Source organism: Arvicanthis niloticus, chromosome 17, assembly GCF_011762505.2.
Source record: "Arvicanthis niloticus isolate mArvNil1 chromosome 17, mArvNil1.pat.X, whole genome shotgun sequence".
Lineage (NCBI taxonomy): Eukaryota > Metazoa > Chordata > Mammalia > Rodentia > Muridae > Arvicanthis > Arvicanthis niloticus.
Window position 1 is genome coordinate 52,621,039 of NC_047674.1, and position 1,085,362 is coordinate 53,706,400.

The 1,085,362-nt window shown below is 43.7% G+C and overlaps 10 protein-coding genes, 2 long non-coding RNA genes and 3 pseudogenes across 32 annotated transcripts; 8 read left to right on the plus strand and 7 right to left on the minus strand.

Annotated features, from left to right (window-relative positions):
* Nucleotides 1–7,117: 7,117 nt before the first annotated feature.
* Runx2 (RUNX family transcription factor 2) lies at nt 7,118–322,083 on the minus strand. 10 transcript variants are annotated; one of them, XM_034521562.2, is made up of 9 exons: nt 321,757–322,071; nt 321,469–321,592; nt 242,779–243,149; nt 232,652–232,808; nt 225,627–225,731; nt 168,663–168,836; nt 150,699–150,860; nt 121,756–121,821; nt 115,838–120,158 (listed from the first exon to the last, which is right to left on the minus strand). In XM_034521562.2, exons 1-9 carry the CDS (start codon nt 321,925–321,927, stop codon nt 119,680–119,682), a joined length of 1,809 nt encoding a protein of 602 aa, XP_034377453.2. In that variant the 5' UTR covers nt 321,928–322,071; the 3' UTR covers nt 115,838–119,679. The 10 variants fall into 10 exon arrangements, with proteins under 10 accessions (XP_076771366.1, XP_076771363.1, XP_076771364.1 ...); XM_034521563.2 differs by having other exon boundaries at nt 321,790–322,070; XM_076915248.1 differs by lacking the exons at nt 115,838–120,158; nt 121,756–121,821 and adding an exon at nt 7,121–8,316 and having other exon boundaries at nt 321,757–322,083.
* Supt3h (SPT3 homolog, SAGA and STAGA complex component) lies at nt 283,007–602,875 on the plus strand. Of its 3 annotated transcripts, none has more exons than XM_076915253.1 (12): nt 283,007–283,199; nt 293,761–293,861; nt 422,533–422,617; nt 482,223–482,309; nt 484,793–484,883; nt 495,421–495,560; nt 521,672–521,747; nt 525,063–525,175; nt 526,294–526,401; nt 529,554–529,724; nt 538,001–538,111; nt 602,141–602,875. In XM_076915253.1, the coding sequence occupies exons 2-12, from the start codon at nt 293,761–293,763 to the stop codon at nt 602,228–602,230; spliced, it is 1,173 nt and encodes a 390-aa protein (XP_076771368.1). In that variant the 5' UTR covers nt 283,007–283,199; the 3' UTR covers nt 602,231–602,875. The 3 variants fall into 3 exon arrangements, with proteins under 3 accessions (XP_076771368.1, XP_034377461.1, XP_076771369.1); XM_034521570.2 differs by having other exon boundaries at nt 283,008–283,199; nt 602,160–602,875; XM_076915254.1 differs by lacking the exons at nt 283,007–283,199; nt 293,761–293,861 and adding an exon at nt 320,405–320,460.
* Nucleotides 383,875–384,647, minus strand: LOC117722421 (putative uncharacterized protein ZNRD1-AS1 pseudogene; annotated as a pseudogene).
* Nucleotides 602,876–604,033: 1,158 nt separating the features above from the next.
* LOC143434863 (transcriptional enhancer factor TEF-4 pseudogene) lies at nt 604,034–610,839 on the plus strand (annotated as a pseudogene).
* A 39,936-nt stretch (nt 610,840–650,775) lies between these two features.
* Nucleotides 650,776–651,702, minus strand: LOC117722762 (splicing factor YJU2 pseudogene; annotated as a pseudogene).
* A 95,605-nt stretch (nt 651,703–747,307) lies between these two features.
* LOC143434864 (uncharacterized) lies at nt 747,308–789,648 on the plus strand. 5 transcript variants are annotated; one of them, XR_013104693.1, is made up of 4 exons: nt 747,308–747,493; nt 750,682–750,855; nt 751,500–751,669; nt 785,475–789,648. It is a non-coding gene; the product is annotated as an uncharacterized LOC143434864 (long non-coding RNA). The 5 variants fall into 5 exon arrangements; XR_013104691.1 differs by lacking the exon at nt 785,475–789,648 and adding an exon at nt 762,553–764,472; XR_013104692.1 differs by lacking the exon at nt 785,475–789,648 and adding an exon at nt 755,460–758,450.
* Nucleotides 789,649–876,937: 87,289 nt separating this feature from the next.
* On the minus strand, nt 876,938–919,454 carry Cdc5l (cell division cycle 5 like). The gene is made up of 16 exons (XM_034521612.1): nt 919,114–919,454; nt 916,545–916,648; nt 914,855–915,016; nt 914,184–914,311; nt 912,915–913,014; nt 908,239–908,457; nt 905,554–905,698; nt 904,514–904,702; nt 901,533–901,681; nt 900,247–900,409; nt 899,022–899,186; nt 893,095–893,175; nt 892,566–892,808; nt 889,377–889,574; nt 878,020–878,232; nt 876,938–877,362 (listed from the first exon to the last, which is right to left on the minus strand). Exons 1-16 carry the CDS (start codon nt 919,156–919,158, stop codon nt 877,258–877,260), a joined length of 2,409 nt encoding a protein of 802 aa, XP_034377503.1. The 5' UTR covers nt 919,159–919,454; the 3' UTR covers nt 876,938–877,257.
* Nucleotides 919,455–919,541: 87 nt separating this feature from the next.
* On the plus strand, nt 919,542–936,068 carry LOC117722623 (uncharacterized). 2 transcript variants are annotated; one of them, XR_013104694.1, is made up of 4 exons: nt 919,542–919,681; nt 920,093–920,259; nt 920,814–920,894; nt 922,549–936,068. It is a non-coding gene; the product is annotated as an uncharacterized LOC117722623 (long non-coding RNA). The 2 variants fall into 2 exon arrangements; XR_004608559.2 differs by having other exon boundaries at nt 919,548–920,259.
* Nucleotides 936,069–939,291: 3,223 nt separating this feature from the next.
* Spats1 (spermatogenesis associated serine rich 1) lies at nt 939,292–969,345 on the minus strand. 2 transcript variants are annotated; one of them, XM_034521823.2, is made up of 8 exons: nt 969,330–969,345; nt 960,160–960,313; nt 957,173–957,336; nt 953,854–954,015; nt 948,507–948,627; nt 946,258–946,320; nt 943,034–943,149; nt 939,292–939,494 (listed from the first exon to the last, which is right to left on the minus strand). In XM_034521823.2, exons 1-8 carry the CDS (start codon nt 969,343–969,345, stop codon nt 939,292–939,294), a joined length of 999 nt encoding a protein of 332 aa, XP_034377714.1. The 2 variants fall into 2 exon arrangements, with proteins under 2 accessions (XP_034377714.1, XP_034377715.1); XM_034521824.2 differs by lacking the exon at nt 946,258–946,320.
* Nucleotides 969,346–1,006,698: 37,353 nt separating this feature from the next.
* Nucleotides 1,006,699–1,020,405, plus strand: Aars2 (alanyl-tRNA synthetase 2, mitochondrial). Its single transcript, XM_034521833.2, has 22 exons — nt 1,006,699–1,006,950; nt 1,007,550–1,007,741; nt 1,008,523–1,008,668; nt 1,008,891–1,009,058; nt 1,009,522–1,009,666; nt 1,014,218–1,014,363; nt 1,014,531–1,014,639; nt 1,014,997–1,015,035; nt 1,015,162–1,015,273; nt 1,015,659–1,015,792; nt 1,016,208–1,016,352; nt 1,016,586–1,016,758; nt 1,016,869–1,016,982; nt 1,017,077–1,017,217; nt 1,017,490–1,017,627; nt 1,017,710–1,017,819; nt 1,017,953–1,018,061; nt 1,018,330–1,018,452; nt 1,018,647–1,018,757; nt 1,019,299–1,019,382; nt 1,019,489–1,019,599; nt 1,019,991–1,020,405. Exons 1-22 carry the CDS (start codon nt 1,006,723–1,006,725, stop codon nt 1,020,153–1,020,155), a joined length of 2,943 nt encoding a protein of 980 aa, XP_034377724.1. The 5' UTR covers nt 1,006,699–1,006,722; the 3' UTR covers nt 1,020,156–1,020,405.
* Nucleotides 1,020,406–1,022,851: 2,446 nt separating this feature from the next.
* On the plus strand, nt 1,022,852–1,042,388 carry Drc5 (dynein regulatory complex subunit 5). The gene is made up of 5 exons (XM_034522052.2): nt 1,022,852–1,022,981; nt 1,032,648–1,033,018; nt 1,034,330–1,034,898; nt 1,039,340–1,039,789; nt 1,040,822–1,042,388. Exons 2-5 carry the CDS (start codon nt 1,032,748–1,032,750, stop codon nt 1,041,026–1,041,028), a joined length of 1,497 nt encoding a protein of 498 aa, XP_034377943.1. The 5' UTR covers nt 1,022,852–1,022,981; nt 1,032,648–1,032,747; the 3' UTR covers nt 1,041,029–1,042,388.
* A 1,951-nt stretch (nt 1,042,389–1,044,339) lies between these two features.
* Nucleotides 1,044,340–1,049,158, minus strand: Tmem151b (transmembrane protein 151B). Of its 2 annotated transcripts, XM_034522051.2 has the most exons (3): nt 1,048,864–1,049,158; nt 1,046,386–1,046,826; nt 1,044,340–1,045,617 (listed from the first exon to the last, which is right to left on the minus strand). In XM_034522051.2, the coding sequence occupies exons 1-3, from the start codon at nt 1,048,978–1,048,980 to the stop codon at nt 1,044,490–1,044,492; spliced, it is 1,686 nt and encodes a 561-aa protein (XP_034377942.1). In that variant the 5' UTR covers nt 1,048,981–1,049,158; the 3' UTR covers nt 1,044,340–1,044,489. The 2 variants fall into 2 exon arrangements, with proteins under 2 accessions (XP_034377942.1, XP_076771370.1); XM_076915255.1 differs by lacking the exon at nt 1,048,864–1,049,158 and having other exon boundaries at nt 1,046,386–1,047,086.
* Nucleotides 1,049,159–1,055,042: 5,884 nt separating this feature from the next.
* Nfkbie (NFKB inhibitor epsilon) lies at nt 1,055,043–1,061,947 on the plus strand. Of its 2 annotated transcripts, none has more exons than XM_034521052.2 (6): nt 1,055,043–1,055,690; nt 1,057,858–1,057,960; nt 1,058,566–1,058,788; nt 1,059,481–1,059,569; nt 1,059,720–1,059,959; nt 1,061,278–1,061,947. In XM_034521052.2, the coding sequence occupies exons 1-6, from the start codon at nt 1,055,317–1,055,319 to the stop codon at nt 1,061,341–1,061,343; spliced, it is 1,095 nt and encodes a 364-aa protein (XP_034376943.1). In that variant the 5' UTR covers nt 1,055,043–1,055,316; the 3' UTR covers nt 1,061,344–1,061,947. The 2 variants fall into 2 exon arrangements, with proteins under 2 accessions (XP_034376943.1, XP_034376944.1); XM_034521053.2 differs by having other exon boundaries at nt 1,055,174–1,055,690; nt 1,061,346–1,061,530.
* Nucleotides 1,061,948–1,063,029: 1,082 nt separating this feature from the next.
* On the plus strand, nt 1,063,030–1,066,765 carry Slc35b2 (solute carrier family 35 member B2). Of its 2 annotated transcripts, none has more exons than XM_034521930.3 (4): nt 1,063,030–1,063,175; nt 1,063,694–1,063,887; nt 1,064,040–1,064,194; nt 1,065,398–1,066,765. In XM_034521930.3, exons 1-4 carry the CDS (start codon nt 1,063,165–1,063,167, stop codon nt 1,066,331–1,066,333), a joined length of 1,296 nt encoding a protein of 431 aa, XP_034377821.1. In that variant the 5' UTR covers nt 1,063,030–1,063,164; the 3' UTR covers nt 1,066,334–1,066,765. The 2 variants fall into 2 exon arrangements, with proteins under 2 accessions (XP_034377821.1, XP_076771372.1); XM_076915257.1 differs by having other exon boundaries at nt 1,063,040–1,063,175; nt 1,064,044–1,064,194; nt 1,065,398–1,066,482.
* A 99-nt stretch (nt 1,066,766–1,066,864) lies between these two features.
* Hsp90ab1 (heat shock protein 90 alpha family class B member 1) lies at nt 1,066,865–1,072,544 on the minus strand. The gene is made up of 12 exons (XM_034521929.2): nt 1,072,370–1,072,544; nt 1,070,997–1,071,143; nt 1,070,633–1,070,839; nt 1,070,280–1,070,439; nt 1,069,898–1,070,031; nt 1,069,489–1,069,797; nt 1,068,938–1,069,103; nt 1,068,581–1,068,771; nt 1,068,337–1,068,484; nt 1,067,984–1,068,252; nt 1,067,322–1,067,655; nt 1,066,865–1,067,219 (listed from the first exon to the last, which is right to left on the minus strand). Exons 2-12 carry the CDS (start codon nt 1,071,141–1,071,143, stop codon nt 1,067,110–1,067,112), a joined length of 2,175 nt encoding a protein of 724 aa, XP_034377820.1. The 5' UTR covers nt 1,072,370–1,072,544; the 3' UTR covers nt 1,066,865–1,067,109.
* Between the last annotated feature and the right edge of the window lie 12,818 nt (nt 1,072,545–1,085,362).

Sequence of the window (1,085,362 nt, forward strand, 5' to 3'; positions counted from 1 at the left end):
CCCCCCATAGGGGAGCAGAGATTACAGACACAGACAGACACACACACACACACACACACACACACACACACACACACACCATACCATGCCACACCACACCACTGGGGTCTAGCTTTTATGTAGGTTCTTGAGGTTTTCAAGTTAGATGAAAGTTAGCCATCTTCCCAGCTCCCATGGGTAGCACTTTGGGACCTGCTCTCCTAAGAGGACAAAGGATGGCCATGTTTGTCATTTTAGTACAGAAATTCATCGCCCTTAAGTTAATTAGACCCAGGAAACATTCACCAGCCAAGTGTGAGCTGGCTACCTACCACATGCCCATCATTGGGAGGACATCTGGACCTTCCTGTCTTTGTGGCACAGATGACAAAGGCCATGCCAGCGTCTCTCTGCCACAGATGGACCTGGCCAGGGAGGTCGGACAGGGCTGTGAATTGGTCCTGTGTGGAAACATAACAGGATGAAGGATGGCCTCTGATTTCCTATTCTGAGATGCTGGCCAAACCAGGAAGCAGAGAGGGAGACCTTTCAAGGTGAATGCACTAAAAGCTGGAGTTTCGGGGGGGGGGGGGGTGTGTGTGTGGAAAGAATGACTTTGAGAAAACTCCAACTGTATGTTTTGTTTTGTTTTTCTTAAGATATCTGCATGTGGACTGGAGATCTGAGACATGCTGATTCACAGTTTAAGAGTTTGAATTAAGCATTGATTTATGGGATGGCCAATCTGGGCCTTATCGGTTAGAGAAGGGTTTTTTATTGTTGGTGTTGTTCTAATATTATTATATTTATGAGCCCATGAAATACTTCTTGGCTGCCACCCTGCCTGGAGTCAACAACAGCACAAGATGTCTGAAATCCTAGAGATGGGGGAGTTCGAGGTCCATTTTCTGCCTTCACATCGCTGTGCGTTAGACATTCCTTGTGCCATCTTGTATTTAATCTCTACATGTACATATTTAACCTGCATAAATGCTCCAACAAGCTTGCCTATAGCTCTGTGAGCTGTCACATTTGTTTGTCTTTCTTTCTCCAACTATGTCAGTAGCTGGCCTGAAGCTGAAGTTTCAGCTGAATTGGAAGCTCACTGGACACTTCCCAGCTGCAGGGATTGGGGTTGGTGTTTATTTGCTCAGAGAAAACCCAGTTGAGGCTATGCAGAGTTCAGTGGGTTATCATGCACTTCCGGCTTGATTTGTGGCTATTCTGGTTCATTGACTTAAAAAGAAACAAGTGGCCTGGCTAGACAGGAACTAGTTGAGATCTTGCCATGGTGGGGAGGAAACAGGGTTAACTAGACTGTAAGCATCTTTATATTTCTCTCTTACAGGAAAGACATTTTCCCTGTGATGTTGTTGTCTGGTGTTTGCTCAGAGACCCCTACGCAGGTCAAAGCCACCTCTGGCAACATCTCAGCTACTTTCTGTCTAGCTAGGATACCTTGGGCAGCAGTGTCACCTCCTCAGACCTTTGAGCCTCTAATTTACCCACTTGTCTTAAGATGTTTCTTGTAATTTATTAGAGAGAGGGAGGGAGGGAGGGAAGGAGGGAGGGAAGGAGGGAGGGAAGGAGGGAGGGAGAGGGAAAGGAAGAGGGGGAGAGAGAGAGAGAGAGAGAGAGAGAGAGAGAGAGAGAGAGAGAGAGAGAGAGAAATAGCAATAATGTAAAATATAAGAAAGGCCACTGGTGTCTGGTGGATGACAGAGAAAAGTTGCATTGTCAGATCTGGGTGCCAGGAAGGGGGCCAGCCCTACCAGTAAGGATGACTTCTCCATAGTCTGAGAAGACTTAGAACCATGTCCCTGTGAACAGCTGAACACACCATCTAATCCAGGCTTTGTCAAGCTTCTTCCAGAAGGAACCATGGTACAGATATTTTTTAACTGGGTATCACGTGTAGTCTCTCTTCTGGAATTTAGTTTTTGTGCAGCAATTTAAGTATTCCAAAGTCCTCCTGGGTCTGCAGGCTTAACAGAAGCTGGTCACCAAATATAGCCTGCTGATCCTTAGTTTAGACGAAAACAAAAACATTTTGCATGTAAGGTTACTCCGTGTGTGTGTGTGTGTGTGTGTGTGTGTGTGTGTGTGTGTGTGTGTGTCTGTCCATCTGTCCATTGTGGGAGGAGAGTGGAGATACCTGACCACTCCAAGCATTTCTGTTCTTTCATATCTCATGTCCTAGGATGGAAGTCACCCTGAAAACCCTCATTCCAGGAGAACCAGAAGTGCCACAGTAGAGGGAACACAGACCTTAGGCGACAGGTGGTTTCATCTCAGCTGGCTCCACGCTTACTTGGTTCCCCTAAGCAAGTCATGTGGCTTTTGTAACCTTTCCAGTCTCCATCTTTAAGACAAAGGAAGTCTGGGGATACCCAAGTTTCCTTCCAAATTCAATATTCCCTGTAGGTACCTTAGCCCCCTTTTGGAAACAGAGTGGAACATCAGAAAGAAAAAAAAAAGAAAAGATTACAAGAAGATCTATTAGTTTTTTTAATTCTAGCTCAAAGCCCAGCCAAGTTTGAGGTGACCACCCCCACAGTAGAAAACTCCCCCTTGTGGAGTGGAGTAGCTGGCACAGCCCAACTCAGGGACACTCAAGAGGAGTGAGCAAAAGCCAAGGATGGGCAGCCATCTCTGCCATACTCACCACGGAAACAAGCTATGTGGCCCCGCACATTGCGCCAAGAATCCTGGTGGCTGAAGGAGCCATGCCATTGTGGGCAGACACTGAGGCTCCCAGAAAACAAGCAAAGGCGAGGCCTGGAAGCTGCAGTGGAGACAGGTCATCATGACCTTCCCTCCCAGGCCAGGACTCAGACTGGCCACTGGACAAGCCTTCATCTAGGTCCAGCTGTCCCTCAGGAAACAAGGGGTGGGCCACACCTTTGCCAGAATGGGCTTGGTGCTGTTTCTTCCATCAACATCGATTGAGCACCACTTGTATGCCCAGACGGCATTGGACATTGGACCGATGGTATAGACAGCACATGGGGCCTGCTCAGAAAGGGATGGCTAGGCCCCAACGTGAGCATCCTCTCAAGGGAATGCAAGCCTAGAAGTACCTTGCAAATTTAGGAGGAAAATGCTGGATCCAAGAGCCTTGTAAGACTTCTTTGGTAGCTGCACAGAGGCTTTGCATGTTTGCTTGCTTGCTTGCTTAGTTAGTTAATTAGTTAGTTAGTTAGTTAGTTAGTTAGTTAGTTAGTTAGTTGTGTGTATGCATGTGTAGGCATACTTGCAGTGTGCATGGGGAAGGGGGTATGCACATGGGCTGTGGGCAAAGACAAAGGACAACCTCTTGTGTCAATCTTCAGATACTATTTGCCTTGATTGGTTGGTTTGCTTGTTTGTTTTTTGAGACAAGTCTTTCACTGGCCTGGAACTCACTAAGTAGATTGGGCTGGACACTGGTGTTAGAACTCTATACCACTACCTGGCTTTTTAAATGCGGGTTCTAGGGACCAGACTTAAGTCTTTATGCTTGCAAGGTAACAACTTTACTGACTGAGTCATTTCCACAGCCCTGTACGTTCACATTATGGTTTTGTATATGCACTTGTATGTGTGTATACCTATATGGAGGTGCCTGACATCTACAAACAACCCATACCATCTACAGTGTTTCTTTGAGACAGCATCTCTCACTGGCCCAGAACTCACCAAGCAGCTGCTGGGATTACAATAACCCTGGAGAGCCAGGAATTGCCACAGTAGAGACAACTCAGGTCTCTCTGACTTACTGACTCCATAGCCAACATTCTCCACAGAGGCAAAGGACAGAGTCAGTACACCTGGGCAGACAAATCCTAGAGTCCTTGCTTACTAATAACCTGGTAGCAATGTACCTGATCCTCTGGACCTGATGTGATCAGTACAGAGACCTGCAGAGACCCTGACATTTTCTGGGCCTCTGGGCAGAGTTGGTTGTTTAAATCAGGTGTCTTGAGGTGGCACAGGAAGAGAGAAATGACATACAATAGTAGCGGGTAATGTTTGGGGGCCTGTAGTGTGCTGAGGAACATTCACCTCAGAGGACCCAATGGGAAATGGATACTTTTAGCCACCCACATGGCACAACTGTCCTGTCCTCCAGCACTTCCTTCCCATTCTCTCCAACCCCAGGATGTATGACATCATCGACGCTGTAGCCAGGAAGGGATGGAGAGAGAGGAGATGCTGAGATGCCTTGTTTTCCTGTTTCCTGTTTGCTTCCTGGCATCTTCTCATTTCTCGGGGACCTCTTAGCTCCAGGGAGTGCATTTGCTGCCACCCAGGAGGAAAGACAGTAGCCAAAGGCAGCTCATAGAGCAGGGAGAGTCACAGCCAGGAACCTGGGCATGAACTAACTCTGTTACTTACCGCCTCTGTGACCACAGTCAGGTCAGGTCACATGGCCTCTCTGTGCCACAGTGAAATGGGGTACAGGTCCTAGCTACTCACTTTGCCTACAAAGTAATCAGAAGTTCTAGATGAGGCCCAGTATGAGGAGCATGCCTCACAGGAGCTGGATCGCTGTAGTGTAGATATGGTTCTGATGAAGCAAGGTAGCCAGGGCTAGTCCCTGGAGGTATCTTTGCTTTAACTGCAACACATTATACTTCTCAAAAAATGTATATGTTAAAACTTAAAAACAAATAGATAGTAACAAAAGACAAAGACTCTGAGGAACTGATGAACTCCTCAGGAATCCACTCTAAGTTTTATTTTGAGACAATGTTTCACTATATAGACTAGGCTAGTCAGGACTCACAGATATTCACCAGCCCGTCTTCCAAATGATGGGATTAAAGGTGTGTGCCTCTACACCCAGCTAGGGTTCCACTTCCACTGAAGGAATGGTGCCCTTCAAAGAGGGAAGGAATGACCTAGAAAGGTCTTTCTTGCCCTTTTAGCTCATGAAGACAGAGCAAGGAAGCAACATTTCTAATCTGTTTGTTGTTTGTTTCTGACAGGGTCTCAAGTATGGAAAATTAGCCTTGAATCCATACATAGCCAAAGATGATCAAAAATTCCTCCTCCCCCTGCTTCTGCTCCCCCAGCGCTGGGATCAGAGGTGTGCTGCACCACACCAAAAGGCAGCACCTCAAGACGAGACCCCTACCAGACACCACAACAGTCAGCTCCCTGACCGTGAACTCCCAGCTCTCCAGAAGTGTGAGGAATGCTGTTGGTTTCCTAGTCTTGGGTGTTTGGCTTTAACAAGTACAAAGGGACCCAGACAGTTGCTAGGTTCCCCCGTCTGTCACGGCAGAAATCCACTCTGGTCAGCCTGCAGACAGTCCTTTGGGAACATGGGCTAAATTCCCCCCAAAAAGAGATGAAATACAATAAAATAAATAATGGATGGTGTGTAGTTCAGTTGGTGGAGTGCTTGACTGGCATTCAGGAGTTCCTGGGTTTGACCCCCTGAGTTACATAGACATGAATGTGGACAGGCATGGAGGACAGCATGGTGAACAGGCCTATAATATCAATGTGTGGGAGACGGAGACAGGAGGATAGGAAGCTCAAGGTCAATCACAGCTACAGGACAGGATGAGTTCAAGAGGAAGCCTAGTATGCATGAGACCATGTCTCAACAAATAAAAACAAAGTAACAATAAAGAGAAGCTGCAACCCTTAGGGACAGAGGCATAGTATCAGAGATTGAGTATAGAACTCTTGTGTAACATGGCCCCCGGTGGATGCAGTATAGAGCTTATAAACAGGTGTTTAGGTAGCACTTCCAGACTGTCATGTCCCTTCACCTTAGTGTCTGATTCTGCAGAGTAGGTGATAGGCCCACTTGACACAAACAAGCTCAGAAGTCTTAAACAAGTTACCCCCAAAGTCAACCCACAGAAGGAAGCCTGACCTCTCTGTGGATGCTGTTCCCACAGTCTGGAAATCTGACCACCCTTTAGTGTGAGTTATTAGGCTGAGAGACCCTGGAGAACAGGACCTGATTTTCCTTTGTGTCCTTGGATATTCTGTTAATGTGTTGAAATGGAATGAACTTCACCTAAAGCTCTTTTGAAGTAGATGGTTAGAACATCCACTAATGTGCATGCACATGCATGTGCGCGCGCGTGCACACACACACACATACACACACACACACACACCACATGCACGCACACGCACATACACCCCTGTGTGTGTACATGTGTATGTGTGAGAGACAGAGAGATGGGGGGGAGGGGGGTGGCGGAGAGAAGTCCTTCAAATAGCTACCAGAAATGTTTAGCTAGATGTTAGACTCTCGGCAGCTGTTGAGTACCAGACCAAGTTTAAGCTCCTGGGAGAACATAATTCACTCGCAACTCCCAGTGTTTCTTGGAAAACTGTAACTGTCTTTCTTGGAGCTGATTAGAGGTATGAGTCTGTGACCCGACCCCAGAGCTGGACAATCAGATCTGAGTTTTCACTGGGTCTCCTCCACATGAGTCCTGTCCACCACGGTCTGAGAAGTACTAGAAACTGGGCCAACCGAACAGCCCCTGCTGTTAGCTCTTGTACCAGTTGTCTACCCTTAACATGCTCAGCGACAGTGTGGTGTGCTTTCAGACCCAAGGTTTCTTCCAGGGGAGAAGGTATTGGATTGTCTTCTGTCCCATGGCTGGCAGCATCCATGTTCTAATTCCAAAAGGATGGTGGGGAAGAATCCTGCCCCCATCAAGAGAAGTTAAACCGTGGGAGAACATGGGATTGTACAAATGTATGACCTTCTGCCTACGTCAGTGGACCTGGATCTAAGAACACTGGCAACATCTGGAGACAGTTTAGGTTGTCCCAGCTGGGGAAAGTGGCAGGCATCTAAGGAGCAGAGAGGCCAAGGGTGCTGGCTTCCCCCTCACTGGCTACTGTCTGTCACTAGGCTTCTACTCAGGTTCGGAGGGGAAAAGATGAATGTATTAGATTTAGGGAGAACTGGGAGTTTTAAGACTCATGAGAACCCTCAGCTGCTTCTGTGCCCTAAGTATTAAAACTGGTTGAATACTTCAGGAGTAAGGGAGGGAGGAGGGGGAGTAAACCTGACGACCTGAAAGAAGAGAGCCTTGAAGAGGAGAAAAGTTCAAAAGCCAGAACTCAGAGACTATAGACACATACTTTATTCACGACACACGATACTTTCTTATTCATAAGAAACACTTAAATACCCCCCCACAGTCTTTCTGTTCTGTCCTTTTCCCTCCTTCCCTAATTCTCAAACTCTTTGAAATGTAGGTATAAATGAAAAAAAATAATAATATGTTTTTCTAAAGATACTTTTAAAAAGAGATATGTGAAATCCACTGGAGTCCCCTGGAGGTGGGCCTACCATCAGAATCTCCAGAAAGGAATGCTGGGAGGCGGGGTGTTTTTGATGACAGGACCTCCTCTCTCCTCCCCTCGCTTCACTCGGGGTTCAATGGACTGGGAAGGAAATGTTGCTTTTCTAATCACATTGTTCCAGGACCTTCTGGAGATGCTTTTTCTATTGGGGATTCAAAACAAGAGAGGGGTATTGAAGGTGAAAGGCAACACGGACAAGCTATAGCTTGTCACCTTGTAGAGCCAACAGGAGACATGTCATCCTTTGAGTGACAGGCCAAGGGCATCTGTTCTGTAAGCAAACCAGGCTGAGTAACTGGCTCTTCCACTGGTTTTGCTTGTCTCCAGCAGAGACAGGGTCAGAGGAGCCATCGTGGATGTGTGGTGCCCTCAGCATCCCTTTGCTTTGGGAGATCCAATTCCCTTAATTGGCATCTGGTGCTTCAGGCACAGGCTGAGACTGGGGCACCAGAGAAGAGGCCAATTTAGTGAGGGCCTTTGCTATGATGTCCAGGTGGCCATTCATTGTCCGTAGCTCTACCAGGATGTCCCCAACACTGGCCTCCAGGGTGGCAGCAGCGGCTGGAGGGGCACAGGGGGTTGGGGAGGTTCCAGGATGCTCAGTGTGGTCATCCCTGGCAAGGCCTGCTTGCTGATTGTGGCCCCTCTCTGAAGTTGGGGCTGAGGCCAACATGGTCTGTGGCCGCTCACGATCCTTGCCTCGGACACCAGGAGACGTGGCTGTGGGGCAGCTGGGCAGCCAGTCAACAAGGTGGGGTGCAGCCTCAGGGGAGGAGGTCACGATGGTGTAGAGCCCAGTGCGCCGAGGAACGCAGGGGGCTGGGGCTGTAGAGGCAGTGGACAGAGGCTGCAAGAGAGAGGGCAGCATGGTGGGGCTTGGGGAAAGGGGCTGGGGCTCACAGGAGGAGGTTGGAGATGGCAGAGCTGCTGTAGAGGGGCCAGGCTCCTCTGAGGACAGAAACAAGGTGGTGGAAGACTGTGAGTCCAAGGTGCTGGGCTCCGAATCTGTCAAGTAAGAAGAGGGAAAAGGTTACTTGGGCATCCCTGTTATCTCTGTGACCAAGTGTACATTAAATGCTAAGGAAATTAACAAAAAATGTGGAACTGGATTTCTTGCTGCTCAGAGGAATATCCAGCAAGGAGGAGTGGTCTGTGAAGAAAGCCCTGTCCTAAGAACGAAACAGGCAGGAGGGAGCCCAGCCCAGGATCTCTGGACTGTGTTAAACATATATATGCGCGCGCGCGTGCACACACACACACACACACACACACACCAGCAACACTGGAGTCTCCATACAACATTGAAAGAGTTCCTGGGACGGAAGGTGCTGTGGACTCTAGGAAGCCCTGTTTCTCTTCCTTGGGGACTTGGCCTCATTTTATCATCGATCTAAGAAGTTCCAATGACCTTTCAGGACGAATACACTGTCCGGTCTGCAGCTGGTGGCAGTGATGTGTGTCACAGCCATGCACAGCCCTGTGTTAGCCCTCTGCTGAGCCCTTGGACCTTTGGGTAGAAAGCAGGCAGCAGCTCTCTAGGACTAGACATGATAACAAGGCTACCGACCTCTCATCAAGGGGCCCATGTCTCGACACGCACATTTACTATCTGTGAATGAACGCTCCATGATCACTCTACCAGGGCTCCTAAGGGTCCCTGAAGTCAAGTGTCTGAAGCCCCTCCTCCAATTCCTGCAAGTATTTTACTTAGTTGCTCTTGGTTTCTATGCCCTCTGAATCTTCTGCCCCATTCTTTGGTGATCCCAAACTCTACAAAGGGAGAACATGCTGGGGTCCCTCTGAAGTCACCCAAGAAGGGTGTCTAGCGAGAGTGACCAAGAGAGCTTGCATTATCACTACTAGAAAGGAAGCTCTTCTTTCTCCCCAAGAGCCTGCTCTGTCTGACAGTGGGCTGGCCCTCAGAGACCATCCTTTTTAGAAATATGGTGAAGGCTGTATCCAACATCTGTTCTGGCTTCAGCATCCAACAAGGTCCTTCCATTGTTCATGGGCCCCAGATGCTCAGCAACCCAGTCTGTGTGGTGGGGAATCATGTCTGACCAGAGATGAGTTTAATCCTGAGCTGGCAACGTTTGAGCAAAGTCACCACCATGCCTGAGAAGGTCTCTTCGGGAAGTGTCCTGGGTACTTTCTGCTTTGTACTTGAACTGCCTCTCATCAACCCCACCTCAGTTTCCCTCAGGCTTCTAAGATCCTCCTGTACAAAGTGAGAATCACATGTGTGTCTGGCCCATAATTGCCCTTGAGTTGGAAATGATGAAAGAGAAGCTTTGCTAACTGTTTACACCGGCTTTCTTGAGGACGATATTAGCTTTGTAGTTCTAATTCTTGTGGCAGACCAGACACCTCTGTGAAAATCAAAGAGAAATATACCATACAGAATGTTCTAGAGAAGTGGTTTCAAGCTTAATGTTTTCCATGGCATTCCTCTGTTAAAAAACAAATTAGTTATTTGAGTTTGTTTATATAGTGGATTACGTTGATGGATTTCCAAATATTGAACCATCCCTGCATTCCTGGGATAAAGCCTACTTATCATGATGGATGATTGTTTCTATGTGTTCTTGGATTCAGCATTACCTGAGGACCCAGCTATACCACTCCTGGGCATATACCCAGAAGATGCTCCCACATATAACAAGGACATATGCTCCACTATGTTCATAGAAGCCTTATTTATAATAGCCAGAAGCTGGAAAGAACCCATATGTCCTTCAACAGAGGAATGGATACAGAAAATGTGGTACATTTACACAGTGGAATGTTACTCAACTATTAAAAACAATGAATTCATGAACTTCTTAGGCAAATGAATGGAACTAGAAAATATCCTGAGTGAGGTAACCCAATTACAAAAGAACACACATGGTATGAACTCACTGATAAGTGGATATTAACCCAAAAGCTCAAAATACCCAAGATACAACTCACAGACCACATGAAGCTCATGAAGAAGGAAGACCAAAGTGTGGGTGCTTTAGTCCTTCTTAGAAGGAGTAACAAAATACTCATGGGAGCAAATATGGAGACAAAGTGTGGGACAGAAACTGAAGGAGGGGCTGTCTGGAGACTGTTCCACCTGGGTATCCATCCCATGTGCAGTCATCAAAGGTGGATGCCAGGAAGTGCATGCTGACAGGAACCTGATATACCTGTCTCCTTAGAGGTCTGTCAGAATCTGACATATTCAGAGGCTGATGTTCACAGCTAACCATTGAACTGATCATGTGGTTCCCAATGGAGGAGTTAGAGAGAAGACTGAAGGAGCTGAAAGGGTCTGTGGGCCCCATGGGGAGAGCAACAATACCAACCAACCAGAGCTCCCAGGGTCTGAACCACCAGCCTGGGAGCACATAGGGAGGGACCCATGGATCCAGCTGTATATATAGGGGAGGATGGCCTTGTCGGGCATAGGTGGGAGAGGAGATCCTTGGTCCTGTGAAGGCTGGATGCCCCAGTGTGGGGAAGTTCGAGGGTGGGGAGGTGGGAGTGGGTGGGTGGGTGGGGGAACATCCTCATAGAAGCAGGAGAAAGGGGGGTGGAATAGGGAGTTTCTGGGTGGGAGGGAAATGGGCAAAGGGGATAACATCTGAAATGTAAATAAAATATCCAATTTTTAAAAAGAACTTGAAAAAAATAGGATTAAGTTGGTCAAGACTGGCACCTCAGACCCTGGTTACATACAGTTACCATCATGACAGTAGCTTTGGCTGTTGCAAGATGCCACTGAGATGGGGCCTTATGGCTGTTGGTGCTCCCTCAGAGGACAGGGTGGATGAGATCACTGGACCCTTGCCTAACATTGTGGCTACTCCCTACTGTGCCCACTGTCCCCCAAGACATTTGTATGTAATTCTACCCCAATTGCCTCCTGTTCTGGTTAGGTTTTTCATTTGGGTAGGGTTTTTTGTTTGTTTGTTTTTGGTTTTGTTTTGTTTTGTTTTTAAATTAACTTGACACAAGCTGGAGTCACCTGGGAAGAGAGAACCTAATTGAGGAATTGCTTCTATTAGAGTGTCCTTTAGGCAAGTCTGTGGAGGTGGGGGAGAGGGGCATCTACTTGATGCCCCGGGTTCAATCCCCAGCACCACATAAACCAATGTAGTAGTGCCTACCTAGAATTCTACCTCTCAGGAGGATCAGAGGTTCACACTCATCCTTGGCTGTATAGCCAGTTTGAGAAGGAAGAGTGCAAGGTGACATGAGGCTCAGGAGAGGGATTAGCGCGTGGAATGAGCTGCCAACTGTCACCTGTATCTTCTCCTCCGTCCTTCATTTTAACTGAGTGGTGGTCACCATGATGGTTAATATTCACTGTCAACTTGACCAGATTTTTGAATCACCTAAGACTTGACACACCACTGGGCATGTCTGTGACGCTGTTTCCTGTTAGGCTGAACTGAAGAGAGATGCTCCTTGAATGTGGGTGGCACTGTCCCATTGGCTGGAGTGCTGGACTGAATGAAAGAAGAGAAAGGACAAAATTGGAAAAGGAGGTGAGCAGCAGAATTCAGTTTTCTCTCTGCTTCCAAACTGGAGGTGCAGGATGGTCAGTGGCCTCACAGCTGCTGCAACCACCATGTTCGATAGACTGTATCCCTGAAAACCTTGTGCCAAGAGCAACTTTTCCTTCTTTAAGTTGCTTTTCTCTGGTGCTGTGTCACATCGATAAAAAGGTAACTGAGACATCCACTCAGACCAATGCTCATACATTCAGTTTCTTTCCTGGGGTCCTGAGATTTGGCTCCATGGCTGGAGCCTTGACCATGAGGTAAAAGCAAAAAAGCAGAGAATTATCTTAAGAACGCTTAGACTGCCTCTCTCTCTCTCTCTCTCTCTCTCTCCCTCTCTCTCTCTCTCTCTCTCTCTCGCTCCATCCCTTCCTCTCTCTCTCTCTCCATACACACCCACACATACATGGGGGGAGGGGGGAAGGAGCCTCAGTTGTGTATTTTGACATACCCAACAGAGGGCAGGCACTGGGTGCAGAGCAGATGGGTTAGGTTACATTGTAACTGTTACAGCCAGGGATGAGGAATCACCACACAGCAGCCATGTTTGCTTCTGGGTAGCTCTAGAGAGGCAGCTGGGTTATAAAGAGGACAAGTCCGATTGTTGGGCCAGGATGTGGGAAGTAGGGGGAGAAGGAGGAGAGAAATGGCCTTAATTCAAGGCGCCAGACTGGGAACTTTCCCTTTCTTGTTCTCTGGAGTCTGGGTGGCCTTTTCCCAGCCACACCCAGGCCTCCAGCAAGGCTTAGTTGTGACACACCTCAGCAGAGGCAGCCCTTGGAAACATTTTCCCAGGAGCCTGGAGGGTGGGGGAAACTCTCTAGCCCCGGGCCTGCAGGAGAGCAGGTCTGTGGGAAGAGGGTGAGGTGTCTGAAGGCCCAGAGACTCAAGTGCTACATCTGGGCCTCTGCCTTTGATGGCTCAGGCTTGGCTGGATGGCTGCCTGCTCCCTTCAGAACAGCAGACACACTAAAGGGAGGGCTGAACAAGTGTCTGATGAACTCAGCCCAATAATATTCACTTCTTTTATTTTCCAGGAACGTCATGAGCCCCACGGGGTGATCTTCTGGTTTGAAGACCTGGTGAGTCAAGTCTATACAGACCTCTGAGTCAGTTTCATCCTGAGTTCTCAGCAGACATCTCCCAGGAGCATGGCTCAGCAGGAGAGCAGGGCCTGGACACCTCATTAGGAGAGGACAGAAGGGCTCAGAAACAGGTATGAGACAGGCTAGAGTCCCCAGAATGACACGGGCCACACTGACAGTAATAGCCCATGTCCAGTGAAGTCTGGATAATTACAAAATCATGCATTCACTCCACTAATCTTCGTGGCCAACTTGGCATGGCTTCTGCCATTAATTTTATACCACTGAGAAAACTGAGGCTCAGCTAAGTGAGGTGCCCTGCACCCTGACCCAGAGCAGGTAGCTTATGTCTAGAAAGGCTACTCTGTCATGGATAGGACAGGTGCTTTGGAAGCATGAGATAGTGCAGAAGAAACATTTGTGGTGGGCCAGTGTGTGTGTGTGTGTGTGTGTGTGTGTGTGTGTGTGTGTGTGTACTTGAATTCCAATTTGTACCCCTTTCTTTTCAATTCATATGTTGTTCAACAAACTGCTTCACAGAAGCAGTGTAGTGAGCTGCTTCAGATGTGGTGGGCTAGCTGAGGCCACAGAGCCAAAGAGCCAGGCCTGCACAGAGGTGACTGGGCCACGGGTAACATATTCTCTGCCTCTTCCCTCAGCACTGTCCATTGCTGTATATACTCAGCCCCACTGCTAAAGGAGTCAAAGGTCAAAGGCTGAGCATGTGAGAAATCCACGGTCTCCATCCCTACACTGCAAGTGTTCAGTGTGGATGTCTGTGTAAACTATCCATCTTTTCAGTCTCTAGGACTAAGGAGTCAGGGTCCTGGTCAGCCACTGAGTTAATGAAGAGAAGGTGCTACAAAGCAGGGGAGAAAGCGGTCACACAGCCTGGGTATAGCTGAAAAGGATGCTTGCTTGGGGTTCCTTCAAGGAAGAAGACACTGAAGTAAAAGAAGTCCATGCATATAGGGTATCAGCAACATTATTCACAATGGGCAAAGGGACCATAAACGGGTCCACTGTGGTACAGAAGGAGAGATGGCCACGTGCAAAGGAATACTACTCTGCCCCCAAAAAGGAAGAAAACCAGATACCTTCTACAACGTGGCCATACCTTGAAAACATAATACCAAGTGAACTAGCACAATCATGAAAGTGAGTACACAAATCCCATCTGGCTCCCTCAGATGACGTTCCTGAACTAGACAAATGCACAGAGACAGAAAGAGCTGTGACAATGGCCTAGTGCTAGGGAGAGGAGAGATAGTGTTTACTTTAGAGAAGTGCAGAGCTTCAGCTAGGGGGATAGGAAAGTTCTGGAGAGAGATGGTGGTGGTGGCTGCACAGTGATCTCAATGTAACCAGTGTCGCTAAGCTGCACACTTGAGAACCACAGCAACGGTGCACTAATGAGGAATACACTTCACTCATGGCAGGAAAACAGAGACACTTGTGACAAGAGAGGGGGAACTTGAGACATCTCGAGTCACAGTTTGGTCCAGGCATCAGAGAACATAGCTATGTGTACACTTCTATAACTGTCCATAAAGGGATTGAATGAATAACTGACTGCTAGGTTGCTATGGATACAGTGTGGGTGAAGCACCCCAGCAGGTCTCCAAGGATAGAACTGCTTAACCCTGGACCCTAAATGCTCTGAAGGCATGTCTGGGTCAGAAGGATGGGGCAGGGGACATTTTGCTACTAAGAGCTTCTATTGAGACTGTGTGGATGTAGGTGGCAAGAAAATGATGCTTAGACCCTCATGCTTCCTAAGCAAAATGTTTGCAATGCAAGCATTTCACAGCTGAGTTGATGCTTCCTTGGGGCCACAAATGTCCACTGGCACAGGCCCTAAATGTGCATAGAAACTGTATGTGCTCCAGAACTCCAGGTCCCCCCAGCCAGGCTCCTACACACCTCATCCCTTTCCTAGTGGTTCTTGAAGGTACCAGGCATGTTCCTGTTGCACAGCCTTGGCACTTGCTGTCCTCTCTGCCTAGAACGTCTTCCCCTCAGGTATCTATGTCCCTCACACCTTCTTCACTCCATGAGCCTTTGCTCAAGATCACCTTCTTAACTCTTCTTCTGTTTGCCCTACCTGTAAGTGCCATTCCCCACCCCACCATGTCTGCCTTTTGTCTCTCTTATCCTAGGCATTAAATGTAGTCACTGCAGAGTTCACATCCCAAGGTTACTCAAGGTAGAGGGAAGCTCGATTTGAAGTGACTGGCCTACAGAGGGCTGAGAGCAAAGGGCAGAGGACCCCATAAAAAGAAGGATGAAGGGGAAAACTCAGCTGGTGAAGTTCTTGGTGAGAAGGCCTGTGTTCAGATCTCCAGAACCCACATAAAAATCTGGGCATGATGACACTCTCACAACCCCAACACCAGTGGGAAGAGGAAAGAGGCAGTTCCCTGGAGCTTGTTGCCCAGTTAGTCTGGCCCAGTCCATCAGCTCGAGGCTCACAGAGAGACCCTGTCTCAAAAGATGAGATGAAGAGCCATCAAAGAAGACAGATGACATCAATCTCTGGCCCCCACATGTCCCCACATACATGTAAAGGAGTGTTTGTGGTGCTTTGATTTAATTGGGAATCTGTGTTTACCTTGCCAGCAGCCAATGACTGGGTCGAAAGAAAGAGGCAGGACTTCCAGATTCCCACAGGCTGGGAGAGAAGAGAAGGCAGGAAGAAGAGGATCAAGATACTTAGGGGAGAGAGATGTAAACAGACTCAGAGCAGCCTAGAAACATAAGGTGAGGTAGCAAGAACTACATGCAACACATACAAGCACACAGATATGCAGAAACATATACAGATCTCTCTCTCACGTGTGTGTGTGTGTGTGTGCGCACACACACACACATGAGAGAGAGAGAGAGAGAGAGAGAGAGAGAGAGAGAGAGAGAGAGAGAGAGAGAACAAGCATAGAAGGCCAAGAAAGGTGCCTACTAAACTAAGGGATGTCAACTCTAAGCAGGCAGTGGAAGCCACTGTGGAGTTTAAGCAGGCACAAGATAGATATAATTTGCTTCTTCAAGATTACCCTGACTGCTAACTGGTGGCTGGAGGCAGAAAGATGAAATTCAAAGAACCACGTGGCCTTCCTAAGCACCCAAGGCACTGACAGAGGATCCACAGAGTGGGTCTAGGCTTGCAGGATTTGAAACAATTGTTTTTCTAGGACTAGACTGAATTTCAGAAAAGAAGAGACCCCCTTCTGTCACCCTACATAACAATATGGAGAATGCTGGCTTCTGCCCTGCTCAGGTTAGCTGCAATAGCCTTTGATACATCTTGATGCAGTTAAAGCCAGTGTGGGTTTTATGGCCTTTTAAAAAAAAGCCCCAAGGTAAGCTTCTATCCACTTACACAGGGCTACTCTGCCACCTCTTAGCATAACTGGTACATTCAGTATGTGGACGATTTCTCCGTGTATCTGGGAGCACACCCATAAGGACAGAGACTCCACATGGCTATATGGACTAGCTGTTGGTGGGGGAAGTGTCTGTACAACCTGTATATTCTTTGCCATGAAATTTTCTTTCCTATGGAGAAAGAAAGGCACACAACGCAAAAGCTATTTCTACACCTTAACGGACCTTGGCTCAGGGAGAGAATGTTCAAAATAGATTATGTTCCTCAGCCCTGTTTCCAGGGTTGACCAGCTCCCAAGTCGACACAGTTAATCCTTCCTCCCAGAGAGCCCCTCACCTTTGAACTTAATTTTCTAAACTATCATAAAAAACAGAAACAATTCCAAGGCTAGGTCCTGAGGACCCTGCAGAAGCTCAGGCTCTCTGCCCACCAAGGCAAGAGATCATCCAAGGGGCCATCTCCCTTGTAAAAAAGGCAGGCTTTCCGGTGAACTTGACGGAAAGAGCAGGCTATAAAAGACGGCATTTTGCTTTTAACAAGGCCAGGCAGGCTGGAGAGCAGCCAGCCCGGGTCGTCTGAATGAGCCCAAGAATATTAGAACCCAGGGTCATAAGGAGCCAGGACACCACTAGGAATGTTGGTAGGAGAGACAGTCTGGCGAGCCACTGGGAAACAACCGGAAGCCCACTGTGCCAACCCTGGCATGAGTCAGTAGGCAAGAAAGGCGGCCAGGACAGTTGGGTGGACTGGGCAGCTCTGTGCCTGGCCACACAGGAATAATGCCTCCTTGAAGCTCCTCCCTCACACAGTAAACCTCAAAGACCGCCAAAGATGCCAAGAATGACAGGTGACAGGTTGTGTACATGTGGCCACTCACCAGCTCTGCCAAGACAAGCACCCCAATCAATTCCATGGTGGCCCTTGCCAAACTCTTTCCCACATTTTGGATGAACAATGGGACATTCCATCTGGGGATGATGGTCTCTGTTCCCCAAAGCTCGGAACAGCACAGCTGTACATAAGGATTCTCAGGAAGTAGGGACGCTGGGTGAGGGAGTGAACAGATAAGACCTAAATCCTCCAGGGCCCTCTACTATCTTGGGAAACAAAATGAGACACATGGTACATGAATGCCAATTGGATATACCTTTTTCACATGCTGCCAACAGGTCCAGAGCAGAGCCTGCTCCCAAGATGTAACATAGTCCTGAAAGATAGCAGTGCCCGCCATAGCTTCCTTAAGTATCCTAGGAAGGCACTTTTCTTTCTTTCTTTCTTTCTTTCTTTCTTTCTTTCTTTCTTTCTTTCTTTCTTTCTTTTTGTATTCTTTTCTTCTTCTTTTTTTATTGGATATTTTATTTACATTTCAGATGTTATTCCCTTACCCCATACCCCCCCCCAGGAACCCCCTATCCCATCCCCATTCCTCCTGCTTCTATGAGGATGTGCCCCCACCTACCTCCCCACTCCCACCTCTCCACCCAAGAATTTCCCCACACTTGGTATCTAGCCTTCATGGGACCAAGGATCTCCTCTCCCACCTATGCCGGAAACCACTTTTTTTAACCAGCACTTTCTCCTCTCTGGCTTCATCTAAAGCCACGCCTTCCGGCCACACCTCCTGATCTTGCCTCCATGTCTCTCCCTCAGGTCCTTTTTTTTTTCTAATTTGGGTCTGGCCTCCCCTTTCTTGTACTTCCATGCCATTCTTCTAATGATAACCTTCTGTGCCAGGCTCAATTATATACACAGCTCAAATGAGCAGCCCCAACTCTAAATTTGGCCTTGTCCATTGGAAGGAGGAGCCGTGGGGCATCCAGTGTTGCCCAAAAGGAAAGAGGCTGGTCCCTACAGGGAGTCAAAGCCAACAAAAGGGGGGGAAACTTCTGCAAAAAAAAAAAAAATATATACAAATACAAATACAGAATGTAGAAACAGTCCAGGCCTGGCTGCCCCCGGGTCACCGGGGCTGAGGCAGATTCTGTGACTTCAGCCAGGCCTGTTAGGACTCCATGCCCTGCCACAGGCATGCAGCAGCAACAGCCGCACTTTGATTTTTTTCCTCTTTAGAAATGGCCCGCTGTCTGACCCTACCTATGCTTTCTCTGCAGGGTTAGCAGAGGGTGAAATGAGAGCATCTACCGGGAATTTCCTGACTTCTGTGAATTTTCCTCCAGATCTGGCTGTGAATCAACGAGATGTTCTTATGACACGTGGAAAGACTCAGAGTGCCTCCTAGCTCCCCTCGTCCTTGGAGCACCAGGCAAAGCCTGCTGAGTAACCAGGGTGAAAAGGCAGAACCCTCCTTGACTGCCACTATATTGTTCCCAGATTCTACTGTGGTATCCCATACATCTACAAAAAACTCTCTGTAGATCCAACATATCTACAAAAGAATGTTTCCTCCTTTAAAACTTAAGCTAGTGTTTGATTTTAATCATTTGCTTTAACCACTTAAATGTTTAAATCATTTAATCATTTAAATGTTTGATCGTTATGAGTTTGTTGATCTTTACATTTTGGACATCTGTACAACAGAGGAGGTAATAAGAAGAATACAGAAGAAGGGGTTTTCCTCAGATCCATACTGTCTGACATGATGAGGACTTACGGCATCCCCCTCAGGTCTAGGGAGGCACACAGAATCACCACCTTAACTAATCGGAGACACTCAAGTAAATTAATTACAGCATCATGTGTAAGCCGAGTGACCTCCAGGGCTGGCCAGCCCTTGCCAGCTGAGACCAGCTATGACCTGTTCGTGTTCATGATGTGGATAATTGTTCCCAGGAGTTTAGAGAGGAAATGTTCTTGGGTCAATGGCATCCTCTAAAGATGCAGGGCTTGTGGCTCAGCAGGACAAGTGCTTGCCTCACAAGCAGAAGGACCTGAGTTCAAACCTTGGTCTCCTCATGAAAAGCTAGGATTGGTGACTTGGGATCCCTGTGATAGAAGGCAAAGGCAGAAAGACTCAGAGGCTGGGTTGCCAGCTAGCCTAGCCTAACTGATGGGCTCCAGAGCAATGAAACATCCTCGTCTCAAAGGAGGTGGATGGCCTGAGTTCCTGAGGATGAAACTGGAGGTTGATCTTTGGACTCCACAAAAATACCAATACATGTGTACTCACACACATGCAAACACATATATACATACACAGACACCTACACAAATGTATATACACACATATTTGCATACATATATAAACTCATATGCACACATATGTACACATTTTGAAGTGTCCTGGAAGGGTACTCAAATGAGACCCATAAGAGTCTGTAATGCTGAGAGTACCTATGCAAGCATTTTACAAACCCAGTGTCACTTCACACTATTAAAGCACAAGTTGGGACCAGAGTCTCTCTATCTTTATAAAAAGACATTTCCATTTTTTCCTCTCGTTCAGTCTAGAAAAAAAAAAAAAGAAAGAAAGAGAAGAAAAGTAAAAGGCTTTTGGGTTTCCTGGTATAGCCCAGGATGGCCTCACACTTGCTAAGTATCCTAGAGTGACCTTGACCTTCTTCTTGTCCTCCTGCCCCCACCTTCTGAGTGCTGCGATCACAGGCTTGGTTTATGTAGTACTGAGGATTAAACCCCAAGGCTTTGTGTGTGCTAGGCCAATGCTCTACCAACTGACCTGTTATCCTACTTCCAAAAGGAAATGTCTAAGTCACTACAGGGCTCTACTGTGGCAAATGCCCTACAATGCTCTAGTGGCAAATGAGAGCATGGGGAGGAGAGAGGAAACAGAATCTTAATGAATTAGGATTATAACATTTCTCTTTAAAATGTCAATTGTTATATTTTCACTTAGCTATTTATAACTAACAGAAATGTCCTTTTTTTTTTTTTTTTTTTTTGGTCCCTAGCCAAACATTCCTGTCATTTGCTGTTTGCTTGTCAAGGTGCAGGTTGGTGGCAGTGGGTGGACGGGGCAGCTTCTGTGAGCTGAGATTCCACCCAGAGGGACATCAGACTGTAGAGTATGGGTTAGACAGGCTCACACTGTGAGCTCTGGATATATTTTCTTTTAAACCCTCTGTTTACTTACACCAACACACACACACACACACACACCACTCCTTTCGGGGATGAGATGGGATTTAATTATTGGAAATTCATTTACTTCTTTAAAGGCCCATAGATTAAAGACATTCCATAGAAACGAGCACTGTCCTGTTTTGTGTGATTCTGGAGGTCCTTCCCTGGTGTCTTGGGTTATTTTGAAAAAGTATTGTGAGCTTTGAAATCACAGTGCCTTTAGGTGATTTCTTGGTCTTTTTATCCTTAGTTTAAAAAAAAAAAAATTCTACTGCTTTCCTTTTCTCGCTTTAAAAAAAATCTGTATTTTAAAATACATTTATTTGTTTATTACTTATTTACTATTCATTTATCTGTCTATTATTTATTGATTTGGTGTGGAGAGAGGTGTGTGCCACAGCACACATACACCCGTCAGAAGGCTGGGTTTAGTTCCATCTTCCACCTGTGGATACCAGGGATGGAACCCAGCTCTTCAGGCCTCCATTTCACCAGCGACTGTGCAAGCCTCTCCTTCTCACCATGGGTTACCAGGCACCAGCCACGGGCAGCCCCTTCCCTTCTCCTTACACTCCTTCTGTCTCCCACTTTCTCCATCCCCTGCTCCCACTTGCAGCTCTCATTTTTTTTAACTTGGTTTCTGGTTTCACAACTTAAAACAAATTGGACTTTGAGCTCTCTCCGTTGTAAATTCTGCTTGTCTCTTTGATTATTGGCCAAACAGAGAACCAAATTGTCTCCTGACTCTGAGTCAGGTATGACACAGAAGTCTGGGGACACCACAGAGCTTTAGTGCTAGGAGCCCAGGAAGCAGTAGGTAAGCTCCCTCCTTATTCGAGCCTTTCAGGCATCAGAGTCACACAAGTTCCCATGTTTGGGAACATGGGAAAGAGACCAGGCAGCTGCTTGGGGTGGCCATGAGGCAACAGCTAAGAATGCCCGATGTCCTGACTGCAGCTGTGTCCCTGAACAGGTGCTGCCTGCCCACAAATGCTGCATCATCCCGCAGGCTCACAGGAGCACATCCCAGATCAGAGAGACAGTGCTGCTCACCCATGGCACTCCAGGCTCTCTCGACTCTGCCTATTCATCTTGAGGATAACTAACAGAAGGAAGACAAGTCCCAGGTGACAAGAGTACCCCCCAAGTTCCCTCTGTACCCCCACAACTTCTGCCTATGACTAATAAGACCCAGGGCAGATTAAGGCAATGACTTCTGAGTCCAGTCATCCTGGAGAGGAGGGAAGTGTCCCAGAGGAGGGTGTCTGGTCCTTCAGGGGCTGTTATCTTATGGAAACATAAAAAAGCTGCTGCCACCCACATCACCCTCACTAAGAATTCAGTCAGACCTAGTGCTCTGCTAGATGTCCCCTGGATGGGACAGAGATCAAAGGAGGGATGAGGTAAGTGAATGGAGACTGAGGAGGTGGCCATGCCAGGCAGATTCCTCAGGCAGCCAGCAGAGCCTCCTGTTTGTAAAATTCCTTCCCCTCCTCTTCCCTAACTGCTTTCATTCTCACCCCTCACAGCTCTCCGAAGCCCACCCCCTCTCTCCTAGCTGGGAAGCTTCCTTGGGTTTCCTGAGAGACATGCCATGGATAACGTTCATTGTCAGTTTGATTCCAAATGACCTAAAAGACACATTTCTAGCTATGCCTGTGAGGGCATGCCCAGAGAGATTTTGTGGAGAAGGGAAGCCTCTCTCTGAATGATCTCTGAGCATAAGCATCCATCTCTCTCCCCCACTTGCTGATAGGGGACACAAGTTGACCAGCCTCCTGCTCCCCACTCCTAATCCTAGGGCCACGCCTTCACAAGGTGATGAACTTTGAGTCCAAATAAAAACCCACCTTTCCCTGAGTCCCTTTGGCTCAAGTATTTGGTCATAGCCAGAAGACTAGGAATTAGTAGAGGCTGAAGCACACAGCCCCAGAGAGATGTAAACTGTGTCACCTAGCACTGGCACGTTCTGAGGCTAACAAAGCTAGAGGACTCCCTTACTGCAAGAACTCATGAGGCAGAGCTTGGGTCTAAGGGGTTCACAAATGTTTAAAACATTTGTGAGAGTGGTGTGTGTGTGTGTGTGTGTGTGTGTGTGTGGTGTGTGGTGTGGGGGGCAGTGTGTCTGTGTGTATGTGGTGTGTGTATGTGGTGTATGTATGTTGTATGGTATGTGTATAGTGTGGTACATGTGTGTGGTATGGTATGTGTATGTGTGGTGTGTGTGTGTGTGTGAACGTGTGGTGTGCCTGTGGGATGTGTGTGTGCATGTGGTACATGTGTATAGTGTGTGTGTGTGAGGAAAATTTTCAAAGACAACTATCCCCTTGACCAGTGCTGTATAATCAGTCAGTCTTCCTGAATTAGGTCCTCAGAATAGGTCCAAGCATTTAAGGAAGAGTGTCCTGCAGGCATGGCTGTCTCCTCTTGAACTTGGGGAGTGGAGGACTTGATTGGTTCTTTACTCTGGTGTATGGGTTGACTATGGAGATCACGAAGAGACACCAAACTCCTGGGCCTATTGCCCCTTGTCAAAAGCCACCTCTCCAGCATTCACCACCAGCGAACCTGAACCATACAACAAAAGCATCTGGCACCAGGCCTGAGACTAGCATAATTATAGCCACGCCCCTCCTGCCCCCAACTTCCCTGGACCTGCTCTGACTTCTTTCAAGCCCTCCATTCAAGAGCTCCATCCTCCTAAATCTCCATGAGCTTGGCTTGTGACAGAGCCCAGAGCTCTCAACTGCAAGTTTTCAAAGGGCATTCTGGCGGACACACACTTCTCCCCAGCCAACTTTATCTCCTAAAAACTTAGAGAGAGAGAGAGAGAGAGAGAGAGAGAGAGAGAGAGAGAGAGAGTCATTTCTAGCTTCCTGGGAGCTCTAGGCACACTGGGGGCATGAGGAATGCCATGTGGGAGGTCGGGGATTCCCACAGGCGTCACCAGAGTGCAAGCTTTGAAAGACAGATGGAGCTGTGCAGAGAGCCTTCCACCTACCATCTTATGGCACCATTGCTGCCGGAATTAAGCCCAGTCATCTCCCTCATTTCCCATGATTCCCTGGAGGGCTGGGAATTGTGTTATAGTCAGGCAGGTGGTGGTCTCTGAGCAGGCATGGGGTTGGGTGGGGGGGACAGTTTTCCTCTTCTGCTCTCTACGAATAAGCATCTAGGGTAGAACTGAAAGAAACTCCATCCAAGGAGCCCTGATGCCCTATAATGCAGTGAAGAAAAACCAGTGAATTCATCAGCGTCGCGTACATAATGGCTCCCTCTCCAGCTCTGAGATCCTTGTGAGGGTGGAAATCTGTTTCTGCTCTTCAGCATCTCCTCTCCATAAAGATGTCATCCAGACCCACGTGCTGCCACAAGGTTGGGTGGCAGGCCAGAGGTCCTGCCATTTTAGATTGACCCAGACATTCTTTGCCCCACATTAGTCAAAGAACCCCAGAAGTGAAGAACTCCTTCCTTGGACAGGATTTTCCCCCTAAGACCCAGTGTGGCCAAGTGTTGAGAGTCAGTACTGAGTACTCCCCTGCTACTGTCCTCTGGTCTCCCCAAATAGACTCCTTGTGATCTCCTGGGCGCAGTCTCAGATCCTGAGCTCCTAGGTAAGTCCTGGGGACACACCCTTCTATGTCTTACGAAGGGACCTAGCTGGCATTCCCGTTCTCAAGCCTGGAACTACCTGCTTCTCTTCACGTGGCTCCAGAAAAGCTTTCCTAGCTCAGAGGTTGGGAGCACATGGAAGATTCTAGAAGCAATCTCACACTGATGTGACAGAAGGGTGGATGTAGAGAAGAGCAGAGAGAGAGGAGGAAGGGTAAGAAAAGATGAGAGGACTGGAAAGAAGGAAAATATTAGGCCAGAAAAAAAATCCTTTAAAATGTTACCCCCTTTTTCCCCCAAAATAAGGGTCTAAATGGGAGACCACAAAAGGGGGTAAACACCAGCTTTGTTATTTTAGAGATCAGTGGAGAATGGTTGTTGGTGGTCCTCATCCTCCTCCTGGTGGGTCGGCATTCGGCCCAGAGAAGAAACTGGGCCGTCACCAGTTTGCTCCTGTGGCCAGCGTGGCCATCAGAGCAGCGCCCTGGGAGGCCACTTGGGCGGTGGTGACCCTGGCCGCACCTCCAGGAGGTCCATTTGGATGTGAACAACACTTTGATAGCTGGCCACGAAAGGCCAAGTTCTGAAAGCCCCCATTCATGGACCCTTCACACAGAAGCGGCACACAGGGGGAAAAAAATGGTTTCCCAGTCGGTCTAGAAAGGTGGGTTCGTGTTTATTAATCGAAGTCCACATAAAGACCTCAGGGTTATAAACGTTCCTTATGAGTCCCACAGTAGCTGGTGCTGGAAAGGGGGAAAAAAAATCCATCCGGTGATTACCTGGGACAAAAGCAGCCACTGTGGCCTCCATGCGAGGTTTAGAAGATTATACAAAAGCATGGGGGGCCTAGGCTGTACAGGCCTCATTTTGGAGCAGTGTGGTTTCCAAAAAGGCCGGGGAAACAGCCCCCAGACATGGGGGTCACTGGTGGCAGGTGAGCCCTACCCCCACCCCAGCTCCCTGCTAGCTCTTCCTTGGTTCTTCCTTCAGACTTTGTAGAACACCCAAGGGGATTTTCTGTTTTAAAAGGTCACTGGCAATTAACTCCCTGTAGAAATCAGAGAACCGGAGGGGAAAGGGTTGTCTTGGAGGAAGTTCAGAGAAAGGCATTCTGTAAGCAGGCTCCTGTCCTCCTGGGAGACCACAGGAGGCACTTCCCACCTACAGCAAGGACCTTGGAGAAGGAATTAAGGAGGAAGCTGGAGATAAGACTGAGGCCCAGCCCCTCTTTGAAGCTTAATTACAACAAACTGATCAGCCTAGTTCTGTGCCTACTACGCAGTGGAGATAGTCCTCTCATAGGAGGCCCTGTTAATCTGCCTGTAAAGATTGGCAGGGGTGCTGGTCCTGTCTTCTACTGTAATGTAGAAAAATCTGAACTGTGATAATTGAATACATATCAGTTCTAGAGGTAAAGAAAATAAAATTCCTCCAGATAAGGGTTTCTAGGAGGGAAGTTGGATTCAGAGCCATTTGCTTTTATTTCTTTGTTTGTTTTCGTGTGTTTGTTTATTGGCACATCCACATTTATTTCGAGGTAGAGGGATCAAACAGGACTGTCACCAAATCATAAAGTCGTCTCAAGGATGTGCAGGGTGTATAGCCATCCAGCTCCTGGACCACCAGAATGTTCCATGAATCCTTTACATTGCAAATATTTGGCTGTGCTGAGATAGCCCAATTAAAAATCAACTGCAGGTTCCACGTGCAGTTTGGCAGTGTGCTCTAAGCAATTGCTGGAGCCTGGCCCCAAATAACCACTGTGGTGGTTTGAATATGCTTGGCCCAGGGAGTGGCACTATTAGGAGGTGTGGCCTTGTTGGAGGAAGTGTGCATTGTAGGGGTGGGCTCTGAGACCTTTCTAGCTGCCTGGATCAAGATGTAGAATTTTAGGGTCCTCCAGCCCCATGACTGCCTGGATGCTGGCACACTTCCTGTGATGATGATAATGGACGAAACCAATAAAACTATAAGCCAGCCCCAATTAAATGTCCCTTATAAGAGTGGCCTTGGTCATGGTGTCTCTTTACAGCAATGGAAACCCTAAGACTATCACATTCATCTTATTCTGACATCACAGGTAAATGTTCTCTGATGCCTGTCACTGTCTGCGGACAAAGGGGAACCTTATTCTCATGTGTGTAAGTTTTCTGTTGACAAGGTTTCTGCTGTTTTCCATACATACTGGCCAAGATGCAGACGAGATGACTTGCTTGTGAGTTATAGTGTCAGGTCTCACAAGCAGACTACAGTGCCAGCCTTAACCCTTTCCAGACAAGTAAGTCTAGGCCAGCCCTAGGTCAAAGGCTATATCTGCCCCTGTGGCAGCCACAGAAGAACAAAACCCAAGGGCTTCTATTTTCAGTATGGTGCCTCTGGATTTCTATCTGTCTCCTGAGGGACAAGGCTGTGCCATGTTCTATCTGGGAGACCACAAAAATAGTAGAATCCAAAGCATGTCTGAGACAGGTTGGGAGCTGAGGTTTGAAGTGTCTGTCTGAAGAGATGTCACTCAAATATACAATGATAAAGGATACAACATTCACAGCACTAACTTCTCATGGACACCAAGGAAGAATGTATCATAAACTGTCTGTCTTTGGCCACCAAGTAAGAGCTTACCCCACATTGAGATACTCTGGCCTTTCTGCGTATCATGACTCTCTTCATAGGGAGAATAAACCCTTAACAAGGCGACTTGACTTCTCACATGGTTTGGTTATGCAGCCAAAAGATTTGTATATTGAAAGTTTGGCTCCAAGCTAGTGGCACCAGAGAGAAAAGATTGGATCTTGAGGGCTGTGACTAAATTTGGTGGCATTGTCAGAATGTGACAGAAACCCAGAGGCAGGGCCTCACTGTAGAAAATAAGGCACTGGGAACAGCTCCTTAATCTCTTAACCCTAGCCCAGCCCCACTTCCTGTCCACCATGAGGGTAACTATGGGTGACCATCTGTCTTTTACCATAATGTGCCCACCCATCTTGTGATAGGCTTAAGAGCAATGGATCCAGATAACCACAGGCCAAAGCCTTGGATGCCATGAGCCCAAAGAAACCTTTCTTCTCTTGAGTTGGTATCGTGGCTTTTTTTGCAGAAACGAAAAACCTAGCAACAAGGCCTACCAAAGGCATCCCATCCTAGTGTGGAGAATTAAGTCTATCCCCCTTCCCCCACACACACACACCTCTTCAAAGAGGAGAAAAACAGAGTTCCAGAGAGAAAGGAGTGACTCACAGGCTTTACCAGCTAGAGTTGCCCAACAATCCAAAAGGAGTGGCCTCCGGGACTCTTCCAGGAGTTGGAAGGAATGGTCTCTTGGCTTGGTAAGCACCTGTTTCCAAGAGCCCTTTGTCCATAGATTCAGAGACTGACCTGTGAACTCCATGTGTAATGTCTTCCACAAGCCCGCAAAGCCTGACACTAACCATGCAGATCAATTTAAGCATTGTGCCTTCCATGCTCCTGAGCCAAGCCCTTCTTGTACAGGGCAGGCTCCATCAGCCAGGCACCTTCTCCAGAAGTGACAGCCAGCCCAGAGCACTGCAGAGGATGATGGTGGAAATGAGTCCGGATCATGAGACAGAGGCTTCTTGAAAACCCTCAGTAAGACCAAGTGTCAGGCTAAGAGAAAAACAATGATCCTTGACCTCTCCTCTTTTTTATCCAGTGCCCAGCCAGTAACTTATCAATTCTTGCCTGTTTCCTCTGCCTCAAAGATTGCTGCAGGACCAGCTCCACTGTGCAGTGTGCAGGGCAGGCAAGGGACATGTTCCCTTCCCTAAGACCAGCCTAGTCCAGACCTTATAGAAGGTTCTTCCCTATTTGACTTCCCTTGGATGCTTCAGAGATGATTGTCCTCGATGAAGCAAGCTAATTCTGACTCCAGTTGACATAATTATCTATTGAATCTTAAGCTATGGGGTAAATTGGTTGAGACCAAGTCTTCCTTTGAGTGCAAAGATTATTATAAAATTAGTTTTATCAGCAATATCCACTTGGGTCCCCAGCAACTGGCTTTTTAGAGAGAGCTCATGGCTCTAGCCATGCATTGATGACAAGCTACATCTTCTCCCTATTTCTCCTGTATATTTCCAGGTATCCAGTCAGGGTTACCTCTGTGAGAGGGAAGATGGACTCACCAGCTTTGGAAGTTCAGAGGTTGACCTTGCTTTTTCTTTCTTTCTTTTTTTTTTTTTAAATTTCTGCATCATGTGTGCATTTAATTTCTGCATCATGTGTGCATTTAATTTCTGTATCAGGCTTTATTGCTTTCTAATTTTAAAACAAGCATTGCAAAATATCTTCGCTCTTGAAAACATGTAACAAAAGATAGCAACTAATTGAAACCTTACCTGCCTATCGGCCAGTGTTTATTTTTTCTTATTTCAATTTATACCATCCATCCATCCATCCATCCATCCATCCATTCATTCATCTGTTTTTTCTCTATACACAAGCTATCATAGGAACTTTTAGGAAAAAAAGAATATATATCCTTTACTCCTTTTTTCTTTGTTTTTGCCTTGTTTTGTTTTTTTTTTGTCCCACCTTCCTTCCTTGAACACCTCAGGTCAAAGTGACCAATGACACCGAGTCAACCTCCTTCCAGCCTGGGCTCCTTGCTTCCTCTCCACCCTGCCCCACCTAAGACACAGATTCTAGTCTCTGAGAAGGACATAGCTGGAAATCCACACATTCAATTAGAAGTCTCAGAGGTCAGCAGATGTTAACTCATAGATGCTGATGTGTGCCTATCATTTGGAAGTTTCTTTCTGAGACAAGTTGGATGAGGTAAAGGGGGTTCTGTGTGGCTTCTTCACCCCCCTTTCAGGACGTAGGTGTTGGTTCTGTGGATGGACGATTTGGGAGGGATGCTACCAAACTGGGTCATCTGAGCCTTTTTACTTCATTGGCAGATTAAAGATTAGTTGAATCTGAGGCCTGAGAAACGCTAAGCAAGCTCTAACTACTGAACTCCATCCCGTTTCTCCTCTTCATTTCCAGACAAGATCTTGCTAAGTTACATAGTCTGTCCTTGAACTCACTGTATCCCAGGCAGTCCTTGAACTCTTCATTCTCTTGCCACAGTCTTCTTGATAGTTCCATTCCCAGTTCGTGTGCACACACACAAACACACACACACAAACACACACACACACACACACACACACAGAGAGAGAGAGAGAGAGAGAGAGAGAGAGAGAGAGAGGCACAGAGAGGCACGCACAAAGGCTCACTCTTTCCAACCCTGCTGAACTGAACTCCCCTCAGGTGCCACAGAACTGCTGCTTAGACTTCCCCACCCTTTGCTTTAATGGCTTCCTTGTCCTGCATCAAACTCCTCACACCCATCCAGTTTGACATTTGTTCCTTGTCTTGGTGACATCTTCCAAAAGTTGACTCCAAAAGATACCCACTTGGTAATGTGTCCACTCTATCAGGGGTGTCCTACCTCTGCCATGGACACACAACCCTATCAGCTACGAATGTGTTGGGCCACGTTCATAGCTATCCTGGAATACACATGGGCTACTTGACAGTTGAAAAGACCTCCTAGAATATAGGATAACAACAGATATAGATGTTGCTTAAACCCAACTGGGATATTTTGAAGTTTTTAATTTATGCTGAAGATGAATTTGGTGGTAGATTTTTTTTTGTTGTTGTTGTTTATAAAACATTTTTTACATAAGAAAAGAATATGCTATTTGGGATATTTGAAGCTATGAAAAGAGGGGATCTGTGTCTAATCTTAAAGGGATATATTCACTACGAGAAAAAAAAGAGAGCACATCTGTGTTCCAGCCTGCATTCTGGGGCCTGCACCCTGTTTTCTGGCCTTTTGAACCTGCAGCCATGTTGCTTGCCACATACCTCTTCCTTTGCCTGTCACTCCCAGAAGCAGCTCCACAGGCCAGATCTCTGCTGGGCAGCAGGTGCTATGGAGGTCACCCAAAGATTTTTTTTTTTTTTGAGAAAAAACAAAAAACAAAAATTTTCCACTCGGAGCAGGCAAGCTTCACAGAAGGGCTCATAAAGCCCTGGAACTTCTGGTAAATGCCATTTGCTTCACATGTTCCCTAGCTCACAGTGCGTGACCCTGGTTTTCATTGGCATACAGCAGAGTCAGGGCTGTATGCTGGTGGGTCTTGGGCTCCCAGACTACAGGACAGTGCCAAGATGGCAGGCCTGCCTGTGCATCCAACCAGCCCAGCTACAAGCCACAGACAACTTCAGAGCCCAGGTCTAAGAGGGAAAGAGAAAGGAAGCCAGGAGTGTGGATAACTCAACCCAAGTACCCAAGAATGGCTAGGATGCTGTGACAGACCCTACATGCTGAGAGCTCTGAGATGGAACCTATAGTATCCCTTATGATTAGCAGAATGCACGGGGGGAGGGGCAGGAACCCTCTGAGTATCATGAGATCCGGTGTTATCCAATGTTCGTTTATTTATTCCAAGTGTTAAACACACCACCCTGAGTCAGGGTTGGAAAGAGTTACTCAAAGGCATTTGCGTTCAGTCTTTCCAAAGCTCTTCAGAAAAGAGGTTATCTATCTCTCTGTAAATACCACTCTCTATACGTCTCTTCATGTCATGGCAAGTAAGGGCCATGTGGGCTCCACAGCCAGTCCTGGATTTGCTGTGGCCAGCAGGCTTTCTACTTGGCAGTCTGCTTTCCCATTGTGTCGCTTTGAACTACAGAGATAGCCATGGGGAAAGAAAGGGCGGAGAGATTGAGCTTCATCCTGGCAGAACAGCAATGGAGAGTGAGCTAAGGACCTACAGTAAAGGGAAACCAATGATGTGTCCTCAGGCTAGTCCCTTCACCTGAGAAAATATATTCCTTACAGGACTCATGGAAAACCGAGGATTCATGCTGGTGACTGTGATGGATGTGTGTGTGTGTGTGTGTGTGTGTGTGTGTGTGTGTGAGAGAGAGAGAGAGAGAGAGAGAGAGAGAGAGAGAGACAGAGAGACAGAGAGACAGAGAGACAGAGAGAGAGAGAGCACACGCACACCCATGAGTAATCTACATATACCCATCACTATTCTGCACAACCAATACCATGTAGATTGTTACAAGCCAATGGATGAAGATTTTACGGATTAAAGATGACAAGAAGGAGTTAAAGACAGGGCCTAGAAATGTGGTGGTTTTACTGGTCCAATGCTGGCAACTGTTTACTTTTAGATTTTTTTTTGTTGTTGTGTCTAGTAATGTGTTTATAGAAGCCATTGGTGGTTAGGTGTCCTATAGCTTGTAGCTAGCTACACAGAAATTAGATGCACATATCTAATCTCTCTCTTCTCATGGGATACTGATTGTTTTTTCTAAAGGGTAGACCATGGCCATAATTAATGAGAACCCAATTTGTGAGTGTGATGATCTATGTCTCTATCTCCGACTCAGTTTTCAGTTCTAGGGGGCTAAGGGACCACATTATCTGGTGCTTCCTTGAATGCCCAGCTCCTAGTTCGGGGCCCAGCATGTAGCAGATGCTGTCGATGGTGGCTCATGGAGGCCTGTACAGCTCTTGCTCCAAATACCGGCTACTCTCTTTGTTCCCTATGCCCAGGAGGACCTCTGAAGCAGACACCTCTAGTTTCTTTGGAAAGTTAGTTATGTCAAATGATAGTTTGTGGGGGCACACAGGTGAGACGATGTCTTGCCAAAGCAGACACATGGAAGACTGTTTTCCTGAAGCAGACACAGGTGAAAGGATGTCTTGATATAGCAAACACGTGAAAGGACCTGTGATGAGGGGATATAACTATGAGCCCACACACTGTGGGATGTGAGCGCTGAGCATTGGTTTGGTTTCCTCCACCTCATTGTCCTTCACTAACTACATGCATGTATTGGTTCGCCTTACATAGTGTTGTTGAGCTCAACATTGCCAACTTCTGTAGCCTCCCCTCAGGCCAGTTGGTGTTTGTGCCTGATGATTGTCTGATAAGAGGACTGGACTGGAGCTGCTGAGACCTCTTTGGTGTTTGCTCCAGGACTGAACTGTTGCCAAAGAAGACCAAGCTCGCCCCCCAAAGAACTATTGCTGAACAGGTCCACTTGGCCCCATCCTAATAACTTTTCTCTTCCACTACCTCTGCTGGGTGGTGGGCTAGAGGAGAGGTTGAACCCTTATTAAAAGTAGGTTACAAAAAAATGTATGCCTACATACGAATGTGGTGATGTCTCAAAGAAGAGAGCTTTGCCAACATGGAAAGAACCCCACCCCTCATTCCCTCAACATTTCAGACTTCCCATGTTGAGCAAGCTGCCTTTCCCCATGACAACAGTGCCCAGCACAGACTCCTTAGGAGGCGCTGAATAAAGGCAGACTAGACAAACTTTGAAACCTACCTAAAATTGAGCATACTCTGCTCTCTGACAGGCAGGGGATCTCTCCCAGTGCTGAGAGCCCAAGACTCCTGGGTGAGTAGCCTCCCCTACCAAGGTACTGAATTGTGCTTCAGAAAAAATGGAAATATTTGGTGCTTTCCTTTTCTGGTGATTTTTGGTTATATGTATGGGTTCCTATGCCTGTTCATGTGTGTGTCAGTGCATATATGTGTGTCAGTGTGCATGCACATATGTGCCTGTACCTATGGAGGATACCACCCCAGGTGTCATTCCTCCTGGCTTCCCGTCTACTTTGCTTCATTTGGTTTTTGAGTCAGAGTTTTTCTGGAACCTTCTGTTCGCTGCTTAGGCTAGGCTGATTGGCCAGGGAGCCTTACTCCTCCTCTTCAGCACTGGGACGATTAGCCTGCACCATTCTGTGTTTTATGAGGGCTCCGGACACTGAACTCTGCTCCTCACGCATGTAAGACAAGCACTTCACCTACCAAACTACCTCTGCAGCCACAGGAAGATAGCTTTCTTTGTGTGCCTGCATGTTCGTGTGTGTGTGTGTGTGTGTGTGAGAGAGAGAGAGAGAGAGAGAGAGAGAGAGAGAGAGAGAGAGAGAGAGCACGCATATAGGTGTAGGTGCCTAGGAAAGCCAGAAGCACCAGATCCCACTGGAAATGGAGTTATAAGCAGCTGAGAGCTGCCCAATGTGGGTTCTGGGAACTGAACCCCTGTCCTCTGCAAGAGCAGTGTGGGCTCTTAACTGCTGAGCCATCTCTCCAGCAGGCAGAACGCTTTCTTAGCTTAAAAAAATATTCTTCTTCTTCTTCTTTTTTTTTTTTTTTTTTTTTTTTTTTTTTTTTTTTTGCTGGACTATGTTACCACTTCCAGCTTCAGCTGGAACTAGCAACTCAAAACCAATCCCAGAAATGTTAAGAGAAAAGAATTCAATCGCACCACCCACAAGGGAAGCAGAGTTTACAAAACAGTTTCCCCAGAGCTGGCTGCGAACACAGTAGGGAGGGTGGTCTCCCCTCCATCCCTGTCCCTGAAGCTTTTGTGCCAGAGAGTGTCTATTACCTGTTCCCCCTCTGTAAAATGTCAGTGTACAAACTCCTGGAGAGGAGCCAGGGGCAATTTGGAGACAGGATCTCCTATGTAGGGCAGAAAGATCCCAAGTTTCAACTTTCTGTCTCCATTCATACTGTGCCTCCCAAAAGGAGGGAGACTGGCCATAAAGCAGAATGGTCAGGAACCAGGATTCCAGACATGGGAAGCCTGCCGCCTCTTAGTTATATAATCTCAAGTGTCATCTTCAGCCTCTTAAAACCAAAACAACAACAACAACCCTCACTTTTTGCTTGGGTACAAATGAGAAATGCATAACCCATGTGAAATACAGACTTGTCCCTTGGCTAAATAAATAAATAAAAGAAGAAACCTCAGCCAGAATCCTGCTAACCTATGAAACCAGGCCTCAGGAGGTGACTGATCTGGAGGCTCTTTCTGATTTCCTGATTGGTAGTTCCCACCACCTGTCGATGGATGTTCTGTTGTGTGCACGTGCAAGCTTGTGCCTCCTCCTCAGCACCCCAAGCTTTGCTCTCTAGCTCTGCCAGGCAAGCCGCCTCCTCTTCTACCTCTTTTCATCGTCCGAACGCTAGGGATAACAAGTTCTACACGATCATTATAAGGTTTACAAATTCAATATTTGGAAAGTGCCAGGCACATGCCAGGCACTCAAACCATACTTAATGTTGCTATTAATATATTATCCTTCAAGATCCAAGTTAGCATATACGTAAGTTAACCAGAGAGGGCTGGAGAAGAAAAGTCAGCAGTAGCAGGGGCCTTTTTTTTTTTCCCCTCTGCCTTTCTTCTCTTCTTTAGGCTGAAGCGCCACTTGGCAATTGGCTGGGGTCTGGAAAGGGAGCTGGCCAGCCACCCAGAGCGCTGCAGCGTCCAGTTACCACCGAGCCTGCTTGCTTTCCAGCTGAATCCTGCTGGGCAGAGGGCAGTGGTGCCAGGCACATCGCTGGCACCACCATAAGAGTGAGGAAGAATGTGCTGCAGCCATAAACACACACACAGATTTGGGTCAAAGTGAAGTCCCCGGATGGGAACACCAAGCATGTATGTATTAGAAGGCTTGTCTTTCTCTGTGTGTCCCTGCCTGAGTGTCTGCGTCTTTCTGGCAGTGTCCAACTCTCCTGGAAATAGAGGTTTCTTATGGAAAGGCTGACAGATCCTTAAATAGAGCATGGTATTTGCAACTCTGTAATTATGTCTTCATTGAAAAGCTCCAAAGAAAACATGATTTCCTTGTGCAAATAAATCAGGCAGGGCTTTAAAGGCTCAGATTTAAATCATTTGACCTATAAAGAACCATCATAGATAGGTAGATTGCAAATAGTAACAATGGCTTTTTTTTTTTTTTTTGAAAGTCTAGGCCTATACCAGGGAAATGTATACAGATCATGTCTTGGATACGGTGATGTTTTTGTAATTTGGACCCACCTCTCACTACCATCTGCCTGTGGGAATAGGCATGGAATTAGCGCGGTTACAGCATTGATGGCCACAGTAATTTGATGAGCTTGGAAATTGTCCTTGTATAAATAAATAAGAGATATGTATCTCCACCCACTTACTCCCAGCACGAGATTTAAGAGATACCCACCCCACCTCACCTCTCGCTCCCTCTCCACCCCACCTCGTCGTCTCTCTTTCTACTGTATCTGTTCCGTATCCAAGACATGATCTGAGACTAGACCCTGCAAATAACCACTTCAAGAAGACTCAGTGTCTCAGGCATGTCCATCAGCAACAGCCATGCCCCCCCCCCACAGAAATGACGCAGGTACTGATCTCTGTCTTCACAGTCTCTCATTGAAGATGTAAAGTCACCAATTCTTTTAGGCTCCCATCTTGAGCTGCTTCACCGTGGATTTGCAGCTTGGCATAAGGGGCTTACAGCCCTTGTGGCCTCTCCCAGGATAGACAAAGGCCATCTTTCAACTCTGTCACAGCTTCCAGAGTAACTAGAGAGGAAGACCATGGTGCTGGAGTGTGGACACTCCCCTTCCCCCTCCGCCTCACTCTGCATCCAGATTGTGGTTTATAATTTCAAACATCAATTGATACTTCCAAGTGGCAGTTGCTAAATGACAGGCTTTATTTGGGGGAATGATCAAAACCAGAACTGGTCATGTTGAGCCTGCTGCAATTTTTCTGAGTGGCAAATGAAATGTAGTTTCAGCTACAAACTCATACCTATAAGGTATCAGGGTTGTACGACACTAGATTTCCAAACAACAAAACTCTACCTAGACTTACACTTACATAATTACACGTATTTATTTGTGTTGGGAGTACCACTGCTGGCAAGCAGAGGTTAAAGAATAACTTGAAGAAGTCAGTCTCTCCTTTTACAATGTGAGTCCTGACAACTGACCTTGCCTTTAAGGCTTAGTAGCAACTGCTTTGCCTGCTGAGCCATCTTGCCAGTCTAATCTAGACTCTTCATGGAGGTACCGTTCACATTTGAATTACAAGTTAGAGATTAAATAGTGGCAAGCCTACATCTCCGAGAACTGGATGAAAGGTACCTAATTTATGTATAACTTATACAAACCTCATGGCCAAAGTTTGACACAATGTTGTCTTAAGAGTAACTAATGTCTGAGAAGGGGTTCAGTTGGCAACATGTTTGTCAATTTCGTATGAAGCCCTGAGTTGGATCCCTTACACAGCAAAAACCAGGCATGCTGGCACATGCCTACAATCCCAGCACTCAAGAGAAAGTAGCTGGAGCCAGACTTTAAGAGAAGAGTCATCGCTAGCTACATAGCAACTTTGAGGTCAGTCTGGGATACATGAGGACCCCACACACAAACACACGTACAAAACCCGACAACATCAAGGACAAAGCCATACAACTAACCAAAAACAATATACTTGAAAGCAACTTAAAACTTTTATTTTTTTATTTTCAGAAAACACCCAGTTGGGGGCAGAGGGTGTATTTAAATTTTTACTGTATGCTGAATTAAGTCTCCTCCTTAGCTCATATGTTAAGGCCTTGGTCTCTCACCATGGCCTGCCACATGACTGTATTTAGAAGCAGGTCCTTTAAGAAGTAATGGAGGTTAAGTGAGGTGATCAGGGTCATCAGGGTTGAATCCTCCCTCATTAAGTATGACTGATGTCCTTGCAGACTGAGAGTCACTAGAGATGCCTTCACAAAGGGAAACAGCCTTGGGAGCCTAGCCAGAGGCAGCCTTCCTCAAGCCAGAGAGAAGGGCCTCGGGAGAGACTGACCCTGCCAACAACTTGATCTTACATCCCAGCATCCCCGGCTCTGAGAAAATAAATCTGTTGTCAAGTCACCCTGTCTATGATATTTTGCTACAACTCCCCTAACAGATAAATTCAACTTCCTATCAGTGACCCCAAAATCTACTTACTCCTCTCGGTGGCCCTCAGACTCACCTACATGTCTGTCTTCTTGCCTGCTTCCCTCTATTTGGTGGCTCAGTTCTCTCCTATGTTGACTGACAGGGAGTCCCTGGCCACTTGAAATATTTGTCTTCCCCGTCTCCTTGGAATCTTACCATAACCAAGTCTAGATCCTAAGAGAAGGATGCACAGAGAGATGCTATCTACCAGCATACGCCCATCACAATCTGTTGTCCTTGCAACCTACTTCAAAGATATAATATGGAACCAAGAAAGAAAGAGAGATGTGTTCAGACAGAGAAGTACAAACTGGCAGTGTCACCAGAGGGACAGCATAGACCAATCATTTTTTGTCATTTAACAAAGGGCTCAGGAGATGGCCTAACCCTTAAAGCAAGCCTGAGGACCTGGGTTTGAACCTCTAAAAATACCCATAATGTACCAGGCATGGTGGTGTACACTTGTACTCCCAGAGCTGGGAAGGCAGACACAGGCAGAGTCCATAGAGGCAGCAAGCCCCAGACTCTGTCTAAAAACACAAGATGGATGGTCCGATGCCTGAGGAACAACACCCAAGATTGATTTCTGGTCCTTGTAGAACTTAATCTTGGATCCCGGCATCCAGAAATCTGGATATGCGTGCATACACCGCTAACAACACCACCACCATCACCACAAGTCCAAATGATGTATTTATCACAATGACAAAGATGGCCAACATCTTGGACATCCTGTCTACCTATTCAGAGATGAGTGTGAAGGGAAATAGGTTGGAAAGGTATGCCAAGTCCCCTGGCTCTGTCCTGGGAGGAAGCAGATGACTAAATAACTCTCTTTGGCTCACACTAGCTGAAGAGAAAGTAGAGCCGGAAATGATCGCTGAAACAAGAAAAATTTTACAAGCACCAATAGACTGTCTGTTCTTTTTTTTTTTTTTTTAATTTTTTCCCCCTTTGGAATGAGCTTGTTTACAGTTGACAAGCAAAATATTTAGAAATGTAATGAGGAGAAAAGGTCGCCACCAAGTCCAACAAATCTCCCGTTAGTCAGCAAAGTGTCTGCCAGCCTGAGTTCAAGCATCTGTGTGCAATTATGACAGTATTTACCGTACACACTTCTCCTTCAAAGCCCTTCCCCAGCTGACGAAGCCTCACAGCACCACGGTAGGAGTGTCCTGCAGAAAAGGGTGCGATAGACCAAGGTGGCCCCATCATCCCGGAGCCTACAGCTTCCTGGAGAGACAATGCCTCGGCTGTCTGGTGAGCTAGTACCCTCCCAGATATACAAGGACTGAAGATATGGACTGAAGGCACCAGCGCCTTCCTCTTGGTACAGAAGCCTTCCAGAGAGTAGGCTACAAACTTTACTGCTGTCCATATCCAAAACAGAAAGGCACGCTGACTTCTATTGGAGATGAAGGCTCATTTCTGTATCCAAACAGAAATCTCTCTCCCAGTTATCAGTCTATAGGGTCCTCTTGAAACACATGCTAGCTATACTATATGTAAGTTACGAGGCTGGGATGGGCACTCCCAGAATTCCCTTTCTTGTCTCATTCAGATGACAGCGGTCTACAGGGGACTCAGAGGCAGAAGAGACGTTGTTTTTCTTACTTTAGGAAGGAGGTCATGCTCTGGGAAGGACTAGGACTTGCCCTTGCTGCTACTGGCCCCCTCACCTGCTCACACAACTGGAAGATAGTAGAGCTAAACCTGAAGATCCAGCAGATACTGCCAGTTTCCTCCTTTAGCTTCTCTGAGTCCTCAACTCCATGGTGAACATTCCCAGCTTTGGAATGTTGCTTCCATTGTCAACGTGGCAGATTCAATGAGCTGAGTAATTTACGCATCTGTTACGTGCCTTGTGTGTGCTATCAAGTGATGCATTTACAACTGGGGTCTTGGAAAAGCAATTAAGTTGTGAGAGCCGTGCCCATCACAAAATGGGTCCACGCCCTTGCAAAAAGATTGGTGTGGATTCATTTGCTCCTCTCAGCACATGACAACACAGAAAGGCATCATCCAGGAAGCTGAAAAATGAGCCTTCACCCGATGCCAAAGCTACTGATGCCTTGATCCCCAACTTCCCAGTTTCTGCAACTTACAGGAATAAATTTTAGTTGTTTGTAAACCACCCAGTCTAAGGAGTTTGTGAAGGCAACACAAAGGGACTGGGACAGTGAGCGACACATTGGCTCTGCTCACCTTCATGGACTTCTAATCCATCCATGGAACTCCTCCCTACGTCATACACAATCTGCAGTGACATCGAGACCCCTACCATGCCAGGCAACAATGTTCCACAGGTCCCACAAAGGAGTGGAGCGTGTGCCATCTACGACAAAGCCCTATTCACCCCGTTACCAGTTACCAGTGGCTGCACTTTATGGCTCAAACCCCAACTGACCCAGGGAAGTTGTCTATTCATGAGACCACAGAACCCACAATGGGACCTCAGACTGGAGTCTCATCTCCTGCAAGCTCGCATGACACCAGAACACAGGTGAGCCTCAGTTTCCTCATCTCTCTCCTCCGTCTGCCTGTGACTCGGTACCCAGAAGACATGAGAGGACAAGGCATGTTCTCTCAGGAAAGGTCACATTGCCTTTCTTCCTCAGGTCCCTGCAGAGTAAAATAATTCTGATCACTCTTAGCAATGCTGTGTGAGATGTGACCATGCATCATTTGGCCTACTGCATCAAGGTTGCCTCGCCTTGTATCTTCCGAGACATCAATATCTTCCCTCCTCCTCCTCTTCCTTCTCCTCTTTCTCCTCCTTCTTTTCTAAGCCCCACTGTCTCTGCTGCTCCTCAGATCCTTCAGATCCGTGTCTGGCTCATCTTTCCTGCCAGTCTCAGATCTTTTCCTCAGCACCTGATATGTGGTCTGGCTTGCAGAAGTCTATGCAAGTGTTTGTTGAATGACCAATGGCATGGTGTTCTGTTTGGAATGGGGAATAGCCACCAGTGTATTAATTCAGCATTGACCACAAAGCACTGGCTTGATGTGAAGGCAGTACCATACTTATGCTTGGTCAATACTGGAGTCATAGGCAAGACAGACAGACAGACAGACAGACAGACAGACAGAGGCAGGGATCAATGCTGAATCCCTGAGCAGAGTTCATAATTAGGAGTCTGCATAAACAGCCTGGCTGCCATTGGAAAACCAACAAAATTAGTTTTGTCTCAAGATTTGGCCAGTTATTAAAAAAAAAAAAAAAAAGTTTTCTAAGGAAATGTTTGAACATTTGTATCCCAGAGGCCCTGCCTCCCCCAAAAGTTAGCTCAGTGTGGGTTGGTACTTTAAATTCTTCTATGAGCGTCCCTAGCCCAGTTACAGAAAATATGGATCATAGCAGACCAGATAGGCAAGCAGCTTCTTTGTTTTCCTTCACCAAAATGACCTGGGAACCCAATACTCAGGAAGAAAGCCCTCTGGCATAGAGATTAGATCCTGACCATAGGAGAATATCTGTCAGTAGTTGTTAGACACTCCCTCTTTCCAGATCTCAAACTCCAATCTTTATTTATTAAAGAGAGAAGTATGCACCCACGAGGCCTAGACCCTTGCCAAGCTTACTAAAACTAACCAAGAACCCAAAAGTAACTAAGCAGGCACTTAGAGCCGATTTTTCTACCAAGCCTGGGCTATTATTTCCAGGCACACAACTAAGAGCATTTGAGACCCTGTTTGCTTCGACCGTCAACACATCTTTGCACACCCTCCCTTTACCCATCCACTGGCTGGGTGCATGCTTGCCTTGACCTTGGAGAAGACAGTCTCTTCTCTTTTAGCCTCCTCAGTTCCTGCTCCACCCCCTGCATGTCCGGTCCTGACAAGAGCCACCCACACTCCAACCTGTGGGTAGCTGCCCCCGAGGAGAAAGCAAAACAAAGAAAGAACCAATCAAAAGCATGGGTGAAGATTAGATAGTAGACTTTCACCAACTGGAGAGCCAGGTCAAGTTATCACACAGTGCCTTATGACACATGACGACACCATAACATTCAAAGATAAGTGAAGGATAGCTGGCCTTCAATGTCCCCTACCTTGTCAGACTAGGGTGGCAAAGGATTGCCCCTTCTCTGCCTTCTGGGCAGGAAGTCTTCTTCGGCTCTTGCATTCCATCCAAAAGACAAAAGAGGGGGTGGATTTCTCTGAACCCTTGCCAGGTCGTACTGAGGTGGGTGTTGGGTCTTTTGAAACTGTCAGAATGAGTATGCTTCTGATTATGGGGTTCCCAAGACTCTGAGCCAGCCTTTTTTTTTTTAAGCACATACATTTTCTTCCTGGACCAGAGCCACGTTGCTCTGGCTATGTTAATCCCCCAGTAGTCACACTGCTTCCCAGGGCATCCAGGGAGTTACTTGTTTTAGGGAAATCCTGTCAGTTTGAACTCTGTTCAAGAATGTGCCCAGAGTACTTCAGCTCAGGAGAAAAGTAGATTCTGCCTGGAGAGTTGAAAGCACTTGATAGTTGGGGGGTAAGGTAGGGGCAGAGGTGATCTGGAAGTCAAGAAGTAATGAGTAGATTCATGGAGTCAGTCAGCATTATGGCCATCTGACCTGTAACCTTTGAGATGGACTAGCTACTGGAAGAGTCTCAGGATGACTGACAGGTGAAGGTTGCTTTATACTGGTAAGGCCAACTGAGGGGTGAGATCGTCTTGGTCACATGGTCACACCACGTTCATTTTAGGGGCTTTCTCTTCTTATAGATTCTCTTGGCCCCTGTTGGTGTCTGAGAGAGAGAGACTTCTCAGTACAGTCTAAGCTTCTAAGGAAAGACATTCCACATTCCAGAATTTTCCTTCTTATTTTCCTGGCTCATTCGTGGACTTCCTGGTCCACGTCTCTACACTGATAAGATGAAATGACTAATGGTCCTGCTGATCCTTGCTAATGTCACTTTGGGGAAAACACTTGAAAATAATCAGAGTGGGCCTGGGGAGGTGCCTCCATGGGTAAAGCGCCTGCCGTGCAAGAGTGACCAAAAGGGTTCAGATCCCTAAGACCCGCTTAAAAGCCAGGCACATACAGTGGTTACCTGTAATATCAAACATGGTAGGCAGACACAGGAAGCTCTCTGGAGTAAACTGGCTACCAGACTATCAGAACAGCAAGCTCTGGGTTCAGCAAGAGACCCTGATTCCATAAAAAAAGGTAGACAGTAATGCCAAAAGACTCTCAACATCAGCATCCGCAAACTTCCGCATGTCATGTGCAAATGCATATGCACACACCTGCACATTGAACTCCCCACCCCACCCCCACACATGTGGGCTCATGTACATAAGGACATTCATACACATACACGCATGCATGACACGCATGCATATTCAAAGGTAAATAAACAAAATAGGCCAGTTCCTACAGAATAAGAATTTCTCAAGTATGACTGTTTCATCTCTGTCATCCCTAGAATTCTATATCTCTGCCTGAAGGACATTTATAGGTTCACAGACAATATGATTCATATGGTTTGCCATTTTGTTGCATATTAAAAGCAACCTGAAGAGGTTACATTACACAGCAGAGACTGGGGAGGGGATGCTCAGTCTTCCTGACTCTCCGTTAGCTAGCATGATCCCAATCAATTACTATACCTCTGTGATTGATTTCTTATCTGCAAGAACCCACAGACACCCCTGGGAATGACTGACTCTTTACTGGGTCCATGAAATTACACAGACTTGAAAAAGTGCCTGTAGGGGGCGCTGTCTAAATATGTGATGAACATAGCAGTTTCTGCAGGCTGCTCAGGTATGAACACAGTATGATTGTGCTTACCTGTGTATCCATCACATTCATTCCTGATATTGAACCATACTTCATTAAGGAAAAAGAGAGAGGGGGGGATAGAGGGGGGAGAGAAGAAAGGAGAGAGGGAGAAAGAGGAAGAGGGAGGGAGGGAGTGGGGAAGATTCACGGAAAATGAACTGGAATACAGAATGTGTCTTCTCCCAAAGGAAAAGAAAACTGAAATGGAGGAAAATGCTGGTCAAGAGTGTAATTAGAGCACACACTTGTCAAGCACACTTGTTCAACTCTCCAGGATGCCGATATGAAAGCACCTGCTAGTGATTTAAATTTGAATCCAGACTAAATCTCACTTAGAAAATGTATCTTAGGATTGGATGCTGATGCCCAGCTCACTGGGATATTTTTGAAGACAGAAAACAACAATGCAGGCTAGACTCTGCCCACAGAATGCATGTTTGAGCTGCCTCCATGGAGATCCACTCTGAGGAGCCTGATTCCAGGATTGCAACAAGGCACACATGACCTAGACTGCAGGAAGTAGCTAGAGAAAGACATATTCTCAACATCGGAGGACAAAGACAATGGGGGCTGCAATTGGAAAATCCTCTCTATTGAATGAGCTACACGAGGGGAACAGTGAGACCTGGTATGAGGGTTTGGGTGAGAATCGCCTCCATAGCTCATATGTCTGATTACTTGGTCCCCGGTTGGTGGAACTGTTTGGGATGAATTAGAAGGTGTGGTTTTGTTGGAGGAGGTATGTCACTGGGGATGGGCTTTAAAGTTTCAAACCATACACACCACCCACCATTCCCAGTGTGCTTTGTTCCCGCTTGCAGATCCAGATGTGCGCTCACGACTGTTCATGCCACCGTGCCTTCGCTCTGACACCATCATGGATTCTGAACTTCTGAAACCGCAAGCTCAACAAAGCACTTTCTTTTATACGTTGCTTTTAGTTACCGTGCTTTATCACAACAATAGAAAAATAACTAAGATGCCTACTGGCCCAAGCAAGCCTTAGTCACCAGGTTCACACAGCTTCGAGCACATCTTTTGTTAGATGCCAAATCAGACTTCCAACAGCATGGGGCCTCCCTGCCTATGTTTTCTAGGGACACTCTGGATGTTGACGGTTTGTAACAAAGGAGTTATGGCCCGACATGGTCCTCTAGGAATGAGCAGATAGCACCCTTGTGAAGCTCTTTGGAAGTTAAATAGATGCAAGTAGCCCAAGTATGGAGGTGGAGGCTGCAGAGGAGAAAGGGGAGGGGCACGCAGAGGAGAGAGGAGGATGGGTTGGCTGAGTGTGTTTGCTTCTCAAGCTACAGCTATGGATTTGTGCCACCACTGATGATGTGCACAGAGGACCAAACAGAAACAGCCTAACACTTGTCTGTACGTTATCTCGCAGATTCCTTTTCCAAAGAGTAAGGTAGATAAGCTTAAGAGTCCTCTAAATGGTTTTGATGTTTTGTGTGATCTAGCTGCTTCTATGACTTCATCCCCTGATCCTCCTTCATCTCTTTGATAAAATGTCTCCCTGCATATCTACATGACATCTATTTTTCCTTCACTTAGGCTTCTGCCTACATGAGCTTCTATCTGAGAGCTTGAAAAAATTTCCCCTGTTCACCATACTATTTACAGACACTCAGTTACTCTGTCTTGATGTATGGACTTCTTTAGTCGGTGAGTGGATGGATGGGGTGGTTTGAATGAGAGTGGCGCCCATAGGCTCACATGTCTGAACATTTACTTTCCAGTTGGAGGAGCAACTGTTTGGGAAGGATTAGGAACTGTGGCCTTGTTGGAGAAGGGACGTCACTGGGTGGGCTTTGAGGTTCCAAACGATTCTGACCATCCCTGCTAGTTCCCCATATGAGGCATGCTCTTGCTTGTGGAACAAGATATGAGCTCTCGGCTACTGCTCCAGTGCCATGCCTGCCTGCCTGCCTGTTTCCATGCTCTCCACAGTGATAGTCACGCAGTCTAACATTCTGGAACCTTGTGCTTCCAATCAAACTCTTTCTTCTATAAACTCCCTCCAAAATGGTCTTTGATTTCTGCAATGGGAACGTAGCTAAGACAACAGATAAAAATGTGAGGAGCAGTAGCACCAGCCACAAAGCCAGTGTGGTTGGTATAGGTTGACTATCTTAGAGAAAGCTTTCAGATAATCCTACATGTTTTGTTATATGTCAGAGAACATAAAAAAGAAGGTTTGGCCATGACTGTAGTCCGTTTTGTACTCTTATGTATGAGCACCTCTTTCAACTCCATTCTGCAGAGAAAGAGCCCTGGATCTAAATGAGTGTGTTGGGTTCCATCCCGATTCAGTCCTTCCCCAATACAAGATCTCAGACAAGGGCCATGATTAGCTTAAACCCGAATTTGCTCAGGTTTACAAAGCTAACATCTTCTTCTGAAAGACTAAATATTAAACAAGATGCTGTAAGCAAAAACACTTGAAACCCCACAATGTGAGATGAATGGAGATGGGGCCAGTTCTGCACAAGGAAGGAGGCCTCCCTTTGAAAATGTGGTATTTGATGAGTTAGTAAGGGGCAGAGCCTGTAGTTGTCATGGTTTCCGAAGCAATGTTCTACGGCTATGAGTGGATCCTGCAATCAATCTTCTTGATTAGAATCAACTTTTTCTGCAACAAATGAGAATAGAAAACATTGGAGTGTATCGTGAAGACTTTGTTATATGTAAGTTTGTAATGTCATAATATGAAATCATTTTTTTCCACTGTGTCATGGTCAAAAAGTTTGAAAACTACTGCTTTCAAAAGAACTTAGTATGACTTATTTGGGCACTGAAGCCCTGAATTCAAATACAACATGACAATAACCATTACCATGATTGCCCCATGTCACCTTTTAAATAGCTCTATGGGATGGGTTCTGTTATTCCACTTTTCAGAGGAGAAACAACGGGCTCCAGACCATGGAGAAGTAAGAAGAGCTTGATGCTCACCCAGCTGTCATTCTTGGTTTCTCACTGAATGCAAATTAAACAGGCAGACCACTGAACTATCTCGCTCATCTTTAAGCACTCTGAGGGGCGGGGAGTTAAGGAAATGAAGGGTTGCATATTAATACCAAGGATATAGTCTTTAGTAGTTGAAAGAATGTTTGTGCCCAAATGTCCAAAGTGGAAATGCTGTCAGGGTGAACTGACTTGGGTGGAGTTCAACAGCCCTGGGTTTACAGTGATGGGGAGGGGCTGACCAAGTGCCTAGTTTTCAAGTCAAAAGAGAAGTTCATAGGGACTTTTTCTCAAAAAAAACAAAACAAAAAAAAAAAAAAAACCAAACAAACAAAAAAAAAAACAGTAGTCTCTGTGCAGAGATCAAGAACAAACTGTAAGGTCACGGTGAGCTCTGCAGCTTCGGTATCAGAGTGCCTCTCAGATCAACTCTAATCCTTATCTCAAACACTCTAAATGACTATTTAACCCCTCACTTGCTTCTCCGATAGGTTCTTTCCACACCTCACCCAAATTTTTCTTGCTACAACCTGAGCCCCTGTGCATTTAGAAGACGTGGGATGCAGCCTTCTGTAGTTTTCTTAACTTCTTTTTTTTCCCCCTGTGATTAAAAACTCTCTGCCGAGAAGGAACTCACCGAAGAAAGTTTATCTCAGCTCATTGTTCCAGAGGAAGAGGTCATAGCAGTGGGGAAGGCATGGCATCACGTGACCAGAACAAGAAGTGGAGAGAGCACATCTTCAACCACAACATGAAGCAGAGAGCGCAAAGTAGGGTGAAGTTATAACTTCTCAAGGCCCAGCCCTAGTGACATACTTCCTACAACAAGAGTGTACCTCCTCAACCTCCCAGAGCAGTGCACCAACTGAGGACCAAGTATCCCAATATCTGGGCCTATGGGACCATTTCTCATTCAAACCACCACAGGCACCATAAATCCCAAATGTGAAGAGGACTATACTTTTGTCTAGAATGTTCCCCCAAAGGCACATATGTTAACACATGCTTTTAGTCTTCAACCAATGATGCTATCCACTATCAGGAGGCAATGGAAACTTTGAGAATCAGGATTATTGGAAGCAGACCCTTGAAGGAGACTGGAGATTATGGAACTTCAGTTTCTTCTTCTATCTCCTTGCTTTCTGGCCACCATGAGGTTGACAGGACCAAACCATCGAGATCAATTAGATATGGACTGATATCTCCAACCCTGTGAGCCCAAATAAAGTTTTTCATGTGATTGACATCACTTTGACAGGAACTAGAACCACCTGGAGACGGCCCTCTGCATGTGCCTGTGTGTGGGTGTGGAGACTGGGGGGTGATTTTGATTACATTCATTGATGTGGGAAGACTGCTTTTAATTGTAGGTGGGACCATTCCCTGGGCATGTGGTCTTGGATCGCATGAACTGGGGAAAGCAAGCACTGTATGTGCTAATTCCTCCCTGATTCCTGACCATGGATGACATGTGACCTGGTCCCTCAAGCTCCTACTCTCCTGCTCTTATAACTTCCCCACCTGATGGACATGACATGGACCTGTGAGGAAGAATGAACCCATTCTTCCTTAAGTTGCTTCTGCCAGAGTATTTTTATCACAACAACAAGAAAACAAAAAAAAACCTAAGACATACTCTGTAAATTGGTAATCTTGAATGTTTTGTCATAGTAGCAGCAAGGGACTGATGAAGCCAGAGTTTCCCTAGGGAACTGAACGGACCTCAAATGTAACCACAAGTATGTTGTTAAGTGGGGGAAAAGGACAGTGATTTGAGCCACAGAGAGGAGGTGACTGTAATACCACCACAGAAGCAAAGACTGGAGTGACATCATCAAAACTAAAGAATATCAGATGCCAGAAAAAAACTAATGAGCAAGGAACATATCTTCCCCTATCCACCTAGAGAGTCCAAGCCTTCTAACACCTGATTCCAACACAGTGGTGCTGATTTCTGTCCGACTTCAGAACTCTGCATGAGGGAACAAGCCTCTATTACTTAACCTATCTGTAACAGGAGATTGTTACAGCATCTGCAGGAAGCTAGTAAAGTCTGGGATACAAAAAGATGTGAAAATACCTAGCCTAATAAATGGTACATAACAGGTATTCAATATATTTTTTCTCCCACATGCTTTTATCTCTAATTCTTTTCAATTTTATGTACTTGAATGTTTCTCCTGTGTGTGTGTGTGTGTGTGTGTGTGTGTGTGTGTGTGTGTGTGTGTGTATGTATGTATGTATGTATGTATGTGTTCCACATGTATACTGGTATCTGTGAATGCTAGAAAGAGGGCATCCATGAAATTGGAATTATGAATGAGGCACCACGAGGCACTGGGAACGGAACCCAGGTCTACTACAAGAGCAATGAGCACTCTTAACTTTGGAGCCATATCTCTATCCCTCCCCACAACCCTTTCCTCCTTCTTCTGTGGCTTCTAATTTCCCATCGTCTTTTAATATGAGTATTCAGAGGCTGAAGAGATAGCTTCGTTGGTAAAGATCTTGCCTCATACGCATCAGGAATTAAATTCAAGTCCCCAGAAGTCACATTTAAAACAAAGCCATATACAATGGCATGCATTTGTAATCCCAGCAGTGTGGGAACAGAGGCAGGGGGAATCTTTGTACTTACTGGAATATTGGTGAAATGCATGTTTAATGAGATACCATGTTTCAAAAAGGAAGGTGGAGAGCAAGTGGGGAAGGGCCCAGTATCAACTCTGGTATCTCTCTCTCTCTCTCTCTCTCTCTCTCTCTCTCTCTCTCTCTCTCTCTCTCTCTCTCTCTGACACACACACATTTACACAGGTACCCACACACACAAACATATATGCATGCACATAGACTCATACACACAGAGAGAGACGTACACAAACAAGCACACACCCTACACATAGGGAACATCCAGCCAATGACATAAGGGAAACAAGAGCAACAGCTAGGGCCCTTAAGTTAATATCCCACCAGGCTCTGTATCCTCTGCTTTCCTGTCTATAAAAGAGGCACCTACTTTGTGGGGATGCCTGTGAAAACCAAAGAAAGAGAAGAAGCAAGTCCTGATGTCATCCTTGTATGTAACATGTTTATTTGTCCTGCCAGCTCAACTTTCCATCTTCGGAGAAATTACAATTTCGATTTCAAGGAATAGCTATAGTTTCAAGAGTTGCTGATAGTTTAAACTGAAGTTTTTCTCCAGTCATTTATCTCCAAGGAGCACAGGATGAAGTCTATGGACCTGCTGTCCCTTCTATGTGTTTTACAGGTTTGGGTTGTGTGTGCTGAAGTGACACAGGCCCAGCATACAGAAACGTGATTTGTCTAAAGGACTGCTAATACCTGGTGTCCAAGAGCTGAAGCAAATACTGCAGGAGAATCATCAGAATGGTACCTACGAAGCACTTGCACCAACCATGGGCATGCATGGTCTGTGCTGCACAGCTGGCTTCAGATCACAGGCCAGAATCACCAGTGTTGGATCCCATGTGACATTTGGCACCAACCACACCACACATGGTGTGCTCTGCATAGCTGGCTTCCAAGAAAAGGTGCTACCTCAGAAGCAGCTTCCTGCTATCCTGCCACGTGGGGATGCCCAGCGTTTGCCCAACCCTTTCTTCCCTTTCTCTACCACATCAGCTCTTGTGGCACTCCATGGATATCCAAGGTTCTTGGCTTGCTGACCTTCCAGTAATACTGTATTTGTAGATAACTGCCCTGCTTGTACACTGTCATATTGTAAAATGTCCGGCGGGGAAAAAATATCCTGAAAGGACAAGAGTCTTTATATTGAGGGCAATGTAGAAAGCACTAAAATTCATGAGAATGAGAGTTACTGAATACCAAGTGTCTCATACCTTGGCTGTGTCTTCAAAAGGAGATATATTTGACAGACCTCAGTCTTCTCTTAGTGTCTCTTTTTGGAATAAATTCTATGTGTGACAGAAGAGCTTCATCATTAATGAACGCACCTACGTCAACCAGTTGGGTTTTTTGTTGTGTTTGTTTGTTTGTTTGTTTGTTTGTTTTTTGAGACAGGGTTTCTCTGTGTAGCCCTGGCTGTCCTGGAACTCACTCTGTAGACCAGGCTGGCCTCAAACTCAGAAATCTGTGTCAACCAGTTTTTAAAGTTGGAATTACTAATTTTTTTAAATTCTGTGTTGGGGAGGGCACATGCATATGGCCTGGAGTACTTCCAGAAGTCGACGAATGACTTTCAGGAGTCAGCTCTCTCCTTCCTGCATGTGGGTCCCAGGCATCAAACTCACATTGTCTTGCTTGGCAGCAAGTACCTTTACCCAAGTAGCCATCCCCCAAACTCATTAACTCATTTCCAGAGGGTTTCCAAAACACAGGAAGGCTCCATGGGACTCACCACATAGCAAAAACCCAGTCAAACCACTGAAAAGTACAAATCTAAAATTTACCATACCCTCCTTAACATGGAAGCTTCTAGAAGGAAGTGAGGGAATGCCTCTCTGGCTTCTTTAAATATCTTCCTGCATTTAATTTCACTGAAAACCACACTTCTGGCCCTACCATGCCGGCAGCCTTCTCATTACCTCCAGCAATTTACATGGCATCTTTTTTGAACTCTGGATTCCCGGACAGGGTTGAGCACCACGGTGGGGTAAATTAGTGAATCATAAAAATTAGAGCTTGGAAAAGGCCTCTGAGGTCATGGGGTCATCCTCTGCCAACTCCCCGAGATGGTTGCCTGTGGTTTCTTTCTGAACGCTTTGTTCAAACTAGTTTTAAATCAACAATATCGTTCCCAGGGAGGGGGTAGGGTGGGTAGGAGGCACAACGAAGAATTCTTTGAGCCTGCCATTCATTTTACTAGCTAGCCCAAACCTGAAAGATGGAAGCCGGAGCCACCATTGCGGAAGAGAGAGATGGATTGTGGGAGCCGAGGTCGGTGATAGATTTTAGAGGGCACTGAGTCCAACATTACATTTTAAAAAATGGGGAAAATGAGGCTTAGCAATGTCATTGTGTAGTCCTATGAAGATTCCACGGAACTCAGGTGCCAGACCAAACACCAACTGTTTCTGTTTCCCTTCCCTTCTGGACTCATTTTCTGCCTAAAGGTTTGTTGGAGCATTTGTCACTGTGTGATGTGTGAGAGTGGATCCTGTTATATTTTTTAAGTTATTTTTTGAGGAACGGGATCATGTAGGCTAGGTTGCCCTCAACACTGAGACTACCTTCTGATCTCCCCTGTCTGGACCTCCCCAGTGCTGGGCTTTTATCCATGGTCCACCACACCTGGTTTATGCAGTGCTGGGGATGGAACCTACAGTTTTAAGCAAGCACTCTGCCAACCGAGGTAAATCCTCAGACCCCTCTTGTACTTGTATTCTTCCCAACCTACCTAAGTCAGGGCTTATGTATGGGGATGGATCAGTAATAGTCAGGTTGGTCTGAATTATTACCCGGATGGTTTCTTTCTCTATCTCTAACTTCCAAAACTTGGGACAGTACAAGAAGTCAGGTTGAGGGTCAAAGTAGCCAAAGTTTTCTATGAGCTCCCCCTGAAATGGATCAAGCCTTTTCAAGAGACATGCCGGGCTGAGCTGGACAGTAGCCTGAGACATGCAGGAAGGCCGTGTGCGGCTGAATTAGGTTTACTGTACAGACCTCTGAGGTCTCTTCCACCTCTAAGTTTTAAACTCTGATATAAAAGAGCTTTCTTTCCTAAGACACATAAGGTTTCAACTAGTCGAATCTCTTAAAAGTCAAAGGCCTCTCAAGACAGATCCCCGTGGTCTCTCACCCAAATAAATCAAACACATCAAAACAGGACTCCAACCATGGGCACGAGGAAAGAGCGGTCCCCAATGTCTTCTCCCGAAAGCACCTCTTGATCTATCTTAGCGACTTCAAAAGTCAGCCTTCTAATACACTTTTTAAAACCTCATTTAGCATAGCCCATAGTCGAATGAGTTCTGTGAGCTAGTTTGGCAAAGAGATGAAATCACACCAAATCCATATTCATTACAAACATCTCATATGTCATCTCCAAGGATGGATGGCAGCTTTCGTGTGGGAGGGAGGGTGGCTCAGCCGAAAAGCTCCTGGGTTTGCAGAGACCTGTCTGCTGCCTTCCCGTTTCACCTCCCTTTTAATTGATTCATCCCCAAACGCTGGGCAGCCCGGGGACTCATCCGGTTCAGCTGAAGCCCTTTCATGCAAAATCTCTCTCTTCCCCTTCTTAGCGCCAGCTGGTTGTGCCTCAACAAGACCTCAAAGATGCCTGACACTACTTACATGCTGTTTTAAATTTTAGCTTACCGAAAACTAGAACGCCATTGTAGAAATGATTGGAAATGATAGGTTAAAAACAAGTCATAAATATCTTCGGAGGGAATCCTTTGACTGTTTGGCATGTAAATGCTAAAGCCTTTCCTAGTCTCTCCCAACACCTTTAGAACAGCAGGAGGGAAAAGATTAAAGAATAATTTTTGTAAGTGAGAATCTGCTGTAATTGTGGGTTAATATCACTCAAACTTTGAATATGGAAAAACCTAGAATGAGGGGAAAAAATAGAAATGATACTGGCTGCTTCAAACAAGATAAACATCCTTTCCCTCCTGGGAACAGAGGGAGAGAAAGGGCCAAGGATGGATGACCTTGTGACCTAGTCCACTCCGACTCCACTCACTGCAGCAGAGCTAGCGCTAGCATTGGCTGCATGTCGATGGCATGCCTTATCTCACTGAGTTAGTACCATCTGGAGTCTTCTAGAGGTACTGGCCTCAGTTAACAGCAGGCACATCTATCGTGGGGAAAATTCCAGACTGGTTAACACTTGCTGTTTTCTGTGACACAAACACTTGTACCAATCTCAGGCTGAGACAAGTAGTCAGGAAGGGTTGTTCCTGTTTTTTGGGTCCAGGAGCTAGAAATTACCTCAAGATCACTTAGAATAGTGAGACATATTAGGAAGGGGTGAGCTCTGTGCATTTGCTACCTCTGGTTTCATTCAGTTTATCCAGTAGAAAAGTCCAGTTTATGTGACTGGACTTTTATAAACAGCTGTACCTAACAACTGGATGTCAAAGTGCCTCATCTCTTCCCCCTTTGTCAGCCAATCTGCCCTGTGAGTTTTGTTTCCTTTAGGCTCTGCTTCCCTATCTTCTGTCAGAGAGGTTAAAAGGAAAGAAAAAAAAAAAAAAAGGAAAGGAAAAAATAAGGAATCCTGTATATAGATTCAAGGATTCCTCTACCAAATAAAGACTTAAAGAAAAGGGTGGGGGATGGGTAACAGACATGCAAGGTGCAAACAAAAACATTGTCCAGCATGAAAACCACAAGCTGTACATGGCTTCTAAGCCCTTGAAATGTGAGCAGTTTGAAATGTGAAATAAAGAAGACACCTAACACTGTTCTGGCCTCACAGACTCACACACTCAAATGTAACACACACACACGCACACACACACACACACACACACACACACACACGCACATGCACACACGCACACACACATGCACGCACGCACCTATGCACCCATGCTTTCACACACACATACTTGCACATACGCATGCACTCACATACACCTGCCCAAGTTTTCATTAGCACGTGGAGCTAACTCTTTCTCATCTTGCTGCTCACCATATAGGTATCTTATATTCGGGTATATCGGAGGACAATCTTATCTAACAATTACAGCTAAAGATAACAATTAGGTTATCTAGTCAGCGCTTCTCGGGCCCCAGGAATCTCTGAAACTTGCTGGCTCTGTGAGAAGCTTGATTCTCTTGAGTTTTTCAGGAACTCTAGCTAACTCTGATGTATTCAGTGTTGACTGTGGGGTACGGTGTGAACAGGAGTCAGCACATGTACCCCACCCCACCGCAGAGACCAGCTGCCCCCTTAGGCCATCTGACTTCCTTACTCTCTCACTGTCCTTCAGACAGCCGCATCAAACTGGAGCTGAGGACGAGATGGAAATGAGGTAGGCTGGCGAAATCTAGAGTAGAAACCACCACTTACCACCACGACCACTGCCACCACCGCCACCCTGTGCTAGCCCTGGAACTGGGACTGTGGCAGAGTGGGGTTCAGGCTAAAAGAAGAAAAAGCCCCACAGATACACGGCTAATTGACTGCTGACACAGCACAAAGGCGTTTCAAAAGGGAAAGGAAATGATTTTCAAATGTTGCTGCAGCCATTACGTATTCCTACGAGAAAGTGAACTTCCATCCACACTGAGAACCACATGGAATTTAACTCGGATTGACTCAGAGGCCTAAAAGTTCTGAAGGACACACAGGAGATGCTTGCAATGCTAGGATAAAGCAAAGGTTTCCCAGTCCTGATGTCCAAAACGTGTCTGTACATGAAGAAAAGCACATTGGACGTCATCAGAATTATTAGCTTTTGCTCTTGCGCGGGTTAGCATTAAGGAAGTGTAAGAGAGCCGGCGAGATGGCTCAGCAGGTAAAAAGGGTTTGCAGCTAAACCAAATGACCTAAATTCGATCCCAGAACCCACATGGTAGAAAAAAAAAAATCATAGGAGCTGTCCTCTGACCTCCTCCACGTGTGCTCTGTGGAACACATGTGTGTCCACTCACTGACTCACATGCACATGCACACATAACTAAATAGCGTAAATAAAAAATTTACGGAAAGCAGAAGAAAACATAATACAAATATCTGTGCTTTCCTGTGATCTTAGGCAACCCCTCTGGAAGGGTTATTTGAACCCCCAAAAGGGTCAAAACCCACAGGTTGAGAACTACTGGTTTATTGGCTGAACCAAAACTAAGCATGTACGAATATGTCACTACTCTATAAGCTGATTAAAAATAAATGTTTAAGGAAATAAGGTTTGAAGAGGTAAATACTCTGATTTGAATATTACACCACGTATAGATGTGATAAAACATCTCCCTGGAATTAAATCCAAATTTACGTGCCGCTTGAATTAATTACTGAAGAGAAAACACAAGTCTGTGTCCTGAGACACGCGTGTGAGTATCCATGGCATCTCTATTTATAGCATACACAAACTGAAAGCAGCACAAACACCCATCAACGGGTGAGTGAATAAGCAAAGATCCAGTGCTGTTGATGGAATATTACTCAATGATCAAGAAAAACGATGAATGAATGACCTGAAGCCTGGGGGGGGGGGGGTAGCTCAGCTGGTAGAGGGCTTGCCTGTCGATCATCAGACCTTGAGTTTGATCCCACCACCGCATACACAGTGGTGACAGTACATAGCCACAACCCCGGTGCTTGGGAGGTGGAGGCAAGAAAAACAGCAGCTCAAGGTCATCCTCAGCTACACAGTGAATGTGAGACAGCCTGGGCTAAGCAACACCCTGCCCCAAACAAACAAACAGGAGGCAAGAACCATTTCCATGTAAAAACATAGCTAAATCTCTGAATAATTACACTGAGCTGAGAGAGTCCAGGCATGGAAAATAGATTCATGATTGGTTGGATGTGAGGAAAGTTAGGGAGAGCAGGAGGGAGGGATTACTACTGGGGGCGATAGATAAGGTCATTAGCTCGGCTATAGTAATGGTTTCATGGGTGTCTACGGATGTCAAAGCTTTTCAAATTGTAGACATTAAAATGTGCAGCTTATTACTGGATGTACCTTTTTAAAAATGTGTAAGGCTTGGCCTTGTGGTTGGGGGATTTGCAGCAGACTGCATAATCAGAGCTCACGATGGATTCCCCTCCAGATGAAGGGGGTTAGTAGGTGCTTTTGGTGACTTATCCCAAAGTGAGTTTGCTTTTCCTTGTTTAATCTTGTTTGGTTCATGAATGTTGTGGGAAACATGGCATGGCAGCTACTGATGTCTTGTGTCTTTCTACCTGAGTCTGCTAGCTGCATTTAACTCACTGCTGAGAACCCACTTAGTGGCTGGGGTCATGTGACCCAATACATAGCCTTCTTTCCTTTTCCTAGTACCTTCTTGGGTCTCAACCCTGACACACACACACACACTTGACCAAGTGCATGATGAAGAAAGAACACTTTTCTTAGCTACTTTCCCCCAAAGAATTGGTGCCTGGAAACGCCACGTGCTACTCCAGCAGGCCCTGCAGTTTTACAGATCTCTTAGGGGACCTTTAAGGGCTGCTGGGGACTTTTCACCACAGGGATCAGAGGTTCTCCTTCTAATTATAAGACAGGCACTCCTTCCAGGCAGTGGGTGGTTAAACTGTCAGTTGACTGAAAAAAGCTAAACTAGTTTCCGGTTCAGCACTCAGAGAAGAGGTGCGGTAGGACTGCAGAGTCTTCACTGATATTGAAAACCCAAGCCTGCTGGCCACCATTGAAGTCAGGCCAGCAGTTGTGAATTCCTGGCTGATACATGGGGAGCAGACACGATATCCCAGAAAGATGTGTCCCAGTGAGACTACCGTCCAAAGATTGGCTCAGAATCTCCATACAAGAGTCATTTGTCTCCCCTGCTGGCTTCAGATGGGGCCAGCAGATGCAATGGACTCTTCACTCAATTCCTACTGCTTTACAAGATGGTACAGGCTAGCCCTGCAAGTGCCCTTTCTAAAAATCCACCTGGCCCAGCCTTGGCTTGGCCTCAGGTCAAAGACACAGATAAACAAAGCAACAGTTGGTGCTTCTGACTCTGTTTTAATTGTTCTTTGGAAATGAAACACAAGATCAGGGGCTCTGGTTGTGTCCTAGCCAACTACCTCGCTACCACATAAATCTCAGTCCTGTCATCCAGAGAAGCCACTGTCTCATCCTTGTCTGAATGCCTCCAGTCAGAGCTGTGTCTTACAACAGGCTGTGATTGTTTAAAAGTCCTTCCGTATATGTGCAGCTGTGACAAAGCATGAGGAAGTTCTCTTTGTCCTGTCAACTAAGAATCTCCAAGATACACTATCATGTTAAAAAAAAAAAATGAACAATGTGTGTCGTGTACTCACTTCAGGACTAAAAAATGAGAAAAGACCTGATAGTCACCTGTGCTTCTGTGAGCATTAGGAAACTCAGAAAGAACAGACATGAAACCCTAGAAAAAGATTGTTCACAGAGGAGCGGTGGGGGGGAAACTCCAGCAGAGAAAAGAAAGCTAGCATGTCTGTGGAATTTACCTCCCGCCGGGAGCTGTTTTCAGTGCAGAACACATGGAGGGCTCACTTAGGTTGCAGCCCTCTGAGAGGAGAGGTACTACTATTATCTCTTTCTCTCAGATTATGAAGCTGAGACTCAGAGGGTTTGAGCAACTTGGTGAAGGAGTCCCTTCAAGGAAGTAGTAAAGCTGGGTCACTCGCAGGCAGCCGGGCTTCACATACTAGATGACCTTGGGGATCATTCTAGTCTCCCCAGGCTGGACCTGGACGGTGGGGAATCTCAGGAAGGTAGTCCTTGTGATCGTGTGTGTGTGTGTGTGTGTGTGTGTGTGTGTGTGTGTGTGTTTGGTTGGTTGATGAGTTGCTCTTTTTTGTGTAAGTTTGTAATATTAACAAGAATTCCTCTATGACTTCTGTGAAGAGATATTGTTAGGAACTGGGGGTCAGCTTGAGAAAGCAAAAATAGGCAGAGAAGAAAAGAGGTGAGGAAAAGAAGGGCCACGAGGAGAGGAGAAGGGGAAAGGAGAAATATAAGAGAAAATGAAGGGTCCTCTCCTTTCAGCTCAACCACATTTGGGTTGGTTGGTTGGATGGTTGGTTGGTTGGTTGGTTCTGTCCCAGAAAATTCTCTAGGAAGCAACCATCCTATTACAAAGACCTTTCCTCGGGTCTCAGAAAGGACATCTTTGGTTTCTCCTGCTGCATCGCAGGTACCCCAGGCTTCCATGGCAGTTTTCCCCGGCCCCATGTACTGGATATCAGGTGCCCTCTTAAGGATGGGCTAGCACAGAACCCAGGTTTGCATTGGTTTGACTCTGTGAGATCATTTTCAGAACGATATTTCTACCCATTCAGCCTGTTCTCCACTTGCTTTTTCTGAAAAAAGCTCTAGGTCTCTCTTGCAATTAACTTAAACATCTCACGCCTGTTCCCATGTGCCCCTGGGTGCTCAGCCCTCCCTGCTCCTGACTGGTACAGCTGGTTTCTAAGCCCAAGCCTGAGACTTCAAATCTCTCCTCCATTAAGCTTTATCTCATTAATCTCTCTGTTGCATCCCATTGTTCCAGCCTGGCTCAGTTGGATCCTGATTCAGTGAGAACAGACTGATCCCTCCTGGTCTGGGGGAAGCTATTGGCAAGGATAAGAACACGCAATCCTACAGGGATCCTGTGTGACTCTCATGCGTTGCTGGTGCTAACGCAAGAAGAGACCAAACACTTGACTTCTATTCAGCCCCTGCATCCCACTGGGCTGTTAGGCTGTCTGCTGGAGGAGCGCCATCCTCAGGTTCAGTGCTGCCCCCCTCCCTGTCCCCAGCATCCAGCAGGAGAACCTTCCATTGGAACTGGGAGTGAAAACATGAACACAGCCCCACCACCACAGTGCTACAGTTGAGGAGAAAGGCCCCGTCATGTGCAGTGCATATGTTCAGAGTTGGCTAGTGATTACAGCGGGCTTAAAACACCGTGTTCTAGATTAGCTGCTTGGGGCTTTCTGAAGCTTGTGCCGAAATCAGAGATGCCGTGGGGATGACATCTTCCTTATCTGTGAAGTGAGGCGATGTGGAGTCGCTCAGCAAGCAAACCCCAGAGACCACAGAGCAAGGAGCCTGTCCAGCATCCAGGAATTCCACTCCCGGCCGCTAGCCAGATGTTCAGGTTGACATGCATCTCCAGGCTCCACACGTCTTCTCTCTCAGAGATGAGATCCAGGCAGCTATTTCAAAATTGAATTTTTAAGCAGGGAGGGCTGGCTACCTAATCGTCATGGTGGTAGCATGTCTGATTGGGGGGAGGGTGTGAAGCCAAGGCAATAACGATTCCTAAAAGCATGATTAAGAGCGATAAAGAGTCACAGCTGGACTGATCCAAGCGTCCTAAGATCCTTGTCCTCAGGAAAAAGTCAAGAAAACACAAGTAACAAGAATGACTTGGTTGAGAACAAGTGCCCAGGGGATGAGGTGATGTGGGGTTGAGGACTGGGAACCAATCAAACTCCTGGAAGGCCAGCCCTCTGCAAAGGGCATGATAGGACACACTTCAATAGCTAATTAAGTCTCAGATGCCATCAGGAACTTGGGCTTGTCTGAATGGGGAGAGGGGGGGATTTACAACAAGAGCTTACTAACCTCGACACTCACATGTGCTCTCCCATTCTGCCCCTGCCTTACTGAAGGGGCTGTGGAATATTATATAAGCCGTGTCAGCAACCCAGGAGCCATGATTGTGAAACGACTATCAGGGAGGTAAGAAGTAGAAAGATTGGTAATCTGCACCCCTCCAGCCTAAGGGATGCTCTGTGAACGGGATAAGAGAAGGAAATTCTAACATCAGAACTACTTTAAAGAATGGCAGCAAATAAAATAATTCTTCGTTCCTGCTACCATGCTACTGTGGGTCCATTCATAATATTGCCTGCAAGGATATGTTTTCAGAAATCCTGAAGCAGACTCTTTCTCAACCTCAAGGGAAACTAGAAAGCCCTCTAAAATGCACTTCTGACCCCAACCAGTACAGGAAGAAGACATCGAGTATGCTCAGCTGGGAGCCAGGTGCAGTTGGCACCCCTTGATGGATCAAACTGGTTTTAAGAGTGACTCACCTTGATTACACCCTTGGGACATCATTCATGGATATCATCTGTCCCCTGAGACTTCCAAAAACACGAGTCACGGCAACACACACACACACACATACACACACACACTCACACACACACACACACACAAGGCCTCTGACAATCAGGCCATTGTTCACAGCAGAAAAACCAGGCACACCCTTTATCTAAGATAAAAAGAAAATGCAGAAAGCAATGAAATGAAATCTACCTTGTCGAACCTGAAAAACAACCGTTGGATTAGAGAGCCCTCTGAGATCTGTTTGCAGCTAGACACCTTCTGGAATGGACTCAGCAAGCAGAGGACTCATTCAGCCAAGGCTCCTTTAAATGACAAGGTGTTCCTGCCACCTGTCCCCAGGTCCCCTTTTGTGGCTCTCTTTCCAATTGGTGTCATCCTCTTTCTAGGGTCTCAGCACCTGGTTAATTAAACTTCTCTTCCTCCTAAGGTGTGTGCTCAGAATTTAGCTCTCTTTTTCACCAGGGAATAAAACTTTAGAAGTGGAAGTTAATTTCAGCTCTTGAGGAGCAGCCAAGAGAAGGTGATATGATATCTATAGTCTTCATGGCAGAGCTAGAAGTTCATCGGCTTGGGAGCTTTTCCATTATCTTGTCCTTCATCCCTGCAACGGGCAGAGGCACTCTGTCTCTACACGTCACATGTTATACACCGGCCTCACTGGGTGGCGTCTTATCCCAAACACCTCCACCCCAAGATGCCTTTCTAAAGCTGGGACAACTTCTCAGATAGCACAGCGATTGCTGTGCAAGCAGCAGGCCCTGCGTTCAGATCCACAGCACACACAGCAAAAATGCTGGGCATGGCAGCGTGCTCCCATAATCCCATCAGAAGGGAGGGAGAACACAGGAAGAACTTTGGGGCTTGCTGGCCAGTCAGGATACCCAAACAATGAAGATCGGATTCAGGGAGAGACCCTGTCTCAAAGTATAAAGTGGAGAGTAACTGGGGAGATCACCCAACATTGACCTCTAACTTCTAGAGGGAGATGCATAGCACGGGGGTGGGGAGTGGGGGTGGGGTGGAATGGGGGTGGTCTTTCTGATCTGGAAGCTACTGATCTGGGAAGACTTAGCCTGACATATCGTCTAAGGCTAAGTTTAGAATATATGCAACCTTGCAGAGCCAGTAGCACAGGTATAGAACTTCAGAGATTTTAGGTTCTGCCCCTCACCCCAACCTATTTGTGCCCTTGGTAATGTTGAAGCACCTTCTTCCATATTTCGGAAGGAGAAAGATATAAAATCTTGTCCTCAAGGCCCCTTCTCATTGTTCCCTGTCCCCACTGATCTCAAGAGTGAGGCATCAACAGAGGCCTCATATAAAAACCCAGCTGAGGGCTAGAAGATAGCTCAGCCAGTTAGATGCCTGCTGCGTAAGTTCGATGCCCAATGTTCAGCAGCCCCATAGCCCACCTAACAGTGCAGGTCTAATGATGCAAATACCAAGAGATAAGGGAGTGAGGCAGGGGAGTCGTTGAAATCTTGCAAGTTGCCTGACCTGACACCATTGACACCATATATAGCAGTCTCTCTCTGTCTCTGTCTCTGTCTCTGTCTCTGTCTCTGTCTCTCTCTCTCTCTCTCTCAGAGAGAGAGAGAGAGAGAGACAGACAGACAGACAGACACACACACACAGACAGACAGTCAGAACAGACACACACACACACACACACACACACACACGCAAACCTAACCAGTTATTATTACCAAAAGAACACTGATTTTTCCCAAGTCTTTCCTTTAGAAACCGTAGACAACTTCACACTGGACACACATCTAGTGTGCCTACACAGAGGTTGTCATCCCAATTGGAAAGTATTTTAGCACTGATTTTGCATATTTAAGTTACTCACACAAAATATATATGCTTCTATGAGTCTGTGAGTGCATGGGGAGACAGAGACAGAGAGACAGAGAGACAGAGGCAGAGAAACAAAGAGAGGGGCAAAGATACTGGTGGAGGGAGACAGAGATTTTCACAGACTACCTAGTCTAGACATCTTTTAATTCCTTCAGTAATTGTATGTTTGTCTGGGTATTTCTGTGTATTTGAGCCAGGTTTGGTAACAACTTTAACAGAAAATTGTCCACCTGAACTTTCAAATGTATGGCCTGAGGTTATTTAAAAATATGTTTGATGTTGTGTCTCTAGTTCTATCCCCTTGGTTGTAATCTGTTTGTGCTTTAATTTTTCCATATTGAATCCTTGTTTCTGATTCATGAATTTCTGTTTAAACTATCCTTCCTCCTCCCTTTCTCTCTCTATGTTTACTCTAGAATTTCTGCCACTTCCTTAAATTATACACTTATGCCATAAAAGAAAAATACTTTCTATTCTAATTGCAATGGCTACTTCCAATCAGCCAGTTGCATAGCCAATCAGCACCCTGGGGAAGCTTCAGTCACAGGTCTGTTGGGCAAGAACACAGCATGCCAGCAGGACAAGACCAGCAAGTCTTTCCATGGGACTCCTTGGGTCCAAGGACTGTTCTCTGGTATCCTTTTGGCTTACAGAGAGAATTAGTTGAATTATGGTCAGCAGCAAACTGGGGCATTTCCCAGGCCCTAGACCTAGGCCCTCTGGCTCTCTGATGTCTTAACTGGAAATCCAAGTGAGAAGTTTAACCATTCATTCAACATCTCTGGTATTACACTATCTTTGACGTTCAATATCAGTTTCTTCATTTGTTGGCTGGAAATGTGACCTTTCTTTTGACCATGTAGATCAATCTTTGGAAGAATGCAGGGATTTTGTTTGCTTAGTTGGTTTTGAAGTGTGTATGTATGTGTGTATGGATATTTGGAAGTGTAATATGTGTATGTATATTTGTATATGTGTCTGTGCATGTGTGTTGTGTTTTTGTGTGCATTTGCATATGTGTTTGCATACGTATGGTATTTTATTTAAAATAAAATCACCTTTCAAGACTGGCCCTGCTTATGATGGAGCCTGCCGAATCTGATTAAGGTTTGAATGTCTCTGTTTGCCTGACTCATTTTGTCACCAAATATTACTGAAATAAGCTCCAAAATATGCTTCCCCTGAGATGGAAATTTTAGCCCTCTGGTCACATCAGTGTACATAGCTATAGAAAACAGCACAGGACAGCAATCACATTCAGAACCTTGAAACCTTATTTTCTGGAACAGCTAAAGAAACTAGGCAATCATTTAGGGTGGGGAGAAAAATTACTCATTAGTACATAAAGACAGTGCATGCTTTTATGGGAGGATTTCTCTCTTCTGGTTTAATGTATCTGCTTACCATAAATCTCTTCAGATTTTCTCTTTATTCTTGCATCTGTTTTTATCTGGTTCCTTTTTCAGAGTTTATCCATTTCATCTAGACTTCTTCATCTGTAGCATGACCTCATTCACAGCGTCCCTTAATCCTTCTGCTTTCTAAGGGCCCACTGCTGGTTTGCTCAAAGTGCCCTCCACAGCAGGTTACCTACTGTTTGATCAGGACCGTTGGATATTTGTGAAGAATCAATATTGGACTTCATAGATTTCACAATTTTTTTCTTTTTCTTTCACTAGTCTCCTCTTCCTATCTGTTGTGCTTAATTTTTATTTAATTTATCTTATTTATTTACTTACTTATTTTTAGATTAAGATGTAAGTTAAAGTTATACTATTTGAGATCCCCACTCTTTTCAAAGGTGGATGCTGTAACTCTCTTTAGCAACACTCAAGAAACCACGGCATAAGGACCTCTGAAAGCCAACTCCTCAAAACAAGAGCACTAGAAAGAATGCCATTTTTTTTTTGTCAAAAATCTGTAAATTAACTATGTAAAGAAGTATAAATGTTAGTGTTATTGTTCCCATATATGCAAGCAAGACTAAATTTTGACAGGAATCACGTTGAATCAGCAGCATTTGAGGAGAATTTCTATCTCAGCACACTGAGCTCTCTAGTCCACAAATATGGATGCCCTCCTTGCTCTTTGAGGTCATCCTTACTTTCCTTCAACAAGGCTTTGTGTTTGTCAGTGTACAAGTCTTATAGGCTCCTTTTAAAATGTACTCTGAAGGACTTTCTCCTGTTTAACTCTATGTAAATCATTACTGTCTAAATTTATTTTTTAAAATTTATCTAATTACGTGAGAGGTCAGAGGACAACTTGCATGAGTAAGTCTTTTCTTCCACCATGCTAGTTCTGGAGATCAGACTCAGGTGCTGGGGCTGAGTGACAAGCAGCCTTTACCAGGAAGCCATCTAACTGAGCCCATCTTAATTTAATTTTAAATCACTCATGGTGAGTGTACAGAAATTATAATTTTTACATGTCCGCTGCATATACTGCTCCTTTCTAAACTAGATTATTAGCCTTAAATATTTTCTTGGACATTCTTTATAATTTTCTATCTACAAATTCATGTCATCTAGAGACAGATGGGCTCTAGTTCTTCCTTTGAGTCTGGCTTCCTTACATCCTCTGCCTCCCTGGTTTCCCTCGGCAGAACATTCAGCACAGGAAGCACACACACATTCTTGTCTTGGTGCTTATTTTACAAGGAACCATTTTTGCCATTCACCCTAGTTTTATGTTAGCCTTGAGATCTTCACACACAGAGAAGCCACTCACCATCCCTCAGGATGGGAAGCCCAGAATTCCTATATGAGCTACCAATTAATTCCATGTTTGGGTTTTTAATCCAAGATAACTGGAAATATGCACACACACACACACACACACACACACACACACACACACACACACCATGGAAGTAGCATTTATTGTAGCTCAAATTGGAAGCATCTCAAATATCTATGAACTAAATAAAAAGGCAGAATGTGGCTTCTCCATTCAATGCAAGTCAGCCTCAAAAGCAACCAAGTGCTGATCGCTGCTACAACAGGGGCAGACCTTGCAAGATACGTTTTGCATGGTAAAAACTTGAGTGAAATGTCCAAAGTAAGCAACCACACACATGTAAAAATTAGGTTGGTGTTTATGAGGAAATGAAAGACAGAAGACAACCAGGGTGATAGCTAATATAAGATTTCTCTTTGGAAGACCAAAAATGTTCAGAAATTATCAGTGATGGTTGTGGAGCTTGATATTATAAAATCCAGTGGATGGTATACTCTAAGGGGTGAGTTATATGATATAAAAACTTTACCTCTGTTACTTACTTATTCTAATAAAATTTATTTCTACTTTTAATTGTGTACGTGCATGCGCACTTGCTTACACACGAGAGAAGATCACCTGCAATTAGAGTTACAGGCAGTTGTTAATTTCTTGGCTTGTATGCTGGGAACTGAACCCAAGTTCTCTGCAAGAGCAGCAAGCAATTTCAACACTGAGCCATCTCTCCAGCTCCCGTGTGTTTGTGAGTGTGTAAGCACTTTGACTTTAAAGACCTATTTTTATACCCCCAGACAGAGTTATTAAATTAACAGGCTAGCAAGCCAAGGATGGATAAGGTTTTGCACAGAACCTTACCAACCTGAGACAAAAGTGAATTGCTTTTGATAATGCATATTCCATGATGGGTAAGGAAGGCACTCTTGTCAGAATGACCTAAGACAGGTTCAGTCTTGTTAATGAAATAAAAAGGGGGGAGAGGTGGAGAGTCTTTGGGGCTGCTTGGCAAGAATCTGACATGAACCAAGGACAAAGAAATGGGCTGCTTTGGTAAGAATATGACATTGGCCAAGGACAAGGAAGTGGGCTTCAGGTAGGAATCTGACATTAGGCTAAAACAAAGAAGTAATTTCAGGCAGGAATCTGACATTAGGCTAGAACAAAGAAGTAATTTCAGGCAGGAATCTGACATTAGGCTAGAACAAAGAAGTGATTTCAGGCAGGAATCTAAATCTTAGGCTAGAACAAAGAAGTAGGCTTCAGACATGAAAATGACTTTGGGCTAGGACAGGGAAGTTGGCTCAGATATTTTGGTCATTCTGATAAGCCCTTAGAAACAGTGATCACAGGAGTGTTCACAGACTTTTGTTTAATGCCTTGCTTGTTCTTTGACTATTTATGTTTATTGTCTTGCTTGTTCCTTGACTATTTGCATCTATTGTACTGCTAGTCCCTCAACCTAGAACTGTCCTTAATACTTGCTTTTAATTAAAATGGAATAAAAGCAAAAAGGAGGAGGGGTGGGATGGGGTTCTAGGGAGGGGAAATGGGGAAAGGGGATAACATCTGAAATGTAAATAAATAAAATATCTTATTTTTTAAAAAAGGATGTATTTTTATTCTCATCTAATTTTTTTCTAATTTTTAGTTAGACTTCTGTTTGACCTAAGAGTTATTTAGAAAGATTGTTTAACGTCAGGAAAATATTTTGTGCTGTTTAAATCCTTTTAAGGTTATCAGTGCTATGTTTTATGAGTCCAGCACATAGCTCGTCCCAGATAACGCTCTCTGCATACTTGGAAAGAATGTGTACCCTGCTGCTGTTGAACAGGATGCATCAAAAGATGTCAGCTGGTCAGCTGAGTTGGTGCTGTTGTCCAGTACATTCTTCCCAGCTGTCTGTCTGTCCTTTCCATGTTAAGGTAACATGGTCTCTAAGTATGACTGTTGAATCATCTCTGTCTCACTTCAATTCTGTCAACTTTAGTGTCTTACAGTTTAGGGATCTGTCCTTGAGTGTTTTACATTTAATGCTTTATGACGTTATCTCCACCATGGATCTCTCAACTGAGGCTATACATTATCCCTGTTGTTTCTCTTCTTTATCCCATTGTCTATTTTGTCTGAAATCAATATAGCTAGACCCAGCTTCCTTGGATTTAGTTTTCATGTGGAATAACCATTTTTATTTTTTCAATCTTTTTTGATCTCAAATGTATCTTATAAACTCACACTTACTGGGATCCTGTTTTTGATGTGGCATAACAGTCTCTACCCCTTGGTTACATCAATTTACCTTCAACCTGGTTATACAGACTTTGGGGCTCTCATCTGCCATGGTTTTTCTTTTCTGTCATTTTAATTCCTCCTGTATTACCTTTTTTTGTATCAACTAGATATATTTTGTAGTGTTCTTTTGTATCAAATAGATATGTTTTGTAGTTTAATGTTTTTTTTATTGACTTTTAAGACACTTTTAAATTTTCTGTCTTAGGTGTTACTGTCAGGATTACAGTATGCATTTTGGGGGGGTGGACCAAAGATGAGCCTCAGGTGTCCTTCCTTGGGTAGCATCCAGCTTGTTTTTGGAGATGGTCCTTCACTGACCTGATGCTATCCAAATGGGCTAGCCTGATTGGAGAGGCAGCTCTGTCCCTGCCTCCACAGCACTGGGCTTATAGGCACTCACCACCACACCTAGCATAGCACTTTTTAGCTTAGGTTCTGGAGATCAAATTCTGGTCCTCATGTTTGTGCAGCAAGCACTTGGCTGACTGAGCCATGCCATGACCCCACCCATAGAACAGGACTTGGTTTATCTCATTCTCCTCCAGGTCACTCCTAATAAAATGCAAAACAAGGTTGAAAGTTCACTCAAGTATAGCTCTACATCACTTTCTCTTTTTTGCTCTATTATGTAAACACATATAAAACATTTTATATACTTTATATACATTACATTTTATGTCTTATATGTCTCATATATGCAGATATAAAATCCTTATATACACCCAGCAATTCAGAGTTTTAAATATTGTTTTATGTAATTATCCTTTAAATCTAATAAGAAAATAAGGGAAACACAAAATACAGTTTCTGTATTTATCGATCAATATAGTTACCTTTTCCAGGGAATTTTGTTTTTTTAATTTCTTCTTCTGGGTTCAAGTCCCTCACCCTCTGGTGCCTTTTTCTTTCAACCTAAAAGACTTTCTTCGACATTTCTTGTGAAGTAGACCTGCCAGCAATGAACTCTCTCATTATGTGTTCATTCAGGAAAGGATTTAACTCACCTTCTTATTTAAAAGAGAGCTTGTTGAATATAATATGCTTGCTTGATTTTTTTTCCTAGTAATTTTACTATGTCATAAGCTGTGTGGTCTCCAGTGTTTGTGATGGAAATTTGTCCATAGCGATATTGTTCTTGAATATGTGAGATGTCATTCTCTTGCTGCTTCTCATTCTTCTGTCTTCCATACTTGGTTATCTCCAGAAGTCTCTCTTTTCTTATACTCCTTGTTGGCTGAGTTTCTAGGAATTGCTGCTGTTGTCTTAAGATTTTAATTTTATTTTTTAATAACAAGGTTGATGTGGTTTGTGTAAAGCTCAGCTGGAGCTACAGGCAACAGAGAGGCACCCAACACGTGTCCCCTGCAAGAACAGTGCATATTCTTTCATTAAGTCCCCTCCCCAGCTCATTTTATTTTATTTTATTTTATTTTATTTTATTTTATTTTATTTTACTTTGAGGCAGGGTCTCATGTAGTCCAGGCCTGAACTTGCTATAAATCTAAAAAAAAAAAATAAAAAAATAAAAAAAAAAAATGGAATGAGCTCCTGACTCTCACATCTCTAGCTCCAAAGCACTTGGTTTCTAGGGATGTGCCACCATGACCAGCTTTCTTGTATACTACAATTAATCTTATCATTTTGAGATCTCACAACCATCAGTTCTTCCTGTATTTGTCTGCTTCCTCCTCTTGCCTCTGCTCCTGAGACTCACACTGTGTTAGAAGCCCTCACAGTGGCCCAGGAGTCTCTGAGTTGTGCTAATTTTATTCTTGCCATTGTCTTTCCCTTCTCCTCTTGAGTTTTAACATTCCTATGGCTCTGTTTCCAGTTTGCAGAGTCCCTCCCTGGCTGTTTCTCCAACCTGCAGCTGAGGGGACTCCAGCAAATTTTTCATTTCCCTTGCTGTGCTTTTCAACTCCACAGCTTCGGTCTGATTCCCTGACACTCTCCATTTGATATGTCATCACCACACTGGCCTCTGATTCTTTAAACATGGATCCTCTTAGTTCTTCGAACATGTTTATTATATCTGCTTTGAAGTCTTTGTCGGCTGATTCCTAAATCTGGATTTCTTCAAAGACAGCTTGTTTGGGCTGCTTTCTTTTTTTGCTGTGTATGAATCATGCTTTTCTGTTTCTTTGCATGTCATTTATACTTTTCATTGTTGTTGAAAATTGAACATATCAGTTAATACGTTAGAGCAAAGCTGAAGTCTCTCTCTCTCTCTCTCTCTCTCTCTCTCTCTCTCTCTCTCTCTGGCTTTCACAAGGCTGCTGATGCTTTGGTCCATAGTTGGTTACCCGGTCACTTCCTTGCCTAATCCTTGGGTCAGGGCTGATCTCCTGCTAGTGTTAAGTTGCTGATATATCTGCTCCTTTGTTTTTAATCCTCTTTTTAAAAAGACTTTCTTTTCAATTACCTGTCTATGAGTGTGTCTTGGAAATGCGCATGTGACTGTAGGTATCTGAGGAAGTCAGAAGAGGACAATGCATCACAGGGTCATTGTGAACCACTCGACTCAGTTACTGGAAAGCAAGCAATAGCAGTAAGTGCCGTACTCTCCACTCTGCTTGCTCCTTCTTGAGTTCCTTCACACACTTCCCTCAATGATGGACCCGAAAACGGGCGTCAAATAAACCCTTTCCTCCCTAAGCTCTTTTTCATCATGGTGTTTATCACAGTAACAGGAAAGCACACCAGGGCACTTGCCTAAACAGGACTCCACTTGGGAGAATGATTGACAGGCTTCCCATTCTCTAACTCCAGACCATCCGTCAACTCTACTCTGTACCTAATGTAGTGTTCACAATACTAGAAGGTAGTAAGGCGGCCAGTGTGACGGTAGGCGACCAGGTTTTAAAGACTGTAAGAGCTTGCCTAGCTGAAGCCATGACTCACATAGCTCAAACTGAAGCAAGCACTGGTAGAGCTACTAATCCATATCTGAAGACTCCTGATGCTTCAGGGCTCTGGAGATGCCAACTTGAAGTGTCTGTATATACTGACAAGCGATGTCAGAGATAGACGCTGTTGCCTGGTTAGTTCTGATAATTCTTTCTTTTGAGCAGACATGGTGTGGATTTAGTTGTCATTGTATATAACCTATGCTCCAAGTACCAAGCAGTGTGCTCCTGTATTTTTTAAATTGTTTGTGCACGTCTGTCTGTGTGTGTGTGTGTGTGTGTGTGTGTGTGTGTAGACCAATGGTCAACTATGGGTCTTCCTCTATCACTTTTCACTTTACGTTCTGAAACAAGGTCTCTCACTGACACTTGAGCCCGCCATTTTGGCTAGACTGGCTAAACAGTAAACCCTGGGACTCTGGTTGTCTCCATCCCGCTAGTGCTGGAATTAGGGCTTTTGTGTTGGTTGTACTAAAACCAGGTCTGTGTGCTGTGAGACAAGCACTTTACCCACTTAGCCATCTTCCCAGCCCCTATAATTCCAACTTAATCCTCATAGCAATACCAGAAAAGAAAAGGGGTGTCTGGTCATGCTCCCTCCAAGACCGTAGAAGCTAGGCTTCTGTTTTAAATGGTAGAGGCAGGATCCAAAGACAGACTTTTGGACTCAAAAGCTTGCTGTTGGACCAGTTCAATGCTCTCCTGAAGTTTAAATGAAACCCAAATAAAAATTAACTGGAAGAGCGCTGAGAAAACTTATGGTAAAAAAAATTTAGATGTAAACCAATGGAGAAAACTAGGGTGGGAGAGGACTCTGTTTAGAAAATAGCAAAGATGGCAACTTTAAATAGATAATATGATATCCGTGTTCGATAAGTGCTAGAGTCCCACCCCCAAAGGGAGGAAAAGGAAAAACAAGACACTAGGAAGAGCCTTTTCACTTAGCCTTGCTTCTTTCAAAGATGGCTGAGAGTAAAGTTTCAGACCACTTCAATGACTGTTTTAAGTCACCCTACAAGTTGGCTTACACAAAGGCTGAAAGGGGCTCCTAAGAGTGACCCACAGGGACCCCATCCAACCTGTATCTGAGCCTCACATGCCGAAATTCGCATGCTTCCACACTGCCTTTTGATCCCAGTGACCAATTAAAGCAAGGTTCCTGAGGTAGGATGGAGCCTATGTTTAGAAGTCAGCAAGTGTGGTGTGGGTTCTACACCACAGACGTGTGAAAATCCCCTAGTGGCTCCTGATACCTCCCTAACAAATCACTGCAAAAGTCTCCAACTTGGTTTAACACTTTGAGGTGAGGCACGGCTTCCAGAAAGTGACTGAAAAGACAGCTTTGCCTTGGCCACCTCTCCTTAAACAGGTGTGCACATCACATAGAGGAAGTATCGCTTTCATAGAGGAAGCTACACCAGAAAAGGACAAACCCACTTCAAGGAAATCTACTTCACAGGATCTAGGTGAATGCGTGGCTTAGATGGTGGGGAGGTTTGATGGTTACAAAGAGAGGAAAAGCTGGCCAGAGGGAGGCTAGTTCACACCCAGAGAAGATAGGCCAGCAGCCTAAAACATCTACCAGTCCTTTAGTCCCGACTTCAGACAGGTCTCTCATAATTTATCCTTTGGGTCAAGAGCTCTATGTGGTGACCTAAATCCTACACAACCATGATCCCCCTAGCCAGCTGGAACCAGAAGCAGATGTTTCTGCGCTCATTTTTTCATATTAACTTCATTTTGCCCGAGATTTCATTAAAAGCCACTTCCAGCGCTGATACGTGCAACGTGAAGTCCTGCAGATGAATTGGTCTGCAGATGATGACAACAGTCATGCCACACTCCATGGATCAAATTGCTCTTTATCCAGCATGCTTGGCCAGAACAGAAAGGCAACTGCTAGGCAAAATGCTCTCGAAGCAACAGCCAGAACGCATTGGTTTGGGTCTTTTTTTTCTTCTCTCCCCTACATAGATTCCCAAAGGGAACTGACATTCAGATTAGACAAATCACTTTTCATAATCCCAAAGACGGCTGCACAATGACTCCAGAATATTAATCAAAGCCTGAGGCAGAGTAAAATGTGAACTGAATTTCTTAATGGAGAGAGACGTGAACTTTCGGTCCTTAGATCTCTGGCTGCGGACGTCTCTAAGGCAATGAAAAACTTAGCTACTCAGTTTATAATATTCTGAGAGATATATCACCAAAGTGACAGAACGTATCATGGCTTCAGTTTCTGTTTAGAGAACTTGGTTTCCGATGTGGTCAAAGGAAAGTCAGGGGCTGCTGGCAGAGAATTTAAGGGTTGTCCATAAAACCCAAAGTCTTATATGTTTGGGGTCATTTAAAGATCCCATGATCCTTTTCACCAGTGCCTGGGGGCCTGTCTGAGTTTCAACCAAACACTAAAGGTTTGGTATTTTTTATTTAGTCCGTAGAATTGCAATGAAGTGAAGTGTTTTGCTTTCTATCTGAGTGCTACCAAGATGAGCCCAAAAGAAACTGGACTAAGAGTGAATGAGATTTAATACAAAAATTGGAAGTCAGCCTACAGTCTGTCTTTCTGTGGAGACCAAAAATCACATTCTGAAGTCATTTCTGTGACACTAATTGTTAGGAATAAAGGACACGAAGAAATGAATGCTGGGTGAGATGGAGATGGGTTTCCTTGCCCTTTGAAAAATGTTTGGTTTGACAAGAGATCCCTAGGTCACTACAGCTGTGCTTCCCAGAACAGAAGTGCACACCAGCAGCTGGGGACACTTTGTCCCACCCGGAGGCCCCCAGGTTCCTTAAGGACTGGTGGGCTCTGAATCTTTCTACTGTGAGCGGCTCTATTCTGATGGGCCTAAAAGCCTTTTATCATTATGACTTGTCCACAACACGCTGCTAATGCAGAGGTGTGAATCAGATGAGAACACCAGGCAGAAACATCGGAAGACAATATTTGAAAAATCAGTGAACGCAGGAAAGGAAAGGGGCTGATGAGAAAAGATTGGAGATGTCCTAATTTCCCAGGAATGTATACATCTCTCAATACACACACACACACACACACACACACAGTATAAAATAAATAAATGTAATAAAAATTTAAATATGGATTCCAACAAATAACTAATAGGGTTTTTTAAATGTGTGTATGTGTCTGTGTGTGTACATGCGTGCATGTGTGTATGTGTATGTCTGTGTGTCTATCTGCATGTGTCTGTGTGTGTCTGTGTACATATATCTATATGTGTCTGTGGGTGTATATGTGTGTTTGTGTGTATATATGTGTATCTGTGTGTCTGTGTGTCTATGTGCATGTGTCTCTGTGTGTGTGCATGTGTCTATGTGTGTATGTATGTGTATATGTGTGTTTGTGTGTATATATGTGTATCTGTGTGTGTATGTATGTGTGTGTGCATGTCTGTATATAGGAGTGAACATAAGTGTGGGAGGACTTGCATGTGATGCATGTATTGATTGGAGGAAAACTTCCAGCCCTGCAGTTCACCAATTCCTCTTGCTCTTGACAAGCTTGGCCAGTGAAGCCCAGGGATTCTCCAGCGTCTGCCTCCTTAACTCTGGCATCACCAACTCAGGACACCACACCCAGTGTCTATGGTTTGAACTCAGGTCCTCCTGCTTGCAAAGCAGTTACTCTACATGCTGAGCCCCAGGGACTTTGAGGACCACTAACAGAGAGCATCTCAACAAAATAACCCTCCTTGGCAAAAAGCAGTACCATCCAAATCCCTTCCCTTCTTCCATATCCATCCCTAAAATGGTCTAGCCTACTCTAGGAAAGAGGAGGGCAGAGTGCAACAGGCAGTTTGGAGGTAATAATGAAGTTTCTTAATAACCATTCAAAAGAAAGCAAACCAAGCATGCTATATGTCCCTGACTCTGGGCTGCCCAGATTAGAGCCACATGGCAAGATGACTCGCATTTTGTCGGGCTGTGAGCTCGCACTGAATCATGAGCTAAACTGCAGCTCCCCCTGCCATGTGCCTCTGCTTCTCTTTGCCTCGGATGGCATTCCTGGTAGTTGGGAGAAGGCAGATTTTTCCCTCCAGTTTTGGAGATCCCCCGAGATTACCAGCAATTACGTAGTAAATCTTGAAGATCTATCTCCCCTCAAACACTGTGTGCTATAGCATACTAGGTTACAAGATGCATAATTAGAGCTCATTCAACTGACAGATTAATGGAGGCGTAGCAAAGGCCAGATAGCAGTAAATTAGGCAGCAACCCCGGGCATCACCCGGGCTCTAAATTGTGCATCCTCCGCTGTGCACTGGCTGCTCTTGCAGGGTCTGAAATGTCTCTGTTTTATGAAGTGTTTGTTTAAGAAAGCTCAGCTTGGACACTTTAGTGCCGGCATGCAACCCTCCGCTGCCCAACTTCAGAGCCACCTGCGTGACACACAGACTCCATCCTCACAGCCTACTATAAGACAACTAGCTAAATGAACTGCTAAGGTCAATGATTTGGTAGGCAAGTTGGAAAAAAAATCCTTTATAGCTAGATTTAAAGAGAGGCTGGAGAGATGACTTGGTAGTTAAGAGTATTTGCTGTTCTAAGCATGGGGACCTGTGTTCAGATCTCAGCACCTACGTAGCAAGCCAGGCACCCTGCAAACATCTGTAAGTCCTGCTTCCTGGGAGCTAGTACCCTCTTCTAGCCTCTACACATGTGCACATGCACATCTACACACTTGTACACCTGCACACACTCATGTGTGTGTATATAAACATTAAGTAATTAATTCACAAGTGCTTGAGTTTTATAAACTCTTACTGGCAGGTACTCTCTCTAGGTATTTTTATGAAATAAGGTTTCACTCTATATAACCCAGACTGACCTGGAACTCACTATACTATGTAATTCAACATGCCCTCTATACCCACAGTAATCTTTCTGCTTCATCCTCTCCAACACTGAAATTATAGGCATGTGTTACTGTGCCCAGCCCTTGCTGGAAATCAGGTGTCCCCGTGGAGAAAAAATATCTGAATGATTAACATATTCTCTCATACAGGAGAGGACAGCTCACCAAGACATACATAACAAATCCAAACAGGCTGTGGGGACTAGACAGATGCAGGTGATGTCACAGGCCTTGACTGACATAGCCTCAGCTTCTGTACACACCATTTCCCTAGAAGTCACCAGACAGAAAGCACGTTTCTGGTATCCCTTTCCTACCTTCCCTTAACAAGTACCCTCCTCAGTGTTTTCCTCTTTAATTTTATCTCTCTTCTGATTTCTACCCTTCTCTTTAAAAATTAGAATATATATTTATTTTAAATACATATATATATATATATATGTATATATATATATATTTAAATGTGTTTATACATGTGTATCTGTGTGTGGGTGTGTGTGCATGAGTGTAGGTACCCATGGCGTCCAGAAGAGGGTGTTAGACTTCAGTGTGCAAGAGATACAGGCAGCTGTGGGCAGCCTGACTTGGTTCCTGGGAACTCCCGGTCTCTGCAAGAGCAGTATGTGCTGTTGACCCCTGAGCCATCTCTCCAGACCAAGCTTCCTGAAACTTTGAGAGTGCTTTCCAATCCCAGGTTTTTAGGCACGAGCTTTCTCCTTGCATTCGTCTCTAGTCTTCCTCAAAATCTCTCAGTGATTTGCTTGCAGACACCCTAAAAGAATATTTGTGCAGCTTTAAGATGACATCTCAATTTCTTGAATCATCACAATGCATTTCAATGTCACAGAGGACCTGCTGCCTAGCAGTCTGTGTACTCGGTTTGCAAACAGACTACACTGTTCAGTTATGGGAAATGTCTGCTGAATAACCTAGACAGCATAGCAGTGACTCTGCCAATCCAGTTAGCCAAGCCAGGCTCACTTTCCTCAGAGATATTGGAGCTTCAGTCTTCAATTCAAATAAGTGTGATGCTATGTGTTCCCCAAGCCAGGGGGAGTGGGGGCCTTGTTTCAGAACTGTTGTTCCTCACGGGCAGATGGATGAGTGAGTAGGTGGGTGGCTAGTTTTCACCCACACATACGCACACATACATCCATTTATTGGGGGTCTCTGTGTCAAGGGGGAAAAAAGGACACTCTGCTCTTTTCCAGAAAAGTCTCTCTCTACAGCTCATTGCTTTCTTCCCCTGAAACTCACCCTTGGGAGAAATGCCTCTCAAAAGATCCCACAGATCGGAGACTTGGGAGATATGCAGATCCCACAGCAATGCCCTACAGTGAGCCTGAGATGAACTGGAGGATATCTTTAAGGACCCCAAGGGACTCTGAGAAGGGCAGTTGTAAAGGAAAGACAGGATAGGAGGTCCAGAGATGTGTTCTAAGGCTGCCGAGCTTGAATGGGTGTGCCAGGAAGCTGAAGATCTAGCAGTCAAGACCTATGATATCTCCTGCGGGAATTTCCAGGTATGTCAGGAGGATGGACAGTTTGAGCTGAGGGAATGGCTAATTTGATAAAGAACCTGCTGCAAGCTCAGAAGAACCTGAATTCTCATCCCCAGCTCCCACGTAAAAGCCACACATGGTGACACACCTCAGTAGCCCCAGTACTGGGGACGCAGAGCTAGGAAGGTCCCTGGAGCTCACTGGCCACCCAGCCTAGCAAATTAAGTTCCTATTTCAACGGGAGATTCTGTCTCAAAAGTAAAAATAAGGTACAGAGCAGTTGAAAACGACTCCCAAAGTCAAGCTCTAGTCTGCAACACACACACACACACACACACACACACACACACACCACAGAGGGGTGTGTGCATACCTTATGCCACAAGACAGGTTTATTCTGCAAACAGAGAACAGAGAAGCACCTGTTGTGCCCCACAGGATTTGGGGTCCTTCCTTGGCATTGTATCACAGGGACCATCTTGAAGGCTTAATGTCATCAAATGATGGACAGGCTTCCATCCAATAACTTTGGGTCACAGCAAAACCACGGTTTGTGTAGAATACAACTAGTAACTTGGTTAGAAAAACCTGACTGCACTCTTTTAAGACACTAAAGCCATCTGAAGCCCAGGACCCAAATACAATAAAAATAGAAGAGGTAGGAGCCGTGCCTGTGGGAAGAGGTCACATCCTAAACTCATCATTAAATTGCTAGGTAGAGTGAGTGATGAAAAAGTCCAGAAAATACGATGCTTTGGTGAATTGGGGTCTCATTACTGTTTAATTGGGTCTCCTGTGAGACATTTAAATCTATGGGCAGCCATGGTGGGTGAGAATTCTCCTCTAGTGGCCCCTGAATGACTTCACCTTCACTTTCATTTTGGTAGTGGAGGGAAGCCAGGACATTTGCTAAAATATTTGAATGACGGGCATGTGTTTTAACGGCCGCATGTGGGAGGCAAGTCACCACAGAGGAAAGAATCTTCTAGAATGGCTTTTAGCACATGCGTTACTAAGCACTAGGGCAGCCACACAGGAGGTCCAGCCACCTTGCTTGCTCCCCTGTGCCTCCATTTCAGACTTTCCCAGAGCAGAGATCTGCTTCCTTACTAGTTCCCTAAGGCTGAAATGCAGGAGTTTCCAAAAGCGCTAAGTGTCTAAGTGTTCGGTAGTCTGTACCCAGGCCCCTTTAAATTAGAGCCCCTGTTGTGATTTTGTGTCTTAAACCCTACTTCATGTAAAGCATGGGTGTAGGTAGGTAGCAACCCTGTGGGCTCAGGAGCCAGGAGACTTGGCATTCAAGCTCAGATGTGGGCTGAGACTAAGCAGAGGCTGGAATGACTGGGACTCAGATCCAGGCTTCCTTGCTTTATGGTTAAATCACCCCACCCAGCCTCTGTTTCCCCATCTGCAGAGTGAGATTCCTGCTTTATAGGGGCACACACCCTCCCACAAGATGGAAACCTGCAGCTCATACTAGAGTTCCTGGGACGGTGTTAGGGATCGAGGATGCAGCTTAGTTTCTCTGCACAGGATTCCAGCTCTCCCCTGACCATATTGAGGGATGGTGGGGAAGCAACTGGCTTTATTGTGACCTTAAAGAGTCAGTTTTCTCAAACAGTAAATGGACCCAAGTGAAGTTTCTCCCGCTGTCAAACCGAGGGTCTTACAGCTTATGACCGGATTTCTGTCATCCACTCCAGCCCTGAGCCCACTCTCCTTGCCCAACATCACTCTATCCATGGTAGACATAATAAATGTTTATTGACTTAAATTACCTCAGAGCTTAGTTGTGTGATAAGGAGTAAATGGGTGAGGCAGTTTTTGTGGGGGTGTCGGAGCAGGACTGCGCGAGTCCGTTCCAGTGAGAATAGGTGTGTTTACGAGTGGTTGGTGAGAGGCAGGGGGATGACTACTTGTGGGTATAAATAAATGTTCTTGTAATTACTGACACTGCCCCAACTGACTCTGACACTTCACTGAGACATAAATCTCCATCTAGCAGACCAAAAAGGGTGGAGATTGATTCTAAATCTCAAAATGAATCAAAATGTGAAATTGATCTTCCACAGATATGTTATCACGAGAAAAAAAATGAGTTACATGTTTTCCGAGTCTGCCCTTTCTAGCCTTGGTTTATCAAACATATCAACCTAGAACACAGCTTTGGTTTTTTTTCTCACTTTAGGAAACAACAAAAAAACCCAACAGCTTGTCCACAGAACATCACCCTTCTCCAATATGAATAACATTGGCATGTAGACAAAGTTCTTTGAGGGGACCATGGGTATTCATAAACCTTAAAAAAATAATCTTTAAAAAGATATTCTAATATTTATTTACTTATTTGTTTAAATAATGAAAAGAGGGGGGGAAAACACCAAGTGTTTCACCTGGCATGTGTTTGCGGTGACTCATTTCGAGAATATTCTGAGGGGAAAACCCACCTCCCTTCTATCTCTAGGAAATTCCCTTTTCATGGGAATGCACACCCCAGACGCCATGCTCATGGGTCTGGGGACCCAGTGGCTGGGGAAGTTGTGTGTCTGTCTCCCCATTTTAGAAGCTACAAGCCCTAAGGCAAGCCAGAGCTTTCTCTAATCAGGGTGTATTTTTCAATCAGAGCAATTTTATGGAGGGGGCTTAAGCGACTTCCTACATTCCTGTTGCTGCCTTAATTTCTTTGCTCGCACAGAAACCCCTACAGGGGAGCTGTAAAGCAAACAGAATAAATAAAGGAGGAAGAAACTACTTCTCTTCTCTTTCCTCCCTAAAGCCCCTCATAAACATCCCACCCTGTGTCACACAACGTATGGCCAGCGCTAAGACTTGGCAGTATTTTGACACGATGCACGGGCCTTTTCTCCTCTTCTATTCCTTTGAGGTTCATCTTGCAGCCCAGGACTCTGTTCCCCTGCCAACTTGGTGGGAGTGTTTAGTGACTGGAAGGCTGTGGCCCGCTTTCCCCAGAACTTCACACTTCATTTTTCCATATCCCTGGGAGCAGCAGCAAATATTTCACCAGCCTGGTTTGCTGGCTACCGCCATAAATCAGACTTAGGCCTCAAAAAATATCCAGGCCTGTCAAGGCCTTAAGCTTTATTTTCTGACTCGATCCAGTGGTAAATGAGAGCTTGTATTCTCCTTTAAAACTGTAAAGGGATTTTTAAGGATTGTCGCTGGAAGCCTGCCAGCCATGGAAGATACAGTGCAGAGCACGGAGCTGGTTAGGAGAGAGATCGGAGAAAGTCCGAAGTATGAAAAATGTCTTTTCTTAAAGAGTTTGCAATAAAATGAGAAACAGGGCTTAAATTTCATAAAGGTCTGAAAGAAAGGAAAAAGAAAAAAGAAGGAGAGAGTGGGGGGGGGGACCTGAGCTATTTATGAGCAGAACATTAAGAAATGAAGGGGATGCTCCTGCATGAGCAAGAGGCATGAGCATCTATACTGGTTATACCCCCCCCCCTTCTCTCTGTGTGTGTATACACAGATCCTCAGGCCGTTCATTAGTCAGTCCCTGCCATCATTACTGACTATATGACAGCAAGAACAAACAGAGTGGACAGTTTTATGTGCTGTATATTAATTGCTTCATAATTTAAGCCTACGAACCAGGACAGTGAGTCGAGTCGGTTTGGAAAATCCCCTGCTTCAAGTGCTAAGCAAGTTTGCAAGGTGCAGATCAGTCTCCAGCATTTGCCCTGGTTGAGTAACTTCAACTGCAAAGGCTGAAAGTCTCCTGCAAGTTGGGGGACTGATGGGGTCAAAGGAGGTAGGTATCGCACCAGAGCACCATGTTCCAGGAAATTCGGTAAACCTGTAGAGGATCCAGGCTAAGACTGGACGTGAGGCATAGAAAACAGGCCACAGGGGCTTGGGGCTGTGTCCTGTCTCATTGACTTACATGTGTGACTTCAGTAGGGTGTAAGTAATTGAAGGCAAATCTAATCTATTCTCTGACTGCATCAAGTCATTGCAGGGTGAGGTCTCCCGGTAGTGTGCAAAGTTAGGAGCAAAAGATATAAAAAAGAAAATCCTCAGCCTTTTTCAAGTAGGATTTAGATCGGGGATGGTGACAGGGCCATTTAGATCTTATGATCTGACTGTACAGTCAAGAGAGTTGGACACGAGGCAGGGGGGACTGGTGACGCCACACAGCAATTAAACTTGTGGGGTGGGAAAAGAAATCCAGAGCCAGGTTATTTGAAGGAATTTGTAGAAGACATTTCCCGACCTGGCTTTGCTGGGATCTCACAGATGTCTGTCCCTAGAGAAGCCGTTTCCCTGCGTCTGTCCTCCACCTGAAGTTGGTCAGCTATATTAAACCCTGGATGTTCCCCTGGTGGCTGGAACCCAGTTCTCCCGGTGCATGTTCTTAAGGGAGAACTCAGAACATACCTACCACTAGATGTCCTGACTTGACATAGTCTGAACAATGGTTCCAGTCCTGGCACATGCCCGGACTGGATCTGTTTCTAGAGCTCATTGCAACTGACCTTCCTCTCTGACACTGAAACCCTTGGAGGTACAGGAAGCCTAGTCAGCAGTGGGCGTCTGCTTTCCAGCCACCTCCCCCCTCTCATCTCACATCTTCCGGTTCACACTCAGCCATCAAGAAGATGACTCTTATTGGGTCTCCAAACTTGTGAGGTTTCTTTTACCTCTGATCTTTCCCTTCTGCCTAACATTGCTATCTCTGTATGTCTGCAAACGTTGTACCCTAGGCAAATAGGGTACCAAGTGTTAGTTCTCAAATAAAAAGCTGAGGTAACCGATTTAACATATTGAAATGGACTTGACCACCAGGTTCTCCCAGCATCCCTTAGTCCCTACCTGTTAGAGGGTATGGCTGGCATACCCAGCCCGCCCCCTACCTTAACTTCTTCAGCCCAGCACTGAGATTCCCTTCCCCCAGCTGCCCTTCCTTATATAATCCAGCCATCTTGATTACCCAGCCCTTTTGATCTACCTTTTACCCTCTTGGCCAGTGTCTTGGCCCAGGCTGCCCCTCTCTTGTCTCCCCTTTTCCCTCCTCCCCTCCTCCCCTCTTCCATTACCCTCCTTCCCCTCCCTTCTTTCCCTCTCCTTACATGACTCGGGAGTCATGCTGACCTTGGACTATCCTAGATGTCCCTGCCTCTGGCCATGTTCCCCATCTTATCATCAAAAACAAAAACAAAAAACAAACAAACAAACAAAAAACAAAAAAAAAAAAAAAAAAAAAAAAAACATTCTCTGCTATACCCAGGAGCAGTCATTTCTTTCCTTTTTATTTATTTTTAAAAATTCATCAAGTATGCCAAGATACATTTTCAAGTGGTTTTTAAAATTTAAAAAAAAAAAACAAGACTATTTTATAATATGTAAAAATTCAATGAAACTCAAGTTTCAGTAGCAACGAGGTTGTATTGAGACACACCATGGTGTCGGTGTATACATAAGGATGCTTTTATGAGGAGTGATGCCACAGAGACACTTGTGACTATTCATTATCTGCCTCTATATGGAAACATGTGCCTCCCCCTGTCAGAATCCCCTGGCCAGCCACCCTCCCTCACCCTGAGCTGATAAGCACTCTCTCTCCTTCAGATACCCAGGTGCCTCCCCAGGACAACTCTCCTGCAGGTCCTCCTCCACACTTCACCTCCTCTTATACTGGGAATGGTTTACATATTGGATTCATTCTTTGTGGGTTTTTTTTTTTTTCATTCAGACTACAAAAAGGACAAAACTATTAGATGAAAAACTTAGAAAGTTATCCGTCTGTCATAAATGGGCCCCGACTGAAAACTGGACTAACATACCCAGAATGTTTTCAGTGGCGATCCCTAAATACTGAGATAATGAACAACTTTAATACATGATTGTACTTTGCAAACTCCCATAACATATATTTGTAGATGCTCATTATGATATAGATAGTATGAATTTTCTGTAATATGTAGTCTATACTGTATGAAAGTTATTTTAATAGGGCTTTTACATTTTTTTACAAAAAGGTGTGTTGAACATCTTTTACATACTAAATGCTTTAGAAAATAAACAGACTTTGCACAGATCGGTTGAGCACATGGAAAAGCAATTCTGGTTAGTATTATTCACAGAGTAAATGTGGTAAGTATTATAAGATAGTGTATGTAAGTCCAGACCAGGAGGATGGAGACGGCTCAGTAGGCTCAATGCTTACCACCTAAGCATGAGGACTTGCGTTCTGATAAGTAGAACTCATGAAGAGCCAAGTGGCAAGGGAGGACATGTCTGGTGCTCCTGTAGAGAGACAGGTGGGCAGCTAGCCTGGCACACACCACTAGTGATAAACAGCACAAGGCCCTGTCTCAAACAGCTGGACACTGAGGGCCAACACCCAACATTGTACACACATTCCTGGCACATCTGCTACAGCCACTAAATTGCCAGTAGCATGCGTGGTGCATACCCACCAGGTCAATAACATCTGGTTCACTCTGGAATGATCTGACCTCAGAGGGTTTAAGTGTTGGTGGATCTCTCTTACCATCAGAACTCTCTTACCATCTCTTACCTGGGCCAGACCATTTCAGTGGTGTCACAACTTCTCCCCCACCCTCAACAGTTTGACACATGAGTCATTTGCCCAGTGGCGAGTGAATAGGACGACAGATACCCTTTTCCCACATCTATGACAGGATTGGAATAAGCACTTGAAACGCTGACTCTAGATACTCTAAAACCATCCTTATCAAACACAAGCAGGAATAAGTGACTGAAACTCTCACTGCGGCCACGCCCAACCCTTCCCCAGCAACTGGCAGCTTTTCATACACACCAATACGTGGAACCCTCTCAGGGGAAACTGAATCAGAAAGCACTCCCCCCACCCCCCAATCTGCTACCTCGGGCTTGTCATACTCTGGTCGGAGAATAAGTAGGACATTTCTAGGGTGGAGGAGCAGGGTGACAGCTTGTCCTTAGATCACATCTCTTTAACCACATCTAAGTTCAAACCACAAACCAAGTAAACAGGTAAAGGAGGGTTGGCACAGTGATTGGAAGGAAGGAAGGAAGGGAGGAGGGAGCATGATAGGCCCGTATTCCATGGTGGGCCTGGTCTCTGAGCATGAGAAAGGAGTTGTTGATGCTCCTGTGGGAGGGACCATGTCCTCCCAGCTTCCAGGCTGCAGAGGCGGAGTCTCAGCTAATATCAAATATAACCTCTCTTCTGCTCTTCGCCCTTCAGGCCACCCTCATATTTCTCCCAGATGCCCCACCCCCTGAGGCTTACACTCATGCTACCTCCTTACCTGTGTTTCTTGGGGATCCAACACTGGGCAGCCACCTCATGTGAGGGACTTTCCTTCCTAAAATGCCAAACCTTTCAGTAGCTCCATTTAAGAGAGAGCAACAGGGCAGACCACATCAGGAGGCTGTGTTTGGTGGGAGAGTTTGTGCACTGGGGTGTTTCTGAGAAAGGGGGAACCTGGAGGTCTTGTCTTACACATTAACTAAAATTGCAAAGAAATGGAAAGAACCCAGCTTCCTTCTCCACCCTCCTCTTTAAACAGCTTACCTTCCCCACCGAGGGCCTCTTTGCTTCTTCTCCTTAGCAACAAATGTATTTTATTTTGTGCTAACTACTAAGTGTAGGATGGAGACTATTTCCTACGGAATCCCTCCAGTCATATTCTTTCTGTAGATGAAAGAAACCAGGATGCAGGGAAATTAGACCGTTTGCCACACACCTCCTGATTAATATGATAGGGATGGACCCAGATTTCAAGCCTTCCTGAGAGCGAAGCTTGAGCCTTTGACCTCCACTGGGTGCTGTAGGCTTCAAGCATGGTACACTTAGTCTGTCAATAAAGATAGAATTTGTTTCCAAAGGACCTGGCCCTTTTCTGTCAAATGCACAAATACTAAGAGCTCCGTATACAATTGTGATGGTAAGCCACATGACCTGCTGTTTAGAAATGTCTAGAAGCTTTGCATCTCCAGCCTCCATCTGTCATGTACCTAATTCCATAGAGTCATGGGATGGTGAGCACAGGGCAAACTTCCTATGGAGGAAATAAAAGCAGCATGATGGACCCATTTTACTATTAATGGTACTGTTGGAAATATAACTGCCGAACCTTCATTCACCTACTGTGAGAGGGTCCATTGAGAGATCTCAGCGAACCATTGGGTACTACCATCAACTAATGAGGTTTTTCCCTTCTCAGCTGGACAGCTCACTGAGGAAATCTAGTACCACTGCAGGATGCCAAGCTTCTAGATACTTCTAAACACTAGCTTTCATGGCTTCCAATCTCAGTTGCATTGTGGAATGACTGTTGTGTCTTTTCCTATTTGAATACTGGGACCACGGCTTAGGACAATCTAGCCCGTGAACAATAGCATTTGAAGGATAAGGGACCAAACCTTCCCAAACATATCCAAGTAGGATGTTATAACTCCTGCTGTGGGGGTCTCTTTTAGGAAGCAACAAGGATGCTCTCAGAGCCTGTGATCTGGTCCTGAATACCTCTGGTGCTGGGATCACATTGCTTTGGTTCCTACTACGTCTACACTGACTAACTGTGTTATGAGCAGGTTCTCTTCTCTCAGCCTTAGCATTCTTATTGAGGTTGATACTGACAGTGAACTTCAAAGGATCTAGAACCATCTAGGAGGCAAATCGCTGGGCATGTTATTTTGAAGGAGTTTTTTGAGTGTGTTAATTGAGGTAGAAAAACTCCTGTCTGTGGGAAATACCATTCCATGGGCTATCGTCCTAGGACACATAAAAAGCAGAAATTGTGCTCTAAGCATTAGCCGCCCCTCCCTCACCCTGCAGATGCCACCCCATCAGCTCCTGTCACCATGCTTTCTGTACTGTGATAGATTTACCATCAAACCATGAGCCAAACCTATACCCCTTCCTTCCTTAAGCTGATTTCATTGAGCATTCTATCACAAGGAGAAAATAACTACTACAGTCCTCAACTGAAAAGCAACGATGAGGTTTCCATTTTACACGCCAGACGAGGTATTGACAGGAAGACGGCTTTACAGGGACTCAGCAAAGTTTGACTGTTCATGATGGTCCTCTGCCAGGTGGAGTGTGTTAGCAAACCTAACACTTGCCGATCTCCGCCTCTAATGAAGATAGAGCAGCCCTAAGGAGCTTTCAGGCCCTGGTGCATTGTGGGCCCAAGGATACAGTCAGTGCCTTTCTTTTGATTGGCTTGAATTACTTCTTGACTCTTCTTAGAAATATAGCAATGAGCCTTCTGTAAGTGTGGCCCAACTTTGCCTGTTGCCTCCCACCAGTTGCCTCCTTAGATGGCAATCATGGTGCCTTGTAATAGCCTCTCGTTTCCATTCACACTTCTGAGATGGGTGAGCATCTATCCCATCAAGCCAGAGCACCAAAGCCATGTGAAGGGCTGTTTCTACCGAGGCTCTGACTATGTTTCTCACTCACAGGATGGTGAGATTCTGAATGGACGCCATCAGACTCAGCAGGACTCTTACGGTTATCACTAGTTATGGGTCTTAGAAGTTAGTGAACGATGGTGCAGGGGAGATGTGGATGAAAATCAGAGGTGAGAGCACAGAATTTAAAATGTGTTCCTTAAAGCTATACCACCTTATTATCCTGTAATACAAATAGGAGAAATTAGGTGGTGGGAGCTTTCTCAACCTACGTAGCCAAGATCACATGTATCACAGTCATGCTACGATCCCCTCTGGGGTTCTGAAACCCAGTGTGACCCAGGTCCTCATTAAAAACTCCTGCCCTGTCTTCTTTGTTCAATAGATGATTTAAAATAGAAATAATAAATATAACACCTCATTGTGTATATGTAGCACCTTACTTCCAATAAATGGTGTTCTTTCAGCCTGGCCACACAAGCTGCACAGAACGGAAGTCTTTCCACTATGAGCTCTGACGTGGGTTATCAACTGGAGCCTTGCTTCTAGCCCACACACATACAAGTATCAGAAGCATGGCTCAAAGAATCACTAAGGACTCATGCCTGAAAGGCTCATATCTGGTCTATGCCATTTCAGAGTGGTGGGTTTGATTTTTCCTTAAAAAAAAAAATGTCCCTCTCCACATAATACCTCAATGTGTATGTAAAATTAATTTTCTCAAGATCCACAATGAGGTATTATTGCCTCTCTGTGGTAACAAGAGCTGTGATCAAAAAATACAAAAAGAAAAATATAGCAAATGCTGGTGGAGAAAAGTGGACCCTGGCACACTGTAGATGGAAATGTGAAAAGTACAGCCATTATGGAAAAGAAGATGGAAATTCATGTTAAGACTACAGATTGAATGGACATATGATTCAGCAACTCCTTTACTGGATATTTCTCCAAAAGCAATAAAAATCAATATGCCAAAGAGACCCCTTCACTGCTATGTGTACTACAGAACAGTTTGCCATAGACAAGAGATGGGAGCATTCTGAGGGTCCATCAACAAAGAGTGGATAAAGGAAGTGGGGCATAATGAAATTCTATTCCGTCACAGAAAGGATGAAATCCTGCCATTGTTGAGGGAAAGCACCCTGTTAAGTGAAATTAACCAGGCATGGAAGGACATGTACTGCTTGATGGAAATCACATGTGGAATCTAAAGAGGTGCTCTCACAGACATCGAGACTGCAGCTCCTTCTGTGCCATGAGGGGCCACTGTTGTTGCTGATAACAGTGGTAGCAGAGTAACAGCCTTGGTAGAGTAACTACCATCCAATGGTTCCTACAAAAAAACTAGATCCAACATCTCATTCGTCAATGTAACTGTAATGGCATAGGAGTTATTTCATCTCTATTGATGGATAGTAACTAACACCTAAAGAATAACTCACCTAACATTAAAATGCAAAAAAGAAATCTTGCCTTTTGAGCAAAAGGATTTTAAAAGAGACCATCATATTATATTAAACAAAAGTGATTTTTAAAATATATTGTGTGCTGGGTAGTGGTGACACGTGCCTTCAATCTCAGCACTTGGGAGGTAGAGGCAGGCAGATCTCTGAATTTGAGGCCAGCCTGGTCTACAGAGTATCAGGAAAGTCAGAGCTACACAGAGAAACCCTGTCTTGAAATCTTGAAAAACCAATACATATATATATATATATATATATATATATATATATATATATATATATATATATATATATGGCTCAGTGGTTAAGAGCACTTGCTACTCTTGAAACGGACCCTTGTTCAATTCCCAGCATCCACAGGGCAGCTCACAAACAGTTCTCCAGTTCCAGGGGATACAATGCCCTCTCTGACTTCAGGAAGCATCCAACACGCACGTGGTGTACATACACACATATGGGGAAAATACTTGTGCATAAAAATAGAAAAATAAGTAAATATTCATTAAAATTTTATAAGGAAGTTTTAAAACATACCTGTATGAGTGTGATGGCTCTAGTAAAAAAAAAACAAAACAAAAATCATAATTCCTTGAGTCTCAAAATGATCAGAAAATCCCACATCCAGAGTCACCACTCAGTTTCCCACACAGAAGTATGAACCTTGACACCCACAAACACTCCAGGATGGTTGGAGGGCATCACTCTCATAAGTGAACTTGGAAAACACCTACCCTATAGAACAAGAAAACGGAAATGCACTCCTGGGTCGACCCTACCTCTGAGTAGAGAAGAAAAAAAGATTAAAAACAAAACTCCCTTCTAGTTTCTAATTACAGATCTGCACTTTTATGAGTTTGGGGGCCTTAACACACACAAACCAGTGTGGCTGGAAGAAAACCCTGAAATTTTAAATTGGCTCCAAGTTCGTGATGCCCCCGGGCTTCTGACAGAAGCAAATCCCAGTCTTCCCTGGAAGAAAATACTTTAAAGTATGGTCTCCAAAAATTCCTACATATTAAGTTGCAAAGAAAATGAATTCAATTGGGGAAAAAAAGTCACTAAACACACAAGTAAATATACCACCCTGAGAGAGACAACAGAAGCAAACACTAAAGCCAGACCTTCAGAAACCACCGTTTTTCAGTCAGTCAAATGGAACATAAGCACAGTATGGCTCATATGTTCCAAAGATATGAAGACAGACTGCATGACCAACAAAGGACGGAGGGGACTTTCAGAACTGGCCGTGCTTGAAAGGGAAGCAAATAGAAATTTTAAATTTATTTTTAAAAAGTCAGTTAAAATTTAAAATTTCAATTATTAGACTAAAAGTAGATGAACTGGAATACTGAAGAAATTATATAGATTCTGACAGTGGGAAATGCAAACAATGAGGACTATAAATGTGGTTAGAGAGTCTAGAAAACGGTGGTGATTCTCTACAGGAAACAGTCAGGAAGACGGAGAGAAACAGTATTTATTTAAATAGACAATGACAGAGAAATAAAGATGACAGAGTTAATTCAAGACACCAGCATACACAATGAGAAAGCCCAGAAAATACCAACAAAAAAAAAAAAAAAACAAAAAAACAAAAAAAAAAAAACAAACAAACAAAAAAAACAACTATGAAAGAAATCCACCCTTAGATAAACCTTAGCAAAGCTTCAGTGCTACAGAGTGGGGGTGGAGGGAGAATCGGAGAGAATAGGCAGATGGAGACTCACATGCCAACAGGTGAGTTTTTAAAGACAGCAGGGGGAAGTAAAAATAAATAACAGCCCAAAATACTAAGACAAATTACCTTTCTAGAAAGGAAGAATGAAAGACTGAATGTGTCCACTTTAGAAAGAAAATGATCAATGAAGGTACATCTGAAATGTAAATAAGCAATAGGCAGAGACAAAGCAGTATGTGGAGGAAGCCAAACAGCAGGAATGCCTAGCTCTAACTATAGTACTATATTGCAGCATTATTAATTAATTAAGGAAATTAAGTAATTACACAAATATATATTAAACTATATATAATGTAGGTGTGTGCATGCATACATACACAAACTTGTGTGTTCCTCTGTGTGGGAGTGTGTCTACATGAGTGTAGATGCCTGCAAGCCAGAAGTTGTTGATCCCATATTTCTAGAGTTTCTCTTAGGATCTGCTCTTAGGATTTGCCCTTGGGAATTGCCCTTGGGATCTGCCCTTGGGATCTGCCCTTGGGATCTGCCCTTGGGATCTGCCCAAGGAGGCTGCTGGAAACTGAACTCCAGGTCTCCGCAAGAGCATCAAGCACCAGCTTATGGATTTGAAGATGAAGAGAAAACCAAGTGAGTAAAAAACCCCACATGAAACCTATAGATAATAAAAAAAAACCCACATGAAACCTATAGATAAGCCATCACAGCCAAGAAAGCCGTGTTTCTTGCATCAGTCAAGAACATCTTCAAACTTTAATTTTTATTATTTCAAACACAAAAGATTAAAATCGTAGGTGACCAGTAAAAGAGACGAGAGAGAAGTCATGAGGTAAAGTGATTAGAACAGAAAGTGAAGTGAACGAACCAAAAGATGCAGAGCAAGAATAAAGGAAAAGAGAACAGGAAAGGGATAATTATCATTAAAAATATAAGGTGCTAAAAATGAATCCAAACTGTTTGGTTAGTCTAAATAATGTAAGTGAACATCCGATTAAACAACAAGGACACTGAGGCTTTAGCTTGTGTTGGAAAGAACAGTTGATCCAAGCGGAAAGTCGAAGCAAGCAGAGTCTCCCAATAAAAATCAGAGTTACTAGCCAACTTACTCTGGGGATCGACCAACTGTGGTTCTCTGGCTGAAATTACAGGTGGGCCACTCCTAGCATTTGCATGGGCTCTGGGCCTCAGGTCTTTCCACTTCATGACAGTTGTTTTAATGGATGAGCTATCTCCACAGCTGAGGGAACCCTCTCTGCTTAGCCTACTGCCGCTCCCTGCTTCATTACAGAACTTTCATAGGTGTAAGCCCTGCGAAATGACCAGGCTATGGGAACACACAGGGAAGGTGACCTTTAGTGGCTCTGCTCCCTTAGGAGGTACTGGGGCACCTCCAACCCCGAAACTCCAGCGAAACTCTGTCCTGCCCTAGAATTAGACTCCACCAGAAAAGCAGCCAATGCCCGTGGAGCTGGCCCACCCTCACCACACCACTGAGCCACGTCACTGGCCTATACAAAGACATTAAAGAACCTTGACTATATAGAATCAGGGAAGGAGGAGTTACATATACTCCTGAAGACAGTTTGTCCTCTTGATAAACTACTTTTATTTTTATTAAAAACCAATCGTTATTTGTGTTTTCTCATGGTTAAGTTTCTCCTCTGTCCCCTTTAGACTCCGGCTATAAATAGGAGTCTCTTTGTTCTGTATCCTCTGGGTAATAATTGCAGACATAAACTAGGAGAGACACCCTGGTGTCTTCCTTGTCTCTTGGTCGGCTCTCCACAAGTAGGCAGTCATGCAAACAAACAGACCAATTTGTTTGTATTGCCCTCTGAAGTCACAGTTTCTTCCATCAAATGTTTACACATTCCACCATCTCTAGAACCCTGGGACCCAGATTGATGGTATTTTTATATCTGTTTGAACATGTGCACAGAATGTGCTTGGTTAATTGGAGTAATTAGTAGTCTTTTCATTCCAAGGCCGTTGCTGAAATTAATACAGGCCTGTTGTTTTTGTTAATGGACTAACCGAAGAATTCTTGTTTGGAGAGTGATTCAGGCCTGACAGACATAAAGTGCTGCCCCACAGAGAGAAAGCCTAGGCTAGGGTCTCATGGGTCCAGGCATCTTTGAGTAAGTTTCCAGCCTCATGGAATCCTGTCAATGATCACTAAATCCCAGGAGAAACAATGTCTCAGTCAAATTAGAAAGCTTTGAGAGTGAAGGGCCATTGCTGACTTCATCCAGATGATGATCCTGAACAAGATTTCTTCCTGTGCAAACCAAGAGTAAGGTCACCCTAGCAACACAATGCTTTAATGATATATAGCTCTTTTGTTTCAGCAAGCACTGGCATTCCGGGGTGGGGATTGGGATGAGGGATTCACCACTTAATACCGTGTGTGCTTCACTTTAATGACAGTGGGGTGACATAAACGTAACTAATGCCAAAGACCTCATAAAACCCTTGCCCATGGGCAGTAGGCAGTACATGGAGCCATGCTTGACCCAGATTTTCTTCAGAACCTTGTTCTTTATGCCTATGACACTGGCAGATATTCCTTCTGGCCAGCAGCAGGGTGGGTTGGTAGCACGTGAGTGTGGGTAGCAGACCCGGGAAAGGCACAGAGCTGAAACAGCAGAGAAAGAACTGAGCTAGGGTGTGGCCTGGTGTCCCAACCTGGAAGGCTGAGTGTCTCTAGCAACCGCAAAGGGTCATTGCCTTGATGCAGCATCTCAGTCCCCACACTTCAGATATGGGAGTTCGACCCATGAACTCCAGGGTATGTGGCCAACGGACCATGATCAGAAAGGTGTGAGCTACTGTGACAGAATTTTCCAGAAGACATTTTACTAGCTCCTACGCTGAAAGGCTGGTTGCTGTGGGCTGTTGTGATGGCGCCTCGTTTGACTCTCACCTGTTACTTACCCCACGGGCACAGCAGGGACTCTTATTTGTATCTGTTACTTCTTCCACCTCTCACTTCTGCCGCCTCCCTCATCTCCCTCATCTCCCTCATCTTCCCCGCTTGGGGATGACAAATGTTCTCTGTAGCACTTTGTATCTTTGTCCGTGTTCCTGTTCCCACTATTCGGGAATCTCTCAATAACCATTAGATAGTGGTTATGCTTTTCATGTGGGAAGAACAGGGTTTCTATCGAGTGCCGGTGTTTCCAGGAGTTCTCATGCCCACCTAGAGCTATTGCAACCTTTTCTAGGATGAGGTTCCTTTGAGATAAGATGCACTTTGGGCATCGGGTCCCACGGGTAGAAGGAGAAGGGGGAAAGTTTCCCAAGTCTCATCAATCAAAAGACAGAGTAGGGAGCTGGGGAACTGGGGAACTGGATCCATGAGGAAATGAAGCAGAGAACTGAGTTCAGATCCCCAGCACGGCCAGCCAGCCTGTGATCCCAGCACTCCAGATGCAGGAGACAGGGAGCCTGTGAGCAAGCTGGCCAACTAGACTGGACACATCACATCGGCAAGATCAAGGATCAGTGAGAGTCCTTGCCTCGACAGATTAGACAGAGAGCCATCAAGAAACCTGATATCACCCTACGTGTTCATAAACACCCACAGGGACACCTACACACACACATATACACATACGTGTGAACTCGCCTATACTGGGACACACTGAGCACATGTGCAAAAAAAAGAAGTCACAGGAACAGAAAAATTGTGACTAGCTGCATTTCAGATCAGGAGTCCTGAGAAGCTAAACCTTTCCCCAAGTCCTTCATCCTCGTCCCAATATAAGAAGACAGCCACTATGTCCAGATGTAGTATGGGACACCTTGTTCGGGAAGATTCCTGACTCCTAACCCAGGCACAGTGAGAGCCAGGGGCTATTATCAACATGCACCAACAGCACATAGTATGCTACTCAAAACGGTGGTGCCATGAACTGGCTGGCTTGTAGAAACAATCTGGACACAAGATGCAACCATCTTCCATTGAGTCTAACAAGGGTAATGAAAACCCGGGGTGATGGAGTGGTTGAGTCTGGAGGCTAGGTTAGACCTAGCCTACCCTTGTACTCCTCATAGACAACTTAGCACCTGCCTTGCTTTAAAAAGAGAAATAGAGGACCAAACAAAATCTTGAAGACTATCTGTGGCACCAGCATCACAGAGTGTGTAGCTATAGAAGCTGAAGTCTCAAGAGCTTCCTGCTGTAGGTCACATATTCAGGACACAATAGTGCTCCAGTCCCTTGAACTGCTATAGAGGGTCCCCAAGCTTCCCACACTGAATCAGAAGGCTTCCTAACTCCCTAGTGCATCCCTTCTTCATCCTTAGCCCACAGATTTCTACTACAGCAGTTGGTACACAAGGCCTGTCTGGTCAAACATTGTTCAGAAGGTATATGTGCCTATCTCTTCTATCCATGCTCCCCCTGCTCTCACTGCTGTTGAATGGTGCTAATAGCTGTCCATTCTATGCATCACACAAAGCTTCCAACCCCAAACAAAGCTCACGGAACAACAGTGGGAAGATAGGTATGAACCGCCAGAATGCAGCAACTCAATAGGGAAGGCACGTGCTCCATGTGCACCTGGTTCACTCCGAGAGCTTCCTACGGCCTGTGATCTAACCTCAGCCTCAGGCTTGTCCTATCTCTGAGCATACTCCACTGGCCAGAAATGCATTCAGAGGCCAGGAATGCATTCAGAAGAGAGTGCTTCTGTTTCTAAGCCACCTGTTTCCCTTACTCACGCATGACTCTCTAGAGCCTCTATCTCATAGCTTGCTTCTGAGTGGCTCATATTGTAAGACCCAGACTCTTCAGATCTCAAATCCTATCTCATTTCAGACCTAACCCTCCCTGGCTTATGTTTAAAGAGTTGCTGTCTCACAACTTTTTTTGAGTTGTGAGAAAGAGTTGCTTTTTTGTTTTCTTTTTTTCTATTTTTATGTTTATATTTGGCTTATGAAATGTCACATTCTCTATGCCACCAGAAGTTCTGAAGTCAATGCAGTCAAAGAACATTGAACTGAGGGCCTAGATCAGGATCAGCATCTGCAGACTCTAAGATTGTAGAAAATTCTACCCATACTCCAGCCTTACTCAGGCAATATACAAGCTCCTTGACTAGTAATTGTATTTTTTTCAGACAAAACTCCTTGCAAGAACTTTCTTCTTTATCCTTATCTCCTCTAAGAAATCAACTATGTAATCATATTATTCTTAGCATTTGTGGTTCTACTGTAGACTTAAAATCATATATAAAGTCTCCAGGACCTCCTATACCCTCCCCAAAAAGGAACCTGATCTTCAGCACTTTGTGGAAGCAGAAAGCAGAGCTGTCCTTGAGCCAGCGACCTGGAGCAGCCAATGGGAACTAGTAGCATGAACTTGGCCATGGTGGGGGGGGGGGTATTTGCATCACTAAAATGGATAATAAATGTTACATACAATAGATTCTATTTTCTTTCTTTATTTTTAGACATGGCTGGTCGTGAAACACTCGTCAACAATTGTCAGTAGGATGGAAAGGCAGAACATCAAGTTTACCTGATGGGCTCTCATAAAACTTACCATTCATGTGTCATTGTTCTCACTGGGTTCTTTATGAGGCTAGACACTGTTAAGCTCCAGATAGATAGATAGATAGATAGATAGATAGATAGATAGATAGATATCTCAAAGTCCTTGTGGTCACCCCTACCCAGGACACCACATGGACCTGACTTCCCCAATTTCTCTAGACTTCAAAACAGCCACCAGAACTTTAACGAAAGGAACATGCTGCTTGTGAGCACCAGTGCCCCTCACCAGGATACGGAGGGATCACACTTCATGCTGCAGAGGAGTGTGGCAAAGCCTGAAACCTTTTAATGTTCTGGATTCCTGTTGAGATAAAGGAGCCTGCAGACACTAGGGGAAAAGTTGGAAGGAGTTTCACAGGGTCAGGAAGCTGAGTTGAAGGCAAATGTTGAGGGCTGGAGAGATGGTTTTGTAGATACAGGGGACCCAAAAGTATGAGCATGGAACTTTGAATCCACAGGAACTGTATAAAAGCCAGCTTGGCATTAAAGCCACCTGTAATCCTAACACTTGGCAGGCAGAGGCAGGGGATTCCCAGGACAAGCAGGCTTGATAGACTAGAAGAAACTGGCTCTGGGTACAACCAAAGATCCTGTTCCAATAAATAAAGTGGAGAGCAATGGAGAAGGATGAAATAGCATCTTTGGGGCTCCACAGGCACATGCACACACATGTACCCATACACATGCAAACACACGTAACACATGCACGCACACTACACAGATACGGAAAAAAAAGTACAAATGGTTAACTTTCCAGATTCAGTGGCTTACATATTTTCCTCTCAAATTTTGCATGGAGGCCTTCCGTTGTAACACAGACTCCTGCTTTCCTCTCATAGAGTTCTACAGTTTAGATGAGAGCACCAACGACAGAGCTATGCAAGAAAGGCCAGAAAGAAGGGAGAGAAAGGCAGAGAGACAGAGAACAGGTGAACCCAGTCAGTCACAGAGTAGAGGTATAGGAAAAGCCAGAATAAGGACAAGGGCAAGCAGAGGACTGAAGAAGCTAAACACAGAGACAGATGACATCATCTTGCGCATTCCGCCACAGAGGTATTTTCAGCTCAAAACCCTTCTGCATCATGCTGCCAGATACACCATCCTAAAAAAAATGAATCTCAAAGCTATCTGTGATCCCAGCCATCCTCACCTTAGCTTTGCGCCCAAGGCCCCCTTAGTCAGTCTCAACCTCTCTGCTCAAAACCGTTTCCTACTTTTCTCCTCTTAGATGTTTCTAAAGGATATTTGTCTTCTGAGACATCCAAGCCCTTGTCTTCACAGAGCTGTATCCAGAAGACTACACAAAATTAAAAGGTGGAGATGGCTGGAGAAGTGGTTCAGCAATTAAGAATGCTGGCTGCTCTTCTAGATGCCCTGGGTTCAATTCCCAGTACCCACATGGTGGCTCACAACATCTGTAACACCAGTTCCTGGGGATCGGACACTCTCTTCCGGCCTCCACAGAGCCAGGTACTTACATGGGACACAGACACAAAAATAAGTGTATCTTTATTTAAAAATAAGATAAGGAGACAAAAAGAAAAACACTCAATGTCTCTGGCCTTCTTCTTCTGGCACCTGGATTTAACCCTAGGGGTGTTAAATGACATCCTAATCTGCCTCCCTGTCACTGCGATAGAACATTGCTGACCAAAGGCAACTTCAAGAAGGGAAGAATTTATTTCACCTAACACTTCCAGTTAACAGTTCCTTATGGAAGGAAGTTGGAGCAGAAACTCAATAGACTATAGAAGAATACAGAAGAATATAGAAGAGTATAGAAGAATATAGAAGAATATAGGAGAATATAGAATATAGAAGAATATAGAAGAATATAAAAGAATATAGAAGAATATAAAAGAATATAGAAGAATATAAAAGAATATAGAAGAATATAGAAGAATATAAAAGAATATAGAAGAATATAAAAGAATATAGAAGAATATAAAAGAATATAGAAGAATATAGAAGAATATAAAAGAATATAGAAGAATATAAAAGAATATAGAAGAATATAAAAGAATATAGAAGAATATAAAAGAATATAGAAGAATATAAAAGAATATAGAAGAACATAAAAGAATATAGAAGAATATAGAAGAATATAAAAGAATATAGAATATAGAATATAAACCCAGAGGAAAGCTACTTACTAGCTCATTCTCTGGATTGCTCAGCTAATTCTTAATAAAAATAGCCCAGGCCCACCTGCCTAGGGATGGTGCTGCCCACAGTGGGCTGTGCCTTGCCATGTCTATCATCAGTCTAGAAAATCTTTTTTAGTCATGGCCACAGGCTAATGGGTAATTCTTTAACTGAGGTTCCTTCTTCCCAGGTGTTTCTACATTGTGTCAACCTAACAATAAAAACTAATCTAGACAAATAGCTATAAAGAATATTCTTGAACAATGACAAACTTCAACCTATTATATTAAATTTATATTTAACTTATACTGTTATTCCTTGTTATATTTACTTAGTACTTACAATTTATGTATTGCTATTTATCAAATATTGCAACTGTAAGTACTTGTACTTATTAGAAATAAAAATTTAACATAGTATTATTTTGCCTATTAGTATATCATTTTAGTGAATAAATAATAGAAGGTAAGACTGCTTTATCAAAGTTTCTTAGAAATCACATATTGAGTATTTCGGTGTAGTAACTGGTGCAGATTCCATGTTCATCAGCCGTCAAAATTCATCCCGTTTTTCTGAATCTATGAAGTGTTTAGAATAAAAAGTTGGCTTAAAAAAATCTTACAATACCATACCATGGGCTTTTCAAGACACCTCAGAGCAGAACCCAAATCCCTCAGTCTACTGGACCGCCATGTTTTTCCCTTGTTTCCCCCTAGTGTCCTCTCCTGCCTCCCCTGTGGGCTCACTGCTTTGCAGGTAGCACACATCTCTCCAGTCAGGCATTGTACTAGAGAAGCAGACAATGATGTATACAATACAATAAAGAAGCTAAGTTTGCTTTGTGTTAGTACCAGGGTGGGTGGGTGGGAACCACCAAGGTCTATGCCTGCCGGGGACCTTTGTTCAACTTCTGGTGTCCAAAACAGCTCTGCTTCAGACTACAGCTCATTCTCTAGCGCTTTTCTGGCTTCTGCCAAAGAAGGCTCTCTTCAAGAATCACTTTCTGGACTGAGGCTATAGCCCAGGAGGAGAGGACTTACCTTGTATTCATAAAGTGTGATCCCAGCACCACAACTTCACAATCTATACTCCCTTCTCCCTTGGAGTTCTGTTTAAAACAGTGCCTGCGTCCACTCATGCCCCTTTGCTTTTCTTGTGTACGCAGAGCCCTTGTTACAACTTGGCCATACACTGTATATTTTGCTGTTCATCTGCCTTGCTGACTCCCAGGATCCACCGTCCCAAATCTTACAGGGAATGCATAAGCAAGTGAATAAGTGGGTTATTCTTTATATATTCAGTTGGCTTTCACCACGGCCAACGAGGCGACATAGTCAGCCCTTCGCATGTATCTATATCCGCAATCACACTTAGTTATGGTAAATTGCTTTTGATTTACTAATTTGGCCTGAGGATAATTCCAGGCACAACAGACACCAGTTCCCTCTCTGGAAAGTGCCGTGAGACAGGCTGTGTTGTAATCCTGGCTCTTCCACTCGCTGTTTATAGGACTGTGGCCAAGTGGCTCAGCCTCTTGGAACTTTTATTACCTAACTGGTTCCATCCTTGCCTACCCTACCTTGCAAGGTGATCACATTAAATAGAATCAACTATGGGAGTGTTTTATAATTCACAAACTGTCACATGCTGTGAAAAATGGAGTCTATTATGTTACCTCTGAGAAAGACCTGGGTAAAATCAAATAGCCCGGGTGCCACTAAAAACACGAATTGAATTCACAATCGTGTGGGTTATAAGATACAGTCCTCTCAGTACTTCCTAAGCCACCCCTGTGCGGCAGAATGTGGGGGTGGGGACATTTACCACAGCTGAGGAGCAGCTGAGGCTGAGCTCCTGAGGTTCAGGAGCTGCATCTTTCAATCTCAGGGTGTTTTACTCCATTTCATTAAGAGCTGAACAGTTGCAAAGGCACCATCTCCTCACTTAGCTCACAGGAAACTCCCTCCAGCTCTGATTTGGGGGAGATGCAAGATTGCAAGCAGCAGGAAGTCTGATGATAGAAGTCCTATGATTTCTAGAGCCAAAGAAATAAGTGAAACATCAGAAGAGAAGTGTAGAGGGTGGCTTTCTTGTCTGAAGCCAGGCTGATTTGGAAGCTGCCCTTTGGGCCTTGAGACCAGGTATCTAACCCCTTTGAACCTAGGTCTTTTAACTCTAGGCTAGGAATGATATCTCTAAGGTTTACTCTGAAGATTCAAGGAGATAGACCAATGACACAGGTTGCCTAGCACGCAGTAGGCTCTGAACCTCTCCTCTCCACATCCTACTGTTACTCAGAAGTACAAGACACAATGATTTGTGTTTCTAGCTGCAGACCATGCCGGTGCTGGGGCTGCCTGGCCACACATGGGACATCATTCCAGCTGCTAAGGACTTAGACTGCCTGGCTGGCTCACATGCAGTCTCTCTCCCTCCATTCACTCTCCTGAATGCCCTGACCTCACCTAACACTACTCCAAAGATCTCTGAAGGCTTCTGGTTATGTACACAGGTGGCAAAGGCTGGAGGGAGGGGCCCAGCCTCTTCCTTAATACTGGTCGCTAGTCTCAGTTCTTGGGGAGAGGTCCCTGCATCACCACCATCTGTGGCTAGAAGAAAACCACAACATCCAGCTCAAGGCTCTTATTAAAAGGCTCTCTTGCTGTCCACTGAGAAAGTCCTACTGTAGTTAAAAAGCAGGTGATCACAGTCCCAGGTCGTAGCCCAGAGAACCAATCAACCCATGCCTAAGTCCCATCTCCTAGAAAGCCCTCTCCCCAGGGAGCAGCATCAGAGCCTTCACTGGCCATGGCCATTCAGTTCACAGTGAGTGAAAGTTGAATAAGCATGTTAGAAATTCTTTGACACTCCTTCAGAGGGAAGTTGCCTATTCCTAACTTGGGATACACATGCGACTGCTTTGACCGTTGTAATATGGAGTAAGTAAGCCAGGTGACTTCCGAGGTATTGTCACAGGGTTGGCTGGGACATTTGTCCTAGGTAGGAGTCCACCACGGAAGCAGTCTAATGACCCGAGGAAGGCTCTGTGTTAGCTGTGGTCTCCTTCAGTCATCTCTGCCCAGGTCCTTAGCAGTGAATGAAGACTCCTCAGAAGATTCTAGTCACAACCTTTCAAGCATCCTTCTCCTCTCTCTCTGTCCCTCCCTCCTTCCCCCTGCCCCCTCTCGGTGTGTGTGTGTGTGTGTGTGTGTGTGTGTGTGTATGCGCGTGTGTGTGCTATGTACAGATGTGCATGCAGGTGTGCTATGTACAGATGTGCAGGTGTGCTCAGGTATGTATGGAAGTCTGATGACAACATCAAGTGTTATCCTTTAGGAATGTCATCTTCCTTCTTTGAGGCAGTCTTTTACCAGCCTGAATCAGCATTAGGCAAGGCCTGGCTGGGGAGCCTCACATCGCTGCCTCCCCGGTGCTAGGATAACAATATGCCCAATATGGATAACCAATATGCCCAGCTTTAAAAAAAAATTAGGACTGCTTCAAAGAAACTTCAGGTCTTCAGGTCTTCACACCAAGGAGCACTTACATCCCTGTTGTATCAGCTTGTGAGCACTATATATTGCTTTGTTTCTTGAGTGGTTTGTTCATAGTAAGAGAAAGCAAAGCCTCAATCTCATAGAATCCAGGCCCCATGATCCACTGCTGAACAGGAAAACTGAATTCCATAGACCAAAATGCCCCCAGTCCTCATCACTAAATTTATCCCCAGAGTTAGCTGAAAAGGTGGAGGTAATGTTGGTCACACATAAAATTCTCTACAGTAGACTTGGACACGGAGGGGAAGAGTCAGTCAGGAAAAACAGACTTTCTATTTTTTTTTAACTTTATTGTTCAGAACTTTGCCCTTTAAAATAATATTTCACCCTAAATACAAATTGCTGCAGAGAGAGAAGAGTCTTCTGCAACTTGGGAGAGTTTCATGTTGATATTTGTTATTATTTTAATTGGATCTGCTTATTTGTTTAATGTTTTCTTAAGCTAACCTGTCATCTTCTGGCCACTCCACATTCCTTAGGGTCATGTGGAATATATTATGCCCCAAGTCACTTAACGTGAGACCGTGACATACACCCTTTAGGGGCTTTGCCATCTCTGAAGCAGTCCAAAGACCCTGGGATAGAGGGGTCTGGCAAGATGTCATTTATAAATTGGGCTTAACAATTTCTAAGGTTTCCTTTTGTAATATGTCAGAAAGAAGTCTGTGTTTATCATGTGTTTGTTCTACAGCCAGGTACCACGTACCTCTCTGAGATCTTTTCATGTATTCTTTAAGAGTAAAAGTCCTTGAAAACCACCATCCCCATTGCTCTTATGAAAGAAATGAGACCCAGTGAGGTAAGCCCCATATTGGGGTTGGGGATGGGTTAGAACTGTGCAATCAGCATGGGCACCCCCAGAAGACGTTGTTTCTCCTCTCTACCTTGTTTCCTGTCCCCTCCAGTCCCTTGTGTTCCAATGCTTGCAGAATCTCATTCCTTGGTCTGTAATCTGTCATGGTTATAAGGGAAGGTCCAAACTGCATTCCTATGTGCTGTCATCAGCTGCTTAGGGGGGTAACACACAATAGCTTCTTTCTCTGGACAGTTCCTCTCTCTCTCTCTCTCTCTCTCTCTCTCTCTCTCTCTCTCTCTCTCTCTCTCTCTCTCCTTCCCTGAAAAGGTGGCTCTTTGGACCCTGCTGAGTCTCTGAGTGAGAGCAGGCCAGCCCTGCCAACCCAACTGCCTCTGGGCGCCCTAGGCATTTCTAGAGGAATCCTGCCACCCAGCTTTACCTGGGGAGCTTGAAACTGTTAAGGGGTGTACACTGTTATTTTCTCCTTAATAAGGTCCCTCTACTATTTGACACCTACTTATTAGTTCATCTAAGGACTCAAGGAAACAAATAACGAGGAGTCCTTTATCAAAACACTAGGGGCCAAACCTTTTCCACACAGCACACGCCTTTTGCATGACAGAGATACCTCTTGTGCTTGTGTTTTGGTGAAGGGGATAGCTGGCTGGGTAGGGGTGCTTCCTGCTTCAGCGCTCTTTTCCCTGCACACCTGTAACGGATACCACATGGGTAATTATTAAGTGTTCAAGTCCCAGGAAGCTCTGCCATGGATCATTGAGAACTGACTTTCACAGAGATCCATTCAACTACAAGTGGCAGTTGTCTCTCCTGCCGTAACTCTTGGCTGGCTCGTGTGTGACAGGCTCTGACCAACATGAGTGCAGTAGAAGTAGTCTTCTTTCAAGAGGAGACCTTAAAGGTCTGGAGTTTCTATCTTTGTGACTCTTGGAAACTTACACCATGAAGGTACCCTAGCAACCCTGAGGCTACCACGCTGTGGAGATTCCAAGCCACCCAGGTATGAGGAGAGGAGGAAGAAAAAGAGGAAGGGGACGAGAAGGAGGAAGGGAGAGACAGAGGGAGGAAGGGGAGGAGGAGGGGGAGGAGGAAGGAGAGGAGGGGGAGGAGTGAGAGGTGGAGAAAGAGACTACTAAGATCTAAGCAGTGAAAGAAAGCTCCTTGAATTTCCCAGTCCAGCGTATGCTGGATGCGGCCAAGTTCAAGACAACAAACAGCTTGGTCCCCTGTAGCGCAAAACCACCCTGTTGAGCTCTGCCAACAATCCTGACCCACAGAACTGAACTGTTAAAAATGCACGGCTGCTGTTTGAGACCACTAAGCCATGATGTAATCTCACAGCTAGCAGTAGACCCGGTGTAAGCGTAAGGGAGTGTCACAGAGAACAGGTCAGCCTACATTCACCATGTCAGAGCAACCAGGGTCAAAGATGGCTAGGATGCCTTCACAGAGGAGGGGCCTGCTGGCTTGTGGGCAGAGCTGGATGAATAAAAGGAAGATAAAGGGATAAAGGGGGAGAAAATTCTACAAGATGTAACTTATCTATAGGCTTCCTAGGATGTATCCTAAACAGTCATAAGATTTACTTTTTTTTTTTTTCTCAATTCCAGTCACCTAAAGTGATCTGCTGTAAGACTATTTCTAAGTCCTATTTTGTTAGGACTTTTCTAAAATCCTATGAATTTTATAATGCATTCTCTAGTTTATCTATATTTAAACATAAAAATGATTGAAGTCACTACCCTATTAAATGATTAAACTTTACCGGTCCCAATGGTCCATTACACCCTCCCTAGACCACGTGCACCAAAGCAGGATTCAGCCTCCCCCTACCCTTGGGCCAAACAATTGGAATTTTCTTTTTTAAGGATATAGTCCTGTAACTTCAGGAGCCACGTCTGGCTTCTGTATTCTAAATTCGTGTTTCAGTCTCACCCTGAAGCCATCCTTAGATTCATAAGGACCTCAGTAAGAGAGACCACCTCCTACCTGTTCAGATGGGGACTTAGAGCAACCCAGTTCTGTCTCACAATGCCCCTCCCACAGAGGCAGAGGATGTTTGAAGAGAAACCTAAGGCAGCACTTCATCTTTTGGGAACACATGGGCTCCACCAACTCTTTCTTCTTAATCTTAAGCAGAAAACTTCCCATTCTTACCTACAGCCTGTGTAGACAGTTGACACTTGGAACACTTATTATTGTTTGCATTTTGAAAACGATTACCCTACGGGACAATATGGATTGAAAAGGGTAGCTAGTCAGCATCCCATGAAGGGTTCTTTCTATACCTGAGTCAGGTCACTTTGCAAGCAGGGGCTGCCTGGTGCTGGATTTGGATGTCTCCCAACACAAACGAAAGAACTAAGATGCCTCCTGGGGTGGGGGGTGTGTGCTGCAGACTGAAAATGTTACAGATTTTAAGGATTCCTGCTCTCCTGCTGAGGAGAAGCTTCCCTAGACTACGATTCCCACTCCATGCCCACCCAAGGGCCTCAAGGCTGATACTGTTACTAGGTTACTATGATGTCCAGATCCTGGCTCTCCCCTGCCCCACACTTAGCCCGAGCTAAGGTTCTCTGCTGCTCCGTGTAATAGTCCCTCCCAATCCTCCCTGAAAACAGAACCACGTTTTATTTAAAATCATGGAGCCCTAACAAGACACCGTATAAAAACTAAGCTAAATGGACCAATTTGTATTAAAAGCTGGATTCAGGGACTGGCCTCAATCAGTAAAAAGCTTCCTTGCAATCAAGAAGCCCTGAGATTGATCCTCAGAACCGAAGTTTTAAAAAGTTGGGCACGGCAGAACCTGTTTGTAATCTCAAAGCTGGGGAAAGTACAGAAAAATGGGTCCCTGGGGCCAATGGTCAGGCAACCTGACCTACTTGGTATATTCCAGGTCAGTGAAAGATCCTGTCTATGAAACATAAAGATGGACAGAGCCTGAGAAATGACACCCAAGGCTGTCTTCTGGTCATATGCACTACACAGACACGCAAATGGATCTAGAATTAAAAAAAAGGGGGCGGGGGGAGGAAGTGCTTCCTGTGTGTCTGGCTTCATTCTAAGGTTGTGCTTTAGACTTAGGAGGGGTAATACCCAATGCTGAGAGTACATTAAAATGCCCACGAAGGGGTGGGAAGCCTGGAAGACAGCTCAGTGGTTAAGAGCATGTGTTGCTCTTACAGAGGAACTGGATTTGGCTCCCAGAACCCACATGATGGCTTGCAAACATCTGTATCTTTAGTTCCAGGGTACCCAAATGCCCTCTTCTCCCCTCCTTGGGCACAAAGCAGACACAGATATGCATGAAGGCCAAACATCCATACATATAAAGTAACTAAAGTAAACCTGAAAGCGGTGCCCTCACCATCATCCATTTAAAAATATTTTGATCTATTTTATGCAAATTCCACCTAAACTAAAATAAAATAATTTCCTGGAAAAAGAGTCAAGCTTCTAGAATCCTAAGCCTAGCAGAGAGTCTCTGGGTCTTAGCACTTCATGTGCTGGTGGGGTAGTCAAGAAAAGCTACAGTTCTTTCCTTCTGGGGCTATTCTAACGCCTACTGGGGCAAGGTCTTCTGATTGACCCAGGACAGAAGGAGAAAGGGAAAGAGACAGAGACAAACAGAGACAGAGAGAGACAGAGAGAGGCAGAGAGAGAGAATATATCACCAAAACACCTGGTAGGCTGAAATTGGCAAGCTCGTAAGCTCTTAGGCCCTTCCTCAGTGAGCACCAACAGGTCACGGGAGGCTCTTGAGACAAGACCAGGAAAGTGACTGTAAAGCTCAGTCCAAATCAGGAGAGCTTCATGTCTTTCTCAGCCACTAGCTAGCTGGCTGTCAGAAGTCCCTCTGTCAGGAGATGTGGACCCTTGCTTAGTATATGGTTTCTATCTCCAACAGCCCTTGCCAGTTCGAAACAGAGAGAAAAGGGATGCAAAGTGTCAGAGGCCTGCAGATCTCAAGAGAACAGGAAAGGGACTCCTTTGCTTCACCGAGCTGATTTTGACACTCACAAGATGATCTGCTGGGCCAAGAATATTTTTACTTTGTGTCTATATAAATATTCTTCATTTTTTTTTTTATAGAAAGCACATCGCTGGTCTCTAAAAGCAAATGTGGTTTTGATTGAACCAGACTCGAATTTCTATCTGAACCTCGTTTGCTAACAATAGAACTGGCTTTCCCATTTGCCAAGATCAATGTTGACCTGTTTTCACCTAAATTTTATAGATGTCAGAAAGAGAAACCGTTCACTGCTCTGTGGCAGACCCTGGCCTTTTTCAGCCGCACTTCGCTTGCATTTTTTGCAGCTCCTTTAAATTCCCCTTGTCACGAAAACTAACAATAAGGTCAAGTATTTCAGTAAGAAATATTGAATTATTAGCCAGCATTGTCAACCAGCCAAGAACCTGCGAAAGCTAACCACGAAATGTAGGAGAGAGAGGCTTAACCCCAGGCTCTGAGTCCTGCCTTCATTGTGAGGGGAACAATTTTGGCACTGGGGCGGGGGCTACAGAGGGAGGCGGGCTGGCAGATGGGTGGGAAGGGAACTGGACAGCTCGCAATCACATCCAGGCCCCTGTCCCTCAGGAGTGTCTTGTTGCACTAGCTCGCTGCTACAAAGAGCCAACTTTGATTTTTCTTGGAGAGGGCTCTGGGCACCCTAACATCTAAGCCATGCCAATAGCATGAGTGTACTGAGCTCTCCTGATCCCCTGGCCATATCCCTGTCCATCAAGGCTAATTTCTGTGACAACATAAACTTTGCTGCATAGCCAATAAACTCAAACCCGATGGAACTTGATGTGGCCAGAAAGAATGACAAATTGGCAGGCTGTCAGGGCCGGAAATAGAACGAGGTCCACCAGCCAGTGGTTTGGGAGGGGTACCTATGGGTTTATGGATATGGCCGAGTGTTTTATTTGTTCTGATAACCCTAATAATGATTCCATTTATCAACAAACTGGCTCCCATAGGAGCCGAAATGAATGTAGCTCTCCAAATGAGTCTCAGGTAAAGCCAACACGGCCACCCTACCACCCGTCTCTCCCCCTAACCCATGGTGGCCAAGGACACAGTCCTCTCTTATTTCAAGGCATCTGGATAGGGGGCTTGGGCAAGAAGGAATGAGGGTAGGTTTTTGGCTGGACAGGGAGACACACAGGCTACAGGGATGCTGTGGCTCCAGGACGGGAGATGAAAGATGTTGGAAAAACCATCCCAAAGAAGGTTTTGAAAGGGGAGTTGGAGATGAGGCTTGAATGGCTCCAGGAAATGTCCCTTGAAATGCAAATACTCCTGTTCTTCAAGGGTGAGAGTCGGGACTAGTTTATTTTTATGAAAGGAGAGCTCCACGGCCCAATCAGCTAGAATAGACTCGGGCGTTTCTACATGAAGTCCTGGAGGGCATGCTAGGCCTCCAAAGGAAAGTCTGGACGCATGGAGCACCACAGCTCTTTAAAAGAGGCAGAGAGTGACAGGGTGGGTACCAGTTTAGCTTCAGATCTAAGATGGCGAAAAATGATTGATCCTGATGAGGCTCCAACACCAAATCTTTCCCAGGAGCTGGTAGCTCCATGGCCCTTGGATCATGTCTCTGTCATACCTCCTGCTGTGCATGGAGAAGTGTCTCTAACTACCCCTAGGGGCAGATGAGGTGACCTTCGTGATGCTAGGGTCAGGGGCATGTCTCGTTCATGTTCATATCCATCATGTCTAGTAAGTGCTTAGTCAGTATTTGAACTTACTAAGTAAAAAAAAAAAAACAAAAAAACAAAAAAAACCGTAACCCTTCACTAAGGTCAGACTAGCTTAGGGAATTGAGATGCAAAGCAATGGCCACTCTTTTCTCAAGCTAAGATGGGGCAGAGCTGGGTTCCTCCTCTCCCTCCCCATTCCACCTCCTTTCCTGCAGTGCAGAAGCACCTGAATTGGTCAGCATTTGGCACGACCATAGTGTATCTGTCATTGAATTGGGAGGGGAGGTCCTATGATGAATTACACTGTAACTTCGTCTGATGACAACTTTGGACTCTAGTGAGCTCTCATTGTCCTATTAGCATATAGTTTTACTCCCCTGCTTCTTAGATTGAAGAGACATCAGAGATTGAAGGGTCATAGGTCAAACAAACAGAAGAGAAAAAAAAGATAAGAGGTAGAAGTGAGGTGTTCTTCACCATCATGATACTGGACAGTGTGGCCCCACCTTGCCGACTGGCATGTAATGTAACACAAGAGTCCTCATAGCAAGGTCAGTAAAACTGCTGGGGGCGTGGAAGACAAGGGTCCTACACTGGAAAAACTCATATCCACGACAGGAAAATCAGTCAATGGCTGTATCGCCAATGGATATGAAGGCTGTGTCCAGTGATGAACTGCTTCAAGTGCCTCAGACTGAATTCTCACCTGCTAGGTCAGACCTGGCAGGCTCGCTTCGTCCTGCCTTTGAGAGGGCAATGTGCGGTCTTTGAGATGGTTAGTTATCTGAAGCGTAATAGAGAATTTGTGTGTTGGGAAGAACACAAGAAAGTTTCAGTCGGCTCTGCCTGACTCAGTTTGTAGCAAATGGAAATACAGTGCACGAAACTTCAAGTGTTAAGTGAAAATCGGAAGCACAGGGTATTTCTGTTACAAAGATGAGAGAGTGCCGGAGCTTCCTGGAAAGAACCGCCCAAAGCCCTGCTTTCCAGGCCTGCACCCACACGGTGTGATCTTGCAGAAATGACTTCCCCTTCTTCGGGATTTCATTTCCGCTTCCTCTACAAAATGACCGTTTTTCCAGTGCCGTGAGAAACAATGGGCCCTATTCTCTCTGACATTTGACAGACTCTAGCTGGCACTTAAAAGTCCCCATAATGTCTCCATTTTAAAAGCTAATTCGAGTCTATAGGTGAACGTTGTATGGTCCCTCAACAGACCGTCTGGCAGGCAATTTATTATTGTCCATGCTTAAGGAGAGGGTCAAGAGAGGTGAAGTGGCTGGTTCAAGGTCATGTATCTAGTTAGTAGGGGTTAAAGACCTGGAACCCACATCTTTCTGTGGCCTCCTGCTGCCCCTTTCCCATACATCCTTTGACTCCCTAAGGCAGAGCTGGCTATAAAGCCACTGGGATGGGAAGGAGAAGATAGCTGAGCCTTCTTCTGTTTGAAACAGCAAATCACACATACATGCAGTGGGAATGAAAGTGCTACTACCTACCTTAAAGATACTCAGTGTTGCAGGAAATGAGAAAAAACAAACAAACAAAAAAGAACAGAAATGGTCATATACAGAAATCAAAGCTACCTGGATTCTCTCTACAAACAAATGGTGAACATCTTTAGCTCCCACTGGCATGTGTGTTCGTGTGTGTGTGCCTGTTTGTATATAGGTGCTTGCAGGGGACACACATGTATAATGTGTGGGGTATGCACTAGTCTTGTGTGCACCTGTACATGGAGGTCAGGGGTTCACGTTAGATGTCTTCTTCAGTTGCTATCCATGTCTCTCCTGAGGCAGCTTCTCTTGAAACCCAGAGTCCATCAATCGGGCTAGTCTGAACAGCCAGCTAGCCCTTGATCACATGTCTGTCTCCTTAGCACTGGGATTCCAGGTGGCCACCACACTAGCTTCTTTTTACATGGTTTCTGATAAACCTGAACTCTGGTTTTGAAGTTTGTACTGTAAGCACTTTATCCACTGAGCAGTCTCTCCAGCTCCTGATTGTAACATTTTAATCTTTGGTTTTGGACATTTTGATTTGGCTTAAAATAAATAAATGAGTGGCCAAACCCTCTGAGATGGACTAAGGTGAGTAGGAAGATTCCTTGTAGCTTTCTCATGGCGGCAGCCATCTTACATACTATTCTACCTAGAGTTAGGAGATGAATAAAGATTTACTGAGAGAGAGAGAGAGAGAGAGAGAGAGAGAGAGAGAGAGAGAGAGAGAGAGAGAGAGAGGAAGGAGAGATTGGTAGGGAGGGAGAAAAGTCATTTTGATCATCCCAGCTTTACATAAATCTTAATTTCATAAGAAATAGATGTTCGACAGTTGCAAACTGTTTTAAGATACTCAGGGAGGGGACCACCGCTATGTTCAAAGGGAGCACTTATGTCTCAGCTCTAGGCTTCCCCTGACACTCCAGACTCTGATGCAAAACCTAGTGCACCCCAGGGGTTCCATTGCTGGCTGTAGTGGCTTTCCCCAGCCCTAGATCATCTAGATCAGTCCCTCTGTCCTCCACTGCACCGTCTTAATGACTTAGAAAGGGGAACCAGGTGTGACTCCCTTCTGCAGGTGTGGGGGTGAGAAGGAGGCACAGTCAGTCATAGGAGAAAGAGTTGGAATTGATTGACAGGGGTTTCTTGGCTGTGGTCTTTCTCTTTCTTGTTAAATGAGTCCAACAACTGCCAAATGGAGTTCAATAACTTTTTTTTTTCTTTTTTGCCAGTAGCTGTGTTTATATGAAACTAAATGGAAAACCTTGGAAGAGACCATAGATAGCTGGGGTCAACGTAGGGTCAAGATCTCCGTTCTGAAGGCGTGGACGTGCTTTATGCTCATGGCTGATGTGACACGAGAGTTTCTGTGTTGCTTAGGGAAGGTGCCTATAGTAAGAGGCCTGTTGCAAAAGTAATTTTCACGTTTGACAGGGAAAAATGCAGGGAATTTGAATCAGGGATTTAGCTCAGTGTTGAAGTGCTTGCCTAGCAAGCAGAAGGCTTTGGTGTTTGGTCCCTACTACTACACATATTTTTTTTTTTTTTTTAAAGAAAAGGGGGGGGGGGAAGAGGTTCAAAGTCTATAGAAAACTATCACTTTCAGTTGTTTTAAATGTTAAAATTGTGCATAAAAACGTTCCACTTGTGGCTCTGGCTTTATTGTGATTCAAACTAATTGGAAGTTTTTCGTATGCTTTTTAAAATAATCATCTTAATTATCATGAGTAATAATAGGCACCCTCTATTTCATACCTATTACGTGCCAGACACCTTGCAAGGCATTTTCGTATCTCGTTAATTCATTTGCTTCGCATAGCCTCCATTATATAGATGAGAAAGGAGATTGTGTGCAAATCCAGGACTTAGGAGCGCTGCCTTTGCAATCAGGCAAATCTAGGCTTGAGACTTAATAGCCCTGTAACCTGGGACAAGTCTGAACCCCAGCTTCCTATCAGTGAAGTGGGAACAGAAACACTGTAACCTCTTCAGGGGGCCGCTGGGAAAATGGAGATAAAACAAAAGAAACATTACAAAAAGTACCAGGTGCCCAAGGCACTCTGTGACCGCTACCAGCTCTGATGTACCCAAAAGAGAAATCGAAACACATTGCTCTCGCTCCCCCTGGTACCCTCTAGGCTACCTGACCTTCAAGTATAGCATGGGAGGAAAAGGTCTGGGAGCTCTTTCTGCACCAAACAGAAAGAATGGCCATTGGTAAAAGGATGTTTAGGGTATTGAGGATGAGCAGGAAGAACAACAAAGCACCCTAAAAAGTGACTGTTGGGATGAGCCTCCCATATGACCCTGGGAGCCAAATCCCAAGACTATAAAAGTCTACATAGACCCCTGCCGTGGGCACCTCAGTCTCCCAGAAATAATATCAGGGAAGCCCACCTCCTCTCAGAACAAGAAGGCCCGTACCATCTCTGATAGGTCATTAGGATAGTAGAGAGCCTGTTACAAATGGCTCCTATGCTAAAACAAAATAGAATCTGACAGATTGATGGACTCTGACAGGAGGAAGAAGGGAGTCAGAAAGATGGAACAAAGATGCCATTTTAAAAACTTGGCTCGTGGTCAGGATTTTACTATTTTCTATGGCAAAGGAGCCAGTGAAAAGCTCCTCCTACTGATGAATATTTTTCTACAGTCATTCAAAGTCAAAGAGACCAGAGTTTTGGGCCCTCCCTCTGGAGGAACCTGGAGCCTGTCCCCTGGATAATTCAGAACAGGGCTGCATGGCAAAGCAAGAGGCTCCAGGGTCCCAGCAAGCAGCCGGACAGGGAGCAGGCACAGGGGGGACACATTGTGTTTTCAGCTCGGATTCTGTGATCTTTCTGCCAAACAGGGGTTTACAAAGCAAAAGCTTCCAGAGAATTCTCATACTTTCTGGCTTATTCTCTTGGTGTTCTTCTTAACAGGAATCAGCTGTTTGCCTTCTCGCTCATCCAGTGTGTCGCTGGGGAGCAGTTAGCATCTGGTCTGGCTATTATTAAAAACAAGAACATCCCGCTCTGTCGGGAGAACAGTACCCTGGTAATAAAAGGACAGAGATCATTTGCATTCAAGACCAGAGACGTGGCCCATGCAGTGTCTGTCCTTCTTCCCTCTTCCTAAAGTCTCCACCATGGGTCTCCCTCTCCTGAAACAGAGAGAGGCTGGGCTTAAGGTTTCCTTTCCTGAGGAGGCAAAAATCCTCTGGTCCTAAGCTCCAGAGTGATAAATCTGAAGCACTAGAAGGCTTTTTTTTTTTTTTTTTTTTTCAACTGCGGAAATGAAAAAGTAAACAAGACTTGAACTGCACTAGTATTTAAGCACTAGTTTTTGTTGTTTTTTTGTCTTTTTCTGGTTTTGAGCACTGGGCTAGGAACCTGAAGGAACCTATATATATGTATATGTGTATGTGTATATGTATGTATATATGAGCCTGAAGATATATATATATATATATATATATTCCTTGAGAAGTTTTATTAGCCAATAAAAAGCCCAAGTTTTATTAACCACTTAACTCTTTGCTCAGATTTCAGCTCTTGCTTCCTTCTCAGGTACTTCTCTGCCTCCCATGGCTCAGAACCTCAAGCTGGTCCCACCAGCCTCTTTCTGTGCCACCTGTTCTAGAAGATTCCAGAGAGAGTCTTCTTCCATGGTAAGCTTAGAATTTCTCCTCTGCCAATATCCCAAGGACGACATGTTCATACCCAGACACATTTTTTTCTCCTCCCCTCCTGTCAAAGGGACAAAGCCATCATGACCCTTGTGATCTATATTCTTTTTTTATTGGATATTTTATTTACATTTCAGATGCCATCGCCTTTCCCCAATTCCCCTCCCTAGAAAACCCCTATCCCATGCCCCCTTTTCCTTTTTGCTTTCATACAATTTTTTAAAAACGTTAATCAAAGGCTTTATAAGTTTGGTAATGCTCAATCAGAAGTGTAACCCAATACCCAACCTAGATATATCAACTATGTTTGACTGGTGGAGACGCGTGAACATCTGCCTCCATGTCCCCCCCTCTCTTTCTCTCTCTTTCTCTCTCTCATCACCTAGCTTCTCCTCTCCTTCTCCTCCTCCTCTCCTTACTCCTTCTCTTCCTCTCGGTAACCCTCTCATCTTAGCTCCTCCTACATATCACCCTTCCTGTTAAAATAAAACTTTTCCCTCAAAATACAATTAGAGCATAATTATACCAATTTGTACCAATGAGGTACAAGATAGTCCTCATACCCAGTCCATTATTTTGTTGAATAACCAGAACCTCTGTCATCTCTCCTAACTAAAACACTTAGTTCTGAACCTGGCTTTTTTCTTGGCTTTAGAATGGATGTCAGCTGAAAACCATCCACTCAAATCTTTTCTCTCAAAGTAAATATCCAGGATTGGTTATGAGACTATAAGTTTTCAACTCTGTCAGAAATACAGAATGACTGAGTTAACTGAAATTATGGGAAGCACAAAGCATAGCTTCTAAAACTTAGCTATTTTATAGCTACTGCTGAACACCTGGACAGTCCCTATATTACAAAACGTTGGAGCATCTGATATTCAGCCTTCTGGCCCAGGATCATCTGACAGACCTTAGTGATGCAGAATTATTAAGGGCTGATTACTCTGTCTAGGCAGATATATGATCTATAATCTTAAATATTAAATTCCAGTGGAAAAGTTAGGCTGAAGGTTGCATCAGTAGAGGCCAAAAGCCTCTCTCTCCTCTCTCTCTCTCTCTCTCTCTCTCTCTCTCTCTCTCTCTCTCTCTCTCTCTCTCTCTCTCTCTCTCAGACAGAAAGTGAAACTGGTCAACTCCTTGACTGGCTGAAAAGGATGCTGTTCCAAAACAAGTCAATGACTTGATTTAGGAAAGAGAGGATGAGAGAGGCATTTAAAGCCTTAAACCATTTCATCAGTATCCCCGGCCCTCTAAGTCCTGTGCTGGGTGAGCTTTTTGCTGGCTTTAAATAATACATCTGTAGTACGCGTAAATCAACCCATTATGAGATTCTACTTTGGAAGCTCCTGGAACTCCTAGTTAACACACGGTCTCTAAGTGCACTATGCCTGTGCTTGGCTCTTCTCTACCCTTCCCCCACATTCAGGCTAATTCTAGCACTTCTGACACCCTAGAAATTTCCTAAGACCTGTACAGCACAAAGCCACGTGAAGACAGGTTGTATTTCTGTTCTGCTCCTAACTCAAGTCACATTCCTTTGTCACTTTGTCTTCTAGCAGAATTTTGTTGAGAAAGAGAGAAAGGGGGTAGGATCTTTTCGGTATGTTGTGTTTGCTTGCTTGCTTTTTGCTTTTTAAAAATGGCATGTGGGATATTTCACTTCCTAGTGGCTCTGAGTGGGACCAAATGAGCTGGTAAGAGCACGTAGCTTTTAAAAGGTGAGCTGTGGGGATGACTGGGTGGATAAAGTCCCTGACTCAGAATCATGAGACCGACTTAAATTTGCATGCCCAGAACCCACAGGAAAGCATGGTGGCCCTGGTGGCCATGATTGACTGCCTGTCATGCCAGTACTTTGAAGGCAGAGACAAGGAAAGCAGAGAAGAGCCCTGAGACAAGCTGGCTAGCCAGACTAACCACCTCAGTGAGCTCTGGGTTCAAATGAGAGACCCTGCCTCAATGAATAAAGTGCAGGAAGTGGCTCCATATGTCATTCTTGGGCCCCCTCATGCAATGCACATCCTCCCCACATATGTGTAAGTACACACACTCAAATACACATACACACTACACACACATACATGGAGGTGAGTGGAAAGAAGCAAGCAACATTTGAAATGCTAAAAAAAAATGTATACAGATAAAACAGTTTAAAAAAAAATAACAAAAAACAAAACAACTGTGCAAAATGGCCAGACATCATTGTGACAAGATACGAAAATGATGGAAGTCTTAGTAAAGGTTAAGCAAGCCTCCAGAATTGTGTCTTTCTGCTTTCTGATTGGCTGAGCAATTCTGACCAACAGGGCTGGGTTGAGTCACAAGCAGCTTTTGAATAAAAGCTTTACAAAAATTAGCAATGGCCTCTTCTCAAGTGTCAAGTTCTTCATGCTTCTTTAACTCACTGTGTCACTTGTCCATGTAAAGAAGAACTAGTATTTTTGGGATATCAGTGCTTTCTTCAAGTGCCCCACCCCCCAATCCCAGTAACAACACCTTAGTCAAACCAGCACTATCCCTGGGAAGGTGTACTTCAGTTCTCTCTAATCGGCTACTATCCTCTCCATCCTTCCCTGAAGCATGTTTGCATAGATACACATCACCACCACCACCAGCACCACAGTCTGTTGTCTTCTATACCATGACCTTATCAAAGTTTTGAGGAGTAGCCTTTAAAACTCCCATTCCCAATGTCTTCAGATTGAATAGCTATTGCTGAGAAACACCTAGGAAGTCCCAAAGAGGCTTATGGGATGCATAGGAAGGATGGAGTGGAGAGAAGAATTTGTTCATAGTCCTACCTGTTCTCTCTTAACTTCAAGACCCAGGAGAAAGCCCAGAAGGGAAGAGGACAGGCATGGGAAGGGGACACACTGCAGTGAGCAGGGATGAGCAGCTCCTGGGTGCAAGCGGATTAGACGCATCTTTCAGAACTGACATGCACCTCCCCTGAGAGACCCTGGGCTCCAACGTTGCTGTCCCCAGTCACTCAATTTTAGCACTGTTTTCTAGGAAAGGCCCCCAAACTGACTTTCAGGGAGCTAGGACAGAGACCACAAATTGATTCTCTACCTCTAACCCAATGGCTTAGGTCCAGGTGGTAGCTTTGTCAAGGGAGCGAGTCACTGTTTCACCTTGGCTCTTGGTTGTCTTATTGTCATCCATTCTCAAAAGGAATTGGGGGGGGGGGGAGCCTGCCTTGCTTTGAGACCTGTGCCGTGACCAAGGGCTCCCTGACATTCTCCTTTGCTTTCCAGACTGTTTTCAAATCTCATAAATACAAACATGTGGCTCTTCAACCACATCTGTAGATAATAACTTCAGGGGGCTTCCTGTTTACATGGCAATACCCATTTCCCAGCCAAATAAACTCTGTAACAGAGAACTAAGGTGTTTATTGGGCCAGTCTCGGCTGAGAGTGAGTTAACAGGAAACTCCCACTCTCACAGAAATGTCTCATGATTAAATATTTGGGACACCAAGGGTCAGAAGCACTGGAAAGCTGACTTTCTTCTGCTGCCTGCTGTTGTAGTGAGGAAACAGAACAGCCCAGAGAAATGCTGGCCTCGTGGCAGACCTCAGACCCAGCTGTGCTGCCCAGAGCCCGCAGAGAGAGGAAAGAAAGGTGTGCAGCTAAGCCAGGAACACTCCATCCAATCCTTGAGGTCTGTCACATGAAGGGATAGACAAGGGCCACATGCATGCATGTGTTACTGGGGAGCCCCTCAGTCTTCTGCCGATAGCCTTGGTTTAGATGGCAGCAGCCCTCTGACAGCTCAGTCATCCCCTCCTACCAGTTCCACATAAGCCATGGAGATGTTGCCCATTTGGTAATGCCTAGGGTTATTTTGGGTGGCTGAGAAGAAGTTCTTTTGGCATCCATTTGAGGCTACTGATAAATACGCCACAAGGCTCAGGACACAACGGAGATCTGTCTGGCCTATCTCAATAGTAAGCAAGAAACTCAAGGCTCGGAGAAATGGAGAGATGTGGCTTGGGGCAAAGCGAGAGAGACCAGACTGCTTCTGTATCCCCTCCTGTGTGCCTTTGAAAGCCATGAAAATGTTTATTTTTAAATAAATCAATATTCATCTTGAAAGAGCTACAAATTCTCTCGTCAAAGTTCAGCCAGGTTTTTCTAGCATGTCTCCTTGTCTTAGAAATAAACTGTTTTCAAGATTTCTTGGGCAACGACCCTCTTCTAGGAGGCAGGGCTCTAGCGACCAGGATAAGGGGGCCGATGTGGCCACTGATCCAGCATCTCTAGACCATGGTCTCTGGACTCCTATATTAGAACTGTGGAAAGTCAAACAGATGGGCCATGAAGCAAGTAACGGGTCAGCCTCATGGAAGGGGAAGGATTTACCAAAAATAAATACTGTCCCTAAAACAAAACAAAATAAAAGTCCTCAAACTCCACTTAAGTTTCCCAGCTTCTGAAACTGGATTCCTCTGGGCCAATTTACTCACCACAGGGCTTTGGTTTTTGATTCTGAAGACTCAAAAAGAGATATGGGAAAGAAAATAGACAACTCCCAGTATCTGGGCTACCTGGGATCTGAGGACAGCTGGGAGGAGGGTGGTTAATTGCTGGGTGCAGTTCCTGTCCTCAGAGGTCTATACAGCCTGCCTCATCCAGGGGCTTTACAGTAGGATGCTATGGGTACCCCCTTCTTCATACAGTAGGATGCCATGGGTACCCCCTTCTTCAGACACAGGTACTAAGGACAAACACTGATGGCTAGAGTCTCTGCCTCCTCCTGCAAATGTAAGGCAAACTTGCAAGCACAGTGCTCACTAAGAGATACAGGATCCCTGCTGTTCTGTAGCTCTGGTACATCCTAGATGTAGACAGGAGTAAGTGTCAGACACAGATGAGAAAAGACCCAGTATACACACATAACAAAACCAAAAGAAAAAAAAGCCTTTTTATTGAAAATTAAATTCAAACTTCAAATTAATATTACAATCATGGGGGGGATGCCAAATAATTCGATTTACAGTTGCAACATACAATACAAATAGTCCCTTTGAAGTTCAGAGTAAACTCATCCACAATCATGACCTGTGGCACAAAGCAGAATTTGTACAATACGTGCATGGAAAGCAAATCTTGGGCAATAGCAATCAGAAAAATAAAAGATAAGAACGAAAGCTGTATTTACACAAAATGCTACAATTTTGTTGTTGTTCCGCAGAAACCTAAGAACAGTAGGCATATGGAAAGACATGGAATTTTATTCAGAATACCTAAGAGATAACTGTAAGTCATGGTTTTGGCTGACATGTTTTTAAAGTACTGCATTAAAAGGCAAACAATTATTTGTAAACATGAAGTAAACAGACAACGAAGAAAGTCCCCACATAGAAAAAAATTTTTTGTTTTAGATGCATCATCTTCTTTAAGAACACCACATTCAGAGCTTGGGAGAATCATCTTTTATTGTTCATTAGTCTCTCAAACACCACAGACACAACTGCTTCTTCTCCTGCTGGCTCATTCTCTGTAACTAGGTCAGTCAGTGCCTTCTCTCCTTGGAGGAGAGGGAAACCCCAACATGGCTCCTCCCTTCTGAACCTACAATGGACAGTCTCTAATGGTGTGGAGATGTTTCTCTGTTTGTTTTCTTAGGGTCTTGGTGAAGGGTGAGGGCAAACTAGTTGAATCCATTAAGTCTTTGTTACTGCCTGTGCATCATCCCCTAACCTGAAACCAAAGCCACGGGGCCCGTTAGAAACTGTGGCCTAGGTTAAAATTCTAAGACAGCTAAAGAGTAGTTTTTAATATGGCTGTGTGGCTCCCACTGTAAATGTCAGCCATGTTTGTGCTCCTTCGAGAACCGTGTCAATCTAAGCCCAGGGAAGTGGAGTGGAGGGTTGGTTAGTACACATAAACAGTTCCAGACGAGTAACAAGACATTGCTTTGGTCTTAAAACCACAAATCATACATGTGACCCAGTGCAAATGAAAAGTTTAAGAGATAAGGGAAAAGGAAGGGGGAATTTTTAAACCCTAGTCCAAAAAAAAAAAAAAAAAACACCCAAAAAACAAACAAACAAGAAACAAAAACAAAAAATAAAACCAGAAGAAAGGCTGTTCTAAGTAACGGGAGTCACCTGGTGAGGCACCTGAAAGGTGAAGAAAGCACTTGAATTTTTCCCAAATAAGGGAGGACGGAGGGAAACAGTTTTCAAAAATGTTTCTGGGTTGCTGCCTGCAGCCACTATAATAACATTTAGGCACTAACGCATCCCCTCTGGTCCCTTAATAACTGTATTGTAAACTTGAAGAAGCCCTTTAACGTTAAAAAAATAATGTACAAATATAGTGCCTTTAAAAAAAAATTAAATAGGGTGCAGCTGGCACCGATGGTAACATTTTCATGTCGATTAATGAAAACTGAAACGTGTAACCAGACACTGGCCTTTGTAAATGCTGCTGAAATAGGCATCAGACAAACACGTGGACCGTGGTGTGCTTCCAGCTACCACACACAAACAATAAATAGCATCAGTTACAATTTCTATCTTAAGAAACACAAAGGTGGCCTGACTATCTGCGTATACTTGGTACACACAACCTTTAGAAGGTGAAGTGTTTTGCTTTGGTGCAGAGTGGGTTTCTTCCCCCCTCAGTTCGTATCAGAAGGAGTCAGGATAAATTCTGGGGAAAACACAGGTTGAAGGCACACATAGGTTGCCATCTGCAACCTGGACTGTCCTGCACTGGGACAAAGGTCAACCTGAGAAGGAGCAGAGGTCAAGGGGATTTAGGGGTTCAAGGCAAAAGCCTGCAGAACTCTTAGAATGACTGAGGATTCAAATGAAGGTGACCCCCACCCCAATCTAGCCCCCCCCCACACACACACAAACACTTGTGCAGGAGGAATGCTGGGATTGGCCTGGTGATGTCATTGAATGACCCCTGGCTTAGATTAGGGAGTCCCACTCGGACTGGCCACAAGGTGCCAGGAATAATGCATCTTCCTAGGTGGGCTGGGTCTCAAATTCACACACAATGGCAGACACCAATTGGTTTGTGGCCTTCTCTGCTTTTTTTTTCTTTTTTCTTTTTGGCCCTCCCTAGTGAGAGCTCTAATATCAAAGGCCTCCTGGGGGTCCCCACAGGCTCTGTGTCTACTGACATCAGCTACCCGTTGCTACTTCAGCTGATCAGCCTCCCTAGGACAGTGACTTCATTCTACTTTTTGGAAAGCTGCTGGCAGACCTCCTTGGGTAAGGCACTCTTGGGTTCCCCTGAATGGCTGTGTGGTAAGGCTGGTAGGTGCAGACTCCTAATGTGTCTGTATTCTTAGGCTGTACATGCCGTGATTGAGCCTTTACCACAGCAGACTAGGCCCTCAGCCACACTGCCTGCAATTTAAAGTTTTGCTCAACTCTGAGACCACAGAACACTCTTCTGCAGTTCAACCAATCATGTGTGCTTGGCTTTTTAATATGACAAGAGTCATAATGGCCACCCCCACCCCAACCCCCAAGTGAAGAAATTAGGAAACCACATGTCTCCAGCATTTCATGCTAGTAAAGGGGCCGCATTAAGTGTTAAAGGACCACGGGGCTCTGGGTGGTTTTTGTTTTGTTTTGGTTTTAATCCCTAATTATTGCTTTTAAAGGCAAAGCTGTGTCAAAGGCAATCAAACACCTGAAAGAAAGAAAGAAACATAGCATTTCCTTCATACATCATGAAAACAAACTACATCTAAAATATTTGGAGATGGGAGTTATCTTCAAAATAAATCACATTATGCCTGAAGGAATTGAAATTGCTTAGCAATATTTCCGACATGGCTCTAGCCCACTGAAGAAACTTGTTATTTAAAAAGAAGCACTTTTAGAGACCGAAGTCAACATAGCATTTACACTAAGAAATGTTCCAAATGTCCAAATGTCATTAAATAATTATAAATATATCTTTAAAGTTATATGACCATTCACGTTAGCAAGTTACTTCAGATTTTACACATATTCATAATTTAAAAAAGAAAAAAGAAAAACAAATAACACACAGCCAACTCAAACATTATATCATTATGGCTATAGTAAGGTATTTGCCATTTTCAGTTTTGCATAAAAGGAGAAGCAGAAGGAGTGGGGGAGGGGAATGGGATTTCTTTTTGGTTAAATGCAGGAAGTAAGGGAGTATAAAAAAGTAAAATAAAATAATCTGTCCTGATCAGTATTTTTGAAGTCACTTTCTTAGAATAGAAAAAAAAGTGAACTCAAAAGTTCAAATGAGTCCCTGTAGCAAGTCTGAAGGAAACTATGGAACAGGTGTTCAGAGTGGACAGCAGTGAGAGCAGCCACGCTGCCTCTCGTCCCTTTCTGAGTGGACCACATCTGGCTTTTTGTAAGCTGGTCTGCAGAGTGCACCGGCCTCCACATAGCAGAGGCGTGTGGTTTCAAAGCACAGGGAGGAAGTGGCTCTTCTTTCTCCTGGACCCAGAGTCCACCTCTCTGAATTGGCTTGGGAACAAGGTCACTTACGAAAACAGACCAGACAACATCTTTGACAGTTTGTTCCTTGGTAAAGGGGACATCTTAAATAGTAAACAATATGAAACCCAGTTATGACTCTCCCCACCCTCTTAGGGTTGCAAGACCATGACCAGGGAGTGAATGAGAAATCTTCTAGATAGCTAATCAATATACATATATAGGCACTCTCTTTATATATGTATATATTAACACATGTGGGATGTGGCCCCTGCATGCCACTGGGCCATGGTTGACAAATTTCAATATGGCCGCCAAACAGACTCATCCATTCTGCCGCTAGAATTCAAAACAGTTGGGGAACTGCTGTGGCTTCCGTCAGCGTCAACACCATCATTCTGGTTAGGCAAATTTGGATTTAATAGCGTGCTGCCATTCGAGGTGGTAGTGCATGGCGGGACCATCCTGGAAGGAGACCGGTCTCCCCCGGGGACCACTGGGAACTGATAGGAAGCTGACGAGGTCCCATAGTAGAGATACGGAGTACTGCTGGTCTGGAAGGGTCCGCTCTGGCTTTGGGAAGAGCCGGGGTAGGGTGGTGGCAGGTACGTGTGGTAGTGAGTGGTGGCGGACATGCCGAGGGACATGCCTGACGTGACTGGCGGGGTGTAAGTAAAGGTGGCTGGGTAGTGCATTCGTGGGTTGGAGAAGCGGCTCTCAGTGAGGGATGAAATGCTTGGGAACTGCCTGGGGTCTGAAAAAGGGCCCAGTTCTGAAGCACCTAAAAATTACAACAGAAGATGGGGAGGGAAAAATCTGTAAATATCAATTAAAATGATAGAAACGTTACAAGATTTTAAAAAATTAAATAAAAAGCAGAAGAGGAAACTTGAGCTTTCTCCCAAGGAACAGCAAGTCACACACAGATTTTCAAATGCACTGCTCACCTCACTAAAGACTTGTTCACCTTACAGTCTCAATGGTATTTATCCTTAACTTCTCCACACCCAGAGAGTCCCCAAGGGCTTTCACAAGCAAAAATGCACTAGGCCCTGTGTGGAAGCCAACCCAACTCCAGGCACTGGATCACTGCCAGACGTTTAAGGCTGGATCTTCATTGATTCCCACTCCCCATCCTTTTGTTTCTTATTACACCCCGGATATCTGAAGTGAAACTTTTACTAAATCAGACCAAATGGCTTTTCCTAACTCAGTGTAAAAAATAAACCCAAAGTAATAGGATTGACTATTGTTCCCCTTTGGCAGGGCTTTTTTGCTAAGAAAAGTGCACCAAACAGATTCCTTTAACATAGTCTTACTATTTCTTTTAACCTTTAAGAGAATTTAAACTCTTATTATAATCGTCATCTTAGTCACAGTGAAATCAAAGCAGATTTCAGTAATCTAACACTATCTAGCTTTTCTGGGGGTGTCAAGGAGAATCTAGCCCTCAGAAATTCTCCCTTGACTCATAAACTAGATAAGAAGGTATCGAGAGGGAGGGTGGAGGATGGGGTGGAGGGATGTGGTGAGGACCTTGACAGTCAGAGCACTGATGAGTGGTATGGGACCTGATTTAGGCCAGGTACCCATAGCAGCTTTCCTTAGGGCCTAATGCCTAGGAGAGACTAGCCAGAGAGGCTCCCTGCCGGCTCCCTGTCCCCTGCACTGGAGTGAGCCCTGGGGCCTTCACAGCTTAGAGGCAGAGATGGATGCCCACTAGAACTTTCACAAGCTATCATCAGTGATTCCTTAGGAGATACCTCTACTGTCTAACTCCTGAAAGCCTGGCTAGAGACTTTGCACATGGAGACTAGTTTTCTGAAATGGATAAGACTCACAGCTGTGATCTTGGGGTTGACTATAATTTTCTAGAATTGACAGAATTATAAGCCCCTTTGTTACATCCATATTTTCATGATGAGTCTGTGATGTCTTAGGTTCTCCCATCTGCCTCTGCTACAGGTTTTAGCTATAAGAGAAAGTGCTGGGCAAATCTTGACGACCATAACTGTCCCTCAGCCCAATCTGTACTCAAACCTTCTCTGACAGCCCGCTGTGTGTCTTGAAAGGGTCTGTCAAAGGGTAGGAGTGTTTGTTAAAATGCACATTGTTTATAATCTTCATCATACACTGGGATTCAGTGTGTGAAATGCATTTGTCGTACATAGTGACTGCTTTAAAGCAACATAACAATTAAAACCTTTTGTCTCACAAACCAGAAGACAGTAGCCATAAGACAGCCCAGCCCCAGCCCTGCCCAGCCCTGCCCAGCCCTGCCCAGCCCTGCCCAGTCCAGCCCAGCCCAGCCCAGCCCAGCCCAGCCCAGCCCAGCCCTGCCCAGCCCAGCCCAGCCCAGCAATTGTGAAAAGTCTCACCTGCCTGGCTCTTCTTACTGAGAGAGGAAGGCCAGAGGCAGAAGTCAGAGGTGGCAGTGTCATCATCTGGAAAATGAGGGGATGAACTCTAAGTTCCCTTCCAGCTCTAGGATTGACATCTGGTCTATGTCATTAATTCCAAGGCAGGAGGAGAAATAAGGGCCTTGGGGGCATGGGGGGGGGGAGGGTGTTCCCATCCCTCACTAGTGCCTTCCCAGGATCCCCAGGCCCATTTGCAGAAGGTGGACAGCAAATGATCTGCCTCCAACACCAAAAGCAAACACTTTAAAGATGACAGACTAAAACGCATGCAGCCGGCCACTTTGCGGTCTGCTTCTTATAAACCCCTCCTTCCTTGACTGGCCTCTCCCTCACCCGTCCCATACCCCTAAATGAAATTCTGACAAGGAGGTGGAAATAAAATAGAGACAGTGGCAGACTCAGACATAGGAGCAGATGAGAGTACCCGCCTCCCTGCCCTGTGTTTATGGGCTGCCTCAAACAGGACCCCAAGCAGAGGCCACAGGTGGTCCTCAGCAGCCCTCTTGCCCCCCAGCATCTAGGTGAAGTTGAGGGGCTGCCTAATAGATACAGGCAGGCCCCTTCCATGTGCATTAAGTTCAATCCCCAGGGCATGTGAAGAAAGCCAGAATAGCACGAGTAATTTAAAACGGAAAGAAGCCACACTTACAATGTCAACATTTACCCTTCCAGGAAGCACAGGCACACACAGATAGACACGTTGATTTTTTTTTTTTTAAGGCTTCTAACGTGTATTTATTTTCCCTTAAAACTATGTTTTAAGAATAATTAACATTCCATATGGTTTCACTTATTTTGATGCAGAAATCTCATTAAAAGACTTTAGGGGGCGGGGGGGGAGCCCTGCTAGTAAACTCTGATACGGCTTTGTGTTTCTTCTTACCACACACACCTATGTCTTAGTTGCTACATTTTGCTGATGTTTTGATTACTCAGCGGGATATGCCAAGATCGTGGTAGCTTTGGGGCTGAGAGATGTTAACTAACACAAGCTGACAATCATCTTTCAGTGGATGAGCTCTGCTTGGGTTCATTTCTCTTAATGGAAACAATGGAATAAGTGTCTACTGGGGTTCAAGTATCTAAGTAGTCACTTCTAGTCATTTGAGACGGTCGTGTGTTGAGGATCAACTTCTTGAATGAGTGAACTAAAGTAGAAGAGACTCTGTAATCTACGAAGACTAGCATTTCTCTGGAATCTGCTCAGTCACTTTATGCTAATGTGCATTACTTCTGAAGCAAACTGTAGTGTGTTGGGGCATGAAGAAATAATAAGAAACTGTCCCGTGTGGTGGGCAGATGGGAGGGATCCCAATAGAAACCTCAGGTTATGTATAACCATTGTTTCAGAAGGATGAAATGCAGCTACGTTGTCTCTCCCTGAATGGGTCTTCATGTGAGCCTGTGAGCGGGCTGTACAAGTGCTGCAGTGTGTCAGACCTGCTCCCTTTTGGGTGTTTTTGACAATGACACTCTTCCTTTCTGTTACAGCCACAAACATTTTTTAAAAAGTTAAGAACCAATACAGAATTGACTATGGAAAATGTCAATTCAACTTGTTTTTTTACAAAAAAATACCCATAAGATAAAACCCCAGAGAGTTCTAGAAGTACTTGTACACCATCTAATTTGTGCATGCAAATATGACTCTATCTAATTTGCATATGCAAACATGACTGTCTAATTTGAATATGTGAATAAGCCCTCAACCTCACCCCCCCAACCCTGCTTCAATGACAAGCCTGTAGTCTCAGGACAACCCAAAGCCATCCTAAAGCTCCCAGCTACTGAATAAATCAAGCTAAGGTCATTCTCTTTGCTGTTGCCCACAGATGATCTTGTCTGTGCACAAAGCACATTAAACTGTGCTGAAAATGGAAACTGAGGGTTCTACCATCCACGTGAGGTCTTCTGGATCTAATGATTTTTAAGTGAACCTGTTGAGAGGACATAAACTGTAATTCCCAGGACTAAGGAGATTATGGTAAGACTATGGCATCTTTGAGGCCAACCTCGACTACTTAGTGAGCTCCAGGCTCACGGCAGGCTGGGGCTGCAGGGCTGAGATGCCTATCTCAAAACAAAATCAAAGTTTCAAAATGGCATCTCACTGTGCCTTGGGGGCTGGCAGGAGTTAGTGAAACCCCAGGATGACGCTAGTTTGACTCACCACAGGGACGGAGTGACACTGTACAGTAAACTTGAAAGCCATGACAGGGAGGGAACTGTGACACTTTGTTGAATTTTTTGGATAAATTAAAAATGACTTCCATAAAACTTCGTACTTATCACTTTCTGCTATGTCCCCTGATCTCCCATGAGCTTCCCTCTGCTGGTCAAACACTGATGGGAAAGTCAAATGGACTGTCATTTAAACTACATCTGACAACTAGGAAAGCTGAAGTCCAGAGAAGAGCCATTCACACAGTCACCATCTCCACACAGTGAAGGAGACAGAGCTAGTCTGCACCCACCCTTTGGTTTCTAAGACAGGACAGACGTCTACATTATCCTTTACCCTCAAGGAATCTGGCTGAACTCACCACATCCCCTTCCCCATTCTTCTCACTATACTTGTCTAAAGGGAAATTATTTAAGTAGACTCTTGGTATCTCAGTGTCACCCCAATGATAATTACTAGTTTGGGGGAACCCTCTTAATGCTCCACTTTGGAAACATTGTCGATCTAATCTGTTAACAGCAACGAGTTTCAGTTGCTCAGGGTACAAGAAGGATGGGGTCAGGGTCAAGGGGTCAAGGTCAAGAGCTCTGATCTCCTGGGTTCCTGCAGATGTGCTTCATTCCCAGCTGCTGTCTCCACTCCCAGCCACAACTAGACAGCTTTCAGACAAATGTAGCTTCGATAAGGGAGAGCTGAAAGAGCCGTGCTCCTGAAAACAGCAGCAGCCGTGGCCACCGCCTCTCAAGCACTGAGACATACTGGGAAGAGTACATTAATAAAATGCCCATGAGGTCCAAATAAAAACAAAACCAAGGGTAAAAGTAAGAACACTACCTCTCCCTGCAAGGTCTGTAAGAGGAAAGAGGCCAGGCTGATTCTCTACCTAGTCAGGTTTCTGGGAGTCTTCAGAGAAGGGGAAAGTGTGTAAACCCAGACACGGGGGATACAAGAGAGCCTCTGGACTTGGCTTTTCAGGCCTCTAATCCTTACAACAGGTCTTTCATTCATTGCTACTTACGCTGGCTCATGTCTGCCTCACAATTAAAGACAGCTGTTGAAGGCACAGATCTCTCATCAGAGCTTGCTAATGGGATAATCAGACATTCTTTTTAAATAAAAAATATTTACCTCCCTCTCTCTCTCTCTCTCTCTCTCTCTCTCTCTCTCTCTCTCTCTCTCTGTGTGTGTGTGTGTGTGTGTGTGTGTGTGTGTGTGTGTGTGTGTGTGTCTGTGTGTCTGTGTATTCTATACATGTGCAGATACCCATAAAGGCTGAAAGAGGCCATTGGCACTGAACCATTTCTCTGGTCCCTCTCCCCCGTTTTGAAGTACAGGGGATCAAACCTACCAAGGTGCTAGACAAGTAGTCTACCACAGAGCTCCAGCCCAGGAGCTAATAATCTCCATTTCTAAGCCCTACCTTTAAGATACATTTATCATTTAGGATGCCTTCACTAAATAGCTGTTGCTTGGAAACAGGCAAGAGGTCTTTATAATAAACAGAACCTGGACTTTAAGGATAATGGAGGAATTACTTGTCAGCAAGGGGCATCAACAGGGAAACTGGGCACGTTAGCTTCCCCACTAAATATTTAGTAGAACCAACAGGACCCAGCAGAAAGAGGCAAGGGCAGAAGAAATAAAAAGGGCCTTGAATCTAACTGAACCTACACTGGCACGCTCGGAGCCCGTCCTTGCATGTAAGGACATCGTTTTGCAGCGCGGAAGACCAGCAGAGGTGTTAACTTCAGCGGTATGTTAGGGCTGGTTACACGGCAGGAGCTTTTGCTTCAGCAAATTTCAAATAAAGCTCACGAACTTTTTTTTATTAGCGCGAGACGTCCTTCCTGGGAAGACAGACCACACAAGACCTACGCAAGGCTGCTGTCTTCTGGTAGTGCGCAGGCTTCTTCCGCTCCAACGCTCTGGCTGCTCATCCCCAACCCCACTGCCTGCTTACATAACAACCTCCTCTCGGTTCCCTTCCGACAACACTCATTTCCTACGCCACTTTCCTGAGCCCTTGCTGGAGACTCCACTGACTTATTAGCTGTTTCTCGGTCTGCTCTCTCCAACCAGAGTCAGCTTTGGACAGCAGAAGATTTAGTTTCCTCTCACATGCCTGGTACAATTGTAAGAGCTTCAAATGAGAAAAATATGTGGGCAGTTGGAGGAAAAACAAGTAAATGAACGAACATAAGCATCAGCACCCCAGTGACAGGGCCAGTGCAGTCACAACACAGAGAAAGAGCAAGCCTCAGAAGCACTGGGTGGGGGCTGGGGAGGTGGCTCAGCAGTTAAAGTGTTCAGTGTAGCTCCAGCTCAAGGGATCAGGTACACCCTGGCCTTAAGGGCACCGGCACAGATATAATGCACACATAGCCATGCAATTTACATATAAATGGAAGTAATAAATACATTTTTTAACAAGCTGCAGGTGGCTAATGTCTGTTGTCTCAGGACTCCAGAGGCTGGGGCATATGGAAGATCAGTTCAGAAGATACAACACAGTGAGTCTGAGGCCAGCTTAGGCTGGCGACATAGGAAGATGTTGTCTTAACAAACGATAAAAATATTACATAAAAAAGAAGCATTAAGCAATGTTGCCATTAAATCCAAAATGTAATTTAAGCACACTACATACCCAAAACCTTGCTAAATGCTCTTTTTAATGGACACAAAGACATTCTCAGCCCTCATCAAGTCACCTCACCTCAGACTTCAGAGAAAGCACCCATCCAGCAACATTTGCCACTCAGAAACAGATGTCCCTGTTTTATTAGCGATCTGTCCCTTCCTTCCTGACACCCACTCTACCCAAGAGCCAGTATGCATGCATCTCCATACTGGCAAGACCTTGGGGAAGAGATGAAACAGGGAAACGGGGAGAGTCAGAGCAGTCATGCGTGCCCTTCCAGACATTTGGCACACTTGTCCCTGCCCATGAGCCTGGGTCCATCACGGCCATTCAAGTCATGGTATGTTTGGAGTCAGTAAGGTAATGGGGGTAAAACCTGAATCTCTCTGAACATCTGCACTTGTGTAAACAGCCAGCATTTCAAAGTCATTAATCACCATTGATGAAGTTGCTCAAAGGTACAAGCATTTGCCTAGCTTGTGAACAGACCTATGCTCCATAGCTAGAATGGGGGTGGGGCGGGGGAGGGAAAGAAAAGTTAAAGAGAATGAAGCATAGATGATTTTGACAGATAAAAAATGAGAGTCTGAGACAACAGGGACTCCAAAGTGTCCTCCAGTCACAGACCCAACATCCCTCTCTCCATCCCCACCGCTCCTCTGCCACCTGATAAGACAAAAAGTGATCTTGGGAAGGGCCCAGGATCTGCCTGGAGCTTCCTTAGATCTGCATTCTGAGGAAACACAGTGGAAAGGGGAATTCTTTCACTCCCATCTCTTCCTTTGTAAGCTAAAGAGGAAGAATTTTAAAACCAGAGCTGATCATCCCTCAGCCAAGTTCAAGCAGCTCTGGCCCCGCTGCTGAGGCGCCCGAGCTGCTGTGCAAAGGTGTGAAGACGGTGAGCCTCTGTGCACACCAACAGTCGTTTCCACATATCCTGCCCTTCTGCTGCTCTGCATGAGTGCTTCCTGTGGACGGGACACAAACTTGGGGCTCTCGGGTGAGTTTGGCTGTGGCTACCCCACATAGGGTTCCCAGAGCAAGGCAAGTACCAACTGCAGAACTCAGGGCCAGGAGAAGAACACCCACTTCCCATGGAGTATAAATTTGTACTACTTTCTTATCATGCACACCTGAGATATTTGTGTCCATAAATACTACCAAGTCATTTAAATGAAAACATGGTCATTGGCATTAAGGTTGTTTTTAGATAGATATTTTTACTTAAAAAAAAAAAAAGAGCAAATTAACATAGCCATGGTGGAAATCAGTTTGGAGATTTCTTTCAAAACAACAACAACAAAAACAACCTATGACCCAGCTTCCTCTCTCTCTCCTCAGTGTATACCCAGAGAACTCCGTATCTTACTATACTTCATGTTAACTGCTGCCTTATTCACTAGACCAAAGAACTGGAATCAACCTAGTTGTCCCTCAAAAGATGAACAGATAATGAAAATCTGAAAATATCTATATAGAGATAGGTATATTTAATATATATGATAGAAACACTACTTAACACATATATGGCATTATATATATATATATGTATATATATATATTTTATATATATTATATAATGGAATACTACTTAACTCTAAAAAAATGAAATTTAAATTTGTGAGAAAATGTATGGAATGTATATTATTAAGTAAGATCACATGATCTCAAAAAGAAACTGCACTTTCAGCCTCTCACAAGTGGGATATAGCCAATAATATATGTATATATGGAAACAAATATGCACATGGCTACAGGAAACATGGAGAAACAAGATAACATAAAATGAAGAGGATGAGGAGGGACCAGATGCAGGTAATGGGCATGAGTTATAAAAGAAAATACAAAGCTGATTGGTTTTCTAGGTCTAATTCTATCTTGGTTTTGTTTGTTTGCTTGTTTGCTTGTTTGCTTTGTTTTGTTTTGTTGATGGTGGATAAGTGCATAAAACAGATTCAATAATAAAAGTGTAAAATTTAATTTACAGCTTCCATTCTGAATGCTAATTCTAACTATATAAAAGCTTATTACGTTGTATAGACTTTGGGTCTGGCTAATTTTAGTGTGTGATATTTTTACTTATTTGCAAAGTTTTTTATAATAAGGTTTATTTTTAAATGTCAATTTGTTACTTGAAAAAAGAAATCATATTAAGAAAATGAACTCGTGTGAGTGTGCGTGTGTGTCTTCTCTCTCATGTGTCTGTCTTGTATACATATGTGTGTTTGTGTGTGTCTTCTCTTTCTCTCATGTGTGTGCAAGTGGGTACATGTATAAGTGTGTGTGTGCACAGGTGTGTGTGCACAGGTGTGTGTAGATGGATATGCATGTTTATAGGCAGATACCAGAGACTGACTCTCAGCGTCGTCTTCATCACTCTCTGCTTTATGTTTTGAGACAGAGTCTCCCTGTAAACATGGAACTTATCAATGTGGCTGGGTTGGTCTGCCAGTAAGCTCAAGGGATCCACCAGTTTCTACCTCCCCCAGAGCTGACTTTCACATGGGTGCTTGGGATCTGAACCCAGGTCCTCATGCTTCAAAGGCAGGATTTTTCCAAGTGAATCTTCCCGTCCATCCTTCCTTTAGATACTCTACAGCACATAATGGAAAGGCAAGCGCTTCAAAAATACTGCTGGGCAAATAGACATCAACTTGGTCTCCAGAAGGCGTGATCCAAGAATCAATTTTAGATTTACATAAAATATTACTCTGCATCCTTCACACTGAGACTTTAAAGGGATTTTATATCAGTTGTCTCTGAATTGATCCCTTCATACTAAACATGACTAAGCAGAACAACACTGGACTTCGCTTCTTCCCCTAATAATTAGAAAAACACGCCCTTTGGGGGAATGTAGAAGACCATGCTAAAGGAAACATCAGAATGAGAAATAGAGCCAATATTTAAGACAATAAAATGACTAATAAGCTCTGTAGTTTTATACACACACACACAGAGAGAGAGAGAGAGAGAGAGAGAGAGAGAGAGAGCCTCAAATCTCCAGTATAAATATTTGTTTTTAATGTTGTAATAATCTGTACTATCCACAGCATACTCACAAAATCAGACAGGCCAGCACATCCTAAGGCTAAGAAAGTCTATGACACTGGAGGAAGGAGAGGGGGCAAGAGCAGGGACTCTGGAAATCTCCAGAAACAGCAACTACTCCTTAAACCCACCCCGGTTTTAAGGATATTGCTGGAATAATATACTTCCGCTATGTGAAAGGGAAAGGGGACAGACGTAAAAGATTGTGTGAGCTTGTATGTATCCAGGGACCCAGAGCAAAGGAGAAGGAAGAAGCCAAGGGCTGTGAGGGTGGAAAAGAGGGACCAGGAAGAGGGGGAACGATCTTGCTAGGCCTTGATTAGGAACATTTTAAAGGAAGGGTGGATAGTCTTTGAAACCAGATCCGCTGCAGGAAGGAGGCCAGCACCCAGGACACCCTGTCTTTCAGAAGGGGCCACCCACGGTGCCGCGAGTCATATGACTGCTCTGTCACATCCTGAAGCCATTTCCAGCCCATGCACACGTCTGTGCTCCCATTTAGAGAGGATGGGATATATTGGGAACACACATATGGAAACACTTTCAGAGAATCAGTTTCCATGAAATTCATAATGAGCCAAGTGGCTTCAGATGTGGCTGCGTTCCTCCGATTAGCCAGGAAAAAAAAAGAGGAGGGAAAAAGGAGGGAAAAGGGGGCTAATCCACCCTTTCAGACCCTATTTCAGTTTCAGAAAAATTAAAAACCACTAATGAGTCATGGCTACGAAAACATGGAGCCAGGATTAAAATGGGAGAAACTATGAAAACAAGGCGAAGAGGCTGGAACGCAGTAGTCTTTCCCCCTGAAAAGAACAGCTTTCATATCGTAATCTTATCTTGAATCTGGGGCGGCCTTCCTGTGATGGTATCTACCCGGAGCAGCGTAATTAATTTTCTGACATCCCGGCAGAAAGCAGTGAAGTGCGCATGCCCACACAAGGGAGGCGGGGAGCAGGGGCGGGCGGGAGGCAGAGGCTACAAGATCAACTCTTATTTGATAGCATATGTGGTCAATTAAGATTATTTTAAAAACTACAACTAAATGATAAATGGTTCCAAAGAAAATCTTTTTCTTTCTTTCTTTTTTATTATTTATTTATTTATTTATTTAAAGATAAAATACAGAGAGGACAACCTGGTACTTTCTCATGGCTTGAGCTAGTGGTAACTTGAATTGTATTAAAAATTGAAATTTGCCTGACATCTTACATGTTAGACACCAAAGCTTAGCTGATAGATAGGAAGCCATGGAACAGAAGAAAACAGCAAGTGGAAAGGCTTCTTACAGGACAGCTAGGTGACAGTAGTAGCTTAAAATATCTTCTATTAAAACAGACTAAAACTTCACATGATTGTCTCTTAGATAAAACGTGAGATTAAAAATATTTTCTTCGGGATAGCTATGGATGCAATGGGCTGGGGAAGCACGGTGAAGGAGTCCTGTGTTTTCAACTGCCCTCTGCGGAGCTGCAGTGGAAAACTCTTGAGTAGCATTCTGTCAAGCCTGGTAGCAAGCCCAAACCCTGGTGCAGGGATGCTGACCCGCCATTACTGGGTGATGATGGGTTGGGAACCAGATCTGGTGACTGCTTAACCAACCAGGCTCTGCTTTCCCCCCGACTATATCTGAGTCCCTCTAAGTGATCTGATCTTTACAGCATCCCACAGTATGAGCCGAGACTGGCTTAAAGGAAAGAGAGGCCAACCCAGCATCTGGTTGCACTACCACACTCTGGTCAGCTCTGGTCAGCTCTGGTCAGTACCAGTAGGATGCCCTCCGTGGCATCCTTGCTACTTACATTATAAATAAATCTTATACAAAAGAGACTGTGTCACCAACCCCATTTTCTGAATGACAAACTGAAAGAATGACAAACTCAAAGCTCAAAGAAGTAATTCCCTTAAGGTTACAGTCAAGCAGATGAGTACACAGTGGCCCAGGACCTGACCCTAGAACTGTGTGGCTCTACTGACACCATCTCTGCTGAGGTGTGGGGGATTCAAGAACAGTCTCAAGTCAACTCCGACGAAGGAGGTCCTGATAGACTCTCAGTGGCAGCTATGGGATAGAGAGGAGATGTGGCATGGAGAAGTGGTGTCTGTCACCTCTTACCATAATTGACCCTGCTCTTGAATTTGGATATTGTCAATATCACTGATGTCCTATGTGAGCCAAAGTAAATCACATTTTAGATTCCCTAGACGCCCTGACTCCTGTCATAGGACAGTGAAAGCACATGGCAAACAGTAGCCATCTCTTCTTCTTACCTCTGTTACTGATTATCAGGAGCAAGCTAGAAAACCTATGACTCGAGACTCTGAATGCTGAGGTTCTTGATTGACCACACACACTCAGCCTAAGGGTCCAACCAGAACCTTCTATAAAAGACTCTGCCTGAGAAGAGAGGCGTGTGACATCAGAAAAGGAGGCTGAGTTCTACTGTCTTCTAATGCACAGACTGTATTTTTTGGATAGAATTTGACATTTGTCCTATGAAGTGGCCCCTCTACATCAAAACCCAACCCAGCCTCAAACTAGCCCTCTGGGGTAGTTTGAATGAGATCCACACCCCCCCCATATGTCCATAATTTTCAAGCATTTGAATACTTGATCCCCAGCTGCTGGTGCTGTTTGGAAGGCTTAGGACGCACAGCCTTGTGGGAGGAAGAGTGTCCCTGGGGACAGACTTCGAGGTTTCAAAAGCTCTGTTTCCTCCTTGTGGTTTGAGATGTGGGCCCTCAGCTTCCAGCTCCAGCCGCCATGTCTGCTGTCTGCCGTCCCTGACAGTGTGGACCATAACCCTTGGGAACCATGAGCCCCAAATAAACTCTTGCTTCTGTAAGTTGCCTTGGTCATGGTGTTTTACCACAGCAATAGAAACATAACTAAGACATCTTCCAACAAATCTCACACTGGTCCACAAGACAAGCCAGGGGAAGGAGTTGGTTCCAGATGGCAGAATCATGCAAGAGACAGAATCATACAAAATCCAACCTATGGTTCTCTAAGGTAGACTAAGAGGGCTTGGCATGCTGATGAGCCAATGTAGACTCTAGGGCATGCCGTACAGCCTAACTGCCCAAGGCCCCAAACCTAGATCCTGAACCAGATGACCACCATTTTCTTTCTCATTTGTGGCTTGTATGCTCCAGGCAACCTGGGTCCCTTCCACTTTCTCCATTACCCACACTTCCCCACTTCTTTTGCCTTGGTCTCCTTCGCCCCTTCCTCCCTTTCTCCATACTGGGGATTGAACCTGGAGCCTTCTACGTGGTGTGCAAGCACTCTTCCACTGAGCTAGCTATTTCTAGCCCTCTTTATATTTTGAGGCAGGCTCTCCATCAGTCACCCTGCAGACCTTCAAGGCTTACTCTGCAGCTTCCTGAGGGAACTGAACTTCGTTCTCCTGAGGGACTCCTCAGGGCCTCTGCCTGTTGGGTAGTCAGGATCACAGGCCTGCTCATGGTGCCCAACTTTGCCTTGGTTTTCATTTTTTACTTCTCCTGACCTTGAACCCTCCTCTCCTCTCGAAATTTGCAAACAGCCTTCAAAATCTGCCCGTAATCCCTTCCTACTGGGAGTTCCCTCCTTCATACCATGGGCCCTAGCAACCTCACCTGCTATGCTTCCTGGGCTCTCCACTTGTAACCTGTATGGGTTTTTGCAAAGAGACAAAAATCACCCTGCCCCCTTTACTGATCTAAGTTCTTTTGGAATCAGAACCATCCTGCTTCCTTTGAATACCCTGAAGCCCTTCTCGGAGACATAGATGAAAGACATCACATGCTCGAGGGTAAAAGCATGGCATTACAACTGTCAATTATGCAATCATAAATTGTCCTTGTGGCAATTTGTGTCTTCCTTCTGACTCGTGCCTCAATAACCAGCTGCCCTTCCTGCAATACTATACCTATGTGGATTGGAGCCCTCAGAACTTCCCTGAGTCATCCCCATACCCACTGGTCTCCTGCACTCCCCACTCCCGACTTCCACAGTGCTTCTCTTGCTGTGACCCCGGCCCTACCTTGCTCCCTTATCCTTTGGGCAACACATCCTTTAACACCAGTCCCAGGAAACAATCAGGTCTCACACAGACACTGCCTCTCGATAGTTATAATTAAATTTAAATATGGAATCTCACTGTGATGGTTTGTATATGCTTGGCCCAGGGAGTGGCACTATTAGGAGGTGTGGCCTTGTTGGAGTAGGTGTCTCACTGTGGGAGTGGGCTTTGTCCTAGCTGCCTGGAAGCCAGTCTTCTCCTAGAAGCCTTCAGATGAAGATGTAGAACTCTCAGCTCTTCCTGCACCATGCCTGCCTGGATGCTGCCATGCTTCCACCTTGATGATAATGGATTGAACCTCTGAACCTGTAAGCCAGCCCCAATTAACTGTTGTCCTTATAAGAGATGCTTTGGTTATGGTGTCTGTTCACAGCAGTAAAACACTAACTAAGACACTCACATTCCCTCATTTTAAAACTGCCACTGTTTTTATGAACACCTGGCTTAATGCTCACAAAGTGTCTGTGAGGTGGGCGTGGCAGGCAGCAATGACAGTGAGTCTTTGTCAAGAAAGGAAACTGCCTCCACCTCTATGACCCAGCTAGTTATTGGTGGGGCAAACAAAATTGTGTCCCCTTTCCACACTGGGTTTGCCTTGTTGGCACCTACTTCTGTGCAAATAGAATCCTGACAGGAGACCACACAGAATTCCTCTCAAAACAAGTGTCCACATTTGCTTCCTATTGCCATGATAAACACCATGTGCAAAAGCCACTTGGGAAAAAAAGGGAGTGTTTCACCTTAGGGGTTAAACTCCATCACTGAGGGAAGTCAGGGAGGGAACTCAAAGCGAAAACCTGGGAGTAGGAACTGAGGCAGAGGACAACGGAGGGATGCAGCTTACTGTCCTTAGCTCACTTAACCTGCTTTCTTCTATCACCCAGGACCACCTGCTCAGGGGTGGCACTGCCCACAGTGAGCTTCTGAACTACCCACCCATCAATAGTACTCTCTCTCGGACTTGCCTTACAGACAAATCCAATGGAGGCATATTCTCAATGGAGGGTTTTATTCTCAGATGACACATTAGGCTAGAACAAAGAAGTAATTTCAGGCAGGAATCTAAATTTTAGGCTAGAACAAGGAAGTAGGCGTCAGACACGAAAATGACTTTGCGCTAGGACAGGGAAGTAGGCTCAGATATTTTGGTCATCCTGATAAGCCCTTAGAAATAGTGATCACAGGAGTGCTCATGGAATTATGTTTAATGCCTTGCTTGTTTCTTGACTACTTGCATCTATTATATTGCTAGACCCTCAACCCAGAACTGACCTTAATACATGCATGTAATCAAAATTATATAAAAGCATAAAGGAGGAGGGGGATGGGATGGGGGTCCTAGGGAGGGGAAATAGGAAAAGGGGATGACATCTGAAATGTAAATAAATAAAATATTCAATTAAAAAAAAAAAAGAAAAGCTAACCAGAACATCAGGGAACCACTTAACCAGGCATGATAGCACATACCTGTAGCCCCAAACACTCAGACAGCTGAGGCAGGAGGACAGCAAACTGAAGGAGAGTCTGGGCTATTTCACTAGACACCCCATCTCAAACAATGAAAGGAAACAAAACCCAAGAATGATCACTTAATTTTTATCCATGAGAGCTGGTATGCTTTCTCATGTGGCTGTTCAGATCCAATGTTGTCAGAAACCAAACTCTCACCTTCTACTTAACTGAAACTCTGACTTAGTCTGAAAGGATTCCTTTCTCTTTGTTACTAAGATTTAGCCTAAAAACAGGGACAAGAGGCTCGGCTCGGACCACTGTAAGACAAAGTTCCTTATGTAACTTCGGAAGCTAAGTGTGGCGTCACTGCAACTCGTTCTCCAATGGTCTCAGAGTTTTTCCACTCAAGCTCTGCACACAGAATTAACTCAAAACTTCTGCAAGAAAACGTCCCTTTTAGAGTTTGATTTGGCATCCATTTCAAAGAACTGTTTGTATATTTTAGAATATGGAGACTTTTCCTTTGATTGAAACCTCTCTTTTAACAATGGACAAGAGATGATTTCCCCCTCTGAATGACTTAAACAAAAACAAACACATCCTAGTTACATAGACCCTTGTTCTCAGAGTGGCATTTTTTTTAAATGAGAAATCAAGCCCTATTGATTGTTAAGCATTTGGCAAAAGCCTCCAAACAGCAAAACTCAAATAGTGAAATTCTCCTTTTGGTAGGAGATAAATAAATACTAGCACCAAGTGGGACTCCTTTCACTTTCTCTTTACTTGATAACATTCCACAGTCTGCACACACGCACGCACGTGTGCACACACACACACACACACACCCTCCAGAGGGCTTCATTCAGTGTTTATTCTTGGTGCTATAGCAATAAACTCACCAGCAATGGACCACTTGCAGCATCAGTCTGTGGCTGCCCCTGACCCCTTGTGTGTCTTTGAGACCTGAAGCCCTCTGTTTCCCAAGGATAAACAGACACACCTAACTGTATATTAAGGTGCTATTTGTTTTAATGAGGGAAAAGAGTGCCTTGCAGTATTGCCAAGGGACTGTGGGACAAAAGGCCAATGGAGAGTATGCCAGTGTAGCTCTTCAGATAATGGGCAGTCTCTGTCTGCTAACATCAAAACCCAAGTTTTACTTCTCTCAGAGTCAGAATATAGAGCCCACACTAGATATGGACCCAGATGGCTCCAGAAGGAAGACGCTGCCAAGCCACAGGGCAAAAACATCTGTTCCTGGGGCTAGCAAGCTGGCTCAGTGGTTAAGGATGCTTGCCTCATGTGTGTGAAGAACTGAGTGCAGATGCAAAGCCTGGGTAAATGGACTGCTATGGTTATGTACAGACCTGCAGTTCCGGTGCAGTGGGGCAGCAGAGATAAGAGCATTCCTGAGCTTTGTCGGCTGCCTGCACATCTTATGTCTTCACATAACTTCACATCAGGATAGGGTAGGATAGGATAGGATAGGATAGGATAGGATAGGATAGGATAGGATAGAAGCAGAAAGAAGGATGGATTTAATTCTAGGTGAGGTCTCTCTCTTCCTTGGTCACCACAGCTATGTTCAGTAATGGAAAGAATGCCCAGGAGCTGCAAGGACAGCCCAGGACAGAATATGGGCTCTGGTCCTAGTCCTGTTTAAGCAAAGGATCAGAATGACGGAGTCCTGGCCCCTCTTGGCCACACAGATTCCTCAGTAAGAAAAGGTGAGAATTCACTCTACTACCCATTAGACAACTGTGAGACTCTCCAATAAACTAATAACAATTCTACCCAATGTGTAGACACACCGTGCTTGTCAAGAACGGTCCTCATTTACTAAAAACAGTATTACCATTTCAGATGAGGTCATCAATTAGCAACAGATTCACTGTAAAAAAAAAAAAAAAAATCCAGGTTTTCTTGCTACAAAATGAAAGCAACTAATTATTAACCAAGTGTGTAACACAGAACAAAAGAAAATGGGGACTGGGGGTTGCATGAGTTCCGGGAATCCAAACTAATCTGTGTATGAATTATGTATTTTTGAAGCCTACTCACTTCTAGGTAACTGTTCTCACATGAATGGCTCCAAATTGTGTTCTTCTGGTACAGTTTTATCTGACCTGTTATAAATCCTTTAGGAAGATTTTTTTTCCCCAAAAATTTTAGCCCTGCATTCTGTACCTTACAAATTGAACTTTAACCTTATTAAAATGAAAGTAGGAAGACTTATACTGTGCTCACTCTGAGGAAACCAAAATGTAGCAAAGAGGAACAGAACAGAAAGATACAACTGATCATCCCGAGGAGGTGGCAATGCACAAGACACACTACCTATGCTATAAAGCAGAGTTTTGCAGGTCCAAAGACTACATGTCAAACAGCAACTCGTAGATCTACCAGGGATGGGGAGAAGGCTCAACAATGAAGTCCCTGCCAAACTAGCGTACAGATCTGAATTTGGATCCCCAGGACCCATCACAAAGCCGGGCAGTATGCCTATCGCCACAATGCTAAAGGCAGGTGGAGGGAGAGATGGGCAGATCTCTGATGCTCACTGGCTGGCCAGCCTAGCCCAATCTGTGGGAGATTCCATTGCAAAAATTAAAGGTGAGAAAAGGGGCGGTAGTTGGAGGGGGGATAAGAGAGGGAAATGGGGTGAAAATGAAATTTATTACATTAATATATGAAACACAAGCAATAAAAAATTAAATAAAAGTGAAGTAAAAATTAAATAAAGGTGGAGAGTGATTATAAAAACACCTGCTGTCAGCCCTGGGCCTCCATGCACACCCCATGCACAAAATGCACACGTTCACACTAATAACCATGCACCACAAACACACATACACCTTAAAAGATAAAAATAAAAAAATAAAGTCTACAAAGAGCGAAACATACCACGTCTTCCTTTTCCTACCTTGAGGCCCCTTTGATCTGTTTTTAACTTACTCCTCAGGCAGTAACATAACGAGGAAGGGGCGGTACCAAAGCCTGATGCAAGTCCTGTATAGTCTCTCCCCATGTCAGGAGGAGGGAAATCAATAGTCACATCTTTTACACATTGTTATAAATCCTTTAGGAAGTTCTTTTTTCCCCCAAACGTTAGGCCTACATTCTGCACCTTGCAGTTAGAACTTAAACCTTATTGAAATGTGACTAAGCAAACGTTTAGATTGGGTTCACTTTGAAGAAACCAAAATGTAACAAAAAATACAATGTTGTTTACAAATGCATAAACGCATCTTGGCTCATGGGGGAGAAAACACCCCTCTTGCCAATAGATCACCCAGGCTTCGCATTTTGCTCTTTGCTTTGGATGATTCTATCTGCAATCTGTCATTCTGGTTGGCCTCTTCCTCTCACTGATTCTTACTTTTAACTGTAGTCCTCTTTCATTGTCTTGGATAGTTGGTTATGATTGTCAGCCCGACAGGCTGCAGTCACCAAAGCACAAATGCGTGGGCACATTTGTGAGACTTTCTGGGTTGGGTTGAGATGGAAAGACCTGCCCTAATGGTGTGGTAAGATTCCCTGTGCTGGGGTCCTAGAGGAAGAAGGAAGTTGAGCTCTCCTTTCATCCCGACTGCAGAAGCCATGTGACCAGCTGCTTCCGGCTCCTCCCACCATACCGTCCCACTATGATGGATGGAATTCTTCAGAGCTATGAGCTAAAGTCAACCCTTCCTTGAACTGCCTTCATCAAATGTTTTGGCAAAGCAAGGAGAGAGGGAGGAAATGAGAGAGAGAGAGAGAGAGAGAGAGAGAGAGAGAGAGAGAGAGAGAGAGAGAGAGAGAGAGAGAGAGAGAGAGAGAAAGAGAAAACACACATGTACCATGGCTCAGCGACAGAGGTCCAAGGACAGTCTGTGGGAGTCAATTCTCTCTGTTCACTATCTGTGGCCTGGTAATCGAATGCAGATTGATGTGCTGGGTAGCAAGTGCCTCAGCTACTAAGGCATTTTGCTACCTTGAGGAAAATCTCTTTGCGACCCAAAGAACCTGAGGAGGGAGTAGAGGCTTACTATAAGGGCAATGCCAACAGCCCTGCCAACCTAAGCCTTTCTCCTTTCATTTTAGCTGGCAGTTATGCGATCCTGACTAAAAAAGGCCCCAGCTCTTCTGAGGTCAAGGCCTTTCTACTGAGGATTCAGCCCTGACTTTGAATCCTCTGTCCTCCACTCACGGCAATACTCACTCCATGGAGAGACCCCACTGCGACTTCTCAAATGGACAACGCCAGCTTACGAGCCTGAATTCACTACTAGTTCCTCACCCAGGGTTCTCTTCACTTGGTGGGCATTGCGGCCTACTCCCAGCATGCCTGTCTAGTGAGCATTTGCAGAGCTAGCTTGGTCACACCTATGTGCTGACCTTAAAAGTCAGAGGAACTGGATGCAAATCTATGAAAGTTCTGAAAAGACACGACCTGCATTTTAGGAGGAAGAAAACACATAGAACTATTTCAGTCCCAGAATGCACCTTGTCTACTGCCTTTTGCTGCAATGAAATCTGGTTTTGCCACTGCTCTGGCCTAAACCGAGCTTGAGTGTCCTCACTAGTTATGAGATCCAGACTTTTACCAAGGGGTCTGGCTCCCTGTACTGAGGGTTTAGTCACCAAGCTGTCTGACAACACAAAAGCTCCGAGAGTTTTTCTGCCTTGCTCATCAGGATCTGTTCTACAAGTCGTAGAGATTCAATGGATGAGTGATTTAGCATTGGTAGTAACTTAGGTTAAGACATATTTTTATAGGACTGGAGAGTTAAGAGAGTATGCCACTCTTCCAGAGGACCATGGTGGGCAGCTCACAACTGCATGCAACTAGACCTACAAAGAGATTCTGAATCTCTGGCTTCTCTGGGGCACCTGCACACTGGAACACACACACACACATACACACACACACACACACACATCAATGGTTTAGCAAGAGCGCTGTCAGGATTCTTTAACTGCATCTATAACTATTATCTATTCAGTAGAGCCTTGTCCTCTGGTCTCGCCTATTCTCCAAGCCTGGGCAGCTGAGGTTAGAGAGAGGGGCTGCAGCCTGCAGGAGAACCAGCTGACCCTGAACTTTAGTCACACTCATTCTTAGAGAATGAACACAAGTCAGCCACATAACATCATGCAAAAATGACAAAGTTAAATCCCTTAATTAAAAAAAATTAATCTTCAGTGTTTGGTCTATCTATGGATTCTGATGACCGCACCTCTGAGGCCCTACATTAGGCAGTGTTCAGCTGGGATCAGTGGACAGGGTCTGAATGCTCACCATTTTGGGTATTAACGCCCTCATAAGGAAGTGAATACCAAAGCATAGCTTTCTCTGACATTTATTGGAAGTACGTAATGATAAGTGATTCCTTCGATGAATAACCCCTCACCTTCATGGAGATTAGCGACACTGTATTTGGTTTGCTGTTGATACGATTACTACATCTTTTCCCTATGGAAAACCTACACATTCTGGCTTTAACTTACACTTGCCAACATCCAAAGCTCTATGATCTACCCTAGAAGATACCACGCCCCACAAGGTCTGCTCACTCAGCAGGAAAACTTAGACCCATAGAAATTCAGCAATCAGCTCAAGAACTCAGAGGCACACACACACACACCAGTTCCTCAAATCCCAGCCCTGTCCTGTGCCCAGTGCACTCTCAGTGATGCTATGGTTGGTCAGGGGCTGTGGGGAAATGCTTTCCTGAAACCATGTCAACACAATTTTGATGGAGCAACTGGTACTTCCTCAGTATCTCCGATGCCCTTCTGAGGGATGCACTGCCTATTCAAAGGCTTCAGCCAGTGATTAAGTTAAAGAGGCCCCAGGAGTCTTGTTAACCCTTCAGGGGATTCTTTGACACTTGGCCATTTTTAAGTCAGGGAACTTTAACTTTCTCAGTTAAATGCCTAGAGGACCAAACTTTCACTTTTAGAATCACATAGTCAGTTCTCCATGAGCTTTTTACATCATGCTGATTAGATTGTGTTTTCCTGATGTACAGACAGGGAGCTCAGGGGCTGATTTCTCAAATGATGGTGAGAACAACACTATTACTAATTGTCTTAAGTCTGTTCTTATTTCTTCATAGTTATTTATTTAGAAGGGGCTCTTCTTACTCATGCATGGATTTCCTGTGGCCACATGGATGTGTTGATTATTCATCATGACTCCACGCCCTCCTTGGCACAGGGTGGGACTTGTTTAGAACCATCATTTTCGTTGTTATTATTCCATTAGCTGTAGCATTATTACCAATTACACAGACAGCTGGAACCATGACCACTTTGGCTGCAGAGAGAGCTGGAATCATCTCGACCAGCTGGGAGGGACCACTATTTGCTAAGAAGTCAGATCAATGAAGCAAGCAACGGGCAGTGCCAAGAGCAAGGGACTTTAATGTCTCCATTCTTCCTAGAATGCATGACCCTCGTTTGTATTTATGAATAGGACAAATGACATACCTCTTTTTCTAAGTAGCCTTTGTCAATGGGACACAGGCTAGAGTCACCTGGGGAGAAGAAACCTCAGCTGAGTCATTGCCTCCATTGGATTGGCCCATTTGCAAGTCTGAGGGTCATTGTCTTTGTTAATGATTGGTGTGGGAGGACCAGTCCACTTCAGGTGGTGTCATCCCTAGGCTGATGGCCCTAAGATACCTAGGAAAGCAGGTTGAGCAAGCCATGGGAGACAAGCCAGTAAGCAGCACCCCTCCACAGTCTCTGCTTCAGTTCCTGCCCTGGTTTCTCTCAGTGATAAAATGTTGCCTGGAAGTATAAAATGAAATAAATACTTTCCTCCCCAAGTTGCTTTTGGTCATGGTGCTTACCACGGCAACAGAGAGCAAACTCAGGTACATGTCATGAACACTTGCATATCTGTCTATTCTAACTGCTGTGAGTGACAAACGTATGGGCTCACACCTGTTAAAGCATAGTTCAGACTGTCTTGTTTCACTTTATTAAGGGAAGCATGCTGACTTCACACTGTATCTCTTGCTGGAACATATATGTACTTACAGACTATGAAATTCAGGTAAATGGCAGCAGTCATTCATCGCCCCTGGGACCCCACTTCTAGAAGCATTAACTAGTCTCAAAAAACCCTCAGCACAGTGAGCCCGTAGGCTCACAGCACTGTCTACTGAGCAGGCTTTCCAACTGTAGGCAATGGCTTCCCATGGGCATTTATGAAAGCAAGGAGGGCACGAAAGTAGGAGTTACAGAGAGATAGAAAAGGATTATGGAGCCCAATTTGGGGCCTAAGGGAGCTTTCAATCCAGCCAGAGTTACAGAGAGATAGCAGGGGATTAAAAGCCTAGTTCCTGGGCTGCAGGAGCTTTCCATCCAGCTAAGGAAAGACACGATTTCATACATTCCTATTAGATATTTTTAGAATCATTATTAAAAAATGTTACAAAGCCAAACATAATATAGGCAACTGCTTAAGCTGCAAATATAAAATTGTTGAAGCAATTCAGAATAAAAGGATGATCTTTTATTAAGAAAAAAATCTGATTTTTTTTACTTTCCTAAAGGCATTGGCTTTAAGTGGGTTACAAGTGTAAGTTAATAGAGCAGAAGAGAGGTGCAGGAGGTCCCTGCTCACTAAGACTCCAAGCATCTGTGGCTTCTGCTGGTCTATCCTGGGCTGCATCACAACATGACTGTGATCTAGCTCCCTGCTGGCCATGTCATGTCTCCTGGATGAGAAGGGTTATGTCTCTCTAACACAGAGACTGTGCTCTCTACGTCTGCCATTCCTGGCCTGCCTTGGCACACTTCAACTCAACTCAATAAATTGAATTGAAGTAACTGAAGGAAGATATCCAACCCAAGAAGGAATGTAAAGGGCTAACAACACAGCACAGAGGCTGAAGATAAAGATGGAGTTTGACTCTGAGTACCAGGTTCAAACAAGGGCAACAGTAGCACACCCAGGGGTCACTAACTGGGACCACAGGGTGACATGAACCCTTACGTGAAAAACCTCAGGAAAATTTGGTGCCAGGAAGAGTGAGGTTTCCTGAGAAATGACAGTTGTCAAGGAGAGATCATTTGCTCTGTTCTGGGAGAACAGCTTTTCCTTCCACTTACCACTGAGTTCATGTAACGTCCATCATTTTCTCAGAAAAGCCCCTGACACTTTATTGCATGATGGCCGTAATTAATGTCAGGCTCAAAATTAGAAATCAAAAATTCTATTTGATCCTTTGGTTTCAAGTTGGACCTAGAGTATGTTTTGGCATGATTACTAACTGTTAGCAGAAAGTTCTGGAAACAGATGTAGTCTTGATATATGCTCTAAATATGAAACACATTGCAATAGGAGCTGGAGATAAAAATATATACTGCTTATGCACACTTTGGCCGTGTCATTTCCTGTCCTTATCAACAACAAAAGTCTCTCTAGTTTTGGCCTTTTGTTGTTCCAGGTGAACAAAATCTCCCCCCTCCTTGTTTAATTAAGCACATTAATTTATTTGTGTGTGTGTGTGTGTGTGTGTGTGTGTGTAAAGGTTTTCTAACAGAAATATCATGAACAGAGTCTATGGCAAAAGAAGATAGGGGTGCAGAAAGAGTATTTAAGTTTTAAAAATATAGCAATTTTCTACCATATATGTTTTTAATCCCAATTATTTCAAAAAGTTCAAAACCATAGAAATGTAAAAATATCTATGTTTTCTAGGGCCTTGGAAGGAGGGGGGTGCTATTAGGTAGGTATGAAGGGCAGAGTGGGGACCTAGTCTATATTATTCTGCAATGGTGGGGTCTGAGATATTATAGGATCGGCAAGGCCCACAGAACTGTGCAATGCCAAATGTGAACCCTGAGGTAGACTGTGTGCTCAATGTCCTAGCAGTGAATCAGTATTCAGTTGTAATAATGCAAGACATAAATGACAGGAGTTGGTGGGTGGTGGCTGAAGGATCTGCAAGCTCTATGTTCTACTTAGTCTTCCTGCAATAAGGCAGAACTGCTATGAAGCATAACTATTAATTTAAACCATACATATGTGATGATGTGCGCACACACATCAGCATTTTCTATTCTTTCAAAAGTAGTAATGCAACTTGGTTTTCTCCCTGACATTTATTTGGTAAGTCCTGATGTCGCCTTCCTCCTTGAAGCATTCTGAGATACACGGATATGACTGACAAGCAATGTCGAGTCACTTTGCTCCATGGAGCCACTGAGGTACACACTAAGCCAAGGGATGCAGTTGAGAACGGCACAAAGACTCCTAGTGATGCTGAAACTAAAATCAGGTTTTCCTCAGCTAAACTATTTCCATGCTCTTCCCGGGTCACAGCAACCCGTGTCCCGAGAAAGTCAGTACATCTGGTCAGAGGGCTCACACACTCCTGTGAGAGCAAGCTGCATCAAACCATATAGGAAAATGTGTGATCACGTGCCTTTTGTCTCTGTATAAGCATCGCCCCTTTCTTTAATAGATCTGTGCCCTTTGTGTGGGTGGTTGCACATGTCAGAGGTAAATTCCACCCCCACCCTGCCCCGGTAACAATTGACAAGATCTATGTATTTAAAAAAATCAGAGTCAAACCACACGCACAGGTTACACTGAGCTGGGGTACCCAAGGCTAACTAAAAATAACTGCAATTAGTCATGCAAACAGGCTTAGTCAGCCTTACGGCCTGCGCCAACATTCTCCGATGGACAGGGCAGAACTGGAAACCATGTCTTTGTTCCCAGCACTAGAGTAAATGGAGGTTCAAGTGGGATTAAAACACCATCTGCTCTTGTCGAAAGACAGACTATTTTTAGGGAAAGCAAGATGAACCCTGACCTACAAATTTGAAAATGTTCAGGTCAATCACCATTGATATGAGGAGAGGAATATGGGACATGCCATTGTTAACACATGGCACTTGCCTTTGTTTAGGGTCCATTAAATTTAACAACTTCCCCCCTTTATGGCTTTAAACAGAGACCCTCTTCAAAATAAGAGTGGCTCTCATTGAACTTAATTACTTGCCAGTGGTGCTGTGGCAGAGGCGTGTTTACCAAACAGGCTCTTAATATTTTTTCTGCAGAAAAAAAATGGAGGATCTCTAATATTTAATTAAGGCTGTTTTAACTTTCTGGTTTATTAGTATTTGTTGCTAGAGTCTTCTTTTTCTTTTCTTCAAGAGGGAGGCCTTGCTCTTGGACATGGAGAAGTAAGTGCTCCCATGGATGGGACACACCACTGCAGCTATTGATTTTAAAATCTGGACTCAGGAGACTTGACAGGGACTGATCCATAAATGAACTCCATCAAATGCCACCAGGTTTTCAATTACGTGGGCCTGATGCATCTCAAGTGACCACACGGCCGCCCAACTCCCCGCTGGAAATTTCTATACCTATGGTATGGACACAATAATTGTCAGTGGCTTGTTTTTTTGTTTGTTTGTTTGTTTGTTTTTTTCTTTTACAGTCTATGCTGCTGAGTTTGGGAAATATCAACTGAGAGCCCTTAGGATGGAAAGTTTTTCAACAGCCTTGTGAAGCTGAGCAAAACTGCTTCTGATACTAAGATATTTAAAGAAGAGAGTCAAGACTATTTGCTTATACAGGAAAAAGAAAAAGAAACTGTCAGGGAAAAGTAAATATATATATATATATATTTTTTTTTTCCTCCAGAAAACTAACTGTAATCGTTATGTGAAGCCACACAAGCACCTTGCACAAACCCAGCAGCACTGGTGACAGATGGCACTGTTACAATGGTAAAGCCCTGATACAGCTTCTGTATCATTGTCTCCATTGTCTCAACCTATTTCTTTAAGGAAGCACTGAGCAATGACTCTGCCTACTTCTGTGGCACATATTTTATATATATATATATTAAAAGCATATGCCATGAAAAAGTTCTCAGTATAACTCCTGGTGGCCTCTCCCAAAGTAACGAGGCAGACAACATCTCTGACTCTTCCCTGTGTGTCCAGCATGTGTCATTAATGGAACCTCCAGAGAGTACTGCAGGCCACTGAGAGAGGCCATAGGGAATTGCCTGCACCTGTCCCTTCCACCTCCACGTCACTGAAGAGGTGGTCAGATAGGAGAGAGGAAGGAAGGGAAAAGAGCCAGCTGAAGTAGAAAGGGCTGTAGATTCCAAGGTAGGAAGAGAATAAGGTCTCCCCATTGGACTCAAAAGTACAGACTCAGTCAGTAAGGAATCTCCCTTCTTTCAGTGGCAGGATTCGTACATGAAACACAGTCTGAAGGTCAATAATTATCTACAGAGTATTTTGTAATGACCTCCAGAAAACTAACTGTAATCATTATGTGAAGCCACACAAGCGCCTTGCACAAACCCAGCAGCACTGGTGACAGATGGCACTGTTACAATGGTAAAGCCCTGATACAGCTTCTGTATCATTGTCTCCATTGTCTCAACCTATTTCTTTAAGGAAGCACTGAGCAATGACTCTGCCTACTTCTGTGGCACATCATGAGATGAGGTGAGGTCACCTTTAAAGCCACCTGGGTCAGGATGTTCCCCACGCTTAGTTTATTATAGAAGGTCTTACTTATTGTAATATAGGTGGTGGGGTAAGAAGCCCAGGATGTTCAGGGCTGCTTCTGCACTGTGACGTCATGAGGCTGGTGTCTGATAAGCTGAACCTGACTTTTATAATAGAACTGAGTATGCTCCAAAGTCATTACAATGAAGAAAGACCCTTTTGTCAGCTAAATAAAAGTAAACTGGTGTTTGCTTATGAGCCTGTGACTCTTGTTGTTACAACACTATTTAAGGCTGAATGAGAATAAGAGGAAATACCCTGATTCTTTTCATGCTGTGCCTGTGAACTTCAAGTCTTCTAGCAGCACACATTCCTCTGTAATGAACTGGGGAGCTCAGGCATCTGGGCTCCAGCGTTTTAGTAGACCTGCTTTTGTTCCTGCCTGGCTTCCAGAAAGAAAACTATAGGGGATAAACAGAGTATACTACGGACATAATTCGTTAGGTTCTAGAACTGAATCCACACTTGAAAAGTTAGAGGCAAGGGCACACACAGAGGAAATGAAGAACCCGCTCCTTTACTGGGGTCTTCAAGTACAATCATTCAGAGTATCCCTTTTGAATAGCATTTTAGGGTGAACTGGAATTTCTTTAGAAACTCATCTTTATAATTGTTTCTATTCTTGGAACAGAGAACTCTCCCATCCCTAGTAAATACAAGTACAACTTAAGATTTTTGATTTATTACATAATTAATTTTTTTCTTGATACTCTGGTGACTTTTTGTGAATGTCCTGAGTTTAGCTCTGTAAATATTCATTATAAATCTTAATAGCAATAATGTGAATACTTCAGTAATTCTGTGTGCTATATATTTTATGAAGTGTGTTTTTTAACTCCACAGGAGTGTTAACTCATTTAGACATTGAAATATTCCAAATCACTTTTTTTTTTTGTTTTAAATGTGTTTTGTGGGAATTCGTTTTTATTAAGCAAATAATCTCCTTTAAAAAGTTTAGGTTCCTATTTATTACAGTAACTTAAGCCAAGCCTTCCTGCAAATGACATACAGATACACAACTTTAAAAACAACTTAGCTTCAGTATATCAGCTATAATGCCACATACTGTGTGTCAGGTCTATCCTGAATAGTGTATACTTTCCCAGTAATTAATAAAGTTTCATAAACCTAAGTCAGGTCATCTAGCATCACTGGCAAGTATTTTTGTGTATCCCTTTAGATGGGGAGATATGTCCCAAAAGCATCGTGAAGATGACCACAGGACTTCTTGGGGTATGGTGATGGAGGTTGGCATTTGAGCTGTCTACATTAGAGGCAGACCAGAGGACCTGGCATGGTACACACATATTACATCCACAGGGTTTTATTTTCTAGAGAGAGAGAGGAAAAAAAAAAAAAAAACCTTCAAATCTTGTAGGAAGAAGGCCAGTCTCATGTATCTTGAGGATGGCTTTATATACTGAGGTAAATAATGATAAAGTAGAAATTGTGTAATTCGGCCCCTAGGACCCTACAAAAGAACCATCTCTCCATCATGATCCCAAGGATGGGCCCTGGGGAGTGGACCATGCACTCGCCCCTTGAGGTATGATCTGAGGCCATCAGGTAGTGCTCCAGTTCAGGCATAGTCCCATAACCAAGAGCGAGGTCAGGAGGTAGAGGATTCTCTCAGATCCTGACAGTCCACAGCTGCCTGTTCCTTCCTGTTTCTCCACATGCTGACAGGAGGGATTTTCTGTTCTCTGTAATGTTTATACAGAACCTCCCACCTTGGCTCCATGTTACTCCTCTTACCAGTCACGACTCACTGAGATGCTCAGAGAAGAGGACAAAACTGGACTGAACTGCCTCTGAAACCAGTATAAAGTGGGGGCACATTCCTGCCTTTGGCTTAAGATCAATGAACAGCTGTATAACCAGCCAGCTTCGGCTCCTGCCTCCTTCTCTGTAGAATGGAAACGAGCTATAGTGTCACTCTTCATGGAAATGCTTGAAGTGACAAGAACAAAATAACCAGCTAGATCCGCATCACATGTGTGAACAGCAAACTCTAATGCCTAGCCCACTGGGTGATCATCTGTTGAAGGCAGTATACAGCGGTTTCCATGATGAATCTATATATGAACACACCTCGCTAACAATACTATGTAGGTTTGTGTCTCTATTGTCCTCTGGGGCCCTTTCTTTCTTTTCAAGGATTTATTTTACTTTTATTTTCTGTGCATGTGTGGTTGCCTGAGTGTATGTATGTGTACTATGTGTGTGCCTGGCCCCCATAGAAACGAGAAGAGGCTATGAGATCCCCTGGAACTGGAGTCATTGGTGGTTTTGAGCTGCCCAATGTGAGTGTTGGGAGACAAACTTGTATCCTTTAAAAGCAGCAGGTGCTCATAATGGCTGAGCCATCTCTCCACTGGAGCTTTTTCAAAGAGCAAAAAATCTGCTTCAACTGCAAAGGACTAGTCTGATGGAAGCCCAAAGGGACCCTAGACACACACAAGTCTTGCACAAGTCCAAGAGGAACTTTGGTTCTAAGTAAAAACAATTCTTCATCTGAAATACAGGTGAAACAATCAAAACTAAGTCAACCCCAGCCCCATGCACACTTTCTAGCCCCCTGTGTGTCTTCTCCTTCCTCTCCTGTATCCCTGATGGATGTCTTGCCTAAAGGAGACAGTGATTTCACTCAACAGAGGAAAACTAAACGACCATACTACATGATCCTTGGCCCAGCTCCCAACAGATGTCATGTGATTCATAAGCACAGGCAGCAGTGGTCAATAAAATGTGGAAACATGGTTATCCAAAGAACCTTCCAGCTCTCCCTCCACCATCTCCCATCCCTACTCACCCCAGGGGAGTCCATCTGCAGCAGAAAATGTGAAGACACTGGGACCAGAGAGCCCTTTCCCGCTACTCGCTTGAGAAACAAAGCCTTCCCTCCTCCCAACTTGAAAGAAACAAAGGAGAGTGGACTAATGGGAGCCTGCTGGTGGAGCTTCAGCTTGTCAGTGATGGCTCAGCAAGAGAGTAACGACTCCGAGCTTTGCAGACAATTGATAGAGAGAGAAAGACACACACACACAGAAACAGAAACAGAAAGAGAGAAAGAAAGGCATTAACCTGGCCAGGAGTCAAACAGGTGCTTGGGGCCCAAAGGCTGACACAAGATTACCTGAGACACAGTGGCTGTGTGGCCCTGTGGAGTCATATCTGATTATTAATGAGAGTGGGGTGTATATCACAGTGAGGGGGGATTGCTTTCCTTATTTATGGGACTCATATGGTCGGGGAGAGCCTTTAGCTTCTCGCTCTACAGGTCTGTCTGAAGTCTTTATGGTAACTTTCTGGCTCCCTCTGCTAAATCCTACAGGATAGAGAGGAGGGTGGCCAGGTCATTGCAGATGCACATTCAAATATCCACAGCTTTGGGGGTCTTTGGGGAGATAGATTTGTGAGTGTGGGGGGCACCATAGAGTGACAGTGTGCCTTGACCTTGAGCTGCCATATGCTGCCTTTCAAGGTTCCTCTGGGGCTCGCAGTGCTGTGAGTGACTAGGTCTCTCTCATAAATACCTTAAGCTTGAGGGTGTCTCTCTTGGAACTAGCTACTATGGAGCCTGGGTTTTAGGAATGGAGGGTGTTACCATCAGTCTGTCCTTTGGCTTACAAGCAGAGGAAGATGTAGCATGTGACCTTTGAGAAAAGGTGCTAGCTGTAAGACAGTACCCCTCTAACAGGATACAATTCTGCAGGACAGTAACTGACTGGGTAATACTAAAGGTTATCTTAAGAAAAGTATGACATCTCTAGTGGATTTTCATCTCTTTAGTTAAGAATGTTCAAGTGTTTGAGAGCCCCGTACATGCAGAAGACTGAGTACCTAAGGTCACTTGTCTCCATAGACATAGACAGTGACTGTGAGCAGCACAGCTAAGCCAGGCTTGTTCCATCACCACCCCCACCCCAGCCCCTGTGCAGGGGTGGGCTTCTAGTTAAAGCTTGGTCTTTACCTGAGATGCGCCTGGGCACGTCGGTGATGGCAGGTAGCCCAGTGCCCCGTGTGGAAGACAGCGGTGTGGTAGAATGGATGGATGGGGACGCCATCTGGCTCAGATAAGAGGGATAAGACTGGTCGTAGGACCACGGCGGGGAAGATTGTGCCTGCCTGGGATCTGGGAAGGAAAAAAAAAAAGATGAAACACAAAACCTGTTCAGTATTCCAGCTTCCACAGCCTAAAACCCATGCAGCCCAGAACTTAAGACACAGCACAGAAGAAAAAAATGAGACTCTAAAATAAATAAGAAGAAGAATAAATAAATCCCACGGCCTCTCCCTTCTAGGCCTCAAGTCGCCCAGAGCTCTGTAGACTTGATGTCTCAATGAACATGACAAAATGGGTGTGTACGTCTGTGCATAAGGCCCATTTGTATCTCTTATGCATAAATATTTCTATTTGGAAGGTCTAGTGGCCATTTAGAAAACAATCCACTTTGCTTATTTTCAAAAAGCAGAATTTATTTTATTTATTCTCTGTATTTTCAAAAATTTTTTCCCTGAACACAGTTTTTAATTATATTTTTTTTCTGTCAATTAACTCATATTATTTGTCAAAAGATGTAGACTGTGCCTTTAACTGTTGTTTATCTGGCTGCCATGTTTTGGGGTGCTTCTTCCTTCTTAGAGTGCCTGATTCTGTGCTTCCCCTGCAATGAGCTCTCTCTCTGGGAGTCACTGGGATGGCATTTTCTAATGGGGGAGTCCAGGGGCAAGGATGAGGAAGAGAACAGAGGAGAGGAAGGATGCTAACTCACTAGAAAAGAAGGAAGCAGGATACATTATCTAATAATAAAGCAAAACCAGAAAATAACCTGGGAGAAAAGACAAAAGTCAACGTAAAGACCAACTGTGACTAAATACTGAAAAGCTATATTGCCATCCAGATTCAAGAGCAAGCATATAAGTTCCTGACAGCAAGACGATGACCCCAAACAGGAGAATAGGAAATGCTTTAATACCACTCAAATCTCTCTCTCTCTCTCTCTCTCTCTCTCTCTCTCTCTCTCTCTCTCTCTCTTTTTTTAAAATATCATCTGTTTGAACTGTGGCTTAGAGCTTCCTACAGTCATTGATAATAAAAATGATGGGCAGAAAACTGATCAAGGTTAACTGATGAGAGCTGACAATGCCTTTGACATCTCTCTGCTGGGTTCTGAGACATGGAAGCTCAAGGCTTTTATTAAAAAGCCAGCATCCATTTACCTAAGAAAAGAGAAGGCAGTTTTGTTGTGTTGTGTTGTGTTGTGTTTTCCCCTTTGAGCCCATACTACCTGAGATTCCCAATGGGTTACCCATTCAAGTATTATCTAGACCCAAACATGCATAGCTTCTTGGATTAGGTGAAACTGGGTGTGTTCAGGGTGGTTTGGGCAGAGATAAGAAGGTAAGCTTGTTGCTATTTCCAACATAAAGACTGTGTTTTAATCTTTCTCAAAAGTCCACTAACAGAATCATATGCAAATTTCACTTAATTGATTTTAAATGCAAACTTAAAAATTGTCATGCTAACTTCAAACATGAACAAAGTTGGCTTTTTACAGGATGGTTGGTGTATTTGCATATAGATGGGCTTTGCAACTGTTTTATAACTGGTTCCCCACTTGGCCTTGACCACACAGAGCCTGGGTTTCCTCATCCATAAAGGGATTATTATACTAACCTGATCATGGGAATATGAGATTGCACGGAAATCTATTTAGGAGGAGACTACTACAACAGGAGACTTTCAATGTGTGTGCATGTGTGTGTGTGCGTGTGCGTGTGCATGTGTGTGATGAGAGCAGGTGCCTACAGGGGCCAGAAGTGGGCACTGGATCCCCTAGAGCTGGCCATGTCGGCAGTTGGAAGGCATGCATTGCCAGGGGAACTGAACTCCCAAACCCCTGAAAGTGTAGTACGTGACCCAATTCTCTGAGCCATCTCTGCAGCCCTCATTCTTACATTCTTATCTTAAAACAGAACTAACAAACAACAAACACAAAATAGTCTTCATTTTTCATTCCATGCTTAAAACACATCAGAGGTTTAGCATATTTGGAACGGGTATAAAACTCGCCATTGAATTGACTCTTATTCTTTGAAAATCAACAGCTTAATTTAAAAAAAAAAAAAACGTATCTGAACAGTCAATTCAGGTTTATTTCTCAAAATAAAAATGAATACATAATGAGACTGAGATTTTTCCTGGGCCAGTTCCTCGTTTAAAGCCTCTGGTTTTCTATGTAGCTGAGGGGGCTGAGTTTCAGCTATTTCTTGTTTATTTGTTCAGTTTGGAAACAATTTATTTAAAGATTATCTAAATAGGACATACTTCCTTGAGTGGAAATAATTAAATACATCTGGATATTTATCTGATGTTTACTGACATTAATAGATATGGGGGGGACACCCCCAATTCAAGTTTAAGAAACATTTACCTGAGTTTATGACTCAAGAAAAAGTCAGTACTATAATAACATAAACTTTCTTCAGAAGTCAAAAAGATATTTGATGATTAAAACTAATGAATTTCTATGCTTTAAAACTCCCAAGGTTGAGACTGTACAGATTGGCAGCATTTCAACTCTGAGTGACTGGTCCTTGTTATCCTCAGATACTGATATAACTCTTTGCCTTCCACCACGAATGTAAGTTACTATTTAGAGAAATGGGAAACCATCTTCAGATGGGAAAGGGTTGGCTCCTTACAGAGCAGGAAATCTGTCTCATAAAGGCAAGGGGCTGGAGTCAAACACATTCTGAACAGATGAAAAGGACAACCGACAACATACATATATACATACATACATACATACATACATACACACATACACACATACACACATACACACATACACACATACATACATATTACAAAGGGATTGAGGGTGCTTGGTTGTGACATGAGCTGAGCTGTTCTCCTTGTGCAGAGAGACAGCCCAGGACAGTGGGAAATGAACAGGCCTTCTACTGAGACATGTGCAATGGAGGGTCAGCCTACAGTTTAGATACGTGACATCAGCTGCATAGCATGCTGAAGCGAAGGTGGCCAAGTGGCTATGTCCACTGGCCGTGAAGACAGACTGAGGCTAGGTGTACAGCTCCCCACTGTGTTGAGTAGGTCACTTCAACGCCTAGCCACAGAGGTTTATCTGTGAACTGGGAATAACGATCCTGATTGGGTTTCATGAGCATGACAGGAATCACGCCAGATCTGATTAGCTGACTGCCTCTTGTGGTACCTATTTAGTAGCCAAAAGGCTCTGTCTGTGAAATGAATACAATAATAACTACTGTCACGTTTGGAAGATGAGATGACAATAAAGCATTTTGATAACTCCCAAGATCTATGTGAAAGTTATCATTGCACTTTTCAACTCATGTGGGCAAGCTCGACCTTATGACCTAAGGTGTCTCTCGTAGAGCTGCTGATTTTAAATGGAGCTGGCAATACCATCTTTGAATTAAGCCCCCGTGGCCAAATCAAATAATACACAGTGAATGGCAAATCAGCATCATCATCCATGAAATAAAGGTCCGACTCCACACTATCTGGACTATCTCTGTGTGCACGAAGCTCTTCGATACTTCTGAGATCAGATGGTTAATTAAATGCAGGCCTTGAGCATACAAGCCACTCAGCAACGAACTTCCGGGTGGCTTAAATAAATAACATAATAATAAAATGTCGTAATTAATCATTCTAAATTTCTCTTAAGCTATGAAAGAGAAGTTTTATACAAAATTTCAGCCTGCCAGATGTCAACTAGAATGATCCCTTAAAAGACAACTTTGCTTTGAGTGGAAGCCTTTCCCAAGGATGTTCTCACTAAACACTAAACAAGGGAAGAATACTTTGTCCTTTGTCTCTCAGAGGATTGACTGCAGCTCAGCCAATCTCCTTCAAGGTCAGTCCTCATCCTAAGATCATATGACAATGGTGGGGGGAGGCACAAGAGAGACTAAAGAAAAATAAAGTACAAGAAGTACTATACCTTATCATACTAAATAAGGTATGAGGGGCAACAACCTTATACTGAAGGGGTGTCCTCTGAGTGGCCCCTGTCCCAGGCCTTACCCAGTCCTCGGTGAATGAGCAAACAAACCATCGATCTCACAGGTACCATTTCTGGGCCACTGACCGGACAAAGGACATGCCTGTCTAAGCTTCAATTTCATTAGCAACACAAGGAGAAATAAACCATCTCCTGCCCAAGCTTGAGAAGATCTCAGCACATGGTCAGGCTGCCTCTGCGTTAATCACACAGATGTCCCGAATCAATCATCTTTATCTTTGACCCTGCTCCTACTTGGACTTGGTTTCATCTCAGAAACAGAAAGTTCCATCTTTTCAAATAGCGTAGCCTCCAATTTTCCAGTCTTGTGATGGGAGAAAAATAACAAAAATATCTGTTTATTAAGAATATGTATGTAATCTTAACTTAAATATATGACCACAACATATGTGTGTATGCATATGTGTCTTTGTATGTGTGTATGTTTGCATGTGTGTATTTATGTATGTATGCCATGTATGTGTATATGTGTGTATGTATGTTTACATGTGGCTATGTTTGTGTATGAGTATGTATATATGTGGGAGTATATGCTTTTGTATATGTGTGTGGGGGGGTGTTTGTGTATGAGTGTGTATGTACCTGTATATGTGTGTAAGTGTGTGTGTATATATGTGCATTAGTGTGTATGTATGTGTGTGTGTGAGTGTGTATGTGTGTGTGTATATATTGATTAATGTCTACAGTGGAGATAAGTCACCTTAACTGGTTCTCACGAGTGCTTTCTGAACAGCACTTTCTGAAGAAACCTGAGCCTTCTGGGATTCACTCTGTATTCAGATGAGTCAGAGCAGGTATCACTACAATCAGTACTGGAGACATTACAGAACCTAGCTCTGCAACAGACCTAGTTAATCATGAATCAGCTCAGCCTTGGGTGCCTTTGCCTGAACCCACCAGAGCCACATGGTGTGGCTTGTCTTTTGGGGTCTTCAGAAACAGGATGAAAGCATTAGGGGCTGATTCCAAACTAAGATTAGTGTTGATTTTGAAGCCCAAAGCATGAAAGTGTCAAATATGGCCTGGAGGTCATATCCTGGGTGAGGGGTAAATGCATCTAAAATCTCTCAGAAGGTATCAAAAGAAATCAAAACTGATGTTGGGCTTTTTAAGATTTGTTTTTAAAGACTTGGTTATTTTTATTTTATATGTATGGGTGTTTTGTCTTCATGTGTGTATCCATGACAAATGTGTGCAGTCCCCATGGGGGCCAGAAGATGGCGTCAGATCCCATGGAACTGGTGGTGTAGTTGGTTGTGGGTGCTGAGAACTGAGTCTGGGTCTTCTGGAAGAACAGCATTGCTTTTGACCATAAGCCGTGTCCCCAGTCACTGTTGTTAAACTTTTGATAGTCCCATGATGCTTTAGAACTACAGCTCACTCTTGTTTAATGTGCCAACCTCCAAAACCAGTGTCCAAAGTTCCTCACTGCATTGCAGGAGTGTAAATATTTTTATATAAATATTAATACCTAGAAAGAAAACCTTTAGCATTACAATTTATGTGCACACACTAATAGTAAATTATCACCAACATGTTTCAGTATCATTCCACCTTTACTTCTGCACAAACTCCTACTGCCTAAAAAAGAGGAGTTTAGCAGGAACTGAAAATCAAATCTGGCCTGTAACATAAATATGAGAGAGAAACATCAGGTCTTTCCAATAATGGGCCTGTTGTCCTTACAGGCGTGATGGACAGGAGTGATGTATGGGAGAAAGAGGAGAGCAGCAGAGATGTGGATGGTCCTGGAAACACAGGTAACTAGAAAGAAAAGGCCCCAGCTGCATGGAAGCGAGCTCTCGGTGCCACCAGGAACACCCAGCAGCCTTATATGATCTCTCAGAACTACGGTGATCACGAATCTTGAGGAAATCCCAGTTACCTCAAGAAACCAAGAGCAGTTACTAAGAGCTAGGGCTACATTTGAAACTAGAGGGGGAAAAGGCTTTAAAAGAACCAAGCATTTGACATAATGAGGCTGTGTGTCCCAAGCATATATGTGTGTTTTCAAGAACAGTCCGAGGTTAGAAAGAAGCCATAAAGCACCAATGGCAGAGCGGTTTTTCTAAGTTCTCCACCTCCAACAGTGCCCCTGCACCTTACCTCTGAGTTCCTAAAGAGCACATATGCTGCTTTCTCTTTATAAACCCCAAATATGGCAGCACAGACAGCACAAGGCCCAGGCTGCAAGAAAGCAACTGGAAAGGGGCAGCTTGGGTGTCTGACATCCATCAACAAAACTGCAAACAGCCATTCACACAAAGGTAGGGACACCAGGAAAGCAGGCTGTGCTCATGGAACTAGACCGGAGGGTGGCTGCACACTCCATCAGCTGATATGGGAGGGGCTGTCTGCCTTCAAACTTAGAAATAACCAAAATGTCTGTATGATTGAACATTAGATACTAAGAATAAGAAGCATGAGGGAGGGACCCTCTGAACTGGCTCTAGGAAAACATGTGGAACTTTCTAAATGTTGTTAAGGGAAGGAGTGTGACAGCCAGTGAGCCCAGCAGAAGAGAGACTAGGGAACCAGACTGCTAGGCTGGTGTCAGCAAGTCTCCATGGATAAACACTTTAGTCACTCATGAGTGTATAAATGGTTGGTTTTCCTAAGAATCACAAGGAGACACACCATGGGCATGGTGCTAGACTTCACATAGAGAAGAGAGGAAGCAGGGAACCATGGCAAAGCCTGGGCTAGCACACAAAAGCTTCTTCCTGTTGGCAATGCCAAAAGAACTGCGTGTAAAACAAGGCAACAGCGGAGATTTCCATCCAGTGTCTCTGCAGTGGCCACAGCTACAGGTGAGGAGCCCAGCTACAGCCCCTCCACTGCCGCCTCTTAGCATTTACCCAATTTCCCTACTCAGTATTCAAGTAGGACTGGGTGAGGCTCAGGTATTCACTGAGAAAAATGGAGTATTTAGATTGAAGTGTAAACAGAGTCTACTTTAGAGCCATGCCTCTTGACCACTAACTACTAGGATCAAATATGGCCAATTATGTTAACAGATAATCACTGTCTGTCCTCTTTCCCACACATTCCTGTCACAATAAACATATTTTGACATTCATCCATACTTGTATACGTTTATAGTTCAAAACAAGGTACAGGGAACACTCAAGGCTACATCCTATGCGTTCTCTAAAAGCCCTTTCAGCTAGACTGAATTTTCAGAATGAGTTTGTTTCACTCCATTCAGATCCTCGTGTTGAATGACCAGCGCTATCTAAACATGAATAGCCTCCGCCATGTACGTGTGTGCTGCCACAGACCAGTAACTTACATTATCAGAGTCTTGCTGGTCTCTCAAAGTAAGGATGGATATGGGAAAGGTTTTCCCACCTATAAAATTCTGATCCCTGCTCAGGAAAGAGAGCTCCCTGCTCAGGCCTTCCCGGAGACAGCCTCGCAACAGAAAGGACAGAAGCCATGCAGGGGCTAACTCAAGATGAGTGTGAAAGACAGCTGATGAGAAATGTCACAGAGAGGGACCTTCCATCACAAAGTGGCTCATAATAGGGAAAGCCCAAGAATAGGATTCTGACTTCTCATCTGGTCCCCAAACCAAGCAAGCTAGCAGACAAAGGCACTTGGCAAGAAACCAACCCACTGATTCACAGAGCTGTGAATGGAAATTTCAGGACAGAGCAGCAAGCCATTTGGATAAAACTGGGTGCTGTGTAAGCATGCCAGCGGGTTATTAATGCAAACGTGGGGCTTAATGAATCCCTGGAGACAGCAGCAGGGAAGAGAATAAGAAATGGTAGGTGTAGCCAAAGATATTGTATCCTAGAACTGGACGTTGAAATGGCAGAAACCAGAAAAAGCTGTGCTTCTCAGCAGGGAGCTGACAGGTGTGTCTTCATTGACACAACACAGGACAGTGTGAGACAGAAATGGGGGGGCACTGTCCATATTTAAAGAAAACCCCAAGAGAAGACTCAGAAGGTTCTGTCATATGTCACATCTAAGCTGGCCTTAGCTTTATCACAACCTGTACCTTGCTGGTAAGGTGGACAGAAGGAAAGCAGTAAGATTCAAAGGGTATGCTCATAATTTGAGTTATAACTAGGATATGGCACTGGTCAAGGGGCATGACGTTAAGTTCAAATCAGTATGGGTACAGTAAATACAAGTTCAAATTGAGCTGGCGTCAATCAAATTTTAGTCAGATAGGGTACCTGGAGTGTCACACCTCAGGCATGGTAACATTTATATCCAGGTATATAATTATCCATTGTCCCTAGGCATTTGTTCATCCATTGAAAACTATTGTCTGTCTGGTACTATATTGGGCTCTAGGAATATCAGTGATAGATAAAAATAGAACTAGCAATTCCTCCTTTCTGGAGTTTACGGCTGGATAGGAGAGACTGACATTAATCAAATCGTCATCTAACTGTGATAAGTTATAAGAAGGAGCTATCTATGACACCATAGGAACAGATGGTGGAAGAAACCTTGGCATCAGACATAGCTTTCCTAATGTCATGGTGATTAAGCCAAGACCTTGTCAGGAGGCAGAAGCCAAGAAGGTAACTGTGTAGAGTTAACAGGGGACAAACAAAGAGACAGCAGGTATCTAGTTCCTAGGAAAGAGACAGTGTGGTCCTTTTGAGGACTTGACAGATAGTGTCTTTACGGAGCCTGACAAAAGGGTGAACATAGCCTGAGATGAGAAGGCAGAAGTGGGAGGAGCCAGGTGACGCAGAAGGGGGAGGAGCTGCTGGCCTGTGCTGGAATCACCAGCGTTCACACTAAGTGCAAAAGAAGGTCATTCGGGCTTATTTTTTTGTTCTGCTTTGTTTGTTTAGTGGGGTGGCACAGTCAGTGGCATTTAAAACTCTCCCTTCTGACAGCATCATAACAGAAAAAGGGCAGGAATCCAGCTGAAGGCAAACCCAGGGAAGGACATGCAAGGAAAACAGCAGCTGAAATGAACTCCAAGGTGGGGTCTAGGGGATGCACTTGGAAAAACCAAGAGACAAGCAGAAGACACTAAACGGCTCAACACATAATCTGACTATAAGAATGAGGCTTTTTGACACTGCCTGGGCTGCATCACAATTGGCTCTGAATAGGCAACGTGACCCTGGGGTATTAAAACGGAATTTTTGTTGACCTACCTCCTATATTCTGATTCAAAGCTGAAGAACCTTTTAATGGTCTCCCCCAGGTGATACTAAAATATACCAAAGACTGAGGACAATGGAGATTTCATATATATGTGTGTACATGTGTATGTATATTACATGTCTATTACATGTATATTACACGTATATTGCACATATATTACATGTGTATTACATGTGTATGTGTATGTGTATGTATATGTATGCAGTGTGATGTATAACCCTTTACTCCATCTTCCTTTTTCTGAAAATGTCTTTGCTGTTAGTAAAACTCTTAGTTCTGATTAATATTTTGGAGCCATTGCTAGTGTCAGCATGCCTCCAGTCCACTAAAAAACGCTGAAGTCCTGCTAAGAAGCCTATATACAAAGCACTTTTCACACTCAATCACTGTGGAACTCGGAAGGCAGAAGAGGTTCCCTTAAAACTTGCCCCCGGGACTCTTAGGGCAACCAGCTAGTAGAAAGCTCACCTGCCTGATGTGTACCTGAATCTTGCCAAGGTAGATGCTACCTCTCAGATGTTTAAGCAGCGAAGAGGTCTACCAGGAAGTAAGTGGTCATTAATCAAACCATAGCCTGATTTGAAGAAGGCATCTACTAGCCTTCTGGTCCTACATTTGTCTGTTATTTTTGCCACAGCCTAAAAAGGTTAGAAGCCATCTTTCCAAGCTTCACAGTGAGGTAAGGTGTGAGGAATAATCACTGGATGGAGAATTTGAACCATAAAACAAATACCAAAGAGGAAGCTGAGCAAGGGCAGCACGGCGCTTGCTCTGGTCAGCTGTGAGAGACAGGATTGGGGTGGTAGATGGGGCGATCCAACAGCAAAGTTACCTATAGACCACAAGCCACATGTGATCCCCAAAGTCACCACAACCAGCAATTAAAAATCAAATCAAGAGTTTAAGCCTTCCCCCTTCCCTCTATTCACTCTGGTGACATCTCACACATAAGTTAACATTCCTCCCAAAGCCTCCCCCCATCCCCACTTAAAACCACCCTGTCAAAGCTCTCTTCCAGACACATAGATTTCCTATTTCAGCTCAGTGAATTTCAGAAATCTCCTCAGGCTCCAATTTTCTAAGTCAATAGATAAGTCAACACTGACAACCTCTGCCAAGGCTATTGTTCTAAACTCCATTAAAGCAAACTGTTTTTAAACTATTAGAGAGCAAATTCTGATTGAACAAGGAAGGCCTCTAATTTTATGCAATTTTATTCCTGGAGTATGTTTTATATGTTAAGTGATAAAATATTACATACAAATTAGTATTAAGTATTATATGTACATACGCATATAATTTATATGTTCAATACATCAAATGAAGAACAGCTTAGGATATGTTTCTGGCTTGAAAATACATAAATAAATTATCATTGTCATTCACCCCACATGGGCAATGCATAGTAGATCTCTGCAAGAAGCCCCAGAAACTTAAGGGTGAACACGGTATAGTCTAGTGCACCTAGGGCAGATGTGCCTGACAGCCTCCCCAGACCCCCAGATCTGCCTTCTGGTGGTATATTTCCATCCAGTGTAGTCCCCTGAGCCTTTGGCCTACAGGCTATCACCAGAAGTGAAAGGTGGGGAGCAAGGTCCCTAGGCAATTAATAAAGAGGAATTGCTTGTATACATATATTGCATACATGTATATATACATATGTACATACATGTACATAAAACCAACATGAAACTATAAGGAAAAATATGATGCTGTGGAAAAGAATGGAAGAATGAAACCAACATGTTTTCTGGAAAGAAGCCTAAAGACAGATTCAACCAGAATGAAGCAAGGTGTAACACACAGACTCCTCTTGCTTTTACTAGATGCCAGCTGTGGATCTTTTGGTCCAGAAAGAAGAAAATACAAAAAGGAATCTTTGGGACAAGAAACTGATGGTTCTCAGATAATCATCCCTCTCTGATTCTAGAAGAATCTTCAGAGAATAAGGGAATCCCACCAGTCACAAATCCAAATACCTTCTCTAAGTTACTCTGTGGGTATTCCTGACAGACTAAGCAACAGCATGAGCCTGAAGCCTTGCTCTTTAAAGATGGGAACTTGTGCCTCATCTCAACTGTACTCAGAGGCCGCCTCCCAAAGCTAACAGACAGGAGACAGTGTTTACACACAGGATTTGCGCTTTTTTTTTTTTTTTTTAAATAAGAATTGTGATCAGCCGCTTCCTCCAATGAGATTTCCGGCACACACATGGGCAAAGCAGCAAGCCTATTTACCTGGACACCCTGCCCACTGGTTCTCAAAGGAAGAAGCCTGGGCAGGACTTTCCGGTGACTTCAGAAACTCAAACACAGTACCACCAATGGAAAACAGAACTACTTCCAATGGTGTGTGTTTTTTTGTTTCTTTTTTTCTTTTTTTTTTTTTTTTTTTTTTTTTTTTGAGTTGGTGGCCTCACCTCTTTTAGGCTCCACGGTGCCTCTGAGTAATAGGGACACGTTGGCTTACTTTCCTCTCCATATCCACACTGGTGGAACCCTGCAGCCACTCTTCCTGAGCCTCTCTTGGGTTCCCTACCAGTCACATGCACAACCACCACCACACCAGCCATGCCCATGTCTCCTCCCGGCTTGTCTGTCATCCCAGAACCATGTGGGCACTCTGCACTTGAAGAGAATAGCAAGTTGAGACACACACACTACTCAGCTGTCCTGTCCTACTTCTGAGAGGATTATTCTGATAACTGCTTCAGGACAAGCAACAGTGGGCTGGGCCTAGGTCAGCCAGCTATGCATAGGCTAATCCTGCTGGCATAGTTGGCTGGAGAGCCTCTTAGTTTCTAAAGGAGCTTTATTCCCCCAAGGGACTACAGAATCAGACTGAAGTGGAGGAAGATGACCTTACCCCATCAAGATAACTGCTCATGCAATTTATATGGCCTTAGACTGTCTGGCAAACAGTTCCCCTCCAGTTATTATTTTTAAAACTATCACTATGAACACATGCTTTATAGAACTGCACTTTAATCATTAAAAAATGATTTTGTTGCATATTAAAGTACAAGCCAGATGTTCCTAATGTATCTCTTTTAGGACACTATCTCCCCTGAGAATCCTAAATAATATCCAGTGGAAAGCAGAAAAGGGAAGCAGTCACATATGACATGTGTCCACTTAGATGGTTAATGACACATCCAAAATGATAGAGGTACAGGTGACTGTCCATCAAAAATCTGACACTCAGAAACAACAAATTTAACAATGGAATCGACTTTAGCCATCTACAAAGTATAATCTTTGCAAAACATCTTAAGGCATCAATAAGCACGTTAAAGTACAGACCAGACACTCCTGAGGTATCCCTTTAAGAAATGTGTCTTCTCTAGCACCTAAGACAATATTCAACTTGGCCCTGGAACTATGTGGATGTTTCTTAAATCCTTTATTTAATAGTCAGTAGTTGTAAGCAGGATCCTGGGTAAGCTCCTTTATTTCTCTGGCCCTCAGTTGCCACAACAATACTACCCACCTAAAAGACCCATTGTGAAGGGTGTGTGACTTAACCTCATTGGAACAATGCCTGGCTCATGATATGCAACAATAAATGATAGCTAATAAGAATCCAATCAAATAGAAACTACAAAGACTTAAGACCAGGATAATATTCCATCATACTTCCGGAAGAAATCAATGACCTATTTATTCATTTATCACCAAGCCCTAGGCATTATGGAAGACAATAGGGACACAAAGAGTAATATAACATGGCCTTAGACTTTGAAAAATGGAAAGTCTGATGCAATGTGGTCAAGTCATTGTCCCCACATGGACCGTGATGTAACAGAGCGTTGCACAAGGTGGCAGGGGAACCTGATTCAGTGAATGGGTCAGAAGAGGCCTGGCAGAGGCAGTGGCGATTGGTCCAAGTTTGGAAGAAAAAATGTCTTGGGGAAAACAATAAACAGAAGGATTTTAAAAAGTAGGACTATGATGGCGTATTTATTACTAAAGAGACTGTGAGCAAAACGTCAGATGAGCAGCATGCACATGCCACAAGGAGAAAGCCAAATGATATGACAGTCCATTGTGCAGATGTGCAAGAATCTAGTCCTGGCTAAAGGACTACTGAAGTGGAAGTCAGAGCAGAAACAAACAAACAAACAAACAAACAAACGCTGTTCTGAGTACTTCTAGCATCTACATACACGAAAAATTAATTTTCATGTAGTGTTTTACAAACAACTCATACCCTCCCCAAATCTTCCCCATGTCATAAAATGATATCACTCTCCTCCAGCTGCCCAGGTTAACCCCACCACCACCACCACCACCAAGTTCTATGTTCTCCACAGTCTCAGCAGATCAGCTCCTGGAGCAGCACCTTGAACATAACTTAACTTCTACCTTTGGCGCATGGGATGCATGCACCTTATACAGAGCACCTGCAGGTGGCATGTAAACATGTTGGTAATTAGAAAACAGCCTTTAATGGCACTGCACTGCACACAGGATCCCCTCCTTATGATAGCTTATGAGGCCCTCCGTAGCTTTGCCTCAGCCTGCTTTTTCCTGAGTCTTCCCATCTGCACGAGTCCTCCCATCGCTTATGTGCTGCTCCTCACAGGCCTGTCTCCAAAGACTCCTTCCCAACTTTACAATCAACATTAGTTCCTTCCCTTCCTAAGTCGCTCTGTACTAGGCGCTTCATTTCATGTTCCTGGACACTTATTTTGAAATGGTGTCTTGTATACTTGTACTGCTCCTTTATTGGCTGTAAATGTCACTGAAATGTAAGCTAATGAGAGAGGACCAGGCCCTGTTATAAAAACATATTTGCACAGAAGATTATGTGAACTAGATTCCAGATATGAAACACTGCATTTCTAAAATTCATAAAATCCATTACAAAAACTGCATTAGTTTGATTTGCTTACAATGATGGCTAGCAAAACATTAAGCCTCAACTGATTTCCTGCATGAATGATTAAGAGAAAAATATCAGTATATACTGTCCTTCCAGTGATGAGATCAAAATTCCATCGCACAGAGACCAGAATTACTTTTACATATAGCTGTGTCATGCAGAGGATTTACAGTGGCAGCTGTCATGAGGAGCACCTCTCACCACAGCATCTTCAACCTCCAAAACCATCACCACATGCTGAGTCAAAAGGGGTCGGCCTTTGCAACAGGCTATGTGTTTCCTGGTGCCAAGAGACAGGCAGCAGATGGCAGAATGATAAAAAGAGGTGGGGAGGAAGCAACTTCCTCAGGAAGCTGTGGGGAGGCCCTGGTCCCTCAGGCAGAAAGAACATGAGCCATCAAAGACATCAACAGAGTGGCACCACCGGCCTGGCACAGCAAAGAAGCCAGCCCACCATATGGCTAGAACTTTTGGCCCTAGGAACTGCAAGAGACATTAGAAAAGACTAATTATGAAAAACTAAGCACTAACGATTTCCTTGAATTTCATTCTGCTGTTCAGGGACTCTGAAGAAGTCATCTGCCTTTGATGTTGGGCAAAGATGAAGAACTTCAGGTAAGCATACAACCATGACCACTGGGAACTGTTGGAGGACAAACAACTCAAGAGAACCAAGCTAACAAGAAAAAATCAGGTCCTGTGACCAACATCTTTAAGTAGAGAATTACATGAACTAGAATGGTGATAGGAAATGCCAAGAAGAAGTTACTATTCTAGGCAAGTCTCAAGAAAGTGAGTTCTGCAGCTCCCTGTGGTATGAAACCAACTGGTTTAACAGCAGAGAGTTTTATATAGAAATGGGATTTCTGTCATAGTTCACCTTCAGGAAACAAGAATGGCCTTGATAAGAAATTAGAAAGCACAGCCTATGCAAACAAGAAAAGCATGATATACATGTCTTTTTGCACCTATTTCTTCTCTACTAGATTCTCATCAAGTCAACATTTAGTGAGACTCTTTGCTTCAGAGAAGTCCACACTAGCCAATGGAGGAAAACAGATACACGGAAGCTAAGAAACAATGTCATCCCTACAACTGCTCAGAAAATGGAGAGGGGCCTTTTGACAAAGGCTCTTCCCAGGAAGATAATGAAAAGACCTGAGGAGGAGTTCTATCTCGTCAGTATGCAGACTACTATGAAAAGCATGGTGCGTGAGGGAGGACCAAGATCCAAACGAGCCTCTTCAGTGAGAGTAGATGAAGAAGAGCACTTTCCCCTGCTCTCTGCCCTGCCAAAGATGGGGCTCTCTGAATGTGCTGGGCTCAAAAGCACACTTACTAAATAAACAAGAAGATGAATCCTGAGATGAAATCTGCTCATTCTCCCATGATGGAGCTCCTGCCCTGGGTGTTCCTGGATTTCCTACTTGTTTGGTTTCAAGACTTGACATATCCCTGACTACTTGCAGGTATGTTTGCCCCCCCCCCTCACTCATGCAACAATGTGAGGGAATTTAAAGAACATTCACACAACCAAGAGCAAAGCATGTCACAGATGTATGTGTACACCTTTGTATTTGGAGGCTGAAGAAAAGCTATCACGACCAGAAGAGAACAGTGAGGAACAGTGACAATAACTGATCCTCAATTGTTCCACCAATACCAGAGGCCCCCAAGTGAAGGACCAATATTTATAAGACAGACTTCTAAGATGCTATCAATACCTGTGGACTTTCATAATTTCATTTTAAGAAACAGACCCAGGGAATATTCACTGTCCTGCCACCAACATGCTGAGCATCTGCAAGCAGGGAGCCCAACCTCCCTGATCCTCCCAAGAGGGAAGGTGGTGGAGAGACGCTGCTGCTGACTGGAGGTGGATCTGTTCTTCAGAGGGGCTCACACTCCTGACCATCGCAGATGCTCTGTCTCCCATATGCCCCTGTTTTCTCAGAAGCTCACTTGCACATCTACATTTAGGGATGCCTTTAAAGGTAGCCCCTCCCCACTGCCTTTGCAATGTCTGGCGCAACGACGCCTAAGCCGCACTTTTAGGCTCTAGCTAATGGAGCTTTCCTGTGACTTTACTTATAGATTTAGGCTTCTTAAGTGACTAACACCAGACAGGTTCAAAGCACCATTTTAAAGGCCCATCGTAGGAGAATCGCGGGAAAGACAGCTCAGCAGTAAAGAGCACTTGCTGCTCTTATAGAAGATCTAACACCCATGAGCTCTGGTTCCTGCGGATCTGATGTCCTCTTCTAGATTCTGAGAGCACCACATTCATGCACTACACACACACAAACGCTCATACACATTAAAGTAAGCAAAACAGTAAAACCATTAGTCATTAATATATTAACAAATAGTTAAAGATTAGAACATAGAAATAAAACACTTAAGTAGCCTAGTGGTTACCAACTCATACAATGTATATATTCATATAAAATTATTCGTGATTACAAATAATATATAAACACATACCCCACATACACACACACATACACACATGCACACAGTCTAAGAATTATTATAAGATGGTTATTTTGAATTTTAATCAACTAAAGTCCAGTATTTTAAAGTCGTAACATTCACAGGCTAGTGTGAACTCACCCTTGCACTTTTATCATGAACACATCTAGCACACATTTTTAGCCATTTGCTTCACGCATGCTGTTTCACGTTTCAGACAGGTTGAAATGTGGTCCTCTCACTGAGCACTAACGCTCTTTCATGACACCAATATCCTGTGCTCACCAATGTCCTGATACATGTTATTTCTTTTTTACAATTCCATATTACTTTTATGCAACTGCATTCATTTACTAAACAAACCCAGAGAAAGAAAAAGAACTCTTAGAAAATATCCAAGAATATATTTGCATAATATGGGCAGGAGAAAAGAGGTAGGTCATGAACGTTCCCATTTCAAGACCGCTATGCATACTTAAGTATTTCCACTACAGAGGAAAACCTAGCCATCAAAAAAGATGCACACTTAGGGTTTACTGCATGTTTTGTTTTGACTCATTTTCTCATTAGTCTAGTCTGCCTCTAGCAAAGACAGCAAGTAGATGGCATAATATTCTTTGACCTCTTGATATTTTTTGATATGCAGATTAAAGATCTGACACTATTCTTGTCAATGGGACCTCAAAGCAATCAAACTGATCCTAATGTGAGATCTGTGTTTGCACCAATGGGGTAGAAAACCAAAAAGAGCTGGGACCTTGATGCATCCTACCCAGTGATGACATGATGCTGATGTAAAGAAGAAACAAAGTGACCAGCTCACTGAAGCATATAAACAGAAATGCAGTGTGGAGAACCGGAGCTAACTGGGAATCCAAAATGGGTTCTGTCTGCCTTAAGAACTATTCGCTGACCCTGCCTCTAACTACCAATCAAGGCTTCCTTTTAGCCCTGGGTTATTTTGAAGCAAACTACATGAAACGGTTAATGTGTAAGAAATTTAAGCTCAAATCTGAACCCGCAACACTAATCTTCCAATGGTCAGGTTGTAATGCTGTCCCCTGCACTACCTGGATACAATATAGAATTTACATCATACATTCTCCCACAGCTCTTCCCGCCCGCCGCAGTGTACATGACATAGTTGTAAACCCCAGCATTTAGCAGAAACCCTCATTTTCATCCCGAAGTTATCGAATGTCAAACGGTCTTAACAAAAAGGAAGAAATCAGTATCTTCGCATCTTAAGTTTTTCATGAGCCGATCGCGGCTCTAGAAGTCACGGAATGAACACATCTTATCTGGTAGCCCCTCACCCCCAGCTTGCCAGGCTCCAAGTGAAACCTATGTGTCTGTCTTACCTGTAATCTGACTCTGTCCTTGTGGATTAAAAGGACTTGGTGCAGAGTTCAGGGAGGGCCGTGGGTTCTGAGGCGGGACACCTACTCTCATACTGGGATGAGGAATGCGCCCTAAATCACTGAGGCGGTCAGAGAACAAACTAGGTTTAGAGTCATCAAGCTTCTGTCTGTGCCCTGGAAACAGCAAATCATAAAATAAAAGCACATTAATTAGCTGAACAATTGATCGTGCTCTATAGATATGCGAACATACATACTGGGTGGTTTAAGCCAAGGAATTATCAATACTGATATTGATTATGACCCGTCTATGCAAACTGCTCTTCAAGCATTGTAGGGTGACAGGCCTTCCTAATCCTATCTGTATGTGGAGACTGAGGGTCCCACAGGTGGCCTGGAGTCAAGAGGAACTCTCTAGGTGCCTCCTCTAGCCCTGCCAATGAGAGGATGAGACGACTGAGTACCCTAGGGAACCCCTTCTTTGCTTCATAATGGGGGAGCCTATCTGAAAGCTCAGGGAGTCTGCTACACTGTCATAAAAGAAGCATGGACAAACACATTTTTGAAGGCAAATTTCCATAATGACTATAGTGATTTTTTTCTTTTTTATGTTACAGCTACCTACCTACTCCTTGCTTAAAAGTTAAAACTCAAAAAAGGAAAACACAAAGAAAGAAGGAGGGGAGAAGTAAAAGGGGCAGGAAGTGGGGGGGGAGGGAAAAAGGGCGGGGAAGAAGAAACATAAGCAAAGAAAGTCAGATTCTCCAAAGGGATCTGAGTATTTTGAGATATGCCAAAGCCCAGATGCATATAATACACCCTATTAAATCACACAGAATATGTTTTCTTTTAAATCTACCACTGTAGCTTTATGCAAGAAAGTGGAAAGTGGGGCTGGGCCAAATAGGTGACTGTGAATGTCACCACCCAATATGAGAGACATGGGGTGGGGGGAGGACAGAGGAATGGAGGGAGAGAGGAAGGGAGGAGAAAGGAGAAGTGGGGTGAGGAAGGGAGAGATGAGAGAGAGAGAAAAAAAGAGGGAGGGAAGGAGGAAGGGATGGGAGAGAAATAGAAAGAGGCATAGAGAAACAGACAGACAGACCTTTCTTTTCTTCTGGTTTATTCAAGTTCTATAGCAAAGAAAATCTGGGTATTAAAGAAACAAGCAAATTAAAAATAGATCAAAGTACTGCAACATCTTCAAAACTCACAAACTTATCCACTAGAGGAATATGGCAGTGTCTTGGTGCAGTGACTGTGTGTGACTGTGCACCTAACAGGAGTGGATCACTGTGCTAGGGAGCCCCTATCTGCTGCTCAGCACTTTAGAACGCATGCTCAAACAACAGGAGCTGATGTGAGGCATGGTGCTGGAATGATGACTGCATGAGAGGACGCATTCTGAAGCAAAACTAAGGGAATTTGTATTATTACTCATACAAGTAAAAACATCGAACACAAATTATGAATAGCCTCGTCGGGAACGAGCATCTGTCACTGTCTTAAGTGCTGTGACACCTTACCTTCCCCTGTGTACAGGACAAGGGGGACAAAGGTGTCAGGAGAGGGTTAAGTTGAGCATTAGAACTCCCCAGCTATAAGCTGTCTTCATAAGACAAATTCCTTATTTTATTTGCCCCAAAATGTATTTTCCTGTCTCCTTTTTCATTGCCTACTCAGCCCAAAGAAAACAGACAGGAAGCCAAGCCTTGGTAATATGAGTGTAGCAGCCTCCACAGCCAAGCGTGTTCCAACCGGGCCCATTAACTGAAATGCACCCACCTCCTACTTCCTGCCAGTGTGTGTTTTGGGCATTGGATGTAACAGAAGGACTAGACCTAGTTGAAAACATGATCAGGAAAAAAACAAAGGAAATCCGTTGTTAATTGTCATTTTTCCCTAGTTTATACAGATTGCAAATAGATTTTAGAAACCTAAAGGTTTTTAGAGGTGACCCAAAACAGCCCCCTAGACCCCAACTAATAAATTATTCATAGATGAAGTGACCAAGGTCTACTCGGGCAGGGTACCTGGGTCGTGGCCCTCAACTCTTGACTAGCTTGGCCAGGATGGTATTACAGCTGTAGCATGTAGGAAGTAAGCTTCCTATCCATCGTGAGGCCTCATCATCTGTCTTTCTCTCTGAGCTGTCTCTGGTGACTTAGTGTGCCTAGAACTCTTAAGAAGTAAGCTCAGTGAGATATCAAGACTAGTTTTCAACATAAGGTGAAAGAATAGCCAAAGTTCAATTACAATAACTCACCCATTATCTTAATAAATAAATGGCTGTAGCGGAACTTCTCTGTATAGCTGCCTGGCTCTAACCAGTTTCACAATCGGAATTATTAGACAAATACTTGTCATAGTCAGATGCACAGAATATCTTTCCTCCTCTTCCTCCTCTTCCTCCTCCTCCTCCTCTTCCTCTTCTTCTTCCTCATCTTCCTTCTTTTCTGTTCTCTCTCTCATGCTGACACAGCTATTAAAAGCTTATGAACTTGTCCCTGTAAGTTCTTTTCTTAATGATCCACTTTCTGGCATGGCAAATTTCCTGAAGGCTAGAGAGAAGGCTGTGCAATCTTACATGAACTCATATACATTGCACTGTATGTTCGGCATGTGTGACGTATGGGCACATCTTTATTTACTCTCAGTCCAGTGCTGTTCCTATTAGAAGAATGCAGACAAGAGGAAAGGACTTTGAATAGCCCTTGGGTGTGAAAGATGTAAAGAGCAGGTGACATTTTTAAAGGCCCAATCATTTTTTTTTCAGAGTTATCCTCAAAGACAGCTACCACAGATGTGCAGACAACCTAGAATAATGTATGGAGTGTCTACCAGAGGATGCCAATATGGAAAAGTACATGCAGTTTCTGTGTTTCTCTAATGTCTCCTAGCAACCACCACAACCACAACAAGACCCTTACAGCACAATGCCAAACAAAAGCCAAGCAGGTTCTTCATCTTTCAACCATGACGAATGGTGGCTGCCACTAAACCACATCATGGGGTACTCAAACGATGGCTGAAAGACAGGCTGCAGTCATCAGCACCAGACAATCCCTCCAGAAACTAAGAACACAGGGCACAACGGAGTCGCAGACTGAGACAAGGACAGAGTAACTGATCCTGCTGTTTGGAGGACTAAACCTTCCTCACCCCTAAAGAGGAGCTACTTAGAGCAGTAGGCAGATTGGGCAATTTTTCCATTACTGCTCTAGGGAAAAGAATCTAGAGAAAAGACTCTAGGATCTGAAGAGTGGCTCGGTGGGCAAGCACCCACCTGCCATGCAAGCAAAAAGACCAGAGTTTGGATCCTTGGAACCCAGTAAGTGTGGGTAAGCATAGGGCTCACACAATCCCAGCACTCAGAAGGGACAGACAAGATCTCCAGAACATACTGGCTAGCAAGACTACCCCATACCAGTGAGCTCTGGGTGCCAGTGAGAGACCCTGTATCAGTGAATAAAGTGGACAGCAACTGAGGAAGGATTCTGATGTCAACCTCAAACTTTTACACACACACACACACACACAAAGACACACAAGAACACCTACCTGTACACACTCATGAAAACATGTGCTCATACAAATCACACATAGATATGGGGGAAGGGTACTGTATAAAAGCACATCCTGGAACATCTCTAGCTGAACCTTCTCCCAAAGGCAGTCATCCTTCTAGACTGGCTGAATAGGAAAAGTCTCCCTCAAACTCTGAAAGATATGGACATCCAGATCCTGGAGTGGGTGGGTTAAATTAAATACTTAGGGTGTAGGTTCTGGAGGAAAGTTATCTTTCTAAAGCTCTATGTCATCTAATACGAGGCAGGACCAAAAACCCACTGCCCAAGATTGAGATCCAGCACAAACCCCACCTTCACAACAATGAATGATTCCTCTATTTCTAGATGGAGTCCTGCCTTCTGTCCTGAGTTCTAGGTTTCTATCTCCCATGGCCTCTGTGAAGGATCCCTTGGGATGTATCATAGGCATCTTAAATTCAGTATACTCAAAATGGAACTCTTGAGTCACTCCAAAACAGCCTATTGCTCCAATATAGTCCTTAATGTCAATGAACATCACTGGCCACTCGGCTGCTTGCAGTCAAGAGCTTAGATTATTTTCCTCAGTTGGCCCCCAAATGCTGGGACTTCTGCTTTGATACATTCGCCTATCTCCTTAGTTCTCTGTATTCTTCCAGCTGCAACCCTAGTCTCAGAGCCGATCTAACTCTCTGAGGGTCTGGCGCTGTCTGCTCTGAAGTTTCCCAATGCCAGGACTTCCCTATACTCCCAAGATGAAAATCTTGACTTTTCTGTATGGCCCACTTCTTATTGCTTAGATCTAGAGTAAATGTTACCTCTTTTGAAATCCTCGCCCTGCTTCCCATAACCAAAAGATGTCCCCACGCTCTTGAACACAGCCTTTACTTCCTTTGTAGCAGTTGTTACAATCTGTAATTATCTTGCATATTTATTTGTCCCTCCTCAAAAAAAAACTTGAAATCCCACAAGAATAAGTGCCTGTCTCTTATGAACAGCTGGGTTCTTATAATCGACTCAGGGCCTGCATTACAGTAGGTGCTCAATAAATATGTATGCAACCACCGACTAGGTCAACAGACTTCCCTTTCAGAGAAACATCTTGATTGGAAGAAAACTTAGTGCATCGTGTTACAACACTATCCCTTAAAAATGCTTCATGATTTTTTTTTTTTTTTGCAACGTTTACAGAAGCCAGTAGCCAAAGTCTTTCTTTAGAAACAGGCCCTGATTGGTGCTTCCTGGAAAACTGGACTAGTGGCCATGCATTTATGCTAAAGTTCACTTGCTGTTTGAAAATCTCCCTTTTCTCTCACTGTAATCCTTAAGCATTGTTGAAAGCAACTTAAAACTGGAGAGATGAAAAGGGTAACAGATGTAATCTGGACCCTACATTTTAAAGCAGTGTACTTCTTTTGAGGATGAGGACCCTGAGAGGACCCCGAGTTCCCTTGGGAGGACATGGCTTTCCCAAGGTCACATGGTTAGTGGTGGGACTAACGCTTGGATTTCCTGATCATTAGCCGTAATGGTCTTTGCTCTCCCATTGCCAACCAGCTTATTTTATGACATAACAGTGCGGCAGAATCCATTCAGGGGAAATCATGAGCAAAAATGAATTTTAAATGGGAAAGAACAAAAAAGTAGTTTTCAAAAAAGATTTCTTTCAAAAAGTCCCAGTGTACGTGGGTGAATATGACTTTTGTTGCAATAGACTCAGGGCCACCAGTATAAAAGCATGAGCAAAAGGTCACAGCATTCACACATGCTGACAGCAGAGACACATGAGAACTACTAAGACCCTGGGCCACAGTGTGGCCAACAGCCCCACTGAGCCCCATGCACACAAAAGTCAGCAATGGCCACTGTAACTTCTCCTTTCAAGACTCAGGCAACTGAAATTGTCATGAAGAGACTGGCAAGTGTGTGGTCTGTGAGCATGCAAATAAAGTCAGCTCTGCAACAGGACCCACTTTGCTCATTTTTATAATCAAGACATTGAGCGATGTCTCACAGCTTCTGAGAACAATGTTCCCCCAGCCAGAACTTCCTGCTGCAGGCAACTGTCTAGCCACATGAGTGACACTGAGTTATATTGCTCCTCCTCCACAATGCCAGATATACCAGGAAGAAACTGGATGAGGTATATTCCATAAAGGATGTGCTGTGGAATGTCTGGGCCTCCCTAACGTGGAATGAAAAAAATCCCACTGCTGATCATCACCATGTCCATGTTAGGTTCATCTGGCCCAGTCAATGAGTATTACATATCTGTCACCCGGGATCCACACTAGACAATGTAAGCAGGAGGCGGTGGGTGGGAAAGGGGATGAGATAATATCTTTGCCTCCAAGAAGCTCAGGATATACTGGGAGGAAAAAGTTAGCCATTATGGGTGACGGGAATGGCTGAGGTGAAGGCAAAAGTGCAGACGTTTAGCTTGGAGATCAACTGGGGACACTAGAATGGGAGCTATTAAATCAGAATGATTTTCATCAAGCTCTCAGGAACACTGACATATACTTAAGGGTCAAATGTCATGGTATCTAGTGCTCACTTTAAAACAGTTCAGCTAAATAGCAGGTAAAACTGGCGTGACAAAACAAACATGCAAGGTGCTGAGAGGTTACGCCTCTATCAGGATATTTTCTGTGCGTGTTTGTAAGCTCTTTCGTTATAAAATAAAACTGATAATGAACGGCACTGTGCAAAGCACAAGGGAGTCTTTGGTTTTGACAGAAAGGAAATTTCCACTGCTAAGACCACCGTGCCCACCGTAGGGCCAAGATTCTGGTCAGCAGAGAGGGCCAGCTAGCTGGAAGGCACCTGACAGAAACAAGATAAGTAGCATATGAGACCAGATGATGTCAAATATGTATGTGCTGTTAATCTAACCCAAGACACACCCTCTTCAGATCACTGCAGGCTAGGCATTGGTTCGTTTTTAGTTTGTTTTTTTGTTTGTTTTGTTTTGTTTGGTTTGGTTTGGTTTTTCTAGACAGGGTTTCTCTGTGTAGCCCTGGCTGTCCTGGAACTCACTCTGTAGACCAGGCTGGCCTCGAACTCAGAAATCCACCTGCCTCTGCCTCCCAAGTGCTGGTAGGCATTGGTTCTTAAGCTATGTGATTCAGTATAGAGAACTGCCCTCTAAAGACAGATCTCCTGGTCTACAAAATGATATTTGGTGGCTCTCTAACCTCTGCCACACGTGCGGGCTTCCCCAGAGCAGAGACATATCAAGGAGATGTTAGCTAATGACATTATCACTGGGTATGGGACAGCTCAAGAGGTCTGAAGCCACAGGATGTAAGAGCTCCGGGATATTGTGATTGACAGCAGTCCTCTAAGTGAAAAGAGAAGGCTTGCACCACTTTTCCAGAGTAAATCTGCTACAGGTCAGTGGAGCTATTATTCCGAAGTTGTTCTGGGACAAATTAACAAGGCCCCTTAGTTCAAACCCCTTTATCCCAACAGCAGCCCAAGCATCCCAACAAGGGATGTGTGTTTGCAGGAAGTGGGTGCATTGTAAAGCTGGCATATAGTCAGCACCTTCCTGTCTCTTGAAGTATTGATTATTACCTTTTAATCACTCCCCCTACAGAGAGCTTCAATTCCAAATGACTTATTTGGAAATCTGCTACTGAGACAAGAGCTATCTCAGCTCTGAATCTCTTGGCATTTCGGCTGATGGTTTCTAGCAAACGCAGGGAGCGCTATGCAGACTCCTGGGAAAGCTATGTCAAGGGCTGACCCAACTAATTCATGACCCCTGAGGCTCTAGGTTAAAGGCTCTGAGCCTCTATACTCCTACACGGGCGTGAAACCGAAAATGCCCTTGAGAAAAGCGAAGCTGTCCCCTGTATGCATTCAGATGTCCTCATATGACTGTGTGCTGAGGGTAGGAATCAAACGCCCATGCTCACCCACTCCATAGTTAGTCTCCTTTGCTCCCTCTCATCCCAAACCACCTGAGTCAGCATCACCCCTGCTTCCCTTATGTCTGCACCATCACCACCTTCAGTCTTCCAGGTCCCCAAATCCAGTGTACAGACATCTATCACCTCCTCCCCTGGAGCCCATGGTGTCCAGTCAGGGCCATTCCTACATGGTCCAAAGGAATGGGATCTTTGTTTCCCATTCCCACTGGAGCAACTCCCTAAAAGTCTAGGCCTTAGGTTCATACCACAGAGAGCAGCAGCAGCAGCTGCTGCGTAGCACATTCAAGAGGACACTGTCTTGTCATATGACCCCAGGAAGGGACTCTGGGACTTAGTTTCTTCACCTACTATAAATGAAAGTATGAGCTTCTACAACCCCTAACACAATTTCTGTTCCCCAACTCCAAATCTCATGTTACTTACCTGTTCAGATCCATTGGATCTATCCAGGTACAGCTCCACCTTACTCCCTCAAACCCAGCAAAGAAGAACCTGGAAATATGGCCCCAATGTGTGTCATTACTCTTGTTTGCAGTGGCTCATAGTGGTCTGTCCAACGCTCTTTAAAGAAGTCTGATGTCTTTGTCCAAGTTGTCCTCACAACTTAACACACATTTGCTGCACTTGGTAAAATCTCCTCCCAAGGCTGGACTGGGTCATCATACCACCCTGGTGTTTTCTGCCTGTGTGACTCCCCCCTGGTTTCTATCTTGGTAACTGAGCACAGACCAACTACATGTGATGTCCATGGCACATGGTTACACTTGGATGCAAAAGGCATTCAGTGAGCATTAGCCTGCTACAAGTTGACATCGAATATTTATACAGAATTTCAAAACCCATTATTCTATAGATATCCCTCAGCTTGACTGGCCATCCCTTGAGGATGTTTGTCATCTGTTATATCCACCACAATCTTAATGGAGGTGCATACAAGCTCCTATTGAACTAACAAAAAACCAAGATAAAGTTGAAATTATCTTTCCTTTTGTCCAGTGGAAAGCAGAAAGGGGGGGGGGAAAAGCTGGGAGGCATTTCCCACGGTAAAATTGATGAGTCGCTCATCTCTGTTGGGAAAGGCTGCTGAATCATCTTTTTTCCCTAACCATATACTATCTTGTTTAGGCCAAAACTATTTCTAGATTAGAATGATAAAAGCACTCAGAAACCATCTTCATAGTTAAGGCCTCTAGCAGTATGACATGGGACAGAGCCCTAGAGTAATTTTAGCATGTGGCTGGAAACACAGGACCACACATAACAAGCAAATCTGATTTCAGGCGATCCTTCTCTAACGGTATTTCACAAATGAGCTTTTCTCTTAGGGAACCTGTTAGCATATAAACCAATTTCCAGAGGAAAGACAAGCAAAGTCTCTATCAGGAATCTCTGAGAGACCCCTTTCCCCCAAACCGAGTCAGGTACACAGACACTGATCCAGAGTTTATCCAGAGAAAAGACAGGAAGAATCGTTGCACCCAAGAAAAGGCTGAAGCTCTTCCAGGCTCTTGGGTAAAATATAATTATGGAAAAGAAAAATATAATCTACTCTAGAGACATAATTATAGAGTTAGCCCATAGACTCCATAGAAATATTCTAGGAACTTTAGTTCTTTTTTAATGTTAAAAGTTGGATTTGCTTTCTTTTAATAAGAGGCCACAGTCTAGATCAGCAGCACAAAGTCCTGTCTCTTACTTGCATATGCAAGCACTTTTTAAAAAAGTACAATTAGCTAATATGAGAGAGAAGTGAAGGCCTACCAGGTAAGCTGTCCGCTTCAAAACCTGCACTTCTGAAAGTTGAGAAGTTCAAGATCTTTCAAGAAATACGCAAATGAAAGAGCTGGTGCTATACTAATTTGCATGAACAGAAATTCAAGTTCTTTTATAACTTTTACCTTCTGGGGATGTGGCAAACCCAGCAACCAAAGCATGAATATCGGGTGGGGTTGGGGAGAGCAGGGAGAGCCATGGTGCTAGAGCACAACCAGTCACACCTCAGGAATAAAGTCCAGTAAAGAAGCTTAAAACATCTTCTCTTGTCTTGGAATAATGGACTCAAAGAATGTCAGATATTGAAGCTGAAGGAAACTCCTGACAGTTTAAACAGAGAAATAGGGTTTTATTTAACTTTTGTCCTCTCTCTTTCTCTCCCTCCCTCCTTTCCTCCCTCCCTCTCTTCCTTCCTCTCTCTATTTTCCTCTTCCTGACTGCCTACCACTCTGCCCTGCCACCTCCATGTTAGGTGATCAAACCCCAGCCCTTGCTCATGCTAAGCAAGATCTGGACCACTGAGTCCTGTCTCTAGACCTGAGAAGAAGGATTTTAAGAATGGACAGAAAAGATCATCTGAAAATAAATGGGATATGAGGGGGTGAGAGGGACAGAGGAGAACGCAACAGAGAGTGTGCATGCAGACATGACCACACTCACGGCGCACATGTGGGGGTCAGAGGACAACTTGCAGAAGTCCATTTTCTCATTCTACCCTGCGGGTACTGGAAATTAAACTCAGAGCTACAAGCTTGGCAGCAAGCACCTTGCGAGCCAACTCACTAGTCCAATAGCAAATTCCTTTCCTTTCCATGATCAATTAATTCCCAGAAAAAAATACTGTCAACTTATCCCTCCCCTGTCCCAATCCAACCCTCATTTTTTTCATAGACCAAATGTCGCAAAAGGAACGACCAAAAGAGAAAAGCACCAAGGGCTGCAAGAGCGAGAGTTTGCTGTTATTATCCTCAGTCCTTCTGACTCTCTTGACCACGATACATCCCATCTTGCTAGGGACACCTCAACATCCAGTATCATGCCAGGCCATGTGGGAAACACACAGAAGGTTCCCTTCTTCTCCTTGTCTACATTTAACTCCAACACTTAATGTGACACTGGAAACAGGTTCATTGGGTTCTTTCAGTCTTGTATGTTCACAAATACCAAAGTTCTGTGTGCTAAGACAGTTACAGAACCCAGTGAGAAACATGAGGTTGCTTTTCATGTTAAGGAGGCTCCCGTAGTTGAGCCAACATCATCGCTGTTTGTATGTCAGGGTACCAGATGAACATGGATGGCATTATTCTTCAAAGTGTCTGGGGACAAACAGCCCACAGGCAGTCACACAATCCCTGGCTCCTGAGCTCAGTTTCCTTTGTATGCATACGGGTTTCCCTTTCATGATTATGGCCTGTTCTATGTGTTTTAGGAAGGGGAGGGGGAGAGAGAGGAGGAAAGATTAGGAAGTAAGAAGCACTCATCTCCTGGATTGCTACCCAGGGCCATGGGGCATCATTCTCAATTTTCCCATTTCTGTGAAGGGAAGAGAATGTTAAAAAGCAACAACCAAGGAAAAAATTCAGCCAGCTCCTATAGCCTGAATGGCAGTAAAGATCACAGAAGAAAAAGGGAAAGAATGGGGGGGGCGGATTTCTTTCCTTAGCTGGACCAGTTCCAGCTGGCAAGATGAGGTGATTTTCTTGACGCTTGCAAAACCTGATTACTTTTTGAAAGAAACGAAGAATGGGGAGATATAAACACAGCCATTAAGGCAGATTTGAAGTACTTAACTTTAATCTAGTCTAAGGCTTCCCCAATTGTACACTGCTCTGCACTTCTCTGATTGTGAGACATCAAGATGACACATGGGGGTCAATGTCGGTGTCCTCTGACTGGCAGATTAGGTCAACTGAGCTGTGTTGTTATCCTCTCAGGTCAGATGTGGATGAAATGGTAGTTTAGATATAGCTAATAATAATAATAATAATAATAATAGATGTAGCTCTGTGAGAAGTATGTGTGGTGTCTCACAGAGTCTGTTTTACTACCTTAAGGGACCATCGTGTTTATATCTATGCAACAGGTCTTAAACAGATTGTTTAAACATGATTAAACAAAAGATGTCTTTGAAACAATCCTCTAAGAAAACTCAGATGGGTACAGAGGTGAAAAATGGTCAAGAATATAACATAAAACATCATTTCTCCCTAAGCTGCAAGGGTGCGACAATATAACTCCCAAATAAAAAGGATTTTTTTAAATAAGTGAAACTCCAAGGATTACAGCATACATCAGCACCTTCTTGCAATGGAATAGCATTTACCCACCCATCCATCTACCCTTCCTTAACGGCATTACAAACGTTCCTAGCCTTGATAGACAGATAATTGCTCTACTCAGCCATGTGTAATGAAGGGAGTCTGCGGTGTTAATCCCAACATTCTTATCTTCTGTGAACTCCGATTAAGGAACTCAAAAGTCTACACCTTCATCCCCACACTACCGGAGTTTTCCACTCCTACTCAGATCTGCTAAAGTATTCTTACATTCCACTCTGTCATGAAAGGTGCCAGGTTTTTTGAGTAGGATCAAGTCAGGGTTTTATAAAAGGAACTTTAGCATAGTCTTCAAGGGTGTTAGAAGCCAGCAAACTTTGCCTCGCTTTCAAGACACAGGATATCAGAACATATCCATTGTTTGTAAGCTAAAGCAAAAGTGGGTTGAGATCTGTTAATATTTGTTTAAAAACTACTAACGATTAAAATTAATTTTTTTTATTTCTAAGGCAAGTTAATTTTGTAGATTTCTATCTGTGGGTTTCATATTGAATCATCAGTTCCAGTTTTTCCAGTTTTTCCAGACATACACATGTATGAGTGAAAATTGATATTACTCCCCTACCATATCTATACATGTATATGAGAGGCAGGGTCCAGTTAAGGGGACAGAAATGCTACTAGCTGAGTTCTGGGTAGTTCTAGATACCACATCACTGCAGATAGATGCCATCATCTCAAGGCTCAACATGCCTTTCTTTAATGTGCTTTATAAACACACACCAAGAAACCTCTGCCTCCTGGACATACCTTTCTTTATATATAGTTTCCAGCCTTCAGCCTGGTTTGGTACCTTTTGTTGGTTTCAAAAATGGTACATGCTCACTGGGAAAGCCAAAGTGGGCTGAACCAACTAAAGAATTGGTCGTGGTCTGGCTATTTCTTCTCTGGACCCTGTCTACCTCATGGACCTCATACCAAAAATGTTCCCAGAAATTAATATTCCTTCTGCTCAGTACATACATACATTCTTATGTGTATTAACTGGCCTAATGGTTTAACAGGTCTTACTAACCATCCTTAAAATCATACACACAATACACACGCACAGAGAGAGAGAGAGAGAGAGAGAGAGAGAGAGAGAGAGAGAGAGAAGGAGGGAGGGAGGGAGGGAGGGAGAACATAACGATGCACTTGAAAGAGTGAGCAGGCAGGCAACAGACAGAGTCTTGCTTCTAAAGCCTGGTGTGACTGCACAAGGAGCATGTAAATCTGAAACTGTCTCTATTTATTGATCCCTTTGGTGTCAACACAGACAATACTTCTCATCTCTGTGGCTCACCATTCTAATCTGTCAAACGAGGAATCTGTAGCACTGGATGCCAACAGTGCAAAATGTATGAGAGGAGAAAACCCACCAGGCAAGTGGAACATGAACTCACGGGAAACCATTTCCAGGTAATGTAGCCTGTACCTGGCGGCTTAAATACACTGAAGGTCATTCCAGACAGGCAAATTAATAGGACAGTGTGGTCAAACAGAGCAGAAGAAGAAGGTAAACAAACAATCAGAGGAGACCCAGAAAAATAGACACTTAATTTCCAAGAGTGATGGAGAAGGCCTCCTGTCATTGAAAGGAGACCCTTTGTGTGGATTTTGTGGGTAACTAGAATTGCATCACACAGGTGCAGAAGACATTGCAAGCAGAGGGCACAGCAGGTGCAGAAGCACCGAGATAAGGGAGCTACAGAGTGAAGTAATTGGACAGGGCTGGCATGAGCCACAACAGTGCAGGTGGGAGGCAGTTGGGCAGATCGGATGCTGAAGCGCCTTGTCACCACACCACACTGTCTCAACATCATCCCACAAATAACAGGAGCTGCTAAAGTATTTAAAGCAAGGGTGTGCCATGAACTGCTTCCAGCTCACGGAAATCATGTTATTCACAGAAGACAGACATGCAAGGAGACTAGCAAGAGGCATGGAATGAGCTAGGAAATGATTTTTCTATTACAGGCCAGGAGGGTAAATGCTGAGCTTGGATAGAGCTAGTGCAGTGCTCACAGGGATGGGGGGCAGTCAGACATGATCAGCACAAGCACATTAAAATAAGTAAAAGGTGTAACGCAGAGAGACTGAGACATGAGTTTACTGTTTGGTTCAAACCTGCAAAACCAGAAGGAAGTTGGTGTTCCAGCAAAAAAGACCAGCCTTGGTGGAGGCTGGGAATCCAAAAATGCTATGCCTAAGATGTGTTTGTAATATTCATAGAACTCATGTATGTGGGGGCACCAGGAAGTGATGGGGAATGTGTGACACTTCCAAGAGTCATGTGCATGTGGAGCCAATGGGAAAACGGGTTGAGAATGTGTGGAAAAAAAGTGCCCCACAGGGATTGCTGTGGAGGACACATAAGTGGGCCCCAAAATAGTTCTGAATCTGCTCCTGCTACAAAGGCCCCAAGGAGCTTGCTGGGAGAGCCTGTTATCCTGGGTGCAAGGAGATGAAATGAATTTGTTTCAACATGGTTAAGATTCTCCTCCATTCACTCCATATACCCAATTCCCAAGCAAGCTGGTTAATACCAGGGGCTTCGAGTCTACAAAACTGCGGAAACGCAAGTCCAGTCTCCCCTGAGCTGCAGCCTCTCATTCTAGCTGCCTCTTGGGCATCATCCTATAATCCTTCTAAGGGTCATGATAAGTTCGAACAGGGTTCACATGTGACCATACCGTTTTACAGAAGTGGAAGTACCTGACCTAAAAACCTTCACCAAGACACAGCAGCCAGTTTTTTCTGGGTCAAGTCAAAGTGGCTCCGAGGCTCTTGTTTGCACAGATTAGAGTGAACAAAATGGTTGTGGCTTGAATACTACACTGGGAAATGTGGAGCTCAGGGCTGGCATTAAAGATCCAAGAGCATACAAGGATCATGAAGTGACAGCAAACATCCCTGACGCTTAGCATCTTCTATAATTTTTGAGATTATAACTTAATTACAGCATTTCTCCCTTCCCCCCTTTCCCTCCAAACCTTCCTATATGCCCTTCACCACTGCTCTACTTCAAATTCATGGCCTGTTATTGCAATGCATATTGTGTGTGTGTACATATATGTATGTACATACATATGTATATAGACATATATGTGCATACATATGCACATATATATATATTTCAAATATAACCTGTTCAATCTATATAATAGCACCTGTATGCAACAGGTGTGCCCTTCCCTGGGGACTCCCCTTCCCAGCTTCCCCCAAAGCCTATAGTCTTTAGGTAGGGTTAGGCCTCGTGGGCTTTTCTCCATACGGTTTGGCATGACCAACACCCTTGTTCATCTCAGGCCTTCTCTGACCTTATAATACAGTTTCTTCTTATAATACAGTTTGCCACTCTGATAATCTTAAAGAAAATGGGGAACAAATGAAGTGGATTCAGGCTGTCTTCTCTCCTCTCCCCCTCCCTGCATTTGTACTTTCTCCTATTATCAGGAGAAAGAAGGAAAAGTGTCTGCAGTTGGTAAAGACAAAGAATCTGAGTGGTACCATTTACAAAGCTGCAACCTTAAGGCCAAAGGCACATGTAAAGAGACCTGGAAAGAAAGCCTGAGCCACCAAGCTGGCCTGAAGATTCTTGGATCTCTTCCCTTTTCCTATACAATAATAAAGCTCCAGAGGCTGCTAAATTCTAGAACAATCTCAAAAAGCATTCAGGGAATAAGCACAATTATTTATACGTAAGTAAGCTGTCTGTGACGGCATGTGCCACTTCACAGTATATTTTACTCCTTAACACCACCCTGAAAATGAAGTTCAGTGGATATGGTCCACCTTACTCAGATGATGCACATTAGACAGCTACAGTGCAGGCAGGAGCCAGCACACAGGTGCAGCTCAGCAACTGCAGCTGAGATTGAGGCAGGGGAATAACTGTCCTTGAGAAGGTAGCATTTGAAGTTAGCAGTAAATGTTAAGTAGGTCCTATACTAATTGAGGGGAAAACAGGTGCTACTAGGGTTTCAAGGAATCACCTGAGTCAAATGGAAAGCACATGACATTTCCACGTCATAACTTCCATCCACAGACCTGAAAAGGGGAGCCAGGGACAAGATTGGGGGGAGGAGGTTGTCACAAAAATGAAAGAAACACAGAAAAATAAAAGATACACATAGTCTGGGCCTTCTGAGAGGCATAGACTATCTACCTACAATTTTATACACCCAAAGTTCTGCCAGTAAGTCTAATTACTGATATCTGAGATTCCAATCAAATGCTTTACTATCTTTAATAAGACCCTCCTGGGAGCTCCCAAATGAAAGCAAAGTGCTTCTGAGTGACCCCGCCCACTTCAGCCCTTAGGTTCTTACAGCCTTTCTCAGTTTCTGAGGCTTTCTGTCACTCAGTCCCATAGTCATTAATATCCACAGCTTATGTCTCAGAGTAGATTTCATGAGTCTCTTTCTTCCTCAGTTTCTTTCTGAGTCAAGTGATAGATCAGACATGACTAGGTCATCTACTCCTACAGTACTTTTGAAACTATGCTTAATACAGCCTCTGCATGCTTGTTGAATAAATAAAATATTGACTTTAGGATGTGGGTCAGGGACCGAAGGAGTCTAATTGCTAGCAGCCATTTAATCTTTTTTTAAAAAGGGAGGAGAGGGAGGGGGAGAAGGAGGGGGAGAGGGAGCAGGAGGGGGAAAGGGAGGGAGAGGAGGAGGGCAAGGGGAGAAGGGGGAGGGAGGGGCAGGGGGAGGGAGGGGAAGAAGGAGAAGGAGGAAGCAGCAGAAGCAGCAGAAGCAGCAGAAGCAGCAGAAGCAGCAGCAAAGATCACCACAAAAATACCTAGGAAGAAAGAAACTGTATCAGAGTTGAGATAGCTTGCCTTCTACTTAGGTATAAAACAAAAGGCTAGTTTTAGTCAGGTGTGGTGGCTCACATCTGTAATCCTATTATTTGGAAAACTGAGACAGAAGGCTGGAAATTTTGAGACCAATTTGGGCTACATGTGAGTTCTAGGCCAGCCTGGACTACACAGTGTGTGTAAAGGAAGGAAGGAAAAAAGGAAGGGAAGGAGGGAGGGAGGGGAGAAGGGAGGGAGGAGGGAGGCAGTCTCTAGTAGGCAGTCTGAACAATGCTCTATGGATTCTGCTGAAATTCCAGGTTTATGAGGAGGCATAAACAAGTATCAGTGACTTGCTCATATACCTCCTACCAGCAAAGACTAACCATCTCCCAAAAGAGAAAGCTTGCAACAACCCATCACAATGCACACACTGCACTGTGTCCTTAAATACCTCAGAGAACTGTAATGTGGTACCATTACTTAATAGAGTTTCTGACCTCATTGGTTTTTCAAATATCCCCTGGCCAGGAGAGAGCCGCACATCTCTTCACCTGACCTTCCGCTTTGTCCAAGCTAATATGGGGCACACTCGCAAGGGGGTGGTGGATGCTCAGAGGACGATTTTACACCTGCTGATGCTGGGCAAAGGCAAAAATCAGTAGAAGAAACTGACTGTGCACAAAGGGTTTAGACAGAACGCCACTACCCACCCTCAAGCCAGGCTTCCAGCATTGACAAACCATGTTTCACTGGTTAAGGGTTCTTTTTCTTTTCTTTTAAGAACAGAATCTCTTAGTCCTGATAATAACTCAAACCTTCATGCGAAGCGGTGCCAGGCTTCTCCTGTTAGCCAGCTTCTCCTCAGAGAACTTCATTCCAACTCAGGAACCACGATGGTGTTTGAGGAAAACCCAAGGAAATGTCTGCATGAAAGTGTTTGTAGGGCCCTAAATGAAAGCTGACATGCATCCCCCAATATATGCAACTCCTTTCAGGAACTCCTGACTCAAAGTGTCTGAGGGGAGTGGCCAGCTACGAACATCTCTTCTGAGAATAGTGCCATATGGTTTTAACAGAGGTTCGTTTCCTGAACCCAAAGAAGGCTGCTGAATCTCAATCCAAGTAAAATAATAATGCAGACAATTCCCCTCCATTACTTGCGGTGAAACCCGTTCTGTGTGGTCCGCACATGCCTGCCGAGACCTTCAAAGAAGCATTAAGCCATTTTTATGTACCATACCCTTAATGGGTAGAATGCTAGGTAAATTTCCTGGAAGATTAGTACCTGTCCTGTACTTAAGGTATCATCACTGCCTTCCTTTATTTGGCTACAACATAGTAACTCAACAGAAAGGAAGGAGATGGACAGGCCAAGTTTAACAATTATCAATCAGACACAGGCATAGAGGCAATTGATTATCATAGAAACATTCATAAATGCCAACATACCAAACACGGGGTCGGGGGGAGGGGGAGTGATGTCTCGCTGGGCTTCCAGCATTGACAAACCATGTTTCACTGGTTAAGGGTTCTTTTTCTTTTCTTTTAAGAACAGAATCCCTTGGTCCTGATAATAACTCAAACCTTCATGCAAAGCGGTGCCAGGCTTTTCCTGTTAGCCAGCTTCTCCTCAGAGAACTTCATTCCAACTCAGCAACCATGATGGCATTTGTGGAAAACCCAAGGAAAAGAGAGAAGGACAGAGGGAAGGAGGGAGAAAGGGAGGGAGGGAAAAAGGGAAGAAGGGAGGACAAGCAGAAAACACTGTGTCTCTCAAAGTCAACATCAATGCCTGGAGATCCTTCAGACACACTTGAAGGTAAGAGGCCTAGGGGAAGGAACAGAAAGCAGGAGGGACCAGAGAACCACTCCCTTGCCTTAAGTCTAGAACATTCAACTACTACCCTTAAAATAATCAAGAGAATAGGGAAAAAAATCCCTTCTTCAGAGAAGCGGACAACACAAATGCTGAAAAAATAAAGATTTAAAGCAAAGAATACAAATTTCAAAGAAGACCACCCTTTAAGCCTAAGAATCTTCTCTTAAGAACAGAGTATGTCCTGCCAGATTGCCCGATTCTGAAGTTTAATGCTGTAATTGGCTACAGAGCGAACTAGTTCTCACTTTTAGACTATTAAATATCAAGTCTGAAAATGAACTGGTGAAACCTTTTCATTTGGCCAACATATTTGGCGTGTTACAGAAAGATCTTTTTTTTCCCCCTCATAAGACCTCCGATTTCCAAAACCCACCCACCTCTCTTTGAATCAGTATACAAAATACCCCTCTTCAAAACGAAAGCAAGAAAATGTGACGTTTCTCTAGATGATCACGGGAATTTCACTAATGTGAGCCAAAATCACAAACCTCTTTTTAAAAAGGAAAGACAGAGACAAAGCCTGCAGAAAAATCAGTAGCCACACTGCCAAGCTCAGAGCTAGAAGCAGGTGTGAGCCAGGCCAATGCTGACCACAAGGCAGGCCCGGTGGCTTCTCTCTGGCTGTTTTCTTTAGACTACCTAAAAGCCTTGCCAAGAAACAGGCGGATACTGCTGAAAGAATACCTTCCACAGCTGAGTATCTGCATGTGAGACAGACAGCCCTGCTCCTGTGTGTGTGGCCTGGCAAGAAAGGAAACACCTAGGGACCCTTTTTCAGTTGAAAGTGGAACAAGATTCCAACATCATACACATCTAACTGAACCCTACACACACACACACACACACACACACACACACACACACACACTTTCCTTATCTCCCTGAAGTTCACTTAGTGATTTCCCAGAAGCCCTTTGGCCTGCCTACATTTTTCACTAAAACTCTCACACTTTGATTTTGTTCCAACCAATACCAAAGATTTTTGCATGTTTTGTTTCTAGGGAATAGTTAAATAAATAAATAAATAAATAAATAAATAAATAAACAACTGTCAATCTCGAAGCCTCTTTAAATAAAAAAAAAAAAAAAAAAAAAATGCAGACGCCCTTGCCTGAAAACTATGTTACCAAGCAAGTTTGGGTTGAATTTTCTTAAATGATTGAAAAACAAATCTACTTAAACTTCATTTATCAGAGTTTTTTCTTCAAGCATTCACACATGTTAGTGACCTCAGAGGCCAGGGGCATTGGATCTCCTGGAGTTGAAAGCAAACTGGGGTTGTCTTCAAGAGGATACTCTCAGCCACTGAGCCACGTCTCCAGCCCCAGTCTTTGTCTTCTTTCCTCTCCTGTTCCCAGAGCTCTGCTCTCAGACCATTCTTTTAGTCAGAATACTACTGCTGCCCTCGAACTTTGCTATTGAATGCTTGAAATGCAAAGAAGTTCAGACATGAAACCATGAAAAAAAAATCTATACGAAGCTATTGGTGAAAGTGCAGCCCAGTTTCAGCAGAAGACCCCAACATCTTAAGAGATGCCAGTACCATGGGATGACTATCAAGAGCAGCAGCAGCAGAAGGGAGTCAGACAGGGCCTAGAAGACAATTTGTGTGTGCTTCACAGGGCAGAGCTGGAGAAATGACTCAAGCTCCTTGGTGGAGGCCAGAAAATTGGAAGTGAATCCCAGATAAGTAGACACTGAATTATTTATACTGTTGGAGTTTGGTTTTGCTTGGTTCAAACTGTGACCAAAGCCTAGTTCTTCCATCTTAAAGAAGGTATTTAATTTAATTTTGATTTTTACAGACTCCACATCTGAAAGACTTAGAACTTTTAAAAGAGATTTTGGAGTCTTAGGTTGGATATCTTAAAGAGACCGACATTTTAATGTGTTTGACTTTATAAAGATTGTGGGACTTTTAAAGTTATTTATGTTTTTAATGTGAGATCTTGGGGATGAACAAGAAAGGAAAGGTATAGTTTAATAGTGATGTGTTTGGGTGTCAGGTTGACCAGGGTCAGTTGTGCTGGTTAGTCTTATATCAACTTGACACACAAACTAGAGTTATCTGACAGGAAGGGATCTTAATAGAGAAATGTCTCCATAAGATCTGGCTATGATGCATTTTCTTAATGAGTACCTGATTGGGGAGGGCCCAACTCATTGTGAATGGAGCCATCCCTGGGTTTGTGGAAAGCAGGCTGAGCAAACCATGAGGAGCAAGACAATAAGCAGCAGCCCTCTCAATGGCCTCTGTACCAGCTCCTGCCTCCAGGTTCCTGCCCTGCTTGAGTTCCTGTGCTGACTCTTTCAATGATGGACTACAATGTGGAAATGAAAGCTGAATAAACCCTTTCCTCCCAAATTTGTTTTTTGTTTGTTTGTTTGTTGTTGTTTTGGTCATGATGTTTTGTTGTAGCAATAGAAAACTTAACTAAGACACATACTAAAATTAAATCATTAAAAAGAAAAGAAAACTGGTCCCAATAGAGAGAGAATCAGAACTCAATGAAGAGAAGGCAAACCTGGAAAATCAACCACTAATAACAAAAACATGCCCTCCTAACTCAGCAGGGTATCAAAAGGCCAATAAGAAAAATCCATGGCTGAAGGCATCTGCCATATGCCTGACGAGCTGACTTCCATCCTGGACCCCATGCAAAGACAAGAGAAAAGACAAACTCTACAACGCTGTCTTCTGACCTCCACACACTAGCTGGGGCATGCATGTACATATTTGCACAAGTGCCCACAGGTGCACATGCACACAAACACACATGTACCCCAAAACAATGATCCTAAAATCAATATATATTTTTAGAGTAGCAACCATCTCCTTGGGACTGTAATTAAAGGCTGAGGTTGGTGTTGCTTAGCATGTAGAAGGCCCTGGGTCCAATCCCTACCACCAAGGAACTGCTTGAAAGGTGCCAAGGATGAGAGGTATGGGTCCTGCCATGACTGAGAGGATGAGAAGAGGGAGAAGGGGAGAAAGGAAAGGAGGGATAAGAGGAGAAGGAGGAGAAGAAAAAAAGAACAGGATGACACAGCAACATAATATAAAACATTCTCCATGAATTTATAAATTGAACAATTCTGAATCATATCCGTAAGTACCACTAAGCACTATCAGTTCAGCATAAAGATACATGTACTCCTTACAGCCAGGACCTCTTTTGCTCTGGGCTTGTTTGAATATAACAAACCTGGTGGTGACTATGAGTGGGAATCACTCCACAGAAATTTAAACGTTGGAGCACATACACTAAAAAGAGGTGGGGAAACCTTGGTAGAAATCTCCTAGCTCCATCCCCAAGCCTCAAGGGCCCATGCTTATGTGAGGACAGGGGAGAAGCTGGGGTAGTTTTTCCTGCATCCTTGGCACTAATTAGAAAAGGAAAAAAAAAACAAAAACCTCCATTTTCATGACTACTACAATATCATTATTTTTGTTGTTTCATTTTTTGAAGCCGAGAATGACTTTGAACTACTAACTTTAGACAGTGCTGGGGACCAACCCAGGGTCTCCTGCTTGCTAGGCAAGCACCCTGCTGGCTAAGCTATATCCCAAGTGCCCAGGACATCACTATTATGTAAAATTTAACCAAATCTCAAATGTGGGAATTTGAACTTACAATAGAGAGGAGGTTGTAAAATGAACCCATGGAACTTCTGGGAAGTTGACTGTTTTCCCAAGAGCCACAGGCCCTCTCTGGGGTCTTCAGTTAACAAAGTTTGTCTTCAGAGATATGTTCAAGTTGAAACCCAAAACCTGAAAAAACTGAAAGGCCTATGATACTCAAAAAGTTTACAGATTTCAGATTTTTTTTTGCCCATGAATGTTCAACTGTCAATGTCTACAAAGATATTTCAAAATCCATTTACTACAGAGTCTGAAGCACTTCTGCTCTGAGCACCAAATAAGAGATGCTGAGTTATATTGCAGAGGGAAACTGAACTGGATATGAGACTGGACACTGTGATGTCCAGCCTTAGAACTCCAGAGGGCACAGGCCCAAGGGACATAACTCATAGAAATTCTGACAAATGCTCCAAATACCAGAGAAAAGATGATGTGATTGAAAGTCTTGAAAGAAAGCCAGAATCACTGGGGACCCCACATCTGTGTACTGGGATCACTTTTCCACATATAACACACTCCTGTGCACTCTCTGGCAGGAATTTCTGAGTTTCTTGGCTCCAGGTAAAGTCCCTGAAGACAGAGCATATCTCTGTATTCAATGCTGTCGTTTGAGCTACAAGAAGAGTTGGTTTTAATTGAGGAAATTGTTCCAAAGACCAAATTTTTTTTCCTATCAAGCTGAGGTCCAAGCAAAGCGCAAATGGATCTGAGGGAAGAGATGGAAGAAAGTAATGAAAATTAATCATGTCATTCGCCCATATCACGTTCTTGGCTAGCTTTACGAGGCCTCGATAGTCAAAGAGAAATACTTCCTACTTCCAAGGGGGGGGGGGGGGACTATACACAAAGAACTGTTAAGTTTCTTATCATAAACACTAACAATGCGTTCATTGACTAGCACCTACCATTTAACCCTTTAGATATGAAGACACAGCCACGGAAGCTGCCCAGACGCTGCAGCTAGAGTGACAGGAAAAAGAACTAATATCTACTTTTCTAGCAGCAGCAGCAGCAGGAATGTGCAGTAGCTTCAATGTGGTTTTCATTGTCGAACGGGTCTGATTTCTTTCAGACGGATATTGGTTGGAGGCTGAGAATTGGCAATGGAGTTCGGATGACAGAAAGTGAAGCCATGGCAGGAAAAACTGTACAGATGCTTCATGCTCCCCTAGTTAGAGATGAAAGGTGGATAGAAGTGCGCACTGGGCTTTCCTAATCACAGCGCTGGAGAGGAATGGTCAAAAGTACTGAAAGTGGTGGATTCTGGGAACTCCTCCTTACCCATTGGACTGGATGTGTGAGATGGGGAATTACCCACAGCGGTTTTGAGGTTTCTGAATAAAGGCAGGATGGGGTTGGGGGAGCAGGGAAACTACACAGGCCTCCTAATTGACTTCAAAGTTGATTTTATCTGAACATTTCAGAATCGAATGAAGGAGAGGCACTTTATTCACATTTTCTCTACAATCTTGGAACACTGGTTTCATTTTGCTATGGAGAAAGAATGATCTTATCTTTAGTAACAGTTCCAGAGATCGTGTATTTGTAAATACATACACAGACTAAGCCATAGATCCACTAACCTTCACTGTGGTTTTTTTCTATTAATTTGTACTATTTTTCTATTAATTTGTAGAAGTTTATGTCATGAAGATGATACAAGTTTTAAATGCTAAAATCCAAACCAAACTTTTTGTTTTCCCACAAATATTATTTTTACACAATCAATTCATTTACTCACTTGTCACCTACTAGGCAGGCATTCCATTTGTTACAAGATATTGAACTATAACCCCTCATAACATGTGCTCTGTCTGCTCCAGAACCTTAAAAGCTCATAGGTAATGCAGTAGCAGCACATAACAACTGTCAGGAGGTGACATGTATTAAGAATTGTGAAGCGTCACAGCCATGATACTGCAAGACCTGAGGCAGACAGACACCCCTCCTATAGGAAAGCTCAATGCTGTGTGTACCATTTAAACTAGGAGCTGGGCTTTCCAAAGGGTATGATTTTAAAAGGTAGAAATGAAAGAAGCCTTTTCAAAGCAGCAGGCAAAGCATGAAAATAGACGTGCTACAAGAGAGGCGTGGTGTGTGCAGGAGAGGAAGGGACACTCTGGCTAGAGCCTCAGAAAGCTTTTTCCTAGCCAGTACAGACTCATTGATCAAACTCCTGTAGGAGTTCTGGATATCCATGGAGACAGCTTTGGTTGTCATGGAGACAGCTTTGGTTGTCACATACTAGATACCCCACTATAATCCGGTGGGTAAAGGCCGGGGATGACAGTTATACTACAATACATGGATGAGTCCTCCAGACTGGAAAGGGTTTCCACATCTCTCGCTGCTTCCAAAAAGACAGCAACACTCAAACAGGATGAGTTATTATACTGAGCCTAGATCCTAACACTTCTCTTTTAACTCATTATGTTCTCTAGAAATAAAGCTATCTAGAAACAAAGGAATAGAGTTCTACATTTCAGGAAATCTTCACCAACAATGGCATCACCTTTGGCCACTAACACACACCTACATCCATCTTGGCTTACAGCCACAGCACTCACGGTGCATCTGTGCATGCTTACACACCTGGTTTGTCTGATTATATTTTTCAAGGCATTGGCTATTCTTTTCCAAGTATTTAGGTATCAAAAATGAGTAAATGAAGTTTTATTTAAAGTGATGTTTCTTTCTTTTCTTTTTCTTTTCGGACTAAAGCTACAGTATTATATTTATCGTTTGAAAATTGTTCAGATGGGTATAAAAATATAAGGATTTCATCTCAGGATAACAAAGGGACACTATTAAGTAATTGGTATTTAAAAAAAAAAAAGATGCTGCCTTTAATACATTCTAGAACCATTGGAATATGTTGGATTGACAGAGATAAGATGGTGCTAAGTTATTCTGAGCCTAGGGAAAGAGACAGAGAAATCTGTCATTGATTGAATAATGCAAATACAGAATAACCCTGAGGATTTCACAACAGGACACCCTAGCCCCATGGTGACACAATCAGAGTTGAAACTTCTGAGAACTGAACTGTAGCACCATGTGAGAGACAGACAGTGGTAGCCTAGGCAGCACCAGGAATCCTGGTTTATTACAACTCCCTATGTCGAGGCACGGAAGGGGTAGCTTTTACAGGGAGATTATTTAGAGATCAAACGGACTTTGTGGCATTTGTTTTAAGGATAAGAAAGAGGTGGAAATTGAAGATGGTAAGGATGAAAGAAAAACAGGGATTTGAGAATTGTTTACAAAATCAAAGTGACTGTTCATGGGCAGTATTTTAAAGAACAAGCAAGGAAACAGGGAGGCAGAAAGCCAAGTTCAGGACTTCTGGTCATGTTCACATAGGTGGGAGTTGAAAAAGATGAAGTGCAAGAGAAAAGGGGGAGAGGCCAGACAGGCAGGGGTATCAGAGCAGAAATAGCAGAAGACAAGCCTATAAAAGAGGAGGTAACCACAGGATAGAGGCTGCAGAAAGGACAGGATGAGAAAAGCCCAGCAGAGGGAAGCAAGTGTGGGCTGGAGCTTGCAACCTTCAGGCAGCAGTGTAGCTGAGGGAGTGGAAGCCAGACTGCCAGAGACAGGGAGGGAGTGGGCGATGCGGAAGTGGAGGCGACAAGTCTGACTCTTTCTAGAACTTCAGTAGTAAGGGGGTGGGGGTGGGGGGACAGAGAGAGACAGAGACAGAGAGACAGAGAGAAATTAGATACTGGCTCCAAAGAGCAATAAACAAAAGGGATTCTTATGGGCAGTAAATTTGACCTGCTAAACAAGAAAATATTATGGGGACTGTTTGTGTGTTTTCCTTTGCCTTTAAATAAAAAAAATAATTGAACCAAAGTGGTCTTTGTTGTCACTCTGAAATTATATGGTAAACTTCTCAAGTGGGCAAACTATACTGATTCAGACACATTCCTAACCAAAAAAAAAAAAAAAAAAAAAAAAAAATTAACTTGTAAAATGGATTTTATCTCTCCATAAGATTAATAGGTAGAAAGATCCATGGAATGTACTAGAAAGTACAAAGCCTTGGAATACTTGAAGGGTCACCAGGGGCAACCTGTGAGGAGAAGCCAAGTCAACCTACCCTTCCTGGGGATCTAAAAAAACGGCTATGCAACCAGCCAGAGCTGTAGACCAGCCTGGTCAGAACCCAGGCTTGGACCACAATAGTGGATTACAGTCTGGCTTTGAGATTCACTTAACCTGGGGACTTTGGTGCATGATTTAACTTCTCCAGGCTTTTGCCCTCATATTTAAATTAATATTGCATCCTCACCTACTTTATAGAGTTATCATAAATACTATATAGTGGTATATACTGTTAATATTCTTTGTGCGTGTATGTGCATATGTGTATATGTGTGTGCATGTGCACACAAAGACAAATACATTCTTGTATATGGATATGGGTGTGTGTGAACCATGTTTTGTGTGTGGATGTGTGTATGAATGTGTGTATGTGTGTGTGTGTTAGTGTGTATGGGTGTGTGTGCATGTGTGTGTGTTGTGTGTATAAGTGTGTATGAGTGTATGCATGTGTGTGTCTGTGTGTGTTATTCAAAGGACAGCCTCAGTTGTCAGTCCTCACATTCTACCTTGTTTGAGACAAAGTTTCTTCCTTGCTTTTCCACTGTCACCCCAGGTTAGCCAGGGCTTCTGGGAATTTTGATAGCACTGTTCCTCATATTCTCATAGAAATGCTGGGATCATAGTCCTTTAAGCTACACATTGGACTTTTACACAGGTTCTGAGGACCTGAACTCAGGTTGTCTGATTTGCAAGTTAAGAGCTTTTGCCCACGAGCAACACCTCAAGATTAAAGCTAAGAAGTGGTTTTTCCCGGTTCCCATAGACACAAACAGCAAGTATCTAAGGAAAAAGAATGGCCATGCTGGCTAAAAGGATCTACCTTGGTTTTGTTTTTCTTTTCATAGCCTGAAGATGTTCTCCAAGCTCAGCTCTAGTGCTGCTGTTAGACAAGGAAGTAGGGCACTAAAACTAGAGTCCTTTGAGAATAGAACTCTCCTGAATGACAATATTTACCTGTTGGCAAGTGCCTTCAAATATAATTAATTGTGAAAGGCTCTTATTACAAGAGAATAAAGTGAAAGTCATCATGTTTCCATTCAGTGCCCTTAGATTATTCTCCTGAGCTTCTAAAGGAGCCCCAAGGGTGACATGGGGACTTAGACATTGAGTATCTACAAAATGTCCATAGGAAACTGCTTAGGCAAGGCATAGACACACCACAACCCAGATAAACTTTGCTTCAGAAGCATGCCGCTCTCCAGACTCACTGGGAGAATCATACAGAGCTCTGCTAGAGACAAAAGAGTCACATTTTAAACTCTAAAGACAGTCATCCACCTTTAAGGCACAGAGAGCAGAAGTCTGATTTCCTCAAGGACTAACGTCACAGCCTTCAGAGTATCCTTATTTCAGATGCAGCAAAAAAGCTGTAGCGCAGACAAATGCCCCAGACATGCAGACTGCCACCAGAGAACTGTACAACAAGAGACAATGCTACTCACACTCAGCCAGTATTTTGTTCAGAAAACTTAAAAGCCCATGAATCTGGCTGAAGCACAGGAGGGTCACCCATGCTATCAAAATGACACTTTCTGGTGCAACTGGTCCTGTGAGGATGTTGCTCCAGAGGAGTGAGAGGTGGATCTGCTCAAATGCCTATATATTCTAAAGAGAAAACTCCTCCATTTCCGGTAAGAAAGTAAGTGCTGGATAACGCTGAGACACTGGCCAGAGCTGGTTTTTCCAGCTCCATAGAGAGCAAAGCAAAGGTCTCAATAATCTGGTTTGAGGCAGCTCTTGCTACCAAGAGCCACTTTAGATGCAACTTCTGAGTGCTGACCTTCAACAAAATGAAAGGGGAAATCTGGGTTTCATTTTCCACTGTTCTCATGTTGTCATCCTGGTTTGCTGAAAGGTGGGGGGGGGGGGGATTTATGTTCACCACAACCATATAGTAAGTAGTCTGGAGAGGTGAGAAGATGGTGTCAGAGCCCTTGAACAGGCCGTTGTGAGCCACCATGTCCATGCTGGGAATTGAACCCAGGTCCCTTGATGAAGCAGCAAGCACCATTAACTGCAGGGCCATCTCTGAAGCTCTCCAAAGCATATTTCTACTTAGTGCAAGTCTTGGGTTTGGCAACCACTCGGCAGATCTCTTAGTCATTTGAACATTTTACTATTGCCAACCAAGGAGCAGATGCCACCCTGTGACCTTGCCCATCAAGGTGAAGAGACGGTTCTTCACACAGAGAGAAGATATGTTTATGTAGGTGTGAAACTATCTCGGTCGTTGAGACACTTTTCTGATTTTGAATGTAACATACAAAGACCCCAGCTAACGGTCTAGTTCATCCTATCCCAGGGATTAATAAGCATAAACATATTCCCACTGACTTGCAGGAATCAGACCCACATGCAAATACTTTGCTCCACTGTCTCAAAACATGATCTATATTTAAACTCACAAACTGCGATAAAGTAAACAGAAAAGAGTGTGGAAAAGAAGGAGAATAACTTTTAAAAGTTTTAAGACCAATTTCTGCATGACTGCAAAGAGATCTCTGCTTTCATATGATGATACTAAGGTAAAAGAAAAAGCATCACTTTTTAACTCCATTAGCAAGACGAACGGGATAAAAAGGATAGACCAAATGGCATTATAGACATTAATATTGCAATTTTTTTCTCCACAGCAGAAAAAAAAAAGTATCCCCTTTTCTTGGAGAAATAAGGGCACCTAAAACACCCTGATAGAGCCGAGTGGAGTGTCTCAAACCTTTAATCCCAGCGCTTGGAAGGCAGAGGAAGAGTGATCTCTGGGAGCTCAACAAGTTCCATGTCAGCCGTAACTACATAGTGAAGCCCCATCTTTAAAAAAGAAAGGGTGGAGGGGAGAAAAGCAGGCCTGTGATGTAACGCTGCTCGGCCTCAGCATGGCTTGGCTTCCTATATTTACCAGACCATAAAGAGAAATCTAGGCAGTGTATATATAGGGTATATATAGAGTCTTTCTCTCAAGAAGTCACTGATCAATATCAAATGAGGGTCTGGCCATAGGATGTTCCTCATCTCGGTTCACACACCCAGGTGGCATCTGCTCTGTGAAGCTACTGGCCCTGTGATTGTCACCACTCAGACTCTGATGCCTACAGAGCCTGATGCTCCAATGAGTGGCTACAAGTCTGGGCTTTTTCAAACCTTTTCTTATGAGAGTGTGCACAGAGAGGCTATTCTGCTTCAGATTCCAGAAAGTGTGGTAACCCGTGATGCGTTCCAGACATCTGTGTCAAAACGAAGCTGTAGTTAATACCCACTTGCTTAAATTTCATCCATTCGTGTTCGAATTATCTGCTCTGAAAGGGAAATGTTTACTCTTGTACACACTTGGGTTTTAACCTCGAAAGCCATTGCTACAGATTAAGCTCAGCCACTGAACATCTGCTTCAAAACCCAGCCTCAAGTCCGTCATTTCAACGGCATTACAAACACACCATTCTGTTTTCAAGACTCCACTGAGGGCAGGGACATTGGTTACCATGCAAATCATCAGAGCCAAAGAAGGACACTGATGAATTATTCAAATGATAGCTCACAGCGCAGCGAGCACCCGCCATTTCTGCCTCAGGTTGGTTTGTAGTCAGGAAAAGGATGTATTTGTTCATGTGTCTGTTTCATGTAAATCTACATACGCTATTTCATGGGATCTTTTCCTACATACCTTCCAAAGCCCATAAAACCTACAAGACCACCAGAGTTGAGGAAAAACAGAAGCAGACTGCCACGCCCATTAGCTTAATGTAGAATGAGTGCTGGCACCTCGTACTGCCTGCTTTGTTACCCTCTCTTAAGAATTCGGCACCTCCCAAGTGATTAGAAAGACAAGCATGAGTTACTTCACACAACAATATAAATAAATGTAGTGTAGCCTCTCGACTCTAAAATGTTTGCATGTGTTTAAATCAACTTGCTTAACACAGGCTGTCAGAAAAAGGACCTTTCTACCCTGGGTTTTTAATTAAAGTTTTCTGTATGTTCTTTTTTACTTAATGTCTACATCTGAATATTGACTTATTTGAGTGTCACCGAAGTGCCTGAAATGGCTTAGGCTTGACAGAATGCTTTAGCAGTTGGACAAGCCAGATCTAGTCATGCATTCCAGACATGGCTGCCCCAGCAACAATTTTAAGGCTTAATTAAGTTACACTGCCTATCACATTTTAAAAAAAAAAAAAAAAAAAACTAATATTGCTAATTCATTTACTAAATACAACTAATTCCTTTAGCAAACTGTATGACAGGCACACAGAAAATTAGACAAAGGTTCCTCCTGACTCAAAAGTACTATCAGATCGGCCTAGCCCTGAAATGGTTCATCCCTACCCCCAATACACACACACACACACACACACACACACACACACACTTCCTGTTATACTTTGTGTTATAGTCTGAGCTAGCAGTGGCACACAGTAGGTATGCAATAAGCATGTGCTAGCTGATGACCTACAATTTATTTCATGCTTTGCCTTAAGACACCCCTTCACAGCCCCCCTTCTCTCCTCCCTGACGTTGACATTGACTTCAGTGGCACATACACCTCCTAATGTTCCACCGGCATCCTCAACACGCTCAGGATTTAGAAGTGCTTTCTAGCTAGCTTCCTTGCCTGTTTGTTCCTTACTTCCTGTGTCTTCCTTCCAATCTGTGTATCCTGCTTTCCTACCAAACTAAAAGAGCCTCTCTGATTTGCAACTCTGAGGCTCCTCTCTAGACAGAATCCCTACAATTCTGTATAAGGCAGGAATCCAAAATCAGCCCTTTGATTAGCCTGCTGAAGAACTAAGTAACTAACCATCCAACCCTCCTACCTTCTCCATCGACTCAGGACTCCCCTCAGTGGCTGTCTTCTGTCAACACTGTCCTCTGCACCAGGCTAGCCTCTCTCCCTGGTGAGGGACCCTGCGCAGGTACAGCCGGTCATGTAGGAAGAGCTCCAGATAGTATAGTGTCCTGGAAGCAAGGGACTCGGGTTGCAGAGGAATGGTCCCCATTCCCCTGGTCCTTCTCTTCCCTGTTCCTTTAACAACAGCTTCCTTCTACCTGGATTCCGTCTTCTTCAGGGCTCAGCTTCATCCAAAGTTCTTGCCTTTCCTTTAGCATTTCCATCACAAACTAACAAACACACGGACACTGTGTTCATGTGACAGTGCTCAGGAATTTTGGTTTTGTCCCTTCGTTGGCTGGCCATGATCGTGCTAGGGATGGAATCTAGGGTCCCCTACTCTACCGCAAAGCCATACTCCAGTCCTTAATGATGACGAGTGTCTACTAAACTCCCTCTTATAATCACCTTTATAAATAGACTCTCATTATAAATAGGCATAAGTAGGCTTTATCATTAACATTTTTCTGATGGGGATGCTGAGCCCTGGAATGGAAAGTGGTTTGTCAAGGCCACTCACTTCGTATGTGTCAGAGTGAGGGCTTTAGTTTCATAATCCAAAGTTCAAATGGACTCCTTTTCATGCTGTTTCCTCCCTTCTGTTCCCTCAGATCCTCTTCCCTCATCACAGCCAACACTCTTGAACCTACTGCTTAAATTTCTTGAGTCTACTTTTTTGCACCATTACTGGCTTTCTTCAGCCTTGGGAATCTGTCTCTCCACTAGGATCCCTTGGGTCAAGGTCACTCATGGCTTCCATATTGCCCAGCCCAATGGTAGTTCCTAGAAATGAAAATTAAACACAGTAGGGGACACGCCTCTGCAACCCTGAGTCCCTTGCTTCCGGGACACTATACTATCTGGAGCTCTTCCTACATCACCGGCTGTAACTGCGCAGGGCCCCTCACCAGCTCTTTGATTTTATCTGACTTCAAATCTTGAGTCTTTTCCCAGAGCTCTGTCCTCAGCTTTCTCTTCTATCTAACATGATTTCTTCTGCTCTATGGCTTTTAATACCACTCCAGGCTTGACACATCCAACCTGCATTGCAACAGGACACTGTCATTACAAAGTCTACACTGAACATTATGAAAGAAAGGAGGGAGGGAGAGAGAGAGGGAGGGAGAGAAGGAGGGAGGGAGGGAGGAAGGGAGGAAGGAAGGAAGGAAGGAAGGGAAGGAGGGAGGGAGGAAGGAAGGAAGGAAGGAAGGAAGGAAGGAAGGGAGGGAGGGAGGGAGGGAGGGAGGGAGGGAGGGAGGGAGGGAGGGAGGCAGGCGGGCTGGAAAGATAGCTCAACACTTAAAATCACTCTCTAAGTACTTGAGAGGACCCAAGTTGGGGTCCCAGTACCTACATTAGATGGTTCAAAACTGCCTGTAATTCCAGTTTCAAGGGACTCAGTACTTTCTACAAGCCTCCAAGAGCACTCACACACATGTGGCATATGTTCAGACACACATGCACACACTAAAATAAACCTTTTAAAAAAATACAAAATAGCTCTTAGTGTTTTAACTAAGTTTATAATTTGTTGTTAGCCTGAAGCACATGCAGCCTGCAGGCCACAAGTTTGACACACCTGAACCCTATATGATCTGGGCTTCGGGTACCATGTCTACACACACCTACCTCTGGTGCTTCATGACCTACCTGTTCACCCACTCTGCTGAAACCATTCTGGCCTCCTTGCTAGGCCTTAAATAAGCCAAAGGGTTTAGAGATAATGCCTGGTTTTCACACTGCCTAGATCCTCCTCCTGGACACTTCTAAATGATTCACATGTTAATGAGACTCCGGTTTCTACTTACATGTTGCCCCACCTACCACACTTGGATGAAAAAGCATGTACCTGCCACCATGAACTCTGAACTCTGTCTCCTTCCTCTCTTTTCCTTTAAAGCACTTAGCATCATATATGTATACATACACACACACACACACACACACACATATATATATATAACACTTAGCATCAACTATATATAATATATATATACATATATATATATACACATACATATATATGAATGAATACTTTGCTTATTGTCTTCTTTATTCCAACATAGTAAAGGAAGGCAGGTCTGTTAAAGGGAGACTCCCCGTCATAGATTATAACATCTTCCTACCACTAGTCAGTGTGCAGAAATCAGACTGTGAAGTACTCAGCCTTAAATGGGACATCTATACCACATTCCCACCCCCACTCCAAGGCTAAGGTACATCACTGTAGACAATGGGCTGGAAAATGGCATACACCAGAGGCAGTGGATAAATATAACACAACACGTCTTCCAGATACAATAATAGTGCCATTGCACATATGAATTCAGTGGACAGGATACACAGCCTGTCCAGACTCAAGCCAGACAAAATCTCAGCATGAGTGTTGGGAGTGGTTGTGGAGTCCCGCCCCTAGTTAAGGAGCTATTCCCAATTGATGGTTGCTGGGAGAAGAGGGTCAGTTTTCTTTAAGGGTGTGGCCCTGTAAATGAACCAAGCTTCAGTGCATTGCCCCACAGCCAAGTACAAGCTGGACTTCACTGTTTGTGTTTGTTATTAAAAAGAACACAAAGTAGAGTGGGAAGGTGGATAGGGGCAGATCTGGAAGGGTGATGAATATGATCAAAATACATTATGGAAAAGTCTCAAAAAACCTAATCAAATATTTTAAAACAAGTTTTGACTAATTATAATAGAGTTTGATAAATACTTGTTAGAAACAATAAGCATGCAATTGCATCATACAATTCAATATTAATTTATTAATAATAAATGGATTGCTATCTTTTGAACCATATTTTAATGCCTTATGAGGAGAATAGCATACCTTACATTTCAATCTGCATGTAGCTGGGATAGTATATGCAGAATAGTTCAAGGAGCCTGCTGCTACATGGCTGATTCAGACAATGGAGAGAGCTGGGTGAGCATGTCTATACGGTCAACACAGAGCAGCTTTGGTTGTCGTTGTTCTAGGTAACACTACATGTAAAGACTTTAATGAAGAAAAGGAATGGATATAGTCTCTTCTTGTGAGAAGAGAGTTCTATGATAACAAAAAATCAATGTCTATAAACAGAAACAAAATATAAATAAAACCACAATAATAAAAAATAAGTAAAAACTTGATAAGCCCAGGGAGCCAAGAAACTGAGCCGAAGTAAACTCAGCAGGACGGTTAAATTAAGAGCTTAGGATGAAGAGAGGAGGTGAGATTTCAACTCTGAGTGGTCTGCACAGAGACTGCACAGGACTGAACAAAATTACAAAGGAGACTGCACGGGACTGAACAGTTACAAAGAGGAGGACAAGAGTCATCAAGAGGAGAGGGAGAAGAGCATGCAGCAAAGCTACAGGTTTTCCACAGGAGGGAGGGAGAAGGAGAGCGAGAGAGATAGGGAGAGGAGTGAGAGAGAGGGGGGAGAGGGAGAGGAAGAAGGAGAATATCAACAGCTGTTTGTTGACTTAATTTCTCCTGGGAAGAAATGATTAAAAACCCAGGCAGTGACCCTGCTTACCAACTGACACAGACAGGGCACTAAATGAGTGCACACTTCCAATGAGTGCACACTTCCAATGAGTGCACACTTCCAGTGAGTGCACACTTCCAGCCCACACAGCTGATTCTTCAGTAGCCTACTGCTTCTTTCTCATGCTCCAGATTTCCAAAGTGAAATCCTGACTCTGACTCTACTTAGCTTCATTAAGAAATTCAGAAGGAGTGCAGGAGGTAGCTCAGGGGAATCCTTGCTGTGCAAGCCTGGGGACATGGGTTAACCTGAGTTCCATTCCAGGAGCTCAGGAGGTAGCTCAGGAGAATCCTTGCTGTGCAAGCCTGGGGACATGGGTTAACCTGAGTTCCATTCCAGGACCCAGGTATAGTCAACAAACACACAGTAAGTAAATAAACAACAAGAAAATAGCCCAGTGTACCAGCAGTTCTCAAACTGTGGGCTGTGATCCCTTTGGCGACCCTCTAGCTCCAAAAATATTTACATTACGATTCCTAACAGTAGCGAAATTACAGTAATAAAGTAGCAATAAAAAATAATGTTATGATTGGGGGTCACCACAACATGAGGAACGGTATGAAAGGGTTGCAGCATTAGGAAGGTTGAGAACCACTGTCAATAGACTTTTAATGCCTGTACTGGAGAGATGGAGACAAGGAAATCCCTTGGGCTTGCTAGGCTGCCAGCCTTAGGTAGGAGCTGTGAAAAACAAGCAAACAAAAATGGTGGACAATACCTGTGGACCACTCGAAGGTTGACTTCTGGCTTGCACAGACATGCTCGGGAACTCGCGCATATAACACACCCAGGCACACAGACAATTCCAGATGTTACATTTTCTGTAATACCCTTCTTATCGTTAACTTTACACCTCAGAACTCACGTCTCTGTTTGGAGTCCGCAGAGTCTGTCAAAGTGCATTTGTGCACTGGTCTTATTAAATGTTAAGACATGCTTCAAAACCCCAAATGTGCAGTTGGGCAGAGCTTTATTTTTGAGGGGGAGGGTTGAAGACACAGTTTCTCTGTGTAGCTCTGGCTGTCCTAGAACTCACTCTGTAGAGCAGCCTACCCTCAAACTCACTGAGATCAGCCTGCCTTTGTCTCCCAAGGCTGGGATTAAAGGCACACACCACCATCATCCAACCTGTAGATGTTTCACCTCAGTGGTTGGCTGAGCCTCTGATGTCACCTTCTCAGACCCTCCCAATCTAAGGCACCAACAATGCCCTGCATTGTTTTGTGTGACCTACAGGCCCCAGTTTACGGCTCCAACTTCTTTTTCTCATCCTCACTTAGCCTCTGTGACATAAAAATCAAGCACTTGGTTGCGGTGGCACACACTGTAGGACAGGCTGGAAAGGCAGAGGCAGAAGGCTGGTGAGTTTGAGGTCAGCCCTGGGCTGCACCTCTTTCTCCCTCAGCTTTCTACTTTCAAATAAAACCAACCACTAAAGGCTGGTCTTCTTTTCAAAAGCTCTGAATGGAGAGTAGCAACAGTTCAGTTTGCACTTACAGATAGATTTCAGAGAATGTTTTTTTTTTAAAAGGCATCTGCTGAGCCAGATACTTCTTAGCTGAAACCTTTTCAGGTGTCCTTAAGAACAATGGCATCTCAGAGTCTTGAGTCTACATCCTACCATTGCTTGTCTTTCTTGAGCTCTGGGGATAAGAAAAGACATTGTCGGACCTTGCATCTTCCCATCCCCTGCCTAGTCCTAGACACCCCGTCTTCTGTGACGACAGGCAATCGAGAAGTCCAGCACCCATGGGATTGGTTACATTGGATCTAAACTGCAGCCTTTGCTGGTGGTGGGACTTAGCTAAGCCTTTTGCTCCTAGCCCCAAATAACAAGCAAGTCAATGTAACCAGGCAAGCTTCCCTACACAGACTTTGCCTTTTTGTTTTATGCCCCATCAGAATGAAAGAGGATAATAACAGTAAAACTACCAATACTTAACTCTCCACAGTGATTTCAATCCTCTCGCCTCTATATAAGTCCTACACACACACACACACACACACACACACACACACACATAAACGCTGAAGCAATCTTAAATTATTTTGACTATGGCAATTTAGTAATACTTTCTATATTTTCCATTGTATTCTCAGCTTCAAATCTCAACGTTTAACTTACGTCTTAGTTACATTAAGCCATTTTTAAAGTATTCACTAGAGATGTGCAAGGCTGCCCAGGCCCTCAACTCTGCAAGCCTTCTTTCTCACTGGCAAGATGAGACGTCACAGTACTAACGTCGAATTTTATAAATGACACAATCAAGACAACAGAACACCTAAGAGCCCCTCCAAAGGATGACACACACAACTTCTGAAGAAGTTTGAAGATGGCACCCAGGAGTCTCTCGGAGCATGTCAATGGTGCCCAGCATAGCCAACTGGAGTTGTATGAAACATACTGCACATGTGGAAACCATCCACTAAAACAGAAAGGCTGACAGGGGAGAACACACAGGTAAACCAGGAGCCAACTCGACAACGTGAGGCAGGCAAGCTTAACAGGAAATGACCAGTGCTGCCAGACTTTGAGAGGAATGAAGATAGGAGATGTCTTCACACCGATTTTTGAAAAGTAGGTTCTAGAATGTAGTATCTTTACAAAACAGGTGAGTTCTCATTTTGAGTTGAGATGATTAGCAGACAGCTGGCTAGCTACTGCCATCCAAAGACAAAGTTAGCTTAGAAGGTAAAGAAAACATGTAAAATATGACGTGTACCCAAATATATTCATATATATCAGCACACATGTAGGAGCAGATACTACAGGCATAATATGAAATAAGTCCTCTATGGTGCCGTGTTTGAGATGACATGTTCATGCTGAATTTTCTGTGGCCTTTCCAAATGTTTTCCTTATGAAGTAATTAATTAAGTGCTATTTGAAATGTAAATTAAGAAACCAGAAACACTTCGAATCACAGGTAAGCCTTTTTTTTTTTTTTTTTTTAACCAGCCTCACGGTTTTATAACTTAAAAAACTGAAACACTTTCCACAGCATCTATCAAAAATAGAGAGTATTACTGCCTCTCAACGGTAGCATAATATTTATATGTGAGATCGTAAAAGGGAATAAAAAGCAAAGCCTATGTAATAGGTGACATTCTTTAGTCCTCGTGACTAATGCTCTTTCTAGTTTCCCCAAGAAGAACGAATGGCTTAGTGGCACCTGCAGGGGTCCCACGTGCAGCTGATTCCTATGGTGCACTCCTTCCCAGAACCCTGTGCTTTATATCCTAGACTCCATGCTTCGTGCCAAGGACAGAGAAAATAATATTTGGGTCTCTGAATTAGTTTAGACTCCTTCCAACCTCTGATACATAGTTTTTGCCCCAGAACTAACTACCCCAGGAAATTCAAGCCGTAGAACAGATACTGGCCAGCAGTAAGAACAGCGGTAAGAAGCGGTTTCCTTCCATGAAGAACAACATTACCAAGTGGTGCTTCAGTTTCCTCCTTTGTAAAAGGGACATGAAGACTCCAGAGGAGGAGTCAGTCAGTATACATTACATTGTATCCTCTCCACACCACAGAAATGTCCTTCACATTAGATGAGTGGGTGGGTTTGTTTGTTTGTTTGTTTGTTTGTTTTGCTCTGTTCAGCTGTAGAACCTGTGATGGCTAATTTTGACTGCTAACATAACTGGATTTTGAAAAATGCCTAGGACATTAATGAGGCCGCTCATCTTTGGGTATATCTGTAAGGAGGTTTCCAGGGTGGATTAATAGGATAAAGACATGACCTGAATCTAGGTACCACTATACCATCACCTAGAGTACCAGACTGAATAAAAAGGGAAGAGGAAGATGGCCCACTGAGGAACAACACTGCCCTGTTTCTGCAATGATCTGATAGGATATGAGCAAGCAGCCTTCAAGGCCACCAATAGGAGATCTCCTGTACTCATAGCTTTCCACCATGATGAACTGACCCAGCCTTGAGCCAGAATAAAGTCTTCCTCTCACAAGTGGCTTCTTCGCAGGTATTTGGACATAGCAATGAAAAATAACTAGTTCAGGAACAAAATTCAAATGTGTTCATTGATGCCAAGTGGAGCAGTGTTCCCCTGCCTTGGCCAGAAAAGAAGTACAGTGTCTCAAGGACAGAAGAAAGCTGAGAAGGTACACAAAGAGATGACACGGTAAACCGAGAATCGGGGTCCTCAAGGATAGAGCGGGTGTTCTGGAGACAGGACAAGAAGGTATATTTAGCATGATCGTGGCTGGAACGGATGGTTGGCGTGATTGGCAGCATTGTAGGACGTATCACGTATGGGTTTATAGATGTTATCGGGAATGAAATCAGGGAATGGGGGAATATGTACACTTTCTCTACAGATTAAGCCCCCTATGGCCAGATGTACTCAAGCTTGAGAGTGAGCCCTCCTCTCAGCCTCATTCCTATTCTGTTGGCATCCTTTCCAGCAGGTTCTCAGAGTTATTTCATCAGCACGGGCACTAAAAGGCCCTAAACAAGGGCAAGCCAAGGATGAATGTGTAAAACATAAGTCAGTTTTTTTCCTCCCAGCCACTTAGTTCCCAACAGCAATGCTTCCGAGATCAATTATATATCATTAAATGCCTAGACCATTGCTTTGGCTTATTTTCTCATTAACTTATAACGTATTTTAAACATTCAACTAATCTATGTTTTCCACATGGTTAGTTACCTCTCCTTCAGTCCTGACCTGCTTCTTCCTTCGAGTTTCCCTGAGCATATTTCGCAGCGTCTCTCCCAGCGTCTTCCGGGAGTCTCTCATTTTAGTCGCTCAATATTTCCCAGAATCCCCTCTCTTCCTGCCAGTGTCCCACCTCCTATTTCCTGCTTCAGTTCATTGGCTATCGGCTTTTTAATTGACAGGTGTGGCTTCTAAGAGATTCTCTCTGCATGAATGCTTGCCCAATTAATATACACGTAAAGGATAAGGACACGTTATTAAAGCAGCTCTCCTTTCTTAAGATTGACTCATTTCATTGCCAACATCACTGAGAATAAAAACCTAATGTAATTCTCAACAGTCACTGGAATACAGTTCCGGTCACCAACCGGAAATAAAATGAAAGATGAAAAGGGGGTTTCAATGACTAGCTTTGGGTATTCCTTGACAAGTAGTAGAAAGGCTCAGAAACACAATCCTAATACATAAAATAATATTTTACAACAACTATGCTAAATAACCGGCAAACCTTAAGCTTTCCAGCAGCCTCGCTAAAATGTTCTATGATGACATTATTCTCCTGATATGAAAACCATCAAAATCAATCCCAAAAACTGGCCACGGGTGGCATAAGGCTAGAATTAGGCTATCCTTCACCTGTAGGATCTTAGCACACTTCTGTAACCCCAGCGCTGGGGAGGCTGAATCGGGCAGAATTCTGAGAGACCAAGGCTGCCTCGACATAGTAAACGCCAGGCCAGGCTGGGCTAAAAGCAAGACTGTATTATGTATTAACAATGAATCGTCTGGTACGTTTTCCTTTTTGAAGGAATTGGTCCTAGTTTAAAAGGAACAAAGGGCAGCATGTATAAATTAGCCAGGAGTTCTTGCTACTTCTCCCAATACAGGGAGTTCTTCCTTCCCTGTAAAGTTTTATTTACAGCCATACGTGACTCACCGCATTCTTAACATGCAGCAAAAGTGCTCATAACCAAAGCCATCTATCTAGACCATCACATTTACTTCCTCTGGTCAGTTTGTGCCACAAATCTCATGGGACAAAGGCTACATTTCATCTTTCAATGTCAGATTTTTTCCCCCCAGTTCAGATGCTATTTTTCAACAAAGTGGAATGAGGTGGTAGGTTCATAACCCATCATGGTTTCTCCAGAGCTGTGACTGAAAGTCAACGGACCCTCAGGAAAAAAAAATTGTGTGTGTGTGTGTGTGTGTGTGTGTGTGTGATTATTCATCTTACAACATGCCTCTCTGTTCACTTCCATTCAATGTTTCCCTTGGGCTACTAGGGGACAAATTAAGAACAATTAAACAGTTTCTGTACCTTCTAGCCATCCTTAGCCCCTTTTCTAGATAGCCAAGGACAAGGCATCCCTCCTTCCCAAGTTACTCAGGTTCTACCAAGGAAATGCTGCACCAGTAGAAAAGCCTAGCGAAGTCTAGAAGCATGAGCATCACATAGAAAAGAGACAAAAAGGAGCCCACAGAGCCTGAAGTGGGTGAGGCTGGAGGAAGACATCTCAGGCCTTAAAGCGCTTGTGGCACAAGCAAGAGCAGCTGAACTCCATGCCCAGCATCCATGAGAATAGCTGGGTTTGGTGGTTACTCTAGCAACCCAGTGCTGGGGAGGAGGAGACAGGCAGAACCATGGGGCTTGAGGAGCAACCAATCAGTGCACTCCACTGTTGGTGAGAGACCCTGTCTCAGGAAAATAAAGTGGGTGGATGGTTCCTAAGGAAGGAGACCCGATGCTTGACCTCTGACCTCCACATACACTAGCACACACATTAACCCTCCCACATATGAATCTGCACTCACTCACGCACACACACACACACATACACACACAAATACACAATAATACACACACAAATACACAATAATACACAAATACACAATAATACACATACATACACACTTATATACAAACATATACGCACATACACACGTACACACACAAATACACAATCATACACACACATACACACAAATACACAATCATACACACACATACACACAAATACACAAACATACACACACATACTTATACACAAACATACACACACATACATACACACATGAAGCAGGATTTATTCTGCCCCTTGGACCAACTACATTTTTCCTGTTTATTAGAGTTCTAAAACACTGGCCTTAAAGACGGTCCTGTATATCTAGTCTGTGCCACTGGTGGGTAATTAGCTAAGGGGACTTCAGGGAAGCCCTCAAGAACTAACACGCAGGACCATCACGGCCTGTCTAAATTGTCCACCTTTGATACTTCGGCTCTGCAGAGCTTCACAGACCCCTTTGTCCTTCTCAGCTGAGATGTGGACATTCTCCAGGCCACATGGCCAACCTTCTGCAGGGCCCTGACCTGGAAAGCTCTTACTCAGACCTCACTTAAACCAAAGGAGCTGGCTCATAGTCTTTCTCTGGAAAAGAAATCCTCAGGGAAGAAAGAACTGCTAAGGGCAGGGGAGACGCCTGTGGGTGCAGGTGCAGTGCGGACCCCTCGGGCACTTCAGATTAAGCAGTACACAGTCAACTGCATTGTTGATTCCTCAGAAAAGCAGTCAAATACAGTTCATGATGTTTCAAAGGTGTTGCAGAAAATAGGGAACCCTTAGCCCACCACTGCCCCCCCACATGTGTATAACAATAAAGGAGGGAAAGACAAGAGTTATTTTTAATAAAGATTAACAATACTTGTAACCCCTAAAAGGAATGACCTAAGCAACACCCCCCTCTCTTTCTCATCATCTGGCTTTCTTTCCAACTATCACTATGCTGGCCTCAAGGCAAAGAGACGGGCCTTAATCCCTTTCGGGTTGGCCTAGCAGCTGCAAACTTAAGAATCCTTGGAGATGGGGTGCTTGAAAGTAAGTCACGTGGGAGGGCAGGGGACACCCAAATGTAGAAACCACTCAAAGAACTAAATAAAAACCTAAGGTACCAAAGCCATCAAGAAAAGTTCACAGACAAGGAAGCAAGTCAGGCATAAAAGGGAAGTGGGTTGTGACTTCTGACCCTGTATTGACTGTGGGTGGCTCTGTCATGGTGACCCATGTGTTGGCTTCAGGGTCTAAATGTGCTCAACAATCCCAGAAACCCAAGTTACTTAGAAAGAAAAAAAAAAATAGGTTTTTGGAGTCTTTTCCCTCCCTCGCCTAGTACCACACCCACTCGGCCTTCCTGCTCTGTGTCACCTGCTTCAAAGCCTGCTTTGTCATCTCATTAATTTTTTCCCCTTCAGAGAAAACTGGACCCACTTAGTTCAAAGTAAAGAACTCATCTGCAAACTACACGGCTGTGTGCTTTGTTTTTCAGCATCTCATCAGCAAGCCTTCCACTGCTTAAAGGAAACCAGCTGCAGATACGCTAATGTTCTGCTACAAAGGAGGTTTGGGAAGGTATGCCCGATGCCGAAGGGAGGATTGAACAATAAAGCAGGAGACCGAGGAGAAGGCTCAGTGGATAAGCATTTATCACACAAAAGCAAAGACCTGAGTTCAAATCCCGGGATCCCGTGCAAAAGCAGGGCACCGTGGTGTGTGCCTGTAATCTTGGTGCTTTATAGAAAATGAGATGTAGAAATAGGAGAATAGCCAGACGCCCACAAGGCAGCTAGCCTAGTGTAGGCAGCACAGACAGGAAAGGCTTTATCTTAAACAAGAAGGGAAGGACCAGTGTCTGAGGTTGTCCTCTAAGTTCCACATATGGCCTATAACTCACTTGCGCGCACACACACACACACACACACACACACACACACACGGGGGGGGGGTTAGAGTACAAACTGAGGCATGTGACACATGACTGCTTCTCTGAGAAAACAACCAAATATCTCAGCAAACAATGCTCTCTGCCGCCTGCAATCTCTAGCCTTGAGTTGAAGAACTATGTGGCCAGCGGCCTTTCTTTCACAGCTCAGCCCTGTCCAATGGCTTCACACTATTGTAAGCGTTTACATCCATACAAGTTTCTGGTTTGGGGAAATAAACCTGCCTACTTCCTCCTTCTTATCCTCCCACGTGACCACGGATTCCTTGAGGGTGATTTTTTTGGATCGTATCATTGACGATCCAGGTTAAATGAAGTCTGGTGTGTCCTGGAGACGCTTTTCATTTCTCTCAGTAAGAGAAAAATGAACCAATTTCATAAAACACTACCTTAGGCTCCTGGAACACACAGATCAAATAGACCCAAATGTTTCTGCCAGGAGACCATTCTCACACGGAGTCCTAAATTCCTCACAATGGATCTTCTCTGGTTAGTAATAGCGATTTTTTTTTGGGGGGGGGGATCACATGGCAGACCTGTTCCTCTTTTGGGTCATATTTTTCTCAATTAAAGATTCTAATGGCCACTGAAGCAAGACAAATTACCCTCATCATTTATGTCCACAAACCCCTGTGATTCTGGGCCTCAGAACCGTAATGGGAAACAGAAATCAGGCCTTTGATTTTTAGAAGCAGAAAGGTGGTGGCATTATTGCTGCCTGTCCTAAGCACACAAAAGATTGCTAAGATGAACGGGATCAGAAGAGTCCCCCCAGTTCCAACCCTCCATCTCCAGAAACCCGTTCTACCCAGAAATTCTCCCCCAGCCAACCTGCTCTCCCTTAAATCTCACCCAAATCCCTCATGCTCCAGTTAAATGACCTGCTCTTCTTTCTCCAACTTCCCCAGAAACAAAACAGCTGGCCACCATACAGAGCTTAATAAGTCTCATAATTTCCAAGTCTGTTATTAAGTCATTTTTTTTTCAGTCTCCTCTTCTTGAAGCTAAATAATCCCAACTCTTTCAACTTACTCTTATAGGTTCAATTTTACAATCCTTTAATCATCAACAATGGTCTCTGGTAAACATTCTGAAATAGTCCACGTCGCTCATGTGTTCTGAAACCCAGCTCACCTTTGGAATTATTTCTCATCGTCCAGAAAAGCCCAGGATCTTCATGTGTTACATGTGCACAGCCCCAAGAGAATTTGCTCCAACAGGTAATTGATTGCTGCGATGGCTGGTTTATTTTTAGGAGAAGCCCCCTCCACACACTGCCTGGGACCCAGTATTCTGACCAAGTGCCAGATGCTGGTGAGCTATCTCCACTCCATGGGCACCCACTCCATTTCCTCAAGAGAGTTCTTCAAAGTCTTGCTTCCACCCTTCCCATGTTGAGTTGGGTCTTATAATCCTCCACAGTATCGGATTAATCTGATCTGGTCCACTTACTGTTTGTCAGCCAAAAGTGGTGTAAGACATTATCCTTCACACATGGCACCTACACACACACACACACACACACACACACGCTCCTCAGAACCTTCACTCGGAACGTAAGCTCAAAGACCTCCTAAGAACCCTAACGGGAAAGCTTAAAGCCAGCAGAGTAGACACAGAAAGTCCATATCTTTTCCTCAACTCGAGCCTGACCAACCACAGGGGGACTCACTGAACACACACGGTTTTAGAGTGCAGTGTCCCTACATACGTTTTTTTATCAGATTCCCTCCTTCTCAACCTTTAGGCTCCTCTTTCCTATCGCAATCAGACACTCAATTTTGATATGGGTCATAGGCTACGGCCTCTGCACACAACATGTACTTTGCCCTGAAGTTTCTTCCCCAGAGTGCCGAGCTGAGTTCTTCTCACTCTGAAGGTTCTATACCCAGTGTCATCCCTTACAGAGCCTTCTTTGGGCCACTGTAGAATAAGCTCTTCCCTGTCTCCACTGCCCACTGGTTTCTATTACTTTATGTAAGTTCCCTCCACAGTCTATGAACAGATGTGATAGATAAATCTGCCTTTTCTTACGTCTACCTATCTTTGCTATAAAAATTAGGCTCCTCAAAGATGAAGGTCTGCTTCTACCTCTGAGTGCTGGGGCCAAAATCATGCACCACCACAACCAATTTATGCTGTGCTGGGAGATTGAACCCAGGGTTTTGTGTATGCCAGGCAAGCACTCTACCCACTGAGCCACACCCCCAGAGCCCATAATCATTCTTTTCTTCTTTCGATTCTATTCCTGGTAGCTGCCTAGCATGTTAGTGACAGCTCAGAAATAATTTGTCAATGAAGAAATGTTCCCACTTCAATAAATATTTAGATTTTAAAATGTGCCTCTAACAGTCAAACACACACACACACACACACACACACACACACATGCTGTCAGCCATAATGTTGTGTTTTTAGTGATGGGAGAGATTAGAAGACGAAAGGAGCCTCCTCAGACCATCTCCCCTCACACCATTCAGGCAAGACCAGCCTTTACCTGAGGTAGCCATGATCTGGAAACTATATCAGGCTTGACTTAAAGCAAAGGACTTTTGCTTCCAGTAATAATTTGCTTTCAGCTTCAAAGCAACTGTTCTGTTCTGCAGAGTTCCATGTTTACTGATGCCACTATGTCACTCAAGTATCCGCACAAGCTTAGAAAGCTGTCTGGGGTGGTGTATACCACAGCATCGATAGTACCACTCAAAACAGACACTGTTATAGATAACCGCTATTTTCTTTTAGGAGTGGGCAGTCCTCCGGTAGCCCAGGCTGGCCTCAAATTCACTGTGTACCAGAGACTAATGTTGAATTCCAATCCTCTTCCCTCTAACCTCAGAGTGCTGGAATTACATTCTTGTATCACCACATGGTTTCTGCAGTGCTGGGGATTGAACCTAGGGCTTCGAGTATACTGGGCAAGCAGTTTGCCAATAAAATACATCTGCATCTCCAGTAATCATTGATTTCTTATTTTTGACTGTTCAAAAATCATTTTATAGATTTATAGGCATATGTGTTAATGTCTGCACATAGGATTGCATACAACTTTCGTGCCTAGTGCCTGAGGAGGCCAGAAGAGGGTGTTGGCTCCTTTGGAACTGGATGGTTAGGAGCTGCTTTGTGGGTGCTGGGAATTGAACCTATGACCTTTAGAAGAGCAGCTAGTGCTCTTAACCATTGAGCTATTCCTCTGGCCCCTTCTTCTCTAAGGATTTTTGCTACACACGTACTTGTCTATATTTCCTATTTGTGTAATTATTTGAGGGTTAGTATGTTTCCAAGTGCTAGCTTTATTTCAATTAGTGTTGGTTAACTTCTACAACTTGTTAACTTCACCTCACAAAACGTAAGGCTTTTAGACACTACATAAATGCTGCTGAGTGAATCCAGGGTACACTAAATACACACAGAGATACATACATATATAATCTCATGCGTCTGTGTGTTCCCTTATCTGTCAGACTTCTACTCTGTTTGTCGAGGTGACTGCACCATCAAGCTTGTTTCTCACAGCACCCACTTCTTGACAGTAATTAGGAATGCACTGGGCTCAGCTCTGGAAGCTTCCACAGCTTCAATGACAGAGACATCAGAGTGTTTCTCGTGGTGAATAACTGAACAGGAAGAGAGCTGGGATCCTTGCCCAGTGCTATAAATCATCTGCTGACTTGCAGAGTGACACAGGGAAAATTAGCTTTCAGGTGCTCGTGCCTCAGTTTCCCTTCCTGTAAAATGCCCAGTGCTTCCCTGCCAGGGCTGTAAAGACAATCAATGAGGTAATGTCTCAGCTTTTGGAAGTCTTTGGCAGTAAGGCACTACGTAATTACTATTTGGTATTCACGCTGCCCTTCATGGGTGCCAAGTACTTTACGATCATTCCTTGGGGGAGTTACTCCCAGCCACTGTGAACTTGTCTTCATGCCTACTTACATTTAAAGAATGAAGAAATCGAACCAGAGAGCTTAGAGGTGTGTTCAGGGTCACTAAGATGGCTCCAAGGTCTTCAAAGGAGGGTCTTGCACATCATCCACTTCCCTTCACCACAAGCAAAGCCACACCTTCCCTCTGGACCAGCCCAGACAGGGTAATTCCCTGTTGAGAGACTCAGAAGCCATCTTTGGGGTACAACACATAGCCACTTCAGGTTGGGCCAAATTGTTAAGACGGTAAAACCAAAACCAAGGTTCTAGGATTAGAAGCCCAGGCTAACCCTTCTTGGTTTATGCACCTCTTTCTCTCCTTACTTACTATCCAACTGTCTGCATTGGGTACCTTGGCCATTGCCTTTCAGGGACCACAGTTTACCCCTGCTCATTCCCAAGCCTTCAGGAGGCATAGAGAACAGTGCATGCAATCTTAAGTCCCCACCCTCCCAATCAAAAGCTGTGCTAGAGTATTCACCCAGAGTGGGGCTCAGCTGACCTGTTTCCCACCAGCTGCTTCTTGCTTCCAATGAGAGGTACACCAATCCATACTGCAAGCCCTATACCCACTTTGCCCAAAGACAGCTCACCTTAGAGCGCGGTCTCTTGGTTCACACATGTGCTTTCTGACCTCCCTTTCCTTTGTCCCACTTCCATCTAAAAGAAGCATCTTTTGGTTCTGAGGCTAGATTGTCAGTAAAATGACAAAAAGCATATGGCATAAGCATGTGATGATAGTCATTGTGATGATGGATCAGTGGGTGGATAACATCTGAGGCTCGGGTTCAGTGACGGAGCTCTTTAACATAAATGGGAATAGAAAATCCCATAGCAACTGATGGTCTAGCCAGGTAAAAAAATCAAGAAGCAAGAACTCAGTTCACTCCCTTTCTTCAACTCCTCTTAGGGAATGTTCTTTCCCAACTCCTCCTCCCCCACTGGCGAACTCTTCATGGCCCCCAGTTGTAGGCACTTAAAGCCACTTCCCTTTCTCTTTTCATCTGCCCCACATTCTACTCTCTCAAACTCTGCTCCAGCCAGTAAGGGCCTGAGAGTCGTAACTCAAAGGACTACCTAGGAGTGTGGATCTCAGATAAATGGAGCCCCCATCACCTCCATCATTTTGCAGAAGCCAGCACACCCAACTGCTGACATTCAGGAACAAAACCTGAGCACCGACTACCCACTGGTTGTCATCAGAGAAAAGACTGAAGGACCTAGATCCAGAGAAAGGCAAGCAAGGCTGGAAGGGTGGGTAAATAGATCAATAAACGTCACCAGTAATGTAAGATCAGTATAAACAAGTTATACCACTGGGGACTAATCCCGAAAGTCTGAAATAAGGGCCAAGTAAAATGTCACTCATTAGGAGAGATGGTAACTGCAGTTTAGAACATGCAGACTTTTTTTTTTAACAAGAACCCACAGCATGATTAATTTTACTAAGTCAATTATGAAGACCACGCTGGTAAAGGTAGTCAGTAAAAGGAAAGAATTATGGGATGCTTTTTCTCCACAGAGGGGAAGGAATGCTATGTGTATTTAGAATAAAACTAGACAAAGAAAATTCTATGACAGGAAATCTTTACAAGAAAATGCTAAGTTCAAAATCTAAAAGCCCCCCCCCCCCTTAAAAAACCACTCTTACTTTAAAATTACAGCAGCAGCAGCAACAACAACAACAACAAAACGTACTCTGAAGTGTGCAGGTCGTGAACAATACGTGCAGCTCACTGTGAGAGCCAACCCACAGCCAACTACAGCGCTTAATGTTGGTGTCCCAGGTCTCCAAGGTGAGCAGGGACTCATGACCCATATACTCTGGCAAGCCCCACTTAATCTTTTCTGGGGCCATTATAAGTTAAAGCTTCCATCTTCCGTTTTTAATAGAAAGGCGTTGGTCTACTAGCAAGTAGATTTTAAGCACCAGTGAACAGCAGACCAGTAGAGAAGTTTCTAGGAGCACGGGGTAGCCTTTCATTGGCTACTTGGGCACCACAACATGAAGAGTCTCTTATTTTTACCATCATGTATAAAGGTTCTACGAATCCTTAAGAACTAAGTGTTTTTATGTTCTCTTCGCTTCCCAAATCGCTTCAAAGCCAAGGACAATTGCTTTTCCATAAGTTGCTCAAATTAAGACTTCAAATGCGAATTTTACGTGAAGGAAAAACCGTGCTTCCATTGACAGCATAAATGTCATCATATAAAAACCCTACCTAGGAACAATTATGACCACACAAAAGTAAAACAATGACTCTTTCTCCCTTATCATCTGTCAGTATAAATTATTCTACACAAATCGAGTTGCCGCTGGGTAAAATACTACATGACCCAAAACAGAAGCAAGGAATCTCTCAGTGACCTATCACAAGTTGTCTTTCAGAAGAAGGAAAAGTGATTTTCATAAACAAATAATAAACATCCCCATAAAAAGAAAAAAAAAACATCTTTTTTTTTCCTCAGTCCCTAGCACTATTTTAAGAACTAACCATTCCTGAACTGACAAAGTACTGACACATTCGGATGGAGCCTGTGTGTGGATTTAGAACCCTAGAACACACATATTATTTGAATGCTATATTTAGTTAGAAATAAATACATCAACTGGGGTGGATGCATGTGGAAAATGGGCCTCCCCAGCAAAGCTGCTGCTAACTCCAGTCCCAGGTGATGAGAAAGCAAGCCGAGACGGGGAAAGCCAGGGGAGTGCACAGGAGGGACGTGAGCGTGTTTTAACGGCTGCGATAATTTGCCTTGAAAGGATGCTAAGGCCACGGCTCCTTGCTGCAGCATGCCATGCGCTCCTGAATTAAATTACTGCCATGCAGTCTGCTAGCGAAGGAATGTGTAAACAGGCCATATAGCCTTGCATCAGTCCCAGACTCTTGCACAACGCAAAATGCCTCTCGATGTGTCATTTCCTTCTTGGCCACCTTCCCAGCTCCTGACAGTCAGTCAACAACAGAAGAAAAAAAAAAAAAAAAAGTACTGAAAGAGATTTAAAACTGCTCTTCTTGAGAGCACATTCCACCAAAGTCTACCAGACACCACAGCCAACCTCCACCACCACTGCTTCCTTAAGAGAAAGGGGGTGGGTGGGAGGAAGGATCTTCCTGGTGTTACCAAAATTTTTAAATAGCGTTTTATATAGTAGGGGGTGGGGCCAATGATTGGCATCTATACCAGTCAACCTGCTGCGTATAGATGCAAAATATGGAATTTGCCTGTCATTTCTGTTGCTTACTTGGGCACCGTGGAAAAGAGTGACCAAGCCAGGTGAATATCTACTATTCCAAGGGTTAGGACTGAGGAGAGTCTGATGAGGGAAAGGCTCGCTGCACAAACATGAAGGCCTGAGTTCAGAGTTCCTAGCACCCACACTGAAGGCTGAGCGCAGCAGTGCATGCCTGTGACGCCAGGGATGAAGGGAAGACACATCAAGATCCTGGAAACTCATCTGCAGGCTCAGTGAGAGACCATGACCCTCTGACCTTCACACAGCATTCACAAATGTGCATGTGGACCCCAACATACATGTGCTCTGTGCACACACACACATACATATACAGTCATATGTGAGCATGTACACCCACCCACACATAGTCACTTATACATATGCATGTGCTTGCATATATACACACAGACACACACACAGAAAGTCACATATACACTCACATATGTACATGCATACCCCCCACATGTGTGTCCATGCATATGTACAGAGAGAGAGAGAGAGAGAGAGAGAGAGAGAGAGAGAGAGAGAGAGAGAGAAGTTAAGTTAAGGGCTTTTATTGATGTTTTTCCTTAGACTTCAGGCCACTGGCATCAGAAGGGAACCAGACCTAGGACGTGCCTTCATAGACAGCAAGAATGTGCAGAGAGGCAGCCTTCCCAGAAACAGCACCTAACCTTGAAGTGTTTCTGCACTTCATCCGTGCAACACAGCTTACCTGTCCCCGCCCGCCTGTTTTCACGAGTGAGCAGGCTCTAAACACTCATCCACTGTTCCTAAACAAGCAAAAGTCACCGCCAGCCATCAGAAAAAGCTCAAGGACGATACATAGTGATGGCAGAGAAAAACGGTGGGCCATCCCAGATGTTATCTGGAATGAGGAAGAGAAAGCCTGCACCCTCCAATCTCTCCAGCCCTTCACAGGCCTGGGAGACAGAACTCATGAGAGCGGTGCAGAGAGCAAGGAGACACTGCTTTGACCCCTACCTTCAGTGTAGTAAGGTAAAACTTCTGCCAGCAGACATGTCCCAAGAATATGGAGGAAGGGGCTGGACAGATAACTCAGCATCAAAGAGCACTCACTGCTCTTGCAGAGGACCAAGTTAGGGTTTCAAGCACCCCCATTGGGAAGCTCACAATAACCTGTGACTCCAGCCCCAAAAGCTCCAATGTCTTTTCCTGGCCTCAGGAAATGCCCATGCCCATGGACTCATGCCCATACACAAACACACATACACACACAAATAAAAAGAAATCTTGGGGAAAAAAAAAAAGAATACAGAGGAAAAAAGCCTCTTTGGAGAACTGACTTTGTTGATGCCTTGGGGACCATTGGAAAACCAGGAGAAGGAAACGATGTGTCTTCGGGACCCAGGTCGCAAGCCACACAAACCCAAGTACGAGGGCTAACAGTACCCTGTGCTTCCTTAAAGCACAGTGACTTCCCAGACACTAAAGAGCCAAGCAGAGAGAGAAGGTACTGCCTGCCTGTGCCCTGCACCTGTGGGAAAGGGGTTAGGGGTTCTCCAGGGTGTCTCCATTCTGCCAACACGGCAGGGGAAGGGGATCAATCAGCCACAGAGAACAAAGTCCTACAGGAAGCACAGACTTTTAATCTCTCTTTGAGAATAAATGGTTTATTTCCTGGAGGCTCAATACACTGAAGTGCTTAGAGGTCCACTCACGTAAACCACGCATGTACCACGTGTCAGACGTGGATGGCACATGCTCTGAGATCTTCGGGCTTGGCTCCCTGTGGATGCATATTTCTGCTGCAGGGTACTGTGTTGCCAAGCCAGGCTTGTGACATCGCTTTTTTTTTTTTTTCCTTCTCTCCTATGAATATCGGTGTGGCTCACTTGGGTATTAATATGCTGATTGATATCAGCGCCTCACGGTAATATTCCTTTCACTCACTATACATCTGTGAAATCTGCTCATCTCACAATGAAGCTGTGACTGTAATGTGAGGTCTGTCCCCACAACATTAAAGAGCCCCAATTTTAAGAGTAAAGGGATTTTTTTCCTTCTTTTCTTTTTTTCGTTTTTTTTTCTTTTTTTCTTTATTTTTCTTTTTTTTTTTCTTTTTTCTTTTTTTCTTTTCTTTCTTTCTTTCTTCTTCTTCTTTTTTTTCTTTTTTGCCAAGCAGGACGCTCTGTAGCAACTAAGCATGCTCGAAAGCCTATCACACTTACGATCTGGGGAACCATGCATCTGCCACTCAGTCCATTGACTTTGTATGGTCCCTTCCTCTTTTCTCTGTGCTTAACCTGTGTCTTGGTTTATCCAAGAGAGTGTAGAAGGGTAGCACCATGCTGGCTCTGAGCCAAAGCTTCAAGACAATCTAGCAACCTCTCTTCTGCACCTTAGGGAGCTCTGAGCTGCCATGCAGAAAGCCAGTGACAGCTTGTGAGAACTTCTAGAGAGATCATGTGGAGAGGAAGAGGCCCTGAAACACCATGGGGGAGGGAGACCCCTTTTTCCAGGGTCCCTGCCAAAGCAGTAGACACATGAATGAAACCATTGTAGACTGTCCAGTATTGGTCACCATCTGACTACAGCCACTTGTCAGACCCCAAACAGGACCATCAGAGAAAAAAAAAAAAAAAAACTGTCCAGGTTAATCCTGGCCAGCCCACAGAATAGTGACAAATATTTATTTAAATTAAAAAAAAAAAAAAAAAAAAAAACTAGTTGTTGTTTTGACTCACTGCCTGGGGGTCATTTCTGAAGATTCAGCATGGTTGTTCGGATGATCGTAACTATAGAGACTTCTGCATGCTCTTCAGTCAGTACCTGTTTCTGTCAGTCCTCCCCACTAACTCAGAACATAGTTAGTTCCCTAACTAAACAACAGCAGGGCTAACTGAGTTTCCTCCTCCCTACAGATTCTTTAAATCGGGCTGGCACTGGAGCCAAGTGAAGAAGCAGAACAGAGGTTCCTAATAGGAAGTGATGGGTAAAGGACTTAGAGATCCAAAGGCATTACGGTGGCTGCCACTGCTGCACGGGCTTCTCCTGCTGGCGAACAGACGGCACTTGCTCTTCAAAGCTAAGTTTGCCAACAGAAGGTCAAAGCGCCGAGCCTCCGTACAAGACTTACAAATTTGGGATCTTCGGCATGATGTCACGTCTTAAAATGATAAGCTGGGCCAAGAGGAGAAACGGCATTTTGCAAGGAACGTGCGCCCGTTCTCATGTTTACGCTACTTAAGATGAAGGTTCTAATAAGTCATGGGCTATGTTGCTTTAAAGGGAAGTTTTATAACTGAGATGAATCACAACTGCCGGAGATCAAAGTTGAAAAACATCAATGATGCCATAGGGTACTTTTTAATCTTGTAATGAGTGATGATCATGTGCTCTTATGAAGTGAGTCCAACTGCCAACGCCAGATGTGTATATTAAGAAAGGGAGTTGTTTGTGATGCGACAGGCCTGGCTCAGCTGCCAGAGACAGAAAACACGGAAGGATGAATCCTTTCAGTTTTGACTGAAAAGCAAGTCTTGGCAGATGTGATGTTGATAAGTAGGGCCCCAGAGTGGGATTCGGGCACCACACAGCACCCCACCTGGGAGTTTGTAGCACACAAAAGTGTTGCCCGTCAGCTCTGCACAGCTCTCCCCAGGCAGTGTGATATAAGTACGTGCTCCAAGCACGATTTATAACACGGATCAGTGTCATTTACTATTGTGTGAAAATTAGTAAAGCTTTATTCCAGGGAGGAATAAAAACAACACAGCAGAGAGCAGATTACATGGCACCTGTTTCCCGGATGCATACTTAAAAGTTTACTGCAAACTACTCATAGTGGAGAAGACTAATGTAGTAATAGCTGGCGTTTAATGAGCACTTACTACATGACAGCTACCACACTACCTAGTTTACATGCTGTGTGTTGTTTAACGTTCTTAACAGCAACTGAGGCAGAAGACACATTGGTGTCTAGAGCAAATAAATGCTGGCTTTGGGATTTCAGTCCAAGCAATCTGACAGACTCAACCAGAGAACTCAGAATATGTTGGTACCCAGTCATCTGGGACACTGGAAACAATGTTTCAGAATGCACCCAGGTCTTTAAGTGAAGGGCAGGGAATTCCACTGATAAACAGAAACCAACAACCCCAAGTCCTCTGTCCTTCAAGCCTCTAAAGTAATAGCCAGAAATATGCTACTCAGATGGCGAATCACAGATACTTCAGGAAGTGTAACTGGAGAGAAGAGAGACTAGATCAGTTGTATTGATTATCTTTTTCTCTGTGGATGGGGAAGCCTTTTACTAAAGCCTTTCTCTGTTGGTGGCTGACAAAATAAACCACTTGACAATCTAGAACAACAATGGAAAACTACAAGTTATGGGCCACATCTGGCCTACCAGTTTTTTGTATAAAGTTTAGGGATTTTTTTTTTAAGACGTCTTTATTATTCTTTATGTGTTACCTGAGTTTATGTGCACTACATGCATGCAGGGGGCTTACAGAAACCAGAAAGGTTCAGGTCCCCTGAAATTGGAGTTAGGGGCAGCTGTGAGTCACCTAATAGCAGTAAGCACTCTTAATTGATGAGCCATCTCTCTGGCTCTGTAAATAAAGTTTTATTTAAACACAGCTGTGACCACTTGTTTGTGTAATGGCTCAGAATGCTTTTGCAGGAAAAAGGCAAAGTTGGCTCTTTGTGTCCCATGGCCAAGAGCAAGACAGAAGGATAGAATCCAGCAATGTCCAAGTTGTAGGGTTAACCAATCACACATACCAGATACATCCCTACATTCAGGCAAGTGACCATTCAGTGGCAGGGAAATGGCACTACATTTAAAAAATAGTATTTATATTGTAAGAGATGCTACGAGGACAGGCAGTCTTCCATGCCTAGGTCTGTGTCTGCTTCTCACCCCTCCCTTCAGGACTACCCAAAGCACAGACTCAGGTCACACATACAACATGCATCCTGTAGTCCCAGCCCCCAGAGCCTTCAGGGCACTTGTCTGTCTTCATGAGCCAGTAGATCTATTTGCTAATTCATGCTGCCCAAATATAATCTCTTTGAAATGAGATCCTGCCATCCACACTGGAATCAGAAGTAAGTATACCAGGCCATGAGCCCACTCCCCCTTTGCACCTCCTTTAGAATGGGTGAGCACCAACCCTTCCCTGCTTTTCTCCCAACCATCAACTCATAAGCACCGATCTCCACAGTAAACACACATTCACTCAGATAGGTACATACAATACTGGCTTTCCTATGCACTGAAGAAAGCAGCTGGGATGGGCAGGAACCATTGTCTTCCGAAGGCAAATATTAATGGTGATGAATAAATATTAAAAGGCAATTGTGCCACTTTATGCATTGGGGGGTGGGGGGGGATGGAACTGCCTCTTCAGAAACCCAAGGACTTGTCAGGCCAATGATTGGAAGATGTCTGGCCTCAGAAGGAAATCAACCCAGATTTATGGCAATCCAGAAAAAAACTAGCAAAACTCAAACCAGCCAAGACATCCGTGATGTGCTCTCTTCATCTGTGCTGCGTGACCTCTGATCCTTGAGATTTAAGGTTTGAGGACACACACACACACACAGAGAGAGAGAGAAAGAGAGGGGGAGGGAAGGAGAGAGAGAGAGAGAGAGAGAGAGAGAGAGAGAGAGAGAGAGAGAGAGAGAGAGATGTTAACCATAATACCTAATAGGATATTCCCAAAATGAACAGACAGGGCCAGCACTGACCCAACATCAGGAATTTGGAAGAAAGCCTTACACATGAAAGAAGGAGAAAACAAGCCTCAGAGATTCTTTGGGGCAGAAAACTTTCCTTGCTCAGGCAAGCTTTGTGACAAAGACATGTGCTAAGAGACGGGGATGGGGGTGCTGCTGTGGGATTGTTCCCATTGCTAAAAGATGCACAGCAGAGAGAGAGGCAAAGCCCACTGGGCCTCCCCTCTTACTTCTGGGGAAGGAAAGAATCAGTCCTCACTGCCTAGGCGGGAGATTGTCTTAGAACAAACACTTCCATTGCTGCCTGTCCCATCAAAAGCCAAATTTAACTTCCTAATTGCAATGCCTAGAACTTCCAGGACATTCAGCCAGCAAAGGCAGAGCCTTCTATGATATTTACATTCTATTATGTGGTACAGAACTTTTCACATTTCAACTTGGAATAACCTTTACTCTGTAGATGTATTTTAATGCTGCTATGCCAAGCTTGCTCACTCAAGTCACTGTGGGCGGCAGTGGAAGTCAGTCAGGTCTGACCCAGATTCAGGAAAATCAATACTGGCCCAGAGAGACACTACCTTCGGCTGAGCACCAGATAGAGCTTTATAAAACATAGACAAAGAAACCAAGGTGGACATAAACTGGTTTATATCTCTCTGTTAAAGAAACTATCTAGAACAGTTACTAGAAAATGGCCAGACAACCATGTTGTAACAATGAAGCAAGTTATCATTTGCAAATAAATTCTTCGTAATTAAGCCCTGTGCTCTTTATAAAGGGAACTGAGTGGGCGAGCTAAAAAAAAAAAAAAAAATTTCTTGGGCCATGGGAAACACACACAAATGCTTAAGATTTTAAAGTTTATAATTTGCTTCCTCAGCCTCGTGGATCTCTTTGGCCCCACCCACTGCACAGAAGGGATGAGCAGAAGTTTCTTAGCTAAGAGTTATCATGACTGAATAGCTATCCACTTGTTCCCCCAAAATTATAAAGCCTTAAGCAATTCTGTGGGAAAGGCTAAGCTATAATTTTATTTTCTATTAACTGTAAAGTTCTATGAACTGTCCTTCCCTAAAATGTATGCAAAAATAAAATATGATAAAGTTTACAAAGTCCATGTGTAGTGACCATGACACTAACTCCTTCAGAACTCTTCACAGGGCCCCCACAAACTCTATCAGCATTTTCAATAGAAAGGCAGGTACTTACTTCTTGGCTCCCGGGGACCATCCACTGTCACTTTAATAGCTCTGTGGTAAGTGGCCACTTGGGGAGGATTTGTGAAGACTGTTATGGTCAAGGTGAAACTCTTGCCTGCAGATATAAGAGGGAAAACACAGTGACTATAAACGGGTGGTATTGATGACCCTACAATAATACAGATATCCAGATCTCACCACAGCATCTCTGAGGCAGCGACCAATCAGGAATCCTTCCCCTAAACCAGAAACCCTCTGATAGCCACTCTAGGACAGCTGTAAACTTGTTCCCGAGTAAGATCAGCATCTTTCCTGAGGTTCTATGCCAGCAGCCTCTACGTTCACCCCCGCCCGACCCCCCAGGCAATCTCCTTGGTAGCAGCACCAAAACTCTGGGGTTGCTTCAAGAGGCATCTCTGCTTTTCTCCATTTTCTCCAATATCAGGAGCACATCCCAGCATGAAAGCAGACAATTTTAGAAGTGTTTATTTAGGATTAGGCTGTGACCCCTTGAGACAAAAATGGTAAATTATTACTGGTGATGTTATTTACATCACATGGCCTTAGCACTGAGTGAACTGATTAGGTGAACTTCTATAAGATAACAGAAAGAAGTTGTTATGGCAATCATTTCAAGGGGAGCCCATGTCTCCAATCCTGGCCTTCACGGACCTGGGGTAGATGATTTCATCCCTGAACAGTCTTCCTCCTCCCAAGTCACCCCTCCCCTACCATACATCTCATTGATAAATCTTGAAGGATCTCCCTATAGTAACTTATTATTATTATTTTTTTTTTTTTGCTAAACAAGCATAGCACCTCTCAATGCAAACATGAAGTTTTACTCTGCTACATTCCCTCTGATGCTTCAAATTAATGAGCTTAAAAGTGATGGAGACCGGGAGGGAGCAGGGAAGAGTGTGGTAAGGGATCTATCTGAATGTCTGCTTTCTCCAGGAGATGCCGGCGTCTGTTCTACAGACTCACTGACAGTTGTAATCAGTTAGATTTGCAATAGTTAGTCATGTCAGATAGTCAAAACTGCAAACTGTTACAAGACAGGAAAAGGTGGGCGTGAAGCGGTGACTCAATAAAACATCAGCAAGCCGAGCCCCAGTACTCAAGCTGCTGCCCCTGTAACAGATAAAAGCCTCCCTTTGTTTTGCTTTGTTTTTTGGTCAGATTTTTTTTCCCCTTCTACTGAAAGCTGGGAGTATTAAATCAAAACACAAATCTTAGACAATATGTAGCAATGTGAAGTTTAATGCAATCTTTTCATAGCTTAATATGGAACAGGTTCTGCGCCAGGCTTAATGGAGAACAGGTCTTTGGCTGTCAAGTCTACTGAATGGCTTTTCTTTTCAAACCAGACCATGTAAGTTGCTAAAATCTGGTTAAGAAACACATCATTTGTTACTGTGTGTGGATAGTCTTAAGACCCCTTGACTGCTATCCATAGCTACAGGGGTTAAGAGGCAGAGGGGATGCAGGAATGTGGGAAGGGGCAGCAATAAGACAGATGAATGTTGATCAGAAACTCAGTGAGCTCCAGCTGCGACAACCACATCATCTCATTTAATCTTCCCCAGTTAGAGTCATCACCCCAGTTCACGAAGGAGGAAGACCATTTGAATGAGGTTCTCCCCAGAGAACCTTAGTCATTTACCCAAGGTCACACAGTTAATAAATGGGAAACATCAGAAACTAAACTCCAATCTTTCTGACCTTAAATATTCTAGGGTAGAGATTTAACTCTGAGATAGATGGCCTGCATAAGGCCCTGGATTTAATTCTCCCACACAGAAAAAAAGGAAGAAAGGGCATGGAGAAGAGGAGAGAGGGAGGGGAGGAAGGAAAAAAGAGGAAGGGAAGGAGGGAGGGAGGAAGGGAGGGAGGGAGGGAGGGAGGGAGGGAGGGAGGGAGGGAGAGAAGGAGGATAGAGGAAAGGGAGAGGGAAGGAATGATGATTAAGGGAAAATAAAATGAGTTTTTTGTTATTCCCCTGCAGAATATGAAAAGGGACTAAGTAACTGACTTCTAGGTGTATCCCCATTCACTCCCCATGCCCCCAAAAACAATAAACCCGAATGGCTTAGTGTGACAGATAAATTTTATCTATTTATAAGCACCACTGATGCATTTCGTTGTAGCTATTACATTCGAGATAGTACATGGGTTTAAGTCATTTGACTCCACACAGAAGAGGATCTGTTGTAAACATTAACACCAGCCAGAAGAATAAGGCAGCCAGGAGTCTAAACCAGTCCCAAAGATCTCAAAGGCAACAGGAACAGATCAAAAAGTTGAGGGGGGAAGCCCAGATTAAGAACTAAAATCAGTGGCTGAGACTCTGGATTCAAAGTTAATTTGAATTAAAAACACTCTTCTGGGTGAGATCAGTAGTCCACAAACTCAGGATTCCATTTTTAACAGGGGCCCCAAAGGCCCTGATTGGAAGACAGTATCCCTGGTGCTAATGTTAATCCAGGGAGGATGTCTGTAGGCTTGCTTTTCCTCAGCATCTCTAAAGGATCTGCTAGTGATAATGTCAGTGATTATGTTGTGACCGGATTGGGAGGTGTTTCCATTTTAAATCTTTACAACCTGCTAGGGGATAATAAGCTGTCTACGCTCCTCCCAAAGTCAGAGAAACACACTCCATATAGAAACAAACCAGATACAAAATCCGCCCTTCAGGGCCAGAGCATCAGAATACTCAAAGATAAACCAGTCTTTACTTTTGAAAACTCCCTTAGGACCAAAGAATAGGCTCAGTGGTTGAGAGCACTTGTTTTTGCAAAGGACTCCAGTACCCACGTGGAGGCTCACCACTTCCTTTGTCACCAGGCAAGGCACATATATGGTACACAGATATGCATGCAAGGCAAAGCACTCATATGCGCAAAATAAACTAAACATAAATATATGTAAATGAATGAATAAATAAATAAAACTGAAATTTAAAAATCTACAAAACAAACAAATCCACTTTAAAAAGAGGTAAGGTTGGGGAAGAAACTCATTTTTCAGAGCAGATTCCTAAAGCTCAAACTGTGCTTTTAACAATGAAAGCCAAGTCAAAGGGGGCTCCTTGCATTTCTGGTTAGCCCCAGCCCCTACAGTGTGGCAGAAACTTCCAGAAACTCTGACCAGACTCACTAATTAACTCGTCTTACAGTAATGCTGAGTTTCCGGAGTCAAAAGTTTATGTGGGCACCCGTGATTTCCTTAACTTAAAACAAGTTTCCCAATTTCTACTTTCCAAGGATCCAGGATTACATTTTTTTTCTATATAATTTTATGTGCATGGGTGTTTTGCTTTCAGTTATATCTGTCCACCATGTGTATGCCTGGTGGTGCCCTTGGAGGTCAGAAGAGGGCATTGTGTTCCTTCTGGAACTAAGGTGACCAACAATGTAAGCAGCCATGTGGGGTGCTAGGAATCAAGCCCAGACTGGATCCTCTGGAAGAGCAGCAAGTGCTTTTAGCCACCGAGCCATCTCTCCAGTTCCCAGGATTGTTTTTTAACAGTGCTAGAGTGGAAACTTACCACCCATAGATGATCCACTAATGCAAGACTAGGGATGACATTTAACACAGATCTTACTTGAACTGGGAAGATAGCTCACTGGGTAAAGAAGTCCTGAACTCAGATTCTCGCCCCCCATATTTAAAAAAAGAGTATGTTGATGTATACCTGTAACTTCAGCACTGGAGAGCAAAGTACAGGGGGATCATGGGAAATACAGAGCAGCCTGGGCTAATTGACACTGCTAGCTACCTGAGAGACCGTGTCTGGGGAAAAGCAGTGGAAAGAGACTGAGTAAGTAAGGCATGTCAGCATCCATGTCTGCGGTCCACATGCACTGCACACAGGTGCACGTGTCAGCACACACATGCAAACGCATTCATAACCCCCTGACACAGAGAATCCTGCTCAGGCAAAGCCAATTATATCATCCACAGCTTCATCCAGGAGCTAATCCCGAAATACCACCCAAAGCCATATCGTGTCTTAGCTATATAGCAGGAACTGTCACTGGAAGACAATTCCAATTTAGCCTCTAAGGCTGCCAGGAAGAGCCAGAAGGCACAGATTGTAAGGAGGATTGTATCCTAAATTGACAAAACACCATGCTCTGTGTGCTGTAAATGCTTGAAAAGACTTGTAAATTAAAAGCAGCAAGCTTGATGTCAAACAAGAGGAAGCACACAAAAGGAGGAGAAGAGGAGGAGGAGGAAGAAGAGAAAGAGGAGGAGAAATGCTCACAGACACTTTAAACACTTCTGTGTAAAATATTAAGGAAAAAAGGGAAGAGACATTGCATTGCTTCATGCAAGTTTCAGTGCTGCCGTACTTTATATCGGGCATTTTTTGAATGTTGTGGTCCTGTGATGATCTAGAAACCCAAAGTGAATGGAAACATGGAAATGTGGCTACTTTATAACTCTAAGGGCAGTTTTCAAGTTTCAGAGAGTCTATGTTTCAACAGTGAAAAGGTTAAAAAAAAAATGTTTATGGAGCTTGGTTTTTGTTTTGTTTTTCTGATGAACACCATCAAAGACACATTTTGTAAAGATGGGAGAGAAAATCCAATGGACAAAGCACAGGGAGAAGGCTTAGCAACGGAGATGAAGATGGGCAGGAACCAAAGAGGAAGCTGGAGACAGTCTTGTAAAAAGCAGGTCACGCTGGAGGGTTTCCTGCCACTGAAAACCTGACTCATTTTCAGCAAGAGCTGCCTCTTACTGATGCACTCTGTGTTTTCTCTCTCTCTCTCTCTCCATTTTAACTCAATCTTCCTGCTTCCTCTTATTCAAAGTAATACAGTAATATACAAATCTATTATTAGCGATAAATCAATTTCTCTCTCATTCTCTCTCCACCCACTCCTCCCCACCCCCTCCCCCAAGTCTCTAAGACAAGTCTGGACCAATTTCTCCATCCTGCCTCTGGCAGCAGACTGGAGCACTTCAGATCCTCTACCACGTCCCGGCTGCTTCAAAGGAAAAATCCTACTTTCTTCAGTTAAGATCATAAGAAATATAGGGGGAGGGGGTCAGCTCTGTTTGGACATAATTACACTTCATCAAAAGAGGCTTCCTTCATCTTCCATGCGTGAAAAGTCTGCAAGCAGTTAAGTCTGTCTTTTTTTTTTTTTAATATAAAAATTGCTATTTGGGAAACCAGCCAAAACTCAGAAAGCCAATATAGTAAAACAGCGCACACCCTTTGTTTCCTTTTGAAGTTTCTTAAATAAATATGTTGAGGGTTTACAAAGTACACTATCACTCCACCATAGTTTCTAGTCAAACTGATCAGGGGAAAAAAGGGGAGGGGTGATTTAGCATCTATATAACACAAAACTACAATAAATGAAAACACAAGTTTGGATCTGTAAAATAAAATTAAGAGTAGCGCCCCATCCTTTAAATACTAAAATTCACTGCTCCGGTTACAGTAACAGAAGAAGAAAGGCACAGTTTACAGCATACAGCTACGTCATCCTGTTTACACTTAGAGCACACAGGTGCCTCACTGTGTTTACCTTTTTTTTTTTTTTTTTTTTTTCAGGAGGGAAAAGGAGAAACTTTTAACTGTATCATGACCCTGCAACAGTAACTAAAAAAATAAACAAAAGCCTAAAAGAGTTAGAAGAAAGGAGGAGTGAATGTCTGCACCCACCCCACGCCCTCCAAACCTAGTCAGGAGATAGAAGCTGTTCTTGCTCTTCTAATGAAGGAGCCCAAAGGAGCAGAGGAGCCCTCTAGTTAGGTGCTGTCAGAGGCTCTGAACTTCATTTCAGCTGAAACCACCTTTCAGCGACAGCATCTCATCAGCATGCATCCTTTTTGTCTTAAGTTAACTACTTGGCCCCATTCCTAGAAAGTAACTAGAACTCCTCATCGGAAACAGTCTTGCTTAAATTTCCCTTATCAAGTTTTTACAATGGTAATAATTTGACATATGATCCGAACTAGAGAGTAATTATTAGACACAGTTTAGAGTGGTGTTTCTCATTTCCTCACTCAAACCTGGGCTGCAGTGAATGCACAGGCTCCATGGTTTCACTTCACCTCAGTCCTAAAGTGGTCCCACTATTTTTTTAATTTTCTTCTTAGTGTAATACTTTAAAAAGAAATATTAGATCCAATAAATTGAATGAGCATAATACTTCTGACAGGTGAATAACCAATAGAAGGCTCTCTGGAGAATAAGTAAATAAAAAAACAAAGTATTGGTCTCCTTAGAGACTCCAGCAAAAAATAATTCCATTTCTGAAACTGTGGTGAAAAAAATCCTTTAAAGGATTATTTCCTGCTTTATGATTCTGCTAAATGCTCCTAATATCTTAATGTGGATTTAGATGATTGAAGACCCTAAATACTGTGAAACCATTGAGATCCCCACGAGTTGTCTAGGCAATTTTATAGTCGTTCTTCTGAGTAGTCTGAAGCCAGCCTGGTCTACATAGTAAGTAGCCCAGGCCAGACACAGCTACAAAAAAAAAAAAAAAAAAAAAAAAAAAAAAAAAAAAAAAAAAGCCTAAATAAGTATTTTAATCAATTCTCATTACAAGAATAATTGAAATCATTCACAGGTGACAGTGAACTCAGAGTAAAGCTAAGGCTGTCAGGAAACATCTCCAAAGCAATCGCTTTCCTTTCCCCATTGCCTCGCAGGCCACTCGAGTCACGTGACTCCTCGTAATTCAGACCCTGATCCTCCAAGCATTCTTTTCCCTACTATACGTGCTAACCCCCCATGAAATTAGGAGCAAGTTCTTTTGAGAACACTGTTTGACTCTTCTATATAATAAAACAAATGAAAAAGGCCTAACTACTCAGGAGAACAGTCAAGGGCATCTGGATTTGTTTAAGCAAACCTACGGTGGTTATTTCAGTTAAAAAAAAAAAAAAAGAAGAAGAAGAAGAAGAAGAAGACGCTACTTCTTTTACATATAGACAAGTCTGCTTGCATCAGAGAGCCTAGCGTGCTTACCCCAGGATCAGTATTAAAAATCAGAGACCTACCTCGTCCACTCCGGCCCACAAATCTCAGATCGTTGAACCTGGCTACTTGGTTTTTCATGACAGCAGAGGCATTGCGGAGCTCGGCGGAATAGTTCTCATCATTCCCGGCCATGACAGTAACCACAGTCCCATCTGGTACCTCTCCGAGGGCTACAACCTACATAAAACAAGAAATACAGAAGGAACAGTGGCACATCAGAAACACTTAAGGACAGAGAGCACATGCTCACTGTAAATGGTGTCTTATCAGAGCCTAGTGCCGTGGCCCAATGGTGGCAGACCAGAATGGAAGCATCTGTAGTTAGGTTGTGACACCATTTCAAATATACTGGTGTTTCAGGGTCCACCCACTTCGAAAGCAAGCTAAATTTGCCTTTATTTATTGTTCAGCTCTTCACAGAATATATGTATGCTTTTATTAAATCCCGATGTTAGGCTGTCTGCAGGAATTAGACTTCAGAAAGAAGGCTGATGCCCCATCTGCAGATTGTACCATACATATTAAGGCATCTCCTGTCTACAGCCACAAGAGCCCTGGGGTGTGGTCTCAAGTCAGATCTTGAGCTAAAAACAGAAAGGCATTTGGGGGTTATGTGCTTGCTATGAAAGCATGAGGACCCAAGTTCAGATCCTTAGCACCCTTGTGAGAAGTTGTGGGGAAGGCAGCCTGTATGCAATTCCACTGCTAGAAGGTGGAAAACAGACCATCTGGGGGGGGGGGGGGGCTTGCCAGCCACCCACCTAAACCTAATCTGCAAGCTACAGGTTATAGGAGAGGCCCTGTCTCAAAACCTAAGGTGGAGGTCAGAAGGGGTAGCTTCCTGGATTAAAAGCTTTCCACCAAGTTTGATGACTTGTGATCCATTCCTGGGTCCTACATGATAAAAGAGAAACAGTGTTGCAAATTGTCCTCTGACTTCCACATGCACTTGAGTGTATGCATACAGAGAGAGAGAGAGAGAGAGAGAGAGAGAGAGAGAGAGAGAGAGAGAGAGAGAAGGCAATTGGCTCTAGGGAAAAGGACTCAAGCCAAACTTCTAGGCCTGGCTGAAATACTGAATATAGATCAGTTAGGGGCTAAAGGCTCATCTTTTATCAACACTGAATGTATACTGCATACCTCTCTGTGTGGGACCCAGTGGGATAGTCAAAGCTATCAAGAGAAGAAAGTCTGGGTACAGAAGAGAGACCTGTCCAGGGATGAAAACGATAGTGACAACTAAATTCTACAATCAAGAAATGTATCCTGGGCTGTGGAGATAGCTTGGCTGGTGAAGTGCTTGCCTGGCAAGTGTGTGGACCAGAGTTTGATCACTAGACACCTTGTAAAAAGCCAGGTGTTATGGTATATGTATATGTTTGTAGTCCCAGCACTGGGGAAACAAAAGGGGAGATTAGGGGTAGATCAGCCAGCCATCTTAACCCTGATCAAAAAGTCCTAAGACCACCCCTCCCCCAGAAAAGACAGCTCCAAAACCTAACACCTGTTGACCTCTGACCTCCAAATGCACAGATGTGTGCGAGCACCTGCACAAAAGTCAGCACAAGTCCATACCCACAATCCCATTTTACGTCATCTACCATGTTGGAATGACACATTTGTCCCCGCAGTCCTCTACAGTTCATCTGAAGCTTTACAGACAAGCTATAGGACCATCTGTTGCTGAGGCTACTACACATTCAGGATGACTTCATCCCAGGTTGGCTGTACACCCTGGGTTAGTACTACCAAGACCCTGCTTCTCAGTGACAGCCTCTTCCTCTCCATTAACTCCCAGGATCCTCTGCCCAGCCTATTCCTGTTTCTTCACCTAGTGTCTAGAAATCTCCCATTAACTTGGCAAGAGCCCAGCTAAAGCAGCTGACAAGGGACCCCCGCGCACTTGTCACCCCACTCAAACACCCCACTCGAAAGCTCTACATAACAAGTCTAGATATTCCCGAATGCACTTCCTATGTGTCTTCCCTAAAGTGTCATTGATAAACAAATACTATATTTTAGGACTGAATTTTCCCTCTCTGTAACGCTCCCCATCTCCCCCACCATTCTGTCCTCTCTGCCAGCCAAGAAAATAATGAAACAAAATAAAACCTCATCAAAATTTTTTTGTTACTCTTACTTGACTCTTAGATCATTTCTCAGTTTCTCCAACCTTATCCCTTGTTCAGTTCAAAATCAAGAAGCTTTTTCTTATAACATAGGACTCACACTCCCAGTGTCCCATAGTATCTAGTCACCCTCATTTTTTACTATATGTAGTGTATTAATTAATACTAATTTTTAATAAATTAGCTCCATGTTTTAGGAATGCCTTTCGTTTCATCTAGTTTATTTACAAACCTCAACTCTCAACACAGTGCCTGGCATATTAGGAAGTATTTAATGAGGTTTTTTTTTTTTTTTTTTTTTTTTTTTTTTTTTTTTTTTTTAATAGGAGCTAGAAAGGCGGCTCAGAGGGTAAAGTGTTTGCTGTGTAAGCATGGGGGCTGATTCAAATCCTCAGAGCCCATGTAAAGGGCAGACATAAAAAGATGCAGGTCTGACCTTTGTAATAGCAGCACCCTTACTGGGAGACTGTGCGTGTGGCTTGTGAGTCAGTTAGCCTTGGTTCACAACAGCAAACAGCAAAGAGACTGCCTAGACAGTGTAGAACACAAGGGCCAATGTCTGAGGTTGTTCTCTGATCACCACATGCATGCCATGGCACTCCACAGCCTCACATAGTAACATGCAAACACACACACACACACAGAGAGGAATATATGAGTATATGTCTCTCTGTTTCTGCATGTATATGTGTATGTCTGTGTATGTGAATGTGTACGTCGGTGTGACTGTGTGTATGTCTCTGTGTGTGTGCATGTATATGTGTGTGTCACTGTATGTACATGTGTATGTATATGTGTGTCTCTGTGTGTGTGCATGTATATGTGTATGTTTGTGTGTGTACATGTGTATGTATGTATGTTTGTATGTGTGTGTGTTTGCATGTGTATGTCTGTGTGTCTGTATGTCTATGTGTATGCATGAATATATGTCTGTGTGTGCGCGCATGTGTATATATATATATATGTGTGTCTGTTTGTTCATGTGTATGTATGTATGTCTGTATGTGGGCATGTATATGTGGATGTCTTTATGTCTATGTGTGTGCGTGTATGTGTATATCTGTGTTCATGCATGTATATGTATGTGTCTGTGTGTGTGCATGTATATGTATGTATGTCTGTGTGTGTGCATGTGTATGTATGTATGTCTGTGCATGTGTATGGGTGTGTGTCTCTATGTGTGTCTGTGTATGTGCATGTGTGTGTATATATTTGTGTGTCTGTGTGTGCATGCATGTGTATGTGCGTGTGTGTGTGTGTGTGTGTGTGTGTGTGTGTGTGTGTGTCTATGAAACCAGTAAATGAAACAGTTCCATAAAAAGCACTGTTCTCAGCAGCCAACAGCTTTGTGGGCTACCAGCTAAACTGCTGAGGGAACCAGTTAGAGGATGAGTCAGCATCCCTCAGACAGAAAAGCGTCCTCACTGCAGACCAGTATTACCTAGAGTACACAGCTATTCTCAACTTGAGAAGTCTCCTGAGTCAAAAGCAAAAAAAAAAAAAAAAAAAAAAAAAATCCCTTGAGAACAAATTTCCTCTCTATCACCTCCATCTAGCAACTCAGGTGGGGAAGAGGGAGTTACTAAGACAAATACTGGGCTCCTGAAGATGGGGCATTTCTCTGATGCCAAAAAAAATATGCATGTCTAAAAATACAGAAATAATTGACTATGTCTGCCAGTATTCATCTGAATATGAAGACATCTTGTAACTTCAGTAGTTGTATTTTTAACCCCTGATGCCTGGCTATCTATTGAAAAAAATATATTAATAAAGGTGAAAGAAAGTAATACTATCTTAGAAGAGACTATATATACTAAAAAAACGTCAGGTTCCATTTCCCCTACTTTTCCTATACATCTACTATGACCCTTATACCAATTATTTTATCTTTAAGAACCAGGGTTTCCCAGGATACATTGGAAATAATTTTTTAAGCTGTAAAATGTATAAGATGTCATATAGGCACAGAGTGTCACTATAGTGACCTTGGTTTTGGTAAGATAAAGAGAGAAACGGTTCTGAGTCTCTGCTGAACACGGGCTTTCCGTGGTCAGCGTTCTTTAAGAGTGTCACTGAGTATGCGATGCTTCCTGGCCTCAAATGGTCTGCAGTGCTGTCAAAAGGTAAAGGATTGCTCCTCGTGGGTTTCACTCCAGTTGTTGGGTGTTTCAGAAAAAGAAAATATATAAAGAAATCTGACTCAGTTTAAAGGTTTTCAGGAGCTTGGGACATTATTATTTTACTACGTATTTTTTTAACATAACAGACTTTTTTTTTTTAGTCAAAAGAGAACAAAATTTGATTCAATAAGGGAAAATGTGAAAGAAAAAATTTCTAAGAGTGAAATATGTAAGTCTACTTTATTAAAGCAGCATGATAATAATCATATTAGATATGGGTTTGCTTTGTATGTCATGTTTAGCAAAACAGACAGTTGTGTGCACATTCTGTGAAGCTTAGAACTGGGCCTGGAGAACATGCCAACACACACAGTGACAATCTTTATGATAAGGCTGAACTCTAGTCCAGTGATTAAAATATACTGAATTTCTACTGTTCACAGTACCAGACCAGACTGACCAGGGTTGTTTCTGAGGAGGAGTGGTGTATCTTGGGAGGGGGAGTACTGTATTTAACTTTATATCAGTCAGAAGTATAATTACATGTTTGAGACTTTTTAAGTAGATGTCTGAAGCTGAAAAGTTTCCTTTGAATATTCTCAAGCATGTTTATCTAAAAGAAAACCAAAGAATGAGGAAATTTTCACACATTTCATCTGTATCAAACACAAGTAATGGAAAAATATTCTAAAGAACAAAAAGAACATCCGAGAGAGAGAGAGGGAGAGAGAGAGAGAGAGAGAGAGAGAGAGAGAGAGAGAGAGAGAGAGAGAGAGAGAGAGAGAAATCGTTCTTTGACTGGTTAGGCCAAGATATGAACTGAAAATTTTTCCCATGTTACCCAACATGAAGTACTGTTCTGAAAAGAATAATTCATGACAAGCTCATAATAATTACATTTCTAGGTGTTCTTAAAATATAACAATTACAAAGACAAGAAAAGCAAGAAAAGACAGAAGTCACTTTCTGTTCTGCAGTCTCAGAATTGAGAAAGAATCTGCTTTATTTAGCTCACCCCACTGTAGCCAGCGTTTAAACCACACAATATGTAGTTTGTACAAAATGAAGTTAAAGAATATTTAACGCTAGTGGTGTTGAGATTTTGTCTGAGTCTCATTCTGACTGAATCTGAGCCTCCCTCTGAACAGGGAGCGATAACAAACTGAACTTAGACCCATGTTCCTGTGGTCTTACCTACTGGAAGTTGAAATTGCCCATGACATTCCATGGACAGCAGTTCAGTCTAAGCTAATCAATTACTCTGACAGATTAACATTATGTTGTCATAAGTCGCATGCAGTAAAATAAAATATAATTATTTGCAAGATAGAATCTGACTATATCTTTCTTTGTAATAAAGAAAGAAGCAACTCAGTAATTGCAAGAAGCAAAAACAAAACAAAACTATCCTTTTCAAGTAAACTATAGAAATATTTCAACAAATACTATAGTGTGGTTTTAGAATTTCATCCAGGAAGGCTTCCTAAACTGGGGGGGGGGGGCAGGGGGGGGGAAGGGAAGCCAATTGAATTCTAAAAGAAAAACAGGTACAATGCATCACCTCAAAACAATTTAAATGTATGTCCAACAAAAAAGGTTGACAAAATTTTTTTTCAGTTTAAGCCAGCAATCTGTAGGTCATGAATCTCAGTGGCTTAGATCATCCAACAGTAGCTATCCTAGAACTCCGAACATACACAGCAGTGATATTAAAGAAGAAAATACAAAGAAGCAGAGCTACCACACTCCCTCAAATGTAAATGTTTTAAAATTTAAAAAATATATATGTTCTATCCAAAATGAATTCTAAATACTAATAAGATATATATGTATATATACACATATATATGTGTATATATACATATGTTTACATATGTATATGTGTGTGTATATATATATATTCAGCCTCACAATATTTCCCTTTAAATGAGTTTTACAAAAACAATGTGCCCTGTCTTCATAACCTGATGTACTATGATTGACATAATTTTGCAAAAAAGTTTGCATTAGGCTTAATAAAGATTTGACAAGCTTAATAATGTCTTCCCCTCTTAAGCTATAATTAGATTGTTTTAAAGATACAAACTCTGATCATTAAACACTTAAGAAAGAGACAAACCACTAACACTCAGTTATGTATACGTTGCAAACTTTCTTTTAAAGAAAGAGAAATAGGGGTTAGGGATTTAGCTCAGTGTTAGAGCACTCGCTTAGCAAGCACAAGGCTCTGGGTTCGGTCCTCAGCTAAAAAAAAAAATAAAATAAATAAAATAAAAAGACAAAATAACAAAAAGAAAGAAAAATAGCCAGCAAGTCTTTCTCAAATAGAAACCACATCATTTGAAAAACCTCAGCAATACTGAAAGATAATATTAAAAATACAAAATTAACTATGAGTATTTGATCATGCATCTAAATATGCTATTTGTCTTTAACATTACTAGAAAGAATGTGATATTGGTGAATATATATGATCTTATGTTCTCTAACCTAAAACAGTGATATGGGCCTGTACTACTTTGACTCTTAAGATATACATCTGGATATCAACGTAGTGTTTCAGCTTGAAGCTATTTAAAGGCAACTTCGTTATGAACCCTGAACACCAGGCTTCACAGTGAGGATGCTGACAGGCCCCTAACTCAAAGGGCGCTACTAGATGCAGGGTTAAAGCCTTCTATACACTCTACCAGGCCAACCATCAACTACTACTGAGCTGAATTTGCAAATTGCTCCATCCTGGCACTAAAATCATCCGTGATAGAAAGAGCTTAGTATCCTTGAATAGAAGGCCTAAACTATTTTAAGGTTTTAGTGAGATACACCTGAAAGAAATGTTAAAAATATTTATTTCCATTTCCTTGACACCTGGAAGGACCGACTGTTTCAAAACTACAGAACTTTGGTAAAAGTGCAGTGGCAATAAATAACTTTTTTTATGAAGAGCAGTAGCTGTTTTGTGTATTTGACATGTTCAATATAATGAAATGAGGGCTCTTTTAAAGCCCCCAAATCATATTACATAAACAATACCAATAGATTCTGTACTTTTTAATAGAATTCATTATCAATATCATGGTGAAGTACTATTTTAAGTTATCAGATATCAGAACAGACTACTGAATTCATTTTTTTTTTACTGCAGTGAACTTGGTGTCACAAACCTAAAATATAGGTTCAATAAATATTGTATTGATTTGAACACTAGATTTCTCAACAATATTTTTACTCTCAGTTGAGGGGGACATGTTTTCAGGGCCTTTAGCTCTCTGCTTCCCACCTGACAATACCATAACTTATTTTGTACACAGTTCTGGGTATGATAGCCAAATTTCTGTCACCAAGTTTGAAAGGGGGACTTCTTCATAGTATTTTCTCAGTGCAGATGTATTTGATTATGTTGAGAGAGGATAAGAAGCCTGCTAGGCTTTTGAGTTTATTCCCAAAGCAAGTTATTCTGAAAAGGCTGTTGTTACACTGTTGAAATGAAAATTATAAAAGTCGCTGTCAAAAAAATCTGAACCTCCAGATATCCATATATTTTTTTAAGCAGAGAGATGAAACTATTAGGGTGAGTTTCAATGATCTTTTAACTCAATTTATTACAAAGTTTAATATTGTAATAAGCCCTATGTTATCAATGGTCTGTTTACTGTTTAAGGGGAAAAAATGCACTCTGTGATTAGAAGGCTTAAAAACAAAGAGAGAAATTCACTTTCAAAACAGTTTTAGAAACTTGTTAGAAAAATCTAAATTACAAATCCAAAACCTGCTCAAACTGCATCCCATCCCATCTTTATACCCAGATCCTTTCGCTGCAGAATGTGTGTACTCAAAAATCAATGCACCCTTCACGATGACCAGTTCACGACAGTTATATCCTGAGCACATTCAGCACCAGAAGAGCACACAGAACACTAGACATTGAATTAATCTTTTTATACCTTAATGTATGCCCTTGCATTATACAAAATATCTACTTACTTGTATTTCCCCCTATTTGTATCCAGGCTTGGGAAAAGTTTTGCTTTTATTGTTAAAATAATGTCTACCCTCACAAAAAGCACTTAGAAAATTCTGGGCCCTTGGCTGATAAACATTGTAAAAGATACCTCTCAATGGAAACATCATTTTCTACAATTTCCCCTATATCTGACCTCTTCACATCACAAGAAAGAAAACATTAATCCTCAAAATGGATGCTCTCAAAAAGGAGAAACCCGACGTGTTTTCTTTTAAGACCACTGCTTGATCCAACTACAAAAGGAAACTGGCCGCTACAGAGCCACACACACACCCATCCATAACAATGCATTTCAGATTTCTGTTCAGATAGGAAACCTAAAGAGATAACTGCTCTAATTGACCTGGGCCGCTCTTGCCGCTCCACCCACACATGGAATCTGAATTGCTGCGTGGGGTACCGGGTGATCAACAACTGGGAAATGCAAGGGGCCCGTGGGAGTTTGGCACTGGAGTCAGAGATGAAGGAACTGGCACAATTCCGCCTCTCTCTCTCTCTCTCTCTCTCTCTCTCTCTCTCTCTCTCTCTCTCTCTCTCTCCCCCCTTTCTTTCAAGACCATTCTTAACCTATTCCACAGAGAGCTAGGTCCCAGGCTCACCCACTAAAACTGGATGCACCTATGGACTCATCTCTCTTGCTGGCTCCCCCAACTCCATCCCTAGCGTCTGGACCAGTGAGAGTGGACAGCCATCCATCCAGCACAGTCTCTTCTGGGGCTGGGTGGTGGGAGGGGTGCTTCGCACCACTACTACCATCTTTCATGGCTCCGGAAGCCCAGACTGCATTGTAGATATGGCCAGAAGCAGGGGACCCGCACACTTTCAACCTGTCGGCAGCTGCGTGTGACTCCCACCCTATCGGTTTTGACAAGCTAACGGACTCGGCGAAGGAGGCCGCGGGGGCGCACCCTCGAGCCCAGGCCTCCGGCGGGAGACACCCACCCACCTCCCCAAGCAGAAGGGACATCTGGGGGTTCTGGCTCTTTCTTTCGAGGCAAATAAAGTTTTCACCTCTGTTTCATTCTGACCAACTGAAGTTGTTCCACAGGATTCCCTTCTCCTCCCAGGAGGAGTGAGGCGGGAGGAGGCAGCCTAAGCCTTGCTCCCTTTCCCGACGCTCACCCCCCACCCCCCACTCAGGGATCCAGCGCCCCAACCCCGCAGCTGCCAGGCCTCGATAGAAGCGGAGACCCCAGCGGCCCCGCCTTCCTCCATGTAACGGGCCAAGGAGGGCGCAAATGTCCCCGTCCGTCCCTGCTCTCCCGCGTCCATCTCCAAGTTTACTGAGTACCCTCAACCTATGCGCCGTGGCTGGCACCTCATCCCGCCCCAGGCGCAAGCGCCCTCCGGTGCCGGCACTCCGTGGGCATCCGGGCCAAGCCCGGGATCGGCCGGGACTGCCAAATGGCACCCAATCCGGGAAAGGGACGCCTAGCTCAGGGTAGCGGCCTGCGGCTGCGGGGTGGAAAGAGAGAAGGAGCGCACGGAATCCCGGAGAAAGGAGGCCGGGATGCCCGGGAGGAGTGCGGGGACCCCGGGGAAAGGGGGCTGGAGGAAGCCTGCAGCTCACAGTGGGCACCTCGGGGTGCCTGGGGCCCAGGAGGCACAGCAGGGCTAGAGTTAAGAACCATGCCTGGGAGACGAAGGAAAGAACAAGCAAACTAGCCTAGGCTGAGATGGTAGTGGGCACACAGGTGAGAGGGGGGCATCTGCTGGCAGTCACCGCTGCGGGGTAAGTAGATCAGGGCCACCTCAGTCCCCTGAGTGGGGCCACCGAGGCTGGAGTCTTAGAGGGCACCCATGGGCACCGAGACCACAGCGGGAAAGTTCTACGGGGCTCGGCCAGGGGCTGGGGGTGACCAGTCTCTTACCTTGAAAGCCACGGGCAGGGTCTTGTTGCACCGCCAGTGCGAGGGCAGCACGGAGCACAGGAAGTTGGGACTGTCGGTGCGGACCAGTTCGGCCGGGTGGTCCGCGATGATCTCCACCATGGTGCGGTTGTCGTGCGGCGGCCTCAACCGGGGCACTGCCGCCGCCGCTGCCGCCGCCGCCGCCGCCGCTGCCGCTGCTGCGGCCGCCTCCTGCTGCTGCTGCTGTTGTTGCTGCTGTTGCTGTTGCTGTTGCTGTTGTTGCTGCTGCTGCTGTTGCTGCTGCTGCGCAGCCACCACCGGGCTCACGTCGCTCATCTTGCCGGGCTGCAGGCTGCTGGAGGGGGGGCTGAAGCGCCGGCTGGTGCTCGGATCTACGGGAATACGCATCACAACAGCCACAAGTTAGCGAAGTGGCCGGGGGAGGGGGAGGAGGGTGGAAATGGGGGGCGAGGAGGAGGAAATCGAGGGGGTGGAGGCGAGACGGGGGGGAAAGAGGATGGAGGTGACGGGACAGAGGAGGTGAGAAATCAAGTTCGAGGAAGCCGAGTGCCAGGCGGAGTCTGCTGGGGGGCCGGCGGCTGGCGACCCGGGCACAGTCGGGGTGGCGGGTGGGGACACCCGAGAGGCGCGGATCTCCACCGGGAGGCTTGGGAGCCCCCGGCGGTGGCTGCTACGAGCGGGACGCGGGGGCGTGTTTGTCCCAGCCGAAGCAAGGGACTTGAAGTTAGCAGCTTGCAGTGGGGGGCCCCTTGGGGCACTGTGTCCTGGGTGCGCTGGCGCCCCGCTCCCGGTTCCAGTTCGGTAGTGGAGCCCCGCGGGTTCAGCAGTCCATCTCGGGGTGCGTGTGGCCCCTCGCTGTCTACCACCGCCAAACCGAGCGCCGCTGCCCAAGTCCCGGCGCCGTCGCCTGCCCGCGCCGCCTCCTCCTCCTCCGAGGCCGCTGCGCGCTCCCCGCGCCGGCTGCGCGCCCCGAGTCCTCCGGCCGCGGAGTTCTTCCTTCCTCCGCTTCTCCTCTCGCCCTCTCACTCGCCGCCGTCTACCTCGCGGCCTCTTCCCTCCTGTTCTTTGCAAAGTGCCCCGGGTCCCCCTCGCGTTTCAAGGTGCCCGGAGGTAAGTGGGGGGTGGGGGAAGAGCGGATCTCGGGGCGACAGATCTGGAGCCTGCGGATCGCAGCCGCTGCCGCCGCCCGCCGGCCGCCTGAAGCGCCCGCACGCTGCTCTCGGCGCCCGAAGCTGGAGGGAGGCGGTCCCCGCCTAGGACACCGCCGCCTGCGTCCTCGGCTCCCCCTTCACCCCAAGGATCAAGAACCCCTTCTCGGTCTGACTATGCTGAAGCTGAGAAGCCGGGGAGCCTCGGGCTGCTCCTGCTGGCGTTAATTTTTCGTCGTAACTTCAGGAGAGGAGGAAGGAAAATTCTCAAGTCTCCGCGTTGACTTCTGAATACTCTTCACCCTCCCCCCCCCAACCCCACCCCGCATTGGCTGGGGCGGGGGGCAGGTTTTTACAGGCTTCGGGGGTAGGTTTTTCCCCCTTAGGTGACACCAAAAATGGGTGACAGGAGGGCTTGTCAAAATAGTTTTAGAAATTCTAACGGATGTCTGCATACTTTTCTTATATATTCCTTCTTGTCATTACTGGAGAATAAGGATGAGTTTCTTTCTTTTTTTTTTTTTAAAGAACTGAAAAATGACAGCTTAGTAATTAAAATAACGTAACTTGCAAAAGCGTTTGCTTAGAGAGGAGGAATACACAGCGGTTATTCATTAATTTTCCAATCTTTTAAGTCCAGTCTTCGTCTCAGACTAAGTCTAGTGTCTTTAACTGTCTTCCTAGCCGCTCCCCACTTTGGGGGAATAAAAATAAAATGTAAAAAAATGGTTCCGTAATTATTTATTTATGTATTTGTTTCTCGGCGTTATGGGGGAAGGTGGTTTTGGAATCCCCAAAAGGTTGTGGTCGAGAGATGAAGGAGTGCGGGGGAAAAGGCAGCAGTTTTTTACCTAAAATGTGGTTTTTGGAGGCTGGGATTTCTAATGATTAGGTTTTTGCGGTTTATATAGACACGACTCAAGCTAAGGCGATCATTACGCTGATGGGAGTCAGAAGCACGTGGGTGTCTCCGACCAGCCTCAAATTCTGAGCCTTCAAAACAAATCAAACAACGTGCGGCGCCCACAGAAGCCGGGAAATCCGCCGGAGGCTGCTACACCCCAAGAACCAGGCAGAAGCAATATCGGGCCGGCTCACCTCTCGCGTGATGTTCTATTACATGTCTTGCTTAACCGATTATTTTAAAACGTCCAACACTTCCAAATAGACTTATTTACCAAAGTCCCGGTGATTCCTAACAAGGTAGTTGACACAACTGTGATTTGCTGAAATCAATGAAAAATTGGAGGACTGAAGAAGGGGGATAGCTGGGTAACCTGTTTTTCACCAACCATCTTATTTGAGGCTCTTCAATAACCATTAATTGGTGCTTTTAGTGCTGGGTGCAAAAGCCTCCCAAGTTCTGCAAGAGACCTGTCATGACCCTCTCTATCGGTTTTTGAAGCTCAGCCGAGCTTCTCTGAGTCCCCCTACCCAGCGCCCGCAGGGCCCAGAAAAGGTACCCGGGGCGCAAAAGAGGTTGGTTGCGCCTCTTCAAGACTCCAGCCTGGCGAGTACAAAGAGAGGATCTCTGTTCTCAGATGACCTGGGGACCTGTGTTCCTGTGCCTGAGAGGTGCTCTGGGGATTGAGGAGTGGAGTGGACAGGGATGGGTGTGACTGCCAAGCCCTCTCACAGGGCGTAGGGATGATGATACTGGGGAGCGCTCCTGTGCCCTTCCCTTTTGAGTCACTGTCTCTGCCACTACTTTCTGCTCTCTCCACTTACAACTATGCCCCCACCCCACGTCGGTCTTTCCTCGTATCTTGCTTGCTCTCTTTCCGAATTCTTCCACCAATCCTCCCCTCAGCCGCCTCCCTGCCCCTCTAAGTCTCCCCCTTCTTCCACCGCCTGCTCTTCTATGCCACTGAAAAGCAACTGTGCGCCACTAGCTGTGACACCCACACCCACCACCCGACTTCCTAGTAGCTGGTAGCCTCCGTGTCCCTAGCGCGCCGGTCCGGTCCCGAGACCACTGAAGCCACTTATTCCCAATATACACTGCAGGTGCAGCGAGCTACTGAGCTGTCTCCTAAGGGTGCTACTTTAAATTATCTTTTTGATCACAGGGGAGAGCTCTAAGCCTGAATACTGCCTCACCGCGCGCGCGTACTCCGCTAATCTCCCTAGCCATAGACGCCAGCCTAGAAAAGGAAGCCAGGCTTCCTAACCCATCTGAGAGAGAAACTGCGCCCACACTAACTTGTATCCTCACAAATTCATACCCTGAAGTCATGACACAATTACATACATACCCCTCTTACTGGGACAGCCAACTGAGATGGCTTGTTTTCATCGCTCCTCATTTTAAGTGTGTGTGTGTTGGGTGGGGGGGGGGGGGGGAGGGGGACGGGGACTGCAGAAGAGGAGTCACCAGAAATGGATAGTGTCTGTAGTCAAAGGTTAGAAAGTCGCCGAAAGAGGGTATTTCGTCCCCCTCCCAGGAAACCCACAGAACAAGGAACTTCCACAGACAGAACTGAGAAACGGCCCATGTTTCCGATAGGGGCTCCCAGAGTGGGGCTTTTTCCAACAGGAAATTCTATGGTCCTTTCAATATAAGAAATCCCATCTTGGGGACCTTTGCTTTCGTGCCATTGCTGTTATCACCACCATTCCCCATACCCCACCCCCTTTACTTGATGTATAATGAGACATGCAGGCCTCAATGGTTGGGGATTTTAAGGACAATTTAATCAATGGTGAAATTATTTATTTTAATTAATCATATCCGGTAATTCAGCTTTATAGCCTTCCTGGGCATCCTCCCTCCATTAAACATTTCGGTAGAACTAATGTAAGCAGCTCTTGGAAGTTCGCAGGCTTGGAGCCCTTAAAATATCCTACAGTTATTTATAATGTGGAAATGAAATTTTCCACTGAATGCCCTAACAACGGCTCAGGTATCTGGCACAGTGGAGTTTCAGTCTGCTTTCAAGAGCGCTCCGCTCTCAGGCTCTCAGCTGGAACTGGCGTGGTCTTGGCTCTGAGCACTAAACTTCAAGTAGGAAACATTTCCACAGCCCCTTCCCTCAGACTTCCCCTAGCAGCACAGGCTCAGGAAAAATGTGGGGCTTTTGCAAATGTGTCCTTACTGCTGCTGTGAAATGCTTGGTCTCAACTGAGTTTTTTTTTTTTTTTCTTCATGAAAATATTCTAACCAAAGGACTGACTGAGAACACAGCTCGTTTAGTAAAGTGCTTACTGTAGGAGCAAGGTCCTGAAGCCCATGTCTAAGCCCCACCCACCCCAAAATCAGAATAAGATGATGTCTGAACTCTAGTGCTGGCAAGACAAGACAAAAGCTAATCCCTGGGACTTGCTGCCTAGACAGCGGAGCTGACTCAAGGGGTCCTAGGCCAGTAAGAGCCTGTCCCAGAGGGCAGGGTAGATGCAATGTGAGGGAGCACACTAGAGGTTGACCTCTGACATCACAGGCATGCATGTACCCACACATGCATCCTACACACACACACATCCTATACTCACCGCCCCACACATACATACCCTACATACACACACACCCTATATACACACCCTTTACACATACACACTCCATACACATACCCTACACACACACATCCTATACACACCCAAACCCTACACACATATCCTATACACATATATCCTACACATACACAACCCTATACACACAAACACACACATACTCACATGCACGCGCATGCACACACGCGCGCGCGCGCACACACACACACACACACACACACACACACAAGCTTGCTCGTGTGCACATACTTCTAAAAAAAACCACCCACTGGATTCCTCTTCACAAATATTTTTCTTTTCAGCTGTGTGTTACAGCACTAAAAAAATATTTTTTTCTCAAAAATTGACTACTGTGAGAGGTACAAGCATAGCCCCTTCTAAATGTTTAATATAATTGTTTTGTGATGATACCTGGCAACTCTAATGCTCCAAAGAAGGTGTGATGTTAAAACAATCTCTCTCTCTCTCTCTCTCTCTCTCTCTTTCTCTCTCTCTCTCTCCCTCCCTCCCTCCCTCCCTCCCTCCTTCCCTCCCTCTCTCCTTTCCCCTTGCTTTCCTGTTCTAACTCCTTCTACATTATTTTATATACTTGGGTTTATTTTTTAAATTTTTTTTCATGATGAAAAGTGAAGAAAGGCCCTGTAAAATCTTAAAATACTTTCTAGTGAGCCAGCTAATAAAGCAGAATCGCCAATGGGAAATTATGACCACCGTGGTGAACTCTCTGCTCCTGTGAATGTGTGTGAGGCGGTGGGGGGTGGGTGTTGAAAGCAAAAAGATCTCTGGAGAGTTTTCTCTGGGCTTTGATTGTATGAGGCTATCCTGGAGGATCAGTCATGTCACCCAAACAACAGCTCTAACAGAGCCCATGGACTAAAAAAATCTGGCCTAAAGACTCTTCCTGACTGGCCTAAGTGTGGTGGTGTTCATGCTAATGTGTATGTGCGTCTGCACATTCATGGGTAAACAGTGTGGCTGCATGTGCGTAGATATGCATGGAGAGGCCCTCGGTTGGTGTTGGGGAATCATCCTGGATTGCTCTCAAACCCAGGAGTCAATTTGAACGGGGGGTGGGGGGTGGGGGGGTGGGGGGTGGGGGGGAGGGGGATCCCCAGACGCATATCCTCTCTCTTGCATGGTGAGAACTTCTAAAAATTTTTACATATTCATTTTATGTAGATGGGCGTTTTGTCTGCATATCTGTCTTGCAACACTTGAGTGCCTGGTACCTTCAGAAGCTAGAAGAGGGTCTCCCTGGCAACTGGAGTTACAGATGGTGGTGAGCTGCCATGTGGGTACTTGGAATTAAACCAAAGAGCAGCCAGCGCTGTTAACTATTGAAACCAACTTTCCAGCCCACAGCAAGCGTTCTAACCACTGAGCCACCTTGCCAGCACAGGTAGGATTTACTAAGTTCATTACTCTCTCTTCATCCATAGCTCCACGAGAAACACAAATGGACACACCAGGAATTTTCTGCTGTGCAGGGTGTTCACAAGTCCTACACACGCTTTCAAGACAGCTTAAGAACTCCCCGATTCCGAGGCCTTCTGGCATGTTTTTCCATTTTAATTTTAGACAGTTAAATGCTGCCTGATTTGTTTTAAGCGTAGTAAATTTTTCCTGTTGTCAGTGGACCTATAATAATTTGCATGGCTGTAAAAGGAGACTGAAATGCTCTGTAGTGGAGGGTTTAGCATCATAAACCTCTCCTTGTTGTTCTAGTTAACATTCCCATGGGTCATTTTCAGGCACTCATAAGGGTACAGTGTTGTCATAAAATGGGTGATGCTTGCCACACGAACCCTCAGAACTGCATTGATGGAGCCCCCAGAGAATCTTTATGCCCTAAAAGGGGACTTATATTTTGTTTGACTGAAACACCAACTTTCTAAATAATATCCTTGTCACCTGAAGACGAAGATTCTAAACTTTAGTCTTACTTCATTTTCCAGGGTCTAGAGAAGTGAAATTAATTTTCCTTAATTAGCCCCTGGCACTTAGGTATTGACTGACTGTGGCAGTAGCAATGGCCAACAGTGGAATGTTCTATATAAAAAGTTTACGGGGGTCTGTGATGAAACCTATGAGAACCCCTAAAGTTAAAGGTTTCCTGTAGGAATTCAATCATCTTATCCAAGGCTCTCCTCTTACCCTAAACTCACCAAAGACAGAGCTGTTCGAGTCTAAGCGCTCTGCCCAAGGTGCCAAGACCTTGTTTTAGACCTAGAGTGGATCACATGTCCAAGCACCAGGAGAAATGGAAACGATGACATCTTTGGTCCAAATAACAAAGTACAAAACTCACCATTTTCACCGTGTCTGAAGTAGAAAAATGAGCCGAGTGTCAAGAGTCCGACTCTGTCTACCAGCTGACTGTCTGAGAGCAGTCCGTTACTACGAGTGGTGTTCTGTGTTGCAAGGTCTCACCCTCAGAAACTGCCTACCATGTTTCCACCTAAGCTTCCCTGGAATTAGATTGTTCTCCGACCTAGCTAGGATCGAGTCCCATAAACAGTGGTGCTCTCATCTCCTCCAACCCTTAGTGATTGTCCTAACACATCATTTTAATGGTCCAGGACCAAGCAAGTGTTTGAACGGCTTCCATAGGCCAGCTGTGATGTTGTATTTGTGAGTTGATTAAAATACGGTAATTTTATTATTATTATTTTTAAAGTGGGCAGGCCTTTCTCCCAATCGCATTCCTACTGGAGATTCTGCTGCCAGAGCTATTATTGTTCTCCCTTGCATGTTTTAGTTATCAACGTTGTGCCTCTCGGCTCAAAATTCACCCATTTTACAGTTGTGTGGAAATGGATCTGGGACCCATTAACTATTTCTCTTTACTTGCTGACAGTCACCCACTGAGTCAGCAGAAGTGGATAAGGAATAGACGTTGCAGGAAGAAAGAATTTTTGTTCTGGTTCTCTTGTGTCTACAGCAAGTATCTGTGGTATAACACATGTAGTAGTGTGCGTGCGAGACACACACACACACACACACACACACACACACACACACACACGAAAGAGAGAAGGAGAGAATTACTCCAGACCCAAGTGCTACAGCAAAGCTAGCTTGTCCAGTTTTACTGGGTGCAAGCAGCACATATCAACCAAAAGCTGTTAGCAGCCACCTCCCCCCAACTCCACCCTACACTACAGACCCTCCCATCTGGGTTGTCCATAACAATATTCCTCCAAGGAACAGCTTTGTCCAGATGCCTGGAGACAAGCTTTCCATCTTCCAGTATTCTAAACTATGGAAGGTCTGGATCTTAGCTTTGCATGCACAGAGACAAGGATTCTTCCTTGGTTGCCCTGAGACTAGGAGGCGTGTCCTATTATCTCTCTCTTGCTTGCTTCCAGTCCTGAGGATTGAACTTTGGCCCCCAGTCATTACTACTTTATTGGACTGTGTTCTCAGCTCTTTCCCCTATTTTTATTTGCTTATTTATTAGACAGGGTCTTGCTAAGTTACCCAGGCTAACCTTGAATTCTCCCTGTAACACAGTCAGGCCCAGAATTTGAGGTCCTCCTGCTTCAACCTCCAGAGAGGAATTGTGGACCTTTGCCATTAGGCTTGGCTCTGTCTCTGTCTCTGTCTCTGTCTCTGTCTCTGTCTCTGTCTCTGTCTGTCTCTGTCTCTGTCTCTGTCTCTGTCTCTGTCTCTGTCTCTGTCTCTGTCTCTCTCTGTTGTTGTTGTTGTTGTTTGACCTTTCATTTTGTTTTTGTTTTTTTTAAGATTAAGTTATGCATATGAATGTTTTGCCTTTATGTATGCTAGCTGCTGGCAGTGACCACAGTGGCCAGCAGAGGGCATTAGATACCGTGGAACTAGAGTTACAGGCAGCATAGGCTGCCATATTGGTGCTAGAAACCAAACCTTGGTTCCCTGAAGATGCTCTTAACAGTTAAGTCATCCCTCCAATCTCATTTACCTTTATTAAGTTGATTCCTTATTACTCTAATCCCCTTCTATAATCAGTAATTCTTTAAACTTTTCTGGCTCAAATTATTCTATGGTCTCTCTTCACTGGACTTGGGTATGCTGACGCTTTCATGTGCTAGCCCCCCCGCAGTCCTCAGCCACTCTGGTTTCCACTTGGATTACAGCTTTGGGTCGTATGATGAGCGCTTTCAGCAAGACAATATATCTATTAGATAATTTACCTCTACCTTATATAGAGAAGCATAATTAGAAGATGCACATCTTTAAGAGATGCAGAGACAAAAAGATGGATGTCTCAAAACACAAAGTGAAACTACTCAGTATTTCTTCTGGAGTTCTCTTTCTATATTTTATAAAATCCTAGAGCCCATGTGATAATGAAAAGATATATAATTATGGGCAATAGTAAGTGGAAATGTATATGTATATGTGTATATGTGTGTATGTGTGTGTATACACATGTAGCTGATTATTTGCGTGACAATGACCATTAAAGATATAAAGACCATAAAATTAGGAGTGGGTGGGCATGGGAGGAATCAGAGGAGAGTGGCAAGGGTGGGGGCGATGTTGCAGTACTCACATATGAAACTCTCAAAAATAAAATAAAATAAAATAAAAAATGTTTTTAAAAATACAAAAAATCACAGGTTAAAAACTCCAAAGATGACCTGTGCCCAGATCTGACCAAGTGCCAGTGGCAGAGAAAGATGTCTCAAAGGATCAGAAAGGCACAATGTTAGGTTCCAAGGAAAAGAGGAACCGATGTAGGCGCATGTTGCCTGTGTGCAGCTGAGCTGAGGACTGGGCAAGGCTATGACTCGATTAGAAAATAAAGCCAGGGGCTGGAGAGATGGCTCAGCAGTTAAGAGCACTGACTGCTCTTCCAGAGGTTCTCAGTTCAATTCCCAGCAACTGCACGATGGCTCACAACCATCTGTAATGGGACCTGATACCCTCTTCTGGTGTGTCTGGTGTATACTCATGTACATAAAACAAGTAATTTTTTAAAAAAGAATTATGAAAATAAAGAAAATAAAGCCAACACAGCATGGGATTAAACAAAATAAATGGATTGGATATTGCCAATTTTCTAAAATCTTTTTATATATCTCATACTTCAATCTCCATGAGAAAAACAGAAAAGCAATGTTTAAGGGTTTATTTAATTATTACATCTAAAGAAAGTTTAAGGCCTTTGAAGTATGCTGAGTGTTTTGTTTGTTTGTTTAATGCTAACTTAACAAAATCAAAGTAGAAGAGGCTTGAGTTAGAACATTAAAGGGGTGTTCCTGTCTGTAAGGGGATACCATGTAAATAGACAGCCATCCCTGTCTGTAAACTACTGTGACATATCTGGTTGGGCTGCTTACATCAGTCACTCAGTCCTGGTACCTTGATTCTCACTTGTGTGCATCTTCACGAGAGGAAAATTATTGAGGCTGCCTTGAGAAGCCACACCCTAATCCTTGCCTATATCATATCCCAATGGTCTTCTCACAACGGTCAGAAGAGGTTTTCTAGGTAAAGCTGGTTTTAGGAGGAAGGAGAGGTGTAAAATTAAGGTTTAGATTCCCCACTTTGTTTCAAATTTTCATACGTTGTCCATCATGGGATTTTATGGTATCAAAATTGATTTTTAAGAATATTGGATTAAGGGTTGTTAGAGATGGCTCAGTGGGTAAAGACTGCTTTCTGGTGGTCTGGATTGTAAGACCCACACACACAATGAGTCACCCATAACTCAAGCCTCCAGATATAAAATTGCATATAGGGACCTTATGATTATTATGTAAGAGTTCCCACAATGTGTCAGATTCAAGGAACTTTTCCAGAATCAGCCTGATTTATTCTGCTTAAAATTTATTATTCTCATGGCTACTGAAAGTATAGGTTGCATCTTGTAGTTCCATTGAATCTAGTCTTTTTCTTCTGTTTCTGACCTAACCCCTTTGGGGTTTATCCTTACTAAAGTGATTATAGTGTATCCATAACCTTGTCAGGGAACCTGATGGAGGTGTTAGAATTTAACAGTCATGTCATTCACAGTTTAATCTTGGTCTCCCTGAAAACTAAAAATTCTTTCAAAGGCAGCTCCGATCCAACTGGACCATGGAAAATACACTAATGAGAGAGTTATCAGCACCAGGACCAGTAAGCTGCACAACGCAGCACACAGTCAGCCTTGGAAAATGGAAAGGCTTTCAATTTTCAACTTCGCCTTCCTAGCAGTTACAAATGCAACCATAATAATTTCCTTCAGAGAGAGATCTGGCACAAACGTTGCAGTCGAAAGCCAGACTCTCTTAGAACTGTCACCTTTTGACTGTCCGTGTTAAAATGATGAAACTGGAAGAAAATACCTGGAGAGTTGTTTTGCACTTGTCAGGGAAAGGAAGAAGTGAAGGGCATCCATCTAAATAATCTATCGGTCATTCTGAGTGCTTGTGCCTGGAGAGAAAAATAACTTCATCTCACTCACTCCACCTTTGAAATTATTCTATCGTATGAAAAACGTATGTGGCCTTGATAAATTTAATACACGCTATTAGGTTTTCTGAACTTCTCCTTCGGAGAATATAGAATTGGAAGTCATGAAGGAGAGAGAAGGTTTCTGTTGGAGTTGGTCTCCTTCTTTTGAACTCACAGGCAACAAGACCCCCGGTTTGGGGGGGGGGGTCTGTCTCAATAGAGAACATCCTAGGAGAACAGATGTAGCTACAACTTGGGGGATCTAGCTGCATGGCTCACTGTAAAACCCTGAACTGGACACTAGACTGGCACATGCTACAGTCTCAGAGAAGCTTCTGTGTGAGGATTCTGTAAGTCCCTCAACACCAAAATGCCCACTGTGTCCAATTCACTGTTTAGTGGGAAAAAGATAAGAGAGACATATATGTTCCTGAAGCTTGGGACACAGTTCTTACCTTTGCCATCAGTGTTTAGGATTGGGGTTTCTACAGTGACAGGAGCCATGCTTTTTTTTTTTTTTTTTTTTTTTTTTTTTTTTTTTTTTTTTTTTTTTTTTTCAAATTTTTGATATCCTAGGCTACTGAGGTTCAAGATGTTCCAGCTCTGTTGCATGAACAGGCAATTTACAGTGTCTACAGGAGTCAGGGAATGGGCTGGCCCTAGATAGCCCTGGTCAGAAGCAGAAAGCCTAGCAGATACTATGTGATCGATTTATATTAGTTGACGGTATGAATATACCTATGTAGGCAGAAACTTGGGTCTTGAGATATACTGATCACCATTTTCTATTTTGGCCTGTCCCTTCATTCTGTTAATGCTTTATTATTCCTTATGTGTATTTTCTCCATTGCCACTACATTAAATCAGGTCTTTATCAACTGTCATAGATAGGAAATGTATCTCACTATTCGTTTGTGCACATTTTAATCTCAATCTACTCTCGGCATGAGCATCTGTACTCTCCCTTAAGAAGCTGAATGCTATCGCATTGCATTGCTTTAAACTCTTACATGGTTTATAGCACCCACCCATCACCTAAGGGGGCTGGGCAGGGGAGATGGCTGCAGGTTTGGCACTTTCTGTGCAAACATGAACTGAGATAAATTCCAGCACCCACATAAAAGCAAGGTACCAATGTGGGAATCCTAGCATTCAAGGAGCAGAGACACAAAGGGTCCTGGGGCTTTGGTGGCCAGCTAGCCTAATGTCAAACTCTAGCTTCAGCATGAGACCTGTGTAAGAAAGTAAGATGAACAAAGATAAAGACACTTGAAGTCCAAATTAAACCTTCATATCACTTTCTGGACACACATGCACACACAAACACACACACACACCACACACCCATACAGTCACACACATATTCATACGTGTACCATACACTACACACTCACACATGTGCATATCACACACAAACTCTTACACATTAAACACATACACCATACACATGTCACAACAATCACACACACACATCACACACACACATGTGCACACACACACTTATGCACACACCAGATGTGTGTGTGTGTGTGTGTGTACATCTGTGAAACAATTAAAGAAGAGGCCAGGAACCCAGAAGGGAACTAAGGGGCCCAGGAAAAGTTGGAAAGGGAGAAGGAGGAGGATACAATTTAAATAGTGCTCACACCTACAATTCTTAAAAAGACTAAAAGCTATCTCCTGGCTGCCACCCAAAGCCTGTATTAATCAAAGGACCATATGCACCACTTCACTTAATGCCTTCAAAGACACATACCCCAAAGGCCTAAATATTCACAACAAATATTTATCAGAAAGTATAACTCACTTATATTTTTATTAATTTTATACTGCAGCAATAATAATAGAAAGCAAATTGTGAATGCTTCTGTAAAATGTGTGTGATGTCATATGTATGTGTTCATATACACGTGGAGATGTGAATGGAGGTCAGAGGTCAAGGCCAGGTGTCTCCTTCTACGTCTCTCCGCCTCATTTTCTTGAGACATAATTTCTAACTGAACCTGGAGCTCACTGGCTGAGCAAGACTGCTTGGCCACAGAGTCCCAGGGACAATCCTGTTCCTGTCTTCCCAGTGCTAAAATGAAAGGTGCCCACCAAAACATCCACTTTCTGTGTGTGTGTGGGGGGGGGGCATGAACTCAGGCGCTTCACTGACTAGACCATCTCTCCAATCCCCAAAGTTCATTTTATTTTGTTTGACACAAGGTTTCACTAACTATGTAGCCCTGACTGGCCTACAACTCACTCTGTAGACCAGGCTGGCCTTGAATTCACAGATATCCCCTTGCCTCTGCCTCCGGAGTGCTGGAATTAAAGTTGTGTGCCTCTATGCCCAACCCTCAGGAATATTTTAATCAAAACTTATATAACCTAAGACAGTTAAAAAGGTACAATTCCAATTTATATGCCTTTTTTCCTTCTGAGAAATAGTGAGGTATTATTAATTAAATACTCAAGGCATAAAATATATATTAAAATCTGTTATGACAAAAATTTAATGAAAGTGGCATTAAAAATAAGGAAGGTGAATTTTATACGTGACAAAGATCTTGTTCATACACTTTCTTAGTGGATGAAGGTGACTTAAAGATCTCTGTTCTCTGTGGTGTTTACCTGGCACACAATAGATCTGAAGGAAAGACACATCTGTTTTAAGTGTCAGTTATTACAATAAACTGTAAATAACACTCTTTACAACTATTTAAACATGTGATATAACATGTTAGATGTTTTAGCACTCAAGTCTAGTGGGAAAGCAGAAACATTCCCAGGTTCCTTTTAAGCAGAAAGAATTAAAGGCAGGAGTTAAAGCTTATGCATAACTGAGTCGTCAACACGGGCCATAAGCAACAATGGCTAGCAACGGCTGGAGTGCTCCCAACCTGGGGCTATAGAAATATCAGGATGCAGTAGTGTTCTAACTACACCTCAGAAAGCAAGGCTGTTGGAGGCAGGAGCATGATGGGACCACCCAAAGAAACACAAAGATATCTAGTGCAGTGTGACCCAGGGAGGCAACACATCTGCTGGTTATGGACTCTGCAGTTGAGGCAGGTAGAGAGCCTTGGCTTCTCCCCTAGACCCAGCTGACTCGGAAATCCTTATTTTAACACTGAATGTGTCCATAGCTTCTGTATTTAAACCTTTGTTAAAATCACGTGTACATAGAGGTTGGGTATGTAGCTCAGTGTTAAACACTTGCCTGGTATTTTGGAAAAACTCTGGGTTTGACCCCAAGGAGAGAGAGGTAGGGAAGGAGTGGTGACAGAGGGAGGGAGGGAGGGAGGAAGAAATAAAGGAAGGAAGGAAGGAAGGAAGGAAGGAAGGAAGGAAGGAAGGGAAGGAAGAAAGGAAAAAGGAAGACCAAGGAAGATTAACTAAAAGAGAAAACAAAGAATAAAATAAAGCCATAAATGAAGGCTGCCATGGGAGTCAGTTGACAAGGAAACTGGGAATGCAGTTTCCTGTAAGAGGAAGAGAAGATTGACAAACGGCAGCACAGGTATCGACAGAGACCAGGGTTAGCATATGAAAAAGAAAAGCATCAGACACCTACTTTATATCATATGCAAAAAGTAACTAGAAATGAATCAAAGGTCAAAATAGAAAAAACAAAGCAGTAAGTCTCTAAAGCGACAGGCTCAATTTTGGATCGCTATGAACTAGATAGTGGTTTGGGAATTTAGATTCAAACACAAACTACAAATAACTAAATAAAAATAAATCAGATTTTAAGCTTTAAAATAGTTGCATTTCAAAGGCTACTATGAAGAAAATGAACTATCAAGAATATATAAAGACCTCTTCCAACTCAACGACAAAAAGATAATCCAATTTCAAACTGGGCAAAGAATCTGAACAGGCATGTCTCTAAAGAAAAACTCTCAAAAAAGCCAATCAGCATATGAAAAGGTTACCATGTTAGTCATTAGACAAATACATATCAAATTTAATCTGAGACATCACTTTGAAAATTATTATGATGGCCACAGAAATTGAGCATTTTCAATACAACATTAAAAACTCTGAAATCCTCTAATACTCTGAATAGAAAATTTTACAGCTGACCTCACATGATAAAACAGTCAAAAACAGGCACACTAAAAGTAGCACAGTTATTTACATTCAGGACGTGTGTGTGTGTGTGTGTGTGTGTGTGTGTGTGTGTGTGATGTATATATATTACTCATAGGGGAATGTCATGCATATAGTTGAGACCTATCTCTAACTTATCTCACTATATTTACAAATATTCCCACATCCCAAATAGTTCCCGGCCCATGCATTTTGGACAAGAAATGCTACATCTATAATCAGTGAAGATAGATGTTAAAAAATTTTGGCAAAGATATGGAGAAACTGGAATCTTCCTACATTTCCACTGGAAACATAAAACAGTACAGCCACTGTGGCAGGCAGTTTGGTAGCTTCTTAAAAAGTTAAACTTAAAATTAACGTACAACACACTGGTCAGTGACTGTGTGCATAACCATGAGAAAAGACAGCTTACGCTCATATATAAGCAGTACTGCATGATCTCAGGAAGCTTTACGTATGCAGGCATGTGTGCATGTGTACAAATTCATATACATAATATATATTGTATATTTATATGTATATATACATACACAAATGTATATGTGAGTATGTATACATATATATATATAAATCATGTGTATTTGTCTAATTTGTATATGTGGATGCATACACATAATTAGAAATGAAATAAATTTTTAGAAACATTATATTAATAAAAGAAGCCAGACACAAAAGACTACATCGTTTGTATCCATTTATAATATCTATGTCCTTCTAATTGCTGTGGCATATATACATATATATTCATATATATACAAATTCACATTTTATATGTGTATATGTGTATATATATATATATGATTAAAGAAGAGGAGATCATGAATTGGGAGTGCATGGGAGGAGTTAGAAGGAGGGAGGGAAGGTGTGAGTTATGTAGATATATATGCATGACAGTCTTCAAAAGATTTCAAAACCTTGCACCTTATATGTAGATACTCATAATAAGGAAAATGTGGGAAACACTCAACCAGAGAATAAATTAAAACTCTATTATGTTCATCCAACGACATGAAAAGGCACGAACTATTGATAAATACTGCGGCACAGTTGAGCTTTGAAACATGATGGGATGGGAAAGATGTCTCAGTGGTTAAGAGCACTTGCTGCTCTTGTAAAGGGCACAAGTGTTGCTTAGAACCCACAGGATGTCTTTGAATTTCCTTTAACTCCAGTTCAAGGGGATTCAACACCTTCGGCCTCCGTGGGCACCTGCACTCACACGCCTATGCCCACACACAGATACACAAACTCTAGTAGATTAATAGAAATGGCCCCCCAGCCTCAAGTAGTTGAATTCTTCCTCGTTGGGAAGTGGTACTACTAGAAAGACATTAGAAGGTGTGGCCTCGTTGGAGTGGGTGTGGTCATGGAGTGGGTGTGGCCTTGTTGGATTGGGTGTATCACTGGGGGGTGGGCTTTGGCATCTCAGAAGCCCAAGCCAGGCCCAGTAGCTTTTGCTCTTCCTGCTGCCTGAGAACCCAAATGTAGTAGTTTCAAGCTGCTTCTCCGACACCATGTCTGCCTGGATGCTGCCAGACTCCCTGTCATAACAACGGACTAAGCCTCTGAACTGTAAGCCAACCCCCAATCAAATACTTTCCTTTGTAAAAGTTGCCATGGTCATGGTGTCTTTTCATGGCAATAGAACATTGAGTAAGACACAAACACATAATTAAAAACCATATAAATCTTTTAAAACATTATATTTAAAAGAAGAATCCAGACACAAAAGACTACATATCATTTGTATTCATTTATAATAAATGTCCACGTCCTTTTATCGCTGCGATAAAACACCTTGACCAAAAGCATCTTGGGAAGTAAAGGGTTCCACATCATAGCCTATCATCAAAGAAAGTCAGAGCGAGAACTCGAGGCAGGAGCCTGGAGGCAGGAACTGAAGCAGAAGCCATCGAGGAGTGCGGCTCAGTAGCGCTCAGTCTGCGTCCTTACACGGTCTGGGCATGGCACTGCTCACGTCAATCATAATCAAGAAAATGCCCATAGACCAATCTAAATGGAGGTGTTTTCTCAATAAAGGTTCCCGCAAACAACCAAACAACGAACAAAACAAAAAAGCCAGCATAGCCCGTAACAGGGATGTTCATGGAGACAAGAAGTAAGTTACTATTTGCCAGGGGCTGGTGGACAAAACTTAAACATTACTAACCCTGAGGTTTCTTTAAAGGGTAATGGAAGAGGTCTGGCACTTGGCGGTAGTCATCCTCACCAATCTTCTGAGTACGCTTAAAGCTTCTCAATCAGATATTTTGAAGTTTATTTTAGATTCTCTGTTTTAGGTGTGCATGGATGCCTGAATGCATGGCATGTGAAACTGTGCCCATGTAATGTCCGTGGGTGTCCAGTGAAGGTATCAGATCCATTAGAACTGAGGTTACCTTGTGGGTGCTGGCCACTGAACCGTCTCTCCAGCCCTTAAATCATGGGCTTCTAAAACAATGACTCCGGTAATATAACTTAGTGAGTAAAGACGCTCACCACCCAGCCTGAGGATCTGCCTTCAAGCCCCAGAATCCACATGGTGGAAGGAGAGAGAGAGAGAGAGAGAGAGAGAGAGAGAGAGAGAGAGAGAGAGAGAGAGAGAGAGAGAGAGAGAGAGAGAGAGAGAGAGAGACAGAGAGAGACAGAGAGAGAGACAGAGAGACAGAGACAGAGAGAGAGAGAGAGCGCTAAGGCCCAAAAAATTTTCTCTGACCTCCTCTATTTTATAGAAATTATATATTAAATATAACAGAATTTATAGGAAACACTGAGTGGGTACTTCAACTACACAGTTATTCCCTAGAGAAACTCTGTGTTCTTTAAGAGAATGTGGGGACGTAGCAAAAAACCAGGGACATTTCAGAGGAAGAGAGACTTTCCAGGAAGTGGGATTTCATGCTTGCATGTCTTACTTTGGTCCAGTATACTCACCTGGCTCTCTCCCCACCATTTAAAAAAGTCACTGTCTCAGTGAGTTTCCACAGACTATGTTGGTAAAGTAGCAACTATATCCCCATGGCCCACATCTACTGCCTTGGAATCTCTCCATGTCTCTAAGGGTTCACCATTTGTTGTATATTTACCTGAGGCTATTTATTTGTTTATAGTCCATCCTCTCCCTTCCTCTTTCCTCTCACATGGAGGCTGGCAGCTCAGTGAGATCCTGAATGTTTTGTTTGCCCTGAACACCCAATGCTCAGAACAGTGGGCATCCAATAGATATGAACTTGACTCCAATGTGATGAGACAATCAGACACATGGAAGGTATCTAGCTAATGGCATGAACACTCACCACTGGTCGGCGGGGTTAAAACCACAAAGAAGCTACAGTTAATCAGAATTGACTAGCTGCCGAAGATAAAGATAAAAATCCCCAATCCTGTTTTTGCGTTAGTGGTAGACTTAACGAAATGGCAAAAGGTGTACTCTTTGTAATCAGTTACTCTAACCGAGTCCTTGGGCTGTGTCTACTTATCCAGTGTGCTGGGGATTGAACCCAAGACCTTTATGTGTACTAGGATAAGCCATATTCCCAGCATGCATATGAACCTTATAAATTTAGGAAGAAAAATATGCTGTGAATATGGATTGATCCTTTAAATTCTATTGCTCTTAAAGTGTCCCGTTCTCTAGCATTTACCAAAAAAAAAAAAAAAAAAAAAAAAGATTTATTAAGTAGCTATTTAAGAAATAATTGTCATATCCTAGATTTTAAAAGCCTTTTATAACTGAGGTTTTGGCATTTTATAACATGTTCTATAAAACTTCTACCAGAGCAATTGAGAAATACATGAGGTACTAATTACTATATACCAACTAAAATAACAGCATCTCTAGGGTCTTTAGAATCGCTTTCTTTCTGCTTAAATATGAGCTTCAAATGAGTTTCTCTGGGAGACATTCTGACACTGACATATCTTTCAAAAGTCATTCGGACTTTTGCAACTTCAAAATCGATAGGAGGCTGTTTGCAAAATTTGCCAGTAGCCAAGGCAATGCTTTGTTTTAACACGTCTGTTTACACCAGCATCAAATAAGGAAGAAGGCAGGTCAGAGGGGATAAGAGATGTTTAAATTATTTTCAGAAAGTGAAGTGGTAAAAACAAAAAACAAAACAAACAAACAACAACAACAACAACAACAAAAAACCCGACCTCAGTGGGCAACGAAAGCTTGAAGAGAAGATGAACATTCTCAAGAACGACGACTGCAGACTCTAAGGGCATCATTAACCCACACATCTGTTTCTTGCACTATAACAGGATGCTGAGTGAAACATGGCTTCTAGAACCCACAGCACTAATACCCAGCATTAAAGTCGGTAGAAGCCTGGACATTCTTAGGATCACTGGGTGGGAGATGGGAGCTTTCTGTGTGCCAGATGAGTTCAGAAGAAGTCACCAGAGTCATCTAAACTGTATCTTGTTTAACAGGGTTGCACACCAGGACTGCATGTGAATATGGGAAGAGGAGACTTGGCTGTCAGTTACCACGTTAGGTACCTTACAGTGTCTGTTGCACCTTAGTCAGAAAGTCAGGGACCCCCACCAGTCAGTCCCAATCCAGTCATGTAAACAGGTTCTGTTATTTTTTTTTTCATTACCCAGTTATTCAATTACTGGATATAGGTGGGTTTTTTTAAGGTCATATTATCCAATTTAATTCTTACAGAAATGATTTAAAATCTTGCCACCTTTTCATATTAGGTAACTTGGAAGTGGTCTCTGAGAAGTTACAAGGCCACACAGTCAGTGGGACAGCCAAGACTTAAACCAACTACTTTGAGCTTTCAGTGCCCCCACTTTTTCTACCATGCCTCATGAATAGTGAGTGAGTTGTATACACACAACACTACTTGAAGCCTTAGAGGATGTGTGGGTGTGGAGCCAGGCATGGTGGTGGCACACACCTGGAATCCCAGCATGTGGGAGATGGGGGCAGGAGGATGGGGAACTCAAGCTCATCCTTGGCTCCACTGTAAGGTTAAGGGCAGCCTAGACTGTGAAGGACTGTATCAAGACAAAGACTGTATAAACGTATTGTCGGACGATTCTTGTTCTTGCAACTTAAGGAGGTTTTTAACTGGTTGAAAGGACCTCAAACACCTTGAGTGAGGACTCGGAGGTGGTGTGGTGAGAAGACAACACACCATGAGCCGCTTTCCATTAGAAATAAATGAAGGGAAATTGCAGCAGAGATGCTGTGCCAGATGATCCAGAATAGAAGAGACTGTGGCGAGGAGCACTGGATGCTCGGCAGAGGCTCAAGGGATTTATTTTTGTTCCTATGTTTTTCTTATTAGGAAAATGTCAAGCAAATTATGAAGTTGTATGCTGTTTATCGTCATCTTCTTCTTCACCATTTGTGTGTGTGTGTGTGTGTGTGTGTGTGTGTATGTGTGTGTGCATGTATAAGTGTATGAGCATGCCTCTGTGTATATGAACACACATGTGGTATCTGTGGAGGCCAAAAGAGGATGTTTGAACCCCTGGAGTTCCAGACTGTTGTGAGCCATGCATATTAATGCAAGAACCAAACTAGGGTCCCCTGCAAGAGCAACAAGCGCTCTTAAGCACTGAGCCATCTGTCCAGCCCTGGAGGGTGTTTTGACTGCACACGCACAGCCGTGTACTCACCACAGGCTCTATATGAACACAGGTTTCATTAGTGTTTCATCTTGAGAAGCTGGTGACGTTGCACTGAAATTCTCCATTCCTCCTTCCCGTAAATAAAGCTTACCACACACAAGCCCTTGTGCTAGTGATATGTTAAAATTATAAGAAGGGGAGTGGGGTAGATTCTACATGCAAAAAGATGCATGGTCTTCCCCATCAATGTCTGCATATTGGTTGCAGGCCCCTCCCCCCCCTTGGATACCAAACTTTGCAGATATTCAAGTCTCTCCTGGAAAATGGTATGGTGTTTGCCCACTGTCAATACATATTCTCAGTGTAAATGCTATGTGGCTTGCTGTCATTGTGTTAACAAAGAGTGACCAAAAAATCCATACATGTTCTGTACAGACATGTTCCTTAAAACACACCCCAGCTAGCAAATATGGAGTGCTTGTTTCATAATTACAAGGGATAATATGATACAATGTAACTCCCGGTTTAGTGGACTTAGGAATCAAAAAGTAGAGGCAACTGAAGGACCATTAAGTCCTGGGGACTAGAAGACACCTGGTAAAGAGTAGAGGATGACGCACACATCAGGACTAGAGATCTAAGTCCATTTTATCTTCCTGTATCTTTTAAGGAAGAACTAAATGTCAACTGATGAACAGATTACCGTTGGGGAGGGGGGACCATTCACTGGAGAGAGAAGTGTGCCATAACTATAGATAGCACTGGTAGAGGGATGGAGGAGGAGGTGGAGGAGGGGGTTGGAGAAGGAGATGGAGGGGAGGGTGAAGAAGGAAGGGATGGAGGAGGGGGCAGAGGGCACAGAGGAGAGGGAGAAGACCTTGTCTTGTACCAGAGGCTCAGTTCCTGCCAGGAGTTCTCTCTCTTCTCCACTTCCTTCAACACCCAAGAATTTCCTCCCTTCCTCCTCTCTCTGCTTCCTTTCTTCCCTTCTCCCCTCCTCCCAACCTTCTTCTTTCCTTCTTCTTTCTTTGAATGGGGAAAGAAAGAGCAAAGCGGAGATACAATGATGAGAAAGAAGCAATAGGAAGAGGAGTGAGGGAAACAAGGAACCAAGGAACTGCCGGCTTCCAATGTGATCTTACTCAATTTCTGTGGAGGCTATTCATTAGCGGAGAGAAAGATGAAGGGAAACAAACTGCAGGCAAAGGGAGGAGAGCTGTAGGAGAGAAGAGAAAATGTCTTGTGCGGTATGTTACTAAGTTACCACTATTTCAAGATGTCCTCCTTCCTAGACACAAACTCTCAGACTCCCTCTCAGCAACCCCGCTGTCCAGGCAGGCGGTGATTCTTTAGTTTGCTTTTGTAGACACAAACAGTTCTTCTGCCTTAAGAGACACCCCACAGGAGTCACCAGACACTAGATTCTGCAGGGACTTTTTGTTGACTGTAACGGATCCAATGGAGCCACACCAGGTCTCCATTTTCTTGAGTCTAAACTGGAACCAACCAAGTTTTCTTCACTTGTTGGGTGAATTAAAATGAGCTGCTTCGGAGCCCAGCTTCTTAAACTGTGCTTTGTAACCCTATTTAGGGTCAGAAAACTGAATGTGGTGGCTGTGAGATTTTTGTCAACAGTGAGAAAGTTCTGACTAGAAGTTAACTCAAAATCAAATATGTAACCCTGGGTGCTTCTGGCAGATCTCACGCATGTTGCAGCACGCCCCTCCACCGCAGCCTCGGTTATAGACACGCAACATGTGTACTGCGCATGCTCTTACAGCGCGCAATACCACTGAACCTTGGCTCAACTTCAAGGCTATGTTATATCATATGCTACGATTTGCAGTGATTTTATTGTACATACAAGGTTTTCTTCTCTTACAGGAACAATGATTTAACTACAGCTTTTAATATTTTCCTACAATTATCTCTCATTAAGTAAAGTATCGACTTAGTGTATTTTTTTGGAACGAAATACAAGTTTGATTTTAAAATTTTCTGTTTGAGTTACTGATTTGTATTTTATTTAAAAAAAAAAATGTTCTGGGAATCACCACACACCATAATTCCAGCACTTGGGAGGCAGAAGGCACGTGAATATCTGCGAGTTGGAGGGCAGCCTGGTCTATATATTGAGGTCCGGGCCAACTGGAGATTTATAGTGAGACTTTGTCTCAAAAAAAATATTCAATGAATTTTGGCTTGGAATTAGGGGGTAATTTTTCAATAATTTCTGAAAAGGGCCTGAACATATTTCTTCATTTGGTACTACATATTTATACACAGTGGTGTGCCCAGAATTAGCTATATATATATTCTTTTGTTGCTGTTGTTTATTTGTGAGACAGGGACTGAAATTTCCTATGCAGAATAAGCTGGCTTACAATATACAGCGATCCCCCTGCCTCTGACTCAGCTTCCCAAATGCTAGGATTATAGACATTCACCATCATGACTGGTGATGCTGATGACTATTAAAACAAAATATTGGTCAACTCTGAAAACTTTAAATACCTATTGTATTTAATATTTAATTTAATTGTATATAATTTAATAAGTATGTATTGTAATGGTTAATCTTGTCCACTTGGTAGAATTTAAAATCACCATGGAAACAATCTCTGGGCAAATCTGAGACAGTTTATCTAGTTTAGGTTAATTTGGTTAATTAGCTTAGTGCGGACTCAGATGGATTCTAGACTGAATAGGAGGAGGAAGCAAGCCTTCATCTCTGTCAGCAATGGGACCACTTGCCTCAAGCTTCTGCCACCATGACTTCCCTCCATGGTTCACCAAACCCTAAGACTGGCAGCCAGGATTGACTCTTACTTCCTGTGATGGTAAGTCTATGAATAAGGTCCCATAGACTCATGTGTTTGAATGCTTGGCCCATAGGAAGTGGCACTATTAGGAGGTGTGGCCTTGTAGTAGGTGTGGCCTTGTTGGAGGAAGTGTGTCACTATGGGAGCAGACTTTGAGATTTCCTGTGTTCAAGCTATACTTAGTGTGACACAGTGTTTCCCTCTGCTGCCTGTGGATCAAGATATAGAACTCTAGCCTCCTGCAGAACTATGCCTGCCTGGATGCTGCCATGCTTCCCCCCATGATGATAATGGACTGAACCTCTGAACCTGTAAGCCAGCCCCAATTAAATGTTGTCCGTATAAGAGTTGCCTTGGTCATGGTGTCTCGTCACAGCAGTAAAACACTAACTAAGATGCCTCCTTAATTTGTGTTTTATCAAGTATCTTGTAGCAAAGAAGATAACAACCCTATGCCCAGGGAGTCTTAGGGATTTCTTGGGTGGAAAAGGATTGTGAGAAAAGAGTGTTTAAGAAGACTTCCATGAGAGCGTATGCCACAAAGCACGCAATAAAAGAGAGCACTGAATGACACCAGGAAGGAAGTCCTAGGCTGGGGCTCCAGGTGACAAGTCATGTAAAAAGTACAGGAGCCCATCTGGGGAGCTGACTGATTGACAACAGGAATGTAGGGTGATTTATAAAATCATTCTTTATATGTGTGGGAGTGGATGCAGCTAGAACAGGTCAGGTTACTCTGGGTGACTTGAAATTTCCATTTGAAAATACCCATTTGATCGTGGGTAATGAAGATGCCACATTATGTATACAGTTTCTTTAAAATCTTGTTCTTCACATATTTTTCATGTTCATAATGTTGAATATGCATCCAGTGTGTGTGTGTGTGTGTGTGTGTAGTATATGTGTTTATCTATGTACATATGTGAATGGATGTGCTGTCCTTGTCCATGTATTCGTGGAAGCCAGAGGTTGTTGGCAGAATGTCTTCCTCAATCCTTTCCTACCTTATTTCTTGAGACAGCGTTTCTCAGTGAACTTGGAACTCCCTGTTTGGCTAGATGGACAGGGGAGGGCTAGGATCCACCTATTCCTGCCCATAGCACTGGGTGTCATACATGCACATTGACACATCCAGCTTTTTACCAGAACCCTAGAAATCCAAACCCAGATCCCGATATGTGCAACAAGCACTTTGCACACTGAGCCATCTCTCTAGCTCTGTTTGTAAAATCCTTTAAGAAGAAACAGAGTAACCAAGCAATCTTTATTAATCAAAACTATAGCTGAGGGCCGGCGGCTCAGACTCTTAGCTGCTGTGATAACAGCACCTGATTAGTCAACACTGATAACATCTGAGAACTGCTTGGAGCTTTGTGTGGCTACTCTTAACATGCTTCTCGTGACAATTCTTTACAAGTTTAGTTAGCAGGTGGGGAAACTGGAGTCTAATAAAAATGGGAAGCCCCTTTCTCATCTGCACGCAGGTAGACAACAGTGACATCGAGCACTCAACTTCAGCAGACATCCTGAAATGGCTACACAAGAGCAAATCAGTGGAGCCAGTGACCACGTTCAAAGTAGAAACATGAGTTCCTGAGTCTCGGTTTCCAAACATGAGTGTAAAATAGACACCAAAAGGACACTGGAAATCTTCTAGGCATGGGCCTAGGTTTGACATTAGATGCAGGAAATACTAAGATCAGACAGATTTTAGTCTCTGCTGAGGACATCAAAGGCAGAGTGCTTTGTGGGAAGCTGAGGCAAACAGGCTTGATCATAGAAGTTTCGGGGCATCTTTGACAACATAGCAAGGCCCTATCTCAAAAACAAAACTAGAACATCCCAAAGCAACCTGATGTACATAGCTTACTAATCATTCTTAAATTTTAGCTTCATAAAATATTGAGAATGGTTTGAACGGGCATTTCCCTAAAGGAACGACATTGGCATTCTTGATATATTCAGAAGTATACTAGGCCTGGCATCATTAGTCATTGGGGAAATGCAAATGAAACCACTGGGGGATACCATTTCACGTCCACTAAGATTCCTGTGATCAAATAGACAAGAACAAATGTTGACAAGGAGTGGAGAAACGGGAAACCTCAAACATTGCTGGCAGGGATGTTAAATGGTGCAGCAACTTTGGGAGACATTTGGATTCACATCACATCATCTTTAGATGTGAAACATAGATCTACCCTACGAATCAGACGTTCTACCCCCAGGTTTGCAACGCGAAGTAAAAACATGCATCCACACACTTGTCCGAAGCACGTATGAGCATTATTCATGCCGCCAAAAGGTGTAGACTGCTCAAATGTCCATCTTAGTGAATGGATAAATAAAATGTCTAGTCACTGGGTCTCGCTATGTAGTCATAAAAAGTGAATGGAATACTGACATATTTCAAAATGGATGAACATTGAGGGCATTATGCTAAGTGAAAGATACCACATTCAGATCTATGTATCTGTCTCCCTGTGATGAATAATCTTAATTGTCAATATTGGTGGATTAAGAAATAGCCTAGAAGTCAGATAGAGCACTCGTCTAAATCTGAGGTGTTTGCAGAAGAACTAAATGAAGGGGTACTATGTTGTGGGTTGCCCTGGTGCTGTTTGTACTTTGATGCAAATTCTGCTTCCTCAAGAGCTGCTTCCCGGGAGAATAGATCAAGTGGTGACTTCATGTGAACCTTCTTCACTGTGATGGGGCAGTGAAAGGGAAGGGTGGGGCTGAAGGTTTTGGAGAGGAAGAAGAGAGGAAGTAGGAGAGGGAGAGGAGGAGAGAGAGGAAGAGAGAGGAAGAAGAAATGGAAGGAAGATAGAAGAGAACTATGTGACCCAGAAAAACTGTAAGTAACAAGGGATCTCATAGCTGGGGAATAGAGTGTAGTAGTAAATCTGCCCAATCTAGGTGTGCAACTTATAAATAATGTAACTGAGTTGTGTGGTTTTTTAATGGGCTTATTGGGGTTGGAGATTTACTGCAACAAATTATCGCCCAATGTATAGATTAGAACCCAACTAACCTGAGATAAAAGTCCACCCTGGGTGTGCATGGTCTCATCCAATTGTACGCCCACCTTGAATGTGCATGGCATCATCTAATTATATTCCCAACCTGAGTGTGCATGGTATCATCCAATTGTATACCCACCCTGAGTGTGCATGGTATCAATTGTCCCAAGACCTGGATGGTCTAAAAGAGAAAGGTGAAGGAAGCCCACTACCACCTGCACCCTCTCAACATACACTTTCCAAGTCAGTGAGAGGTGAGCTGTTCTATTCTGCAATGCCTTCTCCATCATGGAGAATGGTGGAGCTCTGAAACCATCAATCCAAACAAATTCTATTGCTTGTGTCCTGTTTCCCCAAGTATGCTATCCACAAAATTAAAAACTAACCCACTCTGTTTATGAGATGCCCAAAATTGTCTAATAGAGAGAGACAAAGTAGACTAGTAGTTATCAAAGTCTGGAATCAGGGGTGAAGAGTAATCATATATGGGCATACCTGATCTTACTGAGAAAGTGAAGATGTTTTAAAATTAGATTCTGGTGATAGTCATCCAGCTCAATAAATGGATTAAACCAGTGAATTGTGCAGCCAAAGTGACGAACTTATGGAATGACAATAGCTTAATAGTTTACTCATAATTATAAAAATTAGATTTTTAGTTATCTCATATGGAATCAATTTTTTTTTTAAAGAAACTATTTTGGTTCAACAAATTTGTTCCATAACATCTGTTAGAAGAGGTTCTTACTCTAAAGCCTTAGCACTTGTCAAAAGACCATACTACTCAGGTTTTACATCTTTAATTAAGAAATCCTTTCATGCCAGGCAGTGGTGGCACACGCCTTTAATCCCAGCACTTGGGAGGCAAAGGCAGGCGGATTTCTGAGTTCGAGGGCCAGCCTGGTCTACAGAGTGAGTTCCAGGACAGCCAGGGCTACACAGAGAAACCCTGTCTCAAAAAACCAAAAGAAAGAAAGAAATCTTTTCATAGCTAGTCATAGTGTTACATGCTTATAATCTCAGCACTGGGGAGGATGGAGCAGGTGGATTGTGAGTCTGAGGCCATGTTGAACCACACAGTGAGTCTCTGTTTATGAAAAACTAAAACAAATCTTTAAAAAGCACTCCAAACCAAAAGCAGCAAGCCCCTCCAAAGAAAGAAAGCTTTTTCATAAAACAAGATCCTTTTTTTTTTGTAGTAATAGAATTAATATTCCTCTAACATTGAACTGATTTGAGTTCAATTGTTCATGGCTTATTTAAAAGATACAGTGGCTAGTTTAGTGTGTCAACTTAACACAAGCTACAGTGATCAGAAAGAGAGGAGCCTCAGCTGAGGAAATGCCTCCCTGAGAGGGAGCTGTAGCTCATTTTCTGTTAGTGATCAATGTGGGCAGGCCCAGCTCACTGCCAGAGATGCCAACCCTGGACTGGTAGTCCTGGGTTCTGTAAGAAAGCAGGGTAAGCAAGCTAGGGGAAGCAAACCAGTAAACCAAACCCCTCCATGGCCTCTGCATCAGCTCCTGCTTCCTGCCCTGCTTGAGTTCTTGTGCTGACTTCCTTTGCTGATGAACAACAATGTGGAAGTGTAAGCTGAATAAACCCTTTCCTCCCCACCTTACTTTTGGGCCATGAAGTTTTGTTGCAGCAACAGCAATTTTGATGGTTTATATATACTTGGCCCAGGGAGTGGCACTGTTAGGTGTGGCCCTATTGGAGTGGGTGTGTCACTATGAGTGTGGGCTTTAAGACCCTCATCCTAGCTGCCTGGAAGTCAGTATTCTGCTAAGCAGCCTTCAGATGAAGATGTAGAACTCTCAGCTCCTCCTGTACTGTGCCTGCCTGGATGAGTCCATGTTCCTGACTTGATGATAATAGACTGAACCTCTGAACCTGTAAGCCAGCCCCAACTAGATGTTGTCCTTATGAGAGTTGCATTGGTTCATGGTGTCTGTTCACAGCAGTAAACCCTAACTAAGACAGTAATCCTAACTCAGACAAGAGGCTCACTTTTATAGGCTGTAGTGTAAGGTAAAGGAAAATAGAAATGATCGTCTCCCCTGAATTTTGTGACTCTCTTTTCTATTCCAAATGCTCTTGCACGTCTTCTCACTCCCTCCCTTAAGCCCATATTTTAGGATGAATGGCACAATTCACACTTTGCCGATCAGGATTGACAATGTAGACCAGTGGTAGACTGCCTGCCTACATGAGCAAGATTTGGGGTTCAGTTCCCAGCAGTCCCCAAATAAAAAGAAACAAATACGTAAGTAAAAATTATATTTCAGAATAATTCTGATGTTTTCTCCAAAAGACCTGTGCTCCTTGCTCCCCACACCCAACATCCTTAGGAACCTACATTTCCAGGAATCTGCCTCCCTTGCTGTACCTCATATATCTCTGACCCCATCCCCCCTCCTTCTCATGGAGGGGGGAAACCTCATTACCAGCCCTCTTTCCATTTACCAATCTCTCTTTCCATCTTCTAACTCACTAAACTCTTGAAATGAGTGATCTGCTCACCCGTTCGCACGTACACCTGAAGAAGTCGTCAACACTACTTAGGTCAACACTGCATTTCTGACTGAACTCAGTTTCTCACCCTTCTCGGGTTCTCACCATCTTTAAGTTCTCTGTATTTGCAAGGACTTTCATAAGGTGAAGGGTTCGTTTATGATGTGAATAAGCACCTGTTTCCTCTTGTTGTCCATGAATGTGTTAAAGGTCTGGCACATCTGAGTTGATGTTATTGGTACTAATAGATCTTTGGAGGGTAGAGCTGATCAGGGTTTCTTAGGTCACTGGGTGCATATCCTTGAAGGAAATTGCGGGATCCTGACCTCAATTTCTTCTTCTCTTTTGCTAACCTTCTGAAGATGTGAGCATCTTATTTTTGCATCATGCTTTCCCAGGGCAGGAGCATCTGGCCTGTCCATCAGAGACTTAAATCAATGAACTTGCCTAATCTTGGACTAGACCTTGCAAACTATGACTCACAATAAATATTTTTTTCTTCACAAATTAATTGTCCCTGTAGGGTTTTTGTTTGTTTGTTTGTTTGTTTATGGTTATGGAAACCTGACTGATACCGCAGATACCTGGGTTGGATTGCTGCTATGATGGAGTGCCAAAACCCCAGAGAGTGATATTCAGGTCTGGGATTTGTTCCTTCACTTTTACCAGGCAACACATCCCTCCTCTAGAATGAACACACTTGAGCTTCCAAGAGATCCAAATAAAACCCTCACTGCTGAGTTACTGATTTGCAGTGAGACAATACGATTGGAATATGAATTGAAACTTCCCGATGCGTCTATCGACATATTTGGAAGTAAAATATTATTCATAGAAACCAGCCCACCATTCTTGGAATTAAGAAAAGAAAAAAATTGTAAAGATTGCTTGGTCACAGTAAAATCAGGTTAAGGCGAAGTAGCTATCAAATTTGAATTTCAGAGTATTGGGATCCAGAGAGCCTGACTTGTTCATCTTTTCCGTGTATACCCCCACTGTGTTGGAATGTGCTAAGCTAACGTGCTTAAATCTGCTTTTACATTGTTCCATGACAATGTTTCTCCTTATTTACATAGTATTTTAATCAGGTTATGATTCAGGCTTGCTAGCTCTCCTTACCATTGACTCATTATTTGCTCACTATACAAATTCACTTTGAGAGCTCAGTCTTATCTGTAAAAGTAATTGGAGGCCCGTCTCGTTGTTTTCTACATGCTCACATATGGTTTTTAAATACGGATACCTAGATCCCATATTTCTTTATGTAAGACACACCTGGATAAGTCAGCATGTAAATAAATTCCTAAAATCCTTCTAGGCGGTGAGTCTGTTGGCTTTTCCATTGTTTGGGGGTTATTCAAAAGAACATTCCCCAGATAGTGAAAATGGTTCCAAACTAGGCTCTAAATATTTGAACTGTGACAACATTGTTGGAACAATGGTAGCAGAAAATGACTTTACTATTGGTCTGACATATAAAAGGCTCAGTCAGGAACATGCATTTCATTACTCTTGGGCTTTGCTTAAATGGCCACCTCCAAGTTCATTAACAATCATTTACTGTTTGCTCAGTTATTTTACCAGGGGTCATTACTTGCTGCCAGATAGGCAGTAGCCAGAATCAAGACCCAAAGATAAATTTATGGGAAGGAGACTTAAAATTGAGAACCTTTCATTCATAAATATGAATGAAATATGAATATTCATTCATAAATATGTCCCCCATGAGAAGTGATCCCCATTGCTAAGATTGAGATGACAGCAGTGCCCAAGCAAAATCAGAGAACTATTATTACAGTGTTGAGTCATGGAATATTTTGGAGGAAGTGAATGGCAATTTCATTATTTCTCTATTATAAGTTTAAAACTTGGGTAGTGAGGCACTTTTTAAAAACAGTATTTGCTTTCTGAAATTCAGATGAAAGGAATCTCTTTGTTCAGATTTTTAAAACCTTGCATGACACTCACTTCCACACAGAAATTTACAGAATCTCTAACATGCCAAGTTAATGTATTTTTATTGCAATATGGAAAATATTACTAAAAAAATGCCTAGGATATGGCTAGGTATCACAGTTTGTACCTCGTCATTGCTTGGTGGTTGGGGAAGCCACAGATTCCGTAGAAACTCTGTGCAAGCATTTCCCAGGGGTTGTACTTCAAAATCGCCTGGAGGGCTTTGCTAAGGCAGACCACAGAGGCTGCCCTTGGGGGTTTCTGACTCTGTAGGTGTGGGATGGGGACCACGTATTCCTTTCTAATAAGAAGCAGATGTTGTAATTCCATGTCAGAATCGCTGCTCTGTACTGACTAGCTTCAGTTCAGCCAGCTGCTCATGCTCTCCCATTCCATGGTGGCCCAGCCACCCTGGACCATTTTATATAAGATTTACTTTGTCATCCCCCTTTTCTTCATGTAGCTTCTTTCCTACATTAGGAAAAACTAGGGTCAATTGGTATGGACAGCTTCCTCTTCATTTCTTTCTCCTAGTCTACCTTCTTTTCTATTTCAGGTCGTAGCCACTTCTTGGACTTGTTTTAGAGCCTTCTGCTGTCTTTTCCAGGACCCAGTACTGTACAAACTTCCCAACGCAATTATCATTGACTTTCTTCTATCCCAAGTGTTCGACCTTATTCTCTGGGCCAGTTTTTTTCTCTAAACCCCACAAACAGGCTCAAATGTCTTGAACATTGTCCCTTGATATGTTTCAAGCCACCCTGTTTCCTTATGGCAAGCAGTTCTTGGAGAATAAGGATTTGCTTTATCTGCTCCTCCCTTAAGTCAGAAAAAAACCAATTTCACTTCCTGTCTCTATAAAACTTGGTTTTGCCAGAGCCCACCTGGAACTATGTCCAGTTGACATTAACTCTTGTGTTAGTATCACTAATGTGCCTCTTTGCCACTGCTCTCCTGACTACGTTCTCAGTGGTCTTTATAGCCTGTCTGTCTCACTCATTGCGTATGTCAAGGACCCGATTTTTGGCTCGCTTGTCCTTATTCTAGGGGCTGTCTGGGCCATTTCATTGTTTAGCTTCAGCTGTGTTCACAGAGATCCCAGTGAGAATATTTCCTTTTTTTTTTTTTTTTTTAGACTGAATATAGGAATGGGACAAAACATCATATTTGAATGTTGAGTGTAAAGCAATGAATCTGGATCCTAAAGCTACATGTCTATCTTGGTGATTTTAATAAGAATGTCCCCAGTAGGCTTAGATTTTTGAATACATGGTCTCTGGTTAATAGTGCTATTTGAGTAGGTTCTAGGAGGTATGGCTTTGCTGGAGGAAGTGTGTCACTGGACGTAAGCTTTGAGAATGTCACTGGAGGCAGGCTTTGAGAATTTAGAAACTTGATCCATCTCTAGTTCACTCACTCTGCTTTGTGCTTGTGGTTCAATATGTGCGCCCTCAGCTTCCTGCTTCTGCTACCATGACTTTGCTATGCCATCATGAACTCTGACCCTTTGGAACCATAAGCCCAGATAACTCTCTCCTCTTCGTTGTCTTTGCCATGGTGTTCTATCACGGCACTAGAAAAGTAATGCAGATTTAATCCTGTGATTTTAGACTTTAGACTTTGCTCTAGGTTTTTGCCTCTAATGCTGTTTGGTTATTTCATTTGGCTATTGCTTATATCAATTTGCAATTTTGTGCAGTCATCTTAAAACATGGCATGTCTCAAACTTGTACTCCTGGTCTTCCTTGTTGTCTTGATAAATGGTACTGCTATCTATCTATGCGGCAATCCAAAATCCATTTGGTAGTTCCCTTGTTGAGTTTAGAATGTGTGTGTGTGTGTGTGTGTGTGTGTGTGTGTGTGTGTGTGTGTGATGTTGTGATGTGTAGGATGTTCTCTGTGTGTGGAGGCCAGAAGATAACCTTGACTGTTTGATTGTGATAGGGTTACAATTATTTTTTCTTCTTCTGTAGTTGAAGGCTACATATGGCAGGCTAGATGGCACAGGAGCTTCAATGGATTATTCAGTCTCCATCTGCCATCTCCCCATGGGAGCATGAGGATTCCAGGAAGGCATTCCCATGCCTGGATTTTTACAGGATTTCTGAGGATTCAAACTCAGATCCTTAAGCTTGTGCAACAAGTGCTTTTCCCATTGAGCCATCTCTCCAATTCTGATCCTCACATTTTACCAGTTGGTAACTGAGTCCCATAACAGTTCATGTTCCATTTCTTTCTGCATCTTCTCATGTTTCCTCCACATTGGCTCATCTCTGCCCTATTTTACTCTTTACTGAACTGTTTGTTTCTTCTGATTTCTCCTTCTAACTTGCAGATGACTTCCATCTTCCTAACAGGCTCGTGCAATCATGACATCACCTTAAAAATAATTTCAACACCCCCAGATTTCTAATTATATAAAGCCCACACCCCCAATTGATGTCTAAGCCTTCCTTTGATCTGACCCTGACAAATTTCTTCCCAGACTCTGAGCTCCATCATGCTGGACTTGCAATTCTCTTTAATATGCCGTAACTTTCCTAATGCTGCCCCCTCTGCTTAAATTGTCTTTCCCCATTCTGTTCACAGATGACTCACTTTCCAAGACTGAGTTCTGACTCATCGTCTTAGTAGTAAGAATCACATTAATGAAAATTAAGTGCTAACAATGTGTAAGACTCTATATTCATTCCCACGTGAGAACAGCATTATTGTAAGAGTTCTTATTGTTATCCTCAATTGAAGGATGAAATTACTGAGATAGAGAAAGGCTGCCCACCTTGACTTTTTTTTTTCTGCATCAGTCCACATTCACTGCCCTCAGTGACTACGCCCAAATTGTCTATCTTCTACAATTTATACGCAGAAAGGGGATTAGTTAATATTAGAGTTGACAGTTGCAAAGGAAATGAACTCCAAATTATTTAGGAAAGTACAAGCAGCTGGGTGGCCAGTTAGCCTCAAAGAGTGGGGTTTCTGGAATCTCAGGTTAGAGAGAGACATGACCAAAACACACCGTATTAGCAGCGCATGGGCATTTGTGGGTAGAGATGGTTTGAGCACAGTGTTGAAAGGGGCATTGTACCAAGACATAGCAATGCAGTATGGAGGCGAAACACCTTCCATCCTCTCAAAACTTCAGTCAGTTTGTTATGGCCATAAAGAACTCTATGAAGCCACACTGAGGTGAAATCTAGGAAAATGGTTCAGTTCATATTTGAGTGATTGTTTGTGGAACAGGGACATACACAGCAGTTCATCCATAAATTTCACTGATTTAGCATCAAGTGGAGTCCAGTGCCACAGCGGAAAACATTAGCCCCAAAGAAATATGAAGAACTGTCTGGTTGGGCATAAGGCTGGAATGGTGGTTCCAGACATCCTGACCTACAGGCCAAAGGTCAAGGACAACTCAGCAGACATTAGATATTGTCATAATGTCTTTGGCTTTCCTAGTTTAAAAGCAATAAGCCTTTGGGAAGACAGGACCTCTGTTACCAATCTTTATGTTTCTAGTGCCTAACTATGCTTGCTTCCTGTACCAACTGGAACCTCAATACATGTTTGTCAAAAAGAGTAATTGTCTCATTGTTGGAGGACATGGAGCTATATGCTTGCAATCCCAGATTCTGGGGATTCTGAGGCAGGGGGATCAAGAGTTCCAGCCTTGCCCAGGTTCAAGCCAAGGATCATGAATTTGAAGCTAGATTGAACTGCACAACTATTTCAAACAAACAAGGAAGAAGGACAGAGAGGAGGAGGAGGAGGAGGAAGAGGAAGAGGAGGAAGAAGAAGAGATGACAAAGAATGATAGTCATGTTCATATACATTTATTATATTATCAGAAACAAGCCTTGATATTTGAGATAAGGTTTCTCTTTATATTCCCAACTCAGTGCACTAGAAGACCAAATTTATAAAATTTCAAGTAGGTCATTGAAAGCTGGACTACAACATTAGCTGCACACTAAGTAGCATGTTCAATCTGCCAGGACTCTTCCATCTAAAGCCTGTAACAATTTACAGAGGAGGATGCTTAGTTTCAGAGAGGCTGAACAACAGCAAGTTACTGTGGCCAAAATGTGGCACCAGAACCCATCTGTTTTTCACTATACCTGACTGAGTTTGTGAAGTTGTTTAAAAAGACTCTAAGAAAAGAAAAAATATATAATATATATGTATATCATATATATTTATATATATATAAATATATATATTCTGTTGAATGCTAGAAATTAAGCCTGTTTTTACATTCTTTGATCATTATGTAACACTTGATCTGAGAGTTACTTAGTCAAAATAGGCTTATTGCATCCAGCTTTGGGGTGTGAAGCAGGAAGGGCAGGTTGCATGAGCCACACTGTGGTTTATTGCACATGGCACCAATTAATTTTTGGCTCTGTTTCCATATGTAATAGAAGAGGAAAGCAGTTATTTGAATAATTCATCAAAAATACGTCCAATTTCACATTTCAATATTTCCGCTAAAACACACTGAAAAACTGGATACTCTGTATACTGGGCTCAACTTGAATTCTCTATCTTATTTTCAGATACTGTAGTCCCCCTCCCGATACTTTATTTTATTTTTGTTCTTTTTTTATTTTAAATAAAAGAGACTTGATTTCCTCACATTTTCTTAAAAACAAAGTAAAGCATACCTTTGCCGTGCTTTGAATGTGTAGCGCCCTTTGAAGGCTTTTGTATTGAAGGCTTAGCTGTCAGCTCTCCTTGTACTTCTCTGACCTCAAACCACATCATTTTCTTTCTGGGTAACTCTTCTCCAGCTCATAACCTTTGGGTAGAACTTCCACCTTACCAGACCTAAGCCTCAGCGACTTGACTCAGCCTGACCCTTCAGACATTGTAGCAATATGCTTTTCCTTCTGACTGTCTATACCCCACAGCACTTTCTCAGTCTGTCTGGCCCCAATTTGCCAGTTTTCAGTGACAACTCCCTCATCCCATATCCTTCTGTTTTACATTTTTTTCCCTTCCTGGTAAAACCCACTACCTTCACATAGACTACAGAATGTAGCTATTTATTTTGTTGTTTATTGGATTTCTTCTACTGGGATGTAAGCTTGACGATGACCTGGGTATCTGCTCTGTGTACTCTTACTTCAGCAGCTTCTAGGGTATGTCAGATACATGGTAAATATTTGTTGTAAAGTGAAAGTTGTTTGTTTCTAGGCAAGTATCAGACACCGGAGTCCATGGGAGTAAGTTCCCATTTGCTTGGAGACTTCCAGAGCGCTTTGAAAGCCAGGTGTTTTAAGATTCCCTTCCTAGTTTGCCTCTCAAAAAAAAAATCATGATTGTTTTCTCAGTGGCCAAGCATTTAAAAGATGCTGGCTTGTTAAACCTGGGTAGAATGAAAAATGCCTAGCAGGATGATTATGATTAGTTTGGGGTTTTAGATTAATTGATATTATTTTATGAGTGTTTCAGATGCATGGAAATATGTGTACCACATGTATATGTCTGGTGCCCTTGGAAGTCAGAAGAGGGTGTCAAATACTCTGGCATTGGAGTTATGGATGCATGGTTGTGAGCCAGCATGTGAGAGGTGGGATCTGAACTTGGGTCCTTTTCAAATAAGAACTCTTAGCTGCTGAGCCAGTGCTGCAACTCCATGACTTCAGTTTTGAAAGCTATCAAGCATTGCAATCTTTAACATGTCTGATCACTATGTTGCTTTTTCTGCTTTGAAATACATGAATGCAACTGGAAGGTAGGAGAAGCCAGTTTGATCATGAATAAATACTATCATCTCTTTTTCTAATGCATCGACAAATTACTTTTTTCATATTCATATTGTTTTTTTCTTTTGAAATCTATAAAGTGAGTTGGACGTCTTCATGCATTTAAAGGGAGAACTCTTCATATTCACTTGCATTTCAAAAGTGAACACGTTAAACTTATTCTGCACAACTTTAGGACCTAGCTTTTGGGGATTTCTATTTTAAAGGAGCATAGACTTTTAGGAAGCATGGTTTTAGCTCAATAGATTTAATGTCTCATTCTATAGGTATAAGAACAGATGCTCAGTGATGTTAAGAAACTTGACAGGAAGTACTTAGTCTAAAAATTAAAATAAGGTTGCTTTTGAGATTGCAACACAAAAATAGTTTTTCATGTCAGAAAAGCAATGGAATATAGCAACACAAGCAAAATTCTAGTGTTCAGTCCTGCCCAAGGAAGTTCTGTATTTCTACAGTGAGATACTCTCATAATTGTTCTAACAAATTAAAATCATGGATTACAAGAGCAAGATTTGCAGGTTATTTGAAGTGAACCACCCCTATGTGAAGAAGTGGCTTCCTCATAGAGATGGTCCCTATTAGCTATGGCTTCTGCTGTCCTTTTAAGAATGAGGGCTTCTTTCTTGTATCATTGAAAATAGGCTCCTCAGCTGCTGCTGCTGCTGCTGCTGCTGCTGCTGCTGCTGCTGCTGCTGCTGCTGCTGCTGCTCCTTCTCCTCCTCCTCCTTCTCCTCCTCCTCCTCCTCCTCCTCCTCCTCCTCCTCCTCCTTCTCTCTTCCTTCTCCTCCTCCTCTCTTCCTCCTCTTCCTCCTCTCTTCTTCCTCCTCCTCCTCCTTTTCTCCTTCTCCTTCTCCTTTTCTCCTTCTCCTTCTTCTCTTCTCCTTCTCCTCTTCTCCTCCTCTTCTTCTTTCTCCTCTTCCTCCTCCTCCTCCTCCTCCTCCTCCTCCTCCTCCTCCTCCTCCTCCTCCTCCTCCTCCTCTTCCTTCTTCTGGTGGTGTGATGTCACTTGGCCTCCTGTTGTGCTTCCCCACCCACTTTGGAAATCATTTCTTTTTCTGAGAGCTAATGGTCTCCAAAGCTTTAACTTCACAAGAGCTTCATTTTCAGCTTTATTTTTGTATAAAAGCAGGAGATGGCTGCCACAAGGTATGAGTGAGGGGAAGGTTTTTATTGTAGGAATGAGGGAGAGTAGAGCCAGAGGCATCTGAAAGGGTCCAGAGCAAGAAGAGAAAGCAGCTGACTGAACATGGCCAGCAGACAGGATATGGCCATGAAAGGAGAGCTGGGGAGAGCAAGAGAGGAAGGCTAAGAGAGTCTGTGCAGTGGAGACCTACAGAGAGGCAAGAGAGAGGGGGGTCAAAGAGGGTACATAGCTGAAACAGAGGGTGAGGGAAGCCCATGAACTAGAAAGGTTTGGGGTAAGAGGCAAAAAGAGCAGAGCTGGGAAGAGCCACAGGTTCTTGTGAATCCGAGGAAGCCTGGAGGGCAGCATATGTTTTGTTAAGCTAACAGGCACCAGATAGCCATTTGTCCCAAGTTTCTCTTGGACCTGACAGTTATAATTTGTTTATAAGTCAAATCTGGGCTTTATCTCTGGAGGTAAATGCCTATGTGATATTAATTGAGCAGAATTTTAATTAAAATAATCCGCATGGAAGTTTATTTCTTTGGATAGTCTGCCTCTTGTTTTCATAGCAGTTCATTTATTTTTTTACTTTAAGACAGCTCAGGTTGGTCTTTAAAATTACCATGTAATCAAGGCTGACCCTGACTTCTCTAATGTTGGGATTACACACCCAGCCCAATCTCCTATTTTCTTGGCAATGTACTAAAAAAATAGCCTTTTCCCTATTGTATATAATCTAATCTTACTTTTTAAGGAAGTAATGACAATTCTTGGTTACTTTCCCATATACAGCATACTAAGCCTGGCTGGATCTTACACTTCCTGTTGAAACTCCGCATTCTAAAAATACTCTTGGAAGTGTATTTGGCAACTATTGAAGTGTCTGGTAGTTAGAGAGAACTAAGCACAAGACAACTGCAATCCAGAGAGATAATCACATGAATGGCTGTTGTAAAGACATTAAGCAAATAGGATTATTTCGGATCTCATACATTCATAGGCAAGACATAAATGGATGCTGTAGTGCTTGAAAAGACCTGGTAAAGACCCGAATGTGATGGTTTGTATATGCTTGGCCTAGAGAGTGGCACTATTAGAAAGTGTGGTCCGGTTGGAGTAGGTGTGGCCTTGTTGGAGTAGGTGTGTCACTGCAAGTGTGAGTTTTAAAACCCTCATCCTAGCTGCCTCGAAGTCAGTATTCTGCTAGCAGCATTCAGATGAAGATGTAGACCTCTCAGCTCTTTCTGAACCATGCTTGCCTGACCGCTTGCCATGCTCCCGCCTTGATGACCGAACCTGTAAGCCAGTCCCAATTAAATGTTGTCCTTGTAAGACTTGCCTTGGTCACGGTATCTATTCACATCAGTAAAACCCTAAGACAATGAATAATATAAATAACATAAGAATAAAATAAAAATAATATTTGAAGTGGTAGGATAATAAATGTTTGCTTTCCCGAACAGCTGAGTGAAAGCATCATACATCATTGTCTTGAGTTCATTAAAGAACTATACCTGCAACCATCAAACGCCGGAAGACAGGTCATACATACAATTCAATACAGGTGGTACAAGATTTCTAAATGAGGACCAGGTCAAATCTTTAGGAAAAATCACCACTGTTTGTTTATAAAGCCTTCCCAATAGTGAAAGCTATCAACCAAGGCATGCTCTTTAAGTAATTGAACTTAGTGGAAACGAACTGGGGGAAAACTATGCGGATCAGTTGCCACAGGATTTTGATTTTGTGCAAGGGGGGATAGGGGTAAGTGGGGTGGAATGAAGCCGGTGTTTCTTGGTCCCAGAATGGGCTGAGTCCCCACACAGTGCTTCTCTGAGGCGCGGGTCTTTCCGAACTCTGCGCCCCTTTGTCACTCGAAACAATTCTGATCACCAGACCGACCCCTAAAGGGAAGCTTGCATAGACAATTTCCCGGTTCAGGTCACTGACTCTAAAAAAAATCCTAGCTCCTCGGGCTCACTCCTACAGGCTGCAGAATCTGCACAGAGGAAACCCGGTTCCTCAGCCCGCGCCAAGTCCCACTCTGAGGCTCTGCCGCGTGGCCGCGCGCCGCTCCGCCCGCCATGGCGGGAGCGCGAAGCCCCGCCCCCGGAGTGTGGCGGAAGTAGAAGGAGCAGTCCCGCGACCGCGCGCGCCGGCTAGCTGAGTGCGCATGCGCTCTCGCCGCGCGGGTTCGCCCGTCCCTCTAGTCACCTCAGGCTTGCTACCCCCGCCCCGCCCCTCATAGTGGCTCTCTCGCCATCTTACCCCCCCCCTCCAGCCTAGCTCAGTCACCTTTTTCCTTTCTACAATCTCTGCCCCCCACTCCCCGCCCCCTGCCCGTCGTGTCCCGGGGCCGCCACCGCAGACACCGCGTCATCTCTGTCCCCTCTCAAATCTCCACGCGGGACGCGCAGCCGTGCCTCCACGTGTCTTAAGCAGAGGTTGTGGGGCGCGTGGGGGCGGCGGGGAGTGGGGCTTGGTCATGGGGACCTCAGGGACGTGGCAGCCAGAGGTCTGGCCCCAGGCTGCTGGCCCAGCAGGGTGCAGGCCGCCAGGCGCAGGGGTGCGCCGTGGCTCCTCCCCGTCGTCGGTGGGCGTGAGGCGAGGGGAGCCTGGGGCCAGGCGGAGAGGCACCGGTTCTCTTGTCACCCAGATGGGTGGGGAGTCCTTCAAGAAGGCAAGCTCTTGCAGCGTGCAGGGGACAGAGGACACAGCGACGCTGCTGTCAGAGCTCCTCTGGGACCCCTTTGGGGAATTAAATCATTTAGCTGGTGGTGTGGGGTTGTAGGTGGGGATCATCACAGCCTATCTCAAAAACTCAGGTTTCTGGGAGAAGATCTGTGTGCTAAAAGCTTACATCACGCCAGCCGTGATTAATTACATTTGAGCTTCAAGGAAATTGTCATCTTGCTTTCTCTATTTCAAGTCAGGATAGTTGATGTGACAAGTGATAAGAGTTATAGGGAGAGTGGAATATATTTGACGTTCAGACAGGATCCTGGTAGCAGTGTTGTTATTGTACACCCGGATTAAAATTAGCTTCATGTCCCTGGAGTTAGTAGAAACTCAAAAAGAAACGAGTGCATATTTATCTGGGATAAGACCCGGGTTCTCAGCACTTGTGAGGAGCAGTTCATTGTTACAAGAATTGCTTAAGGAAAGAAACAACTGATAGAATTTCTGTGTATTCCAGGGAGGTGGAATTTGACAACTAAGGGACAGTTTCTAGATAATGCCTTGCACAACCGGTTCGTGCTTAACCATGCTATTACAAGTTTCCTGCCTTTCCTCAGCTGCACTGCCCAAGGGAACTTTCTACCAAGCTGGAACTGCTATACGCTATGGGCTACCAATATGGTAGGCGCCTGGTGCAGGTGGCTCTAAGCACTTGAAATGTAGCAGGTGTCACTGAAGAGCTCGATTTTTAATTGGTTAGCACTACAATGTAAGTAGACACACATGTACCGTGGTTATTGCATGGAGTCCCACAGGTCTGAAAAAATTGAGAACTGGCTACAGTTTTTTTTTTTTTTTTTTTTAATTTGGTTATGTTTTAAGTCAAAGAGGCCAGTTTTTGGAATATTTATGCTTTAAGAAATCATGATTATATCCCAATAATGTCTTTCATTCAAAGCACAGATTTGCTAGTATTTATTTACAGCTTGGCAAATCAAAGTAAAATACTCTGAGTCTTTGGCTCTAAAGCTAAGGTCAGATTTAGTTGGAAAGACAACAGTGCTAACTAGAGGTCTTTTTTTTTTTTTTTTTTTTTTATTATGTGTGGTTACCATTGCCTTTTATCATTTGGTTAGTTCTTAGAGAAAACTTTAAACTCTTTTTATTGTTGTGGTTTTCCCCCCATTTAAAAGGTGGCGATTCCCCCTTAACTTTTTGTATCATAAAGCAGTTCAATAAATTATAATAGTAACCTTTTAGCAAATTTTGAAATCATTTTAGTATTCATATTCAGACTTCTGAAGAGAAAAGTAAACTTTGGTGATAAATGTGTCATGAGACCACTTTCTTTGAAATATGCCTAAGTATTTGAGTTTTTGGAAATCTTGAAAATAAAACTTCCCCCTCCTTCCCTTTCTTTCACCATCTTCCCTCCTTCTTCCCTTTTTGTGCTGGGGGTTGAACCCAGGTCCTCCCACATATTAAGTGGTTGCTCTGCTAACTAAGCTATGCACTCAGGCCTTGAAAATAAACCTAAGTGGGGAAAAAACAAAACAAAACAAAACTGTCATGGTAGATTGCACCCTGAGCTCCCAGCTGATATTTGTAAAATGTTGGCCTTGACCTTAAGGCTGAAGATAATCGTTGGTTCTGGAATGGCAGCTTAAAGGTTATGAGTTACATCATATGCAGAGACTAGTTCATGGCATGAAAATCACACTGAGCTGGTCTTAAGTGGACTGGCTATCTTAATGTTTCTGGGGTAAGTCAGGGCCCAGCACACTTACTACTAGAGCTTCTTTCATATGATCAACTGAGTTTCAGTTTGGACAGAGCTAACATGGCCACACTCTTTAGGCTTGTCAAAATTCTTAACATAATCTTGGAGTGATTAGCTATTTTGCAGTCTCCAAAATCCACTTGTTGATAACAGTGAGGAAGTCCATGCTGTTGCCCTTATTTGAGTGATATCTGGAGTAAGGCTAGAGAGTGAGTCGGTTCTTTTAGCCACTGTCAATTTAACCTTGTATGCTGTATAAAAATCATGGGTAGTCTGATGGTTGGTTCTCTTTAGGGAGGAAAAAAATCCTTTGGTGTAAGGGGTTACAAATGTGCTAGTACAATAAGATCAGAAGATTGAGTATCCCTGTTGAAAACATTATTTTTGATGAGGTCACATAGTAAATCAACCAGAAACTTGCTTTTTATATATTAGAATATTACTGATTTTGCTTATAGTTCACTTAAATTATGAGAAAGAATTTAGCCATTGCATTATTGTGTTGACTGAATTGATATTAACTGAAGAGGATGAACTGTTTTATTTGCTATTTGAATGTCATCAGCTTTGCCACAGAGCCCTGTATGTCTCCTGTGTTCCTGCTAGCTTAGTCTTGAAAAGACTACCCCACCCATAAGCTTCCTTTTTTGAGCTTGATTAGTGAGAACCCTGAAATGTTTTAAAAGAACTGTGCCTTGCTTATGTTCACTGTCATGTCTCACAAGAATTGAGCTCTTTCTGTGCACCAGATCTTGCTTAGTCATTATTTCATGAAGAGAAGTATTTTAAGTTTCTACTGTAGAGGATCTGATGAAGAGAGGTGGCTTGAGTTGCCCAAGGTCACATGCTATGCCTTAGAGCCTGTGTTTGAACTCCATCGCTCAACCCTTTTCTGCTCCACTGTGGGTGGGTTTAAGTGGATAGCTCCCAGCAAAGTTAAACTGTGACAGACCCCTTATGGAGGTCTTGTGAGTTATGATCCACCGGTATCGTAGAAAGGACGGACTCAGTGTTAGTCCCAGCTTGTATCACTAAATAGTGGTGTGTCCTTAAACCCCTCTGGGTTGCAGTTTCCTCATCTGAAAAATGAGGGATTTGGGTGAAATTAGTGATTCTTACACTGTGGTTTGAAGCCTGCTCACATCCTTTGGTTCCCTCCCTCCTGTTTGTGTCGTTAAATTTTTGCCTGTTGTTTAGCCATGTGCCTGTGGTTTTCTTTTTAATAAAGACTATCTAAACAAAGCATTTACATTTACTAGTTTTTGAGATAACATAGTGACAGTGTCAGCCTTTGCCTGCAATGGTTGTAACTCAGAGTATCAAGAGATAAGCATCTTTTACAAATGAAAAATATAGACATTGTTTTCCATTGATGATTTTTGTTAAGATATGTGTCTACATAGGTCAGGTTGTCAGGTACTTGGAATCAAAGCTCTTTTTAATTTTTGAAAAGGATTAATTTTAATTATAAATATACACACATGGCTGTGTAGGTTCCAACAGAGGCCAGAGGTGTTGGATCCTCCTGGAAGTAGAGTTACAGGAACTTAAGAACCTTTGATGTGGGCTCTGGGAACCAAACTTGGGTTCTCTGGAAGAGTACTGTATTTTCTTAACCACTGAGCACTGAGCCATCTCTCTAGCCATACATTAAAATATAAAATAAAATAAAATAAAATAAAACCTTTAACCATTATTTTTAGTTTTCTCATCAGTGGTGGGGCAATTCTGGCCTGGTAAGGTGATTGTGGAAAAAAAGAAAAACAACAAAATTGTGAGCTAATACAGCAAAAGCCCTAAACCATCAATTCTTTTTTCTCTTGCCATGAGCTACATAGTGCTTTAATCCCATCAGATACTTCGTTGACTTGTACATGTTTAATACCAGCTGATAACAGATTTCTCCTAAGGTTGACTGTTTCCAAAACACAGTTCTAGACTAGAAGAGAATTGTAATGCTTAAACATATCCACTCATTAAAAAGAAAGACAGACAGACAGAAAAGTCTTGTTTAGTGCTAAACCACTTACTTTTAGGATTGTTACATAACAATCCAGATTTCCTCCATACTTGGAAAAAAGCCATCAGTCACTGACTTTTACATAAACACAGCCTTCTTCAGTGTTGGAAAAGTGGGTTTGCTGCAGTGTATAGATGGTGTGTGTTTTAGGATGAATTGTCAGCTGTCGCCATGCACATTTTAGGTATACTTTATGTACAGAATAATGTTTTAGAATAAGTATTTTAAAAAGAGTAGGCACAAAGGCACATGGAATAGAAGCTTAGGCTAACATGTAATAGGTTCTCCCATGTCTGTGTAGCAGAGAGCTCTGCTGTCTGTACGTTAATGGTAACTGTTCATCCTTAGCTAACAAGGATATTGTTATCGTGACACACACACACACACACACACACACACACGTACTTGTGTCTCCACATTGCTGGGAGTTCAGCCTAGTGACTCATGTATTTAAGGCAAGTGCTCTCTCATTGAGCAATAGGTCTATCCCATTTTATAAAAATTGCTTATTTTAAATTGAAATAGATTTTGTGAGAGTGGACCTGAGAGGTCACTTGATCCTCATAGCTTCTGGTATATTGGTTAGTTAGGCCTTTAAATAATGTCACTATTTTCAGGTGTGGTAACACATGCCTCTAATCTCTGCAGTTAAAAGACAGAGATAGGAAGATTGAAAGTTTGAGGCTAGCCTGAGCTATATAGGAATTTCAAGGCTAGCTTGTGCTATAAGGCAAGACATTTGTCACCAAACTAAACCAAGGCAAGTCAAACCAACCAAACTCCCCTCACCATGGCACTTATCTTATAAGACATGTATTTGTCAACCTTGCACTATCTCCTTCCTTTTAACACTTCCAGCAAGGCTTTGCAGGACCCTCCTCTTGAGGGTCTAGTAGTTATCTTAATATGGTCTTAACTGAAGGCATTTTTTTCTCATTTCCACCCTTCTGCTTCATAGCAATGGTAGTTAGTTTCCAAGGTCCCCAGCCTCAGAGTCATTTTCTTCTTCTCACATACCCAGTGTCTACTTCACCTGCCAGTTATCTCTGCATTCGACTATGTTCTTATCTCCACTTGCTACAGTAATCAAAAATACCAACATCTTTTGTCTAATCAGAACCATTGACAATTTCAGTAGCTTCTGCTTTCCTGGGTCACACCCTTGCTTACAGAGAAGCCTCACCCTGTCTGTCTTTTTTTTTTTTTAAAAAAAAATCTAGAGTTCAAAAGTCTTCAACAGCTTCATATTATCATCCAGTAAAATTCCACCGCCAATAACCTTCAAGGCTTGTAATATACTTCCTCCTCGGGACTCTTGGATCTTACTTTTGATTGCTTTTATCCTCTGCCTACTCCACTGTACCCACAGTGGTCTTAGGATCATGAGAATCGCCATTTGTGTTTTTCTCAGGTCTTCTATTAATTGTCATCTTGTAGTTGAAATCCATTTGTTTAATTTGTTTTTCTGTCACTGATTCAAATTGTTGTTGAGTATTACTCCTCACCTGTGATGCATCCCCCACCCCTCTCTGGGTTTGTTTAGTCACTATTACTTCCTGAGGACATAGAAGAATGTTTGGCTTTTAGTAAGTGCCCAATAATTATGGATAAATAATCCAAAGTGCATATAGTAAGAGACGCAGTCATCCGACACTTGTTGGAGGAGGGATTCAGTATGGCGCAGAAGCTTAGAATGAAAATAAAATAATTCACATTCACTAAGATAATATTATCCAGTTGTGATGTTTGATTTTCATTGTCAGTGGGACTGGATTTAGAATAATTTAGAAGACACATTCTGGGTATGTTTCTGAGGGTGTTTACAAAGAACTTTAGCTGAGGAGGGAACACCCACCCGAAGTGGGTAGCACCATCCTACAGGATAGCATCCAAAACTTAATGCAAAGCAAAGAGGAAGAAAGCCTGGAATGCCATCATTCATTTGTCTCTGCTTCCTGACCATGGATCAGTGTGACTATTATTATGACAAACCTGGAACACCAGCTTCCTAACAGTGGATCAGTAGGACTATTTACTATTACGACCTCACCATCATGACCGACTGTATCCCCTCTAACTGTGAGCCAAAATAAACCTTTCCTTAAGTGGCTCTTGCCAGACATTTTGTCATAGCATTGAGAAAGGGAGGAAATTGATACTTGAGAAATGAGGTTTTTGCTGTGGCTACCTGACCATGTGCCTTGTAGGCCTTTGAAACTGTTTTGTAGAAGGAGTTTGAACCTTTGGGCTAGAGAAACCCTTGAATGCTATAAGCTACAGATATCTAACCTTTTGACATTGTGATATGATGCCATTATCTTAAGAACATGCCATAGCCATGCTGGGATATGTGTAGCTTCAAGCTGATGTGCTTGATTTAAACAGAACGTTACAGATGGCCGAAGGGAAGGCCAGGATGCTGAAATGAAAGAAACTAATGCCCTGGCTCAGGAGATTTCAAATGGAAAAGAGGACTCTGTCAGGAACTGGACTAGTTGCCACCTCCTGTGCTATATTCTGGCAAAGACAATGGCTCTGTTTTGCACATGTCTAGAAGACTTGTGTTATTCTGCATGCTATAGACATTTTATGCTCTTAAGCTTTAGAGGTTTTGTATTTGTAGTGATTGATCATTTGGTAATTTTCATATCAGTAGAAATTCAGATTATGATGTAATTTGATTCTTTTGTAATAACAAAAGAAAAGTGGGGTATGTGATAATGTTGACTCAGCTATGAATTTTTCCTGCCTTTGGGTTTTACAAAATGTTACTAATTATAAAAACTTGTTTATATTATGTGAGATATCTAGGTTATGAAATATTAGGATTGAGATTGTAGATGGCAGAGTAAGTGCATGAATCTGACTTAATGTTCCTCGCCTGTGGTGTAGTAGAAAACATGGTCATCTTAGTTACGTCTCATAATGGCTGGTTGGCCATTAGGCTTTGAGCCCAGATTTTGACATTACTTCTAGGATACAGAAAGTACTCAGAGTCTTTGAGATGTATGATGAAAGATGTTTCTCATGGATGTCGTCTTTGGTCACTCTGTCAACAAGAGTATGTTCTTTAATGACACTCAGTGACTCTGCCTGGCATTTTGCTTGGTTTACTTTTGTGATGTCCATTTTTATCCTTTACCACAATGGGAACCTTTTGTATTTGGTAGCTGTACTTTCTAATGAAAGGAATTTTGCATGCATGAATACTTTTATACATACACATGCAAATATGTTTAAATGAAGTAAACATACATTTTTATTTTCTGGAATGGGAATTTCCAGATTTGGCACAGCATTGACTATTGGTTTAGTGATTTGGTTAATGCAGTAGTAATCAGAAATGAACTTTTCCTGGAGTCCACATTTAAACTGGCATGTTGAAATGATCTGGGTCTCAATCTGCACATCTGAATTCATTTTGTAAAATATGGCAAGCAGCTGCATCTCCTAGGAAAGCCGAAACAACTGCAGGACATTAACCCACTGAGAAGATTACAGTAGGTTTTCAGTTCCATGTTAACTGTATTTATTAGCGAAAATTGACTTGAGTGCTTCTGCTTTTAACAGACTTTTTTTTTTTTATGTCTGGAAGAAAGGAAGTAAAGCGTTGGAATGATAGGACTTTGATGTGCAAATAAGTCAGTGTCTAAAGAAGTAATTATCCAAATCATCAGACAAAATGTGTGCATAGGGAACAGTTAGTCTGAAGAGTCTAATGAGCTATCAGCTCATCATGTCAAGGAAAATGTTATTCACCTGTTTGACTTAGAAATGAAGTAACCTGTCTGTGAAAGGCTGATCATGGTTATAATGAATTTGGATGTGGACCCTTTACCTCTTAACAATAAATACTCAAAACAGGAAACATTTCTAATGGGGAGTCAATTGAAAGAAAGCTGGGCTTCAAACCTAGGACCTGGCCTACCTTAGTTTAAATTTGCTCTATGAAGTATGCCCTCTTTAGCAAGTTAAACAAGGAGTAGATCTGAAACTGAAGAAAGGGACACATTGTTTCAGCAGTGTCTCACTTAAAAGTTTTGGCCATAGTATAATCCCACAGAATGGCATGCATATCAAGTATGAAATGGGTCACCTCAAATTCAGATTTTGGGAGGCTGAGGTTAATACATAATCCTTGAGGTTAACACTTCTCCAGGCTTTGTGTTGAAACCTGGAGAACACTGGGGGAGGTTCTTGAAAAAGGAAGACTGTTCTGTTTGTAGAAATCTGTGGTTCCTATTTTCCCTGGTCATGGGCTGGGAGTGTGTGTGTGTGTATGTGTGTATGCATGTGTATGTTTTTAAATTTTTATTATTTTTTTTTATGCAAGTTTCAAGCTGGAGTTTGATGGCACATGCCTGGAATCCCAGGATGTAGGAGGTGGAGGCAGGGAAGTTACCAAGTTCATTGCCATCTCAGAGTACATGAGACTATCTCAAAAACAAAATGGAACAAGGCACTGTAGATAGTTTTGTTTCTTATTTTGTTTATAAAAATAGTAATTATTTCAAAAGTCTTTGTGAGAAACGATAAATTTAGGCTTAAAGGAAAGTGATAGCCTTTCTTAGCATTAGTTTTTTTTTTAATGTGTTTGGTTGTAGGTTCAGTTTAAATGAAGTTTCGTTTTCTTTCTTTCTTTTTTCTCTTTCTTTCTCTCTCTCTTTCTTTTTCTTTCTTTCTTTCTTTCAGTAGTTGGTGTCAAAGGACTTTATAAAATGTTTAATGGTCTTTGAATTGGGCTAGTGAGATGGCTCAGCGGTTAAGAGCACTGACTGCTCTTCCTGAGGTCATGAGTTCAAATCCCAGCAACCACATGGTGGCTCACAACCATCCGTAATGAGATCTGATGTTCTCAAATGGGTGTCTGAAGACAGCTACAGTGTACTTATATATAATAAATAAATAAAAAAAATAGTCTTTGAATTCTGGAGTTCTCTTAATTAAAGAACCTATTTACAGACTTGCATTTTTGAAGTAAAGGTATTTTAAATCTATATAAGAGCTTTTGTCAGCTCTAGGGGTATTTTAGAGATTTTTTTTAATAGCTAAAATATATTGTACTCACTGTATCAAGGTTGTTTTAAATTGCCACAATAGTCTTTAAGAAATATGGCCACTGTTCACGTTTTAGGGACAGGATAATGGAAGCAAAGAGAAGTGAAGTAATCTCTCTAAAGACCTCACAAAGGGGCAGAGCTGGGTCTTGAACCCAGGCCCCTGAAGCCAAACATTGAAATCAGATCTTTATGCAAGGCTTTCTTTTTCACCTCATCTTATATCTTTCATAGAAATCAGTTGAAACATGTTTTCTTTCATTACTGAGAATGGCAATCAGCCAGATGTCCTCAGGCGACAGCCACACTGTGTAGACGTTGTATGATTTGCCAGGAACTGTGTGAGGAAAGCTAATCAGTGGCACGGATGCCCAAGGAGATAATGAGCTCTTCTTTGAGATGTGCAGAGTGGGAGAGTGTTTTCTATAGGCTGCAGGGAGCCATGCATAGGATTGAGCTGCTTGCTTCTACTTGGGAAGGTATCTCCAGGCTTGAGGTCTTCTGTATTCTGTTAATACAGGCTGTGTTCACCTCAGCCTCCCCAGCATCTTCAGGTCAGATGTCACCATAGAAAATTCTGTTTTCTGCCTGTGCTTTGCCTTCTCCAGGGGTGTGAGCAGCCCACCCTTTTATGTAGCACTAACTCTACAACCTGCCTTACCAACTTATTCATTTTACTCAGAACAGTATTTCTGTTTAAAAAATATCCAAAGTCGGCACTACATCCTGTCCCAGGTGCTTACAGTGTTCAGTAATGATTACTTACGTTGTGTCATGCCTACTATAGCAACAGTTCTATTATTTTATTGTGATGTAGGATAAGTTGTCCTCAAAGCCATCTCAAATCCTAGTGCTCTCTGTTTCAGCTAAACTTCCTTGCCAGAGAACAGCCAGGATCCAATTTGCCTCTCTCTCTTCCAGTGCTGGGTTACAGGAGTTGCTGCTGAGCCAGTTTTCATGGGTGTGCTGGGATCTGAACTTGGGTCCTTGTGCTTGGAAAGCATTGTACCCACAGCCAACTCTCCAGCTCTCTAAGTGACTTTTGTTTTCATTGGTCTGGATGAAAGTGAGGGAAGGTGTGTTAAGGGGCTACTGGACCCTCCCTGAAGAATTGCTAATGAAACTTTGGGTGGAGTGCCACACTCTGGAGAACTATGGAGCTATGCCAAAGTAGTTTTTTAAAGAGTGTTCCAGTTCTCTTACTTACTATAGAGTAGGCACTGAATGTGTGGTAGTCACATAGGCAGTTGTTTGATACCTGAACTGACTAAGCAGTTTTCCCCCAATGTACTATTTTTCATTGAATAAAGACATTGAGTAGAAGGAAACTGGATTTATACAAAACTGAAATTGATCAGAAATTTGAAAGTTTCTATACTTTTTGAGGTAATTCAAAATTGCCTGTTTTGTGTACTTTTTATATCTAAACAAGTGTGAAAGTTTTGTTTTGTTTTTTCCTTTTAATCTAGATGAATAATACTGCAGCTAGCCCGATGTCTACTGCCACTTCAAGTAGTGGAAGAAATGCAGGGAAGACTGTGAGCTTTGCGGCCGAGTTGCAGAGCATGATGTGAGTATGTCTTTATACACTATTACCGTGGCTATTTTAAACTGATTAATGTTGAAGAAGGAAATTGAAATAAAACGTATAAACCGTAGCTTACTGTCATTTGTATTTAAACAGAAGTAAAATAATCTCATAACATTTAAACAGTTCCGTGTAAGAGAGGCAGACCTGGATAAAGTGCTCCGGTGGTGCACTGTATTTGAAAGTGGAGTACTGCTGGCTCTCCTTTCTGTGGACAGTCAAAATGTTTTCAGAGAAGTTTGCAGTTTTTCTTAATTTTCCTAATTCTGTCAGCCTGATTCAAAGTAGTTTTAAATTTTGATAATATTTGAACCATTGCATTTCAGATTGTTGTAAGGAACACAAAGCATTAAAAAAGAATCACATGTGTTGAATCTTTGAGGAATTGCACATTTGTTTAAGAATTCTTCCTGATAGTGATTGTCAGCTTGCAGTGAGGGAGACTGCCTTCTTAACTGGATGGGGTGGCAGACAGGGAACCCTGGAAGGACTGAATTCTGAGTGAGTGCTTCAGGAGACAGGGATCTTACAAGAAGAGGTGACAAGGCAATATCACTTCTTTCCCAGTGATTTATCAGGCAGTTTAAAAGACTATTTCTGTGGAAAGTTTAAATCCTTCCTCATGTGTGTATTGATAGCCTTTTTACTAATAACTCAGTGTGGAGTCAGCCTTGAAAGCACAATCTCGATAAGTTTGATCACATTTAGTTTCTCAGGAGACATACTTCAAAGAAACTATTAACACTGAAAGCATTTTTAAAACTAATTAATTAATTAACTTTCCATCCCAATTGTAGCTGATTGTAGCTTCCCCTCCCATTCTCCTTCCATTACAGTGTTAATAAAGGAGCACATTACTGTAACCAGTTTGGGGAAAAAAAGAAAGCATTAATATCGTAGTATCAGACTCTGCCTTCAACATCTTTTTATAGTCTTAATTATTAAGGAGCTTTGAGAACCTCTATAGATATTGAGCTCTTAGAGTTTAAAACTGAGAAATAAAAATATAGGCCTTCATTTAAAAATTAATAAAATATGTGAAATATAATATATTCCTTATAAAACTTATGCTCTAAAACTAAAAACTGATAACACTTTGTGATTGCTAAGATGGGGAAAAGCACTAATTTAGAAGCTGAATTTTGTGAGCCTGCCTATATTTTAAATTATGGAGAACTTTAAGAGTTATATATTTATATACTTTAAGTTTTCATTATAATGTAATAGACTTTTTGTTATCACTTTTCTGTTATGGTACATTAACTATATTTAAAATATGATGAATATCATTTTTTTCTGTAACACTAAATCGATTTACTTAGTGTTTTTTTAAATTGCTAATTTGGATACTTTCAGAGTCTTAAAATTATAGCATAATGAGTCCCATGTATCTTTTATCTAAATTTAAAAATAATTATTTTTGCACAGTTTTATTTGACTTTTCCTAATATTCATTAAAAAATCAAATATTTTAAAGTAATCTCATAGAACATATAAAAAGAATATATAAGTTAGAAGGTGAACACCAGATGGTGCACAGCGTGAGTCAGCACACTGTGTAACTGTTTCAGTGAATGATGTTTCCCTGGCCCTCGGTGATGCTCCTTCATCTGAAGCCATTGCTCACTGCTGTCTTCATGCTACATAGTGGAGCTAGGTATTTGTGGCAAATACCCTGTGACTATGAAGCTGAAAATATTTACTATCTAGCTTTTGCAGAAGTTGACCTCTGAGTTAGAAAACTAGCTCCGTATAAAAAGAAAACAGAAACTTTGGAGTGGTTGTGCCTGATATTTGTATCTAATAGACCTAAGACCATTTAAAGAAAGTTGGGAAAAAGAAAAGAAAAACTAAATTCAGCACTTTGCATTAAATACTTTTGCACACATTTTGCAAGCGATCTACCTAAGCTGTATTCAGAATGTAAAGGTTATTGTTGGCTATGACTCTGGAATAAGTGTGCACTTTCCCTTCATTTCAGACCCGAGGGAGAGGCCGCTCCTAATAGTACATTCAGCATTGAGAGGCTGAGTTTTTCCCCTTATGAATTTTACCTCAGAAATAGAGCTAGAGGCAAACGAGGAGATCCTTTTAAGTTTGCTAATTTCCTATTGCTTTAAAAACTCCAGGCTGTAGATTGTATGCAAATGGAATCTGTATAGGACATGCAGTTCTTGGTTGGGTGCAGTTTTCAGATGAGGAAGTGCAACCTTAGTCCCTGCATGCTGGGAGGATTTCACTCCAAATCCTTCCTGTGGCTGTCTCCCGCCTGTTTGTTTTGCTGTTTTTCAGTCCTGCAGCTGCCATTTTCCATATTAACTAACAGGTAGTAAGTTGTTGGCCTTTGGACTGCAGGCTCTCTTACTGGGAAACACTGTTTAGTATTTTTCCAAGGGTTGGTATCACTGACAAGTATCTGGTTGTCAATTACAATGAAAGTTGTCCAATTCTGTTAATACTGAGTGGTTGCCCTAAGAAGCAGATGAAAGCCCTCCATCCCTTAAAGAAATTGAACAGCTACGAAGTTACCTAAGCTCACGGAGGCAGAAAGATCACACAAGCAGAGAAACAAGACAGCCTGCTGTACCAGGCCAAGGGCAGGTTGTACACTAGGCTGTGACTGTGTGGCAGCTGACTCCTGCTCATGTGTGTATGGGTGTTTTGTCTGCCTGTATGTCTGTGTACCATTTGCTTGCCTAATGCTGGAAGAGCCAGAAGAGGGTGCTGGATCACCTATCACTGGAGTTGCAGACACTGTGAGCGGCCAGGTAGGTGCTGAATCTAACTCGGGTTCTCTGAAGAGCAGCCAGTGCTCCTAACTGCTCAGCCGTCTTTCTAGCTTTTCTGTTTTTTTTTTTTTTAAATAGTTCTTAGTAATATGTTGTTATTATTGTGCTTCTGTAATGACTTCTTCCCTCCTTAGTATATTATGAATAATTTGTGTGTTCTTAAACTTTATTGATCCCCTATTGTTATTTCCAGGTTTTCCAGTATTATTAAAAATATGAAATAAAATATTTGTACCTATTACCTTAAATTCAAAGAAGAAGAATTTTTTCAGTTCAATACCCTTTTTTGGTACTAACTTTTAAGTTTTCCCCCAAGGAAGCTGGACTGATTTCCATTTCTGTCTCATTCTGAGAACACCCTCCCACCTCCAGTGTACCCCTCATTGACAACAGTGCAAACATGGGCTGTGATGTCCAACAGCCTGGCCACGGCGTTCCAACATATTTTGGTCACTTACATTTCGTGTGTGTGTGTGTGTGTGTGTGTGTGTGAGTATGTATGTGTGTGCATGCACATGTGTGTGTGTGTGTGTGTGTATGTATTTGTGTGTGTGTGCACTTATATGTTCTTATTCTTAGCGTAGGTTTTACCATCTTGTTGTCTTCCTGTAGTTTATTAGGGACTTCTAATATTTCAAAAGTTTCCCATCTTGTGGATCCCATTTGGCATTTCCTTCTACCCAGCATTCGGTTTCTCTGGGGATTCTTTACTGTTTTAAAAGTGTGTTAATTTTCCTTCTTTAAAAATGTGGCTTAGTCAGTTTCCCAGCCTTGCTTCTACTTTTGACCTGAAGCCCCCTCAGTCTCTACACACAGTCCCTGCACACTTTCCTGGCCCCCTCAGTCTCTACACACAGTCCCTGCACACTTTCCTGGCCCCCTCAGTCTCTACACACAGTCCCTGCACACTTTCCTGGATTCAGTTTTGCTTTCCCCAGTTTAACACTTAGTCCATTGTGTTGTTGTTCTGGGTTGTCAGGGAGGGCTGTAAGTGAAAGCAATTGTGCTTTAATCCATTTGCTAGTGTCTCCAGCACCACAAATTCCATAAGCCTTCCTCCCTGCACTGACATTCTACCCTTATCAGATAGGGAGGGACTCCTTTTGCCTCTGCACTTTGTTCCACTGAGCAGTCTCTTCCCCTGCCAGCACTGCATTATTGTAGTTATTATAGCCTCTTAATGTGTTTTAATATTTGGTGTTATAGTTCAAATCTGTCCACATAAGCTTTCTTTTTAAAATATTTTTGGCTCCTTCTTACTTTTATGCTTCCAGATGAATTTTTAGGAATCATTTCAATGGGCTCCAAAACAAATTCTAAGTGCAAATTTTAAGAGCTTTTATTTTTCATTTCTTTTTATGCTTTTTTGCTGTATTCTCAGATTTCAGACATGGGTTTTTGCAACCCATTTTACTTTTAAAGTTGATTAATGAAGTAATTTTACATTTAGAGAGTTTATTTGAAACAACCCCTGATAGAAACAGTAAAAACAACCAGACTAATGAGTGGGCTGCTTAACTAGTATATGATTAGAGACCGAAAAACTTCTCGGTTTTCTTTAATATTTGTTTTTCTTGCTTGAGTGTAGAATTGCGCTGCGACTGCAGTGTGCAAAACTCCAGCCAATTTATCACCTCAACTTTAAATCACAGTAGGGATTTTATTTTTGAATGGCAGAAATGGTCAGTTTTAAATGGCCAGTTCGATTTTTAAAAAAATGGATCTATAATATTGCATTCTGACTAATAGAGTAATATATAGCAGTGTCCATTCAATAGAATTCAGAGACTGAGTGTACTTATTATATTCATTTTTAAACATAAGAAAAGTGATAATGTGTCTTCTTCTTTTGACCAGTTCAGTGAATGTTTCTCTTCCGTAGGTCAGCAGCATGCAGGAGTATCGGGTTTACACAGATAAAACACCAGGCGTAGGTTGCTACAGTTCTATGGGCTTCCTCTGCTGGCACTCTAGGGTGCTACCGAGGGGTCACGTGAGGTCTGTTCTATGATAAATTGTACTATTTTTTTTTTGTTTTTAACATATCTATTTGCAGTTTTAATTGTTTTCACCTCTTGGTGGTTGCTGATTTATTGTTCTCATTAGAGACATCTCACTGTCTTACCCCTAGCAGGCGTAGGTCAGGTGTAGGTCAGGTCGTAGGTCAGGTCGCTGGCAGTGATGGAAGACAGGAAGCTTGAGGAGAGCTGTGAAGGGTTGCCATGCCAGCAAAGGAGGTGGGCAGAGAGCCGATGAGAATTGCGGCACAAGCCATCTGCCACTCAGCAGAGGAGGCAGGTGCCATTCCTTTCCTATAGCCACACTGTGTGCTGGGCATAGGACTGGGCAGTCAAGGTAACTGGGCTGATGTGGAAGTAGAAAGGGCAAGTGCAATAGGAAGCTATTACGTTGACACGTAGGAGGTCCAGACTAGGGATGAGTTGGTCAGCTTGGACACATAGTGTGAGAGAGACTGGACATTTCAGTGCACTTCACATTTATGTAGAGCATGAGCAGTGCTCAGAAACTAAAGGGTCATCGGCCTGAGCTGGTCTCCTCCAGGGCTGCTCTGATTTCCTATGCTGTCCTATGTGTGCATCTGACACTTGGTACTATTCTTATGGAAGGCCTGGTAATATTCCCACAAAAGGCCTCATTGTAGTTTCCGACAGTGCTGTTTGTCTTCATTCTGCAGCTTTAAGCCTTTTCCTGATGTGCCCTAGCTGGCATCTTGTAGGTGTCTGGTAAATGTGAAGTTGTGGTGACACTGACATTGTGTTTGGGAGGACAGCCTCCAGGGGAGAGGCAATGGTTGCAATCTTAAGTTTCCAAGTAGAAGAAGAAGGAAACAGGAGCCTGGATAGTCCTTAGACCATGATTCCATATGAGAAACTCAAACAACTACGTTGCTTTGGGTTTTGTCTTATATTCATGAAAGTACTTTTAAGTGTGGTGTGGCTTTCTACAGTTAGAGTTCTGATTTACCTAAGCCCTCTTCATTGCTTCCTTGACAGATCTATATTTACAGATGCCGTGTGGATGGTGGGAAGAGGAGGTGGCATAGTAAAGTCTGGCAAGTAGGGCAGACTCCAACTGTTTTCTGCAGTGTTATAAGATGCAGGAACAATATTCATCTCTAAGGTGGATAAGTCAGATAATGCATATAAATCATTTGCATAAATGGTACCTGCTCAATGGAACTATGCAAATGACTGCCTGTTTTTAAATTAGACTTTGTTGGATTATAGGAATAGAACTGAATTTTAGCACTTTTTTTCTTCTTCTTAAATTGCGGACCAGTGATCTGGTATTCAGAGACAAAGGAAACAGTTTTTAATAGTGTCAGTTATTTTGACTGAATGAAAATCTGAGTGTCTTAGAAATTGGTTAGGTCAGTCCTTTATTGATTCACGAAGATGCAGAAAAGAGCTGATTTGTCCCAGGGTAGCTATTTAGTCAGTTCAGGACTTAAGGTCTGGGTTTTTGAATATCAACTCTCCACTCCTTTCAAGTGTCTCTGCTATTAGTGTTCCTTTGACCAATTCTTGTTTTTTCTTATCTTTTTAAACTGTCAGCATTTATTTAGTTTTTCATTCTGCTTTTATATTTGAGATGGCACTACAATATTGAACTCATTTAAAATGATGAATGTATATAGCACTGAAAGCATTTTCATTAATTCCAGGCATAATCTTTTTATTTGCTTTAAGTCCTATTATCAGTTATTATAGATCACTCTGAACATTTCATTCATTTAGACATTACTGGAATGTCTTAAATTTTATACAATTGGAACCTAAGTGGAGGCGACAGAAACACCTTTACCCTGCAAGCTTTGCTGCTTTCATATACCATAAGCTTTCTTTAACAGACACAGTGAGATACTAGCAGTTTTCATCAGCCAGCCATTATCTTTATTAATAATTCTTTACTTTGAAGTTAGCTCTCCCTCCTCTGTTTCTCTCTTCTCATTTAAAATCTTTACATTGAGTCCACCGTGGCGCCTCTGGGTATCGAGCTCTGTTTGAGATTGCTCTGTAAAGTAGCTTTCCTGTGATGAAAGTGGTTCAGTGGTGTGCACTGGAATCATCTACTGCAGGTGATTTACTATACTGTGTAATATCCTTATGTTATAACACATAATATCCTTATGTAATATCCTTATGTTAGACCACATTTGTTCTAGAATATTCTTGTATGCTAATTACTAGTGCTTTTTGTTTATTCATTCAAAAAGTTGATTGTCTACCATGAGATGGCTCTGTATATGTAGCAGGAGTACAGCATTCAGGACCCCTATTCTGATGGAGGTACTTCACGTTCTGACTGTTAGCAATACCTCATGTCTCATTTTTTAGACTTACTACTGCTTTTGTGGGACCATGTTCTTGGGAGTTTACAGTATTGTACATTAAAGTCTTTGACCTAATTATATACACTTTTGTGTTATGGCTGTGGCATTACTTTTGATTGCAGTTTTGGCTCAAGACTTGTTTTTCCTATGACATGTGAAACCATTGAAAATAGAGTGTATCTGAGTCACCTTCTAGTTTTACTTAAAATTAGTTTAAAGCAAGGATCTTTGTTTAAAAGGCAAATCAGGAGAAATTCATTTCCAATAAGAGAGAATACTAGCAACATGAGTTAATTGTGAGTTGTATGGACCTAGAATATTAATCATTTTTTGTTTCCTTATTTATATCACTGACAGATAACCCTTTGTCTATTTTTTAGACTATTTTAGAGATTACACAGAAATACTAGGATTTTAATTTTTATATAAAGATTAGCACATTAGATTAATGAAACCCAATAAATAGAAGAGGCATGACTTAAAAACTTATCCAATCTAGTTTTTCAAAAGTTTGTGTATGCTAATATGGTGGTTTGAATAATAATGACTCTCACAGGCTCATGTATATGAATGCTTAGTCACCAGTGAAACTCTGCTGAGTAGGTGTGTCACTGAAGGTGGGCTTTGAGGTTTCAAAAGCCAATGCCAAGCCCAGTCTGCCCCTCTCTCTGATCAGGATGTAGCTCTCAGCTGCTATTCTAGCACCATGCTCCCTGCCATGATGATAATGAACCAAGCCTCTGACACTGTCTGAGCCCCCAATTCAATGCTTGCTTTCATAAGAGTTGCTTTGGTTGTGGTGTCCCCTCACAGCAGTACAGCGGTGACTAAGACTTAATGATAGTTAGATGTACAGTCTTAATAAGTCTACGTCTGGTGACTAAGACTTAATGATAATTAGATATACAGTCTTAATAAGCCTACATCTGCTTTTGCAATCCCTTTTTATTTTCATCTTTAAGCAGTGTCATTTTGTTGTGTATTTCATGGGGTAGTGAGATTTCATATTTTTTATGAAGTTAATAAAGGAAGATTCTAATGTAGTCCTCATTATGAGTTAAACTTTGAGAATCCTACTTTGACCTTGCTTTGTTGGTTTGTTCAGAAAAATACTACCCTTCTCCATGTAAGGCAGTCACATATGATTATGTTTTCTTATTAAATTTTTGTGCCATGTGCATTCTCCTAGGATGTTAGTATTTTAATATGTATGGAAAGTATAGCCTGTTGCATCTATTTTTATTAGCCCAGTTAAAATAGTAAAGGTTTTACTGTAAGGTCAAGGTGTTCTGAAAGCTGTAGATGTAGTGTAATCTGAGGGGCATTCTAGTTTCAGGTGGTTGTAGTTATTGAAGTGCACTGTTTTTACATACGCAAACACAGTTTTTAAAACCTGGAAAAATAAAGGGTTCATTTTCTGTCCTTGTATTTCTTTTGTGTATATCTATTACTCAAAGATTGTAAATACTGTTGTAAAACTTCACATTTGTAATGTGAGAAAACATGGAACTATATCTTTAAAAGAAAACTGAGACATTTTAGTCATTTCATAAGTGTAAATCAATGAAATAGGCTTTATTTAGAAACAGTTGTTCACTCTAGGTTAATTTATCTACATTCATCCTAAACTACTGAGTGTTATCACATTATCTGCCTAATGTTATGATGAATTCTTTAATATTAGTTTCTTTGGTCATAAACTCAGATCTTGTGAGATTTTTAAATTGAAAACATGTTTTTTTTTAATTATACAATGTGCCTACTACTCTTCTTTGTTTACAATCATAATTGTCATTTTAAAAATATTTTTCTTTTTTTCATATAATCTCTTTAGCATGTCTTGTCTTCCTGTAACTTATCAAATTTGTTTTTAAGTCTTTTTTCTTTTTATTTAAGAAATTGTTTTTCATCTAAGCACCCACATTCAATATATTTTGTTGAGCTCCTGTATTCTGCAGGCATGAGGGTAGGTGATATGTAAGAGGACAGGTCTAGGGATTCTTGTGTGCTTATGTTGCTGATATAGTATGCATGTGTTTTATGCATCTTGTGATCCTTGATGATTGCATGAGGCAGTTTTTGCTTTTTCTACTTTATAGATGTGTACTTGGGCAAAGTACATTAAAGATTTACACAGAAAACACAGGTTTTAAGTCGCCTGGGTAGAATTAAACCTCACAATATCTAATTTTGTACAATCCTGACATTTTTATGTGAGGCAGGTGGGTAACATAAGTATATTTCTGTCTTCATGGAGTGTGAAGCAGAGTTCTGTCTTCATGGAGTGTATAGCATAGTGTACTTTAAGCTCTACTTCATGAAGGTGTCTGTGGCTGCTCAGGAGGGTGAGGTTCTTATTGCATTATCAACTCTTTTTTCCATGCCAGTAGGCTCCTTTAAAAAGCCTTCTCAGAACATAGTAGGAGACAAATGGATTCTGCAGCTTCAGTTCTTCTGGACTCCCCAACTAGTAATTAAATACACTTAGATACTGTGTAAGTAGGGTCCTACCCACAGGTAGACACAGACAGAATGGCCAGTGATTGAGAACATAAGTATGTAAAGAAAGGTTGCTGATGTTCTGCTGTGGTGATATAGAGGTGGCTTAAGAGGCTTTTCAGCTGGGACGGGGGATCTTATGAAATAATGCCATTTGATCTCTTTCTTTTGATAGGTACTATTTAAACTTTCAGAAACTTAAGGGAGGGTGACAGGACAAATAAGGAACTAACATTCCTACACAAATGAAGGAGAGCACATGATCAAGACCTGGACTAGGAATGAGGTACAAGTAGCTTAGTGTATCTGGAAGGAAATTTGTTTGAAGAAAATACTTATAAAACTGGTGACCAATATTGGAATGTGGCAAATTGAATGGATGACTAGAGAATTTAATCCTTTGTCTAGGCATAGGAAACCTTTCTAAGGTGTTTGTCAAGTGTCAGGTATGATGTGCACTGATTCTCCTGATTGAGGAGAATGGGTAAGTAGCACCATAGGAATTGGATTGGCTGGGGGAGAAGAGACAGTGGCACCAGGAATGAAGAAGAGAAACAAATCAATCAGACATTGTACAGGTTAGCTTAGAGACTTATGGGAATAGTGTGAACTAGTGTTGCAGGATATTTGATCACACTGTGAACTCCAAGATTGTGTTATTTACTGAAAAAAAATCTGTTTCTAGTTGTGATATGTCTCAACCTTAGCACACACCTTTAATCCCTCTAGCTGGAATTCAGACAGGCCCTTAGTACATACCTTTAGTCCCAAACAAAGGGAATGTTAGTTTGTTGAAGCAAGCACCCTTCTTGAAAGTGATGACTGAGTCAGAGAAAAGTTTGACAGAATAGGGAATGCCCAATTCTCCTGTGCTAAAAAGAAGGAGGCAGGTTTACCAGGAGAGTTTTGCAGAGGCAGTTTGAAGAGAGAACAAGCTTGAAACTGGTAATGACAGAATGAGCAAGAGAATGAGGAGCCAGAAGCTTAGAACAGATTGCTAGAGTTAGTTCAAGGTCAAGCAGGGCAATTTAGGAAAAGCCAGCGTGAATCAGTTAGCATGTCGAGGAGTTTTGAGCCAGAACAGCTGAGTTGACCAGCTAGTAAGAGTTCAGAAAGCAAAAGAGAAGGTGAGTTTATTCAGCAATAAGTCTCCAAGGCTGAAACATTCTAGGCCTAGATTAGATTGCAGGGAGGCTAGATGCTTCCAGGACTAGGCCTAGGTTAGCAGATGGAGGGAGTAAGCTTCTTTGATGACAATTAATTCAGAAGAATAAAAGATACTTTTATGAACTAGTTAAAAGTGAAAGTCCGAGGTCTTTATCTTAGAGCAGTGGGTCTCAACCTTCCTAATGCTGTGACCCTTTACTAGAGTTCTTCATGCTATGGTGACTCTCAACCATAAAGTTATTTTTGTTATTACTTCATAACTGTAATGTTGCTACTGCTGTGAACTTCAGATATCTCTGTTGGTCTCAGGTGACCCCGGTGAAAGGGTCATTTGCCCCCCAAAAGGGTTGCAACCCATAGGTTGAGAACCATTGTTCTCATGCAGTGGAAAACTAATAGTATTAGATTGAGAATGAGTTTCATCATTTGTATCTTAATTTCAAAAAAGATTTGAGGCATCTGTTAGGGTTGTTTCCAGCTGGATTTTAACACAACAGGATAGGGCAGGGAAGGAAGTCAAAGTGAAGCCTAAAGTAACAGAGACACACCATTAATAGTGTAAATGCATCTGTGAAGTCCTTCACCAATGCTACAATGGAAGGGAAGTTTTATTCTTCCTACCAACAGCAGCAGGAAAAGCACATCACTATGTACTTACTGTGTCAACACAAGTGAGTTACCCATGAACAGATTTTAGGAGTGTCTCATGTTTTGGAGGTGAGGCCCGAGAACATTCCTTCCATGGAAGCCTATGGGACACTACTATGTAGTCAGCAACCAGTGTCATTAACTATATCTCCACAGTAAATATTAAAATCCAAACATTTGGTTGAATCAGTAAGATCTCTGAGCTCGGGAAATAGCACTATTAAGTAGAAACATGTTTATTTATTTTTAAAGGTGTTGGTAGCAAGTCTGATCTTAAAATTGGTGCTTTCAAATTGCGCTCACTGGAGCTATAGGAATTTTGTTCCAGCCTCAAGAAGTCCTTCCCTCCATTCTCTCTGCAGCGAGAGCTGCTCACCTGGTGTCTTTTGCTGTTTGAATAGAATCATAGCTTGGAAAGGTTTGAAACTGCTGATTCTCAAAGTGGAGTTCAGAAAAGGGTTTTAGACTTCTATGGATATATTTTTATAATTGAACATTTCTAGTTTTAGGAGTAATGTCTAAAGTGAATGATGTTAAATCAGTATCAAACAATTGTATGGTATTTTGAACATCTCTAATGTTTACTTATTTTTGTGATAAGGGTACATGATAAAATGTCCCACTGAGCTTGAAAGTGGATACAGTGACATTCAAAGATTTTTAATGAGCACAGTTTCATAAAATTGAGCCTCTAAATCTGTTGGTCTCTGAGCAATTTCACAGTTTCGTGCTTTGATAAAAAGTTTGACAGTCCACAGCCTACCCTGCCTTTTAGAGACACCAGGCATGCTCTTTTATAGTCTATGAATGCACATTTGGATTTCTTATAGTACTTGATTATTTTACATTTAAAAGTCATTGAGACTCTATGACATTTTTGACACTTTGTGTCACATTTTTACCTCAAATGTTCATGATGCAGCATAGTGAATGGGTAGTTTCTCTGTTTCATGTTCTCAGAACCATCTTAATATGTAATTTTGTCAGACTTGTCAGTTTGTTGGCTTCCTGGAAAGGTGTCTAGGCCTGTAAGAATAAAGCTTGAGTGGGGAAGGACGTGGTGGGCACTGAGCTTATCTGTTACAGCCTCGGGTGAAGGGGATTTTAGGTTTCCTGTCTCCCCTGCTGGCTCTGTGTGGCCTTATGCCATTGCTTAGTTCTGAAGTGGTCTTCTTTTCTCTTTTCAGTTATTCGTTTTGTCTTAGACTCACCTACAGAGTCAGTAATTTTTTTTTTTTTTTTTTTTGTCTTTTTGAGCCTTCCTAGTCAAAAACAAGTGCTGGTTTATATACAGATTCTATGCCCAATGTATTAGCTTGCATTTTCATACTCTTTTGATACTCTTTAATTTTCAGTGATTGTTAAATTTGTGGTAAGCATTCCCTTCCATGTAGTCTCTTACAAGGCATTGGCCAGACTGTCATAAAACTACAAACCACCTGATTGTTTACACAACTCTACTAGATGCCACTCAAAGGGAAGGCTCCTGATTGGAGCTCTGTTGAAAATTTAGGGCCGTACTCACAGGACATATATGGTTAAAAAAAAAAAGTTCATATAGGTGTGAATGAACAGCGGAACATATTTTCAGTTAAGAAGAGATCTGCTTTAAAGGTGTAAGCATAGGTAAGGTAAGTGCAGGCCAACTAGGTGAGGTAGTTTCTGGAACTCTGGGGAAAGCAGTCGAAGCAGTTACGGTCAGCCCTCCCTCCATGCTGACCATAGCCCCAGCTCTGTACTGCACATTACCATGCATGCCAATAAGCAGATCTTGAGTTCCTCTCTGGCTTGACAGTATCCTATCTCCATAAACATTTTTCTTCAACCAGTAACCTTGTAAGAGAAGAGGGGGAAAAACAGGCAATCACAGGCGAACACTATCTTCCCAGTAAGAAAGTGCTCTAAAGCACCAGAAAAGGACGAGATGCAAACGTCTACCCATCAGCTTGAGATCTCTGCTGCAAGAGTCTGGAGTGAGGATTAGAGTTATGTGTGAGCGTCTCAAACATGCTAGGAGCAGCATGATGTTACTCAACAGCATCATGTCTCAGAGAATGAGTCTGGGTCACAGCCGCTTCAGGAATATCGTGCAGATGCAGTGCTGTGAACTTAGAGGCAATGTGAGGAGAGGGAAGGGAAGGCGGAAGATTGTATGTATGTGCCCATCTGCACAGAATGGAAAGGCATGCGTGGACAAGAACATAACGATTATAATCACAACTGAAAAATAAAAGCAAAAACCTTCAAGGCATCTGCAAAACTTATCTGATGAGAAGTTGTCAGTAGCACGGAGGACAAGCTAGTAGCTGATATCATTATGTGGTGTCATCATTTGCAGGATGCCTCAAGTAACAATGAGAAAGTATTTTTCAGGAGACTGTTTTGGTCATTGTGGGTAAACTTCAGGGGTAAGGGGACTTATGTTTCTCTCCACATGTGGAAAGTTGTGTTTAGAAGTAGACTTAGGTTCACTTTTTTCCCTCTGGGCTCTTGACAAGTCCCTCAGAATGAGGGATTAGTAGAAAGCTACTGGATGCTCTGCTCAGTTTGAGAAGTGGGCAGCTGGACCTTTGCCTTACTTAGTGTTGTCTGGAGTAGGCCTAACAAACTGAGACTTCCCTGCTGCTCCTACTCAGCTGCAGGTCCTCCTTTAAAGGAGGGTCTCAGAGTGTACACTTAACAAGCTTTTCAGGCCCGCTGATGCTGATGCTGATGCTGATGCTGATGCTGATGCTGCAGCACTGTATGCTCACCATGGGGAAACCGTGAGCCGTCAAGTGTGCTGCAGTGAACTGAAGGATTAGAAAGTGGATTGTACTTAATAACCCTACAAGTTTTGTCAGATAGGATGTTAAGCACTTTACTTTTTATTTAGTTGTCATGGGGAACTTTGGGGTAGGTACTGCTTATAAATGAGGAAATTCAGACAGCATGTTCTGGCTTAAGGTTATATGAGTATAATGGAGATTCTGACACTTAATTTAAGTCCTTGCTGGTCTGTGAGGTTTCTATCAGGGCCTTTCTTTCTTTCTTTCTTTCTTTCTTTCTTTCTTTCTTTCTTTCTCTTTCTTTCTTTTTTTTTTTTTTCCTTTTTTTTTCGAGACAGGGTTTCTCTGTGTAGTCCTGGCTATCCTGGAACTCACTCTGTAGACCAGGCTGGCCTCGAACTCAGAAATCCGCCTGCCTCTACCCCCCAAGTGCTGGGATTAAAGGCGTGCGCCACCACTGCCTGGCTCTTTCTTTTTTTTCTTCTGAGAATATGATTTATTTTGGAGAACTTTGCTCTGTTTCTTACAACTTGAACATGAGAAAATGAAGGTTTTATACTGATTCAGGAAAATGAACTTCTCAAATATTAGAACCCACTGCTAACTGAATTGCAATACTATAGCATATGTTCCTGTCTTTGAGGTATAAGCATAGCTTTTGTTACTAGTTTGGATTCCTCGAGTATGTATACAAACACACTATATAATTTCAAGAGCTGAGATTGTGGCACATGTAATTTAGCATCCTGTTTTCTCATAAACATAGCTTTAGCAGTGACAGAACTCTGTCTACCTCTTGCAGTCTCCTCATAATCATTAGCACATTCAGGAATTCTGTCTGGACTACAGTCCCATTTTCCCCTCTCTCCCAGTGCGCCTGTTGCCAAATTCTTCTGCTAATTTATTTGGGATATTTTCAATTTAACCTTTTTTTTTTTTGGTTGCTGGGATCATGTTCAGGGTTTTATTTATGTTAGGCAAACACCTAGTCACTACATCTCTAGTGCCTAGTCATGTATATATATATGTGTGTGTGTGTGTGTGTGTGTGTGTGTGTGTATGTGTGTATATGTATACATTATTAGTTAATGCTGAGACATTTGTCATTTTAAAGTTTATTCTCTGTTTTTTTTGACCGTTTTTGGCTACCCACAAAATTTTTTGTCTTTGTCATTTTTGTGGCTTCTGATACTGTAAGTGGGAATACTATGGAGTTTAAATTAAAGGCAGTGAATTGTCTTACCCAAACCAATCTCCTTTTCTTTCCCATGGTATCTTTTTCTAACTTCTTGCATCCATTGATAGGCAGGACAGCAGAATCAGAACCACAATACTAGTGCGACTGCAGAAGAACTTGCTCTATTACTTCAGAATTGGTTTTGTATTTATATTGTTGTTTGCCCATTTCATTGATTTCCAGTGCTTTGAGTTGTACACTTTGGGAAGGTATCACGACAAACCAATGTTTAACATTTTGTTCTGGATGTTTCTAATTAAGACTAATATGTAAAACTGTTTTCTTTTCTAAAATTCTGTACCTATGATTTTACATTTGTATATGTACTTATATTAACAGGTGAGCCTTGTTTATTTAGACTTTTAAAGTTTTTAGCTTGGTCATTATTCCATGGCAAGTAAAATGTGGGTACAGGAATGCTGTTAGACTTTTGAGATCTCTGGATAGCTTTCTCAGTCAGTTCTCGTGTCTCTGGAAATGAGAAATGTTTAACCCCTATGGCCATCTTGGCAGGGCGTTCTCCACCTCCCCCGTTGGAAGACCATGTGTTTGACCATTTTAGGTTGTAAATTAAGATATTTGTAAAGTCTTGGTTTTATAAAAGCTGAATTTTTGATTCCTAAATGATATTACTAATCATGTGAAGGGTGGTATAAACATTGCATAAGACTATTGATTATATTGATTAAGGATTATTAAGTTTCTTGAAATTCATTTTTTGATTACACCTAGACAGCCTTTTCCGTCGATAGCCTTTTACTTTTTCTTAGTTGCTTCAATTCCCCAATAATTTTTATGTAAAGTGATGAGCTAGAATGGGTGGAGGCCCAGAGATTACCTGTTTAGTATTTTGTCAAAGTATGGAGGATCATGCCTCTGAGAACCAGTACTTTTACAGAAGAAATTAAGGATCAGGAAGTGCCTTCATGATATTGTAAAGCAACTGTCCAGAGTACAAAGACTTGGGCTAGCTTGTCACTATTCAGTTGTGTGGCCGTGCTCAGGCTTCATTACTTCATTCTTTTTCCTTTTCTAAGTAATTAGGGGACCCATCATAGAAGGGAGTTGTGATAATGAAAAGAAACAGTGTTTTCAAAGGATTAGCACAGCACCTGGTCCAGGAAATGCTCAAGCTCAGAAAGCTAGTAGAGAAACAGACTCAGCCAAGGAAAGGTAACACATTAATAGTACAGTTTCAGCTGACACGTTCATACACTCCATGACAGTCACAAGCAGCATTAGGCACTTGGGGTGTTTTCACAGAATGTTAATTTAAAATAAAAGTATTTGGGGTATAGAGTGATATGTACTTAGAAACGTATTAGAGAGATACATAGTGACTTTTGGTCTATTCATCTTACAAAGTTGTCTCTGTATTTTCCTTTTAGTATTACTTATGGTCACAACTCTAGACCAAAGAGAAGAAAAGAAAGGAAGTGTAATGTTTTATTATAAACAAACTGCAATTTTTTTTGGAGACAGCTTGCTGTGACAGTTTTGCATGTTTGCATGTTTGCTTTAGCTTATTTCTGACGTAAGTTCAGTAGCCTATTTTAATGTACCTAGGGGTGCGTGTGTTTAGAAACCACCTAAGGCTGGCCCCGTCTCACAGCTCTTCTCCCATGCTCTACGCCTCGGGCAGAGCTGTGGATCAACCAGATATGGTGCCATTAGGCCAGAACAGCCAAGTATGGCTCTGGGAACATTCAATGGAGCGCATTCTGGAATTTTTTTTTTTTTTTTAAAGTCTGATGACCAAGTAGTAAAGGCAGTATGTTTACTTTGCACGATTCTTGGAGTAAATAACTTGAAAGCAAACTTGTGAGCTATTTGTGCTTTCTCAGACTAACAATTGATTAGAGTCTAGATTGATTATATTTTCTTATTGCCCCTTTCTCAAGAAAACCTCCTTTATAAGACAAATATAAAGCACATCCTAAGGCTATATATATTCTTACTTTACCTTTTCCCTCTCTATTTGTGTTTTACTGTGTCTCCGGCTACCTGGCTTAGCAGGGTTTTAGGCAGTGATCTGTAATGATGGCCTCTGGAGGAACACGTGGCCCTGGGTGAGGTGAGCCTCCAGAGCACCCAGGGAGCATCTAGGGAAGCCCCTGCTTTGAGGGTTGTGGACGAGTGAGTCCTTTCTGAAAACTTTCACGCTTGCCATCTCCCATAGCTCACGAGGCTCCCAGTCCTACTTCAGAGAAGTAGGCTACATAGAAATGATTTTGATTTTCATTTAGTGTATTCTCATGTGTGCTAGGTTTATATAAAAAATTGGTGACAAGATGAAAATAATGTAGTCGAATTTCAGTTATATTACCTGGGATTAAAACTAAGCTAATAGTTTGAAAAAAGCAAACAGCATTTGCCTTTATTCTTGCATACTCAGTAGCTGTCAGAGTTTCAGAAAGCCCAGTTCAGCCGAGCCTTGTCTGCTACTGAAATAGGCGGCTGTTTTACCTAGTGACAGCTACCTGCAGCCTGCGCTGGTAGTTAGCCTTCATGCCTTCACTGGAGATGCAGCTCTGTCAGTTCGCTCCCATTTCAAACACATGGATGTTGAGGTAGAAAGCAGTGACTGCTTTTATTATGTTGTTATTTAAAATTCTTTGAGAATTTGCCTGTGATGCGTGTGTTTATATGAGAGCAAGAGAGTGAGAGAGCTAGAGCGAGAGAGTGACAGTGAGAGTGAGAGAGAATGAGCAAGAGAGAGAGAGAGAGAGAGAGAGAGAGTCTGCTACATCTGGAAATGCTCAAAACTTGTTTGCATTTTGAAGAGAACAGTGTGCGGTGAAAGTAGAACTTTTTGAGAGGTGAGGTTCGAGTTAACTAATGATGGAACATAATGTGAGGAAGCATAATATTGTGAATTATTATTTGGCACATGAACCTAGTGTAGGCATTAGCTGCTGCAGCCGTTTATAAAGTACCATGTGCAGGAAGCTAGAGAGATAGGCTCCACAGAACTTTCTCTGTAAATGCCCAGAATGTAACTAGAGTACAACTTTAGCTTATTCAGTGAGAACTCGGCCTTATAAGTTTTTTTTTTTTTTTTGAGATATTTGTAGTTTTCACCGTGGATGTGCATCAGAGTGTCAAGAGTCTTTAGAATTTGTTAAAAATTTGTCGATCATTGTCAAGTTAGGAGTTGTAGTTCTTAAAGTTAGAATTTACTTATATGCACCTTGTCTACTCTGAAATAAATTTTTATTTCTAATGCAGTCGTGCCAAAGTAAGTTTTCCCAAGTAGAATTATTCCATATTTAGGTCCACTGATAATGTTTAAAATAAAAATAAACTCCTAACAACCAAGGGTGGAGGGCTGTCTCGATTTGTTCCTAGCTTTCTTTTTCATGGCTTTTCAGAAGTGTATCATATTATAAATACATTCAAAATGTTTTGCTCTGAGGATATGTAGCATTCCTGTAAAGGTTAAATCAATAAAAATGATTTGGCCACATTCCTCAGCCTGGCTGGAACAGGTAACCCGTTGTTTTGGGTACCCTTGAGCTCCTGGAGCAGATGACTATGGTGTAGCCAGGAACCGACTGAACTTGCCTTCTTGTGTAGAAGCATCAGCTTTAAAAACCAAGATTTTTCTTGCCTTCTAGAAACGGGTGCTTTTAGAGCAGGCCTATACCAGGGACTCAGTTATGCATTTTAAATGTAGTTAGAGTTTCAGAGCCTTTCTGTCTCCTAAAGTGCTGAAGATACACTGTAATCAATAAGGAAGAGGCATGGGTGGGAAAAGTGCAGTGTGAGCCTTTCACAGGATTCAGAAATGTGGTAGCTGTGTGTGTAAAGAAATGATCACACATTAAGATGAATTTAGATTTAGACACTTCTTTTAGTCTACCAGTTTAAAAGAAAATTCTGTACTCATTGAGTAATTGTGTGCAAATTAAAGCTTGCTTTTAAAGACTGCTCAAGTAAACCATTTTAAAAGTGTATGTATATTTCTTATGTTCAGAGTGGTTTTGTATTATTTTTAAGTAGCTATATGCCCCAGTTTGTATTTTCATTATTTATTTCAGATGCTTTGAGTATGAGTTTTCAGATCACATTCTTTTTATAGCTACTTTTCAAAAGTTCTCTTTCAACTTACGATAATGAAAAAGGGCACTTTTCTCCTTCAACGTTTCCTTGAAAGGAGGCAGCATTGATGGCATTAAGTTTTATTTAATTAAAAAATTAATGATCATGTATCTGCATAAAAGTAAGTAAATAGAAAACTTAAATTATAAGTGTTAGTGAAATTTTACTATAGACAATCTCTTCCTATCTTTTTTTTTTTTACGTGTAATATATTTACTTTTGTAAATAAGCACTTGGGACAAAATTTTGTGTTACATTGTTTGTGGGAGTACACAATTTAATTTTATAGCCATGAAAATGGGTTGGATTCATCTCAATAAGAAATTTATTACCTTTATGAGAGATCTAACCATGTAATAAGTAATTTATCAATTTAAGACAAATATTTTGCTCTATTTAAATTATTTAAGTTTTGATAGATAAAAATGCATTTGGAAATAAAAATAAGACTTGAAGTCAGTGGGTACTTTAAAACTTTCTAGGTACTTGTGATTGATAATTAAAATACATGTCCGTGTGCCTCTTTCCAACTCCTGGAGCACTCGGCTCTTCTCTAGTGTGCATTTGTATGCCATAAGGGACTGCATCGAGAGTAAAGTTCATTCAAGAGACTTATAATTTATATCTACTTTAGATGATAACATTTTAAAAATGAGGTGGATATGAGTAGTAAAAGTTTTTAAAAATAAGTTTTCTTCCTAAAGTATAGAGACAGACAGTGATATAAAGTATGTGTGCACATGTATACACATTTAGTTACACTAAGTGTGAGATTGTAGAGAATTTTGTTTGAATCCTGGAGATCATGGGAGTATGAAGAAGTAGTTTGTGTTGTGGATTAATCATCAAATTTGGATTACACGGATTTTATTTATATTGCTTTGCTAATGCACTGCAATACAGTTTCTTTTTTAAAAAGTAATCTGCCTGATTGTCTCGTGTGTGTGTGTGTGTGTGTGTGTGTGAGTGTATGAAAATTAATTTTGAAAGAGCACTAGCAAAACTTATCTTCCAAAAGCCGAATCACATAAAAGATTTACAAATTTCATGACAGTCAAGTATAAAAATTTTACTAGCTTTTCTTTTGTAACCAGTTGTCTACTGCTAAGGCACAATTGTTTAGTGGGTGTTTCCTCTTAGTCTTCTCCTAACCCTCTTGAGTGTTCAGGGCCTTATCCGCTTTTGCTCACGTACATTTTATTCTCTCTTGTTTTATCATGCTGGGGAAGGACTCTAGGACTCTGAGCATGTGGCGTGTGTTCCAGCCCTCGCCCTGACACTTATAGTTTGGTTCAAGGTTCATAGAAAACTGATTTACATAATGTGGATTGTTACCCTAAAGGTGTTTTCTTTCTGTGTTATATATAGCTTTAGTATGGTAGAAGTCTAGGAAACAAAGTAAGAGTTGTTTTCTCCAAAACCAAAACCAAACAAACAAAACAAAACACCTCAAAACAAACAAAAAACCGGAACCCTTTAAAAGCTGTACCTACATAAAATGCTTTGCAAGAGAGTCTATACCTTTTCCCCTTTTGATACTGTTTTCTAGTGGCCAGTTACACTGATAGAGCAGAGAGTTGAACCATTAACTCTGTAGTGCGCATTATTATGTAATATGTAATATGTAATATATGATATATAATATATAATTATAATACATAATAGAATTGATGTTATAACCTGTTTTCTGCTTCAAAGTGCATTCAGGCTACATAGATTTATTGAAATAATTCTAAATTATGTGGTGAAAGATTATTAAGTATTTGTTAATGAATATAACTTTATACTTAGAGATTATCTTGGGAATTTAGTCTTAAGTTGAGAAGTTCAGTACAGAAATTTAATAAGAAAATTGCAGCTATTGAAAAACAGCAGAAATTAAAAATTAAGTGTCTTAATTACTTCCCCAGGTCGGGTGGGCAATGAGTAGATGTATAGAAGATGTTTATGTTTAGTGACAGCTAAGATGGCTGTAAATTGGGATCTCTCAGTGCATTGATAAAGTTCAAATTTGCTAGTGTAAACTGGAATGACTTATTTTACTGATCGAAATCAGAGACTATTTGGATTTATAATTGGAAAATAAGGTCTTTAGATTTTATAAATAGAATATTTATTGTTTTAGTAGTACAGTTCTTCACAGATACCTACCTAGTCTCTATTTTGATTTTACAGGTAGACATTTTACTGTAGTGTACAAAGTATTGTCAGTGTAGAAAATAATTGTTTTCCAGGAGATAGAAACAGTTCCTTAGTTATATAATTTACTGTTGTTGTTCTTGGCTTATAATCATTATTCCAAATTTTATAGTCACTAGTGCATATGCATATGTGTATACCATGTGTACAAGTTTAAATCAGACTGATATCCAAAAATGAATTAAAGTTGAATATATGTGGCAGGTATTTTGTTTCAGTGTAAAAATATGTTCATGTCCATATAAAGGTTGTGGAACACCACAATATTATTATTGTAAATTTTACAAAGAAAGATTATGTATGTATATGTTTTTAAAACTTTATTGGTAATTGTTATTTGGTTTTGGCTAGAATTTTTCTTTCTTTATTTTTTGCTTTTATTGAGCCACAAAATAAATTTAGTTGTGAGATAACTGACCATAAGAAATACATAAATAATGGTTTGGCACACTCAAGTCTCATGTAATTTTAAGGGGACCTATAAATGTGCATTTAAATTTTGGGAGTTTTAGCTTAATCTTTTATGTAGATATATGTTTATAGTTGCTGGTATAATAATCCAACAGGCGTTTTTCATGTAGAAAAGTTAATGTTACTGAAAAGCAAGCATGATAAAATTCATTTATTTGACTTTGCAGTCAAAGTTAATTGTATTGCATAGAATGTCTATATCTACCTTATTAAGAATGTCACTAGTGTAATGTCACTCTGATATATTGTTTCTGAAGAGAAATAGCAGTAGGATTAGTAGCAGTCACAAAGTCTTTAAAGTAGTTCTTAAAAATTATATTAAATACATCTTAACAAGAATACTAACTTGGTAAATTTTCTAACATTTATGCAATAATTTTTAATACCCTTAATATTTCAGAAAATTGTGTTTTTGTCTGTATGTCAATAAAGTCTTTATTTTAAACAATAGACTTAAAAGAAAAAATTTAAACATACTACTTGTTTATTTTCAGCAGTAATCCTCACATTTTGTATGTTTTTATTCCTTGGATGTATATTCAATTCAAAAATTACTATCATTTTAAATTTGTATTGCTGAAAGTTAAACTGTGGGCCTGTGCAGGTGGAGTAAATAACTCCTGAGCTCCGCCCTTAACCTCTAGATGCTGGATTTTTGAGTATTAATAACAATTTGGAACAATTATTTTAAGAAAATGAATAACACATTTAACACATTTTTCTTTCTGTAGAAATATTAAGTACTTCCATAACAAGCAGTGTTTAAAGGAGTCTGAGCTCTATAGTTCATCTCATTTGGGGACTACAATAAGTTCTACAGTTTCTATTTCTTAGTGGAAGAAAACATGCTTATGAAAAAAATAGACTTTAGAATTAACTCCTGTTTAATAATAGCAAGAGTTTGAAATGTTTTATAGGGTGTTTCTTACATCCATTCAACAGTGTTGCAGACCTTGAATCTCATGACCTTAATCGTACTATACGGGGAGGAAATTCCTAAGAATTCCATGTAAGCTGAAGATATTGTAAGTAGTATAATAAAGGAACATTTCATCTAGGTTGCTATAGAAGTCTTAAAAAGTTATATGGTCTGTTTTATTTGTGTTTTCTGTTGAATGAACAAAAGTTTGTGGTTAACTGTGGTTAAAATTGTATGGAAACTCCCTTTGAATAGGGTATAGTGTTTCCTCATTTTATTTGGATTGTAACACATTAGTCAGAATACATATCCAGTGAATACTTTTTTTTTTTTGAAATTACAAGAGCTTTTGTTAAGGTGTATATTGTGTAGAAAATTTTATAAAGATCCATTTAAAACCATTAAATATTTTATACACCTGAGGTTATCAGAATATTTTGCTGATACTTATTTAGAAAATATCAAGTATTGGAGTTACTGTTATCTTTAATATAGGAACTTAGTGCCAGTTTTGTTTTTGACTATTTTAAATCTTGAGTTAGAGTTATACAATTTTGTTTCATTGGCGTAGGAGAGGAAAAAAATAATTCATTAAGGTAACCTGTTAGGAAGTCTCTGCCTAAACTAGCATTGGGTTGGCCAAGTGTACATTAAATGACAGGTCTGGCTGGTTGTGAAAAATAGTCATGCATTGTCCCAATTATGGTGTAACTTCTGCCGCACGATCTCTTTCACCTTGAATTGATGGCATTTGGCCACATCTGTAATATTTTTGGAAAGACACTGCAGAGGTTTACCGTCTCAGTGAACTATGTATACAAACATGTCTCTAAAGGCTTGACTGATACTGCTTGCAGGCTAACTGCTCAGGATGGGCCTGCACAGCTCTCCTGCTGCCCTAGCCTTGCCATACACTGGTGTCCTGCACAAGGCCCAAGAAGCATGGACGAGGCTGTGCTGTGTTAGGGGTAGGTGTGGAGAGGACTTTGAGATGTGCCCTTGTTCTGCCTTCAGTCTCCAAGTGGCGTGGGGCTTCATTAATCATCGGAAATGCAGAAATAAAGAAGCCAGTCCCATTGGAGTTTTGATATGAATGCTTACCTTTTCTTTTTTAATATATAAATACAGTTGAGGTATTTGGGTAACCCTTGACCTTTTGCTTTAACAAGGAAGCACAGTATAAAAATATTACCACAGTTTGCATGCAAGCAGCTCCTGAGAGGTGGGGATAAAGCTCTCTAGATGAATATTTTTGAAAAAAAAAAAAGTTGTGATACAGAATGTCTTAACTCTGCCCAATATAGTACTTCAGGACCACCAGTGTGTAAAATTGAAAGCACATGAGTTCTGAAGCACTAGAGAAGGTTTGTAATTGATTAGAGCTGCTTGGAAGTATTGAAGTACAGTGAGATTTGATTTGTGAATGGTTCTATTCAATAAAGATTAATTCTGCGTTCGTGATAATATCTTAGTCCCCTCCATGAGTCAGCCCCCACCTCACAGTCTTCTCTTAATAAGATGGAACATTTCTACCTTACGGAATTTGACTTAACACTGCTGACTGAAACAAGTCTGACCATCAGTGATTATTAGCTTGAAGGGTATAATCGAATAAATTATTTTTGTTTTACTAAAAGAATTAAAATATACTATAATGTAATTGTGTATATTTCATGCCTTTTTTTGTGCCTAGGAACCATCAGGAAGCTCACTCAGACTTAATGGATTTTTTTTCTATAATTTCATTTACATTTCAAAACATCTTTATGATTTAAAAGTAAAATCTGTATTAATATTGTAGAATCATTTATTAGAATGCAAGGTAGTCTCTTCGGGCATTACTTGGCAGTTTTAGCTTTTAATAACTATTAGGGCAGCCTTTAATGCTTGCTCTTTGTAACTCTTCTCTCTGGATTATTGAACTTAATCTCTCTTATCTGGGAAACAAGTTGCAAAGCTTGTCACTAGGGAATCTTGAAATTACGGACTGATCGTTGTTGATAGAGACCACAACTATTGTTTTGGAAATGACTGTTTACACATTCTGCTTAATCAGAAACTTTGCTCTGCTATAAGGAGACTATGTGGAAATGTGACCAGTCAGCTTATGTGATTTCACAAACGAGTCCTTAATGCTAAGATACTTGTTGAGTCAATCTTCTGTTTCAACAGGATTGATTCATATTAAGTAATGGTTTTGAGTAGCACAGATTGAAAGGCTTGATTAAAGTAGCAGAGATCAAGGACACTGGGACTCTCTTTTCATCTCTCCACTTGCTCTCTTGCATCCCTCCCTCCCTCCCTCCCTCCCTCCCAGTGGTTGAGATGAGATACTCTGTAAGTTCATGCTTTGTCCCTTACCTAAACTTTGTTTAACGGCTTCACACAGTTGTTCTTAGGACACTGCACTAGGTGGTTGTGCTAAGCACTGTAAGAACCTTGAAGGGAGGTTTTAGCCTCACAAACAGTATGGACCAGGAAAACATGCGACGTGATGATAACCTGGAACAATTGTTCACTCCTCACCTGTAATTAGTCTGGTGTAGGAGGCTCATGTTAAGTTCTCTAGCCTGTCCTAAAGTACTGTTTGGAGGAGGGGGAGGCAGGGAAGGTGAAACTCACTTCCAGAAGAGAAAGAAATCCTGGTTAGAGTGTGAAAAAATACTGCATGCTGTAGGAAATGGCCTTGATTTATCTCTTAATCTTGGTCAAATCTTGGAAACATTAATATACAATAGTCATTAAGAGTGTTACAGAACTTTAAGACCCACCCCTACTCCCGTATAATAGAACAAGGACATATCAACATGTTCTTTTTGACAGTTCTGCCTCCAGGTCTGAAATGTTCCTTTACTGCTTGCTGCGGCTGCGCAAGTAATCTCTCCATGGAACAATGGCCTTAACATAGGTTTTTCTTGTCTCTCAGTGACTACTAATAAATCTTCTCCTGTGTGAACTGTGCATGTAATGTGGGCTATCTTGGGATGTAGTGCAATCTAGTTGTAGTTATTTTCTGCTTCCTAATGGCAGCTCTTTTAAAAGCAATGCTTGTGCACACTATTGAAATTACGATTTAATCTATGATTATTACATTGCATATAATTGTAACTGAGATGACCTACTTTTGGCTACTGTTGGAGTCATTGTAGCAGTTTCACTTATTTTAAAAAATAAAAACCTGAAGTATATTTCTTTACCCTTTAAGAGACCCCCTTCCCCTTTTTAGGTTAAATTATTTCTCGTTGACTTGAACTAAGACAAGCCCTGTCCTAGTAGCCAGTTAAGATGTGTGAAGGAGGAGGAGGAGTAATGGGAACTCCAATCACTAGTTTGAAAATTCTGCAGCTAAGGATTTATTTAAAGCTAAAAAGACCGTCTTTAAAATCTGCTGTGCAGTTGGGACATGTTGGATATCATAGAGAGAATCATGTAAGTGGACGTTTTCCTACCTCCCATGACAGTCGACAAGGATTGAAACCATTTACATATCTGTATCAGCAATTGCTGACAATTAAGAGACTGCATTATGTTTGTTCTGTTTTAGAAGTCTGGCATGATTCCGTCGGCATGGCTCTCTTAAATCCTTCAGGGGATCCTTGTGAAGTTTATTTTTCATGAGACTAAAAACGGTATTCATTTTGGTAGGTCTAAGAATGTGCTCAAAAGAACTTAGAGCTTTCAGTGTTTGCTGTATGTTTGTAGTACGTTCTATGTGGGAGCAATAGTGTGTAGATATAAAATTTAATATTAGAAAAGTTTAGTTTCATGTACATTCAATGTCCTGAGCACTGGAGATCTTTTCAGAACAGCTCTGATGTCCTGAGAATGCTTCTATTCTAGTTGAATGTCTGATTTAGTCACAGAAAATTGTTTAGAAACAGGCTAACAGAGATATCTAAAGACATAGTTTCAAGTGGTAGAGAGAATTCTTTCAGTGTAGCTCTGAAAATGCTAACTTTCCTCCAGGTTTACTCCTGTGTCATACACGGCAGACCACAATGTTTCAATAATTCTGTGGTCTGCTATTTTGTAAAATTGCTTCCTTTTGGAAATCTGTTTCAATATTGGGAGCTGCCGAGTCAATAACTTAACAATACTTTGATTAATTCAGCATCCAGTTTTTATTCTAGGGAACTTCATGGAAATATTAAGCTTTTACTGTTTTAACATCCTTGTTTCTGTTACACTGGAAAACATTTTGATTAATATCAGCTTATTTAATTTTGTCGATTTCAAGCCATTACCCCGAAAGTTAGTTACACATGCCAAGTGCAAATATTTATAGCAATTTCATTTTTCAATTTCTAGTGAGAGAAAAAACATCATCATGATCTTTAACATGCTGTGACCTAGGAAAGCTCACAGCCCGGCTAAGCCTTGTTCCTTCATGCTCAACAGGTTCACAGAGAAAAGGACTTAAAATAAGGTATCACTTACCCCAAAAGAAGTTTTGCTGACACGGTGTCACTGCGCTGAAGAGGCTGTTTGACGCCATAGTCCCTCCTTTTTTTTCCAGATAGAACTTGTGCCCTCTGTTGTAAATACTGCTTGCAGCCTTAAACTGAAAATACAAACCATACCCAGTCCCTGTTTTAGTTGTACAGTATGCCTGGAGTACATAGACTTTATATTTATTTTTTTCTGTCAAGAAATTATGTAGCTGGTAACATGTGAAAAGCAAGGAAACAAAACAAAACCGAGTGAGCAAATATTTGAAGGACCTACTATTACTGCATGGACTGTGGTTAGAGCACTCACTGACTCGGTTGGTCTCGGTGTCTGGTAGTGACCTGCAGAGATTAACCATTTAAACACCAGAGCCTTCTTGCAGTCCTCCTGGAGAAAGTTTGCACCGCACTTGTGGTTCTGTGGTTGTTTGTGAGGCGAATGAAGCATTCACACAATCCAAAAAAGCAAAAGCTTTAAAACTCCTATTTTTTTGCAAGCACTATTACTGGAGAGACAGAATCATGTGGTTTGTGACCTCACAGTACTCAAAGTAAAGTGGGACTGCCTACCACTGTGGCTTTCCCCCTTGCTTTCTCCCCTCCCTCTTTCTCAATCTTTTTCCTTCTCCCCTCCCTCCCTCCTTTCTCTTCTCTTGTCTTCTCTCTTTCCTTCCTTCTGTCTCTTTATTTATGGGTGTTTCTCTCTTTCTCCTTCCCTTCTTCCCTCCCTCCCTCCCTCCCTCCCTCTCTCCCTTTCTCCCTCTCTGACAAAAGGTTTGTGGTAAGGCCTTCCTGGCATTCGGAAGGTTATAGCTTTTTAATTTTTGTGACTCATGAGGATTTGGATAGAATACAAATACTGAAGGAGCCCACACTCCTGTAAGGTTAAGCATTTGGAGAGCAGAACTCTGCAGCTAAGAGTTTTCCTTTATGCCACCTCCCTACTCCCCCCTTCCCTCCTCTGCTTTTTCTTCTCTTTTCTCTACCCCTCCTCCCTTTCCTTCATTATTATGTCTATGGAAAAGTGAGCAAAATTGTCTCATGCTCGTGTGTGGCGTTCTGAACAACAGTGCTGCTTTGCAGTAATTCGCATCTTGGGATTGTATCACTTGCAGGGCTGCTTTGATTTCCCAGGGTGGCTGCTTCCTTCTGTTTGCCTTTTGCTTGTCTTCCTAAGCTTGTGGATCTGTAACTCATTGTAAAAAAAAAGTTTACCTTTCCAAAGGTCTGCTTGCAACTCCTTGCCGGGATCGACTATAATTGGCTGTCACAAAAGTGTTAGCCTGGGGATTCCTTTACAAATATTAAATCATGGCTGTGTAGTTGATTTTTTTATTAGGTGGCGGCTCTTACAATAAAGATTAAATGTAATTAGTACTGTTGATATTATTTTTACCATCATCCCATGGTTACTTTGAAGATCTTTAAAAAAACAAATGTCAAGAATTGCAGTAGACAGTTTATTGGAATAATGTTAGTTTTCTATATGATTGGATTTTATCTTTCAAAGAAATGTTTTGTACAATTCTTTAGTCAATTTGGATAGTGACTGTAACAGGACTTTGGGTCGCAGCTCTGCACATATAATGAAATATTCAGTAATTTCCATAGCTCAGAATAGAGTGGGTTAACAGAAACTGTATTTTTTTTTTTTTTTGTTTATAATGGAAGCTTTGAAATAAATTACAAAATGCTGTGTGTAGTAAGGAATAATGCACACAGACAGAGTATGTTAGTCGGCTCGATTTGCTAATTCTGATTCAGAAGAAAATTGAAACCATCTTTGGGAAACTATCTCTTCTTTTGCCCTCTTGGACATGTATGTCTAGAGCTCATTTTCTTATTAGGATGATTATATATCATAGGCAGTGAATTTCACATTTATGAATAGAGCTTCCTGTTTTCATCAGTTGGGAGCGATGGAGGATTTTTCAACAAACATTATAAAGGCGAGCAGACCAATTTCCTAGGTATTTTTTGCCATTTATCCACGCCACTCTGAATTTGCATGTTAGATTTCTTCCTAGTGTGATGGTAACCAGGAGTGGCATGGAACGGATGGCTGTGATGGTGGGTAGGGACACGGAAGTACAAAAAATTATTTGGGGTGCACAATGGAGGTAAGAGGGAGCAACTCAGAGAGTGATAGAAGTAAAATGTCCTTGTGTCTGTCCACTCCAACTTAGTTCATTATCTGGTTTTGGTTCCTCTTAGTTAAAGTTATCTATGAAATCTTGCTCATAAGATTCTTTAAACTTTTTTTTTCTCTATATACTGGAAAGACATGGGAATGGTTTTAACCCCTTATTTTTTTAAGTTTCTAGATTCTTTTTATTTTCAGAATAAACTTTTAATGACAAAACCACAGAAATACATTCTGTTGTTTGATTTTTGAGGCAGTTTGACTCATGTTTTACTGTAAAACAGATCTCACACTGAAGTTTTCATTTAGGGTCATTATTCATGCAGAGGAGAAAAGAGTCACTCTATTATCCTCTTTCATAAATAAAGTGTGCCAGTGTGATCTTTATCTCTATTATCCAAAGTAAATAAAAGGAGGGTTTTGTCCATATGAATTGTGGAGTTTCTGAACTTACTTCCATATGTATATGGAATTGCAGCACTTGGCAGTTGCAGATGTGTGGGCAGTTGCTTTAGGATAGTAAGCAAATGTGTTGTTTTTAGAGTGCCCAGGTCTTTTAAGCCCTAATTTTTCATGGAATGTTTTTTCTTTTAAATTTTTTAGAGAAGATCTATACATTTTGGTCATTCAGATTGACCTAAAATGAATTTGAATAATTTTTACCTCCATCTCATTTATCTTGTAGTCATATGGTCTCCTTTGTAGGTAACCTAACCTTTTTTCCGGTGTCTGTGAGTTAAGGTCTGTATCTCATGAGAGAGGAGTTTAGTAGACACTGCTGATCATAGCCTTTCTGTATTGTGTGAAGTCCATCAAATTCTGGCATGATAAAAACAGGAATATTACGTTTGTGGTTTAAATTTATGCATTCATTGTCCACCTATTTCTTTCCCAATTTGAATTAGACTCAGGAGCAACCTGTACATTGTTGTAGAAATTTAAAGACAATGCTGGTGAGTGGTAACATCTTTGATACTGACTGCATTTCCTTAGATGTAGCTGCTAGGGACAGAAAGAGGGAGCCAGCTTTGGAAAAGCCATGGCGGAAAGTGCTTGTTTAGAGACTTTTACCATGCTTATATTCAGAAATGGAAACCACAGACTCTTTTAAAAAGACCTTTTAAATGTAATCCTTTTGGGGGATATGCTAGCAATTGCTGTGAAGTAAGCAACAAGTTTAGTTGTACCCTATAAATTCTGTATTTTCATGCTACAACAATGAAATACAGCTTTTAATTTGTAATCAGTCTTAAATCATGAAATTAATGTCTTACTTTCTTATTACTTTATGATTTAATAATTTTTTCAGAATTGTCAAAGTTCTTAAAATATCAAGACAATTGAACGTAACAGTATATCCTAAATACTATCTATTTTTTCAGTGTTACCATTTGAATTAATTTTTATTTGCTCAGCTACTGCTGGCATTTTAACACAGTAGCTTTACTTTACCAATACTGTGCCAATATCTATGTTCTAAAAAAGGATTACTTTGGACTTATAATGTTGCTTTTCTATTCTTTTAATCAAAACAGTAAGAAAATGACTAACAAACTCTAGATGCCCACTCTCACTTAAAATATTCTGCTTATGAGACTTGGCCTAGGGACTTTCTTAATTCATTTTAACGTAATATTTAGTAATTTATGTTTTCCTTTGGTGGGCAATTTTTCTTTTTTTAACTTTAATACATAGCTGTTTAAGCTCACCTAGCATTTATCAGACTTTTATTAAAGACGTGAAGATTGTTCTGGGTTGCCAAAACATTATAGTTTTATATTTTAAATTATGATTATGAGATGTTAACTCTCATGTCTTTATATACAAATATACATATCTGGTTGTGAGTATAGAGTGTTATTTTGAATGTTGCTATGAGTTTTTAAATTAGATAATATTTATAAAAACAGTACCATAATTTTCTTGTTTACTGATTTCATGTGTGTGTATTCCTGGCAGTGGTCTCTCTAAGTGTGATATAATATGCGGATTGGATGCCCAAAGAGAACCTCCTAAGTTATTGTCCACATTTTCCTTCCTCCCGCCTCTTTTCCTCCCTCCCTCCCCTATCCCTCCCCCTCCTATTGTCCCTCCTCCTTCATTTCTGTTCCTCTCTTCTTCCTTTCTACTCCAGCTGCAGACTTTTTTGTGCTTTCCTTTCCCATGCTTTCACATTTGTATATATTCAGAACTTTCTTAAAATCCTATTGAGGAATATTGACATCTTAGCACTCACTAATGAGTACCTGATAGGTCTGAAGTGTAGCCCTTTGTGCACCTCAGGTCTTAGAGACCATTGACAGCTCTGTCCAGGAATGTTTTATTTCTGCCAGTCTGCCCCTCGACTCTTTCCTTTATGCTGTTTTACGTAGGCGAATTGTTTTGCACAACATTAGCACTCTGATTGTCAGGCTGACTTCTGGGATTACTCTCTGAAGTGTGGTGCTCTCTTTCTGTAATGTACCTGTATAAAATATTTTATGTTTCTTAAAATTATTGAAGTAATTCATCTGTTTCATTTTTGTAAGAATTTTTTTAAAAAGGTGACAACTTGCACAAAATGTGGGAAACATGCTTGCATGACAGCTGAGGATGTGGCCAGACTAAAGCAGGAAACGACTACCCACAATGCAATGTTACATACACTACCACTTAATAAAATTTATATCAAACATGCTTCTGACCAAACCAAAGAAAAATAATATCATAGCTATGCAAGTTAGTGTGTCTAAGGAAAATCGAAACCAACTTTTGTGCTTGCACAGTAAGTGTAAGTGTGGGGCAGCCTAATACATGGTAACCTTGATTGTCACTTTGTCTTTGTGGTTTAAGACTTGACTGCAGGTGACATTATTCTGAAGTGAGAATTTAATTGGTATCACTTGTCTTGAAAAAGGCCCTATAGGCCACCACTCTCTTGTTCACTTGAATTGTTCCTCTACTGAACAGAGTTAGAGGGTCTTATCAACCATACGGCAACAGAGTTACAATTTCAGATACTGTTGGTCTTATGTAAGCATTTTAGAGCACCAGGTGCATTTTTTTTAAGTCTGATTTATCATTTGTTGTTGGGTGGTGGGCGGGGCTTGAGTCAAGCTCACTGGGGTATAATTCTTTTCTGAGTAATTCTTTCTCTCACCATTGTATCCACACCTTCCCCTTCTGTCCACGAACTTGAGGAAGTCAGGGTAAAGCAAAAGTGAACTTTTATATGATGTGGCTAAAATGTATCAAGGTATCTAATAAAAAAGATCAGCTTTTACTATATTTAGTATTCCCATTTATAAGTCTTTAGCTATTGAGCTTGCAGTTGTCAAACTTCAGCAATTTTGATGAATGTAATACCATGATAATTTAGATGTATTTTAAGGTTTTACAAGGGAGGTTGGCCAAGAATTAAAAAAAAGATACATAGAGTTTTTAAATTGGCAAATAATGTTAAGAGATTTTATTAGATGACTATGAAAGACTGTCAATATCACTTATGAATGGCCCCTTTGCATATTCCAGGATTATGGATTACCCATGTTTTATTTTGGGTTTTATTTTATATCTTAGCATTTAGACTTGGGTGTTATTGTCTATATATCTTTTAAAGATGATTTGCTTAATTGTTGGAGTTTCCCCCCCTTTAGAAGATGCTTATCAATAACAGCTGTCACAGCGTGGCTTTCCTCCACGGACTCATGGTGGTCTTTGGAAGAATGTTCCTCAAGTTTGACAGGTGAGACAGAGGCTCTCCAGTGCCACTGCTTTTGGATGAATCTGACTGTGGTCGGAGAAAGTGCATCTTGCCAAAATATATGAGTGAGACCACACACAGCCTTTAGAATAGTTATTGTAGGGTTATTTCAGGAGTACATGTCTTGACAGTTCTTTTATTTGCATGCCAGTTTCGTTGCTGTGTATAGATTTCTCATTGGGTTCAGAAAAGGCTATTGTGGATTGAGGTCTCTGTTAAGCTTTATGTAGAATTTATGGTGAGTTCAGGCATAATTAACAATACAGAAAGAATATTGAAAATGAAGCAGTGGAATACAGATCTTTTTGTTTTTACAAATTTGACAGTATTCCCACTGGAAATCTCAATTTCTCCGACGTTTTAGAAGTTAAATGATTATTCTATTTGAATGTAAAGATTTAAAAAAATTAGAAATATTCAAATATTCTCTGATTATGTTAATATTTGGAAAATTACTATTTCTTAAAGTATAGTTTAAAAACAATATTACTTATAAATAGTGTTTATAAATTTTATGTTTTAGTAAAAGCTTGAAAGCAATGAAATAAATTGTTGGAGAAGACAAGTTTCTAAATATGCAGGCATAATTTGCAGGCTACCAGTCTTTTATGAGATGATTAAAGCTTTGTTCAAAATTCAAAACTATAATTAAAATTACAAGTTTTTTTAAAAGAAATATTTGGTGCTTCAAAAACTGACATTTTTAGTGAACAGTAGTGAACTATAGACTTTTGCAAAAATGTTTCTTTTAATAAAATGATATGTTTGGATGTGTTTATAATTACTATTCACAATAATTTTATTAAAACAATTCATAAGACTTTTCACTTAATTAATACATGTACTTAAGAATATACTGGTAATAATTCTAATCTTCCAAGATAAGTTAGTGTCTTCCCTGCTCTCCCAACATAATCTACAGAGGTATAGGCCTTCTTTACCACCGTGGCTGGTGCCCTTCCCAGGCATGAAGCCTGGGGAGACTGCTTCTGGCTTTTCTGTGAACAAGTTCATAGAGAGATGAGAATATTCTATATACAAATAGATTGTTTAAAAAAGAACTGGTGTTGATTTCTCAAAGGTTAGCCATATCCGTGAATCTAGATTGATTGCGATGAAAATAAAAGAAAAAAGAAAGGAAGAAAGAAAGAAAGAAAGAAAGAAAGAAAGAAAGAAAGAAAGAAAGAAAAGGGGAAAAAAAGAGAAAAGAACTGCACAGGGTATTTTTAGACAAGTTGAGGAAACTTGGACATGGACTCTGGGTATCAGTGAGTTATACTAAGGGGCATCAAGTTGATGATGGTAGTGTTGACTCACACAGGAACAGTCCTTACTCTTAAGAGAAGCACATGATGAATCACTAATGATGTCAGAGCATACTTGAACAAATATACACATAAATGTGTCAGTGTTTGCTGTCGAATCTGTGCAAAGGGATAGACTGACATTTTTCTACTTAAACAGTGAATTCTGAAACATGAATTATTTTGTGTTTAAGTGACTTAGGAATTAGTTTTAAAATTTAAATAGTTACAAAATTCATTTATGTGGTATATAAAGAATAAGTTAGCCAGACAGTGGTGGCACACGCCTTTAATCCCAGCACTTGGGAGGCAGAGGCATGCAGATCTCTGTGTTCAAGGCCAGCCTGGCCTACAGAGGGATTTCCAAGAAGGCCAGAGCTATACAGAGAAACCCTGCCTCAAAAAAAAAAAAAAAAAAAAAAAAAAAAAAAAAAAAAAAAAAAAGAAAATTAAAATTAATAAAAATAGATTGGGTTACATTTAGTAATTTAATGATTTCAATTTATACTTTTAACCTTAAACTTGAAATTTGTAGTGAAGCAACTTGGGGTTGGTCACCTGTAGAGAAAATGGTGTGTCATTTTCCTTTAAGTTGGATCCTTCTAGAATGCATAAAAATACCCTTAAAAGTTCACTCATTCTTAAACATGTGTACAAGGGGAGGCTGAGGCATGAGTATCAGAGAGGTTAAAGCCAGTGTGCACTGTGTTGGCAGACCATGTTTCAGATAAACAGTGGAGATGGACAGAGCTGGGCACTTGCTCCTTTTGCATAGGACCTGGATTTGATTCTCAGTACTCACATCCAGGCTCACTACTGTCTGTAACTCTTAGTTCCAGGGATCCAACACCTTATTCTGGCTTCTGTGGGTAAAAGACATACATGTGGTAGACAGACATGCATGCAGACATAACATCCATACATGTAAAATAAAAATAAAGATAAAATAAAACTGAACAGTTGATTCACATCAACTAATTACTATTAACTTGTATTATTACTTCTAAATCTTATGTTTTCAAGAATTAGTCTAGGGAGCAGAAGCCTAGGTCTAACTTAGAGGTATTGAATCTTGAATTTGTGTCATACTAGTTGATATTCTACCAAGGGCTGACATATCTTTTCTATAAAGAGGCAGATAATAATAAATATTTTTGGCTTAGGGGTTGTAGACTTTCTGTCAGCAGCTCAGCTCTGGTTGCAGTCTCAAAGCTGGCAGCCAGTAAATGAATACATGTGTCTGCATTCCACTAAAACTTTATTTACAAACCAGGCTCTGGCTTCTGCACCTGTACTATTATTCCTAGAGAGCTATGTGGTCTGGTGGATACCAACTACAGAAGAAGCATGAATGAGTTGTAGTCATGATCAAGTTCCTTATTCTTAGACTGTTTACAAAATCCCTATTAAAAGTTTATTGCCATGTGAAGGAAGCATTGTGTCTACAGTGCTTCATAACCATCTGTTGACTTGGTCCAGCTAAATACCTTGTAGTACAATTTCTATTTATCATATAATTATTATGTTGTATAGATTTGTGAAGTACCTTAGAATACTTTTAGGTATGAGGTTGGAATACAAATAAGCAACATTTATACATTACATATTCTATAAGCAATCCTATTAATATTTACCTTAGTTGTTCATCATTAATACAAACATATAATGGAATAATTGAGGAATAATTATAAAAATAAAATGGGAAATATTATATTCTTTACTCATAAAAGTATTTCTTCACTGAGAATTCATTGGGTTTAATGCCCAAGAAAAAAGTGTTTAATTGAAATATTATCAATAATTATCAGTTATTTTTCTCAATATTATTTGTGTATGTATGGGGTTGTGTGTGTCTGTGTGAGTGTGCACGCTTGTGTGTAAGAGGGAGACACAAGAATATGCACATGTGAGTGCAGATGCCTTTTGAATTCAGATAACAGTGGAGCTAAACTTATAGGGGGTTATGACTGTCTGAAATGGGTACTGGGAACTGAACTCCGGCCCTCTCTGTAAGAGCAGGCTGTATTCTTAATGGCCGAACCATTTCTCCGACCTTCATTTAATGAGATGACACACACATAAGTCATTGCAAGTAGTGATTAAGATAGCTTGTCTGGCAGGACACAAAGAAGTGCTCAGAAACTCCAACAGCATCCTCCAGGGTCTTTCCATGGAAGGTCACATTGCTCACTTCAGTGCAGTTTAAAAAGCAATCACTGTTCTTTCTCTCAAAACAAAAAACAACATCCCAAATCAAAGCAGACAGACAAACAAAAGCTTCAAAAGACAAAACGTACCTTACCAATACAAAACATGAAGTTGGGTGGGTAAGGAGATGGGGAGGCTGTTGGACAAGTTGGGAAAGGGAATAGAATATGATCAAATTATATTCTGTGAAAAAAATTGAAAAGTCAATACATAGACACAAAAGGTATCATTGTGGTGAAACAATCCAGTAAATTGGAAGGCAGGAAGAATACTGTTAACCACACTTAAAGTGATTAGAAGATGTTTAATAAATCACACAGGGAAGATATGCACCCAAAACTAATAAATTAAAACAGTTTGACATTTAAAGTTCCAACATTTACTTAGTCAGAAGGAAAAAAAATGTTGCTGAATGGTGTGTCACTTAATAATAAATCACCAAGCACAGATTTATGTACTTTGCTCTATGGGTACTGTTTTAAGTCCTCAGGACTCTTGTCCATTTAGTTTTTAAGTTCATTATTTTTAAAAAGTCAGGAACTCCTAAAGATTGTATATTTCTGACACTTTATTCATTTTTGAGTATATATCTTATTGCAGCATCCAGCAGTTTAAAAAAAGACAAATGAAACAAAAGACTGTGTGTAAGTGAGAGAATCCATCCATAGGACATTCTGAAAAAAGCCAAAACAGCAGAGGAAGCTCAGAAGATTGGCAGGTAAACTAAATAGTTATGTACACTTAGGAAAAATAAATCATTAAAAGGAAAAGAGGGGAAGCTGTTGGGCTTGATGATTGAATTGGTGGCACACTGGCCACACAGTAAAACTTCTATGCACAATACAGCCAGTGTTGGGCACATGACATTATTTATTGGCAAAATCTACAGAACTGCGTAACACAAAGGCTTTTTTCCTAAGAGTTCTAATGAACAGTACACTATCTATACTGGTTGGGTTCATCGTTACTAGTTGGTGCCTAGAAGGAGCCTATGGGAAGTCTGTACCTTCTGTCCAGTGTTCCCCTAAACTAAAAACCATACAAAGAAACTCCATTACTTTGTTGTAAACAGTTCTTAGGATCTACCTGCCTCAGTCTTCCCAGTACCTGGAGTGCCTGCTTGAGCTACCAGGCAGATGCTTCCTCTGATGATTGGTTTGAAAGGCAAAGGATCTGCTTTCTTATAGTTTCATATACTGCTATATCCCCTCCTTTTCTCTTCCCCTCCCCCCCTGTTTAGTCCCTTCCTGTGCCCTCCCTCTCCGCTCCCCTCTCTTTTCCTCCTCTCCCCTCCCCTTCTGTTCAGTCCCCTTCTTTTACCTCTCTCCCTATCTTTCCTTAATTTGTTGAAAAGATTTCAGTCTGAATGGTGTTGGATCATATCAAATTCTTTTCCTGTCTTAATAGGGTAACAGGACTTCTGGAGCCTATTTTCGTGGATGGCTTAGATCAGGAGATTCAACATTTTGAATGTTGAAAGCAGCCTTACATATCTGGAAGAAGTTGCATTTGGTTGGGGTATATACTTTCTTTAGACATTATTGAAGTTGATTGGCTAATGCTGTATTGGTGATATTTACATCTGTGTTCTTGGAAGGTACCATTCTGTAGTTTTCATTATTTGAATTTCTTTGTTTTTGGTTGGCATTATAGCATGGGTTAGGAAGTATTTTTTTCTGTCTATATTATCTGAAACAGATTGCAATGAATTGATATCACTTCTTCTTGAAATACTGCCTAGTACTTACTCATGAAAACATGTGACATAACGCTTATAATGTCTGCATAGTGCATAATAATGTCCTAGGCCTTCACATTGGCTCAGTACTCGCTAGCCCTCTCAGAGAAGTTTTAGTTCTCTTAGCTGGTTCACAGTATCTGCACATGGCTGTCTGCACTGGATAGATTTCATTGTCAGCTTTACACAAGGAGTCATCACCTGCGAAGAAGGAGTCTCAGTTGACGGATTGCCCAGATCAGATTGACCTGTGGGCAAGTCTGTGGGTGAATTGTATTGATTGATAATGCAGGCAGGACCAGCACACTTTGGAAAGCTAACTGAGAAATCTAGAGAGAACAAGCTAGTTTCTTGTTTTGAGCTCCTGCCCTGGCTTCCTTAAATGACAGACTGTAATCTGTAAACCTAAATAAACCTTTCCTCCCCAAGTTGGTTTTGGTCATTGTTTTATCATAGCAACAGAAAAGAAAATTAGGACAGCATTATTTCTTGATGCTTCTATAGAAAGACTGTGTAAGTCTTTTTAAATACTGTCTCCGTTTAGATGGTTACATATATAAATGTTTAACATTGTGCTAAAGTCTTCTAACTGTATTTCATGGAGTATCATGTTATACATGTTTGTAGTCCAAGATGAATACCAGGCTGACCCATATAATCCTGGTGTACTGTAAGATATGACCTCTGGATTTGATAACTACACTCTAAGATGCTCATACACTAACAAAATCCTCAAAAACACATTTTAAGAATCTTATCTTTAAAATGTAGTTTGGAGTCTGTCTGTATTGTACTATGTATGTATGTATGTATGTATGTATGTATGTATGTATGTGTGTGTGTTTGTCTGTGTGTGTGTCTGTGTGTGTGTCTTTTGGCCTTCCTGGAACTTACTACATGTGGAAGATTCTGAACCACTGTTACTTTAAATATTCTTTTCCCTTTTCCTTTTATTCCTCCTTGCATCAACTTTGTGGATGATATGTTTTTAAGGGGAATACTTCTGCCAGACTTCTCGATATTTTTTTTCATTTTTTTTTCTTAGCTGTGGAAGTTTCCTCTGACATTTTTTTTCAGTTTAGTGGTTCTTTCCTCTTCCATTTCCAGGCTCCCAATGAGGCTGCCAAAGCATTCTTCCTTCCTTTTAAGTGGCTTGAGTCTTTGGAAACTCTTTCCTTCCTCAGCATTTCCTTTTGCTTCTCTCAGGGCCTCTTGCATGCTTACACTCCTGCTTCCTTCATGGCTGCTGTTTTTAGTTAGTGCCCTTAGTGTATCAATGCTCAGAGTTATTTTAAATTTCTACTCTGAGGATTTCAAAACTTAGACTGTGTCCATTTTGGCCCTTGATATTTACTATGTCTTTTCAGATTTTTTTTTTAAATTTACAATCTAGCCGTTGTCCCCTTGCTGGTCCCCCCTCTCATAGTTCTTCATCCCATTCCCCCTCCCCTCCCAGAGGATGATCTCCCACCCCCCACCCCCACAGGCCTCCTCCCTCCCTGGGGCCTCAAGTCTCTCCAGGATTAGGCACATCTTCTCCCACTCAGGCCAGACCAGGCAGTCCTCTGCTCTATGTGTGTGTGAGGATCGGCTGGGGTGAGTCAGATCTGCTCCTGTATGTTATCTGGTTGGTGGCTCAGTGTCTGGCAGATGTTTTTTTATTTGACCTTTAGAATACTTGTAACTTTTTGATGAAGCCTCAGTGTGTTATGTCAGACAATCTAAGGCAGGCATGTGAGATGCTGTCTTTACTCATGCAGTAGCTGAACTACAGAGGCTATAATTGCCTCTTGTGCCCTTAGTTAGGTTCACTCTAACCTAGTGAGGCTCTCCCTTGAGATCCCTTTTTGAGAATGTGAGGCTTCCCCATCTTGAGCTGCAGCCTGTGTGTATGTAGGCTTCTTTGTGAGATAGTGCTAACCATTCTGGTAGTCACTGCTTAAGACATCCAGTGAGCCCATGTCCGGACTAGGACTTTCTAAATCATTGGAATATAAAATACTACTGGTTTTTATGAGTCGTACATGTTACGTGTTCTACAATTTCACCAAATTTGTTTCTTAGCTTTAAATTTGTTGTTACGTTTTTGTTTCTTGTTTGCTTTGAGATAGCCCAGTCTATCAAACTATCACGTAGCCAAGTCTATCTCAAACTTTCTTTGTAGCTAAGGATACATGACTTTTAGCTCATGATTCTCCTGCCTCCACCTTCCAGGAGCTGGCATAACTGGCAAGTGCCACTACACTTGGGTTAGTACTAATTGCTTTTTAAAGTGGGATCTTTATGCCTTCATAAGTAGGTTCATGACACCTTTAACAAAAAGAGTTTACCTTTTTCCTGTCTGTCTTGGATGCCTTTTTATTTTTTTCTCTTACCTAAATGTTCTGGCTAGGACTTTCAGTACTATGTTTAAGAGGTGGTGAGAGTTGGAATCCTGTTTTTATAGAGGAAAACATTCCATTCATGTTTACTTAGAGGGAAAACATTCTTTTCAATGTTAACTCTGGTGTTAACTGGATTTGTTCTATATGGCAGCCTCTATTTTGTTGAGTTATATTCTTCCTATACTTAATTTTCCTAAGATTTTCTACTGTAAAACTTTGTAGCATTCTGATATGATCATGTGGTCATCCTCTTTGCTGGTGTATCACATTGACTTGTATATTACCCCATCCTTGCATTCCAGTGATAAATCCTACTTGGTTATTATCTAGCTAAGTGATCCTTTTCATCTGCTTCTCAATTTGGCTTGCTGGTGTTTTGCTGAGGATTTTGCATCACTATTTTTAGGGATATTGGGCCATAAATTTATGTCCTTGTTAAGTGGCACAGTAAGTGTGTTCTTATAAGAAGATATTATAATTTTTCCTTCTCCTTCACTTTTATTTCTGCTCCCTCCCTATCTGTTTCTCCCTCCCTCCCTCCCTTTCCTCTTTCCCTTCCTCTTTCTCTCCCTCCTCCTCTTCTTAAATCTTTGTAGGAGGATTGGTATTATTATTTTGAATTTGGTGGAACTCAGGAGTGAAGCCATCAAGTTCTAGACTTTTCTTTGATAGGGGCCATTTATTACTGATTAAGTCTCCATGTTATTGATCTCTTTTGATTTTATATGCCTTCATGATTGACACTGAGTAGGATGTATCTAGGAATGTGATCATTTTTTTGTCTTCTCGTGTCATTTTGTGTGTCTCTGTGGTACCAGTGGCAATGTCTTTTTGTTGGAGCTTTTTTCATTTTTCTTAGCTTGGCTAAGGGGTTTGTTCATTTTTTAAAAAATGGTAACTCTTAGTGTCATGATTTTTAAGTTTTTCAGTTTTGCCTACTTGTCTATTTTTTGTCACAATATTTAGGATTTCTTTTTAAAGAGTTATTATTATTATTATTATTATTATTGTTGTTGTTGTTGTTGTTAATTTATGTGTATGGGTGTTTTGCCCACATGTGTGTCTGTGTACTGTGCATGCCTGCTTCCCAAGGAGACCAGAAGAGGGTGTCAGATTCCCTGGGACTAGAGTTACAGATACCCTGTGGTTGTTTTCAAGATGATGAGAGTGTAAAGACTAAGCAGGTTTGTGTGTGTGTGTGAGTGTGTGTGTTTGTGCGCACCCGCACATGTGAGGGTTTGTTACACTTTGTCAGTTTGTTACATAAACTAGGACTTTGGCATGGAAGAGAAATGATGGCAAGGTTTGTTTGTGAAAGAGTGAAGGAAACCACCCATGTTCTTCTTCAAACCAGCCAGCCAAAAACATCTCTAAAAAGAAAGTCTCAAAACAGAAGGAAATTCTGAGCCTAAGTCAAGGGTAGAAGCGTCCACATGTATGAACTGAAGGGCAATGAAGACCAGACTGTGTTTTCGTAGCTGAAATCTGTGCATTGGTTGAATGCAGGAGACTTCCCATTCTATTGTCACCCTGTGACCCTAGGCTAATGGCACATTTTCTTCCCTTAGCAGTAGGCACTGTTGCCCAACCCACTGGGATACCATAGCTCCCTCCCTCCCCTGTGTAGCTGATGCCTCACAGCTCTGTTGTTAGCGGATCCATAGAGCTGCTGTGCTCTCAGTTCCCACTTGCCCAAGGGTGGTGGGTGACTGGCTGATGTATGGGATACGAGGGTTGGACTTGTTTCTAGATATGATGATTCTCTGGTGCCCGTTAGACTTCACAGCTCACCCTGAGGTCAGTTTGAGGCTAGACTTGAATTGACCCCACAGTGTTGTTACCCATCTTCCTGGATTGTTTGACCTGGAAATACTTCCTCAGTCATGTGCAGATTTGTTGTCATAGACTTTGTGTTCAGGAACTTAACTCCTATTTTAAAAATTATCATCAAGTACACATTTTTACAGTAGTATAAAAGTTACCATTTAAAGTGTATAATTCATTGAGGGCACGTACGTGTATTTGCAATATTGTTCAAATATTCAGTATTTAATTTCAGAACCTTTTCTTTTTGGGGCAAGTTCCAGTGGGCTCTTAGATAAATTACGAGACTTCCCTATAACCCCTAAATATCCTCCAAGGTATAATCTCTTTTGGACAAGCTGGTAACAGTGGAACTGATTCCCAGTGAATCAGAACTTTCTTCTTCTTCTTTTTTAAGTGAATAAATTTTTTTCAAGTATCCTTTAAAAATGTGAAAATGTTTTCTCTTCAACAGCTACTTCTCAAAACATAGCCTGTGTCTTACTAACCCAGCACTAACAAAGTGTTGACGTGAGGTGGGTGGTTGTCAGGACTTGTTTTGAGAATGTTTGCTGCTTGCCTTGTGCTGGATCCCATTGTATTTCATTAGATGAAGACACCCTAGCACCGAGCTTTGAGTATAAACTGTGGAATCAGAGCTTTCTCACCAATCCATATTATAATCCTAAGCCCATTAAGCAGCCACTTCTAATTTGCCTTGATAACCATCAAACAAACAAGCAACACAATGATGTCAGCCACTGATGATATTGTGTTTGTAATAATTCTGTGTTGAATCTTGCTAGGAGGCTGAAGCTATTTTCCAAAGAGGCTGATACACTTTACAGGTCTACCAGTAGTACTACCTAGTGCCAGTGTACTAGGGTCACCATTCAGCTCGTTGAGGGGCTTTTCCCTGTATCTGGCTAGGCAAGAATCCCTTCAAGTGCTGGCATGTCTCAGGTTTCCTTCCCTGGGGTTTGACAACAGCAGGCAGAGGCAGTAGGCATGTGGAAGCATCAGCAAATGGTGCCTCTGTGTTACAGCCCTGTGCAACACTCAGGTATGATGAACATTGACAGCGGCCAGTGTTGCAGATCTCAGGGAAGGGTGTGAGACACTTGGCACTAATGTCTTGCCAGCTCTGTGGAACTCGCTGGTGTCCAGGGCCTTCAGCATCTTCTCATGGGCTCCTCAGCATTTTAACAGTTCTCTGCTGTCCCCTCCACTGTTCAGACTTTCCTTCTTGTCCTGGCTGCATTTGAACTCTTCAGCTGCTCCTTCTGTTATTAGTGGCTACTGCCAGAGTGACTTAGGCCGCCTGCCTATAACAGCATTAAGGAGCAGGGGCATCTGGAAGACTATTCAGGTATGGCCCCAGGCATGGTTGGGATCATTAAGGTGCAGGCATTAACACCCCCCCCCACACACACACACTGAAAGAAGGATCCCAGTGGCTAGATGGGAATCTCAGAGCAGATGCCTGCCTATGAGTGATGCCTGTGGCTGGGTTACCACCTTTTCATCTGTCAAGCAGCCATGCCAAGACTGCCACCCTGCTGTTGCTTCAACTGTCAAGCAGTTGTTGACTAGTGTTTGCATTTCAGAAGCTGGGCCCTGGGGCTTGGCACAAGTAGGAATGTTTGGGAGCCCTGTGCTAGGTATCAGAAGCTGGGTATGAACTTCTGGGGTACCTTCAAGGCCACCAGAACTTTTCCTCTGCCAAATCCAGAAGTCCAGTGTCAGGATCAGACTACCAGGTGCAGAGCAGTACTAGGCAGTGTTGGGTTTGTAAGGCTCCAGAAACTGTCAGATTCTTCCACACCTATGGAATCTGCAGGTTGCAAGCACTGACTGGGTGGGCATACCACGTGTGCACAGTGCCTGTGTGGTGTGTTGGTTCCTAGGTAGTGCTCCCTGATCTTGGGTGCATCTCTTAAACCTTTCCTGCTCTCACTGCTTTGCTTTGGTTCCAATTCAGCTTCTTCTACTGAAAGTAGCCAAAACAAAATCACATAAGTGCTACATTATCAGACCTGATGCTGCAGTACTAAGGGAGATAGCACAGAGCAGTGTTCCTCAAGCAGCCTCCTATAGCTTGCTATATAAGCAAAGCCATGTTTGGATCAATCAGATACTTCTTTGTCCAATAGCAACCATTCTCTTTGGACCATTCACAGCCTTGCCAGTAATCATAGTCACTCCACCAAGGGAAGTAGTCTTTCTCTGGTTAAAGTACAAAGTACAAATGATTTATGGTTACAAAAAGGATGATATAATCTGCTTTAAAGAGCTAAGTCTAGGCCTGGGTTATCAGGAGCCAGGGAAATCAGCTGCTGTCGTTTACTGAGTTGTATGAAGTCATCATGGGGTGCTCAAAACAGCTGCTGCAGGCAGGAGGGTGGTCTGGTTGTTTGGCCATACTTTTTCTCTCTATTACAGGGGCAAGAGAGGCCAATAGCTGGTAATGAGAGGCAAGCTGACCTATCCCCCACCATATTTGCTTATTTACAGGAAAATGATTTTAACAATGCTTTCAACTGTATTTTACCCCAGCTAATATCCAAGGAGAGATGGGACCTTCTTGTGTCACTTGGATCCCAACTTCACTAGAAGTTTGCCAGTTACTTACGGTCGTTCATGTGGATGTGCACATACTCCTGTTTGAAATGGAACTCATCCCAAGATTACTTTGAAAGTCAAGTAACTTGGCATATAAAACATACAGAATATTACAAAGCACTGTGGAGATGCTTTTATATGTTTAAGCTGAAATCAGACTTAAATCATAGATTTATTCAACCTTAGTTGTTTCTAAGACATACCTTGAAGTAAGATTCAGTTCTGACTGAATCAAACTTCAAGATATGTGATGCAGACTAGGGGTTGACTCAGCTGGGACAAGTGCTTGGAATTCAGGATAACCTGAGTTTGATGCTCACCACCTACATGATAGAACTAACTTTCACATATTTCCTCTGATCTCTACATGTATGCCATAGCACCAACCTATGTACACATACATGTGTACTCAATAGATAATTGTAATAATAAAAAAGTCCATCCATGCATGATGGCTCATATTAATCCCAGCACTCGGCAGGCTGAGACCAGGAGGATTTCTGTAAATTTTGTAAATTTTGAATCTAACCTGGGTTACATTCTAGGCCGGCCTTAGCTACATAATGAAACCCTGTTTCAGAAAACAGCAACCAAAGCAGCAGTAGCAACAACAACATCAACAAAACCCAACCAAACAGAAGAATAAAACCAAAACAAACAAACAAACAAACAAACAAACAAAAAACGGTTTTGAATCATTAATCTTTGGTATGTTCCTGGAATTTTGTAATGTAAACTCAAACATGAATCTTTATGAAACTGGAATAAAATAAAAAACGATAGGGCTGATGAATAAAGGCACTTGCTGCCAAGCCTGACAGCCATCCCAGGACCTACATGGAAGATGGAGACCAGCACTGAGTTTCCTCTGACCTGCACGTGTGCCGTGGCACTCACAAATGCTTACAGACATACACAGATGGTTTCAGGGAACGCAGAGGACTGATGTTAGGAACAGCAAAGAGGAGGCGAGAAGCCACGGTGCTGCTGGGGAAGCTGCACACTCTGTGCTAGACACCTAAACAGTGGGTGTGAATCACTGTAGGACAGTGAAGCTAAGGAGAAATAAAGTCAGAAAACCCAAGATTGTGCTTTGCTTAGGTTACCTCAAAGTCCTCCACTGTTGGGGCAGTAGTCTGTGCATCAACTCAGTTGGCTACTTTTATATTAAAACCCCCTCCCACAGTTTCTTTAATGTCTTGGCATAGAGTGGGTGGTGATAGGCTATGCACATGTGAAAATGAGACTAAAGATGCATTGGAGTTTGTTATCTTAATAAGGTATGCATTCCAGGTTAGTAAAGTAAGCAGAACAGTGACATGAGTCAAGTTTCATTCACTTCCTTGTTAAAGGCAGATTATAGCAAACCACTACCAAAAAACTACCGTATAGCAAAAAACTACCATACTGGGGGCTCTGTCAGAGTGGAGGCCATTATGGTATTCAAGTGAGAGGGGACTTGGTCCATGAGAGTCACTGTAAGAAGTAGTTACATGGTTAGAATCTGAGAACATTTAAAAGGTGGAAGCCAGAGACACTGCCGAGTGGTTCAGTGTGGGCTTTGCAAGGAGAGGAGGAGTTAAAAGGACTCAAAGCATACTGCCTACACAACTGAAGGTCAGCAAGTAGCCACCAGAAGAACAGGTTCACCAATAGTCAGTTTTCCCATAAGTAAACTTTGAGGCACCTATTTACATATTCAAGTTGAAATATCATTTAGACAGTTAAGTATGAGCATGGAGCTCACAGTTTAATACTGTGAAAACTTTTGTACATGTATGTCTCTGTCATGCATAACATGAAACTTAAATGTTTTCTCTCAAAATTATTCATTAAATATTATCAATATTTTATGTAGACTGTAACTATTCTTTCTAATGTCTTCTTTACTGGCTACATAGTATTCCTTTCCACGGTTGTACTGTAAGTTGGTTTGATCAATTATTTTTGGTCAATATTTCAAAGCAGTTTTAATATATTTAAAATAATATATGATAACAAGTACAAAAAACAAATTTTAATTGTGAATTAAGTACAGTTTAAATTGAAAGTTCTTTTCCACTATACTTGTTATCTGAGAGTTTTAAATTTCAGGAATTATTTTAAAAATTTCTAGAAATAACATTCCTTTTGAAATAAGGTGGCTCTCAGAACTTGCACATAGCCTGTCCCGTTTCCATGGCTTGAGGATCAGAGTAGGCACTTGTTGACTGACATACTCTAATGACTTTTAGCCTCTCTGAATGTGTCTGCCTGTTGTCCAGGAATTACATAGTCATGCCTTTTCAGTCTGGTATCTGTCATCCCTCATAATCATCTTTGCTGAGCAGGGTATAATTTCTCATTGTAGTCTTCTCAATGTAATGTCTTGTTCATACATTGTAGTGCTTTGAAGAACTCATTAGTTCTTTCAAAACGACATTGAGAATGAAATCAACATTGAGTAGTTTGCAACAGTAGCAGCTGTGACTTTATAGGCTACTGTTAGTGGCTTTGGAAACAAGTTGGTTAGTAAGCTGTCATAATGAGGTTATTTTCCAAAAGAAGATGAAGTCATTTGCCATCTTGTTTTAGTCATAGAGAGCTTTTTCTTTGCCCAAATATTTGAAATTACACATCCCCACCCACTTATTTTTATAGTTTTTGTGTATTACAAAATAGAAGATGATACAATTTTTGAATGGCTCCAATTAGCAGTCAGCATGCTTAGTGTTTATATGAAGGCCAGTATATCTGAATTGATTAAGGGCCACTGCCTGTTTGAATATTATTAATTTATATTTTCTAGGGAAAACAATCTCTTCATACGGGATATATAATTCTGCCAGGAACTTTGAGCTTTTAAGGGGGAATAGAGATGTACCTAGTGAGAAGAGGATCAGAGAAAGACTTGTGTAAGGACTGATGTTCAATAAAACTAGAAGAGAGAGCCTGTCCCTTCTGGAAATGCCTTCTTCTCAGGCAGGTGTTGCTTTTTGACTAGGTGAAGCGTTGACTCATTGAGAGAAACAGCCTACGAACATTTTTCCGTGTTTCACAATGGATCAATTTTAGCAGGGAACACATGGGACATATACTTATGGGTGGTGGGAGGATTTACCTCTCCCATTCTTGGCTTTGGATCTTTATGTTAGGCATTTGCCATTTAGTCTGACATTTCTTACCCCTCTTGTTTTTGCTGTATGCAAAGGTTTGTTAATAATGGTGCCTTTCTTTCTCCAGGATGTCAAAATCTATCAGGGCTTGTTGGATAGTCCCAGTATGGTTTCCAGCATAATGTATCATAATCTGAGACCAAGGGCTTATTCATTCAGACAACATGGGAATCTCTTAGTGATGGGCATGGATATGTAAAGGTGTCTGGAGACTACCTTGGAGTTGTCAGACTTTGAACCCTCATGCATTGGATGTGGGTCAGGTGGTCACTGATGACCCCATGTTCTGATCTGTGTTAACTTCACTAGGGAAAGTAGGGTTGGTAGAGGAGGAATGTGGGTGGATTATGTACTGTAGTCTGGAAAACTAAAGAATTATAGAGTGGATTTCCGGAGATCTCTAGCTTATATTGACAAAGTCTATATAGTTTATACATTAAATATTTATATTCACATCTGATTTAATTATTCATTTATACCTCATCAAAACTCTATGAGGCAAGCATGTTAGATGGCAACAAAAACTCTTTACAGATTCAAAACCTGAATGTGCATTTACCTGTCAGGTATTAAGTATGTAATTATACTTAAGAGCATTCTGCTATTAGAACATTGCCCATCCTCAACCCCATCTTCCAATTCTCAGGTTCAGGAAGGAAGAACTGGCACTGCAGACTGAATCTCACAAGCAGAAACGAAAAGATAGAGTCATGAATCACTGGACAGAAATACCTATGCTTCCTTTCCCGTGAACTTTGTTCCTGATCCTAATATTTTTTTCTTCAAAACCACCTGCTTATTAAACAGGAAGGGAGCACAGGTAGAAAGATAAATACTGCATGAGCCACCTCACCCTGATGCCAGACTTCCAGACAAATGCCACTCATAACGCAGCATGAGTAATGGCTTAATTGGAATGTAATAATGTCTATTTGTTCAAAATGTTTTTTATAACTTAGATTGTGTTGGTGTTTCTATCCATATACATGTCTCAGGCTTCATCTTCATCACTCAAATACACATTCTCTTCTCCAGCTAACCAAACCAGTTAACTTCTTTACTCCCAGACTTTTATTAGTGCCCTCCTTCCCTGTCTGTTCTGCCGAGCCAGTTGTTAACATTGTCCTTCAGTTACTCACATTATCCCTGACCTACTGTGGTGTAACATATTTCATGCTTAAGAAGGTATCCTGTTTGAAATTGAGCCTTCCATGTCCAGCGTGGGGATTAACAAGTAGGGACACTGTAACAGTTGATGGACTCTCATCAGTGGTCTAACTCTTGTCACTGTGTCTTTAGAGCTTCTGTCTCGGATGCTGTGCTTCAGATATCATGTAGCTGTGCAGTTACTAATATAAAAACTTCCCCACGAGATTTATTAGAGCAAAGGTACCGTTTGTTTGCTTGTGTTCTGAGATATGCTGTAAAAGATTATCCAGCACCCAGAGATGAAGGGCTGTGCTGAGCGGGAGACCGGCCATGCTGAGGAGATTGCATGTCCTTTCGCTAGTGATGAGCTCCTTTCTTCTTCATCCTTACCATGAGGTCAGCTTTTCTGAAGAACTTAGGGAGCAAAATCCCAAGGTGACTGGTGAATTTTATCTATCATTTTCTTTTAACAACAAGTTAAAGTCTCTGAAGACTTTATATAAAAGATTTGGCTGTACGACCTTTCTAAAATTATGAACAACTTTATACCTTTATAAGTAATGATAAGTAATAATTACAAGTAGTAATTCAGTTGTGATTATCCAATTCTACTTTTAGTAATTAATTTAGTGTTAGTAGATTTCTACCTCTCACCGACCACCACTATGTTGATGGTAATGAAATAAGATCAGGAAGGTTTTTCAGTAAATCAGATTTGTTTTCTTAATATGGGTTTGAGTTTTGCTTTATGTTGGGTGGAAAACATTTAAACAGAGTAATAAGTCATTTAAGTAGAACTTATTGATAACTCTATTGTATTATCATTCTTAATGGAATATTTATATGAAATCTTTTCTTCTTAATAGAAAATGAATTACAATCCCTAGTGATACTCTGAAATCATCATGGTGCTTTTGTATAGTTGTTACAATTGTATGTTGTGGAAAAGTGCATCTGTTGAGAGAGAAGGAGCTGTGTTTACTGAACTGGAGGCTGTTGAGGTCCAAGACCAGTGCTAGCTTGCTTTGTCTTTGTGCAGGATATCAGGAGTCTTCTCCTGTGCATTTCCATGGCCCTTTCATTCTGTCTCTCTTTACTCTTTAAAACCCTATTCCTCTCTATGATCCAAGGCAGATTTTAATAGTTTCTAAAGCAAAATGGTTCAGTAAAGTGCCAGGATGTAGTAGTAAAGAATCACCCTAAGTCATAGGGTTTCCAGCTGTCAAACACACACTGGGTAGTACTGGTCCTCTCTAATTATGACTACACTAATTCTTTTACATGGATTGGTCTGAAGGAGGAAAGAAGGTGAGAACAGGAAGACAGAGGAAAGACAAACCTAGGAAGAGAATGGAGAAAACGGCAGCAAGTCCACAAGGAAGTAAACCCCAAAGTAGTACACACTGGCAGTTGCGAAGAGCAGAGCCATACCTCTGTTGTGATCACTGGCTGCAGGCAGCACTTCTCTTTCCTGAGATGTCAGTTACTCCACACTCTAGGAAACAGCATGCTAATGCTGTAAGTCTTGGTTTATGTTCTGACTCTGAATGAACCTGAAGTGTGCAAAGAAGCAGAGGCACCTTCAAATACCACTTTTAATTGCAGGTCATGTAGTGTTCTGTTTATTTACCTGAATCTCTTTTTGTTTTTCCCTTGAAACCTTGGCAAATATATGGCCATACACATCTAATAACTTATTTGCCTGTGGAATCTGTGTTGTCATTCTTGAAATTGAATGCTTCCTCCAATATAAAGGTGGTGGGAACAGGATACAAGGGCTCCAATGATTTGCTGGATCCAGAGTGACTGTTTCAATAATTTTGGTATAGTTAACTATCTTAAAAAGCATTGATAGCAAGGTGAATTATATTTTAAACATGTAAAATTGATGGCAATTCTTTAGAGCTTTGTCGATCTGGATTGCATTCTTAGCTACCTTATTGCTTTGTGAAGATGTTTGAAATTACATTATCTTTATATAGATACTGACCTGTAAAATGGTGGAAGGTGTGTTTCATATGTAGATTATAAGGGAATAATATCAATAACATCTATGATATAAATAACAAACTGCCTTGCGCAGGTGAGTCTATGTTTTCTGTTTTTCAAGTTTATTTTAACTTTTTCTTATTCTCATCTCTCTTCCCTTCCTTTATTAAATGAGTGGATTTTACAAAGACATTGATGTACAAACAATTTGTAATTTGTGAGAAGATCACCCTCAATTCTCTATAAAAAGGACTTACTCTTTAAATGCCTGTTTATTTGAATCTATTTTTTAAACCTTTTTATTCTTAGCTTTGATTTTATATTGTTGTAAGCCTCACCCAACTCACTGAGTGGTTTAGGTGATGTACTGTGGTCAGTTTTCTCTGCTTAGAGAAGTTTTCTGCAAAGAATAGAGCTGAGACTGCTTGAGATGCACCCCAAGGCTCTGACTGATTTTTCTGTGGGACTTCTGAAACTCCGTAATCATGTTCAGTCTTTCTTTACTTTGACAGGAGATGTTAGATTGTGATGTTTCATTTGATTGGCTTAGTAAGAATTCTTTTGTTTAGAGATGATGTTGAATATAGGTAGGCTACATACTGTTTTATTACTTGCATTAAAATATAGATATGAAGGATTATTAGCTGCATTATGAGATAAAATGTTAATAACTGACTTAGAGATTTTAGTGTAATTTAAATATGACATACCTTTTAATCAACAGCTGGCCAAAAGTTGCTACTTTAGCTTGGATTTTCAGAGTACTGGCTTTAAAGGTGCACGGATTTCGGATAGTACGCCAAGTGTGCAGTGACCTTGGAAGTTCTGGCCATGATTATTTAGGTAAACCACAACTAATTCATGGAGTGCTGTGGACCCTTTAATAACTACCGGGAGTGGGCAGGCTGTCAATGTGGAAGTTTCCATCTGAAACATATTCTTTCACTTGGCCCCTGAAAAACTCTCGGCAGTACCCTGCGCGGAACTTAGTTTATTTACTGAGAAGAAGGAATGGTTGAGTCAACTCACAGGAGATAAATCTGTGGTAGGTGTTGCAGGGCTGATTTTTAAACCACACAACATCTTGCTCTTTTCGTTTATTTTACTTGCTAATATGTAAATTTTATTGATGAAGCCAGCAGTGCTCATTCAGAGGTATTTTAGACTTTTTTTCAATGAAGAAAAACAGTGGTTTTGTTAGGAATAGTAAATTAGTTTTGCCAGAGTTAACTGAGTTCAAAGCTTTTGGAAGGAGATTAAATTCTTTATTTAATCTGTGTTAAGACATGAAGAAGATAATTATTCAATGTTAAATCACAGTTCAAAGTTAATATATAATGTTGAATTGTAAGACCCAGTTTTCTTCCATCAGATGAACTGGAGTGAACCTGTCATTTCTAGCATCAGTTGTGAACATTAGTGTCACGGTGCTTTTCATGGAGGGGATAAGTGTAAAAATCTCCAGGGTCCGACTCAGGCCCAGAGCAGGCACCAGTGATCTGACTTTTCTGCAGTTTGATTTTTGAAAAAGGAGATTCTTGTGCAGTAAAACTTTCTCTTTTAGGATGGGCACACTTCCCAGCAAACACACGATCCTTTTGTGCTAATCAGAGTGGAGTCTCAGCTGCGATGGGACTTGCATTCTGGGCTTTTCACCACATCATTGCTGTTTTCTATGTGGTCAAAAATAGATATAGAGTAAACCAACCCCAAAGTCAATTACAGGGTTTAGAGTGATGTACTGTGAAAAATTTGGTCGTGTTTTTCATTATGCAGAATGTTCTTTCCAAAGACATAAACAGAAAAAGCACATATGTTTGATTTTAAAAATAACTCTGCTTAGCTCTTTAAAATGGTACAGTCATTTTGGATACTTGTAAATGATCATCATTATAATTACATGATAAGTCCTCTACCTAAAGCAGGCCTGGTTTGTAATTATTTATTCAATTGCCAGTTCCCAGTTTTAAAAACATTTTCTTTTCTTAAATGAGGAGGCAACATGGATACGTTGGAAGTATTTCTGTTGTAAAAGTAAATGATCTGCTAAGCGCATCTCATGTCCGCACGCCTACTGCAGAAGGAGACACTAAAATAGGCGGTGTCACTTTGTGGAGCAGAAATGCTTCCTTACACATATTATAAAAGTATGGAAAACAGAAACCATTTGACCATTATAAATGGATTCTGGGTTTAAAACATGATTTACAAAGTCTAACTTCTAATATAAATACCAGGTTGATATAAAATAGTACTTTGTTTTTGTTAAGCTTTGTGTTTTTTAATACGTGTTTTTTATTTTAAGTTCCATGCCTTTGTGTCTGTCTGTGAGTACATGCGTGGAAGTGCAGGTGCTCACTCATTCCAGAGGCATCAGATCCTCATAGAACTGGACTTAAGGGCAGCTGTGGACCGTGAGATGTGGATGCTGAGACCCAAACCCAGGTCCTTTGTAAGAGCAGTGTACTCTTGATTGCTGAGCCATTTCTTCAGTTCTAAACGTTACATCCTTAAGTACAACATACTTAGCCTCATAAGACTTTAAGGAATGAAAAGTTCTATGAGAAGGTTGTGTCACACAAGATACTTCAGTATCCTTTCATTTGAAATCTTGATTTTTATTAGCGATTATTCACCATCTTTTCAGCTTTGAACACATTTCTGTGTGTTTTGGAGGTGTGTGCTATATGCAGACGACTGCTTCTCATCTGATGGCCTCCTCTGACAGTTGAGCTCCACAGTGGGGCTTCATCCTCAGTCTGGGTTATTTGCTCTGTTGAAATTGTCGCTTCCTTAGCTGCTGCACTGATTTTTTTTTTTTTTTTTTTTTTTTTTTTTTGGTCAACTTGACACAAAGTAGTATTACCTGGGAAGAGGGGACCTCAGCTGAGTTGCCTGTGTCAGATTGGTATGCCTGTGTGGCATTATTTTGATTAATATTTGATGTGGGATGGTCCAGATCTCTGTGGATAACACCGCCCCTCATGCTGGCTGGTATAAGAAAGCAAGCTGAGCAAAGCAGTAGAAAGCAGTAGGCAGCATTCTTCCAGTAACTGTGATTAACAGGATAGAGCACTCACAAAGCTTTTTTATTTTTTGAGTGAAAAAGTGAGTTTCATGAACTAGTGTAGGACTGTGTTCTTTGTGTACTTTCACCAACAGCATGCTTTCCTTTTCACAGACTTACTTGTGTCCTCTGTAGAGCTCTTAAGTCTGTACAATTTATACTTTAGGTGTCCACTCTAGGTCTGCAGTTGTTCGTGCTTCTGACATGGTATGAACCTGGTAGTCAATGGAGCAGATAAACTCAATGGACTACAGGTGATGCAGAGGCCCTTGGCGAGAACACCTTTGACCATAAGCAATTTTGCTTCATGTTTTTTGTTGAACCACTACAGACTTCAAAGCATCAACAACACATTCAAATTAAAGTTTCAAATCTCATTTAAACTGTGGTAGAAATAACTTTGGGGACAATTCTGTAACAAGTTACCACTCCCTCATGAACTGTGACCTTATGTAGTATATTTGACCATTTGTGACATAGTTGCTTGTCTGTAAAGTGGGACTAATGTCCATGACTGATATATAGCACATTTCTGAGAATAAAACATTTGTGTGTTGTCATCTTTCCTAGTGTGGATCTGAAATATCCCACAATGCCAACAGTTGGCATTAGAGGGAGGGGTTTATGAAGAGGCAAGTTTAGGACTTGAACACTCTGTCACTACATTGCCGCTAAGATTGAAACTGACAACCACTCAGTTCTCTAGTCCCCAGTGCCTCAGGCATTCCCACAGTAAAATGGTAATCGTCTTCTGACCTTCTGCTGGCAGATCCCACTTCATAGTCATTTAGAATATGTCTGGAGTAGAAGCTAATTTGTTTTAGAAAAATGTAATTTAGATGTTGACTGTTGTTGAAAGGTTGTACATAACAAATTCAAAAGCCAAGCTCAACAGTGGAGAATACATAGGCTTGCAGATGATGAGTGTGCTCTCATCGCATTGGCTGGTGCCGAGCAGTCATGACTTTAGGTGCTAAGTTAGTTTCCTGCAAACCCTCCACTCCTTTCTTCCTTCTATCCTTGCTTGGAAGACCTCCATTTCACTCTGACCTGGAGTTCTGGAAGGAGGGGCCACACACTCTATACTGCCTGGAGCCTCTGCGTCTGCCCTGCAGCCTCTGCTGTGTGGCTCTTCATCTTTTTGGCCAGATGCATGTATTCAGTTAGAAATCTTATTGTTTCTCTTACAGTCTTGTTTTCTGTGTTACTTTTCAAGAATCACTGCTATTCAGTAGTTATAGATATTAAGTTGATTCTTATGATGTCTAACCCAGTTTCCACTCTATTTTGTTCTTTCTCCTACATTATCCTCAAATGTATCCTTCATTTTTCATTTTTTTCCTTGGGCATAATTTGATTTCTGGAGTATCTTTTTTTTTCTTTCTTGAGTGTTTACTGTTTACTTAAATGCTTATTTTATACCTATTCATATTTAAGAATGAGACATCAAAATGTATGTGAGGGCTGCATTCCATGGTTCAGGAGGCTGAGCTAGGAAGGATCAGAAGTCCAAAGCCTGCCTGGGCTATAGAATGAGTTCAAAGGTCAGCCTGGCAGCTTACTAAGACTGTCAATCAAAGATTAAAGAGGACTGAAGCTGTGTGTGTGTGTGTGTGTGTGTGTGTGTGTGTGTGTGTGTGTGACTAGTGACAAAACAAACATTCAAAAAACGTATGTAAGGTGGGCTTTTATTGTAGGGTAACCAGGTGGAGACCCTGGCTATTTTTTTGGGAGATTTCTCAGTGTCATTAATTATAGCCTTATTTTTTCTTACTCTCAATATTTCACCAAAGAAGAGTCTTTGGTTATCTAGGGTTTATTCGCCAGGTAATGAATATTCTAGCAGCTGAACCTGAGGTAAAGTTGTAAGTTTCCTTAGAGTGTGGTATGAGGACTTCTCCTTAAGCTTTCTCTTTAGTTTGATGCATCTCAGTGCCTTAACCCTAAATCTATATTGCTGCTCCCAGTCAGCTTCTCTCTATTGTCCTTTTCCAATGATGACCCCTTGGTCTTTCACAAATGGAGTGAAGTGCTGGTGGGGGGGTCTGAAGGAAGGTTAAAAAGTGGGCCTGGGAACTGTTTTGTCTATGGGAACTTGCCTTGCAGTCTGACTCTCATTCCCAGTAAGACACTGCTTTTGGCTCCTATGTCAGTGAGCTTCCCATTGAGGCCCTAAAGTATTTGATTAATGTGGAGGCAGAAAGCTTTATTAAAGCGGGAAAAGGTTTATTTTGGCTTTCAAGCTTTCAGTTTGTGATTCTGTGAGGCACATCATGGCAGGGAGTATGTGGTGGAGTTAGCTACTACCTCATTGCATCTGGGAAGAGGGGACAGGGAGGGAGAAGTGAGGAAGGAGGGAGGGAGGAGAGAAAGAATGGAAGGTAAAGCTGACAATCCTCAGAGCATGTCCTCAAGCACCTTCAGTTATGTTCAGCCTTTTAAGTTACCACCACCTCTCAGCAGTCCATCAGATTCTGACCCCATATGTTTACATTCACTGAGGAGCTCTGAGCCCTCATGTCCCAACTGTCTCCCAAAGTTCTACTGTGTCATCTAGGATTTCTTACCCAGACCTGGGAAACAGCAGTAAGAAGAGCCATTAGTGCTTTTCTTTCTAGCTTATACGTTACTATTACCACTTGTCATGAGCTATGATGTCAGCTACAGCGTTTTCTCTTGTAGTTATACCACTTTTATATTTTGTCCTTTTCTAGACTGCTTGGTTTTTAATCATGCAGCTGTTAAATTGTCATATTTTTCCTTGTTTCAGCTGATAATAGCATGTTATTTGTTTCCCTAGTTGTTAATGTGGTAGATGGCATTTGATATTTAGGTGTCTAGCCAGCCTTACACTCTTGGCTTATGTCCTAGTTGTTCATTCAGTGATACATTTATATATGTCTGGATTTAATTTTTAATTTCTAATGTTGTGTTGAAAGCTTTTTCATCTGTGTTCCTAAGGGTACTGAATTTGTGATCCTCCTGCCTCTCACATTGCTGTGAGTCCAGACACTGTGCCCGTTTTTTTTTTTTTTTTTTTTTTTTTCAAAAATTATTATTTAGGCCTTGTCATTTACTTGGTATTTGCCTGACAGCCATTGCTAGTCAAATTCCAACTGCACCAAGGAAAGGAGAAGTTTATAATAAACAGTATTCATACAAAACTTCTAGGGAGGCTGGCAGGATTTAATGTCCAAAGAAGGCAAATATCCTTTCAGTGTGGTAAACAGATACAAACTCTGTACTCTGGCTTTTCTGAAGGCAATGTAAGGTTTGCAAGGTTGACTCTTGTTATCCTAAAGGTGTACAGCTTGGTATGCTTTCAGGAAATGATTTAGAATTTATTCATAGTTATATTCATATATTTAAAAATGTACCCTGTTAATATGCTTTGGGTATCTGTAGGGTCTGTTATAGTAGCTCTTCTTGCTGATGAGGGAAGTATCAGTTTGTTGATTCTGGAATCTCATTGAGTCTTATTGAGTTTTGTTTTCTTTATTAAGATTTCATTAATTTCTGTCACCTATGTCTAATTGATTTAGATTTACTTTATTTACTTTCTTAAGTAGGTACCTTAGATTACTGATTTAAACTCCTTTGTAATATGTGCACTTGATGTTACAAGTTTTTCTCTTAGCACTACTCTATGGATATATAATAAATACTGATATGTTCTGTTTACATTTTTTCTTAAAATATTTCTTCTATTTCTTTTGTAAGATTTCTATTTCTTAATATGAATTTACATTTGTTTTGTGACCTGAAATGTGTTCAATCTTAGTAAGTTTTCATGAGTCCTTGGAAAGATTATATAGTTTATTGTAGGGTGTTTCATATGTATCTTTTGATTATTGTCTGGCCTCAGATGACTTTCTGTTTTCCTCCTAGATTTTACCTATAAGTGAAGCGCTTTACAAAGATGTTTTAGAATTAACTAGATACTGAGCTTACTGCTGAACTCTTATTTTAGGATGCGGTTGTAACTGTGTTATGCCACCGGACCACAGAACCCAAAAACGTAATGAAAAGAATCATTGTATTTCTGGGAACAATGACCGGGGCATGAGTTCTGAGCCTTGAATAAACCCCTTTCCAATCTCCATCCCCAAGGTTCTATTCAGGAGACACAGTGTCCATCCTGGATTAAGACTGTTTAGATCACTGTTGGCTTTGTGAGATAATCTAATGACATTATGGATATTACTTAGATGTGTGTGGGAGGTATGGCTTTTTTATTTTTAGTAAATTATATGAAACTCAATATGTGTTTTGTAATAAAAATAATTGTTTTAAAATTATTTTTGAAGTGTCACAATAGGAAAAAAATATTCTAATGAAGTGCTGCTTCTTTTTCCCCACACTGTGAGTATGGTTCATTTATACTGTTTATATGGGAAGATGAGCCATTGTGTTTCAAATAGACCAACAACATAATAGCTTAGATTTTGATGTGACCTTCAGTTTGACCTGACACAATTTTAAAGAGATAAATATTTCTTTTTCTAGGCATGGCTTTAGAGTGAAATAACTCAAGCTATATCAAAAGAGTATAATAGATTTCTAGTGTAAATCACTTTATATTATAGGATAGTAAGATACTTATTATTTTAGAAGTAAATATCATATCTTACTTGTAAGTAGGTATATTTTATAAGTTATTTATGTCAAAGACCTAAAACCAACAGCTAATGCTATAATTGCATTTTGCTCTCAAAAGCAACTGCTTGCTCTTCTTTCTTACTTGTTCCTAATTCCATTCTCCTTTATTCTGGCCCCCTTTTCCTACTCATCAGTTCTTGTCTTTTTATCTGTTGACTCTGCCTCTTTGTCATCTGTTTCTCACCCTTTGTCTCTATGGTGAGTTTTGTCTGCTCCGGCTCCTTAATCTCCTGTTCTTTGGCAGCCTTATTTGTTCCTACCATTGTTGGGGTACCTAGGTGGATTGCTTTTATCTGCAAATGTAAAGTATATGTCTGCATGCTGTTGAAGTTTATGGTACATAATGTAGGTGGGAAGCAGTCATGTGTTTGCTAGCCTTTTTGTGAAGGAAAACTGAAAACAAATTTTCAAATGGATTGGATCATTTTACCACAGTTGATCTGTTTTCTATCAGTTTCTCCACAAAAATGATAATAGTGTTCATGGACTAAAAGCAGTATAATGCAGATAGCACAAACATTTAGAAGATGACTCTGATTTTTCTCTGAATATAAAAGCTAATCAAATTATAGATGATTACATTTTCTATTTCTTAACAGCTACCCTTTATCCTTAATAGTATTTAGACTAGTATGTACAAGTTTGTTTCTCAGTAATGTCACTTGAGCTACGCAGCTTTCAGAAGAGAATTTATTCTGAATTTTTGTACTTTACTGAGCATTAAGACACATGTATGTGGAGAATGGGTGCAGTTGCTCTTTATGGATAGTTTAAAATGTTTGCAATTTATATATTTGTGTGTGTGTGTGTGTGTGTGTGTGTGTGTACTCCTGCATTGCGAAGGCCAGAAGACAGCTTATGGGAGTTGGGTTTCTTTTAATCATGTGGATCCTGGGAATTGAACTTGGGACATCATACTTGGCTTTACCTGCTGAGCCATCTCCTGGTTGCTTAAGCTCTTCTGCTACTGAGTTATTTATTAGTGTTTATAAAGTAGGGGAGGCTAATTAAGTTTAAAGTGTAGTTGAATAAACAGCTAAATTGATTCAGAAAAAAAAGCAAGACAGTGAGAAACTGCTTCCTCCCACAGTAATTAAAAGTATTCTGTACATGTAGTTTATACAGTTTTGATCCCTATTGCCTAGGGTTCCTTTATGGAGTTAATTCCCTTCCTTTGTCTCTTTGTAATCTACACCAACTTTTGTGTCACTTTCTCTGGCTCTGGTAAGTATTCCTGTGGGAAGCAGTTTCACGGTGGAGGTGGTACAGCATTCTGCACAACATCTGGCTCACCCAGCTGTTAATCGAAGAAAGACTTATATGTCACCTGTTGTAGGGTTTTTAAGTGTGTGGGAATGTTATGTTTTACAAAACTCTAGTGTATCATCAAGGATCTCCATTTAGAAGAGAGCTCTCCTTGGGAAAATCACTTAATTAAATGAAGACAATTAGAAATTGTTATAGTTTGATAGGTGGGTTTGTTTACTGCTTAAAAAAAAAGTACAATGGCAGGATGATGAAATTAGATTAAACACCCACAAAATATGTAGCATTTCAACCAGGGCTTCTCCAAAGTTAAAATAATTATATAATTTTAAAATGAGCCAAGTTATAGTCAGGAACTTGGTGCCATATGCCCACTGTTTTAACCAACAATTGTAGCTTACCGAAAAATACATGGATTTTAAATCCTTGTATCGGGATTGAGCAGACACAGGTAACCGTGAGAGAAAGTGAGCTTCACATGGCATTTCAAGTTGGCAGCAGTTGGCTGTTATGTGGGAGCAGACTCCCCACTCGGGATGTCTGCGAATAGCTTTCACCGGTGGGCAGGTAGGCAGAACTGCACCTTCTCCATTTTTCTCCTTTTAAGTGACAGGGTGTGATAGGGACTCAGTTGCCAGCCTGACACACCTGAGAAGAGAGAGCTTCAACTGAGGAGCTGCCTCTGTAAGACTGCTATGGGCACATTTATGTGTTGTTTTTTGATTGCTTAATGATGGAGGAGGGGCAGCTCACTGTGGACAGGCCTATCCTAGGCAAGTGGGCCTGGGCTCCATAAGAAAGGCAATCATAAGCAGGCTGGAACCAGTGTGGTTTGATTGGTTTCTGGTTCAAACTCTTGCCTAGATTCCCCTCAGAGATGAGTCAATGACCTGAAAGCTAAATAAACCTTTTCTCCCCAAGTTGCTTTTGGTCACAGTGTTTGATCACAACAACAGAAAAGGCAAATTAGAACACAAGGTATATTGACTATCACTGTAAATGGCAACTGTTTTGAAGGTAATTTAGAATATAATATATCATATATTTACATAATTTATATATTCTAATATAATATATATTTATTATGTAAAATATATAATTTATAATTGAATATAATCTTGCTCCAAAAGTTTTATTGGAAAATCAAACATTTTCCTTTGGGACAGCTGTTTGGTATAGGAAAATGTGGGCTTAGAATAAGGCTGATCTTGAAATAAAATCTTTAATAAGAGACTTACTAGGTGTGTGTTGGTGGGTCATAGGTAACCGTGAAAAATAGTTGTGTTTAGACCTCAGTTTCTACATCTGCCAAAATATAGTTGGTTATTGTGTCAACAATAGAGTTTTTAAAAAATTATTATTTTAAAAAGTGTGTGTGTGTGTGCATGTGTGTGTGTGCATGTGTGAATGAAGGAGCTATTGGAGTCCAGAAGAGGATACTCCATCCTCTGGAGCTGGTGTTGCAGGTATGTTGGGAACTTCCTGATGTGGGTACTGGGAACTGAACAGCCAAATGTGCTTTTAACTTAACTTCTGTCATAAGACCTAAAGTTATTTTTTCATCCTTTTAGTAAACAAGTTTTATTTTTATGTACAAAACATATGAATATTAGTAGTGACTACTCAGTACTGGCTACAAACAATTAAAAATGCTTACACCTCCCTAAAATAGGACAATTCTAAAGCAAAATGTACAGTGTTAATAGTCTTAATGGAAAAATACCAGTATTTCTTGAATTTGTATATTTCTTAAGAAATCCTAGCTACTGTATACAGAGGTCAGGAGCAGTTGACAGGGCACACTTCTCAGTGTGCACTAAGTACACGATTTGCTCACCTTTGCAGATCACATCCTGAGGCCTCAGGAGGCTCACAGTGCTTAGATTAACTTTGTCTCTATTGTGTTATTTGCTCAGCCCCTTTGCTTCCTGTCAGTTGCCAGTTACGTAAAGCCAGGATACTTTAGTTCCACTGACAGGGGACAAAGGCAATAACTCTGTGTCCTTTGGGATTATTTTTGACATGTGGGTTTAAATGTGATTTTCTGACATAAGTAATAAGGTTGTTGAGAAGGAAATAAGTAATGGTACGTTGAGAAAGAAATATGATAAATTGTGTATTTTATTTAAAATATCCCTGTGAAAAAGATTCCTGTTTACTTTTAGTGAGACATATGGCATATGTCCAGCAAACTTTCTGATATGGGGGGGGGGGGACAAAAACACAGCTGGCTTGCTTTACCTGCAGCTTCTACATTATAGTTGACAAACTGTAGCTCAAAATATTTAGTAAAACAATTTCATCTATAATGAGTATGTGTGCAGTGTTTTTCTTGTCCCTCTCTGTCATACAGTTATATAGCAGTTACAGTATAAGATGTGTCTAGTATTCTAGAGACTTATGCTGGAGCTGGTGTGTGTGTGTGTGTGTGTGTGTGTGTGTGTGTGTGTGTATGTGTGTTTGCAGATATATGTCCATATATGATAGATGCAAAGACAGCCTCATTGGAGATGAACACTGTTCCTGCGTTCTGAGACAATGATGGTGGTTCTGGAACCAGCCTGTCCCCAAGGATGGTTGTGCTCTAGCTCATGGAGGAGTGTAAGATCAGCTGGTCCGTCTCTCTGTGCGAAGTGGATAAAACATTCCTAACCTGAACATTCAATATTAGTATGGTTATAAGAAATTTCATAAAATATGGATTAAATGAAGAAGCAGTGTTTGACCTGCTTCTTTTTGTCTTATTTACATAGAACATACGATTCTTTCTTCATAGTATTCATTATGTAGGCACATTTCACAATAAGCTAAATTGCTCCAACATAGCATCAATTTAAAGGCACTTATACCAACATTTTTGTTATGCCGAATTTACTGCAGTGCATAAATAGTATAATGTACATATCTGACCTTTGAGATACATAATAAAGTACAAGTAAAATTTTAAATAACCATTGTCTTTATTTTTATAGTGTCAAATTGTGATAATATGCTGCGATTTGGTCTCTGTCATCCATTGGTAGTTAGGTGCAATGCAATATCTTCATGCTATTTTTGTTTTAATAGTGAACTGTGTGTGGATGGTGAGAAACATTTCTGCAGCGTGTCATACTTTGCTCTGAGCAAGCTGTGAAGCACAATAGATCATACGCTAATCCCATTGAGAGAGCCTGCACTCCTTCCTTGTGGGTAATGACAGCACTCTCAATTGGGGTCTGCAACTGAAACAGGAAAGCCTCAAGTAATAAACAGCAGGTGTGTGCTTAGTTACTTTTAATGTTGTACTCACATTAAAATGTGTGTGCCTATGAATGGCATCTAATTTTTGATTCCTGTGAGTGAATTCTAACAGAAAAGATATAATGCCTTTCATGGAATTTTCTTCAAAATACTTCTTTTGATATGATATCAGTACATACCCTATTTTGATGTACATTTATCTCATATTTACACATGTATTTTATTATAGTTTGTTGGTGTAATTTGTCACAATTAACATTTTACTTAGGTTTGTAATGTAATTTAATGTCATTTGATTTAAATTATATTAATATTTTAGATTAAGAAATTTAAAATGAAATAGTAATTTAGAGCTTTATAGCAAGGTTTTAAGTAGATTTCCAAATTTGATTATATTAATGTGTTTGTAATAATTATATCATGATTTGACAATTATAGCAATGTATCTTTAAAGTTTTTTATTATGATAAATTAGAGAAATATATCATTAGGCTTTCTAATTGAATTGTTGGTCATGTTGCTTTTAGGTTTGAGAGTTCTTCTGGTTTGTAGTTTATCTTATTCCCACAAGAGGATTTTACTTTTCAAAGCAAAAAATTTTAATTTCTATGAGGCTCTATTTATCTTTTCTTTTTGAGTCAGTCTTAATTTTATGCTTACTCCTAGATGTTATAGTTTGTCTCTAGTTAATAACAACAAGAGCAGTAAGTACACCTTGACTTTCTGTTGTAAAGACTATGTCCTTTCCTGAACTACAGCAGTGAGCGTGACGTAATCCCTTAGCTGTGTGTGTTTGGCTGTCCCTGCCCCCTTCGTGTTCCAGCCTGTGCTCACCTGCTCCTGAGCAGCACTGGCTGGCGGCTCACTGTCCGTGGGAAGAGTGAGCCTTTGCACCGTCCCCACCATTCAGAGATTAGCTTGTCTATCCCGAGGGCAGAGTTTAGAACAAGCCTTCCCCTATGTCTTCCAAAAACAATTGATGAACTTATACACACACATTTCGGTATACTTATAGTTCAATTTGATAAAACCATTTGTCTTTAGCATGTGTAGTTTCCTATTCCAGGAACATAGTAATACTATATTATGTTCATATTTGATTTCTCCTGTTAGCATTTCAGTATACAACTGTTTTTATTTAAAAATTAGTATTTTGGGGATAATTATAATTTCAAAGTAGTGTTTTGATTTCTATTTCAACATGTTCCATGTTAGTATCTAGAAGTAGGTTGATTTTGTGTGTGTGTGTTGACTTCCTATCCTAGAGGCTTAGTTAATTCACCTGCTCATGTAGATGTTCTTTTTCCTTTGCTACTTAGACTGTTACACCATCTGCAAACACACCGATTTCTTTTTAAATTTAGATACATTTCCTTTTCTTGCTTTTCTGTAGCAGTGGTTAGAATTTTTAGTAATATGTTCATTAGCTCTGTGGTTGTGTGTGTGTGTGTGTGTGTGTGTGTGTGTGTGTGTGTGTGTGTGATCAATTTCATTAGTTGCCATGGAAAGAAAGTGTTTTGCTTATGTTTTAATAGTCACATGGTTTTCAGGGAATTAGTCCATTTTATAAGCTGTGATATTTTAAGTCTGATGTTCTAAATTTTCCCTCATCATCTATTAAAACAGCTATAAAATTCATAGAAATAACCTTTTCCCTTCTTCTGTTTGTGGCTTGTACATTTTTTTTTTTTTACTTATTTTTGACAAAGGAGATTTATCCTTTTTCCATTTCTTCCTGAGTGTTTTTGTATTTTCATATCTGTGTCTTGTTTCCTTCTTGACACTGCTTTGTGTTTACTTGCCCCTCACCCCAGTCCTGTGAGGTGATTTATAGTAAAGATTTACTTTGATTTTTGTAACTATGTATTTCTGTGTATGCCTGTGTGTGGCTTCCTACATTGGCTAATGAGGCCATCATGTCCACTGGAGCTGGGATTCTAGGCAACTGTGAGCCTCCTGACATGAGAGCTGAAAAACAACCCCAGGTCCTCCACAAGAGCAGCATGTGCTCTGAACCAGTTAGCATCTCCCCTGCCCATGGTCGTTCCTCTGGGACGGTTTTCCCCTGCTGATAGATACTCTCCTAATAAGTTATATTCCAACTTCCATTCTGTTTTATGCATGTTTACTTTTTTTTTCATGATTTTCTTTTTACCCTTCAATTATGTAGAACTATTCTGTTTAATTTCTATGTGTTTAGGAATCTTTTTTCTCTTTTATTTATTCTGGTCTTATCCCATTATGAATAAACAGATGACTGCTTAAACTTCACACATTTTACTATGTTGAAATTTGTCTTATGGCCCAGGACATGTATTAAGGAGCCTCCTGGAAGCATTGCTATAGGGTGAATTGTCACAATATGTTTTCAATTTGATGATCTTGGTGTGTCTTTAGAGTTCGTAGATCCTATGACTGATCCTCTAGCTATTGGAATCTATATTGCTGAGACTACTTCTTTTAGTTTTCCTGTATGTCTTTGAGACTTTGTTATTTGGTTAGTGTTGTTGTTGTTAATGCTCTGGATTCTCGAATGAAAGACACACACACACACACACACACACACACACACACACACTTATATTTTATATGCCTTAATCAGCTCAATTGGCTGGGCTACTCCCAAACTTCCACATTGCTAACCCCTTCCCTCTGATACTCCTGATACTTACTAAAATCTATGTTCCATCTTTGCTACCCCTGACCCAATTGGAGGAGCCAGCCCTGTGCCGCTCTTCCCTGGCTCTTACATGATTGATATGTATCTCTTCCAGCTGTTCTCAAGCTGGAATCTTACACCGTTTTCAGCATGGTGGTTCTGCTTCTTCCTTGGTCCCCTAGCTCATGAATCCTAAAGTACCACCTCTGTCTCCTTCCTCAGCCATTGGCTGCCACCAGCTTTATTTACTAGTCAGAACCAGCTGGAGGGCAGGGACCCACAACATTTCACATACAGGAACCCAAATAACATAATGCAAGCATTAAACCCAGTCCTCAACAGGTTAGCATCTGTAGAATCGCCCTGTTTTCGTACTGAGTTGACATTTTGTCTTAACACAATGCCTTTCTTTGTGTCTCATTATTATCTCTGAAATCTAATTTATTTACATCAATATTGCTGCTCTGCTTTTTATGTATTGGTATGTGTTTTTCTTGCTTTTGCTTTCCTGTGACCACACTACCTCCCTCTCTTTCTACCAGGGAGGGTATAATTAGAAGAAATTCCAACAAGAATATACTCTGTACAGAGCAGATCCATTAGCTATCTACATTATGTTTATTGAATACGGTGTGCTATTTCAATACTTTTATATAATATAAAATATAGAATTTGAATAATTAATATACTTTATTATCTTAGACATCAGTTAAAAAAAAAGGATTATTTTTATGTACATTGCCCAACCCTGACCTCTTAAATGATATATGGTAGCTATTTTCATGAAACTTAGTTTAGTATTACAGATTTTTTTTCTCATTTAATTTTTTTCTATGGACTTTTCCGGTCTTTTATTCCTTTCCTTCCTATATGAGTGCTTGAATGTTTTCTCTTTTGATTTACAGTAGGTTTTAGTGCATTTTATGTAATGGTACATAATTTGCATACTGATTGCTTTGGGGATTACATGTGCATAAGTGACTTGGAGTCTATGGCTGCAGCATTTTGATTCTTCATGTGAAGCCCCACACTCTTACTCTTAATTAAGCTACCTTAATTCTCCCTCTCTTAAATATTAACTTTATCATTAGGTTTTTTTTGTAGTTTTGTTTTGGTTTTAAAACATAACTTTAAATCATGGGAGAATGTCATTTTATAGCATATAGCCAACATTTCACTCTTTTGTGTTTTGTTGGTAAATGATTCGCCAAGATTCCTTTTTTTTTTCAAGTACTTTATTAAGAACTTTCTAATCCAGTTTTAAAGTACAAATTTCTTAATTTATTAAAAAATATTAGATTAAAATATTAATGTAACTGTGCTGTATAGTCAGGACACGTGTTCCAGTGGTATTAAAACCATCCCAGAGCACTATATAAATGACATATATTGTTCTTTGTGGGAATGAGTGGACTGTTGTTGGTTTGCCTCATATACTGAAGAAATGGTTAGAGTGTTTGATGTAAAAGCAATGATAGCAGTGTTTTAGAGCTCTTAGCTTATTTGTTGTTGTTGTTGTTCTTTATCCGTAAGGAATTAAAAGCTAAGACATCTTAAAGGTCACAGTATCATCAGTCTTCATCTTCATCTGTTTAGTGTGCATGGGAGGTGCTCATGCGTACTTGCCACACACAGCACATGTGGGGAGATGTGAGGACAAAGTGCTGTTGTCAGTTGTCTTCTCCAGGCACAGGGACTGGGCCCTACCCACTTAGCCACCCTACTGGTGCCAGCTCTTGTTTTAAGTACAATGTGCTCAGTTTATTTGGGAATGTTAGAAAGCAGGTAATTAAAGAGGTTTTCACTTTTCTTTTGTTTTTGAGAGAGTATCTCATTATGTAGCCTACGCTGGTCTCCAATTATTATTTCTTCCATCTCGTAGTTGCCGAGGTTATAGACATAGTAAATAGTTCCATGGAGATGTTTTGACCTTGCAGGAAGTTAGGGCTGTTTATGCTCTTGGCTCTTGGTTTCCCTACTGTAGTTCCTTTGTGAACTGGTGTCTAACGGCCACCCTTAATGTCCTCATCAGTGTGTTTTCTTGACTATTCGTAAGTGGTGGACTGGAAACATCTCATTTTAAGCTACTCAATACTCTATGAACCATATTTTCTAGCCGTGTATTTTCAGTGTTTTTCCCTGCAGAGAGTTAACCATTTGACAAGAGTGTTTTCACTCCTTTCATATTTCTTAGTGTTAAAGCTGATTTCCTTTCCCCTGATTTTATTATCTTCATGTTTTACTGCTGTCAGTCACGTGACTTTCCTGTTTGGCATAATTTATTCTTTTGCTTAAATTTTAGATAATTTTCCCCCAGTTATTTTCTCTCCTCTCAAACTGCATGAATTGGGCATGTGTGTGGTCACATTTAAACTTTTTCCTAAGGTGTTGTAGAGAACTGGTTTCTTCCTCCTGAGCTGCTCTGTACGTGGGTGGTCACTGCCCTCTTTGGTTCTGTGTTGTGTTCTGTTCTGTTTGCTCATTTATACATTGCTTTATTGTGTCAGTCTCTTCCTGGAGTTAATCGCTTTCAATATGTTAACGTTTTTTTTTTTTTTCCATTTCACAATCTTGGAATTATTTTGAATGCTAATGACATTATTGGCATAAGTGTTTACATTTAAGTAGTAACTGAAATGCACTTCAGGAGCTTTGAAGGAATCTTTATTCAGTACCGAGTTTCAACGTTCCCCATAGTGTATTGAGTCACAATGAGAATCTAGTAAATCATCTAGTAAATATAGGGAATTACTGATCAAGCCAATTGTCTTAATTCTAACATTTCGTTCAAAAAAAGATTTGTTTTTATTTCATGAGCTTGAATATTTTTCCTGCATGTATGTCTGTGCACCATGTGTGTATCTAGTGCCCCCTCCCCCCACCCCAAGTCCAGAAGACAGTTCTAGCTCCCCTGGGAATGAAGTTACAGCTGCTGGGAATGGTTGTGAGCTGCTGTATGGGTGCTGAGAACTGGATCTGGGTCCTTGTGCAAGAAAGAAAGGCTTTTATCTTAGCCTCCGAGCCATCTCCCCAGCCCTTACATTTTCTCTTTCGTGATTAAGGCTAAGAACACCAGGCACTTACATGGTTACAGACTTAGTCAGCTAGCACTTCTTTGGTCCCAGTTAATCATAGGCTTCAGTTCCATAAATGAGACCAGGGTTTTCACAGGGTAGAAACTTGGAATTAAAACTAATGGTTTTAGTGTGCATGTATATGCCTTTTACATGTATGCATGCGTATGTGCGCCCATGTGTGTGGCTGTTTTCCTCTATTGCTGTCTACTGTATTTTGTTTGGTGAGACAGGTTTTATCACAGAGCCAGGAGCTTTCATGTTTGTCTAGGTTTGGCTGGGCAGTGAGCCCACAAGATTCTCTTCTCACAGCTTCCTGCCTGAGAGGGCATGCACACAGATCAGCACACCTGCTTTTTCTTTTTAAATTTTATTTATTTATTTATTTATTTATTTATTTATTTATTTATTAATGTTGGTGCTGGGACTGGGGGTTGATCTGAGGTCTGCATGCTTGCACAGTAGTCACTTTATTGACTAAGTCCACTCCTTAGTCCCGTTATCACAATTTTGAATGACTGTTTCTGCTCATTGACAGTGGCTGTGAATATTTGTTTCTTTGGCAATTTACCGATACATTTTGTTTTTGCCAAATAAGATTGCTAATTTATTTGACTTACATGGGTTTTTTTTTTCTGATACTGAACATTGGAAAATGTTTTGGCCATTTATGTCTTCCCCCTGTAAACTACAAATGGTTCATTTTCTTTTGGAGGCATCCACATGCATTGGAAATGTACATATATATATATACATATACATATACATGAGCTAACCCTTGTATATCTACTGTATTTTCTTGTCTAGATGGCCATTTTGGGGTTAGTTGAACACTAGTGTGTGTGCTCTGAGCTGTTTGAGGAGTGAATCCTGACTTGTCATGCAGGGCAATGTATCAAGATTCTCAAGCTAAGGGAAACAAGAGGGTACTAAGTCTGAGTGTGGAAAAATCAAGAAAACTAGTCAGAAAACCTAAAGAGCTATGGATCTAGGGTACAGGCCTATATGTGAGCATGTAGACCTTCAAGGCTAGTGCCAGAACTGAGACCACAGAAGAGTAGGTTCCAGGAAAAGGGACACCTACTGATATAGTCCTAATGATTACCTGAGTAGAAGTGGGAACAGCAAGAGATATGTTTCAGCTAAAAGAAAGAAAGCAACCAATGGGCCTGACTGAAAAATACCATGTGAAATGCAGGGAAGAGATGAAGTAGACATTCTAAAGCATGATTTTAAGTGAGTAGTGAAGTAGAAGACTGTTAACCCTTGCTACTAGACTATTTCTTTCAATTAGCCTAGTATAGTTGAATAAACACAGACCACTATCACCACCACCATCATCGTTTGTATTGGGCTTTAGGGTTTAAGAGACAAATAGGAATCTTTTATGCATATACTGAACCTGGAACTTGCTGATTGGCCAAATTGACTGTCAGATAAACCCTAGGGATCTCCCTGTCTCCATCTCCCTGGTGCTGGGATCCAGGTGTGTGCTGCAATGCCTACATTTTTACCTCAGTGCTGTGCTTCTTCAGATCTCAGATCCTCATGCTTGCATGGCAAGCACTTTTCCATCTCCTTAGCATCCAGAATATGCATCTTAATAATGAAGAGGGATGCTATGTTTGTCATTCAAAGTTTTGATGTTAGACACATAATTCTTGATGCCATCGTAATAAGCGGTTATGGCATGAAAAAGTCTGTGGGATGGATGAGTGCTAAGTCACAGGACCATGATGGAGCAAGTAGGTTTGTTACTAAAGTACGTTTTCTGGTGTGTGCTCAATGCATGTGTTTGGTGTGTGTCTGATCCGTGCCGTTCCTACAGCTTCACCGAAGGACTAAGTCAGATATGAGGGACAGACAAGTCAGACCTTACCGTCTTCATGGTAATCTCTAGAATGTTAAAATTTATCAACATACTCTGGTACACTCTGCCCCCCCCCCACATGTAGCATACATACACAATTATGATAAAATAAAAGCAGATAGACAAAAAATAAAAATCTCTAGAATGTTAAGAAATAAAAGTGTTCAAGTTTTACAAAAATTAGAGTTTTCTAACCTCAAGTTTGTATGCTAACAGATTTTTTTATTATTTTCAGTTGCAGTTGTTTATGTCAGAAGACTTCTGGCTTTTTTGATTTTTCCCTTTTTGTACAAAAAGGGGAAAATATCAGTACACTTAATGCACACATCCTCATGGAACAATCAGTGGAAATGAACTTCACGGAGGTGGGAGAGTTTTAGGGGAAGTGTATCAAAGGACTCAGGTCAGCTGAGGGCTCATCTCATTTTGCCCTGTCCTCTTGAATTTGGGCTTTAACAGCCATCTTGGAACCATGGATCTAAAGCACTGTCAAACCCATACCGTAAACCTTTCAGTTATTGTGGTAGACAAAATAATGGGACCCAGTGAGGTTTTGAATCCTAATTCTTGACCTAGTGAATGTGTTACTGTCCATGCTAAGAGGGATTTATGGATGTGATCCAATGAAATATCTTTAGATTACAAGATGACTGGGATTATCAGTGTGGTCCCCAGTATGTTGATAAAAATTCTTAAACAAAAGAGGCAGGAGAGCTGAATTCCAGGCAGATATGACTTTGAAAACTGAGTCACAGACTGAGGACCAAAGGTACTACCCTCTTAGTGCTGAGAATCAGAGAAGAACCTAAAAGCCAAGGAATACAGCCAACTGTTAGGAACTGAATCAGACAAGGCAACAGACTATGTCTGAAAGGCTAGGTAAGGGGTCTGGGAATATAGCTTATCAAACAAAGTCATGACTGGGAAAGACTAACAACCTGAGTCTGATCCCTGGAGTCCACAGAAAGGTGGGGGGAGAGAATCAACTTCACAGAATTGTCATCTTGTGCTCTGGTACACTCATGCCCCCCCCCACATGTAGCATACGTACACAAGTATGATAAAATAAAAGCAGATAGACAACCCAAAATGTCAGGTGACATCTGTCATCAGCTGGTACTAGGTCAGTAGAAACTAGGCTGAATATAAGCATACAAATGCAGACTACAGGAAGGAGAGCCTATGTAACTTGGAAGCAGATTCAAGATCAAAGGTGTAGGTTAGAATCTTGGCCATCCACTCTTATCTCTTCGTGGTCATCAATGGCAGCATATTAATAACCCTCACCATTTATCCATTTTCTGATCACATTGGATCAGCAATTGCCCTGCTGTTCCATTGGAGTTTTAAAAAAAACCCTATGTCTTCACACGACGACCAGAGAAACTTCAGAAGTCCCTATGAGTTTCCTTTGCTCCAGTTCAGAAATCTGTTGTTACAGGGGTGAAAGGCAGATGTTTCATGATATGCACATGGCCTCACTCCTGTCTGCCATTTGTTCCTAGTGCTGACAGCATCCCTCTTACCAGCGGCTTACAGCCCTACAAAGAACTGCAGCTGAACTGCCCTAGGACTGCTCTGCACTTTAAAACCCTTTAGAATCTTTCCTTGGAGATCCTCATACTCCCCTATGCCCTTACCTCCTTCATGTCTATCATTGAAGGCCTCATAAGTCACCACATTTAAAACAGCATCTGTTCCCTTCACTGGTACCTGCACCTACTATCTGACATGGTATATGTTATATATTTGACTATTCATCCACCTCCCGTTAAGGTAGATGCTTTCAGCACATGGCAGAATCCCAGAAAATGGTTTTTAAGTGAGGGCATCTTGAACTAGCAGAAACACAAATAGCTAAAAGTTAATATAATGGAATATTAATTTTACTCAATCACATTTGTGTGTCGAATTCTCTCTCATAATTATGCTAAGATGGCCCCTGTGAAGATAGCTGGACTATGAGAAAAAGCTGGGAGGTAGCGTAAATTACCACTAGCACTACCAGCTGACTGTCACCTTGAGTACGTTGCTTACTGTCCATCTATAAAATTACATTGTAGGTGCCACCTTCTGTAGTGGACATACAAACTACAGAAACGGAGGAAGAACTAAAACTCATTCCCAGAACTTGAGTAATGTGCATTCTTAGGCCACTCAACTTTAGGTCTCTATGTGGATGGAAAGGACAGCACATGCTGCTTGAGTGCATGTGTATTTTAGGGAAACAGATGAACTTGATCAAGGAGAACAGGAAGTCAGTCTGTTGAATCTATGGTTTGGGCAGGTTCTAGAGCAGTGGTTCTCAACCTTCCTAATGCTGTGACCCTGAATACAGTTCTTCATATTGTAGGAACTCCCAAACATACAATTTATATTGTTGTTACTTTATAACTATAGTTTTGCTACCCTTGTGAACCATAATGTAAATATCTGTGTTTTTTGATGGTCTTAAGTGACCCTTGTGAAAAAGTTGTTCAATACCTCAAAGGGTCATGGCCCACAGGTTGAGAACCACTGTGTTCTAGAGGAAGGTTTTTTTTGTTTTTTGTTTTTTTGTTTTTTTGTTTTTAAAAAAAACAAGTGAGGGACTTTGGTTTTGTTAGGATATGAAACCACAATCCATCACCAGTTTTTTATTATTGATGAAATGACAGGACTCTGAGAAATATGAATCCAGTATGTGGGTATTTCAAGGAGTTACTGGAATCAAGTGTCCGCTTTAAGAAGCTGCTTAATTCCAGGAGCTAAGGAAGCTCTTCATTTAAGCTGGCAGCCCTGAGGACAGATAAGGGAGGAAGAGAGAATCACCACACACGTGATTGCGGGATGTGAGAACCAGGAGTGGCCCTTGGTGCTTTGAGCTCAGCCTGGGTGGCTGGGGTACTTTCTATTAGATGGGTGTCAGACACACCAACAAGAAGACAGGACAGGACAGGACAGGACAGGACAGGACAGGACAGTCCAAGTGAGTCCATCAAGTTTGGGCATGACTCAGCATACTGGCTTTCAAACCCTTTCCCCCTTTCAATGGAGTGTTTTGTGAGAGTCAATATGTAAAATCCCCTAAGAGAAATGAATGAAGCAAGGGTGGAGGGAATGTGTGGTAGGCATGTTACCAGAAATCAGGATACTTTGTGTGCTACTACATTTATGATGACCCCAGTCTGTCATCAGGATGCCTGCTCACCTGGATCTTCATTTGTTTTTTTGTTTTTGTTTTGTTTTGTTTTGTTTTTACCTTAGCAGTCAGTAAATACTTACTCTTTTAGACTTTTGTCTCAAGTTTCAGGGCTAGTAGAATTTAAGAGTGATTTAAAATTCCTTCCCCATAGAACTTGCAGTTTATTAAAGAAAGCCACAGTTTGAAATTAAGTTAGAAATGAAATCACCTTAAGATCCCTATAAAAGCCTTGTGCTTGAGAATTATTTTAGAGGAATAATGAAGGACATCTTTCAGAAAGGTGTAGTTGAGTTCAGAGATGGAGAGGATGAGGAGATGGAGAGGATGAGAGGAGGAAGAAGAAGAGGAGCAGGAGCAGCAGCACAGCTAGGGAGAGACGAGTTTGATGTTTATTAGGTTCGAGTGTCTGGCCCCTTCATGTCTTCTCCTGTGCCGTCCTCTCATCTACAACACTGTCACCGTCTGCTCCACACCTTCACAGCCTCTCATGGATTCTTTGACTGGTGCTTTAAATCATTTTTGGAATCTTTCTCCAAACCACCAGACAAGACTTCCTTTGTGGAGTCTGGAGTCTGCTATCAGTAGGACCTTCTTGTTGTGTATGATATGCTTTGTTATTAGTACATACAACATAGAGGCTATTATTCATAAATGCTGAGATTTCTCCAACTTGCATTGCATTTTTTTTTCAAAATGATGAATACATGTGCCTGAAACTTAGAGAAAAATAAAACCTATCACATGCATTGGTGATTTGCTTTGAGTGGAGATTTCTTTCCTCACCCTAGTCAGTATTCCACACTAAATGACAAGGCTGTTTCAAGGTAGGGATCTTTTTGAGGAGTAGTGATACTGTACATTTATAGGTTTAGCTATAGGAAAAGTTTATGAATAAAATTATTTAGGCAGTCTTTCTAAATGGGACATTTGACTGTTCAGTACAAAAACATCATTGAATAAAACCAATGTGATTAAGTTTCCATTAACTTTATTAATGGTTTTGAATTTACTGCCAGATAAATAGTAGATTAAAGTTACGTTGTCAGTGTCAGCTTTTTAAATATTTCACTAGGAAGTATGAAGGCCTCTATTGTTTTCCTTTCCTCTGTATTTTAATTCTCTCTTATTATTTTAAAAATAATGGATTTAAAACCTCTTTTAATTTATTTCATAGTTATCTGTACTCTTAACATGCTTGCATTCTTTTATATAAGTTTCAAGAAATGCATCAGCACCAATTAGATATTGCTATGATATATCATGACTTAATAGCATATTAATTGTCTTATATTTGATTTCTAATTATTGTATAGGTCCAAAAAATGAGAAAAAGTAAAAACTGTTAGCATTGATTATGACAGCTCAATTTGTAAAATTGATTCTCTTTTGGGAGAAGGTAAAATCAAATTTGTAATTGAACATTTATCCGATTTGTATCATTCTGGGAAGTTGCATGAAGGTAAGTTAAATGCTAGTGAAATTTGGAAGCTTGGAAAGTCACTGATGTAAAATGTTGATTAAGCATCATTCTACCGCTTTCTAACATGTTAACATAGTTTGGAAATTTGGACATTTTATTAGTTTAACTAATTGTAAATTAAAGCAAAGCAAAGTGGTAATATTTTACAAAGTAAGCATAAGGCATTTTGGTAAAGCTTAAGGACACGACTGTTTTTGTTGGAGCAGATGTGAAGGCATATTTTAAAGGAAACTAGTCTGTAGCTATCTGTTTGGAAAAGGTCTTTCAATCACAGCGGCGTCCCCAAATGTTAGATGTAAATGAAGATTTGGCTAGAAGCTCTCTCTGCCCTTCTCTGAACTTCCTGTAGAATAAGTAACATCATGGGTCCAATACATTCATTCTAGTCCATTCCATACTGGGCGTTTCAAGTCTGTGGGGAATGACTGTGTACACTCTAAAATTAACCCCATTATGCCTTTCAGTTTCTGCTAGGTAGTATTTTAACGTTTATACAAATGTTATAGCATGTTGATATGTTAATTTATTGTTTAAAAGGGGAACATGGAGTAACTAACTCTCATTATAGATAATCGCATTCTGTTGGTGGTGTGACTTCCCGTCTAAATAGGAAACATTATTCATTGAGAAAGAAAGAAGCCACTTTTCTTAGTGAACAACAAATCAGCAATTAATGGAAGGCTCATGTTTCAGTTGCTGAATGAGAATATTTTCACTTGCCAATTCTTATAGCTAGCTGTAGAATTTCTGTCTTGTTTTTTAATGTAGAAGATAGTTATAGAATAACCGTTACTTTACAATAAAGTATAATTTATCATTATGGTTAATAATGTATGATTATGTTATCTGTTATTTAAGTATGGAAGATTCAATAGATTAAGATAAGGAATGATGTAGATGTCTAATTATTTTCTTATATAGGTGCTACTTAGAATCAGAACAGTTTTGATTTTAACAAGTTTTCTTAGATTGAAATTTTCATCTCTGTACTTATATGAATATTTATACATGATTACTTAAAACCAATAGCTCATTTCATCTTGTTATTTTTAATATAGGTGGTAAAAGAGAATGATCATTTATTACAACTGTATTAATTTCCTAGAAGGTTTTGGGGTAGCCAAGCATATAAATGCTACAAATTTGGTTGAAAGATGATTGCAGTGAATGCTGTTTTTTTTTTTTTTTCTTTAATCTTCCCGTGTCAAGAATTCTTGTGTCGCTATGATGTGTACAAAGATAGGTAGGGCTTCATGGGCAGGGACGTCTGGACCACGCTGCCTACTGTTTTATGCCTGTGCTTCTGACGTTCTTTAGCGTTTTTTTCTCATCAGTTAAGTGTAGCATATTTTGACTGCTAGATGCTTTCTCATGGCACATTCCTAGAAGGTTCCCTTAGCATGTATGTGAGGTAGCTATACTAACTTTACATACATAAATACATGATTTTAAGATTATGGGATATTTATATACTATAGCTATTTTATTAGATATTATGATTGTGGGTTAATTTTTCATTAATTCATTCTTATTTTCAATTAACATACCAATTTTAAACTTTTATTTAATATTGCTAACATTTTTAGAAGTGAGTAAAATATAGATGAGCATTTAAGTGAACAAACTTTGTACAATAGCACTAATGGACTTCTACATGCTTATTTATGGGGTGGGTCATGATGTCATAAATCTGTTACTCACCATAGTCACGTATTTTGGCTTTATTAAGTATTTGCTGACCTAAATAAGTGATGTTGCACAAGTGTTTACATTTATGATACACTGTAATTTTTAAAATTATAAATGTTTTGTTTTCTCTAGTTTGGTTTTTAGTTTTTAAGTCTCTGATTTAATTGATGAGAGTTATAAAATTGTTCTTGGGGCCTTTTCCACCGGTTTCTATCAGTGGATGGACACTAGTTTGTACATTTCAGACTCATATTGACTGACTTTCCTTGGAACTGAAAAATTGTTTTCAGTTTAGCCACAGACTCCCATAAATAAGACTCTGGTCTTAAAGAAACACAGCCTTTAACTGATTTTTTTTTTTTTTTAAGTCAGAGTTCAAAATCCTGCATTGCAAAAAGGAAAACATTTCTGAATTATGAATGCTTCTGGTGCTGTTGACAGGTAGAAGATAGGACTATCAAGGCTAAGGTTAGAATACTCACAGTGAAACAGAAGCTGCAGCCGGATTACCAGTGGTTTAAGGAAAGTGAAAGGATGCTCCTCTGAGCTCCCACAGTTAGCAGCTCACTGTTGAACTGCCTGCTTTGTCACTCTTCAGCCTGGGAGGGCTTCACTGCAGGTCTGCCTAGGATCCAAGAAAAGGAGGCTAGTACCTTCCCTAGTACTTGTGATATATTCTTTGCTCCCAAAGCAGTGATTTTTTTTTACTATTAAAAGCCCAAGAAACAATATGAAAAATTATTTTTTCATAAAATGAAGATGTATCTGACCATGAAAATTCATACTTTAATTGCTAATTCCTCAGGTGACCAGACAGAAAAGGCCTTAGATTATATTACTTGTAAGTAATTTAACTTCCAAATGATATGAAAAAGTACTTTAAAATTATGGTAATTTTGGGGGTCGAGGGTGCAAGAAAAATTAAACTTACGATATTGCAAGTAACTATTAATCATGTATAGATATTTAATCCAGCTAAACAAGAACATTTAAAAATATTTAAAAATAAATATAGGTCACCACCTTCAGTTAAATAAAATTTAAAAAACAAATTTGTTTCCACTTCTGATTTAAAAGAGCTTATCTTCAAACATCTCCGTATCTTTTTAAGTAGGAGTACTATGTAATTACGTGATAGGATTTAAAATGTGATAAGACAATGATAACATTTATAAAGGATGAAGCCGTTGTCACCAGTCTGTTGCTAGCAATTTCCTCACATTTCTCTGTAACTCTGAACATGTGATTGGTTTCCCGTTGTCTAGAGCTCATGATAGCAGTGATGGTGAAGGTTAATGTGCACCCTCAGAAGGGATAGATGCCTGCTGCATGGTCATGATTAATATGTTGGTGTCACCAGAGCCATAGTTTCAGGTAAGATGGCTTTTCTCAGATCACTCACAGACTATGGATGGAACTGTCAGACCCTGTAATCAGCTCACTACTCAGGAGCTTTCCAGGATCAATGCATCTTCTCCATTCAGAGATGCAGGCTCTGTGTGTTGTCATAGATGAGGCATGGCTCACTCCTGTATAGCCATTCCCAGGTTCCCAATCCAGATTTGTTTCCATACGTTAAATATTCAGTAAGTCCTTGTAATGTGTTGGCAGTGATTTCTTTTTCATTCTCTCCGTTCCTCATGGTTAATTTAAGGGGAAAATTTTTTTAACCCAAAGCGATTATATAGTATCAGGAGGGAGCTTTTTCATTTTAAATTGCAAGGTTTGTATGTTCCATTAGCTGCCAGTGTTGAATTCTGTATTTCTTTCCATTTCAGAACTTATGATTATAGCAAATGAAGTAGACACTTATACTTTCATTCTTTATTATCTGCTGTTCTGAATATAAAATAACATTCAATTTTGTAAAAGCGATCTTGTTACAAATCAGAAAACTGCATCACTAGAACATAAATCCCCATTTAAAAATTCCTTTGAAAAATATTATTCTGTTTCTACTTTTCATATTGATTAGATCAATTCTTATTTTTAGGAAAACATGATTAAATGACATTCTAAAGTAATAATGAGCCGTTTGAGAAGCTAACAGTATTCATATCATTGAGCAGACCAAACGATATAACTGTGACCTCTAAGAGACTTCTGGATAACCCTAGAACCACAGCCATGGCATACTGTCAAACCTGTGTCACATATACAGCATCCAAAATACAGTAAAACTACCCCAGACTCGTAGGTTTCTATTCTTAGTCAGCGCTGGTAGGGATGAGACAAACATACATCTACCATTCCTAAGCTATGGTAGAATCTGATCCTTCTACTTTCTTCGAGATTTAACCCGATATTTATAGGTTCATTTTCCAGTTTGCACATTCAACATTATCTGGCAAAATCACACGTTTAATGGAAGATTGGCCACTGCTTAACCGGTATTGAAAAGGGCTTCGCAATGCCTGCGGATCTCAGTCTTAATCTTGTTTTCAGTAAGCTAAGAAAGCAATAAATTCAGTTTTTACAAGTTACCCAAGAACATTTTAGATGTCTTTTTCATTCAGCTAATCTTTGTTTTGATCCACTGCACAAATTGAAAATTTAAATTTTCTGTAGTAGTATACTGATCTTGTGTGTTTCAAAAGACATAAATACTCTCATGCAGTAAAAAACATGTACTTAGTGAATGTGAAAATGTTTATCTATGAAGCACGCTTGCTAAGAATCATATGATGAGCAGGGGCCCTTAAAAATAGTTTATTAGGTTGACTTTCCTTTGAACTCATTTAAATAAGTAGATTGAAGTGTAGACTGTTGTCATTAAATTTTGTTTGTTCTTGACAATTGTTCTCATGTTGCCCAGGCTAGATCCTAGGCTCAAATGATCCTTTTTTTCCAGGCATGGGACACCATACCTCAAATCACCAAGTTTTGAATTATTCATTTTTTTCAAGAAAAGCAAAATATATAAATAAATTCTCTAAAATTACCAAGTGCCATTTTTTTCCTCCAGGTGTTTAAGCATTTGGTCGTCTGTTCCTCCAGTGTTAAGTTCTATGGGCTTTAGAGTTTTCAGTATTTCTGGTTTGCCTTTGCAAAGGAAGACATGGTAACATTGAGTAAGAGATAGACTTATGAATATTTGTTTTTACTGTAAAACCATTTTTCTTTGTTGAATTTAACTTTAAATATTACTTATTTTAACAACCTTACACACCATGAATGTTTTCTTTCTTTCTCAAAACCTACAGGCAGAGGTTGTGTTATTTCTTACTTATCCAGAACAGTTTAGAGACATACAGTTCATGTTGTGGCCTTTTACCTATTTCCTACCATTTTGTCTCCTTCTTTTAGTTTGTAAGTACATAGCAGGTCAGTCTGAATTGCTTTGTATCCATGCCTTTTCTCCATATTTCCACAATACCTTTTATGGAATCAAATATCTAGTAGTTGAAATGGCATGCACACATATACTTCTGTGAAGTTTCAAAAACACAATTCTGTCAGTTAATGATATCCAGAAAGTATACTATTCTGGAAAAAGATCATCTTTTCAGTGCATGTCCAATTAAATGCCCAATGCGAAAGGATATCTAAGGTGAAGGATGTTTGTGTAATGCTAAACATAACCAGAGAAACTGTGGTTTTAGCAAAGGTACCATTGCTCTATTTTATCAAGTGCCAGAAGCTGCATAATGAAAGTCTTTCAGCGAGCGAAAATATAAGTGAAAAAACATAAAAAATACCACCCAGCTGGTAGAGATCTTCCCAATTTCTACCTGATTGTATTTCTGAAGAAATATGGCAGGCTGTCGTAAATTTTCAACATGAACTGCGTTTTTGTTGCCAATTTCCATATCCTTTAAAAAGTGCTGAAGCGTGCATTTGCTATTTATGTTTGCAGTAGACTGAGTACACTTTTACTATTTGTGGTCTGAGAAATTGGAAACAACCAAACAGTGGTGCTATGGTCTAAAAAAAATAAATTTTAAACAGCTGCGGGACAGTGTTTTTAGAATGGTAGCCTAAATCCTAAAGCCACACAAGCACCCCGACTCCATTTTTAAAACGGGGGACCATTGCCACCCAAAGAAATCAGGTTTCCTTTGTCTCACATGATAGATTAAAACATTGAACCTAAAGTCTACTTTTGACTGGCAGAAAACACAGTTAACATCCCTGTGCCAGCCCCTTGCCAGAGTGTAAATGCTTGTCATATACCAAGTGACAGGCTCAACCAATTCATACCTCTTCTCTTCTCCCAACACTTCCACAGTTAAGACTGTCGTTATCATTGTCCTACTAGTGAGAAACTAGTAAGCAAGGAGGCAATGTCTGTTACATTATATAGTAGTCCTATAATTCAAGGTACTTCCCCAGCTATAGGCTCACTAACGCAAGCCTTCTAGATAGAAACTCCAGACAACATTTAAATATAATGAAATTATAAAGCCAAGACATGTTTATACATAAAAAAGAAACATAACATTATGCAGGATCCAAATGATGGCTTTAAGTGGATAGAATTGTTTTTCTGTTCTGCAATAAGTGTTGTTACTATTATGTAAGAGCTTATCACCGATTACCAGTGGTCAGCAGTGTTTTTCATTTTATGGTGAAAACAAAACATGGTAATATTCTCAGAGTCAAGTGTCAAGGCTCTAAAATTTCACAAGACATTGGGAAAACCCAAGCAAGTTCCTCCTTCCTCTGTCCCTACAGCAGTACACAGGCCTAGTGAGGCGGCTAAGACACAGGCCCTTCACCTCCACCTGCACAACTGTGAAGTTCTTAATTTTGTTTTTTGCTGAGTATATCTGTATTTGTGTTTACGTGTGTATGTCTGTGTGAAAGCTAGAGGTCAATTATGGATGTCTCTCTTAATCACTCTTCACCTTATTTTGAGAGTATCTCTTACAGACCCTGAAGCTACAATCAGGCTAAGATTTCTCTTAGCCTGACTACCCAGCAACTCCTAGGGATTCTCCCGCCTCTGCCTCCCCAATACAAGCATGCATTGTTGCACATGGCTGTTTGTAGGTTCTGGATATCCCAACTTAGGTCTTCATAGTGCATGGCAAACCCTTCACTGACTGAGCCATCTCCCAACACAGACTAGAAGTTCTGATCATTACCTCATTTTCTTCAGCCACTTCCATTTCTGCCACTTTGCTCTATTCCACTTATTACAAAATCACATAATTGTTTGGCCACTATTTGTACAATAACGTAATCTCATTCCATACCCACCTTCTCTCCCCATTTCCATTATCCTGCCACAAAGAGCCTTTATCTGCTATTTCATTTAAAACAAAACCCACGAGTGTATATAAGAATAAAAATAAGAAAAAATAAGAAAAAAATGTTACTGAAAACCTGCAAGTTCCTAGTGTTGCATCTGTAAACTTCACCTGAAAAATGGTACCTTGCAAGAGTATAGTTAATACTACAAACAGTGATTGAAAGCTGTGTTTTTTGTTACTAATAAATTTAATAAAATATAACTATAAATTGTAGAGCTAATAGAATCTTCTTGGTTTTGCAGTCATGTCATTTGAGAAACATCAACATAATCTATATAAAGACCAAAATGATACCACTTATTTCTGTATGGTCTTTATGTTATTTAGTTAGTTAGTTAACTAATTAATTAATTTTTAGATGAGGGTCTTAATACGTATGTAGCCCTGGCTGGCCTGCATCCTGTTTTGTAGGTCAGGCTGGCCTTGAATGCAGAGATCTATGTGCTTCTGCCTCCCAAGTGCAAGTGCTGGGGGTTAAAGGGTGTCTGCTGTCCTGCCTGCCTCATGTCAGTGATCACTAATGAATGAATGAACTGGCAAAGGAACATGTAACACACATGTAATATTGTGCCTATTAAATTTAAGATAATTTGACTTAAATAGATAAAATAATCTCAAAAGCATATTGGCTTAAAGAATTAATGTATTTTTGATATAGGTTAAAGTTGTGTCATCTATGAGTTTACTTTATCTTGAATTCTATATTTATAATCTTGAAGATCAGATTCTTAATTTCCAATCTCATATGAGGTATTGGGTTTTTCTAAGAAATACATGCATTATATTACATTTCTTCAGTGTGTATTTTTGGGTTACATACTGTTAGGTCCTTGCGATATATGGGCAATAATTTGATGCAATTACTTGATATTTAACTTTATATTACAGAATAATTTTATTATGATATAATCTTAAAATAGTTTTAAAAATCATTTTAAATTTGTCTATTTTAAATAAATAAATTTCAAATTTGTAACTGAATTTGTAAAATTATTTATGACTAAAATTTCCTGATTATTGTGCATTTGTAGTGTGTAACTTTTGATATCATGCTTTAAGCTCTGGAAATGGGCTGGCCTACCAGTCCTTGCTCAGAGAATATATTTTGTTGGGCAGAAAAGGTGAGATGTAGGGATGGTTCTGATGCTAAGGTCCTGTTCCCCAATTGGTTCTTGATCCATCAATATGCATTTTAAAAACATTTCTATTAAGTAATACATATACTTATATATGAATGCATAAATGTTCTCTCATTTTGACTTTATGGTTTTCAAGAGCAACTCTTGTTCCTAACTGCACAGATTTGCACTCTGATCTTGCCTTTCCTGACCCTGTTACTGAACCCTTTCCTGTCCCTTTCTAGTTTCCCTTCACCATTACCCATGCACTTTTATAATTCTTCTCCCTAGTTTCCCACAGTGCCAGGGTTATATCCTATAGCCTCCCACATGATAGGAAGCCCTCTACCCACTAATACACCTCTAACACTATGTTTCATTTTTAAAATAAATGGGGGTAATGGTTCCTTAATGAATCTCAACTGCTGAGTTTGAAAAATAGAATCATTAAAGGTTCTTCACAAGTATCACCATAGTTACTGTGTTTGTCTTACTTTTAGAATAAATAGTATTGAGTCATAAAAGGTTAGCCCTAGCCATAACAGAAATTTCCATATAATACAACTATAAGAAGATGTGTTTTCTCATAACTTCAACATTGCTGAAGTCTGTGTATCCAAAGTCAGAGTTGTTACTTTTGCATTTTGCATTTAGTTGTTACTTTTGCATTTTGCATTTACATATAGTTTTATTTATGATCAACTGTATATATAGTAGTTTAATTCTCTGCAGGACATGGCTACCTTGGTTGATATTAGCTGTAATCAGCTGTAATCTCAAAGTTGTTAAATTCTTTGTACTTTTCATTCCCAGGACTATCCATTTAACCATTTTAGAAATATCAAATCAGAAGAGTATTGACAGAATTTTGCTTTTTTTCATGGGAGAAAACTTTTTAAGGTTCAGAAAAAAATTCTGAATTTTTGATTAAGAACATTTTATTAAAATAATCAATTAGTATAATTTAGAGCAAACCAAAAAATTTATTTAATTATCTATGGGATGCCAACTTGAGTTAATAGTATCATGCTTCTTATAAAAAGACTTAAACTTATTCTTTATATTAAAAAATTTTAATTTTCAAAGTGTGTTTTGTGTGTGTGTGCGTGCATGCACGTGCATGCGCGTGTGTGAGTGTGAGTGCTGGTGCCCATAGAGGTCAGAGATAGCACATCTTTCTGGAGCTGGAGCTACATTTAGGAGGTTGTGATTGGCCCCGTGTAGGTATAGGGAACCAAACCTACGTCCTCTGTAAGAGCAGCAAGTGCTCCTAAGTACTTAGCCATCTCTCCTGCTCCTCAATCTCATTTAAGTTTTTAATGTTGTCTAGATTTGTTTACCCCCTCTTATTCTAAAGCATTATTCCCACAGTCATATTTTTGTGTTTCCATAGTCTTTTGCTTAGGTAAATCAGAATGTGGTAGGAGTGTCATATCCCCCATAAGCCTTGATCGTTTCACAAGGTCAGTATCAGAGACAGTTTCTGTAAAGCCAGACTAAGAACCTGAACTTCTCCCATCACCAGAGCACAAAGCACCCATGTGAGTGTCTGTAAAAGATGTGAGAAAAGTCTGGAAGGCTTCGGTGAATGGGGGCACTGAGCTCGGGACCAGGGCTGGTTTTGCAGTGACTGGCAGGGAGCCAGTCACTCCAAAGTTTAGCCGTTTTGTTGCTCTCTTGAACATCTCTGTTCTTTTGATATCTCTTTACTCTGGACAATTAGTGAACATGAAAGTACAGTAAAGAATGTTAAAGACATGCAGGTATCAAATATGAGGAGGACAATTTCAGAAACTCAGTCATTTGATAATTGTTTCCTCACACCTCATTTTTCTGTGATATCATGGGTTCTGGTACATGTTTCTGCTACAGGCAGTGGCAGGCATAGTTTTAAACTGGTCTTAACAGAGAATTTGTGTTTTAATAAAAACTTTTGATAAACTGTTTTGTCATAAAATTTGAGTATAGATAACTTTTTATTACCAAAATGCCCACATTTCTTTTGCTTTTATCGACTCTAGTTATTAGTCCAGTTTTATGTTGCAGAAAGGCTCTTCCCCTGTACCTCCTCCTCCATTGCTTACTTGCTCCCTCCTCCAGTGTTAGTTACAGTTGGTCAGCTAGCATTCATCAGTATTATTTAAAGCTGGACTTTACATTAGGAGTTAGACTCGAGGTCACATTCAGTGGGCTTAGACAAGTGTCTACAGTTCTTGTAATGTCTACTCACCTTTGCCAGAGTCTCATAGCTTTAGTCATATAGTTGAGCACATTTTCATGTGTCCTGCCTAGACTTTGTCAGCAGGACACAAGCTGTGTTTATCTTTGAAGAGGAACCATCAATCAAGAAAAGGCCTTCATAATAGTGGCATCTGGGTAGGCTTGTAGGGCATATTTAAGTTTTGTATTCCTAATGGTAAATGCCAAGAAATTTGACTGTCAGATTGTATAGTAGCTGCATTCAATTTTCTTTCAAGTGCATACTAAAATTATTGTAAATGTTTATTGATAATTGTTTTTCTGTATCACAGTCCATTGTTGGATACATTTAGTACTTTTTATATTGATCTTTCACATAGGTTATCTATCATTTAAAAGTTGCTTGCTTCTGGGAAAGACATTCAAAACCTGGATTGAAGAACACTATATGTTAACTATAAGTGCCCACTGTGCATTAGCCCAAGCCATTCTGTCTGGCCATGGTTTGCACTTCTTAACCAACCTTTCCTTATTTCCCTCTGTGTTTTCCCCTCTGGCCAATACCAGCCACTGTTCTTTCTGCTTGGTTTTTTAGTTTGTTTTATTTTCCTGAACTCAGCCTGTTTCTATTCTATTCTATTCTATTCTATTCTATTCTATTCTATTCTATTCTATTCTATTCTATTCAGGTAAAAGCATGCAGTGGTTTGTCTTTTCCCTGCCTGGTTTATTACACTCAATATCTTCAGTTTCCCTGCCATTGCTACAAATGGCAAGATTTGGTGTCTTAATGATAATTAGTAACAGTTCATTTTCATTCTCAATTCCTATTGCACTTGCTGATTATGTTTTTATATATGTATTTGCCATGTGCACATTTTTTCTTCTGAGAGAAAGTTTCACTATGCAGCCCTGTGTACCCCAGAACCTGTAGCCTAGGCTGGTTTCAAACCCACAGAGCTCTGCTTGCCTCTGCTAGGACTAATGGCTTCAAGTGCTAGGACTAAAGGTATGTACCACCAGACCAGACTCCATCAGAATCTCTTCTAATGAGGCTATAGGCCTCTGGTTATGAGCTATTTCTGCTTGGGTTTTTTTTTTTTTTTTTTTTTTTTTGTTTATTTGTTTTGTTTTGTTTTGTTTTGTTTTGTTTTCCTGAACTCAGCCTGTTTCTGTTAGTAACAGTTTATTTTCATTCTCAATTGAAAGGACTTGTAAGGACTGTTTAGGTATTTTTACATCAGTCCTTTATCAGATGATCAGAACATCAGTATGGGTATCTTTTTTTAAAATCTTAACCTAGACTAGATATTTCAGATCTGTTTCTATTCTTTCTTGAAAATTTACTCCCAAGTCAGTCCAGTGGTCCAAATGAAAGATCGAAAATCCTTATATAATTTTTCCCTCACAGATTTCAGCAAAAGATTATAGAAGTTAAATATATCAGCACTGGTGAAAATGAATGTTTGGACTTAAGGCGTTCACTGTGTTTTGCTTCAAGAAACTTTGCATTCAACTCATTTGATGTCTTTGGGAGAAATTAGAATTCTCAACTCTATTGTATTTAAAATGTCCTATCCCAAACTCTTCCTGGAGCTTAACTATTTTTCAAGATGTCTGCAAGATTCTTTTTATTCCATTGATTTTTCATTCTCTTGTCTCATTTTGAGGAAATACCTACCTCATACTATAGCATTTGCAGAGTTTTAGTATGTATTGAAACTTTGACTCCCCATTGAAGAACTCTGTTCCATTTGTTCCATGAAAGAGGTTTAGTTCTTTAAAACAAAAATGGTTCTTTGGTGAAAACTTCTAGAACTTTCCCAGTGTCTCATGCAAAACAGTCGTGAGGAAGTGAGGCCAAAGGGCCACATGATGTGGGAAATTCTTGGCCTAGTGCCTCAGGGGAGGCCTGTTAAAAAGTTTAAATTTTTGCTGTCAGATTTTTCTATGGTAATTTTTTCAAAAATATTTCCAATCCCCTACATGCTAAATGTGGCCATTTGTGTTTCCTGTAGTGTGAGATATGAAGAAACAAGGGCTTACTACTTAATGGTTTTCTAATCAACATGTCGTTGTAGTCTTCATCTGCAGAAACTGCTCTCAAAATGTATGGTTTTTGGTTTATTTTGTAAATAAATTCGGGAAGAGAATTGTTTTTGTTGGTACTGATGAGTTCTCCTTTGATCTCCTCAGCTTCACCAGGGACTATGTCTTTGGGTGGTCCTTTGCTTGGGGCTTGATACCAAATACTACTTTGTCTCTTCTGACAAATAGCCACTGCTCCCTTTCTACTTACCAGCCCACCACCCCAGTAGCCACTCCCCCTCTCCTACCTACCCCACCCACCACCCCAGTAGCCACTGTTCCTCCCCTACCTACCCCACCCACCAAACCAGTAGCCACTGCTCCTCTCCTACCTACCCCACCCACCATCCCAGTAGCCACTGCTCCTCTCCTACCTACCCCACCCACCACCCCAGTAGCCACTGCTCCTCTCCTACCTACCCCACCCACCATCCCAGTAGCCACTGCTCCTCTCCTACCTACCCCACCCACCACCCCAGTAGCCACTGCTCCTCTCCTACCTACTCCACCCACCACCCCAGAAGCCACTCCTTCTCTCCTATTTGCTCTGCCCACCACCCCTGTTTCTTTTGTAAAATTGTTCAAATGAATATGAATAGCTCATGGGCCTTTTTGAGGCTTGTCTTGTGAAAATTTGGTTATTTGAAATGAACCTGAAATACATTCATATTAAAATTACATTATTTTCATTTTAAAGACTATTTCATAAGATTTGTTTCCAACTTAAGATTCTGAGTAAAAAATTGGTCTTTTCTTTGTTCTAAAAGCATTTTGTGCATTTGGATTTTTTAGTTTAAATTATATCTACTTTCCTGAATCCCATACAGACATACTCTTTTTTTTTCCTTGATTGTTTTGTTTTTGTTGTTCTATGAATATACAATATATAATTTCTAAGTTTAGGAGACTTAAGGTTGTTTTATGCTTTTTTTTTTTGTAAATCTCAAAAGAAAAGCAGAATATGGAGAATAATATTCATTTCAACCTTTTTTTTAAAAAGATTTATTTTATGTGTCTGAGTGTTTGCACTAGTATACTTGGTGCCTGTGGAGTCCAGAAGAGGATATCTTATCTCCTGGGAAGTGTTACAGATGGCTGTGAGCTACCACATGGGTTCTTGGAACTGAACCTGGGTTCTTTGCAAGAGCATCAAGTGCTTAACCACTGAGCCATCTCTGTCCCTTCTAGTTCTTTCATAAGCAAGATGAGGTGTCAGAATTACTGCACAATTTCGCCAAATGACACAGTGCTTCTAAAAAGGTTTTATTTATTTCCTAGTACTTTTTTTCCCCACAAAAGGCACTGAAATTTTACTGATCTTTGATTTTTCGTACATGACTTCGCAAAAACGGTGGCAGGGCCAGGCATTTCTTTTGATTAGGCTTCAGAGCTGCTTTTCCTTCATCTCCTGCCTGAGACATCTCCAAAAGACTCTCCAACTTAACTAGACTTTTAGTGCGTAGCTGCAGAAGCGGGTGTGCATCAGCCCTTTCAAAGTCCTTCATCTCTTTTTTCACTTGCTCAAGCTTCTCAAGTGATGGGAGCTGGCTCTGGTCTTTTTTCATCAGTTGTTCCTTGAGTCTTTGCTCCATCAGTTCCCTCCCTCGAAGCATTCGTTCCTGGTGGTCTTTGATTTGCACCTGTTCCCTCTTTTTTACCTGCTGTCTTCTCTGTGCTGTGGGGACATCATGCACAATTCTTGGCAGCCCTTCATTGGGGAAGAGTCTACACATTCTGTTCTTACACTCTCTGGCCTGGCCTGTGCGTGGTGTTTGCCGTTCAGTGTCTTTCCTCTCTTTATCAGGTACTGAACAGTAATGTTTTCGTTTTTCCATGCGCAGTGTTGCTTCTGCCCTTGTCTTACCACCTGAGTCTTTCTCCTCATCATTTCCACTGTTCTTTTATCATGGTAAGACTGCTTTGGCAAGCCAGTAATCAGGAGAACAGGCTTACTCTCTGATGCTTTAGAGTCCTCTGGTCACCCAATGACCAAGTGGCTTGCTGCTGGTGTATGTAGGCCACCTACATTCCAGAGGCAAGAACCTTCATGCCAGTGGGGACGGACTCCTGCGTTTAACTGACTGGTATCTTTATATGCATTTATCAAACCAAAACTTTCCAAGTGTTCAGAATTCCTCCCAAAGAAGGTGAAGCTTGTTTAGAGTGGCTTCAAAAGGTAATGAGGGCCCAAGGATGCTGAAGAGTATGTTAACTGCTTTTAGCCACTTCACGGCTGCAAAAGAACACAGTCTCGGGACCAGTGGGAGTTGTAGTTTTCTTCTCCAATGGCCTCAGATTCAGTATTCAGGAAAATTAGTATAGTGGCTTCTCTTTTCTTCTCACTTCCTAGGTTTTGTAGGGTGCGAGACACAAATGAAGAAATATTGTAGGCTGGGGTCCAAGCAGGAAAAGCTGCCAGAGGCCCTAAGCTACTATTCCTTTAACTGATAGGACATCACAATACCCAACTGAAAATGCCATGGCAACTCAGACCTTCCTTTCTGAGATATTCTGCTCCCTCCCCAAAGCTCTCGGTTGAAGTTCCACATTTTCCCACTACTTCTAAAGTCCAAAATTTGGTTTTGCATAATACAGTTTCATTGGAAAAGAAGACAAATGATATCTCATTTATTTTTATAAAGGCTTTTCCTGTTGGATTTGGTGGCATTGGCCCGTAGTGTAAGCCTCCCCAGAGACCCAGCCTAGTAAGAAGGATTACCTGAGCCTGGATAATAAGACTCCTCTTAAAACAATATGGGGGGGGGGGAGTTACAAGAAAATGGCAGTGATCTAACTAACTTAAGCATATTGTGTAGTGACTTTGTCCTCCCCCCCCCCCCCCCCGGTATCAGAACAATGATTATTAGTGACTTGTGTTCACATTACCTATAAAAATGAACATGGTATCAGATGTCAGCATTGAGGCAGAGGCCACTACCATGAGAAGAGAACTGGACCAGAAACAAAACATACCTAAGCACATGCACAAGCCTTCTGGGATTATCTCCCCAGCCTATCCTACCTAGTATTTTCATGCTCTTACTCAGCTGTGCACTGTTAAATCTCTTCTGAGATCACTTCCCTGGCAGCTCTTGCTGGCCCCTTCTACACCTAGTTTTCTTCAGCTTCACTGTAGTTAATCCTGCCTGTTTGAAAAACTTGAAACTTCTTGTTTTCAACAAACAAACAAGAAATTGTGCTGTTTGTTCATGAGCTTGCTGTAGCAGTAGAAGTCATGATTACTCCTTTAGGATCCACAGTGTCAAGCAGCGCTGTACTCAACCCTGTCACACCAACCCTGTTGCACATTCCTCTTGCACATTGACAGCATGAGCTCAAGTGACTCCAGTGCATAAAACTGCATTATAGTATAAGAAAGGAACAGAGTTAAAAGGTAACCTGGTGTTATATCCAGGAAATCAATCACAAAGGAGATTTATTCCCAGCTGCCACTGGGCCTTCAGGAATACAGCTATCATTGTACTGTACCTGTAAGCATACATTTATATAGTCACTTTCTAAAGCAGTTTCAGTAGATGAAGCCAACTTCGACCATCAATCCCGAGCCCTTGTGGATCGAGTTATTAGGAGATACTAGTTGTGAATACTTATTAGAAATAAGTTGGTGAGGTTTTCACCCCAAAGTCTCATTTAATCCTAAAGGAATCTACTAGTCATGTTATACTTTATATAATCTCTAACATGAAATGATATCTGTAAACAGAAGTTTTAAATCCTAGAACTACCTACCTCTTTGTCAGGGAAGATGCCTTACTTTTATGGAATTTTGAATATGGTCACATAAGAGTTTGAGATCTGTCATAAGTAAATTGCCCCAAAGAACTATCTTTTCTTTTGCATCAGCTTCAAAGCCTGGTACTGTTGTCTTCAACAATTGTTTAGTTTATTTAAAGAGCTTTTGTATGAAGTTGCAGAAACAAGCTTGGTAACTGTAGTGGTTTGAATAAGTATGGCCCCCATAGACTCATGCTGTTTGAATGCTTGGCTTATAACAAGTGCCACTTTTTTGAGGGCATGGCCTTACTGGAATAGGTGTAGCCTTGTTGGAGGAAGTGTGTCACAGTGGACACAGGTTTTCATATGATCAGGCTACCCCCAAAGTGACACATAGTCTTTCCTTGCTGCCTGTAGATCATGATATAGAGCACTGCTCAGTTTCCAGCACCATGTCTGCCTGTATACTGCCATGCTTTCCACTACATGATAACGGACTCAACTTCTGAATTGTAAGCCAGCCCCAATTAAATATTTTCCTTTATAAAAGTTGCCTTGGTCATGGTGTTTCTTCACAGCAATAAAACTCTAATACAGTAAGGAACAATCTCTCATTTGGAAGTGCAATCTAACAGTGAAAGGTTACATTTGCACACTCTAATATATGAACACATGTACAATAAACAACTTTTATTAGATTCTAAAGTTATGGCAGGAAGTCCTATGTTGGTATATAGTTTAGGCTGCTTCTAGGTAAAAACGTTGACAAAGAAGTGATGTTTTAAGATGAAGCATATGAGGATAAATAAGTGAAGATTTCAAAGAATGTCTACTCACTGCTAAAAGGACCTAGAACAATAGTCCAGGTAGACTTCATATGTCACTGAATCCAAGAATTATTAGGTTAGATTCCCAACATAGCTACTTACTATGATTTGTTAGAAATGTATCATGTTTTGATAACTTTGTGGCATTGGGCACAATTGAAAGAGGACAGAGGTTTACAGAGTGGGCAGAGAAAGAAATAGTAATAATACTTTGTGGTCAGTGTTGCTCTGTAAGGTTGGCCATCTGTGATGCCTTTTCTGAGAGGAGACTCTTTGGCCTCTCTCTTTATAGGTACACAGGTAGCTCTCTGTGACTTTACATTGACCCAGTGCTCCCTCAACCGTCCTATTCCAAGCCCTCATTGAGAAGCTATGGCTTACAGGCACAGGTTTAGAACTATTAGAAAGAATGAAATTTTTCTATTACTTGATGGGAGGGTTGTCAGTGATAGTAGCTCTCCACAGAACTTTGACTGTTTTGTGGTAGTTCAACGTCGTCAGCTCTAGTATTCCATAGACCCTGCTAATTGAAATTCCATACTTACAGATAGACGATACTATAGCTAATGTGTTGAAAAGCAGGTAGAGATGTAGCACAGTGCCTGTTACCAGCTCACTAGTGTTCACATTTACCAATAAATGAGTTTTGCATTGTGTATATAATTGGAAAAACTTACAGGTTTAGCAAACGTTGTGTCAGAGCTAACTTTGCACTTAAAACGTTGTTCTATTTAAGTTTATATAGGCATAGTATTTTCTGTAGTAACCACAAGTTTAAAGATGTGTGAAGATGTAAGAATTAAGAACAGTCTTATTTTGTTAAACAGATATTAAACTGTTTTTCTAAGAAATCCACCAGGAATTTATCCACAATTCCTCATTTTGTGGCATTAGGAGATTGGCCTTCACTTGTTTACAAGTCCCTTCCCTAGTACTTGGAAATCCCTATTTGTGCATAATGTGTTCTTCATGGCTTTCTACTGGCAACTTCCCTGGTGATTTTTGATCATGCCTTTTATCTGTTGAAAAACTGAGAATTTGGTTTCTCAAGTACTCTTTGTGTGTCCTGTTGGGCATTTATCTTCACTTTTTTGTTGCTCTTTGGAATATATTTGGTTCATATTTAATCATAAAAAATTATAATCCCTAGCTTGAGGAAGTTTACAATCTGAATCACCATCAGTATGGAAATATAAAAGGTAATGTAGGAATGATATTCACAGTAATACAAATGAGAAAATATACATATAAATACTGTACTCCACTGGAGTCCCATCCTCTTACAAAAGTGAAACTGTTATGAATTCATAACCAGGAAGGGCCAGTTCAATGAAGTTTCTAAGTTTGATGGTGCCAACATATTGGTATTATATTCTCATCTTTTATCAATCGTGAAGTGACTTACTGCTCAAATTGGGGACATTTTGGTTTGAAAGGTTCTCTTCAGTCATGAGCCATAAAAATGCCATGGTGGTTTTGGGGTTTTGGGATAAAAATAACCTGTACTGATTCTGTGTAGGTGTGTGCTCACCATATTTGTTTACATTTGCTCAGTGTTGGTACTACCTTTATTTCCAGCAATTTTTTTTCTTAAGTGTATTTTTGTCTTGTTTGTGTGTGAAATTCTGAGTAAACAAAACTGAAGACGTGAAATGACACACAACTTACAACATTAAAATAAGGTATCTGTTTTAGGGACCATCAGCGTCTTCGCCTGCCTGCTCCCATTTATACTTAGTAACACAGAGCCCTGAGTGTAATAAAGATTTGCTGCTGTTTCCCTCACGTTAAAGCTCATGTGTGAGTCGAATATAGATACAAATACTTCAGAAATCCAGACAGCAATAGCTAGTACATGTCTAATACTTATAATTTTAGAGCCTTGTGTAGACAGGATATTCTTATTTTTTCTTTTGAGTTTTTATGATTTATTTAAATATAAAATATGCTTATGAAACATTTAGTAATGTTCTTAATTTATTTAATTCATTATTATTTCAGTGTGTGTTTGTATAGTGTGTGTGTGTGTGTGTATGTATGTATGTTTCTGTTACATGTGGAGGTCAGGGGTCATCTTTGTGTTTAAACATTGAACTCAGGCTATCAGGCTTACTGGCCCTATTGGTTTTCAGGTTCGAGTGGAGCTTGGTGCCGCTGGTGCTTATTTGGGCTGGTCTTTTCATCACAGAGCACTCTTAGCATTGTAAGATGTGTGACTTGGCTTATTAGGCCCTTGTGGGACCCTGTGCCTTTGCTGTCTTGGGGCTTCCATTACCAATGATGTGTATTAAATCTGACCTTTAATTTTTTTCACACCCTTCAGGTACTCCTGGATTTCTTCCATTTATACTTAATTTTGACATATTCATATCAACATGACTGGTACCATAGGAAGCATCTCAGACCTCACAAGATGTCAGCCAGCTGCCAGGATGTTGTGTAGAAGGCAGCTCCCACTTCCTTATGCAGTACTAAGGAAGGAACATCTTGCTGAAGATTTCAGGGATGTTTGAATCTTAAAATGATTTCTTATTAATATTGGACTTAAAATATTTTATACACTATCCATTTTGAACAGAAAATTAAAGCAAGTTCTACCATCCTTCTAATGTTAGTGAAAGTAGTAGCTATGGAGTTCCTGGGGAAGTGCTAGGCCAAATGGAAACGAAAGTAATTGTAGGGTCATTGTTAAGTAAAATTAAATTACCCTGTCTTTTAAAAAGGCTGAAATAGGTGAGAGTACCAGGTCTCAAATTCATTTCCCTGTTTATTGGATAGAGCAGAGTTGGGTTTATTGAATAAACTGTGTGCTTTAGTTATAAAACAGTACATCTTTAGATTTTATAAGGGGAGGAACACGGCAGGGAAAGAAGAAAAAGAGAAAATGGCAGCACACTATGGTCTTCTGCAGGAGTTGTCAGATTTGGGGTTTTACAGGAAAATAAAATTCAGTAGTCTGGGCAGCTGTGAGATCTCATCTCTAAGTTAAATGAATTGAAAAACAATGCTAAATTCTACAAAATCAGAACTTGTCTAGAGCTCCTTGGAGCACAGAGGTTACAGGACACCAAATGGGTACTTGATAAGCACTGAGAATGGAGGCCAGCAGGGGACACAGATGCTGTAGCTAGATCCCTGAGAGCCTGTGTTACAGCCGGTTGGAATTATCATGTGGGTGCTGGGAATCAAACCCAGGTTTGCTTGAAGAGCAGCCAGTGTTCTTAATCTCCGAGTTGTCTCTCCAGGCCTTAAGTATAGTCAGCTCTTATTGTTATAGGATCTGTAAGATTGCCACAGATGCTAAATTACAAACAGTGACCTGTTGCTCTTAGAAAAAAAACATCTGTCTAAATATATGTCATGTAGCTGTATGGATCTAAATCCTAAAGACAGCTAACTCTAGTAGATTCTGTTTTCCTTATTTAACAACAACCACCACCACAACCACTACCACCTGAGATTTGGAATGCCAATTGACTTTTTGAGGTGGCCCCAGCCAGCTAGATTCTGAGTAAAAGCCATTTGTAGTCTCCTGTGCTGCCCAGTAGGCTCTGTGTTAGCTGTTTCTCTCTTCCAGTGACTAATTCTTACCACATAGCAGAAGGGATTAAGGAATTATGTTGGCTAGGAGTTTGAAGGTCCAGTTCATTTTGGTGAGGAAGGTATGCTGGAGGTCATGGGATGCCTTTTGCTGTGGGAGCAGGAATGTAAGGGTTTTGCCCACAATCTAGGTAGATATAGAGGCAGGAAGAAAACAGGCAACAAGACAATGTAAGACCTTATTTCCTGCCCTCCACCTTCCATATTTGCTTCTTACAGATAAGCTCCATTTTCTAAATTTTCCATAACCCCCCTCCCAAAATGGAATGGCCACAAGCCAAGGACCTATGATTCACAACCATGAGTCTGGTGGAGGGTATTTCACAAGCATCATGACTGTCTGTACCCTCTGGTCACTGTTTGTGTGATCTGAAGCAGGAGGGCAGTGTCTCCTTAGACTTCAACTGAAGGAGGAGTGCACATGGATAACTCATTTTATCATCTTTTTTGTTTCTTGTAAAGATCATGAACATGGTATATTACAAGTATTCAGCATGACATTACAAACATGGAGAATCATTCGTATTTATCTTTATACTCTTGCCTAAGAACTAGGGATGTGTATTTGGTGGAATTTGGGCTAAAAGAAATAGTTTAAATTTGATAGAAGGGCTTGTATTTTTCCTGATCAAAGTGAGAAGTCCCTAGAACTGTATCATGTATTCTTTCCCCTGGTTCAATGTTGATTTCAGTTGAAATAGTCTGAGATGCAAATGTGTGGCTGCAGACTGTGTCTGTTGACAATAGTGTTGGTGTTGAAGTTGCTCTCTGAAAGCAAGTTGTGGTGTAACTTATCACTTCTTTCATTCTTTATCTGTTTATCTTATTCACTTTTATCTTTCAAAAGCATCCTAAACTGTTATGCTTATTCCTGTACATTTTCAGACCATTGTTGCTATTAAGTCTTTATTTAGTACTTACTGTGTTTATTAGACTTCCTGTTAAGATAAATAGAAAGCAATGAATATAAGACTTGATTTTTCTGGCTTTACAGTTTTGTTCAGTGATAACAATATTTGAATCAAATAAGTCAAACAGTACATAGAAATAGGAAATGGCATTGAACTGAACACTAACATATATCCTTGTGTAGTGTAAGCATAATAATGTGGGTCTTTAGACCAGTAGGACAGGTCTTATGCACTGAGGAAATAGCTGCTTTGGGGTTGGAAGCAGAGTCAACGTCCTATAAGACACTACGCCCTCAAAGAGCTTGAACTTCAGTAAGGCAGAGGGCTTTGTGTGGATCCTCTGCAACCTGTGGGTGAGAAGGAAGGGTGAGATGGGCAGACCAAGGCTCTTATTTATGTGTGTGTACATGTGTGCATGTGCCCATGAAAATCAGAGCAGTGTGTCGTATACTCTGGAGCTGGAGTCATAGGCAATTATAAACCCAGTATCATGAGTGCTAGGGAACTAAACTCATGTCCTTTGGAACAGCAGCAAGTGGTCTTAAATGTCGTGCCTTCTCTTCAGCCTTTTCAGTTTTTTTTTTTTAATTAAAATATGATTACATAATTTTTTCCTTTTTTCTTTTCTTGTTCCACCCCTATCATGTACCCTGCCTTTTGCTCTCTCAAATTCATGACCTCTTACCTCTTTTTAATTGTATACACACACACACACACACACACACACACACACACACACACACACCCTGTTCAGTCTATGTAATGTTACGTGTATGTATATAATTTCAGGGCTGTCCAGTTGGTACTATATAACCAATTTTGGATTTTCTTTCTGGAGAAAACCCTTTCTATTGCTCAGCTATTCTTACTTTCCTGAAGTTCTTTGTTTAGGATTGTGGCCCTGTGAGATTCTCTTTGCATGTAATTCTGAGTTCAGTTTCTTTGTCTGAAGCTAGAACTCACTCACTTAGGTAGGCTGGCTGGCTGACTGTAGGGTTCTAAGGATCTGCTTGTCTCCACCTCCCCATAATCAGGATGACACACAGGCACCACTATGCTTGGCTTGTTGGCCTAGATGCTAGGGAAGTGAATCCTGGTCCTTCTGCTTTTACTGACTGAGCCATCTCCCAATCCCTCTCCACTGAGCACTTGTAGCATGACTTTGAACTACTGTTCCTCTGAGGACTAAGCATCAGTTTTCTACCAAGTCTCTGTAACCACCTTTTCCTGGACACAGTAACTTTTCAGATTGTCAGTACCTACTGCACAGGTGGGGAAGCCCCTGTGCTTGATGATGGCTTTCTGGGGGTTGCCTATGGAGAAATTGATGGGGCTGTCTATGGAGGTCTTGATGGGGCTGCCCATGGAGACCTTGATGGGCTGCCTATGGAGGCCTTGATGGGGCTGCCTATGGAGGCCTTGAGTGGAGCTTTGAAGGTATGGGTTCAGACTGCCGAGACTGTCCTCTCTCTGGGCAGTTTGCTTCCCAGTGCTTGTCCTGTGTCCATCTCTTGTTTGCCTTTATACTTTCATTTCTTACTCTATTTTTCTCATTGAAGCATACAAATTGTACAGATTTTTTAAAATGTCAGTTCACTAAGTACTTCAGGCAGTTAGGAAACACCATAATTCACTTACATATAAAAATGTTTTTACCAGCTAAAACAATATTTTCAGTTTCAGGTTTTGCTTCGCTTGCAGAATCTATATGTGTTATACTTGCTCATTTTCATGGAAAATCTTTGTATCTCCACACTTGAGCCATAGTGCTTATATTTTTGGTCATCTAATTTTAGACTGCTTTCAAGAAATCACTCGTTCATACATTTGACACGTTTTCTTTTTAACCTGAGAGCTCTACTGTTGTTCTCCTTTCCCAGTGTCTGCTGTAGATCACTTGGCAGATCTCCTTGAATGTTCCAGAAACTTTTAATTGCTGCTTTTGGAGTCTTGCTTCTTATTAGTAACTTTTAGCATAAACTGTGTTCTCGTAGTTTAATTGATAAGAATATAAATGAGTCACACATCAGCCTGCCAAATGACTGTTTAATTAAAACAGTGTTATTCTAAATGACCTTGTGTTTTTTTTTAAGTTAAATAAAGATCAGATAAGCAATTTATTTATTTATTTTTAACTTCACAATTCAGGTTTTTTTTTTTAATTTATTTATTTTATGTATACGAGTACACTGTAGTTGTCTTCAGACACACCGGCAGAGGGCATCAGATCACTTTGCAGATGGTTATGAGCCACCATGTGGTTGCTGGGAATTGAACTCAGGACCTTTGGAAGAACAGTCAGTGTTCTTCCCCACTAAGCCATCTCTCCAGCCCCCATGACCTTGGTTTTAATCACTGGATTAATATGTTATTAATATGCCATAGTTTATGGCAGTCTTTGGGACTCTTCAGACAGTATATTAAAGTTCTGTTTTATTTCTCAGATAACTATGCCATAAATTGATTATTTTAGACCTAGACTTTTTTGGTGTTGAGATTGTTGACCATGATACCCTTCTGTGTGGGTGGATATGGTAGCACCATTTTGATCTACTTTCAAGGAAAAAGATAGGCTGATTATTGCCATTCTGATAATGTTCTCTCATGACCAAATTGATATGTGCTAATACTTCACTTATACAATTAATTAAAATAATTTGAGATCAAGACCAACCAACAACAATGAAAGAAAAAGCAGTGAGATGCTAACTATATCTGGGCCTCAGTGCTCATAGAAAAGAAAGCGCTTCAAAGTTATAAACATTTTTCATTTATTTATCCAAGACAGGGTTTTATATAGCCCATACTTCCCCTGAACTCACTATATAGCCAATGATGACATTGAAGGATTACAGGCCTTATATTACCATGTTCAATTTTATGGGGAATTAGGAATTGAACTCAGGGTTCCATTCACATTGGCACATACTTTAAAAATTAAACTGCATCCCCAGCCATTTTTCTTCTATTATTTGAGACAGGGTCTGGTATAGTCCATGCTTGTCTTGACCTCCTTTTGAAACAGAAACTGGTTTTGAGCTTCTGATCCTCTTGCTTCCACCACTCAAGTGCTAGCATCACAGGTGTGCACTACTTTCTGTGTGGTGGGCAGCTCTCAATAGCTGAGCCTCATCCCTAGCCCTATAGCTTTAAATCTATGATCAAGCCATGTAGAAACTGTACATTTTAGTCTCTTGAAGAGATGAGATCTCAGGGTCGGAGATGTGGTTCAGTTGTAAAGACTACTTCATGTTTATCCAGAGCATCTGAGTTTGGTTCTTAGGACTCTCATTGGGCATCTCACAACTGCCCATAACTAGCTCTGGGGATCCAAAACAATATTTCTTCTTGTCTCTTCTCTCTCTCTCTCTCTCTCTCTCACACACACACACACTCTCTCTCTCTCTCACACACACACACACAAACACACACCAAAAAACATAAATTTTAGAAAAAAGAGAGAGAAACTCTTCCCAATTATAAACTATGTAGATAAATTTCGAGTTATGACTCAAACTGGATGGCTTTGGCTGATCTCCGTGATCCCAGCCTTGCAGAAAGCTTTTTATTTAAATGTCAGCTGAGGCTATGATGGTATCAGAACTTCAGACCACAGCCTACATGTCAATAGCTCCTTCCCTTTGGGTGATATTTTCTGTCTGTGCCTCAGGTCCTAGCACTGCTGACTTTGGAGGAATTAAATAGTTTGGGACTGGGATTTGGTGAGATATTGGCTGAGCAGGTGCTTACAGATGTGTTGAGTTGTCATCTCTTATTTCTGGAGAGTTGGACTCAGTTTGTCTCTCCCCAGAATTGTTATAACACCATAAGAAAATGGTCCCTTTGCCATTCAGTGCAGCTTGATCAAATCTTGTCAGTGGTATATCACTCTGTCCTTTCGTGGTAAGGGCCGGGTCAGTTGTAAATGTTACTGAGTATGAAGCAACTTGTCTCTTCAGTGGATCTGAGAATATGTGAGGGTGGAGAAGGACAGGACTCCAACTTCCCACACATGTCCTTATGGACTTTGGAATCTAGCAAGTAGTAATGGATAATCAGTTACAATGGAGGGTATATTTCTGACCCTTTAGTTTTGAGTATATTTACCTTTTTTTCTTTGTGCTTCCTTCATGAGCAAAATTGAATGACTAGCAAGGTCTGTTTTCTGCAGAGTAATTTGAAGTAAAGTGTCTGATGTCATTTTCTCATTTTCTATATAGATAAGCAGGCATGTGCTTTGAGACACATGTTCACATTAGGATCTGACCCATGGTTCTGTGATTACATAATAATGAATTACAAGGGAGTCACTGTGGTGGGTAATAGAAATATTTCTGGATGCCTGCCATTCTGTAACATTACCTGTACCATTACATTTCTGTGCCTTGTTCAGCTTAGTGCTGAAGCGCCTGTAGGCTACCACATGCATTGCACTAATATTAGGCGCTAGGTCTCCTCTCATCCTTCCCTTAATCAGATTACGAAGATGTGATTACTAGACAGGTATCATTCTGCATAATTAGCAGGTCTTCTGAGGTGTCTGTTGTCAAGCTGAGATTTACAAGGTAACTGCAAACTAGCATTTCTTATTCTGGGTCCCAAGAGTCAGTTTTATAGACAGACAGAGCCAATGCTTCCCAGAGACACTATACTTTCTCAAGTCAAATATCCTATTGTAAAGACAGTAAAGCTCTGTATAAATTAAAATTTGAAAAAGACGAGTTCATTAGGGGTTTGAGTTGCAACACAGTTGTAATAGACAGCTTTGGGGAAATTTTAGAAATATACATTTTAGAATGTTGATTGTGATACAGAGTGAAGATTTTCAACATCGGCTATACATTGAAAGATCAGTTGAGTTGTAGTCTCTTGTCTGGGGCTCAGGTTCTCCTGTGTTTTTAGGTAGGGGCTTTTTAATTTGCACCTGGAGGTGACAGAGACTGAAGAGAACTAGAAGTTGGTATCTACTATGTAAAATAGTAAGTAGATAGAGTTTGGGAAATCTGTTTTTAAGTGACAGCCTTATAGAGTAACGGAGCATTTCAGTATTGATAGTGCATCCTTGACATGCCTTTCCAAGCATTATGACATCATCAAAGTCTTTGCAGTGTAATGATAGGAAGATTAGGATTGAATTGTCATCTGGATGGTGAAAAGAAAAGACATCAGACTCCTACCAAGGCCTTTCATTTGAAAAACTGCTTTTGCCTGATACTTGGGTGGCATGGAGAATTTGTTTCATTTCTGTAAGTTACTAGCACTTTTCTGATCAAATCTACAGACATCAGGTATGAATGGCATTGCCAAATTCTTGTTTGTTTCTATATGAAAATGTGTATGTGTGTTTGTGTGGGTCTCCATGCATGTCTGTTACATATATGTGGAAGCCAGAGCAAACTCTCTCATTGGCTCAGCTGTCCATCTTGTTTTTGAGATAGGACCTCCCATTGGCTCAGAGCTAGACAAGTAGGCATGGGTAGACCAGCTGGCTGAACAACCAGCCCCGGGATCTGCCCATCTTTGCCTCCCTAGTGTTACTAGCACAAGTGCAGGCCACCATACTCAGAAAACTCCAGTCCTCATGTGTTTAAAGCAAACACTTTGATGACTGTTAATTCTTTAAATACTTTTTAAAAAATTTTAACTAGATTACCTAAATTAGCATTATTTTTCACTGGAACCACGGGAATAATGCCATTAATTTTAGAATTTATTTTAAAAAGTTAAATCATAAAACACTATAAAGTGTCTTTAGAAATTGTTATAAAATTATACTGGTCAAAAATAAAAAACTAATAGCTATTTTCATCATTCTAATTATATATATATGGAAATGGCAAGCCTTTTAAAATATGTGTTTCCTCATGTTTTTAATTTCTATATCATAATTACAGCATTAAAATCTTTTCTTTGTTATACTGATGAAAATCATTACTATTTTCCTACCAAAGCAGATATTGACATATAGATAGATATATTTATAACTATAAACCCAGAGATACTCTTTTCTCTGGTTTCTTTTCAGTCTCCTCTTTGTCTGGTTTTACAAGGACTATCTGTCTGTGTAGCCCAGGGTGGTCATGAACTTGTGGATTCTCTTGTGATCTCATCCTTTCTCAGCCTGTTGTGCTGGGATTGAAATCTTGCACCACAAAGGTGAGCTATAGAACCTTTTTGAAGTCACACTCAACCATGTAAGCATTAGGGCAACAAAAGAAACAGAGAATTTTTGTGTTGTGAAACTCATGATCTTAAGCCTGTCTCTTTAAATGGAGTGGCAAAGGTATGCTAAGAAGTGTTTGCATTGAGCCTTTGACCATTCTAGAACTCAGGAAGGACACACCATTTTGTTAGTTAAAAAACACTATACAAATGTTGAGGATGTCTGTGTTATTAGGGGATTGAAAGCATTTGTCATCCTATGATAAGAACAATACCAGGTGCCTCTGTTCTGTGGCTTAGGATGTGGGTTTCTTTGGTTCTGCTAGTCTTCGACACTGAAGAAAACAAGTTATATATGCAAATAGTGTGGACTATATTTTTAAAGCTCTGTGTGTCGTAGTAGCATTTGTCCTGGGATCTCTTATACATGTTGATAATTCTCTGTATTATATAGCTATAAGGATGAATTACTAATACCTTGCATAACCATTTAAAAGCATTAATTTTTAAAACAATATATTTCAAAATCTAATCATTGATAGATTTTTCTTAATTGTATACTCTTTATATTTGAAATATTTTATAATATCACATATAAACATTAATTTGTGAAGTTCAATATATGTGTTACTTTATCCTTGTTCATTTGAATGTGAGATAAATCATTTGCTGTAAAATGTGAATTTTAGAACTGGGAATTTGCGTACTCATAGACAGAATGCTCAGTTCTATGTAGTATTCGTTAGGAATGGTTCCTAATAGCCACCATACAGGCCCATTGCTGTCGTCCTCAGGGTTCTTCCCTGAGCACTGGGACCTAAAATCTTACACTTTTTAACCCCTATTCTGTGATTCATTTTTAAAACAATCTCAATTAATTGTTAATAATGTAAAACTGAATTTTCTATCTTTATGAGAAAACTTTACAGTTTTTTATATGTGTCTAGAATTTGGAAGGAACCACTTGTAGTCATACCTTTTAGTATTCCCTGTAAGGTTCTGTCTTTAGCTTCTGTTTATTTTGTTTTAGTTTTGGTGTGCTGTTCTTTTCAGACTCACTGATTTTCAAACGCCTTGTCTTCTACTCTCCAAGTCATCCAGCTCAAACACTACCATTTCCGTAGGAAACATGACGGTCCGTAAAGCAGATACTCAGGCTTGCTATCTCTCTTTAAAAATATATTATCTTATTCTTATTTGTTGGGTGTGGTGTGGGGTCATATGCATAGCAGTGCAGGTGTACAAGGAGGATGGAAGAGTGTGTTGGAGTCCCTGGAACTAGGGTTTGAGGAGGTTGTGAACTGTCTGATGTGGGTGCTTGGTCCTGCACTTGGGTCCTCTGCAAGAGCAGAGAATGTGATGCTAACCTCTGAGTCATCTCCCTGGCTCCCAAAGTTACCAAACACATTCTTTAAAGTTTTCGTCTCTTTTTTCCTTCCAGGATTGTTTGTTTTAAGAGTTTCTTTCTATGTATCATTACCAGGCCTGAAACTTGTGTCTTAGATCAGCTGGCCTTGAATCCATAGAGATCTTCCCGCCTCTGCCTTCTGAGTGCTGGGCTTAAAGATGTGGCCCACCCAGCCCATTTTTAGTTGTTTTACTTTTAAAGTAACATTCACTAAGCATTATAATTTAGGCATTTTGTTTTTAAAAGTTTTACAGTCTTTGGAATGTGAATACATAATATATATATATATATTGCAATGCTAGAATACATAATATATATATTGCAGTGCTAGAATTGAATCCCCAGGACCTATAAAAATACTAGGAAGTTACAAATAAGGATGATCCCCAGTAGTAAATAAAATTTTAATGAGTGAATGGATGATCCAAATATGAAATAGCCTGTGTTTTGATACAGATAAAACAAATATATTCTTCCAAAGGCTTTTCTTTGTTCAAATTAATTGTGAGTTGCAAAGAAACTGCCTCCTTAGACCGGATCTTGTATTTTAAGTAGAGTCCCAGTCCTCTGTGTGGGTAAGGGGCAGCATGGCTGTATAGAAGATGTGGACTGCCGGCTCTTACCAAGACCGTGTGACATGGCCATTCTATAGTTGTAACTAACAATTCCCTTTACCTCTTACCTTAAAAGCTTTGATTTCATTTTATGTTTATACTTTCTTGTGAGAGAACACTTAAAAGACAGAGTCCAACTTAGAAAAGAAAGTAAATACAGTAAGACAACTGGGCTGGATAACCTTCATATCTGTCCTTTTTTCTTATTGTCTTGTTGGAGTAAAATTGTTATTTTACTAAGATGCCTGTAATATGAAAATAAAATCATATTTTCTTGACTTTTAAATTATGTGTAAGATAATGTTTTTCCACATCCTGTCAGCAAAAACTAAATCAATGCAGTGTATGTAAAAAGTTTTACATGGGCATATATTCAAGTACTTTTTATGAGGTGAATGGAGCTGATTCATGAACACTTTGTAAGTGAATGGTTTTTATTGCTGTTATTCATCTCCTCCTTAAGGGACTTACTCATTCAAACTCATTGATACCCAAAGTGGCACCTGAGGTGGTATTCTCTTCACAAATTTGGTCAGCAGAATGAAGTGTCTGCACTTTTAAAGCTTCCCTAGCCATTGATGTGTGCACCTGCAATCTGGTCTAGGAATAAAAAGTACAAGAAAAAGAATATGATAGAAACTAGTGTTTTCAATGTGATGACCAAAAAGAGGCCACTCGGAACGGACAATTAGAAGGGAAATTTGGATGAAATTATGCCAATTTCTAGGGAAAGAGCAATTTTCATCTGCTTTTTACACTCCATAGGAAGTAAAAAAACATCTAGATGTGAGTGTTTGGCGTGTTGTAAGAATAGCAGGAAAGTTGATAAACGTGTAAGGACGACTGTAGATGAAGACACAGAAGCCAGCTCTTTTTGGCCATAGGAATTATGGTTTTATTTAAATGTATATAATTTCTATGAGTTGACAGGGTCTTGCTGTGTAGTGCAGGTTGGCATGGAGCTCATTGGTCTCCTGCCTCTGCCTCCTGACTGCTGGGGAATATAAATGTGTAAGGTGTGTATTACCATATCTGTCTAAATTATGTTTTTCTTATTTGAGAATATAAGTGAGGATACTCACGTTATCAGCAAGGACAAAGTTACTGTAGATGCATATAGCAGGATAGGAGATATGGTGTAGCAATGGAAAAAGTAGAGAATCAGATAGAAGCCATGAATGATAATTCTTGTCAGAGGTGATGGTTGTTTGGATTAAGGCATTGCTAACACTAGAACCCAGGACCTTATATGTTAGGCAAGAAGTCTACTAGTGAGCTATGCCCCCAGCCCATCAATTCTGGGGATCTCTTCAAGGTAGCTGAATATTTACTGATGGGTCTGATGTAGAACACAAGCAAAATAAAGAATTTAGACATAATTCTGAGGCTCTTATTCTGGAGAATTGGGTAAACCATAGTGCCAGTAAGATTGATATCCATATGATAGAATCATGCCAAAAAGATATGCTAATAAGTAAAATTCAGAAGAGGAAATTTGGATTTGGGATTTGCATGTGTTCTTTTTGTTATGCTAACTTAGCAGTTGGATAAGAAAGTCTGTCATGCTTCAGGGACATGTGGTAGAAACTAGGGAGACCACTTTTCCATCGAGGTGTGCATTTGTTTGTAACAGAAGTTAGTCTGAGACCTGAATCACTTGGAGTGAGTTATTTCCAGAAAAGCAGGAAACAACCACAGAACTCAGTGGAACAAAACCTGAGGCTCTCCTGTGACCTCCACATGCATGCATGAGTATACTTGCATCCACACACAGCTTCAGCTGTTTTTAAAAACGTCATTGTTTCATGAAGCTACCAGTCTTAAGGTCATATTTAGGCATTTGTTTGCTTCTCTCCCATATGTAAAAGTGTAGTTTCTGTGTATTGATCTTTGCATAATTTTAGCATTTCCAAGAATGTAAACTTTCTGATCATTTTAAGTGTACATAATCTAAAACTACTTTGGTTAATATGAACACTATATAATTATGTGAGCTCTCCATCCCTGTTTATGTACATAGAATGTTTTCTAATAAATGGAGGTGGAGAATAGCTCAGCTTTTAACAGTACTTAGTGCTCTTCTAGAGGTTTGGTTCCCAGCACCATTGTCAGATGGCCCACCGACATCTATCTCCAGCTCCAGGGGTTCTGATACCCTCTTCTGGCCTCTACAGGCACCTGTACTTGCATATATACTCACCCCCTACACACACATAAACATACCTTTTTTTAAAAAATTAAATTTTTATAGGTTCGGAAGTGGGTCACTGGTGTAAGAGTACTGGCTGCTTTCCCAGAGGACCTGAGTTTGATACTTAGCACTCCTGTGACAGCTTACAACTAACTGCCTTAACTCTAGTTCCAAGGGCTCCTATACCTTTCTCTGTCTTCGGTGGACATCTGACACACAAACAGTACATGGACATATATGTAGACAGACAGAAAGACAAAGTTTTTAGAGGGATGGTTACATTGCTGTGTCCTGGTTCACTTTTGAAATATTAAATGTATCTAGATCAGCTAAGTGAATCAAGCAAGATGATACAAAGTGGAAATACCTAATAAGTGCAGCAGCCATGAAATCAACACTGTACACACATCAGTTATAAGTACTAATGTGCCTCACAGATGAACTCAGTGCTGTGATGGCATCCCACAGAGTGTCTGTCTGTCCAAATGCCAGAGTAGACAGTGGTCCACTCTAATACCATTGTAGATTATACACTCATATATTTCTGCTAGTTTAATGTATTTCTTCTTCCAGATAATTTCCTAATTTATGCTGAGTGTCTTAAATTTCTGAGTTGGGAAGTGGGGCTGATGCTTTTGCTACAACCAAAGATTTACCTTATCTTTGTACATGGTGTAGTATGGTTTTCCATTTCTGGTATTTTATAGAACATGTGTATATATCAAAGAAGTTTCTTCTTATACATGCTGCACATTTCTTAGTTTTTTTGTTGTAAATTTTTGTATTTTCTTATGAAACTTGTTATTGTCAGTAGTGATAACTATGAAAGTTATAATTTTTGGTTATTCCTGTATGTGGCCACCTTTCTATGTTCTTAAACACTACTTGTGATCTTGTTAATGTAATCATTCATTCTTTCTTTCTTAAGAGTGAAAAGTTTATCCTATATACATGTTGACATTTTTTTTTTCTGACATGTTTTCCATCCTTGGCACCTCCTATAATAAGGACCTCTGTTTACACTACTAGTAAGATTCTTAATTAACAGGTAGCTGTGTCTTGTTTCTCACCTCAGTAGAAATGTTCACATTTTTACTACTGAGTTCTGTATTAGCTGGTACATCTCATTTACAGAGAAATTTCAAAGAAAGAATCCAGGGTCAGGGAAGTGAGTCAATCAATAAGTAGACATGGTGCCAGAGAAGCAGCTGAGAGTTCTACATTGTGATTCACAGACAACAGAAAGAGAGACTGAGACTGGGCCTAGCCTCCATTTTTGTAACCCCAAAGGTCACTCCAGTGTCATACTTTCTTCCAACAACTCTACACCTACTCCAACAAGGCTACACCTTTTCAGCCTAATTCTTATTTATTGTCACTTCCTGATGTTAGTCATTCAAGTATATGAACATATCAAGTCATTCAAACCACCACAGTTAGTAAAGTAACTAACTGCCAGAACTTGAGCATTTGTGTTTGTTCGTCAGTAGACACAATGTAAATGCAGCGCTGGGTATCCCACCTAAAATCCTAGTGTTGCTAACATGAAGATAGAAGGAGTCAACCCTGGCCAGCCAGTCCAGCAGAATTGGCAGGCTCTACTTTTAGTGAGAATCTTCATCCTAAAGTAAAGTGGAGGGTTCCTGAAGGAGATACCCTTTGTCTACATCTAACTACATCCTCCATAGATGCCCTACTCTGTGGAGTGAGGATTATTTCTTTTGATCTATATTTTGGATGTATGTTGAAATGATGTGATCAAACCCATGTACTCACTAAACCACTTTTATTTTCTTTCTTAGCACCCACCAAGGTCAGGTTTCCAGATTACACTAATTTTTTGTTAGTGCATATAATGGAGTTCTGCACAATGTCAGCAGAAGTGACTTCTACTCCCACAGCATCATTTGCATTATCTTATCATCTGTGTTCTGGGTGCCAGCCTTCAAAGCCATAGCAAGTGCTGCTGGTGGTGTCCTGGAGTTTCTAATTACTGTATCTATCAGAATGCCTTGCCTTCTCTCCCCTCCTTCCAACTATTGCTAGAAAGCAATATTCCATCCCTCCATCTTACTTGCTTTACATCTCAGTCACTTGCCCCCTCCCTCCCGGGCTAGAAGGCAATCTTAAACTCTGGGATTGATTGTATTTGCTACTAACATGAAGATCCTGATCAGGGCTTACTCAGCTGTTCCTGACGTGTAGAGCCTTTGTTACTAGTATTATTTCTCTTACTTCATATGCCACAAAAAAGTTTATTCTGTTGTTTAGAACATGTGATTCTTATAAGAAAACCCAGGCTTACTCATTTAATAAATACTTTATTTACCCATTAATGACAAGTGCCTTGGAAATAGTGGCAGAAAGACCTGTGTTCATGTTTCTGCTCTTCTTGGGCAAATTATCTTGATACAGTCACTCACACTTCCCTGAGCTGTTATTGTCACATCTGAGAAAGGGATCTGCGGAATAGGCAGCAGTGTGAGTCAAACCACACTGGGTTAATGTCTTACCATGTGAAATGTCATCACCAACATTCAAATGTACAATTCAAAGGCAGGACATGAGGAAACTACAATAAAGAGATGAGAATTGCATCTGCTGGTTTTCACATGTGAAATTACAGTAAAAAGAAATTTTATCACACTGGGCACTTAAATAACATTTGATGTTTCTATACAGTTGAGTTTGATATAATCATTAGAAAACTACTTTATCTTCTGAGATTTTTGTAATGCCTCCTCTGGTTCTTTTGATCAATATATAGTGATGATTTGACTTGTTTTTATTAACTTAACCTTATAGTTAAGTTGTAGATCATTTCTTTCTTTCAAGGCTCTCTGGGGCGAAGGAGCCTCTAAACTTTAAGAGCTATTTGTGGTTTGGGCTTACACATAGCCATTTCACTTCAGTAGTTTCTTCATCAAAACTGGCATGTAAGCTGTTAATATGCATGGTTTTAGATTAGCTGTTATTAGAAACCCATGTCTACATGAAGTGTTGTGGTTACCTTGTGGTCATGAAACACATTGTTAAGCTCAGTCCTGCATAAGAGATATAATTAGAGAAAATATCTTCTTGATTTACTGTAACTTTGTGAATCACACCAAAATCAGAAAGAACATTAAGGAATAAACATTACTTATTTTAATGTATGTACAAGAAAGAGTGAGATATCGGTTTCAAAGGAAGGTCAAAAGCAGAACCAACTGGATGGCTTAGTGAAGGAAGGCCGAGCCTGGTAAACTGAGGTCCGTCCCCAGAACATTGGGTAGAAGGAGAAGGCTCTTCAGGTTGTCCTCTGACCTCCATATGTGCACCATGCACACGCACAACACAACACACACTGATGTACATGCATGCACAAGCATATACACAGAAAGAGGGGGAGGGGAGGGGGAAGGGAGGGAAGGGGAGAGGGGAGAGAGGAATGAGAAGAAAATCTCAAGCTTCATAGTGTCTGGTTTCAAAATTTACAAAGTAAAATTCTACGGGGTCACTACAGGGCAGGACTAGCAGCAGGATGGACAGGTTGGTCAGTGTTAGGAACAGAGTCCAGGAACAGACCCACATGTGTAGGCAGTTCCTTTCCACAAATGTACCAAGTTGATTCCATGATGGAGAGAGATCTTGCTAACAAATGTTTGCAATGCCTGTGTCTGACAAAAGTCAACGTGAGTGAGTGTGTGTGTGTGTGTATGTGTGTCTCTGTTTATATGTATGTGTGTATTTGCGTTCATGCCCACAGAAGTATAAAATATAAAGCTTCTACCCCCTAACCTCATCAAAAAGTTAGATTAACCAATAAAAACTTGGCAAAAGATATGAACTAACACTTTAGAGAGGAAGGCATACAAAATGCCAATAAGCACGTGTGAATGTAGTGAACATTCTAATATTTGAAATATAACTTATAGTAAGGCACCTGATGTACACTCAGCAGTAGCTTCCTACTTTGTGATGATCCTTTCTGGTTCTTCCTGTATTTTCTATGGCCCTCTTCTCTGTCGTGTTGCTTCCTCCATTTAGCTCTGCACCGCCCTTCCCCCCACCCAACCCCATTCGCTACCTTTCATTTCTAGTGGTATTTGATGATGTGGGCCTCTTGCTTGACTGTCCAGAACTATGTTCTCCTTTGTGGCCTCACTTCCACCTACTCCTCTTCTTGCTCCTTGGCTCTTTTCTAAGTGTATAAATTCAATTATGTCCTAGTTGTAGAGTAGAACTAGCTTTCCCATATTCCCATTGTTCCTGGCTGGTGTAGGTAAATACGTGTCTTTGGATTAGATTCATCCTACACCCTGAAAAATGAGATAATTCAGTTAAGGGTTTAGTCTCTATCATTCCCTAATTGGTGACAAATGCCTAGAAGAGTGGAAGACACAAAGAATTGTTTGCTACATGTGTGTTGAATGAATGTGCTATATTTGTGCCATGGTAAGTGTAGTGGATTATTTGGGGGATCCCCTTGGTTACCCTAATCTACAGATGTTTAGGACCCTTAGGGAAAATGAGCATAGCATATACATACAATCTTCATGTATGCTCCAATATACTTGAGATAATCTCTTATGCTGTATTAGTAATTATATTATTTAGGGAAATATGATGAGGAAATTTAAAAAGTCTGTACATAGTAAGTACAGTTTCAGTTTTGCTTTTTTCCTTTTCTTTGTTTTAGAATATTTTAGCTAATTGAGTCTCACAGATGTGGAGTCTGTTGGTAACAAGGGCCTACTTGTTATGCTTGGGGAAGACCCTGACTATGCCTCCTAAGAAAACATGGATATATCATGTTCAGAGTTTGATACTTAAAAATGGGTAATTTGGAGACGGTTACTATCAGTGGATCTTGTCCTCTTGTTCCATTTAGATATGGAGAATGACCTAATTGTGAGGTATCTTTGCAAATACAACAACCAGCAGATTAAGGATTCATACAATGTATAAAGGAAATCTGGTTCATTGTGACTCAGTAGCCAGTGTTGGTCCGCACTTCAAGATTCTGACCTCGGGTAGTTCATTTCAGGTATATTTAAGCACAGCATAGTTTGGAAAAATAAGGTTCCTGATGATAATTAACTCAATCCCAGACACACAATAAAGCTTAAGGCATGATTACATCAAAACTTTTTGTAAAGTACATGTGACTTTTTCTATAAAGACTAGTTATATTGACTGAGAAACAGTGTTCAAACTAAGGATCTGGAAGATGACTGAGATAAACACACAAGTTTTAGGAAGCCTGATGTGGCCTGGCCATACTGACAGCACAGAAGTCACCGGGGATTGATCACATCTATTCCTGGCCTTCTGGGAGGAAAACAGGTCATACATTTCTTTCTTTGATGAGACAACACTCTGTGTTTAATGTTTCTGGTCCCTAGTGGTTACCTATGAGCACAAATACCTCATGCCCTCTGCACCTTTAGAAAACACTATGTTCTCTCTCTCTCTCTCTCTCTCTCTCTCTCTCTCTCTCTCTCTCTCTCTCATGTATGTGTGTGTGTATGTGTGTGTGTGTATTTTTGTTTCTGTATGTATACCTTGTACAGACTATATAAAATCTTACTTAGCATATCAGTTACTTCATCTGTAAAATGGAGTCTCAGTACTTACCTCATAGTATTGCAGTGGAATTAAATGATGCAGTAACGTTAGGATTCTATGAAGAATGTCAGGCACAGAGACCCTTCATCATCCTTATACTTTTTGTCATAGCTAGTATTGGTTTGGGGAGGAAAATGAACCAGACACAGGGTTTGTGAATCACTTTTTTGTCAGAATATTCTTAAGACAAGCTTTTTCCATTTCTCCATACCATACCCTTCTAAATTAAGAGTTCAGTTCTTTATGTGTGCATTGTGGAGCACTGTGGCTATCTCCATGTGTGCATTGTGAAACACTGTGGCTATCTCCATGTGTGCATTGTGAAACACTGTGGCTATCTCCATGTGTGCATTGTGAAACACTGTGGCTATCTCCATGTGTGCATTGTGAAACACTGGCTATCTCCATGTGTGCATTGTGAAACACTGTGGCTATCTCCATGTGTGCATTGTGAAACACTGTGGCTATCCATGTGTGCATTGTGAAACACTGTGGTTAGCTCCATGTGTGCATTGTGAAACACTGTGGCTAGCTCCATGTGTGCATTGTGGAGCACTGTGGCTATCTGCATGTGTGCATTGTGGAGCACTGTGGCTATCTGCATGTGTGCATTGTGGAGCACTGTGGCTATCTGCATGTGTGCATTGTGGAGCACTGTGGCTATCTGCATGTGTGCATTGTGGAGCACTGTGGCTATCTGCATGTGTGCATTGTGGAGCACTGTGGTTATCTTTCAGAGCCCTTGATATGAAGAGGGAAGAGTCCCCCAGCAAAGCTTTGCTCTAAATCTGTTTTGCCATAGTGTGTCTGTTGTAACTGCCATGCATCTTTATTCTAAGTCACCAGTCCCTCCCTTAGAGGGCAAGCCCTCCACCCTAACATCTCTGATGCTGTCATTCATATCTTTTGGGGGAGCCTTTAATTATCACTATCAGAACATGCTATAAATCTTCATTAGGAAATTCCTTCTGAAGGTTTGCTGAAAAGTAGTTACTGTGAGCTGTGTGTGCAGCAGCCGTTTGCCTAACTTAAAAAAAAAAAATTGACCATTTTAATTTGTTTTAAAAATATCCACTGGCACCAGTTCTCATTACAGATGTGTGGTTGTAACATTTCATTTTTAAAATGTGTATCCATCTTTTTTCAGTTCCAAAGGAGTCCAAAGAAACCATCTCAAACCTTAAAAATAACCACTAAACCTACAGTGTTTTTGGTTTTTAAAAATTCTCAAAGGAGGACATTTTTTATCTTGGACCGAAGCTTCATGCAGGGTGGCCCATTTAAAAGAGGCCCTGTGCACAGCCACATTATTAAATGGGAACGTTTTAAATGGGCCACCCTGTAAATCAGGGCTCTTTCCAGTGAGTATTTACTCCCTTGCACACTTGAGAGTGTAGTGCAGGTTTTCAGTTCCTGTGTTTGATGAGCAGTCTCTAGTAGAAATGTGCACATCCAGGTGACATGAATGGTGCAGATCTAAATCCAGACACAGGCCAGAAGCTTGCAAGTTTATACTGAGAGAGTTATGTTCCCAAGATCTTCTGAAAATTCCAGCCAGCATCATGTAGATCTCCTTTTCAAAAACATTTTTAATGGATGAAACACAAATAAACTAGACATGACTTTTGATTTAAACAGTAATACAGCTTTGAATTTTCTTTTGCTAGAAATCTTTTAAATCAGAACAGTCATCCTTGCTTTAAAATACTGTAAGGTACTTAGTACCTAGTATTTTTAATTTAAAGTACCTAGTATTTTTAATCTAAAGATTTCTAACATGTTTTTCCTTTGAATTATATATGTGTATACACACACACACACACACACACACACACACACACACACACACACCAGAATGAGATCTTAGTTGTGCAGTAATCTATGTAATTCAAGGTTTTGTTGAAAACCCAACCAAATTTATAAGGCAAGAGTATAATTGGAAGTCTGTTTAATATATGTTGTTCCAAATCACAAATCAAAACAGAGAGAGACGCAAGAGAATGGATAACTGGCACTGTATGGAAAAAAGCGTTGCCATGCTGTGTCCATGCTGGGTTAAGTGATTTGAGACCCTTAGCATCCTTTCCAGTTAATCTCCTACTGCCAGAAGCAGTGTCTGCATCCCACCTGCAGGAAAACAACTGCAGGCCTTGGGATGTTCTGCCTTTTGTTCCAAGATGCATGGGGATGTTTTTCCTAGGATCTACATGGTGATATGAGATGAGAGATTTTGACCACATTGCCAGCAGTGAGTTTTGAAGTTGCTGTGTTTATAGCATTCAGAGTCAAGATAGGCTTCTGTTTACCATACTAAACTGATGCTGTTAAATTCATATCTATGTGTGACACATAGTTCTGCAGTCCGAACTCCTAACTTCAGTTGTAAATATCAGTGGGACCTAACTCTCCATTGTCCCTTGTGTTTCTCCAACTTATGTGCAAGGATTTGTTTGTTGTTTGTCATTCATTTGTTTGTTTTTACTTCTCTATGGATCATAATTGTTGCCAAGAGCAAGTATTTATTTATTTGTTTGTTTTTTTAGTCTTAGAACCATTTTTAGGCCACTACAATTTGAGAATGATAGTTAAAAACTTGCTTTAGAACCAACCATTACATTTTAATTCTCTATGTTATAGAAGATAGAGCCTGGAGGGCAGATTAGAATCCTGATAAAGGGAATTGGAATCCCACGAACGGTTAGTAAACAAGATGTCATAATGGTTGGTATGGCCTACATTGATCATTGTCTCCCCTTACTTTTTACATAATGTCTTGTCTCATTGATTCTTTTATCACTTCTGTCCATAATAGAGGACGGCTGTGCTACCAAACCTCCTACTGACTACTTCATGACCATGTGAAAGCATAACTAACAAAAGACAGTCCATTTTCGTACAATTTCTGTTTGCAGTGTGTGCACACGCATGCACACAGGTGGAGGCTAGGTAAGAACATTGCATGGCTTTCTTTATCACTCTCCACTTTATATTTGAAAGGTGGTATCTCTCCTGAACCTGAAGCTCACTCTTGCCTAGACTGGCTGCCAGTGAGCTGGGATCCACTTCGCTCTGTCCCCCAACACTAGGGTTGACAGGCACTCATGCAGATGGCCAGCTTTTGGGTGGAAGCAGAGATTTCGAACTTGGATTCATGTGTTTTCAGAGCACGTACTCTTACCTGATGAGCCATCTCCCCAGGCTGTTCTTTTTTTTCTTCATGTGAAAATCACAAAAAAGAAAGCAAGAGTGACATGGATCTAAATGAACGTTTCATTTGCTTGTGTTCCTTCCATTTGGAAAGAAGGCATTCTTAGAATCATTGCTGGACTCACTCAGGACCTACTAGACTTACTGCCCCATGGTACACTTTGGATCTTGAAGATCCAGGACCTAGTAACTGAGGCAACTCCTGTTCAGGATGTTTCTGTTTTACACCAAGACAAGATGGGTAAATAGGCCTTTTGTCTTTCCTTCCGCCTATTAGCACACGTGTTTTGGGGGCATAAAAAGAGGCTTAGTTCATAGCTGTATCATATAAAGAAAGTTGACTTAATTTTAGCTTCACAACTATGTGAAGTCTATGGCACATTTTATTTATTACTTCGTCATTAAATAATGACAGATGTGTTTGAGTCCTGTAGTGTTAGATTACTCTGATCTGCTTCTGTACTGTTTCCTAGGGCTTCTTTAGCAAAGTTTCAAGACTGTGAGACAACGGCAGTTTATTTTCCACAGTCTGAGGGTTTAGATGTCAGCCATCTATGGTGGCACACGTCTGTAATCCCTGTATTCATGACTTGGAGGCATTAGGTACAGGAATTCAACCACATGTTTGTCTGGCTATATAGCAACTTCTAGGCCAGCCCGGGCTACATGAGATTCTGTTTCAAAAAAGTAAAAATAAGTAAGTGTAGAGTCTTTGAGGCAGAAGCTGATGTTCTTCCTGTCTCTTTCTGATCCAGGTTCTTACATTCTTCGGCTTTCAGCAGTTTGACACCAGCGACCTGGTTTTCTCTTAAGTGCTTATGTTACTTTTCCATCTGTGTGTCTCTTGTACAATTTCCCCTTTTAATCAGGGTGCTCACTATATTGTATTAGAACTTACTTTAATGTCATTGTTTTAAATTTATTTCCTTTGTAAAGATCCTATGTCCAGGATGGTCATATTTTGAGTACCACTTGTCTTATTTTGGTTTCTGTTCCTATGATAAACACCTTGACAATTAATAACTTGGGGAGGAAACATGTTATTTCACCTTATAGCTTTACAGTCCATTCTGAAGGGCGGTCAGGGCAAGAACTTGAGGCAGCAACTGAAACAAAATAGATGCCATGGAGAAGTGCTGTTTCATGGCTTGCTCTGCATGGCTTGCTCAGTTTGCTTTCTAAGAGCACCTAGGACCACCTGCCCAGCAGTGCCCCTTCCCACAGTGAACTGGGCCAGTTCACATCAACCATCAACCAAGAAAAGTCACTGCAGGTTGCAACCAGTGTCAGGTGTTTTCTCAGTTGAGGCTCTCTCTTCTAAAAAAAAAAAAAAACTGTAGCTTGTGTCAAGTTAACACAGAACTGTCCAGTAGAGCTACCTCTTTTTGCCGAGCCTGTTTAACTAAGAAGGCATCTTCTGTTCTTCACAGTTTTAACTTCTTAGGGGACTTACAAAAGGAGAGTAGTATTTCATGATCTCTACCAGTTCCCATTTGGGTTTCAGAGTCCATTCACACAGCTGAACCAGACCATGACTGCGTCTACTCATGCATTGCAGCTTTGGTGCTACGGTGGGCTCTGTGTTTGCAACAAAGACTTTATGACCCTGTTCCAGAAAAGTGAATGAATAAATGACCCCTGAATTGTAACAACAGCTTTTTCCCTCACCCATGAAAACAACTTTTAAATAATGTAATAATATATTTTAAAAGTCGATAATTTAAAACGTATTCTTCTAGAATTTCATATTCAGTTGTCTCAAAACAGTTTATGTTAGACTGAAAGCAAGCCTTGTGCAAGTCCTTGGGAATGCCCAGACTGCATAGAGGCCAAGGGATTGGCTTTATTCAAGGTTGCAGCAGGGGATATTAGTAAGATGAATTAAACTTCTATATAGATTTTGGTATATGTATACAAGTGTGTACACAGATGTATGTAGTGAACATTTTTATCTGGGCACCTAATTAGAAAACAGGACTTATTTCATTATTGCTAGGTAAACTTTTGGAATTTACTTATATAGTCATAAAATTTAGCTAATGAGGGGATGTTTAACATATTATCTAAAACCTAATATGTTTATAGTGTATATGCTCAATTGTATCAGTGACACATTCGAGAACTTGGAATTTATAGACAGTTCATTGGGTCTGAAATAATAGTCTAAATGGAATTTAAACAGAAAATATACTGCTTAGAATTAAAAAATTTATCCTATGAACTTTCAACAATACTCCTAATTGTTTTGTCTTCATAACTTAGAAATAATACCATTTTGCATAACAGAAAGACTACTCTTATACCCAAATTGTTTTAGTTACCTGTGTTGTGGTTTATTCTATTTTTAAATGAGTTTCTGCTTTTGCATTTATATTATATTACAATTACATACATTTTACAGCCCCCAAATCTTTTTATTTTAATTTTATTTCTTCTTTTATTTTCATTTATAGTAATTACCTCAGACCCCCTCCCTTCAGACCCTCTAAAGGTGTCCCCTCTCAGATTCCTGTCTTCTTTTTCTTTAGATATTATTGTTACATTTACACAATGTTACAAACACACACATGTAGACATACACATGTGTGCTGTGCACGCATACACATAGAGACACACACACACACAACCTTCTCAGTCTGTTCACTGTTGTTTTGTGTGTATGTTTTTAGGATTTACCACTTGATATTGGAGAGTCACTTAGCTCATCCCTGGGAAAGAATAATGCTTTTCTCCACAGTGGTTAATTTGCCAGGTCTTTATCCAGGGGTGGGTTAACAGGGAATTTCTTCAGTGATCCTCCCTTTTATTAGGAAAAAAAAAAAAAAAAAAACCTTTGAAATAATTGAAAATGTCACACACTAAAATTGAGTATACCCAATGCTTATACAATGCAATGAGCTTCTGTGCCAGTAGAGTTGGCGTTTCAGAACACATTTATTATTAAAACATTCGTTCTCAAGAGCTGCTAATAAACCTGGGTGCCAGGCAAATGTGTAGGGTGATTTCTGTACCTGTAGAGCCCATTCTTCCCAGGGAAAGCAAATTAAGAGAGGCATTTAAATCAATATCACATAAAATGTTTGTCTGTATTCTAATGGTGGTGTAAAATCATTATTAAATTGCACTTTTAAAGAAGCTATTTAAGTCCTGCATGTTTTTAAATTTAAAATAGTTGCGCTGAATTAAACCAGCATTTTTTATGTTGTGTGTTATTCTTATAACATGTATTGAAAACATTACCGAGAGCATTGATAGTTTTCTTCTCCCTTGCTGATCCTCACCTCTCCTTTACCCCATGTTTGGAATAGATTATTATAGACTAGTTTTAACAGCCTGGTAAAAGTAACACCTATATGAAGATATAGTAGCAGGAAGCACTGCTGTTGCCTATTCTCCTTTGAGGTTGACCCTACATACGTAGAGCACATCATTTCTTCACTCGAGCATGCTTCTTAATTTACTTTTGAAAAGGAAACTTCATTTTTACTTTGTTGTTATTGTTTTGTTTTGTCTTGAGACAGCATTTCTCCGTGTAACAGCCCTGGCTGTCCAGGAACTTGCTTTGTAGATCAGGCTGGCCTTGAACTCAGAGATTCACCTGCCTCTTCTTCCTAAGTGCTGGGATTAATGGTGTGCTACACCACTGCCCTGCTTGCTTGCTTGCTTGATTTTTTTAACTAAGACTTTACAAGGGGGAAATCAGTAGGTAGAAATGAGCAGTGTGCATTTAGTGTAGAATGAATTAACAGCTTATGGACAATTAATCTAATATGAAATACTGGACTCTGCTTTCTGTTATGTGGCTGTCAAAGACATGGTTGGACACCACCTATACTAATGAAGTGTGGAAGTGTGTGAGGAGGAGGAGGTTCTGGAGCAGAGAGACTGGAAGTTGGCTGATATCCTGGTTCTATATAAATACCTCAAGAGACAAATTGTTCACATTCAGTTATGTCCTGGATACCTCTTGGCCCCAGGGCATAAGGCCACATACTGTTCCCTCAGAGCTGAACAAGTATTTTTCTCTGTAATGGGTAAGGGAGTCTCTAACCAGCTGGAGAAAGGAAACATGTTGACAGTAAGGAACTCTAGTTACTCCCTTACTTGTGAGCTGCAAACAAATCTTTGGCGTGTCAGAGGAAGACCTCAGAGCTTCTGAAACTTTGAGATCTTCTGAGACCTTTTTTTGCTTATCCTCTACTTATAGAATAGGAAAGATATTGATATATTAAGCTGCAAAGAAAATTTATATCCTCAATATAATACTCACATACCTAATTAACCCATTTCCTAGTCAAATTTTAATCTCTGTAATACCTGTATTATTATACATTTATTGGCTATGTGGTTTACCTGTTGTAGAATTTCTGCAGTTAAGTGTTTTTTTTTTTAATAAAGGTAATTTAAAAAATATGTGTGTGGGAGGGTTTGTGTCTGTGTGTATGTGTTTATGTATATATATTTGGGTTTGTTGTTGTTATTTTGTTTTTGAGGTAGGATTTCTCTGTATATAGGCTTAGGGTCCTGACTTTGTCTTCCAAGTGCTGGAATTAAAAGTGTGCTCCACCACCAACTGGCTTAATTATTTTTTGTTTGCTTTGAGAAAGAATATTACTATATAGCCAAAGCTTTATTGGACTTACTATGCAGCCCAGACTAATCTTTACCTCATAGTAATTCTCTTCTTTTAGCTTTCTTTTAGCTTTTTTAGTGGTGGGATTACAGGATGAGCTACCATTAAGTGTAACTAATTGATATTTTTAACTAGGGGAAAATTTTATTATTAGCAGGTTATCCAAACTTGGTCATGTCCTTCTCTTTATAAGCCCTTCCTTCTGACCTGCACTCGCTAAGTGCTTTAAGACCCCTACTTGAGAGGCTATAGTTGAAGTGTTTATAAAAAGATAAAGAGATAAAGAGTATGTTCTGTGGGTGTGTGGAGAGGTATGGAAAGGGGATGTCTCAGCGGGCCCATGCAGAGGCTTCTCTTTCCCCTGAGTGACCAGTCACACACAGGTATAGTATAGAATAGAGTTTATTGAGGGCATGGGGAGGGGGGCCAGGAGGGTAGTAGAGGCAGAGAGAGAGAGTAGAGAAGTAGAGGAGCAGAGAACTAGAGGCTGGCCATGACCACGTGGAGAGAGGGGGAAGGGAAAGGGCAGGGGCGAGGGGACAGAGAGGAGCTAGAGGCAAGAGATCAAGAGAGTAAGAGATTAAGAGAGAGAAGAGGGGGCAAGCAGCCCTTTTTATAGTGGGCTAGCCTACCTGGCTGTTGCCAGGTAACTGTTGGGAGGAGCATACCTGGCTGTTGCCAAGTAACTGTAGAGGTGGAGTTTAGACGGAATACTAATAATAGTCACTCCAGCCCCAGCCCTGTTTCACATTCCACCTCTCTACCCACAGTCATCTACTCTGAATTTCTTTTAAGTGTCTATGTGATTTACATATAATCGCACCATGATTCTTTAACTGCATAATTTTACTTTTTTAAAGGTTTTATTTATTTTATGTATATGAGTATATGAGTATATTATGTATGTGAGTCTGAGATAGCTATGGTATACTCAGATCCCATTACAGATGGTTGTGAGCCACCATGTGGTTGCTGGGAATTGAACTCAGGACCTCCGGAAGAGCAGTCAGTGCTCTTAACCACTGAGCCGTCTCTCCAGCTCCATAATATGAATTTTTACAATGTATTTCTATGACTTTAAAAAAAAAAACAGATGAATTTCATGTAGTAAACATACAACCATTTGGAGTTTTTGTTTTGTGTGTAGTGTGCAAATGTGTAAGCCTGAGGTTAACACTGGCTGTCTTCTTTTATTGTTCTCCACCTGTTCTGAGGCAGGGCCTTTCTCTGAATACAGAGCTCTCTTGTTTATCTTAGTCTAACTATCTATCCTGCCCCAGGACCCCTGTGTCTCCCCTAGGGCTGGGACTAAAGAGTGATGCCACACCCACCAGGTCTTTGTGGGTGCTACAGAGGCTTTTAGCATCTACCCTCAGGCTTGCTGCTAGCTGTTAACTGTTGCGCTCTCTCCAGGCCCCAAGCTCAACTGAGTAGAAATAAGCCATTCATTTACATTTGTCCTGAGAGATAGTTTTTTGCCTCATTTAGATTCCTGTCCATGATTAATAATGTGAGCGGCGTTGGCCTTCCACTGCTGTTCCCTGTCACCTTTGTGAGTTCAGCTGCTATGTTCATTACACAGATTGGCATTTCCACATGGCCCATATTTAGTTGTCAAAAAGTCATCCAAAAGCCTACTGTAAGCACTCAGTTTGGATTATGCTCACATCATCTTTTACCTCATTCAGTTTTCTCATGGTAGACATTGGAATAGCCTAAGTGTCTAAGGTTTTGATGAAACACCGTAGTGTAAAGTAGTTAAGTTATAGCTTGTAAGAATACTGGGAATGCAGATCCCACTGATGCGCTCCATTGAATACGTACCCTTGCACAATCTAGACCTGGAATGGAAGAATAAATGTTATTAATAATTATGACAAAAGAAATAATAGTATAGGTTCTCACCCACATTTTGATTTAGTATGCTGACGTGTCATTATTAGTACATTACCTCAAAGTTGGTATCTGTGATGATGCTTATACATGTAGTCTAGTGGTTGCTAGGTACACAGGACTCTTGGCCCTCCACATTTATGGGTTTAATATCTATGGATTCATCTTTAGACTCTGCCCGTCAGTTCCTAAACAATACTGTATAATAACTCATTATGTAGCATTCATATTGTAGGAGCTAATCTCACAAAAGGGTGTATTGAGGCTTTGTGTCAGTATTGTCCTCTTTTACATGAGGACTTTAATTGTATTTATGTGAAACCTCTAACTAGTGCTCTGCAGATACCAAGAGTCAATATCTTTTAATGGTATTTTTAGTATATTTCGATACCCTCATATGTTCATCGTTAAAGAACAGATGAAGCTTTCAATGCTACATTCTAATATATGATTTATAATGATAGTTTGTGTAGACTTGCATAAAAAGTTATTTACACATACCAAAATTTGAAATTCTGGTCTATAATCTAAAGTGAACCCAAAAGATCATTTATTGTATGCTATGTGTTTATTCTCAACAGAATCATAACATGTAATTATATCTTAACATCTTTCTCATGTCATCACTTTTTTATACATGTTCTGGAGAATAAATTGAAACGGCATTTTTCTGGGTATACTAAATTCCATTTTGATTTGAGGAATATTGTTGAGACTAGAGATAAATGTTTTCTTTATTTTCTCTGAACAAAAGTGACTGATCATTGTCTAGTTTACATAGTCTATAAAGACAGTTGTCTTGTATGCTTCATGATTTAAATTGAATCCTTTTCTGAATAAGCAAATGGAATATATTATGCAGTACAACTGGAATATATTATGCATTTTCCTTTTGGCAGTCACAGATATTTGCACAATTAATTTTCACATATCTTTCGTGATTCTACCATGACTTTGCAGTGTTTATTTATGGTTTCATTTACACGCTCTTGTATTGTGCTGGACTAATACTTTTGACTTCTGTGAATAGAATTCTCAGGGGGAAAACTAGGCATAAGATTCTTATTAATTAAATATTGATATAAATTATTATCTGGTATTTTTTATAAGAAGTATAATTAAGTTAGGCTTTTGGCATAATTTTGCTTTGCTTCTAAAAATGTTGTGAGAAGGTTGAGTTTAGTCAGGAAACTCTTCTATAGGTGCTCAGTTTTTATAGTATTTTTACAGTTTTCATTAATTTTGAGACAAGGTCTTAATGTAGACCCGTCTAACTTGAACTCAGAACCAGCCCCTGCCTACTGAGCCCTAGGATTAAAGGTATGCACCACCACTCACAATAAACACTTTACATTTACCAATCTCTAGGAAACTCTGGCTCTTGAATTATGTAGGGACTTGAGTGGGTTCACAGTACATAAGATAGTTTGTATATGGGGTAACGCTATGGAAGAACGTAGAAATTTCAGCAGAATATCCCATGTCATATGACATGATACCCTTATAGACAAGAGAAGATGGCAAACTAGCTCAAAAACAGACCTGAAGCTACTTCAGTTCTTCACAGGCCACTGAAATGTTAATTGTGTGATCTGTTGTCTAGATTTGATTTGTTTACCCTATAGGTTAGGGAGCTGCTTTGTTGCTATTGTTGTTTATTTATTAAAAACTGGTAAGATAAGTTTTCTATTCAAATCAAAACTTAGGTCTTAATATATAGCCAAGAGAATACTATACTACTGTGATTAAACTTAAAATGACCATGGTCTTTGGGATAATCTCCCCAAGGCTGTAGCATTTACTTAGGGAGATAACAAAAGATATCTGTTTACTCTAGCAAGGGCACTGACTATAGAGCAAAGAAAAAATCCACTGAGTCTAGGTTGCTGAATCTGAGAGCTTACTAAGGTCCTAGGCAGCTGTGTCAGTAATTGCCCAAGAAAACCACTCTCTGGCACTCTCTGCACAGTACACAGGCAGTTCTAGGACTAGAGCCTCAAGGCTTGTCTGCTTATGCAGCCTTGTGAATCTTCTCTCTCAGGTCATTTGGCCTGGTTGGGTATAGCACCCTCTCTTCTCTCTCCAGGAAGGCCCGTTTCAATGCTGAGGAATGGCTGTACAACAGACTCACATGCTAAGAAATGAGGAATGTTGAACCAGGAAGGGAAACCTGAAGTCTGATGATCTCAACTAGATCTTTTCATAGTTTGCCCTGAGCTGGGGATGAGAATAGAGGTTATTGTCAAGAGATATAAGGTTTTGGGGGCACTAGCAAAAGTCCTAAAACTAGATTTTATAGATGGGCACACTACTCTGTAAGTTTACTTAAAAATAAAATTGTGTACTTTAAGCAATCAAGTTTGAAGCCTATGTAAATAATGTCAAGCTGTTTTTTTTTTTTTTAAGATATCCTTTAGCAAACAAAACAAAACTTTTGAACATAATGCTTCATAGTTTTGAAAGTAGGATTTTGTATTTTCAACTAAGCTTTATGTTTGGAAATCACAAAAGAAACAGAATTCTACTTAAATACAGAACATTTCCCCTGGAGGCAGAAGACAGGAGCAGTGATGGCGGCTTAGAGAGCTATAGGTTTCCATGACTCAGCGCATACAATAACACCCTCACATGCACATTACTCAGTGCATATTCGTGGCTTAAAAAAATAGACATCGATAAGGATGTATGTGTAAAGTATGAGTTTGAGAGAGAAAGAGAGCACAGGCACTAAGATGCTGTCGAGATATCTCTAGGATATATGTAAGAGTCCATTGTGCAGGTCTTTGAGTTTGTCTCTGGGTTAAAAATCTCTCTGGTGGAAAAAGTGAAAGGAGAGAGATGGGGCTAATTTGGTTTAGGAGAGCAGCCTTTGCAAGCAGTAGATCAGAAATACCGAGACTTAGTGACATGCAGCCTTTAAAAGTATGCTCAATTGAGGGCCTAGAAGGTAAGAAGGAAACGTGGTGGAGGAGACTGAAAGTCATCCAAACCTTCCTTAAACCAAGCAGTTGTCACACTGTGTCTATTACAAAGTAATATATTACCTGACATATGGCAATGCCCCAGAGGACCAGAGCTAAGGAAAAAAAAGTGTTAAACACAGCATCAGCATAAGGCAGGACATTGTGTACATTAACATCTATAGCCAGTGTAACTACTGAACACAACTCAGCAAGCATCCTAGGACACATTCCCACAACAGAGCTTCTGGTTCTCATCTCCTAGACTTGGTTCTTGGCTACGTCATGTACTACTCATGTACCTTGAGTTCTTTGGTCATTGGCTCACTTGTCTGCCAAAAACTTATCAACATATTTTAGCCCTCTGCTACCTTTTTCTAGTAGCTTATCAATTCCAGCATACCCAGTTCTCCTCTCTTTTTAATCAGGGTGTGCAAAATTAGGAGCAAATATTCAAATGAGATGAGTGATCTGCTTTGTAGCCCAGGCTGCCCTTAAACTTGCATTTGCATAGCAGTCTTTGTTCTGGGATTATTGGTATGTCCTAGAGCATGAACCATATAGTTACTACTTAATTATTGTTTAATTATTTTGGTGTGTGTAGGTCTTATTCTATGACCAACTGTCCTGCTAACTCATTCATGATGATTTATTTTGTAGTATATATAGTAATGGTCCTTGATATATTATTCATGGGAATAATATCAAATCATTCTTTTCTTGTTTTTTGTTGTTTTGTTTGTGTGTTGTTGTTTTTATTGTTTTGTTTGAGACAAGTTCTCTGTGTATAGCCCAGACTGACATTGACTTTAGTCTCTAGCCTGTGCTGGCCTTGAAACTGAGTGATCCTTCTGCTTCTGCTTTTTGAGTGCTAAAATTACAGCCTTGTACTACCATGTATGTTGTCATGTACAGCCTTGTACATCAAGTACTGATGAATTCTTGTGGAAGATTCATTTCTTTGATCTTTTTTGTGCTGAGACTTGGTGGGCAAGGGGCATTGGAAAGATAGTTTCCTAGTTGCCATGATAAGTATCAGGACTATTGGGACTGGTTTCTCACCTTCATTTTGGTTCTTCAAATGTTTTTCCTGCCTTTTATGGGATCTGTACATTCTTTCCTATGCCTGAAATCTATGCTAGTTTACTCCAGGTTGTAGATTTTTGTGAGTTAAGTATATGCCTTAAATACAAATATAAGGACCACTGTTCTCTTCAAGTGAGAGTCAATCTTCTCATCATGCTTGAAGAGTTTAGTTATCTTCTGCTAATGTGGACTTTAAGTAAGACTTCAGTTCATTATGTAGTTTCAAGTGTTCATTAAGAGGGTGATAGTCTGCATATCTAATAAACAGATGCTATAACAAAAACTATAAATCATTATTTATATTCTGCTTGTATGTAGTTGGAGGTCATAAATTATACCATTTTCATATTTAAACAATTTTCTGTATTCTTGAATTACCCATTTTATATCTTACGTTACTGTTGGTCTGCTCGTATATTTACAGTTGTAGATTTGTTACATGGATATTTGATACTCATATTGTGCTATGGTTGGTGGTATTTTCCATTTTCAAAATTTTTTTTATCATTTTTTTAAACGTTAAGTGTATGCATGTTTATCAGTTTGTGAGTATCAACCCAAGAGTGCAGATACTATCAGAGGCTGGAGGGCTTGGATCCCCTGGAGCTGGAGTGATGGCTGTGAGCCATGGGAGTAAAATTGTGAGCTTCCTACCATGTGTATTGAGAAGTGAAGTTCTACATTGCATTTTGACAGAGTATATCACCTTTTACAATACTCTGTAAACAAGAAGTGCAGATAATAATATGCTTTCTTGGGAAGTTATACTTTATAAACAAGGTATTTGTTTTCTTAGTCTAGAAGTAAGTGCGCACTGTTGGATTGTTTGAAAGAGCAATTTATTGCCTCTTTTTTTAAATTTTGTTTTGTTTTGTTTTGTTTTGTTTTTCAAGACAGGGTCTCTCTGTATAGTCCTGGCTGTCCTGGAACTCACTCTGTAGACCAGGCTGGCCTCACACTCAGAAATCCACCTGCCTCTGCCTCCCAAGTGCTGGGATTAAAGGCGTGCGCCACCACCGCCCAGCTATTGCCTCTTTTATACAGTTGATCCTTACAATGAGAAGTATATATTAATTATTTGTTGTACCTGGTCTGTATCCTTAATAGTGGTGTGTTTTATTTCTCCTGCAGGTTTTCATTAGGTGATGCTAGGAGGCCTCTCCATGAAACAGCAGTTTTGGTAGAAGATGTGGTTCATACACAACTAATTAACCTGGTAAGATCACACGGAACCATTCCTATTTGGTATCTCTTTTTTATTCTGCTTTATTATTGTTGCAACCCAACACATTAAAAAAACAAAATTTTAATTAACAGCAAGATTTTTGGCACTATTGAGATATGATATAAATATAATAATACTGGTTTAATTGCATAACCTGATGCATTCTAACAGTAGGATGTTGCCATAGCAACAGTACTTTTACCAATTGCTGACATACATTCTTTTCACCAATACTGGTTTAATTGCATAACCTGATGAATTCTAACAGTAGGATGTTGCCATAGCAACAGTACTTTTACCAATTGCTGACATACATTCTTTTCACCAGAGGTTTCTTAGAATTCACCTGATTGTAACAAAAATGTCTATGACTGGTATAGAGTTCTCAGATGCCGTTCAGCTCTCCCTAATGTCAGTATCTCACATAACAGTCATGAAAACCTTAAATAATCCCGCCAATAGCTTCACAGCCATATTTGAATTCCATCCTCATTGCCACTAATCCCTGCTTCTTTTCAGAGGTGCAATCAAGGATACCACACTGGCTGGTAGACTATTGCCTTGTCATGGCTGTCTCTCTGTCTCTGCTAAGCCTTCAGTACCTCCTGACCTTTTATGACCTGAACATTTACAAGAAGCAGAGTGTTCTTCTGTTCTATTGGTCTGCTCTTACATTAGAATGTGGTCACACATTCTGAACAAGATTGTTGGGGAAGTGATGGAATCTATTCAGTGTGACATATCAAGGGTGTCCTGTCTTATTACTGATACGTCTTATTGTGCTGTTTCTTGGATCACCCTTTGGAGGTGATATATGCTAAGTTATTTCATTGTGTAGGTGTACTTGCTTACTTGGTGGTCTTTTTGCATTCTCAGTGTCTGTAGTAGAACTGAGCTATACTCCAAATCCACATTAGTATTATTTTAAATATTTAGGTGAGGTTAGTAAAATACTTTGGGACATATAATTTTATAGCTATGTAATATTTTCTTTTCCTGAGTATGTTTCAACCATGAACTTTCTAACTCATCAGGAAATTTTATAAAATTATTACTTTAGTGTTTGCACATGAGTAACTTTTCTGGTCTTTCTTATTCATTACTTGGTGTTCTTCTTAATTGAAAAGCTGTCCCCCTCTCCCTGTTTGTTATTTCCTAGGTGCCATTACCCAGTTTTATTCTTGTTTTTATTACTCAGGATTTCTCAGACTATTTAAGTGCTGACCAGGGTAACACATCCATTTCTCAGTTAACTCATGTCCCAAATACATTCTGACCCCAGCATTTCATCTGTGACATATGGCACAAAGATACCCTTACAGTATGTTAATTTCATCAATTTTTAAAGTTTGCTATCAGAGATTTTGTTTGCAATACTTTTACTTTACTATATAATCTTTATTGATGTTGAATTTTGAATCACAAAATTCCAGTTTACATAGTGAGTTTAAAGAATACTTCACTTACATTGCTTTCTAGTTTTTTTTAATTATTTCAATTTTCTTATATATCCTTAATTTGTTGAATCCATTTTTGATATGTGGACCCAATTTTGTCTTTTCCTGAACAGTTGCCCAGTCTTATTGTCAACATTCATTAAAAGCCTGCCTTTCCCTCACTGACTTAAACTGCCTTCTTCAACAGCACAGTGGTGTGTGTGTGTGTGTGTGTGTGTGTGTGTGTGTGTGGATGTGTGTGTAGATGTAGTTCTAGTTTGTATTCTTTACTAGTTTATCTGTTTTTGTACTTGGGTGACTTTTGCTTAGTCTGTGTGTCTTACACTGTATTCTAGACATTTTATGCTATGCTACCTCTTCCTTTTCTAAGGTATCTGTGTTAGTGTGGTGTAATCATTTCCCCTTATCTATATTTTCCCTTTGCAAGATTCCAGTTACCTGTAGCTGATTACAGCATGAAAATATTTAATGAAGAATTCCAGAAGTGAACAATTAATAAGTTTTTCATTATAATCCATTGCAAGTCTTGTGGTGAAATACCCATCACTTTACTCGGGATGTAAATTACCTTTGTCCCAATATCTATGTTATATGTACCCACCTGCCCATTAGCCACCTAGCTGCTTCCATAGTTATCAGACTAATTGGTATTCTCTAGGTTCTGGTATTCAAGTAATTTATTTAGGAGAAATGTTACAGTTATAAAACCTTCTATAAATCCCCTTTTGATGTTGGATGCAAAGTAACCCAAATAGAAGGGGAAATTATTTACTTATTTTTTAATGTAAATATTGTTACCCACACATTTATGGACATTTGATCTTTAACAAAGAAGCCAAAAATATACAGTGGAAAAAAGAAAGCATCTTCAATAAATGGTGCTGGTCTAAATGGCAATCTGTATGTAGAAAAATGAAAATAGATCCATTTTTGTCACCTTGCACAAAGCCCAAGTCCAAGTGGATCAAGGACCTCAACATACAACCAGATGCACTGAATCTAATAGAAGAGAAAGTGGGAAAGAGCCTCGAACTCATTGCCACAGCAAGAAATTTCTTAAACAGAACTCTAATGGCTCAAGCTCTAAGATCAATTGATAAATGGGACCTCATGAAGCTGGAAAGCTTCTGTAAAGCAAAGGACATAGCCAGTAGGACAGACTGGCAGCCTACAGATTGAGAAAAAGTCTTCACTAACCCCACATCCGATAGACGGCTAGTATCCAAAATATATAAAGAACTCAAGAAGCTAACCACCAAGAAATCAAACAACCCAATCAAAAAATGGGGTGTACAAGTAAACAGAGAATTTATAACAGAGGAATCTTAAATGACTGAGAAGCTAGGACAGGGAAGTTGGCTCAGATATTTTGATCATCCTGATAAGCCCTTAGAAACTGTGATCATGGGAGTGTTCACAGGATTTTGTTTAGTGCTTTTCTTGTTCTTTGACTATTTGTGTTTATTGTCTTGCTTGTTTCTTGACTATTTACATCTACTGTATTGCTAGACCCTCAACCTAGAACTGATCTGAATACTTGCATGTAATTCAAATGGTATAAATGCAAAAAGGAGGAGGGGGGATGGGATAGGAGTTCTAGGGAGGAGAAATGGGGAAAGGGGATGACATCTGAAGTGTAAATAAATAAAATGTCCAATAAAAACAAAGATAGCATTAAAGTTTTTCAGTAATGCTTACAGAGTACAGCCACCTATGTTAATGTACATTTAAATGATTGCGGAACATCAAAAGGAGAGATTCCAGTTTCCTCATAAAAGAATAGCATTAGAACAATTTACATAAGAATGCATGTTATCAGGTTTATTGTTGTAGAAATTAATACCAGCCTGGGGGTTCTACCCCATCTTTGACCATTTAGTTCCTGGATAAAAACCACACACAACTTTTATATTTACAATAAGCCTTAAACAGCACAAGAGCAGGGCAAAATCCTATCCTCTATTTTATTAGAATCTACTTTCCTACCTATAACCATGAGTTCTTGCTTACTGTGTTTCATCTGGGCTGCTCTTAAGTGCAGCTGGCAAGCCCTCAAGGCCATGTTTTTTGACTCCTAACCCATGGTGGCTTCTCTTCTCTCCTCTTGCACCTTCTTCTCCTCCTGTGTTTCTCCTCAGACCCCAAGCCCTGGAAACATAAGTCCCACCTATGTCTCTTCTGCCCAGCTATTGGCTGTTGGCAATTTACCAACCAGAAATAATGTGGTGGCAGTGTCACAAATCTACTTACATACTTCTGCACTGGGGGACCACACTTAGCATTACAATACACGGTAAAAGACAAAACCTCAACAGTTTATGGATAACATTCTCTTCATTTTAAAGACAGGGAGAAATAGTAGAAATTATGAAGAATATATAAATTAATCAACAAATTTAAGCTTATATAATAATATACCAGTCAAAATAATTATCCGTTTACTTCAGGGCTTAACATATGAGGCCGAAATATTTATCCTTAAAGATTAATGCTAACTCCCAAGACCTAGTACTTACTTTATTCTGAATCCTTTTAAGCCCATCTTTGATCTGTTTGTAAGGTGTTATCAACCAGCAAGGGAAAGCTTGAGGTTGAGCTCTGTCATAAGTTGTCCCACTCCTTTTGTCCTGTGTTTTTTTTTTTTTTTTTTTTGAATAGTTACTTAAGTATGCTCTTTTTAACCTTTTAGGATTTTGTTGTCACTATTCTTTGTGGACTGTTAATAGTTGTTCACAATTTTGCCTTCAAGTAAGAAAACTGCATTTTCAACATGGTAGATAGAAAAAAACTGGATTTTTTCTTCATTATATAATCTGTCAACCAGATTATTGTTGGAAGTTGGTATGTTTCTGGTTCTAATGATGGCAGATTAAGGTAACCAACATTTGGCTCCATAACAATTGATCCAAGAAATACTTTACAATAAGACTCATTCTAATTATGTGCAGGGAATGGGGTGGGAGCAGCATGTCTCCAGTTTAGAAGGTCAAGACAGGTGGACCACACACTCAAAGCTTGGGATACATACTGAAGCCATGTTTGAAAGTAGGACAGAGGGATAGAGTAAGGGAGGGAAGGAAGGGTGGAAGACAGACAGAAACACGGGCATGCTGGTAGGCAATCTAGCTATAAACTTTTTTCCCCTAAATTTGTTTGGTTTCCTCCTCTTTTTTAACATACATTTCCTGTATAATCTTTGCCCTCTCACCCCACTTTCTACAAGACGCCCTTCATTCCAAGTAAGCCCCTTCTCTGTCCAGCTGTGCACTTATGAATGGCTTAGGCCTCACTGATTAACTTTGATCATTTTTACATATTATAAAATATGTTAACTAATGAAAACCGGGAGGTTAAAATCTGAAAAGCAGTTGTTTTTTTTTCCTAGAACAGATTAGAATAGCACAGTCATAGAACTTTGCCATATGTCATACATTTGACAGTAACGACCCAAATCACAGCCTTGCAGCACAAGGCCAGCACTCACCCTCTTCTATTGCTTTAGGCCCATATTCTGAAGAATAGCATTTTTACATTGATTCATGCCTGAGGAATCATGTAAGTTAGCACAAAGTGAAATTATCATTTCTATGTTATGATGGCTTAATAGTGGCTATTTCGTATGCCTAAAGATTTCAGATTAGTACTCAATAGGGACATGAAGCTGCAGGCACCACAGTTCTTGCCAAGCCAACACTGCATAACAAAGATGATATAATGTCCCTGCTGTTTGGCAACTAGTAATAATAAATGGTTGCTGCCGTCATTAAAAACAGGCCACTTACTGGTGTGGTTTAGATAAAAGATGGGTCAAAAATACCCAAGGAATTCAAAACTTATCGGAAAGACGTAAAACTTATTCAATCTTAAGCTTCTTCCCCCTTACTCTCCACTTTGATCCCTCCTTCCTTTCAATACATAGAGATTTGCACAATTGGTAATTGTGTGTGATTTGTATTATCGTATTGTAAGTTTTCCTTCAAGTTCAAATCCAATCTGAGGTTTTTTTGTTTTGGTTTGGTTTGGGTTTTTTTTTTTGGTTTTTTTCGAGACAGGGTTTTTCTGTGTAGCCCTGGCTGTCCTGGAACTCAGTCTGTAGACCAGGCTGGCCTCGAACTCAGAAATCCGCCTGTCTCTGCCTCCCAAGTGCTGGGATTAAAGGCGTGCGCCACCACCGCCCAGCCCCAATCTGAGTTTTAATGGCTGTATAGGTATTTTATGTCTCTTATGCCCAGGTTAATTGTACAGATTAATCTATTCATTAACCGCTTTTCTCACTGCTGTGACAAAATGCCTGTCACAAGCTGCTCAGAGAAGGAGGATTTATTGGTTCACAGTTTCGAATGTTAGCATAAGCCTGTAGGATTGGGTAGAAAGAAATTTCTAGTCCTTTCCACTGTTCTTAACATTTTCTTTCATTTTTTTCATTCATGTTATTCTACTAATATTCAATTCACTTTGTAAAATCTTACTGCAGTGTCCAAGTTTACTGCAGATTACAAGTGCTCTCTAGCTGCACTCTCCCTGCTGGCTCTTGGTGCTCAGATTGTAGCTTAGGCCTTGCCCATTCTCTGACTACCTTTTCTTGCAGGTTGTTTCCTTATGGGTCCTCTCTGACTTTCATCCTGGTTTGCCTGAATCCTACCCTGACACATGGTAGACGATTGTAGTACTGTATTCTGAGTGCCCGTGGGTGCTGCCTGCCCTTAAAGTCTGATTTCTGACAAGTTTCTTCTGTGTGTCTAACATATTTATTAGGCTTTTGGTGAACTCACACTAATTGAGAAATGCCTGTCTTCTGTGAAATGTGGGCTCCCCAGACTGAGCTGCATTACTTAGTGGAGAGGGGCAGAGGTTTGTGCAAATTGACCTATGACTGAACTGACACCATATTGTTGGAGTCATCCATTAGAATGATAGCCAATATTTTCTCACGGCTACATAACTGCTTTCATTTTGCAATTAAAATCAGAAACCTTTCCTTGTTTTACACATAAAATACAATTTTAACATAGCATTTTAAATTATGTTGTATTTTCACTACATGAATCTACAAATAGTAAGAAATGTAATTGTTGAGAGTTTTCACGTGTAATCACATTTTCAGTATGAGTGTGAATATTAATAATAACCTTAACTTACAGAAAGGCTTTGAATAAGCTTCAAAGTGCACAGAAGAGTAACTGTCCTCACCACTGGGATTAACATGTGCCTTCTTCCTGCCTTTCTCCCTCCTGGCTCTGTAATTGTAATTCCCTTTGTTCTTTCTTTTAGTTCTTACTAGCTTCAAAAACATTTTCCAAGGCCTATTTTCTCATTGAACAAATTCTGTCATACCTTCTGCAAGCAGACATACTCCCATTAGGGCACTATGTTCCTTGTACTCTATTTAACTCTGAACTGACAGATTACTTCCAACATTCGAGATCCTTTCCACAGTCTTTGGAAATCTCTTATTTGTTGATAATTCTCGTTGCCCTTTCCCAGTGCTGATGTTATTGTTAACATGGGAGTTATAAAGAAAAGAGGAATATAAGACCTTTAATACAATGTTCTGCTTGTCTGCTAAAGATTTTTTATGTTAAGTTTTGTATGGGTGTCCACACAGACACATTCATACATACATATTGCACATTTTTAAATAACTGACAACATAAAAGATTTTAGCCTTAGTTTATTTTTTTGTTATGTAACTATAATTACAAGCTTTTATTTCTCAGATCCCAATATTTTATACTTATAGAACATACTGATACTTTATATATTTTTGTCCACCTAGACTATGAGATGAATTTATATCCTTCATTGTTTTTTATTACAATTTTTATTATAGTACATTGTGGTAGGCACTAATTTTTTTATACTGGTGGTTTTAGATTTTTCTAGTCACTTTTACATCTATAGATGAATTTATAAATCACATTCTCTGTTTCATAAAAAATATACTTATTCTTGGAGCCTTTTCTAGACTAAAACATAGTTAAATTCCAAGTGGTGTGTGTGTGTACACATGCATGCACACACACGTGTACATGCATGCGCACACATGTTTGTGTGTACATAGCCAGACATACATACATGTATGTATGTGTGTATGTGTGTATATATATATATATATATATATATATATATATATATATATATATAAAGGCCTTTCTATTAGTTAAGGTTAATGTGTGTGTATGTATATACACACATATATATATTAACTTTATGCTTCATGTGTTAATATATCTATTAACACAAACACATATGGGGTTGTGGAGTATACATGGTATATGCAATTTGAAATCCAAAAAATATTATCTGTTTTAAAATAGTTACCATAAACTTTATTTCAAATTTTTACTCTGAATTGAAAAAATGTTTTTTACATATGTCAATTAGTAAAAACTTGGTCAAAGAGTAAACATCCTGAAAACGTTTAAAGGGCAGTTTTGAAGATGTTTATCAGTAACATGTTGCTAATAATGTACTTGTAGTTCTACTGGGAATTAAGCAGTAAGTGCTGGAATGAGTACTTCAAAAACTGCGCTCATTACTCCACATACATTGGATGTGATTCTGCTTTTCCTTTGCGAGCCTTTAGAAAGGAGCACAGTGAACAGACTATGGTAACTAGTTGCAAAGGCAGCTGCTGATCAGAAACAGCATGAAGTCATATAGAACCTATAGTTGCTAAACCACAGTTAACAAAATAAGGGTTACCTAACTGGTTTGTAAATAATATATATACACTATACCCTGGCAAAGACATGTTGAAAGATTGAAAGGTTGTTGACTCCCAACCCTGCTACTTGGAATGGACAGTGTATTGCACATAACTGAAAATAACACCATTTTGTAGACCCCTACACAGCAGTGACTAAATATCTAGGACAGATATTTATGAATATTAAAAGGATACATGAAATGTTGTAGGCTTGTTTAGAAACTTGCAGTGTTGCTTATGATGGTGCTGGCTTCACAAAGAAAAGTCCTAGTGAAGTCTTTTTCTTTGAGTACAGAGGATTCCCTTAAAGCAATTTTTATTAGAAAGGTCTCTAGACTTACAACATAATAATAGTGTCCCTAGTAAAGGTTTTGCCCACATACATTTTGAATACCAATCCATGGCTCAATTTTTTTTCCACGGTGAAGACTCAGCTTTGCTTTCCTTCTGTCATTGCTTGCTTCTAAACATGAACATTTGATGATGTTGCTAAGAACAAGGCTGTTAGGGTATATTGCTATTGGGTACTCATTTTTTTTCTATTTAAAAACAAAAGTACTTAGGCATATTATTTTACTAAATAACTGTGGTATTTAGTCAGAGCCAGCAATGCTCTGTTTATAAATGTCTTTGTAGTAAAAATAATAATAATTTATACTGTTTTGTTTTAGCATACCTAACTTCTTTTTCTGTGCTAATTAGGAAATCGAAGTTTCATGTATCATTGGGATCCATTTATTTATCACAGTTTTCAAAATCTGAATCATAATCAGTAAATTATCTTTTTATTTACTCTTGAGTTTTAACCCAAATTGTTTTCTTGTTTCATCTGAGTCTTTATGTTCTCAAAAGAAGCTGCTTAGTCACTGTAGCAACAAAATTTATGTTGAAATGTCAGAACTGCTTTGAATGGTGCTGTAGGAGTCAATGCTTATTTTTAAATGTCAGATAGATTGTGTACGCCTTATATTTCATGCCAAGAAACCAGATCTGTCCATGCGTGTGACGGCATCTTCGCTGAAGCCCAAGCTCGTATTTGGAGTACGAGCAGTGTTTCCTAAGTGCACACTGGTGATGGCAGTGAGGGAAAAGTGGGGCCAGATTTTCAAGATCACTCCCCTCAAACTGGTGACTTATAGAGAGCTGGAGGCAGCTGCAAGTTTAGAATTGCAGAGGGAGAAAACCAAGAAAGTTTGGCTCCTTGTATAGATAGTGAAAAATCTCAGTGGCATTCCCAGAGAAGTACATAAGAGGAGTATTATAATATTCAGGCTGGAAGCATCTGTTTTCCTTGAATAGCAATTGACTCTGAATGAAAGGTTTAGGAGTAGGGAGCACCACAAAACCAAACCCACACAAAATGTCAGGATGTCAGGGTAGCAATGCTAGAGATGAGGACCAGTGAGGCACAGGTGATTCAGAGTGTCTGGCAGAGAGGCAGCTGCCTGGAGTGCAAGGCCTGAGATCATGGCTTTAGAAATGTGAGTTTGCAGCTGAAGGGACTGAGGGAAAAAGGTCTTGAACACTGAAGGGTGGCATCCTTGGGATGTGCTGTCTGTCTGGGAAGTGATATGGTTACAAGAGAAGAAAGCTGCAACATCACCTGAAAGACAGAAATCCAAGAAGGGAACACTGAGGCCTAATAGCGAGGGAGATTGAAATTCAGCTTTGTCAGAATCCTACAAAGCTGGTAATGTTTTAAATCTTCCTTTGTATCTGTAGTAGTGAATGAACCTTTTCATAACAACAAAGGACTGGTGAGGTGGCCCAAGAGGTGAAGGCAGGCACCTACTGCCAAACCTTTCACCTGAGTTTGAACCTGAGGATCCACATGGTGGATAGAGGAAACTAATTTCCTCAAATTGTTTTTCCCTCTGACCTCTGTCACATCTTAGACACACACACACACACACACACACACACGCACGCACACATATACACACAAGGACACACACACTCCTGTCTTAAGGCAGGCTGGTCTTGTGAAGCTTTTTGTGATAAAGGACACCTTTCCAGCATAGATAGATAAAAGAAAGATCAGTGTGTCTTCTTGTTGCTCTTTTTTCTATTTGTGTGAACACTAAGATCATGTTGAACACAGTTTTCTTTGGTCAAGAGCAATACTACCAAGTTTCTTGAATTGGTATTATTTTCTTAGTTTCAGCTTCTGCTTCTCATGGTATTTATAAATACTAGTCTGGGGGATGGAAAGATGGCTCAGCGGTTAAGAGCACTGACTGTTCTTCCAGAGGTCCTGAGTTCAATTCCCAGCAACCACATGGTGGCTCACAACCATCTGTAATGGGATCTGACATCCTCTTCTGGTATGTCTGAAGACAGCTACAGTATATTCATATAAATATAAAAGTAAATAAATCTTTTTAAAAAAAAACATACTAGTCTGACTATAAAGTAACTCCTCTGTCAGTAAGAGATGAATTCAACAGTATGTGTCAGCCATCGCTGTTATGACAATGTCAGTGTTCATCCCAGTGTAGAGTTGGTGTAGATAGAGAATTAGCACATCCTGTCTGGGTCTGCTGCATTAGTGTGCTTATGTTTTAAGAACCATCCTCCAAATGTGCCTCACGTTGTTACTCCTGCCCCAGCCACGAGCTCTATAAACTATGAGCCATGAGCTTCGATGCACTGGCAAAGCAGGTTAGGGCAGGGGACACACATCACTGAGTTTGAATTTTTGGCTTCATGGTTTGATAGTTTTGCAGTTTTGAGCTTATTTGAGGTTCATCCCCAAGAACCTCTACTTGCTAATCCATTGGAATATACCAACCTTATAGACATTTTTATTATAATACATGTAGATCACCTAGCATTGATCAACAGTGTTTATCAATAGAAGTAGCATTTAATTACTAACATCCAGAATCTTAATCATAGGGCTAAATGTCAAGAGCGAGGCACAGGAAGGTCTGGCAGACCTTCCATTCCCATGTTGTGTGTATTTTGGAGCCTTTCCTGCATTTGAATCTTATGCAACATATGTTTTTGTTTTCTATTTCTTATGTCTCTACTTTTCATTCCTTTTATTCTTAAATACCTTGCAACCCTGAGACATTGGTTTAGATAAATCATTATGAATGTATCTGCCTGTTTCCGTTTTGGCTTATTGTCGCTTTCTGCATAGCTGGGCCCACTGAGAACATTGCATTTTTTTCAGTTCATTCAGTGTTAGTCATTGGGATAATGACTAGAACTAACTATCTGTGAAACAAGAATAGTGTCAGCTAAGGCCTTGAGAGATAGCCCAGCAGTTAAGAGCACTTGCTGTTCTGCCAGAGGTCCCACGTCATCCTCACAACTGGATACACTGCAGCCCCAGAATATCAGATCCTTCTGGTCCTTGTGGGCACCAGCACACATTAATACAGACACATACAGAAATTTATTTTTAAATCAGCTGGAATGTTTATGCTCATCCAGAAGAACATTAAATACTTTGTCCTGTCTCCGGAGTGCACAGATCTTATGTTGCAGTGATGAGCACTGTGCTTCCTTTGCTCCTTTGTCAACAATAATAGGTTTCACAATTCATGGCAATGTCTCCCAACACATTTCCAAACGTGTGTATCGATCACAAGTGAGCAATGATGTTATTGTACTTTATAAAATATGATGCCTTAAAGTGATACTATTCTTTTTTTCATTGTTATTGCTAGTGATAATCATCTCTATGAATGTTAATATAATTTCCTTTTAGGCTGCAGTTCTAGTCACGTTCTTGGGATTTGTAGTTCATTATACTTTGTTTTGATGTTATTCTTTTAGACTATGGCTGGCTCTTAACCCAGGCTGGCTTTGAATCCTCAACATCCCACTCACATTAGCCACCCACATGCTGGGGTTATACCCCAGTTATTTTAGAAATACCCTATGAGTACCAGGATTTGAGAAGAATCAATTGTATTTCCAAGACTCATATCTTCTGGTTTGTGGATTAACTTTCAAAAGTACTTCAATGTTTTTCTTTAGTTTTAAATCTTAAAACATTACTGATTTTGAGATAGGATCTTTGCTATGTAGTTTATGCTGGTCTCAAACATCATTCTGTCTCAGCAGTCCAAGTACTGGGGTAACAGGTGTGTGCCTCGACCCCTGGAGCATCTTATCTTGTAATGGCTGGACATTTATGTGAGAGCCTTTTATTCATTTTTTTCCTTGGGGGTTGGACCTAGTTTTGCCACAGTGGACTTGGAAGCTGGACCCTTTCAGATGCCAGAAAAGCATTTATGCCTGATAGCCTTTAAAAGCTACCCCACAACATTTTTGAAGCAATTTTACGACCTCAAATCATATAGCATAAAACTTCTAGACCATACTTGTATTAAATGCATTATATATTTTAAAAAGCATTATTTCTTTAAGATTTTCTTCAAAGTATATCGTTAGAAATGGCATTTTGCTGTACCTTCTATAGTTAAGGTCACAAATTACCTGTTACATCTAATAATCAGCTCAATCTGACTTTAAACTCTTGGTGGTTTGGGAGCAGGAACTTGTGTTTAAAAAGAAGATTGGCTTGTTAGCTGAATTATGCAATTATAAGTAAATGTGGCCGCAGCTGGTTTCGATATTTTTTGTTATACACCTGATTGAAAACAACAGGTTTTTAAAAATATTTTTTCATTTCTTACACTGACACCTAGTGTTCACTATTTCTGATATTCAAATATTGAATTTTAGTTATTAGTAGCCATAGCAATAGATTTCCATTCAACAAATCTATAGAAGTATTCCCCAAACACAGATCACTCCATCTCATTTTCTACCCTGCAGTCACAGATTATCTGGTCACTTATGTGACACCACCATACCCAACCACTGGGCTACTTTGCAATTGACAAAATTTGTAAGAAGTATATAATGATCGAAGGAATTGAAAGGAGTTTTAATTCTTAGAATCTGCTTTGTAACTGGTGTTGTGTAATATGCATAGTTCTTCACCCTCAGGTTCAGTAGCTGATGACACTGTGTGAGTTTGTTCCTTGGGTCATCAAGATAACAATCCCATGTTCTGTTATGCAAGCTCTGAAGGAATGAAGCAAGGCTGCGGTCTTCACTAACTGTTGGGAGGATAAAGCAAACTGCTCAGGAGATCTGAAGTGTGCTTTGACTGTTTCTTGTGAATTGCTGAAAGTCGGGCCTTTTTACAGTTTCCATCCATCCATGATCTATTTTTACCCAGGAAATTTTCACATGTCCTCACCTGTATATCTTTGGTATACAAATCAAGTATTCACTGTCAATAAATCATTATAAAACTAAAGCAGTTCTTTTGTATATATACACTTTTATCACTTCTTTAAAAATTTTTAAATAATGGAAATTTGATGTGTTTTTTGAACTTACACAAGAATTAAATCAGAGGGATGTATAACACTGCATTTTTAGAATATCTTCAGTATTTTTCAGTGTTGATTGGTAAATTATTGAAAAATATATTTTAATTCTAAACCACAATTCACTTATGAACTTCAAGTGAACTCAGCAACTTTTAAAGTCAATCATTTAACACAGTACAATCCAAAGATTGACTCATTTGTTATCACTGAGGAGTGGTGATCAGAAAATAGTAAAAGTCTCCTTGTTCTTGCTAAAGAGCCCTGTTTCTGGAAAGGGAAAACTTTCATGTTCAGAAAGTCATGTCTCCAGTCTGAGTGGAGGTGTTGCAGGCAGTGTTGGTATTTCTTAATGTGACACCAGGACCAATCTAAGACCGTGGTGATCATGAATTGCCCCATACAACACCAGTGAGCACTGCCAGACACCTCAGATTGATCACACCTTTGATGTCATCTTAACTTTTGTTTGTTGCACATTTAGCAAGCTTCTGCTGTTGTCAACTTTGTCACAATGTCATGCATAGTTGCAACACATACTTTTGGAAGCTGGGGCTTTAAAGCCTCAACATTTGTAGTGACAGTGTTTGGAGATCTAAATGAGTTTCAGATTATCTTTAATTGAGGACCACATACTGTCTCATGTGGAGTAAAGGTATACATTAATTGTTGTTATAGCAGAGATATGGGTGGCTAGTATATGTAATGAAATCTGCTCAAAACAGTGCCAGCCATCCAGAGCTCCCCAGGGTTTAAATCACCAGCCTAGGAGCACAAAGGGAGGCACCCATGACTTCAGCTTACTTAGGGGAGGATGGCCTTGTCGGGCATGGGTGGGAGAGGAGATCCCTGGTCCCATGAAGGCTGAACACCGAGTGGGGAGGAATTCGAGGGTGGGGAGGGGGTAGGTAGGGCACACCCTTGTGGAGGCAGGAATCGGGGGATAAGATAGGGGGCTTCTAGGTGGTGGGGGGAATAGGGTGAGGGAATAAAATCTGAAATGTATTTTAAAGAAATAAAAAAAAATATATATATATAAAAAGAAATCTGCTCAATAGTTTTTAAAAATATACTTTTGTGTGCAAGTGTTTTCCTGTGTATGTACACCACATGTATACAGTGCCCACAGAGGCCAGAAGAAGACTTGAGTCCCCTAAAACTAGAGTTACAGATGGTTGTAAACATACGTGAATGCTGGGAACTAAACCCAGATCCTGTGAAATAGCAGACACTCTTAACTGCTGAGCCATTTCTCCAGCCATCTCTTCATTTCATTACTTTGTGTTTCATTAAAGTGAGCAGTGACTACTATTAGGATAACTTTTCTACTAAGATTGAACATTTATGTTTACACTTAGGAAGTCAGCAAAGAAGACTAAATGTAAAGTTGTTTATAATAGAATCATTGTTTTGCAAACTTCAGAGTATTCAAACAATAAAATATGTCTTTCAAAAGAACATTATGTTTGTATTTAAAACATGAACTTTCACATGTAGAACAGAGAAGTCTGTGTTGTTTGTTATGGCAGCTATAGTGTTGTTGCCTTGTCTTGCCTCCTTATTTCTTTTCATTTTGCATACAGCTTTTATATTCATAAGCATCTTCCCTGACAAAGGAAATTGTTTCTCCTCTGACTAGCACATCCTGGTTACCTGCCATTTCAGACATTGTTTCAGATGGGTTAGAGTAGAAAATGACAAGTTATCTTATCTTGGTTCCCAGAAAAGATGTCTGGGGAATTCAGGAAAAAAAGCATAAAGACAGTGAACAGTAGGAGGAAGTTTTCATGAGCGTCAGATCATTTCTCCTATGTTGCTCATGTGACCCTTTTTGTGAGCATGTGGCGCTAATTTCAGAATTATGAAGTTCACCCAAGAATGAACCACATTCTTAGAAGTAAGTTCTCAGGTTTCTTTAGTTATTTCTCTGGCATCATCTCCTCAAAAGAACTTGTCACTTATTTCCAGGAGTTATAGGTCAGATAGTTATTGTCAGGGACATTGTTTGTCTATAGTCTTCATAAATTCCAATCATCAATTTGGGAATGTCTCAGACTCTTTATGTTGAAATGGAAATTGAGCATTCTATAAACACTGTCCATAAAGCTTTTTTTTTTTCTCTAGACATCTGTAGTTACTTCTGAATATTTAAATAAACATTGTGTCTTCTTCTTGAAAGTAGGGAAAATAGAGTGTTATATGACGTTTTTCCTTCTGGTATTTTATCAATATGAACAGATATTGGCATTCTTTATTGGGAAGTTGACTGCCTTCTATTTTGTTTCACTTTATTCTGTTTTACTTAGAAGCCTGATTTTTAAAAGAGTAAGGCATTGCTCTCATACGTAACTGCGTGAACATTCACCTAGCTTTTTCCTTTCTGTTCCGGGTGCCAAAATTGGCTGAAATGGCTAGAGTAGGCAGTGAGCTTTGAATAGTTTCTAATTTGATGTTCTGTCAGGCTCATGAGTAAAACATTCTGCAACCACATTGATTCCTTTGCTGCATTCTTAAGAAATAACTGTTTAAACAGAGCAGCCTTGAGGGTTTATCTTACTTGCCAGGAGTGCCTTGCCTGTTTCTTCATGTATGCTCCGCATGTAAGACATAGAGCTGATTGGATAGACACTATTAGTTATGTCCCGGCTCAGCTTCATGTTTGTTCATCAAACAGTTGCTAAGGCACATGACAACCATTTTATATATTTATGTGTTTATTTATTTATTTTGGTGTTGTGGATATAAGAATATATAAATCAAAGCCCCTAGCTCTTGGAGGTTATGGTGTCATAAAAATAATAAGTAAATGCCTCTCTCTCTCTCTCTCTCTCTCTCTCTCTCTCTCTCTCTCAAGCCTCTTGCCATTTCTAGTTCACTCTCTTCTTCCTATGTGTGGTTTAAGATGTGTGCTCTCCCCTTCCAACTGCAGCCTCTGTGTCTGCAGCCTCTGTCCTGCCATCATCGACCTCTAACCTCTGGAACCAGAAGAGCAAAATCATCTATTTGTTCTATAAGTTGCCTTGGTCTTGGTATTTTACCATAGCAACTGAACAGTAACTCAGACAAATCCTAAGTTCAATGGACATTCTGTCACGGCTCTTAGATAACCAGGTGCATTGTCAGGCCATTTTGTTTTGTTTGGTTTCCCTGATTAATGAGTGGGTCTTGAAAATGGACTTAAAAGATCCCATGCATCCTATTGTGAGCAGGTGTGCTGCAGTCTAGGCTTTGTTTTTCAAGTTATAGCACATGGGCAGCATAGGTTTTGTATAATTTATAAGTGTCACAGGATTTTCAGAACAGTAAACAAGCTTTGCTTTCAACTCTGAGTCACCAACTGTATTAGTCCTAATGAGAGGCAGCCTGTCTTGAAACATTGAAGCTAGGCTCTGACTTGGTGTTTCTAGCTATGAGAAATCATTAGATGACCTCTGCAGGCAAGCTAGGGATATTTTATCAGCTGTTTCCTGGGTAACTGGCTACAGCTTTTAGAAGAGCTCTTGGATTTCTTCGATATAGAAATGACTTTGTTTCCTAAGCGTAAAGAATCAAACTGTTAGATCCAAACTTTCTTCTGTATTGTCTTCTCATTTTCAGCCTTTACTAACAGACTGTCAATGTATAAAAATGTATTTGTGAAGAGTGGTATATATAACAAAATTAGGGTACCTGTCCACCCAGAAATCATGAACATATAAAACACATGCAAGGTTCTACTATAGCATGAGGTCACTTAGGAAGAAAAAGAGAATGAGAGAAGACATAAAAGAAGCTAGAAAGTATCTCATATGATGTTCTGCCTTCTGCAAGTTGAAGAAAAGAAGACCTGGGCAAAGAGATGGGGCAGCAGGGTGTCCTGGTCATCAGGTCAAGGCACATCTCTATTCTTTGAGGTCCATTAAAATGAGGATGGCTAACTGTTGCATTAGATGTGATAGCAAAAGCAGTTGCAGATGGGTGGTGGGCATTCTTAATAATGCAGTTGATAATTATAGTGTTAAAGTGGCTGCACATGGTGAAGTTGTATTGCTATTTTTCCAATCTACATGTTTTAAAAATCAGTACACGCTTTTCTTTTGTCCTTTACGTACATACCTATAGCTACAAATGAAATTTGCTTGTGTGCCTCAGTTCCAACATTCTTTTTCTGAATTCCAGTTGGAGAGACATCACTCCTTTATAGCAAGGTATCTGTGAGTACTTTGCTCTGCCCCAGGGGTGCATCTCCTCGTGGCATCTTCACCTTCCTGGTGGTCCACCCTACTTTCAATGCATGTGTCCTCGCAGACATCACGGGTGCTCATGGTACCCTTGGTCCAGTTGCCACTCTACTTAGGAGTGTATCCTTCTTGTTCCCATCTCTGTTCTCAATTTTATCCCCTGACTCCCACCTCTGACAGTGTCCTTGACTTAAGGATTTCAACGACCAGTGCGAACACTGGCACTTAAAACACTGTGCTAGATAAAGTGAGTAATTCTCTTATCATTTTGTTTTTCTTTTTTTCATATCACCAAGGTCAGTTTCTGTATCAGTAGGAGAAACAGATTTCTTTTCTAGCTTTTAACTTTCAAATACTGAACATTCTGTTATGTCTTTATCACTTTAAATGCAATGTAAAGAAATTTTTACACAGCAGTGGTTGAAGTATTCCATATTTGTCTTTAAGATGAAGTATAAGAACTGGATATATGGAATTGAGGATCTACATGTTTTAAAAGGGTTTTCTTAATGGTTTTTAAATATTAGATAGTACAGGGTGAATTAATTCTCCCTTGTTTTTTAATCCTACTTTAGTGTGGGAGGCCATCTACATTTTGCAATGAAAACCAAAGTAAATATGGAAGAAATACTTGATTTACAGCAATAGCTGCTACCGCATATCCTACCATATGAAAAGGATGTTTACACCTAAGACTTAACAATACTTAGAGACATATTGAGGTTGTTGCAATTTCTAAGTAATGTTAGTATTTTAATACTCAGGGGCCTGTGCATTTAGTTGCTCAAATTCATTAATGTTGCATTTCATTTACCTATGGAAAATTTATCCATGTTGCAGCTTGTGATTAAAAGCAGAAAATTTCTACATGGTCACTCTTCCTGCCAATTAACCCATGTGGGAGCTGCACGGATCCAGATAAATGTGTGAGCTAGCAGGAGTTTAAATGACTGGTGTGGAAGCTGCACTGATCCAGATAAATGTAGCAGTTGTCTAAGTGACTGGTGTGGAAAAACAGACTTCTTGAAAGGATAAAGCCAAACTATTTTAATTTTATCTTTTTATTTTTATTTTAGCAAATTAAAATTTATTTTTATTAGCTAATTAAATTTTGAATATTATCATGCAGTGATCTGTTGTCTTCTCCCCGTCAATATCTTTTGGCTCTCCTCATTTTGATTTTCATGTAGGGGATACAGCTCTTGTTTTTCAGTGATAAGGGTATTCCTGGGTCACTGTAGTATACATAAAAAACAAGAAAGAAAAGTCATCACATTTTGAAGTAATAATCACTTTGAGATCATCATGAACTGTTTGTTTGTTGGTTGGTTGGTTGGTTGGTTGGTTGGTTGGTTTTTCGAGACAGGGTTTCTCTGTGTAGCCCTGGCTGTCCTGGAACTCACTCTGTAGACCAGACTGGCCTCAAACTCAGAAATCTGCCTGCCTCTGCCTCCCAAGTGCTGGGATTAAAGGTGTGCACCACCACTGCCCCACTCGTCATAAACATTTTGATGCCCATCCTTTGTATTAAATCTTGATCATCCTTCTACATGCTGACATCTAGTCATACCAGCACCATTTGTTGAAGATGCTATCTTTTTGCCAGTGTATATTTCTGACTTCTTTATGAAAAATCAGGATTTACATCTGGGTCTTTGATTCGATTCCATTGATCAACTTGTCTTTTTATGCCAATAGCACATGTTTTTTGCTATCATAGCTCTTTAGTATAGCTTGATCAGAGATGGTGATATGTCCAGAAGTTCTTTTATTGCAGAGGATTGTTTTGGCTATCCTGTTTTGTTTTGTTTCATATGAAATTGAGTATTACCCTTTCAATATCTGTGAAGCATTTTGATGGAGATTTCATTGAATCTGTAAATTGCTTATGGTAGAATGGCTATTTTTAATATGTTAATCCTACCAATCTACGGTTAGGGAAGATCTTTGCATCTTCTGATATCTTCTTCAATTTATTTCTTCAAAGACTTAAAGTTTTTGTCATATAAGTCTTTTGCTTGCTTGGTTAGAGTTATCCCAAGTTATATTATTTATAGCTATTGTAAAGGTTGTTGTTTCCCTGATTTCTTTACCACTTTTTCTTTTGTGTATATGAGAACTATATCTGTAACCCTGTACAAAACTTAAGTTCAAATGGATCAAAGACTTCTACATAAAACTAGACACACTAGGAAATAGCCTTGAACTCGTTAGCATGCTCGACAAGTTCCTGAACAGAATACTGATAGCACAAACATGAAGAACAAGAGTTCATCAGTGGAACCTCATGAACCACTTTGCTTCTGCAAAGTGAAGGATGCCATCAGTAGCACAAAATGGCATCCCACAGAATGATAAACATTGTCACCACTTCCACAACTGACAGAGGGCTGATATCCAAAACATATAAAGAACTCAAGAAACTAGACATCAACAAACCAAATAATCCAATGAAAATTAGGGTACAGATCTAAACACAGAATTATCAACAGTGGAATCTCAAATCGCTGACACTTAAACATTTAAATGTTCAACATTATTTGTGATCAGCAAAATGCAAAAGTCAAAACTACCTTGAGATTCTGTCTTACACATGTCAAAATGGCTAATATAAAAAACACAAGTGACAGCTCATACTGGCTAGGATATGGAGCAAGAACACTCCTCCATTGCTGGCGAGAATGGAAACTTGTACAGCCATTATAGAAATCAATATGGCAGTTCTTCAAACAATCAGGAAGTGATTTACCTCAAGACGCAGCTCTACCACTCTAGGGCATATACCCAAATAGCACTCTATCCTACCACAAGGACACTTGTTCAACCATGTTCATTGCAGCTTTATTCATAAAAGCTAGAAACTGAAAACAACCTAGATGTCCCTCAACTAAAGAATGCATTTAAAAAGGTGGTACATTTACAAAATGGACTATTACTCAGTTATTAAAAAAAAATGACATCATAAAATTTGTAGGCAAATGGATGGAACTAGAAAAGATCATCCTGAGTGAGGTAACCAAGGCCTAGAAAGACTAATATGCCATGTACTCAGTTATTAGTATTGATAAACTCCCTGGAATCTATGAGAGTGACTCTAGTGAAGTCTCATAATAATGGGGGTTCCAGAGCCCGAACTGGCTGTCTTCTATAACCAGGCAAAGCTCCTGGCAGTAGGACTCGCACATCAAGTCAACCACAAAACCTTCTACCTACAACCTGTCCTTTCCAGAAGATGTGCTGGGGTGATGGTGGCACAGAACTTGTAAGAGTGGCCACCCAATGACTGATCCAATTTGAGGCCTACACCATAATCCTGACACTGCCTGGATGACCAGAGTCAGGACATCCCAGAGACCCAGGCTAGAACCAAGAAAGCTGGGGAAAAAAGTCAATTAAATGACTCCTTGTGATATTCTGCTGTACTAATAGATCAGTGCCTAGCCCAGTCATCATCAGAGGGGTGTCATCCAGTAAGTGAAGGGAGCAGATGCAGAGATCCACAGCCACATACGAGGTGGGACCAGGGGAAGCCAGCAGAATAGAGGAGAAAGGATCGGAGGATCCAGAGGGTATAGGACACCATGGGAACATATCTCACAGAATTAATTAAGCAGTGCTCATAGGGGCTCACAGAGACTGTGGGGATAAGCTCAAACCCTTTGTGGGACTGTAGGTCCTCTAAATATATCTTATGATTGTGTAGCTTTGTGTTCTTATAGGACTCCCAACAGGAGAATGAGGGGAGTCTCAGACTCTCTTGCACTTAGGACCAGTTACCTCCTCCTGGGTTGCATTGTCCATCCCTGTGAGGTTTTGTGCCTAGTTGTACTGTATCATTAGGTCATGTTCAGTAGATATCCCTAAGTTTAGGGCACTTCCACAGGTAGCCTTGGAACATATAGCCTTTCATGGCAAGTCCCCAGAGTATAACACTGTACAGTGAGTATGTTGATGCTTGTCACCACATAGCTCTTGAGAAGCACTGGACCGTTTTATCTGCACGGATAACCTTTGTACCTGGGAGGTGTGTGCTCCTTGCATGTTTCATATAGTAAACTCCACGGCTCTGCCCATTTCATGTCAGTAGCTACTAGGAAGATAGATAAATGCCTTTTACATATCTTGATCCATCTGAATAACCTGCCTACTTAGAGCCTCCAGCTAGATTTTTTAATTAGCATTATATATATCCTAATTATTCATTTTGGTTTAGTTGGAAAGGACTTTACCATCTGTCTGTTAAGAGCTATATCAATCAGTTGGTACTAAATGCTTAGAGCATCATCTGATGTCAGGACCAAGTAAAAACCCTGTGCAGATAGATCTACTCAAGACTGGGCAGAAAATTGTGAGGTTCTAGGGACACGTGGCCCTTAGGTGTACTATCTCCTGGTCTTGGAACCCGGTTGTTCACAGGCTTCTCTCAACTCTCAGGAAAAAAAAAAAAAAAAGATTCCTTTCTTGATAAGGCACCTCTTTTTCTGTGAGATCGCAGACTGCTGTCTCCTTTTTACAGTCTGCAGCCCCCTGGATGGATCCTGCTTACCTGGCAGTACTGTCTTTCTTATGGTTTAAATTGTGGTTTTCAGTCAGTTCTTCCACCCATCTGATTTTATTTAATTTCTGTCTTTGAAGAATTCCTCAAAGTTTTGGCTCACTATTTGCTCCCCCCCAACCCCCGTTTTTTTAGTAGTGTTTTGATTTCTTCTTTTCTTCTCTGAAAAAATACGTCTTTAAATTGTATGATGTTTTAGGCAAAAAGATAGTTATGCCACTTTTAATCTCATCTTTAATTTTACGTTTATGGCTTTTTTTTCCTAGCAGTAATATAACATTTGATTACATATATGAAAAATAGCATTTACATATTCTATATCATGTTGGCACTTTACTCTTACAGAAATAACAGAGTTTCATTTATTCTTTTCAAAAATATTTTTATTTTATACACATGAGTGTTTTTTTTTTTTTGCTTGTATGTTTTTATATGTATATACTGCTTAAAGAGCTTAGAAGAGAGCACTGGATCCCCTGGAACTGGAGTCATGGACAGTTTTGAGACTACATTTGGGTGTGAGGAACCAAACCAATGTGCTCTGCAAGAGCAGTTTGTGTGTTTAATAAATGAGCCATCTTTCAGTGCCTCATTTACTTATTCTCAGATATAGTTCTCAATACCTCTAGTAGTGGAATCCTATGTTAGGGACTTTAGAAAATTACTTCTGTCCCAAATGAGAGGTTCTGATCCCTAGTGGAAAAGTTGTATTCACCAATAAACATACTGGTTCTGAAGATACAATATTTAATAGTGTTCTCGTATTGATTCGAAGAGTAAGAAAGGGATTGTGGAGAGAAGAAGCTCAATGGTGTCATTGGAAGTGATGATGTCTCAGCACACAGTGACTTGAGACAGTGCTGAGACATCAGAAAACACGGGCAAGACAACAGTTCCAGCATGATCTGCATGAGAAGGAAGAAACTGCAAGAAGGATGAAAAAGTCCACCACATCACACTGGTACCTCTATTTAAAGTTCTGAGTTCAATTCTCACCTTCTATTGTTAGATAATAGGCTAGTATCAGTACAGAGATTAGTTTCAGGACAGTAGAGCTATTTTGGAAGCCTGCCAAGGCACTAGACTTATGAGGTTTCAGGACTTGCTAGGTTTTCATAGATGCTTTTTTAAGGAATCATTGGACCTGAGGAGGCTGCAACTTAATCATTTTGACAACAAGGAATTAATAATTAAAAGTATTGAATTTAGCTTTAAAAATCTTTAACCATATGTGCTGTATTTACAGAGTATAAAACTGGGGATTGGGAAGATGACTCAATTGATAAAGTCCTTGACATACAAGCTTCAGGAGCTAGTTCAATCCTCACCGTCCATAGAAAGAGCCAACCGTGGTAGGACTTGGACCCACAGCACCCATGACAACTGCTAAGTATGGTGCCTTGCACTTGTGATCCCAGGGCTGGTGTAGCAGAAACAGTGGATCCTTGGATCTCACTGGCTAGCCAGCAAGTTCCAGGCCGGTGAGAGATCCAGTCTCTCAAACATAAAGTTAAGGACACTTGAGGAAGATACTCTCCTCAGCCTCTCTCCTCTATATGCATCCATTGAAGAATCTTCTAGTCAGTGCAGTTGGATAGAACTTTTGTGTCACAGGGTTCTCGCAGGGTCCTCACAGGGTCCTCACAGGGTCCTCACAGGGTCCTCACAGGGGCCTCTAGAATCTCCTCCCAAGTCATATTTTTGTCTTTCTTCCAGCATATTAATTCCTTTATGATATCAGGTACAATAACAGAAAGAGTGCCTGCATCTGGCAATCATTACCTGTAGGATGTGTAACTTGTATGTGTCTTCTGGAAGTTAACTCTTAATGTTAAACAAAGGAAGCCAATCAAAACCAGCTGTAAAGCCTCTGCATAGTTCATACTTTATACAATCAGCATTAGGTTACCATGCACATGGCCTATTTCTGAAGCTTAAAAAAAAAACCAAGGTAAATTTTTTCTTTTATTAAGGTTAGTGTAGTCTTAATTTTATGATTAACACTCCTTTGTTTCCCTGATTAGCAGGAAGGAAATTTTAATACAATTGACATCATTATATCTGTATTTTATACACATTAGAGAAATAATGGTTCATTTATTGACTTGAACTCCTAATATATTTGAATGTGGTCAAAACAAAAATATTAAGTTGAAATATAATTTTCTGACTTAAAATTACAAGATTAGTAAAGGTAACAACTTTCTAACTCAACATGTAACAGGCTGTTAAATGTATCATGTGAACTAATTATATAGATACTGAAAATTAGTTTGGTAACTAACACTCACTTTGACATATGGCCTTTATTGTACTCCTAGGTATACACACACAGTAATTTTACATTGTCTTTATTGATGATAAGAAGGAAGTCTAAGTGTTAAGTCCGGAGGACTCCTCCAACTATGGAAGTGGAAGAGTCGGACTCTGTCCTCAGCAGCGCTCACATACAGGCAGGACAGCTTGACTGTCCAGTACTCACTGTCCCTTCTGCCTGGAGGCAGGGAGTTACACAAAGAACAATTTTGAAATGACAAAAAGACCATAGATTTCTACCATCCAGCCGTGTGAAGCATCTGGAGCACTGCATTACTGGGGGCTTTTATCATGAGGTAGAATTTTAGGGCAAGGAGAGCACCAGATAATGCAGTGACTCAACCATAACAAGCAAAACAAGAGGCAGGGAGCACTTCTTTCTCAAAAGCTATTTTGAAAGTCAGTGGATCATTTGTAAATGACTACTGCTGTTTGTTCCTGTCAGGGCAGCTCTGGCCCTCTTGTTACAATATCAAGTCTCACTGTGTCTTGCCTCTGCTGTAAGCCTTAAAGAACTCACAGACCGTCGGAAGGCCATAGACACACACAAGCCCACAAGTGGGAAATAACCAGAAGCAAACAAATCCTTTTCAACATACTGTAACTCCAGCTTCCATCTCTGAAAACAGTGACATAGTCCTTTTGAAGGAGCTTATGAGGTATCTGAAAGCATGCTGAGCCATGGTCTCTCCTGAGACTTAGCAAGTTAATATTCCTTAGGAGGGAGATTCCAAGGGCTGATTACTTACTCTGGGCCTATGGGTGTTGCAGTCATTATGTTAGCTTCACACATGGTCACCTCTAACAGAAAAATAAGGAGAGTGGAACTCAATAGGTGTGCAATTACTAAATCCCTGTACAAAGACTTAGTCCTATATACCACTGTCCCTTAGACTCTATATTATGTGTGTGTGTGTTCACTATATAAACATTCTCATTTGTGTTGATAAAATTAGCATGAAAATTCAAGGTGTTAAGTGCTCAGTTGAGGGAATATAGGTATATACTTCCATGAAATGGCTATTCTGAACACAGAGTAACATTTACAGTATTCCAAAAAGTAACTCCTTTGGCCCTTCTAGATCTACATGAATGTATTACATGGCTGGAAAGTACTCTTGTGCAGTTGACTCCTTCACTTCATTAGTTACTTTAAATTCTCAGCATTATACTGGAAGTGCCGGTAAATTGTTGGGTTATTGCTTTGAGGGTTTTAGGTTTTGTTGTGGTTTGTGTTTTGTCTTTGTTTTGCTTTCTTTTGTTTTTAGTAAAGTTATGCTATGGAGAATCTTTCCCTCCTTTAATCTCTTAAGACTGGGTTTCATGCTGGCCTTGAACTTACTGTGTATCTGATCATGATCTTGACTCCTGATCTCCTGTCTCTACCTCTTAAATGCTGGGATTACAAACATATGGCACCATGCTTGGCATCTTAATTTGCTTAATGCCATTCATATATCTCATTCCCATGGTTATTTTTGGGGGGGATTGTGCTTCTTTGTACAACTGCTCATGCTTTGTGCAGTACTTCTGTGAGCCCAGGCTGATGGAACCTGTTTTTATTTTCATCCTGGTATATTTATGGAAATAAAGTGAGTCTGGTATTGGCACTTTTTTCTTTATTTAGCTGTTTCTGCAGCATCTGTTACTCATGTTTCCCAACATTGGAGCAGTGGATCTTAGAGAAATGGCCTTGTTATTCCGATTGTAAGTGTGGTTGATTGACATTTCTGTTCTCTTAGCTCTTCTGCATAGAGTTGTTCTCCTGCAGCACTCTGCTTAGGTCTCCGTTCACCACCAGACTTCACCATGCTGAAGCTACTAAGCTGCATCTTCCATTGCATGCCAGCAAGTTGCTCTCAGGAGCTTAATAACTATAAATGTCCAGACCAAGTAATTGCATTAGTTTGAAGTGATCTGTAGGTGAATTTATGTCCAAATGAATTTCTAAAATATGAGACTGTAAATGTTTTACTCAATGCTGCTCAGGCTATAGCTAGGGTTTCCTTGTTTGGTGTCCTATGTCTATAAATGTTTCTATGTCTATAAATCACTAATTTTAGGAAATATAACAGAAAATGCCACTGTTGCATAAACATGTTAAACATGCTGTGTTCTCATGTTGTAGATGAGAACAGTGTGACCTGACACTGGTGAGGACTGCCTGTGGGCTGACACTGACAGGACAGCATTGTAACCAACAGTTGGTGTGGTGATGGGAAATAATGATGATTTCATCCTCCATAGCATTAGAGCTTTAATTAAATATTTGCTATACATGAGTTAATTTCCCTAAAAGCGGGGCTTTTGGAATCAGACTATGAAGTGAACATTGGGGCAAGACTCTACCCCTTCTAAGCCTCAGGTTCCTTATTGTGAAGTAGGATGGCATTACTTCTAACCTGGTAGCATTATTTTGATGTCTATGTAAGAAAAGCATGAGAATTCTTTGACATGATACAGCAAGGGTGTCCTACACTAAAGCAGTATCCCTTTTAGGACAAGCCTTTCTTGCTAAGAACTCAGTGACAGGACACTATAGACGGGTCTTCAGCATGCCAGGTCCAGAGGGGAAACTCACAAGATTACATTTGTGGGAGAACTGGTTCTCACAGTCCAGTGAAGTCATAGTCAGATTGGATGTGAGAGTACCAGCAGCATCTGTGTCAAGTGAAGAAGGGCGGTCTGGGTGAGGAAAAGTTAGTCCTTAGCAAAGCAAGTGATGGGAAGTTGATGTGGGCATCCCCTGTGAGAGAGATTAAGGAAAGACTAAGAAGGTTGACTTAGAGATGCTAACATTCTAGACAGACCTCTACCCACTGCAGTACATCCCGTTAACACAGACAGACTTCACAGTCATAACGAACAGGTGTCTGGAAGAGTTCTGAGACTACTGTGTCAACTGAGATAGCATATAAATACACAGTAACATGTCACATCTGCTTGGGACATTGCACTTAAGACAGGTGATTAGTTTTTGCCCTGTCTGGCTGTCAACTCCTCATTGGTTCTAAGCATTCTTCAGTAGAAATTTCTGGTTTCTTTGGAGATTCAGTTGTGTCATGTGATGCATTTCTGGAAGCTGTCTTATGAGATGTTTTGCTGAAGCAGACATGTGAAAGGATGTTTTACCGAGACAGATATTCAAGAGGACATGTGATGTGTGGAAAGAGAATAAGTATAACTAATGGACAGTGAACGATGCTCTTGCCTTGGTTCATCTGGCAACACTTTGCTGGTCTTCACTGATCTTCCTGACTTCATAAAGAGAAAGGAGCCAATGACCTTCTCATTGTATTCCGGCTGCTTTTGCTACTTCTGTGAACATCTGCCTCTTCAGCAGAGCCTGTGGTGTCTTCTGAATTGAACCTCTGCTACTGATTCATGCTTAGTGTTTGCTGATTGGACTGGACTGCTAATATCCTGAATAAAGATTAGAATCAGCCCAAAAAACTACTTCTAAATAGGTCCGCATCCCCCTTGCCCTATTAACCATCTTCTGCTACCTCTGGTTGGTGGGCTAGAAGGGAGGTTGAAGCATTTATTAAAGTAGGGTTTAAAAAAAAAAAATCCAAGCTTACAGCAAAAGCCTAAAATTTCATGTTCCTGATATTTATGTTTACCAGAGCGAGGTAGAGATGGGACACGTGGGAAATGTGCTGGGTTTATTGGGTAGATTCCTCACCTTGGACCCCTGTAGCTTTTTTAAAAAGATGTTTCTGATACACAACTTGAAAACTAAATTAAATCTTGATTTGGTAAGTTAGATTAGATCTCAGATTGGGAATCATTGTTTTCTGCCCTATTGAGCAAATAGCGATCACTGAGATGAATGTCACCTGTTTTTATCATTTCTATCAATCAACAACCTTGAAACTCTTAGGAAACCATAACCTGCTTAGAGAGAAGATAGGTATTTTCCTGTTATTATACCCAATGTTTTCTCGTTTTATGTTTTCTACAAGAGAAAATCCAGAGATCACAGCTCCCACTCATATTTAGTGTATGTGTACAGTGACCATACTGGTCATACTTGGATGGAAAAAGAGAAGAAAACTGACAGAAAAAGGCACTCGTCCTGTGGCTCAGGTGGTCAGCAGGCTCTGCCGTGCCAGCAGGCTCTGCCGTGCCAGCAGGCTCTGCCCTGCTGCCTGTGTTGGGCAGTGTGGGAGTCAGAGCTGAATGTGTGCTCTACCCTGCTGCTTATCTACACTACTGCTTACACTTGCTTGCATGTCAGCACTGACGTTTAGAGAAAGAAATTGCTTTCATTCCGAGATGAAAGGATTGTGTTTTCCCAGCTGTTGTCCAGACATCTGACTCCTTCAGCAGAAACACATACCTCAAACCCTGCTGAGGTCAGAGTAGCTGCCACACTAGCTACACGTGGTCTAAATAAATCAGAAACCTCCATCATGATAATAATTCTCATAAGTTTCTTATTGTGATAATTCTCCTCAAATTTCCACTTCAAGTGATATAAATAATAATGTATATTAGCATATTAAGACAATTAAGCTGAAAATAAGTAGAGTCCCTTCTATGCATTGGCGGTCTATTTTGACCTCTGTGATGTAACTATGCATGTGTGCCATATTTATGCAGTGTCACTTGAAGTCAAAAGAGGGCAATGGATTCCCCAAAACTGGAATTTTGGACAGTTTTGAGCTGCAGCATTGGAGCTGGGAACTGTTTGTTCTTCCCTGCTTTCGTCACCTCTTCAGCCCTTCTGGGCATCTTATAACAGTTTCAATGTCAACTGGCTCTGTAATTCCAGTAGTTTACAAAGCAGAAGAAGGAGAATCAAAGTGCTAGGCTTCCTGGGCTGCAGAAAGAGGGAAGGTTAGTGTAGGTAACCCTGTTCCAAAATACAGATGGCACGGGGAAAGACGATGGAAAGACGTGCCTTGGAATGCACTTGCTGATATGCATGAGAGCCTAGGTTCAGTCCTCATTACTACTAAAAAGAAAAGCAAAGGAAATCGAAAGGTAAAATGTAACAATTGTCTTTTTTTGTGCCAGAAATTTACCTGAGACATTCAGGAAAGAAGATGTTTCCATATTATCTTAGAAATACTATATTCCCCAAACAGAGCCAGGGCAGTGACTCTTTTGAAATAAAGTTTCTCTGAAAATGTCATTTTATTGAGTTAAGCTAGTTTTTAATATATTCTTGTTCATATATTTCTTATTCTTTTGGTAAAATGCTGGGACAGTTAATCCTAAGACCCTTCACAGGAACTCTCTAGGAAATAAGAAGGCAGCCATGAAAATACTGTTTCCTTCCACTGCTTGACATATGTCCTTGTTTCCCCTTGAAGCACTTGCTAAACCAAGTCAAGTGTGCTGTACCAATTTATAGATGCCTATAAATCTTCCCTTGCTCACTCCCTACAACTATGAAATTAGCCCATGCAATCAAATCCAAACCATCCGTGCCACTTCCTCCTCTCTCCTTTTCTGACACGAAACACACTAAGCCCAAACACAGAGTTTATCAGGTTCTGTCTACTGGCTTGAACACTTCATATGTTTAACATCTATTACATTAAACTTTGGTTTTACTAGTGCCTCTTACTTGTGCAAGAAACATTTTATTGCTGTCTTTACTACTTTTATCATTTCATGATGACAAAGTCAATATCCTTTGTCCTCCGGTGCCTGCTTCACTGTTTTATATTTACACTTCCTGCATGGTATTTGCCAGCCCTCTGCTATGAGCTTGGCTCTGTGAGGTACTCGGAGAATCACAGTCCACACAGGAACGCACATGCTTGTGCAATGGCTCAGTTCTGATGCTGCCTCCAGTGCGGGCTGCTGCATCTGTGCTTGTCACATTCCACTGAGGAGAAATTAATCCCCGAATTGTGTGATTATAAAGTCCACCACTTTGCTCCTGGTTTATGGTTTTAAAACAGCATTTTTACCACCTTAGAATTATAATTTGACCATTTCCGTCTGTCACAATCGTCTTTATGATGACTTGCTTTGTATCTTAATTTGTAGGAAATATGTTCTGAATTTCCCCTGTAGTAAGTACTATAGAATCTTTTAAGTTTGCCATGGGCTGGGCTTAAATGATTAGTTTAACAGTAGCATCTGTATATTTTGACTACACCCTACATGTTACATAAAGATATATATTTACACAAAGAATTTTTGCTTATGATATATTTACTAGTGATTTGATTTGGGATGCTATTCAAGCTGCTCAAAAAGATTTGGATATCAAATAACACATTACTTTTACTAATGTGTAGGTGTTCATGCAAGGTGTCATTACCCAGCTGCATCCCTTGCAATTTGAATTTGAATCATTGGCCAAAAGGTACTTTGGATCAGTGGATTTTGGAATGTAACTCTGAATTTAGAACAATGGATACTTTTTTCACATATTGTACAGCCAGAATTCTTTCATTTATGCATATCAACTTAAATATTAGACTAATATTGATTTATACATTCACATATAATGGGTTTTTAGACCACTATATAGTAGTAGATGCTGATCTGTGGAGACATGTTCTACCAGTAGATCCCTAAAACTAGGTGTAGTTCCCAACTGTATATTCTGTTTTTCTGTACATACATACCTGTGATAAAGGTTGATATAAATTATGTATATTAAGAGATTAACAACAGCACTAAGAAACTGAAACAATTATACCACTTTAACAAAGAAAAGCTGTGAATGCCATCTTTCTCTTTGAAAACAGTTCAAGTGCTTCCTCCCTTTTCTTGTTAAAATTCATCATGTGTGGTGCCACCATTTTGAGGTGTGATGTCAGTATTGTAATGTACAATTCCCTTGTATACAAGGAAAGCTTGAAAGAGTGTTTGCTGTCACAATAACCAGTATGATTATCATGATGGTTACCTAACAGATTGGTGACTGACAGCATGTGCACACTGGGTGGGACAGAGGGCTTCACAGAAGCATTTATTGCATTACTCAGAATGACACAGTTTAAAACTTACATATATTTGGAATTTTCCATATTGTATTTATTTATTTATTCCTTTTAGGTTTTTGATATGATTAATAGTAGTAAACTACATCTCTGTAGCACTGGCTATCCTAGAACTCACTCTGAAGATGAGGCTGGCCTTAAAGTCAGAGATCTACCTGCCTCTGCCTACTGAGTGCTGGCATCAAGGCATGTGCTACCCATGGCTGGCTTCCATATTATATTTTTGAACCAAGTGTTTCTGATACTAGATAAGTTGAAACAACATAAAGATGCTGTCTTTATATACATAAAACACTGAAAAGCTTAACATTTTAAGATTTATGATATATTCCATAAATTATTTTAAATGCATAAATAATACTTAATGTCTGAACAGAGTGTATTCTAATGCCAGACCCCACAAGCTGCTTTCATGCTCTAGAAAAGCTAAAGTGAGGAAGGAAATAAAAGCAAAGATGAGGGAAACACAGAACTTACCCTCTGATGCTTTTTTACCTTGTGTCCAGGAGATGCCATTTATGTAAGAACAAGAATGAAATTATATAAATCTCCCCGAATGATCAAGGCTTGGATATAGCTCAGTGGTAGCTCACATGCTCCGGGTGCACAGGGCCCTGTGTCCAGTCGACTCGTGACACCCGACATGATCCTACAAGCTTTATGTCCATTATTCAAAGGGCTAAAGAAGCATGGGCCTAGTGTATTCCCAGGAATTTAAAAGCAATTGATATATATGTGTGTGGTGTGAATAAAATTTCAAAAACAACATATATTGTATTATTATTTCAAATTTCTAGATGAGGACAAAGGTACAAAGCTTTAGTGTTAAGTGATGAACTGAGAACATGAAATGTTCTCTCTGTTTGCAGGAATGGCAGGCTGATGTTAGGGTTATGCAGTATTTGGGACGCAGCTCTCCTCAGCTGGTGGATTTTCATTTCCCCAAGTAGTTTCCTCGATTCAAGTCTACTTATCTTACTCTTTTCTATTACAAAGATTTTAAGAACTGGATTTTCTTCCTATCCAAGTATTCTGTAAATTCACATTAATTTTAAGTACCCTATAATTTTCATACATTCATTTGCATTTCCAAAGGTAATTTGACCAGAGATAGCTGACGCACATCACTCTAGATGCCATTACTTCATGGGCATAATTTTCAGGCAATTTTTAAGTATAACATGTTCAGATAATAACCATCGAAAGTAAGTTCTGTCTGGAACTGCCTTGGCTGCCAGTTTGCTTAAGTAATTTTTTTCTTGTTTTTCTTTTTCCTTGTTTTGGATCCTGTGCTTAAAGCTATACTTTTTTCCTTCCCTGTGGCTTTCCCAGCAGTTTGTCAACAGATGGTCTTTCACAAGTCAGGCTTTTAGGAATGTTGACACTCTCTGCTCACAGACCCCGTAATTAAACCTTCTATTCTAGGCTCTGTAAAATATTTAGTTATCAATCATCCAAACGTTCTTTTATGTCCACAAATGAGAGACACACAACTATTGAAAATAACTAAGTTATATTAAACAGAATAAGTATTTCTGTCCTTTCAGTGCCTTATTGTTCTAGTATTTTAAAATCTTAATTTTTCAAACTGGGCATTCTAGATAATTTGGTTGTCTTATTTACTTTTGTATTGGCCTGCCTCGTTTATAATAATTCTTTCATGATATCATACTTATATAAGGTCACTTTTATCCCTAGAAAATAGATAAGGGACCAATACTGTCTTCCTTTTATGAAATGTGGCATGAAGACATTAGTTTGATGGGTAGGAAGAACTGATACAGGGATGAGTCTCTAGTAAGAAAAGTGGTGTCACAAATTAAAAAGAAAAAGAAAGAAGGAAGGAAGGAGGGAAGGAAGGAAGGAAGGAAGGAAGGAAGGAAGGAAGGAAGGAAGGAAAGAAGGAAGGAAGGAAAGATGGTGCCAAAGAAAATCATTTAAATTTGCTGGCTTATTTTGATTTGAGGTGTCAGCTAAGACTCCCCATGCATCTCCTCCCCGTGATTTAAATGAAGACTAATGCCATTTTAGCTTTAGGTTAAATTTCTGAGTTTCTCTAAATGCCCTTTTCTACATTAGTATATGCTTTTGGCTTCAGGTATAGCATAGTATGTGAGCTTTATAAAAGCTCAGTCTAGTGCATTACATCTGTGAAAAATAATGTATCTAAAGATTTCTATTAAAAATATATTGTCCATATAATATATTCTGATATTTTGTCTCCCCAACCCCTCCTGGTCCTCCTCTCCTCACCCATCCAAACCTAAACTCATCTTTTGCTGTCTCTCATTAGAAAACAAGCATCTAACATAGTAATACTAAGATACAGCAAACAAAGCAGGGTAAAGCAAACAAACAAAATTTTTAAAAGTTTTTATCTGCTAGTTGAACATACAACCCTCTCCTTTCTGTGGAGGAGGTTATTATTTCCGTATTGTTTACATGGCTGATTTCATAAACCCACCTTCACTTTGAAGTGTCAGTATTATCTACTCTGCCTTTTACATGTCTTGCTTGTATCATTAAACTTGGCTTCTCAGTATTAACCCTGGAGTCAGCAACCTTTAACATTCAACCTGTTAGTTGGATTTTTTTGGTGAGCAGTAGGTCCCTCCACTTGCCAGGGTTCCCATTCAACTAAGGCATTTTTGTCCCTTGGCCTCTGCTGTGTCTTCTTTGTAGTCACCATGGGAGGCACAGTGGGTGGGTAGGCAGCAGGAGACCTCTACCTGCCTCTGGACATTTACATGTGAAAGAGCTCTCCTACAAGCTGGTCCCCCCTTCTAACAGTTCCCTTGGCTGTAGAATGGCAGACAACCGTGAATCTCTTCCCTAACCATTGCAGAACTCATGACTGATACACTTGGAATAAAAACACACATCAAGAAGGAGGAAACACACACACATGTTTATGTTATATGTGTTTTTACATGTCATAAGAACCTTTAAAAGTGAAAACCCAAGGAAAAAGGGAATGTGTTAATTTTTAGTGTGGTCGATGTAAAGTGTATAATAGAACAGTGTGCCAAGCAGTGGTGGCGCACGCCTTTAATCCCAGCACTTGGGAGTCAGAGGCAGGCAGATTTCTGAGTTCGAGGCCAGCCTGGTCTACAGGGTGATTTCCAGCACAGCTAGGGCTACACAGAGAAACCCTGTCCCAAAAAACCAAAAACAAACAAACAAACAAACAAAAAAACAGAAAACAAAACACCAATGTGATTGACCAAGAGGGAAGATGCTCTGCTGGAGAGTGATCAAGTGCAGACTTGGCAGAGTTTGCCTACTTGGCTTTTTGATGGCTTCTTTCTTCCCTCTGGGTCCTGAGTAGGACACTTGTTACATGAAGTTTTTAGGGGGAAAGGGAGGGAGACTAGAGACTGACTGGCATGCCTAGGGTCATTGGCCTGCTTCAGGGAAGGATGACAAGGACGTTAGGAGACTTTTCATTCTCCACTTTCTCAATTTCTAATGCTGTGTTTGGGGGTAACTTGTAACAAAACCTATAGACCTTTTTCTGTAGACCTCCACTTTTAATTTTTGGTTTGTTGCTGTTGTGGTTTTGTGGGGTTTGTTTGAAGACTTTTTGCTAGGCTTTGCAGGAGAGAGAGCTAGAACACTGAAGTTCTGCAGTCCTTGAGACTGCTTCTACTGATTCTACTGGCACCCTAGACAGCCTCTCTAGGAGCTTCAGAACAAGTCTCCTAAGAGCAGCAATAGGATGTATGTACCTGTGTAGTGGTAGTAGGTGGTGGTTTCTCCTAAATTAACATAATCCTGATTCAGTCTTTGTTCTTAGGTAAATGCTTTCCAGCTATCCCACTCTGAAGAGGTTGTTCTGAATGTTATTAGTTTATCTCTTCTTTTAGGCAGACATTTGTTGTGCTTCTTAATCCATTATCCTCCAAGTTCTGTTGTTTTATTTTAAGAAATATCAGAATCATTTTGAGTGAGATAAGATCATGAGATAAGATCAATCAGGAACCTCTGTCCTGCTGGTTTTCACTTCACAAATAAATGCTCGTTTTACAATGCCTTCCTGAGTTTCCAGTGCATTATTTGCAGTGCAGATCCTTGCTCGCATGCTGCATTTAGACATGGTTAGAGAAGAGTAGGCTCTTCAGGGGTAGATTAAATCTCCAGTAACTTAGTCACAGCTACAGAGAGAAACCTCTGTAAAAACCCTTAGGCAGGGGGTTTGGAGAACTCCCTAGTTAGTGAATATGGGGAAGGAGGCTGCTGGGATAAAGAGAGATTTCCCCTCCTGCCTTCTGAAGGTTCTACTGAAATTAAAGGTGACTAAAGAGGAAAAGCGCCTACAGGATTTTTAGGGTACAAAGGGAAAATAAAACCTCAAAGGCAAGTTCAGAAGCGTCTGTTCCTTTTCTGTCAGGGAAGGGCAGACTAATAATCCTGGGGATAGTAAAGACACAGGGAATCACCTTGGGCTGTGCAGACATACAGTATTCTCACAGAACAGATATGGGTTTTAAGTTGTTCTCTACATGGATGAAAAAGAGGACAGTGTATAACAAAGTCCTGATGGTGTGGTGGCAGGCTTCACTTGTCTTCCTGTTACAGGAGCTTTATCTTCTCATTAATGAGATTCCAGTATGAAGGCTGGGCTGGCAAGATGGCTCAGCAGGCAAAAACATTTTTTATTTACTTTGACAACCTGGCTTCCATCTCTGGGTCCCAAATTGTGTACAAAAAAACAAATCCTGAGGTTGTCTGTGATTCTCACACATCTGTGCACCCCTCCTTCTTAATTAAACAGAAAAGAAATTGTTGGTTTTAGGGTGTGTGTATGTGTGTGTGTGTGTGTGTGTGAGAGAGAGAGAGAGAGAGAGAGAGAGAGAGAGAGAGAGAGAGAGAGAGAGAGAGAGAGAGAGAGTTTTGTTTGCTTGTATGTTTTTATTTAAAAAGAAGATGGCAGTAGATCCCAGAGGCTTTTTTCTGGTGAATTAAATCAAGTAGATAAAGAAACTTTGTAGAAAGCCTCTAGCCTGTGGTGAGCCTATGGCGATTATTGGAGAAGACAGGACCAGTGAATTTGATTGGGAGGTAGGTTACAGAATATGAAGAGTTCTTTTCATATGACTGCTTAGCCTATCACTAGAAGCAAAGAGAAAGGACGGAGTCAGGGAAGGAGAGAGGGAGGGCAGAGGGAATGGGGAGGCCATGTTTGAAGGCTGTCTTCCTCTGAGCTGCAAGGATAGGTGGGAAGGGAGAGGGAGAATTCCCTATACATCTCCATGTGTCTCCTCCAGTTGACTGTGCCATGACATGGGGGTTTGAGCTAGCTCCAAATAATCAGTTAGAATTGAATTACCTCATTGGACACCTACTTGGTATCCAGAAGGCTAGAGAATTGCTCAATGTGGAAGAAAAGCCCCTACAGTGGCTATTTGCAAGTATTAACAAAATAGAATTTTTATTTTAAGTGCAAGCCTAAACTTTGAGGATTCTGGGGAGTATGTATATCTCCTAGCATCCACATCTATATAAGCATTGTTGGTTGATTTTAGTATTAATAAGAACACTTGATGTTCATTGATCTACCCACTCGTGCATTAAACAATGAGTACCAAGCAGTGGTCTAGGTGCTGGCAATGTTTCCTTGAAAATAAAGCAAAAATCATCACCTTTATGGACCTTATTCTAATATTGTAACCTAATGTCTGGGTTATTTTCCTGACTTTGCCTTATGTGAAAGTGTGTCTAATATATTTTATGTATGTATACATTTGTGTGAGTGCCTGGGACAGCTGAGAACCAAACTTATGTCCTCTGCAAGAACAAAGGCTAGTGCTCTTACCCAGGGAGCCATCCCTGCCTCCAGCTCTGAAAGTGCTTTCAGTGCCTCCCAGACAGTAACGATTAGTCCACACTAGACACTGTTTCTGTGGGATGAAGAATGTTGGGAAAAGGATTCTTAGGGTTTGCTGTTTGGCAGTTTCATAGGCTTCTATAACAAAGGTCACAGAGGTGAGTGAATTGTAGAATTTACATTTAGACAGGTGTGGCAGTCTGGCTTCAGCAGCTGTTTGCTCAGAAATTGAGGTCATCAAGAAAGGCAAACTGGAGAAAGAAATCAGGTGCAGACTTCTACCTCCCACAGACACCCCCCATAGCTGTCTTCTTCCCTTCCACCTTGTGATGGTTTCTGAGCCATCCTCCTTCCTGCTCCATTTTTCACTCTGCTTGTTTTGTCTTAAAGTTGAAACTACTGTCTATATAAAGATAAGGGTCGCATTTAGTCATCTTTGCATTCCTAGTGTCTACTGTAGTGTCCAGAACCCATTCAAGATTTGAATAGACAATTAAACTAGGGTAATGTCTGTTAGTAATAATGGGGCAGTCTAAGAGCTGTGTTTATGGTTTATGTAGAAAATGTGTTTTGCTGTTCCAAATTGAAATTGGATTACATAAGAGTGTCTGAGTCAAGCTCCCAGGGTCTAAACCACTAGCCTGGGAGCACATAGGGAGGGACCCATGGCTCCAGCTGTATATGTAGGGGAGGATGGCCTTCTCAGGCATAGGTGGGAAAGGAGATCCTTGAATCATGAAGGCTGAATGCTAAGTGTGGGGGAATTCAAGGGTGGGGAGGTGGAGGGGGGGCACATCCTCATAGAATGCAGGAGGAGGGGGGATAGGAAAGAGGGTTCCTGGGGGGGGGGGGAGATAAGGGGATAATGTCTGAAATGTAAATAAAATATCCAATAAAAAAAGTATTTAAAAAGGTGTCTGAGTCAAAGGTGTTTAATTATATTGTTTATCACCATCCACTTCAAAATGCACGTTACCCAGAATTCCTTTTATATGATTAAATTTTTGCAAAGATATTTTAAGATACCTATTTCTAATTTGGAATTTGTATTCAGGACATTTCTCTATACTTTTTCAGGAAATTTTTTTATAGCTCTCTTTCACCTTCTGATAAAAATTACCTCTTGGTTAATATTAATGAATTAAATGACATGAGAGAAGTGACCACAGCAATCTTATTTTAAAGTTATACCTTTTAAAATCTACCACTATAATGGCATTATCTTTCTACCTCATGGATTAATTAGTGCACTGTAAAAACTATAAGTCTTTTGTTACAGTCTCTAAAAGGAATTTTTTTTCACTTCCCTGCTGCAACTAAACATATTGTTCCAGAAGATGGTAACTCCTAACCCATTATCCCAAATTCCTCAAAAGGTCTTATCAGGCTTTCTCTCTGACCATCATATCGCTGTAAGAATCCTTGGTCATTAGTGTGGCCATCCACAGCATCCTCTCAGTACTGGGAACTACAGTTCTTATGTCCTCTTTCCTACCCAGTTACTGTTCCCCATCTTGCTTCAGGCATCAATTTCATAATTAGATGCTAGATCTATAGTTACCAATACCTGCAGGCTCACATAACTTCTGTCCAAAGCCTCCTACCCCTCTCACCACCTCCTAGTATTCATTACTTATTTTCAGATTTTGTGGTCAGTTATCATTATCAGTGCCCTGCGTCTCTCTTTAATTCACCAGGAAGAGTTCAGTGCTAGGGCAATCCAGCTCTTAGCCAGCTCATGGCCATACCCAGAGCTAAGTGCTGCCAGAGAAAAGTAGCAGTGTGAGGTCTTCTCACATTGCTCCTGACAGGAACTTTGGAAGGGTTGCTGCTGCCCTGTGGGTGGACATGCTGACTCTCTCCACCTTTGTCATTCACTCTTCCATTGTCCTGGACAACACATTTTCCTTTTTGTTTAAATTTCTAACTATCTTCATAATCTTATACGCAACTTAAAGTAGTGTTTCCTCATGCTTTATGAGTTTTCCTGGGGAGATGTTAACCAATGTCTATTCACCCTAAAAGGGAACTCATGGCAGATCAGAGTAAGATTCCAACAAACTCCAACTGGGTGAACAAATATTTTTTTAGGGACAGGGCCCTACTTACAAAGGATGGGTACCAGAGCATGGATGACATAGAGGCGGCTGTATGAGTGACAAGCCATGACAGTTGTATTGCCTGAGTTCTCAGTATGACTTGCAGGGAAGTCTACAGGCCAGAAAGTCTGCTTTCCCTAGCTGTCTGTAGTGCTTATGTAACCTTAAGAAGTGTTCTTGAATTCATGTAAGTTTGAGGATCCTTCTGAGACTTACAAGTTGCTTATGTTTTGAGTATTAAACACTCTCCTCTAGCATGGAATGGTTGAACTTGGAGAATATTGCCAAGTGTGGCAATTAGAGTAGGCTTTCCCTGGGTTTCCACTGCGCCTGTTCCTTCCCTCCTCACTTCAGCACATAATGACTTTCTTCCAGTTACTAAGTTAACTGTCTAACAGCCTGAGACTAGATTCTTGTATTAGTCTCTGTAGTTTATAAGTTCAAATTATTATTATGCTTGCCAACTCTCTGCAAAAAAAATAGAAATATCCTAATGGAAAGCCAAGCTATATTTTATTCTACTTTTTAATATATTTATTACTTGTTTATATTTGTATTTTATCATGTAAAATACTTTTAGAGAAATGTTTATGACTCAGGATGATCTTATCGATATACTTATAGATATTTCAAATGAGAATGCACTCTGTCCTTCTCTTTCTCTCAGCTTTTGCCTCTGTCCCCTATATCTCTTTTTAATCTTTCCACTCTCTGAATGCGTCTATCTCTCTGCTTGAGACAGTGTTATTAGCACATAAGCATGGTAGAGCTGACAAGGGAGCTCTCTGAAGCTGTGGTTGTCAAGGCCTGCTATCCAGAGCAGCTTCAGAGCCAGTGCTGAACTGACAGAGCTCCATGACTCAGTGGGGTGGAACTCGCTCATGCTCTGCTTAAGCTGCTTTGTTTGTTTTAATATGTTTCAAGCAAATGGGATTCAAGTAGAATTTCTTTTTCACAAAAGATTCCTTTTCCTAAAAACATAAGTGCCAGATATATTTTCCTGTCAAACATTCTTATTGTGGTTATTAGTTTTTGGTCTTGTTTCATGAACAGATATATTTTCTACATTATGTAGTTACTCATTTGAATTGTTTAACTGACTGTGGGTGTTAGTATCTTGGGGCAGTACAACTGGGAGAACTGCTGCACCCTGGAGGGAAATGTAGTGAAGAACAAAGTTTGGGGGATTGTGTTTCACTTGATTTTATTTGTGTTGTTCTATCTGTACTGAGCAGTGAGTGCTTGAGTAGACTACAGCATCTGTCAACTGTCACCACAGCCCTTCCTTGACTGTAACCATGCCCCTGCCCTTACTAGCAGCTGGCTTAAGACCTGAATTGGCCTCACTGTGGTAGGTTAGGGTCCATTGCCAGTGGGTAGCAAAGGTGGTAAGCAGGCAGGAAAGTCAGAAAATGCCACTCTAAATCCTGCAATCTATGAACTAAAGAGAGCAAAAGGTCCTATAGGTCCTTTTGTTTTGATTGCACTTAATAAATACATAACAGTGGTATTGTAAGACCCTATGGTAGCAGTGTGTTTATAAGACAATGAAAAACTGATTTTATAATATGTTATACATCATCCTCCCCAACAACAACTATTCTCAGTTTTTGCTTCAGTACAAGCTGGATACTGCAGGACCTTATTGACATTTTATAGCTTTTGGCCAACATATTCCCAAGCCCTACTCTCCCCTAGCTTCTGGTAAACACCATTCCATTCTCTATATGATTTCAAGATTTCTATTGTGAGCATGAGTGAAAACATACAATATTTATTACCTTACTTCTCTTAACATGAAGTCCTCCAGGTTTATGCAAATGTTAAAATTTCCATTCTGCCAGCCAAATAGTATTCTAAGTGATTGCTACTTCTCAATGCAGTGCCCACACAGGAAGAAAAGACAGAGAATAGCTGTCGTTGGGGAGGATGGTGCAAACAGGTCAGAAAATCAGTCTTGCTTGTCTTATAAACATACTGTTGCCTTGGGGTCCTACAATGCCACTGTTGGTATTTAAGTACAATCAAAACCCATTAAAAAGTATTCTTGGGAAAACCCCATTCTTTTCAAGTATCTATGTATATATGAGAGTTACCTTCTCCAAGTGACCAAGTACCTGACGGGAAGCAGCTTAAGAGAGGACTGAGGGAAGACAATCCATCACAAAGGGGACAACATGGCAGTGGGAACTTGAGGCAGCTGGTCCTATCATGTCCAATGGTTGTGAAAAGGGAAAGATGAGAGCAAACAGTAGGGAGGCTTTCTCTTATTTCAATGTACATTTTGCGCTCCCAGCCCAGGTACGGTGCCACCCATTCTTCAGTTAAACCCCTTTGGAAGCAACCTTACAAGCATGCCCAAAGGTTCTCCAAAGTAATTCCTAATCTACCCAAGTGGACTGTGAAAATTAACCAATGTATATATGTGTGTTTACTTACAAATATATAATTGTGTATCTCTATAGGCATATACATATATTTTATCTAGTCATATGTTTATGTATATAGCTATATCTATATGAGCTTATCTATATAAATATATTCACAAGGTTAGCATCTTTATATATCCTTTAATTCCTTTTCTATATTTAGCACCGTATCATGGAATCAATATTAAGTGTCAACCAGACACAATCTAAAATCATCTAGGGAGATAGTAATAGTGAGGGACTGTGGCGGTGTCTGTGAGAAACTATCTTATGTTCATTACTGTGGAAAGCCTCATGCAGGGTAGGCGGTGCCATTCCCTTGGCAGCAAATCCTGAGCTCTAGAAGAGTGGAAGAGAATCCAACAGAATAGAAACATTACACAATCATATGCTGTTGTCTGCGCTTGATTTGGGATGCCATCTGACTTAACTGCTTAAGGTTCTTGGAGCTTTGACCTCTGACAGTTACGGACTAACTGGGACTGCAATCTGAGAAGCCCCTTGCCTCTTACATGACTTTTGTCAGAGTGATCACAGCGACAGGAATAATGCTAGGGCAGAACTATACTTTGTTAAGTCAAGAATACTCTTTTTCAAGCAGTTTACGTTGAGTCCAGATGGATTCTAATACCTTGGTGTTTCCATCTAGTGTTTTGCCATTTATTAAATAGAGTTTTCCCTTAGTGACTGGGAATGACAATTGAAATCATTCTCACTGAGTTTCCATACTTCCTTGAATTAACTTCTGAATGCTACACACTTCTGTTCCTTTTCTTTCTTGCTATTGTTGCATGTTTGGTTTCCTAGCACATATCCATCATCCAGTAAGTATTTGGGTATTTTACTATAAAGTATCCATGCTGCTCTTTTTCTGCGGCTCATAAATTGACTGAAAAGGCGGTTGCAACCAGCCCTTAGTGATGACAGCAGTGTAGACACAGAGTATAGCTGTTTAGACAGACTGTTTTAAAAGCACATTGGTTTGGTTTGGTCTATTTTTGGCTTACTGACATTAGGTATAGTAGACAAAATTATTTCAGGCAGATCTTAATGAAGACTATGAGAACAGTTGGTGTTTCTAGTGTTTAATGGGAAAACATAAGCATTGTGTTTATGTGTGTGTATGTCATGTACATGTGTATACATTCAAAAGTGTCAGATGTTCACAGTCTCATTAAGTTCAACTACATGACTCCCTCATAAAGAAGGTACTTTTAGGTTATGACAATGTTTTAGAAGAATTTTGAAGGCTTAATACTTTGATATTTTTGGCTTCATGATGGTGCTTACCCCCCTTGTATCCCAGCATACACACACAAAAACCAAGTTCCCAAATTACTGAGGAGGAAGCAGTTTCATTTCTTCTAATAGTGACTCCCTGAGTGTGGTCCCCACAGACTGTGGATGGTCTCCCAGGAGTCTCTGGGTGGTCTACCAGCTGGTTCTTAAAATTCTACGGTTTACAATATGACCGTGTCTGTAGTCTGTTTTATAGCATGGATTAATAATTTACTCAGGACATTTCTAAAGTGTTTTCTCAGATGCCATGCTTCCCATGAATAATGACAAAGTTTCTTTCCACTAGTATGGTGGCTATAGGTGCAATTGGTGGAACTCATTTTTCCTCTCATGAATTAATCCACAATGTGAAATTGAGAAGTGCTGTCTCAGAGTAATCAAACTGTGTTTATGTGATTATAAAAGCCTGGAGAAGTGCATCAGTGGCAATTTGAAATACTAAAATTATTATTTATTTTTAAAACTGAAACCCCAGTTTGCATGTTTTAGAAATGAGTCTTTATTTGGCCAGAAAGCAATGGCTCTATTTCCAAACTGGAAACTCTGCCATCCAAGAGCCTAAGCAATGAACCTAGTCTAAGACAGTATTTTACAGCTGACAGCCTGCACTTACCTGCCCTGAAGCTAGGCCAGGGTTTTTTTCTGTATTCTGTTATGTAGTATCTGTGAGTCCTTGATCAAGATATTCCAATCTCATGCTTTTCTTAATACTGAGATGTTAGAAGGTTTATTAGTTCATGTGTAAGTTCTTGGTATACAGTGCAGGCACGTTGACTCATTAATATCACAATGAGTGACAGCTCTAATGTAATTGCCAGTGTAAATGACAGGATGCACCTAAGTCTGACTTCAAGTAAGTGCTGGAGCTAGGGAAGGAAACTCACTTTGACATGCAGTCCCATCCTTTATATACCCAGCCATGCCCTGGGAGATGGGAGTGTTGCTGCACTCACATAATGCCAGCATCCAGTAACCTGAAGCAAGAAGACTGTGAGTTTAATTCCAGTCTGTGAAATACAGTGAGGCTGTATCAAAAAACAAACAAACACAACAACCAGAGTAGTGTTCTGAGACTCCTGAGAACTAGGGGTTAGGAAAGAGTTCAGTGAGACCTGTGTTTAGTGTTAAAAAGGCAGTTGATGTTAGCTTTACACTTTGGGAAAGATTATTCCAGCCTAATAGGACAGCAGGTTCCAAGGGTGAATGGCTTTGGACCCATAGCAGAGGAATGTTAGGAGGGAGGAAGAAGAGATTTGGACAGAGGGATGGATAAATAGACCATTAGGACTCATTCTGCTAGTCCAAATGCTGCTCGTATTTACTATAGATGAGGGAATTTTGGATGGAGAGATGAATGAACGGAGAAAGCCACTCTGATTAGAACCTATAGAAATATGAATAGAGGCTTTCATTCTGTGTTCATATATGTGTACATGTCTGTGCGGTCACATGTACACTAATGTGAAGGGCAGACATTGGTATTGGGTGTCTTCTTTACTTCAATTGTTCGCTCCCTTATGTTTTGAAACAGATCTCTCCCCTGCCTAATACTGTTATTTTAGCTATGCATAGTACAGTTTCATCTGTTTTCTAAGTAAGCTAATGGAGACTATTTCAGAACAAAAATACCATAGTAAAATAATTATTAATTCCATCCTCTAAATTTAGCATTTCATTATTTTGTTGCTTTTTATTTAAAACGGTTCATACCTTCCTAAAGTGGATTTGAAATGTTTACACAATCCATGCCCATGTCAAACCCAGTGGACATGGGATACTTTCTTGTTATACGTGTTGTCACTTCAGTGCATCCTGGCTTTTGACTTTTTGATCCAATGTAATTAAATAATAGATTTCATTTCATAACTTTTCAGAAGCAATTAAAAATTCTATTCATCAGACTTGTTTATTTTGTCTTGTGCCTTCTCAGAGTTAAAATAAGACCCTTTCTCTCTACACCGGAGAGACATGAAGCAGTCCTTTCATGTCAGTGGCCTTGGCAATGAACATTAAATTAAAAATTACACTTTAAAAAAACGGAAGCATGGTATTCTTTAGAAATATCTAGTAGTTCAATCTAGCATAGGTGAAATGATACTTTGGAAATAGAGCTTTTAATAGCTATTTGATTATTTAAAGATCAGTTCCATGAAAAGTATACACACCAGGGGACTGTAATTTAATGCATTTCCAACTTGGTTTTTTGGCCTTCATCAAAGAAATTTTGTTTTTTAAACCATGCATAATAGGTATGTGTGTGTTGTTTGTGCACACATGCACAGATAAACACACACACACATACATACACACACACACACAGAGAGAGAGAAACAGAGACAGAGAGAGAGAACAGCCATGCATTCACATGTAGGTAGTTGTGGATGTTGGATGTCTTTATCACCAGATCTCTGTCTTATTTATTGAGCCAGGACCTCTCACTAAACCTGAAGCTTGCCATTTTGACTGACCAAGAAGTTTCAGGAATCCTGTCTTGGCAAATCCACCACCCTCCATCACATGTTCAGATTATAGGGTTGCCAGTGCTCCTGACTTTTACCTGAGTACTAGTGACCAAAACTTAGGTATTTATGGTTACACAAAAAAACACTTTATGTATATAGTCGTCTCCCTAGCCCTTGATGTCAGTTGCAGGTGTTCGTATGTATACATCTATACATACATGTGAACACACATACATGCATATACTGTTTATACCTACATATTTGAAAAAGAAACAGCATATCATAATGTAGAGAGGTCAACTTAGGATCTCTATACTTAAATGCTCACACAGGTATGTGTACTGAAGCACACATGCATGCATCACACAGAGAAGGAAAGAAATAGAGAGGGAGGGAGGGAGAAGAAAGAAGGGGGGAGAGAATATCTAAACTATGTCAGGCATCCTATAGTGTACTCAACAAGTCCTGGTTTATTCTGGTTACTTGTTATTGGTGCTGCCCTTTCTTAAATTAACTCTTGGAATCTGGAATTACAGTTTTCATCACTGGACCACATTGTTTATTTGGTAGCGGACACTTCCCACCCATTTCTATTTTTAAATTCTCTCAACAGAAATAATTTTTAAAGGGGATGAAAAGCATCTACTTTAGGCAGTTGGGGATAGACTTGAAGAGTCATGTGGTTCTGGATATATTCAGTTCATCCCTTTATCCTCTCTTTGTCCTTCATCCTAAGCAAGTCCCTCCCAGCAGATTTCTCATGCTCTCTGCCTTCTTGACTGACTTTGATGCAGAAGAGTCAGCAGGGAAATCTAAACTTTTGAATGTCTGGTCACCTTGGTTGTATTCCTATCAGCTAACCCTGTCTGACTTCCAAGCACAGGTGACTTCTGTCTGCCCTTTGCTCCTTAAGCCTAGGATTTCTGTTTTTGTTAGACCCATATGCTGAGCATGGTGGGTGGGGCGAGACAGCTATAGCAGCTTTTCTGGCAGTTTTCTGTAGACTTTTAGTTACCCTGGTCAGTTCTTTGCCAGTGCTCTCTACTGTGCTGCTGTGTTCCTCCAAAATTATGACTGATGAGCATGTAAATAAAACAAAAAAATAATCAAACAAATAAAATCTCTTACAAAGGCAGCCACAACAATGCCTAGATACACATAGATTAGTTGGGATTCAGCCAGATAAAATTTGGAAACTGAGGTTTTCTTCAAATCCTGATTAAAGAGCAGTAGACACAGTTTAGTTTGCCCCTGGGGTAGAAATGCATGGGATGGGTTCACAGCATTAACTAACTGGCAATGAGCAGAGATACTTTCTGGGGACATTTTTAGATAGTGTACAACAGTGTCTTTAAGACTCTTTAAATCAGTCTAGTATAATTTTGCAACCCTGTGAGCCTAATAAATTTCTCCACACAGTGCTTAAGTTCTGGTCTTCGACTGAATACCTTGGTTTCCATCATAAACTCATTCAACTAGTTTATTTTAGAGTGTGATTTTTATTACAGTCATAGTACCTGCTATAATGTATTGTACCCCATCACTAAAAGTGAACAGCCTTAAGCTTATAAGCCCTGTGAATGTTAGAGACTGTTGTGATTTTCTTTTTCCCTTGATTTTCTTATTGATCCTTGCATTTGCTTACTTTCTTTGCTTTGCTTCTAATTCTCATAATTTTCAGTTCTTGGCTCCCTGTATTCTAGGTGTTCAGTAACTCTGTAGTGGATGAACAAACCAGAGACCAGTGTTGAATTGAACAGAACATGCCTTTTAACCTACATGCTTACCTATTTCCTTTTAGCCTTATCTATAATACTGTCGTTAAAGATTCAGCCTCTGTCAGCTCACTTTCCTGGTAATCCAAGAAAAGAAATAAACAACTCTGGGACACTTTAAAGTTGTAGGTATTTTTCCCTACTTTTTTTTTGCTCGTTTACTTATGTTAACAGTGCTGAAGTTAAGCAGGTCCTGGACTGCTTAGTTTGTCTTGGTTACATCAACACAGTGTCCATGGTATTGATGACATGGACACAGTGGGGCACAGATGTCCCCTTATTCTGGCCTTCTTCCTATGCCCATCCTCTGCTTCTGCCTTGTAACCGTTAGTCCTCACAAGGGCTTTTTCTTGATGCATAAATGAAATTTTACTTTACTCTTATGAGGCAATGAGGACTTTCATCTTGGAAGGGAAGCCTTCTATTTGTGGAGAGATCCTTCAGCCATGAAGTTATAGCACTGAGCTAGCCAAAGGTTTCGAAGACACCCTGATAGCACCACAGAGTAAGGTGTGGCTCTCAGTCTCCCTAATTCTGTGACATTTTAACACAGTTCCTCATGTTGTGATGAATCCCAGACATAAAATTATTTTCATTGCTACTTCATAACTGTAATTTTGCTACAATTATGAATCATAATGTAAATATCTATGTTTTGTAGTGTTACTAGGAAACCCCTGTAAAAGGGCCATTCAACCTCCAAGGTGTTAAGAACTACTACCTGGACTTGGAGGGCCACCACTTCTGTCTTAGAAGGCTGTGGGAATTCTATCCTGTGTGTGATGATGTGAATATTGTTGGGGCTTTAGCATTATAACCATATTTGAATGCCTCTTAGAACAATATCCTCATTTTGGTTTCCATTACCCAAAGCTAAACATTTTCTCAACTACATATTATGAGTATAATTGCTTCTCCTTTCTTATGCACATTGTTGCTTCCAACTGCCCCAGCTGAGGGGGGCCATTCTGTTCAGAGCATTCTGTTATCTAACCCTTTTATCCCCTTAGTATCTTGATGGTGAGGATATTAAGGAAGGCTGGCATTAGGAACCTGATGTTGCATCTAACTTTACATACACTGCACTCAATATGATGAAACTATATACAACATATATCATTTTTCCTATCGAAGCAGTCTTTGGGCATGAAATTTGCATAGGGGCTGCCTTCTCTGGGAGGCTGAAAAGGAAGCATACACAAATCACATCTATCCATTAAAAGCTGAAAACAAAGGGCAGGTGGAAATCAGAGCCCAGTCTCTTTTCATTCAGTAGGAACTGCAGTGCTCTGAGGCCATTTTACAACTGTTTTTGGCTTTCAAATTTATCTAGAACTATTGGGTAGGAGCCTGAAGTAATTAACTATCACCTGCTGATTTGTATATCATGGTAAACAGTTTATGCTGACCAGTAAGACAGGCCTGGTCCTGCACTTCCTCCTGTTTCCACAGTTAATTTGGCTGGTTGGTATCTCCATCCTTATGGCTAAGTGGATTCACTGTGCATCTGACTCCAGTCTGCACCTCACCAAGTTCACTTTTATGACTCTTAGTCTCTTCACTTACCAATGCAAACATTTAATTATAGAGCCAATCATAAACTACACATATAAATGCAGGAATTGAAAATTAAAAGCAAAAGACTCTTCGCCTACTAGTGTCCATCCCCTTTAGTTCCTACTGGCCAAACCTTAGTATCAGAGAAGTTTCTTCTTAAAATTAGAACTACAAAACCTTATGCACATTATACAAAACCTTATGCATTTTATTTTAGGGAAAGTGACTGGGAAATGAAAAATTCTTAGAGTAATTACTTCTTTATTAAAAGGACCCAATCTAATTTTTCCTTCTAAATTGAAATTACAGTTAACTTATACCTTGTGAAACAGCCGTGGCTGCGATCCAAGCCTGTGTTTCGTGTGTGTATATGTGTGTATGTACGATAAACTCTCACCTGAATATATAAATCTTCTTCACATTGTTCCATGTACTCTCTTTTCACTCCTTGCTTTTGGTAAAATAAGTGAAAATGTTCAAGAATAATCCAACAGTGGCTTTTACTCTTTATGAATACTAAAGGTTAGAAACTTCTTATGCTACCCCAAAATCTCAATCCTAATTTCTAAATCAACATCTGGCATTTATCCAAGACTTATTATATGAGTGGCATTACCTCATGTAACCATCAGACCCCATGCGTCAGGAGAGGGAAAATGTCATAATGCTTTGTTTAGATTTTTTCCTAATGTAACAGACCTTGAAGCTCCTAGACATATGCCTTTGTAATGGATTTATGCGTTGCAGTAGTACAGAGATGACCCAGTGAGTTAGGCTGTATTTGTAAAAAATTAATAACCTCAGTCTTCTGCGGTGTTCCTCAGGACATACCGTCCCAGCATGGTAAGCCACACTGTAACTGAGCATCTGTGCAGGCTCCTGTCCTCCGCCCGTAACTGCTGCTGAGTCTCAAAAGCAGAAACTGCAGTTGGAAAAGTCTAAATCTGCCACTCTCTCCATATATTTTCTCAACAATAGTCAATATTATAAGACAGAGTTTGCCAAACCAAAAGGAACAGCCATACCGTGTCTGAGATCACCGTGCTGCTTGCAGGCAGTATTCTTCCATGTCCTTTCCCTCGCTCTTTGATAAGCTCGCTCATCAGTATATTTGAGCTCTGATGGAAGCACACCATAGACCTGTGTTTACCCCGAACTTTCTAGAGAGAACTAAATCAGACTATCTTGTAAAAATCCACAAGTACTCCAAAAAAAGAAATGCAGCCTTTGTCTGTTACGCTTTTGTCCTGTGAAGTAACAGCTGCAACTCAGTGTCTGTGAGACTTTAGAGACAGCAATGGGAGTGGCTGCAGATGGGACCACTGTGCCAGGAGGTGAGCAGATACTGTAGGCCACCAAAAGAGTTTGAAACTGGTAAGAAATGAAAACAACATCAGGTCTGCATCTTTGGGGTTTCAACATGCATCACTTTCCGGTTACCAGGTAGCCTGAAGACAGGTGTAAATTATGTTGCACAAATTCATAGTAGGCTTGCAACTTCATTATATGTTAATTTAAACAACTAAATTCACTGCATTTTACTTTCAATGATTAATTTTCTTAAAGTAATAAGAGAAGCTGCAGAGCTGTCTCAGCAGTTGAGAATACTTGCTCAGTACAGAAGATCAAGTTTGGTCCCCAGCACCCGCATAGCAGTTCACAGATGTCTAGATCCAGCACTCTTTTCTGGGCTCTATCATGCTAGGCCCACCTGTGATGCACTAGATACATACAGGCAAACCACTCGTTTGCGTAAAGACAAATAAATATTTTTCTAATTAATGATACTAAGCTAGCCATACAGTATTTGTCTTTGTTTCATTGGCTGTCACTGTGGTAAAATACTCTGACAAAAATATCTTCAGGGAGAAAGTTTGGTGCTCATGGTTCTTGGTTGCAGAGCATCACTGTGGGAAGTCACGGGATAGGAAGCTGAAATAGCTGCTGCAGTCAGAGGAGCCAGTCAGTCCAGCATGCTAGCACTCTGCTCGTTCTCTCCTTGCTCAGGCCAGGGCCAGCTCATAGTGAGCTGTCCACTTTAATTAACCCAGGTAATTAAAATAAGCCCATTCTTACAAGTGTGCCAAGAGGTCATCCTATCCTAGAAATGTCCTCACAGAGACTCCCTTTCCCGGTGACTCTAGATATGTCAAGGTGACAACTGAAACCAAGCATCACAGTGTTTGAACTGACATCTAGCTCAGTAATGGAGTATTCAAGTTTAGCACAGAGTATACTAACATATATTATCAACTAAAATATACTTTATTACTTCTAAAATTTGAAAAAAATTTAAAATAGTTTAGACTTGAATGTTTCTTATAAATTCTTCATTTGCTCGGTAAGAGAAAACTCAGTTACTGCCTGCTCAACTACTTTCTCATTTAAATATGAATAACCAAAAACTTCACTCTGTCTGGTGTACTGTCCTCAAACAATAATACATAGTCATTGCAGATTAGAAATTTCCAAATCATTGCAGGCCCACATGAACTGTAGCTTGTCAATTTCCTACTTTGGTGTATGTATATATGCTTATATATGAATTCTTCTTACTTACTTAGCTTCATTATATTGTTAAACACTTAAATGTGTTTGACTTACTAAGAATGAGACTCTAAAAATTTATACACGTCTTCTATCAATTTAGATCATTTTTTTTATGTTTCAAAGGCCTAAGAGCAGAAGGCCAGTCACCAGTGAAGAAAAGGGGAGCATGGGTGGGAAGTTATTAAATCATTTATCCTCTCTCTGTATCGTATTCTGAAGGCATGGGTGGGAATTATTAAATCATTTACCCCTCTCTGTATCGTATTCTGAAGGATGACTTTGTCCACCAGCAAATGTGATTCTTGTCTTCACCTTGATTCTCAGTGCTTAGGCTGTGTCTATGAGAACCACTAACTTGGATGTTTTCAGACACTTTTCTTTTCTCCTTTTTTGGCAGCTGTTCATTGGCCAGCAATGAAAATGTTTTGTGAGACAAACCCAGATGCTCTTTCCACTTGAAATAGGCTTAGCTTCTATAAAATTATCAGTGGTTGAAAATGCATGTCACACAGTCTACTAAGCAGAGTGGCATCACCACACAGGCCTAGATAGAGGCCAGGTTACAGTATTAGCTGTTCCCCTCAGATCAAGGTGAGAGAGCTGCGGACAGCTGCTGTTCCCCAGCAAGCTGCATCCTGCAAGCCTTGGGAAAGACTCAGATCTAAGTCAATCTCTGCTGGATGTGCATTGCTTTCATGCCAGTGTAAGGGCTCACAGTCGTAAAATTGAACATTTTAAGTCTGTTCATGGGAGTGTTTTTATGGGCGTAGTCTTCTTTGCAGTGCACGGTATGACTAGTGATAATATTCATTTGTTATGACAAATAATATTAAAGACAAATAAATACAGATGGATGTCATACATCCATTACCTAGAGTCATAATTTTATCTGCCTAAATTTGTCCCACAGATTTGTCATGGGGGCTAAGTGATATACTATCTAGAACACACGAAGAGTCGGACAGTTAAATGGAGAGCGAACTTAACATGTGCTTATGTATATCAGAGCTGTCTAAAGGGGGCAGAGAGATGCCTCAGCCATTAACGGCACGTTCTTCCAGAGGATAGGAGCTGTGCACATGTGGAGGTCAGAGAATGACTTACCGGAAGTCAGTTCTTTCATTTCACCATGTTAGGCCTTGGGGGTCAAACACAAGTCATCAGGTTTGGCAGCAAGTGCTCTTAGCCAGAAAGCCATCTTAACCAGCCCTACATTAAAAGCATTGCAGAAATACATGTCTTTAAAATATTTGTCTCCCAAAGATCCTTTCTTCAAAAACCTCACAGGTGTTTTTTAGCCGTAACCAGCCACAGGAGAGGGATGGATGCTGTGATTTGTGTTTGTTTGGGTTAACTGTCTACTTATGCAAAGGTTAGTATTTTTTTAAGGAACATATAATCCAGAGTCCTGAGAATCTATTCATCTTAATATCTATTAAAATTACCGATTACCAAAAAATAAATAATGCCAGTAAAACATAACTCATACTCAAAAGGAAAGTCAATCAAGATGGCTGCTCAGATGACATAAAGTTAAACTTAGTGGACATGGACTTTAAGGCATCCATCGTGTCTCTGCTCAGAAAGGAGACACTAGCTATCCACACAGAGGTGAAATTACAGAAAGCAGAGGTAAAAGGGGAGCTCCAAGCAGGCCTGGGGAGAAATCTGGAGACTCTGCAGTAGCAGCCAAACAAGTGCCAAGAAGGGAACTCTATGCTGAGGTGTGGACCTCACCAGTCTAGGGTAAGGTCCTAACAGGTCACAGAGCAGTAAGCTTGGGAAAGAGGGGAAACAAGGTAATTTTCAATATCAAAGACAACCAGTGTGTGTGTGTGTGTGTGAGAGAGAGAGAGAGAGAGAGAGAGACAGACAGACAGACAGACAGACAGACAGACAGAGACACAGAGACAGGGAGAGAGGGAGAGAGAGATAAGTCCTCTGTGTAGACCATGCTGTCCTCAAACTCAGAGATCTGCCTTTCTCTGCCTTCCAAATGCTAGGATTAAAGGCATGTGACATCACTGCCTGGCTAAGAAAAATAAATTCTAAAGAGAAATTTGATTATTGTGGCTAAGCGATTGACAAATATTTATTTATAAAGTCATATAAGTAAGTACCAGCTTTATATTCAGCAGAAAATACAATTAATAGGCAAAATCTGAAGAGCAGGAAGTGGTCATTAAATTCGGGGCCTGAGATCACTACATCACCAGTCTCATAGTGAGTCAGTTTACAATAGGTAAAGCATAGGATAAAGTAGTGTGAGTTCATCCCAGTAGATCCAGCTTATTTCCAACTAGTGAGAGCCAGAATTGGCAGTAACTGCTAGTTGATGCAGGTTTGACTGTTGGAAGTGGTCTAAGGGCATCCTTCCAGTCCTTAGGAAACCTAGACTGCATTTGACTTTTGCAGTCACATACTTTTCAGAAACAATTTTATTATTTTTTTCCACTGGACAGTATGTTTATTTCTTTTTATTCTTTTTATTCTTTTATTCTTTTCTTTCTTTCTTTTTTTTTTTTCATCTTACACTTTTCTGGGAATCGCGTAATTTTTTTTTATTGGATATTTTATTTACATTTGAGATACCATCCCCTTTCCCCAATTCCCCTCCCTAGAAAACCCCTATCCCATGCTCCCTTTTCCTTTTATACAATTTTTTAAAAATGTTAATCAAAGGCTTTATAAGTTTGGTAATGCTCAATCAGAAGTGTAACCCAATACCCAACCTAGATATATCAACTATCTTTGACTGGTGGAGACACGTGAATATCTGCCTCCATGCCCCCCCCTTTTCTCTCTCTTTCTCTCTCTCATCACCTAGCTTCTCCTCTCCTTCGTCTCTTCCTCTCCTTACTCCTTCTCTTCCTCTCGGTACTGGGACTATCTTGTACCTCACTGGTACAAATTGGTATAATTATGCTCTAATTGTATTTTGAGAGAAAAATTTTATTTTAACAATAAAGGTTAACAGGAAGGGTGATATGTAGGAGGAGCTAAGGTGGCAGAAACAATTTTAACTACAGCTTAATATTTATCCATGGACCATACAAAGAGTTAGTCAGTCTATAGTAACTGTTACTCCTAGGAGGGATGGTTGCAGCTGGTGAATCCATAATGTGTAACCATTGGGAGACACTGAAATGTAGAAGCTGGTCAATAAAAATTCCCAAAGGCCTGAATTAGGATAAACACTGTGGAGTAAAGAGAATATTCCCAGCCCTGGGCAGATCAAGAATATACATAAACATTGCTGAAAATGTTAAAAAAGTGAAGAAAAATCCCAAATATTAGTATCATTGGCAAAAGTTGAAATATTGAAAAGTTAAAATATTTATTTGTAGGATTAAAGATTAAACTAGATGTGGTACATACTATAATCCTCAAACCCAGGAAGCTGAGGCAGGAGGATCAAATTCAAAATTAGTTTTGCCTCCATAGTTAGGTTTTATGACAGCATTTCCTGCACATAGATCTGTCTTTAACAGAAGAAAAAATAAATAAAACACTTGAAATGGTGTGGTACTTACTTACATGACTTTATATTGTACCCTTTAGTATGATCAGCCTCCCGATAATGAGGTTTAATGTTAAGTGATTTTTTTTAAACTTTCCAATAGTTGCTAAGAGCACAATCATCCATTTTCTAAACAAAAATCTTTTATCATATCAGAAGCAAAACACTTTGACTGAACTACTCTCACAGTAGAATTGTACTCTTTCTGCAGAATATTTTACCAAGTTGCTATATACCAATTTTAACAAGTTAAGAGAAACCAAGTGGTAATTAAACTAGCAATTAGGCTTAATTATTGGTCTACACCATAATTTCTAACATATTTTATACAATTAAATATTGCTTGTAAAAAATGGAGTCTTGTTTCATAGTGGTTTAATTACTGCCAGAAATGTATAACGTGTATTTTTTTTTTTAACAAATTAAGGATCCAAATTATTTAGTAAGAGTAGAAATCAGGTCTAGTAAGATGGCTTAGCAGGTGAAGGACCTTGTCCCTAAGACTGACACCCTGAGTTTAATTTCTGAAATACATGTTTGAAAGGAAAGAAGCAGCTCCTTAACTGTATGTGTGCCCATACTCATACACAAATAAACAAACAAATAAATGTCAAACGTTATGTTTTATTCACATTAGCATCTGTGTATACATTACTGGCCAGGAACTGCATATCAGAGAGAACATATGGCTTCTGAGTTTGGGTCATCTGGCTTTTATACCAGAAAAGAGATCAAGAAAAGTAAAGAAAAACTTGGTGGTGAGGAAGGATGGAGTGGGTACAAGGACATGTGGGACATGAAAGAGGAAAAGAGTCCTGGGTGTGGGAAAGTTATAAGGGAAACTTAGGGGTAGCAGAGAGATGGGGGAAGAGAAACACTAAAACACGTTGTTCAAAATGATAACATAATACCTTGTATGCAAATTTTAAAAATAAAAATATACTTAAGACATTTTAGAATACATATCAACTCTTTCACACTGAAAGCCTCAGGAACATTTCTAATATCAGTAAATGCTGTGACCATGAGCCAGCTATTCATACATCTGGAGTGCCCACATGCCAACCTGTCTCTCATACTGTTAATGAAGATCACTTTACTTGTGTTGGTAGGTATCAACAGAAATTTTAGGGGAATAAGCCAATGTGCAATATGTGTGTTCATATGGATTATTTTAAGAAGCTACCAAGTTCCTTTCCTTCCTTGCTAGAGAAGACATGAGCATTTAGGAGAGGTGATTCTAGAGCCCAGAAATCGTTAGTCCTAGTAAGTAGATGGAGCCAGAAGCATTGGGAATGCTCATAGTGCAGATGGTAGGAAGAGGTTAGACAAGCCCACGGTGAACTGAGTGTGGTGGTGGCATGAGCTTTTAATCCCAGCACTTAGGAGGCAGAAACAAGGAGATCTCTGAACTCAGGGCCAGCCCACACAAAAGTAGGCCAACCAGGTGACATTAAGAGACCCCCAAGTCCTTTATTTTTCTCCTCCTGGACCCTCCACTACCCTCTTCCCCTACCTCCCATCTGTCCTGACCCCCAATCCACTCCTCCTCCATTTCTCTTCAGAAAAGGGCAGGCCTCTCATGGTATGAACCAAACAGGGCATATCAAGTTTCACTATGACTAGGCACCTCCCCTCCTCTTTGGATTAAGTCTGGACAAGACAACTCAGTATGAGAAAAATGGTCCCCAAAACAGGTAAGAATCAGAGACAGCCCTGCTCCCAGTCTTAGGAGTCCTCCACAAAAGATCAAGTTATACAACTGTAACAAGTGTGCAGAAAGTCAGTCCCTTGTAGACTCCCTGGTGGTTTAGTCTCTGTGAGCCCTTATGAGCCCAGGTTAGTTGATTCTGAGTTTTCTTGTGGGGTCCTTCACCCTTCTAGTTCCCTCCAATTCTTCTTCCTCTTTCACAGAATTCCTTGGCTCTGCTCATGTTTGACTGAGATTCTGCATCTGTTTTCATCAGTTGCTGAGTGAAGCCTCTCTGATGACAATTGGGCTAGGCACCAGTCTGCGTATGGCAGAATATCATTAAAAAAAATTTCTGTCCTAGGTCTCTGGGCTATCCAGCCTTTGGGTCCTGGCCCTCCAGACAGTGTCAAGGGTAGGCTTCCTCTCATTGCATCAAGCTGGACCATTCATTGGTTGGCCACAATTTCTATGCCACCTTTATCCCAGCACATGTTATAGGCAGGACAGATTGTAGGTTGGAGTTTTCGTGGCTGGGTTGGTATCACAGTCCCTCCATTGGAAATCTTCCTGGTTACAGGAGATGGCCAGTTCAGGCTTGGAATTGCCCATTGCTAGGAGTCTTAGCTAGGGTCACCCTCATAGATTCCTGGGAGTTTCCATTGCACTAGGTTTCTAGCTTATCTGAGAGATGGCCCCTGATTCTAGTTGTCTCTCCCTGTACTCTCTCTCTCCCTCCTCCCCTACCTATCCCTCCTGTTCCATTCCTCCTCGCCTCACTCGAGTCCCTGTTCTATTTCCCCTTCCCAGGGATATATTCATCGGAACATTCCCTGCCTGAGCCATCTTTGTTACTTGACCTTTTTGGATATGTGGACTGTAGCAGAATTATCCTTTATTTTGCAACTAATATCCTTTTATAAGTGAGTGCATACCATGTTTGTCTTTCTAGAGACCCTGTCTCTTTATTTTTAATAAAAATAAAACCCAGTGATAAAATATAATTTATTTTGCTTATTATAACAAATGGTTTAGGAAATGGCACAAAATGTTGAGCTCTTCAGTCTTTGTTATTTTTGTTATGTTTCTGGTACTATGTTTGCAAACTGTCCTCTTAGAGAGTATTGTAGAGAGCATTGGCTGTGGCTATGGACAAAACATTGACTTACTGGGGAGTCTGTTAGAGACACATACTTCACCCGGGCCTTTGTTGGCATGAATATTCCTGATGTCTGTAGTGGATTTCATGTAGACCCCACTTCTTCATCTAAAAAAATAAAATAAAATGTATTTATAAGCTGTCTCCTCATTCTCTGTATGTGTCCAGAGAAATGGATGTGTGGCTCGCATTCTCCATCCTGACTGAGTGTATCTTAGACTGTGATAGAAATATTTTTATTTGAAAAATTGATGTATAAACATTTCCCTGACTTTCTAACCATTTTCAAGGGAAAGTATGTTCATGGTGAAAACTGCTAGGTTTCTTTGGGGCAAGATATATCATCTTTTCAACCCCCTCCTAAGGTTTCTTCTTAAATGGCTCACAGTTAAATTTAAATTTCTATATTTAGATAGGATTCTGTTTATATACCAACTACCAGTATCCAGGAAATCCAGTGGGAAAGCTGACACAGGAGGACTTGAGAGTCCTTTCTATAGTCTGCTCGTTCAGAGACGGTTTGAAGCTTATTTAGTTAGCAGAGTGGTTTAAACATTCATGCACAGGTCCTTCAGCACAAATGCACCATTTAATTTCGAATGATGAAGCTGGCAGTGTGGCTTGTTAAAGAGGAGCACTCGAGACCTGTGTCATTTTACTCCAAAGAAAAGCTCATGCTGGTGCAGGAGCTGCTCTCCTATGTAAATGTGTTTGTAATACTTAAGGTGGGGGAGCTGCTTCTGTGCAATCAGCACGCTCTGATCACATTTGGAAGAACTCATAGGCACATTCTTCTCACATGTGCTCCAGCATCTTGATTTTTTTCAGATGGACCTATTTTATGTTCCTTCCAACTAATCAAAATAAGAAACTGAGTTCGCCTTTGCCAAAAACTAGAACTATCGTTTTTCACATTCTTTTATTTTCCAGGTCATTTTCAAGTAAGATTATGTTTCTAGGGCTTCTGAATTCCTGAAAACTCTCAGCTTTGCAGCTCTGAAGGCCCAGATGGACATTTTAGGGGATCTAGCTTTTCATGGGGTGTGTTTTGCCTCGTGCATCCCAGATACAGTTCACTTTTGTGTGCGTGTAATTAGTGTGGAAAGAAATTAATGCCGTCCAGTATTATGATTTATGGACTGAATCCTTTAGCCACTGAAGACTTGCCAAAGCGAAAAGTATTTTTTTTCCTTTGGATATTAGAAACAGCTTCTGTTTTTGTTGATCTTTAAAGTACTGAATGGGCCTATTTCACATCTTACCAGCATGGGAGCTCAGATTAATAATATACTTATTCAACTAGTGATACTGAGCGAAACCATTGCACACATGGGTAGGAAGGATAAAATTTCATAAAATTATTTTCAGGTGTATAATATATTTCTGGAAGCTGCATACAATTTCTCTTTTGCATGAAAGAGATCAAGGAGTTCTGTTTATTGTATCTATTACAGGTGGGCACATAAGCTAATTTAATTGCATTTTTGGATATCTTAAAACACAGGGAGCTTTGCTTTAAGAAGCAGGAACATGATTGCTGGGTTAGCCCCAGGTGTTTATTGTAGGAGGTTTACCTCTCTTGAGACATTGTGATTGTACTATATATAATTTCTAAGGCAATTTCCTGTGTTCCCTTTGTTGTAGTTACAGCAAGCTGCAGAAGTCTCTCAGCTTCGGGGAGCAAGAGTGATCTCTGCTGAAGATCTTCTGTTCTTGATGAGAAAAGATAAGGTACTGTAAAACAATTTCATTGCATTAATGTGAGGCTCAATGCTTACTTGAGCTTAGGTAAGGAAAGGATGGCCCCCTGTTAGAGCTGTCAAATGGGAATCCTAACCATTGAAGCAGTCGTTAGCCTTCGTGATTTACACAGCAAAATGCAGCAACTCCAGGAGTTTTTGTTTTTTCCATGAACATGGAAAACTGCATTAAGTTACTCTTCCCTTCCCCTGTCCTTGTTAGTCACTGCTGTCCTCCTCTCATTTCCCTGGGCACCAGCTCTGCACTGTTTGTATAAATGCTGCCTCTCTGAGTAGCAGGTTCATTCTCCTCTCAATCTGCACCTAAATACTAGTAGAATTCAGACTTTTGCAGACTCATTTTTAACTTGAAATACAAAGTTTATTTTCTTCACTGACTTAAAAAATAAGCAAACTAAGGCAAGTAATTTAATTTTTTGCAAGTAATTTAATTTAAAATTTAAAAACTACTATCTATTTTTAATAAAAACTCTGAACTCTGGTTATTAAGACATTAAAGCTGATTGATTTCTGTATGTTTATTTTTGTCATAATTTTCATGAGTAGCTAGTTGAATAAATTCTATGCTACTTTACCTGTTTTAATCAACCAACTATTAATATAAAGAATATGTAAAGGAAAAGAAGTGAATTCAATACCAAGAAGCTTACAGTCTGCTTGAGGCAATCTATATGATATGCTTGAAGGATTTAAGACACGGCAAATGTTATAGTTTGGATGACAGACAGGAAAGAGAGTTGATGTAGGGAAGGGTTATATCAGAGGTGAGGCTCCTGAGACCTTAGGTAGCATAGACGAAAGGCCAGGAACCTGACAGGGTAATGGTTTCTATGATGGAGCTGGACATGGCTGGGAAAGAGCACTTTATGGAGACAACAAAGGAATTGCTGATTTGTTTTGTGCTTAGAACTCCTTAAGGGGAAGCAGACATCAGGGCCTGCAATGGTGCTGTGCCCAGGGAGTCCTGAAGACTGCTGCCAAAAAGCAGGGCCCTTGGGCAAGGTTCCTTATGGGGGCAGCTGAGAAACAACAGGTGGCTCAGCTCTTCCCAGTTCATCTTGTCATAGAGAAGACATAGAGACGTACACACAGTTCATATTGGTGTTCCTTCCCCTTGTAGGGAGGGCACCCATCCGGATAGAATCTTCAGGAATATATGCCATTTGATGGTGTGTTTCTAGTGTCCAAGACTCTTACCAGAATATTTTGACCAACCAACAACATACTTGTAACAGAATAGTTGTTAGTTTTCTCATCTTTCTCAAATAATCTTATTTATATTATAAAGTATTACAAAAAGAATCTAAAGTAGCTTATATAGGAAAAATACTAAACAACAAAACTAAAATAACAGATGGAGTGAAAAGAGAAGAAAAATCAAAGAAAAAGCAAATTGTCCTGTGGGATATAGCGTGACTGTCTTTAGCAGTTGGAGTCTGTAGTCAAGTGGTTTCTACCACCTACTGGGCCTTACACACTGTAGCAAGCAGCCTCCTTGGTCTCTCCAGAATCAGACAGCAAGCTTGTGAGGTGGGGACTTTCCTTCACTTGCACATGACAGAATTAGACTCAGAGGTTACTCTACTTCCAGCCCTGCTGAGCTGTAGTCTACACCTCAGGGTCCCTGGATAAATAGTTTTGTTTCGACTTTGGGGATATTGAAAATATTGTGTAATATTCATGTAAAGAACTTTGTAGAAGTGTCTTCATCACTCTTAGAAATCCAAGGCCTACAGGTTGTGAACCAGAGCTAATACATTCTAGGGTTAGCACAGAGTAAGGCCGTAGTCACTTAAAGTTGAGTGCTACTGTCATCCTCTTCTAAGTCCCAGAGGCCGTCCTCAGGACCTAGCTATCCTGACATTCTTTGAGCTGCATGAAGACAGATTTCTCAGCTTATAGATACTTTCCGTAACTATCCTATGAAAAGTTTCTCAGGCCAGGTGTGGTAGTGAACGCCCATTATTTTAGGGTAGGCAGAGGCACTAGGATCACAAGTTCAAGTTCACCTTAGGCTACACAGCAAAGTTTTGTCTCAAAAATTAAACACAAAAATGAATTGTTGAAAACTCCAAGTCTAGATGTTTATAAGTCTATTTTACATAATTTTTGCCTCCAAATATATACAAAATTCCAAAGCATAAGTACACTTGGCTCACCAAAGGCAATATGGTATTTATTGAAATCATCAAAAGGAATTTAAGATGTTTTTTAAAATATACAAACAGTGTTATTTTGATTCTGGCAGGCCTGGATGAACTCATGTAAAAACACATTTACACATACATCTTAGCTGTTACTGCAGGGCCACATTTTCCGCTTGTACTATCAAGCTCATGATAGTTGTTTTCCCCAGTGATCGTCAGGTACTAGTCTATTGAATTTAACTCTTAAAGCAATTCTTTATCAGTAAAGAAAAATGTATTATAAATCTCTTACTTTATATTTCAATAGAAAAAACTTAGAAGACTTCTAAAATACATGTTTATCCGAGACTACAAGTCAAAGATCATCAAAGGCATTGACGAGGATGACCTCCTGGAAGGTAAGTAGACAAGCCGCTCACCTGAAGGTGAGCACTAGCACCGGAGGCTGTGTCAGGGAGGTTTTCCCGTGTGTTGTCCCTACACTCTGGCTCAAGTACTTCCTTATTGGCAATTTAACCTTGTCATTTTCTCTTCTGGAACCTCATAGGGCTCAAGATTCTCAGGTCCATCTTTCCATAGTATGCACTGTTTTCTGCCAGGTCTAATACAGTCCAAGGTTCCGCACAGAGAGAGGCAGACCTCAAGAACTGAGAACTCTGTAGACCCCTTAAGGAAGTTACTTGGAGCAGAACATGTGGAAGTTCATACCTAGGATCTTATTTCAAAAGAAGTGGCAATCCTGGCAACAAACTGAAGGCTGGGAGATTCATTGTATAGCAATAAGCAAGAGTGGCCAGCTTGATGTTTAACAGAGGAGACAGAGAAATAGCTAAGAATAGCCCTCCTGAGGCCACAGCACACAAAGGGGTCAACATTAGTACACTAAATGTGGAGCACCTTATTGCCAAGAATGTTATGAAAAGCAGTAGCTCTGGGGCTAAGAGCACTTACTGCTGCTGCAGAGGACCTGAGTTTGGTTCCCAGCATTCATAACTCCAGATCCAGGAAATCCAATGCCTCTGGCCTCCGAGGTCACCTGTGCTCACATGCACATACCCACATGCAGACACACGCAAACCTACATAGAGTTTAAAATACTAAAACTAAATCTTTAAAACCAAAACAAAACAGTAGCCCAGCAAGCTTGCTCTTACTGAAAATTCATAGCCATGCTTGGTACTGAGAGTCAGACCAGACAGAAACTTGCTGGGAAGCTTGAAAAGTGAAAGCCAAAGGCAATATAAAGCCGGAAGTAGAAGAGAATGCACGTGTAAGTCTGCTTCATGGAGGAATGAGAGACGCCAGAGGCTGCTCACTGTAAAAAGACCTGTTGGCCCAGTCTACACAACAAAGAAGCAAGCAAGACAAACCCACCAAAAGGAAGAAACTTTGCCTGAGTTAGTGTGGCATATCATTTAAAATGTCCATTTTCAACAACAACAAAACTCTAGACATGTAGAGACACAGGTAGATATGATCTTTAATAAAAGACAAGAAAGGTAGACAACAGAAATTGACTACTGGAATCCAGATGTTGGATTTAGCAGGCAAAAACTTCAAAGTTACTATTATTCAAATAAAGGAAATTGTATCCAGAGAAGAACAGGTAAGTATGAAAACCATGCCTCACAAAATGTACAGTATCAAGAAAAAGATTAAATTTTTAAAAATTATAATAATGGAGTTTAAATGTACATATGCTCAGAAGGCAGCACCACCGAGCCTGATGACCCAAGTTTAAGTGCTGGACCCACATGGAAAGAGAGAACAGTCTTGTGGCAATTATCCTCTAACAAAAATGCCACAGCGCACGCACACACACACAATTAATTACTTAGGAACAACAAGGAAGATGAAAGCTAGCAGAATGATAAAAGATAAGAAAGTTGACCATGCTTCAGAGAAATGTATGGCACCATTAAGTGTATCAGCATTTTCATAACTCAGAAGAGGAGTGTTCACTCCACTAATATATCAGTGTAATGTATCAGAAGAGAAGCCATGTACACTCCACTGATACATCAGTGTAATGTATCAGAAGGAGTATACACTGCACTAATATATCAGGGTAATGTATCAGAAGGAGTATACACTGCACTAATATATCAGGGTAATGTATCAGAAGGAGTATACACTGCACTAATATGTCAGGGTAATGTATCAGAAGGAGTATACACTGCACTAATATGTCAGTGTAATGTATCAGAAGGAGTATACACTGCACTAATATGTCAGGGTAATGTATCAGAAGGAGTATACACTGCACTAATATGTCAGTGTAATGTATCAGAAGGAGTATACACTGCACTAATATGTCAGGGTAATGTATCAGAAGGAGTATACACTGCACTAATATGTCAGGGTAATGTATCAGAAGGAGTATACACTGCACTAATATGTCAGGGTAATGTATCAGAAGGAGTATACACTGCACTAATATGTCAGGGTAATGTATCAGAAGGAGTATACACTGCACTAATATATCAGGGTAATGTATCAGAAGGGAGGGACTATACACTCCACTAATACATCACTGTAATGTATCAGAAGAGAAGGAGGGGGAGGGAGAGAGAGAAAGAGAGGAAGGGGATCAAGAAGAATATTCAAATAAATAGTGAATAACAATTTATCAGATTTGAGGAAATTGTAAATACTTGTCCAAGTACATTAGGAAACTAACAAACTCCATTAGGATAAACTCAAAAATACTGTTACACATTATAATATAGACAGATAATTATGAGAGCCATCAGAGAGGGTATCTGTGGACCTTTGGGAAGTTATTAGGTCAGAGGAGAATCTTCATGAACTGGATCAGTGTACTTCTAAAGAGAGACACCAAAAACTCACATCTTTCTATTCAAAGAGGCCTTTACTAGATGCCAGCAATACCTTGATTCAAGATGCTCCAGCCTGAAGAACTCAGAGAAGTAAATGTTTGTTGTTTAAACCTCCCAGTCTACAGTGTATTTTATAGCAGCTTACACTGACCAAGAAAACCCAGAAGGAAGCACACTTACAGTGAAAACTTGGAGTCTTCCTTCTCCAGAATCAAGATGATGATGACAATATGCACTCGTTCCTCTTCCATGCAATACTGGACAAAAGGTTTTAGCATGGTGTTTAGGCAGAAAAAAGTGAAAGCATTAGATTAGAAAGGATCATATGTATGTATTTAACATAGGAAGGACAACATAAAGCTATGTATGATTTAAAATCCTCTCTGTAGCCTCAAATTATCTTAATACACTAAAAACTGTTGCAATTAGTGGACACATTTCTGAATTTTCAGGAAAGGAGATAAATATGTAAACAAAACAAGTAGGTAGACTTTCCTTATACTCATGACAAACAACCCAAAGTCATATGAGGAAGACATGCATAACAACACAGAAAATAAACAATTTTACAGAGAGAGAGGGGGAAAGGGAGAAGGAGAGGGAGAAAGAAGGAGAGAAGACAGAGAAATAGAAAAGCAGCTGGTGACCAAGGCTAGAATGATTGGTACTGTTAAGGCGATAGCCACCCTCACCTGGAGCTGCAGATCACACCAGCTTTTTATTGAAATGAACGGACTGGCTCTATTATTCATGTGGAGATGTCAGGTGCTAAAAAAAAAAAAAAAAAAAAAAAAAAAAAGAATTCCTTTGTTTATTGCACATGACCCAGAAGAGTCAAAATCATCTCAACCAAACTGCTTTAAATCACCATAATACACACAAGATATGGCAGACAGAAGGACAGACACGTGCTAGTCAATGGGTGAGCAGAACTGAGTGCACATGAGGCTTGCAGAGAGGCCCAGTGATGCTTGCTTGACAGGCTTGCAGAGCAGTTCCATCTGGAACGAACTGCTCCTTCAACTAGAGACATTGTGACATCTAGTAGTCTACATAGAAGAGAAATAATTTGATCCCTCCGTACTTCAATATGCCCTCTGCCAAAAAAAAAAAAAAAAAAAAAAAGACAAAAGAACAAAAAACTTCAGTAAAGATCTTAGGAGCTCACTGTAACAGCACAAAATTAAAAAGTTCTTTTTTCCATTTTTACTATATCTTTATTTACTTGTTTTCTATACACATGTATGGGGTGTATTGCATGTTGTATTCTGTGGTGAGTGTGTAGAAGACAGAAAATAGTTTTCAGGAATAGGTTCTTTCCCTCTACCGTGTGGGTCCTGGGGATGAACCTAGGACATCCTGTGTGATGGCAGGCATTTTGACCTACCGTGCCATCTCTCTGGCCTTCAGTATATAAAGTTTTTAAAGAAAGCAGGAGTAAGTTTTAGCAGCCTGTGTAAGGACAGTATTGTGAGCACAGAACACCAGAAGCACAGCAGCAAACAAAGCTGCTGTTGAGTTAGCACTGATCAAGTTTAAAGCTGCTGCGCTTCAAAGAACGTGCAGCAAGAAAAAAAAAAAAACAGAACTCGAAAAATCTTACATACATATCTTTGTCAAGGAATTTGTAACCTAAATGTTTAAAGGACTCTTCAATTCCATAATAAAGACAATAATGCAGCTTTAAAATGAACAAACAATAAGAGATAACCTTGCAGCCAAACTAAAACACTAGCTATGGGATGCCAGAGAAGATGGCCAGTTAACAGGCAGCTGGCTCCTACCTACCAGGATGTCTGTGATTAGACAGATGAAGGCACATGCTGCTGAGGGTGTGGGGAGATCTAGCTTCTGTTGTAGGAGGGGGATAAAATTCTACAGGCACTTCAGAAAACTTCCTGGAAGTTTCTCAAAAAAGATTAACAGACAAAGTGAACCAGCAAGTCAACACCCAGTAAAGCCAAATGAAGAGAGATGTTCACACACAGAAAAACTATATGAACATGAAAGGCAGCATCTTTCATAACAGAAAGCTAGAGTCAGCCCAATATCTGCCAATACATAAAGTCATAAATAAATACTTTTTTGTGTTTTGTATTAATCCAAGAAGTATTTAGGGCAATAAAGTGGAATTGACTACTGTCATGCTCATATATGGATGAAGTAGAAGCTCACTACAGAGAACACAGATCTCAGATTGACAAGTAGCAAGACGGGGAGAACAGAGAGTAGTGTTTGCCTGGGCCTGGAAACAGAGGGCTTTACTAGGGAACCATCTAAAATACTTAGTCAAACCTCTTAAGGTTGCTGTATGACATTGTCATCTGCAAAAGTTACTATGCTCCTAGACAGAACTATCAAATGAAAACCAAAAGGAAACTCACACCCGCACGCACACATTCACACATACACACACACACACATCTCACATCTCACAATGTTTAAACAAATTCATGATTTTCCATGGGCTTCACTTCTAGAATTTTCCAGCATTGATTTCATTGGCTTCTGGCTTCAGCTTGTATTTTTTGTCTAGAGAGTTGGTTGCTATATTAAGATCTATGTCCAGACTCTATCCTGAAATGATAATGTATTAATTTCTTAGCAATCCCTTGTTTAAAGTTGCATAATTTAGGCAAATATGGACTTAAATTTTACTCCTATCTTCATTAAAGGTAAAAACCATGATATAAATTAGCAGCACATAATTATGAAAATGTTTTCTATAATTATTTTTATTATAATCATATTTTTTATTCTAAAAGTTTAACAACATGTTTATAGCAAGCAGCAGATCATCATATAATGCTTGAGTCATCTTTATTTGGTATAGCTATCATTATTCCAATGAAAAATATTTTAGTTCTTTCTCACTCCCCAAGTCTCACTGTATCCTGTTCATCAATACTTAGTAAGCACTAACCTCAGCATTTCACAACTCCTTTATGATCCCTTGCTGTAACTTTCTGAGTTATATTTTGCTTTTAAATCAGCCAGGGCTATAGCTCTATTATAGATCTCATATTACTGAGCCAGAGCCCTTAGCTTATTCCTACCTCAATACAACTAAACAAATATATTAATACATATTGTGATAGTTTTCTCTCAGGTGTGGGTGTGTGTGCATGTGTGTGTTGAATACAGGCACCTACATGTCATGGCTCGTGTGTGGAGGTCAAAAGACAACCTGAGTATCAGTCCTTTCCCAGCTTATTCATTGTTGCCTGCCTCAGACTAGCTTGTCCGTGCATTTTTAGAGACTCCTGCCTCAGCCTTCCGTCTGATAGAGCTGTACTGAGCACTGTGACTTCAGATGTTCACATTACTGCCTCCAGCTTCAATGTAGGTTCTGGGGATTCAAACTCAGGCCATCAGGCCTACATGGTGAGCACCTTACCCACACAGCCATATCCGCAGCCCTTATGGTTTTGTCTTAAGAGAAAAGAATAAAACCATGCCTTCAAGGAATACAGCAGAGAGTAGTAGAGAGGGACAGTTGATGCCTTTGACATGTGCACATATATCCAGGCAGTCACACCAGCACACGTGTACATAGCACATCATGTGCACATGCAATACAGACCCCCAAAAGGAAAGAAAAGCAGGAGTTTAAGTAATGGAAATAGAAAACAGAAAAGCAATAACAGAATAGAAAAGAGCATTACAATTTGAAATTGAAAAAGAGAAGAAATTGTAGGTTTATCAACATGGATGACTTAATTTTTAAAATAACAAAAGAAATAAAGATCACAAATGTCAACAAAAAGATAAATGGGAAGATCACAAAATCTCGTGCCCAGCAAGTGTCTGGTGGATGTGCATATAACTGTAAAGAGAACCAGATAGTACTAGCATTACTCACAGATCTGTACGAAAACACCTAAAACAATAAAGAAGATTGCATACTGTTTGGTACAGTGGTTCTGAACTCATGCGTCACAACCCCTTTGCAGGGGCAAATGACTCTTTTAAAGGGGTTGCTTATCTGAGATCCTCATATCAAATATTTATACTACAATCTATTACAGTGGCAAAATTATAGTTATTAGGTACCAACAAAATGATTTTATGGTTTGAGGTCACTACCATGTGAGGAATTCTAGGTAGATTGAAAACCACTGGTTTAGTGTAACATATCTGTAACAGCTAAATAATAAACTGGCAAAATATCAGAGTATGTGTGCTGAGATCTTATTTCCTTAGAGGGGAATGTCAATGATAGCTTTTGTTTTTTCACTATGTCCACAGAATACTTTTTTTTAAAAAAGTAAAATTGGCAAGACAACTCACTTTTACACTTGACCTAACAGTAGATAACTTATAATATTCATTTCATCAATCTTTAATTTTAAATGAGTAATAATCCCCATCTTAACTACTTAGGAAGCATAATACTAAATATGTGGGATCAACATAAACATCCCAAAACTGTGATAAGTATCCCAGTCCTTTGCATAGTCACCTGCAGGGCTCAAGGAAAATAGTCCTTGGAATTAAACTGGGGGTCATTTTATTAATATTGACTACAGGAGTGGATTAAATTAGGAGTAAATAAAACAAGAAAGGACAACAAAATTGAAATATATTAAATGCATCAGTTCAACCAAAATTACTGAATTCATGGTGTTTTGGTTATAATTCCAGTAATGTTTTCTTAGAATCCTACAGAAATATCATAGCTTCCCTATGGAGCAAGACATGTCCATATGCAGCTTGAGAAAGGATGAAATGAAAGAATAAGTGTATATATCAACTCTGTGGTGTTATTGAGCACTTTGTGTATTGGTGACTGACACAAGCTAGGAAGACCAAGAACAGAATCTGAGACACAGAGATTCAAGGTATGACATAGTCCAAGGTAGCAGGAAAACGTAGGTATTAGTGGGGATGTACATATATTTTAAAGACACCAAATTTGAAATATACCGAATTTACTGTATACAAAACAAATTCTGGGTACATAAGTACAAAAAACAAAAGGAAGGAAACAGTAAATCTGAAAAGAAGACTTGAAGATTGACAGTTTCTACTCTGTGGAAGTAGAGAGGAGTCAGACAGAAGGTAAAAGAACCTAATAATGTAAAATTTTTAGATTATGGCAAAAGACACTCTACAGTGAACAAGCAGACAGCAATGGGGTAATAGGAAGAGTCCTCGTAAGCAAAAGATAAACACAGATGGTAAACAGGAAGGCTTCCAGGGTAGCTGGCAGACATGAGAAGATGCTCTAGTTCCCTGTTGGCTATGGGGTTAACTGTACAAATATTGTACAACTTTTGATGCATTGACTTTTCCATGGAGTTCTGAGGAGAAATGTAGAGAAAACAGGCTCAGAATTTCTTTGATGAAACTTGAATGGCATATAACATTTCCACTCTTGGAAACTCGTGCCCCAAGGACAGAGCACACCTATGCATGGGTTGCAGCTTACAGTATTTCCCCTATGCAAACACTGACACAGCATGGTCTGCCTGTCAACAGAGGATGGACTGAAAACCATGTTAGTAGAAACTATACGATCTAGATGGTTATGCAGGCCATCCAGAAACATCAGAGCTTTCTTTGTCCTCAGTGAGGAAACATGGAGGAAACATGGGCAGACGAGAGGATAAAGGAATCTCTCTTCATAAAGAAAGGCTATAAGAGCTTATTTTTAAAGGAAAATGAATAAAATATATAAGGAAATTTATTGTGAATATGTAAGCACAGAGAAATGTATGGTGGTCACATACAGGAGAACCATTGTGAGTTGTATCTTAAGTTGGGTATTGGTGGGTAACATAAAGAGAGAGGAAAGGGTGCAGGGAGGACAGCAAAGGAGAAAGCAGTGCATATATGTAGTATTTTTGGTGTGGGTGTGTGTATTTTTGTCCTCCCCCTGACGTACACACACATTTGGTGTTGGGGATTGGACCCAGATTTGCAACATGCACTACAAACACACCATCACTCAACTACAGCCCTTACTGTGATTATATACGTTCATTACAGTTTTATATTTCAGAAGAAAATGAATGAGAGAATAGAGCCCCTCATTTCTGTGAAGGCTAACAGAGATGCTGAAGCACTTGTACTTTTAATGGCCTTATCATGAATTGTCAAAGTTTGACAACCAAAATAATCCTATTAAAAAATGAGGTACAGAGCTAAACAAAGAATTCTCAACTGAGGAATCTCGAATGTCCGAGAAGCACTTAAAGAAATGTTCAACATCAGGGAAATGCAAATCAAAACAACCCTGAAATTCCATCTCACACCAGTCAGAATGGCTAAGATCAAAAACTCAGATGATAGCAGATGCTGGCAAGGATGTGGAGAAAGAGGAACACTCCTCCATTGTTGGTGGGATTGCAAGCTGGTACAACCACTCTGGAAATCAGTCTGGCGGTTCCTCAGAAAATTGGACATAGCATTACCTTAGGACCCAGCTATACCACTCCTGGGCATATACCCAGAAGATGCTCCAACATATAACAAGGACACTTGTTCCTCCACTGTGTTCATAACAGCCTTATTTATAATACCCAGAAGCTGGAAAGAACCCAGATGTCCTTCAGCAGAGGAATGGATACAGAAAATGTGGTACATTTATACAATGGAGTATTACTCAACTATTAAAAACAATGAATTTGTAAAATTCTTAGGCAGATGGATGGAAGTAGAAAATATCCTGAGTGAGGTAACCCAATCACAAAAGAACACACATGGTATGCACTCACTGATAATTGGATATTAGCCCAAAAGCTCACAATACCCAAGATACAACTCACAGAACACATGAAGCTCATGAAGAAGGAAGACCAAAGTGTGGGTGCTTTGGTCCTTCTCAGAAGGAGTAACAAAATACTCATGGGAGCAAATATGGAGACAAAGTATGGGACAGAAACTGAAAGAGGGGCTGTCCAGAGACTGTTCCACCTAGGTATCCATCCCATGTGCAGTCACCAAAGGTAGACACTGATGTGGGTGCCAGGAAATGCATGCTGACAGGAGCCTGATATAGCTGTCTCCCTAGAGGTCTGCCAGAGTCTGATATATACAGAGGTGGATGCTCACAGCTAACTATTGAACCAATCATGGGGTTACCAGTGGAGGAGTTAGAAGATTGAAGGAGCAGAAAGGGTTTGCAGCCCCATGGGGAGAGCAACAATACCAACCAACCAGAGGTCCCAGGGTTTAAACCACCAGCCTGGGAGGGAGGAACTCATGACTCCAGCTGTATATGTAGGGGAGGATGCAGGCATAGGTGGGAGAGGAAGTCCTCGGTCCTGTGAAGGCTGGATGCCCCAGTGTGGGGGAATTCGAGGGGGGGGAGGTGGGAGTGGGGGGGTAGGTAGGGGCACATCCTCATAGAAGTTGGAGGAGGGGGATGGGATAGTGGATTCCTGGGTGGGGGTGGGAATGGGGACAGGGGATAACATCTGAAATTTAAATAAAATATCCAATAAAGAAAAAAGACTACAAAAAATGTAAAAAAAAAAAAAAAAAAAAAAAAAAAAAAGAAGAAGAAAGAAAGAAAGAGAGAGAGAGAGAGAAAGAAAGAAAGAAATGCATCCAAGTATCTTTCACTGATTACATTTCTTAGTAAGTTTCCATGTGTGGGATTTGGTTTTGTTGCTTTTTTATCTCTATCTACAGAAGAACATCCCTCTTAGTCTTCCTCTTTTATCAGCTGATATTCCAGGCTGTCTTGTGTAGCAGTTTTGGTCATGGACTGTATTTTCTCCCACTAGGAGCTGTCACATCCGCCTCCTTTGCTCTCATTTACCTAGCACACCCTCTCTCCTGCTTGCTTTATTTCTCTTGGAAGTACTATGGAATGGTAGGTAGTCTTTGCCAAAACCAAGATCCCCTCTTCCTTTTATAAGGGATTCAGTCAGCCCTTTCACACTTACTATGGTAATTAGTAAGTGATTTGATTCTATTCTTTGTTTTTGTGATATTGGTGATTGATTCTGACTTATTTTAGAGGGAGAGTTTTCTCTGTAAAGATGACTTTGAGTGGATTTCACATGCAGTGTTTGCTGCACTGGTTGGTGCTGAGGAACCCTGCTCAGCACAGTTGTTCTTTGTCTCCTTCCTAATCCTCATGAAGAGAAACTGAGTGGCAGCAGCGGTACAAACAAGAGACAGAAGATCGCTCAGGACTTGATAAACTCTATCGACCAGACAGGAGAGCTTCTGGCAATGTTTGAAGACAACGAACTCGATGATGTCAAGCAGGAGAGAATGGAGGTATGGCACATTCTTATGTTTCTTAGCAGTTCCCTGCCCAGCACCATGCCAGTGCTCTCACTTCCTGTCCAGTGTCCTTGACTGTTGCCTGAAGTGTCCAGGTCAGTGCCTTTGTCTGCAAGGAGCAAGCCCTGGGAAGGGAGGAAGTTTTGCCTCCACCCTTGACTTTGAGAAACATCTTGCATTTTGATTCTGTTTTCTTGTTTGGAAATGACGCGCATTCCTTGCTCTGGATCTGACATCTGCTGATGCACTTTATTCTATTCAGACCACTTTAGATTAAATATTTACTTAATTTTTTTGTTGTTCTTCCAAATTATCCAGTTGCCTCTGGGGCAAAGGTAATTCTTAGAGCTTTAGTCTTGGCACACAGTGAAGAGCTGCTTTTCAGATTGCTGTTGGCAGCCTGCGGTTAGCCTCTCTGGCTAAGTTGGTGTCCAGGGAAGCTATAAGCTTTATATCGCTGTCACAGAATGCAAGTGACATATTTGTGTTCCCTACACATGTTCTCACAATGAACATAAAAGTTGTATGCCTCGTGTTTACTTTAGCTATCTATACTTTAATTCACTGTTTCTTCCAATATCCTGCAGGAAAATATGAGAGTAATGATTGACTTTGCTTGAGTGCCTTCCAACATGCACGGTAGTGTTCTTAGTTCTTACTGCAACTATTCTACTTTTACATTCAAAAAGGGGTCGCAGTTTCCCTCTCTCTTTAAATTGGGTAATTCCAGAATTCCAAGGGAGTTTCTAAATGCCTATTGCATCGTGGTCTCTATGCATGCTAAACTGGGTAATTATTTCACATTAAATTTTGGAAGGAGCCCAGTTGACATCTATGCATTGTAAATTTTAACAGCATTCTTTAAAGAATTAGCATGCCTAGATCCTGAACTGTGATCTGAAGGTAGTAGTCTCTTAGGTATCAATTACCTTAGAAAAGTGTGGTTATCTTGCTTTGAGGCAACTGCAAATGGTTTCACTTCAACTTTGCCATGGGCCAAACATATGCTAAGTTGTCTAAAGCAGATGATAAGCATATATTTCTGATGTCATTATGTCCTCAACAGGATATGATTTTGTAGGGCATGATTTCACTTATGGTGTTGCTTGGGGAGGAAAATGTTTGTGCTTAGTCTTTAATATTTCATATCCTGAGATGTGTGTGGAGGGATCCCATAAGGGAGGGCTCTACAACATTATATGTAAAATCTGAACACCCAACTTTTCAATTTCACTGGGGCAGATCTCAGCTAAACAAGTGAGTCCACAGTTGAAGAGAATCAAGGTGCTGAAACACAAGGCTCGTAATAGCAGAGTAGACCGGGAAGAATGTTGAAACAGTAAAATCAGTCAAGTCTCCAGAGCAGGAACAACTCCATGCTCACACATCTGAACCACTGTCCATCCGGTATTATATTATACACTGCACAGTGTTAATGAGGACAATGAAATATCAGCAAAACTTGGCAAGGACACGTAGAGTACAAGTCAGCCTTATCTCTACAGCAAGCCCGGAGTTGATGGTTTCTTTAAGCCTGCAACATCCTAGAATCTTCTTCTGCCAAGATGACAAGTAGTTTCCATATTTTACTCATCCAAATGGCATAGTTGAAATGAATAAAAAAATGATAGACTTGTAGACATAACTGCAGACAGTACAAGTAGAAAGGGGAACCATTAAGTGTAGAGGCCTTGCCTGCTTCTAATTTGACAGGTTATAGTTTCAAGAGTAAACCGCAGCTGTGGCAGTCCATATGAAACCACTTTCGACTCACAGACTGCAATCTCTGGCTTTTAAAGTGCAGTCGAATAATCAGCCTCGGCATCATTCTGTGATTTAATTTTCCTGTAAGCATCACTTATGCTTGCAGAAGCTGGACCTTACCTTCTCTCCTAGAATGGAGGAAATGCTGGAGACCCACCAAGGGAGTTGCACTAGGATAGTCTTTCTTGCCTTCCCCCTCACCCGTGCAAGTGCACGCGCTCTTTCTCTCTCTCTCTCTCTCTCTCTCTCTCTCTCTCTCTCTCTCTCTCTCTCTCTCTCTCTCTCTCTCCTTCCCTCCCTCTTTCCTTCCCTCCCTCTCCCTTAGTTGTTCTCATATAAATGAAGTATTACAGAGCAAACCTTTACAAACATGAAGACTCACTTGGGGCCCTCCCTGCTTCTGAAAACTGATGTGGATGAGTATAAAGCATGTTCTTAAGCAGGCGTGTGTAAGCATGTTCTTTGCTATGGTTTTGAGCTGACAATATGTATGTGCCTGGCTCTGAGTTTCCTAGAGATCTGTTTCATTGCCATTAAGAATAATGGGGCCAGAAACAAGAAAACTGACTGAATTTTTACATTAATTTTACTTTGACAGTAAACCTTCATCATAGTTAACCATCTCAGCCTGTTTGCTCTCCTGAACCAAATTCCCAACATTTGGCTATCTGTGTAGCAGAGAGAGATCACTATGGAAATGATCTGTGATGTTCCCTCCAACTTAGCAATAAATAAATAAATAAATAAATAAATAAATAAATGAACAGATGGATAGATAGATGGATAGGTGGATGGATGGATAGATAGATAGATAGATAGATAGATAGATAGATAGATAGATATTCCTCTGAGTTGTTACAGTATATTAGAGACATGAAGCACAAAAGGGAGAAATATCAAGCATATGTTCATATAGATTAACAGCACCCTTTCCAGATAACCCACGTCTAAGTAAAGCAGATGTGTTTTAGTGTTGATAATGATTTCTGTATTGAATCTTTTTCTTTCTAGTTAGGTATATGTGGCTAAGTAAACCAGAAGCCAGGGAGGAGTCCCTAAAAGCTAGAGATAGATTTGGTTTCTCTTAGCAAGACACCATCTGACAGGAATGGCTACATGAGGAGGATTCTGAGAAGCTTAAGTTTGTCATTGGTCAAATCAGTCATTCTGTGATGTGAGCGATCAAAAACTAAGGTGAGAGCTGCCTCCAGTGTAATCTACAAATAGATAAGGGCACACAAGAGGGCCCTGAATAGAGCTTGCCAGAGTGAGCACCCTATGGCTGGGGTGTGGTACAGACTGTCCCTAGTGACTGTTTATATTTCTGCTTTAATCCAATATGATGTACTTAGAAAGTAGGGTGGTATACATAAAACATAAGGTACACATAAAATTTAAAGATTTTTAAATAAGCTTTAAATTGAATGAGATCTCAGGTGGCCACCTCAATTGCTTAAGGAGAAGTGAACTGCCCATAGGTTTTACAAGAAGCAGTGCCTCATGAAGGCTGAATAATGCGGAAAATCAGCTGCCGCATCCAAGCAGCTTCAGATATCTCCAGAGCTTTCCAGATGCCATAGTTTCTAGAGGCAAGACAACTAGAAACCTCACTAAGGAGCCAGAGAGAGCTCACAGGCTTTCTGTCTTCTGTTTGTAAAGTATATTCTTTCTACTAGTCCCCAGCATGATTTGTTTTAATTAGAAAGGAAAATAAAATTCATATAAAACTAAGTCTGTAAACATCTCTAATAAAATCTAACATAAAAGACAAAAGATGTGGGTAAGATAAGCATTTACAAAGACAAACCCCCCAATTAAAACTTTTTTTAGAAAATACTTCAAACATGCTTAAAATGGCAATGGATTTGGGTTTGGCAATGAAGATAGGCAAGGGTTGTGACTCCATGGTCAACAGTTTGCCTTGCATATGTCAAGGCCTAGGGTTCAGCCTTTAGAATGTCAGAGAGACAGAGACTGTGATTCTAGAAAGCTGTGTTTCTAGTCTATATGTATAAATGCATGCAAAGTTTATATATTTGTGTATGTGTATATACGTTTTATGTTTATATCCATTTGTTATATTTGTATGACTAGAGATATATTTTACTTTATGTTTTTAAAGAACTATCTGAGGTACATGAGACAGATCCAGTTGCTAGCATTGTAACAGAGGATTTAAGAAGAAAAGCTTCAAAATGCAACAACAGAAGAATGTTAGTAATAGGTGCCTGTAATAATGAAGATGCAGTAGGTAGAAAATGTTCATCGTCCACTCCACTGCCTTCACGTGGAACAGTAGTGCAGAGGAAGCCAGCCAGCAGACATGCAGACATAACCAATTGATTTGGATGAAGAAAAGATTTTAATAAATATCTAAGTTTATCTGGCATTCAGATGCATATGAGGATATTAACAGCGCGTTCCGTTCAATTCCAGAAACCCTACTCATGCCACTTCCATTTGCCAGAGTTCAGGGAGCACTAGCCAATAAAGGAAACCCCCTCACTAGAGTCAGGGGTTAAATACCGTGATCTATAGGGAATGTCAACTTTTTGTTTAGGTAAGCCTTGATATTCAAATTTAAAAGCATCAAAATTAATAAGGTAGATAGTGATTTAAAGCAATAGTGCCTGCTCCTAGTGACTGTCAGAGCATGGCAGTGAGTACTAAGGCAGTCTGCAAGTGCTGCAAGAGAATGTTATGTGCAACAGACTTCATGTCAGCCAGAAGCACAGAGAGAGGTGGGAAGTGTCCCGAATGTGTGAAGCCGGAAGAACAGCATCCTGTGCTCCTGGGTGTGAATGCTCAGCCTTGTAACTGTGCTACTCACTTCATGGGAGTCAGCAGGTTAGTGCAGTTTCCTGTGGTCTTGGGAAGAACACTACTAGGAATTTTAAGAACTTGATAACATTGAATTTGTCTTACATGGTAAAAAGAATATAAAACTATAAAGGATTTTAAAGAAAAGCAGAAGACAGAGTTCAGTTTGCCCTGTCAGGCAGGTTAACATTTCCTTACCCACTAAGTCCTAAGTGTGTGACACAAGTGAGGGTCAGTGTGAGTGCAGGGATCATGACACAGGTGCCAGGATGGGTCATTATCTGGAATAAAACATTCTAGGTGACTCTTGACCTTGTAGGTACAATTTAATAAAGAATCTCAAGGAATACTGTATAATTTGCTATAAAATAAAAACTTTTTTAAAAAATGAGTTAAATCTAATTAAATATCAATTTGGGGGTATAAAAGGATTTTTTAGGCTTTTGTTTTCCAAAAATTTTTCTGAAAAATTATACTGCTCAAGATGTCAACAGGTACAATGAGCATTTCAAAGGAGAGAAATTGCTGTCTTCCAATACAATTATAACATAGTAACAAAAACTTAGGGCCTTCTCTTTTGAGATTGCAAGGGTTTTTTAATGTCAATATATGATGTGAATTTTTCAAAAAAAAAAAGGCTCTATTAAAGTTTTCTGTAAAGATGCTATGATTTCAGTTTGGAAGAGATAGAGATCATAAAAGGAGTGACTATTAAATTTTGTTATTAATGCTATATCTGTCAAAATGAATCTGTGGCTGAGGCCAGTATGAAGGCTAGACAGGTAAAGGTACCTGCTGCCTCACCCAGGGGACAACAGACTCCCCAAGTTGTCTTCTGCCCTCCATATATGCAATGTAGCATATGAATGAATATATACATATATAATGATAATAACAATTAATAGTAATATAATAATAATATAAATATAATTTTTAAATAAAATGCCTAGGCTGAAGGACAGGCTCTGTGGCAACTCTGGCTCTGACTGGAGAGTTCATTACCACTCTCAGTGTCTCCTGCCTTCAGAGCATTCAGAATCTTCTTTACTAGTTTTGAGTGAAATTTACCTTCCTGCCTCTTTCCTAAGTCCTCCAGGGAGCAAAATGATGGACAGCAGCTTTGAGACTGAACGTGTGCAACTTCTGCTTTCTAACAAAATCAGAAGGCACATGGCAGTAGCAAGGGTCCTTCATCTTGATGAAAGAATACTTTATAAAGTTTGGACTTGGTAACAAACAGGGACAGGCTGGGTTTTTTCCTTTCCCCACATCACAGAAGAGACACTGTCATGTGTCAGGGTACAGACTGATGCCAGCACTCCCCCACTACGAGCATCTCATTGTGCAGGGCACACGTGCATGTGCAGGCCTCGCTGGCTGTCGGGCTGACTTCTACATCACTGTCTGCTAAGTACATAACCGATTACACTGTTCAATTACAATTTTTAGAACCAGTATTTTCTGTCTCAAGTAATTTTAATTTGTTTTTTTTTAAATGAAATGCTTCTCTTAGAGATCAATCCACCAACTTGTTTATAAAACACCTTGGCAGAGAAGAATTTTAAAATATCATTGAATTTAAGAACGCCACAGGATTTACCACTAATTTACATTTAGTGTTTATAGTTCTCAGATTGTGGTTGCTGCAATAACCAGCATATTTTTGCCTTGAATATTTTGTGGATTATATTTCCCCTATTCTTTCTCCTTGACCTACATTCCCCACAGTAGGTGGGCAGATTGTTGTTATATAGTCTGGGTTCTATTTATCTTCACTGGTTTAATCTCTGAGTTAGTATTTCTAAATATGAAAGTAAGTCTGTTTTGTGGCAAGGTTTCTATCTCCTTCATGCCTTGGTTTGTGTAGTGGAATTAGCAAATCATTGCTTTTTCGGTACAAACCACCCCTTTCTCTGCCTCTGTGCTGAGGATCTACCTTCAGTCCGGTTCTTAGTATTACTTCCTGGTAAATCACACAGAGCAATCTGAGAGTAGACATTAGCTTATTTCCAGACCATCACATCTCTCACTTATAATTAATCATGTTGGGTTCAAGTGGGAGCATGTGAGTGACTAGGGTGTTCCGTTGTGTTAGTGGGTATGTCTTACACTTTTCATGGCATTGATTTAAAAGCAGGGGAGAGGCTGTCAGCCGCTGTGTTTTGCCATTCTCCCTTTTCTACAGGAGAGCCTTTTAGCATACTACTAGTGCACATTAAGAACCTGCTCAAGCAACCTTTCCATCCTCACCTCCTACCTTCTTCACCCTCCTCTCTCACATGCTCTGCCAGAGCTCACATACAGCACAACATATGATCTAGCACATGTGCATGCATCTGGCAGCATGTGTTCAGATATTTCAGTATGTAATGAATTCCAGTATAGTCCCAATGTTTCACTATTTAACTTGCTAAATGAGCTCCCTGTGAGCATACACACATCTAAACACTGGAAGTGTTCAGTGTTTGTCCATACATCATGAATAACATAGCTGTGCTTTTAGCTAGGTTATTAATTATTTTTCTCATCACTGCAATAGAATGCCCAATGAGAAAGATTTCCTTGGGCTCCCAGTTATGTCACAGAAGACATGGTGGCTGGACCAGCTTCTGTCCATGGCTGTGAGAATGAAATGGACCGGGCACAAAGAGTTTGCCTGGAACTAGAGCCCAGCCATACCCTGGAAACCTATCCCACTGTGCCCCAATTACTTCACCTAGACCCCACCTCCTAACAGTGCCACAGCCTCCCTAAACAGCATTCCCATTTGGAGACTATGTTGAGATACACCAGACTGTGAGGATTTGTCACACTAAGCCACAGCAATGGGCTATGCATATACTATTATCTGTTTGTTCAGTTTTTTAAAACATAGTTTCCAAGTATAGAAAGCCTGTTCCTTCTGAATAACACAAGGTTATAAGAGGCTGTGGCTACAAGGTACATCCTCTGTGAGTTTTCAGGGGCTCTTCTCACCATCTCTGCCTGCTCTGCAGTTGTGAAAGGCTGTTATTGTTTGGCTGACTTCCTGTTGGAGTCTTAGTAGTACTGTTTACTTAGCTAAAGGTGTCATTGATTTACCTACCAGCACCACTTAGATGTTGACTTGCACTGGCCCAAATGTGTCTGTTGGCAATGCCAGCCACCAATTCCAGCTTTAATTAGCAGATTCCATTTTTCAGATGGAGCAATTCACTGACTGTGGTTTATTTTTGCCCAGGAACCTACTCTGAATAGTTGGCAATAAAGAGTATTTATTTGATTTATCTGCCTCGTGTACTGTACTAACAGACCATGAGATTTAATTATGATTAAAAGCCATATTGCATCATCCATATTGTTACTATTACTAATATAGCCCTTATGATTAGTTACAAGGGTCAGTGTTTTGCCATGTTGTAGATAGAGATACTGAAATTTGTATACTCATAGTTACTGTAGCCATGAACCAGAAAGTGGAAAGGGGACTGCAGGGAAAAGAAAGAGGTATCAGTGGGCATGGGAAAGGGCAAAAAAGCAATAGGATTAAATATGATAAAAATATATACAATTATGAAAATGTCATAATAAGATCATTGTTGTATTAATTAATATGTGCTGATATAAATGTTTAACTCTTACGTTTAAATTTTCAATAACTTAAATGTGCATATTAACAGTCTTGGTGTTTCATCTTTTTCTATTAAAATGTTATAAGCTCTTACTTCCCAGTATCTACCTTGAAGAAAAAAATTCTATTTCTTATAATACTCTGTACCCTAAATAGTGAAAGGCATGGATGATTTATAATGAGCTCACTGGCCTGCTCCTCAGTATGGAGAAAACAGAAATCAGAATGCAGAATAGCTAAGAGGTTGTTTTCACATTGAAAGAAAACTATACAAAAGCTCTACCAGGTCACCAGTGTTCCTTTCAATAATTGAAGATAGGTCTTGACCAGAATTCATGCTGTGTGTATCCCCTGTCTATGGAACTCATCCAAGCAATGCAGGAACAGAAAGTTGAGACTATTACAAAGACAAATGATGTTTTCAGAAATTTTGCCTAATGCTAGTCCTTGTCAAGGAATGGCAAAATTCTCTCTCTCTCTCTCTCTCTCTCTCTCTCTCTCTCTCTCTCTCTCTCTTTCTCTCTCTCTCTCTCTCTCTGTCTCTCTCTCTCCCCCCCCATTCCCCCTCTCCCTCCCCCTTCCTTCCCTCCTCCCTCTTTCTCTCTCAGAGGTACAATACTGGCATGAGTGTGGTGTGCTTAACTACTGGCTTTATGTTTGAATATAAGGCCTGCTCCACAGGAGGAACTGTGGACCTGGGACTGTAAGTCTGGCCCAAGAACTCACACATTTTTTTAAAAATAATAGTCACCATTTTTAAAGTCTATATTTATTCATGTACATGCCTCTGTGTGTGTATGTGACACATGTATGAAGCTGTATGAGGAGCCTAGAAGAGGGTGCCAGCTTCCCTGGTGCTGGAATACATAGATGGTTGTGAGCTACCATGTAGTTTCTGGGAGCAGAGCCTGCGTCCTCTGGAAAACCAGCCACTTGTCTATCCATGTGTATGGATGTGCATGTGAAGGGCAGAAACCGGCATCCTGTGTCTCCTTCTGAGTTGCTCTCCACCTTGTGTTTCTGAGATAGGATCTCCCACTGAACCTGAAGTCATTATCTAGACTGTCTGCTCAATACGCTTCATGTATCTGACCAGATCTCACTCTTATTTCTTAATTTCTTGTAATCCCCCAGCAATGGGATTACAGCCATGAATACCTAAGGAAAAGTACTGATTTTCTGTGAATGTGGGGATCTGAACGTGAGTCTTCATGCTTGCTTATTGGGCACTTTACTATCTGAGCCATTTCTCTAGTCCCAAAGTTGTCCTAATTAATTATGGCCTTCCCTGTGCCTGCATATACTAGGTATAGTCTAAAGTCATATAAACTGAATAGCTCTTTATGGGTTAGGAAGAAGTCTACCATTATCAAGCATATTTTATCTAGAAACAGAACACTTCTGGTATTAGAGATAATTTTATTAGATAAAATCTGTCACTTCCTGCTGATTGCTTATAAGGTTATTTGAAAGATTGAATTTCCTCCTGAGTAAAGAACTTGGTCATAATTTTTAAGCAATTATATAATTTATATTCAGTGTTCTGACAGTGTCCATTTGGTAGCTATCACATGTTAATTAAGAGGTATGTGTCAGTTGTGCTACCATTAGATAATACACTATTCATTACATATGTAAAGGACGCCATTGTTTTTATTATGATGCAGAGAATGTTGAGAGTCATTACCTCTGTGGATGGTGTAGACTGTGTAAGCAGAAGCATGGATTCATGTTAGAGGCTGCAGATCACATAAAGCTTTACTTAAGTATTCCATCTCCATGTGATACATTATTCGATACATTGTTTAGAAAAGTTCTTAATTCTCATGTTGGAAGGATCTGTGGCTTCTGTGTATCCTAAAGATGGAAAGAGAGGTGCTGAGGCCTTGGAATCTGAAACACCAAGGAAATAATTTTAGGGACACTTGAAAAGAAAGGAATAAGAAAAAAAAGCAAAACTCTGTTTTTCTCTCTAGATTGGTTGGCCTCATGTTGTTCACCTAATGAGCCACGTGTTTTTGTTGTTTTATCTGGAGGTTAGATAACACACCACAAGCAGTTCAAGTCCTTAGTGTCATCACCTTGAGAGAAGCAAGCAAACTCTGCATTCAGTCTAAAGGCTCAGGAAATGGCCTCTGTTTGACCTGGCAGTGTGGGTGCAAGGTCACGCTGAATATCCTTGACCTCAGTGATTGTATTATAAGCTTCAGAATGAGAGGTCAGAAGAGAGACAGTGCCTGAGCTGCATACTACAACAGCCCAACACACAAGCAGGGTATACACACACACTCACATTCACACACACACACACATACACACACAGTATTGATCTTGAGATTATAAATATTTTGTTTTAAAAATGTCTTTCATATTATAACTGTAATTTACTTTAAAAAGTTACAAGGGCTAGCATATGGCTATTTTAGACTTTATTATGGCTTGGGAGCATAAATAAAAACTCCCACTAAAGTCCACAGAATATGAAGAAAGTGAAATGTACTTCCATCTCAAGTTCTTTCTTTTGAAAAAAAAATTATCCTATGTAAGAACTATACCACATTTTAAGGAAAATGTTTCTCCAAATGTACTAAATGCTGTGCTGCTCTAACAAATACTTAAATATTGTACTGGTTTCTCTGTAGACTTAAGTTTAATTTTCCTGTTAGCCAAGAAACTGAACCCTCAAATTCATCTTCGTTTGTCAGCTTAAATGTTTCATTTTCCTACAGCTTTGTTTTCTAAAGTGTTACAGACATGCCAGGTCTAGTGTACTTTTCAGAGGAATCCAGTGAGGACTGCTTATTATTTTTGTTTTTTCCCTTTTCGTTATTTGTTTTGTTATATTTCCTTTCTTCTCACTATCATGTTGTATAATCAGAATGCCAAAGTCGCTTGTACTCTCCAGCCTCTCTCTGAAGTCACTCAGGTGCACTGCTCTGAAGGAAGGGTTAGGATTCACAGCCAGCTGCGGTTCCTTGACTGTCAAGGCTCTCTTTCCTGTGTTCCTCATGCTTCTGTGACACAGACATCTATTTCTAGCTTTTTCCCTCTTGTTTGCAAAGAACGCTGATGTCCGCTTAAATAGTCTAGGTAAACTTTTCTCAAATGGGATGATTTGCTAAAGAGCTTCAGTGTGACTTTTCCTTCCTTGGAAGGGCCGACTGCACTGTGTGGCCTCTGTATGACTCATGTGGTAGCTTATATGTCCCCTACTGTTCATTGGTAGATCTTACTCTTCTTACATTGGACCAGATTCACTCCAGCAGGGACCTTCTGGAGAAAGAGCCACTTGAAGCCATGTCAGTAACTGGCTCTGTTGAATTCGCACTTACAAAGCTACTTGCATTCTCTCCATTCACTTTCTATTATGAAAATTCAGATTATTTTTTAATTGTTGATTTATTTTTATGTATATGGTGTTTACCTGTCTGTGCACCCTGCGGAAGCCAGAAGAGTACATTGGATCCCCTGGGACTGGAGTTACAGACAGTTGTGAGCTGTAGTGTAGGTGCAAAGAATAGAACCCAGGTCCTCTGGAAGAATAATCAGTGCTCTTAACCAATGAGGCATCTCTCCAGCCCTGAAAATGCAGCTCTTAATATCACAGGCTCTCTTCCATTACAAATGTCACAGATCTCTTGATACCTTAAATTAGAGGCACAAAAAGAAGCTTGCCTTCTGAGGTCCAGTTAAGAGACAGGAAAACTAATGCAGAACTGGTGTGGCACATAGTGTCATACAGGAGAGCTCATTCACATCACACTGGAGATGTGCAGTCCCAGATTCTAAGAATCAAATGTAGAGGTGAGGAGATGCCTCAGCAGGTAAGAGCACTTACTGCTCTTGCAGGACATTCAGATTCAGGTCCCAGCTCCCAAATTGTGGCTCACATCTGCAACTCTACCTCCAGGTGTTTCAATGCCCTCTTCTGGGCTCTAGGAACTGAATATGCATGGTATACATACATACATACATACATACATACATACAGGCAAAACACCCATACACATAAAATAAAAATAAATAAATCTTTAGGAATCTGATAGATTCTTTCATTGAAATTCTTTCTATACAAAGAATTGGTGGAAATAGATTGAGGCTAATTTCCAGTATGGACCTGAGTAGATTACCTAATCTTTTTACATCTTACTTTAAGGACCCATAATCATGAATAATTGTAAGGCTCTCTGACTGAGAGATAGAATACAGGTGGAACCAACCACGCTGGAAATCAGTCTGGCGGTTCCTCAGAAAATTGGACATAGCATTACCTGAGGACCCAGCTATACCACTCCTGGGCCCAGAAGATGCTCCAACATATAACAAGGACACTTGTTCCTCCACTATGTTCATAGCAGCCTTATTTATAATACCCAGAAGCTGGAAAGAACCCAGATGTCCTTCAACAGAGGAATGGATACAGAAAATGTGGTACATTTACACAATGGAGTATTACTCAACTATTAAAAACAACAAATTTGTAAAATTCTTAGGCAAATGGATGGAAGTAGAAAATATCATCCTGAGTGAGGTAACCCAATCACAAAAGAACACACGTGGTATGCACTCACTGATAATTGGATATTAACCCAGAAGCTTGCACTACCCAAGATTCAATTCACAGATCACATGAAGCTCATGAAGAAGGAAGACCAAGTGTGGGTGCTTCGGTCCTTCTTAGAAAGAGTAACAAAATTCTCAAGGGAGCAAATATGGAGACAAAGTATGGGACAGAAACTGAAGGAGGGGCCATCTGGAGACCATTCCACCTGGGTATCCATCCCATGTGCAGTCACCAAAGGTAAACGCTGATGTGGATGTCAGGAAGTACATGCTGACAGGAGCCTGATATGGCTGTCTCCTTAGAGGTCTACCAGAGTCTGACATATTCAGAGGCAGATGCTCACAGCTAACCATTGAACTGATCAAGGGGTTCCCAATGGAGGGGTTAGAGAGAAGACTGAAGGAGCTGAAAGGGTTTGCAGCCCCATGAGGAGAGCAACAATACCAACCAACCAGAGCTCCCAGAGTCTAAACCACCAGCCCGGGAGCACAAAGGGAGGGACCTATGGTTCCAGCTGTATATGTAGGGGAAGATGGCCTTGTTGGGCATAGATGAGAGAGGAGATCCTTGGTCCCATGAAGGCTGGATGCCGACTGTGGGGGGAATTTGAGGGTGGGGAGGTGTGAGTAGGACAATGGGTGGGAGTCACATCCTCATAGAGGCAGGAGAAGGGGGGATGGGAGGGGAGGGTTTCTGGGTGGGGGTGGAAGTGGGGTAAGGGGTTGACATCTGGAGTGTAGATAGAATATCCAATAAAAAAAAATAAAGAGCTGTACCAAAGAAGAGAGAACTCAGGCAGGAATTCCAAGGTGAGGTGACTTACCTGAGCCTTCTGGTCATATGGCAGACAAAGGCCTAGCATAGGGGGCTTTGGCTTTCTCGTCTAACTCTCTCTTTTCTGTCTCTAATGGCATAGAAATCTGGAAGCAATCACATTGTGGTTACAATTCAGTGACACTGTCCCACAATATGTATAGATTGGGCTGGAATGGTGTCAGCCTTGTGTAACACTATCTAGTCCTCCACAAATGTGTCTTAAATTCCTTTATGTATGCTTCTTCTTTATAGACTCCTCCTCAAAATTAAAGTCTGTTTGATGAAACTGGAAACTGATAGGATTCTTTTAACTCTGTCTAGGCTTCCAGTAAAGAGCTTGAATAGAACAAGTCAAGAGTAGTGGTTGCTCTTGCCAGATGGCGTTCGTGCAGGAGTACATAAATGCAAAGAGACAGAATACTTAAGTGTATGTGGACTGCTCACTCCTTTTTATATCACTCACTTTCCTTGAGTTGTCCTGGTCAACCTAAACTATAAAAACATTAAATATAAACATTAATAAGTCTGTGCCTTCCTTTACTTGTGCTTCTTAATGTCCTAAAGTTAGGACAGTACTGATAGCAGCTTGACTGTCTGATGTGGCCCTTCCCTTATCTCCTCGGAAAACTTCATGAGGTTAAAAATATATAGACTTAAGTAGGCTTAAATTTTTAAAAAGTTGATGAGCAATGTTTCATTTGAGACTCACTACAGATCTTCATGACTACAAAACATAGTTCTGGAATCAGTGAGTTGGGACACATAAATGATTTGCTCCTCAGTCACATACCATGGCAGATACAGCTGCCTACTACCCAGGATTCATGTTCTTCTTCCTGGGACCAAAAGCTGGATACTTTGCCATTCAGATGAGCTACCACATTTCTCTTCTTACCTCCATCTAGTTTGGTCGTGCCCTATGAAGAGTGAGTACAAAGATACACCGTGGGACTTCACAGTAGTCTCTTTAAAGATGGGAAAGTTCAGTCTCTCTCCTAATTACCTTTGACTTATTTGAGTGAAGGCTGGAGAGATATTATGAATCATGAAGACAAGGCCATAGCCTAAAACGTCAAAGCCAGCATTGGAGGAGCCTGAGGCTTTGATGATCTCAGTGTGTGGTTGTGTCAAGTCTGAAGACTATCACCAGTGTTCATTTATGTGAGGAAAGATGAACTTCTCTCTTGCCTAAGCAACTATTAGTTGAGATTAGATTAAATGTAAGTTGTTTTTCTAATGCTGTCAACTAGCAAAACCCTATCTTAGTAAGTTAGAATATACTTACTACTAGAAAATAAGTCATGCTTTCAAGTAGACCTGGTTTAATTTTAAAATAAAAATGTATACTTGGGGAAGATAAATGGTTCCAAACTGCTCACCAGTGATTAAACCCCATGTTGCCTGACAGCTGAGAATTTAGATGTGTAGCATACTGTTTCTAGTTTATACAGGAAGCAAACGCATGGGCTGTCAAGTTGTGAAACACACCTTCTGTGCTGACATCTAGGAGCAGACACTTAGCTGTCGGGCAGTCTGAGCATCTGTGGAGGAAGCTGTAGAAAGGGCTCACAGCAGCCACTGGAGCCTTTGCCTTGTGTTCTCACTGTCCACTGCCAAGCCCCACCTCAGCCTTCCTCCAGGACATTGATTTCCCCAGTTAGGTAATGCTTTCTCAGATGATTCATTCTATTTTTATACTGGAGGAATACTTTGTCATGGGCTCTGATTTTCAAAGGACAGTCATAACCACAGGACAAGTGTTAGTGTCTTAATGTGTCTCTGCCTAAGAAATGTTAATTTGAGAAATGTTGTTCCTGAAGACTCACTGATATCAAAAGACTGAAGAAATCATCCAGTATTTATTATGGGGTTTCCTGCCTTGTAAGTTCCGGAAGAAAATAGAGGAAAGGATTTGATTTTAGGTCTTTATTTTTATTGAGTTTTTGTTAATCAAAATATCCACCCTGCTACTTGTGAAATTAAAATCTGTGCTATAGAAAATAAGTATCATGTGGGCTGCATTCCCCTACCTCCTCAAGAGAGCAGTATGCTAAGGAGAGCATGAGCTTAGTGGGGCATGCTCACTTCACTGTATGCCTGCATGAATGCCTGTGATGCAGCAGGTAATCCTCCCTGCAGAGGGCCAGGACCAGAAATACAACTTACAGTGTGTATGAGGTCAACTTACTGGAAGACTCAGTGACTGCCATTCTTTCAGAAGTGACTCAGAAAGCATAATCTCTGCTTTTGGTAGATGACTCTGAGTGTGTGTAGGTATATGATGTGTACACGCCTTTGTGATAATCCCACAGCACTTCTCCATTTTTATTAAACTATATGCTCATTTACAAGGACATTTCTAGGTCTTATTAAGATTATCTGTTGCTTAGATTTGGGAAGGTCTTCCATTCAGCAGAAACAAAAGCCAGTTTCTCCTTGAAGCCACTAAATAGCATTTCAGGTGCAATTTTCTAAGATTATTTCAAGTCTTTTAAGCCTCTACTGTTGCAACATGGAATATTAATTTGCAGTAGATTCTGGGTGATTTTGGTTGATTAGATAAAAAGTACCTGTCTGAGAAGGAATGTTCTAGGGTCTGGTAGCCCACTAGCCTCATCACTCACTATACAGTAGGATTTAATTCTTTCTAGCAGTGTGTCTTGATAAAAAGAAATGCTCCTGCAAGCACTAAACAGACTTTATCCTCCATAACTCACATGGTCAGCTAAGGTATGTACGGTGCTTTGAATGAGAACGTGCCCCGTAGACTTAGGCAGTTGAGCCCTTGTTAGCGATACTGTAAGAGAGGTCATGGAAACTTTAGGACGCAGAGCCTTGTTGAAGGAAGGCCCACACTAGGGGCAGCCCTTGAGGTTACCCTTGCCCAGTTCCAGTGCTTCTGTCTGCTTCCTTTGTACAGACGAGATGCAGCCAGCCAGTTTCCTTCTCCTGCCAACATGCCATGCCATTCCCACTATTATGGACTCTAGCCCCCTGGAACCTTGAGCAGAAATAAACCGTTTCTTCCTGACGTAGCTTTGGTTACAGCAACAGAGAAGTAACTAATGCAGTGTATTTGGAGTCATCGTACTGGGCCGGAAGTGTGTAGGAACTCTGCACTACTTTATAATTTTTCTGTAAATCTAAAATTATTTCAAAATAGTACCATATTGAAAGCCATAGAGAGTGCTAGTTTCAAGTATGGAGGAGAAATAACAATAGCTGCTCATCCTCTCTGGGATGGTTGCTGAGGGGATGAACAGGAGGCTGCAAATCAGTTCAACTGCTGTTCCCTGCTGTGACACTTCTCCTTTGACCTCACCCCTTTTCCCACCTCTGAGCTCTTCCTCTTCCTGCCAATGTTTTTGCTTTTTGTAAAGCTTTTGTGGTTACTTTATTTAAGGTGAAATGTTGCCTCACTGTTGCCAAGCTACTAAAACAATCCTCCTTTCTTCATTTCTCTTTGTAATCCACTCTACACCCTCTGGGCATGCAGTGGTTAAGCCTTCTTCCCTAGGAGCTGGGCCTAATGGCCACTGACATTTAATCAAATAACAGTTACAATACATTTACTCATAAGTAAAAGTTTAATAAAATTTGGGCACTGACATCTAAGAGAATGGGGATTTCATCATCAACTATCTTAACAGAACCCATTTTGTTAAATAACCATAATTATGGGTTTTGCATTTATGATTCCAGAGGATTTTGCTGCTCTGCATTCTTTGAAGCCTCAGAGGCTGTCACTGTGCTTGGGTTTCTGGAATTACCTAGAGAGGATCTACAAACAGCCAGGGCTTCTGTGCAGCAGCAGTCCCCAGCAGACTTGCTCATGAAAAGGCCTTACACTCGCACTTATCCAGGCATGGCTCCTACATTCTTAAAATTGTCCTGAGATCTGAGGACAGCAATTAAGATAGCTTAATTGTTAAAGTCCTTGCCTTGAAGCCAGAGGTCCTAAGTTTGATCTCCAGAGCTCATATAAAAAGAGAGGAAGTTTATGCAGAGAAGGGAGAGACAGGTGAATAATCCCTGGGGCCAGCCAGCCTAGCCTACTTGTTGAGCTCCTGTCCAGTGAGAGACCTTGTCTCAAAAAAGAAAATTGTAGATGTTGCTTGAGGAAGAATACCAAAGGTTATATGCTTGAACCTCTACACATATGTTCACATGTATGTGCATACAGAAACACACACACACACATACACACACACACCAGTGTTTTAAAATGTATTAGTAGATTTTTAAGATAAGTATGTTAAATATCATTAAAACTACCTATTTTTTGATCATGTGAACATTTCTGCTTTTCCTGTTAATATTTAGAAATTTTCTTTCTTGTATTTGACACAAAAGTACTTTTGATCCTTGTGCTTACTGCTTTATCCTCACAGCAGTCGTGTTTAGTGAAAACCGTTATTTTTTCTTTGTTCCTATGACTAAGACTCGATGTATCAGAAAATCATTTTCTCTCTTTTGTTCTTGTTAACTCGTGCTTACAGCCGGCTGGGCCTCATACGCCTGCTGATGAGCTGGTTCATCTCTGACTCATGGCAACAGCTCAGCTGACTGAGGAGAGAAAGGTTAACTTCAAAATGGCTACGACTCTCCCTATGGGGCAATGAACAGTTTAGCTTGGTTTGGTTTGCTTCTGTCCTCAAGTGTTATCAGGCTGTAAGGCCTCTCTGTCCTCCGTGGTCCTTTGCCTGGAGAATTGCCCTGTTCTGGTGATGTCATTTCTCCAGCAGAATACAATGTAGTAGACTTTGTCAGCCTTCTATTTATAATTCATCAGGGGAGGGAAGGGAAGGGGTACAAGCAATTTTACTCTGGATTTTGGGATTTATTTTGGATTTTTGTTGTTGATTTTGTGTTTTGTGTATTTGTGTTTTGTTTTGTCAGGCAGAGTCTTAATTCTGTAGCTCAGGTTGGCTTGAGACTCACTCTGTAGTCCAGGCCAGCCTCATATTTACTACAATCTTTCTGCCTTAGCAGTCTGAATGCTGGAATTGTAGGTATGAGCCATCATACCTAGGCTTCTCTTTGATTGTTTAAAGCACATGTGCTTCAGATTTGGGGCTCAGTGATCTGATAGCCCCAGTTTTTCAAGGTTTCTCTTGGAGATGAGTGATGAGAGAAACATGCTGAGCTGACACACCCTTCCCTCTTGAAAAGGTTTGAAAGGGTGTTAGACTTTTAGAATATAGCAGTAGCCTACCCAACTCAACTGAATGTGCACATAGTTCTGCTGGAGAGCTTGGTCTTGGTCAGCCCAGCCTGGAAAGAGTTCCCTTACACAGTTAGAGGGAAGGCCAGATCCATACACCATGCAGCAATCTCTATGAATATCATCTAGGCAGCAAGCCCACAAGGACCAAAATACCTAATGGTATCCTTTTCATATTTGCCTTCTGAGAACTAACCATGACAGCCCATCTGGATAGTTTGTAAAGCTCTGAGACTCTTCAGTAATGTTACCAGAAAAGACATCCTGTAACTTAGCCAGGATTCATCCTTTTTGATGCAAACACCTCCTCATGAAAAAAAGAAAAACCACAAATAGATGTCACAGCATCCTCATTCAGAAAAAGGGACCCTTCTCTTATTACTTCTTTCAAGAGCTGGACAGACATTTGCATGAATTTTATTTTGTCAGCTTGGTTATTGCACATCATGTTATAACTTCAGGAGTAGTAATAAAATTAATACTAACACAAAATGTGGATTTATAATAAAGTATGGGTAGTCTTAAGTTGTGTTTTGCTTTAATAATATCCTTTCATTAAAGAGGACATTTTGTCCCAGAAAAAAAATACTTTACTGTGTATCTAGTTTTCTTCACTACTAGCCTACCTAATAAATGCAAATGAAAAACCTTAAGCAGACATTTTCAATATATCCTTTTAATATTTATGTTTGTGTTTTTATTATATAACCAATTTATATTCATTCTTCATAGGTTAAAATACATAGAAAAGATAAAAAAAAATTTTAGTCAGGTGGATTAATATTTTTCAATCCACAAGTATAGACCAAAATAAGAAAAAGAAAATACAGCTGAAAGGACTCAGTTGTGACTAAGTGACAAATGCCCTCTATGTGTCTCAAGGCTGCTGCTCTCTTCAGTCACTCAGTCACTCACTCCCATTACTGCAATCCTCCTTGATCTCCTGATGCCCTGGAATCCACAGCTGCTCCTTCAGGAAACTGCATACGACGCTCTAATTCATTCCTAATGCCTGTGACATATAAAATTGCTATATTATAAAAGCCATTTTGGGTGAACAAATTAAGATCACTGGAAACCGTTGCTTTTTAAAAAAACAAGCCATGAAATAAAAAATACACTGTATTTTATTATTCTATGAAAACTGTGAGTCAAAATAGAATCAACTTTTGGTTTTAAGATTGTATCTTTTAATACTGTAAATGTGTTCTGTTATGTGTGTGTTTGTGTGTGTGTGTGTGTGTACAGGAGTACATTTTATGACTTCTGTAAGTCAAGTAAAATTACCTCAAAAGCAAAGAGTTCCTTCTAAACTTGTTTTTATTTATTTTATCTATCTTTTGATAACTGGGCATGGTGGTACATAACTATAATCCCTGTACTCTAGAACACAGACAGATATTCCAGGCTAGCACTGTCTACATTTGAGACACTAATTTAAAACAATATAAACAACAAAAATCCCAACATTTTTTCTGGTTGTAATTACAAAAGTACGCACCTAGGTAGGGGTGGTCCAGAGCCAGATCAAGTTTATATCAGGGAGGGCTTGTGGGCAGCCATTTGTACCTGTTTTAGCTTAAGAGGCAGAGCTATGACCTCAGTCTGTGGATGAAGGAAGGTCTACTCCAGGGCATTCTGTATACCAGGGCCTTTTTGTTATGTTTTTACATAATGTAGTCATCCCCAGGATAGGTTGTGGGTGGACAAGCCATCTATTGCAAAAAGATGCGTGTTCTGTGAACTGAATAGAGGAGGAACTCTGGCCATGTGTTTAGAGGGTGTCTCACTCGATGTGGTAGGGAGCCTACTCAATTACAAGTTGACACAGCAGGCAGAATGTATATGTGTGTGTGTGTGAGAGAGAGAGAGAGAGAGAGAGAGAGAGAGAGAGAGAGAGAGAGAGAGACAGAGAGAGAGAGAGAGACAGAGAGAGAGAGCGTGTGTGTGTGTGTGTGTGTGTGTGTGTGTGTGTGTGTGTGTGTTTTCCTGGGCACACATAGTGTGTGTGTGTGTGTGTGTGTGTGTGTGTGTGTGTGTGTGTGTGTGTGTGTGTGTGTGTTTTCCTGGGCACACATACTAGGCTTGTGAGGTCTCTCTGTAGCTACTGATATGCATGCCTGCCTGTCAGACAACCCTTACAAACTGATGTAAGGGACATTTCTTCAGTATTGGGTGTGCTTTACTGCTATCTTTCTGCAAATGTCCCTTAGTTCATATATTGTCATGTTGCATACTCCCACCAGCCACTCCAGTGGGGTTTTCAAGTTCATTATCTTGTTCTGATCCAGTGTAAGGAGGTTATCATAAACATGATTCTTTCCATTAAGAAGGGACTTCACTTTCAGTTGTGAAAGTCCGGAAAGCAATCAAAATAGGAGTTTGTTTTTTTCTTAAATGATTGTTTTTGAGGTGGAAGTGAGTGCAGATAAACTTTTATTTGGGTTTGAAAGTTATGTTCTGTGATTCTGAGTTACTCAAGAACAATAGATGGCATGTGTTGAGAAGCTTCCAGGAGCTATGCCAGCACATAGCTTCTGTAACCTTGGAGCACGCTTCAGTGCAGCACGTGGAGAACGTGAGCAGACTGTGTGCTGCATCAGTCACCCAGATGCTGTAAGCTGCTGCAAGCACTGACTGTTGCTGGTGAGGGTGCATTTCAAAGACACAAGCAACTCGGCTCTCAAGTCAAAAGCTTTCTGAAAACCCAAATTAACAGATAAGTACTGAGAGTCTGTTGTGTTGAAGATACTGAAAACAACATCTACAGCAACAACAAATTGTACATAGAACTGATTCGCTGCAGATATTTACGCCTCCCTGTTTTCATTTAGGTCAGATCCAGAAAATGATCCCATCTGACATGAGAACCTTCCTACACAGTTCATTATACAGTAACCAGGAGGTCAAACCTCCTTGGTAATAAAATGGGTGGCTAGTAACATAACCATTTCCTTTTACCGTTACAAAAATTAAAGTTATAAAATCTATACCAGTTAGATGTTAAAATATTGTCAGATATTTAGAAGATTCTAGCAATACTAACTTCAAAGGCAGTTCTTTCCAAATAGGCTCTTATTTTGTTATATAGTAACACCAGCAAGCTTTAATTGAAGTAAAAGTGACTGTGTTGTGTATTTTTTTAATGTTGGGAGAATCAGTGTTGTTAATAATACCCAAGGCAATCAAGTCATATATGGAACTGGCCTTGAGAATACAGAGCTTGAGTCATCTGCTCATGACCTTGTGCCCATGTGACTCTCTGAGCTCAAAAGAGCCTTGGGTAATTGAGAATGCCCATGTGGATAAATACTGAGCTGAGCCAGTAACCATTGTTCATTCATACTCATCGGGAATTTCAGCTTCTCATATTCTAAAAAAAAGACGGTGGGATTGGGTGGTTGGTTGGTTGGCTAGTTTGGTTTGTCTTGATTTGATTGGGTTGGGTTGGGTTGGGTTTAGTTTGGAATGGGTAGTTGCTTGCTTGCTTCAGTTTTTGAGAGGATCTTACTGTATTCAAATTCATGATCCTCCTGCCTTAGCATCACAAGCACTCAGATCACAGGCATTTATGAGCACACCTGGGCAAAATAGGCCTTTTTTACATTCCAGTTTTGTGACCATATTGAGTAATCAGGTAAACTTGATAACTCCCCTTTAGAGAGACACTTTTAAAATTAAGCTTGCTGTTTGACACTTTGTTCAGAAGAAGCTAGAACATGGAGGGAACGTAGTTCCTGCTGTGGTCCTCATGGTATACACAGGTCACTCTTTCTAGGCAATGTTGTGTACCTGAGTCGACACTTTAAGAACAAAACTTCACTTCTAACTCTGTCTCTATGAACTATTAACTTTAGCTTCTCTGGGTCAGTATTTTCATTTGTAAGAGCGATTATTAAACTGTTGGGTTAACTCTTTTGTTTTTTAGTGGGTTTTTTTTTTTTTTTTAGTTTTGTTTTGTTTATCCCAGAGATTGTGTTGTGTCTGTGTAGACATTGTTATTTCAATCATGTTGTGCTAAGATGAATAATTTTTTCCCAGAGAATTCTTTATTACCAGGATTAGAAAAGGGCCATCAGTATATACTGTAGAATGTGCTGGCATCTGTAGGGAGGCAGAGGGGGAAGTGGAATTTGGGCACCACAAAAAATAAGAGCCATGATTATTTAACATATGGACAGTCTCTTGATTCTTTTAAGTAGAACTTCATTTTAAAATTGGTTTAGCCTGTCCTAGAATTCATATGATTTGGTCATAGTTCTTTAAATTCCTGGTCATCCTACAAGGACACTTGATTGAAATTTTAGTATAATCTACAAAGAGTTTTAATAACGCAAATAGCAGGTGCTTCTGTCAAATCACATCTCTTCTAACCTCAGTTTCCTTATCTTTAAAATGAAGAGGCTTGAACAAGCTACACAGTAAGCTGCCAGTAGCTCTACCATACCATGCCAATGAATGTCTCCTGGAGTCGGCCACTCTGCATGAGTGGTTCCTGTGTGCTAGGCACTGGATAATGGCTTCCCATGAGTGCTCTCGGGCCAGCTTTCTGATGCTGCACAACTCAGAGGTTATATGCTAAAGGAACTGAAAACTAAGATGAGCTGCACAAAAGGAAGGGGCAATGGAGAGGCTGTTGGGAAGTAAGTCACTAGCTGTAATAGCAGGAAGCCCTTCACATGCCTGTGAGTGTCTTTCAAATGGCCTGAGATGATAGACTTTGCAAGGACAAAATCTCCCAACTGCTATACACTTCGTTTAGTTAAAGCTGGCCACCCTGGCAACCTTAATCTCTTAGGATAAGTTCTCCTTACTTTAAAAGGCTAGAATTCCTAATTGCAGACACACCAACTATCTTAGCATATATACCAAAGCCAAATCTTGATTGTGGGCAAGAGGAAAAGTATTAGGTAGAAGAAAGGTATGAGTAATTCCTTTATGACTGTCGTGTCTTTGTCTAAGTGCTTTCTGTCTAGTCCTGTGTTGGGGGAATGTGGTGGCTGGTTCCAGGGTAGCAAAGCAGAGAGTGTAGGAGTGTACTGAGGGCTGGGTACATACCTGCCCTGTTGAATAGAAGGGTAGCATTTGTTCATTCAGGCTGCTCATTGCTTATTTGCTAAGTGCCAGGTATGTTTCCAAGACTTAGAAATTCAAACCTGAAAGGTTCTCACACTAATCATACACAGAGGCACACATGCACATGCTTACATAAATACATATGAATGGTACAGTGTTACTAGCATGAGTCTTAAATAAACATGTCAGTAGCCTGCTATCTTTGTTCAGAACACATGAACACTTGTTTGCTTTTTATTTTCCATCAGCAAACAGTTATTGATTGAGTCATGTCACAGTAAAACAAGAGGCCAGTGGCTAGGGAGATGACACATTTGGCAAGTTACTGCCATGCAAGTCTGAGGACCTGCATTCAAATCCCCAGTATCCAAGGAAAATATGGGCCTGGTTGGATGTGGCAGTAATCCCAGCAAGTGCAGGATGGGAAGATGGAAGGTAGTAACAGGCAAATCCCTGCAAGTTCCTAGGTTAGCCAGCCGGAACTGTATAGGGAAGTTCTGTAACATAACTCTCCCAAACTAAAAGTGGAAGATACCTGAGACCACCACCCAAAGTTGTTGGCTGATGGCTATAGAAATGTATGTGTTAGCACATACCCCATATACACACTACATGTGGATAAATAGGTAGGTATGAGAAACTAAATCACACACAGGGCTCTCTCTCTCTCTCTCTCTCTCTCTCTCTCTCTGTGTGTGTGTGTGTGTGTGTGTGTGTGCATATTACCTATGTAAAATACTTGCTGGTGTATACTCAGAAATGACACTTTAACCAAGCAGGCAAATGATCAAGAAAATTATAGATTTATATTCACGTGTTTGTGAGGATATATTGTTGGAGAGAAATAAAGAGAAAGGAAGGAAGGAAGGAAGGAAGGAAGGAAGGAAGGAGAAAGAAGAAGAAAGAAAAAAAGAGAGGGGGAGGGGAGAGGAGAGGAGAGGAGAGTCAGAAGGTAGAAGAAAGGAGGAGAAGTCAAGAACAACAGTGTTCTTGGGGAACTGAGGAACGCTCCCTTTTTCCTTGCCCCACCTCGTCTGTCTTTTCTGCACTGAGAAGCACATCAGGTGATAAACCATTCAACTCACATCAGACAAGAAAGAAAAAATGACGCGGCCATTAGAAACACTATGTTGAGGGCATCCACAGCTGTGAGAAAGAACATTTACAGAAAGTCCTTCCACTACAGAAAAAAATAAAATCTCAGGGATTTTTTTCCCCCCAGTACTGGTCAGAATCCCCTTCCAAGAAGTACCAGGCTGTCTCATCTCAAACTGCTTCCCTTACCAAGGAAGCGGAAGCGGTCTTAGCCTTTGCCACCAAACCGTGGGTGAAGTATAATTATGCTACCTCTGTGAGACAGTGTAGCAGCAAACATCTGCTGGACTGGATCAGGAAAGCCGCGAGTGCAGCTAGCCCAAACTGTGACTCATCCCTGGACGCAGAGTAAAGGAACTGTGTTGTGTTTACCTTTCCTCTTGTTTTCTTTGTAATTGAGAAGACTGCCTGTTAACTCTGGCACTGCATTCTGAGGGGTGTATATGGGTCTCAGGCATTGACTCCTGTTTCCATGTCACCACACCACACTGTAAGGCAGATAGATGGGGATAGTTAATAATGGTTTTGAGGGCGGCCTTCTCCTCCCCGCTGTGTTTGCTTTTGTTTTTAAAGAATAGGATAAATAGAAAGCATTAGATGTGTGTTGGCTAAGTAAGCAAGTTCTTGAGTTTTAACTTTAGTAACAATGGAACAGAAAGTATTGTAAGTTTTATTTCCAAAAAAAAAATAACCTTCACAACTGCCAGCTTTTGCTTTGTGATATTTGTGTATTCTTTTCAATTATATGTGTGTGCACATGAACACGGAGCCAGCGGAGGCCAGAAGAGGGCCTCAGATCCCTTGGAGCTGGAATTACAGTTGATTGTAATTCACCAGCTGTGAGCACTGGGAGCCAAACTCAGGTCCTCTGGAAGGGCAGGCACTGTCTACCACAGACTCATGGCTCAGCCCCAGGACAGCTCTGATTGGTTGTCATGGTTATGTAACATATTTCATGTCTGTCACCATACTTGACTGCTTTCTTAGATCAAGGGCTAGAAAATGGTACAAAAAGCCTAAATATCTACTCTGGAAATCTATGTTAAGAGTCTATTTCTTTAAAAACTTGGGTTTTTTATTTTATTTATTTATTTATTTATTCATTTGTTTGTTTGTTTGTTTGTTTTGTCCATTAGAGAGCAGAAAGACAGACTCGGACTATGGATTCAGCTCAATATGCAGAGTTCTGTGAAAGCCGACAGTTAAGTTTCTGTGAGTACACATTTAACTTCACTAACAGATGTGTAAGGAATTGTGTTACAGGTGTGCTAGATTGTGGCATGCTCTCTGTTTCTTAGAAACTGATGTATTCAATGCATGCCTCCTTAAGGCCATTATAGAAACAGTGTCTGCACTGGGAGAGCCTGAAGATCTTGCCATCCTCTCCTGTTATACAATTAACAGTGGTCAGAGAGTTGAAGCATCTGCACAGAGACAGCCATGGAACTATTCTTATGGCCTCTGTAGTCAGAACAGTCACTTTTCTCTTACTATTCTTACTTCAGTCTCCCATTTCTTAGTCATGCTTACTGAAATACAGTATTGCTGACTGCACTTGACCCATAGTAACCATTAATAGTCATGACATTTGCAAGCCCCCGATATTAATTATAAGCCCCATACTCCCTCTTATGCACACTCATGTTATCACCCAGTGACATCTCAGTCGTGTGCTTCACTGTCATCAGCCTTCTACTGCAGCATGCAGTAAGTGCTAGCCCCAGCCATGAGTCAGTGCTTTGCCACTGGAGTGACCTCACAGTGAGACCCTCGCAGTGGCCGGACGCATCAGCCCTGCGATGAGTAGGGCTCTTGGAGTAAAGGTCAAAGAGAAAGTGCAATGAAGAGTCCATTTAAACCATGACACAGTCACACATGACCCTGATCTGAGACCTTATAGAAACAGTGATGTCTTTAAATGAAAAGCAATTGTGTGGTCACAATAACCATGTATTTGATTTGGAAAAAGAAGATGAGAATAGCCTTTTAGATCATGAAGTGCAGATAAATGACACATTTCAAATCACACTGCCCCAATATAAGAAAACATGTTTTGGAAGACATTTTTTCTAAAAAAAAAATATATTTTCCAATCTGACTAACAACTTGGCATGGGACATCTGTGAAGCATTAAGTAAATGACACTTCAGATCATGGCAATTTCAGCAAATGAGAGGGTTTTGTATGGTAATTTTGGGGGTTTAAATACGGCATTCAAGTATTTTATAAGCATAAATCTCCAGCTCATAAAGTAGCATTTAGTGCAGTTGAACTATTTTTTAAATCATATTTTAAACTGAATTCACAAGAAAAAATGGAAGTGCTGTTGCACACTGAAACTGATGGTCTTGGTCTTGTCACAAAGCTTTCGTTTGAAAACTGGGTTTTGTTATTTCTTTTCTGTTGTGTTAATTACAAAGAAAAACTATAGTGGAGGAAACCTAATATTTTCTCCTTCTGATAAAATCACAGAATAAGCAGCATACTATGCATAATTTTCTTTTCTGTGGGGAGAAAAGGTTGTGTAATTTAAGACTATTTGCTCATATAGTATCCATGGGCGTTTCCTATGGAAGCCGGGTGGGAGAATCTGTTTCCTACAAGAGAAAGCACCCTATGCAGGTGAAATGTGTGGCTCTTTGCAGTCTTCTCCTCCTGATGAGTTTCCAGGACACAGGAACTGTGAGCTACCTTCTTAAGGATCTGTTCATGGCGGTTACTGAGATCAGTGCTGCTGTGCACACTGGGTAACCTCCACACGCCCTCTGTGACACATGTACACCTACCCCCTTACCCCACACAGACAGACAGGTGTTTAAAATGCAAAGAATAGAATCTAGCCTTTCACTAAAAAAATTTTTTTTAGTAATTTGTTAATTTGCTATAGATATGGTGAGTCTGTTAACAGCAGGCATTTTATTTTCTGGGAAAATAGTGGGTACTTAATCTCTAGTCTGGGCACTCACACTCTTGCAAAGACATTGCTCATTTGCTCACTCATGGGGCGGGGCTAAAAACTAATAATGATTCTTTTCTTACCTTTAAAGTAAATTGCTTAAAGAAGTCACTGTGTGCCTCTGTGTTCCTAATGCTCTGTCAGAGGGCAGTGGAGGAATAAGGTCCATTTTATTGGTCTTGCCAAATTGCTGCCTCTTAACCTGAACTTCAGAAGTATTCCACAGATGTTGAACAAGTGTTTGTGAGCCATTCCAGCTTGCTGCCTAGATGGAATGTTGCATGTCAGAGTATCTAAAGACTGGTTACTTTAGAGATAGCTTTAAGGAGGATTATCATAATTCTGCCACATTTGACAGCTTAGGACATGAGCATCAATAGCAGGGCCTCGTGTCCTCTGTGATTTATTTAGGAGAAAACTCTCCTGTATGTGGAATGCATGAAAATTCTTACTAGAGCCAAACACCATGCTCTGAATTGGGGAGACTTTTACAGACCAGTAAGGCCACATTAGTCACAGGATAATCAGTTTTGTATTTAAGATTCCCTTACAGATATGATAAAATCTATACTACCTGTCCTTCTCCCTATAAATGACTAGTTAAATTAGTAATGTCTAAAGAAGTCCAGTCAGACTCTGCTTAACCTTGGGACAGTTACAGACATTTCATGAAAGGACTGTGTGCTGCTTGGTTCCATATGTGCTTGTGCTCGGTCTGATTGGGTGTCCAAGGATTTGAGGTATGTCTCTGCTAACAAAGAACTCACACCATGGTCTGAGAAATCTCTGCACATATGAAGTACATGTGGCCATTTCCACAAATGATGTAAGAAGTGTACCTTTTCTGTGGATGCTCAGGATTGTTGGGAAGAAGAAGGAGTGGGGGAGCAGATGAGAACCATGAGCTGACTAAAGACCAGCTCACAGTTTCTGGGGCCAGAACAGTAAGTTTGGTTTGGAGAGTCAGGCCTAAGAATTTGGACATCTCCATAGTCAGCAAAGACATAAGTATGGGTTATCTCAGGCTAGCAGTGGTTTGTTTAATTCTCAGTTTACAATTTTGAGCCTATTTTAGTAGTAGTACCATTTTGAAAAGGATTGGAAATGCATTCTCTTTCTCTATATTCCTTCATCACAACTTTTTCTTCCACAATTTTATTTCAAGAAGAAAAAGTTGTGTGGAGAAAGCAGATTTTCTATGATGGTAACTAAAACTCTGGCCAATGGTAACATATTCTGAAGCACTGTAAGATGTACAATGATGAAAAGGTATGGTATAAACATGCTGTCCACCATAGAGAGACGCCAAGGTGAGAGGGCGTGACATACCTACCATGCCATCTACTACAGAGAGAGAAGGTCCATTGCATTGCTTCATACCCAAGGGTTCCAATTTGGATTTCTTGGGACTAAAAAATTTAGATGTTAAAAAAAAACTTTCTAAATGTTTCTTCTATGGGTGTTATTTCTTCTATGCAGTTTTCAGGAGAAATATTTCCAATTTCTGACAGTCATGTGAAGGCTAAAACATATTAAAAATGAAAACTTTCCATTCTCTTTTTAATTAATAGCCAAAAAAGCTTCCAAATTTCGAGACTGGCTGGACTGCAGCAGCATGGAAATAAAGCCCAATGTTATAGCTATGGAAATTCTGGCATATCTGGCATATGAAACAGTGGCCCAGGTACGAATCTCAGCTGTCGTTGCAGCTCTCCTGCTGATCTCTATCCCCAGGACCATGGGCAGCTTTTTGATTCCACCTGCTATTCCACCTGGAGTGAGAACCCCATACATTTTCTTCTGAGACACATCATAAATTCTAGAATTTGATCCAATTATGTTCTTTTGCATCACTAGCTCTCAGGGCTGTAAGCTTTTAATTTGTTTTGTAATTATGCTTTTTTTTTTTTAAAGACTCCTGTGTCTAGACTCGCACAGACATTTTTTTTTTTTTTTAGAATGTAATCTAGTTTACATTCCAGCTTGAGGTATGGAGGGACTCACATGCCCCACCCCTCCCTAAAGAGTTATTGACAATTGATGGCTTCTAAGGAAGTGAGAATCAGTTTTACTCAAGGTTATGGTCCCAATAGGTTAAGCGTGCTCCAGTGGGTGGCCCCACCCCCAGGAGACTGGGGTTATTAAAACAAAGGGGAGGGGGGTGAGTAAATCTGGGAGAAGTTAGAAGAGTTGGGAGTGAATATGAACTAAATACATTGTTTGCATGCATGAAATTCTCAGTGAATTAATACAAATGTATTTAAAACATCTGTTCCTTCAGCTTTATCCTAACTAGTTATGGAATTCCATCCTGTGAACTCTTACATCCTCGATGGACTTGTTCAAGAGCTTATTTCTGAGCTTTGAAACAAGTGACTTACAAAGTCTGTGAAGCCTTCTGATCTCTGAGATATGCAGGTATAGGATCATGGGACTCCAGGTGTAGCTCACTCTAGGTATGGTCTCTAGGCCACAGGAACAGCCTCCTTTTAGCCCCTTTTGAGAATAGAAATCCCTGACTAGCCTAGAATCACAGGGCTCACAGCCCAGAAATCTGTATTTAAAATGCTAATGTTGATAACAAACGAAGTTTGAAAACTGCTTCCTTAGAAAATCAAACATGTCCTTTGTGATTGTGAGTTGGTTCAGTTGTCAGTCAGTGAGAGGTTGTGCTCATGTCCAGAATGGACGGGAGACAGTATTAATACCAGTCCATTCTGAGCATCTTACTGAGTGCCTTTTCTGTGACATTGATGATTAGTTCCAGCTATGTGACTTTATATCTGTTACTCTGTTCTTCAGTTGGTGGATCTGGCTCTTCTTGTGAGGCAAGATATGGTGTCCAAGGCGGGGGACCCCTTCAGCCATGCCATTTCTGCAACCTTCATTCAGTACCACAACTCTGCTGAGGTGAGAATCAGAAAATCTAAGGAGAGCACATCTGTGCTCTTGTTACATGTTTACATTAGAACTTTGAAAAAGATTATGAAGGAGTGCATATTCTTTACTTGGAGACTTAATACAGTGACCATTTACACAAACACTTACTGAGTATTTGATGTGCCAGGCCCTGAGGATCCCCTTGATGTGATGACTTTTTTCACCCTTTGGCCCCATTGTCTTTCCTAACCCTTAAGTGACAAATGGATGGTTGCAGAACATGTCTTACTTTGAGATCTGTGAACCGAAGAACTGGTCTATATAATTATATAATGATGGAGAAAACCATTTCTTTGTAGCTCAAATGATGAGAGTTGGGATGTGGCTGTAGCATGCAAGAAGAGATCCAGGGACCCTAGAGAGAGCTAGGGGGGAGATTATTGTCATATAATAATTCCTATCAGTTATTCATAACTTTCATTTGCCGATTTATTTCATCAATTTATATTGCCACAGCTCCACGTATCTTCAGTTGGAAGATTGACTCCTCTTGTTAGATCTGTTTTGTACTGATAGGACACTTTGTGTAAGGCCTGGAAAAATCTCACCAGGTATAACTTTTTGCATAACTGTGCACCACTTTCAGTTTCTAAAGCATTCTGTACTAACGCCATGTGCCTGACAACCAGAAACGAAACAGAACGTGTTGAATCCAGTTGCTAATATTTGACTTTCTTAATAACAAAAACAGCACTTTCTTATCATTCACGATAATGACCATAGAGAAGAAAGACAGGTTAGGCTCACGTCTGCATGTATAGTTATAGAGTGAGTTTAAAACAAGCTGGCTGAAATGTCTAACCTGAACATGGCAAAGCCCGTTTAATAGCACAATCTACTTCCTGTTATAGTCCGTGAGTGAGGATGGTAGCTCACATTGTTTCTAAGATGTACTTGGGATGTGTTTTATGCCATGGACATTTTGGGGTGTCTGAGAAATCCTGCAAATCCCTTTCTGGGCATGCTTTTATTTTTATTAATTTTTTTTAGTATAACTTTGTGTTGTTCAGAGCCATTCTATTAGTCTGAGGCCTCACCGTGGACCCCAAGTTATGAATTCTTTGCTATAATGTGTAGAACTATACTATGACTTGTGCCCATATAGCATCTTATTAACAAGCCAGAAGTCAACCCAACTTCTTTTCATAGCCCTTGGAGAATCATATTGGTTTGAAATCCAAGTAGGGATTGAAATGTTTATACCCATTAAAAAGGTCATACATCATTATCAGTCACCATGCTTTTAAAAGTTCCTAAAGCTTACTTAGTTGATTAAACACTCTTTATTTTCTTTATGTTTCAAACCCCAATTATGATGTCAAAGAGCGCCCTTTGCAGTGTCTTTGATGCTTTATGAGTGTGTGTATAGTGTGCTTTCCATTAACATCAGACAAATTTGTTGTAACATTTCTAATTGAGGAAATTCACTGTGAACATAACAACCTAGTTTTCCCTTAACATTCAAGTGATTGCTTGCAAGTTTCAGAAAACACCCCCAACATCCCCATCCCTCTTGCTTGGTTCTCCAGGGTGGCCGAGCTGCCCTGGGCAACTGCTCAACAACCACAGGCGCTCTTCCCAGCTAAAGAACAGTTGGAAAAAAAAAAAAAAAAAAGCCCTATGTGTACTGGGTTTCCTGGGCTCTCTGGGAGGTTGGAGCATGAGTCTCAGAGAGCATCCTAACAGACTGTCAGTGTCAGCCTCAAGCTTTTTCCTAGCCTGGCATCCACCCTCTCTCCCCTGTAACTGGTAGTCAAAGTAGACATTCAGAGAGACTGTCTTCCTTCCTGCCATGTATTACCTGATAAAACAGAGAGATAATGAATGCCCTGTTAAGGCAGAATTCTCAGTTATCAGCATTGCAAATCAGCAGCCAACGTGAAGGATTGTGCCAAATATGGGCCAGCAGGGCATCTGGAGAATGATAGGAGCCTGGTCCAGGGAGATCAAATGATTTGTAAAACAAACAAGCAAGTATGTGAACAAGCATAGAAGTCCAGTTAATGTACACTGACTTCCAAATGAGCAATGGAGAGAATTAAACTAAACCTCTGTGTTACATGCATATGAATGCTCTAGTCAGAATCAAAGTGCTGAAGGTATGAGAACTGATGAGGGAGAAGGAGAAAGAATGTGCTGGGCCTCAAAGGCAGCAAAAGAACAGTTGAACGAGGGATGGGAGTGGGTAACTGATGAAACTAAGAAACTCATTGAAGATAGATACTAGGAAGCTCTATGTAAAAAGAACTGTAAATCTGGGCTTGTATAGACTACTTAGAATTATCAAAGACTAGCTCAGGGACCTTGGCCACTTGGGTGATAAGTTCAGTGAGGTGGTTTTGAAAACTCCCACACCAGTGCCAGTGTATTGTAATCAGTCACCAGGTTGTCTGTGTTCATCTTATCTAAAGAGGCATCGTCCTTAAACACTAACTGCCTACGGAACTGAGCTGGCTAAGCCTGGCTTCCTGACACTAGACCAGCAAATGTACTGTGAGAGCAGTTGTAAGCCTTCTGTGTTCTAGATATTTGTCAGCATATGGTTTGCACACGTGTAGACATGATCCCTGGGAGTTACACAGATATCCCAAAATACATTTTCAAAAATCCAAGATCTGAAACAAAACTGGTCACGAGCATTTGGGGCAGAAGATACTCAGCCAAGATTAGCTGTGTCCCTTCTTATCTGATGGTGTGTATGCAGTCTGATCATGGAGAGACTGTTGAGACCCACACCTGAGTTGATCAAAGGGTCTGCAAAGTCTTTCACTGCATTGTAGAGAATGGTTAGTCCATATAGAAAACTATGGTTAGTATCATTAGTAGAATGGGGAATGTGGAGATGAGACCATTCAGGAAAATGACTGTCCAGGAAAAGCCCATGTAGAAATATGGGTATCCAACAGAGTTAACAGAATTATCAGAAGCAATGGTTGAAGAATTTTTATTTTTGTCTAAATAATTAGATTAAAAATATTATGGCTAGAACTTTAGGGGAAAATTATTTATTTCTATGGAATAAATAAGAATAAATATTTAAGCTATAAATAATATTAAACACGAATATCAGTCTCCTGTTGCTAGGAGGTCAGTTCATCTCAAAGCCATATGTCTTCATGCAGGGGTCCTCCTGTTTGAAGTCAAGCCCAGACTCTCCTGAGAACACACCTCCTCCTACACCAACAGCTCCCTCTTCTGGATCACAGCATTCAGGTAGAGCTACATCTGGTTCCCTGGGGAATGGGAGCACAGGACAAGACTCTGCCAAAACCAAGCAGAGAAAGAGGAAAAAGGTCAGTGCCTTTCTTTTCTTTCTTTTTTTCTTTCTTTCTTTCTTTCTTTCTTTCTTTCTTTCTTTCTTGTTTAATAGAGAGTGGAGAGGCTCAGAAATATTTTTTGAGATATGAAGAATGCACTGTGGGTTTTTTTTTTTTTCTCACAGTTCAAAATTTAAGCAGCAGCCAACTTATAGATACCCATAGTCAATGGATTCTAGTCATACCTGAAAGAACTTTTGTATGCTGTTTACCACTCTGAAGGTGGGTGGGGCCTGGGAGAACGGAGCTGATAAGTGAAGCAGACTAAAGTCTCATGCACTAGCCAGCTTTACTCAGAACATCAGACAGTGTATGCTGGGAGGGCTAAGAGGAATCTCAGGAGTAAAGTACAAGACCACAGGACAAGCTGCCCATGGCAGATAAGTCACACATGGCAAAAACATGGTTTTACGAGGCATATAAACAAATAATAATAGCCAGTGGTAATGAATAATCTGACGTAAACTCACTCATGTCCTCTTCACCTAGGAGTGGCACAAAAGCATAATCAAGGAACAATTTCATGTTTTTAAAGAAACTGATGTTATAAGACTCTTGTCTTGGTTTCTTGGAGTTTTCTTACAAACACTCAGAAATCTCATATGACTCCATTTTTGAACTACATTCTAATACTATGCATAAAACAAGATACTGGTTTTTTCTATTACAAAAAGAGAAGAGAATTCTAGTGTGACTACTATACCTACATTCTATAAATACATTTTACTCTAATTACTATGCCAACATTTATTATATCCAACTTGTCATTCCTTTACCCATTCTGCAGTTCCTCTCTCCCCCCTTCCTCTACCTCCCCAACCCAGGCTCCCCGTCCCCATCCCATCTCTCTCTGTCTGCTGTGATCAGTGGTTTTACTGTAACTAATACATGTGCACTGGTGGGGAATTTTGTGTGTAGGGAGAGGGTAGTACCAACTTGTAAGAGTTCTGTATGTGTCCTAGGTAACGGTTGGTTGCTGCTTTTCATGCACTTTCTCAGTTTGTGGCTTACTGTTGTCTTAATAGTACCTTTTTAAAAGATAGGGTTTCACTTTGACTCCCATGCTGAGCTCATGATCCTCCTGCCTCAGCCTCTCAAGTGGTGTGTGTATGCCACCATACCTGCCTGCCCCTTTATAATGTCTTTTAATGAAGATATGTTGAATTTCTGATGAAGTCTAATTCATCCTTTTCCTGCTCCTGGGTCATGATGATAGTCTCATCTTCTGTAGGCTTTATGGCTTTAGATTTTACATATAGTTCTATCAATATGGGCAAAGTAACTTATACAATATACTGTATAAGCTGAGGGCATATGCAGAACTTTTTAAAAATTATTTTATGTATATGTGGGTTTTCCCTGCATGTATGTCTGTGCATCACATGCATGCAGTGCCATCGGAGGCCAGAAGTGGGTGAGAGATCTCCAGGAACTGTAGTTACAGACCATTGTGAGCTGCCATATGGGTGCTAGGAATTCAACCTGGGTCCCGTAGAAGAGTATCTCGTGCTCCTAAGAACTGAGCAGCCTCTCCATCCCCAACACTCTGTTTTGATGCACGAATTTCTAGTCACTCAGAACCATGGCAGCTTTGTTCTAAGTCAGGTGGCTACATATCTAGATGATTGTTTTCAGGGCTTCCAAGTGTTTCACTGCTTTATCTGTGTGATCTTTGTCAGGGTTTCTGTCTTGATTACTATTGCCTTAAAGTCAGGTGCCATTTGTTCTCAGCCTTGGGTGTCTCTATCAATTTAACTCAGATTAGGTGTGGACTGACAAGTGATGGTTTGTTTGGTTTCTGTTTTTCTGAAAGTATCTGTTCTTTTATTCCTGAAACATATTTCACTATAGAATCTAGGTTGATCTGATTGTCTTTTAATATTTGAATTTTGCCATTCCACTGTTTTAGATTCTAAATCAGCATATGTATATCATTGCTCTCCTATGCTGCACAGTTCTCTGCATACTTTCCAAAGAATGTGAAAATGAACCATAATTAACCTCATAATTGTACATATGCAGAATAGTTCTTTATACATTTTGGAAATTCTAGGAATTTTTTTCACTTGAGTAGTTAAACACTTCTCTCTTGATCTTATTAAAACTATTAAATTTGGAGTATTTCACAGTCTAGATTTTCTACTCTGTATCTTATTTCTCCTAAATTCATATTAGAACTAATAATTTTTTATGTTAAGATCATTAATTATTTCTCTCTATATATCTAGACACAACTTTCTATAGTCAGCTGCTTATGTGTGTTGTCATTTTCTCACTAAAAATTTCTCACCGTCAGTTATGGTGGCATAATTGAGCATTCTTTATATGGAAAAAGAATGTATTCTCTTAGAGACATGGAATTACCAGACAAGAGGAATAAATTTCAAGAGACAGCTTGTACAGCACATTGGATATAGTTAAAGATTCTTGAATACTCTAATATGTGAAAATTGCATGCTCACCAAAAAATAATAATTGTTAGTAAAGCAACATATTTGTTTAGGCTTCATTTAATATTTCATAATATGTGTATCTTTCACAATATGCCTTGTGTTAAAAAAATATATAGTGTCATGTTCAGTGGGTAAATTACAAAAAATATATACCCTAAGCATTGTATATCATAAATCAAAAGGTTAGATATTTAGCCATCTCTGTGGTTTATCTAACCTTGGAGATATTCTTTGTCTTTACTCCTATTTATTAAATGGGGTAAACATTGGAAAAGTTAAGAAAAGGTGATGTTTAAAATATTTGAATTTTTAAAATTCTGTGATTCCTTCCTATCTTTGACTTGATTAAATTCCAGTCTCAATATCTGTAATTCAGATGAACTTTTCCTAATTATATAGGGTTATCATTCTAGGCATCACCATCTCCCCAAAACTGAGATGAGAAAATTGTGCTATGTATACTATAACTTTGGGCAGAAGTGTATCTACCTTGGCCTCAAATCTCAACAGGATGAGAATCTAAGCAGCTCCTGAGCACAGCAGCCCAGGGCAAGCACCTGATACAGACTACATGGTTGGAGGATGGGCATGGGGACCCTAAGCTTTCACCATGCTTCTTTTTAGGAGAGTTTTCAAACGTAGCATAAGATCTAATGGGCCAGTATAGATGGAGAGACAATAAGAAACAGTTGACTAGAGCAAAGAAGTAATTTCAGGCAGGAATCTAAATCTTAGACTAGAACAAGGAAGTAGGCTTCAGACATGAAAATGACTTTGGTCTAGGACAGGGAAGTTGGCTCAGATATTTTGGTCATCCTGATAAGCCCTTTGAAACAGTGATCATGGGAATGTTCACAGAATTGTGTTTAATGCCTTTCTTGTTCTTTGACTATTTGTGTTTATTGTCTTGCTTGCTCCTTGACTATTTGAATCTATTGTATTGCTAGTTCCTGAACCTAGAACTGACTTTAATACATGCACTTAATTAAAATGATATAAAAGCAAAAAGGAGGAAGGAATAGGGGATTCTAGGGATAGGAAATGGGGAAAGGGGATGACATCTGAAATGTAAATAAAATATCCAATAAAAAATCATTTGGTGTAAATACCCGTCATGAATCATGGCAAATATACTAAGATGTAATTAAATGCATTTTCCTTTTCAAATGCATCTACTTGTTTCATAATAAATTATTTTTGTACTCTTTCTTCTTTAAAAAAAATAAATAATAAAAAAATTTAAAAAGAAACGGTTGACTGAGACTCCAGCCCCTTAAACCCTGAGTTACTCTTAAGAAGAGGAAGATTGAGAAATAACGAGACATTCTTTACCTTGTCCAAAGTTTTTCATCTTAGAAGAATCAGAACAGGCACAGGCACAGAAACCTCAGAGATCAACGGCTAACAGAAGTTTCTATATATTGATGATTTCCATCTACCACAGTTGAGATTTCAAACTGCTAAGGGATTTGTGCAATAGTAACTAACAAGACCAAGGGAGGGGTGAGAGTCAGTTGAGGAATGTGGAGGACTCCCTCTAATGCTGGAGCATCCACTGTTTGGCATTAGTCCCTGGGTGAAGAAACATAAGACATGAAAAAATACATAGTTGGCATATGAATGCAGCCGAGAGGAAGAAGGCCTGACATGTGGCTTTACCACAGCCCTGAAGGAGGTAAAGCCTCAGTGTTGAGCCCACAGACACCTCTGCTAATGCTCTGTAGGCAACAACACCCTGTATTTGTCAAAGAATGCTGATTTCTCTTTTGAAAATGGGCAATACCTAAAATACGGGGATAATAAGAATGGAAAAATGAACTGATAAATAAATCTAACACTCTTCGTGTATTTGTGGCATATACACAATTCTAGGTAACAAAGAACAAATACCGTCAGTGTTATTCCTCCTAAACAACTTTGAAGAAGATTAGAAAATAATAGAATCACTACTGAATTATAATTTCTAAATGTGGAATAAATCTTTATTGTGAACAGGCCCAAAGCACCTTGGTAAGAAACTGGATATTGATATAAAACCAATGTTGAAATGAGAAAATATTATGAGGAATATAAACTTTAAGTTCCAAGTCTCTCTTTCAATGATCTCAGTGAGCAAACCAAGATGATGTAGAATGCACATGATAACTTCATTCACGTTAATGCTAGCAGCTACTGATAATGGCAGGTGAGCATGCACTTGATAAAATGGAAAATGAGTGGCATTTTCACAAAAATATATGCTTCTAATTTTTATAAAAGTAAAGTTAACTTCATTTTTTTAAGGATAGCATGATTCAGTGTATATTGTTTCCACATTTATGAATAGCAGTCAGAAGGGTTGGAGATGACTCAGTGATTAAGAGCACTGGCTAGTCTTACAGAGGACCAGGTTCAAACCTCAGCCACACGTGGTCACTAACAGCCCTCTGTTAACTCCAGTTCCAGGGGCTGGCACCCCTTCTGGCTTCTGTTGTCACTGCAAGCTTGTGAGGCACAGACCATGCAAGCAAAACACCTATACACATAAAATAAAAATAAGTAAATATTTTTTAATTAGCAAGAAGAGGCCATTTTTAACCTATGTTCTGCCATTGTTCATTTAGGGTACTACAGCAAAATGCCATAAGCTTTATGGCTTAAAACAAGAGATACGCGTTTTTTACACAAAGGCTAGAGAATTCAAATTTAATGTGCTTGAAAATTCATTGACTAGTGAATGTGTGCATATGGTTTCATGACAGAGTCATCTAACCTCACATTGGGGTAGGAGTGAGGTTCCACTCTCAGAAGTCTATCACCTCCTAAGCCATTGGCCATTAATATCTCAGCATAGAAATCTGGAGCAGACAGGCAGATTCAGACCGTATAGTCTGCTACTTGAGTGTTCCCAGGTCCTATCTTATGGCCATTGAAAAAAGATTCAGGGCAAAACCTTTGTACACACAACAAAATTTGTTGGTGAACTTAGCAGAACTCTTGCCTTTACCACAAGTTAAGAAAACTAAATCTAATTTGCAAACAGGAAACGGTGAATTTAGGGGGATAATACAGGGATATTGTACTTAGTAAGGACTTCGGACTTCACTTAGTACATAGGATGCTGACCGTGGTGTCTGTTTCTTCCTCTTGAGTTCCAACTGGAAGATTTTCCCTATAGTGTCCAAATTCAGCTCAGTACTCACATACATTCCCACAAGTGGAGGTGGTGCTGCCACCTCCTTGACAGGCCTGGGCTATGCAGGCAGATGTGTGAGGCACAAAGCAAGACGGACACACTGAAGAGGCTTTGCCTTCATCTGGGGGCCAGCAATTGCATTTTATTTGTATATATTCCAAGAGTGAAACAAAATGGACTGAGAATTGAGAAGGAACTCAAAGAACTACTGTATTCTTTTATATCATTGTCTAAGTGAGGTTAAGAAGTTATCTTAGTCTGAGGGAGAGAGAATCTTTGTAGCTTCTGATCAGCTCGTTTCAACTCCATTACAAAATAGTCAAGAACTGGTTTGTTTTATCTATTAAGTCTTCTTTAGGTTCAGCTTGGAGAACTAGTGGATATTCTTGATTGGCAGGAACATTCATTGTTTTACTAATTTGTACATAGACTAAAAGTGTATTTTCAAATTTCAGGGAAGAGTGATAATGAAAAGTAACTTCCTCTGTCCTGTCTTCTAGCCAGCCACGTATTCTGTGGGAGAGCCCTGGTTTTATATTCACTGAACCCTCACAGAGATATGGACCATGCTTAAATGGATAGGCACTACTCAAGTCTTTCTTTTCAATAAGCAACAACACAGCATCTTGCCATTTTTCATATAATGTGTCTTAGGAATTGCACTTGAGAATGATTCCAGAAGGGCTCCATTAAGGGTGCCATCTCCGTTGTTTGAACACCTGTGTCATATTTAATTTGTTCAGTCCTACTGGTAGGCCTCTGGTTATCAACCCAAACAGCAGTAGATGAACTCTTCATGTGTGTGTTTATACATAGGATTTTGTATTTATGTAAATACATCATTAAGAAATTTCTTAAAGGTAAAATTGCTGCATCAAAGAAGCTGTGCCTTTTCATTTTGGTAAGATCTTCTGAAACTGTGATCCTCAGAGGGTCTACACACAGAATTATATTCCCTATGAGGAATTATGATGCCAAACTTATAAAAATTATTCAAAGCATTGCAGTAGTTGTAGGTCAGGAAAACAAATGATGTTAACTGGGTGGCTATGAGTGGATTCTAGAGCATATTTACAGTAACATGGAGACTGACTGAATAGTTCTTTCTCTTAGTATAGTTAATTGACTAAACGCCTGGTGCCTCAGTTAGCTTTCAGAGGTTACTGTGTTAAGTACCTGGCGATCCCATTTTTGATCCTAAAAAATAATCAGATCCCAATAATAGCATTATAACATGTCACTATAACTCTATGTGACTTGTATTTCAATTCATTTAATTTCTACTACCATCCTATAAAATGCTTAGAATTACTATCCTAATTTACAGATGAAAAAAAAAAGTCATACCCAGAGATACTGGCAGATACACAACATCTGTATGTGTGTGTGCATGTACATGTGTGTGGCAGATACACACGTCTGTATGTGTGTGCATGTACATGTGTGTGGCAGATACACACGTCTGTATGTGTGTGTGCGTGTACATGTGTGTGGCAGATACACACGTCTGTATGTGTGTGTGCGTGTACATGTGTGTGGCAGATACACACGTCTGTATGTGTGTGCATGTACATGTGTGTGGCAGATACACACGTCTGTATGTGTGTGTGCGTGTACATGTGTGTGGCAGATACACACGTCTGTATGTGTGTGTGCGTGTACATGTGTGTGGCAGATACACACGTCTGTATGTGTGTGTGCGTGTACATGTGTGTGGCAGATATACACGTCTGTATGTGTGTGCGCGTGTACATGTGTGTGGCAGATACACACGTCTGTATGTGTGTGTGTGCATGTACGTGTGTGGCAGATACACACGTCTGTATGTGTGTGCATGTACATGTGTGTGGCAGATACACACGTCTGTATGTGTGTGTGCGTGTACATGTGTGTGGCAGATACACACGTCTGTATGTGTGTGTGCATGTACATGTGTGTGGCAGATACACACGTCTGTATGTGTGTGTGTGCATGTACATGTGTGTGTGTGTGTTTTCTTGGCTTTGCATTAATGCTCTCATTGTTCATTATGTTTCCCTTTCTTGTGTCTTTTTGTGGTTTCAAACATGCCTTTCATAGATGGGATAAAATAGGAAGGTTTTATTTTACTTTATTCCAAGGACACCTAAAATATTAGGAATCAAATTAAATGGTCTTCTATCACAGTTCGCCAATATGACAAATATGTGGCCAGTTTACATTTTTCATTTTAAATTCACAACTCAAGTCATTTCAAAAATATGCCCAAGAAACATTTATAATAGTTTAAGCTTTTTTTTTCTTAAAAAAAAAAAAAAAAAAACTTCCTCTGGGTCTTGCAACAAGCCCTGTGACACTTTTTGCCAGCACACAAGTGGCTGTACTCTCCTACCTGACGTGCAAGTTTGGGTGAAATATTGGAGGCATAAAAATTGCATTTGGTGGGTCTGCTCCAAAGGGGTCATGGGAAGGTCATCTTTGATTTGTAATGGAGCTTTCTTTTTAAATGAGGTATATGGCGACAGTGATGTGCATCCTAAGGGGAAAATGGTCTATTTTATAAAGGTTTATTTTCATATTTTATACACTGTAGTTCTGTTGTGTGTTTTTGATTTAGTAACAATTTATGTGTTTTTCTGTCCCAGAGCACTGCGGCCTGTGGTGTCGAGGCTCACAGCGATGCCATCCAGCCCTGCCACATCAGAGAGGCGATTCGACGCTACGGCCACAAGATTGGCCCTCTCTCCCCATTCACAGTGCGTAATAACAGAGTTATAAAAAGTTATATTTATAATCTGAAAGAATCTTGATTTTCAAGTGGTCAAATGAAGAAGCGATGGAATTGTTGAAAGCAATTTGTGGCGGCTGTAATTTTGTTGTATAAAAGTAGCATAATTCTCTTGGGAAATAAAAGTTAGTCATTTTTGTCTCTTTTTGGAAGGGCAACTTTTTTCTACAAAATATTATTTTCTTTCAATTACATATTAAGCTTTTTGTTGGAGCTTATAGTTTCTATTTTTTCAAAGCTTAAGTTTACAAAACTTTTTGTCAAATTATATGTATCCAAACGTTGCTAGAAGCGTTTTGTATTTAGAGTTGGTTAGACTGGCACGGCCACTTCTGTCAGATGTCCTTTTCCTAAACATACTTTGAGTTGGAAGAAGAAGAAATGATTTCTGTACTGGCTTTGAACAGGGCTCAACTGCAGACAGGCTCTCACATCTTTAAATAATTTGAAGGCTTATAATCAGGGCTTGTTTTTAATGGAGAGCTGAAGACTTGACATTTCAGCAGCCTTTAGAGTGAGTGTGTTTGTGTGTGAGTTCTGTGTGAATGCTCATCCTATAGCCGTTGCCTATATCTTTATTTATGTTAATGGAAGTGTGTCCAACTCCTTCTCTGCTTCCAAGAAATGGGCTTTGACCTTCAGAAAGGGGGCTCAGTTTGCATAGTGTTTTTAAGATTCATCTGTATTGTAGTGTGTTGAGATTATATTCTCTTATAAAGCTGAATAATATACTATCCATCCCAAAACCTCTGTAACATGTATATTGAGGTGTGTGTGTGCACATGCCTGCATGCATTGGAACAACATAGTAGAATATACTTGCAGTCATCACAGGACGAGCTAGCTCTGTCATGTACTTGCAAGGTGTGTTGGGGTATGCTGGAAAGTCTGTTAAGGCTCACACTCTGAGAGCTGTGACTCTGCCTCAGCATTTAAGACAACTAAAGGGGGTTGCTTCTCCGGGTGCAGTTAGTTATTTAGGTTATAATCATGCTTACGTGTGGAATTTTACTCTCTCATGCTCTAGCTCCACAGAGAGTTACCTGATCCTATACGAGCTCAGGGGGATAATGGATTTTTCTACTCGGATATCAGGAGAAGCTGAAACAGATGTAGGCATTCTACATGGGAACTGGTCATCACACTGAGTGGACAGCTTCTCTGGCTTTCAGTCTTCAGTGCTGGTTTTATATGAACCATTTTCAGCCTTTCCTTCTGTTAACTGTGCTTGAGCTTGAAGCTAGGTGACCGTGGAGGTAAACTGTTCCAGCCTCTGCATGGAGCTTTAGGACACAGCCTACGATTTTAAGGAGGATAACTACTGCCTGGCCACCTGGCTGCTGCAGCTTCAAGAGGGTCACTACTGCAGCAAGTTAAAATACCTGTAGGTATTCTGAGTGGGCATTGCAGAGCAGAGTTACCATGTCTCCTATATCCAGAGCCTTCTGGATATAGGAAGTGTATGTGCTTGGATTGCCACAGTGCTGATATACATAGCCTTCACATTGACTCAATTTAAGGAGATAGGTTTTCATTTTAAAAGGGAGACTTATGTGTTATAATTATACCGTGAAACTGTCTGCCCGATCCTGTGACTCAGACAAAATAGAGTCGGCATGTCCAGCCTTGAAGACTGGGTTGTTCCTTAGACCTGTGAAGAGAGAGCATTTCAGCTGAGGTTACATTCTGGGGTGAGGTGGGGTCTTTGTTTTCTGTGAAATTCCTCATCTGCTCTGATAGTGGCTGAGAGTAGATATCCCAGGCCATGGATTACTGTTCTGTTTTCCAGATGCCTTGTAATTAAGCGTTTCCATATGGCATCATTAGTGTTAAAAGAATATTGGTTATATGTTTATTAGATAAAAAATGCTTTGAGCTAGATCTGAACCTGGACTAAAGCATATTCTTTTTTAATTTTTATTGACTTTTTTGCATAATATATATATAATATATAATATATTATGAAAAAAATATATATATATACACACACACACACACACACACACACACACACATATATATGGTTTTTCGAGACAGGGTTTCTCTGTGTAGCCCTGGCTGTCCTGGAACTCACTCTGTAGACCAGGCTAGCCTCGAACTCAGAAATCCGCCTGTCTCTGCCTCCCAAGTGCTGGGATTAAAGGTGTGTGCCACCACCACCTGGCTAATATATTTTGATCACATTCTTTCACCTCTCTGAAGTGGCCCTCCCCACCAACACTCTCCCTCCCTCCCTCCCCCACAATCTCTCAGAAAGGGAGGGAACAATCCAAAAAATTAAGATCAAAACAAAAAAAAATCACCCCCAAAAAATCCTGGAGTCTGTTTTCTGTTGGCTGGCTCCTTCTGAGCATGGCCTTTCTGGGAGTGTGGTTGATACCCAGTGATACTCCATCAGAAAACGCTGACTTTTCCTCTCTCAGCAGCCATCAGTTACAAAGAGCTTCTTGGTTAGGGGTGACACTCTGTGTCTACTTACTCTCAGCACTGGGCTTGTGTCTGGTTGGAACCTGTGTAGGTCTTATGCCTGCTGTCATGGTCTCTGTAAGTTCATTTGGGTATCAGCCTAAAGTACATGTGTAATAACCTGCTGCACTCTTGAGATTATAAAAGCAGAAACAGGAAGTCCCAGTTCGGACATGAAGGACACAAACACATAGCATCACCAACCAGAAGGGTTCATGAGCAATGGCTTTGTAACAGCCATCTGCAGCTGTGCATGTGAAACACCAAAAAACTCGATTAAGGAAACAGGCTCCCCTTCATTTCAGTCATTCTGAAGAGTCATTGTTAGTTCTTTCCCTTGCATTTTGCATATGATTATTTTTCTTTATGGAATTTGGTGTATGACTTTTAGGTGTCATTTTATGGAACCATCTCTGAAGTCCTACTCATTTCTACTCGATGTCCTCTACGTCTCTTGGTTGTTGTCACTCAACTGTCACCTTCACACTCCGCCCCACCAGACACTAGTCAGATGACTTCATTACTCATACTTTTTTCCTGCTCTTGAAAGCATAACATCAGGATTCTGTATTTCCAAATGGAGCTGGTGCTTCATAAATCTGTTCAGTCAGTGTCTTCAACAAGATTGAGGGGGGAGAGAGAGAGAGAGAGAGCTAGCTCTCAGTTTACTTGGTCCCTACAACAGTATCTTACCTGGGGAAGCCAGGGAATTTGTTAACAAGAAATTCTTTGGGCCCATTTTGAAGCCTCCTGGTATTACCAGAAACTGGTGTTTCCCTCTAGCTTCCACGGTGGTTGCTTTTTCTGGACCTTTATTTTGTGGTGGTAGTCAGCATCTCACATTCATTTAATCATTCACTCGACGTAGCTGAGCTGTTTTAAAGGGGTGTGTGTGTGTGTGTGTGTGTGTGTGTGTGTGTACTCTTAGCAACAGGACATTTGGGGCAGCACAAAAGTGATAGTCATTCAGTAATTCAAACACAGGAACACTCCACAGAATGCTAGAATTATCACAATTACTTGAAAGAAGGAAACTTAGTTTTTTCCGATACAGTATTGCACGCTTTACTCAACAAATATGAATTGTTGAACTAGCATTTAACTTCCTGATTTAGTTGCACTGTTAATTTTACAACAGAAATGAACTGTTGTAAATTTAGAATTTACAACACCAAGACTGATAGGTGCTCTTACGATGCCCAACCTATATTTCCTGGCTGGTACTCTAATTATGATTTGATTTAAACCAAGTCCCCTAGGCTGTGTATTCACAAATTGAACATTACACGCCCACATGCTGCCTCTGCATGACCTCAAGCTATGAGAAGAGAAAATTCAGAACCCATGTGTCAGTCAGATGTGAAGTCTCCTTGGCACCTGAGTAGGCTTTCCTACTGGTTGGAGTTACTTGCTATTCTGGGCATGGGCCCAGTATGTGGAGTAGGCTCCAGATCTGGAAAGATTTTGACTGATTATTGGCAGAGGTCATAAGAGAGCCTGGTGTCAGACTCTGAATTTGCCCAGGTGTATTTAAGGTGATATTTGGGCCCTAGTGTGTGGTGGAGTACCAGGGAGGTGGTTTTGAGTTCCTTCTCTGGCTCCAGAAGTTCAGAGTCGCACCTATAGCTTGCTGTTATTCTAATTTAAACACTTATACAGACTTCAGGGTTTCCAGTAGACAAGTTAGGGACTCTGTTTCTAGCTTTGACTCATATTTTGAATTCCTGGACCACCCCAAACATAGATGATTATATCTAAGTCTAATTAGGTAAGCACTTAATAAATAATCATACCTGATGAACCTTTCTCATCCAGGCATGCTGTCAATGGAGAGGAGTAAAAAGAGAAAAGGAAGCCAGCCTAGAGTGTTATTGTCTCTCAGAAACCATTACCTAAAGGCATTGTGATGTGTCCCTGCTTGCACTAAACTAACCTCACTTTAGTGTTTAGGCAAGTGATGTCTCACCCACACAGTGTGCTCACAAATGGCTAAAATAAAAAAATAAATAAATAAATAAATAAATAAGGTTTACGCTTCATCATTTGCCAGGATTGGTGTAATTCAAAGCCCCACCCTTCTGACAGAATGAAGCTCATTTCATGTATTTTTTAAAAGGCAGCTCTTGATTTCTGAGTATGATAGCTGTCCCCTTGACAGTGTTGGTACTTGTCCTACTTAATGACACAGTGTATAAGAGGAAGAACCAATGTTAGCATCGTTCACATCCTGAGCCTCCCTGTAGCTATTGTTTCTCCATTTGATTCAGTAAATGCTTGCTACAAACCATGTTAAAAATATGTGGGCTGATGTAGCTGATGTAAGGACGACTCAGGTGCTCCTGCTTGCCAGAAGAATCTCTCCTTGGGTAGGGATAATGAAAATGAAGAAGACAAAATAGTTCAAGGGCTATTCGTCCTACAGAGCAGCATTCTTCATGAGAAAGCAAACTGTGGCAAGTGTGTGATGTGTGCCACCATGCAAACAGTCAGCATGTTCTCAGGATTATGGTCGGTGTGCAGCAGCTTGCTGAGAACATGAGTTTAAAGACTCAACACAGACACTAATTCCCAGAGGATTCCAGGTTGGTGCCCTGGAGGCTTGCTTGCTAAGGAGAATTAACAGTGCTTAATGCATAACTGACCTAAACACAAAAATAGAAAAGACACTCTAGTTTTCTGTTTGTTTTTATGGAGATATTCATTTCTGACCCAAAAGTCCCACATATCATGCTGGTTTGATGAACAAATTGACTTTCTAATCCACTGATGAATTTGGTCTTGCATTCCTCAAAGATGACTGTAATGTAGCCAGGATTTGGGTGTTGTTTTAGTATAGAAGGCATGTGTACAGCAGCTTCCTCCCCTAATCTGGGATTAGTACTGATAGCTGTGAGAGCCCTCTGTCCCCACTCCTGGTCCCCAGAAGGAGAAAGACACAATGGAACTCTGACTGGGAGTCCAGGTTTTCTAGAGCTTGTGAAATGACACATGAGCCAGTCATCCTAGCTCGGTGCTTCTGGCTGGAGACTGCTGCAGAGCCCACCGTTAGCTACAAGTCACCGCTCAGCGAGCACTCCAGCCCTAAGAGACTTCGTCTCAGTTTTAGATTTTTTTTCTTGCCCTTTCTGCTAAAAGTCCCTCCTTCAGATTTATGAAAGAAAACATTTCTTTCTGTAAAAGGGTTTTGTACACCCGCATCTGGAAGTGTTTATTTCAGTGGCATGTAAGCTATCTGTGGATTTAGTTAGCACCAGACCCCCTTTTGTGTACTTCTGCCTTAAAAATTTTATAAATGATCTTATTGAATTTGTGCCAGTGTGCACATGGCTTGGCTGATTGCTGCATATATCCTTTACCTGCCAGTCACCTTTGATTTATGTTCCTTCTGCTAAGCTTTTGCCTTCCAAAAATGGTGCCACTGAACTGTCCTCTAAATCATCTTATTGGTTAAATTACTCCAAGATGAGTTGGTATGCTTTTGGTTGCCTACAGACAGAAGAATTTATATTTTCTGCCCATACCCACTCCTAGCAAAGCCACTTACAGTGGAGGATTGGACAGGCTATGTCATCGATCTCCTTATTCCAAATGAATACCATCTGAAACACTGTGCCAAGTTAAGACCAAAGCAAGAGAGAAGGGATCTTTGGCATCCACTGCTGCTGGGAGCCCTTCTTCTGTGACTGCATCTTGAGCTGAATCTGATACGAAGGCATCTTTTCATTGCTCAGAGAAAAACAGAGCCCTTCATGTTAAGATAAGAAGGAAGAAAAGGAAGGAAAGGAAAGGAAAGGAAAGGAAAGGAAAGGAAAGGAAAGGAAAGGAAAGGAAAGGAAAGGAAGGAAGGACAGACATACGTTAGTTAGTTAGTTAGTTAGTTTTATCAGAAAAGGCAAACTGTGAGGGCTTCACATAGCTGCCCTGACCTGGATGTTCCCTGGAGCAAAGACAGTGGCTTGAGGTGGCTGAAGGTGGCTGTTTGTGGTGGGTTCAAAGTATTTCCCATTTCTAAGGAGCCAATTCTTAAGCAGGACAAAACGATGCAGTGCTTTAAGCCCATTCTCTAAAAGTCCGTCCATTATCGACCATGCCATCTAAACTGGTGTTGTAGCTTACCAGCTGTACCATTGAGTCACCTCCAATTTACTTACCTAAAAAAGTGAGTTTGCTGGTAAGGAAACCAACTTATATGCTAGAACTTGGCACTACCAACACAATTCTTTTAAATCTGTCTTATGTGCTCAAATATCTCACTTCAGAAAATTTGTATCTAACTGCTCTTTTTTCCCATTCTAAACGATAGTAGAGGGAAATTTTAAACTATTCATGATTATGCATAAAATGTAGTGGAAGCATTTTAAAATACTTTGATTCCACAAACGCCAGCATCCTAGTTCACAAATGATTGCAGACAAAGAACACAATGAGACTGGTTGGCAGTGGTCCCACCAAGCCTGGAGGTATTTATTCCAAAAGACTCCCTGGACTCATTTAAAGCCCTGGAAATTTATGTGGAGCACCCGTGCTCTGCCCAGGTGAAGCTGCCAGTCAGACCTGCAGCGTGCTCTTCAGGAAGGCAGCACCAGCAGAGCTTCTGTCATTAGAAAATGAACGTAGAGATGCAAGCCCTGGCTGTCCACTGAGATCCCTAAAGTAGATGTAATGGTCATGTGTATGCGTGCATTCCTGTGGGCTTAGCCTCAAAGAAGTTATTCTAAATAAGCCAAATTTTTATCAATGCCATTTAGTACGAGTTACTGCTTTACGTTCTACTGTCTTTAATGGCTTTTCAGTATTTTGAGCCAACTTGCTTGAGTCACAGTTTTATTGTTTGTGAAAATAAGCAAAGTATAAATATTAGGAACCTTTGAAAGCATTCAGCACGATATCAATATAGAGTATGCTAGAAAAAAGTACCAATGAGCATTTCCTTAAAGAGCATCAACATCTTAAGAAAATTCAAAAGTATAGATTATAGTAATAGCTTGCCAGTGACATGCTCCCAAGAAGTGTAAAAGGGGAGGCCCTAGCTTAACGTGAGCAGGCGATGGAGACCCATACCCACTGATTAGCCTTTCTATGACTGATGAGAAATGTTCTGTTTCTGTCTTTTTAGCACATATAAAATGATGATAAGATGATAACACAGTTAAGCCAGAAATCAGTCTCTTGAGATCCACGAACGCTAGACTCCTTCCCTGCTCTGCGTGTTTGCCTTTGTGTGGGCAAGCATGTCCATGCTGAGCAAAGTTTTACTTCCGGCCGTGGGGCATTGCTAACCACATGTGGGGAGGGAAGCTTAGAGGCAGAGGGTATGGTAAAAAGATGAAAAGCTGCAGAAACTCTGCCTTCCAAAGTCACTGCCACAAGCTTTTCCAGGAACGAGAGCTTGGAGGAGTTGGAAACTTTAAGTTGAAAAGAAAACCCAAACGATGGAAATGCATTGTGAACTTGCTTTAATTACAGGTTTCCAACTTGGGGTACAAAAGGCTTCTTACCTGGAAGCAGCTCCTACTGCCACTCTCACTGAGCCTGGGGTTGCTCCTGACAGGGTATCATAGTCCAATCTTAAACTGCCTTCTGTACCTGGGAAATGTAATGTTTTACACAAGTAAAATCCAACAGAATTGTCCAATAATACATAAGCTAGTAACTAAGATGACCTTTGGTCAACTGAGTTAGTCTCTTGAGGGAGGATCTTAAGTTACTCAAGAAAAGTTTGGATGCCACTCCAAATCTAAGAATGATGTGACACCTCTGTCGTCCACTGCTTTCGGTGTTTGGCATTTATTATGTACTTTTCTGTCATATGAAACTGAAAGGTATTCTTCAGTTCCTTGGTGGAAAGAGAAATACTGTACTATTATGTACTCTCTGAGGCTGTCCTTCCTGATGATAGTCCAGCATTTCTTATATCCTTGGTTGAGAGAATTCTGCCACTATCTTAACATGAATTGGAACACAGCTTCTGAGTGTCAGTGCTTCCTTTAAAAGTCAAGTTCTAGAGAAATTCTCCTTTGAAAACTTTTAGGTCTGTTGACCCCAGTAGTTCTTGGTAATGTTGGCTAAACAGGAGCAATACAGACCCCATTCCTTCTAGTTCTCAGATTATGGACCATTTTTCTCCAATCCAGACCTAGTCTCCAACCAACTTCCTCCAGAATTTCCTGGGAAATTTTGTATTTCCCAGGCTGATTGAAACCCGTTCCTCACCTGTCCTGGTAAGATGGAAGAAGTGTCCTAATCACATGGAGCCTCCCTGGGTAACACACAACACTTTGTTTCATTTTGCTTACTTTGAGCGTCATATAGAAGGGCAGTAAATGAATGCCCTGATTTATAGAACAGTCATGGCAATGGCAGAATCTGATGTTAGTCTCCCTGGCCTATGTAAGAATGATCTGTGACCTCTAAGTCAGTTTACAGAGAACCACAAAGCCGCCAGAAGAGTGAGTGAATGCTTCGTTGTTACTGTCTAGCATTGCTCATCCATCTGTGGCTCTCATCATGAGTGACAGCGGTTTAAAATGGAAATGTTCATATTGAACATATTGAAGGAAATGGACCTAGCCTCTGCTCCTCGCATCAGGCTGAAGTCTTAACTGGAGCTGACTACCTGTGAGACTGACTTGGTACCCAGCCCCTCATTCAGTACTAAGACACAGCTCCTTGTGTTTGGCACATAGGGAGGAGGGCCTGGGCTCCAAGACTTCAGGATGAATCTTTGAAGTTCATTGAGGAGATTATCATTTTGCAGGTGGTATTATGAAGCGTACAAACAAAACATCTGATCTCCATGATTTTAAATTTAACACAAAACTAATCTTATTTCCACAAATGTTCTTGGGAGCATTTTTCATCTTAGGAGTGAAAAAGTTTTGGATTAGAATATTGTTCTTTGCAGTGTACTTAATGAAGTAATGTTTCATTCACATGACCATTTCATAAGCCATAAATTTTAAACTGGAAACTTCTAATGGGAACTGGAGTTCTATTTAACTCTCAGTCATTATTAAAGCCACAGTTTTAGGAAGGAAGCTATGCTGAGCTGCGGCAAGGCCTGAAGCAGCGTAACCCGTTCTAGAAGCAGGCCATTGACAACATTTGAAGAACACCAATTAGCAAAACAATTTTAATATTAACACAGATCTGTTACAGATCGCATAGACAGCCCTACTTTTCTGATAAAAGTGCCTTTGTTAGTGGTATGACCCTGTATAGTCTCAGACACATTTTTATGCATAGCCATCAATTAGGAGAAAGGTCTAGACATCTTGTTTTCAAACTCTTCTTGGAAAATTACCCCACATGCTGCTACAAAATATCTCAGGTCCCTATTCACACAATTTTTTTGCCATGTGGGGAAAAAAAAAAAACCAGACAGCAGCAGATTGAAGATGGGACACCTTGTGTTTCTTCACAGGAGAGAAATTCACCTTTTTATGCTAAAGAAAAGCAGCTATCTCCAGAGGTGGGAGGGTGAGTCTCAAGATCTCAGTCGAGAGAAACACAGGGTAAAGGAGAGTATCCCTGTGTGCTCTGGCTGCTGCAGGAATGGTATTCACCCCCATAGGCCAATAAAGTCAAGTAAAGCCTCTCTCCACAGCTACCACCAGCAGGAAGCCTAGTTCTCAGACTCTTTCTTTCTTGGGAGGCAGAGTGAGGGGCTGGTTGGCTTATCCTGCTGGCCAAAGAAACCAGCCAAAAGAACCATGGAAACATGAGGATGAGGAGAGTTACACACACACACGGACAACTCTTGCATGGTTCTACACCCATAAAGTTTCTAGGACAGACAAATTCAGAGTGGATCAGAAGTTATTAGACATGAGGCAGCAAAGAAAAATTACTTTATCAATATAAATTGTTCAGTCAGGGGAAAGGGAAAGTTATGGAAAATAGTAGTGCTGGTTGTGATGATATTTTAAATGTAACTGTTGAAATGCACAGTTAAAATAGACCAGCAAAGGGGCATGGCACACTCGTGATCTTAGCACCAGGGAGGCTATGGCAGGAGGAGTAGGAGTTGAAGCCCAACCTGGGCTACACAGCAAGACCCTGCCACAAAATAGAATATAATACATTATAAATGGTTAAAATGACTATTTTTGTATTTGAAATATTATACCACATCCCATCCACCAAGAAAAGACTGCTGTTTCTATGTATCCTGGAGGTCTGCAGCTTAGCCTGCCCCTAAGTGAAAGGCAATGCAATGTAGCTGGGTTCAGCTTAGGAGTGTGTGGCACCAAGCTGGATTTTAGCTTCATACTCCCATTCTGGTTTCTAGATATACTCACAATTGACACAGTATCACTAAGAATTCATATTGCTCTTAAATTAGTACATTTGTAGGTCTCTATGTAAAGAGTAATATCAAGGTTCTTTGTGAGCAGCTAGCTAGCCACTCAACATTAGAAGCACAGATGGTTTATTGAAAATGTTGCTAGAATCCTAGTGGCTAGAGAGGTAGTTCAGCTACTAAGAACACTGGCTGCTCTCACAAAGGACCAGTGTCTTGTTCTCAGAAACTACGTGATTCACAACTGTCTGTAACTCCAGTTCCAAGGAATGCAACATGCTCTTCTGCCCTACACAGGTACCAGGCATACACATGACGCACATACATACATGCAGGCAAACACACACATAAAAATATAATACCCTCTTCAACTTTCAATAATGAGAATTTGAGATCAGCTTTATTTATATAATTAAAAACTCACAAAACCAAAGCCATGATAATGATATCAATACAGCTGAGAAAGGAAAAGCTAAACCATGGCATATTCTATGCGTTGCCACAGAGCAGTGCAGACGTTTGAACTTGTTACTCTGAGTTAAGGTCACAGCTTTGCCAGTAATGATATTCTTTGGAATCATTTGAAAATTACTTATCTTGTTTTCTGGGTCTTCCCAAAGAAGGAACAAGTTTAACTTTGCAGCCAATCAGAGCCTAGTGTGAGACTGTTGACTAAGATCAGCTTAAGTGATTTAATTCTGAGGAGCTGGGACATATAATAGAAGAGTTCCAGCAGCAGCAGCTTCTCGGGCCGACAGTAAACCATGGCCTTTGAAGGCAGTGAAATCAATTTTGAATCATGCTGTCAATATTTGGTATAAATAATGTTAACAAAAGCTAACCAATAATGTTAGCAATAGCTTACAACACAAACAAACAAGAAACATACCGCAATTATCTCTCTCTGCTTGGCTATTTCACTTACAAAAGAAATAAACACTTTTTTTCTTTCTTCACTTAGAAGAAAATGTCTTTTCTAAATAAAATTTTGAAAAATAACTTGAACAAGGAAATCATTGGCTGACTGTGACGGAGAAGGTTCACAAGAATTTTAGAGCCTGTGTCTACAGAAAGTAGTTGCAGTCGTTATAAATCAGTGTACAGTGTTGCTAGAAAGCAAGGTTGGTGAATTATTTGGGGTGCAAGGAACTTTATTGTTGTTTCTTGATATTTTACTTAAACTCTGTGAAATGAGTTAGAAGGTATATATGTTTGAAAGGTGTCTGTTTTCTCATGTAAGGTTAATTGGGAAATGAAAACAATGCTTATTGATTTTGAAATACAAACTGTAAGCAGTAAACAATCCTGAAATGGAGGTCTGTGGTAGACTAAATCCCTAGCAAGACACATGCACACCACATGCACACACCCAGACACCCAGGCATACACACACACAAACAGTCTGTGCACACGTGCACGTATACACGAATCCCCCCCACACACATACACATGGGTGTATAAAAGTTATAGAAATTATGGTTGACACTAGCCTCATACACAGTAGAGGAACCTTGGGGGAAAGGTAGGAGGCTGGGAAGATAGTTTGACAAGAACAAAATGCAAGCTAACATGGGAGGGTAGGAAGCACAGCTATGATTTGGGCTGTGGGAAAGAATGGGGAGAAAGTAAGGCGCCACGGTAGACAGAAAACTGACCCGTGATTCTGATTATCCCAGGACAGTGAGTGAGAGAAGAGGTATAGAGAAGTGTCTGCTCAGCCACTGAATGCAGGCAGCAGCCATCTTCCTGGAGAACACGTTCTGTGGCCTCAGCATAAGCTACAGTGTGCACTGTGAAAGGCCCATACCAGTTTCTCTACCAGGAGTTTGAAAGTCTAAATTTCACTGTTTAGTTCAGTGTTACCATGTTTTGAACTTAAACATGGAACTTACACATTAAAGAGCCAATCATTTCATAGCCTACTGGTATTTCTGTCATGTAGCCCTACTGTAAAACTAAAATACCCCACTCTTTTTTACATGAGTCTCTAAGACTCCCAGTGCTCAGAAGCCATCCACGTGGTTGAAGCTGTTTTGGGGGTGATGGGTGGATGGAGAGGATCTCTCATTGGCCTGGAGCTTTTCAAGTGGCTAGGCTGGCTGGCTAGCAAGCCCCAGGGATCTGTCTCTGTATCCCCACTGTAGAGATTACAAGCACACACCACCATACCTGCCTTTTTATGTGGATTTTTGAGATCAAACTCAGATCACCAAGTTTGCAAAGCTTTTTATCACGTGAGCCTTCTTCGAGCCAATATCTAGGTTTGAGGTACAAGTCTATGAGCCTCTGCTCATCTGCAGTGTGAACAAGCCAGCATCTGTGACCAAGCTCATAGCCATGCCAAGGCGCATGAGACGACATTGTAGCATATGCAAACCAGCCCAAGAAAAGACCAAAATTCAGCTTCAACTATAGTTCCTACAAGGTATATATCATTTTTTCATCATCCTAAAATTGAAAGAAAAGATAAATTAAACTATTGAGTATTTTGTAACCATGTGTATGCACGTGTGTACCTTCCATACTGATTGGACCCATCAACAGTATATCAGGATTCCATGTCCCCCACATCCTCCCCATTATTTGTTGTTATTTTCTCCATGGTAGCCATTCTGACTCGGTAAGAGGATATCTCCATGTAGTCTCAGTTTGCATCTCCTAATGGCTAAGGCTACTGAACATTCTTCATATATCTAATGGCTATGTGTATGTCTTCTTTTGGGAGCTGTCCAACTTGCTTGATCATTTACTTTTGGTTCTTTGTACAGTTTGGATATTAATATCCTGTTGGATTGGTACCTGACAAAGGCTTGCTCCCCACCTGCTGTGTCTTCATTCCAGCTGCTCCCTTTAGTTGTGATGGTTTTTAATCCATGATCTTGTTTGTTACCCTTCTTCCCTCTCCTGAGCTACAGAGAGCTTCTCAGAAACCCTTGCCTGTGTCCACATCTTGCAGTGTGTCTTCCTGTTTTCCTCTAGTATTTTCAAAGTTTCAGGTCTTGCACTAAGATGTTTGATGCAGTTTGAGTTGGTTTGTTTGTTTTGTGCAGAGTGGGAGGTTGGCATCTAGTCCTTCTATCAGTTCTTTAAAAATCAGTTTCAGCATTCAGTTTTCCTGCCCCATTCGCTTAAAAAGAATGGTCTTTTTTTTTTCTTTACAGTATGTTTCATATCTTTGTCAAGAATCAAGTAGCCATTGTTGTGTGGGTTTATTTCACAGTCCACTGTTGTTTTTCTTTGTAGTGAACGTTTATTGTGCCAGCCCCATACTGCTTTTGTTAGTGTGGCTCTGAAGTAGAACTTTTATAAGCCTCTAGCACTGCATTTGCTCAGGGATGTTTTGACTGTTTGGAGCCTTCTGTGCATTTAGGATTGGTTAGGGTTGGGTTGTTTTGTTTTTCTGTTATGTAAAGAATATGATGGAGATTTTAATGGGCTTGCAATAAATTATATATTACTTTCCCTCGTGGCTAGAAATAAGATAAATGTTCAGAAATTAGGGAGAGGCTTATCATTTAATATTCTCATTACTATGTTTCAGAATTTTTAAACAGATAAGAGAGATGACTTAGCAGTTAGGAACACCTCCGGCTCTTCCAGAGGACCCATGTATAGACGCTGCTTATTATTACACATAATTCCTAGAAGATCCACACCCTCTTCCAGCCTCTGCAGGGACCCAGAAGTATCCTGTGGCCTGTTGCTAAAAACACATACACACACACGCACGCGCACACACACACACACACCAATACCAATTCAGTCTCTCTTTTTATTATTTTAAAGAAAGTATCAGATCACAGTAAGGCTGAGCCAAAGGTTAGTTCTGGCTACCAAAAGTCTTGATGATTTTCTGAAATCTTTACCTCAGCTGTTTTGAAACCTTACACATACGATGTATTGAGAGCTGCATAAACTGACCTTCCCCAGTCTCGTGCAGAGACCTAGACTCAGTTGGCCTGCAGTGTAGACTCTGTGAGGTGTAAAGGGAAGGTTCCTTTTTCATGGAATGGGTCTAATTTAGGAAGCAGGACTACACAGTTGGCAACCTTCTTAAATACTTTCCTCATATACCAGTGTGAGATAGCAAGCTTTTGGCAAGCAGACAAGCTCCGTGAATTCATATGGACTGTTTCTTTTCTGTGTGTAACTGAGATTCAGTGCCCAGTATCTAACACTTTCTGGGGGAAAAAATGATCTTTCTAAAAATTTCTTGCTTTATTTTTGTACTGGTTGAAAATAAGCCCTTTGCACATATGGAAAATTATTAAGATTCCGTTCTTCAGAAAGTCCCTGAAATGGATTTTGGCAAAGACATTCGTTTTCTTGCTGCTCTGTCAGATCTGCCTTGTGTTAGACCACTGCCCTCTGCCCAGTTTCTTCATAGCCACAATATCTAACTTTCTTTTTTTTATATTAGATATTTTATTTACATTTCAGATGCCATCCCCTTTCCCCATTCTCCCCCTAGAAAACCCCTATCCCATGCCCCCTTTTCCTTTTTGCTTTTATACACTTTTTAAAAATGTTAATCAAAGGCTTTATAAGTTTGGTAATGCTCAATCAGAAGTTTAACCCAATACCCAACCTAGATATATCAAGTATCTTTGACTGGTGGAGACACGTGAACATCTGCCTCCATATCCCCCCCTTTCTCTCTCTTCCTCTCTCTCATCACCTAGCTTCTCCTCTCCTTCTTCTCCTCCTCTCCTTACTCCTTCTCTTCCTAACTTTCTTTCAAAAGTGGGCAAACTTTCTTTTTAAAAGCTTTGTTGAGAAATATAAATAAATAAGCATTACTTTTTAAAGCAAGTCATGGATTTTCCAAGCCAGTGACATTTTACAAACAACAGTCACCATGTTGTATATGTGATCATCTTGAAAGACATCACCTCCCAAAATAATAATGCCAGTACAGCAGAAGGTCAGCAACCCAGAGCACAGTGATGTTACTGATAGCTTTTGTCATCTCTGATCGTCTGTAAACCTGATAGCTGACTGATTGTAGGAGAATCACAGTAAGCAAGCTCTTGTGGTTAGCTGTAATAAGCCTTATGTATAGTATTGTATTATGTCCATTTCATCTGTAGTAAGACACCCCAGAATTTAGTCTGTTAACACGGAATGATTGTTTATTGTCTCGTGATTTCTGTGAGCTGAGAACTTGGGACCGTCTTGGCTGGACAGTTCTGGCATGGAGTTCACCATAATGTGTTCTTTAAGGTGACAATTCCCCCCTAAGATGGCTCAGTTATGTGGCTGATGAGTTAGTCCTGGGCCTTGTGCACTGGCCTCAGTTCTGCACAGGAACTGATGAAGTGTTCCCATTGGGTGAAAGCTAGCTTATCCCAAAAGAATCAATCCGGGAAAGTAAAACGGGATGGACGATGACTCCCCAAGGCAAGAGTGACAGAAGACTGTTCCATAACAGTGGAGCTGGGAGCCCACAGAAGAGCCTGGCAAAGGCATCCAGTGAGTGAGGGGTTAAAGAGGAGCTGTGCTGGGCTCACCACACAGTGGTTCCTCAGCTGGATGCTGAGGTTGGAACCAGAGTTCCTTGGGCATGGCGATTGTGCAAAGGGAAACACAAGGTTGACATTTATCTTCATGATAGTATTTCATGATTTTGCTTAAATGATGTTCCAATACATACCAGAGCAGCCCCAGAAAACAGTGTCTGCACTTTCAGCCTTTCTCCATGGCTACAGATGCTGGGTGTCAGGCTTTACCGTTACACTAACCCATCATTTTACAAGAAATTTCTGTTTAACAAGGAACCACAGCCATAGACTCCTAAGTGTAGTTTACTTTTTGTTCACACCCAATGTTAGGTGAACATTTTTCTAACATTGTGTTTCTATAGGATGACTAATGTACTATAGGGCAATTCAGACTTTTTTTCCTTTTAATCCACTTTGACAAATAAGCTTGAGACTGCTGAAAGAGTTGAGGTTAAACCCAGCTCTTCCCAAAGCTACTAAGTATATGAGCTCGCCATAGACAGAAGGCCTGCAATTCTCTGTCTAGCCAGGCTTGTGCCCTAATCTGCTTGCCCTTCAGCTAGTTCTTTAGTAAGACCTTGGGATGAGTCATCAGAGGTAGGCTTTGCAGTTCTGACTCCAGGAAGTCTGCCTTCTCTGAGCCTCAGGCTTAGCCAGTCTCTGATTCTCAGACTAATGGCATTTTAAATCATGTAGCCAATGATGAAATTAGCACTATGTGAAATAGGTGTAAAAGGTGCTCTGGCCCTGTGACCTAAAGAGATGTGTGCTTTACATGAGATGGTCCCATGATGTCCTTGTGCCCTCATTTGGAACCCACACAGCTAGCTGGAGCCATCTTTCTAGCTGCTCTGCCTATTATCTGTGAGATACTCTTTGTGTTCTAATCTGTTGTTTACATGTAGGAATTGCCAATGTATTTTCCCAACTTTTTATCTGAGAGGAATTTCACACATGCATGCATGCACACTCACACTCAATGATACATGAAATTACTTAGAGAAAAGCAAAATAGGACAGAGGTGCTATTGCATTTTACCTTGAAAGAAGTAGAAGGCCTAGTTTGATGTCTGCATTTGATGGAGTCTTCAATGCTTGTGAGAACTCCTGCATACTGTTAGAACTTGGGCCGTGTGATCTGAAAGGTTCTTTCTGCTATAGTTAAGATCTGAAATGGCCCACAGAGGTTCATGACTCAATGGCACTGTCGAGCGGTAGTGGACCTTCTGTTCTCATGTCACTGGAAACCTGTGCTTCAAGATGACTGTGGCTTCTTTTTTTATATCGTAGTGTCGAGATGGCCAGACTTGTTGGGCCATGTGTATGCCACTCTGATGTGCTGTGCTGTCACAGCCAGAGCAACAGAATGACAATGATGCCTTGGATTACTAATCATCTTACCGATTCTCTGCTTAACCCTCGTGCACGCTGTGATCCTTGGGCAGGCTACAGTCTCTCTGACCTTCAGTTTCTTTGTGTAGAAAGTACTGGCAAATATGGTGCCTTTCTGTGGAGCTGTCTGGATTGAATGAGTTAAATTTTATGAAGCTCTTTGCAATGTAATAAGGTGGTATTATTATATTATTTATTATATTTATTATAGTATATAAGTTAGGCAGTGGAGAGGAGGAAGGTGAAGCTTTCTGCAGAAGAAGCTGAGAGTCATAAAAGCTATTTTCTCAGGACAGACAGTGATAGAGCTGGAACTTGAGTTCCAAGCTAAGGAGCCACTAAAGTACATCGTTTGCACAGTGTCTTTTGAAAATGTGTTAGCTGCCTTTAAAATAATGACTATTAAAGCTTCTAAACAGCAAGACTCTCAGTCACAGGCTGCTAGCGTTTCTATACGGTGTATTCTAGAAAGGGGGAAGGACTACAGAGTTGGAGCCCCCGAGCACCCATGGGACTGTGATAATTAGCCTTCTTCAGAACTAATTAAGTCCCACCAGGGCAACTGTACATAGAAGACAAGAGCAAAATGGTTCCTGCTTTACTCAGGAGACTGGTGGTAGCCAGCTCATCCATTCTGCATTGCCTGGATAGCTTGTCTGTGTCCCCACTTACTTAAAGAGAAGGAATTGCATTTTAGATTGGATGGCACCTGTGAGAGTCATAAAACAATGGTTTGGTTTTGGAGTATAGATTCTTGTTCCCTGGCCATGGTTCTGCCTTGACTGAATGAGTTAAGGAATGAACTCACTCTCCTAAGTGTACTGCTCAAAACACTTTTGCAACTCATCCTCAATTGTCATTGAACTTGCAGCACATTCTTGGAAAAGACAAGTGACAAGCAGCTTCATTACTCCTTCTCCATATCATATAGCAACATGCTCAACTATAACTGAACAAAATGCAAAACAAAAAAATTATAGAATGGAGTTCTTTGCTGAACCTTCTATCCAGTGATAGAGTTCTGTGAATCTAATTGAGGGAAAACACTTGAGAAATAGTACAGAGAAATATTTGCTTACTGGTAATAGGTCACTAGCACCCTGGCTATCATTGGCATGCTTCCACAGGGCCAACATTATTAACAGTGTTTATCTTCATGCCTGTTAGCTTTACCTAATGGAAAAGTGAAATAAAAATTTCTATGAGAACTGTTTAAAACAAAATATTGTTCAATTTTTATACTTCATATTATTTTAAATGTTATGAAAATGTATTATTTTATTGCCCTGTAAAGGCACATATGCTTATTAATCTGGTTTTCTTTGTCTATTTATAAGGATGTTTTATCAAAATTGATATTTTAAATATTATAAAAATGTAATGCTTTGCTAAATTAGACTATAAATGATTAATTTGGAAAGCAAATGCATTTTAATTATTTTTCTAGAGTGCCTCTGTATGTTATAAATAGGTAGCCATTAGGAATCAAGAGACCTACATGAGCAGTGTCTTTGGGCACACAGGCCTCTGCTGTAAAGGAACAGTTGGGCCAACATTTGCCTCAATGTATGTCCCATCATGGGGTCTGCACTTCCCCTTCACTATCTGACCTACATCTTGTACTCACTCAAAAGATTGCTCAGTTTTTTTCCCTATGTGGATAAATTGATTTGTGCTTTTAAAATATGAGAAAATTAATATATCCAGAAAAATGGAGCTGAACCTCTGAAAGAGCTTTCAGTGAGGAGAACGAAATTAAAATGTTGACTACTAATAGCTAATCAGGGTTTGACTTGCTAAAGCTGTGTGGTGTATTAAAAAGTACAAAAGTCAAGAAGCCTGGACTCTGGTCCTTGTCTCTGCCACAAATCTTTCTAAAGAACCTTAGACTAGTCACGTGACCTCTGTGGGTGTCTGTCTGCTCAAGTGTGAAAGGAAGCTTGACAGCTTGATTACTGAGCCCTTGTGACTCCAGCAGTCGGCTCCTCGCTTAGAGCTTGTCCCAGCCTAGCTACATACCTCTAGATGTGTAAGTCACACACTGTATTAATTGTGCACTCACCCTAAGAAATACTATGGCCATGTATGGGATGACTTCACCTTCAGTTCTCACAATGCTACAGGCTGAGAAGTCCAAGGTCGAGGTGTTGAGTCAGTGAACTGCAGTTGACCCAACTCTTTCTCACTGTGTCTGCAGTGGCCTGTCTTCTGTGTGTGTGTGTATGGAGGGCTTCCTCTTTTTAGACCACCATGCCTGTCCGGTTAGGACCCTTAAGCTCCGTGTCCAAATATGGTCACATTAGGGGTTACCTTAGTTACCGTATGTGCTTTCCTCCAGAACTGTCTCTTCCTCCCAGCATCCTCCTTTTTGAGGTTTAGATAGAAGTGGTAACTAAATTTTATAACTATAAGACCCAAAGCAATAAATACAGTATCAACAAACTGATTTTTTAATAGAACTAGAAATAGCATTCTTATCATACTTCCTCAACAATTTATTAAAGATACTTTGTCACATATAAAAAGAGAGAATAGACAGGTGATGGAGAGATAGCTCAGTGGTTAAGAGCATATACTGCTCTTGCAATGGACCTGTGTTTAGTTCCCAGCACCCACAGTGGGCAGTTTGAAACCGCCTGGAACTCTAGCTCCAGGTCTCTGAACCTGACACCATCTTCTGAACTTTGCAGGCAGCTGCCCCTCACATATGCACATTCCCACTCACAGACACATAAAAATGCAATAGACCTTTACAGGGAACACTCACACCTGTTCACAGCCCGCAGTTCACCTTGCTTGTTTTGCCATAAGTCTGGCCATCCTTTGTTAACCATCTTTTTTTTTTTTTTTTTCCTGTGCGAACTCTTTCTTTGTGATGGAGAGGATAACACATAAAGCTTCCCACCGAGGCCTCCTCCAGTTGCACAATTCCATAGCGTTTTGCTCAGTCACCATGTGCAGCCATCACCAAGCTACTTTTAGAATTCAGTGTCCTGAACTCTATGCTCTTTAAATAACTACCCACCTCCTTCTTTCCCAGCCCCTGGTAACCTCTCTTCTTTCTCCATGAATTTGCCTATTCTTGGTATCTCCCCAAGTGAGACTACATGATGTACGCCATTTTCATCTGACCCTTTTCAGCCAGCATGGTGTTGTTAAGATTCGTCTGCATTATAGTGTGTTGAGATTTTATTCTCTTATAAAGCTGAGTAATATCCCATTGTGCCTACATACTGCATTTTATTTACCCCTTCATCTATTGTATGATGTATGGGTCACTTCTACTACTTGACTATTGTAAATACTGCTATTACAAATACTTTAATTTCTTAACACTCTGTGTGTGTGTGTGTGTGTGTGTGTGTGTGTGTGTGTGTGTTCATGGGAAGGTCAAATAACAACTTGAAAAGGTCAATTCTCTTCTTCCAATGTGAAGCTTTTAGGAATAAAACTAAAGTCATCAGCCTTGGCAGCAAAGAAAGCCCTTTACCTGCTCAAGCATCTTGCCAGCCCAAAATCTATTTATGTGCTCATGTATATGTCTATGTGAGTACATCCACACACGTGTACACACAGAGACTAGAAGAGGGTGGTGGATTGTGTGGAGCCAGAGTTACAGGCATCTGTAAAGTGCATTACATGGGTACCAGGATCCAAATCTCAGTCCTCACCATTTCCAACCAGTGTTCTTAACTACTAAGTGACTCATCTCGCCATCTCTACACTATGACTATTAATGCATAAGTTTCAGTATAGGTTTCTACTTTCAATTCCTTAGGGTTTGGGCCTAAAAGTAGAATTGCTGGTCACATGTTGTTCTGTGTTTAGTGTTTTCAATGGTAGATGGACATCGAGAGTTCTATGGCCTCATGAAGTAGATGGTTTAAAACAGCAAGGGATTCATATGTGTAACAGAGTCCTTACAGTGATCCTCCATATGCCAAACTCTCTGTTATTAGAGTCCGCAGTCTTCAAAAGGAGCCCAAATAAAATGTCTCCAAGAAATCCATTTCTTACAGTTAATGGTAGGAGATGGGATACATACTAGCAAACAGCACCTTATCTCCTAACACTGCAGCAGGGAATGCATGGATCTTCACATGTGAGCATTACACATGGATTAGTTTATCTCACAGATGCTTTCACACTAAAAAGAAAGCTCATCATAGTGCCCCATGCTCTCGATGCTTACATTATACATACAACCTTGAGGACATTCAGAAAATGTACACATGTACATACATATGCATACACATTTCGTAAATGAAAGCGTTCAATTTCCACTTTAGAATGTTCACTGTCATGCTATTATAATACTCAAAATCTGGAAACAGTCTCCATTCCCATAAATAGGAAGCACAGTATAGCCATGCACTGGGAGATTATGTAGTTATTAATATTTAAAAAAAATTATACTTCTTAGTGATCAGTATGTTACAATGAATAAGTGACTTTACACACAGCAAAATCTTATCAAAACACTATCCATAAGCATAAACCAGGATGAACGGCTAACATGTTTAGTTTTTTCTAGTTTTATTAAGGAATAAACTATCCCATTATGTGCATTTCAGAGTTGCAGACATCAATATTTATATTTGCATTTTACTACTATAATTTGGTAACTGAATTTTCTCCAAAGTGAAATTGCCTTATCTCTTTGTTCAGGATTGAAACTCTTGCTTCAACCTTTGTTCCTGCTGGTTGAAAGTTCTGTGTGGTCAGTGCAGACAACACTGTTCTATCAACAGAAGCTCAGATATTTCTTGAAAGCACATTGTTAACCAGATAAAATTAATTTACTAAGAAGAGCACAGTGAGCAGTAAGAGGGTGACAGGCCAGAAACAGGTTGTGGACACCAGGTTGCCACACAGAACCTCCTGCTGAACTTTGCCATTTACCTTTGTAGTGTAAATTTGAAGATGAGATAGAAAAGAGACGTTTCCACCTCCACTTTCCCATGTAATAGAGAAAACTGTAGGCCCTGCCATATGATTGACACCTTGTTAAAGACTGGTAGGTAATAGTGCATGTAAGGATTTCCTAACCAGTAGGTATGAGGGAGATGTTTCTTCCATGGATTGCAGCAGGGTGCTCTCAAGTTGGAAAGAGGTTTTCCATTTATGAGCATGATAACTGTTCTAGAATTGTCTGCATGTAGACAGAGGATGGGTGGGTGGGTGGGTGGGTGGATGGATGGACGGACGGATGGACACACAAGTTTTCTGAATATAATAGCATTTTCCCACAGGCCATTCCTGCTAATCCCAGAATAATTTGCCAGTTTCTTAAAGCAAGTGCAATAGAAAGTCTGGCTGGGTCCACTGGCTCCTTATTACTGTTGCTGGTGTCTAGCTCAGATGCTGTTTACTGCTTAGACTTCTACATGCAGCAGAGTCACCACATTGAGCCATATCCATGGAGATCTTCCTAGAGTCCCCAGACGTGAACTCTGAACACTGGAAGGGGTTATGTCTGAAGACAGTTACTGGCAAAGATAGCTTTTTTGGTAGCACCACCCCGCTTTTGGGTGCTGTGTTGTTTGCCTTTCTAAGGGGCCATTATGGAAGGTGAAGGCCACAAAGCCCCTGACAGTGTTGAGAGTTGCTTCCTCAGATTCTCCAAATGAGAACTGGTGCTCAGAGAGATTTTCTGCCTTTAAAGGACTGTTCATTCTGTACTCCCCGCTGCTGCGAGGTATAACAGAATGGGCCCAGGGAGCACTGGTACCTTTTACCTTCTCTTATTCAGAGCAATCCAAGTGACAAACAAGAGTCAAAGGGAGCATACAGGTCCTGAGGGGATGACCAGCTCAACAGCACAGGGTCTGAGGACACAGGGCACTGGGAATTGATGAGCAACCTCCTGTTGGGGCTGAGAATGCCAGAAGGACATGCTGAGTCCAGAGACAGACACTCCAAAGAGGGGAGCTGGGATGAGTCAGCAGTAATGGGCCCACCTGTGGGCCCAGTGGCAGCAGGAGCCCCAGGAGCAGATCCCTGGCCTACTGGCAGAACACCGTGGGTGGTCCTCCTGCTCAGCACTCAGACCCAGGGCACAGCCAAGCAAAAGAGGACATGTGTTCACCTTGTCACCTAGCAAAGCACTGTGTGACACAGCCCCATCCAGGCTGGCCTATGGTGACATCATCCTTAAAACACTAAATGGAAGGCTCCATCCTTAGAGATTTTTTTAAGCTATAATTATTGGGGCAAGAAAAAGTTTTTTGAACTTGGTTTTTAAATCTTACTTTACATTTTCCTGGGGTTTAGTTCTGTTTGCTTCCAGCATGGCCTAAATACCTACTTCAAAGCAAACATTCTAACAAGAACTTGTTAAAAGGAAGAGAAACCAGCCCCTGTGGCTTCTTGTACACCAGCTATGGAGGCCTCACAGAACCACGTTTGTGAGCTGAGTGTAAATGAATCCGAAACCTACAAATTAGATTTCCCTTGAAATACACATGGGCTTAAAACCTTAACGGGAAAAGAACTTGGCAAATCAAGTCTGACCATATTCAGCAAAACCTCACTAATTTGCACTAATGACCAAGAGACCCATTGAGAATTAGCTGAATTTTTGTGAGTGTGTTAGCATGGGAAAAAATACCAAAATGGGAGTATGGAAGTGGGGGTAACGAGGGTAGAGAGGAAGGGGGAGGAGGAAAATCAAAGTTGTAGCATGAAACAAGCATACTTTATGGTACAATGAAGAATGTATTTGAACGGTTACTGGAATGAAACCCAATAACTTAATGAGCGCCTTGCTGCGGTGCGCCTGCCGCTGGGGAGGCGGCCATGCCATAGGCCCTCCTGAGCCAGCAGCTAATGTGCACTTGGGCAGAGGCCTTTGCCTGATTGAAAGCTGGGGGTTGTGGTTTGCGCAGGGGTGTAAACCAATGAGATTCTACCGTGTGTCATGCACATTTGTTATGGACGCTGTGATTGCAAATCAGAATCAGGAGTGAGATTGCTTATTAGGGCTTTTATAAAATAAAGCAAAAATGTACTACAAATATCAAAGGATGTTGGAATTATCACTAGCTTCATCTTCTGTAGATATAGTGAATTCTGCTTACTTACTATAATAAACAGAAGATATTCACTTTAACATTTTCTGAATTAAAGGCTAGATATCTGGTACCCTCTATTGTAATGTGTATTTCATTAAAAGTAAAAGCAGCATCTTTATAGGCAAATGTTTGAAAAGCTGTTGATTCATTTTATTATTCAGGGCCTAAATTTCATAATTATAATGGCTCTTTTTCTGTAGCTGCTTTTGAGAAATAAAATGCTATTTTCATTGTAATTTTGTTTATCTGGGGTTTAAGTGGGATATGTGCATGTAGTGTAGTGCCCACACAGACCAGAAGAGGGCACTGATCCCCAGGAGCTGGAGTTACAGGTGGTTTGTGTGCCATTTAGAGTGAGTGCTTGGAACAGAACTCAAGAGCAGTGTGTGCCCTTAAGCACTGAGCCATCCTCCAGCCCCTAAGATACCATTTAAATGGATGTGATTACAGGAGGTGCCTCCAACCTCTGAGCACAAGGACTTCATGTACTGTGGGACTCAGACATACGCTGTATGTTTGAAAACTATGGCCCTTCCCTCTGACTGGGAAGAAGCTCCTGGTAATGATTTGTGTTTATGCTGGTCTGAATTGCTCCTTCAGACCTGCCTTTCTGAAAGCTACTTTTTTACCAGCTGAGGAATCATTTAGAACTACTTCTCAGCCACTGGAAACTGGAGAATAATAAATGTGTCCCAAAGGTTTCTCAGGATATAATTTGATGCAAACGGTTTTAGGTCTTGTAGTGACCCCGAACCAGAAAAAAATCATGACACCAACTGGCTCATAAAAGCCCAAACACCATTAAACACATAGTAAAGCTCTCTGCTCTCACTGGTTTTCATCTTTCCTTTCCTTCCCACAATTAAACAGTGACCACAGTTCATGCAGACCTTCTGAGGCATCCCTCCTTCAAGCTGGGAAGGGAAGAAGTAATGAAGCCAACGGGCTTGTTTATTAACGTGCACATGCACGCGCGCGCGCGCACACACACACACACACACACTATATTCTACACACACAGAACAACACACGTACACACACACACATATACACACAAGCCAGACAAAAGTTGTTCATTCATACCAAAACTGTGGAAAACCCTTTTGCAGCAGAACCCTTTAGAAGGTCAGAAAACATTCTGCATGATCTGTATGATATAGTATAGGTGGTCTTGCCCCATACAGCGTCTCTTAACTTATCAGCATTCCCCTGCCTCCTCTTCATTCTGCTGCAGCTGTGCTGGCCTTTGTCCGGTGCTTCATACCTTCCACTGAAGCTTTCCCAGGGATCTTCTTCCCCTGGACGCTCTCTCTTGGTTGCTCTTCTGTCTCGTATCAGTGTGGTTTACTTCCTGGCTCATCCCTCTCATCAGATGTCCTCTTTCTGGACAGACCTTGCTGACCCTTCCATGGAATAGTAATGAGCTCTACCCTTCACTGTGTTTTCCTTGCTGTGTAATTGTCATCTGTTGTGAAACATGCATTGGATTTGTTATGCTCACAATTGTCCTCACAGCAATAATAAGCAATAAATAATATCTATGGAATAAAGATTTAGTGAGTGGTAAAGGAAAGAAATAACATGAATGTATGCAGATGTTCTACATGTTTGTGTTGCTTCTGTGTCTTAGTAACTTTTATTACTTCATTTTTTTCCTTAACTAATAGTCTTTTCATTTCTTTCTTGAAGGGAGTTTTCCTAAGTACTTTTAAGTTAAGTACTGTGAGCTTTCTCTCTCTCTCTCTCTCTCTCTCTCTCTCTCTCTCTCTCTCTCTCTGTCTCCCTCCTTCCCTCCACCCCCTCTCTATCTATTTACAGTCAAACCTTGTTGAGATTCATTTCCCTACTTGCCTTGGAATTAAGATGTTCATTTAAAGTATAAGCCTTGAAAGGTAAAAGCTATGCAAAATTACAACTGTCTCAGGATTTTAGAAATTAAATATTTGGTCACATTCAAGGTATTTTTATTGTATTTCTTCATCAAGTCTTTAATTAACTTTGAACTACTAATATTTTAACATATATGAAAGACAATGGTGGCCTAGAAGAAAGACACAGGTTGGAATTGTATTATTTCTTTATAATGTGCAGATGCTGTAGTAATCTTTATGGACTGAAATGAGAACATATAGAGGCCTAATCATTGGAGTGGGGGAAATTTACTTTCATACAGAAATTTCTCACTCCTGTTATACAGGTGCAAACAGTGAAATAAAATTTAAAAAAAAAAAATGTACAGTCTCAAGTTAGAGAAGGCTTTGCAAAAAGGAGGATGCCTTAGCTGAGTTTAAAGGCCAGAAGAGGTTAGCCCAGACAGGAGGGGCTTGATAGAGAGGGAATATGTGCAGATATCAAGTTCCAAGGAGGTGTGAACAGAGTGAGAAGACCAGGAAATCCTCCAGCATTGGGAATTCCTAAAGTGTGAGTGTGCAGTAAGGGAGGCTGGTGATGAGGAGACAAGCAGAGGTGGGGAGGGAGTGTAGTTAACTTCAGATATACAACCTGTTCTCCAAATAAGAACTTGCATACTGCCCTAAAATCAGATCAAAGCAAAACCACCATGTTAAGGTTAGAACAGGAAACTCAGACTTCCCATTATGGCTTCTCCTCACTGTTCTATGTTCCCCTTGGCTCAACAGCTAGAACATTGACACATCCAAGGCTTTTCTCAGCTCACCTTGAAAAACAACCCCATGCTGGTTTGTTTTTGTTTTTGTTTTTTTGTCAACCTGACACAGCCTAAAGTCACCTAGGAAAAGGGGACCTCAATTGAGAAATTGCCTCTATCAGATTGGACTATAGGCAAATCTGTGGGCATTTTCTTGATTAATGACTGCTATGGAAGGGCCCAGGCCACAGGAGTGGTGCCAGCCCTTGGCGGGTGGGCTGTATAAGCATGGCCTCTGTGTTAGGGTCTGCTTTGAGTTCCTGCTCTGGTTTTCTTTATAGGAGACTGTGATCATTAAGTGTAAACCAAATAAACTTCTCCTCTAATTGCTTTTGGTCATGGTGTTTATCATATCAATAAAAAGCAGTAAACTAGGCCAATCCCTTCCCCTCGTAGATTAGAAACCTAAGATTGAAGGCTAGGGTTGTAGTTATGAATTAATGGTAAAACCCAAACTAGAACTCTGTCCCTTGATTTCCAATCTAGTGGTTTTTAAAATATATGACATTGGAGAAAGTAAAAAAGAGAAATTTCTCCTTTCACAAATATAGGATATAAAAAAAAAACACTAAAAAACATTCTCCACTCTCTATATATTAATCTTATTAATGGGGGTTTTCTTTAGCATACTCAACTCTTCTTAGTTCATCCTGTTCCCTGGGTCTTCGCGTGCCAATGCTGAGTTATCCCTCAGCCCAAATTTTAGAGAACTCGGTACAGAGAGTTCTCTACTAAGACCTCTTGTTAATGGAATCCACTCCCATTAAGTCTTGATGGTGCCTGGGTGACTGACCCTGTTAAATAGTATGTCATGGCTGGATCCTGTTCTAATGGCAAAAGCAGCAGAATTGCAGTGTGGAGACCTGGTTATGCTCCCAGCCCAGCCATTAAGTAGCTGAATAACATTTGGAAAAGTCACTCAGGCTCAGCTGTACAATGAGAAAGTTAAACTAAATTATCCCTCAGGCCCACTCTGGCTCCTACAGTCTGTAATTCCAATCACAGCGTACGTTGTGCTTTATCTGTGAGCACTGTAGCATTTAATAAGCTGCTACGAGCTCTCATTTTTGGTGGTCCTCATGACTGAGGAGAGTTGGGTACACAAAGCTGTTGACTATGGATACCTCCAAAGAGATGCAGGAGTGGGCGTTTTCTCCCCGGAGCAGAGGGAACATGCTCATGGGATATGTTGTTTGCCCATGACCACCCCCAGTCTGGGAATTTGAATGACTTCACTGATGTTCTTGCAGTTATGTTCCCCATCATCTTAGTGGACAGCGCAGCCATGGAAGGCCCAGGGATCAGTTAGGAGACCACTGTGAAGAGCTCCCCGTACCAGTATGTACTCTTGTAGTATCCTCAAGGCTGCAGACGGCCTTTCTGGGCCTTCATAGATTCCCGATTGGCCTTTCATTTTCCCATCTAGCAAAAGCCCTTCCTCGGTGTGTCAAACAGCCCTGGAAATCAAGCCCTACTGCTTTAAGAATACGTGTGATATAACAAACAATGACATTATTATATCGTAAGGACAAAAAACAGGAGTTAAGTTATAAAGCAGAACATTCATATTTACACAGGCATGTTTTAATAACCAGCAAAATTTTGGACGAGAACTAGAAAAATAGTTAGAAGATAAATGGACTTATGTTTCAATGTTATGATTTTTCACATACACTACAGTTCATTTTACTTTTTTTAATCCTTGAATTTCGGATAGGACCCTGGGAGAGTTGTTGGCATCCTTTGGTCAACACGTTTGTCAGGGTATTTTCGTTTTTCAATGTCCTTCTAGGGTTCTGTTGAGCAGTAACCTCATTAGCAGCACAGTCAGCGTGGTTTAATATGAAGCTTTGCCACAAAGAGGTTCTGTATTCCACTTGCCAGAACTTAACACTTTTGTGACATGGGAGAAAAAGAAAGCTCCTCAGAAGGGGAGGCTGGAACGCTGTTTACTCTAAATATTGGACCTTCCATCTGAAGGTTTACAGAAGCTGAAGAATTGTTGAATTTGGAGATTTGAAAATGAAAATATCCAGTAAACTCTAAAAATGTTCCCACCTGAAAAATAAACTCTGTTTGCTTCCGCCAGGATTCGCCTTGCAGAGCTCCAAGTAGCCGGCCTTCCTTCATCATAAATATCCTTCAGGCAGAAATCTGACATTACGCTAGAACAAAGAAGTAATTTCAGGCAGGAATCTAAATCTTAGGCTAGAACAAAGAAGTAATTTCTGGCAGGAATCTAAATTTTAATTTTTAAATTTTAGGCTAGAACAAAGAAGTAGGCTTCAGACATGATAGTGACTTTGGGCTAGGACAGGGACGTTGGCTCCGATATTTTGGTCATCCTGATAAGCCCTTAGAAACAGTGATCACAGGAGTGTTCATGGAACTTTGTTTATTACCTTGCTTGTTCTTTGACTATTTGTGTTTATTGTCTTGCTTGTTCCTTGACTATTTGCATCTATTGTATTGCTAGTTCCTCAACCTAGAACTGACCTTAATACTTGTGTGTAATTAAAATGGTATAAAAGCAAAATGGAGGAGGGAGGATGGATAGGGGTTTCCTAGGGAGGGGAAATGGGGAAAGGGGATGGCATCTGAAATGTAAATAAATAAAATATCCAATTAAAAAAAAAAGAAAGAGGCTCAGAATGGCTCTTTTCTGGAGGGGAACAAAGCATCCTGGCCCAGGCTAGCATGCTGAGAACAGACTGTTAGATACTGAGTGAGACAGACTCTTGTTCCTCTCTAGATCAGTCTGTCTCTGAAGCTGCATTGGGTTAGAGTTGTGAAAGCCTTAGAGGCCTGATCCAGTTCACCACAGCAACGTCCACAAGTGCTGGGAACTCACAAAATGAAATCCTGCTCAACTCCACATTATTTTCCCTTTTACCTTTAGCTTTATGTTATCAAGCTATTGATGATGATGATACAGATCTTCTCTCTTTGGGGACTCGTATCATGGTCTATCCAAGCAATACATATCCCATAGCCATTGTCACTGTGTGGAGAGGGGATATATACAGCAATATAATAAAGCAAAGATGTCAGTCTTTAAGTCTTTAACAGCAATAGAAGCAGGCTCTATTGACACAGTTAAAGAAAATTGTGCTTAGTGCCTTCATATGTCCCTGTCCAGGTGACTGTCACTCCATCATGACAATAGACAGAATATAAAACTCTGCTTTTCATTTCAGTTGTGGATCAGCATATAGATGGGCTAACTTAGAGATCGGTTCAGTGCATGATCTGGAACTGTATGAAAGTGCTGTGGGAGAGTGTGTGTGTGTATGTGTGTGTATGTGTGTGTATGTGTGTGTATGTGGTGTGTGTGTGTATGGTGTATGTGTGTATGGTATGTGTGTGTATGTACAGTGTGTCTGTGTGTGTGTGGTGTGTGTGTGTATGTGGTGTGTGTGTGTCTGTGTGTCTGGTGTGTGTGATATGTATATGTGTATGTGGTGTATATGTGTATGTGGTATGGTGTATATATGGGTGTGTGTGGTGTGTATGGATTAACCTATCTTTTATTTAAGTCTATCGACTAGTATTTATTCTTCAGCTTACCTTTGTTTCCAGCACATAACCTAAGTTCAGCTAAATTAACAAGTGATTATCAAAACAAAGAGACTCAAAAAGACCCAGAAGGTTCTCTATATGTACCTCTGTCTTTCCTAATATGTGGTAAAGTCAGTAATAAATGATACCTGCCTTCTAGGGTGGCTGTGAAGGCTGTGGGGTGGAATAAATGTCCCTTGAGCCCTCTGGAGGTTTGCTGAGATGAGTTGACAATAGATGAACAGAAAAAGGGCATTCGGCTGAGCTAATGTTCATAAGCATGGCTATGCACAATGGAGACTCTTAGGAAGGGATGGGTGTTTGAAGCTTAAGCCTTTTCTTTGAAGAAGAGGATCACATGGGGTAAGAAAGGGACAAGAGAGGCTAATGAGGTAAGCATGATGAAAGTACAAATGCATATTATGAAATCATTTAAAAATATTTTTTTAAAATATCTTCTGGGCCGAGAGATGGCTCAGTGGTTAATAGCACCTGCTGCTCTGGCAGAGGACCTGAGTTTAGTTCCCAGCATCTACATGGTAGCTCACAACCATCTGTAACTTGGTTCCAGAGGTCTAATATCCTCTTCTGACCTCTACAGGTACCAGGCATACAAATGATGTACAAACATACATGTAGGCAAAATTCTTGGCTACATTTTTTTAAAAGGCAGTGGGGGTTAGTGTCAGAGGGGGTAGAAGCTGGGGGAGAATGGGAAGTAGCTATAGTCAATTTTAGAAGAACAATGAGGATGGCAAATGATTTTTAGGAGAAATTAATATTCTCAAAGAAGATAGACCGTGTGGCAGCGTGTTCTGAGTGATGAAGGTTACAGCACCCTATAGGATAAGACAGGCAGACCCTCACTGTGAGAGAAGTCTCTCTGTAGGCACAGAGACCTTTATCTCTCTTCTCTGGTGCTTTGAGGAGATTTCTGAGAAGGAAGTGTAAGGCAATGCATGTTTTCTAGAAGGCAGGCCCTTGGCTCTAAGGGAAGATGAGCACGAGGCCCTCTGTCGTCAACAGTGCCTTAAGGCTAAAGGATTTGATTCTAAGGCATTTCATAAGGCCTTCTGCTTCAGGTTCCCTTCATTCAAAGTGTCATACTTTGGGGTATTGTTTTAATGAGCCCCAACAAGGACTTAGAGTAGTGCTTAACACATAATAAGTATTTAATCAATTTAGCCTTTCCAGACAGTGTCACCGTCATGAGTGTGTTACTAAGTTTTCTAGTGAATATTTATTGGCATCATGACAGGGTGTCAGGTGTTAGTGGCACATTTCTGAACAGGCTCTCTCCTTATCTAATGAGGCAATGGGCAAGGATGGGGACAATTCTAGTGTAATGAGCAGGCTTAATGGTTACTGTGGACATCCAGATAAGGCTAGGAAATGTGTTAGCTCTTCTGTCCTAAAGGACTAGTAGAGTTGGGGGGAGGGGGGGACAAAAAAACAGGAGGAACAAAGTCAGAACACACATACACACACATACACACACAGGCTCACATGCTCACATCAGCTCAGTTGATATGGATTATTTTTTTCTCTAGTGGAAAACAAGCCACTGAATGCAAATGATTGACAGCAGCACCCAGGATATGGCTCCATTGCTTGCCTAGTGCATAAAGACCTGGATCCCATCCTCAGCACTGGATAGCTGGGCATGATGGTGACTACCTTAATCTCAGTACTGGGGAGGCAGGAACAAGATGAGCAGAAGAGAGAGGTCAGATTCAGTTCTGTAGCAAGTTCAAGGGCAGTCTGGGATATGTGAGATGTCTCACAAAAGAAAATGAAGAGAGGCCAAGCAGCCAGATCTCTCTGTAAGGTTGCTCACCCCAGTTGTTGCTCACACCTCACACCCCACGTGGATCAGGGAGAGTAGCCTGTCTTCTGCTTTCATCCTCTTTCTAGATTAGATCCCCATGCCATGGTAGTGGTCTGTGCTCCATAAGGGAGCATAAGTGCTTTCTCTCTCGTGTTCTGTCAGAATATCACAGGAAGGAACCGATGTGGGAGAGAGGGTGCTCAGACAGTGGAAGCGAGAACACAAGGGTGTTCCACCAAATGCTTAGACTTTTAATACAAGGATGTTTCTTTGAACCTGAAATGGCTTTACTCCTCAACCCAAATGTTTTGGGCTAGTTTATGGCATTAAAACAGTGACAGAATTGAAATATGTGTCTTTCTCTCATATAATAACACACCTAGTTCTCCACTCATGAGTGTTAAAGCGACCATGACTTCTTTATTGCAGATTTTATTCTCATTTATGAGTTCCATGTTAAACTGTTAAATCAACGGAATCATCACCTTAGCCTTAAATTAGCGCAGCACGTCATTAGAAAAAGCAGCACCATACATTTAATGGCTGCTTTGAAAAGGCATGTCATGTTGTCGTGCCCTACGTTTGTGTTCATGTGTTACCGTGTTTAATTTATAGGGAGTTTGTTTAATTTACAAGGAGCTGCTGGCTGCTTCCTGTTGTGTGTTGGTTCTCTCAAAGCCCAACTATTAGCTTAGCATAGCAGGGGCTTCTGTCCTGTGAGTGGTCCAGTGAGGCTGACCTGATGTCGGGTGAGAGTACAAGTGCTAGGGAACTGGAAATGAGAGAGAAACAGTGCTCCCGAAGTCTCAGGGCACCATGACTGTGTTTCCATAAATGCATGAGGGAGTTATGTTGCAAATACTTGAAACTGTTTATTTTCATTTTTGGCCCGATTTTGTAGTATTGAAGAAACCATGTCGAATGATCCTGAATATTCTTAAAGAAAAGGCACTTCTACTTTACATAATGGTTTGCATGTGTGAGCTCCCTCGGGCAGAAGCATTATAATTAGTGTGTAGTCTCCCAGAGAAGAGACTATCTGTCTTAAAGCTGTGATAGTCACATTTGACTGCCAGAGCTCAGGGCAGAACGCTGGGATTTTTGTTCAGGGATGAACACTACCCTCTCCTCACTGCTCTGGCTCAGGCTGGAGAAGTGAAGGAGAGCCAAGTACAAACAGCTTTCTTCCTCATCTCGGAAAAAATAAGGAAAATCTGAGCCTCTTGACACCAGTAGCTTCATTTCAACTCTGCTTGGGACTCTTTGGGCAACTTTTCAAAAAGGCAGATGATACAGTAAAAGATACTCAGCCTGCCATTCTCCTCATAAAGCAGCAGATCAGCGAGACTCACTGTCTTCTGAGAACAGCCATTTTCCTCCCTGGAGACCTGAGGGTGTGTGGAATATACTTCCTTGCACAGCTGTCGCTGCTACTGTTAAAGACAGTCAGCTTGCATAGGCTTCGTGGCAGATGGAAGGAAGTTTCTCAGTCTTGTTATTAAACAAGACTAATGAGAGGATAAATGGTTGGCTGCCTTTTAGACAGATCAGAAGGAGGGAGAACCCAAAGGCTGTCCTTGAACCAAAACAGGAAAAATAAAACCCACATGTGCCCACTGTAATGAGAGAGACAGAGAGACAGAGAGAGCGAGACAGAGAGAGAGAGAGAGAGAGAGAGAGAGAGAGAGGGTGTCTGGTGTGTTAGGGTTTCTAGTACTATGATCAACTATCATGACCAAAAATGCAACTTGGATAGGAAAGGGTTTTATTTCAGCTTACAACTTCCATGTGACACTCTGACACTGAGGGAAATCCAGGCAGGAACTGAAGCAGAGGACATGAGGGAGTGCTGCTTGCTGATGTGCTCCCCATGACTTGCTTGGCTTGCTTTCTTCTATGTCCCAGGACCACCTGCTGGGGTAGTACTTCCCACAGTGGGCTGGGCTCTCCCAAATCAATCATTAATCAAGACAATACCCCACAGCTTCACCAATAGGCCAATCTGATAGAAGTATTTCCTCAGTTGACTACAGCTTATGTCAACTTGACATAAACTAGCCAGCATAGTGTGAGACCTGTGGGTATATTTGATGCCTTATACATAGCTGCTCCCCAGTAACATACATACCCTCCCCATCACAGTAGCCTTTGCTATGGGGTAATGTTTGAGTCACTCCAGTATATAAAAATATGAATTACCTGAGGATCAAACATGGCACATCTCAGGTCAACATTGGTGAGAACGTGCAGAAATCCTTCTACAAATAAAGAAGATAGTCTCATTAGGAGAGCAACAGTATACAAACCTTGCCTTCTGCGTCTATGTTATGTCTGCTTGTGTTTGTTTCTGAATACACTGGGGACACCCAGCCCTTATCTGTTTCCATGAGGAGCATGAAAACCTGCTGCTTTAGGAGAAGCATCTGCCAGTCCAAACTGGCTAGCTCAAGACATATGGGCCTCCACAACAGAGAAGGGAGGGAAGCCAGTGTGTGGGCTTTAGTGACCCTTCTCAGAAAGAGTAGACTCTTGTTGAGCACAGTCTTTGTGGTGGGAAGAGCTGTAAAGTCAGAAAGCATGCATTCCTCCGTGATGGTGGGCCCTTCCCAGACATCACATGGACAGCAGCTGGCACAATAGGATGCTTACTCAATGGCTTTCATTCTAGCAGCTACATTGATAGGGCTGTTAAAATTTAATCTGTATGCTGTGTGTGGATGTGCTTGAGCGCTCACACCCACATGCTTGCCCATTCACACTCACTTGCCACCGCACATGTGTGGAGGTCAGAAGACAACTTGGGGGAGTCAGTTCTCTCTGATTACCATGTGAATCCTGTGGATTGAATGGCAAGTGCTCTGCCCACAGAGCCAAGTCATTGGCCCAAGGACATATTTTTTTATGTCCTCTTTCTTCTGTCTTTTAGAGAGGAAATACTATGTTGTCTCTATGGAGATCTTGGAATTGAAGGGATAGAGGTAATAAGATTGTCTTCAAGATACTCAAAGACAGGTCATGTTTCCAGATCCTATACAAAAATCTTTGACTTGAAACATTTACTTACCTAAATGGAGCTGTTTCTATGTACCTTTCATTGTAAGGAATAGTTAAAACCCATGTTAGATGTATTTGAAGTGCTTACATTTTTTCTTTTATGTGTGTGTGGTCCTGTGTAGAGACTAGAACATAAGGGTGTGCACACTGAATGGAACACTGAGTAGAGCTGGGTCTACAAGCAATGCCAGGAAAGGGCAGGAGGATTCTGGCCTAAAGCATAATTGAGATGGGCAAGGGAAGAGAAAACTTAGCAGAAGAGGAGATCTGAAAGGAGAGGAAAACAAGCTGGAAAAGACGACAGGGCTTTGTCTAGCATCACCAGTAATTGTTTTTCCTCCGGCCTCTTCTGCTTCTTCTGAGCCTCTTCCTCCCACACCAGGAAGCACTGATAACTAGAGCAAAAGTCTTGCCACGACTGAGAGAAGCAAGACATGGTATCTATACCATGAAACAGTGTCTGGGAATGATGGCTCTTCCGTTTTATTTGGCACCCAAACTTAGAGCAAATCCACTAGGGCCTCATTTAAGCCAAATATTTGTCTCAGGAAACTTGCTGGAGATGACAGATAGGTGAGAGTTATCTACATCCATTTAGGGCTCAAGTCACAGTCTTTTTTGTAGAAGTAATTCTAGGTAAATTTTGTCAACTAAATCAAAGAAGGGACTATAATATTTCGTAACCTAAGCTTCCAGTCTATTTTTACTACAGGGTCATAATAAGCTATGTGGGCTTGTTCTGTCACATCTTGCTTGTCAGCCTTAGCCTTTCACAGCTGAGCCATATCTCTAGCCCATTTCTCAAAAATTTAATTCAAATAGTAAGAAAATAAAAATCTATTTAGAAGGCATTAGGGGAAATAATTTTCCTAATTCCTTGAAGGAGACCTTGTCCTGTAGAGTGATGGCTCTTTGATAAAGAAGTCACACTTCTTTCCTCTCAGAGAATGAGCAGCTTCATCAGTCAATTTGAGGTTAAATTATTTTCTCATAACTGTGTAACTGTCTGCATTGCCAGCATATGTGCAGTGAGTCACCAGCCCAAGGCTGTTTGTTCTGTCGGTCACGAGAGTCCTTCCAAGACAGCTGTTCTTACCCTTCCTGATGCTGCACCCCTTTAAGACAGTTCTTCATGGAGTGGTGACCCTCAACCATAGAATTATTTCATTGCTACTTCATAACTGTAATTTTGCTACTGTTATGAATTGCACTGTGAATATCTGATATGCAGGATATCTGATATGTGACCGCCCTGGGGGTCAAGACCCACAGGTTGAGAAACAGTGCTCTAAGAGTACCTATTACTTGTGAGTAAATCCACTTCCAGCTCATTCAGCCAGTTCAAAGTTCTTTAGCTAGTGATTTGGCTCATCTACAGATGTTTCAAAACATTTACCTAAAAAGCATTATTTACAGGTATTTGAAAGTATTGAAATTATTTCTGTCAGGTAAAGCTAAAGACAACCCTTTTCCTCTGGTCTCCACATGGGTTGTGGTTTAAACTTTCTTGAGCTAAGTTCATGCCTATATGTATCAGCTATCTGTCATCAACAGCACATTGTCTTGAGTTTCCATAAAAGACTTGCTCCCAAGGGTACAGTTTCCACACCAACAATTGTTGACCATAACCTGAATGTGTCTCTGCATGAGCCAGTAACTAACTGTGAATATAAGTAAAATTACTTATGACTGAAGGAATGGAAAGCCATGAGATAGATATAGCTGCACATATGAGAATGTGATACAGATAGATATAGATAGATCTATCATCTGTATCTTTGCACACATAAAAGTACATTAATTGGTTGATTTATTGATTCATATCTAGATAAAGAACATGTAAGACCCAGAACAAAATAGTCCCAGATTCTCCAGACAAAGAGCCAAATAACTGGAAAAAAAAAGTTCAGCATTTAATCATACCTTCCAAAATTCATTTCTGCTTTCTCAAGAGCTTTTTGTCTTCCAGCCACAGAGAGCAAGCAGTCAGAGCGGGTGGATCATTTTATTTCGATTGCTTCTCCAGCACTAGCCCTGAGGGACAGACTTGATGATCTAATGGGTCTTTTCCATCTCTAATATCTATAATTTTGGCTATTCTGTGGCAGCTTCTTATTGCTTTAAATAAGCCATCTTAATTTAAAAAACATACATCTGGATTTGACCTGCCTAATATATGTCAAGACGTGTGTGTCCCTCTAAAATCTCCCCAGGGACTTTCTGGGAGACTTAAAGAAACTGAACGAATCAGAAAGGAGAAAAAAATAGGAGATGGAAGAGGCTATGAGTCAAGCAATTTTCTGTTTATTTTATTTAAGTTTTTATTTTTCAGTAATGAGACTATCCCCTAGGCCTCCTTAAATCGTTTATTGGTTAAAATTTAATCTGAGCCCAAGTGTATTCTTACTCGAGCAATTTTTAACTTTAAAATTCTGTTTCTTGGATGTTGGCCTTCCATTAACTAGCATTTTGGTTCCCAGACTCCATTCGTCCTCTCTGACCAACTCTTGGCCTCAGATCCACTCTGCAACTTCTCAGACTCCACAGTCCAAGAAGTAGCATCTATGCATTGTAGCAGATGTCAGCCAGTGTGGCTCTGGGCCAGGCCTGCTAAGAGCATCATTACAAACATATAGTTACTGTCCATCTTCTCCCCAGCTAAACACCTTGCCATCACAACACACAGGTTTTCATGCATGTACCACTGTACAGCATCCAGTTCTGTTCAGGCCTTCCATCTGTGCAGAAAGGCTAGCCTTTATTTCTTCTTGGCCAGTGCTGTTCATTTTATACAGACGTCTTATAAGCTGTTTTCAGTTAATATTTTCTCCTGTGCATATATAGTTACTGCCTGAGATGATTCTGCCAGACAGGAAGAACACAGGACAGTGTCTGTGTGTTTTGTCCGTGACACACATGTCTGTTCTTGTCTTCTTTGAAGATGAATTCACCTTGAATACTTAGTTACATTCTCTAGCCGTTTCTCTAGATTATTTCAGTTAGAGGTGGATCAAACCAGGGTAGCAATTGAGATTCATTTGGAGGGCTCATGCACACTGGAATGAAACAAATACAGTACAATTTTATATTGATTCATTCAACAAGTGCTTGCTGGCCACATGCCATTTCCCAGGCACCTCATTAAAGTACATTAAACCCTTCCCATGCATGATATCCAGGGTGTCAGCTACAACTTAGTTTGAGTTGAAGTTAGTCACAAGGTATCATTCGTCTCAGTTGTTTACACTAAAATGACCTTTTAAAGAAAGCCGAGCATTCAAGCACACAACTGTAATTGTAGCATTGGAGAGTCTAAGACAGAAGAATTGGGAACTCCAGTACAACCTAGACTACACAGTAAAGCCCTGTCTCAGAAAAACAAAAGTAAACCATCAGTGCCCCGAGTTCCTTTGCCTGTACATCCCTGAGGACATAGGTGTGTGGACTGAAGCAATGGGACCAGCAGGCTTGGGCATTAAGGACACTGGTTCTGTGTCCCAGCTCACTGTGTCCATGAGATTTAGATAAGTCAGGTACCCTTCCTGAGCCACACCCAACCTGCTTCCCAGACTTACGCTGAGTTTTATATTAGATGAGCCTGTGGAAGAGCCTTGTCAGCATTAAACCACTGTGAGAATACGCATGTAAGGGTGTGGCTATTGGTGCCAGCTGTAATATTTCAAAAGCTAAGCAGTCAGGACACCTTTACTATCTCCCAGTCCTTGAAAAAAAAAAAATGGCTCACTTATAAGGTAGCTCACAGGAAAGCCCTAGTAGGCAAAGGTTGGTTGCAGGCTAGAGGTGTAGCTTAATGGTGGGGCACTTGCCAAGCGTGCTTGAGGCCATAGTTTCTATCTCCAGTCCTGGACAAAGAAAGCAAACAGCAGTTGCAGAGATCGTACAAATGCATACAGAATATTACTATCATACTTTACCCATCATAAGGATAAAAGCCAACAAAGACTTAAGCCTGGGAATGGAGCTCAAATATAAATGGTAGTTTGATATTTTTAACCAAAATTAGTGATGCCCTGCCTAAGCATTCACGTAGGATGCCATGTAGGCCTTAGGGTATTTTGAAACTCCCCACACTTGACTCTAATATCTCACCAGCCACCGTTGGGATAACTCAGCCAGGGAGATTAAAAAAAATAAATTAAAAAAAGACCTCTAGGAGTCTGTAAAGATGAACTGTGTGGCACAAAGTGACAGCCAGTGGTAGATATATATCTAATGAAGTGGTACTGAAAATGACTGAGACCTGTGGACCTGCAGGAATAATAGAAGCCTTTGACCTTTGGCTCATCAGAACAGGATGAGGAAATATAGCGGGTATTTCAAATATTCTATAATTATCAAGTTTGTATTTAGAAATCAGTTTCAGCTACTAGAATAGCTATAGAGGGGGTTGTCTGGCATCAGACATTTGTAAACAAGAATGCAAGTGTTGTTTTCACAGTTCTTATTCCCTGGAGTATTTCTGTGATGGTAATCTGGGTAGTTGTAACCAGTCAGCTGATTGCCTTCAATGTACAGAGTCTTTGATGGTGACCAGGTTTGTGGAAAGAGCAGAAGTCAAAGATGGAGTTCCATAGCATGTCTCTCACTTGGCCTCTCAAGCAGCAGTCCCCTAGGATTTGATTTCAAACACTCACTAAGACAGTTCAAAGATGGTTGATCCCAGCCAGGTGGGGAGGCTCATGCCTGTAATCCCAGCACTTAGGAGGGTTTCTGTGAATTCAAAGCTAGCTTTATCTTCTTCATAGCAGGTTCCAGGATAGCCAGAACTATATAGTGAGACCTTGGAGAGAGAGAGAGAGAGAGAGAGAGAGAGAGAGAGAGAGAGAGAGAGAGAGAGATCATTGATACTATTCTGTGCTCACATGTGACCTAGTATGCTGTGAGTCCCAGAACACCCTATCTTATGCCTTGGGTATTTGTTTTCTACCATAGTGCCTGGCAAATGACATTCATTAAGTGTGTGGCAAAATTAATTAGACTGATCATGTCATTACATACACATTTACCCAAGTTTTAAAAAATAACTCTTTCCATATGTTTCTATTCAAGTGGACCTTTTGAATAACAATACAATGTACTGTCAGGTAGATGACCAACACCCTAGACACTAAGTATTGTTTTCCACTTTCCAGGACTTGCCAAGTCTCAGCACTCTGCTTGTAATGCATAAATGCTGGCTACTCCCCAAACCCACTTTATTTTTGTTTCACGTTACTAAGGTATAATTTACATTTGACACCAGTTACACTTTTAAGTTAAGTGTATAATTTGATGTTTTGACAAATGTTTATTAGACAGTGCATTGACAAATGTATAAATTTGCAGTGACAGCTAAAACCGCTGTCACAGTCGACACTGGGTGTTTCCCTTACTGCAAGAGTCTGTCTTCCCCACATCATCTCCAGCCCTGTGAGCCACTGATCCATTGTCTGATCTTACTGTGCTCCCTTTGCTAGAATGCCATCCAGATGGAACCACATGTGTAGGCTCCTCTGATCCTGACTTCCTTCACCAGCACAACCCATTGTAACTCACTATCTCTTACACATTTGGGTTTATTATAAAAGTACTCCATTCTGGGATGTGCAGCATTTTGTTTCCATAATGGACATTTGGAGGTATATCCAGGAATTGTCAATTCTAAATAAAATCTGCATAAACCATGTGCATATTCATATATAAATCTTGGTGAAGACACGTTTTCATTTCCCTTAAGTTTGTTTTTGTTTGTTTCCAGTGCTGTGTGTTAGCCCAGGGCTTCACACATGGTATGTAGGTTCCTGACCTGGTCAACCCAACTCTTAAATTCTCCATGTTAAAGCAGTGCAGTTTATCATCTTTTCTGTAGGTGCATTAGCGATGAAATTCTACTTATTGTTCACAAAGGTTTCTCCTAGAAACGTGTTATCTTCTAGAAACTGTGTGTTCATGTTTGGGTCTACTACTTATCTCTATTCAGTAATCGTATACAGTATATGGTTATGAAAAGGCTCATTCTGTGCGTATGAGTGTCCAAGTGTCCCACCACTGTGCTGTGAAAGACTGTAATTTCTCATTAATTGTATCCACACTTTTGTGATCTCTAGCATAGTCCATTGACCTGCTGTCCTGTCTACATGCCAGCCCTATACTGACTTCATTGCTTTCACATTTTATTATCTTTCCAATAAGATCCTGTTGTCCTTTCAATTTTACTCTTTGCTCAGTCTCTCTGTCTCAGTCTTCATCTTCCTGTAACTCTCCTTCACATAGAGTCAGTCAGCAGGCTTCTTTTTTTTTTCTTTTTTTTCAGGAAAGCTACTGAGCTTTCAAAAGGAATGGTTATGAAGAGCATCATCTCTCGGTTTATCTGTCAGTCTTCCAGCTTTTGCTTGAGGACTCTCACTGTAGATCTTACACATACTGTAATGAAATCACCCTAAGTTGTGTTTTCCATGCTCTTGGGATTTATACATTTTCATTCCTTTCACTCATTGCTACGATAGTGTTTAAAAGGTTCTTTTTCTTCTGTTGACTTTGTACCCTATAACCTTGCTAAACTCATTAGTTCTAATTAATTAGTTCTAACTAACATTCTGGTAGATTCTTTGACATAGGCAGTTGTGTTTGTGAATTGAAGCAGCTTTGTTTCCAAATTTCTAATTTTCATGGGTTCATTTCTGTTTCTTTGTCTTCTTTCACTAGCATTGATGTTGAACTTGGAAAGGTGAGAGTAGGTATCCTTGTGTTGGTGGTGAACTCAGAGAGGTGAGAATGGGTATCCTTGTGTTAATGGTGAATTAAGAGGAGTGGGAATGGGTATCTTTACTTTATCTCTGATCTTTTGAGGAAATATTCAGGCTTTCACCATTGAGATTGAGGTTAGTTGTGGGGTTTTTGCAGCTGTCTTCCTTTCATCAGAATGAAGACACCGTTGTTTTTGTCTGTCTGGTGTTTTCATTTTGGCTTCTCCAAATTCATCATTTGGAGCCCTGATTAAAACAAGTTATAATTTGATGCTACCAAGAATATCTGTTTAAGATTGATTATTTTGTTTATGTATGTGTGTGCATGATTACATATGTGTACCATGTGTGCACATAGAGGCCAGAGAGCATGGGATCCCCTTGGAAATAGGCCTATAGGCAGCTGTGAGTCATAGATGTGAGTGCTGGCATTCACACTCAGGTCCTCTTAGAAGAACAGCAAGTACTCTTAGCCACAAAGCTATCTTTGCAACCCCCACTCATGTCTTTCTAAACAAAACTTACTGCCACAATTTGTCACAAGATCGGGCTTTTATTTCTTAATATTTCTAACCATTGCTAGCAATATAAATCCTTTTTATTTTACCTGGTCCACCTGTCATTTGGGTGGACACAATGTACCTAGGTAATAATTCCCTCCTACCAAACGCTGTGTTTCTTTTCTAAAATCAGTGGGCCTTTATTAATTTATTTATTTACCAGTATCATGCATGTATATCAGGGATTTTAGCCTTTCTCCTTCTTACCCTTTTTCATCCTCTCTCCCTCTTCCACTGAAAACCTTCTTTCCAAGTAAGTTCCCACATGTTCGTGTCCACATATGAAAGAGAGACACACTGAGTTTAACTGGAGTTTCTTTCATGAACACGGTGGAAGGTTATTTACTGGCTCACAGCCTGTTTTTCAGTGGCTCTCTCTTACCCTTCTCCATTCTCCTTGTATCAAAATAATCCCAGGTCCATCACATGGTCTCACAGCCTGACAAGCTTGTCAGTAAACTGATGCCAGGTACTAATCTTTGTAGAACTACTCTTGTATTCTCCCTAAACCCAAGCTATTTTCATAAGACTTGACTCAATGTCTGTTGTTCCCCAAAGTTCCTAAGGCCCTCAGTGTTTCTCACTGAAAGAGTTGATCAGTACCCATGGCTAACAGAGCTCTGGATACGATCTCAGAATTTTACAAGTGCCAAGAGATAGGAAGATGGCCTGATAGGTAAAGCACATTCTCAAGAGGACCTGAGCTTGGATCCTCAGCACCTACCTAAAAGCTGGGGATATTAGCATGAACCTGTAATCTCAACACTGAGGAGGCAGAGACAGGAGAATCCCAAGAGTTTGCTGACCAGCCAGGCTAGCCAAAACTACAGGTTCAGCGAGTGAACTTGTCTCAAAACATAAGGTGGAAAGTGATGGAGAAAGATACCTGATGCTTATCTCCAGCCTTCAGACTCACATACATGCATGTACACATATACACCATGCATACACACACAAAGAAGTTGCAAGTGACGCATAATATATAAAGGACTTAGAGATTCTCTTAAAGGCACAACTGTACGCTGCTGCATCAGGGCCAATGGTGAGACTCAATATCCCAGATATACAGAGCACATCTTGCCCTCCCAGGTAACGTCACAAAGGTGATGTCATAGGTATATCTTTTTCCCTGTTGACTTAGGGATCATCAGATTCTTGGGGAGGCACTGCTGGCTTAAAGGACTTTTTGAGAAAAGTGCATCAAACCTGAAGAAAGAGAGTTTAACCACTTTGACCATATTCAGGGGTTAAAGAGAGAAAATGGTTGAAATGGTTCATTTCTTACTTTCAAATAGAAATGGGTTAGGCTCAACTCAGCCCTTGCCAATCAGCACATATCTCTGACTATTAGATAATCCTCTGCTTTTGGCTTGAAGGCATGTCTGTTATTCATTTAAGTCTTAGTGGGGCTGTAACATAATTCTTGAAACTGTTTCCTTTGAGGCTTTGCATGGGCATAATCACACATGTGCTCATACATGTGCACTGCACACACAAACTTAGCATGCACATATCTATCTGAATGTCTTTCTCACTTTCTCTATTACATTAGCCCCCCACCCCACCCCCAAAAAACAAAGCTTCGGTGTAATAAGAACCATGACTGTTTCACTAATTCGCCAGAGCCTATGTGTCTCTCACATAGACAATATACATAGGAAAGTGAAAGTTCTAGAAAACAGTACTCTTGATGCTCTTGTCACACTTACAAAGGCTTGTTTTTCCTTAGATATAATTTCAGTTTTGCCCCCATGTTATGTGGCCAGAACTACGGGTGTCTAACTTTGGTGTCTGCATGGCTTCCCTCCTTACTTCATTCACTTTGGGGTTTTCCTTTCTTCTTGTCTGTCTGTCTGTCTGTCTGTCTGTCTTCTTGTCTGCCTGTCTGACTATTGGCCTGTCTATCTGTCTGCCTGTCTTCCTGTATGTCTGTCTGCCTACCTGCCTGTCTGTCTGTCTGTCTGCCTGCCTGCCTGTTTGAGATAAGACCTCTTTATGTAGCCATGGCTGTCCTGAAATGCACTATGTAGACCAGCCTGACCTATAACTCACAGAGATCTACCTGCCTCTTCCTTTGTACTAGGACTAAAGGTGAGTATCACTTTGAGTGTCATATTATCAGAGAAGCAACAGTGTCAGCCCCATCTCTGTCCCCTCACTCAGCCATATTTATCTTCATAGCATAAATATATATTCATAATGTAGCCCTACTCTTTTATGTCTGCTAATGGCACTTTATAAACGATAGTGAGTTGATGAACAAATTTATAAATAGGTATCAGCTAGGGGCGCATATGAGGCTGAGTTTCCCCCATGGCCTAAGCATGCACTGAGTTCCTGTCTACAGAGGGAATATATGTCTTGAATATTTTCCAGTAGTATAGAAAAACTAATTAATAAAATTCAGTTAACATGTCACTGAAGACTTATCATTGCATACTTTCTGTTTGGCTAACAGAAGTAAAACTATTCCACTATAGGTGTCCTTAACATTTTTTATTTCCTCAAATACTATTTTTCACTATAATGTATTTTTGTAATATCCCATTATACCTTGCAAAGATGGAGTTACTGACCTTAAGAATTAATAGGACAGAAAGAAATGGACTTGATCTTCCTGACAGGTATTAACTCCATTATCAAGAAACTTGCTTTGGAGCTAGGGATGCAGCCTAGTTGGTAGTTTGCCTATCACACATGAAGCCCTGAGTATGATTCCCCCAACATGGCATAAAGCCAGCTATGTGATTTAGACATGGAATTCCAGCACTTGCTCAGTCCAAGTGGGATCAGAGAGTTCAAGACCACCCTGCACCTACATGAGTCCTGGCCTCAAAAAGAAATTGCTTTTAAAACTCTGCAGGCGTTTTTCTTCCAAGGCCAATAATTGATACTGGCTTTAGTCTCCTTGTATTTTCATAATGTTAGAAAGTGCCACTGTCTTGAAGATAATTCTGTAAGGCCCCCATCCAGGCTTATCATTTGTTTCTGATTCCGGATTCTGAGGGCTTCAGTGGTGGCCTCCACCTCCAGGCTGGCTAGATTGAAGCAAATGCCATCTTGCCATCACATAAATCTGAACAAGAAAATAATCTGAGCAAGTAGATGCCATCTGCATTAATTTTATAGGACTGCATTACTGTTCTAGGACAAAATACCACCAACTGAGTGACTTTAGCCAAAGAAATCACTGCCACCTTGCTCTGAAGGCTAGAACTCTGAGCCTTCACCTGGCTCTTGCTGTGAGCTGAGTGCAAAGTAGTCCATGCCTTTCCTGGCCTTCAGTGGTGTCTAGCAGTTCTTAGTACTCACTGGCTTGTAGATGAAATCACTCCAGTCTCTGCCCTGTCCTCCCATGGTGATGTCCCTAAATATGTCTGCTTCTTCCTAAAAGGACACCAGTGATGTTAGGGACTACCCTGAAAAGAGCCTATTTCCAAATAAAGTCACATTCACTAGTGCTAGAAACTATCTTTTTGGAAAAAAAAAAAAAAAAACTGTTGAACTTAGGACACCGTAACCTGCATTACCTGTGTAGCCTGAGAATAAATCCTTTTGAATGGGATACCTAAATCATCCCCTCCCAGGCTTGGAGAACATTGCAAATGAAGGGTCAGAAAGAGCACAGGAGCCCAGGAAAGGTTGGAGTAGTGTGGAACCCTGACTTCCAGCCATGCATGACTGTTGCATTCTTGAACTCAGACAGCTGTGATCACCTGCACATGATCTGTGCAGGCTTGAACTCAGTCATGGGAGAGGTGAGAGCTTATGTGCCCCTCCCCTCCCTGAGGGTTTAGAGAGCACTAATTGGTGATTGGAGAGAAAAACAGTATTTGTTGCATGATGTAGCCACTGGGAAGGTGCCCGTGATCCTGTAAACAAACCCTCACCCTTGGTTCTGAAAACAGCCATAATGAGTACTCATTGGGTCTCTCAGTCCCAATACAGACAGAAAACTTGAAGAGGAGCCTACATAGGATAAGGATAGGGATTAACGAGAGGGGAAGGAGGCACAAAAAGAAAACAGGATGGATGGTATGCTCAAAATACATTCTGGATTTATATGAAAATGTCAGAACAACCCCCCCCCATATTATATCTAATTAACATGTGCTTATAAAAACATCAAAAGGTTATCAGCAGTATATGAACCATACAAGTGGCCTTGTTGAGTTACTCATGCTGAGTTATCCTGTTGAAACAAACTGAAAAGAGGAACAAGGAAGCAGTCTGGCATGACACTTGGCAAGCAGGAGGTCCACAGACTTGCCGCCCTTACCTCTTTGTTTTCAACATCTTTGGAAAATACTACCTAGAAACCTGTAGAGCAGTGACACAGTAGGACCCCTTCCCTCTGCCTGTGCATTGCTGCTGGCTCGTCTCTGCAGTAGAGCTTGACTGGATGAAACGGAGCAGGGATCAGGAAACTCATCTTAGGCATCATCTCACCTTGTCTCTGCACCCAGCCCAGACAACTCAAGATGCCCGTGATGAGACCACATACTGGAGACTTGAGAGGCTTACAGGTCAACACTGGCTCACCTGAGTTCTCCGAGGATGACCCACCCGTGCTCTGGGGCATGGCCAATAGGATTCATAACTGGTTTAAATCTTATTGTATCTTATTATAATTTTACTCAAATGTAAAATGTAAAATGCAAATGCACATACTTGATGCTTACTCAGACTCAAATTTTACTAAATACTTCCATATCCAGACCTAAATTGCTCCAGAGTTAAATTACTTTGTGTTTTAAGATATTACAATCTTCATTTTTTTTTCACTAAAAGCCTAACTTTTTAATGTCTCCATATAATTATGCTTATCTGAATTGGAAAGAAGGCAGTCTCCATATGTTCATTTCCACATGAGTTGCTAAAGATAGAACAGTCAATGCATGAAAATGGCCTAGATTGAGTAAATTAGCAGAATCACCAAAGGAAACCACGATAGGAAATAGTTTTACACACGTAATTGCTGAAATCCTCTAGTGAGTATGTCCGTCTGTACTAACTAAATAAATTTGTTTATAGACATGCTCTGTATTAGCTTCCACTCTTCTGCAGCCCTGTGCCAAACAAAATCTCACTAGAAGTAGGATGTTCACACCCGACTAGGAGTTTCTTGGATAAATATTTTTATTATATGGAGACCAAAACCACTTTTATAAATTTTCAGACTTTGATTGAAATACTATATTTCTTTACATTTCTTTTCTTTTTTTTTTTTCTTCCCCATTTTTCCTCCTGGCAGCTGTGTGTGCATGAGAGCTCATTCTCTCTCTCTCTGTCTCGCTCTCGCTCTCTCTCTCTCTCTCGCTCTCTCTCTCTCTGTCTCTCTCTCCCTCCCTCCCTCTCTCCCCACCTCTGTGTCTCTCTGTCTCTCTCCCTCTCCCTCTCCCCTCCCACAGCTCTGGTGACAAGATGCTGGCTGTGGTCACAGGAGGTCAGCTGGTCCTGTGAGTAGAGGGACTAGTGTGCCCATCACTGCCACCAACAAATGGTCTGGAGAGGCACAGACATGTTCATTTGCAACACTTATCTGGCACCCTGATTGAAGTTGCTTCTTGAGTCTTTCCAGGGTGGAAACTGTCCAGCCTGGGGCACTTTGTGCAAAACTGTTTCTGTTTCATTTGAGGGCTGCACAAGCAGAATACAGAAAGGGAGAATTCGTCCAGTCTTCCAAGATCATAGAGTTCATGAAATGTCAGGCATGGTCTTTTATAAGAATAATTTTGATCTCAGCTTTGGCCAACTCTCTCTATTATTGGTGTCAAACTTTGCCTAGGCCTTCTAAAGATCTGTTAACTAGTGAAATTACATATTTTGAAATTATTCTTAATTAGAGTTATCTAGTAAAAGTACAAGTACACTAGACCATTTATTCTTTATAAATCTAAACATCCTTGCTATCTTTAAAGTAATATGATTGGTAAACAGTTGGCTTAGATAATATTGTGACAGGGATCCAGGCCTGTGCAAGGACTTAATTACTGTGGGCCCCAAGCCTAACTGTAGACTTTACACAGAACCTAATGAAGTGAGCACTTTCCTACTGTACTGTATTGTAGACTCCCATAGATACCATATCTGTCTTGAGATGGTTCTATAGGTCAGAATATTTCATCATTTAGCATGATAGATCTAAATAGAAAATTTTTGTTTATAATATTTTGGAGGTAAAACTTCAAAATGGCAAATTGTACTTCTATTGATCTAAATGTGTTAGAGAAACATAAGGGTGTAATATTTGCAGGTTAAGAGAATATGTTCCCAGTGCTTCCAGAACATCTAACTCCGGGCACAGGGCATGCGTAGGCATGGGAGAAGCGTGCTCTCCATTGTCAGGCCACACCTGTTGCATTCAGTTCTCAAAGACGTGTGAGGAAATAGTTTAAATTAATACACAGAGCCTATGCTGGGCCCTACAGCAGTGCTTCAGCGTAGATAGTAGACTACTTGTATAACATGACTGTTTCTTAGATGACTTTCATAGCCTTCCAGTGCAAACATTCTGGGTTGGAGTCTTAATGTATTCACCATAGATAAGTATTTAAGAACAAAGTAAACCAAACTCTTCCTTAAAGTTTAATCTGGAGCATTCTTGTACCCCTATTCATCACCTTACATCTACAGCTCAGGTCTCAGCTGTGTCACTTCCTTCCAGAAGCTTCCTTAGCCAGCACCATCCACCTCTGCTATTTAATCTGATGTCTGCTATGCTCTAGTCTGACCTTCATCATGACTGTCAGCTCTTGTTCACTATGTGTCTCCCCCATAGACTTCCTTCCACAGAAGAAGCACCCCTATGACCCTGCTTCCCCTGCCTTACGGTTCATTTGATGCATGAATGAATGGATGGATGATACCAGGTTCACACAGAAACATGCCTCTTTATATGGCTACCAAATATGCCAGCAACTACTGTGTATCCTAATCTCACATCATTTTGGTGTTCATTATCACCAAAACCTTCTAAGAACCTGAATTATAATTTATTTGCTGTTCAATGAAGTTGGTATCAACCATTGGCAAGCAAGTATTCCTATAGATATACTCTTAAGAAGTACTTAAGAGACTCGTAGAACATACCTAAGAGTGTGTCTGAGATTGACTCTATGAGGGGCTCCCTGAATGTAGGCAATACAGTCCCACTGGGAATGTTCAGTTAGAATAAAAGAAGGAAGTGGGAAAGGCCAGCTAAAGCAGGTGTTTTTCACATCTGCTTCCTGACTGAGATAAGGAACAAGGTCCTTGAGGACCCTCTCACATGATGAACCAAATTCTTCCAAAGCACCAGCCAAAATAACATCGCCTCCTTTTAACTGTCTCTCGGGTGTCAGCAGAAGAAAATTGTCTAGCATGTCAGGCCTGCTTTAGCTTGCGTAACATGATGCCTTCCCACTCCATCCATCTTGCTGGAAATAGCTAGATTTCATTTTCATTAAGAGTTTAGATACATTTTGAGTTCATTTCAATATGAGGTGAACAATTAAGATCAAGTTTCATTTTTCTGCATGTGGCTACCCCATCTTTCCAGGACCACTTTTTAAATAAGCAACCTTTTCTTCAGTGTATGTTTAGACACCTTTGTCAAGAATCTGTTGGCATAGATGTGCAGATTTGTTTCTAGTTTTCCATTGTCTGTATCTGTTTTGTGCCAATTTCATGTTATTCTGCTTCCTATGACTCTGCAGTATGCCTTGAAATCAGATAGTATGCTTTTCTTCTGGCTTCCTTTGGCTCTTTAGTGTCTTTTGTGTTTGCATATGAATTTTAGGATTAGTTTTACAGTTCTGTGAAGAATAGGGATAGAATCAAATCTGAAAATGATTTGGTTGCTGGACATTTTAACAGTTGATCTTCCAGCGCATGAGCATGGGAGCGCCTCCTGACTTTGAGTATCTTTGATTTCTATTGTCATTTTTTTATAATTAATATGATAGAGGTCTTTCTTAAGTTTCTTCCTAGGTATTTTAATTTTTTTATTCTATTGTGAATGCAATTGTTTTCAGGATTTCTCATCCAGAAAATCATTATTAAAGCTATTTTATATGCTCATTCTGCATCTTGCCATTTTAATGAAATTATCCATTCAAGAACCTTTGTGACACATTTAGGATCATGTACATACAGGATCATGCATCTGTCAACATCCCACTTGCCATCCTCCTTCCCTATGTTTATGTCTTTAATGTTTTTCTTCCTACTTGCTAACCCCTCTAGTGGTAGACTGACGGGAGTATGGTGACTGCACATGCTTCCTTGGCTGCCAGTGTCATGGTGCTGGCTGTGGCCCTTTCATATTCAGCCCTTATTTGATGGATTGTGACTCTTCTATGCCTCCTTTCTTCTTACCTTGAAGGGATGTTAAATTTCATCAGGTTTTTTTTTCTGTATTTAACAAGATGATTATTTTTAGCCTTCATTCTTTTAATGTAGTGTGTTAAGTTTCTTGGATACATGTGCCAAATAGCTCTTGTAGCACTAGGTTGACCCCATGTCCATTGGAGGGTATGATCTTTTTGATGTGTTGCTGGATTTGACTAACCCCTAAGCATTGGTTATACCTGGAACACAGAAGGATAAATCAAATCGCAGTTCTGTGCCTTCAGGGGAGTAAATTGGTCAGTTAAGAGAAATGAGAATCAATAGTTGGTACAGCTTAGCGCACTCCTGTTATTGTTTCTGTTAATAACTCCTGCCAGTTGGCACTTTTTACATCTGTTATAGACGAGTGTGCCATTTGGGCTCATGATAGACCTCTGTGTTTTGATTATTTAAAAGTTAGACAAATAAAAGCTTTATTTTATTGGCATTAATTATTAAACTTTAAATTATTTAAGTTTATACTATATTATGGAAGTAATGGTGCTTACATGGGAATTATACACTTTTTCACCCATGAAATTGCTGAAGTTGACATTTACAAAAATTCCTTTTTTGTTCTAAAAGACAATATGGGTTATATCAGCCACTTAATTGTTTTGTTTAATGAGAACAATAACATAAGGACTAACATATCTCTTATATAATTTGAAATGACTTGGGCAATTAGAAATGATAATTTCTTGTAACTACATTCAGCAAATTTTGTATTTAGAAGGCCAAATGAACTTGGCCATATCTCAAGCACTTAATAAAGTAAGAATCTGAGACACAGAACACAACCCTCACAAAATGGCAAAGTGCATGGTAGTACTCACTTATAATCCTAGCTTGAGAGGCTGACACAGAAGGATAGTCTGAGGCTAGCTTGGATTAGCTAGTGAGACTTATCTCCAGAGACAGGCAGGCTTCTAGGTTTCTAAGCCCCTGAGTACTTGCAGTAGAATAGGTTTTAATGCTATCTTTTTCCTCCATTTTGCTAGCCAAAGAAGACCTCTGATTTAAAGGACGTGCTCCTCTGCTGCTCTTAAATCAAGGCTGTGCTGTCTGGCCAGGTGCCACCATGACTTTTCACAGTGTATCTATAACATGAGAGAAGACTAGAAGGGGGAAACTAATGAAGAACTTTGCACATTTATAAAACTCTCCATCATATGGTTCAGGTTAGATTTTCTGAAATATCAGAGTTGGGATGCAATTATCAAGAAGAGAAAAGTCACATGCAGTGTTGCAAACTAGCTGTGCCTATTTGTACTTAGGCTTGCTAATGAGATTCAGCCATGATTTCCACTTTGATTTTAAGTGTCTCAGACCACCATTCAGTTTCATTCATTATAATTACATCTCTCGGCCACACACACAGAGCAGCAAAGAAAGGGGGCATGTTTTATCTTTTAAGGAACTATTGCATAGCTTTGATATGAAGTCCCAGAGCTTCAAAGATTTTTTTTTTTTATTAAAGCAAAGCAATATGCTGTCAGGACAGTCATCTCTTTAGGCAAATGTAGGGACTGGGGAGGGGCTCGGGTTTTATACTCAGCAAACCATCTGAGTGTGTGGGGGTGCTGAGGATTTGAAGCAGTCTTTCTAGAGTGTGCCACAGTTTGATATAGTCTCCAGTATTACTGCCAGAAGAGAGATGGTGAAAAGGCTGGTTCACACCAGCATGTATGTGCACAGCGTAGTTTTGTTCAGTCATCTGCCAATTGTGGGGAAATGGATGGAATGCTGAAGATCCTGCTAAGCAAAAGAAGCTGGTCCTAGACAAACACTATATGTTTTTCTCTTATATACAAAGTCTAGATAATACATACATGTGGGCTGGGTGAGAGGACCAGTGTGAGAGGCAGAGGAAAGACAATAAGGGCAAGCATGAGCAGGAGTCTCTATGGAAATATCATAAGCATACATTTTCTAGGCTCACTAAACCACTAATGTAAATACTAAAAACTGAATGAAAAGGGTATTTTAGAGGAAAAGGCTAGTGGGTAGACAAATAGCCTGCTTACTGTAGAGAGTGGGAGTACAGGGAGATGGAGAGGAAGCCAATTCATTTGACCTGTGACACATTTACTTAGAAAATTCAGGAAAGTACCCACCTTCACAGCGCCAGTTCAAACCACTGCATCCCTAATGTTCCCTCCCAGAATAGCCATGCAGGCCTTATATCCAGTCTTACCCCTGTGGAGTAAAGCACTCAGGGGACTGTCCATGCAGCTTTCTGTGACATAAAGTTTATCCTACATTTAGTGGAAGTATAAGCCAAACCTTTTTATTGTCACTTTGCACTCAGCCCAGTGGCCAACTCCAAACAGATCCAGGCAGGCTGTGATATATGTCAAACCTTGAGTCAGATTCCAGGAACAGCCCTGATAAGACTTGACTAGAAGCCTATGAGTATCTCAAATGTCCTAAAGATTACACATTGACTGCAGAAACCTCATCCAATTTTATCTTAGGCCAAGTAAAATATAAAGGCAGACCTATTAGAAGTACACCAGACTTCTTAACAGAGACCCTAAAATCCAGAAGAGCCTGGACAGAGGTCATGCAGATCCTAAGAGAATACAAATGCCAGCCCAGGCTACTATACTCTGCAAAACTCTCAATCATAGATGGGGAAACCAAAATATTCCAAGACAAAACCAAATTTAAACAATATCTATCTACCAATCCAGCTTCTACAGGATTGTAGAAGGAAAACTCCAACACAAGGAGGGTACCTACACCAAAGATAAAATAAAAAATTAATCATCTCACAATAAAACCAATGGGAGAAAATTACATACACATAATGCCACCTACCACAACAAACATAACAGGAACTGACAATCATCTGTCCTTAACATCTCTCAATATCAACAGACTCAATTCCCCAATAAAAAGACATAAGCTAACAGACTGGATATGCAAACCAGATCCAGCATTTTGCTGCACATAAGAAACACATCTCAGTAACAAAGACAGACACGATCTCAGAATAAAAGACTGGAAAAAAGTCTTCCAAGCAAATGATCCCAAGAGACAAGCTGGAGTTGACATTCTAATATCTAGTAAATAGACTTTCCAACCAAAAGTTATCAAACGAGATGGGGAAGGGCACATCATATTCATCAAAGGAAAAATCCGCCAAAAAGAAGTCTTAATTCAGAACATCTATGCCCCAAATGCAAGGGCACCCACATTCATAAAAGAAATGTTACTAACCTCAAAACACACATTGAACCCCATACAATAATAGTGGAGACTTCAACACCACACTCTCACCAATGGACAGGTCATTGAAACAGAAACTATACAGAGGCACAGCAAAACTAAAAGAGGTTATGAACCAAATGGATTTAACAGATATATACAGAATATTTCACCCTCAAACAAAAGAATATACCTTCTTCTCAGCACCTCATGGTACCTTCTCCAAAATTGACCATATAATCTGTCACAAAACAGGCCTCAATAGATATAAGAAGATTGAAATAATCCCATGCATCCTATCAGATCACCACAGGCTAAGGCTAGACTTCAATAACAATAAAAACAACAGAAATCCCACATACCAATGGAAACTGAACAACTCTCTACTCAATGATAGCTGTTTGGATATTTCATCCATTTATCAAAGTTATTCCTTGTAGTACTTGGGGATGAAATGGCCCTTCACACATTGTAAATCTATCCTATCCAAGAGTCAGAAATGGGACAGAAGCTTCCAGCTACCTTGCTATACTATTTGGGGCATCAAATCCCATCTCATACTACCTCTGCTTTTGTTCCACTCCCAAGAGTTTTTAACCAAAAACAAGAAACAAAAACAAAACAAAAAAATTTCTTTCCCTGCATCTGTTTTCCCTGTTAAGGATGAATACATAGCTCTGGGTAGAGTCAGAAGTGTCTATGAAGAGCCCCAGTCTGGGTCAGGGTCCCCCAGGCTCTCTCTATGATACCATGGATGGGTCACTCCCTTTGGACATTACTGTAGTCATCTGTTGAAAATTGGAATTCACAAAGATATAATTTAATGCCAACTATTGTGCCTTCATTCTAGCTATTTGCAAAGGGTTTGTTCAACTTAGTTTCACAGGCTGATTTTCCAAATGCCTTTGTCTATGGTATTAAACATGCTGTGTCTAGTGACCTAGCTGAGTCCCTTCAGGGTGGCATCTTAGCATCTGGGAAGGAAAACACAGCCAGTAGACTGTAGACAGCTTCACGTGAGAAACATTACACAGAAGGAACCACCAATTGTCTGGGGAGAAGCGTGTGAGCACTGAGATGTTCATGTTAGGTTATTCACTGAGAAATACTGTCTGTTGCATGATCACAACAGATCCTGAAAGCAGCTATTTAAGGACAAAGAATCTCAAGGTTCTATTAATGACATTAGCCATTCTATGACCTCTGCAGCCCTTGTTTTACCTCCAAAGGCTCTCTCTCTCTGGCTCTGGCTCTGGCGCTCTCTCTCTCTCTCTCTCTCTCTCTCTCTCTCTCTCTCTCTCTCTCTCTCTCTCTCTCTCTCTCTCTCTCTCTGTCTCTCCCTCTCCCCCCCCCCCCGTGTTTGTGTCTGTGTGTATGTGTTTTGAGACAGGTTTCTCACTAGCCTGCAGCTCACTAAGTAGCCTACAGTAGCTGAGAATTCACCAAGGAGACGAGACCCCAAGGATCTGCCTGTCTCTGATTCCCCAGCACTGAAGTTACAAGAGCCCACCACTACCAGGCCAAGTTTTTTTTTACTGACTGGGCCCTCCCTTCAACCCATATGTTGTTCAACTTTGAAGATCTGTTTGTTTCCTTGTTTGTTCATTCATTTATTAAGCATCCCAAGTGATTTGGTTGCTTTTTACATAGTATTCTTCAACATAGACTGACGGGAAAGTACACTCTGGTCATGAATGCCTCCAAGCTAACAGTGCTGACCTCCAAGAACCATCCCTGCACACTGAAATTTTGTATCAGCCTGATAGACTTTCAATCTTAATTTATTCTCTGAGTCATGTTTAGCAAGAATTAAGCTTGTTATGTGCCAAGAGTAATCCAGATAGAAAAAATTATGCCAGATTGGGGGGGGGTAATATTTTGTTTTAATGTAAGACTGTGGAATAGAAAAGGAATGTGGGCCCCATGCTTTAAATCCTAAATCTACCACTCACTAGTCATACAGTTCTAAAATATGAGACCCTTTCAACTTGTTTGTGGTAAAGCTCAAATTAGATGTAGACATGAAAGTATCTCAGTATTTCATAGACTTATTAAACCATATATTTTCACATTTATTATTTTTTCCTTCCATTTTTTAAGAAATATAAAAATCTCATTTTTTTATATTTTATCTAAAATTAAATGTTTAGATTAAAAGCAAACAAAAGGCCACTTTGTTTTCTCCTTTTCTTCCTTGAGAATGGCTCTTTTTCACAGATTTTCTTTCTAGTAATGAAAGCATTGATGTGTATTTGGAAACACAGTGATACCAGGCTCTGCCTCAGTTATCTTTGAGTGCGTACACCACCCGGCACACTGTGCTTTACACAGTGTAGAGCTCAGTAAAGATCAGCTAAAATCAGAGTAAGCAAGTGTGTAGAACTCAATAGAACCTAAGCTGCCTTTGGTGGGCTTGTAGGAAAGGAAGTACTTGTGGGATTGGGGTCTGGGACAGTAGAATTATTTTCTTTAGTATGAAAAGTTTGAAAAGAAGAAATTAGGGGAAGTGTGGGTAAAATTAAATCAGAGTCTGAGCGAGGAAGAGAGAGGGTGGCTCTGACCTGAAGATGCAGATTTACCAAATGCCTGGTACACAAAACATCCCCAGCAACGTGTTTTGGAATGGTGGGATAGGTTTTTGTTATAACCCATGACAAACAGAAGTAAACCAGTTTGGAAATAGTGTTTTCACTAGCTTATCCATGGACAGATAACAGAATAAGGTACTGTTCTGAAAGTACAGCCTCTGAAACCCCATGGCAGTGTGTGGAATCTGTGTCTGCGTCTCTAGATAGACTAACGTCCAGGGACTGCTCATTGCATGCAGGTGAAAGAAACTGTCTAATGTCAAAAATTGGGAATCAACTACATTCTCAATTTAAAAAGTATAGAAACAACCAGAAATTTAAAGGTGCAGCTTTTTATTATTATCATCTTTGCAGCTAACTTTGAGAGATGCTAAAACGTTTGAGCTTTTCAACACATCCACAGAGTAGCAAGTGGCCGTTGAGACTAGCTTGATGAACTCCACAGGGTGGAGAGCAGGTTGCAGCCAGTTGACTGAGGGCAGGGGGCTTGATGGAACTCCACACAGGGTAGAGAGCAGGTCGCAGCAAGTTGACTGGGGGCAGGAAGGAGGGGGATCTAATGGCGTGGATGGGCTTCCTGGATGTTTTTAGCCAGTCTGAATTGTACAACTAGGATGTGTATGAAGATGTGGGCCTGGCACTCATTCCTAGGATTCCACAGAAGAAAGTGGACCACAAAGCCACTCGTGAGAGAGAGTGTGTGTGTTGGAAGACCTCACCAGGCTGTGTTTAAATTTAGTTTCTACATTCACAGCACAAATACATGAAACTCACAGTTGACACAGAGGTGTGCCGTCTTCCTGTAGAGTTGCTTCCTTTACAGGAAAAGATGCCAAATTTGGGATGTTCCCCTGCTTTCCTTCCACAGGCTGCACCCATCCATCACACATCAAAAGGCCAGAGCGGTGGCTCTGGCCCAGGGACCCTGGGGAGTTGACTGCTCAGTCTACATGTTCCTTTGTTCCCTTGAACTAGAAAAGAAGAACTCACAGAAGCCAGGCTCAGCTCTAAACTCTTTCCCCTAGGCCATGCCTCCTGGAGGTGTTTTCCTTAAAGCCTGTGAACTGTAAGGAGTGGTGATAAGCTGGCTATAAAAGTGGGCTTAAAGATCATCCCACCCACTTGGAAAGGTTAAACCTGTTCATTTCTCATATAAAATAGCCAAGACTCTATCTCCTACTGATCCTCCCTTCCCAAGCAGAGACCATTCCAGCCATTCACCTATAGGAAAAACCTGCTTCACTTCCCTCACAGGTCCCCGTACCTCCTCCTACATTTCAAGTATGCAGTTACATAAAGGGCTGTCATTGTGCTTGTAAAATGTAAATGTCTGAGTCAAGAACTGAACTTGTTAATCTCCCATGAGCCTCTTAGAGACATCATAGCTGAGGGCTCTGTCAAGGTTGAGCCACTGGCCTATATTATAGGACAGTTCTCTCTCTCTGCATTCTCCAGGTGGCTTCCCACAGAGTTAGTGAGCATGTTCTCCAGCAGACTTAGAAGGCAGGCTCAGAATGTTCTAGTCCTTGCCAGGATGTTTAGTCCAGAAATGTTCTTCCTCCAGCACAGATGCAGTTTAAGGAGCTCATGGCGAGGGTGATGAGTGAAGCTTAGAATGGTTTCTTTTCCATTTCTATGAAGAAAGCTGTTGAGGCGTTGGTAGGAATTGTGTGCAGTCTGCATGTCACTCTGGGTAGCAGTGTTCTCCGTAAACAAATAGTCTGTTTCTACTCTGATCTGTTTTTCTTCCTTCCTCCCAAGTTTATAGTTTTTATATTCTTGTTTCTCAGAGTCCTTGAGGTGGACGCTGGGATCTATCTCTGAGGTATCTCTGGTTCTGACATAGGAATTTGCTATGGACCTCCCTGGTCAGTTACACCTCCCACCCTTGGTGTGTTATGTTCATATGCTTCTGATTGTGTCCGCCTCCCCTATGGCTCTTTCAGTACACTCATTGGTTAGCATCTGCTGCATACTGTCTTCTTGGCGATTCGTAGCTCTGAGCTGTTGTAATCTAAGCAGATAGTATGATTGCAAATTTTTTAAGTTAGTGGGACTTCATTCATGACTCAACGATCCAGGTGTAATCATCCCTGGAGAATTTCCAAGTACTGATGAGAAGAATTCTGCCTCCTCAGTACAATGTTCTGTAAATGTCTGTTAGGTCCATGTACTTTACAATATGATCCAACTAACATGCTTCCTTGTGGAGGAGAAGGAGAGACAGTCAGTGACTAAGAGTAGAAGACCCAGAGTTCATTCCTCACCATGTGGCAGCTCATAACCATCTATAACTTCAGTTCAGAGTGTTTAACACTTTCTCCTAGATTCAGAGGGCAAAAAAACACATACAAGGTGTATATACACATATACAGGCAAAACATTTATACACATAAAATATTTTTTTAAGTTTTTAAAGCTTTTATCTTCTGCCCATTGACAAAAGTGGACCGGTGAATTCCCCAACTAGTATTGTCTATCTAGAGTCTATTTCTTCCTATATAATTAATATTTCCCTTATATATTTGAGGAATGCCAGATTAGGTGCATATGTATTTAAAAGGACAATTCTGGCTGACTTAATCCTTTTACCAATATATAAAGATCTTTTTTTAACTTTTGGAAGTATTTTTTTTTTAAGTTAAAGTCTGCTTTGTTCTAATGATATAACAACCCTTGCCAACTTGTTTCATATTTTTGGCATATCTTTTTCCAATCCTTAGTCTTTACCAGTGAAGTGAATTTCCTGTAGGCAGTGTAGAGTTGACTCCTGTATTTTTAATCCATTCGTTTTAATCCATTTATCATTATGAATAGTATTGGTCAGCATGAAATTTCTCCTTTTATTTTATTTATTGTTTTAGTTGTATTATGGGTTTAGTGGGTTGTAAATTGTTCTTTTCTGACCTCTTTCTAGTTATTTATGGTTGGGTGGTTTCTGTCACACGGGTTTGATTCTCTGCTCTTCTATGTGCATGCAGTACTCTTGGAGGCCAGAAAAGGGCATCAGATGCCTAGAGCTGGAATTACAGATTATTGTGAACTGCCTGACGTAGATAATGGGAACTGAATGCAGGCTCTGTAAAACAGCAGAGTATTCTTAATCACCAAACCATCTCTCCAGCCTGAAATATTAGTAGGTCCATGCGGTAGCCCTTTTGTTATAGTGTATCCTTAAGTGTTTCTTGTAAGGCTAATCTAATAATGGTAAATTCCTAAAGTCTCCATTTCTGATGATAATTTTGCTGGGTATAATATTCTTAGTTGGTAGGGTTTCTACTTTCTTCCTCAGTATTTTATATATGATATCCTACCTTCTTCTGAGCTACAACAGTTCTGTTGTGATCTGCCACAAGTGTAATGTAATGGGCTTTCCCTTTGATATAGCTTGATGCTTTTCTCTGCTGAATGTCAGGTTTCTCTTGCTTGTGAACTTTTAGCCTTCTGCCTGATACAAGTTTTGATTGAAAATCTATTTTCTTTAAATGCAGTCAGGGTCCTTTGAGCTTCTTATATGTGGATGACCATGTCTCTTTGAAGATTTAGGCCCTTTTCAGCTATTCCTTGGTGATAGGTTTTTATGGTTTTCCATGTTCCTCACTTTATGAAACTCCCATGATACAATTCATAGTACATAGTTCATAGTTCATAGTCCGTAGTGCAATACACGGCTCACATGAGTGTGTTCTATAAGCTCTGTGAGATTTCTTCATCTGTTTTTGCTTTGTTTTTTGAGCTAAGTTAATTCTAGAGTTCAGAAATCCTTTCTTCTGTTTATTCTTTTATGTAAGTTTTCTGCTTTAGCTTTAATTTCACTGATTAAAGTTTCAGCTCCAAATTTTTTAGCAGTTCTCTTTCATAATTTCTGTGCCCTTATGAATTTATCATTCATAGGCCTTATCAGTATTCTTTTTTCTCAATGAGTTTACTTAGGGCCATTAAATTTGAATATTTTAGCGGCTCGTTGTAGATTTCCTTTAAACTGGAATCTGTTGTGAAGTTTCCTATTTCCTGTCATGTTATCAGCATTGTACATTGACATCCGTGCATCTGGCTTTACATTTGCCTCTCTCAGTTTTAGGAAGTAGCTGTTCTAGGGAATTTTGAAATTTGGTTTTGCTTTGTTGCTCATTTAAACAGGCTCTCAGATGCCAGTTAGATTGGTACTTGGGTGGTTGTTTATAATGAGTGCTATGAGTCTGGTTATAGCAGAGCTCAAAACATCTGGATCATTTTTTTGTCTTTTCTGTCATCCATAGTCTAAACTGTAACTGTTCATAAAACATTTCAGGAACGTGGTTGTAAGACATAGCAATAAACCTAGGCTTCCAGTGGTGTGTGTCTTCAGACTTTACAGAACCAAGCACTTCTAGTACCAGGGCTGTGGTGGCCGTTGGCATAGCTGTAATGGTATGGAATATGTACCTGGGGGAATCCTGAGAAACATCAATGTTTGGGATGTCAATATCCAGAGTCCCCAAGTCATAGTATGTTAAGGACTCTCAGGATGGGTGTGGGAGGTCCCACAGCTTGTGTCCTCCGTAGCCGCAGGAAAGGATTGGACTTTCCCCAAGTCTCATAGGATAACTATCAGTAATGCTGGTATCTGTGGGCTCAAGATTGTACAACACAAATAAGCTACCCTAGGTCCTGCATGATTTTGTGGAATGTAGCTAGTAACACTGTTATCCAGTCTCACAGAGCCATGGGCCATCTCCTGGTCCCAAAGGACATACATAACATCACAGGTTTTGTCACCATCTATGGCCTCAAGTTCATGGGCTCTGGAAGAAATTGCCCCCAGGTCTCCCATGGCATGTGCAGGTAACATTTGGGCTTCTGGCACATGTATCTACATATCTGGAGGCATGAGACATGGAGGAAACTTTTGCTAGACCCCACAGGCTGAGCACAGTAGCCTAAGATATGTGGCCTTGCTATCTGCCCTACTAAAGCATAAGACGTAGATGGGCTTGTCCTCAGGTTACATGGAATGCTCAGCTGGGGACAAGACTAGAAACATTGATAACCACAGCTCTGCACCTGCAAGACATGGATGTGACCTGCCCATGATAGCTAGGGACAGGCTGCAGGCTAGGAGAGAATACTGCCCTAGTTTCACCTGGGTATACACAGAAGTGCTAGAGGTTGGGTGCCAGCAGCTGCATTCCTGGAGCTGTACAGTGAGCTAGAACCTTCCTAAATCCCAATGGACAGGCACAGTCAAAGCCAGGAGTTTGCCACAACAGCCTCAAGCCCAATGCTGCTTGTTGAAAAGAAGACCTTAACTGGATGAAATGAAGAAAGCAAGCATGGACTCAGACTTGTGACTGTCACTGGCTATGGCCCCTGAAGCCACAAGACCTGGAAGGACTGTCTTCTACCCAATAAAGGACCCAGCAGCCCAAGACCTCTTATGGTATCAGAGGCCTGGCTCCTGTCCCCCAGGGCACAATGGCATCTAGCATAATGCTACTGTGGCAGCTTAGGTTGGGGTTATGGGTTAGGAAGACACAAAATTCTGTCCTTCTTGGGCCATCTTCCCCTCTTCTCATTCCTGCCCTAGAGGGGATGCATTTTGCTTTCTTCTTTTCTCTGGCTCCTTGCTGATTTTCAGAGTTTAGCTCTCATCCTGGCTCTTATGTGGCACAGCTGTGCACGGGGACTTCCACTCAGCTGTCTTGGTTATCTGGCTCTGTGAATGTCCTCCAAGATGACCGTTGCAGTAGCGATATTGAGCTGGAAGTGATAGACTCTAGACTGCCCCAGGGTTGCTGGCTTAAGAGGAGCAAGAAGTCCTAATAGGAGGTTTTTTACGTTTTTCCATCTTTCGAAAAATACATCAAAAAATTGAAGATCTTAATTGAAAGTGTGAATGTGACTGATAACAGTTAAATGGTGTGCAGCATGCCAGAGAGAGGCTTTCATTCTGAGTCCTGGCTTTTAGCCATGATCCTCTTTGCCACAAAGTAAGACTCCACACAGTCAGGAAAGGCCACCATTGGCCAGGTGTTCCCTCTCCAAAAATGCAGAATCCTTAGCAGCAGATGAAAGAGGCAGTATCACTTTCTTTACCTGGAATACATTGTGTTACTGCAACCAGTGTCCAGTTTTGAAAGCGAGTTTATCCTGCCATGATCATCCGTATGTCTGTCTCCATGTGCATCTACAGAGAGGAGTTTTCCATACCACCAGTGCTGGGCAGCATGCCTCTGAGATGGCCATGCTGCAGAGAGGAGGAAAGGCCTCCCTTAGTGTCTGTTCCCACAGCCTTCCACTCCAGACTATAAATTAGGCCTAGGAAGACAGTAATGAGTCAGTAATTTATAGACTATTACAATGCTTAGTTAGAACAGACTGCGGAGTACGTTGAATAGAGAACACATGTTTCCAAAAGACAAACAGACCCAGCACATCTCTTCCTTGGCTGAACCAACCCCAGTCCATTAACAGGACAAAATGGGATGCCTTATTTTGCATATCACCCACTTCCCCAGAATAGACTCCCTAACCACTTGTTAACCACACTGACTTTAATAGACAGAATGGTCGCTATTGCTGTGCCACCAGAAATATTCATATTAAGTGCCCTATTAGCTCATAGCCAGCAGTCTACAAAACAGGAAGAAAGCCTCTGCCTCCTCTCCTTGTTCGACTTGATGCGATAATTCATTGCAGATTTCTTTGTCTTTGACAGAGTGCCTACCGAAGGAGTGGGATGGCTTTCCTGGCCTGCTGAGGGGACCATGGCCGTGCCTGCCTCCATGAAGAGGGAGTGGCTCACCGAGGTCATTCTTCCCTGTTCTGCCTGAGAGTAAAATAGGATTTTACCTTCTCCTGCCCTAGGGAGTGGCCTGCTTTGTTCCTGACTCTCAACCATCTGACTCCAGCTCTTCCCCAGCTTCCTCAGCCTTGTTTACTGAATGGGCCATTGCCTAATTAATGGCAGGATGTTGGGGATGGTGTGTAGGTGGACAAGAATGCACATCACACAATTTTGAATTTTGAATTTGGCATGGATTTGCTGCCCTCAGCTCATAAATCTTAAAAGCGGTGTTGTGCATTTTTTTTTCCTCCAGTGTTTAGTCTGCCTTTTATATGATGCATTTTTATGATTCAGATTTGGGACAAAAGAGACAAAATTCAAATGAGTCAGTGTACCCTTCCCACTGACCCACCAATTGTGCTTTCTAACATTGTTCATTGTCTCTGTGTATGTTTTAGAAACATAGTTACTTTATAAATGTACACCCATCAGAGATTCTGCTGGTAGGCCAAGCCACCTGTTCCCTCCTCGCCCATCACCTCAGTCACTGAAGAGACCATCTTCATGTGCGCGCGTGACACACACACAGAGAGAGAGAGAGAGAGAGAGAGAGAGAGAGAGAGAGAGAGAGAGAGAGAGAGAGAGAGCTTCCATGCCCTTTCATAACACAGTTAAAAATCAGGAGCACAAGATCCTATCCCTTTAGAGTTCTCTCCCCGATCGATGGGGAATCCAGTTGGTGCACTGCTTGCTGGGATCCGCTGGGCTGCTCTTCTGGCATCTGTTCTTTCTCTAATAAATGAGGAAGTGTAACTCTTGGGAACAACCCAAAATATAGCAGATGCAACGGTACAGTTCCTGATCACATATGAATCATAAAGGAAGAAGTTACATCTTTAATCCTGTAAGTGTTCCGGGTTAGAGAGAGAAACAAGAGCAGAGGTTTTCTGTGTGAACAAACCCTTCTGAGCCTCAGTGTGCTGTGCCCTGCTGTGCCCTGTTGTTCCCCGCTGTGGTTTACCTGATGTGCAGCAACCATTTTCAGGAAAAAGAATGTACATGTTATAAAAAAAAAAATGCAGATATTTAATATCAAAAATTGCCGAAGGGTTCTGATGTTCCACCCGTGCCTATTGAAAAGTATGATTACGCTTTTTCTTTTTATCGTCACTCTTATTCTCCTTGGCGTCCCTAATCATGGAAAATTATAACCCTGCAGTAAACATCCTCACTCTGGAAATGGCAGCACTTACTGGATTTGGTTTCCATCTGCCAGGCTTCTAGAAGATCTCAAATTTTCAGGCTGATTTTTCCTGTTGGAAACCCTTCTCGGCCCTACATTATATATTTGAAAATTGCACAAGGTTAAAAAATGCAAGGTTTTGATTTTCCCTTCATTTTCTTCTACCTACTCTCCCCATAGTCCCAGGGAAGGAAGACTCAACGTACATTTCTCTCAGGAACACGACAGCTCTGTGTTTGTGTTGGTCTGATGTATGTTTGTCTATCTTGAACCGTCTGACAGGTAATTATTTATAAAATCTGCTTTTGCCCAGTGAGCTCACATAATCGCTTTCACTTTTCATCATCAGCCAGAAAGCTGAAGGTAGAATAAAACAAGGTCTTTTGTGTCTGTCCTGAGCCAACCTAGATGTGCCCATCATCACTTAATATTAATAATTTTCATTTTTTCCTCTTTCCTACATATAGGCTCTTTCCCTAATCCTTTAAGTAAAACTAAATTCGAAGTAATACGAAATGTTATGGACAGTGATATAGATAAAATTGAACAGAAGAAAAAAATCTCACAAATGACACTTCCATAAACTATACCCTCAGATTAAAGTGTCACATGTTATCACTGTAGAGAAGGCAACTGTGCAGGCCATTGGGAATTGTCACACATTTGACAGATGTAAATGAACCTGGCCTAGACGGGCAATGTGACAGTCCCGAATCACACAATAAGAGCAGGAAGAGACCATGCATGAGCATCTGTGATCCCTAGCCTAAGCGCACACTTTACCATCCTGGACTTACGAGGATGTTAGCAAGACACACCAGGGCTCTCATACTTATCCTGTACAATAACATAAACTTATTTCACAATGATACTAGTTATAGACACAGCTAAAATATAAATGTGGAATCATAATCGTGAATCTTTGGAGGACTGCACCAGTAAATGACACACTTTCTATACTGGGGCTTGACTCTAAATTGGGAATGTTGTCGCCCTTAATCCCTTGTAGTTTAGAGATCAAATTTCAAAGTAAATAAGCCCACAATAGTAAATAGCTTCTCTTCTGGAAAATTGATGTTGCCCAGTAGGTAAGAGTAAAGGAAGCAGAACTTCCTCCTACTGCCTGAACTCAGAACTGTGACTTTCTGGAAATGTCCTTTTGGGGTCATGAATAAAGGGCGTTTCTTCACATATGATAATAATTGAGATTCAAAAATAATGTTCCAGCCCCGCCCGCCCGTGGCTCCCCTGCCCAGGTCAGGAGGACCAGATGGGGGATCCCCGGACTGGGGCCCCCCTGGATGATGGTGAGGGCTGGACAGGTAGTAAGGAAGGCAGTGAGGAGGGCACCGTTGGCAGTGAGGGCGTTGGAGGTGACGGGAGCCCTGATGCAGAAGGTGTGTGGAGCCCTGACATGAGCAGAGTTTTCAGGAGGCCCTGGCCATCTACCCTCCCTGTAGCTGTCGCAAGATCATCCTGTCAGATGAGGGCAAGATGTATGGCCGGAATGAACTCATTGCCCGTTACATCAAGCTGAGGACAGGCGAGAACTCAAAAGCAGGTCTCTAATCACATCCAGGTTTTGGCTCGAAGGAAATCGAGAGAAACTCAGTCCAAGCTGAAGGACCAAGTCTCCAAGGACAAGGCGTTCCAGATGATGGCCACCATGTCTTCGGCACAGCGCATCTCTACACCTTCCCTCCAGGCCAAGCTGGGTCCTTCTGGCTCTCAGGCCACTGAGCTTTTCCAGTTCTGGTCAGGGAGCTCTGGGCCACCGTGGAATGTTCCAGACGTGAAGCCCTTCTCACAGGCACCGTTCTCTGTGTCACTGACACCCCCAGCCCTCTCCCCCCTGCCCCTACCCTCTCCGTCTCTCCCAGCCTGGCAGGCTCGGGCCCTGGGGACTGCGTGCCTGCAGCTGGTGGAGTTCTCAGCCAGCGTTTGTGGAACCGCCAGACGCAGTTGACTCCTTTCAGAGGCATCTGTTTGTCCACATCAGTCAACAGTGCCCCAGCCCAGGAGCACCACCCCTGGAGAGTGTGGACGTGTGGCAGATCTACAACAAATTCCCTGAGAAAAAAGGTGGCCTCCGGTCTCCGGGAGCTCTATGACCCAGGGCCACCACATGCCTTCTTGGTCAAGTTCTGGGCGGACCTGAACTGGGGCCCAAGTGCTGAGGAGGCAGGGAGCAGTGGAGGTGGTGGTGGCTTCTATGGAGTGAGCAGCCAGTATGAGAGCCAGAACCGGGAGCTCATGACACTTACCTGCTCCTCCAAGGTCTTCTCCTTTGGCAAGCAAGTGGTAGAGGGGGTCCAGAGGGAGTGGGCGCAGCTGGAGGATGGACATTTTGTATATCGCCTGCTGCGCTCTCCCATGTGTGAGTGCCTGGTTAACTTCCTGCACAAGCTTCGTCAGCTGCCTGAACACTACATGATGGACAGTGTCCTGGAGAACTTCACCATCCTCCAGGTGGTGACAAACAGGGACACTCAGGAACTGCTGCTGTGTACTGCCTATGTCTTTGAAGTCTCCACTAGTGAACGCAGAGCCCAGCACATCTACTGCCTGGTCAGGGACTGATAGATTGCTGATGTTTTTCAGAACACCTCCTTCCTAGGAAGGACCCTTTTTCTCTCCCTGTAAGAGAGATTTGGAAAGGGGACCATGATTTCTTAAAAGGCCTAATCTCAGAAGCATGAGCCATGGTGGCTGGCTCCTATTGGAAAGGAACGGAAGCCTGGTTATGGAGCTAAGTGAGCTGGGTTTGAGTTTAGACCCCCAACACGAGGACCTCACAGACAGCATGTGACAGGACACACCACTCCTGAACATCAGGGACTGAGGACAGCAGTGCATGCCCACAGGCACAGCACTGGCCTCTCAGTTCTACAGGGGCCCCTCCTTGCTCTTCTGGAAAGGGGAGCTGGGCTATGTGGGGCATATTACTCATTGCCTTGTAACCTTCCTGTTTTCCAGTTGTCTCATGTCTGCCTCTTCTCCCCCCCCCCCCCCGCTTTCTCTGGGATCTGTAATGTCACAAATGGAAGATAATGGTTTCCCAGCTTGGGGTAGGGTGAAGTGGGACCTGAAAACAATTGTAATATAAGGAGATGTTTATATACAGTGTTAGGGATGTAATCTTATCTCAGCTAGGCAGTGGGGTGGGACTTCTTAATCTCCCCCCACCCCATTTAAGTCAGCCTTGGACCACCCTGCCACCTTCCTTACCCCAAGAGTGATGGTTTATGTTTGAAGGAGAATAACGCTATTTTTACCAAATAATAATAATGTTCCAATTTAAGGTTTTTATTTAAAAATCATCAGAAATGCAAATATTTTCAAATAGTGTATATAGATAGCTCCTGTGAGACTGCTCTTTGTTTTTAAAAATTAGTAAACAAGGGGCTGGAGAGATGGCTCAGAGGTTAGGAGCACTGACTATTGTTCCAGAGGTCCTGAGTTCAATTCCCAGCAACCACATGGTGGCTCACAACCATCTGTAATGAGATGCAATGCCCTCTTCTGGTGTGTCTGATGACAGCAAACTCACATATATGAAATAAATAAATAAATAAAAATGATTTATAAAAAAATAGTAAACAAACCAAATTCAATATTTTACCACATTGAAGATAAGTAAACATAACTGGAAATCTGTGCTCTGAAAGAAAACAAGTTTATTTGTCTAGAAATTGTAAAATTCAAACTTAGAAAATTTTTTTCAATATAACACCCAAATTAGGCATTGCTCATATAACCCCTTATGAGACAGTGAAGCAGCACAGAGCATATGCGTTCTTGTCCGCCTCCAGAAACTCAGATAGAACCTTCCCAGGTCACATTTAAGCTCTCCCATCAACCATGTATACGTCCCATAAAATCTTTTACAGTTTCCTGTATTCTCTGGCTGAGCATTTCATAGTACATAAACACTTCCACAAATAGTGTAAGGGCGGCGAGCAGAGTGTGTCAAAGCAGTGCCCCTCCATGAATCCCAGTCTCCAGCAATGTTCTATCTTTTTTGGAATCCAGGTTCAGTGGTGAGGAGCAGGGACTCCAGCAGTTTCCATGGAGTTGTGTTCATTAAAGGAAAGGCTCTCTACGAGGCCCTCTGCCCAAGGTTAAGCAACAAAACCATGTTGTGTGGGGCGGATATAGATGTGATGGTTAAATAGGGCTAGACGCCTGGGAAACATAAATATCAAAAAGTCATATCGTTTAAAGTGAGTCTCAAGTGTTGTGAGTGGGACAGAGTTACCATGGGGGTAGGGTGTGGATTTAAAGAATGAAACAAAACATCAAGCATTCAAGCTGTCCTAAGTCTTGGAAATTTTGGAATGGAAGCATAATTTAAAATGGTCAGGTCATACAAGGGAACAAAAGACCACGTATGAACTACTGTGGCTCTGTGGAGAGCCTGTGTTCTTGCTCCCTACCTGCTCCTAAATGCCCAGCTGTCACTATTCTCAGTGACACTGAGAAGTAAAAATAGGAAAAGACATAGGAGGAATAAGTGGAAAGGATCAAGGCACAGTTGTACATATCTACTTGCTATCAAACGTTATGATAGTGGCCTGGAAAGAAATGTCCTGTTTATCAGGAGGACCCCAGTGGGGTGGCTCTCAGATGCCTGTAACTCCAGCTGCAAGGGATCCTGTGCCCTCTTGTGACCTCTGGGGACACCTAAACACATACGCACACACTCATACCAAAGCACACATACAAACACGCTCATGCAGAGGCACACAAACATGTAAACAATAAAAACATTACATTGAAATCTGAAAATACTGTCAGCGGGTTCATCAGTGAGGTATAATAATCAGAGGAAAGCCCTGTGAGCAGGGCTTCATGAGCCCCTCCTTGAAGCTCCACCACACTCTGTGAAGAGCACACAGTGTGCCCACAGGCAGGAAAGGAGACTCAGGAACTTGGCAAGTTAAGTGCTTTGCAAACAGTGATCTAAAGTGGGACTGACATTTACCCAGTGCTGTGACCCCACTGTTTAACATTATGGAATATACGAGAAACTTCTGGGAACACAATGAAGAGAAAAACCTTTCTCATACCAGAAATACTTGGTTCCAAGAAAATTTCATTGCAGCTCAAACAGTCTTTATCTATGTATTATGTAAGCAATATAAAACAGTGTATAACAGAATATAATTATAGAGAATACCAACTCCTCTTTAGTGTTATAAACCTTAGGGTAAATATTATGAATAGTGTAATATGTATTAAGGGTCTAGCAGAAGTGGGGCCATGGGTGCTGAGGCATTGGCTCAATGGGTAAGACCTTGCTGGTCAAACAAGAGGACCTACATTCAAATCTCTAACACTTTCAGAAAAAGTCAGTTGGATACCTGCCTGTCGCCCCAATAACCGGGAGTGAAGGGTGGAGATAGGAAGAATCCTGGGCTTTGCTGACTGCCAGCTAAGCCAAGAGAGACCACCTTAACAAGGCAGAGAAAGATAGAGCAGTATACCCAGGGCCATCCTCTGACCACTACCCCCACAGGCACACGTACCTGCACATATACATGTATGTGAATAAACACGCCACAGAGACAGAGGTTCCTCATAGAAACTGACAAAGAAAACATCTTCTAAATGCTGGCTGTGTCCAGAACACTGATTGTATGTTTTCACACAAATTATCCATGTCTCTGAATAAGCTCCATGTTCTTCACATGTGCTTTCAGGCAGGGGTCAATACCAGGGTTTAGATGGCAGTGTTCAGAGCATGCATGAAATGGTCTTGAAGTATTTGTCCCTTAATTATAATTGTGATGGGCCTAGCTTCTCTTAAGTGTGCGTGTGCATGTTTGAAGGCTTTAATGTACAGTGATAAACAGGGAAATGGAAAGAAAGTGGCTGAGTGCAATCTGCATTACAATTTTTTTTCCCCCCCGCTCTCATCTATACTTAGCAACTTTGAAAATTCAACCCCAGGGGCTGGAGAAGTGGCTCAGGGCTTAACATCAACTGATCTTCCAGGGGAACTGGGTTCATTTCCCAGCACCCACATGGTGGCTCACAGCCATCTGTTACTGCAGTTCCAGGGTGTCTCCCGGCCTCCACGGAGCATGCATATGCTGTACAGATACCCACGCAGGCAAAGAAGCCTTTGACCGACCTCTTCCAGCCACTTCCTTTTCAAGGGTTATGTCAAGCTTCCTGTGTGTCCACTGACCATGCATCACTCCCCACTCACCTGTATGTGCCCCTCACCCAGGAAGTCCCCAGACAGCAGCAAATGCTCCTGATGCTGATTTGGCTTCTGATGACTCCACAAGACCTGGAAAGAGTCAAAGAGCCCAGTGCTTCATCTACTGTTACTGCTTCCTCGATTGCCAGAAATCTCGTGAACTGCAGATCACACTTCTTTTCTCTTGAAGACAAATCCAAGGCATCAAAGGCCAAAGTGCCCTGGCCACCTTACTGTCTCGCTGCTGTAACACAGCACCTGAAAAGGCAACTTAAGGAAAGAAGGGATTATCTTAGTTCACAATTATGTCCAGAATGCACCGTGACAGCATTGTGAAGCAGCTGGTCACTGTCCAAAGTCGCAACGCAGAGAAATGAATGCCAGTTCTCGGCTAGATTCCTGTTTCTTCTTTCTTATTTAGTCGGAGACTCCAGCCCCATGGAGTATTGGGGCACACATTCATGGTGTATCTTCCTCGAATAGGGAATAGTGTAGTGACCCGGGACTCCTCTTGGCTTGGGCTGTACACAAACCCCTCTTCTAACAATTCGCTTGGCAGCCTAGGACTCTTCATGTACCGTGTGCAAACCTCTCCCTGGACAGTGCACTTAACAACCTGTTAGCAACCTAGGACCTCTACCTGCCTTAAGATGCATTTAAATAATTGAATAAATTTCCCCTTTAAATAATTGAATAAATTTCTCTTCCCCTTAATGAGGCAGGATGGTTTATATTCAATTCTGTTCCAAATATACTGGGTGAAGGGTACGACAGTCAATCCAACATGAACAAGTTTGGGTGCATGCATAATATAGTAAACTGTCCTCTGAGGGCTTTTTGGAAGGATGTATTTTCCATTTTATGCCTGTGCATAATTGGCATGCATATGATTAAAATCAGATACATTATGGGACAGGATATATATAGTACAGAGATGGTTATTTAACTCAAAAACTGCCAGCCAAAATAGAGAACCACCCAACCTATATCCCTTAGCAACCCAGCAGCTTCTTTCTTGATCCCCATAAAAGGACACTCCAAATGATAATCAGTATCCTTGGGTGTGCTCACTCATGTGGCCTGCTGTCACTTTTGACAGTATTTCTGATGTATACAGTCTATTTGCATGGAATAAAGTTAACTTTATGGTGCTTCTGTAAGTCCATGTGAGCTTATTTCAGTCTTATGAATAAGAAGCCAAGAACCTAGAAACACCTACCCCAGACCCCAACCACTAGTGACAGAACCCCTCTGAAAACAGCTTTACAGAGAGAGGAGAGAGAGAGAGAGAGAAAGAGAGAGAGAGGGAGGGAGAGAGGGAGGGAGGGAGGGGGGGAGGGAGGGAGGGAGGGAGGGAGGGAGGGAGGCAGGCAGAGAGGCCCTGGGGTTTCTATTGCTGCAGTGAAACACCACAACCTAGGGAGGAAAGGGTCTATTTGGCTCACACTTCATTAGCACTGTTCATCACTACTAAAGGAAGGCAGGACAGGATATCAGGAAGGATAGGAACCTGAAGACAAGAGCTGATGCAGAAGTGACAGAAGAGTGCTGCTTCCTGGCTATCTCCTTATGACTGGCTCACCCTGCTTTCATATAGAACCCAGGACTACCTACCCAGGGGTGGCACCATCCACAATGGGTTGGACCCTCCTCCATCAATCACTAATTAAGAAAATGCCCTACAGGCTTGCCTACAACCCTCCTTATGGATGCATTTTCTCAACTGAGTCTTCCTCCAATGACTCTAGCTTGTGTCAAGATGACATAAAATTAGCCAGCACAATGGGTGCTTGTCTCCTAGGTGATGCTAAGTCCAGTCAGGTTGACAATGAAGATGAACGAGTCCAGGTCCCATGCTCATGACCTTTATAAGTAGGTCCCTGTAAGCCTCATGCACATTGCACTGCTGCAGGCTGGGGGACTTTGTGTTACTATCTGAATCTGCCCATGCTTAGGGTTGCACACTACTAAGACATTCTTCATTTATAGATGAGGCACCTTAGTAAGTGCCTCACTTCTCCCGATAATTTACTATAAAGACAATGGGTATTTTAGGATGAGATTTCATTTACTAACAGTGATAGACCATGTCCACTAAACTTAACCAAATAATCAAATGTAGGGCTTAAAGTGAAATTTTTTGAGACCAGAAGCAATAGTTTCCCACTAAAGAATAACTTGTTATTAAAGTGTCTACATTCAGTCAGTCATTCATTCAAAAACTCTTTAGCACCCGTGCAAGCCAAACAATATGGACTATTACTCTAAACTAGAAGTCCAGGATGCAAGCTGACTTGCAGAATTGTAGAATCAGAGTCATAATACCACTTAGATCAACGTCTCTATAGAGTAAATAAAAACGTGTGTTGTCCAGACAGATCGTCTTATTTTAAATAAAGCCATATGTGCCATTGTGCTTTATGTAATGTACATTTATTTAAACGTCATTTTAAGGTAGGTGACCACCTCATTGGTAACAGTACATGAACAATGCTAACGCTTCCAGCCCCCATGGTGTGGTGGTACATGACCCGGATCCCAGCACTCAACAGGCTGAGTAAAGACCAAAGTGAGCTGAGGAGCTGGCTCAGTGGAAACGTGTTCAATCTGCAAACCTAATGACTTGGGTTTGAGTCCCCCCCCCCCCAGAAGCCCTCTTTAAAAGTCTCAGTTTGCAGAACACACATAGTGGCTCACCACCATCTGTAACTCTAGTTTCAGAGGAGTCCAAGCCCTCTTCTGACCTCCGTGGGTATCAGGCATGCCTGTGTTACACAGATACATATGCAGGTGAAATCCTCATATACATAAAATAATATTTTTTTAAAGCCAGATGTAGTAATAGATCTGTGCTCCCTGTGCGTCTATGGGAATAGGGAGACAGAGACAGAATCCCCATAGCACGTGGGCCAGCTAGACTGGCACACAGTGGCAAACGAGGTCCCCTGCTTTGTATATGGTGGAAAGCAAAAACACCCTGGGTTGTCCTGGGGCATGGGCAACTCCAATCCTGAACACACTCTGCATTCTAGGCAACCCTGGGCTACATGTGGCTGTGTCTGAGAAAGAGAAGACATGAGCCAGGCAACTCCTTAATAAATGGTTCCCCAACACACAGTGAGCGGAACCATTTCCTTAAGTCTCCGTGGTGCCTGCCAGTGTCTCCAGTAATACTGACTAGTATTTGTCCTCCAAAAGCACTGGACTTCCTTAATTTAGATGCAAGAGTAATTTCTTCTTCTACTGACATAAAGTATCACCTAAACTTTTTTCAGGTCTTATTTTGGAAGAAATTTATGACATTTTTAACTTTAGGAAGTTTTGCTTTTCCTGATATTTTATTACTTCGCATGTTTGAAACATTTCAATCCCAGACAATAAATATTATGTGATTATTGTTTTCATATGAACAGGCTATTTCCTCCTGAATTTTCTAACCCACTTTTCCCAGCTTATGATACTAAAAATTTATTAGTAACAGCTTTCCCAGAATCACAGACAGTGGAAATGGAAGGGCAGAGGGGGAAAGAGAAGAGGGCCAGGGCAAAAATAAGCTGAGGTGTGTGGTTTTCTTCCTGATGAGTCTCAGTTTCTCTTGTTCAGTTGAAATGAAGATTATATTTATTCTATAAATCATTTTTATGATCTGTCATAACCAGTTATCCTAGTCAATGGCATTCTTACATCATTATTGGGAAGCAAAATGAATCTCAACAAACCAGATGATGTTAGCACACCACGACTCTTAGTGGTTTGAAAGCATTCGCCCTTGAAAGCTCCCTCATGACTCCTTCAGCTTCAGGTTTTAGACCAAGGAACACTTCTTCCAAAAGACCTCTCTGGCCACTCTTTAAAATAACAAAATGCCAGCCTCTGGCCCAGAATGCCACATTCCCCATCCAGGTTCCTTCTGCATGCTAACCCTTACTAACTTCTAACAAACCATTTTCACCAGTTTATTTTCCAGTCTCCTCCATCTAAAATGTAGACTCTGCAATCAACAGCCAAAGTCTGCCCTGTTCATTGCTGTATCCAGCTACACAGAACTGTGTCTGGCACCATAATAGGTGTCGGACCAACACTGGCTAAACAAATGAGAGAATGTTCAGGACTTACTTCTGCAAAGCCCTGCAAATCTATCACCATTCTGCCTCACCTCCCAACAGGAACCCTCCCCCAAACCCCCTGACCTTCAACTGTGTTTGTCAAGATGACTTTAAAAAAACAAAACAAAACAAAACAAAAAAAAAAACAAAAAAAAAACAAACAAAAAAAAAAAAAAAAAAAAAAAAAAAAAAAAAAAACCTTAAGTTTTGGAACCCAGGTGGCTTGGTAGAAAAAAACAGGTATCACAAAAGCATAACAATCTGTGTTCGATCCCCAGACTCCCAAGAGGGGAGAAGAGACTCCCAACACTTGTCCTCTAACGTCCATACATGTGAGTGACCATACTCACACACATAACACAGACAAGCACAATAATCATTACATGGGGCTTTTTGTTTTAATTTTTACATTGAGGGGCTGGAAAGAGGGCTCAGCACTTAAGAGCATTTGCTGCTCTTGCAGAGGACCCAGCTTCAATTCCCAAACACCCGCAGAACTCAGTCACCTTAAACTCCCATTGTGGGGGATCTGATGCCCTCTCTGGCTCCCTCAGGAACCTGCATGCCCACGGTGCATACAGAGAAGCAGGTATACACACGTGTAAAATTGAAAAACTTTATAAAATGTAGATTAATGAATGAAACCTTAACAAGTTTGATGCTTCACAATTCACATTGCATCTCCAACTGTAAGAAGGCCAGTGCAGTTAGCTATGGTGTGGTTGGGTCTCCCACAACGTTACATCAAGCTTTGTAGTCACACTCTTCCTTGCTGCTTGTTTGCATTTTCATTTTATGACAGTGTCGGGCCAGCATTTGTCAAGTCACAGGCTGCAAAGTTTTTTAGATGAGACATCAAGAATACATTCTGGAAAAAGGATCAGTTCAAAGTAGTAGAGTTTACACATAGCAGTAAACACTTTCAGATGAAAAGTGCATTCCATGACTTTTAACAAATGAACATAGTTGTATAATCACGGCCACAATCAAGAGAGAGAGATTCCAAAAACCTTCTCTCCGGTCTTTTGGTAATTGATCTGCTATCCTGTCACTCGTTCCTGGCAACCGCTCCTGTTTTCTGTCCCTGTGGTTTTTATTATTTCCAGAATGGCAAAAAAAAAAAAAAAAAAAAAAAAAAAAAAAAAAAAAAGGCAATTCCATATGAGGTTGAGGTTGGTGTTCAAGACGTCGGACGTCTTATACTTAGCACAGTGCTTCCAGGCTTTACCTTGCCTTGTGTATTAGCGTACCCTGCTTTGGACAGCTAATATTCCATCATCTGGATGCCCTGCTACTTGATTTTCTGTTCACTACTGAGCAGACGTTCACATTGCTTCCAGCTTTTTGTCGTTAAAGCTGTGATAGGCGCCGGTAGACAGATCTCTGTGTGGATATATAAGAAAGCCAGCTGAGGTTACAGCAGCCCCTGGCCAGCAAGCGCTGCTCCACTGATTTGTGCTGCACTTCTTTGGCTGTGACGTGTGTTCCTTGGTCAGAGGCAATGCTAGGGGCACTAGCAAGCAGGCCTCCCTTCAAGTTCCTGCTGTGGGTGCCTGCCCTGACTTCTCCCAATGATGAACTATTATCTGAATTAAACCTTTTACCCAATGGATAGAGCACCGGTGCCATAATGCGGACCTGAGTCTGGATCCCCAGAACCCATGGAAAGCTGGGTGCGGTGGCACGTTCCTACAGTATAGATGAGGGACAAGGACAGAAGAAACCCCAGAAGCTTGCTGGCCCATTTTCCTGACATACACATCAACAAACAACACACAAGGTGGAAAGAAAAGCTCAACGCCTGAGCTCATTCGCTGACCTCCAACCGTGTCTTGACATGTACACACCTGAACTCATATAAATAAACACTAACGAAGAGAGATGGAGAGTCTAAGGAACCATCAGAGCCAAGAATAACCGAAAGAAACACAGCAGGAGTGTGATGTGGTGTCCTGGGTGCGACCCAGGAAGAAAGAAATTAGAGAAAAGTTAGTAAGCATCGACGTTGGTTGAATCACTGCAAATAAGTGATAACCACATTGGTCCATTGAAAGTTGCTGATACAGTGAAAATGTAGATCACAAAGAAGAATGGTTTAGGTTGTATGGAAATTGTATACTGACTACAGTTTTCAATAAATATAAAACTGTTATAAAACTTAATGAAAAATCTATCTGGACAATACGTTCATCTTTTCTCTGAATTTCACTCCCCCTGTAATACCCTGAAACCAATAATGATACATATATCATACAAATACATATTATTAATTAACACATGTTAACAGTAAAGAAATGGGAAAGGAGAGAAAATCAACCACCAGCAACCATTGATTGGTCCAATGGCCATCACTAGCACTGATCAGCCCATAAGCCAACCCATATTGCCTTTGCCTTCCATAAATACTTTGATACCGTGGTTCCTTGCCTGGAGGGTGAACCTGCCTACGTATACATTAGTTATCTTTTACAGTGAGTATCTTTTTCCTGATTAAGAAACCACCCCAGGGATGGTGAGATGGCTCAGCAATTAAGGACACTTGCTGAGTTCAGTTCCCATCAATTCCTAGCACCTATGTCCAGTGGCTTACAACTGCCTAAAGCTCCAGATTTAGGGTATCTAACATCCTCTTCTGACTCCCTTGGTGTGCTGGATAGTGTTCTGTTAGCTTGACACACAAACTAGTTATCTGAAGGGCGAGAACCTCAAATGAGAAAATGCCTCCATAAGATCCAGCTGTAAGGCATTTTCTTAATTAGTGACTGATGGTGGAGGGCCTAGGCCATTGTAGGTAGTTCCATCCCTTGGTTAGTAGTCCTCGGCCCTATAAGCAAGCAAGCTGAGCAAACCATGAGAAGCCAGCCAGTAAGCAGCACTGCTCCATGACCTCTGTATCAGCTCCTGCCTCCAGGTTCCTGTTTGTTTGAGTTCCTGTCGTGGCTTCCTTTGGTGATAAACAGCAATGTGAAAGTGTAAGCTGAATTAACCCTTTCCCCTCCAACTTGCTTTTTGCTCATGGTGTTTTGTCACTCCAATAGAAACCCAAACTAAGTAAGACACTTGGTACTACATGTACAGGCATACACACACACACATACACACACACACACACACACACACACACTCAAATGAAAATAAAACAAATCTTTCAAGGAAACTACCCCCAGAATTTACTGAGTTAACACATGATTCACTACTTCTCATAATTCTGGAGTCAGGATTCCTACAGGACTCGACTAGATAGCTCTGCTCCACTTGCCTCCATTGGGTAATCACTCAACTAGCAGACAGCCTAGGTGGGCCAAAAGCTCCAAAAGACTCTCCTCATTTAAGGGGCACCTTGATGGCTCCCTCAACATGACCTTTCTCCTTGCTTATGCCAAGCTTTGTTTCCTCTTGGTATAGGGAACTCAAAGTGATTGACTTCAAATTCAACTGCCTTCCAGGAAGAGGAAACAGAAACTGCCTCTTTAGATTGTCTCAGGTGCCCCACAACCTCTCTTCTGCTGTATTTTGCAGAGAGCTAGTCATAAGCCAGTCCAGATTAAGGAGAATAGAAAAAAAAAGAAGCTGTGGATGAGACAGACAGCAGAGTTTGCAACCATCTTTCACAGCATGAGCTATAGAAATCTCTGTTTCCTGTCCAAAATAGTTTTAACTATTAACTTGACACAGCCTAGAGTCAGCTGCAAAGAGTCTCCATTGAGGGATTGTGCTGATCAGATTGGCCTGTGGACAAGTCTGTGGGGGATTGTTTTGGCTGTTAATTAATACCAGAGGGCCCAGCCCACTGTGGGCAACACCATTCCCTGTGCAGGTGGTCCTGGAATATATAAGAAAACTAGTTAAGGATAAGCAGCCAGCCCTTGGCTAGCAAGCAGGTTTCCTCCACAGTTCATGCTGCTTTTCTTTGGCTGTGAATTCATTCTTTTGTCAGAGACAAGGCTGGGTAGAATATCAAGGGGGAGGGGGGGTTCCCTTCAAGTTCCTGCTGTGGGTTCCTGCCTTGACTTCCCTCACCTTGAACTATGACCTGTAAGCAGAAATAAATCCTTCACTCCGCTAAGTTGCTTTTAGTCACGGTGTCTGTCACACCAACAAATGAACAAGAAACGTTCCTCTGGGCTCGGAGCTTTAATTCCTGGGTTTGGAAGTGCCGTGTCTCAGGTATCCAAGTAGCTCTCTTCAGATCTTAGGACTCTGCATGTTAATAAGTAATGCTTGGAAATCAACCCCTCTGTGCCTTTACCAGTTCTTGATGTTGTTGATCATTCCTTTTGATCATTCCCAGTTCAGTGCAGAGGCTTGCCCACTGCGTTCATTTGTATTTTTGAGTACCACCTAAGTAGACCATGTCTCATGTGTTCATTGGCCCGGAGCCCGTGTTCCTTTCTGAATTGCTTAATCGTGGCCTCTGCCCATTCTCCTCTTGGATTGGTCCTTGTTTGAATGTTGATTTTCTTATGAAATCTGGGCCATTAAAGTTTAATTGACCTCAGACAACCCTGACAGGATTTTTTTTTAAATATTATGATTTATTCCTGTTTTTTAAAATATTATGAATTATGTTGGTCCAGAATAAATTATCCCTTTTTTCCACTCATGTATTCCTGATTCCTCTAGATCACATCACCTTTTTTGATGTTTGCCCTCAGTGTTTGAAACTGCAGGTGACTTCATTCTTCAGGTGAGGCCACCGACACTAACAGAAGACGACTCAGGTACATGGACGCTAATGCTCACAGTGATGCCTGGGTGAGCCTCTAGGTCAGCTCTGTACAAACAGTGCAGTTGGCTACTTTACAAGGTCTGGGATTTCCTTGGATCTGACTCTATGAAATTCAAGCTAAGAAACTGGGGGGTTGGCTCACTTCATTAAGAGTCTTCCATGCAAGCACAAAGACCTGAGCTTGGATTTCCAACACCCATATAAAAATCTAAGCTTGATCACTTGTGCCTATAACACTAACTGGGGATGGAAGGGAGCCAGGCAAATCCCTGGGAATTACTGGCCAGTCAGTCAATCAAGTTGGCAAGCATTGGGTTCAGTGAGAGAAACTGTCTCAAAGTAAGTGGAGAAAACTGAGGTTACCTGATGTCAACCTCTGACCTTAACATAAAAGTGCATACACACAGGCACATACACAAATTCAATCCAGCCATATGTCCTGTCCCTACTCCAGATAGCTGTGTGATAGCTTTATCTTTGGGCCTTGGGTTCCCCCATCCACTAAGCTGAAGCACTCGTGACCTACTTGGTGACCTTAAGACACATTGCCCACTGTTGATATTGCTAAAGGGGGGGGGGGCACTTACAGATATGAGTTAAGAGGAAGCCATGAGTATAAGTCAGCTGTCAGGGATTTATTTTAGCCCTCCTTAGTACCTTGTTTTTGAAGGGAGCCCAATCAAAACTTTTTAAAAATAGTTTTTAATTATAGTTTTGAAACCTTGTGTTGTTATATGTTTTCAGAAGCTTGAAAATAGCCCCTCCCCTCCACCCCCATCCTCCTCCTGCCCCTTTCTCTGCCAACTCTGTGCTTTTCCAGTTGGTAAACACAGGCTTTATTTCTCTGTGCCTGCCGGAGAAAACGAAGCCAATTCAACAGTTCTTGTTTCTGTCCTTGTCACAGGTATAGGTGGTGACCCATCTGCTCCCAAAATAAGCTTCTTGCTTTAATCCCTCCATGTGCGGTTAGGCAGCCAGACTGCTGATGCCGGGTCAATAGACCAGTTTGGCTCCTGAAGACCATCTCTGACAGACATGCTCGGCTTCTCAGGAACAAGAGAGCCCCTTGGTGTTCTGGTCAGGTGCTCTTTATGTGGGGAGACCACAAGGTAAACTTTGACCTGAGACCTCAGGGTGCTTCAGGTCCTAACCAGGGTCCCCATAGCAAGCAGGAGACAGCACACACCCAGTTTTCTATAGAGACTCCAAATGTCTGCTTTTGAAGTAAAAAGATTGAGTTTCATCTGTATGGGTTGAGCAAAGTGTAAGCTTAGTAATACTTTATGCTTCTATCACGGTTTATTCTGTTTAGCATAAATCACCAGAGTCAACCATAACTTCCCATTTCCTAGAGCTTTCTCAGAGTCAGCTGTAGTATGTGCATGTCAGAGACACCCTTCCTACAAGTCCCTCAAGGTCAGCAGTTTAGAGATGTTGGGGCTCCCTTACCTCCACCCACTCAACACCTCCGGAAATATATGCTAATTGGAACTGAAACGACCTGCGTGCCCAACAGGGTTAGACCCTTCTTAACACAAGATTAATGAGAACAAAGTTTAAGGAAAAAATAACATTTCTTCAGCAGCCCATGAGTGGATGCCAAGTAAAAGCCAGCAACCCAGATCGGCCTAGTCCAAAGCTCCTCCTTCCTGTTCCCATACATCAGGTTGGCGTCAGTGGTCTTCCATGCACATAAAGCGTCCCCCATACATCCTCTGGCCCAGCAATCTTCCTGCACATACATGCTGTCTTGGTTGATTTTAATTGTTACCAGCTTGACACAATGCACACACCTTCAAAGAGTCTCAAGCGAGGGGTTACCAGATGAGGTCGCTGTCTGGGCACACCTGTAAGGAACTTTTCTTAACTGGGTTAATTGAGTTGAGGTGACCCATGCTGAATATGGGTACCAGTCCCTTTTGGGGTCCTGGATTTTGGAAGAGTTGAGAAATCAAGCCAAGCAGTAGGCACACGCACATCCATCTCTCTCTGCCTTTGACCAGCAGCTTTAAGTTTCTGCTTTGAATTTGGCAGACTGTAGCTTGGAATTGTAAGACTAGCAAACCCTTTCTCCAAAGGTAGATTGGAGAAAGTGGTTTAGCACAACTCAAGCAGAACCGGGACACGCACCTACGGCTTAGTTCATTTCTAAATTAGGTGCAGTGAGGGGTGAGGGACATAATAAAATAGAACAATAGCAGCATAAGGTCATAAAGTCGCCATCACGGAGTAAACACGGGTTACTTGAAAAGACGCACCTGTGACCCTGACAGTGGAGTTGACAAGACAGCCACCAGTGGCCAAGGAGCAGGTGTCCACCAGCATGGTCACACTGGAAAAGTGATGGTGCAGAACAATGAGTCCTGGGGGGGGGGGGAATGATACTCAGAAATGTATACACTTTAAAACTTAGAAAGTCTCTGTTTCTAGAATTTTCCAGTTAGTGTATTTCAAGCCTTGTTAACAATGAGGAAAAGCCATTATGGAAAGTAAAGCTGGATAAACACACCCAGCCACTGTCTTCTTTATTTGGACTCAAAGGATTGTTTGTTTATTTGTTTGTCTTTGTTTTGAGGGTTTTTGTTTGTTTGGGTTTTTTTGCTTCTATTTCACCTTTTTGTGATCCATGCTACCAAGAAACAACAGATAGTAGAATCTCATTTATAGTTCAAAGACTGTTTCCAATGATGGCAAACTCTGATTTTTTTTTTTTTTAGTAACATTTAGGTCTAATGTATAAAGCAGTTTTGTTGTTGTTTGGGAATGTTCTTCCCTCCAAAAGCTAGAATAGGCTAACATTGTAACACATGACGGTCACGAAGGGACACAGAGCCAGGTACTTCGATCAGAAGACGGCTGAGGGTTGTGACACCGTGAAGGAGAAAGTAACCACTGTGGAATCCACCAAATGACACTTGGGCATCTAAGGCAGGCGGGATGACAGAGTCGGAGAGGGCAGATGGACTAAACAGGGTACCCAGATAATGCTGGCTCAGCTGGGCTTCTGGCCACCTGGTTTTGTGATGAGCCGGACAAGCACAGACAGCAGTCAGACATTAACATGCACACCCCACAAACAGCCATCTCAGACCTCTAATCTTACTTTATGACCAAACTGTAATTACATTACAGTGATTACTTGGATATTACATTTTTATTACGGTTATGTCATGATGTCTACTAGGAAAAATATATGCCTACTTTAGCCAATAAAATTCTTAATGATTCAGTAAAGCCGTGTCTACATGAAACCTATGACTTAAGCATTTGGGTCAAAATAAGTTTTCAGGCCTGGAGGAAGTAGAGGCTTAATCCCCATCTACCTGACTGCCTCAGCCTCCAGAGAGAAATATCTGTTGAGCGATGTACTTTTACAGGTTAAAAAGTTCCAAGCCAGGTGACTCAAGGAGTTATAAGTGTCACATTCAAAAGCTGAATGGATAAAGCCATCAGTTCCTTGTCTTTGGTTGGCCAGTTCCAGCTATGAACAAGAAGAGGGAAGCTGGAACAGGAGGGGGGCTTGTGGGGGGGGGGTCAGGCCTGGAGAGATGGCTCAACAATAAGGAGCAGTTGTGTTTGCTCTTCCTGAGGACCTGAGTTTTTCCCTGCATGGGCTGGTCTCACAGCCATCTCAAATGCCAGCTCTGCTGATCTGATGCCCTCCTCTGGTCTCTATGGGCAATTCATTCATGTCCACGAGTGTTCACACACACACACACACAGAGAGAGAGAGAGAGACAGAGAGACAGAGAGAGAGACAGAGAGACAGAGAGATAGAGAGACAGATAATAAAATAATAAAATAAATATTTTTAAGTAGAGCAAGGAACAAAGGAAATACTGCTCTCTTATTCTACAAATGTTATATGTCTCCAAAAGGGCCAGAGGACCCAACCATGACCCATAGAGTCTTATAGACCAGCCAGCTGGTGATGGCGGCAGTAGCGGTGGTGACAGTAGTGGTATTGTTGTTGTTGGAAGATACTGGTTTCCATCAGGACACACTAAGGACACGTCCTTAGGTGACTTTCTGGCACTACACAGCTGCATTTGAGCTCATAGTCTCAGTTGCTACAGACCAAACTCGCAGAGAATTTCAGGCTGCCAAACTCCATATATTTTTTTCTGCATGTATATGTGTGGCGAGAGTGGGGGGAACCTCCATAGCCAACCATTTAGCCAAACGCTGTGTGTCCCTTTTCCAAGCTGGGCAGGCCCAGACCAGTATAGCTTGCTGATTGTCTTTGAAATAATTCTAGACTTCAAGAGCCAGAATTCAGGCCTGCAGATCCTACGGACTCACCCCCCTAAGCCGGCGTGAGTAAAAATTGCTAAATACAACTGCTTTTGAAAAATTTTGACCACATATATTTTTATCCCCAAATTTGTGATACACTGATAAAACAACCACTTCCTTGTAAGAAAATGAAGTAGCTAACAGGTTTTGCTATCCAGAGGTAAACCAAACCCAAAACTTGATTTCTGTTTCATTGGGAAAAAAATTATTTTGGCAAATAACTATTACTATTACTGGGTAGCATTCAGAGCCTAATTCGAAAGTTCTGTGCGCCTGTAGGACAAGCACACAGTTAACCATTCATGTCTGCCTACAAATGGGAAAAATATTACCAGGCCTGTTTGTAACATTGTTTTAGCAAGGCTGTTACTGGGGAAGGAAACACCCATACATGCATAATGAGGAAGCTGAATGAATCTTTGAAATGTTGTGATTTTCTGGCTTATGAGACAGTGCTGTCACAGGCGCAGACACAGAGAGACACGAGGGAATCACTGGCTTGTCAGCTGGCTCTGGAGCTGTGCAGAGGGAAAGGAAAATAGAGACAAGCAGACACCAAGCTGTCTGGAGCTTGGTGGCTTTGAGCTGGGCCTTACCTGAAGCTCAGAAAGTTACACATGTCTCTGGGCAGGGCACACAGTCTCCTGTCATCTCTGTGAGCCTACCCTATGGAAGAGCCTATTTGCATAGTTTCTTGATTTCCTCCGTTTTGTTTTAACTCTGTACGGCATGTTAGTTAATGTTAGTTAGATTCTGTCTCTATCCCCCTCTCTTGCTTCTTAGAGGAAAGAGCCCCTTGTTCAGCTTCTAGAGGAAGCATTCCTCTGACTCACTTGGTCCCCTCTCCCTCTGGCAAGTGGCACGCAGTTCAACGACACCATTGACTTTCCCGTGGTTTCTTACTCCCCCAGCTCCTTGCCACCTAGTGTGGCTCCCATTCTCCCAGAGCGTGGGGCTGACTGGAGCAGGCAGTCCGTGCAGACAGGCGACTGGGAGCACGGGTTATACACAGCAGGGCACACTTCCAACATATGCCCTACTTCCCAAACCTCGTGTCCTGACATGGGAGCCGAGATACACCAGTAAATCTGTTTTCTAATGTCTCCACTGGGGAGAACCGTCTGAGATGTATCCATCCTACAGATATCCTGTATATCAGATATTTACATTAAAATTCATAACGGTAGTGAAACTGCAGTTAGGAAGTAGCAACAAAAACAGTTTCATAGTTGGAGTCACCACAGCATGAGACACTGTGTTATTAAAGGGTCACAGCATTAGGAAGGTTGAGGACCACTGCTTTAACAGACCTCAAAGTGGGGGGGGGGGGGGCGGGGATTAACTCATTGTTGCAATAAATTACGTTTTTTGAACCTCAAATAAACACTGCTTATAACTCTCATGCACTAATACAGTGTAGTTCTGAATTCCGAGTCACAGCCTTAGACATACTTCTAAGATATAACCAGCATGTTATTTAGCTGTGCTGTCCCATCTTCCTGCTGCAAAAGCCTGGCCAAAAGAAGATCCTCCCTGCCTTCCTCGCTCTGCCTGATTAGATGTGCTGTTGCCGTAACTGAAGGCTAAGCCGTGACTTTGCCCTTAACGATTAATTCTGATTGATCCTTGCCAAATTCCTATGCCAAGTCTGTGCCAATTAGCTGTTACCACTTAACAACCATTCGAGACTCTGTACCTCAAAGCGCAGAGAGAGGCTCGCTCTTTGGGGGAGCCCAGAGGTCTAGGGGCCTTGGACAGGCGCTTCAGTTTAGAGTTCATGTGGCTCCGTCTGGCTTAGGGTGGCTGTGGGTTAGACCCTCATACTCTTTCCAGCCCAGTGTTTGTTAAACCTGGCAAGATTTCACAGAGAAGGGGAAGCGAGGGAAGACACAGCATACCTCTGCTGATACAATGTCACTTCTGCCACACTGTCACAGTCCAGACAAACCAGGGGCCTTCCCAGGGTTAAGACGTGAGAAAGCTGATATAAATTAACTGCAGGGACACTATTGATAGGTCTTATATTATTTTTCACAATATTTAAATCCCACTTGCTTTCCAGGTAAGGAAACCCAATGCTGCCCGAAGAGCTAGTGATAAAATAGCATCAGGATCGTGATCAGGGTCTTCTAACACAGCTATTTCCAGAGTTCTGTGCTCAGGTGATCCCCTGGGGGCCGATGCTGGCCCTTTAAGATGATTTTGCTGTGAGTGAACAGGCTATACCTGAAATGAGAAGACAGATGCTCTCAGGAACCCACAGCAGACACCTGCGCAGGATCAGGCAGGTCAGCTGCCTGATGGGGAAGAGCTTTTGAGCCCCCACCCCTCCCTGAGGAGCTCTTGGCTCCTGAAAGTTTCTGGGGGAAGGGAGTTGGTTTTCCCTAAGGGTGTGGCCCCATGTCCGCCACCTAGGCTCTAGCAGATGACCCCACGCCCATGAGTATATAGGCAACACAGTTGGAATGAGCAGCCTGGGAGAGGGAGCAGGGGAGGACTTGAAGGAGGGGAAGTACAGTGGATCTGAGAGGAGTTAGGGGGAGGAGTGAGAGTGAATGTGACCAAAACACATTCTACGCATGTATGAAAATCTCAAGAAATTAATATAAATATAGTTTTCCCAGAAAAGGGAGGAAGTACTTTGTTGTAGGGGTAGGGGTGGACCTCCAAATGACCCTAACAGAACAGGATCCCCACTTCTTGCTATCTCATCCCCTTGGCACAGTGTTAAACACCACATACACACCATGGTCAAGTATACACTGTTCACTAACACCCTCAGACCCTTGTCCGACACCATAGCTTCTCAGAAAGTCTGGTCCCCCACACAGCCCCATCTCTGACCTTCTGTCTCCTTGCAGGGTCCTGCTTCAGCCTCCAGGTGCACATTCCAATCTCAGTCAGAGACTTGAGCTTTGGATCAGTGTCTCCCTCTCCCGGTGGCTTCCAGACATCTCCGGTTGGTGGGGTTCTTCCATCAGCCAGGTTTTACAAAACCAGATGGGGACCTCACACCCTCCTGACTGTGCTGCAGAGCAGTTAGGGCAACCGGCAGCCTGGAGGTTTTTCTCAAGAAACTTGACCCTAGAGTTGCAGCTTCCATAGTGGCTCAGTGGCTTCTCCATGCCTGCTAAAGTGTGGCTTCCTCTGGCCTCACAGAAGGACCCGGGGTCTGGGGGTGGCCTGTAAAATGACTCCATGGTAGACAGTGACTGCTTCGGCCATGGTTGATGACCTGAAACCACGCCCTGGAATCCACATGGTGGAGGGAGAGAATCAACTCCTGCAAGTTGTCCTCCAAACTTGGCATGCACACCACAGTATGCGCGCACGCACGTGCGCAAGCACACACACACACACACACACTAAATGAATAAATAAACACAGGAGAAAAAAATATCAATCCCTACCACTGCATAAACTGGGCATGGTGCCTCTACCTGTAATCTCTTAATTTAGGAAGTGGAGTCAGAAGCATCAGAAGTTGTGCTATTCTTAGATATTAGGTAAATTTGAAGTTTGGGGGCAACCCTGGCTAAAACCCTCTCTTAAGAAAAACCCTCTGCAAGGGTTTACTGAATTGGGGCAGAAAGGCCCAGATATGAAGGGAAGCAGTGACCAGTGGCTTCCACAGTTGTTCTGAGCCAGTGCCTCACCTCTGGCTATACACAGCCATGCTCCAAGCTGGTCTGGTCCCAGACTCTCTAAGAGTTTGGTGAGGCATGAGAACCACTTGTTGGTTTGGTCTTTGCTTGGGGCTTAGAAACAAACAAGCCTGGGCCTACTGGACCTCAATAGTTCCTGAGACCCAAGATGAAGAGCTAGCCTGCTCTCTTGAGCCCCTGGCCTGCTCGCCAATCAGCCTAGCTCAGTGACAGATTGTGCGAACACAGCACGGGGCCCCACGCCAAACACCTTCTCCGGTTTTTCCCCCCTCTGCATTTTGCTAATCCTCGGGTGAAACATAATCGCAGAGAAATGTTCAAGGCTGGACTCAGTGGGGAGGAGCAAGGCGCTGGCTCGGGCCCAGTGGAAATAACACGGTGCTGGGCTCCACGAGGCAGGAATATGGATGTTAAACAAATACAGTCCGCAGCCGCCATGGCAACTGCTTCTTTTCCACAGAAGGCCCTGAATTTCCTCAGGTGGTTCACCGGACTCCAAGGTTTCATCACCTGAGATGTTTTACAAGACAGAAAATGAGCTGGGAAGTCAAGGCAGTGAAAACTCCAACCAGGAAAAGAATGGAAAGAGAATTAGGTCATTTATACCTCTCTAGGGCAAAATAAAAGTAACAACAGTATTAATATGTCATAAATACATAATTATACGTTATAATTAAACCCCGACAGTTTACATTCATCATCCTCTTGTTGCTCTCTCCCAAGCCAGAGGAAAATGCTTTTCCTCATTGTGTTAAGATGCAAGGAATTAAAAGTTCCTGGTTCTGGCTGTCTCCTGTCACTATGTTATGATGACGGAATGGCGAAGAAAACCAGAAAATGGGCTAAAGCCTTCTGTAGTGGAGAAAGGAAAGGAGTGGGTGTTTAATGACTTAAGCTCATACATATAAAATATGCATATGCATTTACAGCTCCTTCAATCTTTGCTGCAGCCTCAGCAGCTGAGTTCCATGGGTTCTGCACAGAAGTGGGACTTACCTAGAAGCAATGGTACATGGTTAAAAACAGATCCCCTGGAACTGTACGGATAGCTCACTGGGCAAAGTGCTTGCCATGTAGGCCACTAAGTCCCATGCCCAGCACACCATACATAGTGGCCAGATGTGGTGACACACCTTATAGTCTTATCACTGGAAAAGCAGAGAAGCAAGAATCCTTGGGGCTCAATGGCAGGACAACTTAGCCTACGTAACAGGTTCCAGGCCAGCGAGAAATCCTGTTCCATAAAAGTAAATGGTGTCTGAGAAATGACACCAAGATTGTCCTTTGACCTCCATGTACACATACATGTGCAACCACAAAAGCACTGACTCCCATACAGGCACCCAGGAACACAGAGACACAGGCACGCACAAATGCACAGTAACTGCTGTCTACTCTGTCAGGGCAAGGTAAGCAAATACTAGAAGATGGTGAAGCTCTAGACACTTCTCGAGAAGCTGAGAAGTGCTCAGTGGTGAACTCTCCAGGCTTATGACATAGGCTTGACTATGTGCACACCATAAATAGGTGCTGAAACTAAACCTGGAACAAGCCTTCTCGTTACTATTGGTCCAGCGCTGAGACGAGCAGGGAAGAGCAGACCAAGGAAGCACCTAGGGGAATCACCATTTGTTCTAGAAAGAGATATGACAAAATGGCAGGTTTTGCAGCTGTGCCACCTGCCTTGGGTCCCAGGCAGCTCTTAGCAGACTTGCCTGGGAGGTCTCTTTTCTCTGAAACTCTGAATTGTTTTCAGATTCCAAGGCCATGGAACCTCTGACCCCGGATCTGGTTCCTAAGGCTCTCAAGGAGTCATGGCAACCCTGCCGCTTCTCTGAGCCTCCTACATGACGGGTTTTGAAGTGGGCTTTCCTCTTCCTGTGGCTGACAAGCTCAGTCTGCCAGGTCCTCATCCGCAGAACAGCACAGGGCAGAGGCAGGCTCTCTGTGCTCCCTCACCTGAGGAAGAGCTCAGCTCTATAGACCCATTATTAAACGTGTAATTATATTTTCCCATTTTTAGTGTATGTATACATGTGTGGGCATTCCTGTAGGTGGGCATGTGTGTATGTATATGTACATACCTGTGGCGGCCAGAAGACAACTTTTGAGAGCCATTCCTCAGGCATTGCCCACTTTGGTTTGTGAGACAAGGTCTCTTTGCTACCCTGGAGCTCGCTGAATAGGCTAGGCTGACTGGCCAGCAAGCTCAGGGAATCCACCTGTCTCCCGCTCCCTAATAAAGGAAGAGAATCGGAAAGAAATTATCATGCACACGTTGACACTAACAGCAAAATCTCAAGACCCCAAAGCTGCAACAGTCAAGAGGTGTGGAGGCAAACAGACTGCTGAGTTCCTAAAACCAGCTAGGAAAACACCAAAGACAAACATCTGACCGCCTCCATGCCACGATCCTCAGGCAAGGAGAAGAGGAAAGAGATCACCAGAGCCCCCAAATCAGTGATTTCATAGGCTGGGCAACAGATGGCACAGAGAGAGTCTCACACGGGGACCAACATGGCCCAAGGATGGAGGCAGCAATGTTACCTGGAGCTGGCTAAGCCAGCCTCCTGAGCCCCATGTGCCATTGTAACCCAGTTGGAAATGTCATGCAGGTCAACTAAGGCAGCAGCCCACACACACCCTGGTGATTGCCACAGCTGGAGTGATACTTCAAGATACTACATCCACTGCAGAGACATGAGACAACCACAGGCCTCCCGACACACACACACACACACACACACACACACACACACAGCAGAATCAGAACACAGAACAGGAAGCAGTGTGAAGATAGTGCCCGTCTCTCACTCCAGCACCTGCCTTTACATAGGAATGAAGGAAGTGGTTGTTATGGCTACTATTGGTTGCCAATAAGACAGACTCTAGAATCACCTAGGAGACAAGACCCTGGGCATGCCTAAAAAGGCTTTGTAGATTTGTGTTAACTGGGGTGGACCGCCCACCCTGACATGGGTGGCCCAATTCCATGGGCTCAGATCCCAGACAATGAAAGAGAGAAAGCTGAGCGAAGTGTTCTCCTCTCTCAGTTATAGGACTGCAGATGAATGTGACCGGCCACCTGAAGCTTCTGTGGCCATGCCTCCACTGCCGCTGTGGGCTCTGTTCTCAAGCTGAGCCAAAACAAACCATTTCTTCCCTCCTTAACTGGTATTTATTGGATATTTCATTACAGTAGTGAGAAAAGTAACAAGTATCCCTGCGCACTGATACTCAGCACAAAGCAGCCTCGGAGACACTGACCAGACAGCTTGGCTCAAATGGAGGATGCCCTTGTGCCTTCATATGTGGCAGAGTAGAGCCATGTGGCCTCCTCCCTAAGGATTATGGGACAAGTGCTCTAATTCCACCCACTCTGGATCCCATTTCCGGCTGCTTCCTCATTGCTTGTTGAAGTCACCACTGCCAAATAGGACTGCCACTTCTGCCTCTTCCCTCAGCCTCACAGCAGCAGTTGGCACAGCCGACTTGCTTCTTCCTTCATGCTCCAGTCCTGTGACATCACCCTTGACTGACCGACTTCCCCACACACTCTTCGGTCTCTTGTTGCTTTCCTTCCTCCGAGCAAGCATTTAATATTGAAGTCTGTACTGGCTGGTTTTGTGTCTCAACTTGACACACGCTGGAGTTATCACAGAAAGGAGCCTCCCTTGAGGAAATGCCTCCATGAGATCCAGCTGTAAGGCATTTTCTCAATTAGTGATCAAGGGTGAAAGAGCCCAGTGTGGGTGGTGCCATTCCTGGGCTGGTAGTCTTGGGTTCTATAAGAAAGCAAGCTGAGCAAGCCAGGGGAAGCAAGCCAGTAAGTAACATCCCTCCATGGCCTCCTGCTTCCTGACCTGCTTGAGTCCTGACTTCCTTTGGTGATGAACAGCAACATGGAAGTGTAAGCTGAATAAACCCTTTCCTCCCCAACTTGCTTCTTGGTCATGATGTTTTGTGCAGCAATAGAAACCCTGACTAAGACAAAGTTCAAACTTAGTTCTAGGTCTTTCCTACTGGGACTCTCAAAGGAACATCTATAAATCGTGACATCAACAGTGTCACACTGATAAATCCAGTTGTTTCCACGACAGTTTCATTTCTACATTTAATCCAAACACCACAGGGCCAGAAGACAACTTCATCTTCTGCCATTTTTCCTCCGAAGTGCAGTAAATAAAAAACCCAATGTTCACATGAGTGTTGGAACTCAAACTGGAAGGGCACCTGGGCTGACAGTGGTCTCCCCATGGGCCAAAGACTTGCTAACAAAAACCCCAATACTAGGCATGAGAAACCCTCTGTTGAGTTGTTGGTGATGGCCATCCAAGAGGCTCCCCAAACATTACAGACAATTGCTGTTGCCCTTGGATTCCCTCCAGAGGAGGAAGGTAAGTCCTTATAGCTGAAGATAGCAATGCCCGTCTGACACAGTGCCCAGACCTGAATGTTCCTTCCCTGAGAACTAGCTCTGGTGGTACCTGAAGGTGCCATGCAAGATTCCAAAGAGGGAAGCAACCTATAGCCTTGCCTAGCTATGACAACTATCAACAACAACAATGACCAGCATGTCTTGATAACCCTCAAGGTGCAGTAGTAGCACACATATCTTGGTAGTAACTCTAATTGGACTTAGAGTCAATCAACAATCGGGAAGCCATGTCTGACACTGACAGCCTGGTGGCCAACTACCAAGGACTAGTGAAGTCATAGATCTTGGAGAAGAATCTTCAACACCCACATTACTAACAGAGCATAATCCTTAACTACACTGTAAATATTTGTCCTTATGCCCACAAGTAAGTGTATCCTTCACCCCTCATCAAGAAAACATCTTCTTTCAACAGACAGAGACTATTACCGAGTACCACAACCAATCAAATGCAGAGTTACAGAACCCAGTCCCAGTGGATATATCCACAAAACAATTCCTGAACCCAAGGCTTGGAAACACAGCAGAAAGGGGTCAGAAAGACTGTAAAAGCCAAAAGACCAATGGCTTTGCTGTGAGACTTTGCCTTCTAGTAGTACAAGAAGCTACACCCAGAAAGTCTCAGCAACATGACCACATAAACAAGCTCTGAGCAAGGACAACAATGAACATGACAAAGTGGATGATGGAAAGGCCATGAGGTCTCAACTCTGCACAGAGAGCTACAAGCAGCGAAGGAATGTTGAGAGCAGAGGAAACATTCTTCCCCTGGGAAGAGCACACCAGTTGGTTATCCAATACTAAATGGTCAGCCAGGAAATACACTTCAGTGTAACACTATACAGATGGAGCAGGTTATATTTAAGAATGTGTGTGTGTGTGTGTGTGTGTGTGTGTGTGTGTGTGTGTTATGCACATAGGTATATGGATATAAAAAACAGTTAAAAGAGCCCCTGAATTTAAGAGACAGCAAAGAGAAGGATATAGGATGGTTTGAGGAGAAAAGGGGGAAATGATATTATATTGCAAAAAAAAATGTCTTAGAATGTAAGGATTCATCTGTAGTCAGCCTTGCTCCTAAATCCCATTCTAATATGTAAAGCACAAATGGCACCCTATTCACCTCTGCATCATTACAGCTGCCCTCCAACCCAAGACTGGTGAGCTGAGCTCCTGAAATCATCTCATGAGCTCCCTGCAGCTCCGCCCACCACTCTTCAGAGTGTAGCCCCTTCCTGTCGCTGGTTCCTCCCTTCCTTGGAGAGGGCTTCCTGCGTCCAACCATCCTCCTCTGCTGACCCATCAGACTATCCTCCCTCACTGTGCAGCACTTTAAATTCTCTTATTAACTAATTTATCTTTCTCTGCCATGTCCTAGCAGAATATAAACTATAAGAATGGGACTTCTGTGTCCCTCAACACACCACAGAATCGGGAACTCAGAAACTCACGTAGGCATAACTGGAAAAGTGCCTTTATTCCTATAGAAAACGTGGTCTATAGGAAGGAAGGAAGGAAGGAAGGAAGGAAGGAAGGAAGGAAGGAAGGAAGCACAGAACCAGATGGATATGAAAACCTGCTTAGTCTGGATGGCTGGACCTAAGGACTTCTTTGAGAACAAAACCAAAATGCCCTAGGCTCAGCAGATGGCACACTCATAGGCACCATCCCCTCGGGTTGTCACAAAGCCCCTCCTAGAGAAACAGATGAACTCTCTTTCAAATTTTCTCATCAGTAAGCAAATTGTCAATGGTCCAATCCATGGGAAGAGAGAGCCATACACTCCCATGCTCCACGAAGACCCCTATTTTGCCGACTTGAGCAGCCAGGGTGTTCTGTTCTTATTGGCTGTGATGGTTTGTATATGCTTGGCCCAGGGAGTGGCACTATTAGGAGGTGTGGCCCTGTTGGAGTGGGTGTGTCACTGTGAATGTGGGCTTAAGACCCTCACCCTAGCTGCCTGGAAGTCAGTCTTCCACTAGCAGCCTTCAGATGAAGATGTAGAACTCTCAGATCCGCCTGCACCATGCCTGCCTGGATGCTGCCATGCTCCCACTATGTTGCTAATGGACTGAACCTCTGAACCTGTTAAGCCAGCCCCAATTAAATGTTGTCCTTTATAAGACTTGCCTTGGTCATGGTGTCTGTTCACAGCAGCAAAACTCTAACTAAGACAATGCCTTTCCCTCCAGCCAGATTGGACATATGCTCAGAGACTTCATAACATCATCACCCCCATGCTTTTAAACAAAACTTCATTCATTCAGTTTTACCAATGAAGATTCAGGAACAAGATGCTGGGGTGAAAACCTGCCAGCTCAGAGAGGCAGAGAAGCACTCAGGACCTTCCTCCTCAGCTGATGTCCCAGCAGCAATGACCCTCTCACAGACTGTCTCAAAAGACCTCCTTCAGACTGAATGTCCCTCCTTTCTACTTCCTGTGTGTCTCTCCATCCATCACTCCGACTCCCTCTTACTCTCTATGGTATATATTTTTTTAATAATCCCATGTCCCCTTCCTGTCAACTGATTGCTTGCTCCAACTCTTGACCTGTCACTGTCTTTATTTAATCCTGTTTACAATGTTCAAGCAGAAGCTCTTGGATTAAAGGTGTGTGCTAAGGCTGAGCCACATCACAACTAAAAAAAAATTAATAAATAAATAAATTAATTAATTAATAAAAAGGGTTTTCCAGTAAATAACACAATCTCAGGGTTCACAGTGTGATCAAATATTCTGCAACACCCCCAAGCTTCCTTCACTGTCACCTCAAAAGTACTTTATCAATCTCCCAGCCACAGAGTGACCCTGGGTGATCAGAGGTATGTGACCTTGTCATCTACCTATCCATCCGTTGGACTGTATTCATAGCCACCCTGGGATGCAAGCCTCCTATTCCACAGAGGAGGAAACCAAGAAACAAACCCAAGTGTGACAGGCTCACAGTCACATAGTGACACAGCTGAAGCACAACCAGGGACCCTGAACACTGGGGAACATAATAATAATCCACACTCTGCATCTTAACCTGCTGTGTTCATGAATTAGCTTGAGGTGGGCTTGCATGGAGCCCAGGCCGGCCTCAAACGTGCAGTGTACCAAGATGAACTTGACCTGCCGCCTCTGTAGCCTCCACTCCCCAGGGCTGGGATTGCAGATCTGTCCTGTGCCAGCATGCTGGGCTCAACCAGACTTCAGCAGTTTGCACTGTTATTATTATTATTATTATTATTATTATTATTATTATTATTATTATTTATTTTATTTGCTTCACTATTTGTGAGACTCTGGTCATACTTCTGCTACATAAAATATGTGTGATCCAGGTGGATGTCCCCCAAATTCTCCCAGGCCCCTGTGAATGTCTCTTCATAGCCTTTGAGAGGACCACCACTGTGAGTTTGTATCTCTGCATAAAAACACTGTGTGTGTGTGTGTGTGTGTGTGTGTGTGTGTGTGTGTGTGTGTGTGTGTGTGTGTGCAGGTGACCATTGAGGCCAGAAGAGGGCAGTAGATCTCCCCAAGCTTGAGTTACCAGCAATTATGAGCACAGTGTGGGTGCAGAAATCCAAGCTCTGCTCTTCTGGAGGAGCAAGCAGGGGTTCCTGTATCCTTTATTTATTTTTTTATTTTTATTTTTTTATTTTTAGTGTATGTTTGTGCACGCTCACACGAGTGCACATGTGTTTATAGAGATCAGAGGACATCTCCTGGAAGTAGGTTTCTCTCCTTCCACCATGTGAGTCCTGGGTTCAAACCCACATCAGGCTTGAGAGCAAGTACCTTGACCCACTGCGCCATCTTCATAGTTTTACACCATTACAATGCATGTGTGCATCTTTCATCTCCTGGTTTTTCAAACTGGATGTAAACACCATTGTGTCATCTCCGCTCTGCAAGTTGCTGTTGCATTCTTGAGGCTGTACCCTGTTGGTAAGTGCCAGTTTGGTTCATTCACTGTGACATCTCAGATGCCACAGTTCATTTCTCTTCACCAGTGGCTGCTTTTCTCTCCATGGTTTTCACTGTCACAGCACTGAAGGCTTTGTGGGGGGTGGGGGTCGGGGAACAGCCTCCTCCTTCCCTCATCAACAGGCTCATTCCCGCTCCACCCCCACCCCCATCCCCCAGTGCATTGCTGTCTCTGACAAGGCTGCTGTGTCTTCTAGCATCTCTGGTGAGCTGGCCTGGGGATGGGATGCACCTAGGCTGCCGATTTACTAGACTTTGCCAATTTGCTCTCTGAAGGTGCTTGCACCAATTTACGGCTCAGCAACCGTCCCGCCGTGCCAAGCTGCTGCTGCATTCTGCTCTCAATTCCTTATAATTTATGAAAGGAAAATATAAAAGAGGCGCTATTACCTTATTAAAAACTCCAGCTTCCTTTCCCCCTGCAGAAAGGAGAGGAGAGAGAAGGGTGATTGCATATTGGATTAGGGCCTGGCACGCATTCATCAACTTTATAGTAGCGCCGGCTTGGAATTCAGGTCTCCTGAGGGGAGAGTACGGCCACTGGAAACAAGAGACACTTTCACCACAGCCTTCTCCAGGAACGCAGGGATAATTTACTCCAAGGTACGAAAAGAAAAAAAAAAAGTTTGCACTTACAGTCTCCCTGGTTCCAATCAGGACATGAAGGAAACTGCCAAGACACCAGAGAATAAGCCAGCTCTCATAAACCTTCCAGTCAAGGGTTGCAAGCTCTGGCAGGTAGAATCAGGACTGGTAATGAACCAGAGTGCTCAGGCAGCACTGTCTCAGATCTGAACAGTGACTGGTGACCCTCGTCCCCCTCCCAAGTGCCCCCTCTTTACCACACAGATGATTCTCTACCTCAAATCGCTGTGGCACAGACCTGCCCCAGACTCCATGGAGTCTTCTCCTGGGATTTTATTTCAGAGGATGCTTCTAGTCTGAAATCCTTCTTTCCCTGCTTCTTTTGAGCCTTTGACATGGTCACCCCTGCGCCATAGTTCTTAGTCTGCCGGCCTGGATCCAGACTTGCAAGTGGCTCCGGCCAAGGACCAGGGTTCCCAGAACAAGGGATTCCATCTTCCTTGCCTTGGTACCTGATGTGCACCCTCTATTTGATTCCGGGAGGAAGAAAGGCTAACAAACAGCCGCTCAGCAACAGTTCCAGGGGTTGAGGTCGCGAGCCATCCGACCCTCCCTCTCTCTCCTTTAGCAGGCCATAAGGGATGGTGGTTCCCTGACTGTCTCCAGGCTAGGCTGCATGTTCCTGGGGTAGACGCCATGCTGTGTTCAGGGGCTCAGTGGCTGGTGAGTGGTACACAGTATGTGTGGACTAGACTGGGCAGCCCTGAAACTCTACCTGCATCTTCGTATCCTACGCAGTCCCTGGTGTCTAATTAGCTGTAGGTATCTCATTATTGGTGAAAAGGAATGGAAGAATTTGCTTGTTAAAGGTTGGGGCAGAAGGAAAAAACAGAAGGATCCTGCTGCTGCCCCTCAATGAAGACTGCCCAAAGACAGCCTGGAGGGAGGTATAAAGAGACCTGTTTTAATTGGAAGGCTTTTCCCCTCCATTTTCTCCTTCGTGTTTTTAAGCTCTGACTTGGATCCTAGAAATTACAGCTTCTTCCAGCATCACCCCTGCGGTTGGAAAAATTGCTCATTTCACTTTTTAAACAAACAATGGAAAGTTCCTTTTAAAGAAAAAAAAAATCTTATTAGCCCAAGTCCAAAGAGACCTGCTGAGGCTCTAACCAGATCCGGAGTGGTTGCCCACCGCCAGAGCTGAGATGGTCCCCATGGACAGCTTCGAGACAGAGCCCGTGGGACTCCTTATCCCGAGGGAGGGCTTGCTTCCCAAAAGAGCCCACCCCTCCTGCTGGAGCCAGGGTCTACTGAAGACCTCACAGGCAACTTGAAGGAGGAAACCACTCAGACATGAAAGGCAGGGAATATCCTTTCTGCAAATAAACAGCCCGAGGACTCTGCAAAGGGAAGCAGGTCCCAGCAGACAAAGCCACAAATTAAGATCACACGACACTGAGCTCTGGGTGTGGGCTCTGTCTTTAAAATATCTTCCAGGAAGCTGCCCCTAGGGCAATTCTGTTGTGGAGTGGTCCCCTGCCTGCTAGTGGGACCTCAAGTGGCATGCACATTGTGTTGTTGTCGGAAGTAGCAGAGGAGCCTGAGCAGGTTGGGAGGGTGGAAACAGAAGAGGCCATAGTTTAAGGTCATTAATATATGGGGCGTGGAGGGTTGTGGGATGGGAGAGACAGAGCTCTTCAGGGTTTGGGTACCACAAGACAAGGGAAAGGAGCCTAGGGCCCCAGCTAGCTCTGTCCCTTGATTGTCCACAATTAAGGCTAAAGGACACTCAGGTCATTATACCCAGGACGCAAAGCTCTTCAATGGCAGCAGGTATAGCCGAGGCCATTCTTCCTTCCCTTCGTCATCCACCCTGACACAGGTTGGCAGTCAGCTCTGTGGTGAGTCCCGGGGCTTGTTCTTTCTCTCCTGATGCCAGTTCAACCTGAAACCATAATAGGACCCGGGAGGTCTACCATTGCCTTCCCAGCTCACCTGGTCTTGTTCAGGTGTGTGTAGAGGAGGACTGTCAGGGAGGATGTGAACTGGTAGAACCCCAGCAAAACACAGCCAGCACTATTTAAAGGGAGCCTAGCATGGGTTCCCCCAAACGCAGGCAATGCTTCCTACACAGACCTCATGAGGTGCAGCTGAGCAGCAACTGGAGGGTCTGGAGGGCTTTGCGTGTTTACTTCGGAAGAGGAGAAACTGTTGAAACAAATGAGGCAGCCATTCAGCTTAAAAAGCTAGAAGACAGGAGAGAGGGCTCAGATGGTAAAGGACCTGCAGGGCAAGCATTTGGGTCCCCAGAGCTTACCCAGAAGGATGGGCGTGGTCAGATGGTCCTGTGACTGCAACATGTTGGGGGTGGGGTTACATGCTGATTCCTGGAGCTTGTTAACTAGCCAGCAGTGAGCCAATCAGTGAAGATAGGTTCAGAGAGAGACCCTGCTTCAAAAGTCAAGGCGAAGGAGGGTTGAGGGAAACACTCAGTGTCAGCCCCTGATCTTCATATGTAGGTGCACACACATGAGCACATGTACACACACACACACACACACACACACACACACACGTAAGTACACTATGAACAAAAAGTTAGAAAAGAAGCCATACTCAGCGACACACCCAACGTGTCCCAGCGCTTGGGAGGTTGAAACAGTAATTAAATTATTTTAAGTTGAAGAATAATAAACCCAAAGAAAGGAAACGGAAGGAAATAATAAGACTAAATGCAGATATTAGTTGCTAGACTTAGAGAGAGGGAAAGTTGTGTGAGCCGTGGAGAATGTAGTGGAGAATGAGGAACCGTCCACTGTGGAGACAGAGCAAAGAATGATATCTCATGGACAACCCTATACTGACACACTTCAGAACAGAGAAATGAAAATGCTATATTCTAAGGAAAGCACAGCTTCCACAAGTACCACAAGCACAGAGCATCTAGGTCCTGACATAATTATTGAGCTGTACCATTAGTCAGATATTAAAAGGAAACACCACCACCCAGGGGGCTTTACAGCAGCTGGGCATGGTGGCAGGTACCAATGATCCCAGCACCCAGGAGACACATGCAGAGGACCAACCTCAGTGACATAAAGGGATTGAGCATACCCTGGGCTACATGGGATGAGAGAAGAGAGAGAGAGAGAGAGAGACAGAGAGAGACACACAGAGACACACAGAGACACACAGAGACACAGAGAGTTAAACTGGTGAGAATTCTAGTATAAACCAAGAAATAGGATGAAAAGGGAGTATTTCCTTCTCTCCATGGAGACAAAAGTAGTCACTGTGGTGGTTTGAATGAGAATGGCCCCATATATTCATATATTTGATCACTTGGTCCCCAGCTGATGGAACTGTTTGGGAAGGATTAGGAGGTGTGGCCTTGTTGGAGGAGGTGTGTCACTAGGGATGGGCTTTGAGATTGCAAAAGGTTTATGCTTCTCTCTCATTCTCTCTCTCTCTCTCTCTCTCTCTCTCTCTCTCTCTCTCTCTCTCTCTGCCTTCTGCTTGTGGATGAAGATGCGAACTCTCAGCTACTGCCCCAACACCTGCCTCTGCCATGTTCTCTATCATGATGGCCATGAACTCTAACCCTCTGAAATTGTAATCCCCCAATACACCCTTCCTTCCTTCTATAAGTTGCCTTGGTCATGGTGTCTGCAAAGCAATAGAAAAACAATCAAAAGCCAGATAGGCATCAAGGAAGAGAATTCGAGGCCAGCCTCATCCCTAAGCATAAATGCCTAGAGTCTGAACAGGGAAATATATATTGTCTTATGGTTTCTATTGCTGTGAAGAGACACCATGATCACAGCAATTCTTATAAAGGAAAGCATTTAATTGGGGCTGGCTTTACAGTTTCTGAGGTTTAGTTCATTATCATTATAACAGGAAGCATGGCAGCATGCTGGCAGACATGGTGCTGGGAACGTTGCTGAGAGTTCTACATCTTGGTCCACAGACTGCATAAAGAGACTGTGTGCTATACTGGGCATAGCTTAAGCATAGGAGAGCTCAAAGCCTGCCTCCATAGTGAGATGCTTCCTCCAACAAGGCCACACCTCCTAATAGTCCCACTCCCTGTGGGCCAAGCATTCACACCCATGAGTTCATGGGGCCATTTCTACCCCCATGAAACAACCTTAAGAACACAACACGTTCTACCAAGTGGGAAGCTCTTAGTCACATGATCTTATGAACCAAGTAGAGAAGAAAACCTGTTATGATCATTTCATTGCTTCTCAAAGCAACAAATTGCTTAAAACCCACTGGGTAGACCACAACTCTCTCAGAGAGACTACTGGCAATTAAATGTTGCTGGGGTGGAGTTGGGGGCTTGTTCTTTAGCAGCGTAGCCAGAGACAAGCTACTCTTTGCTTCGGGCTATAATCTCCCACCCAAGTTTAAGCAAGTAATTCATAGTGAACTCAGTGGGCCACACACAAAACCAAGGACATGCAAGTAAGAGAGGCTTGAGAAGAAAGATGCCCATGGGAGAGAGATGAGGATGAGAGAGGAGAATCAGGGCCAGGGGTGGAAGAGGGGAGATGACCAAAATTCATCAAAATTTATCAAACAAATACATAAAACTGTCAAACAACAAATAGATTCAAAATACATAAAAGGGCAAAACAGTGACAAAATTTTCAAAATTCTATATTGGGAAGACAAAAGGTGTTTGCAGAACAAGACAGGAAGAATGTGCAGGAGTCTGATGGAGTATGCAGAAGAGATGCAGCAGCTGCTCTGCAGTAGATGTCTTCCCTGGAATCTAAAGCCTGTGGATACACAGCTCCCATGGCTGGCTGGCTGCCCTGTTCATCTCCCATGGACCAGAAGAGGAATAGGAGGTCAGAGTTGAGCAGGAACACCGTGTTTCATTATTTGCAGATGATTTTGGGCTTTCTGCTGAAAGCCCCAAATAACCCAAATTAGTTACACTTTATCATTAATGCAACAGATGTCAAAGTATAAGAGACAACTCCCTTTCTATACACCAGGAACAAACAGCTAAACAGTTTAGTTCTTAAATGTCACTTATAGAACAGACAACGTACATCCAGAGATAACTCTTCCAGAGTTCTGAGTCCTCTGTGGATAACATCATAAACGTACACAGAGAGATACAAAGAGACCTGATTAATTTGTTAGACCTAACTAGCTTAAATACAAGTGCTTAGATGTCCATAGTGTGGGGATGTCAGTATTTCCCCACTGACGTGCTAAATCTCATCAGATGGCTCAGTCCCACTCTGATTGAGAAGAAAGTAGCTAAGTAAGCTGATTCTAAAATTTAGATGCGGGCCGGGCGGTGGTGGCGCACGCCTTTAATCCCAGCACTTGGGAGGCAGAGACAGGCGGATTTCTGAGTTCGAGGCCAGCCTGGTCTACAGAGTGAGTTCCAGGACAGCCAGAGCTACACAGAGAAACCCTGTCTCAAAAAACCAAAATAAATAAATAAATAAATAAATAAATAAATAAATAAATAAATAAAAACAAAATAAAATAAAATTTAGATGCAAGAACAAAAGGCCAAGATTTAAGGGTCAAGGTGGAGGGGCATTTCCCACTAAATATCAAAACTGTCAAATTAGAGTGACACAGTACAGTCCCAGTGATCGACAAGACCAGAGGGAGAGAGTGACCAGCCCAGAGCAGGCATCTTCGGGGTTGATATATTTGTTTATCTGTGTTGGGGCAATAATGACATTAGATTCTTGCCTCCTATCCCACCCCCTAAAAACAAAGCCAACAAAGTTTGATGGATTAAACACTTGCAAATGGCAAGTTGCCATCTTTGAGAAGACAAAGTAGAGATGGATGTCACTGTGATCTCAGAGCAGAGACGGAATCCTTTGAGATGAAATGAGAGGATAAACTATAAAGAAAGAATGTTGGCCAACCTACTCCATTAAAATTGTGTCACAGTAAAGAGTTGACACTGCACAACACCAAGGAGCAACGGGCAAAAGGCACATGTGATCATGTGGCTATCTCTCAAAACACAGCACTTCGTAAAAAATATGAAACAGAGGCAACTTGATAGCATATTTCAATGTATGCAAATTCAAGGCACATGTACAGAAAACACTGCAGACTTTACAACGATTCAATCAACTGAAGGATGTTCACCTGGTACACAAGAAGCAGTTTCAACTGAATGCAGGGCAGAGAGAAGAGGAACAGTCAACCAGAGAGAGAGATGGGGTTTGCCCAGGCTGGGATAGAGACGGACTGTGAGCTGAGAAATTCAGTGACCATTACTCTGTCACACTTTCTAGGAAAAATGGAAGTCATCTGTGTTCCCTCAGCCATGAACTCCTGAGTTGAAATAAAGGTATATGACCAGTTCTTGGCCAGCCTGAATGAATGTATCTTAGAAGGAGGAAGGAATCACATCCTGTGTTGGCCAACCTGGTTAATCACACCTGACTTTCTCCTGCCTTGAGCTCATCGGGCTGAGGGGCTCATTCTGTGCCCAATCCAGTCCACTGAATGGACCAAAGAAATTTCTTTGTGCAGCAAACAGAGGCCATTACAGAAAGCAACAACCAGTCAAATTGCAGAGAGCAACTGACCATGGGATACCCAGTTCCAGCTGACACATCTACAACACAAACCCTACACCTAAGTCTCCGGGAACGTTATGGAAGAGATGCTGGAAAGACTGTAAGATCTAGGTAAGAGTTAGAAGACCAGGGCATCTGCTGCAAGATTCTCTCTTCATATATAACAGGGAAGCCGCACCCATGAAATCTACATGTGACTGCCTAAACAAGATCATAACAACGATACCACCAGTTGACATGCCAACTGGGTTAGAGGAAATCTTAGTAGCTTCTATCCCTGGATGAAGAGCCACAGGCAGTTCTGACAGGAGAGAGAGAGAGAGAGAGAGAGAGAGAGAGAGAGAGAGAGAGAGAGAGAGAGAGAATATGAATTAGTCTTTCCCAGGGATAAGCCCCTTAAATTAAGTGATTAGTCCTAAAACATGCACGTAAGAGTATCACCAAATAGACCCAGACAGTTCTATTTATATATGCAACAATAATAACTAAAGAGAAAGAGACTGTGAATTTGAGAGGAAGGATTGGGAAGAGTTGGAGGAGGAGAAGAGGAATAATGTAAACACAGTGCACCTAAATGAAATTAAAATCAACCAATAAACATATATCTTTTTAAGCACCGCTTTATAGTTAATGGGTGTTTTCAGTTGCATTTCTTAGAGGCAGATTTGAGACAAGGTTTGTGTGTGAGGATCTTACTGAGTGAGGGATGGGAAGGGGAAGAAGAGAAGCCTATAGCCTCCGTCTCATCCCACAGGGAGTCTGGAGTTTGAAATGACACCAAGAACAGGTGGCGTGTTCACTGGGGAGACTAAGCACTGGTCTCTGTGTCCGTCAGGGGTCCTGTAGCTCATGTGCAAAGTAAATAGAACATCCTGGGCATTTCTCAGTGAGAGGACTCTGAATAAGGGGACATCTTTGAGGCTGGTTTTCATAGTCTGTCCTCTGGCTCCCCCCAAGATATGCATATCCAAGCGGTCCTGGTCAGGTCCCTCATCATTGACCTATTATTTTCTAGGATTCAGTCCTTTCATGTGAGGTGGTCTGGAAGTCATTAGAACTGTATGAAATACCTTTCTGAGACTTCTGGAGGTTGTCTTTGTATGAGATTCCTGGGAAAATTCCCATTTCTTTGGGATCCACCGTTTCATCGTCTGATAGCCAAACTGAGAGATACACGTGTCTCTTTAGAGCAATGTCATTTCAGCCAGGCTATTATACTGTGAGTCCTGTTCTGTTTTGTTTCCCATCCTGTCCTGTCAGCAGAATTTTGGAAATCCAGATCCATCTATTCATTTTGTCCTGCCTCTGTCCCTTTCAACCCGAGCTAAAAGTATTTCTGTTACATCATCATCTTTAGAACTGTGTGGTTTTCCTGTGAGTGTCATTGGCATCTTGTCTATTAGACAGAAGCTACACACACAGATGTTCTTGAGATAAGTCTTTGTCTGTCTTTGGCGTGTTCTGCAATGGGGGACACTTACCAACACTTCTCAGAAACCCTATTGTATGGCTGTGAGACCCACGAGACAAATTCTCAAACAGTTCATCATCTTTTGTCTAACCAAATAGCTCTCTCAAGGCTCGCCTTTGGGTCTTTCTCTTGTTTTAACCAAGGGCATGATTACCACACCCTCGGTTTCATTTTGAAGCACCTTTTCCCAGCAAGAGCTTAATGTCACCGTCATCTGGTATCTATCGATCTAGAGAAAGGTCTGAATCAGCAGGTTTGGCTCCTTTGTGTATGTAATGGTTTTTCCTTTACCTCATGTCCCTCCTGATACATTCTGGTGTGGGCATGAAGGGCTGGGAGGAGCTTTGAGCACGCTCAGCTGGCAAGCTGATGAAGCTCTTCAGGTGCTTTCCCTTTCCAGAGAACTACAGGTGACCCTGAGGCCAAACTTTCTGCCAATGCACTCCAGGATTCCCTTGATCTGCTTCCAAGAACATGTTTGTTATTTCCCACTAAGCCTCTCATCTAGCCTCGCACAGACTATTCAAGACTGCTAACACACCCTCAAGTGTCTTTTTAGCTGCTACATACTTTCCACATCCAAAGCTACTCTTGTATCAAACTCTAGGAGGACGTCACTTGTACAGAAGAGATAATTCCTGTTGAGCCCACAGAGAAAAAGCAGGATGAAGGCCCAGCATCTTTGCCTTTCCTCTGTGCTATCTCCTTGACCTTGGCACCACCTTCTGCTTGATTCTGCACGGTTATCTCCAAGGAGTCTGTCCACCTGACCTGCCTCATCTCCCTTCAAGGCTGAAGGCACAAAAATAAGTCACTGTCCCACACCTTGGAGTCCAGAAGCATCAAGTCCTGCAGGACAGACCATCCTGCCTTGGATGAGGGCAATTGTATATGGTGAGTGGCTGCACACCAGAACAGATCATCTTGCAGGAAACACATTAGTTCCCTTGGAAGGACAGTGTCAGTAATGAGTCAAGTAATAATTTATGGGGCCACCCATAAATTGATGAGACCATAAAAGATGGGACCACAGCTTGACAAGGACCACTTAATACCTCTTGCCCTGGTCTCAGTTATTCCTCTTCTTAAAACTCACATCAGCACCCCAAAGATGAATTAGAGATTATTGAATCCCCTTTCTTTATTCTTCTCCCAAATGAAGAATCCAAATGATGATATCTCCTCTCCATGTGCTTCACTGTTAGCATGGTGCATTGGGACGGGTGATTACGCTGAGTTTGTTAGGCCTGCTAGTACTGAGCCCTTACACTGGAGCTTTGGTTACATCTCTATATTCGGAGGTATTTGTCAGGTAAGATGCCAAAAACAAAACCTGTGTGTTTGTTGGGTGTTTGTAACAATTTATCCCTAAGCACTCACCAATTTTGAAAGTTCAGTCTTGGCTGAGAGATTGACCCAAGGCTTCTTGCAGAGTCATTGGGAAGTCACCTTGGGCTAATGCCATAAGAAGGCTTGACCAGGGGAGAGGATGGCTCACTCACACAGATGGCTCACTGCCCACAGGCTGAGCTGAGCATCATCAGACACGGTGATGTCCTTGGAGCATGTGATAAAAAGGACCTAATGTTATATTCTATCGAAGATTATTCTTGTTGCCAGATTAAAAATAAAACGGGGGGGGGGGGTTTCTGCAGGAAACCAAAGAGAGAAAATTGTAGGCACCCGATGATGTAGCCTTAGACCAGAGAGAAAACAGCAAAAGTCAAGAGAAATGTTGGAATTGTGGATATGCATCAATATTTTGAAGACAACAGCTAGAAAGACATGCTGATAAAGACAGTATTTATTTTCTCTCAAGAAAGCCAAGAAGTGTAACATTGAAAAGAAATCTAATCTGTATTTTATGAAACCAAAGATGCGTGTATGGTACATGGATGTGTATGGTGCATGATACATGGATGTGTATGTGTCTGTGTGCATGCATGTAGAGGCCAAAGGTTAATGTCCTGTATCTTCCTCTGTCTTTCCCCTGTCTCCTTATTTTTTGACACAGGATTTCCCACTGAGCTTAGGAATTTGGCAAGACCAGCTTGCCAGCAGATTCTAGGATTTCTGGTGCACGGCACCATGCCTGGCTCTCTGCCTGAATGCCGGGACTGTGCACTCAGGTGTCTGTGCTTACAAGGCCTGCACCTTATTGACTGAACTATACCAAAGTACCTTGATCCAAGTATTGTATTAACTTGTTTTGTGGCATGCTGGGAAATTGAACCCAGGGACTAGCCCATGGAAGATAAGTGCCATACCACTGAGTTACAGTCCAGCCAGAACAGCTTGGTTTTGACCTGAACAAACTGGAGAGAAAAACCACTGTTAACCAAGATGGCCACCATCTGCAATGACTTAAGAAACATTATCAGTATTATACAGGGAGGAAAGTGAGGGTTTTTTTTTTTTTTTTTTTTTTTTTTCCCCGCTTAAATGATTTCCTGGAGGTCTCCAGGATAGTAGGTGATGTGGCCTGACGGGTTTTTGACTACTGTGCTCTCTTGTCTGTTGAGCCAAGAATAGTACTAGGCAGAATGTCTTGTCAACACCCTTTCCTAGAAGCTACTGGCAGATAACTGGGTTGCTTCCAAATGGTTGGCTCAGTGGTAGGGGCAGGGCCTCTGAGGATACAGTCATCCCTCCCTTACCAGATGGGCTCCCAGTGCTCACTGTCTAGGCCACTGACCCGCCACAGGCCTCCACTGAGGGTCTAGAGTCACGTGAGTCACTGATGAAACTCAAATATACACCAAACAGTCCACAGAGAAGGTGGAAGTCAGAGAAACCTGTCCCCCACATGCCACCAGACCTCCTGCTTTCCAGCTGGCAAATGTTAACACCACCACATGGGCCAGCAAACCCGCTACTGGCTTTGTTGTCTGTGGTGCCAACAGCAGGAGCCTGAAGCATGAAGTCAGGGCCCCTGGGACAGCCATTGCTGTAGCTACCCACATCTGGACTGCCTAGGGCAACTGAGTTCAGCATTCCCCAGGTCTGGATTCCTTTAGAAGCCGCTTGCTTCTAAAGTTTTCCGCTTTTTCTCTGATTCCATCCCCACCCCCACCCCTTAAACTACATTCCAGGTCCTGAGGAAAAAAATGAGTGACTGCCCCGGGGAGGGAGGGATTCACCTCAGAGTCTGGTCTCTCTCTACTCCCTCTCTTTACAGTGTAGGGGGAATGAGACCATGTCCTTCTTTTTTCTTTCATTTTTTTTCTCCTTTGCTCTAGGAAAGGATCTCATGAGTGTCCCCTACACCCCCGAAACAGTTATTTATTTTGCCTTACATTGGAGGAAAATAATGTAAGGGGGAACCCAAGGAACATTACAGCAGTTTCCCACCGGCCATATTTAGGGAGACTTTCCCTCACCGGAACCTGATGGTGAGGAGTGTTGGGGTCTCCTGTCGATTCTAGAAGGGGTCTTGGGTGTCAGTACTGGTTTCATTACCAGTACAAAACTCAGAAAAGATCCAAAGAGATATTGTAACCAACAACAAACAGGTCTGAGGACAGTAGACTTAGGGACTCTGAGATGCAAAATTTCTGTTGGGCGAAGTCCAGCCTTACTCAGAGTAGGGGAAGGTGAGTCGGTCAGCCAGGATGTTTTGAAATAACAAAGGTAGCATCTATGATGGTCTGATGAGACACAGGTCCCATGATAGGCAGGAGAAGGAAGGAATTACTACCAGCTTGAAACTCTTTGAACGCGCGCGCGCACGCGCGCGCGCGTGTGTGTATGTGTGTGTGTGTGTGTGTGTGTGTGTCCATGTGCCCAGGGCATTATCTTAAACATACACTGCTCCTTTGGAAACACAGAGAGGAAATTAATTGGCAAGTCATCAAAAGCATGTTATAAGAGAGTATGTTTTAATGTGGGGACTTGGGTATCAGGATGGGTATCAGGTTGGTAAATGAGAAAACAATATACAATAAAGAGAGGTATTCAAGGAAAAAGCTGCATTTAAGATCAACAATAGTATGGCAAAAAAGATTAAAACTCAATATTCAGATAACCCAGGTAAGTCACTGATGCCTCAGGTCTTCCCACCTGTGAAATGGGCATGTAAGTTGTCTAGCAAATGCTTTTGCCTCCTGACCCATCTCCCCAGCCTCTCCATCTTTTAACATGACCATCTCAGAGGTGAAGGTATAACTTGTCAGCCACCTCACACTTCTTTTCTTTAATTTTTATGTACCTTAAGGTGCTTTTGCATTCGTTATTTCAAATGTTTAGATTGAGTTTGTTGGACTCTTAAGTGTTTTTATTGTGTTTATTTTTTTATTTTTTTCTCTCTTTTCTTCCTCCTTCCTTCCTTCCTTTCTTTCTTTTTCTTTTCTTTTCTTTCTTTCTTTCTTTTTTTTTTTTTGTGCTTATTTTCATTAAGATATTGCTGGAAAAGATACAAACAACCATAGGGGAAAAAATAACCCAAACAAGTTTGCAGAATATGTATAGAAATGTCGCCTAAACATAAAAAAATGGCCGGCCTCCTTTCATAATCCGAAGAATGCATGACAAAACCCCATTAAGATTCGGGTTGTTCCTCAGCCGTCAACTGTCCAGCTGGCCAAACTCCAAATGTTTAATGACACATTCAAGTGTCATTATGGCATCATTATCAGGCCAATTATTAAGTGAGTGACTCTCACTCCAGCCCCACCCTCCTCTTCTGATTTGGACCCTTCTAGACAAACCTAAGCTTCTGTTGTGCTCTGCCAGTAGGGGGCTACAACAGAGGCTGTGAGACAGGCAGCAGGGGAGGAAGTGGGACTTCCTCCTTCCTCCTTTGCTTCCTGTCTGTCCTTGAGAGGGTGGTTCTAGTCACTGACAAATTGGTAAAATTGAAGAAAGCACCAAAAAAAAAAAAAAAAAAAAGGAAAAAACTAATTAAGTTACAAGCAGAGTTACCATTTGGCCCAGTAACTGGATCCTTCCAAATGGCACATGATTGTAAGGGTCCATGATCTACCGAGGAATGACACCCCAGACTCAAATATATGTAAATGCAAAGAGTGCTTTATTCTGCAGAAGTTCAGGACGCTGGGGTCTCCGTATTACCTACCAAGATAGACAGACACCCAGGTAAGCTTACAGGCCTGACTTACACACTAGGGAATTCCAGAGTAAGTGACCTCTATGTTAATCTATTGGGTTCATCTCTAAGGACATTCCATTACCAGGGTGTATGGGTTGGAAGCTTGCTGGGGAGGTCTGGAAATTCTTACTGAGGAAGTAGCTGAGGAAGTCTGGAAACTGCTGCTGACCCATTGTCTTTGCCTCAGGCCTGGTGGCAGGGCAGGTGGCTTGGACTTACCTGGAATTGCCCGGCTCTTGGAAACAGAACTTGACTCTTAACTGCCAATTTGAATGAAGCCTGCCATGGAATCAGCCTAGCCTTCTCAGTTCAGAATCATCTATCACAGCATTATTTCAAATAACAAGAGTTGCCCAATTACAAATATCAACTATGACATTTTATAAAACTATTTTTTTAAAAGTGGAACATTATTAATAAAAAGAAAAATGTACTACTCTAGTGTTCTATTTTCAAAAACCAGAGGAAATTTTAAAAGTATATTTATATATAGCTGTGTATTAAATTCCTAGAAGCATACACAAGAAACTGGGGTAAGGATAATCACCCTGCTGGGTAGGTGGGCAAGGCCAGTCTTCCTAAGATGCTTACTTTTAAAGATGGCTCACAGGTACTCTGGGATTGCAGGAGCCAAGAGAAAGGGGAGGGCGCCTGAATATGGACATTCCTGGGGAGGAAGGAAACTGGCTCTCCCAGCCCTGGCCCTTGGAAAGCATGTAGAGGTTACTGGAAAGGAAGGTCTTTCTTGACACAAACATCTAGGTGTGAGTCAGAGGCTCAGCAAGCCACTGGGCCACCGGATCTCATTCTACCATGGTACATCCAGGAAGGCTGAAAACTTGCCAAAGAGAAAATAGGCAAACGAGGACTGACTCATAGCTATTAGCCCAGCCCCCAGGAGGCTGAGGCAAGAAGATTGCTGTAAATTCAAGGACAACCTAAGCTATAGTGAGTTTTACACCAACTACAGCTACAGTGTGAGACCATGGCTTGTTTTTTTTCTGTTTGTTTGTAGCTTGTTATTTTTTAGGGGGTGGAGAGGGGAACTATCTTAGTTAGGGTTTTACTGCTGTGAACAGACACCATGACCACTGCAAGTCTTATAAAGGACAACATTTATTTGGGGCTGGCTTACAGGTTCAGAGGTTCAGTCCATCATCATCAAGGTGGCAGCAGATCAGCGTCCAGACAGGCATGGTGCAGGAGGAGCTGAGAGTTCTACATTTTCATCCAAAGGAAGCCAGGAGCAGACTGTTCTCAGGCAGCTAGGAGGAAGGTGTCAAAGCCCACCACTACAGTGACATACTTCCTCCAACAAGGCCACACCTCCTAATAGTGCCACTTCCTGAGCCAAACATATTCAAACCACCACATTCCACTCCCTGGCCCCCCAGAGGTTTGTTCAAACACATGAATCTATGGGGGTCATACCATAATGCAGAATACCTTTAGTCCAACTTCAAAACTTTTTAACAGTCTCAACCATGTTAAAAGTCCAAAGTTCAAAGTCTCTTCTGAGATTTATGCAATCTCTTAACTCTAATGCCTCATAAAATCATCAAGATGGGAGCGTGGCGATGTCTAGGCAGGCATGGTGCAGGCCGAGCTGAGAGTTCTACATCTTCATCTGAAGGCTTCTAGAGGAAGACTGACTTGAGGCAGCTAGGGTGAGGGTCTTAGCCCACACCCACAGTGACACACCCACTCCAATAAGGCTAAACCCATTAGCACCGCTCCCTGGGCCGAACCATCACAATGGCTAACTGCTTCTTTTGTTTGTTTTTCAGTTGATTTTCTATTCTTTCTTGGTTTTTACAGTACTACTGTGTTGCATAGGAGTGAAGCCTCAGGCCTTGAGTATGGTTGGGAGATGACGTCCAGGGTCCCTGCCCCCAGTCCCATGTCAGACAGTGTTCAGATCTGTGGCAAGAAGGGACAGGCCAACAGGCTTCACACAACTCAAGGACTGAAGGAGTGGATCCATCCTCCAATAGTGAAGTCTATCTATCCCGGGTGCCTGGGGACATCGCTTCTCCAAACCCTGCCAGGCCCCATGGCAGAAATGGTCCCAAGGCCTTTGCTGAAGGTGTTTGCTTGATCCCATCTTACTTCTTGGGTCTATGATGCCACTGTGGGCATCACTGATGCTCAGCTGTCACTGTCCTCACTGTCCCCATATGCACGCAGCTGGCTCAGAGAGAAAGCACCAGGTGTCTGGGGTGTAGGGTTGGCCACCTTCCTGCTCTCGGGCACCCCGACCTGCTCCGAGCCCCCATTGGCTTCCGTCTTTATCTTCTTTGGTACAACCAAGCCTGCCAACTGTGCTTTGCTGCACAGGGCCCCTGCCTTCCTCTTGGTCTTTGGTACCTTGTCGAGGATGGCTGTGGTGTTGGGTCTTGCAGCTGCTTGTGGTCGGGGAGGTAGAGCCTCATCCTCTGAGTCGGAGTCCTCCAAAAGCCTTCGATGGCGAGCCTCCTCCAGCAAGGCCGCGGTCTCACGCACATCCTCCTCTTCCTGCTGCCGTTGCCACTGCTCCTGAGACAGACGGTGTTGCAGGAACATGGCCTCGAAATCCACGTGCGCCTGCCGCTGTTTCAGGTCTTTAAGTTCTTGCAGGTTTTCCAGCACGTCCATCTCTAGCTTAGAGTCCTTTGTGCGGTTCTCTAGGACCTTCATGGGGTTGTTCAGTTCCTCATCCTCTCGCTCCTTCTGCACGCGCTTCTCCTCCTCCTCCAGAAGCTTCTCAGCCTGGAAGTTGCGCGTGGCCCCGTGCTCCATGGTGTAGTCTGTGTTCTCTGGGTCTGTCTTGAAGGTGATCTCGGCCAAGCAGCGAGTGCACTTGATGTAGAATCGGAAGATTGGCAGGCCCAGGTATTTCTCATTCTGGACTGTTTCCTTCCGTGCATTGAACTTCTTCCCCTTGTAGATGTATTCTCCACATGTCTTACACCTCATGTTGAAGGGAGCCATCAGCCGTACCACATATTGCCGGTCCTTGGATAGCTTGAGTTTCGGGATCTTGGATGAGTCAAAGTCAGGTGGGTAGTATTTGTTTAAAACTTTCCGTTCTGACATCTTCGCTTCCTGTCTAACGAACAAGCAAAGAAGCTGTTCTCTTAGTCCTCGTAGAGTTCCTCCGATCACAGTAACTCTGCTTAGTCTGTAGTCCAACTAATGGGAAGCTGTGAATAGAAATCCAAGGAGCTAGCAGTTCCTCAGTCCTGCAAGGCAAGCAAGCAAAGCAGATAGAATCTTCCTTCTTCCAACGTCCTTATATAGGTCTCCAGCAGAGGGTGTGGCCCAGATTAAAGGTGTGTGCCACCACACCTGGATCTGGGACTTGTTTTGTCCCAGGCTGACCTTGAACTCAGAGATCTCCTTGCCTTAGTCTCCTGGGATTCATAGCCACTATGCCTCAAGATTTCCATGCAAGATCCAGGTCAGAAATTTGTATCTCCCAGCCTCAAGATCAGGATCACAGGTAAGCCTTCCAATTCTGGATTTTAGTTCATCCCAGATAAATTCAAGTTGACAACCAGGAATAGCCACTACAGGGACTTACCCCTACAAAGTCCAAACAATGGAGGGAGAGAAAGAGGAAGGGAGGGAAGAAAGAAGGGAAGGAGAGAAAAAAGGAAGAAAGGAAGGAAGGAAGGAAGGAAGGACTCTGAATCGTGTGTCTGAAGCACAGTAGAGGCCACACAATATAGCTTTTGTTTGAGCCTCTATTCTGCCTGGGGCCCCAACCCAGTACTATCTAAGAACCAGGATTTATGGAGCAGACACAGAGGCAAGCTTACCTTTGGTTCCTCCTCTGTCCCATGGAGGCTGAATACTCGTTCAGTCTTAGTACTTAGTACTTAGTCTTAGTACTTCAAGCCCTTCAAGGGCACCCTTTCTTTCTTTTCTTTCTTTCTTTTTTTTTTTACAGGAATTTATTTTTTATTGGATATTTTATTTATTTACAATACAGATGTCATCCTCTTTCCCCATTTCCCCTCCCTAAAACCCCCATTCCATCCCCCCTCCTCCTTGATGCTTTTATACCATTTTGATTACATGCAAGTATTAAGGTCAGTTCTAGGTTGAGGAACTAGCAATACAATAGATGCAAATAGTCAAGGAACAAGCAAGACAATAAACACAAATAGTCAAAGAAAAAGCAAGGCATTAAACCCAATTATGTGAACACTCCCATAATCACTGTTTCTAAAGACTAATCAGGATGACCAAAATATAGGAGCCAACTTCTCTGTCCTAGCCCAAGGTCATTTTCCTGTCTGAAACCTACTTCCTTGTTCTAGCCTAATATTTAGGTTCCTGCCTAAGATTACTTCTTTGTTCTAGCCTAATGTCATATTCCTCTCTGAAGCCCATTTCCTTTCCCTTGGCCATTGTCATATTCCTGTCAAACAGCTCATTTCCTTGTCCTTGGCCCATGTCAGATTCTTGCCAAACAGCCCCAAAGGCTCTCCACTTCTCCCCTTTTTTTATTTCATTAACAAGACTGAGTCTGTCTTAGGTCATTCTGACAAAAATGCCTTTTTTTTTACCCATCATGGCACCCTTTCTGAGCCACCTGGGACGGTTGGTCCTACTCTGACCTTACACCACTTGAGTACCTCAGGTGGCAGCTGCCCTTGGAGCAGCTGTTAGCACCCTGGCAGAGGTGAGGGTGTTGGAGGAGCTGGGAAACTGTCCCTGATCACCAGGGTAGCCACAGGCTCCTCTATATGGTGCTCTTCTCCTCCCTTTGCCCCTGCTCCATTCCAGGAATCCCTTTGCTCTGACTTTGGGACAGTGAAGGCTGGGAAATGGTCATCTTCACCCTCAGCCTGCGCCCTAACCTCAGCCTGCACCCCAACCTCAGCCTGCACCCCAACCTCAGCCTGCACCCTAACCTCAGCCTGCACCCTAACCTCAGCCTGCACCCCAAGAGACTAAGAGGAGCAGGAACCTGGAGGTTTCCATGTAACAGAACTTTCATTCCTCAGTGGCTCTCCCTGCAGTCACTGGGTCACTTCAAATGGTCTAGATAGTTAAAGGCTGGTGCACATTGAGGCTCCACAGAAGACTTTACCTGGAACAATGTGGGGAGCCGACAGAAGGCGGCTATCATCCTTGCAGCCATCTTGAGCCATATACCCTGACAAGAGGCTTGTTTACAACAGCCTACAACAGCTGAGCACACTCTGATAACATCTTGGTTTAGATACCCAGGATCTTTCCTTGGGTATGTGAGATTAAAGGTGTGTAACTTAAGGGTGTAATTTAGAGATCAGATTTAGAGACAAGGCCTAAGGGCATGACTTAAAGGCTTGACTTAGAGGCATGGCTTAGAAGTGAGACATATAAAAGGCAGACAGAAGAGTTCAGTACAACTTGGAACTAGGAATTAGGTTAGAGAGTACAACTTGGAGTAGGAATTAGGCATTGAGAAGAAGACACTTGGACTAGAGAACTCTGAAGAAGAATTATTATTAGGTATTAGGCACTTGGAACTTGGAGGCACTAGGGACTAGGAACTCAAGACTAGGGACTTGGACTAGGAAGAGAGACTGAAGAATAAACGGGATTGAATCGCACTCTGTCTGGTCTTCATTCTTCAAGTCCGTCTTCACTCTCTCTCTCTTGCTGAACCCCGACCCACGGACCTGAGCAGCTTGGTGTAGCGCAGTTCTCAACATTTCTGGCCCCCAAGCATTGGGCAGCTCGGGCTGCAACAGAACAGTGGGAGTATGGCTCCTCGAACCTTTGAGAAGGCTTGTAAGCCACTTCTCCAGAAGCCTTTGCTCAGAGTCTCAGCATTGAACAGCGCTCCCTCCAGACAGACAGAAAGGGTTTCCTCTTAAAAGACACAATGATGATTTAAAATTATCTAAATATTCAAATATTTAGGATATATTAGGAGCCTTGGATAGGTGCATTTGCTGCCGGTGACATAAGCTGTCTGTGATTTAAGACAGTGCTAGGCAAGCAGAGGACTCGGCCTTGATAACGTGATGCTTACTAACAACAACCTGAAGCCTCTGCTGGAGGAGACTCCACAAGTACAGTGACTGGGCCAGGGGCCAGCAAGAAGTGTGCTGACTGAGGTGAGAGATGAATCTGGGATGCTTCATCCGCTTAGGAAAACAAATGGTTCTCACACTCCTGGCTCTGTGTTTTACCTGTAGCCAATTACTATGCTAATTCTGCCTAATTCTTCCTGTTGTTCCTAAGGAAGACTCAATGGCTGCTTGCCAGCAGCCCCAGGCTCTGGTCTCAGAAGCAGAACACAATATACATGTTCTAATTTTTTAAAAGCGTGGGGAGAGGGGTGTGTGTGTGTGTGTGTGTGTGTGTGTGTGTGTGTGTGTGTGTTTGTGTGCTCGAGTGCATGTGTGCACGAGCGTACACATATGACTGGGCATAAGTGTGCTTGTGTGTGCACGCATGTGTGTGAATGAGTGTACATGCATGTGTGTGCGTGCATGTGTGTGCGTGTGCGTGTGCATGTGTGTGTGTGTGTGTGTGTGTGTGTGTGTGTGTGTGTGTAGTTTTGGTTTGCTTTTGAGACAAAATTTCCACTACATAGTCCTGCCTGTCCTGCAACTCTCTGTATAGCCTAGCCTGACATCAAACTCAAAAAGGTCTGTCTGCCTCTGCCTCCAGAGTGCTGGGATAAAAGGCGTGTGCCACCATGCCCAGCCCCACACCTACATTCTTACATGCATTCTGGGGCCCTTATGCTTGCCTGGCAAGCACTTTACTGAGCCACCCCCTGTCCCAGACTGTGTGTCATTAGAGAATGGACTATAAGGATATGTCTATAAATTTCACCTCTTTCCAGTCAGTGCCAGATTCATTTCTGAACACTATGGAAGCCTCTTTATGCACCCAGGAAATGTCTTCTGTCTGCCATAAGCTTCCCCCTCAGTCCTACACACTCCACCTTCCCTCAGGTGCCACACTGGGGCAAGTGTCTTGTTGGTCTGAATACTAGGGTTGGGATCCCACTCAGTCTTTCACACTGGCTGCATCCCCACAGCCAGGGGACATGGCTCACAAAGAGGAGGAGGATTTCTGGGCACCTCTGATCCCTCCCTCAGATAACTGGCAGGTCTGGAGACCCTGCCTGCCCTTTGTTTTGGAGGTTAAGTCTGACACTCAGAGGCTGTCAGAGGGCTTAGACAGGAGCCATCCCAGCTCTACATTGAGAAGTCCACCCACCTAACAATCCTTTAGAAGTGCTGATTGCCAGCGCCACACCCTTGAGCCAGACCAGGGGAGGAAGACCCTTGGGGGGGGGGGGTTATCATCCCAATTCCAATAGGGATGATGTCTATGAATGTGTCCTAAAAGGGAATCCATCTCCTGTGGGGCACTGTATCTTAATCAGCCATTGGCTAGTAGTTCACAAAAGATCTTAACCCACTGGTGAGTCTCTGTGGTGGTTTGAATAGGTTTGGACCCCATAGAGTCATGTATTGGAATGTGTGGTCCCCAGGGAGTAGCACTAATTAGAAGGAGTGGCTCCATTTGGAGTAGGTGTGGCCTTGTTGGAGGAAGTGTGTCCCTGTGAGGGTGGGCTTTGAGTTTTCCTATGCTTAAGCTCCACCCAGTGTGGAATCAGAGTTTCCTCCATGCTACCTACCGAAGATGGTCTCCTGGCTGCCTCAGGTCAAGAAGTAGACCTCTTGGCTTCTCCAGCACCAAGTCTGCCTGCATGTCGCCACGCTTCCTGTCATCATGACAATAATGGACTAAACCTCTGAACTGTAAGCCAGCCTCAATTAAATGCTTTTCTTTATAAGAATTGTCAATGTCATGGTGTCTCTTCACAGCAATAAAACCCTAGGTTTAATCCATTACTGTTATGGTGAGAAGCATGGCGGCATGCAGGCAGACATGGTGCTGGAGAAGGAGCTGAGAGTTCTACATCTGGATCCACAGGCAGCAGAAGGTGACCGTGAGCCACCAGGCCTGGTTTGAGCTTCTGAAGCTTCAAAACCCATCCTCCAGAGACACACTTCCTCCATGAAGGCCACACTCACTACAAGGCCACACCTCCTAATAGTGCCACTCTCTATGGACTGTGGAAGCCATTTTTATTCAAACCATCATGTAAGACTGTGATAGGGTGGCTGGTTTTGGTCGAAGCACTGGCTGGAAAGCCCAGAGACCCAACAGGTGTTCATTGCCTGTAAGGGACAGGCATCTATTCCGACCTGCTCCCAGAATCCAGGCTCCTAACATGTGGAGTGAAACTCCATTGATCTGCACTGTTCAATGTAGCCCTGCCCAAAGAGCACAGGTAGAGGGTGTGACTACAGGACTCAGGCCCTAGAGAGATTTACATACTAATGAGATGCCTGAAGGCCAGAGGGTGGAGCCAATTAAACATTCTTCCCCAGACCCTCCCCCACTCTCTCCCTCCCTATTTAACTCAGGTCTGCCTTGAGTTTCAAGGGATGGACATCCAGATTCAACCATCATCCATCATGCCAATAAAGATGTTTTGGAAACCCAAGAACTTTCTCATGTTATTGGGGCCTCACTGTGAGGAACCATAGAGAAGGCCTTTAATGAGCTGCTGTAGCCACTGCCACCCTACCTAACTTCCCGCCTGGAGGAACTTTCTACATTCCCACAGCCTGGAGGAACTCTCTGCATTCCCAGCCACCCTACCCACACCATCACACTGCCTTAGCATGCTCTGACCCTACTCCAAAAGGTCAAGAATTCCTTCTGGAATTTACTACTACTCTCCCACCACCCCCTCCTACCCCCTCACTCCCCAACCCCACCCACGCTCATGGGCAGTCAATCTTCAAGGAAACAAAAACATTTTCTACCCTATGAAAATGTCAAGGTAAGGAACTAAAGAGACAGCTCAGCAGGTAAGACTTCTCTTCCAGAAGACCAGGGTTTGATTCCCAGCACCTGCACGTCAGCTTATAAGCACCTATAACTCCAGTTCTAGGGGATCCCATGCCCTCTTCTGACCTCCATGGGCATCAGGCATGCACGTGGTACATAGACATACATGTAGGCAAAACTACCATACACATAAAATTATTTGTTTATTTATTTATTATCTGTTTATTTAAAAAAAAAAGAAATATCCCCAACCACAGAGACTCATTTAAGGAAGAGGAAGAAGAGGAGGAAGAGGGAGAGGAGGAGAAGAAGAAATGATATTAGGGTCACAGGTTCACATGGCCAAAGCCTTGTCACAAAGTAGAAAGAAATCTTGGTTGAACCCACAGTGTGGAGGCCTCAGGAAGAGCCCAGACAGTGGACAGGGACTGGCTCCTGACTCCATTCGAATGGCCGAGTTCACATTCCCTGGCCCCTGGCCAATCTCTTCCATCAAATGGACTCGGCTACTTATTCCTTTTATTCTTCAGGGACTCTGGGGAAAATCGATGAAATACAAAATCAAATGCTTGTTAAGCTTCTGCGATGCGAGGTCAGACAGATCGTCTGCTTGTCTGTGCATGTCAAATGACTTTGGGAGCTTTTATGTGGGTGTGAAGTTTGGGGGTTGTAGAAAAAAAATAAAGAACATTTCATAGCATAATTGTGGAATCTTCTCTGCAGAAGCACATGGTCTGCACAGCCCTGAAATGTTTTGACAGCTCAGCCCACTAGATGCTTATCCCTCTGCCGGAGTCCCCCTACGTGCACACACACACACACACACACACACACACACACACACACACACACACCAAAGCTGCCACCCTGCCCTGGAGACCAGCTGCTGGAACCTCACTTACAAATCAGCACCATCCAGTTCTGCTGTGGGGAAATGCAGTCCTCATCAGCAGGCTGCTCTTAAGTCACATTTGAAGGGCTGGTTTCTCTCTCTCCTTTCTTTTGGAATCTGCAACAACAGAGATTTCATTACCCATCGAGGTAACTTTTACCCAGAGAGATGCAAGATTTCACTCTACCTGGATTAGGTCCATATGCGAACGAGGCAGCCCTGAGAAGGGCAGAATAAGGGAAAGAGGGATGGGCAGGCACCTTCTGTGTTGTCAGTCCTTCAACAGCACCATGCCACACTCTCTGTGGGTACTGTCTTTCTTTGCTCTTAGCCTCTCTCACCTCAGAGCCCTTGTGGAATTCCTCCTCCTGACAGCCACCAGGCCCCAGCTGGCACTGTTCTTCCTCCCTGCTTGCTTTTTCCTCCCTGGGTCCAAATCTCCTTCCCCAGGACATCAGTTCTCACAGGCTAAGAGAACGCTGAGCCCCAAGGGTCTTTCCCTCTAAACAGAAAGCATTCTTAAGGCCACTGTGAGATGGACAGCACAGGGTCTGCACAGCCCTGAGATGTTTTGACAGCTCAGCCCACTAGATTCTACCCCCAAACCACCAGAGGTTAGCCTCATGCATCTCTCTCCATGTTCATTTCCACAGTGAGAGGTCTTATTTATCTGAACCAAAGCCCAAAGTCATAGAAAACATAAATAAGAATCTAAGAAGGGCATGCAGACTCCTTATGGTTGCTCAAGAGGAAGCAGGCCAGCCCCTGCACACAGCCCTCCCAGAAAGCAACTCTGCTTTGGGGATTCCTATCTGAGACTGAAGGTTGTGGAAAAGGGGCAGGACTTCTTACCCTGGGGCAGGACTGGGGTGCCTTTTGCACCCTCCACTCTCTGTGTCCCAGCCTCTCCCTGTTCCACCTGCTCTCCTGGAAACGCTGTCACCACCAGTCAGATCACTCATGACAAGCCCAGGAGGGAAGCTGGGTGTTAGATCTGAGGGAGTGTAGTTTCTGCAGAGACACTGGTTCATGGACTACTGACAGAACTTATAAAACCAGTGCACAAGATGTGATTCACCTCTTCATGGATGTGATGCCAGAAATGGATATTAAGTTTTTATTTTAAATCTTTGTGTGTGTAAGATGTATATGTGAGTGTGTCTGTCTCTGTGTGTGTTTAAGTATGGATGTTCATGTGCTATGGCATATGCAGAGGTCAGAGGACAACCTTGGGTGTCAATCCTCACCTTCTACCTTGTTTTGAGACAAGGTCCCTTCTCATTTGGAAGTAATGTCAGGAGGTGATCATTAAAGGAGGATGCCCAGGCCCCTGCGGCCCCACCCCACTTTACCCTATCCCACCTCACCCCCCGTTGCCTCTAATTCTGCCACTACTGCTGCAGCCCCACCGCCCCACCAACCCCCAGCCGATTTAGCTCTCATGTCAGGGTCCTAGTATCAGAGAGGAGCCCTGGGAGCTGAAACCTCTTGTTTAGATTGGATGTAGCTGGCCCTCGGGGTCACACCTGCATCACTCCAGGTTGCTGCCGGTCACCGGTGATAGGATCTGCAGAGGCACGAGGTCCCCAGCCTGCTGTCCCCATCAGAAGGCTTGTACCTGTAACCCCAGCATTGAACTCACAGGCAGATGCTCAGCGTTCACTGGCCAGTCATCCTAGTCAAAAGGGTGAGCTTTGGGTTCATTGAAACACGCTGTCTCAAAGCAAGAAGGTGGGGAGTGACAGAAAAGATGCCTGGCGTCCAGCTCAGCCTGGATGCTCAGCCTTGATTTTCACTGTGGCCGTCCTGTGTCCAGACTTGTGTCTGCCAAGTAAGCCACCCAGAACGCATTGACTCAAAACAGAGACGAGTTCTTTCTCATGAACCTGCGAGTAGACTGGGCTCCGCTGGGCTCACTTAATGGCTACCCTCCATTTGGGAGTTTGGTTGAAAATAGAGAAATGTCCAAAATAGACTCCTTCAGCGCCTCCTCCCAGCACCCCACATTATCTAGTGATCAAGCTTGATGTGTGGGTTCTAAGGCAAGCCTATCCTATAAGCACTTACCAAGATCCCGCTTGTGTCAGGCTCACTAAAGAAAACTATGCATCCAACCCCAGAGTCAATGTGGGAGGGGCCACAGGAAGTGGGAATTCTGGGAGCCGTGGTTCATTGAATGCCACAAATATCCATCATAGCTGCTGGAGAGAGTTAGGATAGCCTAGGCTACCTTCCAAGCTCCTGGGGATCTAGAAGATAGGACAGGTTTCCCAGCAGATAGCACCTCCCAGAGGAATGGTCGGCTCTTCTCCCCCATCTCCTAGAGGAGACAAGGAGGTCAAGCCACCTGCTGTCAAGATTGGGCGAGGCCTCTCAAGTCCCTTCATAATGTCAACCCAAAATAGAGCTCTCACCTCAGAGAGATTAAGAAATCACTTATTCTAGAGTCAAGTAAGAGTGACCATGCCTGGGAACAGAGTTGAGGTTAGCCCAAACACGGTGCTCCTACATGAGAGCAGAGCTGTGACATTTTTTGCAGTAAGAAGACAGAAGAGTCTTAAGTCAATATGCTTTTCTAATACTCTGGTGGCAACATCAGAGAGGCACTTTACAATCAAGTGGGGCAAACCTCTGCTACATGCCGTCTGATGACATTAATTTTTGGGTTAGTGGAAGTTAGTGGTCTGCTGAGTTAATACCTTTCAAAGGAAACAACAACAAAACTAGTGTCCTGTCTGTACATTCCAAATGCCTACAGACCTGTTGGATCACTGTACAGAGGAAGGCTATCAGTGGCTAGTAAGAGAGCTAAAGATGACCCAAGATAATTTGGCTATGGACTTGCAACATTCCAACCTCTACCCAATCGCTGATGTTCTATTAGTCAGTTCATCAACTTTCTCCTGGGAAATAGTCAAGTTGTTTCAGATTCTGGAGGCAAAGGGGAGATTCCCCCTTTCGTTCGTTCATTCATTCATTTATTCATTCATGTATTCGTTAAATGTAGATAGATGTTAGGTTAACCCTTTCTACCAGCTATAGAAACACAAGTGTGTGCCCCAGCTACAGAGAACACCCTTGCTCCTCGGGGAGCCACACAGCCCCACAGTGACTAAGAGTACAGACTCCAAAAGCAGGTGGCTTGGCCTCAGAGCCCAGGCGCCACACAGCAGCTCTGCAGATACAGGCACGTGCCAGCCTTCTTGAGCTTGCTTCCACTGTCTGAGTTCCTCTGAGAAGGACATCACCTCATCCTTGGAAAGTACTCGCAACAGAACCTGGTATAGAATAAGCACCGGGCAAACATTTGCTATGGTTACTCATGGTGAATCCTTAGATTAAAAAACAAAAACAAAAACAAAAAACAACTTTTGGGGGCCAGCAAGATGGCTCAGCAGCTAAGGGCACTTGCTACCAAGCCTGACAGCCTGAGTTTTCAGTCCCTGAGATCCATATGACACAAGGTCAGAACTGAGTCCCCAAGTTATCCTCTGGCCTTCACAGACACACTAGGGTACACATGTGTACACATACAATAAACAAAAATATAATCAATACAAATATAAAGAATTTGGTTTATTTAAGTATCAAAACTAACATAAACTATGCAATAAGTAGCAAACCATCTTTCAGTATATAAAAATAAAATAATCTCCTTAAGATACCACAATACCAAAAGTACTCCAAATGCCTAACAGGTACAGTATTTTACTCCAAAATCTACACACACATCCATTCTTTGCTTTTTACAAAAGAAGCCTCTGTCTATCCACACTGTGACCTTCTAGTGACAACAATAATTGGTTTGACATTATACCTCCAGTGTGACTTTGCTGTCTGCATTTCCCAGTATAACTCATCTCTCTCTTTTTTAAAGAATTATTTATTTAATGTATATGAGTGCACTTCTTCAGACACACCAGAAGAGGGCATCAGATCCCATTACAGATGGCTGTGAGCCACCATGTGGGTGCTGGGAATTGAACTCAGGACCTCTGGAAGAACAGTCAGTGTTCTTAACCTCTGAGCCATCTCTCCAGTCCAACTCAACTCTTATTGTGGGGAATTTGTAAGTAAGGCTGTGGTGAATGCTTTCCCCCCGACCCCCACCAAGGCCAACTGTGACCTCTCCACAGGATCAAAGCCAGAGTCACTCTCAGAGTCCAGGTACCTTTCTTGTGACTGCAACTACTGATTTCCACCTGTGTCTCCCATGTCCCTTCCTGCTTCTCCACCCCCCAGGATTTAGCTCACCCCGTCTCTAGCTGGCACTCCCATCCAAGTACCCTGCTCCAATGGCTGGACTCTGGTCTCTGCCAGTCTATCCCAAGGTCGTTCACATGTAGCCCCACCTAACTCTTCCTCATCATTGGCTAGCCACAACTTGTACTTAGAAACAGCAGATGCTCAACACTGGCTGTGAAGTCACCTACTAGATGATTGTGGGTATTCCTGTTTATTCTGCACACACTAGGGCTATAATTGGGAACCCTAGTCATTCCCTCTCCTTCTGAGGTCTCTGCTAGCATGCAAACTTTAGAAACGGACCTTGGTCCCCTCTCACTTACAGCCATGTTGCTTCATACACATCCATCAAGTGGTTATCCAGCTTTCTCCTCACCTGCCAGCACACTGTAGAGTCTTGGAAAGATGCTTAATTGAACAGTATATGGATTTCCCTACCCTAACAAACTGACAGGACCCTATCTCCTCACTTGTGAAAGCCCTTGTTGCTAGGAAACTCTGTGGCTGTCCTACATAAGAACTGATTTCCTGAACTGGGAAAGCCTGACTTCATCACCCGATCAGACAGATTCTGAGCAAGAATGAGAAGTCAGCTCCTACAGAATTCCCCCTTTTATCTCCTAAGTTACCTAAGCTACCTGAGGATTCTGGGTCATGCCCCTTTGACTGGCTCCCAAAGGTATTAGCTCTACCAACATTTTTTTTCGAAGTTCTATAAAGCAAGCTAAACCAGTGGGTTCTGCCTATGCAAAGACCTTAAACCACGTGTTTACTTTCCAGAACTGTAAAAAGTTTATAGGGGACTAGACTTCTTGGCCAGTGCCATACTCAGAATTGCTGCTATATTCCACAAAAGACAAGAGAGCTTTCTGTCTGCCCTCCCCCAGTGGGGAGCCGGAGAGTAGATAGGACACAGTTGTCTAGACCCAGTAGGAAAAGCATAGAACATGGGACTGGACAATTAGAACTGGGAGCTACAGGGGAAAACAGTGGGAAGGAAGGATGACAAAGATCTGTGAGCTACTGAGACGAGCAGCAATAGCACACAGTCAGGAATGCCCAAAGGCACGTGCCGGTGTTCTCACCCTGGTGAGGTCTGTCTATCTTAGAGAGGCAACTTTAAAGATGGGAGGCCACGACCCAGACACTCCCGGCCTGGAACACTGGTTCCTTCTGGTCTGGGCCTGAGCACTGAGCAGATCTTGGGTGGCAGCTCTGCCCCCAATCTCCAAGAACCCAGAGGAATTGGGGATCCCAGGTGCTCTAACTTGGGCAGTATCCTGTCTGAGCTTGAGCACTGAGCAGATTTTGGGCCCCAGCGCTTACCCCAGTAGTTACACCCACCCCACAAATTCTGATACAACCAAGAAAATAGGAAAGACAGGCTCCAGTCAGGGACAGGGCAGGTAGCACTAAGGAGATACAGATGGCAAAAGGCAAGCACAAGAACATAAGCATCAGTAACCCAGGGTACTTGGCATCATTAGAACCTAATTCTCCCACACAAGGAAGTCCTGAAATCCCCATATCACTAGGAAAGCAAGATTCAGATTTAAAATCACTTCTAATGATGATGATAGAGGACTTCAAGAAGGACATAAATAACACCCTCAAAGAATTTGAGAAGAACACAGGTAAACGGGTAGAAGCCCTTAAAGTGGAAACACAAAAATCCCTTAAAGATGTACAAGAGAACATAACCAAACAGGTGAAGGAATTGAACAAAACCATCCAGGACATAAAAATGGAAGTAGAAACAATCAAGAAATCACAAAGGGAGACTACCCTGGAGATAGAAAACCTAAGAAAGAGATCAGGTGTCATAGACACAAGCATCACCAACAGAATACAAGAGATAGAAGAGAGAATCTCAGGCGCAGAAGATATCATAGAAAATATTGACACAACTGTCAAAGAAAATGCAAAATGCAAAAAGTTCTTAACACAAAACATCCAGGAAATTCAGGACACAATGAGAAGAACAAACCTAAGGATAATAGGTATAGATGAGAGTGAAGATTCCCAACTTAAAAGGCCAATAAATATCTTCAACAAAATTATAGAAGAAAACTTCTCTAATCTAAAGAACGAGATGCCCATAAACATACAAGAAGCCTATAGAACGCCAAATAGACTAGACCAGAAAAGAAATACCTCCCATCACATAATAATCAAAACACCAAGTGCACAAAACAAAGAGAAGATATTAATTGCAGTAAGGGAGAAAGGCCAAGTAACATATAAAGGCAGACCTATCAGAATTACACCAGACTTCTCACCAGACACTATAAAAGCTAGAAGATGCTGGACAGATGTCATACAGACCCTAAGAGAACACAAATGCCAGCCCAGGCTACTATACCCAGCAAAACTCTCAATTACCATAGATGGAAAAACCAAGATATTCCACAACAAAACCAAATTTACACATTATCTTTCCACAAACCCAGCATTACAAAGGATAATAGCAGGAAAGCTCCAATACAAGGAGTGAAATTATACCCTAGAAAGAGCAAGAAAGTAACCCTCTTCCAACAAATCCAAAAGAAGATAGCCACACAAAGATAACTTCACCTCTAATAAAAAAAAAATAATAGGAGACAACAATCACTGTTCCTTGATATCTCTTAACATCAATGGACTCAATTCCCAAATTAAAAGACATAGGCTAATGGACTGGATACATAAACGGGACCCAGCATTTTACTGCATACAGGAAACCCACCTCAGTACAAAGACAGACTCTACCTTAGAGTAAAAGGCTGGAAAACAAATTTTCAAGCAAATGGTCCTAAGAAACAAGCTGGAGTAGCCCTTCTAAAATCTCCAGCCCGAGAACACAAAAGGTGGGACTTATGGCTCCACCTGTATAGGTAGTTGAGGGTGGCCTTGCCAGGCATCAGTGGAAGTGGACAGCCTTGGTACCTTAAAGTTTGGATTCCCTAGTGTTGGGGAATTTCAAGAGCAGGGAGGTGGGAATGAGAGGATTGTGGGAGCACACCCTCATAGTAATTGGAGGAGGAAAGATAGAGTAAGGGGTTAGGCATCAGTGGAAGTAGAGGGCCTTGGTGCCTGAAAGTGTGGATCCCCAAGTGTTGGGGAATTTCAAGAGCAGGGAGGCAGGAATGAGAGGATGGTGGGAGCACACCCTCATAGTAATTGGAGGGGGGTAAGGGGTTAGGCATCAGTGGAAGTGGAGGGCCTTGGTGCCTGAAAGATTGGATTCCCTAGTGTTGAGTAATTTGAGAACAGGGAGGTGAAAATGGGAGGATGGTGGGAGAAGACCTTCATAGAAACGCCCAGAATTATATGAATTCGACATGAGAGAGGCAGGCAGCCAGAACACTAGATTCCAGGATTCAAACAAACAATTATCTTGATACTAAAATTTGTTTTGAGAATTGTATATTGCAGAATATATCTACTCATCAGGCAAGCTGAGCACACCTGCTCGAACCTCTGATGTCCTGGAATTCCAGCTGGATGCAGTAAAGACACAGTGTCAAAGGCTTATCAATTTATTCTTCCCCAAGCCCTCTTCTAATATCTCAACACCCATAATCAGCTTGAAAAAGTTAATGAAGAGTCAGCGCCCCTATTCCCTGGGCTTGGGGACTGAGGTGGTTAATACTGGTCTGTCTTTCTAGGGAAAAGTAGAGGTTTTGGTGGAACAGGGAGGATTAGCTAGGATTTATTGCATAGCCATAACTTACTGGTAGAAATATGTATAATTGTTATTAAGATGAAGTTATAATTTCTTAAATGGTACAACATTTACTTTGATTTCAAATTTAAGGTTTTTATTGGCACAAGCTTCTTATAAATATAAAAGTGAGATGAATATTGTTACTATCATAGGCATTGCACCTGTATAACACATTTAGGAATACAAGGCATAGACCCAGTCCTTCTTGAACTTTTTTAACTGATTTGAGATGGTTAGACTTGAGTTAAGGGCCTATAGCAAATTCATGGCTTTGAGTTTATTGTTAGGGAGTTTTCTATATTTTCTTTAGAAATAGCTGAGAGGAGTTAACAGACAACAGCCCAGATAGCCTTATATGAATAGTTGGTTTTCAAAACATCAGAAATCCACAGAATTGACATTACAAACATTTCTGTATTAATGTTCATTTTGATTAGAGACCTGTCTGCTCCTGACAGTTTCCTGTCTTGGATTCCAAGAAGAAATTGAACATCTTTGGAGTTATTCCAATTGTGGTGAGACAGCCACTAGGCAAGATTTGCCTCTTTCCATCTACAGACAAAATACTGTCCAGAAAAGGACACACTTGCAGAATAGTCGACTGATTATATCTGCCAAGGCAGAGTAATCAGCCCTTAATAATTCTGCATCACTAGGTCTGTCAGATGATCCCGGGCCAGAAGGCTGAAGATAGGATGCTCCAACATTCTGTAGTATAGGGACTGTCCAGGTGTCCAGCGGTCTCTATAAATTGGCTATGTTTTAGAAGCTATGCTTTGTGCTTCCCATAATCTCAGTTAACTCAGTCATTCTGGATTTCTTACAGGGTTGAAAACTTATAGTCGCATAGTCAATCCTTGCTATTTACTTTGAGAGAAAACATTTGAGAGGATGGTTTTCAGCTGACATTCATTCTAAAGCCAAGAAAAAAAAAAAAGCCAGGCTCAGAACTAAGTCTTTTATTTAGGAGAGATGACAGAGGTTCTGCTTAGTCAACAAAATGATGGACTGGGTATTAGGTCTATCTTGCACCTTACTGACATAAATTAGTATAGTTATGCTCTAACTGTATTTTGAGAGAAAAGTTTTATTTTAACAGGAAGGGTGATGTGTAGGAGGAGCTAAGGTGGGAGGAGAACAGAGAGGAGGAGTAAGGAGAGGAGGAGGAGAAGGAGAGGAGGAGCTAGGTGATGAGAGAGAAAGAGAGAGGGGGGCCAAACATGGAGGCGGATATTCACATGTCTCCACCAGTCAAAGATAGTTGATATATCTAGATTGGGTATTAGGTTACACTTCTGATAGATATTGAGCATTACCAAACTTATAAAGCCATTGGTTAACATTTAAAAAATTGTATAAAAGCAAAAAGGAGAAGGGGGTATGGGATAGGGATTTTCTAGGGAAGGGAAATGGGGAAAGGGGATGGCATCTGAAATGTAAATAAAATATCAAATAAATAAATAAATAAAAGAACGGGAGGCCACAGAAGTATCAGAGCTGGTCCCCACTGAAGTCTACTTTCAGACACAACGCCTGCATCATAGAAAGCGAAGTCCTTGAAACTGATGGGAAACCAAGCCTGGGGGAGGGAGGTTGCGGTGCTCCACCCATGCGGTCCCTCATCCCTAACCCACCCAGTGTTTCATGAGAACCCAGAGGCCATGGTGTCATTCACAACAAACTCTGGGACACAGTGCGTTTATTTATATTAATAACTTTTCTCACCCCTGTGACCAAATGCCCCATCCAAGCAACTTAAAGGAGGAAGGATTTATTGGGGCTCACGGTTGGAGAGGATACAACCTTCTCATCATGATGGGAAGGTATGGTAAGCATCAACCATGATAGTTGTGGAGGTGGGGGGGGGCGGGATTTGTGGTTCTGCTTATGTAACGTTATGTAACGGTTTGAATGAAAAATGTCCCCCATGCATATCTGAACATTTGATCTTCAATTGATGGTACTCTTTGGGGGAGGTTATGAAACCTTTAGGAGATGCACATTGGCTGAAGGAAGTTAGTCACTGGGTGTGGTTTTAAGGTTGATACCCTCATCCCACTTCCAGTTCACTGTCTCTGTTTCTGGCATGCTAATGAAATGTCATAGCCAGCTTCCTGCCAGGCTCCTTGCTGCCTGTATACCAGCATACCAGCATGGCCATCTGAAATCATGAGCCGACCTAAACAAATCCCCTTCTCCAAGTTGCCTCTGGTCGTGGGATTTTATCCCAGCCTCAGAAAAGCAATGCTGTTGGCTACATCCGGGTAGGAAGTAGGCCTGTGCTACAACCATCTAGACCCGCCCCTTAGTGACCTACTTCCTCCTAGCCGGCCCCAGGTTTAAAGGTTGTAAGCTGTGTGAGTTACCTACCCAGGGTCTCAGTTTCCCCGTCTGTAAAATAAAGACAGCAGAGCCTGCCTCTCAAAGTGTGTAAAACAAAAAAGTCAGCACAATCTAGTTTCCAAACAGAAAAACCAACCTTTTATCTGTGTGTGGACACTCCGATGAACCATCCAGCTTTCATCTTAGCCTTGAAAGCCATCTTATATTAAAGACAAACCAGGCTCATTCGTGTTTATGATTAAATCTCTGTTTCTCAAGGGTTGGGCAACGTTCCACTTGTAACCTTAACTACAAATGGCTCTGTACTGCCTGCTATAAGAAACTTTAACCATGTCTTTGTTTCAAAAATTATTATAACCATCTTGCAACCCCACCTTTGTTTCCGAAGGCTGTTATGACTACCTTGTTATGATCTCCTTGCAATTATGTCTTTATTTCAGGAGGTCCTTATGACTAACTTGTTCTGCTTATGTTCTGCACCTGTAATACTGATTATTTTGCCCACCAAACTCCACATTTGAAACCCCTGATCTATAAAACCCTTGTCTTCCTCATATCCAATGCCGATCTAGAACCCTGCTTTTAGGGAGAGAGAACCCTTGTTCCTGAATAAAAGAGCTTGCTTTAATTAATTGGCCATGATGATTTTGGTGGGTGGTCTTTCTCTTCATATCTCTGAGATTAGCAAAGATTTCTCTGGGGTTATCATTACTGGGGTTCCAGCTTCCACCTCAGTTCCTCCTCCTAACCACACCCTAAAGGGAGATGTGGGTAAAGGAATTGAACCCCATTCCCTCCGTGGGTGAAGGAGTCAGGGTCCCTTCTGTTTCCCTCTGTCCCTGCTGGCTGCTTCCTCTCAGGAGCTCCTAGTTTGATGACAAATTTGAAGCTGTTAATATCCAGCAGAAGTCAGATTTGAACTCAAGTTCTCCTCCTCTCACCCTCCCTACACAGGGTTCTCATTTAAAGGGGGAAGCTGGGCTTTGCTGTGCAGCAGCCCTGAGGGTAGACCCAGCACAGCCTCGATTCTCAGGGGACAGATCTATCCCTAACAGAGAGTAACACTAACAGTGGACCCCAGAGTTACAGAACTTCATGCCCAAATGCATTTCATATTTTATCCTAAAGCCTCCCCGTAAACATAAACATGACATCTTTCCTTTCCTAGAGGAAATTGAACAGTGTAACACTAAAGTAAGATTCTCTCCCCAGGCCATCCTACTTACCTGGCCTTGACTCTGTCTCCAGGGAGCACAGTCTTGGACTGTGGGGTCTCAGGTCTCCTCACTGCACACCCTTCAAGTTGCCTACAGAAGTCCAGAGACCCTACTCCAGAATAATGTTTTAAGTGCATAGCATAACACATGTAAGATTATAAGGGAAGGCACTTACACCAAAATATAGTTAATGTTTTAAAAAACCAATTTCTGAAACAGATTAGAAGGGACTTACCTCTCCCAGGGATACTGAGACAGAAGTTGTGTGTGTGTGTCTGTACGTGTGTATATATGTGTGTGACTGTGTGTGTACACATATATGTGTACATGTTCAGGTGTGAAGATCTACATATGTGTATGCATGTATGTGCAGATGTGTTCAGGTGTGGGAGAATATGAACATGTGTGTGTACATTTGTATGTGTGTGCATGTGTGCAAATGTGTGCAAGCATGGGACAATATGCACATATATATGCATGTGTACATATGTGTTCAGGTGTGGGAGGATGTGTACATGTGTGTGCATACAGAAGTCAATGTTGGTTGTTTTTTTTTTATTTATTTAATTTTTTGCGAAAGGGACTCTATACAGCCTTGGCTGTGCTGGAACTGACTCTGTAGGCCAAGCTGTCCTGGAACTCACTGTGTAGACCAGGCTGGCCTGGAAATCCCAGAGAGCTGCCTGCCTCTGCCTCCCTAGTGCAGGGGTTAAAGGTGTGCGCCACAACACCCAGTCCATTTATTTTTTTTCAGTAGGGTCTCTCACTGAAAGCAGAACTCACCTATCCAACTAGACTAGTGGACCAGCCAGCTCCACAATCCTGTGACTGTGTCCTCTACACTGGGGACACAATCATGCCATCAGCCCAACTTCTCACGTGGGTTCTGGACATCTGAACTTGGGCTGATGTCTACGTCTCTTTACTGACAGAGCCACCACATAGCCTCTGTTGAATGGCTATTGGCGTTAGTTATGAGTCTTTATTGAAAGCATTCCTCTTAATGCTTTAAAAAAAAATAAAGATGAGGGGCGGGACACTTTCACTCCCTAATTGATAACTCTGAGGTCCTTTCTGCATCCCAACTGCCTTGAGTGAGGGAATGTGTCTTAGGCAGGGTTTCTATTCCTGCACAAACATCATGACCAAGAAGCAAGTTGGAGGAGGAAAGGGTTTATCCAGCTTACACTTCCACATTGCTGTTCATCACCAAAGGAAGTCAGGACTGGAACTCAAGCAGGTCAGGAAGCAGGAGCTGATGCAGAGGCCACGGAGGGATGTCACTTACTGGCTTGCTTCCCCTGGCTTGCTCAGCTTGCTTTCTTATAGAACCCAAGACTACCAGGCCAGGGATGGCATCACCCACAATGGGCCCTGCCCCCTTGATCACTAATTGAGAAAATGCCTTACAGCTGGATCTCATGGAGGCATTTCCTCAGCTGAGGCTCCTTTCTGTGATAACTCCAGCTTGTATCAAGTTGACACACAAAAAAGCCAGTACAGAATATCAACAAAACAAGCACTCAGTCCTGTGAGCTTCATACCAGCACTGGCTGCTTTGAATACTCCATATATACCTTGAGGAAGCTGTATACCAACCATAGCTGCCTGGTGCTGGCACACGGTCTGGCTCCGTGCCAGCCCATGCCCATTCTAAAAAGTTGTACAGAACTATGTCAGCACACGGGGGACTATAGACACCCTCAGCTCTTTATGCTGAGGCTGGAGGTGATCACATACCCTGCTGTCCCAGCAGAAGGCCCTCGACTGGTACAAACACAGACACACTCTCATTTGCATGAAGGACTGCTGTGATTGGTCCCTTCACTTATGAAAGACTGGTGTGAATGGGGGTGGGGTAGAAATATTGTATGGAGGCTGTCTTGGTTAGGGTTTTACTGCTGTGATCAGACACCATGACCAAGGCAACTCTTATAAAGGACAACATTTAATCGGGGATTGGTTTACAGGTTCAGAGGTTCAGTCCATTATCATCAAAGTGGGAGCATGGCAGTGTCCAGACAGGCATGGTGCAGGAGGAGCTGAGAGAGAGTTCTACATCTTCATCCAAAGGAAGCCAGGGGCAGACTGTTCTCAGGCAGCTAGGAGGAGCTGCCAAGTTCTGCTGCTTACTGGGGCTGGAACATGGCCCCCTTGTTTTTACATTATCACCAGCTTTCTGTTTTCCAACTCCTTCACTGCCTAAGCTTGGCTGTCCTGGAACTTGTTTGGCAGACTGACCTTGAACTCAGAGATCTGCAAGCCTCTGCCTCGTGAGTTTTGGGATTAAAGGTGGGCACCACCACACCTGGACCTAAGTTTTTTTCTACTTGGAACTTGCTCGGTCCAGGCTAGCCTTGAGCTCAGAGATATGTACCACCATGCCTGGGCCTAAGCTTTTCATGGCCTCGATTCTTCAAGATCTGGATCAAAGCCTGTGTCTTCCAGCCTCAAGATCTGGATCCCAGATGTGCCTTACATTTCTGAATTGTACTTCATTCCAGACTAAAAGTCCAGATGAAAACAATAACCAGGTCATGATAACGTTCTCACATCACTGTCCTTTCTCCCACCAGCTGGGTGGGACCTTAATTCCACGGAACATCCGTGAGCACAGGACTTAGCTTCATTCCACTTCCTGGTGCCCCTTTACTCTTTCAGCCATATATTCTGTATTTTTTTTTTCCTTTCTATGCTACTTTTCATTAAAATGTTCTTTAAGAGTGAACTTTAGTAACCACACGACAGAATTTATACCAGGCTATTTTGAGATTTCCTTTGTCAAAGTAATTAATCTAAATCTCTTCACCTTTGCCTCGGGCAGACTCTTCTGACAACTGCAAAAGGCAGCCAAATTCTTCACCAAAATTTCACAAAAACAGTCTCTAGGCCACATACTAAAAGTCTTCTCCTCTGAAACCTCTTGAGATCCCCACCTTTCAAAACACTCAGTGACACTGTATTCCATGCTTCTACTAGGATGGCCCATTAAGACCCACTTAAAGCATTCCGCTGCTTTACAAACTCACAAAATCCACATTCCCCCAAACAAAAACACTGTCAGGTCTATCACAACAATACCCCAGTCCCCTGGTGCCAACTTCTATCTTAGTTAGGGTTTTACTGCTGTGAACAGACACCATGACCAAGGCAACTCTTATAAGGACAACATTTAATTGGGCTGGCTTACAGGTTCAAAGGTTCAGTCCATTGTTATCAAGATGGGAGCATGGCAGCATCCAGGCAGGCATGGCACGGGAGGAGCTGAGAGTTCTACATTTTCATCTGATGACTGGTAGAAGACTGGCTCCCACATGGCTAGGTGGGGAGGGTCTCAAAGCCTACCCTGACAGTGACACACTTCCTTCAACAAAGCCACACCTTCTCCAAGAAGGTCACATCACCTAATAGAGCCACTCCCTGGGCCAAGCATACTCAAACCACCACTGGTGGCATTCTTCCCTCAAGATTTTCTGGTGGATAAGAAACCTAAGCAAATGCTAACAATAAACTTCTTTAAGCCACATCCAGGAAGTAATGCAGGAAAATGAGAGCTCTACTATACCCCAAGGTGAGCTATGGTGATAGCTTTATCTTGTCCACTCAGCACTTGCAAAGGGGAGCTCTCGAGGACTTGCAATTTCAAAAATAAAAAGGGCTCTACCCAGTATTTATCATTACTTTTTGGTTTTGGTTGTTTGTTTGGTTGGTTTTTTGAGACAGGGTTTCTCTGTGTAGCCCTGGCTGTCCTAAAACTCACTCTGTAGACCAGGCTGGCCTCAAACTCAGAAATCTGCCTGCCTCTGCCTCCCAAGTGCTATGACTAAAGGCGTGTACCACCCTTACTTTCACGTCCACCAAGTTCTGAGGGTACCAAACTGGGTTTTTCTCAGTTTTTCTCAGTTAAACTTTCCATCACTAGGAGTGTGCTGAGAGATGGCTTGCTATGAAAGCATTTAGACCTGAGTTCAAATCCCCAACACTAAAGTAAAGGACAGTAGATGCCTGAGACCCCAGCACTGAAGTTGGAGGAGGAGAGACAAGAGGCCTCAGGGCCTTGCTGGCCAGCTGATCTAATTTAAATCAGAAGGAAGCACCAGAGTTAGTGGAAAGACTGTATTTAAAAAAAAACAAGATGGAAACCAATGGGGGAAGACATGTGTGCGCGCAAAGCGTGTGCGTCACACACACACACACACACACACACACACACACACACACACACACACACTCCATTAGTTTTATGTTGCTGTAATAAAACACCATGACCAGAAGCAACTTATGGGAGCAAAGGGACATTTTGGCTTCCAGTTCTAGAGAGATGAGTCCATCACAATGGGTAGGCCTGGCAGCAGGAAGCTGGGTACAAACACCTTGAATTAGAAATAGGGAGAGACTATAATTTTTTAAGCCTGTTTCCAGTGGCCTGCTTCCTTCAGAAGGCTGAACTACCTAAACCTTCCCAAACAGCACCACCTATTGGGAACCAAGTGTTCAAACACCCACGCCTATGGGGGACAGTCCTCATTCAAACCCCCAGACAAACACCAATCAATCAATCAATCAATCAATCAATGTTTTTATAGCCATCACTATCACTTTGGCCCTAAGAAATAACCTGCACTTGCATCAGAGACAGACACAATTAAAGAAGGCTACTCATAAATCTTAGAAGGCTTTGGATACCTGTTTTAGAAAAGGGAGTGTAGGCTTAGATTTTTCAAAACCTAGTTTAATTATGGCTCTTTAATGCTTCAACTTTCCCTGTAGCCCACTAACCAAAGGTAGGGGAGGAAGATAGCTAATAAGACAAGGGGGATGTGGACCTGGTTAGAAGTAGTTCTTTGGGGCAATTCCAATCTTTATTGTCAGCAAAACTCCAGATATGAATCAGCAGCAGCAACTGGATCCAGAACCACAAGACTCCCCACCAGAAGTTCTTTGGCGTACTTCTCTCTATGACGTCACGACAAGCGAAGATCAGTGAAGAAAGGAAGGCAAACTAGTGCAATAGCGTCGTCAGTGAAGACCAGCAAGACGAAGCCCACTGAAAATCAGCAAGGTGTACCAATGCCAGGGTTTCACCCACTGTTCTCCAGCAGTGACTGGTGTCCCAGAAGCCAGGGAATACCAGCTCCTGCTTTCTCACATCTCAGACTGTGCTTTCCCACACCAGGAGCAGAGTCTTGGTGCCACAGTGTGGGATAAGCAAAATCAAACTCCCCACATTTTGCCTCCCAAGAGAACATGGACCAACATCCTTACATCAGACAACTTCCAGAAAAGTACTACCTGTCTGCTTCAGCAAAGCATCCTCTCACAAGACAGCTTCCAGAAAAACACCACATAACACAACTGAGTCTCCAAAGAAACCATTAATTCCTACTTCAAGGGAGAATCTCTAAGGTAGAAAGCTTCTGATCAATTAGCCCCTCCCCCCTTGACAGTGGGACTATCTCACTTCAATCAAAGTCAGCCCCCTACACATTGATTTGATTCTTGAAATGTTGTCATAGGCCAAAGTGTCAATCCTTTGCAATATACTGGAGATTGTCTTCAGAGGTTTCAACACATTGAGAACATAAGTAATTGGTAACTTCTAAAAGGCTGTGGACATAGGGAAGTTTGTACCTCTTTTGCAAGCATGAGGAACTGAATTAGAGTCCCAGACCCACATGAAAAACCAATAACCTGGTTGTGGTTGTGTGTACTTGTAACCCCAGCACCAGAAGGCAGAAAACATGGATCCCTGGGGCTCAGTGGACAAGCTTGCCCACTGGGCAAGCTCTGGGTCAACAAGAGACCTTGTTTCAAAGCACGCGGACAGTTACTGAATGTGGGCTGCTAGCTCGAGTTCGGGCTGGGTCCTGTTGGGAGGAGTTGTGGTTCCCGCTTGTCTGCTGCCTCAGGCGGCTGGAACCATGTCTCCAGGGAGCAGAAGTGTGGGAATTTGACTGAGTTCACTCCCCGCTGTGCTGGGCAGCTGAGAAGACGCCAAGGCTCCGCCTGGGCATGGAGAGACCTCAGCCTGAAGTCCTGCGGGGGCAGGGCTCCTGAGTGTGGGTCTCCTGGCCAATGCTTCTGACCCGGAGGCCAGTGGTCTTTATCCTTGGGCTCCCAGATGCTGTTGGGAGCCGGAGACGAACTGAGACACAAGGGCATACCGACTGGACCAGCCTGCAGCCGAGAGGGAGGAGAGTGAGAGAAGCCCCGGCAGTGGCCCTCCGGTAGAAACTCTTGGTTACGGCACTCACTTGGTTGGATCAAGGCTGGCTCAGCTATCTTGCTTGGATTGGCAGCCTCCGAGGCAGGAACATAGAGAAGTCCTCAGCCGGAGATTAAACAGCTGCTCCGTAATCTAAAGCACCCTCCATGGTTCTCCACGGCAGGCCCCAAAGACACTAGAAAGTCCATGAGTTTAAAGGCTTATTGTCATGGCGGAGAAGTGAATGTGGCTTCACCCCACCCCCATTTCTCAGGGAAGACCTGAGTTAAATAGGGAGGGAGAAAGGTCTGGGGAGGAGTGCTTAATTAGCTATGCCCTTCAGGTATCTCATTAATATGGAAATCTCTTGAGGTTGAGGCCTGTAGTCACACCCTCTACCTGTGCTGGGTGACACAAACCTCTCTTTGGAAGGGGCTGTAGAGAGCTGAAGCTAAATTAAAGGAACCAGGGGCCCAGGAGCAAAGCCGAACACCTCCCATTCCATTAGAGTCTGCGGTTCGGTTCGAGGCCTGAGCTCGACCAGGCGCCCAGCTGCCTCTCACAGCCCATTGCCCCACAACTGAATAATACTCAAGACTGTCCACTGACCTTCATATTCACACACACACACACACACACACACACACACACACACACACGCACACACACGCACACAGAGAGGGGGGGGAGAAGGGAGAGAGAAAGGGAGGGAGGGGGAGAAAGAAAAAGAGAAAGAGAGAGAGAGAGAGAAAGAGAGAGAGAGAGAGAGAGAGAGAGAGAGAGAGAGAGAGAGAGAGAGAGAGAGAGAGAGACTCCAGCAAGACTCTACCTCATAACGGTTCTGCAACCTCCCCAAACAGTGCCAACAACTGGGGACCGAGTGTCCAAACACAGTGGCCTGTGTGGGATTTTTCTCATTCAAGCTGTCGCTTATGTGAATCAAGAAATGGAGTCCACACCATCAGTAGTTTGGTACCATAAGCAGTCATGACACGAGTCCTTTTTTAAGGTTGCTTCCTGTCAGATATTTTGTTGCAGTCATGAGACAAATCACCAATCTGCCATAGAACCACATAGTCAGCAACAGACCAGCCTGGCTTTCCACACGGGAAGACCAGACCTGCTGCTCCAAGGAAGTGACATTGTTCTGGCACTAGGAAACCCTGTGGCCTTGACTCTAGAGGAGACCTGACAAATTTCCTGTCAAGTTCTTGGGGAAGTTCCACTTGGGTGAATTGTCCAAGCATGTATGACATATGTCAGAAAAACCAGATTGCAGGGATGGAGGGTTTACAGGTCAAACAGATTAACTGGAGTAGCTTCATCCAGTCAATACCAGCTCATCATGAGACACCAAGAAGAGCCACTGAGGGAGAAGCAGGAAGCCATGGCTCTGCATCTCTCGGTGATCTTTTGTCTTATGGCCAAATGTGTAAATTTTCAGGCTTACTTCCAAGGTCACTGGAACAGAGTAGGGTGAGATTCTCTATCATTTGGACAGTGTTAAGTTGAAAGTATAAGTTCCAGGTGTTGGGAGCCGACTTTTAGCAGAAAGCGGCTATCAGCTTTGCAGCCATCTTGAGCCATATACCCTGACATGAGACTTGTTTTACAATAGCCTACAACAGCTGAGCACACTCTGATAACATCTTGCTTTGGATACCCAGGACTTTCCTTGGGTGTGTGAGATTAAAGGTGGGTGAGAGTAAAGGTGTGTGAGATTAAAGGTGTGTGACTTAAAGGTGTGACTTAGAGATCAGATTTAGAGACAAAACCTCAGGGCATGACTTAAAGTCTCGACTTACAGGCATGGCTTAGAAGTGAGACATATAAAAGGAAGAGAACAATTTGGAGTAACAGAGATTCAGACACTAGGAGTAGGAGTAGACATTAGACACTCGGAAGAGAACAGAACTGAGTACAACTAGGAACTAAGAGGAGTACAACTAGGAACTAGGAACTCAAGACTTGGGACTTGGACTAGGAAGAGAGACTGAAGAATAAACGGGATTGAAACACACTCTGTCAGGTCTCCATTCTTCAAGTCTGTCCTCACTCTCTCTCTTGCTGAACCCCAACCTGCGGACCTGAGAGGCAGCTTGGGCCGGGATACAGTGGCCGCCAAGCGCGGAGTGGAGAGGGCCGAAACATTTTAGGCCACCCAAAGTGGGGCAGCCTAGGCCCCAACATTTTTGGCAACCAAACGTGGGACTAGTGAGGTTCTCAATACCAGGTGTCACCATCAGCTGTGTCTTTGCCATTTGAATTACTCAACAAGACCTCTCTCTCTCTCCCTCCCTCCCTCTCTCCTCCCCTTCCCTCCTATCCCCTCCCCCTCCTCCTCCTTCTCCTCCTCCACCTCCTTCTCCTCCTCCACCTCCTTCTCCTCCTCCACCTCCTCTTCTCTCCACCTTGTATGTGAATGAAATGTGATCTTTCTGCTTTCTGAGCTGTCGCCTGCTTTTGTGGACTCCTTCCCTCTGGAACTGTAAGCTAATATAAACCCTTTCTTCCGTAAGCTGTCTTTGGTCATGCTATTTTATCACAGCAACAGAAAAGTAGCTAATACAAAACCCCTACAGCATGAACGAATGTATCCATAACTTGTAATTTCACATATGCAAATATAATGTGAAAATCTGCAACATATCAGAAATTATAAAGACTGCACTTGAGGGAGTGGAGAGCTGGCTCGGCAGTTAAGAGTTCTCACTGCTCTTGTGGAGGATCAGAGTGCAGTGACCAACACCCATGGTGAGAGCTCATAAAGTCAGTTCCAAGGGATCTAGCACCTTCTTCTGGCCTCTACGGGCACAGGCACATGTACATGAAAGGAACATGACATTTCAACTTGAGATGAGAAATAAAAAATTACAGCTAAATTCATAGAAACTCTGATACTGTCACCTTGGACTTAAAAAAAAAAAAAAAAAGTCTATGTTAGAGAGTTATCCCCAGCAGGAAATATGAAGGGAAAGGCCTGACAGACTGCTGAGGAGAGAAGATAAGGTGACAAGCTCACTGTATGACCATGACAACGCAGAACGACCCCATGTCTCTCCTTTATTCCCTTTCCTAGTCATGAGATGAAGTCCAGCCATATCATGAGTCACAGAACAAGACCAGCAAACTCACTGTGCTACCCACTTTACCCAGCTCCACTCCTCAGAACCTCGGCATCCGAATGTTCCAGAGAGTCATCTCCATGGTTCCTTTTTGGGAATCTTGCTTCAGAGGTGGGTGGGGTCACTAACACCAGGCCTGCCTGCAGGTACCACACCGCAGTGAGGGACAATAAGAGGCCAAACTACCCGGGCTCTTCAGCATCCCATACATCTACCACCCAGGCCTCCCAGGCACATCTTGAAGCATTTTGACTATCAAGAAGGATCTGCATGCAAATTTCAGAATCCATCTGTCAGTTCTCTTTGCAAAGAGTGTTGGAGCAATGTCATGGAAGGAAATCCAGAGAGACAGGGTAATGGGCGTGGGTGACTGCTAATGGGACCTTCGAGTCTCTGGGCTGTCAACTCTGCTTCCCCTAAGCACACATTTGGACTTCAGGTTCAGCAAGGTGGACTTGTGTTCTGATTTGTTGATTTTTGAGAGAAAAAGAAAATGAAATCAATTTTCTTTTGGAGGCTTTGTATCTCAGGAAAACCAGTAGTTTAACCATTCATATATTCGGTGAGGGCAAGGGTTGTTTTCAAACACTAGATTGTGGGAGATGCTAGGACAATTTTCCTCATATGCTAAAAATTATTTCCCTGTGCTCTGCCACACACCGTATGGGCTTGAAAAGAGAGAACAGTGCTGCCTGTGACCAGGGAGATATTTTTATGGCTTCTGATATTGTTCAATTTGGGGGCAATTGTGATGTTGCTTAATCTCCTCAAGATGAAATATCAACTTTTAAAGAGAGAAATGAAAATAGTGATGTCAATAGACCCTGGTTAGCTGACTTACAGTGAAGGAGTTGAAGTGTCTCCACCCCAGGTTGTTTCTGAGCAGACTTCCTGAGGCTACAGGCTATTAAGTTTTTCTTGTGGTCCACCCTTCCCTTTACCTCTGTTTTCTTGTTTTAGGAACCCAAATAGAGTTCCTCTGGCTGCTCTCCTAGCTCAGTAGGAAATCAGGAAGTCCTGCCTTTGTACCAGAAGCTCCACAGTCTTCAGTGATCTTGAGTCTGATCGCTGCCCTTTCTGGTCCGTTGACTGTAACCTAGGCTTTGCACTTCTCCTAATGTTCTCTTGACATCCTTACAAGCAAAGGTTGAGTTTCCATTCTAATTTCTCCCAAAGCCTACAGAGTTCCTTATGCAGGTTTGTTGACATCTTCCAGTACGTTTCAAGCCAATGGTGCAAGCTACCAGAGATGTACCTGCTGCTGGTGGCTTAGCAATTATCTGTGGCTGAGTAACAATATTGTCGCACAAAGCAAGGACGATTTATTTGTCCACGAGTCCACAGTCTGAAGGTTGGACCAAGGTGGAATAGTTTTTAAAGTCTCACTCAAACCCTTCATCTTTGGGCTGCTATGGCTGAAACAGAGAGGAGCTCTGGGGACTTATGACTCCAGTAGAGTGGTCTGACTTACATGGGACATCTCAGGGCTCCACAACAGTGAAGCTTCCAGTCCTCTGAAGTGTGGCCCCAGAAATTCTGGAATCTCACTTTGTACAAGGTCAGCCTGCATTAAGAGAGGAGAGATTTCTCAGTGTCCATCAGGATGGGAAAAATTATGCCTTTGAAGGCAATCTAGTCTTACCCCTGCACAACTTGGTGCAAGTAGGCTTCATGAGATAGCGTGGAGGGCTTGCTAATAACTCTACTACAGCAGGACACTGGGACAAGTTTGTAGCAAGATGAGACACAAAGGAAGACACTACTGTGTCTCAGAGTTTGGGGAGTCCCATCTCAGGCTAGACCCAACAAAATTAAAGCTGAAGCCAAGAAAACCCTCAATGGCCATGGAAGTCTCCTCATGCTGTGAGAACCATTGTCTGTGCCTAGTTAATAGAAACACAAGTTTGGTTGGTTTTTCAGCCTGACCTAAGAAGGCAGGAGCTCCATTCACCTCAGGCTAATTTCTATATAAGACTTCAGCTAAGTTGGGAAGAGCAGCAGGTAGATAATGTGATGATGATTTGGTTTTTTTTTTTTCTTTTTCTCCTGGCAAATCAGTCTGTCAACTGCAGAAGTCTTTGTTGATAATGTGCTTTGTCCCCGTGTATTTGATGTGTCTGGCTTAAGATCTCCTCGTGAATTGGTGGATCAAGCTTAGGTTACGATATTCTCATTTATCCAGCGACACTGTTTATCTGAAGAGAAACAGTGGACCCCTCATTTGGAATTTGAGCTTGTGTGAGTGTGTCAGATCCACGTGTGGAGGTGCATGTGTGGATGAAGGGCCAAGCTGCAGACAGAGGGATACTTAGGCAGGTATGTGACACCAGGGTGAACTAATCAAGAAGACACACACCAGAGTCCAGGGTCAGAAGGTAGTCACAATGGGTGTAGTGTTGGAACCTCTCCTGCTGGGGCTTGTCACCTAGGAACTGTGTATAGATACATTCCTGTGACTACAGAGTGGAAAGACAAAGAGAAGAGGAAAGAGACACTTCCCTAACAAGATCTGGAAGAGCCCACTCGTGGGAGCCCACTGTTCAGCAGCCTGAAAATATGAAAGAGGATCCATGTCTCCCAGGGCTGTGGGTTTTATGTGCAGGGACGAATCCAAGAAACAGTTGTGGGGGAGCACAAACATGAGAGAATGGTGGGTTCTTACCACTAATGGGGCTTTCCCTGGTGCTAAATGGGGTATCTGGGAGGTAACATTGTAAAGAAAGTCACACCATGTTTATTTACGAAGTGCTCAGGGTTAGGAACCTAAATCTCCATCCAGTATTTGATATACTAAAAAGAATGACTGAGTGATGGGTTTCCATTAGTTTGACAGGGACTTTAGGGATATCATCAAACGTCATCAAATGATGGGAGTAGTTCTGGAGTTTGGAGTGGGACATCAGAAGTCAAGAGAGTCTTCAAGTTTCCATCAGGTGACTGGGAAATGTATATACTCTCTTAGTCTACAATAGTTGAGACAGCAAGCCTCAAGTAATATTGTAATGAATGAGCCCAGCATTTTCCAAAGTAACACTATGTTAAGGAATGCTGTAGGGGATGAGTCCAGTGTTTTCTGATATTGGGTAAGTCCAACATATTCTGAAGTGATATTTGTAAGTAAGTAATATCCCAGTGAGTGAATGCTACATTTTCTGAAGTGGCATTTATTAGCTGACATAATACTGCAGTGGCTGAGGCCAGCATTCTCTGCGTGCTCAGCAGTTCCGAAACAGCATGAGGCTGGGAACAAAAAGTCTTCCATGGCCGTGCACATAGAGCAGACATCTGCTAAACTCTCAGGTGGTTCAGCTGCAGCCTGTGCTTGTGGCCTTTCTGATAAGGCTGTTACACTGCTTGCATATAAAACACAATATCTAATAAGGTCCCTAAAGCATATAAAAATGACCAAAATAAAAAGCATGAACAGTGTCCTACAGCATAAGATTGAACTCAAGTCCTGCGATGTTTTGGGATGCTTGCAGCCCGCCATTTTCAAGTAACTTTTTGGCATAGAGCCTGTGGGCAAGCCTTCTTTGCAAGTAGGCTGAGGGCTGGTGGCACAACCTAGTGAGCAACACAGAAGACACAGCTTTGAACAGAGCCAGACTATAAGCTCTGACATAGCCCAAGCTGCTCCCTTCAGCTATGAGCCAAAACAAACCCAAAAGCTATTTTTTTGAAGGTTGCCATTCACCAAACCAAAGATGTTTTTCCAAAAGCCCAGCAAACAAAATATTGAGAAAAAAAAAAAATAATGGAAATGAAAACCTGGGCCTGGAAGAAGAAAAACATCCAGACCTTCCCTCCCCTACCGTCTCGTGTCAGACCACTGTGTTAGTTCACATATCTGGTAAATAGAAGACTCTAGTCTGTGTCTGAGGTGCAGGATTCAACCTGAGTGGATCCACTGTTTGTAAGAATGATTACATTACAGGGTTGGAGAGAGCACTCATCAGTTAAGAGCACTGGCTGCTCTTCCAGAGGTCCTGAGCTCAATTCCCAGCAACCACATGGTGGCTCACAACCATCTGTAATGGGATCTGATGCCCTCTTCTGGTGTGTCTGAAGACAGCGACAGTGTAGTCATATAAAGAAATCTTTAAAAATAAAAAAAATAAATAAAACAAAAGAATGATTATGCCCCAGCCAGTCATGTGACTTTTGGTCCTCTGGGTACATTTCTATCTTTGTCCCCTTCACTTTACAGATGAGAAAACTAAAGGAGGGGACAAGGGAACTTGTCCTTGCAAGCATGGTCAGAGGAACTGAGACTTGACACCCGTGTGGTACCTCTACTCCAGACAGTGGAACAGTGCCAGCTTGTGAGACAGACTTCAGCTTGTAGTCTGACTTGGGGCAAGAGGGTCCTTAGTGGGAACATGGGCACTCGGGACCTTTCCCTGAGTGAGAACCGTGGGATGGCATTTTTAATGTCAACTCACTGGTGGGGATTTGTATGCTAGGAAGCCCAGGAAATGGCACCTTATGACATTATGACACGTTTAGATGGATTGACATCTTTGAGAGATCTCTTAGCTCCTTGAACAAGGCCATGTCCCCTCCCCTGGAGAACCTGAGTCTTCAAGCTGTGCTGCCCACCTCTGCCCCATCTGTTCCCTCTGCATCCCTAACACCCCCACCCATCTTTTTGGGAAGGAGGCATCAAGTAGGCTGTAGGTCATTTTGTTTTTATTTTTGTTTTTTCCCGTGCTCTTAACCTTGAGGAATACCATTCAGGTCTTCCCAGCTACTTCTAGCAGCTATGAGCTCTCCCATCCCCAGTGAGGTAGCTTGAAAGAGGTGTCTGAAATCGTTGGCTGGGAGAGCCTCTGACAGAAACTATCAGGGAGGTCTCCAGTGTCTGCACACCAAATGTGGGCAACATCAGTTGTGCTTTCTGCTCCCAAAGATAAAAGGGGATCCTACAGGGCAAGGTGGACAAAGGGGAGTGTGGTGGATATCCAGGAATCCAAGAGCGTCTGGGAATGACAAGATGCATTATGTATGCTAGTGAAGGCTCGGAGCTACGAAGAGCTGCAGGCTGAGGTTTCTTTGTCTCGTTTGCAAACTACAAAAGTAAGCCTAAATATTATAAATATTTATATTATACTTCAGATGCCTTGGAGTAATACACATCAAGTGTATTCTATTCAAATGAGTTTATTTCTCTCTCGATTAAAAGCCCCGGGTAGCTGTTCAGAAAGTCCACTGATCCAATTCCCTAATATCTAGGAATCTAATCTTTTTTTATTTTCTGGTGGAAATTTTGGTGATGCACATTCGTGACCTGCTTGAGGCTGGCTTGGGTGTCCAGCAGGTAGTCAGAGAGCTGGGTGCTGGGGAAGTCACACAGTGGTCCAGAGAGGAAACTGAGAAGGAGCTGAGAAAGGTCAACAGTGGGAAGTTTGGGTTTAATTCTAGGGACAATAAGAGGCCACTGAACACTCCGAAGCAGACAGTGACATCATTTCAATTGCATCTTGAGCCCCAGAGATGCTGTGTAGAGGGGTGAGTGGTGGGAAGGCAGGAAGGATAGCGAGGTGGGATGCTGGTGTATCTATACACCTAGGATATGACAAAGGCTTCCGCACTGAAGATTCTGGTGCTGTCTGGCTGCCGATAGCCCTGAGATACACAGGACTTCCAGCGGAGACATGGGAAACTTGCATCCTGAGGATAAGATGCTCCTGGCTGAGATGAGAGGACCAAGGTACTCTCCTCCGAGATGTGTTCACTATGGATTTGTTTTAATAGGAGCCTATAGCTGAGTCTGTAATAAAGTACCTAGAAAACCACCATGTAGCATTAAACTTAAGACATACTGAGTCAGGGGTGTCCAACCGTTGGACATCCAGACACAATTTGTCATTTGCAAATGTGTTAGGGCCACATTACATCTGTAGCTATCCTGCAAAGCATATGGCCCATGGCTTACAGGTTGGACAAGCACACAGGTGAGCCCCAAACACTCTTACTTTAATGGCTGTAGGGGAAGCCCTGAGAGAGAGAAGTCCTGAGTGACGGTTGAGATTGACACTCTGGGGATTCTTGGGGCACAAGAAAGCAGAGACTCCTCTGGAGACCTCTTCACAGTCAACTGCTGATGAGTGTGAGTGGTACAGGGCCACAGGTTCAGAGGGAGAGCAGGAACTAGCTCAGAGCCCACTGCTGGAACCTATCACCCAATTCCTCAGTTTCCATAGTTGGAGACTATGGTTGAGTGTCCCATATGGAATACACACCGTTCTCATCTGCATGGAAGTCCTGCATATTTCAGAGAAATCTGTAACGTATTTGGGAGATCTCCCTGCCCCGAAGCAACTTTGTCACAAAGTACTGTATTTTCACATTCTTGTTGAAACCACTGATGTGTCTGCCTCCCGGGCTCAGCACGCTCCCGCCCCACCAATCAGAGCCGCTGCACACACACACATCAAGCTGTTACAGAGTGGATGCCAAAGCCAGCAACTGGTTACCTCCAAAATAATTTCCATCTTCCATGGGGCCATGTGTTCCAGGGGAGGGGTTAGGAGAAGATACACTGTCAATTAGAATGGCTTGTTTTCTTTCAGAAGCTGCACTTTGGAAACCTGATAGCAGCGCCAGGCTCATGATAACTGTGTCCCCGGAGGCGGCCCAGCTCCTCGGCCTTGGCCTGGAGACTCCCAGATGAACTGCTCCCCATCAGTCAAATGAAAACTCCAAATGCCTTCTGCCCCCACCCTTCCTCTCTGGGTTGAAATTCTGTGTATTTCAGGGAAATTTTACCCATCTGTTTCAGATTCGTTTAGTTCACTTCATCATGATATTTGTTTTGTAAAAGAGAGATTCAACAAGAACAAAATTGTTTTGAAAGTCCTTAAAGAGAAAGGCTCCTGCCTCCTGCCTCCTCCTGTACAAGCAGACAGGTCATCCAGGCTGGAAAAGAGACCCAGGCACCTAAAATAATCAAACACTAGTCAAATGAGAAGCTAAGATGCTAGGGATGGAAATTGGAATTTGGGGGGCTGAGAATGTAGCTCACTTGTTAAAATGCCTGCCTAACATTCCTGAAGCCCTGGGTTTGATGCCCAGCACCTCATAAATTAGTGTGGTCCCTCACATCTGCAAACCCATCGCTCAGGATCTCAGGAAGTTCAGGGCCATCCTCAGCTTAACAGTGAATATGAGGCTAGCCTAGAATACACAAGACTCCGCATAAAAGGAGAAGGAGGCTGGGAGAGGAGGGAGATTTTTGGAATCTATACCTCTTCTCCCTCCCTCGCCCCGACTCCAGTTAGAACAGGTACCTCCCTTCCCCCCCCACCCCCCATTCTGCCAAGTCTCCACTGTGTAACCTCGGGCTTCTGTTAGGGAAAGGAGACAGAAGACACTTCCCAGGTGGTCATCTGGAGCCATGAGGTATGGGGACACAGGCTGAGGACAGTCTTGGCAGTTAGGTCAATGATATCAGCTGAGAGCAAGCCCTAGGGACACTCAACCTATCCTCCAAAAAAACTAACTGAAATAGCGGTTTCAGAGTGGATTTCCGGTCTCGAGTTTGGAAGATCCTGGGGCTCCATACCTGGTCCAGATGCTCACGGGCATAGCGCCGGAAAGACAAAGGGCTTCTCTCAAGTTGGGAGTACATATGCCCAGCCAGGGCCTCACCACTTTGAAAGCAAGCCTCAGCAGGCCTCAGGAGCATGGCCCTGGGCACTGCTGACAAAGGTTATCTTGGGAGGGAGGCACTTATGCCTTGGTGGTCCCAGGGAGAGGCAGAGCCAGCCACCAGGAACCCAGCCATGCTGTGAAAGTGAGAGGGTGCTGGCTCCCGTGGCTCGTTTCCATGGTGGTCACAGGGTCCCGTGTCAACGAGCCTGACTGTTTGCTACTTCTGGCTGTGGCCGAAACCCAGGGATGAGGGTCCAGCCCCTGCCACCGTCAGCGCCTCTGGCAGAGGCGTGTGGGGAAAACACCAGCGCTGGGGCCCGGTAGGCGCCATCTGAGAGTGATTAGAGGCTGACTTGTATCCGGGGCCTCTGTAAACCATCCATCAGGAAGGCAGGGAGGAAAACACAACTTTCTTTCCCTTTTTATTTATTTATCCTCTGCTTTGTTTATAGTGACAGCGGTCACAGGTTCCCTGAAAGGAAATCACTAGAAATTACAGGGTGTTTGGTTAGGCTCTTTAAAAATTAATTTCCTCTATTTTTTTTTTTTGCACGAATCTGATTGGCTCTCATTCCTGTCCACTAACTCACCCTTTCTGAGGGGGGAAGAAATCTCTTTTGATTTGTCCTTAATGTGGAAAATGTTGGCAGTTCTGCAGTGTGATTGGAAAAGGTCTGAGGAGCTCAGGCCTGGTTGAGCTTTCTGAGGCCTTCCAGAACCCAGGAGACCATCTCTAAGAAATATAGCCATAGTTGAAGGGCTTCCCCACAGCCTAGGGAGCCCTCAGCTCCGAGCCCTTTTCCCTGGAACTAGAGTACAGACCGTTTTGAGGTGCAGTTGAGCTTGGAATCGAACTACAATCCTCTGGAAGAGAAGCCACCAAGCCATCTTTCATTTCCTAATAAGCGTCTCTGTTACTGTTTCTTTGCTCTGGAACTCAAATCCCTGGAGACTTTAGCAGGTGCCCTAGGACTCAGATAAGTGCCTGTACTGGTTTGCCACTCCAAGGTTGAGTTACCAAGTTCTCTGCAATGACCAAACGCCCATCTTCCCTCAGGGTGTGTGTGTGTGTGTGTGTGTGTGTGTGTGTGTGTGTGTGTGTGTGTGTGTTTGAGTATACATGCAGCACATGCATGCAGGTGCACTTGTTGGCCAGAAGAGGGGGGGTTGGATCCCCTGGAACTGGAGTCACAGGAGGTTGTGAGCCACAATACTGGTGCTGGGAACTGACCCCCAGACCTGCACAAGCAGTAAGAACTAGTAACCCCTAAGCCTTCTCTCCAGCCCCGGTTTCTATTTTAAACATGCTGTTCTTATTCTCCACTCTGAGACGACCTTGCAGACTGGCACCCTTCCCCACCGATCTCTTCCCCTCCCTCAGAGATAAGAGGTGAAGATGTCCTGGTTTTCCAAATAAAAATTTCACTTTTATCATTTAAAAACTAAAAGGGGGGCAGTGGTGGCACACACCTTTAATCCCAGCTCTTGGGAGGCAGAGGCAGGCAGATTTTTGAGTTTAAGGCCAGCCTGGTCTACAGACTGAGTTTAAGGAGCCAGGGCTACACAGAGAAACCCTGTCTCGAAAAACAAAATAAATAAATAAATAAATAAATAAATAAGAAAAAAGAGGAAAAAGAAAGGAAAAGAAAAGAAAAAAGAGGGGCATGAACTTTGAAAGACAGTGGAAAAGGGTACGAGGGAGAGTTTGGAAGGGGGAAAAGGAGTAGGGAAGCATTGCAATTCGTTTTTTAAGCCACCTTAACTTGCAAGCAATATACCATACGAAGCCTAGAAAGGTGTAAAACTAATGAATATCCCGTCCCTCCTAACAAAACAAATCTTGAAAAGGATGATGATTAATGACCACCTTCATCTCCTGTTACTATTTTATAGTATACATTTATATATAGTCATATAGTCACATAGAACTTGTGTGTATATAAATATTTAATGTATATAAATAATGTATATATAAGTATATATGTATACACATAAACAAATGTATATATACATTTCATTTTCACATATACATATATATATATACATACACATATATATGATATATATGCATGTATGTATATACTATATATATTTATATATCACATATGTAAGGAAAAGTAAATATATTTCTTAGTTCCTTCCCTCAAAACAGTATTTTAAAAGTCAGTAATAATTTCTGATTAACCAATATTGTCTTTACTGAATATTTCATCTTACATTTCCTGCTTTCCCTATCCACTCAAAGTGTTTTGGATCTTTAAGTGAGGTAACGGTCTGTGACTTATAAATTCTTTCTAGTCTTTGAACTGCTGTAAGATCCAATTCTCTTGAACTGGACTTTAACTAGGCAAAGAACAGGGTTGTTTCCTCTCTATCCAGCCGGGATAGCACTGTGCGTTTTCTGGACTTTCCTGCTGCAGACAGGAAGTCTGTCACCAGCTTTAATTTTAGGGATCGACCCACTTCTTTTTCATTACACCAAAAGTGTAAATTCTTTGTCTCTGGTGTTGTGAGGTTGATTTATTCTTACTCTAGCCTGCTTGGAACTTTGAGTATATGTACCTTGAATAAATGTTGCAAATATTTTGACAGTTATCTCCCAATTCTTTTCTTCACTGTCTACGCTGTATTTCTTTCTAACTCTGGTTTCTTGGACGGCCTCTACCTTCACGGAAGCTTGCCCTTGATTGGCAGGAGGTACACAGGCAGGAAATACAGCAGGATTTATGCTCGCCCCTGATTGGACCTGATGGTGTGGTGAATTATGGGTATTGCCTTTTTAAGCTTCTGCTAAATGAAACTCATGGTCATTTTTCTGGGAACCCAGGGGTGGACTTGGCCAAAGCCCCTCCTGCTGGCTTGTATTTAATTAAAGCTTTCATCAAATTTGGATTAAGATTGTGGTAGTGGTCTTATTCTTAACTAGTGGGATTAACAATTGAAAGAATGCCCTCAGGCAAGCACTCTCCATCCTGACCCAGCCCCAGCCCTAGCTCCCGTGAGTCTTGATCTGTTTTAATTTCCTACGTCCTTGTGTCTCTGGGCTTCAGTCTGAGTAATTTCCTTAACTCGATTACTGCTTAACCTGTCTGGAAAGTTTGTTTCAGGTGTTTGTTTATTTGGTTGGTTGGTTTTTTTTTAATGTTTTGCTTTTTTTTTTTTTTTTTTTTTTTTTGCTAGGTCACCACTCAAGGTGATTTCTATATACATCTTAAATTTTTGCTAAGTTGTTTGCCGGCGACCATTAGAGGGTAATGATATATTATTCAAGCAGGGATGTCAGGCTGTGGAGTTTTAGATCTTAGCCCCTTGGCATTCTTACTTTTAGTAAAGCAGCCTTAGAGTTTCAAGTCAAACTGTGTCTGTGCTGGGTTGGTCACCCATAGCTATAGCGTCTTACTGGGCTTCTCCATGCTACAGCATCTGAGGGGTGAGTTCAACACTTACAGACATCCTGGCAACCAGAGTTCTGAATGACAATTAAGCTCTTCCAGTTGGGTGCAGAAGTAAGACTTCTAGGCACCTTTGACTGTTTACCGTTGGCTAGAGAATTTCTGACGTTAGAGAATTTTGTTTTCATGGACACGAGGAGGCTGGAAACCCTGTCAATAGCTTTCTGGGTTTTAAAAGCAATCTTGTCATCAGCGACAATTTGCTGACCTGGCTTCTTGGGCAGATGACTGTAATGGCCCCTGTGTTGATGTCCTGAGGTCCAGTCTCCCCTGCTTTTGAGATGGACATGCCCTTCCATACAATTCTGAGAGTTATTTCCTGTGGTCCAGCTGAGGGACTTCTGACCTTGCTGGTGATTTTACAAGCAAGTTCACAACATAAAATTTCTTTCTATGTAAAAGAGTGAGTCTGTCTGGATATTCTAAACCCTACAGAACACATTGATGTTGGAAACCTTCTCCTTACACACAGTTAAGTTCAAATGTCTTTAGTACACGGTCATAGAACAAGCTGGTGCTTTAGATGGACCGGGAAGCTCTGGTTGAAAGGGAGAGGATGGGGTGGGCTCACAAGTCTCTGGAAGCTCAGATAGTTCTAAAACTCACAAGGCCCCTCCCTCAGGTCACATAAACCTTCTCTGCTGACTCTGTGAGCAGGAAAGCTGGGCCCATGCTACCCTCTTCACGCACCCCTGTGTCAAGCCTGAAACAAGAAAAGGAACTCAGAGTTTTAGAAAAAAAAAATCTTAAAATAACAATTCTTTGGGGCCAGATTGTATGTGCGCTTGTGTGCACATGCACATGTGGAGGTCAGAGGTCAATGTCTGCCATCTTCCTGTATTACTCCACATTATTGTTGGGACAAGTTCTCTCACTAAATCTGGAGTTTGTCTTGTTATCTAGACTGACAGATGAGTCTGAAGCTCCTGGGGTACTCTTGTCAATATCTCCCCAGAAATGGAATTTCAGGTATTGTTGTGATTTGTTTGTTTGTTTGTTTGTTTTATCTTGAGACAGGGTCTGATGTAGCCCAGGCTGGCCTTGAAGTTTCTGTGTAGCTGGGGATAGACTAGAACTCCTGATCCTCCTGCTCCCATCTCCCAAATGCTGAGATTACAGACATAGGTGACCAAAGCCACTTGAGTGCTTTTGCTTTTTCCCTGTCTCCCTCCCCACTTCCTCCCCTCCTTCCTTCACTTCTTCCCTTCTTTCCTTTTTTTTTTCTCTTCCTCCTTCCTCCCCATCCTCTTTTTCTGAAGGTAGGTCAGAAGGGGAAGGCCTTGAACTTTTGCTATCTGCTTTAATGACCTGGGTGCCAATATTGCAGATGTGTCTGACTCACTCTTTTTATTCAGTGCTGAGTATTGAACGCATGGCTCCCCATATTCTAGGCAAGCTCTCTACTGATGGGGCTATATTCCCAGTCCTCTGCATCCACTTATTTTTTTAGATACTTAGAAGCTGAGGCAGGAAAATTAAAATTTTAGGTCACCTGGGTAGTGTAATGAGATCTTGTCTCAAACTGAAAGTAAGACAGGGCTGAAGACTTGAGTGGTAGAATACTTGCCTGGCTTCCATGATTAAAAGAGTGTTCTCTTTTCTTGAACACACACTCTCTCTGTCACACACAGACACTCACACACCACAAGACACATCACATACACCACACGAGACACATCACACACACACCACAAGATATATCACATATACACACACAAGGCACATCACACACACAATCACACACGCTTACACACCACACACAAGACTTACCACACACATACACACCACACATACACATATATACACACACAAGGCACACCACAAAAAACACTCACCCACCACACACAAGAACACCATACCACACATACATATACCACACATACATACAAACATAGTCTCTCTCTCTCACACACACACACATTCACACACCATCAGACACACACACCACACTACACACCAACTTCCAGAACCTACCCCCACTGATGAAGCATTTGGGGACTGTCTATCAAACAAAAAACCGCTTCCCTCAGCGTTCACAGAGCCCTGAAGTATTCATAATCTCTGAAAACTCACCTGTTGAAATCCTGAATGAGCCCCAAGAAGAGGGCATTGGGAGAACTCTTTGTGAGGTGAGCAGAGCCTGAGGTGGAGACCTTATGAAGTGAATCAGCCAGTGCCTTACAAAGAGCCCAGACCCTTCCCTCGACTTCCCCAACACAGGGGGACACAGAGAAGGTTCTGGCACCATGGGTCACTCAAATGGGCCCTTGCCAGACATCAATACTGCAAGCAACCTCATAGCAGACTTTTCAACCTCTAGAACTGTTAGTAATCCATGTTTGGTGTTTACACACCACCCGGTCTATAGCACCTTTGTTACCAGCATCAGAACACACTGAGACATATGGAAAACTCCTTTAGTAAGAAAGAGAACTCTAAACTCAACACTAGGCATCATAAGGACAGAGTTCAGATTTGCTTTCTGATGCTGTGATAAATACCATAACCAAAAGCAGCTTGGTGAGGAAAGGGATTATTTTATCTTATCCTTCCTGGTGACAATCCATCACTGAGGGAAATGAAGGCAGAAACCCAGAGCAGAAATCATGGAGAAATACTGCTTACTACCTTACTCTCTGGGTTGCTCTCAGTAGCTTTCACACACAGCTTAGGCCCATCTGCCTAAGGGATGGTGCTGCCCACAGTGGACTGAACCCTCCCATACAGTCAAGGCAATTTTTCATAGGCATGGCCACAAGCAATCTGATACAGGCAATTCCTCAGCTGAGGCCTCCTCAAACTGACAGTAACAATGAACCAGAACAACAGAGAGCTTGAAGTCATGACATCATTTAATTCTTTACCCCACCTGATATAGGTAGGTCTTAGAATTCTCACTGTATGAATGAATCAGCTAGAGGCCAGCACAGTTAAATAGCTCACCAAGGTCTATAGCATGTCTCTGGGCCTGCCTCTCTAGTCTCCACATGTGCATGTAGAATGTGTGTGTGTGTGATATGTGTGCTGGTCAGAGGACCTGAACTCCTTCTTAGTTATGTGTTCCTTCCTAGTTCTATGTTCCTTCCTAGGTGCCAACTTTTGAGACAGAGTCTCTCATTGACCTGGAGCCCAACAAGTAGGCTAGGCTACCTGGCCATTGGGTCTCATGGATCTACCTCATCAGCACTGGAATTATAAGCACATGTCACCATGGCTGCCTTTTTCACAAGTGTTGATTCAGAGACTAGAACTCCAGTCCTTGTATAAGCATTTTATGGACTTGGCAATCTCCTAGCCATTCTTCATGCTTTTAGAGCAACAATTGATGTATATGTACATCTCATGAGACAGAGGCCCAGAAAGGCAGTCAGAACAAAGTGGCTTCATGTCACTACTGCCTCTGCTCAGTTCTGTCACTCGCTCTGAGCCCTGATTTCCTTGTCTTCATCTCTCCAGGAAAGCAAGCAGAGCAGATGACTTTGAAAGGACCTTCTGGGGTTTGGGGCCAAGAAAACATCACACTCTACTTCACACTAAATTCCTCTTGCCCAGAACCCAGTGGCCCACATGGAAGAGCCCCAAATTAACAGCTTTGTGGAGCCCAGGGTGTAGATGAGCAACTTCACAGGGCATGCGACCAAAACCACCCCCACAGGCCAAGGCCACCAGCATGCTCTCCAAACCTGTAACAGAGAGGCTTGGCCATGATGTTAATCTGCAATTAGCTGTTTTAATCCCTAAAATAGCCCCACCACCATTGTATAGACTCACATAGGAAAAGAGAAAATCAGGGACCGCCACAGCAAGGTGAGGGGGAGTTGGAAACTCAGACCTCTGAGGGCCAACCTTCCATGTGGATTGTGTGTGGTTCCAGATGAGGTTGTGATTTCCCAGGAGCTGACAGCTGGGATGACAGCTGCTTAACCTGATTAGATATGCCTCAGCCACAGACGCTGGGGCCACAGACAACTGCTCATTTGAGATGCATGCCACTGGCACCCGCCTGCAAGAATAAAGGCCGGCCTCAAACAGGCAACACGTTCTTGGATGCAAACCGTATGGATGCTGCTTAGGAGGGGGGGAAAGGTTTGTCAGTGCCTGGGGGCGCTTTTGCACCAAACACGCTTTGTTGCAGAGTGTTTCAGACAACTTGTAACTCCAGCAACTCCACTGTAATTGCAGCTTGCTATTTGGGACCTAGTGGTATGTGGGGAACCCCAAGAGGTAGGGAGGGTGAGATCCAAGAGCACTGGGTTCCTGTCTTCAGAGTCTCTCTGAGCAGCAGCTTTTCATCCTGCCATCGGGACCCAAGGGAGTTAGTTAGGAGGCTCTGCTGCTCCCACCGCTCGTCAGGACCCACTCAGCACCTGCTCTTCTTGCAGGGGTTATTGCTCACAGCTGTCTCCTTGATGTGCCAGGGCCCCTGCTCTGGTTGTAAGCACAGGAAAGCCTCTTGGGCATCTCCAAAAGGTTTGTCAGTACTCCATGGAAGAAGACTAGGAGAGCCAGACCAGTTTTATCCTCATGCCTTCTCTGCATCACCTAAATTCGGGCAGTTCTCCACCTCAATGGGCCTCCAGTTTGATGACAAGGTAAAACATACACAGTGTTAACAACAGCTCTTGGGTTGGATAGTTGGTTATAAAGGTGTTTTCTGTCTGAAGATGCAAGACTGGAGACCTGGGCTCAATCCCTGGAACCCACATAAAGATAGAAGAAGATTAACTCCCCAAAATTATCATCTTAACCTACATATATGAGCTGTAGCATGTCCACACCCTCAACACACATTTTACATACACACGCCACACACACACACTCATAATAATAAAAATAAAAATAACTTTTACAAAGAGGAAAGTAAGGAACCGGAATGGTTCAGCTCTCACTCAAAAGCACTGGCTGCTGTCCAGGAAGATCTGGGTTCTGTTCTCAGCACCCACTTGGCGACTCACAACCATCCATAACTCCAGTTGCAGGCTATCAGACGCCCTCTTCTGGCCTCCACTGGCACTGCATGCAAGTGGCACACAGAATACATGCAGGCAAACACCCATACACAAAAAAAGCAAAAATAAAATTAAAAAACCCCAGCACTTGGTAGGCAGAGGCAGGCAGATTTCTGAGTTCAAGGCCAGCCTGGTTTACAGAGTGAGTTCCAGGACAGCCAGTGCTACACAGAGAAACCCTGTTTCGAAAAACCAAGAAACAAAAACAAGACAAAACAACAACAGAAACACAACTCTTCAGTGCAAGGGCGGCCACACAAACTGCAGCCAACAGTCACCACCACTCAGCCAAGTGTGCACACCGAGGTGACAGCCCACTCTGAAAAGCACGGGCTTGTGGAACCTCTTGAGAGTGCAGCTTATTGTTGTCAAGTTACCAAAAGCATAGCAAAAGCACCTCTTAGGATGTTCTAAGTCAGCTTGTGATTTTTGTGAGAACCACATTTGTGGCTATTGAATTTGTGGGCATCAGGCACTGTTCCTTCCATTTTTTTTTTTTTCAAATATTGAAACCTACTCAAAGAATTATAAACTGAAAACGCTAAGTCTTCCTGCTCCCCAAGCCTTGCAAAAGTCTCTCAGCCATTTTCCTTGCTATATAGATTGATGTACAATGTTCCACCAAAGGTCCATGTGGTGCAGGGTTAGTCTGGGCTAGGTGATATTGATTAGAGGTAGGAGGTCCTTGGGTAAATAGGGGTCTGTCCTTGAAGGGGTTACTGAGACTCCAGTCCTTTCTCCTCCCCACTCTTGCTTTCTGTGATACAAACCATGTGACCCAGACCAGTTCAGGTGGTGCCATTGCCTAGGCAGGCCTCCTGAACTGTTCAAAAACAGAGATATAAAGCTGAACATAAGTATCCGAGCAAGAAAGCATGTTTATATTCATTTCTCTCTTCCATTGACTGTGGATGACATGTGTGTCACATACTCTGTGCATCACGTGCTCAGAGCAACAAGGCCCTCTCTCCTGACCTGAAACTTCTGAAACCATGAGACAAAAGTAGACTTTCCTTTGATTAGTCTGTCTCGAGTACCTTTCACAGTGACTGAAAGCTGACCCACATACTCCACTCCACACAGCAGTAAGAGAACAGATGGAAGCGCCTAACTCTGATGCAAGGGTGGAGCATCCAGCTTGGACAGCTGGAATATGCAAGTATCTAACAAAGACTTCTTCAGTAGTGTGTATAAGGCCTGCGGTGCTCTGCTTTAGTTGACATCTTGACACAATCCAGAGTCACCTGGGAAGCGTCTCAGTGAGGGAGTGTCTACCTTGGATTGACTTTTAGGTATGTCTTGAGAAGGGACTATGTCTTAATTAAGCTAGGTGATTTGGGAAGACCCAGGCCAGTATGAGTGGTGCCATTGCCCAGACAGGCCTCCTAAACTGTTTAAGAATAGAGAACTACAATTGGGCACAAGTAAGCAAGCGAGAAAGCATGTTTGCCATCATGTGTCTCTTCCATTGACTATGGATGCCATGTGACTAGCCGCTCTGGGAAAGTGCTGACAATGATGTATGCACTATAACTTGGAATTTTCCACTGAAATGAACCCTTTCTCCTTTAAGTTACTTTTGTCGGGCATTCTATCAAAACAATGGAAATGGATCTAAACTAGGACCTGAATTTGCCTTGAACTTCTGTAGCCCCATCCATTTGGCATGCTGTTCATATTACAACCCCATTCCTACCTTCTTCTCACCGGCTCTGACTCATTCCTCAAAACCTATCTTAAATTATGCTTCCTCAGTGACATGTTCCCAAATTCAACAGCCAAACTGACTGCTACTTGCCTTTCATATCCTACACATTTTTACTTCCATTCAAGAATCAGAAAGCCCTTCCCTAGCAAAGGCTAGGCAGAAAATAGCTTTGGGGGGCGCTTTCATACTGTGGTGTATGGTCTCTGTCACTACTATGCCGATGTGTAAAAGCATCCATAAATAATATCTGCAGAAACATTCCAGTAAAACTTCATTATAGAAGCAGGTGGGGGGACAGGTTTGGCCCCAGACTGGAGTTTGCTGCTTGACCTCTAGTCTCTAGTGGTGTTGACTGCAAAGCTGCCTTTGTAATATGGCTAAATCTCCCCTGTCCTCTTCTAAAATGAAGGTTTCATGGGGCCAGAGAGGACATTTCTTTGTTGCCGTCCCTTATAATGGATACACAGAACTGACTTCATATGTGTGTGATAGGAAGATCAGAAGGTTGGGGGCCAAAGAGTTGAACACAGGACTAAAACAAAGACTGAGGCTACACCAAGCCAAAAAGCACAAAGTTTGTAGAGATGGAAATCACCACGGCACTTGGACCACCGGCCTGAGCACTGCCGAGACAGCCCCAGTGCAAAGGGGCAGAGAGTAAGAATGGGGTCCCCAGTGACATGTGTGCTCACTGCCCCCACGTAAAAATCCTGGTTTCACCAGCCTGGGAGCACAAAGGGAGGCACCCAGGACTTCAGCTGTATACTTAGGGGAGGACGGCCTTGTTAGGCATGGGTGGGAGAGGAGATCCTTGGTCTCATGAAGGCTTAACACCGAGCTGGGAGGAATTCGAGGGCAGGAAGGAGTGAGTGGGGGATAGGTGGGAGCATACCCTTGTGGAGGCAGGAGGGGAGATGGGATAGGGGGTTCCTGGGTGGTGGGGGAATGGGTTGAGGGGATAAAATCTGAAATTTAAACATAATATCCAATACAAATATGAGAAGAAAATCCTGGTTTCAGGAATTCACAGTGGGAGCATCAGAGTGATGGGCTTGATGAAAGTGATTAAAAATGAGACTGTTAAGGTGGTTCCTGTCTGCTCTGACCAGTGTCCGACAAAGAATGGTGCCAAAGATGCTCAGGGCAGGAACCGCCTCACACTGCCGAGGGTGGTCCTTCTCAGGCAGGAGCCAGGCTGTGGGAGAAGCCGGGCCTGCCCTGCTGACACCTTCATTTTGAACTTCTAACCTCGAGGTATGTGAGAAATAAATTTCTGTGGCTTAAGCCACCCAGTCTGTGGCATTTTGTCATGATAGCCAGGACTGACTAATACACGGAGGACGGCCAGTTTGCAAAACAGAGACGGAAGGCCCTGAGGAATTAGGACAACTCCAAAACCCTTAGCTTCTGTTTGTGAAAGATCTGAGGGTGGTGTTGTGTTGGGAGGGGAGGGTGGGGTCTGAATGGATTCAGATTGAAGTCCTTGGTTTCAAGTTTGCGGCTCCAGGCTTTAATTTCTAATACCATTGACTCCTGTCGGTCCTAACCAGCTCTGTCTTGGCTTCTTGTTCCAGAGTTTTCCAAAAGCCTTTCTTACTAATCCACTCACACCTATCCTCCTGCATGCCTGCCATTTTACATGGACTTTTGAAGAGTTTTGTTTGCTTTGCAGAGTTTAAGCAGAGCATTTGAATTTTTTTTTCTACTCTTATAAAACCTCTAGTTGGGAGAAATAATTTTATTTTCCCCTCTCCGTTTATTTTAACTACACCCATTAGAAATAGCTTCAGTTCTGCATATTTTTCCTCTTTGGTCGGCTTGCAAAGTGTGTTAACATGGTGGTTGAATATCAATAGTCTGAGTGGTTTTGAATGACTTCTGGGTCTTCGTTTCTGACTCCTCAAATACTGGTTGCTATCTAGGTGACCTCGTGAAGCACTTCCCCAGTAAACAAGCATTTTTCCATGCATGAAGACTTGAATGGATTCAAGGAAGTTGGAAACCTGGGTTCACCATAGGTCCAAATACAAACTGTGTACCAAGAGACCAGACCACCAACACTTTCTCCTCGCCGAAAACAACTCTAGAACCTTACAGAGCCAAGGCCTTGGGGCAACTGCCATGACCCTGAAGTGCCACCCCTAGGGCTGAGTCAGTAACCAAAACTACCTGGAAAAGCCTGAGTTTCACCTAACAGATGCAGTCTGCAGCCAAAAGTCATAAAAGGAAGTGACAGCTTCTGAGTAAATTTAAGATGTTCATACCAGATTTCCAGACTTCGTTCGTTCTGTCTTCTTAACTGTCTTGTGGACTTGGGTGTGGTTTTGCTTTGCTTTGTTTTCCTCTTCCCCATTATACAGACAAAGAAACTGAGGTGCTCAGACCCCCATTATACAGACAAAGAAACTGAGGTTCTCAGGAGAGGCTGAGCACTGCCTCATAGGTAAGCCCTTTATTTTATTTTTATATTTATTTTTACCTCATATATTACAACCATGCTGCAGTTTTTCCTCCCCCACACCTTAAGTTCTTTACATCTGCCCATGCCCTGCCAATCAAAAACTTGGTGATGGAGTTCCATCAGCAAGGCCCTGAGTGCTGTGGGGTTTTGGGTGTCTTCCCTTGGTGCCTTTTCATCTCAGAGACGGTGCCAATGTCTTATGATTCTCAGCGGTGTTTGTGCCTTAGTAAGATGTTGCTGAGTATGGTGGCACACACCTCTAACTTCAGCACCTAAGAGTCAGAGACAGGAGGCTTCCTACAAGTTTGAGGCTAGCCTGGACTATGTGGTAAGTTCCAGGCCATCCAGGGCTAAATAATGAGATCCAATCTCAACAAACTGACGAGCTGGAGAGATGGCTCAGCAGTTAAGAGCACTGACTGGCTGTTCTTCCAGAGGCCCCAGGATTTGGTTCCCAGCACCTGCACGGCAACTCACATGCCACCACGCCCTATCCCCTCCTCTGGCCTCCATAGGAACCAGGTACACACTGGTATACATGCAGACAAATCACTCAAACACATAAAAGTAAATAAAATTTAAAAAGTATAGCAACAAAAAAAAAAAATGTCGATTTAAAAAAAAAAAACAAGCAAGATACTAAGAAAAATGACGAAATCCTTGACTGGGAGACTTTAAAAATTAGAGAAAAAACAAAACAATAAACAAACTAAACAAAAAACCCCCTCACAGCTTCTAAAATCCTACTACTGCAGTAGGGTAGTTAATCCCCTGGGCCTTCCTAAAATGCACAATGGGGGGGGTGGGGGTGGAGGAAATACGCCCCGCCCTCCTGATCTGCCCATTCCCCCTTCCCCCTCCCCCTCCTAATCAGAAAAGCACTCTGTGACCACACTGTCGCCGCCTCCCGTGGGGGGAAGGGGGGAGCGGAGGTACTGTACCACCTGCTCAGCTACGGAGGGGGATTTACTCAAGTGCTCAGCAAACAGTAGGCTGGCCCCTACTCTTGTAGAAAGAGAGTCAGTTCTACCCAGCTTGCCAGTGTGTGGGTATTTGGGACTCAGTGCTACTCTAAGAAACCCTGCTGTACTTGGGAGGCTCCCCTGCCTTACAGAGAGGGGACGGTGTACTGCCTGAGAAGGGCATGGGCCACACTCCCGGCAGTCTTTGCACCTGCAGCACCATGATTTAGTGAGAGCTGTCAGGGATTATAGAGTGGCGAACCCGCTAGCATCCGCCAGGCTCTCGTGAATGGGGCGTTGTGTTCGGCTCCCTCTTGGTTCGTGTTTCTTGGAGCCAGCACAAAGGGAGCTATTTTGGGACAGGGTCTAATATTTGACTATTGCAGGATGAAAATAGTGGGCCTTGAGTCTGTTATTTTTGTAGCTTTCTTTTCTGTCTCTGTCTCTTCTTCCTGCCTCACCTCACCCCCCTGCCACTCCCACCCCTGCTCCCCACCCCCCAGCCCTGCGGTGCCCTTACCTGTGGCTGGCCCTGCTCCCTCAGCTGTGTGAGTCACCTCTCCATCAGGGAAGCGAATACCTGTAGCTACAAATCCCGGATGAACGGTCACCGGAAGCCCCCGAGCCTGTGAACCAAGGGCTGCAGGCCAACCCCTGAGCCCCCTGAGCCAGGCAGATTTAGTAACCAACTCACGCCGAATCCTTCTTGATCCCAGTTAATTTTCTGAGGGCAGTCTAAATTGGCGTGGGGATGGGACTTCTGGTTTAGTGGTATTCAGGGGTGTTGAAAACATTTCATCTAGAAAAGAAAATGGTGGCCTGGATAGATGGTTGCTTTCAGTTGGGGGTATATTGGTCACCGTACAAAGGGAGGCCCTCTTGCTTGGGAAAAAGGTACCTAGTGGGCTAGCCTGTGGCCTGTAAACAGGATTCTCTTTATACAGTAATCATTCCAGTCATTAGCAAGCAAGGAATCATTCCTCGCAGCCCAGACAAATGCAGGGCCCTTCACCACCCACGAGAGAGAAACCACTAGTACTTTTCACATTTTAAAATAAGGTTTATTTTATATTTAAATATGTGTCTGTGCCTGTGGAAGCCAGACATGTTGGATCCCCTGGAGCTAGAGTTATTGTGAGCTGCCGAATGTGGGTGCCTGCAACTGAACTCGGGTCTCCTGCAGAAACAGTATGCAGAGCTACCTCTCTCAGCCCCCCAGGATGTTGCCATTTTTAACACCCCCCACCCTTCACAGCAGCCTTGGGTGGAGCTGTGCTTGACACAGGCAGAAAAAAAAAAAAAAAAAAGCCTACGGTGAATTAAACTTTCCCCAGCGCTAACATTATCTCTGTATCCATACTATGAGAAATTATATTGTTCTCAATACACAGCTTCTGAGCCCCCTGAAAGAACACTGTAAGTAAACAGAAAAATACAAGGATGGGTCCCTGGAGGTGCCCAGGTAGAAGTTGAGTTGGTGTCCACCAAACAGTGTTGGGCAAGACAGCCTTCAATACAGTAGGTCTTTGTGGCTATGGAACACGGTTCTGAACTGAATTTACCACAGACCATGGGGGCAGGCAACTGAGAGGCATGGAGAAGTGACACAGGAGCCCTGGTCTTTGGAGCCCTTCCATAGGTGGTGGCTACTAAGATGGGCATCCGGCCTGACCCTAGAAAGCCCCAGGGAGACGCCTCCTGGAGCTGGCTCAGGAGCATTGTTGCTGTGGGCTGGTGTTTTGGGATGGGTGCTGAGCGTGAGCAGATTGTGGCTTAGCTTCCTGGTGAATGCTACAGAGGGAGCTGAGTTGACTGTAGTGTCACGTAAGTCAGCCATCCCGGAAATCTGAGGGTAAATATAGCTGCAGACATGCCAACCCTGGCTGTCCACCGCAGTGGATGGGAATGGGGGTTGGAAATGCTGAGTTTCATGGTCTCCTCTTCCTTCCGGTGGTGGGAGGTTCTCAGAATAAGAAGATCTGGGATTTGGATTTTCCCCAAGGGTTTCTCTGTGCTTCCTGGCCCTCCTGACTCAGACTCCTTGGGTTTGAGCACCTCTCAAGGAGACCATGGAGTCTGAGAGAAGGGTCAAGAACAGACAGTGGCACTGGGCTCAGTGACCAGGGGAATTGACCACTGAGAGAAGTCACTGGTTACCCACATCCCATGGACACAACATCCTGTCATCAAAGTAGCCCCTTAAGCAGAATAAACCCTCAGCCTGGATCTGCTGTCCAGCTTTTTCACTGATTCTGTGCTTTTCTCTTTCCTGACTAATGCTTTATCCTTCATTTTTCCTTTCCTGCTCTGGTCGGAAGCTGCCAAGTCCATGGTCCAGGTCCCCCTCCTGGGGTGTCAGCCCATGCACCCTCCATCTGACCAGAACCATGAGTCACTGCACCAGAGTTCCCACGTTTGTCTGTTATGATTTTCTCACCAATGTTCTGGGAAATGTGAGAACATGCACCCTTTCTACTGACTCCAGTAAAGATGCATTTGAACCAAATGCAAATCTAAGTTTCAGAACTTGCCACAGGGAGAAAACTGCCCATTTCAGTGTTCATACAATAGACTCACTGAGGCTAACAAAGGGGCGTGGTCATGGTGATGTGTGTCTATAATCCTAGCACTAGGGAGCTGGACATTCAGTGTTGGGAGCCGACTTTTAGCAGAAGGCAGCTATCAGCTTTGCAGCCATCTCAAGCCATATACCCTGACTAGAGACTTGTTTTCAACAGCCTACAACAGCTGAGCACACTCTGATAAACATCTTGTTTATCCCACATAGCTTGTTTTGCTGTTTAGTGACCCCAGCTGTATGGTGTGGTAAAGAGTCTTCAGCTGTGTTCCCCTGCTTGTGCTTATAAATACCCAGGATTTCCTTGCAAAAGGATGAGACAATAAGAGAGAGGAGACAATAAAAGAGAGACAGTAAATGAGACTTGACTACACACCCTGTCTTGTCTCCATTCTTTGCGTCTCTTCCCCTTCTTCCCCCACTCTCTCTCTTGCTAGACCCTGACCAGCGGACCAGAGCAGCAGAGCAGTCCAGGACAATTCAGGAGTTCAAGGTCAGCCTGAACTGAATGAGACTGTCTTAAAAAAAAAAATAAATAAAAAGATAAAAGGAGATGGGTGTGTTGGCACAGTCCTGTAATGCCAGCACTTGGGGGACAGAAGGATTGTGAGTTCAAGGATAGCCTTTTATACACAGTAAGATCCTGCCTCAAAACAAAAACCAAAACGAAAGTGAGCGTAATTGGAAACCTTTGAGAATCCACATTAACAACAGACAAGGATGTTTTCAATCCGTAGCTTAACTTTACAAGTAAGAGGTTGTGGGGATTTTAATAAGAATACCGCCCCCCAGGGTCATATATTTGAAGGCTTAGTTATCAAGAAGTGCCATTCTTTGAGAAGGGTTAGGAGGTGTGGCCTGGTTGGAGGAAGTGTGTCCTTAGCAACAGGCTTCGAGGTTTCAAAAGCCTAAGCTAGGCCCAGTGTCTCTCCCTGCTGCCTGTGGATGCAGATGTAGAACTCTCAGCTCCTTCTCCAGACCATGTCTGCCTGCATGCTGCCATGCTTCCCTCCATGATGGTAATAGACTGAACCTCAGAAACTGCAAGCCAGCCCCCATTAACCACTTTCTTTGTATAAGAGTTGCCGTGGTTAGTCATGGTGTCTCTTCACAGCAACAGGACAGTGACCTAGACAGATGTGCCCTAAAATCAATGGGTTTCTGATAACAAACGGTTCAGTCTTAGGTTCTCTGGACTTTGCCAAACCCAGTTTACCCCTATCTCCATCACAAGCAGACCTGGATCCACACTATGGTGTGGTGTGTGAATGGGTGTCTATGTACACTACAGTTAGACTGGCCTGAGAACTTACTCTGAAAACAACAGACAGTGAGTGTATAAAATATTTATTAAATTGCACAGGATTGCATGAATTAGATTCCGTGGTAAGCCGTTTTTTACCACATTGCCTTTCTAGTCGGGTGAGTTCTTTCCTTCCAGATCGAAGCCCACAATTCCTTCTCAACCTTCGTCCAAACTCCAACTCCCATCTCCCCTATCCTTCATTTTCACTTAGTGACCCCGTGACTGAATCCTCTGATTTGGATTTATTTCTTGTTCCAAAGAGGACCCCCAGCCTCGGGCTGCTCCAGCCCTTGGGGCAGAGATAGCCAGAGTCACATGACCAACTCAGAGGCACGATCCTTCACACTTGACCCAAGCCAGCCACTATGCGTGGACACCAATTCAGAGCACAGGGGAAGTGGGGAGGCTCACCGGGTTCACACAGCAGCACAGCAGCAAAGCACATGGTACTTCCTGGGCTCTGGTGCAGGGCCACCTGATTCAGATCCTGGCTCCTTGAGGAAGAGTACAGCCTTGGTTAATTCAGCTGCTTTCGCTGATAGCATCTCCATTCAAATGAAGAAAGTTGCAGCTCACCTGAAGAAGTGTTGAAAGAATTAGAAATAAAGTCTGCAGGGTCCTTCTGGCTACAAAGAAAAACTTCCCTTAGGTGCAAAGCTTAACAAAGCTCACACCCGTTAGCCTGAGACTCAAAGAAGATGCTGAAGAGTCTGGAGGTCCAGACTTTTTCCCAGCAGAGAAGTTGGAAAAGACTGAAGTCATCAGTATGAGAAGTCCCACTGAGTAACAGTGCACTAGGCCACCAGTGTTCAGCTGCCACATCTCCACAGCACCCTCTGGCCTCCTGGGGTCTTCAGGGCACCCCAGTCAGGCATCAGCAACCAAGGACCCACACATCTGAAGCGAAGATGTAGGCAGCTCTACATGGCCTGCTCACAAGAGAATACAACTGGAATGTACTCCTATTGAGGAGGCAGGGCCTGCAGAAGCAGACGGCAACCTTCATCCTTCAAGAGACTGCTCGGGATAGAGCTGAGACCAACCCAGGTCCTTCCAGATGAGAAGGAAGAATAAAGAGAGACAGCCCACTTCCCTTGATCCTGGACATCCTCTGCCAGACTCTTGCTAACAAGCTTTGGGGAAGGGGCCAGAAAAAGAAAACAAAACAGCAACAACAACAAAAAAAACAACAACAAACCAGTGTTAGGAAAAAAATAAATCTGATTTGGAACCTTGAGTTTCATCCATTCAGGCCCGGACTACAAACTGCACCTCTCCAGCCAAGTCAAGTCCCATGGCAGAGTTGCATCTTAGTCACCGTCTGTCCCTCCAAAGAAGCCGGTAAGACAATGACAGGAGTTCAGTGATAATCTCTCCCTACTTTACATCCTTCGGTTTTTTATTTCCCGAGTTTTCCAGAATTTGCCCTCATGAAATATCCAAGTCTGTGCTCTCCTTATCCCTGGGCCCAAGGCAGCCAAAAAGGCTTTTCCATATATGTCAGTCTCCCCCTGCCTGATTCTATTATGCAGATCAAAGCCCCAGAACTGAATCCTGGGGTTTTGTGTCAGCATCAGCAAGATCAAAAGGCCCTTGGAAGTAAGCAACCCAGAGGAGCTGTGGGCCAACCTTGCTTCATACAGGCTCCTGGCATTTGCACCTGGGAACAAAAGACAGAAGACCTGGGTCCAGAAGGAGCTGCCTGCCTGGGCAGGGGCTCTCATCCTGGCAGATGTAACTATGTAATGGCTGTACTGAAGCCTCAGACTGTGAGTGTCCCAATCCACCACAACTGGACAGCTGGCCCAGTATACAGAAAGGAGCTTAGAGCCTGTGCATCCAAATGAGAGCCTTGTTTACTTTCTCAGCCTCAACAGTCTCTACCAGGTCCTGACAGGACACAGGTGCAGCACATGTGTACACACATATGCATATATGCACAGACATCAATGCTCATATACACACACACACACACACACACACATGTGCAGACAGCAGCACACACCTATACATTTGCATACAAACGCACACATGCCCCGGGTGAAGAAGAAAGATGTGGAAGTTTGGGTCAGAATGAAGGTCTTGAATGTGAGGTTGGCTTCACCCCTGCTGAGTTAAGAACACAGTGGCCTGAGGGACAAGGGTCAAAGCTGTGGGTTCTGGAAGGTCCTGGATGTCTTTCCTCAGCATCCCTGACAGTGCTTCCCTCTGCCTCCTGTCTCACCATGTGCTGATCCCTTGTCCACAGGACTCTGAGCTTCTGCATGGGAGAGTATATTAATGTTCCCTCCCGGCTTCCACATATCAGACATAACATACCCTGACACTGGCATTGAAACTGGCAATAATCTCTATGTTAAACAGACTACGCCACCTGTTGAGGTGACACAATGGGGGAGTACACCCCTTCTGTAGTATCCTGGGTCGCATTTAAAAACTGACGTCTATTGCTTCCTCGCAGCAGGGTCTGGAGGTGAGGGGCTCAGGCCAGCGGCTCCATCCCCAGGCCATTCAACACATGGGCTCTGTCACCTTGTTGTCATCTTTAGAATTCTAGAATCTAGAGTGTTATTTTCCACAGCATGCCTCCTTGCTGGGGTCATGGCAGAGTGGATGCAGAAAGCTCGTTGTCACTTAAACAAATGATGAGAAAGCTCACAGTTCAGCTCTGTTCACGGCTTACTGCGGAGTTTCGTGGCTGCAGTCCCAGGGAGGCCGGATCTGCCTTCCTATCCTCTGCTTATCTGTGGATCTGTCTACTTATCCGGGTCCCATCTATTTTCACAGAGAAAATGATGGGATGTTTGGTAATGTGGGAAAACTCTGCTAATTAAAGTTGAAGTCTACCATTAACCGGACAGCCCCTGGACTTGGCGCGTAATGGAAGACTCCCTTGGTTAGCAGGGCTTCTCCTTCTCTGACCTTGTCTGGGGAATGCAAAACCCTTTACCTGCAGAATATCACATAGCCCTAGTTAGTAGATTACAGCTTCAACTTCCATTCTCCTGATAAGAACCCATTCATCTAGGACCTGAGATGCTTCCCCATGCTAATGAGGCATTTCGTACCCTAAGCCTTCATCCAGTGACTTTTCCCCGTCCTGGATGTTTCTACCCCCAATCCCCCAAATTATTATAAGCCTTGAATCACCCCAAGTAAAGTTGATCTGACTCCATGACCATCCACAGGGCTTCTGAACCCATCCTCCCACCCTCGTGAGCTGTCACTGCTCCCGTTGTCCCGTGGACCCTTTCAGCTGACGATCCCCGAGGGCAGGGAGAGCGACCACTTGTTTATTCGTTCAGCAAATATTTATCAAGTTCCTGCAACAAGCAGGGGCCATGCCAGGGATCAGGGACACGGACAGGGAAGGCATGTATGTGACAGTAACCTGGTCTGTGGTTTGTAAATTGTCAGCCTGCCTTTGGTCCAAGAAAGACTGAGAGAAAGAGGAAAAAAGATGGAGCAGGAGGGAAGGAAACTTGTGTTTAAATAGGCCTGGTCGTGTTTTCAAGCTGCCTGTGTTTGACAAGAATGGTCTCCTAAGATTACAATTGCAACATTGTTTAACACTGTTAAAACATTGTTTAAACATTGTTACAGGTCAAGGGGTCAGTCACCCTGATCTGCTACACTAAATATTTAACACATTTATTGATGTGTATGTGTGTACCCTGTGTGTGCACATGTATGTGCATGCAGGTGCCAGTGAAGGCCAGAAGAGGGCGTCTAACCTCCCGGAGCTGGAACTACACATACATAGTTGTGAGGTGCCCAACATAGGTGTTGAAACAGAAACTGGAATCCTATGAGAGCAGCAATCATTCTTAACTTCTGAGCCATCTCTCTAGCCTAGGTCTACAGCACTTAGAAGTCACTTATGTCTACTCACAGGCCACACCCATAAAGATGCAGAAATTGTGATTCATTACAGAGATGGTGGCTAATGCTATAGAAATAGGCGCTGGGCCTGGGAGATAGCCATGCACCTGAGTTTGATTCACAGAACGCCCCCCCCCCCACACACACACACAGGACTTCATAGTCCCAAAGTTGAAGACCATCCTTTCCAGGCCAGGATCAATTGGGGAAGACAATTACTTTCTTCTGCTGTAGGCCAGTCCTGTACTGTACCTTAGCCTTACCTGAAAGATGAGTCACACCAGGTGGCTCTGACCTCCAGGAGCATGCCCTGCCTTTCTCTCCTGAGGAGAGATTAGAGTTAGTAATTGGAGAAGTCCATTTGTAGCCCTGGTCCCACCTTCCAATGTGGCTGGACTCTCAGGATAGAGCGCTGACAGCTGGCTTAGCAGAGAGACATCTGCAAACCACAGGCCTCGCTCTGCAGTTCGAACTGTCTCTGAGCCTCCTCATGGGGCAGCCACGACTGACATTGTGGTTCCTCAATGGCTGATGAATTATCCGGTGGCTCTGGGGGTGTACCCGGAGGCTTAGGGCCGTCTGCTGCCTCTCATTACCCCTCCAGCCACATCTTTCCAGAGGATTCCCTCCAGTGTACGAGGATGTCATCATTGCAGCCACATTAAAAAAAAATTTTTTTTTTTTTTTTGCAAATGACATTTTCAAAACTGGAGCGTGACGGATACATGACTGTGTGAGTGATTTGTGCGTTCATCTAAGCCCCTAAATATATCTAACCCATTCCTCCTGCCTCCCAGGGGAGCCTCACAGCAGATGGGAGGGCTCAGTGAGGGAAGGCTCCTTAGACACCTTCTCACAATGCTTTCTCCTGCCTGTGGAGAACTTTCCTCTCAAAAATCCTTCACCATGAATGGAACCAGGAATGTAAGAAAGCCTGTGTCAGGAGAGCACACCTGTGGAGTAGCTCTCTGTCACCCTGCCCATGCCAAGGCCTGCAGGCGACCCAGCTGAGCCAAGCTGGCAGAAACATACTGCTATCAACTTTTCTCCACAACCCTGAATAATGTCTTTCAGTGCCTCAGATCTCCTCATACCTTCCAAAGGCCTGTCCCTCCCTCATTAGAGGGGTCAGCAGCTTCCACAGGATAGAAGCCCTCTCTGGCTCAGGGGAGCCTTCAGGACAGTCACTGCAGGTGTTTGGTGAGGTGCCACTGTCTCCAGTAAGCATGTGGGATTAATGTTCATGTAATTCACACCGCAGGACAGTAGGGTTGTCTGGTAGGCAAGGCTGCTTCTCAGCGTTGTGTTCCAGGTGCCAACACCATGGTTGGGTGGGGGATGTTCTCTCCTGACCTACACATATCCAGGGCAGCGTTAGAAATGGACTGGTGGTGAAAGAGCCCAGGCTTCCCACAGCTGTAGCCTGGGCTGCTCAGGAACGCCAAGGGAGGAGAAAGATTTGCAATCATGTTCTTTCTAGAAGTCAAGGGAGCAAGGCAGGGTGCTCCCAGCCCTCTGTGGTTGCCATGACCCTGATATGCTCACTGTACATCACTAGGGTGAACAGCTAGAATCCCGTCCTTCTCTCCCAACTGTAAAATAAGAAGTCAGCCGCTCTCTTCTCCCTCCTGTGCCCAGGGATGGGATAGACTAGAAAAAGCCCCTGGCTCTGTTTTCTCAACCAGTTTCTTAGTTCTGTGAGACGCTCTGGGGTTAGGATTCAAGTCCACACCATGACGAAGAAGCTGGAATATGGTTTTGTCCAAGAAACAGACTCAGAATGGCCATTTTAAATTCTCTTCATTTAAATTCTCCCTTATTCAAATTGGTCTCTGCCATTGCTTATAATTCATAGAGGGGGAGTCTATTCTTGTGGTGTATAGTCACCATGAGAAATTTGGGGCTCAGGAACCGGCACCATGGATAGAATCACTTGTTGCATAGACATGAGGACCTGAAACTTACCTAAAAGATGGATCCATATCATGAGTACCTGTACTTACAGAACACCCATGAGGAAGATGGCGGCAGACAGGAGAATTCCCATAAGTCTGCGGGCAGAGCGCCTGGGGCATATGCAGTAGAAAAACAAGTAAATATTGACAGAAAAAGTGGAGGGTGAGGACAGACACCAGAGTGTCTGATTCCCACACATGTGCCAGTGCACACCTGCACTCACAGGAACACACACACATGCATGCACACTCACAAACACACAATTATTGTGTACAGTGACAAATTTAAAATATGAATCTAAGTAGAAACTTCCCATTAAGGCCCTGTTGGGGCTGGAAAGACAGGCTTGACAGGAAAAACCACTTCCTTTTGTACAGGATCTGAGTCTGGTCCCCAGCACCCACATGGAGTGGATCACAGCCTCTTGAGACTCCAGTCCCAGGGAATCCAATGCCCTCATGTGGCCTCTATAGGCACAGGTACAGGTACACACACACACACACACACACACACACACACACACAGAAGCATATACACAGAAATATAAATACTTTTTTAATTTAAAAAATAGAATACTACACTGTCTTTTATTTCAGTATAAACTATAAGTTACAAAGCAATAACACAGATACACCATCCAGCCAGTCTGTGGCTTCCAATCATAAAGCTGGATTGCTTCTTCACCTTGTTTACACAGGCGCCCTTAGCCTAGTGACAGCATAGGTCATTATTTCTAAATGGCAGGACTATGTGGGACTATGACAACGTCTTCTGGAGACTTTGCTCCTAGCTCAGCAACCACTTAGTAGCTTTAACTTGGCACAGGTAGCTGTTGCTTAGAGTCTTCAATGTTCTCTTGGTGACTGCCCCACTCACGGTGACACAGCTGGACTCTACAGACCAGTGCTGGTTTTGATTTCTTTTAATCACCCAAATCTTTATAACTGAAAGAATTATACATATTTATTTAGAGGACTAACATACTCAATTAGCCTTAATTTATTAACTACGTGTGGTGGTTAGATTTTTATTTACATCAACTTGGCACAAACTAGGGTCATCTGAGGAGAGGGAGCCCCAATTGAGAACTACCTCCATTTCTCAGTTGACTGGTCCGTAGGCAAGTCCTTGGGGGGCATTTTCTTGGTTATTGACTGATATTAGCCCATTGTGGATGGCACCACCCCTGGGCAGGTCTTATAACATCTGGGGACATAACAGAATCATAAACACAGGAGCAAGGCAGTTAGCGGTGCTCCTCCAGGTGCCTGTCCTAAGTCCTTGCCCTGACTTTCCTTTGTAACAGACTGTAAGCCATAAGTTGCTTTTGGTCGTGATGTTTTATTACAGTAATAGAAGGCAGAGTAAGACACTCTTGTTTATCTTTAAAAGAAATTCCTCCTAGCCATGTTTCCAGGTTTAGTACTCGGGAAAATAAATAATCATTATATGTTTTTTGTTTTCAATAAATGCATACTTCTTTTAAAAATAATCGAGTACTTTTGGCAATTGGCATAGATTTTCTTTCCCTAATGATAATATATATTATCCAGGGCCCCAGCAGATAACTAAAGGCACACCCCAAGTGGAGAATAAAAGGGACTCTTTAGAAAGTACAGGAAGTAGAAAATAGTTAAGGGCAACACAGTGCCAGGACACACCACAGCAGAGTGGATTAAAGCAGCCCCACTGCCTACAAGGTAGAAGACATCAATAGAGTTGTGCCACAGGAGAACCGGGTACCAGTAGGCGCTCTGTCAATGGCTTTGACCCCAAACACCTTCCTGGGGCCTCTGGATGCAGCTAGGAAGAACCAAGTCTGGCTGGCTGAACATCAGGGGGTCCCTTGTGAGCCTCAGCCAACCCAGATTTCTGCAAGTTCTCCTAGGTAAGTTTTTATGCTCAGAATTGTCCCCAAATTAACCCCCCCCCTAAATTTTTCTTTTGAGCCACCGGTAGCCCTGGGTGTCCTGTAACTCAGGGATCCACCCACCTCTGTCTCTCGAGCGCTGGGATGAAAGGCACACACCACCACCACCCGGCTTTAAATGCTTTCTTTAAAAAAGACTTTATATTTTTGTCAGGATGCCATGTTTTAAAATAGGATCTCTACAAGCAAATTCACAGGCTGGTGGGATGGCTCAGCAGGTGCGTCACAAGCTGTATTCACGTATAGCTTAGAGATACCAAGGAGCCCCAAGACAGAGTTCTCCATATAGAAAAGGGAGTTGCAACTAGTTGCCTATCTCAGTGACTGGTTTGATGTGTCCCATGCAGCAGTGATCCACAGAAGGGTAAGATGGGCAGGCACTTCTGCTGAACCATTAAGAGTGACAAGCAAGCTGGGACTAAGCACTGCCTATAATAAATGACTTACAAACCTAGAAAATATAGTTCCTTAATTCAGGAATTCAAGGCTTTTAAGGCTGGGGTCTCTACTATTTCCTTGGCCTTAACTCACAGGTATAACATGGCTGCCTGATTTCCAATTCTTAAATCTGAATTCCAGTCAGTAAAATGTATGATTTTTTTTTTTTTTAAGATGCAGAGGAAGAATGGGCATTTTTGGAAGTCAGAAGAACAAGATGGTTTCCCCTTTTGCTTACGGCATCCCGGTAAGTCAGGATGCTAACATTTGGACCCTTATTCAGGACAATCAGCTGTTCTGATAAATAGGACTCTATCCACATAAAGAAGACTTGGGATATACATATATTATTCAGAAAAACAAGCCTCATTTTATGGAGTTCAAGCAAAAAGGGAGTTGATCTGGGGGACTGAGTATACACAAGATTGCCAAAGGGCTAAAGGAAGGAAAGGAAGAAAAGAGGGGTCAGCCCCAAGACTGGCCTCTAGGTTTCAGACATCGGAATGTTGAAACCATACTTTCCCTGGGGACTCTGGCGCAGACCCAGGTAACCTGGTATTTAATGATATTGAGCAAAGTATTGCAGGCTTCTGAGCAGATGAGTCACAAGGGGAATGCCAGAGGTGGCTTCAAAGTCACCACATGTCTACCAAAACCAGTGTGTCTGTCTAGTGCTGGTGGAGGAAAAACACAGCCTGAGTTCCCCACCTGCTGCTTAATTCTCAGTGAGGGTCTTTGGTGGGGAAATCCAAACCTGATGCCTACTGGCAATGGATTCTGGGAAATGTAGTTCTCAGACTTCTATCCCTGAATTAGAGAAAGGACAGGGACCCAAATGGTGGCATCAAGCATCACCAGTAGACTTAGTAAGTAACCAGCAACCTAGATAGTATCTATGTGTGTGAAGGCCTGGGAATGTCCACAGGTACTCCTATAATGGGCTAGCCATGAGACTCACTTCTCTGAGGAAAGAAACACAGATCCATAAATCTGATGCAAAGGCTGTGGGTTGCTTCTAAAGGGTGTGGACATTCCGAAAATGACTGGAGTGTGTGCAGCTCTGGCCACCGTGTCCTGCAATGTTTCTTTGCTCAGCACCATTAAATACCAAGCTACTTGTGTTTGTGTCAGAGTCCCCAGGGGAAGAATCTAGGAGGAAAAATGGATTCTGTCACCAAACAGCTAGAGATCTGCTCATTTCCAGCCCTTAGCACTTAACACAGGGACAGAGCTGTGAATGCGTCCAGAGCTGTGGTGACCTCAGAGCTACGTGGCCAGGGTCATCAGGGGACAGGTCTCAATGGAAGAACCACTGCGTTACCACATCCTCTATCCTTAGGATTAGCCATGGAGACAGAGACTTTGTGGCCAGAACCCTAGAGGATGTGAGGGAGCCAAGTGAAGGAAGAATATGACGAAGGGATCTGGGGTGGAACTGTCATGATGTCACACTTCAAGGCTGGGAACGCATCTCAGTAGAAAATGGATCGTTCCCATCACCCACATGAAGAAGCCTGAAATCTAGAAGTGGAGCCAAGAGGACCCCAGGGGCTCACTGGGCAGTTTGTCTAGCTGAAATGGAAAGCTCCATGTTCAATGAGAAATCCCATTTCAAAAAGTAAGGCGGAGGGCCAGGGAGATGGCTCAGAGGACAAAGGTACTTGCTGTTGAGCCTGCTGGCTTGAGCTGGATCCTTGGGACCCACATGGTGGCAAGAGAAAACCCACCCCACAGAGTTGTTATGGGCATACCTGTTCCCACACACATACACAAAACAAATAAGTGTTTCTTCAAGACTAAGGTGAACATCTTATGCCACCTCTGTCCTTCACACACACACACACACACACACACACACACACTCACACACACTCACACACACATATACACACACATACATACACACACGCACACACACACACAGAGAGCGCGCACACAGAGATAGAGAGAGATAGAGAGAGATGCATCCTATGCACATGTGCACACATGACCAAGTGCACACATGCACAAATTAAAAAGTAGTTCCAGATTACAGATGCTGCATGGCTAGTATGGCCTCAGTGTCCTCTCTTGAAGACAGGGACCTCATTCCAGGAAGCTGAACCATATGAACTCCCTGATGTACTGCACAGGGAGCTGGCTCCTGGATGAGGAGGCTGGAGAAGCATGGATGGGTCTCAGCTCCTTCCACTCCTAAGGGCTTGAGAGTGTCTGGGCTGAACTGCTGCCTTCTATGTTTTGAAACCTTGAACATATTTAAAGGGGATTTGAAAAACACTCGCTCAGCGGTTGCAGGGATTTCCACAGAAGCATGTCCATGAGCCAAAGGCATCCCAAGCCTCAGCCTCTGGAACTCCCTTGATCCCTCAGCTGCAGCTGGCCTCAGAGCTGGGGTGGAGAGGCAGGGACCTCCCATGGATGGGACCTGAGCCCAGGTGGCCCCTTTAAAAGTCTGCAGGCATCAGGGGCACCTGTAGGGAAATGTGGAGTAAGGACAGCAGCTTTGCAGCCAAGCCCTAATGGGCTGTGAACCCTCAGGCAGAGGCAAAGGAAGTGCACGACTTTGGAGGGTGACGTCATAACCAAGCCCTGCACACCACGGTTGGTCATTCTGTCACAGCTCAGACCTGAGGTTTGGAGCATAGCCTGGCCTGTAGCTTCAGAGTCACAAAGAAAGGAGAGGGGTGAGAAGAGCCATTGGAAGGGGGAGGGGCTAGGAACCACACTCAGGAGTCTGCTTCTGAGGCCTGAAGCCCTCATGTCCCTAAAGTGGGGTTTGCTAGCAGCCACCCCAAAGAGCGTGGCAACGGTGAAGCAAGGCTCTTCTATCTGGTAACACCAAAGAGGGTCAGGCCTTTCCTGGAGAGGTAAGGACCTGGTGTGTGCTTGTGCCTGGGATCAAGTCCAAATGGCTGAGAAAGAGCTGACTGGGGGCACAGAAGCAAAAAAGAAAGGGACTTCTTCCAAACAGTGTCCTCCAGAGTGTGACTGGGACCCAGCGCACCACTCTCACCCCTGAGCCCCACGGCTGGGGGCTTGGATTGCGCTTGAGAAAACTGCAGTCATCCAGGGTTAACCCTCAGCAAACCACAGGGTGACCCAGGTCTGAGAAGTGTGTTTGGGGACAAGCTGGGTCAAAATAACTGCTGGACTTGAAAGAGCATATCACACTGGGGACTCCCTGGGTGGGAGCAGGCTGTGGGGGAGGGGCGGGGAGCTTGGGGGTGGAGGGAGTTGCAGTTGTGGAGTGTAAATCCAACCAAGGATTCACAAGGAGGAGCTTCCAGGGCAGGGAACAGGAGTCAGCGGGGGATGAATAGGGTCCAGATGACCATGGCTGCTGGAGCGCCAAAGCCAGCCGTGGGGAACAGGCTGCTGCTAAAGATAAGGGATGGGTCTCAGACAGCCGCTGGCCTCTCCATTTGACTGTTGTGAAACACACCTACTGAGTGCAGAACAAAGGGTCCTGACAGGCACAGCCTGAGAGGAGCAGCAGTAGCAACAGAGTCAGCAGGGAGTCCAAGGAGACCCTCAGCCTTCTGCCAGGCAAGCCCCTGTTTGTGGCAAGGCCTGACCTGAGGGTGTGAGAAAAGTGTGAGGCTTAGACAGAGAAGAGAGGGGCAAGGGCTGGAAGCCTGGGTTTAACATTCCCGCCCCAGGGCCCTGTCTAGCTTGGGGCAGGAATGTTTAAAAAAAAAAAAAAAACCTGTTTCACTCCTCCCCCTAAATACACACACACACACACACACACACACACACTTACACACAGTCACATACAGTCACACACGCACACAGGCTCCTGGGATTGGAGAGCAGGGACAAGTTGGAACTGAGGCCTTGCTGTTTCTTGACCATAACTAGCTGACCATAACTTTGTGTGTGTGTGTGTGTGTGTGTGTGTGTGTGTGTGTGTGTGTGTGTGAGAGAGAGAGAGAGAGAGAGAGAGACAGAGACAGAGACAGAGACAGAGACAGAGAGACAGAGAGAGACAGAGAGAGACAGAGAGAGAAAGAGAGAGAGGTAGAGAGAGAAAGAGAGAGGGGGGTGGAAGAGGTGCCTACAGGATCCCAGACTCCTTCTGGCCTATTGTAAGGACTGTGAGTGATACTGACAGTAAAATTTCGATGCTCTCAGTTTAAGGGGCAAGCCTGGTGCTGTAAACAGACTTGGTGGTTAAGGCGCTGGACAACCTACAGGTGGAGAGAAACCATGGAAAGCTTCTTGGGTGGGAGGTGTGGGTTGGATAGGATTTGGGGAGCACACAGAATACCCAGTTGTTGAATACATAAGACACCTGCTTCCTGAGGAAGTATGAGCTGGGCATAAAGGAAAGCCGGACCTAGGGAGCCAAAGGTTGTAGAAGGGAGGGTATCAGCTGGGAACCGGGACATCTGTCTGCCTTTGGAGAAATGTTGGGAAGGGTGAGTTAAGTTTGGCTTGGCTGCAATTGCTTTGCAGTCGGAGAAACTGCAAGACCCAGAGAAAAGGGGTAAGGGGGACCCTGTGTTATCTGCTCTGACATTTGATGCTGTCACATGTCCCTGTGTGAGATGCAGGCTATTTCCCAATATTGCATGGACCCCAGGACCTCTGCAAGAAGAGAGTCAGAGGTATTACTTTCTAGTAGCCCTGAAGGGCAAGACTGCAAGGTAAATCCTGTACTCAAATGACTCTGAACAAGAATGTGGGCTCCCGCTTTAACACCTACCCAGCCTTCCTTCTTTGCCCAACACAACCTGGACAAGCCCTGCCATGGCAGTGGCCCACTTTTGTGATGCTCAGTTGTCAATCATAAGTAAGTAGAGTTGGCATCAGGCTCTGGCAGGGCTCACACTAACACTCTCCCCAGTATTCTTCATTGCTACCCACAGAAAGCAAACCCCTTCTGGCCCACAATACCAATGGTGAAGTGAGGACACACTCACCTACAGGATCCTCTAGTCCTATCCACCTCCTCCTGTATTATAAGCTTCGTGAAGGCAGGGATGTATCTGTTGACCTCAAACACCATGACTGACACTGATACAATCTTGATATATAATTATATTTTTTTTCTTTTTCTTTTTCTTTTTTTTGAGACAGAGTACCTCAGGCTAGCTTAGATCTTGCTATGAGGTTGAGGATGACCTTGACATTCTGATCCTTCTGACTCTGTTACCCTAGTGCTGGGATTGTGGGTGCCACTGTGTACAATTTATGCAACTCTGAGAGTTGACCTCAAGGTTTTGTGCACACTAAGTATGGTGTTTTGAATGAGAAATACACCCTATGGCCTCGGGTATTTGAACACTTGGTGTCTAGTTAGTGGCTCAGTTTAAAGAGGCTGTGGGAAAGAGGTACAGTCTTGATGTATGAGAAAGTATAGTGCCAAGGTGGGCTTTGAGCTTTTAAAGCCTCATCCCACTTCCCATTTATTCTCTGCTTCTGGCTTGAAGTTAAAGATATAATCTCACATCATCCTGCTCCAGACACCATATCTACACCCTGTTATGATGGACTCTTAGCCCCCTGGAACCATAAACAAAACAAGCAAAACAAAACAAAATGTTCTTCTTTAAATTGTCTTTGGTCCCAGTGTCTTATCACAGAAACAAACAAACAAACAAACAAAAAAAACTAAATCACTAGGCAAGCACTCTAGAACAGGGTCCCTTTGACTCCCACCTCTGGGATCTCTAACCCTGGGTGACATTGTCTGACTCTATGAGGAACGACACAGATATGTACTTTTAGGTGAGTTCTAGGAATTGAACTTAGGTCCTCTGATTGCAACACAACCACTTTACTGATTGAGCCTCCTCTTCAGTTCATATTGTGCCAGAAGTGTGATGATGCAGAGGTATCCTTTGTGCCTGGACACTATGGCCAATGGCTGGATGGTTTCTTCCCCTGCTACCTTAAGAAAAATGTTGTCTTTCCTCAGTGCTTCTCGGGCCTTGCCCTGGCAGCCTAGAAACCGTTTCTTGATAATATACAAATAGTTGAGGCTGAGGTTCTGGGGTGGATTTTCCAGGAGACTCTTCAGTAGCTCATGGGGTGGGGGGAGGTCAGGACACCATCCAGACAGAGAGAGCATGACTGACTCTGACCCTGACTCAGCCAGGCTTACAAGTATCACTTCTGCTGTCACTGGGGACAGAGCCAGTTGTAGAAAATGGTCTGAAAGCTGAGCTGCCTCCAGGTTGACTCAGCTTGGGGGCTTATGGGATTTGAAGCTGAGGCTCCAGAAAGTCTAGGGCCAGGGCAAGAGACCACAAACTGGCCTCCCTGCCAGCTCCACCCAGGTCCTACCTGTACTGGACCTGCCTCTGTTAGGGACAGTGGCTTTTGTCTCCTTAGAGCCACTCCTTGGCTCTATCCATCCACTAAGGACCCTCCCACTTGGAAGATAAAGCTCTGGGGTGTCCTCACCGAGGTCCCTTACAGAAGAGCTGAGGTAGCAACGTGGGAGCTGGTTCCAGCATCCCATGTATCTTGGAATCTGAGTCTAGCATCTCCCAGAAAGTCTAGGATCAGCCTGTGGCCATGCCCATCCCCAACCCATCTCATTCCCAGTGTGCATTTGCTCAAGCCGCTCTCTCTTATGTCACATGGGTAGTTCTCAAGCCTCTTCCAAGAGCCAGACATTCTTGATCCTTGTATCCTCCGGACTTGTCCTGGCAGGACACCCTTCCTGGAGAACACATGGGCATTGCTCCCCCAGGACACTCGCTTAGCAAGGCAGTGAGATGCCAAGGTGGGAATCTAGGCTCTGCTACCTCCAGCCTGTGCATCCCTGTGGTCACTAAGTCACCTATCTGTCCCTTCCCATCACCTGAGAGCCGGAGTCATGAACAAACCCCTTTCAATCACAGACTTACTTACGAGGTTGGGGAGAGCTCCAGAGGACGTGCACAGTCACGTGAGTTATTCATTTTTTTTTCTACTTGCATTAAAAGTCCTCACCTCAGTAACTCCTCTAGAACCATCTGCGGGGCTCATGATCAGGGTGGCTGTCTCCTTTGGCTGAATGTTCATGGAGAGCAGGCCGTGCTCTACCGTATTTCCTACGGCATGGAACAAAGGCTTTTAGGCTGCTCCTTGCCTGAGAGGCACCATCTACAAAGCAGCCGTTGGCTCCACTTTAAGGACAAATGCAGGGAGACTCCACCACCTGTCCAGCAGGAGGCAGAAATAACGCTTGTTCACATCTGTAACAAATTAGCCTCTGTGACCTTGCTGGCATCAAGCAGCAGCTTATTATGCTGGAGCATATCAATACCATTTCAGAAAAATCAGACCCTTGAACTTGTCAAACACACCAGACCAACAAGGGGTACAACCTATAGAAGGAGCCTTGGAGCCTACCAGCCTCTGACCTCTGACCACCTGCTCTGTTGCCATGGCAACTCCCCCCCCCCATGGCAAACTCCCAACATCCCCAGATTTCAGCCTATCAGTGTCTCCCCTGAGGTACTTAGCCCACTAGACTGCTATCCATCCAGGCCCAGGCAGCTGTCACTGTGTCCTGATGCCTGGCTGCCTTCCCTTTCCCTGTGGTTGTTCACTCCCCAAAAACTCACGGACTGGCACCTACGGCAAGTGGGCACCACCTCACTCCATCTCAGAACTGGAGATTGAATGTGGGGCCTCATGTATGCTAGGAAGTGCACTACCACTGAGCTACACGCCCAGATTCTTCACTTTCTTTTGAAACAGGGTCTTGCCATGTTGCTAGGTTAGTCTTAAGCTCAGGATGATGTCCAGGCTGACCTTCACCTTTCAGAGAGGCTAAGACTCCAGCTGTGCTACGAGGCTGGCAGCTCGCATCAGTGGGACCAGCTCTCTGCGTCTGCTGTCACTAAGTCCCCTCTGGAGCCTCTTTAGTTCTTTCTTTCTCTCTTTATTTTCTTAAGATCTATTTTTTATCTGTGGTGTGGGGGCATGGTGTGTGTGGTGTTTTATGTGTGCATATGTGATGTATATTTGTGGTATGTGTGTATGTGTGTGTACATGTGACGTATGTATGCATAGTATTGTGTATTAGCGTGTATGTGGTGTGTGTGGTATGGGTGTATGTAGTGCATGTGTAGTATGTGTGTGTGTGGTACGTGTGTGTTATGTGTGTATGTAGTGTATGTATGGAATGTGTGTATGTTTGTGTGTGTGTATATATGTATATATGTGGTATGTGCATGGTGTGCATGTATGTGGTGTATGTATGGTATATGTGTGTATGTGTTTGTGTGTGTATGTGTGTGTGGTATGTGTGTGATGTGTGTGCATTGGTGTATGTATAGTGTGTTTGTGTATGTAGTGTGTATATGGTGTGTGTTTGTATAGTGTATTTGTGTATGTAGTGTATATGTGGTGTATGTGTGTATGTGGTATGTGTATGTGTGTATGTATGTGCTATGTGTGTATATGTGTGTGTTTATGTATGTGTGTATGTGTATGTGGTGTATGTGGCATGTATATGGTGTGTGTGCATATGGCGTATGTGTATATGATATATATGATATGTGTTTGTGTTCATGTTTGTGTACATGTTAGTAAATGTGTGTTCATTTGGGTACCTTTGGGGCCAGCAAAGGGTATCACGCCCTTTGGAGCTAGAGTTAAGGTGGTCATAAAAAGCCCGATGGTGCTGTGAACTGAATGCAGGTCCTCCGGAAGAGCAGCAAGCTGGGTGTTAATATTCGTAACTTGGGTTATATTAAAGGAACCTACAATTACCGACAGCATACTGCATGAAATCAGGATTACATGGTGAATTACAGGCTAAGAAACTAAAAATTCACTGTTATTCAATAAGTTGTAAAGTCAAAAGACATCAAAGTGTCTGTTTCTGGCATGAAAATGTCCCACCAATGCCCCACCTTCCTGCTGGGCAGCTGAGGCTGTGCACGAAGGTTATCTTTTAAATAAACAAAAAGCTGCCTTCTGTCAACGCTGGGAACCATAAAATGGGGCCAGTGTGGATAACACACAGTCTTGACCTTGGCAGAGGTAAGCTGAGAGGTCCTGCAGAACACCCCAGGAACTCCAAGAGTTATGCTGCTCCCTGTTTCTCTGGCTCTGGGTTCTAGGACCAACCAATATTTGCTCTAGAATAGGAAACTGCACGGCCAGTGAGATGGTCTTGCCACCAAGCCTGAGTACTTGAGTTCGATCCCCTAGAACCCGAGTGGCAGAAGGAGACAAATAGTTCCCACATATTGCCTGCACACTTAATAAACAATTGCTGCAATTTGAAAATTGAGACTGGGCAATCACTCAGAGGAATGGTCTGGCCTTGTCTGATGGAAGCTTACATCTTTCTCCTTTGATGCTGAACCTGTAGTATTGCTTGGCTTTTTTCTTCCCCAGAGCACAGCGACCTTGTAATATATAACCCCAAAGACTGTATTCACAGATAATCCCCACACACAAGCCTGGAGACTGGCCCTAGGGCAATGGTGCCTTGAAGAAGTCAGGGAGATGATCTTCCCATGACCTGCGTCCTCAGAGGCCCCTGCTCCACGCTGGGTTATTTCTCTGCCTAGGAAGTAGATTTGAAAGCCGGGGGCCATGTGAGTGACTCATGGCACCTTGGTCCAGATTGGAAAGATCTGCACAGAGGCAGGTGTGGCTCCATGGGCTGAGGAGGGCTGTTTAGAAGTCTGCAGACCTGTTTCAACAGGCACCTTTCTGGGGCCAGTTGATGCTCCCAGGCTTCTGTTGCTGGCCTGGGTTCATCTTCCCAGGGCCTTAGGAAGGTTTTCAGGATTGTCACCCCCACAACGTTACAAGCACTGGGTTTTCTGTTCCCTGATGGTGAAACTCACTTCCTTGCTTCAAGAGGACAGTATAGCCCTACCTCCCTTTATGAAAGAGCATCCTTTGCACTGAGGAGAAACTACGCTTCTATCCCCCCATCTTCTCCCTCCCTCACTCCTGTACCTGCCTTTTACAGCTGTATGTAAGTGTCCACAGATGTGGAACTGTGGATTAGCAAACAGTCTGGGCAGAAGGCAGGAAGGCTGGGGCTGGCACTGGCCTTCTCCTGGTCCAGAGTTCACCTCAGCTTCTCCTGTTCGTCCCTGGTTTTCTTGTCAAATTGTCATGATCATTTTTTCTTCCATAAGGGTTCAAGAAGAGCCTCACACTCCCACGATGCCTCTGTAATTTTTTCTCCTCCAACCACAAGCATCTCATAGTCCAGATGTACATGCCGGGGTTTTCATTTGTATAATCACAGGGACATTTGAGTGGAGATGAGGAAGAGATGCTGGTGAAGGGGGAAGGGAGAAGGGTTGAGACCTGGTGTGTGTGTGGGGGGGGGGGGGAGACAAGAGTGAGGTAGGAGAAGGCAAAAGAGGGTGACGAATGAGAGAGGTGAGCAATGAGGGGGGAGGTGAGGGTGGGAGAGGTAAGGATGAAGGTGATAACGGAAGTGAGAGTCAGAGAGGTGAAATCCAGAGAAGGGACCATGTGGAAAGCGAGGGTGAAGGATGAGGAAAGGGGAGAGAGTGGAGGGACAGGAGAAGAGGAAATGAGGGAGGTAGGGTATAGAGGAGTGAGGAGGTGAGGAAAGGCTGAGAACAACGGTCGGGAAGTGTGGAGACAATGGAGGGCTGTTACTGCTCACAGCTTCCGCTGCTGACCCTCAGCTGTCAGCCTCGGAGAAGCAGCCAGTCAAGGGCCCAGAACCACTGGGCACCACAGAGGCCAGAAGAAGGTGTCAGATCCCCTAGAACTGGAGTTAAAGATGGTTGTGCGCCGCCACATGGGTGCTGGGAATGGAACCTGGGTCCTCTGCAAGAGCAGCAAGTGCTCTTAGCCACTGAGCCACCCCTCAGCCTCAGTGCAGGCCTCTTCTAAAGAATCTACCTGTGCTAGTACCTTAATAACCTCTTGGTGCTCTGGCCTCCAATCAGCCCTCCCTCTGCTTCTACATCCATTTCTACTGAGGTGGTGTAGTTAGAGCCCCTCAAAACACCCAGACTAGCTCACTGTGCCCCCTTCTCTCTAAAACCGCACACACTCCTTGGTTCTTGTTCCAGACCCTCCCTCATCCGGTACCTTTATAGGAGAGTGGTGGGGAAAGCACAAATAGCGTCTGAATCTAGCTGTGGAGTCTGAATTAGGTGTCTTAACCTCTCTGAGCTCTGTCATGCTCCTTTCCCAGTAGGTATAGCTATGACTCAAGGTAGTGTTCACATTAGTTTATGGTTCTCAACCTGTGGGTCATGACCCCTTTGTAAATCAAAAGACCCTTTTACCTGGGCCACGGATCAAATATCCTGCATATCAGGTATTTACACTACAATTCATAACAGTAGCAACATTCTGGTTAGGAAGTAGCAATGAAATAATTTTATGGCTGGGGGTCACCACACATGAGGAACTGTGTTAAAGGACCACAGCATTAGAAAGGTTGAGAACCATTGCATCGGTGGGAAAACCATGTGTTAAAACACAGACCTGACACACTAGAGAATCTAACAAGTAATAAGGATGGATCCATGTAGGGTCATGTAGGGTGTCTTGGTTTTTGGTGTGGCATAGGCCTTGAACCCTGTCCCCAGAACCCAGGGTCCTGACACGCAGTCTAAGATCTCCATTAATCTGTGCCATTTAGTCACGTAGGCTATACAGTCCCTCCCAAAGATGTGTCACCAGCACAGGTAGAGGGCGTGACTACAGGCCTCAGCCCTAGAGAGATTTCCATATTAATGAGTTACCTAAAGGCCGGAGGAGGAGCGCATAGTCAATTACCTATTCCTTTTCCCAGGCCCTCCCCTTTCTCCCTCCCTACTTAACTAATTTCGGGGCAGGGGAGTGCACATCCAGATTCAACTACCATCCGTCATGCCAATAAAGCTGTTTTGGAAACCCACAGACTTTCTCGTGTTATTGGGGCCCATTGTCTTGCGGCCGTCATGGAGGACGTCCCTGTGTCCCACCCACCGGGTCCACAGATCCACAAAGTTCTTAGTGGAGGACAACAGAATCCTCTCTTGCTACCTGTCAGGAAACAGGATTTATCAGGAGTTATGATTTCTGGAAGGCCAAAGAACTAAGCCAAGAGGCTACACAGCTGCTGTGTAGCCGGTCCTTCCAGAAGAAGGGATGTTCACAGAGCTCACGATGATCACAACAACCTTACAAGACTCCGAAAACCCTCCTTGCAGGTGACATAAGCAGCAAACAGCAGAGGGCAGAGGGCAGCTAGCTCTTCAGTGGTATGGTCTCCTGTAGGTTGCACAGGGGAATCCAGTGATACAGCTTTTGTGAGTCCCCACCCAAGCTTGTCGAGCTTTTTGGTAATTCAGATCAATTACTGAAGGTCATCCACACTCCTGTGAATAACTCTATTAAATCATTGGTTCACCAAGCTAGACTTGGGTGGAATCCATCCATCCATCCATTTTTCCTTCCTTTCTTCCCTCTCTTTCTGTTGTGTTTTGGAATCCAGAATCATGTAGCCAAAGTCGCCTCAAACTCACTATGTAGCTGAGAATGACCTTGAACTTCTGGCCCTCCTCTCTCCACCTCTCCAGGTGTGCCACCATTCAGACTTTTTTAGGGCTGTGCTAGGAATCAGACCCAGGGCTCTGTGCATGCTAGAAGAACACTCTATTAACTGGGTTATATCCCCAAACCTCCTTTCTTTGATCTGCTGTTCTTTCTACCCAGGGTAAATAGACATAGAATCCTCAGGAGAAGTCATTTAACAAGAAAGAACAATGCCAATTATAATTCAGCTGTACCACAGGACAGTTTCAGCACACTCTCTACATCAAAGGTCCTGGAGGCCAGTCAGGTTGGTGCCAGAAAAAGCAAATACCTTCCCAGGGGATCAGATGTTCCCTGCAATGCAGCCACATTCATTGCTCATTGTCATCTTGTATGCACCAGGTGGATATCAGCCCCTCAGGTCTGGGAGGGCCAAAGAATGGAGTTAATGTTTGCCATAGCAGCCTCCAGGCCCCCGAGTCCAGAAGAGCCAAGCACACACCTAGCCCTGGCTCTGGTCAGTGCCCAGTACTACCACACTCAGTCTTCACCACATTCTTCACCTGGCATCGGGACCACCCAGAATCCAACCGACCTGATCCTTTAACCTAACCTTCTGCCAGTTATTTATAGGACCCCTTCCTTCCATTTGGCCCAGTCTGCTCACTGCCTCCTGCCTTTGGAGACCCTGGGAGACATCTGGAAAATGTGAAAATGCAGGTGATTTTAGTGTGGTGGGATCTTCCACAGACCAGTTGTGCATGGCCATGGGCCTGAGGTGCCAGATGCTTATGGCCATCAAAAATCAATCTGAGACAATGGCTTTGACATTTCTGTCTCATATCAGAGAGCATTAAAGATACTCCCGTGGGAGAATGCAAAGTGAATGCAGGCTTTATTAGGAATTAATACAAGAGCTAGAGCTAGGTCAGTGAGTGCTGGCTGTTCTTCCAGAGGACCAGGGTTCAATTCCCAGCACCCACATGGAATCTCTCAACCACCTGTAACTCCTGTTCCAGGGGATCTGATGCCCTCTTCTGGCTTTCATGGGTATTGCATGCATATGATGCACATACATGCAGGGAAAACACCCACACAGAAAATAATTTTTTTTTAAGGAAAGAAAATTATTACAGAAAAACGAGGAACACTTTTAATATGATAAATTAAAGAAAAGTGGGAGAAACTACCCAAAGTTGGAAGGAGGAAAAAAACATCAAGTTTCCCTCGTCTCAGGGTTTTATCAATTGATGACAGAAACCGGACAAAGGCTGAGGTTATCTCTGGGATCAGTTAGTCCTGTGGGCTATGATGGGCCAGTGAATGGCTTGCACTCTATGTATGTCCCTCCCAGCCCAACTAGGGACATAGTTATGCATTGTTCATGTGCTGCCCATCCAGTCAGGGAGAGTGAAACCTTGCTATGTCCACCTCTGGTTGCAGCTTTGACGTGACTGTCTTCTGACTTACTAGTGTTACTATGCTCTGACCTTGCGGGTCTCTCAAGTGCTGTTGTTTCACTAAGCTCCCTTTCATCTCACATTACATGACCAGCGTGCAGCTTTCCTATGGGAGTCAGAGATGTAGGTGCAGTCTCCCTTGGTTACCTCGGATGTAGCTCCTCATCAATGGGGCAATCTGGTCCAGAACTAGCTGCAGGCTTACTAGAAGGCATGCGTACAACTTGAGCTGTACTCAAAGCAAGGACAGATGAAGGGACAGGCGTGCCTCACTCATGTTCCTCGGAGGCTTCAGAGGTGAAGGGGCATCCAGCCTGCCCTCACTAGCTTCCGGCCCCATCTTTCCTCTAATCGTGGCATACCTACCCACAAACCCTCTTGTCCATCTTCCTAGCTGCTCCAGGTTCAGTCATTTTCATTCTGAATCTTCTTCCATTTAAAACGTGTGATTAATTGTAGTTTTCTCCATAGGCCCTCCCTTTTCCCTTACTACCTATAGAGAACTAGGTTCTGCCTATTGGCATGGTACACAGGGGTCCTCAAGCTGTTGTTTCAATATCTAATTCTGTTGGCTTGATGCTATATGACTAGAGTGGAGGACCTCCCTCTGGGCCTTGAACCTCCCACTTGAAAGCAGCCGATCATTGACACCCTTCACACTGCCGTGAGACCCCAAAAAGGTCCAGGCAGAAGTACTTGATAATTGGGAAAGTGCTTTCCCACCACTCAGAGCGGCCCCACCCTGCAAGGCTCAACACCATGGTGACCTCACCTGCCAACCCTGCCTGGCTTTCCAACCTGCAGGATTCAACCATGTTGTAGTTATGCTCGAGCCTGCTCAGCACTGTTGGAAAGAGCTTTCAAAGATGGCTAGCTCTCCTCGCTGAAGGGTTGATCTGATATTTTTGAAGCAACTCAAAACCATTTGAAACCAATCCCAGTGAATTAGGCGAGTAATAGAACTGGCTAATAAAATTTTTTGGTCAATAATGAGGTGGGATGGAGTGGTTTCGTTTGGTTTATTTTTTTTTCCACATGGCCCACACAAATGGATTTGGAGACTGTTCCAAAAGAGATGCCACAAAGTACTTGAGCGCCATGGCAGCTCTACGGGGCCAGGCTGGCGCTTTCCAGTGGAATGTCTTTGGAGTCCCTTACTGTTTGCTGAAAAAACACTGCCATTATTTTATAATCACGTCCTGCCTGAACATCAGCGTTTCTCTCCTGGCTTTGAAACTTCAATATATAAACAGTGCTCCCTCAATTTATTTTGAGAAAATGACCATACTCAACAGGCAAGCGCCTGAAAAGACCGAATGCGTGTATGTACAGCGTGGATGTTTTCATTAAATCAAGCTTACAGCGAAGTTCATCCGATGCGTATTTAACCACCTGCAAAGTTGTTGCTGTGTGGCTGTGTGGTAACAAGGCATAAATGTTCTCTCTGAATTTTGGCTCAACTAAATGCTTCTGCATTTTAGACACTGGCCAGGGAGAGAAAGAGGAATGGAAGGAGGGCTGGCTCTCCAGTTCTCTCTCCTTGGACGCTCCGGCTCGGCAGGTCTCCTCCTGGCTCCTGATGCCGCCCAGGACTCCAGCTAGAATGTTCTTCTAATACGGAGCCGCGGACCAGAACTCTGCTGCCAGTTCTGTCTTCTGGAAGAAGAAAAATGAGTTAGGGTTTGGGAAAGGTCTTCTGGAGCCCAGGGGGTGGCTGGCTCCTGCGCTGCATGCTAGCCAAACCACGTGACCAAATGTCTCCTCCTCTTCCGCCTGCTTATTAACCTCTGGGAGCCTCAGTACACCCTGTGAATGAGACCCAACAGTGGGGTTGTGGGGGACACAGTGTGTAACTTGAGTGCACAGTAGGTGCTCTGTAAAATAAATCTTATTTTACCAAAATTTGGTCCCTTCTCACCTCTGTTCCAAGAGAAGCTGAGAGGTCACAGAAATCCAAAGGGACCAGATGGGGCAAGACCAAGACATCACTTTGCCATCTGAAGGCAGAAACCGTTCAGGGCCACAGGGAGGCTTCAAGTCCTGGAAGAGGCTGCACCATCCTATGTATGCAAAACCGTTCAAACTGGAGAAAAACTGCCTCTTCTCCATCCGCTCCTTCAGAGGAGGATCGTAACTGTGGTTTCATAAAGGCAGCAGGGAAAGGCGAGATGTGTCCAGAAATAGCAGGATAACATGGCCTCTTTGCAGAGTTCCCAGCATCCAAACTACACTTTGGACCTAGAACAGGCATGCCAGGGCAAGGGGTGTCTGGGCATGCAGCAAATTGAGTCACTGAGGGAAGTCTTTGCTTTTTTAGGTTTATTGGGGTGTTAGGTAGGTACATGGGGTATCCTAAGCTTCTTCATGGCCAGAGGCCCTGGGAACTAGCATACATAGCCTACCACTTAGCTGAGTTTATTCAGATGGGCAGTCTTGTCATAGCAGGAGGAGGACACAGGGGACACATATCCAAGCAAACTGCTTTTTCCTAGTATATGTGTGATGTGCATGCATGTTTACATGTGTGTGGTGTGAGTACATGTATGTGGATGCCTGTGTGTGTGCTCAAGTTTCCTCTACCACTCCCTACTTTTTATGGAGTCAGGGTCTCTCACTGAACCCAGGGCTCCCCAGTTCTGATAGTCTGGCTAGTCTAGCTAGCCACCTGACCCGAAGGCTTCTGTCCCCACCTCCCATGGACTGGGATGGCAGGCAGCTGCCATGAGCAATGTGCTTTTGCCTGGGTGCTAGGGGATCTGAACTTCTGTTCTCATGCTCACACCTCGACACTTTACCCACTGACTCTTCTCTTCAGCCCTGAGTCAATTGCTTATTAACAGGAGAAGTCCTTTCTCTGGGGACAGACAGAAAGAAGGGGCTAACAGATCAGAAAAGTCTGACAAAGCAGAGAACACGAAGAAGTTGTTGGAGCACAGCCCTCCTCCCTCTTCCCTCCTCCCTCCTTCTTCCTCCCTGGTTTCTCCTCCCTCCTCTCTCCCAGGGGCATTTTACAGGCCTAAAGACAACCGTGACTCATTCATTAATTTGGAGAGAAAACGGGATGAAAACAGCAGAGCAGCAGCGGACTCGAGCATTCCTCTAATGCCTTCCATTCCCCAAACGCACATTTTATACCAGATTCTTTCGGCTTCCCAGAATGTCTTAATTTTATGCTTTCATGAGTGATTAGCGGAAAGAATGCTGAGCCCTGACGTGAAGGAGCAGGCAGCAAAATGGCTTAAGGTTGGAGGCATTGAGGCACAGACAGGCAACTGCCACCCCAGGTCCCCAAGCCCCATGAACCGGACTCCTCATCTGATGAGCCTCGGAAGACCCCAGCATCCGGAGGCGTGCCCAGCATCCGGAGGCGTGTCCCTGCCCTGCCCTCCTACCCTGGCTCTTCTTCCCAGTGTCCTCTTTCGGCCTTATTCCTTCCCTTGTAATATTCCCTCTCCCTTATGCATTCTTTTCTTTCCCTGGGTTTCCCTTAAGGCGTTGGTGAACTTAGGCCACGGGGACACAGCTCCTTCCCTTGTCCCACAAAGCTCTGTGAAGCAGGTGAGCTGACCAGCCTACAGCCAGTCCCTGGGCAGCCTGGGCCCGGCCCACCTGGCTTTGTACATAGCCTGATCCAGTCCTCGGAAACAGCCAGATGGTGTGCAGGTGAGCTCTGCTTTCGTTCTTCCGGTTTTTGAAGCACCGTCTTTTCCTCCCACCCGATGTTCCTAAGCATCTCCCTCCCCAGAATGCTTGCTTTGTCCTATAGGAGAAGTTTTCCATATCTGCCGTCTGTGGTAAGCATAGTTAGAAACCCACAGCAGCTGATGGAGCCTGCATAGAGACACCCGGGACAGCGACACCCTCACACCTGATGAAAGCCAGGCCGCCTGCTAGAAAACATAGGTGCACAGCTTCCCTCTGTCACACCCTGCTTCGCCATCTCTGCTGTTCAAACCTGGAAATCAATTTAAAACCTCAGTACTTAAACCAGGTGGTCGAGGCAGTCAGGAGGAGGTGGGAACCTCTTGAGAGAGTTCAGATGAAGAGTCAAAAAAAAAAAAAAAAATTCATTCGCGTATATTAATCATAAAAACTAACGGCTGCCATTATGGTGTTTCATTCCTGTATGTAATGTGCTCTGATCAAATCAGACAGGAGTTTTTAAGCTTCTATTTCTGTTTGTGTTGGGAGACATGGTCTGATGTTAGCCCTAGCTGGCCTTGAACTTGCTGTAACTTTGAAATCCTGATCCTCCTGCCTCCACCTCCTAAGTGCTGGGGTACCACCACGCTAGGCTTACACAATACTCGGGATCAAACCTAGGGCCCTGTGCACGTTAGCCCAGCACTGTACAGGTTGCACTATGTCCCTAGCCCAGGTGGGGAATTTTGAGACAAAGAGGTAGGGCCTGTTCTCTGGAACTCTTCTTCAGTCTGCTCCAGGCCCTGCTGAGACATCCTGATGTAAGACGCCCACGAAAACGGCAGGGGATATTGCCACCGTGTCCCACCAGAGAGGACCCCCTTCCCTCAGGCCTCAGAAGTCCCGTGAAGTTGTCAGAACTCCCCTCTCTGGAAATGCAAGCAGCCTTCCAGAACCTGCATGTGGGCAACTCTCAGCCATGCCTGATAAACCGTTAAACGCATGGTGGAGAGAAGACGGTTCTCATGGAGCAGCAGAAGACAGTGGGATGGAGAAAACCAGCCAGGCAAGCATGGATCAGCTCACTGTGAGTAGGCAGAACTCACAGGGGCGGGAGAGATGGTTCAGTGGTTAGAGGACAAATATTGGTGCCTCCTTCACATGTGTGCTATACAGACATAAACAAAACAAAAACAAATCCTTTAAAAAAACTTTAAACAGAACCCTAACAAGTTGTGCTAGGTGGGAGAGGATGTCTGCCCACGCTTGTGCAAGCACACATACACACATGCACATGAGTGCACCGCCATGCCATTGCTACCGCAAGCTTTGTGCTTTGATTGAGTGTGTGTATGCATTTTTTTTCCCCTCTAGGTGTTAATGGCTAGGGAAAAATGAACTCTGGTTACCTTCATTTTCAGAGCAGTTCCGTGTCCCTGAGAACATGAACACAAGCCGTGTTCTCTGTTACTCCCCCAAGGGACCCTGTAAATAGTATGGGACACCTACTTCTGTCTCAGCTCCCAGCTCCTGGACCTGCATCCTGCTTTGCAGTGGATGGAAGTCGAGTTCTGCTAATCTGGGGAGCTCTTCATCCTGCCTGATGGCCAAGAATCCTACTCAGACACAAGCCTCCATTCTTTTGTAATTGACCCTTTCCCTGCCCAGCCTGGCCCATTGCTTTTATGAGTGGTTTGAAGTAGGCATCATGTCAGTAGGTCTCTCTGAGAAGGAAGGGGAGGAGAGTCACTGGGCAGCCCCTAGGAATGGCAGTCTGCCTGAGGGCCACACTGAACCAACCAACCAGAGTGTCTCAGGGTGGGTACAGCACCTTTCCCCCTCCCCCAAGATGATCTAAGATACAGACTCTTCCATCTTGTACTAAAGTGTGGGGTGTGTGTGTGTGTGTGTGATTTTAGGGCAAACATACAGTGTAAACCTAGGGACCCTTTTGTCTTGAACTCAAAATGTCCACATTTAGGGGGAGGGTTTCTGAGCTGAAGCTCTCTCTGGCTAAGCACACCTCTTTTTTCTGGCTCCAGACACATGTTCCCAAAGTCAAGGGTTTACACATAGACATATCTGTTTGCAGACAATTTGTCTGAGCCCTTATTATCCTGTAATTGGGTTAAATACTGCTGTGTAGGCAGCGGCATACCAAGGCCATTGCCGAATCCCTGTGAGGCCCAGCCCCCTCCCTCCTCCTTCCTCCTGCAGGCCTGTTGGAAGAAAAAGGTAGAAACATAAATTAAGACAGGGTGAATATATTCCTTTCTTGGAATGAGCTATTTAAAGAACAAGCCAGATGTGCAAATAGACATTTTCCTCTTGTTCACTACATTTTTAAAAGAGTGTGTGTACTTATGTGTATGAGAGAGAGCTCACTCTTCCTTTCTTTAACAAAAATTTTACAGCCTTATTAATTATAGCAGTTACAGTTAATTATAGTCTGGTTAATTTTGGTGCGTTGTTCATTTTTTGCTATTTTTCAATAATAAAGTTTGAAATAAGCTTTTAAAAGGTTTAGAATTTTTTTATTTTTTTTTTAAACTTATGCACACACATTTGTGTCTGTGAATGGTTTTGTGCACTGGAGTACAGGTGTTCAAGGAAGCCCAAAGAAGAACATTGGAACATCTGGAGTTGGAACACCTGGAGCTGGAGTTACAGCTTCCTGACATGGATATGGAGAGCTGAACTTGGATCCTTGGCAAGAGCAGGACACACTCTTAACCAATGAGCAATTCCTCCAGGCCCCACTATCCCTGGGGAGACCATCACACTTGTCCATACACTGGCTAGGGTGTCTTCTGTCACCAAGCTATGTTAGCAACAATCCCATTGCTGGTGTGGCAGGGTGTCAGTCTGAGCTATCAATTGAGGCCACCCACCCTGTCCTATCTCAAAACCATAGATCCTCAGGTTAGATGCAGGTTAATTAGAGACACTACACACACACACACACACACACACACACACACACACACACACACTTTCCTTGGAAATAGTGAGACCCTTTTTTGGAGCCCTTGTCTCTGGTGGCTGGAATGTAAACCTTATGATTCCCATTTAGAATTGGGACCCTGGCTTTCCTGTCCCAGGTCCTCCCCCAGAGAAGACATTATTTGATCTTTCTATTGCTTTTTGTGGCGCCAAGAACAGAGCCCAGGTCCTTGTAGGTGTTAGGCAAGGACACTGCTACAGAGCCATACCTCAGCCATTTTAACTGCTTTATAGAAATCTTCCTAAAACATACGAGGCTTTCCTGACCAGAAAAGGAGCACTGGGGAAAAAAAAAAAAAAAAAAAAAGAGTAAACCCCAAGGCAGCCTGGGAACGTGGAGGAGTTACAGCACCAGGGCCTCAGGGCACAGCTTACCCTCAGAGACCTTGACAATGCTGCCAGGTCTCACCTCACAGAGGGCTGCCTTGGACCTGCTGGGATGTGGAAAAGCCTGTGGCCCCTTTCCCTTCCTTGTCTGCACTACCTCAAGGCTTGTCTGAGTCTTTGCCAGCCTCGAAACAAGCCTCACTTTACTCGTCTCTGTGACCCCCTCCTGACACTTGTGGCCAGAATAACCTTTTCAAAATGCAAATCTGATTATGGCTGTCTCCTGTTCGGTCTTCAGGGCTTCCTGTAGCTCAGGGAATGGGTGTTGAGAGCTTGGTTTGTGGCACAGAGCATGCTCTTTCCCAACACCGCCTCCCTCCCCTACCACCTGTATTCCCTTCCCACCACTCCCCAGGCCATGCCCTGGCAGGTCAGCACAGCCGGGTCCTGTGTCCCCGGTCTACTTGGCTCCTTTTGGTTCCTCTTGGGCTCTGTCCAGCTGTGGGCTCCTCCTGGAAGCTTTCCCAGACTGCATTAGCTCCACCTGCACTGTGTGCCCTCATTCATGGAAGTCATGTCACCCCATAAATCCTTCCTGTTGGCTCACATTAGCCTTGTAAGGCTGGGCTTATCTGTCCCTCTGCTCACCTCACCCGGTTCCTTCAGTACAGAGAGCAGGAGCGACGGCAGACAGCTCTCTGTCACCACCAAACCATCACCCTCTTTCCTAGCACCTGGTGGCATAGGCAGTGTCCCCACCAATGGTCACAATGATGGTGGTGACAACCCCAGGAGCTGCCGGGCTGACGTTGTCACCTCCAAGTGGCTCCTTTTGCTCATTCTGAAGTCCCATGAAGGGTGGCCTTGGACTGGAAAGATGGCCCCACAGGGAAAGGCCTTTGCCCTGAAAACCTGGCTGCTATGTTCCATCCCAGGAACCAAAGCAAAACTCCAGATAGCACACACCTGTAATCCCAGCACTCCTGTGGGGTGATGGAGCGTGGCAAAGAATTTCCTAGAGGGGTTCACAAACACAGCAAAGAAGCAGAAACAGCAAGACAGACAAGTGATGCCAGAAAAGGTGACCTCTGACCTCCACATATGCTTGCTCTCTCTCTCTCTCTCTGAAATACATAAAGCTTTAAAAAAAAATAAGATCAGTCTTGAGAAGATATTGGGGCCAAATGGTGCTCTCTTCTCTTAGAATTCCTGTTTGCATAGATATTTGTAATGTTTTACATTAAAAACATAAAAAAGAAAGAAAGAAAGAAAAGTACATGATATTAAAGCCGATGACACTTCTCTCCAGCATCCCCTACTCATCACGGGAACCCTGTGTCGGGAGCCATTTGTCACTAATAACCTCAAGCTGTACAAAGAAAAGTCCCATTGGGCTAAGCTGGCTGAGTCACCGCTCCGTGAGAATTTCCATTACACACGTTATCTGTGTGGCCCATCTGGCTCAGGCAGCCCTCTCGTGTAATGTGTTCTGGCATGGCAGGGGAGGCACATCGCAAATGGCTTTGGTGTGCAGGCATGTGTTAACTCAAGCACCAGTGAATGGGCAGAGTTCAAGGTCACCATGAATAAGTCATGGTCCCTGCCCAGAGAAGCTGACTGTCTTCTAGGTGCTACAGACGTTTAAATAACTGACCAGAGAATAATTCAGAATGAAGTCAAAGCTTGGAAGACACTAAGCAAAGTGACAGGGCGTGGCCAGCTTCCAAGGATGATGAGAGCTGAGCCCCAGCTAAAACCCCAGGGACTGATCTCAGAATCGGCAGCACGAATCCTTATGACATTTCAGTTGCTTGCTTCCATTCTCTCAGTGAAGTCAAAAGAAGAAGAGGGGGGTGGGGGGGGGGAACGCTCCCTGCTTTAACGGATATACTGGGGACTTGGCTCTCTCCAAAGGGGGAAAATCTGTTTACATTAAAAGAGGGGGAAATGTTGAACTACTGTGAGAAAACCAAAAATCAGAAAAAGCTGCGGATGGCTTAATATGCTCTTTAGTGGCTTCAGAAGGTCTGAGTCACGCCTCCCCTTTAATGTCTTCCCATGTCAAAATCCACCACCTCAAAGGGAAGCGGAAGACAGTCTTAAGGAGCCTGTGCTCCACACTGCCGTGGTGACGGGTGCCAACGTGTTAGCTCATCGCCCCGGGCGGGAAGTCCTCGTAGGAAATTGATTTTCCTTGGATCAAGTCACTTCCCCTCTCTGCACCTAGTCTCCTCCACTGTAAGAAGAGGCTGTTGGATACACTCAAGCCCTGCGAGTCTGTGGCCCCCTGCTCACTGCTTTTTGTTGCTCTGTGTCCACAGCAGACACAGCTAATGATCTGGGCACCCTTTCTCACCATGCCTTGAGAACTCTAGCACTCACAATCCATCAAAAGAGACTGACAGTTGCCTCGAGTCTATGTATCATCCCCAGAACTTGGTACATTAAAATGACTTCTGATTAAGAAAGTGGCTGGGGAGACATCTCAGTGGCTAAAGTCTTCGCTGTGCCACCATGAGAACCTGATTCAGATATTCAGAGGCCTACATGAGATGAAGCCTGCATGTAACTAAAGCTTTGGAAAGGGAGCACAGGAGATCCCCCAGAACTATGGCAAGACTAGCCATCTCCCTGGGCTCTAGGTTTGATTGAGAGAGACCCTGCTTCAATGAATAAGGTGCACACATATGCACCCTGACACATGCAGAATATACATACACACACGTACACGATAGGGCATGAAAATGGAGAAAGAGAGGAAAGGGAGTTCAGATTAAGAGTGCCTCGGTAGGGCCAGCAAAATGGCTCAGCAGTAAAGACAGTTGTTATCACTGATTGACCTGAGTTTTGTCCCCAGAACCCACGTGGTTGGAGACAGCCAACTTCTCCAGGTTGTCCTCTGACCTCAACTTACATGTTGTGGCACACACACAGAGATGGGGGGAGGGGAGAGGGGAGGTACTAAGAGAGAAAGAGAGAGGGGTGCGGGGAGAGAAGAATCATCTTTGGGCTGGGGAGAAGGCTCAGCCTGTAAAGTTTGCTGTGTAGACATGAGGACCCAACTTCAATCCCCAGGAATCACATAAAATAAAATAATAAAATAAAATAAAATAGCCGGGCATATTAGTACACCCTTGTAATTCCAGGCCTGAGGATTCCTAGGGTTCCTGGCCAGATACTCTAGCCAAATTAACAAGCTCCAGGGTCAACAAGGTTATATCAAAGATAAGTGGTAAGTGACTGAGGAAGATACGCAGTATTAACCTCTGGCCTCCACACACATGGACTCCTATACTGCTCATGCATATACACATCACACACACACACACACACACACACACACACACTCACACTCACAGAGAGAGAGAGAGAGAAAGAGAGAGAGAGAGAGAGAGAGAGAGAGAGAGAGAGAGAGAGAGATATCAACAACCTAGGCACATCTCTATCCCAAAATAGAGAAACTGAGGCAAAAGAATTTTAAGTTCAAGACCAATAGTAAGACATTGTCTTAAAAGAAGATGGAGATGGTGAAGGAAGTGGAGCAGGAAGAAAAGGAGGAAATAGAAGAGAAGGAAGAGGAAGAGGAGGAAGAGGAGGAGGAGGAAGAGGAAGAGGAGAAGGAGGAGGAAGAGGAAGAGGAGGAGGGAGAGGAGAAGGAGGATGAAGAGGAGGAAGAGGAAGAGGAGGAGGGAGAGGAGGAGGAGAAGGAAGAGGAAGAGGGAGAGGAGGAGGAGGAGGAAGAGGAGGAAGAGGAAGAAGAGGAGAAGGAGGAGGAGGAAGAGGAGGAAGAGGAGGAGGAGGATGAGGAGGAAGAGGAAGAAGAGGAGGAAGAGGAAGAAGAGGAGGAAGAGGATGAAGAAGAGGGGGGTAAACAGCAGCAGCCCCAGCAGCAGCAGCAATAGTAGGGAAAACACTCAGAAGGGATGCTGCCCCCACTGAATGCTGACATAGCTGGGACTGAGGAAAAGGATCCAAACCACTCACAGAGCCACACCCACCCCAGCCCCCACACACAGGACTTAAGGGGCTTGTGATTTGTGCAGGGAGAGAAGAATCTAAGGAAATATACAAACAAGCCAGGTGCCACTCAAAGGCCCCATGAGTGACAAGGCCTGCCAGGCTGTGGGTTTGGGGGAAGAGCTGGTAATACTAATCCTGCCTGTCAATTTGAGATACCTTCGGATGAGCCTGTCCATGTCTTTGGAACATTTTCTCAACTGCTAGTTGTGATGTGATAAAATCATTTCTATATTACTAATAACCATTATTAACATAGTCCCTAGAAACTATTCTTAACAAACATAATAATATTAACACTTGTTGATATTTATAGTGATAATTTCATGCTGTGTGAATTTTGCCCACAAAAATAGTCTCTAAGAAGCACTCTCCTGATTTCTGAGTTCGAGGCCAGCCTGGTCTACAGAGTGAGTCTCAGGACTACACAGAGAAACCCTGTCTCAAAAAACCAAAAAAAAAAAAAAAAACCAAAACCCAAAACCCCAAAACAAAAAAAACAGAAAAGAAGAAGGAGAAGGAGAAGGAGAAGGAGAAGGAGAAGGAGAAGGAGAAGGAGAAGGAGAAGGAGAAGAAGAAGCAGCAGCAGCAGCAACACTCTCCTTCTAGAACCATCTCAGTTGCTATGGTCCTTGTGGATAAACAGCCTTGCCTTTTCTCCCTGCTCCTGATGAGGTTACAGACAGGTGAGGTTAGAGAACTCTGGTCTGGGCCTCCCAACACTGGGGCTTTCCAGGGTGACTGACCGTACAAGGAAACTGGGTTCACTAGTCTCTCAACGCCTGCCTCTGGAGTTCTTAGGCAGTGAAGCTCAGATGGTAGAGGGCCGACCTCCACCCTCACCACAATGCCTGCTCCACTTCAGAACCAAACGTTTCCAGTCTGAGCACAGTCTTTCCCCAACCCAGGCCGCGTAGGACCTGGCATGTTCTCTGCAGCCCTGGGTGGAAACTCACATATGTAGAAATGTGTGAGTCCCGCTGGCAGGCAATAGACTCTCTCACTGTTATCCCTTTCTTAGCAATAATGTTTAGGTTCAGGAAAGAGTTCCAAAGTATATAGGAGTCCTCCCGCTGAGTAAGGGCTCCAGGCCCCACCCGCAGCGGCTGGGGCCACTGCCGTCTCCAGGGGTGTTATTACACCAGCACCGGTCACGCACTGGACACAGGAGTCTCTCAATGTCCTCATTATGTGCCCTGTACCTCTCAGGTCGTGTAACTCAGCTGTAAAAATTTGCCCCTGGCTGCACCTGGCCTAGGAGTGGCACAGAGGGGTGTGTTTATTTTATTTTATTTTTTGAGTTGCTGTTAAAAATAAATTTAATAAAAAAAAAAAAAAAAGGGAAAAGACAGCTCAAGAGGGAGACTATTTTAATCTGAACTACGAAGGGAAAGGCAAGGACAGAAGGGCTGAGGCTCTGGTGGTTTTGCCCGGGTGTGTGCACATGTGTGTGCTCACACAGGCGTGTGGGCTACACGCATGCGCAGACATGGGACAGGCTTGTTTCTCCTATAGAACTTAGAGCCAACTTTGTTTATTAGGCTGAGATTTTCCAGGTCGTTAGGTTGTGATGGAGCTCGGGTGAAACTAGACAATATCCCACTTGGAACACGCACATACAGGTACACCCATGGAAAGTAACTGAGCCGTTTCGATTAGTAGCAGCGTCAGCAGTAATTAACTTTAAACGACATTTTTTGTGTGTTTCTCTCCCCCCTCCCCCTTCCTTCCCTTAGTCGAGTAATGCATGAGTTTCTGAATGAAGCTGGCTTCTGTCTACGGGTCTAGAAGTTTTGGGCTATGGAATCCAGAGTGTGGAGATGGAGAGAAAATAGGAAGGCCAAGATTGAGAGAGAGTTCAGACAACAGGCGGTTTCTTTCCCTGGACAACCCTGTGTGGGAAGGAGATAGGACACTTCAAAGTGGTCCTGAGATCTGAAGCCAACCCCAGCAGAGTTAGCCCAACACAGCTTTGTCCAGCTTGTGGTTGAGAGGGCCCATCTAGTGGGTGCTGTATCCAGAGCAGAAATGCCCGCTATTTGGAAGGACTTCTGAGGACAGGTGGGATGCCTTCAGTTGACTACTCCTAAGAAGACTAAGATGGCTCTGGTCAGTGAAGGTGTGGAAAGGGAGGAACCAACAGGACAAGACGTCTTTCTCCCAAGGAGCTGAAGGTACAGAAAGCCTGGCCCTGACCACCAGTCTTTGCCTTCCCCATTGAGGTCCACATCCAAGGATCAGTGTTCACCCTGAGGCAAAGCAGGGGACAGGAGCCTGCCCTACCCCTTCTTGTCCTGTTGACCCTTGCAGAGGCCCGTAGCCACGGGGTGGAGACCAGCACCCTCACATTGTCCCCGCCCAAAGGCCACCTACAGCAAGCAGCAAGCTCCCCCTCCGTGCTGGTCGCCACGGTTACCCACTGGAGTGGTTGTTGTGGCCTCTGTGCCCACTCAGAAATCAGGACCCATTCGACACAGCCTTACACCCGACTCGAGCGCCACCTGCTGTTTACAGGGGTCCCTGCGCGAAGACTCTGGCTGGGTCCAGGAAGGACTGTTGGGTTCCGGGGAGGTGAAGTTTGTCTGTCTGTCTGTCTGTCTGTCTGTCTGTCTTACAACTCTAAGGCTGTAATGTGTTCTGAGCTCTGAGGGCACCAGTCAGTATTGTAGGGCTTTGCTGGAAGGACAGACAGACAGCAGATAACATATAAGGCATGGGTGGCTAACGTATAGATGGCCAATAAACCAAAGATAGACAAACAAATGGATTAACCGGAAGGTCAGAGATAAGGGACTGAATAAAAGTCAGGCTAGGTTTCTGCTTTTACTGGATTGGTTGTGCAACCAAGGATAAACTACTTCCATCTCTCATCTGTGATATCGGAACAATATTTGCTTTAGAGGCTTACCATGAAGTAGATCCCTCCAAGCTCCTGACCACTGAGGACACTTGATAAATATTAACTGCCTCCTTCTATAGCAGATGCAAGGAGACAGATGATAGAGGTGATACATTAGACACCCGTAGCGTCTCTTCTCCTTGGTGTGTGTAAGGATACGGAGAGTGACTGAGGGAGGGACTTTCTCTTCCTGCTTTCCATGCCATGTTTGCATGGGTAGGAGGAGTCTGGGCTCTGTATGGTGAGCCTGAACCCTCACTCTTATTAAAGAAGCCTACAACATGTTTCCGTTTTCAACCTTGCACTGAACTGGCTAATAAGCCCAGAGGAAAACCATGTCTGCTTGCACTTGGAAAGTACTGTAAGACAGGCATGCCCAGCAGTGACAGTTTTCATCCAGGTGGCAGGCACCCACTATGGTGGAGTCTCAGCTAGTAGGACCCATGAAGATGACCACTCCAGGCCATTAGCAATGGCCCATGCCTCAATGAAGAAACCAGGTCAGCATGTCTCAGATGTATGCCTAAGGGGCAGAACCAGGCAAATGGAATCCAAATCCCGCCTCTTTCGACATCCCCTTGGAGCTGAAGATGCCATAGGTAGCATCTTCTGGTCTGTCTCTAACCCAGCTGGAATCAACTCTTCACACCAGCTGCAGCCCCTAGCGTAAATCAAGTCTGGATTCTTGCCGGTGGATCATTGATTGGGTTCCCAGATGTCTTTTGGGTAGCTCCTGGCAATGTGGCTATATTAAGAACATGAACCATAACATTAACACTTTTTTTTTACGCCCCCAAAGAAAGAAATACCATGTAGAAACTAACACTGGATCCAACCAAGGGTCATAAATCAATGTCAGTAAATTTATAAACAGATCATGAATGTAAGTGCTTTTTGCAGGGTTCACCGTCGTGTCTGTTGAGGGAGGGGCAGGAATTCTGAGACGCTCCCTCCATTCTGCCCTCCAGTCAGCAGCTGTTCAGGTGGTTTCTGAGAAGACAGAGACAAGGCCAACCGTTCAGTGCTGACTTCCTGGTGACCACTGCACAAGGTGGCTAAGAGCACCAGCGTAGGTGAACGAGAGTTCTGAACCCTGAGTTTGAACTGCAATCTTGAAAACAATTTACACCCCCCCCCCCAACTATGATTATTTCTTTAGGTTTGTTTGTTTTCTTTTCTAGGTATTCAACTCTTTGCAGCTGTGGTGAGTGCTGGGCTGAACCAAGTAGTAAAGGAAAGTCTCATGAAACAGAGAGCAAGATTCTTCAAACGTGGTCTCCCTCATGCTTGGATGCTGCCCCAGCCTGTGTACTGAGAGTTCAAGAGCCCACCTGTCCCACATATGGGTCCCCAGCATGGGGATCAGAATGGGTTTCCCTCACTGTTCTCCACAACAGCTCCAGTTACTGGAGCGTTAGCATTGGTCTAACCTAGGAGCCGTGGGGTGTGCCTGCTTCAGCACGTGCTCATTGGTAAAGGCCAAGTGCTGACCCTTACTTTCAGCCACGGACTTCACAGTTGCACCTTACAAAGTCAAGCCCCATGGTTCCTTCCCCGGTAGTGTATAATGATGACTTTAGCCGTGCAGATCGTGTACCTTTTAGAAGTCTCTCCCGCCTCAATTCTGGAACACATTTCTGACTACACGCATACATGCTGTTCTTTCCAGGAGCCTTTTAAAACTGCGTCTGCACACCGTGAGGGTGTGTCTTCATTCTCAACTTGACAGAATTTAGAGTCACCTAGAAGACACACTTCTGGATGTGTCTGAGGGTATTTCATGAGGAAGGAAGATCCACACTGACTGTGAGTGCTACCAACCAATGGGCTCCGGTCCCAGAGCAAATAAAAAGGGCCCAGTGAACTGGTGCCTGGCATTCACCTCTCTCTGCTTCCCAACTTCCGGTGCACATCTCTCTCTGCTTCACGACTTCCGGTGCACTATGACCTTGCCCTCCTGCCATCATGCTTTCTCTTCCATGATGGACCATATCCTTTCAAACCATTTTCTTTTATCAAAGCAACCAGAAAAAAAAAAAAAAAAAAAAAAAAAAAAAAAAACCCTCAACTACTGTATACATCTATTGTTAAAGTTTCTTTATTATTCTGTAATCATGTCCCTCCAGCTCCTGGGAGTCCCTGGCCACTCCACCCGCTTTAGGAGGCTGCTAGGTTTGACAAGTCACCTCATATAGGCAAAACTACCCATGGGTTGGGGGCGGGAATCCCTTAGCTGTCTGCGTCTTTCCAAGCCAGCATTAAACAGGGATTTCATTTATTTGAAAACTAAGCATTAAATATGTCAGGTATAGGAAGTGAAATGTAATGGGACCAGTTCCACACACGGTTCCAGGTGTGTAAATCCCACTGATGGAGAACAGAGCAGAGTCGGAGCAGCACAAATGGGGTCCCTGGTCTGTGGGAGGAAGTTACACTCCTGACGGATCTTAGCTGACATGCTAATGGGCATTCCATCAAGACCGTTAAACGCAGAGTGGCCTGAAGCGCCTGGGGCTGGGCTTTCAGCTTTGAACCAGTCTTCGTCTTTATTCCTTGGCGTTTTCATGGGTTTGTTTGTTTGTTCCCTGACTCCCCAGTAAACGCTTGTCGTTTCTATTTTGAGCTTGCATTTTACTTCAACTGTATTTGAGCCAGGTTCTCCCGAGAAGGCAACGGGAGGGTCAATGAAGGAAAATTACCAAGCCGAAGTTAGGGGGAAAGGGTGGAGGCCCCAGCTCCTGAGGCAGCAGTTCTAGTCTATTTAATATGTTTTAGGATTTAGTCTTAGTTATGTATATATGTGGGGGAGGAGGTGTGTGCTCATGAATGCAGTGTCCTTAGCGGCCAGAAAAGGTGATGGATCTCCTAGAGTTGAAGTTATAGGGGTTGTGAACCACCCATCATGACAGCTGGCAACCAAAGTTCTCGGCAAGAGCAGCAAGCACCCTTACGGTGTAAGCCAGCCCCCAGCAGTTCAAGTCTCACTGCCCAAAGTACAGAACTGGGCCAGCAATGTACGCATCATTGGGAAACTTAACCTATCTCCAGCCCAACTCCAGAACTACCGAATCCAAATCTGCCTTTAACCCAACCCCAGGTGATCTGCAGACACACTACTGTATTCGAGGCCTCAGCTTAGAGAAGATGCACTGGATGTGAACTTTTCTTCTATGCAAATTTGTCACCACACTGTATCATAATAATCTGGAGGATTGGCTAATACAGGGATTTCCTCTCTGGCTAAAAATTAGAAGATTAAAGGAAGGTGTTGTTGTTGTTTTAAGTGTTGAAATTCAGAACTTATACAATAGGCTGAGATCCCTGAGAAGGAATTGGGACCTTTATACTTGCTCGGAGTTCCTAAATGGTTGAGCCGTGCAGGCCAAGGCTGAGGGGACCACAGTTACAGTATTGCAGTGAATGGTTGGGGATGCGGCTTTCTAGTTTCCACCCACATACACAGACAGGACAAGGACAATACACACAGGGATCCCACCATGGCACTCCAGGCATTGCATGTATACATATGCACATGTGCAGTGGCTACACACACACACACACACACACACACACACACACACAAATACAAGCATATTATACACATTCAGAGAAAAGGAGGAGGGGGAGGAAGGGAGGAAGAAGAAAAGGAGAGAAAAAGGCAGAGGAGGGGAGTTGGGGGAGAAGACAGATTCAGGGTGAGCCTGCCTCTTCTTTTTAAGCAAACTCTTTGGGGATTGCTTTAGGCTCACTAAAAATATGTAAAGACAGTTCAGCGGCTGTCCTGTCTCCTCTCAGCCAGTTTCCCCTAATGTCTTACATTTCTGTGGTGCAGTTGTCAAAAGGAAACACCATTGGTACATCTCTGTTAACTAAATTCCAGGCTTCGTTTGGATTTCAGCAGAGCCCCCACCCACTCCAATGTCTTTTTTTCTGCGGCAGAGGCCCAGGCTCAGTATCACCTTTCAGTGCTTCACTGGGACTCCCTAGGCTCCCCGGCTGAGGCAGCTTCGTGGTCTTCCTTTGTTTTCACGACCTTGACACTTCTGAAGAGTCCCAGCCAGGTATTTTTACCAAACACTCCTCAATTGGATGTGATGCTTTCTCAGACTTAGACCGGGGCTATGGGTTTGGGGCTATGGGTTTGAGGGAAACCTCAGAGATACAATATCTCTCTCATGGCTTCCTGCCAGGGAACCTTTGCTACGGGAGTGACTTATTGCTGGTGACATCACCCCAGCCATGGGAGGGCTTGCAAATTTCTCCATGACAAGTGAGCCCACTCCTTCCATGCTTCAGAGAAAGAGAGGCACAGCCAGTTCTCCAGAAGAGGATGTCCGCACGACTTTAAAATTCACAGCAGTTTTGTCTTCATTCATTTGATCAATCATTTATTGACCTCACCATGGAGTCGTGAACGTTTTAGACTATGTGAGGACCCGAGGCAGTGCTCTTTGCGACTCAGACAACCCATTTTAGGTTTTCATTTTTATTAGTGGGTAGGTCCTGGACTGGGGGGGAGGGGTTGCTGAGGGGCTGATTTGTGAGACAGAGAAAGGACTAAGTAGCTTGGGGATTTGGTTTTCAGTTGGTCACAAATACCACAATGGAGGGTGGGGGGGGACAGTAAGCAAAAAGAACAGAGCTGTGTGGCTTGTGTGACAGACGTAGAGACCAGAAATCTGGACATAAAGATCCCGGGCAAAAGGGGAGAAGTGAAGCCTAGGCTGAGGATCATGGAACAGAATCTCCCAAGACACAGAGCTAACAAGGGTAGGTCGGGGGAGAAAAGGGCCCAGCTCTGCAGCCAGCAAGCTGGAGACCCTGACAAGATGATGGTTTAAGTTCCCACCTCTCAGCTTGCTTTGCATTTGGGTGACCCCAATGCACCTTAAAGGAGGAAAGGAGGATTTGGGCTCATGGTTTCCATCTTTTGTGGCGGGGAGGACAGCTCCATTCATAGCTGCTGCAGGAGCGTGTGGTGAAGACAAGACATCAGTGTTTCAGTGTCTGGGTGCAGAAAGGCAGGAGGACCTAACGCCCTCGTGTCTGCCTTGTTTTCCCCAAGCCTTCAGCTGATGGAATGAGACCCACCGTGCTAGGGAGGGCAATTTCCTTCGTTCATGTCATGCAGTTGAGTGTCAGGCTCATGCACGAGCCCAGAATAAAGTTCACCCACATGACTAGACACTTGTATCCTGATATATATATATATATATATATATATATATATATATATATATATATATATATTACCATGTGTGGAATTAGCAACTCTCTCAGCAGTGGCTTGGAGTCAGGAAGCCCTGCATCCGGGGGCCCTCAGCAGGGCACCAGCCATATGGGAACAAGGATGCTCAATTTCAAGTCACTTCTAATCTGTAAAATCCTGGAGGAACCAAAGTCAGTGTAGTTAAGAAAGTAACACTGGGGCCCACCACTTTCTCAAGGATCACAACAGAGACTGGGATTTAGGCAAATGAGAAAGCTGGGTTTGGAATAAGGGGTTCCTGGGTCAGGTCATGCCTAACTCCTCATGAGTTCCTTCCAGCTGGCTGGAGTTAGGGGTTTCTCCAAGACATCTCCCTACATGGTCTAGCTGGTCAGGACAAGCACAACCCACACTGGAAGAAGAGGTGAGTCAAGAGAAAAGTGTCCTGGAGCCGGGGAGGCCGGGGGAGGGGAGCAGATGACCAGCCACTGGCTCTCCGGTCAGCCTGACTCCCACACTGCTGGGAAAGCCTTCCTGGAAGTGGAGACCTCTAGCCAGAAAAGCTTTTTTTTTTATTACCAAAATGAACCAGATGTGAATCCTGGAACTCGGACCATGGGGGGGTGGGGGTGTGAGAAAGTCCGAGCAGAGACTGTGTTGCAAACACACTGTCCACAGACCAGCTCCGGAAACCACTGCGGTGGTGACCTGAGATTGGGAAGGACCAGCCCTGGCAATCCTGGGTGGGAGGGGCTTCTTCCGGGGAGCTCCGTGGTTAGGAAGGGAGCATGGAGAGCTTGTGTCCCCACACCAGATGGGCAACAGGCAACCCATATAGACTGAACCTTGTCCACCAGCAGGCTGGGCCAAGGCCTCCATGGGACCTGGAGGTTCATCTTTAGGAGGCAGGCTCACACAATGTTGGAAATCACGGTGTGGATAGCGCCATTCACAAGGAACCTGCTAGCTTCAGCCAGTATGGCAGGCATGCTGTCCAAGAAAGGGGCACAAGGAGGTGGAGTAATAGGAGAGAGAGAGAGAGAGAGAGAGAGAGAGAGAGAGAGAGAGAGAGAGAGAGAGATTAGTTAGTAAAGTATTTGCCTTGAAAGTATAAAGACCTGAGTTCAATCCCCAGAACCCGCATAAAAAGATGCCAGGCACAGAGGCGTGCACCTGTAATCCCAGTACCCGAGTCACAGAGATAAGTAAACTCCCAGCGTTCACTGGTGAGTCAGCTTAGCCTACTTGGCAAGTACCTGACCAATAAAAGACCCTGTCTCCAAAACGAAAGCAAACAAACAAAAAGGCAGGTAGAAAAACAATATTAAGGCTGTCCTTTAGCATCTGCAAGCATGTGAACACACACACACATGAACGTGTGCGCGCATACACACAGTAAAGACAGCCCTTCAATAACATTTTCAAAAGACCTTAGAGTGCCAACTCATACTGACACAAAATCTGAATTTCAGCAAAGTGAGCAGTCATGGCCACCCTGGGTCATATCCAGTTGTCCCATCCGGAGTCCTGCCTTTGCCCTTGCTTCTTTGGCTGTTATCTGGGAATGCCTGCTAGCAGCAGTCAGGTGCGACACGAGTTTCTCAGAAGCCTGCCTTGTCTCTACTGCCATTTCTCAGGAAATTTCCACAGGTTGAATCAAGCATAGACTCCCTCCTCTCCTATCCTGGGACTTTGAAAGATTTCCGGGTCCAGCCCAGCTGCCCAACTTCCCTCTCCTGGCCACAGGAAGCCTGGCTCAGAAGACCAAAGACCTAGGATAAGCCCAAAGCCCCCAGACTCAGTACAGAAAAGAAAATAATCTTTCAGACCCACCCAGTGAAACTCACAAGACTCTAACAAGACAGACATGCATAGGATGAATGTCTCACAGGACAACAGGTAAGACCACATGGGACTGTATCCCACGTTTCTGCCCAGCTCCATTTTTTTTTTCTTCCTTCATTCTTGATTTGTTGACTCCCCCAGTCCTGGTGGGAGTTTCATGGTGGACTCCTCCAACCATGCTACTAACATCAACTCAGAGAATGGTGGCTGCTTATAAGACAACTCCCTGTTCAAACCAACTCCTGGGGTGGGAACTTTACTGGCACTATGCCCAATCCTTATAGGAATGGTGTAAAAAAAAGTGACATCGTTTCCGTGTTACAGATGTGGACATTGGGTAAAAATGACAGACAGTAGATTCTGCAAAGATGACTAATTCTTTGAATTATCAACTACAGAACACATCTGCTTTCTGTAAGTGGGAGGGGATTCTTAAGATACTAGTAAAAAGAATTCATAATAAACTAAATCTTGGAGCCCTTGCTTTTCTTTGTTGCTGGTTTTGGTGGGTTTTTTTTAGTTGGTTGGTTGGTTGGTTGTCTGGTTGGTTCATTGGTTGGTTTTGTTTTTCTGAGACAGGGTATAAAACATCTCAGGCCAACCTTGAATTTACTAAATGCAGGAAGGTAAACTGGAACTCCTATCCTCCTGCTCCTGCCTCCCGGGTGCTGAGATCACAGGCACACAGCACCACACCCAGTCTATGCTATGCGATGCCGGGGAATCAAGCTTGGAGCTCTCCTTTATGTTAGAAAAGTGCTCTGCCAGCTAAGCTCTGTCTCCAGCCTTTGAATTCCTGGGAGTAAAATAAAACAGACTTCAATGGATATGCTTAACTGAGAACTGCTTGCCAGACACTGGGGGGACTGTGGGAAGAACTGGAGAAATTATGTCGAATGTAGCCAGAGAGATGGTGAGGAACCAAACAATGGAAGGAGCTGCTGCCATTTTCCAAAACAAATGAACACCATAAAGATGTAGCTGTATGGTCTTTCTGAGACTCAGATCAACTTCCTTCCCTATAAGCAGAGCCCTGGTAACCCAGGTAACAGTGACTATTTATACCTGATGACTTGGATACAGGGGCATCTGGGTGAGTAACACACACATGGGTAAATTTGGGAACTAAAAACATGGCTGATGCATGCTGTCTTATATTCAACACAGTGACAGAAACCAGCAGGGCCAGAAAGTCTAGTCACTGACCCTCCACTATTACCTTGGTCACTCCAAGGTACTTGCGTTTGAAGAACGGGACATAGCATCAGCCTCAGGTGTCCTGAACCAGACTTTCTTAAGTCACTTGATGTCTCTACACCTCTGTTTCCCCACTTCCACAATGAAATCTTACTACCACTTAGAAGAAGATACATGTTTTGATACATTTATCAACAATAGCAAATATTAGTATCAGGCTTGTATTCCCACATATGACTATGTTAAAAAGTGAAACCATTCAGTTTTCTTATTAGTTAGACCAGGCTTCTTTTGGCTTAAGATTTTTAAAGATTTGGAAATTGCTGCAGCATTTGTAAAATGAGAGTTAAAAGAAAGAATAAAATTGCCTCCAGGAGTGGGGTACGGTAGTGAGTGGAGAGAGGGCTCGGGGGTTAAGAGTGCATGCTACCCTTACCGAGGACCCCTGTGTGGTTCCTAGCATTCACATTGGAGGGCTCACAACCAACTCTAACTCCAGCTCCAGGGGATCAGGCTTTGTCTTCAGGTGCTCAAAGGCGCCTGTACTCGCATTTGCATACACGGACACACACCCACAGCCATAATTAAAAATCAAATAAAATTTTCAAATAAAGGATAAATAAATGTGGGGCAAACAGCAGCTGTGTTACAGCTTCCTGTATTTGAGTCTCTATGTGATAGTAACACCCAAGGGACAACCTAACTTTTCTTATCAAAGACAGGCTTCCTATATTCCTGCTTTGTGGTTTTTCCTTACTCCATGAGACCGAGTTTAGCTTAAGGGTCAAGGGTCAAGTAGAGATGGTAGGAGGTTTACAGAAAGATGTGTGGTGGAGTATGTACATGAGAAAGAGAGAGAGAGAGAGAGAGAGAGAGAGAGAGAGAGAGAGAGGAGGTGTGTGCATTAAAGGTACAGTAACACCAAACACCTGACCCTAGAATGTGCCTAGATCTACAGGGGTCATTTCCTACATGTCCACAGCCATAACGGTCACAATTCAAAGGCATTTCACAGACGAAGTAACACTGGGAAATACCGCTCTCCCACATGGGAGGAGAGGCACCGTGGGTGGTCTGAAGGGCTTCAGCAAGAACATGGTAGTAGAAAAAGACGGAAAGGGAAAGTTAGATTCAATAAAAGAGAAAAATTCCTTCTCTTTGGCTGCCGCCTAACCCCTCAAGGGAACGTGGTACAACCTGACTCATTGAAACCTTGGCTGGGAAAAGCCTTGGAGGATGTCCGAGAGACAAAGCTGGAGTTTGGATTAATCTGGTGGTGGGACCAGAAGACCCATGAGGTGATTTTAACATACATGACTATGACTCACCAGGCTCTCCCCTGCTATCAGATTCTGCGGAGGGGCAGCTGGGGGTCTGTGGTGATGAATGGGCCTTTGACACGTGTGACAGGAGCTGTGTACGGGGAGCTGGTTTCAAAGCTTCCATTGCCTTGTGTCTTAAGACTTACTGCAATGTTTTGAAATGTAACACGCTCAGCCTTACAATAAACTTCAGGTTCCTTATAGAGTTTGTGTTATGGTAGAATTTTAAAGAAAAGAAGAAGAAGCAAGAGAAAGAGACTCCATTTGAGTTTGCAAGAAATAATCTTTTTAATTAGACGGCTGCCACATTCTTAAGATTTTCCAGTCATGCTCAAGTTAACCGCTACCACGTATGTGTATGCTTTGCCTTATATAAAAAACACACTAGTATTATTTATTTTTCCTAGAAAGGACTAGTTAATGTGTGTGAGTTTTATGAAACTGGACTGGTATGTGATCAATATTTGGTTAGATGTCATGTTCTCTGTGGTTTGATTCACAAAGTTGTTTGAAGCCAGGAGCTAGCGATGCACACTTGATATAAGCCAGGTTTTATACTCAGTCCAAACTCAGCATAGCTCTGGGCAAACAGAGGATGCCCAGTAGTTGCTTGCTGACTGTGTGGGAAGCTGCCTAATGTGATAGTCCTTCCAAGGCTGTGCAGAGAGTGACTAAATCCAAGCCGGTTTTTTTTTTTCAAAGTAGGTTTGCTTTTTGTTTCAGAAATACACTGGATCCCAAGAAAAAGACAAATTGGCGTTTATATCAGTACAGCTAGATTTGAATGTAACCCCTCTCCCGGCTCATCAAAGGACCTGAGAGCAATGTCTCACCAACCTCCTCTGCCCTGGCTTCCAAATCTATGAACTAGGGGAGCTGAGTCCCAAGATGTCTGAGGTACGTGTTAACTATGGAAATCCCTGCTCTTGCTAGCAGCAGCCAGAACTGAGCTGAGTCACCTGGCGTGTATCTCCCTATGGACACTGCTTTGTCTAGGAGTCCGTAATAGAGAAGGACACGGTGACCTGAAGGAAGAGAAGCAGATCTCCTTATACAGGTTCATCAGACTGGTCATCAGGTGTGCTAGCACAGCAGGGCAGAGCAATCGGGGTGCCAGATATGGATCTTGGCATTCCTCAAAGGCATTAGAGGCTTTGTTCCCCAGCCCACGATATTATTGGGAGGTGGTGGAACCTTGAAGAGGCAGAGATATAGTAGAAGGTTTTAGGTCATTGGGTGTGTCCCTAAAGGGGAACGTAGGTCTGTCTTTTCCCTAAGTCAAAGAATAAGAGACCATGAATTTGAAAGGAGAGGGGAGAGTGGAAGGAGCAGGAGAGAGGAAAGGGAAGGGGGAAAGGATGCAATTGTATTTTAATTAGAAAAAAAAAAAAAAGAACTGGAATGCTAGTCAAGGTGTCCTGTGTATTAGGCAGTTTTTCACTGCTATAACAAACACCTGATACAAATCAGCTTGCCCAAAGAAAAGGATTATTTGGGCTTATAATAACTCATAATCGAGTGGAGGATTTTGATGTTTTTAGGAATCTCCCAACCCTGGGAAGCACCCAGGTGCCTCTCCACTTCAAACAGAGTCATCCGATGCCCAGAAAGCAGTCGCAGGTGTTTCTTCCCCTTGCAGAATGATTGACACCAGATTCATCTCATCCGAGTCCTGCTTCTGCGAGCACTCGGCATCTACTGGATATGGCAGGTGAGTCTAGGGATGTGTTTACTAGCTTGTCTCCTCAAAGAGAAGGGTTTACTAGTGGGGAAATGGAGGACATCAAACGTATAGGGAGTGTACGCAGAGATGGACTTCTTGGTGACCTCCAGAGATCCGTAGAGAGTGAGCAAGCAGAGTGCGAGAGGGAGCCTTTTCAGGCGCCGGGGCTAGTGTGAAGGAGAGGCTGTGATTGGAACCGGGGACAGAGCTTGAGGAGCTGATGTGGAAAGCCGGGCAGACGAGGCAGACTGACCCGACACGAGCCCTACATCACAAAATGCCTGTCGCCTGGCTGTCTGGGCCCCTTCCTCCTGGCTCGGGACAGCCATGCTTCACGGAGCTGGCAACTCACAGTTGGCAGGGAGCGCCCTGCTCTCTTGCTCAAACTGCCGTCTGTCTTCTTGTCTTCCCCCTTTCCCAACAGAACGAATACATTTCTCTTCTGCTGCGTGAGCCAACATACCTTGAATTTGCTGGCAACAAACACCTATCATGTGTTATCTTTGGAGCCCTTTAGGAGTTTGTTCTATTTCAACTGCATCTGGCTTAGGAACATGCCAACTAGGATTTCTCTGGATTTGTATTTCTCTTATCCCTGGTTTGCAGCCCAAAGTGGATGCTTAGACCCCTTAGGTCTCAAGCTCAAGGCTGCCTTTTATAATCCTCTGACTTCTCACCACCCTCTGGGCTGCTGGACACTCAGTCCTTCTAGGGAGAGTTCTGACATGTAGCCCCTCACACTTAGTGCTTAGACACTGGATCATTACAAATGCACGTTTGAGCTAGCACTGAAATTAGGAATATATATTCTTGGCAGCTTCCAGGACAGGCTGTGAAAATTATTTTAGTGTTGGATTTCTTTTAAGGAGTGTGTGGAGGGGTTGTTTTTAGCAAATGTGCAGGCAGTAGAAACAGGCCTGTGCCATCGGAAAGCCAGGCTAAACATGGAGATGTCGGAGAACGATGGGTGGGACCCACGACCATGTGTGTTTGTAAGGTATCTGCCCCAGTTCCTGGGGGCAACTCCCTAATTACTCACTATATTGAAGGCTGGACAGAAGGGTCTATCAAGTCCTGGTTAGTTTTTCATTGCTGTGGCAAAATAGCTGACAAAGGCAACTAGTGAGGGAGGAATGGTTTATTCCAGCCCAAAGTCTATGAGAATCTCTTCAGCAACAGAATAAACCCCTAGGTCCACCTCCCCTTACTGCTAGTCCATCAGGAGTCCAGATAACAGGGACCATGACAAACTCACTCCTTGGTCTCCAGTGTTCTGCACATTTACGAATGGCTCAGCACTAGTGAGGATATCTGCACATCCCAGACACCCTTCCCCCTCTTGCCTCAGTGTTTACCACTTATGTATCAACCTTTAGTCTACATAAAATTAGAAGAAAGCTCTCAGGTTCAGCTGTCATACCTAGCATTGACATAGTTCCTTGTCCCAACTCAGGCCCAGTTTCTCTGGTACCACCATCCATGGTTCCTGCCAACTAGCTGACATTCTGCTACACACGACTCATACCCTCTCTTGAGCCGTGTCTTTGATCCTGATCTGCTCATCCTGACCCCCAAGTCCCCTCATCACCTCAGCTTCACTCGTGAAATGGACTCTCCATAAGTGCCCCTTACCAGCTAGACACTAGGCTAAATTCCTTGCCTTTTGCTTGATCCCCTGTTCCCAGCTCAATCTTGCTATGCTTGCTGCGGCCCTGAGGTGATCATCCAGTATGCATGCCAGTTTCTGCATGGCCTTGCAACAATCTCTCCTGAATTGCCCAGCCCTGAGAATAGGACAGCTAGGATCTCTACAAAGGCCATGCTCACCAATGGCTCCCCTCCCTCCATCCTACCACAGCCATCGCTGATTCCAGTCTGCTTCCTCAGTCTCTCTAATGCTGTATGCTGTTGGATCCTCTCTCCTAATCTGGTGATAAAGACAGCTGTGCATCAGTATGGCAGAGGGGCTTAAAGGGGGTTTTATTTAGCAGACTCACACATGCTAGAGCCCTTGTCTGGGAGAGAGAACACACTGGTAGGTTTCTCACAAGCAATCTAGTAAGAAAAATAAGTAACTTACTTTCAGAAAGTTAAGTCTAGACTTAAAAGTCCTGACCTTTCCCAGAAGCCCTTGTTATTATTTGCCTTCTAAGTTATATATCAGCCTTCAGTGTCCGTATCTTTTAACCTTTTCATCAAGCAATTCCAATGCTAGAATCCTACTCCACAGGCACACACACATGCTCACAGGTACACACACATGCTCACACACATGCTCATGTGATAGTCTGTGCTAGCGAAATACCGAGAATGACATACTTGCCTATCCACCAGTGGATGGTTATGTAAGCCAAACTCACTTCCTGTAAGGGAATAAAGCTTCATTGGAACACAGCAATGCTGTTTGCTCACATACGGCCTGTGGCCACCAATACACCTCACCAACAAGAAATAATACATGCAATGAGGGCCATATCTTTGATTAGACTTTTACAGAAAATGCTTGCCAGCTTCTCTGCTGTGGACCTTGAAGATCTATCCTTTTAAAAAGTGCCACAAGAACAGGATCTTGGGCCTCTGTCTCCAGAAATAGCAACTCTAAAGTAAAGAGATATTGAAAAAGTTTTCTACCTGCAGTCTAAGAAATAGACCACAGATCACCTTTATCTTTCATAGCTAATTCTCCAAAATAGTGATTTTTTTGTTTATAATAACTATGCAAATTAACAGAAAAAGATGTGGAAGGGTACACCCCACACTGTTAACAATGGTCGCCTATGAGAGAGGCAGTAGGAAAGAAAGCTGAATTAAAGGAGACAATACATTTCATTATTTACAGCTGTAATCTTTAATCTTTATACCAAACTTGCATCTGTTACTGTTATTTTCAGTGGCTATAGTCTGTAAAGTCATGGGACAGAAAATGTTGTCTGCAGATGTCAACATGGCCTCAGACTCCAGCACAGACCAAGGACATCCACACAGTCTTTGGTGGTAACAGGCCATGCATGGCATCAGCATCAGCTACAACAGAACCGCAGGCCGCAGACAAGGCCCTCAGTGGCAGCCATGCTGATGTCCGTGGGCCATGTTACGACTGAGGGCCATATTGATGTGAGTGCCCTGCACTGTCACCTGAGGCCATGGTGATGTCCCAAGCCAGACTGCCAGTGAGGGCCATGTCTGGGTCCATGGTCCTACTGTAATGGCAGTGGGGGGTGTCATGTTCCTGGTCTTTGCTATCACCTGAAACTATGTTCTGATCAGTGTTCCTGATGACTGTGAAGAGCAAGGAGCTACTTTTGCTGTGATATGGATGGCTACAGGTCCACAGTTGAGAGGGAAGAACATGGACGGCTTCTGTGACAACCCCTACCCCACTCCACTCCCAAAAGTAACAGTCTAGGCAAGAAGCCACTGAAGAGAAGTCTTACAAAGTGTGATAGGGATGCTGAAAATGCTCTCCACAAGTTAACAGCTTCTGGCAGGGGTTTAAGAGGACTCAGGACTCAGTGCTATTTTAAGGGGAGGCCACTGAGAGTTTGGCTATGCTCCAGTGAGTATATAGATAACACTAATTGGACTTTTTTAATTCTTATTTTTATTTTTACTGGGGGGGGGTGAGGTTCACAAAGGGGTGGGGTCAGAAATGAAAGGACTGGGAAGTAAATATGATCAGGGTACATGGTGTGAATTTCCCAGATGCAGGCTTAGAGTTTTCAAAACCTACCATTTCAGAACCTATAAAGGTTCTTAAATGCCTTAATCTCCTGTCTAGCCCACCGCCTACCAGAGCTAGTGGAAAGAAAGGTTAATAGAGCAAAGGAAGATGTGGACCTGTTTAGAAATAGTTCTTTGGTGCAGCTCCAGTCTTTGTTGTGAAGATCTCATCAGTTCAGTTCACACGAATCAACAGCAATAGCGCGATGCACTCACAAGCACCATTCACGAATCAGCAATGGCAGTTCAATCCAGGAGAAACCAGAAGACTCCGCCAACCAGCCCAAATCCATGTGGAAGCTGCCAGAAGCTGCAGGGGTATCACAAAAAGTTCTCTGGTGTACTTCTCTCTACCAAGCTACTACAAATGATAAAAAAGGGCAAGGTGAACCAATGCCACAATGTTGCCAGCGAAGACCAGGTTCAGTGAAGAACAGCAGAGTGGCAAGGTCAACCAAGTCCACACAGCATTATCCACTGTCTGTTGAGTTTTACCTATACCCTTTCCAAACATCATGTGTTCTCTGAAGCCTCTACTCTAGCAAGACATCTCATGCCCTTTTCCCAGGCAGCTTCCAGAAAAATGCCACATGTCTGTTTTAGCAAAAACATCCTTTCATAAGACAGTTTCCAGAAAAACATCACCTGCCACAACTTAGTCTCCAAAGAAACCAGAAATTTCCACTTCACCCAGAGACTCAGCAAAAACTGTTACATTGACAAACAAAAACACTGTCTGCTTCCTAGGAAATGCAAGAGCCTGCTACTGTAAGCTTTACTGTATGAAAAGCCTGCTACTGTAAGCTTTAGACCATCACATTTTTTGTTAATTGATCAATACATAGACTCACTTTGGTGTGTTTCTGCTTAAAGATATTGGGGAAGATGCCTTAAGGGAGTGGGGATAATGAGCACAAGTCAAAGAAAAAGAGAGAAAGAATACAGCAGGCAAAAGGTTTAAGCATGGAGGAGGTTAACCAAAATGGTATTAAAAAAAAAACACGTGGAAATTTATTACCTTGTAACCCAATTAAAAATATCATAGAGAGACTAAAGTAAGCTAAACTGCATGCCTAGATAATACTGCTCCTCAAAGCAGTGAGTTCTCAACAGAATTCCCAATGCCAGGTGTGGGACACCTCCACAGAAGTTGTTGGTCAGGGAGGCCCCGAAATATAGCCCTCCAAAACAGTGCAGGCTCTTGTCAGTTCTTTTGGTTGCCAACCAGAACTAAAGAATAAGACCCTTTTACTGAAGACATCACACAGCTTGGCTGCAAAATACAGAGAAAGCAAGTTTGAACTGAGCAGGAAAATCTCCTACGGACTTTCAAATGCCAGAAGGTATGCTCCAGACAACTGGTAGAGAAAAGGCATCAACAGTCTATGCAGCTATGAACCTTACGAATTACAAAAATTAACATGTATAATATGACCACCTATGCAATAGTGGCATGACTGTTAAGGGAGGCAACCAACTACCTTCTCCGTGGATTTGACTCCTACTTCACAGGAGAGAATCTATGCCTGGTGCTGGTAAGCTCACTAAACCCATGTCTGGGAGGATAATAGCCAAAGTAGGAGAATTAACTGCATATCTATTAACTAGTGATAGAGCATCAAACTGCCTGCTAAATATCTCTGTTTATACCCATGGAGAGAAGCTGTCTTAGTTAGGGTTTTACTGCTGTGATAAGACACCATGTAAAGAGTAAAGGCAGCTCTTATTAATTGGGGCTGACTTTACAGGTTTAGAGGTTCAGTCCAGTATCATCAAAGCAGGAGCATGGCAGCATCCAGGCAGGCATGGTGCAGGTAGAGCTGAGAGTTCTACATCTTCATCTGAAGGCTGCTAGGAGAAGACTGGCTCTCACATGGTTAGGAGGAGGATCTCATTGCCCACTCCCACAGTGATATACTTCTTCCAACAAGGCCACACCTACTCCAACAAGGCCACACCTACTCCAACAAGGCCACACCTCCAAATACTGCTACTCCCTGGGCCAAGCATATTCAAACCACCACATTCTACCACAGAGCTATTCTAACTTTACTTAAGAAAGCTTTTTACAGTGAATAGAGGTAAACACAGAAACTCGGGGCTGCCCAAGATGCCGAGAATAAGTGATAATTGAGGGCTAGCAATAAACAAGACATTTGTATTGCCCTCTCTAAAGCTCAGGGGACATTTAAGAATAGAGGTTGGGAATAATATGCAAACTGGAAGACAGAGAGAAAGCCTGAAAATGTCATCCTCTGGGCGTGGCATGACCATTGCAATTATTAACTCATGGTTGTGGTTACCTGCAGTGGGCTGGCCCTGAAGTAACCCTGTTAACAGTCATAAGTATCACTACTGATCTCTTTACTATTGATAGATTCCAGAAGAAAGTCATTGTCTTCAGTTGTGTCCCCACTGCTGAGCTCACTAGTCTCCAAAAGGCAACTCTAAGCTCATGGCCACACAGATGGTGCTGGTTAAACTCTGTGGGTCACAAAACAATTAAGAAAGAATGTAGAAAGGAGATCTGTAGGGAAGGGGAGTGAAGTAGACATGAGTGAGAAGTGAGAGTAGTCAAAATTATCAAAAAAATTACCAAAGAACAAATATAATCAATTCGAAAAATATATTACACATCTCTGTAGGGCACATTGGCCTGCTCTGGCTTAGTGTGCACCAGTTCTTCAATACTGTGCCTGTGGCCATTTTAAACAGTGGAGCCAACAGTAAGAAGCATAGAAATGTCCCAACCACTCATTAAATATACCACAGAAGGGACACTTGTTTACATGGAGAGAGCTGGGGCAGAAAGCAGAATGTCACTTTGTTTGTCCACAACTGGGAATGTACACACTAGGTGAGTCAAATTTTTGCCACTCTGCCCATGTCCAAGAATGGTTGCAAAAGCATCATCGACGCTGGTCTCAGACTCTAATGAATGTTTGTCAGTATGAAAATCCACAAACAGATTTGTCAAATAGTAAGATTCATCTGTATGTATGTGCCTGTGTTCATGCCTGCATTCTTTAAACATAATCAATAAAATATGTTTGGTGCTCACTCCTGACCATGACAATGCCTCCAGAGACTACGCCTCTGAGACCCAGTAACGACATTCACTATTACTGAAGTGCACCAACCTTTCATGAGCTCCCCTGAAATAAGGCAGAGACTGCCACAAGCAAAGACTGAGATGTCCCCACTGCCATTTCCGGCCGCTGGAAGGTAGACTTCTTAGGTTTCTATGCACTGCTGCTCCCTGGGGACTGGTAAAGCCACATGACCCTTTGCAAAACAACATACACATACTTAGGGTGGTCAGAGGCACATGGTGAAGGATTAGACTCTCCTCAGCCCAGCTTCTATTTCTTTATTCACTCATTCATTCATTCACACCATCCATTCATTCACACCATCCATTCATTCACACCATCCATTCTTTCACACACACCCTTCCTCTACTCACACAATCCCTTATTCACTCATGCATCCCAACATCATTCCCAGATTGCCTTTATTCACCTAGTCACTCATGCATATTCCCTTCTCAACACCATCTTCTCTCATTTCTTTAAATTTTCCTCTTATCCATATCATCCACCCATCCATTCACTTATTCAAATATTTCCCTTATTCATATCATCGATTCAGTCACAAACCTCCTTATTCACTTTACCTGATTGCGCATTCATTCAAACCCTTCTCCCATTCACAAATCCATTCATTCATACCCATTCCTTTATTCACACCATCCATTCATTCAAACCCTTCTCTCGTGCATATCATCCTTTCCTTCATGCCTTTATTTTAGTCATACTATCCATTCATTCACACCATTCCTTTATCTGCATCATCTGCTCATGAAATCAGAGTGGTCATTCTCTCCTTCTTTCTAATGAACCTTCATCAGAACAACTTGAAAATGCCCGCTGTCTTATTCTAGCTTGCTCTTCTCTCCCCCCCGCATTATCCTCCATGGCCAAGATGGAGCAATGACCACATGGGAATGAAATCCTGAATGGACGCCCTGATAGCCCTGTCTGTGAAGCGAGCTGCTTAGGTGGGATTCTGGCAGTGGTGGGTGTTTTGGAGGTCTCACTTTCCAACCCAATTTTCCAAACATTTCCCAAAGCTGCCAACCAAGATAGTCTAGAAGAGCCAGATGTGCTTCCATGAGAAAGGATGAAAGATCACCAACCAGAGGGAGTTGGTGAGGCTACCAAGAACTGCTCAGCTGAGGCCGTGAGGCTTCTAGATGGAAAGTCACCGAGAACTTCTCCCAAGATGGACTGGGTAAATTCCACATCGCCAGTGCATCTAGGCATGGTCTAAAAACCCATCTCTCTACTGGCTTATAGAACTCCGTCCTTCTGTCTCCCACCTCCTCCAGAGCTTAAGGCATAGCTAAAAGACAGCGACAGGTTAGAACCAAGTTTAATGAAACTGGAAGAAAAAACAAGCCCGGAGACATTCAATTACTGCCCAGATCACTCTGAAGATACTCAGGGATACGCCAACCTTCCAGGTTAGGGCAGGAAGTCCAGTGCTCAGAGAACTGGACCAATCTCTACCTCCAAGCATAGGGTTCGGGCGAAGCTCTGTTGCCATCTTGTGGTCAATGAAGGTGAACTTCTAAGCCCTAGCTAGCTACTCCACTCTCTGTAGTCACATGTTCCAAGTCCACATCCTCAGGCTGTTGCTGCCAAACACGTCCACTGGGAGACAGGCTCCTGAGAGATGGACTGCATGCCCAGGAAAGAGTCCTCCTAGGAGCTGAGCCTTCTAACACTTTAGGACCATCCAAGCTAAACCTCATAAACCCCAAGTTCTTCTCTGAGATGCTGTTTATGAAGTCTCTGTTTCATTCTAAGACCGGAAAGAAGAGAGAGCAGGGTGGGGAGCTAAAGGGGACGCTTCTCCTGCTCAAAGCATTTAACATCTGGTGGATGCTGAAGGGACGGTGGCTGTTTTCAGCCGCAAGATCAAGAGTAGTTTGTTCATGCAGAGACCCGAGGGAATATGCAGAACAGAACTAGGAAAAAGTCGTGTGTGTGTGTGTGTGTGTGTGTGTGTGTGTGTGTGTGTGTCAGAAAAATGAGAGTTTGTGTTTTACTCTTTTATATAGGTGTGTGTGTGTGTGTGTGTGTGTGTGTGTGTGTGTGTGTGTTCTGGGTATGCATGGTTTAATATCATTCTCACACAATAAAAGACACGCTTCAGACAAGACCTGGAGGAGGAGGTAGCTCCTGGGCCAGGGGAAACAGCAAAGCTTTTATTCTATGAACAGGGAAGGCAAGCCTAGGAAGTGACTCCTCTACTTCCCCTGGTGGCCCTCAGAACTCCCACCTCGCTCTCATGGTTGCTCTAGAGTGAGCTCTGTACTACCTGTGGGAACCAAAGCAGAATGTCTAACCCAAGACACAGAAACCCATCAATCTTCCAGAACATTCTTTTTGCTCCCAGAATACCTCTCCCCTCTCTGCCTTTCCACCAGGGTCACTCCATCCCTGTCCCTGCTATCTCAGGCACACAGTTAGGCTCTACCCTTAACACTGTCCCTGGTCATTCTCCAGAACTCCTGGATAGATCCGGGTCATGGGTTAAGATGGGTTCCTGATGAAAAGTTCAACTCCATCTTTGGGCCAGGAGGCTCATTCTCCACTGCGCTAAGTGGGGTGGTGATGAACAGCTCTAGAGACGGCCTTCATACTATCCATAGAGAATGTCAGTAAAGCCAACTTAGGTCAGAGTGCTAGTGGGGAGCAGAGACGTGGCAAAGAGCTGCAAGTGTCTCTGCTCCACTGTGAAGGAAGCAAAACCTGGGTTGGCTAACCTAGGCGGCCTCTGGGGCTCATTCATTAAGCGTCAATAATCTTTGCAAATATATGTCCATATTACTGTGTCAATTCAATGGGAGAAGATGCTGAAATGTGGTGTGTGTGTGTGTGTGTGTGTGTGTATGTGTGTGTGTGTGTTTTGAACACGTGTGTGTTTTTATCTTTCTGTTAATGTCTGGATCCCATCAATTCTGTGAGCCAGAAGGGTCAGTCTTCTCAGCCTTGGCAGGCTCTGCTAGATCTCCACGTCCAAGTTTCTAGCTGTGATACCTGTTGATCACTTAACAACTTTCATTTCTAACTAGACTCACTAACTAACTCCTGGCAAAAGCTAGTCAAGGCCTGGCCCCTTGTATAGCACCCCAGCCCCAGTCTGAAGGGAAAGAGTGACTCCAAGTTCCTTCCTTGTGTTGTGTTAGAACCCTGGGTAGACCACTGAGTCTACGATGGGAATAGAGTATTTGCAAATAGTTATCTGCTGCTAGTTAAGGTGGTGGCTTAAAACAGCTCATTTAAACGGAAGGGAATGGATTCCTCTCTTGGAAGTGCTACTGGTAGCCAGCCATCCTGTGACCTTAAGTAAAACCAACACAAGAACAAAAGGACAGAAGGGACAGAGCAGGAAACAGCCGGAGCTTAGATCACGCTCCACTTGAAGCCTTGGCTCTGGGCTACTGTGAGATCAAACGTCTCTGCTTACTGTGCAACTTGGTGTGAGCTGAGTATTTCCTGGTACCCAGAAGTCTCTCACAAGCACATCTGGATAGACACACTTTCCCCCACTTCAGACTTCTCTCCTTCAGCCAGATCCTGTTGGAGCCAAGTCAGCGCACATCGAAAGGGCCACGAGCACACTAAATGCATCCTCTGACCACCACAAACGTCTCTTGTGGTGTCTTAAGATGTTAAAAGCCATGCAGGGCCCTGCGGCCTAACTTGGTCCTGCTTCCCATTAGGATAAACACATCCCTCCGCGGAGGGACCCAGAACGGCTCCAGAAATAGCCTGGCCCACCAGAGAAAACGCATTTTATCTGACAGGCTTCCCACAGCCGTATCATTATCATATAATCTCTTTTATCCACCCCTTTCTCCTGCCTGGAACTCAAATTGCATCTTTAAAATGTCTAAATGGCAGTTTGGTTATCTTCGGGGATTCTATATCAATTCCGAAACGGGAAAAATCAACGTCAAAAGCCCAGCTTGAGAGGAGCCAGGGCAAGGACTGAGGGGTGATGGTGTTTTAATATTGTTTTCTGTGAAGAAAGAGGAGTTGAAAATATTTGACAACAGACTTAACTTTCACTGTCCAAAGGTCCTGAGTTCGACTTCAGGATCATCAGCTCCAGCTCAGCAGACCCCACCCGAGCATCAGTGCATGTGGTACTCCGCTCAGCAGACCCCACCCAAGCATCAGTGCATGTGGTACTCCACTCAGCAGACCCCACCCGAGCATCAGTGTCTGTGGTACTCCGCTTGTCACTGGGCTGTAAATCTTACTTTGGCTTTCTTTTGCCTAGCTGGTGTGACCACGCATGTAGCTGTATGGGGAGGGAGGTTGGCTCTAAGATAAATCAGGCATGATGTAGAAAGGTGTGCTTAGGAGAGAAATGAATTGGGGGTGCCTGAGAATGCCAAATGTTGCAGCTATTCCCATGAGACTCCTGGGGCCATCAAAGACACGCTCAAAATGCATCAAGCTGACCACTTCAGAGGACACACACCTTGGCACATGGAGGGGCTGAAGGCTAATGATGTCTTGGTCCACTACTTGACTTATGGGTGAGCTCTACTTAGGGGCCTGGCCCAATAGCCCTTGCCTCAGTGCCCTGCCAGGATGGGATTCCACTCTTCGTCCAGAGTGATACTTCCTAGGCCTGAGTGACAGACTACAACTGCAAGGGCTGAGGGAGGCCTGGGAACTCTCCAGGAGGGGATACAGGGGGGCTTCGGATGTTGACTTTCTAGCATATTCAGAAGCAGAGGTTTGCAGGAGGTATGGGCAGGAGGACACAGACCCCAACACTAGTGACCCGCTGTCACCCCACAGCCTCCTGGATGCTGCAGTACAAGATCCTCATGGCCCCACATCAAAGACCAGCCAGATTCCAGACCAAGTCCTTCTGCTGCTTCAGGCCTGGTTTATTCTGTCACCTACCCTGCTGGCCTGCTGAAGGGAGAGATTCAGATCTTACATGGGTGATTTTTTTGCCTCTGAAACAGATCTGGAGGTGCAAGGGGGCAAGGTGTGCCATGCCAAGAGGAAAGGATATATGAGACTCTCTGGAAATCTGCTGGGTCCCTAAGCTCACAAGGGTTGTTAGAAAAACTGTCTTTCCATAGTATCCTATCAGCTTTCTCTGAGGTGAGGTAGTCACTGCCACATCCTACAGCCTCCGTCAGACCATGGCTGGTACCAATCTTATAACAAATATTTCTGTCCTTCTGTTCCCAGTATCTCTACTCATTAAGATGCAAAATGTGCACGCACACACAGAACACATGTCTGCAGACAGACACGTACACAGAGAGAGCAGCTCCCTTCAAACCCAAAATACAGAAGCATATGCAATCACATTTCCTTCTAGGTTTCTGAAATCTAAAAGCATACCAAGGGCTGGGATTGTAACTCGGTGACTGAGCACTTGCCTGGCATGTGCAAGGCCAGGGACCACACACACACACGAACACAAGTAGTCATTACCCCAAATTTTCAGTTGAGAAAATTTTCGACCATCACAAATGAATAACACAGAGGCACAAAAGAACAAGTTCCGGGGACCAAGATTTGGGAACAGCAGTTCTCCTCAAGCCTTAGAGAGTCCTGGGAAGTGCTCCACAGGCTAGCATGTCTGGGCATGACATTCCTGACTCCAACACATCGACTCTGTGTACAAGTCTGTGTGCCATGGTTTCTAGAAGTTCCAATGCCTCTGGTCCAGTCAGATGAGGCAACATCAAATCTGCATTTAATTGCAAATGCTGTAAAAATAATAATAATAATCACACAGAATACCAAGTTAGCATTGAAACCATGCAGCCTTGACTTAGTGCCTGAGCCCGGGACATCTTTTGACTGAAATGCTTACAAAACTGTAAACTGTAAGTCAAATTTTCTTCAAGAACGTGTCTTCTCTCGTTAGGATGATGTTAACTTTTAAGAGTGTTCCCAGCCTTTTCTGGGAAAAGGAGATGGGGGTGGAGATGAAGGCTCTGGAGAGTGAGGGAGGGGGATGGGCAGGCCGCCTCAGATCTCTCTTAAAAATGTCTTTGTTTTTAATTATCCATGTCTTGGATGACAGTGAAATCAGCCTCTGTCTCGAGTTTTAAATTCAGATAAAGCAAATGCTTTGCGCCGTGGCCTTCGCTCTACCTCCCAGACGGCAGCCTTTCCCCATTTGAAGATTATTTATTGCTTATGCAGCCATCCTTCATGCTACTAAATGATTCTCTGTACCGAGTGGAGAAAATAGCCCAGGGGAAGAATTTATACAGCTTCTCAGAGCTCTGAACGGCTCCTTCCACATCTTCCCCGGAAGCATTTGGGGCTTGACAACCAACAGGGTTCTCTGAGCTCTGGAGCACCTCTGTGTCCCCAGGAAAGGACCCCAAGTCTCCTGGTGCCAGCTGCTTGAGCCCGCACCACTGCAAAGGAGAAAACAAACTGCTTTTAGAAGCTCCCTGGGAAGGTCCTCAGTTCCTTCCAACTTCCCACCCTCAGAGATGTCCAGGAGGTGACCACCCTGGGGGACTTAAAATGCAAACACAGCCCAGTGGGCTAATGCCAGCCTCTCCGGCTCCCCACCCAGGTCCAAAATCAATTCACACCTCCCCATTCCTGTCCTATTAATCACCATGTCCCAGAGAAACCACACCAGCACCAGTCAACTCAGGCCAAGGAGAGGGTGGGGGTGGGTGGGGGGTGGGGGTAGAGGGTGGGAAGTGGGGGACAAGGAGTATAGAACCACAATCCAGGCTTTCAATTTTTTTTGAAATTAATTTCATTTCCTGCTCATATTTTTAATTTTGCTTCCATTACCAGAATGCAACAGGGCTGTACTTCTTGAAAGGAAATCTGCACACTCTATAATTAGACCTTCTTTCTTTCTTTCTTTCTTTCTTTCTTTCTTTCTTTCTTTGTTTTTTTATTTTCTTTCAGAAAATTCAAGGCAGTATTTTGCAGGCTGCATTCCTCCCTGGTAAGACTGGGACCCTTGAGGAGAGGGTGAGCCACAGCCTCTGCCTTCTTTATATGTTAGATCTCACATCCTGGTGCTCCTGACCCAGCCCAGGCAGTCTCAGGAGCCTTAAGAGACTGGCCACTGGACCAGAGACAGCCTCCCTCCTCTGCTGTCCTGCTTCCTCTGCTCCACTTCTGTCGTCTTTTCTGGCCCTAATCTTCTCTGTCTGTTCTTGGATATCATTTCAGTTAAAATAAAATAAGGGTCGGAGTCGGGGGAACGGCTCTGTCAGGACATGCTTGCCATGAGAGCATTGGATACTAGAACCCAGGTTAACTCGAAGGGTCACCGTGCTTGTTTATAGTGCCAGGGCTAGCAAGGCTGATTCCCGAGGCTCAGAAAATGTCAAACCCCAAGTTCAGAGAGAGAGAGAGAGAGATAGAGAGAGAGAGAGAGAGCATCTTGAAAAATAAGAGGGAAAGAGATGGAGGAGGATGTTCAGCACCAACCTCTGGCCATCATGTGAACATGCACACACACCAACACATACACACACACACACACACACACATTGTCTTTAAAAGCATAAAGAACAGACAAGAAGTATATTGAATACATAAAAATTATATTATATTATATTTATTATATTATATTATATAAAATATACATTATGTATAAGTCTATAAACTCTTACTTTATACTTAGTTCTATTTTGTTTAGTGGGTAGTCTCCCAGGTCCAGCCTGTTAGAAGCAATGAATTAAAAAGAAATGAATCAACCTTAAAGGGTCCATAAGGAAAGGCAACAAACATACCACACCCAGCATCTCTGCAGGAAGCATAGATGATGTCGGAAAGACATTTATAATTAGTGTAGAGCAATGCTGCATTATCATTCCAAAGGAAAATAAGCAAAATGTACAATTAGCTTCACACATCACAACTTCAAAAAACAAAACAAAACAAACAGAAACTCACAACGATGAGAGAGAGAAACAGCAAAATCACCTTTTCTCATAGGGAATTGTCTTTGTTTCTTTTCTTTTTTCTGAAATTTTTTTTTCTAATGAACATTTTCTAATGAAATCTTCACGTAAACTTCAAAAGGATAAATAAGGAAAGAGGAAGAGAGAGCAGAGGGAGGGAGGCAAAGCCAGGTGCAGGCTAGGAGGCAGAGGAAGAGAAACTACTGTATTCCCTCCCCAGAAATCAAAATGGCGCCCAGCCTCGGGGGGCCATATTTTGGAAGAGCCAATTTTTCTACTTGAACCAGTCTCCCTTCAGTCTATCCCTGGGTAGTCAACTGGCAGCTAAAATAGTAATTACTATTATTTCACTATTTGGTTTTTCCAAGCTTAGCCCCAATCTGTCTATGAAGACTTGGGACACCAGAAAGGCCAAGGGTTTTCACAGAAAGCCCCAAGTTCTAAGAAGGTGAACTGATTTACTCAGGGTCACACTGTAAGCTTGTGGCTCGGCCTGAAGCAGGAAATCATTGTTCTGGATCCCGACTAGATCAAGCATCTCCTGACTCACGGAAGAAAAAAACTTCCCTGGGCAGAGTGAAGTTTTGTTTCTCTTCCAAAGCCTGCCTGATGTTCCTGCCCAACAAGGAACACACTTCTCACATTCTGCTCTCCCCTCCTCCTCCTCCCTGTGGGCTTCCCAGGCCATGACCCCCTACCATCTCCATCTGGGGTAGATTGAGATAAGAGGCCAGAAAACAGGCACCCTGTAAAACCCAAATCAGAGCAGACCTCAGCCCTGGGCTAACCGGAATCTACACCCTACCCAGACACCAGCCATTCTGCCCAACCACGAAGAAACTAAAGTCTTTCAGAAAAAAAAAAAAAAAAAAAATCCTTTTGAAACATTGGGAACCAGAACCAAACAGATATGCTTTCCACGAAGCTGAATGCTCCCCCCTCCCCGCTCCCTCAGACACCACATTCTCTCTCCAGGGGCTCTCTGCTCTTGGCCTCCAAAGGAGTATGGGTGGAAAACAGAAGGGGTGTGATGGGAAGGAAACCTCACTCACTGCACATGGATATGTGCTCCTCCATAGGACGCCATATCAGGGCATCTGAGATCCTGTGGATAGGGGCACAAAGACCCAAGCTAGATCTAGGTCCACAGCAGACATGCCAACGGGGCCCCTCATGACAAGGGTGAAAAGAGACAGATAATGTCTTGTGTTTGGTATAAGGTATTGAATACTAACTTTAAAGAAACACCTTGGAAATTTTTTTCATTCTCATTCTCTCTCTCTCTCTCTCTCTCTCTCTCTTTCTCTTCCTCTCTCTCTTTCTCTCTCCCTCTATCACAAAAGATAGTATTTTAGACTTTTCTAACTAGTTACAGTCAAGTTAAGGAAGACACCAGTAAATTGTGTCAATTCTTAGGACGCTACCTTGAAACATCAACATATAATTGAGCCCATATTTTAATTCACCTGTCATTTTACAACTCAAATAGTCTCCCCTCCACTGAGCCCACTCATTCTCATGGTAAAAAATAGCTCCCACTCTGACCTGCCCCAGAAAGATGACCTTACTTCTCCATAACATCCAGTCATACTTCCCTTGTGGCCAGAGCGCCCCACCCCACCCCACCCTCCCTGGCCAGCTTGGGGAAAAGCATCCTGCCTTATACCAGACTCCTCCTGTGTCTGCTGAATGAGTAAACAGGTGGGTGAACAAACTCCTCAGGTTGGTTTCTCTTAAGAACCTGTTTTATCAGGCTGGCTTCCACCAATGGGCTGAAACGGAGCAACAAGTCTACCTCAGTCAGACACTAATCTGTGAGGATCATCCAGGTACATATGTTATTCAAAGGAGAGTCTACAGCTTTTAACAGAATCCGGAAAGAGAACCACAGGTCTGGGCTCTTTGTGGGGACAGTTCAGATGAGCTGATCCTGTGAGTGTGCTTTGAATTTCCATCTGAGGGAAATTGTTGTTGAAGTTGGCTGTGCTCCACTCTGTCACGCAATGATAAAATGTCAGTAACTTCCAAGAGTCCCTTGAGTATCAGGCTCTACTCTATTCTATATTTTGAATGAAGACCCCCAAGGTTCAAAGGTTTCTCCAGGTTACAAAGCTTACAAGGGAAGGGCTAGGATTTATACCCAGGGCCTCACTTTGGTGTGCCTATACTTCTTCTGCAGTGGCTCATGGGACATATGTGAATAGGACTTTAGTGATGTCCTTGACATAGCTGGAACTTTCACTTAGGAAATCCTAGAAGAGAAAGATCAAGAGATATAGGGAAAGTTAAAAGAGAGAAGATGGATGGATGGTAGATGGATGGATGGATGGATGGATGATAGATGGATGGATGGACAAATGGATGAATAAATGAATCAATGAGTAGGTGGATGGATTATGGATGGATGGATGGATGGATGGATGGATGATAGATGGATGGATGGATGGATGGATGATAGATGGATGGATGGACAAATGGATGAATAAATGAATCAATGAGTAGGTGGATGGATTATGGATGGATGGATGGATGGATGGATGGATGATAGATGGATGGATGGACAAATGGATGAATAAATGAATCAATGGGTAGGTGGATGGATTATGGATGGATGGATGGATGGATGGATGGATGGATGGATGGATTCATATATGGATGGATGGATTATGGATGCATGGGTAGATTATGGATGGATAGATGGATATATGAATGGATAGATGGGTACACAGTGGGTGAATGAGTTGATGGCTGAATTGTGAAAGCTGAAGAAAAACCTCTGCCTTCAGATTCTCCTGGATGTTTATTTTCTGTGACAGTGGATGTTACACACTGAATCTCATTGACAAATCCTGATCTGGAGAACAATAAATTCAGAAAAGTTATCCTCGCTTTCATTGATGGAACTGTGATTTTGTCCTTCAAATTAGTTTATGGGACCCCTCTCCTCCAGAGCCTCCAGAGCCTCCAGTATAGCATCCTATTTGGCCACAGATAGAGTCATTGCAGATAGAGCCAATTAATATGAACCCCTATTGCACTAAGATTGGTGTGCTATGAAAGAGATTTACACACACACAGGAACTTCTGCATCTGTGCAGATCCATTCTGTGCCTCAGCCAACTCTGTCAACAACTTGACCTTGTCCTTCCAGCCTCCAGAGCTATGTCATAAGCTGCTGCCTGTGCTGAAGCCACCAGGCTTGCTGTCCTCAGTTACAGATACCTCAGCTAATAGACATCCTCTTTTCTTCCAGAAACAGGAGATGAAAGGCACACGTGAACTGAACTCTAAATCTGCCCCATGTGTCCAAGTCCAACCTTTAATTTCTTTGGGTGTCCAAAACAGAGACAAAAAGTCAGGAGGTACACGAATGGTAGGGGACGCAGTTGAAGTGGAAATTTCTTTAGAGACTTAGTTGTGTCATATGACATTTTTTCTGGAAACTCTCTTATGAGAGAATGTTTTGCTGAAGCAAACACATGGTGTTTTTCTGGAAGCTTCCTGGAAAAGGACCTGTGATATTTTGCTAGAGTTGACGCTTGAGAGAACATGTGATATTTAGAAAGGGTATAAGTATAACCCAACAGACAGTGATTGTGACATTGATTCGCCTTGCCTTCTTTGCTTATCATTATTTCTTCGTGACTTTGTAGAGAGCAATGTACCAAAAACCTTCTCATGATATTCCAGCAGCTTCTTGGCACTTCCTTGGACTCAGGCCAATTTTTAGAGCCTTGATGTTTCTTCTACTGGATTGAACTGCCGTTGCTGATTCATGAATGGTGTTTGTGAGTGGTGTTTACAGCTGCTGATTCGTATGAACTAAACTGCTGATATCCTGACAATGAAGATTGAAATTGCTGCCCCCCCAAAAAACTATTTCTAAACAGGTCCACATCCCCCTCTGCCCTGGTAACTTTTCTTTCCCAGCACCTGGTGGGTGGTGGGCTAGAAGAGAGGTTAAAGTTTTTAAGAACCTTTATTAAAGTAGGTTTTGAAAACTCTAAGCCTACACCTAGTGTGTGCTGACTGATACTGGCCAACACCTGACTTGGTTTCTATAAACTTTCCTTGTATTTTATTCAAAGCTTCTTAATTCAAACTACCATTCTCTATGAGTTTACATTGCTTGTTTACTTCCAAGGCATATTTAACCAAATCTAAAGCCAGAGCTCTAAAAGTCTGGCTGGAACACACCTTCTCCAGTGCCTAACTATGACTAAGTCACCCTTGAACCTGATCCACGATCCGTGAACATTGGTCCTAGGAAAAATCTCAGTAGGGGAAGGACAGAGACCCAAAGACAGCTCTAGCCACCAAAACCTGCAGTCACCCCAAGAAACAAAATGGAAGGTTACAACACCATAAAGGTCTCTACTGCAATAACTTGAGGCAAGCATGCTGGAGAAGCCTCAACGATAGCCATACGGAAAATAACAGCTGGGATAAGGAGTTGAAGAAAGATGTTTAGGGAAGTCAAGAAGATGAAAGCAGATAAATCGAGAGTCAGCCTTTGCCAAGTTAAGGGGGAACTTGAAACTCAAGTCCCCAGATCACAGCTACATTTAGAGCTGGGCTTGTTGGTGGGTTTGAAACCTGTCCAAATTGCCTATTTTGGGGGCTCAAACTTCTGGATATATTTGAAGCCACAAACACAGTGTTTCTGACTGGAGGAACCAAAAGTAGAGGAAACAGCTGGGTTGGGTCCCTCTACAATTGTCAATACCCTCTGTTCCTGAGGGAGCAGGCCCTGTCCCCATCTTGAGGTCTTCAGTTCCCACTCTCATTCAGGAGCAATGAGAAATTACCCACCACTTCCTGTGGGCTGAATGTGTGAGAGTCTCATCCTTGCCTATAGACTTCACCTGGACACTAAGTCACATTCAGGTACACAGGAGCAAGCCCACACCTGCAGGATGGAGTCACAGAATGAATCAGCATGGATGCAGAAGTTCATGGTACCAAAGGTGACTGCTGACATACTTTACTGTGCTCACCTCTCCGCAAGATGACTGACTACAACGTCTTAACAGAGAATAGACAAATCGGGCAACTTTAGAATGCCCTCCTGAGGACCTGGATAATTCCAATTCTCAGTCCTGGTGAAGTTGAGTTGACCTTGTAAGACTGGTATATAGATGGCTGAGAGGGGCTGATACCAGAAATTATCAATGCTGGCTATGTGATGTGTCTTCCTCAAGGGTGTCCATCATCCTTAGAAATTACATCTCTGCAACATGATACAGGGGGAGAAATTGCTCCATAGGGTCCACCAAGGCTGGCCTTGGACCAACAGTACCTCTCTCTCCTACCTCAGCATCCTTTGGGATGCTGAGCATCCAGGGAAGTGAAACAGAGGATGGAAGATCAGACATAACAGAGCCAAACTAAGAGATCAATGACGATGTTGAGGCCCATAACCACCCCTACTGCAGCTGGCCCTTTTTAGTGTCTTAAAGGCTCCTTTCAGGGGAGCACACAATTCTGGGGTGCAAAAAAGTCATACCATCATTGTCAGCTCACCATGGGTACAAAGGCCTTGAGGGATCAATTTAAGGCAAGGGGGTCAAAGGATCATGTCCATGTTCTCTTTATATGGTAGGCTATCTGGCTTGGCCATTTCTTCCCAGTGGTAGGTCCACTCAGAATCAAATCCCTAAGATACAGAGTAAGTGGAGAACTGAAAATTTTCAACCATATCTCTGTCCTTTGTTTTGTTTGTTTGCTTTGTACATGTGTGAGTGTGTGAGTGTGTGTGTGTGTGTGTGTGTGTGTGTGTGTGAGAGAGAGAGAGAGAGAGAGAGAGAGAGAGAGAGAGAGAGAGAGGTCCTCGAATGCATGTGGAAGTTATAGAACAACCTTCTAGGTGTCTGTTCTTTCCTTCTCCCATGTGTGTTCCAGGGGTTGAAGTGAGATCAGCAAGCTTGGAGTCAAGTGTCTTTAACTGTGGAGCCATCTTGCCAGGCCCCCTGATTTCTGTATCTGTAGCATGAAGGAGCTGAGCAATATGCACTCTGCAGCCCTCTCTTTCTCATATCCCTGCTTCCGTTCTTCTTTCTCTTTCTAGCTTATAAGTGACAGGAATCTCCCACAGCTCCAGAGTCTGGGACACCTGAGATCAGGCACAGATGGGCTGGCGTCCGGCAGGTTTACTTCCCCCACTGATGGCAGCTCCTCATTACAGACTCTAGTGCCAGAGGGTCCAGGTGTCTGTCCAGGAACAATGACTCCTTTTCCCTGGGAGTAGATACCACATCAGGACCACAGCTTCACTGCCCCATGTCCTTTCTGAGAGGACTGAGAAATGTTTGTAAAATCTGGAAATGGTGTGTGAACAGGGCCCATCACCACTGTGGCACCACCAAGCAGGAGGTGGCAGGTTTCCTCACTGCTACCATTTTCAATGGCTCCTGGACCCCAGGCCACAGCTTCTTTCCTTGTTAGAAACCAGAGTGATCTCCTTGTCGATTTTTAAGCAATCTATTTGAAAACCTATTTCTTATCAATTCAAACTTTTGCCTCCCCCCTGTCTGTCCTGGAGCCTCAGCAGATACTCAGACAACAAGGACAGTGCCCCCACAAGGACAGGCTCATCCAGAATGCTCACATTCACAGAAGGCACTGTGGGTTCAGTGTTGTGTTCTGTCACCTTGTGTGTGTGTGTGTGTGTGTGTGTGTGTGTGTGTGTGTGTGTGTGTGTGTGTGTTTGCAACCAAAATTTCAACTACTAAAACTGTCATGGTTTCCTTCCCACTTACACCTTCTGTACCAACAGATAGGGTTTTGTTCCACATGCCTATTCACAAGAGCTCAAGCTAACAGAGGTATCCCATCTGGGACATGTCATTCTGACAGCCTTGTAGAGAAAGAAAAAGTACAACGGCTAACCCAGGCAATGGTTTTTAAAGTGCCGTTTCACCATTCTAAGAACTAAATGTTCTTTTATTCTTAGCTTTTATTATTTACTGTTGGCTGAAGTTGGGAGCAAGCACACACCACATCACACTTGTGAAAGTCAGAGGACAACTTTTGGAAATCAGTTCTCTCCTTCCACCATGTGGGTCCTGGACAGGAAACTCAGGTCATTGGGCTTGACATCGAGCCGTCTGGTCAACCCTAGGAGCTACGTTTTCTTAGTGGTTCCTTTCTAGTGACTAAACCTTTCTCCTATGGAATCAGCTGGTCACTGAGGCTTCCCCACAGCCAAGGATCCTGTCATCCACTCTACCCGCAACTCTAGAGAAACCTATTCCAGTTGTCTTGTTTCCATTCTCACCCAGGCCCTTTCTCAGACCACTTAAACTTCCCTTTTATTCATAAACCTTTCTTTCTACTTAGGTAGGGAGTCTCTGTGACTTACAGCCTAGGAACTCCTATGGTATATCCCTTCTCCTGAGTCTTCAGGCCAAAGCTTGCAACCTCTTGGTAGATCAGAGTCCATCTAAGCCCAGGGCAACACACACTTCAGTGCTTGTCTGAACAGCCAGAAATCCAGAGGGTCAGTTAAATACCTTGAGCAGGACTTAACCTGTATCACCATCACACTTGAGAAGCCACAGCTGGCACAGGTCTCACTGAGAGAGCTTGAATGAGGTTTTTATTATTATTAGTGGTGGTGGTAGGTTGTTTGTTTTGTTTGTTTCTGAAAAGGCTACATCACTGGGTTTCTGCTTCAGGACCTACATGATCTATATCACAGCTATACTCCAACAAAATTTTGCTGGACAAAATAACAGACTAGGCTTGCCTTAACAGGTCCATCTTGTCAAATCTTATCACATGGGACAATTTACATGCTTCTTGTTCTGTCTTTTTAAAAAAATTACTTATTTACTTTTATTTCATGTGTGTTGGTGTTTCACTTGCATGTGTGTCTGTGTGAAGGTGTCAGAACTCTTGGAGCTGAAGTTATGGCAGTGGTGAACTGCCATACGGGTGCTGGGAACTAAACCCCCACTCCTCTGGAAGAGCAGTCAATGCTCTTAACCACTGAGCTATCTCTCCAGTCCCCTCCTTTTTTCTTAACACATGGTTTTGTGCTTGTACTTGTCCCACCACTGTCACCTCTAGCATCACCTATTGAAGAGTCTTGCTGGATCCAGTCCAGTGACTTTCATCTGCATCATATTGGTCCAAACCATATCATGTAATCATCTCTACCAGATACAAAAAGAATGAAAATATAATTTTTAGAAAGATAGCAAATAAACCCATGATTTATTGGGGAGCAAGTATAGAGCCAGAAAAACAGATTGAACACAGAGCAGACAATGAGCAGTGTGTTCTGTGATAAAGAGGAGGAGGAAGAAGAGGAAGAGGAGGAAGAGGAGGGTGACCACTCTTGAAGACTGCAAGGGTGAGCCAGAATCTGAGCTGGCTAGCTTTAACTCACTTGCTTATCTAACTTTTAAAACAATCTACGGAGGCATCCATACCTCTGTTTTTCCATGCTCTGTGTTTACAAATTGCAGAGATAGAGTGAAACCACTTGTTCAAGGTTACTGATAGGCTGTGGGAGGCTGAGGCTCAAACCCGAGCCTAGCTTCATGGCCAGGATGTTTATGAAAAGACCGGGGTTATGGCAAACCCCTGGCAGCTCTTCTGCTCTGGAGACTTTAGTAGCTACTGCTACTTACCCAAATTGAAATAAGGTTCCCTGTGGCTTCCTCCTCCTACCCAAGCCTGGGCTCCAGTTACTGTCCTTTCCAATTACACTCTTTCCATTTTGCTGACCATAGTTTCCGAAACAGAAATCAGGGCACATTTGTCTGGCACTAGTCTGACACATGGTCTTCCAACCCAGCCTGCTGTTTGAAATTAAGATTTCCTTGGCAGTGGCCATACCAGGGTGTCCCCGACCTAGGGACACGGGTCCTATGCAACCCAGACACAAAACCAGGGCCACCATCCCTGATGCTCATGCACATTAAGACAGAAGTTGCAGGGACTCGGGGAATGCTCACTCTTCCCCATCAGTGGAAACCAAGCATGCTGTGCAAGACTCCCTGGGTTTCCTCTGCCTCTCTCTGCTCCACCCTGGCCTGTGACCACTCTGGCCCATCTTGAGCAAAAGCCTAAGGATTTAGGGACACATTTTAAAAATTCTTTTTGATGTGGTGACTCACAGAGTGAACAAGACATAGTCCCAGCCTACGGAACACACTGCTCATTATCTGTCTTTCCTGGTCTCTTTATGTTCCCCAATAAATCATGGGTTTATTTGATATCCTTACATTTCTTCTCTCTCTCTCTCTCTCTCTCTCTCTCTCTCTCTCTCTCTCTCTCTCTCCCTGTGTGTGTGTGGGGGGGCGTGTGTGTGTGTCAGAAGAAAGCATATGATATGGTTTGGGCCATTAAGATGCAGATGAAAGTCGTTAGTCATAGAAGACCTTTTTCTGCAAGCAAACACTTTTATTTTTGTCTCCTTTTGTTTTTTATCATCTCTTACCCCAGGTACACACTTCTCTTTTGTAATTGGTAAGTGATATATGCCAGTCCTAGGTTCCCAGCCCTCTGGAGGCCTAGTGCAAGGCCCAGTCTGAAGCCTTCCAGTCACTGATGTCTCTTTGGTCTTTCCAGAGAGGCCTGAGATGGTGTCATTTTAATCAAGTGACACTAGCCCACAGCAAGGACTTTGGAAGGAGCATTAAAACCACACCATGCTCCCTTGCTTCTCTCTGCCTCCACTCACCCCATCAGCAGCATCTCAGCATTGCATCCTGCCTCCAGCAGAAGGACAGAGACAGATTTCTTGTTCATCCCTGAAGTTGGCATCTGTAGGAAATTCAGAAAACAAGTCATCCATGTAGAGGCAGTGAGAGTGAGGTCACCCGACAGAGCCAACTTTAAGAGGTTCTGTCCTCCTTGTCACCAAAGAGTCTTTAAGTCAAGAAGAGATAAGAGACTCCTACCTCAGCCCATAAGCAAGAACCTTACACATGCCCATAGCCCTTCTTCCCCACAGAGACGTTTATGTCAACCACCAATAGGCTGGTCACACATATCTTCTTACTGCCTCTCCAGTCATGGCTGAGGACCTATCGGGCCAGACTACTTTCACTAAAGGTCTCTGAAGGGCTCATGTTAGTAGCTGATGGTTAAAACAGCTCAGATCAACTCATGTGTACTAGAGGGCTTCCTTGAAAACCTAGAACCAGAGGACTTAATGAGGAACAGGGCAGGATCATGATCTTAAATGACTAATCAAAATAAGACACTGACCTCTCAACCTTTACAAACCCAACACCCATGGGTGCTTTGGGTGCAGTTCCAAGGGTCACCCTTCAAACGGTGTACCTTAGGGGTGACTCCAAAGGGTACCACCTCAGCAGCATGTATACATTTGATGGCTCACATTGGTACCATGTGGACGGCCTGCTGAGAGCACTCACTTTAGCCCACCAGAACTGGAGTAGCAGAGGGAAAAGGATGTTGCCTCACTCCTTGGAAATCCTTGACAGCAGCCCAGGTTATCTTAACTCATTGCCCAAAACAGGAGAGGTTGATCTGTCGCTACCAGCCTATGAGCTTTCCAGGAGAGTCCTGTGCTGAAGGTCAAGGACATTATTTGTTTCTCAAGCCAGTTTTGATGCTCCTGAGATTGAAAGAGAAACAAAGGCAGCCATAGTGCTACATACCGGAAATCTCAATACTCAGAGGGCTGAGGCAGGAGAAGCCTCAAGTTCAAGACCAAGCTGTGTAGTAAGACCCTCTCAGAACAAACTAAAACAAACAACCAAAAAGAGGAACTCTCACACACTAGACCAGGCCACCAGGTGCAAGCCATAACTGTCCCCAGTTAAGCAGGCATGTGCTTCCCCAATCTATGTTTCTCCTGGTCTCCCCCTCTGAACCTAACCCAGAGTGCTGTCCATAAGACACATTGAAAAAAAAAAAAAAAACCACAGAATATTTTAGTACTTTCTGGAAATATTTCCCCTTTATCAACTGGGTCAACTTCAGAAACCACCATTGTTTGAGAGTAGCCTACTGTTTTTTTTTAAGAGTCAAAGAGAGCCGCAGCTTCCTTGGTCTCCCTTAGACCCATGCCACTGATTTTCTTTATCAATCAGGAGCATGAGAAAATGGTGAGCAACTAGTCTTCCATCTTGGAGTATATTTAACACATTGCCGGGCCTTGTTTCCGGTGCTGGGATTGGGGGAAATGGTGGCAGGAAGTCCATGCCTTATAGAACGCGGTGCATATACACAAGGAAAGAACTGTCAAGAGGCTATGTGGGAGGTTGTTCCCCTAAACACTAGACACACTCTTTAAATCCACACTCAGCTGGCCAAGAACCATCTTGGCCAAGTCAGTGGAAGAGGGTCTTACTAATTCACAATTTCTCCAAGAATCTGCTGTTTCATCCCCTGAGCCATCTTCATGAATTAAAGATGTAGACATTTCCCTCCACTGCCTCCACGTAAAAGGTGCCTAGTGCTGCATGCCCCATACCAGATCCTACCTCTCCTAACCCAATCCCCCCCACCCCCCGCCGCCCTGCTGTCCCGACACCACAGTAAAAGCCTGATTGGCTTCCATGCCTTCCTGGAGCTCACTCTCTAACAGGAAACAGAAAATGATAATGAGGCAAAAATATATTGTATGCTAAGTGAACACACATCAAACATAAATAGGTCGAGAAAGCCAGAAGTTATAAGTGGCAGCTGGTGACGATGTTAAATATGGCGGTCTGGGAAGGATGGCGGTCAGGGTGGCTCTCATTGAGATGTGATTTGAACGTGGGAACAATTTATTATGAACTTTTTCCCGTGATCTTGTCAAAGCAGGTTTCTCCAGATTTCAGAAGAGCCATGGGGAGATACCAGAGGACCAGGCAGCTCCCCGCAGTCTCAACAAGCACAGACCAGGGCAGGGGCACCACCTGTCCGTCAGGTCCTGCCTCATTGAAACAAGAAGAGACTATGGAAGCTTCCTCTATGCCTTACACATCAATAATGAGCTGTGTAAAGCAGGTTATCCCTGTCTGGCCAGCTGTCTGTTTCGACAGGAGCCTTCATCTTAACACATTTCCTCCATGGAGATTTCTATTCCAGGCCAAAGGATAGCTGGTCAAGTTGGAGCTCTTAAAATTACATCCTACGTAAGTGGACTCTTCTCTGCTGACCCACAAAACACGGAGGACAGAGGCCAAACCCATCACTAGCTGAAAAGTGGTATCCTGGGGGCAGTGAGTCGTGTTCTCTGGTTTTGTTTCTGACTTGAACACAGCCCAAGGACTAGAGGACAGACCTACTGTCAGCCCCCGTGGCTGGAGTCTGTGGGACAGTTCCCACCACCAAGCCCATCGGAAATGACAGACATAGCCCAATGCAAAGGAACCGTCAGTGACCCAGAGGGTGTCTTTTGGGGGTCAGAGCACATGCCTGCTTAGAGGCACTGTGTTCCTCGGAAAACCTAAAGAGAAAGGGGACAAAGAAAACTCAACGTGAAGGGCTGGCTATCTGCTGGAAGGACAGACTCTCCTGTCCCCTGCATCTGCCTTCCTCACAGCTGGTTTTGTTTTACCAGATGTGCTGGAATTCAAATGCTGATTAGACCCTGAGCCTGGGTTTGAGGCTTCAAACAGGACTTGCCCTCTCTAATTAGGGGACTGCTGCTCCGCATGTGGGCACCACTTGCCTGACTGCAAATGTGTCCAAGGACTCCACCTCCCTGCCTGAAGTGGACGCTGCCAAGACCAGGCAGTGCCTCCTCCTCCACCATCCCAAAGTGCTAGCTACCAGGATCCAGAGTACCACCCTGCACCCTGGCACTAGAACGCCTTAGCTCATCTGGGAGTGCCCCAGTGCTCTTCCCCTAAATGCAAGGAACACACACACACACAAAACCAGGAAGAAAGGTTGCATATGTATGTCCTACATATATGTGTTTGTATGTATATATGTATACAATATACATATATACATATATATACAATATATATATATGTATATACATATATATACAATATACAATATACAATGTATATTGTATATACAATATGTATATACAATATACATATATACATATGTATATATTGTATACATATATACATGATATATGTATATACATATATACATGATATATGTATACGTATATCATGGTATGTTCACCATCACACTTAATTTCCATAGAGAAAGAGGTCGTTTTTATCCCTTGGCACAGGGCTAAGATTCAAAGGTCAGAGTTGAGGCCAAAATGCTCCACAGTAACGAGAGGTTCTCTTGGCCTTGAGCAAGAGAAGGAATGCATGCAGGAAGAAACGGTGAGAGAAACCAGAAGGCCCCAGAGAACCACAGAAACCTTCACAGTGTCTTAGAGTCTGCAGACTAGCTGGGCTTTCCTGCCTAGCCAAGGTCCTGTGTACTGCCTCCTGGTAGCCATCTTGGGCTACACTAAGTAAGAAGCTACCATGATCTGCCTAGGGCCACCAAGTCAGAGGCATGCGCACTAGTCACCAACAATCACCGTGGAGCTGGCCTCAGGCTGTTTACTTTGAGTTTGGTAGCTAAGACCCCTCATGAAGACAGAGGTATTTCAAGACACACCCTGCTTCTACAAGATGTTTCCACTCCTGATTCTCCGAATCTCCCATCTTGGCCTGGGTTCTAATCCCCTTTTCAGTACATTTCATCCCTGACCTTGAGTTTTCTAACATCTTTTTTCCATATTATAATAGTAATCGTGTTCTGATTTAAAAAAAAAAAAAAAAAAAAAAGTCAGGACATTGGCAACCTCTCAGAGATGCAAGGGGAGCTTGGAACGCCCAGTGTCTTAGAAGACAGTGTTAACAAAGAACATGTGTGTGCTTTGGCATTTCTAGATGCATGCTATTTATCTCAGTAAAATGTAATTTTGAAGCGAAGGACCTTGCTCTCCACTGAATGGGCTAGAGGCTGCAGGGAGTGGAGATACTGCAGGAAGAAAAATCTGCCTTCCTTCTGCTGCGGCCACCCACCCCCACCATTGTGCCCTCCTGTGCCTGGTGCACCTGCTCCCAGAGCTCCCAGGCTCCTATCTGGAGGTCCCTCTTTCTTCTTCTTCTTCTCCCTGGCCACTCCTCGTAGTTTCTCTTCCCCTGCCTGCCCTCAGATCTCCCCACAACCCACAGCCCTCCATACGGGTCTCTTCTATTCTTTGTCCAAAGTTGCTGACTTTCAGTTCTCAGTGTTCAGACGGCAAGCTCTCTCCTAGCCTCCAAAACCCCTTTCCTGGTGACAGTCCATACTAAGGCCACATGAGGTTTATATGTCTGATCCTTGTACTCAGAAGGAGATGGGGGTAGGGACCAGGAAAATCTCCTTAAGCAGGACTAGAACTGATGGAGAGGCAGAGGGACAGTCAAGGTTACTGAATCTTGTGATGGGGGAGGGATCAGCTTAATGTTTGAAATGAATGAAATTCAAGTAAAATGCCAGTGTGTGTGTGTGTGTGTGTGTGTGTGTGTGTGTGTGTGTGTGTGGTGTGTAGTGCTATCTGGTTGTAAATTTCACATTAAAAAATCCAGACAACTCCAGAAAAAGGAAGAAATGGGGGTCCCATCGTACTGTCCCAGCAGACACCCACAGCTGCTTGTTGTTCTGAGGCAGAAGACTTGGATATAAATAGATTAGCAGATGGCCGACAGGGAGGAGGACCAGAAGTGGTCCGCAGGGTGTAGATAAGTGGCATTTCAAGTCATTGATTTAAAAACTAGGGTTATCCTACATTTAGGGATGCTGAAATAGGAGGATGAGGAGTTCAAGGCTATCTTCAGCTACTTAGTAAGTTAAAGGCTACCCTGTGGTACATGAGACCCTGTCTCAAAACAGAAAAATAATTTTTTTTACTTTAAATATCTTTAGGGCATGTTAATTGTACAAAGTGAGTGGTTCCGTTGTAACATTTCCACTCAGACACTATAGTCTGGTTTTATCCACTGACCCCTCACCATTGGCCTCTCCCTCCTCTCTCCACTGCCCTAGTCAGTTCTTCTTTGATATTGAGAGTTTGAAATCTAATATAAATTTTGTACCTATTATAGCCAATGTCAGTTTGCAATGATGGAGAAAACATGGGATTTGAGGAATAAATTAATATCATCAAAATTTTTAACTATATGAAAAAAAGAAAAAAAACTAGGACTATATCCAGAGATGTACTGGAATGTCTTGTCAGAAAGCTGGCTGAAAACAACATGGATTGAATTAGAAAACCCAACAACAATCAAAGAGGGAGACACATAAAATGGTTAAAGTGCTAAAAAAAAAAAAAAAAAAAAAAAAAAAAAAAGAAGAAGAAGAGAGGGAGGGAAGGAGGAAGAGGGGGAAGAGGGAGGGAGGATGAGAGAGGCATGGAGAAGGAGGGGAAGAGGGAGGGAGAGAGGGAGGGGCAACTATTTTCAACCTTATGGTCTGAGGATGGCCCAGATAATCAGGTCTGCCACACATACACAAAGTTGGACTTCCAGAACCTATGTGAAACTTCAGGAAAAGCAGCTGACACTTGAGTTCCCAGCACTGGGGAGACAGAGACAGGAGGATCCCTGGGACTTGCTGAATCCATGAACTTCAGGGTTAGTGAGAGACTCTGCCTCAAAAGAAAGTGGAGAAGCAACCGAGGAAGACACACTAAAGCCAACATTGATCTCTGGCTTCCATGCGTGTACACACACATACATATACACGCACATTTACACAGAGGGAGGAGGTAGAGAGGGAGGAAAGGGGAGAGAGAGAAATCTAAGTCCAGGGGGCTATCCAGATTATCAAAACAGAGGTGATTTTAATATGTGAAAAATCAAAAATTTTTGCATGACAGACCCCCCCCCCCAAAAAAAAAACAGCATTATCAAAAAGCGTTTTTTTGGAAAGTTTTGTTTTGTTTTAATTTTCCATTTTTTTTTATTTATGTGCATATGCATGCAGCACCTGTAGAGGCCAGAAGAGGGCATCAGACTCCCCAGACTTAGGTAGTTGTGTGGAAGTGGGTGCTGGGAAGCTAACTTGGTTTCTCTGGAAGAGCAGCAAGTTTTGTTAACCACCTGGTCATCTCTCCAGACCAAAGGAAAGTATTTTCATAAATTAAATAAATATATCAAAATATGAAGAATTTCTGTTGTAGCTTAACTCTTGATAAAAAGCAGGTCTCTCTGGTAGATAAAGGGTTCTTACAGATCAGTAGGGAGAGGTGAACAATACAATACAGAAATAGGCAAGCCATGGGAATAAGTTATTTATATCAAAAAAGAACACAGACATCTCTACAAAGCATCTGAAAATACAGCCTCAGGTATGACATGAACTGTGTCTTCCAGAGGACCTGAGTTCAGTCCCAATATCCACACCAGGTGGCTCATGACTGCCTTTGACCCCAATTCCAGGGCATCTGAAGTCCTCTTCTGGCCTCTGCAAACACCAGCACACAGGAGACACACCACTCTCCTCGCACACACTCATGGAAAAATTTAAGTAAATAACAAAAAGCTTCTATCGTACTGACAAATCTGAAAGTTTGAACACAAATAGATTTTTATTGGGACTGCTAGAAAAAGATGCATTTATTCCCTGCTGGGAGAGAGAAATAGGGGCCTGTAAAACCCTAGGATGTGGTTATGGGGGCAGCCTAACAAATGACTAACATTCCTGATCAAAGTGCCTGGCATGGCTCAGCTGAAAGGGAGTCTGAAGGACAGGTCTGCCTTTCTACAGCCCACAAAGCTAAAGGAAGAACTGACCATAGTCAATACCATGAGACACTCCTTCTTGGCCCGATAAAAGCTTAAAAGGTAAAGTTATGGTAAAAAAAATTTGCTTAGCAACATCCTCTCTCAAACATCACCCTGAGTGAGGGCCTTACACAGTGCCACAGCTGGAGCATAGAGGAAAAGCGTGCCATGCGGCTAACCATTTCTTCCTTACTTGACACGAGAAGGTGACATGCAATCTACACTTCCAAGGTGGGAGTCTTCTGGACAGAATTCGATCACAATGAAAGCTTCAGCAAATTAAGGCTCAGTTCTCCGTGACGCTCACCCGACCCTCCAAGGCATAGCTTCTTTACTAGGGACTCTCTTGTCCTTTCCTCTGGTTTCTACTCCATTCTTTGGGAAGGCGCTCTGGGGAAGACGTCCCTAACCTTGAGGTACTTTAACGAAAAACCATGGTGACTCTTCCGTTCTCCAATAACACTGTGGCCCAGCAGTGTCATTTTTCAGGAATTTATTCTTCAAGCACACTTGAGCATATAGGCAAAGCCATCATCCGTGGATGCTTGCTACATTGTGACCAATACTAATGAAAGCTTAGGGAGAGCCTAGACATCTATTGATGGGAAACTGATTGAGAAAAATCATGAAACATCTTTTCAATAAAATAGTTTTTAAGTAGCCTGGAGGCTGTAGGGATGATGGTTCCGTGGTTAAAGGCATTTTGTTTGTTTTTACAGAGAGCTGAAATTTGGCTCCCCTCTCTCCCTCTCCATCTCTCTCCCTCTCTCCTTCTCTCACTCTCTTCCTCTATCTCTCTCTCTCTCTCTCTCAAAAATAAAATTTTAATGTATCTTGCAATACACAGTGGCAGACTTTCATAAGAAAAGCAAGAATAAAGAATAAGATCAATGCATATCTCAACTGTCTTTCGAATTCACAAGTAGACTCTGGCTAGAAATCGTGAGCAGGATGGGTGCCTGTGAGGTGGAGCTGAACTGGCAGGGGATGAGTGAGAGAGAGAAAGACCTTTTCACTCTGTGTACCTCTTCATATCTTAACATAATTGTAAATGGAGACAGAGAGACAGAGAGAGAGACAGAGAGAGACAGAGAGAGACAGAGAGAGAGACAGAGAGAAAGAGAAAGAGAGACACAGAAAGAGAGAGAAAGAGACAGAGACAATGAGACAGAGAGAGAAAGAGAGAGATAGAGAGAGAGAAGAGAGAGAGGGAGACAGAGAGAGAACTAGAGAAAGAGAGACACAGAAAGAGAGAGACAGAGACAATGAGACAGACAGAGAGAGAGAGAGAGAGAGAGAGAGAGAGAGAGAGAGAGAGAGAGAGGCTACAGTTTAAGAAACAGAGGTGACCATAAAGCTTGACCATAAAGGAAGTGGCTGGTGAGGAGGCCTGTCCAAAAAGACCTCAGAGCCCGGTTGTGCAATGACAGCCTGCTCTGGTGCGTGGTGGTAGGAGGAGGTGTGCTGGCTTGGAAGCTCCAGTCTCCAGTGTCCCACTCTGCACAAAATCCTAATGCTTTAGCCACTTGCCTCCAATCCGGAGCACACATGAGGTCTCAGAGTGACAATGAGTGCTTCTGCCTCCCTGACATTGGGAGCCCCAGCCTGTGTGCTCTAGTATCTTAAGGAAAGCCTTAGACCATATGCAATTAGGGCATTTTATACAAGTGGAATGGCTGCAATGTCAGCTGAGGAACCAATGACCTTCCTGCCCAGTCCTTCTGGGAGCAGGTGTCAGCAGTCAGTGAGCTCCGACAAGTATGCTCAGCTGATCTGATGCAAACAGAGGCTGTTTCATTTGGAAGATGGTGCTACGACATGGCCCAAAAGAGCTGGTGACCCCACCTTTGCCGCACAGGAGCCTGGGACATGGAGAGCAGCACCTTGGACTTCCACCTAACTCTCTTGGGTTCCATCAACCCTTTCATTACTGAGCTCCATGCCTTGATATCCAGAAACTTTCAGCTCATCTGGACAGTTCCAAGGCTCGATGGAGTCATGCGTGGCACAGTGAAAAGCAGATCATGGAGAAAATACTTGGAAACCCCACACTAGTCTTCTGGCTAGGTATGTTGCCCTGGATTCATCTCCTGCTGCCTCCTGCCTCTCGGTTGTCCCATGTGCAATAAGCCACAGCTAGGAAATCCTAAGATGGTGTGTGACTTAAGAATCAAATCAGCCATAAGAGCAGTGCAAGGACCAGAGTAGAGAGCATCTAGGAGTGCTATTGGACCTTTGACCTCTGACCTCTGACCTCTGACTTCTTTGCCCAGCATGGCTATGATCACGTGGCATTTCTGCAGGACCATGTGACCCAGGAAGGACTGTCATATACCTAATCATATTTTCTTTTCTCCTCAAGGTGCCGAGTGACTTCCAGTAAGTGTGAATGTCTACAGTCTAGTGAGAAGACCTTTCATTAGGATGTCTCTATCTCTGTCAAGATCAATGATCCATTAAGAGGCCACAGTAGCACTGAGGGTGAGTATAAGCAGCTCAGAGAGGCTGAGTATATGGTTCAGTCTGGAAAGGGCTTGCCACGAAAGCATGAGGAGCTGAGCTTGGATTCCCCAGTGTCCATGTAAACCGCTTGCCTCTGTGATCCCCTCGCTGAGGAGGCAGACACAGTAGAGTCCTGGGGCCTGCAGGCCAGCTAGTCCCGCCTACTCAGTGAAGAGGGCAAGGAAGAACAGAAGAGACTCTAAGGATGCAGAGGTAAGGTGGAGATTGAAGCAACCGCTGTTTCCTGCTCCACCCCATCTCCACTCAGTGCTCACATCCCGTCCTGCCTAGAATAGCCTGGGAGAGGGGAAGGGCAGGGTGGGGAAACAGGCTAGCTCTCTGTCACAGCTGCAGCTCCTCACTGCCCCAAGCAGGCCAGCTGCTAGGGGCCGCTTCCTCCCTGCCCACCACTCTGGCAGGGCAGTGGTTTCTGTTGCCACATGTGAAAGGGAACCCTCCCTCCACAACCCAGGTGATCCTCTCTGACCTCCTACAACCCAGACCACCCAGTCCCTGTAACCCTCTGGAGACCCCTTTCCGCTTTCAAAGCGGAGTGGAGCGTCATCTCTAAGATCCAGAGGCTCTGGGGAGGGTAGGTGGCCATTCTCAGGGGTCCTCCTTTTACAAACACCCCCCAAATGCATGCCCTGTGTTTCTCTCTCTCTCTCTCTCTCTCTCTCTCTCTCTCTCTCTCTCTCTCTCTCTCTCTCTCTCGTGCGCCAGCATGGCACATGAAGACAGGGCTCATACAGCCTCGAGGCAAAAACCACAAGCCAAAGTCAGAGTCTCCACTAAATCGTCAGAGGGGGCAGCCTGGGACCCAGTGGGGGCTGAGGGCGGGTGTCTGGTCTCCAGAACTGTGAGAAACAAATGTCTGTTTCTTTAAGCTACCCATTGTGTGGTCACTTACTGCATTCAGTAGTTCCTGGCATACATAAGCGTTCCATAAATAGTAGCAACAATGACTACCAGACTTACTACCGGACCTGACTATTATCTCAACCCAAATTTCATTAAAAGTAACAATTACTGGAGTAAAACCATCAGCCTGTTTTGCTAAACCGTAGGGACGTCTCCCAGGTCTCACACTTGGCTGTGCACAGATGTCTCCTAGAGCTTTTCAAAATAAAGCCCGAGACTGACTCCTTCACCACCCCACCACGGCTGTGAGGGTGGGGTGGATTGTCTTGTCTCTACTCCTTACCCTCAGAAGCTGGGCTCCTCAGGTGAGCCCTACCCCCACTATGAAGCTCTGCATAACCAGGAATTTAGTATAGAGTGCAGACTGACCTTCAACTCCAGATCCTCCTGTCTCAGCCTCCCAGAAGTCTTCACTTTGCCCCACCCAGCTGGACTGAACAATTTCTGGTGATGTCTTCCTGAGCCGCACATCCATGGATCTTGCCAAATGAAACTAGCTGTCTTCCCTGAATTTGCTGAGGGTCTCTTGTCTCCTCACCTGGTGCCCACAGTATTTCTGGAGCTGGGTGTTACCCTTATACTATAATATGCCCCATTTTTATCCCTTTCAAGAGCCAGGGACTCTGTCCCCATTGACCCTCCCGGGCAGGGAGATAAAGGACTCTTAATCTCTGAGCCTCCACAGTAGTAGGCAGCGACTCAGTTCTTCTCTGAGGTGATGCAAGTTAGTCAGTCCTCAGTGGCTTTGTTTGCAAATAAGAGTTAACTGTTTCTTCTGCCACAAAATCTCCAGGAGTGAGAGCCAGTAAGCATCCAGAGTCCCCTCTGTAAAGTGGGGAAAGAAAACATCCCCCAACACAGTTTAAACTGCTGAATCCTCAGTATTGCAAAACACAGGAACACCTTTTCTCAACATCACCTTCTGTGCACAATTTCACAGCACGTAACAGTCCCCTCGAGAAAGTAGGCAGGGCTCACCGTCCCTATTTAAAAGAAAACCAAATTCTAGAAAATTTCACATTTAACTAGTATTTTTAAGTCCGTTCTGCATGGCAAGTGTTAACCCCAGCTCGATCACATCTCACCACCTGATTACATCTTTGAGCATCTACAGCCTGACCGTAGATGAGGGCAGTCAGCTCCAGGAAGGGAGGTCTCTTATCTGAGGTTGTTCAGCTGGTCAGCATCAATAACAGGACTTAAAACCATCACCCTGACTCCCTATGCAAGAAGCTCGTCAAGACCCACATCTTACAGAAGAGCCAGGCAGCATGCCGTGTATTACAGAGTAGTCAAGAGCTGCGTGAGAGTGATTTGGATGAGAGAGGACTGGTTCTATTTGCAGCCATCTCTGCGAGGATGCTGCTACCTGTGACTTAACTTGGCCATCTGCAGGATGAGAGAGCTTGCGGGGCAACTACAAAACACAGGCTCCCATAGAGATGGGCAAACAGTGAACTAACAAGATTGGCATGAGGGGCCTGGACCAAACTCCAAGGATGTGAAATTGGCGTGCAGACTGGAGAGGGCTTGTTGACTGGAAACCGTAGTTTCTGTTACTCATTGATTCACCTAGTTAATAGGAAGAGCAAGTGTGATTTCTGCTTCTTAAAGCATTTGAGTCCACAACCTAAATCCATTTGATTGGACAGTATTTGTCGTTTTCCTTGTTGCCATAACAAAATGCATGGCAATAGCAACTTATGGAAGGGAAGGCTTATCTTGCCTCACAGTCTGAGGGGGGAAGGCTTTTCATGCCTCACAGTCTGAGGGGGGAAGGCTTTTCATGACTCACAGTCTGAGGGGGAAGGATTTTCATGCCTCACAGTCTGAGGGGGGAAGGCTTTTCATGACTCACAGTCTGAGGGACTTCAGTCCATCCTGTCTGGAAAGACATAGGGACACGTGAGGCAGCTGGACACAGTGTATCCAAACTTGGGAAGCAGAAGGAGACATCTGCCCACATTTTTTTTCTGTTTCATTCTGCTCAAAGCTCCACCCCTGATGCCCCAAGTTCAAGATAGGTCTTCCCTCCTCAGCTAATCCTCCCTAGAAACACCCTCACAGACGTGACCAGAGATGTAGTTCTCAGGAGATGCTAAAATCCAGTCAAGCTGACCATCAAAAATGTCGAACAAAGGTCTCATGACTCTGGATTTGGAACCAAACCCTATGAAGTTTCACAAGCAAATGTTTGCCTCGGTTCTCTTGCTGGTGAAGAGGGGCTTGTGGTTAGCTTTTCTGGTGGTTGTTGTTGTTGTTGTTGTTTTGTTTTCTTTTCTTTTTTTTTTTTTATAGCTGCTGGGGGCCCTGCATATTCATGGGAGAATAGGAAAAGATGGTGGCTTCCACTGTCATCCCGTCTCAGCTGCTTAGAACCAAGTGACTTTGAGCAAATTCTCTCTCTTTTCATCTACAAAACAGAAGATTGGGCTTTTATTCCCATCATGGGCAGTTTAAAATGAAGTGATATCACCATGTCTATAAACTAAATGACTTCTTTAATCCTATCGAGGACAAGTGAAAACCATTTCTTGGTGGCAATCACCCAATCTCCGTGGCCTTTAGCAGTTCCAGTGATGATGAAAGTGTGTGCAGAGATTCCAAAATCCCAGGGTCCACAGACTCTACTGAGGGAGCATCTGGTGCTGGAAGAGGTCATAGGAGTAGAGCCAATAGCCTTGCTTTGAATGCAAACCTCTTGCAGCAGACAAAATTGTCCCCCTAAATGCAGTGACCTCACCAGGACCTTTCGGGAAGAACCTCCAGGGGTGTGATTGCTGAGAAACCCAACCTCCTTTATGTTCTGAAGCCTGTCAGTTTTTAAGTTCTAACCCCTCCTTGCTTCCTGTTAGTTCAGAAATCCTAGCTGTAATCTTGCTTGCTGGGTTAAGATCGATGTAGTTTTAAAGGGAATATGGACTGTCAGGTACTTCCAGGGTCTTAAGTTAACCACTCAATTTGCAGGTTGAAAAAAAAAATGTGTAGGTATTTTTTCTTCTATACATGATTTGATTAGAGTGAAGTTGACAGTTTTATTAAATCAACTGTTTGTGTGTGTTGGGGAGGTGCGCACACCCATGTGTGTGCGTACACACGCGTATGTTCCGTGTTTGCTTGTATATATACTTACATGTATGTGGAGGCCCAAAGTTGGCATCAGATGCCTTCCTTAGTCTCCTTTTATAATGAGCTCCACCTTTTATGCTAAGGCAGGCTCCTCACTGAACCAATAGCTCCCCAATTTCTCTAGTCTAGCAAACCAGCTGGCTCTGGGGATTCCCTGTCTGCACCTCTGTGCGCTGGGATTACACACTCTCAGCTCTTACGTGGGTTCTTGGAGTTCCAACTCCAGTGCTCATGCAAAGTGACAAGCGCTTTACCCACTGAGCCATTTCTAAAGCTATTTTCTGCTTCCCATGTGTGATGACCATCCAGTGCTGTATTACAGCAAGCAAGCACCGCCCCTGTTGCTGATGAAGCACATTCACGTTTATAACTTTAACTGCTTACACTAAAGGTCATACAGTCAGACAAGACAGATCTCAAACTCTAAAACACTCTGTCACTGCAAAGGTCACTCACAAAATAAAAGGCTGGGGCTGGCGAGGAGGCTCGGTGGTTCAAGTGCTTATGACACAAGCCTAAGGATGGAGTTTGCATCCCCAGAACCACATAAATGCCAGCTGGGTGTGATGGTCCCCGCTGTAATTTCCGCCTCAGCAAGTGGAGACAGAGGATCCTGGGAGCAAGCTGGCTAGCAAAGCTGGCCGTGTCAGTGTTGTGGAGAGCCCTGCCTCACTGAAGAGATAGGAGAGCTATAGAGTTTGAGTCCCAGCAGCAACCTTTGGACTCGATCCACAGGCACTCACACCAGAACACACGTGTAAACATGCATACACACTTGTGCACATGCGGGCACACGTGCTCACGCGCATACACACAAATGGAAAGCAGGAAACGAGATGAGAGTGTGTAGTTTTATTTGGCTTTAAAACAAAAGAAGAGGCAGAGAAGTTAAAAGTGAGAAACAAAAGACGCAGGGCATTGAAGAGGGGGGGCGGGAGGGAGAGTCAAGAATGATTGATTAACCCTTCCCCTGCTGGGAGCTGGAAACGCCATCAGAGACTTGGCCTTGATCAGATTTTTATAGACACTTGGTTGTAGATGCAATTTTACATGATTCGTAAGCCCAAACAGAGCTTGTGGGGAATCAAATGGCCCGGTTTGAGACTCAGTGGTGGCTTGAGCTGGTGTGGAGCAGGGACCTTCCAGTCCCTTCACATGGGTACATTGTGAGCAGAGTTGCCTGGAGTAAATGGGTCATAGCTGAGAGCAGAAAACCTCTGTGGTCTGGGGATTTCTGATCTTACTGGTGTGGGTGAGGACAGAGGCCAAATTCTAGGTCATCCCTTGGGAAGACGCCTCCCAAAACAGGTCAGCAAGTTGGTAAGCAAAGGGTTTGCTTGGCTTACGCTTCCACATCCTAGTCCATCACTGAAGAACAGGACAGGAACTCAAACAGGGCTGGAATAAAGCTGAAGGCAGGAGCTGATGCAGAGGCCATGGAGGGGTGCTGCTTTCTGACTTGCTCTTCATGGCTTCCTCAGCCTGATTTCTTATACAATCCAGTACCACCAGCCCAGGGATGGCATCACACATAAAGGTCTAGGCTCTTACCCATCAACCACTAATTAAGAAAATGCCCTACAGACTTGCCCACAGCCTCATCTTTTGGAGGCAGTCCCTCGATTGATGGTCCCTCCTCTCCAGGTCTCTAACTTGTGTTGGCATAAAACTAACCAGCACACTCAGCAACCAAGAGACCTCACATTCATATTGAAGCCAGAGTCCAAAGCCTGTCTCATGTGCACTGCTCCAGATATACAGTCAGTGACTGACTTCGTTAAAAGCCAGTTTTGTTGTGTTTAAATCTGACTTGAAATTTCGTCTGGAAGATCTGAGAAGTGTCTGTGGAATGCTTTGATTCCATGTGAGCTTCCCTCAGCCGTGTGTCTGTGTATGCTAGGTCCCTTGGAACAGTGGTTGGGCAAATTGGTCCCTCAGATCATCCCACCTACATGTCCTCTCCCTCACTTACATTACCCCTTTCTCTGGTCGTCTTTCATTCTCAGATACATTCTAAAGCTCTTTTCCATCAGTTTTCAGGATCGGGTCTCCCGAGCTGGCACTGAATCTGACATTTACCAGCTTCTCAATTAATGTTGAATGAATGAATGAATGAATGAATGAATGAAACAAATGAGCAATTTCTCTGAGGGATTTTCTATATTGAATCTCATAATTAGCAAACATTTTGGAAAAGCTCAGGTTTTTTGCCTAAGAGCCCCATGGCTGACCAGCTACGAGATAGTGTCCTGTCCAGTCTATCTTTAGTGTGGGGAAGATGTCAATATGCAGATGAAAGATCCTGTGGGAACTCCTTTTTTGTTGATTGGGTGGGTAATAACTACTCTCCATTGTCAACTTGACTATATCTGGAATGGACTATATTCCAGAAATGGAGGGCACACCTGTGATCCAGATCTGGAGGCAGGAAGACAGCACACCTTTGATTCAGATCTTGAGGTAGAATGACACATGTCTTTACTCCAAATCTTGAGGCACACCTTTAATCTGGACCATGCTCTCTTCTGGAGGCCTACATAAGGACAATGGAGGAAAGAAGGGTTCATTTGTTCTTCTCCTGCTTGCCTTCACTTTGCAGGACATCCTTCCCTTTGAGGGCACTGGAGTCTGCTTCTTTGGGATTTCAGTTTATACCGATGACTGGCTGGGACACCCAGCCTTGTGATACCCAGCAACTACTAAACTCTTGGACTTTCCATTCACAGTGGCCATTGTTGGATTAGATGGACTGCAGACTGAAAGTCATTTCAATAAATTTTCTTTATAGATAGGTAAATAGATAGATAGATAGATAGATAGATAGATTCCATAAGTTCTGTGATTCTAAAGAACTCAGACTAATACAGTTAGTTAGGTAGTTTTGTTTTGTTTTGTTTTGTTTTGTTTTTTCAGACAAGTTTTCTCTATGTCGCCCTGGCTGTCCTGGAACTCACTTTGTAGACCAGGCTGGCCTTGAACTCACAGAGTTCCACCTGCCTCTGCCTCCCAAGTGCTGGGATTAAAGGCGTGCGCCACCACTGCATAGCCCATGCAGTAGCTTTTGTGAAGAACCTCTACTGTGTTAATTCCCTTCAGTGACCTCCAGCTGGGATTCTGGTAGAAGAAACAGAAGATGATGGAGAAATCCCAAGACAACCTCACTGGGAAAGCCCACAGATCATTCAACTGTACCCAATACTTACATACACATGCTTTGAGTAGTTGATGGCAAAAAAAGATGGGCAGCTGACAACCCTTCAGAGAGAACAGGAATGGGAGAACACTTACCTGCTACAAAGATGAATAGAACTATAGAGGATTTCTCAGATTTCAATGGCGCCATATTTTTACCTATGCCTATATTTTTACGAATGCCTTGTTTGGGTCACGGAACCTAGGGTGGGTATGGTGCTCTGGATCTTCCCCCATACTTTTCAACCCCTCCCCCCAAGTTTCTAATGGTGATGTTAAGTGGGTGTTGTTATAGTTGTATAACCCTTCCTCATTTTCTGTGGTTGCTTCATCCAAAGTCCATAGATCCTTCAGCTATGAATGGATGGCTTATTTTCACTCGTTGTCTTTTCTTTTGTTTTGTGTTTTGACACAGGGTCTCACATAGTTCCAGCTGGCCTCAAGCTTACTATACACTAGACAGTGGCCCTGAACTTCTGACCCTCCTGTCTCTACCTCTTGAGTGCTGTGATTATAAGCATGTGTCATCATGCCTGGTTTATGCAGTGCCAGAGATTAAGCTCGGGGCTTTATGCATGCTAGGCAAACACTCACCAACCAAGCTACATCCCCGGCCCTACATTCTTCTTGAGTAATAAAATAAATCAGTCTAAACCTTGCAGAATACCTCAGAGACCACCTAATGTTCCTGCTTCTTATTTTAAAGGATGAAGAGATTGTGTCCCAGAAAAGAGAAATCGTTTTCCCTGAGTCACATTGCTGGCAGAAGGAAGCATCAAATTCAGGTGTCCAATGCCAGGTCTAGGTCTCTTGTTACAATACCACAGTGCAGCCACCCAAGATTGCAAACTTGATTTACACCATCACCTGTAGGCTTTTACCTTCCCCAACCTGGGCTCCCCAGCACCCCATGAGGTGTAGAAGCACCCCTCACTTAACACATATCAGCTTCAGCAACACCAGCCCATTGGTCGCTCTACCATCGAGCCCAAGTCTCTCATTGTGAATCATCTCTTAAAAGAGCCTTACATCTGCTGCAGGGAAATTTACTGGCCTCAGGTTACCAGCTATAATTTTGGTCATTTGGGGGAAATAATGAAGCTATAGTCATCACTTTCCAAATGTTGCAGGAACCTGAGCCCAATCAAGAAACCTCTCAATAAATCAGCTCCAAGGCGGCATCCATCCCTTGCCTCGCTGTTTAGAAAGTCGCAGTTCTGAATCAGTGTCTGGGCTGGAGAAAACATCCAACCCACACTCTAGATTTTCATAACAGCTGCCATTGTTCAAAAAGGGATTCATAACTCTCATGGACTCCAGCCAAGAGGCCTCAGCCAGACCCACTATTTATGCATGTTTGCTTGTATGAAGTGCCCTACGAGTTTCAGGAGTTGGTCTTTCAATGTGGGAGCTGTTTGGGTCTCCTCGCCCTGGTCCTGCCTGTGGCTGTCACTTCACACCAAGCACTCCCTGCTGACAAAGTTGTTATAAGTCTTCTTTGGCCCTTGATTTATGTTCAGATGGCTAGGATCATCAGACACCAAGACAGAGGTCTTAAGAGTAAAAGCAATGGCCAACTCTTTAGAAGCCTTTGAGCTGGGCAAAGAGCCACGCATTAATTCATGCACTGCTTTAGTGTGTGTGTGTGTGTGTGTGTGTGTGTGTGTGTGTATTTGTAAATTGAGGCATAGCATGGGTAGCTCACATGGTAGGATGGAAGAGCCGGGGTGAAAGTCAAGAAGCCTGCTCCAGTGACTTCTTCTTTAAAAGAAGAGATTTATTGTCTGTCATTCACATGCCATACATCTCACCTTCTTGAGGTATGCAATTCAGTGGGGTTTAGTGCCTTCTGAGCTGGGCAACTGTCATCACTATCTAGTTGCAGGATATTTTCCCCACTCTCGAGGAGACCCCGTGCACACTCGTGAGCGCGCCTAAGCCTGCTTCTGCAGTTCCTGCCTGTCACAGATCTATTGTCTGTCTCTGTGGATTTTATTTCATATAAATGGAAACATGCAATATGAAACCATTGGTATCTGGAAACTTTTCAAGCTCCACCTACGTGGTAGTATGTATCAACACTTCGCTCTTCCAACAGCTGAATAATGCCTCATCATGTGAAGACACGTGTGTTGTGTATCCATTGATCAGCGGGCGGACATCTGAGTGTTTCCACTTTTTTACTCATTATGAGTAATGCTGCTGTATTACTTACTTTGATTTGAGAGAGAGAGAGAGAAGATGCCACCTGTGTGCAGACACTTGCAAAGACCAGAAGATAGATCATATAACCTGGAGCTGGAGTTACAGGCAGTTGTGAGACACCCTATGGGGCTTCTGGGAACTAAACTCTGGACTTTTTAAAGAGCATCCAGTGTTCTTAACCGCTGGATCATCCCTCTAATCTCCGATTACTGTTCTCATTGCTATGGAAAAAAATACTTGGAAAAGGGCAACTTAAAAGGAAGGCAAAATTCAGTTTCTTTCATTTTTGTCTTGCTTGCTTATGTACCCAGTGTCATACCTGGCCCAAAACCATGAAGAAATGCCCTGGTTTTTCTCTGTGCAAGTAGGCATGCTGATGTCACAGCACTGTTTGTTGAAAGGCCTTCTGACGGATGCTGTTGAGGTATAGAACTCTGTGTGTGTGTGTGTGTGTGTGTGTGTGTGTGTGTGTGTGCGCGCGCGCGCACATGCATGCGTATGCACGTTTGTGTGTGTATAAGGGTGTGTGTCTGTGTCTGTGTGTTAAATTTCTGGCCTCTCTCTAAAACCTCAGATCTCTAAAAGTCTAGCCAGTAGTAAGACCAAGGGAAATTTTTCCATCTGCCCTTAAAATCCAAAGCCCATCCCTGGGAAGAAGATAAGGAAGGAGTCTGATTCTGCTTCTAAAACACAACTCTAACTCTAACACATAAGAAGGGAGACATTAACACGAGGAGAATATACTCCTGACCTAGCTGATGTGCAGTGATCACCTCAGATGGAATCTAGTGTTCTCTGCCTGAGACGCTTTTTGAGTGAACGTGTAGGCTGGCACAGCCAGTCAATGATGACACTGGAGTTTCAGAGCTGTAGTCGTGTCTCCATCCTCCCTCTGAGATCTTATGGCTACCCTTTTCTTTGTCGTGATTATTAATACAGGAAATCCCCGCCCTTCAGGCCAGACCTTGCCCATTAGTGATTCTGTCTCCAATTCCTACCCTCTCCTCTAGTCCACAGGGCTTCTGGCGCTATCCCTTCAATGAGGATGCCTTCAGAGACATCTGTGAACTGATCTAGTCGGTGACCTATCCCTGCTTCCCCAGGGCAGTGACCCACACAGTGGGGAACTTACATAGCCATGGCTTTCAGAAGCGATTCTTTTGAAGTAGGAACAATGACAGCTTGAAGAAAAGAGAATTGCTTATAATGCTCAGGCCCCAATTATTCTTCCTTGGGGAACCCCAAGACAGTCCGTTTTCCTTTCTTCTATTTTCCTCATGAGTGTCTTAGTCAGGGTTTCCATTGTTGTGTAGAGACACCATGACCAAAGCAACTCTTACAAAGGACTACATTTAATTGTAGCTGGCTTATAAGTTCAGAGGTTCAGTCCATGATCATCAAGGGGAGAGCGTGGCCATGTCCAGGTGAGCGTGGTACACGAGGATTAAGAGTTCAACATTGTGATCTAAAAACTGCTAGAAGACTGGTTGCCACATGGCTAGGAGGGAAGCTTCTCAAAGCCCACCCCCACAGTGACACACTTCCCCCCAACAAGGCCACACCTCCTAACAAGGCCACTCCCTGGGCCAAGTATATTCAAACCACCACAATGAGTTACATCATATCACCCCTAGAAGAGTTATAACATGCTATCTCCAAAATCCCTTCCACAAAACCCAATGGAAATGTTCCCAGACAGTGAGCAGCTTTCATCAGGGTCTTCCTACATCCCAGAGTCTCTCATCTCATGTCTCTGCCATACTATCTCCGCTCAGATTCTCTACTTAATCCTGTCCACACACCCAGGCTGTGAGAAGAGGGGCCAGATCTGAGTGACATCACATTCTGGTGAGCAGAACTGAGCCCGATGGACACACTTGATTTGAAAGAAGTTCACTAGGTTGACGAGGTCTCCTGTGTCCAGGAGATAAAGGAAATGTGAACCCATGGCAGTTTGTGATGATGCAGATTATATCATCATGATGAAACATCTTTATGATCCTTCCAAGCCACCCTAGTGACTTTGCCAGCACTCAGAGAGGTCTCCTTAGTCACCTGACCTCATGAGGTGTGACCAGATTTTTATATGTATCTATTTTATTTATATATGTACATAAGAAAGAATATCATGCATGTCCGGGTAGCCCTGGAGGCAAGAAGAGTATCCAGTCCCATGGAGCTGGAGTTATAGGCAAAAATGTGCTCTTAGCCCTTGAACCATCTCTCCAGGCCCTACTGTGACCAGATCTTTAAAGAAGAGCCCTGAGGTGGGTGTATGAGCCAGACAGAAGGTAAGGCTGTCAAACAAGATTCTCCAATCCTCTAATCTTAACTAAAAGCCAAGAAAAATTCCAAGGGACTGAGAGAATGAAGCCTCGCAATGGGGGAACAAAACAGCCAGTTCACTCCAGAGCGCTGAGCAAGAAAGACAATACCAGATGTGAAGCCCAGGGACAAGGTCTAGAGATCTTAAAACCGGCATGTGTGAATTGGTCAGTCTGGGCATCAAGGAGCAATAGCCATGGGTCATGGAAAGAGAGATCCCCAGACATCATGGGGCTCCTGGTGAAAAAGCACATTGCTGCCTCTCCTCAAGCCGTAGCCCCAGCTACTCACATCAGAAACACACAGGCTGGGAAACCATTCTCAAGGACTCACAAAAGCTAAGCCAGGGGACCAAGGCTACAACAAAAGCAAGGCAATGACCAAACTCTGGCGGAGGGAAAAACCAACACGAGAAGAGAAAAAAAAAAAAAAAAAAAGAATGGGCTTCAAGAACATGAGCAAAACAAATTGGCAGCACATGGGCGTGTGTGACTGTGTGGTAATTCACAAGGCTGAGGAGAGAGCTCAGTTGCTGGAGTACCTGTGTCACAAACACGAGAACCCGAGTCTATCTCTGGCATCCACATGAAAAGCCAGGTGTCTTACACTCCTGTTGCTGTGATAAAACACCACGAACAAAACAACTCGGAAAGGAAAGAATCTCTTAGGTATACCTCAGCCTTCATGGGCCACCGTCAAACAGGTCCAACTGGTGTTGACATTTCTAGATGCTCACCTTCAGGGCCATTTCTAATGGGTCATCTGGGAGTTCCAGTACTGAGGGTCATTGAAAGATGTTAGAGGGAGAAGGTTGCATATGGGAGGCACTAAGTTAAGAAGGTTGGAACAGACTCCTCAGGGTGGTGTTTCTTAGAACCTTTCTTTCATAGGTCAACTGGTGTAGTGGATACTTAAGAAGATGAAGTGTTTCCTCCGTGCTTTGAAACTAGAAGCCTAGTGTTTGCTTTCTTCTTTCTTCTTTTCCCCTTCCCCCCCCCCCCCCCCATGGATATTTGTGTGTGGTATATGTATTCGCTCCTGGGATGGGGCATATGTATATGTGCACATTCAAGTAAAGACCCAAGGTTGAGACCAAGAATCTTCAATCAAGAAGATCCCCACTTCTCAATCAATCTCAGAGCTTATGGGGAAAGCTCGTCTTGACAGCCAGCTTTCTCTAGGGATCTTTTGTCTCTTCCTTCCAAAGCTGGAATTACACAAGAAAGGGGACACACACACACACACACACACACACACACACACTCCTTACTGGCACTGATGTGAGGGCTGAGAATCTAAATTCCAGTCCTCTTGTTTTCAAGGCCAGTGTTTTAGCCCATGAACCATCTCTCCCACCCTGGAGCCCTGTTTTACAAAGCTGTTTGTAAACTTCATGTACTAAGGTGTTTTTAGGGAAGGCTAGAACACAAACAGACATCACCTAATCAGACTTAAACAAGGCTTGGAGGGTACAGAACATGCAGTTGCACAAAGAATGTTAACATGATCTGTCTTCTAACTCGCTCTGTGTGGACTTAAGTCTATCTTTGGACAGCCCTGGGCAACAGACACTATTTAGAGAATCTTCTGGGTTTTTAGGTTTTTTTGTCTCCATCTCCAAAGTGCCACAAGGAAGCTCTCGACAAAACCAGTTTTCACCGTTTTCTTCCCTAAGTAAGAAGCAGTGTGTGTGTGTGTGTGTGTGTGTGTGTGTGTGTGTGTGTGTGTGTGTGTGCCCACGTGCCCGAATGGGATTGTGGGGGGTGGGGCAGGTGCTATGGCTTTGTCACTTCACCATCACAGAGAGGATAGGCAGCACAGCAGGCCTGCCCACTCCAAGATCAGAAGCCAGAGGTGTCTCAGACCAGGGCTGGAACAAAAGCTGTTCATCACACACATATAGGGTTTGGCAGCCTGGGATGGTGAGTCCTGAAGTAATTTATTATCAGTCTGGTGTCTCCTCTTTCTGAAAGTCTGGGAGACAATCAGACACTTCCCAAATAAGCCCTTTTGACCACCATGCAAGTTGTACAAGTAGCAGGAACCAGAAGATGATATCAGAATTTCCTACCTGAGAGTCCTATGCTGAGTCCCCAGGACTTTAGAATAACATCTCAACCCTCCTTTCTGTGACAAGCCTTGAAAAAAAAAAAAAAACTGAATTGAGGCTGGCTTGCAGGAAGCCCCATGAGCCACATCCAAGGCCAGGTCTGGAAGGAAGTGAAAGAGAACAGCCAGTACCACCACTCACCCTCCTCCCCCATCCCCACTCCAATCCTCCTTCCCTCCTCCCCCCCCCCCCCCCCAGCTATCCCTCCTCTCCATCCTGCTTCTGTGCCTGCTGCTGCTTCTGGAGCTCCTGTTTCCTCAGCCACTTCCAGCAGTTCCTCTTTCTAGCTTGAGCTTGGGTGAGAATTATGGGACTGCTATTATTGCCCCAGCCCAGCATCCAAGTCCTGACGGCTTCTGCCCTGGCAGCTCCAGCCCAGAGAAGAGCCAAGTGCAGTGACAGTAAAACAAAGTCCTTGGCAGCTGGAGGTTTCCAGTCTGTGCTGAGGCTGACAAATGGGATTTAGAGCCAACTTGAACTCCAGCTCCTTGGGAAGTCTTGGAGCAGGCCCATCACCTCCCCTGCAGCTAGTTCCAGAGACATTTTTCAGCTCAGCTAGGAAGACCATGACAGTCCAATACAGCCTACTCCACTAAACCTTGAGAAATGTATGTCTAAGTCCCGGCCATCTAGAGAGGGAATCTTCTGGAAAGGAAGGAAATGAGCTTTCTTGTGTTTGGCTGGCTTTGTCAATCAAACCAACAAGCATTTATAGAGCACTACCACATGCAAAACCATTGCTCAAAACTCATGTGCTCAAGGCATCTTTCAAAAGCTTCTACTTTCTGTTAGATCTTTGTGCTGAGGATGGGGACATCCATGGACAGAGGACACAGAAAGTCCTGCCTGCTGGAGAGAAAAAGGATTGTGAGAAATCGGCTACCTGCAGCTGCTGAGAACCACAGGTCGTACTGGACTCTCCATCCATTGCTTAATGAAGGTTCTCACCATCCTCTGCGGAAACACCTGAACACGTCTCATTCATCCACCAGCGTCACCCTGGAGCCCAGTGTTCCAACCATTCTCCACGGAGAATCCACGGCAGGATGTCATCTTGCTTTGGTGACAAGAGATGGCGCCACAGTGACCTATAAGGGAATGGTACCCACATTGTTGTGCCTTCTAGCTCATCTTTCTCCTTAAAGTCTACCCACAATGCCTGAGAAATCAAAGCTCATAATTTTACTATTTCCATAAAGACAGGAGAGAAACAGCCAGCAGCCACTTCCACAAGATGGAACCAGCATGAGCAGAGAGTAGTGGCTCAGCTGGGAGCAGAAGGCTTTGAGACAAGAACAAGAGTCCTTGGACCCCACCCTGCCTTAGAAACTGTTATGGTTTAAATACAAAATATCCCCTATGGCTTCACAAATCTAAACACTTGGTCCCTACATGGTGGTGCTCTTTGGAAAGGTTATGGAACCTTCAGGAGGGGGAGCCTGACTAAACGTCACCGGGGGGTGGGCTTTGAGGGTTTCTACCCTGCCTTCACTCTCTTGTATATGGATGAAAATGTGAGCAGCCAGTGTTCCTACTGCCATGCCATGCCTTCTCCACTGTTATGGACTCAAACCCTCTGGAACCATAAACTAAATTTAACCCTTATGTCCTTGAGTGGCATTTAGTCGCCATATTTTATAAACAGATAAGCAACTAATTCAGAAGTAATGTTAATCACCATCACACCCAGCCTTGCGTTCAGGAACAACTGATATTCAAAAGGTTAGATGAAATGTCTGTGTCCACCATTAAAGCAGATTTGTTCTGGCCCTGGAGACTGGAAAAGAAAGTTGAAAACACAGTTTCCTTTCATCAGAAAGCCAGACTGTGCAGGTACTCACACATATCAACACCTGGTCATCCCCACCACCACCACCACTGGCCTTCTCTTGATTTTTCTCTAAGTCCAAATACCTTCTCTGCAGGGACTTCATAACTTCCTCTGTGTCACAGACACCCAGGAAATGTTGGGTTGAGTTGAGTTGAGTTGGGTTGAGTTGAGTTGAGTTGAGTTGGGAAAACCGATGGAAGGAAGAAGAGATGAAGCCCAATGTGGGAACACAGGAAATGATGAGCAGAGAAGATACTTCCTGTGTCATCTGTGACTTGTTCCTACCAAGAAGTTGAAGCCAACACAAAAACTCAGTGTAGCCTGATCAAATACATCACAGCCAACGTAATTATAGGAATATCATGAACAACATCAAGAAACAAATGTCAGAGATCAACAACTGAGAGTACTGGCTGTTCTTCCAGAAGACCTGGGTTCAGTTCCCAGCACCCATATAGTGGCTCACAATGGTCTGTAACTCCAGTTCCAAGGGGTCTGATGCCCTCTTCTAGTCTCTATAGGCACTGCACACACTTGGTGCTCATAATACATCCAAGCAAACATTCACATACATAAAGTTGTAAAAATAAAAAAATCTTTTTAAAATAAATAAATACTTTCTAAAAGAAACAAATATTGTATAACACCCTATTTTATGACAGAGGCCTTCCAGCATGGGCAAGCAGTGCTAGTCAAGGCAGATCCTCAGCACAAATGGTACCATCAGCTCAGAGATCCCCCCTCAGGGAGAAAACTGTTCACTCTCTAAGCCCAGGCAATGCCTGGCAAACTGACTCAATTTCCATGCCTTCCTGGAATGAAGAATAGCCTTTTCTGGTGCCTTGCATGGGTCAGAATCTCCAGCGGACATGAGAAGTTTTGAGGAGAGCATGACCTAATTACTACTGATATTTTTTTAAAAGGTGAACTGTTTCATTTATTTTGAAATTTTGAAAAGCATTGAGAAAAATGGAGAAATTCCACAAATGAGACTGCTTCTGCCCAGGCACGCACCCTGGCCCTGAGGGAGCTCATGTGGAACACGGAGGTGAGAGAAAGAAATAGAGGGGGTGGAGGGAGGATGCCCCTTCTCATCACCCTTCCAGTGGCAAATAGACAGAGGGCCCTCTAGGCACACCAGTTCCCCCAGCTGTATTTGATCACAGTATCTCTGGAACGACTACTGAGCTTGGGAGTTAAATTGATTCAACAACTCTTCACCACAGGCTACTGTGAGCAAAGCACAGGGCTCTGCAGCCAAGCACCCTGGCCAGGAGCTCCAGAAATGGGCTCACTAGAGGCTTCATTTCTAGTGGAAAGAAGGTGGCCCTGACGGAAGGAGTTCTTCTGCCACCCAGTCAATGCCAGAACAAGATTTGAACTTGGGTCTCAAATCTTCACAATTTAGTGTTTCCAGCCGGCCACCATGGCATGCAGCCAGTCCCTCTACCTCCTGTTTTAGAGAGGAAGCGGGCGAGGGAGAGGACCTCTGTGACAGAGCACTTAGACCTGACAAAAACTGTGCTGGACCTGCTCCCACACAGTCATCTCAGACACTCTGTAACAATGATCTTGCACACCACTTTCCCACCTCTTGTTTAACTTACATACACAGCCAAACCCAAAGGTCACAGGACCACTTAGCAACTCTTTCTGTAAAATGGCTGAAACCACATGTGTTGCTGAGGATGCTGAGAGAGCTTGTGAGCATGCCTTCCATGACTGCACTGGGAGAGCCCCACCTTCACTCCCTGGGGACCCACAAGATATCTTTCTGCTCTTATGGTACAACTAAATGACATGCCACCGCTGCCTTCTGTCAGTGACTTCGAGGTCCCTGAGTCTTAGCTGGAAGCCCAGCCCTGCCATGGACATGAAACTTGTCTGTAATTATTGGGTTTGTCATCTAGGAGCACTGGGGAATTCCAGGAAGAAACACAGCCCGAGGTTCCGGTGCCCAGACAAACCCATTTGGAAAGACCCACTCTAGAATTATGGCAGGCGACTTATTTTCTATCTCATGGTATTTATGGCATTTGCTTCTCTACAAGGTCTCAGGAAGGCACTTAACACTGTTTGTAGGGATGGAGTGGGTGCTAGGACACCAGAATACTCCCATGACCAAGGCCTGTGCCCAGTAGATCAGGTTGTGACTACCCAGTGACAACTCTTAGCACACACTCTCTCTCTCTTTCTTTCTCTCTTTCTCTTTCTTTCTTTCTTTCTTTCTTTCTTTCTTTCTTTCCTTCTTTTTAAATTTTTTAATACAGGTTTTCTGTGTAGCCCTGGCTGTTCTGGAACTCACTTTGTAAACCAGGCTAGTCTTAAACTCAAGAGATCCACCTGCCTCTGCCTCCTAAGTGCTGGGACTAAAGGCATGCGCCACCACTGCCAATCTACAGAACATCTTTTTACCCTGGGATTCACCCTGGAGTGCTGATCCTCATAGCCGTGCCCAGAGCCACAAGTTGATGTGGAATCTAAGCTCCCGGCACAATAGTTACAGGATAATCAATTAATATGGTGACAACCCACAGGCCACACAATCTCACCCTACACTCAGCCTCGGGGAACAGTGAGTGCCTTGAGCTTCATGACTTTCTGATGCTTTGAAAGTTTATCACCCTCATGTGATATGTGTGGACAATTTCTGGCTACCAGAAGATGATATTTTAACTTGGAGAATCCCTGTCCGGCTGACTCAATGTTCCATGGCTTGGTGTTTACCACTTTACACAGTTTAATTCACACACACACACACACATTCTCCTTGTGGGTCCTTCTTGGTCCTTGCACATTGCAAACAGGAAGCTTCCAGACATTAGGGAAAGGCTCTTCCTTCACTGACTTCATAGAACATGTACAACGAGACCTCAGACAGCTAAGGAGGGCAGCTGTGCGGTTGGTTCAGTAGGTGGCTGGGCTGTAATCCTTGCCTGGATATTTTGCTGTGTGGCTTTGAACAAGTTGCCAGCCTTTTCTGGGCATGTTTCCTATGGTTTCAAATCACTGTTTGTTGGGAGTAGAAGAAACTAGCTAGACTTCTTACTTGAGTTCCTGGGACTCCAAGGGTCATTTGTGTTTTGTGAGGTGGAAGGAGGCACCACAACACACGTATGGAACTTAAAGGACAGTCTGCTGGAGTCCCCTCCCTCCTATCATTCCCCCTCTCCCTCCCCCCTCTTGCTCTTGCTCTCACTCTAGCTCTCTCACTCTTAATCTCACTCTCTCCCTATATATGGGTTCTGGAGACAGTACTCAGGACATCAGGCTTAGCAGCAAGCACCTTCACACACTCAGCCATCTTGCCAGCCCCACTGGAGAGCATAATTTGAAAATCAGTGAAACCTCTCAGTAGCTAAATGACACTCCAATGTAATAATGACACGGCCTCTTGCTTAGAATTTTGTTCCTAGACCTGACTGGGAGCATGGGGGCATGCCAACAGGTACCTGAAAGAAAGTGTTCCATTCAAACAATGGCTAAGGACTCATTTAACCCTGGACAAAACAAATGAAAGGGGAAGCAAATTCAAAGGATTGCTGTTCTTGTGTGGAATAACAAACATATCCCCTGAACACAACCTGTAAACAAATATGTGTTGGTGGGGGTGAGGGAAGCCTCAGCCCCTCCCACTTCCCCTACCACGGCCCCACCCCAACTCATCAGTCTCCATTTCTACTGACCCTCTAATCAGCAAGGCCAGCAGTGCCTAAGAATCACCCAGCCCTGAGCCACCAGCCTCTGGCCTTGACCATAACAGGAGCTGCAGAAGCAGAGTGGACATCCGCTCTGGGCTTTCTCCTGCCTTCCCCTGCTTCTTGGGGCAGTTCATCTTCAGACTTTTACAAGCTCACTCAATACAGAGCTCAACTGGGCTGTACCATTCAGACAGATGGAGGGGTTGCGGCAAAGCCCTCTACTTCCTTGTGAGGAAGCCTGGAATAGGAGGAGACTGGGGAGTGCTGAAGCCCCGTGGGGCCCCCTCTGTTAATCCACAGCCCTGGCAGCTCCCCCTCTTGCAGAAGTAAATTTATGAGCAGAGGCTGAAGGAAAGCTGAGGTTACGGAGACTTCATTACTCTTACAAAATATACTATGGGACATTTACTAGTGTCCCGTGAAGTGTGGCCATAAATCAGGGGCCCCACGGTGCCTGTCAGAAGAAATGAGAAAGGTGCGGTTCGCTCACGCCCTGAGTGGCCTTTGACCAGGACCTGGTCCCTCAACAAGGTCCTTAGAGCTGGGCACAGCCACCCTTGCTGTCCACCTTAATTGGCCTCCTGACCCCAGGGCAGCAGGCAGGGCTGTCCCCAGTCTGGCGTTCTCAGTGAAAACACGGGGCAATTTCAAATGCACACGTATCGCACATTAAATGTCTCCTGGAAATAATATTTCCTCTGCCAATTTTACTCTCCCAGCCCTAGGGACCTACAAAACTCTAGCACAGTGTGATCGTGTTTCTAATATATATATATGAAGGAAATACACCCGAAGGTTAATAGTGATTTTTCTCTGGATGGAACAATTACAGGTGATTTTTATTAACTTCTTTATATCTACTCGATTTTCCACGCATTTTAAAAAATAAAAATGTGTTACTTTTATAGTCAGAAAAACACACACAACTTCTTAAAGGAAAAAAAAAAAAAAAAAAAAAAAAAAAAAAAGAGCAGTCCCAGAAGGAAACGGGTGTGTTCATACAGTCTGTGAAAAGGCAAGGTTGGCCATCGACATGGTCACAGTAAGACACATTTCTAGAACAGAATACCACACTGTAGAAGAAATGCAGCAATGATTTGGAATGTGTTGCTTTTTTTTTTTTTTTTTTTTTTTAGGCAAAAGGGTCCGTTTTGTATGTGTTTGCTGACTAAGAATAGTACATTAAAAAGATGAGGCTAATGCCTATGGTGAAATGCTACCGCTGTGTTAAAGTGTAGGGCTTAGGGGTAGTCTCTTTTTCTCATCAGTATTTCCAAGTTTTGGGTGGCGTGTTCATGGTTCTGTTGGAATTTTTAAGGGGTACAAAAGAGGAAATGCAAGCAGGGTCTGGGTTCCTGCTCTCTCCTGCGCTGGCCAAGTGACACGTGACTCTTGTCCCGAGTGAAAACGGGACTCCCAGGGCGGGCTCAGTTACACAGGGATGATCGAAAACCATCGGTTTCCCCACGGACCTTGATGGAGTTTCCAGCTTTGAAGCTATGTAATGAGTCTTGGCCCCTGACCAGGCCTCTAAATGTTCAAAGTGGTCTTCGCCTCTCAATTAGCTAACCTGAGGCCTCCGAGGTAGGTCAGCAGGCAGCCAGCGGGACGCTGGTTTACAGAGGAGAGAGGGCGCCCTGACCGCAGCCAGGCGGAGAGCCAGAGGCCCTGCCCTCGCCCATGGCAGACTCTGGAGCCTTCTCACAGGCCTCCCCGGTTCAGAGCAATGCCTGAGAGGAAAGCATGAGATGGGTGTCTAGAATCGCCAGGACTCAGAGCTTCTGCCATCTAATGTTGTTTGAAACATTAGTCCCCTATCTGAAGGAAGCATTGTGCCTGGGGCACCTCCTGGCTGGTCACAATACCCTGAGGCCAGCCCTCACAGAGCCCCCATTAACCCAAACCTAAGCTGAACTCTCTTCATACAAGGTCCAGAGTACAAATTACCCCTCTCCCCTGACCCAAAAGTTTAGAGATAAATAGACTATCTTCAGACAAAGGCATCCCTCAATCCCAGGAGAAAGGTATGTTCTGCTAGATTTGGTTTTTGTAGCTCTGGCAGACTCGGCTACCTTATTTCTCATAAAGAGTCACTGTCCTGACCTGGCTGGGAGTGGAGCAGCCACCTCTACCCCGACCTCCCGCCCCACCCCTACCCAATCTCCACCCTACCCCTACTTTCTCTGTTTTTCCTTCACTCTGCCTTTTTGAGTGGCTTTCATCATTTTTGAAATTTCAGTAGCATTCGGTTTTGGCTTTTAAAGAAGTTTAAAAAAAACAAGAACACTTTTGCCTTGAAGCAACGTGTTCCCCCGGCAGCTGAGTGGGCTCTGGCAATGTTAAGACCTTTATTGGCAGGGCCGGGAAGATGAGCTGGGCGGCTGTGGTGTGCTTAGTTAAAAACAGGAGAGAACAAAACAAACACAAAGAGATAGAGTGAGGGTTTACAGGAGGGGGGCGTGGGCCTAGGGTAAGGGTGGCAAGCTCCCCAGATCTACTGAAAATTACAAGCCTGCTCTTTTAAATTTCCTTTCCCAGAACAATGTTACCCATTCAGTTCCAAGGTAAACACTGAGCTCAGATCGTCAGCAGTGTGGGAGAGCAGACTGTCCTCCTTGTAGGGTCTATACCTGTCAAGAATCTGATTAAACACATATATTTTCAGGGCAGCCATTGGGAGGCCACCATGGGTTCTAGGAGAGACCAGGCACCAGCCCCCACATGCCTTCAGGAGTGGGGAAGCCCCTTTCTTTATGCCTGCCCTGGGCATGCTGGACTGCCCCTCTCAAATAGGCTGGGTGACAGCGAGGTGTCTGTGTAGTGTTCCAATCTGATCTTGAATCTAGAGGGCAAGGAGGCAGATCAGAGGGAAATCTGAAAGCCTGAAGAGCACCAGGAAGAGAAAGAATGGGGGTGGGGTGCTTGAGTCACCTTCGAAGTGATAATGTTTGGACCAGGAGGGCAGGTGATCTGGGGAGAAATCATGCACTCCTCCTCGGTCGGTGCTAAGAAATCTCGTTTCCTTTCTCCTCCGGGAAGGCTGTTTAATTAAGAATTCTTAGGGTAGTCGGCTTTCCTCATAAACTTCAGGGCGCTGTAAAATTTATATGTGTGTGTACGCATGTGCATACCCAAGGTGAGTGGAAAAAAGGGACACCAGGAGTTCTGTTGAGAGTGTCACTCACACAGCTACCCACCTCAGCCCTGCAGTGCACTCTCTGGGTGTGGCAACAACAAAGCCACCTCTCCTAGTCCAACTATCAGACTATCAGAGCACCAGTCCGCACAAGGCACTCTGAATGGAAGAAACAGGGTCCCTCACTCTTTAAGAAGGGGACTTGATCACTCCCTGTGTTGAGTGGGCTATCAACCCAAGCCCAACACCCCAGATGACACTTGCAGATGTCAGGAGCAGATGCCACCCTTCCCAGCTCACATCCCAGGGCCCCCCAAGTTCCTCTGGTGAGGCTGCCTCAGAAACTGCGGGTTGAGATCTAGAGCTCCCAGCTCTCCTCAGAGGAGGATTTAGTTTCCACACCGTAACCCGTTTCTCTTCTAGAAGAACCCACTCCCTGTCCTTGCTTATCTGAGGGTGGGAATCTTAGGGAGCAACTTGTAACCCATCATTTTCCACAGAAGCTACATTAGCGGTTGGGGAACTGGGGAATGGTGAGAGGGATTGCTGAGGAGCCAGAGATGCTAAGACCAAAGGAGATGCAAGCTGCATGCCGGAGGTAGCACTGAGCAGCTGACCCTAGAACCTTGGAACTATGGCGAGCTTTCCTTTGCATATGAAGAAAATGCTTCGGGTAACTGTCTCCTCTCTACAACATGCCCCCACTCTCATGGCAGCTGGATCTCACATTCCACCAAACAGAAAGGCCAGGACGTTTGCCCCCACGTGGCGGTGGAGGGGGCGCGGGGGCAGGAAGAGCAATCATGAACCTGGCTCTGCCGGGTTTTTACAGCTCTGGCTCCGCCCAGGGAGGCAATTCTGAGGGGCCAGAAGCTCAGGAGGGTTCAGAGTGGCCCACTTTTCATTTCAGACCCTCTGGTTAGTGACACTATTGGACATTATGTAACATGGACGGAGGTTGCTCTGAGTTTTGAGACTTTGCACAGCGGGTACCTGTGGCAGGGTTGGATGTGCTCGCAACTCACTTCATCCCGAGTCCTAGATTCCACATGCTGCCGGCTGCAATAAAGACAGATAGGTAATGTAAAAGGCCAAACATTAGGTCAACACACTTCGAAGCCATTCCAACCCACAGCCCACAGGCCACATACGGTCAAGGATAACTAAAAAGGAAACCCAACACGAAATCATAACCTCACTTAAAATATTAGGAGGAGCAGCAATTTTTTTTTGGTAACTGAACTATGCAGTTCTTCAGCGTGAACTTCAGAGATGAGAATGCCATGCCTCTGTGTCAAAAGGTCATATGCCCCTGTATGGAAGTTCCTGCTATGACTACCTGAATCTCGCTTTACTGAGGAAACAGGATAGGAAGTTAGCTCACGAGAGTCCTTCTGGCACAGGAAATGGCTAAGATCAGGGGCTACAGGAAGTGGCAGAATCTCCAAAAGATTGTAGGCCCTAAGCCTCTGTCCTTACACCCCGGGCTTTGTAACATCACTGAAAGATTGTGAAGGGTTTTTTTTTTCCTCTTATTTTTATTTTATTTCTTTTCTGCAACAAATATACATTATTTGAATAAGAAACAATAAACTGGCATGATGCCGCATGCCTTTAATCCCAGCACTTGGGAGGCAGAAGCAGGCACATCTCTTGAGTTTGAGGCCAGCCTGGTCTACAGAATGAGTTCCAGGACAGCCAGGGCAACCCTGTCTTGAAAAACAAAAATAAAAACAAACAAACAAACAAGAAACAAGACACACAAGAAGGTTCAAAGTGCCATCTCTCCTGTTTTATACGCCTTGCTAAAGTTATTCAAGTGTGCTTCAAGGTAAGATTAACTTCAAGAAAAGTCTGTAAAACAAATCCTCTCGATTAGTCACATGGTTCAAGGAACAATAGCATGACCCCTTGAAAGCCTCAGGAAGCATTCCAAGTGCTGGTGACATCACTACGAGATCAGTCTCCCTGGCCACACAACTCCAGTGAAGTTCTGCATGTCTGCCTCCAGACCATGGTGGGATAAAATCCTGCTTGGCCAAGGAAACACTCTGCAGAGGCCTGAATAGGAACTGAGAACAAAAGCTGCAGATCTGGCTCCCTGTAGCTCTAGGAAATCCTCTAGGCCTCAGTTTCCCCATCTGCACACGGAATTGGCACAAAGGTTCCTAAGTTTCTCCGAATTAGCACAGTATATTCCTAAGTTTTCCCCCAGCTATGTGTCTCTGTAACCTAAAGCCCCCTCTCCCTGAGTTGTGGCCTCAGATGTCTCCAACCTTCTATCACACACAGATCGAAGGCTCGCCAGTGACATGGGAAGGGTGTGACTGGTTGTACAGGTGTGAGCCTCGGGGTTCAGCACGCTCCACAGCCTCCCCAGAAGGTGAGCGGCCTCCTCACTCTCTCCACCCCACTGCTCAGATGAAGGAGGGGTGCTCTAGATGAAAGCTACTTAAAGCCCCCAAAGCTCCCATTTTAAAGACCATTCAAATCAAAGGCTGAGGAGGAGAGGTTCTTCCCTGAAAAGAAGGGAAATGGGCCCAAAGTCTCCATCAGACTTCTACCCCGAGATCCACCTGTATCTGAATGAAAGTGTTAGAAGGTGTCTTACAGTACCACACCTTCTAACACTTGATAGAAGCCTCCTTTGAGAGCGAGACTCGGCCTAAGTCCTGTAGTCACAACCGAGCAGAAGGAGTAAGATCCTCATCCGAGATTTAGCCCCCACTCCTGGGCTCCTGGGTGACAATGAACACATCTGGAGGGTCCTTTTGCCCTCACGTCAATCTGCGTGGACCTCTGAGGCCCTTGCAGCCCCCATTGCTGGACATGCAGGGCTGTAGCTGCAGGTGAGACTTACTCTGTGAAGTTTGCCCAATATGTGGGCTAGAGGCCCTTGCTGGCCTCCAGGGATGACCACCCTTTCTGAGCACCGTACTGTGGCCCAGGGCTCTCCTGACTTGCATTAAAATCCATACATTTTAGAAGGTCTCTGAAAACCTTTGGGGGAGCCTAAACCACTCCTCTATCTTACCCTTAGCTATACCAAATTATTTGTCAGAGGGCGGGTGGTGGGGATGACCTAGTCAGGACAGTGCATGCCTTACAAGCAGGAAGGCCTGAATTCCATTCCAGAACACACACACACACACACACACACACACACACACACACACAAAAATAGGATAGGCTGTTCACACTTGTAATCCTAGTACTGAGAAATAAAAGACAGGTAGATCCCTGAGGCCCTCTGGCTAGTCATCCTAGCCTACTAGTTAAGTTCTAGGCCAGTGAGAGACACTTTCTCAAAAGCAAGGTAGCCCATGCATATATTAGCAACACTGATTAGACTTTGTGGATTTTTTTTTTAAAGACATGAAGTCAGAAGGGTGGATGTGTTGGGGAGAATTAAGGGGGAAATTGGAGTGGGGAACACAGGGCAGATATGATCAGACTGTAAATTGTATACAATTCTCAAGAATAAAGAACAACTTTTAAAACAAGGTGAGTTCGTCTTAGTTAACAATAACTGGGATCGTCCTCTGACCACTACACACGTGTGTTCATGCGCACCTGCATACACACACACACACCAAAAAACAACTCTGAGAAATCCTTAAGATCCCAGGTGAACCCATCTATTTTCCAGAGGCCCAGCTGCCCTGTGGCTTCACATGGCACAGGGTGGAGTGGGCGGGCCCAGCATGCATGTCCATCATCACATGATGACAGGAAACACCAACTCCTTTCACATTCGGACGCTCTACAAGTAAATAAATAAGAGGCAGCCTTACCACGAGACTGCGTAGTGTTCCTAGGACCAGTGTGGTCTTTGCTACTCCAGGTTCACAGATACCTATTCACTGTAGGCCAAAATGTCAGAAGCAGGCGCTTCTGGCCCCCCTCTACCCTGCCACTCTCTAGTTTGAGCCAGCATTTCAGCTGCTTGGGAAGCAGTGTCTCTCACATGTTCCAATCTCCACACTTTAAAGGCAAGTTCTCCAGACCAACAGCAACTAAGAGCTTGTCCAATGCATGTTCCAGGCCTCGCCCAGACCTGCCTGATCATAGGCAACCCCGACATCTTCATTTGAACAATGGGACTGACTCAAAACCAGTGAAGACTGTGAAGACAAGGGACAACAGAGAAGACACCACCTCCTCAAGCCACAGAGACATATTCCCCTCCTGTGTGGCAGGCACCCCGTTGCCTAGCTTCAGTCCTGTGAGTGAGGTAGCAGACCTAGCGGTTGTGTAGCTTCAAAATCTCAGTAATGCTCTTCCTCTTCAGGGCCTCAGTTTCTCCCCTACGAACTCTTCACGCAGTCCAGTTGTCTGCAGCAGGCTAAATCATCCTGTCTTCAGTAATTCCTTGTACACGTTGCTCAGCCTTTCTGAGCCTACCTTCTGTAAAACAGGAACACTAATGACTTGCCACAGTGGTATTGCAAAACTTACCTGGGGTGTCCAGGAAGCACCTGACCCGTTGGTATTCAAGGGTCAGTAATCTGGAGAAGATGTTATCAATGAATTACGCTTTTCTTCATCTACAAATCACAATCTCATCTTGGTCCACAAAGTTAAGTCTTCTGAGGGAGGTCCCATTTATTTGGTTTGAATTTTCCTTCCCCAAAACCCACTGCTTCCTGCTACTACCAGGGCAGGCAAAACCAGGAGACTGTGGAACAGTTCAGGGCTATTTTGTTTGTTGTTTTAAGACAGAAGGCTCTTCTTTGTAGCCCAAGCTAGCCCTGAGCCCATAATCCCCCATTTCCTTTTCCTGTGTGTGTAGGATGACAGACACATCCCAAGGCTAAGCTGGGCCAAATCTTATTTTCTTTTTCTTTTCTTTTCTTTTCTTTTCTTTTCTTTTCTTTTCTTTTCTTTTCTTTTCTTTTTTATGTCCACAGGCTTGGTGTTTGCTTCTGTGTGCACACATGTGGGCCAGAAGAGGATGTTGGGTGTCTTACTAAAATCATCTGCCTTACTCCCTTGAGATGGGATCCCTCATGGAGCATGGAGCTAGGTTGCCAGGTGGCAAGGCTCAGCATCCCTGAATCTCCAATCCCCTGCCCATCACTGCAGTTACAGGCTTGAGTGTGACCAAGCTCACCTTTTTACATGAATGCTGGGGACTCACTCTCAGATCCTTTATGCTTTCACAGCAAGAACCCTTAAGAAGCAGCTTTAGAATTTAGCTCTGTGGCTATGCACAGCCTATCAAAGAAACAGGGCACCCCAGATCTCTGACTCCAGACCACAGGGCCAGGCAGAAACACCCCCACCTCTGTAGAATAGAAAGGCCCAGAGACCTGAGCAGGTACAGATGTCCTTTTTAAAGCATGCTTTCTCTACTCAACTCCAGATAGCTCTTCTTAATGAGAGTCTGAACGTAGGATTGCCATGGTACCAGTTATCCGTAAAGAGGCCAGAACATCTGGATGTGATATTTCCAGAGTTTTTTTTTTTTTTTTAAGTGTCACCATGTGGTGCATTTGGTAGAGAAAGACACTAAAATAACTCAATAACTTAATATCTATTCAGCACAGTCCTGGGAAATAGTTACTACAATTATTTCCACTTTATGTTGAAGAAACTGAGGCCCAAAGTCATCCACGTAAAAGTGGAATGGGGAGAAGCCCAGCACGGGAGGGGTTAAAGCAGAAAATATAGACCCTTGTGTTGAATAAAAGGAGACAGAGCCAATTTTTTCTACCATAACAGTAAATTGGCCCCAAATTAAGCCAATACCCAGTTCTTATTGCTTCTGCAAAGAATTAATAAACCATGACATCTTCTGAAATGGGGGAGGCCAGCTGCTCGGGGACATGTCAGAAAGCTTTTTACGGGCTTGGAGATGTTCTGCCTTAGCGAGTTAACCGAGTACACCACAAGCACGCAGAGAGGGAAAGTGCCCGCTCCCAGCTGGGCTCAGAACTCTTCCCACCACCAGGAGCCAGGCCGTCCAGTAGCTGACTCTCCGGGGCGTTAATGGCTGCGGCCTCCCAGAGAACACTCTGGAATATTTTAGGTTTATATTTTGCAGATGGCGTGCCAAGTCCTTCCCTCATTTTGCCTATTAGATGGCTAGTTTCCTTTTCCTAGTTAAGGGATTAACTAGAATTATCAGTGATCATAAGCTTCTCCCACAGGCAGGTCAAAGGAAATGAACGGAAACTGTGGCAATAAGGACGCAGGGCAGACCCACAGAACTAACGAACGCCTGCCTGGAGAGCTCCCCCTGGCACGGCAGTCTAGCAGGGGGAACTCAGGCCGCTAGAGATTTCTGCAGGGTTCCCCTCAGAGCGCAGCTTACAAATTCTCCAGGGACATCCGGGAGCCAGGTAAGATCTTTGCAGTGAAAAGCATCAGAAACTTGGACTTAAAAGAAGGGAGGGGTCTTTCAAATATTCTAGCCTCACTCCTTCATTTCCGAGTGGGGGGCGAGAAAATTGGGGAAGTGGGAAGTAATGTTGTAAGGGTCCCACCGGCTAGATAACAGCAGAGCCGAAACTCAGCTCTTGATGCCTAACCTTGATCCCTGGATTACATTGATTTATGTATAATATGAAGGAGTACCCGTTGTATGTTTCTGTCAGTGTGAGCATCTTCCTAACGAAAAGTTGCATTTCCACGGTGCAGTGATGGATGTCGATCGGCTGACACAGTCAAAAGGGATGAATAGCACCCCTCAAGTTCACTCCAAAAACAGCGTGTGATCATGACAGTTGGCATTCATTCAATGCCACCATTCATAGCCATAACACTGGGTAAGCTGCCCGTCCTCGCTAATGGAATGTTCTAGACTCGTTGGTGGCAGAAAAGTCAAGAAAATACCATCCTCTCCCTCAAGGAACTTGAGATAATGAGACTGAAGATAATAATACCACAAAACAAAGCAAAGGTCACTTCGAGGGAGGAATGAGGAGAGCTGGGTTAGCCAAAGGCACACACACTCTGTCCCACCACAGATGTGTTGGGAGGTGACTAAAATCTGGACCTCCCTGAGGAGAGTTTAAGATCCCTGGCCTTCTCTGCTCACTCCCGTTACAGACTATTTGCATGTATGACTCATGAGATTTAAATGGCACAGATCCATAGAGATGAACACACACCACCACCACCACCACCACCACCACCACCACCAGCAGCAGCAGCAGCAGCAGCAGCAGCATGGTGTACAAGTCTGGAAGGGAAGTGTGGGGATGACCTTTGTGCCAGTCCTGTAGGACCTTATTTTGAAGTGGGCCAGCAGCAAGTGGCCAGTGATAGGGTTCTGAGTATCATTACCCAAGTTCCCCACGCTGAGCACAACACCCCAAGTTCAAGGCCATGTTTGATATGCACACTTTCAAGTCCTGTGCTGCTGCATAAAAGCGGGTGGGTAAACAGGCATGCATATCCTGCTCCAGCTGAGTCCTTTTCGCTTCCTTCACTGCTGAGCAAGTAGATGGTCCTCCGTCCATTGGGTGGGTGGGGAGGGACAGACGGATAGGTAAAACAGCAGCCCACAGAATCCAAGAAGAGCAGTGGATTTAAGAAAAGGAAGCTAAGGAGAGAAACGGCAGTCAGATCTGTGTGCAGACAGCAAGCTACATTTAATTTCTTCAGAAGAGAAGGCTGACTGCTTTTTAAGATCTACGGAGAAGATGCTCTTTGCCCCGCCCACTGTAAACTGCCAATCATGTCCCAAAAAACCGGGGGGCGGGGGGCGCTGAGGGGAGAAGGGAAGAGAAGGAAGCAACTTTGCTGTGGGTTTAAATTTCCAAAATATCTCGGCCTCAGCTAAACGATGCAGGGCATGGGTTTTGCCCGGGACCCTCAGGAGCTAGCTATTCTTCCTGTGTAAGGCCAGAAGTCGCCCAGATTCCGGGCCTGGGCTCCCTCCTCAGGCTTCAAGTTCGCTGGTGAACAGCTGTTTGCTATTCGGAGTCGAGGAGCCTTTCATATACTTGACGACATGTTAAATCATCCCTTAATGATGGCTGGGAAGGCTTCTCATTTCAGCTACCGCGTGGATAAAAAGCCTGGGCCAAATGGCACGGGTGCTAAATTCATCTGGGCTGTGAACGTGCAGGCACAGGGCAGAAAGTGAAATAGTCCTGTTTTTAACACTTGAGCTTCAACGAAGAGATTGTTTAAAGATTTGCCTGGCTCCCAAACACTAACATATTGACAACATAGCACGAAAGATCAATTTTATTTCTGTCTTCTAAAAATTGTCGACCATGAAACATGAATAGTGTTTATAACTGAAATAATAATAAATGATATTGTCTGACAAATATAGATGAGTTTTGTCATCAGGTTGGACAGTTAGATTCCCAGAAGCTTTGACACAATACTGTTTATGGGACGAAAGGGGGTGGGAACAAAAGAAATAAGAAGGTCAAAAAGGAGATAACAGATTTTCCCCAGAAAACACCTAACACAGAGCAGGCATCCCCACAATGGTCAGGAAGTGTCGTTACTTGCCAGTGTGCATGGAATTTATGCTAACCCTTTACTCCAAGAGAACAGTGGTTGACAGAAAGCCCCTGCATTTCTGAAAGGAGCTTTAACAGGATCAGTGCATAAGAGCCTTGCTGACTCTTAACACCCAGTTTAAAAGTGTCTTCGGTTTTTGAAGTATGACTGTGGTTTGGCGGCAGGGGGTGGGGGGTGTCCACACTTGCCTGGGAAGGAAGGAATTTCCCAGCCATGAGTGTGGCTGCTGGGGAAATATTGATGATACGAGGTTAAGTGAGAAAAGCCAGGCACAAGGTTCCACGACCACATCTATGGAAACCGTGTATTTACGGAGATAAGGACTCCACAAAATAAAGCTGTTGCTGTGTTGGGATGACTGAACTGTAGGTAAGAGTTCTCCAGGATGCTCTGAGCATGGCTCTTTGGGCTCTTCGGTCAGCATTTCATGATGAAAATTTTAAGCACAACATATTCAGCGGAATTCTCTATCAAACGCATCTTACTTCATTAGCTTCTGCCTTTAGAGCTGTTCCGCTTTGAAAATCTCTTAGGCACTTAACCTTCTGTTGCATGGTATCACACCAGCAATGGGTAAACCATAAAGCCCAGTGATCAGTAAACTCCTCAGGTATCAGAGTTTCCTCTCTATGACTGTGGCAGCCCATAGTCTCTCTCCAGTGTCCAACACAATGGCCTCCTCCAAGAGTTAGCAAATACCCAGAAGCAGGGTTCTGCCATTGTCTACAATGTTTTTTTTTGGGGGGGGGGCAGATTTCATCTGTAATAACCAAGGAAGCACGAGTAGGCTTCAGAACAAAGACCTCTAACACCTCAACCACCCCGCATCAGCAAAGGTGTTTCTTTTTTTTTTCTTTTTCCATTTGTGAGTATGTATGTGTTGTGTGTGTGTGTGTGTGTGTGTGTGTGTGTGTGTGTGTGTATCTATATGTGTGTGTGTGTCTTGAGCATTCACATGCGCATGGGTGGGCCTGCATGCTTATGCATATGTGTGACAGCTGAAGGATGAAATGCCACTTTTCTGCTTAATTCATTGAGACAGGGTCTCTCAGTGAAGCTCAGAGCTCACTCATATGTTTAGTCTGCTCTGGGGAATTCCATCTCCGCCCTCTGAGGCCAGAACTGCTGCCTCCTGCCACCACATATGGCTTCTCACTTGGATCCTGTGGACCAAATTCAATAGGCAATCATTCTCCTTACATTCCTAAGGAGAGGACAGTGGTCCCTGGATGCTTGTCCAGTCAGTCAGCTGGGCCTCTAAGGATGGTGTTAACACTCATCCTGCCATCTTTTCCTTCGGAACCTCAAGGCCCAACCCCAGCAACACATTTTCTCCAACAAGGTCACATCTATTCCAGTAAGGCCACCCCTCCCAGAAGAGCCACTCCCTATGATACTGTGGGGGCCATTTTCATTCAAACCCCCCCCCAACACACACACACCTTGCAAGGAGGAATGAGATGTCTCCAAGCTGGACAGTAGATGTACATAAACTCCCATGCTGGATAGGTCCGTTTAACTTGCATTTGGTATGGTGCTACCTTGAATTTTTTTTAATTATGGAAACCTGGCTACCTGAACACCTCTGCACAAAATCATGTAAGGACCTTTTAAAATTCTGATTAGATGGGTCTGATCCTCAGTCTGCATTGCAGACAGCTCCCTGGGGTTGCTGGTGGTGCTGGTCCAGTGACCACATTTTGAATAGCAAACATTTAGAAGATTTCAGATAAGAATCGGGAGCTATCAAAGTTCTTACTCTTCATCGTATTTCTGTAATATTTTATAATGTTTTGCTTCACTTATTTAGTGTGTGAGCATACCCAGGAGTTTGCCACACAGCACGTGTGTAGAGGTTAGAGGGTAACTTGTTGGTTCAAAGTATCAAATTCAGTAGGTCCCTTCCTTTACCCACTGAGCACCCCACCCCCACCAGCAATATGCAATGTGTTGAAAATTTGGTGAAGAATGATAACACAGTTGAAATTTTATATATATATTTTTTCTTAACTTGATCTTTTGTGTTATTGCTTCGTTAGATTTAAAGATGGATGTTGAAGGGAGTTTGGTGAGACTCAAGTGAAGTAGTTCTTACTGAATTTTTCTTTTGCACTAAGAGATACACACGTTGGGGGGCGGGCAGTGATACAGTAGCCGGCTGAGTTTGAAATATCTCGTTATTCTTCGGAAATCTGTCAGTTATTAAAGCAGGAATTTCATAGATGATCCATCTCAGCGTGCAGTCCACGAAATGCAGAAGCCACTCTCATGTTTCAAAAACAAAGCCTCCTGGGACTTTTATAAATACCTGCCTGACTGCATGGGGGAATGAACAGGGATGGGGGGGAAAAAAACGACAGAAACTCCCATGAAGTGGGAAGGTACTAGCTCTGGGGTCAGTGGTCAAACCTAAAGAAAGAGCCAGAAAGTCAGCAAGGTGACAGGCCCTGGAGGAGTGAAACCGGACCAGCATCTGTCTGGACCCAGTTCCCAAGAGGAACCGGGCTCGAGAGGAGTGGAAGGTGAATGAATAGTGGAACAAATTAAAATAACTGGAAACCCCAAGGAAGACAGAGCAGAGGGGTTCATAAACTACCGTCTGTCTTCTTGTAAAAGCCAACACAAGCAGAGGTGAGAAACCAGACATGGTCAGACCGAGCCAGAATGCATGCGCAGATGAATGCTTCCCAGAAGTCTTGAAGAGCTGCTCCCGGAAGAGAGTAAGCCGAGAGCTGGAGGGACAGCGGATGAAGGGGGCCACGAGCTCCAGTTTTGCTTGGCCAGGGGAAAATGGAACCCATCAGCTCTCGATAGACATGTTAGAGACGATTCTTAGAAAGCTGCCTTTAGCATGGCCAGCAGTGACATCACACATTCACTGAGGCAGGAGGATTACAAGAAAGCTGTTGTCGTGGTTTTCTTTGTCTGGGGGCCTGAGGTACATCACAGATATCACCAAAATTTTGAGCTTTTAAAAACAAGGAAAAGGAATCCCGTTCGATGCTTCCGGCCTTTGTGGACAGCAGGAATTTCTGGTATCAGTTTCTTTCTCTTTTCTCCATCAAAAATACCTTGTTGTTTTGTGCCCAAGTAAAGAAGCCTGGATAGAAATCTTTAAGTCCATACGTAAATGGTGGTCTCAGCTTGGTGGTACACTCACTGGATTTCATCATTTAATAGCTGGCTTTTGGGTCAGAAAAATTTTCACCTGAAAACCCATTTCTTGGACCGTATTTTTCCTCTTTTGGGGCCTGTGACCTTCCTGGCTCCTCATCGGGTAGCCCTGTTCTCCCCTAAAAGAACAATGTGGTCCCCCTCAGGGCCTTCCTCTCTCACACTACCAATCTGTTGGAGCTACTCTTACCATACTTCTGGCTCTGTGTTTGCAGAGGAAGAGGTATATATTTTGTTCTCAGCCATCTAATCCTAACACTTTAACTCTGTCATCATTATTAATACGTGTTTAATCATTAAACAATGGTTCTCAACATGTGGGATATGACCCCTTTGGGGACCCTGAACAAGCCTTTCACAGGGGCCACATATCAGATATTTGTATTAAAATTCATAACAGTAGCAAAATTGCAGTTATGGAGTAACAACAAAATAATTTTAATTGAGGAACTGTATTACAGTTTCACAGCCCTGGGAAGGTTGAAAACCTAGACTCTCTGCTCACAGATCAGAGCTGATGTGAACCTTTCACAGACACTTCTTCAAATTAAACATCAGACTCTTGTCTCCGGCAATAACAGGGAAACAGCCCCAGCTTTATCCCAACACTATGTTCCCTCACGGTCTCTGGAAGCTGCTGAAGCAGCATGCTTCCGTGTTCACATCTAGTTGGGTAGGATGAACAGAAGCAGGGCTGACTTGTCTACCCCAGATGCTCTAACCATGCCTCCCTCTGACTTCACTGACCCATGCTGGCTCACACCTGCCTGGCACTGAGTCAGTTTCTGAGTGGAGGCTAGAATTAACATGACTGGCTCAAGCTGGTTAATCATCTGGGTTATAATGGCTGTTGGCATTTCCACCACATGTCCCTACAGCTGACGCTGAAGAAAACCAAACCGTCTTGTTACAGCGTTATCTACCAGCAGACTATGTTTGGAAACATTTCAAAACAAAAGCCAAACCAGACTTAAACACTAAGAATACTGTGTGTCTCATGTTGCCTATTCTCTGTGACACTACTGACTGTTGTAACTTTCCCTCAGAGCTGCCATTCCAAACATAATCAGACCTTTGCCCTTTAAAATTATACCTAAAATGTCCCCAAGATGGAGATACTCCTTACATTACACATTTATGTTCCAAACTCAAAATGCTTTATTCCAATAGATTCTAGAACTTTCCATTTTCTAAACCATAGAGCTTTTCCTTAAGACAAGAATTTCTAGAACATCAACACTGGACCCTTATCTTCCCTGTACCTTATCTACCCGGGAGTCCAGAAGTCCTGACAGTCATTTAAGGTCTTAAGATACATCTATGGATATCATGCCTAGTCTACAAGTGAGCCTGAATTTTTTTCCCCCCAAAGTTGCCAGAACTGTGTGTGTATGTGTACAAAGTGGAGGTGTCAGAGGAAAGGGCACCCAATCCCCTGGAGATGGGGTTACAGGAAGTTGTAAGCCGCGCAGTGTGGGTGTGGGGAACTAAACTCAGGTACATACTCTTAACTACTGAGTCATCTCTAAAGCCCCCTGGAATCTTATAACTACAAGGGAAAAGGAGGAGGCAAGGGAAGTGAAGGGAGAGAAAACAAGCTTAATAATTCCTTCTAGAAAAAAAAGTAGGAAAGAACCATTCTACTGGCATTTTGCCCATCACCTAATATATCAAGACACACAGGGATGTGGCTTTAATGAAGCTGTCATAATTTCACACACATGCCAAGGAAGCTGTGGGTGGCCAGGAAAGAGCTATCCACACAACGTTCAGCAAAGCTTCTGCCAAGTACTCCTCTCCAGCAAGAGCAGGAATCCACAAATAGCAGGCCTGAGCGTGGGGAATGCAGCCTGGTGTGGTTTGAATCTGACATGCGCCCTCAGGCTCATGCTTCCGAGGCTGGGTCCCAGAAGTCTGTGATGCCCTTACTACGAAGTGGGGCCCAGGCAGAGGAAGGAGATGTCGAGGGGCAGGCCTTTCAAGGTCAAGGGGCGGGCTTTTCAAGGACTGGTGCTACCTGTGGGTTTTTGTACAGCTCTTCCTACCTCCTGGTCTTCCCCATGTGCAGAGCTGCTCCTCCACACTCCCACCATCACCATGTTGAGTCAAAACCTCTCCGGAACTGTACCTTTCCATCCTTTCCTTCCTTCCATTGTTTATCAGATATTTGTTCGTCAAAGTAGCACCCAAGAAAAAAATGTGGCCTTTCCAGAAAATAGGGAGCCAGGGGGAGTGCCAAAAATTTACCTAGAGGCAGCCAGAGCCTACCACCGCAGCTTTCGGGGCCTGGGAACATTCCTGGCTCTGATTCTGCTGAGTGCTACTGCAGATTGAAGGCACTCTATGTGATTTTCCTCTGTGTGTGAAGGGCAAGCCGGGCTGGCTGCTGTGTGCAATAGCAACCCGTCAGTGGCTGAGGCAGGTGAATTATGAGTTGGGAGCCCAACAGCAATCTTCTGGTAAGAAAAGGCTCGATCCTGCCTCTTCAAATCCCTCCCACACTCCCAAGAAAGCCATATGTCTGCCACCCCAACAGAGGTCCCACTCCAGTGGGGGGAAAGAGTGCTTCTAAATTATGTCACTTTGATATAAGAGCCTCTGTCTCTCAGTTTCATGTTGAATCATGGCGTGCTTGCCTTGAACAATATTAAGGTGGGCGGCCATGTCCCCTGAGTGGCTCAGTCCAGGTCTGAACTCCCACGCAATGATGACATCGCAGGCGATGTGAGTAACGAGCATAATTTATTTGTTCAGGCTTGGAGTCCCAGGTGGGAGTGGCTTATGGATCTGACTTACCTGCAAACTGCCAATGCAGAGAGGAAAGTGTGGGGCTGATTTACAGAGAACAGTTATGGCTACCTCTCCACCCAGATGACCAAACGCCTCCAAAGCAGGGACTGTTCTTGCCAGCCATCAAAGCCCCACCTGCTAGCAAGGAAGCAGATGTGCAGGTCATCTTGGGGTCATATTGGTGGACAGCACTCTCATGAATCCTGCATCGCTGGTACCAGTGCCACGGTTTGAAGTGTCCCCATCACTGCCCAGCACACAGCCCAGCGGTCATCTTGGCCTTGCCGACTTCAACACCATCATCCTCCATCTCCATCAGTGTTTTCCTCACCTTCATCTTCACCAGAGCCAACCATTATCATCCTCACTGTTACCCCATGACCAAGGGCTCAACACCACTGCCACCAAAACTTCCATAAACAACTTCCACCCATTCATTCCCCAGCCCTCTACCACCACACCCGCTCCAGTGTGAGTAGGCAGAGAGGATGGACCATGTCTCCATCCTACTTTTGATGGGGAGGGAGCTGGCCTTCACAGCAATATCCCTTGCTTATCAGTGTCGGAATCCCATGGCTATGAAAATTACAGGTATGATTTCAGCAAGGGTCCTACGCATTCTCAGCAGGCTGTCCTGTCATCATCGGTGCTTTATCTGCCTCCTTGGTCTGTACTTCTGACCTCTCGGAGGACAGTCTTCTGGCTACCAGCTGATTCATTAACGTTATCTAGACTGTCATTTGTGCTACTAAAAGGCAGAAGGTATGACTTTGCCTAAAGAGGTGTCTAGTTTCTCTTCTTGCTACTGTAATAAATTATCCTAACAAAAACAACTTAAAGGAGAGAGGACTGGCTTGGGTTCTCAACCAAGGCACAGACCGCACAGCTGGAGCTTGAGGCAACTGGTCACATTGTATCTGCACTCGGGAGGCAGAAAATGACTAGCTCTGACGCTCAGCTCACTTTCTCCTTTGTATACAGAACCCAAACCTAAGGAATAACTTTTAGGCTGAGTCTTCCCACATTAATTAACCTAACCTAAGTAAGTCCTCATGAGCATGACCAGAGGCTAGCCAATTCTAGACAATCCTTCATAGGCATGCCCAGTGGCTTATCTCTTAGGTGATTCTGGAGCCTGGTGATGATAGTCACCATCACAGGAAGTATGAACAAAGTGTCTGTTCCCCCCAGATAGGGCACTAGGAAGAGATCAAAGAAAGGATTTTCCCCAGGCCTAGCTTGGTAGGACTGAGTTTAGTGGGATTATTTATAAGCATCAATGGGTGACTCTTAAGTAACTATTTCATTGAAGCTTTCTGCCCAGCTCGCAGGCAGCTCCACTGAAGAGTCTGTTCTTCCCCAGAAATTGCTTACCAGCACACACACCCTGGTCATCAGGTCATCAGCGTCCTTGTTGCGAATGTAAACACCGTAACTATGAACACTCTCCTTATCTTCTCCACCACACCAACCCTCACATCATCTTTGGTTACCTAGAAAGAAGCACACAGCTCTCTGCTGAGGACTGACTGCACAGCAAACTTCAAGCATGGCTTCTAGGATAGCAGTCTCCAGCACTCCCAGGAGAGAAGACACAGTATGTCCCCTTGACAAATGAATATGAGGAATGTTACAACACACATGAGCATTTTCAGTTGATGCCCATTAACAATGCCTTGACCAGATCTTCCACAGGGGAGAGTTTAAGAAACAGATCTGAGAGCTTAAAGCTGCACAGGCCAGTGACATGGACATGTGCTCCTTCATGATCACCAGTCTAAACATTTCCTAGGTGCACATTCTGTCCCCTCATCTGCAAAGCCTGATCTTCCATGCAGTCCAAAGTGCTGTTCTTACCCTGGGGTGGTCACTGTCACAGCAGCCATGTATTCTGAGTGTCCTCTGGGTATCTTCTGATGCAAGCATCTTTTCTGCTGCCCTCAGTGCAGGCAATCTCACAAAGCCTGTACCTGATGCCTTGAATGCCTTCATCTCCATCCATAGCAAAGCCCAGATATGACACAATGATCCATGCCAACATCCCCAGTATTGACTTCATCCCCAAGATCAGAGGTCTACACATTATCCCATGATACCAGCATGTCTGCTCGTCAGAGCGCCATTCTTTCCCCAGTTGCACTGAGACTACATGGAGAGCATCTGCGGAAACAAATGTTCTGGGTAGTGAACAGAACCGCTCAACGTTCTGTCACTACCCACTGCAGGAAAGGCGAGTCGCTGGACTCCAGGCAAGCTGGTTCTGTTGCAGCCCCTGCTACTCACTAGCTGTGGATCTCGAACAGTGCCATGCTCTGTAAGAGCCCTGTCTGTGAAACAGGTGGGGAGTTGGACATTGCAGATGTAAAGACACAGTTCCCAGCATGCATCTGTGGTTTGGGATATCCAGTGCATCCCAGGGGCCCACAGGGTGTTGTGGCCTTTACTCTGCCTCAACGCTTTGGCCTCAACGCTTTGGTCACTGTGTCTTGGCCCAAGCTGCCACTCCGGTCCGAGGGTCAGGGTCTACCGAGAGAGAGAGTGGGGCTGCAGGGGCAGGAGACTCGAAGAATGGAGACAAGACAGGGTGCGATCAAGTCTCTTACCAAGTCTCTTCTATTGAAGGGAATTCTGAGGTATTTATATACACAAGCAGGAGAACACGGGTGAAAACCCTTTACCACGTGCACCATACAGCTGAGGTCACTAAACAGCAAAACAAGCTATGTGGGATAAACAATATATTTATCAGAGTGTGCTTCAGCTTTATAGGCTTTTGACAACCAAGTCTTTCATCAGGGTATATGGTTCCAGATGGCTGCAAAGTTGATCTAGCTGCTTTCTACTAAAGTCGGCTCCCAACAACAGGGCAAAGGCATAGTCCTTAGCTTGGCTTTGCTGCAGTGGAGTCTTCACAAGGTGGGGCCTAGTGAGGGCCTGTGGGTCACTGAAGCATGACACTGAAGGAGACTGTTAAGACCCTAGCTCCTTCTCCCCCTTTACATTCCTAAGAGGAGAGTAAGCTTTGCTCTGCCCCCTGCTCCTACAGTGTCACATTGTTCCAGGCCCAAAACAAACTGATTAGGCTGCCACACTGGAAATCATGAACCAAGAGAAACTATTTCTCTTTGTAAATGGACCCCCACGGGTGTTGGTTATAGCATCAGGAAGCTTCCAGTGTTGATTATAGCATCAGGAAGCTGGCTGACATACTCCTCACGGATGCATGACTACCCTGGGCTCTGAAGGTTCGGTCAGCAACCTCCAGCTATGGGTTCCTTCAGATCTGGTTGTGCTGAAGAGAGCTGTCCTTCCCTCAGACCACACTCTTCCCAGGACAGACTGTGTCTACCTTGGAGACCAATAGAGATATACTAACCCCACCATTTTGGCTCGTCTTGGTCAGTCGGATGGACAGAGCTTGCTCAGCTTGCTCAACAGGTTTGGGTGAAGTGTTAAAGGACTCTGGACACAAATGGATCAAGGTCTTCTCTGAACACTCTGCCTCCTCCTCTCCTAGTGAGCCAAGTTCTTGCTCCTCCTCCAACCTCTCCATTTTTTGACCTAGAAAATATTTTATGCCCCAAACTCTATCTCCAAACTCCACGACTCCAGAGAGTGAAAATTATACTTAGGATGCAATGAGGCAAGCTGAGTAGAGTCTTCCCTTGAGGAGTAGGGAAGGCTCAAGAATTTCTGCATACCTAGTCCCTCGAGAGGCCAAGCATGAACCCCCTACTAGGGCCTGAGATTAAAGACTCAGAAGTGGATTCAGATGGCCAGGAAATATGGAAACCCCACCCCGAAAGTAGTAGCCAGGGATGCGTGGAAATCTACACCGGAGTTAATGTCTTCCAGCTCCTGTAGCCACTGTGCCCTGCAGTCACTGTCTGCCCAGCTTGGTCGCGGGACCACTTGGCAATGAGGAGTTTTTCCTACACAAATAGCCCCTGGCTCTGTTATTCTTTGCGGTGTGAAGTGGAAAATTATCTAGACAAGGCTACATGTGACGCAGCGAGCGGCCAGAGACAGCTGGAGGAGGTTCCGAGCAAGAGCGCGAAGTGAAACAGGTTGTCGGGGAGGGGAGCGGGGAGGACAACAAGGCAGCCATAACAGAAACCTGCGGCATGAGACTCTGAGATTCCATCTCCCCAATCTGAATATAAGTTTTCATCAAGGGTGTGGTGGGGTCCTAGCAATCAAGGGAGAAAAACACGGCTAGCTTCAGAGCCAGGCAGCTCCCACCCAGCCTCAGCTCTGACTACAGGACCTTAGGCAAGTTACGTAATGTCACAAATCCTTAACTATTTTTGTCTTTGCTGCTATTATTATTTTCATCATCAAGAGATACAGACACTGGGCCAAAGGGTGGAAATGCCTTGAAACTGAAACAAGCCAGGTGAACAGCCCTCATCTGTTGGCAAGGACCAACAGAGGCTGGCTGGACAGTCACAGGAGTCACAGCAGAGCCAGAAAGGCCCCAATGGGTGTCACAGGCTTGTGGGGGCAGTAGTCGGTTGTAGCCTATGTTCCCTAACCCTGGAAGAGAGCCGGGAACAGCCAAGATGACTGGAGCCTGCTGAGGAGACAGATCCTCAGAGGACATCCAAGCAAGCTTCCCATGACAATCAGGGTTCAGGGAGGAAGAAGAACCTGAGAACTCCAGGGATCTATGCTACTGCCAGGATTTTCTAGGACAAGGGCTCCCACCCTGGACTCCTTCAAGATGTGGGGAGCAAATCAAGCTGTGCCCCCTTCACCTAAGTGCTTATGCCCACACACTATGTTTCCTCAGCTTCTCCAGAGGACTCACCCCTCAGAGGAGCCCCGTCCTGAGTCGCCTATACTCCACTCCCAATTGCAGTCACCCTCAAGACCAAATACATTCCACGTGGCAGCCAGCCCTGCACCGCCGTGGCAGAGATGGAGAGGCTGGGAGGGGCCCTTTGCCCTCCCTCTGAGTTCTCAGAACAATGCACCTCTGTTTGCTTCATGCTGCCCTTGCAAAGGGAAAACACCAAGAATGGCCAATCCATAACCATAACCTCAACCCCTGTGACCTGCACCACCAGGCCCTTCAGCAATTCCAACCTCCACCCCCCAGATGCAGGAGACCATGAAAAAAAGCTTTGAAATTACAGGTACCCCAAAAGCAGGGTGTGTATATCTAGCTCCATATTGGGTAGATCCCCACCCCCCAAGAAAGGGTGAGGATCTGCAGGGATGAGAAGACAGCTCAGGGCTTCATTGGTTTGGGTGTTCAGCCCACATTGCAGGACCTTGGGGGTCCCTTAATGGATCAAGAACACACCTATCACCCTCGCTGTAGAAACATCCCCACCTATTGGACAGCCCAGTCTCTGAACTGGCAATGGCCTGCAGTCCCAATGTCTGACTAACCCTGTAACCCTGAGCCATAAAAGCTTTGTTATGAGTAAAGCATGGGTAACCAGAGAGAACAAGACTCACACGTCCCTGGGAGGTGAGGCACCTTGAATGGTAGACACTGTTATGTGTTACCCATACACTCTCCAAGAAAATAACCTACTGTACAATGGGATGGCTAGAAATGGGGGCAGTGGACAGCCACTCCACTGTCAGCTCCTCAGCCAGAGCCTCACCACAGCTCACCTCAGACAGCTGTCTCTCTCGTGGTCACATCCTTTCCCAAGCAGCAGTCTAATTCCAATGTAATATTTGAATACCAGGAAGGGTCACCCTGAAGAGGGAAACACGGGGCGGGGTAACCTAGCAGCCTGGACCCCTGTGGGTTTTCAGTTATGCACAAGCCCTCTTGTAATAATGCACTGGGCAGTCCAACTCCCTTACCTTTGTGTAATATGGACATGCATCCTTCTCTAAACAACCCCAGATCCCTTAGGCCTCACCTGCTTCAAGCTACACATACATCCCCTCTCTGAACAACAGTGTAAGTTTTTCTGCCTTTAACAACAATCAAATGTAGAGGGTTTTTTTATCCTTGCTTAACACATGTGGGACCCTGTGCTTAATCCCTATTACAAAAATCGAAAAGGGAGAGGGAGAAAAATCAAAGTCCTGTGTCTAGAGGGGCTCTTCTTGTCCCCAAAGGGAAGGAATAATGCTGTAGAGACAGAGAGGCTAAGACAGGCTCTCCAATTAGATCGGAGCCTTTGGCTCCACCCACACTTCCACACAGCTGTACACCTCTGCAGATTTGCCTCTTTGTCCCGGAAGGAACCTGTGCTGTGTGACCCTAAGTTGATAGTATGGTCTTCTTGTTGGTCTGCCTCTTGATACCAGGGTCTCAGGAACTTCATGACAGATGAAGATTTTGGTGTCCTCCTTATAAAAGTAGCAAGAAGAGTGACATAATACTATCTCAGAGCTGCTACCGATTGGCAGTTTTCAGGAGTAGGACTGATATTGGCAGATATTGGGGTACAGTGGGTACTCAAAACTGAGACAAACAGTAGCATTTAAGAAAGAATATATTTCCAACGGAGGGGAAATGTTAGAAGCTAGCAGTCTTGGGAACAAAGGATTGGGGCTTTATAGGTCTCTTGCTTGCCACAGGCTCTCTCTGTTCTGTATTGCACAGATTTTCTTACAAAGGCACTGTCTTTGACGTGACGGGAGGAGACACAGAAGTCTTCCTCTTTGTCAGCAAATTGTTATGTTAATTTTGTTCTTCCTGTGTCAAGTCTTCTGAACATTGCTCTGTATTTCACTCTGCTTCCTCGGGACAGTTGGATGCATGTTCTCACTTTGATCTATGTAGATTTTGACTTGCTTTTAGCCTGTATGTCCTCTTCTCTTTCCATCTTCCTAAATGCACACCTCCTGGCCACAGGTCGAGAAACAGAGTCAGGAGATACTCAACATCTTTAAAACAGAGATCTCCTCACAGGCTTCAGAGGGAAACCTGAGTCCCCTGTAAAGCAAGAGTTAGACAGTGCAGCAACACAGTAACAGGAGGCCACACTGAGCCCCACCCCATCTCGACCTGGGGGGTAGTGGGGACTGGAGGACAGAAGTTGCCTTTCTAGCCTTGATGGGTCCCAGGATAGAAAGAGGCATGAGCCCAGATGTTTCAAGCCTAACCAGGGCCGAGAGGGACTGAGGTCAAGCTGGCAGTGAGACAAGAGAGTGTACCTCTCTGCCTGCCAGTGTTAGCATTCTAAGCTCCACCCCAGAGTTACCTGGCAACAGTCAGGTGAACTCCACCTCACAGTTACCTGGCAACAGTCAGGTATGCCTGACTCACTATAAAAGGGGCTGCTTGCCCCCTCCTCCCTCTCTTGCTCCCTTGTTCTTCCCTTCCCCCCTCTCTCCATGTGCTCACAGCCAGCCTCTACTTCTCTACCTCTCTCTCTCTCTCTCTCTGTGTGTGTGTGTGTCTTTCTCTCCCTGCCTTTCTCTGCCTTTACTACCCTCTTAACTCCCCTCTCCATGCCCTGAATAAACTCTATTCTATACTATACCATCTTCATGCTGCTGGTCCCTCAGGGGAAAGGGATGCCTTGGTGTGGGCCTGCTGAGGTACCCTCTTCCCCCACACCTGACTACACCTCCATAGAACATATCTCCCTCTCTATCTTTTTATAAACACAACAGCCAACATTAACATCTGTAAGGATCTCAGGATAGGAAAGAACATGGGAAGAAATTAGAGGTAAAATATGAACTTACCAAAATGGTTTTTTTATTTGATCAGATTTTGAGAGCCGGCCAGGCTTGTTCTGGCTTTTCTCTCTGGCTAATGATCTAATAGCTTGCAGGGCCTCCTGCTGTTTTACAGCTTCCACATTTTCCAACCGATTCTCCCCCAGTATCTCCATTCCGTCCTTGTCCTCTGAGCCTACCTTCCCTCAAATGAGCTAGGTGTGACCCCTCTTGATGAAGAAAACACTACATCATCAGTAGGCACTTTGTGAACTTCACTACGTGAGCAAGTGTCTTTCAGGGGGCACAGAGAGTTAAGGATGCAGACCATACCCTGGAAGCCATCTATCAAGATGAGCAAATATGGTTTCCATCAACTGGAACAGGTACAGAAGATATCACCCAGACTGTCTGTGTGGTGAAGGCTTTAATGGGAGTAGGTATAGTATATTTTAGAGGGACAATAGAGACCTCCAACTCTGACCCAAGCAGCCGCTGGCCCAATGCTAGGAGCTGTAGAATGTGCTGGCTGGCCCAGAGAAGGATGTGGAAGAATGTCTTCTGGGGAAACAGATCTCTGACTAAGAAATACAATTGTACATTCTGTGAAAAGGGTAAAGACAAATGGGTGTGACCCTGGGGCAGGCAGGAGAAATTACTTGTTGCCAACCTGATGGCCAGAGAAAAGGCCAAAGCAGAGACTCAACCAGGCCCAGAGCTGGCAATGATCTGATTTGAAAAGTGATAGTCAACAAACTTGGGCCTTGATTTTATGGCAGAGGAATTAAGATATCCTGTAGGCTTACATTTTTCAAAACCTACTTTAATAAGTGTACTCAAATGCTTTAGCCTCCCTCTAGCCCACCACCAACCAGAGGTAGTGGAGAGGAAAGCTTAATAGAGCAAAAGAGGGTGTGGACCTGTTTGGAAACAGTTTTTTGGGGTGAGTCCAGTCAGTGTTGTCAGAATATCAGCAGCTTAGTTCACACAAATCAGCAATGACAGCTCAATCTCCTGGCAAACACCATTTGTGAATTAGCAATGGCAGTTTGATCCAGAAGAAACCTTGAGGCTCTGCCAACTGGCCCTAGTCCACAGAAGAAGCAAGAACACTACCAGAAGTTCTTTGGTGTGTTTCTCTCTACAAAATCATAACAAATGGCCAGTAAAGAGTGGCAAGGTGAACCAATACCACACAGCATCATCCACTGTCTGTCGGGTTATATTTCTACTCTTTCCAAACATCACGTGTTCTCTCGAGCGTCTGATCTAGCAAAACACCACATGTCCCTTTTCCAGGCTGCTTCCAGAAAACCATCATGTGTCTGTTCTCAGCAAAACATCCTCCCATGTGCCTGCTTCAGTTAGAACATCCTCTCATGTGACAGTTTTCAGAAAAACACCATGTGTCACAACTGAGTCACCAAAGAAACCAGAAATTTTCATTTCAATACTGTCTGGGGCTAGACTCACTTAGAAGCAGAACCTGAGAGAAGGACTTTGCTCCAAGTGGTTTCTATAGGAGGTGGGTCCCAGAAGAATCAGTAAGAGAGCAGGCTGGCAACACAAACATAGAAAAGGTAGCAATCAGAGGGCAGGTGGTTACTGCTGTAACACTGGTGCCACCACTGCAAAGAGCCTGCATCTTGCCTAGCAGGTGCACCTTGCCTAGTCTTGTAGTCTAAAATTCACAGCTGGGTAAGATCATTGATACCTTTTCTCCACTAGCAATCCTCATAGCACCTTCTGGAACTATGAAAGGTAAGAGGACTTGTTGCTCTTTCAGAGAACCCAGGATCAATTTCTAGCACCTGCATGGCAGATCACAACACTCTGTAATCCAATACCTTTTTCTCACCTCTGTGAACAACAAGCATGCAAGTGGTGCACAGGCACACAGGCAAGCAGGACACCCATACACATAAAGTAAAATAAAATAAGTGTTTAACGTGATTAACCATAAGGGAGATGCGAATTAAAACTACTTTGAGATTTCATCCCATCCCATCCAGAATGACTGCAATCAAGAAGTCAAATCAGGACAAATGGGGAGAGAGGAAGCCATAGTCACGGTTGGTGGGAGTGAAAACTGAGTGCAGCCACTATGGAAGTCATTGTGAAGATTCCCAAAAGAGCAAGGAATAGAATCACCATTGGAACCAGCTACACCACTCTGGCCTTATCCCCTGAGGTCACACCTCCTAGTGTAGAGATTCCTGCTCACCCATGCTCACTGCTGTTTATTCACAAATAGTTAAGGAAGAAACCACCCTTGGCCACCTCTCCACCCCCGTGTTGTTGAACAGCTTTAAAAATGTTAAACGGCTATTTGTATTTCTTCTCTTGTGAAACCACTGTTCGGGGACATGACTCATTTTTAATGGAATTATTTGCTTTCTTGGTGTTTAATTTCTTGAGTTCCTTGTGTATTTTAGATACTAATCCTCTGCCAGTGTATAACACGTTTTCCCATTCCTCAGGTTGCCTCTCAACTTTATTCACTACTTCCCTTACTATACAGAAGCTTTCTAGTTTGATGAAATCCCACTGGACAGCTGCTGCCCTTCCCTTCTGAGAAACTGGAGTCCTGTTTAGGAAGCCCTTACCTATGCCTGCATGTTGTAGCACACTCTCTGTCTTCTAGTGATAACAGGGTTTTAGATTGGGGGCTTTGATCCACGTGGAGGTGATTTTATGCAAGGTGGAAGATAAAGGTTTGGTTTCTTTCTACATATGGATTTCAGGCTTTCCCAACACCGTCTGTTGGAGACACTGTCTTTCCTTTAGTGTATTTTTGACATCTTTGTCAACAATCAGGTAGCTGTGTGTGAGCATCTATCTAGGTTTTGTATTCCATTCTGCTTCTGCCTCGTTCCAATTTCTCCATCCTTTTTATCTTACAGATGAGGATATGATGACCAGAAAGGGACCCCAGCCCCAGTTGTCAGAAAGGTGGAGCACCCTCCAGTGTCTGCACTCCTGGCCCACCACCCAGCCCTCCCCTGTTCTCCCTTACTGAAATATAAAGCTCAATATTGAATTAAATTGTTATATCACACTACATGTGTGATATAACATATCATATATATATAACATGTTTAATGGAAAACCTTATTCTGGATGATCCTATAGTATACACACACAGAGAGGGGAGAGACAGAGAGAGAGAGAGAGAGAGAGAGAGAGACCTAAAATCATTTTTACTGTTCTCACTACAACCCAAGATGGCCTTGAACTCATACCTCAGCCTCTCAAAAGCTAGCATTACAGGTGTGCCCCTCTACATCTGACTAGGTTCCCTTCATTCTTAACATCCTCTGGAATGAATCTTTCACCACCTCACTACTGACCTCTGTGGTTATCACTTCCACTGGACCCTAGCAAGTAAGAAGCCTTCATCCCTGCATCCAGCGGACCTGGGTCTGGATGTGTCGACACATATTGCCAGCAAAGGTACAGATTGTGTTCTTTCCAGATCTTCCCTTCAAGGTGACTGTATACCAACCACACATAGAAGATAAAGATAGAATTCTATACTGACCAGTGAAATAAAGATAATGTCTCCTTCCGGGGAAAATGAATGGCAGGCTGACTTTCCTCCATCACAAAAGATTCAGAGACTCTAAGTTCCTCTCCTAAGCATGACCTGCCTGCTTCACATGCAGATGTCATTACTGCCCACTTTGCACCAGAAAACTGGGATTCACTAAGCAATACACCTGACGGTACCAAACTGACCTTTGACTCTGACCCAGGAATTTCACGTCTTCTGTCAGCATCTTTGAGACTTAGCGGTTGGCTTGTAAGTGGCTAAAATCCCAGATCCTCCAACATTTTTGTCACAGAATTGGACCCATTCTTCTGATTCCTAAATGCCTTTCCCAGCTCATTTCGTCCTTCTCATTAGGATCCCTTCTCTAGACACCAGAAAGACAGCTCAGTCCGTACAATGCTTGCCACATCAGCAGGAGGGCCTGGGTTTGGGTCCCCAGAGCACACATTTTTAAAAAAGCTTGACACAACACATATCTGTAATCCAAACACTGGAGAAGTAGAGACTGGAAAAGCTTGCTGGCCAGCCAGTCCAGCCAAATCAGAGAACTCCAGGTTGGTTCAGTGAGAGACCCTGTCTCAAAAACTTAGTTTGACAGGAGCAAAGCACTCATACCAAGTGCTTGCACGCGCGTGCACACACACACACACACACACACACTTCTTACTGCACTATGATTCATTGGCCATCTTAATGCTTCATCTCAATCACCTTATGAACTACCCCCCCCCCCCCGAGACTGTACATACCGGCATTTCTACCCAAAGGCCTGTAATTCTGTTCAACTTCAGAGTCCACACATGGATGGGCCACAACCCACCTAACCCCCTACTTTCGGTTCCATTTTGTCCCTGCCTCTGGATGTCCCCCTCAGTCACACAGCCACACTATGAGTAAAACCGACTCAAGTAACTGCTCTACCTTACTCAAGAACAAACATTATTCTCTTCTTTCTTTCTAGTAAAAAGGAGTTCTGGTTCATTTTCAGAGTATTCACCGATAGTTCCTGTGTTCCCTGCAGATGCTTTTAAGCTGATCTTCAGTTCTTCAGACATAATAAACACAGTTCTTTCCAAGTTAGTGTCTGATGATACCAATGTTGGGAATCCATGAGTCAGTTACATCTGTGGGTTTCTGATGATATTTTACTTTATGCAGATTTAGTTATCTTTCACTGTGTGTCGAGCATTATACTAAAAAGAATTATTTATACAAGAAACGTGTCTGGAAACATTAATTTAGAAGCCACATTAATCCAAAACAAGGGCCTGAGTGTCTATGGACCACCCAAATTGTGTAGGTCTGAGCTTAAGGAAGAACTGATTTAATTCAGTTCACTCTGGCTTTGATAAATTAGCCTTAGGAAGCCCAGCTTATAGAGAGAGCCTCCAATTAGACACTACAGTCTACATGGGTCTTTGCCTGTGATTTCGGTAGACAAAACAAAAGCTCAGAATTGTTCAGAAGTCAGGTCCTCTCAGGGCAAAGCAGACCCTGTGTTTGCTGATGCAGATGGGCTTCCCTTCTCCTCTGCAGCATCTGTCTGGTAATTGCTTCAAATTACTGTTGAGTAATTAAGATGTTCTTTTGATTTTATGTAGGGTCCTTGGTTATTTCCAGCAGGCAAATAACCTAACTCACAGTTGCCTGGAACAAAGCTATAAGGGCCCATTCTGTACCAAAGATAGCCTGTCTTTCCAGTGTGTCTTCTCCACCCATCTCAAAGCATCTACATTTCACCTTATTGGGTAAGACCTCCTGGCCGGTGGCTACCTCACATATCCCTCTTTTTGAGCATTTTGTCTTTGTTCCCTAGTTTATACCATGTCCTACTTCACTTTTTATTGTGGGAATACAACATCATGACCAAAAGCAAATTGGTGAGGAAAGGGTTTATTTCAGTTTATAGTTTATAGTCTACAATGAAGAGAAGTTAGGGTAGGAACTCAAAGCAGAAACCTGGAAGCAGGAACTGAAGCAGAGACTAGGGAGGAATACTGTTCACTGGATTAGTGTAGTGATTCACTGACTTTGTTTTCTTATAGACCCCAGGCCCACCTGCCCAGGGGATGGCACCGCCTATAGTGGGCTGAACCCTCCCACCTCAATCATTAATCAATTAATGGTCTCCCTCTTATATCATCTATCTGAGAAATCAAATCCTCAGCTGAGCCAGAATTCCTGGTCTTTACATTCAAGCTGCTGGATAGTTGTGAGGAAACCTATCCGCCCGTTCATTTTTATACTACTTTCCTTTGTGGGTTCCTAATGACCACTGGGTGCCCGTTATCACTCAGGAGACATCTACACCTATGACAGCTGCACCATGACACTTTCCCCAGGACGTTGACAGTGTCCCCACTAGGAAGCCCTTCAGCTCCTCCTCATGTCCTCCTACACAGTCAGCGAGTGTGTTTCTCACCCATTTCTACTGAAGCAGCCACATCTGGAGCCACATCTGACCCTTTCCCCTCTCGGGATTCTTTCTCCACCAACACCACAAATCTTTGTCTACCTCTGGCTCTTAGCTGCTGTTCTTGCAGCTTCTCCATCCTGCTTACCTGGCTACATCTTTCCCTACTTCCTTAGGAACCTTATACCAATAACTTACCTAGATGTTTCTCTTGCTAGTAAACCTATCTCAAAGGCCTGTGGATCACGATTCCTTTGTGAGGTCTACATATCAGATAGCCTGTGTTTCAGATATTTTTATTACAATTCATATCAGTAGCAAAATTACAGTTATGAAGTAGCAGTGAAATAATTTTGTAGTTGAGGGTCACCACAGCATAAAGGTCCACGGCATCAGAAGAGGTGAGAACTGCTGTCCTATCCCATCATGTAAACACATGAACAATCCATCCAATGTTTAAAATGGGATCCAGGGCTGGAGGTAGCTCCTAGAGTGCTTGCCTAGCATGCACAAACCCCTGCATTCAATCCTTAGCACTTCATGAGCTAAGTATGACACTCATTCCTACAATTCTAGTACTTGGATGGGGTGGGGGAAGAAGAATCAGAAGTTCAATGTTATCTTCAGCTATCTATAGTTCAAGGTCAGCCTGGGCTACCTGAGACTGTCTCAAAAGCAGTAACAGTAACAATGGCTTGTTCGCTTCCAACCTTCACCCACATCGGATAGTCACCCACCACACACGCTGCCTCCAATTACAGCTCTGCTTTCTTGTAGTGTAATTCTTCTCCCAAAGACCATGAACTCCTTGAGGGCTGGAATTTCTCTGTAATCACTATTGAAGTTTCAACACCTAGCATAAAATTCACAGAAGAAATGAAAGAGTAAGACCTGGGGGTCATTGTTAGGCCCCACAGTCGCACTGGTCACTAGTTACCAGGGCATTGTGCTTTGATGGAGGGCCAACTGGCAGAGTGTTAAAGGTGCAGGATTACTGATGCAGTGCCCTTCTTCTCCTTGCATGGAAACTCTGGCTTTAGCCAGTAACTGATTGGTGGGCTAATGAGTTTTTGTCTGAAGGTCTCGATGCACAGCGTGAGGCTAAGATCACCTTTCTCAGACTCCCCCGGGGCCTCTGGTGAGGAGAATGAGTGTGTTCTAAAGCACTAACCCTTTGGATCCTGTACAGAATCTCAATCAGAGCGCACTACTCATTAGGGTTTATTTACCTTTTGTGGTGGCCTAGAAAAAGCCAGGCTTAATGAAGTGGTTACCGAAAACCTTTAACGTCATACTTTCCACAGAGTTCATAAAAATATTGACAGTGGACTTAACTACCACGTTGCATCTTTCAAAGAGATGAACAAAAATCACATTAAGCAGATTGATTTAGTGTTTTGTTTTGTTTTTCTTTTTTAAAGTCCGCATAGCCAGAAGCCTGAAATGCTCTCAGAAACTCGGCCTTTTTGTGGATGATGAGTTGGTCTCAAGGCCTCGGGCACACTACTGTCCCTCTCTGGCCTGTTTCATCACAACAAATATGTACAGATTAAACGAGCCTATGGTTGTGTCTGTTTCAGAATGGAGCAGGCTCTTCTTTCTAAGCTCACTCCAGGACTGGCTGTGTCTTTGATGTAAAGAAAGAGACAGTGAGGAATATTTTCCTAACTCAAAGATGCCTCACAGCCAGAAGATAGGAAAAAGCAGTGGCGGCCCCCGTGTGTAATCACCATGTTCTCACAAGGTTTTCTGATGCCAGCCTTTCTCGACCCTTTGCCTGGCTCATCCCTGAGCTCAGTAGGACAGACCCTTCCCTGCCATCCTCCTCTTCTCCTAAGATCCTCAGCTGGTGCATCCCCTATAGTCTCCTTGGAGCCAGAAGAGAGAGATCAGAGAGATGAAAGAGCCGTCCTGGGAAAGCCTTAGAACCATCAGGATAGAGGAGATATTTAGAACAGATTCTTGAGCCCCACTCAAGCTTCTGGATTCTGAGTGTCTGGAGTTGGAAAATGAAGCATCAAGCTATGTAGCAAGCTCGAAGGTGACTAACGGAAGAGATGAAGATTCTCTTGAACACCTACTAAGTGCTCTCCCCCCTCTTCCTTGAAATGTTGACCATGAGGCTAAGACTGGCCTGAGATGGGGGGACAGTTATACACACACTTATACATACATTCACACACACTCAAACACACATTCATTTACACACTCAAACACACACTCACACACATTCATTTACACACTCACACATAAACATACTCACACATTCACACATACATATTCATTCAACTCACACACACATTTACACATCCACTCACACACTCAAATACACACATTCACAAACACAGTCACACACACATAGTCACATGCTTACACACTCACATACACACACACAAACACCTGGGTGCTGAGAACTATACTCCTGTCCTCCCTGCCCTAATGTTTTCCATCACCAGATATGAGGTGTGTGCTTCTGTCCCTAGCACATGATGAGTGGCATCTGTCAGCTCTCTCTAAGTCTTTGTCTTTCTCATTTTTGTTATCGCTGTCATCGACCTTTCTCCCACAATATATGAGTCCTTGTTACACCTTCAATTACACGTATAATATGTAAGCAGATACACGGCGCCCTGGTATTGTTCATTAGCCCCAAAGGGAAGTCCTGTCATGTTTCTAGAGAGATTTTCATCTCTTACAGGGGTGTATTTGTGCCTCCTGTCCCTAGCTTTCAGCTCTAGAAAATGTTACTGTCATGGATAAAACTGGGAGTCCCAAGGAGAAGCTCTGGGGATCAGATTTCATGGCATTGCACCCTGGCATCACCAAGCTCTAGTCAAACTCAGAACCCTGCTTCAGGACCTTCCATGACAAAGTGGGAGGAGAATGAAGATTTGGGAATCAAAGCATCTGGCGCTTCCTCGCCAGCATGCAGTACAGAGACTGTGCTGCCTCCCCCACAGAGATGACAGCAGGACCAAGAGCACAGGCACTCAGAAGGCAAGAACCAGGGTTTTGGTAGTAAGCAATACACGACCCGCTACACCCAGGTGCAGGCCTGTAATCCCAGTACTTGAAAGTCTGAGGCAGGAGGATCACACACTGGGACCAGTCTGGATTACATAAGGAGACTGTCTCCAAAACACAAAACAAAAAAACAACAAAAAAATTCACTATTATTACATGAGATCATTAAATATCTTTTTATTTAATTTATGTGTGTTAAAGTGTATGTGTGTGGTATGTGTGCATGGTATGTACAAACATGCATGCAGGCATGAGGCATGAGGACATGTGTATATACATGCTTATGGAAACTTCAGGTCAATGTCCTGTCTTTACTCAATCAATCTCCACTTTTTGAGACAGGATCTGAACCTGAAACATGTCAACGTAGCTAAATTAACTGACCCATGAGCTTCAGTGATACACCTATGGGTTGGTTTTGGTTTTTTTTTTTTTTTTTCCTTTCTCTTCAACACTAGGGTTACAAACTTAAGCGATACCCAGCTTTTTCTGTAAACTCTGTTTCTGAACTCAGGACCCTGTGTCTTCAGTGCTGGGGGTGACGTGTGTTTGCTGAATGAGTCACCTCCCTCTTTATCATTCAAACCATTCACAATCAGAAGAACTTCTATTCTTGCAGGCAAATACATCTTAACTAAGCAGTGCATCTAAGGACTGTGACTTCTGACCTTCCTTCACGGTGGCGAGATGAGGCCTGAGGACTCCTTTTAATTAATCAGCCGGCAACTATTTGTGGAAATGTCATCAGAGTTGGGAGCCTTTGAAGGACCCAAAGACTCATCTAATCTGGTCAGGGGAAGAACTGATTTATATATAAAGAGTGACCCCCCAAGTGGGTATTCCTAGGAAACTGCCCAAACAGGATTCACCCATTGTTTAATCAGCTCTGTCCACAGCACCTGGAAAGACCCTGACCTCTTTCCATCAGAGAAACAGGCCAAAAAAGGAAGTCCTCACACAGATAGGTCTGACAGCAGCAGTTTGTGTGAAGGCTCGAGAGGTCCCAAGCAAGCCACTGCTAATAGTGACTTTTGTCATTGCTGAGACCAAATGCCTGACAAGAAGCAACTTAGGAGGAGAAAGGTTTGTTTGGCTCATGGTGCAGAGAACACAGCAATCGTGACAGAAAGGCATGGTGGGCAGCGGGGAGATGAGGTGCTGGTCAGCTTGTGTTCATAGTCAAGCACTGGTGCTATCTATCCATGTAGAATGGGGTGGTGTGCACAAACCCACATAAATCTACCCTACTCAGTTACTTTGGAAATGCCCTCCCAGATATACCCAGAGGTAAGTCGCCTAGGTGATTTTAAATCCAGTCAGGTTGACAGTGGAGATACACTATCACACTGTAGAAGCTATTTTAAGAAGGGAAACATTTGGGGGAATCTAGAAAGGTCATCACTAGGAAATTACACTTAAACTAAGACCTAAGAGGTCAGAGGCATAAGGAAGGCAGGAAGACTTGGGAATGTGTGGCGGGCATGGCAGAACACCATGTCAAGGACCCATGGGAGAATGTCACATGTGTCTAAGAGACCCACACAAAGCTCATGTGTCTGAAGCCTGGGAAACAGCAGAGAACTAAGAGCCCACCTGAGTAGTTTAACTTTTATCCCAAACTGATGGATTTACCAGGGAGATGACAGTGCTCCTTGGCTACAAAGAAGAGAAAAATGTCATGAAGGAAAGAAAAGACTCGGCTGGGTGTGATTGTGCATAACTGTAATCCCAGCACTTGGGAAACTGAGGCAGGAGAATTACTAGTTCTAAGTCAGCCTAGATTGTATAGTAAGATCTTGTCCCAAATTAAATTATTATTATTATCATTATCATCATTATTATTAATTCCTAGCTGGGCCATCTCTGACTGCCACCAACTTGTGCACTTGTTGTTACAACCCTCCAACAAGCACAAGGCTGGAATGGTCAGGCTAGGCTCAATCTCCCCTTGTATTTATGAAAATCCTCAGAAATATTAATCTCTAATTAAAAACAAAAAGGCACTGCAGAACTTTAGGAGACTTTAAAACAGCTTGCAGGATTACAAACCACCCTGGAAACCAACACCCACACATCTGCTAAGTGCGGTCTGGAAAGACTTCTGCATGGATACATGCAGTGCCCGTGGAAGTGGGGGAAGTCTGCTTAGCTTTAGGTGGCATCCATAGACATCCAGACAGGGCCAAGCATCAGGGCCAGGCTGCCCAGAAAGCATGAGAAGACAGCAAGCACCTCTCCCCATGGGGATCAAAAGTCCTCCACCCCTTCCCACCTGAAAGCTCAGCCAGAGTATGAAGCTATCCCGCCTGGATTCAGAAAGCTGAATAAAGTCGACCTTGAAAATAACCTCAGGCCCTGGCCAGTTAATCTTAGTTCCTGCCTCTTTCCAATCAGACCCTGAACCATAATCCATCTTCATTATGCCTCCTTTAAAGCAAAAACAGCGCATTTCCGAAAGTCTAATTAAGAAGGAATGTTATAGGCCTTAGATCATGACTCTCCTTTTACCACAACTGTTTCTGCACTTGTTATAGCCATATACATACATTTATACATGTACATACATGTACATGCATACACATGTAGGTACACACATACATATGCATGTGCACACACACATACATGTAGATATGCATTTATGTATGCATATGTGTATACATACATGTAGGCATGTATATATCATACATGTAGGCATGTATATGTCATACATATAGGCATGTATATATACAAACATATATGTGTGTGTATACTCATACACAAACTTGCATATACCTATACATACACACATACATGAGCACAGTCACTCATACACACAGAATCACACACACACACACACACACACACACACACAGATGCACACCCAGAGGCACACAGTTACACATACACACAGGCTGCTTCGGAGGAAGACTACTCCCAAGCCCAAGAATGGATGAAAGAGCAAGAGCTACAGTCAACATCACTAGCAACCAGCAGTCCCTCTACTCAGTTGTCCATCTTGCCCACACAGACCCGTCATATAGTATGCACATCCAAAGGGCACCAAATGGATGGGGTGGGGTTGCCTGCCTGGGCCCAGCCCCAAAGGACGTAGCAAGCTCTGGTGGAGCTGAAGTGGCCATCAATGCTATAATATGGTTTTAGAATGGCACTTGACCCATTTATAACCAGTGAGACCAAAAGAAGTTTTGTTCAGGGTTCTGGTGAAGATTCTTTCCATGGCAAAAAGGACAGGGTGCTAAATAGAACTGGGTTATGTAAGGGTGACATGCCTCTCTGCCACAGACAACAGGGTGAGAGCCTATTAGCCACAGAGAAGGCAATGACCTACGTGTTGTCCTCCTGCCAATGGTGTGGCTTGAGTGTCTTTCGGGGAAAGGGAATATTAGGATAGAACTATATTATCCCGGGGCATGCCCGGCTGCATGAACCTGACTCGGGACCCTGTGTAAAGGCTGGAAAGTCAAGCCTCGCCCGAGAGTCGCAATGAACTCTGAAGATGGGAATTAAATTGAACCATGTTTGAAAATACGGTGACATTTACCTTGAAGATGAGAACCAAGTTTGAGAACTTGGTGACTTGTGTTTTCCAGCTCTAGATGGATCTTTCCCATGGGCACATTCCTAACCCACTTCCCATCACCACTCACTCGCAGTCTAAGGTCAATCAAGAGGCAGATCTGAGTTTTCTGACTGTTGGTGAGTGGATGGTTCCTACAAGCCTTCCTTCTTTTACTCATCTATGTACATGAGCCTCCAAACCATTTCAGGGACTGTATTTACTGAGATCACATCCTCATTCACACAGACACTCTCTGTCCCCCATCCAATGACCCCACCTCAGCCCCACTTAACTATTATGGCTCCTACCAGGCAAACCCTGCAAGTGTGTCTAATACCAGTTCTTACTTAACGCACACCAACAAGTAATACATCCTGAAAACAGACATACCGGCCATTGAATTTCCTTTTGGGGATATTTAAAAATCCAGGCAGATGATTTCTATGCAACACACAACCACCTCAGTGCAGAGGCACACACGTCTTGACCGGCCCATTTTCACAGATTTAAATTGCAGTGGCAATTTACATGATGCCAGAGGAGACTGAGATTGTAGCAACCCAGTGGCAGAGCACTTGCCTAGCTAGCATGCACAAGTTCCTGGTTTGGGTACCCAACACTGCCCAAAAAGAAAAGGAAGATGCCGTGTGTGTGTGTGTGTGTGTGTGTGTGTGTGTGTGTGTGTGTGTGTTGTGTGTTTTGGTAATATCCTCCCAGAGAGCATATGCACATGAACATATTTGTGTGTATTCTTACACACAGCTTGAGACCCAGCCAGGAGTCTTCAACCCTCAGAAGGGGGAGGGAGCTGTTAAGCTCCCCCAGCTGGCAGATTCTGTTGACTTGAAGGGACCTTAAAGATCCGCAGGATTAGCCTCCTCTCGGTGTTGATGAGAAGCTAAATCCAGAGAGGAAAGGATCTTGGCTGGAGGGCCAAAGCTCTGGGCTTAAAAATCCCTGAAAACAAGTGAGTTTCTGTGACGTCAAGGATGCTAGTTTTCAGAGTCAAATGTGCAATGGCTGTCTCTGTGCACTATGCACGTAAGACCTGAGGTTCCACGCGCAGATGCTCCGAGTACCACAGAGTACTTAGATAACTGAAGCTCCTCACTCAGTGGCGCACACAGCCACACTTTTCAGCCGAGCTGGTCCTCAGTCATGTCTCAGTTCCATGTTCCCACAACTGGCTGTGGGTGACTGACGGTGGGAGACGGCATGGCTGTCTAACACCCTAGGTGGGGCTTTCTATTGGCCTCTTGCTTCTGCATCTCCCACTCCTTTGCAAACTGTGTGCACCCTGCGCACCTGCCTGGCTGAGGCCATAGCTGCCATTCCTACCAATGTCTACTGGTACCAAACAGCCACCTGAAAACCTTGTGGGAAAGAACCCAAGCAGACAGGGCATCCAAGCAGAGAGGCCACGACGTGCAAATGGCAAAAGGCAAGGAAGAGCCTGGGGGAAACCAATCCTAGAGAACGTGGGAGGAACAGATGAGACTGGAAAAGCAAGAGAGCCACAGTCAGATGGCCAGACTGTGAAGGGGACAGATCTGTTCCTCCCTGCCCCCCAGAGAACTAGATGATCACTTGGGGTTGGTTTCCTCACTGCCCCAAGCTGCCTGGTGTCTGTTTAAGGGAAGAGAATATGCCAGCCCTGACCAAGTGTGTCCTCAACGCCCAGGGCAGCCTCTCTGACTGAGTGTAACTGTCTGAGAAGTATGAGAAAGGTTCCCAGGGACACACAGCTGGTGGCCTCTGAATTCTACCACAGGTGAGACCCTAGCTTAGGGTAACCATGTGTGCTGGGTCACACGAATCTGCCGTTGCAGGGCTAACATGGAGAGGGCAGTGCCCGTTTCAAGGCACAAGAAACGGCACTTTAGTAAGAATAAGCCCACACTCCTTAATCAATAATAGAGACCATGCCCCCAGATACATACTTGGATTCAGGGTCCCTCAGGTTCTCACTAGGGGTAGAATGAAATGTGCTCACCCAGGATACAAGGGTCAATCATCATTAATAACTTGGCTGAATTTAGAATCATCTAAGAAACATATCTCTTGGTACATCTGCTAGGGCATGTCCAGATATGTGTAACTAAAAGGGAAGGCTCACACTGGATGTAGGTAGCACGATCCCATGAGTTGATATCCTGGACTGAGGAAAGGGGGGGACCATGCCTGTGAACCAACCAACCAGGTACAGCTTAAGGGCAATTCCCTGTGTGAACCACCCAAAAGGGATGAGTGGGGAAAGAAAAGGAGAGTGGGCAGAGTCGGGAGAGTCTGTATACAAAGACATTAGAAAGCCTGCAGAGTACCCACATTCCTGCTAACTGCTGCCAGAGCTAGCGTTTTCAGAGAGCCCATCCCCGAGGGAGCATCACCTCTAGAAAAGGTCACAGCTGTCTCCCTCCATTTCCAAGCTTTACAGTGAAGAGGGGAATGGGTCTTCCACGTGTGTGCTGTCCCGGGTGTGCAGTAAAATCTGCCTGCACATGGGTGCCTCTGTGCTGTGCATTAGAAGCTCTGGTCTGCCTGTGACTCTGAGGGTCTGCCAAGTGCCATAAATCAGATGACATCTCTGAGCTCAGGAGCCCAGCAAGAACCTCACACAGACAGCAGAGAGAATAAACTCCATACCAGGTACAGGCCACTCTGCAGTTTTCTAGAGCAATGGTTCTCAGAGGGTGGGCTCTGGACTGGCAAGGAAGCATGGCCTAAGAACTTTCTGCAAATGTACATTTCCAGGCCCTATGTCACCTGACTTGATGACTCTGTCTGACTCCCACTGCAATGCGTTTATGTCTAGCACCCTTTGCCATTCCTCCAGGGACTCTCATTCACAGAGAGGGCTAGGAACCACCATTTCCCCCAGGTTCTATGACAGAGTCCTGTGAGGCAGGAGAGTTACCTTCTAAGGTGAACTAGAAGGTAAGTACTCTCAGGATCTGGTGACAGTACGAGATTGGTGGTGAAAGGGCATGGGAGTTAGCAAAGGGGGCCAAGCTGGGGGACTTGGGCCTGAGAAAAGTTACTGTAACAAGATTCAGACTTCTCCATGTGTCCTCTAGGAGAGGCTGAGCAAGAAGGCTGACATAGGAGAGTGTGGGAACAGAAGGAAAGCCAGCAACCAGAAAAGGCACTCTCATTGCTAGCAAGTGCCAGATTCTGCACCCCATTCTTTCAGAGCATCAGGCCAGCAGGGGGGAAAGCCCCGACCCCAGTGGCCTCAGGAAGACTCTGAAGACTTCAGAGTCCTCATCTCCTGCTCAAACTCAGTCAGCCAGTCAGTGTGTGGGTTCCCACAGATTTATAATCTGGCACATATAGAATCTAAGATGAGAGACGATGAAGAACCATGGACTGAGAGAGATCAGAGCACAGATTCAAGCATGTTAAGTCGGAAGCCCCTTGCCATTTTTCCATTGTAACAAAAACAAAAGCTGCTTAAGGCAAGGTTTATGGGGCTCACCATTTTAGAATCAGTCACAGTGGGAAGGGCACGGGGCGGGGGTGGGGGGGGTGGGGAGGGGGAAGGCATGAGGCAGCTGATCACATTTTATCTGCAGTCAAGAAGCAAAGGGAGACAGCGGCTTATACCCCACTTGCTCTCTCCTTTCCCTTTAGTGTGGCTGCCCCCTATTCAGAGTGAGTCTTCCCTCCTCAGATAACCTTTTCTGGAACCTCCAAACATAGACATACCCAAAAGTATGTTTCTATGGTCATACTAAATCCAATCAAATTGGCAACGAAGGGTAACCCGTTCCTTTTATGTGTATGTGTTTTGCCTGCTTGTGTGTGACCTGGTATCCAAGAAGGCCGGAAGAAAACATTAGATAACCCTTGAAATGGAGTCACAGATGGCTGTGAACCACCATGTGGGTGTTGGGAGTCAAACCCAGGTCCTCTGGAAGAGTAGGCTGTGTTCTTAGCCTCTGACCCATCTACACACACACACACACACACACACACACACACACACACACTCACTCACTCACCACCACCCTCACTGCTTAATTAAATAGACATGGAAAATTACTCCAAAAACCACCTTCCCCCATCTGCCCAAGGGCAGCCCCTTAAGGGAACAGCAAGGACTCTACGGACGCTGCCCTTGTGGTGGCTGAACAGCTCTAAAGAACTATTACAGTGTCTGCCGAGAGGACAGGAGAAGGGAGGTTCCTTCTGGTTTTCTCCCTGGCTGTGGCAGGCCGTTTGTAGATATAATAAACCTTTCAACTGGCTCCATCCAAGGCCCCAGCACCAAGGTGTTGTAAAACGGCTTCTGAGTCAATGAGAGGCAGCTGGTTGAAGCGTTTCCCAGCTTTTCATATGACTCATAAATTTGTTACACGGTGAGGAAATTCCCTGAAGGCTCTTTGGCAGGCTCATCCAGTCTGACCAGTAGCTAAGAAACACATAGCCTTCTAGTTACGAAAACACACAAGGCTTTGACTCAGACCTTAAACGCAGGGTCACTTAACAAGCTCTCCTTGCAACAGTGTTCACAGCAGCTTTCTGGGAAAGAGCACGGATTTATTAGGAAGATACACAGCAAACCATCCTTTCAGAGGTCAGAGGAGGCTCTGTGGGAGAGCTCACACATGTGCGCGCTGCTGTAACAATCAATCCCTGACTCAGGCAGCAAAGAGTGACATCTCCCATCGCCAGCAAGCCCACTGAGGAACACACAACCTGCTCCTCACACCTACCCACAGGCAGGCCTCTGCCCAATCAAGTCAATGCATTTGTGCAGTGGATTCAGGACATCAGCCAGTTCCTCTCCTGTCACTGCACTCTGAGGTACACTGTCCACCTTTGGGCTCATGTGACAAGATAGAGCAGGAGAAAACGCCACACAGTCCGTTTCCTCCCAGCCCAACTTCAGACAAACAGCATCACCCATACATGCAAGCACCGATGTTGGCTCTCTTTGTGAAAGAGAGTGAGAAGGGGGCCACCCGGGAAGTAATTCTACTTCTGGGGGTTCCGGATGATAATGAGTGGTGTTTGCTTTGTGATGATCCAGCATGGTGTCACTCATCAAATGGAATGATTCTTTTCTGCTCTGTGGCAAGCCGTAAGCTGCTGGGCATCGCTGTGGCACCTGATTGTGGTGGCTAATCCTGCCATTCAGCCGCGAGGACACGACTTTCTCCGTGAGATGGGTAGAGCTCTCTATAGGTCTGTTAAGATTTCACTAGAAGTTTATCTTTTAAATATTACCTTTTTACCAGGGGCCTGGATGCACAGAACTATAATTCCAGGCACTCAGGAGGTTGAAACAGGAGGATCACAAGCTGAAGACCAGTCTGAGAAACTTAGTGAGACTTAGTCTCAAAACTTAAGACATTCGAAGAATGAAAGGCGTAGTTTAGTTGGTAGAGAGCTTGCCTAGCAAGCACAAGGTCTGGGTTAGAGTCCCTGTTAGCATTTTGTCTAAGCTCTACCCCACAGTTACCTACCTGACTCACTACAAAAGGGGCTGCTTGCCTCCTCCTCTCTCTCTCTCTCTCTTGCCTTCTTGTTCCCACTCTGTCCTCTCGCCCCCTTCCCCCCTCTCTCCCCATTCCCTATCCCCTCTCTCTCCATGTGCTCATGGCCAGCCTCTACTTCTCTACTCCTGTTCTCTGATATCTCTCTCTCTCTCTCTCTCTCTCTCTCTCTCTCTCTCTCTCTCTGCCTTTATCTGTCTCTATTACCCTCTCAACTCCCCTCCCCATGCCCTAAATAAACTCTATACTATACCATTATACCATTGTGTGGCTAATCCCTCAGGGGGAAGGGATGCCTCAGCATGGGTCAACGGAGGCACCCCCTTTGCCCATACCTGACTACACCTCCGCCAAACAAATCCCTTCTCTCCTTACCTTTTTATGAACACAAAGGTCCCAGACCAGGCATGATGGTCTATGCCTGTAAATTCCAGCTCTGAGGAGATGGAAGCAGGAAGATCAGAAGTTCAAGATCATCTTTGGTTATAGAGAGAGTTCAAGGCTAGCCTATGCTGCATGAAATCCTTTCTCAAATTACTAACTAGATAGATGAGAGATGACAGACAGACAGACAGATAATAGACATATAGATACCAGATAGATAGATAGATGATAGATAGATAGATAGATAGATAGATAGATAGATAGAAAGAAATAGGTGATTGATAGGTAGACAGATAATAGGTAGGTAGATAGATAAATAGATAGTAGACATATAGATATATGATTAATAGATAATAAATAGATAGATAGATAGATAGATAGATAGATGATTGATAGGTAGATAAACAGATAATAGATAGATAGATAGATAGATAGATAGATAGATAGATAGATAGATAGAAATAGGTAATTGATAGGTAGACAGATAATAGGTAGGTAGATAGATAAATAGATAATAGACATATAGATATGTGATTGATAGATGATAGATAGATAGATAGATAGATAGATAGATAGATAGATAGATAATAGATGATTGATAGGTAGCTAAACAGATAATAGATAGACAGACAGACAGATAGATAGACAGACAGACAGACAGATTTTTTAAAGGCTGAAGATATAGCTCAGTAGTAATAAGTAGGTACTTGCCTATCATATGCAAGGCTCAATCCCCAATATCTATCTCTCTCTCTTTCTCTCTCTCTCTCTCTCTCTCTCTCTCTCTCTCTCTCTCTCTCTCACACACACACACACACACACACACACACACACACACACACACGTGTCCTTTTCTATCTGAGCCTCAGTTTCCTCACCAGTTAAACAAAGTTAGTAACAAATAGCTAATGAGCACAGGGTAAGTAGACCGGGCACTGTGGAGGCTACTTGTGATAAACCTGTTTACATGCTGATGTCCTTTGTCTCGGGAAGTCTCTGCTTCCCTGCCATCTCATCTACTCCAGCCAACACCTCCTTGTCTGTGCCTTGTATGCATTTTCAGTCTTACTGTGTGCTAGAGTTTCAGAAAGAATAGGTCAAACGATAAAGAAAAAGGCTTGGATATCTTAGTAAATGCCATTGCATTTTTTAAAGAAAAAGAGCACTTCGTGACTGCACACACTAGCACTTGAGAGGCAAAGGCAGGCAGATCTGTGAGTTTGAGGCCAGCCTGCTCTAAATAATGAGTTTCAGGCTAGCAAAAGCTATAGTCTCAAAATAAACAAGTAAATAATCATTCTTTTTATTTTTAATTTTGTTTAATTTTTAACTTTCAAATTTTTTAAATTTAAAATGTTTAAATCAGCTCATGTTGGCACTGCCCACAGCACAAACATGACACCTGTGCCTGGAGCAGCAGCAGGGCAGCCAGAGCTGAGGGCAAGGAGGTGAACGGCAGCCTAGGACCCACGCAGGTCCTGCCCCCAGACGTGCTGCCCAAAGGCACGATCACCCTGACTCGAGCAACAGCTAGATATTCAAGATGACAAATGGTTCGTTTTCTGGGTTAAGTCTTCTCAGAAGACTTCTATGTTCTATGCTGCCACCAGACACTGTGTTGGTGTCAAAGGTCCGTGCTGACACTGGAATCTACGTGGATATTCGTGAGCCATGCTGCCATGGGCCATGGTGCCGTGGGCCATGGTGCCGTGGGCCATGGTGCCGTGGGCCATGGTGCCGTGGGCCATGGTGCCGTGGGCCATGCTGCTGTGGGCCAGGCTGCCATGGGCAGACTCATAACTGAGAATGAGAGACACTAAAGGCTTACAGAGAGAGAGAGAGAGAGAGAGAGAGAGAGAGAGAGAGAGAGAGAGAGAGAGAGAGAGAGAGAGAGAGAGAAATGTTCCAGACTTTAAGCTACCTTAAAGATGCTGTGATAAAGACGCTGAGGTGTGACTCTTCACAACTGATGGCTCCTGGTGGGGCGGGAAGACACCACAGGGCAACACAGACACCGCTGTGACATGGATACTGTGATACGGACATGACTCAGGCCTTTTTAAAGGGCTGGCCCCTGGAAGTTTGACCGTGCTCCAGTGAGTATACATGTAGAACACAATTTAGACCTGGTCTTCTCTTTTTTTTCTTCTCTTTTCTTTTTCTTGGGGGGCGGGGATGGAAGGGTGGGAGGGTTGACCTGGGAAGAATGGGAGATGAGTGTGATTGTGGTGCATTGTATGAAATTTCCAAATAATAAAAATATTATGTTGGAGAAACAGAGAAAGAAAGAGAGCGAGAGCAAGAGAGAGAGAGAGAGAGAGAGACCCCCTTAGTAATCCAGATGTTGCTAAGACACAGTGAGGACATTCTATTGAGAGAAACATCTGGAACTATGGAAACAAAGACAAACCTAGAGAGCACACAAACACATGATTTGGAGAAAGTCAACAAGCAGAAGCAGGGCTGAATAGTGCCCCCATGTCTCCAGAACCGAGTTTACCCTGAAAATGGACTCTGGAAGTTTAAAAAAAATTGGGGGGCTGGAGTTGCTTCTCAGAAAGAACACAGTTTGAATGGTGGGACTAAAGGAGGGGCATAATCCAGGGAGATTTTAGTCAATCTCTTTAATTGTATAATAATAATAATAATAATAATAATAATAATAATAATAATGTCATGAAACAGATGAAATGGCACTTGTTGAGCAAGCCCAGAGACCTGAGATCCATTCCTGGAGAAAACAGACCCCTCAAAGTTGTCCTCTGCCTTATATATGCACACCATGACACACACATGCCACCATATACACACCGTGCACACACACACATGATGATAAATATGTAAATAATTTTAATACTCATACAGAAATGTAGAGAGCCTAAGATGAGAATGAACACTGGGCAAGCAAGTGAGGAGGGCTGGAGAAGCAGTCACAGGACACTGTGGGTGCTCTAGAGAACATGGTGAAGAGTTAGGTTGTTAAGAGGTGAGAAATACACTCTGTAGTACTTCTAAATCTAATCGCATATATGGGCACTGTCAGTCACATGAAACATACTCACATGACCATGCAGCCTGTCTCCAAACTTCATCTCACTAAGTGCAACTCCAGGGCACAAGTCCCCCATGCTCAAGTCCCCCGTGCACCCTCCAGTTTGGCATGTGAAGTAGAGGTAGTAGAGGAAGGAGGAGTGACTGCCAGATTGGGGGGTTGGAAATAAGTTCAATAGGAGACAATAAACCAGTTTGGGGGACAAGGAGGACCTCAGTTTTCTATTACATATAATAAATGCACTCCAAAACTCTGTGACTTGAGACGAATACGATTTTTCAATGTTCACGATTTCCCACCAGCTAGAGGGGCTTCCGCTGCCTCTGCCCAAAGTCATCCATTAAGCCCAGTGTCCAGAACCCATGGCAGGAGGAGAGAGCCCACTCCTGGAAGACGTGTTCTGGCTTCACACGTATTTTGTTGCATGTGAATGCCTGCACTCATGCAAACCGATTGCACACATGTGTGCTTGCACAGACATGACAACAACAAAAAAGAAATACACTTATTGGAAGAAATGTCTCCAACTCAAAGCAAACTGTGATGCAGAGAGGCTCTTATGGGGTAAGTGGACCAGAAGAATGGAAGATATCAGAGAAGCCAAGGGGCCGGAAAGAGAGCTAACTTCCTAGAAGCTGCAAGAGAGTGCGACCAACAGGAGAGTGCAGCTGATAAATCAGTGTGTTGGGGTAGCAATAAAAACAAAATGTGCTGGTGTGTATACCAATTGGTAGAATGGTTGGCCTAGCACTCAGGAGCCCAGAGTTTGGTCCCTAGCACCATATAAACTGGGGTGTACTCTAACCCCAACACTGAGGTGTCAACGGGAGAATGAGTCACTCAAGGACATCTTCAGCTACATGACAAGTTTGAGGTCAGCCTCAGATCCATGAGATTGGGTCAACAAAAGAAAAGGAGCAGGACTGTGCTGTGGTGGTGCATGCCTTTCATCCTGGCACTGGGGAGGCAGAAGCAGGTGGACCAGACAAATCCTGTCACAAAAAAAAGACAGGAAGGAAGGAAGAAAGGAAGGGAGGGAGGGAGGGAGGGAGGGAGGGAGGGAGGGAGGGAAGGAAGGAAGGAAGGAAGGAAGGAAGGAAGGAAGGAAGGAAGGAAGGAAGGAAGGAAACATAGAAATGGTAACCAAAATCCCTTAATTTTAACAGAAGAGGATTTTGGTCCAGGATATGAGCACATCCAGAACTGCTCTAAACGGGGAACTCAACAACCCTGAATCTAATCTGAATAAAACTCTCAGTCACTTAAACCTAGCTTCCTGCCAAAGGTGGGTCATGAGGACACCCCAGGAGGAGGGTCGAATTTAATCATGGACGCTTGAGACACACGGACAGCATGCACCCATGAGGGTGGTTGTGGTAGAGCTTTTAGTAAGAACCTTATTCCTCCCACACTCTTTCATCCGTGTGGGCTGCTTTGGGCATCTGGATGCAGTGATGGGTGTGTTGCATCTGAGCAGAGACTGAGCGCCGGATGTGTGTTCACAATCACTCTCTTCCCCTCTGCCTTGGGAACAGCACGTTCTGTTGCAGGACCTTTCCTGTCCATTGCATTTGCAGTGGAGCTCTGTGATTGGGCAGTAGAAGAGGTAGGTGGAGCTAGGAGTTGGAAGGAGAAAAGAGGGGAAACAAGATGGAGGCAGACGTTCGTTTCTCTAGCAGTCTTGGGTAGTTATTCATATCAAAAGGTTAGATATTGGGATAACAATTCTAATTGTGTGGGCATCTTGTGTATTGAACATTTGCTGATATGTAAATCTATTTGGTTAGTCTTAAGAATTAAGAGTTTTATTTCTACCGGGTAGCATGAGGTTGGCAATTATTGTCTGGGGTTGAATGGAGCACTATGAGGGTGGCAGAGTTGGCCCAAGGGCCACGCTTAGAGCCATAGAGTCCACGGAGCTGACCGTCGGAGGCAACAGCCACGCCAACTTCTCGTGGGTCCCGGCCGGGCCGGCGCCACTGGCTAGCAGTTACAGCGGGAACATGGAGTCGGCCAGGGAGCTAGCAGGAGCCGAGCCGCCGCCTTTTCTAATACCTCCCGTTACAATGTCCCAGATGAGAGGTGAGAGCTTCACAGCCAGGAGCCCAGACAGAGCACAGTGGCCCAGCCATTTTTAGTTGTCTGAGCTGTTTCTTAACACACCAAAGCAAAGGTTGACTGCCAGAACTGCAGTAACTAGAGAGAAAGGGATGGGGGCAGAATTCAGAGGGTGAATAATGACTGAGATAGTGGCCAAGAGGGGGACCCCAGGGAAGGGACCATTTGCACTAGACCTTGAAGTATGGTGAAAGTTTAGAAAGAAGTTAACTTGGGAGCGGGCAGTATGTTAACGTTCGTATAATCAAGACCATGCACTCTTAGGGCCCCTTCGCATGTTTGAATTCTGCATAAGAACTTTCTAGTTCCTAAGAATATTCATTTGATAGTACATTCTGGTTCTTTTTAAAAATACGCTTCAAACTCCTATCCTGGAAAAAAAAGGGGGGGGGGGGGGACAGACTGCATCTGTATGGTTTGGACCACCTCATGCAAAGGGCATCCAAATAAAATTGGAATTTTCACAGCAGAGAGTATAGAAGGATCTAGAAAGAACTCCACATTCTTGCCTGGGAAGACACACGTTTCACTTTAAGAGTGAGACATCTGATGGCCTGAAAAAAAAAATCTGTCATTTAAACCCACCTCCCTGCCAAAGGTGGGCTATGAGGCCACCTCAGGAGAAAGGTCTGATTGACAGGCTTGCTATGCCTGCCTCCTGGGGAATCCCCTCTCCCCTCTCTCTCCCCTCTCCTCTCCCCTCTCCCCTCTCCCCTCTCCTCCCCTCTCCCCTCTCCCCTCTCCCCTCTCCCCTCTCCCCTCTCCCCTCTCCCCTCTCCCCTCTCCCCTCTCCCCTCTCCCCCCCTCCCCCCTCCCCCCTCCCCCCTCCCCCCTCCCCCCCTCCCCCCTCCCCCCTCCCCCCTCCCCTCTCACCTCTCCCTTCTCCTGGCAGCCATTCTGAGCTTCAGTGAGAAAGGCAGACAGACACAGAGTAAGGGTTGGAGCTAAGCACTCTGGACTCCAGAGGCTGTCCCAAATAGAGGCTGTTGCAAGGCCTGCTGTGTGTGAGTGTGTGTGTGTGTGCAAGCACACACGTGTACATGTTCGATATAGCAGAGGCAGTCAAGACAAATAGTTTAGTCACAACCATCCGTGGAGACAATCTTGAATCATTTTCTTATTAGGAAATACAACATGTGGCGTGACTAAGATCCAATCAGCCAGTAGCTCCCGCACCCTCGTTCATCCCCAGTGACGCTCTGATGAGCTGGGAAGAGCTTCCGCCTTCCACTCCAGGCTGCTTGGTAGCCAGAGTCTAGTGACAGACGAACAGGGCTTATCTTCAAATGTGAACATGAGGCATACCATTGAAAGCTGGGACAAGGACACTTCCTGAGGGAGAAGAGTCAAGGTCCACACACCCACCCTTAGCTGAGGTATATCCAGAAGCTTCTGCTTCCTCCTCTGCTCATCCCATCACCCTTCCCACTCACACCCACTCCCACCATCTGCTTCTTCTGTCTTGCTGTCCCTCCGTCCCATGGAGCCCTCCCTTTCCCTTTCCACTTCTCAACATCCCTCAATGTGTTTTCTCCTCTTCTCTCTACCTCCTGTCTCCTGACACGTGCTCCTGACGTGTGTGCATGTGTACACGCCCTTATGTGCATGTGACCCACCTGTGGAACCTCATAGCTTGCCACTCCTCAGGTGGCACGGGGACCAGCATCTCCTGACCTGACAGGAGATGGTTTTTGAGTGGATGGATGAGTGAGTGAAGGGACTGTGGCTGGGACACTCAGGGATGTGCTGCTAGCAGCCAGGGGTGGAGGAGTTGACTGCCGAGCCCAGGGAGCACCCCCTCTTCATGCTCTCCCACACACTGTGATGGGCCCTGGCAGGGGAACACAACCAGAAACATCAGGACCCAGAGGAGGCTCTTCCCACAGAAGGGCCGTGCCTGGCATCTTCAGTCTGCAAAGCCCACATCTTCTCCATTTACCTTAATTGTGAGACACAGGAGAAGGTACCAGACAAGGAGGGATCCAAGACCCAGAAATGCCTTCCTATGGCAACCAGTATGGGATCCAGGATGCTATTGTCTGGCCCAGTCCTGGCTCTTGAAGGCTGCGGGTGAGTCAGCCTCTCTCATGGTCCCAAACTTCTCAACTAGTCAATCTTATGGGGACCTTTCTCCATCCAGGACAAGGAAGGGCTAGGAGCATATCTGACATCTATGATCAAAATGCCCACCAGGTCAGAGACAAACAAAGACACTGTCCTCATACTTTCCCCCTCCCTGCCCTTAAAAAGCCCTGGGATGCATGCTCTTAACCAAACTAAAGCCTCACCACTCAAAGCATGGTGCAAACTGGCAGTCTGAGCTCCCTCAGAGTTAATCAGAAGTGCGGACTCTCAGATCCACCTCAGACTCTGCAGCTGGGCCCCATCCACAGAGTAAAGGCCCCTACACTGAGGTATGTGGAAAGCCCATCAGCCCAGGCCCCAGCCGATCCCTAGGAGCCACATGACTCAGCACGTCAGCTCTTGCCCAGCAGAACTCCATCTGTGTACTGAACTTGACCTCCTCATGGCAAAATGGGGTAGAGTGCTGGGGAGGAGCCCCAGTGATTAAAGTGCTTCTCATAGGGTTCAGATCTCCAAACGTTGGAGGGTTATAAAGACCCATGTCTCTAAAGGCAGAGACAGAGGACTGCCAGTGTATAAGCTGGCTAACAAGACTAGCCATATTTGCATGCTCTGGGCCTGACTGAGAGACCCTACCTCAAAAAATAAGGTGGAAGAGCGATTAAGACCCCTACATGTATGTACACACACACACACACACACACACACGCACCTTCACACACATGCAAAAGCATACATGCCCATGCACAACACACATACACACACACACACACACACACACAAGAGGGAAAGAAAAAAACAGGTTAAAAAAAAAAAAAAAAAACACCTCTCAGAGTTCATAGAGAGGCCATTTTTTGAAGAGCTGTTTGTGACAGGGAAAACTATACACAGACTCACTGTGAATTTGGAGAAGGCCATGGAAGCCGGGAATTACTCAACAGACCAAGAGCAGCAAGAATGGAACTCCCAGTACCAGCCATGTAAAAATGAAAGCTATCATGCATGTTTCTGAATGCATGGAAATGTCTAGAAGACTAGGACCCTAACTACTAATCAAAACACAACATGAAGGGATGAACAAGGAGCAGAGGCTATTCCACCCTCAAATTGTCTTAAATCTCATTAACCTTGAACAAATTAGCAGGCTGTGTAGCTGAGGTGTTTCTGAGTTCAGCCAAGAAAAGAACACATCCAAAAGTGGGTGCCTTGCTCTTTGACACCCCTCACCCAGGATATCTCCAGGACAACTCGTGGTCCCAGGAGATTCCCCAACTCAAATCCCAAAGGAAAGGGAACAGTTGCTGATGTGAAATAACCGCCAGAGAGGGAACATTTTTGAATGTCACCATTCCCTTGGGCACATCCACCTTTGCAAAAATGCCACAGACCCTGGTAAAGGCTGAAACCGCATCCTATTTAGAGCAGGAAAGGGCTTGATGTCACTTTGGGAAGATCCCTTCATCTCGTGGGCAGCTCCTGAGGAATAAGCCCTTGGGTTGACATCTAGTTCACACATGCGTGTGAACACTAACACAAGCAAACACTCTCTCTGTCTCTCTGTCTCTCTGTCTCTCTGTCTCTCTCTCTCTCTGTCTCTCTCTCTCACACACATACACACACACACACGCACACACACTGGCCAGCCAACTTAAAGATTTTTTTTAAATAAAAATGAACACTCATGAGAACCTCAGTTGGATGTGAAAGGCCATCCAACTGATGACCCCTTAGAAGTCCAGACAGTCAAAGTGACTCTCCTGGCTCCTTGGGTCCCCAGGATACCAGTGATCTACCCCTAACCTCCAAAAATCAAGGTAATTCTTGACATTCAAGAAATCCAAGAGGAGGATTTCCACATTGCACAACTTGGGGCTCTCCTGGCTCTGTGAGCCTCACGAGGTGGTTGTAAAGGAAGACTAGAGAAGAGGGGAGCCTATGACGCTGAGAGGAACTTCCAGGCTAATGTTCCATGTGACTTCCTCTTACATGGAAAGAAATAGATCCCTGTGGCTCTGTGGAAATCACCTACCAAGTGTCATTGAAAGCAGGGTCTTGAGCTCAGCCACCTTTATAGAAACTCCTTGGGATTCCCACTGGGAAGCAGCTGCAGCCAAGAGAAACTCAGCTGAAGATGTATCTACGATCTGACAAGCAGCAAAAACTCCTCACTGGCCTCACTGGTCCTGGGCTGCTGAGTTCAGTGCAGGGAATAGGCAGAGGAGGGGCTGGCCTGAGAGATCTTAGCATCCCGAAGCACTTGCTTCACAGACTGGAGTCCCAGTGCCAGCACAATAGGTAGGCATAGCAGCCTGTCAGTATCCCAGTGCTGGAGAGGCAGAGAGAGGCATCCTGAAAGTCATCTAGACTAGTCAAATGGGCAATCCCGGCATTCAGCCACTCTTAAGTGCCAACACAACTGGCCCTGCTGAAGTTCTGTTTCCCTGAGAGTCCCTCTTCATTAATCTTTGCACCCAAAGTGTCACCCCTTGGTGGGTAGGACTTGGCTAAAACCAGGAGGAACTACCAGATTAATTTGCACTAATGTGACTGGCTGAGGAACGAGGAACGAGGCCTGTGAGCACAGGAAATGGGCTAGCTCAGAAGCCTGCCCTGGCTCCTAAGCCCCAGTAGGCTCATGGACTACCATGTCCCTCTAAGAGGCATGGAAGACAGCAAGGTGGCTCTGGATGGTAGAACACACACCCCCCCAGGAGACACTCGCAGGGCAATTAAATCAACACAGGACGCCTTTGTCTTTCGCTCAGGCTGGGTTCCCACCAGCAACTGAAATAAATTAGAGCCTTTTCAACGAGGGCGGTTGAAAGCAGCCCTCTTGGAAAAATCTCAGCAGCTGTGCTTTATGGGATTATAACTAGTAGCAAAACACCCCAAACCACACAATCGCCTGCAAAAGGGGAAATCAAATCAAACTCAACATTGTTGTAGACCTGGAAAATGTCTCCCCAGGAAGCCAGGCCTGGGAGTCTGCTCAATGTTCCCTGCCCAGTGGCTCAGGGAGACAGGCGCTGCTCTCAGGGGTCACTTGTAGTTTGCCTGTACAGAACAAACAGCTAGAGCCCCCAACAGACACCACACACAGGCAGACTGAAGTTGGGGGACCAACCCAGAGCAGGACACTGTCACCCTGTGTGCTGAGTGGTGCAGCCCGGATAGCAAAGTGCAGAAACACTCACTCTCTGCTGACAAGTGAGCAGCAGGGGCTTAAGAAACAAAAAGCCTGCTTAGAGAGAGGTATGAGTGTGTCCCATGATGCCCTCAAGACAGACATGAGCTCCACTCCCCAGGCAGATGCTGGTAGCATCCGTCCCAGGATAGAGCTCTAATTTGGTAGAAGGTTCGCATGGAATAGCAGCCAGAGCCCCGGTGGCCCCCATCTCTGCCACTCCCCAGCTCTGTGACCTCCAAAGAAATTAATGAACCTCTGTTGTCCTAACAATAAAATGGGTATCTTCCTGTTCTCTGTTTTTCTAAGACAGGGGTAGAGATAGTTAGAATGCTTCAGATGAGAAGCAAAGGAGACAGAAATCAGAACAGGACTGTGTGGTGGGAGCAAGCTGGCCTGAGAAAGGGCAAAGAGGATTTCCCAGACTGACAGCAACGTGCTAACATCTTGACAAGGGGGAGCCAAGCACTTTCATACATGTATCCGTCAGCATGTACCCAGGCTGTGCAATGAAGGACACTACTGTATGCAGATTCTATTCCTGTTTGTAAAGCTAGGACGGAAGTTTAAATGCTAAGAGAATGAGAGGGCCATGGGCCATAAAGGGGGCTTTACGACTGCTATGACCAGGACAACCCAAGTCCAGAACATCTCACATCACCTCAGATGGGAGATTATTTTCAAGTTCAGGTCCACCGGTTTTAGAAAACACATATGTTTGTGTCCAGTTCAAACTGGTTTGGTAGGCATTTAAGAGAAAATATCCATGGGATTCGAAGTGTGGTCAAAAAGTAATAATATCTGGGTTCAGATGGGGGTGGTGAATTGGAGCAGTGTTTTCCAATTTGGGGTCATGGTTTGGTTCGGTTCAAGCTCTTGTTGGGATAGCCCAGTGCAGGGTGACCTCCCAGGACAGGATTCACGCTGCCCCCCCCCCATACCCACCTGGTCAGCCCTTCTCAGCCTTCCCTGCACCTTCTGAGAGGATCAGGAACCTGAGAGGAAAAGAAAGCAGACTCTTCGGTCCTCAGTCAAGCCAAGGTCCCCACCCCACCCGGGCACATGGGTAAGAAACAGAATTTGGCCTTTGAAAAGACAACACCCATTAGGTAGAAGAAGGCCAGTGATCTACACCCAAAGTCCCTGGCTGGGGGTTGCTGTGCCCTCCTGTATGGGGGAGGGGGGCTGAGGAGGGATGGAAAGCTTGGCCCCCACACAATATGAACACATAACAGAGCTATAAACACTCTGTGTAAGGCCCACAGTCTCCCAGGCTACCCTCATCCATTGAAGTGCTTGCCCCTTCCAAGCCTTTTTGTGCAGAACCCTCTGTCCCAAGGAGTCCTCTCAGCACATGCATGGAGGAGCTGTGACTTTCTCTTTAGTTCCCACGAGCTGGAACAACAGGCAGAAGACAGCTCAGAACAGCTGATGGAAATTTCCAGAAAGATCATTGGTGTGGCGTGGGAATAAACCTCCAGGAAAGCCCGCGAGAAGAAGGAGTTGCCTCCTCACCTGGCATCCTCAGCTACTTTGCTCTTGTTGGGACAGCAAAGTGCGGGGTGACTTCTTCCCCCTCCTTCTCCCCCTCTTACCCCTCCCCCACCGACCTCTGGGTGTCCTGGCTCCTTCTGGCCTGGGCCTGAAGCACAAAGCCCGGCCTCTCCCCTGTAGTCTGCACTGTTCTTCCTACTCCATCCGCCTCAAGGGTTGGATACACCTGTGCATGGATGTGTATATTCCTTCCCCCCTGGCCTTTTCTTGCCCTTGCTGTCCTGAGTAACATCTCTGGGTGCTCCCAGGTGGTCCAGAGGGACCAGCTAGGGAGATATCTCCAAATTTGAAACATCTCTCCAGCTCACCCTCCTTTCTGACCAATCCTCTCCCAAAGGTTATGTCCCCTTTATAGAAACAGGCAACTGTCCACAAGGAATGCCCTGTGCCATTGTGTAGTTTGTGGACTGCATACATGTGTCAAACTAAGGGGGTCAGGGCAAGCAGGGCTCCTTTGCAGAGCTGTGACGTAAAAGCCGTGCCCATTCCGAGAGGACATTTTTCTTTAAAGATGTCATTCTCACCTATGAAAGCAACAGTGGCCATGCCCAGAGCACATGGACACAGGAGAAGAACTGGCACTTTGACCATCCATCTTAATAAATGTGGCACTCGTCCTGATTGAGGTGACTTACTGAGGAATCTGTCAGAGAACAAGCTGGAGTGACATGTGTGTCAACAGGCTGGGACACAGCACCCAGTTTAGGCAGCTCACCAAGTGCCTAAGGGTAATATAATAGAGCGCAGGGCCTGGTGAGTCTTCATTTTAGACTTCGGTGCTGTCAGTCCAAGTACACACAGTGTCCTGGATCCAAAAGTCTGCTCTTTCCTTCCCTATCTCTGTTAGACAACTTTCTTAGCGACTATCTGACATCTCCACCCCCCAGTTTCTCCTGAACAGCATGGCTGGGGATGCTACCACAGCCTAACGTACAGGAGAGGGTCTGAAAGTAGTTGATGCCCAGACCACTTGGCCTGGCAGACAGGACGCTGGGAGACCTCACAGCTGCACATGCTGTGTGAGGATGCAGCCCCACAGACTTCCATGGGGTCTTGGGGAGAAGAAGAAATGGGGCTCACTCATTCTCTTAGACAGAAGTGCAGAGTGGGCAGGTTTCTAATCTGCTGGAAAGGAAAATCTCCCAAGATATTTGGAGTGGCCTGCCTTCTGGGCCCCATGGTCCCCGCGGCCTGAACACCGTGTGTTGGGCAGCAGCGACCCCTGCTGGCTATAATCGTGGAAGCCTTGAGGGATCTGAGGGGACCACTGGGCAGCTATGTCTCTGTACCCCCAGAGAGGCAGGGGCATGTGGCCACTGCTCCAGACTAATGAGAGCCTTCTTAGTGTTTTTTTTTCCCCAGGGATCACGCAGAGACCCAAGAACGGATCTCACAAAACATCATGCAAAGGCTCTCTTCAAACTGTGATTTTTCTCTGCTTCAGTCAGATGGTGGTTTTTCTCCCTCCATAAGCCAGTAGTTTCGCAGCTCGTAGACATGATGGGATGTGTCTGGAGGACATCGGCTGCCTCCCTGGAAGACGGCTGTCCATGCTACAGTCTCACAGCAGGGCCCACTCTGTAGTGAGGTTCCTCACCGCCTGTGGCTGTCAGTTCCCACGGCCAGTCACTACACAGGTGTGCAGCTGTGCAGGGCAGACCGGAAGTGAGGTTAGGAGAGTGAAGGGCACACAGGGGCTCACAGCAAGGCTAGATGATAAATAGATAGATAGATGATAGATGATTGATAAATGATTGATTGATAGATAGATAGATAGATGATTGATAAATGATAGATAGATTGATAGATAAAATGATAGGTAGGATGATAGATGATAGAGAAGATGATAGATGATAAATATATAAATGATTTTTAAGATGATAGATAGATAGATATTTTATATAGATATACTAACACCATTTTTGTTTTACAAAATAATATGTTCTTCATAGTCCAAGACCTGAAAACTCTGGGATGTCTTAAGGAGAGTTTAATAAATTGTTTCTTCATAAGACAGAAGTGAAGGAAGCCAGCCAGGGAAGGCAAAGTACCCAGAGCCCCTGGCCATCTCTAGCCCTGAAGGGGAAAGGGAAGAGGGCTGTGTAGGAGGGTCATTAACAGGAAGAGACCTCAGCAGAGGGCCATGGCTAGCAGCTGGTCCAGCAGAAGGAGCCAGGAAGAGGAGTGAATGCCCTAGTGACATTTTCCACCCACATGGGCCAAGCAGCAAGGAAGCCAGCCTTGGGGCACAGGAGGAGGAGCAGGAACTGGGGCATCCCAGGCAGTGGGGATTTGATTCTCAGGGCAGATCTCAAGGTGCTCAGCTCTGAGTGTTCACTTTGGAGGTAGAGGATCCTGGGATGCCGGGAGAAGGGGATGTCACTAGGTTTTTATTCATAGACTTCTGTGTCCACATGTCTAACATCCAGATGGAAATCTACTCGCACCAACAGGAGTGTTCTGTTTAGGGAGCAGCTCTGTGGGAAGAGCCCTCATGTGGTGTTCGGTGGTCTGAATGCTTGTTCTCACCTCCTTGGAGAAGCCCTGCCTCAGAACCAGTGATATAGCTAACTGACTAAGCACTTGCCTAGCAAGTAGAAGGCTTAGGTTCCATCCACAGCATAAAAAACTAAGGGCACAGACGAGACGATTTGAGCAAGCATAAGGACCTGAGTTCAGTCTCCAGAACCTATGTTAAAAAGCTGAGCACACCGTGGACACGTGAGCCCCTCACTGGGGAGGTGGGGAGGCAGATCGCTAGGGCAACGATTGGGAGTACCCCTACTCCCCAATCTAGCTGAATCCAGCACCTGGTTCAGTGAGAGACCTTGCCTTGAAACAGTAAGAGCAATAGAAGATACCTGATGTGACCTCTAGTCTTCACCACATGCATGTAAACACACACACACACACACACACACACACACACCTCATGCAGGTATAGAAGACATAGTCAGGGCTTGTAATCACAGCAAACTGGTCCCCTCCTGGGCAGAAGAACCTGAAGTGTAAGTCAGGTAAGTTTCCCCTGGGGTGCTGGTCTCATGTATCCCACCCACCAGAGCATCGAATAGCAGACATTCTGTAAGTCACCCGGGAAAGCAACGTGTCGAGCCCAACACCCTGGTATTCATAACTTTGTAAATGCTTTTTTTTCTTTTTTTTTCATTATTAAAAAGGGAAACGAAACAGTTTAAGAAGAGCTCTGGCTTCATTTCCTGCCCTTTCCCAATCGCAGGGGCAGGAGAGGTTTCCTTCAGTGGTGCAGGTTCTGTTTCCATTTGGGGGAGGCAGGCCTCCGGGGAACAGCCCCCTTTAGGACTTTTCCATGGGCTGAGAAATCTAATCCAGTGTTTTGCAGCCATCATTTAGCAGAGACCTGTCGTCTGGGTGGTTTGTTCAAGCCCTATGCTGCCTCCACCTCCCTCCCTCCCAGCCCCTGAGGACCAACTTGGTGACTCTCTTCATAGTTAGGAACTAGCAGATCTGCTAAAACTTAGGAGGCCTAGGCTAAACCAAAACGTTTTTTCAAAGAAACACTTTCCAGTCGAGAAAGGTAATATCCTAGAGGCCTGCCTGCCTTCCTGCAATTAACTGGAACACCACCCAGCACAGCTTTTGTTGGCTGCCACTTCCCATGGAAATACCTCAAATGCTTTTCCTCAGCCCTAAAATGGAACCTTTGTCTCTTTCCTGTTCAAGCCACAGAAAGGCAGTGGGACCAGCGAGCCCTTCCTCCACCAACCACGGGCAGCCAGGGCCAGTAGGCTGGCTCCCGGGTGGGCTCCAGAGCCAGGGCCAACCCCCAGGCAGGAAGAGGTGCTTGCCTGGAGTAGGGCCCTAGTACATTCAAACCCAGCCTTGTCAGACAGACCCTCCAGCTTCTGGGAACTTGCCCCAGGGTCTGCACCTTCACAAAGCCCAACCCACCACCTCTTGGTCTACACAGAGAAACAGAATCTGCTGGGTGCTTGGGAAAGGTGATCTATGCAAACTCCTGACACACAGTAGTTGTGGAGACAGGACCCCTGCTTCCTGCTGGAAACTTGTTATCGGAAATTCTGGGGAGTTCCACCAGAGGGACTTGGGAGATTCAGGTTCCTCTTGGGGTTCTTAGTCCACAGGAGGAAGATGGAAAAGAGAAAGAGAGAAAGCCGTGCTGTTTGAGTGAAGCTGGTAGAGCTGTTGACAGGGATGAAAGGAGAAAGTTAAGTAAGGAAGCCCAACGCATTGGCGAAAGCAGAATATAACAGGGGGGTGGGGGGTTAAAAAGAAAAGGAGGGACTGGAGAGACAGGAGGCCTGGGGTTCAGTTCCCAGCACCCACAGGTCAGCTCACAACCACTGTAACTACAGTTCCAGGGGATCCAACACTCCCAGGCTTCATGGCATAAACGCATGTAGGCACACACACATATGACGTAAGTACAAGTAAATAAACTTTTTAAAGTTGTTCATGACAACGCCTTAGATGACTTTTTGTTGTTTATGTTTTCCCCCTAAATGCTGCACAGCCCAGCACAGTGAACCCAGAACTTGGGAAGCTGAGGCAGAAGGCTTGTGAAGTTGAAGCCAGCCTGAATTATGAAGCAAGCTATCTAGCAAGTCCCCATCTCAAAAATTAATTGATTGATTAATTAAATGTCATACAATTGAGTCTTTCAAAAATACTTGGCTAATCCATATTTTCTCTGAGGAATTTTTAAAATTCAAAACAAAGCATTGCAAGGCAGCCTCACTGGAATCAGACACAGCAGACAAGGCAGTAAGATTCGTCTGATGAACCGTGTGTACTGTAACTTGGAGGATAAAAGAGAACATATTTTAATTGTTAATTACATACTAGACTTTGGGGCTTACCATATTGCTATACTGTTCCTGAATACGCAGGAGGCAGAAGCAGCCTAGATACCCATCAGCCAATGAACAAAATAAACACATAATGGGGGCTGGAGAGAAGGCTAGGCTCATAACCAAAAATGTAAGAAACATATAATGGGACTTTATCCAGCCATAAAGAAAAGTGAAATCGTGACATCTGCAGGAAAATGGAAGAAACTGAAAGTTATTCTCTTTACAATAGATTTTTTAAATTTATGTATTTTATGAGTACTCTGTCTGCATATAAGCCTACACACCAGAAGGGAGCATCAGATCCCATTATAGATGATTTTGAGGCATCATGTAGGTGCTGGGAATTGAACTTAGGACCTCTAGAAGAGCAGCCAGCATTCTTAACCGATGAGCCATCTCTCCAGCCCCGTAGAAATTATTCTTGAGTGAAGTATCACAGATTCAGAAAGACAAATAGTGCAAGTTTTCTCTCACATACAGTAGACTTTAATTTTCACATATGTATTCATGTCTGTATTTGAGTGTCTCTGTGACTGTGGGTATATATGTGTTTAAATAAGTGTCTGTGTGTCTGTATTTCTGTGTGTGTCTGTGTACATGTCTGTGTGCATGTATATGTGTGTATTTTTGTATGTGTCTGATTTCTATGTATGTGTCTGTGTTTCTATGTATTTCTGTGTATGTCTGTGCATATATATAGATAAATGTCTGTATGTGTCTGTTTGTATATGTATCTGTGTGTTCTGTGTCTATATGTGTGTCTGTGTATGTCTGCATATAGATCATGAAACTAGACAAAAGCACATAGAGAAGATAAAGACATCTTTGGAGAGGCCAGAGGAAAGGAGGAAAAAAAGAAAATAACTGGGTGATTTCATTTTTATTTCAGTTAAATATAAGAACAATTCCTATCCAATAAACGAGAATCACCTGTAAGTGAGGATTTTTAATTATCTTGCTAACCGTGTCACTCTGCATCCTCTTCTTTCTCTGCAGCGCCTTTTAATCGCTGCAGAGACTCGTCCACATCTAACTCATCTTCCCTCTTGATGAACACCCAGGCTCTTTCCAACATCGAGCACTTCTCCTAGACACAAGCTGAAGAGTTGCTTTAGGGAGGAAAGATGGGAACAGAGTTGTTAGCCATAAGATACCAGCATCCCCCATTTCACAGGACTCCGGTGAATGACTTCCACCCATCAGCCATGGACATGTCCACCATTACTCTTTTATCCTCATTGATACGTGGTATTGTTACACTTATATCTCAGTGTTGTCTTGCCTTTTTGTATGTATGTGTGTGGCTGGTTGGTTGGTTGGTTGGTTGGTTGCCTGGCTAGTTAAATGGCTGAATGGCTGACTGACTAGCCAACTGGCTGGAGGATTAACTGACTGCTAGTTGGCCAGTTAATTGGATTTTTAGTTGATTGGCTGATTTGTTGGTTGGTTAGTTGGTTGGCTGGCTGGCTATCTGGCTGGGTGGCTGGCTGGGTGGCTGGCTGGGTGGCTGGCTGGTTGGCTGGCTGGCTGGCTAGTTGGCTGGCTGGCTGGCTGGTTGGTTGGTTGGCTACCTGACTGGGTGGGTGGGTAGGTGGGTGGGTGGTTGGCTGGTTGGCTTTTTGGTTGTGTGACTGGTTGGTTAGTTGATTGATTAGTTGTTTGACTGGCTTGTTGGTTGGTTTGTTGGCTGGCTGGCTGGCTGACTGGGTGGTTGGGTGGCTTTTTGGTTGGTTGACTGGTTAGTTGATTAGTTAGTTGGTTGGTTGACTGGCTTGGCTGGTTGGTTGGTTAGTTGGTTGGTTGGTTGGTTGGTTGGTTGCCTGACTGACTAAATGGCTGAATGGTTGACTGGCTGATTGACTAGTTGGTTAGCTGGCTGGTTGGTTGGTTCATTAGTTGATTGGTTGGCTTGTTGGTTGGTTAGTTGGTTGGATGGCTAGCTGTTTGTTTGGCTGGTTTGTTAATTATCTGGTTGATTGGTTGGTTGGTTGGTTGGTTAGCTGGCTTACTGATTGGCTGGTTGGTTGGCTGGTTGGATGGATGGATGGATGGATGGATGGATGGATGGATGGATAGATGGATGATGGTTGATTGACTGGCTTGTTGGTTGGTTAGTTGGTTAGTTGACTGGTTGGTTTGTTTTTGAGACGCAGTTCATTCTTTAGCCTGTCTTGGAATCATTATTGCCTCTCTAAGCCATAATGACCCTCCTGCTTCAGCCTTCCAAGTGCTGGAATTACCACACCCAACTTGTTTTAATTTTCTTTCCCCAGTGACTGACAAGGCTGACATCTCTCCTCATGTGTCTTAGCCACTGTGATTTGCTCCTCTGCAAACTTCCTGTTCATATTTTTTTCTACTAGGCCATTTGCCTTTCATTTTTCAGATGCTGCCTTTTGCCATTCTGAAAATGAAATCAATCAGATGGCTCATCCTTTGTGGTCAAGGGATGTGGAATGGTGACCTATTTTAAATACACCTCTCTGCCTGTGATCTTAAAAATAGCTTGCTAATTTTTTTTCTAATGGTTTCAGGACTTGTTTTTTATGTTAAGTCTTTAAAACAACTGGAATTTATTTTTGTGTAGGGTGTGACATAGGAAGATAAAGAGACAAAAAGAGAGGACTTTAGAAGGCAAGATAACAGCAGTTGAAAGTAAGTATTTGAATTTAAAAAAAAAAAAAAGTGTGGTGTTATTAGGCTGAACACCGAGTGGGGGGAAATTCGAGTATGGGGAGGTAGGAGTTGGTGGGTAGGTGGGGGAACATCCTCATAGAGGCAGGAGGAGGGGGAATGGGATGGGGGTTCCTGGGTGGTGGGGGGAATGGGGTAAGGGGATAAAATCTGAACTGTAAATATAATATTCAATAAAAAATAATGAATAAAAAAAAAGAAAATGTGGCTGAGTGTGATAGAGTCTTGCTATGTAGCCAGGCTAGCTGGAAATTCTTGATCCTCCTGCCTCTACCTCCTGAGTGCTAAAATTCCAGCATGCTCCATCACCCCTGGGCCCAGCTATTTCTTCCTCTTTCTAGATGTCACTCTGTTGTTATGGTTTGAGCCAAATTTCAAACCTGGAAGATTCCCCTCCCTCGGAGTTTGGGACATGAACATCTCCCAGGACTACATGACTTTGAAAAGTTACTGCCCAAATGGAGATGTGTGGCAAGTGTCAGGGACCAGCTATGTAACTAAGCCCTCTCCGAAACGACTTTGTGGTGTCCTTGGTGTGGCCAACAGAAAGAAGGGCCCCATGGGCTAGAATTTATAGCCACAGGTTATTTGTGGATTTGGGGGTTTTGTTGTTGTTTGGTTTGGTTTTTGAGATTATGGTCTCCCACTATAATTCAGAATGGCCTCAAACTCATGATAATCCTCCTGCCTCAGTCTCCCAACTAAGTGTGCCACTGTGCCTGGCTCACACATCTTTCTTTAGATAGGCAGCACTGTGGCTGTGAGTAGACCAGGGACATGAGGGCCGGAAAGACAGTGGAGAGGGCCTGGCAAGAAAGCACAAAGCACAGCAGTTGGAGGAGGCCCTGGGGTGGAGGACCACAGTGTTCCATCATCTGTAGGTGCTGCTGAGTGTGCACCGTAGACATTTAGGCTCCTCCCTACCTTCACTAACAGCACTGTGTGGATTGCCCTTGTTGGTTCATCTACAGACTGATACCTAGCTATGGAGTTCCTCAAAGAATGTCCACCAAGCATTTCAAATACACCCTGTGTTGGAAGGTTAGGTAGAGTCTGCTGCCCTGATTATGACTGTCTTCACTGTACAGAAACAACCCTTTGCAATTCAGTAAGGTGGTTATTTGTATCCTGGCTGTATGTTTGAAGAAACGGTAGAGGAATCAAGACCAGTGTGCTTACCCCTAACAGTTTCAAAAGCACTGAGGAACAAGGAAGGTCGACAAGTTCCCACCATGGCTTCTGGTTTCAGTTGATTCCAGATGGGGCCATGTCAACAACCAAGATTAGCTATCAAAAGAGGACACTGTACTCTAACAGAAACCTACATGTCCCCACTGTGACAGCAAAAGAGATACAACACTGAGTTAGTGATGTCAGACAGAGCTGATCTGAACTGCAGTTCTTCTGATCTCTCCCTCAACTGTAGATCTGATGGGCATTTCTGACGTCTTCTTCGTGTAACATGAGAGGCTGTATAAGCATGGTTTTATGTCAACTTGATACAAACTAAAGTCATCTGAGAGGAGGGAATCTCAATTAAGAAAATGCCTCCATAAGACTGGGCAATAGGCAAGCCTAGAGGACAGTTTCTTAATTGATAATTTTCTTAATCTGATTGATAGAAAAGGGCCCAGTCCACTGTGGGTGGTGCCATCCCCTGGCCAGGTGGTCCTGGGTTCTATAAGAAAGCAGACTGAGAAAGCCATGATGGGCAAGCCAGTAAGCAGCACTCTTCGTGGCCTCTGCATCCGCTCCTACCTCCAGGTTCTGGGCTTGTTTGAGTTCCTGTTCTGACTTCCTTTGATGATAAACAGTGATGTGAACATGTAAGCCAAATAAACCCTTTCCTCCCCAGCCTGCTAGTAACACTAAGACAGGTATGCAAACACCTTCATATTTAAGGTATCATTTTAAAGTGAGGAGGCAAGGTGACTCAGAAGATAAAGATGTCTGCTGACAAGCCATGGCATAAGTTTGATCCCCAAAACCCAGAAGGTAGAAGATGAAAACTGACTCCTGCAAGTTGTCCTCTGACTTTCATATGTGTACCACATGTGTGTACACATACATATTAAATATAATTTCAAAAATAAAAAAAACAGTAAAATACCATTTGCACAGCTACCAAACTATGACCTTGTTATGGAAAACAGTCTATATGCAACTCCAAAGCAAATTAAAAAAAAAAAAAAAACTCAAAGGCCCTAGGAACCTTGTTCTGCCTCATGGTCTAATACTGTTCACCTGAACAGAATTCTCTAAGACATGGAACACATATCATCAGATGAGCACAGAAACAGGTGGGAACTAGCTTGCTGTTGTGTAATTTTAGTTGCTGTTCTATTGTATTTAGTGATGAGAATTCCTAAAGGTTTTCATCTGCTAAACCTCACATATAACTTGTTCACCAGTACCCTACTGGTCAGTGGCAGTGTCTGGTCATAAAGACACCAAGAGGCAGGACAGGAGAGATAGCTCGATTGATAAAATGCTTGCTTTGCAAGCAGTAAGACCTGAGTTTGAGCCCCTGAATTCACATGTGAGATGTATGCTTCTCATCCAGCACTGGAAGATGGAAACAGGTGGCTCCCTAGGGCTAACCTACTTTGTGAGCCTGAGGCCAATAAGAGGCCCCGTCTCAAGAAACAAGCAGGACAGTTCCTAAGAATTGACAACTGAGGCTGTCCTCTGAGTTCCACATACATACAGACATGTTTCTACACACACCTGTACACCAAGCCAGGGGAAGCTAAGTGTGGTGCTGAGTATCCAGTAGCTCAAGGGCTCAAGGAGATAATAAGACCAGCTCTGCTCCCTAGGAATCAGCACATGTGCACACACACACACACCTAACCCTAACCCTGACACACATAAGCATACACACACACACAGACACATACACAGAAGCATGCATATACACACACACAGAGAAACATGCACAGCATACACACATGCACGCACACAAGCATGCACACATGCACTTGAACACACACAAACATTCATAGAAGCATATACACATACATGTACACACACACAAGCTTCCGGTCAGTCAGTGGAGGCTGCAGGCAGGGGCTGCTCCTCATTAACTCTCCTCAGAGCATCACAGAATGAAGAGGCATGGATTCCTGCTTATGTTAAGGGAAGCTTTCCCAGACTGTGAGGAGCCCCTCTGGGCATAGGCAGGGTGACTCTGATCCAAGAATAAACCATCACAATCCAGTAGCCTGTATCATAACCTGCTATGAATATAACATTGAAAGCTTGGTCCCCAAATTAAGGGTACTAGTTGAGGAAGGTTCTAGAAATCTTGGGAAATGGGCCTCGCTAGAAGCAAGCAACTGGGGACATGTCCTTGGGAATTTTGTCTTTTCCTGGTCCCTTTTCTCTCCCTCCTTCTACCACATTGCTTCTGAGGCCTCAATTACACTCCGTCTCACCATAGGCCGATAAGCAACAGAGCCAACAGTTACGGACTATAAAACCTTAGACGATGAGCTGAAATAAATCCCTCCATGCTTTCCATTGTTCTAGCTTTAAACTGTACCGTCACAATAGGAAAGTGGCTACCAAATGACTTCCCAGAGTAGCACAACCCAGGAGAACTTCCTGTGATGGTGGAGAGGCAGCTAGAGTAACTGGGGAAACTGAATGTTTGATTCTATATAAATTTAGATGTCCTTTAAGCTGAATGTGGCTAGCGGCTACCGTGTCGGAGAGCACATTTTCCAAAGAGCCAGCAGCTTCTTGGGCCTGTCTTTCCCACAGGCTCTCTTTGCTCCTTTGTCAAAGCACAATCATGGGGACGTGGACACAGCTCGTCTCCTGCTCCCAGTCCTCTTCCACCCAGCTTATCTAGAGCTTTCCAAGGCCAAATATTATTTGTAACGACAGAGCCTTCTTGTTCCAGGTATAACTAACAGTCTCTCCGGGGAGACCAACAAATGGCCTATCCAAAGGTTTCAGAAATGACTTTTTAAAATGCTTTGGAGTGGATGATGCAGGGGAATTAAATAAGTATCAGGTTGGTTTGAGTAACTCATCACATCTGCCCAGGAGCTGCAGGGCATATCTGCAAATGGCTTTTTTCCTTGTTCTAAAGAATGGACAAGTTGTTACTAGGCGTGTCAGGAGAAAGGGCAGAGCAGGAGCAGGAAGGCCACCACAGAGCAGGATAGTAAGCAAGACCTCTCAAGAGTGCAAAGCAACCAAAACAAGCCCAAACTGCCTTTCTACATATGCCGCGATTCCTAGGTGAGGCCCAGGAACACTTCCCAAATTTTAATATGTAGCTCGCATTTGCACACTTGTGGGGGGACTCATGTTAACATGCCGGCTCCAGGGCTGGCAGTATGGCTCTGTGGTTAGAAACAGCTGCTGCTCTTGCAGAGGACCAGAATTTGGTTTCCAGCACTCACATCTGACATCACAAACACCCATAATTCCAGAGGATATGACATGCTCTTCTGGCCTCTAAGGATACCTGCAAGCATATGGGTAGACACCGAGGAGGAGTTGGGAGTCACTAGTCTTAGCGGGGTTGGAGCAGGGCCTCGAAGTCCACAGGCAGAAGCCAATCAGATCAATCACACAGAGCAAGTGCCGGTCTCCACACTGAGTCTCAGATCCACCTCAGCACGTGGAGAGCTTGACCCTCCTGAAGTGAGCATTTGGAGATTTTTATTTATAAAAAGTTGAAGTTGGCTTAAGTATGTATCCTGTAGGCAGACAAATCACTAGGGTTTGTTCTTTGGAAAAAAAAAAAAAAACAACTTGTTTTAAAAATAAAATCCCACTGGGGCGGTGGTGGCGCACGCCTTTAATCCCAGCACTTGGGAGGCAGAGGCAGGCGGATTTCTGAGTTCGAGGCCAGCCTGGTCTACAGAGTGAGTTCCAGGACAGCTAGGACTACACAGAGAAATCCTGTCTCAAAAATAAATTAATAAATAAATAAATAAATAAAATAAAATAAAAATAAAATCCCAAACGTTCGCTTTACCAAATGAAGACTCAGGATGAGTCCCTTGTGATGAAAGCCTGCTAGCTGAAAGAGAGAGAGAGAAAGCGCCCAGCTGACCTCCCTACTCCACTGGACACCAGGTGCTCATGGTCATGTGGTAGGTTAATTTAAAAACTGTTGGCCCCCTTCCCACATCGGCCCACACGTTAGGGTGGGAAGTCCTTCCTGGGTGTCGCTGGCTTTTGCTGAGGCACTGTCTCTGTGGGGCTGTTGGGGGAGGGGGATGCTGCCACTATGACAGCTCCTGTGGGATAGCTCCGGCGCAGTGTTCACTGAGGCTGTAGACTGAGGCAGGAAAGGTCACCTTGCAGCTCCTCGTGGACAGCTCCCGGCAGTTCCTGAGACAGCTGCAGGCTGAGGAGATGTAGTGATACTGCCATTGTGACAGGCATTTGGGTCAGCTCCTGTAGGACTTTGTACTGTAGCGGCCACAGGCTGGGGAGGAGGTGCCTGGTGCCGCTTTGACAGTTTTTGTGGCACAGTGAGCGGCTTTTGTGGTGTGCTACTCAGGGACTGCACAAATGGTAACCATAAAATAACTGAAGGTCTCAGAACAAAGAATGTCAGCAGCTACAAAAGAACTACATAATGACTGGGGAACAACTCCTCAAGACATAATACTTCTTGCTGGATATACAGACTTTGAAGCTTCAAGACACCTGATAAACAAATACATGTACAATAATGTAAAAACAAGAAAAAGGTTTTGAAGAAATAAAGCATCCCAGAACACTTTCTTAAAGATTCTAGGTCCCAAAATTCTCAATACATTCTAAAGCAAAAATTACATAAGCCATACTTTCTTTATAGAATGCAAAATCCCACAAGTAATTAAATAACAAACTATTTTTAAAGCTACCACACAGAAATAAGTCTTAACTGTTGAACCAGATTTTGAAACAGTACTTATGAAACAAGGTTACTGCACACATGCAAATAGCCAGAATACTCACACTATTCAGAGAAAAGCCAATGCCTTCACCACTGCCTTTCATTCAAACAAAATGAACCCCATACTCTGAATGTTAAGGGGGGGATGTAACATTGAATGAAAAAAGCATTTTAAAACAAAGCCACAATAAACCAAAATGCAGCTCTTCTTAAGAGACTCCAACAGACTCCAAAACCTTCCTAATCCAACCTTTTATAAAACTCAGAGCTGAGGGAAGACTACCTTTCTACAGAGTGTCTATGTCAAAAAGCCAACTTAAAAACACAGAAGACATCCCCCATTAAAACCAGACATAGAATAAGACTGTCTGTTGTTAACATTTAACAGTTCTAGACATCTGAGCCAACAAAACATGCAACGAAATTTTAAAAATATCACTATACAAAGATATTATCAAGTATTTCCTTAAAAACCCATGAGAACTTACCAGAAATGGAATGAAAGCTACATGACTAGATTCCAGAAAAATAGGGACTTACGGTCCATTCTGCACTATTAAGGTACCCACGGGTCTGCATCCATGTTCTGACCCAGGCAGCTTTTAACTTTAATTTTTTTCCATTCCTATTTTTAATGATGGTTCTTAAACATTTTAACCTCCCTTGTAACCCACCACCCTCCAGAAGTAGTGGAAAAGAAAGGATATGGGGGAAATGGAACTGTTTAGAAAGGTTCTTTGGAGCAACCCCTATCTGTGTTGTCTGGAAATCAGCAGTTCAGTTCACAGGTTAGCAGCTCGATCTACTCACACTTCATGGATATACCAGCAGTCCAGTTTGGTAGTCAGGTTACAAACAGCAGTGACACGACCTAGCAGAGACAGCCAGGCCTCAGCCTTGGCTGGAGTCAGCAGGAGGGACCAACAGGAACACCAGTTGTTGTTCTCAGCTGTGCCTCTTTCAGCAAAGACCGGAGACCTACAGTCGTTGCCCAGCTAGCTGTACCAGCAGGCCAGGCTCTGTCTCCATTACTCCGTGGCATCCTATTTATACCCTCCAAACATCACGTGTCCTTCACGTGCTTTGCCTCAGCACGTGCATCCAATCAGCCCAAGTCCTTGGACGCGGCAACAAACTGCAGTACACCACAAGCTTTTCTGTGTGTATCTCTATGGAGTCCTGACAAATGCAGCTCAACTATGCAATGTAAGGTGGACCATTACAGTGTCCTTAGCAAAGACCCTTTTATCACATGTCCTTGCTTTAGCAAAGCATCCTGTCTCCTGTGTCTAGTTCAATGCAACATTCCCTCATGTGTTTGCCCCAGAAAAACAACAGACTTTCCGAAACCTAGGGGAACTGGCTTCCTGACCTCCATCCAGGTGAGACATTTTACAATATGGCCACAGCAATGAGTCTAAACCCACAGCTGACCTGTCATTCCTCTGCTTAGAGTACTTGCGGCTTCCACAATTTAAAATAAAGCCCAATTCCCTCCCACATGGGTCCATATGGTTAGGCCTTGTGTTAAGGCCACTCATGACACTGAAGCCACACTGTCCTCTTCTTTCTCCCCCAAACACAAAGTAGCAGCATGAGGCTGGCAATCTATCCTGACAGGATGGTCTTTCCTTTATCTGACAAGGCCCTGGCTTTCTAAAATGGCAACCAAGTATTATCTCATGTTACACCTCTTCAAAGCAACCTCTTTAGCCACACTGATGTCACCCTCTTTAACTTCCTCACAGAATCACATTCATGACGCTTCTTTCCCTGTGCATGTTTAGTATGTCCTAACTAATGTCAACAGCAAGAGCTCTGCTGTACCTAACATGCACCTCTGACACTTGCTATGTATTTGAATTTTCATTGTATGTCATACAGCAACTCACACCTGTAATCCCAGCACTCAGGAGGTGAGGTGAACGGATTACTTCACATTCCAAGCCAATCAGGACTGTAAGTTCTAGACCAGCCCGGGATACAGAGATAGGCCTTGTCACAAAAAAAGCTAAAAGGTATCTGTCATCCTCAAGAGTTATACTCAAGAAATAAGAAACAGAGTCTATTTTATCCATTGCTCTAGCTCCAAGATTCTGGCACAGGATATTTATTCGACAAATACCTGGTGAGTGAGTGAATGAATGAATAAATGAATGAATGAATGAATGAATGCTTCCTCCTTCCTTTAGTCCCTAATAGGCTATAGTCAGGCAAACATTTCTGCTAGTCCAACCCACTGTTGGCCTACACTGTTGTATGGCTGTTAGTTTTGTTGTTATTGTCCTTGAAGCCTCAGCCTCCCAAGTGCTGTGGTCACAAGCCTGGACCACCACACTCTGCTACTAAATCACCTTATAGGAGTTATTATAGGTCTCGCTACATCTACCCACCCTCAAATTTCCAAATGTATGGAAGTATATTAAGCTAAATGCAAAGCTATACAAAGTTTGATGGCCTTGTTAAATGAATCTTTAAAATGTCTATTTTTAAAAATTCATGTAAAATATAAAAAGTCAAAAAACGCAAATCTTTTGAGTTATAATCCACAAGTTTTCATGTCAGTAGCCAGAAGAAAAGAAACTTCTCTAAGGAAATACTAGGGAGATAATGTTAGGTTTTAACAAGTCTACCCATCTTGCCAGTGTAGAGAAATGAGTGCAAAGGACTGCCTGCGAAGGCCTTACACTGAGTCAGGCATCACTCTCATCACAGAGGTGATCATTAAGTGTGGTACAGTAAGCACAGTGGCAGGCCTGTGGGCACCCTAAGTATCTAATTACTTCAAACAAAAAGCTACACTTAATTTTTCACATGTTCTTTTTATTCAAGGGTTTACTCACAGGCAGTATTTAAAGTCAGGCTTTTTAAATTAAAGGCCTAAACTACGAAATTTTGTAAATATGACACTGGCAAAGAATGAGCATCTGGATAATTTAAACCCTCATTATCCTGGAGTCCAAGTTTGTAACACGGAACGCGCAAGATCAGTATCATTCAAAACAAACAACTGAGAAACCACAGGTGCTGGGTAACTCTGTCACTGAAGAGAAAGGTCAGTTTCAGCCTTGCTGAGTGTGAAACCACAACGAGTTCTTCTGTGGCAGAGCATCAACTGTGCTTCAGAACTTTGCCTGTACAGTCTCCTTCTCCATGAGCAAATCCGCGTATCTCTGCTGCAGCTCTTTCTCTCGTTCCTGTTGCCGCTGCACATCTTCTTTTAGACACTGAAGAAAGAAAATCATTCCAGTTACTTCAAACCTAAGTCTACTTATGGCAGCTGACCTTTCAAACAGCTGTGTAAGCTCTCAGGCTCTCAGTTCTCAGCAACGATGCACAGTACAGAGCGGCAAACAGCCAGTATCTTTGCTATGCAACTAATACTGCAGGCACTCCTTGCTCTGGTCCTGTGTTTACCATCCTGTAAAACCTCTGCAGTCTTCCCAATACCCACAACACACTGCAAAAAGCCCTGACTGCCCTGACGCTGGGCAGCGCTAGAGAGCACACTAAGAAGACCAATCTAAACCCAGTTAGGCTAAAGGATCTGATGTTCTGTCATGTGCAGCATCTTCAATCACCAAACTAAAAGATGCTGCTTCCCAGAGCCACATAAAAGGCAAGCCACTAAGTTTCAAGTAAACTAGTCACAAAATTGATTTATATTCTCTTACAGTCTATTCTTTAATACAAAAGAGAATGAGAAAAGTCTTCAGAGCGGCAACCATTTGCTTGATACCCATCTAAGCACGGACAAGTCTAGATCAGAAAGTCAGAAACCCATTTCAGTACTAACTCAGAGATAACCTGCTAGAAGGAGGAGAAAGAAAGGACTGGGTGACTCATCATAGTTCTCCTGAGCAGTTAGGCAACACAAGTGTTACCTCTAGCCTGCGCGGAATTGCAGAGTCTTCATGTTTCTTGAGTTCTTCAAAAGTGCGTAGCTCCAAGTGAGCCTGCTCAATCTGGTCCCATAAGTCGTTCAACTGTTTCATGAGCCCCATGGCACGAGACTGGTAACCACCAAGCAAGATTTTCATCTTCTTTTCCATCTTTGCAGCTCTCTTGGCTTCTGTTGTCATGTGACCCCTGTTTATCTGGGGAATTGGGGAAGGAGTGGAAAATCACATCAAAATACATGAAAAAAGCAGGTTATTATATAACAGGACTAAACTAAGTACCTAAAGCAAAATACACCAGGGTTTCTCTCACTTTCACTGATACAATATATAACACAAAATTGCCTCAACAAGGAATTACCTTATACCCAAATATTCTATAACTTCACCCAAAATTCAGGCTTCACCTAAAAAGCAGGCTTGCGTTTTAGAGCATGGGAAAACCGCTCTCTACCTTGTGCAAATGATTTCTGTGATCGTTCATTAGTCATTCTAAACTCCCGCCTAGCCATTTTCTTTTACATAATAAAACTCACTTCAGTAGCACACGAGTTCCCTCTTACACTAGACAACATTCCACTCAAGAACAGCAGACCCCTTGAAAACTGGTATTGTACCCACCCACCTCCAACTTACTTTACTGGAAGTCAAGGTCAAGCGAGCTACTGGGGCGGGGAAGAATACTACACGTGTGTGTCTTGGGATACGGGATGGAGCTCAATTCCCTTTAAATAGAGCTCCTTTAAACCCATCATTCTTTCAACATTTATACAGGTTAAGCTTTTATGCTTCTCCAATTGACTTAAACCCAAGTATACTGCTATTATTCCTTATTTTTCTCTCATGGGTAATAAATCAGTAAGTTCACAGCATAACACATCGGCTAAGAGAACCAACAACTACTGGTGGGGCAGACAGCTCTAACAGTGCTAAAGCCATGGGACTAGCCAGCTGCTCTGTGGTGGGGCAGACAGCTCTAACAGTGCCAAAGCCATGGGACTACCCAGCTGCTCTGATGAAGCAATTATCCATTTCTCCAGCAGTAGTAAAATGGTAGTCACTGCTGACCGTTAACTTTGAAACTGAAAGGAGAGAATGTATACAAAAATCCCTAGACACCCAGAACCTGGCATAGAATAAGCAATCAATAGTTATGAACTGATTACAATGACTGCTTTATAGATATGAAGAGGCCAACCATTTCACTCCTCTCTAATCAGTAAAGGACTGAGAAAAAGACGTGAAAATCTTTAAATTCCAACTTTAACAAAAGACCTCTTCGGGGAAAGAGCAGAGAACAGCTGTGCTTTCTTTTAGATGGGCAGTGTGCCTTCTGCAAACCACCATATCAAATGACATACACTGGACCTCTGTTCTACAATGCAATGTTATCAGAACTTAAGAGTACTGGTACTCTTTGACTTGATGAGAAGATTTCTTTAACCATGAAGTTCAAACGAGGTGAAGGATCCCTGAGTACTCCGTGCCAGCGGTGTCCTTCCCAGCATAGACCTAAGTGAAGATATGCTGTAGCAGAAACATACACACCCTGTTCACAGCGACACTATTACAACCTCATCATCCGCCCACAGTCTATGGTAAACAAAATGAGCTGTTACCTACACAAGAGGGCAGCAGCATACAGCCATAAAAAGCAGGAAGTACTAACGCGTTACTTGTGAACTTTCAGAACACAGTGTTTAGTAAAAGCTACCATCACAAACGCCAACACACGACAAGACTTCACTTCCATGAAGTATCGAGAATGGGCAAAGCTACATGACAGGGACTAGTGCAGACTACAGCCGCACATGTAGAGAAGAGGAAGTCACTGCCTTGGGTATAGGGTTTCTTCCTGGGGTAAAGAAAATGTCCTAAAGGTGTAGTAACATTTGCACAGCTGTGTGAACACAGGAGAAACGGCTATCTTTTTACCTGAAAGCAGCTGTGTGAGCTGTGTGATTTACATCTCAGGGAAGAGCCCCAACAGTGGAAAGAGTACTTCCAAACAATCTTCATCCTCAGCTCTTCTGGATATAAGACAAGATATCTCCCTTGTCCTTGAGATCAAAAGCAGGACTTTCTGGATCTAGGTTCTAGAGGTAGTATGGAGAAAACTAAACGACTCTCCTATGGGGCTAGAGCAACAGCTCAGAAAAGGACCCAGCGCCCAAGCCAGGCAAGCAGCTCACAACCTCCTCTAAGTTTCAACTCTGGAGACCCAATGCCTCTGGCCCTGGCATGTACTTAAGCACATGCCCACACACTACACAGGCATATTTAAAAATAAATAAAATATTTATCTTATTTTGCAAAATAAAATATTTTACTTTTGACTCACAATGCAGCCAAAAAGAGAAGACAGTATTTTACATTTACTCTCTTCAATGTCAAACATTTTTGGAGCACTTTTTTTTTAAACTAGTGATTTAGACCATGACTAAACTTATAATTATTTGTGAAGCTTTCCAAAATGACTAGCCCGTTTCTGATTCAATGGCTTCAGAACACTGTCTCCCAAGTCCCAGTAAGTTCTAATGAGCAACCAGGATGAAGAAAGGATCCAGCTGGGATCAGCAGAGAACTGGTATCAACTGTCTCCTCAACCACACCCACTACAAACAGTCCTCCCTCCACAGGAGCCAAGTGTCAAACTCCAGAGCTACATCCAGGTCTGTACTGTGTGTAACTCAACATGATCTAATACCCATATTAGACTTCACTCACATGTGGGTTTCACTACACATCCAAAAACCCTTAAAAGCATAGAATTTCAAGTTAATACGGTGTGTCTTAAAAATTAGTTATACAAATTAACATTTTCATTGGTTAAAATAACTCAATTAGCTTTACATTGACCATACTCCATAGATACTCAACTTCCAGCCTGGTTAACAGCTTAATACCTATGTGCAGAAACCATTTAATTAGTCATAGTGGTACACTTAGCACTGAGTCCTGTCTCTGGGAATTACCTCACTCATATAGTTCAGCTGTTTATTATTCCCAAACCACCAGAGGCTTTAAAACTTCAAAGTTGTTAGTTCCCAGTTATTGCCAACAATTACACTTCATTCACCTCAAACTTCATAAAAAACGTATGGCTCAACTACATCTTTAGATAAAATAAATTGAAACAATAAAAAATTAATTTCACTAAGTAAATATATTGTGTCTATGTGTGTGTATATAGTCATCAGACATAAAAAAATTTAAAAGTAGATTTTGGTATTGAATTTTAGCTTTCAGACATCTGCTATCTAATTATTAAAATGAGAAGGAAAATATCAGTAAGTGTTTAAAACACACCCTACCAACCGCTGAGCACACCAGGAAAAAAGCCTGTAACTATAAGACCTGAGGTGCCAGAAGCTATAACCTGGTAGTTCGAAAGATCTCACTGACAGGAATCAGGCTAGTATCAAATTCATATCTCAGTCCTCTAGAAGATAAGCAAGCCGAGGATGAGGAAGGGAAGCAGGAAGTACACTGACACGTGTTTAGCTGTCAGAAGGAAGCCCGCTACTCTGGATGCCAACTTAACTTTTTTAAAATTAAGCATTAACAGCTGTCCCACTGAAACTTATTTTGAGAAAAAAAAACAACAAAAATCCAATCCTGACTTAAAGAAATGATACAGCCTCCTTCATCTGATTTACCAAATGTTCTTCTAAAAATAAGGGGGTTGGAGGAGGGACTACTGTGCCTTTCAAGCCACATTTTCAAGATTACTTACACAGTCAAATGTGATGGGACACAGCAGACGGAGTTTAGGGTCACAGTGAGTGTTCCAGGCCAGCCAGCACAACAAAGTGAGACACTTTATAAACAAACAACAACAAAAAGCACTTACACCACCTACACTTATCAACAACATTCAAAAACTACTATTCAAGGGGGTTGGAGAGATGGCTCACCAGTTACCGAGCTCATGCTGTTTCAGAACACCCACTTGGAGTCAGTCTCATGTCTATCTGTGACTCTCTTCTGGCTTTGTGCACACACGCACACACAAACTGACATACATTAAAAAAAAATTCTTTTTAATGCCAGTCAATTATTTTTAAAGGATGAACATCTTCTACCTGAAAATATGAAATATAAAATGTTCTAAAGTCTAACATGTTCTGAGCACTGGTATGTACTCCAAGGGGAAACTTCATATTTGCCCTCATTTAACAGGCCTCAAAATTATTTAAAATGCTGTATTGTAAAAGTTTAAAAAATAAAATTATTTTATTTTTCAGGCTATTTGCATAAGAAACAAAGAATTTCCATCCCAAGGCTTCTCACTATACATATGTAAAGACTCCATATTCTGCAACACACAACATTCTGAGTTCCAAACCTCCGGACAGGTGAGCTCAGGCAGTGTGCAGAAGGCTGCAACACACAACATTCTGAGTTCCAAACCTCCGGACAGGTGAGCTCAGGCAGTGTGCAGCAGGCTGAGAGAGAGACACACATGCTACTTCTGCCTCCCCTTTTAACCTCATACCCATGTCCACAATAGTCAGGTGAAGTTCATTTTCCTTCATTACAAAGAATTTGGCGAAAAGCTTTTCAGCAGCTGTCCAGCCTATCTGTTGTGTATGTCAGAAACTGCTTATGTACAAACTACTCAAGAGAAGAAAAGCCCAAGGAAAGAATTATCTTTGTTTGTCCTTGAGATTTGCAGAACTAAAAGTATCTTGTATAGCCAATTAGGATCACGTGTGTAAGAAGGCAAGGCTGCTACTGGGAGAAGGTAACCACCTCTGTGAGAGCACCCACCTCTACACAGACCACCACTCAGGCTCCCTAGCAAGACAAACATCCACCAGGGTCTCCAAGTGCAGGCCTGTCGCTATTCAGGAAGAGGATTTAAATCTCAAGTCAGCCTGGGTAACCTGGTGAGACCATCTCAGAAAGTACAAAACAAGCTGGAGCTGTATCTATGAGGTAGAGCACCTGCCTAGGATGCATAGGGCTCTAGGTTTACTCAACCCCCAGCACCAGCACCACTACCTCAAGATGGACTCTGAGCAACAGGCTAACCTGCTTCCTTGGCATCTCACCAAGTAAGCAGCCTGGACTGCAACACAATGCTAATAAACAAAATGTCCTCCCTGGGCTGAAACGCAAACATCCCTGAACAAATTCAAACGGGGAAAGGGGAGAGGTGTGTGTGTGTGTGTGTGTGTGTGTGTGTGTGTGTACGTGCGGATGGCTTGATGCCACCAGACAACTCCTTTAAAAAACAAACAAAAACAAAATTGTAGACACATAAACAAAACATGAACTTGTATGTCCCCCACATAACAAGAATTTCAATGCCTGAATGAAGCTATTAAGATTTCTAATTGTGAAAGTGGGGAGTGGTTGAGAGCACTGACTGCTCTTCCAGAGGTCCTGAGTTCAATTCCCAGCAACCACATGGTGGCTCACAATCATCTGTGATGGGGTCTGATGCCCTCTTCTGGTGTGTCTGAAGACAGCTACAGTGTACTCATATACATAAAATAAATAAATCTTTTTTAAAAAGATTTTTAATTGTTTATTCTAAAGAAGGTATAAAACTATAGAAAACACACACCAGAGATGGTTCACAGGACTAAAAGGTAAAATTTCACAACTTTGTAAGCAGTAACACACATAAACATAACTGGTACTGAACAGATTTTACAAGCTACACTTTCCTGTAGAGTTTAAATGGGAATAAATGTTCTTTTTTCTTAAAGTACTATTTACACTATTATGCTATTAAATGGAAAACATGGTACACAATCATTTCAGTTGAGTTTTAAAACTTTCCTTTCTTTACACAACGTGTTTACACACTGAAAGGTTTTGCGTATGATGCAGTGATGTATACTGCTTCTGCAGAGGACCTGGGTTTGGGTCCCAGCAGCTCACAACCATCTGTGCCTCCAGTTCCAGAGGACCCAACATCCTCTTCTGATCCTGCAGGCTTCTCATGCACATGGTGAACAGACGATAAGGCACATTCACACTAGCACTCACCATAAAATTAAATAAGTACTTTAAAAAAAAGAAACAAAGGAAAAATGAAAAGAAGGGCTGGAGGGATGGCTCAGTGGTTAAGAGCTTTCTGCTCTTCTAGAGGACCTTGTTTCCATTACCAGAATCCACATAGAGGCTCACCATCATTTGTAACTCCAGTTCCAGGAGATCCAATACCCTCCATGGCCACTAGGCACATACATGACAGTTACATATAATCAGGCAGTGCACACACACACACAAAATTAAATAAGTAAAAAAAAAAAATTTTAAAGTATTATAGTACACATGTGTACTATACCAAAAAAAAAAAAAAAAAAATTGAGGTGACTGTATCTACAGAATAAGTTTCTGAATAGTAAGCTTCTTTTCTTCTGTAGTTTTTCTATTTCTCTTACATTTTCTACAAAGCACAGGTATTATTTTTAGAAAAACGTCTAGAAATGTTATTTTTAAGTGCATAGAAGAGAAACTGTCTAAAACAGACTGGCCAGAGACCAATGGAAAACTGATGGTCCCCAGGAGATGAATCAGTGGACCCGTAAGTGTTTCCTCGGGTCATTACAAAGGGAGCTGTATGGGACTTATAAAAGTGTAATTGTTACTTTCAAGCTCACTGAGTTTGTTAAGGTTACTAAGCTTAAGTAATTCCAAAATAAACACATTCTCCTTGGGTCTCCTGTACTGTCTGCTGTTTAAACCCATTCCAGTGAGGTTCAGAAACATTCAGAGCATCCCTCACTGAAACTTGCTTAAGGGCCCAGAATATAACCTTATATAAAAAGAGGTTTAGGGACACCCAAAATAAACACACAGCAGACGGCAGCTCACTGCCCAGTCCATCACTCAGCTACATGATCCTGTCAAAGTAAGGATGGAGTTCAATCACCACCACACTTTCAGACAAGTCAGGAGTACCTCTCCTTTCATCGCCATACTCCTTATTAACATCAAGTTTTTCCAATGACCCTTCCCTCTACTGATGAGATGCAGGTTCAAGTGACTTACAGTCCACATCTGTGAGACTTAGTAAGCATTAGATAACTAGCCAGGCAGTCAGTCAGTCACCTGGCAGAGCACCACAGAGCATGCTGCATCCTCAGATTAGGAGATAACACAAATTCAACTCATTCGGGGGAGGACTGAGCAACATGGCTGTGCTGCTTGAGCACTCTGACCTGAGTGTCCAGCTCTTATCTGAGTTCTTGCTGGAGACAACTAAGAAATCTGCCAGTGCCCTGAAGAGGCATGACAGACGACACAGACAGCAGAATTGGGGAAAGAGAATTACTAAGGACTGAAGAGTCCTCCTCTGTACCTCATGGCACCTATTCCAGCCATCCCAACCTCAGGAGAACAAATGAACAGCTACAGAGGTATTTCCAGCACAGACCTCTCTATCCAGAAATGCCGGCCAACTTAATCCTTAGCCTAAATTTTCACTCTGGAGTAACAAGTGCATCTTTTCCTGTGTTAAAATATCCACTTTTATAGTGAAAAGCACTGAAAAAAAAAAAATGGGATCCACAGTACAGCCAATTCTGCTGAAATGTAACTCTCAGAAAGTCAGGGTCCTTGGCAGAGTTTTAAAGAATACACCAATAAGGCCTTTAAATTGCTACCTGTGTTCTTTAAGCCACTTATTTCCAAAAAGTCAACATTACATAATATTTCTTGACTACATTGACTGTGCAAGTAGCATTGGAGAACAGTGTCCCCACTGGGCCTGGTTTCTACCTCTGAGGAAAGCCTTTCCATTTTTATAGCTAACATGACAAAATCTACTTTCTAGCCAAGCTTCTTCAACACAGCAGTGTAGTTACAATTTCAAATATTATTAAACTTAATGGCAGGGCCTAAATTCTGGCTTTCCATTTCACTTCTGCACCTAATGGAAACTGCTTCACTCAAGCTCATTATGTCTTCAGATGATTTCCTATTTCCACCCAAAGTGGAAACAACTTAGAACACTTCAGATTCTCTTTGCACTTCCCAAACACAGAAATGACTCAATCATCTGAAAATGAGGCCCTCTGCTAGTGTTTCCAGATAACCCAAGGCCACAAGAGTGAAGCACTTGTCTGTCTTGTTCCCTGTTATGTGTCCAGCCTAGAGCAGTGTCTGGAACACAGCAGCTATCTGGTAGTATTCCCTACATGTGTGAGGAAATAAGGGGAAAGCATTTTATTTCTAACAATTTGGTGAAAGTTTTTCTACAATGAATTACAACCATCCCTCATTTTCTAAGAGTCATGGCAAGGAACAGAAATTGATCCTCTCTATCACTCTGGGGGAAATCACTAGAAACAGTAAAAGCTCTAACGTCCCACAGGAACTTATAACAGCTCCACATGTTATTCCAAGGCTGGGACTTTCTGCTCCACGTTAAAATGCCTTCTGTAAGCTGTACCTGCACAACTTCCCTGAGCTCTTATTTCTGCTTGCCTCTTTATACAAACAAACATCTGACAAGATTCCAGTTAATTCTGCCTCCAAAGCAAAATAGAATCCCCAAATTCAGTTACCATTCAGAACTCTCTCCCACTTACTTCTGACCTGTGACTACAATACTTAGCAGGCTCTGAGCACATCAACACGTCCAACCATGTGCTGCATCTAAGGAGCTGGTTCTATTAGATGAGTTTTCAGTACCTGTTTTAATGATTTATTTATTTTTATTTTATGAGCATTAGTGTTTTGCCTGCATGTAAGTCTGTGTGAGGGTGTTAATCCCCTGAAAATGGAGACAGTTATATACAGACAGTTGTGAGCTGCCATGTGGGTGCTGGGACTTGAACCTGGATCCTCTGTTAAGAGCAGCTGGTGCTTTTAACCGCTGAGCCCCAGTTTTAAGTATCTTAAGAACTTAAAGAAAGTGCCAAGTTACAAATATTAATCATGAGTGGTGGCTTCAAAAAATGACCCACAGAATAAACTTCAGAGGATATTTTTAAGTACACTTAGGAAACACCAGCCATGACAACTCTGCATGTTTTCTTGCCCGATGGGCATGAGATGGAGCCACAATTTGAATTCACTATTCCAAAGTTCATGGCAGCAAAAGTCAAACACTGGCAGCCATGGTGCACTGTGCTTGCCCAGAAAGCCCACCTCCCTGAGCCTCAAGTGAGGTTTAGCAGTTAGTTTACACCATCTAACTACAGTTCCTTCCCACAATAAACTCTGAATGATGTTTATAATTTAGCAATCAACTGAGATGATGAAAGAATCATAATTGAAACAAAGTATTTATATATTTTAAACCAGTAAACTGTGTCTTCAGGAACTCTGAGAAATCCAGCTATGAATTATGGATAGATACACACTAAATGGAAGCTTTGTTTATTTGGATCTCTGAATTGCTTCTCTTCTTCCTGAAGACTTAATAAACGTTCTTTTGGAATAAGAAGAGTTTACTAATTGAAAGATTTGATTAAGTATTTCTTAAAATTAACTAGCTGGGTTAACAATAAGCCAAGTTATCCAGGAGTCAAAAAGAGAAAAAGCACGGTTTTATGAATATTCTTCCAACATCAGCAATCCTTCAACAAAAACAGTTCAACAGAAGATTTCAGTTCCTGGTATGAAATGAACAAAGAGAACCACATGTTTTTAATGACCGCTCACAACAACCAAGTACATCTCCAACGTTACAGCAGAGGCGCTCTCTGTGCTTTTCCCTTCACAACTCTCAGGGCTGACTCAACAGAGAAGAGTCACTGCACTCCAGCAGCACTCATTTGTGACATTTATTTGCTGTCATAAAAACTAGTGCCTCAACAGAGTAAATGAGACTCAGAGAAATTATCCTCTTTATTTTAGACAACATTAAAATGCCCTTGCCATCTGCAGCAGAGAGTTTACCCACCTCAAACTGAGAAGATTTTCAAACAAAGTGAGAGACTGAAGTATTTATATATAAATGTTGCAAGGAAGCATTCCAAACAGCCTACCAATCAATTACAAAGTTGGCCTTAGATCTCTCTAACTGTCATTTGTAAGAAACGAAGCCTGCACAACACAAAGTATAACCTACAATTTAACCACTGGTGTTCTGTCTCCAAGAGCTTTAATTATGAATTAAAACAGACCAACAGTGCCACCTGCTGGAAGTCATAAAAGTACAACACTCATAGCTCTGGCACTCCAAGAATTACATTAGAAAGACTAATTTCCTAACTCAACAGGTACAAAGGCATGACCATAGGTGTCTCATACATGTGTTTATAAAGATTAAAGTAAGATATTAGTATTAGAAGACACTGTTTCTTCCTGTTCATTTCTCTAGCTCCACACAGTCCCAACTACCACAAGTAATTCTAATATCTAGATTTAGCTCTAAACAAAAATACTCTCAAATTTACTGTCTATAAAGAAAAACTAACAATCACATGAAAGAAGACGCTGAGGTCATTTTCTGCATCCAGTGTCCTGAAGAATCCCTTTCTCCTTCCCTATTCCATCTTGGCCTCAGACACATCCCTAAAGACAATCATTAAGAATCTAGAAAGCATGTTGGGTGTGGTGGCTCATACCTTTATTCACACTTGGGAGGCAGAAGCAGGCAAATGTCTGAGTTTGAGACCAGCCTGATCTACACAGTAAGTTCCAGGGATAGACATAATGACACAGTAAGACCCTATAAAAAAAAAAAAAAAAAAAATCTACAAGGCAGCCTGGTGGTCTGTGAAGCACAATTCACACACCACTGGCAAAATGCCTACAGAGATTCTGGAATTCAAAATATGAACATTATATTAAGAAACCACATGCCAAGAACTGCTGTTAATAGGCTTCAATGCTTCACAGACATTGGAAATCACAGAAGCCACTGTCTGCATAACAGCTCCACTCTAACCCAAACTTCAGGATACACAGAAATGTATTGAATTTCTGTAAACGTCAGCACTCTGTGAGCTATACATCAAAACTCCCACTGCTGAGATCTCACTGACCCACCTTGATCTGAGTGACCAGCGTCACTTTAGTAATTCCTTCTCCCTCAAATAAAAGGTTCTGACTGACAGATAGGTACTCAGCCAAGTTTTCAAGAAATACAAAGCAATCAGCTGTCCAGGTCTAGTTTACTTAAGTCAACAGAAGTATTAATTGGCTCACAATTTCAATTGAATTTGAATTTTAAACACACACCAAGGGCAGTGGAGATGTCTCAGCAAGTACAAGTGTTTGCAGAACAACCCTGGCAACAGGATCAAGGCAGACCCCACTTAGAAGGAAATGAAGAAATTGCCTCCACAAAGCTTTCCATGAGCACTTACATACACATCAGACGCACAGACATACAATAATAATAAACAGAAAAGCAAATGGATACCAACCTCAAGTCTCTTTTCAAGTGATTCAATTCTGTCCTTTTTACTAGCGAGATTAGCCCGTGTGTAGCGGCTCTGAGCAGGAAGATAGAGGACTTGACTGTAGCATTCCTCCCACACCTGGTTGTAAGCTTCACTGGACAGTTCTCCATGGCTCATTCCTTGTTTTACCACTTCCATCTCTTGTACCAGAACATCCTGGGCCTGTTTACAGTAATAATTTAAGCTGAAGCATACACTTTCCACCATCATAAAGCTTAAAACTACTTTATTTCCCTCCTTCCTTAAAACAATTGTAAGGTTTGGTTGGTTGTTCTCTAGAAGGGAATGGATAATACCTGAGCTGATTAAGAAGCCTCTAAGTAGGAACTAGGGAGATGACTCAGTGAGTGAGAGTACCTACTTTGTAAACATGAAGGCCGGAGTTCAAATCCCCAGAACCCATTTAAAAGGGGGGAGGGGAGAATGGAGGGAGGGAGAGAGAGAGATCGAGAGAATGGAGAGGGAGAGAGAAGGTGGGGAGAGAGAGAGAGAGAGAATGGAGAGGGAGAGGGGGAAGACACACACACACACAGAGAGAGAGAGAGAGAGAGAGAGAGAGAGAGAGAGAGAGAGAGAGAGAGAGAGAGAAAATATGCTAGAAATAGGGAGAGAACAAAAACACAACAGCAAGACCATGTGCCTACAGCCTCAGCCAGCCAACTCAGCAACAGCAAGCTTCTGGTTTGGTGAAAGACAATACAGACTAAATCCTATGTCTCAAGGACATAGAGCTGTGAGTGATAAAGATAACCTATATCCTCTAGCATGTACGTGGGCGTATATGTACACGTACAATCACACACATACAATCACACACACAGAGAAAGCTCTAAGGGCTCTAAGATGCAGACTGATTTAATTTTAAAAGTCAAGCATCCATGGTTCTGCAGGAGCACCAACAGCACTACTACCCAGTACACAGCAACATCTCTCAAGTACAGACCAGTCACTGCAGGCCAGAAACTGAGTTCAAAAGTACAACTTTTATTACCTCCAAAATGTTCAACCATGGCAGATATAAAGCAGGTAGATCTTTGAGAGTCCAAAGCCAGCCTAGTCTACAGAGCAAATTCCAGAGCCAGGGTGACATAATAAGACCATCTCTTAAAAAAAAAAAAAAATCTAACCACCTTAAAAACTAGCCAATATTGACTTCATTTTACAGCTAATGAAACTAATGGACTCAGAGAAATTAAACAACTTGTCCAGGACCTGACTAGTAGTAATCAGATGAGGCAGAATCTAAGCCAAAGGCACCAACGCTGGCTACGGGGTGCTCTATTCCACCTTCTACTCATGATTTCACAAGGTGAAAGACATCTCTGACAAGCCTTCTCATTCCAAAGGAACATCACTGGTATCATGAGAGTAAGACTGAGGATATAAGTAAACAGTGGAGCCTAAGCCAGTTTGAGTTCTCTACTTAAGAAAACAGTTTTAGGTGGCAGAATGAGAGAGAAGGAACTGAGCAGGCTAGGTTCAATCTCAGCTTCCCTGGTTAAGTGGCTGCCTGCAATGCTTAACTCCTCTGACCCCAATTCTCAAGTATAAAATGGGCTAATGCTCTGGGTTACAAGACAGCTCAGCAGGTAAAGGCACTAACCACCAGACATGACAACCAGAGTTCAATACCTTAATCCAACATAGTGCAAGAGGAACAATGACTTGTACCAAGTTGTCTTCTGACCTCTACACATGAACCACAGCACATGCCCACTCAAATACACACACAAAGTGTTTTTAAAAATTAATGTAGTTTTAAAAAGCTGAATAAAATATGTTTAACAAAAAATTTTCAAGGGTTGGAAAGATGGCTCAGTGGTTGGGAGCACTTACGGCTCTTGCAGAGGACCTGGGTTTGGTTCCCCACGTCCAGAGTGGCTCATAACCATCTTCAACTCTAGTTCCAGAGGATTCCATGCCCTCTTTTGGCCTCCACAGGCACTACATACATGTGGCATACAGACACACATTCAGGCAAAACACTCATGCACATAAAAAGTAAATCTTAAAAAAATAAAAAAATAAAAGAATCTGCTAAGCAAATAGCTGCTTTAAACAGCTTTTGGAACAAAAATGAATATAAACAGATAAACCATAGAACATTTGTTTCAAATAATCCCATCAGTCAGTTCAAATCTGATATCTGGTGAGGACCTTCTGACTGAATCACCAAGTGGCAGAGAGCTTCACTCACAAAACAACTACCCACTCATGAGGACAGAGCCCTCAAGAACTAATGACATCTTGAGAGTCCACATCTTAATACTGCTACAATGGTAATTAATTTCAAATAGGAATTCTAGAAGAGATAATCAAACCATTAGAGCTCACAACTAGAAACTGCTTGCTTAATATAAAACTCCTACCTTTTACATCAGTCTAAATAACACTTAACTACTAAAGGCATTCAAATACAGACTTTAGGACAGGAAAATAGCGATCAATGAAATTCTCAACCGTGTCAATGACACCCACAAATTAAAACTACCTTGCTACCAAAGCCTCTGTAACTAATATAGAGTATTAAAAACATATCCTAGAGGCTAAGAAAACAGCTCAGTGGGTAAAGTGCTTGCTCTGCAAGCACAAGGTCCTAAGTTTAGAACTCCAGCACCCACATAAAAAACTGGGTACAGTGGTGTACTCCTGTAACACCAACATGAGCTAGCAGGGTGGTCCAAGAGGACCGCTGCAGCTTGTACCAGCCATTCTTAAAAAAATGACAAACGGCAAGCCCCAAATTTGGTAGGAGATACTGTCTTAAAAATAAGGTAGAAAGCAACAGAGGACACCTGACGTCAATCTCTGGCCTCTGCACCATGCACATGGGCTCAAGCACCCACACCCCCACACACACCCACACACACCCACACACACCCACACACACACCCACACACACCCCCCACACACACCCACACCCCCACACACACCCACACACACCCACACACACCCACACACACCTACTGCATACAAATTAAAAAAATAAAAAAAGAACATATCCTTTGCATAGCATTTCACATAACATTTATCTCCTAGTCATGCTTCCTTTGGTTCTGAGGAGCAATGTCACCACATTAAGTTCTGACCCTGACACACAGCATCTAACAAGAGCTGAAATGTCACGATGGTGAGGCTCCTGACCAACCCCACCTTTTTCAGATCTTCTTTGGAGAACTTCTCATAAGGGCTATGCTCAAGATAGGTGATGTGCTCTGAATTGTTGGTAGCACAGCCGACATTTTTTCCTTTTTTATTCCCAGATGGCTCGTAGGGGTGATGTAGAAGGTCATAATGAAGCATCGTTATCATTTCTTTTTTGATCAGTTCCTCACTTTTCTGTAAATCTGTTAGAGGTGGTTCTACATTTAAAGGTCTTAAAATAGTTTCATTTACCTAAAATTTTAAAACAAGCAAAATGATCAGACATATCCATAATATCTGTGCCTACTTTTACAGCATAAATAGCACTTTCATATTTTCAAAAGCAATTTCTCCCCTACTTCTAAATCTATAATGGTATTAGTGCAATATTTTCAAGAATGGATTTGAAAACTACTTTACTATATTCAAAAAAGCAGAGGAAATTCTGTTACAGTCTTTATGAATGAGATTTTTTTTTTAAATGCACTAATAGCAGGTAAAGAAACAAACTTCGTAAATCAGAAGTGGCACCACTTACTTCAGATGGTCTGGGTAGGTCCTTCTGAACAGCTTTGTGCATTCGTTTCATTTCCTTTACACGCTCAGCATCTTGTATGGCCTAAAAAGGGAACTTATATCCATTACTGTAGCTATATGCAATTGACATTTCTGATCAGCTATATTCAAAAGCTTAAAAACGATAGAAATTTGTATAGGAGTGTAGAGGTAATGTTGAGGCTTCAGGAATCAATCTATTCATTCTCATTACACAAAAGATGTTAGGGACAACTGAAGTGTACTAGCAAGATTTCCAGACCTACGTGGCTCTGCCCACAAGATAACCACCCTTCTTGTCTAAATGGCAATCATAAACATAGAAGAGATTCCTACAACACAACTCTGCTTTCACTCAAAGCTAAAACTAGTCAATGTCTTGATTCCAGTTACAATGGTGTGACAACACATTTAAACCCCATACCACTTCTGAGAAAGTCAAGGGAGTGTAACTGGAAGTATCTGCAAGAACAAAACAATAGAACACAAAAAATATCCACCTCTGCTCCCCACATTCACTTCTTTCCCTGTAAAATGATTCATTTCCAGGTTAAGTTAACAGCAGTCTCCTCAGCTACAGCCCATAGGCACTGAGGCATCTGGTGTTATAACCAGTGATGACATCATCAAAGTTTCAAAGAAAGAAAGAAATCAACCCAAGAAGAAATCAAAAAAGTTCTTCTCTTCCTTTTAAGTGATGATATAAAAAGAAAAAACTCACATAAGAAGCAATGAAGACCTTGATGGATGAAATCTGTGATTTGCATTTCCCTAATGACTAAAGATGTTGAACATTTCTTTAGGTGCTTCTCAGCAATTTGAGTTTCCGTAGTTAAGAATTCTTTGTTTAGCTCTGTACCCCATTTTTTAATAGGGTTATTATTCTCTGGAGTCTAACTTCTTGAGTTCTTTGTACATATTGGATATTAGCCCTCTACTGGATGTAGGATTGGTAAAGATCTTTTCCCAATCTATTGGGTGCCCCTTCGTCCTATTGACAGCGTCCTTTGCTTTACAGAAGCTTTGCAATTTTATCAATTTGTCAATTCTTGATCTTAGAGCATAAGCCATTGGTGTTCTGTTCAGGAACTTTTCCCCAGTGCCTAGCTAGGTATTCGTGGGTCTTCCTCACCTTCTCTTCTATGAGTTTCAGTGTATCTGGCTTTATGTGAAGGTCCTTTATCCACTTGGACTTGAGCTTTGTACAAGGAGATAAGAATAGATCGATTTGCATTCTTCTATATGCTGATTCCAGTTGAACCAGAACCATTTGTTAAAAATGCTGTCCTTTTTCCACTGGACAGTTTTTGCTCCTCTGTCAAAGATCGAGTGACCATAGATAGTGTGTGGGTTCATTTCTAGGTCTTCAATTCTATTCCATTATTCTATTCTGATCTGCCTGCCTCTCTCTGAACCAAAACCATACAATTTTTATCACTATTCCTCTGTAGTATACCTTGAGGTCAGAGATGGTGATTCCTTCAGAAGTTCTTTTATTGTTGAGAATAGTTTTCGCTATCCTAGGGTTTTTTGTTATCCCAAATGAATTTGCAAATTGCTCTATCTCTATAAAGAATTGAGTTGAAATTTTGAAGGGTATTGCACTGAATCTGTAGATTGCTTTAGGCAAGATGGCCATTTTTACTATATCAATCCTGCCAATCCATGAGCATGGGAGATCTTTCCATCTTCTGAGATCTTCAATTTCTTTCTTCAGAGACTTGAAGTTCTTGTCAAGAACTTTCACTTGCTTGGTTAGATTCCCACCAAGGTATTTTATAATATTTGTGACTATTATGAAGGGTGTCATTTCCTTAATTTCTTTCTCAGTTTGTTTATATCCTTTGAGTAGAGGAAGGCTACTGATTTGTTTGAATTAATTTTATATCTAGCCACTTTGCTGAAGTTGTTTATCAGGTTTAGGAGTTCTCTGGTGGAAGTTTTGGGGTCACTTAAGTATACTATCATATCATCTGCGAATAGTGGTATTTTGACTTTCCTATTTGTATCCCTTTGACTTCCTTTTGTTGTCTAATTGCTCTGGCTAGGACTTCCAGTACTATGTTGAATAGGTAGAGAGAGTTTTAGTGGGATTGCTTCAAGTTTCTCTCCATTTAGTTTGAAGTTGGCTACTGGCTTGCTGTATATTGCTTTTACTATGTCTAGGTATGAGCCTTAAATTCCTGATCTTTCCAGGACTTTTACAATGAAGGGATGTTGAATTTTATCGAATGCTTTCTCAGCATCTAGTGAGATAATCATGTGGTTTTTTTTTCTTTTGAGTTTGTTTATATAGTAGATTACATAGATGGATTTCCATATATTGAATCATCCCTGCATTCATGGGATAAAGCCTACTTGATCATGATGGATGATTGTGCTGATGTGTTCTTGGATTCAGAAGAACTTTATTGAGTATTTTTGCATAAGGGAGATTGGTCTGAAGTTCTTTCTTTGTTGTATCTTTGTGTGGTTTAGGTATGAGGGTAATTGTAGCTTCATAGAACAAATTGGGTAGTGTTTCTTCTGTTTCTATTTTGTGGAATAGTTTGAAGAGAATTGGTATTAGGTCTTCCTTGAAAGTCTGCACTAAATAGAATGCTGCACTAAAACTATCTGGTCCTGGGCTTTTTTTGGTGGGGAGACTTTTAATGACTACTGTTATTTCTTTAGGGGTTATGCGACTGTTTAGATGGTTTATCTGCTCCTGATTTAACTTTGGTACCTGGTATCTGTCTAAAAAATTGTCCACTTCATCCAGACTTTCCAGTTTTGCTGAGTATAGGCTTTTGTAGTAGGATCTGATGATTTTTTTTATTTTCCTCAGTTTCTGTTGTTATGTCTCCCTTTTCAGTTCTAATTTTATCAATTTGGATACTGTCTCTGTGCCCTCTGGTTAGTCTGGCTAAGGGTTTATCTATCTTGTTGATTTTCTCAAAGAACCAGCTCCTGGTTTTGTTGATATTTTGTATAGTTCTTTTTATTTCTACTTGGTTGATTTCAGCCCTGAGCTTGATTATTTCCTGCAGCATACTCCTCTTTGGTGTATTTGTTTCTTTTTGTTCTAGAGTTTTCAGGTGTGCTGTCAAGTTGCTAGAGTACGCTCTCTCCAGTTTCTTTTTGTAGGCACTTAGAGCTATGAGTTTTCCTCTTAGCACTGCTTTTACTGTGTCCCATAAGTTTTGGTAGGACAAGCCTTCATTTTCATTAAATTCTAAAGTCTTTAATTTCTTTCTTTATTTCTTCCTTGACCAAGTTATCATTGAGTAGAGCATTGTTCAGTTTCCCCATGAATGTGGGCTTTCCATTGTTTTTGTTATTACTGAATACCAGCCTTAGTCCGTGGTAATCTGATAGGATGCAAGGGATTATTTCAATCTTTTTGTAGCTGTTGAGGCCTGTTTTGTGACCAATTATATGGTCTATTTTGGAGAAGGTACCATGAGGTGCTGAAAAAAGGTATATACATTTGTTTTAGGATGAAATGTTCTATATATCTGTAAAATCCATTTGGTTCATAATTTCTGTTAGTTTCACTGTGTCTGTTTAGTTTCTGTTTCCATTATCTGTCCACTGCTGAGAGTGGGATATTGAAATCCCCCACTATTATTGTGAGGTGCAATGTGTGCTTTCAACTCTAGTTAAGTTTCCTTTATGAATGTGGGTGCCCTTGTATTTGGAGCATATACGTTCAGAATTGAGAGTTCATCTTAGTAGATTTTTTCCTTTGACGAGTATCAAGTGTCCTTCCTTATCTTTTTTGATAATTTTATTGGTTGAAAGTCAATTTTATTTGGTATTAGAATGACTACTCCAGCTTGTTTCTTGGAACTATTTGCTTGGAAAATTGTTTTCCAACCTTTTACTCTGAGGTAGTGTCTGTCTTTGTCACTGAGGTTCATTTCCTATATGCAGCAAAATTCTGGGTCCTGTTTATATATCTAGTCTGTTAGTCTATGTCTTTTTATTGGGGAATTAAGTCCATTGATGTTAAGAGATATTAAGGAAAATGATTATTGCTTCATGTTATTTTTGTTATTAGAGGTGGAATTGTGTTATCTTCTTTTGGGTTTACTGGAAGATTATTTTCTTGCTTTTTCTAGGTTGTAGTTTCCCTCCTTGTGTTGGAGTTTTCCATCTATTATCCTTTGTAGGGCTGGATTTGTGGAAAGATATTGTGTAAATTTGTTTTTGTCATGTAATATCTTGATTTCTCCATCAATATTGATTGAGAGTTTTGCTGGGTAAAGTAGTCTGGGTTGGCATTTGTGTTCTCTTAGGGCCTGTATGATATCAGTCCAGGATCTTCTGGCTTTGATAGCCTCTGGTGAGAAGTCTGGTATAATTCTTATAGGTCTGTCTTTACATGTTACTTGACCTTTTTCCCTTACTGCTTTTAATACTTTTTCTTTGTTTTGTGCATTTGATGTTTTGATTATTAAGTGACAGGAGGATTTCTTTTCTGGTCTAGTCTATTTGGAGATCGGTAGGCTTCTTGTATGTTCATGGGCATCTCTTTCTTTAGGCTAGGGAAGTTTTCCTCTATAATTTTGTTGAAGATATTTATTGGCCCTTTAAGTTGGAAATCTTCACTCTCATCTGTACCTATTATACTTAGGTTTGGTCTTCTCGTTGTGTCCTGGATTTCCTGGATGTTTTGGATTAGGAGCTTTTTCCATTTTGCATTTTCTTTGACAGTTGTATCAATGTTTTCCATGGTATCTTATGCACATGAGATTCTCTCTTCTATCTCTTGTATTCTGTTGGTGATGCTTGAATCCATGACTTCTTATCCTTTCCTAGGTTTTCTATCTCCAGGGTAGTCGCCCCTTGTGATTTCTTTATTGTTTCCACTTCCATTTTTATGTCCTGGTTTTGTTCAATTCCTTCACCTGTTTGGTTGTGTTCTCTTATAATTCTTTAAGGGATTTTTGTGTTTTCTCTTTAAGGGCTTCTACCTGTTCACCTGTGTTCTCCTGTATTTCTTTAAGGGACTTATTTATGTCCTTCTTAAAGTCCTCTATCATCATCATAAGAAGTTATTTTAAATTTGAATCCTGCTTTTCCAGTGTGATAGGGTGTCCAGGACTTGCTATGGTGAGAGAACTGGGTTTTGATGATGCCAGGTAACCTTGGTTTCTGTTGCTTATGTTCTTGAGCCTGCCTTTCGACATCTGGATATCTCTAGTGCTACCTGCACTGTCTCTGACAGGAGCCTGTCTCTACTGTTACCTTGCTTGTGTCAGAACTCCTCAGAGTCCAGCTATCTCTGTAATCCTGTGATCCTGGATGAAAGAGCTCCTGGGAGTCAGACCACCTCTGGGATCCTGAAATCCTATGATCCTGGGCGAGTTAGAACTCCTGGGAATCTAGTTTCCTCAAATGCTCTGAGTGCATCGAATTCTCTGCTGCTCTGATAACAGAGATTCCTGTAGGATGGGTCAGAATATGGTGTCTTCATGGGAGCAGACTAACTAGCCATCTGTCCCAGCAAAAAGGACCAAGTGAGGGGTGGAAGGGGCACATATAAACATCTTTAAAAACCCATTAAGATATTCTGAGTACACAATTATTCATTCACGACAGTACATTATTGTTAAATGACATCATTTGAGGAATTTTGTTAACATATTAGAAAAAAATCAAAGTAGCAACCTAGCAACACTGACAGCCATGCCTCCCTCTAAAGGCCCTTACCCTTCCTAATGCTGCAGCCCCTGAATACAGTTCTTCATGTTGTAACCCCAACCATAACATTATTTCACAGTTTTTTATAACTGTAGTTTTGCTACTGTTATGACCTACAATGTAAATATTTGATATACAGGATATCTGATGTGACCCCCAAGGGGTTGCAACCCACTGCTCTAAAGCATGACCACACTGGTGATGCTTTCTAAAGGGTCTCACCTGCTTCCGAGCATCCACATCTGCAGCATCTTCAATGTAGGTATCATCTATTTCACGTTCTTCCAGTTCCTTCTCAGCATTTTCTGGTAGAACAATTTCAAAATCATTCTTGGGCGCAGGGAGGCCTAACAATCCTAGACGGAGATTGTCACGAGATTCTCTTTCCTGTAGAAAAGAATTGGTGTCCTTGTCAATTCACTGTAAGTACTAACTTAGTAATACATTCTCTAAGAACTTCTAAAACAGCAGGGCATAGTGACACATGCCTATAATTACAAAACTCAGTAGACTGACACAGGATTACCACAAACTCAAAACCAGCTTGGGCCTAAAACAAAACAAACAAGTTTCTGAAACAACTGGCTTGGGCGGTGGAGGCGGCGCACGCCTTTAATCCCAGCACTTGGGAGGCAGAGGCAGGCGGATTTCCAAGTTCGAGACCAGCCTGGTCTACAGAGTGAGTTCCAGGACGGCCAGGGCTACACAGAGAAACTCTGTCTCTGAAACAACTGGCTTGGAACCAGTAAAAGTGCTTGCTTCCACAACTGACCATCTAAGTCTGATCTCGAGATGCACATGGTAGAAGGAGAGACCCAACTCTTTCAAGTTGTGCTCTGATCCACACATGCGCACCACAGTAAATGTGCACCCACATGTGCCATAGGAATATATACTAAATAAGAAAATATAGTTTAAATGTTTAGAGATATAAAAATCAAACAATCAACTTAGTAATGACTCTTCTAAAGTGACCCTCAACATTTTTATTCTCTTACCTTCCTTCATTAATATCAAACAAAACCTTGACTTGTAATAAACCAGTGTTTTGTGGTCTTAAAAATGTCTTAAAACTATCTCTTCATGGAGAGAGAATAAAAGCTCATTAGGATCTGCACTTGAGTTGGTTTTATGAAGGGGGGGAGGAGCGAGAGTGAGTACTGGAGAGATGGCTCAGTGATTAAGAGCACTAGCAGCTCTTCCAGAGGAACTAGACTAAATTCAATTCCAACATCCACAAGGCAGCTCACAACTGTCTCTAACTTCAGCTCCAAGGGATCCAAAACCCTCACACAGACGCATATGCAGGCAAAGCACCAAAGCACATAAAGATAAAAACTTGAATTTAATTTAAAATTTAGAGCTGGAGGTATCTCTCAGTGTAGAGCACCTGCTTGGCAGGTTGAAGGTCCCTGAATATCTAAATATAAAAAGAGCTGACACTTACCATCTGCTTCACATAAGAGGGGTCACTGTAGTCTGCCATTCCATCCTCTGGATTAATGTTTAATTTGTCTCTAAGTGGTGTTCTACCTGGGGTGGCATTAGTGACTGGTTTAGGAGTTGTTCCACTCCGGGGAGTCAGCCCTTCAGCTCCATTAGAAGGAGTCCTATACAAACAGAAATCTAAGTCATGGTAAATGCATAAAGTAAGGAATAACGACACCAAAACCTCTGTCTAGCTTTCACTGTGTTATCTAGATTAAGACTGAAGTTTGGTTTGGTGAAACCATATTTATATGCACTGTACTGGTTTCCAGCCCTGACATGTATGTTCTGCCTTCCTATAGGCCCACCAAACATTTTCTCAACTTTGACTCGGTAGGATAACTAAGAACAAGCAGCTGGCAGGTAGGCTGAGCACCGCATTCATTCGAGGGCCCCAGGCGATTCCTGAAGCTCAGTGTACTCATCATTTATCACCTCCTTCTTAAGTCTTTAGCTTTCAGGTCACACTCATTCCCATCAAAGGTGCACTTTACATGGCTTGTGCTTTTATAGTTTGTTTGGAAATCAAACACCACATTTTCAGATTCACATCTAAGAATGAACAGGCTCTGAGTTTAGGCTCTCAACAATAAAGTCCAGCAGCAACTTATACTTTAATTATTCAAAGCCTTTCTGGTTTTGGTTGCTTACTTCCTGTATCTTGGCTGTGTTCCAGATTGATGGTACTGCCAGACATCTGTTCCCAACAGGTGCGGAGTTATCATTTAAGACATGGTCCCTGCCCCCAAGGAGCTTACAATCTATTTGAGAGACAAGATATACACAGGAAAACACAGATTAGGCTCTCTTAGCCTCACAGGAAGCAATAACTAACATACAAAGACTAGCTTCCAATGACTCTTGATTCTGCTGTCATCTACACATATAACGGGCTGTGGGGATGTCTATCCTAAACAACTCATAGAGAACAGAGCTAACACCTAAAACTGAATACCAGGGCTGGAGAGATGGCTCAGGTTAAGAGTACCGGCTGCTCTTGCAGGGAACCCAGTTCAACTTCTAACACCCACATAGCAGCTCACAACCTTAACTCTAGCTCTTTGGGAGCCAATACCCTCTTCTAACCTCCAAAGACACCCGGCAACCCAATTAAGAGACATCAAAAAAGCAAACTGAAGTTAAACAGTTATCCAATCTCCATCAACATTACTCAAAAAAACATGCTGCCCAGGTTCTTAAATAGAAGTTTTTCTAAAATACAGAACATGCTCATTTTTACAATACCTGAAAGGGGTAGACAGAACAGTATTTGGAGTCTGCACAACCTGCCGCTGTGGAGTCACACCAGAGAAGTCGCTCTCATGCAGTGGGGTATTAAGCCCACCTTTCAATGGAGTGTCCACATTGGTCAAGGCCATGAGGTTCTGAGCTTCCTGGAAATAAAGGAGAGTGTATAACAGTCAGAAAGGCTAGTAGAATCCTCCCTCTGGCCCTATTATACAAATCTTGATGCAGACAAGATTTATACACAATCTTTCACAAGAAAACCAAGAGAGTGAGTACTGCTTTGGAACAGATCTCAGCACTTCCAGTCCTTTGTTCACCTAACAAATCATATCAGAAGTTCTGAATCAAGTTCACATGTCAAGATATGCTACCATCTCTAGGTGTGAATGCAACATGCCTACAATTCTGGCACCTAGGATGGAGAAGCAGGGTGATCAAGAGTTCCAAGGTACTTTCAGTTACACAGTTAGTTAGAAGCCACCTGAGACTCTGTGTTAAGGGGCAGGAGGGAAACAGTACTGTGGGCTCATTATGAAACTGCCATTACCCAAGAGCTTCTCCCATTATCCATGCCAGATCTCTTTTGTTGGGAGCCGACTTTAAGTAGAAAGCAGCTATCAACTTTGCAGCCATCTGGAGCCATATACCCTGATGAGAGACTTGTTTTTCAAAAGCCTATAACAGCTGAAGCACACTCTGATAAATATATTGTTTATCCCACATAGCTTGTTTTGCTGTTTAGTGACCCCAGCTGCATGGTGCATGTGGTAAAATGTCTTCACCTGTGTTCTTCTGCTTGTGCTTATAAATACCCAGGATTTTCTTGTAATAGGAGAAGAATAGGGGAAATAAAGGAGTAACCAGACTTGACCACACACCCGGTCTTGTCTCCATTCTTTGCGTCTCTTGGCCCTCCATCCCCTCTCTCTCTCTTGACCAGAGCACTTAGCCCCAAAGCGTGGGGCAGTGTGGTCCTCAACACTCTTTACCATCAAGTACTAAGAAATCAAAGTTCCAGATGTGAGCTGAGGCCAAATGTCACAACACTCAGGTTTTAGTCTGGCTTCATCACTAATTCTTTATCTAATGTTTATAAGCAACTCTCAGTCTCTGCTTCTTTTGTCGGAAAGTTAAGACAAACCTAAGTTGCCAATGCATGCCACAAGACTCATAGGATCAGATTTCTTTAAGAAGTCTCATGTCTCAGCCTTCTCAACCTTTTGGCTAAGACTGAAATGATCAGGTACTTTTTAGTTCTCACTCTCCTGTAACTATCTTTGCCTTAATCTTAGTTCCCAGCTCAGTGTCTAAAGGCAGACTTTACCTTTCAAAGACAGGCATACTGAATACTCGTCTATGTGTCTTCAGTGTTCCTCTCCTCCCATTCCCCTTAAATGTAGGTGGGCTTGTATTTCTCCTTGACAGAGAATACAACAAGAGTAGCATGGCTTAGAGTCTGGAGAGATAGCTCAGCAGTTAAGAGCACTAGCTGTTCTCCCAGAGGCCCTGAGTTCGATTCCCAGCAACCACACAATGGCTCACAACCATCTGTAATGGAATCTGATGTCCTCCTTCTGGTATTCATGAAGACTGAGCACTCCTGTATATAAAATAAATATATAAATCTTAAAAAAAAAAAAAAAAAAAGAATAGCATGGATTTACTTCCAATGTTAGCTTAGAACCATGATGTAGCTTCTCTCCACACTCACACCTCTTACATCACTCTGAGATACTAGGAGAGAAGTTCAACTGCCATGCTGAAGACTGTATAACCACATGCAGGTGCAGATATAGACTTATGCCATGCACCATGCTAAGTCACCAACCTATATCCAGCATCACTATCACACATGGAGGATGACACCCCATGTGTTCTAGCCACTAGCTGTCAAGTCACCTTCAAATGCTCAGTGTTCCCAGGCAGGGGAAAGTCAACTTTTATGTGTCCTATCTAAATTCCTAGCCCACAGCAATCTCGAGCATAGTAAGTAGGCTAAACTACTAAGAGGCAAAATGCAGACAACTGGGAAAGACTTGCTCCATGATTCTGAGTATCTGTTCTCATGAGGAATCTAGAATTTCATACTGTCAAAAGTCGTGAGCATGCTTTGCTATTCCAAATAAAAAGTGTCTCTTGGAAAGAGACAGGCTTACAACTTCTGCATAAGAAAAGGACCAAATGACAACACATCCAGAAAAGCAAAGGTAACATGACTCACTTTATGCACCGCAATAATAAACACACAAAGGTAGAAAACACCCCAAAACAACCAAATGACCCAGTAGACTACTGGTTCTTCTGAGAGCTGTCTCCTACTGAAATGTTCCTACAATCTCCCTCCCCTATAGTTCTTCAAAAACAAAAAGAAGGTAAAGGTGTCACCAAGAGGCAGCAGCTACCATCTGTGGGAGGTGCTGGCACATACAGTGTCCTTGCACTGCTCTGCTCCATGCCCAGTGTTCTGAGGCAGCCCTGGGACCAACAGCAGCAGGTCCACAACCTTTCAGGCACAGTGGTTACCAAGCCCCAACAACTGGAAGAAAGGGCTGGATAGATGGCTCAGAGGATAAAAACACTGGCTGCTCTTAAAGACCCAGGCACAACTCCCAGCACCCAAAAGGCAGCTCACAACTGTCTGCAACTCAAGTTCCAATGGCTCCAACACCCTGTTTTGACTATGCAGATACTGTACACAAATGGTGCACATATATACATGCAGAGAAACCATCCACACATACAAAACTTAAAAGAGCAAAACTGTAAGACCTGCACTTGCCTGACAAGTACAAAATGGAGGCAGAGGGGCAGGTCAGCTCCAAAATGCTGTAAATGAACAGACAGTCACCATTCAGCTCTGTGCTGTAAGAAATGCTCTGCGATCATGGCCATCAAGTCCAAACTGCTGGCCCTATCCATACACAAACCATGTGGTGTCCTCCACGGTGACACAAAGATGATCAACAGTGTCAGCATACCTGTAGAATCCTGTCTTGGGAGGCTGGTGTCCGTGGTGTTCTCAGAGCGATGCTGTTGTTTGTGACATTGTACTCAGACAGGAGAGTGCTAGAAGCAGAGTTTGTGATTCCAGACTCCTCTGCCGTCTGCCGTGCAACTTCACTGGCCTGGCCTACCTTGACAACTTCCTGGAGTTCAGCATCTGAAATCTAAAGGACAAGACCAGCCCTGTAAACCCTTTAATAGGGAACAGTGCAGCTTAAACATTCCACGTTTCAGAGAATGACTTGCTGAAGCTGGGTCAAGGGCAGAGAGACATCTCTGTACCACTTAATTTTGCCTGGCTTTAAAATCTCCAAAATATATTTGAAGTCTTCCTTTTACTATAGGGGGAAAAATTCACATTATAAACAACTGGCTGTAATGGCTAGATTTCTGTACTTAAAAGTGTTTTATTATGTTTATTAATTCTTACAGAACTCCATACAATGTTTACCGACCATATTTAACCCCGAGTTCCTCCCAATCTATTCCACCCTCCTTATCCCCCAGCTTCACATTTTCTATTTTTAAATATAGAATGGATCATACATGTGCATGCTACCCTTCCTTACACAGGAACCATGCTCATTTTTGTATTGTTCCAATGATGTATACATGCTAGGCATAGTTAGAATGTTTTAAATCAATATATTGACAGATTGATTGTACCAAGAACTATTAATGAGAAGAAAATACTACTGAAAATCAACAAGTATCCCACAGTCCACTAAACCACAAGTCTCTAGGAAAATCTAAAAGTGTTACTTCTATAATTTTACCAAAGAAATATCCTTAGAAATATTAAGGAAGAATTCAATAACTACCAAGAACTGCCACCACTGGAAGCAGAAGCACATTAACCAACTGTGCCCATGCCCTCATCACTTTCTCCACACAGCTCTCCATTAGACTGGGGTTTCTTGAGCATTAAGCACAAGTCTGAGGCAGCAGCCCACCAATATTTGCTGAATATGACAGAAGCACGTAAATTCACAGGAAGATAGACTATTCCAATTACCTGAGGGGCAGGCAGCACAAGTTTGCTTCTCTTTTTAGTAAACTCAGAGACACCACTAGTTTGAAGGATAGCTGATGGTAAATCGGATTCCTTTTTCCTTTTTAAATGCTGTTTGTCTTTTTTTCTATCTCTTCCTTCTTTTTCACTGTAATGGATCATGACAGAAAAAAAGATTACACACAGGCAATAATATCAAGAGCTATAAAACTATTAAAACTTTAAACAATTTCATTTCTAAAGAATTTTTTTAAAAGTAGGACTGGAGAGATGGCTCAGCGGTTAAGAGCACTGACTGCTCTTCCAGAGGCCCTGAGTTCAATTCCCAGCAACCACATGGTGGCTCACAATCATCTGTTATGGGATCCAATGTCCTCTTCTGGTGTGTCAGAAGACAGCTACAATGCACTCATCATATATATAAAATAAATAAATAAAATCTTTAAAAACAAAAGTGAGTATGTTAAGCTATTCCTACATAACGAATCTACTACATTTGAGAAAAATAAACTTGGAATAGTTACAGAATTATTAACAAAAGATAGACACTAATTTAAGTACTAAAATTTAAAGCCTAAAACTATAAAAATAGTAAAACATATGTCAAAAGATACAAGACATTTACTATGTTTACATCCACATAGAAACATACGTGGGCATAAGAAAATGATGTTTATGCATAAAAAAATAAATGAAGGAGACAGAATTAAAATATATCAAGTGTTTAAACCTCACTATTGTTATAATTTTTAAACTTATACAAGTTCTTTTGGGGTTGGGAGTACACCATGTGCAATGGTGTGCATGTGACATTCAGAGGTAACTGGCAGGAGCTTGTTCTCTCCTTCCACCACATGGGCTCCAGATATGAAACTCAGATCATCAAGTTGGACAGTGGGCTCCTCTACCTGCTGGGCCATCTTGCTGCCCAAGTTTAAAAAAAAAAAAAAAAAAAAAAAAAAAAGTAAAGAACAAGGGTATGTTCATGACAAACCAAATGTTGTTAGACACTTAAACGAGCCTCAGGCAGAATGTTAAAAAAAAAACCCTACCTGTCTTCTTACCTACCACAGACAGGTCTACCCCATTCCAAATGCCTAGCTTTACTCTTTAATCTATTTGAAGAGCCTACCTAAACAAAGTCCCTAAACACTCAAGAAAATTCTGCTGTAAAGTGCTTGATAACTAAGTAAAAATTCCTATCAATAGATTCACAGGAACTCCTAATATCTCTAAAATGAGCAAAGAGAGATAGAAACATAAATGTGTCTACCTATCTACATCAAGTATAAAGATTTAAGAATATAGCAAACACTTTTTTCTTTTCTTTATAAGAAAAAAAAAGGTAAATATTTTTCACTTTAAAACTAGAGCAGGTTAAGCCAATGAGAGGACAACACAGAAAAGCATTTGCAACATCAGCTCAATGATATAAACTGACTGCCAGAACTCTGAAACAGAGGTGGAAAGAACCAATTTCATAAGGGTGTCTTGGCTGTGACCTCCACATGTACTCAAGGGGTAAAACACAAACACTCCAACTCCTAGAGCCAGATAAATGGGTCAGGAGAATTCCTGGAGCTCATACACCAAAATTGGTGAGCTCCAGGCCATGAAAAACTTCATTCTCAACAAAGTGGGGCTGAGATTACAGCTCAATGACAGAGCTCCTGCCTAGAATGGGGTGGTAGTGGGATAGAATACAAGGTGAACAGTTCCTAAGGAACAACTCTCAGAGTTGATCTCTCTTCTCCAAATACACAAGCACACACTCACATATACCCACATATACAACACAAACTTGATTTCTTCAAGTCATTGGCAAAAGATCTAACTTGTTACAAAAGTACAGAAATATAAAGATGTCATTGGTGAAAAAATAAGTTAGGCATAGTGGTGTTTAATCCAATGCTAGGAAGGCAGAGGCAGGTGAATCTCTAACAGCCTGATCTACATAGTGAGTTCCAGGACAGCTAGAGCTACATAATGATACTGTCTCAAAAAAAAAAAAAAAGTAATATGTAAAACAAACAAAAACCATGTCATTAGTAACAGTAACTGAGCTGGAGAGATGGCTCGATGACTAGGGCACTGGGTGGCTTCTCTTCCAGAGGACCCTAGTTTGATTGTCAGTACCCATACAGTAGCTTACAACCATCTGTAACTCTAGTTCCAGGGAATTCAATGTCCTCTTTCTGCCCTCCATGACTACCAGGCACACATCAAGTATACATACACACAGGCAAAACACCCATACAGGCTCAAAAAAAGAAAGATGTCATCAGTGAGTAAACAGCCTACTGAAACACAAGCACCAAGTAAAAAACACACATCAAGTCAGTGAGATGCTTCAGCAGGTAAAGATACCTGACTCCCAAATCTGACAACCCCATAACCCACATGGTAGGAAAGAAACAACCTGTTGTCTGACATCCACATGGGTGCCACAACATACAAGCCACACAAATATATACAAAATACTTACACACTTACACAGTAAGTAGATAAAATGTATCTTGTATACTAACAACAAGACAGCCCAGGTTCACTGATTTTCTCACAAAGATAAACTCATTAAATCCATGAAAGCATAAGAAGGCCTCATCACCCTAAACCCTAAGAACCTGGTAGACAGTAAAGGCTTCCCAGAGTTCTACTGCACCTATTTCCAAACTTAAAGGGACTCACGATCTTAGCTCCCCATCAAGATCCTGCTGTCTTAATTTCCTGAAATCTGCATCAAGGGCCTGGTAATTCTCCTCAGAAGTATCATAAAAACCAAGAGCAGGCTTTTTTTCAAATGGGATTTCAGCATTATAATCAACTCCTCTCTTCTTTTTCCTTTTCTTCTGAATCTCTATGCCAGCTGCTCGAAGCTCTCGTCTTTTCTGGAGGGCAGCGAGGCGCCTAGAAAAAGAAAAAGCAGAGTCAGCTTGAAAATTAACACTGCCGGGCAGAGATGGGTTAACCCAACATCACTAAGAAAACTATCTGGTTACCTGGAAAAGAAGTATTTACTCAAGCCCTTAACTCAAACCATCTGCCAAATTCCAATTCTGATTTAAAAACAGAGTGAGGCAAAGGGGAAAGTAGAAAAGCTGTAAGTAATTGTGTGCCTTCTCTCTCTGAATAAGAATATACTTGGGGGTCACACAGTGAGATGTTACAGTTTCCCCAAAAAGATGGGTTTGGTGGTGGTGGTGGTGGTGGTGGTTTTGGTTTGGGGGGGGAACAGATGTTGCAAGGGTAGAAGGTGGATACAAAGGTGGGAAATGAGTGGGATGGGGGTACATGATGTAAAACTTACAAAACATCAATAAAAAAAATGTTTAAAAAAAGAATATAGTCACTAGCCAGATAGTGATGGTGTAGACTTTAATCACAGCACTCAGGAGTTTGAGGCCAGCCTGGTCTACAGAGTGAGTTCCAGGACAGCCAGGGCTACACAGACAAACCCCATCTTGAAAACAAACAAACAAAAGAAAATAGTTACTAATAAATTAGGTAGCAAAAAAAGATGAATATTGTTGAGATTTAAATTTTTTGCAACACAAATTGCAGCAAAAAAACTCATAAAACAAAATAAAAATATACTTGGTACTAATCAGAAAAATACATTTTATGTACAAGTGGACCTGGGAGGAGTCGGAGGTGAGTATGATCAAATATGTATGAAATTCTCAGAGATAATAAAATTCTATTTTTCAAGCTTATGTAAGCTTTTAAAGATTTATTATCGTAATTTATGTATATGTATGTCTTTGTGAGTGAATTTCACAAGCATACAGTGCCTGAGGAGACCAGAACCAGGCGTTGGAATTCTTGGAACTGAAGTCAGGTAGCTATGCTCTAGAACGTAGCTGTAGCCCTCTTCAAGAGCACTGCACTTAACCACTAAGCCAGCTCTCCAGCTAAGTAGAATTTTTTTTAAAAACTCTAATGTGGGAAAAAAAAAAAAAAAAGAGAGAGAGAGTAAATAGAAATAATGGAAGTTTTACTTAACTAGTAATCACAAATTACCATACACTATTTCCACATTATCTAGTTACTATCTTTCTGAACTTTATTTTAATGGCAAAAGGGTGAAAACTAAGGCTGGGCATGGTGCTGCATACCTTTAATCCCAGCCCTTGAGCCGCACCAGGAGGAAGCTGGATCTCTGAGAGTTTGAGGCCAGGTCTAGACCAAAACTAACTAGTGAGTCAGTCTCAAAAAGAGGTATAGAAGCAGACTGTCTCCAGCAAAGGTAATAGAAAAACCAACTGGATGACTTTCTCAAAACAAATTTAGAAACACACATTAAAAGCTTACGGTTTTCATATTTTAAAAGCCACCAACTCACTTCTGACTTCAACCAAAAATAAATAAGTAAACCAACATGAACAAGAACTTAATCAAAGACTGTTTTGCTAAATACTGGCCACAATCTAATTTACCAATAAAAATTTACTGAATGAATTTACAAAGATATAAAACAAGGTATTATACAGGCTTTATGTAACTTCTGAAATATGTACTTCTACATAATCCTGAAAAAAGCTATAAATCTACTCTTACATAGAAAGAGGCCTATGGCAGAGCTGAGTAAAATGTTACACAACTCACAAATAGAAAAGCATGCAAATGTTACATGTATATCTATCTGCTAGAGTCAGGGCAGCAATATTTAACAGTGACAATCACCAGAGGGCAAAATTACACTTAATTCCATTTTTCCTTTGTATTTCTTAATGATGCTGTAATTTTAGTGAGTTAATGAGTAAAGTTATTCACAGTATTAAAGATAGAAAAACAAATCGCACACCAGTATATGCAAGAGTGACAGCCAGTATGAAAGTCCAAGAAACAAAAAACACACTTCCCAGAAAACATGACAAAGGAAGAGCATGGCAAACATATAAACATTCAAGAAAATCTAGCTAACCTTGGTAAGAAAGACAAGCAGTTAACAGCTGCAGAGACCCTCTCCCTTCTACCCACCAGCACCTAGAGGAGGAAATTCCTCTCCCTGCTAGCTAGCAGTCAAAGGCTTTCAGTCCAGAAGAGCTGGGCATCAGCATTTCTTACCCTGCCTCAGACACCCAGCTACACAGGTTCCCTTCTTCCACCCAAACAATGGCTCTCCCCTAGGCACACTACCACTGGGAACTCAGCCCTGATAGCTCTTTCTGCCCCAACTTCTGGATTGAAGACTCTACCCTGGGAGAGATTTAAGGACTGCCCACCATACCTGCTCCCCAGCGTACTGACCAAGAGTACCCTTTAACCAAGAGTGTCAATCAGAAATGCAGTCGGAGCCCTGGAGAAGAAGCAAGACCTAAAAGCCCTGAGTGTCATCTACAACATAAACTCCATCCAGCCAAAGGGCATTTTCAAAAGCTGTGGTCAACAGCAAGTGGGAAGAGAGGACAGGTTCAGTGGAGACTGAGGGTGATCTGTGAGCCAACTAGCTTGACAGAGACTGAAAGATTGAGTGTCCTGGAATCAGAATAAATCTCAAAGGCTGATCTCAGAACTATCTCTTCAAAGGAACTCAAACTGGATCAGATTCATCTACACAGCAATTTATAACCCCAGAACACTGCTGAAATCACTGTAACAAACAAGCGGGTACAATCGGGGAAAAAGGTATCAACCCTACCCCAACCATCCCATCCCACAATGACTGTGGTATCCAAGACTCCTCCTCCTCCCTGAGCAGCAACTAAAGGCTGCTCATCTCTGGGAGGACCGCAATAGAATAGACTTGACTAAAGTAATATAACCAGTCTCAAAACAAACAATAATAAACTGGATGGGGCCGGGGGTACAGTACCCACAAGTATTATAATGTTACCATATACAAAACATGCAGTTCTCAAGGAAAAAAAAGAGACTTGTGAAGAAATCAGTCGGTTACCAGGGAGCCCCAGTAAGATTAACAAAGCACTATGTTTGAGATGAGAGTATATATGGGATGATCCAATCTCTATGCTAATGAGTTTACAGACATAAACATCTACAATGAAAGAGAAGCCTTGAAGGATGTATTCCAAAAGTAAATTTCATTCTTTAAATAACAGGAACAAAGACTAACACATTCCCATCATCATGCTAGTGAATCTAACTGAAGCATATGCTACTGTATCACCCATGTCCTAAAACAACAATATTAACAGAAGTGGAAGGGAAAGCATACTCATTTATAATAAACAAAAGTGCTTTTACGCCGTAAGAAATAGAGAAAAGTAATTTAACATCTGGAGTAGTCTGGTACCATGCTTCACACACAGGTCAGTCCTACCTGTTGCCAAGACGTATGCAGCATACAGCTTACATAAACACACAGATGCTACAAGAAATGGTAGGCTAAATTAAAATCTGCACAGATGTACTTTAACCAATCAGTCCTAACCAAACCTAAAAGCCTTTCACAGATCGACTACTGTATTCCTTGCCGACTCAAATGATTAAATGGCTTCCAGCAAACTGGGTTCCCAAATAGCCCTAGACAAAATAGGAAAAAGTATTTTTCCAATTTTACATTACTTAACCCTCAACAGTATACAGAACATATAAGCAGCTCAATGTGAAGAAAACATAGCACCTTCTCTTAGATGGGACAGGTCTCTAGCCCATGTGCATCACACTCCCATCAATTCTGACTACTCTTACACTAATGAAGGGCCAGCTATGCCAGAAAGCATCCTCCATGCTACGATCTGGGACTGAGAATAATAGCTGGGAAGAAGCAAGTTCTAGACAGCACAGGAGCCAAGACTGTTGGGTGGGAAGTTTGTCCAATACCTGAGCCCACAGGCTGCCACACAGTTCAGACAGTATCTTTACCAACTTTATCTTGGCTTCTGGGCATCAGAATGATATAAATTCCACCAAAAGGAAGCAAAGAGAAGGTGGGGTAAAGCCTGAGCAAAGAACAATGCCTAATATAATTCGCTCACTATTTAAATGAAGATTTCTCTGACAGACTAGAATTTGGCTCAAAGCTCGTTAACTGCCTCTATGATCAGCCTCACAGCCCAACACTAATCAAGGAGGACAAGAAACTAGTAACTGACAGTCGTGTGAAAGCCACCTGATGCCACGATGCTACAAGAGATCAAACACAGCACAATGGGTCAAATATATGCCCATAATTTCTGCCATGCTTTGTAACCTTAAGTGTACTTTTCCTGCAACTATTCTAAAATGGTTAGGGAGAAAATCCAGAAATTGTTTTTATTTGTTCCAGAACAGTAAAGACACTAAGGAAGACTAGCAAAATGGGAAAATCAGACTAGTCACCAACTAGAGCAGATAGCCATACAGTTTCCTGAGCCTAAGGATGCACAACTAATTATTCAACAAAGAATGGAAAACCGTGCCTTGCTTCTTCCAACTGCTTTTCTCTTGCTTTCCTCTTAGCCTTCTTCCCTTGAGTATTGGCCAGACGGGCTCGAGCCTCAGAAAGCATCTCAAGTTCATCTGCAAAAATAAAGACAAGAAAAAGTAAGTTCCTCTTCAACGTCAGCAGTCAGGCGGCTCCTAGTGCTGCAGCTGACAAAAGCCATCAGCGCACACACCAAAGTCAGGTTACAAGTCATCCCATCACTAACCTGCTGGTCTCACATTTACCTCTGGGAATATGTTTCCCATTAAAATCAGAATAAGAATGTCTACTTCAGAGATGCTAAGAAGAGCTAAGAAAAAATGAAGTATATCAAGCAAGTAGCAAGTATTCACTCAGAAAGCTCTACTACAGGAACACACCCATTATCACTAACAAACTGGCACAGCACCAGTAGAGAAATTAAGCAACAACTAATCATGAGGAACCGACAACCTTCACAGGCATGTTTTCCCTCAGAACTGTTTCTCCTCCAAGACATTTTCTACAACTTTCCCAAACAGAACAACAAAAAAGTCACAGCGATGGGTAAGACTTAGATTCCACTCAGATCACAGTCCTCTCTCTTCCCTCAGTAAAAATTACCAACTCAGTCTCTCCAGGGGAGGACCTGGCACCTCTAGCTTTAAAAGTTTCCCCAGTGGAGAGGATGTAGACAGCCTCATCACAGACTAGTCACTCTTGGGAACCACTGCACTCAGACTGAGTCTGAAAAACTACCACGTACCTGCAAAAAAGTAAAGCAGGTATTATTTTCCACCCTCAGCAGGGAAGACTCAAACTCAGAAAGCATGTATGATTTAGCTAAGGTCAAATAGCTAATAAACAGCAGAGATGGAGCCAAAGCCCAATGCATGTGTCACAGAGCCACTGGCAGTCTCCAGCACAGCTCCTGCAGCACAGCTCTTTCCTGGAGAGTAACTCACCCTACAGTCAAAGAAACAGCAAGGTCCAGTACGCTAGCTGTTGCCTCTCAGAAAGGGAATGAGAGACAGGATCCCGTGAGGCTCACCACTCACCTCTAGGCCATCTGCCTACTACACTGCTCAATTCATTAAATGAAATGAAGAAACAGAAAATAAGGGGCATCATCAAAAAAGCAGTCACTCTAATAAAAATAGAACCAGACACATTCGGGGAGACACCTGGGACTCTAAACAGTCGGGCGTTCAGGAGGAACTAAGAAGAGTGTGAAGAAGGCCTGAGTCATGCATTGTGAGCAGAAGCACTCCCAGCATCCACTCACCCTCATCCATGTCAATTGGATCAGGACGAGCTGGTTTGGTTTCTGGGTTTGGGTCTATCTCTCCAGGCTTAAGTTTTCGGGGGTCATCTGTTGTTTCCTCTTCATTGTCCCTTTGGGCAGTTTTGTCCCTTGAAGGAAAAAAAACAAATGCCAGATGAGTTAGTCACAGTACCTTTTAATATGAGAATTACCGAGGTTCTAGCTCTGGCACTCTTTCTTTCCCAAAATATCCAACTGATGAGCATTACGGGAAACAGCATCTTTACAACTGCTTCATGTGAATAAAACGGCTTTAAAATTCTCTAATTTCAGTATTTCCACTCATGATGAAACAAGCAGCCCTTCCTCACAAATGCAGAACATCCAGGCAAATACACTCCTGAAACAGAACAAGAAGGTCCTAACAAACTCTCAGCAGCGTAGGTGATGGGGCCTCATGCACTGACTCACTCTCACTCTAAGATGAGTGTGACTTGCACACTGTGTAAACTACCCTTCTAAAGAAAGCAAAAGACATAATTTTGCTCAACCATGTGACATCTGAAATATAGACTTCAGTGACTTTAGTTTCTATGGCTTTAGTCACAGGCACAATTAAGCTGGAAAGACTGTAAGTATGTTCAGCACATTAACATACACACAGTCTTCAAGGCGCTCTGAGGACCACTTACAGGAGGAATTCATAGTGTTCCAAGCACTGGGCTGCTGTTCTTCCTATGATCGGAGCGATGGTCCTCCACTGCGTTGGCATCAGCTTGGCCAAGTGCAAGAGTTTTTCTTCCTCTTCTCTGGACCATTCAGTTTTTTTAATACTTGGGTCCAGCCATTCGTACCTATTAAAGACAACATAGCAAACATTTGTCAGCTCCCATGGACTCCAAGACCACACATGCTCTCATCCCTCAATCGCTAACACTATTCTTTCTGACAAGATGATACCTTGTGAAGTCAAACTTACTCATCTTCCCCTCTTCACATTACAATGTATTTTAAGTATGTAAGATTAGTAATACTTAAAAACCTCATAGACTGAAGTGCAAAATGCAATCATGTGACTTCTTTTTTAACTAGTATTTATCTTTATTTGTTTAACCTTTTTTGTTGTTGTTATTTGGTTTGGTTTTTATTGGTAATTGTGGTGTTTTGTTTTGGGATTTTTTGTTTTTTTGTGACAGGGTTTCTCTGTGTAGGCCTGGCTGCCCTGGAACTCCACCTGTAGGCCAGGCTAGCCTTGTACTCAGAGATCTACCTGCCTCTGCCTTCCATGCTGGGATCAAAGGCGTGCACTGGCATACCCAGCACTTGTTCTTAGCTTTTCTGAAGTTCTAAAAGTATCTGGAAAAAAAAATAGCACCTTGTATTATTTATATTGTAATTTCACTGCACTTCCTTATGTTTGAGTCCACAGCATCTTCACTTCCTTCTCCAAGCATCCACTTAAACCCACTAAGTGTACCAGAGCTGTGTGCTTCCAACTGCTGGGCTCTAATTTACAGTAGAGCTCCTACGGCATCCTCCATCTTCTGACATTGCCCACTCTGCCATGTCTGTCAGGTGTTTAGATGGGTGAGAATCTGTCCACATGTCTAAGTCTTCACTGCCCCTGGAGCTCAAGCTAGGCTGAAGCTTGATGGCATAAGGCCACTAAGAGGGAAAGGAATCAAACTACTGCAGCTGGAGAGCCACTTTCCTTCTGCTCTGCATCTGACCCTTTCTTTCCACCATCAGAATCTGGGTCATTTCACACAATCCAAATGATGTTCCTCACAGCACGTGATGGGCTGCAGCTGGGATGGGTTCATTAAAGTCAAGAACCACCACCCTGTTGTAAAGTCAATAAGGTGACACATAGGTGGAATGTTGCATTTTAGTGTAGCAAGTATGCAATATTGCTGTCCCATTACAAGGAAACTAACTACTGTGACCCGGCTTTAAAAAAAAACAAAACAAGCACTGTTTAGCATTTATTTCTTTGGGAAAGGAAGTCCTAATATAACCAATTTATAAACTTTTAGATCACAACTCATTCAATGAACTAAGGTCCAGCTACCTAAGACTTTGTATTGTGTCTCACATGTGTCTCACGAGGCACTCAAATAAATACATGAATTCATTTGGACAAGGATTCACAACTGATCAATTAGTGCTAAGTTGTGAGAAAACAGGCAGGGAAAGAGGAGGAGAAATGGTTTGCTCAAAACACAGGAAGCAAGTGGTAAGTACATCTAAAGGCACCTCTCTCCATACTTCCCTCCATAGCACAGTTCATGCTGGGGGTGGGAGGGTGTCAAAGAGTCATCTCACTCGTCATGGTATAGGGACTGAGGTCATGCTGTTTTCCACTTACTGACTGGTACATACCATCTAGCTTTGCACTGCTTTGCAGATTTCCTATGCAGCAATGAGGCAATCCTAGACCACTGGTTTTTCCCATATTTCATTACCGCTGCTTTCAGAATTTCATCCTAGAAAAGTTACCAAAGAGAATGCATTCAATCACAAGCCTCCAAATGAGAAAAAATAAAACTTAAGTTAGTCCCTGCAGAGTTCCTGTAGAGAGGAATCATTTAAAATGATTTCAAAATCATTTAATCAAATTACACAATCATTTAAAAAAAAAAAGTATGGACACTTTGTTAACAGTTAACAATAACTAGCACAAAAGAATCAGATGGGGATGACTGGGAAGCAGCTCAGTGGTTAAGAGCATGTACTGCTCTTTGCAGAAAATGTGAGTTCAATTCCCAGCACCCTCATCAGGCAGCTTACCTGATTAACTCCAGCTCCAGGGGGATCCAAGGCACCTATACTCATGTACAGACACATAATTTTAAAAATAAAAATGTATCTTTTTTTTTAAACAGAAAAAGGACATCTTACCTGCTCCTCAACAAACTGGAGGTGGGAAAAGTCAATGCTGAAAACACTACTTTATGACAAACAAAATTATTCACCAGTATGTACCTGCAATGCCATTCTCTTCACAAAGATCAAGTTCACATACATTTATATATTTACTAAAAAAAAAAAAAAAAAAAAAAACACCAACAACAACAGAAACAAAAACAAATCTTCCTGAATGTCCACCTTGAGCCAGGTCCTATATACTCCAGGAGAGAGAATCAAAGAAGCAACCTCTCTGGCATCCTACTCAGCACAACAGCCCAGGATCCACAGCTCCCTCTACCTCATCAGTCAGCACACTGTCTACTCCAATCTCCAAAAACCTGTGTCGCCAGAGCACCCAAAGCATAATCCAATGCCCAGACAACCTGCCAAGCAGACTCACAAACACAGAGTCACAGATGAATGCACCTAAGCACTTTACTTTTAGGCTTTTTCCACAATGAACTTGCATTGCCTGCCTTATACTTAAGCCCTCCACTCCATCTTCTCTCCCATTACTAGCTGGTAGAGTACACACCTGGTATACATTAAGTCCTGGATTAGATTCCCGGAAGACTTTGCATGGCAGTACACAACTGTTATCCCAGCCCTGAAGAGGATCAGAAGGGTCACCCTCATCTACATAGCAAGCTCAAAGCCCACTCAAGCTACATAAGACCCTATCTCAGACACACACCCCCCTGCAGGGTTTTGACACTACAGAGGAATCCTGCTGTTACTTGAGACAGTAAATCTCGAGTCTCTTCTAGTTTAAATTGTCTTAGTGTATCCAAGTCCCTTTTCAGTGCCTCCATTTGTAACTTTAGTAAAGGTTTTCTATACTTCAACACATCTTCAACCAAATACATGTGGCAGGTACCTATCCTACAAGATTCATTCCCAAACATCACCAAGCAACCTGCTTCATACTAGAATGCCAAAGCCTGCTCCTTCTGTCCTGCTGCTGTCTGATGAGGACAACTGCAACTCGGTTTTACTGAAAGCCTACTAATGTACCCAGCTGTGTTCGCGATGTTCCAAACTGGCAACTCACTTCAAGAGCTTAAATACTATTGTTTGTCTTACAAAAATGAGTAAACTGAGGCTCTGAGAAGCGACTCGGTCGGAACCACACAGAAGTGATTGTGAAAACAATGGAAGCTGTAGCAAATGAAAACTAGGTGCCACAAAACCACTAGACAACTAACTCTCAACAGGGCGATTAATGAATGGGCAAGGACGCTAAGAAGTGTTCTCAGCTAAGTCTGGAGGATGGCTGGAAAGACACCAAGCAATAAGGAGCTATCTCAAGACAGCACAATGTGGAAAGGTGCTCAGGCATGCAGCGCATTCGATTAAATGCAAGTTAACTTCACTTCTTTTTTATTTCCTTTCTTCTCCCATTCCGCTCACCCTGACATAACCTACACCATTTCTGGAAGCAAACACCGTCGTACGTTAAGTCTGTCCTAGCTGGCTTCTATCCCGGCAAGGGTGGCGTGAGTGGAACGGTAAGAGAAAGGACCTTGGGGATTCGCAGAACCGACAGACTATGCCCGGGGACCAGATAAGCAGGGAGGTGCAGACGTAAACGCGCAGCCGGCCCGGCTGGAAGGAAGTCACAGAAAAACAAAGTTGCGGCCACAGCGGCTTCTGGCAGAGCGAAGCGCTGTGTACGGGCTGAGAAAGGAAAAGGGTTTGCAGAAAAACTAGGCTCCCACGGAGGGGACGGAGGTCCCGTCGGGGCCGCCACGGGGTTGCAGAGGACACTGAGGGGGCGCGTCCCTAACTGAACAAATGAGTGTCCAAGGGCCTAGCAAATGCCAGGCAGGGAGCGCCCAGCGACAAGTCGCGACCTCGCCCCCGCGGGGAGCCAGGTGACCCGCGTCCGCACCCACGCATGGCAATGGTCCCCGGGGTCCGCGCAGTCGCGGCCCCCCACGAACACCCCGCAGGACAGCCACGGCTCCCGGAGCTCCCCGCGCGTGCGCACAAGCTACCGGACCCGGAGGAGGGCTGCGGACGGCGGGAAAAGCTGCCTCACCTCCGTATTCCTCCACACGCCCCCTTTGATCATAATCCGGGGCATCTTGGCGGCGGAGTGTCCCGGCAAGCGGCCGAGAGGAGCTTCGAGAAAGTAGTAACGGCGCTTCGGTCACGGGACGCAAAGAAGCCACTTCCTCCAAAAGCGACCTTCTGCTTGGAAGAGATCTGCGCAGGCGCTGCGCAGGCAGCCCCGGTAAATCTCGCGAGATCTTAGCGGCCGAAGGCCAAAGAGGCGGCTTGTTTGGAACCTTAAGACTGACGGAAAATCATCAAACCGCAGAGGCCAAAGCGCCCGACGTCGCGCGCAGGTCCGAGACAGGTTGGAGGAAAACAAAAGTCTCGCGAGATGCCAGAGGTGGAACTTGGACGGGAACGCCGTGAAGGGATTGGTCCTGACGTCACTCGAGGGGCGGGGCGGTACGGGGGCGGGGCGGAAAAATGTCAGGGGTGTGGCGTTCCGAAGCACGGTTGATCGCCAGGGAGGTTTGTTAGTTTATTTAACAGAGCGCTGCGCAGGACATCACGGCGGCCAGAACTTCCCCGAAGACTCAGGGAGACGCAGTGGTGTGAGTCTGTTCTCTTATCCTTCCTAGTGGAGAGGTCAGCTCAGGAACTTTGGAAAGGTCATGGGACACTTGGCCCTCCGGAAGGGACAGGCTGATTAACATTCCTCCGACCACAGTTGTGGGGGAACCGACCTGCTGGTCGGGACGCATTCCACAGGACAGACCGTTGGCCACCCACAGACAAGGGAAGCCCTGGCCACCTCCCAAAAGACCAATCAGTTTAAAAGTCACACACTGTTCTGCCAATCATATTGTGCCTACTTCCTGTGTCTCTATTCTGCCCCTGAAAACTGTTTTAAGAGCTCACTGAACTGAGCTGCGCGGGGTCGGCGGCGCCCCTCCTTCGGGTGCAGGACGATCCCAACGCCTTGGAACGATAAATTCCTCTTGCTTTTTGCATGGTTCACTCAGGGGGTCCCCGGTAAGCTAAGGCTCGGCAGAGTTTTACACTGGAAGGGCCACGAAGACTTCACCTCAGCCCCCAAGGAGTTCAAGAAGATGCCCTAGGAACCCTCAGAAAACGTCACGCCGGGCGGTTTTCACTCATCCCTCACTGTTGGGTCTCTAGAACAAACTCGGTGAGTTTCCGGAGTCTTGCCCCTGGAATCCTGTGTCATCTGAAGAGTGGAACTAAGGGCAAATACTTGTTATAAAACCAGAGGACAGCTGGGATTCCACAGAATCTCGGTGAGGTGGAAATTGTCAAACTCTCTGGCATTTCCTCATTCCCATGCAAACTTCTTCACTATTCCACAGCAGTTATTTGGTGCCACCCCAGGTTCTTAGGGAAAGATTTTATTCCATGCATAGCCGGCTCTGGTGAGTTGCCATTGTTTGTGCTTCTGTTTGCCTCTTCTCAAAGACATGAACAATTTCCGGATTCGATTTTTGTTACTATTTTTCCCTTGAAATAGTAAATTGTATCAAAATATCACTGCTTTCAGTTGAGAGGGAGGTAGTGTGGTGTTATGAAGAACACTTGGGTTTAGTGACCTAAAATCTCATTTCACTCTTGTCAACTGACAGGATAACAGGTGACAAGCCTCTGGTACTCTGCTTTCTTGTAAAGATGTGTGACCATTACCTCCTGCCAACATCTCTTAGTTGTATGGTTTTTATCCCACACACCTAGGTCGCACACCACTTGCTTGACCAGATCCAAGCAAAACTGAAGACTCCACCCTGGGGATTTTATCACTAGGATCCAAAAGAGGTCAGTATTTCTGCTAGCTGTTGAGTCTCTAACCTACCAATTGTGTGACACCTAACAATTATATTTTGAACTACATGGTCCCTGGATCCAGAACATTCCCAAGTCATAGCTACGTCCATATTCCCCTTTTGGATTTAGCCATTGGAGTTAGCTTTCCATTATTTGTAATCAAGAGTCCTAATAAATCCACAGTTGAACCAGTCCTCACATAGGCTATTCCAAAGGTTCATGACAATGGTTTATTCCACTCAACATTCTGTCATCTTTATGCTAACTTTAAAAATATATATCTTTTCCTTAAGACATGTTAAATGTCATCTGCTAGAAAATTGTTACAAAGCCAGGTGGTGGTGGTACATGCCTTTAATCCCAGCACTTGGGAGGCAGAGGCAGGTGGATTTCTGAGTTCGGGGCCAGCCTGGTCTACAGAGTGAGTTCCAGGACAGCCAGGGCTACACAGAGAAACCCTGTCTCAAAAAAAAAAAAAAAAAAAAAGAAAGAAAGAAAGAAAGAAAGAACATTGTTACAAAGGATTGGTATTTTGAGAACAGAACATATTTTAGCGACTTTTTTTTAAGATTTTATTTTATTTATGAGTACACTGTAGCTGTCTTCAGACACACCAGAAGAGGGCATCAGATCCCGTCATAGATGGTTGTAAGCCACCATGTGGTTGCTGGGAATTGAACTCAGGAACTCTGGAAGAGCAGTCAGTGCTCTTAACCACTGAGCCATCTCTCCAGCCCCTTCCGCAACCTTTTGAGATATTCCATGTCTGTGGTGTGGATTCAAGTCATTGCCCTTTTTACTATGTGAATTAGTCCTCCAAGTGCCATGCAGGCCCTTCTGTGCACAGCAGCCCTGGCGACTGTCCTTGAACACCTTTGAACATAGATGGTGTGCCCTCAGGATGCAGTAGATGGAAAATCTGGAACCTCTGAGATCAGAGCCTCATATCCAGAAACAAAGAGATAGGTTCCACATCTTACTCACTCACCCAACATACATTTTCCCAAATATCCCTCAGAAAAATCAGTTGAATGGGAAACTCAATAAACACATTTCATGATTACTTCATTTCAACCAAATAAACAAAACAAAAAAAAAAAGACCCCCACATTTTCCATCCTCCACTTTACCAAAATGAAACCCAATAAGAGCTAGTAAGATGAGGAAATCCCCCCTACTCCCCGTTGTGAGTTGAAATTCATCTCTGACTAGATACATTCACATCCTAACCCTTGGTGCCTATACATGTAGAACTCATTGGGAAATACTGTATCATCTTCACAGATGTGATGGGGCTGAGGTCAGACCATAACTAGTGTGAAGCTAACTCTCCAGCCATCGGTCAGTATCCGCATAAGGAAAGTGACTTGTACTTTTAATTCTCACCCATGCACCACACTTCCTCTTTTTGCAGTGATTTTATCTCCTGTTTTTAATTCTTAGACAGAAAGTTCATGCCTGGATTCCTGTATATCTGACTGATCCATGGCATAGGGGATCTGCTTTAAAACAAGTTAGTTATGCTCCAGGACATACACATACAAAAGGATTCATTGGAATGATTTTTGTAGCTGTCACAGCTGCCACGGTTACGCTATTCAAAATAAGCACTTGAAAAATGATGTTTAATAACTCCCTTCTATAGTTTTCAGGACTGTGATGGCTGTTGTTCATTGTCAACTTGACTAAATCTGGAATCAGCTACAACCCAGAAATGGAGAACACACCTATGAGAGATTGTCTGCTTAAAGTAGATAAATCCACTTCTAGTCCAGACCTTTGAGGTAGGAAGACACACACCTTTAATCCATATCTTGATGTGGGAAGACACAGACCTTTAATTTGAATCTTGAGGTGGGAAGACACCAAATCTTTAATCTAAATCTTGAGGTATGTCCAGGAAAGACATACCTTTAATATGAGCCATACTTTCAGCTGGACATCTATATAAGGACATAGAATAAGGAAGCTTTTGCTCTTTATCTACTCGCCCTCACCTTGCTAGCACATCCATTCCTTCATTGGCATTAGAGCCTACTTCCGGATTGCAGCATATACTGAAGACCAGCTGAGACATGCAGCCTCGTGGGATTGAGCAACATTTTTAGACTTTCTGTTCATAGCTAGCCATTGTTGGACTAGCTGGACTGCAGGAAAAAGAGAGACTCGTTTCATAAGTTCTGTGACTCTAGAGAACCTTGACTAATAAAGATTTTGGTACCAGAAGTGGTTCTAGAGAAACCAAAGTATAAAGATGGATATTTTAAGTATCTGGAATAGGCATTTCAATTCGCCAGCACCTTCAGCTACTGAAGCCTCTCCAGTCACCCCCTCTCCTGAGAGCTCAGAGAGTACTGAAAGTCCATGGTGTGAACTGTATTACAAACTTAAAGAGATAAATGAATTTGATTATCCTGACTCACCAATTGTGAACAACAATGGATTAGGTGACACTGTATATGAAACTTTTGACAGTTTGGGGGAAAATAAGAGCAATGATGCTGCTGGTTGGTTCCTTTTAGCATCTCTGGATAAACTGTTAAAGGATAGGAATGAGCTCCGGGATAAAATTAACCAACTTCAGAATATGGTGAAGAACAGCAAAGAAGTTAGTGATAAAATTGACCATCTCCAAATGCTCATAAACAATCTAAAGGTTTCTAAATGTGCCCTGGAAGAGAATCTTCTCTCCAGCAGCCACGAAGCTCGATTTATGGAAAATCAAACTGAAGCTCTCATTGTAAGGTTAGCTGAATCACAGGGAAAATTCAAGTCCCAGCCTCAGAGGGCGTTGGCAGGTAAAGTAAGGGCATTAATTGGTAAAGAATTAATTGGTAAAGAAGGGGATCCTGTGACATGGGATGAGGATGTGTGGGAGGACCCTGTTGAAGCTGAGAACTTGGAATCCTCAGAATCTCAAGTGTTGACCTCACCTGAGGAAGCAGTACCCTCAGCCCCACCCCTTGAAGTACTGCCTTTTTCACCTTTCACTGAGGAAATTAATCCTTTATTGTCTATTAAACCAGTAGTGACTATCTCTGAAGGAAATGCCAGGCAAGATAATACTGATGTTCCTCAGAGCCCCAAAGTAGTTGCCTCTAGACCTATAGCCAGACTTAAGGCAAAGCAGGCTCCTAGAGGGGAGGTAGAAAGTGTGGTCCATGCGGAGGTAAGCTATACTACTAAGGAGCTTAATGAGTTTGCTAATTCATTCAAGCAGAAGCCTGGGGAATACGTGTGGGAATGGCTTTTAAGGGTGTGGGATAATGGTGGAAGGAATATAAAACTGAATCAGGCTCAGTTTATTGACATGGGCCCTCTGAGTGGAGATTCTAGGTTTAATATGGAAGCTCGCACGATTCAAAAAGGTGTCAAAAGTTTGTTTGAATGGTTGGCTGAAGTGTTTGTCAAAAGATGGCCTACTGAGAAGGAATTGGAGATGCCTGATATTCCCTGGCTTAGTGTTGACGAAGGGATTTTAAGGCTCAGGGAAATTGCAATGCTAGAGTGGATACGCTGTGTAAAACCTAATGCTCAACAATGGGAAGGCCCAGAAGACATGCCCTTCACTAATCCAATAAGACGTAAAATGGTAAGAGGGGCACCAGCACATTTGAAGAGTTTTGTTCTCTCTCTTTTGCTTGTGCCAAACCTTACGGTTGGAGATGCTGCTGCTCAATTGGATGAATTAAATGCAATGGCCTTAATCGATCCCCGGGGTAGCAGGAGCCCAGTGGCAGCACTGAATCGACAAAAGCAAGGTGATCATAACTATTGTATGAGCAGCATAGACAACACAGTGTTCATAATGGCATGACTCATACGGACCTTTGGTACTGGCTCATCAGTCGTGGTGTTTCCAGGCATGAAGTAGATAAGAAGCCTACTGAATATTTGATCTGTATAAGTGGAAAAAAAATCCCAAACAAATGAAAAAGAGGCTACATTGAATCATGGCACAAGGCAATCTCAGCCAGTAAATCAATTTTCAGATTTGAGCCAGTTTGCAGACCCAGAACCCCTTGAATGAAGGAGTGGCCAAGTTCCCCTGAGGAAAGACTTGATAAAACACTTTAAAGTTTTACTGTTAATCGTTCTCCAGTCCTTCCCCAGAGGAAAGGGTAAATGTACACTGGGGCAAGGAAACAATCAGACTTTCCAGGGTCTATTGGATACTGGCTCTGAATTGACACTGAATCTGGAAGATCCCATTTAACATTGTGGCCCTCCAGTTAGAGTAGGCATTTATAGAGGCCAGGTAATTATTGGCATTTTGGCTGAAGTCCTACTTACATTATGTCCTTGAACTCATCCCATGTTATTCCCCCAGTCACAGAGTGTATAATTGGGATATATATATTTAGAAGTTGGAAGAATACTCATATTGATTCCCTAACCTGTGGAATGGGGGCTATTATGGTTGGAAAGGCTAAATGGAAGCCTTTAGAGTTGCCTCTGCCAAAGAAAATAGTGAATCAAAAACAGTATTTCATCCCTGGAAGAGATGCAGACATTAGTGCCACTGTCAAGTTCTTGAAAGATGCAAAGGTGGTTGTTTCTACTGCATCTCTTTTTTAACACTGCTATCTGGCCAGTTAAATGACAGTTGACCATCAAAAACTCAATCAAGTATTAGCTCCAGTTACAGCTTCTGTACCCAATGTAGTGTCCTTACTTGAGCAAATCTTCTGATACATGGAATTCAGCTACTGATCAAGCAAATGCCTTTTTCTCAGAACCTATTCATAAGGACCACCAGATGCAATTCCATTTCACATGGCAAGGTCAGCAGTATACCTTTACAGTTTTACCTCAAGGATATATAGACTCTCCTGCTCTATGTCATAACTTAGGTAGAAGGGATCTTGGTTGTCTGACTCGTCCACAAAATAGCACATTGGTGCACTGTATTGATGACATCATGTTGACTGGACCAAGTGAACAGAAGGTAGCAACTACTTTGGACTCATTGGTAACACATATATGTATCAGAGGATAGGAAATAAACCCAACCAGAATTCAAAGACCATCTACCTCAGTGAAATCCTTAAGAGTCCAGTGTTGTGGGGAATATAGAGATATTCCTTGTAAGGTGAAGATAAACAATTACAGTTGACCCCACCCCACCAAGAAAGAAGTATAACATTTAGTGGGCCCATTTGGATTCTGGAAGCATTACAATTCTCACATGGGTATGTCACTCCAGGCCATATACTAAGTGACTAGGAATGTTGGCTTTGTATGGGGCCTGGGACAGGAGAAAACTGACAGATGCAGGCTACTGTGCAAGCTGCTCTACCACTTGGACCATATGATCCAGCAGACCCAATTGTACTTGAGGTGTCAGTGACAGACAGGGATGCTGGCATACCTATAGGTGAATCACAGAAGAGACCTTTGGGATTTGGGAACATGGCTCTACCATCATTTGTAGACAACTATTCTCCCTTTAAAAGACAGCTCTTGGCCTCAGTGGAAACTGAACATTTGACAATGAGCCACCAAGTTACCATGCGACCTGAACTGCCCATCATGAGCAGAGTATTACTGGACCTTCAAAATCATAAAGTAGGACCTGTACAGCAGCAATCCATTATCAAATGGAAGTGAGATAGAGCTGGAGATATGGCTGAGCAGTTAAGAGCACTGGCTGCTCTTCCAAAGGTTCTGAGTTCAATTCCCAGCAACCACATGGTGGCTCACAACCATCTGCAGTGGGATCTGATACCCTCTTCTGGTGTGTCTGAAGACAGCTGCAGTTTATTCATACACATAAATCTTTTTTTAAAAATGGAAGTGGTTTATACATAATTGGACCTGAGCCTGTCCTGATGGCACAAGCAAGTCACATGAAGAAGTTGCCCAAATGCCTATGGTTTCTGCTCTTGTTACAGTGCAATCTTGCTGCCAAGCATGCACCTATAGCCTCATGGGGTGTTCCCTATAATCAGCTTACTGAGGAAGAGACAACTAGGGCCTGGTTTACTATGGTTGTGCACTTTATACAGGCACCACCCAGAAGTGGACAGCTGCAGCATTACAAACCCCTTAGGGGACAACTCTGAAAAGATGCTCATGAAGGGAAATCTTCACAGTGGGCAGAACTTGGCCAGATGAATGATTGTTCTCTGATTCATGTGTTGTAAATGGATTAGCTGGATGGTCATGGACATGGAAAGATGATGATTGGAAAATCGGTGAGAAAAACAGCTGAGGAAGAAGTATGTGGATACATCTTAGCAAATGTGCAAAGGATGTGAAGATATTTGTGTCCCATGTAAATGCTCATCAAAAGGTGACTTCAGCTAAAGAGTTTAGTAATCAAGTAGATAGGATGACCTATTCTGTGAACAGTCAGCCTCTTTCCCTAGCCATCCCTGTCATTGCCTAATTTCTACATTGTCGCCACCCACATCCGACCTGCGGAATAAGGCAATGGCAACCGTGTTCTTCTTCAAGCAGTTTATTCAGCAACCCTTGTACAGCAAGCTTCTTCTGTCTTTTTAAGCCTGTGCAGCCCCTTAAATATTTGCCCTGCTCCTATCAACGACTGCCACGAAGTCACTGGAGATTGGCCATTCTCAATGATGCGAGGTGGGGTGATCGGGCTCCCACACCTCCGAGCGTATACAACTCCATACATGGAGTTGTTTTTCTCTCAAGCATTGCCTAGTCATTCAGGCTAGCTATATGCCAAGCGCCATCTTATAATGGCGAGGGTGAAACCGCTTCCCACAGTTCCCCCTTTTTTATTTTATGCAAGCAAGAGGACATAGAGGTCTGATCCCCTGTGTATTAGGGAGATTGTCAACCCCATTTCGCCACCTGTCGTTTCTCAGTATGGTTACTATGGGCAACCCAACCCTGTGCCGTTTTCCAGAGGACAGGTTCAAGGGCAAACCTGTATGCAATCAGACATATGTCTGGGGGCGTGCAGAACCCCCTGTGGTGCCACGCCCTACATCCTGCTGCACTGTCAGATTTCTGAGGTTTTTAAATAGCTCAGCCATACCTTCGGGGATTGGCCCCCCTCCAAAGCGGCAAATGCTTACACAACCATAGCGGTATCTCTGCGCTGTTGTCTACGCATCTTCAAGATACAGTGCTAGGCAACTGACAAGAACAAGACAAAAAGCTTAAGACCCCAATTCCCGCCCATTCTTTTAGGTGGTTCATTGTAGATCGGATCCAGGAGGCCAGGCCCTCAGTGACAGGTCAACACTGGTGGAATTCACGTGCACTCTGGCTAGCCGCAGCTTCTGCATCAAGCCATCGAAATCTTCTGTCCAATTTCCTGTAAAATACTAAGAAAAATTTCTAGACAAATGAGCTGCTTGACTTGCATTTTCATATCTTATAGATGTCACACAAAGACCTGTATACTTCCACTGACAGCCCAACTGAGCTAATTCCATGAACACATCTACTTGCTCCTGGACTAGATCCACTCTTTGATTCACCAGCATAATGCCGGCTCTCAATTGAGAATTAATCTGCCTCTGTGTATCCAGGGCCATAGCTGCATTGGCCTGCTGCAGTAGCAGCAGTAGCTGACACTGCAATAGGTGTCACGATGGTGGCAGTGATACCAAAATCCCTGCGTGTCCTAAACAGGGTCATAGCTGATGGGGCCTCCACCGGCCAAGGAACAAATCTAGGCATTCCCATCTGAACTCTTTAGTTTCTCCCTGCAGGGTCAGGATCTTTTCCCCCATCACCATCAGCATGAGCATCATCTTCACTAGCAACATCATGATTAGATAGGAGCTTCTGTTGTCGGCTTTGAGCTGGACGAGTAAATCTATCTGGAACCCACAATGGCTGTTGCCCATCCTGTGGAAAAACACAAACAGACCCTCTCGCCCACACCAACACTGGGTCTGGGCCATTCCACTGACCAGTAAGGATATCCTTCCATAACACTTGTCCTTTATTTGCTGGAGACTGTTGCGCATGTCGCTCTGCCTCGGACTTACCCTCTTTGTCCAATTGAAAATAATTGAGAGTAAAAAGAGCAATAGCAAGTCTTTCTCTAGGTGTCTTTTCCATACCTACCCCCCCTTTTTGTTTTATTAAACACTCCTTCAAGGTTCTATGGGCACACTCAACTATGCCCTGTCCTTGGGGGTTATATGGGAGTCCAGTGGAATGAGATAGTCCCATGGCTTTGCAAAAGCTCTCAAATTGGGAGGAGGTGTAAGCTGGGCCATTATCTGTCTTTAAGGACTTTGGCATTCCCCAGGCATTCCATGCCTCAAAGCAATGCACAATGACATGTCTTGCTTTCTCTCAGGTCATTGCCGAAGCGGCTATGACTCCAGAGGCAGTGTCTACAGATACATGTACATACTTTAATTTTCCAAATTCAGAAAAGTGTGTAACATCCATTTGCCAAATATGCAAAGGGCATAAACCCCAGGGATTAACACCCACAGTTGGGACAGCAATATATGACAGACAGGAATTACAGCTTTTCACAATGCTACGAGCCTCCTCGAGAGAGATCTTAAAGCGAGTAGCCAATGCGAGTGCATTGACATGAAATTGTCCATAGAATGTCTTAGCGTTTTGAACAGGAGTATGAGCAGAGAAGATAAAGATGGCTCTGGTAGCCTTATCTGCCAAATCATTTCCATCTGCCAATGGACCAGGAAGTCCAGTATGAGCTCGAATATGTTGTACATAAAATGGATTTTTTTTTCTGTTTAAAATTTTCTGTTGTAATTGAATTAAAATTTCTCGAATTGTACTTTTAACATTTATTTTTCCTACTGCTTCCAATATCTTAAGAATATTTACCACATACTGAGAATCAGAAATCAAATTAAAGGATTCTTTAAATTTTTTTAAATACCATTAATACGTAATTCAATTACCTAAGGGGACTCTATGCCAAACTGAACAACTTTGGGGCTATCACCAGAAACCACATATGAGCCACAGCCAGTTTTAGATCCATCAGTAAATATTATTTTTGCATCTTTTAATGGAACAGCGCTAGTCATCTTTGGAAAAACCACTGGATGTTCTTTTATAAATTGTAATAAGGGATCCTTAGGTAAATGATTATCTATAATACCTAAAAAGGAACATCTCAAGATAGCCCAATCATCCATGGTGGCACATAATACCTCTTGTTGCTGGGCTGTATAGGGCACCACAATATTTTGTGACTCACTTCCAAAATATTGTATGCTTTGTTGTAATCCTTGTAAGGCCAAAGCAGCCACAGCATTTGGATAATACTCTAAGATCTTTCCAGGTGATATTTTTGGATGTATCCAAAGCAAAGGTCCTCCCTGCCAAAGAACTCCAGTGGGCTGCTTTGGGGTAGATAAGATACACAATTCTAAGGGGGCTGTTAAAACTCTCCTACGCAAGTAAGAGGTTGATGGGGCCTTTTCTACCTCATCCAGGGCTATTCAAGCCTCAGGTGTCAAACTTCTAGGAGACATCAAATCAACATTTCCTGGCAATATATCATATAGTGGTTGTAATTGGCTATTGGACAATCCTAAACAAGGCCGAATCCATTGAATATCCCCCAACAATTTCTGAAAATCATTTAAGGTACACAATCCATCCTTACATACTTGAATTTTTTGTGGCCTTATTTCTTTTGCAGTAATGACAGATCCCAAATGATTAATTACTTTTTCTTGTTGTACCTTCTCGGGGGCTATAATTAGGCCAAAATGTCTCAATTCTTTAACCATCAATGTATATGCTTCTTCTAAAATTTGTTTACTCTTTATAGCCAATAAAATATCATCCATATAATGATAACAATAAAGCTTTGGGAATTTTTGTCTAACGTTAACTAATGCCTTATTCACATAGAGTTGACACATGGTAGGACTGTTGGCCATACCTTGAGGCAAAACAACCCACTCATATCTCCGGTCTGGTTGGGCACGATTAATGGAGGGAAGAGTAAAAGCAAAACACTTGGCATCTTGTTTATACAAGGGAATGGAAAAGAAGCAATTTTTAATATCTATTACTATAAGGGGCCATTCCTCTGGTAAAGTAGAGGGCAATGTAAGCCCCTCTGAACAGGTCCCATAATTTCCATTTGTATATTAATGGCTCTAAGATCATGTAACAATCTCCATTGTCCAGATTTCTTTTTGATAACAAAAATTGGCGTATTCCAAGGAGATGTGGATGATTGAATATGTCCTAAAGCCAGTTGCTCATTTACCAATTCTGTGGCTGCCTGTAGCTTTTCTGAGGACAGTGGCCACTGAGGAACCCAAACTGGGTCCTCAACTTTCCATGTTATGGGTAATGCTTCCTCAGCGGCCCCTAGGAAAAACCTAGCCCTGTTCTTCCCTTTTTCGGGTTGGGTAATATAGGGGATTTCCTGCCCTGTAGGTACTTTCCCAACCCATGTTCAGGGTGGTGCCCCATGTCTTTCATAAGCTTCACTGCAGTTGAGCCATACGTGGTCTCATTTGTCAATACAAAGCCCATGTCTTGCAATAGATCCCTTCCCCACAGGGACATGGGTATCTCTAGCACATAGGGCTGCATCATTCCTGAATGTCCCTCTTGATCTTTCCAACTTAGGGAGCGGGCACTAACATCAGGGGATTTGCTATATCCCAGTCCTTGTAATAATTGTTCCGACTTTTGAGTAGGCCATCCTTTCGGCCAGTCCTTTACAGCTATAATGCTTTTGTCTGCGCCAGTATCCAGGAGACCAAGAATAGGTTTTCCCTCAATTTGTAATTCAATGAGGGGCCTCTAGTCCAAATCTATGGCATAGCCCATATAAGGCGTGCCTGAGGATCCAAACCCTTGTCTTTCTTTATTGGCTGAGGGAAACAAAGAATGGCAGCTTGGTAGCACAAGTAATTGTGCAATTCTATCCCCTGGGGAGATTGCAGCTATTCCCCTGGGAGAAGATACCATGATTTTTACAATGCCAGTATAGTCAGAATCAATTACTCCAGGGTGAACAATGACCCCCTGCATAGTGGTAGAGCTTCTACCTTAAATCAAGAGTCCTACTGTTCCTTTGGGCAAAGGTCCTTTGAAATCTGAAACCACCAACTGGGGTCCCATTTGGGGTAAGTCTGGTGGTGGCACAGAGGTCAAGCCCTGCACTTCCTCTTGTTGCCCTTCTCGCTGATTCCATGCCATTGGCCTTCTCAGTGATGGCCAGGATCTCTCCTCCTCCATTGCCCCATATATTTGAGGGCCCTAAGGACGGAGGCCCCATGCCCCATTTTTTGGCTTAGCGCCACCAAACCCAGGAGCAAGTGGTTGCCCATTTATGTCCTTGACTGATCTACATTCATTGGCCCAATGGTTCTCCTTTTTGCAATGATGGCAGAGCCCCAGGGAGGGTTTCAAAACTCTCCCACTCCCTCCTTTTTGGGGGCAGTTCTTCTTTAGGTGTTTCCGGGCTGACCACACCTAAAGCAATTCCCAGAATTGGTTCCTTGCCTCCACGTAAGTTGCATGACTACAGATGCTAAGCCAGCATTAGATAGTGGTCTGCCTATCTCCCTGCATATATCTTCATCCCGACCTCCAATCCCTTACTTTTATAGGGGTTGATAGCCTGTCGGCACTCCTTGGTGCACAATTCAAAAATTACCTGTTTGATTAATGGCATGGCTGCATCAGGATCCCCAAAAATTCTGCCAGCAGCCTCTATCATTCTGGCCACAAAGTCAGCAAAAGGCTCAGCTGGCCCCTGAGTTATCTTTGTTAGGTTCCCTTGTACTTCTCCCTTATTAGGAAGGTCCTTCCACGCCCTGGTGCCTAATTGATTAATCTGCTCGTATACCTGCATTGGATAATTAATCTGTTGGTTGGCAAATCTACCCTGTCCTAGTAGCATCTCTTGATTCCTGCAGCCGCATTAGCAGCGGCCTGCTCTGCTGAGAACTCTATGAAAAATGCTTTCCAATCAAGATATTGGCCAGGAGTTAAGCAGGCCTTGGCTAGACTCATCCAATCACTTGGGGTCATACAATATCGATGAAGAGATTCTAATTGTACTATGACAAAAGCTGCACTAGTGCCATAAGCACGGACCCCCCTCTGCAAGCCGTTGAATTATTTTAAATTCCAGTGGCTCATGCACCCTATTGCCTCCTCCATCTTGAAATACAGAAAAGCACTGTTGTGCCATGTCTTTCTTCCAAGCTTCCGGACAGAAGCTCCGGCCATCAGATGTAGGTGTCTCCGGCACATAGGCCGGTGGCCGAGGCAAAGTCAGGGGCCCTGGAGCCAAGGGCTCCACCTTCAGTTCTGCTTTTTCTAGCCTTTTCACTAGCTTTTCAATCTCTTCCTCCATCTCAGAGTCCTCTTCCTCCTCATCTGTCTCTTCTGATTCCTCTGAATTTGCTGATCTCTCCTCCTTTAATTGCTCTAACACCTTGGATCCTTTTTTAAGTTCTTTCTGACATCTTCCTTCTTTGTCCTGGATGCAGCTACGCACCAACTTCCACAAAGGCCAAACACCGCCTTTTAACTCTCCTTGCTCCCATACAAAATCAAGATCTTTCCCAAGCTTATCCCAGCTTCTAAGTGTCAAGTGACCTGAAACAGCAAACCATGGGGCCACTTTATCAATTTCTTGTAAAGATCTTTCTAATGTAGAGGGTTTTATCCCCAGCCCTTTGGCTTTTAAAAGCTCTTTCAGGGCAAGAAAAATTGGGTGACTTTGTGAAGTTCCCATCTTATAAGAAACTTGTCCGAAAATCTGGAACTTTATCGGCTAGTTTCACTTTAGCACTTTATCATCTCCTCCGAGAGCCTGACTTGTCCCACTTACCCGGAACTTACCCAGTCGACTGCACTGAAGCTGAACACGTCCCGAGGGGTTTCGGGTCCCCGTATGGGCCACCACTTAAGGCAATGGCAACCGTGTTCTTCTTCAAGCAGTTTATTCAGCAACCCTTGTACAGCAAGCTTCTTCTTTCTTTTTAAGCCTGTGGAGCCCCTTAAATATTTGCCCTGCTTCTATCAACGACTGCCACGAAGTCACTGGAGATTGGCCATTCTCAATGATGGGAGGTGGGGTGATCGGGCTCCCACACCTCCGAGCGCATACAACTCCATACATGGAGTTATTTTTCTCTCAAGCATTGCCTAGTCATTCAGGCTAGTTATATGCCAAGCGCCATCTTATAATGGCGACGGTGGAACTGCTTCCCACACTACATGAACAAAGTGGCCATGGTAGCATAGATGGGGGTTATGCATGGACTCAACAATATGGACTTTCACTCACCAAGACAGATAATGGCTACAGCTGCTTCTGAGTGCCAAATCTGCCAATAGCAGAGACCAACATTGAGACCTAGATATGACACCATTACCTGGGGTGATCATCCAGCAACCTGGTGGCAGGCTGACTACATTGGACCACTTCTTCCATGGAAAGGACAGTGCTATGTCTTTACTGGAGTAGATACTTAATTCTGGTTACAGATTTGCATTTCTTGCACATAATGCTTCTGCCAAAACCACAATTTATGAATTTACAGAATGCTTTATCTATCATCATAGTATTCCACAAAGTATTTCTTTTGGCCAAGGTATTCACTTCACAGCTAGAGAAGTGTGGCAGTGGGCCCATGATCATGGAATCCAATGGTCTTACCATGTTTCCCACCAACCTGAAGCAGCTGACCTGATAGAAATATGGAATGGCCTTTTAAAGATACAGTTACAGTACCAGTTAGGTAGAAGCAGCCTGAAGGGCTGAGGCAGGATTCTTCAGAAGATAGTATATACTTTGAGTCAGCATCCAGTGTAAGGACAATTTCTCCCATAGCCAGGATCCATGGATCTAGGAATCAAGAACTAGAGAAGGGAATGTTTCCACTCGCTATCACCCCTAATGACCTAGGGGTGGGGAAGTGCTGTCTGTTCCTGCAACCCTAAATTCTTTGTTTCCAGAGGGAGAAGTCTCCTGCCAGGAACTACAACAAAAATTCCATTGAACTATAAGCTCAGACTTTCCTCTGGCATCTTTGGGCTTCTAATGCCCTAAAACCTACAGGATAAGAAAGGAATAGCAGTGTTAGGAGGAGTAATTGATCCAGATTACCATGGGAAAATTGGATTGCTTCTCCACACAGAAGTAAGAGAGATTATGTCTGGAGTACAGGAGATTCTTTATGGTGTCTCTTAGTACTATCATAACATGTAATTAAATTCAATGGGAAACTACAACAACCTAATCCAGGCAGCATGACGGAGGGCACAGACCCTTCAGGAATGAAGGTATGGGTCATTTCTCCAGGAAAAGAGCCAAGACCTGCTGAGGTACTCGCTGAGGGTAGAGGAAATACAAAATGGATAGTAGAGGATGGTAGTTATAAATACCATCTAAGGTCACCTGACCAGTTGCAAAAAAATGAGGATTATAGTTGACATGAATGCTTCTGTGGTATTTTCTTAAGAATGCATTTGTCGGGCAGTGGTGGCACATGCCTTTAATCCCAGCACTTGGGAGGCAGAGGCAGGCGGATTTCTGAGTTCAAGGCCAGCCTGGTATACAGAGTGAGTTCCAGGACAGCCAGGGCTACACAGAGAAACCCTGTCTCAAAAAAATGCCAGCCGGGCAGTGGTGGCACATGCCTTTAATCCCAGCACTTGGGAGGCAGAGACAGGCAGATTTCTGAGTTTGAGGCCAGCCTGGTCTACAGAGTGAGTTCCAGGACAACCAGGACTACAGAGAAACCCTGTTTCAAAAAAACAAAACAAAACAAAAAAAAAAAAAAAAAGAATGCATTTGTCCAAATATTTGTGTTTTCCTTCAATTTCTTTATCATATGTTATAATATCAATTAAGAGAATATCACAATTATAAATTTGAGATACTAAAAGGATGTCCCCTAAAGGACATTGCCACCTATACTAAATTTATAATTTGTTTGCAGTTGTACGAGGGTTGTACGGGTTATATCATGTTAGGTGTAATTATGACTTGGTTAAATATATAATGCATCTGTGATTGTACATGGGATGGTTATATTATGTTTAGGCATTATCGTGACCTGATAGTTTTTATTTGGAAGTTAATTATGACATAAGAAGCTATGATTGTGTGACAAGTTGAAAAGAGGTGGACTTCTGATGGCTATTCTTGGTTGTCAACTTGACTATATCTGGAATAAACTATAGTCCAGGAATGGAGACCACATCTGTGAGTGTTTTTCTACTTCATTTGAAGTGGGTGAATCTACTTCTAGTCTAGACCTTTGAGGTAGAAGGCATACATCTTTGATCCGAATCTTAAGGTGGGAAGACACAGGCATTTAATTTAGACCTTGAGGTGGTAAGACTCAATTCCTTTAATCTAGGCCATACCTTTAGCTGGACATCTATATAAGGACGTAGAAGAAGGAAGCTTTTGCTCTTTGTGTACTTGCCCTCACCTTGCTAGCACACCCATCACTTCACTGGCATTAGAGCCTACTTCTGGACTGCAGCATATACTGAAGACCAGCTGAGACATGCAGCCTCGTGGGACTGAGCAACTACTAGATTCTCAGACTTTCTGTTGATAGCTAGCCATTGTTGGATTAGCTGGACTGCAGCCTGTAAATCATTCCACTAAATCCTCTTGGGAGGGGAGGCTTGTAGGGAGATTAATTCATTCTTTAAGTTCTGTGACTCTAGAGAACCCTGTCTAGTACAGGACTAACTCGTAAGATGTGGTCTTTTACAGGTAACACCATTCTGTTTTCCTCAAAGTCCTGGTATGCCTTTGCCAACTTTTCAGAAGGACCACCTAGAATGGTGCATTCAGGCTGTCCCTACAGTATGGAATGCCTTGACCAATTCTTCACCCGTGACCACCTCCATCCACATGTTTTTTTTTTTTTTAATAAAACAAAAAGGAGGAACTGTGGCAATGCATTATGATAAAAATATCTCTTACATCCTAAAAGGCAGGAACTTTTGCTAGTTCTCACAGGAGGAGTTAATAATACACACTGAGGTCACTTAAGACTGCTATCCTACTATGTACTCTGTTTGTTTAATTTGCCTTTAAGAGAACAATATTAAAACCAACTTTACTTGCCTTGGACTTCCCATGTGATCAACTTTTGGAACTGTTTTGTTGGGTTTTTTGTTTGTTTGGGAGGTTGGGTGGTTGTTGCTGCTGCTGCTGCTGCTGTTGTTGTTGTTAAGACTGGGTCTTTGTAGTCCTGGCTGTCCTGGAACTTGCTATGTAGACCGTACTGGCCTCCAACTCACAGAAATCCTTGTACCTCTGCCTCACAACTAAAAGTGGAATTAAAAGTGTGTACCACCATGCCCAGCACATAATGATCAGCTTTTCCAGATTAAGCTAATACATAGCTATAATCTTGAGTTATCTACTCTTCCATGTCCCTGACCCAAGAGTGATGCATGTGTGCTTGTACATATGTTATGATTATCATTTGCTGGAAACAGCTAATGGTCTGAACGCAATCTTATAAAACACATATTTATAAAAGATAACATTCACATAGTGCTTTCAAAAGGAAAGTAAAAGTAAAGTGACATGGTCACAAAGTCACAAAGTAAAGTGACATGGATACACAGTATGAACAGTGTGTGCAGAATGAGGCATGGGGTTTCAGGGTGATGGTTCGCAGACAAATCTAGAGCTGAGGTTCTCAGCCGTCTACACTGCAAACCTTTAAAACAGTTCCTTGGGTTATGGTGACCCCCAGCCATACAATTACTTCATTGCTACTTCATAACTGTAATTTTGTTACTGTCAATGAAACCATAATATAAATATCTACGTTTTCCAATAGTCAGTGCTAGGTGACCCCTGTGAAAGGGTCATTTAACACCCCCGAAGAGGTTGTGACCCACAGGTTGAGAAGTGCTGTGCTAGAGGTAAAGGGAGGCATGAGGTACACTCTCCCCTCAACCCCCAAGGACCCGACCCTGAGAACGACTTGTCCTCAGACCCCTGCTCCTAAAGTCAGAAGAGAATCTACTTTTCTGTTTTTTTCAAAGACGTTTACTTTTTTTCCCTTTAATGTGTATGGGTGTTTTGCCTGCATGTATGTCTGCACATGTGTGCAATATCTGAGGAGGCCAGATGACAGCTTTGGATCCCTTGAACTGACATGACATTCAGTTGTGAGCCACCACACAGGTGCTGGGATCCTCTAGCTCCGCCCCACTTGCACTGGCTCCGCCACCTCTCCGGCCCAGAACCCACTTCTGTTGTCTTAGGCATGGAGCTCTCGAAGTTAATAGACTTTTCTTTTCCTTTTTAGATTGTTTTTTCTTTTGAAAAGGCTTATTTTGGCCCCCATTATTATTATTTTGCCTGCATATATATTGGATGCCCTGGAACTGGAATTCCAGATGGTTGTGAGCTCCCATCCTCTGCAGGAATGGTAGGTATGCACTCTCAGGTACTGAGACGTCTATCTCCCCTGCCCTTCCTTGTTTTGTTTTGTTTTAAAAAATTTCCAAATTGGGGGCTGGAGAGATGGCTCAGTGGTAATGAGCATTGCCTGTCCTTCCAGAGGTCCTGAGTTCAATTCCCAGCAAGCCACATGGGAGCTCACAACCATCTTTTAAGGGATCTGATGCCCCGGTGTGCAGACATCCATGCAGACAAAGCCCTAAAGTATATAAGTAAATATCTTTTTTTAAAAATTCCAAATTGATCTGACACAGAAACTCTTCTTCACATAATAGCTATTGACATGCAAGAAACAGTCTGGGGGAGTCTGGCTCCAGGACAGCAGCGGTCTGTCTAGCTTACAAAGGGAACTTTAGGCTGTGCCAGTCTCCATTTTGTGTCCATAATCACCTCTGGAACTGGATCTGACTGAGTTGATGTTTACTTACCTGAGGAAAATACTTAGATATCAACTTGAAGCTCCCTTGTTTTGCTTCTGTAGTATTTTCCTTTTTATTTCTTCTTGGAGAGGGGGGCTGAAGGCCACAGCATACACTCAAAGGTCAGAAGACAGCTTTCAGGAGTCAGTTTCCCCCCTTCCACAGAAGGCTGCAGTGGTCAGACCAGTGCCACAGGGTTGGCTCGGTAAGTGCTTTTACCTGGTGAACCGTGTTGCCAACCCTCACCTATCTTTTAACACCAAGAGACTACACAGAAAACTCTTAATCCCCTAAGATTAGGGATGGAAGTCAACAGTAACATCAGGACATGGGTGGGAGGGGTACTAGTCACTCCTTATAATCTTCCCCCAAATAAAGGTACTCAATTAAAGACAAGCCCTCTAGCTCCACCCCCAACACCTAAATTGGCATCCCTAGACCCTTCCTCCATTTACACATTAGCCAACTGAGAAAACTGATGACCTAGCATCTTTACTACAAAATAAATTGCATGCACCCTACCACAGTAATTAATACCATATTACAAAAATGTTCTTTAAGGTTTTTTATTTATATGTAACGTGCGTGCATGTGTACGCAACACGTGTGAGGATGTCCGATGAGGCAGGAAGAGGGTTTGAGACCCCCTGATGCTGGAGCTACAGGGGGTTGTGAGCCTCCCTTGAGTGCTGAGAACTGAACTTGTTCCTTCTGGAAGAGCAGCGAGCACCTTTAACCGCGGAATAATCTCCCCAGTCCCTGCAAAACAGTCTTAGTCACCTAATGTGCCTGGGGACTCAACTACCAGCACTGCTTTGTGGTGGATCCAATTATGGTTTTTAATCTTTTTTCCTCAGGAGTTCATCTTTGTGGGTCTCCTTTCTAGAGAGTCTCCTGTGCCCTGAGGTGGGACAGTGTTCCCAAAGAGAATCTGCTTTTCCTCAGGCCCCTAGGGATTCAAGAGTCATCTGAGTTCATTGCTAGGTTTGGGACCAGTATCCCCCAGACTCTGAATGCACAGGTCTCATGTTCATGTCTCAGAGAGGTTTTCCTTTGTCACATGCATATATTTATACCCCAGACTTTTATGACAACTACATCATAGGCCTTTTTTTGTCAGCATCTGTCACATGCATCTCAAAGCCAGCTTGCTCAAAACTGAGCTTCTGAAAACCTGTAGTTCTGTGTGAATTTCTTATTTCAGGAAATAGTACCAATTAGTTTGTATGTGTGTATGGGAAGTTTACTGAACAATGGGAAAATAGGGGTTGAAATCTGACTGACAAACAGCTCACTTGTACATCCCTCAGCTGTGTCCACTGGAGGGAAGTTTGTTTTGTTTTCTGATTATATAATAATGCCATACAGGCTCCAATGAACCCTGTAGACAGTGTCACCATCTCTCTGGGATCATTTGTCCTTTCTTCACGCACAGCTACATCATCCCAAAGGCTCACTTAGTCCCTGCATCTCCTTACGTTCTCTCCCTTATGGTCACTCTAAGTTTCTGAATCTGGCTAATAAAAATGCATAATTCTGAGTTCTTTTGGAAATCCCATTGAAGAACAACTCACTTTAGTGCAGCTATGCTCTGACTTCATTTTCTAGCAGAATCTATTACTATTATTATTCATATTTGTAGCCAAGTAATCATGCCACACTGCTGCCTTTACTATTGGGATAGAACTATCTATTGCCCCCTGAACACACTACACTCTAAGTTTGTTAGAGACAGGTACTTTTAGTCAGAAAATAAGGCATTGGGCTATTGGGCTGATAATTGAAGAGATTTATAGGCTGGGTTCCTTTGCACACTCCCAGAAATGTTTGCCTTTCATGTACAGATTCTTACAGAGTTCAAGTAAAGGAATGGCAGTGTTCAAGCTCTCAGGGCAGTGGTGGCTTCCTGGATACCTACTGTGGGATCGTCCTGCATTGGAAGAACACCAGACATCTCTCTGAGATCCCTGTCCTTTTCCAAATCCACTGGGAACTTGGCCCATAGGGTCACTAAAAAGTGTGCCACCCATGTCTGGCACATTCCTCAGACAAGGTGGAGGTATTTTTATGTTCAAATACACTGTCTTGATGGTCAGACCAAGCAAGAAAAGCCTCACAGACCTGCTGCATGACCTTGAGGGTAAAACTGGAAAATACTTTGTCAGGCAGTGCCACCACTGACATAAGTTTCTGGAGCCAATTGTTCAAGATCAAAAGAGGAAACAGTCCAACCAAAGTAAATCCCTCAAAGCAAAACTGTAGGAAATACCGTGGGATGCTACAGAATGCTCACACATGTTTTATGGACTTCGTTAAGTTTCATATTGCTATAGTCTGGATATAGCTTAGTCCCTCTGGTGATTGGCCTTTACTGTTATCTTGACTAGATTTAGAGGAAACATACTCTTTTTCTGAGGGTGTTTTCCTCAGAGACATGTAACGGAGGAGGAAAGACCCACCCTGAATATGGGCAGTCTCTTCCCATGGGTCACAGACGAAAAACAATGAGAAATCCAGGTGAGCACCAATATTCACCCCTCTCTGCTCCCATTGTAGATACAGTATGACCAGTAGCTTCATATCGCTACTGCTGTGCCTTCCCTGACGTGGTGGACTGTGTCCCCTAAAACTGTAAGCCAAAATAGCCCTTAGGTTGTTTCTCATCCAATATAGCAATGAGAAATGTAATTAATACTGTCTCCAATATAGTGACGTTGAAAACTGATAGGACTGGCTGATGGTGCACACCTCTAATCCCAGCACTTGGGAGGCAGAGCCAGGCAGATCTCTGAGTTCAAGGCCAGCCTGGTCTACAGAGTAAATTCCAGGACAACGAGGGCTACACAGAGAAACCCTGTAGGAGAGTGGGAGAAAACGAAGAAAATTGATAGGATTTTGATTAAATGGAGCCTAATCAAATGAGAGGTATCCCTGTGAAAGGTAATGCAGGTTTTAAGGGGTCTTTCAGGAGTGGATTAAATCCTTTAGGCTAGAGCCTCAGGGTAGGAAGTAGGTCACTGGGAGCAGGCCTTGTGGCTCTGTAGCCTGGCACTTCTTCCTGTCCCTATTTGGACTATGGATACAATGTGAGCAGGCAGCCTCCAACTACCACAATGCCTTCCCTGCCTACTACCAAGTCTTCTCCACTGTAGTCAATGGCTTCCCTCTGGTAATGGGAGCCAAAATAAGCCTTTTCTTTTTTAAGTTGCTTTTGTTAGAGTCTTTGTCACAGCAACACACACACATGCAACACACAGACACACACACACCCCACAAACACAATCCTCATCTCAAAAGGAAAAAGACCGTAGAGACCCGGCTTTGCCCCTCCTCCTATGTGAGGACAGAGCAGGAAGGCAGTGCCTCGCCAGATACCAAATCTGCCAACACCTTGGGCTTGGGATTTGCAGGCTCTAGAGCTATAAGAAGGAAATTTGTTTGTTTATAAGCTACCCAGTCTTTAATATTCTGTAATAGCAGTCTGAGGAAACAAAAACACTTCCATAATGCCTGCCTGCTATCATTAACCTGCAGTATCTGAGTAAAACCAAACATGAGCTGTATATCAGTGTCATTGCTAAATACCGAGCTTGTATTGGAAATTTGCATATGGTGGTTAGAAAATATCCCCCACTTCAAGAGACCCATGCTTAAGGTAGGTCTGGAGGTGTAAAGGATTCTTGATGTGTGTGTGTCACTGGCTGTCAAGTGGGTCAGCAAAACAGCGAGAGGGAAAGGGAGAAAAGGCACTGCACACATGTTGTCCATGGGAGAGGCTAGATGAGGACGCCCAGGTGTCTGCTTTATGATTAGTGCAACTTTTCTACACATCTTGAAAGGTTTCACAGTTGAGTGTTAAACAAGGCCAAACATAGTGATTCCTCATTGGAGTCAAACAATTGGTTTAGGACAGAGACAGTGTCAAAAGCAACGAATAAAAAAAAAAAAAAAAACCCAGCAATGGCAGAGGCCGGCTGAGAAGCCAGTCAGCGCATGCTTGGGGGCTCATGTCTCTGCTCAGTGTTGTCTTGAAAAGTTGGAAGCACCTGTGGATAGAGGTCCAGCATTAAAGAGCATGTTTCCTCACAAGCCCAACAGCTCTCAAGCAATACATTTAACCCTCAGAGTACGGTGAGGACCTCTGCCCAGAGGACCTCCTGAAGACAGAAGGCACACCCACTCCAGGAGAGGCACTGCCATCTCTGAACTCCACATGAAGCCTCCCAAAGGACTGCTCTTCTGAACTCCAGTTTCTGTGGGCTTTTTTTTTTTTTTTTTTTAAGATTTTTTGAACCTACCAGCGGAGAAAAAACTTTGTAGGAAGGGCATCGGCGCCTGCCAGTTGTCCAGATCCTCCACTTCTTTTATCTCGTTCTTCAAATTGTTGGCTTTTTCCTTCTCCCAGAAAGGCAAACTGCAGGAAGAACACAACCCCACTGAGTTTGAAGGTACACCGTGTGAAATTTACAAGCACCATCTATGGGAAAGGCACTACATGACCACATGACTGTAAAGTGAACAAGGCCTCCACATCAGGGAGCTGGGGAGATAGCTCAGTGAGTAAAGTGATTGTGGTATAACCACAAGGACCTGAGTTCAAACCTCAGCACCCACACAACAAGGCAGGGTGCAGCCAGCACCTAAGAATAGCACCTAAGCTTGACCTCTGACCTCAATATGCACACATTCAAACACACACACATACAATAAATAAATGAAAAAATAAAAATGTAGATTTAAAAAGACAGACCTAAACACAGAATGATTCAAAAGCAATAGAATGACATATTAGCTAAATGCAAATGAAGTAGAACAAGGGTTGAAATCTTTTTAAGTTTTATAAGTGTATGGGTGTTTTATATGCAGCTGCACCATGTGCCCTGTAGTGCCCAGAGGCCAGAAGATGGAAGGGCCACCAGAACTAGAATTGCTGATGGTTGTGAGAAGTCCTGTGGATGCTGAGACTTGAACCCAGGTCCTCTGGTAGAATGCCCGGTGCTCTTAACCACAGAGCCTTCTCTCCAGCCTCAGAGAGTTGTGATCTTAAAATTTACAGATATGGATAATGAGAGTAATGTAACTGTATAAAGTCTACTCAGCCAATACCATGGGAAATAAAAGGCCACCTCAAGTTTGGCTTCATAATTGAGGAAATGGGCAACCCAAGCAGACAGAGCACAGTGTTCTCAACAAGTCTGGAAAGCCAGAGATTCATCATTAGGAAACCTTTAAATGCACAGAAACAGCAGGGCAAAGTTGGTGGGAGGCGGGGAGCTACACAAAAAAATGAACGTCTGAAATTTGTAAACCAGTTCCCTTGAGTATTGCTGAATGGTAAGACATGTATTATAGGATGAGGTGCCACAGGACAATAAAACAGTCCATTATGCACTGTGCTGGGTAGTTTTATGTCATTTTGACACAAGCTAACATCATCTGACAGGGAACCTCAATTAAGAAAATGCCTCCATAAGATGGGAGTTGTGGGCAGGTCTATAAGACATTTTCTTTACTGATGTGGGAGGGCCTAGCCCATTCTGGGTAGTACCATCCCTGGGCTGGTGGTCCTAGGTTCTATAAAAAGCAGGCTGAGCAAACTGAAGAGCAACCCAGTAAGCAGCACCCTTCTTTGGCCTCTGTATCAGTTCCTGCCTTCAGATCTCCAAGTTCCTGCCATTTGAATTCTTGTTCTGACTTCCTTTGATGAGGAACTGTGATGTGGAAGTGTACACTAAATAAGCCCTAAGATATGAACTGCATTGTTCCCAGCTCTCACAAAAACTGAAAAATCCTTCTAGATCCCACCAACGAAGCTGAAAACTCTTCATTGATTACGGCAAGCATTTGGTGAAGACTCCAAAGGGGGTAGTTAGTAACTCTAAACTATCCTTAGAAAAGTCCTAACAACAATTAAAACATACTCAGAAGCATTACACCTTTAAAAACTAAAGATCAAGCTGGGCAGTAATGGCACATACCTTTAATCCCAGCAATCAGGAGGCAGAGGTAAGTAAATTGCTGAGCTCAAGACCAGCCTGGTCTACAGAGCAAGTCCCAGGATAACCAGGGCTACACAGAAAAACCCTGTCTCAAAAAATATATATATATACACTCACACACATATACACAACATAACACAATAGAAAAACCATCCTGCTTGGTATTTTGGGATTTATACATACAAATATATTTTCATATATTTATAAAAGGCAATTTAAAAAAACAAAAATAATTGGGTAGGATGGTAAGATTAGGCAGTGGCTGATATTTTGAGTATTCTAGAATCGTGTTTATTTAAAAAGAAATTACAGACATGAGAAGATCAATTATGTGCTGTGAGGAACAGTGAAGCATAAGGAGGGCATGAGAGGTGCCAAGTTTAGAATGAAAGGCTTTTATTCCCACCCAGCACTGAATCCTGGTGTGTGAGACCCGGGAGCACATGTGCCTACCTCACCATATTATATGAGACTATTTATATTCAAAAATAGGGAGAAGAGGTAAATAAATACCTAAATAAATTCATGGGCAGATCAGAAGTTTGAAATCGGGGCTGGAGTCGTAGTTAGGAGCACTGGCCGCTCTTCCAGAAGACCCTGCTTTGATTCCTGGCCAGCACCCACACTGTGGCTTGAAACCATTTGTAGCTTCAGTTTTAGGGAATCTAAAACCCTCTTCTGGGTCTCTGGGTACCCAGCACACACATGGTACACAGGAATACATACAGGCAAAACACCTCTACACATAATTTTTCATTTAAAAACTATTCAATTCTATAAGCATAGAATTGGGACCACTGAGATGGCTCCATGGATAATGGTGCTTGCTGCCAAGTATGACAGAGTGAGTTCAAGCCTTGAGACCCACATAGTGAACAGGGAGAACCAACTCCCTAACATGTGGCACATGTGCCTCTATACATGCACACTTTTTAATTTTAGTTTAAAAACAGAGGACTAGGTCGGGCGGGGGTGGCGCACGCCTTTAATCCCAGCACTTGGGAGGCAGAGGCAGTCGGATTTCTTTTTTCAAGGCCAGCCTGGTCTACAGAGTGAGTTCCAGGACAGCCAGGGCTATACAGAGAAACCCTGTCTCAAAAAAAAAAAAAAAAAAAAAAAACAGATGACTAATCCTCTCAAATACAAGATGCTCTATTGGCCTTCTGTTAGGTTCATCAAGTTCCCCCACTTGGAATCATTAAATATGTGTTTTTCTTTTCCAGGACACTAATATTCTGGAAACAGGGTATCAGTCATTTTGCTCCGTTTAACTCCCTTCCTATGCATGCCCAAGCACACCATGGCATCTGGCAGTTGGCCAGTGTCCTCCCATTGTCAGATGCCACAGATCCTTGACCTCTTTGGATCTCTCCAACTGTCCACCATATATACTGCACTGACTCTGCTGCTGGAACACAAAGGGTCCCCATGGTTTGACTGACTGTAGGCTCCTCCAAGGGAGAAAAGTATGTCATTTTTACAGAGATGGAATTTTACAGAGAAAACCTGGTGAAAAAACTCACTTGGGAATTTGCGGAAGTGGCTCAAGTGGGATAAATGTGTCGAATTTTTTCTCATAAGGTGCCCTGGGAAAAAAGCAAAACAGTAAAGATAACCATAAAATTGCTATGACCTCTAAAAGAATAGAGAGTAACACAAGATCATTAAGTAAAACACAGCCTACCTTCTGGTATCAGTTCTCAAAAGTGAGCTCCAAGACTGTACAGGGAACAGTGTTTCATTTTTTATTACATTTCATCAAGATCATTGACTCTCACAGAACTGGTTCTCTAGATATTTTCAATATAAGACAACTGCTGTTTGTTCTTTCAGGGGAATGACTCTCTCTTCTCTCCAACCATACTGTCCTACGTTTGCCCCCACCTTTAAAGTCAACCCACAGACTAGTCACCAGCAATCGGACTTAGTGTGGAAGCTCTGAAGTCTACAAGTGTGTGGTAATTGATGTCAGACAAAATGAACAACTGCTATTTCTGGCCTTATCGGGTTTTAAAAGGACAATGTAATGGGTTTCGTGACATTTCCACACATGTGTATCATTGGAGTTAACTCATATTCATCCCTCCACTACCCTCTCTTACACCCTCCCCACTACTGCAATTCTTCCCCAAATAGTCTTCCTCTCAGTGACGTGTGTGTGTGTGTGTGTGTGTGTGTGTGTGTGTGATGCATGGGTGTGTGTATATATAGTGTGTGCGATGTGTGTGTATATATATGTGAGTTGTGTGTGTATATGTGTGTGTATGTGTGTGTGATGTGTTGTGGGGAGCCAACAGAAGGCGGCTATCATCCTTGCAGCCATCTTGAGCCATATACCCTGACAAGAGACTTGATTACAATAGCCTACAACAGCTGAGCACACTCTGATAACATCTGGATTAGATACCCAGGATTTTCTCTTGGGTGTGTGAGACTTAAAGGTGTGTGACTTAAGGGCGTGACTTAGAGATCAGATTTAGAGACAAGACCTAAGGGCATGACTTAAAGGCGTGACTTAGAGGCGTGGCTTAGAAGTGAGACATATAAAAGGCAAGAGGCAGACAGAAGAGTTCAGTACAACTTGGAACTAGGAATTAGGTTAGAGAGTACAACTTAGAGTACAACTTGGAGTAGGAATTAGGCATTGAGGAAGAAGACACTTGGACTAAAGAACTCGGAAGAAGATTATTAAGGATTAGACACTTGGAAAGGGCACTTGGAAGGGAGCTTGGAAAGAAGAACTTGGAACTTGGAGGCACTAGGGACTAGGAACTAGGGACTAGGAACTCAAGACTTGGGACTTAGAAGAAGAGAGACTGAAGAATAAATGGGATTGAATCACACTCTGTCTGGTCTCCATTCCTCATGTCTGTCCTCACTCACTCTCTCTTGCTGAACCCCGACCCTTGGACCAGAGCAGCTTAGGGCAGTGCGGGCTCTAACAATTTAGCTCCCAAGGCTTTTGTCAGTGCGGGTTCCAACATTGGTAGAGCGGTCAGAGACATTTTGGCTCCCAAGCATGGGGTAGTGCTGTTCTCAACATTTTTGGCACCCAACGGGGGACAGCTCAGGCTGCAACAATGTGTGTGTATATGTGTGTGTGTGTATATATGTGTGTGTGATGTGTGTGTGTGTGTGTGTGTGTGTGTTTAAAGTATGGTGCCTTTTTTGTGGTACTGGCTGGGGGTTGATATGAAGGCCTTGCACATCTAAAGTTCATTACCAATGAATCATATCCTTAGCTCTCTTTGTATGTTATAGGCACAAATTAAGTAAATATGAGCTCTTTAAGGAATTTTCACTCCATTATCTCTCACTGATACCCACCCCTTTAAGGATCACTCCTATAGAGGGACTAGGGAAGAGGTTCAGTGGGTATGAGACTTGCTGTGAAGGCATCGGGATCTGGGTTTCAAATTCCCAGCACCCACATAAAAGCCAGGCACAATGGGGTATGCTTGTGACCCCAGCAATAGGGGCAGAGACAGGCAGATCTAGAGGCTCACTGGCCAGCTGACCTCACCAAAATGTCAAGCTTTGGTTTGAGAAAGATCCAGTCTAAAAGATAAGTGCAGAAAGCAATAGAAGAAAAAAAAAAAAACACTCCATGTCCTCCCCTGGCCTCCACATGCACATGCATGAGTATGCACACCTGCAGATAGAGGTGCTTCTAACATACACAAATGCACCAGAGTGTGTATATAAACTAACTAACTACTATTAATTTACACCCAGCAGAGACAATTAATAAAACTGGAATGAGTGGACTCACAGTGAGAAGTTCACCGGTGGCAGAGTTGCTCCTGCTTTGAAGAACTCTTTACTCTGTTCTGGGAACATGTATGGATTATCCCCTGGTGTCAATTTGGGGATTCCATTTCTGGGATCAATATCTGTGGGAAATGTCAGAAAATGTCACACATAAGGCTGAAACTGACACCCTGTTTGCTGTGAGCAGCAGCCTGACAGTGATCAAGTCCCTTCATGTTTATTGTGAGATAATTTGTTATCCCACTTAGGAAATTCAAGTCCATGGGACTTTTTTTTCCCTATGCTGTGTTCTCAGGTATGATTACTTAAAAACATAGAGGGCTGCAGAAGAGGGTGTGTGGAGAGCCACCCCCTGGATGAGGCATAGCTGTTGTACACACTCGCTCACAACTGTGCAAGGTTTGCATGAGATCAAGCCAGTTACATTTTTCAGTACAGATTGGGGGTAGTTTCTGAGGCCCTGAGAATCTATTGACAGTTGATATCTTCAAGGAGAGGGGCAGTTGCTTTTATTTAAGAGTTTGGCCACAGGTAGGGTCCCCAACACCCACATCTCACACCAATATACATATGGACAGCCCCAGAAGGTTAAAAATTTACTAAATATTTTTTTTAAAAAAAGGAAAGATGTGAAGAACTTTTGGGGCCACTTGGCAGGAATCTGGCATTGGCCAAGGACAAGGAAATGGGCTTCAGGCAGGAATCTGACATTGGGCCATGACAGGGAAGTAAGTTCAGGCAAGAATCTAAATCTTAGGCTAGAACAAAGAAGTAGGCTTCAGGCATGAATATGACTTTGGGCTAGGACAGGGAAGTAGGGTCAGATATTTCAGTCATCCTGACAAGCCCTTAGAAACAGTGATCACAGGAGTGATCACAGGACTTTGTCTATTGCCTTGCTTGTTCCTTGACAAATACAAATACAAATGTATTTATTGTATTGCTAGTTCCTCAACCTAAAACTGACCTAAATACTTGCATGTAATTAAAATGGTATAAAAGTGTTGGGCTGTAGCACGCACGTGGGCATGGGTCCTGTTGGGTTGAATTATGGCAGAAGCATGATTTGACTGTATTCACTCCATGCAGCGTCAGGCGGATGTTGGGCTGTGAGAAACCACAGGGCTCCACTCTGGGGTAGAGAGAACACAGTCTGGGGCCCCTGGGTTGGGGGGGTCCCTGGGCCAGGAGGTGGCCAGGAACTGACTAGTCTCAGGCCCTTGGGCTCTCAGGCACTGCTGAGAAGTCAAGGAAAGGTCGAGGTGGAGGCATTCAGGCTGGATCGACCCGCAGCCGAAGGGAGGAGCGGGAAAAGCTCCAGTGGCATCCAGCAGGGAATGAGACTCTTGGTCACAGCGACTCACTTGGCTGGGCCTTGGCTGGCTTGCTTGAGTTGGTGGCCTCCGTGGCTGGAAGCTTAGAGAGGTCATTGGTGGGAGGTTAGACTATGGCTCTGTAGTTGAAGACCTTCTCCACGGTTCCCCATGGCGGGCCCCAAAGAAGAGAGGTCTTAAGTCTGTGGTCTTAAAATGTTTGTTGTCATGGCGGAAAATGGATGACGTTATACCCGAGTTCTCAGGGCAGGCCTGGAGTTAAATTAAATACCTTTTGCAAGGAGGAGGGTCTGGGAAGGAATGTTTAACTGGCTACATCCTCTGGCCTTTAGGTATCTCATGAATATAGAGATGTCTTGAGGCTCTATGGCCTGTGTCACGCCCTCTACTTATGCTATGTGACTGATGGCCAAAAACCTCTCTGTGGGAGGGGCTGTAGCTATGTGAAAGGAGCCAGGGCCCAGGAGCAAGGCCAAACTTCTCCCGTCCCTGGAGGGCCTCCGGGGTTTAAGGCCTACTCAACCAGGTACCCAGCTGTGTCTCACAGCCCACCGCCCCACATAAAAGCAGATTGGGAAAAATAAACCTCCCTCAAAACTGGCTGGGGTCATGCTACAATGTTGTCTAATTGTGTTTTTTTCTTTTTTTATTTATTTATTTATTTATTTATTTGTCTTTTTTCTTTTTAATCCTTATTCCTGCACTGGAGAACCTGTTGACTGGCTGATCTGGCCTGGTCAGAGAAAGATTAAGGTTGGGAAGGAGATGGGGGTGAGGGTTCCAAGAGGATCAGAGGCGGGGAACATCATGAAGATGTGATTAAGATACACTGGGTGCATGTATAAAATTTTCAAATAATAAAAATGTAAATTAAAAAAAACACACAGCCAAGCAGTGGTGGTACACACTTTTAATCCTAGCATTCAGGAAGCAGATGCAGCCAGATCTCTGTTCAAGGCCAGCCTGGTCTACAGAGTGAGTTTCAGGACAGCCAGGGCTACACAGAGAAACCCTGTCTTAAAAAAAACCCAAAAACATGGAGAGCTGGGAATATAGCTCACTTGGCTATCATATGTAGTGCCTTCAAGTCAATTCCCAGCACCATCAATACACACACACACACACATACACGTATATGTGTATTCTATCATTATAGATTATAAAACGTACACATTTGTTTGCTTGACCTTTGGGGGGTGTGGGTTTTGGGGTTTTTTGCTTGCTTTTTATTTTGAACATGCAAGATATGTAGCTTTTATTTTGATTTTTTTATTGTTTTATTTTCTTTTATTATTTTGTGTGTATGAGTGTTTTGCCTGAAGGACTGTCTTGCACCTGTCAGGTTGTCTGGGATGAGCGCTCCAGAAGGCTGTGAGCTGCCATGTGGGTTCTGAGGAGCAAACCCAGGTGCTCTGGAAGAGCAACCAATGATCTCGGCCACCGAGCTGTCTCTCTGGCCCCTTTCATTTCTACAGTGTCTCTGTTTATTCTTTAAGAATCTCAAAACATATATTTTAATCATATTCTTTTCCCTTCCCCCAACTTCTTCCAGAGTCTCCCCACCCTCCCTACCCACCAAAATTCATGTACTTTCTCACTCTTTAAACACACGCACATGCTTTCTCTCTCTCTCTCTCTCTCTCTCTCTCTCTCTCTCTCTCTCTCTCTCTCTCTCTCTCATACACACACACCCCAACAACAACAAATGAAATCTAATTTATGTTGGCCAACCCACTCCCACACCTGTGGCCTGCTCTGGAGTGTGGTTGGCATACCCAGTGTCATGCCACTGGGAGAAAAAAAAAAACTGATTCTCCCTCTCCCAGCAGATATCAGTTTCCAACAGTGTCTTGGCTAAGGCTGGGACTTGTGCCTGCGTCCCCTCCTGTGTCGGGATCCTGCCTAGCTGAAGCTTGTGCATGCTGTCCACGCTCTGTGAGCTCATATGCGTCTGCTCTGTTAGATCAAGAAAACACTGCCTCTTTTGAAGTCATCCACTTACAAGTGTTCTGCCCCCCTCTCTTGCATCTGTCACTGAGCCGTGAAGGGAGGGGTGTGGTACAGACACCCCACTTCAGCCTGAGCACCTCCAAGTCTCACTCTCTGCATGTTGTCTAGTTGTGGGTCTGATGAGAACTGAGCCATGTGCACACCTGAAGTTTGGGTTGGAACTCTGTGTTTTGGGACAGGGTCTCATGTAGTCCAGGCTGCCCTCAAACTCACTGTGTACCTGAGAATGACCCCTAACCGCTGATCCCCGTGAGGACATCTCCAGTCTGCTGAATTTACAGGCATGGGCTACCACCATGTCTGGTTTGTGCAGTGCAGGAGCTGGGTGAGCAGTCTATCAACTCAGCTCCATTTTACTCTATGACTGATATTTTTAAGACAAAAAACAGAGCCATGATTATCGTAAGGGTCTAGATTTGCTAGTTAAACTCATTAAGTTCTTTTGTTACCGTGGTGTGTGTGTGTGTGTGTGTGTGTGTGTGTGTGTGTGTGTGTGTGCGTGCATGTGGCATTCTGGCTTCAACTCTAAATTACACAAGGACTAAAACATTGGCGTGAGGGAAAAAGTAAGCTGTGTACATTCTGGGTCTGAACTAGAGGCCATGCACTTCCCATTTTAAATGCATGTGGGTGTGAAGTGTTACATGCATGTACATGTTTGTAAGTGTGTACGGTGAGCATGCGTGATCTTGCATGTGGATGTCAAAGGGATTGCTGGATGATTTTCTCAGTTGCGCTCTCCCTTACTTCTTGACTCGGAGTCTCTCACTGGACTCACTTGGCTGTAGAGGCTGGCCAGCAAGCTCCAAGGACCTGCCCATCTCAGCCTGCCCAGTTTGAGGGTTACAGAGGACGGCCACTGCACCTGGCTTTTGCGTGGGTACTGGGGATCTGAACTCAGGTCCACATGCTTGTGCCATGCCCTTCTTCCCACCCTTTATTTCCTCTTCATTTTTTAAAAAATTTTTCTGCATATAAGTGTTTTGCCTGCATTTATGCATACATGTGCATTACATGTGTGCCTGGTAGAGGCCAGGAGTGGTTATCAGATCCCCTGGGGCTGGAATTATGGGCAGTTGTGAGGCCCCATGTGGCGCTGGAAATAAAAACGGGTCCTCTGCAATGGGTCAGAGCAGACAATGCTCTAACCACTGAACTATCTCTGCACCCCTGCATTTCCTCCTGATGAACGGGAAGTTCAGGATCAGGGCAAGGCATGGGACTCCTGTGAGGACCCCACATCTGGGCTATGCTTGTAGCTTCCCCAGGATGGATGTTTGCGTGTTCTTTACCCAGACAAATCAAAGGCTGGGTTTGAAAATCCATTTGTCTATTTGTTTTTACAAGAGAAGCTGCTACTTACTTCTGTTTGCACAGCTCTACAGAGACCTTACTCATCGCACAGGTGTTGGCTGCCTCCTCCTACGTGGGCATCTCTGTAAGAAATGCCATAAATGGACCTCCGGCACTCAGCCACCTCTTAGGATCTTTCGAGAAGTCAGTTCAGAGTGAGTTGAGGCAGAGAACACACCGAGGTACAAACCAAGGTGCTGCATGGATTTAGACATGGCGTATGTATAGATATTTTCATCGTGGTTGCCATTAAGTAAATTCAAAAATAGCTCCGTATACTTCATGCTAAGGCTGACTTTAGATACATGCGACAGGTGGCCTCCAACTGAAGCATACATTATTTCCTTCAGACTGCAGTGAGGCTGCCATTAATAGCAACCTGGAAGGGCTCCTCTGGTGACTTAAATGACACATTAGTGTTTCATGAGAGTGGGAGAAAGACAAAAGCGTGGACCAGCATGCATCCTTGAGCCCTTCATCAAAACCTGTCACCCGCCAACTAGGCGCTCTACCTTCCTGGCTTCCTGGCTACTCTGTGAGAAAACTGGGTGGCCCTGCAGAGCTGTCCCCAGCCAGAGAAAGCAGGCTCCCCAGAACCACAGCTGGGGCTTGCTTTCTTTTTTCCATCTTTGATAGAGCGAGACACATTACCGTATTTCTTCTTCCCAAGGCTCTTGTCCACTGTCCTCTCTGTCACAGACCTCCTGTTGCCCCGGAAGACCCCATTGAAGAAGCACTGTTTTCCAACATGGTAGGTGTGGATGTTGCTGCTGAACCTTGGATAAAATGTCCACTCAGGACGCTGCCCATCTTCTGTAAGACATCATAAACCCTTCCATTAGCATTGCCAAGGGCCCTCAAGACAATCAGATGACAAGATGTCAAAACTCACCCCTCCACAGGCTCTACTTGGCTTATCATCTTCTCACATATACAATTTTTTTTTAGATTTATTTTATTGTATGTATATGAGTACAATGTCACTTTCTTCACACACACCAGAAAAGGGCATCAGATCCCGTTACAGATGGTTGTGAGCCACCATGTGGGTGCTGGGAATCCAACCTGTGTCCTCTGGGAGAGCAGTCAGTGCTCTTAACAGCCAAGCCACCTCTGCATCCCTCTTCATCTTGCTTTTTGAGACAGGATCTCTCAATGGACCAAGAGCTCACTCATTTGACTTGATCGCTGGGATCTTTTTACCCACAACGTCACTGGGATTACAGGCACATGCTCTCATGCCTGCCTTGTTTAGATGAGTGCTGGAGTCTAAACTCAGATCCTCACACTTGTGTGGTAAGCTTTACCTACTGAGCCAGCTTCCCAGCCCCCAGCCTTGCTCTCTTGATCTTCAGCCTCCCAACTGTTGAGACTACACATGTGTGTGCCCCCCACACCCAGCTAAACTGTGGAGGCTTTCTCAGTGCATAGGAGCCCTTGGTTCTGCATGGGGGCAGCATCAAACTCTGGGAAACTAAGCACGGGAGGAAGAGGAGGTGGGGGAAAGTTATTTAAGAAGCTTCTCGGTTGTTTCTGTTGTTTCTTCCCTTTCAAAACTCACGGAAGTTACATGCTCACACATGGTGCAGAGGCTGGGAAGGGTCATAACAGCCTACAAGTTCCTGTGATCAGTCTTCCCCGCTAAGGGAGAGAGGGAGAGAGGGAGAGAGGGAGAGAGGGAGAGAGGGAGAGAGAGAGAGAGAGAGAGAGAGAGAGAGAGAGAGATCCACGTAGACCAGCCAAGACATCCTATCAGTGTGCAGCATGGTATGGGCCCCACGTGTGTGTAGAGAGGGAGAGAGGGAGAGAGAGAGAGAGAGAGAGAGAGAGAGAGAGAGAGAGAGAGAGAGATCCACGTAGACCAGCCAAGACATCCTATCAGTGTGCAGCATGGTATGGGCCCCACGTGTGTGTACCGCAGTGACCTGTGGACACACATTGACCAAAGAAGGGAAACCACTGTGCTGCCTCAGGCTAGACACTGGGCCTTTTGGTACCTACTTCATTTGAAACTGTCTGTATAAAACTAATTACTAATTATAGTGACTAAGCAACAAGAGAATCCAGTCATTCTAGAGCTGCTGGAGAAGCCCCTGGGTGGCCAGTGAAGAGCAGAGGTTCAACGGGAGGCCTGGGGGGTTGGGGTGTTCTGCTCCCCACATTCCGCTTCCTGACTATGTGCGCTTGTGTTGAAGGACTGAGTCTCTCTGTGACTCCATTTCCTTCTCTGTAACATGGAAAGGTCTCTATCAGCCCAGCTGTAACACTCATACATAAAATAAAAATAATCAGTCTTTTAGGACAAGAAAAATAACTAATGCGAACATCCATGTAGACCTAAAGCGTTGTTCCAGGGGAAGGCCTGTGACCTACGTGACTAGAGGGGCAATGCTCCACGTACCACAACTCAGCCGTTCTAGTCTGTGTCACTTGAGAAATGCGTCATTGGGTTGCTTCACTCCTCTCTGAATGCCGCAGAGTGCTGACACAGACCTACACAGAGAGGTCAATGCAGTAGCACTGGTCTCAACCGAGGGGCTCTCGAGTGACCTAGGACACATCTCTGAGTACACCAGTGAGGGTTTCTACATTGGGTTAACTGAAGTAGAAAGGCTGGGGTGTAGACTGAATCCTGGGTTGGATAGAGAAGCAAGCTGAGCGTTAGCTATCCTGTCTATCTATCATCTATCTATCTACCTATCTACCTACCTACCTACCTACCTACCTACCTGTCTGTTGCCTCCTCTCTGTCTCCTCTGTATGTGTCAGTCTGTCTCTGTGTCTTCACTGTCTCTGTCTATCTCTCTGTCTGTCCCTCTATCTGTCTCTGTAAGTCTCTCTGTCTCTCCCTATCTTTCTCTGTCTGTCTCTTTCCCTCTCTGTCTCTTCCTCTCTGTCTGTGTGTGTCTGTCTGTCTCTCTCTTTCTTTCTCTTTGTCCCTCTCTCCATTTCCTGTGTGTGGACACACACAGTGTGAGCTGTCTCCGTGTCTTCCTGTCTGCTGCGTGGTCTGTTGAGTCAAAATAAACCCTACTTTTTAAGTTGCTTCTTCACAGGTGTGAAAAGTAAGTAGTGATTCATCCTAAGCACCATAGGAAGGAGCAGGATAGCCAAGCACACTGTCCTATGATTCATTTTATGTTTTGTGCACACCTATGTGCACGCTCATGCATAGCATCACCATGTTGGGGGCCAGAGCACATCTTCCAGGAGTCAGTTCTTTCCTTCCACCATGTGTGTTCTGGGGATCAAAACCCAGGTGGTCAGACTTATCCCTACGAGGACCTTAGCCCACTGAGCTGTCTTGCCCAGCCCCCTTAACTTCTTGTACTAAGTAGAGAGAGTACACTTTATAATGTCGGTGTAGCATAGTATACTAAATATCTGAACCAGTAGTGCTGTTATTTATCGTTATCAGATATGATGTATGTGCCGTGCTTTTATATAACTGGCCAACAGTAGCACCACAGACACAAGTCACGTGTGTGTTACTATATTAGGAAAGCTATGACATCACTAGGCAATAGGAAGCTTTCGGCTGCATCATCTTATTTTGGTGGAAACACTGTTACATACGCAGGTCACTGTTGGCCAAAGCTGCATTATACAGCCTATGACCGCTTTTGTATGTATATATGTATGTATACACAAATCACATATACATTTCAAACTTTTGTTCTTCACAGCTATAGGGCAGAATATTGTTGGGGAATATTCGATACAAGGGTTTACATTCTATACACTTGTATATTGCTTTAGAACCTTTTATGGCTATCGCATGAAGGCATTTCACTTATGAAAACCATATGACCACACCTCCCACACAGCCATCATGAGGACCAGAGAAGTAACAGGCTAAATGCTTAGCACTGGGCAGGGGAGGTCTTCTGTGACTTGTCCCACATCAGGGCTGATTTCTTGAAAGGTCCTGGGAGCAGAGGCCTGTGGAGGAAGGCCTGGGGCCACTCACTTGTCTGTAACTTGAGCAGGCTGAATTCCTCAGGATATTTTTCCTTCTGGATTTCAGGCAGTGAAACTTTCGAGGAGAGATTAGACTGTGCAGAGGAGGAGGAGGAGGATGAAGAGGAGGAGGATGAAGAAGAGGAGGTCTTCTGACCCAGCCCCGCAGCCGTGCTGGAAGGTAAGCGGCAGGGTTAGAATTGTCTGTGCTCAAACTGCCAGCCAGACTCTGGTCTTATACCCACGGAACATGAGTCCTCAGCAACAGGACAGGCCTCGCCATAAAGTCCATAAAGTCCCTGAGTGTGGTTTACTGACTCACAGTTTGAAGGTACTGAAACTTATTCAAAAGATGTGCACTTTAAAACAATCAGGTAAAGGTGTTTGCTGCACAGCCGGACAACCTGAGTTTGATCCCTGGTAACCCATGTGGCAGGAGAGAACCAACTCCTGTTATTACCCTGTAGCCTCCAGGTGCACATTCTGTCACACGATGGATGGATGGATAGATAGATAGATAGATAGATAGATAGATAGATAGAATTTAATTCTTCTGTTTGTTTGTTTACTTTTGTTTTTGTTTTGTTTTTGAGACAGGGTTTCTGTGGGACCGTGAAAGGATAGCTTGGTTCCTGGTAGGGTGCAGGCCTTAAACCCCAGACCCTAATGGGACAACGGCAGGTATTCGGCCTCACTCCCAGTCCCCAAGTTCCTGACACACCGTCTAAGACCTCCATTGGTCCATGGTTTTCAGTCACATAGGGCAGTGCAGCCCCTCCCAAAGAGGTCAGTGTCACCTAGCACAGGTAGAGGGCCTGACTACAGGCCGCTCAGCCTCAAGAGATTTCCATATGAATGAGATACCTAAAGGCCAGAGGGTGTAGCCAATTAAGCATTCCTTCCCAGACCCTCCTCCCTGCTCCCTCCCTATTTAAGTCAGACCTGCCCTGACCTGGGGGAGGGAGGGTAAAGACAGATTCATCTACCATCCCCCATGAAAATAAAGCTTGTAAAACCCTGGACTTCCTTGCATCTTTGGGGCCCGCAGTGGGGAACCATGGAGAAGGCCTCTCTTCCCGCCAGAGGACCTCTCTATGTTCCCACCATGGAGGCCACAAATTCAAGCAAGCTAGCTGAGCCGCTGCTGAGTTAGCCAAGCAAGTACAGTAACCAAAGAGTCTCTTTCCCGAGGGGCGCTGTTGGGGCTTTCTTTCTCCCTGGGTTCTCTCAGCTGCGGCCGATCTTGCCTGCACACCCATAATCTCTGTTCATCCACGGCCCCCCAGCAGCATCTGGGAGCCCCAAATGGAGACCACTGGCCTCCGGGTCCACTCAAGATCCTTCACCCCCACTCCGCGGAACTTCAGACTGAGTGAGAACTCCTCATGCTTGGGCGGAGCCCTGCAGCATCTGCCAGGTGCCGCAGGAAGTGAACTCAGTCAAAAATCCCATGCTTCTGCTCCTCCCCGTGGGTCGCGCCTCCCTGAGCCACCCAAGGCAGAAGGCATGCCGGAACCACAACCGCCCGACAGGATCCATGCCCACGTGCAAGCTATCAATCATCCCCACAGGTTTCTCTGTATAGCCCTGGCTGCCCTAGAACTCACTCTGTAGATCAGGCTAGCCTCAAATTCACGGAGATCCACCTGCCTCTGCTTCCCAAGTGCTAGGATTAGATTAAAGGTGTGGACCACCACCACCCAGCTTATAAAATATAATTCTTAAAAACAGTCCGGAGGGGGCTGGAAAGATGGTTCAGCTGTTATGAGCATTGGCTACTCTTCCAGAGGTCCTGAGTTCAATTCCCAGCACCCACAGGATGGCTCATGACCATCTGTAATGGGATCTGAAGCCCTCTTCTGATATGCAGGTGGACATGTAGAGTACTGATATACATAAAATAAATAAAGAAATAGATCTTTTTATAAACAAGCTGGAAAGATAGCTAATCAATTAGGAGCACTTGCTATTCTTACAGAGAACCAGGGTTCAATTCCCAGCACCCACATGGTGGCTCACAACCACCTATAACTCGGGTTCTGAGGAATCTGATTCCCTCTTCTGGCCTCCACAGGCACCAGACATGCACATGGTATTAACTACATCCATATTTAAACAAATTAAAGAAGAAAAAAAGCCAAGGCACTAGCTCCTCAGAAAGTAAACCACGGGGAATTGCTACACGATCCAGAAATTCTACCCCTAGGTGTAGACTCCAAAGAATAGGAAAGAGAAGCTCGGGCAGACACTTGTATATGGATGTGCCTTACAGAAAAGTAATAGCTCTGAGTATCCACCAACAGGTAGGTGAACAAATGAAGTTCAGCGTATACTTACACAGGGGAGAATAACTCAGCCTACAAAGGGGCGCAGTTTGCAACGTGCTATAATACGGATGAGCCTTGAAACAATTACTTGAAATAAAAATTAGCCAACCGTAAGAGAACAAATCAGTATGACTCCATTATTATGAGAGCAGAGAGTAGATGAGAGACTTCCCGGAGAACACTGCTCGGCTCAATGGATACAGAGTTTGCACTTGGGATGATGAATTGGTTTGAAAACAGGCAGCCATAGTGGCCGTAAGGCACTGTGAATGTACTTACCGCCATTTCATTGTGAACTTACAAAAGGATAACGTGCCTTTGTTATATGTGTTTTAAAGGTTTATTCAGTGTGTGTGTGTGTGTGTGTGTTTCTCTCAAGTTCTCCTTTGACCTCCACATGTTCACAACAATATGCATGAACACTCAGGGGGCAGCAAGTAATAAATAAATAAATGTTTAAAAGCAAAACACCCAGAGTCTCAGAGAAGTGATGCAATTTGCTTGAATTCACACAGATCATCAGTGGAAGACTTGAGATTTGCACCTGTGTGGTGTAGCTCTAATATTCTTGCCTTGCAGATCACAGTGATTTCAGACTACCAGCTTCTGGCTCACGGTTCAACCCAATAGTGCCGACTCCTCCCCCTGACACCCTGGCATATACACTTACTCAGAGGGAGTCAACACCTGGGGGAGGCCTGGGGACTCAGTAACTCTTGGACCTGTTCCATCAGAAGATGAGAGGCTAGTCCTTTTGTTCTGATGAGAAGACGTCCTGTTGGCCAAGCAACCTTTAAATTCTAGAACATCACTGTGCTGGGCATCTGCAACACAGATATCACCGTTTAAGTATATTGCTGGAATATCTGACAGTCTGTTTTATTTCCTATGTTATTGGAAAATCAGGGAAGGCAGGGATCTGGTGAGATGGCCCAGTGGGTAAAGGGGCTTGCTGCTAAGCCTGACAACCCGAGTTTGATCCCTAGATCTCACAAGGTAGCAAGAGAGAACTGACTCCTGAGTTTGTTCTCTAATCTCCACATGGCACCATGGCGCAAGCATGCCTGTACTCACACACCCAATAAATAAATTTATAAAAACAGCTAACATTTAGTATTTACTGTGTCCTGGGGATTGTGTTAACCCCTCACACACACACAGTATACAATATCCAATCTAGTTCTCATAAATTCTTATGTGTGGGGGGGAGGGGGAGGGGGAGGGGAGGGGGAGGGAAAGGGGGAGGAGATAGAGGGGGAGAGAGAGAGAGAGAGAGAGAGAGAGAGAGAGAGAGAGAGAGAAAGCAATGAGGAAACAGATTCAGAAGGTTATACACTTGCCTAGGTTCAGAGAGAAAATAAACATCTAGCTCCAAGTTTAACAACAAGACTTGTGATGCCCAAGTCTGATGTCCCAGCCACTAGGCCAGACTGCTTGTGCCTCTACACAGCTCACAGGCTCTGAACTGGATGGAGGAGAGCACCTAGGTGTCACTGTACACTGTGTGAACACCTTGGCACGACTCTCCAGAGCATTTGTTCGTGTCAGAATAAATGAACACAGCCAGTGGCCATGACCTGAAGAAGTGCCTTCAGAAATGTCCACAGGTCACCTCCCATTATCAAGCCACTCATTCACAAACATAACCAAGCCACTCATTCACAAACATAACCAAGCCACTCATTCACAAACATAACCAAGCCACTCATTCACAAACATAACCAAGCAACTCATTCACAAACATAACTTTGCCGCCAGTGGCATCCAGAGTAGTAGTACCTGGTGTGACTCAGATCTCAAGCAGTATTTGAGTGAATAAATATAAAAAAGTCTATGGGCTGGAGATGGAGGCCAGTTGGAAACTCACTTGCCTGGTGTACAGGAAGCCCTGGGTTCCATTCCCAGCACTACGTAAAGTAGGCATGGCCCTTGCCAGTGATCCCAGCACTTGGGAGGTAGGTCAGGAAAATCAGAAATTCAAGGTCACCCTCAGCTACATAAAGTGTTCAAGGTCAGCCATTGTATCAAAAGGAGGAAGAGAAAAAGGAAAAAAAAAAAAAAAAAAAAAAAGGAAACCTCACCCACCCTTAATGACAAAGGAGTTTTTTAAGTCTGAGGCTATCACATGGAGAGATGGACCAGTTGTTTGTTTGTTCTGTTTTGTTTTGCTGTATGATTTATATTTTGTAAAAGTAGATCTGTTCTTTACCATTTTACAACAGTGCATGTCCTGTTTAGTTTTTTTGAAGAAAAAGTTTTTATATATTATTATTATTATTATTATTATTATTATTATTATTATTATTATTATGTGTGCATGCCTGCATGTCTGTATGTGCCCTGCATGTGTGCGGTGCTCATGGAAGCCAGAAGAGGGCGTCAGACCCGTTGGAGCTAGTGTTACAGATGGTCAAGCCACCTGATGTGGGTGCTGGGAACTAAACTCTAGTCTCTGCAAGAGCAGCCAGTGCTCTAACTGGCCAGGCCTCCTCTTCACCCCTCCAATTACTTTTTTTTTTTTTTTAAGTCCAGATGAGTAGACACTGTATTTCTTTGTGAATAACTTCACAGAGAACAAAAGATCAATAAACACAATGTAATTGCTTGTGGTAAGAAAATCACACAAATCAAGAGTCCTCTCAGAGTGTAGTCTATTCTTAGGTTCTGCCCTAGTTCTCCTGCACAGGACCACTCAGTATACTGATCCTCCATGAATCCACACTATCTGTCAACAGGATTACAGAGCAGACAACTGCTTCATCGCCTCTTAAATTCATATACCCAGTGAATCTTATTTCTCCATTCTGGTCAAGTGTTCACCCATCACCTAACTCTTCAGGTCTGCCAAACGTGGTAGCATGTGTCCACAGTTCTACCTGAATGGAACCTGAGGCAGAAAGAGCCCTGAGTTCAAGATTGGCCTAGGCAGCTTAGTGATACCAAGGAAGGAGGGGGGAGGGAGGGGAGGAAGAATGAGGAAAGGGGAGGAAGGAAAAACAGGAGGAGAAGGAAAAGAGATGAGAAAGAGACAAGGAGGAAAGGGAGATGAAGAGGAGGGGAGGGAAATGAGGAGGAGAGGAAGGGGAAGGGAGGGGAGGGAAAGCAAAAGAAGAGATGCACACACGTCACACCCTTTACAGGATTATGCTTGTGGTTACAAACTTCAAAGATCAGCTGAGCTACTTCCTGTCTTCAAAATCTCCCCCCATTCCACCTTCAGGTTTTCTGGAGTGTGGCACAAGACCTATAACCATGGCAGACTCCCAAAGCCTTGGGAGCCAGAACCCAGGGCAGCCTTAGGTACAGTGAGACCAAGTGGTTGCCAGAGATAAAGCCAGTGAAAGGAATGGGAAAAGACAGAGGTGTGAGGAAGGCAGGGCAGTTTCCAGCAGCCAGAAAAGAGCCAAAAAGAGCCAAAGAATAGCATATAGACTCCACTCAACACAACGCAATTAGAAATCAATAAAAAAAGACAGCCCTGAGCCAAAACCTCACCATAAGCTTGGGAGCTCAAACCACACCACTGAATAATTCACCAAAAAAGAAATCACAATGGAAATCACATTAACAGTCAAACCTATGGGATTCAACCAAACAGTAGTTAGAAACTTGCATTCTTAAGTGCAAACACTGTGTTTCACCCAGTAGAAGACACTATCAATTTTAACATTGTTTTATGCACCACAAAGAACAAAGGTTGTCAGTTGTTGACATGATGCTTCATGACCTAGAATTCTTTTTTATTTTGTTTTATTTCGTGTGTGTGTGTGTGTGTGTGTGTGTGTGTGTGTGGTGGAGTGAGCGTATATGCACTGTGTGAGTGTAGTTCCTATGGAGACCAGAAGAGGGCATCAGATCCCCTGGAACTGGACTTAGAGGTGGTTGTGAGTCACCCAGTGTGAGAATCTAATTCAGGTCCTCTTCAAGAGCAGCAAACAGTCTTGACCACTGAGCCATCTCTCCAGTCCAGATGACCTGGATTTTTTACTTTATCCCTATTGAAGAATTCTTTTAGGTCTGGGTGTAGGTTTTAATCATACTGTGACACGTGCACATACAGAGAATAATTGGGGCTGGGTGGTGGTGACAGTGCACACCTTTAATCCCAGCACTCCAGAAGCAGAGGCAGGTGGATCTCTATGAATTTGAGGCCAGCCTGGTCTCCAGAGTGAATTCCAGGATGGCCAGTGTTACACAGAGAAACTCTGTCTCAAAATAATAATAGTAATAATATCCTGGTAGTGGCGCACACCTTTAATCCCATCACTTGGAGGCAGAGGCAGGTGGATATCTGTGAATTTGAGGCCAGCCTGGACTACAGAGTAAGTTCCAGGACAGCAAGGGCTACAGAGAAAAAGAAATGGAGAATGGAGAAAGAGGGGAGGGGAAGGAGGGAAGGAGGAACAATTGGTTCAGGTATTCTTACACTTTTTTATGTTCAAAAAATCTGGCTGCTAAGTCATTTTCCAGTTCAGTCATTGATTTCCACATTTTCTACCAATAGAGACCTCACTGCTCTGAAAACATATACCTTCTCCTATGTCTCTGGAACATTCCTTCAAGCCACGGAGGCATTTGGCATGCTTCAGTGCTCACACAGGAAAGACATGACAATGGCACTCCTCTCCATACCTGAAGAGCTGGTGATACCAGCTCTAACCTCAGAAAGGCAACTGCAAGGTGGCTCAGTGGGGGACAAGAACTCATCCCTTAAGCCTAGTGACCTGAGCTCGGTCCCCAGAGCTCGTGTAAGCTTGGACGGAAAGAACTGAGACCACAGACTTGTCATCTGACCTCCACATGTGCATGGGAGTCCTCCACAATAATTCTACAGTTACATATTTCAAAGCCAGATGTAGTGGCATGTACATGTGTAATTCTAGAACTCATTCAGTGAGACGGAAGGTAGAGACAGGAGACTTGTGCATGAGTTCACAGGCCAGGTTAGTCTGGAGTACAAAGAAACAAGAGAGACCCTGGAAGAGAAGAAGGGTCAACTTCTGAAAGCTGTTCTCTGACCTCCAGGTATGTGCAGTGGATCTCTCTCTCTCTCTCTCTCTCTCTGATACACACACACACACACACACACACAAAGTAGTTGACCCCTATGGATCAGAGGGTCTTGCCCCTTCATGAGTATTTTGTCTGCATTGGGATTCTAGGCCATTTTAAAAGTACTACACCACCATGACCAGTGAACACTGAGTTACATCTAAGATTTTAGCCTATTTCCTAGTAAGTTTTACAGTAGCAACACTCTAACAAAATAATGGCCCAGGGCTTCTGCAGTGGGAAAGCTTGTCCGATGCAAGGGCAGTCAGAGCTATCTAAATAACACAGTCTCCAACTCAAGCTGAGCACAGGGTCTCCCTAGGATTATCTGTCTCAAACATGGGCGGCAGGCACTAAACATGGCCTCAGGATGCCTCCCGAGGCCCAGGCAGAGGAAGAATGTCTTCTGATGCCAGTGTTGGCCATGTTCTGGGGAAGCCAATGACTCCAGCTCCCGGCTCCTCCCAGCTCCTCCCAGCTCCTCCCAGCTCCTCCCAGCTCCTCCCAGCTCCTCCCAGCTCCTCCCAGCTCCTCCCAGCTCCTCCCAGCTCCTCCCAGCTCCTCCCAGCTCCTCCCAGCTCCTCCCAGCTCCTCCCAGCTCCTCCCAGCTCCTCCCAGCTCCTCCCAGCTCCCAGCTCCAGCCGTCATTTGCTGCCTAGCTCAAAGGCTGTGAGGAGGACTACGTGCCTCCAGAGGCTCACCATTTGTCCGGAAACCTGTATAAATGCCAAGTAAGTTATGACTCTCGACAACACTGTAGGATGAAAAACTATGACAATAACTTAAAAAGCAAAGTAGGGTGTGGAGAAATAGCCCAGCTGTTAAGAGCCCTTGCTGCTCTTGCAGAGGACCCGAGAGCACTTGTAACTCCAGCGCTAAGGGATCTAGCACCCTCTTCTGGCCTCCATGACTGACTGCACTCACGTATTCATATCCACATACACATAACATTTTTTTTTTTTAGATTTATTTATCTTTGTGAGTGCATTGTTGCTATCACAGCAGAGGAGGGCATCGGTTACCATTACAGATGATTGTGAGCCACCATGTGGTGGCTGGGAATTGAACTCAGGACCTCTGGAAGAGGAGTCAGTGCTCTTAACCACTGATCCATCTCTCCAGCCCAACATTGATTTTTTTGTTTGTTTTTCAAGACAGGATCTCACGGTGTACTTTTGGCTGTCCTGGAACTCTCTGTAGACCAGGCTGGCCTCAAAGTCAGAGATCTGCCTGCCTCTGCCCCCCAAATGCTGGGATTAAAGGTGTGTGCCACCACTGTCTTGCCATATTATTTTTTAATAAACATTTTTTAAAGAGCAATGGAAGATTCTAGAAACCAGAAAGGAATTCATGAGGAAAAGGGAATTTGGAAAGAAATCTGTGTCTTTGGTGCCATCTGTGAAACTCAAGAAGATTTGCACATCTTTGGGCAGAAACAACACCTTACATAATGGAAGTACCTCCTCACACTTGTCTCCTCGGCTAACTCAAAACCCTCTGTCTGGCAGGGAGAAAAATGATGCAGGCAGCAAACCATGTTGGCTTAACATGGAGTGTTTTTAGTTTAAAAAAAAAAATTCTCATTTACCCACTTCCTGTTCTATCTGCTCGAAAAGCAAGCTAAAGATCTAGGGTGAGTGATTATTGGAAAACATCAATCCCCAGCCAACCTGAGACCCATCCTGTGGGCAAGCACCAACCTCTGACACTGTTAGTGATACTGTTATGCTTACAGACAGGAGCCTAGCATGGCTGTCCTCACCCACCCACCAGCTGACTCGGCAAATACAGACGCCCACAGCCAAACATTGGCTGGAGCTTGGGGAGTCTTATGGAAGAACAGGAGGAAGGACTGTGGCCTCTATGGGACAGGAACTTCGCAGGAAGACCAACAGAGTCAACTAACCTGGACCCTTGGGGAGCTCAGAGTCTGAACCACCAACCAAAGAACACACATGGGCTGGACCTAGGCCTCCCTCTCTGTAAGCAGCAGATGTGAAGCTTGGCTTTCACGTGGGTCCTGAACAACTGGAGTGGGGGCTGTCCCAAAAGCTGTTGCCTGTGTGTGGCATATGTTCTAGCTGGGCTGCCTTGTCTGGCCTCAGTGGGAGAGGATGTGCCCAGCTTCCCAGAGACTTGCTGTGGCAGGGTGAGGGGATACCCAGGGGAGCCCCCACCCGCTCCGAGGAGAAGGGGAGAAGGGATGGGGGTAGGAGTGTGAGAGGGGTGATCAAGAGAGGGGCAATGAGTGGGGTATAAAGTGAATGAACAAAATAATAATAACAATAATAATAATAATAAAATTTTTTAAAGATACAGTAAGGAAAGTAATGGGCCCTTTCCTGCTGAAAAAAAAGGCACATACCCACACACTGCACAAGGAGCTAGCTTGTGGGGCTCCTCAGTTCCCCAAGACCTGGACTCCCTATTAAATTGAACATTCGATGCATCTCCTGAAAGGAACCCCCAATTGCAAAGCATGGATTCCCCCCTAACTTAAAGTGGCTTCCTCCTTACTCCAAACCAGATTGGAAAAACAGGAAGTTCTGAAGCTTAAAGTTAGGTTCCCAGGGACTGGAGATGTAGATCCCCTGGCAGAACACTTGCCTAACATACATGAAGCTCTGGGTTCACCTCCCAGCATGCACAGGACCAGACATGATGGTGCACACATGTAACCCCAGCACCTGGGAGGTGGGGCAGGGGGGCCAGAATGCAAGTCCACCCTCAGCTGCATGGTGAGTTTAGGTTAATATGAACCACATGAGATGGGGAAGGAGGAAGGAATTGGTGGCTGGCCGAGGAGAGCTGGAATCCTGGCACCCTTTTCTCCTTGCTCTCTTGGCCACAATGGACAGTTAATCGGCCGAGGTCCTCCAGCTACTTCCAGCTCAGTTTATAGCCAAGGATGGACCAGCTCCCACATCTAAGTTATTAAGGAGAATCAAATATGAAGACCTGGGACCTAGGAGACTGGGGACAACAAGGCTGAGATCTCTCCAGCCCCTTTTGCTGGCTACTGACCTACAGTCATGACAGCCTGAGCCTGGATTCCCCAGGAAGGGTTTGGGGGAACTGTACTGCTGTCTGGATTCTGTGCCCTGAAGAGAAACATGCTTCCATTCTTTCTCCTCTATCTTAAGAGCCAATCATGGAGTAAGAGCACTAGCCTACTTAAACTGCCTTGCAGTGCTCAGGATTTCTGAAGTACCTGAAGTACCACATCGAATAAGTAATACCACATTTCTACTAATATATGAGCAAGCTAAAAAAAAAAAAAAAAAAAAAAAAAACGTGGCTATGAACAGACTCTAAAGCAAAGCCCAGCCACTGTGTTTATTGAACAAAGCACCAGGCAGCTCAAACCTCTGGCCCCCTTTACTGTTTGTGATATACTTCCCAGCTGTTAGACATTCCAGGCAACAACATCTTGAGACCTCTGCCTCATCTTGTTGGGACTTGGTCTCATGCAGACTAGACTGGCCTCAAAGTTGCTATATACATGAGGATGACCTTCAACACTGCAATCCTCCTGCCTGCCTCTCCTGAGTGCTAGCATTGCAGGTGTGCGAGCGCCGGCTTAGCTCCTTTCTGATGGAAGTCTCTGCCTGATCAGATCTCCGATGTAGACAGGAGCTCTGTGTGTGTGTGCTCTAACTAGCTGCTTTAGCTTGGAACTGCATTTAACTCCCAGTCTGTCATACTGTTGGGAGAGACGGTGAGACTCTTTTAAAAGTCAGAGGTCATAGAGGTGGAGAGAGTTAGAACCCTCGTTGCTCTTGCAGAGGGCTGAACTTCTATCCCCAGTACCCACGTGGTGGTGCACAGCCATCCATAACTCCAGTTCGAGGGGTTCCAATACCCTCTTCTGACTTCTACAGGCACCAGGTGCAAACTCAGTCCACATACGTACAAACAGGCAGGCTAAACATACGTATGTAAAATAAAGATAATTTTTTTTTAATTAAGAGGTCATTGGGGTGCCTCTAAGTGGAAGAGTGGGACCACACCCGCCCCCTTTTCTCTTCATTATTTCTTGATTAAGAGGGAGATGCTCTGATCTGACACGTGATTGCCATCATGATATACACCAGAGGGCCAAAGCAACGAGACCATGAACATGAGCCACACCTGGAATGACAGGGGCCTGTGAAGCAAAAGGATGGAGAATTCCGGGCTACTCTGGGCTCTCTGGGCTACATACGGGGTATCAGTGTCTAGTCTTAATTTAAAAACAAACAATCAAAAAACAACAAAAAAAAAACTATAACGCTATGAGTTCAATAAAGGTTTTCTCTCCATAAGCGAATACGCCCACCCAACCCTTTTGATTTTGATTTTGATTTTGATTTTGATTTTGATCAGAACTCAATTGTATTTCTTTTCCACCTTGGTCATGCCCAAGGTTTCTCTGGAACCTTCTGCAGCTCTCTAGTACAGGCCGCTCTTGAGATAGAGGGAAGTTGGCGGTCGGGATTGTCATTTCCAGTATTCATGGGCTCACCAGTGCACACGGTAAAAAAGCAACCGGACCCTAAAGGTGCTTGTTAGAAAGGCTATCATTCAAAATCAACACACCCCGTAAGTCACTGAAATTCAAGAGACAGAGCAAGGGAAAACCCTAAATCTCACTGGCCCTCCTAGCGGTGTTCATAGGTTTGAATGCCAGGCCCACTCCCCCTCCTCCGGACTCAGGACTCCAGAGAGTACTCGCCCCCGCCCTGTCCTTGGGTCTCCTTTCCAACTCTGAGTCCCACCCTACTTCCCTGGGGGAAGCCCTTCATCTACCCTTGGAGGACTCCATGGAGGATATGGCCCAGATCAACGCACCAACTGGCAGCGGAACTGCCGAATGCCAGGATGCAATGCGAAAGCAAGGGCGCCTACCACCGCCTGCAAGGCTCGGTCCAGGGTTGCCAGGACAACGCGCCACTTCCCGCGAGCTGGCGCGCTCCTCTTGACGCACTTATCTTCCTGTACCCGGCGCTCTGGCCTGGGTTGAGGATGGGGGGTGGGGGGTGGGGGTCTCGGACCTAAATGCTGCAGAACCTCAGGATTTTGTTTTTGCTTGTGGCTCTTTCTCAACAATTGTCATTGCTACTTCTGTGACCTCGGGTGGCCGTGAACAGCTCGCCCTCTACAAAGCTTGCAGATGTCGGTGTAGAATTGGCATCCTGATTAGACAGGATTCACCCACCACTTACCGCGCCTTTTTCTGGGCCAGGCTCCCTGCTGGATGCTGTCTTCCCTCAACAGCCAGCTGCGTTTTTCAAAATAGAAAACTGACTTTAAGCAAAGGCACGTTCAAGGTCATCCAGAAAACGGATTCACTCCCAAGTTCCATCCTTCCAAAGCTATCATTCTTTCCATGGTATAGATTAAAATTTATCTTTCTAACCCTTTCCTTAATAAATTTCGCATAGAAACGCCCCCCACCCCGAGCTTAGTCTATAAATTTATATTGAGACCTAGATTCTCCTATGGTTAAGTGGGGGAAAGTACAAATCTTTAATTTAAATACTCATATTTATTTGTGTGCTGTATGCATGCACGTGCACATGTGTGGGGGCGCGCTTGCCTATGCATTTGCATGCGTCAGCCAGAGATCGATGTCAGGTATCTTCCTCCAATGGTCTCTGCCTTTTTTTTTTTTTTTTTTTTTTTTTTTTTTTTTGAAATAAGGTTCTCGCTGAACCCGGAGTTCACTGTTACAGCTGCACTGGCAAGGAGTCCCAGGGAACTGTCTCTGTCCCACCAGCTTACAGACATGTCACACGGCTTTTAGTAGGTTCTAGGGCTCGAACTAAGGTCCTCTGGCTTGAGCAGCAAGCCCTTTACCCACTGACCCCTCTCTGCAGAGTGGTTCTGTTTTTCGTAATTTCATTGATTGAAGAAAAAAAAAAAAAAAAAACAGAAGGACTGTAGAAATCTTGCTTGAAACTGAGCTAGCGGAATACTGCAGAGATGGAGGAGGTGCTCTCCGGGCCACGCCCCTTAATGAGGAGTTAGCCAATAGGAGACAGCCATTGGGGTTATAAAAAGAAGCCAGTGCTGAACAGTGGTGGCACACACTTTTAATCCCAGTGGAGGCAAAGGCAGGTGGATCTCTGTGAGCTTAAGGCCAGCCTGGTCTACAGAGCAGGTTCTAGGACAGAGGACTATACAGAGAAACTGTGTCTCAGAAAGAAAGAGAAGGTAGTGTCAGAATGGCCACTCATGGAATCAAACACTTGAATATTGTCAGTTTCACGGGATTAATTTTAATCGTAAAATAGTAGCATTCCTGTCAGGAACTGCAACAAGGCCAAAGGCACTGACAGATTAGAAGGCCTCATCTCTCTCTGGGGCAGGAAAAAGCATTGTTAAAGTACTATTAATAACGGAAGCACCTTTACATTAATAATAAATATTGTTGGAAGCATCACTCTTAATGGGACTATTTTTCTTTATAAAAAGCTAAGATGTTGGGGTGAGAGTGGCTTATGCTGGTGGCAGCCACTCAGAAGTGACACAGCAACCCAACGGCTACAGCTGCTTGCTGCCGAAGCCCTCTGGCTCTTAGAGGCACAGCCCCACCTATGACTGCTTCCAGCGGCTTATCATCAAGAGCTCTGGCAAACTGGAAACAATCTTGCCTCTGACCAGAAGAGGAACACTTTGCTGGCAGCCCAGCGGAAAGCCTGCAATTAGTGCAAACATAGTCCTGCATTTGCATGAGAGTCGGCTGTGATTGGTGCAAGCATTCCTGTCTGTAGAGCAAGGCTCACAAAACTCCCTTTGTATAAAGGAGGTAGGAGACCGTTCTGTGCACCCTCTTGGGATTGGAGTAGTTGGTAGGGCCAATGTAAAATGATCCTTTCATGTCAGGAACCGCTCTGCCAAATGTTGGAACCTGCACTGCCAAAAGCTTGGGGGCCAAAATTGTTAGAGCCTGCACTGCCCCAAGTTTTGGGGACTAAATTGTTCCGGCTCGTACTGCTGCTCCAGTCTGAGGGTCAGGGTTCAGCAAGAGAGAGAGTGAGGGTGGACACGAGGAATGGAGACCAGACAGAGTGTGATTCAGTCCCATTTATTCTCAAGTCTCTCTTCCAGGTTCAAGTCCCAAGTCTCGAGTTCCCAGTCCCTGGTTCCTAGTCCCTAGTGCCTTCAAGTTCCAAGTTTCCAGCCCTTCTTCTGTCTGCCTCTCACCTTTTATAAGTCTGACTTCTCCAGTCACGCCTTTAAGTCACACCTTCAAGTCACACACACCCAAGGGAAAATCCTGGGTATCTAAAACAAGATGTTATCAGAGTGTGCTCAGCTGTTGTAGGCTGTTGAAAGCAAGTCTCTTGTCAGGGTATACGGCTCAAGGATGATAGCCGCCTTCTGTCGGCTCCCCACACTTTCATACTGTGCGTGTGCGCGTGCTTGCGCATACATGTGGGGATGGTGGCCGATGGCAAGCGTTTTCTTCAGTCACTCTCCACCTTATTTTTTGACAAAGGGTCTCTTACTGAATTCGGCTAGACTATCTGGCCAGCAGATCCCAGGGAGCCATTCAACTCTGCCTCCCTAGTGCTGGGATCAAAGGTACATTTCTCCTAGCTTCTAAAGATGGGTTCTGAAGATCAAACCCAGGCTCGCATGCTCTTTACAGACTGAGCTGGCTCCCGGGCCTTACTCTCTTAGTAGAGTGGACTCAGCTAGTAACAGAAAGAGAGACTGCGGTGGTGGCGCAAACAGCAGTGGCAATTATAGCAATAGACCAAGAAAGAAAGCGCAAGGGGTCCTGAGAGCTGCCAAGCCTTAGGGCCAAGTCTCCAGAACTGTAATAGAACCCACCATGGAGAGCTAACACTCCAACATCCTGAACAACACCCGTGGCATTGGTCGCTGCATGGGGAAGGGTCTCAATACAAAACCTGTAACCCTAGAAGGTGTGAGCCATCTGCCGCTGCTTGCTCTGGTCTGTCAGCACTGCAGCCAGAGCCGATGATGTTAAAGTTACGCCTCCAATCGTGAGTCTCTGGCTTCTAAAGGCTTTAGAACACTAAACCGAAGCTCAGTTTGCCAGGACTAGACGATCTTGGCCTTGGTATTCAGTGACTCCTACGGAGTTCCTGCCATCTGATCAGAAACAGAGAGGCTGGACTTGAGCCTGCATCCCTGACCCCCACTCTACGGGACCCAGCTTTCCTCAGGTCCAGGTGAGGCAGAGAAGCAGGAGCTGTGGGCCACAGGCAGAGCTGAGACCCTGGCAGTCACAGAACAGGGTGGGGGGGGAGGGAGGGGGGAGCATGACGCTACAGGGACAGACAGACACACACACAAAACACAAGACAGATGGTGTTCTCTGTTTTCCCACACCTCTTGAAACCCCACCCCCTTTTTGAGAGAAGCTGGGGCAGAAGAAAGAATTAGGTGTCTGGAGATAAGAGAAAAGCCCCCGGCTGAGGAGGAAGATATCAGATAATCTCTCCCTCTTCCCTCATAGGTCTTGGCAAAGCATGCTGGGAAAAGAAAGTTGAGCCAGGTATTATCTGAGGAGTGACATACATTGGTAAAAGGGCCGTGTTCTTGTTAACGCCCAAGAACTTCAAGGTAAATTGAGGGTTGGAGGCCTAGCAGCTCTGCCAAAATCCCCACAGAGAAGCAAGCAAGCCTTCTTTCCTCAATGTCAGAAAAAGGTCGCCCACTACAATTTATCGTTGGGCCTGTTTATACCAAGAGTGTCCACCAGAGGGCAGTGTAAACCCAGGCATGGGGAAGGAGAGCCCTCGTCCTCTAGTACAATTTGAAGGCTGAGGCCTCCTGGGGGGGGATGGGAGTAGGGGGGGGGGTCTCTCAATACGAGGGAGCTGAGATGTAAGTGCTGAATGACACAGTCTGCTGAACCTTCAGTGAGGTAAGAAAGTATGAGTGACCCCAGATCCAGCTAACACCACCAGCCCCCAGATCCACAATGGACCATACTGTCAGCTCAGGTCAGGATCCATAATTAGACACCTTCTGTGTTCCAAGAATAGTGTTCAGTGAAGACTCACAGGTGAATACAAAACAGTCTTGTGAGCCAGTAAGATGGCTCAGGAAGTGCCTGTTCCCTCAGCATAAGGACCTGAGTTCAATTCCCCATGCCTACATAAAAGAGCCAGGCAGACGTTAGGTAGTCTTCCGACTTCAGGAGACAGAGACTGCCAGTCTTCCTGGCTCTTGTTTCCCTAGTGAGCCTGGGTCCTCACTACAAACTCATAGTCCCAGGCCTTCACATGAGCGCTCTCTGCAATGAGGGGTGCATTTGTCACCTCATTACCTTCTCCTGGCTGCCTGTGGACAAAAGTATCCTTCTGCTGCTTGCAGATCAAGATGTAGAACTGTCAACTCCTTCTCCTGCACCAGGCCTGTCTGCAGGCTGCCATGTTTCCCTCCATGATGATAATGGACTGAACCTCTGAATGTAAGCCATCCCCAATTAAATGTTTTCCTTTATAAGAGTTGCCCTGGTCACGGTGTCTCATCTCAGCAATAGAAACCCTAAGACAAGACCCAAGAGCTCTAGGGAGATTAATCTGAAAAATTGAAAAGCCAGGTAGAAACATTGGTAAGAGGAGAGGGAGCTGGATGGAGCTTGCTGGATATGAAAAACTAGCCATAGCCAACAAAGACAACATCTAGGCCTGTGACTGGGGGAAATGTCTTTAAAGTGGGTGTAAAGGAACATTAATTAATCTCTGGACAAGCTAGAAAGGGCAAAGGTCACGGGAAATCACGAAGTTGGATGCGAGCAAGATGAGAGGTGACATCACATATTAACAGGAAGTGGAGGAGACTTTTTCTGTTGCCTGGAATTAATACCTAAGCCTCCAAATTGGAGCAGAAGCATTACACAAGCCATATTATTTTATTATTGTTCTTGTTTTCTGCTTGTTTTGATTCTGGGACTGTGTAGTGCAAGCTAACATCAGGCTTGAGTTCTTCCTGCCTCAGCTTCCCAAGTACTGGTATGAGAGGCACTCAAGGGACCCACATTTTTTTTATTGGATATTTGTTGTTGTTGTTGTTGTTTTTTGTTGTTGTTGTTTGTTTGTTTGTTTCGAGACAGGGTTTCTCTGTGTAGCCCTGGCTGTCCTGGAACTCACTCAGTAGACCAGGCTGGCCTCGAACTCAGAAATCCGCCTGCCTCTGCCTCCCAAGTGCTGGGATTAAAGGCGTGCGCCTCCACCGCCCTCCCCTCCATAAGCCCCCATCCCATCCCCCTCCCCCTGCTTCTATGAAGGTGCTCCCCCACCCACCCACCCACTCCTGTCTCCCTGCCTTCGAATTCCTCTACACTGGGGCATTGAGCCTTCCCAGGACCAAGAGCCTCTGCTCCCATTGATGCTTGACAAGGCCATCCTCTGCTACATATGTGGCTGGAGCCATGCGTCCCTCCATGTGTACTCTTTGGTTGGTGGTTTAGTGCCTGGGAGCTGGGGGCAGGGGGGGTCTGGTTGGCTGATATTGTTGTTCTTCCTGTGGAGTTGCAAACCCCTCAGCTCCTTCAGTCCTTTCTCTAACTCCTCCATTGGGGTCCCTGTGCTCAATCCGATGGTTAGCCATGAGCAATCCATCTGTATTTGTCAGGCTCTGGCAGAGCCTCTCAGGGGACAGCTACATCAGGTGATCCACATTTAAACAGAACATCCAGTCCAGTGCAGTGTAGGATGACAACTTCAGTCCCAGCACTCAGGAGATCTCTGAGCTTGAGGGCAGCCTAGTCTACAGAGTGAGTTCCAGAATAGCTAAGGCTACATGAAACCCTACCTCAAAAAACATGGGGGGGGGGGGGCTGTAAACAGTTCAACACTGCAAAACTTTATCCATTCCCCCCCCCCAAAAAAAAAAAAAGGAAAAAGAAAGTATAGGGCTGGAGAGATAGCTCAGAGATTAAAAGAGTTGACAACTCTTCCAGAGGTCCTGAGTTCAATTCCTAGCAACCACATGGTGGCTCACAACCATCTGTAATGGGATCTGATACCTTCTTCTGGTGTGTCTGAAGACAGCTACAATAGACTCAAATAAATAAATAAATAAATAAATAAATAAATAATAAGAAAATATAAATAAATGTTATTGGGGCTTTCAAACTAGCCAGGACTTTGAAAACTAACCTGGCAAGATGGACACCAAGATGCTCACTCCAGGAGAAAACCTCCCTTGAGCCCGGCCCCTTATTTATGAGGCAGAGTATGAGCAGAGTCAGCGCTCGGGTTGTGTTGGGTTCACAACCCCAGGTTATCCACTAACCCTGCTCAGCAGGCACTCTGTGAGGAGGGATGCTAGACCCGGGTGGGAGACATATGAACTGTCAGCGTGCACCCGCCTCCACCCCACGCCCACCCCCACTTCCATGTCCTTAGTAAGCACAGGCGTTTGAACAGTTGGTGCCCAAGTAAAAATGCTGTTTGGGAATTTGTGGAACATTTAGCAGGTAGAGCCTCACTGGGTCACTGAGGGTGAGGCTTGAAGTCTCATGACCCCTCTGCTCTCAGACTCAGAAGTAATATGATTAACTTCCCCACCCTCCTGCTGTTACAGGAAGCCCACCAGAGAACACCACACAGTCTATAGCCAAATGAGAGTCTTTAACTCAGCCAGCTGAGATGACACCTGGGTATTTAGGACCCAAGTGTAGAGTGTTTAGCATAAAGGTTTTTGATTTTTTTTTCTTAAAGGCAAAATTCATGTCCTGGTGTCTCACTCAGTAGCTGCAGGGGGAGGTTTGCACAAGCAGGCAATTTAACAGAAGGCAAGATAAGTTAGCCCAGGCATCTTGACCTTGGGCCCCTAACATAGAGTTGAATAATTTTCTTTTTTCTTTTTCTTTTTTTTAAAGATTTATTTATTTAATGTATATGAGTACACTGTCACTGTCTTCAGACACACCAGCAGAGGGCATCACATCCCATTACAGATGGTTGTGAGCCACCATGTGGTTGCTGGGAATTGAACTCAGGTCCTCTGGAAGAGCAGCCAGTGCTCTTAACTGCTGAGCCATCTCTCCAGCCCCCAAGTTGGATAATTTTCCACTGAGCTTCCCATCAAGTGAAGACCCAGCCTGCCTCCATCTTGGGCTTAAAAGCCATCTTACAGTAAAGACAAACTAGGTTCATTGCTTTTATGATTAAGCCTGTTCTTCAAGGATTGGGCTACACTTACCTGTAACTATAACTACAAATGGTGTTACACTGCCTGTTTCAAGAACGGCAATCATGTCTTTGTTTCAAAAAGTTGTTTACGCCCGGCGGTGGTGGCACACGCCTTTAATCCCAGCACTTGGGAGGCAGAGGCCGGTGGATTTCTGAGTTCGAGGCCAGCCTGGTCTACAAAGTGAGTTCCAGGACAGCCAGGGCTACACAGAGAAACCCTGTCTCGAAAAACCAAAAAAAAAAAAAAAAAAAAAAAAAAAAAAAAAAAAAAAAAGTTGTTTATAGCTATCTTTGCAGCCCTGCCTTTGTTTCAAAAGGGTTGCTATGGCTACCTTGTCATGACTTCCTGTTGGTCTATTGTGTTGTAATGTGGTCTGATATGTTGGTCCACATCCCGAACCCAGGTTCCTCAGAGCACCCCAGACCACCTTCAGTGACTCAGTGAGGACAGCCCGCCATCACTAACGGTCAATGGAACGTGTTTCCACCGTGGCCACCCTCACGGTAGTTCTCCTATTATGCATTCAACCTGACTCTAAAATTAGGAACAGGGTGGCCAAGGTCATAGGCTGAAGGCTTAGGTATGGAAATGAATTAGCATTGGAAAGCATTTCTGGAATCCCCCGTGCTAGCTGAATGGGTTCTTAGCAGGAAAAAGAAAACTGAACCTGTAATCTTAGGTAGAGTTGTAGGGGCGGGGAGCGGGATATTGAACTCCCCAATGTCAGAGAAGAATCCCTGCTAGTGAAGGGAGGCCTCCATATTTCTCGGAGCTCAGAAGGCTGCCTGGACAGTGGTAGGCTTCCACCTTAGTTAGCAGGACAACAGTTTGCCTCTCTGCTGATCTTGGAACCAGAACCAGGGACAAAAGTCCCCAGAAGAGTTGGCTTTAGGAAAGAGATGGAAAAGACTCCTTCTTGAGACAGATAGTCTTCTCCACACAGACTAAGAAAAACTGGAAAGCTGGTTGGGCACGGACCTCATCAGTGCGGGATATCCTCGACCTCACCAGTGTGGGATATCCTCACCAAGTGTGTAAAGCTGAACCAGAACAGAAGAGGAAAAGCAACATGCTAGTGTAAAGGCATTGTCCAGCTAAACATGTTAGTGTAAAGGCATTGTCCAGCTAAAGATGTTACTGTAAAGGCATTGTCCAGCTAAAGATGCTAGTGTAAAGGCATTGTCCAGCTAAACATGTTAGTGTAAAGGCATTGTCCAGCTAAACATGCTAGTGTAAAGGCATTGTCCAGCTAAAGATGCCCCAGCTCATCCTGTGACTAAAGGTGCAGGGAATTGGCCACCCAGCCACCCTGACAGAGCGACCGGAAGAGAGCAGACCCACAGCCCGAGCTAGTGGTAGCATGGAATGGCCTGCTGAGCGCCTCTGTCTGCCTCCCCAGGGCCTGTCCCCAGGTAGATCCGCCTGCTTTTGCTCCCAAGTGCTGGGATTAAAGGTATGTACCACCATGTCTGGCTCTTTCTGTTGTTTTTAAGGAGAGAACTCTTTGGAAACCTCTCAGACATTGGCAATACTGGTCAAAGACACCAGACAGGCAGTGTTCACAAATAACAGTGTGTGTCTGTGTGTGTGTGTGTGTGTGTGTGTGTGTGTGTGTGTCTGTGTCTGTGTGTCTGTGTGTGTGTCTGTGTCTGTGTGTGGTGTGTGTTTGTCTGTGTCTATGTGTATGTATGTCTGTGTATATCTGTGTCTGTGTGTGGTGTGTGTGTCTGTGTGGTGTGTGTGTGTGTCTGTGTCTGTGTGTCTGTGTGTCTGTGTGTCTGTGTCTATGTGTATGTGTGTCTGTGTGGTGTGTGTGTGTGTGCGTCTGTGTCTATGTGTATGTGTGTCTGTGTGGTGTGTGTGTCTGTGTCTATGTGTATGTGTGTCTGTGTGGTGTGTGTGTATGTGCGTCTGTGTCTATGTGTATGTGTGTCTGTGCGGTGTATGTGTCTGTGTCTATGTGTATGTGTGTCTGTGTGGTGTGTGTGTCTGTGCGTCTGTGTCTATGTGTATGTATGTCTGTGTGGTATGTGTGTCTGTGTGTCTGTGTCTATGTGTATGTGTGTCTGTGTGGTATGTGAGTCTGTGCGTCTGTGTCTATGTGTGTGTGTGTGTCTGTGTGTGTCTGTGTGTCTGTGTCTATGTATATGTGTGTCTGTATGGTGTGTGTGTCTGTGTCTATGTGTATGTGTGTGTGTGTGTGTGTGTGTCTGTGTGTCTGTGTCTACGTGTATGTGTGTCTGTGTGGTGTGTGTGTCTATGCGTCTGTGTCTATGTGTATGTGTGTGTATGTGTCTGTGTCTGTGTCTATGTGTCTATGTGTCTATGTGTATGTGTGTCTGTGTGGTGTGTGTGTCTGTGTCTATGTGTATGTGTGTGTGTGTCTGTGTCTGTGTGTGGTGTGTTTGTCTGTGTGTCTGTGTCTATGTGTATGTGTGTCTGTGTGGTGTGTGTGTCTGTGTCTATGTGTATGTGTGTGTGTGTCTGTGTGTGGTGTGTGTGTCTGTGTCTATGTGTGTCTGTGTGTATGTGGGGGTTGGGGGTTCTTTTCCAGCTGTTCTTCCAGCCTGTGACTGAACTGCAGCATCAACCACCATTTGCTGTTTGTCTCACACACCAGCATATCCTTCTCTTATCCTTTATGGGCTTCTGTCATTTGATCTGTGCATTAGTCAGCTCTGGCCATAATAACGCTGCATAACACACAGCCCCAAACTCAGCTGCCTCCAACAGCAAGCATGAGATGCTCTCGTTTTCTCGTTCACGAATCTGGATGGTCAGTGACCACCAATCAGCTTCAAGCTGAAGGTGGCCTGGATGCTGGATGCTGCTCGGTCTTGCCCAGGCTCTCTCCCCAGATTTGTTCCATTCTCCTGAAAACAGTAAGGATGGGTGTTCTCATGTCAGATGGCCAAGGCAGGAGGTGAGTGAGAACAGGATGCCTAGTGATTCAACTTTCTGAAAAATGTCACATTGTCACACCCTCTGTGCTGTTACTCAGAGTCACATGGGAAAAGCCCAAATTGGGGAGTTGAGAACATATGTCCCATCTGCTGTAGGGCAGAAAGAGGAAAATTAAGGGAATATAGGGAGGGGAGAGGAATCTGGTTGGGGCCTCTCACAAGCTGAGAATCAACTCCAATATGATGAACATGCACACTGACATAGAGACAGTATTTCATCATCACTATCAATTTATTATGTGTGCATATACATGTGAGTGCCTGCACCCGTAGTAATCAGAAGAGGATACCAGATCCTCTGGAAGTGGAGTTATAGGCAGCTGTGAGCCATCTCTTAACTGCCCATCCCCCACATGGATGCTGAAGGACTCCTGTCCTCCGGAAGAACAGCAAGTACTCATAACCCCTGAGCCATCTTCCCAGTCCTAGAGACAGCTTTTCTGTTAAGAATGTAAGAATAACAATGGATCAGGAATTAAACCCGTATGTATTCTATCTCACGTATGGCTTTCCTCCTCTCCAGACGCTCTCTGTATATCTCACAAACAAGACTATCAACTTTGGAACGGAGTGAAAATATCTTCATTTCCTGCATCTCTATCTAGGGTGTCCCCTTATCCATCACACTCCTGACAGAACCATCCTGTGTGCACAAATTTCTAGGAAATGCTCTGGGAATAATAACCAGAATTCACCAAAACTGTATATATTGTTATTGTGAAGACAGTGGATGCCCATGCCCAGCCACTCAGGCAGTGACTCCTCTTTCCCCAAGGGCCTCGTTCTATTAAGCCCTGTGCTTAAATCTGTTTTCAGATGTCTCTTAATAAAGTCCAATCCTGATTCACATCAGCTCACCTTGAAATTCTTTCTGCAAAGGATCCAGCTTTACCTCGGTGGATCTATAAAGGATAAGGGGACTCTTCAGGTTGCCGGGGGCAACAACTGGGTCAGCATCTCTGTCCCCACAGCTGCAGCACATCCACAGAAGCAGGAGAAACATACAAAGAACACGTGGTGCAGGGAGCAGCTGTTTGGTTCTAACAGTGCCAAGTTTCCAGCAATGATAACCCAGTGAAATTTACCCTTCCTCAACAGCACCCCCAAGACATCCCTTGTTCCTCTTCTGTCTTCTCCAACTCCCAAGAAGGAGCTTGTGGTGCATATTCACGGCTGCTGGATGGCTCCCTCTATAGCTTTTGGGTGGTTGTTGTTGTTATTGATGATGATGAAGATGAAGATGAAGAATTATTTTCAGAACAAAGGTCTTCAAGATTCTTGTGCCCTTGAATAGACAGGAACGTATTCTCCTAACACACTTCAGTCCTCTCAGACTTTATTCTGCTTCTTCATTTTCCAGAAAAGCTCAAAGCCAGATGCACCTTTCTGCAGACGATGAAATGAGCTTGCAAACAGCCCAGGTATTCATTCTGACTAGCAAAACATGCTTCAGATTTCGGGTAAAGGTGACAACAGAAAAGAAACAAGTCTGCCTACTGGAAGTTTATTTTGAAGATAAAGTGTGTGTGTGTGTGTGTGTGTGTGTGTGTGTGTGTGTGTGTGTGTGTGTGTTATGTGGTTAGACCAGAAGAGGGCGCCAGATCATAAGAAGCCAGAGTTCTAGATGGTTGTGAGACCATGCACAGAGAGACAGAGAGAGATACACAGAGGGAGAGAGAAACAAAAAGTGTCAGAGAGAGACACACAGCGAGAGAGAGACAGAGACAGAGACAGAGACAGAGACAGAGACAGAGAGAGGAGCATCTTTCAGAGCAGGTGAAATAATGAAGAAAGATTCCAAAACCATCAGAGCAGAGGCAGCAGCTTCACACATAACTTTAAGAGCCTGAAAGACTGTGCTCACTGCATAGAGGCCCCACCACCACTACCCATCCCCCCAACACACACACACACCAGATGGCATGCACTTACTCCTGTGACCACAGGAAGTTAGCTATGAAGTTGGCAGTTCCTCATACCTATGCTAGGGACCCTGGTGGGAGTCAGAGCGTCGGCTGAATAGCAGCTTTCCTCGGTGGTGACAGTTAACAGGAGAGAAATCCACAGGGTGTCCTAAAGACATCACGGTTGGCTGTGGATGGCCAGCTCTCACACATGTGAACACTAATGTATAAAGAAACCAGATCACAGTCACACCTGGTATTCCAGGTAACAGTCTGCTCCACATCAGATGTCCACATCTGGAAGGGCCACAGTCACAGAGACAGGAAGTGGATCAGTAGCTGCCAGGGAATGGAGGGTGTTCCGAGGACACAGCGCTTCAGTATGGAGATGGGTAATGGTGACAGTGGCACCGGAATGTGAGTGAACTTTTTTTTTTTTTCCGACTACTGGGATTGCAGGCGGATCCACACTGCCTGACTTTTAAGTGGGTTCTGCAGATCTGAGCTCTCGTCCTCACACATTCACGCCAAGTGATTTATCCATGGACCCACCTCCCTGGGCCCCGCCATTTTCTCCTTCCAGCTAGGCTGGCAGCCGTCGTCCTGTCTGCTCCAGCTCTCCAGCCAGCAGGGAGTCGCCGGGCACACATAGCCACGCTCTGGTTTCTAGGTGGGCACTGGACATAGCTTGGCACCCTTAGGGCTGGATGGACTATGTTATGATTTAATTGTCCTCTCAACATCAGGAGGCCATTTTATACTTTGTGGAAGAAAAACTAGATGAAAGTTCAAGTGCTGGGTAAAATATACTAACTATCAATAGTTCAATATACTCACCTATTATACCAAAGAAGGCAAAGTCGATTCACTGGGCGTAAAATGGAGCGTTTCCCATGCATAGAAGTTAAATTTTATTTTGGCCATATTCGAGGGTTTGCATCTCAGTGTGTTATTTACTGTGTTGTAGTACAAATTTTTAAATCTGCTCACCAAGTTTTGTGTGAGAAACAACTCTAATAAATCTTTTTATTGAAAGTGAAATTAGGGCTTGCAAAATGGCTCAGTGGATAAAGACACCTGCCAGGAACCTGTGTTCCATCCCCTGGCACTCCTGGTAGAAGGAAAGAATTGATCCCTTCAAGGTGTCCTCTGACCTCCACAGATTCCACGTACACACACACACACACATACATACATACATACATACATACATGTTTTAAGGTATAAAAATAAACGAAGTCAAACAAAGGTCTGGGGATGTAGCTTGGTGTAAGTTCCTTAGCAACTCAGAGTTCAGGTTCCATCCTTAGCAATGAAAAATGAAACAGAAATCCAGATGAATATGTCCAGGCATGTGTGTATGTATCTTGGTGTATGCATACATATGTACATGCATATGTATGTGCATATCCATATGTATTTACATTAATTTATTTGAAAGAAAGCTATTTTCCCGAAAAATAAAATTATAGACAATTTGTTAAGCTCATGACCATCTGCTGCTGGATTCTGGCTTTGACTCGGGGCCCAGCCCAAATCAGCCCAAGTCTTGTCTCTGCAGACTAGAGACATAAAACTGAGGCAGAGACTCCAGGGAAGCCAGCTTTGAGGGAAAGCGCTCTCGCTGCTGAGCCTGCTACCGCTTCTTGCCTTTCCCTCGTTTCACCAGTTTCACCACCATTTTCTCTCCAGCTGCCATCATCCAGACTTCCTGAGTTCAGTGTCTGAAGAAAAAAAACAGTCAAGTGTCTTGCAGGAATCGATATTACTCCAAAGTAAATTTGTTTCTTTCTTCTCGGCTTCCCAAGTGCTATCTAATACCTTCAATGTATCATTCCCTATGGTTCCCTGCTTGCCAAAGGGCATCATCATCCAGAGCTGACAGCCAGGGTCTTTAACTTGCTGTCTCTCTGCCTGTCGCTGCGGGCAAGGCTGCGTGGGAGTGCTAGCTCCATCCCCAAGCCCCCACTACCCCCACGACTTTTTCCTCTTCCAAAGGATAAAGGAGGAAACTGGATATGGGGATGCATGCTATAATCCCAGCACCTAAAGAGATGGAGGCAGGAAGAATCCAGGATTCAAAGTCACTGGGCATGGTGGCACATGCCTTTAATCCCAGCCCTAATAGGTAGGTGTAAACAGAGCTCTCTCTATAGGCCAGTCTGGTCTACATAGCTAGTTTCAGGACAGCCTAGGCTACACAGAGAAACCCTGTCCAAAAAAAATTTTTTTTTAAGTAAAATATTCTTCTGACACCTAGACGACAGCTAGGAATAACATGTTCTGCTGACCCACAACCCACAGTCCAAGAGCCACGTGGATGAAAAGGGACACTGGGAACTCAGAATGTAAGTTTCTGTGGTCACATATATTTCTCTAGGCAGAAAGGCCCTCTGGGACTTCATCTGTAGACCCCCCACACACACACACACCTGTGGCCTTTGCTCAAGGGAATTTCTATATCATCTAACGACAAAGCACCCTGGAATCCAGCACAGAATTCTGCTTAGAGTCTTCTTTTCCTTCAAGACAGTGTCTAATGTAGCCCAGCCTGGCCGGAACTCACTGTAACTATATAGCCAAGAATAACTTTGAACTTCTGGCCCTCCTACCTCTAAATTCCAGGCGTGCACCATCACATCTGTTCCATGGGATTCTGGGAGTTTAATCCAGGGTGTCTTGCATACTAGGCAAGCACTCTAACAGCTAAACCCTGGTCCCCAAATCAGAGTTACACTATGTGCTCCCCAACAACTAGCTCCTTCTCATCTCCACACATTATAACCACAGTAAGCGTCGAGCTTGGCTACACAAAAACTTCACTGGATATGAGTACAGCCATCTTGCACCTCAACAGTGACCCTAACCTGTTTCTCTACCCATTTCCCAGCATCACAGACAGACAGACAGACAGACAGACAGACAGACAAAACCATGGGAGTCGTTACGCAGAGCTCTGTGACTAGACGCTGTCACTCTGAGCCAAGAATGTCTGGCATCATCTTTGATGTGAACTTGAGATATACCAGGTACATTGTAGCAAGAGGAAAGTCACTTCTGTCCTGAGCACAGTAGACGCCCCTTCCTTCTGACCCAAATGGGTCCAGATGTCCCACTGCTACCCTTGACCACGCTCCTGCTAGCCGGTCCCCAATAAATTGTTCTTTGCAACCCTAGATCTGTCTGTTTCTTCCGTGTCTGAGCATCTTTGGAGAGAACTGTTCTGCAGCTCCTTTTCCTGGAACACGCCCATCAGAGAGCTCCCTGAGGGTAAGGACCTCACCAGCCTCTCTGGGTGTAAGGTAGTCACTCCCCACACTTTCAGAACCGAACGGTATGTACACTCTTAATTCCATTAACCAAATACTACAGCCTCCCCTTTTTCTGGACCACTGAGGAAGTACCCCCACTGATCCTCAGGGCTCCGTGTGCTCCTTCACTTACTCTAACACAATTTCAATATTTCCTTGGCTTGCTACCAAAATGGTGCAAACATACATCACATATATCATAATCCATCTCATCCCACGCATCGGCTTTTTATTTTCTTCCATCAGCTTGCAAATCTGGCTATTCATCTCCAGACTTCAGTGATACAAACAAACAAACAAAAAATGTTATTCTTCTTGCCTGCAATAATGCAGACCAAGTTCCCATGTGACTGCATAAGGCCAGAGACAAGGGTTGTTTCGTCCTCTTTCTCTGTCCTGGCCAGATGTGGGCCTTCCTATCAACCCAAGCTGTAAGTCTGTCTCAGCCTGGAGAGGTAGAGTTTGTATACTGTGGAGCAGATTGCTTCTGCCCCCATCCAGGGAGAGTTCTGAGCTCCCTGCCTGTGCCTGACAGCAAGAAGCTTCCATGGTAAAGTCTTCCCTGTGGTGAATGGGATTTCTAGTGACCCTGTTTCCTAACTTACTGAGAATTAGGATCATAGATACCTGGACTTCCAGAATTATGTGTATTAAACACATACATGGGGCTGGAGACATGGCTCAGCGGTTAAGAGCACTGACTGCTCTTCCAGAGGTCCCGAGTTCAATTCCCAGCAACCATATGATGACTCACAACCATCTGTCGTGGGATCTGATGCCCCCTTCTGGTGTGTCTGAAGAGAGCGACACTGCACTCACATACATAATATATAAATAAATAAATCTTTTTTTTTTTTAAATCTTTAAACGCACACACGTGCACACACCCACGTGTGCACCCATACACTGAGTTAACATTGTTGGCTGTAAAGCCAGGCTGTCGGGTTCAAATCCCCACTCTACTGCTTATTGCCTACATGTTGCTAAACTAATACCACTGAACCACTCTCACCCTCCTCCTGTGTAAAATAAGGTTCCTTAATGTGAAAACTAAATCTTGCAACGTATAAAGCATGTTGCCAGAGCCTGGGGACGGAGGGTGGGTGCTAGAGAGTTTACCTAGCACTCAGGAGGTAGGGTGACCACAGCACCTGACACATACCAAAAGCTCAGTACCAGGTCGATGCTGTTAGGAGCATAAGTCCCAGGTTGCCAGCAAGGATGGCAGACAGCCTCCTGGAGTTTGGTTCCCTGGCCTCTGGCAGCACTTACCACGGGCCCCAGGCCCTTTTCCCTCCTCTCTTTTCTGCTCTGGGTTATATCCCAGATGGCTTAAAGCCACTGGAAGCTGAAGGGCAGGCTGGGGGTGGGGGGAGGAGGAGGATCATCATCAATTACAATCAACTTGTATTTTGATAGGCCCCATCTCCCCCACATCCTGAATGCATTTTTAATGGCATCTCAACGGGTAATGGGTAAGCTGATAGCAGTGAGAGCGGTACTAATGGGAGGCCTTCGGTTCTGTGTTTACATCTCTGCTCTCCAGACGTCCTGACAGACAGACAGAGGCCGCTTTTCAAGATAGGATAATGGAACTCTGGATTCTGATTTATTAGTGTGTGTGTGTGTGTGTGTGTGTGTGTGTGTGTGTGTCTGAGAGAGCTTTCTAAATCAAAGCCAGAGTGGCGGCCTCCACCCCTGACAGCTAAGTGACAAAGGAAGCTGTGGGGACATCAGATACCCGGATAAAAGAGTCCATCTGAGTCTCAAGAGCCACAGCCACCCCGTGACACATCCACTGTGGCCTGTATTCCGGGAGGTAGCTCTCTTTTTGTTCCCCAAATTCCACCTTTGGGGAAGGGGCACGGCCAACTATCTTTGACAATGGAGAAGGATTTGATGATAAATTTCCTTGGAAAATAAACAAATGTTGCTTCAGAGACTTTGGTCCTGGGCTTCATCTAATTTGGAACAAGGAAGCAATGAACTAATTTACAAACTCAAAAAAAAAATGACAAAAACTGGAGAAATGGTTCAGCTTGCAAAATGTCTGCCATGCATGGCCCAAAGTTTGTTTTAACAAACAAACAAACAAACAAACAACAATAATAACAACAAAAACAGTGCTGTAGCGCTGGGGTAGGAAGATGGGGATCCTGGGGGCCTCTGGACAACCAGTGTAGCCAAACTGTCCAGGTTCAGTGAGAGACACTGTCTGCAAAACATACGGTGGAAAAGTAGCCGTGAAAGAGACAGATGCCAACCTCTGGCCTCCACGTGCATCCATACCTACACACACATCCATAAACACATACACACAAAGACAACCCCTCAACTCAGGGGGGGAAAAAAACTACAAAAAAAGCATCCCCGGGAAGCCTCCACTAACCCCGCCCACCTAGCCCAGCACCACTCCTTGTTCAGGGTTGTCTACCTCCCTATAGCCTCACAAGCCGATACAAAGATGCTTGCCCTTACACAGAGCCGCAGCACCCGGCCACACCCTTCTGCTTGTGTGCATTCCTTTAACTTTTCTTGAAGGTCTCTTCATAACACTCCAACAGAATCACTTCATTCCGGACTTCCCCCCAGGAAGATGAAAACACTACCCAGAACCCCACACTTTGGTTAATTCTAGTGGAGAATGAATTCTCAATCGTGCAGCCCCTAAGGATCATGGTGCCGCAATCAGCAGCTGAATACACTGCCAGGTTGGCAGCTGGGCTCCAAGGCAGGCTTTTGCCCTCTGAACCCCTTTTCTTTTGAAGAGCCCCATACTCGGGAGACCCTTCCTCAAGCCTCCGGAATCGCGACCACCCAAAGATCACAAGAAACCATACCTGGATGCAATCAGCAGAGGTTTATTAGGGAAAGAGCTGGCAGCCAGCGGTCTGACCAGGTACTCGCGCTGGAGTCAAGGTCCGACCCCCTCGGCCAGTCCTTGGAGGGTTTTAAAGGGAAAAACCACAAACCAGGGGAGTGGGATGGGGTTGTTAAAGATACAAAACATGAAAACAGTGGAACAATTCAGAGGTATTCACTCTAAATGATTAGTGTCATGTGGAAATCGCCCTGCATTCTTCTCAAAAATGTGGTTTTTACCATGCCATTGTGCCCTATCCGGCCATTTCAGATTGCTATCTTTACTTTTTCCGGCTATAGGGCTAGGGCCCCACCTAGGTGGTAGCATCTTTATCTGTAATCAGGAATGCCTTCCTGCCTTGGGCGAGGCTTGAGGAATGTAATCCAGCAAGTGTCCTTCACCTGGAATGTGAAGGCCTGAAATCTTATTTTCAGTTCTGTAAGGCAAAAAATCTACACATATTTCATAAAATGGCCTTTATAATTTTTCACTCTACATTCCTCACTTTTTCCGATTTGGCTATGTTTTTAATCATAAAAACTCAATTATTAATAAGTCTATTCTCACCCCACTTTTTCCGATTAGGATCTTTAGAAAAGTTTAAACTCCAGTGTCATCATAATTACCATTTTCTTGACCCAAAGTCTTATATTGGTGGCGCAACACAAAAAGCTGAACAGCATTTATCCTTTCTCTAACAAAAGTTACTAATCTATTTTAAATGTAGGGGCCTATGGTTAAGAGCAAAAGTAAAATCACAAGGGGTCCAGCAAGGGAGGATTGAACCAACTCTCGAATCAACGTTGCTGTGCCTCTCTATCTTGTCTCTGGTCTAACTTTTTTCTGAATTTACTCTCTGGTCACTCTTGAATGGTCTACATAATAGTAACAGTTTTTCTTAGAGCAGCACACAGACTTTCTCCTTTAAGAAACAGCAAGTCTAGTAACAACTTAACTTTGTTACTGACTGTTCTAGGGCTCTCAAATCCACATCAGTGGCAGCTCTCAGCTGATGAAAGTAATGAGGTGTCTGTATCAATGTAGTTACACCTGTCTCTATACCTATGGCCACTCCTAGTCACAATGTAACAGCTAGAGTCAAGGAAAATAGGCTGTCTGCAGAATCATCTAGGGTGTATCTCAAACTCAGTTCAAGAGTACCTGCAGGATCTAGCTGGACAAGTACACAATAATCTTTGTTTTCATCAAAGATAGCAGTGGAAACACATGGTGTTAACCCGGAGCTGTAAGTCTACCATTTATCAATTTTAGGCACTAGGTATCTGTTAGCAGGGGTTCTTGGGCTCTATTCTATTGACTAGGGGTTTCAAAACATTTCCTTTTCTTTGTAGCACACTTTCAAAGTTGTCTTCTGACTTTTCCACATTTTGTGGCACATAGCTGTCTACATATACATAAAATGACATATATAATAAAGAGAAATTGCAAAAGGAACAAATCTATATAACTCTAGATTCACATTTCAACTTCAATCTTGTAATCACAAGCTGTCATTTAACCTTGGGTGTACACACACTAAGTCCCACCCTCCAAGGCAGCATTTTCCCTGTGCCTCTGGGGTGGTCTCAGGAGTCAAGGCCTGCTGCTTCTTTAGCCTTGTAGAATAGCAGAAGACCTGGAGCCAAAGAGTAGGGGGTTGTTCAGGCATCTGGATCTTCTCCAGTTGACATCAGTCACAGGTGGTGATGGTGAACTTCAAGGAGGTCGGATGGTCCACAGCACCAGGAACAGTCTTTTAGTAGCCTGAAAAATCATTTCTCACACAAAATGGGCATTCTGGGTATGGAGCAAGAACAAGGGACACTCTAGCCAGCGCCAGTTCCCAAGGGTAGTTTAATTTTAGGGTCCTGTATATTCTCTCTACCTGTCCTGAGCTTCGGAGACAATATAAACAGTGGATCTTCAATTCCTGACTTACCTTAAAACTGCTCTTTGATCTAATTACCTAGGACACTTGAAACCTCGGGAAGGTCCCTATTCTAGGCTGTTTTCTCCTAGGTATTTCTTATCTACTCTAAGTCTTATTATTTCTCTGGCTTAGAACCTAAGGTCCCTTATACGCTTTAAGTCTCTTAGCTGCTTGGTTGCACTCATATCTTAAGAGTCCATCTGTGTATTTAGCCTGGTAAATCCTTTGCTTTCTGGGGAGTATAGTTCTCTCTTCTTGTGTGCGCCATTGTCTATTTTAGGCCCCAAACCTGGGAGGGCTCCTGTATCAAGCCACTTGATCTGTCCGGTTGTTGCCTCAGGCTGGAGTCTCCTCCCTTTTTGGTATCCTGGGCAACAAATATTTACAGCTTCCGGTTTCATCAGGGTTTCCTCTCTTGGCATATAGCCTTGCAGGCATGGACTGTGGCAAAAGCATACCTGTTGTCCATGCAGATGTTGGCTTTCTTGTCAGCCCCAAGTTCCAAGGTTGTTCTCTGCACCGATGATCTCAGGGGTGGGGAGTCAGTCCAGATGGCATGTGTCCACCACAGTAGCGCTGGCTTGTCTCTGACCAGCATGGAGAAAACTGCTCCCGTCTGTAAAGCACGTTACCTCGGCTCCCGGCTGGAGTCAGTAGGAGGAGCCTTTCCTCTACCCGTGAGTTCTTGTCAGTTAGTTGCAGCCTGTCTGGGCCCCAATCCTGGGGAGTAAGTCTCAACCCGACAGAGGGTAGGAACAGTCTAGGATGACCATAAATGAATGGGATACCCAGCCCATCTCTTAGTCCACCATTTTCGGGTAGTCCATGAATACCTTTTGACCCATTGGCCTGGAGGAAGCCCCTGTGTCTATCAAAAGTTGGGTGGCTCCAAGCTGCCCCGTCTATCTCAATAGCCGTCTTCACACAGAGCTATTATCTTCGCCACTTGGGGTGTTTTTCGAGGCCTGGGACTTTCTGGCCCTGGCTTCTATTTGTTAGGACCCTCTTGGACCCTGAAGCTGGCTCCTTTACTTGCAATGCACACACTGGTCTTTTTCAAAGAGTTTTATCTCTCTTTGATTGGAATCCCTTTTTTCTGCTTTCTGTAAATTCTTTCCTGTCACCTTTCTCTTTCTTCACCTCTCTCTAGTCTCCTCTATTCCTCTCTATTCCTGTGGACTCACAGCAACTTATCTCTATTCTTCTTCTCTACTCTTTTCTTCTAGACTTACACTAAACCTTCTCTATTCCTCTTCTCTATTCCTTTCTTTTAAATCTTCTCTCACTTGCTATTACCATCAATCATTTTAATATGTAGTATACTTCCTAAATCTTTCAATGACTTATCTTGTAGTCTCTGTAGCCTCTGGAGCCTTGTCTACACTGACAGAATGTCTCTATGAGCTAGTCTAGAAAGGCTGTGGGTAACTTATCTGATCTCTGCTTAACCTCATGTGTCCTGATCAAACTTAGTGGGGTCTCATATAATCTTCTCTCTCAAGACCTATCAGCGGAATCTGGCGTGGGCCTCTGGGTGTCCCTTACCTTCTGTCACATGGAGGTCTCAGTCAAATCTGCTCCAAATTGACCTGCTGCTGACCACGGCCTGATCAATTGACGGGGTCCCCAATCTGAAGACCAGAACCTGCAAAGGTCTTGTGAAAGCAAAGCTTTTACCTTATTTATTGCTTTGAACTCTGTGTAGACTGATGCATTTGTGAGGCTGCATGACTGCTGTTCACATCACACTAGAAACCACAACCTAATTCAGTCTGTAAACCTTGTCCACAGGTGTAATGTGAGCTCACCTCTGAAGCTCTAAGAAAGAAATCAAATCAGAACAAATAGCTTTATCTATAGCATTTCACAGTAAGGACTATTACGATGTTGAAGGTTCATACAGTTATTAACAATTTTTAAAAGGCAACTTGAGTTACATTTGACACTTATTTGAATTTAACTTTTAACAAAATAGAAACTTTGGTCATAGTTCTATAAAAACCTTTTAAAGAGTTATTTCTGATTACAACAAGAACAATAAAGTAAACATTTTTATGTCTAACGTAAGAGCACAAGTCTTCACCACTTCTTTAATTTTATCTTGTCAGAACTCTCATCTTTGAACCAAATCTTAATGAAAATCTCATACAAATAATGAAATTGTCTCAAACAGTAATGGCTAAAAAATTTATCAAAACTGAAGGATATATATATATATATATATATATATTCCTGACTCATATATATATATATTTCTGACTCAGGGCAGCCTATAACTTTTAAGCTGTAATTTTAGAAAAAAGCACTCCTTTACTTATAAAACTGGGAAAAATCATTATCAACTTCCTTATTACAGAAGCTAAAAAACTGCTGGCCCCCTTTTTTTTTCTACTTTCTGCTGGTGTCCTTCTCCTAGCCACAGAGCAGGGCGAATTATCAGTTTTTCTTGTGTAAATCAAGACTGCCTCACAAGTAAGTTTTAAACTAAATTAAGTAAGCAGTTTTAACCAGTTCTTGTCTCTCTTTTTTTAAAAAAAAAAAAATAATAATAATTAACTCTCAGGTGAACAATCTTGCTGTGGCTGTTTGTCTAGCTGTCCTGGCTCCACTGCCAGGTTTTTTTCTTTTTTCTTTTATCACCTGGGTTCTCATCTATCTTCATAGGCGGCAGGTGGAAAACCGCCATTTGTTGCACTAGTGACCTCAAGGTACCCAGTACAGCCAGGAATACCAAACTAGGTAGCTGTTGCACGCTGTTGCTGTGCTGGGGAACCACGAGTTGTAGCCCGCCAAGTGGGGGCTGGGTGAGCGGGCTGGGTGAGGGCACCCTCCATGTGCTGTTACCTGAAGCATTCCCTACATGCGGTAGGCGGGCTGTAGGAACACGAACCGCGAGCACGAACCAAGGTAGCTGCCCCTTATTAAAGGACCTGCCCGCCTTTCTGCAGTTGTATTCTTGTACCGGCGGCTTCATTTCTCTCTCTGCCGGCAATCATGTTACCTATTTTTAACTCAAGATGTTTAACACAGTAGATTAACAGCTAACACACAGATGATTTGCCAAGAAAAGACACACACATATAAAAAACAACACAAATAACTCACCCCTCTCACGTGTAGTACATAAAACAGATAGCTCACCCCTGCCACGGGTGGCACAAATAACACTTAACTACATTTGGTCACGACCCCAGATGGAGAAGGATTCCACGTCTTCTCCCAAGTAGGAGCGCTCAGTCTCTTGAAACCTGACAGTCAGATCCCCTGACCTTCTGGAAGTCCTCTCGCCTTCCAAGTAAGACTCCAATAACCAGACAACGCGGTCAGTCTTCACAGATTCAGATTTAACAGATTCAGACAACTTGGTCAGCCTATGCTGGACCAAGTCTAACAGATTTCTAACATACCAGCAATGAACAACCCAAAAATAGACACACTGCCATGAGAGCATAACAACCACGGTGGCCATTTCTGACCTTTTCTCTCTAGTTTCATTGTTAACACACAAAAAGACTAACAAAAAACCTGTCTCAATCTCCAGTGCCAGCCAAGAGGGATTCCACGTCCTCTCTGGCACCTAGATGCAAACCTGTGCCAGCCTAGAGGGATTCCACGTCCTCCCCGGCACCTAGATGAACCCCCAAACGTCTCTGGAGGTGCAGCAGCTAGTGACTCTCTAGCACGTCTGCTAATCACTCATTTGTCCCCTCTCGAAACAAAAATGGTTTACTGCCCCTCACGAGACAGAAACAGCTGCCAGTCCAAACCGAAGTGCACTTTTCAGAAACCAAATAATTCAGACAGACGGGCACAAACAACTTAGAAACCAAATAACTTAAACAAACCTAGACAAAACAGCACACGATTTAGGCAACCCTAGCACACGAGAAATCAGACGATTTAGGCAAACCCGCACATGAAAAACCAGAAATCAGTACATGAAAAACCAGGCAATTTATACAAAAGGTCACACAACAATCAGACAGAAAAAAACCGCGGTGTCCCTTTACCTCCCAGCGTGGTTCTTGGATTAAGGTGGTCGCATATCCCGGACGAGCCCCCAAATGAAGAGCCCCATACTCGGGAGACCCTTCCTCAAGCCTCCGGAATCGCGACCACCCAAAGATCACAAGAAACCATACCTGGATGCAATCAGCAGAGGTTTATTAGGGAAAGAGCTGGCAGCCAGCGGTCTGACCAGGTACTCGCGCTGGAGTCAAGGTCCGACCCCCTCGGCCAGTCCTTGGAGGGTTTTAAAGGGAAAAACCACAAACCAGGGGAGTGGGATGGGGTTGTTAAAGATACAAAACATGAAAACAGTGGAACAATTCAGAGGTATTCACTCTAAATGATTAGTGTCATGTGGAAATCGCCCTGCATTCTTCCCAAAAATGTGGTTTTTACCATGCCATTGTGCCCTATCCGGCCATTTCAGATTGCTATCTTTACTTTTTCCGGCTATAGGGCTAGGGCCCCACCTAGGTGGTAGCATCTTTATCTGTAATCAGGAATGCCTTCCTGCCTTGGGCGAGGCTTGAGGAATGTAATCCAGCAAGTGTCCTTCACCTGGAATGTGAAGGCCTGAAATCTTATTTTCAGTTCTGTAAGGCAAAAAATCTACACATATTTCATAAAATGGCCTTTATAATTTTTCACTCTACACTTTGACAGCCCACCAGTGCAAGTGGTACAAGCCACACTCATCCCATACTTAGAGCTGTTCAAACTGCCGAGGACTGGTTCATGTGGTGTTCACAATATGGTCTTCTTACGCACCTCAAGCTCCCCTCGGCAGTCCTGGATTGGCTGGACCTCCCTACCTAGATCAGGTCTCAAGCTTGTGTTGATCCTCCTGCCTCAGCCTTTCCAGTGCCACCATGCCCGCTTTCACTGTCAGCTTTTTAAACAATACACACATAACATACAGACACACACCTGAGCTACAAAAAAATTAACAGTAAGAGATATGAGATGTAGCCCAGTGGAGTACTTTCCAGGTGTGTCCTGAGTTCCTTTGCTGCTTCTGCCAAAGAAGAAGGAGGAACAAGAAGGAGGAGGAGGGAGGGAGGGAAGACAAGGAAGGAGGAGGAAGAAGAGGAGAAGGAGGGAGGGAAGACAAGAAAGGAGAAGGGATGAAGTTTGTTTTTTTAATCAGTGAATAAACAGTGATTTTTTTCATTAACTTGTGTACAGCAACTTTCTGGGGTTCTTTTAATTTATTTTTAATTAATAATATATAGGTATGTATTTGATAATGTAATATAAATGCATATTGTATGATCAAAGCAAATAGATTAACCGGTCAGTCACTTCACATACTCATTACTTTTTCTGAACATTTCAAATCCTCTCTTAAGCTAGGTGTGGTGACACATGCCTCCAATCTTAGCAGAGAGGAGGCTGAGGCAAGGGGGTCATGAGTTTGAGACTAGCCTGGTCTACATAGCAAAATCTTATCTCAGAAAATTAAAAGATATAGATCAATGGCACTTGCCTAGCATGCCCAAGGACCCTGGGTTCAACCCTCAGTATTACACACCATGCACACACACATACACACACACCATACATACACAAACACATACATGTATACACCATACATACACAAACACACACACACCATACATACACAAACACATACATGTACACGCCATACATACACAAACACATATCATACATACACAAACACATACATGTACACGCCATACATATACAAACACATACACACACCATACATACAAAAACACATACATATACACACCATACATACACAAACACATACACACACCATACATACAAAAACACATACATATACACACCATACATACACAAACACATACACACACACTCCTACTCTTTTAACAATTATGAAATACATGTTATTGTTCATTTTAAGTCATCTGTGCTGTGCACTAAAATTTCAGATATATCTCTCTCCTGTTTAACTATGCTTCTCACTCTTTGGCCAACATCTCCCCAGTGACCCTGTCACATGCAGCAACATTTTGAATCTGTTTATATACTCTCTAAATTTATCCTTTTTAAAAACATTTATTTATTATGTATACGGTGTTCTGCCTGCAGGTATGCCTGCTGACCAGAAGAGGGCACCAGAGCTCATTATAGATGGTTATAAAGCACCATGTGGTTTCTGGGAATTGAACTCTGGCTACATAGCCCAGACTAGTGTGGAACTCATAGGTAGCCCAGGCTGGCCTCAAGTTGAGGCCAACCTCTGATCTTGACCTCCTAAGCACTAACTAAGATTAGGGCTGTATCACTATGCCCTGTTTAAATTATAGTTTTCAAATAGAATGTTGAACCTGGGGCTTTAAAATATGGCTGATTCCAATTCTTAGTCAAGAAACACATAAAATACTCAGGCGTGTTGACTCACTCCTGTAGTTCTAGTACTTGGGAAGTAGAGGTATGAGGATCAGGAGTTCAAAGACAGCCTCAGCTACATAGCCACCTGGAGGCCAACCTGAGCAACAAGAGACCCATCTCAAAACAAACAAACAAAAACAAAAAGTAAAGACAACAAACATATAAATGTACCTTCCCCCCCACCATGAGCAAGCCTGAAGAGACCTTGGTTACCACAACAAGGTCAAGTGACGGGATCTAGGTGGAGTTACCCACCTTGGCTGCCCGGAACACAGAAGCGGAACTGCCCCTGGGCTTGCCTTGAGACATCTCCGGTCGTGACCTGGAATGGACTATGGACTATCCCACCCATCTGGAACCAGGAGGGGTTGTGGGTTGGGTCTTCCCCTTTAAATTGAGAGCCGAACATTAAAGCTTGGGGCCTTGATCAGAGAACTTTGTCTTGGCCTCATCTCTTCTCGCCCTCCAGCCCCTTTCATTCCCAGCCCCCCTTTCAGGTGAACCCAGTTGACTTGTGGCCGCGGGCGGCTACATATAAACAATATAGCAGGTAAGTCATAAGCATAACTGTAAACACACAAAAAAATATAGCAGGTAGGTCATAAGCATAACTGAAATAAAAAACCAATAGGCTACTCCTAGTTGAAACTAACAGTAATAGTAATTATGACTAGACTACTAATCATTGGTAAGGACCTGGGGGTTAGAGAAATGGCCCAACGGATAAAGCCCTTGCCATATGATGTGGGACTGGCACTCGGGCCCCGAGGACCCACATTCAGCCAGAAGCAGTTGATCACATCTGTAATCCCAACACTCTTACATGGGGAAGGGAGACAGAGATGGGGGTATCCCCTTTGGTGGGCCAGCTAACTTGGCATGAGCAGCGGCAGACAAAAGCCCCTGCTGTGATACAGTGAACAGTGAGAGTCAACACGTGACGTGGTCTCCTGACCTCCACGAGGAGGGAAATGAAACACTTGCCCTTTCCTCACTGACTCTGCTGCTGGCTAACCAACAGGTCAGGGGCCGTCTCCTCACAGCAAAACTTCAAGTAAACACTGAAAGTGAGAAGACAGAACTAGAATTGGTCGTGTTGTAACTGCTAGTGAATTAATAGAAACCGGAATGATGCCATTAACGTTGATAAGGGGACAGAAAGACTGTGAATGCGTCGTTCAGGATAAAGTGCATACTGAGCAAGTATGAGACCAGAGTTGAAACTCCAGTACCCACATAAATCCCAGGCAGGGGTAGGGACCCATCTGAAATCCTGGTACTCAAAGGGTAGAGTTCCCCAGAGCAAGCTGGCTAGCTGGACTAACCATGTCACAAGCCCTGGGTTCCGTGAGAAACCCTGCCTCACAGTATAGGGTGGAAGTCGTTAGAGAAAGATTCCCAAGGTCAGTCTCAAGCCCCCACATAGGGGTACACACTAGGTTAACCCACACACATGCACAAACAAGACAGTAATAGTAGTCTTCCCAAAGGGACCCAACCTGTAGTCCAGTCAATTTAGGCTTATCCCCGACTAGCTTACAGATGAATGAGACTCAGACTAAGGTTATTTTATTTGGCTTTGAAAATTACTGGGGCCGGGCGGTGGTGGCGCACGCCTTTAATCCCAGCACTTGGGAGGCAGAGGCAGGCAGATTTCTGAGTTCGAGGCCAGCCTGGTCTACAGAGTGAGTTCCAGGACAGCCAGGGCTATACAGAGAAACCCTGTCTCGAAAAACCAAAAAAAAAAAAAAAAAAAAAAAAAAGAAAGAAAAGAAAATTACTGGGGAGTAACTCCTACTCTTCTAACTGTTGGCCTGGCTACCTCCCCGGTGGTGTACCCCAGATACTTGCTGTTTCTCACGAGGGCTTCCTCCTCTCCCCTCTTCCTCCTCCCCTGGTCTCTCCTCCTCCAACCAAGTCACTCCAAAACCACCTACCTGTAATCCCTCCAGTAACTGGCTGTAGACAGTTTTATTTAAGCAATAATTTTAAATCAAGGAACAAGGTTTGCACGACATAGGCTTGAAAACCTGAGAAGCCACTGGTTGGCCTAGACCTTCAGGTATAGAATTTAGCATGACAATACATAGCAACTGACCAGACCTTAACACCAACCCGGTGCCCAACAGGTCCCTATAGCTAGGTGCTAATTTGCATGAAGCAGAGAAGACAGAGGAATGTCAGCTGAATGTTGAATAAGCGGTCAGCGAACACCCAAACTGTGAGGAACATTATATGTCAAATGTGCCTGGCTCTGCAGTGGGCGTGCTGGAAGGAAGAGGGTGGAGCAGAACCCCCTGGATAGAAAGACATGGCACACACCCTGTCATCAGGCCTGCTGCGGTAACTCAGGTCTACAATCCAATAGCACCAGAGCGGCTGAGTTTTGAGAACCACTTCAGCTTAAGAGTCTGAGATCTGGGACTGGAGATGTAACTCAGTGGTTAAGAGCGTGCATTGGTCTCACAGGACCCAAGTTTGGTTTTCCCCAGTCCCTACCTGAAGGCTCAAGACAAAGTCCAGAAGATCCAACAACCTCTTCTGGCCTCCACAGGCACCAAGCACATGCATGGCAGACAGACATACAGACAGACAAACTGTTCATATATATATAATTAAAATGACAAGAGTTTGGGCCCAGCTTGGGTATATCTGAGACCCTGTCTAGAAATATGAGAATATTAGAATACTATAAGAGTTAAAAAAAAATCGGGGCTGGCGAGATGGCTTAGTGGTTAAGAGCATTGGCTGCTCTTCCAGAGGTCCTGAGTTCAAATCCCAGGAACCACATGGTGGCTCACAACCATCTGTAAGGAGATCTGATGCCCTCTTCTGATGTGTCTGAAGAGAACCACAGTATACTCACATACATTAAATAAATAAATAAATCTTTTTTTTAAAAAAGAGTTAAAAAATCCACATTAGGGGACTAGAGAGATGGCTCAGTGGTTAAGAGCACTGGCTGCTCTTCCAGAGGTCCTGAGTTCAATCCCCAGCAACCACATGGTGGCTCACAACCATCTGTAATGGGATCTGATGCTCTCTCCTGGTGGGTCTGAAGAAAGTAACAATATACTCACCTACACAAAATAAATCTTAAAAAAAAAAAAAAAAACCACATTAGGCTGGTAAAAGAAACGCAAACCAGGGCTAGAACCATAGCCCCTTTGGTAAAGTATTTGCCTAGCATGTACAATGGCCTAGTTCCATCCCCAGCCTCACATAAACCAGGCATGGTGGCTCATGCCTATAATCCCAGCACTCAGGAGACAAGGCAGGATCTGTAGGTCAAAGTTGTACCCAGTTATGAAGTGGAAACGTGTGGTTTCTCCAGAAAGTCAGTTGTATTGAATGGTGTTTTGCTGGGGCAAACACATGAAAGACTGTTTTCCTGAAGCGGACACAGGAGAGAAGATGTTCTGCTAAAGCAAGCATGTGAAAGGGCGTGTGACGAAGGAGTCTTTGATAAGGACATGCGGGTGTTGGTCTGCCTTACATGTGTTGTTGGGCTGCGTTTGTCATAACTCCATAGAGAGAAATGCATCAAAAAGTTTCCCACAGATTCCGTGGACCTGGGCCAATTAGCAGAGTAATGTCAGCTGATAATATATAGACTCACATGGAGTTTCGCTAAGACAGACTCACGTGCTGAGGCAAAACACATTGTAAGGCAGCACCTGTGGAGGACACATGACGTTTGAAGGGAGTATAAATAGGACTCAACAGACAGTGATGGAGGCTAGGCTTGCTTGCATGGCTAGCTTTGCAATGCTTCTTGGTCTCACATCTTCACAGATCTTCCCTTTGTTGAGAGCGGCACAGTTGAGAACTTCTCCTGGCATCACTGGTGGCCGTAATTCCTCCTGCCAACTCGAGCCAATTCGGTTGAGGCTTGACTGTCTCTGCTAGGTCAGGCCACCGCTGTTGATTCATGTTTGCTACCCTGACTCTACCGAACTGGACTGCTGGTGTATCTGTGCAGTGTTTGTGAGTGGATGGAGCTGCTGAATCCTGTGAACTGAACGGCTGATTTCCTGACAACGCAGACAGGATCTGCTACAAAGAACAATTTCTAAACAGGTCCACTTCCCCCATATCCTAATAACCCCTCTTTCCCATTACCTCTGGTGGGTGATGGGCTGGAAGGGAGGTTAAAGCATTTAAGAACCTTCATTAAATGTAAGTTTTGAAAGATTAAAGCTTACACAATTCCTTTTGTCATGACTCCACAGAGAGAAATGCACCAAAAAGCTCCTCTGAGAGGTTCCTACAGTTACATAGCAAGTTGGGGGCAGGTCTGCACTACCTGAGACTTGTCTCATAAACGGCAAATTGAGTGTGAATATTATTAGGAGCCATGATTTACATGTACAAAAGTATCACAATGAAGCACGATATTTTGGACAATTAACATATGCTAATAAGGGGTCAGGAAATAACTGGTAATAACTATAAGCATCATGGTAATAACTATGATGGATGCCTCTGAGAGAAGAAGAGCGGGTTGGGTTGAGGCAGAAGCCACAGAGGGCCCCCAGGGAAACTGCCGAGTTCTACTCCTACTATCCAAGATGGTAGAGAGAAATAGTTTGTTTGCATGCTAGAGAATCAAACCCAGTGTGTCATACGTACTGGGCAAGCGCTCTCCCTGCGTGCTATATCCCAGACCAAGATACTGGCTTTCTAACTCGTAAGCTATACATTTGTTTTGTTTGAGTTTCTACATTTGTGTTTTGTTATGATATGTAAATAGTTTTGTTTGGTTGGTTTATTTTGATTTGGTTCTGTGTTAGAGACAGGGTCTTGCAATGCAGTCCTAACCTGGATCTCACTTTGTAGACCAGGCTGGACTGGAACTTACAGAGACCCTAGTGGTAGATCTGAGATGTGGTCCCAGAGGGAACTCTAGTGCCAGGATTAGAAGCTAGAAGGGTCCAGCCATAATGTTTCTTTCAACAGTGTTTCATGCAGAGACTGAGAAACTTTGAAAAGGACCAGGTTTTGCAGGCCAAGTGGTGGTAAAACCAAGGACATTATACAAGGCATTATATAACCATTTAAAATATAACACCTTTTCTTTAACACTAAGGGTATGTCTGTAACATTAGTCTCTTGACCTTTGGGTGTTCACCACTCCTTGAATTCCCAATCCCAGGTAGCTCCCACCTCAACATCTGCACTGTGTCTCACCCCAGAGTGCACTTTCTCCCTCCTCTTCTGGGCTGCAAGCAACATCTTTCTGTATCTAAGCAACAGAAGAAAAGGCGTTTTAGCAGGTAAACACAAGCACAGGACCAGCTCTGGACTCCACCCAACTTCTCAGAGAAAGCACACAGCATGATTCCCAGGAGAGAGGAGAACCTAGGTATACCCAGACATTAGACTCTGAAACAGGCCTGTGTCTAGACTCAAGCCCTCCACTTTACCTTTGTCATTTAAGGTACAATCTAGAAGACTAGCAACACCTTCCCTGGAAATCTGCTTAGAAATGCAAGATCCTGGGCTGGCATGCTTGTCACCCAGCCTGGCACGCTGCTCCCTGGAGCCTACACAGCAGGAGGAGAGGACTGACTCCTGCAAATTGTCTGTTGACTTCTAAACACACTCTGTAGTGTGTGTATGCCCACATTCATATGATAGATAGATGATAGGCAGGCGGACAGACATGATAGACGAACATTTAGCAAAGAAAAAACAAAAACAAAAACAAAGGCAAGATCCTGCTAGAACCAGACAGTAATGACTTTTCTTCCCTCTGGGACTAAGGGGCAGTTCGCAGAGCCGGGTTCCCTGCATTGTAAGGGTAAAACGTCCCTCTCTGGCTCTCCATCAGTCTAGGATAGAATTTATTGACCTTGAATTCCTGCTCTCAAAGCAAAGGGGAAACCAGAAAGAACTCGTTCCACTGTGACAGAGGGTGTTACTTCTTTTAAACAGGCAAAACAGAAAGTGAAGGTGTCAAAGACGGCTGCTTTGTACCTTCCAAGATAAGTAGGTCAGGTGGCGACAGAGGAGAAGTCCCTTGAGAAGAGAAAGCCCCACTCTTTACCGACCACATAGGCAGCCCCAGGGCAATGCTCACAGAACCCCGGATGAGGAATGACCAGAAACCAGTCAGCATTTGCATTTTAAACCACACAGTGAAATTCCTCCAAATACCAACGCAGTGGAGCGCTTCTCCCGAGAGACAGACGGTCCCAGGTTGGTAACTTCCTGTCTGACAAGCCCTCTCCACCTCCAGCGATCTTGGGAAGGTACAGATCTCCGGGTTAACTTCTTCATCAGATGACAGTGGCACATCAAAACAATTGCATTCGCAGCCCCAGAACACACCTCTTTGCTTCATGCAGAACTCCACATTCAAAGAAAATGATCACTTTTTAACAGCAAGGGCAAAACAATAAGAGGGGAAATCTTACTTCAAATAGAAACAACTCAAAAAAATTTTTTTTCTAAGATCCATGATACACATTCTGCAGGTTCAGTCTCAAACAACCCAGGACGCACAACAGAGGTCCCTGGTTAACATATCAGAGTGAACCCGGCCTCCAGGTTCTCCCAGCATCCCCTAGTCCTTACCTGTCACAGGGTGTGGCTGGCATATCCTGCCCTCTACCCTGAATTCTCCAGCCCAGGAGCTGAGCTATCCTTCCCACAGACGTTATTCCCTATAGAATCCAGACATTTTGTTTAGCTGCCTTTTTGTACCTTTGGCCCCCTGCCTGCTGTGCTTGGCTCCCCTTTCCCCTCCCCGCGTGGTTCAGGGTCAGGACCACTCTCCCAGATGTGTCTGCCTCTGGCTATGCTCTCCCACACCTCTCTTTCTCCTCCACCGTACCTAGGAGCAGTCATGGCCTTTCTTTTCCTTTTTATTTCTCTCTTTTATTCATCCATGAATGAATCCTCAAAATATTAACTCAAAGAGGCCAGCTGCGGGGGCTGAGAGATGGTTCAGCAACTAAGAATGTGCGTTAAATCTGAGAACTGAGAAGAGAAAGAACAGTTCCACGGTGATCCGATTAAAGCAAGCTTTATTAAACCCTGCCAGGAAGGTGGACACTGGCTGTTTCTGTATCCAGGTTTCCCAAAGAAATGGTGCCAAATTAGGTCAGTCAGGTGCCCATAAAGGTAGGAACCTACAAGCCTTTGGTACTTCCTGCTTTTGTCCAATCAGGGGCAAGCACACGTTCTGACGTACTTCCTGCCTAGGTTGCTCCGGGTCTTTACGTAATCAAGCACTCACCTTGCAGTTCAGCAACTAATCTTGTTTAATGACGTGAAAACATGTGACTTGTTATCCTCCGTGAACAACAGGCCCCAGCATTCTAGGAAGCTATCTGTCCTTGGGCAAGTGGGGCTTCCAGGTTAACTTTAGCCCTTACAAGTGCATTTTCCAGAAGTCCAGAATTCTGTTGCCAGCATCCACATCAGGTTCCTGGAGACTACCTGTAACTCTTCCAGCTCCAGAGGAATTCAACACCTTTGACCTCTCCAGGCACCTGCACAAGCCATCTCTCTCTCTCTCTCTCTCTCTCTCTCTCTCTCTCTCTCTCACACACACACACACACACACACAATTTTTAAAATAAATCTTTTCTAAAAGAAGCCATCCACGAAATTAAAGTTACATATAATTGAAGCTATTGATAGGTATGTCCACAATAGGCAAGCCTATATAAAAACAAAAAAACTGGTTAATGGATTCCTGAGGCTAGAAGGGACCGAAGGACTGGGGAGTAAGGATCAAAGAACACAAGATGGGTTTCTAAGGTAGTCTCAGCATCCGAGGCATGATTTTAGAAATGGCAGTGAATATGCCAAAAGCTTTGTTCACTTCCTGTGGGCGAACTGTGCCGTGTGGATTTTCTTGTGTATGGGATGAATGTACAGGCACAAGCGTGGAGGTGTGAGGACAAGCTAGGGTGTTGGTCCTCACCTCCCACCTTTGACACATTGCTAGTCGTCACTCTGGTTGGCCCAGGAGCTTCTTTCTGGGTAAGCATGTGTCTGCCTCCCACCTCAATGTAGGAATACTGAAAAGGTGTACAGGCCTACCTGGGGATTTGAACTCAAATCTTCACAGCTGCACGATGAGCACTTTGTCCGCTACACTGTCACTCCAGTCTTAAGTTTTATTTCAATAATAAAATTATTTTTTGTTGGCTTATTGAAAGAGGACAGTTCTCCCAGGCTGGCCTCAAGTTCTCTATTTAGCTGAGGATGGCCTTGAACTTCCCGTCCTCCAGCATCTACCTCTGGAGTGCCGGGGCTGCAGGTGCTCTTCACAATGTCTAGTTTATGTAGTGTGAGTGGATGAACCCAGGGCCTCATAGATCCTAAGCAAAACCCAATTGTTAGCTCTCAGATTCGGGACAAAGAGCTAACTAAGGTGACTATTTAACACTGGGCCTGACTACCAGGTTCTCACAGCATCCCTTAGTCCCTACCTGTTACAGGATATGACTAGCATATCCCAGCCCCTATCCTAAACTTCTCTGGCCCAGGAACTGGGCTGCCCTTCCCTCTATAATACAGCCATGTCCGTTACCCAGTCCTTTTGTCTGCCCTTGACCCTCCTGGCCTCTTGGGTCTCCTGGTTCTCCCCTCCTGTCTCTCCTCATATGGCTTGGCCTAGAGTCATGTTCACTGTGGACTCTCCCAAATGCCCCTGCCTCTGGCCATGCTTTCCCTCAGGTCTACGATAAAGCCCCACGGTACCAAGGAGCAGTCATGGCCTCCTTTTTATTTTTTGTATTAACCAATAAAGCTACATTTTTTGAGACAGGGTCTCTCTGTGTAGCCCTGGCTGTCCTGCCCTCAAATTCACAGAGGTCCACCTGCCTCTACTTTCCGAGTGCCAGAATTAAATGTGAAAGCCACTATGCAGCTCACAGTACTACATTCAGGTTAGTCTAAAGTACAGATTCACTATTATAACACAGAAGCTGTGGGTCTCCTTCTCCTCTATCTGGGAAAAGTCTCGTTGCAGTTAGTTAAAGAATCTCACAGTATTTTCTCAAGGTCGCCAATCTCAGAAACCCCCATCTGGCTTCAGGTTTCTGTTCCAAAAATGCTGGAGGAAGCCAAAATAGGCAGAACAACACCTTTAACCTACATGGAAAAGGAGAGGCCAGAGGATCATGGGATAGATACACAGGCTCGTCAAAATTCATTGTTGCTATAGAAACTCAAGTCCAAAATAGACCGTGTGTTCCCTGAAAAGAAGCTGTGCTTCAAAAGACCCAAATAACACACAAAGATTGAAGAGCGAAGGAGCCCCCTGGGAGGCCAAGGCTGTCTCTCAGACCACAGTTACCTCAGTTCTGTCATCTCTAGTGCAATGCTTCTCTACCTTCATAATGCCTCAACCCTTTCACACGGTTCCTCATGTTGTGGTGACCCCTAACCACAGAATTGTTTTCATTGCTACTTCATAACTGCAACTTTGCTACTTCTACGAGTCGTGATGAAAATAACTGACATTTGGGGTCGCAACCCACAGGTTGAGAACCTCTGCTCTATTGGGTCTTAAACTTGGCGAATCCCTTTCTCTCCCCAGATCTGCTCAGTCTCCCAGACTAAAGGTCAAGCAAGGTCATCATGAGAAGCCCCTGAGCTGTCAAACTGCACCTACAAGGTCTGTGGGCTTCTCAGTTACTGCTCTTACCATGGAAGAGAGTCAAGGGGACTGGCCTGCCAGGACAGGTATCTCTTCTCTCTCAGCAAAACCCAAAACCTCAGGGCCCTGGGAGGCTTATGGAACACCATCCTCACAGCTTCCAGAAGACAGCTTTGTCCTGACCTGGCGACCTGGATTCTCTCATCCCCAAGCAAATTAAAAGACCAAATGTCATTAAGCAATTAATAATGGAGCAGATGCAGTCTGGCTTCCATGTCTCCACCTGCTCCAAAGTACCTGCTTCAGTCCCTAAGGACAAAGTGGCTCTCTGCAAACCGAGGGCAGCAGAGGACCTGGCAAGGTCTTAGAGTGGTGCCTGGCACTTACACAGGCTTCTATACTTGTTGACCACCTCTTGAATACTCACGATCCCTTGGCACTCGTCAGCCTGGGTCAGCACAAACCACACGGCCCACGCACGTTATTGTACCCACACCTGTTCATTTGCAACTCCACAGAATCAATAACACAACAACTGTTACTGCCAGAATACAGATTTTGGAAGCAGAGACATTGTGCTAATCTTACTACTAACGTTCAAAATAAAGCCTAGAACATAACGATCTTTTTATGATTTTTTTTAAAAGACTTATTCTTTATTGTATGTATGTGAGTACACTGTAGCTGTCTTCAGACACACCAGAAGAGGGCCTCAGAACGCATTACAGATGGTTGTGAGCCACCATGTGGTTGCTGGGAATTGAACTCAGGACCTCTGGAAGAGTAGTCAGTGATCTTAACCGCTGAGCCATCTCTCCAGCGATCTTTTTATGATTAACTGTTTAATCCTGGATGAATTAAGGGCCTAATGTGTGCAAAGTAGCTTGCCAGGGGAAGTTCCCTTCTTGCGGAACCACTTCCACCAGAAGCGGAGACTTGCCCTCTGAGTCTTCCACCCGCCAGGGGCCGCTGTAGGAAACACTAGGCGTCCTTCCGTACGACACTCTTTGACCCCGCGAAGCCGTTGCCCGGAGCTAAGATGGCGGCGTCGGTAGTTGCTGCAGCCGGGAGGCTGCGGCGAGCTATTGGGAGGTCGTGCCCATGGCAGCCATTCTCAACCGAGCCCAGTCCACCCCATGGAGCGGCCGTGCGGGACGCCTTCCTGAGCTTCTTCCGAGATCGCCATGGCCACCGGCTCGTGCCCTCCGCTTCCGTGAGGCCGCGCGGCGACCCCAGCCTGCTTTTCGTCAATGCAGGCATGAACCAGGTGAGGGCGGGGCCACTCCGATCGGGGGCAGAGCTCTGGAGTCAGCCTAAGAAAAGCGCTTCAGGGTTGGATCAAAAAAGTGAGGGGCGGAACTCGGAAGAGGGAAGAACTTGGAAGAGGGGCTGGGTAAAATGGGTGGGGAGCTGGTTAGGTCTTGGGGAATGAGCTTGGAAACTTATGGGGAGAAATTAAGTTTATTATCCCTGGATAGCAGGTATGAAGCCCTGAGGGGCAGACTCTGAGTGGAAGACTATTTAAATAAATACAATTCATCTATTAAGTAGATGTTTATTGCGCTCCTGCTGCGGGCTTGGTAATATTCTTGAAGCTTTGACTCTGTCCAACCTCTTCCTTATCTGTAAATTTTACTACTTTTTACTAGGCAGAGGTCTCTGGTTTAGGTTCATTCACCTCTTCTCTACTTCATATACACTAGAAACGCCTGCCTGAGCCTCTGGGGTGCCCAGGGCCAAGACTACATTGCACCCTTGGGGTCACAAATATCATTGAGTTTCAACAGCCATCTGCATCCACTCCCCACTTTAACCTTGTAGTAAGGAACTTAAGAACTCCCCTCCCCGACTTTTATGCGTTTCTAGTTCAAGCCCATCTTCCTGGGCACAGTGGATCCACGAAGCGAGATGGCAGGCTTCCGACGTGTAGCTAATAGCCAGAAATGCGTCAGGGCTGGAGGACGCCATAACGACCTGGAGGATGTGGGCCGTGATCTCTCTCATCATACATTTTTCGAGATGCTTGGAAATTGGGCTTTCGGGGGTGAATATTTTAAGGTGAGTTTCCAGGGAGCTCTCGAGTTAAGAAAGTCTTTGAATGCTGGATATTGTGGCCAAGTGCTAGACACACTGTGTTATGGGGGAAACAGAAAGATGGCTTGGTTGGTAAAGTTCTTGTGGATCTCCAGCACTCCCATTCAAAGTGCAGCTCAACAGTGTGTGCTTGTGATTCTGGAGTTGCCAGATGGGAGATGGAGACAGAGGATCCTTGGAAGCTCACAGACAAGCTAGTCTGGCCTATAGTCAAAGTTCCAAGCAAACGAGAGAGCCTGTTTCAAACAAAAATTAGCTCCTAAATACAGTCACCCCATAGTTGTCCTTTGACTTTCACAGGTGCATGCCCACAAGTTACAGGTGTGTGCGTTCACATGCACACACACACACACACACACACACAATGTCCAGTGGAAAGGAGTATGCCTCACTTCCCCGATTGAAGGAAGGGACTGTCTCCTGCCTAATGGCTGTTTAAAAGTTAGCTGAGCAGATGGCCAGACAGCTGTGCTGAGATAGTCACTGGAGTCACTGGACATAAAGTCCCCAGGTCAGGGTAAGTGGGTGGAGAGGGTTATGGAGCAGATAGAATTCATCTGGGTCTGGAAAGAAAGTAGGCTTATAAGGATGGGGACACTTTCTGGGCATGAAAAACTCAAGGCAGAAGTGGACGTGGCTTGATCTGAAACTAGGGTGGGTAGTGGGAATGGTTTTGTCTTGACCTCATGACCTTGGGTGGCCCCATTGTCACATCTCTCCACCCCCATGGTGGTTTTGCCTACAGGAGGAAGCTTGCAGCATGGCCTGGGAACTACTGACTCAAGTCTATGGGATCCCTGAGGACAGGTTATGGGTCTCCTACTTCAGTGGTGACTCCAAGACAGGGCTGGAGCCAGACCTGGAGACCAGAGACATCTGGCTTAGCTTGGGGTAAGTCAGGCAGGTCCCTTCTTCTGTCCCCTACTTGCAATAGGAAGTGTGGAAAGCAGACTATCAGTACCAACCCTCATGAGTTTGGCATACCCCAGCATGCTGTCGGTCAGCCCTGGGACCCTTCTTCCTGAGATGGACTTGGGTGAGAGGTTGTCGTAGCAGGGGGGTGCCAGCTTCTGACATGCCAGTCTCCCACCGCTTACATAACTTTCTCCCCAGAGTGCCTGCCAGCCGTGTGCTCTCTTTCGGACTACAAGAGAACTTCTGGGAGATGGGAGACACCGGGCCTTGTGGGCCTTGTACTGAGATCCACTATGACCTGGCTGGCGGGGTGGGAAGCCCCCAGCTGGTAGAGCTTTGGAATCTGGTCTTCATGCAACACTACAGGTAATGGTGCCCATAGCTACCATAAGTTGCTAACTGAACTTGCACGCTTTTTTGAAAGAGAACCTGATCTAATTCTTGTCCTTGTCTGTGACAGCCTGGACTAGTTCCTGATGCTCTCTAGCCTCCTGTCACATAATGATGGAGTTGAGCTTGGTTGACCGCTATTATTTTCTTCTAATGTATCTTGACAAGTCTCTCTAAAGACAAAGAATCTGTCTTAGTGGGCATGTCTAGGTCCAGACAAGGACCCAAGCAAGAGTAAGAATGGAGTTAACCTTTCTGAGAAAGGAGAGGATGTCAAGGCCTTCATCCTCTCCATTTGCATAGGGGGGAGGGGACACTGGCCTCAGGACCCTGCTACTCTCAGCCTGAGGGTCATCAGGTTTCTGCTGAACTTAATTAAGCACCTGCCTCAGACCCGCCACACTCAGTTGGCCTCACCTTGCACACTTTTCCTGGCCAGAGAGGCAGATGGAAGCCTGCAGCTGCTGCCGCAGCGACATGTGGACACAGGAATGGGCCTGGAAAGGCTGGTGGCCGTACTGCAGGGCAAACGTTCCACTTACGACACCGACCTCTTCTCTCCATTGCTTGACGCCATACACCAGGTGAGCCCCACTCTGCCTCAACACCATTGTTTTTTAGTTTTCCAGTGTGTGTGTGTTTCCCTAACACTGGCATTACAAGCATATGCCACCGTGCCAGCAATTGTTATAATGCGTGTTATAGAGGTCAAAGTCAGGTCCTCGTGCTTGTGAGGTAAACACTGTACCAGCTGAGCCGTCTCCCCAACCCCTCCTCCCTTGGTGTTGTTGAGACTCAGGAATATTCCCAACATGTGGGAACACTGCAGACCAAGGATCCCAGGGTATCAAGTATCCTGCTGCCTGATGTCACCCCTTACTCTTCCCCTCATCCGTTCAAACTGTGCATGTGTCCTTTATGGAAGGTTCTGGGCTTGGGGCTCAAGCGGACACTGAGGCAGATCGTCCATTTGGGTAAAAGAATTATTAACTTCACAGACGGGAGCATGGCAGGATCTGAAGAGAGCTCAGGCCCCGACGCCATGCCGCAAGGCTGATGGGTGGTCCTTCCTTTAGAGGTCATAGAGGAAGGCAAAAGACTTCATCCCATGTAGTTAATAAGTAGTCCTGCATCCCAGAAAAGAAATGTGCTTCTCAGAGAGTGTCAGGATGTGATGAAAAAGGCGAGTCTACTTGACTGCATCCACTATACTATAAGACCTCTGGTATCCCAAGTCTGGTGTCCTGAGCCTATAGACCAACTTGGGGAATTAAGAGTAACAGCTGCCATTCTCCTGGAATCTAGGCACATGAAGAGTCTTACTGTGTCAGCAGAGTTAGAAATGGGAGAGGGCTTGCCATTTTCTTTAAGGTGGCTGTAAGAGATTGCTGCTGCCAGTGGGTGTGGCTCAACTAGCTTCCCTAATCCGAAACCTTTATGCTAGGTACAGAGGCTCAAATAGAAAAGATATGGACCTATGTCTGTGTGTATGTGTGTGTGTGTGTGTGTGTGTGTGTGTGTGTGTGTGTGTGTGTGTCCTGTGTGTCTGTGTATGTATGTAGTGTGTGTGTCCTGTGTGTGTCCTGTGTGTCTGTGTGTATATGTCATGTGTATGTGTCCTGTGTGTCCGTGTGTGTGTCTTGTATGTCTGTGTGTGTGTATGTCGTGTATGTGTGTGTGTGTGTCCTGTGTATCTGTGTGTGTATGTAGTGTGTGTGTGTATCCTATGTGTGTCCTGTGTGTCTGTCATGTGTGTATATGTCATGTGTGTGTGTCCTGTGTGTCTGTGTGTATATGTCATGTGTGTGTGTCCTGTGTGTCCGTGTGTGTCTTATATGTCTGTGTGTGTGTATGTCGTGTGTGTGTGTTTCATGTGTGTGTCCTGTGTGTCTGTGTGTGTATGGCGTGTGTGTGTGGTATGTGTGTGTCTGTGTATGTTTGTCATGTGTGAGTGTGTGTGTGTGTATTGTGTGTACAAGTCTGTGTGTATCTGTATATACTACCCACAGAGACCAGAAGAAGGCATCAGATCACCTGCAATTGGAGTCACAGGTGGTTGTGAGCCACCCAGTGTGGGTGCCGAGAACCAAACTCCGGTCCTCGGGAAGAGCAGCAAGCCTTCTTCATCTCTCCAGCCCCAAGTGTGTTGCTTTTAACAGCATTGTTTGAAAAGTCTTTACAAACACAAGTAACTATCTCTAGGTGGCTTCAGTTTTATCAATTGTCCTGAAGTTTCTTGGCTCTCAGCCAACAGGAAGTATAAGTTAGATCCTAAACTAAGGACCTTCTTTCCTTTCCGGGCCCTTTCAATAGTTGCTGCTTTTTTGAGAGAGACAGCCAGTAGCAGAGGTAGAATCCTGTGAGGTGTGGGTGAAGCCCATGCCCAAGAGCTTTTCGCTGGGTAGCACACCAGTGTTGTAAGGCTGCTGACATCCACTTCAGGAGTCTGGGCACTGGCACAGGCAAGGCCACCTCTCCTGGGTCAATTTTGGTGTCCCATGAGCTCATCCAAACATCTGTGGTTGGGCATTGGTTCACTGTCAGCCTGGGACAGCATGGGTGGCTAAGCCATGTGTCTGCTACCATCTGGCTGGCTAGTTCTAGCTCAAGCTTGTTCTCATCCCAGCTCAGCTGGATCCAAGAAGGAAGACAGAAGCGAGGTTTCCTTTCTTTATATTCTTTTTCTTTTTTCTTTTTTAATTTTTCATTTTTGAGATAGGGCATCTCAGACTGGCCTCATACTTGGTATGTAACCAGTGGTGACCTCTTGCTTCTAGATCCTAAATTCTGGAATAACAGGTGTGCAACACCACACCCAGATTTCTTTCTCCTATCTTCTGTTGGCCAGAAGAAGTCTCTGGCTGGCTTCAGGCTCAAGAAATAGGGAAATAGATGTTATCTGTTGATGAAAAGCAGCTTTAAAATCCTATAGCAAAGTGGCCTGTGCTGAGGAAAAGGACATTTTTAGAGATAGTCTTTGCAAAGAAGATAGCCAGAGTCACATCTTATGGGTCTTGAAGTCCAAAGTGAGGCTTTTATTCTGTGCATGGGAAGAAGGCTCAGTGGAGCGGATGCAGGAGCTGTCATGCACTCCCGCAGGGAGGGTGAGCTGGAGCCAGATGGCAGTAAAAGCTGAAAAGCCACTGCTCTCAGTTTATCAGTCCAGGAGGGGTGCAGCTTAGATGGTGGCAGGGGAGTAGAGGGAAGATATCTCACAGAGATCAAAGGAAAAGACCCATCAGTGGGTGGGGTGGGGGAGTGGCTGAAGAAGCATAGTGAGTGGCAAGGCAAAGCCTGGACTATAGAGTATGCTTGGAGCCTCTCGGATTAAGTGGCCTGCTGTGGCATATTTGAGTGCATACCAGCTTCCTCTCCCCTGACCGTCACCTCTAGGAAGATCAGAAAGACAAACAGGGAGTCATACCAGCCTGGTCTAGATTTAACATCTGCTCCTGACACATATCAGTGTGTGTGTGTGTGTGTGTGTGTGTGTGTGTGTGTGTGTGTGTGTTTAAATTAAACAGTCTAATGTATCCTAAGCTGCCCTTGAACTTGTCAGGTAGCCAAGGATAGCTTTGAACCTCTGATCCTCTCCTATCTTTACCTTCTAAGTTCCGGGATTACTGGAATATGTCACTACGCCCAGTTTTATGCAGTGCTAGGGGGTCGAACCCAGGGCTAGATGCATGTAAGTTAAGCATTCTGTCAACTGAGCCACATTCCCAAACCCTTTCCCTCTTCTTTAAAGCAAGTGTTGAGGCCAGGTATGTGCAAGCAGATCTCTATGAGTTCGAGGCCAGCTTGGTCTGCATAGCAAGTTCTAGGTCCGCTAGGGCTATGTGGTAAGAGCCTGTCTTAATAAATCAATAAAAAATAAAGTAAGCAAGGGTGATCGTACCTTCTAGAGAAGTTGTTTTAGGGATGGATGATGTCTTAGGATATCTATGGCCGTAATAAACACCATGACCATAAGCAAGTTGGTGAGGAAAGGATTTATTTCAATTACACTTCTATATCATAGTCACCTCAATGGAAGTCAGGGCAGAAATTGAAGCAAAGGCTATGATGGAGTGCTGCCTACTGGCTTGTTCACTGTGGCTTGCCCAGCCAGCTTTCTTATAAGCCCACAGTGGGCTGGCGCCTCCCACATTAATCATCAAACAAGAAAATGCACCACAGGCTTGCGGACAGGCCAGCATGCTGAGGCATTTTCTCAGTTGAGATTCCTTTTTCCAAGGTGACTCTAGCTTGTGTCAAATTGACATGAAACCAGCCAGCACAGATGGGGTGTGCTTCAGGAATCCTCTGTGCGTGGAAACTGAGCAGGTGATGGCCACCGTAGGCCCCACAAGGGCCAGGGAGTCCTATCCACCACTGGCTCTTCCAAAAGGCCATTCTGTTGCTTTAGGTTTTTGCTGGGTGTTGGTTGTTGTTGTTGTTTATTTTGTTTGTTTTTGTTTTGTTTTGTTGGTTTTTGTATTTGATTTTTTTTCCCAAGACAGGGCTTCTCTGTGTAGCTCTGGCTGTCCTGGAATTTGCTCTGTAGACCAGGCTGGTCTCGAACTCAGAGATCTGCCTCCCCAGTGCTGGGAAGACCATTCTAGACGTTGTTTACTACTCTGGTCATTGATGTGAAGCTGGGAAAGTGGGACCTAAAAATGAGGCAGACTAGAGTCCCACGCAGTAACCAACTCTGTCCAGAGACTAGAGTCCCATGCAATAACCAACTTTATCCAGAGCAACAGACAATTTATTGTTAAAACGAATCACCTTCTCACAAGAGTAAGGTGTGCAATCACAAGTGGCAAACACAAGTACACAACCCACATGTGGCAAAAACACTTTTCTATAGAGATGAATGAATGACACCAACTTCGGTAAACTCTCCCATCCGCTACACCTGGCAGGAGCACAAAAACACATTCATTCCAAGAACAACCCGTGTGTTTTGAAGGAACCGAGGTCACATTCGTCTTGATTTCTTGGAGTTTTCTCACTCGCACAGAGAATTTTCCCAGGACTCCATTCTTGGACGGTGTTCCTACAGGATATGGTCGGTTTTATGGCTGAGAACAGGCATGTGCTGGGCCAGGTCAGGCAGACCCAACAGCTGCAGCTGCTCTCTTGTTTTACAGAGCTGCGGGGCTCCCCCTTACTCTGGCCGCGTAGGGGCAGCAGATGAGGGACGAATAGACACAGCATACCGCGTCATAGCCGATCACATCCGCACTCTCAGTGTCTGCATTGCTGATGGTGTCTCCCCAGGGATGTCAGGTGCCCCGTGAGTCTGGAAGGCCTGGTGCTGCAGGAGCGGCAGGGCTGGGAGGGAGGGAAATGGGGAGGTGAAATCAGGTCGAGAGCTCAAAGGGAATTGGGGAAGCACCCCACTCCCCATACTGCTGGCTAGATGATGCTAGGCGTTCACACCTGCACTCTGAAACCCTCTAGGCTAGTTCTTCGTCGGATTCTCAGACGAGCTGTGCGCTATTCCACAGAGGTCTTGCAGGCCCCGCCTGGCTTTCTAGGCAACCTGGTGCCAGTGGTGGTGGAGACATTGGTAAGTGCAGAGCTGCCTCCTTTCTGCTCGCCTTCTGAGACCTTGGGAACCTACCACTGCGCCCCAGCGGTGCCCCACCCTCACTGTCCAGCCCTGCACCCATCAAGGAGACTGAGAAAGCTGGTCTTGCTCACAAAAAGCAGGGAGACCTTAGAAGGATGTTCAGTCAGGGTGCTGGACCTTTGACCTCAGGCTTCCCTTCCACTTACATACCTGCCCCACTGGGAAGTCACTTCCTTATTTGAGTCTCTCCCAAATTCTCAAAGCATCTGAGCCTCCTGGGCAGGTGTCCCTTTATACGAGGGTATGGAGGAAGGGTGGGATGTTTATCTCTTCCACACTCTCTTACACCCCTAGGGAACTGCTTATCCAGAACTTCAGAAGAACTCAGTCAAGGTATTGATCGGGGTGAAGTAAGGGGGTGGGCAGGGGAGGCTGCCTGGAGAGAAGCCTGTCTCTCCTGTAGGGAGAAGCCTGTCTCCAAGGAAACCCAGATCTACTCCCTGCCCTGCCTTGGTTCAGATAGCCAGCCTGGTGTCAGAGGATGAGGCAGCCTTCCTGGCCTCCCTGCAGCGAGGCCGTCGGATCATTGATCGCACTGTTAAGCGCTTGGGCCCTTCTGATTTATTCCCTGGTGAGTTGGGAGCCTAGCCAGAGTAAAGGGATTCTCAGGCACATCAGAGTGAGCAAAGGCTGCAGCTTTCAGCCTGCCTGCCAGGGGCTTCAGACTCACCCCCACCCCAACTCTCCTAACCACCCAGCCACCCAGCCAGCCCCACCACCCATCCCTTGTTTCCAAAGTCAGCTTCATGTTTAAACTGAGACCACCAAAATGCCATGCATCCTGGAAGTATGCTGGGCTACCCTCATTCTTCTCTGACCTTAGAACCCGAAGTTTCAAGATGGCTCCTTGCATGCTGGAGGGGTTTGTGTGACTGAAAAAGCCTGAGCCAGCTCGCTTCCTTGTCCTCCCTTTGATCTGCCGCTCCCACCCACAACCCTCTGCTCTCTTTCCTCAGCTGAAGTGGCCTGGTCATTGTCACTGTCTGGGAATCTGGGGATTCCCCTGGACCTGGTGGAACTGATGCTAGAGGAGAAGGGGGTGCAGCTTGACACTGCCGGACTAGAGCGGCTAGCCCAAGAGGAGGCTCAGGTACAGGCCGTGGGACTCAGCAGTGACCCAGCCATTCCTCCCTCAACCCTTATAGGTGAGGAGACAGAACCACGGGCCCTGCTTAGTCTGTAGAGAGGAACATTAGCCCCAGTGACCAAACAGAAGCAGAAGAGAAGGAGCCCCCAGGGGTAGTTGTGGGAAAGAGACCTGACCCTGAGGCACCTGTCATGTCCGTTTACTAGCCACCTAAGATAGCTCTCTCAAAGCCAGCAAACCCCCTTAGGTCTTATTCCATGCAAGCTGCAGGGTTCACAGAGACAGGGCTCTCAAAGGCTCAATTCCCATCCTGTGGTGTGTTCTGTGCACCTGGCACCCCCTCAACCCCACCCCACCTCACACACACACACACACACACACACACACACACACACACACACACACGGTTGTGTTGTAGCACCGGGCCCGGCAGGCAGAGGCAGTTCAGGAGGAAGGATTGTGTCTTGATGTCCACGCACTGGAGGAGCTGCACCGTCAAGGCATACGCCCAACTGATGACAGCCCCAAGTACAACTACTCCCTTCGCCCCGACGGGGATTATGGTGAGAACCTAGAGGCAGGCTGCTAGGCACAAGCTTACCTGACCTTGACTGGGAAGGAGAGAAATGGTAGCCACCAGCCTCTGACATTGCCCAAAGTGTCCAGCAGGGGTCACTACCTCCTTCATCTGGAAATGCTTTCTCCTTCACCCTCTAAAGCCCGGTACCTTTGCCTCACATCCCAAACTCACCCCATCCCCAGGCCCTAACACTGATAATCCTTCTGCCTCTGGCAGAGTTTGGCCTCTGTGAGGCCCAGGTGTTGCAGCTGTATTTAGAGACTGGGACGGCTGTGGCCTCCGTGGGAGCAGGCCAGCGCTGTGGCCTCTTATTGGACAGAACCAACTTCTATGCTGAACAAGGGGGTCAGGCTTCAGACCGAGGCTACCTGGTTCGTACAGGGCAACAGGTGAGTGTCAGACACCCCCGGGGATGACTCCTGTGGGAGTCAGATGTGAGGCCATACAAGTGGAGACATGACCACAAGCAGTCCTGGCACCTTGGCCCTCTTCTCCCCAGGATGTGTTGTTCCCTGTGTCCCGGGCTCAGGTCTGTGGTGGCTTCATCCTGCATGAGGCCATGGCTCCCGAGTGCTTACAGGTGGGGGACCAAGTGCAGCTGTATGTGGATAAGGTGAGGCCTATCTCGCCACTCTTGATGTCTTGCGGCCCCTGTCCCTCCCCACCCCAGCCCTCACCTAGGACCCTGGGTGACAAAAATATTCCAGGCCTGGCGAATGGGATGCATGGTAAAGCACACGGCCACCCACCTGCTGAGCTGGGCACTTCGACAGACCCTCGGGCCGACCACCGAGCAGCGGGGCTCCCATCTCAACCCCGAACGGCTGCGCTTTGATGTGGCCACCCAGGTGAGCTGGACACAGACAGGCTTTATGGGAAGTGACACACTACAGGACAGACAGGAGGTGGGTTGACTGGTGTTGAGGACCTGGGCTGTGGGTCAGTACCGTGACACTGTCCCTCAGAACCTCACCTCAGCAAGGCCCCTCTACTCAGGACACTACTTCTGCCTCTAGCCACTCCTCACCTTGTCCCCGATGGGAACATCAGCCACCCTTTAATGAACAACAGCAGTCACCAAGCCTGTGCCTGTTGCTCTGTGTCCCCACCCCACCCCCAGGCCCCACTGACCACAGAGCAGCTACGGACAGTAGAGTGCTACGTGCAGGAAGCCGTGGGGCAGGATAAGCCTGTGTACATGGAAGAAGTGCCCCTGGCACATACTGCCCATGTCCCTGGCCTCCGCTCACTGGATGAGGTATGTTGTAGACGGGTGATCCCAGAAGGCTTCCCCCGTCCTCCCCGGGCATCTAACAGCCTTTGTCCCACCGTCCTCTCAGGTGTACCCAGACCCCGTTCGGGTAGTGTCAGTGGGGGTTCCTGTGGCCCATGCACTGGCACCAGCCTCCCAGGCTGCACTGCAGACCTCAGTGGAGCTGTGCTGTGGAACGTGAGTTACTCTTAGACAGGGCTGCCCTGTCCCTGAGCCCTGGATCGTCATCCTCCCTCAATCTTAGCAGCCACCATCTTGTGCTCTGGGCTCAGACTTCTCCCTTCTCACCCCCTTCTTCATCTTCCTCTAGGCACCTGCTAAGTACCGGGGCCGTGGGGGACTTGGTGATTATTGGGGATCGCCAGCTGGTCAAGGGCATCACTCGCCTACTGGCTATCACTGGGGAGCAGGCCCAACAGGTTAGAATACTAGCAGCCCTGGAGACTTCTGAATGGGGGGTTGAGGGGATGAGGGGGACACACAGCTGACAGGCTCAACAATGCCCAGTGGAACACACACTGTTATGATATAGCATCTGCCAGCAGCTGCTAATTTAGGCCTGGTTCCTTGACTGGCCCCACCTGGCAAACATTTCTGATATGGCCCAGACTGCAGTGAGATATGAGACCCTGTCCTAGGAGGGTGACTGTAAGTCTGAAGCCTTCACTTTCTTGTCCCCTTCCATAGGCCCGAGAGGTGGGCCAGAGCCTGTGTCAGGAGGTGGAAGCAGCCAGCGAGCGACTGAGTCGGGGCAGCCGAGACCTGCCGGAAGCTCACCGGCTATCTAAGGACATAGGACGTCTCACCGAGGTCAGGGGCCACCCTCACCACTCCAGTCCCTACCCTCCACTGGCCATGTCCCCTCCTCCATCCCTTCCTGGGCCCTTTCCATCCTTCCCAGCCTTCCAGCTGGCCCAGATGTTTGTCTTCAGGGTAGGTATGGTGTCTCCCCTGGCACTGTAAGTCAGGAGAAGGGCAAGGGTGACACACGGCTCTGACCATAGGTCGCAGAGTCTGCTGTGATACCCCAGTGGCAGCGGCAGGAGCTACAGACCACACTGAAGATGCTACAGCGCCGGGCCAACACTGCCATCCGGAAACTGGAGAAGGGCCAGGTAAGAGAAGGTCAGCCATGCCTCATAGACATCACCTCACTAACCCTAGGAAGCTTCCAGAACTGGGATCGAAGTCCGGGACAGGATTCTATTTCATGTGCTCCCGTGTGCCATATCAGCAAGCCACTCCCCACCTATGCCTGGCCACAGCTCCTGCCCCTCCACCCCCACCCGCCCACCTGCCCACCCGCCACCGCCGCTGCCATTCCTGTCAGGCAGCCTCCTGACTCAAATGCCGTTCAGCCTTAATTGCTCTTGATTGTCCCCTCCCAGGCCATCTGTGCCATCTGGCCTTCCTCCTCTCACCTTCAGCAACTATTGTAGGCCCTGTGACAGAATAGAAGAGCCGAGGCAGTCACAGAAGGTCACAGATGGAACCCAAGAAAGCAGGCCACACCAGGCAGAGCCCCTGCCATCTCTCCTCAGAGCGAATGGCCTTTCTAGAGAAAGCCCGGGAGGGAGGGGGCTGTTGGACTGGGTCTCAGTTCAAATGTGGAGTAGCCATCCTGGCTCCTCTGCTGCTCCTCTGTCTGCCCCACAGGCTACAGAGAAATCCCAGGAGCTGTTGAGACGGCACTCAGAGGGGCCTCTGATCGTGGACACCGTCTCTGCCGAATCCCTCTCAGTGAGTGTCGTGCAGTGGCCTGCCTGGGGCCTGCAGGAGGCCAGGTCCTGCCTGGGAGGTCCTGGACATCTGGGGAGTGGTGGGTCACTGTGTCGCCCTCATACAGGTGCTGGTTAAGATCGTGAATCAGCTGTGCAAGCAAGTTCCCAGCATGTCTGTGCTGCTGCTCAGCCCCCAGCCTACTGGCAGCGTCCTGTGTGCCTGCCAGGTGGCCCAGGTAAGAGGGTCCCAAGAACCCACCCTAAATGGCCTGTGCCTAGATGTTTCCACCTCTTGTATTCTTCCAGACAGGAGATGTAGGGTACAGGGAGATAACCTATGACAGGAATAGAGCAATCTCTCCTCATCCCTAAAGATAACTCCCTTCCCCTCCCCAGAAGGCATTGTGAAGTTCCTTAGCCACCTGCCTCAAGGCCCCAGTTCGTGGCTCATCACTTCCATACGTATTCCCAGCCCGTTCCTCATTGCCTCACCAGATGACCCTCTCCTGTGCCCAGCCCGGAAGAGGTTGCTCATGGCTGGTGACAGCATCCTTGAGGGTCCACTGAATGGGTAGCAGCAGTGAGGACCATTCCACACAGCTTCCCCTTCTGATTCTCTTCCCCCAGGGTGCCACACCTACCTTTACAGCTGAGGCCTGGGCACTAGCTGTGTGCAGCCACATGGGAGGCAAGGCTTGGGGCTCTCGAGTGGTAGCCCAAGGCACTGGACACACTGCTGACCTGGAGGCTGCCCTGAGGACAGCCCGAGCTTATGCACTCAACCAGCTTTGACTAGGCCCACCCAGGGCACAAGGGACTAAGAGGCAGGCAAGCATCTGGAGCCCTCATGGAACCACAGAGCTGTCCTGGAGGCTGAGGCAGAGAACCAACAGCCAGAGGTATCTGAGCCAAAGAAGGCCACCTGGGCCACCGGGAGATGAGCAAAAACAAAAATGAACTGAGAGGCAGCAACCCCAACAAATGTGAAGACCCGGGCTGCTATAGCTGGGAGCAACTATTAAAAGTATTTCATAGGACCGGAGACTTGGCTTAGTGGTTAAGAGCACTTGTTGTTCCTGGAAAGGACCCGGGTTTGATTCCCAACATCCACACGGAGGCTCCCAATCTCCTCAAGCACCAGAAATACATGTGGTACACAGACATACACGCAGGCACTCATGTACACAGACACTCATACACACAAAATAATAATTTCTTTGGGGGAAAAAAAAAAGATGTTTCACAGAAGATTGGAAGTTCTAGAGGATTCTGTCTTTGGAAAAAGAGTGACCTGCTCAGGCCCTTAAAGTGCCCCATGTGCTTCCAGAGGCCCAGGGTCAGCTCCCAGCACCCACGTATGGCTCACAGTCGCCTTTAACTCCAGCGGCAGTGGGCCCATTGCCATCCTATGGATTCTGTGACCACTGCAAATCCGTGACATACACAAAAGAAAAGTGGCCTTTCTCGACGTCATTGGTCTGACCACTCACCCTAGTAGACAAGTCCCTAGTACCTCAGGCTGGACCATCCAAGCACACATGTTCAGAGTGGGGTCAGGATTGGCTGGATACCAGGAAGAGTCTCCTGACTATCAAGACCCAGAAATGTCATATGAAAATCGGACCAGTGGGGCACACACCCCTAGTGCCATTTTTTTTATTAACAATGACTGAAGTAAAGCCATGATGGCTCTCTGATAAGCTGAGCAGCAGGGCCTGGTCAACCGACAGTGACGAGGACCGGAGGTAACAGCTTTCCTCTTGTGAAGCTTGGGGGTGGGGTGTTCATCAAGGATGAGAAAGGGGAATAATGGGGACAGTGGTGTCACCATCTCTGGGAAGGGTGTCTGAGCTAGAAGGGGCGTGAGCCTTGAGGAAACCTAAGAGAGATGTTTGAGCTGAAGGAACAGCGGGTGAGGCTGAAGACAGAGCAGTGATGGACTTTTCTATTTGGTTGGCCTGAAACCCCCTGTGTGGGCCAGGCTGACCTCTCACAGAGACACCTGTCTCTGCCTCCCAAGTGCTGGGATTGAAAGCATACACCACCATGCCCAGTCAACAACAGGCTTTTAAAACACAGCATGTGCCCCAAGACAGAGCTGAAGCAGGAAACAACTGAAGCCGGGGCTGAGCAGATTGCTCAGGAAAGCACTTACTCTTTGAGCATGGGGACCCAAGTTCAAGTGCCAGAAGCTACATAAGCCAGCCATGGTAGCATGCCTTCATAATCCCAGTTAGGCAGTTGGGGGGGGGGGGGGGGAGGGTGTACAAAGACCAGGGCAGCAAAAGACCCTTTCTCAAGGCGGTCAGCACCTGAGGATCAACACCTGAAGTTGGTGTTCTACCTGACACATGCATGTACACACCTGTGCACCTATCTATACACACGGACACATACTTGCACAAATGAAGCTGAAACCCAGCATTTGAAGCACAATGGAGCCAAGGAATGTAGGGAAGACCCTCCTCTATCAAAACAAACCTACCCAGCAGAGCTCTACCTAGCCACAGGAGTGAGGGGTGGGTACAGGCGTGGGGGTGCACATCTTCAAAGCAAGAATTTTTTTGACACTAATTAACAAAGCAGAGTGAGCCTACATGGTGCCATAGTGCCACACTGACTAATGTGTAATCATTTGGTCTGGGGATGTGGCTCCGATGGCAGAGAACCAAAGCATGGACTAAGCCCTGGGTTCAGTTTCCAGCACCACCGCATACACCCAATTCCACCCCTGTAATCCCAGCTCTGGAGAGGCGAGGCATGAACAGCAGAAGTTCAGGATCATCCACGACTCTACAAGTGATGGTTAAGTCTCTTGTGAGGGCTTGAAGGGACTTGGGAACAGAAGCCTGGCTCCTCACTGCATGTCTCAACCTCTGGAGCTTGGTAGTAGGCTAGTCTACTATGCTTACCGCAGGCCCAGCCCCTCCATGACCACCAAACTGAGGCACCAACAGAGGCAATCTGACCAAAGAAGCTAGCTTAAAGCTAAACTTTGCTTTCCTGAGACACACACACACCAGTCTGCTGTCCCTCTGCTCTGTTGAACAATTTCTCTTACTACATATAGCCTGATCAGAGGCTTAGTCTCCCCTGACCATCAAGAGATAAGGACAGCGACCCTAACTTGTCAAGTCAATGCCGAGAGAGCTGCACCACGCTGAGCGAAGGAGCGCTCTGGAGGCCCAGGCCCTTCCTGCCTCTGATACTTCTTAGTTCATGTTAGAGAAAACCGAAGGGGCTCCCCAGCAGAGTTGGGGTCCACAGCTCGACCACAGGGGAATTCCACAGACTTAAGTAACTGTAGAAAGTCCCTCGCTTCCCCTGTCTCCTTTGTTATTCTTGGGCCTTTTCCTCCTCCCCGACTCCTTATCAGAAGTACATCCTCTCCACATGAAAAGCTTAATGCGCCCCGAAACAAGCAGCCAGAAAGCACGAACGAACGGAGTCCAAGTCCACAGGGTCGTTCTCTGAGCACGCGCAAGGGGCAACCGAGAGGAGGAGGGCGCCAACGCCCAGGGCGGAGGGCTCACGGCCCGCCCCCTGGCGACTCAGGCGTCCCTAACAACCAACTGCGCCAACCGCCTGTGAGAGCGGTCTCCTGGGTCCCCGGAGCAGGTGAGGTGAACTCCCGGAAAGGGACGCCCAATTCTGATCTCCCCCATTTAGATCATGCTGGTCAAATCCAAAGCCCTGCCAGCTCCTGCAACCCACGCGGGTCTGTGGCCCCCGCAGCCATCGTCTTAGCTTCCCATACCCTGTAATAGGAGAACCCATCCTGCAGTTACTTGAAGTCCTCAGCTCATGCCTGTCTTGTAAAGGTGGGATCCAGGCTCTGATTGCCACACAGCGACTATCTGTAAACTAGTCCAGGGGCCTAGAATTCAAGTAAAGAAGCGGTGGGGAGACCTGGGAAGAGGAAGGTCTCCAATCCTCAGCTGTGGACAATGCTACAGGCCCTGTGTGTTCCTCACGTCCCTCAGGTCCCCCATGGACCTGGTGTCTCTAGGTTACCAAGGGGAGGAGGGAGAGGAGGACTATGCTGGCCTTTGAAGCTTAGCTTCCCTCCTGGGATGTCTAAGGTAGAGAGCTACCGGTAGTGTCCCTTTCTAAACAGCTGACTACAGGAGCTGGAGCTGGGAGGGGGAGGGCCCAGGGGCTATGAACAAGCTATCTCCGAGGGCCAGACCCAAACCTGGGCTCTCAGAAAAACTCTGTTTGTTTGTTTGTTTGTTTGTTTGTTTGTTTTTAATTCTCCCTTCCTTTAGTCCTGTAAACTAGGAATTCACAACAGGAATTTGATTAATAGAGGGCAGGGAAGATGTAAACAAAAGCCCAGGGCTCTGAAAATAGGAACCTGAGGCCCAAGGAGCTCTCTTTGAGGGGAGCCTGGGGTAAGCAGGGGTAGGACACTGGCTGAGAAGACAGAAGCAGCAAAGGCAGAGACCTGAAGCCCCCATCAGACCACCACAGCTACCCTTTCAGAGGAACACGGGACGGTGGGCAGGGGGACGACAAGTTCCTTAGCTTTCCCATCTGAGTCGTGACAGGAACCTCCCTGACAAGGCCAGATTTTACTGAGGACTGGAGGAAGGCTGAAAAGGGAAAGAATGTGAGGGAGATCCAAGCTTGACCCAGTCTGTGAGCAACATGAGCACCCAGCATACGCAGGGCGGAAGAGTGGACCCACAATATCCTCTCAGGCCCTTGTAGAGACCTCAAGCCAAAGGATGTCGGCCACAATCCGGCCTTCCTGAAGCATCTAGTGCCAGCGGTAACACCGGATAAGGGTGCTGGGTTTTTGAGGTCTGTTCCAAAGTAGGTAAAGGCTCAGACGTCACAGTGCTGACTAGAGAACCCACGGGTGGGAGAAAACTTTCTGGAACTGAGGTGAGAAAGGTGCACCTCAGAGAAGCGAGAGAGCCCATCCGGCAGTCTTTCGAAGCTCTGGCTTGCCGGCTAGGTGACAGGGAGTCCCTTCGGTTTTCTAAGCCTCAGTTTCCTGTTTTGTAAGGCGGGGGCAATGGTATTACGATGACAAAAGTCAACCCTGAACATGAGGGCTTAGTGAGCGTCATATAGGTGAGACTGCTAACTTCTTCACAATCTCCACAACTTGTGTGCCAGCTCCAGGCCAAGCCTGTGTGAAATGTCACACAGTTTAGCTCCTTAATTACCTACAGTGAATGATAGGTGATGAAGATAATATTAATTACTGCCCCCATTTGACAGGCGATGCCCCTGAAACCTGTTGAGGTTACTTCCTCACCCAAGGTCTTGCAGGTGTGAGAGGCAGAAGGGGGAGGGTTGTGACCAGAGACAGCCCAGTGCCCGAGCGCTCAGCTATAGGGCCTGCCCCCCATGGGCATCTGCCATCACCTGACTAGAACACAATAAACCACAGCTCTACAGAACCAAGGTCATGACCCCAGACCGCCTGTCCACCATATACAAAGCCATCCGAAATGAGGACAGCCCTGGCCAAAGTGGGACACCGTTTTTATTACTTGTACCAAGGCCCAGAAATTCCCAGCCCTTCAAGTTGTGACTTTGTATGCCCTGCGTTTTTATACTCCTGTCTTGGTCCTGAGGACACGGAGGCAGGCCTGGAGGAAGAACGGCCTTTCCCTGCCTATAGTGGTCCTGGTTGGCTGCACTTGGTGCTTCATGCAGCCATGAGAAGCCTTCAGGTCCTTGAGACAGGCCCCAAGATGAGAGTCGTGAGCCACCTCCCACCTCCATGCTCTAAGGGGAGAGATTGCCCTTAGTGAGGGCATCACACAGCAGCACAAGACACATGCATTTCTGGTGGCCCCGACTTATCTGGAATGCCAAAGAGAACTCCCAACATGGAGAAAGGAGCGGGACTTTGTAGTACAAACTTCGTTTCTCTCCCCACCCCACAGGCTCTCAAGGAACATGAGTCTGTAAATCAGTGGGTCTCAACCTTCCTAATGCTGGGGGCGACCCTTGAAAACATTTTCTCTTGTTGCGGTAAACCCCCAAAGCATAAAATGATTCTGTTGCCATTTCATAACTGTGACTTTGCTACTGTTATAGATTGTAAATAACGGGCAGGAGGCTATCTGCTATGCGACCCTTTAGGGTCGCAACCCTTTGGGGTCGAGAAACAGTGCTCCAGCACGAGCTGGGCTCTGTCCCTTCTGGAGCTGTCTTCCTTCTGGGCCTGCTGTGCCTTCTGGAGTATCTGGTCATGTAGGTTTCTGTCCATCCCTGTAGAATCCTCAGAGCAGCCTAGAGACAACCAGCCAGCAAATGTCTTCCAGCAAATGGTGTAAGCAGCATGCCTGTCTTTCCCTTTCCTCTGGTTCCTCTCATCTTTCTCCTCAAACTGGGGTAGCCTCCTTTCCTTCCTCCCTCCCTCCCTTCCTTCCTTCCTTCCTTCTTTCCTTCCTTCCTTTCTCCTTTTCTTCCTTCCTTCCTTCTTTCCTCTCTCTTTTTTTCTTTCGACAGGGTTTTATGTAAGGCCAGGTTAACTTCAAACTTCCTTGATTTAGGAATTCTCCATTTCACTCCCCAGCGAGCCTAGCAATGTTCAGCACCCTGTGGTCACAAAGGAGAAGGACATGCAAGGAGGCTTCATGTTGAGACCTGAGGCCCTGCAGGTCAGGGGCTTCAGGCTTTTGTCACCCTGACTTTCATGGTTGCCGGTCCCGTACTAGGTTTCACTGTCTGCTGCTGCAGATAGGCTCTGCGTAAGTCAGGGACTCTCAGCAGTGGGGATCCTGCTCCTTCAAGGACATACAGCTGTCCTTCCTTCCACCAACCTCTACTTGGACCAATCCTAAGAAAGTCTCTGATTGGCTGACATTATAAGGCCACGCCCATCAGTCTCAGTAGCCAATAGGATATGCTTTAGAATCTATTATTAGAAGCAAATAGGACAGACCCAAACTAGCTACCTGCCTAAGGCAGACCTGGCACTGGGCTTGGGCATGCAGATCCAGTGAGCTCTGTCTGCTGCAGATTTGGGCACACGGGGAGGTGGCACGGGTCCTGGGGAGCTAGGGCTCTGGCAAAGGTGGGGTTTTTTTTTTTGGGTGGGGAGAGTGTTGGGCGAGAGGGGGATGTGATTGAACTAGTCAGTGGATGGATGTTTGTCTCTGTCCCAGGAGGAGATGGTAAGAAAGGCATCCCAAGTTTAAGGAGTAACCTCAGCAAAGGGCCAAAAACTAGTCTGCAATGTCCTGGATATAAGAGCAAACTTTATTTCGGAGAGCCACCGGTCCTGATAGAAGGTCCTTCTCCTCTGAGGTGCTGAGGGCTTTTGCCCTAGGGCAGTGCTGAGCCATGGAAGGGTTTCTATTAGAGGCCTGCCTCATTTGGCTGTGCAGGGCTGGCTGTGAGAGGACCAGATAGGATGCCTGGGCCAAGTGGAGCTGTGTGTGACAGACACAGAGGCCCTACGCTGAGGCAGCAGTGAGGAAGAAGAGCACTAAGAAGGGACAGGTTAGTGCCTGTGCGACCTGCAGGAGGAGCTGACACCTGCTTTCAGCTCTACCTTCTGTGTAGATTGAATCTGAGAGAGTTGGGCAGAAGCCTCAGGACCTGAGTGTAAAACTCAAAATAGAGTGGAGAGCTGAATCCCACAACGAGGTGGGCAAAACCTGGGTGTGGGGGAAACAGACGTTAAGAGCACTGGCTGCTCTTCTAAGGGACCTGGGTTTGGTTCCCAGGACACAACTGCCTGTAACTCCAGTTGCAGAGGATCCGGTGTCGTCTTCTGGCCTTCTCTGGCACCAGGCATGTATGTGGTACCCACACATACACTGAGGCAAACAATCATATACATAAAATTAAAAACTTTTTTTTAAAGTGGCAAGAGAGGCCGGAGGAGAGTCAGAAGTAAGAGACCCAAGGACTTCACTTAACTCACTTTCCTTAAGTGTACTTTAATGTAGTATCAGTAGATTTTCTTCTTTTCTTTTATATTTTGTTTTATTTTCAATTGCACATCTTTGTGTGTGTGTGTGCACTTGAGTGAATAGGTACCCTCCGAAGCTAAATGTGTTGGGTCTCCCTGGGGCTGGAAGTTGGTTGCAAGCTGCCTGATGTGGGCACCAGGAACTGACCGTAAGCTCTCTTCTAGAGCCACCGATACCCTCAAGAGCTGAGGCATCTTTCTATCCCTCATACACTAGTTCCTCAAAATACATTTTCTTGTTGGTGGTTTGTTTAAGACATAGCCCCTGCTGCCTCAAATTCATTATGTAGCAAAGGGTAGCCCTGAATTTTGATCCTCCTGCCTCTACCTCCCAAGTGCTGAAATTACAGATGTGCACCAGGGTACCAATCTATGCAGGATCAAACCCAGGGCTTCCAAAATGCCAGGCAGATATTTTCAGCTGCACGACACCCCCATCCCTCAAAAATAGACATTTGAAAAACACATGGAACTGGAATCCCTATAGATAACCTCTGGTTGTTATTTTATTTCCTATTTTTGACAGTACTAAGGTTTGCTCCTATGGCTTCCTGCATGTTAGACAAGTGTTCTACCACTAAAAACTGTATGTATGCCCAATCTTCTTCATAGTTTTTATTTTGAGAAATAAAAAGGCAGAGTCTTAGCCAGGCAGTGGTGGTGCACACCTTTAATCCCAGCACTCTGGGATGCAGGCAGATTTCCGATTCTAAGGCCAGCCTAGTCTACAGAGTGAGTTCCCAGATAGCCAGGGCTACCCTGAGAAATCCTATCTTGAAGAGGAAAAAAAAGGATGAGGGGAAAGAGGAAGAGGAGGAGGAAAAGGAAGAGGAGAAGAAAAAGAGAAAGGAAGAAAGAAAGAAAGAAAGAAAAAAAGAAAGAAAGAAAGAGACAAAGTCTTACTAAGTTGCCCAGGCAGACCTTGAACCTTGAGTCTTTGTGCCTCAAACTCCTTGTAGCTAGGATTACAGGTCTGTGTCACCAGGCCCAGCTGTGCCTAGTAATAATTTTCCTGTCAAAAAATGTCTTTAGAGCCAAGCCTGGTAGTGCAGGCTTGTATTCCAACTGCTGAGGAGGCTGCTACAGGGAGATAGGAAGTTCACAGTCTGCCTCAGCTACAGACTAAGCTCAAGAATGAAAAATAAAGGTCTGGGGAGATGGCTCAGCTATTCAGAGCACCACTCTCCCAGAGGTCCTGAGTTCAAGTCCCAGCAGCCACATGGTGGCTCAAAGCCATCTGTGATGGGATCTGATGCTCTCTTCTGGCACACAGGTGTACATGCAGATAGAGCACTTATATACATAAAATAAATAAGTCTTTTTAAAATGGATAAAAATTAAGTAAGATGGAGTGTGGCTCAGTGGTAGAATGTTTGTTTGGCTGTCATCTGCAAGACCCTGGGTTTAATCTCCATACCATACACACACACACATATATATTATGTATATTTCATAATAAAGTATATGAAAATGATCAACTCTGACCTTATGATGTAATTGCTTTTGATATTTGCCTTAAAATGACGTCAGGCCAGGTATGGTGGATGACTTTAATCCCAGCACCCAAGGAGGCAAAGGCAGGCAGAGCTCTGTGAGTTCAAAGCTAGCCGGGTTTCACATAGTGAGTTCCAAGGCAGCCAGAGCTACAAAGTAAGACTGTCTCAAAACAAAAGACAAAAACCAAAACCAACAGACATCAGACCAAGGATATGGATGCTTCTGTAAACATGGAAGGCTGGCAGTATTGGGCTCTTGTTATGTCATCTCTACCTGTGGCAGCCATTGGGATGGGGGAGACAACCCCTTCCCCTTACGAGATTTTGTTAGGGCCATGGATGGCTCTGTGATCTCTGCCAGAGGCAGACTACAAAGCAGCAGCAAAACCAACTAGAACTAGACCTTAGGAAGAACTGCCTGATACCAAGAAAGACAGTAAGCAGCACAAAGGGGCTCACAGCTGGCCCCAGCTGGGATGAAGGCCCCTAGGAAAATGGAGCAGAGCCACACTCCAGGCTAGTGGGGCAGGTAGCCTCAAACCATGATGCACCAGATCCTCAAGTTGCCACTGACCCCTTGCTCTTCACCTCTCCTGTAAAGGAGGGACAAATCCTAGAAACCTGGCATTTGCTTGAAGACACCTCTCAGCTCTCTAGACAGAAATCTCCACAGTTGCCTATGTAGGAAAGACATTATTGTCCCATTTTACAGATAAAGGAAAGGAGGAAGTCAAAGTCCAGATAGGTTATGCAACTTGCCTAAGATCATCCAGCAAGCCAGAAATGCAAAATCAGCTGATGTCTCTATCTAAACAGTACCCTCCTTAACTCACCATATAGACCAGGCTGGCCTCAAACTCACAGAGATCCACCTGCCTCTGCCTTCCATGTGCTGCGATTAAAGGCATTATGTAGTTAAAAATGGACAGGGTCTGTGAATTTGCATTTGATTTGTGTACAGGGTGACACAATACATAAATATCTTGCCGACAGTCCCCCTCTCCCAAGGCTTCTCCTCCTTGAGCTGCCTGGCAGGCTAGGGAGTACCATCTGGTTCCTCCCCCTGCCAGGATGCGGTTGCTAGAGCAGGGCGCTCCTTCTCACTGGCCACACCACAGAGTAGCACAAAGGGAAGCTGCCCAGCAACGGGCAGAGAGCCCAGGCACCCCTATTCAGATCACCGGCAGCGTGCCTGCAATAGGGGGGCAAAGAGAGGTGGCCATGTGCAGAAGGCCCCCAAGACCCAGACAGCATCCTCAGTCTTCAGCCCCTTCATATTCAGCCCCTTCATATTTAGCTGCCTTCTCACCTCCCACGCCTGCCCGCCACCGTCTGGTATGAGGAGAGACTTCGAAGTGGGAGCCAGGTGAGACTGAAGAGAGGAGAGGCTTTCGCACTCTGGTCAGGAGGCTATGTCTGGTCCCTCCCAACTGCGCATGCCCTGATGGAGGCCAAGGCGCAGATTTGACATTGAACGTACTTATTCTTCTATTCAACGCCTTTACCCAGAGGTTTGACAAGGTGGCTCAACAGCTAAGAGTGCTTACGGATTGATCTCCCAGAGGACCCGTGCACCTGTATCTGGTGGCTCACACCCTCACTCCAGCTCCGGGGGATCTGGCTCTTCTGGCTCCGTGGACATCCACATGTGCTCACCCTCGTATGCAGGGTGTAACATATGTACATATAAATGATAACTCAAAATATATAAGATAAACTATATGGATCACACATTTCAGTGACAGTATCCTGAGTACATTGCATTAATTGTGTCAACTCTCTTGGTTTTTATTGTTTTGGGGTTTAATTTTTAAAATCTGTATGCAGATTACACATTTCAACAATAATGTTTGGGCACACTGGCTTAAGTAGTTTATCTGTTTTATGGTTTTGTTTTATTTTTATTTATTTATTTATTTATTTATTTATTTATTTATTTATTTTTTGAGACGGGGTTTTTCTATGTAGCCCTAGCTGTCCTGGAACTCACTCTGTAGACAGCGCTGGCCTCAAACCTGTTTCAGAATTTTGTTGTTCTGTTCATTTTAGTTTTCCTGTGGGATTTTGTTTGTTTGGGATTTCATTTTGTTTTGGTTTTAGCTGGGAGAGCTAGTCAAGAGCTCGGCCAATGAGCTATGCCCCCAGCTCTACTTAAGCCTCTTTTTTTCCCCCATTTATTTATTGACTGATTGGTTTGCCTGGCACTGGTGGCTCACACCTTTGATCCCAGAGCTCAGGAGGCAGAGTCAGGAGGATTTCTGAGTTCAAGGCTAACCTGGTCTACAGAGTGAATGCCAGGACAGCCAGGGCTACACAGAAAATGATTTTTTCCATTTGTTTGTTTGTTTTAGTATTTATTTATTTTATGTATATAAGTACACTGTAGGTGTCAGACACACACCAGAAGAGGGCATCAGATCCCATTACAGATGGTTGTGAACTCAGAAATCCTCCTGACTCTGCCTCCTGAGCTCTGGGATCAAAGGTGTGAGCCACCAGTGCCAGGCAAACCAATCAGTCAATAAATAAATGGGGAAAAAAAGAGGCTTAAGTAGAGCTGGGAATTGAACTCAGGACCTCTGCAAGAGCAGTCAGCACTCTTAACCGCTGAGCCATCTCTCCAGTCCTCCCGTTTTTGTTTTGTTTTTCGAGTGGGGTTTCTCTATGTAGTCCTGCTTGTTGTTGATGCCCTGTTTGTTGGTGGTGCCCCATGTTCATGAAGTACCCTTGGAGGCCAGGAAAGCTGACAGGAGCATGAAACCCCGGGTTCACTGCTTGAGGTGAAACATAACTGTAACCCCAGTGCTCGGGGGGTACAGACAGGAGACTCAGCACTTCAAGGTCATAGCAACTTGGAGGCCAGCCTGAGATATCTGGGAACTTGTCTCAAAATTAACAAATATAGAGAGACATTAAAATAGTGTGTAAGTCTGCACCCTGCTCTGTCGGCCTGTGTTCTCGGTCACACCATCAGGACGCCCTGGGAGCAGGGAGCGTTTGACTTAAGTAGTTGTTCACAACAGCTGTCTTCCTTGGCATTCGATAGCCCCCCCCCCACTCACCCTTGGAGGGGGTAGTCGAGAATATGACTTGAGAAACTGAGTTTAAATACACTTTAATGGTTGGCTGGGGAGATGGCTCAGAGGTTATAAGCACTTAATGTTCTGTTCTCGCTGAGAGACTGAATTCAGTTCCCAGCACCCATGTCAGGCTGCTCACAACTGCCTGTAACTTCAGCACCAGGGGAATCCAATAACCCTCTTCTGGCCTCTATGCGCATACACACACACACACACATACACACACACAATCTTTAAAAAATAAGATCCTTCTTGTTCAGTGTTAGCTGTGCAACATTGGGCAAGTCGGTGACCTCTCTGTATTTCATTTCCCTTCAAAGAAAAAAAAAAAGATGAAAATGAGCTCTTGTCCCCAAAGGCTTTTTTTTTTTTTTTTTTTTTTTTTTTTTTTTTTTTTTTTTTTTAATGACAAATGAGATAATATCCAAAATGAATACCTGGTCTGTAGCAATGAGTATAATAATTAACAAACAGCTATGGTCTAAACTCTGGGGCTGCTCCTTGTGCATACTGTGGCCCTTTGAATACATTCTGCTATCACCTCCTCTAGTAATTCTGTTGGTACCTACTGCCCTTACTTCGCAGGCATCATCTGAGATTCAGAGATGTTTGGTCACTTGCCCAAAGCCCACAGCCAGTCTCTGAAATTCTCACCTGGGTCAACTCCCCCCCCACACACACACACCCCGAGACTGATTCCTAAGCACCACTCTGTGCTACTTAAATCCTCCCAAGTAACACTGTCCCCTTCCTCTTGCTCAAGCTCTGACACCGCCCCCCATCCTGTATCCTGCCTGCATTAAGAAGTTTCCCATTGCAAGGTTGCCAAGGTTCACACCCTTGTGTCTCTGCTGGCAGTCAACATGCAGGAGGCCTCCACAGTACCGTCCGAACATTCGCCTCGCAGCCAATCTATTTTCAGCATCCAGCGCCAGGTCTCCGCTTTGGGTGGTAGCAGTCCAGCACCGAAGTCCTTGAAAACTAGCACCACCTCTGCCCAAGGCCAGCTGAAGACCAAGGTCACAAATGTCCGTCGCATGCGCAGGATCATCTCTGAGGATGCAGAGTGGTCATTGGCTATTGTGCCTCTCCTCACCGAGCTCTGCGTCCAACATATCGTCAAGAACTTCCAGAGTGAGTCCATGTGACTTGGGCCAGAGGAGGCGGGGACCACCATACCCAGGCCTGGAAGCATCCTCAAATCCACCCCCACTCAGCAGCAGTGGTGTCTCCTTCCTTACACACACACACACACACACACACACACACACACACACGCACAGACATATGTGCGTGCATGCATGCACACGCATGCACACACACTCAAGCACACACCCGCACAGAGACACACACATGCACACACGCACAGACGTACGTGCATGCATGCACGTGCACACAGACAGATGTGCATGCATGCACATGCATGCACTCATACCCACACTCAAGCACGCACCCACACAGACACACACAGGCATGCAAGCACAAACACACACAGACACGTACACATGCACACACACATTATGCCGTCCATGCTTTTGCCCTTCTCTGCTCATGTCTGCTCTCCCCAGTAAGCTGAGCCTTAGCCACATCCTCCTCTTCCTCCTCCCCCTCCTTCTCCTCTTCCTCTCCCTCCTCCTCCCCCAGGAAGCTCTCTGGTTCTCACCCCACATCTGATAGAGTCCTCCAGGATGCAAATGGCTTCCTGGCTTCTTCTGTACTCCAGCCCCTTGCAAAGAGAACTAGCTGTCCTCTCCACTGTATGGGACAAGGGCTTCCCGAGAACTGGGCCACTTATCATAGCATGTTTCTCTGTTGCTTCTTGACTGTGTGCCCCAGCAAGCTCAGATGAACTCCAGGAGTCCAGGGCCATGTCTGATTTCTTCGTTTTAAGAATTGTATTGGGGGTGGGAGGAGTACTCACCACAGAACACAGTAAACATAGGGAGATCAGAAGACAACCTCATGATGTCAGCTCTCCCTCCTCCCACCTCTCCCTCCTCCCACCTCTGCATGAGTTCAGGATGGGGTTCAGGCCACCAGTTCTGCTCAGTATGCATTTTTTACACCCTGATCCATCTTTCTGGCCCCGTGTTTTCTTCATTATTCCCCCAGCAGCATCTGCCACATAGTAGGTGTTAAAATACATATAGTAATTCTGAAATGAATGAGTAAAGTCTGACTGGGAGTCTCAGAAGTCAGACTAGATGGTACATTAAGAACTGGTCCATTCTGCTCCAGGTGGGTCAGCTTGAGACCAGATACTGCCCAGTGCAATTGCCAGTTAGTTGCAGGCAAGAGCACACCAAAGAGTGTCTCTTTAGGAGACCGTTTCTCCTCTCAAAGCAAAGTTCCCAAGGCCACAAAGGGTCTTCTGAGACATCCCAGGACTCTGTGTCGTGATGGGCACAGTGGCTGAACCCTGTTTTCCTTCCTCCCTTCCCAAAGACAACCCTATCCTGAAGCAGCTGCCCCTAGAGCACCAAAAGAAGGTCTTGAGCAACCTGCCCCCCGAGCTGCCTTTGACGGTGACCGCTAACTTGATTGATGATGAGAATTATTGGCACCGCTGCTGCATCAAGCGCTGGTCTGTGTGTCACGTGTCTATGCATGGTGGCAGCTGGAAGCGGATGTTCTTTGAGAGACACCTGGAGAACCTGCTGAAGCTATTCATCCCAGGGACCACGGACCCCAGTGTAATTCTGGACCTGCTGCCCCTCTGCAGGAACTATGTGCGCCGCATCCATGTGGATCAGTTCCTCCCACCTGTGCGGATGCCGACTCCACCTCAGGGAGAGGAACAGTCAGACTCTGGCAGTGAGGGCGAGGGGAACGAGCCTGAGAAAGACCACTTCCAGCTGCAGGCTCTAGTGGCTGGCCTCAAGCACCTGGAGGAGCTGGACCTGGTGTACGGCGTCAAAGACTGCGGCATGAATTTTGAGTGGAACCTCTTTCTCTTCACCTACCGAGACTGCCACTCTCTGGCAGCCACCATCAAAGCTTGCCACACCCTCAAGGTACCACACACAAACCCAACTCACCTGCCTCCTTTCTCATTGTCTCTGGGATTGCTTCTCCCTGCCTCTTCCTCTCCTTCCACCATCTTCTCTCATTTCCTCTGCATTCATCAGTAGAGGAGGGGACTGTTTAGATACCTGGGTTCTTTGGTTTGTTTGTTTGTTTGTTTGTTTGTTTAAACTTTGTTGAGGCAGGGTCTCATATATCTTAGGCAGGCCTGGAACTCAATGTGTAGCTGAAAATGACCTTGAATTTCTGATCTTCTGTCTCCACTTTACTTACACAAACACGACCAAGTGCTGGGATCACATTTGTACGCCACTACTTCCAGTCTAAGTGATACTGAGGATTGATCCAAATGGAAACGCCCAGGCTTGGGATGCAGCTCAGAAGCAGAGTATCTGTAGCATGTGTGAGGCTGTGGGTCCGGCCCCTGCCGCTGGGAAAAGCTAAAAATCAAATCTCATGTACCACTTAACTGGTCTTCTTGCTGTGATTAAAATCCCTGACAGAAGCAACTGAGGGAGGCTGGCTTCAGTTTTCAGTGAGTGGTTCGTCATGGTAGGTGAAGAGGGAGTCACGGTGGCAGGAGTTTGAGGAGCCGGTAGCAGAGAACATGGAATAGTGGCACTCACTCAGCTTTCTCCTTTTTACCCGGAGAAAGGACCCGGCCCCTCACACACACACATTCCCATACACATGTACACAGTTAAAGTTTAACTAGACAAACCGAGCAATGGTGGCACACACCTTCAACTCCAGCACTCAGGAAGCAGAAGCTCTGAGTTTGGGACTTGTCTACAGAGTGAGTTTCAAGACAGCCAGGGCTCCACAGAGAAACCTTGTCTCAAGGGGGAAGAAAAGTTTAGTTGATAATTTAGCTAGCTATTTAACTAGATAATCCCCCAAAGACACACCCAGAGACTCATCCCTAGGCTATTCTAGAGCTTGTCAAGTTGACAATATTAACCATCACACTGGTTATATTGAAAATTTCAGACAAGTGTGCCCCATGGAATATTTGGGCTATGCATCCAAACATTGAGGTTTTTATCTGAAATTCAAATTTAACTGGACGTTCCGTGTTTCTATTTGTGAAATCTGGCAGCCACCGCCTAGCTGCAATTTTACATTTTCATAGCTGCTCATTAGTGCCTTTCATCCCCTCAGACTGCTCCCGCCACAGAGCTCAAAAGGCATGAGTTTGCTTTTTTTTTTCCTTCCCCTTCATCTTCAGCACCTGGGACAGGGCCCGACACTGTCAGTCTGCAGACTGACTGCAAAGCCGGTGAACGGAGGACACAACGTTTCTTTCCTCTCTCTCTTCACTGAGCCTAGCATCTTGATGATGATGCTCCCTCACCATGATGAACCGTGCCCTCAAAACTGTAAGCCAAAGAACCTCCCCCTTCCTTAACTTGCATCTGTCAAGTATTTTGTCACAGCAACGAGATGGACATGAATTCAGTTCCCAGCACCAAGACAGATAAATAATAGAGAGAGAGAGAGAGAGAGAGAGAGAGAGAGAGAGAGAGAGAGAGAGAGAGAGAGAGAGAGAGAGGAAAGAAAGGAAAAAGAGAAAAAGAAAGAAAGAGAAAGAAAGAAGGAAAAAATAAAGAAAGAGAAAAAAAGAAAGAGAAAGGGAAAGAAAAAAGAAAGAAAGAAAAAAGAAAAGAAAGAACGAAAAGGAGTTACATGTTACATGTCTGGAGTTGGAGGCAGGGGCATTGAAAGATCAGGACCATGTCTTACTACATGGTGAGCTGGAAACCAGCCTGGGCTACAGGAAACACTTTTTCCAGAGAAAGGGAAAAGGTGGTTTAGCGGTTAGGATCACATACTGGCTGCTCTTGCACAGACCACTAATTCAGTTCCCAGCATCTACATCAACTCCAGCCCCAGGGGATCTGACCTCTTCTAGCCTCCTACCCACCCACACAAAGGTGCACGTGCAGAGCATACTTAAGGGTCTTTTCTAGCGAGAGAGAAAACAGGAAGGGAGGGAGGGAGGGAGGGAGGGAGGGAGAGAGAGAGAGAGAGAGAGAGAGAGAGAGAGAGAGAGAGAGAGAGAGCAGGAGAAGCAGAGTGGCCTTAGCTCCTCTGGCTGGAGGGACTCACAGATCACACAGAGCCAGGACTAGCAAAAAAGCAGGAAGGAACAGGCATGCGCAGAGGAGAGCAAGCAGACCCCTCTTGCAAGAACTGACTTTGGTCCCAGGAGAGCCTTGCCAGTCTGTTCCAAGGGCGGTGTCCCTGGAGGCCCAGCTGCATTCCATCAGGGCCCCACCTCTCAGATTCACAGAGGGGACCAGGCTTTATCCCATGAAGCTAGTGTTCTCTCGTCCTTTCTGTTGCTGTGATGAAACAATTTAAAGGAGAAAAGCGGGGTGTTTGGCTCACACTTTCAGGCCACGGTCCATTCCATTTGTAAAGGCATTCAAGGTGGGAACTTGAAGGCAAGCCTGCTTGTTATCCCACACAGCATTGCGGTCAACCAAGGAATTCATGTCACAGCCAAAAACATCCAGCACAGAGTTATAGAGCAATGTTTGCTAGCTGGCTCATAGATGGCTTTTACTCCGCTGGCTTTCTTTCTCTTTCTTTTTTAGATTTATTTTTATTATTACAAACTATACATATGGGAGGGCACATCCCCAGGAGTTAAGATGCCCACTGAGACCAATAGAGTGTGTCAGATTCCCTGGAGTTATTGGCTGTTATGCGCTACCTGATGGGGATACTAGAAACTGAACTCCTGTACCTCAAGAGCTGTGCAGGCTGAAATCCACTGAGTTATCTCTCCAGCCCCTTAACTAGTTTTATCATATAATTCAAGATCATCTGCCTAGGAATAGTACCGCCCACAGTGGGCTAGACCTTCCTGCATTAATCAACAACCAAGACAGTCCCACAGGGACACACTCCCAGTCCGTCTGATCTCAGTCCTCAAGTGAGCCTCTCTCCTCAGCTGTGTCCCTGTCCTCCTCACTATCAAAACAAACAAACAAACAAGCACTATGAGGGTGGTTGGAACCACATACATATCTGCAAAGATGGATGAAGCAGAGAATCTGGAGAGAAACACAGTCAGGTCACCTGCCACTGTGACGTAAGGAGGATGGAGACAGGAAGGAAGAGGCAGAGGTGCTGAGGCCCCTTCTCATGAGACCAGATGCTGTAGGAATCCTTGGCAGTCATGGAATGAAAGGGAGGAGAGGAGCTGTTTTGAAGGAAAAGGCGTGAGTTCCAGCTTGAGGTGTCCCGGAGCAGAGGTCCTCTCCACAGCTAGGGAGGATCTGATGCTGGGAGAAGACTGTGTTGAGCTTTGAGAACCATGTGTGGTTGAGTGTAGCCTTGCGTTTGGATGGAATCTTAGAAGAAAGATGCAAAGGGAGGCAAAAAGAAGCTTGACATGTGCTGGAGGAGGAAGAGCTTGCCAAGAAAGAGAACAGGGGAGAAGATATGGCATTGCATCACAGATCCCAGATAGGGGCATGTTTCACACAGAGGGAGTGAGCCACAGGGTAGGATGGAGCCCAGGACTGGCTTAGGGGCCCGGGAGGTTCCTGGGGGTGGAGTACTTTAGTGGGTACCAGAAACAGAAGCTGGGCAGCTGTGGATATGGAGAGAGTGGGAAGTGAGGAAAAGGGGGGGCTGTGATCAGTTTTATCAAGAGTTTGGCTGCAAAGTGGGGAGCAGAGCTGGAACAGAAGAGGGCTTCTGGGTCTCTAAAGAGGAAATTACACAGATTTCAAGCTGACTTGGTCCACAAGAAAATCATCCATTATCCAGAGGAGAGAAGCTCAGGGACCAGGCTCAGTGCTTGCTGGGGCTGAGACCTGAAGCGGGGCAGTTAGCATGTGATGGCTAGCTGTGGAGATCGTGTTGGTATCATGAAAACAGTGGAGTGGCCTATTCAGTGGCCAGGAAAAGAAAATAAAACAGAAGAGTGACCATCAGTAGAAAGTGGCTCATAGGTACCCACCCCGGCATGTGAGTAGACTGGACATTGGAAAGGCTGACACTGTCACAGATTATGGGAGAGTTTGTTTAGAGAAATACGGTTGAATTGGTACACTGTACTGGAAGGTTCTGTGATACCAGCCAGTGGCAGTGGCGTAGGTCAATTTCTCCACTGTCAGTTTCTCAGTCAAAAGAATTGAGAAAACCAAGGTTGTGCTGGGCCTGGTGATAGCCCCCTCACTGCCACCTGCCAGCAAGATTGAGCTGGGCATGGTGATAGCCCCCCTCACTGCCACCCGCCAGCAATGCTGTATCACTGGGTGAACCCACCTCCCACCTGAAAGCCAGGCAGGTGACTATCACCAGGTGTTGAGCCTCCAGCCACCTTGCATCTTCCTTCTTTACCAGCACAAGGCAGTTAGGTAGTACAGGCTATCCCAGACTGGCAGGTGCTGTAAAACTCCTACCTGCCCACAGATCTTCAGGCTGACCCGAAGTAAGGTGGACGACGATAAGGCGCGCATCCTAATCCGTAGCCTGCTGGACCACCCAGCCCTTGAGGAGCTGGACTTATCCCACAACCTCATTGGAGACCGCGGTGCACGAGCAGCAGCTAAGCTGCTGAGCCACAGTCGCCTGAGAATACTCAACCTGGCCAACAACCAACTGCGGGCATCCGGTGCACAGTCACTGGCGCATGCACTGGCACACAACACCAACCTCGTCTCCCTCAACCTCCGCCTCAACTGTATCGAGGACGAGGGTGGCCAAGCAATTGCCCACGCCCTGGAGACCAACAAGTGCCTCACCATGCTGCACCTCGGCGGCAATGAGCTGTCTGAGCCCACGGCCACGCTCCTCTCCCAGGTGCTCCCGGTCAACACCACGCTCATCAGCCTCAACCTCTCCTGCAACCACATTGGGCTGGTGAGTCATAGCTTCTGGGGCGGTGGGCACGGAGTGGAATCCAACTGCCATAGACCCTTTGTGGGGGAAAAAAAATGTTAGGAGCCCGACTCTGTGGTGTACCAGAGAGCGTGTTTTCTTCTCCTGTGCGCACTCCAGGGCCCAATCCCGTTCCTTTCATTTTTCGTGTGTCTTTGCTATCTATACACATGCATGTGTGAGGGTGTACCTGTATGAGTGTGTACACATGTGTGCATGCATGTAGAGACCCAAAGTTGATGTCTGCAAGCATCCTCAATGGCTCTCCCACCTTATTTGCTGAGGGCAGGGTCTCTCAGTCAAACCTGGAGGTGCCCTCTGAAATGATGAAATGATGTCAGCCAGCTTTCCCTGGAGATCCTCTATCTCCTTCATCCCCAGAGTTATAAATGGGCCACTCTACCTTCCCAGCATTCCCATGGGTTCTGGAGATCCTAATTCTGGTCCTCATGCCTGTGCACAGCGCTTTCCTCAGGGTCACCCCAGGCTCCTCTTTTTCCTTTAGCTCTTAGTGTCTGGGAGGGAAAGTACAATGGATGGATGGACGGATTGAGTGATTGATTGATTGATTGATTGGTTGGTTGGTTGATTGATTGATTGAAGCAGGGTCTCACTATGTAGCCCTGGCTGTCCTAGAACTCACTATGTAGACCAGGCTGACCTCAAACTCCAAGATCCACATTCCTCCACCTCCTGGCTGCTGGGATCGTAGCCATACTTGTATGGCTTCCCCTCACATCTTACTAGACCAACTAGCCTCAGGTCCACAGGACTGAAGTGAAGGAAGAACGGAACTACATCACTGCCACGAATCCATGTTGTTTCAAAACACTTAGGTTGAGCCATCACCTTAGTCTGCCTTAACCAGAATTTTTCAAGTAGAACTGCAATTTTTGTCCATGCCCCAGATAGGTTACATGTGGCATTGCAAAAGCTATCCCATCTGTATGGAAGTCTGTTGATGTGACCCTGGGATGTGATACGAAATGACCCCTCTGCCTCACTCCTCCCCAGGATGGTGGGAAGCAGCTCCTGGAAGGCATATCAGACAACAAGACCATTCTAGAGTTCGACCTGCGGCTGTCAGATGTATCCCAGGAGAGCGAGTACCTCATTGGCCAAGTTCTGCATACCAACCGAGAGGCTGCCCGTCTGCGGTCCCTGAATCCTGGCCACTTCACCTCGCCCACTAACAACTGTACTGAGAATTCTGTAGGCTAAGCTGTGGAACCAGGATAGAACGGTCATCTGATGGGTTACCCCGGCAGCCACACCTTCATTTCATACCCTTGATATGCCTGCCCCTGGTTCTGAGGAAGCGAGAAGAAAGGATCACAAATCTCCTTGGAATGAGTGGCCAGATTTGTATATGTGAAGATGCTGAGGTGCAGAAGGGGCACCTAAGGATGAAGTGATGGTGAGCTAACCCTCACCTAGAAAATGGCCTTTACGAGACTTCCTTGTTCCTTCCCATAACAGGAACAGGGAAGGCAAAGGACTCTGAAGAGATGATCCCTGCTCAAACTCTTCATGAGCGCCATCTGCCTCTTGATTCACCCCTCCCCTCTCCCTTTCTACTGAGCAGATAGTTGAGCCCTGATCTCAGTCTTTACATATGCACACACACACCATGTGTGAGCACCCACACACACATACACGCGCACACACATATACACACAGACACACACACAGAACAAAGCTATGCCTGCCTCCCTCTGCCCTCCCACCCTCCCTGGAGATGCTACCTGCCTGTCAGGCCCCTGGCATGGTCCGCTTGTACAGACCGTGCCCTCACTAACCCTCAAGCTGGGAGTGGATAGCGTGTGACAGAACAGTGTCACTCAGAGGGAGCAGACCGGTGAGTCATCCACACTTTTATTGTCCATCAGTATGAGTTGTACAATCTTTGCGCTTGGAATCCCATGACAAGAAGGCCACAGCGTGATGCACCCAATTTGACAGAGACCTGTCTTCTCCCGCCCGAGCCAGGCCTAGCCCACCCCACAAGCCCTTATCCTCAGGACATACAGTCTTCCAGGTACCCTCTCCTCGAGTCCCTTCCACGTTGTGACTGCCCACCCTGGGGCTACACCCATAGGAATCACAGACTATGGATTCACAAGAGGATCTGACTGATTTAAACTCCTCTCCCAACTCTCCTTGAGCTGAGTGGCCCAGAGCCCATCTATCTCAAAGACGGGTGACTGCAGCTGCAATCCAGGGGGACCTGCACTCCAAGGACTCTCTGTAACAAGCAGGTGCTGAGCAGAGCACCAGAGGGGGCTTGGGAGCGACTATGTGTGTGCCTGTCCGGGCAACCTAGAGTCCGCTATACCTGACACCCTCTGACAGTTCCAGAGTGCAAACACGTAGATGTGAGGGTGTGTGTTTCTATCTCTCTCTCTCTCTCTCTGTGTGTGTGTGTGTGTGTGTGTGTGTGTGTAGCCACAGCTGCTAGCAGAGGTTCTAATTAGAGAAACAAGAACATTCAGTGTAAAGTTTAATTTTAGAGATTAATTAATTTTCTGGTTTTCATTTTCCCTGGCAATCAATAAAGCTACCAAGAAAAGAGACCAAAGAATTGCTTTCTCTCTAAGTCTGTGCGTGTGTGTGGGAGGTGAGGCTGTCAGTGTGAGGAGACCTAGGCAGGAATGGTCAGGCAAAAATAATAACAGGGCTTCCCCTCCTCCTCTCCCAAGGCCAAGCTCGGTTTCTGGACCCAGAATGAAGGAGGTTGAGCCAAGTCCTTCCCTCCTTGGAGCTGTGAGAGGGCCAAGCTGCCCCTAAATGAGAACAAGACATTCAGATGCCAGCTGGCCAAGAACTGAGGCCTGAGGCCACAGCTCACTCAGTACCTGTGCTCCAATAGTACACACACACACACACACACACACACGCGCACACGCGCACACACACACACACACACACACACACACACACACACACACGGAGCTCAAACTCAAGGTCCTGGAAGGTTCGGTGCTAGCAGGCCAGTGGACACTGTTGTCCAGGAAACCCAGTGGGCTGCTGTGCTGATCCCTTCTACCCAAACCTATCCCTCTCTGACACCCCTCCCTCCTCACCCAACCATCTCTGCATAACCATTTGAGCCTTAGACCGTGGCATCCCCACAACAGGGCTTCCCACATCCCCCAGGGAAAAGGGGAAGGGGAGCCAGAGGAGATTTTGCATAGGTAGGGGCCACTCCCATTGGTTGGCATAGGACTGGCACAGCCAGGAAGAAGAGGGGAAACCAGAAAGATGGAGTTCTGATGGTGAAGGCAAAGCAAGAAGCAGAGGGAGCAAGATTGGATGGGTGTGAGCCCAATCCCTGGGTACTAAGTCTGCTGGGAAAACGTCAGCCAGGGCAGCCGGGAGAGCAAGGGGCCAAACACAGACATGCACAATGAAGCACACTGGGGTGAAGGGATAGGGAGTGGGAGAGCAAAGTTGGTGTCAAGGCTTTAAAGGGACAGGACAAAGGGCTGGTGCCCTGGGGCTGTGGCATGGCGCCCCTCTGAAGGCCTAGAGCTTCAACTCACAGGATAGGAAGAAGTGGAGGGTCTGGCGAGATCAGAACTCCTGCCACCGGAAATGAGTATCTCTCTAGCTAGGGCTTGGGATGGACTCGGCTCTACGGAGGCATGTGTGAGGGACATCCTTCTTAAAGCGTCTGGGGGCCGGGGGGAGCTACAGCACGCCGGTCGCTACATCTTCAGGGCTGGTTCCAGTCTGCCCACCATTACTAACTCTGCTCCTGAGGTCTCACATCAAGGTGTGTCTCAAGCTCTGTCCACTTGGTCACTCACCTTGGCCAACTTTAATAAGGACCTCCAAGATGGCACCTCAGCCTCCTTTATGGAAGCACCGACCCAGAACCCAGGGGAGGAAGCTGATGGATGAGAGGCTGAGTCTTTTCCAGAAAGGGCCTGCCATGCCCTCCCAGCTTCTCTTCCCTCGCCCTGCACCCTGACAACAGCTCTTCAGAGCCAGTAAGCCCCGAGGTGAGTGACGTCATTGATGTGATGAAAAGTCCCTCCAGGACCGGACCTCTGGGGCTCAGTGAAACAAACAACAGTGATGGGTGTGGCAGAGAGGAACCGCAGGTTTTCCCCGGCGGCAGAGCCTGAGAGGACAGAACTCTTTTCAAGGTGTGGAGAGGAATACTGGGCTTGCCTCCTGGCCCCACCCTCAGACCCGGTGAACACAGTAGCTGGTTGGGAGCCAACTCTGCAGCTCTTCACCAAACCACAGCCCCTCTTCACGGGGGTGGGGGAAGGGGACGGCAAAAAAAAAAAAAAAAAAGCCTCAAATGCTTTTCTTGCTACCCATCATGATGGCTCCCTTGGTGGGGAGGCCAGAAACGGGTCCCACAACATACTAACAGTCAAGACTCGATGAAAGCCTGGGAGGGAAATCTCGAGTGTGCACGGAAAAGGTGGTGTCCCCGGGACCGGAAGAGAACCACCTCTGCCCCGGTGGATGGGGTTCTTAGAGAGCTGCCTATCTCCCATCCTGTCTGTGTACAGGGAAGCAGTCTCAGATCACTGAGGTCTTGTCTGAGCGTGCCCCTCACCTCCTGCCTTCCCTCATACCCTGCCTGGCCGTAGCCACCATCCTGCCTTTCTCTGCTACACACAGGGAGCACAACACCAGGACAGGCTCCCTCCAAAGGCAGGAGGTCACAGTGAGGTCTCCACGCAGGAGCCATGGCGGTGCAGTGACCGGTGGCTGTGGCCCAGACACCCCTCCTGCCGATGGACGATGAGGACAGGGAAGCAGAGGGCGTCGTGGTAGGGCGGCGGTGGCCCGGCCTCCTCCTCGTCCTCGTCGTCCTCGTTGTCCCGCATGCTGGCCTGGCTCGACAGACGCGTCTGCTCCGTGGGGCAGCTCGCCTCGTTGACACTCCCGCTCCGGCTGCGCCACAGGCAGCTGCGCCGGGAGCCGTAGAGGCGGCTGAGCGAGAAGCGGCTGCCCCCGCACCCCGCACTCGCTCCGGGGCCCTGGGCGGCCCGCGGGCTGGCGCAGATACTCAGGGCGCTGCGCGAGAAGATGGACGAGCTGCTGACCGCTCGCTGACAGTGCTCGCAGCTCCGCCAGTGCGGGGTCACGCCCGCCGCGCCCGGGCCACCAACCCCTCCGTAGCGACACCTGGGCACGTAGCCACCCCCTGGCCCGCCGCAGCGCGAGCCCAGCTCCACTAGGTCCATGAGCAACACCTCCGAATAGCTGGGTACCAGCTGCTGATTGGAACGGATGTGCCACTCGAGCTCGGTGCTGTCCACCGTGTTGACCCGCGGCAGGCGATGCGTGAGCGGGGGCAGCAACTCGTCGCTGGGACTCAGGCCGCCGCCCGCACTGCTGGCCGAGCCCGGTCCCTCCAGACCGAAGAGCTTCTCCACGTGGTAGTGCGCATACGCCGTGCGGTACTCGGCCAGCACGCGCAGCGGCCACGACAGCGTGAGCAGGGCTGCCGCCCAGAAGGCCGACGAGCAGGCGTACCAGGGCGGCCGAGCCGGGTCGGGGAAAGCCACCATGAACTCGCGAAAGTCCACGTTCTTGAGATGCATGCCCTCTCGCGCCTCCATGTAGTCATCCAAGCCCTCGTTCTCGGCAAAGAAGCGCGCGCGCTGGCACAGGTACGCGTTCTCAGCCTCCACGCTGGCGAAGCTGAAGCACTTGGTGAAGCGCAGCCGCGTGGCCGGCGCGCCCTCCAGCCCCACCAGCGTCTTGGACACATCCCGGACGCCACAACGCGCGTAGTCGAACTCGGCCTCCGCCACGTGTGTGTTGACCCGCTCGTGGTAGACCTGCAGGAGGAGGTTGGAGTCGCAAGGGGAGCATACAGGGACTTTTGTCTACCCATCCCAACTCTGACAGAAGCCCTTATACATGAAATCATCTCCTCGATCATCATCACCATCACCATCATCATCATCACCTCCTCCCCCTCCCACTCCCAAACCCAGTCAGTGGGTTTAATACCGTAAGTGGTGATTGCCCTGAAAACCCTGTACCACGCACAACCACCTCCTCCAAGAGTCTTGGCCTGAGACCCAGGAACCTGACTTTAAGTCTACCTCCGCCAAATAGGAGTATCCTCAGGAAGTCTGAGCTGAGGTCTCCTTAGCCGGGAATAAGTACTCGGTAATAATGACTTTATGAAACAAGTGGGCATATACAGAGGAAGTCATCTGCAGGCACGAAGCACTAAACAGACTCCACCCAGGAACCAGCCAGCTGAGGTTAAGTCCCATCTCCTGACCTACTATATGACCTTGGATAGATTTGGTTTTGTTTGTTTTGGTTTGGTTTTGGTTTTGGTTTGTTTCATTTTTTTACCACTACACTCTCGTTTGCTCCTTAAAATAAAATGGGGGATATACCTACTTCATAGGTTTGCTGTAAGAATTAAATCTGTATGTGCCTGGAACTCGGTTCTTGGTGTTTGTTGTTATTACTGGATACCCATGGGGACTCACTGCTGTCTCTCTCTTACTCCCAGGCAGAGAGAAAGGCAGGCAATCTCAGCAACCTTCCTCATCTTGAACAGCCTGCGCTCCCCCACAGCCTCTCACCTGGGTGGTGGTGTAGGCATCTCCATTGCGGTATCGGGTGACCTGGCGAGTTCGTCGGACATAGTGATAACTGATGGCCTTCCACCAGATGCAGGGGGTGGCCTGTTGCATACGGCCCACGCGCTCCTGAACACTGCTCACGTCCACTCGGTGCTGCAGCTCGTGGCGGGCTTGGCAGTGCCAACACTCCACCAGGTAGACCGCGTATAGCATGAGCAGGAAAGCCAGGGGGATGTAGACATAGCCATTGGAGCAGGGGCTGTCATGGTACATGAGGCTATTGCCCTGGTAGGCGCTGCTGAAGGTGAGGCGGGTCACTGTGGTGACGTGGCACCAAGCCACTGCCCCCAGGCAGCCGTACATTAGCAGCGAGAGCAGGAGGCACTTCCAGTGAGACTCACGGCAGAGAGATTTGGTGAAAGAGGGCTGGATGGGACGCTGCTGCTCGGAGTGAGAAGGGAAGGGATGCCAAGATGAGGAGGCAGGACCCAGCACAGAGGTGATGAACACAGATTGAGAGACAGTAGGCCAGCACCAAGGTGGCAGACAGGAATGGAGCATGGAGCGGGAAGAGACAAAGATGGGAGCCAGTGACCAGAGATAAACAAAGAAGGGTCCCAGACAGAACAAAGGTGACCAGAATGCCAACACAGGAAAGTACAAAGAGAGAGATACCACAAGAGGCAGAGATCAGAAGCAGAGGCCCAGATGGATAGGATGGTATCCGGAAAGAGTCCAAACACAGACACAAAGATGGTGATGAAACAAGAGAAGGGGTGGATGGGGGAAAAAGGGGATAGACAAACAGGCATTAGTGAAGGTAGGTCCTCAGCCCAGACCTTTCCGGGGGTACCAGAAGAGTAGGGAAGGACCCACTGACATTGTCTCCCCCACTTAGCAGGTGGGGCCCCGACCGACCACTTGTAGTTATTGTCAGTCCTGGGTTCCAGAGCAGCCACTCTCCTTCGGTTCACACACCTCCGTCTCCCTCACAGACACGCTAACTTCCCTTGAAGAAGTGGGTTTTTAACCCAGGTCAATCTGGTCCTTCCCACCTTCTGTGAGTCTTCCTACTATTCACACCCCCTCCTTCCCAGCAAGCACACACTCCTCCTCTCTGTTCTAGGATGGGGAAGAGGGGCTGGGGCCCCTTGGCAGAGAAGATGGGGGTATGAGCCACAGGTAAGGAAGGCACTGGAAGCCCAGGCATTTGTCACTAATGTTTGATGCTCTCCCAGGGCCGGTCTGTTAAAAGCACTTGGCACCTTCTGAGTTGTTTACATGTCTAGTTCTCCACCAGATGGAGCGCTCCTGAGGGCAGGGCTCATGTCTCATTCTCTTTGCCTCCTAAGTGACACCCAGCAGGCACATAACCAATGAGGGGTTGAGTTTGCTCAAATGGCCTGTCTTTCCACCCCTTCTGCATTGTCGCACACGCGTGTGTTTACACACACACACACACACACACACACACACACAACCTTCTGATGCAGTGCTGACTGGCCCCTCTAATTCTTCACGCCTGGCCTTGGGACCGGCCAGAAAGAGAGATAAAGTAGTGGAGACCAAGTGTACAGTTAACAGCAGAGGCCCTAGATTTCTGTGCGTAGGCAGGAAGAATAGGAAAAAAACAGAGAGCATGTGCCTGCAAGGCAAGGAGGGTACCCTTGCCCTGTAGGAGCTGTGCCTTTGGAAGCCGGGTGTATATGGGCACCTGTGTGCCCACCTGGTCATGTGCTTGTCCCAGTGTGAGCACAACCGAAAGGGGCTACCCTCAAGTACATCCCCACTCTCCTCCTGCCCCCGTGCAATATGTATGGTGTGCACCAGTGTGGACGGGAAGCTAGGACGGAGGGCTTCTGGTACTTTCCTTAGTTTCTTTGTCTCCCGTTTTCAAATGACTAAAGTAGGACCCTAGCGAGGTCCATGCAGAGTACTGACTCAGAAATTCTTAAGCTTAGTGCCCCCTAGGGGGAGCACCGGGCATTGAGAGAGGTGAACAGCAGCCCCCTTACACACGCTCCCAGTGACCCCAGGGGGTACGGCCTCTGTACCAGTCTGATCTTCCTATGATCCCAGCTAGGGTGACAGCTTCACTTCCCCCAAGGCACTCTTCTTGCCTCCAAGCACTTCCAGTCCTCCCTCCCGGCCTTCAAGGTGGGATGCCGCCCACCATCCTCACCCGGGGGCCGGCCTAGCCCTTCTCCGCTGAGCCCGGGGTCTGCGAGGCTCCGCCCAGGGCCCCTCCCCCTGCCCGGGACCCCCTGAGCCCCGCCCCCGACGCGGCCCCTTCCTCGCCACAGCGGACTGCGCGGGCAGCCAGGTCGGGGCAGCGGTGCTGGACTGCGGCTGCAGCGGCCGGCTCGGGGTGCGGGGCGCCGGCCGCTCTGCGGCGGAACCGGCGGGGACCGCGCGAGGTGCGGGGGATGGGGGCCAGGTCGCGGTTGTGCAGGGAAACCGGGGGCCGCCGGTTCTCACCTCCTCTCGGGCGGGGCCCTCGTCCGCCGCTGCCATGGGCTCCTCCGGGACCCCGGAGCCGCCGCCGCCGCCGCCGCCGCCGGCGCTCTCTCCCGCGGCCGAGCCAGGGGGGGACATGGCGTAGAGGGGGCGCGTCGAGCTCAGGACCTCCCGGGGGGCTGCCAGGGGCCGGGGGCATCCTGTGCTGGCCCTGAGGAGGGGGCGCGAGGGGCGGGGCCCTCTCTGCTCCCCACCCCCCGCCGGGGGGAGGGGGCCTAGAAAGGGCACGGGGGAGGCCGGAGATGGGGGGATGGGGGGGAGGGCGGGCTGAAGGGGCCGGGCTGGGGGGGCCGGGGCCGGGGGCGGGTGTCACCTTGAGGCCCTCGCGGCGCCGCTCCGCCTCCCGCCCGCTCCCGCCGCCGCCTTTTGTCTGAGCCGAGCTGGAGCCAGCGCGCCCCCCCTCTTCCTCCCAGTGCAGCAGAGCCCCGCCCCCAGCCCCCCAAACTCCGCCTTCACCAAGCCTTCCTAATAACCACCACCACACCGCCGAAGGGGAGAAGCAACAGGGGCTCCCCGCACCCTTTCTGCCTCTCGTCCCTGCTCACCGCATCTTCCTTCCGCCTGCCCATTCCGGGAAGGTCTCAGCCTCAACTGCTCTCCAGCTGCCGTGTTAGAAGGGCCCTGGCGCACGGAAGGATCAACCAGCATCCCTCTCCCATCTCTGGTCCCCACAAGTCCTTGAGGCTGAAGGCTGGGGAGAAGAAGATGAGTCTGGGCATCTTAGGGAAGACCCTTATTCCTAATTTGCATGGTAAAGGGTTAAGGCAGAATCCGGACTCCAGAGGCACTGAAGCTAAACCCAAGAAAGGACTATTGGAGGACACAGAGAGGAGCCGCTGAAAGGCTCTCCCTCCTTCACAAAAGCAGCCCCAGAAAAGCGATAAAGTTCACCCAGTTCCCTAGACTGGGGGTTAAGGATACCTGAGTTCTCTTAATTCTGGCTCTACCATAAGTTGTGTGACCTTAGACTAGCAGCTTCTCTCTCTTCATCCTTATTTCCTCTCTCACGGGTACAATGAAAAAGTTCACTAGTCTGCCAGGGTAGGGAGGCAAAGTCACAGACCACAGGCAAGCTGAGTGACTGCCGTGACCGCCGGTAGCCAAGCCTTTTGTGCCGCCCACCCACGGCTGCTTTTCCTTGCATTGGCTAGGACACACAAGAGACTGGCAGCGTTCTGTGTGCGCGCATGCCTGGTGCATCCATAAGCAAGTACTCGGCACCTACTGTATGTCCTGTATAGACATAAAATACAATTTCCTACCTTCAGAAAAGCACAGTCTAGTTGAAGAGAAGACATGCAAACCAATCACTATAATAGAGTGTGATCAAGGCCAGCCACGGTCGTTCTGGGTATGTATAGTCACTGTGCCAGCCTACTGTGTTGCCTGGATCTTTGTCATCCAGTAACTGTTCTTCCTTACCCACCGGGAACCAAGGTATATATATGGAGGGCAAGTGGGTACTTATGAAACCAACTGCCAGCGCCCACAGAATGACTCCTAGACTTCAGAGCTGTCTCTTCGGGAAGGGAAGTGACACACATCTGAGGCAGGAGGATCAATACTTGAGGCCAGCTTGGACTATATACCAAAATGCTGTCCCAAAAAAGGGGTTAGGTAGTAGATCGGGTTTGTAGATCAGTGACAGAACACTTGTGTAGCATTCACGAAGAGCTAGCTTTAATTCCCAACACCGGAAGTTCCTTTGGAGCAGAAAGTGACCTTGAAGTGGTTTTGCTATCATATCTGATCTCGGGGGGGGGGGGTTTAGGAAATATGCAAATATGCATACTGAGGAGCCAGGTGCTCCCTTGCCTCCTCCAGGTCAGGAGATCCACTCCCTCCATCCCCATATCTGCCTCCCCCGACCCCCTCAGTGCTTCTGCTTCCATGTTCCTATTTCCTATTTCTCCTTTCCAAGTGAGGACAGATGGGCTTCCAGCCACCTACTTCTCTGAAGTGTCAGCTTGAATGACCCTCTTTGGATCAAAAAGTCCACATGTAGACTCCAAAAGGAAAACCACCTCATCTGCACCCGAGACACAAGAGGAATCTCGGTACCTCATCCCAGTGGCTCCCCCCACCTGCCTCACAGCCCCTCACTCTGGTACCAGTCTGTGTTCACCACAGACAGCGGAGGTCCCCAGCACAGGGCTTTCCTGACCTACATGGACGGCTCATACTTTCCATTTGGTTATGATTTCCCACTGTCTCTACTTCAGGGGACTCTACCTCAGGGGACAGTTGAAAGAGGGACAAACTCCCTTTGGTCAACTCCAGAACTCTCAAGAGACTACCCTCATCCTCTCTGGTCGTAGACAATATCTTTCCCTGGAAGCACCAAGGAATGGGGAATTGAAAGGAGGGGCAGTGGAAGAAGCTGACCGCCTGGTCACCATGGAAACTGGGCCTGTTTCCCTGAAGATAAGCCTAACGCAGTGGGCAGAGGTGGGAAGTAGGGCTGTCCAAAGGGAAGCAGAGGACACCGCTAGAAATGGGGGGGCTGAGTGGCCCCACTGGGAGAGGGCTGATGTTGAGAAAAGTCAGGAGGTGACCACATTACAGTTCGAGTCAAAGGCCAGTGAGCATTCTTTGAGATAACACTGCCATTGGGGTCCTTCTCCAGACTCCTGAAGTGACAGAGACTCCCTGACAGAGTATAGGAGCTTTGGCTGAGGCCGTAGGTGGCTCAATGCTGACCCCATGTGGTTAATGCAGGGATTCCCACACACCTGTTAGGGCTCGGGACCACACACATAAATGTGGTTTCTTAGTGAATTAGAAAAGTGGTCCCTTGCATTCCCCTAAGTCGGTTTCCCCCATCGATGATTTTTAGACCTTGGTAAGAGTTTCACTGAAGGAAACGTATAAAACATTGGGCAAGCCAGCTGACCTCTCTGGGCCTCAGGTGTTTTTTTTAACCCACGGCTTATGCATTTGCTCTAGATTTTGAGAATGGGAGGGATGCATACAAGAGAGGATGTTGAAAACTTCTGAAGTCACATTAACCCCAGGGGAGTGTCTGCTCAGTTATTCTTTGTTTTGCTCAGGGTGTTGACTTCGGGGTTTAGTGCTAACGATCAAACCTAAAGTAGTCCATTTACCGGGTGCAGCATCTACCTCCAAGCTGCATTCCTAATGGATGCCTCCGTTCCTTGGCTGTCCTGTCATGATTCCAACCTGCTATGCTCAGCACATTCTCTTGTTAGTCCTCCAGTGAGACAGAGAGCAGTGAGTGAGAGGACGCTCTCCTTTAATTAATTAATTAATTAACTAATTTTATTTATTTATTTTAACTAATTGCTGCCTCCCTCCAGGTCCCACCCTTACAGAATCCCTCCCCCATCCCCTTCTCCTCTGAGAGAGTTAGACTCATTCCCACTATTGGGAAATGGATTCCACAGACAGACAACAACATTAGGGACAGCCCCCCACTCCAGTTGTTGGGGGACCCACGAGGAGATATAAGCTGTACATATGTGCAGGGGGCGGGGCTCAGTCTGGCTCATGTATGCTCTTTTTTGTTTGTTTGTTTGTTGGTTGGTTGGTTTGTTTTGTTTTGTTTTTTGAGACAGGGTTTCTCTGTGTAGTCCTGGCTGTCCTGGAACTCACTCACTCTGTAGACCAGGCTGGCCTCGAACTCAGAAATCCGCCTGCCTCTGCCTCCCAAGTGCTGGGATTAAAGGCGTGCGCCACCGCTGCCCGGCGTCGTGTATGCTCTTTGGTTGGTGGTTCAGACTCTGAGAGCTCCCAAGGGTCCAGGTTAGTTGACTCTGTTGGTCTTTCTGTGGGGTTGCCATCCCCTTTGGGGCCTTCACTCCTTCCTCCAACTCTTCCACACAAGACCAGTCCAATGTTTAACTGTGAGTATCTGCATCTGTTTCAGTCAGCTGTTGGGTAGAGCCTCTCAGGACAGTTATGCTAGGCTCCTGTCTGCAAGCACAACAGAGTATGATTAATAGTGTCAGTGACTTGTGCTTGCCCATGGGATGGGTCTCAAGTTGGGCCAGTCATTGGTTGGCCGTTCCCTCAGTCTCTTCTCCATCTTTGTCTCTATACTTGTTTTAGACAGGACAAATTTGAGGTCAAAAGTTTTGCGGGTGGATTGATGTCCTTATCCCTTCACTGGAGGTCCTGCCTGGCTACAGGAGGTGTCCTCTTCAGGTTCCATGTCCCCAATGTTATGCATCTCGGCTAAGATCACCTACATTGACTCCTGGGAGGAGAGGAGGGTCTTCTCAACCCTTTCCCTCACCGTCTCCAGCTCAAGTTGAACCAACTCTGTCTCTTTCCCCACTGAGTAAGTAGTTGACCCTACTGTGTGACAAACATTCTATGTTGTAATTGCCAGAAACTTTCAAAGATTTTATTTATTTATTTATTTATTTATTTATTATTAAAGGAATGGTGGCACACACTTTTAGTCCCAGTATTTGGAAGGCAGAGAGGCAGGTGGATCTCTGAGTTCGAGGCCAGCCTGGTCTACAGAGTGAGTTTCAGGACAGCCAAGGTTGCACAGAGAATCCCTGTCTTGACAAACTGAGATAGATAAATAAATGAGAGTTATTTATCCTTATTTTATGTGTATGAGTGTCTTGCCTGTATGTGCTCATATCTAGTGTCCATGGAGGTCAGAAAAGGGCATCATATCAAATGTCAGATGGTTGTTAGCCCACCCGTGGATGCTGGGAACTGAACCTGAGTCATTTTTAAGAGCGGCTTCATATGTTTGTAAATGAGTGAATGGATGAAGAAAATAAGGTTCTGGGGGAAAGGGCAGAAGAGAATGGCTTATAATAGCTACCTCTCCTAGCTCTTCCCTCCCCCCAACCCCCCGCAGTGCCACAGATGTAATGAAGCTGTTCCCTTGGTTGGCGATGGTCTTCTAAGGGCATTGCTAGCCCCAGGAAATGAGCAGCAAGAAGCTTCAGCTCAGGGGTCACCTGTGGGTGGTGGTCTCTCGAATCCTAGGTATGTGAGGAAAAGCAGGAAGGAAGGGGAAAGACTTCAATAGTGTTGGGGGTCTCCCCATCTTGTCCCCACTGTGAGGAAGTAAACTTCTTTGACTACTGGGGGTAGCTATCTCCTGTACCCACCAAAGGCCAGTGCACACACCCTGTAAGGAAGAAGAAACCCCATGACCACCATGACTTGTTAGATAAGTCTGCCCCAGAAAACCCACTTCCCCAAATCACATCCTCCTGTCAAATCTGTGATCAGGGGAGTTGACGCAGGAGACTGTCTATGAAGATTTCCCAGGGAAAAGCTGCTCCCCTAAAAATAATAGGTACACCCCCACTTACCAATCCCCCTGAGCACTGATTGGAAAAAAGGTGAAAAGGCAAGAGAAGTTGAGAAAAAATAGGCAGAGGATAGCAAGCAGAGCCCTCACCCCCAATCTGTGTGGCTGCTCAGGCAAGTTGGTGGGAGCTAGAGTCATCTGAAAGAAGAAAACCTTGATTAAAATGCTTCCCTGAGATCCAGCTGTAAGCCACTTTCTTAATTAGTGACTGATGGAGAGGGCCCACCACCCCATTTTGGATGATTGCCATCCTTGGTCTGGTGGCCCTGGCTTCTATAAGAAAGCAGGCTGTGCAAGCCATGGGGAGCAAGCCAGTATGCAGGACGGCCCTCACCCCCATGGCCTCTGCATGAGCTCCTGCCTCCAGGATCATGTCCTGGTTGAGTTTCTGTACTGACTTCCTTTGATACTGGATTATGATCTTGAAGTATAAGCCGAATAAACCCTTCCCTCCCCCAACTTGCTTTCTGGTCAGGGTGTTTCGTTGCAGCAACAGAAACGCTAAGACACCACCCACCAACCTTACTCCCCACAAAGTAGCCAGTTTATGCAGAAAATCAAAAATTCCACTTTTTAAACAATTGCACGAATAAATGAAGACACCACAGAACTAAAAAGAAGGAACGAACGAATGCATAGAATTAGTGAATGAAATAAAAGGGAAGGGGAAGCGTGAGTGAGTGAGTGAATGAATGAATGAATGGGCGAAACAATCCACGCAGCAGTGAGTCAAGACCGGTAACCAGAGACTCCCTGCCTATGCAAGCAGCAAACAGGGGGATTCCGGAGGGGCGGGGCTCTACCCGGAAGCGCCTTTGAGGGGCGGGGCTGTGGGCGTGGCAGAGGCTGGTGGTCACTTCTTGGGCCCGGGGGCGGGGCGAGAGAGAAGATCTGACTAGGGACTGTTCAGCTGCGGTGGACCTGGCCGGAGCCCTGGACCTCTCGCTTTTCTCGTCGGCTCCCCGAGCCTGCACAGCCAGGTAATGAAGCCGCTCGGAGAGGGACTCTGGTTCTGTTAGGTGGACACACAAACCCGGAAAAACGCGCGGCACTTTTCCTAACCTCAGAGTTAGATCCCGCTGGACCCTGGACCCCGGGCTGGCTCGGCCGGTATGTCGGATGCGCGGAAGGGGCCGGACGAGGCGGACGACAGCCAGTGCGACTCCGGCATAGAGTCGCTGCGCTCTCTGCGCTCCCTGCCCGAGCCTACTGCGGCCCCAGTCTCCGGATCATCGCACAGCGGCTGCCCACAGCCTTGGGGCCGCGCTCCGGAGACCGACAAGGAACCAGAGAAGGAAGATGCGGATGGAGAGCGAGCAGACTCCACCTATGCCTCCTCCTCTCTCACTGAGTCCTTGCCCTTGCTGGAGAGACCCGAAGCCAAGGATCCAAGCCCACCCGCCCCAGGCTCGCCGCTGCCCCCCGCGGGAGGGCTGAGCCCTCAGCAACTCGAGGCACTCACATACATCTCTGAGGATGGAGACACGTGAGTAACCTCGCTAGGCTGAGACGGGATGCTCAGTCAGAACCTCCCTAGGAGCTGCAACTGGCTGGGCACCCACCACCACTTCATCACCCGAGAGGACAGACCCTTACAGCACCCGCCCTGGAAGGGTCAATCCCCTTCTCCAAACTCCAAACTTAACTTGCAGCGTGCTTTTAAGCTGTAGCTAGGTTCAGACCAAAAAAAAAAAAAAAAAAAAAAAAAAAAAAAAAAAAAAAAAAATAGACATCATCATCTCTTTTGGGAGTGGACAGAACTAGCAGGGCCCTTGTAACCTAGAACACCAGCCGGAATCTTGAAAATCTACCAGTGACCCACCCCTGGGAAGAGGAATTCCCCCAGCAACCAATTCAGTTTTTGTTTTTCTTATTGGGGGAAGGGGTGTCCCCGTTTGCTCAATATTTGGGATACCAGTGCCTGACTTCAGAACACCCTAACCAGAGGAAAAAAAGACAGCACCAGATTTACAGGTTGTCATCTGAGTCCAGGAAGCCTGGAATAAGGATGCTGCCTGGGTGCCTGTTTGGAATTGGTTCCAAAAGAAGGACTAGACTGAGAATTCTTGCTCCCAACAAACAGGATAGCCAGCTGGCTGCCCCAGCTCACTTCCTCCTCTGCTGAGAAAAGGGAAGTAATGGCTTGGTCAGCCTCCCCAACACCCTGCACCTCCTGAACTCCCCAAATTCTCCTTACTGCCCTGTCTTATCTCTCGATCTTCCCTTTCCTCCCCTAGGCCCAGCTGAAGTCAGGTGCAGCTGGACCGTGAGGCTATCAAGTGTGTAGGGTATCAAGTGCAGAAGAGGTGGCTGGGCTTTGGGGATGACAGAGCAGGGGTGGCTAGAGTCCTAGATGAGATACTGGAATGCAGGGGAACCTGCCCTGCCCTGCCCTGCCCTGCTTGTTGGAGATGTAGGGGTCTTGGGTGGATACTGGCAAAGATAGTTTCCACCACGCTGTGAGCTCAGCAGGAGAGCGGTGGTAAGCCTCTTGTATTCCATGTACCAGGCACAAACCTTGACCTCAGAGTTCTTGGGAGTTCCATGCACAACTTCTCAAGCCGCCCTCCACAGTTAGCCTCTGAGCTGCAGCCCTGCTTAGAGACAGGTGCTGTGTGTTTGTGGAGAGACATCAGGGCTCCCCAGCAGACATCTTCCCTCCTTTGGAGGTGGCTGGACTGTGGGAAGTGTGGAAGTGGGAAAAGGAAGTGGCCGGGAGGAGGGGAGACTGAGGGAGAAAGGGAGGTGTCTGCAGGAATGTGACCCAGAGAGCAGGCCCTGGCCGAGGGGATTTCCAGAGTGGTTCCTCCCTCCCTCCGTCACTCTCTCCTGGCCTCCTTTACTGCCTGCCTACAGCAAAAGCTTGCCCCCCTCCTGCCTAAGTATCCCCCTCCCTAGCCCAGACAGGCCTTTAGCCAAGTTGCCCCAAGGCAACTGTCCAGGTCTAGACCATTTAACCCTGGTTTTCATTTTCCCCACCTAATGTGGGGAAACCCCAAGACTGGAACTTCCCATCCCAACTGCCCCGTTGGCCCTAACTTAACAACCCCTGTCACTCTGCTCCCCATCAAACCTATTTTCTGTACCACACTAAACTCTCCTTAGAGCTGTACCCAGGGGAGGGTTTATGACCAGACCCCATATGGCTTGTGCAGACTGAGGGTAAGGCAGAAGTTCGAAATGCCGTGCTTTCTCCTTGGAATGTATGACATTGAGTTGCTGGGGGAACCCCACATCTGCCTCCTCCTGCCCTGTTGTGGGGAGGTGGGTAGCTCGGCCCTGGAAACCCCCTCTGTGTTCCTGCAGCGGCTTTCAGTTTAGCTTTGAGCCGCAGCTGGCCTGGCAAGGCCCTAGGGGCAAAAGGGAGCTGGGTGTGGGCCAGTTGGACAGGAAGGCCCTTGTCCTGTCAGCACCCTGCCCACATGCCCACCCAGCCAAGGCCCTCTACAGGTCCAACCATCGGAGCTTGGAGCTCCCACCTCCAGAATCCCTGGCTTCCTGTACCAACCCCTCACTTCCTGGCTCAGACTCTCACTTCCTGCACCTGTTTGGTTGTGGGTAGCTAGTTAGAGGTTGATGTATCCATTCTAACCCCGAGATGCCAGCTTATCCTCTCTGACCTGGGCTCTGACCCTAGCCCTCTCCTGCTCCAGGCTTCTCCACCTGGCAGTAATTCATGAAGCCCCGTCGGTGCTATTCTGTTGCTTGGCTTTCCTGCCCCAAGAAGTCCTGGACATTCAGAACAACCTTTACCAGGTAAGTACAGAGAGAAGGCTATGCCCAGATACCTGTTGCCATCCCTAGCAGCCAAACCATCTGCCAGACACCAGACACGGTGCCAGAAGCTGCAATGCAAAGATGAATAAGGAGGAAGCAGTGTCTGCCCACGAGGTGCCTACAGACTCATCACTGGGACCTAGTTATACAGCACAGTGACAAGTGTCTTGAAGGCCTTTCCAGCTTCAGTGGGCTCTGGCCTCTTTGTGGGCCAGGCAAGGAAGGCTGAATATAAGAAATGACAACTTAACTGACCCTAAAAGAGAGGAGTTGTCAAGGGAATGGCCCTGGCTCCTCTGTCTTTCTTCCCCTCGCCTAGCCCCTGCAGACAAACCCTGGAGGATGATACAAATCTCTCCAGGGATTAAGGGCAAGGCACTGTTTCCCTCAGCCTACTTCCAGAATTGGGGTCCCAAGCATTTGGGGAGGGGCTTAGGAGTAATTTCACAGAAGACCCAACCATGACCTTACAGCTACTTCCAGAGAGGCTCCTGGGAGTTAGAGGTGGTTGTATCCCCACGTGGTCTCGGGTAGGAACCTGCTGCAGTGTAGTTCTGTGACCCAGTGACCATCTATACCTACAGACAGCACTGCATCTGGCTGTTCATCTGGATCAGCCAGACATCGTCCGGGCACTGGTGCTGAAGGGAGCCAGCCGAATTCTGCAAGATCAACACGGTGACACAGCCCTGCATGTCGCCTGTCAGCGCCAGAATCTGGCCTGTGCATGCTGCTTGCTGGAGGAGCAGCCAGAGCCGGGCAGACAGCCTTCTCATCCCCTGGACCTCCAACTGAAAAACTGGCAAGGTGCGAGCAGGACTTAACACCTCTGAGCAAGACCAAGGAAGAGTGAGACAAATAATAAATAACACACTGTGAATTGTGTGTGCGTGTAAAGGAAGTGGGTGCTGGGGTAGACTAGAGGGAGGAGGAGGACAGGGATGTGGCAGGGTTGGAGGGTAATTTTTATCGGGAAATCCTCAGAGTCGGGAGCCTTTGAACAGAGACAAAGGATGTAAATTTTAATCTAAATCTCTATTATAAGCAAGGTTGCAGAAAGGAAGCAGTTCTAGGCCAGAAGGCAAATAGCAAAATAAAAGCCATGGGGCATATAGGAAGAGGTGACCCCTGGGTAGAAACTGGGGCCATGAGGATTCCCCAGACAGCTCTGAGGAGCCTTGCCTGGGCTTGAAGGTAAAAGTCTAGAGTTAGCAGGGGTGGCTGTGTGCACTGGAAGACCATGTGTGTTTGGGGCTGTCACTCAGCAGCCTGAGCCTTGAAGCATAAAAGTTTCAGTAACATGACCGAAAAAGTGGAAACTTTGAGTTCCTTTCCTCTCAGACCTCTGAGGGGATTTTGGGGAGGTTGTATTTTAATAGTCCTGTGATTAGAGGCATTGAGTAGGCAGGGGTCCCTTGAGGCTAAAGGGCAGGGTAGTCCCTGCAGAAAAGGATCACTAGACACCAAACAGCAAGTCCCCGGGTCCTCTTCCACCCCAGGTCTGGCCTGTCTCCACATCGCCACATTGCAGAGGAACCAGCCACTCATAGAACTGCTGCTTCAGAATGGAGCTGACATTGATGTACAGGTAAGGCTCTACCTGGTCCACCACCTGCCACCATCTGCTCTAGCCACAGGTCCCCTGCCAGTGTCAAACATGTTGACAGCCCATCTCCAGAGCACAGGCTGGGCACACTGCCTCATAACATGTGTGGCTGACATCCCTGTTCCTCTGCAGGAGGGCACCAGTGGAAAGACTGCACTGCACCTGGCTGTGGAAACCCAGGAGCGCAGCCTGGTTCAGTTCCTGCTCCAGGCTGGTGCCCGGGTAGATGCCCGCATGCTCAACGGGTGTACACCTTTACACCTGGCAGCTGGCCGGGGTCTCAACAGCATCTCCTCTACTCTGTGCGAGGCCGGTGCTGACTCCCTGCTGCTGAACATAGAAGATGAGACACCCCAGGACCTGGCCGAGGATGTAAGAGACATACATACCTCTGCCTTGCAGAACCTCTCACCTAACAGAGTTAGGCACATTCAGTAGGCAAACGATGCTCACCAGGTAACAGTGCTGGGGTCAGGCTCGGGGTGTAACCTGGTTGACAGAGTGCTTGCGTAGCACATGAGGGGCCCTGGGTTCAACACCCAGCGCCACACATAAAGTGGCACGTGCCTGTTATTTAAGCACTTAGGAAATGGAGGGAGGAGAATGAAAACCTGAAGATCTTCATCTACATAGCAAGTTCAAGGCCAGCCTAAGTTACATGTGTTCCTGCCTCTACTCCTCAATCCCCTGAAACTGCTGGGGGGGGGGGGGGCGGGGAGAGAACAGAACTACTTTTTACCCACTGTGACATATTGGGCTGCATTTGCTTCTCCCCCAACCCACTCCAGCCTATGACCAGTTTCCTAAGTTGGTCAGGCCCAAGGAGCCCAAAGATAGACTCCAACAGGAGTGACTCGGTGAAGCTAACCAGATGGAAGACCATGGCACAGTGAGGCCTGGGAGAACGGGAGGAACAACACCCCCACACACGGCTGCACGTGTCTTGAAGCAAATGTCTTCATACAAATAGATACATGGGATTTTCAGGTCTTAGACTTTTTTTAATTTTTTGTTTAAGATTTATTCATTTTTATGTATGTGAATATACTGTCTCTGTCTTCAGACACACCAGAAGAGGGCATTGGATCCCATTACAGATGATTGTGAGCCACCATGTGGTTGCTGGGAATTGAACTCAGGACCTCTGGAAGAGCAGCCAGTGCTCTTAACCCTAAGCCATCTCTCCAGCCCCTCCCCTTTTTTATAAAGAGGCAAAACTCACATTTTCTATACATTAAAAAAGATATATTTATCCAGATGTGCTGGCACATGATTTGAATCCCAGCACTTGGGAGGCAGAGGCAGGCTGATCTCTACGAGTTTAAGGCTAGCCTGGTCTACATAGTGAGTTCCAAGACAGCCAAAGCTACATAGTGAAATCCTGACTCAAAAAACCAAGCAAACGTATCCAAAACATTAAATGCTAACCCTTCCACACCCCAACCCTCACCCCAACAACAGCCACACACACATACACACGTACACACAAACAAGCCAATGGGCTGGATCAGCTCTGAGGCCACTCCTAGCTCAGATACTCTCTCTGCATGATTTATTTCAGATCTTGTCTAAAGCTTTGGGTTTCTGCCATGCTCAGTTGTCTCACTATCTGGCCTTCAGCTTTCCCAGGTCCCTACTGCCATCCCTCAGGACGTTAACTCTGTGTCTCTCCGCTCTCTCTCTCTCACAGCTCCTTTCTTATTTACCCTTCGATGACCTGAAAATCTCCGGCAAGCCACTGCTGTGTACTGACTGAAGCTAGGACGGGCCCCCACCTCTTCCCACCTGGAAGCTGAAGCTGCTGCTACTGCCGTTGGGACCCAAACAGTGTCGCCCTTCTGCTGATGCTGGTCCTCGGGCTAGCGTAGTCCTAAAATGAGATGAAGGGTTACAGATGTGGAAGGAGCCGATCTGGAAGGAAGAACTTCCCAGGTGGCCTGGATGGAGATTCTTAAAAACCCCTCAAAGCCACTGGTACCCTGAGGGAGGCCTCCTTCCTTCTGTTGAAGATGGCATGGGCTGAAATTGCGGGCCACCAGGAAAAGGGGATGAACAAATCGACCCCTGAGGGGTCTTACCTAAAATACCTTTGTGAGTGTGACACTGGGGTCTGAACCTAGAGCCTCCCCAGCCCAGCGGTAGGCAAACTTACTATCATGGAGCTGTGTCCCCGGCCCTCTTTTCATTTTTTATTTTGTGATAGGATCTCACTGAGTTGCCTGAGATGGCCTGGAACTCACTCTGTAGCCCAGGGGGTCATCTTTGAACTGGGATCCTCCTGTCTCTGCCTCCTGAGTATCTGGGATTATAGGTCTGGGGGCAGTGGGCCTGGAAAAATATAGTTATCTAAAGACTTCAAACATAAGGCTCCTAACTGAACCTTTGAACTTATTCTAATATGACACTAAAATGGAAGAGAGAGGCTTTTAAAAAAAAAAAGTTTACCTTCTACAGTTGTATGTATAGGCAGGCCTGACCTGTGACTCCCACGTAAAGGTGGAGAGAAGGAAACTGGCCCCCTGAGCAAGCATAGGGCCTTGCTGGGTATGGTGGGAGGCCTGATCGTTTCCTGCTAGTAGAGACACATCTTCATGTGGAAATGCCCAGGGCTGGAAAGTGAGAAGGAAAAGTATCACCAAGGCACAGGTCCCTGGAGAAGCCTGGGGACGTTGAGCACAAGAGAGCTGCAACTTTACTTTTTCCCCCCTTAGATTCCACACACTGAGGGCCCTGCTAGGTCAAGCCCGTGACTGGCATGAAGAAGGAGAAGAAATAAACCAACATAGTTTCCGATGCTTAGCGCTAAGCAAACGCATCCTGTGAGTGAGACAGACATTAAAATCATAAACAACTAAATAACGTGGTTATAAGTTGCAATGGGTGCCGGGAAGGAAAAAAAAAAAAAAAAAAAAAAACTTGTCAGGAAGGAGGACAACGGAGTGGGTGAAGGATCTTTGGGAAGCTTCAGACGGGGGTCGCAGAAATTGGGATTCAAGATGAGCAAAGAGAAAGACAGCATTGGGGAAGGCCTCTGGTGAATTAAAGGACTAAAAGCAGGTCAACGGGACACTACAAAGTTGGGCAAGTAGGCGAGGACGGCGCTCCAGGTCATGCAGAACCCTGAAGGACCATCACAGGTACTAGGGGGATGATCACTGACGCAGCCTAAAAAGGGAGGAGACATCATTATTTTAAAATGGGAAAACTAACATAAGAGGAAGTCTTCGGGTCTCAGATACTCAAAATTCCAGTCCACTAGGTGGCAATAGTCATCATCGCCCTGTCTGGAATGGGTTGGGTTGATAGCTGAGACTATTCAAACTGGGAAAAGGGAGAAGGTCCCAACTGGAGTTCCCCAGGGGAACCGGGCCGGGTTCGCCTCCGGGCCGCGCGGGGGCGCTGTGGCTCGGGTGCCGCGAAGGGGGCTGAGGCGGGGAGGAGGCGGGAAGAGCGCGGCACTTCCGCTGGCTGGCTGACTGGCTGGCTGCTGGAGCAGGCGGCAGAGGGAGCGGAGGGAGAGCACGGCCCGGGGGACGCGCATTCCCCGGTCCCCCCCTCCGCCCCACGCGGCTGGGCCATGGATGCCAGGTGGGGGGCTCGGGCAGCCATGGCCCACGTGACCGAGACCCCGGGGCCACGTGACCGAGACCCCGGGGCTCGGGAGGCGGCATAGGGGGGGGGTCTTCCCAACCGCGGATCCGCGTGGCACTGTCGGGAACCCAGTGTGGATGGGCACACGGCATGTGGCCTGTACTCCTCGCGGGGCTTCAGGATTGTCGCGCGGTGGGGATGCGGGACAGTGGCTCTTCGGAGCGGGAAAGGTTGGGGGGGGGGGTGCCTGTGGCCTGAGCTGGCCGCGCTGGAGGGAACAGAGGCGACCTATGTGGCTGGACAGGCGGGGCCGCCCCGGGAAGGGAGGAGGTTCTGCCTGGCCTGCGCCGGACCCCCGAGAGAGAGAGAGGGAGAGAGAGGCTCTTTGTCCGTCCTGCTGGGCTGCAGCGGAGGGGGCGGGGAGGCCACTGGGCACTTCCCTGGTACAGTCCCCTCCGGAGGGCAGAGGGGCGGAAGAGCTGCAACCCTAATCGTTGCTCCGGCTGTCCCAGCAGATGGTGGGCAGTAGTGGTACTCGCCACGCTCCCTTCCTTGGGAGCAGGTGGAGAGTCACCCGAAGCCCCTCCGCAGTCCTGGACACAGCTATGGCTCTTCCGCTTTTTGCTGAATGTGGCCGGCTATGCCAGCTTTATGGTACCTGGCTACCTCCTGGTGCAGTACTTAAGACGGAAGAACTACCTGGAGACAGGTAATGTGGCCAAAGGGTGGGGAAACGAGTTAAGTCCGGTTGCAGGTGTTGGCAGACTGGGACTTGGAAAGGGAGGGAGGGAGGCCAGTAAGTCGGACAGCGGGTCCGGCTGGCTGCTCTGGAGAAACTGTGGACTTATGTGTCGTCTTCAGGCAGGGGTCTCTGCTTCCCTCTGGTGAAAGCCTGTGTGTTTGGTAATGAGCCCAAGGCTGCTGATGAGGGTCCCCTGGCTCCCCGGACAGAGACAGCGGAATCCACCCCCTCTTGGCAGGTCCTGAAGTTGGTCTTCTGTGCCTCGGGGCTCCAGGTAAGAAGACAGGCTTCCCTTCTCTTCCCAAGCTGGGTACAGATAGCCAGGGACGTAATGAAACCAAATTTGCCCTGCCCACCCCAAATTGTTGGGTTTGGTATGGTTTGTGTCCCTACAGGACACAGCCCCATCCTGAAAGTGAACCTTTATTTCAGTACTTCCTTTAACACCTGTACTGAAATGAAATTTCACTGTACACACTCGTGGGCCCCTGCGATGTTTTATACAGTGTGGGAAAAGGCCTGCCTGAGTTATTGTGGGCTTTTTTCCCCTATGCCCTTATTCTGCTCAGTGTGCTGTATCTGAGTTTGAGTTTGAGGAATCGCTGGCTAAACTTATATCCCCAGAGCTGCTTCCGCCATTATTATTATTCTGAGACATTATTATTATTTTGAGGTAGGGTTTTGCTATGCAGTCCTAGTGACTCTAGAACTCACAGTGTAGAACAGGCTGGCCTCCAGCTCAGAGATCCACCTACTCTGCAAGTGCCGGGATTAATGCACCACAACTCCGTTTTGACAGAATCTCACAGGCTCAGACAGGCCTTGAACTTTCTTTTTTCTTTTCTGCTTTTCCAGACACAGTTTCTCTGAATGGCTCTGGCTGTCCTGAAACTTCCTGTCTATACCAGGCTAGCCTCAAACTCAGAGATCCAAATGCCTCTGCCTCCAGAGTGCTAGGGTTAAAGGCATGTGCCGCCATCACCAGATGCAGGCCTTGAACTTTCAACTCTCCTGCTTCTTCCTTCCAAATAGCTAGGGTGACAGTGTGTGCTTGGCTTTCTCCAAAAGTTTGTCAGTGGGATTTCTTTGTGAGTGAGGCTATCCCAGGGCATTCAGAGTGGAATATATGTTGAATTACAAGTATCCAGACCTCCCTGGGGCTTCCAAATATTCCAATTTCTTTTTGCATTAATTCAAAATAAGTAAAACACTTTATATGGTATATGGATCCAGCTCTAATGGGCTTGCATCATGAAGGTAGATATGGTGTGGTCTTAAAGCAGGTGTCCCGGTGCCTGCAACTCCATTTGTTTCCCCACAAGGTGAACTGAAGCTTCGGAAAGAAGCCCCTCCCTCAGAGGAACCAAAAGAATAGTGTCAGTTACATCACATGCAACCAACTCTGAGGAAGTGGGAAATTGAGACTTCTGCCTTTCCTTCTGTTTACTGTCACTATTTTCCGCCCTCCCTCACCCAGGTGTCCTATCTGACTTGGGGCGTACTGCAGGAAAGAGTGATGACCGGCAGCTATGGGGCCACAGCCACATCACCAGGCGAGCATTTCACAGACTCACAGTTCCTGGTGCTAATGAACCGTGTGCTGGCACTGGTCGTGGCAGGCCTCTACTGTGTTCTACGCAAGCAGCCCCGTCATGGTGCACCCATGTACCGGTACTCCTTTGCCAGTCTGTCAAATGTGCTTAGCAGCTGGTGCCAATATGAAGCACTTAAGTTTGTCAGCTTCCCTACCCAAGTGCTGGCGAAGGCCTCCAAGGTGATTCCTGTCATGATGATGGGAAAGCTGGTGTCTCGGCGCAGCTATGAACACTGGGAATACCTGACTGCTGGCCTCATCTCCATTGGAGTTAGCATGTTTCTTCTGTCGAGTGGACCAGAGCCCCAGAGCTCTCCAGCCACCACACTCTCTGGCTTGGTCCTACTAGCAGGCTATATCGCTTTTGACAGCTTCACCTCAAACTGGCAGGATGCCCTGTTTGCCTATAAGATGTCATCTGTGCAGATGATGTTTGGGGTCAACTTATTCTCCTGTCTTTTCACAGTAGGGTCACTACTGGAACAGGGGGCCCTAATGGAGGGGGCGCGCTTCATGGGGCGACACAGTGAGTTTGCGCTCCATGCCCTCCTCCTCTCTGTGTGCTCTGCCTTTGGTCAGCTCTTCATCTTCTACACCATCGGACAGTTTGGAGCTGCTGTCTTTACGATCATCATGACTCTGCGCCAGGCTATTGCCATCCTCCTCTCCTGCCTCCTCTATGGCCATACTGTCACTGTGGTGGGGGGACTGGGAGTAGCTGTGGTCTTCACTGCCCTGCTACTCAGAATCTATGCCCGGGGCAGGAAGCAGCGGGGGAAGAAGCCTGTGCCCACTGAGCCTCCAGTGCAGAAGGTGTGAGGAGTTAAGGACCCTCTCATCACTCATCTTCCGAGGCGCTCAGTATCTCAGCACATAGCAGAGGACTGGGGCTCTGGGGAACAACCTCTTTTGCCTTAAGAGCCCCACTTGAGTTGTAGGTGTTGGGTTAGAGGTGACCAAGAGCTCCTCCCCCAATCTCTGAAATCTTAACTGGTGGCCAGGCAAACCAACACCAGGGCTTTGCTCACTCCCCGACACCCACCCCTTGAGGATGCCAGGCACCAGCTGGGAAGAGAATTGTTTACAGGCCATGAAGTTCCCCTAGGGGCTACTGAGAATGGTGCTGTGCCAGAAGGGACAAAGGCCTCCCCAGACCAGTTGGGGATACCCCAGTGTTCCTTGAGCAAGTTTTGGTACTTGGAAGTGTCACCTTTTGCTCTTATTTGATTAAACTGCAGCAGTGACTTTGGAGCTGTGTTTTGGTTGGCTAAAGGGGGCTCAAAGGGTGCTAGGATAAGTACCTCATCACCTTCCAACACAACTCAGGGAGCCCAGAGTCCTGAGCAGAACTGTATAAAACTGCATCTTCTTTATTTTGCATACTTTTAATTTCAGAACAAAATAAAACAAACAAAAAGACCACAATACACAACACCCAACCCTGCTATTCTGTGGGAGGGGATCTTCCTGCCTTAAGGCACAAGGACAGGATAGAGGAGATTCTTGTAGACATGAGCCAGGTGGGTCAGGGCCAGTCAAGGCTGCTGGGGGAGCCACAGGGATACTATACAGAGGGCAGGGGTTCCTGGGAGCCTTTAATCCACTTCTTCCATGCGAGAGGCATCCTCATCACCTTCCAGTGGGGGGATCTCATCAGGGACAGCAGCACTGGGCTCTTCCGCAGTGACCTCATCTTCATCAATGCCTAAAAAGACATGAGATTTAAGCCACATAGCAAGCATTAAGTCTACCAGAGGGTCCAGCCAGTTCAACAACGTGCCACCTGGAGTTCACAAGCCTGACTCACCCAGGCCTAGCTTAATCATGCGGTAGATGCGGTTGGAGTGGGTTTGGGGATCCTCAAGTGAGAAACCAGAGGACAGCAGAGCAGTTTCAAACAGCAACACCACCAGGTCCTTGACAGCTTTGTCGTTTTTGTCTGCCTCAGCCTTCTGCCGCAGGGTCTCCACAATGGGGTGGTCAGGGTTGATCTCTAGGTGCTTTTTGGCCATCATGTAGCCCATTGTAGAGTTGTCTCGCAGTGCCTGGGCCTTCATGATCCGTTCCATGTTAGCTGTCCAGCCATAGGTGCTTGTCACAATGCAGCAGGGGGAAGACACAAGCCGATTGGAGATTGTCACCTGTGGACAATCAAGAACAGTGACAAGATGTACATTTGGCTATCATGGAAAAGCTATGTAAAGTTAAGAATGGCAGGCAGATGACTGAACCCTACATCCCCAGGAGGCTGAAGGTGGCTTGAAGTACAGGGAGGGATTCAAGGATAATCTGGGCAACACAGCAAGGCCTTTTCCTGCAGGCATGAGTTAGATGGAATGATTAGGGGTGTGTGTGTGTGTCTGTGTGTGTGTAGAAACTTCCTTTTACCAAGAGACTACTGCTGAAGGAAGGGCCTGCCTGGCACCACTAGCTGTACAGCAGACTAAAAAATTCCCAGGGAAGACTCACTTTTTCAACCTTCTTGTCCAAGATCTCCTTCATGAGCTTGCAGAGATTCTCAAACTTTGCCTTGCTCTCCTCCATTTTCTTCTTCTCCTCCTCATCCTCTGGCAGCTCCAGGCCCTCCTTAGTCACCGAGACCAGGCTCTTTCCATCAAACTCCTTGAGCTGCTGCACGCAGTACTCATCAATGGGCTCTGTCATGTACACCACCTCGAAGCCCCGCTTCCGCACACGCTCCACAAAGGCAGAGTTAGCCACCTGCTCTTTGCTCTCACCTATAGGATTATTAAATATGACTCAATGGCCAAGGACGCCTTCATACCGCCCCTTCCCAGGTCCACAAGGCAGCTCCAACATACCAGTGATATAGTAGATGGACTTCTGTGTCTCCTTCATGCGAGACACATACTCTGACAGGGACGTCATCTCATCTCCAGACTGAGAGGTGTGATAGCGAAGGAGCTCGGAGAGGCGGCGACGGTTAGTGGAATCCTCATGGATTCCAAGCTTTAAAGGGTAGGGAAAGAAAGAGTCCAATTATGAACTGGAAAAAAAAAAACCACCCTAAATACAAAGTAATTTGGAGAGAGAGCACTTATCTACCTTTAAATTCTTGGAGAACGCCTCATAAAACTTCTTGTAGTTCTCTTTGTCTTCAGCCAACTCAGAGAAGAGCTCCAGGCACTTCTTCACAATGTTTTTGCGGATGACTTTCAGGATCTTGCTCTGCTGGAGCATTTCTCGGGAGATGTTCAGAGGCAGGTCCTCAGAGTCAACCACACCACGGATAAAGTCTACAATGAACCAGACAGAAAGCAGGGAACAGCTGCATCAGAGCTGGTCAACAGATTTAAACTACTAAGCCACAAAGACTCTGGATCAGGGTGTCTCAGCTGAATGCTGAAGGTCTGAGATGGGTCTGCCTGTACTAAACACACCCTAAGCCCAGGAGATACTCACTGAGGTACTCAGGGATCAGCTCATCACAGCTGTCCATGATGAACACACGGCGAACATACAATTTGATGTTGTTCTTCTTCTTCTTGTTCTCAAAAAGGTCAAAGGGAGCTCGCCGGGGAATGAAGAGTAATGCCCTGAATTCCAACTGACCTTCTACAGAGAAATGCTGAAATAAACCCAGTAATACATTTTAGGACAGGACTGCTTCAAGCCCCAATATCAACATCTGACACTGGAGCGCTGCCAGTGCCATACTCCTGAGACATAGGATGAGCCAACAGCCCTAACACCAAATAAGCCCAGAGTGTCCCTCCCTCCAAGCAGAACCATGGCTATAATCAAGGTGGGAGTGACTGAGAAGAGTAATCCAGTGTTCAAATATGGCCACCACCCCAGAAAGGAGAATGTGAAACCACTGCCAATCAGATCTGAGTAGTTCCCAGTGCAGTCTGTGGCTTTCAGTTCTCAGCTACCAACCAGTTGAGCAAGTTGTTCCCTAACTCCAGCACCCTGCACCCCTCCTTACACAACCTGGAAGGAAGGCTTCTCACCTTGACTGCCAAGTGGTCTTCCCAATCATTGGTGAGGCTCTTATAGAATTCACCATATTCCTCCTGAGTGATGTCATCCGGATTTCTGGTCCAGATAGGCTTCGTCTTATTCAGCTCTTCCTGGTCAATGTACTTCTCCTTGATCTTCTTTGTTTTCTTTTTCTTATCTTTGCCGCCGTCGTCCTCCTCATCAGATCCCACATCTTCAATCTTGGGCTTTTCCTCATCATCCTTGTCCTCCTCCTCCTTCTCACCTTTCTCTTCCTCGGCCTCATCATCACTGATCTCCTTCTCTCGTTCCTTCTCCAGCTAAATCACCAAATGCAGTCATCAATTGTAGAGATCGTGCACCAGCAGAGCCATTATCCAACACAACAGCCTGTTCAAACACTGCCAAGCCCATACTCACGTAGAGCGTGATGGGATAGCCTATGAACTGGGAGTGTTTCTTCACCACTTCCTTGACCCTCCTCTCCTCTAAATACTCTGTCTGGTCTTCTTTGAGGTGAAGAATCACTTTGGTACCCCGGCCAATGGGCTCACCTACAGCGCGAATCACAAGACATGAAAAACTACAACTAAAATGCTCAACCAGGGGCTCATCTTTTTTGTTCCTGGTTTCTCAAACAAGCTAAGGTTTCTCTGTGTAGCCCTTGCCCACCTCAGGAACTCACCCACCTGCCTGTTTCCAAGTGCTGGTATTCACCACCCCTCAAAAATGTACTTTTAGAGAACAGATGTTTAAGGTTTCTTGGATTCTACCAAGCAGTGTAGACTGCCCCTTAGCTCACCATGGTCTGCACGGACAGTGAAGGAGCCACCGGCAGAAGACTCCCAGGCATACTGCTCGTCGTCGTTGTGCTTGGTGATCACAACCACTTTCTCTGCCACAAGATAGGCAGAGTAGAAGCCGACACCAAACTGCCCAATCATGGAGATGTCTGCACCAGCCTGCAAAGGGTTTTAAATGTTAAGAGGGTCAGCAAAAATGGTTCTTATACAAGTACAACCACTGCTAAGCCAAGTGTAACCATCAGTTCCATTTCCAGAATCTAGGTAAGGGTCAAAGCTATCCTCTGACCTCCACATGTACTTATTAAAAAAATCAAGTTGTAAGCCAAAAGCAGGAACAAATGCCACACACCTGGAGAGCCTCCATGAATGCCTTTGTGCCAGACTTAGCAATGGTTCCCAAGTTATTAATGAGGTCAGCCTTGGTCATGCCAATGCCTGTGTCCACCAAGGTCAGCGTGCGCTCCTGAGGGTTGGGGATGATGTCAATTTTCAGCTCTTTCCCGCTGTCCAACTTGGAAGGGTCCGTTAGGCTCTCATAACGAATCTTGTCCAGGGCCTGTGTATACACGTTAAATAGACACATTACTCCATCTGTCCAAGCAGTCCCTTCCCCGCCATCAACTGCTGGATTACTCTTCTCAACCACTCCCACTGCCTGTGTTATCACATTCACACACTTCTGTGAAGTCTTAGAGACTCAACAGAATACTCACATCAGAAGCATTAGAGATCAACTCCCGGAGGAAAATCTCCTTGTTTGAGTAGAAGGTATTGATGATGAGAGACATGAGCTGGGCAATTTCTGCCTGAAAGGCAAAGGTCTCCACCTCTTCCTCTCCATGGTGCACTTCCTCAGGCATCTAAAGATGAAAAATTACCAAAGGGCCATTATGGACTCACATTTTAAACTCCAGTTCAAACTTCTTTAATCTGGATAGTGTTCATTCCCAATATTCCCAAGAGGTAAGAGCCAACCTTTTTAAAAAGAACTGTGAGACTGCAGTGACAAGACAAATCAAGTATGAGGCTTTTTCTAAAAAAAAAAATGCCCAAAAGTCAAGACTTTTTGAACTGCTCGCTGGCTCTGAACAGATCACCTGCCGATATGGTAAAAATCCAGACTCAGGAAACTACAATAAGACCCCAGTACATAGATTACTGAATTACAATCTCTTAACTGAGGTGAGGAGCAACTTTAACTAGTAGCCTGCCATACACGAATTTGTGCCGTTCCATCCAGCAGGGTAAGAGAACCCGAAACTGTAGTCGTGGAGGCGCTCAAGGGGCAATTAAATCAGGACAAAGAAATAAAAAGCTCCACCATGACCAGTCACTGCGCAGACTTGCACAGGCCCGAACACAAGTAAAATGGTGGCCCTGCCGCCCAGCGACCCTCGTCACTGCCGGACATGCGTCGGCAGGAGCCACACGAGGAGGGGGCGCCATTGAAACCCTCCCACCACCCCAGCATCCGGGCACTGGGGCGGGGCGCCCAGGCTTCCAGAACAATCCGAGCTCCCGGGAGGGGAGGAGTAAGGGAGGGACCTATGAATCTTCTCGTGCCTACTCCCTCCCCGTTTCTCCTCCCCGCACAACTGAGAACGCAGAAAGATCTGGAAAGGGAAAGCACAGTGGCTTCCAGAGTCCCTGCCAACCCGAGGACCCCCTCCTCCAAACCAAGCACGTTGGGAAAGGCGCCGGGGGAGGTGGCCAGGCCAACCTCGCCAGGCTTTGCTGAGTCACGCACAGCAGCCCGCCACCGCGCGGACCCTACGGACCCTGCAGCCGCGCCCGGAAGTGGAGGGCAAACATGGCAGCGTCCCGGGTCGGTGGCTACCACGTGCGGCCGCCCACCACCTGGCCCGGCCGCACCCCCACCTCACGCTCTGGGGAAACCCACCCGCCCCGGGGGAGGCTCGCCGTGCAAGCCCGCCGGGAGCCACCACGAGCACCTGGAGACACCCTGGGCACGTTATCCCCACAGGCCGGCCAGCCGGGGGAAGACCCTTAAGGATAGATGAGATGGAGGCAGGAACCCCGGGGAGAAGCCCCGGGAGCCGCCGGGGACCGGAGACCGCGGCCTTACCTTGACGGGAAAGCCAAGTAGTAGTACAGAGCAGGGTGGTGGGCCCGGACCAGGTCCGACTCGCACGGCAAGCCTAGGCTGCGCGGGGGTGACTCAAGAGAGCTCCCAAACGCCCCCGACCGCCCTATATAAGGCGAAGCACAACCCGGGCCCCGCCCTTAGATCCCTCCGCCTTAAAGAAGTGGCTGCGGGCCACGCACCTGCCGCCGCCCGCCCACCTTGACGTCATGGTCGCAGATCGTGGAGGCGGGGTGGGGGGGGGAGGAGCGAGACCCGGGGCCTGGCCTGCGAGTCGAGGCCAAATCAATACCGTTTTGCACCCCCATTTCTGCATGAGTAGGACATGTCCCCCTCAAGATGGGCAGGGAGCATGCATATGCTATTAGGGATGTATCTCCGGGCGAATACCCCAGGGACTCCCTCAGAAAACTCAAGGTAGGCTCTTCCACACACACACACCACCCCCAAGAGTCCAGTACTCAGGGGACGTCTGAAAGAGAATGGAGGTGGCCAACTCGGCTGCCATTTCCAAACCCGATCTTACTAGAATGTTCCCTACAAATCGCCCATCAAGAGAAAAGGATGATGATAAATTCCTTGTCCAACTTTAAGAAGCCCCCGATCCCCACCCTCCCGGGTACAGCACAGATGAAGGCGGGGAGCAGCTTCTCCGAGGGGAGGGGCGCGGGCCTGGGCTGGCAGGGACTCTTTGGCGGCCTGCGGCGGAAGGAGCAGCAGCGGCGGTGCTGCGATTTCTTCCAGCAGTTTCTAGGCCTGTCTCGGCGGTCTCAACCCCTCCCCCCGAGGCTCCACCTCCCCTGCTGCGGCGGGGGGCAGTGTCTTCACTGCTGCGCTCGGCTGCTTGGTTTTTTCTGCCGCGATCTTACCCTGGGAAGAAATTGTCCCTAAGTCTCCGTACCGTGGGCCACGGTTGGACGACCCTCTATGCATGGCCCTGGGAGGCCCACATTACTGTGGGGGTGTGGAGCGTAGAGGGAGGGATGGCTGACCTGGATCGGTCACAGGGCACGGGGTCTGGGGGAGGCGGGTGGGGGAGGTGAGTGACTGCGGACACCTTCCAGTGAACAGAGACCAAAAACCGAACGCTACCGGGTAGAACACTCCCACCCCTCAGCCTCTCCGGTCGCCCACGTACACGGCGCGCGGGGACGTGGGCCCTCCCTTTGCGAGCACAAGCTGTTTCTCAAGCTGGTTTCGCTTTTCCAGCCCTCTTCCCTACTGCAGCTCTTTGGACCTACAGAGGAGTAGGTCCCCGTCTTTTCAGATTAGCGGGAGCTCTGGGCATCCGCATGGAGATGCTGGTCACCGGTTGGCTCAGTTCCAGGAGCCAGAACCAAGTTGTGCCAGTGCCTCTGTTTTTAAGGTGGCCCCGCCATGCCTTGCCTGTCCTTCAGCTGGCAATCTAGCCTTGCCTTTTTCCTAGGCCGCATCTGGAAGCTTGTTAGACTGATGAGCCCTCCGGGAAAGAGTGGCCACTTAGAGCTCTGTAAATGTTCCTCTGCGTTCTTAGCTCACATTGGCCTGTGTCCCCGCACCACCGCCCACACCTTTGTTCCGGTGCTTTCGCACATCTAAGAGTGCATTCACTGTTAAACAGTAGTTGCTTTCTTGCCTCTGTCCACTTCATCTGTTGTCCCGTCCTGCACTGTCTGTTATTGTTAATCGTCTCCTTAATTGTGTGTGTGTGTGTGTGTGTGTGTGTGTGTGTGTGTGTGTGTGTAGAGCCCATAAATCAGTATATGTGGAGACACTGGGTAGGGTTGCTCGGAAGGCCTGGGAGTCATAAACTAAAACCAGAAACTTCAACATGTATCCCTTCTCTCAGCAAAAGGAGCCTAACTGATCTCTGGGATGGACGTGGAACTCCCGGGTAGAGTGTTTCCCCAAGACCCACCAAGCCCTGCATTCCCTAGTTCGAAGACAGCACTGACTGCCTCTCCTTGGCCTCTGAATGGTTGAAAGCTACTCTATACATTTCACGGACAGGAAAATGAAAGGCTCGATAAATAATGGAGTCACTAAACCCAGAGTCGTTCCTGTTCGGAAAATGGAATGGAGATAGGAGCATGCTCTCTCTTACCGGGACCCAAGTCTGAAGCAGGCCAGGAGCCTCTCCTCAGCACGAGTTTCCAAGGCTCCTCAGCAGCTTCCTGGGACTTTCTCAGATGGGAAAAGTTCACTGAGCACGGTGGCTGAGGAGCACACCTGTAATCCCAGCACACACACCTGTAATCCCAGCACGAGGCGAGACAAGAGGAGTGTGCATTACAGGCCAACGTGGGCCAAAAGTGAGAAGAAAACATTTTGCATCAACCTAAAGATTCCTTCTGCCTTGGTGTGGTGGCACATGTCTGTTCCAGTACTAGAGTGGTTGAGACAATAGGATACCTGTAGTTCCAAGTACACGGTACCAGACCAGCTAAGGGTTATACTAGCAGACTCTGTCTCATAAACCAAGGGGGAGGAGGGTTAAGGAACACGATGACTCCATGGGTAAAAACATTTGCCCTTGTCCTCCAAGCCTGACAGTCTAAACCTCAATTTGATGCCAGATCTCATGATGGAAAGAAACAACTGACTCCTGAAGTTGTCCTCTGACTTCATGTGCGCTGTGCCCTGGTGCCCATATGTACACACAAATACACACACACACACACACAAGATAAAGTCTCTTTTTGAGGGGTGTGATGGTTTGTATATGCTTGGCCCAGGGAGTGGCACTATTTGGAGGTGTGGCCCTGTTGGAGTAGGTGTGTCACTGTGGGTGTGGGCTTTAAGACCCTCACCCTAGCTGCCTGGAAGTCAGTCTTCCACTAGCAGCCTTCAGATGAAGATGTAGAACTCTCAGCTCTGCCTGCACCATGACTGCCTGGATGCTGCCATGCTCCTGCCTTGACGATAATGGACTGAACTTCTGAACCTGTAAGCCAGCCCCAATTAAATGTTGCCTTGGACATGGTGTCTGTTCACAGCAGTAAAACCCTAAGACAGGGTTTCAAGACAGGGTCTCTCTGTGTAGCCTAAGTTGTTCTGGCACCTGCTTTGTAAACCAGGCTGGCCTCAAACGCAAGAGATCCAACTGCCTCCCGAGTGCTGGTGGAATTGAAGGCATGCACCATCACACCCTGGTGATACCATCTCTTTTTATAAAAGGCCTGGGGTTTACAGAAATGGTCCGGCACTTACTGCTCTCCCATAGGACCCAAGTTCCATTCCCAGCACACATGCCAGACAGCTCACAACCACGGGTAACTCCAGCTCCAGGAAATGTGCACACACAGAAAATTTAATAATAACTATTAATTTTTATGGCGTATCAAGACAGTTTTGCTGTATAGCCTTGGCTATTCTGAAACTCACTCTGTAGACCAGATTGGCCTCGAACTCACAGAGATCCTCCTGCCTCTGCCTCCCGAGTGCTGAGATTATGAGTTTAAAGGAATGTGCCACCACTGCCCAACTAACAAATTATTTGTAAAGAAGGGCTGGTAAGATAGTTCAGTGAGTAAATATGTTTGCAGCACATACAGAGGTGATCTGGTTTGAGTCACAGAGCCCACAAAAGGAGCGAGTGACCGTCCGTCGCAAACTTGTCATGTGGCTTTCAATGTGCCATGGCATGCACCCACCCTTATCTCACACACACAATGATAAAATAATTTTTGAACTTGTGTGTGTGTGTGTGTGTGTGTGTACTCAAACTGTGTGTGAGAGGGTGTATTGAGAAGCCAAAGGACTTTCAATTCCCTGGAGCTGGAGTCAGTGGCAGTTATGATCTACAAGATCTGGGTGATGGAAATCAACCTCGGGTTCTCTGGAGGGTAGTAAGCGCTCTCAACTGCTGAGCCGTTTCTCTGAACCTTAAAATAATAAAAGAAAAAGGGAAATAGGTGATTCCCTTAAATCCAGCACTTAGGAGGCAGAGGCAGGTGGATCGTTGTGAGTTTGAGGATGACTTGATCTACAGACCAGACAGGTAAGACTCTGGGTTTTTCAAGACAGGGTTTCTCTATGTAGCCCTGGATGTCCTGGAACTCTCAACTCTGTAGACCAGGCTGCCACCACCGCCCACTGCCCACTGCCTACTGCCTGACTTTTTTTTTTTTTTTTTTTTTTAAACTAGTAATTTTGAAAAAGGAGGGAGGAGGGCTGGAGAGACAGCTCGGTAGTAGGGCGCTGTGTAGCATGTACCACAGGAGTCAGCAGCCCTGAGAAACCTCTGCCTGTATCCTGAAGCTCCGCCCTCCTTCCCCTGACTGACACTCCCAGGTCCAAGCCCTGAGCCTTGAGAGTACTAAGAAGTGCGTAGAAACCTCAGCCCATTTGGGCCCTTAACAACCGAAGGATGAACCTGGGTGGCCTAAGGAAAGAGACGGGTTTAGGACCTGTGGAATCAGGGTACTGCGGAGGTTTGCTCCCAGAAGATTAAAAAAAAAAAAAAAAAGCCAGGAGACTCCTAGTGACCTGTAAAGGAAGCCCTTCCGGAAGGGAGGAGTGTGGGCGCAGAAGTAGCCCTGCAGGCTAGGGCTTGGTTATAAATGGCTGCAGGTGCCATGAAGAGTGGGGAGGGCCCCTAGAAACAGCCTTAAAACCCCCTAAGCCTCCAGGAGCCTGAGTCCCAGGAGCAGCTGCAACCACCGATGTTTCTAAGATACGGTTTATTCTCGATTGGTAGGAGCTGTTGGAGGGTGGCCAGCTAAAACAGCGATTAACAGGCCACTACTTGCCGCTGCTGGGACGCATGCTTGGTTTTCTACGACCCGTAGGCAAAGAATTATTTTTACAATTGTTAGTGAATTGGGGAAAAAAATCAGAACTATAAAATTAACTCCGCCCCCCACTCCTCTTCCTCTTCACTCTCCACACCTCGCTTTGTTTCTTTGTTTTTAACCAGTTTCCCAATGTTGTCTAGATTACTCTGCTTCAGCGTCTATAATTTTTAGCCTCTATAAAGTTTTGAATTTTTTTTTTAATCGTTCTATTTATCCGTTTGTTTTTAAACGTTATGTGTATGAGTGCTTTGCCAGCCTGTCTGTGCATGGTGCTCGCACAATACCCTTGGGGTCAGAAGAGGGTAATGTTTCTCTAGAACCGGAGTTACAGGTGGTTGTGAGCCACACCCAGACTCTGGGAATCTTACCCCCTCTTCAGTGAGAACAAGTGTTCTTAACTGCTGAGCCATCTTTCCAGCTCCCTGAATGGGAATATTTTTAAGGCTAGAACATAGTTCAGCTGGTAGAGCGTGTGTGGCTGGCATGCATGAAGACCTAGTTTGGACTGCCTGCATTGAATGCACCTGTCATGGTGGCTCATTCTCATCATTTTAATGCTTGGAACATAGAGGCTGGAAATAAAATTTCATGGCCATCCTTGCAGTACGTAGAAGCTAGCCTGAACTATACAAGACCCTATCTGGTGGGTGTGAAGGGAGTCTCAGGCTGCAGAGATAGTCAACAATCAAGAGCTTGCTGGTCTTCCAGAGAGGAACACAGAGTAGTTCACAGGGTTCTGTCATGCACACAGCAGGGGGCCTCACACCTAAGAACTCAAATTTCATCCTTTCCCTGTGTTTCTTTGCTGGCCAGGGACTAAAGCAAGGCCTCTCTCAAATGTTAGACAAGAGTGTACTGCTGGGCTTAAGCCCCTAGCCCTCTTGAAAGTGTATTTGTTTATTTTTGTTTGTGCATGGCTGCCTGCCTGTCTGTGCAGCTGTGTGTGAGGCTACTCAAATCTACAACTGCACAAAGGCAGCTGCATCCCTCAGAGCCGGAGTTACCCAGGCATGTGCAAGATGCCCCAGCTGATTACCTGGGAGTTGGGACCCAAAGTCTGGTCCTCGTGATTGTGCAGCAGTTGATCTTAATAGCTGAGCCATCTTCCCAAGGCCATCTTGAAAGTTGGAGCATTTGCCTGGGAACCTGGCACCTGCCTTTAATCCCAATACTTAGGCAGCAGAAGCAGGAGGATCTCTGTGAGTTTGAAGCAAGTCTGGTCTACATAGCAAGTACTAAGCCATCCATGTCTATGTAGTGAGATCCTGTTGATGTGTACACCCCCTTCCCCCAAATAGTTGGAACATTTATAAATATTAATTATATTTTAGGTTATAAATCAGTCTCATCCAGGCAGTGGTGGTGCACAACTTTAATCCTAGCATGTGTGAGGCAGAGGCATATACATCTCTGAGTTCGAGGCCAGCCTGGTCTACAGAGGAAGTTCCAGGACAGCCAGGGCTACACAGAGAAACCCTGCCTAAAAAAAAAAAAAAAAAAAAAGAAAAAAGAAAGAAAGAAAGAAAGAGAAAAAGAAACAAAAAAAGAAAAAGAAAAGAAAGAAAAAGAAAAGGAAAACATAAAATAAAACAAGTCTCAAATGAATATAACACACAAATTTATCATTTCAGCACTCCAGAAGCTTAGGCAGGAAACTGAAGTGGTGGAGATGGCTCAGTAGTTAAGGCTTCTTGCTGCTTGTGGTGGTTTGAATACACTTGACCCGTTGGCTTTGTTAGAACAGGTTTAGCATTGTTGGAGGAAGTGTGTCACTGTGGTAGTCAGCTTTGAAGTCTCCTATGCTCAAGTTCTGCCCAGTAGTCTCCTCCTTGCTGCCTTCAGATTAAGATGTAGAACCCCGGGCTGGAGAGATAGCTCAGCAGTTAAGAGCACAGACTGCTCTTCTAGAGGTCCTGAGTTCAATTCCCAGCAATCACGTGGTGGCTCACAACCATCTGTAATGGGATCTGATGCCCTCTTCTGGTGTGTTTGAAGACAGCTATGGTGTACTCACATAAAATAAATAAATCTTAAAAAAAAAAAAGATGTTAAGATGTAGAACTCTCCACTCCTCCATCATCAAGTGTACCTGCACAATGCCATGCTTCCCACCATGATGATAAAGGACCAAGCCTCTGAAACTGTAAGGCAGCCTGATTAATTAAATGTTTTCCTTTCTAAGAGTTGCTTTGGTCATGGTGTCTGAACAGCAACAGAAACCCTAACTACTACTCTGCTCTTCCACAGAATCTGAGTTTGGTTTCCGGTACTCACAGCAGGTAATTCACAACTATCTGTGACTCCAGTTCAAAAAAAAAAAAAAAATCCATTGATGCCACAAGATGACATCAGAGCACCACCAGAGCTCTGGAGTCACCACTGGTTAGCAGCCATTCAACATGAATGCCAGGAACTGAACCCAGTGTTCTGCCACAGCAGCCAGCAATCTTACCTGCTGTCCCAGCTTGCCAAGACTTTTTGGTTTGGTTTGGTTTGGTTTTTGGTTTGTTGTTGTTGTTTGTTTGTTTTAATTTTATGTGCATCGGTATTTTGCCTGCATGTGTGAGGGTGTTGGATCCCCTGGAACTTGAGTTATAGACAGTTGTTGTCTATCATGTGGTTGCTGAGAATTGAACTCAGGACCTCCGGAAGAGCAGCCAGTGCTCTAAACCTCTGAGCCATCTCTCCAGCCCTCTTTCTTTATTTTCTATTTCCGAACTTTAATATTTAGCACATTAAAATTTTTCCAACCTGAAGGCTTGTGGCTACACATTTTACAAGACTGTGTTTGCTATATCCCACAACTTCAGTAGACCACAGAGCGCCTGCAGCTCCTGGTCATCTTACTACTGCCTCTGAGTGCTGGTAGTTATAGGGGTCTGATATGAGGCCTGGCTTTTCTTTGATCCAAAGTGGTTTGTGCCACTAGAAGGCAGCTCAGTGGGAAAAGTGTTTGCTACGAAAGCTTCAAAGCCAGAATCCAATCCCAGACTCCCAGACGAGAGGAAAATCGCATCCCCCAAATTATCCTCTGACTTCCAGGTGTTCACTGGCACCCCATACATATACACTAATAATTAAAAAAAATAAAATAAAATTTGGTGTTTTGCATTTTCATTTTTTCTATTATCCTTGTTGTAGACATGGTGAGGTATTTTATTAGCCCTATGTGTAGGGTTTTTTTCACGTATATAGGTGGTGGTGTTTTGTTTTGTTTTTGAGACAGAGTCTATGTGGTCTTCGATGTCCTGGAACTTGCTGTGTAGATCAAGCTGGCCTCAAACTCAGAGACCCACCCTCCTCTGGGTGCTAGGATCAAAGGTGCATGCAACCACACCGAGCCTGTCTACGGGTGTTTTGCTTCCATGTATGTGTGCCATATGTGCTCCGGGAAGGGCAACCAGTGAATTTAACCCCTGATTCATCTCTCTGGCCCCATCACCATTGTTTTAAGACAGGGTCTCACTCTGTAGCCCAGGTTAGCCTGCAGAACACTTCATAGCCCAGGCTGCCCTGGAACTCATCGTAATCCTCTACCCTAAACTCTAAGTGCTGGAAAAAAATATATGAGTTACTAAATCCAAACTTGACTAGTGATATTTGTAAATTTCCCAGGTAAGCTTAAGAAAATAAATTATCTAGCCATTTGGTTAAGTTTATTAAGTCAAGCCTGTTAAGTGCCTTGTTAAAAATGGCCAACAGGAAAGTGGAGAGATGGCTCGGTGGTTAAGAACACTGGCTGCTCTTCCAGAGGACCTGAGTTCAATTCCCAGCACCCATATGAGGGCTCAGAACCATCTGTGATTTCCAGTTCCAGGGGACCTGAAGACCTTCATCTGACCTCTGTGGGCACCAGGTTAGCATATAGGGTGTACTTATATACATGCAGCCAAAATACTACACATAGTGTGTGTCTGTTTCTTTAAAATGCAATAGCTGGATATGGTGATGCATGTATTGTGATCAGAGGTAAGAGGATGAGAAATTCAAGGCCATCCTCAGCTATAAAGTGTGTTTGAGGGCAATCTTAGCTACGTAAGAACCGATAGTTTATATGTGTGTATATATGCATATATAAATATACACACATATATGTATATATATGTGTGTGTTTATATGTACATGTGTATAAATGCACATGTATGTATATATGTAGGTGCATATATATACAAATACATGTATATCTGTGCGTATATGTTTATATGTATATGTGTATAAATGTTCAGGTATGTGTGTATGTATATGTATATATACATATATACATGTATATGTGTATACACACATATGGCAGGGAGGCCAAGTGCAGACATAAAATTCAGGGTTCTATTCAGCACTGCATAATCTGGCATGGTTGCACAAGTCAGCAATTCCAGCACTCAGAAAATGGAGGCAGAAGGATCAGAAGTTCAAGGTTACCATCAGCTACATAGTGAAATACAACTTGGGTTACAGGAGACTGTCTAAAAAAAAAAAAAAAAAAAAAAAAACCCAAAAAAAAAAAAAAAAAAAAAAACAGCAGTGTGAAGAAAATCTACAGACCCAGTGCCATCTTAGTCAGTTAAACATGAGGACCTTGGGCCCCCAGGAGCCACACAAAAGAGTGAGCATGCTGGGTGGTTGTGTGTGCACATCTTTAATCCTAGCAGTGAGGAGGTGGAGGCAGTCAGATCTCTGTGAGTTGGAGACCAACTTGCTTCACAGAACAAAGTTCCAGGACAGCCAGAACAATATAGAGAAATCAAAAAACATTACTAACCACTAGGCATTGCTTCTTTTTTCTTATGTACACAAGTAGCTGTATGTACAACTGCAGGCCAGAAGAGGGCATCAGATCCCATTACAGATGGTTGTGAGCCACCATGTGGTTGCTGGGATTTGAACTCAGGACCTCTGGAAGAGCATCTTCCAGATGCTGAGCCATCTCTCCAGCCCGTGAAACTAGGCATTGCTAAAGCAGTACCAGATGTTTAAAAGATGCTCAGAACCAGATTCTTCAGGCCTGGTAATGAACTAAGTCTGGCAAGGAAAGCACTACAATGAAGTTGTGAGGACCGGGGGTGGAAGCCTCTACCAAGCAGTCTCTCACGGCTGGTGGGAAACTGGTGTCACCGAGTTTCCCGTTATGTTAAAAACATGTCAGTATTACCGGCATGATCAAGAAAACTAACGACACATTTAGAAGACTTGTTAAAATCAGGGACTGAATCCAGGTGTGGTGGCACAAAGCAGCAGGTAAATCTCTGTGAGTTTGAGGCCAGACCGCTCTACATAACAAGTTCCAGAACAGCTAGGATTACACTGTGAGACCTTGTCTCAGATAAACAAAACTGGTGACTACGAAATCTTAGAACCGAGGAGAGGAGGCAAAGCCTGCCTGACCTACAAAGGAAGCCTGGGCTTCCTGAAACACTGTCTCAGCTAGAGACTGAGAGAAGGAAGGAGAAAGCACACTCAGGCAAGGAGGAACCAGAGGCAGGAAGGAGAGGAAGGGAGGAGACATAAATAGTGAGCACACAAAACCCAGCTTGGAGCATTCACAAGGAGCCTCAGAGAAGGTCAAGGCTAAAGGCAGGAAGGCCAGGCAGCAGGGAGGAGAGATGAGCGCTTCCTAAGGACAGAGTGTAGGGGCTGAAACCTGGGAGTGGTGTGTGCTTGGAATTCTGGCCCTCAGGAACTGGAGGCATGAGGATCACAGTTGCAGACCAGCCAGGGCTACACAGTGAGTTGGAGGCCAGCCTGAGTTACAACTGTGAGGTGATATCCTAAGTGACAGTAGTGAGTTTAAAACTAGACTAGGCTACATACTGAAACCTGGATTGGAGGGAGACAGATACCTCTTGTAGGCAGCTGTGGGCATTGAGGACAGCTGTCCAGGGCTAGAGAGATGGCTCAGAGGTTAAGAGCACTGTGAGTTCAATTCCCAGCAACCATATGGTGGCTCATGACCATCTGTAATGAAATCTGGCGCCCTCTTCTGGCCTACATGCAGGCTGAACACTGTATACATATTTTAAAAAAACAAAACAAAACCAGCTGTCCAGCAGGCAGAGGGCTGTGTGGGAGAGACCCAGACCAGACTTGGTTGGAAGACCCAGGCCTAACCAGGCTGATAGCTAAAGTTATGGGCAAGAACAGACTCGCTAAGGGTGGTATGGTTATAAAAGGGAAAGAATTTGTGACCTACCCTAGTCTCAAAATGTAAATGGGACCTCATTAGTGTGCCATATTAACACACTCGTGATCATTTTTCCGTGTTCCAATGACCAATGTCTCTAAGGTGTCTAACTAACTAGCCAGCCCTGCCTTCTCTTCTATCACACAGTCCTTTCAGACTTGACCTCCTCCGGTGTTCCCAGCCCCTTCAGGGGAAGCTAAAGAGTAGCCTGAATGGAATTTATTCTGGAGCTGACTGGTCAGGGGAGGGGCAGGCTGGCACCATACACACAACCTACCTAAGGTTCTGCCTGACCTCCTGGCCTGCCCCAGGCACTGGCAGCTCCCTTTCAGCACATGGGTCTCAGTTGACTGGATTTCTAAGCCGTGTGCTGTGCTCTGTGCCTGTGTCCTCAGCTATGGGACTGGGTGGCAGAGATACACATCAGGGTTCAAGCTTTCACTACGCATGCCCGAGAGTTCCCAGTGCCAGGCCTGGGATCCCTGGGTATGTGAATGGACGGGCCTTTCGAGTGTTCCAGGAGGGCCAAAGATCAACAATGCCTTGTGTCTTTTTGTTCCTTTTCCTGAGAACTTTCCTGCCTGGAGGGGGGGGGGGATTAAAGATTCCTCTAGTACCCTGTAGTTTACAGATAGATCTTTTTGTTGTTGTTTTGTTTTTGTTTTGAGACAGGGTTTCACTGTGTAGCCTTCCTTGGCTGTCCTCAAACTCACTGTTAGACCAGGCTGACCTCAAACTCACGGAGATCTCCCTGCCTCTGCCTCCTGAGTCCTAGGATTAAAGGCCTTCACCACCATGCCTGGCTACAGAATGCTTTTTCATCCTTTAACCTTTCTGCTTTTTTTTTTTTTTCCAGAATAAACCAGGCACTGTTCGAAGTCCCAGTCTGTAGCTACTGGGCGAGCTTCAAGACAAATGTACCTAAGTGTTGGTCCAGTGGATAAAGGCATCGCTGTCATTTATTTAGGACCTCAGTGGCTCTCCACCTGTTACCTTCCCTGCTTTACTCATGGGAGACGAAGAGGCCTTAAGTACCTGGTTTAAGGTGACCTCAGCACAAGGTGCAGTGGAGTAGGTCCCCCCACCCCCACCCCCCCGCCCCGTCTGATTTCCCACAAGCAAGTGGAGAAGGTTTTCCCATTGAGGTGTGTATGTGGGGGGTGGGGGTTTGGAAACTGTGATGTCACATACTTTGCTCAGCTCCAGCAGCCCCTCCCCCAAACTCAGCATGCATCCTGTCCCCAAGGTCTTGTGATTCCTAGCTAACTGACAGCAAGAACCCAAATAGTAACGCACACTGGAAACGGTAACTGGGCAAGCATGGCTTGGTTCTCAAGCTTCCAGAGCCTAGAGGTGTGGGGAGCGGAGCAAGTAGCTTAGGTAGGCCACCCCAGGATGCTTCCGCTCATCCTGGTTACCAGGGGACCTTGCAGCACTAAGACTCTTATCTTCTTACCCGGTACCAACTCTAGACACATGGTTTTAATTGCCTCAGCAGGTCCCTCCTGATGTTACCATTCCCTGGTGATGAACCAGAGCCACAGAGAATGGCTGGCGTCTCCAGGTTTGAACAGCTGGGCCCAAGACATATAACTCTATCGATCTGAATTCGAGCCAAATGGCCCCACCCCTGGCAAAGGCCAAGGAAGAGGTTTCTCCTGTCTCGGGCCCTGTTGATCCACACTTAGCGCTTCCCCACAGCTAGGAGCCAGGGAGCCACAGGTCCTCAGGACTGCCGGAGGGGTAGAGGGCTGAATGGATACACCCTGAAAACAAACAAAGTGTGGGCTGCAAGGCTTAGAGCCTGGTTAAAACAGAGTCACGGATGGGTTAGGGACGTCAGGACTCTGGCCATTCCTACCCTAGGAACTCAACAGTCCCCAGGGGCCTGCATAGACTGCCAGCCTGGCTGTGACATTGGGTCTTCTGGCTAACTTCCTAAAGTCATTCTTTCCTGTTTGTCTGGCCAGGCAGCACAGCTCTCTGTTCACCTCCATTCTGAGTTGCTATCAACTTAACTCTAAG

Coding starts and splice junctions, on each gene's coding strand:
- Supt3h (XM_076915253.1), top strand. CDS start 293,761: ATGAATAATACTGCAGCTAGCCCGATGTCTACTGCCACTTCAAGTAGT. Junction 484,884..495,420: donor CGAGGATGACCTCCTGGAAG/GTAAGTAGACAA, acceptor ATCCTCATGAAG/AGAAACTGAGTGGCAGCAGC. Junction 495,561..521,671: donor TCAAGCAGGAGAGAATGGAG/GTATGGCACATT, acceptor TTTGTCCATTAG/AGAGCAGAAAGACAGACTCG.
- Runx2 (XM_076915247.1), bottom strand. CDS start 321,838: ATGGTTAATCTCTGCAGGTCACTACCAGACACCGAGACCAACCGAGTC. Junction 243,150..321,468: donor TCAGCAAAACTTCTTTTGGG/GTAAGTGATACC, acceptor GTATTCCCGTAG/ATCCGAGCACCAGCCGGCGC. Junction 225,732..232,651: donor TGTGGGCCGGAGTGGACGAG/GTAGGTCTCTGA, acceptor TTATATCTGCAG/GCAAGAGTTTCACCTTGACC.
- Cdc5l (XM_034521612.1), bottom strand. CDS start 919,158: ATGCCCCGGATTATGATCAAAGGGGGCGTGTGGAGGAATACGGAG. Junction 889,575..892,565: donor CCAAAGAAGATCTGAAAAAG/GTGGGGTTGGTC, acceptor TACTGTAAACAG/GCCCAGGATGTTCTGGTACA. Junction 877,363..878,019: donor CAATTCCGCGCAGGCTAGAG/GTAACACTTGTG, acceptor TTCTTTCTTCAG/TGTCTAAAAGAAGATGTGCA.
- Spats1 (XM_034521823.2), bottom strand. Junction 957,337..960,159: donor CAGGTGTTGACTCCCTCTGA/GTAAGTGTATAT, acceptor CTTACCTTCCAG/CACGGCTGCGGGGCTGGGTC. Junction 939,495..943,033: donor ACAAAGTTTTTTCTCCGCTG/GTAGGTTCAAAA, acceptor ACTGTTTTGCAG/GGACTGGGGAGATTATTCCG.
- Aars2 (XM_034521833.2), top strand. CDS start 1,006,723: ATGGCGGCGTCGGTAGTTGCTGCAGCCGGGAGGCTGCGGCGAGCTATT. Junction 1,009,667..1,014,217: donor TGCTTGACGCCATACACCAG/GTGAGCCCCACT, acceptor CTTGTTTTACAG/AGCTGCGGGGCTCCCCCTTA. Junction 1,018,758..1,019,298: donor GGAAACTGGAGAAGGGCCAG/GTAAGAGAAGGT, acceptor TCTGCCCCACAG/GCTACAGAGAAATCCCAGGA.
- Drc5 (XM_034522052.2), top strand. CDS start 1,032,748: ATGCAGGAGGCCTCCACAGTACCGTCCGAACATTCGCCTCGCAGCCAA. Junction 1,033,019..1,034,329: donor TATCGTCAAGAACTTCCAGA/GTGAGTCCATGT, acceptor CCCTTCCCAAAG/ACAACCCTATCCTGAAGCAG. Junction 1,039,790..1,040,821: donor CCTGCAACCACATTGGGCTG/GTGAGTCATAGC, acceptor ACTCCTCCCCAG/GATGGTGGGAAGCAGCTCCT.
- Tmem151b (XM_076915255.1), bottom strand. CDS start 1,046,946: ATGCTCCATTCCTGTCTGCCACCTTGGTGCTGGCCTACTGTCTCTCAA. Junction 1,045,618..1,046,385: donor ATGCCTACACCACCACCCAG/GTGAGAGGCTGT, acceptor CTCCTCCTGCAG/GTCTACCACGAGCGGGTCAA.
- Nfkbie (XM_034521053.2), top strand. CDS start 1,055,317: ATGTCGGATGCGCGGAAGGGGCCGGACGAGGCGGACGACAGCCAGTGC. Junction 1,059,570..1,059,719: donor GAGCTGACATTGATGTACAG/GTAAGGCTCTAC, acceptor GTTCCTCTGCAG/GAGGGCACCAGTGGAAAGAC. Junction 1,059,960..1,061,345: donor CCCAGGACCTGGCCGAGGAT/GTAAGAGACATA, acceptor TACTGACTGAAG/CTAGGACGGGCCCCCACCTC.
- Slc35b2 (XM_034521930.3), top strand. Junction 1,063,888..1,064,039: donor GAAGAACTACCTGGAGACAG/GTAATGTGGCCA, acceptor TGTCGTCTTCAG/GCAGGGGTCTCTGCTTCCCT. Junction 1,064,195..1,065,397: donor TCTGTGCCTCGGGGCTCCAG/GTAAGAAGACAG, acceptor TCCCTCACCCAG/GTGTCCTATCTGACTTGGGG.
- Hsp90ab1 (XM_034521929.2), bottom strand. CDS start 1,071,143: ATGCCTGAGGAAGTGCACCATGGAGAGGAAGAGGTGGAGACCTTTGCC. Junction 1,068,772..1,068,937: donor GCTGATCCCTGAGTACCTCA/GTGAGTATCTCC, acceptor GGTTCATTGTAG/ACTTTATCCGTGGTGTGGTT. Junction 1,067,220..1,067,321: donor CATGATTAAGCTAGGCCTGG/GTGAGTCAGGCT, acceptor ATGTCTTTTTAG/GCATTGATGAAGATGAGGTC.